Source organism: Lichenostomus cassidix, chromosome 6 (assembly GCF_008360975.1).
Source record: "Lichenostomus cassidix isolate B80296 chromosome 6, HeHo_3.0, whole genome shotgun sequence".
NCBI classification, from domain to species: domain Eukaryota; kingdom Metazoa; phylum Chordata; class Aves; order Passeriformes; family Meliphagidae; genus Lichenostomus; species Lichenostomus cassidix.
The window spans coordinates 29,964,363-31,047,083 of NC_139487.1; the positions used below are offsets into that span (position 1 = coordinate 29,964,363).

Genomic DNA, 1,082,721 nt, shown 5'->3' on the forward strand with positions numbered 1-1,082,721 from the left:
CCCCCTTAGCTGGTGGCTGAGATAGGGAATGATGCCACCTGTCCCTCAGAATTGCCCTCCCTCCTCTTATCATGCTTTAGCTGCAGGTGGCCCCATTGACATGTGCATACCCACCCCTCTCTGAATGCCAACTCCCAGCAGACATCTCACATCTTAGTGGCACTGAAACCTTTAGAGACTCACTGGTATTAGTTTGGAGGCAGAATTTTACATTTGGACTATATGCAAAACTGTATCTATATCTATCTATCTACGTTCAATTTGGATTACCTTTTAAAACATCTTTTTAAGCTCTCTGCCAATAGTTTAGGACATGGGTATGATAAAATAATCGTAAGTGTACTTATGTAATACCCGTAAATGTAGCATGCTGAATTTAAGTAGAAACTTCTGCATAAAAGTGTAGAATTTGCCTTATGAGTTACCTATAGAAGTGCATATCATTTAGTAAGTAAAACAGTGTATTTTTACTGTGAATCTTCACTGTTGGTCCATTGTGGCAGGAGAAACAGCAGTCTAAGACTTTAGTCACAGTAAGGGCTTATTTCTTCCCCAGCCAATGGAGTCCACTATCCTCTAAGTGCATTCCCTTATTCTGGCTTTCCCTATTTGCCCTTTCACTTGAGTCCCTGCTGCATCAAGACCCAAAATGCTATGAAAATTAATTGACCAAACCTTTTTTAATCTATTTTTTTTAAAAAGCTGTCATGTAAAAATGTTTTTAACTCTGTCAGCTCTCCTCACAAACAATATAATGCAATTTATTTTCATTCTCTTAGCTGATTTGGGCTGTCATATATGCTAAGCCTTTCAGTAAATCAACTTCAATATTGAATACTTTACCTTAAAGGTCTTGCTTTTATTTTAATGTCAATATATTTGGCTTCTACAGGTCTTTTAAATTATTCAGATCATATCTTAACAAGCCTCTTGGACAGAAAATAGTAATAATAATAATAAAACAAACACAATTTTCATTGATGGAGATTACCAGCTGTTTTCAATGAAAATGATGAAACAATGAAGAACTATGAAAGATATAAAAGAATTACCTAATTATCTGTATGCACATGAAATTACAGCAGCAGGTTTGGAGATGAAGCAAACAAAACTGCCATTTTCTGCTCATGTGGACTTATGTGGGTATTGCAATTTACCTTTCATTATTTTAGCAGGGCCTGAATTGGAGCCATATGCAGTTCTACAGTAAAGGCATGAGAGAGAGACTGCAAGAACTCTGTTTCCACATCCCTTAGATACAATAATGGAATTCTCTGATAGAAAAAAAAATAAGAAAAAGAAAGGAATTATTCTGAGGGAAAAGAGAAGGTTGAACAGGGTATTTGGTTAACACTTGGATAAGCAATTTTAAATTCTGGATTTTCAGTAATCTGTGGAACTGCTCAGAGAAAGCCCATCTGATGTGAAGGTTTTGTTCAAAAGGAGGGAGAAAAGCCCCTCACAAAACAAACTGTGAGCATGTATCTGCAGTAGAAGGGGAGGAAATGGAAGGACCATTTATCTCAACTGAAACAAAGATTACGCAGCAGCATTGATTAGTTCCCTAAAGAATTCCTGTCATTTGTTCACTTGCACTGTGCATATAAATGGGTGAAGGAGCATGAATGAAGTTATATCTGTGAGCACTTTACATGCAGTTGGGCCATTCACTTGAGCCTGACAGTTTAATTTTAATGCCCAGATTGTGGCATTTTATATTTTGGAAAGAAAATACAGTTCTGAGCATGAGCTTTTTGAAAACAGTTTTCTTTGTTTTTCTCTCTTTATTATTACTAATTTATTTCTAATGCTGAAAATAAGGAGTTTTCTATACTTGTGAGACATAAGAAGGAAATCTCCTCCTAGCAGAGGTGTGAGCTGTTACAAAAGGCCTCGTGTGACAGAGTCCAGAACACAATGTTCAGCCACTGCCTCATTGCTAGGTCTTTGGCACCTGGTGAGACCAAATGGCCAAAGAAGTGTCCCTCAGTGCTGGCAGCTCAGCCAAGGGAGCGTCATGGCTTCTGCTCAGGCCCTGCAATGGCATCTTGGAGGTGCAGAGGGACAATGAGGTACTTCAGGCTGTCCTTCAGGGACTGCAGGCTAAGCTGGAGCTTTCCTGAAGTTCTGCAGCTTTTGCAGGTAAGAAAAGTGCCTTTCTGAAACAATGACTCCACTCAGGATTTAAATCTAGAGATTATAAATGACAGACAGAAGGGATTAGTGTCCTATATAGCACAGCTGGTTCTCACAGCAACAGGCAGCATTGTGATAGCATTTCTCAAGAACAAGTTGAGGGGTAGAATGACAGGTAAATGAGAATCCTGCATAATCAGAGGTATTGACAGAAGCTCACAGGATTCACTGGTAGGCTTCCTTCTGTGTAGGATGTGATAAAACTGCATTTTTAAATCAGCAAGATATTCTCATGTAATAAATGTCCACATTTTCTTCCTCCTGTGGTTTAGCTCCGTTATTCAGGATGATGTCAAACAACACAGCTGCCAAAATTTGTTCTAGAATATAGGGAGTTGTCATGACATGCACCTAGTTTAACTGGGAATAATTCAGAAGTGATGATGTCCCAGCACATTCCTGTGTGTGGGGAGCTGTTTGTCATTTTCTGTTTTAATGCAGATGCTAGCAGAGCTCAGACCAGGAGATAAGTGTTTTAAATAGAGCATCCAATAGGTCTGAACCAAAGCATTCCATAAATATTCAAGTGAATGCTTCTTCCCTTGAAGCCTGTGGTTAAATCTGCCAAACCCCGTAGCTTCAGCAAAACTGTACAGTAGAGCTCAGTATGGACCTTGTGATTTTAAGTCTTCAGATGATCTATTGCTATTCTGTAAAATCTGCAGATTATTTAAAGGGTGTTTTAATGTTAAGCCATAATATTCTGTTAAAAAAATATCAAATTGCCCACATTATTCTGCCGTTTGTTATGCCAAAGGAGAAAGAAAAAGGGTTTAAGAGAGAAATAGGAGAACAGAGAAAGAAAAAGGAACCAGAGTGGCACACCAGAACTGCAAATGTTTAAATGGCTACAGAAAAAAATACCTAAAAGGAATTACTTGTTATTCACTTGAGCACAAATGATTTACATTAGTTGTTAGAAAAGATTTTCAAACTGCAAATTTCTAAACCATCTAAAATTCACAGCTGTTTCATTCCTATCCCTGAGAGAGGAGTGTGGAGAGAAATGTCTGCCAAGAGCTATACGTGTGTTTGCATGATCTCCTTGTCTCTTGTTCTCCCATTGTGGGGCTTTCCTCAGAAGAAAGTGGTGTGACTCATCAGGTGAATATTCAGTTAGAATGAAGGGATTCATCTGCCATCTATATTTCTATCCTTGCTATTATTTCGTTTATTCAGTGGAAGAACTACACCATTATTTGCTGTTTCTCTGTAAATATAGATGAGAAACAGTTCTGTTGATACATTTAAATAAGGTAAGCAGCAGAAGAAATTCAACTTAGAGTACCTTGCCACATTAAACAGCTGAATCAGAGTTTTGTAAGGATATGTGGCTGAACTGATGCAGCTTCTTGCTGCTCTTCTGGAAATCTGCAAAAAAATAGTTGAGGGGAAAAAATAAAGGGTGAGGAGAGAGCAGACGGAGTGTTCAGACTGGAGAACTGTTTCCAGGATTTGAGCTCAAATTCTCTTAAAATTCAGATCATTGAGACTACATCTGTGGATTTTTTAACTTTAGTAATAAATCATCCCTGGCTGTGCCAGGCAAGACAAGGACTTGTAGGAATTGTCATGTTAACATGAGCTCTCGTCTTGCAAAGAACTGAGTGTGCTGGACTTCACTTAAATGCAAGCATCAGCTAGATATTTGCAGACAGTATATCTCAGCCCAGACTTGAGCAGCATTTGCTGTAGAGCAGAGTATTTATTGCTGGGGATGGTCAAATGGGGAGGTGATATTCAGTCCTTATTCACAGAAGTCTTTTCTCATATGTACTGAGTGAAAACCTGTCAATATTCTCTATTCCAAAAAACCCTATCAAATCAGCAAGTCTAGTGGTCATGAGCATTTTATTCTTGATATCCTGATGTGTAGGATGCTCTAAATTAGTTTGACTTGACTATTTAAAAAAAAAAACTTACAGAAAATGTTTTCCTTTTTGACAATGAAAATGTGACAAGCAAGTATATACACGGAGAATGCTGAAGAGTTAGTGAAATGGTGATGTGGGCACTTCTTTGTTTCAAAATCATTATGTCCTGGTTTTGGGGAGTTCTTTCTGGGCTTTCTCTGTTAGCCAGATCTAGGTCCTTCCTGGCAGTGTATCCATCAACAGGGGCTCCCAAGGAGACCTGGACTGTTAGCAGAAGTACAATTGCAGGTAGTATGTGTAATCATATTTGAAATCAAGACTTGTCTACATGGAAACCATGGTTTTCTTAACTGACTTAATAAAGTGGGACAGCTCTGTTTTCAGGCTTTTTGTTGAAGGAGGTTGAATCATAAACCTTTAAAAGATGTCTGGATTTTTTTTCTATTTTAAATTCCTACCTTGTAAAGTTATGCTGCAGGGACGGTTTGCAATTGAACTTGCTACTGTATTTGAGGAGTGTTGTGTTTGCTAATTCATAACCATTCACACAAGCTTCTGAGAAATATTTTCCTGTTTGTATGTAATACCATTGTACAAGTACTAATTACTTTCATAAAACGATAATGTCTGACAGGCACTGCTGTTAAATATTTGGTGCTGACAGATCTGTAAACCGTTAATGTTTTGCAGCTACAACATCTACCATCTACCTGCATTGGAATTTTCTGTTCTGCACGTTATCATAAGCATAAACTCCTGAAAGTTCAAGGCTTATTCTAAAAGAGAAGTGGAGATGCTCATGTCTATGATAACAGATTGACTACAGTAAACATATTTTGAGACTCTAAAGTAACTTATGAAAAATACCAAGAAAGAAAAGCCCAATCTAGTAAAATAACGCCTTCCAGCAGTCATATCACTAGCGCTACTTTTATGTCCTTCTGCTGTAGTATTTATTTTGTGCCATTTGCATTGCTCATTGCTCACCCTTTTGGAGGGTAAAATCTCTTTGAGGCTGGAAGACTAATTATGAATTGCCAAATTGCTCAAATCAAACAGCAACAAGCTCAACAGGAAAGAAGCATGAGGCGTTACAAAACATTTTCTTTCACTTTTTACTATAGTAATGTGGCTAAAATGATATATGGTGATACAATACCACCATTGTCCATGATGCACACTAAGCACCACCTGTGGGGCTGAACTCAGGTTTTGCTGAGGTGAATCTAGCTTGCTACTGAGGCAAAAGGGTGTTTTTAAGTCAGCTAATAATTGATGTGCAGATGGAATACATTAATCACACTGGCTTTAGGATTGGTGTGTGTGGGAAGATAATTTCAGAGAACTTCAGAAGGAAGTGATAGTTATAACATCAATGTCTATCTATTTTTGTCCTACTTATAGCTCTTCCAAGTGTTTCTGTGAGAGAGCCAGATTGTTTGAGGGCACATGAGCCTTTTGTGAGGGTGTGTGTTATTTTGTGTAATCTGGATCCTGCAAAAAGATCTGTACTGAGCCTTCTGCCATATGATTAGACCATTTTGGTTCTGTTAGGCCAATTAGAATGTAAACTGAAGGATTTCTAAAGGGCTTTTTAAAATGCTTTGACCTTGGAAATTATCGTGGTGTATATTGACAGTAAGTATCCAAATAGATATCTTCATATGATATAGTTTATGCAGGCAAGATGGTTTCAATAAAGACAGTCAGTTAAACCTGAAATTGGTCTTGGGTTTAGCTTACTGAAGACTGAGGCTGGTTTTCAGGATCAGTTCAGACCAGGGTAGCACTCTCTTAAATTGTATGCCCATTGCTCAAGTCTGTTAAATGAAATGTGAAATGCACTTAGAAACCACACCAAACTTAATCGCCTCTTTTATAATAGCAACACTTCTATGGTGGTAAAGGAATTGATTCTCTTGTCTGGATTAATGCTGTTCTAGTTTATAGAAAAACAGAGAAAATTATCTATTCAGAAAAGCAAAGCAAGCTTAGAAGAAAATTCACCTTCAGATAAATAAATACATAGTCTGTGAGGATATTTAAAGTGCTTAAGTAGAACAAAAATACCCAATTCACAAGAAAACAAAACCTGTGGAAAACATTTGCTAGCAGAGAGAACATTAAAGATATAAATGGAAATGTTGGTTTTGTATGATAAAAGTGCAACCAGACCTGCAAAGGCAAATCAACCAAGGCTAATAATAAGGGCCATTTCCACGTAATTATTTAGGGAGCTCGGTTCAAGATTGGGCACTGCTTAATGCAAAGGCTGCTGGGACTATCATTAAATAATTTTTCTTCACTTAAAGAACATGATTATTTTCTTGTGAGTATGAGGAAAAAAGTGGATTTTCCATTTCTGAATGACAATATATATGCTCTTAGATGTATTCCAGTCTGCACTTTAAAGATAAATTGGGTTGTTTGGAATGTGTTAGAAAAGTAAATGCATACGTTTATATCTAGTTGAATTCTAGCTCCTTATAAAAGGAGTAAAGACTGTGATTTGAAAATATTATTTATTTTACAGTGACATCAAGACATTTCTGACAGATATAATGGCTATTTCAGATAATAAGACAGTGCTAGGTAAAATGTGTTGAAAATCATGCTGATAGCATAAACTTTCAATTGGCAATATTTGTTGAGAACTTATAGAAGTCTTTGTGAATGGGTAAAGAAATAGGAACATTTACAGGAGGAATTAAAAAATCTACATTAAATCTACATATATAAAAAGAATAAATACTAGCAGACACAAAGAAGTCCTTATGAGTGAAGTAGTGAAATGAAACAGTCAAATGTAGGATCATGTTGTGCTTTTGCAAATCCCTGCAAGGAGGACCACCAGTACAATATAACCCAAAAAGATTAAAGCAGAAGGGCAATGAATGTAGAGGATCTGTACACACAGTGCTTCATTTTTTAAGGTGGAAAGCAGCTTTTTGTTTATGAAGTCCCTTACAGAAAATAAAGCTATATGTTTCCCTGAAACATTTTTATTAGATGTTTTCAAGTCTAAGAGACTTTCCAAAGTATGAAAAAACACATAGGAAAAAACACAGACACTTTGGAAAGTTTGCAGGAGTTAGGAATCAAAGTCATGAAGCTTGTGAAGTGCTGCTGTTATTCATGGATGATAACTCAGCTGCTTGTACATGATTAACGCCTGAAAAATATCACAGTGATCCAGATGTGTAAATGAAGATGATTTGAGGAGGATGAGTGACCTTTCTGTTGAGTAGGTCAGTGAGCAACGGAGTTTAGATTGGCAGCCTGCTTGGTTTTGTGTGTTGTGAAATGCCAAAGTGCTAATGTGATGGATAGAGTCCAAAGTGCTTTATGGTACTTTGTCCATAAGGTCACCCAGCCTTTACATGCACAGGTTAAGTATTATAGAACAACTTACCCATTTAAGATATTACTTTGTTTCTATTGCTTCTGAAGGTGAACCGGGAAACCTAACCAAGTACACTCACATTTTTTGGATTGCCTTACTCTGCTATGTAGACCAGATTAAAAGGAAAGATTCTGTGTATTATAACAGTATCATGGCAGCAGGTTTAGCTAGACCAGCTCTTTTCAGCTTTTCTCAAGATTACCTTTGCAAAAAGGACATCTGCTCCCACAGATTTCAGAACATCATTTGCAATTCTCAGATAGGGAGTTTACTGTATTTTTCTCCAGAAGGACCTTTGTGGTATAGTTTTCTGTAAGAGATTTCATTCTAGAAGCAAATGAAAGAACTGTTAGCAAATGGTATTTGCTGACACACTCGTAAGAGTTACTTATTTGTGCAGAGGTAGCATGCAGGGAAGAGAGCTAAAAGCAAACAGGGATATACCTTCATCTAAGCATGAATTGTATTTCCCTGTCAGGTCTAACTGATTAAAAACACTCCCATCTCTGGCTAAGCCAGGATTCACTTTGTTTCCCCAAAGAGCCAAAGTCTTAGTTCTCTGTCTCAAAGGTCAGGTTTTCATTTATTCTAATGGTCTGTGTATTATGAAGATACACACACCTTCCTACCCATAAATCCTTTTCTCCACTACCAAGGGCTTTAAACACCTTGGGCAGAAGAACAACTTCGAAAGTGTGGGTAGTTAGATGGCATTTCTATTTTGAAAGGCATTGCCTGCATTTCTGTGTATTTGCAGTGAGCTGATGGCAGATTCCTAAATTCCTTTAAACTCTCTGAGCAAAGAACTATCATAACCAAATGAAAAAAATAGAATCTACTTGTGAAGAATAACAGAGATTTCCTGTGGTCCTTGCAGAAATGGGTAAAAATACAAAGAATGATGTTTCCTTTTTTTTTTTTTTTAATTTAGTGCTACTTTCTTCTTCTCTTTCCTTGCTGGCACACTGTATTTCTTTTGATAAATCTGTATAGCCTAGCACAGATGCTAGCAGATTTTCATGTGCCTTCTCTTCCATCTTGATGGAAAAGTCCTGTATTGATTTAAAGATCTGTCAGTGGAGGGAAACAGAGTCCTATCTCAAGAAAGAACCAGCTAGAACATACATCATTGCTATGTGTCCTGTGCTCAACCATGCCAAAACACTGAGCAATAGCAGGACTGCAAAACACATCAAGTAAAGTTCAGGGTATTCTAAAATAAAGCCAGAAAAGTATCCACCATCAATGGTGTCATGTTTAGACACTCACTTTGGTTCTTCTGAAAACTGGTTCTAAAGCTACTTGTCTTAGCAGCAGCAGCTTCTTAAAAATAATGCATGTATTTGGAAAACCAATTAGCTGAGTTAAGTTGATGTTTTAAGCTTTTAAAAATCCTGTTATCCCTTGAGTGTGATAAGCCGTGAAATCATGTGTAAGTCACCAATTAAGCTCATCTGTTGTTTTTTTTTAATGGGTAAGAAAAAGATCAGATATATCTGAATCACATTCAAACCAATTATGTTCCTTCCAAAGAAATGAATTGAAGCTATTAATGGATCTGACTTTGCCGTAGGCTTTTAGCTACCAAATCCACCCCCCTTTGGTTGTTTCTCTACACCACACCAAAGATACAATGTTTTCTTACTGCTCTTATCACATTTTCATGTGCTTTGGGCCACACAGAAAAGATGACACAGTTTTGTATCAATCTGTATGATCGTAATGAGAGGGTTGTAATAAATAGGAAATGTTCTGCAGTCTTGAGTTTTCAGTGAAACCCTTACGGATAGAGATGCTAAATACATAAAATGGCAAAAGGTGCCTTTTTAAGGCTATATTTGACTTCAAAACTGCTGGATCTCATTGCATACAAGTTAAGTTGAATGGATGAAGGATTACAGGAGGAAGTTGACATCTGTGGTATTCTTCTCAGTGAATGGAAGTTGTTACTATTGCCTGAATTGATACAGGGCCAAAGGTGTAGGAGGAAGGTAGTAAATGCAAAACTTCCTTCTCACCCCACAAAGTCTGGAATTCATTCAATGTGATGTGTCATTTCAGATGAATTGGCAGCCGTTTGTTTCCTGTTCCTCACTTAGACACATTTCAAACTGTTAGATCTTGATTTTCATTTCTTTGTGGCTGACTGAAAGCCCTCAAATACACAGTAATGCACCTTTAAAACTCTACAGCTCTCTCTTGATAGGGAGAAGAGCCATTCTCAAACGTATTTTGCATCTTTTCAAGAAAGGTCTTTTTTGGAGACAAATTTGCAAATTAATCTGTCATGCATGCCATCTTATTTATAAATTGTATAACCAAAAACATGATAAACCAATTATGGTATTTAATATGTTACTGTTGAAAGATTGCTCTAGACCTCCTGTTCTGTACTAAAAGCCAGACTTAATAGAGAAGTAAGTTGTCTCAATGGTTGAGTATTTCAGGTTAATTAATCTGATGAGCTATCAACAAATTAACTTCTCTTGTATCTCTGTCTTTTCACATGAGACAAAGAAACACATCTTCCTGAATAAAAGCTCTACTTACCAAGAGTACAGCTTGAAGGCAAATTGATACAAACAATGTGTAAACCATTTATTGATGTTAAAGTTATGTAGGCAATTGAATGTTGAAAAAAAGAGTAGTTTGCTGCTGAATCTTCGAATATTAAAATATTTTGGGTAGCACCTAAAATATTTCAAGTGGCACACATTTAGTCTTTAGCCAAACAGTGCAATGTCTAATGCAGGGTCAGATTTTGTCCTTGAATTTTCACATAAGCAAGTTTTGATAGTTTCTCATGGGCAAAGTGGCTTGGAGACTAACTAAAGGAATGCAGCTGGACAAAGCCAGAAGCAACTATTCCCAGACCTACCTGACAAGGTAGCAAAGGAAACAATAAGTACAAGCCAGTCTTTTCGGAAAGGCATCTGGTCTCCATCTCATTGTTTAACTGTACTGGATAATTTGCTTTGGACAGTCTAACACAAGCTTTATCTTCTGCTTTCTGCTGTCAAAAAACAATTAATTTCTTTTCAGCAAGAGTTTGAGCCACTGTATTCCATACGTTTGTCATCCCCACAATTCCCTTTTGTAATTCATTCTCCCTGCCCAGGCTTACTTAAGCTCCGAACGTAAGCCATAATTCACACATAGTGTGGTAAACCACATCCTCAGGCAGCAGCAGCGTAGAAAGCCTATTATACAGGTGCTTTATCACATCTGCTGTGCTGGGTTCTGAGAGGAAAAAACAATTCCTGAGATGGATTAAGTCTATCCCAATAAAGGCTTCATAAATCAGTGCTGTGGAAAGCAGGAGTGGCTGTGGATGTCTGCCGAGATCCAAGAGAGTTTGTAGTCTGGCAGATAATTTACAAAGAAAGAGAAATGCCTTTAATGGAACTAAGAGAAAAGACCAATCAGGCATAGGGAAATAGCTCTAGTAACCTCATTGCAACAGGATTTGCTCACTCGTTCTGTCATCATGCCATTCCTCCAACAGCAAAAGCCAAAGGAAACCCACAGCATGCTCAGAGGAGGAGTTTGAGAGTCAACTGGGAGAACTCTTTGACTTTTGGGGAGAAGTCTCAAATCACTGTGAACCAGTTAAAGGGACGTAGGAGAAGAGATATGATAAATGTTAGCAATTTTCAGAGTATTTTTGACCTTGAGGTTGATGTTTTGATGAAGGTTTCGCAGTATTATACATTTGTTAGAATTCTTTTGTCCAGTTTTATGGATAAATGTATCACTCAGCTCACATCTGCAGCAGGAAGGATATACCTCCCTACTCTTTATTACTTTAGTGTAAAAAAATGTAACTCAGTGTGTGAATGACACCATAACTTTTCAGACAAGGTTAGTAGCAGATTATCTTCCAAGATCCTGACAAGTAAGCAACTTCCAGGAGGACAGATAAATCAATCTTCCAGAAGGTTATGATGATAGAACACCTATGCATGAGTGAGAACAGGAACATTAGAGAGCAACAAGGGTGTGTGGAGTTCTTGGTGTGGGATGTGGCTCACATTTTGGTTGAGTATCCCCTTCTCCTAGACCTGGCCCACTGTTGTGGATGCCCTGGGTGTGTTTGGAGCTAAAAGGTGTAACAGAGAATTCTGAGTCATACTGTCCTGTGGGACAGATCATGCAGCCAGGTGCTATTTTAACTCTACTGAGCAATTTCTTTTCAGTAGGGAAGAAATATATATATACACTGCACTGTCAAAACATATTCTCATCTGAACCAGGTACATGTTGGATAATATTGCATGAATAATACTTTGGATTTTCTCTGCATTAATCAGTAGTGAGTAGACAACCTTGTTTCATTTAGCAGAATAAGCATAAAGTTAGCAAATAACTCCAAGATAAGAAAATCAAACAATGCTGGATTATATGAACTCAGACCTACCAGAAAGATAGGTGCCCTGTTGGCACTCACAATTCTAATCTCAGGTGGCTGCTGCTTTGAAGTGGTGATTTATTTCCTCTGTTTCATTCTGGCCTAAGAGATGCCAGTGAATTCTGACATGCCATCTCCACCACAAGTGGCACGTTAGTGTTTTGCTCCTCAGTTACCTGTTTGTATAAATGGGGTGGAGTTTTAACCAACATAAACCTTCTGAAGTTCAGCAAAGGCAAAATGTCTGGGAAATGGGTTTGCACAGAAAAGGACCTGTGGGTAGTGATGGACACAAAGCTGGCCACGAGCCAGCAATAGGTGCTTGCAGTGAAGAGACCAAACAGCCTCCTGTGCTGCATCAGGGAAACAGAAGCCACCAGGCTGAGGGAGTGGATTCTTCCCCTCTCCTCAGCCTTGCTGAGCTCAGATCAGGAATGCTGCATCTTACTGAGCTCCCCAATACAAGAGGGTCATCAGCAGCCTGGAAAGAATCCACCAAAGGGGTACAAAGATGAATAAGAGCTTGGAGCATTGATCAGATGAGGAGAAGCTGTGAGAGCTGGGGTTGTCTCTTCACATCTGTGAGTTGGATATAATCAGAAAAATCCTCTCTGTGTGGACCAATCCATAAAATATGTGCTTTTATAATAAGAATAAAGTCAGAGTAGATATTTTAGGGCCCTCTTTTTCTCAAATAACCCACCCATGCAGTTGCTTCCTCTCCAAAGGAATCCCTGATGAAATTCTTGGTGATCACAGGGGGCATACCCTGACAGGAGAGGCTGTTCTGTCTGTGAGCAGTCCTGTTGCTGTCATAATTGTGCTACTAGTCAAGAGAGCTTTAGCCTAATTTCTTGAGGTGTATTGCTTCCACTGCTTGATAACTGTAGCCAGGTTATTCATCATTCATGGGATGTACTTAAAACGCTTGACAACCTGTCAGATTTGGCCTCTGAGATGGTAGACATCTAACATTCTCCATTTATCCTAAGAATGAATTCTTTGTAAATTGTCTTCTTTTGAAAAGGAGTGTTGGAAAGGTATTGCACCTGTACACAATTCTAAGATTCACAAATTCATGAAAATCCCCAGGGATGACCAGTGAATCTGAGTTTCAGTTTAGCATTTGTTGCTTGCTGTACAGTTGAACAATTAGCATCATCGTTGTTACAGAATGCACCCCAATTCTTTGTTGTGTTGTGTATTTATATTGGTCCACAAGTCTTGCATTTTTAAATAGAAATTTATTCAAGGGTCTTCCCTTCTTTCTAACTTTACTTAATATTTGCCACCTCTCTGCCCTTTGGGTGTCCTGTGTTAGTATCCTGTGTTAGTATAATCACATACAAAAGTTCCTTCTTTTCTCCAAGAAATCCTTCTGTTAGATGATCTGGTGAATGGCTTAAAAATTTGCTTTGAACCTGAGGTCTCCTTTCATTTAGCTTGAATATGATTTGGTACATAAAAGCAGATGAGAACTTGAGTGGATTTTCATCTTGAGGTGTAGACAGCCTTGGAGGACTGTGTCCAAAATTGCTTGCTTGTAGCTGCCCAGGATGTGTGGAAGCACTCCAAGCTCCAGAATGCTCTGCCTGTTTTTTAAATGACCTTTCTATTTCCAAGGCCAGTTTTTGAGGAAGCTGCAATATAAAATGCTGCTGGCACAAACTGTAATCTGTGTGATCATTTGGCTCGTATTTCCAGTAAAGCCATCAGACTACTATTAGTAACAAGCATATGTCTTCTAATAAAATAATTGGCTTTATAGCTCTGGTAGAAGGCTGGCATGGATATTATTCAGACATCAAAATTACTCGGATTGCACCTTCAAATATCAAGACATCTTTAATATGACAAGTTACAGTTATTTCCTGTTTAAACAAGGAGCTTCAGTTGGTGAGAAATTTTGGCTGAAGTAAATAAGAGACTCCGGTAGCCCAGACTGGGGGACTGCCATCTCCTAGCCTCTGCTGCAGGCCAGGAGCAGTCAGCATCTTTGAACCAGCTCCAGGAATGGTTTTGCTGTGCAGGCATTTGTCTGTATGTACAGTGAATTCAGAGCATGCTTCCTCTGCCTGTCCAAACTGCTCCCCTGAGAGGCGACTCCAGGCAGAGGTACTGCAATGTACAAGCTGCCTCATCTCCCAGCCCTAAAGCAATATGGAGCAGAGAAGAAACAGCCCTACCGTTGAAGAATCTAGAAAGAATTTTAAATAATTTTATATCTTCCTTCCTAAAGTTACCATTAAGATACCTTAAAGATAAATATTTGTGTTTATGATTTTAGAAAGTAGTCCTATGGACTGTCACTGTGTTCCCACTCCTCTAGGTAATTGTTTTTTCCTTTGTTTTGCAGCTAAGATATTGCTGTGAAGCAAAGGAAAAGTTTGCAGTCTCCTTTTTTTTAAAGACCTGTAAAATTAACTCTTAGATTTCTGCTGAGCCTGTTGAATTTCAAATGTCAAACTGTGAGAGAATGCTACAAATATTGTCTGAGTTCCTCCCTCTGTGAACTGGAATTACTGTGGTGTGCCTGTCAGAAGAGAAGCAGCTCTGTTGGAGCAAGATGCAGAGCTGCACTTCTAGTGTTTCTATAATACCCAACTTGTATGCTGCTGGCATGCTGGAATAAGTTGATATGGTTCATGCATAGATTTGCTTCTTAATGAAAAACGTTTAATTAAGAAGATCAGTGTTAATTTAAAGTCATTAAAACTCCCATAACATATTGTTGTAGGTTTATTAATACTGAAAGGCTTGTTTTGCGCTCAAGCCTGCAAACATGACTGATGTAGGACATAGGAACTTCTGTTATGTTTGCTTCTGTGACATCAAAAACATATAATAGAAATGAAACTTAACCAGCTTTTATTCTGATGGAGTTGGCCTCAATCTTTGTTGTTTCTTTGCTTTCTTAATGACTGTGAGTTTTATCCAAAATGTGGTGAAGGGAAAGAAGGCTAAGAAAGTCAGCATTTTTATGGAGCCCAATGGGGCCATATTCACTTTGAATGCAGAACCAGGGAAAGTGATGCTTCTCGGGCTTGGATTGCCAAGTTCCTCCTGCATATACAGGTACAGCACAGTTTCAGTATTAATTGTTCATTATTTATAGTGGCTGCCTTCCAAATTTTTTCCTTTTGATCAGGACAGTGCTACATGATCAGTTGGGGATTTCCTCTGTTATGTTTAGCACATTCAGGCTCTGACATATTGTGTAGAGAAATTATGTTTATAAGTAGACATTAGGAAAAATCTGTTAGTGACAGATAGCTTGGGGGAATTGTAATGTCTCCAAGAAGGGACATCTGTGGGAACAGGTCAGACCAGCATCTGTCTGGTAGCATTTCCATGGCATCACTCCTGGGCAGGATGGTGGCAGGTACCAGATGACCTAATGCTCCCTTCCACCTCTTCTTTCCTCTCATACTACATGTTATGAATTTTATGCACTAATGAGCTTCAGGTTTTATCAAAAAGTTGAACTTTCTGGCAGTGGGGTTTGTGTATGTATTTTTAACAGTGTGGCTGTTAGTTCAGTTGAGTTTAAAAAGTTATTAATGTTTTTAATGGAGGTGGACAACTAAACAAAAAATTAGATTCATAGCTGCTGTAAATTTGTTCCACTGAAATCTAGACAATAATTCCAATTTCGATCCTTCTAAGGATATGAACTAGTATTTCATATGCACCAAAACATTCATTAAAGGCAGTGATGAAGGCAACTGGGTTTTTAGGTGAGTAGGTAAGGGAGGTGGGTGTTTCTGCAGCTGACAGTGCTGTAGACACAAACTATTGCCTGTGATTTTTAATGTGCTATCAGATGGGGTCTGCACAGACACTTGAACTTTTTTGAAGTGAAAAATTACGACATCCTTAGAAATTAAATGTGATGTTTAAGAAAGTTACTGAGTGTTAATGGACTTCTTCATTTGTCTTTTATATACTGGGTTTCATTCTAAAGCAATTCCGGAAAACAACAGAGGAAGCTATAAACATTTTGTGACTATTAGGAAGAAGTTCCAGAAGAACTAATGAGTATGTAATTGGAAACACAAATTTGCATACAAATTCGAACATGATATTTCAAAGCTTGCAAACATCAAAGTGTATTAAAATGACAAGCTACCCATGCTAATGTACAGTTTTTATTTTAAATTGATAAAAGAGTAAAACATAAAGGTTTTACTTGTGAGATGGCTAATTATGTCAGATTGCTTTAGGCAAAGAGCAACATCAATTCATCATGACATACATTTGCTTGGCTTTTTTTCGTATGCTTGTATGCAATTTCTGTGTCCCTTGGGGCCAGAGAAGTGAAACATGTGTCAGGCATATTAAGATAATAGAGAGTCACAGCTTTCCATCTAGCAAATAAGAGTGGCATCTCTTACTCCAACTTTGAACTCTAGGTAAATGCATATGCAGTGATTATCTTCATTTCATTCATGGGCATAGCAGAAATAGCTTCGTTTTGCTTTGCTAACCTGAAACTGCTGCAGCTGCTCTGGCTATGAGTGATGGTGTCTGCTGGTCCCTGGGTGGAGAGGTGCTGTGCTGAAGGGAAGCCAGGAGAGGTGTCCCCTCTGGAACCACAACAACCTGCAGTGATGCTGCAGCACTACCTGGCCTCAGGCTGGCTAAGGCTCACCCTCTGAACTCCCTTGTATCTGCTTACTGCAAGGGGAGAAATGGGGAGCCAGGAAGGGTTCAGGGTTGTCCTCTTGCATTCATATGCTGTCATGCTGAGCTGATGCTGCTGCACTCAGCTTGAATGAACTCCCTGGCTCATGTCAAACTACTCAGGGTTTTCTGCACCATAGTTCTCTACTACCTGCCACTTCCTTGGTATGTTCTGCTTTGCTTCAGGACTGGATGAAAACCTTGATTAGCAGAGTCCTCTCCTGCTACCTTCTCTTGGGAGCTAGAAAGGCTGTTCTGTCAGGCTAAGTAAATCACACAAGTGATGTATGAAACAAGTAAGCAATAGGATCTAGTTCTTGACTGTCACTTGGATGTGCAAAGTGTTCACCTGTGTAGTTGGCAAGAGGTTAAAAGAAAAGCTTGTGCAGTAAAGCAAAGAATAAATAGTGGTGGGCTTTTAAAGGCAGTGAAGAATGGGGAGACAGATTCCTCACATCTGTGGAGGACACCAGGTCATGGCAAGATTCTTATTAATGGGTGAATTTTTTGCAGTCTTTAAATGCAACTGCACCTGAGAGTTCAGCAGGTTTAGTGCTGTAATGCATGGCAGCAATTTAGCAGAACTATAAGAAAAGCATGAATCGGTGCTCCTCTCTTGACTTGAATTCCAAACAGAAATATATCAGAGAAATCCAATACTGACACAGCAGGATTCTTACATATTGACTTTGTCTACTTCCTGACCTTCGGCACTGAGGCTCTGAGAGGCCTCATGCATATAATGAGGTGGCACTTAGTGCTGAGAAACAGCCTGACTGGGAAGGCTACACAGGACCAGCTCTTTCTGTACCTACTAGTAAGAGGTAGTAGGATGAAAGGGAAGCTGATAGCATAAAGCACTGCCACAAAAGATCTGTTTCAGCAAAATGCACTAAGTGGACACAGGATGAAGTGAGTATTGGTTCAAATTATATGGGCTAATAAGACTGTCTTTATGGAAAGGTTGTTGATTTTGAACTGCCTTCATTCCTATCAGTGACACATGGGATTTTGCTAGAATAGAAGGTAGCTCCCTATTGTTTTGTTCTGGCAGTCTTGCTGAGGGCTTTTGAACCCTGTAGGGCCTTAGGAAGCAAAATGCTAAGTACAGGGTTAAGCTTAAGTTATTAAGTTATGTTAAGCTTAATATGCCTAATTTCATCATAGTTAGAGTGAATCTAGAGTTGAGGCCAGATGAGGATAACTTAAGCCAAATCATGCTGTTTGTCCTTGACTTAGAGGAAACCAGTAGAAGGAATCAAGTACAGTAGTGTTTGCAGGGTAGGATTTAATGCTGTTCAAAGCTTTTCAAAGGGCTGTGCTTTTTCTTAATGCTTGATTTTCAAACAAGAAAAAACGTAACAAACTCCCAAAATTATTATATGGTTTATTGACTTAATAAAGAGCCAGATCTTGGTATAAGCAAGCAGCTGCTTGTATTCTCAGATCATGCATGATGTGTTTCTCTTTATTCTGCTTCTGTACTGAAAGTACAAACTCCTGTCTTGCAACCTTCATGGAACTGTGTCCATCAGGGCAGTGCTGAGTTCTGTAGAACAGCAATTATATGAGCCTTGTGTTACTATTAAAAAAAAAAAAAAAAAAAGCAATTCAGAGCACAAGGCATGGAAATCAAGAGAAAGCTTTGAGAGATTTTCCTTCCCAGGTTTCTTCAGCATGCTGCTCTCTGTAGCAAGAAGTCACCTGTAGCAAGGGTGGCTATAGAGGGGTGAGAGGTTCCCTCAGGATGCTACACTCTCTAGAGAAGAGCAGTTCCCCCTAAAAAGCTGGGTACTTGCCACACAACAACAAATATCTTCAAGGTGCCATAATCCATTCCCTGCACCAATACAAACATTTCCAATGTCAGTGGCACAGAGCTGAAATAAATGCTTTCTGCCATGAGCTGCAGCAGAAAATGGCTGAGGTGAAGAAGTGTACATTTAAGCTGAACATCACCTGGCATCTGCAGTGAAATATGCTGAGGGAGCCTTTGAAAGGCATGGAAGTACCAATTTCCAGGAATTTAAAAAAGACTAGATAAAATACTGCAAAATATGTGGGGGAGAGAAATGTCGTCCGTCAAGGTGACAAATAACCAAAGGTATTTCTTTTCATCTCCAAACCTCCAGGACACAGCCTGTTATTTTCTGTATTTAGTGTGCTGTAGGCTCTCAAAGGCACACAGAACCACTGCTTGTTTTTCTCTGGCGAGGGACAAACCGAGTGCTTCTCAGAGCTTTCCCTGCACCCAGCGTGGTTTGGATGGGGGGAGTTTCAGTAGCTGCTGCTGTCAGTCAGTGACTGCTCACAAACTGACTGGTCTCACAAGGAGCCACAAAATGTATTTGTTCATTACAAAGAAGTTGAGGGCTTATGTTGCAGGTTATTACAAACAAAAAAACTCTCTGAGCCCTGTCAGTTGTTTACATGGGTCTCAGTGCATCACCAGCTACAAGCATGTTGGAAGTTTCTTTTGCATCTAGGTTAATATTGATGTCAAACATTACCTATAGCTATTTTTTACATTTTGTTATGAAACTGTTGATAGATGTTTGATGGAGATTATCAGCCTCTGTTTCTGTGGATAACGACTATCACATACTTAAAAAAAGATAAAAACCTTTAAAAAATAACAACTGTTACAAAATGCAGGAGGTGTCAGTAAACCAGTCACCTGCGAGGATCATTTAAAAACAGATGGTGAAGAAACAACTTAGTGAAAAAACAAAAATCGTGGCAAAATCCTGAAAAATATTGCCTAATATTTACTATTACAGTAGTTGTGACTCCCCCAGGTTATTTGTGCACTCATAGTTATTTCTTCCCATTTGTTCTGGAAAGGTGGTTTAGGACATATGTGAGTGCAAAAGAAAGTTGCTGCAACATGAATTACTCCATTTTGGTCCAAATAAGCCTCTGACTTTTGCTGTTGCTGTGTTTGCCATCTTGCATATTCCGCATATAGAGTGATCTGCTATAGGGAAACAGATGTTGACTTTTGGAATTGGATATATCCTACTACAGCTTCAGGTGTTGAGTTAGAGATATTTGCATATACAAATCAATCCATTTGCAGTATTTGCTTTAAAATCTGCTCAGTATTTTTTACCTAGCTCAGTTTGGAGGAGCAGTGTGACAAGTCTCAGTTTTGTCAGTATTTGCTCTAGGAAATTTAGAGAAGGTCAAGTAGAGTTGTTATTTCTCAGTCTAAAGCTAATTGTAACCATCTTGGTTTCGGTTTGGATCTTTCTTAAACCTGGTTCATACAGCACATCTTACAGAGCACAACATTTTCCTGCCAGACTGAACAAGTGTGATGGGGAAGGATGAACAACCTGTTTGTTCCCCACGAACAAGGTCCTTGTTGGATCTGGTCTTTATTTCCATGCAGAGTGCCCTTAGCACTTTCCCTTTTCTTTTACCTTACTGACAAGTGGCTAAGAACAGGTGTTTCTATTGATCCACATGGACCACCACTTCCAGTAGGGGTGTTCACAGGGATGGATGCATGTAAGTACCCATGGCTCTGCATCAGGCATTCAAACAGGTGATTAGGGAGCAAAAAATATGCACAACACTTTTCAGCCATTGTAAAACATTCTGCTTTTTAACACAGTTTTTTAAAGTCAGCATTAGAACAACTTGGGGGCCTGTGAACCCACTGGAGAAAAGCAACTTCCATAGTTGGATCTCAGTTCCTTGTCTCCTGGACTCTACCCAGCTAGAGACAAACAGGTCTAAGTTCACACCTGACTTGTGTTATGGCCAAATCCTTAGAGGAACAGCCTAGATCTTTCTTCCTTTATAATTTTTAAATACACCCTGTGACAAGTCTCCATTCATTATCCAGGAAGGTATTTGTTCTTGTATGTGGAGAATGAAACTGGGAATATAAATTTCAGTTGCAACTCTGGAAGGTAAAGGTGAATGAAGTGTTCTAAAATTGCCATCACCCAAGCAACAGGCCTTTCTGGGCCTATGATTTCTGGTACCATGATTTCTGCTACCAACATCAATATTTGTAACTGGGAAAGTGAAAACTGCACCGTAACTTTTTGTTTTCAAAGTGCTATGGAATTATCACTGTCATTTGAGACAGAAATAGAAATCTGTTCTGTGGGTGAGTGAAATAGGCCTATTAAAATATTCTCAAAATAATTTATTTCAATCCTATAGCCCTCCTGGTTATTTAAGTATTTTTGACATGCTATTTCCTGTATGTAGTTTAAAAATCAGTTTCAGCCCAAAGTGCTGTGCTTGTTTCTACAGGGAGATGTTGCTTCTTGGGTGTACAAGCTGTTTTGCCTCAGTGAGGATGGCAGATTTTAGCCTTAGCTCTGATTATTAAACACATTCCTGTTCGAGTGTACCATCATTTTGACTTCCAGTGAAAACTTAGTGCTGTAAAAGTAATATTTTTTGAATTAATTAAAAAAGTAAAACATCACCTAGTTTAAATGACTCGCAGCAGCTTACTTAGGGTGGATTATCATCTTATATTTCACCTTTATATCATCTTAATGTTATTTCTGTCCTAAGCAGTGTAATAAGCTACTCCATTTAAATAAGCTCATTGCTAGAATATTGGAAAGAAAATTGAGTAAAAAGTCATTTAAAAAGTCGAGTTTAGAGCAGTTCACACTTCCCCTTATATGTATCTAGCCTGATAAAATTAAACTGGATTCTTAGGAATTACATGCTAGTGAAAAAAGGAAGTGCTACTTCTTTGCAGAAGATTTTTCCAAATGATCTACTTGTGGCACTGCTACTCCACCAGCTGCAGACTAACAACTCCAAGCAGGTAAGAAGCCCTGGTTGAAAATTTCCCATCCAGATTGGGAAATGATGATCTGACTAAACTGAGTTGTGTGAATGCTGTTGGCACTTTTGATTCTGCACAGGTGAAAAGCAAGTTTACCTAAGCAGGTTCTTGCCCAATGGCAGTCTGGAAGGTAAGCAGCCTGACTGGGACTTCCAGGAGCAGCTGTGAGCTTTCCAGAGTCCTGGGGGTTATTTTAAGCTTCCTGCAGCCTGGAGGTAAGAAGGCAAATTCCAGTCTGGCAGATTTGCTTTCTGGCTCCTTGTTTGCCTGGGCTCTTACAATTCCCCTTGTCTCCCTGCATAAGGATGAAGATTGTTCCTGTGTTTCTGTTCTGCAAGAAACTTTATGTTTGCATCATTAGTATTAAAAATACTTTTCATAACAAGAACTATACCTGGTGAGTGGAAATTCCAGTTCCTACCAGTTAAAGAGAGAAGAAGTGATCCAAGGACCTCGTCGCATTTTTGGTGCTGTGCAATATGTTTATCACCTCTACCTCCTCCATATTTCTTGAATTAGCAAAGTCAGTGCTTAAGCAAACTATCTTTAGAAAAGTATTCAATCAGTAGGGAACAAATAGTTGGATGCCACAATAAAATCAGTTAATGTACTGAAAAGAAAAGGATATTTTCCCTCTAGATTATTTTTGGGGTCATTTGGGACAAAGGAAAATGGAAATGTTCTTTCTGAGCTGGATGTGTTTCGCAGTGTGTGACTGAATATTTCATATATACTTGGAGGGATTTCTGTCTATGCAGGGGGTTGTGAATGAGCTGTGGAAATGCAGTCCTGGAAAAGCCTCTCGGGAGGTTTTTCCCCTCAAAGTCTGAGCCCTTCAGCCAGGAAGACCCAGTTGGTGTCTTCCTGAACCTGCCAAGGACCTCCAGACTGCCACAGCTCTTCCACAGGAGAGAGTCAGTGGTCATTCTATAAGAGCTTCTGCTAGTCATCCTCAAACATATGCTTTAATAAATGACTTTCCAGCTGTTAAAGAGATCCTATACTTCGTGTCTTCAGCTTCAACCTTGCTTTATTCTCAGCCTCTGAGTAGGCTTCTCAGGGGCATCCTGTTCCTGGGTACATGTGGCTGTGAAGTTGTTCAGGTTCCAGGACACAACAGTGATGAGGTGCAGGTCAGTCCTTTCCAAACAGGGCTCAGCCCTGCCTATCCCAGATCAATGTCCCCAGGTCTTGTCTCTCTCTGCAGATGCAGGTGATGCAGATGCAGCCCAGGCTCCCCAGCAGGCTCCCTCTCTCTTGCTGCTCCCAGACCTGGCCCAGCGAGCTGTGCATACCTTGTGCACTGGCTCGTGTCACACAGAGGCTGCTGTGCCTGAGGAGCAGACAAGTGGTTCACTGAGCAATTTGTGTTCTGGAGGCTGGAGGGATTTGGTGACCAGCAACTTCTTGATGAGCCATTGGAACTGTTGTGGGTTTTCTTCATTGAAACAAGCAGAAGGAAGTGCATTTAGTACTGGAAATTGTGAGAGGGAATTGTGTTCCTGATTGACTGAGATTTTGATAGCATTTTCTAGAATAATTGTTTCTGGAAGATGATAACACAACAAGGTAGCTCAAGTTTTGTAGTTAGAGATGCAGATTCCAGGGAAATCACCTCTATAAGGGCCCCTCTCTCATATTTTTGCAATCATGCTAAATTTGATTGTGCTGCACTGATTATAAATGAGACCAAGCTCCATGGTTATTAACATTCCAGTTGGGATACATACTGAGTGATGGTGTTGCTGAGAGATACAATTTTGAAACAGTGAAACTGCTGTTTGTGTAGCAGGCTGTCTTTGGTGTCCTTCACAATTGTGTGTTTGAGTGTACACATGCATTCCCAAATCTGTGTGCACATACAAAAGTCCCAGGGTATGAAAAGGAAAATGTCTAGTTCTGTTCAAAACTGGACTCCAGGGTGAATTTTACTTTGGTCCCTCAGCTTTTGAGGCTGACCTTTGCTCTGCATATGGTCTGGTGGAGCAGAAACTAACTCTGGATCTCCTGCCTCTCAGATCACTTCTGTCCTCATCACAGTCACTACCTTGCACAAGTGATGCAATAAATTTTAGTAACTGGTGGTGCATCTGTGCAAAAAACTGTATTTGAAAACAGTTCCAACACTCCAAAAAGTATCACAAACTTTCACAAAATCTCCCTTTATAACTAAGTGCTTTGTCCCATTTAAACTGTACCTTGTAAAAAGGGTTTAGAAGAAATATGATTCAGATTGGCTATTTTACATTCTATGAGGGAGACAAATGGGAGCAAGGAAGTGTTTGTGACTCAGAGAACGTTTTGTTTATCAGCATGATCTCAGCTCTTTGGTCCAAAACCTTTCCTGTTTGACATAGTGTAAGTATGACCTGCCAGAGATTGTTCTGCCAGACAGGGTATGGCAGTGGCTGTGAGGTCAATGAGAAAAGCAGGAAGAGCAAGAAGAGGAGCCAGTGAGATGTGGCTATAGCTACTGTGTTTTTATAGGAAAATAAAGAATGGGATGGTGATGATGAAGTGATAAAAGACATTAGCAGCATTCAAGCATGTACAGTCAGTGTGAGGAGCCAGTAAAGCCACCCAGGAAAATACAGCTGATAAAGTCAGAGTTATTTGTGTTGAAGTGACATCATCTGGTCCAACTATCTGATCAAAGCAGGGCCAACTTCAAAGCAAGATCTGTCTGTCTTGTACTCATGTGTCCACACTGTGCCCTTCAAACAATGCAGCCCAGGATCTTAAACTGGTTCTTGCAGCTCCCAATGTCTCTAAAGACCCAGCAGGACCTGGAGCAGTGGCACAGCCTCTTGGAAAAGAGCTTTGTTGCAGCTCAGGTTCTGCTGGTGATGTGAGCTTTTCCGGCATGGCCGGTGGCCTAAGCAGGACTGCAAGCCAGATTTCACCATTAGGATCTACAAGTTACCTTCTTGTTCTAACTCACGCCCCAAGCTTCTACTGACATGATTTCTCTCACTTCCCTTTCTTTCTTTCTGGTTTTTTTCTTCTTCAAAATGCCGTGGGGAGTCTTGTGTTACACTGCTGTGGTCTTCTCATTGTTGCGTCTCATAGGGACACTTTGACCAAAACACACTGTGGTTCCCTTCTGAAGCTCTGGCAATGCAATGCACCCATGAGCCACCCTAACCCGTAAGTTATGATGGGTTCATGACTGCTGTAGGCAGTGCTGGGATGCAGAGGACATAGAGGACTGCAGCAGTTCCTGTCCCTGCTCTCTCAGCCGCTGAGGTCACCCTGAGGCACATGCTCAGAGATTCATTCTACTCTTGTTTGCACCTCGGTCAGTCAGGAGGAACTTCGAGGCAGTAAATTGAATTATGGGCGGGGGCAAGAGGCCAGAACAGATTACATTTTACTTTTTTTCCCCCTAGGCATTTCCTTTTTTTAATTATTTAATTTAGAAGGGGATTAGAATTCTTCTTTAAGCTGCTTTTCTATCCATCTTTATTATTTGCTTTTCATTTGTTTTCTGCCAATACATGATGTTTTCTTTCTTAATCACTTGCTAGCATGGTGATTTCCCTTAGAATGTATTCCGATCACAACAATTTTCTGGCAAAGAAAAGCATGAAATTCACTGCCCTTGAAATCTGCATCCGTAGGGAGGAAAATATACCCTTTCATATTTCACTGTCAGAAAAGAATAGTAGCCACAGAGTTATACTTAGATACTGAACCTTGCAATATTCAAAAGAGAAGCAAAATAATATATAAAGGATACTGGTTTTTCTGTCACTTATGAGGCATGTATTTAATCTGACCATGATCAGATTATAATTTGTTACAGAACCTGTGCGTGTTTCAGAATAACATAGGAGGATGACACTGAACAGACTGTCATTATTGTCCATATGGCTGTGGTCTCAGACTCCCCAGCAGTGTCTTCCAGCTATTTAGAAGGCTGGAGGAAAAGCTGGTCAGATTTCCAAGTCCATCTCACCTTCTTTGCCCTGAATGCTAATCCTGGTTTAAGGTGGAAAACAACTTGAAATATTCCATAAATAGAAATGATTAGCACCTACTTTATACTTCTGCTTTTCAAGCTGTTCTTCTGTAATTTTCGTAATGTTATACTAAGAGTGGCAGAAATTCAGAAATTGTGTGGGCACCAGACTTGTGAAGAGAATCTGTAGGTCCTGTGGTTGTTGTTTAATTTACCTACTTGGGAACAGCAGGATGGAGCTCAGAGCTTGTTAATTTGTGTGAACAAGATCTGCAAGTTTTCTCTACTGTCTCTTGACTGGGGGAATATAAACCTCATATGAGCTGGGGAACAGCTGTTCCTGAACAGAAAATGGACTGAGAACTAAATCTGTTGATCTCTGTAAATGAGCTTTCTGAATGTTGAATCTTTGTCATTTTATTTATGAAATTGGGTCTGTTACTCTCTTATTTATTAGCAGTATTACAATGTCAAGAAGAAATACTGCAGATAATTTCCTCATTCATAAATGGCAGAATTTCTGAGATTATCTTGTATGTTTAGTAACCAGTGGAATTTTTCAATGCCTTACAAAAGCAAAACTGTCCCAATCACTGTTTTTATTTCTGTTTACCTAGTAAGGTTACTTGTATACAGTGACATCCTTATTTCCTTTTTAACTTGGTTTCTGCCTGTCATCCACGTTCTTTATGGCAATTGTAACTGAAATGTTTTACTTTCATAGAATTGCTTCCTCATTCAAAAGATGTTCCCTTGGAGACATATCAGGGCATTCCAAGGCAAACTGGGTCTGGTGAGCACTAATTTGGAGGACAGGGGAAGGACAGGACTATATCAGATACTTACTATTTCCGTTTTACTGTAGTCATTCACAAATTCCTTCTGTGTCCTTTTTTTGAATCCAGCGTTACCTGACTAGCCTTTTAGCTGCCTCTGAAAATTCACAGGTGCCAAGTTCTTCTGAATGTTAGGGATCTAGAGGAAAATCCTTTCAGCCAAAACTGTTCACTCAATACATGAATTTATTGCTCTGCAGATGGACTCCTGCCACACTTCACAGCTCCTTGAGCTGAAAGATGTGCAAAATTTCCCTTGTATAAAATTAAAAATATACACTATCCAGTTAAGAAATGTAGTGCTATGTTATCATCCACTGTTGGACAACTGTTAAGCATACGTACTATTAAGTATACATTTTCCTCAGTTTTTTCCCAATAAATATTTAACTAGATTGTAGTCAGATTGATACTAATCTGCCATAGGACAGCTGTCCTCAGTGTATTATCTCATTGCTGGTATCTCTCAGGAAACTGGACGTTCTTGGAGAACATGTACATGATGTCTGTGTCTTCTCTGTTGACACCAATATTTTGTTCTATCCCAGAAGATTCTGTTCTTTTTTCAAATACACACCCTTTTGTCTGTAGGGATGTGGGCCTGGTTCCTGCTGTGATAGCGAGGATGGTGGTGCCCATCTTCTTATGCTCTTCCTTTCACAGGGACCATGTAGACCCCAGAGTGACTGTACTGTATTACATCTCTAAAGTCAAAAAATGTTGTGATTTTGTTGACACTGCCAGTCCCGTGACTGTTTTCCTGTCACCCATCTGTGGTATTTTTCCTCCTGTTTCTCCTCCTGCTATCACAGTGAGGATTTGGGCCCACTTCTCAGTGTGGAGAGAGAGTCATTCCTGAATAGCTTCTGCCTTGGCTGCTTTGTCCTTTGTGCCTGCATTTTAGCACACAGCATTAGGAAGTGCCCTCAGGCACACCAGTTTGCCTCTTCCCCTTCTTTGCCATTATGTCTGACCACCTGATTGATGTAAGTACCATGTTAGCAGATGGCAGATATTCTTTCCCTGTCAAACAGATAACCTGAAAAAATTGTCAGCTTTTATGAAAAAAGGGCTGGAAGCCCAGTCCTTGGCTGTAATTTATCAAAGTATATCTCATTTCTGTTTACACCAGGTACTCACATGGACCCCAATCTTTAATGATTGTGCCCTGCACATTCACTGTGCTATTGCAGGGTAAATGACAGGATGACAGTTTCTTGGGCTGCTTTATTTTTCTTTGAAGAAAAGGATAATCACCATTTATCTAAAGAAAGTCTGTGAGCCAGTGGCATGTCCATGGAATGTGTAAGCAGCTGCCCAGAGAGCCTGTGTTTCTCTAATGTAAAGCCTTTGGAATGGAGAGGGGCAAAGAACCCAGGGGCACTAGAAAGGCCAATACAGCTTTTGCTTTGAATGAGGTATTAGTTCTGTTGTACTTGGATATTGCACACTGTGAAAATGCTTAGAAGATAAGTGGAAAAGTGTGTGGTTTGTTAGGATGTTTCAGACTGACAAGTCAATCCTGCTTTAGGTAAACAGCAAATCTAATTGGCTGCATTCACGGCAATGGGAGCTGTATGACAGAAATACAATATGCACACTTGACTCTTCTTTTCTCTTTAGTTTTTTTCCAAGGATGTTTTAGTACTTCACTGACAAATGGATAAATTTCAATAGCTTTCTTTTGATTGTTGTCAATTTAGATAAAAGTGCCTGGAAACTACTGCAAATACAGCATTTTGCTTGAGGTATTTGTACAGGGATTTCCATTAAATGTGTACAGCCAGAGGGTAAAATTAATCTGAAATTAATAATGTAGGGCTCTGCAAGAAGACTTAGCAAGTGTGCTACAGAAATGGGATCTACAGATGCCACCCAACTAAATTTTTAACGTTGTACTCGGAATGTGTACTCAGGATGAGTGAGCAAACATTAGATATTCAAGAAATGTTTGCCAAGTCTGCTGCAAGAAGTGTAGACAGCTAAAAGATGTCAACAGGGAATATTGTCATAACACTAAGAATAATGTGTTATCTAGTGCTTAACACTGAACACCATGTAAACAATTAATCACAGAACAGAAACTACTGAAAGCAAGCGGTAGCATGAGAGTTGCATGCAAAACCTTGCACTAATCAAGGAAGTTGTGTTTATTGCTTCTGCTGGATAAATAATTTTAACTTTTCTTTTTTTTAACATGACATGTCAGCATCTTAAACACCTGCATCATTGTAATGTTTGTGAGATCTTATTTCTGGAGAAGACTGAATGCAAATGTTTATTTCTCTGCAGTGGGACGAGTCTTGTAAAGAGACAAGAATAATGAGAAATACAATTGCTAAACCTTAGGGTGCAGTGCTGGTGTTCATAATATATAGTCTCCTATGCATACATATAAAATAGTCATAAGGCAAAGGCAGCCACTTTGCTTGACAACTTTATCACCATCTCCTACACTCAGTCACTGAGTGACATGCGCTGAAGCTTCAGGTATTTCATTAAATGCCCAGGCATTATTAGTTATGATGCAAGAACTGGTACTAGGGGGTTTCAGTGCCCCAGTGTTGTGGAAAGAACTCTTTGTGCGTGGAACAGGTTTCACAGCATGTCATCACACAAACATTCTGCATTTGACACCATACCTATACTCAGCATGTTAGGGAGGAATATTTTTTCTAGATAGGTAAGAATGGTATTTTTATCAGAGCTGGGGTTACTGCTTAGCACTCCTGATTTTCACCCTATGCACAAGCTGTCAGCCTTCTAAGAAGTGACCTCTTTCTCCATCCATGGAAATGAAGCGTTTCATAAATTAATTTAATGAGAACAGGACTCTCATTGCTATAAACTAATCAAAAGTGACCTGTTCTGCATGCAAAGGACTATCCTCTAAACTTCTGAGATCAAAGCAGGTCTCAGATAGAGAAGCAAGTTTGAGTATTCTCTGAAAATCTCACCTAATTACTATAATTATTATTACCTTTGTTACTGAAACTTTATCTTTTTACTGGTGTTAAATGGCTTAACAATAAGGTATTCTCTTTTTGCTCTGGGAAAAAAGATGTTTCCATTTTGATTTATGTCTCATTACAAAAGTTAATATGTAAACTGCTTATCTTACACATATTTGGAACTCAAAGGGAAGTTGAACCTATATTCATTTTGTCTAAAAATTTCTCAAAGGCATGAAAGATTAATCTCCTATTAACATTTGCCTGCAGCTATTTCCAAAATGCATTAGTTGGTTTCTGGGAAATTAATTAATTCTGAAGGAAAGATCAAGTGTTCTTAGCTTTGTGGGTTTTATACAGGACTAAGTTCTTACCAAAAGTCACAGTATTTCAACAGCAAACTACTAAAAGGGGCAAGTTCAGAGCAATGCAACTTGACCTTTTCAGCTTCCCAGCTCTGTAGAACTCCTAAAAGACTAATTTTCATAAGTCACAAAGTGACTATTACACCATAAAAGCAGCAGTAAATGTGCTAATATTTTTGTTATTTAAACTGGTTTCTCATATTAAAAAGATCCACTTAAAAAGACACTGAAGTCCACATCATAATTCATTATCACGGGAGTCAGGCCAGTCTGCAGGACCTTTTTGTGCCTATTCTGGTTCAATATTCTCTAGTCAGGCATGTCTATCCCTGGCTTTCCTGCCGAAGACAAGTTTTTAATGCATTTCTGTTGAGACCTCACCTTTCAGACCTCTTCAGAATGACAGCCTATTGCTTCAGAGCCACTGAAGTCTGTACCCCAATTTGTATTGTAAATCCCTTCTCACGGTGTTAAATTCATTATAAATCACTGTCTGTAGCATTCCTGTTATTTTCCATAGGACAACTTGACTGAGGCTGCTGCTGCTGCTGTTCCAGAATAGGGATCCCTAGGAGAGCCTGCAGGGAGAGCAGGGCTGGGGCATTGCTGCTGGGCTCTGGTGCTCTTTGTAGACTCTTTTCTGATAAGTGTGAATTAAAGTCCTGTAATAATGGATTTGAGTGCTAACACAAAAGGGATGAATGTCATCACTCCCTGCACAGGGCTATGACATGAAAGACACACAACAGAGGAATGGAGGAAGTGTGTGAAGAAAAACTGAGAACTTGCAAAATAGGTGAAAAATATGGAATGTGCTGTAATAGGATACACTCAAACAAGTTTCAGTCCTTAAATCAAAATAATTAGTAGGGCAAATAGCTGTTATTGCATTGATCTGAAGACGTTAAATGGCTCACAAATTGAATGTGAGTCAACAATATCCTGTCGTCAAGAAACAAGCATTTCAGTGAGGGTGACAGCAGCAAGAACTACCAAGGGCATCAAAAGCATGACTTGTGGGGACAGAGCTGAGGAACAGGGCTCTGGCTAGAGAATGAGAAAATGGAGGGGAAGTATGAAATTAGTTTTCATCTCTCTGTGTGATAACTGCAAAGAAAATGTCCATCTTCTCCAATTCTACTGCTGCTGGGATATAATAAAACAGGTTTAGCAGGTGAGATATGGGATTAGAAGCCAGGAAAACTTGCTAGTAGCTGGAATGAATAAATGCCAGCGCAGGATTTTGGGGATGTCATGGAGTTGCTGCTTGTTGTCTTTTCTGAGCCAGTAGAACGGATGATCAGAAATTGCTTCAGGAATTGTTGATGCAACCTTTTGGCAAGGAGGTGTCTGACATTAGCTCCTGAGGTCAGTTCCAGCAGTACTGTCTATAGTACTAGAAACGACATCAGATGAGAAGGATCAAGTCCATGCTACCAACTCTCTGTTAGTGAAAAAAGATGGACACATGCATGTGTTTTGGGTGTCTCAGTCATTAGAGCTGTACAAGGGCAGGTAATTCAGCTTCCCATTGATTGTTGACTGCCTTGCTGCCTGGAGAGATCTGTTGGTCACCCAGGAAAGGCTGCAGCAGGACTTCAGCACAGTCAGCCTCTGGCCTGGGGTTTACATTAAAAACCATGGACTTTGCCTGACGTGCAGCTAATGCTGAATAGCAAGGCAGACTCTCAGCTTTCTCCCACACCTGCTAAATTATTTCCTGTGCTCTTCCAGGGTCTGTGATGTGAAGCTAATTTCATGATTTACCCCATATAGGCTCTGTAGCAGGAAGAGACCTTCGTTCTGAATTTGCACAGTACCCTGTACAATGGAGCTTCACAGGAGCAGAGCAAACAACAGTAACAATGGCACAGAGGGACTTGCTCCATTGCTAAGGAGGTTCTATTCTGTAGCTTTCTTGTGGCTCTGTACATCTCACATACAATGACAGCACAGAGAAAGAGCAATCTCTAAGCAAGACTATCAGACTGACAGCTTCTTACTCCTATTCACTGCAGGGCAGTCACATGCCAAATACAAAAAAAGCACGTTAAAAATACCAAAATGAACAATAACATCTGTAAGGCACCAAAAGCAAAGGCAGTAAACAAACCAAAACAAAATAGAACACATCAAGGGTGGTAGTTTTTTAGTTTCCATTTCCCTTAAGGTATAAAATATTTCATAGATGATTGACACACAGGATTAAATTAAAATGAAAAGCTTACTTATTTGCATCCTTTGAAAACCACTGGCCATCTGTAAGCCTAGGGAAGTTAAATAATTGTCATCCAGAGTTGTGCATTCAAGTAGTTGTCAAATAAGTTTAGCAAAATGATGTTTCTTAATGCTTCTGTAAGGACTTCCTAATGCTACAAAAAGGCAACAAGCCTGTTATGCCTCTGTATACTTCAAGAACGTAGATGTTTATCTCAGAAGTCTAAACACAGCAACCTGAATATCCAGAAAAAGTCCCAATTAATTTTTTGTTGGTCAATTCTTGTCTTTTTTTCTTCCTCTGCTACCTTTTATTTTGTTTTACTATCAGTTTGTTTCAATTTCTTCATGCATCTTAGGTTTCTTTTTTTTCAGTTCATATTAACTTCTGGTTTAGGTTATTCATCTCTACATATACTAGGCATTTGAGACTGAATTTTTCTAATGAGTGTTTAGTTTCTCCTTGGTAGAAGGTCAGTGTCTGTATAACCTGTATTTTTTTTTAATCTCTACCTCAGTGATATGGAGAGTGTGGGCCCTAAGAGATTAAGGCAATGTCCAGCAAGTCTAGATGTCACACCTCCCTCTGTTCCCTCTGGAATCTCAGTCTCAGGATTTTTTTGCATTTTGAAGTCCTTTAGCCCTTTTGGGAGGGTATCCCCTCGAGGAGGTCTAGATGGATCTGCCTAAGAGCACTGGCCAGCCTTTTTCTCTCTCTGTTTCGGTCAATGGTCATGCTAAGTGTGGTGCTGCAGTTCCACACAAGAAGGTGTTTGTTCAGATGTGCCACACAGGTCTGTATGGTGTTTCCCCAGAGAAAGTCCCTTGTTCTTTCATTGCCTCTGGGAGTCTCCCCTGCAGTGCCACCACCAAGCAGTCTGTAGTCCATCTTTTGTCTCCTCCTGTCTGGAAGCTCTGTAGGTGTTGAGCTGTTGAGTTTTGATGGGGGTCTGTGTAGTCATTAATCTCTTATCAAGCCCTCATAAGTGACATACATTTTCACTGCTTCCAGATACACCATGAGCTTCTTGAAAATCAGATGCTGCTAAAATATGTTGTGTCTTACACATCAAAATGTACAACTGAACTCCTTCCTTGCTGCAGACACTGTGGGCACAGTGAGGTGTTGCAGATGCTATCTCTCAGCCAACAGATGGGTTATGTGTTTTGCATCCTCAGAAAGTCCTAAGTCCAGGAGTACCCTAAGTAACAAGCTGATAATATTCATCAGAGCCGCTTTCACTGGTCAAGATGGTTTGTTCATTCCAGGCCCAAAGGAAATTAAATTCTCCTAACACTGAAGTGGGGCTGAAGATGAGAATTTACATGTGTGAATCTGGGTATTGTTTTGGGCAATGCTCGTTTTGCTTTCAGGATGTGTTTACATCTAGAAGATGAATACTGGATGAATTTTCTAATGGGGAAAAACCTACTGTTTCAAGTGAGCAAAACCACACAAGAGACATACCTTCGAGCTAGCCTGTCAATTTTCAGCTAAACATTTCTTCCATCTAACAACTTAATATACAAGCAGTGTTCCTGAAGAGCAAAGACAGGCAATTCGGTAAATCTATTCTCTGTAAAATACAGTTTGTGTGACTAAGGCAAGAAATACACTTTAATCTAATAATGAATTTCCTTCTGTATAAAGACCATTCAAAAACTTCTATTTTCAAAACTTTTAGGTTAGTTATGTCAAAATATATATTAAAAAGTTTTTTTAAACTTCATCTACTTCCTCACTATCTTCTGTGTCTAGTCTGGTATAATTTAAGTACAAATGAATGAAGTTTTAAGTGCAGGGAGTAACTGTAATAGCAGTTGAGTTTAAAAAGTAGTGGAAAGAAACTAAGTTGTACGTCAAATCTCTTTAGATCTTAAGTTAACAATATTGAAAATCCTGTAGGTCACGTTTACTTTTATAAAATTACCATGCAAAAACATCAGTAGGCAAAATACAATCTGCATAATTGAAACAAGTTAAATGATATGAAGAATGCCTTGAACAAATAGCTATGAGGGACATGTACTTATACATAACCATTAGTGTAACTCTGTAAGTCTACTTAGACTTAATTACAGTGCTGCAGAACTCTGCATAGAAGCTGTGAGATGTGAAAAGAGACATTTTGCATATTGCTGTAGGGATCGTTGTATTTATGCAAGACGCTGACATGGCTTTACTCTGAAGGGCTAATTGAAACAATTGGGTTTGACTACACTGGCAATATGGAAACAGAGCAAGCAGAACAATGGCAAGTGCCGTAGGACTGCTCAGCAATCAGAGCTGTCATCTGGTCTGATTTGCACATGTCATATCAAAAGCATTCTGGCACCTTACTCCAAACTTTTAATTCGATAAAATGCATACACACCCAACCCCAAATCTCATCAGAATATTTTAATTTCACCACAAATAAAACATTACACAATCCTGTCAGCAAAGCCTGGAAAAAAGCAATGATAAACTGTTGCTTACCCCAAAGTCACCTAGCTGGGAAGCAGTTAGAGCTTGACATTGATATCACTTAGACTGATATAAGTCTTAAGTGATTTTGTGACAGTTACTGGTGTTACTCTAGTGAAGAGCTGGCCTGGTACCAAAATTAGGTCTACAGTTTATCAAAACCACTAAAGACAGGGTAGTATTGCAAATAGTGGAGTAAAAAGATCACATTGTGAAGTTAACTGTGAAACATAAAAAGTTCTCTCCATGCTGTATTTTTCCAAACACGGCAATTGCTAAATAAAATAATTTTCTAAAGACAATGGCAAGGCTTCCAACACTGGTCCCCAGTATTGCACTACACGAGTTGGGCTGTTAGAGAGTTGGTGGAGAGCTGATTGGGACAGGCTCAGAGGCCATTGTTAGCGGGGTGTACTCTGCCCATGACAAGGGGAGCACAGGGGCACCTGCTGGCCCTGTCCTTTGCAGCATCTCTGTCAGTCACCTGGAGCAGGCCGCAGAGTACAGGCTCGCCAGGTTTCCATTGAGGAGCACAAGGGCACACAGGAGAATCAGAACACAGGGAAAGTCCTGCAGTTGGGAAGGAAGAACCTGGAGCAATGCCACAGGCTGGGGCTGCCTGCCTGGGGAGCAGTTCTGCTGAAGAGACCTGGGGGTCCTGGCAGACAGCTAGCTGGGCACGAGCCTGCAGTGTGCCCTGGCAGCACAGAAGGACAGCACCATCTTGGGTTGTACGAAACACAGCAGAGCCAGCAGGTTGAAGGAAGTGCTTGGCACTTGTGAAATTTCTTTACAGAGTGACAGAAAAATATGTTAAAAAAAAATTATTAGAGTAGAAGAAGCTGGAACTGTGAAGTCCACAGAGGTGAAATAAACTCAGCACAAAATTATTAAGTACCTCAAGAAGAAGAGCACATTTCATGGCAACAACACATGCCAACAATTATCACTACACTGAACTGAAAATTTAGATTATACAGGATACATGATTTTATATAGAGAGGGGAAGGAAAGTTCTGAATTTTTTGTTTCACTACATTACAATAGGAATTCTGACTTTCAGTCTGAAGGAATATTAATGATTTGGAAGGAAACCATTCCGGGAGGGCACTAAGATGGAGTTGTCTCTAAAAGCTAAGATCAAGTTTTCTTAATCTAGAAAGAATCAAGGAACAGACAAAGAACAAATTAAAGCCTTTTTTGTTGGACAGCCATATCTGAAATATTTTAAAAGACATTTTAAACAAATGTTCTCAACTGCCTGCTATAAATCCTCTGTCTGGGTGGATTGTAAAATCTTCCTGTGGTTGCTAGATTGGAAAATAATATGAATAATGCCAAGACACTGAGTGATGTTAAATTTTAATCATAAACCAATATCAGCGCAGTAACAAATTTTAGAAGGATGGTATTTGATTTCTATATCTTATTTCATTGTACTACTCTAAGGAATGATGTTATTTAATGATAAGTACTTTATGAAGTGCATGAATTCAGCACTGTAAGTCCTGTAGTGCCAGTATTGGATTGGAGCACATCACCACATCTGATAGATGACTGTTCTTTCCTTTCCTGGGCCACAGGAAAGGCCCAGTTTTTGTGGACAGTTTCTCCCCAGTGTCATGAGGAGAGGCTATGCCCCAAGGAACTTTGTGTAAGAGAGGCAAAGCTGAAAGAGGTAGTGAAGTGTATTGCTAACAAATGATACTGTCAAATATAATTTCTTCATGCACGTACAGGTGCACACTGTGTACTAATATCCTGGGGTTTCTGACTGGAGAATTTTAAGTGCTCCTGGCTTTTGATAGTCCTTGTCACAGTTCCAAGCCTGAGTGCTTAATCTTTCCAGGTATTTTTAAGACCTTTCAAGAGTTAATCCACGTTGTTTTTCTGCCAGGTGAGTTTTTTGGAAGTGTGCATAGTGCTTGTTGGTTTTTTACAAAGTTTTCCAAAGATTATTAATATAATGAAGCACAAGTTTTATAGGCTCCTAATTAGATCTCATGTATGTTTGTAGCTGGGGAGGCTGCAAATGGCTACTGGGAAGTCCTGGCTGCTATTTGTTTCTTTCTGGCTAAAGGAACCGCATTCACTCAGGAATAAATTCCATGGATTTTAGAAGACTTGGAAAAGCAATTAATGTGTTCTGATTTATTTATGATACTTGTCAGACATTTATGCAATGTGAAATCAGATTGGCGGGGTGTACGTCAGATCTGGGTTGCACGCTCTAGTTACACAAAATTATTTACAACCAAAGCCTTCAGCACAGCACTGACTGTAAGGGCAGACAAAACTGGGGAGGCTTGATTTTATCTGTGGCTCTATAAAAAGAAAGTATTCCTGGGCTGTATGTCTGCAAATAAAATCATATTTCAAGTTAAGGTATGCATCCAGCTTTTTATGGTAACCCTAAATTCTGCACCTCACTCTGGTCATTGCAGTGATCTGCAGAGGTTTCCCCAGTGGTACTTAGTATATCAGACTCTGCTCATCTGAACCCCCTGGAACAGGAAACATGGTGCTTTATGGGGCTGCAGCAGCCCCAGGAAAGGTTTTGTTTGAAGCACTTGAGCCTTTCCCACTGTTCAGAGTGAAGCAACGTACAGTTATATGGAATAAAGGAAATTTTTTCAATCTTTCTGGATTCTGACAAGAGAAAGTTGTTTTGGGAAATGTTAAAAGTCAAGCTCTTCTATTTTACAGGGAATAATTTATGTATATATTTATTATTGTTTTCTAAAAAGCTTAGATTTATTTTTTCAGAATAGAATTTAATAGGATGAATAGAGATTTTCATCAGGATGTTGTCTGTACAAACTCAACCCATTGAGCTATAATCAGTCTTCTAAAAATATGCAATTGCTCTTTTATACTAAGCTAAAAGATGGTATTTGCTCATAGTTACACTAAAGATCATCAGTAACTGATGCCATAGAGGTTCAGCTAAGATATAAATGTAAAGTGTCACTAAGTAAAATTGACAGACAAATCTTTATGGGACTCACCAGCATTTCAAAGTTTTAAAACAACACTTCAGAACATGAGTCACTGAGCTTACCCTGAAGCCCCATCCTGCTAAGTACGTGAAGATGTTTAAAAATCTGACTGGCCATGGCCCTGAGCATCCTGCTTTAAGCAAGATGGCTGGATTTGCCAGTCTCCAGAGGTGCCTTCCAATGTCAGCTACACTTTGATTCTGCAGATTCTCAAAACTTGCCCTTCTGCTGCCAGTCTCTCCTTGTAAAAAAGGTCTCATGGCAAGTTATTATATAAATTTGAATTACAGGAAAGCCTCTACTTAACATATTTTCAGCAAATGACTTGAAAGGAATTTTAAGTTTCTCTTTGAGAATGTGCTATTAGCTACCTATGTAGTGGTTTTGTTAATTAAAGCAAATAATCTTCCATGGAGGTTCTTGAACTGCAGTCATCTTAAAGGGAATATTATATATGCAGTAGCATCCAAGTGATCTTGCCAAAGCTAGACAGCAATTTCTCTTGCTGATGGAGCACTCCATCATGAGAACAAGGAGACAGATTCTGCACTGTTCTGCACCTGGCAGAACTCCACTGACTTCATTAGGTGGATTTATCCTGAGTGTTGTAGATTTTCAAATGTTACAGGAATATGACAGAGATGTGAAAAATTAAAATACAGAAAGCTATTAGCTCTGGCCCTCTAAAAACAAAGTGATAATTCTGGGAATTTATATTCCAAATGTAGGAGGGTGAATTTACTAAATTACCTCAAGCTTGGATTAGGATAGTAAGAATTTCTGAACAGTTTTGGAGTGACAATAATTTTGAAATTGCTTGCATGAAGGAATTTTTTAAATTACATTTTGAGCAGGTATGGTTTTCCTCCTATCGAAGAGAACACTAATTTATCGTAGTTTTTGTTCAGTTTCTCAATAGACCCAAAAATAAACATAATAAAACCCAGGGTAGAATGTTTAAACTACTTTCTTGACCTCTCCAGCACTGGCATAACCCGCATTGCCTCAGTGCCATGTGCTCTGCTTGACAGGCTGTCGGCATCTGCAGCAGGACGATGTGCTTTTGGAAGTTCCAGCACTTGTCTGCTGAGTCCTGATGCCATCAGCCAGTCCTGGGGAGTAGCTGAAATGCTGGTTCTTTGTGACGTCTGTCACAATGTGATATATGCCACAAATTAGTGATCCTCAAATGTCCTTCCTTCCACTTTGATCCAGGGAAAAGAGACAGAGGAGAAATGAGGGAAGAACAGACACACAGGGAAAAATAGCAAATGCAGAAGAAGTAGGGAAAAAAGATCAAATGGTGATCCACAGAAGAAACAGACAGCTATGGAGGGCCTGAGAAAAAGGGGCTTGCAAAGAAATTTTGTTCCAGGATATTTTTACAGGTTTATTGTTAGTCTGGTTTTCCCATGGAGAAGTGGTATATCTTTTCACTCTGTGTGCATACATCCCCTCTTCCCATAAATTGTTGAATTACTTGACTAATTTAAATCAAATTGTGTAGAATGCAATCCCTGTAGGTTTCATCAACATAAATGACAGTGCAGGATAGGAAAACCTCTTTCTTTTTGGGAGTGCAGGGGAAGATGTAGCACAAGCACATTCTATGTTACACTGCAAAGAAAGGTGATGAATACCTAAACCTTAGAAAAGCTTCAGAAAAGGCTTATACACCAGCCTAGGAACTGTGAAATCCACTTAAGTCAAAAACAAAGTTTTGTTAGTTCTGAAAATTTTGGATTCCCATAGGTGATTTATTTTAGACAAAAATTGACTGGAGAATGAGAAAGACTGTAAGAGCTAGTTTGCTAGCTAAAAGCTATTTTCAATTAACTTAAGCTTTGTTAAATTTAGAATTGGACTTGTACTTGGCTCTCTGATGGGGTGAACATATGAGCTGAAATTAACAGAAAGCTAGAGAACTTAGCCTTCCTTATGAGAAAATGTTACAAAATTTCAGGACTAGTTATGTAAGTAAATCTTGCCATTCATCATCACAAAATAGTTCTGGTATAGGATAATAATAATAGTAAGTCAAAGTTGATGCATTAAAGGAGAATGACACCTACAGTTAAAGGAAGTAACCCAGTGCTGACCCAACCTGGAACTTGGATACATAGGGATACGACAAGAGGAATGGCTTTAAACTTACCAGAGGGCTGGTTCAGATTCGATATTGGGAAGAAACCCTTCACTGGAGGAGGCCCTGGCACAGACTGGCCAGAGAAGCTGTGGATTCCCCATCCCTGGAGGTGGTTCAAGGCCTGGATGGGGCTTTGAGTCACCTTGGTCTAGTGGAAGATGTCTGTGCCCATGGCAGGAGGATTGGAACTAGATGATCTTCAAGGTCCCTTCCAAACCAAGCCATTCTATGATCCTATGAAATACAGAAAGGTAGATTTAAAGATCACTCTAAGGAAAAAGGAAAGAAAGAAGAACCAAAAAATAGGACTGTCTAAGTAGGCTGTTCAAAAAAATAAATGTGTAGTTCTGCAGGTTTAGGGTCTATGTTAGAAAAAGTGCAACTTTGTTGGAGACTGAAATTTTAATGGCTTATTCACCTTACACCAAGGAATTTTTTAACTCACAGTTGCAGTTTCCATGGGAAACCTGATGCTTTGAAGTGCAGCTTTGAAATATTCCATTTTTAACACCCAAGACATTTTGTGAATGTAGTCCCTGTTCTGTAGTTGAATTGCTTTGTGAAAATAGCATGTTCCTTCCTTTGCCAAGTAACTTGAAATTATTTTCAACTTTTAAGTTATACCGAGTCTCACAGAAATGATTGATGAACATTACCTCCCACTATTTTCTATAAATATTTTTTTCAATTTACCATAATTCTGATTGTCATATTTATTTTAATGTCAAGGCTCATAGAATCCTGTATTCTTTTTCTTACATTTGACTGAAAGTAGACAAAGAGAGAAAGCATCCAGACCAGACTAAATACAATTTCTTACATATTTTTGTTACAGGGTCCTACTGGTATAGCCACATTAACCTCAGTGGAACTGGGTATACTCAGCCAAAGTGAAAATCTAATCCATGAAGTCCATTCTTTCTCTCTCTTGTGGCTGTGCAAACTATTTCTTTTATTACAGCATGCTCATTTTTCTTGTATGGAATTCAAAAGGCTTTATGACTTTCTTCTCAAGCATCCCATCTCAAGATTTTTAGACTTTTTAGAATAGTACTTGCAACACTAAAACCTTTCACCTTATTAGATAAATATAAGGAATAAATATTATCCAACAGCCCTCTATATTCTACTTTCATGGGCTATCTGAAACACTTAATGAAGTGCTTGTAACTACTGTGTATGGGCACCATAACTTTATGGAGTACATTGTGTGAAAAATACATTCTTATTAAGATTTGATCATGTGATGGCAAACCTGACTGCTGTGGAATTTACAATATGTAACACAGCTATTTAAAATGGAAAACCATAAATATTTTATTTCACATTACGTGGGCTTTTGTGTAGAAAGTGTGTCTAAACAGAAGTAATTTAGAACTCACGGTAAAACCAATTTTTTTTCACAGTAGCCAGCATTCCAAAACCAAATACACTGCAGTTGTAGAAAATGACAATGTATTTTATTTTGCTTCATGCATCATTAACAAAATTGCTTGTTTGTCTCTTCTACTAGAATCTGCATTGTGGGCGCTAACAGTAAGAACAATGAAAGGGGAGAGATATTTAGCCATTATGTGGTAAGTACAAGCTCAAAAGTTGGAAAAACTATGTTTTGACTCTTATGCTGAATATTGTTATCTCCGTTAAGAAAGTAATTGAATCAAGTTTTTTTGCTGAGGTATTTTGTCAAGAGAGTAACAACTTGAAAAAACATTAATTTAGATTATCACAGAACTCTGTGTTTCTCCCTCAGCAATCTTAAATTCTGACCCTGTGCATGACTTAAGTGAATTGGTCTTGAAGAGGGTAATGTAAGGTAGAGATTGCAAACTTTATTTTTTAACTATTACAGCAGAAGAAAGTAGATGTAATCACTGTGCACTACAGCAGATCCTCGGAACATCACAGTACCTTGACTCTATGCTTTGGAATAATGCCTATAAAGAAAGACCAATTACAAAGCAGAACATTTCACGAGACATAAAAAACAGTTGAAAGAGTGTATTTTCACTTAGTTATGAGTATGTCTGGCATTTCAAGTGGCTGGAAAAATTGTCAGAATGTAATTTGTTATCTCTGCATGCTTGCTTTAAGCCACAGTGACAGTACTTTATTTTGGAAACTGGGAATAATACCAATGCTAAAAGCATGCTCTCACTTTGATTAAACTATATTTCTATTAAGGCAAACTTTAGATATATGATGGTTAAGGCTGAACTGATTTCAACTTACTTGCACAGTTTATGTTGCTATTTATTGTTGTATTGGTTTTGGACTGGGACTTTCAAACAGACCTAAGGGAATTAAGTGCCTAAATCTGACTGAAACTTAGTGGGAAATGGAGATTTAGTTACCTGGGACCCCTCAGGAATTCCTAGCTATAAACTTGCTAGCTTCCTCCGTTTTTATTACACATAAATACAGGTGATATTTTTCACTGTTTAAGATAGAAAAGGATGGTTCACTGCCCTCCCTCCACGCAGGAGCATAAACCAGCTGCATCAAACCAGGCGTGGAGTGGCTGTAACCTGCTGCTGGGACCATGAGGGCATCCGCTCAGCTGCCCTCCCTGGTGTAAAAGGAAAGTCAGCACATATTCTGAGATGCTCTGATTGTACCTAAGCATTCTTGCAAACTAAAACAAGCCCATTTGCTGGCCCCTGGTGAAGCCCTGGCACAGAAGAGCAGCTGAAGCCAAGCACCTGCAGGATGTCAGATGGTCTGCACCCTCGGGCAGGGATAGCTGCAAATCTGGTGGGTAGCAGTCCCTCCTGCCTCATACCTGACCTGCTGTGGGAGCACCAAGTGCTCCTGGTGCCTCTGGAAGAGGAGTAGTGTATCTCACAGAGGGCTGCAGTGGGTTATGAGATGGTTGTGAGTAGAGCAGATGCATGGGATATAGGATTAAGTGAGTGGAGGGCATGATGAGGTTGCCACAAGTCTTTGGACACTCCCAAGAGTGTCATTAGCTGCTTGCAATGTGAACAGTCCTGGGAGTCCCCTTACCAAAGAACAAAGCTGTGAAGGGGTGTGATCTGGAGCTAAAGGTGCTAACCCAGGGGAGAAGGCACCTGGGGACTTTATGGGCTTTTGTAGTGGTGCTTTCTCATGTTAATGATGTTGGTATTGGTCCCAGGGTGCTTGTCTGTCTAGTTTGCAAATGAGAATCATAAAAAATACAATTATAAATGTTGGAGGCTGAGCTACCTGATACAGGGACAAACCTACTGGTAGGGGATTCACTGTAGAAGTCTGATTTCTTGGTCTTTGAAATCAGTGTGTATGTTTAAACATTTGATAAACTCTGTTTCATTCTCAGAGTGTTTTGTAGACTTGATTTTGTTAATGTGTTTAAGAGTTAAGTTTATTTGTTAAGTAGCTTGTACAAATCAGGAGTCTCAGGTTGTGTGCTGCTAAATTAACCCTCTAAGAAACTCCAAATGTTATAATGGCTTTGAATGATAACCTAGATGTTTCCATGTGTTTTTTCCTGGCTACATGAAAGCCCCATGAAAAGTTACACTTTCTCCCTCAGGAATCCCACTGTCCTAGTACCCAGTTCCCTGGTGGATTTCCTGCTTTGCTTTCTGAAATATAAATGAGGGTTTGGATTATGTCAAGATTTATTTTCTTGTTCATAGGCTGTGTTGGAGGTGTGGGGCAATCAGATGAAAAGATGGTGGCTTTCATGCTGTTGTTCAACCTTGTAATTATCTTCTCATAAGTTTAAAAGTTTTTCTGAGTGTTAGATTTTTTTCTTCTGAAAGATCATGACACTTCAAAATAACATGATCTTGTCACATTTTTAGTGAGAAAAATATTGCTATGTTTCAAATTTTTTTGGCATTTTGATATGTTGTGTCAGGGTGTATCAGTCAGTCATATCCTGGGCACACAGCAGTGTGATTGACAGGACTGGAGGAGAACACAGCAACTCCAGCCGTTCTTTTTCTGAGTAAGATATATTCCAAGAGCTGGGGATGCTCCTGCTTCTCATGTTTTTAAATGAGGCTTACCTCTCCATGCATAACCCACACTTCCACATCTTCGCCAGCTCCTGGGGTGTCGCTAAAGCCACTCAGCCACATCCATTCCCTAATCGTACCATCGCCGGTGTTTCCTGATACACAGGAGCTAACCACTTGAAATCTTGTTGTCTGTGAGTGATGGTTGCTGAAAAAACACGCCATCACATGGGAATATTGGGTCAGAATATCCCAACCCAGCCAGCCACGAGGGCTGGAGTGAAGAACACCCAGCCTGTGCATCCATCGGCACTTTGGTGTAGCAAATGCGATGGTTTTGCTTTCCACTTTCGGGGTCCATGATACTTTAAAAACCGGTTGTGCTGTGGTGTGCCTGGAGGAGAGGTGCTCCCCTGACTTAAACTTGCTGCTGTTGTTTGCTCCAGACACTTTCTTGAAGCGTGGACTGGAGACAAGAAGTCCTAAAAAATGAGGCAGTAGCCTCAAGGAGCGGATTTCATCAAGCTTAAACTGCATCTAGAGTCACGTCCCCCTGCAAGGCACCTGCCCTTTGCGTCCCACACCCGAGAAGATTCAAAACAGGCCGTGGACTTGAGGGTTTTCAGGCTTTTTTGAGTTGCTTTTGTTTTTGAACATCAGTTTTCGCCCAATTTGCAGCTCGCTTAACGCGGGGACGGGAAGTGGTGTGGGCAGGCCAGCTCGGACACACGGCGGGACTGCGTTCAGCCTCTGCCGCCACACCTGCTGGGCTCTGCTTGAGGTGAAGAGACTGAGAAGGAGTTTAGCAACTGTTTCTTTTAGCTTCCGGTGGTGAGGGCTGGGCTGATGTTCCTGTATGAGAAAATAGTGGCTGCCGGCTTGTGGGAAAAAGCAGCTGCCAGCGGGTGGGGCTGGGTTGGGCTGGGCTGGGCAGGACTGGGCTGGTGTTGCCGTGTGGGAAGATGCTGGCTGTCGGCGGGTGGGGCTGGGCTGGGCTGGTGTTGCCGTACGAGAAAACGGCGGCAGGCGGGGCTAGGGTGGGCTGGGGTCGCTGTGTGGGAAAACACGGCTGCCGGCGTGTGGGGCTTGGCTAGGTTGGTGTTGCGGCGTGAGGGAATGGTGGCTATCGGCATGTGGGGCTTGGCTAGGCTAGTGTTCCCTTGTGGGAAAATGGCGGCTGCCGGCGTGTGGGGCGGGGCTGGGCTGGGCTGGTGTTGCTGTGTGCGGAATATGGTGCCTGCCGGCGTGTGAGGCGGGGGTGGGCTGGTCTGGATTGGACTGGGCTGGTATCGCTGTGTGGGAAAATGGTGGCTGCCGGCGTGTGGGAATTGGCTAGGTTGGTGTTGCCATGTGCGAAAGTGGTGTCTGCCGGCGTGTGGGCGTGGGCTGGGCTGGTGTTCCCACGTGGGAAAATGGCGGCAGGCTGGGCTGGGCAGGGCTGGTGTTGTCGTGTGGGGAAAAGGGCGGCTGCCGGTGTGTGGGGCTGGGCTGGGCTGGGCTGGGCTCGGCTGGGCTCGGCTGGGCTCGGCTGGGCTCTGCTGCTAGGTGTCCCAGGCGGCTCGGCTGCTGGTAACGAGAAGAGGAAAGCCTGTGTTTGGTTGGCTTCAAAGCAGGTTGTTTGGAAAAACTGTTCTCTGTCAAGAGTTTGAGCTTGTTCCTTTGACTTCTGAGTTTCTATGAAAGGAGGGTTTTTTTTTTTCTTTTCCCCCTTATTTCCCCCCTGTCATGCAGCTTTAAAGGTTGAGATTCTGTGTGCAAGTGCAAATCCACTAAAATGCCCTGAGTTTGAGTTCTATTCAAGTGAATTCCCTGGGCTTTCTCTTCAGGCAGAAGAGTTTGGAGAAAGGGATCTGGAAAAGTCAGACACACACCTACGCAGGCTGTAGGTGGTATTTGGAGAGAGAAAAAGGCCTAATTCTGAACAGGCTTTGCTGGTTGAAATAGATCTCCAGTGATTTGTATCCACTGAAGACTTGGCCTGATGTGGTGAAAGGTAAAACACATGCCTAATCTGAAATCCTTCTGAAATATTTTCACTTCCCTGTTCAATTTTCTTGCAACCATTTTTTTTCCCGTGGAAGTCATATCACTTCTGGAAAGCTCTCTTTTTCAAATGTGCCTCTCTGTGTGGCATAGACATTAAGTAATATCTTTAATATCTTGCAGTTTCATATTGTATAGAATATTGAAGATCAAATGAGCAGCAACCAAGAAGAAAAAATGTGAATGAATGTATTACTTTTTGCTAATTAAACGAGTGCCTGATCAATGGTGTATTAGCAGAAGTGGGATTCAGATGTTGTGCTTCACTGGAATGGGAAGGAAAAACACTCTAAATTCCATTTTGCTTTACTATCTTGTCATTTGTTTAGCAGTGTGTGACATACTTGGTTGGGATGAATGGCACTTGTCAGCTGAATTTTTCATCGAGACACTTCTAAATTAAGTTGGTGTTCAGGGTTTTGAGTCATCTTTTGCACATCTTATGAAATACTGCCACTCATACCGCCTATAATGAAAAAATCTCATACAGTAGTATAATTGTTTACTGCTTAATCTGACCATTAACCTTCTATACTTTTTACAAAATGATGATGATACTAGTTTTTTTCTTTATTGTAGGCAGGCATTAGTGAGTGCTTTGCAGCAGTCATGTGAGGTACTACAATTTGGATTGTATTGGTATGCCCACAGTGGTAGCTCTCCAGATCCTGTTCTGGGTTCTTCCAGTGAAACCCTGGGACATAACATCAAGTTCAGGGCTGGTCTGGAGATCTGGCAACTAAATGTGCTGGTTTAGGCACTCTGTAAGACACAATTAGAGAGTCTTAAGACTCACTTCATGAAATTGCTTTGGCACTTGGTTAAATTGAGGCTATTTGGAATGGTTCAAAACTAGGTTAAAGCCAATAGTGCTTTCAAGTGCTAATTCAGTGGAACTTCAGAATGTTCTTAAGCTTGTGTTGCAGAGCAGCTTTTCTAAATTCTAAGTGAATTAAGATGCAACAGGTGAAAAAACCTCTTAAAAGTGACAACCCAAGATTCAGAGTCTGGGTAAGAGATGCAAAACATGTGTTTACATGGTGAAATCTTCCTTGTTTGCAAAGGAGTAAGTACAGAGTTAAACATTACAGCAAGAAACCTAAATTCTTCAATAGTGGTTGTTGTCTTTACAGTGTATCTGGGAAGCTCCATCCCTCTAATTCCCTCCAGGATAACAGCATGCCTGACTTTGAGAGTCTTCCGAGTGTTTTTTGTCTCTGGTGTACATGACTGGAATTAGTCCCCTTGCTCAGGAAATGCTGGTTATGTGACTGAATTTTGCCTGGTTTGTCTTCTTTTCAGGCCAGGAGAGAGCTCCATTCTCCCTGCACTTCCAGCCTGAGTCCTGTCCTGTGTACCAGAGAGGCATTGTGAACATGGCCATGTGCTTCTGGAGGTCCTTTGCAGTTATCTGTAGAAGTAACCTGCTTAATGACAGCTGCTGCCGGATGGATCTGCCTGTGCATGTTGACATGTAACATGTAGGAGCCATTTTTATCTGCAATGGTGAGCAAATGTCAGCTGATTCTCCTTTCTTGTAGAGAACAGCAGTAAAATATCTCAATGTACTGTCTGGATTGATATGGGCTCTGGCTTATCAAAGCTTGAGGAAAAACAGCAAAGAGTTAAGGTACTTTTATATGAAAACAGTGAGAGAAATCTCTATGGAAAAGGTAATTTCTGTACAGAGTTAACTATCTGACCCAATTCAGTAGTGGTCAAGAACCATTTATCTGCTTTGTGAAGAATAATGGTTTCCATTCCTTAAATTCAATCTTTGTATGAGTTTTCACTCCCAAGATGAGTGGGCTTTTTTTTGTTTTTTTAAATAACTACTCTATATAGAATTCCAGTGGAGGTGAAGAAAGAGGTCTCAGCTTCACGAGGTAAATCCCATGTAGGAAATACAAGCAATGGTCTCCTCTAGCTGCATTGAAGTAAGAACTATGTGTATTCAGTTTTGGGCAAGATATTTGCTGGGAATTTATCCTTATAGGATCATCTGGTGAATATGAAAGCTGTACTTGTGAGGCTGGGTTTTTGCCCATCCCTTTGGGGATATGATTGCTAGTACAAGGCAATTCAGGGAGCACTAACAAAAACCTAGTTTCAGAAGCAGTGCAGCTTCCACATTCCAAATGCCTGTCTGCATTGCTGTCAGCTCCACTGTGCTTTGAGTGTTCTCCCCACTGCCATTATTTGCTGAAAACTCCCACTGCATCACACAGATATCACGTTATGAACAGGAATGTTGAATTTCTGTCATCAAAAGCAAATGTGAAATGAGATCACGTAGGTGGAGGTTGTCATGATTTATTTCTTGTATGTTATGCAAAAACATCAACATGCTTGATAATACAACAAATGAAGTCATTTTAGTTTCCTTACATCTGCAGAGATTTTTCTAAAAGCCTTTTTTGTTTAATTTGGGGCTTGACCTTCCAAATACTTTTGCTTGTTGAACAACTGCCTGTCTAGATGATTTCAGAGGAGAAATTATCATATGATCACCAAATATTCCTTTAGAAAGCAATCTCTTGTGTACTTCACAGTTTAAGAGTAGGGCTTTGTGATGCAAAAAAGACTGTTTCATATTGTAATCTCTACTTTAGAAATGATTAACTACAGATAATTCAGTATGAAAGAAAGCAACCTTCAAACATAACTTTTGCCTCAGGACATAAAGAACTTTTGAAATAATTGTTTTGTATTTTCTGAGTTTATTTCACGCCTTGGCTCATCCATGCTTTTAGGTAAACTCATTTTTACTGGCTTGGAAACTTCCTCTCATTGGTTTGTTTGGAAAAGTAAATTGGTATTTGGGAAAAAGAAGTGATGTCTTTTGTGAGACAGAAAGGAAATAGAAATATGTATTATTTTGATTCCTCTGTACTTGAGAGCTTTAAAGTGAAAGGAAACAAGCTGATGAGAATTCATAGTTGGATATTTAAGACTGGAAAGCATGGAACTGAGAGACATGCATGAGAGAATAATTTTTGTGGGGGTTTTTTTGTTTGTTTTTTGCTGGACTGCAACTGCAAATCTAATCTCGTCAGGTTTTTGAAACAATTTTTGTTGCTTTTGTTTTAAAAGTTGTGAAAGCCAAAGCCTTCACTGGACAATCCTGACCTAACTGTGGTACAGTATTTTCTAGGTGTGCCTGTAGAATAGTTAGGGTAGAACAGTTACTGGGGAAACAGGCAGCTCATTGTCCTTATTAACTTCCCAGACTGCCTGTTCAAGCAGTGCCTCAGCTGTCATCAAGGCACCCCTTGTCTGTAAGAGTGCAGAAAACTGCCACACATAACAAGGCATAGCAAAGGAACAGACTTTATATGGATTTACTAAATATAAATACTGCCAATCAGTTTCTTAAGAGACTTGGGGAGCTCATAGTGCAGAGCAGTTTTGAGAATCTTTTCATGCTACTGGTTGCTGGCCATCCTGATTTAAGCCAGGCTCAGGCCAGCAGTGTTTGTGCTAGTAAGATTTAACTTAGTTGCTATTAGAAAATCATTTGCAGTATCAGTGGGCTTTGTGCCTGGCAAATTGCACCAAATCTGCCATGCTTGGGGAAACAACAGCAAGTTCATCACCTGGGGGACAAGGGAGGATGTGCGTGAGGATTGTCAGGCTGTATGGCTACAGATTGTCTCAGAACAGAAGGATGCTACCTTCACTCACCTCCTTGACTAGGCAGAGGAAATTACATAACCCAGTAATCTGTATTTTTTTACTGTTCAAATGTTTTATGATGCATCAGGAAGAGAGTTATTTGCAACTGCATTCTTAAATGTTAATGTGTATCCACTAATGGAGAATTTACCTACTCTACTTTGTTCATTAAAACCCCACTTCAGGCAGGTTCTGTATGTCAAAAGAATGGTTTATATTATCCTTGCCCTAGTTAGTAACTTCATTGCAAGGTATCTGGGTGCCAAACAGCTGCCTGCGCTGGCAGACTGAAGGGAGCTTGGTTTGTTCCAGAGGGCTGACTGGCTGCTCATGGCTCCTGCCCAGCCATTCCTCTTGGGAGAGCAGGTGAGAGACCTGTGTGTCTGGGGTGTTTGTGTGCACCCTCTGCAGCTGTCCCTGTGCTGGCTTTGCAGGAGCAGTGTGTCTGGACCATGTGCTCTCTCTTGGCAGTGGGAAGCTAAAAGGGAACATCCCAGCCTGCCCCAAGAAGCTCAGAGCTGCAAACAGGGGCTGTTGTTCAGTGGTAGGGACAGGTTGCTGCCTGGATGAATGGGGGACGTAGTCCAGAAGAACTTCTGAATCTAGAGAAACACTTACAAATCCCTGCCTTAGATGAGAGGGGAAGGAGCCACCAAAGTGATGGAAGGAGGCATTGGTGCCACTTTCATCAAAATTACCATTGTTGAGTCCTTTTCCCATCAAATTTAGGGGCTTCCCCTCAAGCAAACCTGATCACGTGTTTTAGGATTTTTTATTTTCTTGCTTTCAGACATTTCCTTCTTCCTCCCTCCCAGGAGTTGTACTTTGGTCACCTCTGCAAGTCTGTATTACCTCCATTTCAGAAGTTGTTGCTCAGGTTCTATTACCTCTTTTTAAAATAGTCCAGGAGTATGAAGACAACAGTCAGAATTCCTAATAAATAAAAAATGCATGATTTTGACTAATGCAAACATAGTCTGCAATAAAATGGTGCAGATTAGCCTACTTGATCACAGTGTGCCTTTGGCAAAAGTATTTGTGAGACTAAACCCAGAAAAGTTATTTAATGTTCTCTAACCTGTCAGTCCCGCAGTGCCAAGAAGTAACAGGGTTTCACTGCACTATTTACATGTGCTGGTTTCAAAACCGTATTGCAGATGCCAGTAGAGAGAGAAAAAAATATTGCAGTGGTGTGCAATAACCCAAGAGGTTAATTGTCACGTGTCAAGGAATGGGAGGATCAGTGGAAATCCAGAATACTTTAATTTAACCACCACTTCTACCTCCTTACCAGTACTGGAGGCGGAGCAAAAGCTCTTCTGCCAACAGAACTTCTTTTGTCAGAGCCAAAATAATTTATCATAGATCTGACTTTTTCTTTCCCTTCTGTTGAAGACGCTTGGTGGTAAATCTTTCTGGGTGAAACATTTAAGTTAATGCTTAGAAAACTTTTATTCAGAACTTCTTCACTGAGAAGTCATTTAAAATAATACTATGAATTCTAATTGGCCATTTTTTTAAATTCCCTAGGAAGAGTTGATACAGTATTTAATTCTGAGTTTTTAAAGAATAAGTTGTTTCACTTAAAATCTCTGATTGTCTTGTCCCTCATCACCTCCCTGCAATTTCTCCACATGTATCTGCTAAAGATAAGTGAATTTCATTGTTTCTGAAATGAAACAATATTTGGTTTTCAGCAAGCTCTGTTCATCTGGGTGAAAAAACTGAACATGGCAATGAAGGACCTGTTAACTGCTTTGTTCCAAACAGAGCTTCCCCCCTCCAAGTAGTAATAATAATTCATTTGTAAGCAGGTTTTAAATTACATTCTATATAAATTAAACCTTGTAGAGCTGGAACAAATTTGTTGCCTTTAATTTGATTTACTCTTTAACTTGGAGAGAGTTTGAAGCAGTGACCACATATTGGTTAAGTAACATGGAAAAGACTACAGCCTGGAATGGAGAGCTCTGTTGTTTCACTGGGATTGCTGTTCTTTGACCTATACTCTGCCCTTTAAAATACACTACTTTAGTTCAATAAAAACTGTTAACACTGCTGATGAGCACAATCATGAAGATAAAAGAACTTACCTCTGCTACTCAATTTAATTTTGTAAAATTTAATGTGTTTGAAGGTTCTTTAATCCTGTACTGTATTCTCTCAAATGATGAACAGCATCCTTTTGGGCTGTTGCTGGTTTATGGAGTTTTAGATAATGGGTGCATTGACACTGGAATTGGCACGCTCTGTCAGTTCTGACAGGATCTGAGCTGCTCACTCTGTAGGCTGTGGCAGCACTGTTCAGTATAGCTGAGGACTTGGTGCTTCAGAAAAGGGACACATGATGCCAGGAAATAATTTGGGGGTTTTACCTGAAAGAACATTCATTTGAAGCAAAAGCTGTGTGGATGTATTTGAATGTGCATGTATTTGTTTTTAGATGAAGAAGTGCCTTGCTTCCTAGGGCTTGCAAAAAGAAAAATGCTGCCTTTTTTTTTTTTTTCTTGATACCAAGCATAAATACTGTAAAAAATGTGGGTGAGGTGGGTGCAGTGGAGGTCTGACAGACTATATCTAATGTCCAGAAAGATGCTCTGTAGTGAAGATCTGTTGAAAGGCATTGATGATAACAAGTGCCAAAATATTTCTTCGTGGTTTTCAACTCTTTTTGTGAGGTTTATACTTGTGCCTTTCTGCTATCCACCATTTGTTTAGATTAAAATTGCTAAGATACCATGGAGAATCTTATTTTAACAGAAATATTTTTAACTGGACAAAAAGTGTATTCCAGTCACATTTACGTAATATCTTTCAGATCGTGGCTATGCTCTGAATGCTCAGTGAGCTCAGATTGTTCCCTAGAATCATCACCTACTGTATTTCTGATTTTGGTAAATTCTATTATTGTGCCAGTTCTGTGTATTGCATTGTGTTCTACACAGAGAAAAACTGGCTTTTAAAAGAAAAGAAATGTGCTTAAGTTTTGGTATACACAATAATCACCAAAGTATTCATTCTATTCATGATAAAATAATTCCAAGCCCTTAAAAGAGGATTTTAGTTCTCATGGAGAGTTTCTGAAGACTTAGGCATTCTCTGTTTTGGTGTCATGTTAACCTTGTTTCTGTAGTTCTTTTGGGTCACTGTAGACAATTGGTGATGGTGGTATTAAATAACTTTCAAAGTTGCTGGCTAGTGATTGGACTGATTAAATATGGATTAGATTCAGAAAAACCTGATAGATCTTTTATTTTCTGACATGTTTAAGTTTATGAAGATGTTATGTCACATTGTATCTTATCACATTATGCTAATTTAGCTCTGTGTAGGCCTTTGATGTGATGTGCTTTACCTCATTAAAACATTTTCCAACTTCAGAGAAGTGTGTAACCAAGAGGCACAAGACTTGGCTTATCTGACAAAATTTGACACTAATTGAGTGGCAACATTTTAAAAGCTACCCATTTAAAATGCAGTGTGTGTGTGTATAGAACTATATAGTTTTAAAAATAATTGCAGGAATGGACTTTATGCTTCCTAGTAAGGAAAATCCCTGACTATTCTGGTTTCCAGACTGGACCTTAAAAAGACAGGTCAGGCTTGCCAGACTTCCGTGGAGGTCAGGTGAGGTGTCTGAAGGGTAAGAGTTAGATGCTTCTTTTTCATGTCTAAGGTAATCTATTCTTTTCTCATGTCCTCAGTGTACATATTTTTTGTTTGAATTGTTGGCAACCAGAATTACTTAATATGAAATTGGCAGGCATCTTGCAGGAATGGCCTTGGGAGCCAGTTCTTATTTATTTGGTTTTAGCTAATAGCCATGTGTATGCACAATTAAAGAAAAACAACAGTAATTTAAGTGACAGAAAAGGGGAATTAATTCAGAGCCTGAAGCAAGAACAGTCCTTTCTTTTGATTACAGTTCTGGTGTCTAAATCTGAATCCAGCATGCCCTGGATCTTTCTCTATTAGTGTGCTGTCAGATATCTCAGGGTGAAATTCATCTCCTTTCTTGTTACAGTACCTGCAAAAAGCAGAGCTAGGAGAAAGGTATTGTATAAAAAAGGAATTATTCTATCTTGAGTATAAGCCCAGCTCTCTCCACATCTTCTTTCTCCAAATAACTCCCCATCTCTTCCTGCATTTTCTGTTGCCATGTTTTTCCTATCTGTAATCCCTCTTGAGACAGGAGCAGGTCCTTGGCAGTTGTGCTACCAGACACAGCAGTCTGGAGTGTGGAGCTGCATGGATTAGATACATACTGCAAAATGCAGCAAATCTTGCAACAAAAAGCAGATTTTTGGGAGGAAGTGCTCTCAAGCAAGGTTATTTTGTCATGTGCAGGTGGGATGGGCTGCACTATTGTATGAATCCAAGAGGAGTAGATCCTGTCCTGAGGGACAGATACTCTCCGAAGGTGCAGTGCTGTAGCACAGAGGCAGTGTGTCCATGCAGGAAGCACCTAATTTATGCTTCCTGTCACAAGCCTGAAAAGGCATTTCATAGCACTTAACTAAAAAGTTGCAAGGTGAGTAAGTAAAAGGGACTTGATTGCAAACAGCCTCAGTGGAACTTGGATTGGACTGACATTCTGAAGCATTTGTGCAAAGCAAAATCTCATAATGGGTGTTATTTGTATTTTGACATTCGTAATCAACTGTTATGGACTAAGGAGCTGCTTTGCTGTCTTGCCTGCAGATCATAGAGTTATGGGAGGGAAAAGTTGTACAGGTTGCAAAGAAAATTTTAATGGTAACAGGTGAATAGGATTGTATTGAAAGGATAAAATCTGTTGCCTAGAAAAGTGAACTGTGTGTGCAGCCAGCAGAGGTTCCCATTTTGTGAGATTGAAGCACTTCAGCCAACCAGCAGGAGCATGTGTGTCTTCTCTGCCAAAGGCAGAACTCTTAACCCAGTGAAAATGAGGGTTGTGTTAATTAACACATTAGTGTTGAGCTGGTGGAAATGACTGAATTGAATCTTTCCAGTAAGACTTGAGAATACGCAAGTATGTGTTTTTTGAGATCTATCTGCTTTCTGAAAGCAGTCTTACACAATCATGGGTTTATTGGGATGCTTCCCAGGATGCTTGCAATATTATAACAAGAAAATATAAGCTTAAAAAAAATCAGAATTTTTTAAAAATTAATGTTTCCTGTTATCACCATAGAGACAGATCACTTGAACACTGAGAATAGAATTAGTTTCAGAGCTTTTTCCCTTCTTATCCTCACCATGTTTGCATCATCTTGATAATCCCAGGTATTTTCCTTCACCTCTTAGAGAAAATGACAGTAAAGAATATATTGCTGGCTTTTTTATTTTGTTTTGCTGTCCTTTTCAGTTTGTTTGTATCATTAACTTCTCCCTAACTTGATCTCTGTGAGACAGCTGAGCTCAGAGGATACTCAAAGTGCACGATTAATGGCAAATTATCTGTCAGCACAAGTGAGTCTGGAGTCAGTAGTAACCAGGGGAAAAAGAAACTGGGTGTTTATAGGCAAACAGAAGTTCTTTAGTGCTCATTTGCTGGTCAATGCCAAGAGCAGCCAATAAAAGGTGACATGAAAATATTTGACATAAAAAAAGACTAAAAAATAATCTCCTAATTTAATTCATAACATTTATAAAGGAAAATAAGTCAACCTAGCTACAGTTTTTTAGGTGGATGCATAAGAGTTCTTCTTTCTCTCAGTATATATAGGGTTTAACTTGGAAAATTTTGTGCTTATGTTGATGAGATGGTAATAAGTGGTAAAAATAAAATTTGTGGTAGATTTATAGTTCCTCATGGAAGGTATAATTTGAAGAACATAATGGTATAAATTGGGGTGTCTGTTTATGACCTTGCCTTCTCCTTACAATATCTTACACTTGATGCTTCAAATACGAGCCTGAAAACTGCACTACAAAGAGAGGGATGCTGAGACAGGGAGAAATTTGTGTCAAATATTATGCCTAAGTAATTTTACCTTCATTGTAACTAATTCTTGTCTTGTTGGTTTTGGGTTTTACTAGTTCTTATTTTCTATAACTTTAGATAAATATGTTTTCAGCCTTTTTGAAAAGGGCAGGACTGGTTTTTTTTGTTCCAGTTTGGGACTGACCTCTAGGGAAGCTATGCCCTGGATAGATGTTCTTTCTGCTGTCTGTATTTGGCAGTCTGTCATGCCTGAGGTCACAGCTGAGACCTGTTGTTGGTCACCCAGAGGATGTTTCCAGTTTGTGCAAGCAGCACTGTCAATACTGGGTTAAGTGTTCCTGTAATGTGAGAGCCTAATTTCAATGCAAAGTCCAAGAGCTCCTTTTCTCAATGTTGTGTCATGGAAACAGAATGCATTGCTGAGGTGAATTCCATCTTCTGTTCTCTGATACAACCTTCTTTTTTCACCTGGATGCAGCTTCTCTTAGGTAAACTTGCCCACACAGTTAAGTGTCTTGTTAATGTATGGTTCTATAGGGCATATTTCACTGATGGACTTCCACCTGTTCTAGAAAGTCACCCCTGACTCCTGTGAACCATTCTGAGTGGGCATTAGCTTGATTGATGGTGTCAAAAGGTTTAGAGAGGTCTGGAAGGGTGAGAGTGTTGCTTGCCTATCATCTGTTGATGTGAGGAGGCCATCTGGTAATTCTGTGTCTGCCCAGAGCCTGGCCTGAATCCAGGCTGGAGGACAGTTCTCTGGATTCAGCTGTGAGCCCTTCATTAGCTCTTAGCTTGTTCTGTTATGACCTTTAATCAAAATTATATTAAGGAACAGTTTGGCTGCGATCCATGGGTTCTCGTTGCTTTTTATAAAGGAAAAGCTTTCACTTCTTGGAAATGTGTTTTTTGAATGATGAAAGTAAAATTTCCTCTCCAAGTCAGACACTGGCAGTTGTGACCAGCTAGAAGGGAAAGGCAGGTAGTACCTTAGCTGCACTCTCTGAGCCCAGGGCTGGGGCAAAGGAGCTTTCTGAGCCTAACGTGCTCAGTGCTCTTTGAGTTTTCCCACCGGATTTTTCCAGTTCTTTTTGAGCCACTGTAGATCTACAAACACTTCAACAGTAGAACTCTATATTCTGGAAATAAGTTTGTTCCTGCTAATTTTACATGACTCTTTGTTCTTGTTTTGGAACAGAGAACAATCATTTCCTCTCATGTTCTGTACATTACTCAACACTTCAGTCTGTGAATTGAAAATGTTTTCACTGTTGTCTCTGAAGTTTTCTATTGATAGGGAAGAATTAATGTCTCACATAAGGCACACCATTTGCATTTCGTATGTTAAGAAAAAGGCAGGATAACATATTATATTTGGTGTAGGCTGACGATGGGTGAAAAACTCCACTGGCAGAATAAAGCAACTTATGAGAGGTTTTTGATGTCAAGTCTTAAAAATGTCTTTGATGGCTTGTTCTGGCCTTGTTATATTCCATACCTCTTCATAAAAGCAGTTTGTTTTAGTCATGGGAGTTGTTTATTCTGAGTTCCAGAAAGCTGTAATCCCATGGGGGTGGTTCAGCTTTACCCAGCTGTCTGACTGGGAGCCCAGTGGGAGCAGCTCTAGCAAGGCTTCCACACAGAACTGGGACATCTGAATTTCTGTGTGGAATGGATTGATGTACTCTTTCAGAAATGAGGGGGAAAGCATTGTAATTTTCCAAAGAAAGAAAATTTTTAAAATGCTGGTATTTCAACTTGGCATTCTTTCATCCAACTTCTTCATAATGTCCCACCTGCTGACTTTTCTTTGCAAGTGTACAAATATGTAATTAATTTTCCTGAAGAGCCACATCCCCTCCCCCTCCCCCCCCCCCCAGCTAAACCCAGACTCCTGTTTGTTTTTCATACAGAGTGGAGATTGCTACACTTCTGCTGGTGAAAAAGGAATTAACTTCTCTTTACAGACATGATTCAAAAATGCTATATCCTCATACCAAAGCACTGATCCCTTGCTCGATAGCTATCCTGTGAATTTAGATCAAGAGGTTGGCTTTTGCATTCGGAAGTGGTCATGAAAGGGAACCTGAACCCTAATATTTATTCAAGAAACTGAGGTAGTAGTGAGCAGCTCTTTATGTAGCTGAAGACACTGAGAACTTCCTGTATAACAGAACAGTTGTTTTACATGGTAAGCCAGAGCCCCGTGGTACTTGATATCAAGGATCTTGTAGTGCAAGATGAGTTCGCAGAAATTTGAAAAGGAGCAATGGAGTTTGCTTATTCGCTTTTGAGGTACAGTTACTGAACTTTTGCAGTTCAAACAGATTATTTTGCAGTTTCTTGCCTCTGCTTTTTTCCAGTGAAAACACCAAGGGAAAAATTGATGTAAAGCAATTGAGGATGACCAAAATAAACTTTTTCTACTGTGCAAGTTGTGACAATGTTTGCTTGACATACTGTGATTTTTACTTTCCCTTGCTCCATACACTGAGTAAAGAAAAAAAAGGGGAATAATCAGGGAGGCAATATGTTCTTTCTCTTCCAAAACTTCAGAAGGAGGAAGCAAATCAATATATAGGAAATACTTTGCAGGTTGTATTTTCACTTCAAGCTCTGCAGTGCAAATATAGTTTGTAATGGATTTTTTTTTAACCTGGCATTTGTGTTAGAATTGCATTTATTACAATTTCTGAAAATTTTAAATTGATACACTGTGATGAAAACCTTTCTTCAAGAGAGTCTGAGCTTTTTAAGGAAGTTTTTAAGATTTGTTACTTAGTAGTGGCTCTCTCTAAAATTGATTTAGATGGGATGAAAATTAGGTTTAACAAAAGCCTATCTGATTTGAAAATCTGTTGGAGATCTGGGTGCTCAATAAACCTTCTGAATTAGTTAAATTACTCTAGTAAAGATTTTGAATGCAACAGTACCTTTAGACAAATCTATTTTTATATAAATCGTGCAAAAAGAATGTGAAATGCAGTGAGATCCTTTATCTCAGAGAGCCTGATACAGGCTGGGTATGGCACGTGTGAGTTGTTGAGTGCAGAGAGGGAAAGAGGGCTTTGTCTCAGCATGCAGAGGAAACCTGCATCCAATGGCTCCTATATCCAACCTTTCAGGAGGAAGGTGAGAGTTTGGGTTCTTGGATTAACCGTGTCCCTGTGGTCTGGAGCACTCCCCCTCGTCCTGACCCCTCTGGGAGGGCTTCCTGCCTTCAGGGGTGTGCAGGAGCAGCCCTGGTCAGCTCCACGCCTCTTCACGTGTGGTGTGCTGGGGAGTTGGACATGGAGATGGGGAATGGCTCTGCAGGAGTCTGCCTGGCTCTGGCAAGTTGTGCCTCAGGGTTGGCACTGCCAAACGCTGGCTGCTGATGCATCTGTTCTGAGCCTGGGATTTATACTGTCTGCTTTTGCCTTTAGGCAGAGTGGTTCCGTTCCCATCAACTTGGGCAATGGCTTAATAACTGTACAGGAAAGTATTGGCTACCATGGATAAAAAATACAGGGGCTGTTTTGTAGAGGTCTTTACTGTTAGTAGCATGGTTTTGTACAAAGGGGATGGGGCACTAGGGAAGTACATGATGCTTTATGTCCTTTTTAGGTTTGGGGGATGTGTTTGTTTTTTCTTAATTTTTCTAGCTGAGAAGCAAAACTACACTGAAATGATGGGCTAATGGGAATATCTGCTGCTTTTTTTCCGAGAATTAAGACTTCAGCTGGAACCAAGTTACATGTGAAAAAGACAGTTTGTTCTGCAATATGAGGTCAAATGATCCCTGTGGTGTCTGGTGCAAGAGTGCACAAAGCATAGCCTCCTTTCTGTCTGTGCTTCATATACTCAAAGGACTGCAGACAAGACTATAGGGATGATGAAAAATCTTGTCTGAAGTCATGTTGAATCATATACCTGCCAGGTCTTACGTGGCCTGCTTTTTTCATCCCTTTTTTTTCCTATTGCCTTTTCCCCGCCCTTTTTGTAAGATTTCATGTCTTAAAATTTAGTTATTCACTCAAAGCCTTGAGAAAAAAAAAAGGCCAAATACAGTTTGAAAAGGCACTGAAGGGACTAGATTATGTTTTATTCATTTTATATAGTAGACCAAAGTATCAAAATCCCTTTTTTTCTACATTGAAGTTGCTGTGTGCTCCTGTGGTTTTTACTTGTTTCACAAGCTACAATAACTTTTGGGGTTTTTTAATGGCAACAAAAAATGTTCTTTCTGTATGACAGTCATGTCCTAGACCTATCAAAAGGTAAATGTAAAACTTTTTGTCAGGGCAAGCTCTTTTCATACCAGCTGAAGTTTGATTTGTTGCACTCTGGAGAGATTTATAAATGACTGCCTTTTTATTTGGGCAGGTGTTCCTAGGAAGATGAGCATCACATTTCAGGCAAAGAGAAGGGATATTTACATGGTGTATGCAGTGTTACCAGCAACTATATTTTGCCAGAATTTCAGTGTGCCCAGTCTCACAGGTTCCCTTATTAATGTTTAATAGGCAAAGCAGCAGGACCCAGCACATTAGTGTCCTGCATTACAAAATGAGTTTGGAAACTGCATTAGGGTTGCTAGCAATTTTTTTTCAAATACCTGGCTAATTGCTGTTGATAAATCAGTACCGAGGAGGCACCTGACAGTTGAATTAAACAATCATTTGGCAGTTGTAGGATAACAAAGTGTTATTTGACTGTAAATGTTTGGGTGGGGAGCACTTGTGCAGTCCTAGTCAAGGTCTTCCTCTGCAAAACAGAAGAAGATGGAATCCTCTTCCTGCAGACATTGCTCTTTGGTGATCTTACCTTGATGTTTGCATGTGGGTCTGTTAGAAGTTATGTGCTGAAGTGCTGCTAATTTCACTCAAGTTTTGGCACTCCTAGAGGTGATGAGAAGTATTGTAATATGGGCAGAGCTGCAGAAGTGGGGAGAACTACTTTTCCAAAGTTCTTTCCAGCTATTGCAGACTTTCACTGCTTGGAATAGCCCATGAGCTGGTGTTACCTGCTGTTACTCCAGGGCAGCAAAACTTGAGTCACGCTGGTTTATCAGTATAGTGCAGCATAGTCTTTTAAAATAAACCTTTCCATGAGAATGGATTTTTTACAAGATGGCCACTGAAATATTCATCCAATGCAGTAATGTTAGTTTGCATGTTTTTCTGCTATCCCTGCTTTTACTGATGTGAGGAATGGCTTTCCTACTGTGAATGTTATGCATTCACAGTACCTGAATTATTTTTTTTATAGGGTAGGACTGTTTCATATCTATACAATTTGTGATGCATTCGCCTTTGGGAAGAAAACAAGGGCTGTCTTTATGTCCCTAAGTGCACTGTAGCTGAAGGGGACAAATACTATCAGCTCCTCTGCTGAAATTGGTGGCATCGACTCAGCCTGCTTCCATCATCCAGTGTGTATTCAGCATGTGTCATGTGCAAATAATGCAATGTGAGCTGGGAAACTCTCCCCACAAAGTGTACCTTGGAGCTTATGGAAGGCAACTGCCAGGTCTTGCTCAGTCAGGGATTCTGTGTGCTTTAAGAAGAGCTGCCAGTGCACACAGTGGTAGATGTAAACTGCCTTCTTGTACCACTCAAGTTTCCCCACAAAAAGTAGGTTGGCATGCAAGGTCATTTCCAGGAAATCCTGCAGGAGAGGAACAGTACATTTTAAATGTCGTTACTTTTTAGTGCTTTGCCATTACCTGATGACAAAACTAATTATTCTGGGAAAATGTTGCTTATTTAAACGGTAATTCTTTAGTACCTGATGATCAGAATATTCTCAATGGGATCAAATAATTCCTGATAATATTAATCAGTAAGTAGAATGAAATAATCCTCAAGAGCATAATTATTGGTACTGCAATTAGTATGCAGCAGAAATTGTTGTCAGGTACAGACAGATATGGAGGTCTTCAAAAGGCATCATTAAGAGCAGCAGAAGAAGCTGAAATTTATGGTCTTGGTATAGTGACTTTGAACTGAAAGTGGTGAAGTCACTGAGCAAGTTGCAAATCATCCATGAATTTATTAATCCCAGTTCCCTATCTCACTGAAGTCTAATTGTGTGGAAGAGCCCGAAAGGTTGTCTGTTTTTCTGTTCAGCTGAAAAAGCAATTCGTTAATCAGGAGTTGCAGTGCTCTTCACCATCCAGAGGTCTTGACATGCTCAGTGAAAGGAAGGGACAAAGTGTAGAGGGAGGCTGTTTTGGGTTCAGTCAGTCCTGCTCTGCATGAGTGGTGTGGAACTGGGGGGAAAGTGTTTTAAAGTCAAAATCCAACTCAGGCCCTCTGCATGAGCAGGAAAGGCAGGTGTTCCTGCTTTCTTACTGCAGTCATCACCTGAAATGCTAATGATTCTGCTTTTCAGAGCAGGAACTAAGGCAGTTTCTTCCATCCCTAAACTAATAAACTTAGTAAATCATATCCAGCATGATCTTTAGTGGAAAGTTTCACAGTTTATACTGGTGCTTACAAGCCCAATGAGCTCTAGGGTGTGTGCTCTCTACCTACAGTACAGTGGAGCTTTCCTTGGCAGTATAAAAATTGGTCCAGACACATAATGGGTATGTTTCACTTTTGTTACACCTTGGCATGTATCACTTCAAAGTGACAAATATAAATCCCGGTTCTGATTTTGGATTACTGACTAAAAGAAGTAGTAAGTCTTGTTCTCTCATACAATTTGGTATGCCTCTGTTGAGGTACATTTTATGTAAGACTCCAGGTGCCTGGTGTGCAAGGCAAGTTCTAGAGGCACTTTAGCACGGCACTAAAAGCTGTAACAGCTGACAGGTCCTTATTTTCATTTCATCTTCCATTCTTGTTGGGGCACTGTGCTCCCCTGTGCTTTTCTGTAGCTATTGCTTTATCCTTCTCAACTACCACAGAGAAGGCAAATTTTTGTTGTTTACCTTTACTTGGGAAGGGACCTTGTTTCTTCTGGTCTCTCTGTTCAGTTCTTCTGAAGAAATGTATGTTGAGCTTCCCAAGTTGTTCATTATGCAGTACAGTTATTATGCTCTCACTTTGCTCATCAACCTTAGTTTTTAAGTGCATATATAGATACAGAACTTAGTGAAGTTTTTGAACTGTGTTTATGATAATCTGTCAGTTGGATGCTGAAACTGCTGAAATTTGCACATAGTAGGGTAAGCATTTTCCCAGTTAAGGCAAAAAGTTATATTTAAGGATGTGTTGAATAGTTCTTTGCTCAGTATTAAACTGTTAGTTTTTTAATAGGAAGACAAGACTCTAGCTGCATCAAGCTTAATGTAGAAATTACTGTATAGTTTTATGACCTGTATTATTCAGCACGCCTGACAAGATGGTACTAATGCTCTGTTCTGATCGTAAATTCTCTAAGATGCTTAGATACCACATGGTTATAATGTTGGCATAAATATGCTGATGGATACAGATGTAATTAATTTTTAGACGTTTCTTGTAATTATTCCAGTGATAGATGTCTAAATTTGTCCTTAATCTATTAGAGAAAATGTCCCACTCTATTACTGCTTCTTGTAAAATTTAATGGCTGCAGGGCCTGAGGCTGTGGTTTTGCTGTTGCGTTTTTGTTCTACAAGTGTACTTGTGGATCCACTAAAATTATGAGCTGAACTGCACACTAAAGCATGGAGATGGCTCCTAGGAATTGCAGCCCATGAGTGCTTGAGAAGGGCTCTCTGGAAAGGCAGACTAGTGGGGCTGATGGAGTTGTTAGATCATGGGTCTGAAGTGCTCAGGTGGGAGCAGCAGAGGAGTGAAGAGGTAGACATTCAGTTTCTGAGTATTATTTCCTGAAGTTCTGTTTCTGAATTTTGGGAGGACATACAACTTCTCTTGTCTTCACTGAGAAGTTGTTTGTGCTGCTTTTCTACATTAGGTTTTAACGTCCAGTGCATCTCAGTGATTTTTAAAGGAAGGAATGGTGACCTCATGACAAGTAAGTGTTGGCCCATTTCTTTTTTTTTTTAAGTTGCAAAAAACTATGGTGTATAGCTTCTATGTTGTGCTGTCAAAAATATCTTTTGAGATGCAAGGGATAAATCTTGGTCAGCTTACTTACATGCTTTTATTTTGCGGTAGCTCTTGACATAATTACATATTCTTAACAGATATAACATATTCTTAACAGACACAATCTTAACAGCACTTCAGTTGCTTTTCATTCACTTTGATACACTTTGTCAGTGCCAACAGCTTTTAGAAGTAGCACTGTTTCAGCCAGGGCATTATGAGCAGGCCTATATGTTTAGCCTCTAGTAGGATTCCTACCAGGTACTGCTGTTCTACCTGAGAAAGGAAGTAAAGAAATAAGATGGTGGCAAACTTTGTCCATGCGGGGATGCAATCAAACCTTGTATAAATTAAACTACTGCTGGACTGAATGAATGAAGTTCTGAGAATGAATGCAGACCATGTCATTTTATGTATTTTCCCTGCAGAGAGAATAACAGCAGTACAGGGGAAGAGATCAGCCATCTGACAGCCTTTGACCCGTGGTGGGCTTTTTATCATGTATATTTTGGCAGTCTGACACTCATTCAGTCTATCTGATTGCTACATGGTGAATTAAATATTTCCATTTCTGAAAGCATGGAAAAGATCTGAATATTCTATGAAGCAGTTTTGCATAAGCATCACTGTTTCTTTAGCAAAGAATGCATTTTTCTCTTCTTCTCTTCATCCAAAAGAGCAATTTGCAACTTTTAATGAAAATTTGAATACTGAAGCATTACATGGATAGAGATAACAAAGCAGTAAGTGTTAGAAAATTATGTACTCTTCAGTGTGCAGTCTTTGTCAAAGCTTTCTCTTTGTCAATAAAACACTGTGTCCAAAGATGCACTTGCCTTGGAATTTGGAAAACAAATACTGATTTGTGCATTTGAACAACTGGTAAGCCTTAGAGAAAAACACTTTCCCATCTTTCTTTCTGATGCTTACCTTCATAGGGTGTATATTTATAACCTTACTCTACTAATAATCTTAAACAACTAGCCCTGAAGATAACTGAAGCGTGACTTTGTTGCAATTTATCCTTCTTGCTGGAAGGGATTAAATAATATAAATCAAGGGTTAGTGGAAGCATTGCCTTGAATTTTAGATGCTTTTCAGTGCATCTTTTAGAAGACTCTCTTCGAATTTTTTTGTTAAAAATGCTTTGTAGGAGGAAAAATATCACTTGGGATCTGTATATTATTCTGTGAATGTTGTGCTGATAGCAATAGGATACAGTGGGTGTCAAAAGAGCCAGGTGCAAGAATAGCAATACTCTGTGCACGAGATCAGATCCATGTCCTCTTTGGTACTTGGTGAGACTGGTGCCAGTGAGAGTTTTATATGACATGAGGACTGGAGAGAAAGCCTAAACTTGTCTGCCATCAACAACTGTCTCTGTTGGACAAGAGAATGTTAAACAAATCGTAACATTTTCTTGGAAAGCACCATCATTTATAACCTGCTCTATTTTATCTTTTGATTCTACTGAAGCGGTGCTCTCTCTGTTCAGTGCAGCTGTGCTGAAGGTGTGACCCAGAGCTGGTTGAGGAAAACTACTCCATGGTTTCTCAGAACTTCTGGTGAGCAGCAAACTTTGGTCTGTCCTGGTTGCCCATGCAACTGGCTCCTGGAGCTGCAGCTGGTACTCTGCCCTGTTAGACCATCCTGAAAGTTATTAACAGGACCCCTCTGGTGGTGATCAGGAATCTCATCACTCTGTCTCCAGAACCAGGCTTCACTCGTGGGTAGAAGGCCCAACAAGATTAGGACTCTCTATGTGTCATTATTTGCAACAAAGAAGAGTTTGGTAGTGGGGTTTTTCTGTTATTTTGTCTGTTTGTGGGCTTTTGTTGTTGCTGGGTTTTTGTGTGTGGTTGTTTATTGGGTTTTTTTTGCCTAGATGCTGACTTTAAAATAGATGTCTGAGTGATAATGTAGATTAGACTGAATGTAAACCATCTTAAAAAGACAAATACCACCAGAACCTTAAAAATCTGTCTTAATCAAATTCTGTTTTCATTGTCTGGTCGAAGGATTTTCTGATATTGGAAAATAAACTGCAAAGGGCGTTTATGGATCTCCCAATATAGTTAAATGCATTAGCACTACTGGAGAGCTTAATCCATACCACAGCTTGGTGGTGCCTCATCTTTCTGCCTGGTATGGCTGCTTAATTTCTCCTTGTGCTAGAGGAGCACCCTTCCTGCCTCCCTGTTAGCTGGGGCAGCAGTGTGATGGGAGGAGTCTCCTCTATGGTGTGATGCCATGGAAGGGCTGCTGCTGTTCATTTGGCTGCTGCCTGCTCCCTCCTTGATGACTGGAAAAAGAGACCCAGAGTGGCTGCTGGTGAAGCACCGTGGGTTTGGTTCTGACAGCAGCCCACCAGCAGCTCCCCAGTGCCAGCTTGTGGCACCCTCGTCACAAATGCTGTTTTCCAGCACGGTGGATGGGTCTTGTCAGAGCTCAGGCTTTACCTGTGCCTTTGGCCTTTTCAGGCTCACCTGCACCTCTCAGTCCCCAACCGAGGAGCATTTACCAACTGTCTTTTATCTGCATAAGATGCCATGTTTCTCTCAAATAAGGATTGTGAGGATACAGCTGCCTTGCCACTTGCTATATCTATACTCCAAAGGCCTAACTTGAGGCCAGAATCTGGAGTTCTTGTTAGGCACACTGGCAGACCTGTGCTGCAACACAGTCTTGCATCCCAGTCTTACTTGTTTTAAAAGAGAAGTTTGTTTTAAAACAGTAATTCTCTACAGTTTCCAAAGCTTAGAGTGTATTTTAAGTTACCTGCTGGAGGGCTATACTTTCTTTCAGTTCCCAAGTTTATCAGGTTTTTGTGTTAAGATGAGCCTCCCTGTGTTCTTGTACTGGTTCAGGCAAGAGCAGTCCCACTCCTGTACAGTGTTGCTTCCTTTATTTCCCTGCTTCACATCAGGATACAGAATTACTCGGAAAGCCAGAGGCTTTTTCAAGACCTGCCTGTTAATTATTTCTCATCTCTAGACACAGCCTGCATTTTTCTGCAGTTAGGCACAGAGGCTCTGCATAAAGAGGCTGAACAGCTCAGCTACCTGTTGCTTTTGGCACATCACCAGGATTTGAGGCTTCCATGGTTTCAATCTCTCAGGCTTCCTTTCGTTCCCTCTGGAAGTGAGGGAAGGAGCTCACAGATGTGAAGGTAGACTGAGTTTCAGATGAGTCTCATATGGTGGCTGTTTTGTTGTTGACTGTCTAGTTACTACACAATTATAATTACTCTTGCTAAAATGAAAAGGAATGTCTGAAATCTGACATGAACCTGACTCATGCTCTTTTGCCAGTCATTCCATATTTCAGTGATTAAAGACTTTTTTTCTTAGTGAAAAGTACTTTTTTAAAAATAAAGATTGTGTCCATTTTTCATTTGTTACACCTTGAAACTTGAATCTCACCTGGTAGGGGAGAAAATGTTATTTTAATGCATTTTAGGGGACAAAATAGTTGTCTTTTTCAAGTACCTTGTTCTCAGTAAAGGAATGTGGTCTTGTTGGTTTTAAAAAATATGTTGTCCTAAATGTACATCTGTGTAGGAATCTGTCTCCCTCCTGGATGGAGAAGAGGCTCCAGAACTCATGGATGAAATGTTAGGAATCTGTAGGTGTGCGTGAAAGTTACAAACCAGATTATCTTTTGCCAGACCCACCTGCTTACAAAGGCCTACAGCTGTGCAGCCAGAGTTGTTTAGGACAGTGATTGCCTCAATCCCAGTCATCCAGCTGTGCCTAAAAATGGTCCTTTTGTATGTGCAGAGAGAAATTACTGGAAGTGTGAGCAGAGAGGGAGAAGCAACCACGTGATGGTTCAGACAGGTTGGATGTCCTGTGCCCTACTGCCTTCAGACTTGCCAAACAGAGACAATGGATGATCTCTGTGGAGGCTTGCAGGATATAATCCTCCTTGTTGATTGCTCCTGGGTCATGATTTGAAAATATGCCTGAAATAATTGCTGGTTTCCAAACTGCTGTGGAGGGCTGTGAGCAACTATAGTTCAAAGGAGTGAGCCAATGTCTGTTGAAAATGATTCGGATTATCAGGTTCTGCACTGCAGGACTGGCTTGCAGAAGAAGGATCTTTAATACTGTGGTGAAAAGGTACATGATATGAGGCACTGAGAAGCTTGAGCACTTGTGCCTTGCTGCAAGCAGTTTTACTTTCTCTTGATGCCAGCAGGATTATTTGGGTGCTGATGCTGTAAATGTTGCCCCCTTAACTGTCACAACAAATCCTGCAAGACATCTTCGTTTCTTGGTAATTTTGTGGGGGATGGAGCTGGAACTGAAACCTGGGCTAGACTTTCTTATGCAAGTGAACTGCTTAAAGAGGTTGTGCAAGGGGTGTCAATAAGTGAAGGACAGTGCTGAAGAAGAGGGATTTTGATCTTTGGTATATTGTTTTGTGGCCCAGAGGCTTCCTATATTAATTCACTTCCTGTATATTACCTCGTTCTTAGATTTACTAGGGAACCTGGCTGAGGCCTGATAGGGAATAAAATGTACACCATGAAATACTGGTCAGTGCAAACTGCAGAGCTGTAAGCAATTTATATTCTCTAATTACTAAAAATTCAGACATGCAATATGAGCTTACATCTTTGCAATTATCTAGTAAGGCAGAAGAAAATAAGTTTATTAAATAAGTGTATCTTGGAAACATGAAGTTACAATTCCATGTTGTTACAAATTTCAGAATGTGCGTTTGAAGCACATTGCAGTAGAAACAAAATTTACTGCCCTACAGTAACCCTCAACTGATGTGAAACAACCCTCAGACCATTCCCTGCGTGCTGTTCTGATCAGCAAGCTAAGCTGTTTTTCCCAAGCTGAAGATGTCTCTAATAGATGCCCAAGCAGAGAAGCACGTTGCAGTGATGTGTGAAGTGTGCATTTGAAATACCATGTTGTAGTGGAAGTGGTAGGAGAGTGCCTTAATTTTAATAGTGTAACTTGAAGCAGCTGGTTTGTTTTGGTGTGCTGAGAGCTGGTTGGGAAGGGTGATTGCCTGGCAGAAGAACAGTCTTGCTATCTAGAGAAGAGTTGGGATTTCTGTGGCATGATTTGACCAAAGACAAAAAAGCTTATTTTGCATGCACTGAACTCTCTTCTTGAACTGCTTGAAGGATTGAAGGGCTTGAAGTTGTGGCTCTCAGCTTGGGAAGTAGAGAAAAGGCATGAGTAAGTAGTCAAGTCACCAATTCTGAGTAACTGTGAAGTCTCACGAATTGCAAGGTTTGTAAAAAACCAACCAAACCAAGCCTTGTAGTGCTATACAGCAAATTGTTATGTGCACAGTTGTGGACAGACTTTCCTGCCCTAACAGAAAAGCTTATAAATTAAGGTTTTATGAAAACTGATTAAAAAATATTCATGGAACTATTTATAGTACAACTTGATTCAGCAGGAACAATTTTCCATGCTTAATCAGAAAGGTTAATTACGGATTTGCAGTTCCCTTTTTGTTTCTCCTCTATGGTCTCCATTAATCTTTCCCAGATCCTGCAGAGGTTAATGGGTCTGTGCTGGCAAAGCCCTGGGCATCCCCCAGTGGTGGCTGAGAAGGTGGAACTGGTGGGGCTAGTTGGCCCTCAGTTGTGTCAGACCAGTGTGTGCAGAAGAACTTCAAGCTAGTCCATAAGCTGAACAGCATTCCCCTGCCTTAAATGGCAAAAAGTTGGCACATTTGTAAACTTCAGTAAGTTTCAAGAAAACAAACATCTGACTGTCAGAAATAAAGCTTTTCATCATTTTTAATAGAGAAGTTGTTCCAAGTATCAGACACTGGCTCTCTGCTTCCAAGTCAGGATGTCTGTGCAGTGGCTTGGCATGTAATATATGAGATTAACCCCATGTAACCTCCATGTCATCTTTTCAAAATGTGCAATAATTGTATTCAGCAGAAACGGAGCAAGGATGTCTGCAACTGGAGCTGTAGAAAATGGTCTGTGGTCATTTATCATCTTGGTCTCTAAACAAGAAGCAGAAAAATTCTCAAGAATCTTTAAAAGAATATTTTCAAACTAAATTTTCTTTCATATGATGTTAGAGTGCTTTTTTAACTCAATAGCAGTAGTCAACATGTGAAACCCCAAGTTGTATGAAAATAGCTGCATATGGCCAGCAGCTGAGAAGCTTGATAGTTTCTTAGGTGACTTAAGCGCTGTTAAAACTATTCCTTTGGAATATTTAGCTGTGATAAAGATTGTACAATGCCATTTCAGTTCATAACAGAAGATAATTTTTCTTCCACCATTTGGTTTACTTTAGCCCTGGGCATTGCTACATTAATTTGCAAATACATGATATTTTCAGTCTCTTGTTAATGATGAAAAAGTTCTCTTGGCCTGGAAGCAAAAGTATGTTTTGGTATTTTTTCTTTATGGGGCATAAAATTGAAATAGTATATTTTCTAATCTATGCAAAGAGAAAGTTTTGTAAGAGTATTTGTTAATGTCCTGCAATTAGGAACTTGATCAGCACATATTTTTGGGAAACATACTTTGTATGCACATGCACAGCTGTTCTTAAATATGGAACGAGTGGGAGCTTCAAAACCCTGAGCTTGTATGTTTGATCCACTGGTTGATTGGAATTTTCTCTGTATTCTTTAGAATGTGTGACTTGAGAAGCAATTACGTGGTTCTTCCCTTTGCCTCCGTGACTACTCTGCATTGGCCAATGAACAATTTTCTACATTTTAAATCTACATTTTAAAATTGAAGATGCAATTTTTCCTGTCTCTGAGCTTAAACATTAATTTGCATATGTAAATGATGTTTAGAAAAGGTAATGTGCATAATGCTAGATTAAAGAGCAAAATAGCTAATAACTTGTCAAGTAGTAATTTTTCAGATAATGTTCTAAAAACAGTGATTTTGTGTACTCCTTAGATATGAGTGCCATAGGCTCCTAAACTGTTTCAACTAAAAGATCAGTATTTTGATAGTGTTCATATTTACTTATTTTCTTCATGTACTTTGTCACTTTGTTTGCTTTTTGAAGAAGCAGAAAACAAATCTCTCAGCTATATCCATTCTAATTATCTGTTACTTCAAATGTAGATTCAATAATCTAGTTTCAGCAAATGTCTTTTTAACCATTTAATACTTTTCTATGGCTTTAAACCATATTTCAGTTATGAAATCAAGTTGTTATTTTTCAGTAAAAAAAAATTGAATGCACATCCTGCCTTGTAAGTAAGGAGATAGGGAAGGGAAAGAAATGTCCGGGGCAATAAATTCTGCTCCTCATTAAGACCATTATCTGCCTTAATGTAATCATGTTCAAGTCCAGACATCCTTTAATCAATGCAGTCTGGACAGATATCACAACAGCTCTTCAGAAAGTACAGATAACACCAGTGTCAGTAGTCTGACTCGGGCAGAGGCTTAAATATGCATCCAGAAAGCAATGAAACCAGGAGATAAGAGAGAGCTCTGAACCGTGTCTCTGGTGACACAAGTAATATACTTCAAGTAGTAATTTTTTGATAGTTGACTGTACTTTTTCCATCAATAAAGGCGGAATGACCAGAATGAAAAATACTTGTTGCAAGGGCAAAGCTGAAATCGCTTTTGGGACTTAACACGTAGTGGAGAGACATTCAGGTGTTTCTGAGCAGCTTTGTTTAGAAGCCAACACTTTTAACATTCTGGCAAAAGAAAAGTTAACCTTTTTCTTTCTTTCTTTCTTTCTTTCTTTTTCCCTCCTTTTTTTTTCTCTCTCCCCCCCCCCCCTTCAACTTTTAATATTTATTAATGTGGTTTTCTCAGGGACCCAGGCTTCTGGCCAACCAATTCGTTGTCTGGTCTGAAGAAGTTCTGCTGACAACAGTGGGGGATCAGGAGGCTGGGATTTACATGCTTATCATTTTAAAGTGTGTAAATGAGACAGCTTACAAAAGGCCCAGGAAAGCTGAGTATTAGGAATGGTGGTGTAACCAATGAATGGCTCCTAACTTTGGGATTGCCCACATGACTTTCACCCCCTGATTATGTGATCCATGAGGAGAACGGAGGAGCTTCCCTAGTCTATGAGTAAGTGATTGCCTTCCAGGAGATGCTGCAGTGTTTGGGTAAAGGTGTTCATTTGTTTAATTTCTGTTTGTTTTTTTAAAGTCAGAAATTGGGCCAGTTGCACTCAAGGGAACAAGAAGGCTTCTGCAAGTGCAGGAAATCTCATTTGTGTGCAGCTCTGAGGGTAATGGCTCGCAGGGGGAATCTTTAAGGGATAGGGCAGATCCCTGAGAGAACTGCAGGTGTTCAGGAAAGGATCTCGTTAACACTCCCCCAAAATTAACTAGTTTAATTGGAAGAAGTAGAACTAACATAATGCAGAAGAGAGGTTCAAATGGGAGAGTCTCTTCTGGTTGGGAGAACAGCAAGGTGTTGACCTGAGATTCCTTCCTACGCACTTCCAAAGGGAGCATGGGATACTCATCCTTGTACTGCTCCTGTCAGACATGCTCTGAAAAGCCAGATGAAGCCCTTATTCCTGCTTCCTGTGGTGGATGTCTGGAGAGTTTAAATAATGCATGTGAGGTTAATGTTGTTAAAACAGGTGCTGCCTTGTGTGTCCAGCTGTCTTAACAGTAATCCTGCGAATTTCTATGCTGTGGAATAGGATTGGTGCCTAGATCTGCATTTCTAATCACAGTAATGAGACTGGTCACGTGCAAAATCCTGCAGGGTTGCAAGCAAAACCCTGAATATGTTCCATCTGAAATGCTTGTGAGACTGCCTTCTGCAGTTGTTCATGCTTGGTTTTCCCTGGCTCTCCAAGGCAGAAAATGGCTATGGAGCAGCTATTACTTCAGCTTTTCCCTTTCTTCTTATCCTTTGTTACATCTCTAGATCAGGAAGATTGATTAAGAGCCTGTTGTATATAGGATATATGGGTGTTCTCTGTGATCCCCATTACAGTTTGTGCTCCTAGAGCCTTCCAGAGTAGTAATTTTTGAAGTAGAATTCTTAGTTAGAATAAAAGAAGATTTCTTGAAAAGGGTGAACAGTTTCCTCTATGTCCTGATGGACCAAAGGCAATGGATGGATGCTCTCTCCTGTTACAGATGAAAGATATGAAAAGTGCTGTGCAGTGTTAGAGTGAGAATCGTGTATGATAGATACATTTACCATTTGTGCAAGACAAAACCTCAGTGTCCTAACATCAGTTGAGGAGAAAAACAAACGACTTTTTGACTGACTCTTATTTTATTCTGTATGTTGATAATAATTCTACTGCAATGAAGATTCTGTATGAGAGTGTGGCAAGAGAGAAGGTCTGTCATTTCCCTCTGAGTTTTTCTGCCTTTTCCCTCTGAATCAGGTTTTTTTTCCCTGTTGAGAAATTGCTAATGTAATTCCTGACAACCCTGTTTTTTTCTCTCCTGTAAGCTAGAGAAAGCATTGAGCAGGACCATGGCAATAGCTGTGGAAGAAAGATACTTAAGTACACCCCTTGTACCCTGGTATTTGAATGATCTCTCTGCTGTTGTTGCTGTGCAGGCTTAATGCCCACATTGTGAGAAATCCTTCCTGTCTGGTTCTTCCTTGAGCTTTTACTCAAGTAGGAATGCCACTGGAGGGCTTGGTCCTTGGGATACTTTTGCTTTTCTGTGCCTGACATGATTTGTTCAGGGTAGGAAAGAAACTTGCTTCACAAAGTCAGAGTTGCACTGTGAATTTCAATAGTTTATCTTCTGGTATTTTCTGGCTGCAAAAGGATGATAAAAACATTGCCTCAAGAAGTCTTCACTACTGACTGCTGTGGGTGTCTTCTGGAAGAAGTTCAGGCTTTTTAAAAAAGCCTTCTTTTCTTGGGGAAATAGGGTCTACTTGGTTAAGTTTAAAGGTACAGTACTGCTAGATCAGCAAGAGCCAAGAGGTTAATGTAGGCTTTTGTTATTACCGTTCCCAATCACTGTTTAACCAGAGGCGTGTAGGTAGTACACTGTATTTTATGAATTTACTGAAGTGCACAGGGGTGATGTTTAATTAAGCCTTTGTGATTATAGGCACTGGCCTCAAGCACAAACAAAGCTGCAGCTGTTTGGCACAATGTGGGTTTGTGCAATCTCTGCTGCATAGACCATACTCACTGCCAGAGGGGAATGAAGGGAGAAAATAAATCGCTGCCAGAGCGTGATGCACCTTGCATGGACCTGGAGAGGAAAGCAGTTCACTTCCACAGCTTTCATTCTAGTGCTTTGTAACATCCAGGTTTGGAAGAATGCACATAGCAAATTGAGATGTAGCCACTGAACCGAGCTGTTTGCTTTTTGCTTTTTAGATGTTGGTTTTTATGTTCTTCTTCTTTTATAATTGCTTTTTCATGTTGTATGCGAAGTTATTTAGCAAGCAGCCTTCTTGTTAGATACATTCCAGAAAAGGATTAAATTGTGGTTTAGCCCTCTCTTTCGAGAGTGATCAGTGTGAGCATGAGACTAGATAGCCTAAGATGTTAATGGATTTCAGGAGTTTAGGATGAGAAGCAATAAGTTGGAACAGATCAAGGGCATTTTCTGTCAGAGAGGAAACAGACTGGACAAAGGAATTTCAAATACCAACCCAGTGCAAATATTAAAGGAACATTATAGCAAATGGAATTTGTTAAGGAGTTGATAAAGAAAGTAGGATTAATGGCGTAAGCTGAAATAGCTATCATAATGATACCAGTATGAAGGCACTGATGTATTTCCTTATAACAATCTCTCTGTAAGCTGTAATTTTTGTCTTTACTTAAAATAAATGTTGTCTGTTACTACATAAATATAGGATGTATGTGACAAGCTGGAAAAGAAAGTGATCTTGATGAAGTTCTCCAACTTCTCAATTTATCTGCAAAATTGAAAAGGCATTAGTAGCACTAGTACACGCCAGTAAAAATAAATCTGGTAGGTAAGGTGGAAAAAGGCTAGGGGTTGGAGTCTTGGTTAGTGTGTATGGCCAAGATCTGGGACTTCTGTATGACTAAGCACTTTGGCGCTTCTGTTGTTTTACTTACTTTGCTGTAAGATTGGTAAACTTGCTTAGCATCCCTGTGCCTTGGTTTACCCACCTTTACTTAATGAAAGGAAGATTCATGCTTCAAAAAAAACAACCAAATAACCCAAACCAAGCAACAAAAAATGATGAAATTCAGGGGTGTTTGTTTTAACTTCTAATGTTTTTGTATCACAAAGGTCTATTTTAGCTGGAGGTATACCTTCAAATTATTTTCTATTAGGAAAATTGCTGTATCTCCTTTAAAGATTCTTAAAACCATAACATTTGAAATCCAAGGATTTATGCCTCATGATCTGGCAGGATTATCTACTTTCCTCTTAAGTCTCCAAGGAAGCAGTTTTAGATTTCTGTGCATTAGTTAAAAAATAGTGCTCCAGAGACCAGCATTATCTTGGTGCTTTATCACAGAGATGGTGTTTACTCTGTGCAAGTCACTTTTGCCTCTCTTTTCCCTCTGTTAAAGGGGATTAAGTATTTGTCTTTGGGGTCATACTGTCATGCAAACCTTCTGCCCTAGTGAGAGACATACCAATATTCCAGGGACAGAAAATGGGGAGGCTGATACAGGTAGTGCCATGAGTTAGTTTGGTGCCCATTTCCCATAAACATTCAACCAGCTGAGACGGTAACTCAGTGTCAGACACTTGTGTGGAGTCCTGTTCAGATGTGCTTTGCTTGAGCTTCACTCAGGCTTGTGTGGTTTGAAATGGCAGCAGCTGAACATGGATTGAGTGAGGACTGAGGAATGTGAAAGCCTCTGGAAAGGGCGAGACAGACTAGGATTCAGAGCAAAATCTGAACTGATCTGAAAATACCCTTTTCCTTCTCGCCCAGAGTTCTGATTCAAGTGGGGGGATCATCAAAACCCATGGCAATATATTTTTTCAAAGTGTTCATTTGCTTTGGTGCTTTTCAAAAAAATTTTTTTTTCTTTTAAAGCAAATAGCTTTTCCCCCATATATGCACAGAGAAGATTGTCTTCTCTTCTTTGCTTGTTTGGCAAGACACCAAGGAACTGTAATGACAGCATCTCCTGAGGACAGCATAACACTAGAAATTTCCCCCAAAATTATGATCTTTTCATAACCAGTAATAGGGTTATTTTGAGAGGTAAGTGGGAAAAAAAACATAAAGAGGAAAGTCTTTATTTCCTTGCTGATTCCTGGCTTTTACAGTCAGAAAGCACGTGAAAAGAAGCATAGTTGTGGCAGCACAGAAACTTTTCCCACGGGAATTTTTCTGTTCTTCTTCTATGTTTTATAAATAAAATTTCATGTTATTGAAAGGGCCTTTTGGATACAGGCGGTCAAATGCCTGGGCTAGTCAATCCCTGCGGGGTGGACTGGATCCCTGTTGGCCCAATCTGAATAGCCTTCTGCTGTGTATATAAATCTGTTAATTATTTAATAAAGTTAGTTCCTTTTAGCACTCTGAAAGGACTCATCTCTTCACTCTGCTAACAGTCCAACAGTGACACATAGTAGGTCAGGGATGACCTAAGAAAATGGGTGCAAGGAATAAATTTTGTGTGTGTGTGTTTTTCCCACATTTTCAAACAAAGTGAAATATTCTTCTATGAAGTAATCTTCTATGAAGAAGCACCTGGCAAATGCTTTTAAATGACCAAAGCAAAAATGATTTCCACATGTCCTACAGCTTTGAAAGCAACTGAGAATATGCCAAGTCTCTATTTGTTTGTGTCTGAATGGGAAAGCCTCTGTCATTTTAGTAGGGCTTCTTTTAATTTTTTCATATCTTGCACCACTCAGATCATGTCTTTTATTGTAATAAAGCATTAAAACATGACTGGTAACTATGCTTTAGCAGTAAACCTCCACATAACCCAAAAAGCAAGACATTTTTAATGTGGTTTCATCATTCCTTATTAATACTATAAATGGGGACTATAAATTTTTTCTTCTACAATATATGTAATAAAATACTTAATGGATTGTGAATGACATGTTATAAAACTTGGCATTAGGTACTGCAATTTATATTTAAATGCATCTCAGGCATAAATAAATGCTCCATATAAATAGAAAAGCATCTGAATTCAGAATGCATATTATCACTCATTTAGGTGTAGCATTTTGGATGATGAAATCATTAGATAGTAATTTATTTGTGCAGAAACAGGCATTTGTTGTATTCTGAAGGGAGATCCCCAACTTGCCTGAGTAAACACTTGTAAGTAGAGAAGGTATTTATAAAATAGAGTGTTATATATATTCCTAGCAGAATTTTGGTAACCTATAACCAGAATCCAAAATTTCAAAAGCACCAAACTTGCATAGCTGCTGCAAGTTAAACAATAATCATGGGGAACTTCTTCTAGAAGGAACTAGAAGAATCAGAGTAGGAGCAGTTTCCCAAACCTTTAGTGAGGTCTGGGAGCAAGTATGTTAAACTGCTCATTCAGCCATGAAGTCAGAGCTGAAGGATCTACAGGACAAGCATGGGTAAGAAAGGCCTTATGCTCTGTTTCTAACATGCAGAGGAATAAAACAGGACTTGGGAAGAGGCCACTAAGGGAGTCTATTCCAGATCATTCCCTTCAGGATTTTCAAGTGAAGACAGCCTAAGTGTTTGGATGGTACAGATCTGCACACTGCTGCTTCTTGTGAGACAGATTGGTAGCCATACCTCTAAGACCAGCCATGCAGAAAATCAGCAGCACAGCTCATGAAAAAATGAAAGCATTTACTTGCCCTTCAGCCCTCACTCTCTGCTGCCTCTCCATGCCCGCTATGGGCTGGCACCGTATCCTACTATCTCTACTGCAAAAGCTAAACAGCAGTGCTTGTGAATCAATGTTAGTTTGGAGCAGCAGTCAGAAACTGAGTAGGTTCTTCTGCTGGCTGTTTCTGCCCTGCAGAGTGTGTGTGCAATATGCAGAGATAGGCTGTGAGCTCTTGGCCATCTGGAAGATCTTTTTTCTAAGATGATTATGAGGGGTTTCTTCCCTTGCCCAACTTGTTTTCTCAAATACTACCTCTGCCAGCAGCAGCTGTATAAAGGAGCACGAGGAAACTCTCAGGTGATTTCCTGGAGTTAAAAAAAAAAAAAAAAAAAGAATAAAAGCCAAATCCAGCAAAACCCAGATGATGCTGCAGAGGTGGTGTTGGGGTTAATCAACGCAAACTTCCATCTGTGTCTCAAGTGGGTTGAAATTCACTGAAAGTGTAGTGAGCAAGAGGCCACAATATGATGGAGTGATTGCATATCTTTATTTCCTTAAGAAAACAGTTTGAAATTACTTGTTAAGATTAGTAATTATTAGTTGCTGGGTTTGACTCTGAAATGGATTACTCTGCTGCTCCAATGGAAATGACACAGGCAATCGCTAGACTAGTGCAGCCCTTCAGGGAAGTTGTACTAAATAAAAATAAGTCGGGAGAGAGCAATGACTGGGCTAGCAGCAATCCATAGAGAAGGGGGTTTTTATCCCTCTGTTTTTTTCCTGTCACTCTTTCACATACATGTAATTCTACTAGAAAGGGGAGAATAACCAAGGAGTTTGTGTGGAGTCAGGGGTAAAGGCTGCATCCCTGTATGTATCAGGACATCACTATTTCATAATGTGTCTGCTGTCTCTGTATCACTGCAGTGGTGATGAGGTGGCAAAACCCACTTTTGTCTCCGTCGTATGAGGGAAAGTTAGAGGAGAGGTAATTCGTCTGGTCTGTGGCCATAACTTTTCTTTATATAAGCCTGTTGTGTGATTTTAGCCAGCAGTACCTCTAAACACTATGCCATTGGTATTGACTCTACCACTGCAAAGTTATTGAAAAGTGCGAAGGGTTTGCATACTTTCATTTTCATCAGCTTGCAAGTACTTTTCTTGGGCATCAGTAATAAATTAATGTCCTTTTTAAAGTGCACTGTAGAGGGTGAAAATTAGTCTTCTGTGAATTTTTACTTTAGTATATTACAAACCTCTATTTCCTGGTTACAGTTACTTCAACTTGAATAAATTGAGGATTTCTTTTTGAGATGAAGATTTCTCTTGAGCCCAGAGATGATTGTAAAGCTTTGATCCTGCAGGTCTCCTGGTCTCTGAGGCATTCACAGTAAAAGTTATGTCCCTTGCATATACTAGACAGACTCCTCTGGATTCCTACATAAAAGATAGAGTCTGTGTGGCACCTAGTACTGTCAACTCTCATGGACCACTGAGATATACCAAAGAGATGATCTCAAAGTCCTTTATTTTTCAGACTTTATGAGGAGGATCACAAGATGTCATTGAATACCCAGCAATGCCTATGAGGAGGTATCTGGGAGTATCAGTATCCTCATACTCAAATCCAAGATTACAGTCTAGACCACGAGTATGTTGATCTAGTTCTGTTACAGTTTCAAATGTTTTTTACAGGATTCATGGAAGACCTGGTCTATATTGGTAGGAGTTCAGCTGGTTTGGCTTTGTTCAAAGCTGTCATGCTCTTAAGAGGACATGGGTAAAAGTGGCTGTGAGATTTCAGTGTAAAGGTAGATCTTGATAACATCTTGAGCAGAATTTCTGTACCAATTCCTTCAGTGGAGGAGGCTTTGAGAGAGAAGATGCTGTTTAACTGATGTAGGGATACTTGAAGAGGAATGGTTGCTTCCCTTTCTTTTTGCATTTTTTCCCAGATGCTCCTTTTGTGTTCTCCGATTCTGTAGGGCTGCTACATAGAGTTATTTATTGGATGGTCTTACAGGCTGTAAGGTAAGTGAATTGGTTGGTTTTCTGGTCCTTTAGGGGGGAAGAGAGAAACCAAGTAGGCACTCCTAGCAGCAGCCTTCACAGCTCAAAAGCCACACAACCACCCAAACTGAATTGACTTCAGATAACCCATCTTAAGGCCAAAACAAAAACTTGTCAAAACAAAAAGCAGATAGTTTTCATTTCATTAATGCTGCATTTCCCCTGCTTGAAGCTGGTTCATTAAACTGAAAATTGCTCAAAACAGGCATCTCAGTAAAGAATGCTTGGAGCAAAATTAATTAGTTTTGCTAGGTTAGTAATGCACCTTGCTTGGACTGAAATTGAAATTATTTTTCGCAATACAGCCACAACACTTTTTATCAGAATTGTCATTAATTGTAGGAAGTAGGAGCGTGAGGGAAGAATTTGTCAAATCTAATTTAGTCATACAGTGACCCCTAAAAATTACTGATTTTCCTCATGAGATGCAGCAGGGTTTAAATAAACATCTGAACATCACCTGACCAGCACCCAGTCTGTATCTGTTCTGAGGAATTCCCAAGCGTCCTTTCGTGTTGTTAAACAATAGAGGGGTAAATTATGCCTAAGGGTATTCATAAAATGTTGAAAAAAATATTTAATCTGACTATGCTCATGTTTGCTGTTCCTTTTATTTAAAAATTAAGGTTCATGTCCTTTTGAAGTTGCAGTACAGTGTGGAGAAGAGCTTTATTTTGTGTGAAACAGTATGAACTGTGTTTGCAATGGTGATCCACTGAGAAATTAGCATGGAATAACTAGAATTTCAATTCTGCAGCTGTTTCTTTGGTACTTTAAATGGTTGGGTTTGATACCTTTCAATGGCTAAGACAAAACACAAACTGTAAGGTCAGATGAGTAAATCTCCTTAAGAATTATGATTTGTTCCTGCAGTGGATACCCTCAAAAAATTGAGTGCCACAAAATTGCCCATCACAGAAACTAGGTTACAGGCGAGCTCATGGAGACAACACCCTGCTAGGTATTTTAAGCAGTTCATAAGTTTCCAGCTGGTGCATTGAGAATTTTGGCAAATAGATTCACTTAATGATCAGTGCTTGCTTCTAGTAGCATCCCTAAGTATTTTTTTTAAATGAGGAATGAGGATATATAGAACATATAATGTGTAATAACATCACTTTGATATATCCTCATGGGATGAGACTAAATTTCAAATGCTGACTGCAGTTCGGCCTTACCCTGCTAGTCAGGTTCCCTCTGTGAATAATTGAAATGTTGCTGTTGCAGTGTCAACAGAAACAGCATGGTTTGGGTTTTGAGGGGAGGGGTTGTTTTTGTTTTTCTCAGAGACGACTTTTTAAGATTTCTTTCCACCAACAGTGCTTTTGTTTTCATGGCATCCTGACTGTGTCTGTCTGGTTTGGGTTTTTTTAATCTCCTCCTTATGTGTACATCTTGGTGCTGAATTATGTTTTTCTTGCATGGCATTCTGCCAAAACACATAAATGTGGGAATATTAGGGACAGTAAGTATCCAAAGTATTTATCACTATGGATGTTTTTATTTCTGCTGGAGTCCCTAATTTCCTTTTTTCCCCCCTCCCACTGTTAATCTCTTATTGTGTTGATTGATACATTCATTATAGTATGTTGAGGTTTTTCCCCTCCTTTTTTCCTGCCTGCATAGAGAACATTTCTGCTGCAATATCTTATTTTTATGCAGTTGATGAGCTCATTATCTCTCTCTCAGTAACTAATGTATTTTTAATGTATTTAAATTTCTTTCATTGTACCAAATCCATGAAAGGAATATGCACTGCTTCCTCAGCCCACTTTTATTATCATGCTTTTGAAGTTATTCACCCTGTTGAAAGTATCAGATTCATTAACTTAAAAATCATGTTCTTTGTGTGGGTTTAGATGTCACATCAGTCTGGTAGGATATTCCTCTTCATGGGATAGCTGATGAGACCAAAGATACAGCCTGAGCCTATGTGCACAGCCTGCACTTTGTGGGAAGTGTTTTTCCTGTGTGTTCCTTCCACAGAGGTGGAATAATTACTGTCCAGAATTCTCTGTGTACCTGTGCAGTCACATGGTAACTAAAGGGTTACAAACAGCATGAGAACAGAAATATTCCAAGGGTTTTCTGCTGATTGCTATTCCCTTTGCCTCCTCCTGCTTGCCAGAACTGCATGTGTGGAATTGAGCACTTGTTTTAGTGTGATAGGAGACCCATCACAGGGTTTATCTGGTTTATCTGCTGCAGCAAAGCCAGTGTGTCAAGCCTCCTATCTGAGCTTAGGGTACAGGGAATACAAATAAGGGAACAGCTGGTCTAGGTTCCATGGCTGGTTGGAGGAAGGGGCAGTACTGTGTGAGTAGTTAATTTTGGGAGGGAGGATTAACTGAGTGATTTCTGATTTAAAGACTTTGAAAAGTCTATTTTCTCATTTAAATGAAAACAAACAAAAGGATGCAACAGTTCTGCTTTTTTTTCTTGTTTTTGCTGGCAATAGTATTTACTACCTCTGATGCTAATTTTCAGTATTAGTTTTCCTGAAATGAAATTTAATTTGGTGATTCTGAAGGTGTGTAGACAAGACTCTCTGCCACATCTCCATCAAGTTACTTCTAATTTTCTCTAAACATTTTACAACAGCATTCTCAGCCAATCTGTCAGGTTGCTGTAGTGCCAACACCTTGCCTCATGGTGCAGCAGGTGTTTCGTAAGGCAGACAGTGATTTCCACCTGCTTCCACTTCACACTACGGCCATGACAGCCCTACTCCTTCTTTGTCACTGCAGGCCCTCTTCTTGCCTCCAGATGGATGTATCCATTGAATTAATGGGTTTGGAGTGTGTTTGGGTCCACAAATGATGATAGGAAATAGGAGTTTGAGAGGGGGACACTGTGTGGGCACTCCTTTGCTCTTGTCTCACTTGCTGTTTGTTGCAAAGGGATTATAATTGATGCTAATTTAAGGCACTTGGCACAGAATTTGAAAAGGGAATACATCCTCTTGGCAAACGCTAGCTCTTGGAAATCTTGCTGCAGAGTAACAGAAACAGTAACTCTAAGACAAATCTCTATTTACTTGACACAAACTGCCTCCATGAGAATTTCCTTAATACGTTCTCCTCAGTGAATGCCTTTTTGTTTGTTTTCTAGTGCTTTGTCTTTGAATGGCTCAGTGTTTTCTGTAAAAGTGTATTATGTTTAGAACTTGATGGAGGTTAATCCTGGAGGAAGATGTCAAGTCTTCGTTTCCTGTGAGTTTGGGAGGCGATAGAAATGAGAAAGGAATTAAAGGTCTTTAAAAACAAGACATGAAATAAAATAGACTGACATGAATAGTTGTGTTAACTAGGAAAACTGTCTGGACAATATCAGATACTGTGATCCCATTTATTATATGGGTCAGAAATGCAGGACACTTTTATCAAATCAAATGTAATGATATCAGACTTTCAGTGTTACTTTGATAATGAAGGTTAATAAATTGCTTATGACTCATTACTCACTTGCTAGGAAACAAGATGACCATGGAAAACATCGTAGGTGATAAGTGAGGGGATTCTTGAAAATGTTATCATGTTGGAGGTGATTGACTTCCTTCAAAAAGAAAAGGACTTTTTAAATGGACTTTTGCACCACAAGTATTAAGTGGGTAATTAAAACTTACTCCTAATAAACTGTAGTTGATTTGTAACATGTAAAACATGTGCTCCAAATATCAAAGAATAATAGCAGAGCAAAAGTTATCACAACTAACTAGCCAAGCTCTGTGTTAGAGGAAGGAGTGGTAAAAAGGTTAACAAACACTTGTAAATGCAGTTTTGCCTTCACAGTGGGAACTGAACAACATTGCTTGGCAACTGGTGAGATTCCAGCTGTTCCTATTGGAAAAAGATGTGTATGCAAACTAATGAAAAAAATCCTAGCTATCAATAGGTGATTCTGAATTTCTGGTGTGACTTGAACCATTGCCAACTGCTGTAGCTAGGGAGTATCAGTCATTCAACATTCATTGCTCACAAGTGGTACTTAGACCCCTCAAAGTGATAATGAAACTCAGTGGCATCTAAGTATGTTCAAGAGGGCGAAATAGAGGTGGTGGTGGTGATACAGAAGAGTAAAACTGAATGAAATCAGTACACAAGACTGGCAGCTTGATGGCATCCAGGAAAGCACATTTGTGTATACCAATGCACTGCTGAACACACTAGCTTTGAGAATCTGTTGGGGTGTTTATTTACATAATTCAGTGTGTCTTTATTATTTTTTTAACTTTGCCAGGTTTAAGCATGTGGTGACTCACTGCCTACTTTGTGTCAAGATATCTTGGAAGCTCAGCAGAAACCACTAAGCATTTGTCAGGGAGGAAAGTGGGAAAGTACACAGGGGCCTCTTGGCTCCAGCAGGTGTCACTTGCTCTTTGTTTTAGGCATCCTTCTCACAAAGGCTCCTTTGCTCTGGATTTGCCTTATGCTTCTCCATGCAGAAAGGTTTCTGTGTAGCAGCACAGCCTGGGCCAGTAAGCAGTTTCCCTAAAATACTGAGTAAACATGCCAGCTTCTGTCAGATCACAGTAAACTAATTACTTTGGGTTTGCACTCTCTTTTGGCATAAAGAGGACTCCATTACACTGGTTTGTCACATAGATTGTTGTTGCAGCTGAAGTGCCATGGAAAATTACTGTTTACTCTGTCAAATAACAGGTAGGAAAAGGAACGACAGACCCATGTTCCTCTGCTGGTCAGTATTCCTCTACTGATTAGGGATGTCATTTTACTGTGTGGTGATAGTGGTTAAAGTCAAGAACCAAACAGTTAATAAGTGATTCATTATAGTAGTTAGTTTTTTAAACCATTCTGGGACACAATGTTATAATTATTGCAGTTATTAATTATAGGGTTCAATGCTTGCCTTTGAAAGCTCTGTGCTGCTAAGGTCTCCAGACCTTCCCTATCAGCCTATGAGTTCTGGAGTTTTAGAGATGATAGATTCTCCTGGGACAAGCACCATCTCTGTACTGCCCTTTATGACTGCTTTCTGCTGAGTCTTCCAATTGCCAGGCTGGTGTGTGCACTTGTGAGGACAGGAGAGTGAGTGGGGCAGGAGGTGACAGGGCTTACTTGCCCTCCCAACGTGAGTTGGATGCCCAGGGTAAGGCAGAAGTAATGCACATCTGTCAAATTTACATGGCTGTTCCAGCAGATGGAAGCTGTTGGGAAGCTTTAGTAAGTACTAAGACCACCAACCAAATTTTTTCCACTCCATTTTACAGTGCACAATCCTTCTGACATTCCATTTGGAGCCCAGTTTTAATGTAACTGTAATCTATAAAATAGAGTATTAAAAGTGCCAGAATTTCTTTTTCATCTGTCTTGATTGCTGTATTTCACAGTCTAGATATGTTACATTTTTGCCAAATCTTTATGGAGTCCATTTATGGATTGCAGTACTTCTTTCTGTGTAGTAAAATTGACTCTTTGAAACTTGAGCTTAACCCTGGTAGCATTTCTTGAAATGAGAAAGTTTTCAGAATCTCTCTTGAAAACTATCTTTTGTAGATCATTTGTACTCCTAAAAAACCCACAGTGAGTTACATTGGCAGAAGTACTCTCATTACATCATCCAGTCACTATAACTTTTGATACAGACTTCTTTTGAAGAAGAATTTTTTCTGTACATAAGTAGTTTTCACACAGTAGTTTCACGCAGACATGCTTTACAGCTCCTCCAAATCTTACCTTATTTCCCAGTTTTAAACTTTCTCAACTTTCTCCTTTAAACAGTGTGTCAACATGCCCACTTGCACAGTTGATACTTTTAAGACCAGTCAAAGCTATGAATACATATATTTGGGGGAAGTTTGAGCAGGACATCAGAGCATATCTGTGTCTTTGTGGAGATGGAATCTCTGGCTGGAATGAGGTTTTTTCCCATCTCTGTAGGAAGCTGCACATAAACAGCACACTCAGAAAAGCCCACCTGGCGTTTGCCAACTGATGTACTGGGATGGTTTTAGCACTCCCCTCCCTATCCCCACACAGCAGCCACCTGCCTGCGTGAGTGATGAGCTCTGTAGGAATAAGTGACACTTACTCCTTGCTCAAAAGCCTTTTGTGAGGCGAGGGCTTCACTTCTGCAGAAGCTGTATAAGGAATGAAGGAGGTCAGTTCTCTAAAGCTCCTCTCTAAAGGAGGCCTGTGCTCCAGGCAAGGCTTTTGTGCTTGACTTGAAAATCTGTGAGTCCCATTGCTGCTGAGCAGGCAGGTGGGGAGTTCCCCAAGTGCTTTGTACCTGCAGCACACAAAGAGGGCTGCTGTGATGCCTTGCTTTAGGCCATGGGATAGTGCTGTAGGTGAGGAGAGGGTCTGTGCCATGGAGCTGAAAGCTGCCACTTGTCAGCAGGAGCCTCAGTGCTGCCAGGGCTGGGGAGCATTCACTTGCCATCCTCTTGGGCACAAGGGCAGTAACACCTTGTGGAAGCCTCATGCTAGCCCTGCTGTGGTGTTGTGGTTGTCTTCTGAGAGCCTGGGACCTGTTGTTGTGGCATCCCAAACTTGGGATTGGTCTGTTTACTGGCAGAGGTCCACAGTGCTGTATTGCAAGCCCTGCAAACACATAGGCAGCATATTTCCAAAATGCCATTCCTATTGTGTTTTGCAGAAAATTAATTTTGATTGACAGTTTTAAGAAGGTCACATTGATTTAATTAGGAGTTGTATTCAGTCCTTCTACTGTTGTTTTATAAAGATTACTCACATTTTTGTTCAGTTTTAATCTCTCTGTTTTCTCAGAAAACTTAAGATGCTGCAAAAAGCCAGAACCAATTATCTATCAAGCACTTGCATAATCCTAAAATATACCTCTCTGTAAGTATATAATGACAGTGTGCACTTTTAAATAAATTCTTCTAGCAGTAACAAAGCTGGGGATTTGATAAGTCTCACAGGCCAATTTCAAGGCAGCAGAAAGAGACAATTTGTCACAGTCAAGTGATCTTAGGACCTGCTGTCTTTATTTTCCTAAAATATGAAGTATAAAAATTTAATGCTGTAATTTTATGGAGATGTTCCTAACTCAATTCATAGAGATTTAAATACAGCAAAGTAGCAGTATATAATCGTTTTTGTGAAAAAAGTTTTGAAGTCAAACCACCTACATTGAAGTAACTACCAGGAAGTTAGAGGAAAATGTAGAGATAAGTGCATGAAATAATCTTCAGTCATTTTATACATCTGAGCTCAAAATTCTTGGGGCTTTTTTTCTCCCCTCTTTCCTCTCTACAAAGTGGACTCTGGGTTGCACCTGATTTACTCATCATAAACACATAAGAATTTGGGTTGCAGAGGATGATTTTGCCTCCCTATCAGACTTTTGTCCTTGCCCTTTTCAGTCTCCAGCCTCATTTGTATGCTTTACACAGGGACACAAAGCATGGTCTGAGTAGGATTTTTGACAGAGTTAATGAACATGGTTGGACTGCTCTTTATGCCTCTTAGGCAGTGGAAATGTTCTGCAACTGCTAAGCCAATATAAATAATGCAGGCAGTAAATAAATGACAAGTAAAGATTTTGGAGTAAATATAGTAGTATGATTAACCTTTTATCTTTGCTGATACAGACTGTGAAAATGGGCAAAATGAATTTGGAGCAAACCTGTGCTCCCCTGTGATCCCTGATCCTCCCTTCCTGAGGCTGTGATTTGGAGGGACACCTGCACCACCCACCTGCTGGCACCTGCATAAATCCCTTCGCTCCACAACCCCTGCAAGCATTCATGACAGTCACATTTTTCTGTGGTTCCTTTCAGTGAAATGAGTCACAGCATGTAAAACCTGAGAAGTGTTGGGGGAGAGAGATTGTGTATGCTGCCCTCTATGAGTGTTCATTTTCGTGGATAAAAGGAAAGTGTGTTCTCTAGAAGTGATTTGACCTGAACAGGAAAGCACTAAGTTTCTACTAAGATGTGATTTATTTTTCCTGCTGTTTCTGTACTCAAGCTAAGATTTTGTCCTAAACTTTTAACTCTAATTTATAGCAGGAACCTGTAGTTCTTCCAGTCCGTCTTGCATGCTGGCAAGTGAGCCATGACACCCATATATCCTAAGCAATTAGGTTTCCTTTTCCAGTGTAGCACTTCCAATAAAAGCCCTCTAAAAACTGGATGATGATTCTGCCACCCAATGCTTTACAATACTCTGTATTTTCTGTGCCTAAGTAAATATTCAAATGTTGTCTTACTAAGTGGTTGTTTAATTGTAATAGCTGGTGTGGAAAACACTGTTAGGACCTAGCTGTGTTGCTTTGCCGGTTCCTTGTTACCACCTGATTATCTTAGGAGGAATATTTACAGCAGTGAGCATTAGTGGGTAAGCTGCTTCAGAATTATTTAGCATTACTGTATAATTCTGTGCAATATCTTTCTCTGCTTTAAGTAAGTGAATAGTAGTTTGAGTGAAGCTTCTAGATTTAATATTGTAGAAAAATGTCAACAATTACAGTGCAGTGTGGCCAGATGTCATTTGTTTGACATAATGGTATTGCACTGATGACTCACTTGTTACCTGCAGCTACTTACAGCTGAAAGAGAAAGGACTCATAATGTCTTTTCATTATATAATGAGAGAAAAGGTGTGTCTTGTGTCATGCTCTTGACTTTCCTCAAAGAAATTAGGAGTGCAGAAACCCAGCACAAGCTGAGGAAAGACAAAATGGTCTGTTGGAGAATAAAAAAGTTAAAGTAAGCTGAAAAAAATACCCAACTGTTCTTAAATTGGGTGAAATAAAAGAAGATAGTTTGGTGTGGATTTAATTACCTTTTGTTTAAAAAGACAAAGAAACCTCTCTCTCCCTCTCCAATCACAGCAGCACAGCAGTAATACTGCAGTGAGTAGTCTGATATTTATGGCTTTTCTGGTGGGCAAAGTGTGCACATTCTACTGCTTTTATGTAGCTTTTTCTATTGCAGTTTACAGAGAAAAGAAATTATCTTGGGAATCAGAAATGGATAATTAGTATCAACAAAAAATGCAATTATCCTTGCAAAATTAGACTATTTGGAGAAGATTGGGTTTTTTAAGTCATGGAATAATTTCAGCCAGAAGAGGGCTACAGAATGTTGATTCCAATCTCACGTTAGTTATCCTTTTCCGGACTTCCCAAAGCAATTGATACTAGCTGATACAAAATTTAGATACAGACTTTGAACTCCTGTCTAGTAGAGCCAAAACTGCATCTAGAAATGAAAAGAGGCTCCATTTCTATGTTAAAATACTGACTAAATGTGGAAAGAAATTTACTGAATTAATCCATACCAAACTTTCTGTTTAGTTCTTTTCTGTTTTCTCATTTTATTATTCTTGAAAGCTTTTCACTCCCTTTATTACTCTGTTCCAGATACCTGCCACACCTTTCTATGGGATGTCTTCTACCAAATGCCTGTATTTGTCCAAATCACTACAGAAAATATTAATTAGCACTGGATGCAGATGGGGTTGCACTTGAAATGCACTTGATTAACACTTGCAGAGGGTAGGCTTCCAGCTGGGTGAGCAGCTGCATTCTCATGGTGACATTGGTAATGTCCCATTGTGTTCATGAAAACATAATGTTGGGATAACATTGAGGAGCAGGCACCTACTCTGCTGGGTGCCACAAATCTGAGAACTCCTTCCAGGAAGAAAAGTAAGACTGATTTGATGTTATATGGCTGCTTATTTGTAGTTGCCTTAGAGCAGTGTGCAAATGCCTGCAACTGGAAAATATTCTGAAAAGTTAAGTTGACTTATTGTATGTATTTTGGGGTCAAGGTGGTAATGTTAGGGCATTAAAGATTCAGAGAAAGTTTCATTTAGCATTTTATGTGATGTACAGTGGCTTAGAGAAGGATGATCAGGTGACTTGGACAAAACTGACTTACCTACATATTCTTCAATTGATTCTTGTGCAGCTGAGTGAAGCAAGCTAATCAGACCTTGGCTTTCCATGACTGAGTGTCTTTATCCCTGATCCAGCATAGCATTTTAACTATCCCTCTTGAATATCTCTCTGAAGTTAAAGGAGCTTTATCCTGCTAGAGGTGACCATGTGGCTGAATGCAGTCGTTGCATTTTGCCTAGAGTCCTAGGATTGGGAAAGGTCTTTGGTTTGAAGACAAAAATCTTTGCTTTAGCTGTTGTAGAGACAGCTGTGCCCTAAGGGTGAATCAGTGTCTTGGAGGCCAGGCAATGTTTATGATATATTTGCTCAGGAGTTACCTGGAAGTGTGCAGCCTAGATCGGTGGCTTCAGAGGAGCTGTTGTTAGGTGCTGCTGGAGAATGTGCCCTGCAGGCTGAAATGGATTCTGCTGCTTGGGAAAGCTGCCAATTCTTCTAAATATTTAGGGCAGAAATAATAAAAATCTTTGGGATGTCTCATGTATTCTAAATATGGTTAAATAATTTTAGTTGCAAAACTGGAAGAGGAAACCAGGAGGGCTTTTACGTTCAGCTAGGTAATTTGCTGATAGGAAAAGTTCTATATGAAATGATCACTTAGCTTATGTATGAGCCTGTTGCCTAGCAACTGCTCAAGTAAACTTTCACTTCTCACTACGTTTTCCAGATCTCATTAGATTCAACAAATAAAATTAACTTTATCTTCAAAATACAGAAGAAAACCTTGCAGTGTAGAAAATGGAGGCTTCCTGTCATGTTATATATTTATACTGACCTCTTAGGAGCAACAGGTATAGCAGAAATGAATGTGTAATCTTCATGCAAACTGCTAGGAGAATGGCAGTTCACATCAGTAGATATTAGCTACCCGTGCTTTCTAAACATCTTGAGGTGTAAAAACACTTACTCCTTGTCCTGGTTTCAGCCCAGCCCGCAGATCAGCCTCACACTGCTGCTCATTCATTCCCTCCCAGTGGGATGGGGACACAGCTGGAAGAGTAACAGGGAGAAAGTCAGGGGCTGAGATAAAGACAGTTCAATAGATAAAGCAATGGCTGCACATGCAAGGAAAGCAGAACCATGAATTCATCCCCTACCTCGCATGGACAGCCAGGTGTTCAAATGTCCCCAATTCCTTCTTCTTCCAGCTCTGTGTGCTGAGAATGGCCCCTCGTGGTCTGGGATATCCCTTGGGTCACTTGGGGTCAGCTGTCCCAGCTGTGTCCCCTCCCATCTCCTTGGAGAGCACTTAATGACAAAGCAAAAGAGATTTCTCTAGGTGGTGGTGAGAATATTCCGAAATAACATTTTCAGAAGTGAGATTTATACAGTGAAGCTTGCACTGCAACCTTTTTTTTTCTTTTTTCCCCGAACTTACAGAACAAATCTTAGGGTAGTCTGGAAATACCTGTTTCACACAGAAACATGATGCAATAAATGTTCAGAAAGTATCTAAAAGATATATAGAAATTGTTAGTGTTCTAATCTGAAAGTATCTGAAGCATTTTAAAGAAGAAAATACAATGCATTCCTCTTCAAGGTTTATAAAACTGACACAGAAACAGTGATGCTTGTCACACTGTAAGATGTGATGTCCAAAATCAAACAGATTTTGCAAGCCAGTATCATCAGATACAGTTAAGGTTAATAGTATGTTTCTATGTAGACAGCTATTAAATTGGTCAAATTGAACTGGTTAAAAATAATTAGTTTCACTTTGCAATTATATCATGGATGGCTGTGGGCCATGTTCAGAAAGTCTAGGTTGAAAATCAGATCTTCTCAAAGCAAAGATCCAGTAGTGCTTAACATGTGGTACAACTGGGGAGCACTCAGGTTGGCTCTTAATCTGTAGTAGAGAGAGCCTGTTGACCTTGAGGGATCCTCAGCAGTTATTCCTTTTCTCTTTGGGAAGGTAGAGCCAACTGTGGCTGTTTGTGCATCTCTTCCATGGGGAAGATGCTATGGAGCAGCAGTACTTAAGCTTAATTTACAATTCCTGCGTTTTACACTTCAGTGGCTTTAATTTAATCTTAAAATTAAGAAACTCCTTAGAGAACAATTACATTTTCTGTAATAGTCATTTGCTAAAACATTTACCAACATTTGCACAGGGTACAGTTTACAAACACTTCCTTCAGGAAATGTTTTTAGGCTATTCTTCAAGTAATTTTCAGGTTGTGCACTTAAAGGGAATTATTTCCCTTATCACCTAACGATCCTGAGAAGCTGAATGCACCATCACAAAGGGAAGTGGCTTGAATTGCTGAGACTAAGCAGCTACTTAGTCTCAAGTAAGGCTGCAATAACTTGATAGCTTTTCTACCTTTTCTTTCACCTTTGTTGTTTCTGTTATCTCAGATAGAGGAATCCTGGTGTGACTGGGGGCAGCTGCAGAGTTTCTCTCATCCATGACATGACTGGGCAATGTGCTGCATCTTCTGGGATGGTGACATTTGCACATAAGGAACTTGGCTGTGCTGAGCCTGAAACTGAGGGTGTACTTGAATCCACACATGGAGAAATGTGTGCTCTCTGCTTGTCTCTGCTCTGGCATCCGAGAGACTGAGCCATCAGACGTGGGTTTGATCATGAAAATGGGTCATGTGGAGAGCTGCTACCCATACCAGCCAGCAGTGGCTTGATGGAGTGATTCCATCTTGAGAGGCTGTGGTTGGAACCACTTTTAATGCTTTATCCCTGAGTGGATGTGCTTAGTGAATCTTGAGTGAATCTAGTGGTGATGTGTGATGGTACAGTTTTAATTCTTCCCTTTGCTCAAAAGTAACAGTGCACACAGCAGAGATTCCATTTTGTTTCCATGCAAGGTTTCTGTAGCTGTTGCTGCTGGGATTAATTATATATTTTTTTGCAATAAATATTGGAAAATACAGTAGGTGCTTCTCAGTGAGGCAGATCTGGTGGGGTATTAATGCTTCTACTGAGACTTGGGTCCTCTGAGTGCAGAGCAGTGGGAAGACTCAAAGGAGACAAAATAATCACCTCCTAGTAACATCTCTGACTCATGGAAACAGTCCTGAAAGCATCATTCTGGCTTTGCAGTTCCTGCATCTTCCTCTTGTTAGCAATCAAATCAAGCTATCAATATTTGGTGTGCTCATGTTTCTACAGATAATTACATTTAACGGCTTTTATTTATGCAAGTCTTGAGGAAGAACTTCATTGTATTTGAGTAATTTCTTTCTCCTATTTGTCTGAGACCAATCAGGCAGATAGAACTGTGCTTTCATTCTTTCCCATCCTAATTTATCTTCTCTATTTTTTATCTTCTCTACCAGTTTCAATTTATTTCTTTCTTGGCTACAGGACAATGATGAGCCTTTAGTGAAAAATCTGAAAGAGAGCATTTAATCAAAACATTTGTACATTGAACTTCATTTCCCTGATTTTATTTATTTCTTTAGATGCCTGATATAGGAGTTTAAGTGATGGGACTAAATAATAGTAAAAGCAAATGCTCACAGGGAAAGTTCTGTGGGTTCTCATAGCTCTTGTCTTGGGTTGATAGTATTTCATTAATTTCATTTGAGATTCTATGTGACAGCATAATTATGATATAATAAGACTTAGCTAGGTGGCATAAAATTATCTGCCAGTAAAGCCTCAAAGACAAGGTCACATAGAGTACAAGGAGTCTTCAAAATTATGTTTCTAGAGCTAAAGTGTTCTAGCTACAGAGAAAAATAAAAAGCAAGTAACATTTTAATTTTTGACACCACCTCTAGCAGCTGCAAAGCAGTTCACCAAAATGGTTTCTCTAAAGCACTTTAAAAAGCCATTAATGTTAATTTAGAGTTCATTTTTGTTTATGCAGGACTGTATTAAAAATCAGCTTTGTGCATATGAAACTGGGATTTAGGAAAGCAGTAAACAGTTCTTCAATCATCTACTACATTTGGTAGGGCAGTTTTAAACCTGCTCTTCCTGAGAAACAAAACAATGCTCCGATCCTTTTTATGGGATGAATATACATAGCACAGGTGCCTGTAGGTAGTAATGCATTTTATGTGGGCTTTGCTCTTTCTAGATTGTACCCCAAAATATCTTGTCTTATTTAGGCCTATATGTAATTAGGATAGTCCTCACGTCTCTTCTGTGTAGGACCACCCCATCAATCCCTGTATTAATAGAGCACCTCATATAAAGACCAGCTTTTTCTTCATCCCCATTATACAGAAAAGATAAAAGCCCTCCTTAGAACTTCATGACACAGGAAGTCATTTCGGGGCTCACACTGAAAGGCTGCCCTGTGCTGCCTTCTCCATCAGTCCCCCTGCCCATTCAGTGAGAGTCTGCTTTACTGCCTGTGTCACAGACTTGCTCAATTGTGCCTTTTTATGAGGTGTCTGGAGATCTCTGCATGTTTTCTGCAGCTCTGCAAAGGATTTGCTGTTGATGCTTCTAGAAAATTAAATTAATTGAAAAAATAATTACAACAAGCGTTTTTGAAATTAAATATTTGGGCCAGTTTTCTGACACAGAGATGTGTGTTGCTGGATGTCCTGCCTTCTTGGAGGAGATACTGTATCTTATTTTGATCAAGATTAATTTTGAGAAGATCTTCCTAGATTACCTTGTATACATGTTTGTCTTTATATGTGTGTGTGTGTGTGCACATGTGTTTGTTTTGTGGTTTATAGCAGCAACTGCACTAACTCTGGTACTAGGTGATTTCTAAGGTTTTTGTTTGTTATTAGGCTTTTTATTTGTACTGCTTTAAAAGCAATCCTAGTCACTGTTCTATAGTACCAATGTATTCTTTCCTTTTTTGACTCTTCTTTCAAAATCTAACTTGCTTTAAATTCTGTATAACTCCCTCTTGTTTTTTTCGTTCTCTGCACTTTGATGCTTCTTGTGCGAACCTGCACTCATTGTTTCTGCCTCTGCCTTATTTGAAATGAAAGGTAAAGACATGCCGCAGAGGTAATCCAAGTTCTTTGCTGATGGAAAAAAACCCTTCACTTTGACAATTAAAAGCCTTAGATGACTCTTTTTCATCAAGTTGTTCAGCACAATCAAGAGTGATTATTTCTCTGCTGCTATTTGGGGCTTGGGAGAAAGCCATCAGGGCAGAAGTGGAACATGACAGCCTGAAGGAGGTAACAGTTTCTGCTTTTGAGCTTTCTGATATTTATTTTGTTCTTATTTTTTGGCCTTGAGCTTGACTCTACACGTCACAGAGAAGTTTAAATAATAATTATGTGTAATTAATGAATTAATTCCTTGTGTAATGTTTGATTGTTTTAGTTAATAAGGTCTTTGAAATAGAAAAGGCCTGTCTTTCAGTAAACAGGGAAGAATTCAAGGCAAAGAAGCAACCTCTTTTCTATTCTGCACCAGAGCAAGGAATCATACCTCTTTACTGATCCTGAAGGGGCAGAAATTCTGTAGGCATGGAAAAAGTTAGATGGTGGGGATCGTTCAGTGCAACCATAGTAGTGTCTTCCTGAAAAAGGCAAAAGCCTTCCATTAAATGGGACCTGGTTTGGCTTGATTCTTGCTGGGATTTCATTCTACAAATGGCTAGTCTGGCTGAAGGTTTGGGACATAACCAGTCTTTTCAATGTGAACTTTTACCTCTGAAATATTCTGATTGCCTAGAATTAATGCAGAAAGTAGAACAATTTGGTCACAACCCTTGCCCCTTCCATGCCACACAAACTCTCCAAAACAAACAAACAAACCCAACCCTCTCCCAGCTGTCCAGGCAGTGTATGACCCAATCTGTTGAACGAGAGAAGGTGTCTCTTCTTATAAATGTCAGAGGAGCAGGGAGCTGATTTCTCCTGCTTTTAAGTTTGTTTCTATGCTTTATGGCCAATTCCATGTTCCAATTATTACTTGTTTTCATTTCTATTGATAAAGACTGCTAAATAACGAGAAAAGACTAGTAAAATAGGGAATTGGCTTGTTTGTGCTTGTGATCTTTGTTTTGTAATTGGAATGATGTTCCTAACTTTAATTGTGAATCCTAGTTTAGGGATATTATATCCCTTTTCCTTATTTGCATACAAATTGCATTCTAACAAGCAGCAAGGTTTTCACACTCCGCATTTTTAAAAGAAAGTTTATTTTAAAAATCTAATGCCAGTGTGCTTTTTCCCCTACAAGATTTGGTTCAGTACCCTAAGGATATGGGGTCTGCTCTCTGATGGACTCCAATACATATTTACAGGTGTTTGTTCACCAGGAGGAAAGCAAGAAATAGAGCTTCATTTATGTGTAAATGTCAGGGCTGTGATACTTTTATGCCTTCTCAGTCTAAACTTAGCCCAGTGTGATTTAGGGCTGATGCTGGCAAGACCTGGCTGATGCTGGTCCCATGCTGACCGTGAGGGCTCAGCACAGCACTGAGAACCCAGCAATCAGTACTCCCCAAGGAAATCCTGGGGGTCTGGTGTGCTTTTTGGCTTGGACTTGGACATTGCCAGCTCAGTGCTTATAGTGCTGGAAAAAAAACTTGTCTCTAATGGGTCAAAACAAGATTGATTTTGTTCAGTGTCCCATTTGCAACAGTGTCTGTGAGCAGATATGCAAGGAAGAGTGAAAACACAGCAAAGCAAGTATTTCCCTCCTTCAGCTGCATTAATCTCTGTGGCTTTCCTGAGCTGCATGTGATTTTGTCTTCCTTGCTAACTCAGAACAGGAGTATTTTCCGTAAATGTGAGCCTTTGTAAGCTTTAGCATTTACCACATGTTTTCTCAGCACACACTGCATTTTTGTGCGTGTTGTGCCCAGCCAAGACCTCCTTGGTTCTAACCTGTATCACTAGCTGTTTCTACTTTTTTTTTTTTTTTTTTTTTTTTGGGGTAGATACTAGGATTATCATTCCCTTGATTCTATCCCAGCTCCTATTTTTTTATCTGATATAAACATCTCCCCCCTTATGGTATGTACCAGAGAGATGAAAGCATGTGGCTTCTACTGCTTGTCTACTCAGGTGAATACCTTTCAAGGCGAGTGGGTTTGTTGTTCATTTTGCCTACTTATTGTACATCTGATCCTGCAGTTGCTCTAATTCCAGACAAATCTCTCTAGTTTGTTCCACACTGAAAAGTAATGAAAAGGTGCTGGTTGGCTCCCCTGTGGCAGCCCTGTCCTTTGTGCCCTGGATGTTGGGTGTCTAATGAGCTTTAGGTGCTTCCAGTGAAAGAAGGATTTCATTTTAGTTTTGGTTACTTTTTGTTTTGCTGAGCTTTTGATAGTCTTGGTGTAGTTTTGCATTTGATGTGCCATTTAATGTTTTCCTCATTTCACTGCAATGTCAGCTTTTTAAGTCTGTCATCTTGCTTCTAATAACCCCACATGGTGCTCTTCAGCTACTCTGGTTTCCTGCTTGTTCTCCAGCTCCTCGCCATGGGCAGCCTTCACTGGCCCAGCAGCTCCAGCATGCTGCCCTTCAGCAATCTTCACCACTGTTTCGCAGCATTCAAATCTTTAAAATTTAATTTTTAGCTGATTTTCAGTAAGTTTCCTCATTTTTATCTAATCTGCCTTCCTGAAATAGAGAGTCACCAAAGGATTTTTTTGCCTTTTGAATTTTTCCTTCTTCCCTTATTGTTACTCCTGTAGGAGATACCTCTAACTACTTTGTGGTCACTTCTGCAGTGATCATTTCTTGTGTAATTTGGACTGACCTGTCCCTCCTTAGAACCAGCTAGAGTCTTGCCTCCTGCTTGTGAGCTCCCAGGGAGCTGCTTCACACCATTACTGGAGCATCTGAGCAAGTGATCTTTGCCTAGTTTATGAACAGTAACTGGAGCCTCCCTGTTGCCAGTTTGTTTATTACACTTTCTGATCTCTCTTGGCATCCTGTGGTTACTGTAGACCCCCTGTTCAGCTGAAGGGTCATATAGATCCAATGTTTCATTGGTCTGTTCCAGGCAAGACATTTCAAGGCACATGGATTCTGTAGTACTAGCTGAGATGATTCCATCCTGACCTCTCCTCAGCATACAATATTGCAGTACAGCTAGCTCATTGTCCTGATTTTTCTGGTGTTGGATGTTTGAAGGGGTTTTTTTCCCTTTTATAATTTATTTTTTATTACTGATATGAAAATGCCTTGCTTACTGCCTCCCTTCCCCTGAATTCCTCATATGCTTTGTTTGTCGGTGCCTTCACTTAGCACTAGACATTGCAGTTCCTCAGTTGCATATTTAAGATAAGAGAAACTTTATTAAATTGGACATTTTGTTAAGCAACTCAAAGTAAGTTCATTTGTTATGAATTGTTTCCATTGTGCATTGAAAAAATTTGTGCTGCTTCTGAATAGACTCAGAAGTTGAGTCTGTGCCCTCTGTAACTCCAAAGCACTTCACAGTTACTGCTCTTGTAGTTTGACACTTGCACACCTTTTTTATCCTCTGACTTTGCACTCAGGCTTTCAAAAGTGTACAAAGATTATTTTTTTGACTCCTCTAAATTTTCAGAATACTGTATTTGATTTTAATTGATCTGTGGAAATTTAAAACCTTTGATCAGACCCAAGGCATTTTAAGTTTGGCTCTAAAATCCTTAGACATATCAAAAATATTGGCAGTTTTCCATTAATGACTGGCTCTCAGCAGCCAGTGCTGTTCTTCTGGCAGGAAAGGCCAGACAAATACAGCTGCTCTCTCCAGAGTTTTTTCCCCTACTCTCCCCTTTTCCTTAAGAAGTATGTTTATATCTGACATCAAAAGGTGCAAAAGAGATGGATTAATGGTAGTGGTAATTTAGCTCACACTTTCATATATTCTATCAGCTCACTTTTAATTCCAGTAAACGATACATGGAGAAACCCTCTTAGGCTAATCTAGTTTCTGCAGTGCTTCATATCTTGGTGCAAATATATTTTAAAGTACAAAATGTAATGGTATTTGGCATTAGTAAGATTCCAGAGACCATATACATAGGTGCCACTGGTTGTCTGTGGAAAGGTTTGTCAAGTTGATTCCTTTCAACACCATCAATGCTACTGTTTTAATGGGATGTCTTCCAAATACATTCCCATTTTAAAGCTTAACTGTTGTCTTTCCATTCTTTATAACAGAACGGGAAGTCATTTTGTATCAGTAGATTTAGGTTATTGTCTGCAGTAATGGAACTGTCTTTTTTTCAATTTAGCAAAATACCATTAAGAATTAATTTATGACCCAGCTACATTATTGAATCATAGAGGTATGGAGGAGCGTTACAGTCTAGGTATTCTTTCCAACAAAGTTCTAAAGGTAATTTTTAAAGCACAGACATTTTCCTCCTTCATTGCACTGTAACTCATATATATAAATGCGATTTAGGGAATATGTTTTTACTGGAGATGCTGAGGTAGCAAAATGTACAATTACTGATAACATTCAACAGTGTGACACTGTGTACTGGATGCAATTTTGCATTTCAGAAGCAGGAAATGGAAAAAAGGATGTTTACTTTAAAATAGTGCCAGTAAAATTCTACCATCTATTAGTACAAATGTCAAATCCTGTGAGGTAATTCTGCCTGATTATAGATTAGAAATGGGTAAAAGACATCAAATATGTAAGGTCCATATAGTACAGTGATGGACTATCTTGGAAAGGTCTCATTTGTGAAGGAAAAAGTGTTGTTTAGTGGTAATGTTGCATTTATTTAAGTTCCATATTTTATTTTTTACTTCATCATCATTTAAATGGAAAAGGGGAGCTCCTTCAGGAGTTTCAGCAGGTGTCTCCGAGCTGAGGCAGCAGCGAGGCAGAGGCAATGCCTCCCTCTGCTCTGCACTGTCAGGCTGCTTTTGGAGAAAGGAGAACTCTGAGTCCTTTTGTCTTCAAAAGCCCTTTTGTCTGTTCTCTGTTATGTGTGAAATTACCCTGCTCTTCTCCTGAGAAGGAAATATTCCCTGAAGTGCTTTACCCATAGTAAAAGATAAATCCATACTTCGTAAATCTCTGTTCTATTCTTTATCTGCCCTGAGACTTATAATTTCATGCATGCAAGGTATCTGTAAAGTGCTGCATGGTGGCAATAGTTGTGCTTTACCCAGACGTGTGAACAGCTCTGTGGGTGTCAGGCAATGTCTTACACTATATTTAACTCAAGAGTAATTTATAATGGCAGGATTTCTGCCTAGTACCTGCTGGCTCCTGATGCCCAGGAAACTGGGCTGATTTATGTTCAGTACCTGGCCCCATGCTGCTGTTTCAAATCCTTTTCGCTGTGGATTGTGATCTGGATGTTAATTTATCAAAGTTGGGATTCACAGGTCGCAGTGTTACAGCCAAGCTAAGAGAGTCTCATAAAGAAGGGTCCATTCATCTTGTGACTGCATGTAAATATTCTGTGTTCCTATAGCTTTAGCTAGGTGACTGTATTATCTCATTAATCATTTTGCGAGGACTTCTGTGTTGTTGTTGTTGTCTCTTCTCAAGGATAGGCAGACATTTACCACTTCTGTGATCAATAGATGAGTTATTGGGAACTAGTGCCCATAAACTGAGGTAGCAGCATTGCTGTCTGCTGCTTTTGTTGGCTGGCTTTTGCAAGAGCTGCAGGTGGAAAGAAAAGGCCAAGGTATAAGAGCTGGCTGAAATGCAGCCTGCTGCATTTGAGAAATCTAATTTCAAAATAAATTGAGTTTGGACTTAATGTCTTACTGGCTCTAAGCAGTGATTTTCTATCCTTTCTTTTAACCTCTCCAGGTATTGATTTTTTGCAGTAATGTATTTAACATCTGCTGTTCAGGGGCACCCAGCCCTTTCAGCTGTAGAGTCCTGCCCTGCCATTCCTGCCCCGTGGGGTGTGTCAGAGCAAGGCTGTGCAGACTTTTTTTTTCCATAAGTAGTTTCTTTCCTGTTCCTCATTTTCTCTTTCTTCCTAGAGGAAGCTCTGTGTAGCACCTTTATCCTTGCTTTAAATTCACCAAGTGGAAGTTTGTATACAGCAATTTAATTTTCCTCGTGTGAGATCTTTTGCTTACAGTGCTGTATGGTTGAGCTTAGCCAGATGGATAGATGTCTGTCACATCTCTTGTCTCTCCTTAGACATTTTAAAGAAAACATAAACTGCCAAAATAACCTTACAGGTCTCAGAAAATGCTGATGAAATTTTTCTCATAAAAACAACAGAGGAGATCAGAGGTCCAAAATAAATGCCACCCAGAGATCCTTAATATCCTCACATATTGAAAACACTTATACTGACAAAGGAAAAATGTTACAATCAAGTTTGAGTAAACTGATATATAATGAATACAGACCAAAACCTTGGGAAATGTCTGAGAAATAGCTGACAACATGTAGTAGCTCCTGTTCTCTAATGTAAGTTTAAAACATTTCTGACATAGATGGTTTTTCTACTGAAAATTTAGTGTTCTGGGACAATGATTTTTGGTAATGGTAGTGGATGTTCAGTGTAGCCTTTCAAAATAGACAATATGTGCTTTACTTGTTGAGCTGAAGAGAAATGCTTTGTGCCGTTGCTTTACTTATTTATTTTTAAGTATTAAAGAAAGCCTGTATTATATGTTGAATTTAACAGTGATAAAGTTGTCTAGTTGTGTGCATTCTTTGTGCTGAGATTTTGTTGGGTTTGGGGATTTCTTTTTGTGAGTTGACGGGCATTTTGTGTGAGGTTTTTTCTTTTTCTTCCTTTCATAGCGGTTTATATAAATCAGTTCAGAAGAGTAAGGTGCTGGAGAAGATGCCCCACTGGGCTATCCCAGCAGGAGGTTAACTGTGTCCACACAAAATAAAACTTGAAGTATAAATGCATTGTGTTTGTAGGGCACCCATTTATGGCCACTGAATTATTCCTACTCTGAAATCTGACCACTGGGCTCTAACCAAAGCTGAACAAAAAGAAAAGTATTTCTCTTTGCAGTCATTTCTGGCCCCAGAGGTGACTCCAGCTTGTACAGCTGCTCAGGTCAAGTGCTGCCCTCCAGCTTCTCCCCTCAATGGCTGTGATGATCAAGGGCCTGTGTTCTGTACCACATGGTGATGGGACTTACTTTGATTTATCTTTCCTGGGTCATTTTATCTTGAACAGAGTGTCTGGGACGTGGGTTCTTACAGCTCCATGCCTGCAATTGAGGGGGAGGAAGGCAATTTGGTGAGTCAGCCACTTTCTGCCCAGTTTTTATGGATAGGTTTCAGATTTATCAAATGCCCTTTTTTAATGTGTACTTGTGATTTGACATTTAAAGGCCATATTGTCTGAGTTAGGGAAACCACTGGGTACTGGAATGAGAAAAGAGCTGAAAGAAAAATTGATCAGTAATTAGGAAGGTTAATCCACTCATGGCAGAGAGTCTGAGATTTATCCTGATGTACTGCTATTCAGTTTGTGTAACTATAAATAAAGCAAGTTGGAAAAAATATCTCAGAAGTCAGTCCTGGTTACTATGACATGGATTGGGATCATTGGGATCTCAACAGGAATAGATATTTAGCAGAATACAACTTTTATTGGTTATATAAATTCTCTAATTTTATTTCATTCTCATTTTTCAACTACTGAGTATCTGCTGTCTGAGTTGTATCCACATCTTCCTGACCATAACCCCATTAAAAACCATTTTAAAGAGCTAAAAATAGGAGGGAGAGAATATCAAAGACATCCTCCTTCCCTTTGCCTTGTCGAGGAACTATTTCCATTGCAGAGATTAGATTTCAAGCAGAAATGCAGGCATAATTTTTTTAATAATTATTTTCTACAGTTTGAAGTGCTAAATATAAATGTAGAAGTGCATTATGACAAGAATATTTCTTATAAGTATGTCAGAAGTGTATGGTTCTGTATTTGAAATTAAGGTAGCCTTTGGCAAACTGTCTGCATGGCTGTGATAAGGAAACACATGGAAATCTTAGCTGGGTTTACAGACAGTGTGGTCAGATGTGTAAGAAGTCTCTAGCCCACAGACAATACCTTATGGAATTTTCTTACTCTCTTCTTGTTCGTCATTTACTATAGAGTTAAAATGAAAATGAAACATTTAATTGGAACAAAAAAAAAGAAGAGGAAGCCACCACAAACAGCTGATTTTCTCAGGCTCAGTGAGCATCATTAGCAGGATACCTATGGGCCAAAAGCAGGCCAGGAGTGCTGCCTCTGCCAGTCCCTGGTCACCCCATCCCCTCTGTCCCCTTGGACTCTTGCATGCCATTGGCTTGGGGACAGTGCTTGGGGTGCCTGGGGGCTGCAGGGCTGCTGCCAGAGGTGCTTGTCATTGGCACTCTCAAAATTAAGCTGAGACACTAATGGTTTGCCTTATTCTCTGCCAGCCTCTTTGTTTTCTGACCAGGGAACAGGTTTCTTTAGGTCCTCTGTTCATTCTCAGTCCAGAAATAGATTTTATATTCAGGGGCAGGAACTGTTGGGAGATTTCTGTCCCAGTTTTCCCTTGCTTTGTGTCACATTTCATCTGCAGTTAAATTTGAGTGAACTTTAGGTTACTGAGCAGTAAATATAAGTTGGAAAATGCTGATAAACTTAGGTTAGAAAATTATTGTAAACTTCAATGTTTATTTGAGCAAAATGGTATCTTGGCATTGCTAAGCCTTGCAGATGGAGAGTAGAAAGAAAGGGGAGGAAGAGGAGAAGGCATGGTAAAAAACTAAAGGGTTTTGAACTTGAACAGAAGTCCTGGCCTGAAAATGTCTTAAGTGCACAAGGGTTTTACTGTCTCATACATGTTTTATGAAGTAATGCAATTTCTTCGTTCAGATTTTTGAAAGATATTTATGTTTTTGCTTTCTGTAATGATCTTATTAGCTTATGTTGCTTAGGACAGCTAGATATTAGCCATGATGTGGTATATCTCATTTGGTAATAATGATCCTTTTACAGCTCCTAAAGGACATAATTGAATGAAGTATGCTAATTGGAAGCCAGAATAACACATGTCCATAACAATTTCATTTTACCTGTGTGTAAACAAGACTCTAACACAGGGTCAAAACTAGCATAACAGAACTTGTTATAGTCCAGGTTCCGTGGATAAGTAGTGAAAAATGGGGCTGTGATCCAAGTGCACATTCCCAGAGGTGCAGCCTTGGTGGAGGATGAGCAGGAGATGCCCTGTGTCCCTCACAGGCACTGAAGCGTCAGCATTTTGGCAGAGCTCTTTTGCAGAGCCACCAGGAGGGAAAGGAAGGATGCCCAGGGCAGCTGCTGACTTAGCACCCCTTGTTGTGGATTTTATATCTAGAGGGGTGAGTGGCTGAGCCCAAAAGTCTTTGATCTCAGGGAGCCCCAGGAGTGCTGAGTGGGGAATTGTTGTGGTTTAACCCCAGCCAGCAGCTCAGCACCACACAGCTGCTCACTCACTCCATTCCTCTGGGAAGGGGGAGAGAACTGGGAGAGTAACAGGGAGAAAACTCAGATAAGGACAGTTCAATAGGACAGCTGAGATAAGGACAGTTCAATAGGTAAAGCAATGGCTGCACATGCAAGGAAAGCAGAACCATGAATTCATTCCCTCTTTCCCATGGACAGGCAGGTGCCTGAATGTCCTCACTTCCTTCTTCTTCCCCCAGCTCTCTGTGCTAAGAATGACCCCACATGGTCTGGGATATCCCTTGGGTCGCTTGGGGTCAGCTGTCCCAGCTGTGTCCCCTCCCAGCTCCTTGTGCCCCCAGCCCTTTGCTGGTGGGGTGAGGTGAGGGACAGAAAAGGCCTTGGCTCTGTAAGCTCTGCTCAGCAATAACCAAACATCCCTGTGTTACCAACACTGATTCCAGCACAAATCCAAAACACAGCCCATAGTAACTACTGTGGAGAAAACTAACTCTGCACCAGCCCAAACCAGCACCGGTGGGTGTGTGCATGATGCTTTTTCTGTGATGATCTTGGCTGACAAGAGCTCTAGAAGGAGTATAAGAACATACAGACACTATGTTCAACAGTATACAACAGTATAAGAGTATACAGAAACAATGATCAGTAAGCCAGAAGGCGGGGAGTAAAGGAGCTGGAAATAATACCTCTACTTGGAAAGAAACCACTGTAGAAAAAGCAGATATTCTCAAGGCTGGCAGATAAGCACCCACAGGGAATAGCATGTTTGCCAGGTAGTGTGGAAGGATGGAGAGCTCACCAGGGACCAGCTTGATAAAGTGGCAGCAAAACCTGGCAGTCACATCTGTAACTGATGCCAGGGATGTAACTGTGATCCTGGTCCCTTTGAAGAGAACTCCAGTACAAAAATCTCTCTAGCACAGAGTGGATTATTCCTTTCAGCCACTTAGCCACTTTTCCATCCTCCTGAACTGGCTGAAGTCTCAAGCAGAATAATTCCTTGCAGAAAGATGCACAGATTTCACATGGAAACAAAGCAAAGGCCAGACGTTCAGGTGAGGTGGACTGCATGGAAAACACATGGAGCATCGAAGGGGAGGCTGCCACATCTCCACAGGCTTCAGGAGGCAGGAGGATGTGCTGCAAAATGACAGTGCTGGCAAAACCATCTTGAGCAGCACGCCAGTCCTCTTAGCAAAAAGAAAAACAAGAAAACAATCCTCAGTGGGGTCAAGTTAATGACTATACACACTTAAGGGAAGCCTGGAATGCCTTCTCTCCTCTTTGTCAGAAGCCCATAAACTTTAATGGGATAATATTGTTGCTTTCAATTAAATGTATTGTTTGTGTTCTGCACAATCTGCAATGATGTCACTTTTATGGAAAAAATAGACTAAACCTGGTGTATGGAGAGACAAGTTTGCAATTTTCTATCACTTAGGAATCTTTAAAGGAGGCAGAAAGAAAGCAAGAAAACAGAAGTGAGAAATTTTCAGAGTTTACACCAAAATGAAGAAATTAAAATTAATGATTACGCTCATTTACCCCCCAGATACCAAAAAGGACAGGAAATAAAAGAACAGGGAATTGTCCTAGCAGCACAACTTGACCATTTGTGGAAACCTTAGGCCTTGGGATGCTGGTGTCATCAGTTTCTCTTTATAGATGTGAAACCTGAAGTAGAAGTCATGGAGGGAAGAATTGAAGCTCAGTCTTCTGATGACTTTGCATAAGCTGATCTGACAACTGAAAGCTAATAGTTGCAGTAGGAGAAAGTGTAGTCTAGTGGATGTGTGTTGGCAGCATTGGATGGTGGAAACGGAACCAGTTTAGCCATAGGATCAGAGTTAACAGGCCAGGCAGACACTCAGCTGCAGGGAGCAATCAAAGGGAAAAGGTTTCCAAGGTTAAAAATAAATAAATACATAAATCAGTCCTTGAGTGTAATTGCAAGCTAAATACCACTCAGTACTTATAAGTCACAATCAGTGCTTCTAAATGCCACCTTAAGACTGAGTCAAGAGCAGGAAGATGAAGAAAGGTCTCAAAAATTGCCTCAATAACCAGTTCAAAAGACTTCTGTTTGCAGGGCATGGATTCATCTTGCACAGTAGAGAAGCTGATTTGATTTGCATCAAAGTGTGGTGTAAATACAGCGTAAGACAAATGTGAATTCTTAGTGAGGCAAAGAAAAAGGAGAGAAGCTCACGGCACTTGCAATGCTAGAGGGATCTTTCAGGTGATGTGTTCTTTTTAAAGCTTCTTAAGTAAAAGAAAAAACTTAGATTGGTCTTGACTCCTTCTTCACGTCACCCTCATGCACTGCTGGTGTTTGTGGTGTAGGAAGTGATTCAGCTCAGGGGGGTTGTGTGCAGGTGTGCAGGAACAGCACTGCTTTGATTTCATTCTCTGTCCATAACCCTGGAGTGGGGAGGGAATGCCTTCAGGTACACTGACAGCTTCTCCCAAACTTAGTGCTTAGGGGAGACTGACATGATGCCTAATTTCCTCTTTCTAGGCAGTGAAGGTAGATAGCGGCAGAAGAAATTACTGCTTTTGAAGCAAACATCACACATAAATCTAGTGAAACCTGGAGAATTTAGTTGGAATGAATATGTAAATACAGGTGCATAGAGCTATGGTTTGTAGCTGGACCACTGCCAGAAAGTTTCTCAACTACTTTGGGGCATAGGAATTAAAAAGCATTTTAGAAGTTATGAAACACAGTGTTTCCAAGTGAAATATTTCCCCAGGACCTGCTCCACCTTGGTGAAATGGATGCTGTGTTTGGCTTTGGGCATCTTGCTGCGAGTTGCTGTGAGAGCAAGGGGTGCTGTCCTGCATCCTCTGGGAAGTCTTCACCTCTCTGCTGAGACTTGGCTTCACTTACCACTAACTGACTTTCATCATGGAGGGAGAATTGCAGGCAATTTTTAAAGAATTCTGCATAGCTGAATGATAATGAGTGGTTGCTCTATCAAAAGGACAATAATGGACATTTTTGTTGCAATACATATTAGAAAACAATGGAGGAAGCTGGAGGTGCAGTGAACTGGCACTGACGGAGTTGGTTTATAACAGTAGGTGGGCATACTGTTTTTTGGGGTTTTTTTACTGTAAACTGGATTTTTCTTTAACTTCTCCCTTTCAAAGAACATTATATTTTTTCTTCATCAGACATGTGCTAGCGAGCTGTAAAGTTGAATGAAAGAATGACTGGAACAGTTATGGCAAATGTATTTTACCTGATAATAACCCTGATGGTTAAGAGATACAAAAGGCATCGTTGGCTTAGAAAATTGGCATTATGAGATTGTTAATCCTTCACTTGCAGACAGTGCAGCCTAACAAAAAACACACTTGAGAAACCTGGCCTCCCGTTTTGGCTCTGCCCATTGCCTGCTGGTTATCTGTCTCCTTTCTGCTTCCTTATCTGAAATAAGCCCCCAGCCTCAGCCTGCTGCAGAGTGGTTGGATGCCTATATGGCAGAGTCTTCTTGGCACTATTAACCAGCGTATGGCCTCATCTTCATGGGGTGGGAGTTTGGTGTGTCTGGGGAGGGAAAAGAAGCAGCCCCTGATATTCCAGTTTAGCAGCACAGCAGCATTGCCAGGTCGTGGTACTGACACTGCCCTGAGCTGGCCATTAACAGTTTTCCTAAGAGCAATGTGTCTCCTCACCTCCATCCTCCAAAAGTGGCAGGAAAAGTAAGGAATGCACAAGCTGGGAGCTATTTGGAGCCTAACTGCACCAGTTCAAGGACTGTCGATAAAGTAATTGGTGTTCTCAGATGTTTCAGCCAGCTTGGGGGTGCTGCAGTTAAGGGTCAGATCAGATCAGACTTCAGAGGTTGTGTTAGTAGCTCATACAGGTCTAACTGAGCTAGAATACCCTGCATATTTTCTCACTTGACATTTCTTTCAATTTCTAATAAATTTACTCTCATTTCATCTCAGCATGTGTGCAAGGCTGTCCCTGAAATAACTGTTATCCAATGATTTTGGCTTCTGCACCAGCTGCCTGCAGCACAGATTGCCTGATGGCTGTCACCCGTTGTTAGTAGCACACCATGAGCAAAGAGGTGCATTTTGTAGGTCTGTTTTCCAAAAGCCAGGGAAATGATAGAAACCCCTGAGAAATCTAAGTGAGAAAAGGAATGAAAATAAAAAGTAAAACTCCTGCTGCAACCTTTATCTACAAACCATATTGATAGGATTGTATCAGAAATTACAGCATTTCTGTTCTCTCCATTACATTTATGACTGTGTCAGCATTTAGGCAGTAAACCCATATTTTCTGGGCTTGCTATAAAAATTCACACTGAGGTGCACACGTTCTAAACTGTAGCATACTAGGACTCTTATTAAAACCGAAAAAAATATTAATCTCTTCAAAAGTTATTAAAGAAGAATGAAGATTTTACAGGTTGTATGTTGTCATGCTTGCTATCAGCCAAAAGCAGCTGAGTTATCCACTGCAGACTCAGCTTTGCTCACTAGTTCAGCACCACTGCTTACCCACACCTGCTGTGAGTTGTGCATCAGAGCATCTGTGTAGTACCCTGCCTTGCTGCTGTCTCCATTAAAGGAAATGATTAAAAGCACAGTGTATTTTTGGTGAGAAAATCTGGTTGATATCACCCCCTTGTATGAGTGGAATGGGGTTCGTTTTCTATTGTCTTCTTGTAAGAATCTTATTTATTAGCTGTGTTATGTGTAGGCAGCTGCAGTACAAGCCTGATGCAGTTCTCCTGGGGTCATTCAGCATATGTGCTGGCTGTCCTGACCTCGGTGCTGGGTCCAGGATGTGGTCACTTACTGGAGCTCAGGCATTTGGGGAAGAGAGTTTAAGTGTGCAGGTATTTATTGTCATCCTGGCCCCAGAATAAGCTGATAGAAAGTAGGATAAAGTTCTTAAGAAAGAAAGTATTTGTTAAACCAGCCTTCATGATAATAGTTTGAAGAGATTTGTCTCTCTAGTGTTCGAAGTGTATGGAAAGTGGAGTGGAAAAAAATGCCTATGGAAAATGGAGGAAAAAAAATTTTTTTGACAATTCAGCATACATTTACAGATAAATACTTTGGAAGATTCTGAATTGCAACAACTAAGAATAGCAAAATTAAAAGTAGCAAATTAATATGTTGGATCAAGTGTGTATTGATGGCTGTGGATGGAAGTGATAACCTTACCTTATTTTGTAATTCAAACCCTTGGTAGCAAAATCCAGAGCTGTGCAAAACCTGGCATTTGTGTTTTGTAGAAAAATGAGATATTTCAGCATTTTATCTCCCTAAATCTTATCAATTAGTTAAAATATTTAAAAACTTGATTTAGGAAAAATTAAAGTGTTGTCTTCTTTGGCTGTGCTTATGGCTAAATTGGAGCTCCTCCAGCCAAGCTGCTGGCTCTGGTAGCAGCAGTGTGGGTGAACTCAGTCGCTGCTTGTTGACTGATCCTGTCTCCCGTAACACAGACAGATGGCTAGGCAAGGGAAGAAGTGCTGTGGGAAGTTTTTGGTCAGCTCTAGGAGTTGATCCTGTGTGTGTGATAGGAGGATGTTGCTCTTCCAGTCTGCACTTGTGAGAAGCAGCAGCTCACAGTTGAATTCAAAGCAGAATTTCTTCTTGGCATCCCACCCAGAGGAAGCAATTTGATTTGATCCAAAGTACTTGAAACAAGATATTTTGGTCTTGGTTTCCCATAAAAATACACATTAATAAAACCAGTCTTTTCCTAAAGCTGTATTTTTCATGTAGAAATGGATTTGGTAGTTGCAAAAATGTGAAATGATAGTGTCTTGGTAGAGCCTTGCTATTCTCCTGCCTTCTCCTCATGTGTGTAAGTTCTTCAAATGTTTTAGTCTTACCTCCAAATGTTTAAAGATAATTTAATTAGCAGTAAGAGCTTCTCCTATCTAGGAAAATCCCATGCAATTTTATTAAGGGGAAAAATGGAAAAGGATAAAGATCAAGACTATAATTTTTAATTCAGTATTGCACTCTCCAGTGTCTCATTATCCTCCTTGTAAATGATTCATAGCCAATAATTGTCTGTGAAGAACAAATGACTCCCCTATTCCCAAATCTCCCACACTTATCCTTGAGATACCTTTGTTTTGGATTAAGACTTTCCCCTAGAAAGTCTGCACAAATGTCTCTTTCCCCTTGGCTGTTACCAGGCAGAAGACATGAAGCAGCTGAGAATGTTACCTCTGCTCCTTTCCTCAGTCTGGGGGAAACCCTCAAGCAGGGTTTGCACTCAGCAAAGTCCTTGAGAAAGCTCAAGATCAACCTGGGAGCAGATGCCAAAGCACTGTGACCATGGCTGCTCTTCTGCTTTAACACTTGTAACAATCAAACTGCAAGGTGAGCTCTTAAACTCAGCCAGGAAAGGTAGGCTGTGCTTGGTGCTTCTCTCCCATGCAGGGACACTGAGGAAAACAGCCTACTTGTGCACTTGACATCTTGAAAGAGGCCTTTTTTGGAGCATGAAGGATCCTTCTTCTGGTTTTTTTCTGGCACATGGATGCCTAAAATAAATCCTGCTACTCAATCCTTCAGACACTGTGAGGTAAATTTGCTGTGTCCTGGCTCAGCAAGAGTTGATGAGGATTTGTAGAGCAAGAACAGATGGGAACCCTTCCCTAAATCCAGCAAGAAGACTTTTAATGAAGAGCCTTGCAGTCTGTGCCAGGGCTGTTTGTGTCCTGCTTGTTACAAATCACTGTGGGCACGAGCTGCTGCTGCTGCCTGTTGCTCCCCTGACACAGCTTTCCTGGCAGGTGGATGCTTAAAGGAGGGTGGTGGGACTGTGTCTCCAGTTGCTTCAGCAAGACACTGTGGGGAATCCAGTGGTGTGAGGAGCTGTCTGCTCTTAAAATTGCTTAGTGAAGTGTCAGCGTGGGAGAAGAGGGCTGTGGCCATTCTGCAGTGCTACTCTGCTGCCTTAAGGCTCAGACAGTGCTTTTTGGTCCCCTCACATGCTCCCACCCTCTGAGATGGGTTTGCTGCATGATAAATTGCACATCATAAATATTTCTCTCAGTTTGCCTTCTCACTGGAAATTTTATTTCATGCTGTCTTTTCCACACAGATACCAATTCCTCCTCACCCTAACACTCACTTCGACCAACTTTTAGTCTCTCCTCCTGAGGAAGTGTTTCCTTGCTTTATCAGGGACCCTGATTTTTACCCTAGAGTTTTATCCTATATTTATATATATCGACATACATACATGTACATATTATGTATTATATTTTGTGTATATCTCTTTGGAATAACACATTTCTCAGCTTTGGGCCTGATAGTCTCGTATGTGAGTGATCAGGGGCACTGCTGAGCCCACAGTGGTCTTGTATGACCCTGGGAGAGAAGGAGGTGCTGTGGGGGCTCCCATTCTTCTGCCTTAGGAGTGGCTGCAGTGATGCTCTGGATGCCCTGCTCTTCTTACCTGTGAGTGTTGAAATGCACTGCTCAGATTGGCCTTCAAAGCTCTTACTTACAGACTCCTTTGTTCCTGTGCAAATTTGAGATTGTGGCTGAAGAGCAGTGTAGGAAAAACGATAAATACATTTTCTGGGGGTGACAGGAGCTAAGATGTCCATAAAAAGCTTTAAGAACTCCTGCAGGTCTCCTCGAGCAGGCAGGCAAATTACTGCCTCAGACAAATGTCTAGACTGCTCAGTAACTCTTTGTTGAACAGACAAGCCTGAACGAACTGGTGCTATCTTAGGTACACAGTGGAATTTTCCCTTCTTAAAACATTGCTCTTCTGTTAAACTGTTGGAGTCTCCTTCCTCCTGTTACTCAAGACCTTGTGGTGTTCTTTCCTTATTGGAAGTTGCAATGAACTTAAGTAAAGTGTGTTTCCACATAGGTAGGAAATATACTCAAATTATCTTAAATTACACCTTTCTTACTGGAGGGAAAAAAGGGGAGACATATAAAGGCCCTGTGTGCAGAGGTAGACCAGGAATGGGTTTGACTTGGTGTCTGTAGCAACTTGCAAATTAACACTCTGGCATGGGTAGCAATCCCTTAGGATCATGTTCTTGCCTATTGATTCCAGAGATTCTCAGGAAAGGTGTGTGTGAATCAATAAAATTTCCACTGAAAGTTTTCATCTGCAAGTAAAATTTCCATTTAAAATCAAATCTGAGTTTCCAAATGGATACATAGTTGCTCAGTATGTGAGCAGGAGTCTGTTAACTCTCTCTCTCTCTCAGGACAGTGAGTGAAGGAATTTCAATTACAATTCAATTTCTTTCCAAAAGAATCATAAGTTTATTTTAAGTTTGTCTGCGATGTTCATGCTTAGCATACTGAATTGCTCCTCAATGGATTAGTTTATTTTACTTGGAGATCCTCAAAGAATTGTATTAATGGCCATGGAGAAATGCACTGCAGTGGAAGTGTTTACTCAGAAGCTTTATGTGATAGAATAAGATTGTGGAAGAGAAATTCATGTATGTAGGTGCGTCCCCCGTAAATGAGTGTTATCCACGAGTGCACACTTGACTCCATGGAACCAGGAAACTGCTGTGGTAAGAAACTGCTTTGGTGTCTCAACAGGCTGTTGGACATCAAAACAAGTATCTTCGGGATGATCCATGCGTTGCCTTGGCTAATTATGTGAGTTTGTGCCTGGATCTCCCATTCCCCCAGCCAGCATTGCCTGATGACTGATAGTTCATCAGTACTCCTCACGTAGCTCTGTCAACATGCTGCTCAGAATGTGCAGTGAAGATGAGGTCCAGGAGCAGAATGACCTCAATTAACAGATGAAAGGTGTATCAGTGCTAAGGCCGTCCTGGCTTTGCAACTGAAATGATCTTCAAAGCAAAAATTTGCATCCTGTAATTACTGACCAAAACCATAATTCTGTAATTAGTGATGCAGCTCACTCTTCGAGATGATTTCTGCCAACTGCCTGTCTCTGAGCACTCATCCAGCTCACCTCCTGCCCTCCTGCACCAGCTTTGGTATTCCAGGAGCTCCTGCAGCATGTCCCTGCAGCTGCAGGACCCTCATTTCAAAAGCAGCTCAGAAAAAGTGGTGTGGCAGCAGCCTGGGGCTTTGCACTCATTGAATCACCTTTTGTTCCTGCCCAGTGTGTGGTTTCTAATTCCAAATTTATTGGATGCATTGCAAAATTAATTCATTTTTAAACAGAAATGCTAACTTCACTAGACGGCAATAAAAAGCTGTTGCAAATGCACTAATTAGAGATGATCAAGAATGCTGGATATCAGTTTTTCATGTCAATATCTCTGTTTTCATTATAAAAAGATTGTGATTATAGAGTTATCACATTTGTCAGATGTGGTGAGTTTTAATTGTGTCTCATAAAACAGTATTTTGCTTTATTAAAAGAGATGGCCTGAAAGTATGCGTTGTAATTTGTAGATGTTAGGAGCTAGATAATGCATTAATAGTAACATCCTGGTAATGAAAGCATTAAACATAGAATTGTAAGTGGACACAGCATAAAAATTTGGGCAGAAAAGAATCACCTTTGATGTTATGCAGTCAAGCACCTAAAAATCTGGAAAATGGTACAGCTAAACCATATCTGTAAACTACATTTTCCCTTTTTTAAGGCAGATGGAAAGGAACAGGTAAATAGGAGGAAACTAGGACAGTGCTTAAGACTGTAGTAGTTTCTGCAGCTGCCAAACATGTGGTTTATAGAGCACTGACCTGTTAATGGAGGAAACTAGAATGTGTGTCAAATAATTTAATTTTGAAATAAGGTGTTTGCAGAATGTGAAAGGTGGATTCAGAGTGAGAAGGTGCAGGATGAGGCAGATGTGCTCACAGCCAGCTGGATTCTGCACAGGGAAATGGGCTCCTTGCCTGGCCTTCTCCACTGAGATCTTCAACAACAGTGAGTTCAGTGACTTAACCCAAAATTTCCCATAAGCCTTTTGCTAAACCATTTTCACTTCCTGGACACTTGTAGCTGTGGCACAAACCAGGTCCTTGTTTGCTTTAAAAATACTGAGTTTCTAATGACAGATACTCTAGGGAGAGATGGGGGAATGATTGTAGGGGGCCTCAGATTATTCCTATTCTTGAGACTGCTGTCATGAAGGTACAGTAAATTTGAGGAGCAATTGGAAAACAAAGCTTGAATGCAGTTGGCTTGGAATGTATTTGTCCAGTCTAGGAACAGCTGCAGTACTTCAGATAATGCTGCCTTTTCCCTCATTTTCTTATCAGCTTCTTATTTTCCAATATGCTGAAAGCTGTGTCATCTCATCCTAGTGGAATGGATCGTGCAATGATCTTTTCTGCTTCATTGCAAAGTCAGCTAAGTCAATTAAACAGCCTTTATGTTAAAGAGCCACAAATTAACTCCAATGACTTTGTACTGAAGCTGGTGAAGAGCAGTTGCATTAAAGAGTGCTTTTTGCAAAAATTATTTTGGATGGTTGTCTTCAATTCTGCCGTGAAAAGCACACAGAAGAAACAAAGACTTGTAGAGCAGGATTTAAAATGTACATAATTAGTAAGCAAAACAAAACAGAAAATTGACTAGTTCCTCATTAGTTGAATCCATTTTAATCTCTGTAAAGGACAAAGCAGACTTTGATGAGAGTCAGGATGGCACAGTTGTGTCGATCAAGATCAAGACTGTACTATAAATCACCTGTGTTAGGGGACTAAAGTGGTGGTGTGTTTGTAATCTTGATCCTGGTCTTTTGTAAATAGTTTAGGTTGCACCTTTATGTTTTAAAACAGCTGATAACCTGCATCACAAAGTTGCTATTCTTTATGAAAGGGTCATTAAAATTTCAGGCATTCAGTCTGAAGTCTCATCTGTCCCTTACCTCCTGGGCTAACACAGTCTGCAGATGCATCTGTACCAGGAATTGCCAGGGATGTGATCTTAGGCTTGGGTGTAGCCAAGGCTGGAAAATGGTTAAAGCTGTTTCATGTGGGACTCTTCTCTTCCAGTGAAAACACCATGCAGGTGCATTTGACAGGCGCATTTGGAAATCTCTCTTGTTGCCTAAGCTGGACAAACCAGTGGGGTTCACAAACATCCACAGAAGCAGCTAGGCAGCAGTCAACTCTCTTGTTAGCAAATTTGGCAGGAGGATCAGAGCTTAAACCAGTATAGGCATTCCCTGCTTCTGCAGAACACTGTTGTCTTGACTGGGTTTGAACTGTGCAGCAAGTTAGCAAAACTGCTGGAAACTGTGTACATAAAGGGAGATTTTAATTCTGATATTCTCTGTGTCAAACTGTCATTTCTTACATTGCACCACAGGAAAGAGACCTCTGTGCAAGAATCATTCAAATGCATTGGGAAGCAGATCAAAGCACATTGCTGTTGCAATGAAAAATCAACACACACATTTCGCTAATGCTTTTTGTTGGACAGCAGTGTCCACAATGCCCCAGTACAATATTAGACACTTCTGTATACAGTTCCTAAGCAGGGGGTTGGCAGGACAGGTGTGGGTGTTTCAAGCTTCAGTGTTTTTCATCATGTTCTGCTGCACAAAGCTCATTTCTTTTCCTTGTCCTCCTCTTTTTTCTGCTACCTGCCTCTTGCCCCCACGCCATCAATTTTTTTTCATTTTAAGATTTACATCTCAGCTGCCCTGTGGGTGTTAATATTCTGTTCATATGTTTAACAAGTACAGCCCTCTCAAACCCTCCTAAACTTAAACCAGGTTCAAGTACAAATAGGTGTAATGCACAGATTTGAATCATCTTGCAATACATGTATAGAGGCATGGCACAGTTCTGGTAATTTATGGGAAGTGCTCAAGAACGGCCTTGGAGCATGGCAGCCCTGCCAGCTCTCCTGGGAACTGGCAGCTTGGTTCATTTTTACTTGCTGTCACACAGAGAATTAGATATTCACTCAGAAAATGCATTTGTTCCCTTGTTAAACAGTAGTAATGTACTCAAGTATGAAAATCACTTTTGAGCCTGAAACAAGAAAACACTTTTAGCCTTTCAGATGCTGTTGCATTTGAAAAACAGTTATTCTGATGAAGTGATAGGAAGCTGTGTTTTGGAGGGGTTTTTGTAGGCTTTTCAAATAGTATGAAATGAAAAAAAAAAAGCATGTGCAATTTCTTGTCTGTTACAGTTTTCAGTCATTTACCTCTTTCATTACCAGGATGCTGCATGTGAAGCCTGTGGCCATTTTATGTTTTGAATTTGGAAAGGTTTTATTGTAAAGATGAGTTTCCTGCTGTGGTTGCTGCTATATGCACAAAGATATGTGAATTTATAGTTGCTCCCATTCCTGTGGCTACAGTAAATGGAAGTGGAAGGAAGAACACTCACTGTGCCAGTCAAGCAATAGAAAGAAAGATGCGAGGAGGGAAAATTTAGTTTAAGCAAGTTGGAGAGCCCAAGGCAAAAGAAGTTCCTTCTGCATTTGGAAAGGAGAAGGAGCTTTTGTTGGTCCTCTGGTTAACCAGGATGATGTTGTGCAGTAGTGCTGTGCTTATCCTAATCAAATGGCCTTCATGCATATATCCCCTGTCACTGAGCATTTTTAAAGACTGTCTGATCAAAGCAACTCTTCTGAATGTTACATTTGTTAGAAATCTGTTTACATCCTCTTGGTTCAGGTAAGTTCACTGTGCTGGAGAAACTAAAAACTTACTTTGTATTTTTCAAACACTAGGTTTTGTAAGTGTATTTAATTTCCACCTCAGCTGGGAATGTTGTTTGGTTTATCTTAAGGACTGTGTAACCTGACAGGGTTTGTGCTGAAGTAAACCCCCTGGAGTTAAAGCTCCCCACAGTTAGCTGGAGGTGGGTCCTTCATGGGCAGAGCTGGGGGAACCTGACTCTGTGTTGTGGGTGTCCTGGTGTGTGTTTGCCTGTGGGGTTGGAGTTGAAGTACAACAGCTGAGGAGCCTGTGTCTTATCCAGTTTTAGCATCCCCCAGCAGAGATGCAATGCTTGCTCACTCTGTCCCTTGTGATCGTTTTCTTTCATGGCACAACAGGTAAGGCAGCCAACATCAAAGCCTCATTCCACTTAAGCTCTGATGTATATTTCTCATTAAACACCTCTTAGGAATATTGCACCTGCTGCAAAGGCTCCTTTTATGTATGAAATAATTGGGTCAGGGTTTTTAATGTGGTTTTTTTGTTCAAGATAGATAAATGAAATGGAAGCTAGTTAATTGAACTTGAAGCTTTTCTTAGCTGTTCTGTTCAAAGAAGTAACCCCAGCCAACATCAGAATAGCCCAGCAGCCCAGTGTACAGGGTGACCTGTGGGGAGGTAAGGTACCAATGTGGGTCAAAATCATGCTGTTCTTAGAGTGCAGACTTGACTCTGCTTTCCTCTACTTCAAAAGCAGGTGCAGCCTTCAGGCTACTCTTCTCTTTGTCTGTAGAAGATACGTGTATAAACAAATATGTGGGTGTTTATACATAATGGAACAGTTCCAGTGGGAAAGGTGGATGAATCAGAACATCTGAATTTTGCAAATAAATATCTTGACAGATATTTGTTGGAGGCAGTTACCCTGCCTGTTAAAACCAGCCTCTGTTACACATACCTTCTCCTTTGAAGTTGGAACATGGTGTGTCCTCCCCCTGCCCCCTCTGATTTAGACTCAGAAAGATCTGCCTTCCAGACTTCACTGCTCCTGTATCCAGGGAAAGGGAAATTTGCTCATTGGTAGCCAGAGGAGAATTGTTCCAAATTTTTGTCTTGATGCAAAATTTTTAACATATTAAAAAAAAACAAATCCAAAAGACTGACTGACTGACTGTGGTGTGCTAAGTGCCATGAGGAAATGCAGTGTCCATGGAGGACCCCACACATAGCTAATGGTCCTCATATTCTAATGTTCTGTGTGTGTCATCCTATAATACTTTCCAGGGCAAGAGTAGTTTGGGGTGTATGTGCCACTAACTTCAGTTCATGCCTGGGAGGTACTAGGAAGGCTTGAATGAAGACTGGGGAAGTGTTCAGAACCACCTGAGCTCCTAAGATGGGGTGCTGGAGAGTTGTTTAGTTTTTCAGTTGTCTGCTTATTTTCCACCTGTCTCTGAAGTCACCAAGGCAGATGCTTGTGCTGACCGCAAAGATCAGCATGGGAAGGGACAATGTTACAGGCGTGGGTAAAGGACAGGGATGGCGAGTGTTTTTTGGTCAGAATTGTGACAGTAGATCTCTAGAGAGACTGTAGAAAGCTTTGATTCTGGTACCCAGCAGTGACCTACCTCAGCAGGCAGTGATTTTTGGGTTGAGGGGTTAATTCAGCCTGGGCTTAGCTCCCGAGCTCTCCAGCCAGCTGCAGGCTATGGACTTCCAAAATTCATGTTTGCCTCTCCTCTTCTCTTGGCTGGTTGCAAAGAAAAGCTCCTTAAGCTCGGGTTCTCCTCCTAAACCACTCCTAGGCAGCATGTTTTCTACCTTTATTAGTCTCATTTAAATAACAAAAAGATTATTCCTGGCAGTGAACACAGCTTAGAGTAAACAGCTTTTGCTTTAATGCTTTGTTGAACAAGAAACAATGTAATTATTTGCTTATGGAGGAGCATGCATATGTGCTGTGTTGAATCACTCCTTGTGTGGTGATGGCTGCAGGTTCATGACCTTAGTTCGTTCTCTGAATACTGATAAAATAGGCAAGTATGTACCAGAAATTCCATAAATCCCTATGTGCTTTTTGGAAATTTGTTGCATAAAGGGATGACTGAAAAAAAAATTGGCAAAAGGCTTTCTAAGAATTACTGCTTTGTCCTTTTAATGAGAGGATGGATTAAAACTTTCAAATTAAAAATCATTAAAGATTAATAAAGAAGAGAGGAAACAGGAATCACTTTAATTTCCTTCGTTACCATATATAATGATAGCCTTAGGGTAGAATGAGAAAAACATAGAATGTACGAATAGAAATGTATCCATTAGAACTGTACTAATTTTGCTTCCCTTGGCATGAATACATAGCTAACAAAAATATTGTTACAGTACAACTGCTCCCTCTGTAAATAATTCAACTATTAGCTGTCATAATGTACACACCATAAAACAGCTCTTGGAGGGGTTCTCCTTCCTTAACATCCAGAAACATTCTAGCTCCTAAAACATCATTTTAATTTTAATCTTAAGCACCTGCACCAGGCTCATCCCTCTAATGGTACTAGGAATGGATTTGGCTCCCTGACCTGATGCCAACATAGCACAGCACTTTTGTATGAGCCTAAGCAACGGGGAGGGTGAGTGGGGCATGGCTCTGCAGCAGAGGAGCCCCTATTTCAGGGCAGGGGCAGAGCATGCTTGGTGATTCGTTGGTATTGCTACACTTTACTGCACAGGGGAAAGTGCAATTAAGACCTGCAGATGGAAGGAGAAGCAGAGCCAAACGATTGGTACCTTTGTCTTTAATGAAATCCACTGTGCAAGTGAAAAGTGGTGCCAAGGTGGAGGTGGTGAACAGTTACAGTGCTGAGCCCTCTCTCCACTGACAGTTCTCTCTGTTTTTCCTCAATGTAGGTCTTGTTCTGTGTTTGTTCTGAAGGTGCTTACTTGCAGTGAGTTAATTGCATGATTCAGTCATTAGTGTTTATGACACTGAGAAGCTGCAATGCTCTCTGGGCCCTGCTCATGGCTGTTTGTACATGTATTTCCTAGCCTGTGTCATAATACATCTGCATTTATGATTGCTAATGAACCCAGAGGGCCAATTTGCAAAGCAGAGCAGATGGACACATAATCAGTCTAATGACTTAATGTCACAAATGAGATGACCTTGCAGTTACCTGTTATTCATTTCTGCCAAGACTGTTTCTGAAACCTTGATACAGACTCCAAAGGCTGCTGCTTGCCTCCTTGCAGCGAATGCTGCAGCTCTACCACCCCAGTCACAGGGGTGCATATTGGATCCCTGCCTGTACCTGCTGCTGCATGATGCGGCCCTAGTGTTTTGTATTATCACTGTGCCATACAAATGTTCACTTTTTCCTTGCAAATTTAAAATCTTTCCTGAACACCTCGCTGTCATGTAGTCTCTTTGTCTGTGCCATGTGTTCTTGCATTTGTTTTTTAATTTAGCACCTATACTCCTCCTCAAACATCCTTATTCATAAAAACCATCTTGTCTTTTCCCTCCAGACCTGTGACTGAATCTTCATTAAGTCAGTAGGATTTGGAGACATGTTTAATTTTTATGTTGTGCTGGAGAAATCTGAAATGTTAGGGGCTGAGAAACCACCATGACCTTGCTCATTCTTTCTGAGATGCCAATTTTTAATTTTTTTTAATCCCTCTAAGTATCTTATTATTAAAATAGTTAATTGTGTATAGCTTTTAAAACATACTCAGATGTGCCTGTTGGTTTGCAGGGAGAAGGCAGGTCTCAGTTCCTACAGTGCTTTCTAATGGACTTGTGAGAATGCACTGAAGGGCCTCAATCATTCTGGCCTGAGGAGTGCTTGCTGATGTTTGTAAAAATGAATAGGTTTTCAGCTGATAATCTCACACCTATGGACTTCTGCCATTTCTGGATGGCAAAGTTTTTCCTATTTTCCCTGTTGAGTAGAATCAATCATCAGAAGGAGTAATTGCTCATTAGTGCAGAGGGAAGTGGGGTAATCATGTGGCATCAGTTACTTAATGAGCTGCTGTCCATTAATGTTGTCCTTAGTAGGTGCATTGCTGAAAGAAAAGGCATGAGGCACTTAAACTCCTTTCCAGTCTCTATTTTGTCTTTGCAGTTTTTCAAAAAGTTATAAATTAGGTTGTTAACTAACTGATTTATGGGACATGCTTATTGTGCCAGTAATTTTCTGCATCAGTTGTAAATTACCTTCTTTTATTTTGCCATCTGCATAATTATATTTTACCCTTTTGCCTGTGTGCATAATTTGTTACCCTGACAACCTTTATCATTCCAACATGTTTGTGGTTTTGTCAATTTTTCTCCTATGAATGGGATACTGAAAAAAATAGATATATAGCTCAATGATACAAAATTTTAAGTGGCAGCATTGTCTAAGGCTAACATTAATTAACCTGCCTGATGGAAATAAATAGAAAAATTGTTTTTTAACTGCACAAAACTACATGTAAAGTAACCTTTTTATTAACTGGAGTTGATAGGGGAAAATCGGCACTAGTTGATTATATAATTTTTCCCTAATGTATTTACCCAGTTGAATTAGTTTCAGTCATGGAAATGTGGGCAACTGTAGTGATTGCAGCAATAGGTAGTTGAGTAATAATATTCCCACTGATCACCTCCTCTTAAAACAATCTCTTTATAAAAATACCCATGGGAATCTCTGGTATAGGGTGGCTTTTCAAAACAACTTTCAGGTTATTAATTCACATTTGCTTTAGGAAGCTATTTTCTGCACAGCTACTGTATAGTAGAGGTGAAAGGATAGAAATGTGTCTCTTTTGTATATCCAGAGATATCCCTTACTCTCTCTTTATATACCTCTGTACATAATGAGATGATAAAAGGAAACAAAAGCAAAACCAAAAGTGTGTCTGTATTCCAGTATCAGAGTAGATGATAGAGCTTTACTGGTATTAAGCTTAAATTATATGTAAGGGGCTTTATTTATATTTTTACCTTATAAATGGTGTTCCACATCAGGCATTGCCACAAAGAACCTCCATTGATATGATGTAATGAAATAGGCAGTGATAAAGTCCTAGGGCAAAAATGAGAAGATACTATCTAAAACCTGATGTATTATGTAGAGTTATTGTTTTTAGCATCAAGTTACACCACCAGAGAAAGAAGATAGAATGTATAAGAAGACTCACCAACCTGTGATGAGAATGTATAAGGCATATTTAGCTCCAAGGTTGTGGTTTATTCATTGGCTAGTAACTCATTTTCCAAATATTGAGATGCTGTCACAGTAAAGACCAAATTAATTGCATTTTTGAAATTGGGATGTGTAACTAAACACTGCAATTTCTACACAGTGATGCTCGTGAATTCAGCAGATTAGTGGTTTTGTTCTTTTAGCTTAAGTGTTTTAGTTGGTTTTGAGGGCCAGCTTTGCACTAGATTTCACTTAGATACTGCTTTGGTTCAGCTTGTGTACAGTGCTCTTCTGTTAAGCACTGGTTTACAGTTAAGAGCTCAGCTCTGTTTTGGTGCCTGTTTGGGTTTGCTTTTGTTGGTGCAGTAACTGCAGTAACAGGGGTGCAGTAACTGCAGTAACAGGTCAGCTTACAGCAGCTTCTTTCTGGCAGTCACCAACGTGCATCCCAACTGGAATCCCTGAATGGAAGCCAGCTGGTCCATCCATGACCTTGGCCAGTTACCTGGAATTATTTTCACAGCACGTTTTCCTTTCTTCCCATAAACTTTCCATGGCCTTAGACTATTTAACACATCAAAATACTAGAACTGTTTGTGTTTCACACTCTTGTTTTCTCCAAATGTGCCCGATTTGATGTCTTTGAACGTTGCAGATTTCCTACCTAACATAATTTCAGCAATTGTCAACAATGCATTTTGGAATCAATGCAGTAGTGATTTGGAAATTGGCAGGAAGTCCTGGATTTGGAGATACACAGGTTGAGGGTGCTTATTTAGCTGTGAGGAAGGGCAGGACGAATTTTTCCAATGTTCCAAAAATTATATCTATCAGATTATTTTCTTTCAGACTAGAATTCCATGAACCTGGATTTTACAATCTATTAACTGGATGGAAAAAATCAGGTCTTCATATTGCTTTAATAATGAAATATAAACTCATAATTTAAAGAGACTGTGTGCAGTACTGGGTTTTAGGTCTTGATCCATAAAGCTTCTGAGATGGGATAGGATGTGAGCAAGTAAAGTTCATTAAAGAAAATAACTTTTGGGAGGCAGAACTTTCAAAATCTTGTCTACTGGTGATTATTGTCAGGATGTGAGAATTCACTTGCTAGAGCTGAAGTTGAAGCAATTGTGAAATTTCAAGAAACAAACAGTGAGCACACTTAACATGAAGTGGCCTCATGCATTTCTTACACTCCCTGAAAAGTTACTATGAGCTGCCTTTTTTTCATACATCTGATTGGGGTTTATAACAATAATTCACCTGATCTGTGATCTGAACGTTGGTCTGTGGTGTTTAAGCATAATCCTGGTATGGGTGACAAGATCCTTTGAAATACACAGCTTAACATTTCCATTTAATGTCACAGATTGTAGATTTTACTATCAGCAAATTACTTTAGAAGAATACATGTTGCTTTATACGAGATAATAACTAATGATGACGGATAATAGATTAAAGAACCAGACCCTCATTAGAATAGTACTGACGGGCACAAAGTGGGGGTATTTCAGAAGCTTATAAAGTGCTGATTGCAGTGGGTGCCTCTTGGGGGTTTTCAGTGACTCTTCTGCCCAAATGAAGGTGGAAGCAGCTCTGAGCAGTTTCCACATTGATGTGTGGTAGCAAAGTCAATGTCCAGGATGTCCATGGTTGCAGGTAGTTGCAGTACATAATTTCTTCTGATAATTTATTAAAATGTGTGAGTGATTTCCTGCAGTGCCTGCCAAGGCAGTAACACTGCTGCACTGTCACGTTGTAGGTGGCTTCCCTGAGCAGGGAGAAGAGGTTTTGGGAGTTTTGTGGTGCTTTTTTCTTGGAGAGAGGAAGAAGATAAAAATATATCCCAAGTAGTTGTTCTTTCACTTCCATGTGGTGTCTCCTTCCATTTTTCCCTTTGCAATTTCACTGTGAAGTTGATTCAATAGCAGAAGCCAGAGAGGAATCTGACTGATTTGCAAACAAGAGTGCAGGCAATATATTTTTCAGATCTAAATTATTTTTTATGTCCTTTCTCATTTATTTGCAATCATAGCCTTAAAACAAGTACATCTGAAAAAAGGTTAATCTTGTCCGTTAACTCGATGTACAAATTCTAATCTTGCATTCTGAGCATGAATAACAAAGGCTGTAGTACAGAGAAAATTAGAGGTGAACTCGTTTTTCTTTATTCTTGATTATAGAGTTCAGTGCTTGCACTGCTCCCTTCGCAGAAAGAGCCCTGTAATCACCCTCTGCACTTCCTTTTTATGCTCTCCCACTACTCAATTAAGAACTCATTAAACTGCACACCTGCAGTGTCTTTACCCTGAACTGTAGTTTTTAACCCCCTACTTCTACATAATTAGAATGCAGCCTGTGGATTGCCTGACTTGAACTGAGTAAAAATGACAGTAAAACTTATTTGTGACAATAAAGCTTCTGTATTGTTTAAAATCAGCCCGTAAACAAGAACTGAAAGGATTTTTGTGAGCACTGAGGACTAGTCATGTTGTATACCATGACTTTCTGAGTACATAGGACAAGGCAGACTGTAGTATATAGTGAATGACTATAGTGGGGTGATGCTCCCCCTCAACTAGGGATGATGGAGCAGCGGCTTGGGGATAAGCTGTAATGTTTTCGTTGGATATAACTCGTGAGATGACAGTTTCCTGATGGTTTTTGTGTCCCTTCGTGGCCTATAAGCTTTGTTAAGTTTTGGAGGAAATGTTTTGATTCAGGTTCGTTTTGGAGGATCTGTTGAAGTAGCAGGAGTTTAGTGCTTTTCTGTGGGGTTTGACAGAGGTTCCCTAAAGTGGCACTGCCTGTGTGCTGTTAGTACTCAGACACGTTCAAGGAGTAGTGTAACTATATAGGATCTGCTGGGAAAACATTAGTCCTTCATGTTCCCAGCTTTTTTCTCCAGCCATAAGATTCCATAGGTTACTAATGATCACTGAGGATTTGCTAGTACAGCCAGAGAGGCAGCAAGAAAAGTGAACGTACAGGTTTGAACAATGCAGCCCTCAGTGCTGACTGATGTTTGCATATGGGCTCTTGGTCCTGAGGTTTTTTTCCCTAACATACATTCTTACATTAATTTCCTTCCAAGTCTAGCATTTAATGCAACGGAAGAAAGTTTTATAATGCTCCCGTTTTGAAACTCTTTACTTACTGACACTGTAAGATCTGAGTGGTAGAGAAGTTGAAAGAATATATGATTTGCTTGAATAATGGTTTAGCATCCTAGGAATTATTTTTATCATATGCTTCTCAACAGTGTACTTCATGCACTTTTTCTGCCTACACTGGATAAATTCTATGTGGCACTGCCAGAGTAATTTGAGTGCTTCCTCTGTTAAAGTTTTAAATGACAGTAAAATGAGGGATGGCAGGGGGGCAGACAGAAAGAGCGGGTGATTGCAGGTTTTCATTATTTAGCAAGAGATGGTAATGACAGTTCAGAAGCAGGGGGGTAGCCAAAGGAGGAGACCCAGGAGGGAATACATAGGTGGTTCAGAAACTCGGGGAAAAGGAAGGAGAAGGGTAGAGGTGGTAGCAGCAGCACAGTCCTAGGCACATGCCCATGTTATCCCACACACTCGTAACTATCCAGCCTCGAGACAGATCTCTGGGTGACATTCTTAAACTGTTATTTGACCTTAAACAAGACCTTTACCATATTCAGCAAAATGCTGCTTCCTAGCAAAAGGACCCGGCTGGTTTCTAGGGTATTCAAAGGATATTCAAAATATTTAAAGTTCTCATGTGCTACTGTAATCAGGCTGGAGAAGGATAACGATTCTGAAAGGCTGAAGGCAGGAAGATGTGTCGCCCATAGGGTGGCTCTCTGAGGGGAAAAGGCCCAAAGTGTAATTGTTGCTCGTTCCCAATAGATGGCTCCCGAAGAGCAGAGGGGCCGGCAGTGCTGAGGGCACGTAGCACGGTCATGTCGCGACAAGCTGCTCTATCGGATCAGAAGGTCGTGCTACAAAGTCCCCCAAAGCGATAACCTCACCGCAGGGCCCAAGGGTGACACACATGGGCCCGGGGAACACCGACTGCAAGCGAGCTGTGACACAACACAGCTCTGAGAAGGAGCACAGCAGCTCAGAGAGCAAATCAATCAGCACTGGGCACCAGTGACTATTAAACCAATGCAATGGATGCTTGTAGCAAATCTGGTTTTACATGCTGTGATCACATCTGTCGTTACATTAAACCTCTGAGCCCTACACTCGCTGCCAGAAAGGACTGTAGTGATTTCACCCAGGCGGGCAGCTAAATACCATGCAGCTACTCACCCACATCCCTGTTCCTGTGGGATTTGGAGGGGAAGGGGAAAAAAACTTGCGGGTTGAGAAGAGAGCAGTTTAGTAATTGAAACAAAGTAAAATATAATAATACCAATGATAATTATAGTAATAACATGTAATGCTGCCACTAATAGTAATAATACTAATGCTAATACTAATAAAAAGTAACAAAACTCAGGGGGAAAAAAGCCCCAAAGCCAAACAAATGATGCACAATACAATTGCTCACTGCTTGCTGACCGATGGCCAAGCCATCCCTGAACAGCAATTGGTGCCTTTCAGGTAGCTCCTCCCTCAGTTCATGCACTGGGCATATGCGAAGAAAATTAATTATATCCCAGCCAAAACCTGGACAATTTGTGAGGCCTACAAAATGTCCACCAAATGTCCAGTGACATCAACCCATAACAATTCTTACAATAATAAAGTCTTATAATAATAAAAAAGCGCAGGGATATCTTTCCTGGCCAGTTCTGGCAGGGAACTATGTGGCACCTGACAGGAGCAGCATGTGGGAGAAGCTGTGGGAAGTGTGCTGGAGCTGTGCCTTGCCCAGGGTTAGCAGCTGTCCCTGTGGCCAGACAGAGCAGCAGGCTGCTCAGTGCACGTGTGCTGCCATGGCTGGGCTGCTCATGGGGAAGCAGTGCAGGCTGCTGAAGGGCAGTGGGGCCTGGTTCTGTGCCTTAGGTGCTTCCCCTGCCAGGGATATCTGTGCTGCAGATACATGCAGTGCAGAATAATAATCACCTCTCCCACTGCGAAACCCTGTCTGGGTGTTGTAACCCTCCCTGGGTGTAGCAGATAACAAGGAGATCGCCTCTGCCAACTGTTATTTTTACAAATCTATCAAACTTGCCAAGTGCTCTGAAACCTGGTTATTGCATGAGTTTTGTTGGGGAGGAAGGGAAAGACTTAATGCGCAACTTAAAATTATACATAAGAAGGCGGCAAGAAAAAACTATCAGCCTAATGTTGTGGCTGAGCGAGCTTTTATCAAGGACACAGGCAAGCACATAATTGTCAGTTTGATTGCAGTCACAGCCAGGAAAAACTGTGTGCTTGCTGGGCTCCGTCAGGAACACCTGTTAGCGGGAGGGATTCCTCTCTGACAAAGCTGAGAACTCCTTCCCAAAAGGGAGATTTTTTCAGATGCTCCTAAGTGTTTTCCCAGGCTGTTGCTGGAGCTCTCAAATCCAAAGCACCAAAGGGAATCCTAACAAGTGGGAGCAGAGACGCCAAGCATAGCAGAACTGAGGCACAGCACTGAGCAGTGAGGGAATGCAGCACACAGGGGGAGGAGACCAACCAGCCCTACACGTGGATGGGAGAAGGGAGACTGGGCTAAACCACAATGGGAATACAGATCTGCTTCTCTGCATTGCATATCCCTTTTTTAGTGATTTGGGGCCTTGATCACAGAGTGGAGAAGCAGATGTAGCTGGTGTGTATACTCTAAAAATGTTTGCACTTATGTGATACTATTACACGCAGTGCAGACTAGGCATTAAGGCCTTATTAGTGGCATGAATTTGGGAAGGGTCACAGGGTGTGAGGCTATAAAGGAATCATACCCATTCTATAACAGAAGAGCTGTAAATCTTGTGGAATTTTCCAGCCATGTAAAATTTACTAACAATTGGTACAACTGCTTGAATATTACTTTTCTGTTGTTAACAATTTATGTGAAATGGTTCTCTTTTGTCCCTTTGGCTATCCATTCCACTGGCTCAGCCAAGCAGTTGTTGAAATAAAGGTCTCTTGGGGTGGCACAGTTATTTGCAGCATGGGCAGCATGAAGCAGAATGTGTGTATGTGACTTACACAAATAACAATAGTAAAGAGTTCATGGCCTTTGAGAGACGAGTGACTTGCGCAGAAATGTGAAAGAACTCAAGGAGTAGTCTCAAATCGTTTTCTCAGCCTACTCAAAATTCCAAAGCTTTAAAGGATGTTGTCTTTGGGTCCTTTTACTGCTAAATATGTATTCCAGTTTCTTTGGCTTTGTGGGGAAGTTACTAGTGTTAGTTCAGACTCTGAGATACAAAGTGAGAAGGAAAATGAAGACTTTCAGGTGGCACAAGCAAACTGTGTGATAGCACAGTAACTTAGTAGAAAAATGTTTGTGGACACTTAGTCTCATAATGTTTTTTTCTTTGTCTGTCACACTAAGAAATTATATAAACTTACAGAAGATCTTGTTGAGAATGTGTCCTTAATTCTTCTTTGACAGTCAATAGTAAAGACACCATCCTCTCTGGGAAATATGAGTTATTGAGTAGATTTTTATTGCAATATTAAAGATGTTGTTATTTGTAAGAACATTTGTGATACTAGAAACCTAGGATCACTGGGAGCAATGAGTTGCATTAGAAGCTCTAAGCCAGATGAGTAAGGTGCTGGCATCAGGCAGGAATTCTTGTTGTGCAGCAAAAAGAGCATTTGAGATAGATTTTCTTAATGGTGACTGAGTTACGACAATAATATCTACATCTTTATGCAAGTATTTTGGTCAAACGGATCAATATTTCCTCTGTGGCACAAAGGCTGTGGTCATGGGTTTGCCTTGACTGTAAGCTTTGGCAAAGGTGGTTTTTCTTTGGTCAGCTTTCTCCCTAATGGTGCTATTTATGCTCATACAAAAAATTCAATTTTGCTTTGCATTGCTCAGTGTGATGTTTGGATATTTTTTCTGAGTTGAGTAGCAATGAGATAATTCAGGAAAAGAAAAATCCAGGATATTGCTTAGTAAATAGAATGTGCTTGGAAATGCAAAATGAGGACTGCCCATGATTTCTTTATTGTGCCACTCTGTTCGACAGTCCTGCACATTGCTCTGCACAACTGCTGCCCTGTTGATTGCTTGTACTGCACCAGGTACAGCCTTTCCTCAGGATTTGTGTTCACTTGGAAAGGAGCTCTTGCCCCATCCAAATTGCATCTATGCTCAGAAAGGAAACAGGTATTGTCCTCCAGAAATTATTGCTGACTTTCGTTGGCTGTTTGATGACAGTCAAATTCAGCAGTCACAGATGTTTACACTGGTCTCGTCTGAACCTGTTCAAATTTGGTTCATAGAATAAATCTGTAATTACTGCAAAAAAAGGGGAACTTCTGTGAAGATTGAGTGCCTATTGAATTTATGCACAGTATACAATTGCAACACATAATTCTTACAGTGTGAAAAAGAAATAACAATATTACAGTTCTAAATTCCGTGTTGAAAGTACTTCGTCCTTGAAAAGCCTGCCAAGGGCTGCCTTCCACAGAGACTGGGTAATAAGTAGCTTTAAAAAAGGATTAGCACATGTGGCGTTTCATGGAATGGGCCCTAACCCCGACTGTGACTTTTGGGTTCCACCAAAGCACAAATGCTAAATAAGATGAGAAGTAAATTGGAAATCTCCTGAGGTAGCGTCACAATTGTTGTAGTAAGAGGAATATTATGAAAAGATAAATAAAGCTGGTGGGTGCTGAAATACGCTTTTCATTGTAACTCGACATAACTTTTTAATTGGCTCCTGAAAAGTGCAGCATAACAAATGAGTTGTTGAGGTCCCAGAAGCAGCTCTTGTCTGTGAGCAATGTGTGTTAGTTACGTTGTTGTTTTCAGGACTGACTTGTGGCTTTTACCACCCTTGGCAGCGTAAAACCTCTGGAGAGTCTCTGCCAAGCTGTGTGCCCTTGCTCAGCTCCTGCACAGAGTGGCTTCATGGGAAACATGCATTGTTAGCTTCCCTTCAGAGGGACCCCAGAAGTTGTGAGCTGCCCTCAGTCAGGATGAGCTGGAGATGAGCTCTGGCTGCAGGACAGGTGTCCCTGCCATGGGGCTCCCCAGCTCCATGCTCATTCCCCATGCAGGTGCATTGCCTGTGCTGCTGCCTCGGGCTGCCATGGGAATGCTTGTTTCTGCTGACCAGGCTGTCTGTAAGGTCACCAAGGCCACCTGCTCACTGCTCAGCACCACACTTGCTTTTAGGTTTTCAAATTTGATGGGGCAAACACCCACCTTCTATATTTCCTGTTTTGGAAGACAGGATTTATGGTTATAATTGTTTGTGCTGACACAAGATTTACAGGATCAGTGTGTACAGTCTTTGATCATCGAACTCATTGATTTTGTTTCTCACTTTTAAGTGCATTTGTGTTGAGTGCAGACTACAGCACATGCATCTCATCATTAGTTTTTGAATTTCAAAATCTCACAGAAATATTACCTGAAAAATGAGATCAAAGGTAAAATTTACCTGATTTGCATTTGTGCAACCTTCAGTAAGGCTGCATGTTTATAGTAAAGGATTATAAGTCAATTTTAGCTCAATATTTTACCACTTAATTTTATATCTACATTGAAAATATTTTTGGTAGTGTAAGAGATTTTTATTGCATTTCAACCCAAAAAATTATCATAATACTGCAGAACTGATTGACACTTTTCAGTTAAAGCCCTTGTTTATGAAGAGCTTTTGCAGCTTAAGTGGAAGTTCAAATGCTCCTTTGATCTAAATGTCTATTTTTGGAGCTGTATAAACACAAGCTACCAGAGAACCTGTTTGCTTAAATCAAAATATGTTTTTTCCTTTCCCATCAGAGAACATTTTTCTTTCAAGCAAGCCTTTAGAAAGAATTGCATCCAGATTCTTAGCTTGATTGTTAGTACTCCATTCTTTGAACAAGCTAAGTAGCAGCCCCTATAAAGCTGTCAAGTCAGAAGCCTGAGATGGCAGTTGCTTGGTTACTTGTGAATAAATATGACCAATCTCAGGGTATGAGTTAGCATGTTGTGCTCTCTGCACAAAGTGATGACTGAGGGGGGTGCTGAGCAAGCGTGAGGCACCGTAGGGAAGAGGGGCAGCACAGCAACAGCAGTGCTCTTCAGCTGCTGCAGTCCCTTGAATGAGGAGCAGTCCAGCCATCACAGGATTGCTGGTCATGGATCCCAGCCTGCTTTGTCTCATCAGCAGTTGTGGACAGGCAGGCAGGTGCCTCTGACGTGGTTTGTGCTTGCTTAGTGAAAATCAGTGTCTCTCCTGTGTCCTGGGTGCTGCAAGCCAGAAAGCTGAGCTGAGAGTGAGACAGCAGTGCTGTGTCTTTCTGTCCAGCTGGAAGTGAGCAGCTCCTTTGTGCACAAGCTCAAATGCCCCAGCAGAGTTTGTGGGACCAGGATGGGTGATCCTTAAGAAAATGGGCTGTACAGTGACACAGACAATAAAGCTGCAAGTACATCCTTCGCTTCACACTGGAAACTAAGAGGGCAGCTAATAAATACATTGAAAGTTTTATTGGATTGTTATCACAGGTATGCCTTATGGTGTATTTCCAAATGTGTGTACTAGCTGACTATGACCCAAATTGACTCTTCCACCTTCTACATAATTAATGAAGTTGGAATGACTTAAGTACAAAGTCAAGTCATATTACTGAAATGGAATGTGTTGTTATTAACATGTTATCTAATTTGCCTAATGAAATCAGATGGTTTTAGGATGTTAAAGCTTTTTTATTTTAGATCTAATTGTCATTGTGTCTTCCATTATTAACTGAAAAAAGTTACAAGAATAATGTGTATGAACTTTTGGAATGATTGATTTAAAACTGAAAGCCAAAGCAAATTAAGTGCCTTATACTGATGTGATCTGACACCAATGAAGGACAGTAATAGTTTAAAGACTAATTTGTTTAACCTTAAGCTTATTTCTAGATCTGATGTTAAAGTAAGACTAAGAGCTTAAGCTAGAAGACAGGCATGCCTTATGTAAGTCTCACAGAAGTTCCCTGCATACAAACAGCTGAGTCACCTTGTAAACAATGTAGAAAGCAAATAAATTTTGCTTAATCTTCTCTTAACAGTGCAGCTGGGGGTAAGAATTTGACTTACTCTGAAAATCTGGATGTTCAAAAAGTGACTGTTTAAGTGGAAATCAATGAACACTGAGCTATTTGTGTAAATGTGGTAATTGGAGAAGCAGGTGGTTGACAATGAGTAGCTGTTTTTAGGTCAATCTCCAGGTGAGCTGCATGTGTATTTTTGCACATGTAGCTCCTGTAGTCTGTTTACAGTCTCACCTTCTGAGTTTAATGTCTTTCAAAAATGTCTTCTGGTCCTAAATGGGCTGCAGTAGGTCTGTGCTGCTCCCTCAATAGTTGCTAACAGTGTAGAGGTGAATTTTTCCTGTTTCTGGAGCATTTCCTAAAAGGCACTGAAAGAACACAGTTAAAAAACCTACTGGCCCTAATGGATCTGGCGAAAAACCTTTTATCACTCAGCCTTTTGTAGGCTCAGCTCCTCAGGCAGCACTGGCTTAAATGAACTGCAGAGTTTATGACCAAGCTTCTTACAATACTGTGAAAACTGCTTTGAGTAAATCTGTAAGAGGGGGACTTTCCAGGAAATGGTTTGGAGCAAATGGCATTGATTAGAGAGGAGCACAGCACCAACACTAGGCACAAAAATTCCTTGAAGAAGTCCAGTGAATTGGCTGTAGTTGTCAGTTTGCAATACGTGTGTTTTGGATTGCTGAGGGCCTGCCATAACATGGTAAGTAAATCCAATAAAAGTGTAGAATAAAAGAGGATGTGCAAAGTGCTGAGGTGCAGGCTGCCTGCAGACAGGCCACAGCTTGGTGGGGTTGATGTGAAATCTCAGATCCACCCTCCGAGGGAAAGAGGCAGAGGTCAGAGCCTCTCTAGTCACTCACTCATTAGAAGGCTGAACAGGGCTATAAGTAGATATTAATTAGCACCTGATTTCTATTTGTCTCAGAATGAATTGGCAGCTTGTAGGGAAATCACTGTGTTGGTGTTCAACACTTGATTTGCTTTTAGCAGCCTACATCTACGTCCCTCTCATGACAGAAGTTACATTTTTTTACAATTAATCCCAACGTTTACAAGTTAGAGTTTAAAGAAATGAATTACTTACCTCTGGTATACTCTGTGGGCTAAAGAAAGCAGCAATACCAATTCAGTCTGGAGAATTCTTTAAAATTAGCTTATATGGAAAAGATACTACCAGGAAATTGAAGCTAAAATGTCCAAATGTACCTTATTTTTGATGGACAATTGTTAACTTTCATAAGAATTATTCAGAGCTCAGTTGAGGCATTTAAATTCAATTTTCAAGAGTAGATAAGCTTTCAAGTTAGAATGAAAGGTGTTTCAAGAGTAGATAAGCTTTCAAGTTAGAATGAAAGGTGTTTAAACAGGTATTACTATTACGAAGATAAATAAAATATCTACAGTATCCAACAGGAGTAAGTTTTCTACTGTCCATAATTTTAATATAATTTTGAAAAGTTGTCAAAATATTTTGACTTGCTAAACGAAAATCCCAACTCCACAAACTCCCCATGACTTTGAAGATCAGACAGTGATCCAAAACACCAACTGTGGCATTAAAGAGGAAAACTTAAGATTGTGGGTAATTCCTGATCCCTAGGAGAGAATAAATCTGGAATGAACCTTCCTTGGCAAAGTAGTAATCCCAGTAGCTCTGCACTGGTTCTCTCCAGGTGTTCTGTAGCCAGGGATTGTCTCCAAACTCAATTTGGAGCTGAGAAGTCTTTGCAGTGAAAGTTTTTTTGTATTATAACTGGTAACTTTCCTAAAAGGTCAGGCCCCAGTGGAAAAGTGCATAAATGCATTGGCATATTTGCAAAGAAAAATCTTTCAAGAGAACTTCCCATTCAGCTGTACATTTGTTTTCAACATAGTGTAGGATTATGGGTTTTTTTAACATAGCTGTTCATATATTCCAAGCTGGTGAAATTAATAGTCCTTAAGTTTTGTTCTGGTTTTACAGGTAACTATTTTAAAAACTTGAAATGCATTGAACATGGAAGGAACAGCTGCTATAGCAAATCTACCCCTTGATGCAAGTGGCATAAAACATGAGGAGGTCTGGAAACGGAGAAATGACTTGACTTTGAGGTAGGAAAACCCCAAACAGGTCCCATTAACAACCTGTTCAGGAAAAAGCAGGCCATAAACAGAATGCTTTTGAGAAGGCTCAGGCATATGTTTTTCAATAAATTCAAAAGTGACATTGAATGTTGCATTTGTTTTTGGTGGAGGAGAGGAAGAAAAGCTGTGATTGGCAAAAGTCTGGGCTGGAATTGGAGCTTAATGCTCTCAGTCATGTTCTCCTACTCAGCTGAGGCTTGGAAGGCACTTGTCACAGTGTGTAAAACACACGGTGCCAGGGACACTCCCTTTCTCCACTCCACATCTGTTACCAGGATTGAAGTCGATTAAGTGTAAACAATGTACAGAAACAGTTGGGATGCAAACTGCCTGCCTTTATTATTTATTTATATGAACCAGAACATTAAATCTAATAGTGCTTGCAATGAAGTCTAACTGAAGTTTTGGTTGTTATCTGTTGGCCTCAGAAAATAATGCACCCCTGAAGTTCAATTGTGTTTTGCTTAGAGGAGAAATATAACCCCTTGTACCTCTGGATTAGCTTATAAACTGCAACAGCTCCTAAACAGACTCGTCTTTGACTTCAGTGGCAATCTCAGGTGGGGAAAGGTCTGTTTTCATGTCTTCTGGAAACAGCTGTACAGAACCTAACACAGTTTTCCCATTGTTTTGAATTAACTATTCCGTTGTTTTGATGCACTTCTGGCAGTTACAGCATAGATACATCTAAGTAGATGCATCTATCTATAGAGTAATTTTATAAAATACACTGGAAGTGAGAACCAGGAAAAGGAAAAGATGGATTGTAGCAATAGCATAAAGGGACCCAGCTCATGACTTCAGTCTCTGTTTTCCTTTGAAATAGCACCTTCTACTACCTGGGTGAGGGTGAGCAGTCTTTATGTGGATTACCATCAAATTTTTCAATTCTGATTACCTCAGTGTTTTCCCCCTAAGTGTGAACTGGGTTGTAGTAATCACTGAAGACTGATATTTATTCTATTTGGTATTTATTCAAAAATTTTAAATTAAATGGATGCTTTTCTTCAGTAGGGTTGATGGATGCTCCCAAATGAAGTATTTAAAAGGGGTCCAGAGATGATTCCTGCCCCACTTTGGACTGCAAAAAGTATGTGATGGTTGTGGAACCTGGTGAAGTGACAGGCTGATGAATTAATTGAGATTTTCTGGAATCATCTAATTACTGCAAGAGAGACGGAGATGACTATTGTAGTGGAATCCTTGTTTTGTTTTAAGACATAAATAAAAAATATCTCTGTATTTGTTAAAACAAAAAGAGCAAAATAAAACCCTAAAGTCATGGTTTCCATATAGAATTAGAAGAAAACAGGAAAAAACTTAATGAGGGTCCTGGGAAGGTTGCTGTGGAAACAAGTAAAAGAACAATGAAAAACATCTTTGAGGAGATAGGTCAGGAAGGTTAGGTTAAAAATCAGACACATTTATTTATTGCCAAAATAATCTTAGGGGAGGATTTTCATTTTCTGTGGAAACATTCAAGAACAAAAAAGTTTATTTTCTGTATTAAATGTCTGTAAAACTGTAGAGGAATTTATGCCAAGGAAGCAAAATTGATGAACAGAATAATTCTGTAATTGAGAAAAAATAGTGAAATGAATTTGAAGTTGCAGTGATGCCTGGATTGAAGAAAATGGTCTGCTTTCTTTCTGCTCACAGCATGTGCTCTGTGAAGAGCTTGATTTGCATGGTCAAGTACAGCAATGAATGTGTGAGGAGTAGCCCATGACAAAATGCCTCCTATGCCAGTAAATCTGCTCTCTGCACTTTGTAGGATGGCATGTCTAGGAGCAGAAAATGGCATTGTGGCTTCCAAAGATGTGATTCTCTGCAGCCAAGTTATGCTTCAGCAAAACTGAAATCCACGTCAGGCTTTTCATCAGGATATATCATGTGCTTATTTTTTTTATCCCCTGGTTGATGTGGCATAACAAGAGCACCAATAAGAATGGTAAAAGAAAAAAGCCAGGCTATTCATAACGCTGCTGCTCTGGCAGTGCCAGCTGAGAGCTGCAAGCATGAGTGCTGGCATGCCAGGATTGATGGGCTCTTACTCACCCTGTTATTGTTTTGTGCCTTTTTGCAAAGCACGGTGACCATAAATTGGCTCAAAGCTTCCAGAGCTTATTGCTATATCTGCTGTCAAGTTTTAATTTTGGATCTTGGTCATGTTGTATTTTTCAGTGTTTGCAAAGACTTGTTGGAGGAGTTAGGGATGTAATAGAAATGTTCTGCGTGAGGAGGAGTCCCAGTAAAGGGCAGCATGGTGGCATAAAGGAAGGAGGCCACTTTCTTTTGGAAAGATTGAATATCCTGGGTCGGAAGGGACCCACAAGGATGCTCATGTGTGAAGTAATTGGGTGCTCCTGCATAAATTAATTGGGTGCTCATGTGTACTGTAATTGCCAGTGTTGAACTTCATAAAGTCGGTGGTTGTTGAATTCTTGGTGGTACTTTTCCTCCTGTCCCAGAGAGTTTAAACTTGATTGCTACATGATCACTGTGGCCAAGATGGCCAGTGATGGCCATGTCAGTAATGAGACCCTCTCTGTAAACGAGCAGCAAATCACAGAGGGCATGTTTCCCTGGCTGGCTCCCTCCATCCCTGCACCACATTGTTCCCATCCATGTGCTTTAGGGATCTTCTGGACCTGTTTGTATCAGCTGTGGGCTATGCCCAGTTAACAGACCCACTCAGGGAGCTTTCCTCAAATCCAATGGAATAAATACAAGCAAAACTGGGAAGACTTTCACTTTATTTCCCAATATTTCACTTCCTGTTTTACAATTAGGAAGAATTATGTTTAGAAGGAAGTGTTAAATGGCATTCAGCATTCTGAGGTGGAGTTTTTCTAGGCAGTTGCTCCATGTCTGCAGACAAAATCCTCTCCCAGCAGTTCTTTGCACAAGGCGCTGTTGCAGCACAGACATTTTGGTAATGAGATGAGACTTATTATGAGACTGAAATTAATTTCTTTGTTAAATTTATCTGTATAGAGCAGTATAAAATTGCTTACAGCAATCAAGATCCTGGTAGTTTGCCAGCTTTTTTTTTAACAGATAAGCAGTTTGGAAATAATTATTTTCCAATAGTGTCATTGAAGTTGAGAACATTTTTGTTCCTCCTACTCTTTCAGCTTTCTTTTTAATTAAGGACAGGGGGGGCACATTTCTAGAAATGTGTAATGAACAGGCTGTGAATACCAAGTGTGAATATTGTACTTCTTTCTCCTCTCAAGCATTCCCATGAGACATTGCAACACTTAAGCAGAACAACTGCTGTAGTGCTCTGTTCTATTTTTAGTGATATTTAAGGTATGTTAGAACCCATATCTACAGTACTATTAAGTAAATCTATCTATGCTTTATATGCACGTTTTTATTTAGCTGGGAAAGAACATCTATGCTCTAGAAATATATAAAACCTAAAATTATGGGAAAATAGCTCATGGACATGTTAAAAGGCATTTCACACCTCTAATCAAGGTGCTTGTACCTAAATGCAAATTAGAGCAGAGATTGTAAAGAGCACATTACCTCCTCACAGGGTTATCCTGTGGTTTTTAAACCAACATTCTAACCCATTGCTGCATGGGGCATACAGTCCCTTGGAAGTGCTGAAAGGGCTGCTGCCCTGCCTTTGCTAGAGACTGAAAGGGGAAAGAAGGGCTACAAGAAGGGGTAAAAAAAAAAAAAAAAAAAAAAAAAAAAAGACTTGAAATCTGCAGGATATGATTTCTTGAATTCAGTGACACACCTGCTGTATTTTTTTGCTGTTTTTTTTCTTCTCTCTGAGTGAGCAAAAGAGAATTATTGGTAAGTTAAAAAATTACATGGGCAGCCAGTCAGTTTCTAAACTTAGTAACTTTTCAAAATATATCCCCAAAGTCATGAATAAAAGGTTTTTATGAAAGCAACAGAGTTACCGGTAATATGAAGTAATGATTGATGAAACTGGGTGGGAAACAAAGCAAACAAAATGACTTTACTATCTTGGTTCTCAGTTAAGAATGCTTTGGATTATTTGCGATGCAGTAGCTTTCAGAAGCAATGTCAAAGTGTGGCAGTTAACGAGATATTAATAGGAAGAAAAACAATTCAGAAATGTTATTGATGCAAATGCATGGAGGCACCTGTTCTTTGGATTTTGTATTTCATTGACAGAGACAGCAAGGACAGGCTTCTTTACCCAATGGCCCTAGGATTGTTTTGGGCTTGCTTCAGAAGAAATTTTCCAGAAGAAAGAATTCTGTGTGAATCTTTTGCCAATTGAAAATCAGCCTTACTTTTCAAATTACAGATCTGCGATAACACAGATGAGCCAAAAGTGTAAAATGGATGAGAGAAGAAGTCAGAGCAGGCTCCAGGCAACATGATGGGATTTTTGACCATCTTGAATAGGTTGGTAAATTTTTTGATATTTCCTTTTTTGGATTAAATCCAGGAGCACCCATGAGTCCCTAAGGTACATGAATGGGAATCTTCTTCTGTCTCTGTGTTCCCTCAGCTAAGGAATCAGACCTACACTATGTCCTTCTAAAAGCACAAATTAAAGACTCCAGAGCACTGGATTAGAAACTTCAAAGTAATCCCCAGGTTTTTTCCTTCATTGCAGCCTGCCTTTGGGATTTAACTGTCATTTCCCCCTTGCATACCTGTCATTCCAAAACCGGCACGTCACCCTTCTTTCCAGAAGAATTACCTGTGCGTAGTCATGCTGCCAGTTCCAAATAGCTCTGTGGGCTGGTGACACACACACCTTTCCCACTGGCACACTTCAGTCCCTCTGGTGCAAGTGCCAGCCTGTATTTATTCTAGTGGAACAGCTGTGAAGAATTAACTACACTGACTCTTAAAGTATTTAGTTTATAGAGGTGCTTTTTTTTCTCTGGACAAAATTACGCCTCCTTGATATGGCAGAAGGTGAGGGAGGAGATGTGAGCAGGAGATGGGAAATGAACTGTTCATAGAGCAGGCACTGGTTTTGCTTTCAGCTTTCTCAGTGACACTGAGGGTGCAGTGCTGGCACCTGGCAGGATGCCCTTCTCGTGGGAGGGAAGTGGGAAACAGAAGCACCACTGGGAAGGTGCAGAGCCTGAAGGGCAGGCAGAGGGTCCCAGCAGGGCTTTGGGGAGAAACTGGCAGATATTAGGGGCATTTGTGAGAGGTGGGTGGAGAGTGTGCTGTATGCTCAGGAGGCTTGGGGCTTCATGGAAAACGTGGCATGGAAAAGGGCAGCACAGGGAAACAGCAGACATAGGGAGAGCTGAGCAGGGAGCTGCAGTGATGATACCTGGCACACAGTGTGTGGGTAAGTTGGGCTGCAGAATTTGCCTGTTGAAAAGCAGACTCCAGGCATGTGAGAAAGGGTTAGGGTAAAAAGCACAGCAGAGTAAGGCTACATCTGAGACCTCCTTTTGGCTCCAGTAGTGTTTGTGAACAAGTGGTGTATGATGCTGTGATGCACAGGATGGAAGACACTGCACTGGGGTCACCCTGGGGTCTTGCAAGTGCCTCTGGTCCCTGAGTGTTTTCCTGGCTGCCTTGGCTTGGGAAGTCAGCAGGAGTGCTAAGACTACAAGCTATCCTGATTCTGGCAGGCTACATCTCCTTGCTGATGGCTTCCTTAGCCAGAGCAATAAACACAGGCAGAAATGCAGTTGTAGGCAGTCAAGCTTTGGCCTGACCATGACACTTTCTCAGCTGTAAGAATAATTTCAGAAGAGCAGACTAAGGGAAATATTTTTTGCTTAATAGGTTACAGTACCTCATCAGTCACCACACAACACACAATTTTATAAACTGTTGCACTTTGCCTGGATATAAATGGATTGTAACTGATAACCCGTAAAAAATTAATAGTTAGTTGTAAGTTTTTTTAATGGAGTAAAAAATATTGCAGTAATGAAAAAGCTGACATTTTAAGGACTGCTAAAGCAACAGATTCATCAGAAGAATGTGTTAGCAGAACAGCTGTGTATACTCTTGGCTATATATGACAAAAAGAAGATTACAATGTTTTAGGATAAGGGTAACCAAAAATTGGGGGTAACCAAAAGTCCCAGAAATTGAAATTGGGGCTATGTGAATTTTTAAGAGATCAAAATTGAAGGGAAAAAAAGGTGTTGCCTAAAGAAGTGTAAATCCAGTACCTTGGTAGAGTTGCATCCCTGGATGCTCTTGATCTGGTCATTAGCTTGTGTGGTAGATACTGTGCAAAATCATCTCACACAGGGTTGCATGGTCAGAGCAAAGATCTGAGCCTGTGCTGTTTTACTGTGTTTTGCTCTTTAAGTATTTCATTGCCCATTTTCCATTCAAGTTAGATGGGATTTTTATAAACCTCAAAGTCGTTCAATTTTCATGAATCCCATTTCCCTCTGCCCTTCAGGAGGGGTGTAACCATTTCCTCATGACAGAAGGAATCGCAGGGGAAGTCAAACAATGCATGGCCTAATCAATATTGGTAAGTGAGTACCATTGAATAATTGATCTGCATCCTCCATGGAATTTTTCAGTGCAGCCTGTTACCATAATGGATGGTCTGCACAGTAGAACTGCTCTAGACAGAAGATAAAGGCCTCTGGTGAAAATGAGCTTTTTTCAGATGTAAATACAGAAAATACTGGAATGAAGGACTATTTGTTTTTTATTAGATGCAACTTTCTGTATCAACACCACTACTTCCTTACATTAAGAAATGCAGTAAACACTGGAATGATTATTGACATTGTTTAACTGTATAATGGGTAGTTATCTCTGTCCCCCTTTCTTATTTTTGAGGACTTGTTTGCTGAATTCAACAGTAAAAACCCATTAATAAATAAATACTTAATTTTCCTTGGAGAGAAAAAAATAAGATAAAAACTCTATTTTCTTAGGTAATTCATGGTTAGGAAATGAATGACTTGCTTAAAATCAATGTTTATAAATAATGTATAGAATGATTTTCCAGCCACCCCATAAATACTAAGCTGATTGAAAGAAACAGGGAACATAGTAGTGGAAATATATCTTTAAGCAGTGGTAAGGTTTTATATGTACATTCTAATTTATATGAAATTGATTTCACACTGGTGAATGGAGCCCTGCGTTGATCAAGTGAACACACACACCAGCAGGTGTTCACTCAGCTTCCCTTCCCTCTTGCCCAGGTGCTGCCCAAGGCCCCCATTGTAAGGCTTTGTGGGATGCTCCTGTGGCAAGCAGACAGTCCTGCATGCCTTTGCAGGATCAGGAGCCACATATTGCAGCTGTTGAGGCAGCTCCTCCTGCACTGTGTATACCCCAGCCAGCGCTCTTGCTGTGCTGAGCCTGGTCTGTGTGCCCTGCAGAGGGGTGGCCTGGCTGAGGCACAGAGAGCACTGCCCAGGGACTGCTGGCAGGTAATGGCTGTGCTGGAAGCAACTTAGAAAATAAGGGCAGGAGAAAGGATGACACTGTTTATGTCATAGAGTTAACCAGTTTTGCCCTTTGGTGACCCAAGTAACTTCTGTTTATTACATTATGTATAAGAAATGGTGTGAATATGGTCAGGAGGTTCTTTTCTGTGTCCTTGTTCCCACATTTCCAAAAAAGGAGGGGGGAAAAGTGTTATATAAGGAACAAACTGAATAAAAAAAAATTGATATGTAGGTTTTCTTCAACCATATATGCACAAACCTTGCCAAGATGTCTGATTCTGTTACTTGAATCAATGTAAAACTAAATGTAAGGAAAATGATTCCTGACTGGCACTGATGAGCAGTGTAATGCATGGAACAGCCTGCGCTGTCAAAGAAGGAGAGAGTCCCATGTGGCAGCCTTTGAAGCCAAGTGCAGTTCATCTTCTGGAACATGCAGAGCTTTCCGCAGAGCCAGCCAAACAAACACTGTTCTCTGAGGTACTTCATCTTTACAGTTGCAGGTGGATGATGCTGCCAGCAAACATGGGGAAAGCTGGCCAGGGGCTGCTGCTCAGGGGCTGGGTGAGCATCAGTTGGTGGGTGGTGATTGCTTTTTCCCCACTCCTCTCCCATCCCATTGCACTGGGGAGTGAGTGAGCAGCTGCGTGATGTTTAGCTGCCTGTCAGGTTAAACTGCTACAAAGGTGAAGGGCTTGTCTTCTTTTTCTTTCAAGATGGAATTGAAAACTAGAAAGAAAATGTGAATCCCTTGAGATGGGAACCATGGTGCTGAGAATTGGGGATTCCTTTTTTCAGCTGTGGAAGTAGATGGCTGGTTAGGAGGGAAGGGTTGCTTAGGTCGTCTCTGAAACAGTGAAGATGACCAAAGTGTGGAGTGATGTGTCATGGATGAAGAGGGAGTTTCTGGGTTTTGGCTACAGTGACCCTGAAACTCTGAGAAGGAGGTGAAGTGTTAAAAAGAGATCTGAAACCAGCAATAGTACCAAAAAGCTGCTAAACAATGCCGTATTGAAGAAAGGTAATAAATTGTGTAAGGTAATGAACAGATTTACAGACTTGGAAAATGGTGAAGAAGAAAAATGTGTTTAGGTTAAAAGCAAGCAATGAGTTTCTGGACAGGTATGACCATACATCCTGAATAAGGGAGAATGAGGTTGGGAACACTGCGTGAATGCCTGCTGTAAAACCAATCTCTCTGACTTGGGAACCTTCTGGAGGTGACATTAGGCTTAATTATGTGAATGCTTGGGCTGTTTTATTAAAAAGTTTCAGCGCAGTTTGTGAAACACTTGCTCCAGAAATCACTTCAGACATTAAGTGCTCCAAAGTCTCCTCAGTCTGTGAATTTTGAATATGCCAGGCAATGCTGAGCCTGTCCCTTGGGCAGGCATGTGGGCCTTGGCCTGCAGGGTGCATTAACTGAAGAGAGGACTAATAAAAAATTCTGTGGGGAAAATGCACCAAAACCCAGTGATGTTGAGAGTCTTGTGTTTTCACAATATACTTGTAAAATGGAATAGGGTGGATTCACACCCCTAGCAGTGCTAATGATGGATTGCCTTCCTGCACTGCTCTGGGTTTTGCCTTATAGTTTTATATGAAAAGGCATCTTGAGAGAGTGGCTATGTGAAGATGGACAGCCTTGTGCCTTTAGTAGTTGTTCAGAAGATATTCTCAGCCTTCTAAGGAGCAATAGCATATGTTATAAAACAATAAAAGAGGAGTTTCAGAAAGGCTTGGGAGTCACCACAAGGAAATACAGTAGGCAGAACAGAGACACAGAGAAACTATAGTAGACAGTGAGAAACTCAAACTGTAAAAAGTCAGTATAAGGACCAGAGGACAGAGATTAGACTTAGGAAAAAAAGAGATGGAGATCTCTTTTGGCGACTGGGATTGGTGAGCATTCACTTTGGTGAGCCAAAGCTGTAGCAGTGCCTGCTAGCACAAGAGTCAGGTCAGTGAGTGAGGCTGTTGGGTTTGAGGATTCAGAGGTGGGAAGCTGAGATCACCTGGATGCAGTGTCCTAAGAATGTGATATGCTCCCCGTGGGGTAACCTTACAGTGGCAAAGAAGTTTTGTTAGAACTAACCATTCATATTACATTTCCAAATGCTATCCAGATGTTTTCTCCTCACAAGTTTGTATGTCAGTCAATACCTGCCTATTTATTTCTTGCCCCAGAATAGTCTTCAGTGGTGCTCTCTATCTTTTGTTCTTGTCTTTTCCAATACTGGAATTACATTTAAAACCTAGGACATGCCTGACTTTCCATAGGTAAAAGCAGATCCCATTTCTGTTCCAAAGTTCAATTGTAATACTGATTTGGATCATTTTTGCTCTAATCTCTTTCTTGTCGTTAACTGAAAGTTCTCAAGAACAAGTGTTTTTCTTAAGTATTAATTACTGTACAATTCTTAATCACTATTACTAATTACATCCTTTTCAAGCATGAAATTTCTCAGCACCTCCATGCAGAAGTCAGTAGGAGGGTTATAGCATGATTGCTCTCTAAAGTGCAGTATTTCTATGGTTTCCATTTTCAAAGCATAAATTGAAGATAAATGTTAGGTCTGTATTTTCTCTCACTGCACTTTTTTCACTTCAGTGTTCTCCTTTGCATGTGACAACCATGGCCCCAGATCTTGAGGACTGTTAGCACACGTCTCGTCTTAGTGACTCAGCCTTTTTATTTTATTTATTTGCCTCTCTTACATCATTTTAATAACCTGTATTTCTTTCAAGAGAAAAATACCTCAAGCCCTACACTGTTACCAAACCCAGCAGAAATCAAATATCACAGAGGAATGCCAGGTAAAATTCTCAGAGAAGTGCAGGCATGTGCATACTTTAGATCACTGAAAGATCAATTTTGTTACTTTATAAAGAGTAATATCATCAGCTATTCCAATGAGATAATGTCATACTACGAGGCAGCCACCTCTTCCCTAGAGGAGAATAGGGAGGCAGATAGTTTTCACTTCAGCTTTCCTGTAGGTAAACCAGAAAAAAATCAGCAGTTATGAAATTAATCTCCTATAGAAATAGGAGGTAGGATCTATATATGCACATTACATCAAGATGGGGCTTATTGCAGAACAGTATTTTTGTGTCTGGGGCAATGCAGATCTGCAGGACTTGCTGAGTCTAATGAACAAATTGCTGAGGGGATAAATCTCTCTTTGTTGAGGGTCCTCTGGAAGAAAGCCATTTTTCTCCCATTTTTTCCAGGGAGAATGAGGCTTAAGCCTTTATCTCCTCATATTTCTTATGAACATGATTCTTGTTTCCCTCTGGCCTCAGACAAACAAGGTTTTATGTGCCCTTATGTGCATCGTGGTGGGAGATGAGTTCCCCCAATCTCTCCTTAAGCACACCCTGCCCTGTCTTTTGCAAATGGTACTCTGCAGGAGTTGGTGTCACTGCAGGCTGGCAGGGGAAGGATGAGTGCAGTTGTCACCTGGCAGCAGCCATGGCACCTCAGTCTTTGCTGTTGTGGATGGCACAAGAGTTTTGGTGGCCATTTCAGTCTGCTGTACCCAGCAGCTGCTGGCTTTGTTCTGCCTGCAGTCAGCTCTGCAGCATCCACCCTTATGGGAGGGATTGCAGAACTGACTGAAAAATCATCGTTTCCCCTTTCTCCTAAGGCAGACTGTGATAGAGGTTTAGGGAAACTGAAGAATTCCAGGCTGATTGCCTCCAATGTTTTCACTGCTCAGTTGTTCAAAATTCAGCTTATTTCACTGGCAGTACCAGAATCACTGTCCTTCTCCATCCCATCCTCAAAACCAGCTTGTCTAAATGTGGATGAAGGTAGGTAAAAAGGAGAGGCTCTTAAATCTTTGTTTCACAGGAAAGTGGACACAAAAGGCCACAAGCATATTTTTCACCTTAAGAAGTTACCTTTACATTAAAATTATTTTGTTTGGTTGTTGGTTTTTTTCCTGTCTGGGAGTGTGTTTTAGAATGTAGGGCTTTGTTTGTTTTTGAGTGGTCTGTAGTCCCTCTACAGGGAGCTGCTGCTGAAAATACCAACCAGTCTGATGGCATGTCAAGGAACATAATTAGATATTGAGACAGGTGATATGGGCCTCATTAGAGGCAACTTGGAAAACTGCAACCTGGGAAACTCCTCCCTAGCTCAGGAATAGGTACAGTCGAATGTTTCTCATGGAAAAACTGCGCAGGGGAGGATGTTCCATGTGCTGGTGTGTCTGGGGGTGTCCTGGTGTGAGCTTCCATGAGAGCATTGCTGAGGTTTCATGACACACCTCACTGCACTCAGCCAAGGGGAGCACACTTGGGAGTGCCATCCCTTCATGGGAGAACACAGCTGCTGTGCCTCGTGGGGCCTGGGAGATGCTTGGAGATGATGGGAGACTGTCCAGCTACCTGGATATCACTGTAGTCCTATCAATCTTACTTGCTAAGAATATGTCTTTATATTGTTGACAAAGGACTGTCTTTTTCTTTTTAAATTTTGAAATAAATTTTGAAAAAATGTTAATTTATACAGATACTTATGAAAAAGAAATTACTTTATGATATTAAGTGCTTAATTATTTGCAAGAGTCTCATTTGAAATTTCAGATGAAGCTCTTAATCTTTCTATTTTTATTTGTATATGATGCAAGTTGACATCACTTGTTTCAAATTACACTGAATGAAGTGACCCGTCCTCCTCCTCTGCAGGTGTATTATCCTTTCTGATGTGCAAGCCTGACAAATTATAAAGTACAGAATTTTCTGAAGCAAAGAAGAAACCACTTCAGACTGAATTTTGGTGGTGTTTCAATGTAGGTCTGGGGTGTTTTCCTGTGTAGGCAGAAACTGGGAAATATCACACAAAGATATAACAACCCCCCTGTGAAATACAGGCAGATTCAGTGGTTTCATATAGCTCAGACATTGGCAACAGGATCTTTGGGTGATTGGACTCTATTTCCTAGATGCTGATTCCATTTTGGATCAGTAATTAAGGGTGATATCACTCCTCTGTGCAGAGCCAGAATGTTGCTATTTAAACAATGCATGTGCTATCACACAAAGTTTTGAAAATCCTGCAAAACTAAAGTCACAGACTTGAGTGCATCTGTGAGACTTGCCAAAGAGCAAGTGTTCAAAGCAGGCTGTCACTTGCTCTGTGTTCCTGTCAAGTACTCCCATGTCATTAGATGGGCTAATGCTACATTGGTTGAAAGCAAGGGAAGGTGAAATTAGAATTAACTTGACATGACACTTCAGCTGACTCAGTTTCCTCAGAGTGTTGAGCCTGTGATTTGTCATCCTATTTTACTTTATCTGAATGGAACAGAGTTGAACATAGTGAGCATAGTTGAAATGCCTCCTATCGTAACCAAATCTCACTTGTTTCTGGAATGGCCAAGCCTCTGTGGAACTAAGAGAAATTAGGTAAGAATGTGTCAGAGAGGTGTGAAAAATATATATGATTAAAGTCTTACTGTCTTTGAGGAAAAAAGGTTCAGTGTGAACTGCAGAGTCAGTACCTACGTCTTCAAAGCCTGTAATATGAGATAAAACTAAGTTCACCATTTGATAGGGAAACTTCCTAAGAGATGTTGTCTTCTGAATACCGATCCCAAGAATGAAATTAAAATCTCACTTGAAATAGCAGAACTGTGCAGCAGGAAGGAATATTAATGCAGTTTGAAAATAAGTAGAAAGAATCCTGAAAGGAATGGCAGATATAATTTTAGGAGAAATCTATTAGCACACAGTGCTAGCTAACATATAAGATCTATGAGTAGTTTAATAAAACCATTGGCAGGGGAAAGTGAAGTGCTGAATGTACATTTTTATGAAGTCTCCATGTTGTGCACACTTGAAAGTGATTGAGGACAACAATGAAAATGGAGCAATAGTTCTGCCAGTTACAGTTTGAGACATGGCAGGAACAATGCAGTGCTCAGTAACATCACCCAAACCATTCACTCTCTGGTACGCTGTTGAATTGAAATCCTCTCATCCTTCTGTTCCTTTAGTACTGCCTGATTTCTCATTGTTCAGAATAAAATAAGGATTTAAAAGGTTACACATGCCAACCAGCTGGTTACTGGTGTGTTTTCCAATACTGATTTTACTGTGGAAAGCACTAGAGCTTAGTGTGACCTGAGCAACGTGGTGAGCCCCATATCTGACCCACGGTGGGACCTGGGTCCTCCTCTGCAGCCTGAATTATCCCAAAGTGCTAAGGATACTTGCATGCTAGGGTATGATAGCTTTGTGGAAATACTCTGGAGATGCTGAGCAAGGAAAGCTCAATGCCTCCTGGCCAGGCATGCTGTAGCATCATTTTCTTTTCTGGATTTTGTTTTTTGCCTGTTGTTGTGAGAGACCTAAAATAGTATTCAGTTGAAACAAAGGTAACATAACAGATAATGCATTAAGATATGTATCCTTTTATAGCATCTCCTATTACATGACTTTAAAATCCCACAGGAAATAACTGTGTGTGCGAATTTTAGTAAAACTTGTTCCTTAATTTCAGTTAATATGGCACTGCTGTGTCATACTTCTGAACTGGAAAAACGTCACGGGTTATTGGTATTCAAGTGACTGCACCAAGAGCGCCATCCTTACTTTAAATTCATATCTGATAAATTCTTGAGAAGTGATTTCAAAATTGGACTTGCCTTGTGTATTAATTAGGATTTGCTCTCAACTGTTCTCATAAGGCTTGTGATGAAACAAATCGTTCCTCTGGGCCAGATGGTGCCTTTTGTCAGGTTAACTAAAATACCGTGTCTGCTCTATGGGAACAGTTATGTAAATAATTAATTTGTCACTTCTTTGACCAAGCTAAGAAAAGCAAACAAAAAAACATCTACAAAAGCTCTGCCCAAAACTTTGAAAATTGTTTGTGGAGCTGTTGGATTACATTCAAATCCTTTGGCTCTTGTGGATTTGTGCCTTACTGTCGAGATTTCCCTGGCTCCTGTGGCATCTTTCGTGGAGCAGAATGACATTCCAAAGCGCAGGAAGAGAGAGTGAAAATGTAATCACAGGCAGAACACTGGCACTGGCCAGGAGTGGCTTTGGTTTTGTTTGTTTGGAGAGCAATATAATTTTAGCCATGTAATTCCTTCTCCCTTGCTAGTGGAGAGCTCAGCAGTTCCCAGCATGAGAGCCTTTGACTGGAAACATTTTTAAAAGCAAATGAAAGGAGGTGAACTTGTTCTCTGGTAGTGACAAGCACCGTGCTGACCCAGAGCAACAGAGACTTCCACGTGGTGGGACTTCTACCAAAGTCAGCCTGATCCTGCAGGTGCATCACTGTGTCTCTGTAAGATGATGCTTCAAAAAGGCAAATGATCCATTACAATTTACTTTCTCTCTCATCTTTCTGGAAGCATTAAGTACTGTAATTTATTATCTATCAGCCTTGCAAGGCAGAAGCTGGAGGCTAATGCAGAAAAATATGATGGAGGATTGAAATTCTTTTCTCTCTTTAAAGATTAAGAAAGAACCTCTAGCCCTTGTTCCATCAGAGCAATTACCTTGTGCCTCTTCAAGTTATTGTTTTAACCTCTGAAATGCTGAGGAATATTCTATTAATCAAATGTCTTTCAGGGCAAAGGGATGTGTCTTTTGTAACTGATCAACAAATCAGTTAATTTTTATAATCCTAGGTTTCTGTCATAAAAGTGGTGGCATTAAAGCATGAACCAGACTTGTCTGGAGATGACTGTTGTAGAACATTTCCCTCACATCTGTGTTCACACTGGCTCCTGCACTGTGTCTCGGTTGCTGTGTGAGCACTGCACCATAGTGCTAAAGGTGACCAGAGGAAAGGTGTTTCATCTCACTGCTGCAACAGCAAATTTTCTTAGGAGTTTCAGGTGCATTGAACTTTCAGGGGACTCACTCTCTTCATTAAACTGCAGGTTATTTGTGCATCCCAGTTCTTTCTTAGAGGTATTTTCTGTTTTCTACGCATTGTTTCTAGTAATTGTTCTGAGAGAAGTACCTTCCTCCTAATTTCCACTCCTGAAGGTTAAGAATGAGGTCCTTACATGTTGCATGGACCCAGAGTACACAGACCAAAAGCAGTGCTTCTGGCTAACACCTGCATAACAAAGTTGTGGTGTTAACCCTCCCAAGTCTCCATGAAGCCCCAAGATTAAGCAGAAAGTAGAATAAACCAGCTAAGTTACAAATTCGAGGAAGCTTGAAATACTGCTTATGGAAACTCCTCATTCACAGTGTTGGTGTTGGCACTCAGAATGACATTTGTTACTTGAAGGTCTGATATACAACCATCTGTTAGCAGAACAACCTGCTTAAGTGCGAGTAGCTTGATAACTCCCTACATCAGACATTTGCACAAGGTGGTATTTCCTGAGCTCCACTCCCCTTCTTGCATCTAATGAATAATATAAGCAGTGTTTTTCATTGCTACTCACTGTTCAATGAATGGCAGAATGATGTGTGACCTGAATAAATATTTAAGTCTACTAGTGTCTGTGAAATTTTCTTTTTGCTATAAAATGCATTTAAGAATACACCAGGCAATTCAGAAAGGTTAAAGCAGTGAACTGGAATTGTCCCAGGGTACAGGATGGAAAACGTATTTGTAGTTTACTCAGCCTCTTCTTTAATGTAAAGGCTAAACAAGTTTGTGTTGAATAATGACATCTTCATGCATTTTAAGTTGCAGCTGCCTTTGTTGAGTGTCAGCGGAGCTCTATATAAAACAATACAGAAGTGGTAAAATAGCGTGAGCAGTTCCGTGTGCTGAGCTGCACGCACAGGATTAAAGAAAGCAGCAGTGGGAATAGGCTCAGCATGACAGACTGGAACGTTTTGCAGTTAAAGCCAAGAGGAGGATGGGGAATGGGCACTTTGCAAAACAGGAAATGGGATAAAACTCTCATCTAATTGTGGAAGTACAGTAAGGACAACTGTCTTACCTGTTTCAATGCTTAACTAGGAGTTTTGTTCAGGATGGGATGTTTCTGACAATGGTGCACTCTGTGCTAAGGCTAAAGCTGCATTTATCTTAGACCCTTTGAGCTTTGCTGTTGGTATTTTTTCGGCTTTAATGCTTTTGCCACAAGAAATGTTTGCCTTCGTGGTTTATAGGTGGTGCAAGATGCTTCTGATGAACGAACCGAAGGTCTGTTGTGTGGGTCCTTCTCTGCAGGTGGTTGATGCATCATCTCCCACAGCCCTCCTTCCCCATGCTCATTCTTCTTACAGGAAGGCAGAAAGTGAAAGATAACTATACTAAACATTTTCTATATCCTGCTTTACTTGATTTTTTACCATTTAGCTTCACATTTAGTTTGTTAAAACCTACAATTTTCTGAATGCTACTTAAAATAGTAGAACTTTACTCTAAAGGGATTTTTTGCCTCTTGCAAGTCTTAATGTTGTTTTTACTTGTCTTAATGCCCATTTTTGGATGGATTTTATGCACTTGAGATGCACAGTGAAAGCACAGCTGCTAATTTGTTCTGGCAAATTGGCTGGAAATTGCCAGGTACTGAGCACTCCCAGACGTTTTAATGGAAAGTTTCGGCTGGACTGTCTCAAGGGTGTGCTTATTTTGTTTAAACTGGTTCAGTAATTTCTCATCATTTGAGAAGCTCTTGGCCTGTTACCTTTTCAAATGTGCATTCAAACCCATGCCTGTCTCTTGATAGTATTTTTAATTCACAAATACTAAGTAAATTGACCAGTTCTAAAGTACAGTAAGAGTATTTGCAATTGATGGTATTTTTAAAAAGCAGGAAAATCAAGATTTGCAGTATTTTATTATAAATTTCATAATTATTATTGTAAGTTTTCTGTATTTTATTTCTCTTAAAACTACATGTATGAAGATAGGTATGCAAATTTGGGTGCATTTTGGTATTTAAGGAAGAAGGTATCCAGCTTGGGAGTGAGATCTGAACACTGTGTATGAGTGCCATAGACTGCATGGGAGGAGCAATCTGCAAAGGCATTTCAGAGCAGCAGCACTGAAAGCAGAGTAACCTGGGGTTAAGTGATGGGCAGACTGAGCAGTGTATTAGTGCAGTTCCACATCCATGGAAGGTGTCTGTCCATGGGGGATGTTCCATTCAGACCCTGTCTGGGAAGCAGATAGAGATGGACTTGAGCATGGCATGAGCAATCAGACAAGGGCAGCTGTCTCAGTGAGCAGAGCTCAAAGAACAGCCCCTGGCAGGGGTATTACTGCCTTGAGTGCTTGGTGTGTCAGTAGAAGATGCTGCCTGTGGTTACAAACCCATGCCCCAACTCAGCCAGGGTTTAAGTAAATTCTTGGCGCTATTAAAATCAATAGCAAAACTTCCACTGACTTTTACTTAGAGCAAGATTTCTTCTCTCATTTTTTCTAAGTACAGAGAAACAGTAACTACAAAGGCCAAGGTTTTCAAAGTTACCAGAAGGATTTAAAGTGCCCTGAAAACATAAATTGTGGGTGTTTGTCTCCCTTGGGCAGCTTTTGCAGTCTGCATTCTATGTTAGTGTGAAACCTTGATGAAATATTAAGGACTCTCAGAGTGAGGACACGCCACAGTGACTGCATATGGATTGCTGAACTGGCCATTCAGCAGGGGCCAGCCCTCACCTCCCAGTGCACAGAGGTACAGATCCAGGGCAAGAGATTTGCAGCTTGTCTGGCAGTGGTATTTCCCTTGCAAAAAGAGTATTTGAAATGCAGTATTAGCAGACATACAAAAATTGTAAAGGAGGAGTACACACAGGTACCCCTAGGGTTGCTGACACAGAGCTGCCAAAGAGTACCAATGAATTGGGTAGAATGATAAAGTTCTTTTTTTCAGACATGAAGGCTTTTTGAGCTTTCCAACAGAAAACCAGGCAACATTCTTAGTTAATGAAGTGTCAGGTTAGAATCATGGCACAACCTAATTAAGCACTGGTCTCATGAACATGCTGGTAGTAACTTCTGAAAACAGATTCCCTCCTCCCCGCTTTGTTCTAACCCATGTATTGGTGTTACAGGGCAATGCTTGGTCTTCAGAGCAGCACAACTTGTGTTTAGGAATTTGGTGGGTACATAGGATAGGACTGAGCTCATCTCTGAACTGTAAGAAGTGTATCCATCTGCTTGAGATTGTAAAGTATCCTAATGGTGCCTATGTTCTTTAAAGCAAGGTCTTAATTTCACCAGTTCACAAAAAACACATCTTAACAGAAAGCAGCAAGGAACCCAAGGAGAGGAATGTGGCATGTGTGTTTGTTCCTCTGTTACAGGGCTCATAAAAACGTTCTTGTATTGTTAGAAGAGAAATAGGAAAGCCAGCACTTGAAAGTTTTGTGACTTATCTGAATCAGTCTTTGCTCTGTGCTTCTCTCAGGGCCACAGATGTTGTTTGGTGAGTTTTTTTCACAGAGACTTGTTTGTTAAGAAGAGAGGAATGGAAGATTCCCCACAGTATCATAGGGAATGAGCCAAACAAATGTTTGTGCTTGGCTGTTTGAAACAGGTGCTATTCAAACTCTAAAATAGCTGCAACTTCTGTTTTTTTGCACAGGAGTGAGCTTTATAATCAATATGGTCACTATCCCTCTTTGTCCCAGACTTGAGCAATGTCCTCCAGGCTGAGTCTGACCAAGACATTGTTCTCCTGCCGTGGCTGAGTTGCCTCATCTCTCAAGGGTATGGCATTTTGTTAGTCATTCATTTGCTGACTTTGTATTTCTTCCTCTGTCCTCTCCACTCCCAATTTCAAACTCTGAACAAAGCTAATAGTTTGTGCTGCCAAACCTCCAAGAGAATAAAATGAAGAGTCCTGGAAGTAGGAAAATGTATGCAAAAGCCATTTCCATTCTGTTCTCTCATTTGTGCCAGAGGATCTGTGTGGCCTTTGATGGTCAGACCCCAAGGTGTGAATTCAGAAAGACAGCCTGTACCAATATGCATTTGCATATTGTTCTGTACCACAGAGCAGGAATGGTAAATGTACAGTTTCACTTCCCTCAGCCAGTTCATTGAGGTCAGGAAGTTAAGCAATGTGTGTTTGTAAATCCCATCCATATCTCTGTAAAAGGGGAGGTATTTACTATTTGTTACTTTTGTTCATAGAGAAGAACTGAAAAATAATCCTATCTGAAGTACCTAAATGATAGAAAATTGGTTTTATTTTTTTGTGTGCTTGGATTGTATTTTTTTCTTTCTATATATCTATTGTTCCAACAATATAGCTTCCTTAATTTATATAAATTATCAAGAAATTGGAACTATCTTAAAGGTTACTAAGACATACTCATTGAAGTAAAAATTCCTGCAGACCCTAAGCAACTCTGAACTAAAATATTTTTGTTAAAAGTCCCATTAGAGCAAATCCAGAGATGAAGTGAAAGTATGCATGAGTTAGGCATTCAAATATTGATGGTTCTGTATTTACGAAACAAAAAATACAGCAATCTGAACAAAGAAATGTCCTAAAAGATTTCAGTTAGAATCTCCACACGAATTAAATGGAGCTAGTTAGAATTACCAAAGGTGATAAAACTGTGAAATCTGAAGTGTTGCTGCTTCCAGGCCTTGTACTTGCTGAGTTTAAATGTTGCCAGCCTGGCAGAGTGGGGTAGATCAGCTTTAATCTCTGGAATGGCCCACAGCTTGGATCCTTTCAATCTATACTGCAGAGAGGGAATAACTAATTTTTGTGTATCTTGAAATTAGGTTTTAAAAAATACAATTAACATGGGTGCCAGCTAATGAACAGGGATGTTTTATCCCTCCAAAGAAAGGAGGATTAAGGATAAGTACAAAGAAGCGTTGCCAATGCCTCCTTTCATTTTTTGGGCTTGTCATTGTTTTTGTCTTTGTTTTCAGATATGGGTAACCTAAGAGCTGCAATTAAGAGAGCAAAGAGGAAGAGAGGATAAACTAACAAGAGCAGAGGTTAAATTAACATAACCACTGTCACTGAATGGAGCCACCTGAAAATTCACAACTGCCAGAAAACTTCCTGCTGCCAGAGGGAGACAGTAATTTTGACAGTCAGTTTCTGGCTGATGTTTTCAGTTTTTGGGTAAGTGCATATTTTATTGATTTTATTGAGATAATCTTTTGTTGTGAGGTGGGATCACTCGACTTGGTGAAAGCTGTGTGCCATGTGGGAGAACTCAACAAATGTGGCAAAAGAGAAATGCTTCTGTTCAATTAACAAAGGCATCAAAGGTTTTAAAATATCAGGGCCTATCCCCACTTTGGCAATTCTTAACATTGATGCTACTGATAATTAACTTCTTTTAGCAGGAAAATGATGATGTGATCAAGAGAAGGAGATTTCTGTCATGCAGATTGTCCTAATAGTGATGAGGGCCAAGTCTAGAACTTTTACTGGAAGATTAACATCACACTTAAAGGTGTGATACTGAGTTTATACATTGCTGATAGGTCATTTTTATGTTTTTATGTTAATTTACCAAATTAGAATGTTTTGTCATGTGGAGAACTGTAAAATGCAGAATTACAGGGCATATTCTCAGGAGAGGCACGAGAGCAATGATTTGGTTTGACAGCAATTTTGTTTTCTAAAATACATCCAACACACTGCATGGCATTTTATTTTTCTGCCAGATTGATTATGCAGCTTCCCATCTCCCCCTGCCATCACTAGCGTTATTTCATCCAGAGATGAACCTCCAGCTGGGCTGGCTGTGCCCAGGTGAGCTATGCCAGGGTGTTGGGCTGTGCCTGCCTGCTCTTCCTGCTCCACACCATGGTTCCAGCACTTCTGTTTCCTGTGGTGTGTGGCATGTCCATTCACTCCCATGGCAGACATGGAGATGTTAGAGCAGTCCTCTGTATAGCTTGGGCAAAGAACAACTCATTTTACAGCCCAGAGTGTCACCAAAGCCACAGCTGTGCTTGGTTTGGTATGCAGCATATGCTCTGGGGAAGTACCAAGGCAACCTCCCAAAGTGGAGGGAACAATGCTCCGTGCCAGTTCCCTGGGCCATGTTGGAGGGCTTGTTCTTCTTTGATCTAGAGTGGGTTGTAGATAAAATACTCTGATTACAGAATCCCAGAATGGGATTGGGTGGGATTGGATTGGGAGGGACCCTAAAGCTCATCTCATTCCAAGCCCCTGCCATAGGCAGGGACACCTTCCAGGAGACCAGGCTGCTCAGAGCCCCATCCATCTCCATAGTTGTATGGAGACCTCCCTCTGATTCACTGTGTGTGATGATAATCACAGCTGGTGTCATTTTTATAACATGTTTACACAGTTCTAGGGGATGATATTATTATTATTATTATTATTTTGTTCTTATGAGGGTTTTTTTTTCTTGCGTAACTTCCTATATACTACTGTTTAACTTGTTGCTGGACTGTCAAAGAGACACTCTCAAGGGAAGGTGGCACATTTTTTCTGAGGCCAGCTATATTCTACAAGGAAAATAAAAGTCTCTCTTCATTTTTAAATTGATTTAAAGATCCATTGGGAAGAAACTTTGATCTCAATTTCTTTTGTAAGTAAAACAAACTTCTGTTGAGTGCATGTTCCCATGACTTTCTTCAGCAGCATTTACTATGGTATGACAACTGAGAGAGATAATTTAGTTAGACCTGCATGTAGCAAGGCTTTGTTGACAGTTAAATTGTCTCAGCAGTAGCTCTAACACATCATTCAAAGCAGTCCAAGGTTCAGTCTCTTTCTGCCTGTTAGCTGGGTCTTGGTGATGTTTATTATTGGACGCTTTGTCTTGAAATGGAGATAAGTGTTCAAGAAAACAGTTTGGTGATGCTCCCACTGAAATCCTTTTCCTGCATACTCAATTACAGTTATCTGTATATACTGAACTGATATCTGTATATACTGGACTGAAATACTACTTTTACAGTTTGTTATGTTTTTTTTAAATTACAAGTGACTCTTTTAAATATTTCCAATATTTAGAAGAAATCATGCTTTGAAAATTATTTGTAACTTTGCGGAGCAACTTCAGTAGAAAATAGACAGGATGTTTTATCTTAACATCCAGCAAGGCTTTAGGTGACTTAATTATCATCAGATTTATTCAGCTGGGTTTTATTCAGTGAGGAGAAGCTGCTGCTGCCAGGGGTGTCCTGCACAGCACACTGGAGAGTTCACTGCTACACACAGGAGCACTTTTACTAACATGTTCCCTCCTGTTGCCAGGACTGCAGGTAACAATAGCAAATGATTCCCACCATCTTCCTGTGACAGAATTTTTGGGAGGCTTTCAAAGTGTCCTGACTGGGTGGGCATCCAGGTCATGTCTTCTGCTCTGTGTTTGCCAGATGTTCTTATATGAGAAGATATTCTCAAACACCTGTACTAATAAGAACTTTCCAGCAAGGCTGAATTCTTGTATTAATTACAGTAGTAAGTGGTGTCAAGAAACCCAAACCTAAATGATTTGAAAACTTGTAAAGCAGCTTTAACATTGTTTTCAAATTCACTTTCAAACTAATGCTGTTTCTAGACATTTACTTTGCATATATAGAAGAAATAATATGAAAAAACAATATAGGGAGAAATTCTGTACAAGGGAAACATAATTTGCTTCATGGATGTAGAATTAGTGGAGAATTAAATCAGGGATTCTTTTTACAAATATATTTGAATTTTGCAGCAGGTTTCAGAAACACTGTGTTTCTTCATAAATGATTCACTTTATCAGTATCATAATGACACTATATTCACTGTTCTTGAGTATGTCACAGTGTGTTAACCAGATTGTTTGGCTTATTAAATTTATTCATAAGGATAAGAAAAGAGTGCAAACCAGAAAATTTTGCTGAGCAGGATCTTTTGGTGAGATTTCAGTTTCTCTGATCTTTTTTTTTTTTTTAAAGCAGAAACAAGGAGTCCCTTAATATTCTGCTTAGTGAGTATGGACAGCAGCTGCAGGAACAGCAGTCATATGAGCAGGGCCAGTCCACCAGAGTCTATAGACAGACACAGAGCAGAAAACATTCCTTTTATTATTTCTGCTGTCTTCCTTCTCAGCTTTTTACTCCCTCCATTTAATGGGAGATAGATCTGAAACACACAAGGGAAATAAACAGAAGGACAATGATAGAAATAACAGACAATTCTTGATAATAATGGGGCTCTGAAGGTACAGCGTGTTTGATTTATTGTGATGTCTTGTAGTAAACTTGGATAGAAAATAATGCTCTTGAAGGTTTGATAATCTTTCTTATTTTAAAATCTGAATGAAAGTTAATGGAAACCAAAAAATTCTGCTATCTGCAATGTTATCCCCATATTTTAACATCCTAGATGGTGGATTCAGGAACCGCTTTACATCATTCTTCACCTATGGTACCACTTTGGGCTTTATAGTAACAAAACTGTTCCTTGTTTTTTTCAGTGATAAGTGTTCCACCTTTTTTTTTTTTTAAATTTTTTTTTGAGGCAGTCAAATGCTCCTACTTGTGCTGTTTCCCCTCCATGCCCCCCAAATCTCTCAGTGACAACTTCAGTACATGGTAGGAGTTCAGGCAGAGCCCAATTGACACACCCATGGCAGCTCCTGGGCTGCTGGGAGTAACCACACCTCATCCACTTGCAAGGGGTTGCAGTGGGAAGTGGTGGTGCCCACAGGTTCCTGGTGGAGGCAGGAAAAAGTTCAAAGAGGTGAGATGACCAATGGGTTAATAGTCAACAAGTCATTTACTGACTGGTTTTATTTGCCTATTATCTGCTTTTGCCACCTTTTATTATTATTAAGCGTTGCCTTGTAACACATGATTTTTCCTACCTTCAGTTGAGCATCTTGTTCATTTTGCCTTTATTGCTCATTACTGGCCAGTTAAGGAAACATCTGTCTTCTGGAGCATCAAGTGATGAGGCAGTACACAATCAAAGCAGAATTCAGTACATTTGAGCTATTTTATATTTTAAGATTTCCACTAAAATATCATCTAGAAATGATGTTCTGCTACCTCTAAATTGTTTTCATCTGTCCTTTATCTGAAATCAGTGTTTACATGCATTGCCTCTACTGACCATTCCACCAGTTTCCTAATTTGTTTTGGGATATATTGTACTGCTTACTTCATTATTTGTTGACTTGTGACTCTTCTAAAGGATTAATTTGATAAAATGCTGAGTGCCCCGGTGCACTATCTCCAAATGGTACTGTGGCACAATGACACTTGCTTGGATCAGTAATTTAACCTATACCTGTGGGTTTTTCCTGGGCTTCTTTCCAAACTGGCATGTTCTTGTGGAGGTAACCAGATCAGAGCCACTCTGGATGCATGTTTATGTGATATGGAGTTAGTGTACTTAGAATTTTGTGGTTAGACACAGCACAGGGGTGTTACCATTATTGAAAGCCAATGCTCTTTGCAACCAGTATTTTCAGAGTTGATTACTATTATCTGTAACTATTCAGAGTAATTCAAAAACATGTGAATGAGTGTAGTTTGGGCACTCAAACTGCATTAACAATACCCTGCAGTGACTCCATGCACTGGCCATATGGCTCTAATTAAGGCATCTCAGTGTTTGTGTTTGCACACTAGAGAAAGAGAAACAGATCTGTCTTGGATGATAATTTAATCCTCCTCTCCACTGTGCCACTTTATGCTGTAATTAAGGATATATATACACATCCTAACTGTGCATTTCCTCTTTTACTATCAATGGATTTCTTTTCAGTCCAAGCTCAAATCCAGCATCTAACATGTGAGTTGGGTATAATTGTAAGGTTAGGTGAGGCACTGTATGGCACACTGGCAGCACAGTGCCAAAGCAGACCCCTGCCATCAGCCAGCTTCTGCCAGCAAACTCCCAGGATCTGGCTTTGTCAGTGTCAGATAAGAAAATTTTAATGAAAACTAAACTAGTGTTGACACATAATATCATCAAATAATGGTTGGGATTTTTCTTTTGACTCTTTTGGTTGGATTCAGCAGTGTACTCTGACTGTATTCTGTATCAAAATCAATTGTCTTTTTTCCATCTTCTTATGTTTCCCTATTCTTTCATCCTCTGTTTTTGCCTCACACTAATACCACTGATGATCTGCTTTGTCTTCCCCACAGCTCACATTCCTTTCATCCTCAGCTCTGCTGTTTTCACTGCCAGTCTCATTTTCCCAGCCCTACTTTTTATTTCGCATCTTCACTACTGTGTTGTAAAGGAAGAAGCAACTTTTGTAAAGAAATATTTTGGACTGATGTGTATGTTTTTTTCCTTCTATTGTAAGATTGCATGGCCTCATCCATTCAATTAGAAGTTTGCCTTTCCTGTCACATTTTTCCTTGCTCTTGTTCAAATTGTGGCTTTCTTCATTCTGCAGCTGGCAGAGGAACTTCTGAGTTGAAATGCCAGTGTAGTATTCTTAGAACTAAAGCTATATTAGAGAAATTTAGTATAATTAGTCTAATTTAGTCTAATTTGTTTTCTCTTTAAACAGGTAAATGGGTGACTGTAGTTTCTGTATTTTTCATTGCAAAATGTCCCCAAATGTTGAAATACCATTATGAAAGCAGCTTTCAAAGCATTGCTGCTGCTGCTGCTACCAGTAGTGAATTACTACCACTAAGAAAATCAATACTGGCATATGATTTTCTAGAATGCAGTTGGCTGACTGATCCACTGCTTAAATAAAGACATAGGTCTAAACTGAAGTCCATAATAGCCAGAAATGTCTGCTGATGTATTTCAGGACCACAAAAGAAAATTAGATGACTTTGAAGTGTGGGGGCAATGTGCCACTTATGTAAGTAGTTATGAGAATTCAGGGATTTCTTTTCTTTTCTCCCATTCCCCAAAATTCTGCTGTGAGTAAATAAATGCCTTTCGCCTGTTTCTACGTTATATAACCCTTTACCTCCTGTTGCACTCACAAAAATACCTCCAAACTCACAAACCCTAACTGCTAAGTGAGGATCCATGAGTAAGGGAACCAGTAATGCACACAATAATCAGTGTGGAGGTGAAGGTCTCAGGTCTGGGGTCACAAGTCAGTTCCAGTTGTTTATGTGACAAGGGATAACAGATATTTGGAGGAACGATCCAGTGCTCATTGTTTCATCCTTTCTTTCTTGCTTTCCTGCAAGAAGAAGGACTCTCTCTGCAGAAGAAGGACTTGGCTTCTTCCCAGTCATCCTTGCCTCTCCTTTTAAAGGCTGAAATAGCTGAGCAGGTTGGGGGTTTATCCAAACCCCTTCAGTTCTAGTCCACTAGAGGACCTTATATAAATGAGCTGCTGTTTTTGAGCAGGAAAGGTGTCAGGGGACAGAGCTGCATCTGTCTGTCAAATGGCAGGAGCTGGCAAAGGAACAGGCCTGGGGAAAAGGGAGCAGTCTGGACTGAAACTGAACCCACCGCTGAGCCTGCCTCAAGCCTGGCTGAGAGGAGCAGTAGGGAGGCCACTAGCAGTACCTTGTCAGGCAGGGACTCCTTCCTAGGCTTCTGTGGCTGGGGAAGCTGTCTGGGAATATTTCACAGCAGTGGCACTCAGGTGAAGGCTCAGGCCCCTTTTCTGTCTGCTTGCTCTTTCTGACGCAAAAGTATTGCTATGGAGATAGGCAAGGGAGTTCCACACAGCAGCAGGGGTAGAAAATCCTCCTTCCATAGCACAAAAAGAATAAAAGGGAGATTGTGACGGGGGAAGAGTCAATTCAGTGTCATCTTCTTCATGGCAGGAGTAATCCAGAATGAAAATAGAAATTATCAAAGGATTTAAGGGTGGTTATGAGTTCAGCGTGGTGATGCATCCTGCTCAGAACTGTAAATAATGAAGGTAACAGGGTTTTTTTTACTACAACAGTTAGTAACACTTCCCTCTTAAAAGAGGAGAACATTGCAATGCAGTCTTGAATCTGATGTTTTTTTCCCCTGGGATTATTCCACGTGAAAAGAATTCTTTTTTGTAAAATTATGATGATAACATTAATGAGAAGTTGATTAATCTATGGCACACGATATCTCCTGATTACATACGTTGCCTCAGTCAGAAACGGAAAACCTAACAACTTTTACTCAGCAAAAGTTATTATCATTCAACCAACTGTAACAAGCAAAACCTCCCGAACTGAAGGAAAATAGATAACTTCTCACTTTATAGGATTCAAGATGTGTCAAGCAGGGTAGAAAGATAAATACACTGTAGCAGAAATCCAGTTACTTCCTAAGGAAGCAATGCAATTGGGCACTTGCTGCAAATTAATGTTAATGGTGCTGGCTATATGTACCGTTAAGTGGCCTGCAGATGATGAAAAATATTGAATTCCTAATTCAATTTATTATAATTTTGTTGACTGTGAGCTAAATTTTATCTCCATAAGGTTCCTGGTGATAGACCTCCTTGCTATCCAATGTCTCTTGAACAGCTGTTAAAATACATATTTCAATATATTCTCAGAGTGCAGATACAAAGTTTGCAATCACGATGGTTGCACCTGGGGAATTGGAACAAGTTAGAAAAACAACCCATAGAAACAGGCAGGAGAATAGTTCTGAATAATGAATTATTTTTGAATATATTAAGAAATAGAGCAAGATGTGGAATTTGTCATAGAAAATGCATTACCACTGGCTACTTCAGCCTTTGGGAGTTGCCTTTGGTACTATCAATCACAGTATTCTGCTGCCACACTTCCAGAGGGGGGAACTGATGTTGGCTGGAAGGAATACACTGGAAGCTCCTGCAGGGCCCTGCCTGAGGTTAATTGCCCTAAGCAGCATCCCCTGAGCCCACAGCTGCCCCTGCTTCCCTGATTGAGGGTAATTCATTGCCCTAAGCAGCATTCCCTGGGCCCACAGCTGCCCCTGGTTCCCTGATTGAGGATAGTTAATTGCCCTAAGCAGCATTCCCTGGGCCCACAGGTGCCCCTGGTTCCCTGATGGAGGGTAATTGCCCTGAGGAGGAGGCCCTGGGCAGTCACCCTGCCCGCCTGCCCCATTTCAGTGTGGGCAAGGGGCTGCTCTCTGTGGTTTGCCCGCAGCGTGGCCCGGCAGCGGGGTGAGCTTCGTGTGCTTCCCGGGATGGAAGGTAAGGAGAGTTTGCCTTTTCATCAGGAAATATCTTGTTTCTGTTTAAGCGAGCTGTACAAACCCGAATGTCGCTGGGCGTTGTGAGGATGGCAGGGTTCGGTCGCTCCGCTCCGCGGCCCAGCCCACCTCTGTAGGGCCCTGCGGGTGCTTTGAACACACGGGGTGGGGCTGTTTGTTTGGGGTTTTTCACTTCTCCTGGCCACATGCACCGTTCCTCTTGTGCCTTAATAGCCTTGTTGTTGTCTGCTGAGCTCCCTCATAGTCCCTGGCAGGTGTGGAAGCAGAGCTGCCCTCCTAGAGGTGCCGTGGGGTGCCTGTGTCCCCAGGGCCGGGACACCTCGGGCTGTCCCCAGGGATCACTGGGAGCTGCCTAGAGGCTGTTCCGGGGAGGGAAGGTTGGCGCTGTCCTGGGAGACCCCAGAGCTCCCATTCCTTCCGTGCCACTGTCTCCTGACCCCAATGGCTTCTGTGCAAAGCCTCTTCTCTGTGACTTTTATCTGCATGTATTTGAGCTGGCTATTTCTATGGCAACTTGTCAATGAAATTATGCCATGAGCAGCACGTTTGGGTTTCTGAAATGCTATTGTCCAAAATAATATTTTTTTTTAGGATGGGGAATGTTGTCCTTGTTTATTTAAAAACTATTCTACTGTAAATAATAAGAAGTAAATTTGGTTGGTTTTATTGTTTTGTGCAGTGAATAAATATTTTAAAGGAATAGTAGCAGGATGGGGAAAAGGCAAGGTTTGAATATAAAGATTACTTTAATTAAGATCTGTGAGAGCATCTGATTTCTCTGACATTTTAAATTACATTGAGCTGCAATGTAATTTAATTTTCAAGGCACTTAAGTAGTCCATTCTTGAGTATTGACTGATTATCTTTTGCCCCATATACAGAATTGGAATAACTATTTACCTTATTGCTGGAAAAGTGAGTACTGCAGTGTAGCTTCTGCTTTTCAAAAATGTTTTCAATCAGGGATCAAGCCAACATTGGTTACTGTAAATTAATGGAATAAAACTCTAATGGCTGCAGTAGGTTAATAGAAATATAGCTAAACCTTGCACCAAACGCAGCAGTCTTGTGTGAGCTCTTAGAGCATGTCAGGAAGATGTTCAAGAGTCCCAATTTAACTCGCAATTGTGCAGTTTTATGTACACACACATCCATAAGGGAGCAAACCAGCTCAGTACAAACACAGGAGTAGAGCAGGAGCTTTTGAGGAAATGCGTGATTTCAGCATAGCTAATTTGTCATCTTTACAACTGAAATTTGGAGCTCTGAAGTACATATCTTTATGTAGAAAGTAATAGCAGTTCTTTCAGTTCCAAGACTTATTTGTCAGAATTAATAAGTGTCCTGGGAAGTTCTGTGTTTCTGGAGTAGAAAAAGGTTGTAAAGGCAAGCTGGTTTTCAGGCTGCTCATCATGGGGATCAGGTGTGGAAGCATTGTAACAGTTACCTGTTCTCATTTATGTGTTGATCAGCTGTGTGGGTTTTTGGTCTCAGTTGGACTCACCTGGGGTTTCAAAGTTAATCATCATATCTTAAATAAAATTGTTTTACAGCTGGAGCTGTTGCTCAATAAATATACTCAACTTGTGGGTTTTTTTTTTTTCAAAAAATGCCAGATTAATTCAATCTACAATCTAACCTCTCATGTATCTTAAATTATTATTGTGCTACATCGTAAGAAATTTCCTGTTTATTTGGAGCTAATTAGGTACTTGAATTTAATTGCAAATGTGACTTTTGGCATGTTCAGAATATTTTTGTATACTCCAGAAATGAGAATGCCAGAAAAGTACTTAGTATTTTGAACATATTCATCTTAATGGCTGATTCCCAATCTATGAAAATGTAAAAGAAAATTGTTTTAAGCCTTGAGAAAGCCATGCGATATCTAGCTGTGGAAATAATTTCCGAAGCTTTCAACATTGATCATTTTAGTATACACAACAGCTTGAGCTGATGCAAAGTATGTTTAGTGTCATGAGACTATTGTGCTTGCAAAATTGAGAAATCTTTTGTCCTTCTTGGAAGAAAAATAGATCCAATGTATATATTTTCTCCTAAGCTGTGGGATTTTTACATGATTCAATGGCAAAAAATATTCCTGCAAGTGCTCACAGAAGAATAGGTGAGATAATAATCTGTACTGTAGTGATTCTGTGAGAACTGAAACACCTTAATTTTCATGTCATTTCCTTTTTGATGGAAAAGGTGGCTGTATATTGTGCCTCTGAAGGGACTATCTGCAGTGTTACTCCATTGGGCATCTCATGTATTCTGACCTTTGCTTCACGAGGTGGATGTTGGAATGCAGTGCTCACAGGGGAAAAACATCCTGTAAATATCCCTTAAGGTATTCCTAGCTCTCAGATTCATTCTTTGATTGAACTAGATTAAAACCAAATGGCCATGATTGCTTGGGAGTCATAGTTCATGCAGCTGCACCTGATGTTGTTCCAAAGCAGTCAGGCTGAGGGACTTTGGTGAGAAGGAGAGAGGCCCTGGGAATAGCTGCTGGCAGTGGCTCCAGTGAGAGGAGAAGGTCTGCTCCAGTGTAGTTTGTGTTGACTAGAGCTTGTATTCTGAGGAAATCGTAGACTAATTACTGTGCTGTGTTACTGTGAGTTAGGGTGAGGTAAATGTGGCAGGAAAATTAATGCATGGGCACTCCAGTCTTGGAAGGAAGTTCGGAGGTTTTTGACATAGATGTGCACCAGGAGAGAGCAGGGATGAGTGAGAAGCCTCATGCAAGGCAGAGGTGTAGATCTGGGCAGTGGCTGCCATAATGCCTGATGTGGGTCAGGAGTGAGGCACTTTGCAAGGCACGGCAGGGCTCGGCTGTCTGTGCCCGGGAGGGATGTGGGTATGGGCAGGCTAGTCACCATTGTCACTTGGGCATGGGAACAGCCCTGTCACCAGTTGTTGGGAGCCTTGGTTTGTAATTTGGTTTCCAGAAGTGCAGTGGTTTGTGGCACACTTGGCACTTCTCTCAGGTTTTATTTTGAAAGGGATAATGGGGCTTGTTCAGGTGATACCCTGCTGCACTGCTGTCAGTCACTCTCCTCGTGCCTTGGAGTCACTGATCTGTCCATCTAGACACTGTTGCCTCTGTGATTCCACTGTACTTTGTGTTTCTAGGATAAAATCTCCCACCTGGAAGAAAGAATCAATAATTCCTCCTTTATTAATGATGCTGCCACTGTTTCCCCTCAGCTGCCTCTTTGCAGCTCTTCACTGCCAGCAGCAGAAAGTGCAAGTGGTCAAGGCTGTGTTGGTTGTTTCTCCTGCCCTTCCCTGCCCTGAAGTGTTGCCCATCTGCCCTTCTGAGTGGTGTGTGAGAGCATCCTTCATCCTCTTTCTGCTGGTACTTTTGTGATTCACAGTGTTCAGGGCATCTGGTTTCCTCTTGAACAGTTTCCCCCAGTACTGGTGTGTTTTAACTCTGTACTGGTACTTGGTGGAGCAGCTTCCCAGCTCTGGCGGCTCTGCTGCTTCCCAAGCTTTTGAGCTGCCCAGACAGATTCTGTGTGGAGTCCTCTCAAGCTCTGCCCCTGGTGCTTGACCTTGTGAGCTGTCTGGTCCTTTACTCTGAAGTTATTATTAAAAATGTGATGTGGTCACAATTTTCAACTTAAATTTTGCAGGTCAGTGGGGTTTTTTTATTACTTCTGTGCATCCCAAAATTGTGAGTCTCTTGTGCTTTTGACTCGCTCATTATATTTATTGCTCTTGATTGATACCTGCTTTTATTGTGTCTTTTTTATTCCCCTCCTTCTTACTTTAACATAGAATTTATGACATTGTTTCTAAATAAAAAGAGGTTTAATCTAAATTGATTTGATTCTGAGTCAGGGGGTTTTATGTTTCAGAAAAGCTTCTCCATCTTTATTTTTTATATCTCTGTTTAAAGTTTTGCCTAAGGCAGAGAGAGGTGTTGGGGGTGTTGGAAACCTTGAAAAGTTGAGATTTTTGTGTGGTTCCAGCAGGTTAAAATTGTTTGATAAATACTAGGGCTTTAGATGCTTAAAGGAGCCTTTAGTTGTTTGAGGTTCATTTTTCCTTTAGTTGTGGCTCTTCTACAGGAACGTATGCTTGTATTGTGAATGCTTTTAAGTTCAGCAGTTTCCCTTTATCTGAATGGCTTCAACTTTATTTGTGTATTTTCCTGTTTTCCTTTTATGAGTCACAGTATCCAATTTTCTGAAGCATTATCTTGGTCTCTTATCTCTCTGTAAACTGCTAGGTGATACCTTGTATGCAGGATGTTTTATTAAATTGAATTTGTTTGCTTTGTGTTACACCACGTATCCTTTGGTCTCTGTAAATCCTATCCTAGGCAGGTCTGTCCCTCCTTCCCATCCCCCCCTCCCTTATCTTTTAATCCAGATGTTTCTGCTGAGAGGCTTTGCTCTTGCCCAGCTCTTGTGAGTGGTGATCAGACATCCATGGCTTTGTGGTATTTCCCCAGTGAATGCACTTGTGCTCTTTTGTAGCTTCTATCAAGTGGGAAATTCTTGAGCTTAGCTTACAGATAGTGGTGGAGGCAGCAGCAGCTCAGAGCAGCATTGTGTAGGTGAGAAGAAATGAGATATTGCTGGGAAGAATGGAGGGGCCAGAAAAGATCAGCAATTGTAAGCCCATGGCAGCCTTCCTTTGGCAGACAGAATCACAAGGCAGCTGGTTTATTTACCACTAAAGCATTTTCTTCAAAAAGATAACCTTGCCTTTTTTTCTTATTTTTCTGGCAGAACAGAACAAAATAGGCCAAATCTTCCTTCACTTTACCGTTTTTAAGCCTTTTCATTTTCAGCAGCGTTGGATTAAAATTTCTTGAGTATTTTTAGGAGCTATTTGAACTTGAAAGAAACCCAGCTTGATGCTTGTGCTGAGTGTGGAAACAGAGCAGTTGTGCTGTGGAAGAGTAAATATAATTTATCCAAGTATAAACTGTTTAAAAGGGAAGACTGCCTATTGTAATGACAATGGCTTTCAAAGCCAACAAGTGTCTTCCACCTAATTTCAGAGTAACAGTTATTTCTTGGTCTCCTGGTCATTGCAGCACATCCTACTAAGCAGTTACAAAACTACTTTATGATCTTTATTTCACAACTTAGAACTTTTTCCTGTATGTTTAGAAAGAATACAGCTCTAGGTTATAAAATAAGTATCAGAACTAGATAAGGTAGCAGAAAATCCAACTCCATCCATCAGCATGTGCTCATATAGCAGAGGTGTTAAAATGTTCACCCTACTGTTCTCATAAGTCAAGTGGATCATAACACAATGAAAAACATTTTCATATGTGTGACACTTCTGCTGTCTAAATATCAACTGCCTGACCAAACGTTTTGCATTCCTGTCTTTTGTGTCCCTGTTTGAAAACAGCATCTATATTTCACTTGCTTAATTTCAAAATTACTTTTGAAATGGAAATCAATCCCTAACTTAATTTAAATCTAAAATTGCTCACATATCAGAACAGACTGGTCTCCTTCAGGCATTTTATTATGAAGTACCAATTAGGGGCATAATTTAACTTGTGAAATATACAAATCACATGGAATTCACATGTGCTGTATAAAGAAAAATGTGCAAGTACCAGATATATGCAAGTTCAGAAGCTACATTGCCTGACATGGTAGTCCAGGGCCACCATGCCCTTCTCATTTTCATTGGCTTGTCAAGAATATGGAAAGGAATTTAAAAAGTAAGCATTATTTATATTAAAAGGAGCAAGTGAATCTACTGTGCATTTGTTAATTTTATGCTGCAAGGATGTTCACATAATTGTACTTTGGAGATAAATAGGTGCAGATTTTGATGTAAAAATGGCCTTTTGGGTTTCAGGCCAAACTTTTAAGCCATTAAGACCTAATGTCCCAAACACAAGGCACAGGAAATGTTTGGTTATAGTAATTTTATTGAGATTTCATTCTGGAACCCATCTTTTTTGTTTATTATATTTACGTGTCTCAATAAACTAAAAAGAAGCTAAAGGCTTGTCTCTGCTTTAGGCAGCACCTTGGCCATTGTCTTGGGGATTTAGGCTGGGAGGTGAGAGCTCAAAACTGCAGTTTGCATTGAAAGGCTGACATTTCCAATTGCGCCTTTATAATAGACTTGTATTTCTGTAGAGGCTTTTGGAATGTATTTAAGCATCGTGTAGTATTTCAATGGGTTCTAAAACCTGAATAACAGAACTTTCTTGGGTAACAACTAATCTCTGTCATGGTGTGCTGCTCAGACAAGTGAGTTATTATTCCATCCATATAGTGCCTTGCAAGCTGTTACGTATTACTTCAGCTCTACCCTCTAATTTATATTACCCTTAAAAACACAGATTTAATTATAACAATTTTACTCTCAAGATCAAATATATAGTTGCCCAGAGAACAAAAGATAATAGAATAAAAATCAGCTAAGCAAAATTTAAATTATATTCAATCTATATTGAAACTCAGTATTGTTCAAATAATGATTGCAAAGAGGGCAAGTCCTTTGCTTATTGGGTTGGAGGAGAAATAAATACAAGCAGTGGCAGTCAAACAGCTTTTGTATGTGTTGTAAGATTTTGGCTAGATTAATGTTTTAATTACTTTGTGGAGAAGGCAGTCTCTCAGATGGAGTCACCTGCCTGAAGCAGCCTGAGTGTTGATGTGCAGAGTGGCAGGAGGGAGTTCTCACAGCCTCTTGCTGCCATGGGCAGCGCCAGCCTCGGTGTAGGAAGAGCTGCAGGTGGCTCTGTCAGGCCTGGCCTGGGAGTGACTGAGCATGGCAACATCACAGAGGTGACAGTTTGGCACCAGCAAGGTCCTGAGACCAAGCAGGAGTGAAGCAAGAGCCCTGTGAAGGCTTTGCCTGAGGGCAGAGGGGTGCTCACTGTAGTTATGTGACAGGCATTGCACATCTGCTTGAAGGAAAAAGAAAAATCCTACTTGGTTAATCAAATCAATTAATAGATTAAGTTAGAAGGGAAAGGTTCCCATTTCTCTTCTGGACTGAAGGTCCTTAAAGATTAAAGGGCAAGTTGCTGCTTTTTTTCTAATGAAACAGGACATAACTTCGGTGCAGCCTTTTCCCAGGGGTGCAAAGGATGGATTTTTGGTGTCAAGATGCATTTTAGTTAGCAGTGTCTGCAGCACTCAAAGAGTGTTGTCCCTTGTGCAGGGTAGGAGTGCTCTCTGTCCTGCCTCTGTGCCAAGCCTGGCAGCTGGACTTTGCTGGCATTTCTGCTGTGGAATTGGCTGAGCTGGCTCAAGTTGCATACAGGGTGGTTGTGAGCCCAGGGTGTTGTGGGGCAGCTGGCACTGCAGAATCCCACCTTGTGACCCTTTCCTAGGCAATTCATACCCAGACCCTCACACCCTGGGGTGTGACACAAACTAAACTGCTCTGCTGCAAATTTAAAAACATTTTTATATCTCAAGGATTTAAGGGTAAGGGGGGGTCTTGGTACTGTGGAAAGGAAAGAAAAATTCCTAATTTTGGCATGACAAGGGAACACCCTGACACAAAGGAGGAGTCTTTCTTGTGTGTGAATCACAAGGCTCTTGGGCATCAGTGCTGTTGCATCAGCACTCACTTCAGCTTTGATTACATTCTATTTTAAGGTATAGACTATTATAACACCTGTCCCAAGACTGAGGAGTGGCTTTGTCTGGCAGTGGCTGGTAACAGGTGCTTGAGGAAGCAGAGAAAGAGTAGGAATGATGCTTCAGAAAACTCTTCGTCTCCTGAAATGGAGCAGAGGTGCTTTCAGGGAGAGGCGATGGCACCTTTACATTTAGGGCCAAATGGATTTTAGAAAAGTCTATTCATGTAACTGGTTGCTTTCTGACTCCATTTAAATGTTCTCCTTGCAGCCTCCAGGGCAATGAGTTCCCCAGTCCAGTCACTTTTGTGAAATCTTTGTGTTTCCTCTGTTGGACTCTACATGAGATAAATTAATTTGATGTCCCCTGTTTCTTATGGGTAATATGAAATGGTTAATGGTCATTGCTTTTATCTTGCTATCTCACTGCTGAGGTAGCAGAACCTGGTTGTGGTGCTGCTTAGTCATAAGTCCTGCAAGGGAGACCCTTAACCTGCCTAATTGTTCCTTGCACAGAAGGAGCTCTGATCATCTGCTCTACCTTTCTGCTTTCCTAAATCCACAGTGTGCTTATTCTCAGAAAGAGAGGCTGAATCTGTACACAGTACTCAGGAGGAGGCTGAGCTGAGTGCTGACATGCTCATTTGTTTGGTTTTCTCTTTGAATTCACAAGCTTTCTTTTTATTGTTCTGACCAAAAGTGAGAGTTGAACTGATGTATGCAGCCTTTTGAGTATGCACAGTAGTGCTCAGTGGATTATGTACCCAGCTAGGGTGACTTTTCTTTAGCCTTAAACTGGAGTGTGACATGTGGGATAAGGTATTGCAAACATGTCCTACTTCTGTAACAGAAAATCACCAAAACAGAAAAACACCAAAATCACTGAAGGTTACCATAGCTCTTAAATTTTGGAGGATGAGGGGTCTCAGCTTGAACATCTTTCCTTCAGGATAAGGATTCAGTGGTGATCTCTTGGTAAGCTGGTACCTCCAGAGAGGGTTGAAAGAGTCCTTCCAGGACAGCTCTGAATTACTCTCCAGAGTGTGGCTGGGGTCTGATAGCTGTTTGATATTTGTTGGTTGCCAAGGCTGTGTGGAAATAGATGATTAGGGTAGAAGCTCGTCTGTGCTGGAAAGTTAATGAGTTGCTTGTAAATGAACATGATAAGGTGTGGAGAAGGATAAAGTTTTCTTGCAGACAGGGAAGTCTTTCATTCTTTTAATTGGAGGGAACCTTCCTTTCAACTCAGATTTCAGCTATCTATCGCACGGGTGATTGGAGACAAGGCAATGCAAAAGGCTCTCAGAGCCAAGGATGAGTCAGGAAGAGTTTTACCAAAAGTGGAAACTGCTTTTTCTATTTAATTATCAGGTTATGAACCTCCTAAGCCAGTCTTCATACAGATATTTTTCTTCAGGTTATTGTAAGGTGTGATACTCCAAGTAGTCTAGTTCAAATCTGCCAGAAGTAGTCACTGAAACCAGGGAGCAATTATGTGACAAGATGGGCTTTTTTTCCTTTCTTTACTTTACCATTTAGATATCATCATTACTCTTAAGATGGAATTGATAGCTCTGAATACAGTTTGATTTGTGTTGCTGCATTGTGTTAAAAAAAAAAACAACATGTTAACACCTAACCTGGAGTGCAATGAAACCTGTTTCATTAATTAAAACCAGAAAAACCCTAAGAAACTTTCTACCTTCTAATAGTACTTTCCTGCTTTAATTTTCCCACTTTGCAAAGATACCAGTGAGGATGATTCACACAGTTAATTCAGTCCTGCCCATCTGCTGGCTGCTGTTTTGGCTAATGCATTAAAAATTTACTTTTGTATGATTCCTTCTAGGCTGCTATTTATTAATGGATTAAGAATGGTCTTTTGAAGTGAACAGCATGTATGCAGCAAACCATTTTGTTCAATTTAAATGAAAAAGAATAAAAAAAGTGTTGTTAGCCTTGCTCTTTGAAGATGTTTGGTTTCAAATGTTTGGTTTGAGTTATTGCTGTACTTTTTTTTTTTTTTTTTCAATTTTATTTTTTAAATAGTGTTCCCTGGAAGCAAAACCGATTTTGAGGGTTTTCTTTTGCCTTTTTATATGAAGGTTCTCTTCAAAGAGAAAGCTACCTGAGGAGCAGTCAGTGCTTGTGCAGAGCTCGCAGCTGTGCTACGTGAGCACACTCTCTGCAGCTGTGCTGTTGCAGCAGCAGTGCCCTGGAGCTGCTGGGCTCCTGTGCCCAGGGAGCAGCAGTGCCTCTGGCTCCATCCACACCTTGCCTGTGCCTCTCTAGTTCCTGCTGGAACTGGGGCTTCTGGGCCAGTCTTGAGATGAGTGATCCTGGAAGCAAACCCAGTGGTTTCCTGCTGCTCAAAACCCTCGGAAGACATTTTCCCGTGGCAGAGATGGATCCTAGGCTGTTGTCTGCCCCTCTGGTGGCAAGGGAAGGTGGTGCTAGAGCTGCCTGGCAGTGTTGTCATGGGCCTGCGAGGTCTCTGTCCCTGCAGTGTGTGAAAGGTGGCAGCATCTCTAGGATTTGTGTAGGTGGGTTTGTAGGTTATTGCTACTTTCACCATACCATGGCTGTTTTCACAGCTCGTGGTAAGGACACAGGTAAAGTGTCAGAGCACCAGCAGTGCCCCAGCTTTATTTCCTGGCAGACTTCTTGTTTAAATGGGGTAGGCCCAAAGAAATGGTTCAAGTAGAAGTAAACCCTCGTGAACATTGACACCAAGGATTGCCATCTGGCCTTCTGTGAGGGTCACCATTCCCAAATGGCACTGAATATTCCTCTGGGTTCCTACTAGGTGACTATGGTGCCTGGAAACATTGACAAAAACTGGAATAGAAGCAGCAACAGAGTGAGGAAAACCAGTTTAGCAGAGCTTAGTTTAGGCTCACGTTTCCCATTAGAAAGCTGTATTGCATACTTGGCAGAGGCACTCATAATGCAAGGAAAAGCACAAAAAAAACCCCAATCAGTACAATAAAAATAAATTTCCAATGAGTGGAAGCTTCCTTTTCATGATGAAATGTTACACATGGGATTTTTGTGCACTAGCTTGAAGAAAACTGTATAAAAAACCTATGGGAAGAACTGAGGGGAGGCTGTCCTTCCCCCTAGGTCTGCATTTTCCTCAGTGCCTAAATCAGTCCTGTTGGGAAGAGCATGAGGAGAACACAGCTTCTGTAGTGTGCTTTACTTTCTGGCTGTATCTTCTGGCTACATGGCATAGTGACTGCTTGAATGCAAAGCTCTTATTACACCTATGCATTATTCAGAAAGAGAAACAAGTGTTAATTATTTCTGCTTGGTGCGTTCAGTGATAGTTGGCTGTTGTAATTTATTTTTTTCCCACATGGATTTCTGGAAGCTTTTAATTTCTTTTTGTATTTCTGGTGAGAAAATCGCAGATCCTTGGTGCATTCCTTTTTTAAAAGGATGGGTCCAAATGCTATGGCTGCTATAATTTTTTGGCAAAGAATTAATTTTTTTTTAGCTGTGTTGAGTCAGGGAGGAAAACACTGCATTTAGCCTGCCATGTAAAGAAAGAATTGATTGATTAGATGTAATCACTAAAGAAAAAGGCAGTTACACTTCTCTGGGAAGTGTGAACCTCTCTGCCCCAACCTTAAGTAGGATCACTCAGAGTGAAAATACAGGACAAATTGATGGATATTCCTTTTGCTGCAATACTCCACCAATATAATTAAACCAAGAATGATGATTTAAGATGGAAATTTTCATCACTCCTTAGAGATACAGGGCAAAGAGGGTAGAGCCAGCATCTAACAATTGTGCAGAGAAAAGAATGGAAATGAACTGATTCTGAATAACCAAGCTACTTAAGTTTTTATCTGTTTTCTTATTTTGTCTCACTGTGTCAGAAAATATTTTGATCTATGTAGAAAGCTTCATTTAAAATGTTTACTTTTTCTTTACTAGTACTGCTCTCTGTATCATCATCTCCCAAGTGGAAGGTTGATTCTACATTCATCAAAATTGATGGCTTTGGCATTGATGGAATGGCATTACTGAGCACAATTGACCTTGTTAGGTGCAGTGTTGGTGAGCAGGTGAGGGATGAGCTGTGGGCTGCTGGAGGGGCTGTGGCTGTGGAGATTCTCTGTTTGCATCTCCTTGTTTTCTGTGAGCAAGAGGAGTCTGTGCCCATCTTTATGCAGATCTGTGGTCCTGGTCATAACTGCAGCATTGAGCCCTGAGTAAAGCTATTGCAAATGTGCTAGTTTGCCATTAGCTGTCAGCACAGATAGGAGAGCATTTACACCAGCACTTGAAAGCTGCAATGAAAGAGCTCTGCTTCCAATTCAGACACAAAGCACACGGGCTTTTTATATTTGCTCAGTATTCCCAATTCACCATTAGACTGTGGCTGTTCTGTGCAATCTGTTTTGATCTGCCCCCATCTGTTCCAATGTGATGTTTTTTTCCTGAAAAATGAAGCTGGCGGAGTGTGATTGTTGCGAAGGCAATCAATTACTGCAGCTGTAAAAGTGTTCTGCCTGGTGGAGTCAGTGTGTGCTCTTACCAGGCTGCTGCATTTCCTCCACCCCTTCACTTTGCACAGGTAAACTGCACTGCGGGCTGCTGGCACGGCCTGGAGCCAGCAGTGATGGAGGCAGCTCTGGCTGCTGCAGAAAGACAAATAGGAGACTCCCTGCTGTAGCTGGGGGTTTGTGAGGGGACTGGGTTAGTGAGAACAGCTACTGGTGTGCATGAGTGGCTGGAAAATTGCATTGGGGGATAGCTGTAAGTGGTCAGCTGTGGAAGAGCATAGGCACACTGACTGGAGTTCCTCTGCAGGCTGGCCTGGGCCTGGTACTGCTCAGTATGGCTTTTACTTGTGAATGAATTGAAGGAAGGAATAGAGAGTAGACTCAATAAATTGGCACAATACCAGGCTTGGAAGGAATAGAGTTCTAAATGAACATCCCCCAGCCAAAGGATCCAATTATACTGGTACAGCAGATTTAGCAGTTGGACAGGGAGAAGTGTAAGAGCAGCATCCACACAAACATGGGTTACAGAATACCCCACCAGAAAGGAATGCTGGGAGTAACTATGCTCTGTTCACCTGAATCCCAGTGCCAGTAAGGTCCAGCTTTTGTGGCAAATGCTACCATTGCTAAGATGTATGAGGGAGATCTATATTTCTGCAGGAAAAAGGGAGTCATCTGCCCACTCTGCTTGTCATGCTGCCAGGTGCAGCCTGGAGCACTGCAGCTCCTTCAGGCTCTGGTCTAACAGCAGTTTGTAAGCCAGGCAGAAGTAGCCTGGAGGAAAGGGAAAAGTCAGGAGAGGTACATGAAATGTGAAGGCTTGAAAGAATCATGTATGCATAGGTTTGCAAAGATAAAACTAAACAGGAAGGTTTGAAGACATCAGCTCTCAGACGCAAGAGAGATCTATGGAGCATTGAGTCACGATCTGCTCCCCTCCTCATGTCTAGGGACAAGGAACAGTGTGCTGGTGTTCCTGCATGAAGGACTTAGCCAGACAGTAAGGAAAGTGTGCTAATCATCAGCTTTTTTGAAAAAAAAGAATAGCTTTTGCCTCTTGTATTGTGCTAGGGATGCTGGGCCAAAAGTCACAGAATCATCATAGAACAGCCCAAGTTTGAAGGAACCTTGAAGATCATCTGCCCTGATTTTTGTGGAAATGGGAACCTAGGTGATATTATCTAGCCCTTCATCCAGCCATGCCTGGAAAACTGCCAGTCTGCTACCTCCTTGGGGAGATTGTTCTGGTGAATGACTGTTCAGACTGTAAAAAAACTTGTTTCTTGTATTATCTTGAAAATCATGAAGTAGATCTGTAACGTTATGGACCTAGGACTTGTCTAACCCTGCCTCTGAAACAGCAAAACCCTGAACAGCATGTGTACAAGGAAGACAGCATTTTCTAGTTTGAGGAAAAAGAAAATGAGATTTTTAATAGAATATATTTTGTGTAGTAAGGTCTTGGAATTAGTGCCTTTTGCTGCTGTCTTACAGAGCAAACGTTCCTATATATTTCCTCATACAAAACCCTTATGTGGCATTGGGAGGGAAAGTATCCACAGGTTACTGCTTAGGGCTTCAGATCTTGCTTTGGTAGACCCAGAAGGTTTCCATTTGATTGAGCAGTAGTTTAGATTTTTACCAGGTATTTTTGAGAATACCTATACCTACTAACAGATGATGTAAATAAATACTGCTTACTTCTACCTTTCAAATCTGCATATTAATAAATGCCACTTTGTTACTCTGATATAGCAATTACAGCATGTATGATATATGTGAATCTCCATTTATCATTATCCAACTTTAGGCTTTATAAAAGTTAATGTTTTAAAAAAAGCTGCTTGCATAAACCACTCTTTAAATAAAGCTGGCCCAATGAGAAGTGAGCAGAGGAAAGCGATTAAATGATGCTGCTGGGCAGAGATGACAAAGATGGATCCAACTGTTCTGATATGAATATAGATTTATTGTGTTACTTAGCTATAAACTTGTTGCAGTTTAGATATTGCTTTTGTAAACTTCATGGGACAGGTGTCTTAACTTTCAAGGAATGATTAAGTGCTACATCATGCAGGCTGTGGTGTGAATCATCATTTTTTGATTCAAGTGCACCTAAATTAGTAATTTACTAAGTTATTAATATGGGAAATATTTTGCTATGAATATGAATAATTAATGCAAAGCTGCACTGGCAATGTCCACCCAATAGTTCGTTCTTGCAGTTTTGTGACAGAATGTTTCAGGCTGCCTCCGGGCGGGAATCTGAAGAGTAGAGTCAAGATGACAAAACCCACAACCGTAAGGAGGTCCTGTGGATTGATGGCTTTGCAAACAAACTGGTGGCTAATTGGGCAGTGGGTGCATCTCTGGAAGATGCAGGCCTTTTGCTGTAGCACAGCTTCAGTGTCCTGCTGGGGGCTCTGAAGCTGCAGCTTGTGCAGTTATCACTTTCAGGAAGATGGAAAAGTGAATGTTTCTGTGCTCTGAATGTTAAGGTGCCTGGAGTTCGATTAACCAGAGTTGGATATAATTGGCTGTGCATATGCCTGTTCTGTTTTGCCTTGCCTGCTTACATTATCCATGTCAAATATTCAGATTCACAGCTTCCATTACCCACTTGCAAAGAATTAGACTGTATTTCTGTTGTTAGCTGAGCAAAACCCTGGGTACTTGCTGTGCCATTTTTGATTAAAAGCTGTTTGGCAGGTGAGCCACGGAACGTAGAAGAGGGGCAAAGGCATGTTGGAGATGGAAATGCAGGATCTGAGTAAGAGGGAACTGGAACATCTCTGTGTGTTTCCAAGCAGTGTGTCCTGGCTGGGAGCAGGGTGAAAGCAGCCTGAAGTGCCCTGATGTGGCTGTGCATGGTGGCTGGTGAAGCTGTGTGTTCTGTGCCTCAACAGAGTGTGGGGCTGTGCAGAGCTGCTCCTGGACACACGATGCTCCCTGAGTGCCTCTGTCACCAAGTGTCACCCTGTGCCTGTTTTTATTGCTGGGGTTTTGTTACACCCACATGCTACGAGGCAGGCCAGCACTTTAATAAGAGCTAATGAGTGTTGGAGCACGGTGTCAGACCGTGATCAAGCTGAGGCCAGGACCTGCTTGACCCCCTGTGTGCTTCCCTCACTTCAGGCACTGCATGTCCTGCCTTGGCTGCACGCAGTCAGTGCTGCTTGTTTAGCTCTTGTCTTCGCTCGTTAGCTTCCCATGTGTCACAAAGTGCTGCTCCTCCTTGAGCACAGGTAGGTCACAGGGGCTGTCTCAGCATGTCAATGTCCAGAAGTGGGCAGGAGAGGATTTCTGCAGTGTGGTTCTGCACCTCGAGCAGGGCTGGGATTGCTTTTGCCTCCACGGGACTGAGAATGCTCATCTGACCCCAGCAAAGCACAGAAATGAAGTAGTCCCCACTTTAAGGATCCACCCAAAGAAGTGGGGGAGGAAATATTAATGAATGAATGTTTCCTGACCTCAAGAATGGTACAGGTGGGATTATTCCAGAGGGTTCCCCAAACATCCCTAAAAATCAGTTGAAAGACACATAAAACAGTTTAAAAAGCAAGATCCTTATCTGATTCGTAAGAAAAATTCTTAACTTGAGTAGTGTATCAGGAACTGATTTTGTTTTCTGAGAGTCATAACTGAAGGAAAATAAGAACTTTTGAACTGTGATGGTTTTTTCTCCTCATGTGTGAAGCTCATAAAAGTAGCTGATGCTTTGTTTGGATGATTCCCAGCCTCCTTTTGAGCAATGTTTGGAAAAATATTTTTAAAAGTTCACAACTCCTGAGGCATTTACAGATATGATTTTAAATCATGGTCTTAGTTTTTTCTGAATCTTAGTTTTTTGTTCTTTTCTTTGACAAGACCTTGCTTATTTCATTTTCTTAATCCTTCTCCACTTGCAATATTTGTGATTTGCTCCATCAAAATATTGGCTTCCTTCTGCAACGACTGTGCTGAAAGGGCTTTTTAAGCCTCCTGATCTATTGTTCAGAACTGCTGCTCCTCCACTTCTCTCTTTTATGTCTTGAATTAGAAAAAGGGTGAATTCCTTTTTGATTAGAAAGATCCAAGACTTGGAAGGCGCCAGATGGTGGCAGTGGTCTTTCACATCTGAGAAGTCTGGATCATGCAGTGAAGCGCAAGAACTTTATGCAAGTTGTGCTCCATGCCTTCCTCATTTTTTTCTCTTTCAAGCTGCATAGTTGGAATGAGGAAGGTGACATATTTTTATGCTTATCTTGAGAGGATGCCTAAAGAAGGTGAGATGTGTATCTAAGAGAGTAGGAAGGATAAGCCTTGGCTATATCTGAGCATTGCTAATACTATTATTTTCTGTATTTGTATCAGGCTGTTGCATTTCACTGCATTTCAATTGAAATGTAGAGTAGTTTGGATGCCAAGTGAGCTGTGCCAGCTCATACTGGGCAAGGCTGTTGTTCTGCTTCCTAAAATCAGACATATGCCTTATATTATCAGTCTTTGCTGAATCTTCCTGCATGTGTAGTTTTTAATACCCAGCTTATTTCTGAATGTAGCAGATACTAGCTCTACAGTGATGTTATAGCTATTTGCTTTATATTTCTGGAATCTTCACTTTGGTGTATTCAGAGGAGCTTAACAGTATTCTGTTTCTTTGCCTTAAGGAGGAATGGCTGGAGAAATCTGTATTTGAGAGAATCAAGTGTCGAATTCTGTATGAAGTGTTTAGTTAGAGAAATATTAAATATATAAAAATACTCTTCTTGCCTCTGGAGCTGAATCCTTGCAGTCTGTGCTGTGATTTTTTTCTGTTTGGGCACAAGCTGTGAGAGGAAGAGAGAGCACTTTCAGATGGGGAAGTGATGGGTAAGGGTTGATTATGAACAACAGGCAGAAAAATAGCAAAATCCTTTAATAATGTTGCACTGTGTGAAAGTGAGTCGATCTGTGAATATCAGTGTTACAGTTCTGGGGCACACACAGCAGCTGTAACAAGAGCTATAACCAGTGTTCCACAGAAACACGACAGCAGAATATTGCTGACCATCCATGCTCCCCCGTAATCTGCAGAGCAAACCTTCCTGCAGGGAAATACTCCAGCACTACCAACGAGAAGGCATGGGACCTGCAGCCATGAGCTTCATCCATCAAGGTGGGTTCTGAGCCCCTGAGGTGTGTTTTCAGTGCTGCTGTCACCACTGCTGCTCTTCAGGCAGCTGAAACCCTGGTGGCTCCAGCAAAAGCAAGGTGACTAGGGCCATGTTTGAGTTCAGGAGGAGTTATTGGCCTTACAAACCTGTTTGTGAGCACTGCTTTGGGTTTTTGGGGACTTTTTCTCATATTATGGCTTGGATAAAGCAATGGTGAATGTTTTAGTGTCTCTACACTGTAATTCCTTGGTTACTGAAAGAAAAGGACAACGTTGAAAGGCAGTTGACTTCACGTAGCAGGTGATCTTTTTTGCAGCTCAGGATTCCTACCGATAAGATTTAGTTCCCATCTGGTTTATCACACTGCTAGTGCAAATCTCAGGGATTTGTTACTGAGTTCCTGGGCTGAGATATTTGCCTTTTTTGTTTGTGGTAAGCTATTTCTTCTAGTCTGAAAAAGCAAGAAGAGCTCCCACTTGTGTCATTAAACACAATTTTTACTTATATATTGATAAGAGAAACCAACTCAAACTATGTTGAGGAAATGACCATTGAGTTACTTAATTTTTCTGTTGGAGAGTTTACTGTTGTGTGCATGGGGGTTTTGGGTTTTGTTTTGTTTTTTTTTTTAACTTAAATATGTTTCTGAGTTTCAGTCTGAAGAAAGTATAAGACCATGGCTCAAAATAGAGCCTAAAAGTTGCAATGTGAAATTGGAGGATGTCTGTGTAAACAGTGTGTACTTATCAACTGACAGAATTTAATAACATGTATTTTACCTTTCTGCTTTCTTAGCTGCACCTGGCATTCTGTAGAGTTAGGTGTTCATCAGACAGTAAAAAAATACTTTTTCTACCTTTCCCATGTTCTCACAACTCACCCTCCTTTTGTCCCTTAACATGACCTCAACTGTGGGTAGAAAGGTGAAAGGACAGTCACTCTTGATGGTGCTGGCAAGCTGAGGTCCTGACAGGTGGCACTGGTTTGCAATATAAATGGAGTAAATGCTGAATTGAACCATTTGGCCCAAAGATTTAATGACCTACAGTTTTTTAGTTCTTTGTCTTGCAGGGAAATGCAGCCATCCTAAGCTGTTCCTGTGCTAGGAGCTGCCCTTCTGATTTCAGCTGAAGTGCTTCTATAATCAGAAAGTTGTAAAGGTTTATGGTTGTCAAAAAGTCGTAAAGATCTATGGTTCCTGGTTTCCATCTTAGTTGAGGTCATTAAACTGTTTTGTTAATGCACAAGTATTACATCTTACTGCTCTTGGGTTGAGTGGGGTATGTAGGGATCAAATACAAGTATATTAGACCAAATCTATCTGTGAGTGTAAAAGAAAGCAAAGAACTTAAGAATTAATCTTGTTGTCAGCACTGATAAGACTAGGAAGTAGAAGCCCACACTGACACAGTTTGTTCTTGGTAAACACACTTGACTTCCTTCTAAGGAGAAAAATAGGACTTTGTTAGAGGAGAAGCAGGGGCAGTAATTTTAGTAAAGCTTTTGATATCCCATAAAAGATTCTCCAGAACCAGCAGTGGAAATAGTCATGAAATAACTACAGCTAGATACAGTTTTAGCTAAAGAGCAGTAAATGCCCTATCTGGCAGATCTGTAAGGTGGTAGAACAGATGAGTTGTGAGTGTGAAAGAGAAAAACCATCCAGAAATGAAGCTTGAAGGTGGTGGAGTGTTTGGATAGGGAGAGAAATGCCCAAAATGGGTTCTGAAAACTGAATGGTTTCATGTGTTCTTCCACTTATGTGTATTGGCTCAAACAAAAAGTTAAAAAGTTAGGTTTTGGCAAGAAAGATGTAAGGTTGGGGCTGGGAACTTCCTGGCAATAAGGCAGCCCAAGGACAGGGTGCCTGGGGAGAGGGTGTGGGCTCAGGCTAGATGACAACCTGTCAGTAAGGACATCCCTTCAAACTCCATGTTGGTGGTTGGAATCAGGCTGTATGCTCCCTTCTAGGGAAATCACTAGTACAGCAGGAAGCAAAGGTTCAGGAGTCTTACTTGTTTATAGGTAAACTCTGTAGTTATTTATACTATATAGAGCAAGATGACTGTGAAAGGGGAATTGAAACAGCCCACAGCTTAGTCTCTGTCTTGGAAAGAAACTGCTTATGGGCCTGCTCAGCTTTAAACAAATCCCTGAAGCAAATTAATGTTTTGAAGTGGTCTCTGCTTAAAAACAGCAGATCACAAAGTAATTTTATCAAAGTATTCTGCTACTTCTTGTGTGGGTTTTTTCTTTTTTTTTTTTTACAAGAACAAAGCAATTCACAGATAAAGGATTCCTCAAACTATTTTTCTACTTTTTTATTCCTGCAAGTAGAACATTAGTTATATACCCTGAATAGCCTTCGTTGCTCTCTTAGGCTTAATATTGAGGATGTTTTCCCTTACGTAAAATTTAGTCCAACAAGAAATACATGATATTTGAGCTTATCCCATCCTAGTTTAGACACACTTGTATATAGAGTGACTCTTGTATCTGAGTTCTAGGCATGATCAGTTTTGCAACAGGTTGTAAATAAGTAGATAAAGCCAACATTTTTTGCGCAGTTACTGATTTTTGGCTGCCTGGGTTGTGTAATGAGTTACTTGACTGAGAGGGCAGTAGTAAAAGCAGCAGTTTTAGTGCCTCTTGTCTGAACAGCCTCAGCTGCTGCCCTTTCCCAGGTGAGTGCTTGTTTATCCCATACTGGTGTGCTTCACTCCTGCAGGTACAGTTTGGAAATGGCAAGTCAGTGTATCACTGTGACCCTGCCTGACAGAAAAGGCTGGTGGGCTAAGGAGGGAGGGGAGAGTATTTTTACCTCTTGTAATGATGACAAATGAAATTTCTAATGTGACCACTGTGGGCACCATCACCCAAAACTTGTTGGGAGATGATGTCAGGGAAATGGCTGTGCTTTGACCTCATCCAGAGCTCTCTGGGCACAGTCAGTTATTGTCTAAGACTTTCAGCAGAGGCACCCTGACATTTCTGTTTTCTCTGGTGCTTGTGTTTTAACTGCCTTTTTTCCACTCAAATGTTACACTGTAGCTCACCTATTTCATAATTTGCTGCCTAAAATGGTGGCAAGTTGGGGTCCAGTTGGTCACTGATAGCTGGAGGAGATCAAGAAGGTGATGAGTTAGCCCAGCAGCCTTGCAGGGCCCCAGGGGACAGAGGCTCCAGTCTCTGGGGAGCATTTCTCTGCGGCCACTGGATGTGTTCTGAGAGTTTCAGTCTCAGAATAGTTGCAAAAAGTGTCAGCTGGGGGTGTTTTTATCAGCCTGCACCTGTAACTTTGTACTTCATGTAACTCTGTCTATGCACAAGACAAGTGGACGTAGAATGATGATGTGTGTTGGTTTCCAGGTGAAAAACTTGAGTTTGCGTTAAACCAGACAGATGGGTTCCACTTATCTCCCCCATCTAAAACACGTGGCAAAAGGGCTGTGCTGTCTGCCAGACATGACCACATTAAGTCTATTTGTTTTATGAACACTTGATGCAATTTTAGGATTCTAAGAAAACGTCTCCTAGAAGATATCATATGAAAATCGATAGTTCTTTTCTATGTCATCTTGTTTATGAGCTAGAAGCAGAAAGAGGGTTCAGTGGAGCAGGGCTAGGATCAATAGCTCTGTGAATTTTAATTGGACCTTCTTTAACTACTGAGTGCTGTCTTCTTTTAACTCTGTAAGAGCAAAATGTAAGACCTTTCATCAAGAGGTGCCTTACACATCCTCCACTTTTACTGGAGCCACTTGTGGACTGTCTGAAGCAGAAAGTGGAAAGAAAGGAAGAGTAACTTGCTTCTTACTACTGTCATGTAATTTCATTTCAAATAAATTTTCTGTGATTTTTGTTTCCTCTTTCAGCTTGGTTAGTATTTTCCTTTTTTTACTGGTTCTTCATCTTTGTATATTGTCCTTGTTTCCAGTCTGTGACATTTTCCTCAAATTCTTCCCCCCGCTTGACACATGCATAGTTGGTGTCACCTTTCTTTACCATAAAATTTTCATGCATGCTGTGAGTTATTAACATCACCTTGTTTATGGACTCTTTCTAGAATGTGGAGATAGGAAAAAAATTGTCCATATTTCCTCATAACGTTTGCTCTTTTCTAGCTTTAATTTCCTTCTCTTACTCTGTGATTGCAAATGACAATGGCCAAAATGAGTTTGTGTTTCATTTTTCAACCACCCATATCAAGCTGTTCTGAAATGCTCTTAGTGACCTTCCCATGTCCTTTTGGTCCCTTCCTCTCAAAATCTGCTGAGCTGCATGTATGTTATTCCTCCAGAAGCCTTACTGGGGATCATTGCTACTGTGGTTTCTCCTTCACAATCTGTGTTTCGAGTCCAATATAATTTAATGTGTGTATTGCCCTCCTTCTCCCAAAGCCTCTCAATGAGGCAGTAATTCTTCCTGCTCCATCAGGTGGGTGTGAATTGGCAGGGAGACCCTTGGTAGCACATAACACCTCTCCAGGATCACTTTGATCAGCCAAAGGTCCCAATTTCTATATTGGCTGTGCTTGGATTTTTATCAGCTGTGAGCTGGTGGTAAGTGGTGTGTTCATTCTTTTCTTTGCATGCACACCTGGAACCAAACCTAATCCAAGGTGACCATTCCCCTAAAGCTTACTATAAGAGGAATGATGTAGAGTTATCTGCTCTGTCTGTATTCTGCAGGTTTCCACCAAAGAGGGAGTTTTACCCACTAACATAATTTTTATGAACAAGGCTGATGCCAGTGGTGATGGGATTATCAGAGTGATTTTTTTTTTTTTTTTGGGTGGTGGTTTGGGTTTTTTTTTTTTTGGTTTTGGGTTTTTGTCTTTTTTTGGGTTGGTTGTGACCATGAACTGTTCCAGCTGTTTGGTGTTATTCTTCAGAAGAAATGCTGAATACTGTTTTTTCTTTAATTTTTAAAAATCCACAGAAGTGTAACTTTAGTGACTTGAGTGTATTTATGGCTACATGACATTTCTTTATTTGCATTTAATGCACAACTAGTGACATTTTATGCTGTTATTGTAAAAGACACAATACAGAAATTACAGCCTGGGAGGGGTAAGGGGCCTGTTGTGACTCCTGTTTTCTGTCCTGCTCCAGAAGATGCTGCAGAATTGATAGAGGTTTGATGGTGAAACAAATGGACTTAGAAACTTCAGATATGTAGTGCAGCTCATTGTGACAGCTTTGCTAGTCACGATCCAAAATGTCTCTGGTGCCACTGTTGAGTCCTTTTACAGCTCAAGTAGCATTTTGATTCCACAGCCACATCCTGACCTGTGCCAGCCATCACATGTCCCTTGCTTTGATGGAAACTGGTGCAAATCAGTATCTTTACACTGGCTAAACTGCTTTGCCAAATTAGTTGGAGCCTGGATACAGCTCTGGTTCAGGATGCTTGAATTCAGCTACTTGGGCCTGTTTATGGGAGTGTGCAGCCAAATTACAGATAGTCCAGTTCAGTATTTCTGCATTTGTAATTAAACTGTATTGAACTGTATTGGCACAAACTGAACCATCCTTAGACTGTGGCAAGTGCAGAAAGTTGTGACTTATTTTAACTGTGTGGGGTGGAGGGGTTTCCTTTTTTTCCCCCCTCTCTTTGTTTTTCCTTTTTCTTCTTTTTATTGTTATTTTTTTTTTTTTTCCTTCTCTCTGAGGTATTCACTAGTGAAATCCTGCCTCAGGTGCATCATCCAGCTAATGTGTCCATAGCACTCCTGGGCCACAGCTGGCTTGGGCTATGCAGTGAACATGGCCAGAGGGGATCAGGTCTGTGCTCACCTGGCCTGTGCCCAGCTGTATGGCCAGGCCCCAAGTGGTGTACAGAAAGTACAGGTGTGATTTCAGGGCTTATGTACAGAGAATGCATGGAAAAATGAATATGGTGCAGTCACAGTGGTTTCCCTAAAATACTTGGATGGGGGAAGCACAGTAGCTTGCAGTAGGAAACCTGCCTTGGGGAAAGTATATCACTTTGCTGGTTTGCTAGAACTTTTGATTATCAGTTGCTGGGGTCTGGAATGTGTGTACAGGCCTACTTCTCATTCTTAATTATAAACTTAGAGTGTATATTCTAAAAAAAATTGTCCACTGACGGTTCTTCAAAATATGCATGAAGTGATTTATTTTTCGGTGTCTTTGCAACTCATATCTAATCTTCCATCCAGTAAGAGTTCAAGACTACTTTTGGCATGACTACTTGTCAATTCAAGGCATCTCACTGACTCTACAATTCAGATTATTTTTCACTGTATGTATTTATCAAGTTTCAGGCCAGAGGCTTTCAGACTTATAAGCCTCTTAAAGGGGGAAAAGTGCTGACATAGCCTTAAATTGTGGTATGGCAAATGTTACACTATAATTACCTTTATCTATCACCAAACCCCCTCTCAGAGGCCTGGCTGTGTGCCGTGGGCCTCTTGATGGAATGCTCCATTACACTGAGATTTTTCATGGGGAAAAACCTCTAAAGGAAACCATGATAAAGTACTTCTATAAGAGTAGATGTAGGAGCAGTGACAGGGTGGTGAGGAGGAGAGAGATGGTGCTGAGTTGTGGGAGGAAATATTCTGCAGCATTAGTGATAGATCTGTATTAGAAAGAAGACAAAATAACTGTTTTCCTCGCCCTGTGTGTCAGCCACGTCACTACTTGTCTTGCAGATGCTTCAACAAGTCAACATTTAGCATGAGCTGTGGAATTTAAGCAAATAGAATGTGTATTTTTACCATGCACTGGAGTACTGGACAAAGATGTACAAGCTGGCAGACACCAGGCTGTGGCTGCAGAGTGGAGAGCAATATAACACTGTCACAATGCTGCTGCACCTGGCAAGAGAGGGAGGTTTGGCACGAGGCTGTGGTGCTTTCATGTCTGATCTGGAGTTTGTCTCCTGTGTCGTGTCCTCGGGTCCGTGCTTGTTTGATCAGCCTGTCAGCTGGCCTGCACTCTCTGAATTGTGGGCTTGGTGTGTCAGCTTCATCTCCTTGTAACAAAGGAAGAGCAAAGGAAGCACTCAATTGAAAAAGGTTGACCAGGGTGAAATTCAGGCCAAGAACAAAGGGATAGATGCTTTGATAATGCAGACTTTTTAGGTACATGAAGACAGGTCCAGCGCTAGAGCAGATTTGTATTGGTTCACAGATTGAATAATCTCAAGAGCTGGAATGTAATGACAGCCCTCCTGGGTGTCTGGGGTTTATATTAGTTATCAAAACCTCTTAGTCATGTAAAGCACAAATAAAAGGAACACTTAAGGACAACACTGAAAACCTATTTAGGAGCTCTGTGCATGTGTTTTATTTATACACAGACAGGCTTTTTGATTAAGTAAAATATTTGTACTTACTTGCTACTTGTCTGCACTGTGGTATAGTTGCTGTCTGCTGTTTAATTGGAAGGCCATGGAGCATCCATTTCTGGAATGCAGCCATGATTAATGCTCTCTGAGGTGTACAGGAGCATTTCCTGTGCAGGCTCTGTGTAAATAGATGGAGAAGGGAAAGAATTTGTATGTTGGAGAATATTAACATTCTGGGTGCAGGTGGCTACTGAGGTAAATTAAATTCCCATAGACAGCTAAAGGGAAATGGCTTTCTGTTCTTAGGTCACTAAAATGAGTTTAGAGTATCACATTGATTAATTCCTTTTTGAGCATCTTTACATTTCTGTTCAGTATTTTGTTTTGGTGGCTAATAAAATTCAGTCTCTTCTAATACTGTTCTGTTTTCTGTTGGGTGTATCATAGCAGATAGGCTCTTAGAAAAGAGTGTACTAAGCATCTTGGAATTGCATCTCTCTTGCTCTGCATGCTCAGTCATTTATCTCACCATAGAGAATGCGAAATGTGTTTGATTTATTCTTCAGCAGAAACGGATGGAGACCAGTGCATGGAGAATTGTGAAAATGTTTTCTAGTCCATTATGCTGCTACAAAGCAGTGAATATACTTAATATTGTTAAAGATATACGAGGTGAACTTATTTTAGGCAGGAGTAAAACAAATTCAAGTAATTTGTTGCACACTAATGGAGTCAGTTGAAGGGAGCAGTTGGTGAATAGGAGTGAGGGCCCTGTTTCAGTGCAGAGCAGTTCTGTCCAAGAGATGCTTTGCAGTCCTGCAGCTTAGATGCTGATCTGTGCCCAGCAGAGCATGAGGAGGGGCATCTGGGGCAAGGGCAGGGGACAGTTTGCATTTGAATATTTTAGCAGAAAGAAAAGGAATTGAAGGGATTTGAAATATGGTATGAACCAGTCCTTCTGGCTTAGGATGCTCCTCGTGAGAGCTACACCAGGTCCCCTTGAGGAGAGGTGATGGGGAGGGTTGGCAGGGGAGGAGGTGCCTTTGCTCTGAGGTGCTCTCTGCTTTCTGCCCCCAGAGGAAATGGGCGGTTTGTCCACAGTAGGACCCCATTAAAGGAAGAGAACAAACCAAAAAGCCCCACACCTTCAGTTGCAACATATTGTGTGTTGCATCTGCTGCACCTGGGCTTGGGAATGGGGATGACACCGTGAGCTGCCCTCATCCATATTGAACATGGGCACTCTGGCCTTTCTCCTGGAGGAAGGGGAAACCTAAAGGGTAGCAGCTTGTGATTTGTGCATCCCGTAGTGTGGTTGGCTTGAAAGATAAGAGCCTTATCAAATTTCTGCAGCAATCAGCTAGTGGTTATGTGCTAAACCCCAGAAATTATCATTCTGTTGGCTTAACCTTCAAGCATCTGTAGCAATTCTACGAGACCTTAATGATTGCACCTGAAACTAACTAAGTTTAGCATTCTGCAGACTGAGGCTTGTGTGAAGGCATGTTGCAAACGGAAGTCTGGTTTTGTGAATATTAATAGACAGAATGATGAATTTTCTATTTTAATTATGACCTTGTGTGTGGTGGGTGTAACATTTATTTCTCAAAATGTTAGTGATTGTTACCTTGAAGGAGACCAGATTTTCTTAGCCAAGTAGGAATAAGTCAAGTCTTCAAAAAACATTTGTGTTCTGGGAGGGGGAATGCCAGGCAGTCCTTTTAATTGTTTTTCCTCCTGTTTTTTGTTTGGTTTTGGGTTCTTTGTACATAATGCATGTAGACTTTGCCAGCAATTGTTCATTTTTCATGTTCATGGGGAATGTAACTGACAAAAGACCATCTTATTCTCCACTAAACATTTCTTTACAATTTTGATTGTATCACAAACTGGCTTTTACACAGAAACCACAGTTCACAAAAATATGTTGTGTGGAGCTTAAACTAATGTGTAGTCCAGCTTGGCTTGTGCATTAATGATGTAACTAGAGCTCTTTGACAACACAATCAAGGGTTTTACTCTTAAGAAGTGGGAGCTGCTGTGTGAATGAGTGTGTACTCCTGAGGAGGGTGTCCAGCTGCTCTCCCACAGGAGGGCTTTCTGGGAAAGGTGCAGAGAGATGGCTTTTCCATCCTGTCAGTAATGGGTGAGTGCCTGGCCCTGTGCTGTGGAACATGGCTTGGCTGCAGACCAGTCCTTCAGCCTGTTCCTGGGTCAGCAGGGCAGGGTTGCTCAGAGGATCACATCTACATGCTGGTTTCAAAATTGTTGTCAAATACACCATCACATAAACATTGGTTCGCCCATAGTTCTTGCCTTCTGCTCTTCAGGGTGACTTGGGAAAGTGTTTCCCTTGACGTGAGAAAAATTATGTCAATATGAGCACACTGAATATTTTATTATATTTCTGTGGTCTTACGAAGAAACCATAGGAACCAGTGGGGCTGTCCTTGGTTTGTTCATGTGATCCTAAAATCAAAGTTTCAGTAGACCTTACTCTGCTTTTGGCTTTTCTTCAGCTAATAAAATGAGAAGTTGCCTTCTACTTTAGGGATATGAAATGAAAAATGCTATCTAAGAAGCTGTATCTGAAAAGGCTGATTTCTCATCTGTAGATCCTCTTGAAACTTGAAAAGATTTTTTTCCTCAAAGCACTTGGCTCTATTTAAATACTGCTTTGTTTGTTTGAAATGCTGTGTATTTCTAAATACATCAAACATATTTACACATATCACTGTGTAGACATAAGAAACATTCAGCATATTTCAAGTGCTGGAAAATTTTGAGTGCTATTTATCTAATGTGAATTACCAAGGCAACTCAGATCTGTCGGGCACATCTGTTACTTTTAAAAACAGAAGTCCTGGGAGTTGTATCTGACATCTTGGAATGCTCTGGAAAATGCTGCTGTGCTTGAACGCGTTGCCAGTGTTCGTTCTAGAGAAGCAAGCTCGAGTGTAGGGAGATTCAGGTGTTCTTTGCCTGTGTTAGAAGTCTCTCTGTGCTGCAGGCTGTGGCTGAGAGTGACATGAGACCCACAGCTGAAGTTCAGTTCTGGTGCTGAAGAATCAGCAGTGAAAAAAGCCTAGTAAGGTTCTCACGCTTCTTACCTGACAAAGTAGTGTAACTGTTCAAATATGATTCCCTCCACTCCTTCCAGTATGTAGATTTGTATATTTTTATCTTCACTGTCTAAAAAGGGTGGCATAATGATGCAGAAGAAATCTCATTTTCCCCTTTCATGTGGGGAAAATGCAAGGAATCCACTGACTTTGCATTGTTTGGCCTTACACAGTTTTCTTCTGTAGAGCTCTGGGAGACAGTGTGGAGATTAGGTCTTGTTAGGAATTAACCAAGTATCTATTTGTTGAGGGAATATAGTTTGTTTTCCTTTGCACTCAAACTCCAAATCTATTTATAATAAGAATGAGTATATATTTAGTTCTGTTTACATATATTAGCTGCTTTACTCTCAATAGGCTTTGAAAAAAGATAACATCACAGTTATCATTCTAAGAAGACTTCAGTCTCTCACCAGGGCAAACATCAAACAAAAGGCATATTAACATAAGCTAAATTTTGGGAACCTTCCACAAGCATTTCTATTTAAAATGTTTATTTGTGGCAAGATGGAAACTTCTGGAGTGACCAGAAATGATCGTTTTTAGTTTGACCTCAAGTGATTGTGGTTCTGTATTTCCATTGCCTGCTTTCATGTGAGTGTTTTTATTGGCATCTTAGTTTATTTTTGTGTGCTTTTTGGGGTGGCAGGGGATGGTGGTTTTTTGTTTTTTAAATTTAATACCAGTCCTATGGCATATGCCAATTTATTCCTCATTCATGATGCCAGCGAGAAGGGAATTGAGCAGTGGAGCATTTGTCAGCTGTGCTTTGAAAGGCCATGATATCCTGATAGCATCTCTGGCTAGCAGTGCAATTTCCACAGCTGGACTCACTGATGGGAGAGCTGGCTGAGGCGTGTTGCTGTGTTCATGGAGCTGTGTGTGCAGGGAATGAAGCAGCCAGAAAGCAAATGACACAGCTCTAGCAGCTCTATTGCCAGCAGATCTGAGCTGCATCTTGTGCATCCCAGCCAGAGTGTGGCACACACGCCAAGCACCTCTGTCATGTGTGGTGGGAACGCTGAGCAGCGGCTCCTCCTCGTGCCACAGCAGTGTCACCCATCCAGGGCCTGTCCTCTGGGCAGCTGTGGGGACAGAGGGAGCCGAGGAAGTGGAGCTGCAGGTCACTGCCAGGGAAAGGCCCTTGTGTTCTCTGTAGGGAGTGTTCTCTGAGGGCAGTTGGGCTGCCCGTGTTTCCTAGCAGCCCCTAGCCGCTGCCAAAGGCTTCCGTGCAGGTTTATGCTCAGCTAATGCTGCTCTGCAGATAAGAATTCTTCAGTGCCCAACTTTGCTACTTCATATTGTTGAAATGACCAGTACGTGTTCAGTGATCAGGGTGAGTGCTTTTTCTGCTAGGAATCATGCTGGCAGCTCTGGCTTTAGAGGTTGTGGCTCATGCTGGGAGTGTGCAGCACGGCAATCCAGCCAATTTAATGTAGCAGCAGTTTGACCCATGTCCTTCTCCATTTCCTATTGTTGTGCTTTATGCTGGTTATCATTACATAGGCTGTCAAACCAGGATTTGTACTTAAGGTACTATTAACAAAGAAAACCTAAATCCATGGAGAGATTAAAGCAGACTTTCACAACTGCTGTTATTTCTGGACGTCAGTGTGCATCGTGCAGCTGACTTTGGGTGGTGTAGGTGACACAGCTGCCACCAGCTGAAGCAGTACCTATGCCATGTGTTTAAGAATTCAGTGTGCAGCTATTGCTGTACTCAGCTGGCAGCATGATCTCACACAGATCAATAGAGCTTCTTGACTTTTCCATCTCTATTTGTGATCAGTAGGATGTTACCTGTGATGTTTTGGCTTTGCCAAATGATCAGCTGCTAATTCTGCTGTTTTCTACCCCTTAATACCAATTGTTGTGTTGATCAAACAAGACTGATTTGGAGCAGAATTATGCTACTATGAGTTCCTTCCAGAAGCATGAGATGGCTTAAACTGAAATGCTTCTAATAGTTAATAAAACAGAAGGCTTTTGTTTAATCCAAGTGTTGCACACCCCTGGTTTAGGGAAGACAACTGCAAAGCTATTTTTGTGCTGGGTGTCCTTCTTTGGTTGTTTTGAGGTGCTTGTTTTTGTTTAAGCCAGATGGTCCAAAAGGTAGTGGCTTCCTGGGAAAAACAAAGTGGCAATGCAGCTAAAAAAACTGAATTGAGAAGTTTTTTCTGTTTTTTTTTTTTTTCAGTAAAGCTAGAGGGAAGAAGGCAGGAGATCAGCAGCTATGAAATCCTCTGGTCACTGAGGGCTAAATAAGTAAATTCCAGCAGGCTGGATTTTGAATGCCATGTCTGAAATTCAGCTGCTCCCTGATCCAGTGGTGAGACCCTGTGGTGCAGCCAGGACTGGCAGGTGCTGGAGGCCCAAGAGGTGAGTGAGCAATAGCAAGGACTGGCACTAACCTGGGGGAAAAGGCAACTTCAGCAGCACCTCCTGCACTGCTTCCTAGGCATTGTTTCTAGAGCTGCAGTAGTGAAATAAGAAGTAAAATATGCACTGAAACTTGGAGAAACTGCAGTTTGGAGGTTCACATAACTAATGAACAAGAATATAAAAGGTTTTTGTATTTAAATAAGGTGGGTAATTGTGAGGTTTGGGGTTTTTTGGGGTTGGTTTAGTGATGGCTGTTGGGTTTGGTGGTTTGGTTTTGTTTGGTTTTGGAAGTGCTCATTTGAAGTTGGGTGTCTTGCACTGGAGCTCCCAGGAAGGCCTAGGCATGAAGCTCCACATTCTTTGCAGATTGTTGAAGTTGCTGGGCTGCCTGCAGCTCAGACCTTGTCTGACAGGAGAGATGTACAGATGCAGGCAAAGAACCAATAGATGCTGCAGTCTGGATAAAAAGTGAACTTGGAATGTATTGTTGAGTGCAATAAGGTTATGAGAGCATTTGAAATAATGACTAAAAGTGCCATTGCAAAATCAGTCATAGATTTGAGAGTATTTGATCTCAATCATCTTAGCAGTGCAGCGAATGCTAGAAGAGTTTCATATTATAGGTGTAAGGAAAATGGAGACAATCAGTTGCCTGGAGTGGCACTTAGATCCAGCAGGCAGTAAATCTATTGTAGAATTTGATTTAGACAAATAGAAGCATGGGCTGTGTCAGTATGTTAATGCTTTTTATACATGTAAATTAAAAGTCACTCTTCTGCTTAAAAAAAGGCAAAGAGAGTGGATGGACATTCTCTGTTCTGCTAAATGCTGTTCATGGAGTTGATGTTTTTCTTTTGATGGAAGCCTTCATTTGAGTAAGTGCATTAAGGAAAACACCTGTAGAATAGTCCCTATATTCTTTTAAGCTTTGTTATCCATTTACCATACCTATAGTGATTTGCTATACTGATTTGTGGAGCAGCATAAAGTAAGCAGGAAGAGGCTACCATCAGAAAAAAAGATTAAAAAGTGCCTGTCTGTAAAGCTAAAACTAACTCTGGGCTGCATCAGCTGTGAGCTCTAAGAATGGCTTTTACACACTAACCTGCAGGAGCAAGAAAAGTGAAGGAGAGGAAGTAGCAGAAAGGGGTGTGGGAACAAATAGAGGGGAACAACTTAGCCCAGCACTGGATTTCCTCCCCGGTCAGGGAATGCCCTGGTGTGTTCCCCTAACCCAGGCTGATCAGATGGACTCTGTCTCATGGCTGGTGTAGCAACTGTGTGGCTTTCCCTGCACGTCATTTGCACATGCGTGTGTTAGTAACATCCATGTGTAGTTCCAGATTCTGGAATGAGCTTTGAACTCCTGTCAGCAAACAAGTGAGCACAGAAGCACTGTGTGTGAAATTCTGTGCCTTGATGTAGTCTTTTGTTTGGAGAGCTCTGAGGAGGGATGGAGGAAAGCAGCAGAGAACAAACAGATGGATTACCAAAATTCAGACAGGCAGAAAGTAAAAGCAGGATCAGAGGTTTACAGGAAGGAAAAGATCTTCAAAGATTGCAACACAAAAATGTTAATGATGTTTTCTGGAAGGCCGGGGGGATGCAGCTGGCAGTTTCCTAACACAGACTAGAACAGGGAAGCAGCATTGTACTTAACAGGGCTGACTTTCCTTTCCACCTGGAAGGGCCTTCCTTTTAAAATCAGGTCTCAACCCTAAAAAAGCCAAGGAGAATGATTTCTCTTAAGTTGCGTGGTCTAAGCTTTTTTTCCCTCTCCTGCAGTCCGCCAGAGTGGAGAGCTGTCAAGTGCTTGGCCAGCTGCCTCTGTCACTGGGTGCTGATATGGCACTGATGGGAGAGCTCATTGCTGCTCTTATGTGGTCTAGGTTTTGCTATCTCAAGGATACTTTTAGCATTCTTCTGTCTTTTAATTCCTTTAAAATACTTGGCTGTCTCTAGATCTAGTCTGTGCTCTCCATATTGTCTGCTGACATTACTTTTCTTCCCCTTGTGCATGTTAATGGAAACTTAATTAGGAGCCCCAAAATTCCAAGTATGTGTTGTACCCAGGGAATTCTTCTTGCAGAGTGTGGTTTTCCCACTCCCTTTTTTAGGTGCAATTGTTTGAAGATTTTGCAACCAATTAGAGTATCAAAGGTTTTATGCATTGTGGTATATTTAGTAAAGTTATTTATTAAATTGTTTCAAATTGAGACGTTTCCTAGGTTCATGGGATCTTTGTTTCTGCTTTCATTAATGGACTGGTATTTGGTGAAGTCTTCTAAGGACTGGAGGGCAGTTAGGACCTAGCTACAACCCCTGATTTTTCTTTTTAGTAGGCTGGATCAAGAGAGGTTCTTCTTGCTTTGTTTTTTCTTTCAAACTGCAGTGAAGTTATAAGTTAGTGTTGAAATTTGATATATTTTGCATTTATCTATATTCAATGTTGTTCAAGGGATTTATTTAAAAGTAAGAGTAAACATTCTGCCGAACTGCAGAGACTTACAGAAGTAGTTTTGTTTATATACAGTCTCCAGCTGGAACTGCAAACATAAGCAATAGTTTAATATCTTGCAAGCCATCTGGGAATGGGATTTGTTTAAGGGGAAAGCATAGCACCATAGATCACATACTATCTATTTCTTTCTGTATTGAGCATGTTTGCCAAACATTCTTCTGGTGTCTTGTTTGTGCCTCCTGCAGAGAGAACCAGCTGCAGTCCTAAAGTGACCATTTGCTCACCATTTTAGAGGCACATCTCTTCTGTTTTTCTCTTATTTTCCTCCTGAGAAGCTGGAAGCCTAATGGAGGCTTTTAGAAAAGCTGACAGACAGCCTCTTGCAGTCCTTTCTGTTGATGGTTTTGTCATATTCCCCTCCCACCCCCTCGGAGCTGAAAAATACCACAGTTCAATTGTGAAGTATCAGCAGTACTGACATAGACGTGGCATTTATTTCTATATAAGCATCAGAATGCACATTGCAATTCATTATTGTGGTTCTGATCACTGCCTCTCAAATGCTCAATATGGCTGCATTTTACTTAGCCTTCTTGATGGAGTGCATTACAGTCAGCTGACATTTGCAGAACTGATTTAAAATCCTTCTTCCTGGATGTTAAAGCAACTGATGAACTATACTGTGAACTAGGTTAGCTACTTTTTCACTCTGTATCTGCTATGGGGGGGAAATGTTAATGTCTGGGATCTAGATCAATTTAGGAATTAAAAAAAAAAATCAGAGCTTTTCACTTAAAATAGTAAAATTACTTGAATTGGCTTGAAAAAAGAAGGGCTCTGGGGATGAATGCAGGTGGGAAGGGGAAATCCAAAATAATACTGATGGACAGCACATAATTGCCCCCTCCCCCAGTGTAGTTCGTGCTTCCTGACAGATTGAAAAAGTGAAATTGAACATACCTGTCTGCAGTGTGCTGGTTGATTTCTTTAGCAGGTGCTGGATGGGATAGTGCCCAGAAGGTGACTCTGAAGGGCCAGCTCCTCAGCAAATGTCCTTAAAGTGTCCTGCAGAGCAGAGCAAAGGTGTCCCAGGGTTTATCAGTGCAGTAACTGAGTCACCCAAAGCCAGTGTTGTGCTCCAATGTTCAGCAGGCTATGGCAGGGGGGATGTAACCCATTCTGAAAGGGAGGCACAGAACATGCATTTCTTTGTGCAGCTGAAAAGACAGAAAAGCTGTGTGTGCAAAAAAGCCCACTTTAGTAAGAAACCATGGGGGGCAGCGGGGAGAAAGGGAGGTAAAATCTGAGTGCAACAGTAAATCTCATAATGACACTGGAACTTGGTGTTGAAATCCATTCTGCTTTCTCCAAATTAAATAAAATCATGCTAATGCATCTCATATCCTGTTTTAAAATGCAACAGCTGGTTTATGTTGATCAGGTGCTACATCTGTGAGTTTGGGCTTTTTAGTGTTCACAGTGCTCTCTATTTGAATTAACTTACAGCACAGCGCATTGTGTAAAATTGGTGAAATTCTGTCTTGAGTAAAGTAAAATATATATTTTCTTAACTTTTTATTCTACCTGTTGAAGAGAGGCCATGTGATTCTAATTAGCTTTCAGCTAAGACTACTTGAGTTCATTTTAAAAAATTCTAAAATTACATCTTTTCTCTTCCTGATAAATATTTAGTATGTACAAATAGATGACAGTACTTAATATGTCTTGTAACCCATGATGCTGTTTTGATTCAGTTCAGTTTTTCTTAAGCTTTGTTTCTAAAAATAGGATCCCACCTCTTAACTTAATCCACTTGTGATTTATATTCTTTGGTTTTATATTGTTAAATACTGAAATGGAAAGGTAGGATTGCTTTACATAAGGATTTGTTTTCTCCCAGTGGCCTATTTGTGTGACTTCTGACTTGAGAGAGGTAAGAGACAGGAACAAGTGTTGTGACAAGGCAGGTGGGGCTGTGTCCCCATGCAGGGTGTTGTGTAGCAGCCCTGCAGAGCAAAGTGAAACCTCCACCTTCCCTTGTGGCAAGGGCAGAGCTGTTTTGAAGAGGTGGTGTGGGTTTTGTTGGTGGGTTTTTTTTTGGCGGGGGGGTAAGAGGTAAAGGCAATACACTGAATCTGAAAGGGAGACAATTTAATGGGAAGCTTGTTTTCCCTTTCTTAATAAGAGTTAACCTGTGAAACCAGCTATGGCATGAAAATGAACCTGAGGGTCAGAGCTAGTTGAGACATCACTGATACTGACAACTGTATAGATATATTGAGAGAATGTGACTGTATATGACAAACATCTGTATTTGTTTGTCACTACACAGTAACTAACAATGCGAATTTCCCCAAACATGTTCCTGTAAAAGTATTATGTACATCTGAAAGTGGAGTGCACTGAGCCTGTCCTGCCTCACTGAAATGTTTGGCTTGTTTGTGAATGTCTTTTTCATTTGTACAGATGATTTACTCACGGTGATTTATCAATCTCCTCTTTTATCTTCTCTCCCCAATACAAAAGATGAGTATATTTTGGGATTTTAGTTGGTTATATAGTAACATAGCCAGCTATGAAGAACAGCAGCTATGTGCAAGCTGTTCTTTGCAGTGCAGGTTCAAAATCTTTTGTTTGATCTTAAAGATACAAGAATTGGTGACTCCCAAAATATCCTTCACAAACAAGGTTTAGAAATTGTTATAGTCAAAAGCAGGAGAAAAGTAAAATAACAGGTAATTTTAGTAAAGTAAAAGTAGAATTTAGAGCTGTTACTGCTTTACATAACAGTAAGATCCAATTAATTTAAAAAAAATAATATGGTCATTACAATTTTTATTGTTTGACATCTTTTAAAATAATACCATTATGTATCACTGAGTAAAATTAACGCTTGATTAAAAAGCACTCCAAGCTGAAATCATGAGCCATTTATTGTAACTGGAATGATCAAATCTCTGGACCAATACTGCCTTTTTTCATGTTGTGTGGGGAGAATGCTTCTATTTTAAAATGATGGAACTGGGCAAAAGGAAATTTATGATCTGAACTTGCTGCAAATCATTTGTATTGATCTGTTTTGTTTCTATTCTGCTGAAGCTAATGGAAAGCATTTGTCACCTGACTTATCCCAGTAGATTTGGAAAACCACCATACCATTTATCAGGCCAGTTGAAGGTCTGAGCCAGTGTGCTTATGTCTGCAATCACGAAGATATATTTAACTTCCGGCAGGGGAAAAGCACCAGCTGAGAGTGTTGTTCTTATTCTAATCCTGGCTGGAGTACCCTGTCTGTATATTCATGTGGGGAATTAGAAACCTGGCTCAGCAATCATGACAGGCTCTGTTGTGTTTGTGGGTTTTATTAAAAGGTCAGTAACATGTCATTGGGTCCTGTAAATCAGCAACTTGCTACTGATTTAAACAAGTAGGTAACCATTAAATACATCTTGGCCCTGGTCTGCATTAAGAGTGGTGTGAGCTCCTCATCCTCTTTGTTCAGGAGAGGAAGGGGTAACAACAGTGTCTCATGTGTCCCTGCACATCCATTTCCAGTGGGTGCTCTCCCTTCTGGCATAGCATGGGTGTGAGAGAGCAGTGCACTGGCCAGAGTCTCATCTGCCCCAGTCTGTGCTTGCATTTGTTATTCATATGATGTGATTGGGATGGGAGGAACAGGCCTTAACTCCGCTGCAAAAATAAATTAGGTTTGCTCTTTGCATCTTGAGATTTTTCTTTGTCAGCCAGGTCATCTTTTAGCTTTAGCAACTGCTTGCTATTTGCCCAGACTCTTGAAATTGACTCTGTCATTTTCATGTGAAGAGAATGTGGACTTGGGTGACCAAAGGCTTGCCCTGGTCAGCACAAATCCTTGTACAACAGGACTGAGTTAGAATTGAAAAATGTCCCACCTGCATGTGAGACTCTGTTTGGGTGGATAAAATTGGGAGGCCAGGCCCTAAAAGCTGGTTTGTTTGGGATTTTTGTATTTGTAAGTGCTTCATGGTCTATATGACTTTGAAACTGGAAGCCAGGTTTTTCTACCACAGTGCTCTTAAATTCTTCTGCTGTATTCTCCATTGCAGAATCACAAGCAGGAATGTGGCAGTAAGAAGAAATATTGTCTGGCTTTCATGATTTTGATTATAACAGTCTGAACATACTGTGATGAGAGGGTATTGAAACAAGCTGTGAAACATACAAAATACTTTGATTCACATTTTATAACACAAGTTAAACCATAGTTTGGTTAATTTTAAGGCCAGCTCTAAAACATTTTGTTTTTAAATCCATCTTTTGCAATTCATTATAGACCGAAGCCTTAGTTAGTTGTCTGCCTGTCTGAGCTGTAAGATCAGGAATTGACAGCTTTACACACTGTATGAAATAGGACTATAATTTAAGCAGCATCTTAAAAGTGTTCTGTAGGTGCCCAGTTGTTCACCTTGGAAAATAAGAAAAACATTCCAAATGCCTGATGTTCAGTTTGAAACTCCTATGCATGTGACATTTTAAAATGTCCTAAACTTGTGTTAAAATAATAAAAGTTGAAAGTGTAATGTTGTTTACTAAAATCATATAAACTGAGTCATCCTTCATTTAATGAAGGTTTGTCTAAGTGTTTTTATAAACAATGTGAGTTTTAGGTCTCATCTGCTGTGCAGGCATATCCAGCATTGCTTATGCTCAGGGACAAAGGCAGTGAATGGGAGTGAGAGCTTCGATTCAGGTGTCCGAGTACAGCCAGCAGCCAGCTAGCTCTTGGCTCTTCTTTGGGGCTTTCATCATGTATTCTGCTCATTTTTAGAACTTTTCACAAATCCAGCAGTTACATGAGCAAAGCTGAATTAGCAAAAGGTGTCCTGCCAAAAATGATCTTATTAGGAAAAAGTAGAAATAACTTTAAAGGTAGGGGTTTGTTTTCTCAGTGGAAATAAATTTGCTTCAGCAACTGGGGGCTCTTTTCAGTATATTCCATTTAGAGTTTTATTGATTCAGAGAATTTCCTTTGCAATCCAATCCTTTCTGGCTCCTGTCCATGCATAGTTTCCATTATTTTCTCCAGAACAGTTATAAGTTACCATGTAAGATTTCAGTGTTCTTTAATATGCAACTCACAGGTTGCATGCATTGTTTCTAAGGTTTACTGAGAGTATGACTGGTACTTTCTGACCAACTCTGGTCCTGAAGAACAGCAAAACCAAGGCATTCTTTTACATGTGCAGGAAGCTCTTTTCTATCTTTGAATGCTGATCACATCTGGCAACTTCAGACTTTTTCTTTTTTTTTTTTTTTGTTCTGGTGTAGCTGTAGTCAGTCACTGTGCTGTGATTTATCAACAGGCTCTCACAGAGGACTTTGTACTACTTAATTAAGGATAACTTCTGACTATGGGATTTGATGTGCCTTCTTACTGGTGTTTCAAAACCAAACAGTGCAGTCTTTTTCATCTTGTGTGGGAAAAGTTCTCAAAAATGCAGTTTTCAGCCCATTCAGTGTAATTCTGTATTTCCTACCCCATCAACCCCAAATCTTACATCCCTTTTTAAATATGTGAGAATGTGTGACTTGCAGCACAGGTCCAATGTAGAGACATTTTAAAGTAAACATGCTCTGTTCCTTAATGATGTTCTTTGTTTCAGTCTGAACCTGCTCCCAGACCATAGTTTACAACTGAGAAGCTTTCTCCAGAATCCCTTTCAGTATAAAAATTTTTCAAATCAGATGACTAAACTTAGGCATAGAAGTCTATACTTGGGTGTTTGAGAAGCTCTGAAGTGACAGATTGCTCTTAAGTTGGTATTGAGCTACAGTTTATAGAAAACTTGAAATATTCTAGTGAGATAGAAGAGACAAGGTTTAATTAGCATTGTAATGTGTGTAATTTGCACAGCTCGCTTTGTCTCTCCACCCCCCTTTCTGCAGCCAAATCAGGCAGTCTAGCTCTAGCTATATTTACTTCAGTCTTTTGCATTCTCTGCTTCACTGACTTTAAACAATGTCAGTTTGCAAGCAGTGAAGGGAAAACTCAGATATGGAAAGACTTATTATACAACGCTGAAATACAGAGAATAAGTCTTTGAGGGATTACGTGGAGCTCTGAGCAGGGAAATGAAAGCCCACGGAGCTCTGAACTCTGTAACATCAGCAATGACTGTGCACAGGCAGAGAGTCAGAGCCCAGGGTGTGTCCCTGCACGGCACCGAGCACCTCGGGCAAACACAGGAACCTTTGTTTGGCTTTCCCTGAGGTGGAGGGTGTTGTGGCACAGTGTGAGCATGTGCTGTCCCTCGGCAGCTCTGTGCTGGTGTCCCATGGGACAGTGCCACTCGGCAGGGACAGCAGCCTTTCTTTGCTCTGTGCCATGGATGGATCTGCACTGTGTTCACATGGACACGTTTCTTGGGCTCCTTGGCACCTTCCCATTCTATGTGCTGTGTGTCACAGTGGGAAAGCCCTTCTTAGTTCAATTTACATACTGCTCCTTGCATGGCATTGTTACCAAGGGTAGGCATCATACAGGACTGTGCTTTGAGATGTGTAGCTTGTTCACAAAGTGCACTGGCCCTCACTCCTGGATTTTCTGAGGAGGGTGGAGTGTTTGTTCTGATCTGCTCAGCTGTGCTCTGCCCTCAGCTTGCTTGGGCAGTACCTGTGCAAGCTGTATATAGCTGTGCTTCAGACAAATGGAACACTGCAACTGCTCAGCCTGATTAACACTGCCTAACGATCTGTCCAGCAGGAAGACAAAAACCAGTTGGAAATACAAACACATGCTTCCAAGAGAGAAATGCCGTCAAAAGCCAAGGTGCGCACGTACTTCAGCGGTGATAGGTTAAAATGAGAGGATTTTTTTTTCCCTTCCCTTTTTTTTACAGGAATTCATAGAATGAGAACTAGAATTTCATGTGTGCTGTGGTAAGAGAGACCCTAAGATACAACTACTTGTTTTTATTTTCACGGTGTTTGTGTTGTGCTTTTCCCTGAGCTGATGTAGTATGTAGTGCATGATCCCAATGTGTGATTGATTTGTCTATTGCCATGTAACACTAATTTGGAGAGGAACAGCCATGTGCCTTGTATTTGGTAGACAACCTCTGTTTCTGTGGTACTTGGTTCTTCATATTTATGAAGTACTTGGAATCTCTGAAGCCACAGGATGTAACCCAGCCTCTCATCATCTTGTTAGTGTATGTGCCATTAAATTATATTCCTGCTTATTAGGGAGGCCAGGTGATCCACATGTCTTCTGTGTCAACCTTTCATACAAAAAACTTACCCAAAATGTCACTTGGTGGAAAAAGAAACTCTGGGTGTAAAAGGAAACTTAGATTGAAAGGAGACATGAATTATTTGAAAACTTGTGGATCTTCCTGTGTTCTACTGGATATGTTTATCTGTGGGTGGCTTAAGGGATTGAAAATATCAAGAAGACTAAAGGGAAAATGAATGGCACATAGTTGAGGAAGGAAGAGAGTCTTGTCTTGTAATCAGGAATGAGCTCCAGAGGGAGCACAGGTATCCCATGGATACTGCAGCTGCTAGACATGAGATGCTTTTATTTTGGTGTTTGTAAAAACTACTCTTTATAGACAAATGTTCAGGAACATTGTATAAAAAAATGAAGTCGAGCTCAGGGGGTATGGGAGTGCTTGCTACCTTCCCCTGCCACTTTACATTTTCCCAGAACAATCTAGAAAACATTGATTAAACTACATTAATAGTTAATATTACAATGCTCACTCTCTGTCAGATTTATCTTTCTCTTAGATGTCTGAGCCAGCTTTGGGAACAGAACAACTGGCTCCTGCTCTCATGCCCTGCGGGTTACTGTTTATAATTACCTTCCACTCTATTGGTATTTCATTAAAAGGAGACCTACAAGAACTGTGATAAAAGCCTCGTGGCTATGCTGTGCACTTTTGAAGTGCCTTCTTGCATTTGTATCTTGAAAATAGCAAGAGTTGTTGGGGATGGGAGCAGAGTCTCCCTGTTTACTGATGCTTGCAAGGAGGGCTATGGGGTTTTTTTATTTTATTAAAACAACAGAAACAAAACCCCCCAAACAAACCAACACCACAAAGCTCCACGTAGTCCCAGTTTTTAGTAACAATTTATATTACATTAAAAACATTACTCTTTACTATTAACTCAAAATTGTAAATGTAGCTATGTTTTAACTATATTTCAAGGTGTATATATACAACATTTTTTTTTCATTTTCTATCATGATATCCAGTTACTTTAACATTAGATAATGTTCTCTTTATCTAGTTCAGTAAATGTGACATTCTACATCTGTTTGCAGGAATATTTAAGTCCAAATACAGATTTATAACTATTTCTAGTTACAATCAGACCCAAATTAATATACTTCCTTTGCTGTATATTAATTCAAGTATAATGATCTCTAATTTTAAGGAAATACAGTTTCAGTAAGACAAAAGCTGTATTTCTATTTTTTCAGCCATAAATGAAAGGGAGTACTGCAGTGCTGTGGGTTTTTTCTTGCTAGTGTTCTAGCTGGTAGACTAAACATGCTTTGACAGAGTGACATTGCATGAATATTTCAGGTTTATTACCAGTTTATGTGGTCTGTATATTTTTTTGTACACTGCAGTCTTTTGCTTCTTTGCTTGTGTTGTGTACTGTAAAATAGGAATTAAGGACACATCAGGACTTTTTCTGCACCTTGCTAGCTATGGGCTGGAGTTGGTAGTATTTTATCTAAGGCACCATGGTTTTCTTTTTACTTCCTTGCTGGAGTGCCACTGTTGAGCTTGTAATTCCTGTTGTCCTTTTCTAAGTTTTGTATCTGTGTTTCTGAGGTACCTTCTAGGATGCTGGTACTGTACCTACCTGATTAGAAAGAGAATGAAAGTTAAGATTTGTGGTTGGCTTTCCTCCCAGCACTCTTCTCACCTTCCCTGCATTGCCCTGCCTCTCCTGTGGGAGTGCTGGGAGTCCTCACACTGCCGAGTCTGGAGCCAGAGTGCAAAATTGCAAACCAGAAAAACACAGCAGGGTAGGATTCATATCATCTAGGAGAGCAAGGTGACTTCAAAAGATGTGGAAACAAATCTGTCTGTTCCTCTTACATCTTTATAGGGTGGGTCCTTTGCATTTCCCCCCCTGGTTGCTGTGTCTCAGGAGGCAGTGGAAACTCATGCAGCATCCAAGAAGCAGGCAGCTGTCTCCTCGTCTCCATGTGCTCCTTGCCACAGATCCCTGCTACTTCCCTTATCTGAGTGCTCCTGTTAATGCAGTCAATACATTTATTGATAAATTAATACTTTGAAGAAGAAAAGGGAAAAAAAGCCACTTTTTGTGCTCTTAGTTAATGGATGATGTCATGTGAAAGCAAAAAAATGTCTGTAGCTATGTTAGGAAACTTGAGTTTCATCCTCTGATTCATGATTTCCCTAGATTTCCCTGTCTGCAATGCAGGTATGCATGAGAAGCTACCTTTCTGCCCTTCTCAAACTTTGACACTGCTATGAGCTCTGTGATGCATAACCAGCAGAAAGAAGGGGGCTAATTTGGATGATTTTGCTTGGGCAGTCAATGAGGAGTTGTTGTGGAGCTTTTTGTGATTTTTTTTTTCTTTTTTTTTTCATGTTTTGTTTATTGACTTTGTTTTTTGCAATCCTAAATCACACATTTTATCATTACTGAGGAAATGTTTGTATTTGTAAGTGTAGTTGGGCTGAGTAAATGCTCTTTAATGCAGAAGAGTTTGCTGTACATAATTTAAAGATCTGTCCAATTCTACAAGTAAAATCCAATACTCTGGTTACCAGGGGCCTACAGAATAGGATTGACACTTCTTACTGATGACGTGAAGTAAGTGTATGGTGTCCACAGAAATCAGAGTTGCAGGGAATGTTTACAGTGATTGGGCAGTAACTGACCTGCAAGCCAATGTTCTGTTTTAATATTTCCTGTTCTCTCTGTGGAATAAATTGTCTTGCTTGAGAGCGTCTGAAAAGCAATGGCTGCTGCAGTCCAGGATGGGACTTGAAAGTAAGTGGAGATTATGATTCAAAACATGGGGTTATTATTCATTGTGCTTTCATATTTTGAACTCAATGGGGGAATGTCAAGCATCTATGAATATAAACATGGAAAAGTTCCGTAACATCTGCTACTAATTTCTGCCAGATGAAAGTGGTAATTATGATGAATTTTTTTGTTGATGATGCTGATACATTGGCCTAAATAAATTCACTTGCAGACTGTGAATATCTAATTGAAAATACATGATTGTATCACCAAATTGTTGACTTAGTTCTCATTTAAATTTTAAATTTGTTTTCATTTGCTGGAGAGTTTATGGCTTACTATTTTAGCAAAGAAAAAAATGCAATGAAATAAGACATTTTTAATATATTAAATGAAGAAAATGTTTAGAGACTACATACTTGTGCAGTGAGATTTTAGGATTGGGTTATATTGTTCAATTATTTTTAAATGGTACAATAACCTTGTTAAAGGTTATTTAACCTTTATTTAATCTCAAACAAACCAGACTTCACTGAGGCTTTGACCATTTCTGCTGTCACCAGTGCAAACCCCTGCTATTATGGGTGCTGCTCTTCCATCTTGCTTTTTCCTGCACTATTGTGGAGTGCTTAAGACATCTGAGGACAGTGACCAAGTGGCAGGAAGGCTGTTAAGTCGTTGAATGCTCAGTGTGTTCTGTCAGGTAAAGGACTTGTCTGAGAGACAACCACAGCATGGACCAAAACCAGAGTCTTTCTTGAGATTCTTGAGAATGCAGCGCAATCCCTGTTTCATAAGGATGGCTAGGATGAGAGACTAAAACATTAAAGATATATACGGCAAAAGTGTGCTTCATCTTAGTGTCAGACTTGTGACGTTCTTCTTCTGTCCTTGTTTTCTTAGATATGGGTGGTTTTTCCCATAGTGCTTCTGAGTTCTCCTGTTTGTGCTCTTGTGGTCCCCGTGGGACTTGGGTTTTGGAAGGTGATAGTGAGATGGACAATACTTGGCTGGTCCTTGGTGTGATGCTGTATTTGTGAAGGTTTTGTCTTGCCTCTCTTCTGTTTTCTCTGTATGTGCATTTACTAACACTTGAACAGCACAAGGATTTTGAACTGGGCACCTGAAATAGTTAGAAAGTGTGGAACTCTAAGCAGGAGGGAACTGACTGTGATACAGTTTCACTGGTGATGATCTTCCAAACTGGTCTCTGGTGCAGTCTTGATAAAACACAGGCTGCAAACCAGCTGCCTTTTCTGTGTTTTAGCCTAGTTCTGGTTCCTGTCCAATATCCAGGTTATCTAATGGCTTCCAGCTGTTTCTGTGGTTGTAATACAGAGGTGCCCGAGTTGAACTGCTGGAAGTCTCTGCATAGCAACACGGAACACAGGTGAGCTGACTTGCTGACAGCATCACAGATGCTTCTGGCAGAACATCTGCAGTTGTCAATGCTGGGAATGTGGAAGATTGGAGGAGCCCTCTTTGGGCTCTGTGGGTATGAAGGAGGAGCTGAGGAAGTGAGCAGATTTCCCTCTTACACAGGAGGATTAAAGGACACTTGTGGTGTTTGGAGGAGCGAGTGGCAGGGACTCAGTATTACAACCTAGGTAAGGTGAGGGATCACCTGTAACATGTAGAGGCTGAGTTGGTCAGAAACAACTGGAATGAAGTGATGTGTTCTCACTGGAGAGAGCACACTATTGTATTTCAAGGCTGTCTGTAAATATGACTGGATGAGGGATATGATACAAAGGTGTGTACTTGTTTTTAATCTTTAACAGGAACAAAAGCGGTGAAAATCCAGTAGCAGGGGATCAAAGGCAACTTAGGTGTCACAGCATGTTCACTTTTGTTTTAATAGCATGTGAAAGATGAAATTTCAAGAAATGTCTTAGAACAGACAGAGCAGTCTCATAGCCTTTGTGTGAATACTCATCAAGCCTGTAATACCATTCCAGAGCTGTAAATGTAAATTGGCTCCTGTTTTGATGCCATACCTGGGGACTGTGCTATAGATTACCTGGGAATATTGTCTTGTGACATTTGTATTGCAGTAGTGTATCTGAACACGTGAATATTTTGTAGCAGATGTATGAATTTGCACAGGAACCTGATAAGTCTTGAATATTTTATGTAACCGAATATATTAAATAATGCAACAATATTGCCTCTTTCTACAAGTAATTGTAATATTAATAAGAGATACTTCCACTAGTCAGTGTTAATAAAAACGTACATTTTCAGAAGAAAATAAGTTGTACCAGAAGAACAATTGTGTGGTGTGAAGAAACAGAATTTTTATGAAGCAGGTTGTGCACTGCTAAGCTGGTGGGGCAGTTCGTTTCACTTGGAGAATTATTATGTACTGAAAGAAGATAGCTATGAAAAGAGAGAGGCAAACAGGCCAGGCCCTTAGTATAATATTTTGTGTAATGGCTCCCTCATTATATTTTTTAAATGGGAGTTAAGCTGGACTCAGCAGAAAACCTCCTATATGGAGCCTTCTGGATGTCGAACTGATCTGGTGTAAACCAAAGATTTGGCTTTTTTTTTTCCCCTTTAATACCCAAAATAATTGGTAGTTTGAGATGGTTTTTAAAAAATTTATTTTGATAGAGCTTTGAATAAAATGTCAATGCATTTTCACTTGTTTGAAATGTCATGCATTTTACTTTCCAATTTTCCCCTGCTATCTCAGGGCAGTTCATTGGGTGATCTCATATCTTTATTAAAATGCATGAAATAGTTGTTTACACTGAGGACTGCAAGTGTTTCATACTTCATCTAGTCTAGTTTGCTAATGTAAACAGGAACATGGCATCTTGCTTTTTTTTCCTATTTCATTGTTGTTGTGGCACCCTTTTATTTTGAAATTCCAGTAAATTATCTTTATGAAACTGCCTGTGAGTTCCTAGCTAGTTATAACTACTTTCAAAAGCAGCTCAGCCAGCTTTGATCTGGATGAGAACAGCAGAAAACGAAAATTATTTAACAAAAATTCACTGAAGTGCTTAGTATTGAGTGGCATCTGAACCTTGGTATTGTAGCCTTTTCACATATTTGTTAATGCAGCCAAGAGATTTCAAAGTAGGATTGCAGTTAAAATTAATTTTTGCTGTTGAAACACCCTAATTGCCCAGACTTCTTGAGTGTGAAATTCGTATTGCTTAGCAGCATTCCCAGCTACTCTGTAACTACCATGGAGATTGTGCTTCCTTGTGTTCTAGTTCTTCAGCGAAAATAACCTGAGGTTTCTTCTGATGAGATCCAAGTGGAACCCAAACCTTCTAGCTTCCAGGAGTGGGAACTGTAGCTAGAAATCTGAAGTTTAAGGGTTAGAAGAATGTAAAACATGAGATGAGCACATTTCTGTGACTCTGGTGTTTTGAAGTGATTTATTGTATAATAAATTGCTGTGTCAAGTTGCCATGGAGCACAAGTGTTTCATAGTGGTCAGTGCTGTAAGCAAAGCCTCTAAACAATATACAATCATGGAAGAAAGAAATGAGTTCATTACTGCAAATCAACAAAGCTGAGGTGGCTGCTGGGGAAAGTCAGCTTACAAAATTTCAGTACAGCATGTAAAGGATGTTTGGAATTTGTTGAAAATTCTCTCCCAAAAGCCAAATGCTGGGTTTAGTGAGTTTGTAAGGTTGCTCTTCTGACCTATTCAGATTTTGTAGGCTGGGCTAGAAACTAAATTTATCAGTTCAAACAACCTCAGCTTTGCTCTGCCAGACTGTAGCAGCTTGTAACAGTCTGGGGCCTCCCTGGTATGGAGAGGCTGATGTCACCATATTAACTGAGTTCTTTGGATCTCATTAAGTATCATTAAACACGTTGACCCCTAGCTGTTGTATGAAGTCGTTTAGTCTTCCCCCCTTGTGAGAATATGCCTTGCAGTGTCACCTAACTTGCAGTATTGGGAGGCCCTGTGTGTAGCTCTGGTGGATGTGAAAGCCCAACTCCTCCTGAGCTGTGCCTTGCCCTGCCCAGAGCTGGGTCTTGCTGCTGGCTGGGGTACCCTCAGTGCACCTGGGCTTTGAGCCCCTGCATTAGGGAACACTTCAAAGCACTGTCGAGTTGTGCAGTTCAGTGCTGTGGCCCTTGGTTTGCACTCAGCAAAATGGGTATCATGGTACTAAAGGATTTATCATGGTGTTAAAGTACACATCACTAAGATGGCAATGGAAAAGGAGATTGTTTTATGGCTCTCTTCAGTATGATCATAGCATTTAAATACTTGGATTGTGATATCCCTAAACGAATCTTTTGAACTTTGCACAAATCTATCTCTGGTATTTCTGACATAGTAGCCTCAATGGAGATGAAAGCTGAAAATTTATACCATGGAATTTGAGATACTTGAAGCTACTACTACACAACTTTCCTGTGGAGGTGTGAGAAATAAAGGAGGCATTATCAGCTAGCTTTAACTCTTAAGCCAAAAGCATATAAACTTTCTGAAGCTCAGTGTGCATTCAAGTTTGCATTCTGCACTCTTTTATCAGCTATATTTTGCACAGTGGGAAGCTGTTGATGGTTTATTTCTCACTCATGTGATCTCTGTCAGCCCACAGAGCAGTGTCTGAGGTGTGGCATGGAAACCAAATGCTCTCAGCTGCTGTGGAGCCATCTCTGGTGCTGTGCAAGGCCTCTGAAGGGCAATCGTAAATTTGTTCCCTTCAGCCTTCCTCATGGAGACATGGAGAGGGAATGGCATCAGTGGCACCCAAATGACAAATGAGTCTGGTCAGACTGTGTCCTGCAATGGCCCAGACAAGCCAGTGCCATTTAGACTTCACTGCTCTTGCACTTTGTATTTCTTAGAGACTCTTTCAGGTGATTTGATGCCTCTTCTAGCACTTCTCTGCAGGCCCTTGGCTGTCACTAACCCTAAGTTTGTGGAAAGAGCATAGCAGTGAACATTCTTAAAGCTTTATGAGAGCAAAAGGCTTCCCTGTATTTCAGTATGGTGTAAAGAAAAGTCTTCCATGTAATGTAAAGGATTTCAGAACTGGGTATAAATCAAAAGTTGTTTTACCAGGAGAAACATTGAGGAAATCTGCAGGATGAGTTTCTGACACAAGAACATGCAGGTTTTACATTATTTTGACAGTGAGAACTGAAGGCTATGCAACAGGGAGCCATTTTTCATCAGTAAGAGTAAGTTTAATTTAAAATTGTATTAATAAATGTCATAGTTTCAATCTTGAAGACTGTCTGTCAAAACATATAGCAAAGTTAATTATAAGGAAATAACTGTACTAGAAATTACAGTTTCTGTTATTAAATTCCTCAATCATTTTGGATTGCATACAGGTAAATGAGAACCAACTAGTTTATTATAAAAAGTAGTTTACAAAGAAAAATACATCAAAGACTGATTTGGAGGACTTTCAGGTGGATATAAGGTGAAATGCCATAGAAGAGCACATAGCAGCAACAGTATGTATATATGATGCCATAAGGTTATCATCAGTTTTGTCTAAAGTTTTGTTTCTGTCTTATTTTTCCTCTAATAATTTGTAAGAATGTTTTTTTCCATTGTTACGACAGTAAAAGTGAGTCTCTTTGTATTTATACCTTTGTCTGAGCTATAAATACACAACGAATCATAGCAGGAGTCAGTGTAAAACTGAGCTTTAAGCAAGATCTGTGAGTTGATTGGTAATTTCTGCAGCAAATTTATTGATGTATCTATAGCAGTAGGTATTCTGCAGTAAATGTCATGAAATATTGAGGAAGCATGTTGTCCTGATCAGAGATGAACACCTGACTTTTGGTAAAACTCAGTGTGTCTTTGGATCTTCAAACACTGTGAAGTAGGGTAGTATTCAGTTGCTTCTGGTAGTAAGAGATAATGATCTCTCTCAGTGGGTTGACCAGAAATTTTGAGAATTATGATCCAGAATTTCCATCTAAAAACTGATAAGCAGTTTAGAGTTTCTTAAGTGTCATTGAAGACAATAGGGGCATGGTTATTAAATGCTTGTTGCTTTTTTGAAACAGAAACCTTGACTCTGAAATTGCTCTTTCTATTTTTTTTTTCTTCTCTCACCCTTAAAAGGCCTTTATTCTTAGTTTTGAAACATAATACTTTTATGTATTTAATTGTAAAGGTCTTTGTCGGTTGTTATTTAATTTACTGTTTTAGAAAAATAACTTTACAACAATGTTCTGAGGCAATCTAAAAGTGTAGGTCTCGAGTGGCACTTGTAGAATGCTGTATACAGCACCAGTAAGGTATTTGCAGTCACATTGTTAGTCCTTGTGATAGTGGTATATTGATTCTATACAAGTACAAAGCAGTGAGAAGGGATCAAAGTACTGTGAAGCACTTTGTTTACAGGGCCCTCATGGAATGCTCCCATTGCTCAGGAGCTCCTGTGCTCCTGTGCAGTAATTTCCATTAGCTTGTGTAGGCTGGCTTCATGCCATGCCAGCCTATTTAGGCAAAACTCCATCAGTGCTGCTGTGTTGGAAGGCAAAGAAAAACAATCCTACATGACAGCTGGTCTGTTTATTCTTTTCTTGTTTGCTCAGAGTTGAGTGGTGTGTGACTAGAACAAGGTGACATAACTCAGGCCAGAGGTCTGGGTGGTTTGGTGTGTTCTGTGGGGACATAACTTCCCAAGGGATATCAACCGTCATGAAATGGAGAATTATGGAAAAATCTCTGCAAAGGAGAGAGCTTTTACCCTGACTCCTGTTAAACTGATGCTCCCTTGCACCCTAGAAATTCAGAAATTGAAATAATCTACCAGTGGAAAAGATTTGAAGTTATCTCCTGTTTGTAATTTGGGATGTTTCCCTCTTCCCTTTAAATGGTCTGGTTTGTGGAACCTTACAGAGGTATGATAGCTTGAGTAACCCAACTGAATTTTGGGCTGGACATATGAGCACTGAGATGATCTGCTGTTGTCTAAATTGAAAGGATAATAAAGGGAAGCAAATATGGCAAAGTTTGTAATATTTGTGATAGGAGTGATGTCTAATGTTTCCCAATTTGTCCTAGTAAATTGTAAAAGAAAAAGAATATGCAGTAAAATACTTGAGATAAAAAATAGTAGTATTAAACTAGTAGTGTAATAGTAGTGTTTGAGAAGACATTAAAATTACAGAGCATGGAAAGTGTTCACTGGCATCTGCCTATGAAGTAATTGTACTAGTGAGTTCTCAGTCAGATGTAGGATATGCAAACCGTTGGGAGACAATAGTGTACATGGTGGGCATCCAATGATTTCAGAAGCCTTTAGCATTCCCAAGAAATCATCCTTGCTGTTTCAGCTTTTCCACAAAACCTTCATTTAATTGGCAGTAAGAGATCAATGTTGCCAGGATGCAAATGATGGCATGCCCCAGAGTCATTGAGTAGAACTACCTGGTGGTTTCTGGAGACACTACTGACACAATTCTTCAGTTTCCCTGCTGGCTCCTGGGCTCCAAACAGGACCTGATTAGTGCTGCCAAATGCCTTCTGCTGCTGCTCAGCAAATCTGTCAAAGGTAGCAGAAACACAAGCCATTTTGTTCGTATATGCTGGATGCTTTGCTTTCCCCAGAGATACTGTACGGCATTTTGGAGAGATTTTTTTCTTAGAGCTAAGAAGAACTGCAAGAGCTTAGAAAACCTTTGGGATTTGTGCTGCAGAATTTGGTAAATTGTCCTTCCCCCTGCTGGTGGTGAGCAGGGCAGTGGATTCCCTGCGACCCCTGTTTGAAAACAAAGGCTTAGAGATAAGGCAAACAAATTAATTTAGCCTAACGTTTTCAGGTAACACAGATGCGTGTTGTTTCTACAGTGTAATGGCATAACTGAGTCTCCTTAGTGAAACTAGAATGATACTACTCCAATGTTAAGTGTTAGAGTTGTGAATAAAGTAGTGCCGGATAAGGAGGCATTCTTGGGCATGCAGTTGGATGGGGGGATATTATAGAAGTTTATGAAGGACTAAACATTTGTTCCCAGAAAGTGGGTCAGAGCAAAACTACAGCAGTGAATATACACAAATGTTAATTCTCCCAGGAGGTTTTTTTGCCGCATTCCTAATCTTTGGTTTATAAAACGGTCTTTGAAACATTTTTCACACTGGTGAAAAATTGCATTGACCCCAAAATAGATATTCATTTGTGTAGATTTATTCATATGGTTGAGTCATTGCAGCCAGGGGATCTTAACTAGTTCTGGTTGCATTGAAATTTATAACGAACTTCAAAAGAATTATAGTGACTATTGATTTTTAGCCATTACATTTACAGGAAACTGTAACTATGGGAATCACTATGCCTGCAAATTGGCAGGCAGAAATGTTTGCTCAAACAAGTAAAAGGCAAATAAAAGGGATAGTGATGACCTGTAGTTTCCTAAGGTAAAACATAAAGGAGTCCCACGAGATGTAATTACTAGGCAAGCTCTTGGTTTTGTCTTGTGATTTTCCTGATTTTCACTACTGTTCCATTAAATGTGATCAGTAGGGGAAGAGGTACAATGGGGCTTTCTGTTAATAGGGGATTTTCAGGCAGGACTTACTCAGATCATGCTTAAAGTCTGGTCCCTTTGTAATAGTAGTATAAATGTAATAAACCATGCTTTGTTATATACTCTGTTTGTTACACTCATAATGTTCAGCTTTCCCGTGCCTCTGAAGATGCAAGGTAACAAAGTGATAGTTAATCTTAAGTCTCAGATAGCATTTGCCAGACAGGGGTGAATTGCTGCTCTTTGATTTATTCTCCTCCTTTTTCCAGGAGATTTATTCTCCTCCTACAGACCAAACAAATATTTTTGCTTGGCTTCTGAAAAATCTCATATTTAATTTTATATGGCAGCAACACAGGGAGAAGTTCTGTTCACAATGATAATTGCTAGTAATAAGAGTATAGACATACTGCCAAATATGTATTGATGTTGCTGGCATGGGATTTAACCATTTCAAATCATTAGGGCAAAGAAATTCACTCAAAAACTTTCTTGTATATTGTTAGGCTGGTTTTACTGGTAATATATGCATCACAGGGAAAAATCTTTAGGGTGAGAAATCTATTTTCAAAGATGCTTCAATTTTGTTTCATGATTGCAATTTCTTAAGAAATAAAGCACTTAATGAAAAACAAAACAAACAAACAAAAAAACTCAACAAAACCAACCAAACAAAAAGAACCCAGCTGATAAAAAAAATCACCCAAACCCACCTAAAGAGATAGAGACAATATACTCCTGGAATATATCAAGTTTGTTACAACCAGCTTCTCCATGTTCATTAGAGCAAAGGTATTATGAAAAGAGTAAAGGCTGTATTTTGACTCTGTCCAATAGTCCTTACTCCAGAATTGGAAAGCTGACTAGGTAATTTAGACAAGCATGAAGGCTTAGTCTTTTGAATATTCTTGTGTCTTGGCCCTGCTGCGTGCCAGGGATGAGGTAAAAATCTCAAGAATGTTTGATTTAGTTTAACTCTAATGTTGAGTGTCCAAATGGCATTGTTATGCCCCAAGTCTTGTCGACAAAAAGGAAGCACACCTTATATATAAAATAAATAACCTAATGCTAGTATAAGATAAACCTTCACAGTCTAATTAAAGAATCATTACTAGTTCACATCCATTTACTGCAGGAAAAATTCAGGAGATCAATGCTGCATATAGAACTATATCCCAGTAATAAATAACACAGGTAAAACTGTTACTTACACACAGTACTAACTAGTTGCAATCCCTTTTCCTAGTGTTATGCTCACCATTCCTTGCTCTTCTGAATACTAAAATGAAGAGCTTCAGTCAGGTATCCGAGGGTAGGGATGATGTACCCCTTAGCCCTAGAGCGTATTAGGTTGATGGTTTCTTTTTCTTCTTTCTTGTTTTGTTGTCCCTATTTATACTGTAGGAAAACTACATATGGGGTACGAAGTAAGAATTTTTAAAGCAGATTCCTTCATCTGTTACAAGTTTTCTGCCTGCTGGATTTGTTACCACTTGTATAAACAAACGTGCTTTATTTTCTCCATGAGACGTGTGGTGTTGGGATCTTTTTCCATTACATTCTTGCTTGGAATAGATCCCCTTTCTGGCTTAGGGGCAAACTTCAGTGATAAGTATATCAGAAGTGTTCAGGAGCTGAGAGATTTGTGTGCTGTAATTTTTCTTGATATTCAAGAAAATTTAGCTTATGACCAGATTGTGTTTAATTTTTATAGTGACAATTCCTTTTCTTGTGGGACACTTCCTTTTGTTGTTTGAAAGAGTATCAGCAGAGTTATGAGCATTGGGTGTCACCTCTTCATGGTGTCTGGAGAGTCTCTGTGGAGCTTGAAGCACTTGGTGGGCTCTGGTGGTGGGTTGACTTTCTACTGCTGCTGTTAGAAGGGGAATCTCCTGAAACTCTAAGGGAAAACAAGTCTGTCAGGGAAGGCAAGAGAATGTGTTATTATTAAAATAGCATCTAGCAAAGGAAAACCTCTGGAGGACTGCTGTGAAGCAGCAAACCCCTTCCTTTGGTGTATTGTACCATGTGGTGTTTGGGAGCTGTATTTCCTCAGGCATGCTGAGCCAAAATGCAGCTGCCCTTCCTGTGAACAAAGTGGGGCTGTACAGTGAGGGGTTTCCTGGTCTCCTTGTATGTGTGTGATTCTGCACAGTGAGGGTTTCCCTGCTCCCTGTCACTGTGTGTGTGTGTGGCTCTGGACAGTGAGGGTTTCCCTGCTCCCTGTCCGGGTGTGTGTGTGGCTCCGCACACTGAGGGTTCCCTGCTCGCCCTGTGTGACGTGCTGCAGCAAGGGCTCTCTCAGCACGAGGCTCGCGATTCCCGCGCGCGGCTCGGCAGAGCCTTGAGGTGGAGCGCGCGAAGGTTCTGGTAGGCTCTGCGGCCTCGGCCCCGCTGTGTGAGGGCGGCAGCTGCCCGCCGTGAGGGGCTGCTGGAGGGACGCTTCAGGGCGGGCTGTTGGTGCGTAGGGAGGCCTGGTAGTGCCTCAGGGTACCCCGCTCTCTGCCCTCAGGGAGGGGTTTACTTCTAGGGTGTGGTTGTTTGTGGTTTTGGGCGCTTCCAGCCAAAATGTCTGTTTGCCTCAGCGACCGCTACTGAAGGGGGGGGGGGGCGCAAGGCGCCGCCCGGACAGCTCTGTGGGAAGGAAGGCGTCGCAGTATGGCCGAAAGAGAGCGATGAGAGAAGGGCAGCACTGTCCTGTGCCGAGGCAGCGAGGAGAGCAGTGCTTTGGGCAGGAATGCAAAAGGTTTCGGCAGGAGCAGGAAAGATTTCAGCAGGGAAAAGGTGGGTCTGGGCAGAGGAGGAGGTGGGAGCCGTGCTGCAAGGGGAGCTGTGGCGGAATGCGTGTCTGAGGAGGAGTTCCTTTCCTGAGCTCCCCGTGGGCTCAAACTGGACTCTGCTGTCAGCAAAACTGGTTAAAATCGAAATTCTTTCCTTTCTTTACCAAACAAGATGGATGCCGCATGGAAATGTGGGATGGGTGGTTTAGGGTTATCACACATCATGCGGCAGAAGGGATTGCTTCTCAAGATGAACACAGTTTAGCTCTTCTCAGCATCCGTATAAATAAGCAGTTTGTCCCTAAAAATACACATTAACAAGTGCTGGAAACTGTTTCTGAATGAAGTAATGTAAAACATCGAGATGCATTACAGACTAACTGTATAGAATCAAGAAAAAAACCCCAAACAAACCAGATGAGCTCAGATAAGCAAGAGCTAAAATCGTTCAGGACTCCGTGGCTATTTAGTACACTGCTGGAACGTTTTACCACCGGTGCTGTAGCAGGATTACTGCTGCCTAATAATCCTGGCTTGAGATATTTTTTTAGCAGTATTTTTATTGACTTAAATAACTTGAAGTTAATCAGATTTTTTTCTTCCTTTTAGCAGCAAGTTGTCGTCTTTCAGATTGAATGTATTTTTACTTAGCTAAAATACATAATAGCATAATAAACCAGCCCTAATCTACGTATAAATTAGTTGATGAAGAAAAACTGTGTACAAATATCTAATTAAGTATAACAGCATTCATATTTTCAACTCTGTGCTTTAATTGCAGAAGTAGCTGCCAACTCTTCCTCTATAAAATCAGATGATGTAGCAATATTGGGGGGGAGGGGGGAATTGCTGTACCAGAAATCATCAATTTTGTCTTTGCACTTAATTAAATTCCAGCAAATGTAAACCAACAATGATGACTGTAATATGAATGGGGAACTACATATGTTTCACTGCTTGTTAGTTATGTAGCAATATCAATCACATTGGCAAAGGTACTGAGTGTCATTTTATTTGTAATGCACTAAGCTTATTCTAGCAGGAATGGAAATTCCCAACAAATAAAACCAAAATATAGCTCAGATTTTAGATGAAATGCAGCTCTGAAATCAGTCATTCTTGAAATGACCTGATAATCCATAAAGTTAATCTGCTTTTATTTGTTTCTTGTTGTGTGTTCTCTTGCCAGTGGATATGCTCATGTCTTGCCTTTACAGGTGCTCAGTGTTTGAAGGGTACAGTGCTTTTGCAAAAGTTTATTTTGTATTATCCAAAGTGATAGTTGGGTGACATAAACCACTGCTTCAGTTGGAAGAGGTTAAAGTGGTTGCGCCATTCATTAGAAATGAAATTAGAATTAGAAATTATTGGAAAAGAAATACAGCAGGTTGCCAGTGTGGTTTAGAGCTGTAAGAAGCTTCTAGGATGGAGATTCCAATTTTCTCTCAACTGAACAGGCTCAGGAGAATGGGTTTATCACCAGAAAAAATGGCAGGTTTGTTTAGAGTAATTGTATATGTATCAAATAGCTCTCTCAACACTATTAAATGTAGTTCTGATTTGGTGATCTTTATGGTCTGAGAATCCTATCACTGATAAATGGAGCAGGATTGACTCCAGCCAACAGATGCAGGGATTCTCTTAGGTGGTGTCTGATTGTTTGGGGTGTAAATACCATCAGCATTTAACAAATGCAAAAAGCATTTAACAGATTCAGGTGAAGTAATAATGCATTATGGTATTGAAGAGATTGTGTGCCATACAGGTCAGATGGTGAACAGTTTCTCCATTTTTTTGACAACTTCTGCAGCTTTCTGTGCATTTGACTTTCTGGAACCTAATTGAAAATAGGTGTGTGCACAGAGCCAGGCACACACCATAGGGCTGCTGAGTGGACTGCAGTGCTGCTGTCCTGGTGTGCTCCCCTCACTGCTGGCTAGCAAAGTGCAGTTGTTCAAAGGTGGTTCCCTGTTAAGTAATTCTGACTGCTTGTTCCTCTCTGTGCTCTAACACATACAGCTTTCTGTGGCTTTAGATCTGCTTCAGCTGTTAATTAAGCAATGCCTGTGTATTTTGAATGTTTTTCTTCATGTGAGGTGTCAGTGTGATAGAACCATCCCTCAAAAGTGTGTAACAGCTACTAGACTAATTTAAAGTTCAAAATTTGAAACTAGGTATGCAGTTGTGGGTTATTAAAATGCGTATGGGAGACAGTGACTGAGCCTCAACGTAGAGTTTGAAACTTCAGCAATTAAGATCTAATACTGTCTCCTTGCATTCCTGAGGTTGTTTTCCGTCATGGAACTGACATGCTGGTAGCATAAGTTTATAGCAGACAAGAAAGGCAGAAGTCTGCTTAGTGGAGTGGAAGCAAAACATCTTGTCATCTTACTTTAAAACAATTATTGGAGTTTTTATTTTTTTCAAACTTTTTGATTCCAGCAACTGAGGATTTTACATGGAACAGTTGTGTGCAATTACACCATGGCACTATCCAATTAACCACCCAAGGTAGCGCAGCTCAAAGAGAGAGCTAAACGATGTGTCTCAGCAGTAGTCTGTCTTTGTTAACCAGGGGGCAGGAGCACAGTGTTCCTTTGGGGTGCTGACTTCATTTCGTGGTGCCTCCACGCTGTTTGAAGAAGTACAAATTTTCTTGGTGGCCACGTGTTCATTGGAATGATGGCTCTATTTATGCCTAATTACTCTAGACTAGAAAGATTTTCCATGGTGTCTTTGTTCCTTCTTTCTGTCTGCTGTGTGTACATGGAAGATGCGGCCGATGTGATTTCAGTGCCTTTGTCCTACCCCTCTGAAATGGAGAACTCTGCTTCTGAAGTTCTTTTCCAGCAGAACAGCAAATGCTTTACCTACCTTGACCCTCCCCCCACGTTTTCTGATTCCTTTTGCCAGCACAAAGTCATTTTTTTTTGCTCTTGCAAGATTGGTAACCAAATAATAGATTATTGTGTTGTTTACAATCTCACCAGTTTCAAATAGCCAGAATCATCTTCTGAGCCTTCTGCCACCCTTTTGGAGGAACTCCAAGCTTACTCTCACTTTTCTTAGATCTGCAACATGCCTCCAGGTGATTGGCCACCCTTTGTCACAGCTCCTTGTCCCCACAAAAAAAGCCAACCAAATGAACAACTTCCCCCCCAAACAACTCAATAACCTAAACTAAATTCAAGTCAGAATTGAATATGATTGTATATAATGTGAATACTCAGTCTTTATTGGCACAAAATTCAGTGTAGTGAATAAATAATTTCCTCATGATACGTCACTGAGAATGAGGAGGCTTCATGGAAAGAGTCATACCAAGTAAGTAAGGCAGAGGGCTTGGAGACCTTTTGTGTGTCTGCCAGCTCCTCCTTTTGATCTGGGTGAATTGAATGGCCCCCATCTTGAAGCATGTCTTGCCAACATACTGTACTTCTATACAGATGCCGATGAATTTTTTTTCTCGAAGGAGCTTTTCCTTGTGCTCTTGAAGCTGTTCAGTTAATCCTGTTTCTGTTGCCTTTTTCATCAGATTTCTTGTGTTTGGTGTTTATTTTCTTTTTTTTTATTTAACTGAGCTATGCAGAACACAGATATCATTAGCTTGGATGAGAATGAAAGAAATCAGTGTAAAGCTTCCCATTTACTTCAGTCAGCTTTAGGTTGTAACCAGCAATATTTCTAGTGTTGGTTTAAAAAAGCAGGTATTCCCTCTTGTGTAATCTTATTGGCCCCTTAGGATATTTGACTGTGAAAAGAGTTGCATGAAAGTCAAACTTGGATTTTCTGTTCACATAACTACACTTTAATGAGTTTCAGGGAGCAGTCATTCATCTTACAGCTTGGTATGCAGTAGAAATATTTTTATTATAAAGTAAGGGACTCTGTGATGACAAATAAAGTAAGTAAATTTTTTTTACTTCATTTTGACCTGTGACAGATGTAGTCTAAAACCCAGTAATTGATGTGATGCATGTCACTGAAAGCACACAGTAGGGAAAGAAGTTACTGAATAAAATGACATGCACAATTTATTAAAACTCAAAAATCCACGAAGTGCATTTCTCTTGAGGGTCATAATTAGTTTAATTAGTTTGGAAAGACTGTGGGAGCTATAAAGCAGAGTCCAGCAGTCAGACTTCATACAAGTTATAAGTGTTAAAATATTCCTGTTTTCTTATGATGCTGATCATGTTTCCTTGCAAAAGCAAAATAAGCTAGGGTTATAAGCTCACTTCACTGTGCAAGTAAAACACTTGGATACACATTTCAGTTTCTTGAGATGACAAACTGCAGTAACTGCTTTTGAAAGTGGGTCAGTGTAATGTCAACTTTACAAAATGATGGTTCTGTTGACAGTGTTCTTGGATAGTTGGGCAGTCTCTTAAAAGAAGGCAAAGCACGAATCAGTATGCTATTACTTCTTTTTAATGAGCTCATTAACTGAGCACTTTGTGTAGCATAAAACCCCTTCCCAAACTGCATCTGTCCATACTGGCTGTGATTATCTGTGAGTGTGCAAACGATATTGTGCTATTGTTCTTTATTGACATAGTAAACTGAAGTGCTGCCTTTCACTTCAAAAACTAAATCATTGTCTATGGAAAGGAAATATATACAGGGTGATAAACCTCTTGCAGAACTGTTCAGGGGGCTAAACAGCCCATCTGTATTGCTAAGTCTTGTATTACAGTGTGTTGTGTTCAGTTACATACTGACCAGCACTATATCCTGATTTTGCCCAGCAATTAAGCTTTTTTTTGCTACCAGTTTTTAATTCCAGTTTTGGGATGTTGGTGTAATTTCTAAAACTGTTGAGTCCTTTTAGAGCCACCTTTTGCTGTATTTAATTTTACTCTCTTCACATTCAGATTAGCATGATCTTCGTTAATAAAATTATTTCAGAGGTGCTTTCCCATTGGATCCTGTGAAAGATCCTAACAGTCTGGAGAGATGGGCGCAATTCCAGCATCAAAGGGTGCAGTCAAGCAAATGCTGATTTTTGAAGTGTGCTGTGTACTGTATATAAAAATGGATCACTTTTGGTTGTCAGTTGGATTAGACTAAGACCAGAATGCCCAATTTTCTTTGCCTTTTGCTGAGTTTTCTTTTGACTTGTCATTGTAGAATTGTTAGAGAAAACCACAGATTCGCTTCAGCAAAATGTAACACCTTCCAGTTATAAGAGGAGCCTGGCACAGTCAGTGGGGCTGAGGGGACAAACTAGGGCATCTCTCCTTCGCCTAAGCATTCTCCTGGCACCTTATTTTATGTACCTCTTATCTCTAAATATATAGATATTTTAGTTTCATGTGGCAAGAGAAATCAGCCTTTTGCTTGGAATGCTTTCTATGTTAGACATTTGCCCCGAGTATGTTCTACTCATACTTCTGTCGCTTTGCTCATTGTTAACTAAAATGTGCTTTCTTAACAGTCCGAGTGGGCTGCCTTGGAGAGACCACTTGGAACAGAGAGAATTGATTTTGTACTTTTAGCCGAAAAGGTTACTGTAACCTTTTGGAGGCAGTGGACTCAGGATGTCAACAGACTTGTCTTAGGCTTAGCTTTTTTTTTAAGTTTCCAAAACTGAAGAACCTTTCTTATGCAGGATATGTAAGAAGCAGATGCTAGGATGATATTAGTTACTAACTTCTGTAATTTCTCTTTCATTTAAGGTTTTTTGAATGCTCTTACCTCTTTAATTGCTGGGAGTTGCGGGGTTTTTTTAAATAATATTACTAAGTACAAGCTGTTTTTGTAAGCACTATCTCTTATGTAATAGAATAGTTAAAGTGCTGCTCAATCTGGAAGTATTTTCTTAAGATTTCAGATGAGGTTTATGATGGATTTGCTGTATCTAAACCAGGTGCCTATAGCTTCTGTTAATTTTGTGTCAATTCCAGACTGGTTTCCAATTGATTTAAAATTGTATATGAGAACATATGTAGTCTTTGATAGCAGATTTAAAAAAAAAAAAAATTAAATACACAAAAAGCGTAACAAGTCTAAATGGGTTTTACAGCCAGTGAAGATATTTTTGTAGGAATACGGGAGTACCTACTTATAATATTCTGCTGAGATTATTAAGGTATTGAAATGATACTTAAAAATAATTAGATATTTATCTGGAAAGCACTAGGGGCAGGGGAGAAGACCACTTCTATAAGCCTGAGATTTTTATAGCATTTGCAGTCCATTAGTTAGAAGGTGCATTACTCATTTTTTCAGTAGTGGAAGACGTGTATCTTTCATTTAATTGCTCATATTTATGATTTTAAAGCATTTAGAGTATTCACTTGAGAGTATTCCTCTAAGTCTACATGAAAAATATGAATTGTGCAGCACAACTAACACGCGTTTGTTAGTTGGGAGTTGGGGAGTTCATCTGAAGTCTCTGCGTTGTGATGCTGAATTATCAACCCCCCATGTATACATCCTGGAGAGTGAGCTGTAAGGTGAAAGCTGAGAGGTGACTTTCTTTTTTTTCTGCTAGAACAGTTACAGCAAAGCAAGATCTGTGTCTGTGTTGTGGTTGTCAGGAGTGTAAATGTGCTAATTAATAAGAAAATAACAGTTAAATATAGTCTTAAAAAACATGTAGGATTTATTTTCAAAATATGAAGGCAGAAAAATGACAACCTCCTGCAGTGATGGTAGTTACTAAGTTGAAGAGAACAGAACGAGGACTTTGACAAATGCAGATGTTTAGGGGCAGATATTGCTCATTAGGACTCATGGCTTTTATTGTAAGCACAGCTGTATAATGCTTTCAAAGCTTTTAAATACATTATAATATGAAATCTGATAAAAAATACTCAGAGGAGCAATTAGAGCTGGAGTAATTCTTGTTGGTATTTTGGAAATTCTTCAAAGGCAAAGTACAAAAATAATAAAGCGTTAGTTACTTTGAAAGTATTATGTTCACATTATGTCAAAGTGTGAAGGCATTTCCACTGGTTTGCTTTATTTTCTTTCCTGAGATGTAGCATTTTTGTTTTCTTGAAACTTACTGTTTCTCCTTCGTGCAACTGCAGTGTTCTAAAAGCTGTGATGTAGCAATAAGCACTGTGTTTAGAGAGTTGTGAGATTTGTGGCTCATGGAGTCTCCGTCAACAGCTGAGTGCTGCAGGCTTCAAGGGCTGGCCCATGCAGCTCTGCCTCTGGGCTCTCAAACCTTTCCTTGACATTGTAGATTTTCCGAGAAGGAAATTACCAACAGCAAATTACTGTATGGAGGAAAAAAAAGTTAAAGATGCTTTTGTTGTTGGTGGTTTTTTCTTTGTTTGTGGGCTTTTTGGTGTGTTTGTGGGGTTTTTTTGTGGTGTTTTGGGGTTTTTTTTGTTTTGTTTTTTAAAATAAGCACAGACCAATGTTTTAGAAATACTTGAGTTACTACTTAGTGATCCAAGCGGCACATTAGCCTGGGCAAAGGCAGTGCTGTGCAGTGGAGAGACAGCCCTGTGTGTTTCTGCACAGTGATGTGAGCAGCTGCTCAATCCTGCAGTGAGTGGAAGCTCCTTTGAATTTGAGGTGCTGCTCTGTATAGCTCATCGTGGGGCACCTTCCCACTTGGGCTTATGCAGAGTAACTGCTTGTGCAAAGAAAAGTAGGAAAGTAAAACCTACTTGGAATTTCAGTCCTGCAGCATGATAGTATCTTTCCTCACACCTTCACCTCTAAAATCATCTGGAAAACATTATTTGGCCGACGTGCCTTTGATGAAATTCATCACCACAAGTCTTTTTGTCTGTCGTGAGCAAACCTAATAGTTTGTAAATTACAGTCTGGGAGAGAAGATTTCTTTTGAAACATGTTCTCAAAGGAAAATTGTACCATTAAAAGATATTTTTCATATAAAGTAAACCTGCCTGCAAAAAATCACTTTTTTATCTTCATATTTGAAATAAAGTCAAAATATTTCAAGATGAGAGTCAGCTTGATGCATGACTTCACTGAAAGTATTTTTTTTCATTTCCTCCTGCCCTTTTGCTATGTGAGTGGGTGTTTCTTACTTGGTACTGGTGGTGCTCTAGACTCTTTGTGATACATTACTGTGGGGGCTGCAGGAAACCCAATAAAGCAGATCTTGCACAAAAACAAACCCATGGGTGAGGATGGAGGATGAAGTACCTATTTGACAGCAATCTTTAGCAAAGTATTGTAGCCTTTTGAATTTTTATTAATAAGACTTGTTTTTTTTTCCCTAAATAATTTCTAGACCAGTTGAAACCTAGCATTTAAGATCCAGGTCTGATAACTTATTGTTGCTTACCAGTACTTCAGTGCTTTTAGTTATTTTGAAGTGTAGAAAGTTGTCTTAGGATTAAATCTGCTGTTTTGTGAAATGTTTTCACTGTCATATAAACCAAGAAACCAACATAGGAAATCTTACACAACAAAGCAGCCATCTGCTTTTAGCCAATTCCTGAGGATTTCAAGGAGTGTAAAGCCCTGAGAAGGCCTTGAGGACTTTCCTTCCTGGAGCTGATTAGTTGTCTAGAAGTACATGGATGATGTGTTCTTATGAGCTTCCCAGAGAAACTCAGATTTCAATTTCCAGTAATTTTTCCATTTCTGTCTGGTGCAAGGGCTGGTTAAGTTTTTTAAATGATTCCCTTCTTTCATATTTAACCTTTTAAGTGCACAGGCCTGACTATGCTGTGTCAGAAGACAAATTTGACTGTTTATTCTGCACTACCGTGCTGCTAATACCTGTCATGCATTCCTGCTGATCCAGGGGAGACTTCTGCACTTCAAGGTAAATAGCTTCACATGTCAGAAAAAGAGTCCCTAACTAGACTGGGCATCACTAAAAATATTTAGTGTTATGAACCTCTGAGATTTTGCCTACTCTGCCAGAATATTGTGACCTCTCTAAGAGGCTGCTGGTGACTCTTGTTGGATTGATTTTCACTGATAGCCTGACAATAATCCCCAAGTCCAGCTGCTGGAGCCTTCCAGGGCTGACCAAAAGTTAAAGCATATTGTAAAGGGCACTGTCCAAATGACTCTGTAATGCTGCCATGCTGGGTGTTCTAGAGGCTGGCAGGATGCTGCTTCCAGCAAATACCCTGGGAGCTGCGTTTGGAGATTGACCTCTGCAAGCTTTAGTGAAGTCTCAGGGTTGCCTTTGGGTCTGGAGCTCCCTGATGGCATCTTTCCCTACAGTATCATTAGGCTGCTGATAACGATGGCAATCCCCTGGTGAATTTGACAGAAGGTGTTCTAAGATGCCATAGGAAAGAACACAAACTCTGTAGATTACCATGTGCACAGTGATCAATGCAGTTTGCTGCACTGTTCTTGGGATAGTTTAGGGGATTGCTTTGTATGAGGCACGTATTTCAATAATAATTTTCTTATGCATCTTTACATTATATATGGAAGGAGTTGTTGGATAGCTCAGTGACACATGGGGAGTTTGATGGGAGTCTGGTTAAGAGTGGTTGTTGCCAATTGAGCCTCAATTTAGCACAGTAATAAGGAATTGTACTTGACAGAGTGATTAACTACATCTGAAAAGAATCAATAATCCTTCGTCAGTTTCTCTATACATCCTCTTGGAAATGATGGATCTGCAGTACCTGCAGTATTTACTGTGGTCATTAGATCACATGTAGAAATGCAAAGGGGTCCATGCCTTTGAATGTTGTGGGAAAAACTTCCTGAAGCAATATGGTTGTATAACTAACAATTACTTTGTCATACTGGTGGAAGTTAATTGTATCATTTGTAACAAAATAAAGGACTGTGTTCCCAAAAGACATTAAGTTCAAACTCAGAATAGCAAGAAAATAACAGCAATAATTATCTATGTTGTTGCTTTTCTTTTAAGTAGTGTGATTAATTAAAAGTATAATATAATTTTTTACTGACAGATAAGTGATTAGAACAGAGGAAGATATATCTAATGATAACTAGCTTCAAACCCTGGCATCTATAACTCATGATTATTGTTACATCAAATATGATTGTTTTCATTGTTTAAGAGGGGCTCTGGGGGAAAAAATTCCAGTGATCATGATAAAATTTAAGATGGGTATTTCAGAATTCTAGGAAAAACAGGTAAATGAATAATTTTAAGTATTGTGCTTTGAATTAAAAAAAAAAAAACATGAACCACAAAATGACATTTGCACCATCAGGTCATTGCTATATGAATAATGAAAGCTCTGGAAGAAATTTTCTCTGGGTATTTTTAAACTAGGTCTCTAATTTTGGTCCTGATGCTGTAACTTTGTTTGTGTGTCTTATTTTAGCCCTGTATTCCCTAAACTCCAAATGGAGCACGCTGGAGAGAGATGTAATGTTTCAGAAATAGGATTCAGATTCATTTATGCACTCATGGGCAGAACACAATGTGGCAGGGAGCATATGAAAAGGAAGTTCTTTTGTTAAAAGTCTGCTTCCAAACTGGCAAAGAAATGTTTGATGTGTTTCTTTGGCTCTGCCTGTACTCTTTCAACCTGTCTGCACGGAGCATCATCAGCCTGCTAGAGATGAGTTGTTCTGAAAAGAGAGAATATTCTTTTGAAAAATGAGTGTCCTGTAAAGAGCTCTTAAGCATTGGTAGGCTGGCAGTGTTGTCTTTCTCCTACTGTTGTAACAAGAAAACAGTTTGGCCTTTCAATAGAAAGTCAAATGAAGTCTGCAGTCACACTTCCTTAGGATGGAAGCTGGAGGAGATGGTCTAAATTGGTGGAATAACTTGAGCCAAATAAAAGATGCAATCTCACTCTTTCCACACTTCTGCCTGTGTGGCCCTGGTTGCATTGCTCTGACCCCACAGAAACTGCTGCAGCTCCCTAAGCTGCAGGAAGTGACACAAGTGGCAAGTGTGAGCAGTTTGCTGCCCTGTCACTGGGTTGAAGCAGCTGATAGAACTGCTACATGGGGGGCATGGAGAGAGACCACACTGCAGAGCCAGGCACTGAGCAAGTTGGAGAGAGCTGAGCAGTGGAGGCAGATGCTCTGTGTGCAGTGAGCTCTTCTGATCAGCTTAGCTGTCCTCCTCAGTGCCTTTAGAGCCTGAGCACCAGGATCACTGTCTCTGGTGCTAGAACTTTTTAGGAACAAAAGACAACTTTCTGTTAGAGGAGAGGATATTGCTAAGCAACTGGTAGCATAGGAGCAGTTTGACATATTTATGTGATGTAAGCTTTATTTTTTGTGTGAGAGCTTTGTATTTTCTAGCCAGCCTCTCCTACCCCCAAATCTTGTTTGTTCTGAATTCCATAGCTGAAGCTGCCTAGCAGTCAGGTCTGTTTGGAAAGTATTCTGCAGAAGCCTTGATACAAGGTGCTTCCCATTTTTTCTTAAGTCTGTAGGGCTAATATATGTCTTCTGGCATTTGTGGTTCTCATAAGCAGATTAATGCTATTTTGGGACATGCTAATGTCCATACTAATAAAGCAGAGTTTTAAGGTACAGATTGTTAGTCACTTCACAAGAGTGTTTCTCCTATTGTTTCTATAATTTTGTGATCTAAATGAGTGGTATGTGGGCTAAATAAGACAGCTGATTCCCACCCGTTCAGACCTCATCTCCTGATAGAAACAGTCATACAGCTGGCCATATGTTCTTAGAGTGTAATATTCGGCATTTGTGGAGATCGTTAGAAACATTTAAATGGGGACATAATGTGAAGGGCATTAGAGCGACAGTATGGATTCTGAAAATTACCTTTCAGAAGGTAAAAACCATCTGAAAGTAAACATTACATGTTTACTGCTTAATATTCTTATTGCCTATTAGAGAATGGATATGAGGCTGCTGAATGAAGGGCCAGATTTGTTCTCACTTGCTTGACTTCAGTGAAGTTGCTCCTGATCTGCACTTGTGTATCTTCAGTGCAAATCAGGTGGTTAGTTGGCTCCTGGAGTTAGATGTAGTCTCCTTCTGTCATGGCATTTCAGATTCTTACACAGGCAAGAATTCTGTCTAAATATAGAGACTTTTTAGAAGAGATACTGGATATTTGTTTCTCAGTGCACACAATGGTGATTCATGTATGTGTTACATAACTTCTGGGGTGTTTTTCCGTCCTTTTCATTTAGTAATGCAGTAATTTACGTGGCAGCAATGTTAAAACTCCTAAAATATTTATTGCTTTTTACTTTTTTTGGCAAAGATTTTTCTTTAGAGTTTTTAATAGTTTGTATTTTAGGGTTTTTTTTTTTTTAGTATTATGTGTTCTTGCTATTAGATTCTCTTTTTACTATCTAAAGGCTATACTTGAACTCTCATGTTGTAGAATTTCTATTGTTATGGACATTTGTTTTTTTATAGTACTATGTTTGTGTGGTTCGCTCATTGGTAGTCAAGTTGGCTTAATTCTAGAGGATATAATAATATTAAACTTGATTCCCCCCCCCCCCGCTCTTTTATGTTTCTAATCCTCTATGGCTTTTAAACTGTGGACGTCTCTGAGATGTGAGGAAAAGCGTGTAGGTAGATGGATGACCTCAGAGACTTGCAGAAGTCAGTGGTGCAAACCATATGAACTCTCTGGTGCTGGCAGGCTTGTGAGCCTCCATCAGCTGAGCTTTAATTGCCAGGCAAGAAAAACAAGGGAAAAGATGGGTCTGGCTTAGGTTTGTATGAAGGTAGTAGCCTTGAATAAAGGTGTTGTCTTGGATTGATGATATGATAATCCTTTATCCCCTATCGTTGGCTTATATGCCCAAGAAAGAAAAAAAAATGTGTGGTCCTGTCTCTTTAACTGCACCCAGCCGCAGAGAGAAACGCGGGTTGTTTTGAAAACATTTTCCCCAAGCCTCGCTCCGGGGGGAGGATTCGTCGCCCGGCAGAGACTGCGTGCTGGACGGGGGTCGGAGTGAGCTCTGTTCCCGTTTTTTTCCATTCTTCTTCTTTTTTCCTCGTTTGGACCCCTTCTCTTCGATCTGCTTTGCCACCCGGAGACCCAGGAGGGCCAGAGGACAGCAGAGCTCTCCAGGGAGCTCCACCCGGCCCCGGGTGGGGGCGAGGAGGAGAGGGACTGCGTCTGAGAAAAGGACTTTTTATTCAGGTTGAATAACTGCCTTTCACCTTGTTTTTCCCCTTCCCCTGTGCCTTGTTGGGCACTCTGCGTGTTTTTGTTAAATAAATTTTTTTTTCTTCACTTTCATCTGAGTGGTTCTGTTGTGGGTGGGGGTGGGGGTGTCGGGGCCCTTCGCTCTCGGAGGAGAGAGTCTTATCATTAACCCGGGACATATTTGGCGCCCAACGTGGGGCCTTGATTACTTGTTCTACACCTTTTGTGGGGTTAGAGAAAGTGAAGAAAAAACCCTAATAATTGCATTCTGGTTTTAATCGCTTGGTACTGAATTACAGCCATCAGTAGTCACTATGCTGTTTGATGGGAGGTTGTTTGATGTAATACTGTCTGTTTGGCACATAGGTTTGTTTCCCTACCAACAGGTAGGGGCAATCCTGTCCCTAATGTATAATTTCCACCAATCAGGGACACGACTCCGGCTTGTTATAGTAATGTGTGTGATACTGACGATCTGTAAGAAGGTATGGGAAACAGTTAAAGATGTACATGCTCTGTTAGTTTCCTCCTCTAGTTTTAGTAACCTGTTTTGGAGTTTTGTTAGTAATATTACCCAACCTGTTAGAGAAGTAGAGGGTGAAGCTTCCTGGCTCCTCACCCATCTCTTTCCCTTTAAATCTGGTATATCAGCTTTTGAGAATATTCAGTTTCCCCTGGATGTTAAAGAGACCATTAACTTGGTAGTACAGGTGCTTTACCTAGGAGTTTCCGTGTATATGATGTTCAGTGTTACCAGAATGAGGGCTGAGAAGTCCAGAGGGGCTAAGCAGGAGCAGGCACCTAATCCAGATGTGAGGAAATTTGAATGGTGTGGAGTATGGGAGGACATAGGTAAAACTTTAAAGAAATTCTCTGATCCAATAGACTGGGAATTTCCCCCTGGACAAATCCCGAGACCAGCTGAGGTGGGGAAGTATCTGAAAGAGAAGTGCAGAGACAACTGCAGTGCAATATGTTGGGCCCTGGCATATGCTTATCGTACACTGTCAGATATTATAGAACAGGAAGTAAGGGAGCCTAAGCCAATGGCAGTTGCTCCTATTACAAGGAGCAGGAAAGCCCAATTTAAGACTGATCGCCCAGATGACAGTGGGGAGGGACCCTCAAGGCCAGCAACTTAGTCAGAGGTCATTGTTGAATCCATGAATGTGAGAGACCTTCACAGCCTAAGAAAAGATTATGTCCAACGAGATGATGAATCTGTGATTAGTTGGTTAGTCCGTCTTTGGGATGCTGCAGGCGATGTTACACTTCTAGATGCTACTGAGGCAAGGCATTTAGGGACTGTGTCACGTGACCCAGATATCAACCAAACTATACGAGATGGGCCTGACTGCAGCAGCCTCTGGAGACGAGCTATCAGAGCTGCGAGGGAAAGATACCTACATCCCGACGATCTCTATTCGCAACAAACCCAGTGGAGAACCATAGAACAAGGGATTCAACGCTTGAGAGAAATGGCAGTGGTAGAAATTGTCTTCCCAGAGGACATAGCAAACCCAGATCCGATTATAGACCCAGACAGGATAGAATGTACACCTGTGATGTGGCGGAAACTCCTAAAGCTTGGGCCATCAGGGTATGCTTCTGCTTTAGCCATTATGAAGCAAGATGACGGGCATGAGACTGTGCGTGATATGACAAGGAAACTCCGAGCGTATGCAGATGTTGTGCATAGCCCAATGAATGCAAGAATCTCAGCTGTGGAAACAAATCTGCAGAAACTAGAAAATAAGATAGAGAAGAATCATGAAAAACTCAGTAAAGAGATTAAAGACAGCCTTCTCCAAATCTCAGCAGTACAGACCAGAGGTTCTGCTACCCCACGCAGACGCTCCTCAGCTATGAGAACTGGATCTATCCCTCGACATGAGTTGTGGTATTTCCTGTGTGACAGTGGAGAAAACATGAACAGGTGGGATGGACAACCCACTGCTGTCCTGGCACGACGAGTGCGTGAATTGAAGGAGGGCAAGACTCAGAGAAGGAACTCCACCAGAAGGGAAGTAGCTCTACTCAATATGTCTGATTCCGTTGAAGGAACCTCTAACACAAATACCCACCATGGTTAGAGGGGCCCTGCCTCTAGCCAGGTAGAGGCCAGGGAAAACCGAATTTTTTGGACAGTGTGGATTCGGTGGCCTGGCACATCAGAACCACAAGAATACGAGGCTTTAGTTGACACTGGTGCACAATGCACGATAATCCCATCGAGACATGTGGGGACAGAACCTATTTCTATTTCCGGCGTTACAGGAGGATCACAAGACTTGACCCTCGTGAAAGCTGAGGTGAGCCTGACTGGAAGAGAGTGGAAAGAACATTCCATTGTGACTGGCCCAGAGGCTCCATGTATTTTGGGTATAGACTTCCTCCGAAATGGATATTTCAAAGACCCAAAGGGACTCAAGTGGGCATTTGGGATAGCTGCTGTGGAGACAGAGGGCATAAAACAATTGAACACCTTGCCTGGACTGTCAGAGAACCCATCTGCAGTAGGACTTCTGAAAGGGGAAGAGCAACAAGTACCAATTGCAACCTCGATTGTGCACCGCCGACAGTACCGGATAACTCGTGATGCCGTGATTCCCATTCACAAACTAATCCGTGAGCTGGAGAGCCAAGGGGTGGTCAGCAGGACCCATTCATCCTTTAACAGCCCCATCTGGCCTGTGCGAAAATCTGAAGGAGAATGGAGATTGACTGTGGACTATCGTGCCTTGAATGAGGTGACTCCACCTCTGAGTGCTGCTGTGCCAGACATGCTGGAGCTCCAGTATGAGCTAGAGTCCAAGGCAGCAAAGTGGTATGCTACTATTGACATTGCAAATGCATTTTTCTCCATTCCTCTGGCAGCAGAGTGCAGACCTCAGTTTGCTTTCACCTGGAGGGGCGTGCAGTACACCTGGAACCGATTGCCCCAGGGGTGGAAACACAGTCCCACCATCTGCCATGGACTGATCCAGGCTGCACTAGAAAGGGGTGGGGCTCCAGAACATTTGCAATACATTGATGACATCATTGTGTGGGGGGACACAGCAGAAGAAGTATTTGAGAAAGGAAAGGAAGTAATCCAGATTCTCCTGGAAGCCGGTTTCGCTATAAAAAAAAGCAAAGTCAAAGGGCCTGCCAAAGAGATCCAGTTCCTAGGAGTGAAGTGGCAAGATGGACGGCGTCAGATTCCTACTGAGGTTATCAATAAAATCATCACAATGTCCCCCCCAACCAACAAGAAGGAGACGCAAGCTTTCCTAGGTGCCATAGGCTTTTGGAGAATGCACATCCCTGAGTACAGCCAGATCGTGAGTCCTCTCTACCTCATAACCCGCAAGAAAAACGATTTCCATTGGGGCCCTGAACAGCAGCAAGCCTTCACCCAGATCAAGCAGGAGATTGCTCATGCAGTAGCCCTTGGCCCAGTCAGGACAGGGCCAGAAGTAAAGAATGTGCTTTACTCTGCAGCTGGGAGCCATGGCCTGTCCTGGAGCCTTTGGCAGAAGGTGCCTGGTGAGTCCCGAGGTCGACCACTGGGATTTTGGAGCCGAAGTTACAGAGGGTCTGAAGCCAACTACACCCCAACAGAGAAAGAAATCCTAGCAGCATATGAAGGAGTCAAAGCTGCCTCAGAGGTAATTGGCACAGAAGCACAACTCCTCCTGGCACCTCGACTACCGGTGCTGGGGTGGATGTTTAAAGCAGAGGTTCCCTCTACTCCTCATGCCACCAATGGCACATGGAGCAAATGGATTGCCCTTATCACACAGCGCGCCCGTATGGGAAATCTGAATCGCCCTGGGATTTTGGAAATAATTACAAATTGGCCTGAAGGTGAAAATTTTAGTCTGACTGAGGAAGAGGAGCTGGAACAGGTGACCCGTGCAGAGGAAGCCCCACCATACAACCAACTGCCAGCAGATGAAACACGCTACGCTCTTTTCACTGATGGTTCCTGTCGTCTTGTAGGGACAAAAAGAAAATGGAAAGCAGCTGTGTGGAGCCCCACACGACGGGTTGCAGAAGCTAGGGAAGAAGAGGGGGGATCGAGCCAATTCGCTGAGCTCAAAGCCGTTCAGTTAGCCCTGGACATTGCTGAAAGAGAGAAATGGCCAAAGCTCTACCTTTATACTGATTCATGGATGGTAGCCCATGCTCTGTGGGGTTGGCTGGAAAAGTGGAAGAAGGCTGGTTGGCAGCGTAGGGGAAAACCAATTTGGGCAGCTGAAGAGTGGAAAGACATCGCTAGTCGGGCAGAGAGACTACCTGAGAAGGTCCGCCATGTAGACGCCCATGTCCCCAAGAGTCGAGCTAATGAGGAACACCGAAACAACGAACAGGTAGATCAGGCTGCAAAGATAAAGGTGTCCCAGGTAGACTTGGATTGGCAGCATAAAGGAGATTTATTCCTAGCTCGATGGGCCCATGATGCCTCAGGCCATCAGGGCAGAAATGCCACCTATAAGTGGGCACGAGACCGAGGGGTGGATCTAACCATGGACTGCATCTCTCAAGTTATCCATGACTGTGAAACATGTGCTGCCATCAAGCAAGCCAAGCGGGTGAAACCCCTGTGGTATGGTGGAAGGTGGTCAAAATATAAGTATGGAGAGGCCTGGCAGATTGATGACATCACACTGCCTCAAACCCGCCATGGCAAGCGCTATGTGCTCACAATGGTAGAAGCCACCACTGGGTGGCTGGAAACCTACCCTGTGCCTCATGCCACTGCTCGTAACACCATCCTGGGCCTTGAGAACCAAGTCCTGTGGAGGCATGGTACCCCTGAGAGAATTGAGTCAGATAATGGAACTCATTTTAAAAATAGCCTCATAAACAACTGGGCTAGAGACCATGGCATTGAGTGGGTGTACCACATTCCCTATCATGCACCAGCCGCTGGCAAAGTGGAACGGTATAATGGATTCTTAAAAACCACCCTAAAGGCATTGGGTGGGGGAACTTACAAGAATTGGGAGCGACATTTAGCAGAGGCCACCTGGTTAGTCAATACCCGAGGCTCCATCAACCGAGCAGGTCCTGCCCAATCTGAGCTTCTACATACAGTGGATGGAGATAAGGTCCCAGCAGTACATGCCAGAGGCTTGTTAGGGAAAACTGTCTGGATTGATTCTGCCTCACATAAAGACAAACCCATCCGTGGGGTTGTCTTTGCCCAGGGACCAGGGTGTACTTGGTGGATAATGCAGGAAGATGGAAAAACACAATGTGTCCCTCAGGGAAATTTAATTTTGGGTGAAGGCCACATGTAAGGTTGGGATGGCAACATACCACCGTTCACCGTTCGTGACATTATTTGTACATAGTTATGTGTATATATGTATATATGTATATATGTATATATGTGTATATATATATGTGTGTGTTTGAAGTTGGAAGATGTTAAGGTGGGCCTTAAGCCAACGCTATGGAATAAGGGGTGGAATGTCTTGGATTGATGATATGATAATCCTTTATCCCCTATCGTTGGCTTATATGCCCAAGAAAGAAAAAAAATGTGTGGTCCTGTCTCTTTAACTGCACCCAGCCGCAGAGAGAAAACGCGGGTTTTTTTGAAAACATTTTCCCCAAGCCTCGCTCCGGGGGAGGATTCGTGGCCCGGCAGAGACTGCGTGCTGGACGGGGGGTCGGAGTGAGCTCTGTTCCCGTTTTTTCCATTCTTCTTCTTTTTTCCTCGTTTGGACCCCTTCTCTTCGATCTGCTTTGCCACCCGGAGACCCAGGAGGGCCAGAGGACAGCAGAGCTCTCCAGGGAGCTCCACCCGGCCCCCGGTGGGGGGCGAGGAGGAGAGGGACTGCGTCTGAGAAAAGGACTTTTTAATCAGGTTGAATAACTGCCTTTCACCTTGTTTCTCCCCTTCCCCTGTGCCTTGTAGGGCACTCTGCGTGGTTTTGTTAAATAAATAGTTTTTTCTTCACTTTCATCTGAGAGGTTCTGTTGTGGGTGGGGGAGGGGGTGTCGGGGCCCTTTGCTCTCGGAGGAGAGAGAGCCTTATCATTAACCCGGGACAGGTGTTAATATTAGATTTTAGGGCTCCCATTTTTAAAAGGTTGCTCAGAGGGTTCTCATGTGATTCCAGAACAACAGTTTGCAGAAGGTAAGAATTCTGTATTAAATTTGTCTAAATAAGCATGGATGGAGGGGGCTGCTAAAACAAGACTGATGGTCTATTTGCACTTCCTTCAGTCCATTCCTAACTTTCAGATAGATTCAGCAGAATCTTCAGAAAGAAATGAATAAGAAAAATAATTGTGTGAAGATGCAGAAGTTAAACACTCTAGAAAAAAAAATAGAAAGTGAATTAATTGGGTGTTATTTTATCAAAAAGAAAAATACCAGGCAAAGTGAAACAAAGTAATTTGGTTTTGGTGCTAGTGTAGTGAGCGTCCAAAGGAGAGCTGCAGAATAGGAAATAAGTTTTGTACATGGAGAGAAATATGATGCATTGGGGGTAAATGAAGTGTGACTAAATAAAAAAGTGAAGTTAAGGTATTGAAACACCAAGGTGAAGTATGGAGGAAGTAAGAATATGGATGGCAAAATAAACATCTGGTCTGGGTTTCATACTGATGCTGAGGAGCAAAGTGACTGCAGGTACTTTGTGGCTTCTGTGCTGTATCTTCAGCATGGGAGGGCAGCATGGTAAACTGAACTGCAGTGTTAATTATGTTATAGGAGTGGCAGGAGGTCAATAATATGTGTAATATGAGCATTTGTGACAAATCAATTGTATAATGAAAGCAATTATAACATCATTAGAAGTCTGATAACCCAATAACTTTGTGATAATTACTTCTCAGTTACAGCAAGTAATTTACCACAGGACATGCTGAAATATTAGATATGAACACTAATAGGTGTAGTCACATTGGAGGCATAGGTGCCATTCAACTCCAAGTTTGAATCCCAGCATTTGTTTGAACATTTTTGACAAGCAAGGCCTGGGTTTGGAATGGTAGTTATGCATATATATGGGTCTTTGGTTCCCTATATAACTTGAGAAATATAAATTTATTGTGTCCTTAAATAGAAATATGATGGGGGTTGTTCTGATTTTTGAGTTTCCTTTTTTTTTGGTTTTTTTTGGTTTTATTGTTAGATCAGCATGTCCACTAGGTCAGGGAAGAGTTGTGAAGAAGTGCTTGAGGACAGAGGGTGAGAGTGAGAGTCTGCTTTTTTGAGAGCAACTAGCAAGGGCACTGGGTTATAGCCGACATGAATATTGCACCACATTTCAGTTCTGAAAAGTGACTTACATCTCTAATTAACTTCTGAATGCACCCCTCACTTCCATTTATTTAACCTGTGTAGCTGAATAAACTGGTTCCTGGAAGCTATGCTTGTGAAGCAGATACTGGGTTATCCTCTAAAATGAATAGAATCATAGAATGGTTTGGGTTGGTAGGGCCCTGCAAGATGGTCCGGTTCCAAGCCCCTGCCATGGCAGGGACACCTTCCACTAGACAAGGTTGCTCCAAGCCCCTGGATGCTTCCAGGGATGAGGAAGCCAAAGCTTCTCTGGGCAACCTGTGGCAGTAAATATGATATGATTTATTGTTTATGAACTGTTCTGTTTGAATATAGGACAGCCATTATTTTTCAGAACAGTTTCTATGCCAAACTTTTGGTGATCATAAGAGAAATTTAAATTTTAGTTATCCAAATGTATTACTTTCTTTCCTAGTAAGTGTTTTCTATTGTATCTATCAGGGTTGAGTTTGGAATTTATGAGGATATGATGCTTAAAAAAAAAAAGTATGTGGAGAACAATTTGCCAGCATTATTTCTGAACCTGGTGAGGGAAATCATTGTGACTGCAAATGGCTTCTTATTCACTGCAATTACTCTGCTGGCACTTGATCTCAAGGTTGCACATAGGTTATGTTTTTGCTTGGTGCTTAGTTTTGCAAATGGTTGTTTTGGAGATGCTTAAAATGCTGATCATGGCTGCCTTCAAACTAGAGATTTAAAAGGAAAGTTTGATAGTAAGAGAGCAAAGTAATTTTGGAATTACAGCAACAGCTTAAGAATTAAGTAACAGAATTTTGACTTATGGTGAGTTTTAGTTGTCTTCAGCTGAGTTTGTTGTATCTTTTTTTTAAATAAATTTCCCAGTCTTCAGGAACATGTTGGAGAGAATGAATTTCTGGTTGTCACTGATGCTGGCACATTGTTTGGAGTGTCATGACACAGGGATGTTTAATTTCATTCCTCACCTTAGAGAGGAACTTGGATCCATCAAAATGATTCCTATCACCATGGCAACATGTTAATCCCTTTGTATGACTAGCATGCTTTCCCTTGTTACCTGAAGGAAGAACATTAGAACAATTAGATGAGTGCATACATGTAGCCATTTAACATGAAAAACGTTAAAGAGCTGAAGTTCTTCTGTAAGAAGACAAAAAGAAATAAGCAAGACCAAAACATGTTGGAGCTCTTCCTGGTGTCCTGCGCACCAGCAGTTCAGAAAGATTCTTTCTCTGAGCGTTAGGTGTGCCAAAGTGTTTGCTTGTGTTTATGGTTAGAAGTGTTAAAGTGTAAGCTGCTCTCGGTGCTGCTGGTATTTGTTCTTGTACATTCATGGCGCACCTTGCCTCTTGCTTACTTTTTCCTCAGTCTTATCTCCAGATTTTACTGTTATTTTTTCCCATTAGGTAGCTAATTGCAAAAAGTAAATTATTAAAAGCCTGCAGAGCCTGCAGGAACCCATTAAAAACCCTGCTCCCCTGATGAGGATTTTCTGCTTTAACTTTCAACTGAGATTTGTTACTTAATCAGTTTTTAATTTGATTAGCATGTGATACGTGTTGACTTTGTTTCATTTCAGGTTCTGTGTCAACATTTCAGGAAGTACCAGGTCTAATTTATCTACGTAGAATTCTAACTACATCAACCAATTTTCTTCTTAATATGAACTTTTAATCTTATCAAGTTAGTTGAGATGCTTTTCCTGTAAATACATCCTGGTTGGCATTAATTATATTACCATACTTCAATTCTTTGTTTGTGAAGATATAACTAGATTGTAATATACTCATGTAAATTTTTCCATAGGGTGGAAAAGTAATGAAGTTTAGATTTCTGCAAATAATTCTGTTGCAGTCTTTTACAAGCTGGTTCAGATTTGGAGTACAGGTATTTTGTTTCCTTTTTTTTTTGGGGGGGAGCCATCTTTTGTCACTGAATCAAATGTCTTACTGCTAAAAGTATAGCACTGCCCACTTGGAATAGTGTACTTAGCATTATGTGAGATTGGGATTGGCAGAGGGCATGAATGGGACCTTTTTTTCAATAGTAAAAATCTTTGGTTTTACAGGTGGTAGAAGATTTTTCACAGACGTTGCAGGCTGCTGTTGGAACTTCAAGTGCTTACAAATGGGGTAAGAGACTTGTCTTGCCTTCTTTTTTGGTACTGTAGATGTGAAAAGTTTGTTTAGACAAAAATGTATATGTGGTAGTACTAAACTGAGAAATGTTTACTTTGTTTCCCAAGTTCTGTGGCAGCAGATTTGAAATAGATAAGCTACATCCTTGATATTTATCCTCACCTATAGCACTGAATAAATTAAACTAAAAATTTGGGAGTAGCTTCTGGTTATCCAAAATTTACGTTATGTCTGTCCTCGTGTCCCCCTGAAGCCCCTACCCCCTGAAATGTCTGTGTGCTTTTGCTTACCTGCTCTAGAACTAGTCAGAAATTGTTTTATGTATGTCTCTGATATGAGACAACCTTTTACATTAATCAATGTGTTAGAACTGTAGTGAATTTTTGAGTGTAAAGCACTACTTGGATGAAAAAAAGAGAACCATACTTAAAAGTAGCTGACTGTGTAAAGCAGTGTAGCTGGAATTTGAAGGTACTTTAGCCAGTAGATTTCAATCTTCCTGGCTGGCATTAATGAAGTTAGTGGAAAGAGCATGGGTGCTCTTTAAAATGCTTTCAGGGAAAACTGCCTTTTGAAGGCCCCTGGGTCAGTTTCACATTTGAACCATTTCATATTGATTTTCTCCTAATATTTTTAAGGAACTCAAGGGTACAGTGCCACTGTGTTTTTTGTGATTGTTTCAGGTATGTAAACAGTACTTTGCCAGAAAGTGATGTGAACACAGAGCTTTCAATAGGAAACCTAATAGAAGCTCATGCTCAAATACTCCTTTCCTGTGTGTAGTGGTTGTTTCTCTTCACTGTTGGGTGTTTCCAAGTAGTTAATTTGCCCGAAGTGTTAATTGTAACCTTGGTCACTTAGGCTAATGTCCAATAGTGGGAAGGGGATATTGAGATCCTTCTTCCTCCCCCTCCAGCTGGAGAGGTCTGTTTTGTGTAGGTTGCTTTTGTTAAACTGTACTTAAAGCTAGGGATCAGCTCACAGCAAAGGAGTGCTGCACATCCTCCCGTGCATCCTCTGGTAGCAGTGCTGCCAACAGTGAAGGACAAATTGCTGTACACTGTGTACCACATGATTTCTCTCTCAGAGAGGATTTCTGTACTACTTCTATCTTCCCAGATGTTAAAAGTCACATTTGCATCAATTGTTTATTATCTAATTCCTGGTATTTCTGGTTTTATAATGTCAACATAGGCACTTGATTCTATAAGCTGAAGCTGGCGTTAGTAGTTCAATTATATGTAATATTAACTCAAATACTTATTACTGTAATATGGTTCTATGTTTTGATTTTATTGCTAGTCCATCTTTCAGGCTGTCTTTTTAGTGACTACAGACTAATTTACTATACGCTCGCCTCGCACTGCTATTGGATTTCAAAAGACAACACAGCAGGGAAAACTATTGCAAAAATAAAGCATTTATGTTTTGAATTAAATGAAAGTGGTAGGAAACGTGAGGCTTTTAGGTTAAGAATATGTAATTAAGGCTGCATGAATTTTTAAAATTCCTTCAAGTTCTACATCCAGTGTGTGTGAACAGTGACTTAAGTGAACCACCTGCCCTCTACCCCTTCTCCCCTCTGTAGGAGCACTCTACCCTCTCTTCAGCACTTCTTACCTTGAGCTTTCAGGCATTTATTTGCTTGGAACGGAAACAGCCACTACGACTTTCAGAAATTGTTTTTGGAGAAAATGACAGGAGCCTTTTTGAATGGTTTTAAAAAATCAGTTGTATTCTATTTCTACATTCTACTTCAAAATTCACTTCATTTAAACACAAGTGAGTAGTGGGAGTTCTCTGCTTTCAAAATGCTTTTCCATTACTTTTCTGTTCAAGAGAAACAGTATGTGGACCTCAAGTAAGGGCAGGGTAAGGTTTGAAATGAGAGGCCAAACATGCAGCTTTAATAGAACCACAGAATGGTGTAGACTCTAAAGCCTGTCCAGAAGTTGTTGCATCTAATTCTGCACTCACATGCAAGCCAGTTTATAACGTTGCTCAGTGAAGTCATTGTTCAGCTTGAAGATTGATGTTTCTTTGGGTTTGTGGCTTCATTGTTTGTGTTTGTTTGCTTTTTGACATGGGATTAATTGTAAGCAAAATTGTTTAGGAACAAGAATTATGTTTGAGTTGGAGAAACCTGCTTATTTTTTGGAACCAAAGAGTTTATCATCCAGCTTTTGTCACAATACTCAACCGTAACCTAAGGGAGCTGTGCCATCCCATCTGCCATCCTGACCGAGGGACAGCCAGCCCTTTGTTTGGAGCTTGTCTCCTCTTTCATCACCCATAGAATCTGAAGAGTACTGAGCAGTCCTTAAGCTTGTGCATTGCAATCAGACAACATCCAAATGTCTTATCAGGAGTTCTCATGCATTTTTCTCACTCTGATCTAGTTCACTTGGAGTTGTTTCATAGTTACTATAGCAACCACTTTATGCTACACTGACATTTTATTATATGAAGTATACTGTTAAATACTTGGTGTGGTGTATTTCAGGATCGAAAGTTAGGTGATGTAATATACATAAATGTTAAAGCATAGTTTTAGATGACCTTTACTCACACCATCCTCTGTTCAAACAATACTTCGTGACATTTAGGTGAAGAAATCCCAATATCCCGCAGTTTTTACTGGAAGCTAATGGCTGGGTAAGAGGGACCACTCTCCCCATACATTTCAAGGTATACAAATCTGCTGTGAGAGGTGTGCACCATCAGTTTGGACAAGGGAAAGAAATATAATGTTGCTGTTTCTCATCCTCACTGTCTACTGTACCCTTCTTATTTCCTTAGTAATTATCATATGGTCCCCAGTTTTTTTCTGGATGATTTAGAGTGATACGGTGGCTTGTGTTGTACCCCTCAAAGAAAATGTGACCAGGAAAGTATAGAATCTAGTTGTGGAGTTCAAGGAGAGTGACAGAAGATGATGTGACCAGTATTCTATTAAAGGAAGGCTTTTACAGCTACTTTGGTTGCTCTACTGTAATTAATAGCAGGGAGCCAAAGGATGTTCTCTTTAACAAACTGATTTAGGGTAATTGGGCAATGTACAACCTCAGTTTTAAGAATGTCAATTTAGGAACATAGTTAGGGTCAATAGGAGCTGTATCTTGCACTTCCAGAAATCAGGTCTGTCAACTTTATTCAGTGCAGTAACTTAGTCTAGCTAATGTCAAGACAACAGTTTTGTTCATCTAGAAAAAAACAGAATTTATTTCTGGCTCCAAGTCTTTTGGCTGGATTGTCCAGTCTTGCCTGTGAAAGTGATGAATTTTTATTAGTAGCAGAATTCACAGTTTGCCTTCATGCTGCTAAAATTTGTTTTCGTATTTGCAGTAAATTCTACAAAATTGAAGTACATATGGGGCAAAGGAAGTGCTGCAGCTAACCTGAATGCAGAACTTCTTCATCTTTTGAGCTGTGAATTGCAGAAAGTAAGTCCTTGCCATGGGCAGACAGAGAGAGACAGAATTTGTTATACTGATATCGGTAAAGAAGAAACAATTCTAAATGCATTTGGTTTAAGAAACCAGTGGCAAGACTGTTGGCTGAAAAGTTATGGTCTTGCCATGCATTTCAGTATTTCTGATATGGTAGCGTAAGACTTACCTGGTTAACATTGGCGTGTGTGAGCAGGAATCTTGACCTACGAGCTGGAGAATGAATTATTCATAACTGAGGAGAAGCAGCAAAGGAGTAAGTTCAGCCAGAGGTGAGTGAAAATGTGGCCTATTAGGAAGGGAAGTCTAGGTGGGGGTTCTGTTCTTGTCCTGCTCTGTGACCTTGGACAAGTAACTTTGTCTCCAGCTTCTTCCATTATTTTTCTTACCATATGCTAGTCTTGGCTATTTAGCCCGTGATCTCTCTGAGGCGAGGATTGTGTCTTGCCACAGGGGCCCTGATCTTAGTTGAGGCTTCAGTATATGCCTGCAAAACAGGGAAGAACTAGCCCAGTTTGGAAGCTGAGAGAAATAAATAGATAATTACAGCAGTAGTTTATCCTTCATTCTTGGAGTAGTTCATGTGCATACCTACCATTGACATGGGAAAATGAATGCCAGTTGTAGTTGTGACTCAATGGACTTCCTAAAATTGTGATAATGTATTTCTTTTAAAGAGTCATTCTGGCAACCTGACAAAGTACCATTTAGCTCTAATGATCAGTTTGATGCTCGTTCTGTGCAATAAAGTTGTTGTTTGCTTTGAGAAGACTGAAGTTGCAGTTGTTTAGACTAGCGTAAATTAAAGACTTGAAGCGCAGAGGGACACAACAGGGTGATGAGAGGTTACTGTTTTCAAGCTTCTTGCTGACTTTAGAGATTTGCACCATTCTCTTTCTGCCATATATGGTTTTTTTCATACTGTATTTTTGCATGTCATCTGTTGTCCTGTTAGAATTTTGAGCTGTCTGCTCCCATATGGACTCCTTGTGCACCTTTCCTATTGAATTCTTTACACAGCAGAGTTCTTCCATACTGATTTCTGTCAGTATTCTCCACATTCTAGTGTCTCAGAAAAATGCAGCTGTTGAACACATGTTGCAAATAAACTGTGTTGTATTTACATATTCAGGGATTCATTCAGGAAAACAACTAAAAGTCTTTTGTGTGTTACATCTTAACAGAATAAGGATGGATTCTAGCAAGAGCTCTTCAGAAGCAATTAACTAAAGTTTTTTAAAATCTGTGTCATACATGAAACCCTGACCAAACAAAACCAACCAGATCTAACTCCTCTGAATCTCTGTCTCCTGTGTGGAAAGCTTCCTTTTAACTGATGCTTGGCTCTCTGTCTGTATATAAACTGTAAGGAAGTTAGAGTGAAGGTTTCTTTTCCCCTCCTTTTAGGAGGGTGAAAAAGCACACCAACTATGTTTTTTTCAAACTCCTTTACTACTGTGTTTCTGTTGTCACTTTATTTGTGCAAATGTGTATACACAAGAAATCTTTAGAACTCTGTATTCTGAACTCCACTCGAGGGAAAAGAGAGAATAATTAATCATCACTTCAGGATAGAGAAGGACTGTGCATGAAAACACACCTCTGCTAGAACTGGACTGTGTGACAAAACCAGAAAACTGGAGATCTGGGTTATATGTTTTTCTGAGGAATTTCTGTAATTTTGTGAGAAAGCTAAAATCCTCATTTTCAGAAAAAGCAGTTAGCTTAGCTCTTAATGGAGTAGCTGTGTATGTTTGTGGAGTTAGGAACACACTGGGGAGCAGGCTGACTACTGTTATCTACGAGTCTTATATTTAAATATATAGCATTCAAGTCAGATACAGGGATAAATTCAGGTGTCTACAGTACACTAGTCCAATTCTTTCCATATTCCCCAGAGAAACAACTTTCTTTTACAGTAGTTTCCTGCCATTTCTATAGTACTATTAGATTCATATTTCTCCTGAGTGAAGAAAATTTATTGGTGTAATTTTTTCGTATACACTTAATACCAAAATACCAATTCCTGTTGCAGAATGAAGTCTTAGTACATTCTTTTTGTGCATTGCTTCTTGCCAGCTGTGCCAGAAGATAAACTTATCTTAACTGTCTGTCCATACAGTTAATAGTGTTTCCAGTGTTTGGAAAATACAGCTAGGAAAGTGAAACAAACAGGTAGAAAAAGGGCAAGTTACATAATTCTAAGATGCAACTGACTTGAAATTTAATTTGTTTAAGGGTGTTTATTCAGAGTAATCTTGGTACTTTAAAAAGATGGACGTGTTATGTGATGAAAGAACTAGAACCTGTTAAAAATCTAAAACAATGTCAAAACCCATATTTGAGCTTTAGTTACCATCTTTTTATGGATGGAACGCAGGCTGGAAGTGAGTTGAGATAGCTTGGGTCTGACCTCTTGGACTTTGTGGAACACACGTTATAGCAAGAATTTAGACTGTGGTATGTGTCAGTGTATTTCTGTGCTCAGCCACCTGTTACTATTGAGTGCTTTCTCTAAGTTGTTCTGGTCCTTCTCTGATAGTATCTACAGATCTGTTTTTAAAGCTGATTAGTAGAAAGGCAACTTGGTAGTTTTCCTTTCAAAACTGTGCTACATTCGAGTGCAGCAGGTGGGGCAATTTGATTTCCACATGGATTTGGACATCTCTATAGTTGTTGTTGTCTGCCAGCAGTTGTTTAGGAGAGAGTTACGTTTCCCTGTCACATGGAAGGTGGGTGGAGTGGTGTTACACAAGTTATTTAGAATGAAAAAACTGCCCATAGGACATGAGAATTCTGCGAGGTATCGGGGCTATTCTTTCAGGCTTAGCAACCTGCACTATAGTTGCTTGTTTTCAGTTTGGGCTATCTATCCCCTGATCTAAACTGAACTAATGCTGAGTAAATCCACAGAGCTCCTCATGAGGCTTACTCCATTTTGGCTTGAGAAATTAATTTTTCAGTATCAATATTCTTAAATTACTTTTACAAGCTTTTTTATAAAATCCAGTTACATCCATGTCGTTCAGGTTGTCACTGTTTCTCACAGGTTATTGCCTAGGAAGAACTTTTTCCCATTTTTCTCACAAAAGAATTTGTGTTTCTGTGTGTTGGGCCTGACTGGTTATGTGAAGATTAGAATTTCTCATCCAATTGGAAGTAGGAATTTTCAACTAAATTGTCCACTTAGGCATGAGGAAAATGTAGCCAGAGTGGAGATCAGACTCTACTCTGCTTAGTGTATGCTAATGTATTCTTCTCAGTATAGTCTTTTACCTTGCCTAAATAAACTTCTAAATGCATATTTCTCTCAAGGTGCTCATAGAAGTTTATGTTAGTCTGCAGTGTGCAGCAATTCCCAGAAAAATAATACCAGAAGAAGTCACAGTGAATTGTGTTGTCATAAAAGCTAGAATCACTTATTTCTCTTTACAATTTAAAGCATTGCACAAGACTCTCCTGGGTAGAAATAACATCTACAGCTAGCCTGATTTGTTACTAAAAGTAACAACACACAAAAAAATACTGCCTTTTATAACTTCAAATTGAATGTATACCTTATTACCAGAGTAGGAGGAATGCATTTTACTGTAGTTCTTATGGCATTGTCCATCAGGAGGAAAAGAAGAAAAAAAAAAAAGCTGTCACGCAATCGTAGAATATCCTGCATCATAAACGTTTGGTAATGAATTTAGAATTCAGTGAAAAATCACTTCAGACGGTTCAATTAAAAGCAGTTGTTACTGAGGCTGAGTGTGTGATGCAGCTTTTCAAAATCAGTCTTTTAAAATTCTGCCTGTTTGGACATTTTTGTCTGACTTTGTGGCTTCTTTGTCTCTGTGAACAGCTTTAATTTTCTCTTGGTAAAGGACATGAAAATATAAGTCAGCCAAAAGTTACATGAATTAAGAAAAGTTCTGCAGCCCATGGTGTCTGGATGGGTGTGTTTGTGCTTGTGCCAAAGCAGTAATGCTTCACACTGGGGTGTGAAAAGTGTCTGAAGTAGAGCAGCCAGGGTGGGGCTGAGGTTGTCCCATTGCGTATCTGTTCATAAAAGTGAAGTGCAAGGAGAAGCAGAGGCTATGGGGATTACACTCTGTAGTGCTCCAGGTTCCAGGCAGTAGGGTAGTTCTTCTACCCAGTTGCATAAAATCCTAAATGCTGTTCCGGGTAAAAGTCCATCAGTATTTAAAGTGTCAAAGTCTCCTTGATGTGAAGGGAGATGAGCGTTAGCTCAGGGGGTAAAAGCTGATGTAAAAGGATCAGAGGGGAGTGGAAGCTGTTACCTGGCAGCACTTTGCTGTTTCACAGAGAATGGAGAGCAGGATCTACCTGCATTGGAGACCTGAGTCGTCCACAGGTAGCCCTGGTTGGATCCAGTAGTTATGGTTTAAACTGCTACCTCAGGTAACTACTGTGCTATTGCACCCTTGTGCTCAGGGGTGCTGCTCCTGCAGTGATGAGATGAGAGCTGCATTGCAGCCTGGATTCCCTCAGGATCCTGTGAGCTCTCAGCCACTTCAGCAGCAGCTGAGGCACATGCTCATGCTTTCTTCAACCGCTACTGCTCTGGGGCTGTAGTTCGGGCAGAGAGGTGGAGCAGCAGCAGTTGAAACTTCCACAAAGGTTTGGTTGTGGTGGTGTTGTGCGAGAGTGAGAAACCTTCAATTAATTTACCATCCTAATTGGTCTGAATTAATCCAGAGTGCAACTCCATTAGCTTCAGCTGACCTTGTGACATCATTAAAATGATGGAAGGGATATTTCCCTAATGCAGCCAAGAGTTAGTTAAAGGACTCATACTAATTCTTGCATAATGAAGCTGAAAATCTACGTATACCTTACTTTCTATTTTGTAAATACATTCTCTTAAATAAAGGAGGGACTAATTTACCCTGCAGCCCTGGGCTTCTACTGGTATCAAGCTCATCCATTTGCAAAAAGATACTAAATGCAGTTTATGTAGATAAGGAGAAAAGGAAGATGAATTGGAGGGATGGCATAGGGTCTCAAACAGAGCTCAAAAACTAGTAATATTTTAATGGCAAACTAAAAAGTGGGTGCATTGACCTGTTTGGAGTAGACAAAAAATGATGTTTTGCCCGAATGAGAATGAGTTTTCTGTTTACCCTCAGCTGCAAAGACTGTGCAAAGGTGAATTGTTTATGTAGAATTTTGAAAGGGTTTTGGAACTACTGTTCCTAGCAAAAGGAAAGCCTGATTTGCTTCTTATTGAGAGCACATTCACCTTTGTCTGTCCTATGCTGAAAAGCAAGATAACCTGGTGTGTGTTTGAGTCTGGACTTCCTTGCATTTGTCCGTATTATTTTTCACTTCAAGAAATACTCCTGCAGCATGGTTGTATTTAAGTTCCCAATGGTCTTGAGTTATACTTGTGCTAGGACTTTGTTTTGTTTTGTTTTATATTCTTCTTTCTTTTAAAAGTGGTTTACTCAGTTGATAGCTTTGATGAGTGCTGCTCAACATGTGTGCCTTGGAAACTGCTCCTTTTTTTTCCAGGAGTGCTAGTTGTGCTGGCGCAAGATGCAACTTCTATGTAAGACACTTTCTGTCTTTGTGTTTTCTCTACTACAGCTGTTGTAAAATATGCTGCAGCAACATGTTTTGGTGCTGTTGCTACTAGAATCAGTTTACAGAATGAATCGTGTCATTTGCCATTGTTTTTTCAGTTAATCTCTTTTTCTAAAATGATCTGACATATGATGAACCTGAATCCTATATCAAGATTCTAAATGGTGAATCTGTATCAGTTTCACTGAGTTTAGTGAAAAAATACTGAGTCACCTGAAGAGTAGTTTGAGCCATGGTCATTGCATTAAGCATCCTTTCGGTTTGGTGATTAGTTTCCTGATCTCATCCTTCAGGTCTGTCTTTCTTTGTAAGTACCTGCCTGACGTTGTGACTGCTTACAGACCTGGAGCAAAGACTTTTTCAAAGAGACATAAGAAACAACTTTTGAAGTGGCTCTTTCCAGAATAATAGCACAGTTGGGTATTCTTTTTCTTGACCTTGCAGACCTCAGTGCTAGCTTAGCTGTATAGGATTGAATGCAGCAAAAGCAGGAGAAACAGTAAATGGGATTTTGCCAGAGGCGAGCAGTCTTTTTCAAGAGGATCTGAGGGCAGGCTCAGTCACTGTAGGTGGTGATGTTAGTGAAACCAGAGGTTAGTGGGTCTCCACTAACTGCTGTATAGAGGGTGTTTCTTTTGAGCTGTCACAGCCTCAGACAGTTCTGTCCAGAATCTGTGAGTTAGCCATAAAACTCTGTTTGACTAATCCAATTCCAGGATGGGCATATTTTTGTTCTGTTTTCTCCCCACCCAGAGATCTGGATGATTGGAATACCTCACCTTAATCATAAAATTCAAGAAGTATCAGGGAGCAAGGCAGTGTTGCTACTCTGTTAACTCCAGACTAGCCACCATGGGTGAATCCTGTATGTTTGTCTGTGCCCAAAGCAACTTGGTAAACTCCTGATTCAGGACTTCGGATGTCAAGGATGTGCCACCACTATGTGCTTTAAAGGCAGATTGTTGTTTTGCCCCCATCCATCTTGAGGCAGTGGAACCAGTTGGCTTTGCAGGAGCACAAGGGTGCTTCTAAGGTAAGACTTACTACTTATTTTTTCTTGGCATCTCAAAGAGGATGTTATGTTTGGTGCTTGTCATAGCCCCGTTCCTGGCTTTGCTGAAAATGTACTTAGAGTGCTTCTTGAGGATAGCTTGTCCCGTGGTTTGTGGTTGGTTTGTGTCCTTTCAGGGAATGTGGAGAGCCTTTTATTCTGAGTAAGCAATAGTTTCTTGCACAGCATGCCCTAAAAGTGGCAAGAGCAGCATAGCAGTCTGGAGAAAGACTAGGGCATTGAAGAAGGAAGACAGAAGTCTGCTGGGAGGGTTGTCGTTCATTAGTTCCACTTGCAATTGAGAGAGAGAAGTAACATTGAGTAAAGACCTGTCTCTCCTTCTTCCCTCTCTTAACTGCTTCTGTCCAAATAATAATGAAAAAACAACTATCCTCTTGCTCTATTTTTCACTTTTACTGTTGTTCACAGAAAAAAAAAAATACTGAGTTCAGCATGAAGCCTGCACATATATTTCCATCAGATTTTTTCTGAGATTCTCCCTTTGCTCCACTATGAACTGGCAACACAGAAAATACTTTGGTGGACAATCAAGACTGCTGCTCTTTCTGCCAGTCTGTAAATGCCGTGTGACAACTGGGCATAGATATTTAGATTTTAAATCTGTTTCTCTGAATACGTTGCTTGTCCAGACTGTGTTTCCTGGTTTCTTCTTGCTTATTGTAGATGACATATTTGTCCCTAGAAGCTATGGTCAACTCCTTCTGTGATTTCATTTGTTCTTCTGCAAATGCTTGTTTTATTTATGGCAACAGAATCAAAGCATCAATTACTATAACTGAATAAAAAGTTATTTAGTGCATATAAAGAATGGAGAGCAAACATTTAATAAAAAGAGAAAGACATTGTATTGTTGCATCGTAAGGTCACGGGATAACTCAGTTTGGAAAGGACACCAGAGGACTCTAGTCCATCCTGCTGCTGAAAGTGGCGTGGAGTCTGCAGAACCTCTCAGAGGAACCTGTTGCAGTGCCTGGCTGTTCCAGGGGTGTGTGGGAAGTCTAAACCTCTCTTTCCATCTCCAGTATATTTTGTTACTTAGTAAATTACCTCTCTCTTCAACTTGTTGCTTGTTTTACAAAGTAGTACTGGGGATATGAAATACCATACTATGTTTGTTCTCACTTTGGGGTGCTGGAGATGCTTGGCAGTACAAGGTTTGCTCGCTTAGAGTTTACAGTTGGTTCTTACTGAGACAAGGTAGGCAGTTGTTGAAACCCATCTGGTGGTGTGGTTAGCAGTTGTTGTCCTGCTTTGCTTCTGGGATGGTCACATAAATCTATGGGTGTGTCTGAAAAATTATTCCAGTGAACTGTCCCAGTTCAGAGATAGGGAAATATTTCACTATGAAATTTTGTTCTGTGGCTAACAACATGAGGATAAAGGGAAAAAGAACTCCTCTAAACTGGTTTTTGCTTTCAGTAGAGGGTTGGAAGGAACTTCAGACTGGAGATGTGTAAAGACACTAAAGATAAAAATGAGCTCCATGAGAGGAGTGTAATGTGCAAGATAAAACCATGACTGAGTGCAGCCTCACAGAACAGCTCAGACTGGCAGGCTGGCCAGTTTTGATTGACGTGGGTTTTAGGAATAATGCATCCCTTGAAAGAGGAACTGACTCGGTGAAGTTTTCTTGACCATGCTGAGCAGTTTATTTTCTGAGACTGTGGTAAGAGACAACACTACACAAAACTCAGTTTTGTTTGCAAATACCTGTTGTAATGTAACAAATTCAACTCACAGATCAACTTCCATTTATGGATTCTGATGAGTCTTTTGATGAGAAAGGAGGAGTAAGTTGGAGGTAGTTCTGTGAAGCTGAGTTAGTTACCTCTGTCCCTTCTCAGTATTTCTGTGAGACCCATCAAGATTTAAATCAAGGGGCTCATATAAATGAGGCCTAAAGCAAGAAAAATTTCAGACCAGGTTCCTTGTTACCACTGAGCTGAATTCCTGTTGAAATTCCTACCTTTTTGACTAGAAGTGAATCATTAGTGATAAAATTATCTGAGATACAGCCTAATCAGTATGTAAAATGAGAGAGTATGTTTCTCTCTCTACTAGGTAGATCTAAGATGACATGTTGATCCTAGGAATAATTTGCTTTGAAAGTGTGCACAAAGCAGTGATTGTCGTGCTTGGATGTGTAGCTCATTAAATGGAATAGAAATTTCTTTCCCAAAAAATGAAAGACACCTGTGGAACTGTCAAGGTTAGGACTGTGGAGATGCTGAACACAAACTCACAGTACAACCTGGGTAGTGGGATTCTGAATTACTGGGAATACTTAATATGAGGAAGACATATGTCTGGGTATTGATTTCGTAGTGGTTTGTGCTGCTGTAGAGTCATTCAGAGGGTCTTTGTGCATTTCTACAATAGAATAATCTCTCTTCACCTGAAAGAAGAGCAAGGATGGTATGGAAATAATTCTACTGAAGTAGAATAACAAATGTGTAATCCTAACAGTGTTTTAGCTGAACATTATAGGAACATCTCCCTGTTGCTCTTTGCTTTTGTTTTTCCACTGTAGATATCTATACTTAAAGTAGTCATAAAAGCTTTCCTATTTAGCTTGAGAGTCAAAATTCTCCTTAGTTACCAACAGCAGCTGTGCTGTTCTCTTGTTAGTTCTATGGACAAGGGAACGGAGCACAGGAATTCCTTTTCATTACAGGTCTCAAAGACAGTGCAGTCTTGTCAAGGCTTAAATTAGAATTAGCTTCTCAAAAAGCCATGAACTCCGAGTAGGAAATCAGTGCAGCATGTGAATTGTTCTATGGCGAATTTCTAATGACCATTTTTAGTTCATACTTAAAATGGCATTAGATAGTGAGAACAGTGTACTAGATGGGCATTTAGAAGCCTATTGTGTGTTATTGTTGCTTAATAATGCAAATACGAAAGATTAGATGTAATGATTGAAAAGAAGAATCTGTTTTTAGTGCCCCATAGTATCAAAATGTGTCAGTATTCGTGCTTTAGCTGGCCATAGCAGAACAAGGGACTTGCAAACAGGATGATCAAATGTACTGTGAACTGAAATGTAATTTACGTAGGGTTATGCTTCTGGTAATGTTTATAGAATTACAAAAATGAATCTGATGGCTTTGGGAGAGAGTGGGAGACAGAGACTGCCGTGACATGGATGAAGGGACACTGCCTGTCTGCATGGCATGATGGGGAACGTTGGACTCTTGCAGGCACATCCACAGCTCAGTGTTTCACTGAGGATACAGCACATTGCCCAGCTCCAAGCTGTGCTTCTGCTTCTCCTCTGCTGTGGGACCTCATGTATAAGACTAACATCTTCATCCCATATATTGTGTTAGGGAATTGGAGGAAATCTGCCTTTGGGAGCATGTGTTAGTACTGAGGCACAGTGGGAGATGCAGCCTAGTGATCCTCATTCCCTGAGCCTCCTACTTCAATCTGCATCTTGATTTTTGCCTGGTCACACTAGTGGCACTGGCACGATAGCTGGAAACTTCTGTTTTACAACGGAGATTGCGTCTTCCCTGATGCTTTAAAACCATCAGCATTCTAAGCCCCCTCTGAATGTAGAGCAGCTGTGGGACAGCCTTCCCAGGGTGGAACAAGCAGTGTGGCTTCCCAGAGAAGTCTCTGGAGTTGGGCATGAAGATGCAGCAAAGGAATAATACTGCAAAGACTCTAATGCAGATGTGTGGATCTGCTGAATATCCAGTGAGTGTGTCACACCATGCTCTTAATCAGACCAAACTAAATTCGAGTGTTCAAGTTCTTTACAGAGCACTTTTGTGTTCTGAAGGAGGTGTAGTCTCACTTTTGACTGGAGAGTAATGTCAGTTAGACTTAGCTAGAACATAATTTAGTTGAATATTTACCAGGTTGTAAAAGATTTGTGTAAGGAAATTGTACTGCAGTAAAATTCAAGAGTTTCTTTTTCTCTTAGATGGAAAGGCAACAGAGCAGAGTCTGAAATTCTATCTTCAACTGTCCCTTCTACCTTGTACCTGAAGTTAATTTGATCTCTTCAGAATAGGAGGGAGGTGTTATGCAATTTGATAATATAGTTTGATTTCTTTCCTTGTGGTTCAGGTTCCCATATCATAATGCTTTAATTACTTGTTTCTCTCTTCAAGTGACTGACATGCAATACGTGAGCAGGTTTGGTGTTATGGGCATGTTGAGCTGTAACAATCATACTGTTGCTAAACAGTGGGAATCAAGGCTCTCATCATTCATAGCTCATGAAAACTGCAAAGGAGCTAAACATGCTGGTTATGTATTTGCTAGACACGGTCCCTATCCTTTCCTGACACCGTGACATTGTTGGATATCTGCTTTTATAAAGTCTGATGTCAGTGGGGGTGAATTGAGCATAATATATATCTGTGTATACTCATCTAAAGAGAACAAAAGTGAATTTTTTTCCTGCTAAATCCCTGGAATGCATTACATCAGTGTATTATCTGCCTCATCAGGAGAGCCTGTAAATTGTGACATACATCATCAAAACATTCTCTGATGATTCGTAATAGCATATAGGGTATTAAGGATAATACATTTTAAAATGGCCATGAGCCAACAGAATAATTTACACTACTTTTTTCTGTGGAAGGAAGAGCAAACCTGCATACATTCTCTAGTATGTAGAACTTACACCAAAGTTCACAATGATAATGTGTATTTTCATATTGCAGAACCTATTCATGTGTTAAGTACACATTGTACCAGAGGTGAATAGTGTAACATCTTTGCTACAGAATTGTTGAAATCATTTCGTCATATTCATTTAGGCAGATCCTGCATGGGAAGTAAACCACACGTTATACCTAGAGTTATCCACTTTTTTTATGATAAGGAGAATAAACTTGCTTTGATTAACACCATTACTAATTTGTGCAGTCATGCTATCACAGAACACATGAAAGAGGAACCAAATAGGTTTCCCTCTCCCCTCTTTTATCTTGTGTTTCACTGTGGTGACATTGTTTGCTGAAAATCCCTGTCCTGTGACCAGTTCATTATCTGGCAAGGAGAAAGCTGGGTGAATTCTGCTGACTTGCAGAGACAGAGATTTCAGTATCTACCCAGGTAAACAGGCTACCGAGGAATTCTTCTTAAAGCAGAATTGCATCTTTTGCAGCTGCTTCTGTTTAAATAATGTTCTGGGAAAACAGTGTAGGAATTTGGACAGTTTTGTTCAGAACTGTGGGGAAAAAGTAGATCTTTCCCCACAAACAAAACAAGTTTTTTTGCAAAAACCAGCTTTTGTGCAGTTACTTGGAAGCCTGTCTGAGCGTTAGGACTGTGTAGATTTGAGGACTACATCTTTAGAGATCATAAAGGAGTGGTATGGTTGAAAGAATGTAAAGGAATCTGAGGTTTTAGCAAAAAAAGTCCACATAGCTACAACAATGGAATTTGGAAAGATAAGAATTCTCTGTAGAATCACTGGTAAATTGCTAAGCTGCATAAGAAAAAAAAAAAGGAAGGAAACTGAAAATAATTTCATTTATTTATCTACTGTGGGGTTTTTTACTTATAGCTACTTATAAATGGAAGCTAGTTATTTAGTCATGTAAATGCTTCCTTCTGGTCTTCCTCCCAGATCTGCCAGTTTAATTTCTTGGAGCTTTGTTGAAGTGTTATGTCAACTGAGTCTTCTTTAACTATGTAGCTACTAGAGAATTCCCATAGATTTGTGCTGTGTGACTTCCTGTTACATAATCCATCATGCTGACCTTTTCCTGATATATCACACCTATGTAGGAGCTCACAAATTACCTGTAGAATAGTTTCTGGCAGTTCTCCATTTCCAGGTGTCAGATCTATTGGTGTGTACTTGCCTCTGTGTCCTGGGACTGTTTTTCAAAATGGAACCTTATGTGTGACCCAGACTTCCTGCACTTGGGGACTTTTAAGCCAGAGGTTTCCCAGCACAGTTGACTGTACAGTTCTTCCCCTGTGGATTTGCCCAGATGGTCACAGGTGAGTACCACATGTGCCAGTGGCATGTCGTTGTGTAATGTTCAGAGTAAAAATTCTCATCTCTTATTACAGTGTCTTCCAGCAGCCCTTTGATTGGAAGGTGATGGAAAAATGCTATGATATGCTTTATACTATAAGGGAGTCCTGTAAGGAAATACCTTCAAACTGTCTTAAGGTAAAAATGGGCTCAAAATTAACCAAGACCTGTTTTTTTAATGCAATAACATTATGTTCCCCGAGCACTCCTTTTATACCTTGAACAGTAACTGCTTTTAGAGATTCCTAGACAGTTATTCTGTTCCTTTTGAAGAAGGATATGTTACTGGGTTTTATGAGTCTTATAAGCTGATCTTAAACCACTTTGTGTTCTTTATCTTAATTCATGTTCTGACATATAGCCTGCTAGTATTTATGATCCTTTGTAATTCCTTTGGACAAACCTCCAGTTTTCCTATAGATGACCTCTCAGTGTTTTAGCCATGTCTCTTTTTTGTGTGATGTTTATAACACGGGTTTGGTTTCAATGGCAAGCACTTACCTTGAGCCTGCCAAGTAATGTCTGTCTGCATTCATAACGTGGTTTGGATTGGAAGGGACTTCAAAGATGATTTAGTTCCACTCCTGCTGCCATGGGCAAGGACACCTCTCAGCAGAGCAGGTTGCTCCAAGCCGTGTCCAGCCTGCCCTTGGACACTTTGTAGGGATGGGGCAACTTCTCTGGGCAACCTGTTCCAGTGCATCACTTCTCACAGGGAAGAACTTCTTCCTAATTGCTAATCTAGATCTTCCCTCCTTTAGTGTAATGTCATTCCCCCTTGTCCTGTCACTATAGCCCTGGTAAAAGTACTTTCTGGCTTTGTGTGCATGTGTGAGAATTTAATGAAAGTATGTTAGAACTAAAGCCAAAAACTTTGATGTTGGGATAATAAGCGTCTAATGCAAATTGGTATTTAGCATATACTAACAAAACAGGAATAAAAGGATTGGATCCAGAGTGTCTACCTCAGTAAAGAAAATCTACATCATTCAAGCCCAACACAATTAATTAATGTACCGTGATAGTTAAATGAGAAACTTCTTGATCCTCATCCATTCTTGATCTCCTTAGGAGGCCTGCTGAAGATTGCAGGACTAATTCTCAACTAAGGTAAAGTTAATGTGGTGTGGAGCTATTTTGGTGTAAAAGCATTGACCATAACTGGGCTATGATACTGTGGCTGTGGTCATAACAAGATATCTCATCTTGTCATAATGTTTGGTTAGTCCTTATAATAAGTACTGAAAAGAAGTAGAAATTATGTTTCTGGGATTTTAGTGAAGGATGGCTGGGAAAAAGCCCAGACATAATCTCTCATCAGATCAGTTTGCAGAAGTATATGGTTATATAAAATAAGGAATTGAAGGATTAAAAGCAAAAGTTGTGGTATCTTTGGAGAGAACATGAAATTTTTTAATGACTTGGCAGGAGAGTCATCTACTACATGTGCTTTATTTGAATGTGATTTTTTGAAAAGTGCTTGTATTTTTAAAGTGATATGGGATGAGTTAAAAGTCTAATGGCTGAAAGTCCATGGAAATGCTCTACTTAAGTAATCTGAATACATTGCAGCATTAATACTTTAATTCAATTTATTGTGAATTTCTCTAATAGTCAGGGCTGGGTTTTAGCTTGAGACTGTAAAGATGCAGTTTTTCCTTGGTTTCCCATGTTCATTAAACTTGCGATGAACTTTGTAGTTATGTTACTACTGTGCTGTCTTTGATTCATTCAGGGTAATGTTTATGTGCATATCAGCTCTTAAATACGTAGTTGAGATTATGGAAAACAAATCCAATCTTGTCAGTTGTGCACAGACCTCAGTGCTCTGTAAGACCCAACCTCAGGAAGCTGTTTGCCAAAATTTACTGAGGGGAAAGCCCTCACTCCAGACTTCTTGAAGCTGATGGTTGTCTGGAGACTTGTCCTAGAAAATGCATGTTCATTCTGTTTCTTTCTCTGTACATTAGGGTCCTGCTCATCTTGCTTCTCCTGCACAAAAACATTCAAAATTTTTAAATGCAAAAGAGCATTTAAAGCACATATTATACAAATCTGAGCAAGAATACCATGGAATGGTCTTCACTTTTTCACTGTAAATTACCTTTTTTATGAATAGTGTCTAACAGACAACAGTGTTCTGCATCTTCTTTGGAGCTGTTTAATACCATGTTTTGCAGCTAATCTTATATGTAATATTTTATTTTTTACTGATAGGAATAGATCTAGTTTGGAACATGTCCTCAGGTTTCCTGGTGCTCTCAAGCAATGTGAAAGGAACACAGTAGTTTAAGAAATTGTTTTTCAAGTACAACTACTTCTCCCTCACCTGAATTAGGTGTTCCTGCTATCATAAAATGTCGCTGTTGAGCAGCTAGCAGAGTAATGAATGCATCGGTTCTCAGTGGCAAGAAGGAATGACCTTTATTGTTTTGATTTCATCACATTTATAAAGTTCTCAAAAGTCACCCAGATTGGTCAGTCAGAAGCCTTCCCCCAGGCCTGATTGGCCAGGCCTGCACTGTCCAAGTTCTGGGACACTGTTCCAAAACATCCAAACTTTATCTTTATTTACAAAAACACAAGAAAACTTCCCATGGGAAAAACTGTGCTAGCCACAATAAAAGATATTTTTGATCTAGCAATGCTGTTTACCAAATGTATTACGTCATTTGGCAGATGCATTTTATACTTCTGTTTAAGCTATTACTGTGTATTATAAAATGGCGTGGAAAATCAGTGTTAAACGAATTTGCAACATTATATCTTGCATTTATTAGTTTTTATTTTTATGCTCCTTAGCATTAGGTGGCACTGTTTTCCAAGCTTACCTTTCTCAAGCCAGTCTCAGAATTTGAAAGCTGAAATTGAAATGGCATGAAGTAATGGAGGTTTTAGTGTATTACTGTAAAATAATTTAATTAAAATGTGGCCATGTGAGTTGGACAGGTATTGACCACTATCAGTTGGAAATACAGAGACTTTTTACAATAATGCTGTTAAGTTCTGGATTAATACAACATCCCCTCAATACATTAGAATTTGTACCACTCTAATACATACAGCCCAGTAATGGGACCTTTGGATTTACCTTACTGTACTTAGGGCCGGAGTGACTGACACTAAACTGGGTAATAGTTCATCTGCAGTTTTACCTGGCTCTCTTGGGTGTTTTTAAATTTTGTTTGGTTGTGTGTGAGATTTTTTTTATTTATTTTGTTTTTCTTGGGTTTGGTTGATTTTGAGGGGGTGTTGGTTTTTTTCCTTGCAGTCTGTAGGGTTCCCCCAGCAGTTTGGTCCTTTCAAGTGAAGTTCACCTTTGCTGTCTTCACAATAATTTGCTTGTCAACCATTGAAATGAAGTTATATCAGAATGCTTTTATTAGTTGGCACAGCAACAAGAGGAGAAAAACATCTCGTAGCTCTGCTGAGAAAGACGTGTTCCTCTGAAGCTGCATGTCCCTGCTTGCCCTTGGAGGGTGTCCTCACCCCTTTGTCTCTCCTTTCCTGGCCAGGCAAAGCAGGGATGTTCCCCGGAGCTGCAGCAGGAGCTGCAGGTGTGGCCACCACCAGGCTGTAATGGGGCTGTGGGAGAGGAAAGTAGAAGGGTTGTTAGGGTAAATTCAGGCTATGCCCAAAACCTGCCTCACGCTTCAAGGCGTGGAGTTGGCAAAATGTTTCTGAGCTTCCCAACACTGGAATCTGCTTTGGAGGCTTTCTGGATCCAAATTCCATGTGTTGTGTAGAAAGGGTCAACCAAACCGAAGCAAACACAAGTGTGGGTTGGAGCAGTGGAGTGCTGTGTCCTGCAGATGGGAGCTGCTGGCATCAGCAATCTGCTTTCTGTTGCTCTGGACCAGGACCTGGGGACTCCAGGGATTGTTGTCTTGGCTCATTGGTCCTTAGTAAGACTTGGAGACATCCTCATGTATGGACCATGCTATCAGTATCTTGGGAAACAGAACTTTGTAGTGAATATTTAAGCGCAGTATTGAGGGTAATAGTGTAAGTGTGCACCTTAAGTATTTAATAAGGATAACTTGATTGCTAATGCAAATTCAAGTTATGACTGTTTTAAGAACATTCAGTAGTGTGAGTTAGAAAAATCAATGTAATTTTTTCATTTTGTTATTCAATATGTTCAAAGCAGAACAGGAAGAATATTTTTTTCAATCAAACTCCAGCTTTACCGTTATTAGTTGCTATAAATTTTCCTCCTCTTTTGAGATACTCTTTTACTTTCTGATTTGAGTAATGAGAAAGAGAATGCTTCATTTCTATAGTGGCATAGATTGCAAATACCTAGAAAAGGGTGCAGAATTACTGTGTTGAAACCTGGATGGTTCAAGAGGAATGATCTTGCTGTAGGAAATGACTACTTTGCAAATGTCTGCGATGTTTAATCAGTGGAGCTCTACAGGAGTGTGACTGGTCTCTTTTACTGTGAAAGCATTGTCTTGGGGTGTCATGGTTAGGAGCTGCCTGGAGGGTTAGGGGATTTCCTCCTTCTGGGGCAATAGCCTTTATCACTCTGTCACGTCACTCTCTGATCACTGTGACTGTCACCTTGTGCCCCTTTAGAGTCAAGTAATAGCTCTGGTACAGCTCTAGTCAGTATCTTTAGTTCCACTACAATGTGGGGATGACAAAGCTAATTACCCACCTTTCCCAAGATGTGGCCTTTTTTTCTAGCAAGCAGCAATGTGGAGCTGCTGAGTGTTGAGTCAATGCGCAGCTCCCACTGCTGGCAGTTGCCTGCTCCCTGCACAGGTGGAGGTTGTGCACCACAGGAAAAAAAAAAAGCTCATTCTCCTGCTCCAGGTCGAAAAAGAATTGTGTCTGTAACTGACCAAAAACACCCAGTGCAGGGCTGGGTAAGAGACATGGCCCATTCACCTTGGGGGAGACTCTCTCCCTGCCGTGGTCACACATGGCTTTCTCCTGACTTGGAGCATTGACAAGGTTTGCTTGTGATTGCTTATGAAGCACAAAACAAAGGCATCCCTGGATACACCAGTTGATCTAGTTTTTTTTTGTTTGTTTTTTTTTTTAAACTCCATAAGCATCTGCATTGGGATATCCATTAATTCAGATTGTCTTTCATGTTTAATTGACTTTGTTTGGTTCAGGATGTCTGTTTCCCCTTGCAGAGTAAGAGCAGTCTTGTCACTTGCTTCTCTAATTTATATTAATTAGCTTCTCCTTTCCCCTCAGACTCCAGTTTGCACAGAGAATTAACTTTGAGCACAAGTACAGATGATTGTAATCCTTGCTATGGTGAACATTAAAAAAATTGATCGTTGTCTAGGGTATCAGAGACCTCTGAGTATATTTGTCACATGAATGCTTTTAAGACTCTGATTGCTCTAATACAATAGCTATCCAGAGTAATAATGCAGTATTAAAATTATTTTTTTAATACATGCATGTTCGTTCACTGGGATACATTACAGGTACTGAACTGTTAATATGATACACCATCCGTTTTGCAACTTCCTCTGTGTGTGCATATGGTCTTTGTTGTATACCCTGCTCAGCAGAAAATCTTGAAATACACTGAAATATTGGGGACTATTCTATAACTCAAGAAAAAAATTCTGTACTGCCCTAGTTTACTTGATGAGTTAGTGTTAACTAGTTGGCAGTTAGGAACGTGGGGAGAAACAATGTTCAGTGTCAGCTGCTGTTTGCTAAATTCCTGACTGTCTTTAATAGATAATGCCGGTACAAGAAAATGCCCGAAGATACACAGCAAACCCATACGCTTTGGAGAGTTTTTCCTCGTTGCAGTACACTACAGGCATTTTCTGAGATGCCTGTAATATCCTGAGGAAATAAAACATCAGCAGTCAATCCTCTACCTCAAAGAAAAGAGTCTGTAGTTATGTGAGGAAACTTTGCTTCAACTACAAAATTAAAGCTGTGTGGGTTTTGAAAAGGTTTTTCTGTCACAGAATGCACAAGGCTATGGGGAGATACTTAACTAGATCTGCTGAGTAAAACCAAACAGAAACTGCTGGCCATGAGTTTTGTAAAGTTGCATGGTTGTGCTAACAAAGACAAGTCTAGAGATTTAAAGTAGCTGCTTTCTAGGAGTCAGGAAGGAAGCTCACTGGGATTTGTCCCTCCACCTACACAGGTGATGTTTTCTCACACCCATCTTCACTGGTGAGTACAAGAACAGTTGCTGTGGAAGCTGTGCAGGAGGGTCCTGGGAGGAACTGTGTACAGCTTGTATGTTTGCTCCTCTTGAAAGCTGTTTAAAGATGAGGGATAACTGCAGTTTCAGTTTGTGTCTGTTTGATGTGCATTTGAAAAAATCTGTGAGATTGACTTTACCTGTAATAGCCACATGTTGGTCAGTGAGGATGGCCATAGGAAGAAATTGGCTGACACTCTCCCAAATCACAGGGCTTCTCTGGGTATCTTGGTACACAAATTCTTCACTCATTCACTTGTGATTAACATGTAACTTTCAAAATTACATTCTCGTTGTCTTCACATGCTGTTTTTAAAAATTGGACTGACTGCCAATTATTGTTTAACCTGTTACATGACATATGATTGCACATGTATTATAATTTGGGGCAGTTGAATATGGGTCAAAAAAGCATTTCATAAACTCCTCCCTTTGCGTACCAAATGAAGTGGAGAATCTCAGTTTATATGCAAGAGCTTTTATTCTTCTCTTTTACACAGATAGGGAGCTTTTATTCATCTTGTCAACAAAAGAGTGTTAAAGGTGCAGGTCAAACTTCTGGAATTGTATCTATGGAGTAAATACAAGTTTATATGAAATTTCTCTTAAAGCTAAATGATGAATGAGAAAATTTGAATATAGATCTGTACTTTCTTAAAATCTAGATGCATTTGATGTTTGGTGGGTTGATTCTGTGTCACCTAGCATGTGGACAGTCAGCTATGGGGGTTTTGTTAAAACAACAGGTTTTTTTCTCATTCATGTTGTGATTTGAGTAACTGCTGTCATTAATTGTAATAATTGATGCAGCCAGAGCTTTATGCTGTTAGTGACACTTCATTTCAAAGCTCTGCATGTTGTTAAGTGTAGGATCACAACATCTCAGGTGAAAAAACCCATGTTTTTAAAGCTCAGAGGTTTTCTCAGCAACATTCAACTGTACCAGAATTTTCTTTTAGGTGAAACAATCCATCTCCCTCACCCCTTGTTTGTGTTTTGGGCTGTTGATTGGTTTCTTACAGGCAAGATCTGTGGTTGGAGCAGAGTAGAAATCTTTATAATTGATCCGTGTGCATAACTGGGTATATTGATGCATTCAGGAAACAGGTTTCATGTGTGTTGGTCAAGTTTTGATCTTCTCCTTTCTTATGCGTGACCCTGAGAACCAGCTTTAAGGAATTGTCTTGCCATGGGTGACCAAAACCCAGGATTTGTGTTTACGGCCAGTATTGTAGTCAAAATGGGGTTACACATTAATAAAAAATGAAATCAATAAACAGTAGAAACAAATTCAAGAGATTGCATTCTGGTTGCTAACAGTCCAGAAAATCTAAGCATTATATGCAGCAGTAGAGTGGCTGTTACTCAGAAAGTGTATGAGTAACATCTTAAAACAGAGTTGTTTGTGCATCTTATTTTTGCCTGCTTCTCACCTGTGATTCTGTATTCTCAGACGTGGGATTCAAGGACAACTGAGTCAGGTGGTTTTGTGTGGTTGGTTGGTTTGTTTGTTTGGGGGTTTTTTGTGTGTGAAGATGACTGTTGCATCAACATAAAGTTAATCCCATCTCTGTTATTTTAGATGAGGTTTTTCTGAAGTCCAGCACAGAGCTCCTGGTTGAAAAGCAGACAAGTGTAAAAGTTCCAGTAAGAAATGTTTATAGTCTGGGTTGTGCTGCTACAGCAATGTGTTTTGTGTGGATAACTGTTAGAATATCTGCTTAAATAGTGTGAAATTTCTGGCTATGTTAGTTATGAGTCATCTTTGGGAAAATGTGGTAGCGCTAGGTGTTCTCAGGTCTTATCCTCTGGATTGGGCATGCTTGTGGTGTAGTGCTGGCTGCATCCCTGAATTGTTGCTAAAAATGAGCTGGAGTTGCAGGAATCTGATGTAGTTTAGTTTTCAAAATGCTTTAAAAATAGATTATTGAAATATTAAATAGTACAGTTCAAGATAAATATGTATATTTATTATTTAATTTATTGTAGTGTTGGTGCTATTCTACCTTAAGGGCAGCAAATTCAAAGCTTAACAGCTCGACTCATATTTGTTCTTCTCTGTTCCTCCTGTATGTGAGCTCAGTCTCTTGAATATCAAGTGGTTACGTTACCAACTGCTTTTATGTGCAGAGCATCCCAGCACTGCATTGATGTTTGTGTCCAATAGCTTAACCTGCTTCTTCCACACACTGCAGACAGCCAGATGGCTCCATAATGTGCCTCAGTACTCAGGCATAAAACTCACTTCAGAGGCACTCTGCAGCTCTGCACTGGCCCCTCCCAGGGCAGGGTTCTCTCAACAGGCATTATTACTTCAGAGCAAGATGCTTGGATAGAATGTATTTCATGAAGGTAGGTAGAGCTTTCTTCAGGGACATACATCAACTTGTAAGGCTGCTTTCGTCTTCTTTTTTGCTTGAGAAAATGGTTCAGGTGTAACCATCTCTCTTAATAGAAATCCTGCTTCAAAAGTCCCTTATTCCCTTAGCTGGGATGGTTGTCATGCTCTGGTTTAACCATGTTTTGTGGTGATAGACACACAGATGTGTTTGGAGAGATGGGTAGTGTGAGCTTAGGGTAAAGGTTCCAAGCAAATGGTCTTAACTGGAGGGCTGGCAGTACTTGGGTAAGGAAGATGGCAAAAAGTGGTCAGAATGATGTCGTCATTGCAGTCAGTGGCTTCTTGCAGTGTTACATGGCAAGTGTGTACAGTGTTACTCATAATGGGAGACAGGATTTTTCCAGGTATTCGGCTTCAACAGCATAGTGGGAACACTGAGTCCTGAAATATTGCTTGTGAGGTACAGTGTTAAGACTTCCTAATAAAAGTACTCCTTCCTCTCTCCCTTCCCTTTAAAAAGTTGATATTTCTGTGAATCAGTGTGCCTAAAAAAATGACAAGATGCATCAAAAAATGTAAAGCGAGAATGTCTTTATTTTTTATGAAGTATGTGGAAAGGTGTTTTGTTATTGTGCCTTTTAACTGGAAAGCTTAAGAAAAAAAACATCTCTCAGGCTGTGGCCTTGCTGATGTGGTACCAAAGGCAAACAGGTGAAAATGGTGCAAGTACTGGGATTGCCCCTCACCTGCGGTATTGCCCATGTAATCACTGTGCCTCCCCTGCACCCTGCTTTCTCTCCCCCACCCCCAAGCATAAACGTGCAAGTGTTTCCATGCATCAGTCATCCTTACCAAGTGAATATCTGAAAAGCATCGGTACTTCAGTAATATAGTGCTCCTGAGAGCTGGTGAATCAATAATGAGAAAATACTTCTTTAATGGATAATACCGCTTTTTTGGCAGTTTCAAATATACTATGCCTTTTCTTATCAATATGGATAGAATAACGGTTCTAAATTAAATAACAAAATACCTTGTGGTGTTAAAACCTGCTCATCATAGATGTTTTGAATTTGATCTTACTTTTTTTTTTTGGTACTTGGAACTGAAAAATATTTAGGGACCATCTTGTGATCATAGCTAGTGACTTCTGATATGTTACCTGAAGGAACAAAGAAACAGAATTCAAGGCATTGTAACTTGCACTTGGAAATTTAAGTCATTTCCAGGGCTTAGATTCTAATCACAAATTGCATCAGTTTATACTGATGCATTAGGATTTAGGAGGGAAGAAATTAAGTCTTACAGGGTACACTTCTTAGAGTAGGGTTGGGTAAAATGAAGCACTTGAAAGGAGGGAGTAAAGAAAGTACTTGCAGAACCTGTACTGTGGTTATATTGTGAAGCAAGTAAGGTGGAGGTGAGAAAAGGCACCGAATTTGAAGTGCACCTGAAAGGCCCATCTCTGAGAGCCTCTTGAGGTACCCCAAACAGGTAGTTTGAGAAATAATGAGCGCTTGGCAGTTGCCACTGACAGCTCCCCATGGCTCTCATTCCAAATTAATGAGTCAGGAAATGTCCTGTTCTGAGAGCTATTTGTGGATTTGCCAGCCTAATTTTAGTTGTAACTTATTTTTTAACAGTTTATGTTAAACTAAGAGTTTTACTCAGTGAATTTAGAGTTTTAAGGACATCTATTGACAGAGTGCAAGCTGCCAACTGTGAAATGAATAGGCAATTAAAAGGTTTATTTTTATTTTTCTAGTGTGGCCCATAACATAAAGCAGTAGCAGTGATGTGGAGGAAACGGCCATAGCATGAGATACTGATGCATTTTCATGAGCCTGTTGCTGTTGAGCTCTGTTCTTTCTTTAGCCTTGCTCCACCACTGCTATCAACTCAAAGCTTTGGTGATTACTTTAAGTTGCCTCACATGAGGACTCTCAAATATTGGTGTCCTAATGGTATTTACATAGTTTTTAATCTTTGACAGGTTCTCTCTCTCTTCTGAGTCTGAGGACAAGTGCACACCATGTTCCCCAGTCAGCTTTCTGTTTTGTCAGGCTTTTTAACTTAGTGTAATTATTGGGGTTATTTGTCGGAGAGAAACAATGAATCCATTCACTGAATACGTACCAGGTTTAGCCACTACTTACAAAGAACTCCTTTCTCCTAATATTGTACAGTTAAATGTCCAATCTGCCTAAGAGAGTACATACCTCTTTTTTCAGTTTGAGAAATAGGTAGTTAAATTATCCAGATAGTTTTTAAATCAGCTGTCATGCACTTTAGCACAACCATTCAGTCTTTCCTTTCTCTGTTCCTTCTTTTTTGTAATGGAAATATATTGTTTGCTGTATACAGATGATTTTTATGTGTTGTTTATTAAGTGTGCAATAGAAATTCTGAAAGAAATATAGTGCTAGGGTACATTAAGTTGAAGTATTCTAAATTCTTTTAAAGTAGTTTTGGTGAAGTGAAATGATGTTTTTATTAAAAGGAAAAGGATTGCTCCGTGATGTTTAAATGATGGTTATATACTACTGAAGACTTACTCATGTTTATGTACCTGTGCACCTTTTGTATTTGTCACAATTTTACTGTACTGTGGAATAAGTAAAGAGCATAGGACTTTCCAGTAGGTCTGCTGCACTGTAGTATATCTGAAATTGAGTACATGAGTAGGATAGATAATTTTGAAGTATCTTAAGAAGTTATTTTATTCTATTTTGGTGTGTTTTAAGGAAGGAATAATAGTTCCAGACATCTGATGTAAGCAAAGGGCTGTGACATGTGAAAAAGGACTGCCTCCCCTGGAAGGACCTGCAGATGTGGCCAGATTTCTTTATGTCCTTGGTTTGAAAGAATTTGTGATATTTATTTCAAATCTTAGTCTTGGAAACTTTTCTTAATAAACTTCTCATAGGAGAGTGTTTTTACTGTTCAATTAGTTCTAGAAGTTTAAACTGCACTGCTAGGCCTGAGATCTGCCAGGAGCCATAGGCTGGAGTGCAGGTTATGGATGCAAGTATTGTCATCTTCTGTTGCCAGAGCATTCCACAGCAGAGTCATAAAAGAAAAATCACTTTCCATGTGCCTGTGCAGTGTAATCACACTGTCAAAGCTGTGCTGTTCAAGCACAGGCTGAAGGCTGTGTCTCTCTTCATACCGATGCATTTGAGGGAACAGGTTGGAAAAGTGGTAGAACAGAGTAAGTGTGGGGAATCTGTTCCGCTCCTCAGCTTTACGTGCTGAGATAATGAGCAGTGGATTGGGAGGATCAGTTCTCATTCTGAAAGCAGGCAAATGTGGTGTGAAAATCAAGACTAAATCTCCAGTCTTTCCATTTTGCAGCGTTTTTGCTACTGATACGCAAGTAGTTACCAGCACTTTGTTATTTAGCTCAATATTGTTTTAGTTAGTATTAAATAAAGGCAACATTTGGTGCATTTAATGAAACTCGAGGGATTTCATTCCCCTTTCACAGGCCCTGCCTTGCAGGAAATAAACTTGCTGCTGCAACACTTAAGGTAGCTGGGGGAGATGGGAAGCAAATTCTTATTGCTGTTGATAATGAGAGTTTCTGGACACCTCTGATGATGACTTCCATCTTATGAGGCAATCAAAGAATATGGCATTTGATAATGCTTTTAATGGCTTATGAATATGGAAATCTGTATGAGTTTCTTGTTAGATAAATGAGGACAAAATTATTTATCACTTGTGTTCCTAAAACTACCCTTGAGATACCTTTTGTATCAGATGCAGATACACAATACTAGCAATATCAGTAATGAGGCATTTAGGAAAAAAGTAATTTCCCTGTTACTGTGGTATTGCGTTATTTTTAATGCTGCACAGAAATTTTTGGAGATGACAGCCAAGTACAATTTTAGGGATAAAGATGAATGACTTCCTACAAACAGGCCTGATTTTTCATTAAAGCTTAGGTAGGTATAATGATGCTGGGTGAGCAGCAATGTAGAATTTTGAGTAAGACATGACAAAAAGCCAAGAGACAGGATTTTACAGTGCACAAAGAATATAGTAAAAAATGCCACAATAACAAAATACAGTAAAAATAGCGTAACAAAAATATAAGTGAAAGGTATTGTAACTAAGGCAAACAGATGTACGTTTGAGGCAGAAGTTGTGTTATCCTTTTCAGTTGTTTACAGGTACTGAGAAAAAAAAGTTTAAAAATTGCAAGTGCCTGATAGGTTTTTTTTGTGAGTTTCCTCAGTACTTGAAGGTAGGTAAGGCCTAAATTTGTGGGGAAGACATACTCATTTTGCATGTTGTTTTGGAATTAAAAGTGGTTCTACAGAGTGTACGTTTGAAGAATGCCACAATTCTGGATTGTCCAGCTCTTTTGTTGTGTGTATGTGTTTGGAAAGACATTGTCAGGCTGTACTGCGATGTATTTCCTGTCTTTCCTGTATCTGGTGGACCATTTAGCACATTTGATCCCTAGTGTGGCATGTAGGATTTGAGTAACAATTGTATTTAAAGGTGGTACCTTGGGGAAAAGAGGCTGCATTTTGCCTGGTCTGGCAGTGTGTCAAGCAAAAATACAAACTACCTCAGGCTGCTGCCACATCTCAGTGTTGCTGTGATCTGCATTAATGTCACCTTTCTCTGCTCAGGGCTTGGACATGTGGGCACAGAACTCTGCCTTCCTCCTTGCTGGCCACTGCTGGCATTTTTGATTGTATCTCTGTGGTAACGTTCCTTGACTGTTTAGAGCTACATTTGTGTCACTGAAAAATAATCCGCATGTGCAGTGGTATATTTTGTTTACTGGTTGAACCCTCTAACCATTTCAGAAGACCATTTATCAGTGACGTTTAATAGACTGTTTGTACTGGATAAAGCAAAGGTAAATCCTCAGTGTTAGACCCTCAGTGAAGCCTTGTTTCATGGTCCTTTTAAGCTCTTCCTAAGCATGGAAATAAAATATGGTTGCTGTCTTTATTCTGCTACATCCTGTTGATTCAAACAAAATGTTGCAAAATAGTTCATAAACTGCCTTTTGATATGTAGCTTGTGTCTGTGAAGTGGCTAATTATTTCCCCTAATGATATGATTTAATGCTTAAATGTTTCAGTATTAATCTTCTGCTATAAAAAGATTCCTTGCCTCTACTCTGGGCTCTCAGATGACTTCTACAAACTAACACAAAGAAATCATTCACATGGGATATCAACAGAGGCAGCTGTCACTGACTTCTCATTTGCATCCTTCAATAACTAAGCTGATTTCCTTATCAGAAATCATAATTCATGTATATGAATCCTAATATATCCAGTTCTTAAGTAGTTGTAGAGTCAAATAACAAGATTTTCAGCAGCTGTGAACTCTTTTAGGGCTAAGGCAGTTAATTAAAGTGCCTTGATTCCAGTTGTCTGGGAACTTTCTCAGCAACCCAGCTCAAGTTGGACAGACCAGAGGAGCCAGTGTAGATTTATTTCCTAGCTGTCTAGCAGTTAGTGGATAAAAATCCACATCAGAGAAGCAATTTCCCCAACTGTCATCAGTTTCAGCAGAAAAGCTGAAAGCTGAATGAAAATACAGACTATGTTTTTCCTTTGGATGAGTTTTTCTTATTTATCACTGCATCACACTGAAGAGACAAAGGACAAATAGCAAACATATTGTGGAGCTGCTTATTTATGAATCTTGCACCTCCTTAAGCACTCAGTAAACAAACTGTGTAATGAATAAATGTATGTTTTCAAAGAAATGAAATGAAACAAACTGGATTAGTTTGGTTTTTTTTCTAGGAGTGTTTCTCTGATAGAACCTGCAAGGAATGTTTGACACGGAAAGGATTCCTCAGAGCTACTAAATATGTATAAATGTATGCATTCATATATTTTTTATAGATACACAATTTCTCCTTTCCCTGTAGTTTCTCAAATATGAAGATAGAATTTCACGAATGTGGCAGGAAGTTCATGGCAAATGTTAAAAACATTAGTGTATGAAAAATGATCCATCACTACAAAAATACTTGGAGCAACTTGTCTAGTGCTGGAGGTTTTTAACATGTTCTTTATTTTGAAAATTTTCATCCCTTAGCATAGAGTAAGTAAACAGGACTATTGTAGGAGTACAGCCTGAAAGGATGTTTGAATAATCTCTTAACAAGACTCTGCAGGAGGATCCCAAAGTATTGAGGTATTCAGCTTGAATAGATTGATTGGAAACCCAAATGTCAATCAGCTTTCAGACTAAAACCTATTTGTGTAAATCCTTATCAAGAAATAAAAAACTATATCATTATGAAAGGCTGTTGTATTTTAGAGGATTTTGAGAGATTTAATTCTCTTTCTTTAAGCCTCTCTTCTGTGAAGCCAAGCTACTACTTATGGGGAGTGCAGCTGCAGATGTGATACTCTGTCCCAAGGTAGTTATGAGCTTTTTTAATAGGAACAAAAGGTTGAAAATGCTGATAAGTTTTCTGTGAGCAGCATTTAGGTTTTGATCTGAGTGTACTTCACAGATGATTTTTCTCTGGTAGTGTCAGCTGGCTTTTGCTCATTCGGAGGTGTTGGGTTTTCCTCTGCACAGACAGAAGACAGCACTGGATAGAACAGCCTCAGAGTTTTGTATGACCGTAGTTACCAAAGGCATCAATAAAAGTACTTGTACAATCTGATTTTGTTGAAAGTCCATAATGGTTGTGTGTATTTCCCGTGCTCAAGCCACTGGGCTTGAGGCAAGACTATGAGAATAAAGTGTGTCCTAATCCTAAACTTTTTCTGGGCTATGGGCTGGTTTTGGCCAAAGGCTGACTAGATGTCTGAGTATAAACTCAGCCAAACTTGCATGTCTCTTGTCATTGCTCCCCAGATCACCACATGCTGCATTTCCACAGAATTTGGGAGACACTCAGTTCTGTGGTAATCAGGCATAGGGTAGGTGTGTCTTGTGGCCTATAAAGTTAGAAATCTGACACTTTGAACTGCTTCGCTTCCCCAGTGCTCCTTTGATAAAAGCAGATCAGCTGAAAGACTGTATTGGCAGCAGTTTGGTGTGTTTATACTGGGTATTGCTTTTCAGTCCTTGTAAGAAATACCAAGTCTTAATAATAAATACTTGAACTCTAGTTCATAACTGTGAACAATACATAGTTTTTGCATTCCCTGTTAGACTGTTAATTCCTGAACTCAGACTTTGTGGCATCTGACAGTTGCTTGCAATTATGGTAAGCCCTGTGCTTGGTCAGAATTTCACGTATGTTTATCATTAACTTGATTCCATAATTTGTCGATTACTGCAGTGAAATTTCCTCAGTACGTTGCATCTGTTCTTCAGGTCTCAGTGTTGATAGACAGCCACCTATATTCTCACGCTGTTGGAAGTAAATTTCTGCTTCTTTGTTCAGAGAGATTTGAAATTCATTGATAATAGTCTTTGAAGAGTAGAGAACTAGCAGGAATTCTGAATTCTCAAGTCTGTCTTAGTAGAGATTTTTCTGTAATCAGAGTGATATTAAGAGAGAGAAAAGCACTGGGGACTAGGAATGACACATCCTTTATGAAGATTTAATAACTTCCAATAATCCCCAGGGAAAAGTATTTTCTATTCTGCCATCTTGCACTTTTCATTTGTCTTTATTCAAAGCACTTCATACTTTTCCTTTTAGCAGCTCTTCATACTCTTCCTTCTTGTTGAGGCTGGAAGTTTTTGCTCTGCACAATTGTGGAATAAATGCTCCATCCATTCATCCATCTTTTTGTAAGATGTGGAAGTCTTCTGTGGCTTCATCCCTTCCAACACCTCCCCTGATAAAAGTAGAGGAGAGATGGATGCCTCACTGGATATTGTGGTTTGATACCCAAAAGTAACCAGAGGAAGTTGGTATTGCTCGTCTTTCTCCTTAGAGATGTTTGTAATTGTCTGCAGTGCTTACTGTGTCGAACTGCATTGATTTCCAGAATCTAGATTTCCCATATAGAAAGACTGCATTTCTCTGCATGACTCACATACTAATAGCATTGGACAGCAAAATTGGTAAGGCAAAGCTTACAGAAATGCAGTGAGAGCTTACAGCCACACTGCAGCAGCAGAAGGGAGGTAAAGAAGGGATTGTGTGCTCACAGTTTTTTATTGTTTTTGATGGATTACGTCTCCAGGACTGACATATCCAAAGTTCACTGAGCCTTAGAATGGAGTAGCAAACAGAACAACTGTTGGATTTCACATTGAAGTTGTTTCAAAGGGAAGTCAGTTACTTATAATGTAATTATTTGAGGGTTCCTTCTGTGGCACAGTGGAAGAGAGCTCTGGTAGCAGACTGAAGGGATTTGTGTTCACAGGATTCTGTGAACTTTCCTGTGCTGAAGTGCATCTTGGGTGGACAAGGAAAAGCATGCACCTAAATATGTAACCTTGTGTTTGAATCCATGTCTGAGTGCCATCAGAGAGCTGCTGGGAACTGCTGCTGGGTTGGTTAAAAATCCAGCTAGTTACTTGTTGCTTGTGGTTTACACATCCAAGATAAAACAGTTTGTTATTATTCAGCAGTTGAAATAACCAGTCCTGTTTTTCTCTCCTGCATGAATTCTGTGTAATTTTCAAATACAAAGATGATTTGTTGCTGTATATGATCGATGTTAAGGCTCTCTTGCAAAGAAGTGTTTCAGATCTGTTGAGTTTTAATTAAATACTAGTTTTCTGTCTTTCAAAAAATGTTTAGCATGGTATCTTCTGGAGGATGTTTTTATGTGGAAACAACTAGGATTCCTGACCACAAACTAAATTAGAAGATTTAAAGCATGAGTTGTCAACCTGCTGAAAAGCACTGCAGATCAGGTTTTAGTTGGAGGTACTAACAGCTGCTGCCTATGAGCAGACACAGGGAAAAGGTCATTTGCTTGGGCAGTCCTCACTTACTTATGTTGCTGGTCTAAACATTAGTTTAGAATCCTTTGGGCTTTGTTTACACATTTGGCCTGCTGGCTTTCCCCCAGTCTTAGGCTGCCAAAAATTAGTATTCAGCATTTGCAGTGGGAACCAAATATAGTTTAATTCATAAAATTAAAAGAAATCCTGTTTCAAAATTATTTTTGTTTTTCTTTGCTGAAGTTTCTGCTGCATCTTTGTTTATGTTTTTTCCAATGTTGAAATGAAATTTAATTTGCAAATAAGTTTGTTGGAAATTTGGTGGTTGAGCAAGTACGTGAAAAGAGCTCACAGCCCAGTAGAAAGGTTACTGCTTTCTGTTTCCAATTAGAAAAACCCCTATGATTAACCCAGTTTGTGGTTGGAAAGGTTCCTAATTACCTACGTTTTAATGTTCCATCTTGTCTGATGAGTTAGTTTTCTGTTGTAAACAATCATTTCTTTGAAGGTTCCATGTAGTATAGTTATGCTATTAGAGAAACCCCAAGCAGCAAACCCAGTAAAACTCCCATAAGTGATGTATCACTGATTCATAACAGAGCTGGTGCTCTGCTCAGTGTATTAGTTCAGTACTTTTAACAATACTGTATTTTTACTGCACAATGCACAGGAAGGACATTGACCTGTTGGAGAGGAGGCTGGCCACCAAGATGATGAGAGGGATGAAACAGCTATCCTGTGTGGAAAAGCTGAGAATTGAATTTGTTCAGATTGGAAGAGATGGCTTAGGGGTGACCCAATTGTGGCCTTCCAGTACCTGAGGGGAGAGATGGAGAGGGACTTTTTAAAGGGACATGTAGTGACAGGACAAGGGGGAATGTATTCAGACTGAGAGAGTGCAGGTTTAGATTAGGAAAACATGGTTCCCTGTGAGGGTGGTGAGGCAGTGGCACAGGTTGCCCGGAGAAGCTGTGGCTGCCCCATCCCTGCAAGGGTTGAAGGCCAGGCTGGATCTCTAGGCAACCTTTTTGTAAGGTGTCCCTGCCCAGGGGTTGACACTAGATGACCATCTCCAAGTGTCCCTTCCAAGGCCATTCTGTGATTCTAGGAATGTCTGTAAGTGCTTCTGCAGTATAGTGGAATGTTCAAAATTAGCACAGACTGTTGCTTTTAAACAATTGAAGCTTATTGTGTGTCACACAGCCCCCAGATCCCTCATACACTCACTGAAGTGCGTTATGGTAGTGCCTTAGGCTTCACCCTGCACTGCTTGCATATAGGTGTCCCTGCTTGGCACCCATCAAATTGAACAAAGGCTGTGACTGGGCTGATGGAGTTTGCAAAGTCAGAATCTTCATGATTTGGTTCTGTGCCTATTGCCATTGGAATCAGCCAGTAGGCAATGTTGGAATAAACCAATATTGATAGTTATCTCTAAATCAAGCCTGTTTGAAGGTTTTTACTCACAGCTGGCTTGTGGCAGCCTACTAGTATTTGTAGATAGCAATACCTACCTAAAAATGTCCTTTTAATGAAAATACTTTATTATATTTTTTTAAAAAATAGTTTACAGATCTCTAAGCAGTGTCTGTCTTCCATGCGGTAATAATGGTGGTTGACTTTCTGTGAAGTAGAAAGCTTGATAAAGCAATTACACAAGTAGAGGGAGATAGTTGAGAACAATGATTTCAGTTTAGTGAAGAGGAAGCTGACAATGCTTTACTGCTTCAGACATTGCATTGAATGTGGTTTTCTGTTCAGCTCTGTCTGTCCCCGAGCTTTGGGGCTTTGTTTACTAATGCAAGCTTTCAGAGGCTTTTGGAGTGCTTTTTTTTCAATACAGGGCTACTAAAAACTGAAGTTTATGGTGGTTTGTAGTCATGTTCACAGCTCTAGAAAAGGAAGCTGGGACTGTGTTAGTTCTTGGCCTTTAGTGTATTGTACTGAGTGTCCCAATTAATCCTGGGTTTTTATCTTTCTGAGAGCAGTAATTAGAGTAACTATTTTCCCCCATGCATTTTTAAGGTGGTTGCATTTTTTTCTTAAGTGCATGAAGAAAATGAGCTGAAATCCTGTTGCTTGTGATGCACAATTCTCTATTTTTCAGTACTGCAGGGGTTTACTGCTCATTTTATACTTGTCTTTCTAGAGAGTGCTGTTTAAGCTGTGCAAAGTGTGTCATCTATATCCAGTAACAAGCTTTGCAACAACTTTGTAAGGTTATATTTAAAGATCATTTCATTAAGCTGAGGTCAGTCTATTGCCATTTAAAATACTTGTCTTAAAGATGAACTCTCCCTGGCAAACTCAAGATGCTGTGTTAGAGGTTTAGAAGATACCAACCCTCCTGTGAACTCAAACAGCTGGGAGTCTGTCATCTTGGCACTGAATTTGGGTTTGTATCTAGCCAGTCTTTCAGGTTCTTTTGAGGATAAATGAATCCCTCATTACTGAAAAGAGCAGCTTGAAACCTGCCTCTATTTATGTTACAAATCTGGCCACCTGAGTCTTGCACATGTGATTTCTTAAGGTACTGAGCAGCAGCAGCATTCAAAGTCACCCACAGCTGATGTTTCAGTTCTTCATGTAATGGAACTGTCCTCTGGAAGCCTTGTAAGTTTGGGAGGAGGGTTAACTGGAGTAGTTAAAACTAGGTATAGATAGCAATAAATACTTCCATCATCCTAGAAAGCCCAATAGGTTTTTCTCTGAGCAGAAAATGAATTAACTATACATCTGCAAGTTGTCAGAATCTATTAACAGCAAAAAAATCCCATAAAGGCTTCCATTGACTTCGTACAATTTTGTTACCTAGTATTTCTATTAGATGCCAAGTTTTATAGCATTTATGTCAGATGCTTGTAAAGGTTGCTGTAATGACCCAAGCGAAAATTAAAGTCTGCTGCATGTGTTGCCCTTTGACGATCTCTTTGCTTTCTTAGAAAAATCATATTTTTGGTAATGAGAATAATTTGCTTCTTCTCATTCAGAAGTTTGAAGTCAGATCAGTAAATCAATTTTTTCAGTAGTTGTATGATGATGCATCTGTCTGTTTGGAGAACTGTAGAAAAAATCAAGATGGACATTTTTGACCTAAAGGAATTTCTGTTGCAGTGAGGTTTCTGTTTGTTTCTTACCAGTACGTGAAACCAGAATGTATCTGAGCTTTTGAAATCAAAACATGGACTAAAAGTTAGAAAGTTTGGAGGAGAGTGTCTAGGGAATAGGCTGTTCTGAAACTTGTTTCTGTAGGATTTAAAAAACAGGTTAGTTTGGGAGGGACTTACGGATGGCATCTGCTCCAGTTCCCCATTCAGATTTTCTGTATTTATGAAACATAAACTATTGTACAGCTTGTACAGATTTACTAATTTCTAGAGTCAATTTATTCTTATTAAATCCAAACCATCCTTCCTGTCCTTCATGTCTGCATCTCATATCTCCTTTCGCAGTTGCAGTGGCTGATAGAACTCTGCTATTCTGGTTCCCAGCACATCTTCTGGCTTTCAGACTTGTTCTCTACTCTTCTTTTTTTGGAAAACAAACTATGGGTTTGTTTTGTTGCTTTCTTAATTCATATTTATAGCCAGATGGGGAGGGGGTGTGAGTGAAATTTCTAAGTTATTTCAAGTATGAAATGGGAAATATGGGAAATAATTGAGAAGTTGAAACATTTTTTCAGTCCTTCTAGTGAAAAGATCCATTTCAATAGAGAGCTGATTTTAGGGTCTTTTTAAAACAAAGACTATATTGACAGAAAATATCCATACTTGGAAGAAAAAGGCCTAATAAGTTTTGTCAAAAATTTGTTTCAACACAAATGAAACAGTAGTTTACCCTGTCCAGGACAAAAGCTGTTTTTCAGCTGAGCATAACTTCTTATTATGTAATAATAAAGCAAGAAATGGTTCAGTAAGTAAAAATATCTGTGATAGGGTGAAGTTCACACTTGCTGTGGAGGGAATGTGAAAGATTAAAACCCTGGTAGAGGTGGATAAGTAAAGCAAATAAAATATAGGTCTCAACCAACATCATTACTCTTTTCTTTCCACAAGGGAAAAAATTCCAGGAAGCTTCTTAGACTCTTCTGGCCAAGGGCACAACATTAACAATTTAAATAAAGGTGAAAAAATGAGAGACACTCTCACTAGTCTCTCTAGAACATTTGTAATTTGTCACTTGAGATTATTGTATTTATTACTTGAAGTAAAACAAACATAATAAGGTGCTCTTGAAGTAAATGAAATCAACTAGTTAAAGTGCATCTACATTTAGATAGTGATCTATGAAATTGTGTCAAATTTTCAGTATCTCCTATACATAATATGGTATGTATTTTTGGACAAGAGTAAAATAGATCTGATTGGACTCTGCAAGTTCTTAATAAAGATGTCAAATCTTTACACCTAGAATGCTCAGGGCAGACTGTTCTCTGTGACTTTGGAGGTACAGTAATACCCTGAACTGTTGGGCTCCAATCCTCAGTGTCAGTAAACACCTTAGAGCTGATCCAGGTCGCATTTCTTCATTGCCAGCAAAGTAAAATCCTGGTGGTTTGTTCCAGTGGAAGCCCTGTGCAAACTGTAAGGCAGAGAAAATGCTGTTGACTATCTGCAGAGTTTTTTGGAAGAAAACCTACTTACAGTTTACCCCCTTGTTTGGGGGCGGTTCAGCACATGTGTTTCTGCGCTTGTCTGGCATGCGATTCAGCATGTTTTTCTGGGTTTGGGAGCACCAGGTGCATTTGGACAGAAAAAGGGACTTCTAACCCATGTACAGAGTGTGGGAGTGAACTGAGAAACGAGAGGGGTCAGGTTGATATCTGAATGCATCACGCTAATCTCTTTAATATGTTAAGGTAACATGCAAATTGAATTCCCTAGCTGTTTGCATTTCCTTCCGAAGTGCAGATGTGGATTGTGACTCTTGCCCCTCATATTTAATCCTCACGTGTAAGGGACAAGAGGTCTCCAAGAAGTCTAGGGAGCTAGAGTGGCTCACTCAGCATTATTTGCCAATTATTGTACCATGATATGTCTGAGACAGAAGTAGAACATCTTTGCTAATGAAGTAGTTACTCCAGCCCTTGTTCTTTGTCTCTTCCATAGCTTTTGTAGGGATCAGAAGAGCCTCTTTTTCTTGCTACTCTGAAAATTCTCTATTTTTATTGGTGGCATATGTGCCTCACAGTTGTGAAGGAAGTGTGCTATGACAGCCAGCAGTGAGTTTCGAAAAAGCACTCCTTGGGCTTACTGGCTTCCTGCAGAGCCAGTCAGCCTTCACTGCCTCAGCGGCTCCACTAGAAAGCTTCAGCCCCTCTGTGCTCCAGCAGATGGAAACTAAGGGGCCAGCCAGTGCTTAATAGCAGGGTCAGTCTTGGAGCTACTGACCTTCTTCATAGGAAAGCCTGAAAAACACCACCAATGATTTTATAACTGTGGTTTTGTATTGCTGGTTAGAGGTTAAATACAGGGAGAGACATTGTTCCTGAGAACAAAGGGAGAATCTGATAAACAGGTCAGGAAGATTTATATTTTTGCTCAAAGAAGATGCCTGCTTCTATGTAAGCCTTTTAAAATAGAATTAAACTTCACAGGACATTTAAATTCTATTTAGTTGGATAATTTATTATAATTTTTGTTTTATAAAATTGCAAGTCATTAAATTTGAGATGTTAACATGAAGAAAAAAAATGCTCCTACATTAAATTACACAAGTGGTGTTGCCCTTTTAGCCCATATAAACCCTGTAGGCAGTGTTGGATTTTATGAAAAACGTCCACCTGAACATATGGACACCATATAACAATAGGCAAAATTTTGACCTCAAAAGGAATGTTAGTAATGTATTAACTTTACAGATACAACTAAAAATGATGCTTTGGATTATGCTCTCTGGTCTGAAGTGTTAAAAATTATTACTGGCTGGAAGCATGAGGGTTTTCTGTTTGTAAACTGACATCTGTTTGTTTGCCATGTCTATGTAGGCATATTAGAGTTCACTCCAGTTCTCCTTTCTAGTCTTTTGGAATGGAAATTTCCCTTCTGTGTCTGTGCTAATTCAGTATTGGTCATTGGAATAGGAGGATCGGAAATTTTAAATGAATAATTTGAGGTGTGTGCAATTGTTTAGTTACTGGTAATGCTGAGGTAAGTAAAGGTATAGAATTTAGCATAAACTAGGAGAGAAAACCTTGTGTATATATGGCTCTTCAGAGGAATATGTGCTATTTCTGTAGCTATACATTGTGATGTGCAAGGCTCTGCATTATGGTAATTAACAAACAAGGAGTTACTCTTCACGCAATTAAATATTGGTATCTGAACTCTGATTTAGTGTTTGATTCTATGTAGCATCATGTTACAGTTACTAATGGGTGTTAAACTTGGCAGGTTAAGAAAATACTCTTGCGAAAATTGAACGTAAATTTTTTGCTGTATTCCTCCAATTTATGAATGCTGCACAGAAAACCCAAATAGCAATTTCATTTTATGCTTACTTTTACATAAAGCTTACTTTTATGCTTACATGCCCTTACTTTTGTTTGTGTAATCCTGGATGGGAACCATGACTGAATGGACTGAGACACCAGCAGTGGGACCCAGCCCACTGTGATGGTGCTTTGTTATTTCAGTTATGCTGAAAACCGTGTTACTGTAGATTCCTATTGATTCATGAGGTCAGTCTTTAAAGGGTAGGTCTTGTGGAGATGATCCTATCCTCTGCTGAAAGTTTTAGTATCTATCGTGGTTTGAACGCTGGCCAAATGCCAGGCACCTGTGACATCTGCTCACTCATTCTTTCCTGTCACAGCTGGCCAGAGGAGAGGGGAAGAAAAATTAACACAAGGGTTCATGAGTTGAGATAAGGAACTGGGAGAAAATGCTCCAATCACAAAACAGGCTTAACTTTAAGTAGCAAGGTGAATTTATTGCTAACAGAGTCGGAGGAGGATAATGAGAAGTAAAATAAGCCCTTAAAGATACCATTCCCTCCCAACTCCTCCCTCCTTCCCACACACAGAGCAGCAGGACAGGGCATGGGGGTTTGGGTCAGTTGGTCTCTAGGATCTTCTCCTGCTCCTTAGGGAGGGAAGTCCTTGCCTTGTGTTGCTGTGGGGTCTCTCTTCCCACCGGAGACATTTCCCATGAACTCCTCCAGCAGGGTCCATCTCAGGAGCCCCAGCACACCCACACTGCTGCCCTGTGAGCTCCCCCAGGACAGACAGTGCTCCCAGAACTGCTGTGCTGTGGGTCTCTGTTCCACGGGGTGCAGAGCTCTGAGGCCAGGCTGTTCCACCTCGGGAGCAAAGCCTCTCTCTCCATGGGTCTGCCACTGACCCACATCCTCCTCCAGGCATCCACTGCTCCGGTGTGGGCAGCTCCTCCCCAGGCTGCTGGTGGCTCTCTGCATCCCCATGGCATCCCTGCAGGGCACAGCTGCTCCACCATGGTCTGCACTGCAGCTTCCAAAGGAATCTTGGCTCCTGAGCCTGGAGCCCCTCCTCCCCTCCTTCTCCACTGACCTTGGTGTCTCCATGTTGTTTCCCTCCCATGCTCTCACCTCCTCCTGCTCTGGCTCGAAAAAACTGTGTGCGCACATTGTTTTTATTTCTTAAGTATGTTATCAAAGGTGTTACCAGCATCTCCAGTTGGCCAGCAGCATGTCCATCTTCAGAGCCATCAGAGATTGGCTGTGCTGGACATGGTGGAAGCTTCCAGCAGCTTCTCACAGGAGCCACCTTTGTGGCCCCCACTGCCATAAACTGGGCCAAGCAAAACCAACAGATTATTTTCATGTGACATTTGTACTTTGAAACAAACATCTTCATTATTCCTTTAGATTCAGTGTGTGTTGAATGCTGATTAGAGTGAACTTCTTTATAACAAGTTATATATGTGTCTTCATAACTACTTGCTGTTTCTTTCATTTGTGGCAAGAATGTTTTCATCGTAGTGTAATGACATTTCACAGTCCAAAAGAATTGCTTTGAGAGGCAGCTTTCATAAGATTCTTAATCAAATGAAAAGATTGAGCACAAGCAAAGAAATGTATTAAGCTCCTTATTTTAATCCATCCTAAATCATTTAAATGTATGTATATTTGCATGTGAAAGCTTCTGTATTATCATTGCAGTAGAATTGTTGATATAAATAATGCCATTCACTGTCTAACTTTTGTTTTATTTTTAGTTGGAGAAGCCTCTGGAGAAATGCCAATTCCTTTTTAATTACCTTAGAATTTTACAGATGGAGATGAACCCATTAATGAATTATGTGTTGCTCTGAAGTGATAGGATTCTTAAATTGCCATGTAATCCAAATTTGCCATCTTAGGAAACCAAAAGCTTACTGTTTTCAGAGTAGCGGCTGTGTATATAAAGAAAGAGGCTCCTTATTTGTGTTGAAAACCATTATTTGTTTGGGACTACGATGCCACTTGCACACTCTGTATTTCCATGTGAGGTTCTGTGGTGTAGCACAGGTTTTGCAAGGACCACAGAGTGACCATGGGAAGGGTGCTCTTGTCAGCTCTCTGAAAGAGGTGGTGAGACAGCCTTGCCCAGAGTGAGAAGAGCTGAGGGTTTGCTGCAGTGAAGGAGTATCCAGTTGTTCTCGAGCACATGCCAAGGAGGTGCAGTGAAGCCTCAGCTTGGACAGAAGGCTGGGAAGTTGCCAGTGGATGGAAGCTGATGAATTGTTCCCAGAAGTGCTGCAGCTAAATGAGGCTTTAGAGATGGCTCTAAAAAGAGGAAAAAGGGAGGGACAAAGGGCAGCACCTGGCTGAAATGAAAAATTTTCAAAGAACAATTTAAAGAGGGAAAAATTTAGAAACTTGAGAGTATCCTAGTTTTTACAGTACCTGCTCCCAAACATGGGAAATGGAGAGAATCCCATATAACTTCCAGATCTTGCTTTAAATCTCCATTTACAATGTGCAGACCAGAAAATTAAAATCTCCTGCATAATAGTTGTGTAACTGCCCTGTCAAATGTTCAGAAGTAATATTAGAACTTACCAAAATCATTGATGAACTGGTTTTAGTTGCTCATTTTATGTAATTCATTTTGATTTCTTGATCTGCACATGTAAGCAAAGATTTCTCTCACCAACTCATGGTTAGATGGAACTCTGGATTTCGCAGCTTTTCTGTTTTTCAGGAAAATGTGAGGGAGAGGACAAGGATTTGTAGCCGATGGCACAATAGAACTAGGCCTTTAGTCAGCATGCTTTCCTCAGATACCAATGCCTTGCAAGTACTCTATGCTGATGCCCTTAAGGACATCACAGAGGATGAAATCAAATCAGCCTTTGAGTTTGGATGAATTCTGAGATGGAAATCCTACCCTCGGTGGCTAGGTTACTCCTTCAAAAGCTGGCAGCTCCATAGCAGAGCAATCCATGAAAGGCCTGACAGTGAGGTGCAGCTGTGCAGGAGCTCTGCTGAGGACTCTACATCTGACCAACTTGGTAAAGACAGAGCAAAAAGTCAAGAGGAAGGGAACTCTTTAAAATTATTGTCCCAGAGCAGCTCTCCAAATAATCTTTTTCTACTGTTCGTGGAAGATTTATGTCAACTTTGTGCTGATCTATATGAGGGGATCCTTGAGTAAAGTTACTCATCTTTTCCTTTTTTCTTATGTGTGTAGTGAAGCCCCAGAATAGAGTCCAGAATTGATCTAAAAAGTCTGTCTCTGCACTCAAACTGAAACCTAGCATGTAGTAAGTGACAAAAAAAAAAAGGCAATAATTAAAATGTGAAATGGAAAGATTGCCCATTTTAATTACATTAAATGATTGTAGGGGAAACTGAGGATAAAGAGGATCATCCTTGGTCTAGCAAGTAAATAGGGAGCATTTTAATGGCTCATTAGCCTGTGCCTTTGCGTGCTGGCAGCTTGAATGGCTGAAGAACAGAGAAGCTTGGTTTACTGCCTTTTGGAGGTTACCAAAACGGAAGCCATTACTGGATTGTTCTGATGTGTCCTGTACATGGGCATGGCCAAGTTAAAGGTTCCCTGCGCCAGTGTGTGAGAACTCTTCAGAAGGTGCTGTAGCAGTGTGCAGTGCAGGGTGTGCCTTTGGAGAGAGTTGCAGTTTGGTGAGGCTTGGCTGTGATGGCCAGGTTTTAATACTCCTGGACTCACACAGATGGGGTGGGCAGTGCAGTGCCTTGGAAGAGAAGGCACCTAACTCTGCAGAGACTTCCACCAAGGCTTTGCTGATGCTGGTGTCTGCTCCCCCTCTGTCAGTAAAACAGCTTGGCAGCTCTGGGACTGATGGTCTGGGGGGCTGAGGTTTTACACCAGATTGTTATTAACAATGCACAGTCTTTTCGTACTTCATATGGTGTCTTGAAATTTGTGTACTTCACCTAAAATCCATAGTTTCAATGCTGGGGAAGTACTCATTAAAAAGCAAAACAAAAAAAACCCCAAACACAACTTGTCCTTAAACCACTGCAAATCAGTGGTTACAGTGGTTCCCTGTGGAACATCATTGTGAATTGTTTTTCATTCTTTCTTTTAGGCTCTCTTGTATTCAGTGAGAGAAAAGAAATTCAACTGATCACACCTGGGGTTTCTTTTATTTGTGTGGGGGTTTGTTTATGTTTCTTTTTTAACCTTGGAAATACTTTTTGCCTTGGCTGTTTGTATCTTTCTAGATTGAATGATACAGACTGAACTGCAGAGTGCCTCAGTAGTGTGCTTTATCTGTTTGAATTTCCATCAGAAAAATTCATGTTGGTTTCCAGTTGTTGGAACTTCCTACAGGGGGAATAAATATCAGTGCCCACTGCTAAGTTGGGTGTATTGAATTTCCCTTTTTGATGGAGTTAGTGTTGCATTTTGAGTGCAATTTTTTTAGATGGAACTAAATAGAATGGAATTTGAAACACATCTTAAATATTCATTCTTTAATTAAGCATATCATTTTTACAAGTTATATTTTGTGTTTCCAACCTATGCATGTCCGTCATTCCTGTGGTGGTGGTTGAATTGTTTTAGTAATTACTTCCTTTTCTATTGAGTAGCTGAGCAATTAGTGGAATAATCATTCAAGTAATTACTTCTTTGTTGACTAAGAGCAATCTTGATAGTGAAAATCATTATATGTTAACAAATCAAAGTGTGAGAGCTTTTGTGGTACAGAACTGGTTCACCAGACTAAATGTATTATGTGGTAAAATGGATTAAATTTGTCTCACCAACAGGTGGGTCATTTCTGTATCCCCAAATATGTTTTGAAAATATATTTCAGATTGTTGTGTTATTTGTTGGTATTGAGGCTAGAGGTAAGAAATTTAGCATCTTTTTGAAGCAGATTTGAGTAGTTTGTTCTTTTTGAATTAGACACATCAATGAAAACTGCAGTAATTAAGCTGTTCTCCACATTTGGTAGCATCTCATCCTTCCTTAATTTCATCAGAAGGAAGCATATGTGAAATTTGAAATTGATGAAAGCATAACAATATTTTCATATTTTGTATAGATTTACAAGTGTGTATATTAAGGGTCTGGGTATAATATGTATATGAAGTATGACATGCTAGAGGAAGCCTAGTTCGTTGGTGCAACAGGCTGCAGGCCACTATCTCAGCAGTGCACATAGTCCCTGCAATCTGTAGAGCTTAAGCAGCCCTACTTGTGCATTGTGCACCATAAAGATTCATTCTGCTGTCTGCTTGCCCTGGTCTCCTGTGACAGAGGCTGTGCCACTGCTTTTTCTGCATCTCAGAATGTTTCTGACTCAGGTCAGTTGTAAAGAGAAGGCAAACTCCTCGAGCTGGGCAGTCTTCTCATTTTTCATAATTAGAAACTGTTACACCGCAAGTATTGGATTATTCTGTAGAGCCAAAAGCTCAGGTGCTGGAAATGCTGAGCTTGTAAGGCTCATGCAGTACCTCATGGAGACTTGGCCCAATGGGTTTGTGTGAGAGAATTGCTCAGAAATTAATAGATTAGAATTTCTGATATTCAGACCTGCGCACTTGATTCAGCAGAGCTCTTCAGTACCAACTTAAGTGATTCAGGGCATGGGGACTTGAGTTCAGAAGGGTGGGGAGGCTTTCACAGCAGCACAGTGCTGCCTTTCTGTCCATGGGCTTGCACTGTGCCTAGAGGAAGATGAAAGCATTATTTGTGGCTTTCCAGTGTACATAAAAAACAGGAAAAAATAGCTACTGGTATTCGTCACCCCATGTGTGCATCGTTTGATTGAGGGTATGGACCCCTTTATGATACAGCAGACTTAGCTTTGCAAAGCCTTCAGTGGTCATGTAGTCTGTGTGCTGTTTCCTGGTTTCCTCCTAGCTTCTTTGGAGAAACTTTGAGTTTATTCTGTGATTTTAAGAATCATCCAACTTGCCTCCTTAGGCAATTTAGGCATCATGTATTTGAAAGCTTGCTTCTGGGTGGGCCTTGAAAATGCTGTAGCTAATGTAACACAGACATTACTTGTATCACAAAGAATATTACAGGAGCATGGTCCTGGTATGAGAATTTCTCAGCACGTAATTCCTGGAAAGGGATTTTTTCTTATAATTGTTCTTTTGTGACATCCTGTGACAGTATGACTCTTGACAGTCTTTACATTGACTGGGTACTGTTAGCATAATATCAGCTCTAGTGTCCTCTCCCTGTTTTATATTTCTTTTCAAATCTTTAACACATATAAAATCCCAAATGGCATTTTGTTCGTGAGCTGAGATGTTCCAGGATTGTCACATGTATTCTGAGGGACTACAACCTCTGCAATACAAATTTACTTGGCAAACATAAGTGTCTTACCTCAGTAACTGACAGCCTGCTGCAAGGGATGCAGAAATCCTCCCAGATCATGGCTGCAGTTCTTTGCAGGTGCCAAGGATTTGTGTGTGAAGCATTTGCATTTACAGAAAGGCTGATAACTCAGATACAGTATCTGATTAATCTGTGTGTTGCTGATGAATTTGGTCTTTACATAAAGACATTTGAAAAGGATTTTAGTGCTACAGACAGCATCCAAAAGAACATCTTTGGAAAAATCAGGTCACTCAGCATAGGCTTTTGACTGGTATAAACTGTACTTGGCCTTTCCAGTTGTTTCAGATTTCCTGAAACAACTCTTTGTCTCTAGTTTCTTGCAGTATTTTTTCCCTGAGTACTGCACTGCTTGTACTTCACTTTCACAGTTAATTGAGGTGGCTGGAGGTCAGCCAGTCTGACCAGGCCCCTTTAGACTCCTGAGGCACTTAGCACTGGAGATTCTCTGCAGAGATTATAGTATTGAATTGGAATTGTCCTCCATATATCCAAAGTATATTAAGCATTTGTGCTTGAAGGGAATGACTGGTAGGGCAGGAAGTGTTTTGATTATGTTGAATTAAGATTTTTCTAATTGCCCACATGGGTTCCCACATGATCGGGGAAAGGATCATGAGAGTCAAGCAAAGGCACTAAAAATCCATCAGGAGTGTTCTTTCAAAAGTTCTGGTCCCACAGCCAGCCTTGCCTTTGAACTAGAAAGGGGGATGTCTCATGGATTTGGGCAGCAGGGAGAAAGGGGTACCAAAATATCAGAGCTGTAGTTGGCTGCATAATTTCACAGAAGTGTGGAACATTTGAATAAAAGGATGACAATTACACCTTAGCATTCAACTTGTAATGAACTTTAGTCCTTAACTTGTAGTCCTTCTAGAAAGTGAAGCTACTAATCACAACTATTATTTTTGACTTGATTTCATTTTTGGAGAATAGTAGGAAAAAACCCCAAAAGACGATAGAAAACCATCTAAAAGGAGTTAGAGCATTAATAAGAACGTTTCTGGGTACCGTGTGTTTTCAGTTCTTTTGCATTTCAAAATACTCTGGAATTCTGATTCATGTTTGTTCTACTGTATATTTTCCTTTTCTTGTTCATATGAATCTCATAGTTTATTATTGAAACAGATCATTGTTTAAAAATACTAACAACTTAGAAATGGCTTTAAAGACAGGTCTCAGTGTGTCGTCGAAATAGGCTTATTCATAGAAATCTATAATCAGAACACTTAGTGGTTTTCATAAGTTTGTGAACAGCAGTGGTATACACTTGTGACAACAAAGACAGACCTTTAAAAATTATAAAATAATTTTCTATATAAATTCAAGTTTACAAGGCCTGTACGTGTTACTATGATAAAAAGGCATTACCCAAAATATCAGTTTTCTGCATAAATAAGTACAACAGTTTCATGTGAAAGCTAAACTATTTCTCCCAACAGAGAACTATAAAATGCCCAGTAATGTGAGCTGGGTTGCCTTCTCACCAGTGACAATAAAAGTTATTCTAGAAAATGTAATAAATTTGATGATAATGGGAACATAGACAATAAAAATCCCAATAAAATTTTCTTCTGTTTAAATATGGCTTTCAGGGGGCAGAGAAGTTGGCTAGAGAAGGGGAGTTTATAAACGTGCAGTAGTGTATTTTCAAGAAACTGTTTTCATCTGGGGAAAGATGGCAGTGTTTTCTAGCCCATCAGGCTATTTTTGCTGGCTTGAAGGTGCTTCTTTTCATATGCCTCCAGCTGGGCATTTTTGAAATAAAGCCAGTACCAGGCCTCTGGAAACCAAAGTAAACAATGAAATGGGAGTACTTGGGGTGGCTGCATTTTATCACTTCTTAGGCTCTCTGGGCTCTCAGGTCACTGCATTTGATTGGCATGAAGCTGATGCTTGGGACCTGAGCAGCCCCTTTGTTCTGAGTGAGGCTGGTGCTTGTCTGCAGCAAGTCAAGGGCTTGGCTAAATTCCTTGCTCCCTCAAGGGGGAGACCATTCTCAGATGTCTGAGCCCCTTCCTCTTCTCAGTATGCAGGTGATGAGGTTGGCAGCTGTTTGTTATTATACCTCAGCTATTTGAGGAGATAAGCCACTTTTAAACCATTAATCCAGGAAAATAAGGATGAGTATGTATGGGAATCTCCAGGCAATAAAAATGTATGTTGTTAGAATAGGACCAGTGCTTGTCCTATATATATTTCAAATCTGTGTTTCCTGGCTCAAATTTATTTAAATTTAAAATATTTGTTACCTTTTGGTTTCCTGGCATAATGTAAGGATAGTGTGCTCTAGGTGAGTTCCTTGTGTTTAATGGACTCTGTCAAATCCATGAGACTCAGGACTGCTAGGATGGCACTTTGTGATGATGATTTTTTGGTTTTGTGTATGGTCAAACTCAACATAATGTTTGAAGTCCTCCATTAAACTTGAGATCAGTTTTATTGTGTGGTTTGTTAAAGATGTGTAGACTTCAATTTATTCTTTCCATGGCTTTGCAGAAGCATGACAGGGAGTAGGAGTATTACCTGGATTGTATCTTCAACAGCTCACAGAAGTTGCAGGATTGATAACTTCCTGTTTTCAAGGCACCTGTCTTGGCTGGGGAATTTTGGAAACGTCTCTCTCCTTGTCACCTTTGTTAGGAGGAGCAAAATAAGTCTTGTGATGGTATGTTTGGATTCTGCAGATCTATGTTTTACTCCCTCTCTCCTTCATGTGTCAGGATTTGCTTTTGCAATTTCTAGTTGGAACCCGATAGATTTTTCTTGAATACTACTGGAAAATTAACAGTTCTTTAGCATTATTAATCTACTGGAAAGTTCCATAGTGATCTTTTTATACTAGAGATCATTGAAGTGGGCAATTCAGCCTTCAAATTCAATGATGCATAAGGCAACAGGCCTCCAAATGTAAATAATGAGCTTTATAATCCACTTCTGTCAAGGTATTCAGAAAAGGAGTCATTGATGCTTCACTGTGTAGACAGTGAGAGTCTCCTCTACCGAAACATTTTTGTAGGTTAAACAACTGTCAAAATCTGGGGTTTTTTTTTAAAGTTTTATTTTGTTTTTTTACACTTCTAATATATATTGCCTAATAAATAGCCTCTATAATATGTCTATTTACACTTTTTAGTGTAAATTTGTGGTCATTTTTCAGAAGTACAGGGAGCTTTCCTGCTCTAAAATCATAGTTAACTCTGAAGGAAGACAACAAGCCTTAAAACAGTAGCTCTGCTGTACTGGGGTGTGCTGAAGCTTCCCCACAGTGGGGTGGATGGAGCTACTACTGCGTGTAAAACACTCTCCTGCTGTGCTGGACACTGTGATTGTGTGGTCAGAGAGCGCAAGGGCAGGGAGTGGGCAGAGTAACAAAGACAAAATCAATAACAGAATGAGGTGTGTGTGTATCATTTTATTTGCAAGTGAGCAGCTCTGCAGCTTTGGCACAGCATTACACTGTGTGTGTAGAAAGCTTGTGACACCTTTGCAGGATTTAGGAATGACAAGGAAGTTGCCCTGTGGGCAGAACAGATCTTATACTTGGGAAATTGCATAACTGTTTCTAGGCTGTACTGCAAAAAAGGTGGGAACTTCTCTTGTCAGGATTCGGCTGGGATGGCACCAAAGTCCCCATGTGCTCCCTGTGGTGATGTCCTCTCTACTTCTGGACAGTGCACTCAATATTCAGTTCTTCGTGAGCAGTGTGTCTGCATGGTGCAGATCACGCTGTAGCTGAGAGATTCAGTGCTATGTTAAGTGTGCTGGGTCCCAGTGACTCGGATGTGCTGCAGCAGCAGAGCACCAGTGACCCTGCTGTCTGACCCTCTCACAGATGAGAGCAATTAACTTGCTTGTGCATGGATTGCAGCCTGCTCTAGGAAGTCTGCCAGAATTAAACAACTCCAGGAACCAGAAACAAGAAGAATTAAACCATCTTAGTTTAACACGTTACCATATTAGCTGAACAGCAGGGAAATTGGGTAGGTGTAGTTTGGCATTGGTCTCATGTAATATTAGGCATTTGTGCAGAGCTGATCCTGCCCCAGCACTCAGTGACTTTCTCCTGTGGGTTTTGGAGGTGTTCTGTTGTCTAACTGTGGGAGGATGTGCACATTTTGATGAACCACAACAACCCAAAGTAGTACAGGGTTTCCAGATGTTTTAGCATGGGTCATGGAAGGCCTTATTGCCCAGGGTACTCCCAGCTCAGCCATGAGGGTGCACTGCATGCTGCAGAATTCCCTGTCACTTTTGTACCTTCTGGGTTCTGCTGCTCAGGCTGTGCCTGTCCACAGCACCAGATAACAGAGCCCTGACAGCACGTGGGACTGAAGAGCTGTGAGCAAGCAGTGCCTGTGCCCTCTGAAGAGTCAGAGGTGAGCAGGGCAGAAAGCAGCGAGTGAAACAGCCCTTGAGTGTCCCCTCTGGAGCAGACGTGGTCTGAGAACATGCTGTGTCTTATGCAGCAGCCTTTGGGCCTGCAGGGCTGCTCACCTCCGCCAGGCTCAGGCAACCTGGCTGTGACTGTGTGCTGGCTGTGTTCTCCCACTGTACTCAGCCATCACAGGTGGTTATCCTACTTGGTGTCTCCAATACCATTGTGACATTTATCCCAAGATACTGCCTGTTGACGTATGCATAGTCAGTCCTGTCATTTGCTTTCACCTGTTGGAATTAATCTCCATATGTAGTTACAGCTACCCATTTTAATGACATGCTAAAAATGTCAGGATCAAGTCAGGGCCAGCTGTAAACTTAACTGATTGCTGTGATGACTTAGGAAAAGATGGCTGTTTCATTAAAGGTTGCCACTTCACCCAAACTCATTTTTGTGGGGAAGAAGTGGGATGTTGTAAAAATCTGTCTGTTAGGATTTAGGAGCATAAATCTCCTTGAAGAATGGTCCCAAATGACATGGCAATTTAGAAAAAACCTGTCAGAATAGTCATATGATGACATGCCACATACATATGAATTCTTCTGAAAAATAGTTGCTTTCTTATTCTAGCCCTGTCACTTGTCACCAGGTTCACAAATTCCTTGTTCCAGGTTGCAAAATGCATAGTGTAATTGCAGCTGTCTACTGCTTCATAAATTTTTAAGCAAAATATGGACATCTAAATCTGGGGATTTCATAATTTTGACATCACATGAAGAAATGAGCTAGTTCACTGAAAAAGCAGTGAACTAAAAAAAACAAGAAACAGCAGAAAAAGTTGTTACCTTAATTGAAATCATAAGGAAAAACAATATTCTGGCATATTTCAAGTATTCTTTGGTTTATTTGCTCCTTATGTTGTTCTTTCCTAGCCTTCCTGGCAGATATTCAGCTGATCTGTAGGAGAGAACAGAATTCCATCCTCTTCAAATTCAGATTGAAATGACAAAATATTTTTTTAACCTAAGTCTCTTTGCATAATAGTGCAGAGTCATTTGAATATTTGACATTATATCGTGTAATTAGACTTCTGATTTTAGGCAGTTTCAGTATTTGATAAGCTTTAAAATTTTGCTATGAACTTTTCCCTGTCTGCAGCCCATGTTCTAGGCTGCATATTGTGCTCTTGCTAGAGTGTTAAGCAAGGGCTCAATCCCCTGACCTTTGGCAGCACTGTGTGGAGGGGCAGCTGTGTTTATGGTTATTTAATTTATTTTGTTTATGTAGTGGACGTATGCTCAAAGGATTAAGGAGCAGTTGAACAATCAGTGCTGAATAGCACTAAAGTTTACATGTGGTATGAGACTTTGAATGCTGGTGAATTGAGCACGAAGACATTGAAAATTTCATGCCAGAGGCTGGTTTCTTATGGTTTAGGATGCTCCTGAGAATAAGTATTTTGAAACTTCTTGTTCATTTGGACATCTCACTGAAATCCAATGGAGATCTTTGATAAAGGGGAAATACTTAGCACCTCTTTTTGCATTGAAGCCTTCCCTGTTTGGAAGGGAAGAACTTCAGTTCACTGATGTATTTTCAGTTAGCTGGGAACTTTTCTGCTTTTGACAGAACAGCCAGAAGGAGAGGGAGGTTTGGCTGGTGCTTCTCCTGTGAGGCTGCAGTGCAGCTATGCCAGGCTTGATGTGTCAGCCAGAACAAATGTTATTTTGTAAATCACTTTCCTGTTGCTGTATTCAGGTCTGTCTCCTGTGCTATCCATTGCCTTGTTTTCCCAGAATCAAGGGACCTCTGCAGATCTATATTCCACCACCCTGCTCAAGCAGGTCACTAAGGTTTTGATTATCTCTAAGGATAGGCCCCCACAACGGTTTCTGGGCAACCTGTTCTAGTGGTCAGCCACCCTTACAATGAAACAGCTTTTATGTGTCTTTTAAATTAAAATTGAAATTGCTTCTTGTTATAGACCCTGAGAAGAATTTATGTCTATCTTCTTTCTCCCTCCTCAGTGTTAAGGTCTCTCTGAAGCTTTCTCTTCTCAGGACTGAACAATCCCAGCTCTCTTTGCTTCTTTCCATATGATCGGTGTTCCAGATTCCTAATTGTATTTGTGGCACTAATGTGGACTTCCTGCTATGCCCATGCTTTTGTGTAGCTGCTTTTCAGCCATTCAGACCCCCTGGCCTCTACTGCCTTGGGTTCACTCCTCCTTAGTTACAGGGAATTCTGCTGAACTTCACCATGTTCACATTGGCTCCTTTCTCCATTCGCTCTAGGTCCATCTGGCCCATGGACCGTTTCATCCCCCACAGCACCTGCAGGCTCTCACAGGGTGCTGTCCCATCATCCATTGTATTGCTCCCAGTGCTTGGGGTGCTCTGCTAGTGATTGGTGTCCTGCTGGACTTTTGCCACTGCTCACAGCCCTCTGAGCCTGACACTTCAGCAAATCCACCACATTCTCCACTTACCTCCTCCCAAGCTGGTCACTGTGTCCAGGAAGATGTTACGGGACACTGTGCTGAAAGGCTTGCTAATGTCTTACAGTATCTGCTGGCTCCCCCTCATCTACCCAGAGCCCCCCTTCTTGTCACCAAAGGTCATCACTGTTCAAATGGAATTTCCCCTCTGTAAATCTGTGCTAAATACTGCCAATCACCTTGTTCTGTATGTTTGGAAGTGGTTTGCAGGATTATTTGCTGCACCACCTTTGCTGTGAGTGAGAAGGGGAGCTTGTAGCTGGTCAGCCTGTAGCTCTTGGCTCTTCTTTCTTGCCCTGGAAGAAAGGAGTGATGTTGATTTCTCTTCGGTCCACCCCCAGTGAACATGACATTTCTCAAAGGTAATGCAGACTGGCCTTGCAATGATCTCAGCCAGTTCCCTCAGCACTATGGAATTCAGAAAATGGAGGAAACAGTGGTAAAGTGAATGAACCGTGTTTTCTGACAAGAAGATAGCAAACGAATGTACTATGATTGTAGTTGGTTCTTTTTGCATAATAAATAGCATTTTATGCATTAAGGTGTTCATAGTGATACCAGGCATATGACTGTCCAGGTAAGAATTCTTCCTGTCTTCAAACTATGTAGGAGGAAGTTCATATTAATTTTTTTACACAAGGAGAGGGGCTGAATATATGCAAGCTCATTGAGACAGATCATTCTCGAGGTTAATTGAAATATACCAGTTTACACTTGCTTTCTCTCACAATTTTCTGCTTGATTACCAGTAGTAAATGGTCAAATACACATACTTTTATTTAAGGCAGTTTCTCTAAGGTTAGACATCCCAAGAAAGACAGATTTAAGAGGCTCAGTTCAAGGCTGAGGTAATTAATAGAACTGTGGAACCAAGTTACTTATAGGCTGACAGGAACTGAACTGGGAGTGACACTCAGCGTGGCTCTCTGCAGTCCTGGTGCCTCAGTTGGCCTTGGTATGTAGGCACTTCTGGTGTGGCTTTCTCCATTTGCACAAACCTAGATTTTCTTTTGGAAGGCATCTGGAATTTAGGAGCAGGAAGGGTTAGTTTGTGATCTGAACTGTAGATTGTTTCTTTCTGTGGCACCATGTTTCAGCCTGAGGGAAATAACTTTCCCTGTGACTCGTTCTGGAACTGCTTGCTCTGCACATGGGAGCTCCTTTTCTATATGTACTTGGTGCTTTTTGCAGGTTATCTAATTTCAGGAGTAAGGGCTTGAACTTGATGACCCAAGCATTTTTCTCAATGAAAGTGTGTATTTCCATTTGAAATCGATGTGCCTTTCACGTCCACAGTAGCTTCAAACTCAGCTTCTAATGTTCATTGTTGCATATTTGGATAGAACACTGGATATAATTAGAGAACAGTAATTAAGCACCTTCTGAAAGAAGTGCACAAGAGAAGATATTAAAGAGTTTTTATCAAATACAAATATGTACAAAAATTTAGTATTACAGGATCTTTACATATTGCTGTGGACTGAACTGGGCATTTTAGAAATAGAAATGTGAATGAATTATGGATTGTTGTTTGTTCAACCAGTTCTACCAGTGAAGCAGAATGATGGAAAAACACATGGTAGCCTGGAAAATGCAGACTCTGCTAGCAAATGAATGCTGAATTAAGCAATTAGGCAGGAAATCAAAATTGAGGATTCAGTGTAAGGCAACACATGGCACATGATCCAGAGAAGGTCTAGAAACAACTGTAGAAACTGGCAGAGCATTGTCAGCACCTGGTTGTGTCATCTACAGCCAACATCCTGCCTTGGGGACTCTAGAATGGCATGAACATTTATCTTGTCTCCTTTAAAATATTTTGGGAGCACCAGTTTAATCAGAAGTCATTTTTTAAAAGAGAAAAGAATATAAGGACAGAGCTGGCTCTGCTGGCTCTGCAGGCTGTAGCTCAGATAGTTCTGGGCAGAGTGGAGGGCAGAGCCTAGTAAATATATGTGGGGCATTTTTGGTCTTAGTGTCAGGAACAGGATCTTGGCCTGTAGCTGCAGTGCTCCTGGGGATTTCTAGTGATACGTGTACCCTAGAGTAGCGGTTTAACACTGGCATTTTAGTGAAAAAATGTAACTTCTTGCATAATATCATCAGCACCACACTAAAAGCTTTCGGAAATCCATAGGGTTTCTCTATAGCCTTTCATTTCTCCTTTCTGGCACTTCATAGCTAGGACTAGTGAACCCCTTCACTTGAACAGAACTCAGTCACAGGCTCCTTTAGCTGGGGTGAGGTCAGGATGGGCTGTGGGCGTCACGTGTTTTCTCATTCTTAGTACAGATGTATGATAAAATGAAAAACTTTTCATTCAAAGTGAATGGCTAGGCTTTGCATAGTATCTCCTACCAGAATTTTTGTGTGTGGGACGCTAGATCGTGATCTGGCACAAATGCCCGCTTGGTAATCAGTCACAGATGTGCTGTCTGGTGAACTTGCACGTGCTGATAAGGGCTGTTCTTGTGCCTTCCACTGCAATAGAAAGTGATAACTAATGCGTGTGGCTGGATGTGGCAGGACCTGTGCCACAGCCAACCATTTACACTCAGGAGAAGGAGAGATCCTTTTCACCTGCATGTTAGAACTCCAAGAGCATTGCAAACCACTGAGACTGTGTAACAGATAAGAAACTCAAATACACTTGGGAACAGCTTTCAGTGATTGCTGCCAACTAATGCTGTCTGAGCCCCTCCCTGTTGTTGAATGGCGCCTTCTCAGGGCATCAAAGTCAACACCTGTGCAAAGGCAGTGGCTGCACCTCAAAACGTGTTCAAAGCATGTGCTTTGATAATAGGGCACTTCAAGGGTAGGTTAATTGGCATTAACTCACTTTGCTCATACATATTAGGGAACTTTTCATAAAAAGAATGAATTTCTAATTATTCAGATCAGCAAGAGTAATTAGGAAATATCACCTGCCTTAGAAGAATGTGAGAAATATCTTGCCTACAGCAAGATTGATTCAGGTTGTCTAAATGGGAAGAGTTCCTCATGCATTTTCAGATTGGCCAGGGTCCCTAATTTTTAAGGGAGCTGGTCTCAGCAACCCAAAATGTTACTAAACTTCTTAAAGGATACTCTACACTTTACCTTTTGGCATTGACTGCAGAGGGGACCAAACCCTTCACAATGATACAGTGATATGGTTACTTCATGCAACCCCTAAGAAAGATTCCATGTTTCAGTTTTTTCTAAATGTAACTAAGAAGACATTTCTGTGGCCTTCCTATATGCTTTTGCTAGTGCTTCTCCTTTAAGGTCCTTGCTCACCACCAGGCGTGCACTGCCTTGGGCAGTCTGTGCTGTGGTAAAGCACTAAAACCTGCTTAGGTCTCTGCTCTGAGTCACTTCTGCACAGGCTGCAGAGCTCAGTGTTGGAGATGTTTTGGATCTCCAGATCTCAGTTTTGGAGATGCTTTGATATAGGATTGGCTTGAAATTCTATTTTCTTTCCTTGATGATAAATTACATTTGCTCAGGATACAGTTTGTGTAAGACAATAGTAATGCCATTCTCCTAAATAAAGGCAGAGCAACCAAAAGCAGATGGAACTGCATTATTGAAGGGAACTGAGGAGATTCAGAATAAGGAAATGGAGGCTGATGGAGACCACATCTACTTGATCATTGCCAAGGCAGGAGCTATAGGCACTTTCTTACAGGAAAAGATTTTCAGATGAAAATCTCTCTTTGGTGGATTTGTGCTCATTAAGAGGATCAAGACCCAAGCCAAACAGTTTGTTTGCCCACAAGTGGTAGCTTTAAGCTGAAAGCTGAAAATATGCCATTTTGGTGTTTTCAATTATGTAATTTTTGACACCTTGGAGACTTACTTCCACAGGCAGTAAAGAAAAGTTAGTAGAATGAAATTTTCTTAGCTTTCCTTTTTTGTTTTCTGTGCCAGACTTTTTATTACATTTTAGGCCCAGTTATTCTGCTAATATTAAGAGAATTCACTTGACAACTCTTGACCTTCTCAGTGACATGGGCCTTGCTTTGCTCTCTTGCCAAAGGAACCTGAAGAACATTCAGGGAAAAATGAACTTTAAATGCCTGCTCATCTCAGGTAAGGAATAATAAGGGTTCACCTGCTCCCAGCAGATGGTTGGCTTTTTTAGGTGTCAGTACAAATTTATTTCAGTGAAAGAGGAGAAATGCCTACAAGGTATTTGTGCAGAATCCTGAACTTGGTGCCTAGATAGAAATTGACTTCAGTGACATTTTTTCACTAAGTAATGGTTACCTGCAATCAGAGGAAAGAGTGGTTTCAAAGGTACAGCTGGCTAAGCCTCATTTAGATTTTCCAGTAAAACTGACCTATCCTTCAGCCTTGTTGTATTTTTGAACACAAAATATATGTAGTTTATGAAAAGCACGATTTAGACTGGAATGGAAAAGAAAACATTGCCCAATTCATCTAAATACAGTTGTTTCAAGTGCTGATGAAAGCCCATGAAGGTTAATAAGGGTCTTTCCTTTGAGATTCTTGGAATTAGGTCATTTTCTTATTACAGTTCATCTAGCCTGCAGGCATCAATACCAGCTGCAGACTCAAGCAATTTGTTTGCACACTCCTCATTTATAGTTAGAGGATGAAAATGGAATTGGAATTAGAATGAATCAAAAATATTTATATATTTGCTAATTACATCTCCTGCTATCCAACCAACCTGAAAGTTGTACTACCTGAGTCGCTTTGAGGTAGATAAAGAAATTAATTAAAACTCAGCTAGAGATCAAAATCTTACAAACCACTCAATCTGCGAACACCGATAAGATGCATTTTGTTCCTGCTCTTCAAACATTAGGTGTAATTCTTTCAGGAATTTTGTGTTTGCCACCCAGAACAAGCAGTAAATTTTTTCTTCTCCAACAAAGCAGCTCATTGCCCAGAAAGCTGGTACAGCTAAATTCCTTCCCCTGGAGTGAACGGGCAAGTCAAAGGCAGTTCAATGACACCTGGCTAATGGCTGAGGGTGGCAGTAGTTTCAGGAGTGGTGTTTGTCTGCCGAGCACAGCCTGCAAAGGCAGCACTGCTCCATCGTGCTCCTGGCACTGGGGCTGCTGGCCCTGCTGAGCTTCAGTACCTGATCACCCCTGACTACACGGCATAAACCTGGGCCTTTAGAAAACACAGGTGAGCAGAAGTTTTAAAAGTGCTGCTCACTTTGAAGGAAATAACACCGGAGGGGAATCAAGGTCAGTTTTTAAGCCCCAAGTTGCCTCTGCAGGTCACAGAAAACGAGTTTGTCTTTCTGCTTAAAACTGGTTCAAAGAATTATTTCACCTTTCTAGAGGAAACAAAAGCAAATGCAAGACTCCAACTCCAAACTACATCTTAGTTTATTACAACAGTGTGAGGCCATTTATAACTATTGAGACTGTTCCTGAATAGATGACAGTAAAGGACGATTCAGTGATAAGAGACGCAGTCTGACCAAAGAGCTTTTCATACTTGGCAAGGAGGGGGGCATAGGAAGAAGGGTTGGCACAGAAGGATAAGGGGAACTGAGAAAGAATTTGTGAAGTTAACTTCAAAATGTCAGTTTTTGTTTTGATTGGCTTGTAATTTGTGTAGGTGTAAAATAAATCCCATACTATTGTGGAGATCATAATCTTTCTCCTACATTTGTATGAGAGAAGATTGGAGGGCTCTTTGTAGCCTGTTTGAAATACTCATGTGTTAGCAACTGAGGTGGTACAGGTGAATACAGCAAGAAGTACTGTGTAGAGGCAGGGAACTAGAGGAAAATATACTGGGTACCTCGAGGAAGGTCTTGGTTTGGATCCTCTGTGTGATTTTGACTGTCAGTCAGTTTAGAGCAGTCAGACTGCCAAGGGTGACAGTAACCAATACACTTGTGACCTGTAAAACACAGCAAGAACCAAGAAACAGATGGTAGAAAGGTTAGTGGAAAAGATTTCAAAGTTCAATTTTCCATAACTTGAATAATCTCCAGTATACTTGCAAAAGAGCACTAGCTAGATTTTAATGCTGTTTCTATCTTCAAAGTTCTGTTTTTTCTTTCCCCAGTCTCCTTAATTTTGTGTTTGCATCCAAGGAGATTTGCTGTAGCTTCAGCTCAGGTTGATTTTGCCAGAACCTGAAGGGGCTGTGCATAAACATGGTGGCGTTTCTTGGAAGATGTGATTAAAACATGGGAGAAAAGAAGTGAAAACCTTGAAGCCGAGGGCAACAGCTGAGTGATGCATACTGTTTCTGCAGAGGCAGCTGTGGCTTAAGATGGTAAAAACCTGCAAAAGAGATCAACACATCAGTGCTACTTTGCCATTGTTTTCTCTTGTGGTAGTTCTCTGCAGTCTGTATCAATCCCCAGAACTGCAGCACGAGCCAAGGGTTTAGTCCCAGCAGTGAGCAACAAGACACATTCATTTGGTGTTGTAACTAGGGAGCAGAAGCACAAGATTTGTCTGCAGCCCTGCTAGGGTGTGCTGGCTTCTAGTGCCTCGTGTTAAATTGTGCTGCCCTTCCCAGGAAGGAAATGTTTATCTGTTCTTGCAGGCTTTTGACAGCCTTATTTTGGAAATCAGGGATGCCAAGAAACAAAGAGGGAAGTACATGCAGCTTGCTACAACAGCCTAAATAAATAGACAGTGCTGTTTTCTGGTAGCTTGTTGGGTGTGTATTAGCTGTAAGAATACAACCCCTTCTGGGTGTCTGTTCTGTTTAACTGTAGGAGCCCAGGGAGGAGGAGCAACTGGGCTTATTCCTGCCATGCCCGTGGAAGCACCTGTGAAGTTGCTGTTCTGATTAAGTCTTTGTTTCTCTTGTTTTCCTTTTCCTTTAGATAATGAAGGTAACTAGAAATGGATCCAAGTGTTCAAACGTGTAGTTGGATTCCTTCTTCTAAAGAACTTTAGTCTTTGGGCTTTACTCTTCCAAGGGGTGAGGAGTAACTGCCTAGAAAGCTGCCTGTTCCCAGTACTGTCACAGAGACACAACTGGGATGCAATGGTTTCCTTTCAGATTGCATCTCTCATAAAATCTTCATTATCTTAACAGCCTGCTTGCCTTCTCAAGATTTCAGATTTTTCTGAGGTTATGGATTATAGAAATACTTTCTTTAAACTGGAACATCCCCAGAATATCAACTGCTTATCAAAGCCATGGGATCCTTTGTTCAGGACATGCCTGCAATCCAGCCTGTACAAGATAATTACCAGTTTTCTCTGAGAGCAATATTTTCTTATCTGACAGTGCTTCTGAGCATGTACTGGCATGTAATCAGCACTGAATTGCTTGAGCTAAGAATCAAAACGGAGCATTCCTTGAAAAGCAAGACTGAAAGGCCTCCCTGAAACTATTTTAGAATGTGTGGTTAAGGCAGTTCTTGCCAATTCCTTTGTAGCCAGAAGAACAGTAAAACAAAGCAACAGATTTTAGGGATGAATGAGCATTGGAAAAAAGGCTGTGCCTTGATATGATTTGATGTGCAATGGAAAGGACCAGATCAAATAATCCACAGGCTGTCTGCCTATCAGTAAAGACAAAGATTTCTAGTGAATTGTTTTTCACTTAGCATTTTACATTTTATTAAATATAGCATATTCACTGTAGTGGAGAAACAAGTAATTTGATTAAAAGTTACTAGTCATTTAACAGCCCCTTTCCTTTCATTTTCAAGAAGCGTTGTCATGTTAGGTAAAAGTATAGAGATGTGTATTTATATAAGACCTTTGCTAAATTACATTTGCTGTTGCAGTCTTATTTCTTGTGAACTGTACTTCTAAGAAACTTGAAAGTGAACATGATTCATTTGTGTTGAACGGGACTGGAAAATAGTTTTCTTGCCTTAGTTTTGCAGGTGAAAGAGTTAAGACTTTGCCTGCAGTAGATTTATGAACAATGCTGCAGGCAAAAATTAGCTTAGCAGTTTTTGCTAACAACTCCATCCTTTTTCTTCTGAACTCCGCTTTCATCTAAGGAGCTGCAAATTGTGTCCCAGTAGATTAGGTGAACTGAAGGTTGTAGAGAAGTGTAATGTGCTGAGTCACATGGCTTCACTTTCATGAAGGTAAAAACAAGTTATCAACAAGCTGAAAACGTGGGGGGTCAAAACCCTTCAGAAAAAGTAAATAACGTGAATAGCCTGGGTAGCTGATGGCAGCCTTCTCTGTGTTCCTCACTGAAGGGAGAGGATTTGTTTGGATGTGTTGAATGAGACTGTAAATATTAGCACTGTTTTTTGACTAAATCTTTCAGTGCCTCAATGCATTTGATTTAGTTGAAAACGGACATTTTAGTTATTATGTCTTTATCTCAGTTGGGCTACTCTGTTATTTGCTGCTAGTGCTGAGTGAAGTACAATGATTGCTGGCTGATTTGACCTCTTTTGTCAGGGGGGGTCTTTCAGTTGATATTAGTGGGTTTTGAAAAGGGCACATTATGCACAACTTAAATTCTAGTGCTGGCTGCCTGTGAAACAGCTGATTTATATATCTTTGTTGTCTTTTCATGGCCTTAATTCCATTGTTTCTTTGTTACTTAAATCCAGTGTTTTCAACCCTGTTTTGACTGGTATCTGAATTCAAATACCCAGTTCTGTCAAAAGTCTGTCAAAACCGGAGTAGTTTTTCATTCTGTAAAACGCTAATAAAATGCCTTCTATTTGTTCTCAATCTCTGTAAGTATTTTGAAAGAGCTACTTGCAATATATGATGTATATCAAGCTTATTCATTTAAACCAGAGTAGTTTTATCATCATCTTTGGAAACAAAACATTTCCCAGGTTTTGTGTCATTCTGTAGTACCTGATATTGGCAGAAAAAATTGCTCTTTCTTGCTCGTGGTTTTCTCAACTCTGTTTATATTTTAAGTGGGACTATCATGTACTGTATTACTGTTTATTCCTCCTAAAATTTGTGGTTATTAATGGAATTCTTACTGAAATTAGAGAGAGATCGTTATTTTAATCGCCGAAAATTGTGACAACTGAGCTCAGCCTCATGCATTCTGTCGATTTCAATTAAGAAAATTTGTTCTTGTGCATTAAATTCAAGATAGCTCAAATTGCTGTATGAGTAATCAACCTAAAATAGAACAAAAGGTAAAGTGTTTAAATGTAAATTATTAATATTCACAGGAAAAGATTTTTAACCACTTTTGTGTCAGTAATCCCTGAGTATGTTCAAAGCAGAGACATTAAATGTCCATTGACACTCTTTCAAAACAATGAATTGGAATCTCTCCTGGGCCTGCATTTCAGTAGAGAGGTGTGTACACCAGTCACTCTCTGGGTGCTGCTTCTCCTGGAGATGCTAGAGGAGCTTTAGAGATCACAGGGGACCTTTAGTTCCAGCTGCACATAATAATTCTCAATTAGGTCAGGTAATGGTGGGTATCAGCATTCTGCAGCAAATGGAGCTTGAAATGTTTTGGACATGGAAGGTGGGGTGAATTTCTCCATGAGATGCTTTTGCTGAAGTTCAAGAAGGACTAGTGTAACATGACTTTGGGTTTGGTTATATAATCAGCCCCTAATAGGATTTTGGTGAGGGTGGGGAAACAGGGGAATGCCCTTTGTTTTGCATTAGGAAAATCCAAACACACCATACAACATGCCCTCCTTTAGTGCGTGGATTGATTTGTATTGAAGTTGTGTGTCATGTGCAGCTGCGTTAATGTAGTCTAAAGTATTTGACTGCATGTTTTGCTAAGCATTTTGCTGTGTTCTCATAATTTGATGTTTTCTGAAGAGTTAATCATTTCTGTGCTATGTATGCCCAGTTTAAGGATTATCATAAATATTCTAGAAGGAATTATTTTTTCTGTTCCATATACCAAATGGATTAAGAAGCTTAATTATGAAAAATAGTTGTTAGAGTCTAATTATCATTTGTCTGTTAATGTTTTCAAATAATAGGATGCATTCATGGTAAAGGAAGATGCACTCCATCTGCAGGAGCTGCATAATTTGTCAGATTTCTTAAGTGGTGGCTTGCAAGTTTGCCCTCAGAAACAACTACATTCTCATAATAGATTGCGTTGATGTAGTGCATTTCATCTGAAAGCCTCATTGCTTTTATAAACATCATTATTATTCTTTATCCATATTAAATAACATCTAGAATCCCCTGCTGAGCTCCTCTCCCTTTGGTGTTAAGTGCTGTCCAAAACACCGAGTGAAACAAATTGTCCCCAAACATGCTGCTGTCTGGGAACTCTTTGTGTGTGCATGTCGTGTGCTCAGGAGTGACACTGAGCATGCAACTCCCCTCTCCCTGCTGCTGGAACGTGTTGGGCTGCACAGTCCTGTCACAGACATTCCTCTAGGGACCCACAACAGGAGAAAGGGAATTCTCAGATATTGTTGTGACAGGGCAATATACTGGGGAGATATGGATGTAGAACTTTTTCCACATAATTCTGAATGAATCATTATAGGCAAACTTATTCAAATGAATTATTCTCATGTAAAATGAAATGGTAGGAAATGGAGCATTTACAAACAAAAGTCTCTAATTGATACTTCATGGTATCTCAATGTTGTATCTATACATACAGTACACACTAGCTTGTTAAGTTGACTGGAGAAAAGGGATGATCTGCTTGTTTCTCTAGGAATAATCCTTGATTGTCTTTCAGTGTACCAAAAGGGTGTTTTAGTAAGTTGATAAGCAAAGAAAGTGAATTCCTTAGTGCTTTCCTAGAGATGGTATTTTAGGTAAAAGCATTACATATGTGTTGGCTGCTTGAGTGAGCACTGAAAATTCAAGGTCCTGTTTCATTTCTGCAGGAAATGGATGGTAATTTTTGATGTGGATGTGAGTCGATCCATTCCCTACTTGGAAAGCCACCTTGTCTTTGGGGTATGTTGCAAGCTTTCTGAGGCCATTACTCTATGAGGGTGGAGATGAGAGAATCCCGTTCTTCTTTTAAAATGACTTTTGTTTCTCCTTATGTGTTGATATCCAGTTACTGTGTATGCTGAACAGAGAATGCAAGAGTGAAAAGGAGAGAACAGAACAGGGCAATGTGTAACTGCAGCACTACGAACCGACTTCCAGCATTGCTCTCCCTGCTTCTGCTGCTCCTTTGGCTATTAGCAAGGATAAGTGAAAAAGATACTGGCTTTCTTCATTTTTCTGGCAGATGCTTAGGTACTAATGATCTTATTTCATGATAAACCTTAAAATCTCTTAAAGCTGTTATGTCTTTGATTTCTTATTTAGCTTAGAAACCCATATGATCATTATGGCTTGTTAATCACAGGACACATCTTTAGTGAAGAGTTTTACACAGAAAATTACTTCTATATTTCAGTGGTTTTTTTCCTTAGGGACTTGAAATTTTTTCAGTTTGTAGCTTTGCAATGTGAACAGTGTTACATGATTCCTGAGGTTTTCCAGGTAAAGTATTCAGTCTCCTAAATTCTAGCCTGTAAGAAAAAAAGCTGGCTTGATTGATGTAGAGTTTTGCCTTTCTGCGTTGCTGAGGGCATGTGTGTCTGAGACAATTACAGAAATTAATGGTTAAAATAATGAATCTCAGTTGTGTTGATCAAAGAGCACGAGGAGGTCATGTTTGTTAAACAGTTTCCATTGACTGTAGCTTATTGCTCGTTGTGAACTGATCTGAAGTTGAAAAGGTAGGTTTAAAATGATTGCCAGATGACAGGATTTTTTTCTTGATTTATTTTTCTACTGAGGCTCATAGTCAAACAATAATTTGAGTTTGTTTTTTAAACTTCCAATTGTACTTAGCAGTAAATGTTAACACCTAAGGGGAAGCAGCATTTGACACGGTGAGAAGCAATTTGTAGTCAGTACTTAGAGCAGTGAAAGGCCCACGTTTGAGGCCTTTACTTCCCCAGGCTCTACGTGATAGAAGTGATTTGGCAACTAACATAGCTGTTGTGAAGTCCTGTACCCACCTCTAGAGAATGTCACAGCAGTGGGGTACCCCAATGTTTGGGGTATCATTAATGATGTTTAGGTCTGAGATTGCCTCATGCAGTCTGGAGTAGGCTACTGCCAAGAAATGCGGCTTGAGATGTTCTTGATCTTTCCACAGCTTGTGGCCACTCGGGTAAGTGGTTAAAGTTTGGCAAAGATGGGCTCTGTGACTCAGGTCCCTGTGTCCTAAGTGGGGCTGTGCCTCCTCCTGCCTGCTCTGTGTGAGCTCTAACCCAGCTCTCAGGGGCAGGGGGATCTCCCAGCTTGTTCTACATGCACCAAATAGAAAACATTGTGAGACCTTTGGTTGGGTGGTTCATAGGGATGCTCCTGGAACAATAATACTGTGATAATAATAATAAAATCCTGTCTCATCTGCTGAATCCACTTCTCAGATGTGCTTCTAGAAAATGAAAACCTTAAAAATCGTTCACCTATGAGAACACAATGTTAATCACATCAAAACAATCTGAAATCCAGCGCTGCTTTCATTATCCTAAAGTCAGCAATATGCTCTCCTCATTGTTCCTTTCTATAGTGGAATTTATTGAGGCTATTCATCCTTCACACACACTGCAGAAGTGCACTTTGTAAAGCTGAGAAAGCTGTAGAGTTAATAGTGTAATAATTCAGCAAGAAAAACTGATTTGCAAGTGACCCATGTATCAGGCTGTCAATGGTGCTTAAAGCTAGTTCATAAATTCCTGCCAAAGAAAGGTGTGGGCTTAAGGGACCACCCTTTTTTATAACTAAAACGGCCTTGTAAGAGTTGGTCACAGGAGCTTAATGCAGAATGTTATTCTTGCATTTAATTTACATACCACCAGAGGAGAGGAGGCAAGGAAAACAACAGTTTGTGATCAAGAGCTGACACAAAAACACATCTTGAAGTACCAAGCAGTTTTACTTCATCCTAGACTGTATGAGAGGTACTGGAATATTCCTTCTATTCCCTACCAGTTTCTGGGGATCTTGATTTTTCAGGGTCATTGTTCTTTAGGTCATACTCGAGCATATGACTGCCCCCTGGATGTCACATGAGGACATCTTTTGTCTGTTTGTGGTGACCTTATTAGGTTTGTAGTGCTAAGAAAAAGCTGTCTCTTTACCTGCTAATAATACCACATTCAAATTAAAAATCATCTGGAAACTAGAATTGGCCAGAATGGGAATTATCTATAAATGCCTGGGCTGCTGTGCAGGCTCTAGGCACTTAATGTAAAGCAGGTTATCTTCTGGGTGAGACATGTAGGAGGACTTTATTCTTATCAGCTGGCATTTGAGTAGTGAAAGGATTGTTCTGCCTTATCTTTCTCTGTTGGGAGGGGTCTGACAGGTCTCAGGGAGGCTCTGCAGTGCCCTGGCAGTGAGCAGTGTGCTGGTTACAGGACACACAGAAATGGACTTTGCTAAAACCTGGCTGCAGGGATCAACAGCAGGGGGTTTCCACCGGCTGTGTGTGCAACCAGGTGTGTCAGTTTAGAAGCAGTTCCTACTGTTCTGTACCAATTCAGGGTAGAGGTGGGTTCCCAGTATTTAAGGATTGTGTGACAAAAGCGTGTTTCCATGTGTTTATAGCCTTCCTATGTACAGAGCAGATACAGCAGCTCGATAATTGCTGGAGTTACTGATTGCTATAATAGCCCATTAGTCTCCAATGTCCCATCAAGTTAATCATTACCTCATGTGATTTCAGACAGAAATGCCACGTGGTAGGTTTATACACATTTTAGCAGGCCTGGGATGCATGGATGGAAGCCTTTTTAGTAATTGAAAAGCTGATTTCTATATAATGAAAACATAAATCACAGCTTTGCGCTCAAGCAATATATTCAAATTGCTCACCTGAATTTCTGCATGGGGCACTGGATGATTGCAAATACACTTCATAATGCTTCCTACTAGGCTTTTTCTAGAAACAGGAGCTAATGATCAAGGTACTAAGGTTGATTCAAGGTATGAATTATACCTTGAAGGCATCTCCAAAAAAATTTATTGAAGGGCCTAGTGGAAGAAATTATACCATGTGACAAAGAGAAAGTCAAATCACATCAGATGTCAGCAGCACCCATACAGGAGTCCAATAAATTGATTTTCTTTAAAAGGATTTTTATAATTGCCCTTTAGAAAATGAGTCTAATGACCATGTACATAAAAGATGTCTGTTTGAAACAAAGAGAAGGCAATAGGACAAGGGCTTTTTTTTATCATCTAGTTTTATTGTCTCCTTATCCTCCACAGCACTGGGAAGTTAAGGTTCAAAAATGTTTCCACAAGATGGTCTTAAGCTGACAGTATAGTACCAGCCACCAGAATTTCCTTATGGGTGCTTTCAAGGGTGCAACAGTTAAAAAGATACTGTGACAAACAGCTACTGCACTCAGCAGCGTAATTGGAAGTGTCTGGATGTGACTGATGTGTTTTGAGAACGTGAAATCTCTGTTACCCGCACTAGAAATGCTAAAATTGTTTTACCTTTGTTCTTTGCTGACCATACTGCTGTTCCTAGGAAGAAAAGCCCCTGTTTTCACTGTTGACCCTCCAAGCTTACTGAAAAAATGGTTGTGGAGACAGTCAATAGTAAAGTTTATTGTATTAATAGAAAGAATCATAATTCAAGCAAATAACTGTATAGTATGGAATTTCTTCTCTCTTCAGCAACAGCTGAGTAAAAAATGGGATACAGATCAATGACAGAAATTATGGAGCAATGTAGTAATCAGTGGATTTAAATTTGCCCTCTGAGATGAGTGTTATTCTTCAACTGTGTTCATTCCATTCAGTACCTTCAGTAACTCTAGGAGCAATTTATTAAGGTAGCTGGTGGGGGTAAAAACACCATTACCATTCTTGACATTTGGAGAAGTCAAATTACAGCACTTCAAGTTGTTGGTCAGGAAAATGTGCCTGTGAGGCATTAAAGAATGTGACTTGCTGACCTTTGTAAAGGGTATTTTTAGTTGGGTGTTGTGGCAGCACATGGGTAGTTGTGTATTCCTGCTGTAGATGAACTCTCCCATTTGTGGCACAGTTGCTCTGCTGTCCATGTGAACAAGAGCACAGCAACCAGCTCATAGTTCTTCCATTTTCAGATTCTGTGATTTCAGGTCTTGACTCATTTGGTTTTTTTCCACAGGACCTGTGTAATGCAGAGGGCAGCCATTTTAATGAGATAAGATTTAGTGATTTAACTTCACATTTACATAAGTGCTTTCTAAACTTTTTTTGACTGCACACCTCAGCTAGTTAGAAATATGTTTGAGCACACTCCCTCAATACATTTACGTATTTGTTAGTGCTACCATACTCATGATTATGTATAATATAAAGCATATGCAGAAATTGAAGTTAAAAAAGAATAAAATAACACTGAAATATAATTTAAAAAATTCTATCCTGTTTTATCTCCTCACTTGGGAGACAGTGGATCAGATCCTGTAGAGAAAATCAGATTCCCAACTCTGTGTCTTTCAAAGCCTCCTCCTAACTTCTGAGTAACCCCCATGTCTTTCACGTTCGTCTAATAACAATTGTAAGATATACACCAGAGGATGTTTGAGAATCTGTTACTAGAGGTGCTGGGGGTATTTTTTTAGTGTTTGATTAGGAGGCTAAATGCGTAGTTGAGAATTCAAAATATATTTTACTTTGTGGGAGAGTTTCTCAAAGAAGTGTTTTCCAGTTCTAGACTGTTAATTTTGAATATAATGAAAATCACTCAAAGCTTTAAAAGGCTTAATAACTTAAATAAAGTGAAGCAGCTCTTTTCAGGTCAAATTATCTATTTTGTATGGAAATGTATTCTCAATCCTTATGGTTTGCTGAGAAAATTACAAAGAAACATTTTTTCAGTAATGATGAAATACTATTTGGCTGGTGGAATACTTTGAGTTGGGAAGACTAGTCATTAAGACAGCCCCACAAAGGGGGAGAATGCAGAGCCCCACAGTGACCTTTAGGAAAGCCTGTGTTTCCCAGAAGGAACAGCAAGGGAGTGAGGATTTCCTGCCTGGGAGCTCTAGGCTCAGCCTGGCCCTGCCTCCGTCCCTGCTTTGGGCTGGGGACACAGCTCCAGGAGCCAGGAGGCTGCAAGAACAGCAGAGCTGGAGTTTTCCTGGCGTTTTAACATGAGTTTTTAAGGTTCTAAGACTTATGCTTATATAGGAAGTATTTTTTTCTGTTTGCGTTGATGTTTTCAGTAGGTTTTAGTGCTTGCTGTGACACTTAAAAGAGCAAAATAAATAAAATCCCCCAAAGCCTGTAGCTTTGATGAAACACCTTCTATCATGCTGGCACAAAGCTCCCTCTGATATTTATGGGTGGGAGAAGGGGCTTGTCACTGCTTTTGAATGAGGACAGAATGTCTTCACCATGCTCTTTTGCAAGCACTTCTAACATCATTCTGTGTGTACATGTGTGTCTGTGTGCACATACATTTATAGATCTCCGTGTGAGCCTCGCTCAGCTTGGTGACCTCTTTGGAGCGTGGCCCTCACACCACAGTCAGTCTCTGTGGGTGGCATCCATCTCTTCACATCCTTGTCGAGGAGATGGAGGTGGCTTTCTTGGCCCTTTGGTGGTTTCTTGCCCATCTGGAGGGCCTGGCTGTTGGGGGAGGTCAGCTGTCACCTGTTTGTGGCAGTGGGGTCTGTGCAGCACAGGGTGGCTGTCCCAGGACACAGACTGGTCCTGCTCTGTGCTGGAGAGGGACACAGCCAGGGGCACGCTTCTGTTTTCCCTGACACACTGACCCAGTGCCACATTGCAAGTTTGAGATTGGACTCATCAGACCTACATGTTAATTTGATATGAATTTTGTAATAATTCTGATTTTTTAAACTGAGTTTTCTCCGAACAAAAGTTGGTGCTTCTGAATGAAATGTTTGGGTTTTGAATAAACAAAAATCAGTTCACTATTTCATATTTCTCCCCTCCTTTCTGGGAGGACTGAAATACTCACCTGAATCAGTGAACAATGTAGAATTTGGAGACTTTTTTTCAAACTAATTTCATTCAGATCTGATTTTTGTACCTATACCAGCCTCATTATACTACCCAAGAGCTTGGTGCTCTCCACATGGAGGCTCAAAAAGGACTCCCTAACCTTCCTAAAGAGGTTTGTTTGTGGATGCTGTCACATTGAAGGGCTTCCTTTATGGTTTGAAACATATGGAGGAGAGCAGGAGCAGAGGACATGATGTAATAATGGGAAATGTTTGCATGAACTGGGTCATGGTAGTGAAATGAAAAAATTTGTTTCTAGCCCTTACTTAATAACCAGCTCACACCATTTAAAAGTGAACATCATTGCTTGCATCAGGGACAACTTTATTACCTTACTGCCTCTAGAACTGCTAAGGATTTTTCTCTTGATTCCATTGGGAGCTGTTGTAAAACCCTTGTAATGCTGAGTTTACATGAGAAGGAAGTGTGCAGATCCTTCATAATACTATAGTGTACAGACAGGTGTATCACAAAGCCATTTAATAGAAGTTGGGCAATAAACATAGGATGGTATTCTTTCCTTTTTTAAAAAAAGCTTTTGAAAGGGGAGGGTTGACATGGTTTCAGTCCTTGTGGCACCAAGGCAGTTACCATGAAACTGAAGTTTTTATACTGCCCTTCATTAGGGGCATTGCCACAGCCCCCTCATGGGTGTGATATAAACTGACTTAAGAGGCTGCAGCTTCTCATAGAAACTAAACATCAGCATCCTGAATTACTAGAAGTTTTTCTTGTCCTAGTTTCAGGGATTTATGTTTCTGTCTGTTGGGGACACCGTTGCTTGAAACACAGAAGAAATGCTAAGCTGACCAGAAAAAACAACCGTCCTCCAAGAAAAGAGTTACTTTTCCAATAACAAATTGACTTTAGAATTGATTATAAATCCAAAAGCAATTACTTACTTATGAACTTAAGTTAAAGCAGATTGCAGTGTAGTTTAGATTTAAATAGGTGGCAATACTTATCAATTACTCTGTTCAATATGCTAAGGGAAAACAAGGTCAGAATAATGAAGCATCCAATGAACAGAAAACCTTGAGAAAAAGTGTCTGATCTATGTTTGGCTTTCTTAATTACAGGATAGCAGTAGGGAAACACAGCCTTTCATCAAGCAGCATTTCATTTAGCAGAAAGCCAAGAACCAGGACACCTGTAGTGCTGCAAACCTAGGCCAGGGTTCTACAGGTGTTAAAAGCCTGTACAAAACAAAACACTGCATAGGAGACTTGAGGTGGCAGGAATTGCCCACACTTGTGGTGGTCTGTTGCTGCAAAGTTCAAGTCCCCATAGATAACCCTGCAGGCTTGCAAGGTTGACTTGCCAAAACACACAGTAAAATGATGAACAAGGGTACTACCAAAAGGTAACATCCTGTCTGCAGTAAGAGATCAGAAGTGTCAAAAGCAAGTGGATTTCCACCAAGGAAATCCCAGGAATGACTGCAGTGGGTTGAGACAGATGATCTCCATGATGTAAGGCTGTCAGAATCTGCTCACACCATGGATGTCAAGTCTTGCACAGCTGTAGTCATGGCATGGGTGGCAGTGGGTACAGCAAAGGTCTGTCACTCAGGAAAATCCAAGGAAATTCAGCCTTCCTAAATGACAGGGTAGGTGAGGATGTTAGAAATTAACACCAATGTCTGTGTTGTGGGGAAGAGAGATAAAAGCCATAATAAGAAATGGAACGAATGGGCACAGAGATGAATATGAAATTTTGGAGAAAAGTCAGTGCAGTTCAGAAGAGAAGTCAAGCCCCACAAACCCATGGCAGTTGCCTGACGTAGTTAAGCAGGTGGATAAGATAAAACCTGATGATATAAAATTAAATTTAGACTTTAGAAAAGGCATTTGACAACGTCCCTTACCACTAATGTTAAAGAAATTTAGCCACGTTGTATTTGTTGAAGGACTGAATAGCCAGGGATCCAAAGAAATGGTCAGGAGATAAAGCAGTGTGATGACAAAACTGCATGTAAGATAAAGTTATTCAAGAAGACAATGAGGTGGACCTGCTTGTGAATATGTGATAAAATATCTTACGATACTGAGTGACTGGGTGATAAAATGTTAAATGAAATTGAATGTAAATAGAATGCAAAATAATACACATGAGAAAGAGTAATTCCTTGGATGGGCTTGTTTCTGACCTGAACACGAGTACTAATAAGGAAGTTTATAAATGGGAGTTTATAAAAATTCTGGAGTTCAGCTTAGTAATGATCACAATAAATAGGAGTATTAAAGATTATTATGGTGGGAATAGAAAACAAAGAAAAAATGTGATTGTGTCCCTGTGTTTACTCAGGGTACACATCCATTTTCTAACATGCACACTTCTGAGAAAACTCAGAGTCAGAAAGATGTTGTAAAACAGGATGGTACAGATGGAGGTAGCAAGTGTGATCAAAGATGGAATATATTCTATATGGAAAATCACTAAATTGGCTCCTCAGCCTGGAGAAGAGTTTTTGTTTTGTAGCTGATGAATGATTTGAGGGAAAACCTGTCCTTCAGGTGATTGCTGAACTTGTTGAAGATGGTGATGTTCAAATCTAGACTGAGGGAGTGGGGACAGCAGCAGACTTGCACACCCTGTTCAGTGTTACGTTTGAGTCAGAGCTTTGCAAAGTGCTGTGGTAGGCTGAGGGGAGGTAGAGATGTGCCAGAAGTGGAAAGAAGAGGGTGGTGGTGTGAGAGTGATTGGATAAGTGAAAAATGTCTCCAGACTTTCATGGCCAACTTCTGTAGCTGTTTGAAATGATTAGCAGGAGAGTACACCTGTATGCCTGGAGCACTTGTAAAATGTGCTTACCTTTAGAAATGAACAAAAGAGGAAATCAATCTGCTTTGGGGGCTTGGGAATAGTCCTTCATCTCCTTTTTCTGCCCCAGGTGAGTGCTGTGGGCTGTGAGGTAGCAGTGTGGGTTTAAGGAAGTGGCAGCCTGGGGCAGCTGTGCCAGTTTTTAAAGGAAATGGATTTTTAGGAATTATTGGAGGAATTACTGTACTGAAGATACATTAAATTTGATTGGCACAAGCAAAGCCTCATCTGCTTCCCCAAGAATATCACTGATTATATGCAGTCTTGTTTGGAATTCCCCTCAGTGGGGACAAGCAGGTTTCCTCTCAAAGCATGAGCGTTGCTGTGTCTCTGATTCTGCTGCTTTTCTGTGCAGTGGAAAGAAAGGTTCAACCCAGTAACACGAGTGAAATGGTTTTGTGCTCTACCTTCCTGTGCCTATGAAAGTTGAAAATTAATTTTAGGGGAAAAAAAGCATTAATTTTCCTTTCTCAGCATGAAGCTTTTTCTTTTCATAACAGAAATGCAAGCCTGACTTCCCTGTAATTTTAAAGCAAGGAATGACCTTTTGTGCTTTGGGATGCACCAGTGCCTCTTGTATTGTTTGATTTCTCCTTGAAGAGGAATAGTGAGGAACATGGCTGCAGCTGAGATACACTAAACCAGCAAGTTCATGTTGCCACCATGGGAAGGAAACAAAGCTGTCACCTGTTTATGTCATTTTTTTATGTCCTTGAACCAAGGCGTGCAGAAATCCCAGCTGTGCAGTGCATGTAGACACAGAGTTTTCACAGCTGAATTCCTGTGTTGTTAGGGAAGGAATTTCTTAGACTGTCTGTTTTTAACAAATTCAGACATGTCTGTCTAGTACCCATGTAGGTTACTGCTGCTTAGCTCATAATTTCTATCTCTGCATTGGTCAAACCACTTCTCATAGTGGTTTTATTGTGTCAGTGTAAGTTATACTTTTTGCCTCATTAAAATGGTAACATTCTTTCACCTATGGTGAAAATGATGGTTCCTAAGTGTGATAAAACCTTTAATGCCAGGCCCCCACCTCTGTGTTTTATTTGAAGATGCAGGTTTGTTCCTTCTGCCCTCTCAAGAAGAGCTACTCTTCATGCTTTTCTACTTGATGAAAGGCATTAGAAGAGCCTGACCATACTGAGGCTGCTGAAGCTGTGGGGCTGTTGTCTCAGCACTTGAGCATCAGTGTCACACTGCACTGCCCTGTTTGCCTGTTCCTGTCTGCTGCCCCACACCTCACATCTTTCACTGGCTATTAACGGGAGGTTCATTGTGTAGAGCCTGCTGTGCAGGTGCTAATCCCTGTAAAGAACTTAAAGATTTGAGCAAAAAACAACCTGCTAGCCAGCGAGTTTCAGACTGTGTGACATTCACTGAGCACAGACAGCTGATCTGTCATGAACACAAACATGGAAATGCATTAAAAACCAGTAGGACTAAATAGTGAAACCACATGCAACTGGAACATACTTGCACTGGTTTTGTCATCAGGAGCTGTTGTCTCCTGCCATGTACTACCTTTGTGTAAAATGGATGGCTGCCACTGGGCAGACTGTTCTTGGTGGGTTTTTTTGGCTGCTGAAAACATACCAAAATCTATTTATCTATCTTATCTGGGAAGCATGAAAATAGATGTCTTTGCCAAGTTATTATTAGAATAACTATAATAAACTGGTATCAGTATTGGGCTTTTCCTTTCCATACTATTTATGTTGAACTGGCCTTATTACCCCCATAAATCTTGCTATACTTGGAGGAGTACAGAAAATGCCAGGAGGATTGAGCATCATCTGTGCTATTTACCAAGGTGTTTATCTTAAATCTGGCACAATGCTGTGACCCAGAGTATATTTTGAAGACTCGAGCCCATGTCAATCTGGTTATACCAGCATTTGCAGATGGGGGCAGACAGTAGGAAGCAGAGTGAGTATAGTGTAGATGTGATCCTGCAGCATCGGATGGATTCCTGTGGCTAAAATGTTTCCAGAGAAGCTGGCAGCTTTATTGTGCCACTGCTAAAGAATTCAGAGTTGTTTCAATGTGTGTTGTTGACAACCATCAGTTATCAGTGAAGGCTGATGATTATACTGGGTTCTGTCTATAAACCACCAGACAGAATGTTGAATGGGATAAAATGGTGAGAGGAATTCTAGTTGAATTCTTACAGTTTCAGAGTAGAGAAAGTGGAGTCTGTGTGTGTGTGAAGATTATTAGTGCCAACCAGCACATGGCTGAGTCTTATTTGAGAGACTGATTGTTGTGTCAGTGTGAGCTGTAAACCAGTGAAACACTTCAGCCTGGGAAAAGGGGAGTAGCTTTTCCTCTTCATTGTCCAGAGAATAGCCACATGTAAAGGGCAGTGCTTGTAGGTTTTAAAATCTGGTTTGGGTTTTTCCTGACCTCATATGGAATGACTTGCTTGTGAACTGTATTTACTATCCCAGGAAGCTCATGACTTGCCTAATAATGTAATATCTGAAAAAAAGAGAGCATTGTTATACAGTAACCCTTACGGATTTGCAAGAAGCATTGGGAGCTGCTCTGCTTGAGGTAGACTTGAATTTTCTGCTAGACAATTAGATGTGCTGAGTATTAAGACTAATTGTAGTTTTCATTGGTATGCTATGATCAATACTAAAGTAAAAATCTAAAGGTGATGCTTGAAGGTAGGTGATATTGACTGATAGGTGGAGTATTTCTTTAAGTAGAAATAATGCAGTATGTGCAAAGTAGTGAGGCAAAGTGTTCTGAAGTTCATAGCAGATGTACAGGACAGTATAGAATAAAGTAAGGCACAGAATTGCTATTCGTTTTAATGCTCATACTTGAGTAGGAAACATTTTTTTTTTGCATTTCACCAGGTGTTTATGGAGATGTGAATAATACCATCCTTTAGAGCAGGTGGTTAGGTGGAGTCTCTTCTAAAGATGCCACCTTGCTCTCAGGGACGTAGAAGTGTTGCTTCAGCTTTCCTAAATTTTTAGAGCTGGAACTCCATCCTGAAGATTTAGCATTAAGAGTTTTGTTTTGGTTTTTGTCTCGAAAGGGCTCTGAATTAGAGTATTTCCCTCAGATGACTGAAATAACTCACTAGTAAGAAGTAAACAGTTGTGTCTGAATCAATGAGGGAAGACAAATGCGTTCATTAGCTGCTAATATTTTGATGAATCCTGAAACCTATAAGTACTGCTGAGCAGGTAGGGAATTTCATAGTCTTAAACCATTCCACAGCTCCTTAGGCACAGGCATTCCTTTTGGTATGTTATTTTTGCAGTGAGCTGCACCAAGGAGATACTCCAGTCCCAGATGTAATCAGTATCTTTACAGACCTTTTTATTGGACAATCCCATCTTTGGCTGCTGGTGATGACTTCAGTAATTGCATGATTCAGTTGTCTCTGCCCATTTTCTGTCTGTCAGATAAGCTGCATTCAGCTTCAGAGAGATTTCATTTTTCCTTTATGTAATTCTTGTTCTTTATTGAAATTGGTTCAATAACATAAAGTGTTAAAATGGGAGTTTTACATGGCAAAAAGGGAGAAGGATTAATTTCTTCTCTTATAAAATAATCAGAATGGTTTAGGGCAAGAGGAATATAATTTTCTTGTTCTTCTAAGCAGTGCATTGGCAGTTTGTTTGGAAAGGAATACAGATGATTCACAGAGTTGATAAAAATCTATCACTCAGGGTTCAAGAAAAATTACAGTGAATTGGAATTACAATATTTAGAGCAAATTCCATTTCAGATCATACATAAATTATGGACAAATGTTTATAATAATATAATCAAATTTAAAAATACCTACTTTTAATTTTCTTTATTAAAATATTTATGCCTAAATAAAGGACTGTAAAATATAATACGGCTGAAAATGAGCTTTTCGTAAGAAAGCCATATTACAATACAAATCTTGCTGTCTTTCATATATCCCTCTTGGAACTAAATTGCTCCAGTTCTTCCAGTTTCTCTTCATTTGCCCTTTTCTAGGCAGCCTGTATCTGCCCATGGCCTGCAGTTTATTCACTTTTCTGCAGTATTCCAGTAAGGGAATTCACAGTGAAAGAGAGCAAATACTTTGCCTGTATAATAGCCTTGAGTGCCCTTCTCTCAGTACTCTCAGGTCAGTTTTATTTATGAAAAAGATACAGCCTTGCTTATTTACCCTAGGCTTCCAAACCTGCTGAACACCTGCAGAAACCACACAAGCAGTTGATCTGTTCACTTCCTTTTGACTGATTTGCTCCTTGCTGTTGTGTAGAGGAAGATCAGAGGTGCTAATGCTGTAGGGTTCCAACGCTGAGCTCGATTGCTGGGGATGCTGCTGAAAGGTGTCAGTTAAAAACTGACATTCAGCTTCTCAGGACAAATTTTCTGGTTTTCATTTCAACTTACAGCACTGGGTTCAGTAGTAAATTTAATACTGGGGTTTTGAGCTCAAAAGTTAAATATGATCTAAAGTGCTTTGCTGGTTTGTGCTCTATAAAGAAAATAGATCCCTGATGTTGTATTACTGGCTGTGTTGTTAATCTTAGTTCAAAGAAATTAACAAATCAGTAAAAGTTTACACTTCAGGTATATGAATAGTACTTAAAGATTCTGATTCAAAAATCTTCATTATGTTTTAAGGACTTGCTAGAATGACTCTAACCTTAATGACTCTGGGATTTTAAATACTCAGCTGGCTTGGAACTAAACATGCACAATTCAGAGCACTGGCTTTATTTCTTCTGAAAAGGGGACAGAAATTTGGAATTTCTGGTTGTCTACAGTTTGCATAAAATTTAAGTGTTGTCCTCATTTTCTCCATTTTAAAATTGCCTAATTTTAATTTTAATACTCTCTTCAAATGTAAAGGAGCATGGTTTTAGATGGTTTAAAAGTTGTCTAATTACATGTAGATGATTTAAGTTTTTTTAGTTAATTTATGTTGGGTATTTCTATCACAGCCCATACATCTGCTGTGCTTTTCAGCATTTTTCTGATTTTATTCAAACTATTATTTAAATTCTGGAAAACATCCCAAAATAACCCAACAAAAACCAGAAATGAATATTGATTATTTTTCTTTGCTGGCCTGTTTTTACTAAAAATGCTTGTTTTCCTTTTTGTAACATTTCCTCTGGTCATAAATGCAGAAAATAGGTTTAATTGCTATAAAATTTTTGCAACTTTAGATCACATTTTCATAATTTACCAGAAAATTATTTAAGTATTTCAGTTATTTTAAGATAAGTTTGATTGCCTTATGCTTAAATTTTCAATGACTCTTGTTAGATATGACTGTCAATTTACTGTCTCCTTTCCTACAGGGATATGTTATGAGCTCTTTTTACTTGTCAGATGAAAAGGCAAGAGTCTGTTCTTTCCACCACCAAAAAAAAAATATTTGAGGTTTTTTTACCCACCACATATAAGGTATTTGGCTTTTTCTTACCAGTCTTATGTAACTCTGATAATCCAAAGGGACTTGGACCAAAGTTTCAAATAACATTTTGCTACACGGGAGATGTCAGTATGGAGAGAGATTCAGAACATTAGAGTCATGTGAATGCTGTGTGACATTAAGACTCTTGGCTCATCATATTCTTAGAAAAGAATGGAAAAGAGACTTCAGCAGGAATAAGTTTCTTATATGTACAGCAAAAGGTTTGAGGAAGGGGAGTGAAAGAGGAGATAAAGAGTGATGAGAGAAGACTATTAGAGTAGAGGAAGATAAGGTAAAAGAGAATATTACCATGGAATAAGAGGTGAAAGAAGCATATGCTTTTTATATGCTGATTTATGCTGTACAACTTACATCTCTTGTAAGGAGCCTATTAAATTTAAGTCACAAAGTGCTAACTGGTAGACAAAGGACATCTGTACGAGGCAGAAAAATGTCTTTAGCTCATCCAAGTTTGAAAAGATGACAGCTTTGAGTTTCATGTAGATCTCATTTATGGAGGGGTTTGTTTAGGATTTCTTTGCCCCCTGGAATAAAGCTTTGTTACAGTATGGAGAGGGGTATTGGCCTGTAGACCCATGTGCAGGCAAATCCAGTGTTAGTGAATCTAGGATTGTTGTCAGTATTGTTGCTTGTTGATGTCCCGTGGTTTTGATTTGGGATTTTGTTGTTTTTTCTAAAGCAAGACTTCAGAGACTCCAGAGAACGGTTTTACTGGGTGCAGACAAATTTGTGGACATGAGCAATAGACAAGTACCTGGTGTAGTTGAGTACCAAGGCCAAACAGTTTTTCAGGAGTACAGGAAGGTAGAAGTGGCTTGAAAAGCTTTAAATTTTGAGATGTAGAACCATTATCAGGAATCTAGCCAGGCCAACTCTGCTTGTTTAAAATCTACCCTAAAGCTTTGTCTTCTGTGTGTGCAGGCAGCTCCTGAAATCTCTCACCATTTCAGTGTGCAAGAGGTTTCAGGCAGGGATAGGATCACAGCATGGCTCAGTTTGGAAGAGGCCTCAGGAGGGCTGCAGTCCAACCCCCTGCTTTAGGCAGTTGGCTCTGGGGTCAGACCAGGCTGCTCGGGGCTTTATTCAGTCACAGCTTGGAAACTGCAAGGAGGGAGGTAGAACAGCCTCTCTGGGAAACCTGGGGCACTGTTGGCCTTCCTCATGGAGGGAAAGGTCTTTTGTCAGCCTGTTCCTCAAGCCTATACAGATTGTTCCTGATGGCAGCCCTGCTCTTGAGTGTATTGACAGCTGCCCTGATTTCGGTGTTTGGCAGATTTGAAAAGTGTGTGTTGTCACCTCTCCCATGGCATCAATAAAGATGTTAAGGAGGAAGAACCTCAGGATTGATCTGTGTGATGCTTCACCTGTCACAGGCATTGAGATAGAGTGCAGCCTAATTACCATCACCCTCTGATCTTTTCAATCCATCTTTCCAGTCTATAATGACCTAACAAGAATCATGTGGGAGATGGCACTGAAAGCCTTGTCAAAAGAAGTGATATTTGATGCTCTTTCCTTATCCATGGGTGTGGTTGTTTTATCGTAGAAGATCATCAGGTTGGTTAGGTTTAATTTATCCTCAGTAAATTTATGCTGACTGTTCCCAGTCACCTTATCCACTATATGCCCAAAAATGTGTTTGAAGAGGGTTCATGCCATGATTTTTGAGCACCTTGGGTTGTCTGGCCTGTAGTTCTCCACACAGGCCTTTTACCATTTTTGAAGACACTTTCTCCAGTTGCTGGGTGTCTCTCCTGGTCTCATGAATTTCTAACAGTGACAGAGAATGGCCTGTAAGGGATAAACCCAGTGCTCTCGACACACTCAAATGTGACTTGTAAGGATCAATCTCAATTAGTTTATTGTAAGTTATTGATAGTTCAGCTTCTCTTTGAACCTCTTGACACCAAGTACAGAGGTCTTTTAGGAGAGAGCCAGGGCAAAGGTGTTGTTGAACAGCTGAGCTCTATTTTTCTGCTGTTTGTCACCTGCCTCATTGACCAGCAGGCTGGATTTGCCTCATTCAGCCTATTACTGCCAGTGGAGCAGCAGGACGTATGGCTCAGCCCAGCGTATCAAATTGTGAGGTTTTTTTCTACTGGTGCACAGCCTCAAAGGCTGGGAGAGGCTGTGCAGGTCTTTCACAGAATAAAATCTGTGGAATGGTTTGGGTTGGAAGGGTTTTTAAAGATCATCCATTTCCAGTGCTCTGTTCCATCAACAGGGACTCCTTCCATTACACCAGGTTGCTCAGAGCCCTGTCCAGCCTTGTCTTGGACACTTCCAGGGATGAGGAGTCCATATGCTCCTTGGGCAGGAGATCTGATCTGCTGTGCTGCAGTTCTGCAGGCATGGCCTCCTGTCAGTGCCCAGACATGCAGATGTGATGCTGGCTCTCACAGACAGCTTGGAGTGCAGGAGCTCTGTCTTGGCTTAGAGCTGAGGTGGGGCTGAGGGCTGGACATGGCAAACTTGGCAGTTTTCTCTGCTTAGGTGACTGATCAGTAGCAGTGTGTGGAGTCAACGTAGCTTTTGGTCTTTTGCCTTGCACTCTATCCTGAGGAGGGTTTAGTGCATCCTGAGGGACTCCTGTATCACTTGGTTAATGCCTTTGCTGCTGGGGTTGTGAGTATGACCTGGGAGGAGCCCAGGTGGTGTGTGGGCTGGTTTCTGCCTTGCCTCCCAAGGGTTGCCACTCACTTCTCTGTGAATTGTGGGCTTCCTGGGAGTTGTGATGTCTTCAGTATGTCTGCTGAATGGAGGTGAGTCTTGATAGCTTAATAGAAATGTGCCCCTGCAGAATTAACCCTTCCACCTGGTTGAATCCAGATTTGTGAATTGTAGCAAGTCCTGGCTTAACAAAGGAAGTTCTGGTTTATTTTACATGTATTAAAATTTTAGCCATCCATCCAAAGACCAGAAAAAACATGAGAACTTTACAAATATGAAAAAGAATGTGGCTGTAAGGGTGTAATATTTGAAAACAATGGATTATAATTGTGTTATTGAATTATGAGCTGTAACCAAGTTTGTTTCTCTGAGCTGTGGGACCATTTAATAAAGCCTAATAAAGCTCCTGTTACTCAAGGTGTTTTGTATGGCTTAGAAAGAATAAAATAGTTTTTGTTTTTCTCAGTAAAGCATGTAACAAAAGCATTGACTTAATTGTAAACTTTTCTTTTTAGTTTCACCAAAAACCTAAACTATTTATAATTTGCATGGATATGTGATTTTCAGAGTTAGTTTGATGTTTGGTTTTGAATTTTACTCTTCCCTGAGACTGAATTATTTATTTTAATAACATCAACAGTTTCTTGGTGTAGTTTCAGAGGTTTTAATAGATCTATGACAAGCACAGTGAAAGTGAAAGAGAAATTACATTCTTTATGCTTGTTAGAATTTTAATAAGGTTGTTTACATGTTTTAAAATTAATTCTATTTGTAATGAAAGTAGTGGCTCCAGTTTCTTTTTCATCTTGTATTACCTTTTTATATTTCTGTGCAATTATTTCCTAACATGCTTTAGGTAATTACAGGTATTACCTGTACGAAAACCCAGTATTGGCAGATGTAATTCCATGGCATTAAAAAAAGAGAAAAGGAAGGGGAAAAGGAAGTACAGCCTTTTGTATTTGAGGGAGTCTAAGGCTTGGCACAGTGAGTTGGGGAAAATTCCTTGTCCTTGTATTTTAAAATCTCCTCATAATATATCTGCAGGAGAAATGATGACAGTGATACACATTCCCTGTATTGGAAGATGGATTTCCCCCAGCTGTAAGTGTGTCCCAAGCTGACGTGGTAAAGCACCCTGTTCTGGCGTGCAAGGACATTGGTTTTGAGCTGAGCAAGGGGCAAGAAGTGGTTTATGCATAAAATTTTTAAGTGAATGATGAGCTGTGTGATTGCAAAAGTTAAGGCTTAAATTATTAAGCAACGCTTCAAAGATAAGCTGCTCACACAGGCAGTTGCATCCTGTATATATGAACCTGTGTAAAGTCAATCTCATGCATTATGAACACTTCTGAGGGAAGAATCATAAAGTGAAATGAGTATCTCCAGGAACCTAAACATAGTGAGGACATTGTGAAGCAGCACTGCTTTGTGTAGGGGGATATTCTGGTGTTTGGGATTACTTATTTTGTATTTGTGATTCTCATTGGAAGTTGGCTTTCCTAAGAGGGAGAAATCTGTCCCAACTGGTTTTAGAGTGTACTGTGAGTAAACCTCGGCTTTGGATAACTGGAAATTTAAAAGTGTGTGTAACAAAGTCACACACACTGATGGCAAGTGAGTAACTTACCTCATGCACTTGTAACAATATGCAATTTTAAATAAAACAGTGCACTATTACGTGCATGCAGTTGAGGATAAGTTGAAATTACATCCTGCTTAACATGAATTCAGGATAAGTGAATAAGCAGAAGAAATCCTGCTAAATTCTAAGCATGCCAACAACATAAAATATAGATTCTGCTCTGCAGTACCGTTCCATTATAGCATATTTTTTCAGCTTCTGGTAACATCAAACACAGAAATACCAATAATTACAGTGAGTTAGATCTTAGCGAATCAGTCATGGATTATTGAGGTTGCTTTTCGAAGGGGAGGAATCCATGAGGAGACAATTACGAGAATTTCTTGTAGCTCAGATGGACACCACCATGTTGATGAGAATCCTAACAAACTCAGGGCATCCTTTTCCTGAACCAAGACATGAGTCAGGCAAAACTATGGTTATTTTTTTCATGATGATCAAATATCCTGTAATACAGCAGTTTTCACTCTGAAAGTGTTTTATACAAATGCTCATGATCATTTTTGCCTTTTAGAATGACGTGAAGCATCCTGGTTCTTTTTTGTAAACTTTCTGTGATGAAGGAGCTATTCTGTCAATATCTGAGATTCACAGAGCACATGAAAGTGCCATAACAATATGATAAAATCAATGTGAGAGACATTAAGTACCTCTCAGAGATTCTGGTCAACTGCTTGGTTTTCCTCACTTTTTAATGTAATTTTCCAGAATTGAATTTTTTGGAAAGCCATGTCAGACCACTTACAGTGGTGTTTTAATAGGGCTGCTGTTCCACTTCCCTGCCAGGGTATCCTCTGGGTGTTGATGAGGGCTTTCACAGCCCTGCATGTACACATGGCAGCGTGTGAGAGTTCAGAAAGGGAGGTGAAAACACCAACACAGCTTGGCAAAAAAACCACTATTATTGTAAACAAGCTGGAGAAAGATTAATTTGCATTCTTGGCCTATAAAAACAGGTAACCATTATTTCAAGTTAGAACCACAAATTATAAAAAAAATTGCACACCGAACATCTTTCCTCAGCACTGAAGAGGTGATATATTCCTTTCTTTCCCTTTGAAACCAAAATGAGCCCCAATTCCCAGTCAGTGAAGTATGTGGCTGTATATGTATTTCTTAAGCATCTTTAAGTTAACAAAAAGCACAAATACGGTGTGTTTAGAGCAGCATATGTGCTTTCTTGCCTTTCTGAGACAGACCCAAGCATTTAAGAAATGGATCATGCAATTACCTGTGGTTTAAATATGCATGTTGATTTGAAAACCCCTTGGTTTTCCTAGATACCCTTGTGAATAAAATCCTTACAAAATACATAACATAAAAGTTAGTAAATGCTCAAGAAAAGGTAATCACCTCAGTCTGTACTTGTTTAGTTCCATTACTGTTAGATGGAGTTGTAGTTGTAATTCTGCAGCCTGATTTATTCATATTGTAACAGATAGCTGCAATAAGTAATGTAATTAATTAGCTTAATTGTCATCAACTTACTGGGATAGACTTTTTAAAGAAGAGGTCTTAGCAGAGTCATTGTACATGTGTTTTACATAAATAGACTGTGGATATAGTGTGTTTTGCATATGTTATCACACATGGGTTTTGGTGCTGAGTGAGAAAGGTACAACACCTAGGGCTTTCCCTGTACTTCTAGAAAAATGGAATTTCTCCCTCATCTTCATGTGTTATTTTTCTTTCCTTTAATAAATAGCTATGTCACTTTTCCTGCCTCCTGCACGTTTGGGTAAAGCTTTTTTCCCTGGTGCTTGATGTAATTGATAGCATATATAGCATTTATGGCTTTGAATTCTGAAAAATATTATCCAGTAGATAAAGGGAAGTTTCCACAGCATTTGTCTGGTGAGCTTCAGAGTGAAGGTTATGAAGAATATGAACTTTCATCTTGGTAACACCCTTCCTTTCTTCCAAAACACGGGAGGTCCACGAGGGATTTTGGAGACCTGCTGCTACAGGCTATGACAGTTCAGAGTCACCTGGGATGTCAGGCTGTTCCCTGCTGGTTTTCCTTTTTCCTGTAAGTGTTCTGCCTTACATACAGAACACAGCTTACTGGGAGACCTGGGCTGTGCCAGTCCTCATAACACTTCAGTTTGGTCAAAAACCAGATCCAAAATGCAGGAGCTTGCTAGCCTGTCCACAGCAGCACAGGACCTGAAGGGGATGTGCACATTTCTGTTGGTGGTTCATTTGCCTGTGTGATTTGTGGCTTTTCTGAGTCACCTGAGAGCACTGTCAGGGCTGACAACAGATGGGATCCAGCAAAGCCAAGGGGTAGGGGTTATATGAGGAAAAACAAGATTAAACCAAGTTCTTTTTAGCATGAAATTTCTCTTCAGTAACCTTCTCTGTTTTTCAGTGCACCTGGGAAAAACTGGTGGTTGTAGTCCTGTTTTTGCCTTCCAGTCTCTTTTCCCACTTGGCTCCTCTGAGTCACATTTTGTTCCTTAACTAATACCTTTCTTTTTTCTGAATTGTCTTCACTTCAAACCACAATGTTTTTAAGAGTATTTATACCATTTTTATGAGTCATGCATTATAATAAGTATGTTTGACTTAGCCGTTGAAACATTTGTTCTCAGCTACTCCACTTCATAGTTCTGATAGATGAGACATTATTAATATAGACAGGAGATTTGATATTTATAGTGGTTTTGCAATCCACCCTCTTTTGAATCTAGCTTCAGATATTTTAAATGCTCTCTAGAATGCTTGAGTGTATCTAGAGGTTTGAAACACGTCTCCTTTGTGTGGTTTTGGTTCCACATACCAAGTAGCTCAGCAGGTATGTTAATAAACTGTAGTTCAATTGAAATCAATGGAGTTGCAGGTCTCATTAATTGTAGTTTTGGCCCAAAATACAGGGTAAATGCATGTTTCTGTGGTTCAAAAATATTAAAATCATTACTGCAAAAGTTTTGGAAGCCTTATTTAATGCTGGCAGTGTAAATATGAAGATTTTAAATAATACTCTAAGTTCTTACAGCAACTCTTACCTCTTTTTGATGTCCACAGATAGCTACAGTCCTAGACTGAGATCCTTTTTGCAAAGTAATTTGCAAGCCTATTGGAAAGCCAGGCTTGGTCCTGTGGAGTTTCCAAAATGAGGACTGCCTTATAGCTCACTCGATGCTACATGTTATCTGGGGCATAGTTTTAGTTTTTATATTTTTTTGGATCATGGGAGTCCCATTTGCCTTTCTGCTTTCCCCAAACATCTCTTGCCACTTTTGTTCCTCCGGGTTGAGTGTGAAAAGCTGGCACAGGCAGGGGTTTGTGATCCAGGGCTGCATTGCAGTCATAAAACATCAGCTGCCCTCAGCCAGGTAGCTTTCTCTGAGCCTTTGTCACAGATTGTGCTGAGATGGAACATACTTGACAAATTTGTCACTGGCACCTTAACCTTCTGTCCTCATCTGGAAATGGCAACTGTCTGTAATGCAAAGGTTTTTAATGTCTCTATTTTTCCATGCTCTAAACAAGTAAACAAGAAGGAAAGGAAGGAAGTAAACAGTGGCATTCATGAAAAGCACGAGTGGTAACCTTGGAGACTGAGAATGAAGGGTGCAGAGCTGTTAATTTATTTTCAAGCTGAAGTGCTCTAACAGTCTATTTGTATTTCCTGTATAATGCAGACTGCCACATTTCAGAAACAATGGAAACAGTAAGTGTACATCTTACCTTGCAGTTTGGGATATACCTCTAGGAGAGGAGAAACACGTGACTGCAAGATCAGCCAGGTTTGTGTGCCTGTTGCCCCCATCAGGCTGGGATGGAGGCTCTTGGCTTTCCTTTCCCTTTACATGTGGATTTAACTTGGGGATGCAGAGCAGTACCTCATAGCTTGAGGCATTTTTTTCAGTTTTGAACAGAAAAGAGGCCGTGTTGCTGTGGGGAAGAGAGATATGTGTTATCCTGCTGCTTTCTAAACCCAAGGAGCTACTGCTAGTTGTTTTTGCTCGGCATAACAGATTTATCTGTATGTCTGGTAGGATCAGGAAAAGAACAGTTGTGCTTTTTTATGATTATTTCATAATGAAATGCTGATTGCTTTTAGCTGCTGCTTGCAGTGCCTGGGATATTTGGAGCTGGAAGTAAAACTTCTGATATTTCTGTGATAAAAAAGGATGTTTGGACTCTACTCCTCTACTAACTATAGTCATTTGTGAGTTATTAGTGGCAGGAGTGTTGTAGCTACTCTGTAATAACAGGAACTAAAGTTCTTGAAATCTGCAACAGAACAAGTACTGTGCAGCTCTACAATTTCAAATAAATGAAATGTCTCGGATTCTCCTCTCTTGGTTGTGATATGGAAGAGTGTTAGTGTGGCTTCAGTGCCAGGGTCTTTTTCTTGTACATTTAATATATTTATATTTGCTGCCATGCTTTCAGCTCTGGAGCAGATCTTGGGAAGTGCAGTGCATGGCCAGTGGCGCAGAGAGATGTGATAGCTAGATTGGCAGATAGGAGATTGTTCCTCAGTGTTGCCTGCGTTTGTCCTGTCAGGGCTGTTGAGGGTATGTGGAAACCCCCAGTCCTTATTTAGTCTCACCATGGCTAAGCTGTCTCCAAAGCTGATGGGAGTTTCACTCAGTGATCCAGCCTGAGATCCAGCTGGGGCTGAGAACATCCCTCAGCCATCTCATACATAATTTCTGAATGCCTGGAGCCTCATCTGCTTTACACCCAGGAAACTCCATGAGATACTGTGTGTTTATTTGTTTCTAGATAAGAATCTGAGCCAGAGTTCCAGAGTGCCTTTCACCTGTTGAGAGCTGTACATATTTCTTCATTTCCTAACTCTGTGTGAGGATCAGTGTAGTGTGAGAAGCACATTGAGCACTAAAGCTGGACGTCATGGTTTTTCCTTGAAGCTGGTGTCTCATCTGGTGCTAATCTGTATGGTGCTGTACCTCTGACTTGGCTTTGAGCCTATGGAAAATGCAAGGTCTTGAAGAGGAAAAGGCATCCTTTCTTCACTTTTTTGTCCTTATGATTTGCCATTTAATCCTTCTCTTCTGGAAATATATCTTCCTTGCTCACTTGAATCTTTTTTCTCTCACAGTGTTCAATATATTAACAAAAATTACATCTGAAAAAAAAGATTTCTTCATCTCCCACTCAAAAATGAAAAGAAGATTAAAAAATCCCAACAAATCTCTGGTTTTCCTAATTCTTTCTTTCTGTGATGGTTATGCAAAACTTTCTGGGTTTGCCTTGTCCCTTTTCTATCCCACTTCACATTTCCTTTTAGCATTTTTCCTTTGTTGTTCAGCTTCATTTTTATATAAACTAAAAATTAATGAGTTCTCTTTGATTCATTTAATTCTAGTGCCATCTGGAATTGTATCAATTTTACTGTTCCTCCATCCTTGTAGACAGCAGCATATATTGCTTTTCAGATTTTCAGGCTATGATCCGATTTGCAAGCGCTTCAGTGGTTTTCTCTTTACGTACATGTTTGAGAATTTCAAGGAAGACTGGAGTTGGCTTTTCAAGGGGCTTTTTGCCACAGAGAGAAATTCAGCCTGGCAGTGTAATTTTAATTGATGGTCAAATGGACTGGAAAGTAAACTTACCCAAAAGCATAATGGAGGCAATGCTTCCTTTCCTAAATGCTAACACAGCAATGAAGTTGGCTCATTTTAAAGAACTAGGCTACCTCAAGAACAAATCCTTTTAAAATGCAGACAGATGTGCAGTTCAGTAATACTATCTTACAGACTTTTCAGATGTTTTAAGGTAATTAATACTGGGTTTGGGGTGGTTTTTATTTTTTATTTTCTCTGCTTTTTGTGCATCCTCATTTACATTGTGATGTTGTGTCAGGCATAAGGTAAAAGTATTTCAGGCACTGGGATAAATCTTTCTGCAGAAGGAATGGCCCTGGAATGATGGTTGTAAGGTTATTTTGTGGCATTGATTCATAGAAATGGTTAGTTTATCCCAGAAATTAACACTGTGTGACAGTTCTTCCAGAAATTAAAGAATAGGTAACCATCTCAAAAGAGATGATGCAAAGGGGAGGATAAATAGCGTGATACCTATGGGAGCTTTGCACTGGCCTACAACCTTCAGGAAAAGACACAGGAAAACACTGTAGAAAGATTCAGACACACAATTACGAGCAGGATCTGAACATGGTGGAATTTGGAATAGGGAAGGAGGGTGAAACTCAGTTCAGCTCTATTTAGTCACAAATATTCAAAGCCTGATACAAAATGGCAATTGTGGCTTGTTGGCAAGATATGGACCCTGCCATGGTTGAGCCTCCTGTTCCTCATCATACATGAAACCAGTCTCTTTTCTGCTGTGGAGTGGGGATGTTTCATAGGCTGCTCTGCTGGGGAGCTTTGTGAGACACAGAAGGATGGAAAAAATAGGGATGCAGTTTGTATTTTACTGTATTTCTAGCATTCTGTTACATTTTCTCTGTGCTTACAAAAAAAAATTTTGAGGGACATGGGGAGAGATAACCCAGCCAAAGAGAAAGCCAAGCCCTGTTTCCAGTTGTGATTGACCTAAGTAGCCAGTGTTTCCCAGTTCTTGTTGATGAACACGTAAACTCAGGTGGCAGTAAAAAGCTTTTAACTGTAAAGCTGTAAATGCTGTTGAAAATGGGAATTAAGGGGGCTTCTGTGCATGTTTTAAAATACACACACACTAGAGACAGTAATTATAACCATGGACATGAGGTATGATTAGTTTTTATATTGAAGGAAAAACACTCCAGAGTGATACCTGAGCTTTAAGTGCTCATGAGCAGGTATCTTTCTCCCTGGAGCCTCACATCTTGCTGACTGAACTCAACAGCAATATTGTAGTTAATTATAGAAGTGCAGGATCAAATTTATACAGCATTTAACTGCATGTTTAAGCATTACAAGGCTTTTAAACTATAACATGAAAGGATAGTTAGAAAGCATAAAATATAACCACTCATCACCATATATACCTTCCAAGTAATGACAATTAGAAAACTGTTGATAAATGTGCAGAATAAACTGAAATCTCTTGCCAGTATGACAAATGCAGAGTTTCAGTATCAGTAGCACTGATTTTCTTCCCCTGTATATAAATAGGTTATATCTGTGTTGTTGTGCTAGTGGGTTACTAAAAAACAGCAGCAAGTGGGATGAGAGTTGCAGTAGGTATAAAGGTACATGTTACAAGAACCAGCTATTTCAGCCGGAGAAGACTGCATTATATGTAAATATCCACCACATAAAAGCATAAAAATTCAGAGGTAGCGCAAAATACAATCTATATGAATTGTAAAATGCACCTGTTTTATAGTACTGTAAATTCAGAGATAATGGAAATGTTTAAGACATACATATATATGCACTAACCATCGAATGACTATTGATAGATACAAGTTTGGTCCTCACACAAAGCTTCATGACATAAAAAGATGAGATAATAAAGTAACAGACACAGATCATAAAAGATATAAAACACTTGAACCAGTGATGAAGCTGAAAAATGGTGTAGTGTTTGAATTTGCAGCATTCTGGAGAGGTAGGCTGAAAACAGAAGAGGGGGATCAGAATGTCTGAAGGGGACCTTGAGATAGTGTGAGCTGACCAGGTATAGGTCATTCTTACAGTTTAATGCTAAATCCTTGCAAAAAAAAGAAAAAACCAACCAAAAAACCAAAGAATATTTAAAAAGCCCCATTACAGCCTCCCTCCTCCCCCCTCAAAACACCATATAAACAAAACACCCAAAACAACAAATACACAAAAATGGGATTTGAAGGAAGGATGTTTGGTCAGAGAGGCTCAGAAAGAAAAACCCCAGAATTGTGAAAGAATGACTGTGCTATTGAAGAGCATCTAAAACTTCAGGGAAATAGTGCTTTTAAAAAGTCACTATTTCTGCTTTAAGAACCTGCTGTGAACTGAGTTCATAAGCTCAAGTAAAATTTTCATAGACGAATGAAAAACCTGTAGCTCTCTCTAGCTTATCAAATCCTACTCACGCTCCTGTGAATCCATGAAGACCACTCTGGTTAGTGCTTTGAGGGGAAAAAAAGGAAATTATGAAAGCCTTCAGATTTCTGTAGTAAGGAGGTATTCTAAATTTTTGGATAAAATATGCCTATGAATTATAAGTCTCTCAGATTGACCTGGGTATCTCTAGTATTCCAGATAATCTGCACGGAACTTAGAAATGAGCATGTGTTACTTCTTGGTGCACAGTTTAGAAGAGAGGCTTACTGAAATAACTCATCCAAATATATGTATTTCTGAATAGCAAAAATTATAGAAAGGAACAGAACATCTTTGGAGTGACACTCTTCTTGCAGTTATTTGGCATTACAAACGAAAAGCATCTGGTTTAGTTTAAAATGCCTTTACACATAAACTCCTTTAATCACCTACTTATCTTTTCACTTCTGAGTTGTGGATGTACCCCTTTTTGTGGGTTTGCAAAGAGGTATTAGTGTACTTGTAAGAAGAATACCCTGAGCTCTGGATGCAGCTGGGCTGAGAGTTGTTTTAGTGGGATGGCGATTGGGAACTGGTTGTGCAGAGCTCTGGTGTGGGGCAGAACCAGCCTGCTGGCTGAGTGTGGCTGTGATGAGCTGCACACTGGGCAGTGTGGGCACTCATCCTCCTGGCAGTAGGGAGTGGCTCCCACATGTCAGTGCTTCCCTTCAGTGCCACAGACACTCTCATGGGGACTAACAGCCTGGTTTAAAACACTATGTGGTCTGCTAATTTCATTTCATGCTGCTGTTCTTCAAGAGCAGAAATCCTGAGGTGCTCTCTGGAAAGCCCAGGAAAAAGCTTCCAGCTGGGCCTTTTTTCAGAAATTTTACTGCTTGCAATGAGGAGAAGCAATGTTTACCTGGATTTCTAGCTAGCTCCATGTGTAGAGTATGTTTTTGACAGAGTGGGGAAGGGAGTTTTGAGCAATCAAGACAAACTCTCAAGTCTTTCGTGAGCATTAGAAAGTCCTCATGTAATTGGGTCTGAGCCTGCTTTTGGTTTTTCCAATGGCTTTTGTTTAAACAACACTACATGGTAAGAATTACTGTTACGCTGGTCAAGATCTGTCTTCCTATTCATAGTTGGCTTTTCTAGATAAGGTAATGATAGAGCATCCGAGAATTCTAGTAAAATATAGTAAAAACATGTTCATATAGTAAAACATATAGTAAAAAAATAAACATATAGTATATATATAGTAAAACATATAGTAAAAAAATTCTAGTAAAAACATGTAATAATATAGTTACAATGCTAACCCCACATATTCCCTCCAAAGAAAGGTGGACTAGCCCTTATTTCTCCTGGTAAACAACACCTGAAAAGGAAAAGTGACAAGGACCAAGGGAACATCTTTGAAGCTCTGGCAGGGACAGCACAGGGTGTGAGTCTTGAGGTGTCCTGTGCAGGGCCAGGAGCTGGACTCAATGATCCTGATGGGTGCCTTCCACCTCAGCTCATTCCATGATTCTGTGGAATGTATATCATATCTCCATCTTCAGTAAATTGCCCTGAAATATGCTTTACTAATTTGGCAATACTGTGATTTTGCCTCTTTTTCATTAACTGTTTTCCTCTTCAAATTCTTTTGATGTGTTTGTTATGATGTGGAGTATGTCACTGCTTCCAAAATCTCTTTGTGGAGGTTGTAAGGAAGTTTAAACCCCTAGAGACTTTCTGATCAAATAAGGTCACAGCAGCAGTTATGGTGCTGATCAAATGCACTTTTTACATCCTAATCCACATCTCAAGTGTGGTATCAGAAGCTGCTTCAAAAGAGCAGGAGGATGGAAGTTCTTTTGGAAAATTTTGCACTCCATATCTACTGGACAGGAAAGATCTTTCTAAAGCAGCATTAGCAATAAGAATCACTAGTCTTTGCTGTAACTTTTTTGTTGTTGTCTCTAGTGAGAATTTTCAGGACACACTTTCACTGGCCTCCTTTAACATGTTATTTCTGCCTAAGAAGCTGATGTATAAGGAAGAAATTTATCTTTAAGACAACTGTAATTCTGAAGTCAGCATGTTCTGTTCAGTTTCACGGAGTGAGAAGGACCTTACATAAGCTCTGCTCCTGTGCCCTTTTTCATCAGGGTGTTAGGATGGGCCTGAAATCCAGCCAGCCTTCCTCTCTTTTGAGCTACAAATGAAAATGAAGACCCACTGTAGAAACTCAGCGTGTCGGCAATGCTCACATCTTTGCTCTGAGAAAATAGAGACTGATACTATTGTGGTGTATCACTGTTTAGGTAACTGTTCAGGCTGCTGTTGTAGATACCGTACCAGTTTGGAACAAAAATAAGATTTCAACCCCATAGGCTGTAAAAGTTCTCTGCAAATTACAGAACAGTAGCTTGAAACAGAATGAAGTACAGGATATCCAATGGACTAAGCAAATTTCAGGCCAAACTGCTGCTAGGTAATTAATCACTGCAGTTTATTACTATGTATTCTACAGATAGAGACACCAACTGGCTGTGTTGAGCAGATACTGCACAGAGCATGAGTTATTCTGGTCCCACCATTGTTCTTCAGCAATACAACAAGAGTTACAAGGGGTTGGAAGACTCATAGAAAGCTGAAACTATTTCAGATCAGCTAAGTGGCATTGTTTTCCTTTTTCACAAGTGCCATGCTAGATGCAATACCTCTATTTTTATGGTTTTGCATTGGAGTTGTAACTTACAGGACCCCAGTGAACTGTCCCATGTACTGTTGCTTACACTGAGTAAAGGCAAAGCTTCTGTAGGATCCTTGAATCCAGAAATGTTTGACCATTGGCATCAGCATCCCAAGCCCCTTTGCTTCTTCCAGGAGGGGGAAATGGTGTTGCTTGCTCTCTTCAGTGGAGTCACATGGAATAAAGGAAGAGCATTTATGGGATTTCTTGAATTGCTGAACATATTGCCAGGGAGTAGCTTGTCTCTAAACCAGTGGGAAATATCCAGTGCAAACAGATGGCCCATCTTCATTCAGCTCTGTGCTGTATAGCACACAACAGTTCTCTCTCTTTTCTCTTTACAACATTCTCATTTCAGTCAGATTAGTGACGGGGCTGTGCATAGCAGCCTGCAAGTGCCTGGGCCCTGTGTGGCCATCTCCAGCCAGAACTACCTGGCCTGTTGCTTTAGACACAGAGATTTATTCATCCCTTCATTTGCCAGACTGCACAAGACACATTTGTCTCCTGCCAATGTTATTGTGCTGGGATTCAGCTTGTGAGGACACTTCTGAGGAATCAGGGAAGAAGAAGAGACTATTAACATAGAGCTATTTCCATTTGTATTCCTGAGGACAGAATCAGCCTTCCCTGATTGCCTTTCAAGAGGAGAGGCACTGATGTGCAGAGCTCAACGCCAGGTAGCGTTCAGGAGGAAGTGTTGGATGCAACACTTTGTTGTGAAAGCAGACCTGTATGTACTGCTGAGATTTACACCCACACACAGCCCTTCACTAAGGAGTGCTGAAAACATTTGATCTTTACTTCCTCCCCCTCCCATCCTTACCTTTCTGGGGCCAACACAGTGGCGTAATTAGAGTCAGTTTTAGAAGTTGGCTCAGCTGCACCATGCAGTATTGATGTACTAGAGTGGATAAGGTGTGTGGGTGTGTGTGTGCAATTGAAAGCCCACAGCAGCTGGTTCACCTTACAGGCTACAGAGTTGTCATGGGACAAGGAGAGGCACAGTTGAGGTGGTTCTGGGCTGTTCTCTCAGATGTGATCTCAGTGCCTTGGCAGGACCCCCTACTAGCTGTTTCTACCAGGTATCTCTTTTTTCAAAACAATTTTCAAATGTGTTTATTCCAAAAAAACTCCAAACAAACCCAAAAACCCAAATCCTAACCTTCTTAAAAACATTTGCCAAATTTACCAAAGAAGAAAAGATAGTTTCAGCCAGGTGTAGTCCTTTATTTGTTCTAATCAAATCAGATTTGGCTACATGAACATCTTACTTTGTTTCTCTTGTTTACAGCCCACACTGAGAGCTAACCTCTTACAAACTTTAAAGTAAAACTCAACTGCAGAAATCCTTGCTTTCACCAAACTCTGAAAATGTCCAGGTTTTTGTGTTTGGTGGTGGTTTCATTGGTGGGCTTTTTTTGCATTTTTGCATTATTGTATACATCCCTGTGGTCTTCAAATTACTTGGTCATCAAGAAGGCATTTACATAGCTGTTACAATAAGTGCACTCACAGATGCCAACAGAAAAAAGATTCATAAGGATATAGTTTGTATGCAGGTTGCAATCTGATAAAAACCTAGTCTCTTCATGTCCCCAGGTTTGTGCATATTTATCATCATAAGCAAGTAGCAGAGAGAGGCTGGGCTTGAGGAATCATTGTCACCAATAGAAGACAGATCTCCAAAGAGAAAGCAGGTTCTTGTAAAATCCTCGGTAAAAGATGTTGACAGTTTCCTTTGTGTTGCTTAAACGGCCCTGACCTAAACCAGCCCCATAAATTAAGGTGCTCAAGGACAGTATGTAACAGAACAGACATTCTGCCAGCTCCTTGTGAGTGCCCAGTAAGGATCCCCTCATTTTATCTGAAAGCAGCTCGGTGAGCTAATTGTGAGGCTTAGGAAGCATCAGCAGGGTGCAAGAACTCATTAGTCACCTCTGCAATATACCTGCTGAATTATGAGTACATTTAAGCAAAGCTGTTACTCTCAGTCCTGTGGTGTAGAATACAGACAAGCTCAAGGCTCTGTATGTAATCAGCAGGTGTGTGTCAGTAATTAAAACAGCAACCATCTCTTGCAGTACCAAATCAACACAGAAGAGCAGCAAGAGCAGCTGAAAGTTGTGTTTCTGTGATTTTCCTAGGCACGTGCAGCTTGACACACTGATCTTGAAGTGGTGTGCAACTTGGGATCCAGTTCTTTGAAATCACCCATTGCATGCTAAAACAAGTCTGAGGGGTTTTAAGTTTTCACATCAAATGTAAAACAGCAAGTGGTACTGGATCAGGCATAAGGGGATACAATAGCAAGGTTGGATGAGGCGCTGAGAGAAACTATGGTACAAAGCTACCTCTTCAGGCAAACGAAAAAAGTCAATTATCACATTTGAATCACAGTGTGATTGTTGGTTGAGTCAGTATTTTGACTTATGAAGTGTTTTCCATGTTTTTTGCCTGATGTAGGAGTTCTGAAGCTGGTTTATTTATAGGTTCCAGGCATTGTTTGGGTAAAGTAGTTTGAAAGAGTGCTGCTATGTCAAGTGGAAAGTCTTTAAATTAGTCTTGACTGTTATGTGCTAGATAAACCCTTATCATTACTCTCCTTAGCTCCATAAACAATGGGATGAGTCCCTACAGAGAGAGAAGTAGAAATTTCGTCATTTGTGGTCGCACTGAACAATGGTTGACTCTACATGGATTTCCCTGGAAATCTGAATCTTCCCAAGAGGATGAGGCCATGGTTTCTGCCAGGCTGGAACCAGACGGAAGAAATCTGCTCGCTAGTTTTGGTGAGGCAGTAAAGGGATATCTGCACTGTGCTGCTCTTGATGTTCAGGCTGTGTCTCTGTGCTCTTTTGGGCTGGTGTAGAGTTAGTTTTCTCTGCATTAGGTAGTAAGGGCTGTGTTTTGGATCTGTGCTGGAATCAGTGTTGGTAACACAGGGATGTTTGGTTATTGCTGAGCAGAGCTTACAGAGCCAAGGCCTTTTCTGTCCCTCACCTCACCCCACCAGCAAAGGGCTGGGGGCACAAGGAGCTGGGAGGGGACACAGCTGGGACAGCTGACCCCAAGTGACTCAAGGGATATCCCAGACCATGTGGGGTCATTCTTAGCACAGAGAGCTTGGGGAAGAAGAAGGAAGTGAGGACATTCAGGCACCTGCCTGTCCATGGGAAATAGGGAATGAATTCATGGTTCTGCTCTCCTTGCATGTGCAGCCATTGCTTTACATATTGAACTGTTTTTTATCTCAGCCCGAGTTTTCTCCCTGTTACTTTTCCTATTCTCTCCCCCATCCCACCAGGGGCAAATGAGTTGGTGGCTGTGTGGTGCTGAGCTGCTGGCTGGGGTTAAACCATTACAGTCTCTGAAGGGCAGCCTTAGAGTATCTCACCAGCCTCAGGATACGTTTCATGCCGGGGGGGGGGGAGGGGGAGAGAAATTAAAAGGTTATTTGACATCTGCAAACAATATTCTTTTCTTTGTTGTGAGTTACCAAGACCTGACTAAAGCATGACAAGTCCTGCAATTGCTTAGAGAAGGAAAAGGGGATATGAAATGTATAATGAGAAGTGACAAGTGTGGAGGATGATAGTTCTGGTTTCTTCCTGATGCACATGGTGTGGTAGGAAAGGAGAATTTGCCAAGATGACACTCTGGGAGCAGCAGTGCTCACCAGCACTCAGAGAAAGTGTGTTTTCACAGTTGCTGTTTTCACAGATTTGTGCTCTCAGATACTTCTATAGCCAGTCATATTTTAGGTACATGTTTTCATTGTCAGACAAGCATCTAGGAAAAGCTGTCCACTTTCAAAGCAGTTTTCAAGGCTTGATGCATCCTGTGGAATCTGTCTGGTCCATCAGTCAGGCTGTGGACAAGGAAATAATGCTATGGCAAACAAGCATATCGGTTCTTGTCTGCCTCAGTCCAGCTGGTGAAGCATCAGGGGTGTAGGAACACTTGGTCCACATAGAGAGTGTTTGGGACAATGTGCTGCTGAAGTTTAGAAAATCAGGGTGCAAAGTGTGTACTCTGTTCATTTGACTGACTGATGAAAACAAAATTGTGCCAGCGACTGGACTGTGCACATTCCCTCTTTCATAAGAGCTCTTACTGCCTTTTGTGCTGGGGGGGTCTGACTTACCATGTGCCTCTGCCAACCCCCTGTGGCAGTCCTGCTTGTCACAGCTCAGCCATAGCTCTCAGGGGCTCCAGCAGCTGGCAGTCCTCCCTAGAAATCCCGTGGCATTTATACTGCCTTACAGCACTGCTGCCAGAGGTGGAAGGTACAAGCTGAAACGGCCTTGAAACTTGGTGGAGGCAAGAATTGGAATTTTCAAAGCCAAGAGGTTCCCTCACTACTGAAATGTTTTCATGTACAAGTTGTCTGCTTCTCTTATTAAATGCAAATACTAGAAATGTATAATTAAAGTAAAATGATTTTTTTCACTGCTTTAATGAGAATGTTACCAGCATTTCTAGTTTTTTATATACAACAGAACAGAAATGCTGGCTGTATCCTGCACTTACCACTTAGAGTGCAAGTATCATGCGAAAGAGGTTTTACATAGTAGGTTTTTTGGTAGAATTTGTCAAAACCAAACTTAATTACTGGAATAATATTTTTATATTGAATCAAGTTTTATATAGTTGAATAGTGTTATTATTCAGCTTCTGTTATCTGGTATTTCCTCTTAATTTGTGCAACTGTGGTGTCACAGCCAAAGAAGTGATTTAAGGATATAAAGTGATTGTAAAAGTTTATATACTTCTACTTTGCACATTTCAGGTTGGCAAATGAAAAACACGTTGGATATGGTGCTACAATAAATTGGTCTCTTAGGCCGAAACTGGCTCCCCATGTGTTTGTGTCAGTGCTGTGGGTCTCACCTCACTGCTGGCTGTGCCTCTGATAGGTGCAGGACCGTGGCTTGTGTAGGATGCCAGGTTTTCTCTCAGCTGTATGCTGGAGTTCCATGGTAGTATCAAGGTGTAGGTTGGCTGCCTGGGGATGCTGTCATGCTGTGGGGAATTGTTTTTTTGGGAGCAGGCAGCCACTGGAGAGCTCAGGGCTGAACCCTGCCTGTAAACCAGCTCCTCTGTATAATGAAACTTGCATTTATTGTTACTTCATCAGCCATGCAGTACCAAAAGGGGCCTGTAAAAGAGTTGGAAAGGGATTTTTTGCAAGGACATGAAGTGATAGGACAATGAATTCAATTACTTACTTGAGAGTAATGAGAGTAAGTAAAGAGAGAGGGTAGATTTAGTTTAGGTAATAGAAAGAAATTCTTCCTAGTGAGGGTGGTGAGGCCCTGGTACAGGCTGCCCAGAGAAGCTGTGGCTGCCCCATCCCTGAAGTTTTCAGGGCCAGTTTGGATGGGGCTTGGAGCAACCTGGGATAGTGGAAAGTGTTCCTGCCCATGGCAGGGGGTTTTGGAGCTAAATAAACTTCAAAGTCCTTTCCAAGCCAAACTGTTCTAGGATTTGGTGATTTTGGGGCCTTCAGTAGAAGTAACTTGCCCAGTGTTCCTGAAATACCCTGTTCTATGCAGCCAGCACGACCTGAAGCAGCATCTGCTTTCTTCTGCTGCCTCTGCCTGCAACATCCTGAGTACAACAGCAGTTTGCAATTTTTCTCTTTTCTGCTTCTCCCATGTCCTTTGTTGGAAAGCACAGGCCCTCACTGTTGTGATCTCCATCTGTGTAGATCTCCAGTACAGAGAAACGGAATTAAGGTTTTTTTCTTCCTTTGCAGGGTAAGGCAGTTCTTTATAGAAGAATCAGCATGATTAGCTTGCTGGTTTTCATGCACTTGTTTGCTTGGTATGAAGGCTTTTTCTGTCAATGGGAGGAATGTTTAGCATCTGATTTTCTGAACTGAAAAGATTTCCCGTCTGTATAATTAGCCTTATTTATACAATTAGAGCTTAACCACTAATTGCTTGGGGGGGTTTTTTTAGTTTGCTTCCTTCTATGTAGAATATTCATCAGACAGCTCCTATTGGAAAGTCAGAGATTGAACAAGTTTGTTTTTCTGTTTTTTGTGTTTCTATAAGGAATGTGTTTGTCACTGAAGCAATGAATTTTTGAATGTTATCTAAACACCACTTAATGTCAGCATTTTTTCCAGAGTGACGTGATGAATTCTGGAGAAAAAGACTGTCTTAGTGAAATTTCATCACATAAATAATCTAGTTGTGCCAAGAAATTCTGTGATGACCTCATGACTCAGCAGCTGCCAAATATACCACTTAGCATTAGCTCCTCTTCTTGAGATATCAAAGTAATAAACAATGAGCACTGCAAAAGCTTTCTCTTTAAACCTAATTCATAGTCTGCAAATGGCATTTGCTTTTATAATAGAAGTATGTGTTCATGCTCCACATGGTTGTCCTCTGTCTCTTGAGCATGGTAGGGACTAAAGCATCCTGTACATTGTAGAACTTAATCATTCAGTTACCTAGTAAAAACAAAATAGGGTGAACATGCTGGTGACTGAGACAAATCACACTCAGTTACAGAATAAGACAATCCAAACTTAAATGTCATATAATAATAATAGTTTACTAGGCTCAGAATACAAAACATTTAAAAATAAACAGGGTCATCTCTATAGAAATTTCAAAGATTTTTGATGAATTTGTATAAGAATAGCAGTGGAATTATGATTATTAGAAATAGCAGAGTGAGGGTAATTTCTACTTAATCCCTAAGCAATCCTGTCAAACAGAAATCTTCACAAGGTAAGCACAGTGGAATCTATTCAGCTGGTGGTTGCTTTCATCTTTCAGAGAAACCAGCTGTGCAAGGCTTCCCTCCATGCTGGCAGTCATTCCTTGCAGTGCTTTGTTCCACCCCCTGCAAGGCCTGTGCTAGAGGGGGAAACAGTTGTGGGAGAAACAAACTGCAAAGGCTGCTGAAGGCAGAGTGCAGCTATGGCTGTGGCTGATTCTCTGCTGTGCTCTGGACCTGTGCTCCTTGAGCAGACATGACCTGCCAGGGCAGCAGCAGGGAGCAGTCAGCTGCCTGCTTTCAGGGAGTGCACCTTCTTTTTGAGTGCCTCGGCTGCGTCCTGACCCTTTGCTCAGCTGGGCAGTGTCTTACAGGGTTTTAGGAGGCTGAAGTCAGTGTAGCTCATTCCTGGTTTGTTAAATAGGAATAAACAAATCACCCCTCTGCTCCTTCTGTCTCTAAAATGGGAATTGCAGTGTTAAAAACTTTGGATGAAAAAGTTCTGCTCAGTGATGTTATTTGTGTTGTTGTAACACAGCAGTGAAGGCAGGATTAATGGTCAGGCAATTTAAAGACTTGCAGAACTTTCCTAACTGAGAGTGATAGAAGTAGTTCAGCTGCAGTAACTAAAAATCAACCATTGGTAGAGCTGTTAGTACTGTTGCTACAGAATATATAAATTGTATTGCTTCTATGTTGGACTTTGGTTTGCATAGCTATACGCTCCCTCCCTTAGCCCTCAAATAAAGCTCATCTGCTTGTCGCTGTGCCCGTCTTTTTGTGTGAGAGTTAATCTGTTAATACCTTGACTTGTTTCCTGCTTGGGTGGATATTGTAACTGCCATTCATTACCAGTTTCTAAACACTTTAGATTTGGGTTTTCCACTACTTTTTATAGCCTCATGAGGCAAAAAGTATTTCCTCGCATTCAATGTATTCATTTGGAAAAGCCCAGGTTGCAGTACTAACCCAGTTGTCACTATTTTTAGCTAATTCTTTAGAGAAATTCTTAAGCTGCAGTAAACGGATCCAGTGGGATATAGCTGGCAACAGACAAAAGTTCTGGTGTTTCAGGTGGTCTTGTAAAAACTGTCAGAACTGTCATTAACTCTTAACTCCCTCTGGAGTGTCTTTTAGGGCCTCTGAGATCAGCCTTTCTGTTCTGCCAGGCTGAAACTTTGCTTTTACAGCGTGCAGCTCCTGAATGGCATTCCTAGCTGTAGCCGTGTACTTTCCTTTGCTCGTGCCATTAGTAGTATTCACAGTACAGGAGTGAATCAAGCTTTCCTAAGACTGCAGCAGTTAGGATCTTCAAGTGCTTTTCTCTAAAGCACTTCTTCCTCGTAAGAGAATTGGGGAAAAAATCAAAAGAAGCCTAATGCATAAGAATTCGTATCAAGAACTTGATTACTGCCGCTGAATGAACCAGCCACACATATCACACAGATCTGCAAAGTAAGAGCATCTTTTTTTCCTCCAAACTCTTGGAAAGCGTGGGTGTCTAAAACAGGTGCTCCAGGTTTGGACAAGCTTAAGAGACATATTTCAAATCCTACATTCAGAGCTCAGATTCAAGTGACATTATGAATAGTTTAAATTAATTATCCTCTTCAATATGACTGGATTGTCTCATAAAAAGTTTTAAATCAAATGAAGTAGAGTATTTCAGTGAGAGGTGGTTGTCCTTACCACTCTGTCCCTCTTGGAAGGTGTAAGGAGTGCTGTGGATAGTGTGTTGCAAGACTTGTTTCCCTGGGATCAAGCAGCCTTGGAGGGGATTACAGCAGCCAGGCTTCTGAACAGCTGATATGCAACTACAGATGTGTTATTTCAGGTACCTGCTACAAGAATATATTGGGGAAAATGCATTGGGGGTGGTGTAGTTACATGCTGCTGGAGGACTTACTGTCAGTGCAAGCTGTGTGTGAATAAAACCTCTGGCTAGCTGTGATTTGTGCTGATGTCTGCCAGGCTGTAGAAATTGCACAGCTCCTGTGTGTGGCTCACACGCAGTGGCCTCGGGACTGGAGCTGGGGCACCCTCTGTTTCAGCTGCTAGTTGCTGCACTCATGGGAATCAGTGAAATCCTAGTAGGAGCGTTCCTTCCTCTCCTTTCCAGGCTGGTGCTGTCTTTACACTTCATTTTTAGTGAAAGCTGGAGAATTCTTTGCTCCTTCCCACCAGTTGTACACTGCAGCTCTTGCCCTGCTCCCTGCCTGTGGAGAATTCCCGTGGCTGTTACAGGTGCACTGCTTGGGCTGCTCAAAGAGCTCATTGAGCGCAGGAGCTCTCTCTTCCCATCACCACTGTGCTCACGATGTCTTGAATCTGCTGGTTTGTGGCCAACAGTCTGCCAGCTTCCTGGTAGTGAGGAGTATTGATTTCCATACCCAGTAAATATCTTGTAGGCAGTTTTCCTTTTTAATCATTGTTCAATGAGCACAGCTGGACGCAAATAAATTGACATAATAGTTAGGGCCTCCTAACAGCTCCACTCCCATCTTCTGGGCCCTTTCTTAGCCTCTAGGATTTTTATAAAGATTTATTTCCCCTAAAACTAATTACATGATAATCTAATTACTGTGTTACAATTCTTCTCATAATGAACCTTGCTGTGTTTCAGACTTAAAGAAATTAAATAGAATACACCTATCTTAGCACTAGGACAATAGAATGCTATATTAATCTTAGGATCTTATCTTATATTTCTTATTATTTCGGGTTTTGGGTAATTTTTGGGGGGTTTTTTTGGTCTGGTTGATACATTCAGTAAAAATCTTCTGTGCAACTGCCAAATAAAAATAATATTTACCCAATTTCTACTGTACATCAGTAAAAACATAAGTGGTATGAATAACATGGAGGCACAGAAACATTGGTTTATGCTATTTTAAATGGGAATGTGTTACATAGAATCTGTTAGTGTGAAACAAATATTGATAGGCCTGAAGCGTGGAGTGGAAAAAATACATACTGCAAATTCTTGAGTTAGTTTGTAGACTAGGTACTTCCTTTTATCTCTTTCTTCTGCTAATACAGGAATTCTTGAATTATATTTTTTTAAAAATTCTGTTATCATTTCATACAGATAGAGAACTGTTACTTGCTGGAAGAACTGCATGAAAATCTCCTTGGAACAAATGTAATTTTATTTATTGTTTTTCAGTATCTTCTGAGGAGCCTTGGAAAGCAAATTCCCCAGGAACAGTTCCTGAGCATTTCAGTTTCTTTCTTTTCTGTGTTTGCGAGTGGGTTGGGCCCACCAATAGACTTTGATGAGCAGAGCTTCAGGCAAGCAAATTCCATAAGGTGTGTGAAATACTGACTGGGACACATCTGCTTTTAATTCTCAGAAAGCGTGTTTTCTAAAATTTAATAGCACTTTGAGAAGCAAGGAGCATGATGAAAATAAATAATCTGAATGCCAAGGATACTTCTACAAATAGCAATAGAGAGAGATCCCACTGTGCTGGCTCTCAGAATGTAGTTTGTTTTTTTTTTTTCTAATTTTATTCTCGCATGTAGAGAGTGTTTCAGGGAAAAGTCAGAGGGGAATGTATCTCTTTTTTTTAATGCAGGATGAAGATTCTTTTTGAAAGAGAAGTAAACTAAGTTAATTTTTATATCCTGTGTTCAGTATTTAAAGTAATTTAACGTTTTTTATATAAACTAGACATTTTGGAGGTTTCTCCTATTATTTTCATAATAGAAAATCTGTTACTGCTTGTAGAGAACTCACCCTTTTTGGCATAAATGGAGAGCATCTCTGTGGATGGATTTCATTATAGTAAAAGTGCACAAGATAAAATTAGGATCACAGTTAAAGTGACATATAAACCCACTCTTTCTTTAGTATTTCAGGTTCTTCAGCCCGAATATTTTAAACAGAAAATACCTGACAAGTCTTTATGGTGAAAAAACAAACGTTCAGAATTTGTTTTGCCATTAGTTACCAGGTGTTTAAATCCTCCCCTTTAGTCAGGAAAAGTCCTTTGATAAATGCCATTTTCCATGTGCATAGATGCTGCTGGGGAGATGAGTGGAGCCATTTGTCTGCAGGTATCTGTTTCCTGCTGGGAGTGTGCCCTGGGCACGGACAGGGCAGTGCACAGGTCACTCTGCCTGGGCCCCTCAGGCTGCTGAAAGCAAACCACATCACCTCTCTGTCTTTCTGCTCACCTGTTTTGCCTAATCAATCTCATCTGTCCCCTTCATCACCGCCTTGTTCTTTAAAGATGGATCTCTCTTTACTGCTTTTTAAACATTTCTTTATTTGTTTGAAGAATTCCTTGCTCTACATCAGCTGTTTTTCTAAGTTCTTTTGGCTAAGGATTTGTCAGACGCCTTTGAGTATACAAATACAGTCTGGATTTCTGTTGTCAGCATACCTGTTTACGCCTCTAGAAAGTATTTTGATAGATAATGAGGCAAAACTTCCTTCACAAAATCTGTTTCTGTCAATGGCAATAAAAATATTTGTCTGTAAAGCCACTCTTTCTGTTCTTTAAAACAGCTTCCACCAATTTGCTTGGCTTTCTGGTCCATGTTTGCCCAGAACTCATTTGGTATCAGAGCAAATTTTAGCCAGAAGTTAAATAGCATTGTTGGTAGTTAAATCTTGGGTTTCTTTCCACTGTAGACAGTTATCATATGGTGCTGGTGTCATGTTGCTGCTCATTTGCTCATCAGAGAATTCCTTCTGAATGTCTTCTGTCACTAAGTTTGATTTGAGATAGGCTCTCTTCTGTACTGCTGTGGAGAGAGGAGATTGGAAAGACTCCTGTTCTGCAATCTCCTCCAACAAAAATGCATGCAGGATATCTTTTTTCATCTATGGCTTTATTGTCACTAAGCACTACTTCTATATCTTCATAATTTTTGACCCTACAGATTCTCAGCAGAATTCTTTTCTCTGTGATTTTTATGCCTTTTAAAAGTCGTTCCTCAAATGGTTTTTTATTTTTGTATGTCATATATTGCATCTTCCTGAGCTTATGGTCACTTCTGGTTTCTTCATCTGGACATGGAGCCTCTTACTTTGCTGTTTAGCAACATCATGTTCTCCAGATCTGTCTTAAGTTTCTAGTAAGTGAGATTTATTTGTGAACAAAATTATCTGTGAACACTCTTCATGCTGTCTTTAAGAATTTTACTCATTGTTTAAAAAACAGAAAGCAAAAAAGGAAAGCCTGGTCTAGACAGTGCTTCCAACAAAGCCAAGAGTTGTTCCATCTCTGAATTCCCTGGCTATCCATGTAGCACTGACTCCAGACATGTGCCAGTATGTTTTCCCCTCTCCACTGGCTTGAGTGAAGCTCTCCCATGATTGTGTTGTTGCATAGTTGAGATATGACAGTAATAGTATTTTTCTTCTTCTTGCCCAGAATAATAGTTTCATGGGATCACAGTTTATTAAACTGACTAGAGAGCTTGATCAATTAGTTTTAAACTACTCTTTAACATTTAATTCTCCTTACTGCTTGGTACAGCTTACTCCATCTTTTATATATTTGATTTTCCTGTTCTGGGGCCTCTAATTGTTTTCTTTCCAGTAGGCATGCTGTATGTTTATTATGCCTGTATTTGATTTAGTCAGTACAGTGTGCAGGGCAGCAAGTCAGGCAGGCAGGTTCCAAATCTTACTGCTTAGATGGCTGAAAAAAAAGGTGTAAGTTATTTTTAATCTCTGTAGGGCTGTTTCTTTTATGTAGAACCGTTGCTTTTCTTTGCTGTTTCCTATTTGATTATTTCTATCTTCCACCCTATCCTTTATATAAATTCTTTTGACTTCCCAAGTGAGCTTTTCTGCACCCATCAGCATTCTTGCACTTCTGTTTCAGCAACTTTACCCAGAGCTGGCTGTGTTCCTGGGAGGTGAATTACCCAGCACTGTAGGCTGCCACTTGTAGCTAAGGTGCATGACCGAGAGTGTAGTTGCCTCTTGTGAGGAGGATTTCTCATGAGCACCATTTCCAGCTGGGGGCAGGACCCTCCTTCTACCCAAGAGGGGCTGCTGGCCTGGAGGTGTTGCATGTGGGCAGGGTCTTCATTGTGCTGATAGTCCCAGCCCCAGCTGTGACAGCTGCTGCTGGTGCATCTGTTGAGCAGCACAGCATATTCCTCGCACCTTTGGAGTTTGTAGTTTCCCAGCCGGATGGGCTGCCTTTCTCAATTCATCCTGTCAGTGCTGGCTAATGGGCTGCTGCTTGTTTCCTTATTGGAGCTCAGATTGACCATGACAGCAAACCTTTTCCTCCCTGTTTCTAGCAGTTGCTTTGCAGGCTGAAAGCACTATCTGCTAGTTTGACTTTCCACGAAGCACCACTCATTCTTATGGCAGAATCGGGGCTGAAGAGTCCCAGGCAGACCTCTTCAAAACGCTGATGTGTTTGATAGGTTCTTGACGTTCCTGGTGTCTCCAGTAATTTGCCTTTTACACAGAAGGGCACCTCAGCAAGTGTCTCTCCTGTGTCTTCCCTTAAGTATGTTGTGGTGTTAAACAGCTTCCTCGTGAAACCCTTCAGATTGCATCAGCCTAGTGATTCTGGCTATAGCTACCTGATGTGACAGAGCAGCACTTGAGTGTGTTGGATAGTGCTTATTGCCTGCAGTTGGTATATTCCTATTGAGGGTCACTCTACTGGAAGTAAACCAAGCATGGATGAGGGATTCATTCCAGAGTCCCAAACTCACTGTCCACAGCAGGAGGTTTGCACTATCAGACAAAAAGCAACAACTCTCTATTTTCAGAAGAACTAACTTTGGCCTTGATGAGAAATAATAAAATCCTGCAGAACACGGTTCATTAAAATACAGTTCAGTCTGGGTTCACTGGTGAGGTTTGCCACCTGTGTGTCCTCCTGCTTGCCTAAGTGGATTGTAGGTCACAGAAATATGTCAGGAAACAGCTTACAGGGTTAACCTATTTTTATATGCAAGGTTGATCATCTGCCTGTTGTAATCAGTCACTGTCCTATTAAAAAATCATTTCTGACACTGTCAACCAAAAATATCCTGAGAACAGCCTGGTGGTTAGTTCAGCAGGAGTTTGTCAATGGAAAGAAACCAGTTTGATTCACACAAATACCATTTGGTGGTAAAGCCTAACTTTTGTTGCAGGCTGGAACACATACAGACCTTTTCATGTTTTTCACTTTAATTTGGCATTAATGAGCTTTTACAAACACGGCCTCTGTGTTTACACAGTTGTCTTTTGCTTATTTCTACCAGTCTGTCCCAGACCACACTGGAGTTTTATGTTTGGTTTTTTTGGGACTTTTTTTTGTTAAACATGAAGCAGCTGCCCAGGGCACATACAGTCACCTACAGCTGTATATGTGTTTCTAAATTAATCCCTGCTTGATGAATGCCTGGAATGAATCCCTCTGTTCCCCTCAGGTATTTCAAGTCTTACAGTTCAGTTGGATAAACAGATCAGTCTGATTTCCCCCTTCTGTTCTTTTGAATTTAACTTTTTTTATGCATTCTTTAGGTATTTCAGTAAAATGTTTGCTCTCACAGACATCATAATATGACGCTGAATTATGAATGTAAAATTTTTGTCTTATGAGAAATACTGAAAAGTGTCAACCAATGCATACCAAATCGGCTTAACCGAGACCCCATAACATGTCCTAGGAGTATCTCCTGGGGTTCAGCTTTGGTTTTGACTTTGGTTTTGAGCAATTTTGACAGTAATTGCTCATTTGGAAATGGCAGTACTTGATCTGTTTTAAATGAGCGTTAAAAAGAGTTGCAGCTTTCAACGTTGCAAAAACAGCTTTGAAATTTGGTTGGATTTTTCATTGTCTGATAATCACAAATGTTCAAACCTTCTAGAGTCAGTTTTCAGGTATTATTTTTGCATGCTAGTGCTGTTGTACATTGCAAATAAGCAGACTTTGAAGATAGTTACAAATAATGTTTAAGAAGTCACCAAAAAAAGTGCTCAACAAACTTGGAATAGGTTTGTTTTCTCCCTATTTGTTCTTCTCCTGTTGTTCATAACCTTTCAGGCAACATTCCTTGCATGAGAGCTTGAGCACAACACAAATCCCCTATGAAAAAAACCTAAATGCTCAGGTCTTAAGATTTATCCTAGTGCTGCTTAATTCCATGTATTAATTTACTGTGGCTGCAGTAGCAAGGAATTCCCCCTGCAGTCAGCAGCACCTTGGGGGAAATGCTGCTGTTGTCACACAGGAGGACAGCTGTCCTCCTGTGCTGCATGGCTGCAGCAGCATCTCTGCCCCATGCATGGGAGTGAGGCAGAGCTGCTCAAGGTGCAGGGAGCTCTGCTGCCCAAACTCTCCAGGCACACTGGGCAGCTCGATGTGTGGCTGTTAGCTGGGATTGCAGTTTGGAGGATGCTGCTGGTGATCAGAGATAAATGCTGCCTAAAACGTGTTAGAAAGCTTGAACCAAGCCTTCTGTCTCTTACAGTGAAATGTTTGTAACCCACACGTTTAATGAGAATAATTCCTGTGCACTGCAAGTCAAATCCAGCAATATGAATAAATCCAGCAGACAGCTTAAAACAATGAAGTCCAACTAGATGAGGAGACAGGCAGGGTTCATGCTTTATTTACCTTAATGGATTTGTGAAGCTAAGTCCTGTGCAGCTGTTGGAAAATTTATGGAATTCATTGCTAAAGCAAACCACTTGGATGATAGACATGGCTGTGATTTCAGTTGTGTCAGTGCCAGGCAAGCCTTTGGTTTTGTACTGCAAACACTCTTTAATAACAGGTCTTGTATTTCGCCTTTTGGCTTCTGAAAGCATATTAGTCCCTTCTTGATGTGCAGCTGATTGTGATGCAGCCTCGTGGTTTAGCTTTCAGTTCATAGTGGTCCCTGGCTGTCCATGTCTTTGCTGCTTGCCTGGCAGTGGCACAGCACAGCTGAAGGAGATGCTCTGAGTGCAGCACAGTGTCACCAACTGCACCTCTGCTGCCGTGCCCAGCACGAGAACGCTGTCAGTGTGATTGCCTCTTGTACACAGATGGCCTTTTAAAATGTACTTAAACTCCTGATAGATTTCCAAATATTTCCAATTGACAGCCTCCTTACAAATACCCATTTCAGGGAATGGGAGCCAACATTTCCATAATCGTGTTTGGTCGTTCACATAGCCATAATGTTAGAATATAATGAGGAAAACTGGCTGTGCTAAGGCATGAGCGTTAATTGGAAGCAAATGCCAAAAAGATGTTTTTGTAATGAATGCATCGGTATTTAAGTAGTTTCCCATCACTTTAATATCAAAAATGTGCTGGGATCTGCCAACTCACTTGGTAATCTTGGTTAATACCCAGGAAGTTGCACAGTCAGTGGCTTTAAGCAGCACTGTTACTCAGCGCACTTCTCAGGATCTGTACATTTTAGCAGCAATTGCTTGCTGCCTTTTACAGCGTTGGCAGCAATTGTCAAAGTGACTGTAGTTTTTGTCCAGGGAGAAGTGCTGTCCTGTAATTCCAAGGGACACTCGAGGACACCACTCACAACAGCAGAATAAGGACCTGCAGCATTTTACTGGGCCCTGACTGTGGCTCCCCTTTGAGCCCAGCTCAGTAAAATCTGCCTGTGCCCTGGGGATTGCCAGGCAGAGTGGGATGTGCATTCAGTGTTTGCAGCATTTACACAATTGAAGCCGAAGGTGGAATTTATTGCGTGGGAATTTGACTGGTTTGTTTGCAGTGCCCTGGATGCACATTGTGCCATGGCACAGCAGTGTCTGAAGCAGAAAGTAAAGCAAAGCAGGGCTGCAAGAGCCACTTCCATCTGGGCACTGCAGTTCTGAGTGGCTCAGAATGAAACACTGGCTGCTTCCAAAGCAGAGCTACTGAGAAACCGTTCAAGATCCTGTAAGTAATGCCATTCATATCTTGTGGCAAATCATGTGCAATTCCATCCATCAGTGTTTCCTTTCTATTATACTGTTGGCATGACAAAGCAGCAAGTGTTGGCAGAGTCAGTGCTCCAGCTCTCTTATCTGTGTATAGGAACTGGTTCACATTGGCCGTGGAGTTGTGTTAGATAGTATTTCCATCCTGTGTTACTGTCCACTCATGATTCCTTGGCAGACTGCCAGATCTTCCATACTTTGCTCCTGCTGGTTCTTTGCTTTTTCTCAAGGCTCTGCATGTTTTTTTCTCCCTTGCTTTTTAAGTGGAAAATACTTTGCTTTTCCAGAGTGTGAGGATATTTCTTTCTCAAATTTTTCTGTTTTACTGTGTAATTTTCCCCTTTTTTGTGAAAAAAGGTCCTGCTTCAAGAGTTCCCAGAAGCTGTGGCTGCCATTTAATTTCTGTAATGTCTTTCCTGTTGTGGGAGGTTTTGAAGGGTATTTGTTGTAAGGGAGGGCAAAAAAAGTGAAGAAAAACTGATCTTGCTTGGGGGAGGGTTTTGCTGTGAGCATTCAAGACAGTAAAGGATTTTCTGTTCTAGAATCCTAGCAGGTGTTAATTGACATTATATGTAGATATATGTCACAGTAAGGAAGCCTAATCACGTTCCTCTTTGAAAAAAGTTTGTGCCCCCTGACATTATTAAAGTGCACTACAGATTTTTTTTTTAAAGAAAAACAGCTGCATTTTCTCTAAGGTGACCAGGTAAGTAGCTGCATTCTTTTTCTGTCTGCCTTGAGTAGATGTATCGTATTACAGTGCTGTAATTGAAGAAAATTAGGTATAGTACTTCTTCATTCCTTAAAGTATGTCCACAGACAGTGTTTTCAACCTGTAGCTTAAACATGTCTAATGTGCAGTTATCTAAGAGAAAATCTGGTGTCTAAATGCACAAATGGTTAGCAAATACCTTAAGGTATGGAACTGGATTTGGATTTCCACAAAGTTCAAATGAGGTCTTTCGCTGAGTGCTTTTATAACAACAGAAAAGTCAGAGGATACACAGAAAGCATGATTTGAAGTCTGATCAAAGATATAAAATAACAAAAAAGAAGGAATAAATAGTAATTTTCACTGAGGCAGGAGATCGCTAGCATATCTCAGGGAAATCTCAATGCCTACTCATAAATAGTCTTTGGCAGGTGTATCAGGAATGAGGAGGTATTTGCTTAATTTATGACATTATTTGTGCTAATAAAAATTGAAGTGGCTGAGAAGAGGTATATTGGGATTTCAAAATAAGGATTAAGGGATTAAATGATAAATGAAGCTCAGTGTTGGTAATGGGAATTACTGTACATTGGAGAAGCCAGTCCTGATCTGTTCATGTAACACAAAGGGCACTGAAGTGGTGGTTATTACTTCCAGGTAATTTTGGATAATCTTTTGACTGTGTCGCTCTGGTGCTCAGTGTGTACATCTCAGATAGAGTTCTGCCACCTCTCCCCTCTCAGAAAGATAGATGAGGAGCCCAGCACGGCTTACAGCACTTTTGAAGCTGTTCCATAGAAGGAATGACAAAGTAGACAAATCTTCATCTTGGAGGAGAGAAAACTGAAGTGGTGTGAAATAGAGAGCCTGTAAAATAGTAAGTAGAAAATAGACAGTGGGTAGGGAAGGATCAGTAAATGTTTTTCATAGTGGGGATAATACTGGGAAGTTTTAAAACAAGAAAGAAAGAGTCTTTTTTCCCCAGACCCATTATTAAATTGTGTGACTTGCTGCTCAGAAATGTTGTGGACACCAAAAATATAACTGGATTAAATACAGTATTGTTAAATGCAGGTTCATGAAAGGAAGTCCTGTAAGAGGCTATAAAATATGAAGGTACTACATCTGGCTCAGGTAGTTTGAAGTGTTTGCTAGAGGAAAGATGGAATAGGCTTGCAGTGGTTTTAAATGCTTCTCCTAAACCATCATTGTCAGAGATTGTGTGCTGTGCTGCAGGACCTTTGGGCTGACCAAGACAGCAGTTATGTCATCAGTAAAACATCAATAGATGACAGCAGTGGCTGAAGAAACCCAAATTCTCCTACTGTATACAGATTAAAATCAGAATTGTATGTGTGCTGTAGCCTTGTCCATAATTGGAATGTTGGCTGACAAGAGCAGCAGTGCTGTTCTGAACGGCCTGACTCGTTTGGGCCATATTTGTGTTTATCATTTGGAGGTATGAGGTTATTGCACTGCCTCTCTCTAAAGCGCAGTGGCCTGTGAACCTGGTTACAGTTGAGGTTCCCCTGGAGACCTGGGCTTGGAAGGCTCTCTGTACAGAGCAATGTGCTCCCTCCTGCCCTGCATCTGGTGAACTGTGGAAAGCTGCATGACCTGTACTTGGCAGCCTGCACGTTATGGCTAAACAGCTCCTGCCCTCACTCCAGCTCCCCCGCCTCTGTTAGGAGCTGTGCTGCTCTAGCAGAGATCTTTCTGCCTGCAATGGGAAGGAAGAGATTATCCTTCTCCATGGAGTGTGTTTCAGTTCTGTGGCAATGCTGCAGTGAGCTTGCTGCCATTGGCTGTGCTCTTGTCTTTCACAGACACGCCAGCAGATTGCAGTGCTCTGACTCTCAGGACAGAGCTGTTGATTTCCCTGGGAGCAGTGAGCTATGCAGAGGGATGTGTTTCCATGGCCCCTGCTAGGGAGCAGATGGGCTGCTGCTTCTTGTACTAATTGGACTACTTCAGTCAACTGTGGCTTCATTCCCAAATATTAATCTGTCAGCTTTGGGGCTGGAGCTCACAAAGAGATGCTTTACCGTGACCAGGTGGTGTAGGCAAGTGCAGCTATTGAGGTGTTGAGTGCATTTGTTGTTTGTACAGATCTTCCTGTTTGGACATCCAATAGCCTCAAAGGGTCCAGCTGGAGTCCAAAACTCCAACTCATCCTAATCATCTTGCAGGTGTCCCTACACAGATGGAGATGTCATGCAAGTGCTATTGAAGCACCCCTCCCTGTCAAAATGCCATCATTTCTGTCTTCTCAATGTTGTGCTACTGGAGCTGGGCTCCTGCCAGCCCAGCCAGCTAGAGGAGTCTCAGAAAAGCCAGGAGAAAATGCTCTGTAACGAGCAGAGAACAAAGACCTGTGTCTCGAGCAAATGTTTCCTGTTTGTCTGGAAGTCTGCTATCCACTATCATCTCCCTCCCACCCAAAGAGGAAACAAATATTCCAATTTTGTAGCAGAATTTCTAAAGGACAAATGATTAATCTATTGGCCATGTATCACTGCTTATCAGACCTTGAGCTATTAGATGCTGATCTATTTTGGAAGGACTGTGAAGAATTCTGTTACGCTGGGTACAAAAATACCTTCACTCAAATAAAATAAGAGCTTAAGTTGTTAGGCAAGGGGTCGCTCCCTGGTAGTGCCTTCTGTATGCAATGCAGTGCTATTTTTTCCCCCCATGCCAGCAGTCTCTCAAACTTCAGAAATAATCTAAAGTAGTTTGGGACTTTTTCCAAATCTAGTTTTAGCACAAAAAATACCATCCAACCTGTTGGAACTATTTGTTTAAGGTCAGGTATTTCTTCTTCAGGAGATTGCAGAAGACAAAGCCTCTGACATGGAATTAAAGGGTAATATCAGAGTCAGATGTGGATGATGTTTTCCTGTGCTTCCTAAGGATGGAGGAGCTAGCTGGCATGAGAGCATCCTCAAAGGCAGAGGATTGAAATCTGTCACCTGTATAAGTCAGAAAGATGTCCTTAGTCCTTGTCTGCCGCATCCCAGCTGCCCTGGCTAGTGTGGCTTTTACACAGACACTGAAATCTTCATGGAAAAAGAAAATTATGCACTTGTGTGTTAATGGAGGCACAGGAGAAGAGGGCAAGTTCCCTGTTTGTGCAGAAGTGCTAATGCAGTATAGGGCTGTGCTTGCAGAATGGGTCTGATACCTACTCAGGGATAAAATTGAACTAAGAGAGCATCACACAAGTGCAAAATGGAGGCATGGAGATGCTGGGGCTTGGGCTGGAGCCACCTTCAGCATGTGAACTGCTCAGCTGTTAATGTTTCTTAGGGTGCTGCATTTATGTGTACACCTTCATCTTCTTGCCTTCTGGAGAGAGACTTTTTGGCAACCTATTTAATCCTTACAGGACAGGGAAAAAGCTCTAGGAATTGTTCTGCTATGCATGTTAAGTTGTAGTTATACTGAATTCCAGTAGAGAAATGCAATCATCAGCCTGTCCTTAAAATTCTGGTTCTACCTTGTATTGAGCATGGCTGTTATAATATCTTTTCTTTCTGCTCTCACACACAGCAGGAGCTTTTTACAGTCCATTTCACTGCATCATCCTGGAGAAAGCTGACCTCCTGACCTTGTTTCAACTGTGCTCTTCTGTAATACCCTATTCATTTTGCTGGTAGATGAAATGAGCAGCAAGCTACACACATGGCCCACATCCTTTAGGGAAGAATTGTGCCGTATCTGTGCACAGTCCTGGCAACTTCAGCTGAGAAATGCGCAGTGACAGGACCACTTCAGCAATGTTTATTTTATACAGTCCCAAAAGGTATTGCAGCCATAAGAGTCTGCTGAGGAATCCACATAGGATGGGCCATGCTGTGACTTGGGACAGCCTCCAGCCTGATGGCAGAGGAAGCTGTGCAAACACAACACTACCAGCATTGCTGGAACAGCTGCACTAGATCACTTGAACAGAGATGCATTTTTGTCACTCATTAGTCATTAAATTCCTCTGATATAGATGTGGGCTCACTTCTAATTACAAATAAATGAAGGGAATGTTTCAGAGAGGTGGGCTAATGGACTTGGAGCTTGCAGGAATTACAAAGATCTTGTCCTGAAAGGTTTTTTTTTTTTTTTTTTTGTCGTGAGAGGAAAGGTGGGTACTCCAGGGAGCAGTCGGATTTTGGTTCACACATGCAGGTCATGATGAACACAAACATGGATGCTGCCTTGTGGTTACAACAGGATCTGATTTTTCTATGTTTGATGCTCTGAATGTGTTTAGAAAGATTTTTATTTTTCCCCTGACTTGGGAAGAAGTAAATTTGCTACCCCGCTTTGCTTTTTTCCTTTTCCCCTCATTACTGTTTTGTAATCTTCACTGGTATATGATTTGGTTTCCTGCCCAGACAGAAAAACTGGAGTTTCTGTCTAGACAGGAGATCCTTACTCTCTCAGAAGACAGTTATTTAAAGCAGAGTGTTAGAACAACATTTGTCAATGTTATTTGCACCACACACCCAGTCTAGGTAGAGTCAAAACTCTGTTGTTCCTTACCCACCACTTAGGACCAGAGTAAAATATGATTCCTCCCTATGAGTGCTCAGATCTGATTTAAACATTGTTCCAAAGAATGCTGTAAAAGGCATCTTTCTCTGTACAGCCTTAGGCTGCTGCCACTGTGCGTAGACTTGTCTGCAAAGGCTCCTGATTTAAATTCTCCCTGGTGTATGTGAGCTGATAGCTGCTGCTTGAGTGCATGGAAAACCTCATTGGGACAGGGAATGCCGTTCTGACTGAGCACTCTCTCCTGGTTAACTCCTGCGGTACTCAGAGCATAGCCACTGCAAGGTTACGTTTGGGTCTGCTTTATAGGAGAGGCCTATCCTTTTGGAACTTCCACTGGATATGGATTATTTTGTTTCAAGGAAGCCAGGTGAGATGGATGGATAGAGCCATGCATGATTCTCTCAGTTGAATTTTTAGTGTTGAATTTTTTGTTCACTTGAAAGAAACCGCTCTTAATTATTGTTTCTTTAATGAGCAGAATGGTTTAGATGTGCAGTGTATCAAAGCAGCTGTTGGGAAAGCTCTGATGTGTAATAGCATGAGAAAGCAGGATGGCAAACAAAGCTGTTAGCTTTCAATAGCATGAAAATTATTGGAGAGATAAGGGGAAAGAAGTTGAGAATGGTTTTGGGAAACTGTGATTGTCAGTATAATTAAGAATAGAAAGCTTTATTTTCAGAGGAAAAAGGCTGAGAAGCTAACTGAACGTCTAAAGAATTTTCTGCAGGAAACAATAGGTACTATCAGAAGGAAAGAGTTGTAGTTTAGTTAATGGGGAAAAACCAGTTTTATTGGCATGTAATGAAAAACTTCCTAGTCAGCTACATGGTGGGTTGATTTGCATCCTGTGCACCTTACTGAAGTCACTGGGGTTTCAATGGATGTTATTTAGACCAAATGCTGGATCCTGATGTTACTGAGACAAGTTAGTTTTGTTTGGGATTTGAAGGCTTTTACTGTCCTTTGATGAGAACAGCAGTTGCAAAGGGGGTGATAGCCTTCAGCAGGACTGGAGGTGATTTGAAGGTGCAGAGGAATGTTAATAGGATAGAAATACTATAGTACCAAAGCTCAGTGGTGAGAACCTGTTGCAGTGGCTGGATGAAAGCAAATGAGGCATTCCTCAACCAGGAGTTACTAGAGCCAGAAATACTAGAGGTGTTTGCAGTTTGGTGATGGTTATTTAGAGGGTTCAAGTATCTGCTGATAAACTGGAGATGATTTTAGCTTTTATTCTTTTTGTATAGGTGTGTGCTGAAGGCAGGCACAAAGGTTAACACGTTTAGGCCAAATCATCACCTGCTGTAGATGTAATTGAGATCAGCAGAATGTCACAGATTCCAAGGAAATTGTGCAGATTTACGCCAGTGCAGGTTTGGGACTCAGCCTATTCTCTATATATTTTTGTCAAATAAATAGTAAGTAGTTAGACAACAGACTTGAAAGATAAGTCAGGAAGACACACTGGAATATTAATGCTCTTGTAAGAATGATTTATATTTTGCCTCTCCGAGAGATTTGGGAGGAAAATGCAGCAAATGAAAGAAGTGAAGTAATTGCTGTATTATTAAAAAAACAGCAAGCACCACAAAACCTGGAGCTGGGTTCATACTAAAAATCAGACATGTTGTGGAGCTTGATCTGTAGCTCTGAAAACTATTATGCAAACACAAGTGTAAATCTTAAGGCCAGTATTGAATGACAGTTTAGTCAATAACAGGTGAAAAATCAAAATGAAATTGCTGTGAACATCTCACTGAGGCAAAATAATAGTATACATTTGTCTAGCACTTAACATTTCTAAATTGGGTGGCCATTAAATTGTACAGGAAGTTGCATTGATCTTAGATGCCTGGAAAGAAAGGTTGTGCCATATTTCTAGAGCTTCTGTAGCTATGAACAGGTTTGTTAGACTGGAGGGTTGTGACTAAGGAATGATAGGTAATTTCAAAAAAAGTATGAGGGAATGAGTGCTTTCTATCTAGGTTTAATAAAAAATACCATGTACTTAGAAGTTAAGTTGAGCAGCCCTTGGAAAGCAAAGTAATTGGTGTTTGAGGCTGCAGTGGAGTTGACTGGAATTTTCTGAGAGAATAAACTGATTGTCTTTCTGAAGAAAAATGAACGATGCTATTGAAAACTGTTTTAAAAACATTTAAGGAGCTCCACTGCTGAAGAGCACCCATCATGCTAAAAGAACCAGCATGTGCTTGCCTAGCAGTCCCTTCTGCCAGGGCCCCCTGCCAGCCCAGGGACACAGCAAAAGTTGGCCTGCTCCTCAGGGTTGTTGGAACAGCAGCTGGAAGCTGCTCAGAAAGGCTGCTGTGTGCAGCCCATATTGTGCCTTGTGAACTCAAGTACAGACTTGGTTGGGAAGGGAGAGAACAGAAATCTGAACAAAACGTTGATAATCTGTCCAAGTCAGTAGAGATGTGACTGATCTCCCTGGGGCTAATTCTGTGTATAAAGTTAAATGTAGGCCTAGAGGGTTTCTTGGATACAGTCAGGAAGTTCATTCACTCTCAAGCTGGAGAAATAAAACAGGGTAAAATCACAGTAATTGACAGCTCTTGGGTCTGGGTGAATTTCTGACGTTGCCAGTTGACTTCACTGCAGGAGCAGGGCCTAAGGCTGGCCCAGGCTCTCAGCAAAGGGACTGTGTTCAGAGGGCTGGGCTCTGCAGGGAACCTGTACATTTGCAGTCTCAGACATTTATTTTTGTAGTGGCCATATGTGAGGGCTTTTCATAATTGCCATCTGTGGAATGAAAGGCAGTCCAGGCTAAAATGTGCCCAGTTGCAAATATTAGAAAATATGGCTATTATAAAAAGTCCAAAGAACTTATGCAAATGTTCCATTTCCAGTGGAAGGGCCAGATTCTAATATCACGCATGATGCACAGTAACAGATTTTTCCTAGGTATGCTGGGATGCCCACACTGCGCCTGAGATTAGAATCTGTCCCAAAAATGGATCATTGGGATATGAAAGAACCAATGATGAGGAAAATCAGATTTTATTGAGGTTTTTTTTTCTTCACCCTTACTCTGTGAGAATTGGCTTTCAGCATAGTTCTTGGTCTTTGTAGTTCATTAGGAAAATTGGCAATAAAAATAATGACAAAATGTGAAAACTAATTTTCTTCCTTAAGAAATTCACATCATCAAATTAGGACAGAGAAGTGATCTCTTTATGCCCAGTTGCTCAGAGCAACTGGCAAATTTTGACTACAGGAAGCATTACCTGAAGCAAACAACAGTGACTCCATTCCCAGGGGATTCCCCTGAGGTGCTGTTAACAGGCACTGGTGGCAGTATAGTTCTGGTGGTGTGCAGGTTAATTTACTTTGCAAATCCTATTATCAGCATATCTTCATTTATTTAAATCGCAAAGTTAGTATCTTTCTTTCCACCCCCCATGTCCAGATCCTGTGTTTTGTTCTTGTCTCTTTTGGAAGGAGGTAAATGAGATTTGGATACAAGCCATAATTATTCTGGGAAGATCACCCTGCGGCATTGATTTATATGCAAAATCTTGCCCTGCAGCAGCTTGACAGCTGCACAAGGCTAGGAAGGCAACAGCTCCAGAGATTCTCTTCCTTCTGAAATAGTATCTTGATGGTCCTTGTTTCATCTTCAATTCTCAGTGACCCAGGGTTAGGAAGAGAAGTTGGTGTGGCTATTCCATTCTTATCTCCAGAGAAACCCAGCACTGGCCAGGTAAGAAGCTTCATTTGGACAGGGAATATTAAATTTTCTAAGATGAGGGGTGCAGCAAAGCCAGCTCCTGGCCAGAGCCGAAGCAGCCCTGGCAACACTGCACAGTCAGAAAGCCCCTGGTGACTTTAGACTTCTTCAGTATTGAATAGCAGCTGCAGCAGGTTTCCATGGTTTTGGATTAAGGGAGCTTTCTTGGAATGCTGTTCAGAGTGCAGAGGGGTGTCTGATGTTCTGAAGTGCAGTGTTCTTAATGATCCCAGTGGAAATCACAATGTCAGTTGGTTCAGAAAATTAGGCCCCTGCTCTAAACAGCCAGGTACGAAGGGAGGGACCAAACCCTCCAGGATGTTTTGTGGCATCATTATTCTACAGCAGTTTTACTGTATCCAAGCTGAGCAATTTTTCCTCCAATACACAGGACTCTTTGTTGCAAAGCAAGGGCTGCCTGCACAGCCCAATGGTAATAGCATATCCATGGGTTTTAGCAAAGGCTAAAACCAGACCTGGTCTCTGCAAATGTTTTTCTAATCTACAGTGTGTCAGTTGTCCCTGAGAGCAATAGCCTTGTGTTAGTGATGCTACTCAGACCAACTGAGAGGTAATAGAAATCTTTATAACTTACAAGTGAAGCAATCAAATTTCAATGACAAAATGGTTCTGTGTTTAGGAAAATGTGAAAAATATGCCACTGTGAAGTCACAGAGAACTTTTGCAGGAAATATTCATTAAGACTGACTGTGAATACTCAGTATACACCTGAAGGCCCACAGTTATTATATTTTTAATAAATATTTGTTTTTCAAATGTTTTAATTAGGTATCTATAGATATTCTCAAAACATCATTCATCATCTATCTAAATGCTAGCCAGATGCTGTGAACAAGCTGCTTTTTAAGGCATATATATTAAAGTATTCCTTTTCACAGCAAGTTTTGAGTATAAAAATTATATATGTGCTCATTTTTGCATAACAGCGTAAATTTCAAAATATCTTTTTCTTTAAAACTCTAGTAGTTTGTATCAGAAATATCTGGGAAGTTAGCTGAATAATTATCTGCAGCTGAAAATTTTGAGGTGCAGCATCAACAAATAAATTATACAGGATAGGGCATCAAATGAAACTTGCATGCTCTGCATCACCAGAAGGTGGATTTCACATCTCACCACCTCCTTTCCAGTTGTGTTCTAGTTCCACACAGAGATACCAAGATTGTAAAGTCTTCCCATGCAGGTGTTTAATGTGCTGCCTTGTAAGAAGTACTGACGACACTGGGGGGTCAATCTGTGCTGACATTGGCCATTCTTTGCAGTTTCAAATTAGCTGAAAGGTTACTGCTGTCAGGTCTCTAGCTCAAAATCTCTCACGGTCTGAGGTTAGAAAGGTGCAGGATATTGTTGGCGATGCAGCAGAGGGCTGCAATGAAGGATCTTGTTTGTATGATATTCTGAACAGTAAGTGGACTTTGGTGGTGGATATGAGGATCCCTATATATTCTTTGCTTTTTTTTTTAAATGACTTTTCTCATCCTTATGTTCTCTGTAGCCATATCATAAAAGAAAATAAGAACAGGGAATTGGAAAATACTGTGTAGTTCATTATGATCCCCTGTTTCATCAGGACAACATCGTGCAGTTGCTTTTGTGGAACTCACTCTACACAAGTGTAAATGAGAGTCAATTTTGTGTTCCACTGTCTCTCTTGAAAACATGCCCCAGGAATATAATGATGGAAGAGCTAAAACCCCTTTTCCTTGTATAGCCCTAATGCATACATGATCAGTTCACACATGTTTGTCCTTGGACTTGTTGTTCCCTGGTCCTGAGGCAGCAGTGCTTCTCCCTCCCTCATGCTCACCAGAGTGCCTTTATGGGCAGAAATATTTTCCTCTCCCCAGTCTAAGTCTTTCAAAACTGGTGTTAGAGTGTATCTGGACTGAGATGAGCTCAGTAGGTTAGAGCATGCTGCTAAAAATGCCACAGTTGCAGGTTCAACCCCTATGAATGGGCCATTCACTTTATGAGCCTTGTGGGTCCCTTCCAACTCAGAATATTGTGATTTCTGTGATAGAATGCGCTGCTATCACTGTCTTTCTCTTCTCCAGCTGTCCTGCACTGCATATTAATGCTTAAATGTAGTTACCTTAAATGTGAGGATAAAAACTCTGCATAGTCTTAAACATGGAATCATAGGAATGGCTTGGGGTTGGAAGAGACCTTAAAGATGCAGTGATGTGTATCATGACCACTGGTGAGTGGATTTATATCTGTAGGCAAGTCTTGTAACTGTCTCTGTATCAAACTCTCCTTTGTTGAAAATCCATGAAGTTTCATGTGTTTCATTGTACCTGTATCAGCTGAGGAATTTACCCAGATTCTTTCTCTGGAATATGTCGAGCTGCTGAATGTGCTGAGAATTACCTCTCTAATGTTATAGATTCACAGGATATTTTGGACTTGAGAAATTAAAATCAGGCTGATAAAAATGATGCCTTGACCCCCATACTACTGCTTTTAAGATTACTGTTTTAAGAGTCATGCCAATTTAATATTAATACATCAATCTGACTCTAAAATGAAAAAAGTGTTGTTACCAGTAAGGACAAAGATGTGTTCAACCACCGTTTAACAGACAAGACTGGCTACATTTATGACTTGTTCCTTTCACAGCTCTGTCAGGCATAAAAGTCCAAAACCTTGCCATATGTAGATGTTCAATTGTGGGGTTTTGTTCTGTTTCTCTAGGCAGACATAGATTTTAGCCTACTTGCCTTAAAAGCAAGCTTTATTTAAAGTGAAATATTCCCTTAGATCCAGTTACATCTATTCTAGCAACAAAAAGTTGTACTTAATAGCTCTTGTTAATTATCAGGTTTTTCAGCACAAATAGAACCTTTTTTTACCTTCTTTGGTACTTCAGTTGATTGAGAATTATGTTATTCTAAATTACAGTTCTGTTAACTGGGGGAAGGGTTGTCAGTAAACAAGAGGCATTATATTGATGTTGCACATGCAAGGTCACCTTTGCTGGGGCTGTGGGTGACACTGTACAACTCTGAGTGGTTTTGAACTGATGTTATCAGTTGTAGTTGGTAATAAGGGTAGACACAAGGCTCTTGTGGGGCAAGGGGAATTTATTTCACTGCTTTTCCAGAAGTTACTGCTTTTGGAAGTGGAGCGTGGGGTATGGTTGAGCCAGAAGCTTCCTTTATTCTTTGATAATAGTATCAAGTTTTTTAAGCAGTTACATCTGAGCATGAAAAAATGCCCTGTGCTCAGCATATTGCTTCAGTTGTTGGACAGTGTAACTGGTAGTGGGAGCACACTGCTAGAACTCCTCCTCTAAAACATCCTCCTGTGACAGGCACAGAAATCCCATGGCATGGGCAAGTAGAAAGCAGAAGAAAGTGTCAGACTGCATTTATTGTCATTTTTTCTTCCGTGCAGTTCATGTGAGCTAGTGGAAGGAGTGAGCAGCCCAGCATCCCCTTCCAGCTGTGGATTTCTGACTCCCAAAGGCTTCCCTGGAACAAGAGGGAGCAATGCAGCAGGAGTTGCTAAAAGCACTAGTTAGAAATGTAAATAAGGGATAAGGATATGTGAGGAATCCTCTCCTCACAGGGAATTCACATACAGTATTTCAGTTAGTCCCTGTCAGCATTAGATCCAGCATTACCCTCTGTGGACATTGCCCAGAAGTAAAAATGTAGCATTTTCTAACAGTAAAGCATTTTTAATGCAGCTACCTGGAGGCTGCCAGGGAATTGACTGGTCAGCCTCACCTCTGTCTGCTGCAGCTGCTTCTGCTGTTGGAGTAAATGAGGGCTCAGGGATTGTCTGGCAGAGCTGTGAGATGGAGAAAAGGCTTTTGAAAGCAGCCAGGTTTGCCTTTCAGGGACAGTAAGATTGGTAACAGGAAGAGAGCCTGAGTGGAAGTTCAAGGATAGAAATTTGGGGTAGTTTGACATTATTTAGCTGGTTTTTCAACAGCTCCCAGGCCCTTGAACAAAGTTTTAAGGGAAGGGAAGGAACTTCAGCCTAAAAGATCAGATAGCAGGAGGGCTGCATACCTTGAGATGTGAGCAATATCTTACAAGAGGTGCAACTTCTAGAAAAAAACAATACCTGGATTTCAGTACAATTCTGGGAGGAGGAAATTGTAATTTTTAACTGGGTGGTAGACAGTTGACTGACAGATTCAGGTAGGGAAAAAATAACAGTCTGCAGGGGTAAAAAATAAGTGAGACTGTATTGTGTGTAAGTCTTGGCTAATGGAAGTCCACTGTAGGAAGAAAACACTGAAGTGGTAGTTACTGTAATCCAGTACTAAAATGTGTTATTAATGTTTTCATATCTTGTTTTCCTCTTCACAACAGCCTCATCATTTGCACTGAACACATCTGTGGTGCTCAGAGCAAGGCACAGCCTCAGAGGGTTGGAGGAGGGAACTGCAGAAGGGGAGATGGAAGGGGACAGGTTCCTGTGCGCTAATGTGGCAGAGCTGCTGCTGAGTGTCCTGCTGGCTGCTGCTGGGCCTTGGGCAGGCTGGGAAGCACTGGGCAGGGTGGGCAGCTCCTGTACTTGGGGAAGCAGCTCCCCAGTGGGAGTCTGGAGCCAGCATAGGGAAACCAGCAGCTGAGATAAGCAATCCAACACTGAATACCTCATGAACAGAGCCCAACTAATCCTAGTAACCTCTGCTACAGAAGTGCTGCCTTCCTGATGTATTTATTTCCTTATTTCAGCTGGGAGATAACCCTGGCTTTGTAATCATCCCTAGTGGTGGTTCAGATGTGCACTAAATGCAGCAGGGGGTTGAGCCTCATTTGTTCCAGTTCACCACTGCAGCCCTTCCAGATTAGTAGGGTCTTACTTTGAGGCCTCTGATAATATTATCTCCTTCCTGCTTTATAAAGGTTTGGGTCAGTGCTTTGCTGGCTGTGTAACAGAATAGTGTTACAGGCTGGGGAGGGGGGAGTTTTTGATGTGTTACATAAACAGGGTTTTTTGATGAGAAAGCAAAGTGTCTGTATGGAGTCATGCTGCTGCTACTGAACGTAGCCTTGATGAACGTTTGAAAATCCCAGAGAACTGCTTAGTTAAGTACTGCAGTGCTAGGGGCTTCTCCCTGTTGCAGCTTAAACTGCTACTTAAGACCAAAACTAAAAGTTCCACAGCCTAGTGCTGTTAAAATAGTTGTGCTTGACTCTGAACTGAAGCTCTGCTGCTTCAGTAACTAAGCAGAGGTATTTCTTAGACTAAAAATACTGTGTTGAACATCAGGAAGTCAAGTTATATCAACTTAATATTAAACTAATGTTCATTCATATCATTATCTCAAAACAAGCTGTGCAGCTGTTCATGAAATCTACATCCAATCTATAGTTTGTGACATAAGTTGACAGATGCTTTACCAAAACCCCACCATGTCTAAGCTTGTAGTCATCAATCCAGCCTTTTTTACATTGGCTTGCTAATAAATGTATATCTTCCTCTCCCTATGTATTCCAGCGGTGTGCCTGTATGTTCTAATGTAGTTACCCACATTCAGTGCTCCTTCCTGACCTCTGGGCATGTAAGGAGCAATGGAAATGCACTTGGCACCTGTACCTGTCATGGTCAAGTTTAATCTTTTATGACTGAAGGAAGCTGAGCCTATAAAATAAAAATAGTGCAGAAATGGTTTCTTACTGTGGAAAACCGTCCAGGTTGTATGGGCTGGAAATATAATTTACTGCTCTGTAGAGGACTGTCTTCAACCACATCACTGGGGGGGAGGGTACTGAGGTTCTTCCATGACAGGAAGATAACCGCAGTCCTAGAATTAGTAGCAGTCCTCCTTGGCTTCCTGTATGCCTTAGATTTTTCCAACTCATCTGTGCACTATTTCTTTAAAATGTTGACCTTCTGGTAGAATATTGAATGCAGTTCCCTGTTAACGGAATTGCTCTTGGCTAAGAGCTAGAGAGAAACCAACCCATGAGGATGTGCAAGACTTTCAGATAAAAGCACTATGCATGGCTTCAGTCTGCACAGTGGGTTCCATACTGAAAACAGTATCTTTGATGGCTTAAATGAATATTAGATCTATTCAGGTATGACATGTGACTATGAGAAATACTTTTTCTTTGGATGCCAAATCCAGCAGGTTTGAAAATTATACCACTCTTCATGTGGAGTTTGATTACTTTAAAAGTATACTTAGGAGTTATTTGGAATTCTTGCTCACTGACTGTGAATCATGGCATTTTCTACCTGCAGCCTCCTCTTTTCATCTTAAGCTGTAGGGAAAAAGAAAAACAACATTCATTTGTAGAAATTGTTTTGTCCACATCATGAATTAGCTTTGCTAGGTAGAAATTAGTTCAGAGCTCATTAGTATCTGAAGTTCCTCACTTTTCGAAAGCTTTGTTTCTCTTTGCTTTTGATTTCATTTACAGAAAAAGAAAAGTGGAATGGAAATGTCATTTTTAGGGATTACGCTTCCTTTTTCTCCCTGGTCTGTCATAATTGTTTAGGAATTGAGACAGATTTTGCTCTTTCTGTTTTCAGAATGGGATCAGCAGCAATATAAGTAACAACAAAATGGCCTTGGCTTTGGCTCTGAAATGATGACAATTCTTATGACAAGGAATGGTCATTTATTCAGGGGATGAGCCAGTACCAACTGCAGTGATGTATTTTGCTACATAGATGAACTGTGAAGGTTCGTTAAGCAAAGAATATTGAGTGTGCAGAAAACTGTAAAAGTTATCAGATGCAATGTAGATGAGTGGGAACTGAAAGGGACTTGGAAAAGCCATGTCATTGTAGAACTGAGAGCTTTTCAGAAACAAATGTTTGCCACAGCTTTTCAAGTATTTTTATTGCATTTCTTAATCTCCAAGAATTTTTTAGTGTTCTCTTGCCTGTTGAGAAGTTGGTGCATGGTTGGCAGCTTTCAGGTGTAGCATCAGGCTGAGGCTGCCAGAGGGAGCTGGACACCTTTCCACTGTTCAGACTGGGGCATTGCCCTGGGAGCTGCCAGGGAGGGTAGGAACTGCTGGGAACAAGGACAGTGGATATGGATCCCTACATAAAAGCCTCTTGGAGCCTCGAGGAGGTGTCTATTGCCAGCATAAGCTATTGCTTTCAAGGCCTGTTTTGTATATTGATCACAAAGATTTGGTTTAAATCTCCTCTGATAGCCGTTGTAAATCGCTGCTTTAACTTTAATTGTTGCCCAGGTAGCTGGTTTTCTGAATTCTCTTGAATGTCATTTGTTTGTGTATTTAATTCTGAATTCCAAAGAAGTAATAATTCAATTTAAGGTGTCTCAGGTTCAGTTGATCTGAGAAATAAAAAAATATGAGAGGATGTAAGAAAATGTAGCTGATGTTTTACTGGAAGGGTGTTAGAAAGACGCTAATGAAATAATGCAAGTTATGTACGGACATACATTGACTTCATATCATAAGGTCCAATTTTTCCTTATTGTGTTTTTAACCTTTTTTCCTCTATTTCTCAAGGAGGCAAAAAAAAGGAACAGAGTAGTGCTCCTACTCTGTAATATTCGTGAACAACGAGGGTCACTTGCTGTTTCTCTCTTTGTGGGTTCCCAGGCTCACCTCATGCACAGTTCCTTGTGCTCTTTGTTCATGTTGCTGTCTCTTACACCAGTTCCATGGTCACATTCCTTCTGGGACAGTCATTAACTATTCGTGATTGTGTCCCTGGAGCCTCTGGTATCATCCTTTGCCTTTATTGGAAGGCCTCTGTCATCATCTCATGACTGTCAATAATTTTGAGAGCAGTTTTGGGTAACGTAAGAGTGACTTGGGGATACTTTATCAGAGCTTGATGTTAAAATGTGGAGCATGGCCATAGATGGCATTTGGCACATCGTCCTTTTCTGCACAGTTTGGTACTAACCCTACCGTCTAGAGGCTATTTCATTTTTAACTCTGCCTTTTCTCTACTGAAGTAAGGAATTCTCTTGTCTCCAAAGCCAGCCAAAACAATAAATCTGAAACTAATGGTATAATCCTTGAATCAAATAGTGCATAACAGCTGCAGAACTTCCTTACAATTGGTCTTGGTGCTTCTCTTTCCTGAGGATCATCTACCACATGCATACATGTGTGCATGGAGCTCCATTGGTGCTGCACCTTCTGGGTGGGTTTGCTTTTCTGTTTAGCAGATTAATGATATGAGACTTCCTTACTACAGTTGTTTCAGTCATTTCCTCTTACCTGTTATTTTCATTCCAAATAATTTATTAAACTGATGTTCATATTCAAAACTTTGGATGCAACAGAAGTAAAATATTGAGCAACTCGTGACTTGCAGTTGAATGCCATGTTAAGCAAAACAAATGAATTTTAGAGCAGTTGTCACTAATTAATTGTTACAGTGAGTGAGATAATGTTCTAATAAAGGGAATCTTTCCCTAATTCAGGATGGTAAATTAATCTTTAATGTTTTTTTCTTCTAAGCTAATAAATTGGGTTGCAGTGGACAAGTTTTAACTGCTACCTTCCTTACTCAGTGGTGAAAAAGTTAAAGTGGAAACAGCAAATCTGAGAAAAATATTTATAAATTTCTGTATATAAAAGGAGCTGTCATATATAAAATGCCTCATATGTTTATAAAATGAAATACCTACTTGAAAAAGTAATAATTTTTTTTACAAAGGAGTTTAAAACAACCCTCTTAACTTTGGGGTTAGGCTTAGGAAACACTGGAGTGTGTCCCACAGCAGCCACTGTTACAGAGCTGTACTCAGGATTCTCTGATCTGCTGAGAGAATTGTGCTCATTTTAAATCCAGCTTTAGGAAAGCTTACTTCAGTAAGACACTGAGCTGCCAGTTACTGAGGAGCCTTTAAACAATATATGTACTAGAAAGGTATGATATGGTCTAAAATCAAATCTGTCCCTGTAATTTCTATTTCCTGCATCTGTGTGGAAAGGAATTGTTAGATTGGTGGATGCACTTTGCCTGGATATGTGATTTTATTTTAAATGTGTTCCAGGCCTATTTCAGTAGCTGTGATCAAAGTCCCATGGGTTACAGCAAGCTTCTGAAATGAATGCCGGGGATGCTTTGGCCCTTCCAGACAGTATGTTGTAGTGATTATTGAAGAGAAATTCATTTGAATATGGTAATTAATTTCAAGATGATCATGATAATGGTCATATATATATATTTTTCCAGATGAAACTGAAATTTCTAATTCTGTATGGCTCTAAAACGAATCATATTTGCATAAAAATATACCTTATGAAAAGTAGTAAACAATTACAGTAATGGTTTTACTGGAAGATAAAAGAGTATAACAGATACAGCAACACTTAGGAAATGGATAAATTGTGTATAATTAAAAATAGTTATCCCTCCTCCCACTAGTGCTTTCCGTTTGGTAACAAATCAAACACCAGAATTCTGCTTCCCGAGCCCCAGTTAAGTTTATATTTCTTATTGTTGGATCTGCCTGACCATACAGTTCACACCATGTCAGGAATGCCATTGGAATGGCTGGTCCTGGTTGGTCACTTATCCAACTTACCCTTCCTTTGCCTGAAAGGACCTTTTTCAGTCCCTCCAAGTTGTTCTCAGATCTGTGTTTCTGGCCTGCTGATGGCAGTCACAGCTAATAGCTCTCCCTTCAGCAAACCAGACCTCCCTCTTTAACTTTGCCTCTGGAACAAGGAGTCGATTTAAGTTTGGATAAAATATGGGTTTGAATTGCATTGCACAGCACTCTCCTGATGTGAAAACTATGACTTTGTAGCAGTCTTTATAAAGCACACCTCCATAACTCATCACATGTTCTCATTTCTCTGCGTTCTGGGTATATGTATTCTGTAAATCACATTTTATAGTCTCTGTACATCTCAAATCGAAACCTAAAATTGAAGAGCAGAAGTAATTTATTCTTGAAAAATCCAATTAGTATTTATGATGCTAAGTTAACCACTTGGTGCTTCCCCTTTTTTCCCAGCACTCACTGTTTACACTGCCATCCTTCTTGATCTGTTCTTTCAGCTTAATATTTCTGTGCTGTTACTAAAGAGAAGAGTCTGTTTTCAGAGGTTTTCCATGGCAGCATCTATGCTCAGCATCCAGAGGAATTCACAAGAGAGTATTATAGGTAGTATAATGACTGCTCACTTACAGTATTTTATGTTCCACACAGGAAGAAATCATTCATTTCTTTACACAGTCGAGGTCACCCCAGGTACTTTTTCATACACGTAACGTGGTTGGAGAGTTTTGGTTGTGTGTTTTCATTATTTAGTATCTGATAGAAAGGTATCTGATTTAGGTTTTGCACTGCTTCCAGGCCAGGTAAGGACCTTGTCTGCAGTGTTGGTTTCTCTGTTCAGGAGTCGAGGGAAGAGGCTGCGCTGCGGCTGTAACTGCAGTGTGTGGTGCTGTCCCTGCGTGGAGCTCCTTGATGGGGGCATCTGTCCCTTCTGCTGTGCTCTGCCTCTGATGGACTGCCTCTGATGGACTTCCTCTGACCAAAGGAGAGCAGTGGTGTTCTGCCAGTGGCTGTGATCTGACAGGCTGCATCAGCTGGGTCCTCTCCTGAGTCAGTGTTTTTCACGTGGTTACATTTTGTCATCATCTCCCTCTGACCTGCTCATGCCAGTTTACCCCAAGCACCTTGTTTTTGAGCACAGCAGATTTTTGCCAAAGGCTTTCTTTAGAGAATCAGGGCTGATGTTACAAATACCAGGATCAAAATGGTGGGAAACATGTATCTTGAAGAGCCTGAGTGCTTTGTGTCCTGTAAGAGTTCGCAGCAGCTTCAGACCCTTCCAAGTGGTTTGCATGCCAGCTGGCTTGCTCATGCTCTGTGTGGAGCAGTTTGCTGTCCACCAGGTGCAGGATGGCACTGGCAGTGAATTTGGCCCCTCAGCAAAAGTCCTGTGCTCTTACTGCAGGACTGCTGGACCCTGGGACTTGATGCTCCACAGTCTCAAGATTCATGAGGAGGGTGTTGAGTGATGCTGTCTGTCCCTCACCGTGACAAACGCTGTTCTGCAGTGCTCATTAGCTCACTGTTGACTGGGATTTCACCCCTTTGTAATTGCTTTTTGGCAGGGTTAGTCATGTGGAAAGCCCAGAGTGCATCCCAGCTTGATTGTTTGCTGAAATCAGGTCTGTCCTCAGACACCAGGAACAGAAGTCATCAGAAAACCTTCTTGTCAGCCTTAGAATTGTCTGTAGTTAGCCTCAGACACAGAATTCATTGCAGCATCTCTCTCTCTTCAAAAAGCATAATAGAAATGTTCTCCTACATTCTGAATCTTCCCAAGAAAACCAAACTTTTGGCCCAGGCAAGATATTTCTGAAACCCTTATAATAGCTTTTGGGATATTACCACCAGAATCAACCTCTTTACTTGCTGAGGTTCTCTATAGATAATCACTGCCTTGCCTATGCCTCTATCAATCTATTCACTATTGGCTGTACTGGGCCCTGCTGATACACCAGAACTTCCATCCCTATTCTCCTCAGTATCTAGCAAAGGCAGTCTGCTTTTTCCGCTGAGACTTCACCATGGTTGATACCCTGTCCAAGCTGGGTTATAGTTCTGGGTTTACATCACTTCTGTGGCTTTTGGTCCACCATCCAGCTTTGCCACATTTGCCACATTCCACAAGATTCTCCCTCTTTTCTGAAAGTATGCAGATATGTTCTTTTCGTTCAGCATCTGAGATAGTCCTTCCCACTGCTCTCCCCTTTAAATCTGAATGTGTTCCTCAATTTGGAGACACCTAGGAATTTCCTGATGCTGTAGCAGTCTTCTGTCAGCTCCTTCCTAGCTGCTGGTCCATGTGCATGTGACTGGCTGCAGATGTCCTCTTAGCTCTGACTTTCTGCTTTGCACTAATCAGCCAAGTCAAGTCTTCTGCTGCCTGCGCTTCCCAGCTGCCTCTCATTCCCTGGGACCAGGGCAAATGAAACAACATTTTTGAAGCTCATCTAATCTACATTTCAGGAGATTATACTTAGTTTTCTCATCATGTTTGTTCTATTTCAGGCTATTCCATTGCTTGACTTCTGGCTGGACTTCTTAGTGGCTCAGTAGAACTACCAAGAGGAAGCCTGGCTTATTGCCGTGTTTATGTAGGTTGAACTGTGTGCTCTGTGAAGGCTCTGACACTGCAGTGTGGCAATTCCAGAAAATTTAGCTGGCCATCTATGGTGTCTTATGACACAATAGAGAATTTGAGGGTGTTTCCAGGTGTTTGATTTGGGCTGGAACTTCGTACTGTGTATGTGGACCACATGGGATCCTGCAAATGGTACCATTCATGAGTCACAGGGGTTTCCAGTGCTGTTCCTGAATTTGTATCGCTTTCAAAGCTTTTAGCAACCATTGCACTTCAGAAAATTTTGCCAGCTGCTTAGCTCTAGCTGGAGATGAAACACGTCTTTTTTCAGTAATTTTCCCTTAGAGCCATGAATGCTAGTCACTAATAAGTGAAGAGAACGGAAACAGATTCCAGAAAATTAAAATCAATTGATTTTATGCATAACAGTAACAAGGCATTTTATCTTGGTGACAAACAGTGCTATCTTAAGTAAGCATTCATTTGACCTGGTGGCTTTGATATCAGTTACTATTAATATCCATGTAGCACTTATTAACAAGCCGGCAGCTTTCAGCGATTTAACGGAACAGTAAAACTAGATGTGAAAACAAACTGTTTTGTAAGTGATACTTTTATAGGGAAAAGGGAAAAACATGTAGTACAGTGTGTGTGGGTATGTGTACATATAAAACATATGTCGTATAGTGTAGTTCAGCATAATACAGGACATTAATAACCATAGGCATTTAATAAATACTGTCTTATAAATAGAAAATGGATATTAATGATGAAGAGTTTCCAAAAGTATAATTGGTCTCAGATGAGATATTTAGAATAAGTTGTGGAAGTCAAGTTGTGTGGCCATAGGAACAAATCAAATAATAAATGGTTGGCCAGCATAAAGGCATAATTAATGCTGTGTGCCAAAAGGAACTGTACCAAAACAGCTTTCATGTTTCCATAAAATTGAAGGAAACTCTCTAAAAGAAACTAATCTGCAGTGCAGAGCTGATGAAATAATGTTTCTACTGTGTTTGAAGGCAGAAAGGATACTTAGCAATTTTCCTGAATTACAGAGTAGGAATTGAAATTATTTCAGTGCTTTTCCTCATTTCACCAGCTGCATTCCTAACCTGACATAACCCCTAAGATATCTTTGAACTTCTTCCTCTAAAGGTATTGGAAAACTCATTTGGCAGGTCCGTTCATCACATTCACAGCTGTGTCACAATCTGTTTACATAAGAAGCAGTTCTTTTTTCTCGCAATATCTGTAGCTTAGCCTAGAAGTACAGTAAACTTCAATGACTGGATGAACAACAGTTTATGTCAGGTAAATGTGCAGTTCAACAGGTTTCTTCCTTTTCATTCTGTAGCCTATTATTGTGATGGTATTAGTTGAGCAAGGAAAATTTTAATTATTGATGCTGTGGCCAAGTCTGATGGTGCCAGGAAAAGCCAGAGCTTCGTTCCTGTTTTTTGTGGCAATCCATGTGCAAGTAACTTGGCTGTGAGTCGAGCAATCTGTGTTAGAGCTCATCACAGGTAAACAGAATCATTGATTTTTGTTTTGGTTGGTTGACTGGTTGTTGGTTTGGTTTTGGGGTTTTTTTTTTGAGGGAACAGCATTAGGGTGGTTGAGATCTGTCTATTGATTCACAGACTAATCCTTTTTGATGTATTAACAGCTAATCTGTGGGGAGTGTGAAATTAAACACAGCTGTTCAAATTTTTATTTAGCAATATTGCATAAAGAGAAATGTGGCTGACCTGACACCTATTAATGCTGACAGCATATCCCTTCAAAGTAGGTGCCAGACTCTTTTTGGTCTGAACAGGGAAGGATTTTTCCATTTGAAAGAGAAAAAGATTCAATGTTCTTACAACCAGATTTGATCCAGCTCCATCAAAAGTCAGTGTTTTTCAAATTCTGTTTAATCTAGTTTGCATTCTGTGGCCACTATTACACGAAATGGCCATTTCAGTGTTCCTTTGGAGCACAGCATGAGTGGTCATTGACATGAGTGGCCCAAGATTTCTTCTCTGAGGTTTCTCACCAGAGAGTAGCTCTCTGAAAATACTCTGTGTTATGATATAAAATATTAAAACATCAGAGAGGCAGGATTGCTGACAGCACTGTAATATTGAAGACATCTGTCTGATTCATAAATATATTATATTTGGCATCTCAAAAGCAATGGAATGTCAGATCATACAAGAATCAATTTAGATTGGGAAAGTTCAGCCCAGTTTTAATTCCAGGGCATCATTATTTACATCACTCAGCGACAAAAACAAAGTGAGTTGTCTTCTCACTTGCTTGCTTTGAAGAAGCTGCATGTGTGTGTTCTTCTTTGCTCCGTAATCTCCAGAGACACACAGACTGAACCCTGAAGAATTTGCTCAAATGCTGGTTCTTCTTTATGTTTAGATTATAACAGTGCTCAGGATGTTTGTGGGGTCTGTGCCTCGCAGGTCTCCAGGAGTCTGTGGCATTCATGTTTATACATTAGTTAGAGGGGAAGTTTGCCAGTTGCAGACAGTTGAAAAATATCTGTATCTCCTTCATCCCTTAATCCGACAGGTGTTCCTGCCTTGCTTCATTTGAAAGGAATAGCACAGGCACAAGACAAATTATTGTCTGTTTAACTCATTACCGAGTGTGCTGGGCTTCCCTGCAGAAACACCTGGGTAATAAATCCTTTCTGGACCTCATCTTTTGTAAGAGATGCTATTTTCCCCTTCAGTGACTGTCATCATCTCATTGTGTTGCATCTCATCATGCAACTGTCTCAAAGTAACAATAAAATATTTCTATAGTCCTGCTGACTGAGAGGAGTTTGAGCACTTGTGAGATATTTTATAGTAGGGCTGTGTACTTGGGAAGTGACTGGTTCTGGACAAACATAGGTATATTTTCATTTTAAAGGACATAGTAAACAACTGTGGAGCTTGTAGAATGGGTGACCAAAGATAGTGAGAGTGCAGAGTGTAAACACTTCCAAAACAAAATAAAGGAACTGAAAAATTGCTGGGTAATTACAGGTCAGAAGATTTCAGAAATACACTTTTTGACTATACTGACATCTGAATTGGTCAGGTTTTATCCTCTTTCTCTATGAACAGTGGGGAAAAGGAAGAAAGTGAAGAAGCAAGGGGAATTCCTATATTCTAGTGCAAAGACTTGGACCCTTAACAGTACTTTTATGCTAAGCTAAGACTTCCACCACAGGGAGAAATACACAGAAAGTACCTTTTGAAAGAAAAATGGAGGCCTTCTATCTGTGGTTTCGTTATTATTTCAGAGAAAGCTTTTTAAAACCTCTCTCTAGTAAGGGTGGAAGAATTTCAAAATTACCATAAAGTGGATCTGTCATCTTTCAATCCGCTTTAGGAGCCACTTTGAGAAAAAGAAGTACTCCAGGAGATTAATTACCTTAAATGTTGACAGATAATCTGAGCAAATCTGTCTGATTACTGGAGTTGGGAGGTAGCTTGTACAGCTGCTTAGTATCCTGTTTAAATACCCCTAGGTGAAACAATGTTCTGGTTCAGAAGGAAGGCTGGTTTTAGTAATCCTTATCCTTCACTAGGTGTTCAGCCACGTTTCTTGCAATTGCTTGCTTCCTGCTGCTGGAAGCAGCTTATCTTTCCCAGCAGTTTGTTGTTTAATGAGATATAAACAGCCCTCTGAAATGCTTTCATTGTGATAAAATTCTTTTAAATTGCATGATTCTTCATCATGTTTTACATCCGGTGTGTGTGTGCTGTAGAACACTGGGGATGAATCAATGTCATGTGATTCCAAAGACTGATGGTATCACTACTCCTGCCTAGACTCCAGCAGAGTCTGCCGGGTGAGAGTTTCAGCAAGATGAAAAGCATAGTTCCATGGCTAAGGCAGTAGAAAGCTGCCCCAGAGAAATGGTCTCTCACTGTATCGTATCAGCCTTTGCCACAGCATTCCTGTAAAATTCAAGAAAGTAGTCTGAGCTGTAATTTTCAGATTTTCTTGACTCCATGTTATTGACTTCTCAGGTGACCGTATTTAAATGCGGGGGTACTTTTGGGAAGCACCAAGCAGAGAATGGATCAGATGGACAGTACAGCCCAGATTCTGGGGCCAGCACTGTCAAATGCCTTCATTAGTGACGTGGGTGTTGACACAGAATGTCCCCATGGCAAGGGTGCAGATGGTGCAGGACTGGGAGGTCTGGGTGTGCTGCCACTCAGGGGGTCCCACCATGGGGGAGAAGTGACTCAGCAGAAACCCCATAAAACTTCCCAAAAGGAAATACATTTACAAACAAATGAAGACTTGAGAAGCTGATGAAATCTGTCAATTAAGTACTGAAAATCACTGTCAGTACTGGGCAAGCTGCTACCATTTCTTTTGGGAGGTGGCACTGGTGACTCCTTTAAACCTGTCTGCAAGTTGTCCTGTAGTGAGTGTCCTTGCTTTTGATTTCCCAGGTTTTAGATCACAATTTAGCATCCAATACCTGTGGGCTTTTTGTCCTGTCTTTTCAGGTAAAGGTACGAATAATAGTGTTCATTTGATTTCTTTCTACATTTCATTAGGTATTGAACTGGAAAGTTTCTCTCTTCAGATTTCCAATACCAGTGGCAATAATCACACCTGAAATACCTGAGAAATGTATCTAAGGATAATAAGAGGCTGTTGTAGTTCCCCTTTCTCATAAAACTCTTGAAATCGGTAATAGGGGCATCCAGAAGAGGCAGACTGCAGAGGATTGCAAGGACTGGGTATTTCAAAGAACTAACCAAAAAGAACTTCTTGGATATGAACTCCTTCTAGATTGTTGTCTTCTAGAAATAAAATACTAGCGAGTCAGAAACAAAAAATGTTCTACATAATCTAAAATCTTTACAGTACTTTTAAAGTTCCATTGCTGGGCAAATAGTCCCACTATACTGAAGGAAAGCTAATAAAAAATGGCCTATTAGTGTCTTTATTTATAGTTCAAGACTCAACAACTTAGTGATTTATATTTTCAATTTAATCACACCAACTGATTTAAGAAATAACTGGAAATGCAGGTTTGACCTTGCTCAAGCAGCCTATGTAAAATTCAATGTAGCAAAGCTTGCTTATTGGAAATTGTGCGGTAATAGAATGTTTTTTGCATTGTGCAGCTTGCCAACTATGTCAATACAAGATAATGGTTTGGGCAAATTACACGACTAAAGAATTAGAAATGTAACTGGAAAAAGGAAACATGATATTGGGTTTGTGGCAAGAACTCGTTTTATATGATAAAACTAATTTGTAGTTTGATCTTTAAAGCAGAACACAAAGAGAGTACCGAAGCACTTGAAATTTGAGGTCTATTATAGAATAAAGGAAGTGTGAAGACAAAGAAATAGTCTGATGGCAGCCTAGACAAGGGCAAAGGAACTCTTACTGGGCATAGCTAAACATTTTATTCTTAGGAAAATAATTTGGTTATTTGAAATAAGAAGCTGATGGAATTCATAGGAGAGAGAAAAGGAAATAGTTTAAGAATACGAAGTTCAGGTTTAAGAATTTAATGTAATTTATTGTAATTTTTGTCTTCACTTAAATCTTCCTTAATACATTCAGGCAAGAGAGGAAAGTTACAGAACTAGTGGAAGGGTGGAAATTCATTCAGCTTAGAAAGTACAGCTCCTCATTAAAGAGTTTTCCAGACTCCGTGTGCTTATGATGCAAAGAACAGCAAGGGAATGTGAGGTCACACAGGCCAGGATGGTGGGCCCAAAGACCCTCCTGCTTGGCACAGACTCCTGTCTCAGGTGGAGCATGTGCATGGCCTTGTGCAGGGTCATGAGGCTTTGCTGTGTCAGTGCAAAGCAGTGCTGAGCTGGAAGAGATGCAGGTGCCTGCTTTAGGCACAGCCCTGTGAGGGGCAGGGGCAGGGCAGCTGTCAGCCCAGGCAGGAGGTTCTGGCTGCAAAGCCCTGCATGCACCTACCCTGCCCTGCAGGGCTATTGGCTGTGCCACTGGGACTGCCTGCAGTTCTTCCAGCCACCTATAGCCTGTCAAAGTCTGTAGCAGAATAACTCAGGGAATGCTGGAGACATCCTGGTGCCTGTGAGCACTGCTGAAGGAGATGGGGAGCAGTTCCCACTGAATTTTGTTCTCCATCAGTTAAAGTGTAGCTGCTTTTCAGAGCCAGCTTATAGGTCCAGAATGTCTGTGTGAGGCTTTTGTGTCTCCAGCTCTTGAGGAAAGGACTTCTGGTGGGACATTAATCATTTTCCATGAAGTAGTAGAGCAAAACCTGCTCATTCCCTGGAACTTACGAGGTGTAGAGTCATATCCACATAACTGACTGGAAGAAAATCCTCTGAATAACTGAAATGTTTCCACTGATGTTAGGTATTCTATTACAAAACAGCCATAGAGATCAATGAAAATTTGACTGCAATGGTTGTGGCATTTCTTGCTAACAGCCCTGACTTTTTTGTCAATCTCCTCATTTACTGTGTTGGGGTCTAAGCCCTTCAGTGCAAACATCTTTCATACAAGGTAGATGTGTTTTTTTCCAGAGAATAATTTCTCTCCTGGTACAACTTCTCATGAAATTATAAATTCATTAATTTGCTAAAATACCCTAATGGCCTGGCACAAGTGCAAGAGGGTGTGATTATTCCTCAGTTATTAAGGGGAGGATCATTTAGATGCAGAACTTCACATTGCTTCATTGAAAGACTGTAAAAGAATTGTTGAAATACGTTTTTAGTCTATTAGACTCCTCAATAATCTTTTGGGGGAACTCATTAACATGCTCGAATGATAAAAGGCATAAGGATAGCTTTCATCAAGTGAAATTGTTAGTGGTGCATATCATGCATGAGATGCATTATAAGCTGTGTTTATGATGTGGGAAGCCTTGTAATAGCATCTGATGCGCTGCATAAATCATTGCATCCTTGGGACATGATAAATGCAGTGAAATCTAATTCTGGGACAATTCTTAAACAAAATATATCCTCAAATTGTATAAAAATTCCTCTTCATACTATTTTTTGGCCTTTGGCTTATAAAATATGAATGATGCAGTCCCTCTCCTTTTTCCATCCTGCACAGCTTTAGGTACAGGGTGTGAGAGTAGTCCATCAAGGCTGGAATGTTTTGGCCTCCATCCTATGAGTCAGGTAGAAATAATTAATCATGTGTCAGAAGCAAGCTTTGGGCTATGATTAATCCCACATGTTGAGAATTACCTTTCTTAAAATTGTTTGAGAGAGGGCATGAGCCTTTTTGAAAGAAAATGAGACTGCTTGCCAGAGAAGAGTATTTTCAACATCCTGTTTGTTTAGTAGATACCTGGTGAGAGAACTCAGCTGAATATGTTTGGAAGAATTATTATTCAGCAAATGAAACCCTTTCAGAGGACTGTTATCCCAGTTTGAAATCTGATAATGTATCTTGCAAAGATGAAAAACACTTGGGAGGGTTGAAAGAGTCAGGGAATAAAGGACATTGCAGATTTCTGTTCATCATGTTTTTCTTATATTTGCTGTATTTCAGTTGTGCTTTTATAATGAGCTGACAATTTTATCAGCTTTCTGCTTGTCAGTATTTCTTTGGAATTTAAATTGCTAGGGAAAAGCCTCTAATAGGAGAGTTCCCAATTTTTTTTAATGCAGGTAAATACACCTACAAACCTGGGGTGTGCTCTTACAGCCTTTATTTACAGTTCCTCATGGACTGCACTTGGCCCATGAAATGTCTGTACAAGATACACAGGAAGAGATCTATGCAAGCTGCAGAAAAATATTTTAGTAGATTTACTGAAATACGTGAGTTTGATAAAGCAGTATAATGTACCTGGGCAGAAGTACTGTATGTGTTTATTTAGGGACTTGAAATTGCTTAAATCTCATTTCATCTCAAGGATAAAACTTGTTGATGTATTATTAGCCACACCCCCTGCAATTGGATGTTCAACCCATATTTCTCATCTGACCTGTGTTCATTGATACAGAGATGTTGTGTTGTGATGTGGATTTACATTGCCAAGATTTAGAAAGCAAGAGGAAACACGTAAATGGAAATGCTGTGCTGCTGAAGTAAGTGGGGAAGGCAGGCTTTCTATGTTAGAGTCTAAAGGGAATTTGTGCCTTGAATACAGCCTTCCCTTCTGTTGAGAAGTTCCTTTTTGTTTTTTTTATACCAAGAATAATTTTGGTGACTCGATTAAGACTGTAGTGAAGAATGGTGAAAGGAAGGCAGGGAGTTGCAGTGGGTTGTCTGTTTTGAGCTGATGTTGTAAGCAGGCATAAAGGTCTTCATTCCTGGTGGGAAGGCCACAGAGCAGGGAGGATAGTCCAGGCAGAAAGAACCGTCAGCAAGGTTTCCAGTGGTTTCAGTAGTTCTGAAACTTGTTCTCATGGGCAAAGGTCATGCAGTAGTTTATTTGAAAACACTCATTATGCTTACAGACTGTACCACTCTGGTTAACACACTTCTTTGCCACTTCTTCCTCAAGAATGGGATAGCTTTGCTCATTGTTGCATTCAATGAAGGAAGGGGACAAGGTGTTTCCTAGTTGCTTGTGGTGCAATCAGCAGTCATCTTTTGTTTATGTCATGGGTAAAATGAAAGAAATGGAAGTTTACCATTTTCTCAGTGTGGCACTTGCTGCAGTCATTCTGAACATGCTTTATAATAAATGGTGCTGGTTCAATTTTTTAAAAATACTTTACAGCAATTCTTTTCTTTATCCACTCTTTCTGGCCTACCAGGTTCTGTTTGAAACCAGTGTGTAAATGAGGTACAGTAGTTAATAATGGAATTTCTGCAGTTTTCAGTACTGATGGCATAAAGCTGGCACAGGGGAAGCATGAAGCAGATGTTGCCTTCCTTTTTAGCAATAGCAAGGTCAAAACTACACTATAGCCTTTGAACTCTTGAAGTCCATCAGAATATTCATGGTTTTACATCCCCAAAAGAGAAAAGAGGCAAACAACAGGGAAATGCAAAATGACCTGCCATCTTCGGTTCAGCACAAATGTACCTTAGGGTCTCCTTCAACTATTTCAAAAATAGCAAGCTTCATATTTAATTTATGTCAAAACAAAGCCAAGTAGTTGTGGTTCAGAGTTCTACTTTGTAGATGGAAGAAGACAGATAAGGAGATACCCTATCTGAGAATGAGACTCTGAAGAGTTTATGTACCTTGTTTCAACAACTCTTGTGACTTTATCTTTCTTTAGCGCATGTCTGCTATATCCATTCTTAACTCATTGTTGATTTTCTCCTTATCATGTTACTTTAGAAGCTCCCTAGCTTTATCTCTCAATTGTTTGAAACAGAAGGAAACATGCAAAACTGAGGGACAATTACAGGTAACTTACTGCAGTTCAGAAACACAAGAGTATTGTCCTAATTACAATTTCTTTGGTCTCTTTCATTAACTCTCAGAAACATTTTAATAGCCAAGGGGATCCTGTCTGTTGATTACAAATTCATAAAGCTCCATTTATTGCAGGAATGGCAAATAGAACAAGGAAAGTTCGAAACAATTATGACTGTTACAGAAGGTGAAATTCAAGTTCCAATCCATACTGAAAATACAGCAAATTGATATGAATGTTAAAAGAAGTTATAGGGATATTAAAACAACATCTGCACTATTAAAATTAGTTTGCAAAATTGTTAAGATTGGTCCCTGTTTCGTATTGATCACTGGATGCATTCCATTATAGTGTACACACCCAGGAAGATTTATATTCATCAGTGTAATAAGGTAAAATCTTAACCATCCGAGTGTAGTGAATAAATGCTGTAATTAAAACGGATAAGAAGCAAGTAATTCTTTGGTATGTTGCATATTTTATGTTGCCAGAGTTCCAGATGTCCTTAAGACACTCAGATATTTGTTCAAAAAATGACAGTCCGTACCCAAAGAGCATATTTGACTGGGTAAGGGAGAAAAAGAATGCTTTTGTTGTGTAATGTCACTGGTGAGATCTATGTCCTAGTTCTGACAGAAGTGCTACATTTCAGAACCCTGTAGCTGTAGATGGGGGTTTGAAGTTTAAAATTTACTCTAGCAGCCAGAGCAACAAACAGATTTCTAAACAAAGGACCCAAATGCAAATCAAAGCCAAATCTGTGTAACTGAAAATAAGGCAATTGTCTTTTATTAGGGCTGAATTGAATGGAATCGGTAGAGCTTTATGTTTGTGTGTGAGTGGAAGGTGTTAGCTCCGGCAAGGCTGAGGGCAGAGCAGGAGCGAGGAGTGGCGGGAAGGGATGGGCTGGGCAGTGCTGGGCAGGGGGAGGCTGCTTCGTGGCACTGCCTTTGCTGAGGGCAACAGCTGAAAAATAAACATGCACAGGTAATCCTTAAGAAGCCTGACTTAAGGAAGGCCACACAAAAAAGACAAAGAGACAAAAGAAGTGTTGGCAGCTGCTGGCTGTAGCTGAGGGGTTTCTGCCAGAGAGGCTGAGGGGGCCGAGCTCGGACATGTAATCTTTTCTTGCCGCTGCTGCAAGTGGCGGCAGAAGATTACTCTTTGTGTGAGGTAATTTTTTTTCTTTCTCTAATCTTTCTTCTGTCTGCTCTGTATCTTTTGGGAGAACAAATAATACTTTTCTGGTTTTGGGCCCCAGTGGCCCAGCATCGTGAGAGGATCCTGGGGAAAAGCTCTGGTAAAATCGAGTGCCTCAGTGTTAACCCCTGAGATGCAGGGACAGCAAATAGTCACAGGTAGAGAGAGAAAGAGAGAGAAAAGACAAAGCTATTAGTCAAAAGGCTGTTTCTAAGAGAAATAGATGTAAACAGCACTGGGAGGGGAGCATCAGAAAGCTCAGCTGTAGATTTGATGGTCTGTGTCATAGCTGGTGCCAGCAATGGCAGCATTGCCTGGCTGGGAGGGAGAGCATCAAACCCAGCAAGTTTATAGGTTACTACAGGGTGGGAAAACGCAGAAGAGTACAGTATATGTCCTTTATTATAAATTATGAGAGAGTGCTTAGGTTTTCTGTGGCATATATAGTGATGAAATGTGGTATATGTGACTGTGTTCCAGGAAGGGCCCCTTTCATAGGGCTGTGTGGTACAGCAGCCATTTTGGTTTCTGACTTTCTGAGGCGTTCATAGGGCAGAAATATTTTGTGCCTCTTCCCAGTGATCTTGCCTTTGTTCTGTTTCCTTTAGACTAAAAGAAATCACTGTAGACTGAAGATGATTTCTCATTGCTTATGACAATCACAACTTGAAGAGGAACTTCTTAATACTCCTGTTAACATTTCTGTTCAGAGTCCTGAGTGGGAAAAAGAATATGTACAGAAAGAACCCCAACTATAACTTTTGAAATTAGGGTTTGGGGCTTTTTTTGGTTGATCGGTTGGTTTGTTTGTGTGGTTTTTAGGTGGGGTTTTTTTTGTTTTAGTTTTCTCTTTTTTTGGGTGTTTGTTGTTTTGTTGTGGGTTTTTTTTGTTTTTGTTTTTTTGTTTGGGTGGGTTTTCTTTGGGTCTTGGGGTTTTTTTGTTTGGGGGTTTCTGGTTCTTTGAGGGGGGGTTTGTGGTGGGGTTTTCTTGGTTTGGTTTGGGTTGGGTTATTGTTGTTTGTTTTTTGTGTAGTTGGTTTGTTTTAGTGGTATTTTATTTTTGAATGTTCAAGCCACTGTTAGTTGGCTAAGCCTTGTCCAGCAAGTGTGAGTGGAGTCATGGAGAACAGTGATCTGCCTGTCTTTCTCTTGGACTGGATATCAGGCATGAGTCTGATTGGTTAGAGTAAGGTTCCTGTATCCTGATGTTAGCATTTCTTTACCTGTCAGATTAGGAAGATAAAGCCAGACACTTACACTTGGATGTGTTTTAGCTGACCTCTGACAGGCATTTAGAAAGATCCAGGTTTGATAAAAAGCAGCTTCTTATTTTTGTGTCTAGCTCAATCTGATCAGCAGTGGCACTGTACATTTCTTTATTTCAAAAATCCAGTGGGAACACCGTCATTTTGATTGTCTATGTGTCTTGACGTAGGTGTCTCCTGGTTTTGCCAGGGAAAGTATATTTATTTCATGATTGATACTACAGTTTCCTCATGTGTTACCTGCCTGAGGCTGACACAGTGTTATTCTTGGGCAGAGGCCTCCATGCTCAGGTTTGCAGGACTGCTTTCTGGAGTTTCTTGACCTAGTGCCTCACAATTGATTTACCCTGTGGCATTAGCTGCCTCTCACAGCATGTCAGCTTAGTCTTAAAACCCAGCAAAGATCAGGCCCAGGAGCAATAGCACTAGTTAAAAGCACTGTCTGTTCCTGTTACCAAGGGGCAATAGGTAGAGGGGCAGGGCAGGGGCAGGGCAGGGGCATGGATACTTGCATACTGTAAGATATTGGTGACAGCAGCTACTCATAAAACTCCCATTAACTTTGCAAATGGAACAGACTAGTCCCAGCCTTCAGTGATTTAATGTAGATCCTTCCTGGGGTCTTCTGAAGATGTTAAAGAGCTTGTGAAATATCAAGTAGTTGCTGAAACAGCAAACAAAAATGCCTGTGAGGTTTGAGGAGTCACCCAGGAGTGGGCCCTGTGCAGTTCAGGCTGGCTTTGTGTCAGGATTTGTTCATGTATTCACACTGGATAGAAGTCAGCCCTTCTCTGACAGCCTGGAGCTGGCAAATCTCTGCCCCATGGCAGCATTCATCTGTCTGAGACCTAACTCAGGATCCAGCTAGACAATTTCCCATATGCAGTTCTCTCTAGTTTACGAAGCTGGTCCTGCAGCCTAAGTAATTTCTTAACTTAGCTCTGAGCACAACGTTACTGTCACGTTAATGTATGTAGGGAAGCAGGTTTAATTTTTTATGTTGCCTTTTGGCTGTTCAAAGAAATAAAAATTTTAACTGTTCCCTTTAATCATTCTTTAGTGATGATCATTGCCCTTTCTCCTGAAAGAGCAGTAAGCTAAGCCTAAGTGCTTTGGGAGTGCTGTGTCTAAGAGCAGAGACATGGCCAGCTGTTACAGCTCACTTCACACAGGATAACTCTGTTTTGCAGCACAGTGTGTTTGCCATGTTTTACAGTTTCCCCTGCCAGTAGGACTGTCATAGGTCTTACTGCTCACAGGTCAACGAATAGCTCGGGGAAATAGGAAAAAATCCCCATTTGTGTTCAGCAGTGGCTGACTGCTTCCTCAAACAGGAGATCACATGCAATTTGTAAAAGTGAGTGCAGTTGCTGGAATGTATCCTTTTATGATCTCTGCTCCTCCAGTGAATTGTCCTGGTTAATTTTATGTTGTATTAAAACATCCAGTTAATCAGTTTTTAATATATTTAAATGCAGCCTTGTGATTCCATTAACTGCCTCTTCTCTGTATTGTGAGAGAGCACTTGATTTACTCTGCGTATACACTCCATTGCTTTGGGTTCTTCTGGCATATTGCAAATTAATTAATCACTGAGTGAGCTGCGTCATTGAATATTTGTTCACACGAGACTCTGTGTTCCCCTAACAATGCTCATTGTATTCCTCTTAGACTCCTGCTGTTTCTGCTCTTACAGTTTTGCAGGAACACTTGTGGGTTCATAGCATTGTTATAATGATCTGTGTATGCTGTTGCAGCCTCTGGCAATTTGTCTCTGTTCAGATAGCTTTGCACAGGCACATTGTTTGCTACCATTCTGTACATTAATACAGCCTGGCAAGTCAGCTCTTCTGTTTCCCTGTAGCAGGGCAGTGGGTGTAGATCTAAGTGCTGTCACAACACCTGTGGCTGACTTCTATATTTGGTCACTTGTTTAGTCTCAAGTTTCCATAGTCACTTCACACATTATTTCATTGACTGGAATGGAAGCTGAACTGAGTCTTTTAATAGAATTGTTAGTAAGGATAAACTAGTCCATACAAGCAGCCTTATCAAATTCATATTGTCATGATTTATGGTTAATAGTCTAGGTATTGGCAAAGTTCTGAAAAACAGTGCTCTGCCCTGAAAGAGACTTCTGAAAATAATGAAGCAATAAATTCAATTGTTTTATAAATTATTGAGTAAATAAAAATAATAGGAGCAGTAGAAATTGCAGAAAAATGCACTGTATTTCTTCTTCTGTCTTTGGCCTTTTGCAGGCCAGAATACTATTATTATTTAAAATGGATTTTAAAAAAACATTATGAGATGACATTATATGTTAATATTATTTATATTATTTTAAAACATTCTAAATTCTCAGTATACTCCAGTTGATGACAGTCCTATGCCAGTATATAGTAAAAGACATTAAACAAACATGGTGAAAATTTATTTTAAAAGAGTTTAATGTATGAAAATCTCTCCCACTCTTGTTGAAGAGAATGGGGGAAGGCAGTATTTTGTTGTAATATAAAAATAAATATGCAGTATGCAAAATTCCTCCTTTTAGTTACCTACTTTTTGTCTCTCCCTGACATGTGTATGCGCTGTTTTTCAGACAACAAATCTTTGCTTCAGTTAGTGGTTCTAACTCTTGTTTTTGTCTTACAGCTTTTTGCACCATGTTCTGTTCCACTCCATCAGCTGAATCTCTTGGACAGAGAAAGAGTGTGTTCCTGTAGGGCCTCTAACGTGGCCCCAAGCAGCAGGAAGGTTCATCCATCCCATACGGAGCCATATGACTTCAGGTGAGAAAAAAGTCATTGAAGCTGATGAATTTTTAGATGTGAACTGCTTTTATGCAAATATACTAGTGGAATTTGATGATTCAAATGTCTGTGGGCTAAATGACAGAAAAAGTGTTTCTTAGTTAAAAATTCATCATAAAGAACTTGAAAATACATTATGAAACAAGAACTGGTAAAATCTCAAGCTACTGTAAAGCAGTTTGAAATACGACACTTTTTTCCCCTATTACTATTTCTAATGACAATTATTGATTCATATTTATTAAGGGTTTTTTCTTCAGGTGATTGTTTTTTAGTATCTCCCTTTCCAGTTATTGCACTAGCTGGCCTAAAGGCTTATTTTGTTTGATTTTTTAAAATATCCTAGAATACATGGAATGTTGGTGTTTTAATGACAGAGTTTCTACTGGATTTCCAGTGGAGGCAGTGTTTGACTACCTGGCAGAGAGGTTACTTTTCCAGTTCCTTCTTCTGGTCAGACAATTCAGAGTGGAAGCTGTTAATAAGGTGAGATCAATATATTGTTTTATCAGCTTATGTGGATTCACTATGGAATAGAGGCTTCTTTGCACAGTGAATATAATAATCATAAAACATATCTATCTTTTTCAAAAGAATTTTGAATTAATGCATCACAGCCAATGTACTTGTACACTCCTTTTAAAAAAGACTTGTCTCTAAAGGAAATGATACTTAGCTAATGAGTTGCAGTAATGATTCCTGAGCTCACTGGGCTGTTTTGCAATCTTTTGTTTTGTTTATGCTTTAATTTTTTTGAATCATAGAGCTTCATTTCTTGAATACTGCACTGGTAGTTTCCACAGTGGTTTTGAAAATGTAATTACATTTTCAGCTGATTATATATCAAAGTTTATTTTTAGACTTGTTTTTTATTACTGCTGGGGACTTCTACAAAAAATTTTAGACAATTTGAAATATTTTTTCTTTATCTAGTGTAACACTTGAAAGTAATTTTGCACACAGGAAGGTATTAGAACAGTATCAAGAAGAGACTGTAAAAAATTGCAACAGGTTTTATCTTAAGGTTTTGGTCAGTCAGCATGTAGTGTACAAATTGCATCATTTCCAAAGTAGTTCCTGTTCTGAGTATCATGGCACCCTTCCCCAGAGGCCTTGTCTTTGGCTTCTTAATGTGGAATCGCTACCTGCTCCAGTCTCTCTCTCAGCAGGTGTGTGTGTGTGCTGGTGCTGGCTCACTCACTTCATTTAAACCTGAAGCATTTTGTTCTCACTGTCCTCAAATGTGCTTCACAGCTTTGCCCAAAGCCGTGGCTTTATAGACTCACTGGAGGGTTGTTTCCTATACATTGGTCATTCAAAAGATTTCCCAGTATTGGGGAGCTCCCAGCTCATTTTTGCTTAGCAGATATTTTGTAAAATGTACTTATTATCTTCAGCTGTTGTGTATGAGCCTTTCTTTGTGAGGACATCAGGAAACCATATGAATTTTAGGGCAAAGAGAGCACAGAGGACGTTCTTGACCAGCATTCAAGAAGACACTGGAGCGCAATTAAATGGTAAGAGAGTATAATTAAATCAAGAAGCATAACATGTATGTATCATATTTGAAAGTATCACAAAGTGGATTGATTTTGCTCATTCTGCATTCTTAGTTCAAATAGGACATGGAGGGCTTGTAGAATGGAACTAAAAGAAATCTGGAAAAGGATAGAAATAAGAGACTAAAGACTTGAAAGGATGATGATAATAAATTCTTCCTGTAAATACTCATCTGTGAATACTCTTCTCAGTTGTAAAGAAGAAAGTATTCAAACTGTCCTGGTTACTTTCTACTAAAAGTCCAAGTGGAATAACTAGTTAATTTGTTTATTATTTACTGCTGACATTCTACTTGTCCAGTAAGCAATTCCCCAAAGTGCAACTTGCTGAAATCTACAACAATATATTTATTAACTATGAGGTTACAAATCAGTCTGTGGGAGAGTTTTAACAAGATTTGTTACGTATGCTATATCAGTTACTCAAGAGTTACAAGCCTTCTGCACGATTTTTTGCCTTTAGTGTTCCAGATTCACCCTCTCAGCACAGTAATGGATGGTGACAACTGTCACAGGATTTCTAGATCCTCTTTAGAAAATTATTAATGTAATTTCTTAAAGGAGATACAATACTCCCTTGAGCAGCCACCAGTGTTTCAAAGCATACTAAAGCCTTTTCTGTACACATATCAAGAAAACACAAAACTTAACAGTAAGTTTGTCACTTAAATTTAAGAAAGACTGAGGTGGACACAATCCCAATAGACAAAGCAGAAGTTCTCTGTAGGCTTCAAAGATCACATCTGTTGTCATTCAAACAGCTTTTGCTGTTCTAAAGCCTGAGTAGTACCCAGTAAACTGAATGTAATGGCTTTAGTGGACTTGGGTGCAGCTGGGGTAGCAGGATGGTCAGGGAGCTGCAGCCTGGGTCTGGTGCCTGTGCAACTACATCCTGCTGCTCACAGTGGCTGCAGAGCCTCCTTCTGTGCATTTCAGCTTGATTGAGCCCTGTAGCCTGAGACAGTTCACAATTTATTTGCTTTGAGGCATCTCATCCTTAGAGCATGGCCAACACAGCGAAGCTAGCCTCAGAAGGGTGTTTTGTAGAGGAGCTGGACATTCTGGAAATGCCCAAATTCACTTTCATGGCAGGTTAGGATAAAAACCTTGAAGTTCTTCAGTGAAAGAGAGTGAGGCTTCAGTGTAGTCTTTGCTGCAGCATATGAAACTAAATATAAAGAAAAAGAGAAGGACAGTGCTTGGAAGAAATCCTAGCAAGGTGTATTGTTGCTGGAAGATGCTTTTTTACAGAAAATGAGGCTGTTAACCCCATTAAGGTGTGGAGCCAGAAACCTGAGGGGCCTTTAAGAGGGGGCAGTCCCAGAGGCAGTCCCAGAGTTGATAACCTATGTCCTCTTTCCAGGGGGTAGACTGATAACTTAGAAACTCTTCCCTAAAGGTGTAGGGGAGGGGAAAGGGTTAGGGGTGTGGCAGTTGGTGAACTGTTAGAAATCTCCTGGAGACCAAGAAACTGATTTTTCTATTTCTGGACACCAGCTACCAGGGCATTGGGAGAATCTTAGCAAGATATCTGAGACGAGGCAATTCCTCAATTTTGACTTTGCTCTGAAAACAATGTTTTAAAGATTTTTATTTAGTAATTTCATTTACACTTGGGACCCTTCCATGATTTCATTAAGCACTATCTGTTCTCCCTGGAGAAATAAAACCCACACAGGGATACTCTCTTTTTCCTCCCTGAGTAAATCTTTGTCTATGACTAATGTTTCAATTGCTATAAAACATTGTAAAGATGACCATTGACTTTTGTCATTGAACATCTCATTAAAAAAAAAAAATACCCTGAAAGATGAAACTCTTATGTGCTCTTTCATTGACAACAAATATGAAAACATAGACATTTTGAACTAATTAAGTTTTCAGTTGCAAAAGTCCGGACAGAAGCCAAAAATATTGAATCTGGAAATTGTTATATCAGATTTTGCAAGTTATTATTTACATTATAGTTCACCTACTGAAAAAACTCTTTGTATTGATGTCATTATTCAAAGGATGGTAGCAGTTTAGGGCAAAGGTTAGGATGAAATTTGGATTAAGTATCTCTGCTCCAGAGCTTCTCAGCTGCCAGTGGCATTGCAGCTCAGTTTCTCCTGTTGGTGGTGGCAGGATGCTGGTGCAGGCTGTGCAGGGACACTTGTGCATTGGCAGTGCCAGAGAGGTGCTGGTCAAGCACCTGAGGAGTTAATTGATGTTGGAGCAGCTGCACAGACCACGTTGCACTTTCTGTAATCTCTTTGTAGCCAAGTTAGTTGCTTTTCTCTCCCTCATGTATCTCTGAGTTCCCTGCAATTCATCCTTGCTGTTGCAATTTCAATAGTTTATCTTGCTGCTGTGTCTTCTTTAATGAACATTCCTCCTCTGTCACTGCCTTTCAGGGATCCCAGATTGAACCTTGCTCCACACCATATGGGTATGTTAGACCTGAGCCAACCTCTCTATTTCCCTCTTCTCTACATTTCACAGAATAATGGAAATGGATGAGTTTTTTACCCTATAAATAAACATCCTGAGTTCTTGTGAAGCATCACGTGCCTCTTCCTGAAGCAGCAGTGCTTGCAGGTCCGTGTGGGATGTATGTGCAGTGGGTATGCACAGCTTTGGCACAGGGATAACTGCAGAGCCCTCTTTGGAGTCAGCAGTTATCATTCAGAAGGGGATGACCAGCAGTGCTCATGGCTCTTGAAATGTGACAGAGTATTCTGGTCACTGTTATGCAATCTCTGCTCATGCTGTGGGAGTTTGTTTTGCAGGGTTTTGTTTAGTCTATTTATGGGCACAGATTTGCTTTTGGATTTCGTACACATACTTAAGTTTTATCAAAACCACGTCTCTTCTGCTTATCTATCTGACTCGACCATAAGCAGTGGTGCAAGGTGAGGTCAAATCCTTTAGAGGTTCATTGGTGGTGTTATGAACCTCAAAAATGAAAGTAATGAGTTAAACCCCTTGAATCGAGAACCTTTCTGAAGATGTAAAAATCATGAATGTTTATATATCTTCTTTTCTGGTTCCGTGGTGCAAGGTTGCAAATTAATTTGTTAACACGATATGATAGGTAGTTTTGGCAAGATGATCTTTGGTGGAAAGTGTGCATAAAATCCTACAAGGCCAACCAGGTGACTACAAGAAGAGCAAGAAATGCTGAGTTTTCCCCATGAATGTTCACTAGATACATAAAAGACATACAAAATTGAGAGATGTTGACAAAATATAGTCTTGAGCCATTTCAGTAACTCTGCCTTACAGTCAGTATGGTTTGGACAGTGTTTTCCTAGTATCTTATTTCCTTCCTCTTTTTGTATTCTGAGAATTCATGTGATCACTCTCAGCAGATTGGTCTCCAATACCTGGAGGAGAGAAGCAGCACAGATACATGAGCCTTGTAGCCCTGAGATTCTACAATTGCTGCCTTAAAACATGCTTACAGATACGATCTTTTGAAAGGTCAAGGCCAATAAGTATATTCACGTACTTGCAGTTGCCAAAATTATACATAGATCTAATTTTAAAAAGTATATTAGTTAATGTAAGAAAAATTCACTGAGAGCAGTTTAAAAAAATATATATATATTAGCTTATCTCTGAAACAGGTCTCTACTGAAATCCACTGGTTTTGGTTTTCACATTGAACTAGGGATTTGCGTTAAAGATATCTGGAGGAGGGAGCTCTTTAGTAGTAGTCACTAAAACCATGTCGGTCTCAAAAACATATTGTAATTGTTACCATGAAAATATATACTAAACTGCTTGTAAATGAAAATTTCATGCAACACTATGATCAAAACCCCATCAACAGATATTAGTTATAAAATGTAATGCAAATGGTAAACAACTGTATATCTAAAAATCAGGATGAAAATGCACTGTTAATGCAAATTGCAATGCATGAAGGAGAAAGACTGCGGATTATTACAGAGCTCCGTTTCATATTTTGAAGTAATAACCTTTGGGAAATACATTCCTGCTGTTCATAAAAGTTACATTGCAAATTGTTCACAACCCCCTACTCACTCAGAAATAAAAAAAAATTCAAAATACATTTCAGAAATAGCATGGTCTCTCTCTGGTCAGATTCCATCAGCAAAGCATGAATTTCTTGGCAGTTTGTGTTTATCATCATTCTGCATAAGTAGGATCCTCATAGCAATCTGAGTGTCCCTGGCTTCCGTTGACTAGTGATTGATGAGGGATGCATCTTCTGGGTGTGGGATGCACTTCCAGCAGCTGTCAACACCCTTCCAGAGTTCCTCCATGTGTGTTAAATCGTACACTTAGTATTTGAGGAGGTAAAAAAGGGCAGGGACTGCTTTCCATCCCCTAACAGTAAGTTTGAGGGGGGGGCAAAGGCAGCAGAATTGTGTGCTTGCATTTTAGTGAATAGGATGTTGTTATAAATAAAAATACCCCAAACAGGGTATCATGGAAGAAGGAATGAGTGGGACGAGAAAAGGAAGGAACAGTAAACTTATCAGGAAAACTGCGTATCCTTATCCCTTGAAACATAAACAAAATTAGAAAAGAATGCTATAAAGTCAGGGGTTTTAAAATGGTGGAACTGCATGCTTTAAAATCATAATACCCATAATTTTAGTGGCAACTCTTTTTGTAGTGAAATAGGCTGGTTTTCTAATTTCCTGGCAAGGAATTTAGAAGTAATGTTCTATTAATATAGTGGAATACAAGAGGCATCAAAACAAAAGTTTTACATTAAGACCACATTTAAATAGACCCCAATACTATATACCATATTATTAATGTAGCAATATATTACCATGCAGTATGTCAAAAGGGGACAAAAAGACCATTGTTGGCCAGTATTTCCTGTGATGTTCAAGTCATCCAGTGTCTGCCATTAAGTTATGAATTACTGTTTTCACCATCCCCCAGTTTCTGGATGAGAATTGGGGGCTTACCGTCAGAAATAATTCATTGATCAGAATTGAGAAAAGTACCTCTATCCTTGTTTATTTCATGTTTTCAAGGACAAAGAAGTGAACTGGGAAGCCTGGGCCTAAAAAATAAACAAAACAAAAAAGGTTAGGTGGAGGGAATGACTGATGGGCTAGGAGAAGTTTCATCCTTGGGAGGTATCTAGGGCTGGGTGATGAGCAGGATGGTTAAACATGTTTGAAATGCCTGAAGAAAGTGAGTGAGGCTTTTCCTCAAACCAATCTCGTCTCTTCTTTCCTTATCTACTTAGTTCCACAAATACTGTGTGTATTGGCCATTAACAAAAATACCATTAACAGAAATTTCCTTTAGTAGATCTTAACGCAGTGTTTGCTGTTGCAAACAAGCTCAAAGCCATTCACCTTTCCCTTGTAGTGCTGAGCTGGGAACCCAGCTGTTCTTCCTTGTCTTGTAAGCAGAGCTCTCCTGAAGGAGCCAGAACTTTGGCTGTTGGATTACTCCCTTTTACAATTGCACACTGGAGAGCCCAGCTGTCAGCCTGAATCTGTGGCCTGTGTTAAAGTAGTTGCTGACAAAAGTAATCATCTGAAAGACTCATTTGGTCCACATCTCTTATGTCCAGGTTTCTTGCTATTAAGAAAAGGCAAATCCACAGGTGTGCTGAACTGAGAGTCAGACAGCTTCCAGGGATCCTGAATGGATGCACAGTAAAGGAAATATCAAGGGCTTAATCCAAGTCTGTGAAATTGTCAGCCTTGTACATTGCCAGCACTGAAACCTCTGTCCTTGAGGCTCACTTGCTGGTAATGTAAAACTCTGGCAGTGCTGCCCAGATGATCAGTTGAATCTGTAGATGTTTGCAGCTACAAAAGCCTTAGAAAAATTAAAGCTTTATGTGTGGGCACTTCTGCATTTCTGTATGCCTGTATCTATACCGTATGTTTTATTCTGATAGCTCTCAAGTAAAAGAGCAATAAAAATTTTAAGCAGCTGCCCTTTGTGATAGCTGCTACCTTGGGGCTCATTCCAATGCTCATTGAAAGTCAATGACAAAGATCCTATTACCTTTAATCATGCAGGATCAGGGTCCTGTATGACATGGTCAGTCCTGCTGAGCATTTGTTCAGAGAATATTCACTTGAACTAGACTATGCACTAGGCTCCACTAACTCATTTCTGCATTAGCTCTTACTAAATATTACGGTTCAGGCATGTCGGTAACCAGGCATGTCTGTCCATGGAAACAGACACAGTTGAGTAAACATTGGAACAGGGTCTTGAAAATAGTTTTTAAATTTATGACTGCTCATACAGAAAATGCTGTGGATATTCTTCCTAGCAAATCATGCAATTCATGGGTTCAGTGATAATCAGTGAAGTCTGAGGTTTAAACCCCAGATAGTTCTTGGTAATGAACTGGTCACATGCAGGCCACGGGCAGGGAATGACCCACTTCTAGTGTGGGGAACAAAAATGTACTGTCCCACCCTTAACAACAAACAGCAAAATCATACCTAACCTTCTAAAGGATCACATTCTTACCGTGGAGGTGGCAGGATCATGCTTTGTCATAGTGAAGTGTACTATTTTTTATGGATTTTGATGCTACCCTTCTTAAAACAGCCAAGTTTATTCAGGCCAAAATGCCTCTACAGGAATTCTACAGATGTCACATACATTATGTTATTTCAGGAGGGAATGGGAAAGAAAATCCTCAGCAGAATTGCTGCAGAAACGAATTTTTGTTCTTGACTTTTTTGTTTTATATCTTCTGCCTCATTGTGGCAGGAGAACTGAATGCAAATGAGAAAAAAGCCCAATCCCAGACACCAATTCTGTGGGATTTAATTTAGGGATTGAAACTCTGGCTTGATTTTTTTCTAGGCAATTTGCAAGTCAGATTATTTGAAAAATCCAGGCAGTCTAAATGTTTTTTCCTAGGCATAGGGGTGTTTTGGGTTTATCTTATCTATATCTTTTTTGCAGAGGCTGGTGATAAAAGGCCCCTTGCTTTGGGACTGTTTATAGGGGTGTGACTTTATCTCTCTGTGCTGCTGTCTCTCTAGGTTCTAGCAAAATGTGTAAGAAGTCCAGGGATGTCTCCTCTGTTTTTTTGAGAACACAGTTTTCTGTTTTCTGTCTCTTTCTCCACTGTGGCAGAAGCTGCCTTGCAAAGATGCAAAGTGCACAGATGAAGGGTATCTTCTGAAATCTGTGCCACTATTTTGTATCTTTTGTAATTAACACAATTGTACTCTCTTTTAGGAGAACCTTTTTCACCCTGCATTCTAACACTTTACGCTTTAATCAGAAACAGCAAAACCTTTTGTGGGGAATTATTCTATGTAGTTACAAGTGTTTGATCATTTTTTCAAGGTGATTCTTCACATGAGGATGCATATGCAGCTGTTTCATTTGCAAGTTCCATTAAAATCTTTGCTCGCTTGTTAGCTCTGGGATTGGATGAATTTCTGTTCAGGTCTGCTGAGCTGGGAAAGCTGGGATGGATGTGTTTGCATTTTAAGTAACTTCCACCAGTAAAGTTGATACAGCAGTGAGCTCTGAAAGTGTGGAAAGGAGATTTTATTAATTTTGTCTAAGTCTTCTCTGTCATGGAAGTTGATAGCTGCTTTTCTTCGTAGCTATTTCTGTGTACTAGACACTAGTTCCTGGGGTGTGAAAAGCCAGACTTTCTCATCTTCTGTTTGAAAGTAGCCCTGTTCCCAATTTCCATAGCCCTGCTCTGAATTCCTCACACACTCATTTATTTCTGTTTTGACCATATCTTTTCCCTCCAGCACTAGTATGGGAACTTCTGCTTGCTCCACAACCACTAGTTTTGTAATTTTGCTGCAGCACCCTCCAGCCAGTAATTCATGCAAACATACAATGTGCAAATTGGATTGGTTTTCATGGAGTAAATACCAATTCTACTCTGCATTAAGTGTGAGATTAGGTTGTTCAGCAGGGATGGATGAGTACTGGAGTAATCTGCCTGGAGTTGGCTGGGTCCCATGGAAGCCTGGAAGAACAGGCAAGACAAACCCCTCTCAGGAGCAGTTGTTCCTGCCTTTCTGCTCAGGGAGGGACTAAGTGACCTCTGAAGGTTCCTGACACACCTCCAGGCTCTGTGTATTTAATGATGGCTGTGTTTCATTCATCAGCTTGCGGGTTTGTTTATAGGGAAAAGCAGCATACACGAGCCTTGACTTTAGAGCTTCCACTTTTGAATCCCTAAGAGAGGGAATAAACTTCCTTCCCTTTTACCCTCTCAGGATGACCTTTGTTTTCACCATCCACACCTCCTACCAGCTGTGCTCAGGCAGGACACCCTCATTCCCTGCTTTTTCTGCATTGGATTCTTCATGGGCCTCTTCCACATGTGAGCCCTAATTCTGCCCTAATGGGTAAACAGTGTCCTGCTTCACCTGCCCTGCTCCTTGGCACCCCTAAGTTGCTGAGGGTTTTAATCTACCACAGAAGACAGTGATTTTTTTTTTTTTTTTTTCCCCTGGACTGGTGCTTCCCGTGGCTTGTGCGTTCTTCTCAGCTGGTTTACATGTAATTCCAGTCTGAAAGGTCGCTTATTTTAGCCAGAGTGCCTGCAAGAAAACAGTCACCTTAATAACAAGGTGTCACAAATAGGTTGGGAGGTATCCTAAAAAAATAATCCTAAAACATTGTCTGCTTTGCTCAGTTACCAAATCTTTAAATATATCTTGTGGGGTTTTTTATTCTTTCTGAATGTTTTTTAGGATTAAGCTCTCTGGGATCATCTCTTAGACTTTCTTTGCACCTCCGTGACAGAGTGTGTTAGTGTTAGAGTGTTACTACTATAGCAGTGGTTCACACAAAGTCCAGAAAATCTCAGCCCAGCTGCTGTAGTGATCCCTTTCTGAGCAAAATAAAACTTCAGTTTGCTTATCTAAATTAGACTGCATGCATACAATGTAGACCTAGTTGATGGTCATCAGCATTTATGAATAAGTCTTGTGAAAATGGTCTGCAGAAGGGAAGACTTCGCAACTAATCTTCTAATCTTTTTTAGGGTCCTCCTGAAATGGTACCCTTATGTTTCAAGGCAATTTAGTGCCAGTACTTTTAGTATTTAAACCAATCCATTGAGGAAAACCAGAGCCACATTGTTAGTATAATAAATACTGAAAGCAGATTATTTTACTCTTTGAATCTATTCCTACAGTGCTATACAAAAACTTCTCTGTTGGTTATTAAGAATTTAGGGCATGGATGAATGTCAGTGGGAGTCCATGGAAATAATTCCTTTGACTTCAATTGGATTAGTATCAGTTTCTTATGAAATAACTATAGGAAGACTGTGTAGGAATGGTTGATGAAATTCGTAATTCATAGAAATACCAGACTAAAAGGAATAAATATCAAGACCACTTAGTTGTTGTGAGAGACAGAGAAGTGAAAGACCTTCCACCAGCTAATTAAGAAATACATCCCTTTTAATACATTCATAAAATGCTTCAGACATGCAGCATTAATGAAATCAATGTTCGTTTGGAGCTTAGCTTTACTGAATCAGGGCCTGGCAAACATCTCTGGATTATGCAGATCTGCTGTCACAGGGAAAACCCGTCTGTTCCTGCATTAGCAATAATAATTCTCAGAAACTTTGTAGCATTTTGATGAAAAGAATGTAATGATAAGAGTATCAGATTGTTTCCAGATGCATGAGCAAATGTACTTTGTTGAACCTCTGAGAGGATCGTCGCTCACATTGATGGCCTCTAACTAAGCATCTGTCAAGTTACTTAATGCTTGGGTGTTCTTTAAGATGTTTCTTCTTTTCAAAGAAAAAAGTAGTTGATCCAGATTAAAGTAATACTTTTCCTGAAGGAAAAAAAAGTTATGTCAGGTGTTGGAGAGCTGGTGTAATGACCAAATTAAATCTGATTGCATTTTTTACTTTTCTGTGTTCTGTATTTATAGGAATTATATTTATCACCAAAGAATTAAAATACCAGTTATTTGTCTCAAGTGCCACAGAAGCAGATGCTTATGTTTTGTAATTCAATATATACTGGATTGATTTCTTCTAATTTTTTGCTCTCTGATAGAAATATGCCCAGTATTCAGCTACTAAAAGTGTTTTTACATCATCCTTATTTCCTTCCAACCCTCACTGAAGTTAAAAATAGCCACTGGGCTGACCTCAGCTGAGGAAAAGATTGATTTTTCATAGCCGGAAAATATTGTTTTATTTACAGCTGAAGAATATAGAGATATAAGTCCCATTTTTAGGGACATTGCTTAACATTTCCATGTGATTGAGTTTGAAGAATGTTTAAAATCTGTAATTTTTAAACACTATTGGGAGAATAGAAAATCTCATCTAGAAGTTTTATAGAAGGTGAAATGAAGGCTCAGCTGTAGGTTTCTTTAGCAGGATATTAACTGTTGGGTGAAAGCAGATGGTTGTTTTCTTCTTGATTCATGGCAGAAAGGCATCTTCTGTACTGGTGGTAATATTACGCAAAAGACTACATGTCAGAATTCAATTCATTTTAGTTTAATGCATCTTCTAAAAAATACTTAATATACTTTTAAATATACTTTTATACTTTTTTTATACTTAATATACTTTTAAAGATTCTCTATGCAGCTTCATTTCTGTTTTGCAAGTCATAATGAAGGTGATGATCATTCTGCTTTCATGTGAATGACAGTGGGCAGCTATCAGAAACATTTTGGTATTTGTTTAGGACAAGGCTGGCCACAGAGAAAAGGTGTGTTTTCAGCCAACTCGTTCTATTTTTCTCAGTGTAAAAAGGAGCTCCGCCAGTCTTGGCATAATTTCAGACGGCAGGGTGGTTGGAGAAGAGCAAGTCATCCAAGTTCCTGGAGAACAAGTCATCAAACACTTTTCTTTCTGTTGTTTAGTGATGTTTGCCTCCCTCTGGGCAGGTGCTTCCATCTCCACCCTGTTGGAGCAAGGTCTCCAGGAAGAGGCTTTCCCCAGCTTCACAGAACCTGGGCCCTCATCCTACAGTGTCTTCCCTGACTCTGGGCAAACAGTGTCTGTATGCTGAACATCATTCACTCAAAAGCTTCCTGTCCTTCAGTGTGCTGAATCAATACAGACATCCTCGTGAGTTCCTTGCCAATTTCCTGCTCAGAAATGCCCAGACCTTCCAGGAGGATTTGTGTCCTGCGGTGTCTCCAAGCAGCCCTGTGTGCACAGGGCTTGCTGAGCTCTTGCACTGCCCTCAGTGTCAGCTGGCCACATCCCTGACTGCACAGCCTTTCCCTCTCTGGCTTTTAAGCAGGACCTGGCAGGCACAAGTAGAAGCTTGGGTTAGTACAACTTGGGAACAAGCTGAGCAGCAGGGTGTGTCTGTGTTCTTCACGTGTGCAATTCAACACTGCTTTAAAACTATAAAAATGGAGGGGAGTTTGTTTTGAGGGTATGGCTAAACTTCATTAAGAGGTCGGGTTTCTTCAGGCCAAGTTCAATGCTGGAAGTAAGGTTTAATCAATAGTATAGTTCTGCACAGGTCTGATTGATTGATTCAGCCTTTCGTGTACTCATGAGATGGAGGAATGAAATACAAAATGTTCCCTGAAATAAGCAGTGGATGGTCCTTTCAGGTAAATGGCTGTTCTCTCTCCTTGGGGCAAAGCCCCACGATGCTTATTCATATGATTTATTATTCTGCTGCACTCTATATTGTCTCATAATATCTCACTTCCCACATCATCTTGGTGATCATTCACTTCATCTGTTTTGGTCTCAATTCTCACTACTGAATAGGAGAAATCTGAATGGCACCTTCTATTTTTAAGTGAGTTTTCCTCTGAGTCCTGGGCTTGACCTAATCTTTACAAACAGAACTTCAACAAAAAAGACCTTTTAGAGTTTCTGCATAGTAAAATTCTAGAAACTCAGGCTGGTGAAGTATTAACCAGCCCTGGATACTGCTTCCTGTACCAGATAGAAGTCTTCTAAGATTAACTTGAATTTTTCCACATGAAACTGAATTTAACTATGCTTATGCAACCAATTTATGCTGAAATATATATGTAAACACAGTACGGGAAAAAGACACTTTTGAAGGATTTCTGAGGATATGTGTAAATTGGTAAGGGCACCCCTGAAGATGATACACACATTATGTAAAGGCAAACTACTAGTCTCCATACCTTTGTATAAAAAGAGCTGCTGTTAATGGTTATACAATAATTTATTTATAGTACGTTATATAATGCTTTTGAATTCTGGTGAGAAAGACTTCTCTAAGTCCCATATAGGCACTCGGATGCACTTCAGTTTGGTTCATTTCCTATTTACTGGGATTCAGTTCTGCTCTCCTCTGCCAATTGTTAATTAAAAACTTCCATATTACTTGGCTACCACTGAAATAATGTAGCTGAGTGGATAAAAGTTCCACTTCTACAAAAGTTGTGGTATTTTTATTCACAATGTTCCCTTGCAGTTTTTCTCCTCTGTGTAATATTGGTGCTGATATTTTTATCTCTGTCAGCCTTAAACTCCAGAATTTTATTTGATAGTTTAAGAATATTGCAAGATTTAAAAAAAAACCAACCTACCAACCAAAACCAACCAAGGAGGGGTGGCTTGCATGCAGAATTTAAAATTGGCAAATAGAGTTTTATTTTATTCTGGTTATTTTTGTTCTTATTACTTTCCCTTTCTTTTGGATAACTACTTTTCTTAGTTTAATGTCTTGATATATTAGGTATGTTCAGCAATTAGGTATGTGCAGCAAAGCATTTGAGAGGTTTTCTGAACACACTAGAAGTTTTAATTAACTGGTTAGCTTTTCTGCCAGTGTCAGTATCTTTCTGTGTGCTCTGAGCTAGGTAACCATCTCTGGTGACTAATTCACTAAGAAGATTTTTGTTTAGCCTTTAAAATCCAGCTATTAGAAAATGGCCTTTCAAACAGAAATAGGTGTTGGTGAAGTTAAATTATTTCCTAGTCTACATTAAAAATGTCAACCACATAAAGCAGTATGTGTATCTGCTTGATTGGGTTTTATTTTAAATAAGAGAGCAGTGGTTAAACAAAAAAATCCTTCACCACTGCAGACCACTGGTGGAACACTAGTCATGTTAATGAGAGAGTATTCTCAGAAACAGTCCAAATCAGAAATAGGTTAACCATGAAAATTGTGTAACTGGGAATAATTTTACCCCTATTCTCCTGGGTTTCTGCCTTGGATGTGTAGAGTTCAGTGTCTGGAAAGCAGAGGTACAGCTGGCTACATTTTGTTCATCTTAACTAGAGAAGTTCCTGATGGTTTTTCCCCCCAAAAAATGTCCTGATTGTGCCTGTACTTGGCTTTGTTTGCAGAGCAGATAAGTTTTCTGATTTGCCAACCCTTCTCTGACAACAGGGAGAACTCAGTGCAATTCCCAAGTAGCACCAGGCAGTCATTTATTTGTTTTTCTGCCTACACCAAAACAAATCCCAGCTGGTGGCAGCAGGTTGGCGTGGAGCCTTTGGTGGGCACAGATTCCTCCTAGAAAGGTTATTAATATCCTTGAAGTAAAATGTGTATTGAAATGTTTTAATGGGGGAGGAAGAATAAGTTTCTCTTGGAAAAGAAAGCTTCGCTTCTAAATATTTGCTGAGTTACCACTGCATAGCAAACGTCTCTTGCTAATTGACCAAGCTGCTTTTGCATATTTGTCAGAGGTACCCTGCTGCAGTAGAACCTTGAGCTGTGTTCATAATGTCCCAAGGTCTCATCAGGGATGAAGGTCACTCAGCATCTCTGGGTTAAACATGGACTTCGTCTTCTTTCTCCTGGCTGTTCGTAGAACATGCTGACATTTTTTTCACATGCTGGAGTTACTCTTTAGTAATTTCCTCCTGTATAATGCTGCTTTGTAATCTCAAATGTCAGGTACAGATCATTAGATTTATTTCTAAAATGAATTTTAATGTAGAGCAGTTTCTTCTTCTATTCATACTTGACTGTCTCCAGAACAGAGCCTCCCTATACAAGCTATTATCCAATTCCTGCCTTTCATGTGTTTACGTTTATGTTCATAGTGTCCATTAATATTCAGAAACTGTACATGGGCTTAAAAATATATTTTATATGATCACTAAATACCACTAAACCTTTTTTTTTGTAGAAGCAAATACCGTACTCCCTCTCCCCAAAAAGACACAGATGATGATTATTTCAAATTAAGATACAGACAGGACAGCATCCACATTTCTATATGCTTTGAGCTGAGGATATAGGAGTGGCAGACAAGGAAGTGGAGCTTTTTGTGTGTGCTAGGAGCTTGGGATGTGGTCAGCAATGAGAAAGGACAGAACGAGGAGCCAGTGATGTGCAGTTGGAACTCAACACACGTTGAGCATGACGTGGAGAGGCAGCTTTCACTCAGTCAGTAACATGTAGAGGCTAGAGAAGAAAGCAAACAGATTATTGCAGACATGATCTTAGGAGAACGACTGTCGTAAGGAGTTGGGGGGGAAAATGTGAGAAGGAGCCAGAGAAGAAGGGATGTGGTTGGCTTTCTCCAGGAGTCAAGAAAGGAGTGGGCAGCCTTCCTCATCTTCCACTCTGAGCAGGCTCTGGAGCCCACCAGGATGGTGGCTGCCTAGCAGCTCTTCTTTCCCTGGCAAAGCAGCTCACTGCCTTTAGCCACTCCTAGTGCTGCTCAGTACTGTGCCTTTAAAGATTGCTTGGTTGGGGTTTTTTCCATGAAATTTTTAAAAAAATTTTAAACTCCAGCTTGGAGTGCTTAAGTTTAATGTTTTTAATGTATTCTGAAGAACAGAAGGTCAAAATCACTCCAAGAAAGAGATTAACCTATTGAGTAAAAAACAGTGGTAGATATGTAATGTAATAAGTTTGATACATTTGGGTAGTAGCAAAAGATAGCCAGTCAATGCATAATAATTATTTTCCTGTTTGTGTTAGCACAGCCTTGTACTGTCACACTTGTAATTAATGTTACCACTGAGGTGGAATTGTGAAAAGGCTGTGCCAGCCAATTAAAATGGTAATATGACTTCAGAATCTGTTTGTGATCGTATTGATTCCTTTAAATGGAAAGCTTCTCTGTGACCTTTTCCAAGCACATACTGTACTTTTCACACTTCTGTAGATTAGTCTTGTAGAATGGTATTTTAAATTGTCACACAGTAGGCTTGTAGAATTTTATAAATTGCCTAAAAGATGATAAAAACTACTCTGATTTTGTGATAAAGAGCATTAGAGCACTGCCAGCAGATCATGAAAAGTGCCTCTGAAAGTCTACTGGGAATCCCCCATGGCAGAATGAAAATCACAGTAGAGCAATTAGGAAGAGGAAGATGTCTTTTATGAAGACACAGGTATTTGTTGTGGTGGAAAACTTGTTTTAAAAATACAATACAGCTTTAGCTATCAAAGAAAATTTAGAATAAGAGCAATTTATGGTTCATAATGTATAAAAATGTGAGTAAAAAGACTTTTTGAGATTTGGAAGAAAGTAGGCACTACAGCTGAGTCTGTTAAACCATAAAACATTGGGCATGGACTTCATTCCTCAGATACTTAGGTGTGAGAGATGAACCTAAAGAAAAATTCCACATGAGAGTCCACCTTCTCCCATGCTTTACAAGTCTGAATCTTGAGATAGAAGCCAATGAGTCAGGTGTGAGGGGATTTGGCCTTTCTGGAGAGAGAAAAATACTTGGAGAAGGGTTTGAGCAAATGGATTTTAATTGTGACGAAGAACTGCTTTTGAATCTCTCAAGGGCAAGACATTAATATGCTGTCAGCCTTTCTCAGTTAGAGATTCCTTGTCTCTGAGAAGAGGTAAACATAGATGCATTATTGGCTACTTGCTTATTTGAGCCAGCTCTGCCCCTTTTTCAGGAAATAAGAGGAATGTACACTGATTTCTTAAGTGTTTCTTGATAGGTGACAGGCTTTGCCTTCCACTGGCAAGCTGCTCTGTAGGTCTGCTAGCCTTTCAACTGCTCACACTTCTGTGCATGCTCTTCAGCTGGGTGATTCTCACTCACATCCTGCATACTCCTTGAGACCAAATTGAGGCTGAGTCTCTCTCCTTTTCACAACTCCCTTAAAAACTGGGAATTTTTTAAGCAGTCTTAGCTGCCAACTAAACAGTCTCCTTCCCATCCCAGTGTTATGATCAGTCACTCCATCTGGCATGGCTTGTGAGTAAAATAAAGCCAAAGTGAAATTCTTCTCATCAAGGCCTGTGGATTTATATGGGGTTTATATTCCTCATTCCCTGGATATTTGATTTTAAATTCTAAACTCTCTTAACCATCACAATCCACTCAGTTTTTGCTTTCTGTTTTTCCTTTGTATTGCCTTGTCTCCTTCATTATCAAATTTCCTTAATCAAATTTCTGTCATTAAATTTTTTTCTGTGAAATACATTGATACTTATCAATAAGGGCTAGACCTTCCCATTCATCATCTTTGTGATTTTTCTTGTGCTTTGAGTATTTCTCTGATGCTGGAAGGGCTGTGTGTGCATGAAGGGAAATAACTGGACAGCTTCCTGAGTGGTGTGTGCAGTGAGGTTTGTGCACCTACTGCAGGTGTATGCTGGGCAGGCAGTGGGTGCTGTGTGAGCTGTGGGGCTGCTGGTTGTTATTTGAGATGCACTCAGCACCTGGGGGAGACTGATGGTAACAGAGGTGGCTCTGCCTCTGCAGTGCAGTGCTCTGAGTTGCACATGTGTGTTTTTGTGCTCATTTCTGCAGCAAGGATGACCAAAACCTGGCCAAAATGCCTGAATTTTGTCTTGCTTCCCATGGTGAGTGTCTTTAGGAGAGAACTCATCAGAGGCAACTGTTTCCTGTACTCTGCTGTGCCAGGCAGAGGCAGATGAAGCAGCTGTGGTAGATGTCAGACTGCTTTACCCACCTCTCCCCTAAAGGGTACTACACCCATCTGGTGCAGCAGGGCACTGTGGAAGCACATTTCCTCTGTGCAGTGAGTGCCTGAAGAAACAGTCTTGGAGATTTACAAATCTCAGCTGGAATAGTCAGGCAATATGTGGTGGCCCAGAGAAGCCACAGTGCTGCTGGCCTTGCTCCAGACAGGTAGAGAGGGGAGTGCACTGGTCTTGTCTGGGCTTGCTGTGACATCCTGTGGGCCGGCATTAGTGCCTTGTGGAAGGTCAATTTAATTTGCTTTTTGATGCTCTTGCCTATCATGTACAATAATGAGTGTGCTGCTGTGCATCAGCAAAGTGGTCTGGTAGCTTTGTCAACATGTTTCACTTGCTGGTGCAGGAAGATATATGTGGACATACAGAAATGGAGGAATTATTTGGATAGTGCTGGAGAGTTGGTTGGCATGGCAGGCACAGAGGCTTATTCCCACCATCCCCACATAAACTGCCCCATGAGTTTTGTCACACAAGGGACTGTGGGGAGTGTGCACAATAAAACCAGAGTCTTGGAGCAAAGAGTAAGACTGCATTGATAGGGTAGGCACACACAAATTTTGAAAAAAAAAAACCATAAATACTGGATCAGCCAAATGTAAAGATAACCCTTTTGCTTGAAAATATTTCATGGCTACGTGTCTTGCATTTGATGTAGCTTTAAGTCTGGATTTCTGCTAAGAAGATAAAGATTTCCTTGTTGGATCAATTTCCCATGACAAATTGTCTGATTTATGTAACAGTGCTACAACTCTGGGCTTTGTAACCTTTATCTGTGTAAATCTTGAATCTGATGACTCGGCCCTATTAAAGGTAGTATTAGTGAGTCCTTTCCAAGATGCTCTCAGATCCACCTTGGAAGGCTTTCTATTTGGTGCTTTCCACCTACAGCAGAATTCCAGCTGAATGAGCACATAGGTAACGTGCAGTGGTAGCAAACAGTACTGCCAAACCTTGACTTTGCATCCCCATGGAAAGCCTGGGGAAGCTGATGAGCTGCACCACCTTCTCTAGCAGCTCTCCACCTGTTCATATGCCCTCTTTAGAGTTCTTTCCACGTCAGTGGGCATTAATGATGGACAGTTTGCAGCAGGAATAAAGTCCTTCTGAGTATCCCGAGTGGACAAGTGGTGCATTTCCTGCAGGAGATACTGTGTGAGGTCTTTGACTCGGTGACTCATCATTTCTAGAGACACCTGCCTGACTGGGCTCACCAGATCTGTTTGAGGCAGTCTGGAAGAATCTCTCAGCCCACACAACTGTTCTTGTGTATATGCAACTCCTCGCTGAAATTTTAGGGTAACTTGGTGTAGGAACTGAAGCACGAGCTGGCCAGTCACCAGTCTGGTGAGCCACTGCCAGTCGAATAGAACTCCATTAAACTATCAGCTTTTGGGTTGAGTATTCCTATATGAAAACAGATTTTCTCTCCAATATTCACAGGTTTGACAGAGAGCAAAATATTTCCATTTCCCCCAGCAAACAGCTTGTCCTCATGTAATGACAGTTTTCCATCTGCAAGAGCTGCCTTTTTGATACCACAAACCACCTGAGGTGAAAATGTAACTGACTTGCTTTGCTGTAAACCTGCCAAAAGTAAAATTATTTTTGCCTGTAGCAAGAACTGTTTTTGTGCCAGTGTATTTTCCAACTTTGCTAAAAGTTACATACTTCTGATTTTACCAGAACAGAAGAATAGCTGTAGTGTATCTCTTGGCAAATTAGCCTATGTTATTGTGAATCAAGGCAGCAGTTTTATTTGGGACTTCAGGCTTCATATTCACAGAAGAAATCTCTAGTGTGTCAAATTATGCCTTATCAGTACCTGAATCTGAGCTTCTAAATCGCAGGTAAGACAGAAAAGCAGACCCATTTCTTGAAATAAAGGGAACTGCAAGTTTGCATTTTCAGCTCCTTTTGAAGTCAAGGAACTTTTGTTTCGATTTTATAATATAGATTTAAGTATGTAATGCATTTGTTTTGGAAATATTTGACCTGGAGAATCATATATTAGTTACAAATGCTCCAATTAGAGAGAGAGAGAGAGATTTCCACAGTACAGAAAAATGACGTGGGAGAAAAGAAAACAAAATGATTTGTGTCTTTAGAGGTCTGAATTTTAGTGGTTTGCCCAACATTATCTTCTGTCAGACTCTAAGGCCAACCTCAAATATTAATAATTATTTAAAAATAATACATTTTCATGGTGTACTTAGAATTGACTTCTGACAGTGACTTATTTTTTCCATGCGCTGTGATTGTCCTTGTATTAGGAGATACTTAATAAAAAGGCATTACTTGCCCTGACTTTGGCAGCATTCCAAAGGATTTGACAAGTTGTATCATGTCTTTAATACAGTGCAGCATTTCAAATTCTAAGGAAGTTATCCCTTGTGTGCCTGTGCAAACTTTGGCCAGCAAGGGGACTCTCAGAACAAGAGTGCAAGCCACGGAAACCTGCAGACTTCTTCCTTCTCTCTGATCTAAACCAATGGCGCTGCTAGAGAGTTTTCTTTCCCAGCATCTTGCAATTTTAGGAATATGCTGGTATTTGGTAAGGCTTCTTCCTTCCTGTGCTTCCTATTTATGCAAAAATCCTTCTGCCACGGTTCCTTTATGCCAAACAACCTTGCCTTTTCCTCCTGTTGCCCATGACAGCATCTCATTGCTTCTGCTTAGTTCTGCTATTCCCCAGGAAGGTTATTCCCCTTCGGAAGGCAGAGCACAATGACTTTATCCCGGTGCTGCTGCACACCCTGTCTGTGCCCTTCCTGTGCTTGCTGAATCCAGCTGTGCTCGCTGAATCCAGCTGTGCTCAGGGTGGGGCTGAGGGGCACATCCTGCACTCCTGCCTTGTCAGGTCCCCAACCTCTGCCGTGGGCACAGAGGCTCTGATTGGAGCAATGGACTTCAACCAGTATCTTTCCTAGTTCATTACTGCTGCAAGGATGGAGAGTTCTTTGATAAGGTTTTATGCAGTGGGAAATACAAAGTGAGAAAAATAGGAATACAAGAGACCCAAATATTCATCACAGTTCTTTCCTAGGAGAAAAATACTGTTCCAGTGAAATCAATATCAGTGTCTCTGTTGATTTTTGCAGAGCTGAGAAAAATTTCAGCATGGAATAATAAGCCTTGGCTGCCTCTTTTCCCGGTTCTATTTGCATTTCATCAAGTAATGGAGTATCAGCTACAGCACATTAGAAAAGCCAATCTATATTCTGACCAGCTATGGACTCAGTAATTTGACAGAGCTTTAAGTCAACATTACTTTAAAGTATTTTTAATCACAACAACATGAAAAATAGCATGGGTTATTACTCCACTAGGAAATAAATGTAAAACAGTGCAAAATGGCAAGACAGTTAAAAAACTCCAAACCTTCTTCTAGAAGAGACTCTCTAACAACATGCGATAAAGCTTAACACTGTGACAGTCTAAAAATTGACAGTTGAATCATCTTAAAATAATACGGTGGGAGCTGTCCAAATGTAGTCATCAACAACTGCTGGCTACCAAGCGCCCTAGAAAAATCACTGCAATCACCCAAGTTACAACATGCACTCAGAGGTTCAAGATAAATCAGTGCAGTAGTGTTTGCATGCTAAACAATGTTAAATCGTGTCTTGACTTCTACTGAACCTACAAAAATGTCCCCCAAATTAAAATATTTAGAACAGAATATCATGTCACAAGAAATTAATTTTAAGAGACATTCCACATATTGATGTATATTATGTACATAAATCATCTTGAAAGTATTTTGAGTGTCACATTGGATATAAGAAAAGATGCATTACATTTTCTGTGTGAAAGAATTATTAGGCTGCAGCACCAGATTGGGGCTGCGGTTGTTTTGATTTTGACAGTCAATCATTTCAATAGAGATGGAATGCAAAATGTTTCAAGCCAAACTTTTAGAGAAATGTATAGGTACTGTCATTATGTCTTTAAATATTCTAGAGAAGAAAAACAAAATTAAAAAAGATTCATCATGAAAATAAGGATAGTCTCAATCTAGAATTTCAGCTGGAAATGAAACTACTGTGGTACTACTACCAAATCACAAAGGTCACAAGGGTTTTTCCTTGGACCTGTAGGTCTAAATGACAGAACAGTAATGCCACACTTGCCTTGGAAGCCAGCAATAATACATAGGAGAAATTAGGTGAAATAAGTTGAATATGATTGTTTCAACCAGGCAGAATTGCTGCAGTTCTGATTTCAGTGCACAGCACTTATATCACCTGGAGCAGTTGCTTCGCTGTTCCTCAGTGTTGCCTTACGAGGCTGTGGTTGTTCTGAATCAGGGTTCAGAGGAAGGTCTGTGGCTCTGTCATGGGGATGGGGGAGGGTGTTTGTGTAGTTTCATAGTAGCCTGTGAAGACAACACAATACACCTCTGCTCTTCAAAATAAAATTTTAGTTTGTACTGAGAGAATATCAAAGTGGCACCTGTTTAGCAGCACAGTCTTACTCTGTCAAGTTGTGATATGTGGTAAAAACAGGGATTTAATGCACTTATCACAGGTCCATTCAAGTCAATTCTTAATAAAGTTTTTTCACAGATCGTTGTAACAGAGTTCCAAATACACGTAGTTGATCTACTGAGTTGCTCTCCAGCAATGCTCAGCTGGTTTTGGAAGTGCCTTGTAGAGATATGGTAACTTGTAAACCTAACCTGTAAATCTATCTTGTAAACTGCAGGTGTATTGTAAAAGTCTGCTTGCTCAGTCTGTTTTCATTTCAGGCGAAGTCTCCGTCCCTCTGGAAGCAGAAGGGTTCCTAAATGCATACCCTTGTGGAGGACAGTCCCCATAGTTCGGGAGGGATTGGGATGAAGTTAGTGTTTGGAACCATGGGCTGTGTTCACAGACTCAGGCCTCTTTTGAATCTCCAAATCCTGTTGCTTTCTCCTTTACCATTCTCTATCTAGATATGCTGTTGCAAATCCTTAATTCCTTCAGCCACAGATTACGTCATTATAGGCTTTGTAACTCTGAGGTTTGTATATAATATCTGAAAATTACATGGCATGTTTTCTTTTTTACAACTATTATGGATCAAGAATCACTGTTCTTTTGTGATTGAGAACTTTTGAATTTCAATCCTGTTTTAACAACAAGCAGTAAATTAGCAATGATGAGAACTGTGTGTTCCTACATGTAAAGCCAGCCTTTCCTGCAGGCAGGCTGTGCTCTGCTCTCCAGGCTCCATAGGTGCCATGGCAGTTGTTGCTGTAGCAAGCCTAGCAAAAATCAGTGTGATCTTCATCATCTGTTTTTTAGCACGGATATCCTGTCAGTGTCAATGTCCTGAGAACTGAACTCTGTTATAGGTACCTAATTTTTTTACAGGCATTTAAAATGAATTTTTCATGTTAACCATAGAGAATCTTTTTTCTCTTACCCCCCATGCTGACCCCAAGGTGACATCATAAAAGTCTTTTCTTTGCTATAGCTAAATAAAAAACAAACTGGAATTTGGTGCTTACTACAAACTATTGGAAATAAATCCCATAAAATTGCTGTTAGAAATAATTTCTTCATGTTTTGCAGCCCTCATCCTGCATATAGTTCTGCCAGTCACAGTGTGTACATTCATTTGCAGCTGATGGATTTCTGCATTTACGTAGAACCATTGCTGTCATAACCAACCATAGCACTAGATGGTTACAGATCCCTGAAAGGATCCTCTCACAGGTAGCATGGTTTTGTGCTTCCTTTTCCTAGTACCTGAAACCCAGGTTTCTTTGATTCAGGTCTTTGTTTTCTCAGAACATTTTATTCAAATCTCTTCCCAGTACCTCTTTATATAGAAAAGTTTTTGGACTTGGTGTTTGTAAAGCTGTTCTAGATCTGTTCTCCTGCGAATGTATTACTTTTCCCCTTGGAAATAATTGTCACGTTAATCTTTGGTGCTTTGGGGATCCATCTTTATTTTTCACTTTGACCAAAGGAAAATCTGCCTTTGATCCAGAAGGAAAAGCTGTAATAGCTCATTCCAGCCCTCAGTAGCATTTTGTGCTCATTTACATGTCTTGTGCTAAGTGCTGCATTTGGCTGACAGTGTCAAGGCTGGACCTGCTGCCTGCCTGACCAGTGACAAGGTAGGACTGGTTGTGCTGCTCATCCCTGCAGGAAATTGCTGCAATCACAGTAATTGGTGAGAGTTAATGAGCATGTCTGTCTGCTTCAAAGAGTCTTGGGCTTTGCTTGCTTATTTGTTTTCTGTGATGGAATTGATGGGGACAAATGTTCATTTGGGCAATATTAATAGGGTCACTCCGATATAATCAGTCTAATAAATTGTGGTTTTGAAAGTTTAATCTTAGATGCAAAGAGAAGATAATTAGCTTCATAGAGCTACAGTAATCACTGCATAGTGGTAGCTGATTGATGAATAGTGGTGGGAGTCTTCAGAAGCAGTTTTAAAGTGTTCAAGTGGTTATTAGCGTGAAAGCCTATCAGTGGCCTAGGAGGTGTACTAAAGGTTGTCAGATGCCTTTCACTGTCTTGTTCTCATGTCGATTACAATGGGGGATTTTTGCAGATACTAGAGAAATACTTCAGTTTTGCTGTGTCTCTTGTAATTAGCCAATTGGTGTGGGAAGATGTCAATGGGACATAAGTCATGTTTCTTGATGCGCAGGAGGTAATGTTTCTGAGCGTAATCAGCAGCTTCTTAAAATGGATTTTGCAGCCATGATATGACAAGGTATCAAATTAAAGCACTTCAGTAATTTCATGTAGTTTATTTCATGTAGCTTTCACACATTACAGAAGGATTACCCATTCACTGTATATTTCAAGGGTTTCAGCCAAAACAAAACTCCCTATGTATTCAACCAAAGTATATATTCCTTTTACTTAGCATTGAAGAATAGGTGAAGATTTTTCTACATGAGAGGCAGCTTAATAATCTAATAAGTAAATAATTTTATCTTTATGAGTATACACGTAATAAACTGGACAAATTACAAATAGTTAAGGCCATTTTCTCAACTGGTAAAAAAGTATGATTTGTAGTGCATTCACATACATGAATTAGTATGTGCCCATTGTCCCAGAAATATCAGTATCCAGATAGAAATGCCATCATTTATAGCAATTCATGAACAGAAGAGTGTCAAAGATGGAGTAATCATCTGCAAAAAGGCTGCCTAAATACTTCAGGGCCAGGCTGAAGAATAATAGTAGGGAATGTAAGTTCTCAGGGACCCTAACTGGGAGGATCTCTATTTGTCCTAATAAAACTGCAGATCCAGAAAAGGCAATTGGAGAGACCTAATTATTAATTTATGATCTAATAAGGAAGAGCCTTCAGAAATGGAAGATTGCCAGCAATGGAGTGGGATGTTGCAACTGTAAGTCTTCAGCCATTCTGCAAAAGAAGACAAACTCTCTCTTAGCTGTGAAGCCACTTCACCTTTATCTGTAGGCAGACACTCAACCCTTGTCTGTCTATCACTGTAACCCTCAGACATCCCCCAGGCAATTCCCATTGCATTCAAGGGTAAATGTTCTTATCCAGTATTTGGAACGGAAATGGAAACACAGTGCATACTGGAGCACTCTGTTCTTGCTACAAAGGAAAAAAACATGGCAAAGAGGAGAAAAGGATGAGGGAAGGTCATTCTGGGATACCATCATTCCAGAACTTCTCACCCCACACATTCAAACTGGAAGGTGTCTGGAGGATTCAAAAACCATCTAGTGAGCTGCTGAGAAGGACAGAGAAGATTCTTTATGACTCTCCTACTCTGAGGAGCTAAACAAGAGGTGAATGAATTTAAAGTACCAAGACAGAAACCTGCTGCTAACGAGAAGACTGGCACGGCAGCTGTCTCAGGAAAGAGAACAGATAGGGCTGTAAGGACCAATGGTTATGGTGCAGTGAGCTGGAGGTGTCCCAATCCAGAAACTAATGAGAGCAAGGGTGGGCAGCCCTGAAGTGAAGCCAAAGTGCTGGACCAGAGGAATTCAGTGGAAACAGAACAGAAGTAGCAGCTGACATCAAGCAGCAAAGAGAACTTGATTTGTGGCTTAATGAAATGTTTAGGGAACATGTTAATTTGACTAAAAAAACTTTAAAAATGCTGACTGAATAGGAATAGACCCAGTAGTTCTAAAGGACACTAAGGGATATCATGGGGGCAGAGGCAGTTTGCGTGGAGTTGAACCTTAATCACAAGAATGCAGCATCCATGTGGGGCCAGTCCTGCGTGTGCTGACTGATGGGCTGAAGGCAAAGAGGCTGTCTGGGTGCTAGGTAACCTCACCTAGGCTGCCCTTTGCCAGATGATTTGTCAAGGTTCCTGCCAGCCCAGGATATTCTGTGATTCTGAGCTGGGTGGCTGAGGTCTGTGTAGGTGGGAAGAGGTGGAGATGGGGTGTTCTCCCAGAACAGGCAGTGTGCCACAGCAGGAGCTGCCTGCCAATGGGAGCATCTACCAAAGGAGCCAAACCCAAAGTGTCCTTGGGGGCTGTGGCAGCAAGAGGGGACACAACTATAAATGCTTGCCTGCAGAGAAATGTGGGAAGTTTGAGGAGAGCTTACCGACAAGAAGCAGCAGAGGACTACAAAAAAACTACCTCAGGAACCGCAGAGTCCGTAGGCATGGCTGGGGATTTTCATTTCTCAATGACCCCTAAGAAAGAGACTGGTTGGTGCTGCCCTGAGAGGGAAGATGCTACTAGAAGGCCATTCCTTGAGCTGTATTCAGTAACCAAATTAGCAGAGAGGATCTAGAAGGCAGATGCCAGCTCTTCCTGACTTATGAGTACCTGTATGCATTTTCATATGCTCCAAAGATATTTTTTCCTTCCATTTAACACCTACATACCTTTAATGAACAATAACATGTGTTTTTAAGGTAGATAACAAGCCACAACCCCATAAACTGAGTCATGCTTGTATCAGTTAAGAAGAACAGACGTTCTTTGTCCTACATCTTACAGGAATATCTCCTGAATTTTGACGCTTCACCAAAACCATCAGTATTTTTCAGCATTTTAACATGCATCCAAGTATGTGCCTTGCAGAGGAATTGAGGCAGTGGAGAAGGTCACTGTACTGCAACTCAACAAGGGTTTTCAGTGTGCTCTCAGCCTCCTCTTACTGCAGGAATGAAAGGGACCACAGGAATATTCAGAGCATGATCCCCAGTGCTCTTTGTTGCTTTAAGTGAAAATGTTCTTCTACAGTCGTAGGAGTGATATATTTATGATCATAACAGCTCACATTTAATGATGAACATATTTGGGGTGATGGCAATTCTACTAAATACAGATTTCCTCTAAAAAGGTTTAATGTTGACTCTCTTAAAAGAGAAAAAGCATGTTATGAGAGCAGATGGTGTAACTTCTTTTTGTTCTTGTTGCTCGAGTGGAAGGTTCAGAAACAATTTCTTTTTTTGAAGACCTGTACTTTCTGGGTGGGGGGGGCTTGGTAAGCCTGTGCTCTGTATTTGGTTTTTAATACTTGACATGGGATTGAAAAAATTGGCCTCTTAGGTAAAATACTAAGTCCTTCAGAAAAATGTCTTTTACTCTTTTTCTACAAAAGTAGTAAGAAGCAACTATTTATGGCTGTTTCGTCAATATTTAACTGTTTCTCTCAAGTATTCTTCCCAGGAGGTAATGCTAGGAATGTCAGGAGGTTTAAGGAGCCCCTGCTGGGCTGAGGCACTCAGGGAGCACAGGTACAGTGTGGAATTAGCACATCTCCAGGGATCTCAGGATGCTGGTGCTGAGCTGTACTCCTGTGTTACTTAACCTGCTTACCCAGTCAATTCTGTGTACACTTGGAACTGGAGCATGCTCCAGGTTTTTTATGTATGTTTTAAACCAGCCCTTCTTGATGAGCTTTAAGTCCTATTCATTGCAGTGAGAATAAAGGGTGTGTTTCAGTATTCTTAAAGCACGCAGTTGTAATTATTGGAAATGGTTATTAAAGGAGGTTGCATTCCTTATGCTAGCATTATCTTCGGATAAAATATAATTATAGTCATAGAATTAGTGGGAGAAATTACTTCAGTACTACAAGTGAAAGACATAGTAATGAGGAGGTGTATTAGTTGAAATTACGAGAGAAAAATTGTAAGTAGAAACAGCAGACTATTTTCATTTTCAAATAGAATTATTTATAACAAAGTGTGTTTCTCTTGCACTTGTTAGCTACCTGCTTCTGGGGGAATATATTTTTGAATGGCTTTATAGATACAAGTAAAGCAGCGAATTTTTTCTTCCAAGACTAGCTGACAATGTTTTAAGTAGGAGAACTCAATTTCTTAGTTTTCCATTTTTTCTGTTGAAATGAAAATGCATCAGAAGAAGTTGTTATTATCATAAGATAAGAAGCAAAAGGTTTGGTTTTTTATAAATTAATGTTATAAACATGTAAAAAATGAGAAAATTTACAAAATGCAATATTCCCTAGTAATTTGGTCTTCTTGAAAAGCATTTGAATCTAAGAAGTTGGTTTCTATGGCAGGAGGACTATTGTACTGCTTCCTGTCATTAACTAAGCAGCAAGTTGCATTTAAACACACAATAAATGTTATTTCTTATGTCGAGATATTAAATCCTGATAAAACCAGATGTTTTTAAAAACACTTACACTGGAAAAGAGGTCTTTTGTATACATGCATCCAGTTTTAGGTTCCACTTCTTAACTGCTTTTAGCAAGTGCTATTCCATTAAAGAAATTCCAGGCACATTATTATTGAGTTACACATTTTTATGGGATGTTTCATTCTATTCCTAATTATCCTATTTTGACCCCTCTGTGTGCATATCATGTAGAGGTCCGCAATAGTAATGCTGCTTTGTTTTTTCCAATGGTTCCTTGCTTTATATGCAAACAGACTTCCAGTGATGTCCCATAACTATACAGACAAAAAGAGGGGGAACTCTGTATTTTAATGGCATTTTGGACAAGGAAAGAAAACAACATTAGAAATGTTTTTCACAGCCCTTCCATCTTTTGTGCCCACCCTGGTACACAGGAAAAGTGGCACATACATTGCAGAAAAAAGCCCTTCTCACATTGCTTCCTATGCAGGAGCCTTTCATGGCATGCCATCAGCTAAAATTGGGGTGTCATGGAAATGTGTTCACATGCTTGGTTTAGGTCCCTCTGTATGTACAAGTTATGGTCAGTTTTCCTCGCATTTTCCCCTGTTAAAACACAATTCTGAATCAAAGCTTTTCTGCTGTAACAAAGGTAGACAAGTCCATTACAGACTAAAAATTCAAAATGGAAAAAAACAGTTAATATTTTGAGGACGCTTGACCAGTTGTCTTGAATTTTACAGGACGTTTGTCCTTGCTCTTTAAAGCTATGCAAGGGCTTTGCAAATACATAAACCAGCCTAAAGCTAATGCAGGGAGAAAAATTGGAAATTAAAGTGTCAGATGCACTTAGCAGTATCTCCATAAGAAGTCCATTCTCTGATTAAATCCTGAGCAGTCAAAGCTTTGTGTGTCCAATGTGCTTTTAGGCCAGATTTATGACACATTGAGAAGTGGACCTGCTTATAAGCCAGACCTCAGACAGCTTTGTTAGCTGTATTTTAATTAGTATATCTTTCTTGAAAGCCCTAACATCATGCTAAGTGCTTAAATATTCTCAACCCATTCTGTATCTGTAAAACTGAGGCACTGAAGAGAAAAATGAGGAACCTTTAGTGGTCTTTAAAACATTATCAAAATCCCCAGGCTCTTAACTGGGTGTGAAATAATTTAAGAGACTTGACGTCTGCTGCTGCTGTTTTATGTGACAGAAGTGAGTGGCAGTGGCTGTTTCAAGAGAGCTCCTGAGCAGTCTGCAGTCCCTTCCCTGGTGTTTGGGGCTGAGTGACCTGCAGGGAAGTTAGGGAGGTCTCAGTTTTCCCTTAGTGCGCAGTATTTGCAACCTGGGTTTGGGTTTTCCCCGTGACCTTTAATGGCTGATCAAAGGACAAGAGGTGTGGATCAGGATGTAAGGCTGGCTGCATCTGAATTATTAAATTCATATGGAAATCTTGTTCTATGCTGGCTCCTCAGCACACTGAACAGTGGATACTGGGACACTGGCAGTTCTTGAACATAAGTGACAGGACATTGTCCAAAAATACCTAACAAGGTTTAAAGTTGAGGCAAATCAATAAGAATTTATTTTCCATGTTTGATTTGTGAAAGATGAATAGACTGTATTACTTTTTTTTTTTTAAACATCCTTATAATTGTATTATGTTTTTCTTTGGCTTTGTTTTTCTTCTGTATGCACTACAGATAAATTCTCACATTTCTAGCTGCAAGAACACAAAACAGGCTTTCTAGTGGTTTTTTTTCTCCCACTGTTCTGGAAAAAAATTATTTTTGCCTGTATATATCTTTACTATTTTCACACTGCTGTACTTGTAAATAAGTTATGATCTCCAAAAGGATATTTCCATTGCTAATAAGATTAGAAATACCTTTGCTGTGTGATATAAATGATTCATTGTTTTTCATGTTATCTGCTTGTAAGCAGAGAAACTCGTGTCTTTTTAATTCTTAAAATAGCTAACAAAACTCCCTACATGTGGATTCATTTTCTCTGAAATGTTTTCATCCACTGTTTAATTTTTCACTTGTTATAAATAACTCCAGTTATTTTTGCATTTGGGTAGTGTTGGATTTTTGGAGTTTTTTTGTGTTTTGTTATGGAGGTTTAGTGTGTGTTGGTTTTGGTTGGTTTTTTTGAAACACCTGAACTCAATGAATGGTATTTATGTGATACTCCATAGCATCTGATTTGACACAATCTTTGTAGCAAAGACTAAATTTCCATTATATGCACCTGCAGCCTAACCTAACAAGCCTCAGAGACATTCAGAGGTCACAGACATAGAGGCCATGTGGTATACAATTATTAATAACTTAGGGAAAGGACGGTGAATCAAACATAAAATTGATGTTAAATCACTAGACTTAAATAACAGTGCCTATTACTCCAAAGTGCTGCTCAAAGCTTTCTGAAGCGTGTGTTTAATGCACTAAGAAGGTAGGAATAGAAAGCCATGAAGCCAAAGCCAGTGCTGGAGCTGCCAGGGCCAGTGGCAAAGGCTGGGTTGCAGCAGCTCCATACCGAAATGGCTCTGGCACTGGCTCTGCAGAGGGGAGGCTGAGTGTAAGCAGTGAGGGGGTGGAGCTTGTTGTGGAGCACACAATCAAACAAGTCACAGACACCTAAAGGGATCTATGGCACATGTTTGCCACACTTCCTTCTCATGGTTTTTTACTATTCCTTCCCCAAAACACACCTTTCCTTTTTTCCTCCTTTTCCACAGAGCTGATTTTCAGCATTTTCTTGATAATGCAGTTTTTTATTTTCTTAGCGGGACTTCTGCGTACTTTGACATTTTTCTCAGACTTGCGAGACTTGAGTTGTATTTAGTTCTGTGTTCTTTTCTTTGTGGTTCTGTATTCTGTCAAGGACCTGAGTATCACTTTCACAGTAGCCTCTGGTTTATGGTTATCAGAAAATTAATGCCTGTTCTAAGCATAGACGTCACCTACTTGCCAAATTAATGGCCACCTACGTAGGTGCAACTGTTGGAAAAGTATTTATTGAAATGGTTTAGGTACAGGCTTTCATTTCTTAAAAAAAACCAAAAACAAAACAACTGAAAAATCCCCAAAGAACCACATATTGACTACACACACACACACACACAAAAAATAAAAATTCAGTTTTGAAAACCTGCTGTGCCCTAAAGTCTGATTTCAAAGCCTTTATTTTTGGTGATGTTAAAACCAAAACAGAGCAGAGGCTTACTGGCTTGATCCAAATCGCTTAAAATAGAGCATAAATATATCGTGTAGAATTCTTCTGTGAATTAGGTAGGACAAATCTTTCATGGATTGTAACCTAACTCCAAGATCTTATTCCCACATCATGGCTAGTGGTCTGAATTATGTCTGCTTCTTTGTGTTGAAACTTATGATTTATTTCCATTTCAACTGGGTGGAATAATAGAATTTCTCACTGTGTTGCTTGAGTATAAATCTTTAAACCCAGAAGTGGTAACGGATGGAGTTAGTGTTCACATTCATCCATACTCATTTTTGCAAACAGCAGGACAGTGTCAGACAGCATGTACTAACCTAGTACAGAGGAGGGGATTAAGGGATTTGGAAAATTGGGCATGTATGGTTTAAAGGATCACTAGTATTTAGAGCAATGTGTTTTGACTGCAGAATACTCTTCTTCCAAATCTTCCTGCTGAGACTCCCATAAAATTCAAACATAGGAGCAATACAGTGAATTGCAATAAAAACACTTCATCCACTGCACAGTGGACGTGGATCACATTGAGTGGACAATTGATTGCAGTGGATAAAAGCTGCTCTGTAAAGCCCAAGCAAATAATTCAAAACAGTTGCTCCTTCTGTCAGTAGTTCCAAACTTGTTTTCAGTCTTACCCGTGTATGCAGCTGCTAATTAATGTTCTAAGAATTAAGACAGAAGCTTGTAGCGTGAAGACACTACTGAGAATCCTTTAAATCAGTTTATTGATACCATCACAGAAATGAATGTACAACTTTTTGGTGTGAAATACAGCTAAAGCAATATCCTATTGAAATAAACATTAGTCAAATCAACCTCCTATGGCACCTGTTTGGTGACTGACAGCCATAGAAAAGGTTCTCGGAACACCTAGGGCTTTGCTGACTTGCAGGTTTTTTTTCTCTCTCTCCAGGTACCTTTCCTTTCTCTCCAAATACTCAGAAGGTAGAAACTTCCCTAATTAGGATAACGATTTATGCTTTTCTCTATTTGCAGTCTGATTCTGCTCTCAGCCCTGTCATGGCATGCTGTTTCTGCAGCAGGCAGGTGCCTCATTGGGTTCTCAGGAGATCAGAGCTGGTGGCTCTGTGTGACAGAACCTGTGGCAGAGACTGAATGATATTCACTGCTCAGTAACTGTGCAATCTTACATTGGATAGATGAGATACAAATCTTACAGACAGCCTTAATCTTAACAGTTCCTATTGGATTAGAATTTAATGTTGTAACTGTAATAGCTTTTATTAAAATACTTGATGGGTTTCTTATCACTGTTTTGAGAAAAAAACTGAAAAAATAACACCAGGGTTGAATTTTTCAGACCCCTGGGGTCCCAGCGGTGCCCAAGGGCAAAGCTTTGATTCTCCAGGCCTGTGCTCTGTGCATCGCTGAGATGGTGGTATTGGAGTGACTCTGTACCTGCAGCAATTCCGGGAGGACAGAGGACACTTTGCTCTTAGGTTACACAGATAATTGCTGGCACAGTCATTTCACAGATCATTGCTGGAGGAAGTTGGGTTAAATTACGGGCTGAGAAGAGAATTTGTATACTGAATAAAAAATGCTCTGCCTGTATTTTCAAGCTTTGTATTCCTTCTTCACCATGCTCTTCCATCCTGCCTCACAGTGGATCCTTTTTGGCAGACTCCTCGTACTGTTCCCTTCTTCCTCCTGAGGAATGTGCAAGCCATCCCCACTGAGGATTTTTAATGACACTTCTGCTCTTCCTGCCCTTTCAACTGTAGCCTGCAGATGGTTGTCTGAGGTTTTTGTCCAGGCTGTATATTTGCTCTTGTTCTGTCCTAACAGGGATTTGTTGACACTGTCCTATTGAAAGAGATGGGAAAAAGATGTCTGTGACAGAAAGGACAAGCTTCTTTCAGATCTTTGTTCAACAAGGTAAGAATAAAGGAATTTGATATGCACTCAGCAGTTTTTTTTTATATTTGGGATGTGTGGGTAGAGGCAGCAATTACTTTCCTCAGCTATCTTATAAAATGCCTGAATAATATTGCTTGAGTTTTGAAAAAGTCAATCTGGGACAGACTGATGACTTGATGTTTATGAAAAATCCTTCCATTTTTGAGAAATGTTGAGTAGTTCTAAATGGATTCCAAATACTATAAAACATAATTTATTTTTAATGCTGAGATGAACACTAATGATACAATAGCCTAAGATTTGTTCGTGTGGTGTAGCAGAATGTGCTGGGATGGGCAGTTCTGTCAGAGGCCCCTGCCCAGTGCTGCATTCCCTGGGTACATGTGGGGACACTCATGGTCTGTCTTGTGCTGGCAGTGACGTATGGGGCAGAAGCCCCCTGCAAGGGACAGCAGCACATTTTAGCACAGTTATTTTGAAACAATGTCTTATGAGCTTCTTCAGACATGTTTTCAGCCTTGACATACAGACTTTAATTTACTAATTACTGTCAGCTTTAGTCTAATGTTATTTTACTTTAAAACATCTACCCTTTTTGTCTTTTTGTCCCTCAGTGCTTAGGCAGAATTTTGAAACCTGAAGCTGTATATTGTCATGTTCATAATTTTATATATAATTTAGTCTCTTCTCTTCATCCGTGATTAACTAGGAAGTGGAAATAAGCTTGAATTCCACTTTTTAAAAAAAGTGTTTTATTATTAACTATTTGTAGCAGAAATCATGAAAATAGGTTGCCTGGAAAAGCCGTACAATCTCTAGTATTGGAAATATTCAAGAACATATTAGACAAAGATTTTTCAGAATGACTTAAATAGATTTAGACAGCTAACAAGGACATAGGCTATATAACTCCTGGGGTTTGATACTGAAAGCTATGGAGGCACTGAAGAAGTAAAATTAAATAATATGTAATGTTTTCAGTTTCCCATATAGAAATATATGTAGATATTAACACAACAGGTGATTGGGCATTTCTGTGCTGTTCCAAGTTTTTTACCGAGCTGATTCCATTCCTCAGTAATACTACAAGTTTACACATTTATTTGGGATGCTCAGTAATGAGCAAGAATAGAAATAAATGGAAAAAAATGTTAATGAAATGTGGGCGTTTTCAAAAATCAAAATCTACTTTTTACTCACTTAACTCTGCCCAACTCCATTGAAAATCTCAGTTCCTGGTACTGTTCCATTACATTCTCGTACAGTTGGTGTAAGTTTAAATATTCCATAAGGAAGTTAAACTGTAATTTTCTTTGCAATACAGGGTCACAGCACAGTTCAGGTTCATAGCTTGCCCTCAGTCAAACCTTCTCTTCACCACCTTCTCTCTGACAATGCCTTAAAACCTAAAGGTGCTTCCCAGCAGTTCTGAGACACTTAAGTTTATTAAAAGCACATGTTCATAACTCTATATGGGAACACAATTTCCCCTTGGGGGTAGAAAGGAAAGGAAATATATGTGAGTGTGACTTATTAGCCTCATGAAAGCAATCCATTTTCTTACCTTGCTGTTTCCCTGGCAACTGTTAGTGGTTGTCCCCAAAATGTGTGCTTTAAATAACTCTAAAAATGCTATTTCAGTCTGAAAGACAGAGTGCTGCTGGTGCCAACCTAAGAAAAGTAGATTATCTATTGCATATTATTTGAAATAGAAATATTGCCAGTTACTGATGCTCATGCCACAAACCTGTTAATACAGGGTTTCTTGATTACAAGCAGCTACCAGCTAGAGGTGATCTGGTGGTTAAATTTTCCCCTCGCAGAACTGGAACGCTTTCCATATCATGTAAAGTGGTAAAGAAGCTACTGTGGTGTATGGTGTTGGGAGACTGTTAATTACATTTGCATTGGCTGCAGCAACCTCGGGGGTTGCTGTCTTGATGTTCTGCTGAGATTATCATCAGCATTTCAGCTCTTTGAATGTAAATCCTTTGGTGATAAAGCTTAAGTTTGGTGAAGGCCTTTATGACATTAATGAAAGTGTTGTTTTCTCATGGCAATGTGTGTCAGGACCATTGTGCTCATGAGAATTTGAGGGACCTTTGTTACTTGGAAAGGAACTGTCCTTTCCTGCGCTGAAGCTCCCTGCTGCAGCATGTCCTTGAAGGCCCTCTGGAGACAATGTCACCTACTCCAGAGTGTGCTTCTGGGGCACTTTCAGCCTGTAAGTTCATACTAGCTTCAAGACAGCATTTTCTTTGTGCAAAGGCTCCAGTATTGACTGCCAGATGAGCCTGCAATATGCAGTGGCTTTCATGGCATGGTCATGAAGCTGGTGGTTGCAAGAGAGGTAGAATATTTTAATGGAAAGAAATGTTGTCTGTTCAAAGAACTCTTTCCCCCATATGTGCCCTCCCCCCATTTTTTCATTACAGATGAATGAAAGGCACCTTCTACTTCAATACAAATTAAATTAGTTATTATTGTATTGATTTCAATTGGGCTAGTAGCAAGAAGCAATTATAATAAGTAGGAACATAAAAGGTTTACTGCTGGCCATTTTAATTCACAAATGGCCTGGTTAAGAATTTCTTACATGGGAAAAGCTCCTGTTAGGTTCCAGAGGAAACTGCCTGAGCAGCAGCGGTTCACCATGTAGGCAGAAGTGATGAAGCTTGTCTGTGTTTTGGAGGTCTGTTACATGGCACAGTAATGCAGTGCCTACAGATACATTAAAAACATCATTGTTAAGCTGGTAGAAGTAGTTACAAAAAGTGGTTGGAGGAGGTATAAGTAGGAAGGATAAGAAGTAGATAGGAAGAAATTAATTGAAATAAAATACGGTCAACTCACGAGCATGGAGGGTAACTTGCAGCCCATTACTGAGACACAGCAATTGGATTTTCATCTGGGTGGTTAGTACACTTACTTCATGGTCATAGTGAACATTTACATTTCTTCATGCAAAGTCCAAAACAGAAGAGGAAAGATCATGGGCTAAAGGTTCCTGTCGAGTGAACCTTGTACATCCCATTTCAACCTGTATTCACCTCACTCTTTCTTGGAGACCTGAATCTCACGCCCTGTACTGCCAGCTTGCCCAGTTGTTCAATCCAACTGCTATTTCTGCTGCCAGATAGGCTGGATCAAACGGAAGGAGTTGGTGTCAAGAATACTAAGGAGGGTCTGGCTTCTGGCTGCAAAGGAAAAGGTGTAAACTGCCAGTTCGGGCAAGGAAGGCACTGTGCATTTTCTAGGCTGGGGAGGAGGAGGAAGGAGTTCTGCAATAGCATCACAGCAGATGTAAATACTGAGGTAGTTTCGTTAAAGGTAGGAAATGTTAGGTTATTCCAACTGAGGATCTAACCCTGTCTCTGGAGCGGTTTCCTGATGTCAATGTCTGTTTAATTTCAAGGGCTTCATTTCTGGTTTAGATGTCTAGGAGAGATTCAAAACAATAGTAGCAGATGAGTAAGAAAGGTTTCATAATAAGAATTTATAGATCGTATAAGTTATACTTGTGCAAATGCTTCATTATGTTGTAGGTTCTGTTTCTGCATCCTCCCATTGTTATTCAGAAGAAGACCATATGAGCATGCAGTCAAAACTAGATAAAATTCCAGCCTTTCCCATCTCTGGCCTCTGTGCTGGGTGCTTTCCTGGTTTTGGTACTGAAGGGCAAGCAAGCCACTTGGCAAAACAGACTCCCTGCATTTTGAGATTTGGCAGAACTGCTTTGTTTTCAAGGTTTTCTTTTCAGTGTGTTGAAAATTTAAATCACAAAAAGTCTGCATAAGCTATAAATTGAAATGCAGTCTGTTTAGATGTGTCTTGTGATTCATCTCATGTAATCAGAGGTGATGATTCACTGAGCAATTTTAAAATATTCATTCTCACATCCTTTAGGAAGTATCCCAAGAATTCACAAAGCTGTCATTGTTCAGTTCTACTGTGCTGTTTGCACACTGACAGTTTCTGGCACTTCCGCACATTATTAATGTGTGGCTTGGTTGTTTACTTAGTATTACAAAATTTTTTTTCATTCTGTAGAGGATACCTGGAAACGATACCCTCTTCCATCTCCCTGTAATCCACACGAGCATCTAAACTTTGTGAGCAGCAGAGGTTGTTTCCCTAATGAGAGAAAGAGGGCAGTAATTGGCATGTGTAAAGCTTTCCAAAGTGACCATCAGCAGTTGGCTATTTCATAATTTTTTAATAATATCTAACAGGTTTTTTGACATAAAATTCAAATGCAGATCATAATATATATATATACATAATATACATGTATAGTATAATATACATAATATAAATAACTAGCAAGAAATTACAATTGAAATAAGATTTACTTGCCTTTTGGGTTGATTTTTCTTACAGGCATAAAATTGTATTAGTCTGTTTATGTGGTTGAATTTGTCCTAAAGAGCACTATAAATATGTGTTCAGAGTTGAACTTACATAAGATCATTCAGTCTTTCTTCCAAGGTAACTTTCATTTGTGCTTGCATTACCTTCTATCCTTAAAGAATTTTTTGCATGTTTTTGTCTGTGGTTAGCAAGGAAATCCCATGATGTGTGGGGTAGATAGTGTTTTTTCATGAAATGCTGAAGTCTCTGAAAAAGTCTGGAGTACTGGGGTGTCCATGATTGAGACTCCTTATCCTTGGAATAGAAGGACATGTCTCAATTCTGTGTGCAGGGCTGCAACCTCCAGCAGCTCAGGAGCTGCACACAAAGTGCACAGGGCAAGCAGGCTCAGTACAGAGCAAAAGGGCAGGAGCAGAGAAACCTTTATAGGCCTTTAATCCTTGTGGGGATCTGGCCCAGTGTCCTTTAGTTTTACTATGTGCTTGATGGCCGTGAAATATTGGAGGGAAATTGGATGTGATAGTATCGTGAAGAGTCCACATGTAGCATTACTGTGTTCATTATGACTCCAGTTGTGTGTAGTTACCTGTGCTCCATGTTGAGCACAGCAGGATTGAGATGGATGAGCCTTTGGGAGAGGAGTTCAGGGACAGGCACAGTGCAATCAGTGCCTACTGAGCTACCATGGAAAGTGAAACAAGTGTCTGGGGCATCCATACATCATCACCACGGATGTTTACAGGTGCATTTCCTAAAGCCCCATTATGTAAAAGTGCAGGAGTGATACATCAGTATTCCTAACTGCAAAGAGTTTGGTGAAAGTGCTGCCAGTGCCTCACAGGAGAAACTGTGTCCTGGTGCAAGTCAGCAGATACTTGGCCATATAGTTTCAGTGAGGCCAGAATCTCAACACTAAGGATTTGTAGGTCTAGGTTGGCAGGGCAGTTTAGGTCTTACAATCTTTGAGTATCCCATTCATTCAGGGACTTAAGGATTTGCTTTTTTCCCAGCTGAAATAATTAAATTTTAGTAATCTTTCTTAGTCTTTCCTTTAGCTGTTCTTACAGGTATTTGTACTCAAAAATTATCACCAACCAAAAATTCCACATTTCTTTGTGATTATATCATCCTGTGTTTGGTCAAACGTTATCTTAGATGACCATTTCAGTGTAATTAGGTGCTCTATACAGTAAGGTAGATGGAATTTTTCTGCTTGGTTCCCCAGTGGTGTAGAGGGAGCCCTTGTTGTGAGCTCTATAGCTCAGCTGGTCATGTGTTCTGTACATTATCTATAGCAACACGTAATACCCTATAGCTCTATCAGGAGCCTGAGGGTGTGGCAAACACAGAAAGGGTGAGAGACATCTAAAGAAAACAGAAGCTGTTTAAATACTTTGGGACTTTTTTAGGTCAAAATTTCAAATGGGATAAGTTAGAATTTCAAATAGGAAAGGGTTATGTTAGAAAAAGCCTGCAGGTACCACAGGTAACATTGGAATAGCTGGTCAGTTTTATACCAACACTGATAAATAATTACAGGTATATGTGAATTCCTTAAAATAGCATTCTAGGTGTTGCTACCTTTGCATATTTTGAATCTGGAAGGTCAGTTAGTGTATTTACCCTACACAGTGGTCTTAAAAGAATGGTGTAACAGCATATTAACATTAGAGTACATTTCAGTTACGGTTTGGCACTCAGTATGTAGTCAGTGCTCTGTTAGGTGCAATGAGGAGCACAGGCCAGCAGCTGAAAACTGTGTCATTCCCTCTGTGTATCAAAAGAAGTGAACAGGGACTATGGTTCCTCTGCTGGCATGTTGCCATCCAGGCTTTGTAGCTCCTGAGGAGCTGGAAAATCCAGGTCCTGCCAGTGTTCCACAGCATATGTGGGGCTGCTTTGGGACTGCCCTGATCCCGCAGGTGCACCCTCCAAACATGTAAAACTGTTTGGATTCAGATTCTGCTGAATATATGGATTGCTATCTGCAAAACGTTGGTCATGGTTTGCTCAATTTTCTGAAAGAGATCTAAGTAAATTCTGTAATGAGTACAACACAGTTTAGGAGCATTGTGTTTTCAGCTGAAAATTTTCATGTGTCAGAAGTTTATAGGAAGTGCCTTTTTTTCTTGTGGTTTGAAGGCTGTTCATTGTAGGATAACATTTCCTCTGTCTTAAAATAGAAATCTGTTGTTTACTGTTCTTTCCTTCTTGCTTTTCTCAGGATCAGTTTGTCAATGATACGCTGCAGTTTTGCAGATCTGTATAGCTTTAATGCTCTTGCCATCCACTGTCTGAGCAGGAATGCACATGTGGCTTACAGGATCTGTGTACCTCCTGCTGGTGTTAACCCTCAGGCGGGCTGGTTGGTGAGTACTCTGCTCTCAGGACTGCTTTGACATGTGCCCTACAAGCCCTGCAGCCAAGCAGAAGGAAGGCCCTCCTTTGTGCCTACTGTATAAATAAGAAATAAGAGGCAGACGTGACTCCAGATGTCTTGTACATCAGCTGCCTGCCCTTGGAGGGTGACACTTGGATTGAAATGGCAGTGTGGGGCAGTGCTCTGTAAGCTGGCCCACACCAGACCTTCCTCAGGGAGCCCTGAGATGCTGCTCAAGCAGTTCTGGTAGCACAGGGGTGTTCTGCAAGTGCCAGGTCCTGTCTGTGTTTGTACGTCTGCACTGCTGGAAATGGCAAAGGAGCCAAAGACCTTGTGACTGTTAAACGATCCTTTCAAAGGGCTCTTGAAATCATGAGTGTCTTAAAAAGTCTTGAGAGGTGAGAGTCCTTGATAGTCCTAGGAGTGCTGCTAGCTCTTCCCCCCCTTGATGAAAATCTAAAAGCTCCCAGCTGCCTCAGGTACTCTAGAAGAAGCTGTCAGAAACACATGTTGGCTGAGACCTGGTGTGTAATCTGGATTAGGGTTGTTCAAATGTTCCCGAAAACATCAGTAATGTATTCTCAGCTATCAGTCTTGACTGGATAAGTACTACAGGGTTGTGGTAGTTTTAGCTTTCTTAGGCATAGTCTTTACACTGTTAGAGGTTTCTTTTTCTTGGAAAACACATCTGTTACTTTTTCAAAATAAAACCTTGCTGATTTTCAAGGCTGCAGGCGCATTATCCCTGGGAGCAAAATGGACGACAAAGCTACATAGACATCATAAAGTCATGACACTTTTATTAAAGACAGAGGGAAAAAAAGAAAAGCAGCTCCCTTCACTTTTTTGTCCCAAGCTTGGTGGTGGCTTGGAGTGCAGTTTGTTATGAGTATGCCTTCTGAAAAGGTAGATGTGCTGGATTCATCCTCCTCTTACAAAGAAGTGGTAGCAGTCCTAGGACTTCAGTAAAGAATGTGAGGGAGGTGATATCTGACTCCTGGAAAAGGTGTGTAAGGAACTACTATGCTAAAAGATTGGGTTTGTGTTTATAATCTACTCAGCATTTAGTTGCTTGCTTTATGGCTGTATTAAGAGCTTAATAAGTGTCTACATTTGATGTCATAAACCATATTCGTAATACATATTTGGATTTGGTGAGTTGTCTCTGTGGTAGACAATAAGTATGCATTATCACTTCATCATTTCTATGTAAATGATAAATCACGAGATGAATGGCTTTAACAGCTTAAAGAAAAGGAAAAATAATACATCCTTTATAAAGGAAGTTCTTCTACAGGAGATTGTGGAGAGGCATAATACAAAATAAAAACTCTTCTCATTCCTAGGTGTGATGTTTTTAAAACAGCCCCTTCTATGATAGCTAGATTTTCCTATTGGTTCAGGGCAGTGTTGTGTGATGGTACCTCACCTGCACTTGCTTTTATTTCCCCCCTTATCAGCAAGAGTGAGGGGAGGCATTTTTGAGGAAAGTACTTGGGATCTTAAAGAGCTGACATATGTTACCTTTGCCATCACAGACGTTTTGTTCAATATCCAGAATAAGCTGAATGCGAGCAGGCTATTCAGCCTCTGGAGAACCCCAGTGCCTCCACATCTGATCACCCTGGGCACAGCGGTGTGACCCCATAGTGAATTTCTGAGCACAGCCATGGAAATACCAGTAGCTTTATCCCTTTTCTTTGGTTCTAAGTGCACAATTGTGAGAATGAGAAAAGCCAGAGAAAATTAAAGCAATCTAAATAACCACACCAGCAAAATTTCCCTTTATTTAACACACTATTCTTCCACTGTATTTATCCATTCTGTTTTACTCTTTACCTCTTAGTAAACCTAAATTGAAAGATCAGAGATAAAAAACACAAAGGGAGGGAAGGATCAAGTAAATTTTATCTCACTGAAAGAAATGGCAGAGGTCCATTGACTTCAATGGCTGCATCTCCTTTTGTGCTTTCCTTTGATTCAGAGGTGTGCTTTTGAAGCAGATCATCAGCACTTAACTGTGCTTTGGCTCACATCCTGAAGTGTTTGTGGAGACACACCGAGTTCTTTTGAATTACGATGAACTTAAGGATGTACTCCAGCACTACACCTCATGCACTTCAGCTCAAAGGAACAGTCAGACCGTGGGAGGAGAGAAGGGAAAACCTGATGTAAAGGTGCTCTCAAATGGATGTAACATGGATGTAGAGTTCTGGGTGGTGCTGTTTCATTTTGTAAGTCTGCTACTGTTAGGCCACAGGATTTGCAAATACAGACATGAGCAGCGAGTCCAGGATTGCCTTGTGTGGTCGTTGTTTTGAAAGGTCATGCACTTTTGGAGTGTTTATAGCTTCCTTAAAATGTGCTGACTGATGTGAGGGCTTACAGAAATGAAGAATGTTTCAGTTGAGATTCAATATGAAATTGAAATTACGGGAAGAAAAGAAATATCTGAAATTAATTTGAAACAGTGATTCATCCTCTGAGTTTAAAAATGGGGTTTCTTGTATAGAATTGTTGTTACAAAGTACTGTCAGTGTGCTTGACTGGTCTAAAACATACATGTCTTGAAGAAGATGACATTTTTAGGATACATGTCTGCAGAGCCAACTTAGCACCATAAATTAAATAGTCTGTTTAGAGTGAAATAGCTGCACTGTATTTGCATTCCTTCTAGTACTGTAATAGTACCTTGTGAAGTTTTAGTGTTTAGTCTTTGATGGGTTTTCTAAAGGAAAATTTGAAAGGAAAAACTGGAAAACTCTTTTGTGAGAGGGAACAGGAACATATACACCATATGTGATTTTGTGCATTATTTAACTTTGTGTGGTCTTACAGCACATCTTTGTAATAGTGATGACTTTAAAATATATTATTAGTGATATGAATTAATTACAGCTGATGTAAAAATCAAGGGCATAAAAAGACATGTCACATAGCATGTGTTTGCTCATTAGATATGACAGTAACTTTGCAGGGGAAATTAATATTGATATATATATTGAAACAGAAATACACTGGAGAGGAGGAGAGGCTGAGCACTGTTCTTTGCCAGCATTAATAGTGGGAAAATAATTAATATTGACTACAACTTCTCATATGCTAAGCGTTTTCTGTCGGTTCCTCCCAGTACCATTTCATTTCCCTGAGACAAATGCTGATTCCTGTAATACTGCTGTGTTTCAGACAAGGACTACTCCATAACTGGGTCAATTTTCCTAGCTACCGTTATACTAAAATACTTTCCTGAAAATTTGGAGACTGTTACAGCCTGCACAGGTTTTGTGGTGTGTGTGAAAGCAGGAGAAGTCAGTGTACATACTAAACTTTACACAGATGTCTCTGTTTAATTTTCTGGCTCTCTTTGCAGGGCAGTCAAATCTGTGGCACTATTGCTACTGTGTTCTCTCTGGTAACAAGCCAGCAGCTCTTGCATATTTGGGGTAGGGCAGTGGGCTTTTGGGCCAAGCAGGTACATTTTTCTTGTTTAATTTTCAGCTGGGGAGATTCAGAGCTGTATCAAGATGTCTGTCTAAGTTGCATTTCAGAAGCATTTGCAAATGTTTGGACTAGCAGAAGTTTGTCTTGTCACTACAGTTGAGTAAAGCTCTAGTGTATTTTATGGAAGAAATGTTGAATAGTTAGTAATGAAATAGTTAAGAATATGAAGCACGTTGTAAATCAGTGATGTGCTGCTAATCTTGCCTGGTTGCTGCCCATGAGCAGTGCCTCATCTCTGCTGGGATTCTCCAGTAGGATAGTAAATGGGACACAGTGTGCTGATACGGTTTCCTATCGTTCTCCTCAGTTTCTTTGCTTTGTTCCTACTTTGTCTTTCTGCAATATGCATCAGATATAAGGAACTCTCACTGCAAAGTTCCCATATTAACATCCCTGAGGAATTGAGAGCAGCCTGCATGCCAGCAGCAGACTCGTGGTTTAGGTGCAGCTGTGCTGCCAAGTGCCTGTGCTGGCTGAGTTGTGGTGGCTGGGGACTGCTGACCTCTGCCAGCCCTGGCATAGAGCAGCCTGGCATGTGTGGGATCTCCGGCAGAAGGCCCTGCTGCTGTAGCTGCAGTGGCTGCTCGGCATTCAAACTTGAGCAGTGCATGAAATCTGCAGGATTTGAAGTGCCTTGAAGCAAGAATGCCTTGTTTTGTATGTGTGGGTGCATTTCTGTAACCTCCCTGAGTACCACAGGAGACCTGGTTCCTGTGCTCTGCAGTGATACTCCTAACACATGCTGGCTACATTCAAAAAGTACTGTTTTAGTATTGAATTGTAGGTAAGCTTCTGACTTGTGTCCCATGTCAGGTGATGGCCTGTGACCCAAAAGGGCAGAGCGGGTAATCAGACCCACTGCCATTGAAGTACCTGTTTCCTGGGTATAAATTGAAATAGAATAAAACAGAAACTAAATAGGAATAGAAAATAATAGAAACTAAATTACATAGAAACTTGCACGTATCTTTATGTTCTCAGTGTAGCCCAAAATAATTTGCTGACAGGCTTGTCCTCGTCGCTGCCTTTCAGGTTTGTTCCAAAGGGTTTTAGAGAAAATACTTACTCTAATGTTCATTCTTCCATTCCTCTTGCTGTTGAGTTGTTGGTTTGTGTTGTTTTATTTTTTCTTTATTAAAAGGAGAACCTTTATTCTTCTCCAGTTACTAGCAAGCAGAGAGCCTTCTGTATGTTAAGCATAGAAAAGGTTATTTGAATGTTGATGAAGCCCTATCTGTGTTAATCTGCTGCTTGAGTCTTGTGACCAGGATGTTTTTTCTTCTATTGAAGACAAGAAAGGGGAGAATAAGTGGTGGGCTGAAAATTGCTGTTGTGCATGTGAGATAGCAGCATAACCAGCTCCATTACCTGTCTGCGCTTCCTAGCAGGTTTGGAGGGGTGTGCTGGCTCTAATAACAAAACCATGTGTCAAGGCTCCACTTCAATAAGTTCCTTATTTGTTGTAACTTATGCCACAGAAATAAAAATGGAGTATTACCTTTGGGATCAAAGGGGTATAGATTGTTGAGCTGGCTCAAAATTCAGTTCCCAGAAATAGCAGGAGTGCCAAAAAGAGAGCTCTGGTTGGGAAAAATGTGGGGCTATGTGTACATGCAAGTAAATGAACGTGCAGGTGAATGTGCACAGCCTGGTTACCTTCAAAAATCTGCTGCATGTGTAGTGTCTGAAAGCTCTGGGAGACCTGAAAGGACTTTGATTTCTCATTTTGGTGATTGCGGGTGGTAAACACCCATTAGCACTGACAAAAGATATTTGAAAGCAAGTAATGTGCACTCTGCTTAGGTGCTAGAGACCCTTCCTTTGCTAGTGTTTAAACCTCTCCAAATAAGCCTGGTATTAACAGAATTGTAGAATATAATTTTTTAAGACAACTTTAATTTGGAAGCCAGTACTAGTGTACAGGTACTGACCTGGAAGTCAAGAAAGCACTGTCTCATTAGTGGTGAAAACAGGATGCAATTTCCACCTTTGTAAGTGAATGAATGAAATGAACCTTCCATGCAGTAGGATGAGGTATAAATCATTTTCGATAATGCTCCTCAAATGAACACAGGAGTCTGCAACATTTTATGGCGGTGGTAAAAATTAAGGAGGCATTACATGTGATGCATATCAATCCATCAGTATCTAGTTGTGACATAATTGTATGCATTTGACAACCACCATTCCTACTGGGTTGCATGCATCAAGAGAAGACAGTGATTTGGAGCCCCACAGCAGTGTATACGTCTGTGCTCTGTGAATTTTGTACCAGTGATCCAATTTAGGCTGGAAATCTAATTGTAAAAAGGTGGACTTTCAGAAAACAATGCATATGCAAATCTCTTCAGCAAGAGAGAGAAATTTGGTTTGCTTGCTGTGCTGAAATTTGCAGATGTTAGAAGCTGGTAAATGCAAATTGAGCTCTGTTTTTCATTTTATTCCAATGCATGCTTATCATTTAATAAAATTTTCATTGTAGGCATGCTGGATATTTTATTACTGAAGTGCAGGAGCATATACTACATTTTGCAGTTTGACTATCATACACTTAATTTTAGAATAAGTGTGTAAATCCAGACGTAGATATGGTCATAGTGGGTTTGTTGTAGAGCACCTTAACATACCACGTTTTTCCTAACCACTTTTCTTAAGCCTGGTAAACAGCTTCTGTTTGGTAAGTTGGCCTGTGGTAAGCAGGGCTATTCATGTCAAAGGAAATGATAGTAAATGGAGAGGGAAACGTGCCCAGGTGCTGCAGTTCAGTCACCTGAGGTGTGTTCATAGAGGTGTGTGGCACAAATGCAGGCAGATCAAACTGTGACACAGCTAACGAGCAGGAGGTGCACAGCAGCCAAAAGATAACATTGAGCAAAAAAGAATGAGCTATCCAGGAAAATACTGTGTTCTTCAGAGCAGCATAGCAGTGAGATAGCAGCCAGGGACAGGGGGACATCACAGTAATCATGGACAGAGTTAAGAATATTGCTAGGAGCTGTAATAATGGGGTTATGAAATCTCCTATTTCAGAGGAAATCTGTGATAAATCCTGTGGACCTCATCCAATCATTATGTGCAAAAAATCTCTTCTAAACAAATATCAGAGTGTAGATAAATTTACTTCCACTTCTGAGAGTGGAGGACCTTACACATAGATAGTAGTCCTTTCCCCTTGCACCCTGGTGCTTTAGCTCTGCATCCATGAGCATTGTGGATTTCAAAGGGACAAAAACATGATTGGGTCTGTGTGGCAGAGTTTTGTTCCTTTTCCATAATTTTATTAATTTCAATAAAATACGAAAGAAAGAGCATATTATGCCAGAATAAATATGGGAACATACAGAGCAGCTATTCTCCTCTAATTTGAAAAATCCTTCTAAGAAAAGGGTGAGTAGTAAACTATTTGCAGAGTAAATCCTTCTAGGAAGCTGTACTGTCACAGGTCCAAGAGTGCTTGGCACAGGTAGTCCTTCAGCTGGGAATTATTTATGACATACGTAAGCAGTCATGACTGTGTGCAAAGTGTGAATGCCTACACGGCAGTGCAGTTCTGAAGGAAGGACTACTCTGGCCATGCTGTATTCCCCCCAGTTTTCTGCTTCCTGATTACTGCCTGGAGCCTCTCGAATCAGAATGTAGGTCAGAGCAACCTAAGGTTGTTTGAAGCTCCCACGTGCCCCAAAGAGGCTTTCAGACTGCACCGTAACGTATGGATCCGTGATTGCTTTCAGCTCTGTTTCAGTCAAGCACAGCTCTCCAAAAATAAAGCACCTACAACATAATAACTTGTAATGACATTCTGCCGGGGGATTTACCTCAGCTCGCAGTTACTCAGCTCGAGAAATGAGTACTGGCTGTCTATGTTTATATGACATGCTTTGTAAAAGATAATCTTTGAAGAGGAATTATCAAAGTGTAAGTAGACTGCTACTTTGTTGAAAACGGTTTTCTGGATTCTGCTTTGTACCAGTGGAGGGCCATCATGAAGTGCAAACTGGAGTGTTTTTTCTCTGAAGGAGTATGGCAAAGCTGAAGCTGTGCTTTGGAAGATGTGCCAAAAGTACCCCATAAAGCTGGGTTTTTGAAAGTGCTTGACCTCAGCTATGCTGATGCCCTTGAGCTAAAGGCTAATGCTCTTCAAGGTAATGGGAGCAGGAGCAGCCCAGCAGTGGACTCCTGTGAAGGGTTATTGAGCTCCACATCCGTAGCATTGTGCTACAGGGAGAGCGTGAGGCAGCTGGAGTTCTGCTACAGCCACAGCTCACTTTGGCTCTCACTCTACTCTACTAAGTGTAGAGACTGGAACTCACTCAGCTTTGCCAGACAGGCTTTGTCCCTCTGCACTGCTGCACAAAATCATAACTGCAGAAGGAGCTTAGATATCTAATTAAGAGCTTCTTCTTTGTGCATTCATCTTCAGAGTAAGAATTGCTCCCTTTCTTTTTTGTTTCACCCAGACACCATTTAAAAAAATATTTTAAAAGTTTCTCAGCAAGTTTTATGGAAATTTCTTCCTGTATGGATTAGTTCCTTGTCTTTGTCAGTTTAAATAGATTAGAGTTTTAAATTTGCAATACTGCCATTTATTTTTAATCTGTAAGATACCATGTGTTGTGAAGGAGAAAACAGCAGCTTTTAGTTTACAGAATCCCAGAATCTTAAGATATGCTGAGTTGGAAGGGACCCACGAGGATCATCAAGTCCAGCTCCTATTACTCAGTATTTGTTTAATTTCCTGGTAATAATGAGAGATAATTCTGATGGATCATAGCGTGTATAATTTTTTACACTATTTCCTATGTTTGAGTTAAAAATACTTTTTTTTTTGCCTTTTGCATTTGTTCTAGAGTTCTCAACTGGATTCTCTTGACTGGATTTTTGAATAGAGAGCATTATCTCTTAATGAGAATAGACTTGAATTGTGTTCTGAAACATTACCATCACTTCCTAGGAAGTATGTAAAAGAATGACATGAAATAAAGTTCTTTGGCACTGCCTTGTTGCAAAACTGTTACAAATATGAACAAATGTGAAATTGAGGACCTGCTATGATCACAGTATGTGTGAACTCTGCAAAGGGCAGAGTCTGGGAGCTGGTTTAGAAAATTCAGTGAGTCACTCACGGAGTGTGTTTAAAATAATTCAAGGAAGAGGCGTAAAACTCTAAAATAAAAAATACCACCACCACAGCAATAAACAAACAAACCCCCACAAAAACAACAGCAAAACCAAGCAGCCAAACAAAACCCAGAAAGTGAGTGAGGATTTTTCATTATCCACTATCAGAACCTTCTTGAGGAAAGATTTGGAAGCTTTCGCATAGATTGTGTCATGATAATGTCATTAAAGGTACTCTGAAATGGTGCTTTTTAATGGGAACATCAGATTTGTGTCATCTTACTGCCTGTGGAGTGCCATGATGCTGTTAGACATTGAGTTCCAGGGAAGCATCACTCAGATTGTCAGTACTCAAGATTTGCGCAGTCCAGAAAACACCCTAAACATACCCAGCAAGGCTTGCAGGGTATTTCTGTTTCTGTAATAAAGTCAGGAGAAATGCTGTAGAATTTTAAATGCTAGCTGAGAAGCTAACATTCTTGTTGGGGAAAAAAATCAAAGGGGTAACTTTGGTCATAGAGGTAAAAGGTGTCTGAGGAAAAAAAAAATACTTTAGATAGCAAAGCAAAATAAGACTGTAGTTTTCAAATTATGTGGTAGTCTGGGAATGTTAATCTGACTTTGATGAGGTTTTGTGAGTTCTTTAGTGGAAGAAGCAGAAGTTGTAGTGAGGATGGGGTGCTGCCCAGAAGGGTCTTGGGAAACCCACAGTCATGTAGTATGTAAATCTTGGGTTATTTTGGGATAAATCAAAAAGTCATGGACCATTAAAAAATTGTTTATTTGGTAATCACTGCTTGGAGAAAATGAATTTTATGTGGAAAGTGGGGAATACATGATTGTTTGTCTCTTTTATGTTACAAAATTTTCCTAAACATTTACAATGCTTACTATTCCATGCTTGTTTGGTACCACAGACCTCATTTTGGGATTTGGCAAGGCAAAATCCCAGTTTTAGGAAGTTTACTTGTAAATAGGGTTTTGAGATATTGCAGCATTGAGGAACAGAGGTGCCGAGGTCTCCTTTAATATTGATAGGGAAAAAAGGTATGAAGAACACTTCAGAAGCCATTACAGATGACTTAGGAGGTAATAGCTGTGTCTGATTACTTAGGATTGGAAAGTAATTATGTTAATTTGAAAATACTGTTAATGATAATTAAATTACATTCAAGTTTCTGAAATTAAAGATAACTGAGTTGGAGAAATTGAAGTAACTATAGCAGCCACTTTAGAAGGGCTAAACAATTATAGCTGTCAAACACATGAAAAAAGAAGGGGATGGCTATTTTTTTTCTTGTTTGGAAAATGATATTTGCAAATAGAGACTGCAGCAGGTATCTTCTTTGTTAGTACCTACCCCTAATAATTCCTGTTAGAATCAGGTTGCTTTTCAGTGAGTGTGACACTCTCAGATCCTCATAGCTGCCTCTTTTAAATTTAGCCAAGACATACGAATATGACGCAAATAACTCCAGTATTTGTTGTTCATGGCATTTGCTGTTCATGTCTGTTCATTTACCAAGAACAGTCTCTTTCAAATCCTCTTTGTACGCCCTGTGTTAACATTTCCTGATTTCTGAGGAAATGTTATTTCTGAGGAAATGGTATTTTCAAAAAGTTACTGCTTCCTTTCATATTCTAATTTATAAAACTTAATCAAGCTACTTTTCTGAAATGGAAGAGGGATGTGGTGCCAGTGATGAGTGAAGCAGCAGTTGTTGAAGTAAGTGAAGTGCTAGTGAGTGACTGGAGTCATGCATGCTGTCCATTCCTGAGTTCCTCACCTGCAGCTGTGAAGGATAATGCATGGCAAGTGCCACTGAGTGTTTAAGGTCCAGGAGCTATTGCAGTGATAGATCAGGTTTACAGATCTGGGCTGCTGCCACAGGCACTAAGGCTTAGCTCAGAAGAGTGTGTGATGATTGAACTACTGATGTAGTTGCTTCAGTCTTTAGATTATTGCAGTGGTGAATAAAATTACTTGTATTAAAAACATGTATTGAAATAACGAGGAAATTTTATTATTTACAATGGCAATTCAAAACTACTTACATTGTACTCCATATGGATTGAATTTCAGTACATTGAGGCTCACTGGCAGAAAAAAGTTAAATGCTCAGTTGAAGGTTTATGTGCTGTGAAGAATGAAATCACTTGGTAGAACCGGCACTTTGGAAATGAGATCTCTGTTCCTTGAGCTGAAGCTGGTTTCAGCTTTGTCTTGCCCCTCTTTGCTGGTGAGCTCCCAAATGTCCCACCGAGCTGCTGTGCTTTTTCCCCTTCTGTGGGTACTGAAAGGCCCTCCAGCACTGCTCTGCACTTCATCTTCACTGTGTGTGACACTTGGAGTGGAGTCTGAGCTTGGTGAGAGCAATGCAAAACCTCAGACAATGTTTGAGAAGAAAAGCTTTAGCTATAGAATTATTTTTTTCAAAGTAGTTTGCATGGTGACCTAATTATATTATTGATAATTTATAAGTAACCACTTTAATCCCTTTTTCTTAAAGATCTGTTTCTTTCATCTTGGAGATGACTCTGAAATTCATGTGCAAAGATACAACTGTATTTAATTCTCTGCTGATTTCTGGGAATTAATGTGATTGTTTTCTTGCATTTTTGCAAAGAAATAGGCTTCAGGCAACCAACTACATTGAGGGAATGAACAATTATGCTACACTTAATGAACACACAAGTTTCATGTCAGCGAGTGGCAGCTCATTTTCAAAGTGCAGTTTCGTGTTAATGTTGAGAAGAGGGAGAAAGTGTGAAAGTTTTCCTTTTCATTTTTTTCTCCTACTTTCCCCAAGTCCCTAATTTCTTCTGTGATTCTAATTGCATTATTATAGTAGATAGCTAGTTACACAGATGCTTTATTTTCATATGAAACACCATATAAGCAACCAGGTTCAAGGGGATGTACTGTAGATGTTGTGGACAGAGCATTTACAGGAAGTATCAACCAGAACAGATATGAAAATCTGTGAATGTGGTACAGGGTTAAATTGCTTATCTTTATTTAGGAATTGCAGATTGCTAATTGAGCATAAGAACATGATTCTAAAGTGTGGGCAATAACGTTAAGAATATTGAGTTTTCATGTTGTGAGTAGCTCTGTCTCCCTGAGCTGCTCATGGGAAGAAACATCCACATGTGCTATATGGAGTGGCTGGATAAATAAAGTAACTTTTCCTCCCTGAATTAGCCTGTCATTTACTAGCATAAAAATTTTCTTACTGCATAATTCCTTGGAAATTTTTTGTGTAAAAATTGTAGTGTTTTTGCAGATTTCTTCTGCAAGGACAAAACCAGACCTATTTGTTACAAGCCTTGTGCCTTGAGTACTATCCGTGCAGAAAATTTCCAGCTCAGAATGTTTGTAGGTATTAAATTTATTTGTGATGTCAAATCCTGCAGTTTTCTGTCACAGTCAGAGGCATTCCGTTTATCCAGTGGTTTCAGTCATTAGATCAGAAAAATTTAATAAAACCATTTATAATTTATAAGATGCACTTAAGCAAACATTTATTAGGTATCGGACCACTTAGCAGTAGTTTAAATCCAGCCGAAGTTCTTAGACATCTACAATAAAGTTTTTTCTTGTCCTGATCCCACTCAGGAGTTTCCCAGTGTTGCTGTGCTGGCCTGTGTGCTTGGGCTGGCCCAGGCCATGTGCAGGTGGCCAGCTGTGGGAGCAGTGGCAGGCTGAGGTGCAGGATGTGCTGGGTGTGCCCCAGTCCTGCTCCACCAGGGCAGGGCACTCGATCCATGTGTGCCCTGAAATTCCAGCCTGGGCACATCAAGGCTCCTGCATCCCTTGTGCTCTCCATCCACCATAGCCAGGCACCTCTTACACTCACTGCCTCACTGCTCCTCCTGAGTCTTGATTGTTCCATAAAAAGGGAAATAGTACCAAATGGGAAATCTGGATCCCAGTCAGATTTTTTATAGCCTCCTGCGTCTGGAGCCTGTTGTATTTAGGGTTTATCTTACCACAGATGTAGGGGTTACACTTGTTTTTAACTTGGATTAGGTTTCTGAGCTGCCCCCAAACCACAGGTCTATGCACATCTGTGGTCTAAAATTAAAAAAAACAAACCTTTCTTTCATTGTGATTTTACCTGAAGTGATCTTTGCTTAGGAGAGTGAGTTAGTTACTGGGAGGGGTGAGGGGAGTAAATTACTAGGTATGAGAAACATTTGTGTTCTGTGAAGATTATGACATCGTTGCTAATTAAACAAATAAAATCTTACAGATTTTTCCCCTCACCTCTGTACTTCTAGTCTGTAGCTGTTCTTCATGATGCTTACTCTGTAAATATCCAAAATGTTTATTGATCACCACTGGCAAACTACTCTAATTAATAGTGAAATTCATTAAATAAGTACATGGGAAACAACTCCATCTGGCTGTAGAAAATGAAATGAATGTTTGGTAGTTTGTGAGTTCATGATTGCAGTGTGAAATCCACATGAATAGAAAATGGGGTTGGAAAACTTAAACGCCTATTACCAAAAAGTAACACTTTTACATATTAAAGTTACTAAATTGAGGAAAGTGAATCTTCTAAGTACTTAGTTTGTAAGAATGTAGACTTGCATGGTTGTATAACCAGCAAAGAGTAAGTATATTAGATAGTAGATAGTAGATACAGGCCTAGAAAAGTGAAGGGACAGGAAGATGGATTAGGAATGAAAAACGTTACAAATATTCTTATCCTTGAAGAATCACATAATGTCCAGTGCAGAAATATATACACAGAGCAAGGGAGGCTGGTAAGCACAGAGAAGGGACAAATTCTAGGAAGAGGAATATTCAGGGAATAGATGTTGACGAAGAGCAACAAAAAAATAGATCAAATGCAAGAAAATAAAATTTTGCTTCAAAGTCCTAAAAATACTCACTTTGAACTCCTGTTTTAGAAGGGTGCTCTGTTTTAACGTCTAGACATAACCCAGAAATACAAACTTTGAAGGTGATGGTGTATCCATACTTAGCAGAACCTGTGCTAGGTGGACTAATAGGCACAAAGAAGGTTTAAATCCGGTATAGTCAGGAAGCTTTTATCTGATGTAAGTTTATGTGGTAATTCTCATTGTTCTCTAAGTTGAATCTGGTTAAAAAGTGGTGTGCTATGGTAAGTGAATAAGTGGTTAGTCACTTCAGAATTTCAGTTCTAACATACCTCATTCATGCCGCAGTACTAGCTAAATTTAGCAGTGTAATTCTACAGGGAATTCTAAAGGGAGAGAATTCCTTTGATCTGATAAAATGTTCATCATCTGAAAAGACCTCTACCCAAATGCAGCATGTTACACAAATGCTATATAAAGAATGCTAACAGAAAAACAGACTATAGCATAATATTTATAAGAAAAAAGAACTTCCCAAAGAAATCTTTCTACACTTCTCTGATGTTTTTTCTGTACTGTAAGGGATTTTTGCTATTAGAGACATTGGTAAGAAAATCCAGCTGAAATGGAAAATGTTTCTCTTTAAGAACAAAACAACTAAGAGGTAATTGTAGTTAAAGAGTTCTTGAGGAGTGAGCCGGTGCTACATTAGCTTACCTTTTTTTTTTTAGGATAGATTTTATATTTCAAAGCTGTGTTAACATTAGTCATTGAGTTAAGGATCTAAGCCTAGCATGGCTGAGTCTAATGTTTTGCATTTGATTTTGTCCTTTGATTAGCTCAATATCCTGGAGGATATTCCTCATTCTGGAACAGTGTTTCCACAGACTCAGTGTTAATCTTTGTTGGGACCTCTCTGTTAATTGACACCAGCATTACTTTCTTCTGTTCTTGATGTCCTTACAAGTTTTTTCATGTTTAGTATTTCTTCTTTCAGTTGTTAATTCCAGTATTACTGTTTTTTCCTCCAGTGTTGACTCATTGCTTTGTTTCAACTTACTGTGTTCTTCCCTTCTTTCTTCCCTGTGCTACTCATAATCGTAACTCATTTCCTCCAAATCCATAAATGGCTCCAAGGGACATGCATTTCTAATAGAGGACATTTCAGAAGTTCAGTTTAATGATTCATGAATGTGCAGGTGAATGCCAAACTCCCAGGTTGCTGCTCCAACATTTCACTGCTCTGGTGTAAAATAGATCTCAAATGCATGGGGCCAATACTCCCAGCCAGATGACTTTATAAGGCCATTCTATTACTTTAGCCATTTCTGTTCCTGTAAAGTGGCAAAAGCAATATAAGCAGTATTACTTTTTTCAAATTATTTCCTTTTTTTTTTAACTTTAGTAATTACTACTTTATCAATACATCTAAATTTAGATGTCACTGTTTTCAAGAAAGGTCTACTTGCACAATGTCACTAGTAAATGCTGTTAACCTGTAATGAAATACAAATACTGCTGGATACAAGACCTTATTGGAAAAACCAGAACTCTCACAGATTTCACACAAATGTCTGCTAGCTGAGATTGAAAGTCTGGGTATGTGTAGAGTTTGTGCAGTTCATTCTGAAAAGCACTGGAGATGTGGTAACTCTAACAGTTGTTGATAGTGAGAAAGAACTGAAGACAAAGGCCTGTCTTTTGCTAACTCTGTGTTAGGCTTTCGCACTGAAGGTCCCACAGAATGGCCCTTCGCACTGGCCCTCCTGTAGAATGTGACATCTTTCTTTATGTTTAGAGACAAAACAGAGGAACTAACAAAAACTATCTGCTGTGCTGTTACATTATGTATGTGCTTAAGCAATATTCAGAAGTTTTATCTTCTGTGATGCTCATTAGATAAAGAAGTACTTACTTTAAAAATGAATGTTTCTTTTTTGTTACTTTATCTGTCTCTGTCAAACTACAGCATCTCTGCCTTTTACCAGCCAGAGGGCAGATTCCATTAGCAGAAACTGAGCTTTTGACATGAATACACCAAAGGCACCAAACACTGTCCCTTATGGTAGCATATCCCAGTTTTTAAGGGTAGTTACTCACCTAAAGTTGTAAGCAAGTGAGTTAGAAATACTAGTAAGGCACCTGGATACGTGTTTAGGCATCTAAATACCTTCAGCTGGTAGATCTAGTGTCTATCTACCCCCTATTCCATATGGAGCACCTGGAGCCAAGGTGGATGGTAAGCAATGCCCTGATGAGATAGAGCCTGCTGGTGCTGCAGTGTGGTTAAGAAGTGAGGGCAGTCCTATAAAACTTGACAAAGAATGAAGGATATTGATGGAGTATTCTCCGTTCATGTTTTTAGTTTTTTGACTTGGCTTGCTCCTGTGTAAAATTTGATTAAGGGAAGTCCTTGCTGAGAATTTCATCTTGTAGGTCTTTTGTTTTTCCACATCTGGTGTTATGCCATTGTCAGCATTCCAAAGAGGATGGAGATAGAAGTTGTGAATCTTAGGTTTGAGTTATCTGGAGCTTGGATGTTTTGTGAAGTATGAGAAATGGTGGCTTTAGAAAGTGGGTGAACTGCTCTGTATACACATATCTCAAACAATCTCTTTCAACTGAAATAAGAACCTCTCCTATAAAAATCTGATTTTTGTGTTTTAAATTCCACTTTAAAGAAAAACAACGTTATATGTTCCTGAAACAGCATTTCGTCTTATGGAGGGTTCACAATTGTCCTTGTCTGGAGAGTGATGCTTCATGTAATCATGAAGTGTTTTGCTATGAAGTATACTTCGAATTTTTTTCTCATTGCCTTCTGTTCTTCTGTTCTGATGGTCTATATATCCATGTAAAGTAAGGAGGAAGAGAAGAGAGGACTGCACTGACTTATGCTTTGGTAAGCTGTTTTTGAATGACTTGATTCAGGTTCTCACTGTGAAACAGCTCACTGTCATCAGTTTTAAAGTAATTTAATGGCTGTACTACATTTAAATCAAAGGTGATGGTCATATTTTCACTTGGTAGCTATACAAGTCATGGGTCAGCAGTGCTTGTGGATGAAGGCACACATATATAGTCGCTTGAACCCACCCAGAAATGGTGAACTGCTAGAGGTTGGTGGGGTGTCAGCATTTAACTGTTAGAGTCTTGATTTTGTAATTTGGTTTACAACATTACAGCAGTGAAGGGCCACTCAGCTGGCACAGGCTCATCATGTCTTCCACATAATAGAGAACAAAAGTATTCTCAAGTAGTTTTGTGGTGCTCATTTCCTTTTTTCAGGGTTTGCTGATGATCAAACTTTTCCTTTCCTACGTCCTTCCCACTCCCTCTTTCATAACGCTGCACCACCTCTTGTTTCATTGTTTTTGCTGTCCTCACCTCCTTTCTAGAAGTGTAACTCCCTTAAGTCACTTTGTCAGCTACTCTAGCTGCTACCTATCCCTGTCTTCTCCTTTCAGAATCTTGCCGTTTTTTCCCAAATTTTACTGACCATAGTCTGTCTTCACTGAGTAGTATAGACAATACACATAGTATCATACTTTTCAGTGTTGCACGTTCAAATGCTTTACTGAATTCTTCTGCTGATTACACTTCCAACAAAAGAGAAATTACAGTGCAAGCATCACTTTGAGCAAATCTCAAGGGAATGCTTTTCAGAAAGCTGTTTGAAGTTCTGACAAAACAAAAAAGCGTACCCTACCCTCTTCTTCCAAATATGAAATGTCTGAAAGAGCAAAGACAGTCCCTAAGTTAGCCTGTGTCAAAAAAATTCGGCTGCCTGCTTGTTTTTGTAAAATGTCTTTATAGATAAGAGTTAGTGGGCTTGTATTTATGTAATGAGAAAACTTTAGATGGCAGTTCTCGATAACATGGATGTAGAGGATTTTGTCAATACTGCACAAAGGCTTAGTTTTAGGTTGATTTCAGTGGAGTTAGTTAAGCATGTGTTTGCTTTCTTCTGTGGGAACTCTACAAAATCAGAAGCACAGATGTTATGTCACTGAGGAAGGGCACGTGTACTTCAGCAGGATAGAAAACAAGGTGTTCAAAGCAAGTTCTGGTAGGCAGAGAGAGCAGAACAGTTACTTTAAAATAGTGTTCAGAAATAACTTTCAAGAAGGGTAAAGGAAGAAGTTAATGTTGCGAAATGTATTCTGGAAACAAACAGTTCCTTGTGAGCCATTTGCTGCACTGGTTTATCTTTTTATTTTGTTTGCAAACTGTTTTACAACAGACTTCAAATTTTACAGTTTTGTTCTCCTGAGTTATTTTGCAAATGCTTAATGAGGACAACCTTCATCTTGTGGATTGTTTACTAATTGTGTTTTCCATATGTTTATATGTTTAGCTTTTCTGCTAAAGGATTTCATCACTTTCATCACATGCTTAAGGACTGTTTTTTCCAGAAATGAGTATATGTAGCATAGTGCTGGAAAAAATATAGAAACACTAAAATCTTTACTTTCTCTCAGATGGAGTCTTTGAGACCTTGCATACTAAAGATTCTCCAGAACTTGGTTTCATACATATTTTGAAGAATATGTCTTTTCGCAGCTCATCACTCTTAAACCTACTGATACTAAACCCAGTGGTGTTAGCAGCTTTTGTCTGTGTTGGGGCTTATCCTTTGTCAGATACAAACATTTGTTTTCAAGGAATGAAAGCCAACTACTGTGTCCACACAGCAGGCCCTGTGTTTGATCTTGTGGGTTTGGAGCAGACTTAGATCCTTCAGACTGTACATATATAATCTTTGCCCTTTTACCTCCTAACTTTGATTCTCTTCTGTTGCCTTCTTCCATATTCAGCCTTGCATTTCCCTTCCCTCTGATTTATGTAGCCCTCTCAGCTTTTTGCCATCATTCCTCCAGGATTCACATCGCAAGCCTTGGCCTGCCAGGGTTCAAGTATGGCAGTTTGTCAAGCTCTTGGTGTTGTTTGTTAATATTTTAAATCACCTCACAAGCTAGAAAATCTCATCTCCAGTCACTTCGTAGCTCTAGCAAAAGTAATTGGAGGGGGGTGGACAGTTAGACTGATTCAGCATTTCAGGTAGGCCACGTGTTGGTGAGTATGATATTTGCTTCTGTTTTGGTTTTGAATATGCCTACAGTATCTTGTAGGAGGCAGAGAAAAGATTGAATTGAGTCGTTGAAGAGAAATGGGAGTTTGAGACTGTTAAGCATTACAGTTTCTGCACTGATGAAGTCAACACTTTCTTTGTGAAGCCAGTCCTAAGGGATGCACCTAAGCAATGTGAGGCAGTTTGAAGTGTAATGCTTATTGGTTTCAAAGCACTCCATGACATACCTCCAGCTCTCCCACTCTGTGTTTATTTCCTTGTAACTGGGGAGAAAAAGAGAAAGAGAAATTGCAGAACAGGACGTGAGTCCTGTTCTACCTGTCTGTGAAATAACATATGAGCTCTTGTTGCCCAAATGAAGTCACTCACAAAGATCCATTCTCTTCGTAGGAACATAAATGAGCCTTTGTGGCAAAGGGTGTTATGGGGGGTCTGCCTTAAAAGATCTCTTTAAAATTGTAAATGTGCATCCTTTAAGGCTGCAGTGTCCTAAATCAGTGTGGTTCTCTCTGCTTAAAGTGCCATCTCAGTGCCTGCCCAAGTCTGATCTGTGCAAACCAGCAGAACTCAGCAGTGCTGCTCTGAGGCCCAGCTCAAGCCCAGAGTGTGACTGTGTGTCTTATAGTGGCATCCAGGGGTGAAACATCTGACAGAAGTGTTAGCTCCCCATCTTACACAGGTACAGAGACCTGTGGGGGAATGTGGTTTCCATGACTATAGCTTGCCTTCACAAGTACAAAGATCAGCTCCTGTTCATCACTACTTCTTCATTTCCCTTACACATTAATTTGTTTAACAATCTCTACACCATGCCACTGATAATGTTAGGATTACAGCATTGACATTCCCTTGGCATTAAAGTGCCAACAGACACATTCGTGTTGTCATTTGGTCATGGGCCTAAGTACAGGAGCTCTTACGGGTTCAGCAAAAGTTGTTATCACATTTTTTGTAAATAGCCTCCTCTGAGTTCAGTGAATTGCATTGTCCTTCGAGTCTTAAGCCGTGGGTCAAATCCATTTTGTTCTGGACAGCACATCCTTGGTGTTCTGTGTTAGTGAGGAATTTAGCCCTTGACCCTGGAAACACTGAATCTGTTGGTAATGAGGAAGCAACAGTCCTCCTCCTCGTTGCCTATGTTGCTAAACAATTAAAAAACCCCAAGCAAACACAACCAGTAAGCACAAAATTGCTTCTTGAAAAGAGACCTGACAGGAATCTACTTCCTGTTCAAAACACTGGGGTTTTTTTGATCTTGAAGGGACTAAGCCCAACAACACAAGCAGCCATTTGCTTAGTGAAACATAAATGCAAGGCCTAAGATTAGCCTTTTAATCACAGTCATAACCCTTCTAAGATGAAAGGGCAAAGCCAGTGTTGTGCTCTCAATACAACTATACCAGCCATTAATTTCCCTGTCACTTTCACTGTCCTGGCAGGTGCTGGTGTGCTGGTTGTAAGCACTTACAATGAAGGTTATTTTTAGAGGAAGTATGGCAAGGTAGTAAAGCAACAGATTCACAGCTGGTAAAAACTGAAAACAAGGGTTGTCTAGAATTCATTTGTAATTTTTCAGACATTAGATCAAGAGCTACCAAATATGAAAAAATACTGTGGAAAAAGGAGACATTAAGACTACAAGCCCTAAAATTGCATCAAACGCAAAACAAGGTGATAGGACATCTAAACCTATGGAGGATCCACAAAAAGCTGCAATAGAGCATCACATGGTAAGAGAACCTAAATACACAAAGACGAGCTTACACTGACAGCAGCAGCAGTTTGCCCACTTTGTGGGTCACACAGTTCTATTGCAGCCAAATGACATAGAAAGGGAATAATAAACACAGGGAGAGAGGAGATGTACAGTGAGACTCCTCAGCGTTTTCCCAAGTACAGAACCTCAGAATTCTACTTTGAGCACCCCTGAGGGATGGCCATGCCAAAAAAGCCAATTTCTGTGGTTGCAGTTTAGATCAGCAAGCGGAAAAGAAGCAGGGTCTTTACAATGCAGCCCAGGCTAAGGGATTTTATCTTTCCTGGAAGCTTTATTGAGGCTCAGATGACACAGCTTGATACTGCTAAGGAAAAACGAGCTGTGGCAAGCCAAGTGCAGAGTAGCCTTTCAGCTGACATCCTTTGACTTGGACAAGTGAGCAGAACATTGCAGTGAATTATTTTGTACCTACACTTCACAATCTAATCTAGCAATGTCAGAAGTGTGGAAGCAGAGGAACTAACTTAGCCCACAGGCTTCATTTAAGACTGAATGACAAAATGCCGACTATCAGACAAAAGATAATAATGACATTTATCTTTTAAGACATTATATAAGAATAAAAATGTATTTTCAGGGGTTATCTGCAGAAAGAACTATCTATTGAAATTCGTATAAAATATACAGAGGAAAATAGTTGGTGATAGCCATAAGGGGAAAAAACCCCAATCCACACACAAAAATCCACATCAACAGATGTAACAGACAGCTGTGTGGATACAGAATAAAGAAAGTCACTACGACTGCCTTTGTAAACCATTTCTTTGGGGGCAAAAAAAATTCAGAAGATGCTTCCAGTATAATCACCCTGAGATTATTAAAATATTTATCTTAGTATTTATGTTGCTTGTGCTGGTATTACTAATATGGTTTTTGTATCTCTGGTATTAAACCATAGGTCAGGTTCAGATCTCAAGACCATGTCAAGGAGAGGTTTCTGGAGGGGTTTTTTTTCTGAAAAATGAAGACTAAAACAAGACATTTAATGAAAAATAATTGTGCCAATCATTTAGCTTCCTAAAAGCTATCAATTTCCTCTCATTTTTTCTGCATACAAACATCAAGGGGGAAAAAGGTAGAATTTCTAGAGGGAACAGTCCAAATATTCAGAATGTGTTCTCAAAAACAAATGACATGATTAGGGTATGCTTACAGCTCAGCTTTAATTTTAGTCCGTATAGGATAGATAGTTCAAAGAAACAAATGTCTTAAAATTCAGTCTTTTTTTTTTTTTAACTGTCTTTTTTCTGAAAAATCTTCATCACTGGCAGCTATTATCAGACAACATTGCCTTTCATTTGACTGAAATAGATCATTTAGTGAACCCATCCAGAAAGAAATGTTGACATAGATAGAGGTTTTTGAATTAGTTAATTGGTATTGTCTTGGACAAACTGAAGAAAGCGGCCTGAGCACTGAATTAGGTCAGGAAGTTCAGAAGAACTAGAAGTGTTCATGGACACATGGACTCCTGTCAGGAGTTTCTGTATCCAGCTTGCCAAGAAAGCATTCAGGGATGCAAGATCCGAGAGCTCTCCCAGCAGCATTTCTTAGGTATTCTGAGGCAGCTGTGATCACAGACTCCCAGCTATTCTTCTACATTCAGAAAATATTTAATTACAAGGCAGGGCATATATTCAAATGATGTTTTAATTTCTAAAGGCTTTTTTACCTTTGAAGAACCTGACCACAGCTGATAGATTTTATGAAGCCCCACAGGTCTGTTAAGACTAAATAAGCAGAATTAGTCATAAAAACTGTGGTAGATGTGGTAATTATTTTTTTTCCATGAGATTAAAATGCCAGAGAGAACTTCTAAGAACAGAACAAAAGGCAGAGGAGAGCCAGCAAGATGAACAGAGAAAGGGCCTTGCGTGGGGAGCAGATGTGATGTTGAACCCCATGATAACTAATTGCAGACAGTTGTACAGGAGAGAGAGAACCCACGTTGGCTCTCTGGCTGCAGCTGGGATGGCAGGGTGGCACAGAGCTGTCTCCAGTGCCTACCCTGTAAGGGAGGCCGGCCAGGTATGAAATGTCCAGCAGTTATCACTGTGTGCTCTGAGTACCCTCAGTGGCAAACAGGAGCAAACCCTCAGACTCCTGCTTTGTTTGTAGTGCTGCCATCACAGGATTGCTGTTTCCTACAGGAATTGCCCAGCCCTGGTCAGTACCCTCCTAGTCCTGGGCTGTGGTCACCTCACAGGCTCCAGCACTGCAATGTTTCTGTGCAGAACCACCAAGGGATGTGTAAAATGGTCCAGCTCTTTTCTCACTCAGAAAAGCCAGCCCAGCACAAGGATGTCCTTCCAGAGTGAGTGGTGGTGGTGGTGGCTCCGTGCTGGAGATGAGAAGGGAAGGACAGCTCCAGTGTTCCTTACAAGTGTGTTAGATCTCAATAATTCAGTAACATCAGGGGACTCCTAACCAGATGTCTTGAAAGCAGAGTCTGAATCACTGCTGTGAGGCTTTTTCAGCCTTGTGTTCTCTCCTCTTGAGGGTTTTATGGCTGTGTTTTCACTCTTTTTATTTTCCATATCTGGGTTTTAGGAAAGACACAGATTTAGCATTTATCACAATTGCGTTTGCATCAAGCAAGAATTGTTCTGTGGATACTTAGAGCATTGCCCAGTGTATTTAGTTAGCTCTAATTAATAGCTCTAAACGTACAGGGATGTTGAGATTCCATAAATTTATATTTAATATTTATTAATTACCAACAGTGTATTACACATTAATAAGATATTATTATAATACCTTATAATTAGAGTGTTAGATCTGGTAAGCATCTCCAAACATCCAGAGAGATAATAAGTGGAGGTTGGAATGTGTGTGTTGGAAGGGAAAACAAAATCCATTTGCATTGGCCCTAGCAACAGTGGTTTTCCATCTGTCCTCAACTTTCATGTAGCAATTTCTACTAAAAGTCAATTAATTTTTTAGTAGAGAAGATGTTTTAAGCCATTTGTAGCATCCCCTTACCTGGTGATGGGTTCCTTGAGTTGTCTGTTACAGTAAGTTGATTCCTTTGCTCAATAATCTGTACATTTGCTTATTGAAAATAAGCTCTCATACAGTTCCTCCTCACAACCATGTATTTTTGTAGTAATTTATTTAGTGGAAATTAATTAGCTTGTTAAAAAGACAATTTCACAAGATCTTGCTGAAGTGTAGTCTGTAAACTTTAAATCAGTCATGTGTCTAGTTTCTGCCTCATTTAACCAGACTCCTGGAAATTGTATTAGGCGTCACAAAAAAGGTTGTACTGGATATTTCAGGTCTCTAGAGAAATAGAGATTGCATGTCCGATCTGGTCATGAATTCTGCTTTAACTGGGTTTATCAGAAATTCTGGTTCATTAAACATTAGGCATTGTGTATGAATACAGCTGTTAGAGATGAAAAGTTTCTCAGCTGTGAAGGATAGAGGTGGACTCAGAAGTTGTGTGTTTGGGTCTCCCCTGCTTGCAAACCATTGTTCAAATTCTGCTCTGATTATTGTTCAGTTTGCCCAGTGGGACAGCTCCAACAGGAAAAATTGGGATAAGCCTATCTCAAACTAATTCACAGACTGGTTGTGTGGCAGCATTTATTAACATTGTGGGAAATCAACTTCAAATCCCTCTTCTGCCAGTAAACGATGTCATTATGGAATTTCTGTGTTACTTCTTAGCAGTAAGCATTTCCCCCCATATTCTCAAGAGCCAAGTTTAAGGATTACACTAAAATGAAGTACAGATTGTGTGATGTAATTGGCACAGGCGGAAAAGAAAGAGCACCAGAAAAGCAGAAGATGAAAGACACAGGATGAGACTCTTCCTGTCCTCTCTCACGTGCTTCCTCTATAACACTTTGCAGCTGCTGCCTGCTCTAGGAAATTCCTGCTCCACTTGCTTTGTGGTGCCATTCCTGATTGTCCTGAAAACTGTGAGACCTGTACAGGCTCAGAGAAGTCAAAGAAATATTATATTAAATATATGTTTTTATTATCAGTCCTTGGTTGGTGCTTAGGAATTGGGAGGAATGAGTTCAAGCGTCTAAGAACACCTCATGCCAGCAGTGCATGGCCCTTGGTGTGCAGTACAACTAAGGCAATCTTACAATATAAATAAATCCTCATTTAGGCACTCCATGGCCTCACCAAATCTTGCTGTGCATGGGCAGGGGCCAGTTTATCATTGTTGTTTTAATTATTCAGTGTGGTTTTTATATATATATATATATATACACATATATATATGTAATACATATATATGAGTTTGCTGTCAGCCAGATGGCATTAATGTTCAAATGCTTCTCATCAGTTGGAAAAAAACTATTTTAAGGAACTGCAAACAATGGAATACTGAGCTAACTTTTGCATCTTTACTTTCTCATTTAATGTAGCCATTACTTTATTCCACATTTGAAAAGAGATAGCTGTGCCGTGTCTTCTTGTCATTGAATTACATAGCAACAGAGAGAGGGAAAAGGATATCAAGCAAAGGAAGAATCAATTCCTGGGTGAGGGGTATAGTTTCATAGCATTCAAAGGGAGGGGATGCATGGGGTGTGGAATATCCAGCTTAGTTCTGTGGAAGCAAAGGATTTTCACAGAGATCTGCACGGGGTGTTAGGGTAGTTCTAGCAAAGCAGACTGTTGGCGTCAGCTTTATTTCAGATTGTCTACTGCTGCTGCCTGTCTGTCATCTGCCAGGTGGGAGCTCAGGCTCTTTTCTGCATCTTCTCTGCTTTGAATATACACACCTGGTGAGACTTGCTGCAATTCCCACTGAAAGCTTATGCCAGCAAGAAGTAATTGATGTTGCAGGCTTTCACTGATTTATAAAGGAAAAATTACCCTAAATATTGATTTCAGCCTTCCATTAACTGTTGGAGTAAATGTTTCTTTGTAGGGCAGTGACACTTCAAGTTGTTATAACAGTTTGAGAAAATCCAAAGGCTTGTTTCACTTGATGCTATTTTGTGGCTTTTGTGTAAACCTTTTGGAAATTCAATTTATCAGTAAATGGATAAAAGTTATAGTCAAAGCAATATAAATCAGTCCTATTATTGTGTTAAAACATATATCAGTGGGAAAACCATGATGCAAATTGAATAGAAGTCAGATAATCTGTAAAAGCTGTATACCTTTAGATACTGTCTTGAAATTTCCTTGTACTTTAAATACTTTCCAATTTGGTAAATGCCCTTGCCTGACTATGAAAGTGTGTGTTTTCAAGGATATGTTTCTGATATGCTTGTTAATAAGTAATCACATGGTCTAGTTGATTCTGGTTATTCTTCTTCATTTTGCGTTCTTGTCTGAAAATACAAAAAAAGAAAGGAAAATTATGAGAATTCAAATAACAGTAAGAGATTCAAGATTCTCTTTTTGGTTTTGACTGAGCCACTGCTTTCTGGTGTAGCAGGAGACTTCAAGAGCAAAATATCCAAAAAGCAGTGCCTAGACTAGAAGTGTGTTGTAACGTTTCTGTTGAGGTTTGTAGACTACAAGAGGTTTAGATGTGATGATTCACACACAAGTGCCACTTCTCTTAATAGGAATCTCAAGACCCTATTAACTGTAGCGTGTTGCTACTTTTTTGAATTTCTGTTGTGCTGTTAGGAGCTAGTTGTATGAAGAAGTTTATCTGTTGTAATTCATGGAAGAGAAGGGATGAACTGGCTGGGAGCTTGGATGGATCAGTGTGCAGACACAGCTGTAGGACTGCAGCAAAGCTGTTTGGTCTGGCTGTGCTCAGCTGCCTGAAGCTGCTGGGTGATGGGAGGGTTTGTACAAATGAGCAGCCACTGCCTTGACCCCGAAAGGGGCTCCTCATTCTGTGTCCTGCCTCCCTGGCAGTCCATCCCAGCTCTGTCCCCTGCACCCCTTGCTGGGCTCCAGAGTGGCTCCTGAGGGCACAGGTGCTGGATTTTGTCTGCAGTGGCTGCATTATCACAAAACCCCAGTATGGTCTGGGGTTAAAGATCCTTCTACTTCCCCAGGTTGGTCCAAGCCCTGTTCAACCTGGCCTTGGACACTTCCAGGGATGGGGCACCTCAGCTTCTTTGGTTAACCTGTGCAGGGCCTCAGCATCCTCATTTGGCTGTGTAACATTCTGCAAGTGAAGAGACCATTTTCTGCTGATCTACATAGATTGATGTCAGAAGAAGAGTTAGTATGACAAGATTATCAATTTGTAAAATGCTAGAAATGCTGTAAAATTGCCCAGTATTGCATCTAATCTAATTTGAACAAAACAATTTCAGTAATTTTTTTCTATGAGCTTTGTTTTCTAGAGTTTTTCCCTGAACTCAACTTTCAAAATATGTGGTGAACATTGTATTTTTGAGCCATATGTGAACATCAACACTTGGGCTCCATGTTTCTAATGTTAAACCCCTTTGTTAGGGGGTGTAAAGCTGTTTGATACAAAAGGCATTGAGATTTTTAAATTTTAAATTGCTTTTAAAATAGAATTCAGTATCCTAGTCAGATTCATGTCTTTGGAAAGCTAGCTACTAGACAAATGAAAAGAACCTGAGAAAAGAAAATCAAAGCTTCTGGAAGTGGGAGATCTAAATTTGCACTTTTAAAGTTTTCCTAACATTTGAAAGAATTGATTTGTGAAAAGAACACTAGGTATGATTCATTGTCACGAAATAGTGCAAATTGTGTTAAATATACACTTATCCAGGGAGTGAAGGTGAAGACAATGAACCTTCACATTCTAGCCCATATGTTTGGTATGATTGGCTGGGGAGGCTGCCTAACACTCTTGACTTCCAGGAATGAATTCTCTCAGGCAGTTGGCAGTGAAGCACAGCCTCTCCACTTTTGACCCATGTTTATTAATTCCCCAGACAACAAACAGGCCATGGCTCTAAGAATATTGCTGTGCTCTGCTGCTTGCTGCAGTGGGTCGAGCTGTTCTCAGCCCAGTGCTTCATGTAGCCCAGGCTGCACTTCTGTGGGCTCTGCTCCAGCCAGCTGTCACTTGGGCACTTGCTGTGCTTCACTTGGATAAAAGAGGAAAATACAACTCATTAAGGACATGGAAGGCAATACAAATTTCTGAAGCTTAAATTCAATCTTTAATAGCTTCCTTGTCCTAAACATTTTGTTTCTCTTGTCCATAGTAATTTTTTTACATACCAAAGCGTGTTGTAGTAAAAGTAAAATGTTACTCTTTCCTTCATACTGATAATTCACTTTCCTCCATCAAGATGGAACTTTTCTCCAGAAGCCCACAGACTGGTATGATGATCGTTGTAGTACCTTTTGCTTTTAATTTGTTTTTAATTGCTCGCATGAAGACCATGTTTGCAGAGAGTTCTAAAAGAGACTTCCCCTAAGTAAGTACCTTTTCCAAAACATCGATAAACCTGCAGGAGTGAGCCTGGCTGGTCAGTGATTTGCTTTTGGCAGGTGTGACTTCATTGTTTCACTGTCTTTTGTAGTTTTAATGTATAGAGGCAGCAGTACAAGATAGCAAAATTCAAAAAGAACTAGCAAAAGTAATTCAGAATTGTTGGCAGTCAGCTGTTATGTTAAGAAAGATCATCAGGAAATATAGAAGAGGGCAAATGAGCAACAAACCAGTTTGATGCTCTGCAGTCACAACTGTGTAAAGCTTGTAAAATAAGTAGTAAATAAGCTCTCCATTTTTCCAGGTGGGGTAAAAAAAGAGACCTCAAATTACTGATAAACTGAGAGTAAAAGCACATTTGAGGATGTGCTATGTAGTATTTACCTGCCCCAGTGCTGGAGTATACTCTGTGGTAGAGGTCACTCAAATCTGCTTTTGTCCACCTCTGCTAATCTGAATGTTTTCATGTAGCAAATTAGTGAAAAAAAGAAATCTAACAGATAAAAATTCAGTGGGTTACATTACTGTCACAGGGTTCTGAAGCAATGTGTGCCTTAGTTAAAAAATTCAGCAAGAAAATTGGAGAAAATAAAGCAAATGGAGGCAAGGATGAAGAGTGCAGCAATCATATTTGTTGACCAAAATGAATTTAGGAGGGCTTGCTAACATTTGTGAAGTTGGACATAAAATGTAGGAAGTACGGCAGTTAACAGAGAGGCAGATGTTAGCAGAGCAAAATGTAATCAAGATGAATACAAAGAGGTTCTCACTCTGTAAAAGCCAACAATGAAAAACATAAAACATGGGAATGCTGACTAAGAAACAGTATTAGAGGAGCAGGATCTTGGGAGTGCTAAATTGAACATAAGCATGCAGTATGGTGCTGCTACAAAAATGCAAATATAGGCATATAACTGAAAGGGGACTTATAATTTCTCTTTCTTTGGACTAAGAAGAATGATCATTTTCTTAAAAAATATTCTCTGGCTGAAGCAGTATTGCCAGAATTGGTATGGAAACTGTTCTGCTGGGTCACTGCTTCAAACTGACACTAACCCCTTTCATTAAGTATTTCTCTCTTCAAAACTGACTTCTCAAAAGGATTTGGATCTAAAATGATGAACATTTGCTACTCATGGCATCAGAGAAACTGTCCCTTACAGCCTTCTTTTTTGTCTTTGTCCTGCTTGCAGAGCACCTCTCTTCTGCAGAGAACAATTAGAATTGCTGCTGTTTGTTCTGTGTAATGTGTTTATTGTTGCACCTCTCTGCTGAGCTTTCAACCTCTGCCTAAAGAGCATCCTAGAACAACTACTCCTTCAGACAGCTATTTTTCCACTGCTTTGCTGTGCTGCTGCCATGTTCAGCTGACCTTTTGTGCATAGTCTCTGCAGCTGAAAACTAATTATGCTACAAGGAATGGAGAGGAGAACTTCTTTTAACAGAAAGGTTTTTGTACTCTCCTTAGGTTAATCATCAGCTTTGCCATTACCACTAAATTAAAATAAAGCCACTTATGGAGAGCTGTATAAATCAAAATTCAAAGGAGAAAAAAGCTGGATGTTTTTGCTTCTATTACAGCAATTTCCACTTCCAACAACTTTCATCTGACTCATGCTTTGTAAATGGTCTCTTGCAGAGATCTTTCAGAGGCTTCTTTGCTTAATTTCCGTTTTAGCATTCTGTTGATTTATCTCCTCTGTTGCCATCTGAATCTTACTTTATATGGCTTTTGACAGATGCTTCTGGTTTTAACTTGCTGCAAGCTATGGCTGTTAGTTTCACATTGTACATTTGCTCTGCTATTGCATATTCTGGATTGCACTTTCATATTATTCCCTTTTGGTCTAATAATGCAAAGCCATATGCAATTTTAGCTTCAGAGTTATGAACTACACACATAAAATTCTTCACCACATAAACAATTGCTCTGTTTGAAGCGGTGGATGTTCTGTGAAGTTGTCTGATCACAGCATGCCTTCTCCCGACTGAGTGCCACTTATTTCACTGACCACTGTTATTAGCAGCTCCTAATACAGGTGGCACGTGAGTCCTGTGACACATTGATGGTGGTGCTGTTCAAAAGAAACAAAGCTATTCTTCTACTTCTGAGTTATTTTTTATATTATGTCTGTATGCAATACCTTATTCAATTTTACTTTAACATTGTCTAGGCTATTGCAGGGTGAGATTAGTTACCTGGAAAACAATTTGGAAGTTCTTAGTTCTTCTGACATAATGAAAAATAGGTAGGGTTGTATTTACTCTGCAAATCCCTCAGACGTTTGTAAGCTTCTGGGGTAACAGTTTCTGTTAGATACTGCTGCTGAGGAAAAAAGGACAGATAAATCAGTAGTTCCTACCCTTACTGATAACAGCTGTGGTCATGGAAATTAAAAGAGATTTTTCAAAACGTTGGATTCAGAGCCAAGAGGATTGAGGAGTCTCTCAGAGACAACAGATAGTTCCTGAACGGCTGACCAAGGTGGCAGCACTTCTGCCAGAGCACAGTTCAGACCAAATGTCAGCAGTTGTGCGAGTGATGCTGTGGGGCATCTAGTTCTTAAATATTGGAGCTGAGCAAAGGAAAACAGCAGTAAGTTTGCCAGGGCAGGGGGACAAGGTTTCTACTCATGGAATAATTTAGTTTCTTTTTTTCTGTAACAAAGCTGTAAGGATCTTATTTCTCTGGTGTTTGCAATTCAGTGCAGATGGAGTGTGAAACGAGAACAATTAATGTTGTGTAGTGAGGTTTGCCCTCTGGAAACTTAGCTGTAAAGAGACTGTGATGGACAAAGGGACTCCTTCCTCATGGCCTTGGCTATATCATTTATGGATAGAGCTGCTTCTTCCATTCAACTGTAATTCACATAATTTTAAATGGAATCACCAAGAAATAACAAGAGATCAGGAAATACATGATTTGGAAGGAAAAAATCCCACTTGCAATAGATCAGTTTGCATAGCTTTTAACAGGGATATTTTGATCTTTTCATTTAATGATGGTTAACAGGGAAAGGTCTGTCACCAGACAGTTCACGTAAGACAGAACGATGAAGACACTTAGGCATGAAGGACGTTGAATGTATTGATGGATTTACCAGTGACTTCAGGGGAAATCAAATCCACTCTTCTGTAGTGAAACACTGAACAGGAGCCACAGAAATGGGAACAAAATAGCAAAAAAGGCCTTATTTATGCTTGGGTTTGGGAGTGATCTGGTCTGTGACGCTGGAGAATTTGCTTCATGTACTATTTTGCTTCAGGTACATTTCAGATTTGGGCTGTCAAATGTTTGGAACAGGGCTGGCTCCTACTGTGGGCAGCCACAGGGTCTTTGAAATGGGGCTTTGATCTTCTTAAGGGCCACAAGGTACCAAGTCTGATTGTTACTGAGTGCAGGCACACTGCACAGAAATAATAATAACATATATTACTAGGCAGGCACACTGCACAGAAAGCAGGGTATCACTGCCCTCCTACAGCAAATCCCCTTGCCTCTCACTCTCTGTGCCTGAAGAACAGAAGAATACTACACTTCCAAGGATACTTTACAAAAATTCCTAAATTACCTCGATTTAATGATTGCCAGTTCTCCTTCTCAGTTCATGATTATCTAAATCTATGTTTCTATACTTGCATATCTTAGCGAAATACCAGTTTGTCTAGAAAAAGCAGTGTAAGAAGATCATGCTGCAAAGTATAAGTTACTTCCAGCCTAAATTGCACGTATCGTATGCTTCGACTGGATTTTACTTAAAAATCATTTACCTGATAATGCGGAAGTATTATCTTGCAGTCTGAAGTCTTCTATTGTTAATTTATTGGGTTTTAATCCATTTTAGTGCAGAAGGCTGCAGAAGTCTTGAAGAGAAGAAAAATGTACACAGTTCTCTTCTGTAACCTTACAAATTGCTATACATGTTACTTTAAAATAATACAATTAGGTGGAAGTCTTCATTAGAACTGAATCCTGATGAAGGAGGCATTGGTGCTTGTTTAAGCATTGCTGTAAAGGGCTAATAGCAGTGGTAGTTGATGGAGTGTGATTCTAATGAATACTCCATGATAATAAATAATCTCATAATAACTAATCACTCTATAAAGTAAGAGAAGCCCATTTGAAGAGGGCTGGTATAGAGTACTACTGTATTTGAATATAAGCTGGTAGAAAGAATGTAAGATTTCGGCCACAAATTAGAAGTATTAAAAAGTCACAGTTTTAACTATAATTTCAAAAGTAAAATATGCCAAGAGGTAATGAGGAATTACATGTGTAACGTGACTTTTCACTATACCATTGCACTGGCTTGGTCCAATTCTTAGCAACAAATACACAGTTGTAGTAGAAAGTAACCTTACAAATGGAATTTATCTGCTTGCCCTTTGATGGCTTTGATTTTTCTAGCTGAAAATGCATTTTGGAGCCTGATTTTGTAGGGTGGACTTGCATTTTTTTAAAGTTTTAAATTTGCAAGTTATTCTTAAAATGTAAATTTGAGTTGGGAGATATAAACTTGTATTATACCAACAAATATAGCTGAGAAAAATGAGGCATTCAGGAGCACGAGAGAACCTCTGTGTTTATATTTGAGACAGTGCTACCCCAGGTTGCATTTTGATAAATAGAGTTAGACCTGAGTGCAGGAAATCTCTTGCTCTTTCATAGAGAACAAGAAGATAACAACTCTTTCTCACAGAATTGATGACTGCCTCATGTTTTCTTAAGATTAAATTGACATCATCTAGCAAGACTGGCACTAGCAAGGGCTTTCCAGCTCCTTACACTATCCTGCTGCATCCAGAAGAATTCCCTGTGCTTGTCTGAGCCCTCATTTTGGGTTGTTCCTTTTCACCTGTGTAACTGTGTTCTCCATTCTCCGACATTGTGCTGTTCTGCTCTGCAATCTGCCTTAGAAGCTCTCTCTTCTGAAGCCCACCCTTTGATCCACACAAAGTGTAAGATCTCACCAAATAGCTGCCTGACTCTGCTGTACCTTTTCTCTTCCAGATTCTTTATGTTTTCTCTCACTGAACTTCATTTTTTCCCTTTGATCTCTCCTGGGTTTGTTTTTATTCTCTTTAGTCTAAACAAACTGTACTAAAGGCAGTTTTTTCTTCTTGCTCTGCACAACACATTTCCTGGCCTCAACACCCCCTTCTTTTTCGCTTGTTTACAGGTATTGCCGTTATCTTTCCTGCCAGTTAATTTTCTTCTATGCCACAGGTTGAATGTGTTTGAAATTAAATTGTGTGTTCTGGTATTCCTGAAAATAGCATGGTAGCAGCCCATCTGGAAAGCTTCTTTCTCAGCTGTCTCCTCTTGCTCCTTATGTGTTGTGTTATTTTTCTGTTTCTAGACCTAATGCATTCGAGGGAACAAAACCAACAAAAACCAAAGCCCTTTTTCTTTTATGGCCTCACTGTGGACTCACCTGTGACATAGTAACTTAACATGACCCTGTGAAAGTTACAGTGCAAGTTTCAGGTTGATGATTAGAATTCCCTTCCTGTTAGCAGGGCAAATGGGCATTTCTGTTGGATAATTGAGGACATCTTCAAAGGCACACAGGTAGTTGAGGCAGGAGGTTTGAAGCTGTTCCTGCAGGGTCTGTCCCCAGAGGGACCCCAGCACACCATGTCCAGCTGCCATCAGCCAGGCATGTACATGAGTTAGCAGGAGTGGAAAGTCACCAGAGCCCCTGATGTGCAGCACAGCTGCGAGCAGGAGCTGTAAGGAAGGCTGGAATTACAGGCAGCAATACTTGGAGTTGGGTACATTTTCTTTATGTCTCCCTTTCTTGAGGGCTCATGGACAAGTCTTAACTGTGAACATGATTGTGATTTGTACTCTGAGATGGTAAACTGCTCTCACTTGCCCTACAAAAACCCCTCTGAAATTGGTTCCCTGTTTCTTTGCTTGTTTTAAGTTTGAACAAAATACCTCGAAGAAGGCATAAGACTTGCAAAATAAAGATCTCAGTTAACTCAAGAGTCATGAACCAAACACCAAATTTAGGCAGGAATCAAACTTCACATGAACAGCTGATGTTTCTTAATTCATCAGTTGTTTTTAAAAGAGAGGAAAGCAGAATGAAAGGAGTTCTAGGACATAATGCCAGTAAATAAAGGATATTTCTTAGTGAAGAACAACAGCTTTTCAAGTCAAATGCACAGAAGTAGCCTTTTGGTGGGCTCATTCTGTGCTTTAGGTACCATGGGTGACGAGCAAAATACTGTAACTGTTGTAAGGCAAAGCCTCCTGTAATTACCAATACTATGCAAGTTATATTTTTTTGTAAAAGGTATTACTGTAAGTCTCATGAACCATGTATAATTTCTTACATTCAGGAAGAATTGTAATTTTTCTTACCTTGAGCTTACAGAGACCACATCAGGGAGGAATGCTGAGTGAATCTTAGTCCTGTGAAATGCAGGACAACAGTGGAAGTTAAATAATAGGTTTGTTTGTTGTTAAATTCATCCTGATGTTTGCTTGTAGAACATCATTATATCTTCCTAGAAGAGGCTACTTTCACATGAAGTGTGCAGGTCCTGCAGGAGTTTCCTGCACAACTTGATGGAATAATGGAGATTGTCAGGGGAGAAAGCAGCACTATGACACACTCTATGGAATTGTCTTTTAAGCAATCCTTTCCTAGATCCGAGTGCATCATAGCAGGGACCCAAAGCTAGACCTGGGAAAGGTGTCAGTGATGTTTTATGGGAATATTGCATTTATTTCAGAAGCTGCAAATGTGATAAAACAGATTTTTCTGTTGGGAAATTACTGAATTCTACATTCTCCTTTAAGTGTCCAATTAATGATGTTCACCAGCAGCAGGTTTTGTTTGTTTGGAGCTCAGCTTGGTGGTGCTTGAGCTGTGTATTGTGAGATTGACCATCAGTGAAGTGGTTGGGAGGAGGAGGAGGAGGGTTTGAAGCGATATTTTCCCTGTGCACTGAAAGAGATAATACCAGCTCTCCTTGTTCTTAGTGTTGATGGCCCTCTGCTCTCCGTGCTGAGTGCAGGTGAATCACACACAAAGTGATAGCAATTCCTTAGCACAGCACTGGGGTACTGCTGGGGCTGTGGCCAGGGGAGCATCACTGAGCACTTGGGTTCATAGAGACAGGACCAGCTTCAGAGCTGCACAGGTTGGGTTGGGACACCATGTGTGAACAGAAAGCAATGGGACCTTTGTAAGCTGGCCAGAAGCTCTGGCACCAGAGATCAGGCTTTCTCTCCTCCAGCTGGGAAGGAGCAAACTAAAATTTAGCCAAAAGAATAAAAGAAAATCTTCCAGATCTCCAGGAAAAGCATCTCACATAGATAGTTTTATTATTTTTCACTTCATTTTCCTGACATAACCAGGGCCTCAGGATGAGAGGTGGAAAAATTTATCCAGCATTAGTCTGTTTCTAAACTAAGGGTTGAATAGCATGCAATAAATACTTTGACACATTAGTGTGTGTTATAAGGAGCAATAAGGATTAAACAAAATAGTACCTGCTGGGTGCTTAATTGACCAGCATTCACTCTGAGCCATAACTGAGGCTGGAGTTCTTTGGGAAAAAGCATTGTGGTTATGTAATGAAAGATGATTGCAACTCAAGCACAAGGGGATGGATTATGTTTGCGGAGTTACCAAATGCCAGAACTAAGATTATTTTTACACCTGTAGCATCTGGTCCTGTGAGAAAGTAAATTAGAATAAATAGACCCTTGTTCATGTACAATGACTTTCCTATATTCTTATGAAATATTTTTAACCTACACTTGTGGAATTCTTCCTCCCACATGAGAGATAATTTTTACATCAAGCATCTGCCAGTCATTTATGCATCCAGGCCCACGGAATGCACACGAAAAGAATGTCTCTGGGAGTTTGACTTCTGAGATTGCAGTGAGAGATCTTAGACACATCCTTCAAGACATCATCTTCTCAACATCAGGGTCATCCAGAAATGGATCTCTTGCTCAGACAGCAACAAAAATCTACTGAGTCTTCTAAGGTCTAGGAGACTCAGACTCAGTCAGACCTCCTCTTGTCAGGGAGATTGGCAGGTTGGCTCATGTTTGGCTGCAGTTTGACAGTGTGGCACAGGGTGAGGTGGTGTTCTTCAGAGTTGGTTCTCTTGCTCTCAGGCCAGTATTCTGTTGGAATGAGACAACTTTGGTGTTGGCAAGAACTTGGAGTACTCAGCCCACTTTGTTCTTGAAATTCCTTTCTCATTGCAGGAGAATATGCAGACCCTTCTTATCCCAGCTCTGCAGGATGATTAGCTGCACTGTAAACAAAGGATTTGCAGCCAGCCATTATTTTCTATTCCATTTTAATGTGACTGTGTCCTTAGAGTACACAATTTAAGTTTTAATTGCTTGTTAAGAGTAGCCATTGCAGTTAGATAATTCCATGAAGAAAAGGGAAGACAAATTACTTGCACCTAATCTATGTTCCATTTCAGCACCCTGAAAATTAAGAGTTGCCTGGAGAGTGGGAGGGAGGAGGAGGGAGAAACACTGGTCAAACACACATAATTTTCCCCCCAAATGTCAATAACAGCTTATTCAAATTTATTTTCTAGATTTCCAGGGCATTGGATGTTTTTGCACCCACAGACAGTAGTGGAGTTGTTGGATGTGGAAAACTGTAATAGAGATGGAAGCTACAGTCTGGAATTACGTAGTAGAAAAACATTCAGTCCAGAAATGTGTTGAAATCTCCTTTTCTCCTAGGAATAATATCATGGTGAAAGATTTTTTGTAGCATTGATATAACACTGCTGTCTTAGAAAACAGGTTTTAGTAGGTTTTATTTTTAGTACTTTTTAGTACAACTGTGTGGTTCTCTCTGTAAAAACTTAGAGATGTTTTAAAAATTCCTTCCCATAAACAAGGTATGAGGAATAACCTGAAGAAAACTGTTGTTCTATGTACTAAGGAGTTTCAGTCAATACTTTCATAAACCTTTGTGATGGAAATTTTCTTCTCACAGTGTTTGCAAAGAAAGGCAGATACAAAATGAACTGGACACCTTTTAAGATTTCCAGAGAAAAGGGCAGTTGATCTAAAGAGTTGGACTCTGGCCAAGGAAAAAGTCCAGAAGGTGTCACTGATATGATGCTGGGATCTGTTAAGAAAAAGTAATTTTGGTTTCCTATAAAAATACATTATTTTATTTCTGCTGACTTACAATCAGCCTACCAAAACAATTACCGTTCTGAAACATGCCCTGCATTTCTATGTGGTATTTCTAGGAGGGTCCAGAGCTAAGGACAGAGGCAGTGGGGCTGTGCAAGTCAGCAGAGCTTGGGACATGCTACAAATCATATGTACTGTTTTAAGCATGAAGCACAATCTGCCACAGTAGTGGAGTATTTTATTCCCACTTCGATTTTCTGAGGTTTTGGTACCCAGGGTTTGACAGTACCTGAGGAAATGGAGAGTTTCACAAGCCATGAGGAAGGTAAAGTAGAAGGAAGGTGTTTCTGTATGTTCACAGCTCGTTGTGTGTGGTGTGGAACAGGACCTTGCCTGCAGTGAAACACAGAAAATCATCCTTGAGCTCCAGTCAGTTGGCATCACTGCTCCCAGGCTGAGTGCTTTATTAAGATACATCTCTTTGATCAGTGTGCTAACAGGGTTTGATGCTGCTCAGCCTGAAGAGCTGCCTGCTGCATAACTCTGCTTTTACAGTGCCATGATTTCATTGTCTCCAATGGAGCTACATGATTTAAAATGAATACTAATAGACATCTGAATTAACTCCTGTATTTTTCCCTTCGTAATGATACAGGAGACAGGCCTTTTATTCACTTCATTTAGTCATGTATTAATATTTTAAAAGCTCAGAATGAAAGACTTCCTGGAGGACTGGAATGATGATTTGTATTTCTGATCTGCTGTACCAAACAACAGAAGTTAGAAAAAGTGAAGAAACTTGTAATATCATGATTTCTTTCAATGCAACTTGGTGGTGTACTTTGAAATTACTTCTTAACTTTTAATGTTAGTAATATTTGAGTAGTTTAGGTTATTAATAATTGACCTTAACTACCTTCAATGGGCTGCTCAATATCTAATCTGAATTTATGAAGTCTTTAATAATACTGAGCTGGAAAGCAGTGATGAAAAGGAAAAAAAGCATATGCTTCTGATCTTCTAACAAATCTTTCTTTCTGCACAGAAAAATGTTTTTTTAGTAAGATTCAGTTCTTACTTAAATGATAATACAAAGGAGAGGCATTTTATGGGCACTGCATTTACACAGTTGTCTCACATTATTGTTTTTACTTAAATTAGCCTTCTGTCACAACCCACTTACCAGTTAGAGTGGTATTTTTGAAGGGAGATGTTCTCTGCAGTTTCTTAATTAAAATCAAAGAAAGAAGAAAGTGCCTTTTTTGGCTTATTGTTTTGGTTATTTTTTAGATGTTTTAATAAAAGATTAATAAAAGTTTGCACAGATAGCAAACATTGCACATAACATTTCCCCAATATAGGTGCAGTTTAGCCTATCTGAAAATGCAAATGATGAGTACATTTGTCCTGATCAGGTAGAGTTATTTGCTGGAATGTCTTCAAGTATTTATTTCTAATGGCTTACAGTGGTGTTAAAGCATTAGCCCTGGACTGCACTGATGCTCCATGCCTCAGTTCTCCAGCATTAAAATAAGGGTAATAACTCCTTCCTTTTGCCCTTTTGTTTCCTTTTTGGTATAAAGCTTTAATTTGGGGGTCTGAGTCTCTCTCCACTGTGTTTGCTTGTCCAGCAGTGTGGAATCCTTGAGTGCTGCTGTTACACTGACCATATGAACAGATATTATCTCTCACATCTTCAGCTGTTGGGTTTGCTGTTCTTTGTTAGGAAGGTGAATCTCTTCACTGGGTTTTTAGTAAACCCCTTTAGACATTTTCTCATGACTGTTCTGCTCATTGTGCAGATCTGTTTCCTGTACCTAGTGCATCAGGCTTGTGAGTTCGAGCTTATAGTAACTGGCAAGACTCAGGAATTTTGTGTGTCAATCAGCTTGCCATTGCTCAACTGAGTTTATTGTCTCCTAAATTATTCCACCTCTTTCCCCTTCCCCAGCAGTGCATTTGTGCCCTGGGAAAGGCATGACAATTTCTCAGGGGAATATTTAATGGTGTTACTCTTCAGAAGCAGAGAAAGGAAAGATGCTTAGAGGTCCCACCATCAAGAGTACCCAAAGATGGATTTGTCCTCAGCATGCAGGCAATCCTTAGACTGTCAGTTATGGAAGTTCCTAGACAGTGATTTCTGACCTTTCTACTCACTCCTGATTTCTAGTAGGCAAATCAGCAGTGAAATATTTAAAGATACAGAAAGAGTACCTGCATAAAAAAGTAAAATGAATGCTAGTAGTTTGAAATGAGAATGATTTGTTTATGCTCTTTCACAGTAAAATATGTTTTAATTTTTTCAGCTGCATTGCTGCAGTGATTTGAAAGCCAGATCAAGTTTACCAGGGGCATTATTATAAAACTGGAATTAAAGCTCAGCCTACTCAATTTATCTGTATCATAAAGCAGTCAGAAAATGCTGATGGCAGTTGAACTATTGATAGTTTATCAAGTTTTATGGACTAATGGAATGTAGATCACCAGTACTTGTGTTAATAATGTTTTTATAGCACTGTTTTTAAACAAAGGCAATGATTAAAGAAGGTCAGTTAAACAACATGTCTGATAATTCTCTAGAAAATATTTCTGCCTTTTTTTTAAATTGAATTCAGAAGCCCTAAGAGTTGCAGTTTCATTATTGAGGAAGAACATGTCAATAACCATAAACTGGAGAATAGCTACTAAACATGCATGGATACTTTAATTAATCCTTGACTGCAGAATGTCAGAGTAGCAGATTGTGTGTGGTCTCTGGCTTTGCCTCTGGTTGCACTCACCTGTGTGTCTGTAGCTGCCCCCCAGCAACCACACTGGCTTGGGCTGAACTGTAAACCTCATTCTTTTGCAGTTAGATGCCACTGATTTGGCATTTTTTCGAATATGCAGGATGCGTCTAAATGTGATACCCAAAAGGATTTTTTTGGCTGGTTTTTGTCAGTCAGCTTAAAAGGTGTCCTGTTTTTCAGAAGTGGCTCAAGTGGGAGATCTGCATTATAAATGTCTCCTGAACCGGAATGGCCATTTGGCACTGAGAAAACACGAGTTCTGCCATCGCTGTCCACACAAGGCCTCTGGTGCAAGGCCAGCTAATATGGAGAGGTTCCCAGGCAGGCTGTGGAATCCATTCCCAGGGACAAAGGTCCAACTGCAGGGACTGGCTGTGAGCTGGGGCCTCTTCTGCTCATCTGCCACAGCAGGCACAGAACTCCCCAGTGTTTGGCTTCTGACAGAAGTGATCAGAAATACCACATCAGGCAGGTTGGGGTCTCCCTGAAACCCAAATTTTTTTACTAAAAGCTGGAAACTAGGATTCTCAAAAACCATCAGAACTTGATGAAACATGAGGCTTGTCTTGGTTGCTGTCTGAAACAGGCACTGTGTAGGGCTGAATCACTGAAACCCTTTCTTCTGGCTGCCACCTGATGTCTGACAGTGCTGAGTAGAGCATTGTTCCATTTCTTGTAAGTGTGAGCTTGCTAATAGTTTATAAGAATCAGTTCTTGTCATTTTACTGGCATGAGGCAATTTGTTAGTACCTTCAGACCTCTCAGCTGTGGTTTCTATTACACCCTTTTTTTTTTTTTTTTGCTAGAGAGGAAATGCACCTTGGCATTGAGAGAAATTATTGTTATGTAGAAGTAGTTCTTGTAAAATTAATCTGAATTTAATATAAGGATAAGCATATAGTTCATCAAATAACATATTTGTCAGGGGCAAAGCTGGCTTGATTTAGAGAATTTTCAGTTTATTTCACAGTGTACTGGCAACTAAAACAAATGTAATTAGTGATCCATATATTGAGAATAAAAAGCCAAATAATTTATCCCTTAGAGAAATACCTTCCCTCCCTCTCCCCAGGCTCAGGTTCAGCCCACCACATTTTCAGCCCCCTTTGTCCTGCTGTTCCTGCACCTTTTCCATCCTCGCTTCACACTGGAGGGGCTGCTGGGAGGTGTTGGGAGGCTGAAGTTGCCTCTCCTCCTGGAGAGCAAACCCAGACGGGACAAGTGCCACAGCCCTGAGCACCTCAGGGGCTCTGCAGAGCTTGCCTCGCTTTATCAGCTGCTGGCAGCTGTGGGCTGTAGTGAACCATAACACCAAAACACACACCACATCTGCTCACTTCAACCTCGCTGTCTATTTAAGAATATCAAACATTTTTCTTTACCAAATTAGCAACTACCTCAGGTTTCTCATTAGTTCATGTGATGGCACCTTCTCTGGGGTGCAATCTAGTATTTACTGCTTCTCATAGCTCATCTTTTGAGGTCAGCTGGAGAGTCTTGTTAGGGCAGAAGAAGTTTTGCATTTCATTCACTGCTCTAATTCTTGGTGCTGTAAGGATAGGAGTACAGTGGAAACAAAAAGGTGAGGAAGACGGATGTTTGAAGTGAAATTAACTGCCATTGTACTGAAATAGCCTGGTGTTATGAAACCACCCTGTCTCTTTTCCTCTGATGGTAGGTACATCTTTTCTCTGTAACTTCAGGAACTGTGCAATAGCTTTCTTTCAATATTTTAAATCCTTGGAGAAAAATAATAGAAGGGATCAACTTGTAGCTTTAAATTACTTAAATAACAGGTTGTTAATTTAAAGCTACATTAAATGGCAGCATCCAGCAAGGGAGGAGATCCCCTCTTCTCACAGCATATACATTCTGGATGTTTACTTCATTCTGTGTTTGCTTTTAGGTTCCTATCCATCATCTGTATAAATCACAGGTCTGAGACTGAACCTGCGAGGCAGGTTTAATGGTTTTCTTTCTTCTGTGTTGTTCACAGAAGAGGAAAGAGATGAAAAATCATGTAGACAACTCAGGCAGCCACAAGTAAGCAAAATCCCTCATCCTTCAAAGACAGAGGGATTTTTAACTAACTTCAAAGCATGCTGTGTCAGACTGAGGTTCAGCATGAGACACAAGTCTCACAGTTGTTGATGATATTCCTTAAAGATCTCCTTGCACAAACACCTGAAGATTAAGCCTGAACTAACTTATGTGATACTTTGTCATTAGTGTAGCTCTGAATAAGCAAAGGGTTAGTTCTGTAAAAGTCATTAAATACCTAAGCCTATCACTGAGACCTCCAAACACCATATTTTGGTGATGCATAATCTGGGAGGTCTCTTAACTTTCTGTAAGGTCTCTGGATGGTTTGGTGGCTGCTTCCCATCAGAAACAGAGGTGCCTAAATCAATGTTGTCAGCTGAGTTGGTACCTGCTGGGATATCTAAACCCTGACCTTCCTGGACCCAGCAATAACAATTGTAATGGAGCAGTTGGTGATATGGTGATTTACCATTCTTTATAGCCATTCCACTACCCAGTGTGGCAAAGGGTTGAGAAAAGCATCTGGAAGAAGAGAGGCTGCTCCTGGTGGGAAAGGGTGCTGATAGAGGATGAAGGGGTCACCGAAGTTCTGGCTGTGAGGGGCTTGCAGTCAAGTGTTTAGAAGACATTTCCCCTTTTTCTTTATGTTCTTATTTGGTTTTATTAGACTAAGAGTATGTTCTAAGCCTGTTGGCATATGAAACCTGAAAAGGTCACATTTGTTTTGTTATCTGTATCATTAAGAGTTGTAAGGACAGGCTGTGGGAAGGGCATTAGAAACCAGGGGATGGATAAATTTTCTCAGGCTGTCCTGGATATCTTTGTCTTGGTAAAGGAAGCTGACTGTTTCAAATACTCAGTGAAATTTTGCAAACCAAGACTGATAAATGGATTGCTGTCCTTTAAAGGAGTGTCTTCCATACCTTCCTGGATTCTTGCAGGCAGTGGGGTGCTGCCTGTTTGGATTCCAATTCGCACAGCTCAAGCTGTTTGCCTGTAGTAACTCAGTTGTGTTCTCTCACCTTTCATTCCCACCTCAAGCCTTGTATGTTGGTTTATATTATACATCCAGTGATTGCACAAGTTGGTTTTTAGGAGTTCAGGTTTTTCATGCTGTACCACATTTTTATGTTCTAAGTTTTTTGCCCTTAGTGTGATCTGTGGACATGAATTGATGAAATGTAGATAACTCAAGATTGTGTTGATGACTTCTGAGTTAATGGAATATGCTTGTGGTTTATTGATGTCATTCATAAGATACTGAAGGGCACTTTCTTACACATTTAGTTGTGTTGTCTAAGTATTTATCCAGCAGTTAATTCCAGCAAGTTCAAGTCTGCCTTCACACCTGTTTAATGATAGGTACTTGCTGAAAATACTTTGCAATAATCCTCTGCTAAGCAGTACCATTGCTAAGCAATATTAGTTCGGATGTTAAAGGCAACTTAAAAAAAAAAAAAGTGAACCAAGGTAAAAAGAACAAAACATTAAAAAAACCCTAGAAGTGATGGAGGTGCATTTAATGGAAGTTAATGACAGGATATTTGTACATTGATGACAGTGTAGCATTGCATGGATCAGGCACATCTCAGAAGACATATGTGTCAATGCCACGGATTTGGGGGTTCTTTTTAAAGTGCTAGGGAATAAGACTAGGAAACCTTCTAAGAACAGTGAAAATGTACCTGCCTACCTACTCAGCTGAGCTGCCAAGTTAAAACACCCAGCTTAGAGCTGCTTTTGGTGCAAAATGGGGTTTTCTGAAGTGTTATCTGTGCACACCTGCTGTGAGACACAGGGGCCTCTTGAAGCATTTTGTTCTTGGTTGGGATTTGACTGCCTGTGATCAGACAAAAAGTGCTGACTTGTTACTCTTTCCCATATCCAAAATGCCAGTGGTGAAAGGGGAGACATCTTCCATGTGAGATTTTGATCAGTTTGGAGAAAGGCAGGTTGTACTCCTCTGGATAATTTCAGTCTTAACAATAATAAATCAGGAATATCCCAGAAAATGAGCTGTGAAGCTTGCAAGGCACAAGTGCTTTCTGCATGTCTTTGTGTTTATGAAGGTGTTTCTTAGGGGGTGGAAATGCCTTAAGAATTGTAATATCCTTATGCTGTTACTAATGCAAATAGTCTCTTTCTCCTCTTTTTCTTACTCAGTCTCTTTTTGTCTTGGGTTGTGAAGTTTTATTAAGCATTGAATTACATTTTCTAAAGATTTTGGTAGTGCCGTGGGTGCCAAGAGAGTTTTTGGCACCCAAAAACTCCCTGTGTTCTAAAATACAGGAGTACTTTCCTGTGTTCTAAAATTCCCTGTGTTCTAAAATACAAGAGTACTTTCTGGGGTCTTCCAAATGTGTAAGTGAATTCATTCCAAGTGTGTTTTGATTCCTAACATTCAGCCTTACCTGAGTGATTTGTTCCAAAGGTGAGGATGCAGGTAAAGAAAGGATTGTAGGGTTGCCTTGGTTTTGTGTATCCTTTATTTCTACAAAGAAAATGTAATTCCAGAGGAGGAAAATACTATCAATATTATTTAGAAAAGAACTTAAATAGAGATGTTTGCTATTTAGTTATAGCTGTTTAAAAATAAGTAGCCAATCAAGAAATCTCATTACATAGAGAAAAATAAATACTGTGAATCCCCACAGTTCTGTTACTAAACTTCCACACACCTAGTCCATGGCAGTAAACCTGCCTTTTGATGTGATTTTATGTGCTTCTCAGAGTGCTTCCCTGTGTTCTAAGTATAATAACTTTAATTAATGAATTTAAAAAAACACTAAATTATTTTTGCTTATAGATTTGAGAAAGTCCTAATGGGATGTGTGGGGGTATCTGTCTTTGTGAAGGTAAGGAGAATAAGGAGCAAAGGGTAACATGCCCCTTGTTTAGTGCCACAGAACAGTACAGCTTGGACAGGCAATGCTCCATAGTGGCACATCTTGCTTTGTCCCCAGAAAGTAATTGTGCTTAGAGAGCAGGGCTTTGTCTGTCAAAAGAGCACCTTCCAATTCCTCCATGGTCTGGTCACCCATGGAGCAATATTTTGGTTGTTAGTTTTGTGCTCACTCACTCTATGCTGAAGAAAGGTGGAAAAGCTAGGGAATGGTGAATGAATTCCAGCGGCTAGTTCTGACTGTGGCTAATGATAGGAAGGAGAAAGTCTGACTGTTAAAGTAAGTTATCAAGTATCTCCTGAAGGCTTTAAAAAATGGGTGCCACTCTCAAGGTTTGTTATGACAGATAATATGCCAAATAATTTCTGTACTGTGAATCCTTGGAAAACAAGTTCTGCCTCATAAAATCTCCTGTGCAGGGCAACCCAATTTTGGTTGAGCAAGAGTAATTTATCTTACCCTGGCTACTGCCAGAGTAGACCAAATATCCATGCTAAGAGCAAATACCTTAGAGCAGCCATACAGGATGGTGTTACTGATTAACTCAGCAGTGTCATCAAAGGAAACAGATGAAGCTGACTTGATGGGAGCATCATTCTTTTGTATCTTCTCACACATCCTAGAAGTAAATAAAGCTTGAATTGTGGAAGTGCCTTGCTGGTTGTATAGTATATATGTCCTTTATATGATTGATGGACAGATGGATTCTGTACTATACGTTTCTGTGGCTATAATAACATGAAATTCCCTATATTCAGCATTTATTCCGTATGCATTCTTTTTTTTTTTCATTCCAACACAGTAATATTCTAGGAAGAACACTGCTCTCCCACTTCTTAGTAATCAAATATTCTTGCCTTTTGAGACTTCCAAATTTTAATCGTTATCAGGAATTTCTTTATTTTTATTTTAGTTTTTAAATTCAAGCCGTTTGTATGCTGATGGCCTTCCACCTTTTTGGAACATTGTGTTTGCTAAATGACCGTCAGCAGACATAAAATCAGCATTGACATTGATAAAATAATGTCAATAGACACAATGCAGGATTAATTAGAAAGTTTGGCTTATAGAGAATCACTTTGTATACTTTTCAGTGCCTGCATTATCATTCTTAATGAGAATTATATAGGGCTGCTAGTGAACACTTCCCATTTAGAGGTGACTTATACTGCCACACATTTTCTCTATATCAGTTATTATTTCTAAAGATAAAACTAAATAATGTTCCCAAACTTGGGACGTTTGACCCATTTGACCATGGGAAATGCTGAAATTCTAGTTGCAGAACACTGTCATTGCCTGCTCTTGTGTCTCAGTGCCAAACACAGTTACACTGTGAGAATGACCAGAAAAAGCCAGCAAAGAGGCAAATGCTCCTCCAGCTGCAGTGTTGGAGTCCAGCTTGGAGCTCTTTTATCAGATACACTGTGGTTTATGTAGAAGATTGCAGGTGTGATGTGGAAGTTGTTATGCATGGTGTGTGACCTGTGCTGAGTTTAAATTAAGCTGTTGCCAGCAAGTTGGTAGAAAAACCCTCAGCTTCTTTTTTTTTTTTCTTTCCCCTCAGTCTGAATCTCTCTCTTTGAGGAGCATTGAAATTCAGGATAAACCAGGGAGGAATGACTTTTTTTAGAAGTGGTGTGAGAGGGGAAGGGAGACCGAAGGGACTTACTTTTGTTTATTCTCCTCAAGATCAGAATCTATAATTTATTAGTGATAGTAAAATAAAGGTAGAAAAATTCCTTGGAGCTTTCTGACAAGACTTTTACCAGTGAGACTCCCACAATAGTAAAACATAGGAGAGCTAGAACTTCGGGGAAAAGAAAGGATTGTTAGAAAACAAATCACTGACATTGCGGGGAGAAGAATCCTTAAAATATCCTGGAAGTGTCAATACAAATAAAATTGAGGAAATGGTGAAGAGGATAGTAGGTGACGTCTGCTCCCACACCTCACAGTCCTTGAGAAACCAGCCTGGCTGTGCTGCAGCAGAGAGAATTTGTTCATCCAGCTTCTGGCTCTGCACCTTCCTTTGGGGTAATATGAACAGCAGTGATTTTACTAAAGATTAAAAGGGGATGTTTTCAGAGGATATTACAGATAAAGACCAATGCTTATTTTACAGCAATTTCATTCTCCTGCAGGTTTGCAAAGCCAGTGCAGTATTTTATTGTGCTCCCTGTACAGCACTCATGTTTCAACTTGAAGTGTTCCTGGGGGAATGGAGCTTATTGTTGCCAGGCTTTCAGTGGTGTAAACAAATCACACAGAAACATTTGTTACATGTCCAGGAAATATGGCATGTGGCATTATAACATAATATAAAAGGAGATATTAATAACTAAAAACTGCCCATCATAATTTATTCCAAAGCTTAATGGAGGATAAATGTTTTGCATCACAGAGATTTGGCTTCCATTTTGCTGTCGGTTTGTATATGCAGCAAATTCAGCCTCGGGTGGGAGTGAGTTTGTGGGGTAGAGAAGGGGACAGTAATTGGAGTTTTAAAAATACTTGATGTAATTTAAGATCTCTTGTTAGAGCAAACTAAGTTCAAATAGATTTACAAACTGAAAATAATGTTTCACAGCAGGAACCTAATTTCAGTAATATGATAGAGAATTTTTATTGTACTCCTTGAGGCAAATTAAACGCACATTGGTGCTTAAATATACTTTGAAAGTGGATTGGACAGCATCCTACCACCATTAGTGTTTCTGCACGGAGTCTGTCAAGATGCATCCCAGTCTGATTCCTTATAAACTCTGGGAGTAGCAGCAGTGCAGGGGAGCACTGGCAGAGGGTGCCTCAGCCCAGCGTGGCTTCCATCCCCAGTGCCATCTGCTGCCCTAAGGTGGCCCTGGGCATGGCTTTCCAGGATTTCTGTAACACAGTGCTGTGGATTTTTCATATCTCACCAGCAGGGGAAACTTCACTTCCTTCCAGAGACTCCTTCTGCCTCTGGCATTCCAACTTGCAGCCAACTCACCCCTTCTGTAGCTGGGCCTTTTTGCTCTCTGTCCCAGGTAATTTCTTTGGTCACCCATTAGCACTGCTGACCAGTTACCATTTGAATTTCCCCTTCAAATACTTCTGCAGTGACCTTAGCCTGGATATAGATAAAGTCCCCTGAAGTATCTGAAGTGAAGGGGAAAAAAGAAATAAAGCTAATATGTTGAACCCAAAGATAACCACCTAGCTCAGGATTTGTGGCTTATGCCCTTTCTGTGCTCTCTGGAAGTGGTGATGTTCACATTTTTCATCAACGCCTCATTTATTATTGTGAGGTTTAAGTTATATCTGGACTCATGAATCCATGGTGTTTTGGGGAAAGAGGAGATTTGTTCAGTTTTACTTTGGGTAAGCCTTTCATCAGGTGGCTTTTATTTGAATCTGCCTTTGCTCTGTATTTTATGCTTATAGTAGGATACTTAGATACTTAGGAATTTTCGTGTAAGACCTTGTTTGCTTTGAAACTGTGAACTGTGACCTGTTCTATATGAAAATCTAAAGTGTGCCTGCTGGAAGCCTGTTTGCACAAGTTAGATGTTGCAAAGTTGTCACTTCAAGAAGCTATCAGTGATAGCTAGGGGATCTCCAAAGTCATTGTGACATTATTGATTATTACTGAAAACTAGGTAATTTTCATAGAAATTGGGACAGAAGGGATGGGGGCAGGGAAAAGAAGGAGAGAGAGTTATCAGTTGCATATCTGAAAATTAGAATATCTGTCTTCCGTTTAACTGTTTGCTCAGATCCTGGAAACAGAGTGGGTATTTTTTCCTGTTTCTTCTGCTCATTTAAATAATAATTTATTTCCTTGAAATCAGGCATATCTTCTGTTCATAATTAGCTGTGGTATATTCAGTTATGGCCCCTGAAACTGCTAGCAAGTCAATACAGAGCTGACAGTAACATCTGGAATGTGAGGGGGAAGAATGGCAGCAGTAGCGAGACCTCTGCAGTAGCAGCCTGTGTAGCCTGTCTGTGACACAAGGAGTGACAAGGAGTCCATTCCTGAACTCCTGAGCTATTTGCAGCTTCTAAGCCCTAAATATTAAACCACTGATAGCAGCACAAGAATGCAGGCTCCCATTCAGTCATGTAAGATGCACAAATGCATTGTGGCCAAAAGCCAGCATGAAGCTCCTTGGACAGGAGGTTTACAGCTCAGAGATAGAAGCTTTCCAAGTGTAGCAGGCAAAATCCAGTCGGCAGCTGAGCTCCACACAGCTGCTCACTCACTTGTCCCCAGTGGGATGGGGGGGAGAATTGGAAGGGAGAAGTGAGAAAATTTGATCAAGTCTGGCTTGATCCAAGTCAGTTTATTAGGTAAAGCAAGAGCCATGCACACAAGGAAAGCAGTACAAGGACTTCATTCCTCACTTCCTGTGGCTGGTCAGGTGTTCATCCATCCCCAGGAGAGCCGGGCCCCATTCACACGTGTAACTGTGATGTGGGAAGCCAAACTCCACCACTCTGAATGTCCCCAGAATGTCCTCCTTCTTCCCCAAGCTCTGTGTGCTGAGCCTGACCCCACATGGTCTGGGATATCCCTTGGGTAACTTGGGGTCAGCTGTCCCAGCTGTGTCCCTTCCCAGCTCCTTGTGCCCCCAGCCCTTTGCTGGTGGGGTGAGGTGAGGGACAGAAAAGGCCTTGGCTCTGTAAGCTCTGCTCAGCAATAACCAAACATCCCTGTGTTACCAACACTGATTCCAGCACAAATCCAAAACATTGTGCTATATGAGCTGCTCAGGAGAAAATCAGCTCTATTCCAGGTGAAAGCAGTGCACCAGGAAAGAAGGGCCAGGAGCTGGTCTGAGTTACTTACTCAGGGAAAACATGCAGCAGGAAATTTTACTCACCAAGTCCAGGGTGAGTCTCTTTGGATGTGCTTCTTGAAAATAGCAGTACAATACATTCTCAATGTGCAGGCTCCAAATCAGTGCTGAAGACAAATCTGTGTTTACTGGTGATCTCAAGCCATTCTCATCTTATCCTACATCTTCTTTCTCCTCATAAATCCCTGACTGCTCTTTGTTAAAAGGGCACTCCTTCAGACTGTGTTGTTTAGCAGTGACAGCGTGTGCTGTCTTACCTGCAGGGAGGGTGTTGTCAGAGCATTCTTCCTATAATTATCAGAAAGACTAAGAACCTCAGAGGATGTCTTCTGAAAAACATCCGTTTTTAATGGCTGTGTATTACCAGCCCATGCCTGCTTGCATGTTCTGATTAAACATGGCATCTTGAGGCTTCCTCTTTTAAAGTTTTGATAGGAATTATTGTCTCTGAGGGTATACCGATTCTTTTCTTCAGCTATCCTAGCTTCTTTAGTAGTGTCAGCTTTTATTACAGAAAGAAGCCAAGCAGCACGAGCAGCATGGTCCTTCTGTTCTCACCTGCTGGCTAAATTCTTTACTGTCTCCTAACACTTACTTCAAGGATGGTCATGGTAGCCACCAATTGCTTTAATACTAAGGACTCCTTCAAGACTAATTCCAGCAGGAATAAGAAAGGTCTCCAGCATCAGACAACTCAACATACAGATTCAGGGTTAGTCTTCAAAGTAGGCATGGCTCTGAAATCACAGCAAGAGCCACAGCTCCTCTTCCACAGGGTGCTTTTGTCTTCAAACTTCCGTCCCTGTTTCAGGGGGAGCAGTGCCCCCCTTGTGGGTAAGCCCCCACTTTCTTCCCAAGGGCTTGAAGCACTGTGCTCTGCAGAGCACTCTGTATCTGTGTTGAGACCATTAGCAGTATTCCAAGAGCTTTGCAGGGAAGAATCTTCCCTGCAGTTTTGCTTTCTTGCAGACTATTTCGTTTCTTTGCCCTAGCCCCTTCTTAGCATATGCTCCAGAAATTTTCACTGAGTAAATAATGGTCTGCTGTCATGAGTCTCGAGCATCAAATACCTCAGCAGTGAGAGAGAGCTGCCAGAGAGCTGAAAGCTGTTAATCCTACACACAGATCCACCACCCATAATTTCAGTCAAATGTCTTTTCAAGGGTAGACTGACAGATTTAAATCGTAATGGCAGTCTATAAATTCTGCAAGACAGGCTTTTAATATCCTAGTCTATGGCTATACTTTCTAATTCTTGAGAATATTCAATCTATTCCTCCTTCCTCATCCCCTTTCTAAGAAACTATCACAGGATCTTGAAATCCTATCATTATTTTATCCAGATGCTATAAAATGGATGTTCTATACACTGATGCAAATGAGTTTTTCAGAAACTTCTCCCCAGTTAAAAGAATGAAGGCTAGAAAATGTTTTGAGTTCTTTGATCCACAACTTCTCATTTGGATTGGTACCTCTGTAGACAGTAGTTCTGTTGAAGAAGGGAGCAATTGTCACTTCTCAGGCTGTAGGATACAGACATCTCTATGTGCACCAGATTGCTGCATCAGTTCTCAGCAGGTAAGAACCAGTCTCAGTCAGTTCCAAGCCTGCTTTTCATACTTCCTGTAGCCCACCTAAGAGACTGTGCTGTGAGCTCACAGACACCTTGGCTGTGGGATGAAATAGGACCTTCTTTACCTGCAGAACTGCTGTGGAACAGAGCGTGCTTTCTGCCTTAGCAGTGAACTCAGGGTGAAGCATGTGAAGGAAGATCATTGGAGCTTTGGATAAATACCAAAATTATGCCGTATTCTTCCCTTTGCATCTGTAACTGACAGCAGTATTCACCTGCCAGTGTCCTTTCCAGGTCTCCCCAAGTTCTTCAGGTAATTTTGCCACCAAACACCACAGAAAACTCCTTCAGGATTCCGTCTGCAGGTGTTGTGTAAGATGGAAACATGACCCAGCCTGCCATGCTCTGGTCAGCCCTCTCAGGAAAGCAGTGCTTTTCTCCTGCCACTACACACAGATATTAGTGAGAGTTATCTGTGTGCAGAGTCTTAGGGAACAAAGCAGTGAGCAAATCATTCTGTTTATTTCAGTGAATATTCATTTGGATTTCGAAACTAATTAATGTGGAGTGCTTTGAAATAACTCTGTATTTACTGTGCATGTGTATCTGGGGAACCAGTTTCTCTCATGTGAATTCTCACAAGTAGCCTGAGCAGGATCTGAATGTGAACTACAAAATGTGTATATCAAAATTCCCACTGCTCTTGTTATCTAAACTATTCAGTGAGGAACAGAATACCATTTAATTTCACAAATGATTGTAAAGAATCTGTTTGTGGAGATAATTTCTGAATGTGTCATGCAAATTAATATTGATTAATAAATATATTCAATCATTTTCCACTATTCATCACATTTCTGAAATTACTCCTTTCAGTTTCTGACAGTTCCAGTAAGAACTGTGAATATCTTAACAGAATTTTCTGCTAAGGCCACAGACTAGAGCTTAGACCTTAGCCTCCCCTGTGTAAAACTGACTTTATCACTACAAGTTTTGTTATGGTCTTCAGATGAGGGCCATTCTTTTCTTTTGTGTTCATAAAGTGCATAGCACAGTACCTGTGCTTTCCACATAATTCTTGTTATCACTTGAGAAAAAAAGAACATTTTAAACAACATAATAAAATATGAATAAACTATTTTCCCAGAATTAGTAAAACCAGCATAGTTTATAGGAGATGCCTTCTCAACACATCTTCACGTTTAGGAATGATAAATCCTATTAAAAAGTCAATGGGGAATTTAGATTACAAAACCTCTGAAATAATTTTTAAAAGTCTTTTGACATATACTCAGAGTTGTAGGTTTATCAATGACATAGTAATTTTATTATTATTATGTACTTGAGCAGTGTTAAGCTGACCCACTGAGTTCATTAGCAAGGACTTTGCTTAGTAACCGTCGGATCTGTTCACTGAAATATTCTTTGACTTCTGTCCAAAAGAGAAAACTGTTTGGTACATTACATACAGAAATTCAGTAAGAAATGAGAATTTAATGAGGTGTCGTGAGAAATACAGAGGGTTTTTATACACCATTACATGAAATAGGATTAATAATTTTAAGGAAATGACCTACAATTACATAAAAATACAGAAAGCAGGCTTGAGGTGAATTATTGAAAAAAAGAGCCTCAAAAAAAAAAAAAGGTGATCCCCTCCCCCTTAGGAATCTGCTACTTAATGTAAAACACTTTGCTTCTGAAATTCAAAATTATATTAATGCTCTCTGCGGGTTCACTGTAGCAGTAAATTACAAAATTTATTATAATTTATAGTTAAGAAAAGAATTTGCTTTTGAGGTATGGCAGCAAAGAGGCAGTGATAAAGAAAATGAGTACATGCAACTATATATGCATTGCATAGGGCTAACATTTTAATGCATGTCCATCAGTGCAGAGCAAGACTTTCATGGGGTAAACCCTAGCATTTTAAGGCCAGATTTATAACTGTTATTTGTGGGACTGCCATAGTTTACCCCAGCCAGTAGCTAAGCTGGTTCTAACTTTCAAGCTAAGTTCTAATTTCTTTATGAACTTTTACTCTTCCACTGTCTCATATCTCAAGTTGTGCACAACTTGCTACAATCATCTTATGCAGCAAAATTTTGTGATGAGGAAAAGTTTCATGTCAGTTCTTGGTGTTTCATGTGTATGCAGAATTTAGGAATGTGTAATCAGCGGTGGGCTGCTGGAAACCTTGTGGAATTCAGTAGGAGCAAATGCAGAGACCTGATAAAAGTTGAGCAATCCCTCAGGACTGATGCAGTGCGCTCTGTCAGTCACTGTCACACAGCTGATACTGGTATAAAAACACTGATCTATTTTCATAGAATATTTAGCTGTGAGAGTTCTTCCCCTTTCTTCTTTCCCCTTCTAAATGTCTCATGTATTTTTTTCACAAAACTATTTATTCTGTAGTTCCCCTCTGTGTAGTTTAATATCTCTTCTGCTTTACATCTAGAAAGGCATTTTTTCTATGCAGAACCTTGGAGGTGTAAAAAAAAATACAACTCTGCAAATGTATTCTGTTCCTTCTCTGACTGGTTAAAATCACAGCAGTAGGAGTTAGCTGGCTGATAAGAACAGCAGCCATTAAGGATTTTTTTAAGGGTTTCATAAAGTTAAAGGGTTTTTTTTGATTAGTTTTCACTTCTGTAAGCCTGTAATTTACCTCTTCAAAACTCAAAGGGAAATAAACAGTTTAAAATACGCTCTTAAAAACTACTTTTGACTACTTCTAATTTTGCTGCAGGTGCATCTATAAATGGAAAAAAAAATCAAAGGAGTTTTTTAATTTAAATGTTAGTAGATTGAGGAGGCAGTGTGATATATAGGCTTGTTGTCTGTGTGTCTGGAGAAACTGCCTCCTCCAGCCTTACTTGTTCATGCTAGGACAGCTTTGTTTTGTTGTGTTGCTTTGTGTTCTTATTTATATAGGTGCTAGTACTTCCCTGTCAGTCACAGACTTGCTATCTGGCTTTCACTTTGGTAGTTGAATATTCCAACAGCTGTTGGGATTTGGGATTACAGATACAGTGCTGTGCTAACGCTAAGAATGCATTTTTGCTTTTTCACTGCTTTTACAAATCAGCGAACTTTTAAATGTGAGAGTGTCTCAGCTAGATCTCTTAGTAAGAATTGTCACATCTTTTATTTAACTGGTGATAATTACTGTTCCTATCCTTTAAATTGAGATTATCTTGGAAAATGTTAGTAGCCATATGGTGAACATGCTTTTCAACCCAAACACAGCAATTCCAGCTTGGTTCCATGCAATTTCAGTTGTTTGTTTGTCCTGTGAGGAATCACTGTGTGTGGCATGTTGCACATACAGTCAGTAGCCCTTTGATATCACTGTCACTGTGGCTCCTGCTCCAGGCTGGGAAGAATACAGAACGGTTGGAACACATAGATAAAGGTATTGTAGGGTAAGGGAGGTGGGGGGTAGGTCAGTTACTTTCCTTTTCGATTATTATTTTAATTTGATATTTGCAGTAGTTTCATGTGGGCAGGAAGAGAAGAAAAGCCTTGGCAGGACAGCAGGATAGGCATGTTTGTAGTGTTACCTTTGGGAATGGTGGAGCTGCTGCAGTGCAGGTGTGCAGTGTGCTCTCCCCTGCTGCTGACACAAAGCCACCCAGCCCTGCAGCCAAGGCCAGCAGGAGCACAGCTCAAGTGCTCTGCTTCCCAAAGCACAGCGTTGGGAAGCCTTGCAGGGCTGCCCGAGCTGGAACTGCCACACCACACATAGAGTACACATAGCTAAAGCTATTCCAGAGCACATCAGTAATTTAAATACCTGAAACTTACTCTTTTTGGTCAGACTGACACCAAAAAACACTCAGGGAGAAAACTGTGACTAGACAATGAACAGATAAGACACATGCAAAAATTGAGTTTGCTTCCAGTGTTAATTACCAATAAAGAACTACACTCTGATTAGGAAGATTTAGTAAATCACTGTCAAGGCTCCATATTGAAGGCTATATTGGTAGCTAATTAGATAAGTAGGATGTATCTCTTGCTCCTTGTTTGCAATGTGTTATCAGTAAAGTTAATAGTCTTTTATTCTAAACCAACTGAAAATTACCTTCTGACCATATAAAACAGTAACTTCTTAATTTTTCTTATCTTAGTCTCTCTATAATTACTTTTTTGGAAGGATGTGTTTCATCATACAGCTGGTGGTCCTAAATAGATTTTCCTTTTTTTTCTTGAATCAGACTTAAAGGAAAGGATTGCATAAATAAGGTTTTGACTTCTGGCAGGCTTTCTGTACTATGTCAGTGTATTGGAGCAATACATTGGCCTTTCCTTCATCCAGAATGCAGTACCTCAGTGTATCCAGCTGTGGGGGCTGAACATCAGATACCCACCAGAGCTCCTCTCACTGCCCTCCTCAGCTGGACTGGAAAAGAAAATGCGATAAAGGCTCCTGAGATCACTGAGCTGCTACCATCACGTGCAAAACAGACTCAGTTTGGGGCAATTATCTTAAATCAGATTAGGAATGAAAAGTAAAATGAAGTCTTAAAACATCTTTCCTTCACCCTGCACTTCTTCCCAGACTCAACTTCACTTCTTTTACCTCCTCCCCCACAGTGCCACAGGGGGACTGGAATGGAGTCAAGGGACTGGATGCAGTTCTTCAAATGTTCTTGCTGCTCCTTCCTCCTCAGGCGGAGGATTCCTCACACTCTTCCCTTGTTCCATGGGTCTCTTCCATGGGGTGCAGTCCTTCAGGAACAGCCTGCTCCAGCGTGGGCTCCTCTCTGCATGGGACTATAGGTCCTGCTGGATGCTGCTTCAGTGCAGGCCTTCCATGGGGCCACAGCCTCTGTTGGGCATTCCCCTGCTCCTGTGTGGGCTCCCCCAGGGGCTGCAGATGGATCTCTGCTCCCTCGAGGAGCTCCCTGGGCCTCAGGGACACAACTGCCTCACCATGGGCTGCAGGGCAGTCCTGTTCCAGTGCCTGCAGCACCTCTGCCTGCTCAGCCTTGATGGACCGTGGTGTCTGCAGAGTTCCTCCTCTGGCATGTTCTCTCAGCTCCCTTCTGCTGTTGTGTGCTTTCCTTCTTCCTCTGCTCAACTGTGTCATCCCAGAGACACTGCCTCTGTCCTTGCTGGGCTCAGCCTTGGCCAGTTGCAGGTCCATCCTGGAGCTGGCTGGCATTGGCTCCATTGGACATGGGAGAAGCTTCCAGCAGCTTCCCACAGAAGCCACCCTGCTGCCAAAACCTTGCCATGTTCTTTCCAGTCACAGCAATTTATCCAAAGTTTGTTAGATCTGAACATTGAGGAGTTAGAAAGGGAACATACCTGCATACTTTGAGAATCTTTTATTCTTCTGTGCATTCTGTCCAAGCTATTACCTACAGGTGGAAAAAAATTTATCTTGAATTTTTTTCTTTCTATTCTAGCAGATAATTCCAAGATCTCTCACATCCAAATAAAATAAAAAATTATTGTAAAAATTTGAGGACAAAGAATATATTTTTTAAAATCTTTTCCATGGAAACAGTATTTTTTTGTTATTGATTATGAAGTCGATGCTAGGGAGCATGTAAGGATGATAAAGTTGAGGCCTTACCCAGCTGACCCAGCTCCAAGAAATCCCAACTCTGAGGCAAGGCTAGGTGGAAGAGGGCTGACTGAACATTCCTGTTCAGTCTAGTATTGGTGGTGGTCTTGTATCAAGACATATCACAGAAGTGTTTCACATCTAAAATGCTCTGTACAAGTGTGTAGAAGAGCTCAAGGAACTGGAACCTGACAGATCATGAGCATTATATTAGAAATTTGTCTAGATAATACTTAAAGTTGTTAAGAGTGTAAATGCCTGACCTATGTAATAAGAGCTTGACAGAAAAGATGCTGAGTGTAGCAGTGTGAGAGAAATACCAGCAGTACCAGCAGATGAGATTTCAAAGGTTAGAAATGCATTGGGAGGACAGGAATTAGTAAGAAGCTTTAGCTCGTGGTGATGAACACAGCTTTCTTAAGCAGTCCTTTCAGCTCCCTCAAATGACTTCCTCAACCAAAGGATATCCAGAGTATATATGGTTATAACCAGTTGTGGAAGCCACTGTGGTAAAATGTGGCTGTGGCCTGAGAGTGGTAGAGCTTGATCACTGCTATACAACTCCTTATTCATACTATGGGCTTGTTATTGAGTTACTAGGAGCAGCAGTGGAAAGCCAGGCAGTTTTACTCGATACACATCATATAAATAGCTGTGAAATTGAGATGGTTATTACTTATTGGCTGTAGTTGGATTAAGCCACATTGTGGTGCTTTGCAAACTGCTAGACCCAGAATTCTGCAGTGCTCTCGTCAGTGAGGACTGTGCAATATTATATATAGTACACCCTGTTTAAATACCCAAACAAGACATAGTAAGAGCACATCACGTAGAGTTCTTTAGATCCTAGCTGATGCCTTTTTCTTTCTCTTTTTCTAGGAAGTTACTAGATTGAAATTTCTCAGTATTCATCCATAACAATATGAGAGCTCATCATATGTAGAAGTGTGTCCATCAAAGAGCCATCAATAAATAAACTCTCAACAGACACTCAAATGCTTCTCCAGAGAATAAGGTGAGTGATGACCTCTACCTGTAAAATAGTCTGGATTACTGAAGCTGCTCTGGTTTGCCTCAGAACCTGACTGTTCCTTGTCTCTCCCTGGGCCGTAAGAAAAGGGAAGGTGCCATTCCCAGGCCTGGTGCTTGCCCACCTGCAGTAAACAGAAGTTCCTCCACTTCATCTGCAGACACAAAGAAGTGCTTTTCACTTGTTTCAGACCAAGTTTCTCAATGTTAGAAATTAATACTGAAACAAAACAAAAACTAGCCAACATTGTTATTTATTGTAGCACTGACTTTGTGAAGGCAAATGGCCACACAGCAGTGTTTTGAGGTATTGGGTATTTTTCTGCATGTTGTAAAACCTGCAGCTCCTGAGATGCCACTATGGGGAGCAGCTAATGGGAAACAGCTGAGGAAGGAGCTGTAGCCTCCCTCTCCCAAAGCCTGGTGTGGTCTCATCATTGCTCTCACCTGTGCCTGAGCAGCAAACAGGATCCACCTGTGGAACATGCATAACCCAGCCAGCCACAGCTGGGAGTGCTTCAGAGGAGTTGGGCTGAGAACGAAGGAGGAACAAAGGACAAAGGGTGCAGAGAGCAGGAGGACAAGGAAAAGCTTTGTTTTAGGTGCTGCCTTTGAAAGTCTGGTGTAGAGCAGGAGGAGAGCTGTGAGAACAGTGCTTGAAAGTGCTGCTTGGGCTGCCTGTAGCACTCACTCACAGTGAGGAAGGAGCAACCTCTGTTGTAAATACAAGTATTCTGGACTGGGAGCTGGAAGAGCAGCTTGAAGCCTCGGGAAAACAAGGTAAGATAATCAGAAATACAACTATGTGAACATAGGGGTACAGGGATATGAAGTAGCACAACACTTTTTCCAGTGTTGGTGAAGACATTTTGGAAAGTTCTAGTGAGATATGTGGCAGATGCTTCTTTACAGGTGTAAGATCATTCAATATCAAAATGATTCAGTTACAGTAGTGGAAACAGTTCTGTTACTGCAACTGTTTACTGTGAGGATTTTTGCTGACACTGCTGTAGCAGGTACATGCCATGCCTCATTACATATCTCACTGGACTAGCAATAACTTTTGGTTTAGCTTTAGTAACTGTTGCCACCTGGCAGAGGGTGACAAAGAACCCTGCCCTCTCCTAGGGTAAGCTCCTTGTGAGTCAGGATGTGGAAATGTCTCATTTCTGCTAAACTGAGCACATACACCCTACAACAGGGATGTGGCAATGTAGTGTGTCTGCTCAGGATACTGGGATTTTGAACAAAATGAATACTGGCCATAGTTTCATGTGTGTGGTGGTGTTGTGTTCTCTCTAGCTGGGGCTATTCATCCTATTCACCTCATGAAAGACTTCACCCTGTAAGTGCTTCTAACGTTAGTGCAGCACCACTCAGCTCTATGCAGCTCTGGCTGCAGATAAAGTCCCCCTTAAACTGCCTTGCATCAGCTCCCTGAAAGCCCCATTCTGCTGGAGAAAGGTGGGGACTGATTGGAAATTTGAATAGAGAAGAGTGGGTAAAACTGTGAAGACAGATTCCTGGATTAGTGATTAGACTTTGCAAAGTGTGTGCATTGAAACACTAAGTCAGAGTTGTATTTGAGTAATACTACAATCAGAAGCATGTCTTGACTTTGAAGTAGTTATTTTTGCTGTAAAAGCTGCTGCTCTGTATTTATATATATCCACCTCCATATCTTTTCAAACTTCAAATTTTCTGGTACTTTCTTTGTCCTTTTTGATGTTCTGAGTATAGGCAATCTCAAATTTTTATGTTTCTAAAACTGCCAGTTAATGGAGAGTTCAAAGGCTAACTGAAATTATCTTAATTATGGGCCCAATTCAGGTCAAAGTAATTCTCATATAGGTTACCTCAATAAAAGTGCATCTTGCACTTTAAAAAGAAATGCATATTCCCCAATAACTCCTTATTTCTGTCAGTATTGAGGTGTATCAGCCACATAAGGGTAAAGCAAGTGCTTTTGGAGACACAGATTTATCATAGTTTACATGGCTTTGTGGCATATGACAACTACTAACATTTCAAGGCTCATAATTAATAATGCTGGCACTGAGAAAAAGGGAAAGGAGTGAACATGAGTAATACTTGCCTACACTGAAACCAAGTGAGATGGGTGTGAGGAGAGAGGCTACTTGAAGAAGAGTCATAAAAAAATAGCTAGCCTGGAAATGTATTTTTATTTTTCTCAATTAAAACAACTTGAAGATGACAGCTGAGAGTTAAAGCATTAGAGTTAAGAAAATGTCTTGGCCCAGGAATTACTAGGATGGGGGGGAAAGGAGGAGGGGGGAATGTGTTTAAAAGTCTTAATAGCTTAGAATCAGTAATTTGATGTTTTATACAAAATGGTTTTGTCACCTCACTTGCTGTTATGGGATTAAATCAAGGTTTCTTGCAACAGATAGTGTTCTGTAATTAATTTTGGAGAAACCCTGAGCCTCTTTCTCACTATCTCTATTAGATACATTAAAGGATTTACTGGTTTGTGCAAATTTAAGAGACAACAGGATATCGTCTATTGTCTTTTTATAGATTATTAATGATGCATGTGGGTGTCTTTTATTGTAGAGTAAAGATCATTGGTTTATGATTTTTTAAAATCATGTGTTTCATTAGCAGTCTGCCTTCACAGACATTGTATCCATGGAACTCTCTAGAACAGTGTTGAGAAAGTTGTTCTAGGCAAGAATTTCTATAATACTAATCATTGCTAGAACATGCTAGATTTTTCAGATTTATTTTATTCTTCAGTGTAACATAAGTTGCCTTCAGCTACTTCAATACTTAGGGTCAAAGATATTAATATTAAATAATAGCAGGATAGCAGTTGTCCCAGTGTGCCATTTCACAGTTCTTTCTGCACTTGGCAGGGCTGCTAGAAAATATTTAGCTGGAGTGTTGATTCTCCTTCCCTGGCCAGTCTTTCTGATGAAAGACAGTAAAAGCAGCTTTCTCCCTAATAGGCAAAAGTATTCAGCTGGTGAATAAGTACCACCTGTCTCACGTCTACCCAATTACTAATTAAATCCTCCTTCCCCCCATAATGAGTACAAAATTGCAGGCCAGAATCAGGAGGATTCTATTAGTGCCTTCTAAATTACATCTAACAGAGAAAATACCTGATATATTAAAACAGCCTGTACTGTACCTACCATTCTGTTATTTCAGTTTTATTCCTAGTCTTTCCTCTTCTTATCTGTTTTATGTATTCCTAAAACCTGGTGGTTTAAAGCTGAACTTTGAAAGCTTGGAAGTATTAATGGTATATTTGGTTTATTTCATTGCTTTAGCCACATGGCAATTTTCATTTCTGCTCATAGTACTGGAGACAAGCAAATTATCATTTGAGTGAGCAAATGCTTTCAGTGTTCTTTCAGTTATTTTTAGCCTGTAGGAATCTGGGACTTCCTCATGGGTCCTGAAATCAAGGAAATTTTTAGATACTGGCCTGTCACTGTGGTTCCTGCCAAAAAGTCACAAGAAAGTTCAGAGGCAGTAGCTGCAGTGATGAGCAGAGGCAGTTGAGAAAAGCAGGCAATGTTGGAGTAAATAGTTCATTTTTAGGCAGTAGTACTTCTCTCTTGATTATAGATAGCAATTACTGTATCTGCTGTGGTCATTTTACCTTGGTATGTTATTGCTCATCAACGAACACCTGGAATTACAAATGGAAGACAATGAAGAGCCTCCTCCTGAAAAGTGTGAGGCTGGTTGTTAATCACGGTATTAACTTACGGAAGAGACACTGTAGGGGGGAGTAGGTTATTTCTGTGGGTACACAGCCCGCTTTAATGTTTCTTTTTCTTGCTCCTCGTTAACACTAATTATTAAAATTACAGTCCCATAATGAAATGTGTTTGACTTGCAAGTGCCATGGGTGGGGGTTGATTTTTCTGAGTAAGCAGTTAAGAGATTTGTAACCATTTGAATGGTATATATGAGTAAGAAGAAATAGCTTGTAAGTGTGTTTGCAAGGCTGTTGGTAAACATGCAAAACTTGTTTTCAGAGTAGATTGTTCTGAAGATTGTTCTTGTTATTGGGGAATTACATAGGAGAGCATTTCAAATGGAAATGCAATGTCAATTTTTATTGACACGTTCTTTCTAAATCTCTGTTTTCAGTTAGGGGGTGTGTTGCCCCACAAAATGGGAAAGTTCACTATAATCAAACCAGATATTTTTAACTTGGCTAGGAGCAGTATCACTGACTGATGTGTATTGGTAAAGAACCACTTAGTGCATGGGCATAACTCTGACATTAGGAATTCCAGGAAATTGCCCTGATAAGAATGCTTTTCCCACATTATCAGCTCAGTCTCTGGGATGCTCTTACACACAGTGGCTGACACAGATGAGAGCTTTGTCTTAAACAGCCTAAAAAGCAGTTTTCTGCTCAGTACTTGAGGAAGTGGCTCTTGTCCCATTTGTGTTACAAATCCACACCAAATTCTCGATGCGTTTTGTTATTTTGCATGGCGGGGGTTCAGAGTTTTCCCAGTAGCAGTCACTGATGATAAATGATAAAACACTGAAGGACTTTTGCATACATTGTTTGGTCTAAATGCATCTTCAAATCAAGGCTCAAATACACAAAGGAATGTAAATATGCAGCTTGATCAAATAAATTATTAACACCTGTCTTGTAATTAGAAAAATGGTTGAGTTCTGTGATAAGCAGCCCAGGTTTATTATTTGTATTTCATCTGTCAGCAATCTGAAAACCAAATTCAGCAGAGTGGTGGGTCAAAAGTTAATTATAAATGCATCAAATAATCAGGGCTTCTGATGAAGGAGGGTGACTCCCAAGGGCTGTGAAAGCAGTTACTGTGCTGGGGTTATTGCACGTGGGCAAGGGGTAATTTAAATCCCTGACTCAGTGGGGCCTCCTTTCCTTGAACTCCTGGAGCTGAATTGTATATTCCTGACTTTGGGTTCCTGAGTTAGGTAGTCAGGGGGCACAAACTAGGAGAACTCTGTGGGGTGTTGGTGTTGATGCATGAAACGAAGAGAGGGGAGCAAACTGGGATCCAGACTTTCTGCTCTTATCTCAGGAGGAGGAGGGGGATCCAGTGAAAGTGGTAAGAGCCAGTTTGAGCACAAAGAGGCAGCTAGGGTCTCCTGTGCAACAAGTCAGTGAGCTGTGGAACACCCAGCAAAGAAGTTGTGGATGCTAAAGTCTGGATAAATTCAAGAAATGAGTTAATGGAAGAGATGGCTGCAAAGGGATGCTGAATTTATAGAAACACCATCCAAGTCATGACATTGCTAGGCCAAAAATAGTTGACAGAAGAGTTTTACCTTAGAAGTTCTTATTGCCACTCTTGGAGGCAGGATACTGGCTCTCACAACCTTCATCTGATACATCTGGTACTGCTTTTCTGATGGTAAAGCTCTATTCTCATTTTGCAGCTTGTCCTGTCAGAGGAGTTCGACTCACTTCTGTAGCCCAGCTTATGTAAGATTTATTACAAAAGCAATTCACTTAGGGACCCCAGGGCTTGAAATACCACTCCAAAAAGAAGGAGGGAACTTACTATGATGTTTTTTTGAAACAGGCATGTTGTGATCTTGCTCATTTTCTAACCATGACTTCTTGCAGCCTTACCCACTCAACTGACCTGTTAAAATACATACTGAATTTCTGTTGAACTGTAGGAACTTGGAATATCTTGACAAAATTTACAGTATTTTTACCCAGTTTAGTGGAAATTACTGTCTGTACAGTTTCGTACTGAAAAAATTGCCCTGAATTGCAGGACTGTATTAATCCTTTTCTGCAGAGGTTGACCCGCAACCATGACCTGAACATTCTTCACAAGAATACACTTGAGAATCTATACAGTTTATCTTGGGCATTGCTTTATTTCCACTCCTCTCCCTGTTTTTCTTCAAGAGAGTAAAATAATCGGTTTATGAAACCAGCAAGTCACTCCTAGGTGCTCTGATATCCCCAGATCTGAGTTTGGTTTGTGTCTTAAGAAACAATTTGCTTTAGAAGTTGGAAGGCTTTGGTGATCTGTTCATGTTTGATTGAAAGGGTGAGCATTCAGGTCAGGGCCTCTGTCCTTGGTGCCCAAACAGAGCATGTCCAGCTTTCACATTGGACACACTGATGTTCAGGAGCATCACTTGTTCTCTCTCTGCAGGGTGTTGGAGTGTTTTCCTGAAAGGTTAATTAAACCTCTCTGCCAGCACAGCTGAGGTGTGACAGTAGCCCTGGCTGTAAGTTCTGAACCAGAGGACATGTAGGTTAAACAGGTCACGTTTAACACAGCAGTTCTGGGGCAACTCTAGGAGGTTTTGGCTCCAGGATAACTACAAAGGTTTGCATTCAGCGTTGAGCATCTTGTACGTAAATGTTATAGAATGCAGTGTATACTTACCTAAAACTGTTGTGATTAAAATTTGTAGATTTCCCAGTTAAATACTCCAAATATGCCTATAGGGACAAGGTTTCTTAATATCCAGAACAAACAAAAATTTGTTGTGTGCCTGTTTCTATTTTTAAATTATTCCTTTGAAGGAGAAAGCAGAAATGCTTTCCATCCCCTCTGGTTCACTCTCAGCAAACATTGTAGGTAGGGGATGCTGGAGGACATTTTATCAAGGCATCATCTTTGCCTGGTCTTTCTCTGCTATCCCCAGATCGTTTCTCAAACTATCACTCAATGGAAGTAAAAAAAACCTCTTCAGTTCACTGTATCCGTAAACCTCAGGCCATTTGAGTTTTAGAAAAATGATAGAATCCCAGTGTGTTTGGTGGTGCTTTCCATTTCCATCTCTGTAGGACCAAGCTATTCTGGGAGAGGCTTAACCTCTTTGTCTCCAGAGCAGAAAGGCCACCCAGCTGACCAGGCTCAGAGGCTGCTGCACTGAATTGCAGGACTAGGTTAAGCATTTCTTGCAAAATAAGCAATAAAATTCCCACATTCTCAGAAGTAGGGATGTTTTGCTATGAGAGAGAAAGGCAAATTTATTTTAGAAGAATAGGTAAAAAATATAAACAACTCATGCAGTGTGTTACTATCACACATTTATCCCCTGATTCATTCTAAAAATGTAATTAAATGATCCTTCTCTCTTTATTCAGTTTTATTGCTTTTTATTCACAAAAGTTTTTCATTGTCTTAGTGTTTGCTCTTTTATCTCACACTTGCCTTGTCACATTTGTTCATTTTCATTTTAGGGGTTGAAGATGCTCTTTTTATTGTGTGCTTTCTTATCAGATCAGCGTCTCAGATTGTTGCTGCAGGATACTTAAGGAATGAGACTTTCATCTGCAATGGTTGGCAGATTGCATCAATTCGTGGTTGAGGGAGAAAGGAAGTTATGCATGTGTATATTACACAATTTTTTTTGTAGTGCAAAGATGTCTTTGCTGAATACTTCCTGTCTTAGATATTTTGTGTTATGACTTCGCTACAGCTGTGCTTCCTAGAATGTAGCTGGGATCCAGCAGAGCTTCACTCTCCATCCATGACTTGCTCATGTTGCTGAATGTCTTGCATTACACAGATCATAAAAGTGTTCTTCAAGTGTTGCAGTTTCATAACCTTCTCTCTGCTGACTTCTTCACCTCTCTTTTTGTCCTCAGTCCCAAATCAAGAATAGGTTTCAGGGACCAGTAAGAGAGGAGGCCCACAGAATTTAATGAGGATATTAAGCAACTCAAATCTAGGTAATTATTAAATACAGTTATGAATGCGGACCTAACAAAATAAAGGACTGTATTAGTTTATCATTAAGAAGCAATTAACTTACTGTTTTTTCTTCTGACTTTGAGACTTGTGATTGTGACAGTGTGTTATTAATTCCTTATAGTTTAGCCTGGGACTCTTGCTGTATGTGTTGTTCTCTTATGGCTCCATTGTTACACTGGCACAGAAAATAGGGTGTTTAATTTGGCTTCACTGGAGCTGTTCCAGATCCTGATGGAAATGAGCTTAGATCTCACTTGTCCAGTTGGAAGTAAATGGAAAGCCATGCTAAGAATTGCTAAAACTCAGCCAAGTTAGTATTCTAATAAAAAGTTAGAGTAATAATAACATTAACAGGGATTCTGTCCATAATACAATTGGGACTGCGCTTGTTCTAAATACCTGATAAAATCTTGATACGTCTGAACATAAGGAAGGAAAAATAACCATGGAAGTGCCTCTTGTAATGAAGGAAATACGGCCTGGTTTAGTCTGGGATATCCCCTGGGTCTCCTGGGGTCAGCTGTCCTGCTGTGTCCCCTCCCAACTCCTTGTTTCCCCCATAGCTCTGGGAATCTCCACACACAGTGTATGTTCCATGTTGAGGTGCTTGTGGATCCTCAGGCTGGCTGGGCATCCATGTTGCACAGTCTGGGTGTGGAAGCTCCCAGGCCTCCTCTCAGAGCTCCAGTGCTCTCCTCTGTGCTGTCCCCACCATAACAGGGGACACAACATCTCCCCTTTTCTCTACACCTTTCTTGGTGGAGAGCCACTCTTAGGTTATTCTTACTCCCCACACAGCAGCTTTATGATTGTGTGAAGTTCTACACCAGAGCTTGTCCAAGAGTGATAGAAAACCCATATCAGTCATGAGTCAAAGGCTTTAGTGAAGTCAACAAAGAGACGATTACTGAAGTATTTGAATGTGACTGATCATGCTCTTGAGGTTTGTCCCTTGTGCCTTGTCCAAGTGTGTGTCGTATCAATTCACATTGATATTCTGAGTTGTTTTTTTAATCTTTGAATCCTTTTCAGAGTAACAGCCTTCCTTTCATGCAGTATCAGTGAGATTGATTTGTAGTTGTATGTTTCTTTCAGTGCTCTTCCTTGGGTCCTGGAATGTACATCGATCTTTTCCAGGAACCTGGCTGCCCTCCAGCTTCTCACAGCTTCCTGAGTATGGAAAGCAGCTTTGCTACTGTAGCTCTTCAGGAAGCTGTGTTGGTGCATCATGCTGTCTTTGAGCTTGTCCACTCTTCATTCTTGTAGCAACTTGTGCTGCTTTGCACTGTACTGGTTCTGTGTTACTGGCTCAGTCAGTACCATTCATCTGTTCCTTGCCCTCACACAGTCTCTGCCAGTATTTCTGCCTGCGATTGCTTGCTTTTCTTCTCTCCAGGTTCTGTCACTTTCCATTGGGCACCTGTGTCAGGAGCTCTTCAGTAACACTGCAGTGACAGTGCCAAAAATACCTTGACTGAGTTATAGCAGCCTGTGACTATTGGTACACCTTTTGATCACCTCCTTGCAGTTTTTTTAAATTACTGCAGAATTTGTATAAATTATTCTCTAATGGTACTTCTTTTTGTATCCTAAACAACACTTAGTAGCTCATCTGGGAGGGAGCTCTGTTTCTTAGTAATGTTCTAATGTCATGTTTTTCAAGAAAATTTAGTAATATGTCTTACCAAAATTGGTTCTGTTATTTTGTGTTTGGGTCTTGCTTTCAGTTTTTACAGAGCCTGAAAACAGGTGTTAATATCCATAGTATGTGTTCTGTTACATACACAAAGTTGAAACTCTGGATATCAAGAACTTTTCCTGCTGCTTCCTCACTCAAGTAGAGCTAATGAATCACAAGCTGCACCACTTTGGTAATGCCAGGATATACATGTTTTGCTCTGACAGACTTTGAATACAGAATTCTACCAGTTACAAGCCTTCCATTTTAGTGTTCCTTTATTCTTCACTTTCTTCCTTCATCTTTCCCAACTTCGGTATTCATCAAGGTGAAATATCGGAGCCTTTCCCTTTGAAAATATTAACTGTTTAACTCTCTTATTCTCTTGCTGATAATGCAGGAGTAGCCAAGCAGGTTATGATTGCCTGCAGTGGTATAAAATGCCACTGTGTTCTTTACTGATGTGCTTAAATTACTTTGATGTGACTCATGGCCACAATGCCCAGCATATCTGCTGGTTTTAATTGTAGTTCTTTTACAGTTAATGCAGTTACTGCAGTTCAAGATGCTTAGAAGTTTCACCCACTAATGTGTTTTATTCAATTTTGTTGATTTTGATCATTGTACTTGGTAGCCACTATATCTGAATTTGGCCAAGTTGCTGCATCGTAAAAATGCTTTCTCAAAGTCTAACCCTTATCTTGCACCATCAATTCACTGATTTCCTATTGTAATGAGAGCAGGAGAGGATTGAGGGTAATCTCAGTAATTTCTGCTCTTATTTGAGTCTATAAGGTAGAGTAGTTCAGTCTAGCCTAACAGAAAATTAATTTCTTTCACATTGGAAAAGGTGAAGAACTTGCTTCTACTTCTATTGTGGAATTGGAACTTATTTTTCCTATTCATCAGTCTGTTTGGTTTACAGGATTTCTCCTCCATTAGGAGTATGTACCCAGCACTGTTGTAGTCTAGAATGTCTGGTGGGGAGTTGGTTTCTTTTCAGATTTTAGAAGGAAGCTGTGTTGTAAATACTTGAAAGAATGGAATTCTGTCCATGATGTCATAACTGAGTGGGCTGAAGGTCTCACCAAAACTTACTGCACATGTTCAGCATGGTACTTCTTTCATTATGTTCTTTGCTCTTGTTGTCTCAGTTCAATACCTGAATACTCTACATGGAGGTTACACAAATTGAAGTTTTAAGCAGTAGCTTTTCTAATAGCAGCAATGGCAATGAAATCATGCCCTTAGTATATGAAAATGGAAAATTCATTCTAAACATCTTAGATGTCTTTAAGCCAGCTGAATTAAATCTCATGCATTCTGAGTAGAAATATTTTGGTTTGGGGCTGTGTATAGGAAAGATAGAATTTAAAAGAAATCATTTTGAGATTGATGCAGAAGGGATGATGAAAAGTATTTTAAAGCTGTATTGATAGCTTTGCTGCAGTTAGTATGTGTATAAAAATAGGGTGTGTAAAGGTGGTGACTTGCCAATCTTTTCTAAACAACATTCTGCAGCCTTACAGTCATGAGGAGTCCTGTTTCTCAAAAAGATGTCCTTCAATGGGTATAATTATATTCCCCTAAAAAATACTTATTTCTCATCTGATTGTGAGGGATGAAAGGTTTTAAGTACCAGGAATCTGGTCTCATTTTCCTGAGTTTTCTGTTTCTGAATTGCCACTCTTGTGCACCAGAATTCATCCAGCATTCTGAGCAGCAGCCCAGTGTGTGGAGCAGAGAACCCAAGGAGGATTTGGCTTTCCTCAGGCATAAGGGCAGAAGTGAGCGCTGAAAGAGACAGGCAGGCAGCACATCCCTTCTCCTTGGTGCTGGCAGCACGGATTGCAGCAGGTCAGAGGAGAAGGGAAACTGTGTCCTCAATGAGGAGCTGCCATCTGGCTGCCTTGGGATCCAGATGTCACAGTCCTTAGTAGTCAGGGAATGCAACAACTGTTTCAAGGTTTACTTGGGGGGAAATTCAGCTTGCAGGGAGGAGGCAGATGTGAAGTAGGCATAAAGATTTTGGAAAGTAATTAGAAAAGATTGGATCTTCTGTTTTATACTCTTCAGAGATTTGTTCCACCTGGTTTACTGTTATTACAAATCTTGGGAATATCCTTGAAATGTCAAATAAGACAAAAACGTTTATGCCTTTTTACTATATGTGCAAAGTGTTTGGATAAAGGCTTTTGAATGCTATTTTATCCCAGCAGTTTTTCCATGGAACTGAAAACTCTGTAGTTACTGAACCACAACTTCAACAGTGTGCTTTAATTTTAGAGTATTTACAGCAGAAGTGTTCACTGAATCATTGATGTCAGTATAGTAATTAATGTAACCAGGATCTAAAGACCAAAACTGGTATTACTCAGTAAGAAATACTTGTTTTGGCTGAGTGGAAGCTGTGTGCACTATGCAGAGCTCTTTGTGCATCAGAATGTGCTCTGCCTACAACAGAAAAGGAGTCCGTATTCAGTTAGAAAGTTGAAAAAGTTGTGCTCAAATAATTATGTATGACTAACTGATGCCTTTTATCTACCCCATGGTTCTGTTCTGTAACAGAAATCAAATTGGGACAGGATTCACAGCAGCTTTTGAAGTCCAGATACATTTCATTTCAGCAGTAGGAGGATCATGATGGCAGCTGTGAGGCAGCATTGCAGTCTGGAGGGAGAAGCATACATTTGCCTTCAGTCAGCCTGGGGCTAAACCTGGAGGCATCCCACCATCACTCTGATTGTTCTCAGAAATGTTCTTTCAAGTTCTTGTTTGTATGTGGATCACACTTTGGGAACAGTCAAAATGCTGGAACTGTTGATTCCTTAATTTTTTACTTCAACTGGATGCACAGCACTGCCTTCTGAACCTCCACCTATGTGCAGCATTTGATCCTTAAATGAGCAGAAAACATCCCCCACCTTCATTTCAGCTGCTGTTTGAGCTGCAAGTTGGTTTGTTTGGGGCTTTTTTCCCACTGCAGGGGAGTCTATTGCTGAGTTTTACATTCCAGTTGCAATGATTTTAAGGTTTCTGGGGCTTTACTCCTTTCTGAAGGCCAGGCCATGTGTCTGTGGGGCACAAGGCCTTGTGTGCACAAGGCCAGGTCTTGTGTCTGTGGTTCCACATGTGCTGCTGGCCCTGCAAGTAGCCCTGGCCAGCCGTGGTGCCTCTGTGCTCTGAGGGGAGACACTGCAGCTTGGGGCATTTATCTCTTCACCCTTCAGACCCAGGGCACCCCAGCACTGGCACAAAAGCTCCAGAGAAATTGCAGAGCTATTTACCAACGCATACATTTTCGGCAATGGGATGCATTTTTTAAAAAAGTCAGATTAACAGCCTGCAGTTAAAAAAAAAAAAAAAAGAAAATTTGGATTTTGCACACTTACCCCTAAGTCTCTCAACTCTTATTATTTAAAGTACAGTGCTTGCAGCCATTTTTTCTGTTGCCTCTGAGTCTTTCCCTTCTCTTTTAGGGAATGCTTTTGGGAGAGCCTCCTACAGGAGTCTGAGCACCAAAACATTCAAGTCCTAAAACTCAAAAGGGGCTTCTAGGGTTTTTCTGCATTTTAGCAAAAACAGGTGATGGGAAAACATTGGAGACATTTGCATCTGAGAAGTGATGTTTGGGGTCAGCTTTTGTCCAAAATCCCTGTTTTCAAAAAGGAGACTGATTTGTCTCTCTCAGCTTGTAAGTTGTTTACAATTGCATGGTTTTAATCTCTTCTTATATCAAAAAAAGAAAGTTACTAACTCAAGGTCCAGCCTTTTTGTCATTTCATTGATTCAACAAGTGCCAGGTGTTACAGGCATAAGATGACAGGGCTTGAAGACTTTTCCTGGTGTAGATAACCAGCTCTGTAAAATAAGAATTGCTATTAAGTCTGAACTCCTTATTCCCATGTTGAGGTTGCTGTACACCTGGTCTTACTGGTTCATACAGCTGATGGAATTGTTTAGAGCATAAGTGACATTAGTGAGTTACAGCTGGTAACTGGTGTGCTGCCTTCTAAGAAGGGGAATACTTCTTGTGAAATACAGAGTTTTGTTCACTTTTGGATGCTAAGCCACATATATGAAAAACCTGTTTGTGTTTGGTGGATTCCCCCCTGGCTTATTTTATTATGCCCTTCTTAAGAAACTAATTGGTTTGCCCTGTGACCTCTGTTTTCCCAGCAAGCCCTTTGCCTCTGGCTGCATATGAATCAGAGAGTCCTGGGTTCATTACCCCATCCTGAGCACTGTCAATTTAAAACTGACTGGAAGATCATTACATGAAATTAGGCACTGCATATTTATTTGTAAAATATATGTAAACAAATCCTTGTAGTGGAGATACAATGCTTCTCTTTTTCATTAAGTGTATTACCTCTCCATTGGGCAACTTTAGATCTGTGTCAGGTGGTGTTACACCAGTTGAGTTGTTTGTTTACATTAATTTTGTGTGTGATGAAGAGACACAAGGAAAATTGTTTGGAGCACTTGACATGCAGAAGCCAGCAGATGTACAAACCCAGCTTGTTGCCATATGGTTCCAGTGTCCTTTGGCATGTTTCATACAAAGTTCAAATCCAGATCCCAACATGAAACATAAATTTCAAGTAAGTGCTTTACTTATAAATACACACCATTGCTTTGTTACAGCAGTTGGTGAAATATGGATGGATCCAAGGCAGTTTTCTGTATAGAGCTGGTAGAAAGGAGGGGACCAATGTTTATATTTGTTATTTTTATGTCTTTATATTTTAGAACTGACCTAAACCCTCCAGAATTCCAGTCTCATAGGTCTGCTTGACCAGTCACTCACTTCCCTCCTCACTGTCCTGTATCTATCATTTTTACTTACTCTTACCCTTTCCCATGTGACTGTGTATTGGACTCTCGTTTTCAGTTCTGGCATCTATGGTGTATTGAGAGCATGGAAATGCATCATCATGTTTGGACTTTTCTTTCCTGTAGATGTTTCTCATCTGGTTTGTGTCTTTTGGAACATGGCAATCATTGATCTGTAGCATGGTGACAACAGTCACACATCTGTCTGCAGAGCATGGAGCTGGGACAGGAAACCTCAGTGACAGCCTGAGACCCCAGCTCTGTCTGGAGAGCTTTGAAATGCTCTCTTAAAATCCACAGAAAAATTAGTGAGTGAGAATGTGACATTACACGTAATCAGTACAAGGAGAGATACGAGATGAAACAGAGCTTGCATGGCTTATATTTAATACAGGGTGCTAGTTCCATTATTGCCTTTTTTTCCCTTTTTTTGTTTCCTTTCCCTTCCATTCTCACTGGTGTATTTTTATTAAAACAGACAAAGCCATGGGGTCATACTGCTGGCTTGGCTGAGCCTCAGTGATCAGTTTGCCTTTCTATGAAGCTAACGTTGAATTTGTTAATGTTGAAGCTCCCCCTTTCTCTGGGAAGGTAGGAAGGGAAGTAATCATTCAGATACTAGTTTATTGTTAGTGGTTTTGTTGATATGAAGCCTACAAGACACTGCAAACAGTGTTTTAGTGTCACAAAAAGGAGACTAGTGGTGTTTTTTTCTATTCACACAGCTGCCAACTTTATATCACTAGTGGAAACTGCTTTAATTATTTGGTATTTTCTTCTTTATTTGATGTGACATGAAGCAAAATAGCTCCCGTGATGTAAATACCTGGTAAGCATATTTTTTAAATGCTCATTTTGTACCATACATATTCAGACCTTTTGGTAAGCTTGTTGAAAATGATAGTTTATGGTTTTGGATTTTCCTTTAAAATGGCAGGGACAGGCATAATTTTTCTGGATGTCTCTGCTAGTGGCTAGAGGTTCTAAGGTGGAAGTTGCCCCCTGAGTTTCCATAGTTTGACCTACTAGTTGTTTTTTCCACGTTTTTTTTCATCTTGATAGTTTTTCAACCAGTAGTTGAGCAGCGTAAGCTGTGCACCTTCCTGTGTGCAGCTGCCAAAAATCAGCTGTCAGGGAGAAAGAGACACTGATGAATGTGCTTTGAAGACAGGTGAGAAATACAGCAGCCAGTCTGTGCACTAGGGCAACTTTGCACTGTTCTGTGCCTCCAGGGTAGCGTTTTCCCAGATTTCCCTGAAGCCCTTGGTATCACTGAGAGCAAGTTGAACTTTGACAACAGAAAAATTCTCTCGTGGTCTTCTGTAGTAGTGAAAAATCTTCAGGGAAAATAGTAAACTTCATAATATTTCAAAACACATCTGCCTTAGGTGGAAGTAGTGATGATGTTTAGAAATTTCCTTCCTGAGTGTTTGACCTGTGTCCCTCATGGGCAAAAACTTTGATCAGAAAGCTCTGTGCCAGGAGAATGTGTTGTATAACCCCAGTTTGTGCTCCCAGGCAAGAAGCCTCTGAGAGGTCAGTGGCTCAGGGGGAGGTTTTGAGCTGTTTCTGTTTCATAGTTATTTTATTTAACTTTAGAAATCTAAACAGTGAGAGAGAGTCCATCTCTTTTTTGGTTATCAGCTTTATGGTAGGAATCCATGGTCGTGTGTCAACACTTGAGAGTGGGGCAGGTGCAAGAGTCACAAGAGTTTAAAACTGCTGTCAGACTGATGAGAGAAAATAAAGCACAGTGCCCACTGAGGATGTGTCATAAAAGTTCCCATTCAGATGGGTTCTGCCATTAGAAGTCACAAAGGTGATAACATTTTTGCTTTTATGGATTACTTTTAATACCTTTTGGCTTCTGGGGGAGAAAGACTTTTCACTCTGACCCAACACTCTAAGTTACATGACAGGAGCTGCTTTTGATATTGTGACTTAGGCTTTGCTTTCTGTTTTAGGTTATTTAATAAATTCCTACACTGAGTTATGACCAAGACAAATTAAATTCTTTAGCTGAGTGTATAACTGGCCAACCAGGTTAGCCTATTGTTACCTTTTGTGTTTAAATGCTTGTTTAGTCATGGTATTAATCCTTTGATCTAATTAATTACATTTAATTCAAACAACACTGAGGCTAACCTTTTGGTGTATTAATTTGACCATTATTTGATTTGGATACTGAGTTTTTTATTAAGATGTTAAGAACCTCCAGTATAATTAGCATTTACTAACACTGCATCTAATCGTTCTCCCATGCATTGCCTAAGAATATTGTAGGTGCTGTTTCCTACAGTAAATTCCTCCCTTTCTCCTCCTGTAGGAAAAACCAAACCAAGGGAGCCTGTATTTGCAAAGCCAAATGTCCATTACTCGATTAGCTGTTCAGCATAGTGTCCTGGCTGCAGTTGGTGCCTGTTGGCTTTAGCCCTGCAGAGCCCTCTGGTCAGGAGAGCTTTGTGCCTCAGGAGCATTCTGAGCTGCTGCTGTGGTCCTTTGGGAACAGGAGACATTGTTCTTGATGGTCAGAAGGGTTTGGGGATGCAGTTCCCAATATTTCTGCCTTCTCTCAGCACAGCTGAGCCTGACTGTAGTTGCTGGGCATTGCTGTTTAATCACGACAGCTTCCACGTTCAGCTCTGGCTGCAGAAAGGGGCATCTGGCTCTCACTGCTTGTGCAACTTGCAGCAGCAACTTCAGAGGGGCTTTGTGTAGGAGCAGGACATGTGCAAGGAGATTCTTGGCTGGGAAGTGGGAAGATATCCCTGAAAGAAGTTAGTTCTGAATGAGGGATTTGCACACCCAGTCTGTAAATCTGTAAGGCAATCCTTTCTCCATTACTATTTCTCCTTTTTTAACCTACTTACATTTTTTGTTACCACTACAATTTGAGGCAGTAAATTCCAATATTTTATGCTGAATAAAACCCCCTTCATTTTGTTTATTTTGAACCTGTCACTTGGCAAGCTTACAGTAAAATATTTTTCTAAATATTGTATCTTGTTACTGTAAGTTCAAATAGCGCTTTTCAAATTGAGATATCCAAAGTTAGATATCTAATTTAATCTTGAAAATTACTTAAATTTCTTTCAGATGTGCCTGCATTTATTTATGTTGCAAACTAGTGGGTCAAGTGTTAATTTCAGTTTCTAAAATTACATGTAACAAAATAAACGTAATCGAGTTTTATTCAGTGGAAAATTCATTTTCACTCTTTCTCACCAAAAACAAGTATTATTTCTGAAGTTTGGTATGCCCCTTTCCTGTGCATTAATTTTGATAGGAAAAAAATACAAATGAAGTATTTCATTTAAATGATGCTTCAGCTGCTAATGGTATTTCTGCCAATTATCAGTAGTTAATGCCAGTGTTAATGCAACTTGATTTCTGAGCAATTATGCAATGCATTTCATACTGGTAAAATGATTAATTAGGACGCTTTGTTGGGAAGCCAGAGTAACAGCTAACACTTTTAGCTGTGTCTGTGTGTAGGGGTTCAAAATTCAGATGAAATTCTGTAGCTTTATGACATTCTCAGGCTGCACACTAAATGGAAAAACCACAGAAGCATTTGAAGCAGAGGTGGCTACAGGTGAGATCTTTGCCTGCACAGCACAAGAACATTTCTCAAAAGTCACATCTGCCACTCCCTTACTGCCAGTGTTCCATGGGAAGCTGCTGTTGAGCTGAGCTCCTCTGCTCCATTGCACTGTTGCTGGTGCAGGTCTGTGTCCTGAGACAGCAGGGAAGGACCATCACCTTCTCTGGGAGCTGCAGCAAGAGGAGAGTGCTTCCAGCAGGGCAGGGAAGGAAGGACCAGGATCCAGAGATGCCTGTCTGCACCTGCCAGTTCCTGACAGATCCTCAGCCTTGGATCCAGTGTGCTGACAGGGCTTGAAACTGACTTGGCATTTCATTGCCTGGGGGCCGTGGGGGCAGAGAAGGGAGCAGTCAGGTGCTGCAGATCTAGAGGGGCTGTTCCACTACAGGAGTGTTTCATGTACACCAAGAGTCTACAAACTGAAATTTTAGATTGGCAGTCTGCTCAGAATTAACACTTGAGTAATTGTTCCTTCTTGTCACAGATAGTAGTGTTTGCTGATACCTTTTCAATTCCTTATATTCTTCCTTTCTGAAAGTGCTACTTTCCCCAATAGAATGAGAAGAAATGGAATTCTTTTCCTGGATCATGTCACTGCTATCCATCCTCTGTTACTTATTGTCCTATTTTGGTCTTTAATCAATGGCCCAGAAGTCAGTCTGTCTCCTTTTTAATGCTCATCTTTTTTTCCTGCTGTTCCTTTTCACTATTCCCTGCAGTCCAGCTCTTGAGTTGGTTGTGGTTTACCAGGGAGCAGGTGGGGGTGTTTAGGTTTTTGTTTGTTTTCTTTCCTGATGTTTCCCTTTTATAAATCCAAGTTTTGTGAGGACTCATAATACACAAACTGCTCTTGGGGGTTGTGAGTCATGTTTCTCACATCATGCCTTTGATTTCCATTTTTATTTCCTCTATTTGTGGTGCATTGACTGTGTTGTGTTTAGTGGGTGGTGCTTCCACAATCCATTGAACTTCTAAAATGCACATGTAAAACAGACTTATGTGCATTATTTCTGGCTTTCTGGAAATACAGCTCTGCTTTGCTCTGTGCTACCAGTTATTTAATATACCATGAAATGTTGCAGGAAAACATTGCAAGCATTCTGTGACTTCATTGCTAATGTATTCATTCTGAGGTATATTCATCTGTACTACAAGCACTACAGGCCCTCCAAGGTAATTTGGCTTTTAGATTTAAGTTTAAACATTTAAAAAGGAGGTTTTCCCAGTTGAGCTGATCTGAATATACAATAAGAGGCTCTGATTTCTGTACTGCTTCACTTCCTTAGAAGAAATTTCAGTTACACTTATGGGTATGAAATTTTGTTCTTAACTACAGACCACAGTAAAAATTCAGCAACATCTTGAATATCTGCTTTCATTTCTAAAGAACACAGATCTTTCTCTTTGATGTCATTGAGTAGCTGGCCATTCCAATTTGTAATTACATGAGGTCATGGTAGAACATCAGTGGTGCTGAAGTATTCCACTGTGAGTACTGGTGAACAAAGTGCCTCTGCGAAGACTTGCTTTATTAAGGAAATAAGTGGTGTGTATATTAGGAGCTGTAGTTGCGGAAGTGTGTAACCAGAAGCAAATTACTTCCATTTCCCTTCTTAAACAAAGTCTCAATAAAGAGGTGAGGTTGAAACTTGTCATTTGACCTGCTGAGTTTCTTTAAGTCAAATTTACAGGGTAATTGATCAGGAAGATACAAAATATCTGGCTTTACCTGGATAGTTTCTGAAGAGGTGCTGATTAGTTAGGAGTCACCTCAGCAAGACAATTCAAACACTCATCCACGGGGGACATGCAGGGCTAGATTGGAGTTGTGTTTGCCACTTGGTGCCAGGACACTAGAGTGTTGGGTTGGTCTTCTTTTTTTTATTTCTTTTTTTTCCCCTGTGTGAAGTTACTGTCTTCTGTTGATCACCTTTAATTCTGCTTGTGCTGCTATTCCTATATTCAGTCTTTATTGAATGAATAACAAAAAATTTTGTGGTTGGATGTGGGTTTTAGTAGAGGGTAGTTATAGACTGCCTGTGGTTGGGAAAGTTCTTGAAGAGTACTGCCTTTTTCTTTAGAAAATCTCCTAAGTATAGCCCATTTATAAACCTTGCAAAATTCACTATTTTAAAAGCCATGCAACCTGTGCTTTCATTGTCTGAGCTTTCCATCTAATACACTTATCCGTGGAAGCTGTTCCACTTCCCACAGTGAAATGTATGTATTCGCTGTCTCACAGAGTAAAAGTTAAATAAGAGCACACTCCAGAAATACAAAGATGAAAAGTCATGTCTCTGTCATGGTGTTTTGTATGGGTTAAGTCAGTATGGGAGAGCTTTGAGAAGGCAGAGAGGTGTGGTTGTCAGTCCAAATCAAGCAGAGGAGAGCTGTGTCCTTACTGCAGAGCAGCCTTTGAATTGCACAGTCCTGAGGCTGGGAAGGCCTGGTGTTGCAGTGGTACATGGGCAGGTCTGGGCTGGAAGGAGGAAACAGCTAAATTCTGGAGTAGGTCAGCCTCATGTGCTTCTTACCCATCTTTTCTAGTTCACACTGAGATAAAGAAAATAGATTATTATTTTCTTTTTTTCTTTCCCCCAATGAGCATGAACAGAATTTGTAGTTTTGAGTTCTATACTTGCTTAGATTATTGGTTTACATTAGATTTCTCATAAAAATTCTGTGCTTATAAAGACAGTTTGGAGTGAATTGTCTTCCATTCTTTGATGTGTGAAATAGTGCAAGAAAAAATCTCTTTTCTGTTTCATAATAATTCAAAACATTACAATAGTCTGGGTTTTTTTAATCATAGCTTCAACATACAAATTGCCTTATTAAATATTTCTTATAGTCAGACTTAAATGTTTGAGGACAGGTTCTCTGCTGCAAGTACTATCTCAGTGCAGAGTGGAATAAATAAAGACATAGATATTTCTGCACAAAAGTAACAGTCTTTCTGTAGAGTTATAAATCTGCCTTCAGTACTTTCTTCACCTTCTCTCATATGTACCACCCAGACTCAGCTTGTTAAGGACTACTGGCATATGAGAGCTCTGCTTTACAAGATTCTGTTCCAGTGTTTTCCCTCCATAGAGAAGTCTGTTATTTGATGGCCTTCTGAACTAGCACTTCTGTTTTCTGAAGCAGAAAATTAAGTTTTCTCTTCTTGGCTGTGAAGAAGCCAATGTGTGTCTCTCATTCATGCTACACTGTCCTGACATACCAGCAGTAGCAAATGTGAAAATAGTGTGTCCAAGCACCTAGCACAGCAGAACATGGTTTTCTAGCAGAATCTACATCACAAATGTCTCACAGGTTCTGATTCTTATTCATACCAAAATATCTTTCAGTTGCTCCAGGAGTGCCAAGAGCTGTCCCATGGTTGAAGGTGCAGTTTATACTCTTAAGCAGTCTTGCACTGGGATTCCCACTCAGTGGAAGTGCTTCATCTTTAGAGCCCTGACAATGAGTTTTTCAGGTTATGCTGCCCTGGATAATCAGCTTAACCTTTTGTCTTAGTGCTGTTGTTAGTGCTTCTCTAGGTCGTGAATCTCTGTGGGCAGATCAGGATCACTTATTAAAACAGGGTAAAATACTGGATCAGTGCACAGTGATGTTTGTGTGGAATAGTTTTTCCTGGGGTACTTCCTATAACTGTACTGTCAACCTGCCCAATAATGCAATTTATTTCTCCTGCTGAATGTTATTCAGCATCTCCTGTAATTTAGGTTGGAATAACAGGTAGAGTGTAGTGTCTTGGGCCTGGAATATGGGCTTGCCAGGTGTAGTGTGTGTCCCATGGAAGCACAGGTTACCTGTAAAGTTTACTCTGATGCATTGTGTTCCAGTTTGCTTTTCAAGAGGTGGAACAGTCCATGGCCTTTCTTGTGTCTTACTTAGCTGAAGGGATTAAAAGTAATTAACTATAATGTTGAACATACGGAATCCTTAACAGATATGACATTTACTTGTTAAATACTGAAGAAATTAGAATCTCTTTCTAAACACTAAATTCTTTGACAACCTGCCATCTTCCTCTTCAGAGCAGGCCAGAGTTTCATTTTTTCTATTGCAGTCTGTTCTCCTGTCCAGCTCAGATCTGACTGTTTGCTGTAAGAGCATTTCCCTTGTTCTCCAGCCATCACTAGTGTGCAGCTCTGCCACATCACATTGAGCTTGTCAGTCATTCTCTGTGCTGTACTTTGTGCCATCTTAGGAGGGATTTCATCCAAAGGTTTTGGCTTATATGTTGCTCATCAGCTGTAGTAAGTTCTCTGTGGCTTTTTTCTCTCCTGTTGGTGTGTGCATGTGAAACAGGGTATTGAATAAACTTCATTTTATGATGGAGACAGTTGGAAAAATGAGCATGGGAATAATGTAATGTTCTGGTGCTTAGTTACAGTAGTGAACAGTTAAGGCATCCCAGCAATGGTGGAGTGAATTTAAACTTCCATGAGGAACTATGGAGAACAAAACAGCTTTCTGTGTGTAGGCAGAAAAAATGAGATCTGCCTTTTAAGGTGCTGACATGCGGGGTACAATAAAAACCGGTTGCACTGGCAAAATCAATTTTGCCTTAGCCTTTACATTGATTTTGAGTGGCTTTACAGAAGTGAATTATACATGTTTCTAAATTATGTCCCTTGTGTTGCTTTGTAATAAGTCTCAGGCCAAGTGACTTTCCCAAGATCATACATAAAAAGCTGAGACAAGAGTCTCATATTGTACCTCATATTCTGGACAAAAAGTAGGAAACTTCAGTGCAAAACCTTGGTACAGAACAAAACATAGCTAAAATGTGTGCATATTAAACCCTGTAAAGTCATACCATTTCTTAGCCGTAAAACTTTCCATGGATCTGGTTATTCTTCATGCAGTCTAACTGATGTGAAAGCAAGTGGATGTGGCCAGAACATCTGGACACAGACTCATTCACTCCATTCATGTCCAGTCTTCTTCCAACAATACTAAACAGAACAGGGTCAATAAAAGTGGTAGTTTTGCTACTGTACTGCAGTGTTAGTATAAAAATCAATTTCTTTTGCTTTGGAGATACTAGGTGCCTTCTGAATATGGTGCTTAGTCATCCTGCAAAGATAGTGAAAAAGTGAAAGGGATGTCAAGAGAAAATCCATCTGTAGAGGAAAAATCAATGTTTTTAATTCATTTCAATTTCTCATTTTACAAACTTCATTACATTCAATTCTATTATAAAAATCCACTCTCTCAATATAGCAAATAATTGGAAGAAGGAAGTTCAACTGGATTAGGTAATTAATTTATCCAAGTCTTTAAATGTTTCTGGGTTTTTTTTCAATCAAATATAACAGAATTACAGAAGCTCATATTATGAATCCAGATACAGTCTCATGTACAAAAGATTTATTGAAATAAGTCATTCTGGTTGGTACTTCTTAGAAGTTCATACTGAACTACTTCATCACCACTGCAAGACAGCGATTTAGATGTTAGCAGGAGTTCAGAGAGGTAGCATGCACTGCCAGTGTGGCTGCTCCTAATCAGTGTCCCTGTTGCAGTAATGCATGCTGCACCTCGGGCAGCAAGGCACAGCCTCCTGCTCAGGTGGCCCAGCAAATCATGAAGTGAAATTACCTTGATTTGGAACTTGAGTGCAGAAATACTGGCTTGCTTTTGTTGTCGTGCATTTCATAGGAATCCTTGTTGTGTCTGTTATTCTGCTCTCCTGCAGTGAGTAGTCCACCGTTGTCCCATCCACATTCAATTCTTCTGATCCTGAGAGATAATAGTGAGTTACTTGGGTGTTCTGCTGCTCTGAAAGCTGGGAGCACAGTCCCCTCGGGTGCCTTCCTGCTCTGGGAGTGGGACTGAGCTGCTGCTCCCAGTGGCTTCCTTGGCACGGGACATCTCACCAGGATTGCCTGCATCCTGATACCATTTCCATGGAGAGCAACAGACAGTGCTTCTTAGAATTTCCCTGTAGAGTTGCATATCTGTTACATCCTTACCTACCTGGCTAAGAGAAATAAAATGGCTCCCTCAGAGGTGCAGAATTAAAATGCAAGTACGAATCTGATGGTTGCTGTGCTTCTGGGAAGAGCTAAACTTCAGGGATGAGAGTACAGAAAGGAGTGTCTCCAGAACTCAGAGACAGCAGTACAGAAGTAGTAAGCAGTGACAGAGAGGTGGCTGAGGTCTTTTAGGTACTACTTGTTATCCTCGTTGTTACTGTAATTCTCAGGAGAGAGCTGGTTTCCTTGAGGTCCCTGTAACAAGGGATCCCAGTGCTGTGGCTTCAGGAGCCCAAGGAACGATTCCTGGTTTCAAAGGAGAAATTTTGTTTTCTTTTATGACACATGGTTTGCCATCTGTTCTCAGAGCACACGAGTTTGAGATGGGAATTTTTAAAAAATAACCTTTTTCTAAACATGGAAATACTATTGCTGTTGCCAAAGCACAGCTCAGAGGGAGAAGCCTTTGGCCACTGCAGTTAAGATTGTTGACTTTGTAGGTGGAACCCACTCAGTCTGCAGTATAAGGTTCTGAGTGGTTTGTAAGCTCTATGTGCTGCTTTTATTTTTTAGTGTCGCTACTAATCCCTGGTTTATCCTCCCTTTAGCTATCAGGATCTTTAGGCGTTACAGTGGGCAATGAACACAGCTTGCCAAAACAGCTTGGCACTGCAGTAAAAACGGTGTGAGTCTTATTGCCAGGGAGGCAGTGTGGGAATGATGACAATTAGGCTGAAACTGGTCAGTGGATCTTTTATTCACTTACGGAGATCTGACTAGAAGGGGAAGTCTGTCTACAAGGGAAAAAGAGATGTGTTGAAGAAATATGGGGAGTTTATATCTCTCTGCTTCTCTCAGGTTAGACAAGCAGGAGGAAGGCATGAGCAGGGTGGGATATTACTGATTGGACAGGACAGAAGAACGTTTCACTCCAGAAGCTGGGATGGAATTCAGGTAAATGTTGGACATGTATAAATAACAGCAGTAGTAAAAGCATTGCAGAGTGATCTGAGTGCTGTCCCAGCTCATCTGCTTCCACCAGGTTGGCCCATGACAGTGTTTGCTGTCCAGTGCTTAGGGAAGTGTCAGATTCCTAGCACTGCCTTTTTTCTTGGTGACCAGCAATGTGTCCCTTGAATCCCATCTCTGGAGAGCAATCCACTGAAAATGAACAGTGAGCTCACTTCGGAAGGTGTTTGGTGGCAACTTCCAAAATCCTTACCTTGTGCTGATAATGAATTGGTGGCCTCAGAGTGCTGAGTACATGTAGGAGGAACTCCATGCAAAGAAACCCCCACAGAGGCCTTCCTGGAGGAAAGCAGCTCTTATTTCTGCCCCTTGGGAAATGCTGCTTTAACGATGGAATTACAAACCACAAGATTTCCATGTTATGTAAATGTCCCTTTTCCTCTTGTCCCCCTTTCCCCCCCAGCTCAGAAAGGGGTAACATGTTCCTTGTGCAGAAGCATTCTCAGCAGCAGCCCAGAGAAGAGCCAGGGTGGCCACTGGCAGCCACTGGGAAAGCCCCAGCAGACAGCTGTGAGCAGGGCACTGGGAAGGGGGAGCTGTGCCCAGGTGCCACAGCAGCTGGAATGGGAGGAACAGAAGACTGTCATCTGAAAACTTTGCTTCCATTAGACACCCAGCTCCATGGAATTACAAAAGAGTTTGGCTTGGGACTGGATTTCCAAAAAAGCAAACTTCTGTTTTGATCACAGACTGAATCCATTTTAATGTGAGATCTGTATCTGGGGATATCCAGTGGCAGGCAATGTCACTCATACAAGCTAAAAAAAAAGCAAAATAGAATAGAGAAAGCCTGGGACAAAGGGAGTGAACACAGAATAGTTCGGCAGTTTTGAGTCTTGAATTTCATTCCAGTGACAACAGGATTGTCTACACTTTGTTTATTTTTAGCCAAGATTATGGATTTAATTCACAGTAACTGCTTCAGATGGGATCTCTGGGATGAATACAGTAGCTGAAATGTTAGTACATTTGTATATGCTATATTCATTTGTGAGAACAAGAGGTTCTTCCAGGGGGGAAAACAGGGAAGAGTAGTTGAAGGATGGGATGCTGGGGGAAGTGAAGCATCTTAGTCATTCTTGTTAACATAACAACTACTTGTCTTGAAATTATATTGGCTTGTGTAGTGCTTGCAGCTAGACAAAAATTATTTCAGTGATAATAGAGCTCATCCTGAGCCAAAAAGTTGTCTCATTTCCCTTTCTTTTTATAGTATAATAAGTATGAATATCCTATTCAAACTCTTCAAAGGTTTGCAGACATAATTATTCTATGCTTTATTTTTAATTGCTGGGGGCTTCAGTTCCAGTTTGCTTTCTGACTGACTAGCTGCAGTTGCAATACTTTTGCCATAAGCTGCAGCCATTCTTTTCCCTGTCAGATTAATTCAAAAGCAGAAAATTGAGGCTCAGTATGTGAAATGCTGCACCTTTATAAGGTGAAACATTCATGTGCTCCTGATAGTACTTGCTATGAATTCTAACAACGTTAGTTTATCAGTAACTAAATATTGTGTACTTCTATAAATGCATTTAACTATAAATATATCTGTATATTATATTAAAAATGATTGATTTTAGAATGTGTTCTAGAAGTCATTACCAAATAGATACAAAATATGCAATAAGTAAATTACATAATTATATAAATAGGTAACTAAGAGAGGGTTATTTTTCTGTCAGCCATTCACTAAGGCAGCCACATTAAGGGCAGATGGTTTGCAGTGTGTGCTTGTGGTCTGCCTCTCTTTGTGTTTGTTGTTTCTGTATGAAATTTGTGGCACCTGTATAATCCATGGGGAATCACAGAATGCTGAGGGGTTGGACTGGACCTTGAAAGCCATCTTGTCCAGACCTTATCCAGCCTGGCCTTGGACACTTCCAGGGATGAGGCATCACAACCTCTCTGGGCAACCTGTGCCAGTGCCTCACCACCCTCACAGTAAAGAATTTCTTGCCAATATCTAATCTAAATTTCCCCTTTCAGTTTGTATCCAAGATGTGAAGTAGCAGAGCTTCCCTGTAAGGTGCAAAGTGCCACTGGATCTGTTTCCCAGCAGTGGGATCTCAGTCCCAAGCTATTGCTGTGTTTTCCCACTCCCACTTTTTGCAGTGATGGTGTAACTTGTGTGCACTGCATGTGTCTTGTGGGGACTTTCTAGTATCTTTTCAGTCTTCCTGTGCTGGAAATAAGCTTTGGACTCTAGAATACTTAGTGGCAAATCCTGCATCTGCATGGGGGTCTCATGGCTAGGTGTGGTTAGGTAACCAGTCTGCCTTAGATGATACCTTGTTTCAAGAGATTGCAGTAGCAGGGTACATAGTTGCTGGATGAGCAATGGGCTAGAACGTTTGGCCAGTAAAGGGTCTTAAAAATCTCTAAGAAAATGTTCCATTTAAAATATGGCTGGGCATATTGTTGTTCACAAAAAAAAATTACAGGTTTATCTGGTGAATAGCCAACCAGAATTAACTGACAGAAATTCCTTCACAGAACAACACACATCTCCTAATGCCCCAGTCAGTGGTGGAGGATGTACTCCTTAGGCAGAAAGTCAGGAAGGGCTGCTCGCTTTTCTCTCCTTTGATACCTTGAATAATCAAAGCACATGAATTTATTTCAGCATATTCAGACTCTCAGAATTCACTTAGCAGTGTAAAAGAGAAATGGGAGTTCACTTAGCAGTGTAAAAGAGAATAAGAGCTTGGGAGCTTAATTGTGTTAATGGAAAACAATATTGTAAGGGCTCTTATACTCAGGAACAATATTGTTTTATTTAATATTCCTTTTGCCATGAATTTTCAGATCTGTTATATTCTGCTTTAGTATTTGAGGAGGTGATGGGAAGGTTTGTCTGTGCCTGCATGTTGCTTGCCTTGGACACCTGTGTTAGTGGCTGTAGCTTCAGTCCTCAGCTGTTGGTGCTGCAGAACATGAGCAGTGTTTAGCCCAGGCATTCTGATCACAGTGCCTGAGGATGTGCCATCACCACCCATCCCCTGGGCTCAAAGCTCACTGCCTACTCTGCCCTTTTTAGTGCTGTGCTAATGACCTTCAGATTTTGTGGTTTGGTATTTGAAAGTTGGCCCCAACATGCCTAGACAATGACAAGTTGTTAAAAATTCAGCAGCAGGAAAGGACTAGGAAGACACATTTCCTTTTGGGGAGTGAATCTCTTTCTGGTGGCATCTCTTTTCCATGTTCAAAAACAAAACCCAAGAGGACTGAGGAGTGTCAGCCGCTCTGCACGAGGGATAACTCATTTTTAGAGCTGCTGCAGAGGAAGGACTACTGTAGCTGCTGTCAAGGGGGCATTTCCCTGCTGCACTCAGAATAGAGGAGCTGTGCTGGTGTAACTGCTGCTGACCTGACCCCCAGGAGTCCTTAACTCCCTGCTTCTCCTGTGCTTCCTGGCCAGGCTCTGACAGACGTCACTGAGGGCTGGGATTTTGCAGCTCACCGGGGGTGTGGTCCTGGGAACGTCAAATGAAAACAAGTAAATAAAACAACCATAGTGCAACTTGCTGTCGGGAAGGCTTGCATCAGCTTCTCCAAGAGAGCGTCTGGGTGCATAATGCAAAATTTATATTTAGCTCATCTGTGCTTAGGAGCAAGGTTAGGACAGAAGAGAGGATTAGACTGGGTTTTTGGAGGGAGTGGAAAGCATACAGCCTTTTGCTATTTTATCCTTGTTATTGGGAAAGCCTTAACTCCAGGGAGATTCTGCTTTCCTGGACAAATCACTGCTTTAAATGACTCTTTCTCTACCAGAGAAGCTAAAAAAACAGCAGTAAAGTGAGTTTTCTCCCATTCTCTCAGCCATGCTGGCCAGTTGGGCGTGGTACAAAGTGTGGGAGCAGTTTGCTGTCCTGTTTCCATCCAGTGAGCTCTGGGAATGAAGCAGCCAAGGCACAGAGGCTTGCTGGACTAGCACCCACCCCTGGAAAAGCAGTGCCTGACCACAGCTCCTGGGCTGTGGGGTGTTTGCAGCTCTCGAGTCACTTGCTGCCTGCTGTGTAAGGAACTGAGAACTGCAGCAGGAGAGCCAAGGGCTCTAAAATGGCCAGGCTGATAGGAGACTTGAGAGTCCAGAGGAAGCATCATCCCACACAAGGCATCTCTGTGGTCTCCAGCCTGCTTTAACACAGGTATTTATTTTTACCATCAGGAAGTAGAACGTGAATATTTCCTATCCTGTAAAAAGCTTCTTAAACATAAAACTGCTGGATTCACCTCTTGCAGTGCAGTCTTTCATCCTAACTGTTGCTTGTAGGCTGGAGCCAAAAATTGGTCCCTCAGCTTCCAGTTCCTTGGACGATAGCAGCACATTTCTCCTGTCGATGAGAGACATCAGGGGCTTTGAAGTATTTTTATGGCTTGTTTGCCATATCTTCTTTGAATATATTTCGTTTTTCTTTATGCCAAGAAAGTTTCTAGTGAGATGTGGCTTATTATTTGAAAGGTCGTATTCTTCAGTGCGGCAACACCACTTCAATGCACAACACAAAGTCCATGGCTTTTTAATTAGCACTGCTGGTGCATTTTCTTCCCTTTAAGAAGTAGTTGTGCAACAACCAAGCCTGCTGATCACCTCGGGAGAGAGTGAAGCCATTTCTAACGATCTCACAGGGAAAACAAAACTGTGTAACATCATCTGCTTGATCTTTAATTATTATTTAATTACTTTGCTGATATGCTCTTAAATTGCCTCTATTGGCCAGTATCAGATGAGTGCTTTTGTTATGTTGGCTTTCTCTTCCAGCCCCCCAGGGCCCTTAGGAGTTTATAACCAGTTGTGTGTAAGGGAGCAGAGCCCCCTCAGGGCTCCAGGCATGCTTGGCTCAGTGGGATGCAGAGGGTTCTGTGGGGAGGAATGGAGGTTGGAGCCTCCCAGGGCTGGGGTCCCTGGGGCCTCGTGAGAGCTGCTGGCAGGGAGGGGAGGGGAGGGGAGTGCTGCTTGCAGGCAGCTGGGATGCAGGGCTGTGGGGCAGAAGAGGCAGCACCCATCCCCTGCTGCACGCCCAGCGCTGCTCAGGCACCGCAGGGAGAGCCCAGCACTGTGCTACAGCAGCTCCTGTGGCTGCCAAAGGCACCAGCCCTGGCACCACCCTGGCCAGCACTCACACCAGTCTCTCTTGGCCTTCCAACACAGGGTATTTGTTCTGGTTTGTTTTCAAATACAACTTGAGGCAGTAGGGTTTTATCTGGGTCCTTAGTTTCTGAGCCAAGTATACAGGAAGGTCCCTAAAGTTCAACCAGGAGCAATACACAAGGGATAAGTAGTATCTGGAAGCAAAATAGGTTTTACGTAGGATTTTATTATCTATCGCTGATAAAAACTTACATGGTTTGTTGGGGGGGTTTTTTTGGTCAAAAAGAAAACTTCTAAAAGCCCATGAAAGAACTTGCTGTGTAAACATATTCTCAAATGCTTCAGTTGTGGGCTCACAGAAAATAAAGAATACAAGCCTTTCAAAAAGAGCTGCAGGCCTTTTAAAACATGGTGCTAGGCCTGATGTCAGGCTGCTTAGTTGTGTTCTTTAGTAGAAATGCATCTATAGAGGGATGGCAGGCAGCTACCAGATAATGCTGAGAGAAAAAGTACATCAGCTGTTTATTAAAAAAAAAAATAAATTCAGCAGCATTGGGATCCACAGAAATGATGCATATCTGTTCTCATGCGCTAATGTGGTTCTACAGTGGGAGTCTCATTTTTTTAGTGCTCTAGTGAAATTTTTTTAATATAAAATTGCCTTCAATCATCCATCACACTTTGTTCCATAATGTGGTAATGGGCAGAGGCCAAGGCAGGCTCATGAAATAATCTGAGCTGCTGACGTGAAAAAGCTGCAGCTGTGCCAGGCTGAGAGCAGCTAAGGGCACAGTTGGAGGGATGTGCTGGTGAGGTACAGACACTGCAGGCATGGACAGAAACTGGGGGAGAAGTTACACTCTGAGCTGCGCTAGCAGGGAATGAGGAGATGGCAGGGTGAACTGAGCAGTTCATCCTCCTTCAGAACTGTCAGTCGTGGCAGGCAAGTGCTGGTTTCCTGCTCCCCAGACTGGCTGAGGGGTAATGAGCTGGGCTTTTTACAGCTCCAAGAGTTCTTATCCCTCTGCCTCCTTAGCCAGGAATAAACTTCTTCACTTGGGATTGAATTTGACCCAAAAAAAGAGAGTCTAGATTTAATTATCATCCTTTTGGCTCTTCTCAACAACCAGCAGTGGGTTTTGATTTCCTTGTTCATTTAGAGGGTTGTTTTTGTGCAATAAATTCCTACACTCAGATCAAACTGGCTACTGAGCATGGCCAGGGTAAGAGCAGAGACTGGCATTGCAAGAAGGAGCATTAAATGAAGTGGTAAAACTGTGCTTCAGTGATACTCATGCTGGAAAACCTCCCCCCTGGAACAGCAAATAGAGCACACACAGTGTGCTGGAAGGAAGGTGCTTCTCTTAGCACACCTGGCAGGCCTTGAACTTCAGACACAATGAAAAAAAATTCCCACAACACTGAAGACAGCTTCTGAGTGGTGTACATGCTTTTTATTAATAATGTGATAGCAGGGCTTTAGTTACAACTGTTTGCCATCCAGGTGACCTGGATCAAAGGTGTAACCTGGAGAGAGTCACCCCCCAAAAGCAGGTCACAAAGCAGTGTCAGCTGACCTGCTGCCTCTAGGGCCCTGGGAGGAGCAGCAAACCCAGGAGACCTTGCTGAGATCTTGATGCAAACGTGCTGGAGGGATCTGGAGCTGGAAAAAGGTCACTTTTTCTTCCAAACTTCTCTTTGTTCCCTTTATCCGATTGCCAAGTTAGGGAAAATGGAATAGTGGTCTGTAGCATTTTTAATTCGTGAGCATTGTCATTTTCTAGGGCTTTCTTTACCAACAGCCTAGAAATTATCCTGCCACACTGTCCTGAGCTTAGAAACAGAGCAGCCCCAAGAGGAAAGCAGAGTTTAGGGTTATTTTTGCTGCCCACACTGGGCTAGACAAGGCACGGCTGTGCAAACATGGTAAGAAATGACCCAGAGCAGCAGCCCAGAGTCTGGAGCCATCCCATAATGGCAGGCAGTGACACACAGGATGTTCTGGCTTTTGAGGGAGCCCTTTCACCTTAGCAAATGTAAAAGGCCAGAGCAAGGATCTCCTCAATTGCCAAGCAACAACATCCTGAGTAACAAATGGAGTCTAGGCAAAGTTCATGATATGGCAAAATGACAAGTTCAATCCTTCAAAAAAATCAGTCCAAGTGGATTTCAGATTCAAAAGGGTTTAGAAAAAAACTCTGTTTTTCTTAAGTACATTGCAGAGTTCTGGACTAGCATGATTTCCCTTCATTACACTTTGAGTGCAGCCATTCAGCAGTCACTCACCAGCACAGTCCTGCATTTAGGACTTGTCTGTCAGAAGAAAGGTAACTTAAATCCCTACAGCTGCTTTGGAAGAGTCTCCCCATTTCTAAGATTCAAGATGTGTGTATTTCACACACTGGTCTCAGAATAATGATTTATTTCCAAGTTGTTCTTTTGTGCAGCAATTAGCAAAGTTTTTTATTGTTGATGTCTGATTTATCTGAACGGCCAAATGTAGGAGTCAGCAGATGCATTGGGGCTCACAGAATAGAGCAGGGAGCAGAACACAGATTCTGTCGATATTTCCTAAGGCCTTTTAAAGAGCTGTCATCCCTGCTGGCTTGCAATCAGTGTTTTTACTACATTCTTACATCCATGTTGTTCCAACACATTGTGTGTTTGATCAAACATTTTCAAACTTACATTTCCAAGGCATGGCCTCAGCCAAGGACAGGTGTTTGGATGCTTCAGTCCAGACCCAGGTTTAATGCCCACGCTCTGGGTTCACCTGAGCAGCCCAGCTGAGCTGGTCATGGGGTGACTTCTCCCATCAGGGACCTCAGCAGCACCAGTTTAGTAATGACACCTGTGTGTCCCAAAACAGATCAGTGTGGTGCTGGCCTCTCCATCCCTGCTGAGGAAGCTTCTGGTGAATGCAAGATGCCTTTGGGCAGTTGGCACTTAGCTCCTCCTTCCCAACTGCAGCACAGTCTCAGCTGTGCAGAGACACCAGAGTCTGTCAGTGCAAAAAAAGCAGTATTTTTTCTAACTGTGTACTTCTAATTAATCCAACAGCATTTTCAAATAATTTAAGCAAGCGTTATCTTACACATTTAGAGACAAGCAAAACATTAACATATATAATTACTAAATAAGTGGGGAAAAGATGAAAAATTGTCAAATTCAAGATAGGAAGACGTAGTGGCAAAATATTAGACTATTTCTCTGCCTCTGAATTCACTCATGACTTGCACAGGATGGATTCTCTTCTTTGCAGAACCTTTTCTGACAGCAGCATAGATTTCTTCTGGCTTCTCTCTTTTAACGAGGGGCTTCTTCTCTGGAGCCTTCATTCTCCACATCACAACGGGATGTCGTGGACCAGAAGGACTCTGAATCTTGATAATCTTTGTGGATGCAATATAGGACATCTTCACTGTCATCACCACAGAATTCATTAAATTTTTGGCGGCCTGAATGAGTGAAGTGACGCTGTCCAACTGTAATAAGAAACAGAAACATCAGCTTAGGAAGTCAGTGTGCTTTTTAATCACACTAGGCACAGGAATAGACAACAGTTAAGATGATGTAAGATCACCAGAGACTAAACCGTAATTTCCTCATTTTCCCTTCATGTGTTTGATCATTGTACTCATGCTCTGCTGCTGAGATTTAAAGTGAAGTACAGAAATTTGTGCTGGTGGAGTATATAAATGCTTTTGGAGATAATGCTAATTGTTTTGGTTTTTTCTTTAACAGGAATTCAGGATGCTTGTCTGCAGGGTCCTACTGCAGTTCCTACTGATGTGTAATGAAACCAACTTGAAGAAGAGCTGTGAAAATGTCACCTGTTACTTCCTTTCAGCAGCAGGTAAGGTCTCCAGCTGCTCCTGTCACATTCCAGGCTCCCACACATGCTCATGAGCAGTGCTGGGATACTCTGAAGGGTCTGGCTCTGCTACAGCTGCTGAACCTCTTCTCAGCAGCCAAGATGTGTAGGGAAATTACAAGCAGGATAACCCCCAGAAATTACAGTGGCTGTGTGGCCTCCTCAGCTGCTTGGGGAGTGCCATGCAAGGGCAGGATGCAGGACAAACAAAGCCCATCACCTCCTGGCACCTCCCCCAGCATTCAGCACAGCCATGCAGGTGCCACAGCACTGGTGTCTTCCATCACTGCTCATGGACAGGGAACAGGAACACTGAGGAAGCTCACTATGGTTTGGATGCTGAAACAGATTACACTGTAGAACTGGAGAGCCTTCACACTTCACCTTCTAAACATCCCTTTTGTTGAAATATTTGTCTTGTGTAAAAGCACTGAGGGCAGTTCTCTGAAGGGCCCTGGGTTTAGTGGCAGTGATCCTGTGCTTTGCTATCCCACCTAACCCCAGAGCCCTGGGCAAGGTGTACAGATTTGCAAACTGGGTTATTAAGAACGGTGCAAGGACTTCTCCCTTTGCCAGGTCAGATGAATTGATGAGGTGAGACAGGTGTTACTGTTGTCTGTGTTCATTCCAGCTGTGTAACACAAATGCAGATAAGGCAGAAATAAAAAATGCAGCCAGGAGGATGGATTTAGTTGCAATTTGGAAAAGCCTCTGAACTGGCAGAAAAATCTTCCAGTTAATACAACACACATTGCTGCTCTCTGGAAATGCCAAAAAAAAAATCGAGATCTGGTTGAATGCACACATATGTGTGATAGCAAACTGAAGTTATCTCAATTGCCCAAGAAAAGGTGTAAAATTTACCAGATGGCCTCTAAAGTTCATTCCCTGATGCAGCGTGTGAGCTTTCTAGAAAGGGCTGCCAGTCTCTAGCAGCCACGTGGTGTTTGCAGGACACTGCTGCCATTAGAGGGTAGGTGGGTGTGTTTGGGGACTGTGATGTAGGAACTGAATTAGGGAGCCTCTCAGCAGCCTTGGCCCTACAGCACAGCTTCTGTCCCACAGTCTGATGTGAACTCCACAGCACATGCTGACCCCAGGCCTCCTTTCAACCACTGCTTTTAAGCCAGCCATTTCCCAGAGCTGCAGCCTTTGGGAAGGCTCTGCTCAGAGGCCCTGGTGGTGCAGCACTAGCTCAGTGGCAGATGAGGGAATGCCCTGGAACAGCTCACACTGCTGAATGTTGTCACAGGGGATTGACTGCAGGAGACACCCAGCTGCACAGGACCTTCTTTCTTTCATGCTAACCTGAGGACTAGTTATTCACTGACACATACTTGAATTTTTAATTACCTCTTGTTTTCTAGAACAGCTGACAACACCATCATCCTGACAGCTTTTTTTTCTCCACCCTAATGGTCAATACATACAGAGTCCCGTTTCCAGCACTGGCAGAGTAGTACCACCACTGTTGGGACAGAGAAGATGGCTTTGGCTCTGTGGCAGGCTGTGAGAGGGCTTCAGAGGCAGTTCTTTCCCCTGAAGTTTCCCATTGACTCCAGTGTGTTGAATTGCTCCACCTTTCTGAAGCTGCCAGGTGACAGGGTCACATAAGGAGGGATGGCAGGCTTGGCAACAAAAAAATTCCTGCTTGCACAGCAGGGGAAAAAAGGCTTCTAGAAGAAATCGGTAGCATCCAGGCAGGCTAAAGGCTGGCACAGAACTTCAGCTGTTTTTTATGGTGACTTTAGTGTGTACCGTGGAACATGGGGAATGTTGGGATGAGCACTAGAACTTAGCTGGGCTTTCCTGTGGAAACTGAACAGTTACCTCTTCCTTCTGTCCCCTGGGGCTCCTCCCACACATGGGGAGCAGTCCATGGCTCCTTCACCCCACCCCTGGGATCAAGAAAACTGTGTTTTCATTGGTTTTGAAACTATAATCACAGATACCTACTGTAAGCAGCAAACCAACTTGACGGCTGCCTAGTTCTGATGAGGTTCTGACTACAAACCAGTGTGCAGCCATGTCAGCCTCACAGTCTGACACAGGCTCTGGGAGGAACACCTGTCAGCTCCAGCAGCTTAAATGCTAAAGATCCAAAGCCTGACTTCAAACCAACTGCAGAGCTGTTCAAGTGGCAGAATTGCACTGCCCCTTGCCACAACAGAGGAACTGAACCTCTGCCCTACTGTTAAAGCTCTACAAAAGGTGCTCTGAGCCACAGAGAGCCACACAGGTCCCTGGCCCAAAGCTGTAAGAAATAGCAGAGTGTGTGCCCTGCTGAAAGGCAGGTGACCTAGAGCCCACCAAGGCTGTTTGACCTGGGGCTGGGGGTTGGGATGGGGCTGCTCTGAATCATGACAGGCAGCAATCCCAGGAATTTTCCTTCTCTCTTGGCAGCTCTGCACAGGCAATGAGGTACAGGGACACTTGGTTAATGCTGCCCTTTAGGCTGTCTGGCCACAGCATTTGCTGTGTCCACCTTTCCCCTCAGCTTTCTGATGCATCTCACATTTGTCTTCTAAAGAGAAGGGTGCTGTTGGGGTGGGGTATTAACTGCATTCAGAATTTTGGAGCAGATTTTAGATGTTCTTAGATGTGTACTACAGATGGTAACAATCAGGCCATACATTTAACATCCTTTTTTGGCTTTAGAGAGCAGCTGTTTTTCTACTTCAATGCCAGTAACACTGTAGAGTTTGGTGGAAATCTGTTGTTCTATAAAACTGATGTACTCAAGAACTGTCTCCACTTGGATGCTTTTATCTCATATATTCAGCAGGCTCTTCAAGGTCTCATATCCAGGAAAACTGAAGAAATGAAACTTGGCATAAATGAAAGACTGATAAAATATTCATTGAGTGTTTAAGTTCATTTCACTTAGAGAGATGTAGCTGCAAACTCTTCAATGCACAGCAAGCGGTACATAAAGATTCACTAGCAAAACAAACAAACCAACCATCCCCAAACTAAAAGCTGTTTTATTTTTGCCTAACTCCCACTTTTGCTCTTTCAGCATTTTCCATGGATATGCAATGTTCCACCCTCCAGGTTTTACAGGTTTGACTGTGTGAGTTAAGACGGTAGTTCATTAAAGGCTCTAGAAACACATCCCTTGCCATTTCTTTGCTCACCTGTCCTGTGAGCTTTAGTACTTGGTTTCCATTGCAAAAAGAATTCAGAGTTATTCTGACCACTGTAATTTCACACTGGAGTGAAACACAGGAGATAAAGAGCAGAAAAAAAATGAGGTTAGGAAAAAAATTAATTTTGAAACTTTTCTTTCAGTTTGTTTATATGCATTGTGTATTTTTCTCATTTTTATAAAGTAATTTCAAGTCTTGGCAGTAGTGGCAATCCATTGCTATGAAATGTTGAATAATATAATAACCGATATGGTCAGTTTTTTAATATTTAGAATAACTGAGACAATCACGCCTCAGAATTGGAAGAAACCCTTTTGCTGTCGAAGTATTTTCTGTTCAGTGCTCTAACAAATGCCTGTGTTGTCACCTGTCAGCAGGAGTTGTTCCTGCAGCAGTGCAATCCAAACTCTCCTTACTGCAGAGCAGCTACAGAAGCAGTCAGTCTCCTGCTGAGAGTCACTCTGTGTAGCTGTGCAGGTGCTGTGCCTTTGCCACAGAAGTGACAGACATGTGCCTGCTGCAGTGAAGCTGTGAGAGCCTGCAGAACAAGGCCCACAAGACATTGCTGTGTGATGTGCCGATCCCTGGGGCCCCAGCTGGACACCTGGACTGCTCTGCTGGTTTGTTCTTGGGGTTTTTGCAGAGAACTCTAAGGTTTTGCTATTTGAGCACAGATGTATCAGTTGGCTGTTTACAATCTCCCACATTGTATTTACAGTTTGGCCAGATTTAGGTTTTTCATACAGGTGGAAGCTGAGAACTGAACTCCAAATACTGAGCTTTTTATCAGCATTGGAAGTCTGAACTTAAAATTGTTTTGGAAACAAGGTTAGTTATTACAAATTGGTATTAATTGAAACACAAGGTTCATTCATACATTCTAGAAGCAGATTTCCTATACTGAGAGACTGACAGAATTTTTATTTCTTTTACAGCTACATTTGAAAGTAAAACAAGTTCTACATTTTTGTGAAGAGCAGTGTGTCTCTGCGTAGTGCTGCATTTAAGGTAAGGAGTCCTTACTACATTGTGCATTTGATTTTAGTCCTGCTTTTTACTACTAGTAACTATTTCATATTCTGAATTATTTTATGGTTCGGTTGCTATGTAAAATAGTAATTTAATCCATTAATATTAAAAGTAGCAATCCAAACAGGTAAATTACTGAGAGTGAAATCTCGGCTGTTGAAGACACTGGAGTTTTTCCTGGGCCTTGGCCAGGATTTTAACACCACTTACATTTCCTCTTTCTGAGCCACACTTTTTTCCCTCTCAAAGTAGTGTTAATTGCTTTTTAGTGGAAATGGAGATCTCAGTCTAACAGTGACACCAGAAGATGGGTGTCCAAGAAAGCCCAGGAAAGTTAGAATTGGAAGCACCTACTGTGTTTGCTCAAGCAACTGCCAGATGACACCCAGAACCTATCACAGATTCAATCCCAGTCCAGGCTATACAGGAATAAGCCAAAGGGAGACTTTTCAGAGAAAAGAATCCCAATACAACTCAGTGTTTTGCTCACCTGTGCTTTGCCATGCTCTCCCTCTGGGATACTGGAGAGACTGCATCCCCATTCATGGGAGTGGCCTCAGGAAAGCAGCTTCACTGCCTGGGTTGTTTCTTTTCAAGGGCCTCACAGCATGGCTGTTCCATTGCTTATCTGTGTCTGTCCATCCAGTGATTGCATTAAACACCTCAGGGGTGTCTGGGGTTTGTTCTGTGTTTTACCCATTTTTCAGGTGGGGAAATTGAATCTAATGGACTAAAAACTAACCATTACCAGAGTCTGCTTCAGGCTAAGTAGGATTCAAAGAACTGAAACTGAGTTCTATAATTAGACCAGGCCTGTGTCCAAGCTAAATGATAAACAGCTTACATTAAGGGCTGTGAAATTGTTCCTGTGCAACACCATAATGGAGCAGATGCTTAGCCAGGCAGAGAGCTCAGTCCCTCCCCAGTGCTGCTGCTTTCACTTCCAAGGAGGATTTTAAGAAAAGGAATCTATTTTTTTGAAAACAAGCCCTTGAGAAAAAGAGAACAGTGGCTTAATATAAATCCTTTTGTTGCTGTTGAGGAAGAAATTGAGTGTTTGTTTGCAATAATCTTTTACATGTACTGAGGCTAAGAACTACAAGACACATCCTGATTTTGCTAATTACTGGAGTATTACTAGGAATAGTTAACTGTCCTGTAGCGTACATTACCAGAAATACTTCCTACTGCTTTAAATTAGTTTCTCTCTGTATATGCAGTTTAGAAAGCAATTGTAACTGAGCTGTCTGTAAGTGACTGACAGGAAAATGTATCCCTTACTTTGCTTCCAAGGGCCAGGATTTCTATATACACACACCTGCCAGTGTAGACTATGCAAAAGCAAGAAAGGTGTAGTGTTACTAGATTAAAAAATACAAAGAGTGAATGAAACATTTCTGTCAACTCTCAGTAGAAGAAAACTTTCCTGTATCAGCTCTTGGGGGTTCATGACAGCTTTTAGAAATTGAGCAGTTCAGTGTTTTCAAATAGTGAAATAAGTAATTTCATGCCTGGTGTGAGACCCTACAAGTAACCTCCCACATGTGTTCAAACAGCCTGACCTATGAGTTGCCAAGGAGAAATGCCAGCCAGGAGAACCAAATGGGCTGAGCAAGGAGCAGGAGCTCTGCCCTGGTGCTCAGGGTACAGCTTTGCCAGAGCAGCCACTGTGGATCTGAAGCAAGGAAGATGGGATGCACTGCAGTGAGAGCAGGACAGTGGCACTGAAGGCAGAGGAACCAAGCAGGTACAGGTAGTGACTCAAGCAGGCTGTCAGAGCAGCCCCTAGCCAGTGTGACTGGCAGCTTGCTGCTTTTAGCCCTTTGTTCCTTCCCTCCAGTCCTGCAGGGGCTGCAGTTAGATGGCTCTGCCTATCTCCACTTCTCTTGTGGGGGGAAGGCACACCCAGGCCCTAAAAGGAGCTGAAATGCACTGCTCCCATTCCGTGCCCTGCCAGAGGAGCAGCTGAAACCTCCCAGGGCAGCAAAGGTGTGGGGCTGTTTGCCAGCTGCCACAGCGGTGCATATTGGCTAAGGCAGCCTTTCTGGGATGTGGATATCCAGGGACTGGCACTGTGGCAGCCAGACCCTGCTGGCAGAGACCCTCCCTTGTGTTCTTCTACCTGCTGGCTTGCAGCCTTGCCTGTTCTCACCTGTGCTTCAGCCTTCAAAGCTGGAACACATTGATTGCAATGTCATGCTGGAAACTTTTGATTTAACAGGCCTGGGAACTCAGGAAGGGAAACAGATACTTCAGTCCAGCCTTGGAGCATGAAGTTAGACATACTAAAGCACCTCCATTTGGCACAAAAGCGACCTGGTGTCAGTGTTTCAGTTAAACTCTGCCTCTTGAGATACCAGGGGGAAGAACTGAAGGTAAATGAGACATGTGCAGCAACACCAGTGTCAAACAGCTCTCAGTGCACAGGTAAGGCCAGCCAACCTGAGAGGGGTTCCTGTGCCAGTTAGCAAATTTGGGATACTGGAACTCTTGAGAGTTTGCTTTGTCAGACCCTTCCTTCTTAAGGCCAAAAAGCTTTGTCTCTCTCACCAAGAACAATATAAAATGAAACACAAGAAGATAATGACCAGAAATAGCACCAAACAGAATTGCCTGGCAAAAGTCAGGGATCACAGTATTAATATGTAGGATATGTTTATTTTCTGCCCTGTGATATAATTCTCTTTACTTAAAGCCATTGTTGGGAGAAAGCAAACTGGCAAGGTAAGGTGCAAGCCTACTGCTGTGCAGTGCTTCTAAGTGAATTAACAGCTTATCTGCATCAATGAATGCAATTACAGTCAATCTGCACACTGCAAATGTTACCCCATTATTTTGTGCCTGAAGCAGCACCAATTTATTCTAATTAATGGAAGGAAATGTCCATTTCCTGTTTAATCACTCCTAATGAAAACTTAGTGAATCCTCACCACTTTGACTTGTGCAGCTTAGGACCTGGCAGTGCCAAGCAGCAGTGTTTACAAATGTAAGTATTGTATGGAGTATGGAAGAATAAACAGTGAGCAAGGAATTTTTATTGAATGATAATGACCAAAGTGCAGTGATTGGAGAATGAGAAGCTACTGCTCACACCTCTGCCTCTCTGTTTCTGTACCGGAGCCCTTGTAACCTCCATGAGAGGGGTCTGGCTGGAATGACAGTACTGCAGCTTGGGGATGGACAGTGAGACAGACAGACTACAAGAGTGTGTGGACTGAAGTGAAAAAGCTGCTAATTGAGGAATATCAGCTGGGAAATCCCCAGAGCATCCCAGCTGCCCCAGGGCAAGTGGTCTGTTTAACCTACACTGCATACAGCTGGGTATGAACTGTAGGGAAGAAACCTTCCTGGGGAGGGAGGCCAAGCACTGCTGCAGGGCAGACAAGGAAGGGCACAGGGCACACAGATGAAGAACAGCTGAAGACTGAGCTGTGTTTATGGATTTCAGCATAGTTTTTCATATGCATAATGCTCTTGGTTGTTGTGGAGTAAGTCCCAGACAGAGCTATGCTGGCAGCCAGCAGCACCTCCTCCAGTGCAGGTCATCATGGAGGCAAGAATACATTTTGCTGCTGGCAGACACAGCTGCCCCTGTGCCATGGCATTGCCACTGCAAGGTACTGTCCAAGGTTAACCTGGAACAGCAGTTTAGGGCTCCTTTCCCTGAGCCACCACAGCAGCATCCAGAACTGCTAAGACATGGATGGGGACTTAGTTCTGATTCAAGAAGACAGGTCTTTTGCAGATCTGCAAATATGTGATACTACATCCTCTTCATTCCTCTCTTCTTTCCTCTGAATTGGTCTTTAGGCTTCAGTGGAGGGTGGTTTGGGTGATCTTTTAATGAACTGCTACTCTTGTGAGAAGGAATTTTCCTTGAGGGTGATTTAAATCCAAGATCCTTGTGCACAGTTCTTACAGTTGGAGAAGGGAGATGTGGGGAGAATCTAAGCCATCTCAAAATGGTGCTTTCATCTGTAGATTCCACCAGCTTGTATTCAGTCATGCTCCCTTTGTTTCTCCAAGTGGATTTGTCACAGTGCAAGTTGGTATTGACCCCTCTGAATGTGGGTACATGTCATTTCTCCCAGGAGAGGAGCCTCCCCTTCAGCTTTTCTGCAGGCACACGCCTGTCACAGCGCCTGAAGGACAGACTGTGAGGAGCCAAGGCCAGCCAGAGGAGGGATGGATGAGCAAGCAGCAGGGAGTTCACTCCTGGCACACATGTCCATGGCTGTAGAGCAGCAGTGACAGCAAACTATGGAGCAATCTGTAAGTAAGACTATTTCCTAATGCTCTTTCTGGTAGGTTGCTTTTCCTGTAGGAGATACTCACTATCCAGAGGATGGCTGCACTTCCAGGTATTTGGACTCCTGAGTGTTTTACTTAATGCACAAGAAAACCTTTAGTATCTGCAAGGGCAGGGCCTCTTCTCTTAATCATCTTGCTGTCATCTGATGGTCACTCAGAGAAGATCAGGAGTGAGGAGAACATAATCAATCCTATTCCAGCTACAGGTCTGACTCTTGTCTTTCCTAATGGAGTTCTTCCCTTACTATTCTTCTGGGCAGGGAGGAGATGGGAAGGGGAGAAGAACCCCTCTGCTTTTTCACACAGAACTTGGGTTTGTCACACTTTTCAAGGCCAGCAAACCTATGACTGTGATCAAATTCTAAAGCCCCCACATGCAATTTCAAAGCTGGAATTTGCTCCAGCTTTTAAGAAAAGCAGTTCAATAAACAGCCATTTTATACCACTAGTGCATTCCTCTCCCTGTCTGCTTATCTGGACAATGTAAATTGCCATATTATTCTGAATTTGAAGCAATTAAAACATGAATAAATGTAGATTAGGACAAGCCTTACAAAAGGCCAGCACTGGTTGGTTGGGCTGCATTTTCCCATAACCAGAATTTTAATTGCAGAGGGGCAGGTGAGTACAGTCAGGCATGAATGGCCTCCCCTTCCTAATACAGAGACATGGAAGACTTTTTTTCTGATTTTCTAAAAACTTTTCATAACCACTGGCACCAATCAGGTGTGTCTCCAGCATCTTTAAAAGGGTGGGGGTGGGAGCACAGGTCTCTTGTGACACTGGCTGGTAGTTTGGCTCTTTCCTATGTAGCACTCATATTAAAAAACAATAAAAAATTACCACAGTCGTTGGAGCATTTTCTAAGATGAACAGATGAACAACCTTGCAGTGTCTCACCTTGACTTCACAAAACACCCCCAAAGCCATGCAGGCCTCGTGAGAATGCATGTTCTGAATTTCCACTGACTGCCACTACATTGAATTAGAAGGGAGCTGAGGATTTATTTGAACAAGCAGTTGGTTTTCCGAAGTTTCTGGATGCACACAGGACAAGTTGTCACCCTCGTTCCTTGGAGCAGGGTTAAGATCTACAGTCATGCCTTTGGGATTATCAATGAAGTTAAATTTGGGGTTTCATTTTTAGAACTTAAAAGTTTTGCACCAGGATTATTATTTGTACTTCCCACTGTTGACATGAGTGACACAGCAAAAAAAGGTAAAGAAAACAACATGAATATTCTACAGCAGGAGGCATGAAGAGCAAGAACCAAACTTGTTTCCAGCATTTGCTTTATTATAACCTACACTGGTCACAGAACTGCTTGTGGAAACAAACAGGTAAGGAAAAGAAACTTTGTTTATGTACAGCCTGAGTGAAAACAAGTATTGGCTTCAGAAAATATACACTCAATTAGTTGACTGTAGGTTCCAGAGGTTCAAAGGTGGTCTTTAAAGTATCATTTGAATAGCCAGCACAAGTATCCTGCAGAAATAAATGTTTTGTATCTCACCGCAGCACCAAAGGCTTCATTTCTGATTAGGTTATAAATCATATCAAATGTAGTAATAGGTGAGACATAGACAGGGAGAGGTTGGCATAGCCAGAGATAGCTATGTAAAGATGGAGAGAGACAGAGCTAGGCAAAGAGAGAGCAAGGGAGAGACAGAGCTGGACAGACAGGTGCAGATAGTGATGGACAGAGCTGGACAGGGATAGACAGGGACAGGCAGGAGTAGCGAGAGAGCCACATCTACACAGGGAGAGAGGGAGATTTCCTGACAGATTTTGACAGGTAGAGATAGATATTGACAGGTTTTGACAGTTGCAAAGACATTTTTGATACATACTGACAGGGACACATTTTGACAGATTCTGACAGATTCTGTTAGATTCTGACAGATTCTGACAGATTTTGAAAGATTCTGTTAGAATTTGACACATTTTGAAAGATTCTGCTAGAATTTGACACATTTTGAAAGATTCTGCTAGAATTTGACACATTTTGAAAGATTCTGCTAGAATTTGACACATTTTGAAAGATTCTGCTAGAATTTGACACATTTTGAAAGATTCTGCTAGAATTTGACACATTTTGACAGATTGTTAGATTTTGACAGAGTCTGTTAGATTTTGACAGATTCTGACAGATTCTGACAGATCCTGTTAGGTTTTGACAGATTCTGTTAGATTCTGACAGATTCTGTAGGAATTTGACACATTTTGACAGATTTTGACACATTCTGAGAGATTCTGTTAGAATTTGACAGATTCTGACAGATTCTGTTAGATTTTGAAAGATTCTGACAGATTCTGTTAGATTTTGAAAGATTCTGACAGATTCTGTTAGATTTTGAAAGATTCTGACAGATTCTGTTAGAATTTGACAGATTCTGACAGATTCTGACAAACTCTGACAGAGTCTCTTAGATTTTGCCAGAATCTGACAACCTGTTGGAATCTGTCATTCTTAAAAATCTTTTTGATTTTGAGAGATACAGAAAGAGAGTTATATGTGAGTGACAGGTAGAGATAGATTTGGTCACCTGTTGAGAGGTAAAGACAGATATAGATGATACAGAGAGGTAGCCAGAGCTATGGACAGCCAGTGACATGTAGGGATTGATTTTGATAGGTGTAGATGGACAGAGACAAGTATAGAGAAGTACAGACTAGCAGAGATAGGAATGGACAGGTACAGAGAAACAGTGATAGATATGTAAGTCGAGCTATGTATACATATAAGGAGGTATAGATGGATAGAGACAGTTACAGAAAGGTATTCCCAAGTATGGACAGGTTTAGATGGATAGAGATAGAAAGGATACAGACAGGTATAGATCACTATTGGCAGATAGAAGTATAGCTAAGTCCTGTACAGATATAGGTAAGTGTTGACAGCTATAGACAGGCATAGGTAAGTACAGTTCGATAGAGATGCATAGAGAGAACTATAAACAGATATAGCTATAGATGGGCAGAGATAGAAATGTACAAATAAATATAGACAGCTGTAGATAGGTGTATATAGCTACAGACAGATGGAGAGGGGTACAGAGATAGGGAGAGGCAGATATATAGATAGAAAGGTAACCTGAGATAGGTGTAGATGGATGAAGCTACAGAGTGAGGGAGAGATGCAGATAACAGAGACAGCTATAGCTAGAGATACATACAGCCAGAGAGAGATGGGTACAGAGGTTGGGATACACAGGGATAGCTGTACATGGACACAGAGAGTCACTGACAGAGCCACAGCTAGGGGGAGAGACAGCTACAGAGAGAACAGAATTCCAGACTAGGTGAAGTTCTCTTAAATAGAGTGCTAAGTGTGTAAAGGGTAGGAAGATGCCTGGTGGGAAGGGTTTCTTACCTTGTTTTGGTGCCATTTAGCAGATTTGTATCTTGAAATCATAATCCTGTGTGCTCCAGCTAGTAACACATCACAGAGCATGGGAACGTGAAGCCATTTTATGGATGGCTGTGGTCAGGCCAAGTTCATAAAAGTTCCATAAAATTACAAACAATGTCTTTGCCATGGCTCATGATACTTGTAATGGAGGAAATAGCTCTTAAATAATAGCAAAATCAAGAAACTCACTCAGGAATGAAGTCACTTCGCTCTTCATTTTATTTCTTCCTGTACACCTCTAGAATGCCCTGCAGCATTTCTTTCTGACCTGCAACTCCACCCCTGGAGTGTCTTCACTGTTTTCACACACACACACGAGCAAATTCCACATGGCTAAGTCAGTGCACCACCATTGTCAAATGGGTGACAATTCTTAAAACCAAACTACTTCAGAGTAACAATGATAACACAAAAAGTGTTTTGAGAATTTAAAAAAAAAGGGGATTGCTATTCCTTTAAAGCTGTAAGTTGTACACTCCATTGTTATAGATTCTCTCTGTTGAGCGGGTGTGGAAAAGGAAGAGAGAAAAGAGGAGGGGGGCGGAAGTGAAGGGAAGGGAAGAGAAGGGAAAAGAGAAGAGGAGGGGAGGGGAGAAGAGGAGAGGAGAGAGAGAAGAGGGAAGGGGAGGCAGAGAGGAAAAACATCAAGATTTGGAGTGACACTGGACCAGGCTGCAAGCACACAGAAAAGCCCAATGCAAATGTGACATGTAGTCTAACAGAGTAATTGATGTCAATTTTCTACTTACTGCGGACATGATGAGCTCTCCACCAAGATTCTGGATTTCTGCTTTAACCTGGCTGCAGATCTTGAGCTGATGGGAGTAGAGCTTGACTTGTTCTAGGTAAGCCAGTAAATCCTGCTTGCACGACTGGTCCGGGCACTGAAAAGAACAATTAAGAAAGCATTTCAGTAACTGCTGACTCAAAATGATGTCTCAGGAATCACATTAGAACTGTAGAGCATTCCAGTTGCACACTACTGGAGTCTTGCTTTTCACTGCAGCTGGATCAGGCTGCAAAGGTCATTCCTCCTGGGAAGCTGTTCAATGCAATAGCTGGAAGCTCAGATTAAGCCTAAAATTACCTATACGCACTTTGTATTTAACAGTGCTGTGTTTGCCTTAGCAGTATTTCTAAATACATCCTGTAATGTGTGGAGTACTTACTTTTCCTTCAAGTCCTAAGAGGTTATAATAGATAGTTAAGAAAATACCTTGATCAACACTGATGAGGGGAATATAAACACAGATTTTGTGGGCAATGTAAACAAATAGATGCAGAAACATGTTAACATTTATGTATTATGCTTTGTGTTGTAATATGATCTATAGGGTTTTTTGTTCCATCCAGAGTTGATGCAATTTAATCTGCAGATCTTCTCTAGCAGTGGGAACAGCAAAATAATATCTTAGAGAAAACTCACTGATTTCAGTATTTTTAACAACACAGATTTAATTTTTAAGACTAAAAATAGCATCTTTCTAACCTAATTTTTGTGAACTCCCAAAATATGTGGAGTACTTGGAGCACAGTGTTGCTCTGTGGGTACCAGGCTAGACAGCAAAGGCTGGGTATGAATTTGTTGTAAGGCTGATTTTCATTGCTCTGGCAGAATAAAGGGATCTAAAGGCGAATGGTGAGCCTCTGTTGTATTCCCACAGCTGTAAAGAGGTGTGAGAAACAAGCAGTAGATCCCTGTAGGTTATGAGAGATGTGGGTGTTGTACTTACATGGTAAATACAACAGGAAACTCTGCTCAGCTTTGCATATTTGAAAAAAGCAAAGATAGATCCCCACCAGCTGCACACTGTCAACAATCATCTATGGTTTTGTTGCAACTTCTAGTCTTACAGACTTGTGGTCAATGGATTTAAATCCAACACCTGCCAGGAGTCAGAAAAAGCACCAATTCCACTTAATTCCAAACACAGTTCAGTTCCTGGCTTAGTTGAAGGAACAATATGTGTTCAAAGGGGCTGGTGTGACAATTCTGTTCTCCATGCCTATGCAGTAATATTTGGTTAAGCAAGTTCATGCTTTAGACTTAGCAAAAGGTGAGAGTAAATCAGGAAGGTCAGAGTGTACAATTTTTAATTAATTAACACAACTGAGTACCAGTCCTTACCTCATGTTCTGCTACACCCATTATTGTTTCCTGTATTTGGGCACAGTTTAGAACAAAACCAGAAGACTCTCTTGACACCTTCTCTTTGTGCGGTATTTTCAAAATTGTCCTAAAACATGTCTTTGCTTCTTCCTTGCTAAGCACTGCTTTAAGGATTGCCCAAGTCAGTATTTATGGTAACACAAGTCAAGGACCTTTCAGGGTTCTCCCCTCTGCCAGTGAGTGGTGCACAAGCAGCTGGGGACAGCATGGCCAGGACAGGTGACCCAAAGCAGCCAAAGGCTGTTCCTTACCCATTCCAGAGTGTCATGACCAGTATGGACACTGAGGGGGGCTTACCTGGAAGGTGTCCATGGCTGCTCAGGGACAGGCTGGGAATCAATTAGCATGTGCTGAGGAGCTGTGTTGGGCATCACTTCTTTTTCTTGGGTTTCAGTCCTCTCCTTCTCTTTCAGTGTCAATATTACTACTACTACTATTATATTTTAAATTATTAAACATTTTATGGCAGCCCGTGAGGTTTCCTTTTTTTCCCAGTTACAGGAGTGGGTGACCCCTGCAGCTGCATCGTACTCAGTTGCCAGCTGGTGTCAAACCAGGACAACAGCTTTTTATACAACTATTTCTATACTAACAGATACCTTAATATATATATAACATATATATATAAAAAACAGGTATGAATATATAGATTTTTAAAATATGTATACATATACATGTTGATCTATACTGTATGTTTAAAATGTTGCATTTGTAGCTGAAGGGAGCTCACAAACATTCACACATCTGTACAAATGCACGTGTAGGTCAGTGTATGTACACATCCCTTTCAGTGTGTATAGGAACAGACCCACTGATAGCAATGGAGAAGAGAATCCACACGGAGATGCAGACAGGATCTGTGGATCCAGAGCCTCCCCAGAAGTGGGGAACAGGAGGACAATCAAGCAGGCAGCTCTCAGTGTCCTGTGCAGGTGTTGAGGTGCCTTTGGGAGCTGTGGCTGTGGGTGGCTGAGCAGGGCCAAGCTCCCTGCAGTGCTGTGAGTGACCCACCTGGTCGGCGATGAGCCGCGCCAGCACGTCCATCCGCGAGCCTGACTCCGAGATCAGCTTGGCTGCATTGATCACATCCGACGTGTGCTTCAGTGGGCCTCTCCCCCTGCAGAGCAAACACAAACTGACAATAAATCATGCCATGCAAATCAGATGCTGAACAATTCAATTAAAGCAACTAATCCATACACAAGTGACAATAATTAAATACCCCAACTGTTTTTTTTCATGTCCCACAAATTTGTATTGTTTAACGTCACCTGTATGCAGAAGTACAACAATGATGTCACACAGTCTCTTCACACTGAAGGCACAATCCGTGCCAAATCCTGATTTTAAATTTCTTGGGCAATTTGCTTTGCCCAGGGTTATATGACATTCCCTTCCATGAATTTTCTAGTAATGTGTTAAAAGGAAGTTCAGCACAGTAGTGTATCCTGAGTCTCATTATGGATATCTGGTCAGAAAAATACTGGGGTTGGTTTGGTTGGGTTTTTTAAAATATAATTTGCACAGAAATGTAGGACCAGGGCTGCAAATCATCTTACACATGCCACTCAGAACACAGATATGCCATATCTGAAAAATACTTCCCCCACAGTTTCAGATTTTCAAATTGTCACATTCCTGTGAACAGTCTGCTAAAAAGTCAGCCTCTTTTTGTATGCTCCCCTCCCAATCCCAGAAAGCTGCTTTAATTACAGGAAAATCTTTCTAGGAACTAAGAAGAAAAATGTGAATACTTAAGGCAGGAAGTATGACTGCCATTCTCTTAAGGTTTGCTTGAGCCTCAGTCTCTTCAGCACTGAAACACTTCAGCTAAACTAAAATCAACACTTAATTGTACTTCATGCATGTATGAAGTGAGCAATGCTGCTGCACTCAGCTTTGCCTTCCACCATTGACAGCAATGCTTCTAGCTTTACTATGCATTTAATTCCCAAAAGCACTGTATCAATTCACAAGTTCTGCACTGGACAAAGGAAGTGGACAAGGTAAAAAAAAAATCCTGTAACTTTTTGTTCAAATTAGAAGACCCTTTTTCTCAAAACCAGTATGGTTTCATGTATAAAGACAACTTATATTCCAGTGAAAAAGTCATTTAGCATAAAAACATCATAGTATGGCCCTGTACAAACACTGCAGTCAGGAAATGACAGTGGTGACAACACTACATGGCAGATAATGTTTAATCTCTTCTTGATTAATCATACTGCTTAGCAAAGAAATATTACTCCTTGGGTGAAAAGCATAATTTACTAATTACAATTCCTTATTGTCAGCTGTGGAAGCCCACATTTGGAACAACCTAGAACCTACCTATTTTACGTCACTTTTCTGCAGAAAGGCATGTTCTTGTTATGGCAAACCTACTTGGCAGATTGATCAGTTTAGTAATAGTGTCTGTGGGGAATGAATTTGCAAATTAAATCCCCTGGATCTAGAATTAAGTACTTGAACCCTCACCCACATCCTTCATTTACCTTTCCTGGTATTTTCTGTGCAGTGTGAAATCTTGAGGAATGCCTCAGCCTTGTGTTAAAAAGTACTGAAATCCCAGCACATTAAGGTACACGTACAAAGAAAGCTCCTTTACTACACAACCAAGAACTATCTGTGCTCTTTTTTTACCTTCATGTAAAATCCAGAGCCTCTGACATAAAGCACAGGCTTAGCTGCCTTGGGGTATGGCATTAAAGGGCCATTAGTCCCAGTTCATGATGTTGGGAAATTATGAGTACTTTGAAAAGAATACCCAAGTAAGTACATCAGATCTGCTGAATCTCTGGCCAAATGGAAGAAACAGAGAGAAAAACCAAAAAGCTCAAAACAGGATGCTAGTTGAACTGCAAACATTAATTTGGACACAAGTGCTGAGACAGTGTCTCTCAGTATTTCTGTACAAAGCCAGGGGGGTATTTCAGTGGGTCAGTCTGAACAGCAGTCCCTGAGGTGCTCTGAAAACAGCAGGTGTCACACCAAGGTAGCTCACACAAGTAATACCCTAAACAAAGCTTTCCTGCTGCTTTCCTTGTTTTGGTAAGACTGCAGCTGCAGGTCTGGGCAGGTTTCCATGAAGGAAGCTTGGACTCAACAGAAAGCTGTGCAAAAGGGATGATTGTATATGCCATAAACAAGGAGAGACACAAGGTTTACAGCCTTCTGTGTTACAGCAATCTGGAAGTTTGGAGTGGGGCAAAGGAGGAGTCAAGCAGGAGAGGCTGTGGGACACACAGAGAGCCCTGTGGAGCTCCAGGGCTGCAGTGGGTGAGGAGTTGGTTCAGAGCTCACCTGCTGCAAGAGCAGCCGCGGGAGCTGCTGAGCTTGGATGCTGTGGCAGCTCTGCCAGTGCATGAGAGCAGACCCGAGGGTGGGGTCGTTTCCATCCCCTGGTGAGGGCTCTTCAGTCCTATGATTTTAGTGTTTGAAATGTAACAAACAAGTTTCATGGGGTTTGGGGAGTAACTGTGAGTTTCAATGCATGGTGCCTTCTAATGGTACCGGTGCAGCTGTGCACTTTATGAATTCCCACTTTTCCTGATTTAGCACCAAATCAGCAGATTCAGAATGCCACTAACTCAGATTAACTCCCTGAATCCAGATGTTAGAGACACAAAAAGACTATTAAATCATCTAGGTTGTTTTCCCCAGCCACTGCACAGCTTCCTACCAGTTTTATATGCACTTGCATTTTTTTCTGGCAAGTTTGAAGTATGAAAAAGCACTTTGCTTGAAAGGCTGTTACTATCCACCTCACTCTGGAACACTTTTCCAGATATTTCACTTAAGTCTCTCTGTGTATCATTGTAACAGCATCCCTTTCCTCCTACAGACATGGTACCTGACCCTCCACCACATGCTGAAGCATCCCAAATTATGGTGGATAAGGCAGACCTGCATGCACACAGCTGTTAAAGAAACAAATATAAAAAACCCTTTCCACCAAGTACCATCTTGGGGTCAACAACAACAAAAAAAAATTCTCCTTTATGGAGTTTTCCACCTTTTCCCCTGAAGAAATTCTAATTTCTCTGCTACGGAAAGGATGTAATTTTTTAAAAATTTGTTTTCAAGTTAGCTTTTATCTTACTATTTTTTCCCCTGCTTCCAGTCTCTAATGTTTAAGACCAAAGTTCATCTCACACATTCAGTTACTGAAGTTCTTCCCCTGTGATTTTACTGAGTTCATAGCTTACGGTACATTCTGCATTCATTGCATGGAAGATCTAACACATCTATTTTCCTCACACTTCACCATTTCCAAGCATAAAGCCTTACTGAGTAAGGCTAAGAGTAAGCTGATAACACATTCAAGGCTATGAGAAACATAGAGAAGACACAAAGTATTATATTTACAAGCAATTATATCTCCCCAAGGTAGTGATGGATTGTTACAAGAACTCAAATCACCTGCTCTATCCAACAAGAAAACTGGGAATAGGCCATAAATAATATAGAGAGACGACCAGCTAAGTCTAACAAGAAGGAAAATGGATTATGTACAAAGAAAGTGCTTTGGAGTATCCCCACAAAGGTGTAGGAGAAAAAAAAGCCAAAACCTTCACCTCAATGTTTCTTGAAAGGTACAATCATAGGAGGAAAGAAGATGGACTGTGTTAATTAGTACAACACCAAGGATTTGGGGTAATTGTGAAAGAGAGCCTGAAGCCTCTCAACCTTGTCATTCTTGCTCCAAGCCAGGGCAAACCAAGAGCAACTCCATCCCTGTCTGCCTAAACTCAACCACAGCGATTAGCAGACATTTGTATGGGGCATTATCTTCTGTTTTCCTTCACACAGGAATTTCACTCAAAAAAGCAGTGATACTCATGATTCTTACACTAATGGAAACTTCCCCTTGAAGTCCAAGAAGTCTTTGCCATCACCTTTTCCATGAATAGAAAGTCTGTCTGCAGGCAAAGCTGGTGGCTTCCCCCTACACACTGCACTCCCCTCAGCCAACACTCTGTGCTTCCCCTGCAGCAGGAGCACCCCCAGGGAGCTGCAGGGAGCAGGGGCTGAGCAATTGCCACCTCACTCACCCCAGCACACACATTTCCCAGCACTCCACGGCAGGAGCTCAGAGCTTCACCAGCAGCTCCAAGCCACAATCCCAGTGGTCAGTCACACTCCAGTCCTGAGCTCCAGGCTCTGACCATTGCCATCGAGCCTGGCTTGGAGCTCAGCAGGTCCTGACAGCTCTCACTCCACCTGCAAGTTTTCCAGGGACACTGCAGAGGAGGCACAACTACACACCTGCCCTAACCCAGCAGTGCACCTCTTTCTTGCTGTTCCAACCTGAGCTCAGCAAAGGATCAGGTCTGGCAATCCTGCCAAAGCCAGGCCAATGTCCACCTAAGCAGTCCCACTCTGGAGCATCTGTTAGGGCTGGAGGAGGCTGAGTGCTGGCAAAGGCTCCTTGGTGCTGGGAGTGCACATTTCCTGAGGTGAGGAAGGTCAGAGCTCCCACCCAGGTGACAAACACATTAGTTCAGACACACGTTTGTCCTGAGAAAAGTGTGTTACTTCTACTGCTGTGCAGTTGTATAAAGCACAGCCATTACCTTACTCACAGAAGGATACTCCTATAAATAATAATTACCTTTTATAGACTGTTGTGGTTAGTTAATTCAGTTGTCACCACATTCCAAGGTACCATTTCTACCTCTTGCAGTTCTTTCCCCAAACATACCAAATGTTTCTCTGTTCTTCTGCCTCCCACTGCTGCTCTGCAAAACACTTTAGTACTGGCATGGTAGGAAATCTGGATTCCAGTCACACATTCTGAGCTCTACTCCATGAGCTATTTCTGAAGTTTGCTTTTTCTTTTATTAACCCAGTGATTGTGTGCAGTCCTGGGAGCAGGGGTGAGGAAGCAGGATTCACACCTCGCTCGTTACATATGCTCTAAAGTTACTGATTGAACCATTTTTGCCTGTCCATCACTTTGCCTGCCCCTCCCAGCCAAATGTGCACAGTTTTAGATGAAATCTGTGAAGGGCTTGGTGTTCAAGGATGAAAAATTATTTTTAGAATCACAGCTATAAACAAAAATCCCTTTTCTTACACCTGGCTGCACATCTCTATCAGTTCTCTGCACACCTACACAAACAGGAGGCAGCAGAACTCAGGAAATCCACGTGGGGAAAAGGTCATTGGAGATTGTACAGATGGATCCCAGAGCTGACCTCTGCCAGTTTGTTACAGCTGTAGACACAAGAGCAAAAAAAATTTTCATTTCACACGTTTTCTGTCCCTGTCTGGGTTTACAGGTTTGGAAATTAGGAGAAAAGAACTCTTAATACTGGCAAAACTAATTAACTGAATAAGGGCAACCCCCCACTCATCATTTACAGCTGCAATGGCTGAAGCAGGTCTATTTCTTAACAAAATAAATATAATACAAATGAAAGTATGGCCAGATGAGAAAAGGGCAGTGGGAAAAAACCATTAAAAGGCATGAAGTAAACAATCATAGACTCATTGTAATAAACAGTATTTTGTAGGCAAGAAATACGTTTTGCGAGTAAAGGAATTTAAAACTTACAAAATTATCTGGATTCTGTGGATCAGGAATGGGACACTGAAGTTCCAGGCAATGTGAGCACACCATCTATGTATCTCTATCTGTATCTATGTATCTGTCTGTTCTGTAATTCTGGGAGTGAAAATGGGTTTAGTACAGGAGTTTCTCTTCACTCTTCCTTTCTGCCCTCCTGCCCTGGTAGTACATGAGGTCTGCATCTCCCTCCAAGAGGAATAAGGGAGAGGAGGTCCAAAAGCTTTGTACAGGCTTTGTACAGCAGGAGTGCAGTGACACACACAAACCCAAGCTGAGTGTTTCATAAAGGAGTGTTACACAGGCTGTTCTGGGCCAGACTGGTTTTACCTGGGTTGGTACCTTTCTGACTGCACAAGCCAGCCCCTGACCCAGGTGCCCTCCAACACCTCTGGGCAGCACTGCTGCCCCGTTTGTCTGTCAGTTCCAAATGGAGTCTGCAGAGGGCAAATAAATCCTATCAATTTATAATCAAACAAACAAGAAGCATGCAGAATTCAACAGAGATGAGTAACAGCCCACACGATTTTTCAAGCATAAATACTGTCAGACCAATGGAAAATAAGCTTTTATGGCTTCTGGAAAGATTAGAAGCTGTAAATACCATGTATCTTCAGGCAGGGTTTTGAAACCATCTCCTGTTGCATTTTCATGAACTGCCTAAACAATACACAGAAAATAGATAAAGTCATTTCCAAGGGGATGCCAAACTTGGAAAAGCCCACTCCAAGATGAACTGGTTATCAAAGGGCTGCTGTCATAGCAGAGGGCAAAAGAGAAGGAACCTGATTTCTCTGGGACCTGCCTTGGTGTCTGAGCTGCTCAGTTCTTTATTCATGACTTGAATGAAGGGAAAAAAGAGAATGCTCAATGAACTTACGTTTGATACTGATGTGGAAGAAGGAAATAAGATAAGAGGCCAGATTTGGAATTAAGAATTACCTGAGAAAAACAGGAAGAAAAGTAGATGCAATGAAAAAAAAGGATATGTGCCCTCAGGTAGGAAAATCAAACACAGAGATACACCACAAGGGGAGTCAGTCCCTACACAGCAGGACAGGGAGAAGTACAGAGTTTTAGTGGATCACAAATCCATCAGGAATCATCACTAGCATGCTGCAGAAGAAAAGGTAATGGGAAAGTGGCAAACACAGAGAAGCAATAAACACTTCTGCTCTTTTTCACAGTAATAAGGTCTCTGTAGGAGAATTCCTGGAAAGACATAAGACTTCATTTAGAAAAGAGAAGACTGAGTGCCAACAGAATGGATTAGGTTTGGTTTTGCTTCCTAAGCTTCAGCTTATTGCAGTGGAATAAGCACTCAGGCTGCTCCTGTTCAGCAGCAGTGGCTGGTGCTGTGCACAGGGAAGCTGTGGCACTCCAGGAACACAGCCCAGCCCCAGTGACATCCCAGCCAGTGCCACACATGGCACATCCTGGCCTGCAGGTCTGTCCTGTCAACCTGGCCACCCACTTCCTGGGAGCTATACTTCCATACTTACCCCTCCTCCCCACCTTTTTTTTGGCTAAAGAAATACTGAGGGCCAGTGCAAAAATCCATGGGATTAGTTAAAGGCTTTATACCAGTGTGGCAGTGAAATGGGCACTGAAAATAACTGTTACCTACAGCAATTCTTTTACATCAACACAACTTTGTATCAGTCCTATGATTCCTTCTTTTTCTGCTCTACTATCTAGATACTCACTGTTGAGCTCACATTGGTAGTTTTCTTATCTGGGTCATCCTTCTCTCCCCAAGTCCCCCATGCTTTACCAGCTCTAGAAAATAAAGCCAAGCTATTATGTAGAAGGCTTTGCTCTACAAGGGACCCAGTCATTTCTTTTTGTTGTTCTTACTGTATTGTGCCACCCAAGATACATCAAAATACATCAACGAAAAATTCTCAGCACTTCATACAATACAGAAGCAGATTATTCTAACATCTTCAGTGACTACCAATTTCATTTCTGATAGCCATGTCCAAATTCCCTCAATTTCACTAAAACCACAATCATTTGTGGTCTCTGAGGAAAACCCAAGTCCTGTGATAATCTGACAAAGCTCCTGGAAGAGTCTGTGGTGCATCTGTTGCTCATCTCCAGTGCCACAGCCGTGCAGCAGGGATCTGTGGGCCACCACTGGGACGTGGAGCACCATGGTCCTGCCTCCCCATCCACCCCAGCTGCTTCCAAGGACATGGTCCCTGCCTGTCCATCTGCTAAAGCCCTCAGGTCCATCCATGACAGAGTCTGCTCCTGACCTCTCCATGCTTTTCCCAAAGCAGGCCATCTCACACTTGTGAAAGACAGCAGGACTGCACCACAACTGACACAACGCCCTTCATCTGTAGTGCCGCTTGGACAATATATTTGAGGATACAGTAACACAGAAGGAACCTATTCCTAGTGAGCCCTGAGTTTTCTTCCTCTCTGCTTGGAGAAATGAAGTAGCAATACAGCTATTTAAACATGACAAGGACAAAACAGGTGCATTTCTAAGCTCCCACACTCTTATTTTGTCAGCTGAATAAACTTCGTTGGAGAAATCCAAGTGCTGAGAACTTGGCTGCAGGGTCAAAGGTGAGCACTGCAAAACAACTGTCACTGAAGTACTTCTGGTACCCACTTTTAAAAAGCATGAAAACAGAACGGAATTCCTGTTTCAGAATGCACTCCCATATAGCAGAGCACTGCTGATCATTACACCTGTCAGCTAAAAAATCCTGATCCAATTCAGAGGGAAAAATGCTGGCATTACTTGAGCAGTTACTGATAATAATGTTACCTATCAAAGATGCTTCACAATTTGGAACTACATCTTAAAATAGTATGGAAGAGAACACGAAGCAGCAGTCAGGTGGGAACAGAGGAAGGTGTGTCATGAGCAGAGCTCTACCTGCAGCCTGGGAGGCAGAGAAGCAGCTGAAACTCTGTAAGTTGTTAAATTACAATTCTGACAAAAGTCATCATAGCAACAACACAATGTAGGAAGGAAAGCATCAAAGGGCTATGTTTGTACAGGTCTGACTCTGATGCACTGAATATTTATGTGTGCAGCAACCAAACACAGCAGCATCTGGATGTTTACATACACTATTTATAGAGATGAAAGTCTAAGAATTGTGGGATCTTCCCACACTTACACTTCTGCACACACTATACCCTTCACTTCTAAATCCCAAAGTCCAAATCTTCTCTAAGATGTCTGCAGTTCTCTTGCAACCCTGATGAAATGTGTTAATGAAAATGTATAATTTCTGTCCAGTTGAGACCAGCTGCAGGAGGCATGTATATTAAATAAACAAAGAAAACACCATGTAATGAAATACTTTTACCTATATATAAAAAAATTGTAAAATTCTCATTGTGACCTAGCTTGTTAATAAATTATTTTATCAGTGGATTTTACACTGAACTAAAAAAAAAAAAAAAAGTCAAAAGCCTGTAGTGATGAAAATAGTGGAAAGAGAGGAAGCTGCTCTCCTGCAGCAGCTCTCAGCTGGATATAAACTGGACTTTGATGATGCATCTCACCAAAGACTGCAAGAGAATTCCAAACATCCAAGGGTGTCCACCTGTGTGCAAAGTCAAAGTACGGCATGTCTTAGATTTTCAGCTCCGTAAGTGCATATGAACATAGAAATACTTCTGTGTTTGGTACTAGTTAGTTAAAAGGAGATCAAATTATAACAAAAGCGGTGGTTTGTACAAGATAGTGCACCTGGATAAATTTGATTATGCTTTTTGTAGGCAGATGGCATCCATGAAACTGAAGTTTAGTTCCAGAGGAAACTATTTCCAGCTGTACAACTGTTTCCCCAGTTTGCTATTCTCAAGCCACTTTCCTGTGCCACCAGAAACCTCTCCCCAGATCTCCTGTGCTCTGTTTCTCACAGCCACACCTAACACGGTTAGTACAAAGTAAGGGAACACCACAACATCCTAAGTGTTCTGCCATCTCAACCAGGCATCCAACTCTACGTCTCTCAACTGTTTTTACTCTCCTTATCTCTCAGATGCTTCTCCATCTCTTTCTGCTTCCAAATCCAGCTTTTCAAAGGACATTTTCATTTTCCAGTTGCAAAGGTCAGCAGACCTTATCAGGCTATAATTCAGATGCCTGTCATTTTAATCACTATGTTACATACCTACAGTTACTGCTTTAGCAATTACAGGAAAAGCCTCTACTATTTGCCTCATCAATCTCCCTTCTTCTAATTTTTCTGTTGTGAATGGAAGTTATCCAGAGATTTTAACACCTCTAATACATGAAACCATCGGAGAGCCTCACAGACTGTTTCAGAATTTCTGAACTCTTTTCGTGAGCAGAAGCTACTGGGCTCTGAACAAGTAACTTTAGAAGTTTAGGCATACATTAGGCTGTGAATGCACAGCTCCCCTGCACTCTCACCTGGGCTGTACAGGGAGGGGACAATGCAAAGGACAAGTCAAGGCTCATCCTTGGCCAGCAAACCAGGACAGCCAAAGGTACCCTGTGGGCACTGCCAGCCTGGCTGCAGGGGCACTCCAGGCTGTCTGCTGGGAAAGCTGGGACAGCAGACATACAGGTGTGTGGCTGTGTGCAGTATGCCTCAAATGTGACCAAGTGCACATCTGCACTCTCCCAAAGCACAGAGTGAACTACAGCCCAACCATCTCTGAGGAATCCCACTGCAGAGAGGCCCATCTGCTTCCCACTCCTGTGGGCCATGTGCTGAATTTTCAACAGGAGTTATAACATGCTCTAGAAAAAGCAAGTTTTAAGAGTCTGGAAGGACAAAAAATACTGTGGGATGGGTACCAATTAAACAAAATAGGAATGTGAGCACTACAGTGCAAAAGTAGAGCAACACCTCTTAAGTAAGCCAGTATTATCTTCTAAAATCCTCTTGCTATGCTGTAACCTTTAAAAAATGGAAGATTGTCTCTGCTTTTTAAAGTGTATCTTCAGTTCTCCAATGAGAGAAAGCAAATAGACTGTTCTAAAAATCACTATTAGTGTTTTTTCTTTAAAAGAATCTCACCACATCTACACCCAGACTACTTCCTTATCCTTTTGGAGCATGCCTTGCAGCAAGGCCTGTCCTCCACTTAAACTTAGTGATCCCCAAAACATAGAGGTTTTATCTTTATGACTGCTGCACTATCATTTTTTTAGGGTATTTATTCCTCACTTAATTGTGTCATTAAAAATTCCATTTAAGGCAGACCTCACCTTTTGAAATGTCCCACCAGAGCACAGACACTCATGATCTGAGCATTAAAACCAAGTTATAGGAGCCAGGCCCAGGGCCATGCTCCTGGGGGAAATCACCTCTCTAAAGCAGTCTCTGGACTCTCCAGTGCCAGTGCCCCCACAGAAGCATCCTCAGGGGGATTGTGAGACCTCCTGGAACATCCCTGTGTCCCTCAGCTGGCCTGTGGTCCCACACAGCCCATGCCTAACCCCCCAACTGCTGCTCAGGAACCAAACTCACAGATGGCACAGCTTCAGAGAGGCAGTGGGGCTGTCCTCAGCCACCAGCTCTGCCCCTGCACTTATGGCCACTGCTCCAAGGCCATCCATTGTCTCAGGGATGCAAGTGGCCACATGGGACAGCATGTGCAATTCAATCAATGTGAAACATCAATTTGTCACTTTTAAGAATAAAGCAGGGACAGAGCACATGGTAGGATCTGACCTCACTTGTTTAATGGCATACAGGAATGAGCAGAAAGCACTCTCCCCCAGCCTCAAGCAGGTATGAGCATTCCTGGGTGCGGAAAATAAACTAATACAAAATATATCCACACAATTTAACAACACACAAGCTACATGAAGACCATCAGGTACTCTAGCAGATGAATTCAGAAAGACCAAGCTAAAGGCCAAAGGTGCCAACTACCCTCTGGACAAGGAGTTGTAAAGAATCTTGAATACATCATCACGAGTCCAGATTAAAACATAAAGCGGCACTTACTCATGGAAAATAATGGATGGTAGCAAAAGGAAATGCAGACACTGAAGAACTGACTTCTAATGGCTTTTTAGGTTTTTCAACAGCAAACAAAGCAGATAGTAAACTGATTATCCAAAAATAAACATTGCAAAAGCTAAACTCGCAATTCAGAGAGCTCATTCTCATGATCTCCAGTAAAACAAAAAAGACTGCCATGAACTAGAGTCACAGCAGGTGAGCTCTGGTTAGTAATGCAAGGTCACAGTGCCAGCTGTTAGATACACTCAAAGAGCAGTAACTGTGCATTTTTATGTGCATTCTGGAGATTACACTTTTGATCTGGTTTTCCCCTGAATCCAACTGACCACAGTCCCACTGATCAGCTGACAGGAGAAACTGCAAAGGAAGGTCAATTAATTATTTTCAGTTTGCTCTCACATGTCACAGTTCACCTCATTAACCACCACATCTATTTTGTGGCAAGAGAATTACACACCTTGTGGAGCAACTCTCTACAGGGAGACCATCTTGCAAGTTAAGATACTGTATGGAGATCTCAGAGCCAGCTAAGGCAACTGGAAACTCTGGGAAACCAGACACAGAGTACAGAGCACTGGGTCTGTGTGTGAACACAGCTGCTGAGAGCTCTTTTAACACAATTAAGCTAAGAGCTGCATCAACCACGCAGTTTTAAATCTGAACCCCTCTTATCTCAAATCTTCTCACTCCCCTTGACTATCTCTTCAACCACAGTAATTAAAAAGCCTCATGCACATCGCAAAAACCACAAAACTGTCCAAAACATTGTGCTATTTGGGTTATTTGGAGGGAAGGCACTACTTTTAAGGCTCAAGGCTGCACACTGGTCATGTCTCCAGGCATTTAATCTCTAATCATGAAAGCCTAAACCATTTCACCTTTCAGTCAAGGTTACTGAACTGCCATGACTGAGGTCACTGGGGACACCTCTGCAAGAACTGAGAACAAAAAGTATCTTCCCATGTGAAGCAGAGCTCTGAGAGGCTCCTCTACCCACAGGTCCTCAGAAGCAGTCACTTTAGGGCAGAAGGAACTTGTGTTCCCGGATGCAGCAGCAAATCAGGCAAACTGGCAAAGTTGCTGACTAGCAGTAATATCATGGGCTGGAAGAGAGGCCATGCTATGGCCACATGTGCCTCAGGCACCTAAAGCTCTGCACAGGGAGCTTCTGCAAACCCCTCCTGCACTTCCCTGCAACATCCCTCAGGTTCTCTGAGCTGACTCACAGCACAATCCCCTTCCCTCTTCCATGGCAGCCCTTCCTATCTGCAGCACTCCTGACTGCAGGGTTTGTCCCTGCACTGAGCACCCATTGCAAGGGGACTCTCCCCACCTGCCTTTAACCCCTGGAACACCCCATGCTCGTGGCCAGCAGTGCCACTGCAGGGTTGCCCTGTGCAGCCCTTCTGCTGCTAACATGGGCTATTAACAACCATCTTTCCCAACACTTGTGCCCACAAGCTATTCATTAACAGATTCTACACGCTACTTGAAAGAACAAGACCTCACAGTGGTGTAATTATAATTTTAACTACCCAGAATGTCACAACAAAGGAATCAGTCTTCTGAAAAACCCATGGAAAAATACAAGTTAATATCAAAGTCTGATTAAAAAAACTCACCTGGGCTACCGGTAAACTGCTAACATTTTTTCTCAAAAAGATTTATTTGGCTAAATTACTGCAAATCTGTCTTTCAGAGTGCCCATCCTGTGTTTTGTGAAAAAAAAAAAAACCACAATTATAAAAGATTTTGCAACTACAATAAATGCATTTTAAATTGAATGAAGTTTAGGATGCATAACATGTGAACGGAAGAATTTTTTTGAGTTAAGGAGTCAGTTTTCTGGTAGTTAAATTACTATATCCTATACTAATACTGTATCTGCATTTATCAAAGTTTTCAAGTTTCATCTCCAGAAAACAATGGCAATTTTTCCCAAACTGGGACATTTCCCAAAGGGAGTCATCAAGCTGTGCCCCCTGCATGCTACTGAACCTGGAGAGGAACCAAACCAGGACCATCAGAACCAAAATGCACCAAACCTGTCATGATAGGCTCAAAGCTGGTAGTGGAAGACAATAAAACTCACCTTTCAAAATTAGTTTGTTCCACTAGAGGAGTTGTATTTTAAAATCTTTCAGAAAACTGTCCTCACACCATTTGGTTTCTTTTTTAAAAAATGCACTTTCAGTGTTGCAAACTGGAACTAATGGCATGATCTATAATGTAATTAAAACATTTTGTAGTAAAAAAAGAACAAAGTACTCATCAAAAATGTACATTTTATATTATATATGCATCTAGCACATCTGCTATGCCACTGGGACAGATGTTTATTAATATGGATATCTGATCATATTGCTAGACTGCTAATGGCTCAGTAATCCATCTTCTAAATACCACACAAGTTTCTGATTATATGTAGAACCAATTATCAAAATATTTCCCAAAAAAATCCTTCTTTACTGCTGTGGCCTGTGAAAAGCACCATTAACTTGCAGTTTGGTTTCAACAAAGGATACAATAGTTACAACACATTTTGTTTATAACAAGTACGTTGTATGAAAGGCTAAAGACACTTCCTTCAAGTTGGTAACTAAAACAGATCTTAAGACTCTCAGGATTGGAAAATCTCCTCTCTTCTTGCCACAGTACTACACATCATACTCTCACCTGAATTACTGGCTTCAGCTGAACATCAACGTTTTAAGATTTATCAAACTGCGTAAATAATGATGGTTTATTAAATTAAACATCATAGTATCCTTTTCTAATATCCCAGTACTTAACTACTGATGCCCACTACACATTTATACTCCCCTTCACTGTGGATATATTGTCTCACCAACTCTTCTAATTTCTAAGCCCTCATGAAGGTACAGATAAAGCTTACTTCATTGCAAGTTCACTAGAGAGGAAAAAGTACCTGGCTTTAAAATGCAAAGAAGAAACTACTTTGAGACTTTCAGAACAAAAATATCTACTTTGCATAATGACAAAGAACAGTTTTAGAGACAGACTGAAATGCATTTTCTTTGTACTTCATCAATTTGATACGTGCCTTGCTCATACTTTGGAAAAAAAAGTAAACAAGTTCTCATTTATGTGGTTGACTCAGAGTTATCAACAGCCCTGCAGTACCAAAGGAAAAGGGCTATGATTCCCATCCTCCCCAGACTCCCCCATTTTTCATGGTGGGCTCTCCTCATTGCTTTGCTTACATAAACATAGTGTAACATAGACACTGTGAATGAAATTTGTATTGTCAGCCCCAAGCAGTCAAATATCATGAGTCAGGCTCCAAAATACCACAGAAATGGAATAAAACCCATGAAAATTGAAATAATACATCTGCAGCTCTTTGTATTTACTTTCTCTTTTCTGAGCCTTCAGGGGTCCCATTTTCAGGATTTGCTCAGCAACCATGAAACTTAATTAAAAAATGCTGGAGGTAGGCGAGCTTCTCCTACAGTAACAGATCTCCAGTGCCAAGACAAGGAATAATACATGTACAAAGATTTTTAATAACTTTCTGAGTTATCGGCACTGACATATTATATGAGTCTAAGAAAAGAGCAGTTAAAACATGGAAGGTCTTAATTTCTGCCTGCTCATCAAATAGCAGTGAGGAAGTTCTCTTGCAGCCACATGGTGCTGGGAGAAATGGGAATATGAAAGGAGAATATTGGCACTGGCTAGAATCCACCACTGATGCCAAACAAAACCCCAAAACAAAACACCCCAGAGCAAAGACATGGGAAAAACTATTACCATGGGTGCTGTTTGCTAGAACAGCCTCTGGCAGACAGTCCTGTCTCTTCCAGTGCTGTACAATGCTCACCTCACTTTGCTTTCCTCTCCACCATTTTAAGAAAGAGCAATTTGCTACAGACTGGCAATTAGAGAGCATCCATCGTTCCTGCTGCAGAACGCTGGGGTGAGGAAGGGATTTCCTTCCCCACAGTGATGCAAGAACTCACCTGCTGAAAGGCCTGGCTGGGAGACTGCAAACTGCAGCCAGAATTTGGGGCTTACAGAGGTCATTCCTTACTGGTTTGGAATGCCTGATGCAGCCTCAGCAAGACAGGCCATTCCTGATTACATTAATTAGGTACTTCAAGGTTTTCTTAACAACAAAGAAGACAGGAGAGTTTTGTAAAGGGACACCGTTTCTGCAGAAAATTGTATTAATACAATTGACACAATTCAGTCTGGCAAGTTACTTGTCAGCATCAGTGTCACTGTCACTTTGCTGAGTCAAGGCAAAAGCATTTGAAAACATGTTTGGCACAGGCTCTCCAGTGAATGAAATGTTTTTCTTGTGTCATGGTAGGTAAAATTTCCAGGGATGGAAAGGGGGAAGGGAGCATTTAAGTTGAATAAAACATGCCCAGAAAATAGTATGGTAGTCCTGAATAAAAACATTTAATGTAATTTTTCCAGCAGTATTAAACCACATTTTTTCATAAGACCTAAAATTATAGCTGCAGCTTGTTTCCTCAAGCCTACGGGACTTCAAATTGAAGAGAACTTCTGGAGTAAGTTAGTGCCTTGGCAGGGAATGCAGTACAGACAGCTGCTTCTTCACAGAAATCCTGACAAAATCTTGAGGGTTTCTGCTGCTGAGACAGCAAAGATGTGAAGAATGGCCCTGAGTAACTTAGTGAGGACTTCCCTCTACAACATCCCCATCATCATTCCTCCTCCCACCCTCCTCCTGTTAGGTTTGCCTACTGTCAGAAGCCAGGGAGTGACTTTATCTGAGTGGTTCTCCCTTGGGAACGTGGGATGTGCATTCCCAATGCCAACAAGGGCTTGTTGCTCAAACACCAGCCAGACAGCCCCTGAGAGCTTTGGCATCCTGGGGCCTCAGGGTCTGCTCTACTGTGGACAGCAACTACACTTGCAGAATCTGATGGACTGCTCTGGAAGTGCCCTTTGAGGAAAAAACAAACAAACAAAAAAATCCCACAGCCAGTTTAAAAAGGTGTAGGAAATGAAAGGCAAGTAACTCAATGACTCTCTTATTAATCCAGGCTGAACTGCTGGTTCCAAAAGCAAAGCTATGGCTTATGCAGAGGGAAGTTGCAAAAACCCCATGTGGAAAACAGAATATTCTTGACACAGATAAACTGCAGTGATTAATCTGGATGGGACCTGCAGCTTTATAGCCCTGAATACTTGGAAATAAACATCAACATGTTTTAGGCATAAATGCACAATTAAAGGCAATACTGATGGGATGCCTGCAATACCCCTTCCAGTAGCATAACTCCCTTGGCAGCAAGTCCTTCCTGCCACATCCTGTGTTTCCACACCATGCCAAAGCCTTGGAGTAACACAGCACTGAGCTCTCGCAGTTCCTGCTAACAGATGTCCAGCATCTGGTGTCTGCAGCTCCTGCCTTCCTGTACAAGCACTGAGAACCCTTTAAGGAAATCACTTTTAGAATATTCATGTTATCCTCATCTGCTGCCTCTGACTGGCCCACTTGAAAAGCAATATAGACAGAGAGCAGGAGGCAGTAATGAAGACATTCCAGAGAGAAAACAGAACCATGCATATTCCAGTACAGAAACCTTGAAGCACTAAATTAACTGGGACCTACGATCTGTTTATACCTATTTAGCCAAAGAAAGTTATTTAATAGCAGAGCATTACCATATGTCTAGCAATTACCACAGGCCCATACATACCAAGGAGGCTTCTCAGCCAGTGAATATGCTGCTCTGCGTAGATGATTCAGCCAACAGGAAAAATATGTTTAAACCAACCAACAAAATTGGAAATAAACCACTGCTTAATGCTAAAAACAAGTCAAAGGTGCTAGTGTAAATGGCCAAGTCTTCCCAATTTCAGACCTAGCTTTCACAGTTTACCTTCAGCTCCAAGGAGACAGAGACTCACCTCAGGGCAGAACTAGTGATCAAGTCATCCAGGTGAAAGTGGGAAGCTGAACTGCATGGTGAAAAGCAGGAGCTACATTGCTGTTTCCTCCTTCTCTGACACTGCACTGATCAGAAGCTCACTATTTCCACAAGAGCACTCATTGCTGGGTAGGCCTGCAGGAAGAAGTGTGCTCACAACACCCCTCCCCTCCTCCTTTAACACTCTGGTTGTATTTTATTTACTTTGCTTCTCAATATATTGAGGAGCTGTAGCCTCTCCATCAACCTGAAGAAAACCTCCATTACAATGTCAGCTTGTTTTAGGGGAGTAATAGAGGTGCCTATGTAAGGATAATCTCAATGGTCTGTGATAGAAATATGACTACAGTATGACAATAGCTTTTCAATAGGTTTACCACGAAATTAAGTAGCCCTATTGACCTCTGAAACTCCTTCCATTAGCTCTCATCTACCCCAGATATCCTCAACAGTGACACTCCTTCCCTCTGCCATCATAGAGCACCCAGAACTGGTGGGATTATTGGATCCACTGCTTCCTAGCAGTAAGAATAGCTCTCAGATGACATTAACAGTGCAGGTTTGAGAAAATACCATGAAAGAACATCTTATGTTTGCAATTTGCCATGGAGATCACTACATTTCTGCCTTTAGCCATCCTCTTACCAGGGGTTGGGTTAGAGGATCTCTAAGGGCATCTCTTTCTGCCCTTTACTCCTGTGCCTCATGTGACAACAGGCAGCAGGATGGAGACACAAAGCTATTTGCTAACCTTTAGGACCAGCTGTACTACAGCTAAGTCTGAGGTGTACTGAGAGATGCTAACTGCCTCTACCAGTGCCATCTTAAGGAGAAAGACAGAGTTTTGATCCTCTAAAATACCAAAACAGCAGCTGCCAAAGCACTGATAGAAAAACTTGTGTTAAAAAATGCCATATAGTGTTGGAAGAAAAAAGTGTGAAAATCATTGGCAGGCTGTGCGAACCGTGAAAGGTCCTGGTTTAATTAAAAAAGGCTGGAACAGACACCAGTCGTAATTCCAGCAGAAAATAGCAGTTCAGCACGGTTCCTGTTGTTCACCGTGCTCCCAAGGTGAACATTTGTGCATAGTTTTTCCCAGAAGTATGTATACTCCAAAAAGAAAACTAAACTAAAATATTACTAAATAAAATTAATTATACAGGAAATACAATAAGATTGCTTGCAACCCTGCAGCTTCTGGCAACAGTTGTATTTTATTAGATGGCAACCCCATCCTAGCCTGACTCTTGGCCATAAAGAAACCAAAGGTTCTTTCCTGTGGAAATTATTTCCTGTGGGTTGATTGTTCAGAGAGAAATAAGACATTTGGCATGAGAAATAATACAAGAGAAGTGATTCTGGAAAAACAAAAGCCTCTGAAATAACCCGGGCTTCATCTGCACAGAAAAAGGTAACTACAACAAGTGGTGCAAAAGAAAAGGGAAATTAATAATAAAATGATCATTTAGGAATAACTGAAGTAATATATTTCAGTAGAGGAAATTCTCATCATACTTCTCCTCAGCCTAGAATGTACTTCTGGCATCTCAAACAACCAAAGCCAAACACAGAGTCTGGAGAGAGAGCAGCTGATTTGGATGCAGCTGGGTAGCACATCAGCCTGGTTTTCAGGGTATGCTGTGCCTTCACCTCATCTACACAGTGATATGAGGCACATCCAGAACACAAAGAGACAAAACCTCATTTTTCTCCAATGCTTATGACTTACTGTACATGTGAAGGTAAAAGAAGATAGTTTGTATTACAAAATCTCTTTGCTTTGGAGAACATTACTTAAAGGCCCCAAATTTTTTTCATGTTTTATATTCAGATAGAGAAACCTTGATATACAAAGTTGATAGCATTGCTAAGAAAAAAGAAGCAGGGGGAAGATGGCAGGGAAGTCCCTAACTACCTCATTCCCTGCTGCAGACTGCCCACTTGCCTCCCCCAGAGATCAGAGTAGCAGCACAGCCAACACCACCCCTTTACTGGAGTTATCTCCTAACAGCAGCCAAAAGCAAGCCCTGGAGGACTATCAGCAAACTGAGGGCACCAGCTCTGCAAAGCCTAGTCAGCCTCTAAAGCAATCCTCCCTGATCTGCTCCCTTTCTGTTTCACTGACTGCAATTAGTACTCATTTCTGTGTACCTCCTGTAGGTACTATTTGTGTTATCACGTTCACAAACTCTGCAGAGACAAGTAACTCCAGACTCCTGTTTTACCAGCCAGGTCAAGAGTGCAGTAACTGCCACACATCCATACTTGGACAATAAATTGTCAAGAGAAATATGGGTGTACATCATACTCTGAACATGACTGATCTCTTGCAGAAGTAAGCAAAACTTTCATTTGAATCAGCATTAAATTCACAGAAAGAAAAAGTAGATAATAATTTATGTCAAATTTCTGGTTGTAATTAATTCACTGCTGTGCCTACCCTTCCAGTGAAGGGGCTGATAACTGCAAAAGTTTCCAGTCTCGTTTCCTGGAAGCCCTCCAAAGGTTTAAGCTTCTAACTTCTGCTAATTAATTCAGGAAGAACCTGAACATATGGTGTTATAGCCAAAAATATATAGCATGTACAAAATATAGCAAATAAATCCCATAAAAATAGGCCTATATTTTAAAGGGTAAAAAGCTGGGAGAGGTGCTTTGCCTTTTTAATGACTGCTTTTTTATTTTCCTGGGAGACATTGCTGGGTGCTCTCACCCAACAACAGCTTGAGCAAAATAAACATAAAACCAGGACTTGCGTCAAGACACTGAAGCTCCAAAAGCAGGTTCCATGAAGTGCCTTTGGAGAAAGCTACCCAACTGTCACTCCCCTGAGCACTGGCACAAGAACAGAATTCCACCACATCATTGATCACCACCTCGTATCGAGTTTCCCACACAATCTTGGCTTCTCGTTCTGGGTGAGCCTGAGCCATGGGAATGGCCTGAGAAGTGCCTCTGCTGTGCCCAGAGCCCCAGTGGCCCCCAGAGGTGCTGCCCAGGTTCCCCTGAGCCCCTCCAGGCCCACGAGCCCCAGGGAAGCCCTGCCCAGCCAGCAGCTTCTCTCCTGGACAGGCCAGGGACATGCTGGAGTCTGGCTTTGTGCCCCTCAAGGGACCATGGAGCTGTCCCCTGCTCCCCCTGGCTGGGACTGCCACGCTGATGCTGCTGAGCTGAGCAGTGCTCAGTGCCAGCTGTGTGTGCACTGGGATTTCCCTTGGAGCCTGGCCTGTTCCCCTCAGGGAGCTGCTGGGCTAAGCCCTCACAGCCTTGGGATGCTCCTGCTGCCCCGAGGACAAGGAGGAAGGTGCCCAGGGATGGCAGTGGAGTAGCCCCAGTCACTGTGGCTGCCCTGCAGCAGCCCAGAGCTCAGAGGTTCCTGTCTCCCCCTTGCTGAGGTACTGGCCCCACCTGTGACCCCTGAGAAAAGCTGAGAGCACAACCTGAACTGCTGCAAGACACCCCTGGCTCCAGGCTGGGCACAGAGCTGCACGGGAAATCTGGCCTGGAAGCTGTTAGATTACTGCCTGAACTCCTCTTTACACTCCTGACACCTCTGCTGACAGGAGCTGATACTTCAGAGTTCTGAAATCCCTTTGTCCTCTGACTACAGCAGCCCCTAAAGATGGCTCTTTGTGGCCCAAGACACCCAGTCTGTCAATAAAATAAGGCTGTATTTACTGTAATGTGCACTGTGATTTCATAGATGATTTGCTTTTAGTCCTGGATGGACTTGTGCCAGAAACTACATAGATCTGTTTGTCTGCCTTATTTGGGATTTTGCTATATTTGAGTACGTCTCCATTTTATTAATTTGTTATTGACTATGTACTTGAGGCATGGGCAATACTTCCTCATTATATTCTTTGCCCAACCAGTAACAGTCTCCATCCCTTCACTTTTTTGCCTCAACTTTAACGCTAAGGGTTGTAGTACTAGATACTCTGAAATAACTGTTACACTAATTGTAATATTGCTAAGAACACAAGGAATTCACTGAAATCTTGCACAGGACTACAAGAAAAATAGCAAAGAAGCAACAGCTGTTATCTCTGATTTTCTGAGGATGCCCTGCCTTCAAGTAAATACCAGTCACACACACCTGGACACTGAGATGGGGAGGTTGTGTCACTATTGCTTTGGCCTATGTTTACAACCTGTTTACCTTCACATGAGGTATAACTAACACATCAGCACAAACCAAGTACATCTAGAGAAACAGCACAATTAAGAGGCTCACTGTTTAAAATGGAACACATTTTCTTGGACTTCAATTTATAAAATTCTTTTAGGATGTGGAGCATGTAATTGCTCTAATCAGAGGAATTAATCTTCACAGCTTCCATGACTACGAGGCATCCTACAGCAAGAAATGATTCACAAGTGGCTTCACCCAGTCCAGCAGTAAGTCAACTAAACACAGCACTCAAGCAAACCACCACCAGAATTTTTAAGCTGAGGAGTTTAACACAGACTTTCAACCAGATGCCTGGCAGAATTCTCTTTGTGAGAAGGTGTCTGGATTTCTACCCATATCATGACATTTAGGAGTCATTTTCCATTAGAGCTGCGAGTGACTGTTTGAAATCAATTAAAACATTAATTTAAAATAACTTTCACATCCACATTAAAAAGGCTCCATTCACAAAAAAGGTTCCATTTCCAAGCCCTGCTACTTGTATCAATATCTGGTTTTCTTGCAGGAAAAAAAAAAATTAAAAAACCCAAAAAAACCAAAACTATTTGCAAGCATTGGCAATATAAAAGTTGAAATTAGGTCAAATGTCAAGCTGAAATAGTTTTTGTCACCTTTCCATCAAAAGTCTGAGTGTAACTGTTAAGCTCAATAGGTCAATAATAGGACAGTATTAAGTTCACTTTCATTTCTGTCCCGAGGAAATGGAAGTTGCACAGATAAAGTATCTTTATAAAAAGTTTTTAAATGAGAGAGCAAACTGGGAGTGCCTCATCCATCCAAGGAAAGAAGCAACAGAGAAACTATGATATAATTACACATGCTTATAGCATAGAAGGATATCCATGATGTAATTATGTCATTAAGAAAAGGAAGAAATAGTGACAGAACCTCCTTCTGTCCCAACATTTGCTAAAGAGCTTTCATTTTCCCAGAAATCCTGAGAACAATTTCAGGGCCCCAGAAGTCCCTCCTGCCTGTCCTAGAGCATTATGAACATCATGTGCTGCCTGCAGTCAGCAGCAGTACTGAGAGATGAGAGAAAATTGTTTTGGGTTTGACAGCGAAGGCAGAGAACAGAAGTGTCTAAAATGGTTGTGATTAAGGAACAACAGCTGACACAAAAGAACTGAAGACTGCAAAAACAAAGCTGGTGCACACAGGCCTGTGTATGTACCTGTCCTCTCCCTGCTGTGATGCTGACATGCAGCTCCAGTTTATCCTTTCCCTTCAGTATTTCTACTCCAGTTATGAGTACTAGCAAAACCTGTTTCCTGACATGAGTAAGCTGTATTTTGGCACAATAATGCTGCAGAAGAAAGGAAGAGATGTCGTGCTCGTTATTTTGGCCATTAGCTGTTCACTGCAGTGGTTTACAAGTATTTAGCATGCTTTGTTAACCTGCAAAGCAGCAGCCATCTGAAGGGTGTGTGTGCTCCTCTGAACCCCCAACATCCTCTGCAGCTGCACACTGCCATCAGTGTGTCACTGAGTCAAATCTGTTTATTCCCTACCAAAAGGATCTAAATCAGACTGTGCATTCATGATCTACTGTGTTTGTTTAATAATATTACCGTTAATGTTAATTATGCCTACTACAAGAAAATTAATCCACTTAGCTTGTAGGCAAATGGGATATATAAATACTTGGAGTAACACTGCCACAGAGCCAAACCATTAAATGGTTTGGTTTTTCCCCTTGCAATGTTTCTCTTTTCATTCTAAGACTTCAATCCACCAGCTGATTTTCCCTTTGGAATACAGGGTTGTATAAAATAAGTGATATATTTGGATTTTGTTGGAGGTTTTTAAAAGAAATTTTACTATAAAAGGATGAATATTTAGCACTTAATTTTTAAAACTACATTGAGTAGCAACTGCCACATCAGATTAAATACTTGCTGGTGTATGTCTTTAAGAATCAGGTGAAATTATTTTTACTCTGGAAGTGGCAGAAGCACCCAGATAAGCATCATATGAAATACCATATTCTCTGCAACTACCATTAATAAAGACACAGTTGTGCTATGAAGGAAATTCAGACTCAGTTATGAGCTTTTGAGATGGGCAGGAGGACACAGATACTGGATTTCTGCCTTCCAAATCTTCACTTTTTCATGTAAATATTAGAAGCTGGATGATATTCAGGCAGAAGGAGCAGTATCAGCTGACTGTGCTACACAGTTTAACTTGGCATCCCTCAACAATCCATCACAAATCCGAAAGCCCATGTTTGTGTTTGAGAGCAACAACTGCCCGAGGCCACTTCACACAGTCCTGGCAGGACAGTCAGGATCCTTGAGTGCTGCAAACCCTGAACAGCATTGGCACCACTGGAGCTAATGCGATTCTGCTGCTCACTTGAACAGCAAAATGTACCTGTTTAACATACTCTGGTGGAACAAGGAAATCCTGCTGGCTCTGTTTGACAAGGCCTGGATGATAAAACAAATACAAGTATGCACACACAACCGTTCTTGCTCAGAAACAAATTTACCTTAAAGAACATCTTTATATAATTAACACAAGTAGAAGCTTCTCTTGATATAGAACCCTAAGGAGAGGTTCACCTTCTTTGCCCAAAGTCATTGTCTCCAAAATAACTCTGTCCTTTCTGATGACTCAGCTGGAAAACACCTCTGTTGACAAAATTTCTACAACCTTCAATCTTCAGGTGAGTTTTGATGAAGTAATTTTAAAGTGGAAATTGTTTGTTCTCATATGGAGCTTATGATGCAAACACTGAGTAGCTATGGACTCTCAAAAGCATCCCAGACTGCTTAATGAAATAGTGCTGGGCAGTGAATTCCCTGGGATGAGCAGAGAGGGGAGGAAAAGGGAAAATTTGTACAAGTATCTGCAGGTGAACTGTGACTGCAATAACACTGAGTTCAAGGGGGTCAGTAATAAAGGTACCATTATCCTTTGTGGCACTAATAAACTGGGTTGGTGACTGGGGACAAGACTGAGCAGGAGAGCTGGGAAATGGAGCTTCCACATGGGTGAGAGGAGCTGGATGGAGCTGAGATAAATCTGAGGGCTAGAAGGGGCCAGAAAAAGGCAAGGAAGGCAGCAGATTTCAGGGTGCAATGAAAAAGCTCCACAGAATTTAAAAAGCATCTGACTGCTGGATAAGAAGTAGGAGGATCAAGTAGGTAACTCTTTGGTGGGAAGGGCCACCAGGAAAAGTAAATCAAATAGTGAGTTATGGTGAGGAGTTTCACAAATGAACTCAATTAAGAATAGAATCACTCTTCTGTCCTCTTTGTCATCTGTCTGTCCCACGATCTCGTCAAGTCCCAATAACTACAGAACTGCCATCCTAACTTCCCACCTTCATTTTCAATCCCTGTTTTCCTTTCCCAAGCAAAGACTAGAAGCCCAGATGAATTAAGGCTAAGGACTGTGGCTACTACCAGGTGAGGAGCCCTTCTCAATAGGGCAGCTGCACTTGGTGTTAACTAAGAGTACTAGAAAGAAAAGTTTAGCCAAGCTGCAATCCTTGAAGTACTAGAGGAATAAACAGAATTACATTTAGTCTTACTACAGGAATAAAGGGGGTCAGCTTTTGCAGGATGACTTTGCTAGATTTACGTTTTTCAAGTCTTGTTAATTTATTTTGCTACTTTCACTATATCTCTCATATTAACTCTGATATTGATGCCATTTTAGAAACAAATGTCATGCAGCAAGAACAAATATGAGACACTTTCTGAACAGTTTGCTGAGAGCGTCACCTTTTGTTTAAAGAAAGTGTTCATATGGCCTCATCCAGAATCTAACAACCTACAAAATGGGGAAGAGGCGAAAGTCCAGCGACTCTCATTTACTCTTTATCCCACAGAAGAGTGAGAGGGATTGTCCTAGAGGCTTCAACAGGCACTGTGAGTCCTGAATCCACAGACTGCACACTGCTAGGACAGACTGTGGAACCCCCAGCCAGGTCAAATACCAATGCTGGTCTCTCTGCGGTGCATCTACAAAACCACCTCTGACACAGCAGCAAGCTCTGCCTGCTGTCCCAATCTTACCTGAGCCCTGGTGTACCTTTCCTATCATCAAAGTGCTGGGAAAATCCTGCATGAGACATCCTGCAGTTCTCTGTTTGAAGGAACTTTCCCTGGTGCACAGGGCTCAAACAGCAAAACACAAACTATTCTCAAAAAATTCATAGCAGAGCTCCCTTTATGCTTAAACCATTGACCCTTCCTTGCTACTTTCTCAACAGGAATTACGAGTTCCAGTGCTGGGATCCAAAGCACTGCTTGAATTAGATACACATTCCTTTATATGAGCAAGAGGGACTTAGGTATGTTTATTGGCAAATATCTTTTTAATTGTAAGCGTGCTTTGGCAATGGAAAACAAAAATCCTGCTCCATTTACACACAAAGCTTAGGAAAAAACAAAAGAAACCAAAAGCAACCCTGGGACTCTTCTTGTATATTTTTAGCCAATCAGCAGAGAAATTAGAATATTTCTGCTAAAATATTATTAAAACTGTTATAGCAGATCAGCCAATTTCTTGCTATTTATTTCTACAGATGACAGAGCAAAAAATCCAAACCTTTGAAAACCACTCATTGAGATTAAATAATAATGAATGGAAGACAATACCATTTGAAGAACAACTGCAATCAGCTTATGTAACAAGTGACTGAAATACAGTAATCTACTATTTATCTGAGTGGCTTCTGATGCAACAAATACAAATTGCCAGAATCTTTTATTTCTTCCATGTCTAAGAACTCGGGAGTTACAGATTGGAGAGCTCAGACTCCAAGGTGAGCCAGTGCTTGCTGTGGCTTCTGTAATATTCAACCCCTGGGTGTCCAGAAGATGGCAAAGGAGCTGGGGAAGGGTCTGGAGCAGCTCAGGGAGCTGGAGGGTGGGGCTCAGCCTGGAGAAAAGGAGGCTCAGAGATGACCATCTCACTCAAACTCCCTGACAGGAGGGTGGAGTTGGGTGGGGTTGAGTTTTGCTCCCAGGGGAACAAGCCACAGGTGTAAGAGGAACAGCCTCCTGTTGCACCAAGAGGAGGTTGGTATTATGTATTAAGAAAAATTTCTCCACTGAAACAGTGGTCCAGCACTGGAACAGGCTGCCCAGGGAAGTGATGGAATCACTATCCCTAGAACTATTCAAAAACATGTGGATGTGGCACTTCTGGACATGGTTTAGCAATGAACACGGTGGTGATGGGTTAATGGTTGGACTCAATGATTTTAAGGATCTTCTCCAACCTAAAGGACTCTATAATCTCTTCCCATATTTGCACAGAGCAGCAAGTGAGAAAGCCAGCTGTGCTTTTCAGCACGTGACTGCCACCTTGGATAAGCAACAGTAAGGAAAGAAGCACCAAGAGCTCAGATACAAACATCAGACTTCATCTAACATCACTGAAGAAGAAACAGAACTCCTAGCTGAAGGACATATTTAAAACCAGCTTTATAAAGGACTGCAGAGTTCTCCATGCAGGTCTTTACACCTCTCTCACCTGCAGGTGGATTTGGAAAGTGCCAGTGTGATAAAATGCAACATCTGCCTTCCCCAGAAGAAGCCTGCCCCAGAGCCCAGCTCTGTCAGCTGGTTCAGCTCGATGCAACCCTGCCCACTGACACCCACCAGGAATTTGTTAGTATCTTGCATGAAAGGACTTCTTCTATGAGACAGTGTCTTTGCAAGAGTGGCTGTGTTTTAAGGCTTCACCTGTCAGCAACTCTTTTACTGCTAATTAGACCAGGGGGAGGCAAGGGAGTGGGGAAAGGAGGGACAGACACCACCAACAGTATCTTCCTTTGTTCTAGTCAATTTGTTGAGATTTACTGAACATTTAATTCAGAGCATGGCAGAAAAAGCTCCTGCATTTAAGATTGTTTCCTGTTATAAGAGCATCACCAAATACAATACTGGCAGCAGAAAGAAATACCAGCTTTGAGAGCTATCTGCTGTGGTACTCTTCATTCTTTAAAACTCCATCTAGCAGCACAAGGGTTCTTATGAAAGCATCAGCAAGTAATGCGATATAAAATATGTATGAGTCTGAATGTGTGCTGTCACAAGTGGGCTCTGTACAGTGTGTTTTATGCTTGACAGCACAGTCTGATACAACTAGAAAGAACAACAGATGAGACAAAACTACAGCTTACAATCAAGATTATTTTGTCACTTTTCCCCTTTCACTGAGAGCAGAAATAGGGTGCTACAAGATGTGCAAAAACCCTACCAACAAATTAACGAGAGGACAAAGGAAAAAACTTAGGCACAAATGTCACTTAAAACACTAAATCCCCCAACACTTCACTACTCCTACCTGATGTGTTGCATCAGCTGAGCCACTCAATTTTGTAGAAATGCCTTGAGCTGACATTAAAAACCCTGTATTTCCTGCTGTAACACTGTGACAATGGCCTGTAGCATTTATAAATATTGAAGAACCTTTTTTTACATAATTACCTTGTGAAGTCAGTCATTTCCATCATAATCACACACATCCTCTTGGCCAGAACAATTATGTCATTGCTGGTATCATCCCATATTTCAATCTCTGCATCAAGCTTACTCTTGACTTTTTTGAAGTCAGCCACTTGCTCAGCTATCTTTTCCTTTTCAGCTTCTGGCAGTTGAGTCATCTTGGCCTAAAACAGAATCATTTGATTTGTAAAACATTTATGTCAGAATATTTTTCTTTTCTTAAGCAAAACCACAGCATATCAATAAATCTATAGTTTAAACACACTACAGGCTGAGCCAACTGTTCAAATTTGAGCACTTCCAAATTTTGAAATTTGTATGTTGTCACTGGATTGACATAATAAATTATCCCAGTATGAAAAGGACAGTGGTGTGTTCCTGAAACCATTAAAATTAAAGTGAGAGAAAGAAAAATAAATTCTTCCTAAGAGCCCTTATGAAATATGACTGACAAATTTTCCTATTTCTTAGGACTAAAGAGGTAGTTTCAAGTATGACACATGTAAAAGGTACAAAACGCAGTATTGATTCAGGTACAAAATAATCAATGAAAAGGCTTAATTGTCCTGAAACTCTCAGATATGCTTGTTCTCTCTCCTGAGAAGGTTCTATATTATCATTTTAGGAACTGAAAAAGATTTAATTGTTCAAACATGCATCTTCTGTCTTTGCAGAAGACGAACAGTCAAACATGTCAGAAATCGGTATGCAAATAAGATTACCAAGAGCTCCTGAAAATGTAGCACAGTGAGAGAAATGTTTTTACTTAATGCTCTTCTTCATGAGCAAGATGACTGCAGCCTGCTCCTGTGTCAGAAACAGGCCAGGAAGCAGCCAGGGACTACGATACTATGTGGCCAGCATGGAAGTCCTGGTCCTCCATCAGACCTCCTACCCAGGGAGAGAGGAATTCCTGCTGGTCCTGATGGCTCTGTTGCCATGGTGGTTCTTATCTCACACCTTCCCTTCAGGCCATCAGCAACTCACAACTACACACAGCAATTATTAACACACTGTCATTACTGTGCAATTAAACCATGAATATTAACAATATACACTTATTCTTGTTTAGAAAACATTATCTACCACCAATAAAATGGAGAGTTAAGGCAGTGGCTGGATTATTTATAATTAATAAAAGAGGCAATCAGTTTTATACATAATGTGTATGTTTTTCAAGCCATGCCTTTTCAGAGATTTTATTTATACTAGAATCATGTCACAAGGGTAATTTTGTCACTTATACAAATTACTGAAAATTACAGGTTTCCCAACATGTACCTGCAATTGCAGTCACAATCACACAGAATCACAGAATGCTTAAGGAAGGAACCACCTTACAGTGGTCAGAATTACCCTACAGTCACAGAATTAGAAAGTGCAACTATTTGGAGATAACTTCTCCTATGCTGTCAAAAAGCCCCGAGGTGAGCTACAGAAGGAAGAGAACTTTTATGATCTAACAGATGTTTGCTGTTGAGTGGATGTCTGTGATATTTCCTAGCCCCCAGCTTCAACACTGTTTTGAGTTCAAGATCACAGGCCTGGATCTTGAAACCACAAGAAAGATGACATTTTAATGAGAGAACTGGGACATACAGCATCCTGCTATCTACCAACAGTAATGAGCTTCAGGTGGAATCAGACACATTATCCACTGGAACAAAGGGGCAAAGGAAACTGTAATTCTGACCTTGGCTTTTCTTTCCCACATACTGCTTTAAAACAATGCAGAGCAACAAAATAAAGCAATTGTATACAAAGCATTTTAAGCATAGATTTAACTTTGTATTAGAATAGGCAACAACTAATTGTGAAATAAAGATCTAAAATGAATGACTGTTACATTAATGCAGGTTTATTTAGTCCACCAGGAGAAAATTATTTTTTTCATTACTTCTAAGACAAAATGATTATTACAGTAGCAGACAGCAGAGTTAGGACTAGGTGAGAGGAAAAGTTGTATTTCTGATATTTTCTTTCTTCTGCTAAAAAAGGTGTAGATTTTTTTCTTGAATTTCCCCGAATTAACTTTTCAGGAGGCCATTTGTCCCTCCTAGCTGGAATCTCCAACATTGAAGTTATTTTATTTGAATTGTCCCATTTGCAACCTGACTTATCCTGTGAGACAGGCGCTTCTTTTCATTGCCTTTCCATCTCTCCAGTCAGTTCTCTGTCAGAGAAAAGGAACTTTTAAGGCCACATAAGGACACATGGGAAGTAACTATGCGGTGGAGATGTTGACTCTTCTCTCCCTGGTACATTGCTTGCCAATGACACCCCAACCCAAAGAACTGGCCTTTTGCCCATCTTTGTCTCCAACTGCACTCCAAGGACTGGACTTTCACATAAACTGCTTAGTATGCTCTTTAAATCTCAGACTGACAAGCATTTTTTCTTTCCTGACCCCTAAAACCAAATGACTGGCCAGATCCACACCACAACCATTCTTACCACAAGGAACAGGAAGGAAAGGAAAGCAACAGAAAGCAGCACAATACACTCAAGTAAAATCAAAGAATCTCCCTTGAAAATCATTTAACACTTCCTGCTTTGTAAGCTGCAGTATGTCATGTAACTATAGAGGAGAAAAGAAAAACTGGGTTTTGCTGCAATTTTGTGTTACAAAGAAACAAACCCCAGTCACCACAGCCTCAGCAGCCTCAAGAAGCCCTCTTGTCTGTTCCTGCTCTCCTGCTCCAGTCAGCTGGACATTTGGTGAAGGTGAATGGGACCCTTCCAAATCACTCCAAGGACAGCTATATATTTCAATCAAGCTGTTTCAAAACAGCTCCAATCATGACTTTTAACTGGTTTTGTTCTTGAACAAACGTTGCAGACCACTGTCATAAAATACACACATGTGAGCTGATCTTTGAACAACCTCACCTGGCAAATGGCATCCTTGCCATGGCAGGGGGGTGGAACTAGATGATCTTTAAGGTCTCTTCCAACCCAAACCATTCCAGGAGTCTATGATTCTATTTTATCAGGAAGGTGAGCATGAGATAGAACTATTCTACAAATGTGTTCTGAATGCCAGTATGTTCACAAATGCATTCAGAAAGACACCATAGAGTCAAAAGGGATTCTGTTAAAATGAGTAAGATGTGTCCACTTCCTTTTAGTACTCTTTCCCTACTGAGCGAATAACTTTTTGAGTTTGGACAAAGAGGTGATAGAATGTTGTATATCCAGCAATTCACAGCAAAGTGAATATGGATCCCCAGAGATGAACTGTGTGGGTGTGTGATGCTGACAGCAGGGAGAAGCTGTGTTCTTTTGATACTTTACTACCTGCTGTCACCAGCTGCCTTCGCCCAGTTTCAAAAACTGCAGCAAGCCTGCTGAAGTGCAGCATTCCTTAACCAAGTTCAGAAAGTGCCTCATTTGTGCTGCCTTGACAGTTCTGCTGTATTTGTAGACACAATGTAATTGGATAAACCTGATAAAGAGGTAAAACTATTAGAAGATAGTAAACAAACTCTTTAATGCCATTTTTGCATCAGCCTTCACTAAGGTGGCTTAGATGATGCAACTGTGCCTTATTTAATGTAATTTCTCTCTGTCCCAGGGCCATAAGCCTACCGATGAAAAAGCAACCTGTCCTAAGTCTGGGCTTCACCACAGCTTTGCCACTGGCTCTTATGTCATCCTTATAATTAACCTGGGGAAATAAGGCCTAGATATGACTTCCAGAGGGTTGTGATATTGGTTAGCAAACTGCTCACAGAGCACTTACCAAGAACACACACCAAACCCAGGGACCATCAGGAAAAGGTGTGAAGGCAGCTGCCCTGACCCCAGCATTAATCAGTATTTCCACAGAACCCAGTGTACACACCACACACTTGCAGTGCAAGAGGCCTGGTTTAAACTCAAGGTGAACTTGAGAGATGATCTGAAAACACCATGGGCTGTATTGCAGCTGAGACAAGAACAGGGCTTCACCCTATGAAAAATCACCAGCACACACACTGAACTGACTAAAAATTAGTCACAGGCAGTTCCATGGACATTCATAGTTGATAAAAGGTTGTGCTCTTGGCAGAAAGGCAAACTTCATACAAAGCTCATTCTGAACTACGCATACAGCAGGAAATAGTGCAAACCTCATACTTGTGCTGCTGAGACCACGGCAAAAGGGCTTCACACATATTGCAATATAAACAGTCTGGACACAGAATTCAGGAATGCATTAACCAGCTGAAGGAGCACCCAGAGGAGGAAAAGAGAGACTAAAAGGACATACAGGAAACACTACCTTGAAGAATAAATTAAGGTTATTGGAGTTATTCAACCTGGAGTTTCCAAAAGAGAGAGGACATAGCAAAAGGATGTACAAGTACATTAAAAAAACTATACATACAGAAAGGAAACTCACATTCTCTGTGTCCATTGCAGGTAGGTATGATGAACATGTTAATTGCAACGTATGAGGTATCTTTATAAAAAGATACAAAAACTTCCCAATAAAATATCAATTTCATTAATGAGCAAAGTAGAGAGAGCAATGCAGTTCATATATATGTGTGTCAAGAAGAAGTACATTTATTCTGCCTTGGGCCAAATGGCTGGATTAGCTGAGATCTTGGGGTTCTTTCCAGCTCCACTTTGCAGAAGCACATAATATACACCTACAACCTTGAGTCCTTCAGTAACTTAATCTCTTCCCTTTATGGATATTGGGTTAAAAATTGGCAAGAAAATTAAATGCTTTTGATAGATCAAGACCCCTGACAGGGAATCTTTTGCTATGTATGAAGTGTCAAAATTACAGTAGTTATTTTCATTACACTTGAATTCCTATCATTAGTATTTCATGCTTGTGTAAGACTTTGACAAAAATTAAACTAACAAAACATTCTAACTTTTTTATTAACAAAACAGCACATGCTTCCTGGTAATGTCTGTCAGCATTTCACCTAATATAGGAACTTAGATGTAAAGTTATTCTTGAATGAGAATAACTAATTAACTTATTAACTTGATGGCAAACGTAACTTCCCCTCTAACTACTTTCTATATAAGTATCAACAGTTGTTCCTGGTTTTTGCTATTTTATGCAGTCTCTCTTCTTAGAGTTTGGTAGATTTTTAGAGCTATATAATCGATTGCTGTATTTAAAATGCAATACAAAGAGAACAATTAAGTAATTTAGCCTGGATTTCCTCATTCACAGAACACACTGAGTCAACTTTGTATCAGCCCAGAATTGTTGCACAAACACAGTGTAAAACAAAACTGTACAAAAAATCATCTTAATCTCAGGCATTTTTCTCAGTGCATTCACAAAACTGTCTGCAGAACTCTGAGGAAAAAAATGTGGCTGTGTGGCTGCCTGAAAGAGTTCTGCTCTTCCCATCCCTAAGCGGATTACGTTTTGAGGTAGAACATTTTGCCTCTTCCTCAATATGATCACCTTAACCTGAAGCAGCAACTCTGAAATTAAGATAAGCTGTTCTCATCACTAATTTAGTAACTTCAAACACCTAAAATATTTTTTTCCTGATCATTAACATGCACACAGTCTTCTAAGTCTGAAAATGAACTGGGCAAAATCTTACTTGCCCTTCTCTTCAACACCAAATCCTACAGTAACAAGCCTCTACCTCATAAACTGGCATAAATTGGTGTGATAAGCCTGCAGAGCTGACTACACAAATTACACACAACCACCAGAGGAAGAAAAAGCTTTCAGATGGGAAAGCTGCATTAGTTCTTGGATCCACAAGAACTACCTGTTTTTACAGTAGCTAAGGATTTAATCCTAAGGATCTTCTTCTTCTTCAAGGATATAAAATCACCCTACAAATAATCAGTATTTTCATCCAGTTTAAATACCCAGAGATCCCATAGCACGTTGCCCAAGCTGACCTGCATCCCCTAGCATGGGATGGTGCCACAGGCAGAATCACACTCATCTTAGAAATGTGGAATTATCTGAGGGAAAAGATCAACAAAGTAACATTTTCAAGATGAGTCAGGAAGATAAATATGAGGTCAAATCTCAGTCCTACCATCTCACCACTAACCTCTCCTCTGTCTTTATGGAGATAGATTCTGAAGGTGTTATTAATAATACATGACTTTTTCATACATAAGGGAAACAGGATTTGCTAGTTAAGATGTAGCCTTTGTTACAAGTGGTATACACACATCACATCTGGTTTTATATGTTGTGATAAAAACAGAAAGAAAAAAGGCACCAGTTCCCCACTGGAGCAGTGAGAGATGTGACAATGAAGAAATTACAACACTCTTGACAAAGCAAGAGGAATCAAGAGTGCTGCTATGCAGAATGAGCATGAAGCCAGATATGTATAAATAAAACTGAATTATTGTAGTTGAAATGCCCATGAGAAAGAACTCAAGGAGGAAAAAAGGTTGCTGTGCAATCCTGCCAAAGCACTTCTGGAACACAGTCATTGCTGGTGTCAACACTGCACACAACAGCCTCCCAACAGCACACAAAGCTGCGGCACCACACTAAACCACACACTGGCTAAACACTAAAATCTGTCCTCCCTGCACAGATTCCTCATACTGCTGAACAGGTTCGAGGTATAAATCTTCAAATATCAATATCAAATAGCACTCCAAACAAAGAGGCCATATATCACTGTTCTTGTTTGCTGCTGCCGATTTTTTATCTTTGTTAAGACATCTTTTTAAAAAATATGTGCAGGTGTCTGTCAATATGTGACTTTAGGCTGAGTGCATGCATATATAATTTAGTCAAAGCTATCATTTTCTATTATCTTTCTATTTGGTTTTGGGGGTAATGTGCCATTTATGGCCCAAATAGCAGGATCTGAAATCTAGGAAAGTTGTTTCTAAACTATTTAATCAGGCTTTAAGCCATGACCTCTATCTAGGTCATGCTCTCTCAAAAAGGAACATTTACAGTAACTGTGTTGTTTTAGGGAGAAATGGAAAAAAATAGGAATGTACATACTCTAATGGTAAGGTATTGAGGGGTTTTAGCTGTATTAACCACAGTCTATGTGTAACAGTCTCTTCCACCTCACAAGGAGAAGCACATCCCAAAGACATCTCCCCACAGCACCAACCTGTGCCTCTGATTGCTGACAGCTAGCTCCCTACCTACTGCTGTCTTCAGCATCCCTTCTTGCTTTGTGCCCTTTGAAGTAAGTGTTATTTATGGTTTTCAAGAAAATCATTCCCTTTGAAGAAGTACTCTGGTTTAGCTGACAACTAGAAGACCATGCATGAAAATGTGATCTTTTAAAGCTTTAGTGGATCTTTTATTACATTTTAATAGTAAATATCTACAAAATACTACTTCTTGCAACTAAGAGAACCTCAGCTGTGAAGTGACTTCATGGGAACAGGAACACATCAGCATTTCCCCCTCCCCACAGTGCTCTCCCCATGCCCTGGGCTAACACATACCCGGTCAGTCTTCCCTTCGGTCTGAACGCTTGTCCGACTGCGCGCGTCGTGCTCCTCCTCGAGGTCAGACACATCTTCCAGCTCCTCGGGCGTCTGGGAAAAATGCAGGAAAGGGTTATTCTCTGTCAGAGTTGGTAACTCAGGCACTCATGTCAAACATGTCATATTTGGGCTGAGATAACGTCTGACAAACACCAACCAGTCCTGTTTTAGCAGTTACTACACTGTGTTTAAATTGGTGGTGCTGCTGCTAGCATCGCTGTCTAACAAGAAACCTTTACCTCAAAAGAATGGATTTTGAAAATGTCACCAGTTCTATTAAGTAGCACAAATTCCTGCACTACCAGAAAAAATAAGTGTCCCTAATTTGCTATTTTTATACATGGTATTATTGCACATTCCACTATCTGTTCCTCCTAGTCACATCAACTGCTAGTTGATTCTGTGATTCTGTTTCATTTACGACGAGAAATTTTCTATACAATCCAGGTCTTCAGATTTGTTTACAGCTTCCCTTTTAACTAAATATTATTAAAAGTGAAGGGGTTTCATGCAGAAGTTCTGAATTTCATCATAAATAAACAGTAAAAAAGCACAATGAATATGACTGTATAATGGACACTAAATAAAACATTAAAAGCAGGTGTACATCACTCACAAAACTGCACAATGAAGCACACAAAATTTTTGGAATTATGAACCACTTAAAAAACAATAATGATTCTACCAATGCAAGAGGCCACTCAAGAAATTTTCCTTTATCAAGTAAATTCACATTTTTAAGAACCAAAAATACGTAAAAACAAGCTCTACAAAGCTGGTGACAGATCTACTACCACCTTGGCATCTGGAGTTCCAATTAGAGGGAAATCCTGATGTTCTGAGTCCCCCAAAAGCCTGACATGCCAAGAGAAAAATGACAAGACCAGACTATCAGATAACCTTAGTAAAAGACAGGCAGAAAGAAATGCAGTCATTACTTTTACCCAATTTTCAATCAAGTCAAATAGAACATTTTTAATCCAGAATTGCTGTATGTTCTCACCTTCACGTTTTCACTGTCAAGGCATATACAAAGAAGATATATTGAGAGGGACACTGCAGGGTTCTGTTATTTTATTTCTGGGTCCATAGCATGGTAATAGCACAGCATTAACCTGAACAAATCTACCTGCATACACTCATGTCCTTCAGAAAGAACCTCTGTGGTCAGAGGGTGGTACCTAAACCACAGAGTTCAACATTTGCCGTGAAACAAGGTCCAAATAGCAATCCATTGCTTCAGCAGCACACAGGCAATTTCACTCACTGAAGAAAGTGATCATTTCTATGAAATGATACTGTAAAAAATAACTCAATATCAGTGCACAAGTTGGTAGAAATAGAATGTTGGGGGTGATACAAACACCTGAACTTCCACAAGGAAACAGACAATTAATTTTTGGGACAAAGATAAGCATAATGCTACACCGCCAAAGTGGGGAAAAGGAACACCTTATTTTCAGGCAAAGACTAACATTGTGATGAAGTCTCAGTTTTTATACTGGAATTAGACCTAGTAAAAATTCCTCAGTAACCAAAGGCTGTTACCATACAAAAGTTGTTGGGAAAAGCTGCAGTGTGAAAGCAAAATGAGATTTTGGCGGTGGTGGATATTCCTGCAATAAAGAAACCAGCACAAACTCACTTTAACTGAAACACTTAGGGATACTCTGATTAGAGGATCAATAACAGAAAGGATATTAAAACAGAGTAACTTCAGCTTCTCAGGATTACACTGACTCCCTCAGGTGGTAAGAGCCTTGATGAAGTTTACAGAAAAAAGAAATAATTTTCCTTTTAAAGTTAAACTATACTTGGGTTATCAATACATATTTTTAAAACTACATTCCTATTCTTAAGTTTTTATCAAATCAGCTTGTAATTTTTTCCCCCAATGACCACAAAGCTGGATTCATGGGAGCAGAGCACCATTTCCTCCTGGGTGGACAGATACTTGGGAATCCCACATTGGGTTTCTTTCTTCTATAAAACATGGAACTGAAAACGTTGTGGCTGGGCAGCACAGTTAATACCTTTAAGACAGTCACATTATACATAGGCAAATTTTAGGTCATGTGTTTAAGACCTTCATACAGTTATTACCCAACAACAAACTGCATATATTTACAAGATGGTTCTTTTAGGGCCATCAAGAGAATTCTGTAGAATTCCACTGATACCATTTTTCTGTTAAGTCCAGCTACGTAAATATTACCAGCCTCAACATGGAAACTTCAGCAAGCAAAGAGGTCAGCAAAAGGACAGCAGGATAAGACACCTCTCCATGGCAGTCTCAGGTAAGTTTCCAAAGAAGAATTCATCTTAGAGTACTTCACAAACTGCAAGTCACAGAACAGAGATCTCTTTCCAGCAGCACTGGCATAGGGATTCCCTCTCCAATTCTTTATCAGATGCAGAACATTGACTCAGCATCAAAGTGTTGCTCACCTGAACTGAACCCTCATGGGATAAATTCTGTCAGAAAACTTTCTGGTTTTAAATAGCACCTGTGCCCTTTTCAGGTTAGTAAAATCTATTTGGGGTTGGGATGACAAGTTTCCTGCAGAAAGCCCCCTTTCCTAGCCAGAGGAGTGCACTCCCATCAAGCTCTTCCCAGGTAATTCTCTCCAAATCCCCAATCTGCCACATTTTGAATTGTTGATGCCACAGAATTCAGAAAAACAAAACAAACCCATCCAGTTATTAACGGACAAGTAAGATCAACATTTCAAGCAGAGAAAAAGTGTTGATTTATCAAACCTTAAATCACAAACTGTACACTACAGTCATTTTCAAACACAACATCAAAAACTGAAAACACTCCCCACTGTAACAATGAGAACAGAAGTAGTTATTCAACTGTTTTCTCTCCCTGGAAGCTCTTTTACGTAATTCAACACAAAATCTCTGATTTTTTTATGTTGCTCTCATGATCCACTATCTATTAAATACCTGAGACATACATGCATCTGCTTGTATGAATATTCCATGCACCAACACATGGCTATTCAAAAGGAATGTTTCATGACTGCATGGTTAAACTGGTATGAACATGAGGGCTTGCAACAAAAAATAGTGTGCAATCATCAATAAGCAGAAATTTTGCACAGGGTGAACAGCACAGCTGGAGGATGGGAGTGAGAAGCATAGAAGGAAGCTGAGAGTATTAAGACTCCTCACAAGAGTCTTATCAACTGCATGTGACAGAAGAGGAAGAGATTTGGGTACTGTAGTCAGTGACAGGATGAATACAAGACAAATGGAAAATTCACTGTAAGACATACAAAGCGTGGCATTTCCCTAAATGTAAGGAAGAACGCTGAAAGGTAAAATGAAGGCCGGCACAAGACTCTGGTCAGCAACAACCTACAGCCTCATGTGTAACACAGTGGCAAACAATTTAGAAACAAATCTGAACAGAATAAAAATAGGAGGTTGCCAGCAGTCAGAGAAGCAGAACTCATGAATAGTCTCCCCTAGAGGTGCTGGAGGAGGGGAGAATTCATTCCAAGATGAAGCCTGAGCAGCCTACACTACAAAGAAGGTGACGGAGCAGCTGGGCAGCAAAAGCATGGCACAAGGGGACACGGGACACCTGCCCCAGCCCCTGGCTCAGGGCTCCAAGGGAGATTGCAGTCCTTTGTGAGAGCCTTTGTTGATCCTGACAAAAATGCATTCAAGTGTATTCCTACACATCCATTTTAGGCTGTTATTCCATTACTGTGGCTGACAAGCGACACAGGTAGCACACACTCCTTTTCACATTTCAATGATTGTAATAAATCTGCATTCTCAGGGGGTTTGTTACTGAAGACTTGGGCTGAGAACTCAAAGTCATATTTACAGCAAGGTCTAATATTGATGAATTTGACACCTTCCTGGTACTCAACTTCAAGCCACAACAGCAAGTCATTACTATTGCACCCGGGTGATTTCAGGATATGAATTACCTTTTCATCATGAAATGAAAACCACTCTCTGATGACAAACCTTTTAATTTACTTTTCCACAAGGATTTTAAAGAGAATAATTAATAAAACCAGGGTCTGACCCTAGTCTTTCGATCTCTGCCAGTTTTTCTAAACTGGTTGCAAATGGGCTTTTTGGCTTAAGTGGTTTTTAATCCAAGCTTTGTATAACAATTTGACTAGGTTTCACAGCATCTTCTCCAACCCAAAGTTTTTAATGCAAATCCTCCTCAAAACTGATCATCCAAAGAACTTTATCAGTATCATTTGCTTTTGAAGATCACATACAACCCATGGAACCATCAATCCTGCAAATAAAGGGTCTCAGCTGATAGAATATAATGCAGAGCCAGGTCTAAAACCTCAAGATACACAGTGTAAATGGACAAAAGGCATCGTGTTGTGTAAGGAAGCCATCTCCTCTTATCTAACATTCGATTAAATGCTGACCTTTAGACTGTCCTTGTATGTTGTAATGCTTTATCTTATTTTGGTTTCAATAGCCCCATCAGTCATTCTATCTCACTGATCAATACTAAAATGCAGAGCAGACTAACACCTGAACAGGAGCTATGCTGATGAGTGATGTCTTTATTTTACTACTGCAGATGCAGTTCTTTGTGCTATGTAAATCCCACAGCAGCAACAGAAATGCTTCCAGGCACTCCAGGAGGATCAGAGTTTGTCTATTACGTCCTTCAGTGAGCACACAGTGCGTTTACAGAGATATCTATTCTACTGTGGACATTTACCTAACGCCCGTATTTTGAACATTTCATCGTGTCAGGCCACATGTCACTCAGTGTAACAAACCATGGTACATGTGTCACAAATGCAAAAATAGCATGCTCTGCAAATATACAGCTACTGAGTGATATTTTCGTATATTAGTCACAACAGCACCATTATCCCACACTTAATTCTGCCAGCTGACAGACTGCCAGAGCAAGAGTTTTGATACACTACAAAGAGAATAAGAAACTAAAAGCATTATTTTTTCTGACTAGTTAGTAAGAGCCTCATGTAATTGTTGCTATCTAGTCACTAAAAGTACTTTTCTTGCTTTTGCTAAAAGCAATTGAGAGAACAATAAATCCCACATTATAAAAGTCAAATTAAAATACTATGTTTCTTAATCTGTCAATATTGAGACATCTCAGTGCTATGGTAAATATCATCCCCTCTGTTAAAAATGATCACATCTATTCTTGAAATCTATTCTTGGCAATTCCCTTAAAATGACATCTTTTGCATACCACATTATTTGGGATATTGTTAACAAAAAAACAAACAAATTACTAATTAAGCCAGAGATCAGAACTCTGTCTTTGACAGCAGTACTGTCACCAAGCACTGGCAAGGAATTTGTCATTAAGCAACAGTAAAATCATTATCCTGCCACAGCCTGTACACATTTTCACTTTCAAATGTAGGTAATAAACATTTCTTGTTACTAACAGAGAAAATTTTGCAAAATACTTTTTTATATATTGAAGTCGTAATTCCAATTAAGATCTGTGAGAATATAAACTTTGGTGAAGAACAAAGAATTTAATTATGAGATTAAGTGATGACCTTTGACATTGAAAGATGTCAAATTATTTTCAATAATAAAAGATTATTATCGCCTGACTCCTTTAACAATTCCAGTGCTTCCAGGTCTCACTGAGCATACATTAGGATAACAGTCTTCTCAATAAGCAGCCAGGAGGTAGGGAAGATCTGAGCTGAGGAGTGTAATTGAAAAGTTTCAAGTGAAATTTCTGAGTACTGCCCTCTGAAAATCCTTTTAAAGAAAAACTGGGAAGTTGGCACAGCAAAGTAAATTGGCACATAGAGTTTTAGCACCTATTTTCTATCCTAAGCTACACTTCTTATGATGGAAACATGCATTTCAGCCGTTTTCATTGCCTCCTCTTTCCTTTCCCTGACAGTACTTTGTATGCATGCCACTCTCAACTAATGCCTACAGCAATTCAAAGAGAAATTTACTCCTGGAAATACTGACCTAGTTATGCTGCACAAAAGCTGTGAACACGTATTTAACTCTAAAGAGTTGGGGAAAACTTGACAGCTGCCTGAAAATCCCAACTAGTAATGGTATTGTAGCCATAAGGGTGAAAAGACACAAGCAGGGCAAGATTTATAAACAAGGTAAGAGTTTTGTAAGTCCTGTAGAATGACCAGAAAAGAAGCCAAGATTTCAGGGGCACAAATTCTTCATGAGGGACCTGAGGACTCCCTTAGGAACCTGGAAGGTTCTTTACTTTTTCCCAGTTATTTTATTTCAAGAAAGCACTTTTTTGGGTATAACTTTTTTAAAAGAATTTCAAGTCCCTAAGAACGATATATGATCGAACATAGGTATTGCAATCACACTTCTTGTAATCCAAGTCCCTGCCTTCACTCCATGAGAACCATGACAACTGATACACAGTTCCATGCAAAGCATAGCCTTTGCTTATGTGTATTAAGTAGGAAATATCACCATCTGGCCTAGAAGCTTCCATTTTAAACTCAGAAAACTAATAATTAACAAGACTAGAACAGCAGGTTTTAATACAAGTGATTTGTTCTTCAGCTATCTAAGATGTATTCCCTGCTTCCTCTGCTGGGTTGACATACATTTGCTCCATCTAGTGGGAAGCTAATTAAGACATTTCAGTTATAAGGTAAGTACTTCTTAAGTTGTTCAAAAATGGATAGTGGAAAATCAATTAAGCCATTGCTCTTTTGCTAGTAATCTTCATAAAGAAAATTATATATGGCCTTATATATAAGCAGTTTATAGCTGTGTTTGAAATACAAGACTTTATTTCTAAACATCACCACAACATCTGAAAATGAGAATAAATTAGAACTTGTTTTCTTTATCTTATCTGTATTAAAAGTAAACTAAAACATCTTGCCTATCAGCCAGCCTAACTCCCAAGGCAACCAGAGAGTTACTTTCCATTTTGCCTCTGCGAAAATTCCAAATGGTCCCATTTTTAATGAAGCACAGAAGAACAAAATGGCCAAGTCCAGGTCGCTCACCCTCCTATCAGTCCCTGGGAGCGTCATGAACTGACTCCTCTGATTCCAGGCACACGGAGGACACTGGGTTGACTATGAACAGTTATCATGGATCTCTCAAGGTTAAAGCATGCCTAGTGACTGCTTTCTCCCACATTTCTGGGTGAGGGCAGAACAGTGCCTATCACCTACAAGGGCTCTTCACACCATCTCCCAGATCCTGTACCCAAGCTGGGACATTAGACTTGGGATGCAAAAGGGTCAGATGTCAGGCTCAGAGGGCAGTGCTTCCCGGGCTGTCCCTGAGCTGGGAACAAGAAGAGCACCACAGGTGTCTGTCTGAAGGCCAGTCCTGTTGGCCATCCCTGCCAAGGGGCTGTGGGAGCTCACCCAGTGCTCACTCAGCAGGTTTGCACATGACACCAGATGGAGGAACTGCAAGCAGGCTCAGGGGCAGGGCTGTCATCCAGATCCATTGATGCGCTCTGGAGGAAAGGGCTGACAGCAATCTTCTAAAACTGACCAGGGCAAAATGCAAATACTGGCACCTAGGAAGGCAGAAGCTACAAACAAAACAAGCTGGGGCTGCCTGACTTCGGAGCAGACCAGCTGAAAAGGACGTTGGGCTCTTGGCACACAGAGTGCTGGGCAGCAGCCAACAGTGTGCCTTGGCAGCAATGCACACACGACACCCTGGGATGGAGCGAGGTGTGGCAAGATAAATCCACTTCTGAGAACCAGTGTTGAAATCATACTTTAAAACCACAGGATAGAGCCTGCCTTCCTGCAGAATCTCCCTTTCCTCTCTAGAAGTCTCTATTTTTTGTGGAGGAGAGTATATCCCAAAGCCAAAACAAAGCCACTGTTTCAACGCAGATGAAATGCAGAAAAAAATCTGGTTTTGGAATACATCAATATATTAAAGGTAAAAAAAGGAACAGTGAATATCTCAGTTTAACTGTGAATATGTCAGTGCTCAGAAAGGACAAATAAGAGACAAAAAGACACAATTCAGCATTCCACAAGAAATGTAGGTTTATCAGATGAATAAAGTCTGAGCAATGGTAGCCCCCTCAGCAAAGGTTTCTTTCTAACATGCCAAATCCATCTGTTTCCATTACATGAATTATACTAAACAATCACACTAAAAAAATTCCCTTGGATAGATTAATATATCCCTTAGTAAAAGGTTACTAATGGTAAGTGAATTTCTCAAACTGGAGTAGATGAAATTATTAACTACAACCTCAAGATCTGCTAAAGCTTCTTCAGTCTCAAGTGACCCTCTCTACAATCTGACCTGCAAGTAAACCAGATCATCCTTAAAAAAGAGGGTAATAAGCCTGTCCATCAAAACCTCATGCCTCACTGGAAAATGCACTCTGTAATGCACAGACTGCTTCTCAAAGTACAGGTACCACTGCTGCCATCCTCCCCACACATTCCCACCCACGACTTAACAATGCTGAAGTGCAAATTTCTCTTTGGCAGCTATTCCTCCCAGACACTCAGACAATGGACATAAAACCACCCTAGCCATGAATCCTGTATCCATTACTTTCATTCTTGCTTTTAATTATCAAGAGGCTTCAGATGCCCAGAACATGCATCCACCCACCCTCAGTCATTCAGAAACCAATGATGTTCAAGTGAATGATCAGTGCCAGCTGACAGGGAGCTAAGGAACCCATTAAGGCGATGACTGTGCAAAACAGTCTTTATGTCACAAATCACTAATTTCATTCTGCTTTGGGAGGCTGAGAGCCTTCACTGCCAAGCAGGCTCTCCAAGAAAAGTGAAATTAAACATGCACACACCCTCAACTGCCCCTCAAAGAACACTAGTTCAGGTCTAGCTTCCTGAACAAATTATTTGTTACAGTATTTTCTTAGAGTTTTTGTAGATGCTAAAATCCCTGTTTGTAAGTGAAATGAATTCTTCCATCTGGGAAGGTTTCGTGACCAAGTTCTGTGAAAGGTAGTACAGAATATGCCCCTCTCAGACATCAAATAAGAAAGTTATTCAGATCAGTACTTTGCCTTTGCACATTTTTTCACAGATGCAGCTTTGACAGCCTCTGCTGCCCAGTGAAATGGAAGAGACTCAACTCTGTCATCTGCTAACTGACTGGCAGAGGTAAATCTGGCACAAAGAGAGACAAAATCTGTAATACCTATGAAAAATGAACAAAATCTTATGTATGAAATTTGGTTTTCCTCATGTCCAAACTGAATCTTCCCCACATAGTCAGAGTTGATTCTCTTTGAATCTGTGATAAATATGTAACACAGATTTTCTCCAGTCTTGTGCAACAACACTACATCAATGAAAACAGCCATGCCATCCTTCCCTTCTCTCTCCTTTGGTTCTCTGTTCCCTGGGCTAATTAGGACTAACACATTTGGTGTTTTTCTCATAGGTCACATTTTTTAATGCTCTGGTTATTGCAGCTGCAATATATCAGAGTGCACTTGCTTCAACAACTAGGGAATTCTGGAGGTTCTCCCTGCTCATTTTGGGACATAAAAACCCACTTCTCTTATTTTTAACTAAGGTACCTACGAAGCTGAGTAACAGCAACCAAGTGTAACTCAGTAAAATCTTGTTTGGTTGCACGGGCTGAAATTGGTATTTCAGAGATCTCCAGAAATATCTGACTTGAACAGTAAGTGAACAGCGAGAACTAATGAACCAAAACACAAATTAATCATAAGCAGCCTAAATTTAATCAGTAACTGGCACTGATAGAAATATTTTTATCCCATGGCAATAGATTTTAAGAAGTCTTTCTTACTACATCAGAACAGAATACAGAGACTTTTTTTTTTAATGCAAAGAGAAAAACACACACTATAAATACTTGCTAGAAAAGCACTGAGAATTACAGGGGAGCACAAGCTGAAGAGGACACAGCAGCATCACATTCCTGAAAATAAAGGCAACCAGACTGTTGCAAGTATCTGCAGGCACAAAGACAGCAAGCTGTACAAAACAAGCCTTCCTTCAACTGAGAGCTGAACCTCCACTCCAAGTACTGTACTGAGTGCCAGGCACTGCACTTCCCAAAGGAAGGACACCAGCTGGAGAACAGGGTCCCAACAAACATCAGCACGGTATGAAAAACAAAAACCCAAACTTTAAATATACAAGAAACAGGGAGATCATCCATCCCTGATGGACATGAAGTGCTTCAAGATGCCTTAAGAAGATGTGTGGAGAGGATTTTAGGAAGAACTTTCTAAAGGGAATAGAATGGGATTGACAGCTTGAAGGCACTATGCAATTTCCAACTGTTTTCAGACAAATGAACATTGGGCATCATTTGAAATTAATCCTGATCTGCACAGGCGTCAGTACTAATAGAGTCAGTTTGGTATCTTTAGAGTTCATATTTGATTGCTGTATTTATCTTAGGTCAGATAAAAATCAGAATTTATGTATTAGTTACCCTTTTTCCAAAGAGACTGGCACCCTGTGGAGATGCCAGTTTTCAGGCTTTACAGAAGATAATTCTTACACTATCTTAGTACGAAACATGAGAGAAAATCTGCATATAAACAAAACAAGGCACTGTAAAGTATGAGGGGAGAAAATAGAAAAAAATTTTAAAAGGAGGGGAAGGAAAAGGAATCAAGAGAATACAAAGAAACACCACTGTGTGAGGGAGCACAATGCATAGCTATGCCTGTGATGCAGCACCACAATTCCTCAAAGAACACTACACTACATCATTGTGGTAAGCTATTCATGTGGGTTGCTGAATGGTCCCTGATAGGAATTTCAACTGTTCCTCTCACCTGCTCTCTGTGGAGGATTGCATTTTTTGGCAATTAATACTGCTCAACCTTTTTTTTCTTCCCCAGGCAGTAGATAAATCTGAGAGCTCATCAACATACCCAAGAATAAACAAAAAGGAGCAGAGATGTGTCCCAGCCTAAACCCAAGCTCTGCCAGGTAGAAGCTGCCTGCCAAAGCCCTGAGCTATCTGGCATCACCACAGGCTGAGCAACACCGAGCCATTCCAGCTCTAAAGAGCCACGCTGCAGGTAATACTTGCTACTGAGCTTTCTAGAGGAGAAATATCACGAGAAAAAGAAGCTTTTTACTGATGAACTAAACACAGCCTAAAATTTCATCTCGGTTTTACTCTACCAGGTGAGAAACGTGAGCATTTTACAGCGAGAAAATAGTCCTGTGAGTTATAAATTCAGCATGTTCTAAAAATGCATGGTCAATTTAATATGCCATTTAATGACCCAAACATGGAAACAAAACCAACAAAGCAGCAGCAACACTATCAGGATAGGATGATCTTTTCATTCAGGAAAGAAAATAACTCCCCTTCTGCAGTTAAAAGAGAACCAGTGAGAGTTGCTGCTTTCTGACATGTGAGTTTCCTGTAAACTGCACAAGCAAACCAAGCAGCCCAGTCTGAGATGAAGGAAGCTGGAAGATGCAAGGTTTAAGGTTGTATTAATGGAGAGGAATCACCAAGTGCAAAGAAAAGCCTAAGTGTAGGCAGACACAATTTTAGGCTTCATGTCTCCTGGGGCCTGGCTCCATTTCAGGAATAAGCGATTAACTGCAAACCCCAACACTAGTGAATTCATTCACAATTTCCACTGATGTTGCTGTGCTTAAAATCTGGGTAAGTTCTGCTTCTGGTTTCACTTACCAAAGTGACAAGCAAATGTCGTATTTGTTGCCCACTGAGCAGCCAGACTGAGCTCCACACTGCCAGGGGTCCAGGGCACTGCAGTACCCTTGCATCACTTCAAGCACATAACCAGGTGCTACCATGCCTTTACCTTGGTTTGCTGTGTTTAGCATTCCCTCACTGAAACAGCAAACAATTATTCATGCCTGTTCTTTATTTGCTGAATGTTAATTAAGTCTCGTGTTCGTTTCTTTACGCATTTGGGATCCAGCTTTCCCAAACCCACAGGCACTTCAGAGTGCATCTGACACAACCTTCCTGTGGGGCCAGCCAAGCTCCCAGCCATGGCGTGCCATGCTGGGGTGGGATGCCAGACTGGTTTCTCACTAGGGCAGAAGGGTTGGATTCCCATTCTGAGAACACATCGGCAACAAACACGCAGCTGACATCTGCTTATCTGATTTCCTCCATGCACAAGCCACACACTGATCATAAAGAAGGCAAAAGGCAGGCAGAGGTGCCATTAATACAATACACATAGGTGGAAGAACAATGGATGTCAGCCCCCAGCTTGCTCTGACACTAACCAGTGTGGCCAAACCCATGCCTGGCACTGCAGGACTCCAGTCAGCCAGTGAGCTTCAGTGTCTGTGCAATAATGAGGACATTCCCCCTGGTGCTGGCCATGACCCCAAAGGAAACCCATACACTGCCATAAGGGATGAGATGGCCAGGATGGCACCAGCAGCTGCTCTGGGTGCAGGGGCTGGCTAAGGCAGGTGTTGGGTGACAAAGCTGTTCTCAGGCACACGCAGCTGTACCTGTGTGCATCCCCAGCCTGCCACAGCCTCACCCCACATACTGTCCAGCAGCTCTTCACTCCTCACATGGCTATGCTCTGCTGTATCCTAACACGGAAGTTGTGGCTCCTTCTGTGGCTGAATTTAACACTATCACAGATTCCAGCGGCTAATCACACTGGCCCATATGATCATTTCTCATGTGCTATTTCATGCTAGACCATGTTCAGGAAAAAGGAAAGTTTCTACATTCCAAAGGAATTCTGTCCAACTTGCTAAATAATCAGATTTTCTTCTATTTTCTATAATCATTTTATGTAAACTGCTTCACGAAGACCAGGATCACAAGGCACTTGGAGTAGCAAACTGATTTTACATTAATATTATTGCTCCAATTTCCTAATAATTGAAGTACCTGGTATAGCAATTACCTTTAAGGCCCTGTTGCTGTTCACTAGGCTACACTGAAGGAATGGTGCAGTAAAACAGCAATTTCAACCCAATCCATGTGCTAGAGGAAGCGCTACACTTGCCTGCTGCAACACACTTCCCCTTCAGTACTCAAATACACTGATTTTGTTGGTAATGCAATGAAGAGATTCCTTTGTCTCTATTTTAAGAGCAGGCTGTAAGTCCCAACGTTTCTCAGGTAATTAGGTAGCATCAGTTTTGTCAACCTCTACACAATCTTTTCAGGTAAACAGGACTCACAAATACCATCTTCCATTTGTCAGGTTCAGTGGAGGTTTTTTAATTTTATTTCTCCAAAGAATTTTTTTTCGAAGTTTCTTTTTTCCTGAGTCAGTTTCCCTGTTACCACTATGTCTCCTTATGTGGTAAAGTCCACCTCCCCTCACCACCTGCACTCCAACCCTGAGTACACTTTTGAGGAAACAACCTGGTGTGATTCAAGTTGGCAAGCAATGTTAATTTTAAAAAAAATCCAAACCAAGAAGAAGGAAGCTATCATTAAAAACAGAATCTGAACTCAAATATACCCATGGAATACAAAGGCATTATAAAAAGAGAAAGCAGAAGTAGCAATTAATCCCAACGCTTTTTCACTTTATCAGCCAGGACACGCATGACAAGAGGACCAGCTCTGACACTGTTCCACCAACATCAAAGCACAGAATGACACAGACCCCAGCACTGCCACTCTACTCTTGTGCCAGCAGAATGGAGATCACAAGTTAACCCATGTAATTACTATTAGCCTTTGAAATCCAGTGACATTCTGAACACATTTGGGATGTACCTCATCGCTTTTCTGCACCATGCTAAAAACATCCATCCTATCAGATGAATGAATCCACAGTGAAAATGACAACTGAGAAATTTCAACTAAGCCACACACCTTACAGATCACTATACTCAGTAAAGTGATCTACTGCCAGATCCACCCTGAGCACTGAAGATCTCTGAGGCAGAACAGGCACTGGCAGGGCTGGTTGCAGGATCAGAACTAGAGCTTGAGTTCTTAACACTGCTGAGAGCCTGCAGTCTCCATTCCCAGGCTTGCATTTCTCATGCTCCAGTGAGCCATGTGGCAGGATGCATATTGTAACAGAGTATCTATGATTCGTAACACTTTTGCAGTGCTTCCCAGTTTAGTTTCCAGTAATTCAGTCCTTCCCTTTTAACAGAATAATATTCATTCAATTTCTCTGGGAATGTAATTTATATTAGACAGTAAGCACCAAATGGCAAGGAAGGAATACACATCACTTTTTCTTGCTGTAAGGAAAAAAAAAAAACCAACCTTCAGCAAAGATTTTAATGTTCCAGAAAAAATACTGTTACGTGCTTAAGTTTCCAATGAGCCACTACACCAGAGCTATCAAATAATTCTGGATGGTTCTGTCTTCTTGAAAGAGGGGTGTAATTTGGTAAACAATTAAAAGCATAATCATATGTGACACTTGCAATGTAATTTATTCCCTAGGCTAGCAAGAATTGACATTTAAAGTAGTATGTAAGTCAAAACTGTTTGTGCCATGCATTTCTGCACAAAGCACACTGATTCCTGCATGGGACCCAGTAACCCCAGCACTAGGAGATTTCCAAGGAAAGCCATGTAGTAATTTGCTGCTGAGAAGCTCTTAATTCACAGCCTTGCCTGATGCCTAAGGCTGGGTAGTTTGGGCAGATTTGCCAGGAGGGGTAACTTCACACGGGTCTTGCAATGGATACAGTATGCAGCTGACACCCCCACCACTGGCTCTGTATCAACATTTCTGAAATCATTTATCATTTCTGTCTGTAGGTACCCCAGAAAGTTTTCCTTTTTTCCCCTCTTTTTTTAAGCAGAACACAACACAACATCTTTTCCATTAGCTGACACTACAAACTGGAAACCTATGTCAGACTAAAGAATACTCCATTGTTAACTAGAAAAGGTGGGTTGTACATTCCTGTGCTGAATGTAAACAATGAGACAAACACAGCAAACAATAGTGAAAGTATCATAGACTAGTAGCATGCAGTGTAGCAAGCAGCTTCCTTTTAAAAAGAAGATTTAGCACACACTACTGCTTTGTTTGACCCATCAATTCTCCATTACTGTTTGAACTCTAATACATAAAATTAAAAAACAAACAGTGAAGCCAGACTTGGCTTGACAGGGCTCTGGAAAACACTCTGCTTTCAACAGCAGGCTGGACCAGCTGATCTCCCAATGTCCTTTCCTTCTGTGCACACTTGTCTCCTCCTTCCCCTCACTGACAAGAGTGTGAGACAAGTGAAATGTGTGATAGTGAGAAGTAAGATGGGGTTCAAAAGATATTGCAGTATTTCTACTTTAGAAAGAAGGCTCCATTAACTGTAGTATTTTGATAAAAATGAAAAACAACTGAGTAGTACTAAAAGAATTTAAAGCAATGGGGAAAAAACTAATACTTGTTAACATACAGAAACCACAGGTTTTAACACAGCACTGTCAAAATATCCATTCCCATTTAGTCGCCTGCAGAGTCACCAGGATGGTGCAGGTGAGGTGCTGCTCTGGAGAGGAAAAGTATCTTCCCCATCAAACCTGTACCCAAGACCCAGCCTGGCAACATCAAGTGCTTTCTTACTAGCTTATTATGACTGCAATTAGAGAGTCTGCTCCTCCAGCACATACATAAAACAACACAGGAGTTCTACATATTGTTCCCCAGAAGCAGGGCAACTGCTTTTGACAGTCCTTTACTACTGGATGATTTCTCTGTGCAGAAATAATGGAGCACACAGACCTGAAAAGACCATTTTTACAATTGCACATAGAAGAATAAAAGGAGCATTTATTTTTCTGTTCACTGTTCATTTTGTATGTAAAACAGAACTCAGAGTCTAAAATCAGAAAACTCCCAGTAGAACCTTAGCAAATGCCTGGAGCATGGGAACAGGGGCACTAGTCAGAAGGATGTACAATGAACCAAGAAGTTAAACCTGTTAAGCTTGAAGTGCAGAAATGTAGAGGCACAAAAGCAGGTAATTTTTCTTGTCTATAGTTACTAAACAAACAAACAAAAAATCCACCATTTCTCAAATACCCTACGGATGGACTCTAATCCAATGGTTTAAGCAGAGGGGAGCTGAAGACGTGGGAGGAGGGGAGCCACCCCTCCCTGAGTGAAATAATATTTTATCTGTGCTCTGGCTTCTACTCCCATGTCTGAGATGGGAAGGGTGAGCATGTGCTTTTTCCTTTTCTGCCTCCCTCCCCTCTCCTGAGATGTGAACACACCATTTGTTTTTAAAATCAATAAATTATCTGTATTCCTACTAACAAAGTTTTAGGGGGCTTTTTTGTGGAAACACCTTTTGCTCTTAAGAACAGGTGCTTGTTACAGAAATTGAGAAAATACCCAACTAAAGCTGTTTCTTAGGATAACATCCTGCCCACAAATGGATGCCACTTTCAGGGAAAACAAGAGGTGGGTTTTATTTACAGATAGACTACCGAGCAGTTTTTTGCTCTATAAAGTCAGCAACACCGTCACACTGAGAACCAGAAGTCATCTGATTTGTTGAAGATATTAAAGGCCCTAAATTGAAACTTTGAGACCTCTGAGAGTTTGTTACATGGTAAATAAACATGAAATAGAAGCACATTGGTATGTATAGCTGTTTGCCAGAAAAGAGGGGTTGGCTTTATTTATTTGGGAAGACAAACTCCCCTGGTACTAAATGGAGATTAGCATTTTAAAAAATGTCAGCATGTTAAACTGAAATGTATGCTGACTGTGTCCCAAAACTGTTCATACAGAGCATTTTAATGTGACATCTGCAAGGTAGAGTCATAATAATAATGCCTGAGTCTATGATGCTAATACTGATGTAAATTATAACAAGTATTTTTACATTATGAGATGGCTTCCCAGGTATACTGTAAAGAACATAGACATATTTAGGAAATATCTATGTAGGTGAATTAAGATATGAAATGTAATCTGTGTGAAATAGTACTTTAAGTTTTCCCATAATGGTATTTCAAGCTTGGTGATCCTGACTCGAGATGTTAAAAGCCAAGGAATATGGCAGGGACAAATAGCTGTCACAAGCTTTTACTTGCAAGTGTGCACAGCTGATCATGGCACTAAACAGTTTTAACTCACCTCTTATTTGGGTTCTGCAGCACAAACACAACATTCCCCACTAACACCTTTTATGTGACTCAGGGTAAAAACCTGAAAAAGGAACAGGTATCCCACTATCCTTAACAGACAACAGGTATTTCTTGTACACTCTTTTTAAAAGACAACATGTGAATATATTCTTTAGCAGTCACACTGCATCCAGACGTATCAATCTCTGGATGACAGGACTGAAGCTGACAGTCCTAAGGAAGGAAAGGTCAGCTCTGACCTACTTAGGGCAGAAACATCCAGAAAGTGCTGAGAGGTGCAGGACCAAGTGGCTAACTACTGCTGCAAAGGTTCTGCCTCTTGTGCAGTTGGCATAGAATAGAAAAAAACGAAGAAAAAGATTTTTATCAAACTTCTCAACATGTGCTGGTGATGGATTAGCATCACTCCTAAATTTCAGACCAACAACAATGAAGTTTAACAAGGGTATACGATTTGCTCCTTCTCTGTTTCTTCCATGAGGTCTCAAGGCCCTCTTGGAAAAGCAAACAATAAGACTACAGTAAATGTCTGTGTTTCTCCCATGCTCCCCTGCTTTGTTTTCTCTAGCTTTTAAACAATTCATGCCTGCTATTGCCTGCACCTAACAGGATCTAACTCACTTGGACTACAGAGGTAAAAATAAGCAGAAAACCCTGCATTGTGTAGGATAATTCAGTCAGTAAGAACTGAGGTGAAATTTAGAACTAGACACTCGTTAACTGGCTGAAAGGTTTTCACCACTTGCAACTCTCCTAAAAGTTGCTCTAAAAATTCCTGTAACTCTGCTGGGTGTAAGAGAATGAAATCTGCTGTGATGTCTCTTACTGAGAGAAATCAAGTATACTGAAGAACTCACAAGCTCTGTTAAGGATGAATTCTTACTCTTCTTTAAAACACAATGAAAAACCATGCCAAATTTCCAACCAGCAAAAGATGCAAAAAAGGAAACCCATCCCAATGGTATTCTAAGAAAGCCAAAATATATGAAAAAGTATTTATGCTTTAGACACCTGAATGTGCACCTAAATAAGTTTGATTTTTTGAAGGAAATTAAAACACACAGTAAAAGACTGCTACCTAAAGAAAATGGAATATTAGGAATTGATTTGAGATGCAGTGACAATGTAGTTGAAATAAAAGTATCTAGGTAAGACAGAAAAGAAAAATGAAGGCTTTGCTTCAGTTTTTGTGGGGGGGTTGGGAGATGGATATCCTGTACATCATGGTGCAGGGAAATCAAGGCACAACATGCAAAACAAACTCAAAAAGCCAAACACCACAAACTCTTGGAGGCAACCTACTGTCTCCACACCAAGAATCCTGAAAGAAATAGCGCATGGAATACACATTCTGTAGAAAGGATTTTCTGGAAATGCTTTAAAATGTTAAGAACAGCAATATCAATATACATTTTCCACCTCTCACAAAATTACAGAACACAGGTTCCTCATTCCCTGCTTCCACAAACATCAGAAGAGTAAAAGCATTTTGTATGGAGTATATGAACCTTTTGCCCTCTCCTTTGTCTCTGAAAACTTGTACAGCTCTTCACTTGTTTATCCTCCAATAAAAAAACAGAGAATTCTGTGAAAATTTTGACTTGGTGACTTTGTTTCCTTTGTTCTTGGTATAACTGTTAGGAAGGCTTTATTAGTGCTTCTGCTATCAGTAGTTATTATTCATTGCAAGTCCCTCCTTTCCACTGCGTTTAATACCCTAATGGGATATTGCTAGCTGTTACTTCAATCTAGCTATCTCATATTCTTCAACTAAATACACCTTCACACAGAAGCCTTTTTAAAAAAAGTTCTTGCATTAATCTTGGCATTATGCAGGATTTAACATGTATTGTCTTAAAAACCATCAACCCATTTCCTTTGACTTTTCTATATATTTCACATGGCAGAATTATCTTTAATTGTATTATCTCATCTATTTCTGTAACATCAATATCCTGATTAAAATGCTATGCAAATAATGTCCAAATGTTCCTGCAAGATCAAGCTCACAAGTTCTCTAAAATTAAAAAAAATTAGATACTTAGAGTCAAAAAATTACTGAGAAATGTGGATACACCCTGGATCAACTATCTGATTATCAGCAGCCACCACTGGATTAAGCAGTCCTTGAAAGTAAACAACGAAAAGCATCTTAAGGGGAGCACATCCTGATGTTCCAGAGGCATTTCAATGACAGCTCAACAGTACAACACACCTGCCACTATTTAGCTGCTCTCAAGTGTTACTCACATGACACCTGCAGGACTGGAGTGAATGTTTTATGTATCTTCGGTTAAGCTTGGACATAGAAATGCATAGCTGATAATTTGCATTAACAATAGTACTGGGCAGCATTTTACAGTTCAGAACTCTATTTTTAAAAACATTCTCTCTGTGTAATTACATGTTTGAAATGCTTCCTGATAAACTAATCCGGAGAACTTCTGCTTTTACTGCCATGTTGAAAAACTGCCCCCTGTGAATGAGTGGTCTTGTTCATTTACATTTCTCAATTATTTTTTGATCAACAATTTGTCACCCTGATTGAGCCTTGCAATCAGTCCCCTGGAATCAGAGAGGTGCTGTTCTCTGACACTATCAGCACGCTGGCCACAGAACATTTCATTTCCTCACCTTGGCTGCTGTGCTAACAGTGTGCATCTGAGCAACCACCAGATTTACTAAAGCTGCTTCCAGGAAACTGCCATTGTCTGGAATGTATCTAACTAGGAATGCAAATACCTCCTGACTCAGAAAATGGATGCCAGGGTTTCCTCAGCCCTCTCTGTGCAGGTAGTCAGTATCTCTACAGAATGCTGGAGTAGCTAACGTTTCACCAAAACACAAAAAAACCCCTCTTATGATTGTGTCTGAATAATGGTATTCATTAAGTAGAAAACTGCCCCTGTCCTCTCTAATGGTTTTGGGTTGGTTTTTTTTTTTTTTAATCTCCTGAGCTTTTGTCAGGACTTGCAAAGCACCAGTGGAAGATGGCACTGCTAGAAACCACTGTATTGCTACTGTCCATTGAGGTGTTGTGCAATGACTACTCACAATTTTATGGATGCACTGTGCACTTGCACAGTACATGTGCTGTACACTGGGCACTTCCTGGGCCTTGTGCCTATTACAGTCTCTTCACATCTAAGGATTTTCCCCTCATGCTTAGAAGGAAGTACATAATACCCTTCTCTGCCTGTCCACATGCATACACCCACCACAGAGGACTCTAAGAATACAGAGTTTCCTGCAGAGCTGTGTCTGACTCTTCAGAGAAACTGACTGAAGCTTTGTTACACTCCTCAGTGCATTTCCTGATTTCCCAAAACAGAAAAATTCCAGAAAGAAATGCTCAGTTATGACCATGGAATTCAAGCCTAAGAGGACTGGACATACAGAAGACATAGATCTCACTGAGAAACAGCAGCAACTCTAATCTTAAAAACCCCTAGAGCCCCTGAGTCACTAAGGGAGGCAGAGGAGCAACACAGGCATTAAATGAAGCTTTATCTAGAAAAAAAATGAGAGAGCCTAATGAAAAGTCTTAGCCTGTGTCACTGACACAGGAACTGATCAGCAGACCTAACAGAGGATCACCCGCAATTCTGGTTTGTTTTGTTTGGACCTACATCCAGTTCACAAACTCTTACTGCTATGGGCAAGATCATGGATATTTTAGGGTCTCTCTTCAGTACACAATTTTCTTATTGCTAACTGCCGTAAGGATGAGACATTTTAATAATTTTCCACATTTCAATTCCTACTTTAACTTACACACTACGATACGTTAAGACAATTTTCCATTTAAGAGTGGTTTGGGTTGGAAGTGATCTTTAAAGGCCACCCAGTCCAACCCCCCTGCAGTGAGCAGGGACATCTTCAGTCAGATCAGGTTGCTCAGAGCCCCCTGCAGCCTGGCCTTGAATGCTTCCAGGGATGGGGTCTCTACCACCTCTCTGGGCAACCTGTGCCAGTGTCTCACCACTCATGTTGTTATAAATTTCCTCCTATCTAGCTATAGCCTCTTTCAGTTTAAAACCATTACCCCTTGTCCTATTACAACAGGCCCTACTAGAAAAGTCTCTTCTCATCTTATTTATGAGCTCCCTGTAAGTACCAAAGGGCCACAGGAAGGCCTCCTGTGTTAGAGAGACTCCTGCAGCCTGCACAGCCCCAGCTCTCTCAGCCTTTCCTCACAGGAGAGCTGCTCCATGCCTCTGAGCATTTCTGTGGCCTCCCCTGGACCCACTCCAACAGCTCCATGGCCTTCCTGTGCTGGGGACCCCAGAGCTGGAGGCAACACTGCAGGTGGGGTGTCACCAAAGCAGAGCAGAGGGGCACATCCACCTCCCATGACCTGTTGGGTCAAGCTCAGCTGTAATGGGTTTGTATTTAAAAGACAAGGAATCTGTTTGTTATCATGTTCTCAACTGGAAAGTCAACGTAGAAGACAAACTTCCTCTGAAAAAAATCTATCTGTACGTTCAGTAACATTTAATTTTGTGTTAAAACAAAACTGATGAACATACAGATATTGCAGCTCAGTTGTTTACCATTTCAATGGGGATTTATGAAGATATTTGAGGGAAATTCTGTATCTGACAAAATTCTGGTCTGAATTTTAAAAATAAGCTGTTCTGAATTAGTTTTCTGAACTTCAGGAAAAACACAAGGGTAAGTGCAGTGATTGTAAGTGTGTAAGACTGAAAGAAATCAGGTTGTAAAGTCTTCTGGTGTGAGGCTGAAAGAATTTTATATGGCATTATCAGAATCACCTGAAAACACTTGCAATTCCTACGTTCCACAGGTGAAAGTTCAAGAACTACAAGAAGATTTGTGTTTGTAGCTGCAAGTTAATAATTTATGAAGTGAATAGAGATGTTTTCCAACCAAACATAACTATGTATTTTTAAAGGAGTAAAGATGTTTCTATGCAACATTCTGATGTGGTACTCAATGCATTTCTGCACGTCCTGAGTTGCAATCATGTGTGTTCCACTGTATTCCAAACGTCCCAGGTCAGTTCAACCTGGATAAGCTTGGGGGCATTTATCACACCCAGTGTTCTGAATGCTTCTGAAAATGCCCTGATGTCCTGACCCATCTCAGAAACAAGTATGAAAAGAATGAATTACAAGCTTACCCGAATCATCATGACTGAGCACCTGATGTTATGAATTGTATCATACACCTTCTTGGAAATGTCCACAAACTGGTTGTCATCAAACAGATGCACTGTGTTCTTGCTTAAGCTCTCCAGTGCAATATTTACTTGACTAATAAACTCTGGAATCACTATGAAAAAAAAAAACAAAAACAAAATTCACTTAGCATAAAAAGGATAGAGCATGTAATTTTTTTTTTTTTTGGCAAAAAACCTCACATTGATAAAAATTTTATTTTATAGAAAGCATTACAGTAATGACACAATTACTTTTAAGTGACAATACATTTGTAATTTTTATCACAGTGATAAAAATACCCATGGTGAGCACACAAGCTATAGGTAGTTATACAGTACTACAAAGAAGTTTTAAAAGTGGAGCTGGGGAAGCAGTTGTAAAAATTTGTTGGTGATTTCAACAGCAATTTCCCCCAAGAATCAGGATGAACAACCTGGCTCAAAGTTGGAACTACTGCTGAACAGTCTTCCACTATTTCAGAATCTGCATTCAGTCAGAGTAGAGACACAACTCTGGAAGATTGATGCTTATTCTTCAAGTGATGAAGTCCCACAATTGTAACCTGAACTTTCCAGGGCAGTTTATCATGACTGATTCAATCAAACAAATGGTACATTTTGAGTCAGTCTGACATTAACCTGTGCTTTACCCAGCATGGCCTGGGAATTTTCTTGTGATGCTGCAGGACCTTATACTGCACAGTGACCTGGCAGCACTGCATCTCCTTGACCCTTTACATCCATTGGAAGCAAAGGAAAGCCAGCACAGAACATGGAGAGAATGCAGATGGAAAATCCATCACACACAGAAGGACCTCAAACACACACAGACCAAACTCATTTGCAACAACTTAACTCCTGTCACTTGGAGTCTGAGGACACTGAAGAAACAGAAAAGCAAAAGGACAGAATTCAACCTGTGTAATATTCAATATGAAAACAAACCTTGTGGTACTAAAGCTCTTTCTCAGGCAATGTGTTGGTTTCAAATACAAATATTGTATGTGTTCCATCCTTCATTCCCCAATCCCATAATCTGCAATTCACAAATTCATACCACATGAAAGCAACACTACTAATACCTTAAGTGTGCCACATTTCAGGCAAATTTTGAAATACATAATACATTTGTATGCAGACAAAGCTTCAGCTGAAGACAACTAGATTTCTGCATTAGAAAACCTGGCATTTTGTGTTTTAAGTATTAGGAAAGATACCCCAATAATGCTTTAACCCCTACCTTTAATGGGGAAACCAACATAACCCTCAGAGACACTTAAATTTATTCTCACATTACACTAACTTTACTGTCTTTGAGCCAATATGCAGTTGCCACTGAATTTGAGAAACAGAGTATTTAAAATCAGTACTTCCCTTTTCAGATTATCACTTACACTATCTCACCTTCTGAAAAGCTCAGTGGAAAAATTTCTTAAAACACTACAGAAAAATACAAGGTATGTTTTTCATTTGCAGCCAAATAGAATAATTAAGGAGAACAAGTGCCTGTTTATTTAGTGCTTTTGGTTTGTTTTTTTTTTTGGGGGGGTAGGGGGGGAGGTGGAATTCAAAGAATCACCACTGAGAACTTTTTGCCACTTCAGAATAAACCATTTCAGAACTTTTTTCCTTTTTTTTCTTTCAGTTAAACAGAGACTTTTGCCCCTAGATTATCAAAATAATTCCAAGGGGAGCAATTTTAAGCAGTCACTTCACACATTTAAATAATAAAATTAAACACTCTAACCTTCATATCTTCATACCTTGTTGCAAAAATGCTGCAAAGGAGAATAGAAGTTTCCAGGAATTCAGGACTTCCACTGGTACAGTCAAAACCAGTGAGATGTTTGCCAAGCCTCCCACACCCTCCCTTCCCAGCCCAGGGGACACAGTCACCTGCAATACTGGCAAGCACTCCCTGATCAGCAGCAGCATCTTCCATGATTACCAATATCCTGCAGCCCCTGTTGCCCAGGACAGGCTGCTTCCTCTCCCCAGCTAGTCAGGCTTCACCTGCACTCCATCCACATCCCAATGCTTATTAACAGCCTTTTCCCAGCTCCTCCTGAAGCCAAGCTCCTGACCACGGAGTATCTGTTTGTCTGAATGAATTCATCACTCACGGAAAGTTTAACTCCCACATGTACCCTACAGATCATGCACTGCTGGTGGAGACAGCACCAACCACAGGCTGCACCTGGGTACACAAACACCACCTCAGCGCCTTCCTCTGGCAGCATGTGAGGTGGGTGCTTTTCATCAACAGCACTGTTACACAGACAATTAAAACACCAGACTGAACTGTCATTCTAAAATACGTACACACCAATCTGCTAATGAAGCATGAAAATACACTTGGGCTACCAAACAGCTCTTATTTCCTGGTCATTTCCCCAGTAAGTGACAGGATAACTCCCTCAAATCCAAGACTACTGGGATTTATTTTACTTTTGAGATCCCAACAATAACTTAAAAAAAAAGGAAAAAAACCACAAACATTTTGGTGCATATATCAGTTCTTACCCATGGATAACTGGCATGCAAAATACTTTATTTCACAGACATCAAATGGCCAGGCAGCCCTCTGAAATACTGCATTATGTGGACTTGAATTACATCTATAATGTGCATCTTCCCTGCACTCCTGTACCTTCCTGCCTTTATTTTTCTAGGCAGCCTAAATATCATGGAGAAGTGGATGCAAGTAAAAACAGGTGGAAATTATCTTTTCAGTCTTTGAAAAGCAAAACTAAACAAGTGAATTTAAAAATACCAAGTGGTAGACAAATGAGAACTACTATATTTTTGTGGAGATTATTTGGGGGCATTTTTTTGTTTATTTGTACATTTTATTTTTGTTCTGTTTTGTTTCCTCTGCAACAAAGATTAAGAGCAAATTTCAACATGAGTATTTATAACTCTGCTTTCCCTGAGGGGGAAGATGCAGAAAGGAGGATGTTTGGAAAATACCAATATGTTCATAATCATAATGTTCAAAGACCCTAAAGTAATTAAAGATTTCACACTACCAAAAGTACATTCTTGAAATTAACCTTATTCATTTTAAAATTCATCAAGTGTTCCCTAATTCCTCTGTTGTTTCAAATAATACTATTCATCTTTCCTTGTAGGCCATGTTTTCTTAGTCCTCTAATACTTATGCTTGATTTTGTCATCTTCAATCAAAAGCAACTAATCAACCCGGTCTGTTCATTAGTTCATGAGGCTGTTCATGTCAGGGCCCAGCTCTTCACACCGAAAATTAAACTTCACTAACCCCTTTATTCCAATTAGCAACTCTGTGCCTATTATTTTTAATAACAAAATGATCATGAAAACACTCTCAGCTTTGCAGAAGGCCACTGGCAATAGGTGAGAGCACGAGCCACTGTGCTTGTACCTTTTAATTAAGCTGTGTGAAGTGATTAACACCACTTCAGCAGCCATCAAAGCAGCTTGACATCTAAAAAGGAACAGTCTCCAAAGCTAAACTGTCCACACGTGTGCAACACTTGCCTGAACAATGTCTTAACAAAACAAACACACCTGAACAGACAGAAGCAGTCATGACGTCCTAGAACTGACCAGAAAAAAAAAATTACCTTTTTTTTTAAATTCTAAATATTTATTATTAGTTTTTCATGTGAGGAAAAAAGGGGACAAACTAGCAAACCAACAATTTCTCTGAAGAAAAAATTTGTGGTAAATAACCAAAGTTTCCCTCCAAGACATCTGCATGTACGAAACAGTGTGAACAACTTACCCAGTGGCAGCAGCAGGCTGGGAAAAGGCTGGAGAGCTCCCACTAGAACAAAGACTGAGGAACTACTCCTTCAAAGGCAGCTTTGAAATGCAAGTGAGAGCACAGGGAGGGACTGAAGCTCTCTGTGGCACAGCTTCAGAGGCAGCTACACACACTGCAACACTGCCACAGCTTTGGCTTAGCTCCAGCGGCCCTTCAACACAGGAGGGGACTCTGCTGGGCATGCAGCTATCTGGAGACATGTTCTGTGCCCAAACAAAAATCACCAAAAAAAGAGATCATTTGAAAAAAAAATCTGGTGCAAGTTGGAGTGAAAAAATGGTTTCCTTCTGAAGATAATAAACTCAGGGTAAGTTACCAGTCATAAATTAGGACTCTAAAGAGTAGGGAAAGAGCCCCATGAGAACTTCCAAAAACCCACCTGAAGACAAAAGTATAGTCAAGTACGGCTTACAGAGATAGTGAGTGAACTTCATATGAAACTAGCACGCCATCAAGAGCACCAAACACCAAACAGATGTGCAGGCAGGCAAGTTAAAAGGGGCAAGAGCAACCTAGACCTACACCAAAGAACAGGTGGTGGCAGCATGAGAAGAGAGCAGTGGCAAGTGGCGTGTACCTCAAGTATTTTTTAATCCCCCCATAACCTGATCACCTAGCATGGAAGTCAGTGAGATGGGCAGATTTAGGTTGCTTCCAGAGGATTAAGGCAGTTTTCCAGCTGCAAGAATTCAGTGGCAGCGCAGCATAAGCAAAGTATGGTTGTAAAAATTCAAAACACAGCCACCTCTTAAATGCAACGTAATACTAGAAAAAGTAACAAATCTAGTTAATAACCCCACAGCCTTCATTCAGTACTTCTTTAGTTTTGCTCTTCAAGATCAAGTAACAGTTTGCACTTCTTGTAATTAAAAAATAAGCATTTGTAAATTTCTCCTAGAGAGGTATCTGAATTTCAGATGGTAAGAACACTGCCCATTCCAATAAGCCAATTTTACTGCTAAGTATTATGCCTATTCTTACTGTCATTTCAATCCAGAATGTTATACAAAAAATTAAAAAATAAATCAAATAAACCCCATCTGAACTAAGGCAACTGTGCTGGTTAAGGCACGCCATGTGAAACACAAGGGACCTGCTGACAGCAGCCTGAGTCACAGCATCCAACATGCAATTCAGAATGGAACAAACTGTTTTAGTGACTGATGGGGACAGCTTCATCACAGGTGGTCCAAAACACATTGAAATAATACTGGAATTACTGCAATGAAGGAGTATTGTGCACTCACTGCAAAAGGTTGAGCTGAATAACACAAACAGGTTTTGAAACTCCAATCACTTGTGACTCTTACAAATCCACATAATCCAACCCTAATATGAAGATCAAGCTACTTGTGAAGCTGACTTCACTATGGTACAGACCCTTAATTCAAGCCTCTGTTTCTGTGATAAAATGTTAAACTGGTAACTTCTTATTATAGCACTGTATCCAACGACTTTCCAAGAGATATATTCACACACACACACACACACACATATATATATAAGAATATGAGAGAAGTAGAAGAACTTTGTGACTATATACATTTGATATACCTGTTATATTACCACTCATATTTAATCACCTTATTTGGTAACAAGCTTATATTCAGGAAAAGGGATTAACTACTTTTGGAATTTACGACACCTGAAACACTTAATACTCCTCTGGCAGTCTCAACCCTGGGCCAGTATATGAGAGGAGTGATCTCAGAATCCCCCATGCGCCCACTCCCCACCTTGATTATTAAGATCATAAAGACCTTTAAATTAACTTATGGAATTCAGTATTCTATGCTACAGTTTCTGCATAATGAAAGTGGAATACAACACGAAGTAGTCCAGGCAGAGGCGTGCTGCACGTAAAAAGTTTCCTAATAAAAGCAAGCCGTAATCAGTATCTGCTTCTGTAACTCAGACCTGTGCAAGCTGCCATTGTGCAGAGGCATTCTGCAACTTGCAAACTTGTCAGATTGCTGGCATAGCCTACAAGCACACAGCTGAGCATGTATACACACTAAATATGTAAGTATTTAGACTATTACCTAGCTATATACAAATAGACATAACATTTGTGTATATGCATACGGTTACAGACATTTTTATACATAAACTAAGATAAACTCATGACAGCAGTTTTCTGGTACTAGGTCTTTACACCTAATATGGCTACGATTTTTAGGAGTTAACTGTCCTGAACATGAGAAAATATTGATAGTGAGTGAGACCTAATTATTGGCAATGTGTGTTATTAATAAACGGCAACCTAATAAATTGCTGCTTTTAATTTTGAAACGGCCCTAATTTATTCCTCCCCTAAACACACCCATGACAGTGATTCAACTGCCTACACAAAGTTATTTCGCTTTGCACCAAGACAGTTTAGATGTACACCAAGTTCCTGTTCAGTGTGATGTATGGGTACAGGGGATTGCTTGAGACTTTGGAACCCCTGGACTTTTCCCTACACAATCACCCTCTCCCCACAGTCCTTGCACAGCCTGGCAAATGCATGGAACACTGCACCTGGGAATTAAAGCAGTGCCTGCAATGAAACATCACAGTTCAACACTTCAGCGGGATCCCTCAAAGGGATATTCGTAGGCTTGGTTTTGAGGGAGTAGATGAGTTTCCCTGCATAAGAAACTTGTTAGAGTTAGGTCACAGCATCCAAAAGAGCAGAAAGATAATTTAAATCATTTACATAATCCTCCTTTTTTTGAAGCCCTCTACCTAATACATTTTGCTGCCACGCTCAAGGACACACTGACCATGAGGATCCCAGATGAGAAGGACATTTCCCCCTAGGACAGATGAGAAGAATTTCAGAATTTCTTTTTCACTCCTTAGCAGACAGTGTGGGCCATGTGGGACTGTCTTGTCTCATCAGTGCCCTGCTACAGCAAAGCATTCATGAGCTGTGGAAACAACCACTACTCCTCGACTCAGGTCACAGTCAGAACATGCCCTTCCTTACTCTAACTGAAGTCCCTGGGTTTCATTTAGAGGCATCTGCACTACATGCAATGGCACATAGATACACAGAAGCTGGAAGTAGTAAATACCCTCAGTCTGGACCTAAAAAAAACCCCACAACACAGCCAAAGTTCAGCCAGCAAGAGCAAGGAGACAATTAACACATCAGGCAATTTCTACAGGCTGCTCACCAAACACTCCCAAATTGGGATTTTCCAAATGGACTGAGCAGGACACAGAAAATGCCATAAAAACCATTCAAAGGAAATTGAGGTCTTTGTAGGGGGGAGTGACTTCATTATACATAAGAGAGACTATCTGAATAGAGAGCAGCTTTTTAGTAATTTAAGTAGGGAAGAGAAGTCCTGAGAGTTTAATAAAAAATAAAATTACAACCACCTCAAAGGCCGCTCCGTGAACCTTGTCTGGTTGTATTGTAGAAACACTGTGCTATAAACCACCTAAGCTAGAGAATGGTGTTAATTCACAAAAACCTTACAGTCTTCCTTTAAGGGAGAGAAGCAGGACAAAACAAGTGAGCCCAGCAGTTACCAACACACAAGATTCTCTACCATCCCCAGCAAGTCCTTCAGTGAGAGGGCACAGCAGAGAATGGTGCTGAAGCTGTACATGCTTGGTACAGGCTGCTTTTCATGTACTATAATAACACTATGTCAAGGGACACCAGTGTAGCTTCAGAAGCACAGAATATGTAATTGAGCCACATTTTCCCAAATATAACTATGCTGACAATGAGCTGGTCTTCAAAACACTAGCAGCAGACAACAACTTACACATTTAATTTTGAAATGAAGCCAATTATTTTGGTAGATTGCTAGCAATATTGTCTTTTTAGAAATCTGGTTCCCAGTGAGTGCAACATCAACCTAGAAAACCTGAAAGTAATTGAATTAGCCACAAAAAATAAAACTGCACAAGATTCCAAGCTTTTTTTGGCCCAAAGACAAAAAAAATTGCATATGCCACTAGGAAACATCAGAAAATTAATACAGCTTTTTAGGTAGAGTCAGATACCATGTTTTTGACAGATGTTAGCAAACAACAAAAACATATAAGACAAATTGTCCTTGGGCAAAATGTATTGGGGAAAAGGGTCACTACATTTTAGTTCTGTGACTGCTACAATAATAACTTGGAATAACTGAAATAATTTAATCAAGAAGAATTCTTTTTCATGGAAGACTGGTGACATTTAAAAAGCAAGCACAAGAAAAATACAGCTTGGTAGCCAAAATCCTCAAATACTTAATTACAGTGAAATACCAATAAATGATGTCAACTGCAGAAAAGATTTTTCTGAATGGTGCCAGAAAAACACTGTCTCTAAATTTAGTATTTATAGCTAGCCTCAGAATGATTCAGAAAGCACTGACTTGTGACAGACTAACTCTGTGTGTGCTTCCTGCCTTTGCTGCAGCCCCTGAGAGCACTGCAACCCTGCTCAGTGTGATTACAAACAAACACTGGCGCCAGTCAGAAACAACAGGGACCCAGGGCTTGCCTGACAATCAGAGGAATCAGTGGCAACCAGCATTCTGGCGGATTTGGAATTAGGTTCTAATTGCTGAAGCCCACCATGTAAGAGACCACACAAGCTTTCAGTATGAGAATGTGGTATGTATTACTGAAATGGATTAAAATAAAGAGTGATAAAGGGACACTGGTACATTTAATGAGAATGGTCAATTTTAGCATATAAACATTTGAGAGCAGTAAACCTGCTAGTTGCAGGAAGTCAGACAGCAATGGGCAGCTTATCTATGGCAAAGATGACACAAACTCAAGTGGTTCTCTCTCAGGGTTCAAAGCAAGAACCTGAAGGGGCTGTTGGCACTCTATGCTGACCATAACTGCCTCCTGCATTCCATGTTCTGCCCTACAAAAGAAACCTTGTCTTACCCAACTGCCTACCAAAAAGTACTTTCTTCAGTATTTACCTGAAATCTCTTAATCAACTAACTGCTATCTAAATTAGCAACATTTATCGATATTTGTGCTAATGCCACTATCATCAGCAGGGCAAAGCTCTTCAGGTACGGTTAGTTCTGCACAAGAACACAGAGGAACAGCTGGAATATCATTGTAACAGGTACTGACTGTTCTGCACAGACACTCGGGGAGAACTCCAGCTGCAGTGGACTGCTGACAGAAGAGAGGGACTGCCAATTACATTCTCTGTTACATCCAATTCCACACAGAGACTAAGGAAAGGCTGAAAAGGTTCCACAAGATGTTTCTGTTCTTTACTTGTGGTTCAGAGTTTACAAAGACTGACTACAGGAAGGCTTCCTCCCAGCCTGCAATGCAGAAATAATAATTTTCCTCCACAAGAAAGAACAGCAGGCTATTAACAATTCAAGAAAGCCAGTTATCAGCTCACAAATAATTCTTAGGAATGAAATAAAACTACTCTGAACAGAACCAGCATTATTAGAAACCAAATAAAACTAGCACTGCTTCTAACACTATTACGATACAAACTCTAAAGGTGTTTGCAGGTACAGGTTCTTACTTAACATGTTTTATTCTGTGAGGTAAATTAAAGTAAGACAAGTGAAAAAATTAACTAAATATGACTATGTTGTTACTTAAAAGAAATCTGGAGCACTGCTAAAGATTTTACTATTAGCTCTCCAGAAAAAACAAAGTCAACATGGTTTTAAAAGAGTCTGCTAAAGAGTAAACAAACACTGAAAAACTGAGCACCTACAGGCTTTAAATGCTTCTCTGCCTATTTGGAAATGTATCAGACTAAATCACGTGGACTGATTACATCCATTTGCCATGTTTCTATGCTTGACCACCACCGAATACACAATACTTCATGTAAGAGGTCTGTTTTACCATTCTGGAGAAATCTGCAGATTCAGAATGAAGTATATGCAAGCATTTTTACACTAACAGTCCTTCTCAGTAGTAGCAGTATGTATTTCTAATAACAAGCAAGTCACTAAGCAGAAAAAGAACTCTTCTCTAAGAATTCGAGATTATTACAGCAGAGTATGAATGCCCACATTAAAACACTTAATTACCCAGAAAAGATGACTCGTACATGAATGCAGCTGGTATCTAACACAGGGAAAAAATCCTACATACTTATTTGAAAAGGATTCTGCATACTACCTCCTTGGACAGAAAACCAACACAACATCAAGTCAGTCCCATTTCTGTCCAGCTAACTCTTGAAAACCTTCAAAGACAAGAATGTCATTGCATCTCTGTTCTAGTGCTGCACTACAGTGCATAAAATCCCCTGCTCTGCCCACATCCTCCCTGACTTCATCTGCTGCAGCTTGTGGCCACTGCCCTTAGTTGTGCCACCTGTCTCTGCCAAGAGTGAGGGGCACCAGAGTCCCTGCAACTCTCTCAGGAAGCTGCAGGTTTCTATCCATTGTCCTTTGGCTGCCACACCTCCCCATGGTAAACTCTTGGTCTCTACCCCTTCTTACAAGTCACCTGCACTAAGGCCCAGCCCATCCTCAGCATCCTCTCCTCTCCAGAAGTCTTTTCCCCAACATTTTGAATTTGGCAAGGCCTACCTTGGAAATTGTGCAGTGAGTATTATCCTCTTGCCAATTGTCAGATTCTTAGATTGTTCCCATCTTCTTTTTGGCACTCTTAAAATAATCGATATATCAACTTTAACATTTGGCATACTAGCATTAAGTATTATTTATTTTATCACGACTGCTTCCTCAGAGATCTGCTTCACAGTATTTCCTGAACCCTAGCCTCCCCTTCCTAAAAAAAAATAAGCATATCTAAAACAACAGTATGCAAATATCATCTAGAATTGCTCACTAAACACTGCTGACTTCAGACCTAGGAATCAGTTTCAGGCAATTATTTTAAGCCTCCCCCAACACCAAAAATAAGGTTCCCAGGGAAACAGATTATTCTGGTACAAGGAATGCTACTTGAAGTGAAGCTTCACGTCAGGGAAGAAATTATAAAATTGATCCAAAAGGAATGAAACCCCAAAAGCCTGAACAAAGCAAGCTGCTGGAACACCTATGGGTTTCCCCAAACCCTTCTGTTGATTAGGAGGGTCATCAACAGTTTACTGCCTAACCTGGCTGCCAAGGTCCAGCATTCCACAAGCATAGTGTGGCTGCTCCTGAAAAGTGTTTAGGAAGGGTGAGGAATTCTGTAACAACTTTTTTGCATAACACTCAAGATCAAACCTGCTGACTAAAGCTCCCTACCTTTGAATTTTTAATGCCTGACAACAATCAAAAAGGAGTGTGAGTGACAGATAGTTATACATTCCTGCATGAAACTCTATGACAAATGCTGTGATTCTAATGGATAAATTCCTTACACTTCATCTGCTATCTACTGAACTATTCCAAAACAGCTGCAGCTGTTTAATAGCACTGGGTAAACTGAGGAGGTAATCTGGTGCTCTCATCAACTGTGGCACAAAACCAAGCCTGCGGCAAACAAAACAAGCTTCAGAGAGGACCTTGCCCAGCAGTGGGATTCTGGTAGAAAAAAGAGTATGGTCCCCAAAAAAGCAAAGAGAAGCCCTATTTACAGAAATTTATTTGGCATATAATGCATTCAGTGCCACTTCTCCAAATACTGCCATGAATGATGGTGACAGACTTACTGAGACAAGGTGAACAAAATGAAGACAAGCTTATCATTTATGATTTGTGAAATAATCCATTTTACTACATTAACAGATTTATAATCCAAACATACATACACAGGCATATATAAATCCTACTGAATTATGCATATGCTCCCCCCATAAACAACCAGTGCATCATTTCCAGATGTAACAGCTCATGGTTTCTAAGGAAGGAAGCACAAAGAGCTGAAGGCATGTTGCCAGAAAGGAATCACTAGAAAAATCTTAAGCAGAGTTGTGTTGGCAATATTGGGGGGGGAGGGGAATCATATAATTTTATTACTACGATATGGCATCTCACAAAAGTTATTAATTTTACTATAAAACATAAAAAATTACTACATGCAAAAATGAAAACTGTGGAAGATGCTTTTTGTAAATGCAGGTTAGGAAATTATCTCTATGAAGAACTTAAGAGTAAGCTAAGGCTGCAGAACAAAAAGATACTGCAATTTTTCAGGTCTAAGGAAATTCTTAATGAGATTGGATCCATATTGAAGATTTAAGCCAAAACAGTCCTCACAGACTATGAAATAGAGAATAAACTCTTAAGCACTGATGATTTATGAAATAAAGTTCCTCAGCCCATAATTCTGCTTAGGAGGCAGCTCATGCTCTGACACGTCAATGTCACAAAAGCACATGGTCAGAAGAGTGGTAAATCCCAAAGTATTCAAAACACTTTAGTCGGTACTGGGAAGACCCATCAGGTAGATCTGACCAGCTGGCTCCAGGACACATCAGTGATGCCAAAGCTGCTCATTAAGAACTAAAATGTTGCTACTGCAAAAAACTTGTAAAATAGACATAAACTTCAGCTTCTGTAAGAAAGATACCATCTCCAATGGATTACACCATTCTAAAAGATAACAGGATGAAAGGATTCTTTGAATGTGGAATGCAAAGGAAATAATTATTCTACTGGTGCAACTGGCGTCTGAGACACAGAAATTTAATCATGGACAAGTGCAACAGACACAGCATGCTTGTAGCTCCCCCAAAAATACCAAGTAACAATAGCACCAGGGTTTGTAGGTATAAGACCCCAAGAAAAGCATTATGACAACAGCAATGAGAAAAAACCATGCTGCAGAGGCTCTGGAGAACACATTCCAAACAACTGGAAAGGATACAGAGCTGGAAGTGAAAGGCAGATACTTTTATGAATGAAAGAACCTTAACATTAGAGAAGTTAAGGCACAAGGCACAAGACCTTGTGCAAGAAAGTCACAGCTGAAATGAAGAGAATGGTTTTGATTTGGGCATTGAGATAAACCCATCCAAGTTAGAAAGTTTGCTTCAGTTTAAAAACACAAAGTAAAAAGAGCTGCAGTAGTTCCCTGATCTTGTTTTCAGCTTAAGGAAGGGCTGTCATTACGAAGGGACTCTCCTGAACCAGACTAGTCCAGTGGGCCATAAGATGTAAAAGAAAGAAATATATTAAAAGGGATATATAGAAGTTATACCGACATTGTAAAATCATGAAACATTTCTTAAACATTAAACTTAGCTTCAAGTAAGGGAAGATTTACCACAAAATGTCACATACAATGACTACAGAGGGCAATTCTACTGGGAAAAAAAACAACCAACCAAAAACTCAGCCCCACAAGACAATGGCTGGGAAAAAAAAAAAAAAAAGCAGCTACTTCCCATTAATCTATTATCATCCTCACTTTCTCTGTAGGGATTGTGGAAATGGCAGAAGCAAAGACAACACTCTTTTTCAGTGGTGTTCTGACTTTAAGGAAGGCTTACTTAAGTGTCCTCTGTTCCAAAATCAGACTGCAGGTAAACTAGGCTTCACCAAGGAATGTGGCAAATTCATTGTCAGGAGCAGGCTTTAGTATTGACAAAACATCCTTCCTTTTCCAGTTTCTTCCACCAATGCCACTCAGTCCTGACACCCTTCACTCAACTCCCTCCCTTCTCCCTCATGTAACTTAGGTGGAGCAAGACCACCAGTGCCAAATCCATGGCAGGCAACAGAAAGATATTTGCAATCCTAATTTAGGAAAATTACCTAACAACCAAAACAGTATCAAAACTCAACTGAACGTTGCAAAAACAAAGTTAATACATTCATGAACGTGAACTTATTTAATAGCAATGCCACACTTTAAATGCTGCTCTTACTCAGATTTCTCTTGAGAAAGAGGAAAGTTCTTGGAGACTGAGTGTGTTCAAGGACTGCCCTGAAGAGTGAGTCTGCACTGGGCACACTGAAGCTGTTACTGAGCAAGGCCAGGGGGAGCAGTGCACTGAAGAACAGTTTCTTCACAGTGCTTTAAATGACCCCTAAGTGCAACACCAGTTCAAAGAAGCAAATGTGTAGTTAAAGGCGCCTTAAGATCAACAGTGTGCTCATAATTAACATGGTCACTACCGTTATTAACAGAGAAGCAAAGCTATTTTTGAGCTAGAGGAAAGGAAGAAAAGATTGGCAAAAAGAAATGTCAATGTTCGGGGTAATTTTTGATTACCTATAACAAAAATTGTTGGTATTTCCTCCTGTTTTTCAGAACATTGCTCACATCGGAAGCAAAATATAGTTTTTAAAGCCAACACGTTTAACAGAATTTCACAGAAGGATCAGAACAGAGCCCTACCAAAAAACCCAAAAACCTTGCTGCAGACTCCATCAAATGGAGGTTATTGACTCTGTAATAGAGTAACAGCCACAAGAATGAAGGGTTATTGGTTAAATTATAGTCTTACAATCATCATCTAACTTATACCCAAAGATTATTTTAGGAAAAGCCATGCAAATATCCACAGTGGTTTTCTTGGCCTATGTTTTTTTTCCTCCCTCTTAAATCTTACAATAGTTCTGCCAAATAGTTTTGTACAAGCTGTTCCTTGCCTGGGTTGTGCATCAATTGCACAAGTTCACCAATTCCATAAGCTTTCATACTCAGGCCTCTCTCCTTCAAATGTTTTGGGTATTTTCTTTTTTTTTTTTTTATATATTTTGAAGTGACAAGCATCAGTCCTCTTCTTCACCAGTCCTTGGGCTTCATAAGCAAGAGTAAAAATCACTGAATACTAAACAGACTTGAACAGCAAGTATTCTCTTTAGATTTCATTCTGAGAATGATGTGGGGAAACATACTTTTCAGTGGTGAAAAATACTTTTTCACTAAATACACTTGTATTTCTAAAGTAATAAGAACTTATTACATTTGTATGCACCACAGACTAAGATTCATTCACCTCTTTTCAGCTACCCCCAAACAAATAACTTAGAATAAAGTTGGTCACATTGATATCTTTTGTTCTACAACAAGAAGTAAGGACCTTCGACAGCCCATTCATCCCTCCCAAGGATCCTATCTGCAGATCCATCATAGGAAAAGCCACTCAAGTCTCTGGAGGTGCTCCTCTCTCCCCATGCTGGCTCAGATGGCTTTGCCAAAAGATGACAGAATAAGTACTAAATGTCAGAGCGGGCAGAAGAAAACAGACACCAACCTCCCTCTTGCATTTCCTCTTTGGAGGGTGTCTTTTGTGTGAAAGGGAGTCACATCCCTGAAGAAGAGCAGACAATCTCAAACACAGAAGACTCGAGGCAGGGGACAAACTGACAGGCATTTCACATCAGCTGTGTGACAAACCTGTAAACTGGATTTGAAAAAGGCAAGTGAAGCAGCCAGGAAAATACAAGCCATTAGCTTGGGCATACAGGCTTGCAAGAAAGGGAAAAGCTGAATAAAAAGCATCAGATGGAAGTTTGTATCATAAAACACCACTGTCTTTTTATTGCTAAGATAAATTACCTTGTCTCAGAAAAAAAGCAATGCAGTAGATTTGATCCACTCTACAGAATCATTTAATAAATTACTGTACAGGAAAGCTCAGTTTCAGGTGTAGTAGATCACTATTAATATGGGGCTAAACAAGTGCTCAGACTGAAAGGGCTATGAAGGGAAAGGGGAGACTGCAAGGTGACCAAAACAGCAGTCTTGGGACCAGGAAATAAATAAATGCTTTAGTTTAAATAAATAAACTAATTTAGACTGGCACATCGTATGATGTTAAAACATGCTGCCAAAAAAAGTCACTGAAAGCTGTGAGGGTTTTTAAGAAAATCACTGAACACAAACTCAAGCACTCCAAAAGAGGTCTAAAAGCTTAATGTCTTTGGCCCACTGGGGACTTGAGACAGTTAAAATACTTCCAATCTTTATCTCCACCCTTTTCCTTGATTTTTTACAAGATCTGTAGACATCTAAATAACTAAAGAATTTATATATGTATTTACACGTATATGTATATCATTATACTTTGGCATTAAAGCAAAACTGCAGACCAAATTTACAATACTGACTTTTCACTATATCAACAGATATATGCCTTAATATAAATTGTTGACTTAAATTTAACTGCTGCGCATTCTGGCAGGCAGTAAAATAACAGAGGAGACTGGTATTTCAAAGCACAGAACAATCTAACCCTTCTAGTTCTGAAGTAGAAACACCTTAGGGTTTCATAAACAGAGTTCCTAAAGGTTTCAATTTGCTTTGATACAACAGTATACAAACTCTAGCAAAATGCAACAATGTGTATATTTCGATCTCTCAGACAGTGCCAGACATCAGGAACGACAGAGGTACCGGTAGCAGTGTTTTCAGTCACAGCCATAGCAGAACACAGCCCCAGGCTCCACTACCTTACACATTTACAAACACACACTGCTGGGTTAAACCCACTGCCTCCACAGGACACACAGCCCACATGACTCAACACTTGTCTCCAGTGTCCCAAAGGTTTCGGAGAGAGCCTGGATCATGACATTTCCAGGGCATGATGCTCACTGCTGACCTACAGCCATGTGCACTGGGGCCTTGGCTGGAAGGCTTTGCTGCTCCTTCCTACCTGCACACCTCCACGCTCTTCCCACACAAACCTGAGAGCAGGAGGGGACAGACTACGTCCCAGTGTCACTGCGGTGCACAAGGATGCAGCCAGCACACTGCTGCCTCACAGCAGGAGTGGGGGAGCACCCCACCATTACCACAGCCTCAAGGACTCAGGATCAGCAGAAATTCTGTACAGGCCCTGGCAGTGCAACTTCAGAACCAGGGAACCATTTCAGTTGAAGAAGACAAAGTCCATCCGTAACTCTCTCCACTATGAGATCATACATTCTCTTCCCAGAGTCTTGTTCTTGACTAGTTTCTAACCTGAGCCTGTGGACACCAGCCTTCTCTACGCAGTGACCCTGGCATATGCCCTTGCAGTGACCTGAATAAAGCAACTGTTTTGTAACACAAGTGTGGATGATCACATAACCACAATGTCCTAATGCATGTCGTGCACACATGGAGTGCAAATCGAGGGATATCAAGGCTGCAAAGACAACTTCAGCTCTGGTATTATCCAACTTCTAAAAGCTCAACTCCACACCATAAATTAGGATTTTACAGAGCCTTGTTAGCTCTCTTGGGGTTTTTCTTCTTCAGGAAAAATGGAAGGGGTAAAACAGAGGAACAGCATAAATAAGCCTGAGAAAGCAGACACTCCATTGGACCCACTTGGCTGCCAACAGCTCGTATGCACACAGGACTGCCTGACAACATGAGCTAAGAAATTAAGCACCAGTTTTTAATACCCATCCTGTGGCACTATTAAGATATTACTGTTGAATAGCTCACTTTATCTTAAATATGTCTGATGTCTTCCAGCTGAGGAGACAGATTCAGTGATCTTATGTTCTTTTCTTGCATACTGCAATGCAGAGAATTAAACCTCTTTCCTTTTAAATTACCTCAACAGATATTCTACAGTTTAACTTCAGTTTTTGTTCTAACAAATGGTAAATACATCTGCTCCTCTTTATGCACGTTTTCTTCCTCCTGTTACCTCCAGTTTGCAGCCTTCCTATTTCTTCTGCCATTCACTCTTCCATTTTTGTGTTTACTTCTCTGCTTTTTCCATGTACCCTGTCTATAATTTTGTTTTCACTAATTCTATACTCTACCTGCAACAATTTCTCATCAGTATCACTGCACCTCTTCATTAGGCATAAAGGACACCCTTCACTGCCCGATGTTATTTGTGGAAGTAAACTAAGGTGCTTACAGAGGCATAAATATTGAGTTTTCTCCTGGTGAAGAGTCCCCTCAGAATCAGCTGGACCTGGAAGACCCAGCTGGGATGGAATGGTTTAGGTTACACCTGAGGCTGCAACCTACCTGCATTTTACCTGTAAGCTGAAAAAGTTTAACAAATAAAAACAGGAAGCAATGTCTGTTCACTGCAGATCATAAAAACACAGGTGAAAATGAGAAGAATGTGTGTCTTTTTTCCCCTTCTATTGAACAACATGAAGACAGTGAATTCTTTGAAGTACTGCAAAGTCATATGAGATGTCACCATGCTTGATGTCCCTTGAAACAAGTAAACATTCCAACCACAACCAGTTTTATGTCTCCCTGTCTTCTGCAGACAGACAGGTTTAGGTATATTATATATACTACTGTCAAAGCAAGTCAACAGAACAGAAATCAGTGTCAACTCCTAATGTCTTTAAACACTATCAGTTTCAAGAAAAATAGGATCAGCTTTTACATGAGAATCAAAACTATGCTTTTCTATGCTGCTTCCCTTGGTATTTGTCACAGTCTTTCCAGAAGTCATAAAGAAAGGAATACAGTGGTGAAAGCTTTTCAGTTTTCTCATCAAAATATAAGAAAATAAGATAAAAACAGACAAGTCTATTTCAAACTCTTCCCACTATTCTGTCCCTTTTGCCACTTCACTGCAGTATCAGTTTACTCTTGTTCACATGAAGACAGTTCTGCCCTGGACATATTTGAACTTATTAAGAAAGAGCTCAAACAAAATTCCTGTCTTTTCTTATGGTAAAATAAAGCAAATGTCAGTCAAATGTAAGGTACTAGACATTTGTTTAGATTGACAGAGCTAGGATTTAGACTTCTGAGTTCAGGAAGCTAAATCTTATATTCCAGGGATGTACAGATTTGTCAGTAAATTTCTTAAGAGCAATTTAACTGTCGAACTACTAGACTTGCAACTGCTGAAAACAAGGAAGTACTGGCAGCTCCACAGATGTCTTTTTTTTTATTTATTAATTATACACTATAAATGGCCAGAGATTCATTTATGGAAGACACAGGAACCACTTAGAGAATAGTGCAGTTGCACCCCTGAGGCCAGTACAGACATTTTCTAATGCCTGTATGCCCTCTTTTTTAATATTACGAAAATGTAAACAGAGACTACTAACCCTTTTTAGAAAGTTTGTAAGCGGCTTTGCAAAACTGATGGTATTTCGGGATATCTGGTCACTGCTCCAAAATCTTTAAAGTGGAAGTCCACACAAATCATGCACTTGGCTTCTCCTCCTCTGAGTTTGCCTTTCATCTGCTTAGAGCAGGCGTGGTGAGGCCAGTACAACAAAGTGGGAAGCTGCTGCCTCTTTAGTTAAAAGACTCCGAACATTGTTACATGCATTAAGAACCCCAGGAACAGTCTTCCATAACTTCTGAAACTTCACATAGAACATGTAATTCAAACAGAATTTTAAAAGTGAGTTTTCAACTGCACGGCCTCATCCTAGCTCAAGAGCTTGCTGAGAGTAGAGACCTCAGAGGGAATCATCAGTGCACCACCCGTGCATTACATCACTCGCAGGATTCACTTGAAATGTGGCATATAAAGGAAAGGCTATACCACTATAAAGCTCCAGAGATGACTTACCAGCTTTGGTCAGATGCTGCACGTGCATCATGACGCCCTGAGTGTAAGCCCCTGGCTCATAGTTGTCCATCTCCCCCGCCACGATGTGGGCGACCCTGGCGGCGCGGCCGCGGATGGCGCCTGCGGCTCGGTCCAGGCCCTCGGCGTCCTGCTCGCGCAGCGCCACGATGCACCTGTTCACATCCTCCAGGATGTGGCTCTCTGCAACACAACAGCACTGCGTTAGCACCGCACCTCGGAGGCATTCACACCACTGACACACACAGCTGAGCTCGGCTGGAAAGCTTACAGTGGGAAACCTACACAACTGCCTTGAAATTCTTCTAAGGATCTATTGATTCCTACTATTCAAAGGCACCATAATACTCTCCTATAAGCAAGAGCAACAATAAAATACCGAGTCAGAAAGTGTTATAAACATATCAAAACCACAAAATCTGACATACGAGGCAAGTATTTGCAAAATGAAGGAAAATTAAAGCTGCTACTTGATTGCTGAAACCTTCTAAAGCCACTGTGACAACATCTTCCATAATGAGATTAGTCTCCAATGACAAACAATTACCTAACAACTAAACTAACTTCTTCTATGTTGGTAGGATGCTCATGCTAAATCAAACTCTGGAGTAAATTATCGTCCCTCTGTCTGTCTAAACATACATTTTTCAGCTGGCAATAGTAAAGTTGTATTTGTGCTTGCCAAACCATTCTTTGATACTCAAATACATAGAAACAGGGAACAAAATATCAGCAGGAAGGACAAAGACAACTGGTACTAAGACTGGTCCTAAACCCAAAGGGTGACAGGCAATAAGCAACAGCTCAAATCAAGCTAGAAGACAGTAATGTCAAGAACTACAGAGAGAACAGTTACATGGTAGGTCAATATTTCCATCTATACCACCAATACTGAAGGACATGTTCTTTTTTTTTTACAGGGAAAGTAATGCGAATTTAAAATTTAACATGGTACAAAAGGTAATATCATAAAACACGTTTTCAAATGATGGTGTGTTTACTACTTTAAAGCTTAAATACTTCTTAAAAGCTTCCCTATTACTGCTGGTATTGAATTTCCTTTCCTACACAGATCTACAATCTGCTTTGTCTCTCAAGAGAATGCACTACAAGAACATTAGAAATGCACTTTGTGATGGCAATAGATTTGCTCCATCTTCAGAAGTACCACTGAAACTTCCCTTGCACTAAGCCGTGAATTAATTCAGAGCTCACAGGTTTCTTGTTAATTCACGACTGCCATTCTGTACATGAGTATTAAATTATGTTTTATGTTATACAATAAATTGGACAATCACAGTAACTTGGACAGACAAAACATGCCATTAGGTAATCCTAAATTACTAACTGGGTTTGGCACGAGTATCCTGGGAGTCTGCCTATACCAAACCCCACGAATTCTGGTCCATTTTATGAAATGGCTACAACACAAAATGCCTCTGTAAACATAAAACACCCTTATCTTTTTCAGATCCATGTCACAACCCCCAAGGTCAGCAGAAAAAGAGAATTTTAGCAATGCTGACTTTGTCACCACTCTGTGTTCAGCATGTGCAGATCTAGTAGCTGCCTCCATGGACTGACAGCTCCATGCAAACAGACTCAGAGCACTGGCAGCTACTTCAGTTTCTCCCATGCCAAACACAACACATCCAGCTGGGAAAGAAAAGGGCAAATGACGAGGTGCACAAGGATGTTCCAGGCTCTAACCTGTGCTGTACAGGTTATTACTTACCTTTCCCTTGCCAGGCATCTCTTCTGTGTGCTTCCACAGTGCAAAGCTTCCAGACAAACCAGTCTGTCAATGTGTACAATGATGGAAAGGGAGGGCTGACATGCACAGAATGCAAGGGAACAGACTAAAAAAAACCCACTTCTGCTGCCACAGTTATGCCTAAAATGTAATACAGGCCACCACTGTATGAGTTGTAATACAATTAAAACTAACCTGTCCACATGTTAGCAGAGACAATGACAGAAATGGCTACCACAGCCTCCACTTTAAGGGCCTTGAAGAGTGAAGGGAGTGAAGAATACACTGTTTTTAACTGTCCAGCAAAGACAGCAATTAAAGGGCTTAATCCTGTATAAAGAGAAATGCAGGGCTCTTCTGGGATCTACCAACCAAGATCTCCGTAATGGAAAAACATAGTTACCTGGTTATTTCATTCGATATGAACCTCACGGGAATTTAAAAAAAAATTAAATTGCATGTGGCTTAATGGAAATACTGTATGAATGGAACACATGGTGTGAAGTTCTCACTTTGAAATCCTTCTAAGGGATGTCACAAAATAACACTTTCATGGAACAGAAAACTTGACACCAGATGCTCTACAGAAATGCACTTAGGCCTAAATGTTGTGGCCTGAGATTCCAATCAGCAGCTTCCTTCCAAACCAGCAAGAGTACTTTTAAGCCATTTAAGATTTGGCTATGAATTAAATGTGATGTATCTTTCCAAATTCTGTGTTTCAAAGAAGACAAAGAGTGATACAGATTTCCTTAATTTCAAATTGTTCATCCACCTCATATAGAAAAGCAGTGCAACAGCTTTTCTTGCTCCATCCCTCCATGGCCACGTCAGGGGTCATTATGAACCTGCCCAATGCCATCTGTGTGTCAAACACTCCCAAGCCTGTGGCAGCACGACACCATGCACAATGTGCACACAAAAATCACAGGTGAGCTTGTCCCCACCACAGGCACCTCACAGCAGCACTTGCTGAACACCCTCAGCCAACAGGCAGCCTCTCACAATCTTCTGAAGCTCTTTCCAGATGAGCTACTTCACAATCAATAAAACTTTGCTTAATTTAATTTTCCCAAGGCACAACTAAGCTTATACACTTGCCTCAGGAGATCTAATAGAAAAGAAACATCACTGATCACAGCCCAGCTGAGACTGTTTTAACCTCGATCTTTCTTACAGATACTTCCTCCTCCTATACAAAATGCATTAGGTCAACTTTTGATTTTCATCCAAGTATCTTACTTTCCAAAGCAGAAAAGGAAGATTAGGATGATGTACCATTTCTTTGTCATGAGTCAATGTCTAGAAGAAGAGTTAATTGTAACAGTGGATTGATAGATGTTTAAGGAAATTGTCAGATTGCCATGGTTGCCACAGCAATTATCACGAGCAGTGCACTGTACCTTCTGATTTCCCTCTGGGATTTTGGTGTTAGTCAAAAACAGCCAAAAATCATATCTCAGTTGAGCTAACCAATGGCTAATAAAGCTGTCTGACAAAGCCATGACTCAGACTGTCTCTGGGACAAAATCAATAGCTCTTCCTTTGCATGTCATCTAAGAAAAAAATAGGTGATGCCCTTCCACTCCACTTGGCACTGATAAGGCCTCAGTTGAAGTACTTTAATTAAAGTTTCTCTGCTCAGCTAAAAAAAAATAGAAAAATTGTGAACTAAATGGAGACATGAAAAAAAAGAAAAATAATTAATAGAAATTTTAAAAATGTAGTATATGAAGAAGCATTATAAAACTCAATTCGGTCTCCTGAAGACAAGACGAAAAATAAAACATTCTCTTCTGCAAGCCCTAAATCATAAAATTAAGAATGCATGCAGTGACAGTCTAGCCAAAAAATGATTTCTATCTTTTCCCATCTGCTGACATGATAAAATGGGAAACAAAGACACTTTGTACAAAAAGTCAGCCTCCTTTCAGATAACTCCTATTGGAACAGGATTTCAAGTTGTCCAACCATGGCACTACCTAGTACAGCATTGTGGAATAGTATGCTCCCACAGGCTCATAATGCTTTGATGAACACCAAAAAAATATCTGACAGCAAATAAATGTTAAAAATATCCATACTTAGATTTACCAAATTTTAGTGCCAAAGTTAAGCAACTTAGTGCAAAGTGCAAAGTTCCAGTATACATCTCCTGGTTATCACTGCCCTTGTAGTCAGATAGAAAATAAAAATTAAAAAAAAAAACCCACCAAAAAAAAACCCAAGGTAATCTAGTTCCCACCTTTTTGCTACATACTGAAGTTCAGACAATGCTCAAGGCTAAATCTCCATGAGCAATCTTATGAAATAGATTTTCTTGGCACTCACAGCTCCTTTAATAAAATATCTATAGTCTACAAGTGTCTTAGTCACTACTGAGAAATAAAATCACTGGTAATCACTTTATGTCCAAAGTTCCTGGCAATTTCAAGAGAAGAATTTTTAAATTAATAGAAAGTGCAGAAAAATAATTACTTGGAACAAGGAAAATACATAGCCTTTCTTCCCTAATTGTATTAACTAAACATTTTCAATCTGCCAGATTTAGGAAACTAAACGATAATTTCTAATATTGTTTGTTGCTAGTCCATCTGACAACACTGTCATTCTGTTTCAGAGCAAGGGTGGTAGTGACAGGCAGGGTTCCCAATTGCCTGGTATTTAGCCAAATGCATTCACACTTCCAAAATGCTCCAGGTTTTAGACACATAGAGCTATAACATTAAAAGTGTTAAAGTGTCTACTGTCCAACTTAAAAGGCAAGGAGGATCCAGAAAGCCACAGGCTAACACTTTACCTCAGTTCCTGAAAAAATTTACAGAGCAAAACCTCAAGGAAAACATTTCCAGGCACCAGAAGGACAAGAAGATTATTAGGAACAAACAGTACTGATTTCCTACTACGGGCAAATCAAGCACAGACAAACTGATTGCTCTCAGTGATGAAGGACTGGTGCTGTGGATGAGGGCAGTGCTCTGGTGATCACTGGCTTGAAGAACAGTGTGCCAATGGCCCCCAGCCTCCCCCCAGAGCAATGAGGGTGGCAGTGCCTGGGCAGGTGAACAGCCAAGTGCAGGAGTCAGTCCTGCAGGCTCACAGAGGAGCAGGCAGCAGGACCCAGCCCCAGAGTGAATCAGATCAGCTCCTCCTCAGGAAGGAGGGATGAGAAGGCTGGCACTGTCTGAGGCCAGACACAGAACACATCCTGAGTAGCTCTGCAGGTGCCACTGACTAGGCAGACAGCTCGCTCATACTCCAGAGGACAGGGCTGCCACCCAGGCCAACCCTGACAAGCTGGACAAATGCACCAACAGGCACTCAGCCAGCAGGAAAGCAAAGAAAACTTGGGACTTGATGGAAGGGGAAAAGAAGAGTTTCTCCATTATGGGCACAGGGAAACATTAGAACAAATTGCCTGTGGAGACCAGAAATTGATGCAGACAAGTGGGTGCAAATGCTGTCGTTTCAGGTACTAGACAAAATGAATTCTTATTACCTTTGTGGCAGACTTTTTCAGCACTGTTTTAACTATAATCTCCCTCTGAAAGGGGAATTGTGACACCAAGAAAGAACAAGCACTTACATGAGAAGCCTCCCGAGTTAACAGGTATACTTCATGTTAATGGGTAGTAGGCTGCAATGTCAGATTTTCCTGAAAGAGCAACAAGCCTACAACATTTACCAGCGTTCCAGGAAACAGCAAGCTCACTTGGAAAAAAGGTAAAATCTAAGAATATACAGTATCATGGGACATAAGGCAGAAATATGGTGTCTGTCTCAAACAGTGAGCTGAAGGCTGCAAGACAATAGCTAGAAGACACCAGAAGAATAAGGATGGAAGATGACCGTGGGGAGAGAAAAGAGGGAACAGCATAAAGGTACCCCCCTAGGCCATGTTCCTCAGGATCTATCATTATCTGTGCCAGTCACTATAGATTATTTTCAGTGAAGAGAGAACACTTTATATTTTTAGAAAGTTCAACTTACAGTCTGAAACACTAGCTTCAGTTCTGTTCCCAGAAAATACTAACTGAAGAGTGTATTTCTTCCAAATTTTACCTTAGGGTGAACAAAACATTGACTGAGTTGGCAGCTTCTGCTTAAGGTTCATTTTCAGTCACATATGCATGAATGATTCTAAAGTGTCAGTATCTAAACTCATGAAAGCTAAAAAAACTCACAGACAAAAATATCACACAAAAAAACCCATCAACAAAAACAACCCAATCCACACAGTAAAACCAAACCCACCCAAAATTCTCCGCTACATCACCACCAAAACAGAAAGAGGGAATAAGAAGATGTCTTACATAAGTATCAACTAATTACAGAGTTGGCAGCCCAAAATTATCAGTTTAACTGGCCGATAAACGTTTCAGATTACAGGAAATTTCCCTCCCTGCATGAGTGAGACTCTCATAGCAATATTAATCCTTTCCAGAGTTTAATTTCTTTCCCTCATTCTTTTTAACATGAGTACAGTAAGATTTGGTTGGTCTGAGATTGTAACTGCTTGTGCTTCAATCCTTGCCCTCCGTTTCCTGGGCACAAAATTCAACCTGCAGACAGATTTCTGGATTGTCAGCCTCCCAGTTCTGCAGCCAGGTGTATTCCAGGACCTTGATGAAACAAAGGAAGCACAATCTTAGGCTCTCAGCATGTTTCAGTTTCCTCTCCTAAAACTTTCCACAAGGCAAGCTCAGAACGCACTGAAAACAGGCAAGTTCCCAATAGAAGCACAGAGGCCAACCTGGATCTAGGTAAGGATCTGAAGAGAGCACAGGTAGACAAGACATAGACCAGAAGCACTAACACTAGGATAGGACAGAGAGAAAGGGAAGCCAGGAAAAGCAAAAATGTCAACATAGCCAGCTGGGCAAGGGTCACTTCTCCATCTCCAGACTTCAGTTCTCCCCTGGGCTGCAAGCCCAAGGAAACACTTCCCTCCAGAAACACGCAGGGGTGAAATGCACACATGGAACTTAGCCCAGTCCTCTTCAATGCACCCTTCTTGTGTCAACTAAAGAAATGACTCATTTTAGGGACAATCCACCTCATCCTTCACATGCACATGTAAAGGTCTTCAAGGACTTGGGACTCAGAGGTGCCCATCTCTCTTCCCTAGCTAAAATCACTTAAGAATGCTTAGCTCAGTTTTTATGCTAAGCTTACAGGAGATGGTTCATCCTTCCCCTTGAAAATATACAGAGGCAAAATAAAATTTTTTATGTATTAATACTCTGTAACATGCTGCTGACTCTGTAAGACCAGAAGGGAAAACAAAGGAATTGGAAACGGTAGCAGGACAGGAAAGAGGAGACAATGAGGAAATAAATAAAACAAAGCATTCTTGTTTAATCATTAGAAATCACTGTAACCACAAAGTGTGTTAGCAATATGCTCCCCTGCCCCTTTTCAACTACTAACATCCAGAATGAATGCAGCAAATTTTACTCAGACTAGCTATGTCTCAGCTATGAACCTAGGTAACTATGATGTTGATAACCCAGGTAAACATGGTGTTAATAGTAATTCTCTCCTAGAAGAGCATTCTCTTCACCGAAGTAGCTATAACCAAAAAATGATGAAATTTTTTCCAAGAGAATAATTCACATTCCTAACAAATTCATCAACTTTAACTTCATGAAGTACAGTAGAACAAACCCTTTCAACCTTAATTTGACCACATTAACCCCTGATAACAATGACCAGAATTCCCTTTGGCCAACAGTAGGCAGAAGTGGACTAGGAAACCTTTTTCTGTCTCAGCTACAGCAGAGAGAGTGATGCTTAACGTGCAGTTATTTATATTAGAATTCTCACGGTACCTGTACAACCCGGTCTAGCTGACAGTGTCCCTGCCCCAGGCAGGGGACTGGAACTAGATGGGTTTCAAGGTCCCTTCCAGCCCAGACCACTCTAGGATTCTATGATCTCCTAAATCTGCTCACAAACATGGGGACTCACAAAAAGTCACCACTTCCTCTTCCATAACAAGTCTTACTTCAATGGACCTGCCTTATACACCCAGCTTTGCTAAGCTGCTCCAAAAAGTAGCTAATACAGTATTAGGTGTAAATATTTTAAATAAAAGTGCTTCCAGACAGATCCAAGAAGACATGAGTTAATCAGCATACATTCTTCTCCTCCGACAATGCTTTTTAGGAATTTAAGTTTTAGTGAATGCAGAATGCTAGAGAAACATTACCAGGTAACTTTTACTCTACATTAACAGGTTAATTGACTCTGGTTTTTCTTTTCTTCAGTGTGAGGCTGGCAAATGAGCAATAACAGTCAAAATGAAGCTGTTGAGGACTGGGGCAGGAGAGACAGGGAATCACTGCAAGGATAATGGGATTCACCAGAATAAAGAACCTCAGAGAGGTTGTTCTTGGTCTGAATACAATCCAGCCCAGCTGTGAGCAGCAGGATGGACTAGACCTTCACGTCCCTTCCAACCACAATGATTTTAGGATTCTGTGAGAGAGAGAGGGAATAACAGTAAGAACTGCCAGCCAAAAAGAGCATGGGCTAAGGCTGAAATACCAGGCTCCCCAAATGACTGGAACATGCCTCCTCTGCATCGGCAAGGCCTTTTAGAGACTTTGTCATAAAATTCATCAGAACATTCACCACCAACTGGCAGCCTTAAGACTTTTCTTTTGAGCTTCTTATCTTGGATGTAGTAATTACTTTTCACTCTTCACTTCAGCAACTGGATAATGGAGAATTATTTGCCTTACAAAATTCTGTCACATTTTCCCGTAGTATGTGGCAGCCAGCAAAAAAAATACACAGGATAACCATCTTCTTTATACTAAGTCTGTGCCTGTTCCCTTCATTTCCACTGCAATGCAGAACCAGAGCATTAATTATACTCCTCAGAACAGTCCCTCTCAAAAAATACAGGAGACAGTTTCCCTCTCTGTCACTTTTATAAACCTCAGGTAAAAATTCTGGGAGGCTTCTTTTACCAGATGAACTACAGAAGGGGAGAGACTTTTCCTGGCAAATTGTTCCTTGTTTCTTAACTGGCATTAGCTTTTCAGCAGCCTGCTAGAACTGTCTGCAGGAGAAGATTCTCCCTCAGCATACAAGCAGAGGACTGTGTCACATAATGCTCCACAAGCCTTTGCTTGGTCTTTTGTACCTCACCTGCCCCACTTCAATGCAGAGTTGCTTACACACCCAATTAATTAAAGCAGATAGAAGCTACAAAAAAAAGTTGTATTCTCAGTGCTATGAAAGTTGAGATTCAATTTTCCATATCATTTGCCCTGCCAAAAGAGAAGAACTGAAGTCTGCACTTTTATTGCCTGAGGTGAAATATGAGCTAGCCCTAAACATGGCATAAATAAATTTGTTTTCTGCCCTTCTGTGGATGGGAAATGGAAAATTTATTGTTGCTTTCTAAATTCTACGTTCAGAATCCAAATCTAGCTAAAATATTGCCCAGCTTCATGAAAATATCTCTTAAAAAATCAGAAAGGCCTTGATAAACCATAAATCTTTTAGTCCAAAATGGCAAAAGCAATGTTTTCTGAGTAAGGGATTATCTAAAGGAATTAGTTTATGTCAGGAATTACACTGAGACTAATCTCACTGGAAATGAAAGTCTTTGGAAGAGGGAAATAACTAGCCAGATTACAGGGAAACAGTTCATAGCACCTATCTTAAAAATCAATGCATAGCTGATAACCCAGCTCATCATTTCAGGGCAGATGCTAGAGAATGAAGAGCTGGCAATCTTCCCAGTTTGGACCAAACAGCATAAAAAGAAATTTGCAATTACTAGGGAATATTCAATGTCTGTCTTTGCATCAGCTGGAAGGTTTGGATAATTTGTCACATTCAAAAGATTTCATTTCCTCAGGTGGGGAGAAGGGAAAATTAACCAAGGTGGTAATGTATCAACTAGTTCTGATTGCTAGATCAGTGGGGTAGAATTGGAGAGCTTTGCATTACCCGTTTCACAGTGTCTGCAACAAAGCAGACTATTATGTTAAATGGTGGCCATTTCATTTGTCTATAAAATATTGTCGAAAGATAATAGCCATCTGCCACTCTTACCTAATTGCTCAGGTGAAAACACTGGCTTTATGATAATATTCTCTTGTTACAGCTTTGTATTTGCTATAGCGAGCACCTGATCAACACCTAATAATGCTGTTTGACACAAGAGGCAACCCACAGACAGGGCAAATGTTAACAGACAGAAAACATTTGATTAACAAGAGACAACTGGGATAGGAAACTCCCAAGTCTCTCTACAAAAATGCTAACTTTTAAGCTGTGACAAACTTGTCAGTTTTCCTGGTGGACCATCCTCTGCAAATTGCATTGCTTGCTGTTGAAAAGTTACCTCTCACGTGCAGAGAAAAGCTGCCTCTTCATCAGATTGGTTTTCCCACAGAAGTCTAAGCTGGTACTATTTTTGCTGTTGGTGGAGGACAGGTGCTGCTGGCTTGTTTTCATATTGTTTGGGTTTCAGAGGACCTACAGTTTGGGAGGTTGTTTGTTTGGTTTTAAGTTTTATTACACTACCATCCACCAAATTTCTGAGCTATCAGCTAAACTTATGGGCAACAGAAGTCAGGGTATAAGTCGGACTTTGTGCACCCCACATACTCAATAATTAGCGCTGCCATTGATTTCACACTTATTTTTTCTCCCCGATGTTCTAAGGGTTCCCAGCTTTGTAGCAAACAGGCACATGTCCTATCCAGCTCCCGGATGTTCCAAAGGGTAGGCTGCCTTCGGATTATCAAGAAAACCTCATTAGTATCCTACTGCTTGAAAACGAGTTCACAAGAGGGGACCTTCAGGGAACACATCCCATTCAACAATCAGCTTTTGTTCATCTTGTGCACATATGCAAGTCCATTTTCTCAAGCTTCATTTTGAAACGACAGACTTGACATGTTGCTACCAGGATTAAAAGCACACTCAAATTTCAGAACTACAACACAACAGGAACCTGCTCTCCCAGATGAAGATTTGGATCTTATCCTTGAAAAAAAGTCTGGCATTCTGCACCACAGTAGCACTGTCACCTTAAACTCTTAATGCCATTGACCAGAACCTTCCCTTACCACTTGGTTGTGCTTATTTTCATACCAGTTTTTGGGAACACTCATATATGTTTCCAGGAGGCCTCATCACAAAAAGCAGGCAAATCAATTCCTGCAAAGCTCCATAAAACTATTAAAAGCTACTGCCACAGCTGCAGCTAGAAAGCCATTAGCAAGCAGTCTGTTAGGAAATAAACACACAAAAAATTAATCCAGATCTGCCTCAAACCCATGCATCTTAGACCATAATCCAAAGGTTGCCAAATCTCAACTCAGCCAAATCCCATACAAACTGAATTCTAAATGCATAAGCCTTCAAAACTCTTGAGGAAGATGCCAGTAGTTTGCAAAGCTTGTGATGAGAAACAAATCTCGCCACTAACAAGGTCTCAGCAACAACTTACTCCAACTCAGTAAGAACAGAGCAGGAATTTAGTATGAAATTTCAGTTTCTGAATAGAAATCTCAAGTCAGTGAAATACCAAGTGCACTGCTGAACTGCACTACCCAGCTCCTTAGTCCTGCCTGCTTGCTCAGTGACTTCATGCATCCCATTTGCTCTTACCCTCTACAGCTCTCCAAAAGTTCCCCACTAAACTTTTCCCATAACCTCAGTAACAAGGCAGAAAATACTAATTTCAAATAGCAGGATTTCATGGGACAACACTTGCCAGAACGGTTCCCAAACCCAGCCTGTGATGCATGGTCAGAGCCGGTGGCAGGACATGGCATACCTAACCAAGCAGTCCCTAAGAACACATCCACCGCCTAACAAGCTTAACACCTGATAATGTTTGCCCCTGAGTCTAGCCAGGAGTGTTGCAAGAGCAATTTGCATTTAAATCAGTGTATCAGGACTGTAAGCTACTTCTGAGGCAAGGATATGGATACCAAAGGGAGGTAGGAAACACTAGATTTTCAATTAAAACAAAATGGATACCACAACAACAAATTTCTAGGAAGAAGACATTCCTCTAAAGGAAGTTGAAAATGACTCATTGAACTACCATTTGTGACATGTAGCATATCAAGTTCTCTTTACCTTAATAACACAGTAAGAAAAACAAATTACTGTGGTGCTAACTTCTGAGGTGGTCGGTAGCAATCAGGGGAATCAGAATCCTGTATGTATTTCTGCCAGCAAACTGGTAAAACTTTTATATAAAGCAGAACAGAGAGAGACTGGAATAGGACATAATTAAGAAGAAGCCAAGTGGCTCTGTAGAGTAGAAAGCTGTGTACCACAAACTGGAGGCACCAGCAAAGAGTGAGATAAGCACTTCAGCTGGTAACTGTACAATGGATTTCCAAAAGACTTTCAACTGCTATTCCCAGACAGCTCTAAGATGGCATAGGATAAGATGACAGATTTACTGGTGTTACTTCTTACAAAAGAGAAAACAAGGAGCAGAAACAAACAGTTTTCCCAACTCCATAAGCCAGCATTTCCACAGAGATCAGCTCTGAAACAGTGTAATTCAATACTTTCAAACATAAAAGGAAAGGATTAATGTAATAAAGGAGAGAATTTTTCTTGTCTTTTCTCATTCCAGGTAGTCAAAGCCAACAACAAAGAACTGAAGATGGAATCACAACACCAAGTGATCAGTGAATTAAGCACACCAGTTCAACACCAATAAACTCAAATGAGTAGTGAAAAAAACCCCAAGCCTACACAAAATACTGACCTATGAGTTAGTTACTACTGCTAAGCACAGAAATTTCTGAAGTCAGTTAAGAGAACACTAGAAGCACACTAGCTCAACAGTAATTAAAGGCAAATAATGCTACGATTTCCAAGAGAATACCTGATAGTAAAGATGCTGCAAATAGTTCTTGTCCTTACTTCCATCCAAAAATACCCATTTTAGTAAGCTGTAGGAGTAAACCTCCAACTCCTCCACAAGGTAGATCCCTACATTGCTGAAATGACAGCTACTATAATATTATGGAAGAAAAAGAGTTTAAAAGAAAGAGAAGGGAAAAGCAGAGGATATTCCAAAAAGGGCAAAGTGGTATGATGGTTTTGACAGATTTTCCAGGTGGGTCATTAACTGGTGAGAGCTGTACCAGCAAAAACAAACTTTGCACGCTCAGTGACGCAGAGATCCAGCTTCTAGTCTTGACAGAAAAGGGAAAAATTCAAGGCCATTTTCTTACAATGGTGGTGAGAACAATGAAGAGGGAGCTTGACCATCTCAAGTTCAGTGAATTCATATTTATCCTGAGGCACATTACAGTCAGGTTGAACAAACCTGATGTAGTCATTGAAGCCCACTGTGTAATTTACCTTCCTGTTGGAACTGTAATTAAGTGCATACATCTCTACTTAGATTCTCATGTTTATTCTCCTACAAAAAACAAGGCATAGTATACTGCTATTGCAGGTACCAGAAGGCCAGCATGAAAACACTGAATTCAGTCTTAAATCTCAGAATGGCATCTTGTAGGATTGGTTTTTTTCCCCACAATCTCCATAGCTATGCTAAGGGTGAAACTGTAATTGGCAATTTTTGTGATGCATTCATCTGTAAACATGCTACATGGACTGGAAAAGTGGTAATAAACTGAAACAGAACTTTAAACCTTTGATGGAAAACAACTTATATCAAGACAGAAATCTGAAGCATTCCTTTACTACTTATCCAAGTATTTACAGTATATTTTGCAGTTTACTTTGAGTGACTTCAACTGTCCAGACTGCCATCTTAATGACTACAACTATCCAAAGTGATTTGAAACTGAACCTGATCAAAATCTAAAATTTAATGCTATTAATACTTACATGCTGAGGCCTGGCCTTATGATACACAGAAGTGCCACTCATCAATTGCTGTTTTTTCAACACAATAAAAGATGCAGCAATGTTACAAAATTAAAATAAGGGTGATCTTGGCTCTACAAACAAGCTCTACCGGGGAGTACCTTAAATCTCTCAATGACAGAATCCAGACTAAGATCCACAAAGCAAAAATTACTGCATTATTATATTATCTAATCTGCTTAGCCCAGATTACACCCAACACTTTGCATGTGACTTGAGCACAACTGTGTATTTTGACAAAAACCAAGTAACCTGTAAAGCACATAAAGTTTGCCTGCAGAAGTGGTGAACTGCAGTAACCTCAGACTACCACCTTCCATAATGCAGGCTTAATGTAGCTGTTCAGCAAGATCAACGCTAACAATGCATTCCTAAATCACTAAATAAAACCACAACACAAAGTGCATCCAAAAAAAACCACAGACATGACATACACTTTTTCTGTTTGCAAGTGGTTCTCCTGAATTAGCAGACAAAGCATTAAAGTTTTACAGCCTTACCCACATGTACTAGCATGTTGCAGAAGGCTTTTGTTTGGTTTTAATGAGAAAAGGAAGAAGGAAGGACACTGGAAGTTTTGTAATATAAATTTCAAAGGAAAGAAATTACAAGATTTTTGGGTGGGAGAGGAAGGAAATGAGAAATTTTCAGTGGAAATGCACACTACTAGAGAGCTGAGCAAATTTAGGAGTAAATTGAGGAGAAATCACTTATAAAATGGTTTCTCAACTTCAAAATGCTACTACACCGGATAAAACATTTCCAAATTTTAAACCTGAATTTCAGCAGTTGGCATTAAATAAATTCCTAAGCATATCTAAAACTTCTTGGGGAATATGAGAAGAATTAGTAGGGATGGACAGGCTTTTCCAGAGTAACAACCACTCTGGTTTGGATGCATTTTGCTGGTGTGTGACTATCGGGGGAGCCATCACAGATCCTGAAAGAAGCATGACCACTGGCTGGCAGAAACAATCAACAGTGGAGAATGTGTTAACTACTGCTGTTCTGCATCCTTCTCTCTCAAAACGTCATAAATAAAATCCTAAACTATTTTTAGCTTGAAGTTTGCTGTTTCTATTGCAAGCTTTCTCCTCCCTTCATATGTAACAAAAAGATACTAACACCCCCTCCATATCTTGGCCTGTTTCCATTCTGACTGCCTGCCTCCTATGGCAAGTATATATTATTGTTTCGGATTATCTGAGGTTCTGGGGGGAAAAAAAAAAACCATCACTGGGTAGACCATGACACAATTACAGATTTATGAGTATGATGAGCTTAACAAGACAGGCAGCATGGAGAAAGTTATTGCTTAAGAATACCTTTATACAGAATGTGACACTGGATAATGAAGAACTGTTCAACAGCAGAGTAACTACCACGGGGACAAGATAAGGAAGGCTGTGTGATATTCAGAAAAATATTATAAAGCCTGGAAGTGTACTTGCATATAATTGCATTTAGGGATGTGAAAAGGTAGAGGAACCAAAAGGACCTATTTTTTTTTTCTTAAATGACTGATGCAAAGTAATTTTGAAGAAATAGAGGAAAGGTCTGCTTCTATTGTATAAAACTGGATAGTGCTACAGATTTGAAAAAAACTAGCTACCACCAGGAAATACATCAGACTGGAAGATCAAGGGGAGAATTCATAACATTTTATATTAGTCTAATCTCAACAAGCATTTTCTGTATTTAGGAGACAATGACTGCATCATCCAGAACAAGCACTGACACACCCCCAAAATGAGCCTCTCTCTGTCTGCTGAGTACCAAAGAGAAACAAGGGAGACTAAGCTAAGGAAATGTATTCAGCTGTAGATGGAAGAATGCTCACCAGATTAGCACAAGAAAACAAAATCACTTATTTAAGAACTACTTTTTTAAGAGAGGTTATGATTCATAATGAACACTGTCATGATTCTACTCCAGAGAGAATTATATGGAAAGACTAACTCCATAACTTAAGGTCTCTTAAGGATAAAGTGTTGCAAGACTGACAACTGCTTAATGCAATCAGTGGCACCCCTGAGCACAAGGGAATACAAGCAAAGAACTGCACAAACTTCAATCAACTATTTTATGCCATCAATCATCAACAGACATTAACATAAAGCCTACAAAGAACACCAACAACATACACGGGAATAGAGTTGAGACACAAAAGTCCATCTTATATAGCTCTTCCAAAAGCTGCAAAAAACCCCCAAAATAACCCCTAAATCCCATAACAGCTTGGAGAAGAGCATTACCAAACTGAAACTGAGCTGCTGTGCAACCCAGCCAAAAATGAGTAAAACAAACCAAGAGGTTTCTGTCAGGGTCTCTTCTAAAAGTATTCAAAACACTGGTTTAGTACTACACAGAAATAGTCAAGGACTGGGTCCCCATTCTCCACCCTACAATAAAATATCTTATAGATATACGTTAATCTACTCTTAATTGCTCTGATTCAGATACACTGCATTCTTCTCTCAGTAATGCAACCAAGAGAAGGGATTTGTTAAGCAGATATTTTTTACATTTTATTGCAGTAGATTAATACTAGTAAAGTGTTGCATTGCTTAAGCTTTGTTGTACAATAACAGCTAAAACCAAATTAAAACCAAGATTTGGACTACATGTAACTAAAGATATTTCAAATGAAGTTTCTGTAGGAAAGTTTGCCCTGCTCTGCACAAGACGCTTTAGTAGAAAATCTCCCGAGTTCTCTTCTAATCCCTGTTAGTCTTTAATTCTATTCTTCTATTCAGCCATTTCATACATGCTACCCTGCATGCTCATAAAGTCCACCTGATCCACTCCTCCCTAATCACCTACCGAAGATTCTCTCCCAGAAGCAGAAACTGCAGCAGCAGCTGGGGCTCCAGATCTGCAGCTATAAATGTTGGGGAAAGAAGTGAAGCTGGGTACTTGGTTCCCTGTGTGATCAAGACATTACTTCGTTAGAAATAGGCCTGTGGATGAAATACGTAAGGTATGTTCTTTTATCCTCGTTATTTTTGCTTATATTTAAATGAGGAATCCTCACTGAAATCGAAGAAAAGTAGCCAAAAATGTGGTCTCTAAGCTCTTGTTCTCGTTGATGGCTGTAAGACTGTTTGCACCCACACAAAGAATCTTCTCCACCACCTTTACTGTAACATCCAATCTCTTGCTGCTTTCCTTGACTTAAAAGTAGTTTCTGATGGCACAGGTTTACATTAAAAGGCAAGTTCTGTTCTAATGCTGTGGTATCATACTGTTCCCTACCCCACTTGGAGAAACAATACATTTTTAGATTCCAAGGGAAGGATTGCAAGACTAGCTCACATAATTTCAGACTTTTAGGGAATTCCTTGCACACTCCACATCTTCTCTACTCCATTTGGTGGGAGAAATGTGCAAGGTTTCCCTGGATCTCCTCTGACAGTCTGCCCATCACCCCAGAAAAGAATACTATAAGGTGAACTATGGCTCTTCTCCCTCTTGTCAGGAGCCACTGATTGGTCCCAGTTCTTCAGTTAAAATATTATTCCCTTTTGCCCATTCAAGTTATCTTAAATGATCTTTAATCCCATCCCAGAACTTCCTCAGCAGTCTCTGAAATCTTTACCTATTTAAGATACCTCAGGCCAGTTTCTGTAAGGAGTTGAACTGTGGGGCACCTGTGTATGCATTATAAAATACTTTGCTGCTCACAGCACTAGAAATAGCAGATTCTCCACATTCTGTGCAGATTGATTTGCTCATGTCCACACTTCCCATTATCAATTTAGCAGTGGATTGTGGAAACTGCATGGGGAAATTGCAAAAACCCTTACCTGAGGCAAATGCATAAATCACTGCACTCATTATGACTTCATCAGATAAAGAGCAACAAACAATTTCTGGTAGGGAAACAACAAACTGGACATCAGACAAAACCCTATCAGCATCTAATGCCTTATTACCCATTATTCGGAGTGCATTTACCTTAAAGAAATTAATTCAATTAAAAGTGCTGATGCAATTACAAGGGACAAAATGCACTTCAGACAAATTGTATTTTAAGAAGGTATATAAAAGGGCAGAGAGCAGAGACTATTTTACACAACAGAAAAGGCTCTGTGTCATTTGCAGACAGTATTTAAAGAGAGATTTATTTGTACATGAGGAGGAGTGAGAAAAGAGATGAACACGGAAATGTTTTCATAAAAACATGGTACTTCCATTTTGGCTAAAGAGGAGCTACTATTTGTTATAGGGATTTAAGCACTGTGATATTATAAATATGACAGAGCAAAACTCAAGCCAGTATATGAGGCTGAAGAGAAGGTCCAGCAGATGAAATAATCACAGTTTAGGCAAGGACATTAAAACGAGGACACAGAGGTCTGTCATGCAAGCTCTTCAAGAGGACAATGGAAAGACCAAAAAAAAAAAAAAAAAAAAAAAAAAAAAAAAAAAAAAAAAAAAATCACAGGTCCTGAGAATGCTGTATACATAAATACACTTTTAATGCTTTTCTTACCTACATGGTCCTTGAAAAAGTTAACCCTGGGACTAAAAGATCCATGTATTTTCTTACTGGTTTTCTAACACATGATAAAATGAAAACACTTAATAATTGTAATTAACCTGTCACTGCAATTACACACCATCATCACCAGGAGAAAACATACATGAAAATGAAGGAAATACTGACATTTCAGATTTTCCATCTTTACTCACTAGGCTTATTAAGGCAATTTTGAATAAGAGTATTAAAACAACACAGAAAAATCAACATTAGGGAACAAACCTCAAACTCCATTTCCAGGCTAATTGTATGAGGGAGGAGGCACTAAAGAGTTAGTTTACAAGAGCAGCGTTGAAGATAAAACTTAGGATTTATCAGTATGAATGCAATTACAAGCATAACAAAACTGCTTTCCTGGAAATTCATGCATCAAATGCAACAGCACATTTTAATTTATGAATCTGTAGACTTCACATCATCTTGATAAATGGATGACAGTAATTTTTAAACCTAATGTCAGTGGGTTGTAAAGATTAATACCCACATTCTTCCTTGCATAAATTAACTATCCAAAACTGATAGGCTGAGACTGATTCTCTGTTCTTACAAGGTGTAACAAATCTATGAACAACAGTATCATAATTTATAATGCTTCATAATTACACTGACTTTTTTTTTTTTACACAAGTCATTAACTCTTGCTTTCTTTGTAAGAAACAGACCTCCATTTAAACTAGCTGCAGTCAGACCACTTTTTCACTCATAAAGACCTGATTTCATCTTTTCTTTTGTCTTGCAGTGCTATTGTCTTTTGAACACAGTATCATATAGAAACAGCAAGAACAAAACACAATTAAAAGGAAAAGAAAAATCCAATTTAAAGAGGATAGGTGAATCTGAAAAGGAAAGACCAATTCACTTAGAAAAAGAACAGCATTATTACCATATACGTTTTTATTTATTATTAAATGTCACTTATAAGGACTTAAAAAAATGAAAACCCAACCAACAGCAACAAAAAAAATCCACACAAAAAACCTCCAAAACAACAACAAATTTGAAGAAAAAACAAACTAACTAACCAACTTTCCAAATGCTTACAATTTTCCTTCTCCCAGGAAGACAGGCAGGATTGTCAGAAAAATGGGACAATCAATCAGAAAAGAAATTTAAAATAAACTTTAAAGTAGGCAATGCTCTATATGATGCAGAGTTCTGTATCATCAGAACTACTAGGGAAGGTATGTTTACTGTATTTACTAGAAAGTGTACTGTAATGTTGAATGTAATCTTAACACTCCAGGACTACCATTTCCTTCACCACCAGAGCTGCAAACTCAGCCAACTCAACTCACATGTGACATGCTGACATAGCACAAAATCCATTTTGAAAGAAATATGGTATTTAAAAAAATACTTTTCTCTCAGTATGCCCATGTTGGCATGGGGTGTACAATACTATTTTTTGTAAAAAACCAGGACCATTATACATCAGTTCTGGAATTCCTTTCCTCTCAAACATGATACTCAATGATCCTCAATGCACGTTATCTTTCCTAATTACTGAGTAATTTCCAAAAAAAGGTAGGTATCACCTTCTATTACACTTCTAACTTTTCTATTTAGCCAGAGCAATATATAAATGTTTTAATCCCTCAGAACACAGTAATGATACTAATACCCTGTGGAGGAAACCAGGAGTGGCTTGCACTGTTCCTTACAATTACTCTTAATAATTACTCCTTTGTACATTAGCTAATAAAGTCTTCCCAAAGCAAAAAGGTGACACTGCCATAGAGAAACATCTTCTCAACAGATCACTTAAATGTAAGCATGACACTTGAAGTTTAAACAAATTAAATTAACATGCACCAAAGGGTTCTACCAAAGCTTACAGAAAATGTGCTACACACAGTTTAATGCAAATATAGGAATGTTTACTGGTTTTGGACCTCATTACATGTAGGCTTAACACAGTGCTACCTGAATTACAGTTTCTGCATCTACTTACTGTGAAATATTGTCATTCAACTGTGCTCAACCAAAGAATGTAAAATACACTCAAAAGCCAGGAGTCTTCTCTGAAATGAGCAGCTGCTGAATGACAGATTTTTTTTTTTTTACACATTATTGGAATACTTAATTTTTTTCTTCAAGTCCAAGAAATCTTGGGAAAAAAAAAACCTAAAATGTGCTATTTCAACGAATCATGGCTATATAGATAAAAAGAAACATTTAGCTCAATGAATTTGACAGAAGAATTTTAATCTACTACGAAATCTCCTGAGTTTTAAAGAGATTCATGTATTCTGTTCATTAGCAGTTGACTGGTTTCATCTCTTTATTAACAGCTCTAGTAATACCTGCATAAATTTCAGGAAATTTCAGAAACAGGAAAATTTGCACTGTAAGCAACAGGCAGGTTCATAATCCACTTCCACTAAAGGCTACCTTAAACAGGGAGAAAGTAATTCTAAGGTTATGCTTTTCTGTACTAAGATGCTGAGATACAGGCAGGAGAGTAACTCTATGAATTATCAGGCCACAGTATTTGCAGTAAATTCTTTTACTTTCAGACCTAAGTCACTTGCCAGGTACACCAGCTGACTACACAAAGCAAGGAGAACTCCCCTGCCCTGAGGAAAAGTCTGTCTCCCACATCAGCAGATCCACAAAGGGCCTGAACAGCCATCTCTGCTCATGCTTTCTGCACTGTAATATCCACATCCTGATCATAAACATGATAGAAAACACCACTCAGTTACTGGGATTGCACTCCCAGCAGCTTCCAGTCCCCACAGTGAAGATACCAAGTATCTGAATACCCAAGCTCTGCCCCCTTTTAGGCAAGAGTCCACCCTCATGTTTAATGAGCAAAGCACAACTTGTGAACTTAGTTCTGACTTCACTCACAATGGTTCCACACTACCGACATCTGCAGAACTACCCATGTTTCCTATTGCTGCATTACCCAAACAGTTCTAACAAATGGAACTAATCCTAAAGGGCATGCCCTGAGAGAGAAATGGGCAAGCACAGGGGCCCACTGACTATACAGATACAGAGAAATGAAACCACATTTAATCAAGATGAGATACATTTTTCCTTCCTTTCCATGTTATGCTACTTGAATAGAAATCAAAGTAGAATTATACAAATTTACATGTGCTTCACAATTACAGATTTCTAAACTACGCATATAAAGGTGTATTTTACAAGGATCAACATGAAAAACCAGGCATTGTACAACTGAAATGCCTTTGCTGAATACCTTTTATCAGTGAGGGCAGAACCTTACCTCAGAACCGGGATCTTTTAACTGCAGAAAGTGAAACTACCGTTTTCTGTCTTCTTTTTAAATGCTGAAGACACTCACTGCTTCAGTAAATACAGTTTACCACCCAAGGCCTCTTCACTGAAAAAATATCTAAGTACATTTTGTGTGACAAATACCTGTGACACTGAAAATTCCAGAAATTCTACTGTGCTTTGCACAGTAACTGGAACCCAGGGTATCACAAGAACCTCTTGTTTTAGATGTATGCCCAGGGATATGCACTTCCTCTCCCTGGTGACTTCTCATAGCTGCAGAGAGGATGTGACACTGACGAGGCAAACGAAGCTGTGAGGATGGATAAATGTCCCCCTGCCACACCCACCTGGTCAGCCCCAGTGACTGCTGCCCAGCTCTACACCGTGCACAGCAGGAATATCCACTGTGTGGGGACATTTTAAACAGAAGCAATGGCTTCACAAATCCTTATACAATCTCATCTGTCATTGGTTTCCTACTGAAAAGTGATGAAAATTTTTCAAAGCATATAAAAGAATAATTAGAATATCATACCTGATACAGCAAGGAAATCATCAATACTTGTTATATCATCCACAGCTTCAGTAAGAACACGGATGTGATTCTCCCATGTACTCCTATATATCTCCATGTTGTTTTTCACAGCTTGACTTTTTGGTCTGGCAGCAAGAGCTAAAGCAGCATTAATAACCTGTACCAAAAATAGACAAAACCAACTACATAATTACTTCCTCAGAAATCAAGCATTATGTTTTACTTAACATTATAGAACAGCATTCCTGTTCTCTAAATCTTTGCTCAGTTTTTGGTTCTGTTCTCAAGCAGAAATATCAGTCAGATATTGCTTAGGCCAACTTCCATTTTAGCTTCATAAATTAAGCAGCTGATGGAATAGGACAGCAAAATCCCAACATTTTATTTTTATCTGGAGAACTCATACTTTCTCAATTTGCAAAATATCAAATACAAGGAGGTTTTTACCCACACAAACTTCCAGCACACACTTACTAGGTACAGTAAACATCATCACTTCAGTTTCAAGTCTTTATCATCTTCAACTCTTTATCATCAAGAGCTTATTATGGAGTATCTCCACTGAAAGAGGGAATATCAGCCTCTGCCATGTGAAAGTGGGAGGTTTTGCCAGGCCAACAGGTGTCTTTTAGGATCAGAGGCACAGGACATAACACATACTACATCTAGACAAAAGCAGCAAAGTGCTAAACCCATTCGTACGAAAACCAGTAATTATATTCACATGAAGAGGGTAGATTTCATCTCTTTCAGAAAAGACTAATTGAAGATGCAAACACCAGATCCCAAAGTGATCATTTGTAGAGATACTTCCTCAGTCAATTAGCTAGAGAGGTTTTTCCTAAGATGGAAGCCTACGGATGTTATAAACATTTTTAAACTAAACTAATGTATGTGCCAGGTAGAAGCTAAACATTAACCTGGCACTTACCTTCTTTCCCATCTGAACACTGCTTATTTATCAAGGGGAGAATTATTTTAAGACAACAAAACACCAGCAGCTTCTCCAACACTCTTTTAAAAGTAAAAAATTTGCAGGAGTTGAGGCTTCGTCTGTTTTCATTCCTATCACACTTGATCCAATTTCACAGGATCAATTTTCTAAGCCAGGGGCTCAAAATTTCACCTCAATAATTCTTAGGTCACATTGGTCCTGTTTTGATTCATCACACTAACTAGTTTAGGTTTTAAAATGCATCCATCAAGACTGAATTACTAAACAGGTAATTTCTAACTTTTCTGCTTAAGCCTTAAAATAGATATTACCTGAAAGTCAAACCCTATTTCTGGTTGAATACAATAAAGTCTTTTTCTTAACTTCATTTTCTTCTTCGTTCTGCTAGGTTTACCAGGTTGCTCTGCCAAAAGTAACAATGAGACTGTGCAAAAAGCTGTTTCACTATCAGAACCGCCATCTTTTGTCTGGCCAAAGATAAAAAGAACCAACTCCAGTCTTGCCAAATGCAACAAAGAGGTAAACTGCTTGGGAAGATCACCAAAATTGTTATAGAATGTAGCCAACTTTATTAAATGGTGCATTCAGAAATCCTGATAACTCCAGATATCGCTGGAAATAAAGTCCTGAAGCCTTCAGAAGCTCCGGTAACTCCAGCCCAGCCCAGGCAGGCAGGCACCCTCCTCTAACAGCACAGACACAGAAAGCTGCTAATTGTCCTGCTCACTGCTTGGGCATTTCACTAGGAGCTGAATTGACAGCTTTCACAGAAATCCTTGGACTTAAGAGCAGAACACAGGCAAGGACAGTATCTGCTACAATTAACTGCACAGTAGTACCATCCACATGTCCTAATCAAGTACAGGATACACCATCCTCCACACATTCCAACACATGAAAACCAGTTTAACGGAGCAGTGATTACACAAGTTGAGATAAGCCTGAAGACAGAGAAAAATGGTAACAGTAATAAGATAATCCTCCCTTCTACCATCTAACTTCTGAGCAACTGGTTGCTACATAAAAATACAGGTAAGTTCAAATGAAATTTGAGGCATGCACAGCACACACAGCTTTCAGGGCCATACTCCTTTGCATAATGGACTAAACCGGGGCATTTGGGGGGTGGAAAAACAAAACACCAAGACCACAACAACCCCACAGGCCCACATCTGGACACTGCTCACAGGCAGCTTAAGACTATGGCACAGTTACTCCTTTATTGTAGAAGTAACAAGTCGGAGACAGCAGCCATCCATCCTGTCCCATGAGGCAGGGAAGCAGTGTGCAGTGAGATGGTGCCTTCAGGGAAGGATGAGTCATCCAGCCCAAGGTCAGGCAAAGGGAGACAACCCAAGAGTAGAACGTGCATGTGCAGGATTGGATTAACATTACAAGAGAATACTTTTACAGTCTTTCAATTAAACAAGCAAAGAAGCAATTGTAAAGGTCTGTTATGGCAGTGACTCCACCAGAAGAAAACTAGAAATTTGTCAGAAATTAAATATAAGGACTACTCTGAACACCAAGAACTGTTAGCCCCTCTAACTAAAACAAGAAAAATATACTGACTAATAGCTTGAGTTCTGTTTGGTGATTATCTTTCTTTGCAGATGAACAGGAGGCTAGCCACCCAGATTTACATTCATTTGCACATCCAGCAGATTAATTTCCAACAAAATTAAGTGGGCAAATACATCAACTTGACACAGTAACAGCAAAGCCAAGTTCAGTAAAATATTTCTCAAATATGCTAGAGAAATTTACCTCCAAGAAAAAAAGGGTCAGTTCTGCCCTAGTGTAAGCTACTACAGCAAAGCTAAAAGAGCTCACCCCAAGGTAACACCATTTAGAACTCGACCAGAGTTTTGCCACAGGAAGGTAAAACTTTGTAGCTCCGTATTTTATTACTAAAGGAAGTATGACAGAACGATCATATTCAAGGGGAACAGTACATCAACGTGTCATTTGAGTCTGTCATTTCCAGAGATCAGAATTCAGGTCTTTGTTTAAAATCAGAACTATTTTGTGCATCATACACTGATCCAAATTAATTTATGTAATGTGACCAGTTTCTAAGCATACCTTAAGATTAATTGAAGTAGGTATATGGTTAACACAACAAAACACAGAAAACTGGTTTCTGAGCTTTTAGAAGGTGGATTTTTTCCAAGCTGTAACTAAACTAAACACTTCATGCTACATCACAAAAGAAATTGCACTCCTTGGGACTGTAGGGAAAAAAACTCACGTCCAGCTGGTCTTGATCTAAGAGAACCTGAGGATTTTCTTCCTTCTTCCCAAAATGATCACCTGCATGTCTAAAAACCAGTCTTGCAGCTGGGGTGGAGTTACTCGTCATGACAGAGTCTGGGCAGAGGCTGGCTGGGGGGCAGCTCTGCTGGAAAAGGAGCTGACACCCTGCTCCACGTCAGCAGCGCTCCCCAATGCGAGCTGACAGCACAGCGGGCTCAAAGGCCACGGCCATGGCTGAGCACAGTAAGAGGTGACACTCGCTGGATCACACCACATGTCCAGTTAGGGGCTCTCCAATACAAGAGACAACAAGAAGGAAGGCACATCCAGCACAAGGCCACCAAGACGGTTATGGGCTGGAGCTCCTACACTGCAAGGAGGGAGAAAGACCAGAGCTTGTACAGCCTGGGTTCAAGGTGGCTTCAGAGGGCTCCAGGAGCAGCCCCTCAACGTGTATGAGATTACCAAAATGGCACAGACAGGCTCTTCACAGCCATGCATGGTGGAAGGATATTCTGACAGCAGTCACAAACTGAGGGAGGAGCTGATGAGAGGCAGCACAGATGCACACGAAAGCAATTTCACACCAACAGCTGCCAAGCTGTGGAACAAGATGCCCAAAGAGTCTGTGCACTCTCTGCCCTTGGGCATTTTCAGCACATGAGTGGTCAAAGTTTAGAGAAAGGTCAGAGCTCAGTTCGAAATTCAGCACTGAAACAGCTGTGAGCAAAAGGCTATAGACATCCTAAGGTCCCTTCCAACCTGAACTACTGTTGATCTCCAATGTAGTTACAGAGCAATTCTATGATAAATACTTTACTTACTGACATCAATTCCTTCTGGGGCAAGAGTGACTCACTTCCCCAGGAAGACAGGTAATAGCAAAGCAAACAGAATGGAGCAACATCGTGATGTAGGATGTCCTAGGTTACTACTAGGAGACAAGGGTCCTACTAAACCCACAGAAACATGCTGGCAGTCTGCTATTTTTGTTCTTTTAACACAAAATCGTGGGGAACTTATTTCTGTCAAGCTGTGCCTTGTATTTCTCTTAACACAGTGGGGAAGCTTAAATATCCAGATATGCCCAAACTCTGCAAAAAAGTGTATGTATTTACTACCGACTCAAAAAAACTTGGAAGCAAAAAAGCCCACTATAATGGTAAAAAGGTGCAAGGATTCGGGACACTGTTGTTTTGGCATCTGCCATACAAAGCTATTACAATAATACAGATATAAAAAAACCCCATAACAATCTAAAAGCTTTGAAAGCTGAGTATCTTGTATACAATATATTTAACCATAAAATGTATTTCAGTCAATATAAATGAATAAAACTGAAGTCATGTTGATAACAGCTCTAGACAGTATGGACATATTCTACCCACAGGCTAAATGCATTCCAAGAGTAAATAAATTACTGGCTATATGTGTGAACAAAATCAATTAAAATTTAATTGTTCTGTAAATTCAAAAGGTGAAATCTACTCCCACTGAAAACAGCTGAAAGTACATGCAGAGAGAAGGGAGATTGTTTAATCATTATATCAAAAGTGACACATCAAGACAAAGCAAGGTTGTAGTTCCACAAAAAACTTACATCCATTTCTGAACACAGAATTTCCATCCACAGCCCACTTCTCTCTCACAACATCCCTCAAAATGCTCTCTCAGCAGCATTATCTAGAGCTGATAGCTATGAGGAGTCAGGTGTACAAGTGGTGTGAGACCAAAAGGTTTTACATTATGTTCAAGAGTAAGACACCTACTGCTTCAGATAGACTCAAAAAATCCAACAGGAAACAATGATGCAATAATAACAACTCAGCAATCCCTAAAATACTAAATGCAGTGGTAAAAACAACTAAGACAAATTATGATCCAAGATAAAATTTCAAAGTCCTATTTGCAATCTCTATTTTGTGCAACTAGTATTTAAAGAACTTGCTCTAAGATTCCATTTCTTTCTCCTTTCCCACAATTTAAAGTAGGAAAGAGGGATCTCACTGAAGGCACTTGGTTTAACAGTGAACATAACTGACTACATTTGGTAATAAGTTTTAGAAGTTATATATGAGTTTATTTGTTCTGAGATTGTGAGGCAACTCTAGCCTCTGAAAAAAACATCAGTGAACAAAGTTATATTCCCTCACCTTCAAATCTAACAAAGGCCTTCTTGATCAACCACTAAGCTAAGATTTAACTTCTACATGGTTATTAGAAGCTACTTGTCAAGGTCAAGGAACTTGTGACAAAATTAAGAGCACATAAATAAAGGAATCCCTCTAGAACAAACAGAATAGTGGGGAAGGGAATAAACCAGCAATTCTACAAACATTATTGATCTGATATACCAGGTAAGAAATGAACAAAATCCTTCATGGCTTTATCTACTGGTATCTGGGCAGTGGCTGCCAGTGATACACCGAGACACATTATTATTACACTGGGATAAATTTTTTGAATTTTATTAAAAGAAATTGCATAATTTCACTCAAAAAGCAAACCTTCCAATACAGTCTAGCCTTGCTGAGAAGCATGATGCACTCTTCAGGAAAAAAACCAAGCCTACACAACACACCAAGCACTCCTCTAAAGCTCCTCCTACCCCTGTACACATCTGTTTTGGTTTTATATAGGGATTACATGCACATTTCTGAATGCATTTGGAACCCTTCTACAGAAAAGGCACACAAAGTTAGCTTCAACAAAACAAACATTCCCATTATTTTAGTTTAAAATGTCACAAAAGTGCAAAAGAATTGAAAATGTAGTTAAATATTCCGTATTTACATTCAGGTGGATAGTCTCCATTTTCTGGAGACAACAGAATAGGCTGAACACATAAAGACTGATTCTTAAATCCATCCAACAGCATTTTACTTTCAGAATTTACTCACTTAACCTGACGAGTGAAGCAGACAACAGATCCCAAAACACACTGGGCTTTTTTTGCAGATGCATGATTTGTGTGGAATATTAATTTCAGTTACTTTCCTTCTCTTGATTTTGCACTAATGAAACTCAAGTAATGAGAATAAACAAACATTTCTGTTTCTGCCTTGTTGAACAGTGTGTCTGTAAGTGATCCAGGAAAGGCTTTGGATACCATATTGAAAGGTATGGGGGTGGATTGCACAAATCCCCCACTTTATTTCAAGAACTCAAAGTGCATTTTTTGACTCAACCAAAAAAACACTCCTCCTCAAACTGTATTTTCTGCATTACCTAATACACCCACTATCCAGAATGTCACCCAGGATCCAGCAAATAACACTGGTCAACTACTTTAAATAATTTTAGCTACAGTTTAAATGTTTTAACTCAACAATTACTTTCTTGTAGCCACAGTTTGTATATATGGGGGATAATTAGATTCTGCTCAGAAAGCATGGAACACTTCATCCAAGTTTATCAAGCCTTGAGCAATACATTCTCAAATAAAATTCTGATTTCAAGGTAAGCATATTCTTAAAATGCAAGGCTAAAATAATTCTGAAGACTTACTGATATATGAAAGAGGAAATAAAAAACTTATTCTGAGTTCTGCGTATAATGGGTTCAAGTATAAAACAAAACAACATAGTGGAAGTCATATCTATAACAGTGCTCCATTCAGAATGGAGCTCAGCTACCTGCAGTTCACCATAAACATATTTACCTTTGTGTTCTAAGTCTCTTCGTACAGCAAAGCTTTTTACATATGTAAACCTTTTCTTCATTTTCTTCGGCTGTGTAAATGCTCTATCACAGCACACCAACACTACCAAGTACATTGGTATAAAACCTCTCCCCACTGGGGACAGCAGGGTTTCCTGAGCAAATTGGGATAAGCCATGCACTCAGCAGCACTCCCACAGCTGCAGTACAACTTCCCAGAGGATGCAAGCAGAAAGAAAACTCTCCATAGAATTATACAGTCTAAGGACTTGATCTCAAAAGGTGTTCAACACAAAAAGCCCCTGTTGTCTAAATAAAACACCCATAATTATCAAATTAGTTGCAAATTAAAATTACGATATAAAACTGAAGCTTCCATCATTAACCTCCTGTTCACTGGATTTCATATCCAAGTAACTCTTTAGTCCAATTGATCATGTAATGCATATGAACCAGAAAGGTCCTTATGGACTATTCATTCATGTACCAAACTTTAGGGCGATGAAGTAAAACTGTAATGGAGCTAGCACAATTGCAGTGTAACTACACTACAGTTACAGTCCTTTTATTTCTAAGACAAACATACATATGGATTACATTTATAAACTGGGGGAAAGGACATCAGTACACCTCAACATGTAGGACACAACCATTGCTTCATATACACTTTAAAGTACATTATGCAAAATCCCAACCAAAACAGCAACAAGAAAATACAAACGACCTACTAAATTAACATTAATTCTTTCTTCATTCCCTCTTGAGATTTCTAACAAAACCATCACCATTACAAACATAACTCTTCTTTAGTTAATTATCTAAATGCCAGTGCCCTACATTTCCTGTAACATCTATGAGCTATGGTACTGTCTGAGCAGAAGAAATGAAGAGCTGAAGCCAAGAGCAAGCTTTCAACCTCACACAAAACCAAGTTACTGAACAGACATAGCAAAATGCTTTACAAGAGTTACACAGAGACACAGAGGTTGAAAATTCATCATGTGCCTCTGGAAAGAATAGGCAGAAACAGTCTGGTAAAAAAGGAGGACTCACAGGCACCCTCAAGTATATTCCATGTCAATCATGCAGTCAGACAAGCTCCACTATTTCACCTGTTTCTGCCATAGTCAAAGATCTAAACAGCAGCACATACACAAATGCCACTTCTGCTCCTGGAGGTTTTTCCTGTCCTCCCAAGACCTCACTCCATGCTCCTAGCCCTCTTTGCAGGATCCCAGGACCTTGCTAAGGCTTTCTTTGCTTTACTGTCCAAACACTCCAATCTTCTTGGGCTGCTCCTCTCTCCCAGTTCAACACCACACAACTGTGAGCAGACAAATAAACCACCAGCCCGCACAGACCAGATTCTTCCTCTAGCAGGATTACTGCCTGGACACTTGAGGTGAGGTGTTTGTCTTCACAAACAGCAGGACCAGCAGTGGAAGGAGCCTGCCTGAGTTTAACAAGAACACTCAGTACTTGTACTCCAGTTTAACTCCAGCTAGTAATTAAGCACTGCAATGAAGCCTTGCACACAAGCTAAGGAAAACAAGGAATTCCCATCTTCAGGCACACATTTAGCCAACCCCAGGAAACCAGGGCTCCATCACTGGTTTTACACATGAAGTCACATGGGCTTGTTCTGATGTACTTATTAGAGTCATGTGGATACAACATTCTCTACAGTACATCCTCTTACTGTCAGAGGTCAATTAGAACAAATGCTCTTGGCCAGGACAACCACCACCATCCTGTTAGCCAGGTCTTGTTTCAATTCCTGGGTATCAGAAGCTTCATGGAATAACACTTCAATGTTTGAGAAAGGAACTGAACGGGACAGTTAAAATTCAGAGTAAGGTAATGGCATTCTAGCTGAACATCTTGTTCACATCCTTTCCTGCTAGGATGCCAATACCAGTACGTTTGGGGAAAAAACACAAAAATCAACACCATGAAGGTTTGCATAGAGCTCTTAAATTCAAAATTATCTACAAGTACACGTCAAATTGTCTGTGCAGCCCACAAAATCCTAAGAATACTTCTGAATGCACTACCAATCCCATGATACACAAAATGGCATGACATCATCTGAAAACTGGAATTTATTTCTCATCAATTCACCATGTAAAGATATACTGGAGGGAAAATAAGCTTGGTAAACAACACCTGAAATTACTGTTTGCAACAGTAGCAACAGCTTTATAATGTAAAACAAAGCTTTTCTAACTCAGAATAGCAAATGAGACTCTGCCTCAATGTCAACAATAATGCATGACCATCTAAAAGATACAGGAAGGAAACAAACTGCTGCTGTACTTGCTACTTTAACTATTACTTTCAATGCTGCTCTGACACCTTTCCTTATTACTTTTAACTATCAATTTAGTAAAGCAGGCAGTCAAACTGCCAGGTATTTTTGCAAATATGAATGCAAAATATAACACAGAAAATCCCCCCTAGAGGTCACGTTACCTCTCTTTGCCATCTTTAATGACATTACAGCATTGTTGTTTCCAGGAAGAAATAATGGAAACACAAGAAGAGTAGTCATCCATTGCCTTGAATTTGATGCTACTGCTACAGAAACCATTTTAAAGCTCTCTTTAAAAACTTGGAAGCTCAGAGACATGAATCAGCCAACATCTGCAAGATATGCTCTTTCACCCCTCCTCTCCAGGTCAGATACTTCACAGATTGATGGAATGGTAGGGGCTGGAAGGGACTGCTGGAGGTCAATCTGGTCCAAACTCCCTGCTCAAGCAGGACCACCCAGAGCCAACTGTTCAGGACCATATCCACAATATTCCTTTAATATCCTCCGTCAGAGCTGTGCCAGAATTTCCCCACATTACTGAGTCTGACCCTGCACAAAGGGAAGAGGTAAGTATAGAGGAAATAAAAAGAAACTGTCATGCCTTTGCTTACCAAGCTCCTGCAGAAGGCAGTAGAAATCTCCAGAAAGCTTGTTCCTCTGCTGCAGCTCACAGGACACAGACACACACACAAGAACATGGACCATGCAGCCCCATCCTGTCAACAGTGCAGCTACACCCAACTCATCCTCATCCACTTCCCTAAGTGCTGCCAGACTAAGTGCTTCCATCTACTCCTCACCATCTACATCCCCAGGGGACTCCAGGGTGCTGAGCACCCATGAGGATCCCATAACACTGCCTGTGCTCCAGCAGGGAAACAGTTCCAGGTTAGGTGTAAAGCTGGTAACAGAGATTCACAATGCCACAGAACAAAGCCATGCCAGATGGATCCACGTATCAATGATTTTGGCTCCCTGCTTCAACAAGAGCAATGAGTTCCCTTGTGAACCTCTGCCATTTACACCTCTCTATTACTGCACGCTACAGCTATTAACATTCTCAGCTCTTTATTGCTGTCTAAAAATCTCTTTTCCAAAAGCCATGTACCACTACATCTCTTAACAGTGCTGGTATTATTTTGCTTGTACTGCTCTAAGCTTTCCTACCCTTCTCCCCAGACTCAGTAGGTTTTTTAACACAACAAGTCTCTAATAACGATGCTTTATTGCTATTCTTTCCTTCCTTGGCATTTTGCTGCAGGACTGTCACCAACAAAATGTGGCATCTCAAAAAAACTTATAAATTCAGAAAAAAAGAATGAAGCTCAGATGAGAGAAAATAAATACCTTCCCAGGAAAAATACTTTCAAGTTTTAGAGGCAAAGGGAAAAATAAATTGTTTATGAAACATTGATAGCACTTTGGTGGAATATGAATCTACAGCAAATGCCCTCCAGCAACTTTAAAAAACTCAATCATTCTCATGTCTTATGTCCACTGACTGCAGGTGAGGCAAGAAGAGAATAAAACAGGACAGCTTCTGTACTGCTACAAAAGCTGAAGCTACTCAGGGTTTGTGTTTTTGTTTAATATTACAAAGTGAGAATTGGTTGAAGATTCTGTTCTAACACAACAGATGCTGGAAGATGCAAGTTAAGACTGAAAACCTCAAGGCATTCTGTAGTTAATTATTCTCTCTCCAAGTACTATTGTAAAAGAGCCAAGCAGTCACCGCCAGTATGAGACTTGCAGGAGAGCCTAAGAGTGAGGGGGTTTTCCCCTTCAAACTGCTTATTGAAGTTCAAGCCAAAGCAAACATCTAAGTCTATTTGTACAGAAGGATAAAGTACTGAGCCTTCCAATACATTCTGGTGTTCCACAGCTCTAGGATTCTATAGTATCTCAATAAGCTTGATATAGGTTTCATCAGCTTTAAGAGAACAAACCTAAATTCCCATAACTAAAGACAACATTCTACAAATACTAGTGTCAGTACATTATGCTAGAGGATATGAGAAAGATTTTTTCCTTGTACCATTCTCAGCCCTTGTGACATAGGCAGACAGCTGGTTTTGTACACGTTCCTTTAGTGCAGATTACCCTTCACATGAACACTGCACTGCTCTGATGGTACAGAGCACCACCCATCCAAACAGGGTCACATGCTGCAGTGACAGGTGAGAACGAGACTAACAACTTGTTCCACACAGTACCTCCTGGTAACAACAGCTCTCCAATACTGGACATTGCCTTCCCTCACCAAAGCTGTGCAACTGTCAGCTCGAGCTGGCATCAGTCACTAGTCTCCAGTGCCACCAAAAGCAGTGACTGCTCCTCCTCTAGACTGCCCTCACTCCTCCCCTGGAGCCAGGCAAGCCATGCTCAGCAGTCCACACAGCAAACTACATGGGCAGCTGACCTGAAGGAAAACTTAACCTTCCTGCTTCCCAGGTGGATTCTCAGAAGCTTCCTGATCTAGATCACTGAGTAACTATGAGGGAAGGGGCAGAAACGAGAGCGGGGGAGAAGGGAAGGAGGGAAGTCTCCAGCAGCACTGATGCTTTAAGCCAGACCAAAACAGTTGTGGAAACAGGATGTACCAAAAGAAACTAAACATAGGAGAGCTTAAGAAGGCTACTATAGCCATCAAGGTTAATGACAACCTCCTCATTACCCTCAGCAGCATTTTGTGTCAACTGTGCCAACATGGTTGAAAACCTACACGAAAAATGCATCACTTCACCACAGTAACTTTCCTTTCCTTTTAGAAATAATGTTACTAAGGCATGATATCCACTTTTAATTAAACTCTCAACTGAAAGGCTGAAAATGATACCTAAGAAGAAGTCTAATACTGTTGGATACTAACATCTGTTTTCTGTCTTTTAAAACAGATGGTAGAGAATTCATGGATTTACCATATGCTCCCCCATTACTTCTGCCCTGTATTTGAAAAAAATTGTATTAATACACAAAAAAGGAGATGCCACATAAATGGTTCAACCAAGAAGATGAAACTATGATTATTAAAGTGATATTGGTGAAGAATTTTTATGAGGCTAATAAAAAATCTTTGTCAGCGTCCCCCACTATTTAATGTGCCAGAGCAAGTAACAAAATGGATGATTGATTTTCTCTCATGAAAGAGTAAATACATAGGAAATGTGAATTGCTAGTTTCAAAAATCCATACCATCATAAAATACATACTTAATATCTGAAAAATGCAACACATCAAAAGATCCTGCCCACTGATTAGCTATTAAGTCTCATTTTTGTGAAGAAGGGTTTTCATGTTTGCTAGTACCTACTTTCCAGAAAATTACATAGAAGGAAATAATATCCATTTATCTGTATCAACAAAGAAGAGCTAAACAATTTAAGTGTAACTCAAAACATAGCTCAAAGGAAGAGCTAAATTCCTGCTTTCATTTTTTTAACAGAAAAACACAAATATAATGTTTAATTTTGAGGAAAAAAATTACAGGACATTCACATTTAAAGCTTGAGCAAAACTTAGAATGCATAACAAAGTTACAACCATTTTTTACGCAAGCAAGCAGAGAACACTCAAGTCCTGCTTGGAGAGTAGAACTTCTCAAGTTGGATTTTTCTGTGCTTGAGGCACAGTGCTGTCACTGTTAGGCTGCTTAAGGCTTTTATGATACTTGGCACCAAACTGTAGGCATAACCACTGTACTTGAAATAGGAGAGAATGCAAGCAGTGACCTGACTGGAATGGAGATGCTTCAACTGGATCTCTTCAGACACTCTTCAAAAATCCCCTCAATCCCTCAGCTTTTGGTTCCATGGTATTCCTAATATTACTGATAAATACATATCATTTTATATGATGCTAAAAGACATGCAATGAGCTCAATACGGGCTGCTAGCAAGATAGGAAAGAAAGCATCACTACAACAGTGCTGAAATTATTAACATTCAAAGAAAGGAAAGCTGCAGGAGTTGGTTTCTTTCAAGGCTTGGTGGGTTTTGCCATTTTCCTCACTTCAAGTACATGTGTGTCAATAGAGAAACAGCTCTATAATAGCAAAATACAACAGTCAGATCCAGACTGTCATGTTGGCATTGGAGAAAGAGATGAATTATGCTGGACAAGCCAAATTCAAAATGTTCAAGACAGCTGTCAGATCAGTATTTCAAAGGCCTGGAAACATGACGTGTACAAATATATTCCCACTGATTAGCTCAGCATCTTGTTTACCCCAGTAACTCCCTCCATATTACCTGAACTACCATGGTGATTTCTCTACACAACTTCTGTAGCCAAAAAATCACCTTCTGTGTTTAGTGGTTTATCACATACCAGGCAATACTAAAAGCCACTAGCAGCATATAAAGTTCTCAACAGCAAGAAAAGATAGCATTCAAAATTACAGCTGAATCCTTCACAAATGTGCCAAGTATAACACACTTTTCATTAGCATTAGTTACCTGTTATATAGAATATAAAACCAGAATTTATAGAATTATAGAATTTATAACCAGATGGTTTCTCTTTCTCAATACTTCAGTGAAAAACAGAGCTCACCAAAATACTAAGATGCAGGGTTCTGCTTATACCAGTGTGCTTACACACCTTCTTTAAAATATCTGGTAAAAATATTCCATGGGATGAAATTACTTCCAGATATTTTTTTATCACCATCTACAGATTAAGCTAGACTATAAACATTCATGTGTTTTTCCTGCATTTTTCTTTCCTTTCACGATGTTCCAGTAATCACCCTGCACCACTGGTAACCAATGGCAAGCTGCACTGATCTCACCTTCAAGTGAAGTGACCCTAAAATTCATTAATTCAGATCCAGTCCTTCTAAAATACCCCAAAGCCCCTGCTCCTTACAACTCTCCAGAGATCTTTATACTAATAAAAAGGCTCTAGGCAGAGCCCTCTGATGCTGAAAATCATCTTTCTTAACTGTCACCTTAAAACCAGCCACCCTGATCTGCACTTTGATACAACTGATCCAAAATTTATGCTCAAGGTCATTTTCCTCAAAAGCATCAACTCAGGATTTGAAAGCTAATTAGACCATAAAAATGTAAAAACCCATGAAGAATTTGGATAGAGAAGCCGGATGTGCTAATCTCTGGTTTCCCACATTTAGGGTAATTTTACATGTCTACATTGACAGGTTTACCATCTACCAAGTATTCCAGAGGACTATTAGAGGAACCACAGTCTTCTTCAAACACACCACTGAACTGAAGCATAAGGGTAACAAACCCAAAATGGGTATTACCAAAACAGTTCTACAGATTTATAGCCATGCTGTTGAAAATCAAAAGCTTGTTTGCTTTTGTTTATTCTTTTCCTCCTCTTCCTTTCCCATACATTCACTGAAGTCAAGATTTTGTTGGCACACCAGGACAATACCATAGACTCCCACTACAAGTGACTGTGGAGATCCTTTCTACCTGCCAACACTCAAGAAAATTCTCTCAACCAAAACTGAGTTACATGAAGAGAAATAATTCTTCCTTCATCAAATCATATGCAACCAGCTCTTTAATTTTTTATTCTATTATTGATTTAACTTTAATTTCTCACCAAGAATTCATGACATTCCAGGATCATTATGTGCTTTGCATTGGCTCTAACAAATGCCCAGCTTATTTCATTCATTGAATGGTCAAAATATCTCATAGTAATTGCACATGAGAAAAAAAAATAAGAGTTCAAAATCAATCTTCTACATTTTACCTACAGAAGGCTTTCCTCCAGAGTTTGTTAATTCTGTATGTGCCTCTTCCCCTGTGATCCATAGGAAGTTTTGTTGCCAAATCTGCAGAACTCCCAAGACTACAAGCTATTTTCTGTAGGTGTTGTTTTTGTTGCTAGGGGCTTTTTTGGTTGGTATTTTTTGGGGCATTTGTTGTGGGGAGGCTCTATTTCATTTCTATTTCAGATTTCAATCCATACCATGTTTCGCTCCAAGAAATAATTTTCAAAGCACATAAAATACCTTTTCAATCTGAAAATTTAAGAGTACTGGGGAGTTCTGCATCAGAATTTCCCCATTCTGAATTCTAACTGATATGACTCATAGGGAATTTAAAAGGTAATTATTTTCCCTATGGAGGGTTTTTAAATGATATGGCATAATCTGATTTACTGAAAAAATGCAGGAGCCTTAATCTGCTCTTTCTTACTTAGGTAAAATGCGAATTGCTTTCATAAGGCATGGTCCTTATCTAAGAAAGCAGCAAATCCTGCACAATGAACACACCATTAGTAGTAATATAATCTTATCATGTGCATTCCACATTCTCTTTTTAGCCAGATCTATAATCATCAACTAATTCACCCCGGTTTACCTTGAGGTTAAACAAAAAAAAAAGAAATGAAGTCAAGAAACTTTCATTTTACTATAGGAAATTGAAAGCCTAGAAACTTAAATGGCTGTGGAGAAAAATCAATATTTTAGTCAAAATTAGATTTTAGGAGTTTCTGGTATCAGATATGTAGGTTTCAATTTCAATTAAAAAGCTCCATGTGGATGCATAATAATCCATTATAAAAGTGCACCTGACCCCCTGGAGAAACAAAGAAGCTGGAAGAAGCTGCCTTCTTACAAATCCAGTAACACATTAAATCCCATAAGCGTGTGACGTGAAACACAGAACTCTTCAAGTTTTAAAAACAGACATTGAAACTGAATTATTCAACAGAAAACATTGATTTGTGACATTTTCAGAACACTACATTTCCTTGATAGAAATTTCTTTCTCCAAGACTTCCATTTATTCACCAGGCGTAAAATGGACTTCTCAAGCTTCCTACTGAACATATGAATATTTGCTCTTCATCTTTTATTTCAACTATACTTAGCACAAAAGGGTAAGAATACTTATGCCACTGTGTAAACTACAGTGCTCTTCAAAGAACTAATGATCTTGAAATTATGCAGCCTCAGGGCTGCAACACAGATGAGATTCACAGAAATCAGTAAAATCTTTGCTCTAAAAGATCTAACTGCAGAAGTTTTCATATGTCTATACCTCTGAACATGACAAAGTGAGCACAGTTTTAGTATTTATTATCTCAGAAAAAGTGTACCTGTAGCTGTGTTTTTTTCATTCATTTGCTTAAGACAAAAATTCAAGCTTTCAAATTGGTGATAATCAGAAGAATTCATACTTTACTGTTCACATACACAAAAACCAAATCAAGTGTTAAGTCTTTTAAGTTAAAGGTCAAAATAGGTATTGTTTTTTAAGAGTAAAATATTCCCAATTTTTCACATTCCCATGTTCATTCAAACAGGTTTGATTTCAGAAACAGAGCAGCATATTTTTGCAATTGCAGTTTTTATAGCTTTTTAGAACTCCCAATCAATACTGACTATTAACCATTCCTATGTTAACCACAGAGGAAACAAACAGATTACCGAAGTATTCGCATTTATCATTTGGTCTCCATTTGCTACACTGAGCTGCGTAAATGGAATGTGAACTTAGACTAAAGGAGCATAACTAAACATCTGTGCTGTATGACAACAAAACAGGGTATGGTGAGCACTGGGATGAGAATGAATTGAACAAGTCCTACCTGTGGGCACAAAGTCTCGATATGATTGGCTGCCATTTGGACAATTTTCGTTCCATCTTCATTTGTTGACAATGAACAAGCAAGATTGGCAACCTTAAACAAAAAAATAAACAAACAAACAGCCTTGTCAGCAAGTATTCCTCCCCAGACTTCAAACCTGTCAAAAAACATCTCTGCTAGAAAGCCTTCATTGGGGATAATTTGTCAAAGAATATTTTTGAACAAGGAAACACTACAGGAGGGAAAAAGAGCAGAGGAGAGAGATGACAGTGGCAAGACATTTTATAACCTCAGCCCAGTTTATGCTCAGCAGGTAACAGCTGCAGACTGGTGTTTAGAAAACTGGAGGAAATTTCGAAGTAAGAGCCTAAGGCTTCAGTAGGTTGCTTGTGATCTTGCCCATTAATTTTTCTGAGCCCTTCAAACCATTACCAGTTTTTCCACTGTTTTTTTAAACTTACTTCTAAGACCTTAAAGCTCAAATAACTTATCTTGACTTATTGTAATTAGCAAGTGATTTCTGCCCTGAGCTATCCCCAGATGATTCTTTTTATTAGTGGTATGGTTTTCTACTGAAAAGGTCCTATCATATAGCATCTATAGCACAACTAACAGTGAAAACATATATGGTAACTTGAAATCTGCAAAAGAACAAATCTATCTTCTGTTTTATTCTACTATACACCAGAGATACAGCTTCCTTTAAAGTAAAAGCCTCTTTCATGATGCTCAACAGCTCCACAAGTTGAAAGGGATGAAGGAAAAAGCATCTCACTGCACCTGAACATGAAGAGGCTGTAAGTGACAGGTTTGACAAAGACACAAGGGAGGTTGGGATACTGGGATCCAGTAGATCTTTTCATCCTACTGGAGTAATGCTGAGTCCTTACATAAACTACTCCACTCTTGTTAATCATCACACCCTGCCCTTTAGTAGCTGTACTACCCATACCCACTGTAATGTTAACATAGACCAAAAACTGCCTGAGAACAAGACCCCTGCAGTGCTGCAAATATGAACACAGGTAGGCATAGTTATTTTGGAGTTAGCCAAAACTCATACAACTTCAACAGTTCAGCTGCCGTGAAATAAAAGCAAATCTTCCTTTATCAACAGTTTAGGACACTACTGCTGGTTCAGTGATGATCTATTACCAAAGACTTTTATTATTCTTACTTAATTGCTATAAGTAATTATAAGGCATTAACCAGTGCACAGACAAATTAATTACTTTTCCTATTGAAAAATCAGAAGGGATTAAGACAGACACTTTCTGAGGGGTTAAAACCTAGAATCCTGGGCCTACCATGTACACCTGTGCCTACCCGAAAATACTTTAAGCAACTTTCCTTGGTATTCCAACACAATTCATTAGTTCCCTACCCTTGTGGTGTATTACCTTGTCTACATAAAAAACAATGGTTAAGACTACAGAAATCCAGTTTTCATCAATGCACTGACACCATATTCTCTTTTATTTGAAGTAAACTGCCATGGGTTGGTATTTTAATGCAGTATCTGAAAAAAATGGGTTTGATTCTATGGTTTCCTTCCTGACTCCTCATCTTAAACTACCAAAAGATTACTTTATCTCATCACAATACAAACATAAAACATGCTATTCCCTCCCCTCAAAAGAAAGGAAAAAAAAAAAAAAAATCAGTTATTTTTCTTTGGATTGTAGGTCAGGAAATTTCACTAGTGGTCCCAACAAATAATTCATATTGGTTTGAGTATTTTAATTCCTTTGCCCCAGTCACTGAGCTGCTTGTATATCCCTAATTTAATACTGTGTTCACTCACACTTTGTTACTACACCACCTATGTAAAATGAAACACTCTACAAAACTCAGTGCAAACATTATTGATTTATATAACTCCTCTATGCCTAAAGCAGTAACAATTCAAAGGTAAAATGAAAAGGCAATACCAGCCATGCCACCAGGACAAAAACTCCCAGCAGCTTTTTGTTTTTCTCTTTACCATAAGGTTCCTCAGGTTTTTCAAATTAATTTTGCAGTTTCTAAAAAACCTTGACTTGCATTTCTTGGAATCCACTACAAACATGTGCAATACTGAGCTCCTTTTTATCAGTGAGATACTGCTGTAAGCAGTTCTGTCCCTGTCTTGATGAGCACAGCAGATACAGAGACAATACACAACACCTTTTTATCCTGTTTCCCAGTTGCACTGGCTGCAGCACTTCATTGCAAACACAGTCCTTGATGTAAATTGTGTCACAGCCACAGAACAATAAATTAGGATGAAAGAGCTTTCCAGAAATCATGTAATCCAACCCCCTGCTGAAAACATGAGAATGAACTCAAAACCAATTGGTGCCAAAGGCTCTATGTAATAGATTAGATCTGCCCTAAGTCAGAGAAGCCTTTACTTCATGAGTATCATACACATCTCAAATGACTTTTGTAATTTGAGAAATTTTCATTACACTACAGTCTCTCCCCTAAGCAGTATAAACTACACAAATACATTACATTACTCTTGTACTCTCTGAGGGAAAGTAGCTTCCCTGAAAAGGACTTCAAGCCCAAGCACACTGCAACTTCAAAAACACATTAAAAAAATGCCAAGATTCCTCTCATTCAAAAAATATTTGTCCTCCTGAAGAGCAAAGTTTGTCAGGGCAAAGATAAAGCTTTCCTGTAGGCTGGTCTGATTGAAATCAGAACTTTACAGAAAAAAAGAACATAATCATTTTCTCCATTTAAGATAGTAAGAAAGCAGTTACACAGCTTTTCCTTTAAAACAAAGAGTAGAAAACAAACCATCCTTGATGAGGTTTAGCAACATCAATTAATACACTAATTAGGGTGCAGTGGGAAAGAAAGACTTTGAACCGAGCATGTAAGTGCAGCAGGAGATAAAATATTTCATCAGCTTGATAAAGTTTTAGATTGTGAAAGCACTAAAGAGTGTATTTTTTATGCCCATTACCTGTACACAAAAGACATGCCAACACAAAATTCTTTTATTCCTGAAGTTACTAAACAAACTTCTTACAGGCACTTTAACTGGTCTTTTTATTTTTACTATGGGGTGAAGGCTTACCTTTCTGCATTGGGGGAGGGGGTTCCTCTCTTTAGCATATGGTGAGCCTATAACTTTTTGGGCTAGAAATTCCTTTAGAGTAAGATTTGTGTATAGCAGACATACTCTGCTAAAAAAATAATTTAACAAATCATATTCCTGTCCTGGATTTTTACTTTATGTGGGACTCATGTATATAGGAGAGAGCATAATGCAAAGGTGTGCCAAAACTTTTTCAGTTTCTACTCCTTATCAAAGAACTGAAAGGCAAAGAAAGACACAGAGGCTGTGGGAGATACACTATATGCAAACAAGTTTGCTCTGTTGTCCAAACTTATTTAGGAAGGAAGGCTTTTTCCCTTGCCTACGCTCACACAAGTGCATTCACACTGTGCATCCTAATGTTCTCTCCCCAAGCAGAGGATGAAGGCTTTAAGAGCTTCTTTCAGCCTCAGGTTTCCCAGTGCTTTCCACTAGGTATTACAATGCAAAACAGAAAACGCATGTAGGCAAAAGATCTTGGAGAGCCACAAATTACTTCCAGTGGATCTCCAGAAAGGTGGGATAATTTTCAACAGCCTGAAGCCATCTATCGCTGGAAGTAATGAAGATAACCTAGTATCTTCTCTGCAGACAAAAGGAAGTGCTCCCAATCCTTTAAGAGCCTCAGGACAAGTGGATGTTCACGTGCAAAGTGAGGCTGCTCCTTCCCTGGGAAAGGACCAAGGGGTCCTATCATGTTGATTCTGCTGGAAAGGAAGAGGAATCCTTGGGAGAGACATTCAGACAATGACTTAAAGATGTAAGACTCTGGCTCAGAAATGAATCCTGGCTCAGAGTTAACTCCAGGGTGAGAAAAAAACGCAAAGCCAAATGCAAAAGTGAGATTTTTATATAGTAAAGGAATAAATAATCACTGCACTGCCTCACCACCTGTTTCATTTGCAGTTGAGAACAGCTTTGCTGATCTATTGTCCACACTGCACAGCAAGAATTAAATGTACCCCCAAGGATTTTTTTCAGTCAAATTCACTCCATTAACTCCCAAAAATAAGTATTTGCTTGGGAACAGATTGTCTGCTAACTAGCTAAATTCTTCTATAAATTGTACTAAATGAAGCAGCACGTTCTCTAGATGTGATCCCTTTTGCTCCACCAACAGAAGCTCAGTTTCTTTTCATTATTTTACCCAAAGTCCCAACTCACTTATACTGTAAATCATTACGGATAAATCAGTTGTTAATTCTATGAAAGCTTCACAGTAAAGACTTCCTGTTCTTCACACTAAATACTGCCTGTCAAGAAACTGTTTCACTGAGAAAAGACCTCCCAAAGCTCTGCCAAACCTCAAGTTACCCAGGTCCTTCACTACACTGCACAGTAAGCCCAAAGTCTGTTCTTTGGAGATTTTTTTAGCATAGTGTGAAGAACCCTCTGGCAACTCAATCCCTCCATTGATAACCCTTCAGAAATTCTCAGTACCATACTGGCAAAGTGTTACTAAAATAAAACCGACATGCTTCAAATTTCACAAAAACTGAACTTGTGTGTTTCAAGATTTCAAATACAGTCTTTATTAGAAAGTTTAAGGTACTGAACCTGTCACTTTTTTTTTTTTTTTAACCTCACATAATAAATACCAGAACAAAAACTAACTGGTTTTCCACAAAAGCAAGGATAAGTACTTCTTATATATACCTCTAAAGAACACTAACCAGATATATTGTTACTTCATCATTTATATAAATTCTCCATGGCACTGGCAGGGGGGTTAAAAAGGCCTAATGAGAGTAGTGCACAAATGGACACAAAAAAAGCCCAGTAATCCACTGAAGGAGAGATTAATCCTGAATAATCACAATTCAGAAGATATTTTATTTGTAGGAGAGCAACTGAATACTAAGCTGAGGAATAACATTTGAATTTCAGCATTACAGCAGTCAATATGGCTTTCAATACAAATTATATACTCTATGTAACCTGATTATAACTATTAGCCTACTCTCTTTCAGACCATAAAGGAAAAAAATGTGCTCATGTATTCTTTGCTTTTAATTTCATGGTATACAGAAATATCTTCTACAGGTTTACTATGTGTTCTCAGTTTCTACTACTAGCTTGATTCATGAAGCCTTATGAAGTCTTTAGAGGAAAATGACTGTTCATACAAAAAAGAGACATGAAAAACTACAAAGGTCAACGTTAAAGAATGACTATACTTGTTCAAGGGAAAAGCTACATTGATGTATCTATGTCTTCCAGTCATTGCTGCATTTTTATATGCATTTATGATTACTATGTGCATTTTTATGGGCTTAATAAAACTTGCATAGACTACAATATTTGTTTATAGTGAAAAAACACATTCCAGGGGACTGAAAACTTATCTCCAGTGGGCAATAAAGTAATATCACAATGTTACTTGTTTTCCAATCCATTTTCTACCATAAAACTTTATTTCTTTCCAGATCAAGTCAAGTAGTTATACCTCAGGTTAGAAGTTACACTCTCACCTTTTATTAGTTTATGCTTTTGTGGGGAAACAGTTAAAAATGCTACTCAAACATGCATTTAACATATATTATGTTGCTTTCCATGCTTCTTTTAGCTATTCACCTTCCACCATTCCAGAAGGACTCTTAACTCTGCTAATTTAACTACAGGAGGGGACTACACACCTGCAAGCCTTTTCACTTACCTTTCAGTTTCTTTTGCACTTCTCTTAATTTTGCCTGTCTCCATCTCCTTCCATTTTCTGCAGAACTGAATTACCCACTACTACATTACTGCCTAATCCACTGCTGATTTCACAAAATTAGCTCAACCTGCTACACCTGAGGCTTATCACTGCCCCTTCAGGTGTTACCAAACAGCTGCACAAGATAACTGAAATCCCTCATCGTATTATGTAACTTTAACTGTTTTCTACCAAGTATGTCCCAGATTCTGCTTCTGTAATTATTTTAAAAAGCATATACAAATACTCATGGACAGGATTGTTGAGTTCTGCTGTGGGTTTTTTTGTTTGTGGGTTGTTTTTTTTTCTAACATAACTGCAATTGGTTTCTTTCAAGTTCCATGTGCTCAGACAAGTCTTATCTTACTCAAGTTCATCTAGGAGACTGCCTTGATGAATTGGGCCTCAACCAAAATAAAAACAGAAAATAAACACACTCTGAGACAAACACTTCACATGTATAAGGGAGAATTCTGCCCAATAACATTCCAAAAACCATTTCCTTTTCAATAAAGGTGTCAGGCTTGATGCAGAGCCCCATTAAGCTTTCTCCCACTGCTTTAGGTCACAGTTACATTTGAAGAATTCAGTTAAGGATTCCCTCTCTAGACTCAGCTCTGGTTACAACCAAAAACAGATATCATATTTGTATTATATTCATGTTCTTGCAAGCTTGCTGAAGACTCCAGTAAAACAGAAACTGCATATAGTTGTGACTTGTGTCTCATTAATGATCTTTCCAAAATACCCACACCAGCACCAGACTTAATCCACTGCAATAACTGTGAAGTGGTCCCTGATACCCGAAGAAAGCTCCTTGCATGGACCCAAACACAACAGCAAGTGAAAAATCTAAAGGTAAGCTACTTGATGAAACCTCCCCCTGCAGAACCATTTCCTGAAGTGCTGGCAACAGGGGACTTTCCAGCAGTATGCTGCATCTTAAACCAGAAGAAAGTAAGGTTTTCAAAACAACAAATTTGCTATCCAGTTCTATAATCATAGAACAAATTATCATGTAACCTTGTCTTTTTTCTTGTCTCAACCTCACAACATACATGACAAATAAGATAGAAGTTAACCCTGCAGCAGGAGGATATCAGTCATGCACAGAATTAGCCAATTCCTACATCATCCAAGAGGAGTGATCACAATTCCCTGCCAGAACACACAGCTTCTGAGGGAATGGGACACACACAAAAGCTGATAAACAGATTAATGAATTGCCCTTAACTGCAGTAGCAGGATTTGACAAACATCCATCACCAGTGGAATTCAGTAAGGACCAGGGTGCATCAACCAGTTCTCAAAATTGCATGAAACCATCTACCTCCTGCACTTCAACAATAAAGAGGAAAATACAAGACACAATAAACTGTCAACTCAAAATTTCAGGCCCTTTTCATCTATATAGCATAGGCAAAGTTCAAACATACACATGAATACATTCTTATTACTCATTATTCAAATATTCCATGAAAAGGGAAAAAAAACAAAAGGTCAACCAACTTTCAAGATTCTGCCTGTGGCAATATCTGAAAGCCGGCACTTCAAAAGCCTTCCCAGAGCAAGTAGAAGTCCACCTCCTGCTTTAAAGATAAAATTTACTTCAGGAAGCGGGTCAGAGTCTAAAGCACTTTATGGGATGTACAACCACCAAGCCCCCCCACCTCACACAAGTGAACACATCAGGCGTGTTTAAAGAATTCAAGTATTGGGTTTTCAGAAAGAAAACCAGTTCCATTTCCAAAACTTATTAGGCGCTAATTCTCTGTTTCAGTACTCTCAGAATCTCACTCCAACCCAAGTGTCTTCCCCCAACCTTTAGAGAAGATCTTCAGTTATTTTTGTCCTACTTCCACTCAAGAGAACTTGAAAAAGTGATAAGCAGAGAAGGATTACTGTCACAGTCCATCCGCAGCCAGCTTTAAGCTCAAGAATAATGTGCAATAACCAAGCACCAGCTGTGCTACCTCAGCACTGCTCAGCTGCACTCCTTCAGCCCAACGGAAGGCATTTGGGCTTCCAAGAACCGAGACTGAAAATCTTTTCAGCCAACAAAAACACTTCCTACCCTATTGTTCTCTATTGTCGCCTCACAGATTACTATTTGAGAACTTATGCTGTACACAATCACGCTTCAAAGCGGCAAGGCCAGCAAAGTCCGCCGCTTGCACAAGGGGAAAAACATCTCAAAGCAGAGATAAAGCAGAGATAAAGCAGAAAACTCAGGGCTATCGCTGGGTTTAGCGGCCCGCCCTGCCTCCCCTCACCACCCGCGGCCGGGACAGCGGGATTCCGGCGGCCGAAACCGTGCAGTCCCCATAGACAAAACAGCAGAATTCTAGTGGCAGGAACAGCAAGATTCCACTACCAGGAGCCCGAAACACACCTTCAGCACTCACCCTGACAGCTCCTCGCCAAGAGGTAGAGCTGCAGCCGCAGCCAAAGCCGCCCGCGCTGGCGACAGCCACCCGCTCCGAACCTTCTGGAAAGGGGAGGGCTGGCCTGGCCCTGAGCAGCTTTAAACTGCGGGCTTTATTGCACACAGGTGTGGGTGGTGTTTGTTGCTGAGGGGCTAATGGCTAACAGCTGAGTGTGTGCTGCTGGCTGAGGGTGTAATTGCTCACAGCTGTGTGTGGCTGAGGGTCCCATGGCTCACAGCTGTGTGTTTGTGGCTGAGGTTCTCATGGCTCACCACTGTGTGTGTTTGGGGCTGAGGGTCCCATGGCTCACAGCTGTGTGTGTGGCTGAGGGTCCCATGGCTCACAGCTCTGTGTGGCTGAGGGTCCCATGGCTCACAGCTATGTGTTTGGGGCTGAGGGTCCCATGGCTCACAGCTATGTGTTTGGGGCTGAGGGTCCCATGGCTCACAGCTGTGTGTGTGTGGCTGAGGGTCCCATGGCTCACAGCTCTGTGTGTGTTTGTGGCTGAGGGTCCCATGGCTCTCAGCTGTGTGTGGCTGAGTGTCCCATGGCTCACAGCTGTGTGTGTGTGGCTGAGGGTCCCATGGCTCACAGCTCTGTGTGTGTTTGTGGCTGAGTGTCCCATGGCTCACAGCTGCATGTCCCTCACCCCAAGGAGCCTCAGCCCGCCCGGTCCGGCAGCGCTGGTACTCGCCCAGCCACAGGCACACATGCATTACATTACCTCATTACAGTATGTTCTTTCTTATGCATTCACTATAACCTACATTCCAAATATCTTGTAAAAATATAATTAGTCTTCTCATTCATTTTCACCCTCCCTTTGCCCGTTAAATGAATAAGTAATTTTCTCAGGTTTATTAGTTTTTATTCTCCTCTTTGTAACTGGGGCTAAGCAAGCCACGTATAGACAGCCAATTCCAATTGCCAGTGGAGCTGGAGGTAAACTCACAGCTACTGTAGTTCATATGGAGCAAATGTTGTACTAACATAAAATGCTTCTATGGCAGTGGAAGTCTCTCTTTCTGTTAATGGAGTTTAAAGGCTCATAAAACATTTTATAAGAAATCCTTGACTAATTTTTGCTATGTGATCTCTAGTCAAGGAAATGTGAAACTGATCAGAAAGAAAACATTTAAAACTGTTCATAAGCCTTCCAACAAAAGCTTGCATATAAAATTGTCCAGATTGCAAACTGCAGACTGTAGTGCAGTCTGAAGCATCAGTGTGGGCTCACCCTTATCCATGTGCATAGAATTCAAACTGCAGGAATGTGATCCTACTAAATCCACTGAAAAACTCTTAGGAGATTCTATCTTGTTTACAGTACAGTGGCCTTGAAAAGAGGCAAATGAATTGACTGTTATTCACTGTAAAGCAATGCCCTGATGAGAAATGATCCTCACGCCCAGCAGACACCTGTCCAACAGCACCACAACGACATGCAGGAGTCACATTTCAAAGGAAACAAATCTCTGTGCAAGGAAGTGTAGAATTAAAATCTGTAAGTAACTCCTAGTTAATTAAGCTAAAACTCAGAACATACTTATTTGAACTTCTCATAACAAAACTTCATGGGATATGGCTCCTACTGTCCTCTGTCCCCTCACTGCACCAGCTGGGTAAATGACTGTATTTTAATGAGGACAGCTCATTTAGGGAAAGCATGTCTACATACTTTTAATTCTGTCCTGCTTAGCCTAGCAAGGATGTTCCTTATGCCTAGCAAGCCCAGCTTGTGTTTTTCAGAAGGTTTTAGAAATTTGTCATGAACTCAGTATTTTGAACACTAGGCTAACAGTTATTAAAAAGCCATTTAATACAATGATGTTAAAATGTGACCCATGTGAATTCCTTTGAAGTAACGACATTGACATTATTGCACATTGCTCAAGTTTGATGTTCAGATTCTTTTAGAAAACTTCCGCAGAAGATTAATTAAACCAAAGGAAAATACCTAGCAGGATGTTCCTTTTATCTCAGCCAGGCTGTCATAAATAAAAACATATTCAACTTCCCTGATAAAGAATGATCACTTGCCTTCTTTTCAATCAAAAATTCTAGTCCATGGCTTCCCAGTGTTTTCTGATTATTTCCTTACCTTCTTTTTTCCCTGAGCCACTCTTTTTAAAATTTTATTCATGCTATTAAGTCTGCATTATAAAAGAATTTGCCCCACTTTTTGTTTTCTTGTCTCAAATACAAAATATTACATAGCTTCTCAGGTGTACCAACTGCATTTCGGAATAAGAATGTTTATAATTTATTTAAATGTATCCAGAAATTCATCCAGGCAGTGGCAGAAAAATATTGGTTCAAACGCCATTTGCCAGTGGTAAAATAACCAGAAAGATTCCTAGAGAGCTGATTAAATTGAGCAAACCAAAATATTGCCCAATCATCCGGAAAATACTCTTAGAATCATAGAATGCTTTGGGTTGAAAGGGATCATCCAGTTCCAACCCCCTGCCATGGGCAGGGACACCTCTCACCAGACCAGATTATTCCAAGCCCCATCCAGCCTGGCCTTGATTACTTCCAGGGATGGGGCAACTTCTCTGGACAAGCTGTGCCAGTGTCTCACCACCCTCACAGGGAAGAATTTCTTCCTCCTACCTAATCTAAACCTACCCTCCCTTCAGTTTAGAATCATGAACTGTAAACCTCCTCCTTTAACAGCTACCACAGCATTCATATGCCAAGGGAAAAAAAACAAGCCAGCAAACCCTAACAAATGAGCACACGGACTTGTTTGGTATTTAAGAAGCACAAGCTTTAGCAAAATGATGTTAATATTTTGATGATGAGTGCCTTTTTTAGCACCTTTGGAGTTACTCTGTTACAGCTGACTGGCTCATTACAGACCAATGTATCAAAATGATGAGACTTCTGGGGATGTAATGGAATCACAATTATCACAATTTCTAATGTTCTGAGGAACTTCTAAATCTGGTTTCTGCAGTAATAAAAGGCACGAAGTCCCTGCCAATGCCCTTGTGTCAGCTCTCTGTATAGTATCACCACAAATGTTACCCAGTGTATCCTGCTGGGGAGCCCACTTCCCTCTGGAGCTCCCAGAACTCCCAGCACACTGCGCGAGGTGCCTGACATTTCCAGCTGCTGAAATATGCCCCTCAGACACAGAAAGTCTGATAAATCTTTGGGTTATGTTTTGTTCCCTTGCTTCACACTTATGCAATAAAGGCTGTGATTAAGAGGATTAATGAAAATGTCACCATTTATCACCTGAAGTTCAATCAGTAATAGGAAAGTTGGACCTTATTTGATTAATTATATAGAGGTGCAAAAATCCTCACATTATTAATTCAGGACTTGCTGCAAAATGCTAGAACTCTGTGAGGCCCTAAACAGCAAGGTTCAAAGTCCTAAAGCTTACATACACTTAGAAGTACATGCCTGACTTCAACCAAATTTTATTGAATTTATCTTCTTAATTCACTGTCTTGACCACATTAGCTCTCCATTAAGCATCCATCTACCAGCTCCAAAACATCCAGAAGGAAGTTACCTGTCTTTAAAGGCTTCCTTCCATCTGCCTGTGACCTCTCAATTACTATTGCCAGACTGCTTCTATTAGAACATAATGCAATTTTTTGCATTTAAAGCATTTGTGCGCCATTCCTGTGCTGCCTTTAATTTTAGAAATAATTTCACACACCCCTCCTCTCAACTGCCATTACCATCTTTACATAAACCACCTTTACCTGTTGCAGGCTCTCTGCAAACACCCACCCCACTCGAGCAACACCTGGCAGCAGAGGGTGTGTAGGCTGACCTCAGAGCTGTCACGTCCTTTTGCCAAGCAGGTCAGCTTGCTGAGGGACTCTGCAAACTAACTGAAATGGAAAACACCCATTCACGCGTTTACACCCAGCTCTTGGGCTTAACACCAGCATTGCATTTGTGGTTCAGACATTAGAAGTTTGATTTTTAAACAGCTCCACAAAAAGAAAAATATCTCTATGTGAAATGAGGAAGTGCTTTTTTTTTTTTTTAAATTTTGTCGTTAGATTAGTATTGCTAATCACAAATTTGTTAAAATTAGCAGGGTCAGCAATCAGGTTACTAAAATGGGTCTGCTAAGAAATTTGGATTGAACTGAGCAATGAAGAAGCTACAAGAAAGGAACCCCCCTGCCTGGATCTCCCTGATGTGCCATTAACTAAACCCTGCCTGAACAGAAAGGCTGCACACAGGTCTCTCCTCAAAGTGAAAAAGTCAGGCAGAAACAGGGGGCTCAGAATGGGAATTCTGAATCACACAAACTGAGGGTGCATAGATATTAGCAAACTAAAATTAGGTGGTTTTCTTCTTGAAAACAAAGCATTTGCTCACTAAATAAGAGGGTTTTTTTAAAAGTGTATGATAAGAGAGGAGGTTTAATTTGTCAAGGACAGACTGATTATAGAAATTAGTATGGGTAATGTAATGAAAATCCACTTCCCATTCATAAATATTGATCGTGTTTAAAAGAGCTTATCTTATTTACAAAAATGACATCCTAATCTGCTGACAGATACATTTTAGTCCCAGAACGCTGACCAACACTCTGCATCCACATCTCCATTTGCTAACTGCTCCACAGTTAGATGCTCTCTGAAGCAGAAAGCCACACTGGAGTTCTGTGCCTGCAGATCCCATCACGCAAGGAGACTCAGTATCCTCAGGACAGCTGCTGTGCACACCTATGTACTAACACAAACTGTACCACAAACATAGATACGAGGATATATTCAACAGCTTACAATCTTCAACTGCTATTTTGACATATATGATCATACTGCGGAAAGTATATTATAGGTAAAAGAACAGTAAGAGCAAAAGCACCAGCAAAAAAAAATGACAGGCCCTTAACTTGGATCTTACATCTGGGGATGAAAATCCTTAGCATTGAACAGCCTGAGACTAAAAACTTCCACACAACACGATTCGTGCCTCTTGTCTTCTGATTGTATTCCAAAGGAGAATGATAAAAGATTCTGCTCTTTTCTGATATTCTGAAAGTTAATAAAGATGTTCCAGCAATCTGTCAGTTTGACCTCTACACATGCAGTTTTGAAGTTTTGCCATTGTCAGAAGTAGTTTTGTTTTTCAATAGCTCAGTAAAATCAATATTAAAAAAGAGGCAATGAAGGATTAAAATGTTATTTTTATTTAGCGTTTACCAGTCTGGGATTAAAACTGATAGAAATAGGAGCAGTACTGAGAATACTCGATTCCCTATGGTCTTTGAAGGTGGCAGAAAGAAAGCAGTCTTCCAGCTGACAGGACTTTGTGCATGCAGTACTTTGATACACAGACTGAAATTAAAGGATTGTTAAATCTCATTTTAGATTAAGCTGCTATCTGACAGGAAACTATGCAAATCTTATACTGGATATCAAATCAGGGGGGTTGCTGGTTTTCAGAGTTCAAGTAGTTTTATTTCCATGGACCTTAGCTCCAAGTAAAAGATAAGTAATGTTAAGGAATATAGTCCTTAAGTACTGGATGCTCAGAGGTTAAAGTAACAGCTGTGACAGGCTGCTTAAAGCATGGTTATTGTACACGCAGGAAAGTACAAGAGTGAGATGATTTTTTAGGGTGTTTTTGATGCATCTTTCAGAACTATGGGAAGTTTCTCTCAATCCAGTTTCTGGGTCACTACATTTAAAAATTGACATAGAAAGATATAGCAAATTTCATACAAAGTCAAACAAGGTGGCAAATAAGACCTATCATCTTTTAGATGCATGCCAATAAAACAGACTGAAGCGTTGAGAGTTTTCCCATTGTACTTAAAGAGACATTAACTGTTTGTATAGAAAATAAAACCTGTTATGATTTGCAGATTCCATGTTAAAACTGACTTTTGGCAGAGCTGTTTTGCACAAGAGGCACATGTAGACAGCTTTAGTTCAAGAGCCAATGGCTGTGTTTTCCTTGAGAGAAAGGAAGAGTTTTCTTTTGTATGCATATTAATTAATTGTCAATATAAATTATTTTTGGTTACTTACTATTGTTTGGCTACTTCCTATTATTCCCACTGTCCCGAGTTTTGCAAACATTTTGCAAATGAACTCAAAGAGTTGAAAACATTTCATTTTTACCATATGTAAGTTCTTCCCGATTGTCTGCCAAAATGGCATTGTAATTCTAATAGCACTAAATGAAAAATCATTTTTAATCTATGTGTGTATAAAACTTCAATTTCCTTATAGAAATAGAAACAATATGCATTTTTATAACTCATGGGTTATTCTTCTCTATAGCTTTTAACTTAATTTTTTTTTTAAAATTCTGTCTTATGGAGAATTTACCTTCAATAGATGGGAATTTTCTGCACTGGAAATCTTTGTACTAACTTGCAAAGTTGTTTTTTGACCAACACTCTGTGTCATGCACACCTTTGCAGTTCTATATCAACACATCACGACACCGATGCACTTCAATACATGTGTGGTTTGTTAGTCTCCCTTGTCTGTACAGATTCCACCTGAGAAATCCCAGAAAGCAGCACTGTCATACTGCAATACAGGCAGCACTGGAAAACACAGGGCAAGAATTAGGCAACAGGCTCAAGTGTCACATCTATGTATCAGCAGATCTGAAGTCAGTGTTATTAGATCAAACTACAGGGAATATAATCTATTCATGTACTGAGAGGAAGAACACAAAGTTCACTTCATCATTGCCTCCACTTCTTCTATTAAATCTCTCTGCCTCTTCTTGGTATAGCTGACCTTTAAACACTGCAGTGGGAGATTTGCATCTCTGCCAAAAGAAAAGATAATCAGAGGATTCTTCCCTGCTCCCATCAAATTCCTTTTTTAATCTCAAGTTCACCCAGCCTATCACTCCTCCTCTCAGACAGCATTACATCTCTGTGATGGATCAGCTCAGGAGAACAGTCTGTCAGCTTCCCCAAACAAGAAATTGCCAGTTACACAGAGCCTGCTTTTCTCCTCGTGCAGATGTGACATTTCAGTCCTCCCTGTTACCTATTTTTTGTTCACTTTTACGTACTTATTATGTCAACAGCAGAATTTGGTTTTGTCTTTGGAAGAAGTGAACCAGAGGCCAGAACAGTCCAGTCACTAAAAACAGGCATATCTTATAGGGAATTAGAAAGTACAGCTGGGTCCCTTAAGGCTTTTCATTATTATTTTGTTTCAATTTTCATAATTTAAAATATATTCAGATCTAATTTTGAAATGTCCTAGAAGACAAGACTCCTTGAAAATGTTCCCATTCAATGAAGAATTTCAGCTGCATTTGCAATTTAATTGTAACATTTTAAATGAAAAGAAATTTTAAAGCAAAACCTGAATGTGTCAAATCTGAAAGCATGTAATCTTCATATTTTGAAATATTTTTTCAAAATTCCTGCATTTTAATATATTCCATATTAATGGAATTGCCATTAATGACAAGCATTTTCTAACAAAAAGCGAGGAATTTATTTTAGCCAAGGCTCACAAACAAAGAGTACAGGTAGAATCTTAACCCAAATCTTTTTTCATCCTGTAATATATTCCAGGTTTTTTGCAATATCACAAAATCAATATTCAGCCTTAGAAATATTTGATGCAATTTATGAGGAATATGAGGCACTGCAGCCTAAAATAACCTCCATCAGAAAAATGTTTAACGCGACCCTTGATACTCATCAAAATACTTCAGCAGCTGAGTGTTCATTTCATATGTGGGAAGTGTCCAATATCATAGCCAAAGTGGGCAGTTTAATGTGGTTTTTTTGGGTTTTTTTTACTCTGTAACTAGGACTGTTCCACTTTCTCCACATACCTGAATACTCTATTCACATTTAAAACTAACAGCCTCTGATGTGTGCAATTATTGTGCAGCTATGGCAAAGATGTTAACCAAGGTAGCTCAAATCCTTTGCCACTGTTTGAGCTTTTCCAATACCAGTGCTGTCCACAAAGCCCCAGCTGATGCTCCTGGGAAGTGTGCCTCACACCCTAAGCCTGTGCATCTTTTAACAAGAGGTAGAACCTCCAGTGTGAGAGCACACAATAGTTAATTAACTCAGCAGAAAGAAAAGAACACAAGAAAGAAGATATTATCTTTAGTTGCTTCTACTTCTGGAAATATTATTGCCCCATACCTGGAGTGGTGTTCAGTCTTTCCATCTCACTGATGTTTTTTATCTCACTGAATTTATATACATTCTCCTGAATTGTATGATTTTTTGTCTTAAGTGACTATTTGAAGGAAAGACAGTAACTTCCAAATGCCAGCTCAGAAGGGAGATTTGTAAGAGATATCACTGCTCAATCCGATTTACAAAGGTCACTGGCCTATGAGGACACTGTTTGTTTCTTAAATTACAATATGAGTAGTGAGTCAGCGTAGCAGCAATTTAGGCTAGCTCAATTAACATTTCTTATTCAAAGAGGGGGGGAAAGTATTTTTCTCAAGACCTGCTGTTTCTACTAGAAAATTCTTAAATTTCAGATTAAAATAGAAACCACATAAAATCTCTCTTAGTATTTTAAGTAGTATTTCTAATTTCCATACCAAATTCACTGTTGTATTAACCTTTGTGAGAAGATGAACTTTTGTTTTTATAATATGCAACTCAGTCTATTGTGTTTATATACAAAACATTGTCATAATCTATTCTTCAAACATTCTTGATCTTTCAAAAACAGATTCAAAAGCTGCCCTGATAAGCCTGATTAAAACTGCTATACAAAGCATAAGAAAATGCAACATAATGCATGTCTCAAAATAGACCAACAGGCATCTCTCAAGGTACAAATCAACTCACCTCACTTCTGTCATCTAAAAATTAGGCATCCACACTAAACTAATTATTTAGTCAAAAAAGAAATAAGCACTTAATGTAATCAAGAGAAATCTTTGAGAAATCTTTATCTTGCATTAAAAGTCAATGGGGTAAATAAGGTTTTAAATTGGAAGAAGACCAACACAATCAAATCTCAGAATACCTGCTTGAATTTGTTACCTCTGAAAAAAGACAAAACAAGCAAAACGACAAAAGGAGTGACAATGGTGCGGGGCAGGCCAGTATTGTTAGTACAGGTTTTAAACTGTGCACCAAAGGAAACGCGTAAACTGGAAATAATACAAATATCAATGGCTTGCTTTACTTAAAAATGGACTTACAGCCTAATCCTGTAACATCAAAATCATTTCATTATCTATCACCATTGGACTTGCTAGCTGCAATAATAAAATCCATTTTTATATGACTGGAGATCTGACTACACAAATACACAGGTCTTTGTGCTCCAGATTCAGAAACTTACTTCATAAATTTCTGCAATCAAGTGAAATATCATGACAGAAAAATTAAACACTGATGGTTTTATCGATATAGCAACAGAATATTTATAATTGAGCCACAGAGTAACATTAACAAAGGATATAGGAGAGTAGACAATACCACTATGCTGATTCAAATTACCACTCAGTGACTATTTTGCAAATGCAGTATCATCTCTTTTGACACATTGTCCTGTCTGCACTTTCAAATTACTCTTACCAAATTCAACTTTGATGCAACACTAACATCATCAACCCTGCTCAACAACTTTGCTTTGATGTCTGACAAGTGTGGAACATGTTCAGCTGGAACAGTTTTTGACAGGATAGAGCTGAGACACTGCTTTTTATAAGAGGAGACTCACTGAAGTTGAACTCACTATTGGATTCAGGAAAAGCTACTGGTTTTTTTAAACACTTTTTCCTTAATTTGGAGAGAATTAAACTTCAACCATCATTTCACAGGTGATTTCACAGCATATATCTTCAAGTGCAACAAGTTACTCTTATATGATGGAAAGGAAATAGTCATGTATCTTCCTTATGCCATCAATATATTTTAGAAGCGCAATGTTAAAGTAGCAGAAATGGGCATGCCTGTTTTCATACATGAAGGCAATGGAAGAATGAAAAAGCTGGACTATTGATTGTACTGTGATTGACATCCAGGCACGTGGATGCCACAATTCCTCCAAGAATTAGGGTGGCTGAGGAACCAGTAAATTCCCAGGTGAGCCAGACAGATTAGCATCACCTTTTTCAGCCTCAGGAACAAATCAGTAGAAAATTGGGAGAAAGCTGTGAGCCAGGAATTTCCTTGTTGTCACGGTGTCTGCATTAACTTTTTATTAATTTGTTTACACATATTTTAACAAGTGATTTGGAGTAGTAAATAAAAGAACTAATTGAAGATTTGCAAAAGGATGTCACGGTACTAGATGAGTAAATGATAACAAAGAAGATGAAATTCAGTTGAGAGAGATTAAAAATGAGTCATTCTGTGAGAGAAAAACCAGCCAACTGTGATTCTATTAAATATCTTGACTGAATTGAATAGCATGCACAGTTCTGCTCTCCCACCTCACGGGCTGCAAGATGCTGGGAAAGGTAGAGGGAAGGGAGCAAGGTGATCCTTTTGTGGCTTCCAAATAAGGAAAATTTTAAAAGATCAGTAATACTTTGAAAACAATTAAAAAATTGCAAATAGTAAGTGGCATGGAGAAGGAAAATAGGTACTGGTGTTCATTTTCTCTTCTGATACCAGAATTCAGGGACTGCAAAAGAAAAGATCATGTGGCGTTTCACATACACTTCTCTACACAATATACAGTCAGGCTGTGAAATTCTTTACCACAAGATGCTAGAGGTGTCAAAGGTTTACAGTGGGCTCAGACCCACACCTAGATTGCCTTACAGTCAGAAACGAGGGACAGTTTTTTAACAATATGGGCAGCCTTGCTTGCATCAGTGGCCTTTGCTCTATCATTTGGTGCTTACAAGCCATCCGACTCCTTGGATGTCACAACTGCATGTAGATGGTCAAAGTGCTTTCATAGTTGTATTTCAATTGCCTGATGTCTCACCGACCTCATCACCAGCCTTCTCTGATACAGTTACTTTTCTATGCCTTTTTTTGCAACATTTTTTCTTGGTTGTTTAGCTTTCAAAATAGTTTAACTACAACTATTGTCTCTTAATCTTCCATAGCCAAGTACATGCCACCCATGATCTGGCACTTCCATACTTAAATTATTCCCCATTGCAGAGATGAAGCCCATTTCTGCAATAACACACACAGCTGGCTTCCAGAGTTGCATTCCATAATCTCAAAGTTGTAAGGGAATTTGTTTGTTGGCTCCTGTGTCAGTGCAGGAAATAAACTACAAAGGAATGAATGTGAGGCCTCTCCTGCAAACATGCAAATCCCAGCTGTCATTTAAGAATCCTCTAATAAAATACAATAAAGCTTGGCAACTTTCTCATTAAGTTACAGAAATTTTAGACTGGATTAGATCTTGAATTAACCTGTCATCCAACTCCAAATCTTACACAAAGCAGGCAATGCCATGCTATGAAACACTTCCCTGGCTAAAGGCTGGGCAGCTGTCCCAAAGGGGACAAGTGATGTTTATACATTAGAATTTTCACCAAGAAACGTAAATTCTTTAATAAATAAAGGGATAATAGAAATAGCAAGGATTCAAAGGCAACTCATCTTCTTTTGATCTGTCCTGCCCTTCTTGCAGTATCAGTCTCCCTGCTTTGGGTAGCACTTTTAGCTAGACCTGATTCCTCCAGGACATCCATTATCCATGGCCCCGTGTATCAGCTAGAAACCAAGCTTCAAGCATATTTGCCATGTCTCAGTTCTGAAGTATTCTCAAGTATTTCTCAAGTACAGAAGTATTGCATCCATCAACTGCGAGTCCATCAGATCCAAGTCAGATCCAAGTCTATACACCTACTGTATTCCTTGGGAAATTAAAGCAAGAGTGCAGTGCTCCAGTACATAAATTTAAAAATACATATTCTCAGTTTAACATGGTTTAGGCCACTAAAATCCAAAATATGCTTCCAATTGGAACTGCTCTAATAACTACTACAATGTATTTAAAAGCTATTCCATTTACATAAATTTAATTGGTATTAAACTTTCCACAAAAGAGCTGCCATATTTCTTTCTCTCACCTGATGCTGCTGGAAATGACTGATTTTTTCTTAAAAATGAGATAAATCTGGTTATCTCTACAAAGCCCCTTTGTGGCCACTTGCTTAGCAGTTAAAGTTCATTCATTTTTGTTTTGTTTCACTTAGGATGGGCTCACAGTTGATGGATGCAGTACAACTGCCATCTAATTAATTTGCTGAGAGTTTAGCAGTTGATAAATACAGTTTATCAAAAAGCCATCAATCAAGCTCTTGCTTAGAGATACTGGTAAGGGCACTAAAGCAATGTAAGCAACTTTTAAATAAGATACTTAGTTCTAGTAGATATTCAGAAGATAATGTAAAGTAAAATTGAAGTTAATTTTCAATAGCAGCACATGAGATAATCACCAGTAAAGTGACATTTGGAACAACTAATCCAACAATAGGAGGTGGCACTGTGTACAGTTTCTCTTTTAAAGGAAATTTTCTTCTCTGTAGGCAGCACGTAGAGTCACAGAATAAATATAAATATGTACACACACAGTGTATTCACACATAGAGCGAGATCAGTCTGTGGGTTTTCCAGGCAGTGAATCTGTGCAGCCATCAGTCCCTTTAATCACACACCCACACTCATGGCCAGCTATTCCTTGCTTTTGGGACACCACTTCAAACCCATGAAAGAAAATGAATATTGGATTTTTAGGCTTACATCTTCTAAAATGAACAATGATTTGGGTATTGCAGCTGACTTGGACTCAGAAATTCAGTCAAATTATTTGGTCTTCAGTGATCACCTATTCTTTCTAAAAATGAAGTTGCTTCAGGATGGTTTAGCTTCAGTATTAAAAATCTGAGAAGCTTACAATTTTGGGTTTGTTTTTCAGCTCTCATTTGATTTTGCAGCATGGTCAAAATCAGATCCTCTCATAAATCAGAGAATAACAAGTATTCTTATTCTGTAACCACACGTCCATGAAGAGAAACCTAAATACCATACCCTACTTTTACTTCAGCTCTTTACCTATTTTTCTTTCATTATCTCTCGATGATTCAAGATTAATTATTAATACTGAGCAAAATAATTTCCCTAAGTAAATTTTCAGCCACAGAGTGAATTCATTGATTTTTTTCATTTTTGCATTACTGCACACAAAAGCACCAAAACCTAAAAAAACCCACCAAAATTACTAATTAATTCCTTACAGGCACTTGAGATAATATTGCTGCAAATTTCTGACTTTAGTACTCCAGGAGCGTTCCCAGCTCCAGTTCAAATCAGTTTAAGTCAGTGCATATTTGGTCACATTTGCAGGACTGATTGTCCAACAAACGAAAATCTCCGCCCAGCTCTATTCACAAGTCTCTAAGCACTGAAGTATCATTTGTAGGCAATAAAGAAGTGCATCCTTTAGAAATGAATATTGAGTCTACAATGTATGCAAGGGAATTAATTTAGCATATAGGCAGCACTTGGGCTCAAGGATTCTTGTGGGTCCCTTCTGAGAACATTCAATGGTGGTGCCAGTGGGCTGCTGGTTCTACACTGTGTCAGAGCCCCATTTCCCCTGCAGCAGAGCCTTGCACAGGTTACAGACTTTCCAAGAGACAAAGCTGGCAGACAGCTGACACACAGTGTCTCCTGTAGTTTAGGCAACAGTATCCTGAACACTGCAAGGTAATACTCCCAGAAACACACATTCAATCAAGTTCCCACTGAATATCTTTGTGGAAAGGCTGACACCGGTTTTTCAAATTACAATTCCATAGCATCTAATTTCTATGCAACGAAATGCTATATAAATACAAAGCCCTCTGACTTTCTACATACCATTATAGAAAAATGGAGTACATTTACTATTAGCCAAGGCCATTTATTTTTTCTTTCCTGAAATGCCTGCCTTAAACATTTTATGATATCTGCCAACAAAGGGACTGTTCAGTGGCAAGTCACTTACACCATATATTCAAAAAAAAGTGCAATTCCATCCAACATACCTCCACAAGCCTGCTGGTATGTTCTCGAAATATAGCAGCATATTCCTTTATTTCTTTCTCTCTTCCATTTTTAGCAGCTTCAATAAGGACTAGCAGTGGAACAGTGGTATCTAAGAAGGAGTCTGAGATGTGATCTATAATTGCTTTGCGGAGCTGCAAAAGAAAGCATTACATCAGTACCTGCTAACTGGACTATTTATTAAAGTCTGCTGTAATTATTGTCCTTTCCTATTTTATAACATAAACATGTACACGCTGTATTCCTGCATTATTTGCACCATTATGTGTCTGAAACCTATGGCAGCTACAATTTACATACTACACAGAAAACTATATTTCCTTTTAGGGACAATTTTAATATGCCACTAGGTAAATATCCCTGTTTGCAAGTGTGAGACAGATACGTAAAACACTAACCAAAGGCACTGGTTCTCTTGAAATCAAGGGAGCTAAACAAATATTCACCTTCCTTGATGAATAGGCTACTTAAGTGATTCCACATGGAAAAAATTAGTTAGCCCAGACAAGGGTATTCCCCCTTGTAATTAAGATGTCAAGGGAGAAGGCTATTTAATTTTACAGAGAAAATATTAATTTAATCATGTTTGTACTCACAAAATAGTCTCCATCCCATGTTCTTATAACTGCAAAATTGCCCAAGTATTTTCTTGCTGGGAGACCCAATGACACGGTCTGATTTGCAGAATGGCAGCCTTCATGGTAATTATGTCAATGAGATTACTGATTGTGCCTCCTGACAATGCATTAATAGAGCAAGAAGATCTATAAATGAGGCTGAAGTTCCATTTTCTCTGCTTAAATTAATTGTTCTTGAACTTCTAACTTAAATTATTAAAGAAGTGTAGCATTCTGCTATAAATTACCTGTCTTAGATTAGGCTTCACATTAGCTTATAACTGATCACTGGGAGATCACTTAAGAGGTTATTTTGCATGTTATCTGTACATGACAATTGTTCACTTAGATCATGGAGCAGCACAACAAACACACCAACTGGAACAATATGTGCAATACAACTTAATTATCGAGTTCATTAAATTTCCAACACCAAATCCATTATTTTTGCAATATATAGAAAAGATGATGATTGGAGTAGAAAAGGACACAAACTGTTTTTAAGTTCTTACATGCTATTGCCAAAGTACCTGTTTTCACTTGGTGATTTGCTCCAATGTATCTGTGTGAAAACTCAGTAGCTAAGTAAAGACTCCTACTATGAGAAAAATAGAAAAAACCACAATTTTTCTGATGCTGCTGTGTTTGTAGGTAGGGCAGTGAGCATGCACAGCAGAAATAACAGTGGAAAAATCTGTTGATTATCAGACAAGATCTGGATATAAATTCCACCACTAGCTTTTGGATGCCCTCACTACCTAAAGTCAGCTCTCCTTGACTCACCAGAGAGACACACAAACCTTCCCAAAAAAACACAGGCAATTTATATTTGGAATGGTTTCTTTGTCTCCTAACTTACTGTAGCCTATCACATTAGGATATACTGTCTGGCTACACTGTGTGTTCTGGATATAAATTTACAAAGACAAAGGCTGTGGGATTCCAATAAAAAATTGAATTTCTTACATTCTCAGCTTTACTCAGGCTGGAATTTGAAAAAGAAAAAATAAAGTTTTAGAAAGTTTTACTATCAGAAACAAAATACTTTGAACCTCCAATCCTGCCAAGTTACCTGCTAAGGTTTCTCTGTTGTAATGGCTCCACTAAAGGAAACAGATATTCTTGCCTGTTTAAAATTAAGTACATGAATGTGACCTCGAGGAGTCACAGTTTAAAAATTAAAATTTCAATTTACAAAAAACAATAAAAAGTTGTGGAACCTTTGTATCCATGGCTGATGATTCATTATCTCCAACAGAAATATTTTTGGGTTCTGTAAAGCCCAGACTGCAGGACTTTCACAGCCTTGTGTATTGTGATTGCAATAACCTCAGCCACATTTGTGGTGAGCTTCAGACACCCAATTTCAAACCAGCAGCCAAATTTTATCTCTCATTGCATAATTCTTTGCTATAGCTTTTCACTGGTTTTCTTGGCTTAATCAACCTTTCACACAGAAATTATCATTATTATTTTGTTCTAAGAAATGCTCTATACTGCAATTATACAGCAAATCGCATCTTCAAAAAAACAAAGATAATGCTGTGTCTTTGCTGAATACAAACAAGTTTGAAATTATGTTCCTATTTCAGCTCTGCAAAGGAATACATGAAGCTGAGAGTTTCAAAGGATGGCTTGTGGATCATTAAAGAACACAGAGATACAACATAGACCAAAGAAGAAAAAGACAAAAGAAAACAAAAGGAATATCTGAAGCAATATCTATTTCCTTTCATGCTAATCCTAACAAGCATTTTTTTCCATGACTCAGTAAGTCTGTTTCTGACTCTGGCCACCTGTAGGGCAAAATGCTAAAAGCTAAGTAGCCAGATAGGGAGGCTTACGAACAAAGGACAGCATCAGTAGTGCCAGCAGACAATGCTAGAGACAAGTTATTGTGCTATAATTAAACTTTTTCTCATGTTTTTAAGTGGAAGAGACACCATTAGAAGAGGGAAAGGAGGGGGTGGATGATGTCTGACAAATTGTTTTCTTCTTGAGATGCAAGGTCTTATACTTACCCTTTGAGCAGACTGTTACATAAGCAGAAGCATGAAGAATTTTTGTTTTGATATCAAAATGCATTAAAAATAACATAGAAACATGGTGTTTATAAAACATGGGGCATAAGGTTGTCAAAAACAGTGGAGGGTAGAGAATAAAATGCCAGCAGCTGTTTGCAACACTATTAAACATCAGTATTGATGAGGACAGAAAACTCTGTTTGCTTCTCCTTGCCTCTTGCCTCACAAGACTACTCTGGCAAAAGTCCTGGACAAACCACAGATTAGTAATTACTGCAGGATCTCCTTTTCCTGTTTTGAAGGGGTGCCAGGAAGGCAATCTCCTTTGTGTCCAGAAACAGCTATCCATGATGAAGAAGTACCATAGGAATATAAGAATGTGATCAGGAGCAACATTTATTAAAACAACCAACCAACCAACCAGCCAAAACTGCAGAACAACCATAGGAGAAACATCAGTGCAGTCCATTCATGCTACACTGAGAAAGAACTGGGAGGCAAGAACTGAGTATGGTAATTTCACATAATTACAACTTGGAATGAACATGCAATTCCTTCCTAAATATTCATACAGCTCTCCCAGGCAGGGAAGCAGTGATCCAGGTAAAACTGCACACGTAGAAACGACATGCGCATCTCTAGCACAATACAAGTAAAAATCAAAACAAAGCAGAATAGTTCAAAATCCCCAGAAGTACTGGTCCAGCTCCTGAAATGAAAAAAAAACTTCCCTTGAAAAGCCAGAGAGTTTTTACAGATCCCAGAACACCCTGTTCTTGAGACAGCTACTTTTGCCTTTGAGTCTTGCCAGACACAAGCCTTGTTTCACTTCCCTTGCTGTGGTTGCAAAGGTGTTCCAAAGGGGCCCATGGCATAAGCCACAGCCAGGCTGCTGACTGGGACAGCACCTCTCTGCTGGTTAGGTTTATTGGGTACTACCGAAGAGATTTCAAAACTACAACTTTATGAGGTTTCAACTTTAACCCAAATTTTGCAGATGCAATCCCAGTCATGACTGAAAGCAGAGTACACTCTACACCACAGCCCTGAATCCACTGTGAGTGCCTGATGTGATACCAGCAAAGGTACAGAGTAACATTTAAAAAAATACGGTATTATAAAAACTGTAAGAGTAGAGCAAACAACAATTTTTATGTTTCTTGTAAAATTGCTGGCAGACAGAATAAGGAATGTTCATAAGTGAAAGCAAATAAGACTCTACTACAGTATCTGCAGGCACAAAACTCACAATTTCATGTGTCCCAGATCAAGAATTAGGCATGCAGTAAGCACTCTTCCTAAAACAATTTGTATGCAATTCATAGGTATGAACATAGAATTAACTGGAGGAAATAGATAAAATATTTCTCATAAATGCTTTCCAGTGGAAAAAATGTCAAGAAGCAGAGAGCTATTCTGGTAAGAGAAAATTACTGGTTCTAGATTGACTGTATATTGGGTATGATTACATTCAGCCTGAACATTTTCCAAGGGTTTACAGAAAGACATAAATTGAATTAGTTAACAGCTTTTAACCACTGTAACAGAGTCAATAAAGTGTTATAAGCTGGAGTTTAATTAACTCATAGAAGAGAGTGAATGGGAGAGTTCCTAGACACACTGAGCTGGTGATACAGGTCTCTGCACTGAACACATTCTTGACCGAATGTAAGCAGAAATGGGATAGTTAGTTGTAAACACTGTATTTACATGATATTCTTCTCATTTTTAAAGGCTTCCCCTGGGTGACTATGGGCACAGGAAGGAATTTATTCCTCATCTTGAAGCACAGGCTGGCTTGCAAGACTGAACACAAAGTTAGGAGGGATAGTCTTCTACCAGGGAGAGCTGAAGCCAGGATGAAAGAGGTGTGCTCATGTTCTGTGAACCTGTAAATTTCCATACACTTGGTTGGGGCAGCCTGGCTGAGAGAACTACTGGCTTTCTAGTTTTTTTTTTTTTTTTTGGTTTTTTTTTCTGAACTGGAACATTATACACTTTCAGCAGAATTTGCAATTTTTCTCAAAGATATTTCTTGCAGAGAAAGGATGTAAACACAGCTGATGTCTACTGCTAACCTTCTGCACTTCACTGAAGTTGTGGATTTTGGTCCATGCCTCACATTAGTTTCAGTACACTGGGATGTAAAATGAGGGGGTGGATTGTGGACCAGGCATTGCAAGGAGCCTCTTGTGTTGTAAGAGCTCTCACAACTGTAAAGACCCACACATAGTGACTCAGTAGTTCCTTTGAGGTGTCTGTTCCAACAACCAATAATAAATCAAGCTTATTTAAAACTAAACAAACCTTGATGTCCAGAGTACATTACTGATATATATCTACAGCAAATATATTCAGGCATGCAGAGTTTTGCCATGTACAAGTATATATTCAGCCATGTTTAATATATATATTAAAAAATCTTATTTTCAAAAGGCATAAACTGAAAAGAGCAATTTGGAAAAGAATCCCTCAAGACCTTTTCCTGCCTTTTCGTTTCCCCAGGTGCTCACCTGTCTGCGGAGGTCTCTGGTCTTCTTGCACATGCTGTCTATGGCAACATTCAAGGCATTGCTTCTCTCTGCCTTGTCAGTCTGCAATAAATGGCACAGAAAACACAACAGTGGTTATTTGGGATCCCTTAGCAAGCACATTCTTTGTGTCCCCTGTTCATCAGAGCATTTGGTAAATCATACATGCTGAAGGATTTTTCAAAATTTTAATTTCAAGAGCAAGTACCACAATATTCACAGAATGCTAATTTATGATGCTAAGCATAATTTGCTAAATCAAAACCTTTGCTTTAGTAGCAGTATATAGGAACAAAAATAAACACTTTTTAACTTCTGAATTGCTCTAATACTCTTAGTGTAATCAACCATAACATGAATAGGATTATAATGATGATGATTAATAATAGTAACAACAATAACAACAATAATATTTATGTCAATCCATTAACACCCCATTCATATGTAAAATAATGTCTCTCTACAAACAATGTACAAATTCAGGTGCCCTCGATGCAGTTTGGTTATGCTTTTGTCTGCAACATTCATTATTTTCCTTCTGTAAAACAGAATGGGTGAGTTTCAAAGTGGACATACTCTCCATGAAATGGCAATCTGTTCATTTAACAGCACATTCATTCTCAGGACCTAGAACATTGAGTTCTTGAGATATTTGAGAGGTTTGAAGAGAATCAGTTGTATACTTTCTAAACAACCTTAATTATTTTATTTCTACTTGTAAGCAAAGTGCTTCTGTCATTGTTACCTATTTGAAAAGTGTAGTTTACACTTTACTGGACAGCTCAGCATTTTTTCTGTGCAATATTAGCACAATAGTTCTGTGTCTACTGCCTGGTTTGACTTTTTTTCCCCTGTTAGTACAGAAACTGCATGAAAAACCGAAATGCCTGATGAACTTTGTTTGCCTAAAGCAAGCAATCATTGCTCGCTACCTTGGACTGCTCTGGTCTAAAGGAAAGAACCACAAATAGTGGTTTTTTATACAAAGTCAGTACACATGACATTTACAGCACAAACAACCAGATTCCTATAAATGTTAAGAAATAGCTGTGTACACTGACCACAGTATTTGGACTTCAGTTACAGAACACCAGGAAGTCTCTATTGTTAACATGACTGTCTCATTTTGTAAATAACATTAAAATTAATATGAAAGTAGTAATATCTTGGTAGGCACCTAGGAGTATAACCTTGCTATCTACAATATATCACACTTCAGTCAGTGTTGTTTCCTTAATAAAAAAACCTGTGAACAGGGCGATATGCTTAATATTAAAACAAAGACCAGAGGTGGCAAGAAAAAAACCCTTACATTAAAATTGAATGAAGGAGGTCATAAATGTCTTTAAATTAATAGCAAATTCTCTATCAACTGAAAGGAAATACTACTTTAAAAATTGAGCATATATTTTCAGGGAGACTTAGAAATTCCCCTGCGACCTTCTATTTCTGAAATTGCCTACAGTCTTTGCTGGGAGCAGATGATCAAAACCAAATCTTGGAGAAAGGTCTGAACTTCACCTTAAAACCTTCAAGGAATCCCTAGAGGTGGATACTCACTTTCTGCTCCCCAGCAATGCCATCATTTCTTGTACCAAGGCTTGCACAGGAACCAAAGTAAACAATGACTCCTCTATTCTGCTTTGCAAGCTATTGTCAACCTTGACAACAAAATGATCCCTTCTGAACTGCCAGGTAAACAGGGCCAGGAAAAACTCTGTGGATACAACTTAGCTTCTGCCTATATATTCTCAGACTGTGAAGATGCACTGGTATATCCTTTGACAGCTTTATATTTAGTGCCCATTTTTCTATGAAGGCAAAATCATTGCAAAATATTGGGATTTTGTTCATATTCTCTGGTAATCTGTAACTTCAGAGGAGGCCACTAATGATACAACTGGCTTTAAGCTAACCTAAATCTTTGAAGCAGCAAATATGAAATAACCTCAGACAGTAAGTGGCATAAAATATTGAACAGTGAACAAGGAAAAAATATTTTATTTGCAAATTTGTTACATAATAGTCAACAATGTGTAGAAAGCAAATTTAACTAACAACTAGAGTTATTCTTCACCTCATGTTTTCCCTAAGAAATAAATACACTGCAAATGCACTGTAAATCCACCTTTGGGCTGTAGAATATGGACAAGTCCAGACTGCAGGTAACCTTGTAACTGCAGGCTCTCATTCTTCCCTAAAGAAATTTAAACATCAAAAAGCCCACACTACTGCTTGGATAAATCCTACTTAGACTTATGAACTTCAAAATCACATGCAGTCTTTTCTGGTCAGGGGACACCTGACTGCAAAATCTCCTGTGGGAACACTCTCAAACCACACTGGCCTCCTGTTGCCTTCTCCTGCTTCTGTAAGGTGACATCCATTGGTCCCACAATTCAGATCCCATTTGGATCTGAATTACTCCTGTAAGTGTGTATTCCTCTGCAGACCTCCACCAGGGATCTAACAGGAACAGTTCAAGAGTTGCACGAGATGATTACACTCTTGAATACCCAAAAAAGACCAGATGCAATATTTCAGAAGTGTATACAGAAATGCTGGCACAGTGAAACCACAGGTGACCTGGACATCTCCACACTCAGCAGAGTGTAACTGTCTCACTCCCCAGTGATGCAACTCACATATCAGGAGTTGCACTACTCTGCATCAGCCTGGCAATTAACATCCTTCTTGTGACTGCTGTACTTCAAACAAGCTTATCCTGAAATAGTTCCTTCTTGTACAGAGTGACTGAATTAGGAAAAGGGCTAGGAAAATTATGCACATTATTCTGGGTCTGGATTTTGGAAATCAGGCAGTTGAGCCTGATCAGTCCTTTCAGTTTTCCTGCACTCCCCTACTGTTTTTTCCTGCAAAATATACGTATATAAGAGCTATATGGCTCCCTTGTGAAGACCCTAAAAGCAATATCCAGCTCCTATTTCAATGCATTTTTAACATTTGAAGCATTTTACAAGCACTAAGTCACAACATTATTAATACTCCACCGAGTGCAAATAGGTATTTTTAATTAACACTCAGTAGCCTGAAGATAAATGCTGGGTACTGCAAAAAATACAAGCCTATCTATTTCACACACCAGAAAACAACATTAGCTGAATGCCTCAAAAACCACACGTGCAGAAAATCTTTCCTACTGGATTTTCAGTTAAACCAGGACATACGTAAAGGCAGATTCTCAGCTGAAACCCACGGCCAGTCAGTGGGGACTGGTTTGGATGGAGTTCATTTGTACCAGCAGGGGATCGTGACCTTGCCAGGCACTACAGATCTTTCTGCACCCCAAGGTACACAGGTGCAAAACAACATAACTGCATTGGCTGCACAGCCTTGCAGGACTCAGGAATGAGTGTGCAGCCAAGGCTCTGTGGGAGCATGCCAACAGTTACCAGTGGCAACAAAGACTGTGCGAATTCCAGAACCTTCAGACTTGGTTGAGCTAAAGAGAGAGCTTAAACAAAGGAATATGGATACTCTGAGAAGGTTTTTAATTTCACTTTGTTTATGCTCCTGAAGGCCTACAAATGTTTACCTGATAATTGCACTGATTAGTAGATTACAAGGAAGATTTGGGCAGAACTACTGAAGTGATTGCCTGATCTCCTCTAGTACTTAGGCTAATAGATTTCCATATTTAAAGGCCTATGGCCAGAAATTGAGCACATATTTTGTTTTACAGTATATGTCTGCTCCCAGATACTCATTGTACAATCCTGGGAGGAATCAATAGAAAAAAAATCCAATCCACTAGCATGATCTTCTTTGTTTATCCCAGAATGATAGAATGGTTTTGGCTGGAAGGGACCTTAAAGCCCATCTCATTCCAACCGCCTGCCATGGGCAGGGACACCTTGCACCAGCCCAGGCTGCCTTGGACACTTCCAGGGATGGGGCAGCCACAGCTTCTCTGGGCAGCCTCTGCCAGGGCCTCACCACCTTCCCAGGGAAGAATTTCCTCCCAATATCTGATCTAAACCAAACCTCTGTCAATTGTCTCCAGCAGCTGTACCACAACTCTGTGAAAAACAGATTTTGATTTAGTTCAATGTGTACAAGAACAATTTAATTTAAAATAAGACTAGCACATTTATCAAAATCAGTTCTCTATGGAAATATTTTTTAAAAAGTCAAGCTAAAAGGTAAACACGAAACAATACTGAAACAACTTAATAAATGTCAGAGCTCTAATTAAATGACTGATAGTTTCAGGCTATGTGTTTTGTCTGAAAATAATCCTATGCTCAGCAATTAGAGGTACATTGTACCTTAATTAAAACAAACCCTAAAGAAACAAACTCTCACACAACTTAGGTAGGACATGAAAGCAAAGTCACAGGCTCTACAGAGATACCAAGCATTTTATGTCTGTTGTTACGATTTAGCATGTAACATTTAATGGGTTTTTTTGGCATATAGAATTTTAAAATGGCTCTTTTGAGTTATAAAGTCATTGTGAATTCTAATCAAAACTGTAAGTTTTTTTTAGAAATTGTATAAAAAACAGTTTTACAATTTATTTTGCATGTTGAAACCATTTTGTCATTACTTGGGAAATTTCCACACCTGAATTTGTTGTGCAATGACAGTTTGTTTTGACTTTTTTCATACACAGCTTATATAAACCCTGATCTTTCAAATTGTGTTGTGGAATTCAACAAAGTAAAGATACCTGCAAGCACCTGTCTCAAAAAAATGGGCTTCCCAACAAAGCCCATAAGCCTTTATAAGGGAAGATCCAGTTCAATCCTGTCGCGGTCTTCATTCAACACAGTTAGTTCACTTCTGCCAGAATGAGTTAACACAGTGCTTCAGCCATCAATAACTAAATAAAACTAATATCAGTTCCTACATTCTTTGCTGGAAGGGGACAAACAATTTGTCATCTTGAAGATCACACAGACTGAAAAGATCCAAGATGACTGTTTGGTTGTGAAACACTTGTGAGAAATGCCAAGTCTGGAGCAGAGCCTCCTTGTACCAATCTGGATATCACTAGGCCCTGGGACTCATCCCTTAAATGCAGAATTGCTTTAAATATTATTTTACCCTTCAAATTTTCAACTTGCTCCTCAAAAGGCATCGTCTAAGTAAAAACCAAGATTGTTTGTTGGAGGTGCCATGTCTGGTTAAATACACCAGAACCTTCTCCAAACCTGCAGAACTCAATGGACAAGTCTGTGTCAGGTTGGAACACCACAGGAAGACAGTTATTTACACTTCTTTTCCATTATGTCACATGCTTTCAAACAATTGTTTATAAACACCTCTTTTTTCCCCACCCTGGGAGTGGATAGGAATAACTTTTTGAGTGCAAACAACCTCACTGAAACACAGAACTATTTGGATGCATAAACAATTATATGCACAACATTCACTGCCTCAGAAATCTCTTAAATGAACATTTTAGAAGTTATTCAAGGAATCCTCTGACAAGACAGTAAAGGAAGACCCTGACATTTCTGACGCTTTACAGGACAAAAATTCCTTTGAAAAGGCAAAAGCTCCCAGGCCTTTCCATACAGCATTTCTTAGCCTATTTTCACTGTACATCAAAAGCCTGGAAAGAGAAATTAATTTACAAGTACATTTATTACCTTTCCTTTTTAATATGGAAAACACAAAGAAAGAAGAATCCACAAGTACTTAAATTGAAAATCACCACATCCACCCAGTGACAGAGATTCCCTACTCTAATACACCCACCCTAGGGTGATTTTTTTTTAAAGATACCTGGCTCAAGAACACCTATTTCTGTGGTAAACAAGTAAACATATTTTTAAAAAATGGCTATGGAAAATCATATGCAACTGAGCAAATAAGGACTCTTTCATGTGGAACTGTTTCTCATTAAAGAGAGGGTTTTCTCCTCAACAGCTTCAATATGAGATTGTCATTTTTCTCCTCTTCAATCTGTCGTGGAATACTCCCTATGGATCTAATGCTGTGAGATGTGAAGTACCTCATAAGAAATTAATTACCTCAACCTCCACTGCTACAACTGGAGTATCAAGGGCTCTCCTCCCTGTATCAATTACCCTTTTCTAATCAATATGCAGCAACAGCCTTGAATTTAAAGCCTCTCAGTATAACCAGTATTTGGCATTCAGTTTACATATAGTTTGTAATACTACCAAACAAATTTAACCCTAGAGAAGCACGCACAAAACAGCCTAAAAATGCAGAAGCAAAATTTTAGAATGCATAACCTTTAATTATTAAAAAACCCTGAATTTTTCAGATCCTAATTAATCCTAAAATCTCAGAAATAATTATGTTGCTGGAATATACATAATATCACACATTTTAATCCACACTTCAAAACATTGGTGTCAGTCAGCTGAAGGTGGGGAGTGTGGCCAGGCTGTCTCAAAGGACAGAGCTGAGGCTTTTATCCCTGGGATTAGAAATACTCTTGAATGTGACTGTAATCCAGCCAAAAGAGATGAGGAACCTTCTGATTTTTTATTGTTTCTTTCTGATATATGAGACAAATCTCTCATTATGTCAGTTTTTCTCCTACTTTTTCACACTGAGAATATTAGAAAAGCTGAGCATGATTCCAAGGTGATCCTGAAAAAACACCCAGATTTTTCTAGTACTTATTTGGGGAAGAGTTGAAGTGCATGTGTCTTAACTGTTGTGTTGCAGAGCAAATACAACCATCACTTACTACTTCTAATGCAAAACCAAAAAGCCACTGGCACTTCATATTTGAAATATGACAGTCCTTTGAAACTTGATAGAAAAACCTCAAAGACCAATAGTACTTTATGTTGGTTTGTATTTCAACTCTAGGCCTATTGGAGGAATCAGCAGGGAGTAAAAAGGATGTTGAATTTCTTGTAATCAGATGTTACTGTCACTCGCAGATGATGCAGGAAGGAAAGGCAAACATAAGTAGAAATAGAGCAATACTATTGAACTGACAGCAAGAAGTACACTTGAAGTTAATCTGCTTTTTACTAAAAAGCAATTTTCTAAGTTTCTAGTACGGACGTTTTTAATTGAATATTCATCTACCTTTCACCAAAGTGTTCTGGCAGTTTTACAGCAGGAAAATAGAAAATTACTTGGAGAAAATCTCATTCTACAGCAGCAGCATAAGACTTTCCTATTGATGAACTATCAAATAAATTGCTTGGAGATTATATGCTGCTATTAGAAAGAGGAAGGGGATGGAGGGAGAAGAAAATTCAAAATAAAATATAGTACAGTTGCTGAGACAGTCCTCCTCATGCAGACTGTTTAGAAGTCTTAGCTGTACTCTAAATCCAAAAGTTATGGTCTTAAACAGCAGCCATAAATAGGGAAAAATGTCCAGCACCAAGCTACTCACATTCTACCTAGGGGCAGACTGAGTTAGTGCATGTTCCAAAGTGGCACAGCAAAGGCACATCCTGCATTTTCCAAGAAATCAAACAAACGTACTGTGGCTTTTGATGTGGTATCAATGTGCACTATGTACTACATAAAAGGATTCCAGTAGACTTAACAGAAGTGTAACAGCACTCAAACCAAACAGCATTATAAATAGATATACATACATATAATAAATATATAGATATATATATAAAATATATATACATATCTATTAAAATACATAGGGAGACTAAAAAATTATTTCTAAAAAAAAAATCTTTCAAGTCCTCATAGCCACTCCATGCCACCCAGTACCATCACACTTCCTCCTTATATTGCCACTATTTCAAAGCATACCATGAAGAGAGAAGGAAGGTAGAACAGTAAAACTAAGAAATTTGCTGTGCTGACACACTCATTATTCTGAGAAAACCTCTATGATACTATTCATGGTCAGTTACAGAACAGACATGCTCTGACATTTCTTTTAACAGAAAACCAAGCACACTTTTTTGTCACACTGAATGGGTAATGAAGATTGATTTCCCTGATTTTCACTCACACATAACTTTAACATTTCTGTGGTTTTCCACAAGGAAGTAGGTTGAGATAAACATGTATGGACCCATGAGAGAACTGGGCCTACAGACAGAAATCTTAGAAAACAGCTACTCGTCAGACTTTAGCTCTGAACCAGGCAGAGCTTGGTCATTTTAAATAACACACATTATGGATATGGCTCTGTTCAAAACTGTACTTCTAAATAAAAGGTAAATGCTGAAACCCCAAACAGAAAAAAAAAAGTAATTCCATTTGTATTAATTGTATTAATGTATTAATTGTATAAATGTATTAATTGTATTAGTTAATCCCTTTCTAACCCAGAGTAATTAATTTAACATCATACTGGGATGCAATATGTGAATTTAGGAGGCTGGGAGGCACTTAGCATGTGCAGTGAATGGAAATCCAGCTTTTATGGAAAGGACTAAGTTCTCAAATTTACAGACACTTCAGCAGAACACTCCCCAGCATCCTGTGTATATAATGAGTCCAGACTGTGTGCATTCCTTTATACTGGTCCAGTCGAAACAGAGTACTGTGAGGTAGGAGGTAGGAACTCAGGAGGTTTGGGGGATCAGCACAGCACATGGTTGTTGATGCCATCACCCCACTGGGTGAATCCAGTCACTCCTGAACAAAACACACTCCTATTTATGGCAATACAATGAAATGGCTTCAAGGTGGTATTTCTAGAATGTCATGACTAAATGTTTCAAATACTCAACTGTTACTTAAAAGAAATCACTACCATTAGCTAGAGAAGATCTACTCTACTTCAGAGAGTTTCTGTTGTTAGGACTCCTGGGGCAATGAACAGAAAAAAGATTGGCAGAAGAGCACCTGATTGATGCTTTTACACTGACAACTGCCAGAAAGGGGTCCTTGCACAGCCATTTATTCAGCAGATGGAATTGGAAAGTGAGAAATCAGTCCATTATTTGGGCTGTTGGATTATACTCTCAGCACAAGGTTGAAGATCCTGGGTTCCTGTGCTACAAGAGAGAGAAAAAGCCCCAATTTGATAAAAGTAGCAGCTACCAAATGGAACAAGGAAGGCTATATGTGATGTCATGCAGGGAAGACAACTGAAAATTACAGTCTCCTACAGGGCAGGGATCTGCAGAAATCTTCAGGAGATCAGGGGAGTCTGCTATTCAGGGCATATTCCTCTGCAGTTCTATGCAGAAATTCCCTGTGGCTTTTTCCCTACTTTACACAGAAAAAACCCCAAATATACCTGTGGAAAAATTCAAATTCAGCATGCAATATTTTTGACATTCTAACATAGCAATCATACTTCATGTTGGAAGTTCATTTTCTGTAGGATTTTTACCTTAAATGCTGTAGAGAATTTTTGTCTAAATTAAAAATTCAAAGTTTTGCATTTAATTTTTTTAACTATTCACATCTCTAATTAGCCAAGGAATTCATTTATTATAAATTAACCTAATTTTGCATATAATTGTCATCAGCTCCATGGAAGAGTATAGCAAAAAAGGAAAAGAGCAGAATCTAGAGCAGAATCAGTAGAAAAGTAACTAGGAATTATGACGGGTAAAGCAAAAACATTATAGAGCTCAAAGATCCTTTTCCTTTAAAATTTATACCAATGCCCTCAATTTCAATGCAATACATACTTGGCCAAAATCTAATGGGTAAGCTGTTCTTGCTATAAATGTGTACTACTAAATCTTATGTGAAGTTTAAAAAACATGAAAGATACACAAAGTCAGAACATTAAAAGCAAAAGGTTAAGTAAGATCTTCATAAAAATCATTCCTTAGTTGTAACGTACATGAAAATTCAAATGTTTATAGTTTGCATTTCTATACAAATACATATATGATTCATTTATATTAGAGAAATATTCAGGTTGTGTGTACCTGTAATCTAGGTCTCCGAAGATCTGCTGTTTGCATACCCTAAAAGTGGGCACATTCCATCCCCCAGTGGAAGATTCAAGACGTGTCCTTATTAAAGCCACCGAGTGTTTGCTCTGGGATGTCCCTCCCTGCTCCTCAGGACACTGTTAGGTCAGAGCAGCTGCCCCTACTGCAGTAACTCTCAGCACTCGATGGGCACCTAAATAGGAGTAACAAAAGCCAGGTGGGAGGCAGAAGTCCACCCACACAGCCAACTTCAAGGAACAGTTACTGCTAAGGAAGTCTCCTTTAGTCCTTGCAGGCACTTGTGTTTGTTCTAGCAGGGACAGCCACTTACCACTTTCATTTATTAGCTGGCAGATAGTTTTGAAGTTTCTCATGTCATTACTGATGAAGTGCCACCCTGCCAAAAGCCACATCACCTCCTCGTTCTTCCCAGAAGCTGGTGCAAATAATGGCAGTGCCAGTGGATCTGCAGGCGGCACCCAGCAGCCGTGCAGAGCTGCAGCCTCAGTCACAGATGCCTGGCAGGACTCCTGCGAGAGGCTGTGGCTGGTGCAGGACAGTCCCTGCCAGCAGCTCAGCAGGCCCAGCCTGCCAGGCTGAGTCCTCTCAGGAGCTGTGGGACACAGACTGCTGGCAGTGAGCACCATGGAGCACTGCAGCTAGGGACTGCTCACTGACACTGCAATAGCACTCCTGGGGAGAACACGTGGCACTCCAGCATGCATTTCAACGTTCTGCTGGTGTGTGTCCTGCTGGTGAGACACAACAGGGGTGAAGAACCATCCTCATTTCACCATGTCCCTGCTGCTTCCAGAGCTGCTGCTGTTAGCTGTATCTATGTCTGTGCATTTCCTGACACAGAGATGTATCCTTCAAACACATCGCAATCCTCACACCGTCCTTACACATATGCAAAAATAAACACAGGTTAATAAGTCAGACTGTATTTAGCTTACATTATAAACCCTCTTTGGACTGAAAGAGCTGCCAAAACCGCAGGCTGATCTGATGGAAGGCTCAAAACAGCAAGTACACAAAACTTTCACTCAAAATTTACCATATTTGAGAGCCATGTTTAAGCATTGAAAATCAAAGAAAAGCAAATTTTGTAATTATTCGAAACATAAACACTATAAGTTCCATGGAAAGAGACTTTAGCATATGGTAAAACTGAGAATGAGATTCTGAGAGTGATGATAATGTGATACTTATTAGATATATTTATCTTACTTCAGACTTTAAAGAATAAGTACTTGTTATCATACTAGGAACAGTATGTCAGAATGTAAGCCCTCTTGTGTAACCCCTCCCCTTCACTCTTGTCACACCAAAAGATATCCTGACATCCCTATTCTAAAACCACACGGAAAATTGTATGTCTGTTTGCGGGGGAGAAAAATGTGGAATCAGTTCAAATATCAATCATTTACAGAAGTATAAAACATATTAAAAAACCCAGTGCTAAAAGTGTAACTCCAAGTTGGCATCATCTTTTGTATGCAAACAAATGTACTTTAAAATGCAGTTGTATCAAATAGACTTCAGGATGCCATGCTTCCAGACTGCCACAACAAGCACCGTCTAAAAACAAATGCTTCTGGAAACCTCCTTTATTAACTTAATAAAATTTTCACACTGAAAGTATACATTTAAAAATCTGTTTTTCAGGGATATTCAAGGGTGCCATATGTTCATTTTTAATTAGAGTATGTATTCCAAAGTCGACAAAGTACCTCTTCAATCATATGACAATATTATATATTAAAAACAAGTAAAAATAACAATTGAACAAAACCATGTTAATGGGATCCAAGACAACACAGGAGCAATTGTAAATGAAAATGCTTTATATCAGATTGTGCTTATAGTGTAAGAGAAAATGGATGCTGTAGTAAACCATATTACTTAAAGCACAAAGCTGATGTGACAGTGTGTCTGCAAAGAATGTTAATAAGAGCAAAATCAAAATCATAAAAAAAAGAGAATGGGAAAGCTAAGCAGAAAAGCCAAAGTAAATATTCCAGACAAGGTTTATTTTATAATTACAAAAAAAGAAATTAAATTATAAATTATGGAAGAGTTGTTTCCTACTCAGAAGGCATGAGTGAGAAGGGTACTTGGAATTGAAATGAGTTTGCAGAACCAGGGCTTAGTTTTGCTTGCTCAAGAGTATCAAACTCCAGATCATGACATTTTTAAGATTACTGATACACTTCTCGCTCATCCATAACAACAGCAAATTAAATATAACACACATTTTTGCTACACTCAGGAAACCTCAGATGGGAACTAACACATAAGAGCCACTGCAGGCACACACTGACATAACTTAAACTCCATGTACTGAGCTAAAAAACCAAACAGAACACGCAGACCAGAAAGGCAAAAGTTGAAGGCTCATCCATCTTGGTGCACCATTCAGCCATGCTGAGCATGGAAGCTTGGGTGAGCAGAGCCTAAATGCTTCCAGGTGGTCATTCTGCTAATCCAGGCTCAGAGAGACCTGGATCCTCACACACCATCCAGTGCAACTGTGACAGTTAAACAAAGCCATGGAGAACCACAGCACTGCAGTCAGAAGATGGCAATAAATGGATATGCCATGATCCCTGCCTAGTACTTCTCCTTGCCTAACGACATTAAGCCTGTGTTTGCAGAGCAGGAGCCAACTAAAAGATTCGCTGGCTTTGGGGGAGTCCCATCAAATCTCTCAGGACAGCTGCTTGTGCTCACTGAGTGATCAGGAGAGGAGAACAGCAGACAGGGCACTGGAGCCATGTCTGATTTACACCAACCTGAGAAGCTGTTCTGAGAAAAAGGAGAGAGGAGCTTTGTGTTGTAAATTACGCAAACAGGAGCACTTCACATACTCTGTACTGGCCAAGTCCAAGACCAAAAGCTGACAGATGTCCAGAGTAGTGCTTCCATTAAATCATCATGGTAATCCCATGGTACTTGCAAGCATGCAAAAAAAAAAAGCAATCTCTCTCTTTAATTAGTGACATTTTAAGCAATACCAGTAGATAGAGGCTAAAGGGACTGGGACAAACCAACTTCTAAAACATGTGAGTTAAATCCACCATAAGCAGCACAGCAGCAGTGCTCTGAAAAGTGCCTGACAATATATGGATGGTGTGTACTGGGAGCCTCTGGGTATTCTTATCCATATTTCAAGAAATTTTGAGAGGGAAGGGGGTTGTAGTGCTTGCAAAAACATTAAGTGCAGGTTTTATTTAGACTACTTGAGTGCATACATGCTCTGCAAAAGCTCAAAAAAGATGCTTCTAGCTCTGTTCACTTCGTTGCTGTTTTTGCAGCAAGCAGCCAACAGTATCTGAGTGCCAGCAGAAATTCTGTGCATAGGGGAGATCAAATAGGCTAAAGGAAATAGACAATAATATCCACTTAGTCCTCATGCGATAAAGATATAAAGATCCCATGTTATATAAAATATCTTTAACTACTTATCACAATATAGTGATATTGTATGGCATTTACTGAAAATGTTGCACTTTTAATTTACATTCTGAACCGTTTTAAAAGCAGTTTGTTAGCAATCACAAGACTGGGAAATGTGCAACGTACAAGTAAGTGCTATGCTTTTAACAAATTTCATCCTCTAAAGAATGATCCTACCTAATGCCATCCAATATCATTTTGAAAGGCAGATACACTCAGATTTTACCTGTAACATGAGCCTAAATAAAACCAAGGCAACAAAACTGAAAAGTTCAATGCATTAGCTGACAGAGCTGAGGTAAACCTCAATACACTGTAGGCTACTTTGCTGATAAAGCTAAGAGAAGAAAACAAGAACAAGCTTCTAAGTAGCACAAACACCACTTTGCTTTCATTTTTGTATATAATTGAAATACCAAAGAGTAGCATACTCACGGGCTCTAACTGATATATGATGGAAATCAGTGATGAAACAAAAATCAAACAATTCAATTCCAACATCAATGAACATTAAACATGCGGCCGAGAATGACAGGAATTGCCGGCTCTTGCTAACTATAAATTTTGGAGGTTGCTTCATGTAACACTGCCATCTCTGAACTTATAAAGGACTAATCAGAATTAAAACCACATCATCACTGAGAAGCAAGAGCTTGGTCCATTCCAAGCCTGCTATGAAGCAACATTGCCATAAAACAAAGGCATTTGCCAACTCTGAGGCTGTGGCAGAAAATGAACAGCCTCCCACCTTGGGAATAAGTTTAGTAATGGAAAAGGGAGAGTTGAGCACTAACAAGACAAATGACAGAATGGCATCTTGAAAGGGAGCTCTGAAGACAATATCTGTGATTTTCAACAGGTTTATTTGTTGATTTAATAGAGAGCAATGTGGACTTACAAAGCAGGGCTTTACCAAGCAGTTTTTCTCCAATCTTTTGACAGAAAAACTGAAGTTAAAGAAACAAACTCTTTGTTACAAATATGTTTGTGCTGTTACATTGGCAGTGAACTTCTTCTGTAGGTAGCAATAGTTAGTCCTCTCCCATTAGCAATTAGTGTCCTGCGACTCTCACCCACTACAACACAGCTTCCACAAAATATGGGTCATGCTCCTTGGTGCATAATGATATACACTGTTGAAACAGGTAGAGTGCTGTAAGAAAAGACTGATCCAATTTTTAATTCATATTTAAATGAGACAAAATTCTGATTCAATGCACTGATTAATAAGCCAGAAAATACCCTAAATTATATGTGTGCACAACATGTACTTATCTAGAGCACAAACAACACTGGTACCATTACTGGAATTTATATTTAAATTAACAGAAAATGTTGCTAAACTGAAAAATGCTTCTAAATTAATTCCCCTCCATAGCACCATGTACTGCAAAGCGAAAGGAGCCAGCATAGAAGACTCAGATTGAAGCTCTAAAAGCTGGTGGTTCCTACAAAGATGCAAAGTACCATCTGTGAACTCATGAAGAATTTACTTCCACAAGTAGACCATTCACCACATTTCTAACACACTCTCAAAATCTCTTCAGTTTTTGGACACATGCCAGAACAAAATTAAAGCCTTTCTTACTTTATTTTGCTAACCACAGTCTCATTCACCTAATACCCAACAAAGACAACTTGATTCAATTGTAAAATCAAGATCAGTGAGTTTTGTAAAATACATTTCCTACCTGCATACTACAAAACACTGTACTAAAAAATATCTAAGTCCCACTTTAGTTGAACAATACAAAAGCTGTAAACATTTGCAGATTCTACTCAAGACTATATTTAGATTCCGTCCCTTTTATTCTTTATATCTTAAATAAAACCTAGATAAGTCAAAGGCTTTTGAAAACTACACCTTGTCATTAATTACTGTCTCTCATTAATATATATCCCACACAACATGGCCCTAGAAGTACAGCGATGCCTGTTGCCTGTGTCATGCCAGCTGATGATTCCTTGCCACATTCTCACAGAGATTAAGGTAGCTCTCAATAATGGAATGCCGAAGAACAGCTACCCCTAGTGATCAGAGAGGCGGGAGATGAACTTCAAAGTCCTTCTTTGTTTACAGCCATTTCTCATTTTTTTTAACAAGACACAGAACAAACACTGAACAAAGACAATACTCAATATCTAAACACATATTTGCATTGCAAATAATTTTACCAGGAAGAGCTTTGTGAATAGGTTTGTCACGTTGTTACACACAGGTCACAACTGCAGCTTCAAACACTAATGAACCATCATATCAAATGTTAAAGCCCAATTTAAATCTCTGTGCTCTCCCTTCTGCAGCACAGAACAGCAAATAGATCCTTCTCGGGGTCTCTGTACAATACCAGGAATCCCCCAAGCCACACAGTGCAAGGCAGAGGACATCAATGTGCTCAGACTGCAGCTGGCAGAGTCCCAGATCACATCAAGTAGATTGAGATGCTGTCACGGGAGAAATAGCAAATCACTGCAATGTTTAGGTTGGAAAACACCTTTAAGATCAAGTCCAAACATTAAATCAGCACTACCAAGCCCACCCATGTCCCTAAGTGCCACACATCCATGTCTTTGAAACACCTTCAGGGACAGTGACAGCCAGGCGCCCTTGGCCTTCTTGCCCCGCTGGACACACCTGGGCTCAGGTTAAGCTGCTGTCACCAGCACCTCCAGTGCCTTTCCTGCTGCCTTGCAGCCCCTCTGCCCCAGCCCTGAGCTGCAGGGGGTTGTGACCCAAGGGCAGGACCACAGCCCTTGGCCCTGTTGAACCTTGGCCCATGGATCCAGCCTGTCCAGCTCCCTCTGCAGAGCTTCCTGCCCTCCAGAAGACTGGCACTCCCATCCAACCTGATGTCACCTGTCACCTGCCTGAGGGTGCCATCAATTCCTTAGCCCAGATCATCACTAGAGACAACAAACAGTGAGCCCTGGGGAGCACCACTGCTGAGGACCCCAGCTGGATGTAGCTCCATCCACAAGCACTCCCTGGGCTTGGCCATCAGCCAGTTCTCAGCCCAGCAAACAGGGCACCGATCCAAGCTGTGGATGGAGCAGCCACTTCCTCCAGGAAAACGCTGTGGGAACCTGTGTCAAGAGCATTTTTAAACTCCAGGTAGGCAACACCCACAGCCTTTCTCTCATCTATTAGGGTGGTCACCTGGGTATAGAAGGAGATCAGGTTGTTCAAGCAGGACCTGCCTTTCATGAACCCAGGCTCTGTCTGATCCTCTGGTTGTCCTCTTTCCATATAGATGGAAAAAATTAGCATGGGTGTTTTGTAGTAAAAGAATGTTCTTAATCAGAAAATTAGAAGTCTCTACAGCAAACAGCAATCTTCCTGATTTGTTTCCTGGGGGTGGATATCCAGCTAAACATTATCCATGAGAAGACACTCCTGGATGGATAACTTAGTACCAACAACAGAGACTACTTGGAGATGTTATTACCCAGAGCTTTCTGACCACTACATGAGCTCTTTACTTAAGTCACACAGTTACTTTCAAATATGCATAATACCACTTTTTATATCTATCAAAAGATAGATACAGGACTAGGAAAACAAGTTTTACAGGGAAGCTAAGAAAAAAATTAGCATTAAGAATATTCATGTGGCAGGAAATTTAAAGCACACAAGCTGCAACAGCAAAAAGAGATAAGAGGAAGAAATCAAACATATATTCTCCATTTACCTGAAATGAACGAGAAAGATGCTTGAGAGCCCCAGCAGAGAAAGTCTTCCACTGACTTAAGTGCCATATTACTGAAAAAAATTATGAAATGCCTGTCCCTTTTAAAATAAATCTTTTTGCAAATTATTTTCTATTAGATTAAAACACTATTTCCCTTCTGAAAGGGAAATTGGATAAAGTGTGCTGGCCTGTTAGAAAACAGGGAGGCATATTTTCATCTTTATTGGTCAAAAGAAAGTAAGAAATAAATTTAAAGCATGGCTCCCTGTGCATTGTTCACCAGCAAGTATTAACTGGGCATATCTTAATATGAAAAACACCGTATACAGAGACAGACTCTTACAAATTCACCTTAGGTGAGAAACAGTTGATATCAAGGAATATTACTTCTAGGGCCAGGGAAATGTATCTGGCAGGAAATAAAAACAAGGACAAGCCACAGATACAATCACAAAAAAAAAAATGCCATTCAGATGTAACACTGGAGGTAATTTGGAGCTGACACAGGTAAACACAGAACAGACAAGTGCAATTACCAGCCTGCTTTGATCTGCAGGACCACAGGCCTTTCTGAAGCTACTGTGCTATTGTGGCAAGAAAATTTTGCTGTGGAGTATTATCAAGCCTGATGATAAAGCATAGTCGCAGTTGATGCAGCAAAGAGCCAACACTGTTTTGGTAAGATGGGATCAGCTGTGACATTAATCATGCCATTACACTGTGTCTCTAACATTCACCCAGGTGTATTATCAACTCTGAAAACCCTTTTTCATCTCCTTACCCACAGTGGAATAGGATGAGGCCCCTGCTTGAAACACATACTTGCACTGAAGACAATACTCATTACAGTAATGGAGTACTGGTATAACCCTTCTCATCAGCCTTTACCACACAGGAGTTCAGGCTGTGAGATTCTCATGACATGTGCATCTTTAGTCTATTGTAAAATATAGTCTATCATACCTGGAAACAGTGAAGACTAGACAAAAAAACAGTACATTTACAACTTGCAACACCTTCAAAAAGCAGTTCTCTGCTGAAATACCAAATATGTTACAGTAACATGAGTAAGGCTGTACCCTAAGTACTAGGCTTACATTGAAATATTTACACTTCAACATCACAGTCAAGTATTTCTTCATAACTGTACACTGAAATGGTTTCACAGGCTACACTACAAGTGGCTTTACGTTAACTGGTAGAAAAGAACATTTATATATTCAAGCTGTATTTAGCAAGCTCTTCTACATTCTTAAAAACTTGACTGGGTAATACTGGACTGAGCAGAGTGGCTGCCAAAACTCAGTGGGCCAGATTGTTGAACACAGGAAAAAGATATAACAATCATAAAAACAGCAGCAGCACTAATAACAACACATCAACAATGATAATAACAACACAACAACAACGATAATAACAATAACAACAACAGCAGCAGTAGCTTCCTGTGACAGCAAATGAGGTTGTGATACAACTATAAATGCATTCATAGATTTGGTCTCAACATTTTCGTAGTACAGGAGTCTCTGAGGGCAAAAGAGTAAACAGGATTTGAAAACACATCACATGAAAGAAGTCCAACTGTCTAATCATATAAAGCACTGTGCAGTGGATTGAGCTTGCCTGTTTTGTGCCTCACATCCTTGTTTACCAGTGAACGAGACTGTCACTAAAACTCTCCAGATAAACATCTCTAGTGCCTGGATGCTGTTTATCACCTGGCACTAGGAGTTTACATGACAGCTCTAGGAACAGACAGCAGCAGCAGCGCTCTAGTACAGAGAAACAGTTTAGCTGTAGTTTGGCAATCACCTTTAGTAGAAGGAGGATTACAAGGGTTTGGAGATTTGTTGCTTTTCATTGTGTCAGTTTTGTTGTGATTTCTTTGCCTGTGCTTCATGTGGTTGACCTCTGATGCCCATTGTATAAGTGGGAGCAAGAATCCTACCAGCTATTTTCCTAATGAACACAGATAAATTTGCACTCAGTGTCCATACTTAAAAATTATTTCTGTCATTTCTGGCTCCCCTTACATGCAATTCTTGCAAGCCCTTCTGTGTGTCTTAGTTTAAAGTCACTGTGATTTAACTTTTTTTTTTTTTGTATTCACATTCACACTATTTTTCAGTGATTTAAACTTTCTGAGGCTGTTTCTAAGTCTTCTCTGATAGGTGTTATGAAGTTGCTCAGGACTTCTAATATGATATATTCAAACCCTCTCCACATCTTGAAAGAATTCACTTGTGACTGACTTTTCACTTTCTTTTTCTTATTTGAATTCCTCTGTTCCAAATCAAGCAGTAGCACCTCAGATGTTTTTACTTCTGCTACTTATAAAAAGCTGGTAAACCCACATGCTACAGCTCTACCTGTCCAATCTGGCACTTCATTTTTGCAGTCATGGAAAATGTGTGTACTGTGCATGTTGATACTGAAATTGGCTGTCCTCTTCCATTTCCTTTTCCTTTTTATTTTTTTCCTGAATAAATGTTCCTGGGACTCAGTCATATTGTAGCACTTCTACATTAATGAGCTGCCAAATGTTCACGGTTCATTAAGGAACTCTATGTTAAAGGAAGCCAATGAAAGTTGCTCATGAAGGAGTAATTCAATTTCTGCTCATAGCCTTTTATCATTTGGCTTGTTTGTTAAAAGTGTCAATCAGTGTCTGATTTGGAAGTTTTCTAACATGAGCATTATTGCTGATTTCTGATCATTAAACATTTGGTTAACAAAAAAAGCCCCGTATTATACACACACACAGAGAAAGGTGTTACAATTAGCAATTGTTAATTCCATTTTAAATATATCAATGGTTTCTTCAAGTGTATTTCTGTTATAGACAATTTTGTAACATTAATTTAAAGGAAAAGCAAAATCTCAGCTACTTTGAGATTCAGAGGCAATTTTCTGACCTGCCTAATTTTGACTAGGCCATTTTTTACAAGGAGAGAACAATTTAAGGATCTAAGTGTAATGTTATTACTCAAAGACAAACCTCTCTTTGGGATGGATACAAATCCACACAACATATGCTTGTTCAGAGATAACAAAAAATACAGGTACCACTTGCTGCATAGCTACCCAGCTGTAATAACCATGCAAACTGAAAATTTAAAGCAGCTTAGTCTAATATAACAGCAGATCACTGTAGCTATGAAGTTCAAAATCAAGAGTAAGCTCAGATGTACAGCACACCACCTCAGAAATACAGCAGGGAGACACACATAAAATTTTAATGTTGCTGTTAAAACCCACTCATTAAAACCTCTGTAAACACAGAAAATAATGAAATCTTATTATCTGCCTTGCTCCTGCTTCTCCAAAGCGAATAATCAGCCTGAGTATAATGACCCTAAATAGGTGTTCAGAGCATGAGATCAAGGGCAGCTTTTCTCCAACTGTATCTTCTGATCCTTTAAGTACAGAAATGAGACAATTTTAAGCACTTGCCTTTTGACAGACTGAATGAGCAGTGCCCTGAACGTCTCAATGCATCCAGCACAGGAAGTCATCAGCTCAGACTTTACAAATGCAGAGATGCTCTGGAGAGATGCACGGAGCTCAGCCACACGTCCACTACTTTGTTGTTTTATTTAACTCTTCTTGCAAAGAATCAGATCTACAGGCAAAAGTTCTCCTGTGACTTGAGGGACACACATGGACCCATCTGTATTTGTACTTGGTTATTATGTCAGTAGGATCAGTCAAATGTCACCTATAGTCCATAGTGCAATGGGAACCACTGCAGAGCTGTAAAATACAGCAGCAAGAGTCAGCTCTTCCACCAAGCTTTTCTCAAAGTGGTGTTTAAGGAAATCAAGTACTCCTCCCTGATTTCCCCATGAGAAAACTGAGGCACAAAATGGTGACGTTATGTGGCCATTGCCACCTTCAGGCCAATAGCCAAGCCAGAGAGATAAAATAAAACTAAAAAAAGCATTTTAACTCAAAGGGGCCACACCCGAAAACACAACTGACCACACAGATGTGGGGTAAATAACTGTGCAGCCAATGCAATAAAAGAAAATAATCTGGGTTTCCTGAGACAAGACTGCCAATGCAGGTCAAGATTTGACACAACACAAACTCAGCATCTACTGACACCAGTTGCCACTGTAACTTACTGCTCTGGTGAAATACAGTATCATCTAAAAATCTGCCATCACCCAGCTAACAATCCTACACTGGCAAGGCATGCATGGGAAACTGGATAGACAGCTTCAATTTACCAACAGCTGAATCATTTCACCTTTCAATCTTCCTGCTTTTGTGTTTACAAAGTCACATCTTCATCCTTTAAATATTTTTCCCCTTTCAAACAACAGAAGGGTCCAACTTCTACTTTCGCCAGTCTGACTTGCTGAGTAATGGAAAAGTCAGCCATCAAACCAAAACAAGGTTAAGAAGAATGGGAATGCCAACTTCCTTGGGTTTTTCCAGACAAAAATCCATCTAGGACAATAATCAGTACAAACCTATCATATTTCCTGTCAGCAATAAAAAGTTTCAAAAAAGTAAAAAGGCAAGAGCAGGATAGCTGCGGTAAGAATGAACTTGTTGTTGAAGAACAAAATCACCTGCAAGTCATGCAAATTAAAACAATTAGAATACATTCATTCTGCTTAACCTGGATCTTACTCTGTAAAGCACCCATCTAAGGAGGACACAAAAATTAGATGCATTTTCCTGAATGAATCCCTAAAAACTTCAGAAATGTATTCTGCAAATGTTACAGAGTTGGGGCTATAGAAAGAACCTGAGTTGGCCAGAGTACTGCTGCACATTACAAAGATACAAATTATATATTATAGCAAAAGCTTAAATCAATCATTTCCATGATGAAGGAGTCCCTGCAAGTGGTTTCAGTGTACATCACATAGCCTGACAGGCAGTGACATCCCTGTGTCTTGGTTATCAAAAACAAGCAGTAGTGAAAAGCACTTTGTTTTATTGTTTTGTTCCATGGATTTAGGGATGGATAAATCTTACTTATGTTCTCTAAAGTGACAGTTAAGAGTGTTTTGGACGAACAGTTCTTTGTTTAGCTATGAAACTACAATCAAAAGACAGGTCAGAGCACAGCAAGCTATCATTCATGACTTCTTCCTCTCTCACATTAGGAAATAACTCTCAGAATGAAATTAATTCATTTTGCACGTCCACACAGTTCTTACCTTTGGGGTTAAGATAATAAACAAAGATGCCAGTAAATAAAAGTAAGCACTGCCCTTCTGACTGCAGTTGATAGACCCTTTTTTCAGCAGACCAAACACAACTGCATATTTTGAAGTTTAAATTTGCCTCCTATTTTCTAAGGACACAGAACTTAACCCCAGAAGCCCTTTTCCTTAACCCTCATATTTGCAGGTACTGTCATTCTGGCACATCTACAGAGCACTGCTGGATCTCCATTGTGAAAATGTGTGTGTATGCTGAGGTTTGTCTCTCCAAAAGGACAAAGGATGTCTGTGCTTCCCAGAGCACAGCCAAGGATAAACTGTCTCTTGTCCTTGGGAGCTCTCACTACATGTTGGAGTGGCACAGAGGAGGTTTATCAGCTATAATGACTGATGGGCAATTCCCCAAGGGCTTGTCTCCAGAGGCTGCTCCAGCACCAGCCTTGGTCCTGCAGGGAACAGGCAGGACTGACACTCACAGCAGTCACAGATAAACATGTGGTTGGAGGGGAGCATGCAGAGGTTTCCCAATAGTCTGCTGGGGAAAAGAGAACAATGGAGCTTTAAAGCTCTCCAGCTCTCAGAGGGTTTAGGAATCAACAGTGCCCCTGAAATACACCATCAATACAACAGCTCTCTGAAAGGGACTGGGGAAGTACTTTGTACTAAGAGTGACAGATGTGAAGTGCTTTGTACCCTAGAGTGACTGATGAGAAGGGTTAACACAGGATGCATTAAGTATAAAATTGTATCAAGTCAAAAGATGACGGATGGAAGAGCCAGAAACATCCAGCCCAGACTGAGACAGCAGCCACTTGTGCACATCTTTTAGCTACCCCTACAGCCAATTTGGATAGATTATGAATCAATGTTTTATGAACTCCAAACTATGATCATTGCTGCACATGGACCAGTGCTGAATCTTCACAGAGTAGGCATTTTTTCATGGCTAATAACTTGAGATTCAAGCTACATCTAGAAGAAAGCAGTAAACAGCCCCTAAAAACTGTATTGTCAAGACCTTCCCTAATTGAAAACATTTAATCAGGTGGGATATTCAGTGCAATGACACCTCCTCTCCTGCTACAGATCACCTGTCAGAAAAGAAAGTGCAAATCCATTACAACAAGACCAAAACTGGGGTTTGCAATTTAAGCAGTTTGGGGCTTACAAAATGCCCACAGTCACAGGGGGCCATGGGGATCCAGACATGGAGCCAAACCCCTGCCATGTCTCCATTTTCCAGTGAGCAAGCTGAGTATGGAGGCTGTTTAACTTGTCGTCAGATCGAGACTGTAGAAGAAACAGCCAGAGCTGCTTTACAGGCCTGACACCAGGGATGCCATTCCTCCTGTATAGCTCTCTGGCTTCACTATTCCACAGAGTGGCTTTGCCACCCAGGAGTACAATCACAGAGATAATAAGCCAACTTCTACTGCATTTAGCCATGATAAATACTCTGGACTAAAAGGCTGTTAGTATTACCCAGTTTGGAAAGGGTACTTCGCAGTTATGAAATGTTTACGACCAGCCAAGCCTTTGTTAATAACTCAGCAGGATAATCCTGTAATGTAGCATCTCATATAATGGGAAAGGCACAGTCTCAGTGCTATTCATATTTTGCTTCTGCATTCTTTTCATGAGACATGAACATGAAATACTGTTAATCACCATTACAGGAGCACAGTTATTTGCTACATAGAGAAAAGTATCTCTGGACAAGATTTTGATTGGCATTTGCACAGGAAAAAAAAAAAAACAAACCGGTTCTCAGACACCTAGAATCAATTACTTCAGAAGCAGCAGCTATGAAAATATAAAAAACAAGCACTATCAAACTGTTCAGACTGACAGGAAATACAGGACCAATTCAGTACTGATATAAGCCTAGTGAGAATTTACTGCTGTGCATGTCAAGGAGATTTGCTTAAAGTAAGTAATTATTAAGAATGAGAAATATTTGTATAGTTTATTTGCAATATCACATGGAATATGTTTTTTTTTTTTTTAAATCCTTTTTAAGGTCTTTTTTATTGTTCCTGCAAAATGGACTTAACATTACAATTGCATTACACTTCACTATGATACAGTACCTTTATTACAGCCAAATTCCCTTTAATTTTCTCAGCCTTTAAGCCACCAATCTTATAGTGCTGCAAGTGGTTATTTATTTCTTTTATTTGTTCTGTTTCTAACCGGGTATTCATTTTCCTCCGCAGAGTAATTTCAATTTGGATGAAGGAAAAAAGCCCAAGCTTTCCCAGTTCTGCACTTGACCACCACAAAACTTTTTTTTTTTTAATTTTTACTCTAAAATGATTTGTGTAGTGTTTGGGATTTACACCCAAATAGGCCTAGCTGACTGATACAGTCATAGATCTTGGAAATATCAATTCCCTTTGAACGACTTAAAAGCTGCATTGAATATAAATCAGAAAGGGTTATATGCTGGCTGTAAATTCACCTTTCTAAAACACCCTATACTGTTTAGGATAGTCTCAAACAACTCACACCTACTGCCCAGCTAGTTTAGGAGATCTCAGAATTTCCAGTTTGCATTATATTGACAAGATAGTGTTTGGCAGCTGGAGAAGAGAAGGAAGGAATGTATAGGAATTTATGCTTCTGATCTTAGAGGTTAATTATCCTCTGAATTCTATTCTAGCCTCTTGTATTTTGATGAAGCTCATTGATTCTTAACAGTACAAATTAACAGAGTGAAATTACTGATCTATTTTCTAGTTATCATTAGTCAATATCTGAAAGGCCCTTGTGTGTCCAATGTTTGCCACTTTAAATTTCAAGTCACCTGTTTTTAATATATGGATCCATTGATTTGTCAATGCTTGGCAACACAACAATGAGGAAAGTCACATTGAATACAGCAAAATCACCCTTCTCACTCAGTTCAAAGCATCTGACTTTTGGTATCTAAACTATTGATTATCTACACCTGAGTGAGCTGCTCTGAGCTCTGTGCCACTGGAGAGAACCAACACAGACAATAGAGTCACTTCCAACTCTGGATATTCTGGGATTCTAAACTCAGCCTAAAGTTGGCATTTATATTTGGTCAGACTGTGGACTCACTGCACTGACTCATCCCCCATTGCTGGGATGGGAACTCATCAGCTGGGCTGGGAGGAGATCACTGCACTGCAAATAGGGAAATTTAAGCAACATGAGTTTCACTCTCAGTGTCCAAAAAAAGCACAGGCCCCTTCATCTTTATATGGGTTTGATGATGCCACTATGAAAGTTTCTTTCACTGCATAACTGTAAATTAAAGGCCTGGGTATTTTCTGTTTAGGTTTTGTTGGGTTTTTTTTTAAAGAAACCATAAAGGCATGTCTCCCAAGACAGGCAAAGTTTTTACAACTCCTTTAGGCACTAAATTAAAACACCTGAATTTGGCTATTGGGAAAGCTGGATGACAACATACAGAACTTACAAAAATATTTCACAAATTTGATATAAAACAGCAGAAGACAATGCTGCATCCACTGAAGGCAGCAGGAACACTACCACCTGTCCAAATGGAAGCAGAACTAAAGATTTTTTTTTCACAAGAAAGCTTTGAACTATTTGGAAAATAAACCAACTATTTTCAAAAGATACATTCAAATGGACTACATTTTTCTCCCTGATATTTTTTTCATTTACAAAACTCCAAAGAATTTATAAAGTAAAGATGAATTTAAATTTCCCTACATAAAAATCACACCGACATAGTCTTTTTCAGCAGTTCAAGCCAAATAGGAAGATTTCATTGTACTACGATGTTATGGAGAGTTCTATTTGAAGTTAGCACACAAAAAAGCCCTATTTCCTTTTCTTTCCAGTGCATTCAATAAAGAGAACTACAGCTCACAGTATCTCCCTCACAAAAAGAGAACCTGTGCAGTGCTAAGGGCAAACTGGAGATCCACAGCTCTCCCTCTTCCCACACCATTCCCCTCAGCCAAGCTCCCCAGCAGTTTCACTCACACAGACTGAAATGTGCTCTTTTAATTTCCAAAGGGAAAGTCTTTCCATTCAAGTCAGAAATGCTACAACAAAAGGCCCACGTTTGCACTGCCTCAGTCACTAATGTTTCCCCTGCAGTCCCTATTCAGGACAAGTATGACAACTACAGGTACAGGCTATAACCTCAGTCAAAAAGGAATAGGGCAGCAGAAAGCAAATATTAGCTCAGGGAAAGCAGCAAATAACATTTACCTGATAAAAAGCCAAAGATGAGTAAACAGGACAGAGGCTGATGCTTCATATAATGTTTAAATTCTGCTCACAAAGCTAATTCTAATTTTATTTTCTATCATAAATGCATTAGCCTTAAATCTCCAGTACTGCCTGTCATTAGTTTAGAGACACAAGCATTTGTTTAGCCAAAGAAAAGCCCATGTTAGACACTGGACCAAGTCTAAACTAAAAATTTTAGCAATGTACAGGTATCAATTAGAGGTGTGCATTTTAAGAACATTTTGCTGTTTTAGTGTAGCTTAACGTAGAGCAGCTGGCCTAGATGGTTAGAGCTAACTGACCCAATGAAAGACAGAAACTGAGTCTCTGTGCCTGCAAATACATGAATGTTATCAATGTTTCCATCTCCCGGTTCCCACTGCCCCCCCCCCCGCCCTTTTTTTTCCCTCCACAGTAAAGCATGTTAAAGAGCTTGGACTTCCATTACAATTAAAAATGTGGAATGAAAATATGTTAATATTCTGACAAATCATTTACCTTACTGCTCAGAATCATCCTGGTTCTACATTCTGATTTTTAAAGATTAAACTCCTGGTCTAAAATTTCTTTTTGCCTGTTCTACACTTGGCTCTTGAGCTGTTTCAGATACGATGTCTGAGAGACAGAAGAAGTGCCTGACTGACTGAGTAGCTCCTCACATCACAGAGGAAGCTCCATGTGCATCCCCAGCAATAGGTGCAAGGATACAGGGGGGCGAAAGGTGTTTCCTTAGAGCTGAAGACAGACAGACAGAGCTCAGGGGGTGGCAGAAATGCACCAAGCAATCCCCAGCACAGACATGGCTGTTCGTGGCCAACAAGCTACAACAGGACATTTCCCTTAAGGCCTGAGCTAGTTCATTCTAAGCCTGCATAAATAATGTGTTTTCCTACACAATTAAGTTAATTTTGTTTAGTACTCAGAGCAAGAGCCTGGTGTATGCCACAAGTCACTCATGTACAGCCCTTCCACTGAACAATCTGAAGGAGGGTGTACAAATTTATGCAGACACTATAAAATGGGGGAAAGTGTACCATGATAGCATGTGCAGCCTTTGTTTACAATGCATTTTACATTGATGGATTTCAAATAAACTAGCTATCACTTCCCCACTCCCAGGAATAAAAGAAAATGGCACATTCCAGAAAAATGCTATCTCCAAACAACAGCTGTATGGGTACTCTGGCAATGGATGGAACTGGCACAGAGCCCCGGCAGCGCTGCTGCTTCTGTCATTCCCCAAAGGGAATCAATGCCTGATTACATTCAGCACAGCCTTTCTTTTGCTACCTTCATTACATCTGCTATGAAATCACAATTCTCTGTTTTCGTTTCTTCCCTAAGCTTTCTTTGTCCCTCAATTCCTCTGATTACTAATCCCCTGTTCACAGACTTTGTATATCTTTTAAGAGCCAGAGCCCACACTGAAAGTCTTTCATGTAGAGCTTTCCCCTCCAGACGTGAACCTGTATCCCCTCATCTCAGGGACTGCAAAGATCTCAGAGCACATAGTTTGGGGCCAATCTTTTGTGCCATAAGATTGTCACACGTGAAAAAGGACAATAGAAGTTTACTGTCCTGCCTTCATCCCTCATTCTGGGAGGTCTGCAACCACAGTAGCCCCTGCATATCCTCTGTGAAGAAGCTGAATAAGTGCTCCAAATCTGGGAATCCTGATGCTGGTGGTGACTTCAGGGAGAACCCAGTCACCAAAATGCTTCCTGTCACCAAAAATGCCTCTTGGTGGGTATGTGACAATGTGTGCCCATTGAAAGTAATTCTAAATGCATCACTGTCATTTTTGTGTACTGCAAAGGGTCTCAGATGGACCTCAACCATGATATTGGGGTCAGAATTAAGTGGGATTTCAAGTTTTACAAGTCCTGTATCCATAAAAGCCACTAAAATTAGGTAACACTACAAATAGCACTCTGAAAGGTGCAGTGTGTTCTCAAATCCCTTTCCTTACCTTTGGGGTTATAACCCCCCTGACTGGTGTTCTAAGAACACACTGATATTGCTGCAGTTAATGGATGAGGATCCCATGTTTACTGCAGACAAACCAATTCATCACAACAAACATCTGCGAAGTTTCTGGAACGTCCTCAAGACTCATCTATTCATTCTCCATGAACACCCATTAGCACATTGAGAATTACAAGAATGTTCCTCACATTATCTTTAGAGGTTTTCTCTTACTACAGCATTTTACAGAGCAAGATATGAATAAGCCCCCAGGAGACAATGTTACACAATGTGAAATTCAAAACCTATGGAGAGTAAAACCAACTCATATTTAGGCCATGTGATCTTGACTCTTCTTAGAATGATGTGTAAGAATGTACAGGCCTTTGATGAATGAGCAGAGCATCCCCACAGTGGGACTTGCTGGGAGTGTGTATCCAGGGGGGCCCACAACCAGCAATGTAAACATTTAAGCCCCATTTTCCTAAGAAACCAAGCTAAATAGCAATTATTTTGTAAAAGCCTCAAGCCAGGAAAACACATCAAATAAGTTTCCAATTTTAAGTGTGAAGAAGTCCAATCAAATAAGCAGTAGCATAGCAGGGCAGGCAGAGGGGAGGGGTTGGGTTGAGTGCCATAAAACTTTGCACACCAACAAATAAGAGATTCCTCATACTGGCCTCACCTTTTCCCAACAGCAAGTGAAACCAGCACTGGAAACCAGTGGGACAGAACTATTGAGCTCATGTCAATTCCTGCTCTGATTTTGTACTTATCTCCTTGTCTTTAAAGGTTTCCCTTGGTTTTATTTTTAAATACAGATACTTTATAACCAAAACAATGTGTAGAGTATTGTTGTAGCATTCACTCTAATCTATATACATATCATTTTCATCTGAAGCTCAAACAAATTTCAGGATGGGGAAAAACTGGATTTGAAAGAGCTTTTTTACTGATGATATAACCACTAAAATATGGCTTTACATTGCTCAATAACAGTAGCTCGAGTTGTGTTAATGGTATTGCCTACAAGAGTACACTATAAAATGCAAATAGTAGCATATAAAAAATACCAATTACTTGTAATACATATGAATAGATAAACAAATTCAATGTGCTATTAAAATCACATTGTACTTTTACTATATTTTGCCCTCTTTTTCCTCATAGTTTTAAACAACAATAGAAAATCTACTGTCATGCAGAGAAGTCTATAATTTCTCTATAGGATTGCATTATACACATATATACATACATCCTGCATTAATAATGGATTGCAGAAATAGACTGATATGAGGAACCACTTAACAAGAGGGAGAAATGTCTTAAACAATAAATATGAAAGAAAAGAGTCAAATAAATGCCAAATCTTTACTAGGTTATTGTCCCTAAGTTTCTTTCTATTCAGCTACTCCAAACTATACGGAAAATCACTAAAAAATGCAAATAATTCTTATTATTCCCTATTTCCCAAACTTGCAATTCACAAAACTTTCATATGACTTTCTCTCTGCATGCAGGTCCAAAAAGAACCATTCACTTACTTTGCAATGGTAAAGTAAGCAAAAAATCATCTTTGCCATAGTTCAGCAGAACAATCTATCTGATAGAAAAGCAATCCATAAAATGACCCTATGTATGATGCTTGCATTCATGTGCAATGCTTTTTCAGAAGGTCCCCAGAAGGTTTGTCCTGGTTAATTTAGTGCTACATTTTCCCCAACCATATAAAACCCCCCACATAGATAAGTGTTTGGGATTTCATATAAATACAATAAAAAGTGTAAGAAATCAGGCCACAGGTCTCCATTGTTCAGTATTCTGCCTCTGACAATGATCAGCCAGAAGGGTTAGGAAAAGTATGTAGGGCAGAAAAAATACACACTGATAATTTCCAAATTACGTGCTCCCACCTATTGCCAATGTGCAGCACAGCTTGCTGACCTTGGGCCCTGGTGAGCCAGGGTGGGTATTCACCTCTTAGTACAAATCCAGAGCTGCAGTGAATAAAACTGTATCTCACTTCTACCTGCACAGAATTCATTACTCTTCAGTCACTGAACCTCAAAGTAGAAACAATACTCTGTGACCCAGGTAAGCAACCACACACCATGAACAATAAATTGCAAATAATTCAAGCAAACAGTTTATGCCCAAGGGCTAACATTTGTTCACAAACTATGTCAACGTTAATAATATATAAGAGAAGAGGAATGCTTGCTCATGAACAATTCACAAACAAATCCTGCTTTAGCCAGATAATTTGTTTTTGACAGTGTTTGACCAAATCCCATGCCCACAGAACTGCTCATTTTTGGTGTTCTCCCCTTCTCTTTACCTCTCCAGGTCTCATCAGGAAAAAAGGGATGGGGACTACAAGATTGCTTGAGCTCTGTCTCATTCTGACCCTTTTACTTCCCCCAGCATGAGGCAAAGAGAAATCAGCCAGGACCACAGCTCTGCTGTTTTCCATGGACTGTAACTATTTCAAAGACACTTCTCTTTTCCTCTTTCCCTTCCCTCCAATTCAAGATGCTACCTAACACAAGAAGCAAAAACACATGACAATGACATGTATGTCTCCTGGAATTCCTAATCACATCTCAGTGCTACTATCTGAAAGAAACCACTACCAGGAAGTGTCTGCTGAAAAACACACTACCTGTAGCTGACACTGATGTTCACTATGTACCAAACAGTGGAAGTCCCTTCTGAATGTTTGTCCCAATTTCCATGTACATTTTGTTAATCCCCTTCAATTTGCAGCCTTTTCAAACTACATTTTAAAACAGCTAGGGGGTTTAAACTAAGAATTTGTACTGAGTGGAGGCACAATTGAATTAATTCTTAAATGCAGTACCCCCTCCTGTACTGGAAATTTCAGGCTGGATCCAGTAACGCATGTGAATTTCTCCAAGTAACTTCAATGCACAAAACTGGAGGCTATCTAGAGATAGCACTCTACATTCCTTCTATAATCAATCAATAGCGAGAGGACAGTCAGTTCCCAGAGGGCAATTCAGAAAATGATACACAAAAAGAACAGCTACCAAGAGGTCATTAGTAGAAAGTAACAGTGCATCCAATTCCCCTCCTCCCTCAGAGATCAGACACCTGTCTCAGAATATCACATCACTCAGGCTGACATGGTTTCAACCCATGCCTCTCACTTCCAGGTCTCACTCTGACAGAACAGGTCAGGTAGTGCAGCATTTTGTCCCAAAACAAAGCTAAAAACTCCCTTTTGTTGGTTTTGCTTGTTGGACGTGTCACATACATTGTTAGATGAATAAAATACAAGGAGAGAAGGGATTGATCCAAATAAACCAAATAAACTGTAGAACAATAACAAGCCTTAGCTACTAGATTTGTCATCCCAGTCCATAAATTGGGTTTCTAAATCACCTCCACTTCTGTGAAAATTTCCTATTTCAATACTGAAGATTCCTACGAAAGTCTCCTCCTCTTTTAAACTAAACAATAAAATAGCACACCAACTAATATATATTTTGAAATAAAATAATCCATAGTAAATGAAGCCAAAGTAACAGCATATTTCCAACAGCTATGCCAATTACTAAAGAAATTATACTGATATTTTCGTTCTTCTGGATCTTTTGCACCAAAATAAACTTAGTAGGTTATGCTCTTCATTTCACGGTCCATAAAATGTGTTCAACACTGTAAAAGTATTCACTCTACACACCACTACCATTTCCAATCTTTGCCACATGAATTCATGAGAGTCAGCAGAAAGCACGTGTTTCTAGATGCCACTTAAAATTAAGTATGTCTTAAATAGGTAACAAATATCCTCTCACACATTAGAATTCCTCAGTTTTGAATAGCAGCGAAGACAAAACCGACCAATGCTGATTTTGCCAGCAGACCAACCATATCATGCCAGACACTCAAAAAAATATCATTTTCCTTGGCCTTCCAAGTGCAAATACAAAATGAATGTGAAACAAGCATCTCAAAAACGGTATTTTTTTCATGAGTAAATAGCCCAAATACCTAACTGTGCATCTAAATGTTTCTGAAAACCCAAGCAGGGTATGTGCATATGAACAGACGGTAATGCACTTTGCCATGCCTGCTTAACGTATTTCCTGACAAAGACAGATCTTCAATATAGCTAATATTGACCTTAAGAGATATTGCCCTATACTCAAATGGAGATGTGGGAATTGGTAGGGAATAGAGAGCAGGCCTGGGAGGGCCATGAGCAGCAAGAGAGAACCATACCCAGCAGCCTTGTGCTGCAGACAACAGAGGAGGGAGGACACACACTCTCCTGTGGGGCTGGGCAGTCATTCTCAAGTGCCTGCCCTTCCAAATGCCATGGAAATGTCCTCTCCAAGTAATACTTTATTTCCCCACTGTCTCCCATCCTGCCATAGAGATCCACTGCTCAGTTCTCCTCCCCCTGAGCTTGGATCCCTCATGCTTGTGCCTTCACCCCTCTGTGGTTCCCAGCTCACAAATCCACAAGCCAGGTACTGACCTTTCATCCCAAAACACTTCACTCAATTTTCAGGCAGTATCACAGGTCTCCAAAGGCATTCCGAGGTAGCAGTAATTTTGCTTTTGTTTCTACCTCCCACAACAGGTATTCCAACGATCTGACTTCACTTGAAAACATATACATGTCTATAAAAGTAATTTTAGTTACCACAAAAATAATGTCTCAAACCTACATGATTGGGGAAAAAAATAAAATAATTGATAAATATAATTATTTTTGAAATGCAGAAATCTATGCCTCCCTACAAAGCACATTTTGTACTCTTACAGTCTGTTTCTGAAGTTCAGCATCTCAGATCAAACTATTAGTAACGTTCCTGCAACTTAGATTTCAAGTTTTGACTCTGGGATGGCAATTTGGCAGAGTTGCAACATTTGTATTTTTTTTGCCTGTCAAAAGTTAATGCTAAACACCAAAGCTAGTGTTTTCATAGTTTACAAAATGCAATTACAAGATTATTTCTATAAAATTATGTCTCAAACTTTGGGTTTTTTTCCTGTCATTTATCTTCCAGCTCCTAGGATGAGAATCAGGCATTCAAAAAATCTCTGGCCACTTTAGAACAAAGTTTCCAACCTACACAATGACAGAGCTGGATACCATTATAACACCTTGGGAAATGACTGAGGAACAGAGACTGGAAATCTGGCATTCTAAACCTGATTAAGCTCTTTTACAGTGTACAGAACTGCAACTATTTCTGCTAAAAGCTGAGTTTGGCTCCGAGTGGAGAACCAGCACTGGAGAATTCCGTTGGCCAACCAAAGGATCACAGCCAAAGCCCTCTGGCCCCCAGAGGATTTCAGGAATGCAGCTCACTGAAGTGGCACAAATTTCTCAGGACATCTTAGCTTATATGGAAGATACAAAATACAAAGTTTCATTTCTCAGGCTATTAGTGAAACTCATATGGGTTAGTTATTTAATCAATGACAATTTGTCAAACCAGTAAACCAAAATGCATTTCTGTTACAGCAAAAAAACCCCATAAATTATTTCATTTCCTCTAGAGTCTACCTAAAGAGAACAGCATATACCCAGCATTAGCTGGACAGAGAAGTCAGTTCACAGCTCTGAACTACACTGCTATTTACTAGTTACAGGAGGACTGGGACTTTAGAACAGTAGAAGAACCGTGAAGCTCAGCTTACCTCCTTCCTCTAATTGGCTTTTTAAATGCCCTGAAAATGCAGTGTACCTTCAGGGAAAGAGAGTTTGTCCAGGCCCACGGGCACATTGGATTAAAAACTGTGCCTCAGCAGCAGCCACAAGCATGCTGGGGTGATTGCTGCCAGTTATATTCAGATCAACCAACCTGAAAAATTTTGCTAGCACTGGTGGCATTTAAAGCTATATTTTTTATTATCACTAAGTTAATATGATTTATATTAATACCATCTTCCTTGAAAGAAAAATAAACCTCTCAGTACAGAGCGTTTTCTAAATTATCCCCCCTCACTTCAGCATTGAACTATTTGGCTGTTATCAACTCAGTCACACTAAGGCAAAGAGGAATTTACCAATAAAATCTATGAACACAGTTATCTTGTTCCTCAGCTCTGATTTTTGGAATCTAAACAAAACAATACAATCACTGGTTTCTTTTATTATTACCAGCATGTCATATTTTGCAATAATTCTGAGCTGCTTGCAATCTCAGGGGATGCATGTATTCAAACATTATAGGTTCTAAAGTTCAATGTCATCTAGAAGTGCTAATACAATGGGGTAATCAACTAAGACTATTTTGTATATGCATTCGTTTTTATTAATTCTGTGTTTAGTATGTGTTAGTTAAATCCAGTTCTCCAACTGATTTTAAAGTAAATACCTTTCTAAAGTCCCAAGGAATGAATTGCCTTCTGCTGCAATAGCAAAACCAATGACTAAAATGTTTCTAACAGAACTTTTCTAATTATTTCAATTCAAATACCTTCCACTGTGGGAGGCAATTTGGCTGTGGTCTGAGAGTTCTATCACCGCAAGTGTCCAAAGATCTCACTTTAATACACACTCAGAAGGGAACAAATGTTGTTTATATAAGGTGTCATTCCCACGGAGACCAAACTGGCAGGCAAGTCTGTGTTCCTATAATTCCATTCCTCCTCAGGGAACAATTTTTGCCATAAAAGTTTTATTCCTGTTTAACAATTTTAACTTCCTTTAAAGAGGAACCTTTTCTCGATGCAGAGTAAACAGAATGTTAAAGACTAGGGACTGAAGTTTAACTCATTCTATGCAGTGTCCAATGTTACACTGCAGCCAGGCAATTGATCTTGCTGGAGTCTATTCTATTCTCTATCTATCTATCTATCTATCTATCTATCTATCTATCTATCTTTCTGTTTCACATATTGTCTGTTTCTACAATCCTAACTAGGGGAGAAGAAAAGCAGTGTGATGTAGGGTAGGACCCTATGAGATGTGCATTCCATACCCAATACAAGAAACAGGCTCACATCTTTATATATTGCAATGAAGTAAAACAGTGAAGATGGATAGAGAAATACCCACTGCATTCTACAAATACAGTTACAGCTCTGAAAAGAGAAGCAGTTATAATAACACTACTAAATACTTAGTGATTCCAAAGAAATCTCTCCAAAATCTGTCATCAAAGAATGTGGACAATAGTTTCAATCAAAGATGTAAATACACCAAGAACTGAGATCCAAAGTGCAGTAGGTTTTCCTCTTCCTCTAATTATCTGTCTGTCAAATATTCTTCTCCTATCTGTGCTAAGGCCACCCGTCAGCTAAAGCTGGCAGGTTCCCCTGATTTATCAGTGTATAAATGCTGTGAAACTGAAGCATTATGACTCCAACAGCACTGAAGCTGCTGTATGTGTTTCTGTCTGTTGTAATAGCTTCTAAGCATTAATAATAGCAGCAACTATTCTGAACTTTCAAAAGAAATCAACATGGATCAATGATATCAAACCAGTAAGCTGTACAGAAGATTGGTCTATAAGCAGTTCTGAAATGAACTATCCTACCTGTCACTCGTCCTGTGTTATCTTTTGATAACATCTGTCATGTCTTTTTTTTTCAGTGATATCATAACCTCGTAGGGCTGGAATTGACCCTTTCTGTATACTGTCCACTGACTCTGCTTCAGCTAATAATTCATACGTTAAAGACCTAAACAGAATTTGTGTTATAATTTGAAGATACATTTGCAAGTATTGAAGATTGATAAAACCAGAACCATGTCATCCCTGAACACTCCCCATTCAGTGATCCTAAATGCAGAGAGCCAGCTACTCTTGCCTAAAATGGCATTTCATTCTCTATTTCATGATGCTGATCCATGATGAGCAGCCAAACCTAATACTTAATACCAACCTGAACAGAGTATTAAGGCAGAGACTCCAAGATCAAGCATTATACTTGACCTTTTGAAATTTGTTCCAATCAATACCTCAAAAATTGATTTTCTCTTATTCAGTATACCCAAATGGTTTCATTAAACTGAAAGATTACATGACCTCCCAACGGGGAAAGGCCACCAGAAGCTATTCTGTAGTCTGTGTTATATAAAAGCCCTAATCAGCAACCAGTGAGTATCTGAGAATACCAAACACATCCACCTCAATTATTATACAACAATCATATCAGCAGTGGTGCTCAGGAGAAATTATGAAGAGAATATTAAACTACCAGATTTTTTGACTTGGTTAAATGTCTGGCAGCAGAACACAGCTGGATTTGGGCTGCATGAATTCAGCATCAACCATTGCCAGTTCATTGTAGCAACGCTGTGAGAACATTTCCTGAGTCAGATGCATCCAAGGACTCCCAAACACCAACAGGCCACTCCCTGTGAAGTGACAACTTCCCCCAGTTGCACTTTTAACCCACAATAAATGAGGTACCCGCATTACTGTGGCTATTTGTCCTCATTAGCTTGTAAATCCTTTACTCCTAAGTGGTGAGGTCCAAAGGATAAACCTCAGGTCCCGTTCCACCAGCAGCTTTCCAGCCACTCTGCCCCCAGTGTGCTGTGGTGCATGGGGTTGTTGTGTCCCAAGGGCACGACCTGGCACTAATACTTTTGTACTACTGGATCCTCGCACTGGTCTAACAAATTGAGAGTCCTTTTATTAAAAGATCAGAGATTCTGTGGACATAGGTAAAATAAAAAGAGAAATCAGGAAGTGCCCTGAGCCTTTCCAAAGTGTGCAAACAACCTTCTGTTTGTGTCATTGCCTAAAAACAGGGTCTCAGTTTAAAATGACCAGAAAATATTTTCTGAGATACGTCCCTTGTCCCAAACACATTTGTTTTGTACAAACTCTTGCATTCCTGTTCTTTTATCCAAGAAGTCTCCAAGCCAATTCAATACCACAACCTTCTCCACAGCTCTCATCCCCTTCTGGACTGCCTATTCCACAGTTATTACAATTCTAATTATTGCAAGAACTTTCCCCTCGTACTGCAAACCCTCCTAACCTTCTGCCCTAAACTGCCTCAGTTTCTCATTCACAAGAACCAGGCTTTTTCATTAAAGCCAACTACAATCAAAGCAATCATGACTTCTTGGTGGTAAAGAAGTGGATTTCTGTTGTTACTATCAGAGGTCCTGCTTTTGCTTGCTTCCAAAAATACCCTCAAGATTCAGTAGACTCCTTTCCCTTTCCTTTCTCCTATGCTTTTGCCTTCCTAGTGTCTGGGTTTATGTTCTTTTGCCCTGATTCCACAATGTCTACCATCCAGCACTCTGTTTATTCCAACCACCCTCCTTTGATCCCTCTCAGTACAGCCGTTCTTCACCTGTTCTGTACCTGTTCTTTACCCAACTAAGCAAGTTAGGGCTCTTAGGGTGAAGTTGGTTGGGCGCAGGCATGGAGAAGGAGGAGAATTAAACAGCAACTTTACAAAAACTCTACCCAAGTCAGAAAAAAACCCCCAAAAACTGAGAAGAGGAGCATTGGATGGTAAATGTCCTAAGTATTCATGCAAGCTCAATAGCAAATACATTCCTTTGCCTATTGTCTACCAAAAAAAAAAAAAAAAAACCAAAAAAACCCCACCAAAACAAAAAAAACCAACATTTTTGAAACTTGCATTTCTTTCAATAAAATTAATTGTAGAAAATATGAGTTAGGATTAGCCTCGTGAAAAAAAGTCAATTTTCCCAAGCAGCCCTCAAAATACCAAGCATAGCAAAATAATAAACAGATATTTTAAAAGTGCAGTTTAACAAATGTTTGATCTCAATGAATCATCAAGTCAAAGGAGGGGAAAAAACCAACAAAACAAATTTATTGCATGGCAACACTGAAGTGGTGGGAGTTTTATCTGGCAGAGAAGAAATAGGAGAAGGAAGGGTAACCATCCTGTGCCTTAAATCAAAGCTGTTATCTTTTTTTTCCTTAATTCATTCAAAATATGTTTGTCTAATCATAAAGCTCTGGAAGATCCCAGATATGAAAGCAGGGGGTTGTTGCAATGCAAGGGCAGGACTCAGTACTTAGTCTTGTTGAACCTCACACCTGACAGGCCTGGGGCTCCCTGCATCCTCCTTCCAGCCCTTCTCGTAGATGGGTGTCCCACTGGCCAAGCTCCAGCCACCTGGGACATCCCCACTTAGCCAGGACTGATGGGAAATGATGGAAAGGGGCTTGGGGAGCACCTCTGCCAGTGCCCTCAGGACCCCTGAGTGTGTCCCATCTGTCCTCATGGACTTGTGTCAGAAGCATCCATTATTGTTTCTGCTATTACTAAATGACAAGGACAAGGATCTGGATAAATGGATTATTGCATTTCCCTGGCATTCTTTTTCCAGAGCAATAACATTTTGCAACAATCTTCCAAAAATCAAAACACATCCCTTGTCTGCTATAGTAAAACTCCTGTATTAAATATCATATGGATGTTTAATTACTTCTTTGTGCATTAGAAAGTGATCCAAAGTGATCCAATATATTGATTAATGGAAGCAGCAAGGAAGAAAGAAAACACCTCAAATCCCAGAACATCACAGTCATGAGGCTGTGGTGAACCTGAAGGCTGGTACCTTACAAACTGGTACCAGTACACAGATCCACACCCCCAGGAATAACTGACATGTCAGTGCAGTGTGCATGAATGTGCTCAACTTAAACTGACCTTTAATTGTGGATCCAAGAAGGGGCTGAGAAAGGTGAAACATGACATCCTGCAGCCTCATCTACTCTGCAGAAATGAACCTTGCAAACAAGCCTTTTCACTGGTGTGTGGGGGCCTTTCCACAAGGTGGTGATAATCTGGCTATCTCAGCCTCTTTCCCCATGGAATGCTAATCCAGAATAATGGGAGACACAAAAGGTCCCCTTTAGAATATCACATAAGTTAGCTGCTTCAGTTCCAAGTCAATTAAGATGCAAATTGGAGACACAGTGTTAGGGGCTGTCTCCCTAACCCTACATGAAGACATTCAACAGCATGAGGGACAGCTACCCTCAAGAGAAGAACACCTTTCATGCCAGTATGTTTAGACTAAACAGTATATAGCCCTTGTGCTACCAGAGCCAAGAATATTTTAACTGGATGGTGTTGTCATGGCTTCTGACTTCAGCAGGAAGACTGCATTTAAGAAACAGTCATACTGCTTTCTCATCACATGAAATAATTCCCTTTTGTGGGGAAGTAAAGAGAATGAGAAGCCAGTACAGCTGCCTGATGGATGTCAAAACCTATTCCATTAAATAAAGGTAATGGCAAAACTCAGGAGAGGCAGCAGCACTTTATAGCAAGCTCCCATATATTCATTTTGTTTCAAAGCCAGCAACAACTCCTATAGTCTTAGACTTCAAGAAAACAGAATATTTGCATTTCAGATTTTATCAATCTTCCAAAGACATTACCTACAGCACACACAAGCATGTCTAATGCATGCTCACAAGCTCTTCAAGAGTTATTATGCTCAAATTCAAAATGTATGAATGGAATCAGTATAAAATATGATAGATGAATCACCCTGAATATCAGGAGTAAAACTACCCAAACAGTGACTACACGAAAAATTTACCTCCAATTCATGTTCTAATCACATAAAGTACAAATTAGAGACAGAGACAGTAATTAATTCTATAAAGGAAAAAAAACCAGCAAAACCAGACTCCCAGTTACTGTTATGATAAACCATGAAACTTGATCAAGAAGTTCCTGCTAATGACCTCTGACAGACATGTCAATAGGTGCTAAAGGGCACTGCTGCTGTGCCATACACATCCCTATCCAGCCCACTGCTATTTCTGTTCAGCAGCACCCCTGGCAAGTGTTGAAACAGTGCATCACTCCATATAATGATGTGTAAAGTTCTCCATAATTTTAAAATCCCCTTGTGTTTGAGAACATGAGAAACTGTCTAATGGATTCATAAATGCTTTCCTATGTGGTTTCTGCCTTTCCTAAACGATACCAGTGGAAAGAATGGGAAGTGAAACAAAGCAGATTCCTTTGCTGCTGCTGCTGGCTGCTTTTGCATTAAACTGTGGCAAGTGAAATAAGGCAGTATGGACACACATGGCACTTGGAGCCAGACTCTGACAAGGCAGCAGCGCGTGGCGCCAAGCAAATTGTGCAGAAAGCAAAAGACAAACAGCAGCAAAGGGTGCACAGGCTGCAAACTTGTAAAGCACTAAAGGCATTTACTCTTTTTGAAATACATTCTAGGCACAGTGGGGTATAAAGCATTTCATCCATTTTTGCTGCAAGTGGCCCAAAGTAAAAAATACCAGGTAAGTGGCAACTTAAGCAAAGAATACAAATGTACTAGACAAACACTTTAAAATAAAAAAACAAAATAGTAATCAAATACTTACAGCAGCTGAGAAAAAGAACAGCAGCAGAAGAAAGGTCACTGGCATACCTATAGAACTAACTGCTGAACATTTAAGAGGCTAATTTTGACAGACTTAAAAAGATCAGCAACTCTCCCACCCTTGATCTTTGCATGCAACATACTGTATTAGTTCATTATATGATCTGAGATTTAATATTCAAAAAGAGAGAGACATATACCAATGGAGAATCCTCTCCCATTGTGAAATTCTGCAACTGAATCACATTCCTTATATGATAATTAATACTATCAGCAGCTAAGTCATTTGATGTTTAAAAAAAAACCATACAAAGAGTAGGTATTCTCTCTTTCTCAGCATCCATGATGTAATTTACAACAACCTTTTTCAAGCAGAAGATCCAAGTTCAAAGTTTATCAGTACTATGGCAATTCCCACCACATCAGTAATGGGCAATGACAGAAGAAGGCTGCTATAGTTCTCACTAAAGGTACAAAAGCCATCACAAGCAGATTTGGACTTTGTGCAGAGACATCAATAACCCCAGTAGCTACAGTTATTGGAAACCTTTCCTAAAGCTGGCTTTGGGTAAAACTATGTTTTATCAAAATTAAGAAGTCTGCAGCTCAACTGTTACAGAGCCTGGCACTGACTGCTTCTCTTATGTTTCTGTGTTTACGAAAGAGTGAAATATTAAATCCTGGTCTTTACAATGAACATATGAATTACTGACTTCTTTAAAATGTTCATCTTTTGATCAGCAAGTATCTGACATAAATACCGTGGTGTTTGGAATTCTGTATAAGGAGCAAATACATTCAAGGACATTTATAGTTTTCTTTTTAGAAATGCTCTCAGGCAGTGGAATTCTGATACAACTCCAAGACTTTTATCAGTTTACAAATATCTCAATTCTAACAGCGTACTTCTACTTGACTTTAAATCGCACTGAGAAGAACATTGAAATTGCTATGTCAGATAGGAGCACTGGATTTCTTCCAGCTTTCTGTCTCGGAGTGGCAAGGACTGGGTATTTTAAAGGAAACTGCAAAGATCTTCATAAAAGACAGCTCTTATTCAGTAACGTGGCCATATGAAACCTTGGGTTTTTCTTTTCCTAACACCCATTAATTACTGTCTGGCTTTTACATTGAAACTTTTACATCTTTTAGCTTTCACTAAATACTGTGTGTGAACTCTTCATGCACCCGAACAGCACCAGGGCACATCACTTTAGAAGTCCTTCAGAAATTGTATTGTGGGGTTCAATTACCATAATATGAACTAAACTATACAGCTGAAATGAGACATAGCAGTGATGTAAAGAAAAAAACAAAGGTATGTTTGGCTTTCCCTGAGAAGGTCTTCTTTCCTACTTTTCCTATGATTTTCAAACTAAGTAACATTCTAGCACCACTCTCTCTTTACAACGGTTCTGTATATTAGATTTGTACAAACTTATCTTATGATTTGGGTTCTTTTTAGTCTTACATTGGTAGAATAAAGCACATTCCTTTGCTAGGTCTTACAAAGGAACACAGGAAACTGCTCAACCCCAAGCAACAGAAATGGCCACAGGAAGCATTTTTGTTGTGGTAATTATATTGGCACATGTCTATTCCTGCTCTGGATTTCTATCCAGTCAATCTGTTTAAACCACAAATAAAAGATGACACAAACATATGCTGGAAGACCAAACCAAGAAGCCACTGCATTTCCCTATGACACCCACAGAAGATCTTTCTGTCATGTATCTGTGACAAAAGAGGCTCCCTGTAGGAGCACATGGATGAAGGTGCCCCTGTTTCCTGTCTGCCTGGAAGCAAAATGTTTATTTTGAAACCAAGTCCATGTTTGTGAGTATTTCTATTTCCTCCTAGTTCCTGTTACCATCCAGGGACACAAAATGAAGCTGTTGGCTCAGCTGGGCTCAGCTCTCCTGTGCCTCCACTACAACAGCTGGCCACAGTCTTTACCTGGTGATCAACTGCAGAATTTCTGGCTTTCTAACCACTTCTGTATGCAACTAAGCTGCAAGACGAAAAGGTGCTTTTAAGCCTCTTACCTACTTAGGAGATACAGAATGCTGGATAGAAGGATTTACAAAATACAAAAATACAACATGCCTATCCTAATACTGTTGCAAGGAAAAGAACAAAGTGTGAAACTCCAACTCTCTTTATGTCAGGTTCCTCTCCTCTACCCTTCAGCGTTTGGGTCCATCAGCAATTCACAATTTGCAGGTATTTACTGTTTTACACTGGGACACAGCAGGTAAAAACCACGTATTGAGTCACTGTGTGTTGGTTTGTCATTTGTTTGCTGTCCTGTCCATTGGGTGAAAGATACTTAGCTTTAATAAACAGTAGAGTACATTGTCACAGAATCCAAAATAAATATGCAGGAACACAGTTGCTGTTTAATTAATTAATTAATTATATGGGAGTCTGTTGCACTTTTTAAAATCACCCAAACATGGTGGGGTTTGATTGTATGTTTTGGGATGTTTTTTTTAAAAAATTATTTAATCACATTTAAGACTAACCTCGGGTAGACATGAGAAGATGGGCTAGTAAGTCATTTAATCACATGCGGTTTCTTCAGAGCTCTGTCTGCCAGACACCCCAATGGGAAAAGACAAAGAAGGATGGCAAATACAGAATGGAACAGTTAATACATACCTACAACAATACACTTTTGGTATTTTATTTTCTTTTAAACCATGAAATTCTAGTCCACCATTACTGCCATGGGCAAGTGATCCCTGCCTAAGCAGCAGTTGATTAGAGGCTGGTTAACTAAGACTGTCAGCATAATTAACATTCTGAGCCTTCTCAGGAACACCAGCATCCAAAGCTGGAATACCTAAAAGCTGCCACAGCTTGCTTAATTGAAACAGGCTTGACTGAATTATTAAAAGCTAAAAAATCTGAAACATTTGATGAAAAAGAGAACAAACTTTTTTTTTTTGCAGGAGAATGGCAGCAAACAGCACTAGGCTGAAGCCAGGGAAGGAAGTGACTAAGCATGCAACTGCAGCCACTTGGAATAAATAATTTCTATGCTAGTCACGGTAGGAATGAGCACAATTATATGCTTCTTAACTTTGTTCATGTTTTTCTCTTTCAGTTGCAAATCCACTCAACTGTCATGTTTAGTTTTCTCTTCAAAATGTTACTAATGCTGTATAATAACACATCACTCTGTCTTTGGACTGGAAATCACAGTCTCAGAACACCACACTGAAGTCCAAGCAGGAGTCCTAACAGAGGAAAGCTGGGATGCTTTTTTCTCTGTGGAGTTTTTCATGCATAAGCAAGTGAAAGGAGAGACTGGAAATTATTTTAGAATATTTCAACGAGTAGCATGAAATCATGCTGCTCTGCCCTCCTGCCCCCTGTATGCCTGTTTATGCTGAAGACTAGGAAGTACACCAATAAATGTCTTCCACTAATTCAGGTCTGATCCTAAGAAATGCTACATATACCTTTTATTTCAAGAAGCTGAAAATATGTTAGTCACAATTTTTATATGGAAAATTAAAGGTAACATTCAACAGATACTTAAATAATTTTCAAAATGGTACTCTTGTAACATCAAAAATTTCTGTAAGTGAACAGACATTGGCAAATTTATTAACCAAAGATCTGAGATAATTCTGCATTTTAAAAAGAAGTCTGTGTTTCTGTATTTGACAACTGCACTGCCCTCACATGGAATTCTGCTATCTGGCCATTGTAGTTCAAAATAAAAAATAAATTAAAAAAAAAATCAAAAGAAATCCCCATAACAGAGAATAGAATAAAAACTGCAATAGATACAGAATAACTTTTGTTGGAATTCCAAAGAGGAACACACAGCTTAACTGATGGAAAGGGTATATATTTGAAAATAACTAGTCAGACAAAAAGTCAAGCAAATCCTCTGTTATGCTGATGAGCTTATAGAATAATTAAATGTCATTATCCTTCTTTCATAAGTGAAGATACTGAGACCCAAAAATATTAGGATAAAAGCTGAAGTCTGGAAAACAAGTTATAATGGGTTTTGCTATGATGTGGATGTTTTCCCTACAATGAAAACTCTTACCAGCTGCCTCTCTCCAGCAGTCAAGGAACCACTGCAGCCAACAGATATTCCAGGGCTGACCTGACAGAATAATTAATTCTACAGCCTCAGCACATAGCAAGATATCAAGGCAGCTTCATCTGGAGACCCACAGAGTTAAATAACAGGGAACATGTCTGAAATTCCTAAGAAATGTGTGAACTTGCATTATCTACCTGTGCTCCATGCTGTGCAAGTGACAAATACTAATCCCTCAGCGATGTACGCAAAGGGTATGAGTTAAAAAGCAGCAACTACAGGCAAAGGCAGAGGGAACAGCTGAGGAGGCAAGGCCAGCCCTGTATGTTTTAACTACACATACACAAGGGATCACTGAAAAAGTCTAAGGTTTGGTGAACAACAAGACTGTCGAAATAGCCACATGGCTGACACTACCACCACCTCCTCAGTGTTGAGTCAAACCTTACCGTTCCTGTTCTTACCAACACAACACGTGTTCAGAGCCTTCTCCCCTCCCTCTGGCCGGAACTGGGCACTGTGAGGACTGTTTTCCCTGGGACCAGGCTGCAGCTCTGCTTGGATTCAGTTATGCAATACCTCCACACTGATGTCTCAGCCATTGCAGACTTCTCCATAGAACAAAACTGTTCTATGAGATGTCCACATAACTGTGGCTCCCCGAGAAGTTCATTGCCTTTGCCATCTCTCACAGTCTGCCCCTGGCGCACATACAGAACTGTTCTAGCAAGACACAAGTCAGATACCCTTAGGACACTGTTGTGGCTTTGGGTTTTTCAGTGAATTTTCTCCCATTAGTTACCTGAAAAAAAGACGCTGTGGGGAGAGGGAGACTGACGCTGGGGGATGAATAGCTGGCAATTAAAATACCAAAGAACGGTCAATGGTTCTAGCATTCCACTGAAATCTTCCAGGGAGGGGAAACTTTCGTAGCTGAGGGGGAACACGCTGGCTGTGAGGGGAGTGGGGCAGTTTCGGGCGGTTTGTGGTGTCGGACTTGTGCTGCTCAGGGCTCGGTGCTGCTGCAGTGCCCTCCTTGCTGCCCGTTGCTGAGCCCGCTGCTGAAGGAGGGAGAGGTGGTCCCAGCTGCCGGCTGACTGGGGCTTTTCAGCACCTGCCAGCGCAGAGAGACCCTCGCTGGCTGTGTGTTTCCGGGGAAACCGGGCCCGACCTCCTCCCTCTCTGCAGACAGAGCACCTCCCAGCTCCCGGCTGCTCACCTGCTGCCGTCGCCGATACTCACACCGTGCACGGGTGCGCCCGGAGAACCCGAACGCCACACCTTCCCTGTCTTCCTGGGGCGCCATCACCCCTGGCGGGCTCAGGGTTCGCCCTGGCTGCCCCTGAAGCCGAGAGGGAGCCACTGCGGCCCCTCAGCCCCCTGAGGGAGACACTGCGGCCCTTCTGCCCCCCTGAAGGAGTCACTGCGGCCGCTCTACCCCCTGAAGCCCTGAGGGAGTCACTGCTGCCCCTCTGCCCCCCGAAGCCCTGAGGGAATCACTGCTGCCCCTCTGCCTCCCTGAGGGAATCACTGCTGCCCCTCTGCCCCACGAAGCCGTGAGGGAATCACTGCTGCCCCTCTGCCCCACGAAGCCGTGAGGGAATCACTGCTGCCCCTCTGCCCCACGAAGCCGTGAGGGAATCACTGCTGCCCCTCTGCCCCACGAAGCCGTGAGGGAATCACTGCTGCCCCTCTGCCCCACGAAGCCGTGAGGGAATCACTGCTGCCCCTCTGCCCCACGAAGCCGTGAGGGAATCACTGCTGCCCCTCTGCCCCCCGAAGCCGTGAGGGAATCACTGCTGCCCCTCTGTCCCCCGAAGCCGTGAGGGAATCACTGCTGCCCCTCTGCCCCCCGAAGCCGTGAGGGAATCACTGCTGCCCCTCTCCTCACACGGAGCCAACAGCGCCCCCTGCCGGCTGTGGTCCAAACTCCATCAAGGGGAAATTCACGTAACAAGTGCTGAAGTCTGTCATTGGGGGAGGTTTTCGGTTGTGTTGCTTGTTCTGTCTTGCTACAAACATATATTCTAGTAAAGAACTGTTATTCCTTTTCCCATATTTTTGCCTGGAAGCCACATAATTGTTGAAGTACCAATAATTTGGAGGGAGGGGTCATCTTTTCATTCCAGAAAGGTTTCCACCTTTCTCGGCAGATATTTGTCTTTTAAACCAAGACAGAGATGAGTCATTCTTCCCAGACAAGCACATGTCATGGTGACACCGAAGGGTGCCTCAGTACTCAGGCCACACAAACCCTGGAAGTGCTGTCCGGACAATCACACAGTAGGCATTCTCCCAGCAATGGCATCCTGGCCCATGGAAGACTAGGAAGCATTTGCAACAAGCCTAGGTTTATTCTGACCTCATCTCTCTGGCTTCATCACAGAGACTGCAGGCAGAATCACAGGCAGAGGCCACCAACACTGCCTTGCATTTCACCCTACACATCTCCAGGGCACTTATGGTGGGGATTGTTCATGCTCTGCAGGTCGAAGCTAGCACTGTGTGGAAGATGTAATTAATTTTTACTTCAGTGATGATCTTTTACCTTCTGCTGCTTCTACTCATATTAACTTTTCAGGAAGATGCTGGAGGATAAGCCTAGAAGGATCAACACTAAATCCAGTGAAACACAAGTGGTCATATCAATTTCAGAGAGTAAGCAAAATGATAACTTTGCATCTCATGTTGTGTCTCTGGAAACCAAGTCTGAAGCACAGGCTGCTTGCCCTCAAACTGTTTCAAAATCCTAGGACAAAAAGCCAGTTGGGGAACAGTTGTGTGTCCAATGCCTCATTAAGGCTAAAGGACTTATGACCGGGTCCAGAAAAATCCAGGCAGTGGATGCCATGAGCAAAGGTTTGTGTGCAGCCTCACCTCCCCTGGGACAGTGCAGAGGCCCCTGTGACCTGTCCACAATGCCAAGATTTCAACAGAAGTGCCCAGCTGGAAAAGCTTCCTTGTCCAATGGTGCGTAACTGCGCGTGAGTAAAGTGATAGCCTAAGTGGCCCTGTGACAAGGCCCTGAGGAGACCCTCTGGGCACACACACACTGACAGATGTGTCCCTGGTGTCCTCTGCAAGCAATCCCACATTAAAGGGGCACTGACTCCCACACAAGGAGCACAGCTCCTATTCTCCTTCAGCTTATCAGAGTGTGTCACACAGATCCTTTCACCCTCTCAGAGGCTGGGGGAGGCTGTGTAAAGCTAAGCATTCCTAGCAGAAGAACAAGGGAATATTTTCATTTATCCATCTCCCCTACCTACTACATGCATTGTAGTCCTTTAGGGCAGTACAGATCAACTTCTAGGATAAGATCCTCTCTACTCTCAATCCTCTCTCCCTATTTCTTCAGATCATTTTCTGTTGCCTTGATTTCCCTTGCCTGCATGTTTCTTGAACCTGGCTTTCCCACACTACCCTTTCCTTATGTCTGCCTTCAGTAAACGCTGCATCCTGAGTTTCCCTCTGCCTTCCCACACTCTGATATTTACACTGGGAGTTATACGCCCCCAGCTCTAATCTGATCCTCATGGAACAGCAGGTTCATTTAATCACCGGCTCAAAAATTGCAAACACATTTTATTAGACTTATCTCTCTTAACGATACAGTGATAGCACACTACAGTACCATTTAGAGCAAGCTACTACTGCTAACCCAGCTGACTCCTGGCTTCTTTATAGGGAAATAAAGTCAAGGGAATGACACACAGTGTCACTTCATAAACCCAAAAAGAACACAGTGCGGCACTTGCTAACTACAGCTCCCCAAAGGGATGTGTGATTCACAGATAAAGGCACTCCCAGACCCAGGAGCTCTGTCTGTGAGCAGAAAAATGCTGTATTCTGTTCTGGTCTGGATTCCAAGGTCTGTGCACTATGAACATAATGCAGTGTGTCTAAAAAAGCTCAGACTGCATTCCTGAATGTATTTCTCATGGGAGTAAGAGAAATATTTTAAATTACTTTTTTTTTTTCTGTAACAACATCATTAAACAGATTTTAAAGAAGAAGCATGGAATATCCTGAGGAAGGCTAAGGTGAACCACATGACAGAAAAGGGGAGGGCTTTTCATTGATTTGCATGGAATCCCACTAGCACCTGGTTTCTTACACTCTGGGAAGTTTACATCCCTTCCCTGCATCACTCCTGTTCTACTGCAGCCTGATAATTCTGTCACCCTCCTTTTCAAATGTACCTAGCCAACAGATGTACCCAGCCATTAGTGGTGCCTTCTCATAACCCTGAAAGATGTGTAATTTGCTGTTTCCCCTTTTCTCTGTGAAATGTGTCAATTCCAAACCACCTCTGTAGAGGAACAGGCTTTCACAGTGAAGGCCACCTTTTGTTTTACCATTTCATATTTTGGCTGCAGTTCATACTAACCTTTCCATAGGGAAGTTGCAGCTAGGTAAAAAGAACTCAGCTGGAATGAATGAAAAAAGAAAACACAGTAGAATTTAACTACATAAGCAAAACAAAAATCAAAGTTAAATTGAAGCAAATCACTGCAAAATCAGATAGCAGTGAAATCAATCTAGAACAATATCCAGATGGAAAACCTGCTGAAAGTTTAGCACCAAGAGAAAAATCTGGACCATTGCTATCTTGGGATAGTGCACAATTTCCAAACAACTTTGAATTTCTCTGTCATGGAGATGAAGAAAACTGTGTTCATCACAGGCTCTGCCCAACACATCTCTTTTCATCTGATGAATGTTAAGGCATACGTAGTAATATATTTGCCAATGTATTTCCAGATCTGTGCCATTTCCCCCTCAGGAAAAGCCCAGGAAAAAAAAAAAATCAGAGTAATCATGGAGTCATAAATCTCAAAACTTAGAAGCATCTCAGGTTCTGTGCTATCTCAGTTTATGTCTAAGGCTGAAATCCCAAAACACAGACTGTGTTCAAGACTACACAAACAAATAAAACATTTTTAAGAGGTTTTTCTTTGCAGAATTGGCTGAAACACTGTTCTCATAGGCAGATGGAATAACTTTGTTCCTGATTACTAATGTTCAGTCAGCGTGAAGTCACTTTGGTCACTTGCACCTTCTCCCTCCTGCTTGTGACTGGGAACTGCTTGTGACTAGAGGCTGCCTAGCAATAACAGAGAGGTGAGCTTACAACACCCTGTGCCTACAGCAAGTGTCCTGCAGAATGAATGCCCAGGAACTCACAGAGTACAAGTTAAATTCACACCAAGGCACCAGCAAACTCTGGGATTTTGGGCACTCAAAAGTTATGGGATTAGTTCTGATGGAAACTATCCATATCTTATCCATGGGAGAAGCTAACCACTTGGGCCTCAAGGTCTTGCTTTCTGGTTCCTCGAGTTGGTTACGCAGTGGGGTTGCAGTGATACACAAGGTGTAGCTGATACAAGGCAAAGGTATCTTATGTAAAATGCAGCTTTAACTTAATTCTCTATTTTTCACGGTTTACATGGTCAATCTGGTCTGAAATTTTGTAAGAAATGTTTCACACTGGAAGCAGCTCTATTTCCACAATTGGAGAAGAACCTATTCGGCCGTATTAAGATACAGAAATGTAATTTTAAAAAACTGTTTATCAGACTCTGGCACTTTTCCTGCTTGTATAATTCAAAAAGGATCTCAGTAAAGAAAATTCAATTTGGCAATCCATTAACATAGATTTGATGCTCTCTCTGTTCATCTCTTGATGTCTCACCCCTTTCAGAAAAATGAAAATAACTCTTGGTAAAAGAGTGGCTGTTCCCTCCTATTAGTCCAGTATATTGGCAATTATTAAAACCCTAGGAAAGCTGCTGAAGCTCTGCTGACTCATGGTGGCCAATAAGTTACTTGTTAACTCCATAACCATGGTGGGGAGGGAGAGAAATAAAAAAGAAAAGCCAGAGAACAGGCAAAGTTTGGGGAAAAGGCTGAGTACCAGCTGTACACTAAGTAGCACCAATTCTTCAGGAGAAAGGTTTGGATTTTATTGGAAGCTTTACTATGCTATGTTTGAACCAGGTGAGGATTGAGGCCATTTAAGTTTAGAAACCTAAAAGAGTAATTTCAATAAAGAGTTTCCTACTCTCAGATATCTACTGTCAACCGAGGAAGAGCAGCAGTTCCTAGAGACAAATTGACTTAGCAAAGGTCTGAACTGTCTTCTTCCTGCTCCATCAAGAACAGAGACACCCCAAGGCAGTGATGGAAAGCCTACACCAGGACACCAGGCTGGCACGTGACACTGCTGTCAGCAAAACAGCTCAGTTCCCAGCGCACTCTGCAGTCTGTCGCTGGCTCCTCGACCCTACAGACCAGATTGCAGAGCCCCAAACAAGCCGCAGCAGAGAGTGGAAGATGGTGACGCTGACAGAGATTAATGGAGCAATTAACCCCTTCCCTCTCCACCAATCTGACCCAAAGGGCAGAATTTTCACAGAATATGCCTTGATGCAGGAATGTATTTCTGACATGAAAGATGTTCATAGCTGTTCGCCAGGAGTGACTCATTGGGGGACTCCGGTTTTGTGCGTTATTACTAGTGGGATTACTGTAAACCTGAAGTCATTCACAGCTTAAGTACTAGCAAAGGTGGCATTTTAATGCCTGGAAAATTTTAGGTTTCACCTCATTTTAAGTTACTCTATTCTCACAGCACTGAGTAATAAGGGAGAAGTCAGAGCACATTATTCCAAGGGCAAGGGTTCTGCCCCAGAAAGGCAAAGTGGTTCTCAGCACTGTCTAGTTGCATTTGAGGACTGCACTCTGCGCTCCTCTTTTCAGGAGCAGCACACTTCTCTTCAGCCTCCCGCCCATTCCTGCATGAGAAAGAGCCAGGATTTTCCACTTCTCCACCATCATCTGTGATCATGCATTTCTTGGTGAGGGAAGATTGCCAGTGTGGTGTATTTGCTGTAACACCATCTTAGCCTTGCTCTGGCCAGATGAGAGGATGTGTTCTTTCCCTACAGCACAAAGGCAAGAAGGGAAGGCTAAAGGAAAGACAAGGTGGCTCTTTAGGTGATATATGAGGACTATCCAGTGTCACACATATAAAAAACTCAGCATATTGTACCTTCACATAAAATCCTGTCCATGTCCTAGGTTACAGTAAAAACAATTCACCTCATTAAGGTAATACACCAAGCTGCTTAGTTGCTATGTTGTAAAGGTTCTGGAAGCCTGTAGTGTTAGTGTTCTGGAACAAAGTGAAAGCAAGTTGGGACATAAATGAGCCAGTACTCTCTTCTAACCTCATGGCACCCTGCCTTTTAACAGAGAAGAAGAAAGTAAGTAGCCAAAATGTCAGCTGCAAAACATTTTTCATTTTGTAAAATATAGTGTCCACACTAATGCACGTGATAAGAGACACACCGAGGGGTCTGATACTTCACTGAAAAATAGCAACTGATTGTAACAAGGTTATGCGAACACATGTCTAATGCAGTAAGAAAAAAAAAAAAATCCTTCGGACCAAAAATTTGTATCTATGTCCTACAAATGTCACACCAGCCCTTGAGACAGAAGTGCCGGCAGCTGCCGCTGAGCTGTTAAGCTCAGGGATGCAGAGCAGCTCTCCCGAGCACGCAGAGAGGGTCCGGGTAGTCCAGCACCCGTCGGCAGCGCACACGGCAGTGCCCACTGCGCAGCTCGCAGCGGCGGCGAGCGGTGCCCGCTCTCCCGGGAGAGCTCGCTCATTTGCAAGGGAAGGCAGGCACTGCACATGCCCGCGGTGCCGCTGCCGCTGGGGGCAGCTTTACATAAGGCTGCGCCCGCCGCCAGCCCGCCACAGTCGGACGGAGCTCTCGGCATGCGAGCGCGGCAGCGCCGGAGCCGCGTCCCGGGCCGGGCTCCCCGCACCTGCCGCGTCCCGGGCCGGGCTCCCCGCACCTGCCGCGTCCCGGGCCGGGCTCCCCGCACCTGCCGCGTCCCGGGCCGGGCTCCCCGCACCTGCCGCGCCCGGCCGGCCAGCGAGCCGCGGGCCATGGAATACAGGGGAGGCAGCGCACGGAGCTGAGCGCTGCGGGCGGCACCGACCAACATGCTCTCCGATAAAGCAACATTTTAAAAGCCGGGTTCCTAACTAGAAAGATGCAAAACCGTAATATCCATGAAGATCCTATTACCTAGGAAAAATTTGACGTTTTTCTGCGAATGCTGTGTTGGGATTGATTTATTCTTGGAGTGTTCTGCACGGCTGGCAAAGAATAATGTTCCAAAATCGGTCCATCTCCCAAGGGGTCCAATTTTTCTTCCTGGGTGTCAGCGAGCCCTGACTCACTACAGTGCAGCTGACAGGGGCTGCCATGCTTGTGGCACACTAAGCAAAAAACAAAAGACCTAAGGACGACCTTTGAACATCACAAAGGATGGGTATGTTTTTCCTGTTATCTTTTTAATTTATAGTTCATAGTTACTGTCTAGCCTGTGCTTTAATTACTCCATAGACTTACCTTGATGTGATTTGTTACTATACTTAAATGGCTTAGGGATTACACCTTTTACCCAACTGTTTTTCAGTACTTATATCAAGGTATTCTTAAAAAAAAAAAAAAGCTGAGTAAAAAAAATGTGAAAAGTAGTCGAGTCGAGTCAAGCTAAGGCTTTGTAAATGATTGCTGAAGTAAAAGATTTTAGCATGATTGAAAGAAATGACTGATGTGTGGGGGGATAACTTTTCTAAGTTGTTTTTATTTCCAGGTTTCAATGTAATTAGGCTACTGAGCGGATCAGCTGTAGCTCTGGTAATAGCCCCTACTGTATTACTGACAATGCTTTCTTCTGCTGAACGAGGATGCCCTAAGGGCTGTAGGTGTGAAGGCAAAATGGTATATTGTGAATCTCAGAAATTGCAGGAGATTCCCTCAAGTATATCTGCTGGTTGTTTAGGTTTGTCCCTTCGATATAACAGCCTCCAAAAACTAAAATACAATCAATTTAAAGGTCTTAATCAACTCACCTGGCTCTATTTAGACCATAACCACATCAGCAATATTGACGAAAATGCTTTCAGTGGAATACGCAGACTAAAAGAGTTGATCTTGAGTTCCAACAGAATCACCTATTTTCTTAATAATACCTTCAGACCTGTGACAAATCTCCGGAATTTGGATCTGTCGTACAATCAGCTGCAGTCTCTGGGATCTGAACAGTTCAGGGGCTTAAGGAAGCTGCTGAGTTTACATTTGCGGTCCAATTCCCTAAGAACCATCCCTGTTCGAATATTTCAAGACTGTAGGAACCTTGAACTGTTGGACCTGGGTTATAATCGCATCCGAAGTTTAGCAAGGAATGTCTTTGCAGGTATGATCAGACTGAAAGAGCTTCACCTGGAGCACAATCAATTTTCTAAGCTCAACCTGGCACTTTTTCCAAGGCTAGTCAGCCTTCAAAACCTTTATTTACAGTGGAATAAAATCAGTGTGATAGGACAAACTATGTCCTGGACCTGGAGCTCATTACAAAGACTTGATTTATCTGGCAATGAAATAGAAGCTTTCAGTGGACCTAGTGTTTTTCAGTGTGTGCCCAATTTACAGCGCCTCAACCTGGATTCAAACAAGCTCACATTTATTGGTCAAGAAATCTTGGATTCTTGGATATCTCTCAATGACATCAGCCTTGCTGGGAATATATGGGAATGCAGCAGAAACATTTGCTCTCTGGTAAACTGGCTTAAAAGTTTTAAAGGGCTGAGGGAAAATACAATTATTTGCGCCAGCCCCAAAGAGCTGCAAGGGGTGAACGTTATCGATGCAGTGAAAAACTACAGCATCTGTGGCAAGAGTACCACGGAAAGGTTTGAACTAGCACGAGCTCTCCCAAAGCCAACGTTTAAACCAAAACTCACCAGGCCTAAACACGACAGCAAGCCCCCTCTGCCCCCAACCATCGGAGCCACCGAATCGAGCTCCGAGCCCGAGCACGACACGGAGCACATCTCCTTCCACAAAATCATAGCAGGCAGCGTGGCTCTTTTCCTGTCTGTGCTGGTGATCCTGCTGGTGATCTATGTGTCATGGAAGCGTTACCCTGCCAGCATGAAGCAGCTGCAGCAGCGCTCTCTCATGCGAAGGCACAGGAAAAAGAAAAGACAGTCGCTGAAGCAAATGACTCCAAGCACACAGGAATTTTATGTAGATTACAAACCCACCAACACTGAAACCAGTGAGATGCTGCTGAATGGAACAGGACCCTGCACGTATAACAAATCAGGCTCCAGGGAATGCGAGGTATGAACCATTGTGATAAAAGAGCTTTTAAAAGCTGGGAAATAGTGGTGCTTTATTGAACTCTAGGGACTATAAAGGGAACGTTTTTCTCACTTTTCTGGCACAGCTCTTCCATGTCTCTTTTTTGTACATTCATAATACTGGTCATTTTACTCTCATACATAATCAACTCATTGAAATTTAAATACCGCAATCAATGTGAAGCCTGAGCTCTGGTTTAATACAATACCTATTGTACAAACCCTCTACTGATTTCATTAAAGTCTCTCTTGTTTTTAAATAGAAAACTTCTTTCATAAGTAATCCACTGCACTTGCACCAACTGTGCCTCTATTTAGGGAGAAAAATTATAATAATGAAAAAAAAAAAATCAAACTCAATGTGTGTCCCCCTCTGCCTCCCCAAGTCCAGTCCTTCCTCTAAAACTCACTTTTTGAACCCAGAACAAAGTAAAGACCCACGTACTGTGGCATCATATGAATTCTGAGTTATCTGAGGAGAGAGATGGTGCAGGAGCAGCTCTGAAAAAATGCCTGATTGCTACCAACAGAAGAGAGACTAAAAAGCACCCTTAGTACATGAAGTATCACACCAGAAGCAAAGCAGAGGGAAATGTAGGCTTAATAAAATATTAAAAATAAAAAGGTACATTGGGATTTCCTGTACTGCATTATAACACAGTGTTTCCAGGGCTGATAACTAGCAATTGAAACCTGTTTATGTGACTTCATACAAAAGGTGCCAGTGTTTATCCCTACATCCAGTTGCCTTTCAGAAAGAAGTCAAAAGGCATTCATTAGATGAGGAGCAGAAATTCCTTATTGATGCAATTAGAGGAACTCAAATGTGCAGCAGCAAAAGCAAGACCACTTCCTGCACACATTTGTTTCAGCTCTCATTAGGAATTCTCTTTTCAAGACAGTTAAAGGCATTAATGTAGCTGAGGAAACCATTAAAATCTGTCATTTTCTTCTATTCCTGTTTATTTGCTGGGCTAGGCTTGCTAAGGTTGTGTGTTATGTTTTGCACAGTGTCCCTCTAATAACTAAATAAAGCTTCATTACTTAAAATGCTAAGCACTGTGCATTTTAGACATACTACAGCTGCAAAGAGCTTTCAGAAAAAACTGGTTACTCAGTGATCTGAGAGGAGTGCACCCAAAAATCCTTACATAAATCAGTGACAAATTATTTTTCTTTCTTTCATAATCCCAATGACATTACAGAATTTTCAGATACTCAGTTTTAATGTCTAGTCATACACCAGTTGTTCTGGGCAAAAAACAGATTTGCAATCCAGCTCTTCCCTGCCTCCCTTCTCCTAAAATCCTGTATTTTGGTGATTGCAGAGGAATATAATAACCCCCATATCTGCAAATAAATCATACCTCTGATTTTGATTATCAGGAAGGGAGGCTATGAAATAATACAGCAGCACCTTTATAGAAGCAAGTCAGTAATTTAATTATCTCTATTTTGCAACTTGATTTGTCTTAGCAAACTGCACATCTTCAATCACTTGGGAGGGAATGTTTCTACAAAGCAGTTTCACTGCAGCAGATTTGAAAAAGCAAAGCCTTAGCAGAAGGCTCTCCTGAATTGTTGCTGGAAAAAAAAAACCACAATCACAGCCAATCACCTTGAAATATGCTCCAGACAATGAAAACAAATCTAGAAACATCTTTTAAAAGAGCTAATACACTTGAGGGGTTTTTTTTTTGTGTAATGAAACCATTCTCATTTTCAAGGACTGTAGTGAGGAAATAGCTGAGGGTAGAAGCTTGAGACTGTATTGAGCCCTGCACCAGAGATCCCATTTTCCTGAGCACAGGGATCCCACACCATTAACCATACAAGTGCCTGAGACGCTTCAGCAGCACAGCACAGTTATACCTGAGCTGTACTTTGGAAGCTGCTATTAAAAAGTCAATACACATTTAATTATCTTAACTACTATAGGATTCAGTTTTCTACCAGGAGGTCTTGGTTATCTCTGTAATGAAGGATTAGAGTTTGCTATAAACTTCATGTTAAGAACCATCCCTCTACTTCCAGAGGCTTTCATCTCTGCAGCGGTGACTAATATTAGGCACAGTCAAAACAAAAGACATTTGGTCCAAAACATATGGATGTTCATATATACATGCACACATAGACACCCACATGTGTTTGTGTGTCTATGTGTGTACATATATAAATATGTATTAAAATAAAGCTGTGATATTTAGTTTCAGGAGTGCTAACTGAAATCAGAAGATAATTTCATACTATCACTTTAGAATTTTTGTTATTCAAACATATTCAATACATCTAAAACTTCTTAATGAACTGTGATTGTGAATGAGTTGTTACTAACTGAGTTGGGCTTTATATGCTTCCTTTTATGTTCCTTTAATTGTTCTAAACATAACAATACTCAGAAAGAATGAACCCATAGCCTCCTTCAGAAAGCAATACCTGTAAAATCATCACTAGCTCGCTTTGAAAAACATTCAGTTACAGGCATGAAAAGAAAATAAAGCCAATCTGCCATTAATCATGGATGGATAACAAAAATAAAATAAAAATCCAGCATGTCTTTATTCATGCACAGATATGCTCAGATCAACTAGTTCATTCATTGCCTGGAAAACTACAGCTGCAGGTATTCCCAAACACATCCCACACACAGGTAAATGTGTCACTGTTGCCATCATCATTGACAATGAAGCCACCAGCTGACTGGAAAAGACATGCCCAGTGTAACTCTCTGAACCTTACTGCACAGCCTTAGGCCTGTGAGCCAAGGTGTCACATCCCACTAGTACCTATGGCTTTGAAAACGTTTTAAACCAGCTCCACAGCACCTTAAAACACCTTATAAACCCCATGCTTTCATCTGGGCAAAACCCACGTGAGCTAAACTAAACTGTGCCTCACCACTGCCAAATGAAACATTCTAGAGGTGACTTGTTTAGGGTGGCAAGGCCACCAGAGTCACAAATTCTAATAATCTTGTAGGAATGACTTGGTCTTAGCTGAGCAACTTCTAGTCCCTGTGAAAGGCTGCCCCTCTCCTGAATACAAATGAAGTTCTGAAGCCTCAAAAGTTCCAGCAAAGAAATTTCTCCTTTGCTTCTCTCCAGCATCTAAAATCCTGATCCCACTTGGTCTTGGGTTTTGCATATTTTGGTGCCAGTCTCTCACAAAACTTTTCAAACCTTGCTGGGGTGATGCCAAGGAACCTCAGAGGATGTCAAAGAGCCACAGCCACTATGATGCCTCTTGCAAACCTATGAGCCTTCACATGAGCATTTTAGGCACTAAGTTGAGGAAGGAGATGTGACTGGATGCCTCCCATGACCTGGCTCTCCCTTAAAGGAGCTGATACCACCTACATATTCCAATTTTAGGAGAGCAACAATGGGTTTTGAAGATGCTTGGGGTTTGTTTTGGTGTGAGCTTTTGGAATTTTTAATAATTTACTATTCCTTTTCCTGAGTGTTCTGGGGCTACCAGTGGAACACAAGTGCTTTTCAAGCCACAGAAGAAGAGCAGGATTCTCCCATGCCCATTGTCATTTTCACTGGTTTTGCAGTCTGTGTTCATTTAAACCCTGTTGAGACAAATGTTAGGTGAAATCACCAGACTGCTTCATTTTAGTGTAGCATCCCAAAAATTTTAAGGGAAATCAGGACTTTCTCTGTGAGACACTGCAGAAACACCTTTCAACAATGTCTTAACATTAATTGTTTACAAAGGATGTTGAGAAGGGAGATCATGGCAAATAGACATGACAGATTCGAGATAATTTGTTTGATCACACCCCAAGAACTCCTCCATAGCCAGTGGAATACTTGGCTTCTCAGAGACCTAGCTCTTGGAATATTCAAGTGCCATTTCAGAGTAATAAACCACACAGAATGCACATTTTTGGAAAAAGAAAATAACTAATGTACTAAGCAAATTTGAGGAGACTGGTAATGTTCATTCACTGTGTTGAGATTACCTCCAGCAACTTCAGAGTAAGAGAATAATAATGAGAACAAGTGGCTTGAGTATAATGACTGCAAGCTTCTCTGCTGGCTGGTTTTCATGACTCACTATCTGCACTTCCACACTCATCACAGCTGAAGGCTTGGCAATGCTCTCTTATTGCTATGAAATGGTGAACCTCGATATAAAATTCAATTGCAAGATGAACATAAATGTACAATATTCCTGCAAACACAATTAGAAATTTTTAGTTTGCTGCAAGCAAATGGTCTTTGCTGTCAGCCACTCAATGCTAGATAAATATTCTGTAGATAAATTTCTGTGGAACAATAGTGACATCCAGTGGGTAGGGAGCTTAATCACAGGTATCTCCTGCATAGATCAACTCGCACAGAGATGTTTTCCTTTTCACTTTGCATCCTTCTGTATCACATTGCAGAAGCATCACACCCTTGCAGCATACTAAGTAGTCAACTGGATCTGTGTATAGGAGCCACAACCTGAATGCAGTAAATACGTGGAGAAAATAAGAGTAGATGAAAACTGGCAGGAAATGGTCTATCCAGAGTGTAAGTCACTACTGCCAGCAAAAAGCAAGGAGTACTCTAGTAAGCAAGGGTAGGAGCTCTAACTAGTTTGTGACCACTGAGGTAAAACTTATTATTTATAAAACACCACTTTATGAGATTCAAAAATAAACTCAGGCCGCAAACAACTCATTCAACTTCCTAACAACAGAAGATTACAAATTTATTTTTTTAAGTTTGTTTTTACAATAATGAGAGAAAGGTATTATTAGACAGATATTATTAGACATCAAAGGGAAGGGCAGTTCACCACCTGGGAACAAGTCAAAGTAAGAGCTTCCTCTCAGAAACACACAATGTATAAAGAGACAAGGAGTAAATTAGGAAAGATAAATTCACAAACAACAGTAAAGTCACACAATGGGAAACAGAAATGACATGAATATGCAACGTATTTGCTGGGGGCAAAGGTCACTTGCAGCAACTACAGTAGGTCTGAGTAACTCTACTCCAATGTTACTGGTATGATTTTAAACCACAGTGAAGGAGATAAGACAAAGAAGTCAGGATTACAGCTCTGTTGCTAACAGTCAGATTTCACGACCCCTAAGAAGATGCAAAAAAACTCATTTCACTCCCCACAGGAGGAAACACACTTGTATTTCTAACTTTTGATGTTTTCTGATGCATTGGGAGGTCACCTGTCAGTCCATGCTCCAGTGCCTTGCTTTTCGCTGCTAGCAAGGCTTTTGAGAGTGAGGTGTCATCACAGTGGGACAGAATGGGGTTTGATGGGTTTCTCAGGGTCACAGACACACTGTTCCCTGGCATCACCACCAGTGGAGCACAGTAGGGCACAAAAGAAGTAAAACTGAGACTGAGCTCAACAGCTATGAACATATAACCAAAGAGGTTGTAAAGTAATAAAAGGGAGTTTATCCAAGACCCTCTGGGACAATTAGTTGTGAGCTGATGGCCAACATTTTACCTACCAGAGAATCTGCAAATCTCATTTAGCATGAGCACAAACATCATAAAAGCACAAATGCAAAAAGATCTGCAAGTAGGTAGTATCTTTTTATTCAACCAATCCATCACAGAAATCACATCTCCCTACAATTATTGCCTTGCTCATGCTGTTGTACTATAATGACCACAGCACTGGCATTCTAATGTAAGAATAAGCATTGTTTACTGAGAAGGGACCAAAGGGCAGTTAATTCCTATTTATTAACTTCTTCCTAAAGACCTTAATGACCTACTGCTCTTATTATAAGAAATATTATATACTCAGGTGAAAAAACACAAGTTGAAGACTCTTCATCACTGAAATCAACCAAACTCTTTAACAAAACAAAATATTCATTCTCTACTTAGTTTGTTGCTGTTTCCCACAAGTTCTTTTTTTTGCCAAAAATCAACTGGATGACTGGAGGTGTAATCTTGAAAAAGAGTTCTCAAAAAATCCCTCCCATGTGTCATCCTAAACACTGCAGGCATTCCCTTCCTGTGTTGCTGAGCAGCACACTGCCCATGTGTCACGGCTTACACCCTGCCTGAAGGCTCAGTTTCTGTTTCTCCAACACCAGCATTGAGACCATGTATGACTTCATAATTACAGTTTAACCTCGCTAATTTTCCAAGTGTTTTGTGACAGCTAGACTCTACTAACACATCACAAGGACATGTGAAAATAAAACATCTTAATTACTCATCAGGACAGAAATGCATTACAAGGTTTAGTGCTTCACTACACCACTGAGGAAATCATCTGCTCGGTTCTGTGTGCAAATCCTTTTCCTCCCCAAACTAACAAACCTACTAACTAGCTAGGTCAGTCTCTCAGGATCCTAATTCCTCAATGCCAAAAGAAAGCAAACCTAACTGCAGTGACAGTGGCAGCAGCCTGCAGAAGTTGCCCTCATGAACTCAGCCTTTCTCAGTTATTCTCACCTGAAATCCAGCAGTACCCCCTACCCCTGCCATGGATTGTACTGACATTCTATGCCATAGTGTGATCTACTAACCCTAAGAAAACATTTCATGAGCACTTCTGTTCATGTCCATAATTATACTGAGGGATGGGAAAAAGAAAAAAAACTCAGGGAAAGGATTGCATGTGGCTTACAGAACTAGCAAAAAGTTGGGAAGGGTCACTCAGCTTTTCCACAACTTAAAAAACTTGATTTAAAATATACAAAATCATAGATAAAAATGTAATGTCAAACGTTTCTGCACCTCTTAGAAGTATTTTAAACATGCTTTTAAAAAAATTCTCCTGTCAAGTTCTGGGCATTCTTTAAACATCAAATAAAAACCTTATCTTTTATTTCACGCCTTACTAAATGAAAGGGAGAAAAAACTTCTTATAATGTAAGACATTATTTCCAAAGCTGTGGAACTGAGCTGGTATGGGAAAAAATCTAAACATATTCCATCTTACTGTTTTGTTGTTTCTTACATGATTATTTACACCACCTGTAGGAATGGTAAGATACTGCTAACAGGTAACATGTACATTATTCTAGCTGAGCACATGCTCCTAGCATTTATTTTGTTCTTCATGGCAAATCCTAGGTTGTGTTGTTGGGTCTTACACGTGCCCTTTATGACCAGGAACAACTTACTGAATGTTTGAACACCAGTTCTTTAACTAGTGTCTAGAATAATTAACACTGTAGAACTCAGTGGTTCTGATTTTTGGGGTACTTATATTTTCCAGTTCTCCAAAGGCTGCAAAACTCACAATTAGAGTCAAAAATTATGTAAATGAGATTACCATCCCACTCCTGCTTCAGCTGTAAGGGCAGAAAAGGTGCACCAAACATTCAAAGGTACAAACCAAGATCCCCAATGAAAACTGGGGCTCCCAACTGCCTTGGTAGTTCTTCCCTTCACTGCCCTCAGGATTAGAAACAGCTGTAGATGAAGGAGCTGTGAAGACTGAACATGTGTTTTGCTCAAGTGTTGATAACAAGCAATAGTAATACATTAGTCATACGAATCTCTGAACTGCTAGAAACACAACCATCATAAATGGATTCCTTGTTCCAAAACTACAGACTTGATAATGTCTATTCTAGCATACACAGTCTCTTGTTTGCTTTTCTTAGTTAAACACGTTGTTTAACATTGCAGAAGCATCTGTTTGGCCTGTGCTAAGTTGTGCAAAAGCTGCAGGTGATAAAAGCAGAAAAAGGGAACACAGTTTAAAAAAAGCAGATTGGAGTCAAACAGAAAAACACTTCAGACTTCATCTTAATTAGTGTGCTGTAACTCTTTTTTCAGTCTCCTATAGATTATCCTGTTTATTTTAAAACAGACTACAGGAAAGGTTTTCAAACCTGCAAATGGGAATTTAAACACCCAAATTTCACCCATTTGTTGCACCAGTCGAGCACTTAACCTTTGTGACAGAACATTATCTCCTCTCCATTTTTCCCTAGAATTGAAAATTTGAACAAGACTCAAGGGTCTACAGAGTGCTCTGGCCAGCTCCATGAAGCTTCTCTAAAAAAAGACCTTCTCAGAGAGTTTTGCAAGTTCTCTTGCAAAAGAAACCGAGCAGTTGTACCTCAGTGAGGTGCAGGTGGGTTAGACCTACCTCAGTAACACTGGGTGGGCTGGATGTTGGAAAGGCTGTTTCCTGGGGAAATGCCTTCTGACCTCCTACAAAAACGACTGATGCCAATTCCTGGCATGCAGTTACAATTAACTCACCTCAGAAAATAACTAACTATGGTTCTCTTTATAAAACAGCTACAGGTTATCAAGCCTGGGTTTTAGCCTGGGTTTTTATTCCTTACGTTCCTCATTAATGACAATCATAGTAATCTTATACAAAAGTATTTAGCCAAAGTACAAGAAAAGGATCATCTTTTCCTCTTCAAAGGAGAGTAACATCAAATAACCATTCCAGCACATCAGAGTTTTGTTAGCAGTGCACTGTTACTCGTAATCTAACACTCTCATATCACAGCATTAGCCTTGCAGCCATCTGTGATATGAGTCATATCCTCAGAGCAGTGCAGCTCCATTCTACACTGCTGCAGAGCAGCCAGCTTCTCCTGAAACACCCTGAGCTACCCAGACCCATTCACACTGCACAGCACAGCAATTTCCAGTTCAGAAATCCATCCCATGTGCTATTACAGCTGTGAGTCACAGGGCAGTACATTTACTATCCTTCCAACACAGGATCTCTCCAGACGGGGATGGAAACCTGTCAGCAGCTTCTCCTAAGGCTCTTTGTACCTAGCACAAACAGGCTCTCTGCTTTGGGGACTCAGTGTTTAGCTGTCCCTGCTTTAATTCATCTTTCACAACAGTTCCCAGGTTGCATTACTGATACAAAATGTGGGCCTGCAGCAAAACCCAGCAATATTGTTATGTGAGTTCAGAAGCTCCAATTACAAGACAGAAACTTGTCCTTCATTAAAGAACAGATTTACTTCAAGCACACGATGCTGGACAACACCCATTCCTGCTGATGCTGGCAGCACAAACAAGAATTTAATTTCTCTTAGTGAACAAGTCACAATCACAGAAAATATGACAGAAAACATTCTAAATGAGAATCCTGAGCACTCAATCAGGCTGAGCAGAAAGCAGTAACATTGCAGGGAAGAAGGACTGTGAGTGCAGTGCAGTTGCCCTCAGTTTGATGGAATGAAATCCAGCAGTTTTCATGGAGGTCTGATTTTATGAAAGCTTAGTAAAGCACAGGAACTTAAGCAGCTATGCACAATTCCTTGCTGTCCAAAGGATAGTTTGTCTGTAGCCATAGCACATAGTGGTAAATTCTGATGTGCAAGAGCAGTATAAAATAATTTGGAATCACAACATAATGGATGGCACTGTCAAATCTGAAAGCATGTTGGATTTGGACTGTATCGGTATAATAAATTAAAAACATCCATATATCAGTAATATGTTTTTTTTTCCAAAGCCACAGAACTACTGATATGTATGCTTTGGCTTCATGTATAAACTGACATGGCAAATTCTAAATTTAACCAAGCCAATTTCTTTTAAAGCCTCATCACACTAATTACATCCATCAAGTGTGCAAAATACATTTTGTCAGCTAAGAACAGAAGACTTAAATTAAATGTAAAACCTTACTCAGCACTTTAAGCTGTTAATGGCTCAAAGTCGTTAATGAGATGATGAAAAGAAAATGCTCCTGCAGACTCTGTAGTGAGAATTGATTACAAGTACTCATTACTTCCACCCAGTTCATATACTGAAAGTGTCCCACATTTATGTCAACACCCCAGTATCAGCAGAGAAAGATATCAAAATAATCTTGTTTGCTTGTAAATGTGCTTGTGTATATATTTGGGGCTTGACAGGCATTTCCAAGAGAGATGGATGCCTTTCTTCCTAACCCAGAGGCTCCCAGAAGAGCTGGTGAAAAGGTCTAAAGTACAAAATACTGTCAGAATGGAAATTTAGCTTAACTTTCCAGCATTTTAATTCATCAAATAGTATGAACACTAATGGCTGACTGCACAGCATAGCATGCCTGGGCTTATGTATTTTTATAATGAATTTTGAAAGATCCCCTATTAGCTCAGAAGAGCACTGGAAAGAGATTTGCAAAACTAAGGGTGAACTGCAAAGGATGGGAGAGGACATGAGAGTTAAAGGAATTTATCCCTATTATCTGAAACTTGCAAATTTAATTTCAGTTTCACAACATCAGGATTTATGAATTTTCATCCTTGTCACAGACTACAGGATTTTCTGTCTTTGCCTGTAACCTTAAGGAAGGTTATTAAGAGCATTTCCCTACTGCAGAAAACCCCTAGACCGGGCTTACTTCACTGAAAGGAAAAGTGTCATTATTTTGATTTCTTTCTCTGATTTCTCTCTCCCAGTCCACTCCCTTTCTTTTCTCCAGTCTGGGCTCCTCTTCTCTCTTGATTAGCTATTTCACAGAAATCCAAGAGCTACACTTAGGTGTACCAGATGCCCTTGAATTTCTACCAAGTCGTGCCCCTGCAAAGCCTTCTTTACAACCTCAGCTCCAGCAGCAAATGAGCTTCCAGGAGCAAAGAAATGTTAGTGATATTTTCACAATAGTTTTAAATTTCTTCCCCCACTACAGAAGACTCATTGATCAAATAAGTAAAGTGAGGTACAGGGAAGTGATTCATTGTCAAATCCTGTGGAAAAAAAAAAAATAAAAGCAGTCTGGAATATTTGTACCTTCTGCAGGATCCCAAGTGAAAATTATTATAATGCTCAAAAATTATTATGCATGAGAAAACAAAAGCTATCTCAAATGATGGCCCTTGCTGTAACAGGATGCTGATTAGCCAGAGAATTGAATTTTTTTGTATTAATGCTTTATTGGGTCACTATATGGATATGACAGACAAGACACTTCCCTACACTGCAAAAAGGAAACAGATTTGCCTAAGGTTAATTCCACACTAGCTTAATTATTAATTAATCTCTCCCAAATGGATTGTTTTTCATGTACTTAAAAAGGTCTTTGCAAATAGAAGTGCTCTGTGTATCGATAGGACAAGTTTTCCAGGCAGGCAGGGATGCTGCAGTGTAAAGGCAGCATTCCTTGGGCTGATGGCTTCATTAAAATGCATGGTTATAAGAGGCTCTTAGAACTGCAGCTGAATAACCCAAGATCCCTTTTCCTCAGTACCACAGAACACTTCGTGTCTATTTAATAGGGCTGGTTCAGGATTTAATCAAAGGTTTACAATCTACACCCTGGAACAAGGAATCTTCCCCTTTCTAAAAGGTTTCAGATAAAATGCTCTTTTTTTTTTTAGAGTTTCCTTTTGAATATCTGTAGCCTGTGCCCCTTAACTGCACTTTCTTTCAATTTAATGCCTATTTTATACAATTTAATGCTTCCTCTTCCACTTCTCTGCATCCCCAACACAAAGAAAACACAGAGACTGTCACATGTTCTTTCCAGCATAAATCTGTAAGTCCAATTGTGTTAAATGAATTAACAGGTTTGAAGGGGAAGGGTAATCAATGAAGTGCAGGAGCTGATGGAAAACCTGTGCCAGGCAGTAGATGGAGCAGGACTGAAATTGTGTGGAAATCTGCCTGCCATGGAGCATTTGCTAACACACTGCAGTGGTGTTGCATGCTAATGGCAGTAAGAGAAAGAAGTGGGTTTGCAAATCTGTGAAGATGTACAGGCATTAAACTGTTTGGAAAACAGCCTGGAATAAAGGAATGCCTCAAAGTCAACCACTTCAAATTACTTGAAAACATGGCCTCTCCCTATTTCTGTTTATACATTATAAAAATCACTGTGATAATAACAAGGCTCATTTATCCAGAAATGGCTAAACATGTGGCACCTGAAACTTAATCATCTTCAGTTCAGCTTCAGCTCTGACTGTATCTGTGTCAGTTCCTTCCCCTTTTGAACCAGTTGTTCATTCTCTCAGATCACTTATGACAGTACTCTAAAATGATCCTCTATTCAAGGCCAGGTTGGGTAGGGCTGTGAGCAGCCTGGTCCAGTGGAAGGCATCCCTTCCCCAGGCAGAGGGGTGGAAACAGATGGGCTTTAAGGTCCTTTCCAATCCAAGCCATTCTATGATTCTCTGATTCAGACCCCTACCTCAAGACCTCTAGTCAAACACCTTCACTGGGTTGGCCAAAGCATGTTTTCCAAGCAGTACAGGAAGTCCCCAGTAAGTTGATGAACTCCTGTTTCCTTCTGAAAAAGATTACATGTTAGGTCTCATCTTCTTTGCATTTACCTGTCCAATGAGCCTCCTCTCAAAATGCCTAAAAAGCAGCTGTTCTCTAAGGCCATGTTTCCCTTCCAACAGGCAAATTCATTAGAGCTCCTTGTGCAGCCTGCAAAGGGGTACTGGCAGGACCCTACTGAGAGGGTGTTCAGGACAGTCTGATAGCCTCAGCAAACACTTCATGTCCTTTGTATGCCTCTGAAGCAACACAGGTCAGCGAAGAATCACTACATGTACCCCTTCTGCTGCTTCCTTCTGTTTGAGAGTTTGTGCAATGGACAGAACAGTGCCTGTCCCAGGGTCTCCCAGAGCAGCTTTCCCAGGTTAACTGTCAGTGCAGGTGTGTTATTCTTTAGAAAGTGTTGTTTTGTTTGACAGTAGTAACACTGACTGTAAGAACAACAACATATAACTGCCTTATGCTTTCCTATTCTGTTAGTGTTCCACATATCAGAGCTTGCAGAACCTGTGGGAAAGAAGCCAGTGACCATTAACCTTCACTTTATTTTATGCTTTTATAATTTTAGGAGTTTAGTTTCAGGCTTGCAGCCTTCAGGGCTGCAGAGTTGAGACTGGAGTAAAATACAGCAAAGCAGCAAATGTTTAGCATAAGTTCAAAGAGCTTTTCCTGAGTCCCCATTTCATTTCCCCCAGCCTTAATGCAAAATTTATTTCAAGGGATTTAACTATTTTTTCTCTAGTTGGAGTAAATGCACCACAGATGCTTTCTGCTTTTCTGACAAAGAAATACCTCCAGGATTGACAGTGGCCAGCTCAGTAAGCTCCCAAGAAGTCACACTGAATAGGCAACACCTGACTGCCTTTCAAACCCTGAATTTCTTGTCAGTGGACAAGATGAATCAAGGCTGGAGGCACAGCTAGGACAGAACATTCATCTCTTTGTTTCTACCACCCATATGAATCCAGCAGAAAACCCTGTTGCCATTAAAAATTAGGAAATCCCTCTTGTACCCTCATACTCTCCTTTTCTTCAACTCAGATTGGTCCATTGAAACTCAAGACAAGGGTGACTTTTCCAAAGGGTAAGTGTCCCACAAAATCCCGAGACAAAGCTTAGTAAGAGCACACTGGCCTGAGGACTTTGGGGACATGGTTACCATAAAGTCACGAGGGTGTTTCAGCTAGTTTAACCTTCATACATCATTCATACATCAGAGCATTCCCAAAGGTGAGCTGAGTTCTACACCAGACTCCCATATGCTGCAGTTTGTAAATCACTGACATGAAAGTAGGGCAGTGGTGTCATGCTGACAAGAGGCCTTAGCATTTAACAATTCCCTCACTAAATAAGCTTGACTTGTGATGACTGCAACAAATCCACTCTGCTCAGGTTCAGCTTTTCAGCACAGCCTTCCCTTGGCAGCACAGAGCAGCTGAGCTTGCCCTTCCCACAGCACTCAGCCCACTCTGCATGGCACCAGGGCCTGGCTGCAGGAGCTGCAACACTACTCTGCCCATGCTGAGGAGCAGAACCAGCAACACCCAGAGTCTGCACTCCACTTACACCTTCACAGACATGCATCACACTAAGGAGACATGCAGTGTGATTCCTTTTACATGTGGGGTCCCTCATTAAACTTACAGAATCATTTAATTTAAGATTTATAAAATCTGAAAATTGTACAAGGTGCCAAGTAAGCCAGCACTGCAGAGAAGGATGATTCCATCATAAACAGCCCTTTTTGCATTCTATTTTTCAAAGGCTTGACTGATGAAATAACTGTTAGTTCCTATTACACAGAAAAACTGTAGGAGAGCACCAGCAGGCCACTCTGCAGTGGAAAGGAAGGTGGCACCATTGATTCTTTTGTCTCCTACAAATCAGGGTCAGGCAGTTCAGGCTATTTTGACCTGTGGGTGAAAACCAGATAATAATACACTTTGTGTCTTGACCAAACTCTCCTCAAGGGAAAGAACCTTGAGTCAACACACAGTGTAAAAAGGGTTGGTTTTTTCTGAGTTTTGCAGGCTGATGGCTTTCAGTAATGAATTCTGTAAGCCTTCTATCACACTGTCATTCCTGTGCTGACTGCTCCAGGTGGGAAAGCCTGGCAGAGGATACAGGCAATATTCTGACATGCTGTCGTGTGCTGCTGCAGGGTCACAGCACTGCCCACCAATTCCTCCCAAAACAAAGGAGGACAAAACCCACTGAATTATTTTCACTTTTTCAAGTCAAGTCAGTCCCCCAGTGAGCCAAATATCTGTTGTAAACTTTGCTAACCTTCATTTTTGTTTATATTTTGGGAAGTTAGTAGATAGAGACAAAGATTCTTCTAAATTATATCCTCTTCAGGAAGATTATGTCTTTTTCATTGCTTTGCTTGGTGTATGCAGAAATCAAAGTCATCAGTCTGGAAAGTATTTTCCTTACTTGGAGTTTTAGTATCAAACATGTAAAAGAATCTCACATTTAATTTTCCAGGAATTCCAAACAAAAAATGAACACCTCATCAAGTCATCAACCAATTAATTAAAGATTATAACATTCCTCCCCAACAACATGTTCTGCTTCAACAACAGAATTAATTTGTTTTATTTAGAAATAAATGTCACTCCTTAAAGTAATCTTAACATCAAAAATATTGAAGCACCTTCCATTAAAGAGTCTTGAAACAGTTTGCAAGACATTATGAATGCCATTTTCACTGACAAGATACCCCATGTGAAGTCCTTGCAAGCCATGGCAGCACTGGGAGCAGATGCTCAGCCTCCCATGGCCATTATTTCATTGGAATAATGAAATTATTTCATTATTTCATTGGTTGTTTTCTTACTCACAAAGGAAGCAGAAGTTGGGTAGGAGACATGAGCCAGGTGAAGTGAGAGCAAAGGATTATGCAGCCACCAGGGAGCAACCCTAAACACCACCCCCCAAACTGAGAAAGGTACAGAATTTCCTAAATTAAGATATAACCTTAATCCCATAATAGCACACTTGCACAAGTGTAGCTTGAAATCTATAACCTGTCAAGCCATAAAATACAAGTCCTCAGTGCTAATAATCACCACATAGCCTGTTGTGGTTTGGCAGGCTCTCCTCCTACAGGGTCAAATATAAAGCAGATGATGGTAGCTTACAGAACTTCAGGGAAACATAATGCCTGACAGCAGAGCAACACTGCATGGAAAAGTACTGTATAACCTCCAACTCAATAAACAAACCAGAACTCTCACAAGATTCATACCACCAATTATCACCACCATCATAAATACAGGGTTTCATTTTGCTAGTTTTAAGAGACTTATTTCACTTGGTGAATTATGGCTATTTTTTCTAAAGTGGCTCCTAATCTGATTGCTCAGAGATTTATGTACAGTCACAAGGTTGCAAAAATTATTATTGGGAATGTCTATTCAAATGAAAACTTTCTGCAAATTGAGATAGGGACTAAAATCACATTTTATACTTCTCATTTAACAATCTATTACTAATAAGCTTTTTAATTGATGTCAGTGGAAATAATAACTTTGCATTCATAGTGCCAGACAAAATTCAGTTTCATTGCTAACTATATTTGTCCTTCCCAGCATGACTTAGCAAAAGCATACTGATGCTGAGGTTATAATTCCAAAAAAAATAGCCCTAAAATACAAGCCACTTTTATCCTAGTGTTTGTATCAGCACCAGCAAGGAGCACGAAACATGCCTGTCTGTGATAAACTGATAAAATCCAGCTTAAATGAAGACAAGCAGTGATCCACCTGGTAATGACCATGTCCACACTACAGTTCACCCCTAATACCACAAATGGAAATTAAAGATGTGTCCAAAGACAACTTGAAAGAAATAGTATTTTTTTTAAGAAATACTGTAATAAAGTGACTTTGCTGAGCACAGAGCCAGGCTTGCCTGTAGAGAGATGGGATTACTGAGAAGGAACTGGACTACACTAAGGCATGTGCTACCCCACCCTGCATCCCACACCCTCCACAGCAGGAGCAGCTCAGGAGAGTTCTCCTACATTCCCAGCTGGGGTCAAACTGCCAAAAGCTGCTTTTCTCCACTTGTCCTGTAAAACATGATGGCATGTGAGGAGCGGGTATGAATTGTGTTTTACAGGTTGAACATTCTCATCCAACTTCTGGTGACCACATTAGCATCATAAAGGAGTTGGAATTCTAATGAGAGATGGCCTTGGAGAAACTGAGACTCAAACCAGAACAAATGCCAGCAGTAAAATTGTTTTCATTCCGTTGTGGCTCTGTTTCAAAAGCTCAGACCCTGATGATCCATGACACAATAACCTACCTTGACTGCAGTGATGCATTTGCAGAAGCACAGACAACTGCAAGGCCTCATAAAGGAAGGAATCCATGTACAGGGCACTGAATTGTTTGTGCTTTCTCCTAAACTAAGGATATCACAATCACAGTAGGAAGTGTCATATTAGACACACCTAGCAGGCTTTCTAACTGGGAGTAACCTGTGTATTATAGGTAGAAACAAATACTTATACAAAAAAAAAAAAAGCAAAACTGAAAGAAAAAAGACAGCTTACACAATAGTTAGAAAATGATGTCTTAGCCCTTAACATATCCCTGCAGAAATGTGGATCACATATTATACTTTAAATAACATACTTGTAAGTGTGCTCATTATACACTTAGAAATGAAATCTTTTTATGCAGAATTTTTAATAAAACCTTAACAACATTGAGGTCTGGCAGCAAGTTCTACAGATGAATTATGGGCTGTGAATAAAGAGATTTTAATAGGCCATTTTAAAATCAATTCCCTGTCCCTTGAATCAAATGCTCCTAAACATTTTCCTCAGCAAACTCCAAACCATTTCTGTTTCAGCTAATCTTCCTCGATAATACATAATGAGAATTGACCATGGACTCAAGAATAAAGGGCAAAATATTTACACAGAGGCATTATTAATGAACTCTTAACAAAACTTTTGAACTGTGTCCAGAAGGACACAACAGACTCTTTTTTCACTGCTAACACTTTGCTTAAATACTAACAGCAGATTTCTATAGTTAAAATCATTCCTACCATTGCCAACAGGCAACACTTTACATTTGTGAATTGGTTTTGCTTGGTATGCTCTTGCCTGTTCATGTAGCTTTGCTGACTTCTGGAGGATTCTGCCTGCATTTCCTAGACTGACCCAAACAATTGATATTTTCTGCACATTTTGCCATTTTCCCTTTCACAGCGACTTCAACTTCTAGCACATGAATCTAACCTGAATACCTGAGGGCTCCCTGCTGTTAACCTTTTGCCATGTGGAAAATTGACACCTCATTCCTGCTCTGTTTTCTGTCTCCAGACAGTTCCTACCACAAAAGAGTAGTTCTCCTTTCACTTCAGCAATGTTTAGCTTCCTAAATAGCCTCTTATGATGAATGCTAGTGAAGACTGTCTGACTCCAATAAATTCTGTCAATGTGCTCCCCTTTACCCTGCCAGACAGTACTGATTACCTGCTGTGGTAGAGCTGCTTTGGAAAGAAAGTATTTTCTGGGCTGGTGCTACTTTAAAACATCTAAGACAGCAGTAGTTACCACACCATTTACCACAGCTCCTTGCCATGACATTTAGGAGACTGATAAAAAGCAGCTCTATGCAGTAGTTCAAGTATCTCCTGTACCATCTTCCAGGAAACACATCTGGACTTCCCAGCTGTGGTTCTGAATTTTCCTCCATGGTGAGTTCAGGTAGCTCCATAACACTATCCTTAATTTAGTTGTTTTCTGATTTAATGATGCTTAGTGCTAGTTTATAACAGGACGTGCTTCTGTTAGGCCTGACATGGTACAAAGCACTGAGGCTCTGCAGGGTGCAAAGGTACAGCTATTCTCTTCATTCACGCACACCAGATCAAATCTCACTGAGTTTAGCACAAAGCTGTCATTCTGCAGGGAGAATGCAGGCAGCACTTCTTTCACTTTCCCCTCAGAAAGCAGGAAGATGAATATAAAAATCAGGACTTATTAAACTACCATTCAGCCATGAGTGCAGAATTAAATTTCATGTACAATGCAAAAGTGTGCAAATTGCAAAAATGAAAATCTATTTGTTTGCGGTTGGCAAATAGAAGTGTGTGTAATACTAGACACAAACAGCATGCAAGTTTACAAGCATAGCAAATGTTCAGATAAAGGCACAGTTACTTCAAGTAATTTCTGTTATCCTAACAATCCATGCATGAATGCCTCCACAGGATACTAAAAAGAGATGAAAAATAACATTATGTAAAATATTTGGTTATAAAACACATATGAAATCAGTCACATCTTTTCTTTATCCTATTAAAACACCATCTTACAAAAACTAATACTCTTATCTGAGCTATTTTTCACTAAAAAGACAATCAGCTTCTTTATCCCACAAATAAATACACCAAAGATTAACACATGCTTAGTAAACACATTCTTATACACCCTACATTTATAAACCCAGGAGCCACTGCTTATTAATGACAATAATTAAATACCATTAAATGGTATCTCCAGATATTTTCCTGGCACATAATCCAAACAAAACTTCTTTTGAATGCTGCCCCACATAAAAAGCTACAGCCCTGAGTGCTCACAGCTGGGCTGCCAAATCCTGTCCTGAGCACTTTCCCTGCTATTCCAGAGGGGTGGGGGGAGAAAGGACTGGCAGCCACACTGAACTTGGTGGGAACAAACTGTTGCCCTCAATTATGAAGGGTTTATTGTCATCCACTAATGTAAATCCACAAATGAGGCACAGTATCATCTTAGTGGCACAAACAGTCCTGCTTCATTCCTTCAAATTGAATGAGGGGATGGATGTTCTTGAAGTAAAATTTAGATGGCTGCTTCATTAGGGGCTTTTTTAAGATTTGGATTTCCATTGGCAATCGCCCTTTAGGTGGCTAGAAAAAGGGTTTAAAACTTTGGTTCTGGTTTGAGCATTGTTCATGTATGTTTTCCCTTCACAGTTCCATATAGTGTTCATTCTCAATGTACTTCAAATGTGTGTAGATGTATATTTAGAAAAGGCATATCCTTCCATCATACAAAGCCATTATAACATAGCTGTTGGGAGAAGCTTCAGAAAATTGCCTGATGTGCAAAAGCAGAAATACAGCAATTTTCACAGTAATAAAATGTAGGCCTTTATTTATAAAGAAATAGAGCAATATCTATCTTGCAGGTGCTATCAGAGCAGGGGTTATTTTTGCTTTCTGTAATACACTTAAGCAAACAAAATTTAAATGAAAAACCATTTGCAACTAGGTTACAGAAATTTTAATGTAATATGGAATATTGTGAGTTCATTGCCTGCCATTATCAGATCAGGATTAGGTGTATTTGTACTAAGGCTGTCCTTACAGGCCTGTGGAAGGTTTAATATTCTTTCATTTCTGTAATAAATCAGCTGCTCTCTGCTTGCACGTAAAATGTTACATACTTGTAAAACAGCATCTGGTGGAGAGAAGAAGGAGGGGATGTGACTGACATGTGAGTCCAAAATCTGCTGTTGCTCAAAATCCCATTTCATTATACAGCTTTAGGCATCTCACTGCAAAAGTAAGGCTGAAGATTTGCTTGCATTATTCTCTCCATGATACATAATTGACAGTAACAGTTATCTTTATTTTGGGAAGCGATTTGGACCAGCTTCCAGAGAAAACAGCATGGAAAAACATTTTACCCTAATTGTTTGGGGCTTATCCTTCACTGGCCAGTGAAGCATTCTCTTTCCTCATTAAAAACACTGCAGTTCCTACTTGTCCTTGTATCACTTGCCTTGTATCTCTAAAGGGAAACTGGAATAGTACTGAAAAATTTATCAAATGCTGTCAACACACAGCATTCCACACAAGGGCCATGGCCTTTTACAGGTTTCCGGGCAAGTCTTCAGCCTCAGCATCTGCAGCTAAACTCAAAATCCATCACAAAAAAATATTAACTAATACTGACCCAAGAACAGATTTAAGCTAATGACTGAAACACCTTAACTTGAGTCACCCACTCCCATAACATAAACCTATAATAAAGCACAGACACTCAGCAGCCTGCCTGCAGCATTTGTCTGAGTATTGACATGAGTAAAGCAAGCAGAGAACCCCCAGAGCAAGATACACACATGGTGAGACTTTATGTGTCCTTTTCCTCATCTGTCCACAGGGCCAAGGGTAGAAAAATGCATTGGCCAAAGTCAAAGGTGAAGCAGTGTTTTCCAAAAGAGGCAGAAGACAAAAAACTCTTAAACAAATATATGTTTCCATACAAATACTGAGAAAGTTAAAAAAGGGATGGGTAGACTAGAACACCTACTTGTAAGTATGTTTTAAAGAATGCCAAACACTTGGAGGAAAGAGATAGCTATTGGTACTTTAGTATCTAGATACAGGATTAAAAAAAAAGATGCAGTAACTTATCTCAATAGAGGAATCATGTTAAGAAATCATATCACAAATATCTTAGAATCAAATCAGAGCTTGGTGAAATGCACCAATGAATAAAATAGAATCTCTACAAAACTCTAAGTCCATGTCCAAATACAGGAAAAATATATTATTAAGGACAACCTAATCTTTTTCATTTGACAAGCGCAACCCTGTTGTGCCCAGAGAAAGCAGAATGATTGCTAGCACAGGAAAACAGCAGTAATGATAGGGTTTAGGTATTTCAGACATGCTGTGGGACAAATCTGATCTGCAGACTGTACTTCAGGGGGTGACTAGATAGGAGACCCACTAAAAGAAAGCCACCTGGTGACACAGTCACAGCAGTGTCAAGGCCCTCATCAAGAATATTACTACAAGAAGATAGTCTGCAAGAGAGACCCTGATACAGTAAAATTCAATATCTCTGAAGTAGACAAAAGTTAAAAAAAAAATCCACTTGATTTCAAAAAGATGATGTAACAAAGTGAAAGCTTGATAAAACAAAAGAAAAAATTTCAAATGTCAGGTACTGGCAAGTTTGTGAAGGTTATGTAAGCTTTGCATAGTAGAAGGTGAGCATACACCACTGGCCTCAAAGAACCCTGCTGAAAGGCTAACAGCAAAAAATGCCATTGTGTGGAAATGGCAGGTTAAGAGAGGATATTAGCAACAACAGCATCAAAGAAGATCAAGGCATATGCATATCAGTATAAAGGAAAGGAATACAAATCATGGCAGGGTAATTGTAAAAAAACACAGTATGACAGGCCACAAAAGACTTTAAGGACAAAGTTGCAGCATTACAGTAATCCTTAACACACCTTCTTTATCATTACATCAAGAGCAGGATGGCTGCCAAAGTCTGTGGGATCAAGCTGGACTATCCACAGAAAGCACAGTGACTGTACAAAAAACAGATGAATCGTTTTGCACATTTAGCACAGAAGATCATTGGGAGTTTTCCATAGATGAAAGGGTGATGCAGCTGAAAATGTGACCAAAAATGAACTGACATTTTATTGCAGAATAAACTGGAATAGTAAACTGTAAGAACGCACTGGGACCAGCCATAATTCACCCACCAGTTCAAAAGAAATCCAAGGATAAAATAATTATCTAGTCACTATAATATCCATGCTAATACATCAAAACCTCACCAGCCTCAAAAGAACAAAAGAGAGCACAAATGACACAGCTTCTTATTGAGAAGCCTTGAACACAGGGACCAGTGCAGATAACATCCATCTAATGTGGACCAGTAGGTAGGAGCAATAATAAAGGACCAAAGTAACAGGCAAATGGCCAAGTACTATGTCAATTATCCTGGACAAAGGATTAGGGAGAGTTTTTTAAAGAAAATTCATGCCTCACAAAGCTATTGAAACTTTATATAGGACTCCAATAACAGCTGGGAGAGCTTTACAACTAGTTCTTAATTAAAAGATCTAGAAACCTATTAAAATTATATCCATGGAGAGATTGACTTGTGAAATGTAAAATCAAAATCGGCACACATAGAGAATAAAATCCAGTTTTGTGGACTCTCAATCCCACCTCTCCCCCATGGGATTTTCAAAGGTTAACAGAACTGGGCAGCAATAGGCAATTCTTTAAATACTGGAATTGAGCATTTTCTGACATGGTTCTGTGACAAAGTAAGCTCCAGCCATTCCACTAAGAGCTTCCTCCGAGTCACTTTGCTATTTCAAGGTGAAATTGATTCCTGGAGTGGTACTTTTCTGCTTGAACTCTGTAATTATACAAAGCCAGGTTGCTATTCAAGTTTAAAATAGACACATTGTTTTTCTTTTGCCATCGCTGCTCCCCTACCTTCAAAACCCTTCCAGCCTCTATTCATCCCACTCAGAGAGGTATTTGGTAGCTGACACCATGACAGACGCCTCACACAAAGATACTTGCAAACTTTAGGATGTGAAAGAAAGCCTCCAGGCAGGGGAGGTCTATGGCCTCCCCCTTCAACAAGCAAAGGGAAGACTGAGTGAGTGGCCCCAAGCAAGGTGGAGTAGGAGCTCACCAAAGGAGGAGGGAGATGGATGGGGAAACACCGTGTTAAAAAAGCCCCTTGGCAGCTCTGCTTCTCTCTCCCTCCACAGCCAAGCTGCCTGTGCCCCATTCAGGAGGCAGCTTTTCCCCTGAAAGCTTCCCCATCAACCCACACAAGGTCCAGGAGCTCAAAGCAAGCTCCTGGCTTTGTACAGCATGGCCCTAGGAGCTTTCAAGGGAGAAGTGAAGGAAGGAATAAAGTTAAGAGTGTGGGGAGAGAGCAGGGAGTAAAATGGAAAAGCAGGATAATGAAGAGGGGAATCCAAGCACTTCTGGAGACACAAGGGAATTAAAAGAAGCAGATGACTGCAGCTGTGCAGTTTAACATAGCAGTGTGAAATACTGCACTGAATCACAGGTTTGGTGGCTATTTTCTGCTTCTGCCTTGTAGCAGTTTCTCCTTTGGAAGGGCACTGCGTTAATCAAGATCAGGCACAAAAGCCTTAGAGACTCACTAAAGCACTGCAGTTTTATAAATCTAAACAAAAGTGCATGGTGTGTCCTGCATACACTTCAAAGGAAAAAGAAATTACAAACGGATCTTCAAATCTGTTCTAAAAACCAAGAGTGTAGAAAACAAGTCATACACTCACTCTTTCCAAAACCAACCCTTCACAGCCACCATCTCCACCTTAGTCACTGCTCTCTCAAACAGACCCTTAGGGGAAAGGAAACAAACTGATTTAGGCTAGTTCTAAAGCTACACCCTAAATATCTCAAAGCCATGCTTTGTGCTCAGCCTTGGAGAAATGCCTCCTGGCTGTGGCTACCAGTGAGCTCTGTGTGAGCACACGCCCTGTCTGCACTGCCTTTCATGGCAACCTGTGCTGCCCACTGCCTCAGGAGTCAGGAGATAGAATCCTCCAACACTCTTCCTATCCATGCCTGCCTGCTCCTCAGCTTTAAACACAGTCCTGGGACAAGAAATGCCCCCACTGCTGTGAGACTGTTCAGGACATTGAAGGCACAGTGGGCAGTGCCTGGGCATCCATGCCCAGGCATGTTGGGCAGCTGATAATTAAACCTTCTGCTGCAAAGCTTTTGGATATTTTTCTATTAATTTCTATAAGATAGTTCTTTAGCAGCTCTACTTACAGAGTACCACTGTGACTTCCAGAAGAAATGTTAATTTAATATGCAATGCTAGTGCTTCTCTTACAACAGCAAGAGCAAAGAAAAAGCTTTATAATGCAGAAGAGATCTGGATTTGGCAATTAAACCTTCATTTGTATTTCATTTAGCAATATAAGAATTCTGCCAACATCTTCAGAAGACTTTTAATATATCTGCATTAAGGCACAGCCCATAAGCCACCAGCGCTTTCATTTGCTAAGCACTCTGGTGCAGCTAGAGTTGCTGTATCAGCTGGTGCATGGGGAAACATCCCCTTGGTGTGACTAGATTCTCCAGTCAGCTTCAAGGAAATAAAACAGAAGCAGCTCCAAATTTCAGCTTCTGAAGAGCTGTAATACATTGCACTTGCTGTTAATCAGAAGCAGATGATCTTTCAAACAAAACACCTTCAGACCCAACATTCCTGTTCGGAAAAGCAAGAGCAGAACGTTAAGCAATTCTTATGTGAAAAGAAGAGCCTTTCAAAATACAGGGATGACTGTAACCCATCTATTTTTCATGCTTTAAAAATTACTTGGAATGTAAAAAGGAAGGAATGATGCAGTGTTCCCATTTAAGCAGAAAGGCATAATGACAGTTGCTATCAGTCAGCTACACAAAGGGCCCCACGTCCAGGGTCTCTGAGCAAGCCAAACCATTAAGTAAGAAGAAAAACAAAACCCCAAAAGTCTGAGGGAGAGTTTTGCTCAGAAAGACATTCTCATGAGGTTTATATTGCCTGATTATGAGAACATAAATTCAAGGATGAATAATATGAAGATTAGCTGAAAGTATGTGTTCCCTGTCAACAGTGCAATAGAAATCCATCCTGCTTGCAAACATGCAGGAACAAACCTGCTCTTTGTTCTGCACATAGACACAAACCTGCATTTTATTGTGTAGGAGTTCTCCACATAGACACAAACCTGCATTTTATTGTCACAACTAGGATTGCCCAAATCATGCAGGTTTTCCAGAACAGCCTCTTAAAATTGATTCTTCTAACCAACCCCTCTTCTCTCAGCTTCTCATACACTTATGAGTGATAATGCTTTCCTGGCCTGAGTCACAACCTTATTCTGCTAAAACATTTTACATCTGTGTGCAAGCCAAACTCACTACCTTCTTCAGCAGTCAGGAAACTTGAGTTCTTCCACATGACTCACCCAGATAACACTAAGAAAATAACATTCCTTTTTTTTTTTTTGTACTCCAAATTAAACATCAAGACAGAGCAATTACCTTATTGATCAACACTACCGAAAACAATAATACAAATGAAAATTTTATTTATTTGGTGTTAGAATCCACACTCCCAACACTGCAAGATCAGCACTTAAAGTACAGAGCAAATTACTTGCTGTGAAGAATTTTCCCATGTCTAGCATTAGTCAGGGCTCATGTCTCCTTCAAATCTGTTATAAGTTGTTTTACAGAAGAAAAAGCTTCAGGGCCAGACTATGATCCCCTCACTTATATTGGCTAATGATAACCAGTGGTGTTTCCCTAAATTCCAATGAGTTAACTCCTTTGGCTCCACAGGAGCTAAGGACATCACTGTCCAGGTCTGAAAACACAGAAGAGTAAGAATATAACATAAAAAAATAACCCTTTATGACAAAGCAAGCTCCTGCCCATTCGAGTCCCTCCTCCTGCCTGGAGAACACAGTGTAAGGAAGAGCATTTCTTGGAAGGGAACCAGCAGGTGTCAGCCAGCAGCAGCCGTGCAGGGCCAGCAGAGACCCCAGGACATGCACAAAGACTTGGCACTTTAAAAGGGCTCTCTTAGGTAACACTCTGAGATCTGTCATGTACCTGTGAGCACTGCTAATGATGCCCTTCTCCAGAGGAAACCTGTGCTTAGTCTGACAAAGCACCACTGAGGCTTTGATGCCCCTTTTGTTCTAGGAAAAGATGAAGACAGAGCATTTAGCTATTTTCCCTGTGCCTAGGACACTGTTCTAAAAACATTTCTTAGAAAAGCAGCTCTTAAGCCCTGGGTTGTGCCTGAGATAGGTAACTAGAGAGAGACAGACTTTTAGGTGGCTTTGGTGGAGTGTTTTTTATTAAATCTGTTGTTTTCAAAGAAGGTAGAGCTATGATTTAAAGTTATCACCACTGTTCCAAATCCATGTCTGAATTATCCAGTTACTCACTCTCTTTTTCAACTAACTCAATTTGTTTCATCCAGCTGATGAAATGTTTCATTTTCAGCATAACAAAAAATAACCACATTTCTCTGTGCTTTTAGTTTGCTTGTTTGTTCTTAACTTCATCAGCTTTCAAAAGCAGCTGCAGAGCAAAGCTACTCTCCAAGGCTCCTGATGACAGCAATGCTTCTGGCTGCAAACTCACAGCAGTGAGAGTCAGACAGAAATCCTGAGGAGCAAAGGGAGCTGCCAGGGGTCAGGAAGTGAGGAGGAAGGTGGGAACGAGCAGTGCCAGGAGCCTTAGAGCATCAGGGGGAAGTTCCAGGGGAAGAGGACTGAGCCTTCAGCCAGACCCTGCTGCTGACACAAGGCAAGCAAAGTTTATGTACTGTCTGCAAGGCCTGCAGGAAAATTAGCAGAGTAGACAATGAGAGAGAAACTCTTATTGAGGAGAATTTACTCATCTTTTCCACTCCAGGCTGCAGCTTCACAGTTACTTTAAACTGACCTGATTATAGACTGTTGAACAAGACTGTCTGGATTTTCTCTCCCTCTGTTGCTAGACCTGGTACTGAGGACACTGAGCAAGATTTGGGGTTTCACACAGGGCTGTGATTCAACACAAAAGTAGTTTTTCTGCTTTTTAAATTTTTTACCAAGTCACTGCTAGGCTGCATCAGCTCCTTCCTTTGGCTCAACCCAAGCACCTCAAGGGAACATTAGATTAAACAAGGTATGAAACCCCATCTGGAGAAGAACTCAGCTCCACCTAGAGAGACAGAAATACCCTAGGTGCTGGGCAGCCCTCTGCCTTTACAGCAACTCCCCGTGCTTCTTGCCAAGTCCCACCCTCTGCTGCTTTCCAAGCCCTTCCCCCTGCTCCTGTTTCCCCACAGCAGGTGGCTCCAAGGCAGAAAGGCCCAGCAGGCTGCAAACAAGCAGTTCCAACGTATGCAGTGTGCAGTGATGACAGATCTCAGGCTCCCAGTAACATGACACAGCTTAGCAAGATAGCAGCAAGGAACACTTGGCTATCAGTATTCCAGAAATAGCCAACTTGCAAAAAAGCTGTTCAAGCTCCAGGAATCTGTCACTTTTCTATTTTCAGTTCTTTATCTCATTATTTTATATAAATGTTCAGAACAGACTTCATACTTCTAGGATTTAAAATGGATGTCTTTGTGGTTTTGGGCTAGAAGACCACATCCTCCAGAGATACAAATGGTGAGAAATTAATCAGTGTGATAAACAAAAAGAGGGACCAAGTGGCAGCAGCTCCAGTTCTGCAAATCAAATAGTAATCACTCAAAAAATTATGTAAAAATATCTTTATAAGCAGAATTTCCATTTATAATTGTCTGCAAATAAGCTATTTATTTATTTATTTCCAGAACCTGCTCAGACAAGCCATCTTTGAAGCTCCTGTTTGATGGTTCTCAATGACACGAAATAGTTCTAAGAATTTTCTTTTGGCAATTCTCTAGGCCCTCGTCCTTGCTTAGCTGCTCAAAAGTCACTCTTTCTTGAGGAAAAAAATTCTCCACTGTGAGGGTGCTGAGGCCCTGGCACAGGGTGCCCAGAGAAGCTGTGGCTGCCCCTGGATCCCTGGCAGTGTCCAAGGCCAGGCTGAACAGGGCTTGGAACACCCTGGGATAGTGGAAGGTGTCCCTGTGGATGTGCCACTGAATACTGAGAGCTCATCCTTGCAGAGAAAGGCTTAGACACTTAAGTCAAATTTTGCAGAGTTTATCTAGTAATTTTCTTAGCCATAATTCTGGCAACTTATTACCTTACTTGTATTTGCCAAGAGCACTGAAACAACTGAAAACATTTCAACAATTTCTTGGATCATTGTGGCCATGAATATGCCACACTATTCAGGTGCACTCAAACCTAGCTGGGGCTCCTCAGTCCTATCACAGTTTATAATCCAGCAAGAGAAAGCACTTTATCCTGTAGGCATAGAACACTTACAAACAAAGCTTGTGTGAAAGATGATTTTTCACTTTGTGAGATCCAGTACAGTTTGGTGTAGGATGATCTTAATCTCATCTAAACCAGCTTCTTGGGCTTCACAGAGAGCAAACAAAACAGTTATAGAAGGTCATTTAACAAAATGTTTTTTGAGACTGACAACATACAGTCCCTTACATAGCTGCTTTACTGAAAAGTAGAATCAGATTACTCTTAAGAAAAAGTATTATTTTCCCATATTTCTTACCCACCAGGAATTATTCTTCCCCTTTTCATTTCCTGTTAAAATAAAGGTCAAGTTAGTGACTCAAAGAAAACTAATGCTGTAAATTATTGACCTCCATAGGTCTGAAATGATGGCTGGTACCACTGAATCCTTGAAACATGGTTGGAAGAAGTAAGTGGAAAAGTTTTCTACACTACTGTAGAATTTTCTAGTGGTGTATGCACCTTGTGAAGTCTTAAATAATCTGCCAGACAGTACAGACAGAAGTGATTTAAAACAAACAAGTTCTCTTCAAAGCTAGCTTGCACTGAGCTGACTGATCTTCATTTAACATGATCACTTAGCCATGAATTAAAATAAGAAGTCTCTGCCTTTTCAATGTGATACTCAATTTATCACAGTGTCTCTTTTACACTTGATGACAAATGACAAGATCATTTCTTTCTGGTTTTTTATGTAATGTAACCACAGTTAACACATATTGGCTGCAACATTTCATTATCCAGGTTAACATGCAGCATGGAGTGTCCTAGCAGTATGTTTATAGAAAACAAAACTTTTTAAATGTCACTGAGTTGAAAGAGATAATTGGAATAAGATGAGTGAAAAGCTCATTTGTTCTTTTCCCTGAGGACAAAGCCATTGTTTTCTTCAATGGGAAATGAAGAGGAAAGTAGGGAAACAGCTTTGCACATAAAGATATGTAGAGGCCTGATTTACAAAAATAATGCAGAACAGTTAATTCCATTAACCTCTGCCAAAAAGCAGCTTAGGTAGGGTTCTTACAAATCTTTAGCTTCACAGAAACCCAGAGTTTCTGAGAAGGCTTGATGAGAAGCCCTGCACTGCTTGTAAACAGTGTATTCCCCAGTGGAGCTCTCAGCAGTCTAAATGCACCCCTGGGGAGCCTGTAATTGATTGTGCTGCTGCCAAGGGCTGAATAACCAAACAAAGGAGCAGACATGGGCACAGGCACATTTATCATGCTCTGAAATTCTGTGCTGTCATATTTGCCCAATTAGTAAGTAAATGAGCACACAGTGTAATCTCCCCCCTAGAGATGCAAGCAGAGCAGCAGCACCTATTTGTATGGAAGGCAGGGACACTCTGCTCACTCTGCTGCACAAAGGTCACACAATTCCTACACCACCCCAAGAGGAAGGCAAGCAAAATGAACCTCATAAACGTCCTTGAAAGTGGTTTGCATTTGTCATGCAAGCAAGCCTTTGCTTCATACAAAAAGAAATAAGATTTTTTTAATTTTAAAATATTGCCAAGTGTAAGCAGCACAAACCAGCATAACATTAAGAGGTATTTATTGATAATATGCTGATTAACCATCAACCAGAAAAAATTGTAAACCAGAAAAAAATCCCCAAACTTGTGATATATTACACTAAATACAATTTCACTTCAGTGGGAACCCTGGATAAAATCTAATATAGTATATAGTTCAAGCTGTAAGTCTAGAGAAATAGTCTTCTTGCTATTTAATTGAGAAAACTGGTCTCACTCTGAAATAACTTTCATGAAAGTTAATAAAAGGCTTGCCACTGTTTTGTCACGGGAATTGGATGGTGCTGAGCTCTGTTTCACTGTCAGAGGCCATTAGTCCTCTCTCCTTGTGTTTTCCAATGCACCAGGGAAGGGCAGCAGGGAGGGAAGAGAGAGTGATTCTGATTAGCCAAAGAAAATAACTGACTGAGAAACTGATTCCCATAACAAACATCTCTGAAATTCTACGATCCCCACTAATAATTCACACAGAAGAATATTAAAATATCTGAGAACAGCTCAGAGTAAGAGTTAGTGATATCAAAACTACCTAATCCACGCTGCATGACTATTATGGCTATGGGTCACTAAAATTTTTATGCATGAGACACTGTAATCTTTGTTACTTAATTACACTGCAGTAGAACAGTGGATGAAGGGGAGCATCTTTAAAATTCTGCCCCACCATTCTAATTAGCCTGGCACACTTACATTTAGGAGAAAAAAGAATTCAACAGAACCTGAAAATAATGCTGATGGGAATGCTTATATAAAAATTGAATCGGGGAGGAAAGAACAGAGATCAGAGTTACCTTCAAATAGGGTAAGCAATTAATATTGGCTCCAGGATATTTCATATAAAGCATACGAGGTCTAGCAGAATTATTTCACTCAACTGATGTGAGCTGATACACTGCATTCAGTTGCAAACACTGCATTTTACAGAAAATAATCTAGAGAAGAGAAAATTAGAAGAAATATTGTTAAAAAAATTTCTGTGATGTGTTGAATCAGTTGAATTTGGAAAAGTTTGACAGAAACCACACAACAATCCCCCACTTGACAGAAGTCTGTGGTAAGAGGAGTAATGATCAACATTACCAATAACAAACGGGGGAGGGAAAAAAACCCCAAGGGAAAAAATACAGTAATTTGCAATCACAATTTAGGCTGGGTAACAGAAAATGCTTCTTCAAACTCCACCTGCAGTTTTCTCTTCAGCCTTTTCTCCCAGTGAAGCCTTTAGTGCCCGCCTACCCCCCGGGGAAGAAGGGCTGACATGTAGGAAGGCCCTTGTGTAAATCACCCTGCTGGGCACTGGAGCAAACACCATCTGCAGCTAAGAGCAACTTGCATTTGCTTCCACCCAAGCTTCCGAGGTGCCAGATGTTGGCAAAGAATCCATAAGCTTCTTACAAGCCACAAATAAAGCCTACAATTTATCTGAGGTTCTATGCAACTTTAATACTTCCTATATTAGGCTATCAGAAATATGAAGGGGTCTCAGGCTAAAGCAATGAATGGATTACAAATTTGTCAGTGTAAGTAGAAAACCAGGCTTAAATAAAAAGCCCCAACATACAGATTTGCACATGACACAGTTTGCTGTATAGATGATACATACAGAGGAAGGTGGGGGATTGCCAACAGATTAGCAGGTGAGGTGAACAATGAGGTTCCAGGAGCAAGGAATGACAACATGTCCTAGAAGTTTCTCTCCCCTGAATCAAACAGTAAAATCAACACGTCTTCCAGTAAAGAGAGATTCTCAGCCACTAAATATAGAAACTACAAATCATGGATTCAGCACAATGAGTAATAAAGATGCCTCAGAAATATAGGAAAAACAGAAGTAGCCAGATGTGATGTCATCAAGCTCATTTACAATCTACCTAGAGCTAATTACAACAGGCCAAGCTCATGCCCCTTTCAGGATAAATCAAGGCCGTGTGCTCACTGCAGGGAAAAGATACATGGTGAAGGGATAACATAGATTCTCAATTCCTTACATCTCCCTGAAACTGGGAATAAATTCAGATTCAGCTTTTCAAGGCACATCCTTCTCTATAGAAATGGCAGTGTTCAGTGATGTATTTCAAGGCAGCTCAGTTAGGAGCCCATGGAATTGGGCAGCAGTGAGGGAACACAAGCATGCAAAGTTGTTCAGAGATGATTGTGACCTTTTATTGTGTGTAAATACATGTGGTTGGAAGGTATTTAGCTGCTGGAAGCTACACAAGGCTAACACTTAGGACAAGTGATGTGCATGGCACTTACTTGTGGAGTCCAGTTTAATAGCTTACATGTGAAAGGAAAAAACAAAAAAAATTGGTTACATCATCAGGGAGTTCTGAGGTACAAAACAACCTTTGCATGAAGGGACTAAAACTCATAATAACCTTGTCTTTTTTCCATGTCCTCCCCTCAAATCCCCAAAGCAAATGGAATCAGACTTGCCTCTCACGTCCCCACTATACAACACAGGCTCCAGACATAATGGGCTGATTTAAAACCTGATCGTTACACTGAAAAATGGAGTTAAGGATTGCCATTTAACAAAACCTTTCTGATGTTCTCACCTTCCTTCCACCTGCTGCCAGCCAGTGAAATTAATTCAGCAAGCAGATTGTGTAAAGGCAACAGACCATATGAGTTTATATTTCCTCCCTTGTGCCATATACTATTTCTGCTGCCAGCTGGTTGGAAATGCCACCTAGGCAGTCCTAGTGAAATCATGGATCTTGACAGCACTTTGGAATTCAAAAGTAGCAGAACATGAATATAAAATATGATTAGAAATACTGAAACTGTGAAAGAAAATACAGATGGATTTTCAAAACAAGAGATTTAAATATCTGATTAAAAGCAATGTGAATAAACAGTGTTTGAATCAAGCATGGCTCTGCAGCACACGGACAGGACAGCCCATCTCATCCATAGGACCTTGACAGTCCTTAGGTCATTCCAGCAGCATTCCATGTTGCTCTTCCACAGCCCAAAGGTGTCAGGAATGCTCTGAGAAGAACAGTTTTTGTTGTAGTGCATGTATGTAGAACCTACAATGCCTAATAGCTGTTCTTTGCCTGAGCAATTACATAAATAGGGCAAGTATTGTGGGGGTTTCCCTACATCAAGACAAAACTCCAGTTCTCCCCTTGCCCATACCATGAGGCACTGGAGCGAAAACTGTTATAAATGTCTTATTTACAATGACTGAATAGTTCCACTTCTTGGTCCTTACTTAAATTCTCACTTCACAAGCCAGCAGCCACAGATCTTGCTACATGTTTCAGGTAATAGAGAAAATAAACTCTAGTAGAGAACTGACCTTTATCAGTCCTGTAGGTCTCTCTCTTGTACCTAAACCAGAAGAAAAAGGTAGGCCTGGCTAATCCCAGCTCAGCTGCTCCTGAGACTCTGCCAAATGCTCCAGGAACAGCTGCCACTGAGAAGCCCAGATCCCACAGAAGGGTATTGTGTGTGTGCAGGTTCCCACCCAGAGCACAAACTGATAAAGCAGCCAGGCTATACCTGAATAAAACACTGCAGATTAAAGCAGCAGCAATCCTAAATGCAAACCAGAGCAGCTCTTGGATCAAAACTCTAGACCTGGCCAGCAGTCCAGACTGTGAAACAGTCCAGTCCAGACTAGGCAGTCCTGCTAAGAAATATGCTCCAAGCTACTAGCTAACATGAGAAAGAAAGGATGAATGCAGCTCCCAGTCAGGTTTCTGTCTCAGTCCAGCTGGAATTATGCTTCTGCTCACCACACACACGTTACAGGGTAATTTTTGCCCATCCTTCCCATGTGCTGGCTTTTCAAGTGGTTCTTAATTAACTCTGGTTTATTTATGAAAGCATATTTTGCTTGACTTTCCCCAAGAGCTTTAGTAAACAGCTATATTAAGCTTCTATTTACTTTTCACATCTCCTGTAATGCTTCCAAACAGGAGGGGGGAAGGGGAGATCGTTTAGAGGGGCAGAGCTGTATTTGGGCTCTGAAGGCTACTGCTACTTGCAGTCCATCTCTTAGGCCTAGTTTGCTTTGGAAATCATGTTTTTCCAAGCTGGTATATGTGCAAATGTCCATTTTCTCTCCTTTCTCATTAGTTTTTAGCCAACTAGCCTTTTTTGGCCTCATTTAGTGGAAGGCAAAGCTCTTAAAAAGATAAAATTCTTATTAATTCTGTGAACAGAGTAGGAGAGAGAGCCTGTATGAATATTCCCATCAACACTGGTAATGCTTTTTTCCACACACACTTCACTAGTGGTCCTTCCGTGTCTGTTTGTCTCCTCTGCTGTCACTTTTAACCAGCTGATCTGTTCTGGCCCAGTTTTACCTCTATCTTAAGGCACAGCTGTTTTTTATTTTGGAAAGACAGAAGGTGGTACAACAATTTGTGTCAGTAAAACTGTAAGTTCTACAGCACAGGCAGATGAACACGAAGCTTAAAAACTTTCAATTTTTACATAGCTTGCCATCAAAGCACTTAAAAATTAAATTAAACTGAACTGATTCAAAAAATTCAGCTGTGAAAATAATTTCACTCTTTTCTAGATCCCTGAAAATTTCACAAGACTAGAAGTAGGCTAAAAGTGAAAAAATTTAAAGTATGATTCAAAATTTCCCAATTAAAAAAAAATCTTAAAATTAAAAATGCTTTTTTTTTAATTGAAAAATGATATTAATGAAAACATTTTTTCAGAAAATATCCTGACTAAAATGTACCTTTTAGATCAACACATTAAAAGTGTCCTGTAATTAGGTGGAATTTCTATTCAACTATGCCAACATTCTTTTTAACTGAATGGAATAAATAAGCTTTCTCCTATTTTTCTGACCTTTTATGAATTGTCTTCTATGAATAAAACATATTTCTGATAGACACCAAGGTTTTCTAAACAAATATCAATGTTTTCCACTTTCGTCTCCCTGGCAGACTCCCCACTGCTTCAAAAGAAACCTCCTGCATCTCTAGCCTTCAGTTGTATTTTTGTTTCAGGATATATAAAAGTTAAAAGCTATGGCAGACACAGAATTATTTTTTTTTTAAATCTACAAGTGCTACCTCCAAGGTTTTAAGTTGACTGAAGTTAATGGAAAAAACCCAAGTGCATTGAATCAAGTAGGATTCCAGCCAAGTGGTCACGTTTCTGGATTCTGGGGGCTGAAAGCTTTTTGAAGACTTTGTGTCTCCCAGTGGAGAGCCACTTGACATCTCTTAGAACCCCTTCAACAGTTCATGTTTACATTAAGCACCATTTAGGAACATTTTTCAAAGGTTTTCAAAATCTTAGCTTACAAATTGCTCGCAAATGCCCCAGAGCAATGATTTGCTTACTCTGACAGTCAGCAGACCCTCTGACACTGCATCATGGCCAGTGCTGGCAAAGGCCTTCACACAGGAAATGGTGGCATCAACACAGACACCTTGGAGGGAAAGAAGGGATACATCATCTAGGCACAGGCTTGAAATGTACTCCCATGACTCTTTCCAAAGTCCTGAGAAAGTTATCTAACTTCTTTCCTTCAACCTCCCCTTCTATAAAAAGGGAATATAAATATTTAACGACTTTGAAGGATATGATGAACTTTAAGGCACACTTGTAAACTGCTTGAAGGCTGAAAACACTGTCTAAAGGCTAAGTATCATCCCCATCATCAGAAATTCATGGTGTATCCTTTCCTCCTCCGTATATATGAAGGCAGGAAATTATCTTACCAAGGAGATTGATGGTACCTGGAAATTGTAGGCAGCCACCCTCTAAATTACTGTGCATGAGTCACTTTAAAGCATTACAGTTCTTCCCTCAGTGGGACTGTATTGGCTCCAGCATATATTGTCAGCAACTGATTCTGGAGATCTTTGTGAGAGAGAAATTGTTACTGAAGATGACCTGTAGCTGGTACATAAAGCACCTGGGGCAAACTTCCCCGTGATGGAAGAGCTGCTGGCTGTATTTCAGGATCTCCATCCCAAAACATGTATTTCAGATTACATCAGAGACAAGCTGTGCTGATGTATTACACCACCTGCAGGACCAGCAGAGCTGGATCCACACCTAAATTCAGCCCTGTTACACTGTGCTGCTCCATCTCTCCATTCCTGTTTTCCCCACAGACATCAATATATGTGCATGCCCTTGTGGGGAAAAAAAACAAACACTGAAGGAATACAACTTATGTTCAAGGCATCCCAACACATCAGATAAGGAGCTACCCAGACAAAAGATACTTTAATAAAAAGCAACTTCAGAATAAGAACTTTTTCTGACTCTTTCCAACAATTCTCAGCAAGATTAAATATTCTCAGCAGGTTTGAATTAAGATTGTTTCCTTGATGTTAGGGGAGCTCTGCTGCTAAACGAGGGATGAAGATAAGTAATTTTAACTCTAAGAAATAACTAAAGCAGCACCTGAGATATTTGACGATGAACCTCCACTGAAATGTCACAGCTTCATCTTTTCCTGATTTGTATGTTAGTCTTTTCAGGAAGCAAGGCAAAAGGCATCCCTGAAAATTCATTCCTGTGCTACATTTAGAATAACAAGATGTCTACTGAGCTGGTGTTCTCCCAGCACTGGAGTAATGGAAAGCATAAGTAACTCAATCCCTACTATGAATTTTACAATTTGATTCTTACTGTCACTTTGCATTTCCTGTTTCCAAAGAAAAATGAACACTGTCACGCAGAGCTCATTATGAAGTGTGCTAGGCTGGTATTTTCAGCTTTAAACATGATGATTGATGTTGGGAAGAATACTGTGGAAAAACTGAAGCTGAAAATCTCATTTGGATTAAGTTCTTTCACATGATCTCTAAAAATGAAAAATGGTTTAAGGTCAGAGAAAGCAATTTCCACAAATATTTTCTCTGTGCACAAAAGACATGTGAGGTTCTGTCTTCAGTTCATGCAATTCTTCAATATAATGCTGATTTTGACTCAATTTTAAGGTTGACATGAGAAAAGTAATGTAAGAAAGTAGAGACACATGGAATCATGCCAGTAGAAGTTAAAGGCTCAAAACACTTCTCAAGAGCACAAGGTTAAGAAAACCTTTCTATTCATCTTATTTAACACTGCATAGAAAGAGGTGCTGACTTATTCCTAGCAAGCTTTTTTCTTCAGTGTGCTTGTATTCACCGGCAAGAAAAATCAAATATATTTTAAGCCAACAGACGACTCAACATAAAAAGACTGCAAAGTAGGTGAGGAGCTGCTTAATTCTCAACCTATCACAGACAGGCATAGATTTTATTTCTATCAGGAAAAAAAGGCAAGAAGTTGCAGAAGGAACAGTAAAGTGCCCATTCACCTTTTATGTTCACAAGTGTATCCAGAGCAAGCCCTCACAACCCTCTACGGGGTTTGTCAGGCACTCCTTCCCATACAGCTTGTTTTCCCATAAGAGAGACTTTTGTGTTTGTCATATGAAGACTAACACAGCTCATGCTGGAGATCTGAACAACCTGCCTGTGTTGCAAAACAAACAGCAGAACTCAAAACACTCAAGGCCCCTTGACAGCCTGGCCACTGATAGTCTGGTTCAAAACATCACTCTCCTGCATCACTTTTTAGATATACCTGTACTTGCAATATTTTTTCCAGTTCTGATGGCAGCTGGCTCTGTTTTATTGGAGCAGGACAACCACCACAGCACATTCTGTGCCTCTGCAGTGCTGCTTTCACAGGAATGCTCACTTTTTGTTCCTGGCCATTCCTCTTGTGGTATGTTCATCCACTTTGGGGTCTCAGTGCACGGGAACACATCAGCCCAAAATCTCTAGTTTGTACTAAGCCCCAGAGCAGTTTTATCAAGATGTGGTTAGGCAGGAGTAACTAATGACTGATAACAACCCCCAACAGTAAATCCAACAGCACTGTCTAAAGGTCAGTGTTAACATCTGGAACTGGGAGATGAGTGACCTGAGTTCCAGAAAGGCAGGTCCCAGAGATGAGCAAGCCACCCACTGTCTGAGGCATGGAACTGAAACATCTCATACCCTCTGCACTGGGTATGAGGCACAGGAATCCCCAGGTTTACTGACCCTTTATAAACCCAGGCAGTGGTGTTAAAAAGGAAATGGGTCAATTCAAGCAAACTGTTTACCTGTTCAGGATAATCAACTAAAAATAGCCATCTGAACTGCCACTGTCCTTGATTAGTTGAGATTTTATAGCTAAAAGTTCAGGATTATGTGGATATACAATAGTATGTCATATCAATCATTTAACAAAAAAACAGCTTATTGGCAAGAATTCCACCTTTGAAGTGAGAGTTTCAAGGACTCAGTACTGGAAGCCTATCACCAGCAGAAGCACGGCTTTGGTGCAGAGCAAATGTGGATATAAACCATGTTCTTTATAAAACTGAAGCATTGATACAAATGAACAAGGGCAGGCAGGTCTCATTCACACATCCCCACAAAGCTCTGTGAATGCCCAGGAGTCCCAGCCTCTGATATTGTGGCATCTGCTTTCCAAGAGTGCTTCTCCAGTGTATCTTAAATGTTTCACCATCCATGAATAAATTATTACTATTCATGATGTTGCTTAAGACTGCTGCTGATCTAGAAAAATTAAAATGGAAGAAAATTACAGGAAATTATTTCAGCCCCAGCAGAGCTGCCAGATTTTTGTTAGCACTTTTCATGGGCAGTAAATAGTTGGCCAACAGGAGGATGTGCAAGTCAGGAGCATTAACTCTGATTAAACCTCTCTGTCCATTTAGTTCAGAAAGTACCACCTGCCCTCAACACTGCTTCTTCTCCCTCTCAAAGAGCACCTGAAATTGAGGATGTTTCAATAGCTGAAGCAGCCTTTATACTAGGAGACTCATTAAAGGGAAGAATTCACTGGTCAGCTCTCAGTCTGTTGGCAGTTAAAGCAATCAGTGCCTTGCTGAGAATCACAGGTTTAAAATGTGTTAGATTTATAAATACAGCAAGAGACAGATGAAAAGGTGATGTTGTCTATATCTACCAAATAATTCTTTAACCCAGCTCCCCAGTAAAGAATCTATGACCAGAGCCAAGCAAGTCATTGCAGCAAACTCTAAAATTCAGTGATGATAAAATAAAATACAGCTTCTGTAATAACTTTTTTCTTCCAAAAACATTTACTAGCATTTAGAACTATCCTTTTCTTGACCACTGCAAAACAAGCACAGTGTAACCCCACTGAATGCAGAAAATTAATGTGAGGCAGAAATGCTAGAAGATCAAAAGGCAAATAAGTCTTGTCTGCCTAAAGAAAATACCAGGTAAAACACTTCCTACACTGTAAGCAGAATTAGCAGCATCTTCAAAGTCATCGATTTTATCCATTGTGCCACAATTTTCAGATGTTTAGGAAGCTGTCTGGATTAGGGCAGTAGTCCATTAGTACTGTACAGTACCACTGCTCTGTCCTCTTTATGGTCTGATAACATCAAAAGACACTGAAAGCATTGGTGAGTACCACCTGCTTCAGATTCCTGACTGGATTTTACCACTCACTCCTCTGTTTTCTTACCCAGTGCTTCTCTCATAGTAGCAATGACCAGTTTTCAGTGATTTTAAAATAATTCTGAGATTGAATAGGTATCTAACAGTATTTTCCTATCATAAATACTGTAATTGGGCATTAGTCTCCTGAATAAATTATAGTGCCAATGAAAGAAATCAATCCTAAGGAAGTGGCTAATAATGGGCCAAACCTTTGGATGCTCTAAATGCCATCAGTAAAATTTTTACACTGGCAGAAAATTTGGCCCTACAGATTTAATAATGCATCAGCAGACACTTTTCAGCATTTTTTGGAGGCACAAATTGGAACTCACCAGCTTTCTGCCTAATGGAAGTAGCTGACAGCCAAAAAGTTCATCAGGAGTATTTGAAAATTAACTTTACTCATCCCCTCTGTGCATTCTTAGCATACTGCCACCTTCTCCAGCTGCTGGAAGTCACGCTTTTTGTGGGGAACACAGAAACCAGGGGAACAAGGGAATAGCTAAACCAGCCAGGATTCATTTAGGACATGACAATGTGTTAAAAGCTCAGCCTTGTGACACATTTCTCGCTAATGTTTCAATGGCTAAGCATTTTTATACAGGAAGGGTAGGTTTGATATGTCAAAATGTTATACAGCTTGTCTGTGTTCCCACTAAAGTTCATTGAAAGTGAACTTCTAACAGGATAAATTACAGTATTTACAATTTAATTTCAGGTTCTTACTACCCTGTTCACACCTAAACTTCACTGGCTCTATTTAATAAATGTAATCTGGTTTACAGCTTCTTTCACTCATTTTTGTAACAAATGCTATGGAATAAGCTCAGACTTCCAGTATGGAAGTTTCTCACCACCTGTGTAAGAAGCAGGAGGAGCAGAAGACAAAAAGAAGCAGGTGCAGCTCATCCTCACTTGATGTGATCTGAGTGAGGACTGCATGAGCTTGCAGACTGAGGCAGCTTCAGGAATAAAAATATGCAGCATTTCTGGATGCTGTGTTAATAGTTATAATCCAACTACTTCTAATTACCTAAATACTTGAAGTCATCACTTTCACAGTACAGTTAGACCTGGTTTAATGCTACAACATCAAAGACAAGGAAACAGGAAGTCAAGTCAGTCGTCAGCAATTAACTTGTTGCATTTTTCAAGGGAAGAAGCAGTTCTGATTGCTGAATTCTGTCACTCCAAGACAAGTAATTTATTTTCAGTCTGATTTCCTACAGGAGGTATCAGTTAGGGGAGAAGGATTTAACAAAGAACAGTTGCCCAAGCTGAATTCATAACCCAACTTTCTCAGCTAGTCTAAAGATGCAGTGCTGGCTCCCGAGTAAGAGAAAATGTAAATCAATTCTGTATGAAAAGTACATTCCCTGTGTGTCAGCTGATTCCCTTTTCAAGGGACTATGTTACTGCCCTTGCACCAAACACATAACAAATGCATCTATAATCTCTTCTGAAATATTATCTGAACCTGTCAAACTGACCATGTGATCAGCTTGCTCTGACAACATTGTTGCCTTGTCATGTTCCAGAATTAATATCCTGTTTTCTGACCCTCATCCCTCTGAAAGACTTATACTTATCCATTCTACATTTCAGCTCTGAAACTTCCTCACTTCAAAGATACGCCACTTCAACTTTGATAAAACAAGAAACAAAAAAAATACTAGTTTTGATGAAGAAATGGCAATTAGCAATGGGAATTCTATGGTGGACAAAGACCTAGTTTAAAAGGAAGTAAAAATTCAGTGTTTGAAAACAAAGTAAAGGCCCAGTGAAAGATTACAAATAACTTCTCTTGTTAATGATCTTAACAAAAAAGGTAAATTTATACTAATGAAAATGATGATACACAAATTTATGCAGTAGCATCAACAAAGGGGCACTGACCCATTATACTGAAGCAGGGAGATGTCACAGAACACCGCAGTAGAAAGAAAAATATAAAAATTGATGGGAAATAATACAGTCATGCATTTAGAGACTTTTTTTCTGTAAACAATGGGCTTATTCACCAAAGATAACAGCAGGGGAAAAAATATTAATATATTCATCAATTCCAACCTTAATATGAATTAGCAATGCAATATGGTTTGGAGAAAGGTGAACCTGGTTCTAAACACATCAATTGAGTCATTTTCAGTAAAGAAAGAGAGGTGTTAACATTATTATGAAGGTACAAGTAATTTCTCCTGGATAATACATCAGGCTGTTCAGCTGTATTTGAAAAAGGGATTCAAAATGAATCTCTGGTGGAGAGAACAACCTTTATGACAATCACTAGGATGGATGGAAGGAAATTAACAGCTTGGATTTTTATTACACAATAATTAAGGACAAAGGAGAAAATTAGATATATCTCAGTAAATAAACCCCAGAGAAATGGCAGGTTAATTTAACCTGAAAGGCAGTAAAATGTCTTTATATTGACCCTATTACAATGTAAGCAGAAACTGAAAATTTTTTAAAGCAGGAAGATAAGTTCTACAACAAAGTTAGTAGAAGAACAGGGAAGGGAAGAAACACAAGTGTCAAGAATGAACTAAAGCAGCAAAAAAAGAGGAACATCCAGATTTGATGTTCTATTTATCCCAAACCACCAGGTGGTACAGAACCCTTCCTGAGAGCTGCCTGGTGTGGCTCTGTGTGAACACAGCCTTGACAGGATTGCACAGAGGCCCAGGGGTTATTGCCAGAATGGAAACTCCTCTGTTAGCAACTTCTGATGTTTGAGTGTGCAGGAAGAACAGGGGGTCAGGCAATGCAGGAGGAGGAGATCTCAGCAATACCTGACTCATTCCAACACACTGCAAGGCTGAAGAAACTTCTAGAAATTATCAGGGTAGGTTCCTGAGTTGGTAGGAAGTAGTTCCTAGAGCCCTTTGTGTGGGAGCCAAAAGCTGGATTCAGCAAAGTGACATTTGTACGTCTTTCTTCTCAGATACAGCATTTCCCCCTCATGTTATATTTACATTATTTTGCACTTCGATTAACCACACAAGATTTTAGGCTAACCTGCTTCCCTAGGTTTGCCTGACTAACTTCATATTTGTCCCAACCAACATCTCTGGTTATATGCTCTGCATTACAGGAAACCTCAAAGCTCTGACAGATGCTGTGCCAAATTGAGCTTTGATACACACCAGAAATGCTTACTGAGCTATTTTTAGGCATCTCTCCTAAGATCTCAGAAGCAGAGTTCCTTGGCCATCACAAGATTTAATCAAACAAGTACCAACAGGTAGATACATAGACCTTTCTCTAGTCCCTAGGAGATCTCTTTCAAACATAACTGAAGGTTACCACCAAAGGAGCAGAGCTAACTCCAGAGCATAGAAAACTTGTTACCATCCTCCAGAGAGGCAGGACCTTTTCAAACACGTGTTATACATTCCCTTTTGCACACAGAAGGCTTAAGGTCACCATTACGGTTTCTACAGTGAATCTTCAATTATGAGAAAAGGCAAAATAGGTTTTTATGGCACTACTTCATTCATTTACCAAACTCCTAAAAGATTAAATGTGCCCCAGGTGTTTTGCCTGTGCTGTTCCAGAAGTTATGCCAGTATAATATTGGGCTTTATTCTCAGGGATTTTATGAGATAAATGACAAGCCTTAGCCATCAAATATTCCAGAGTCAATGTGGATGCCAAATATCCCACTCTGTAATGCTTTAATACTTCTCCAGAGAACTTCAGGATTATAACAGAAGCCTGAAATCAGGGGAACTGATGACTTTCCTGAATTCATTGAGTTTTAAACTCTCTTGTTTACAGAAGGTGTTGCAGCTTTCAGACAGATCTTAGTAAATGCTCAATGCATTTAAGGTACTCATATTTGAAAAAACAAGGGCAATCTGGAGCCATGGGGATCATGGAGTTTATTCATTACCAGCAATACAGCCATTTGTCCCTACCACCTGTCACCTGTGCTGACCCTACACCTACTGAGAGGCTGCCTTCTCTATGTCCATTGAGGGTAGCTGTGGACTACTGGGCTGGTTGAGGAAAAATAATTTTAGTACATTGGACAAAACCCACAGTTTCAATGGTTGGGAATTTCTACCTTACCCATCTGAACACATACAGGTCCCAGTGCACCCAGCCAGGAACTCCAGGAATTTAGCACTTTTGGGCTGGCTTTGTGCAGGGTTCCCAAAGCAAACTGCACTCCTTTTGCAGCAAACTGAATCAGAGGATGTACCCCAGGAATGTTTAACTGTTTGGGAATGCTCCCTCCACAGATCAGACAAGGTCTGCAAGCAAATACAGGCAGTGCAGACTCCTGGTGCTCCTCAGCAGCTGCACTGGCTAATGCAAGTGTGCCCAGTGGTGCCTCCAGAAGCTCCCCTAACAGAAGCAATCCTGGCCTGAAACTTTGTCCATTAGCTCTGGCAGATCTTGGAACAGTGGAAGCTGAGGGAAGTCAATAATTAGCCATATTTCTTTCTGCCTAATGAAAGATAAAAGTAATAGCAATTTAATCTGGTACCATCTCACAAGCTTCTGTAAAGCAGAGGAGAGCCTAGAACAAGATTAAAGAGTAGAAAGAAAGAGGTAATTTTCTCTCAGAGGCACCATCCTGTAACACAGAGCCACAAAACAGCTGTCAACTTTCAAACTGCCCTGTGCACAACAGGCCAATTTATATAAGCAACACTCCTATTTTCAATTCTTTAACCTGCTCCACAACAGCTGTGATGACTACAAAGTATGAGAGGCTACAAAATCAGACCACATTAACCTTCCAGTAAAATTTGACATTTGAATCAACCACTTTAAAGGATTTGAGTCATAACATCAACATAGGTACATAAATAACACCTATTTGCAATTTCCAAAATTTTCATTTGGCGGAGTAAGGAACGCTTTGTCTTTCATGTCACATCAATTTCAGACTTTTCTATAATAAAAATTAAACATACATCAATATGCAGATGCACAGACTTTTAGGATTTCAGAATTTTAGGATTTACCAGCATTTTAGGAATTTCAGAAGAAAATTATTTTAATGGTCATTTTCTTTGTAAAACATTGCCTCTGCAGGAAAACTTTTCCTATGTTCTTGAGAAAAAATCCCTCTGCAATATTTCTTATCAAAATAGTTTCAGGCTGGTATCAGTGGAAGCCATTGGTGGTATTGCTGCAGAAGGCAATAAAAATCCAGAGGGAGAGCTGCACTAGAGCCAAATGATGTCACTGCCAGCCTGAGGAGATGACTTCAGAGCAGTCACTGGCCACCAGAGCCTTTGGGGATGGCACCGTGACGACAACACCACACTGCAGTCATAGTGAAGTCATAATACTCTGAAAACTTAATTGGATTGCTTGGCATCTCAGTAAATTACTCACACAGGCCCAGCTGGAAACTAATCAAGCATTGACTCAGCAGCACTTACTCACCAGTGCCATAAAATGATAAATAGTGACTTTCAAAGAAGATGAGGTGTGAGAAGTAGGGAAGGGTAACGAGCAAATTACTTTGTACACAACTGCTGGGAGAGGCCTCCCTAACGAACAGCTTCTGCATTCATCACAATTACAAATAGGCACAACCCAAAAAAATGTGTATTTTGGTGGCATTTGAATTCTGAGCTCATTTGCAGATCCCAAGCACTGTTTCTAGAAAGTTACAATACAAATAATGTTCCCAGAACCCTGAGAACTAAGACACTAATATCTGGATGCAAATTTTGCAAATCAAATCTATTTCTACTAATATTAAATGAATCTTCAAATTTCTTGAAACCACAGTTTCCCCATTTTATGGGGGACAGGGGAAATAAGAAAGAAAGAAAGAAAGAAGGAAAGAAAAAATAACTAGGTAGCCATATTTACCTTCTAAAATGCTGTTAACTAATACAAAGCCCTTCAAGTCAGGATTTACCTTGTTCTTAAGTATGCAATCCACTAATTTTGTTTTCCAACCCTTCTGGCAGAAGTAATATGAAGTAAAATTTTATATATTTTTAAAATCAGGAAAACACTACGCCACCAAGATGTTTTGCCAAGTGCCAGACAGGATTTCATAAACACAGACAGTGGGCAGAGGAGAAAACTCCTCTGGATCTCTGTCTGAGGCTATTACAGAAGATCTGACAGCAGGTATGGACAACCTTCTGCTTTGCCATTTCACCTTTCTCAATATGCTGCATCTCCTTGTTTGAGATTAATTGGCAGCAGCAACAGCCTGGAAAAATAGGATTTTGGTGTGATGTATTATCCAGGGATGTGTGATAAGTCATAGTGCTGGAGCCTTTCAAACTCACTTTCTCCCCAAAAGGCATATCCTGCTTCCCTCCTAAAAGCTCATTTGGTAATTAGTTGAAACTGTTTTTTCTAGACTTTGTTATTGCTTTATTTTTGTGTTACACTTCACAAGCTTGATTCTTGCCTCCTTTAAAACAGAGAAATGCAAAATCCCTAATGCTCTGTGCTTATATGTGCACATGCTCAACATCAATTCACAGCCAGGAGTTTGCAGCTCCAGTTTTATAAATAATGTATGACAAGAATGATAGCTTTATTAGAGGAGAGGAAAACCAAACATTTTTAGGCATGAAGATGATGCTCCTGGAATCATAAGGATTATTCTTACAGCCCAGGGCAGGCTGTGCTGTGTAAATCCCTGTGCTGTCATGGCAGTTGGGTTTGTCTCTGACTTCTCTTAGAGCCACTTCTGCCTCTGTGCCCCTGTGTGCAGGGCCAGGGCAGCAGAGCTGCCTGGGGGGTGAAGGTGATTTAGAGCAGAGCAGAAGGAGGAATTGCCCAGCCTCTCCTGAGCACCCAGCTCCCAAAAACAGGGCACGGGAAGGCAAGGCTGAGCTCCCTCCCACAGCAGCACAGCACAAACCCTGCAGAGCAGCAGCCATGGCCACACACACCCTGCACAGCCAGAGCCTCCCGAAAAACACACAGCTATTTCCAAACTCTGCCACTGAACTTGCTGCAATAAAAATCAGAGTAAAATTAAGATTTTCTGGGCCTGACACTCCTGTATTCAGAAAGCCCTTGTCCCCACAACTTCTTTTATATGGGTTGATCAGATTTTACCTCAAAATTTATTGAGCAGTTACTGTGCTAGAAGGGACATACCATGAAGAATATATGCTAAATACTAACATTAGTAATAAAAGCAAATTTTTCTATGGCGTGTTTAAGCTAATGATTTGGAAAAACCCCATTCCTCCCCATTGAAACCTTCATTTTAACACTAAAACAAAATAATTATTAAAATGCCATGCAGAAGGTAAACTTATGGAGAACTAGATGACTTTCAAATAAAATTACTGACTATAACTTTGACTAACTCTTCCCCTTTTTTACAGTCATTTCAAACCTACTTCAGTATCTGGGGGAAAAAAAGTGATTTTTCAAATACTTACTGCACATTTTCCAAGTAATACACATTAAACAACTAGAAAAAATGTGGTGCAATTAAAAAAAGCACAAACCTTTCTGTTATGCCTAAGTGATACATATTTCAGAATATGGAAAATATTAAAAAAAGACAATGATAAATCCCTTAACTGAAGGCTACTCTTATTAGGTTAGCTTTTCTCTGAATAAATGTAGTCTTAATGAAAACTGTCACCAGAAAATGGAATGCAATCATTAGATAAACCATTGAATTACAAATTCCACCCACATGTGAATGGGTACATAAAGTTTCACAATATCATGAGTATATTTCTGCACTAGGATTACTGAGGAGCAGAGCTGAATGATTTTTCCTTCTAAAGAGCTTATTCAATACAAAAGGTAACAAGGATTTCTTAAATTATTCAAAAAACAAAATTTAAATGTGCCTTTTTTTTGGTCAAAACACAAAAAAGGGGGAGCTATCAACAAAACTAACATAACTCCAACCTTTTTCCCCTTATTTAGGTTTTTCAACTCTTCCCATAGCTAGCTAGAGTTGTTGAGAAAAGGTTAAGGGGAGATTTCAGTAAATACAGTAAAAAATGTACTGACAGGTGGCAATTTAATACTTTTACAACTTATTCATACATCAGGTGTTCTAATTAACACCACTGAAAACCTGTACTCCTACAAGTGGCCAAAAATGTCAAGATCCATACTGAATAAGTAGCTGCAGCAGCAGCAGCCTTGACGCTGATTATACCATCACCTCTGCTTATTTCTTTGCAAAATTCTACTGCAAATTCTGATAAGTGTAGTTTTGCTCCATGACATAATGACCAGCCTTCCATGTGCTTCAGATTGGAGAACAAATATTAATTACTCAAAATCACAAATTTATCTTTTTTGGGATAAATGCATGAGATTTCAATCTTCTTGTCCTGAATGCCTTTAGGTTTATCTTATCTCTACTTTAGCTCAAATACAAAACATCTGCTTATAAAGATATTGGTGTGACTTCTATTCCCATTTAATTTACTGTATTGCTGTGACTCTATCATAAACACAGCCATGCATGAGATTAAATGCAGTTGATGAAATAAGGACGTCACTTGTTTAATTTGTTTCAAGTAATTCAGCCCTAGTGCATTTAACAACATAATTAAGCTAACCCTAGTGCTGTCTCTGCTGCATTGTGTCAAGAAGTGCTGCACTTAAACCTGCATCAAGGTCACCTTGCCCCATAACTCTCATAATCCCAAATCACCACACAATAAAAAACCTGCTGTTAGTGACTGAACAGATTGATATTATTTTTAAGAGCCTAATAGAATTAAAGAGTTGTGCCACCTCGAAAAGAGGCCAGATTTTAAGGTACTAGGCACGTAGGAATATTAGACATGCATTTAAAATGAGTTATGACACTTCCCACATTCCATAAAAGTCAGCTTCCTCTGAGGCTCTTACAGGCCTTTAGAACTGCACAAAACATTGCTGGGAAAGGAGGAGAAATTGCTCATTACACTAAAACTACCTCACCTAAATATATTTCCTTCTATTTATTTTAACTACTGTCAAAGGGTATTTCTGAGGCCCTGCAATGCTCTGAACACCAGCACACAGAAAAAAGCTCATCATGTATAAAACAGGGCAGGTTCTAACACTGCAATTAGCTTCCCACTGCTAGATTAGCAGGCCTGCAGAGACCTCTCTCAGGCAGTTAAGCTCCAAAATGACTGTGTGTCTAGCAGATCAAAATTCATTAAATAGGACATTGTATAATTTCCTTGTTTGTATTTCTAGTATATATGGCATAGATGGAAATGCATACATGGAAACCATTTGTACTCATTTCCCCTAAATTGGCTTCTATTATATTTTAAAAGACTGAAATTATCAGGATCACAGAACAGGATTTGCTACATGAAAGGTTACAGTCCCACAGATTTTGTCTGTCCTCATCAATCTTCATCCAACTCTGTCCTCACTTTGGGACCTAAATAATACTTTGAAGTCTTGATTCCTTGAATTAAGGCTTCCAGAAACAATATATGCTAAGAATGGTAGCATGGCATTTGACTCTACCCAGATTTTTCAGACTAGCTAATTAGAAAGCATCTATTCCCACCAGCTGTAATGTGTGCCTCCCCAAGAACTCAGTCTGTGCATTCTTGGGTACTCAGATCTCAGCCCATAAACAGTGCTGCTCCTGAGCTCTTCCTGCTGTAGAGCCCTGCTGCTAGCAGGATCATCCAGAGCTTGCACAAGTAACAGCCCTCCATTTCACAGAAATAAAACCATAAATCATAACCTGAAATAGGTAGACTTTTACAGATCACACTACATTTCACTATTTCATTCCCCAAGTTGGTCACAAAGGTAAATGCAAGCTATTAAGTAATATTTTTACTGACTTAGCATTTCTGTAGCTTACTCTGCAGGACAGCAGCCTCCATGAGCTGCTAACTTGAATAGATCATAAAGAGCATAATCTTTTTGCTGTACAAGTTCATTTTTTTCACTGTATGACTAGTACAGAAAGGCTGGAAGAGACATCCTTTGATCCAGGAGGATAATACTTTAGAGAAGACCAAATTATATTTTTCTAAATTCTATCACTGGGAGAGAAAGACTGACTTAATCAATCTGGATTTCTGGAACTACTCCATTTCTGCTTTTCTTTTGATCAAGCTACATGTGTAAAGACGTAGTAACTCCGGGCAGGCCAAATTTATGCACCAGCCTCTTTGAACTTCAAACGAGCTTGCTGGACCCTTTAAATTCAATTTTATCTGCAACTCAATTATGGAGAAGTTGTTCTCTCTCCTCTCCCTAAGAAAGTATATTTCCATTAGCAGCATCTCAAAATTTCATATAACCTTCTGTGGAATCCTATTTCCCTTGTCAAGTGTGATCAGCTTCCCTAGAAAAGTTACAGACTGGAGTTAGCAAAGTATTTATTCACAAAGCTTTTGGTAGTCTTTGCCCCAGTAAAGATGATTTCAACATTTAAAATAATTCCATTCTTGTCATATATGAAAAACTGGAAACACATTTCCCAGATTTTGAGCAACAATCAGTCTAGTGCTCCCTGAGATCTTGAAGGAAATTCACCTGCTTCAGAAATAAAATGCCTTCTTATAACCACTTACAAGCCAGAGATATGTGGGCAGCCAATCGTGGGAGGAAACTCCTTGAGACAGAAGGCAGAGTCCATCATTTAGCTGTCTGAGAGCAGGAGAGGAAGCTGCACTGAATGTGGAGTGGGCACAGGCAGCAATGGCAGAGCCAGCTCAGCCCCAGTGCCCATGGAGATGGCCCAGCTGAGCACACTGGGGAACTGCTGCTGCAAGGCCATACAGTGCCAACTGAAATACCTACAGGGTTGTCTTTCCATACATCCATAATTCTAATAGAAACCCCATTCTGTTTCTATTGTAGGCTAAGATGGTAAAACCCTCCTTTTCCTGCAGCACACAGCTCTGCTGTCAAGGTGCCTGGTGCACCCTCAGCCTCAGGACACAGCTGACTTTTCCTAATCCCTTTGGCATATCTCAAAGGTGCTCCTTTGACAGAAAATCCTCACCTGCCCTACTCAAACTGCTCCAACATTTTGCTACTGTTAGTATCAAACCAAAGGAAGCTGCTGCTGCTTGTCCTACCAATCTGATCCCAGCAGAGCAAGCCCCTTCTCCCAAAGCAACTTTTAAGCCCCCAGCGTGGTATCCCCCAGGGCTGCTATGGGATTACTGTAGTTTCAGTTAACAATGCTGCTGATAGAGAAACAGAGATGGAAACTTTCCTCACCCTGTGCTTGGAGAGGCAACTCAAGGTAACTGTGCTGCACACAGGCTGTACCTCCACACTGATTCTCTTGCACATCCTACTCTGCCATTTAGTCACACTGATGAAGCCAGAACTGCAAATCTGCTTTATTTCATTAGCTGGATTACAAAATACCAATAAATCTTTTCCAATAAAACTTCACTGGCTTTGCCAATAACTTGGCTCTGTAAAAGCCTGGGCAAAACTATTACAGAGAGATGAAGATAAATCTTGAGGCCAATTAACGGCTCCTGAATTTCAAGCTGAATTTTCACAATTGTACTGACCTGAGCTCTCAGGAGAAAGTATATAGAATAGACAGCAATTACAGACACTCCCCACTGCTTTATATGCAATTACAGATACCCCCCTAGCAACTGAATAATTTTCTTTACAAATAAATCTGACAGTGAGAACTTTTTAATCCTTTTTGAATTTGTCCTTAAGCAAGTAGCCTGTGCCAGCTCTACACTGCTTCCATACTCCTTCTGCCCCAGTACTGCAGCACATTGAATTCATTACCATGTGTGGATGAAAACAGGCCCAGGCTGAGAACATGGTGCAGGAATTGAGGTTTCTGAAAGATGCACCAGCCAGGAGATGCCCAGCCTGCAAGAAACAGCTCAGTGCCCTAGAAGATATACATTTAATTTTGCAAATTACCCAAAAGTTATTTTGCCAACTGTGGTGAATTTATTAAGCCCCAATGAAATATATCAGCAGATTAACCCCCTGATTTCCTTTTACATCTATTGTGCTATTGGCATAAACCCAGTTGCATCAGTCTTGATTTATGATGCTGAAAGTAGAAGAATCATTAAATCCATTAACCTGCTCTCCCAGAAATAAACTGTGCTATATAGCATTCTAAGTGGCTTGATGAGGAGGAAAAGATTCCATCTAGCCCAAACATTTTGTAATTCAAACATGAAAGCCCCTGTGTTGTCCATCCTATGTGGCTATCTCTTCCCAATTATTGCCACCACTTTCATCCTCTGTCTTCAGGACAGGAGAAGAGATAGACTCTATTAAAACTTCTACAGAGAGCACACAGAAATGGCAGACATCTATTTTGAGCAAAATATCACCTCATCCAAACCAGTCAAAGATAAAAGAGAAATAAATAACCTCTTCTACTAGGAGTGCCTGTCTCAAGAGGCAATATTCCCCTTATCTCCAGTGAGCCACCAACAACCAGCACAAAGAAATATTCCTCAGGGCCATGCACAGGGGTGCTGGGGTCAGGTGCAAATGCAGAATCTCCAGAATTACAAGCTTGCTTTAGGTGCTGCCTTTCAGTCACTCAGCCTCTGAAGACATTCCCAAGCTCCAGGCTACCCAAGGTTTCCTCCTGACAGAGCTGTGCACTCTACACTATACACTATAAGCTACACACAGACAACAGAGGATTCAGTCTTCAGTTTTCAGGCTCTTCTTTTCCCTTAAGTTCCATCGAGGTGCAACTCCACTGTTTCACACTTTAACCCAAGAAAGAACATCATAGGTGTGATTAAAACACACACTAACAGAGCCAGACTTTGCCACAAGTCCTGAATGCAGATTTTCACAGTCAGTTGCAGAAGCCTTTTAGTAGGGAGTAGGCTGTTATCTCTGTCCAGAACAGTGTAATTGTTCTTTTACTTGCTCCCTATTTGTTGAAGACAGTTTCTTAGGCTTTCCTGATTCAGGTTATTCCTTAATCAGGTGATTTTACCACCAGTGAAGCCTCTCAGTTTCTGAAAGTGAAAACTCAGTTGCTCTCTGTGATCCCTGCATTTGGAGAGACAACCAGCACAACTTCAGCTCTTCAGTCAGACACTTATGTCTCCATTTGGAGTGCAAGCACAACAGAGAGGTGAGAAGAAAACAGAGCTGAATAAAAACTGAACAGATGGGATTTTGGCAAGAACGTCTCTGATCCCACACAAAACACAGCTATCTCCAAATTCTCTTTTAACCTACTTGTTGCTCTATTTCTCTATCCTCACTCAAAAGTGCATTTCTTTGATCTACACCTTCTAATTCTGGGAACAATCAATATCTCTTACTTAGCTAGAACTTTTCAAGATTAAAAAGTGGATTGCTTTCTTTATTGGGGGGGGGGCAGAGGGCATGGAATGCCAGCTCTAAATTCCAACAAAAAGCCTTCCACCTAGAGAAGATATCATTGAGAAAATGTTTATACCAAACCAGACTTTAGAAACACAGTAAGGAAAGTAGTTTGGTTCCAATTCAAAGCATCTTTAAAAACTTCTGTTTTAGAATGGAGCTGAAAGAGCTTGAGGAGATCACTTTTTCCATCACTTGCCCCAGCAGGAACGGCCACAATGCATTCTTGACAGAAGTCTGGCTAATCTACTTCTGGCTTGCTTCCTGTGAAGTACACTTCTCTATTTCCTCTGGCAGCTATTACAGTACTTAATTATCCCTAACAGGAGAAGTTTAATCCAATTTAATCCTCTTTAAGACCTGCTTCTTCTTTTACCCACCACTATGATGGAGAACAGATCTTCCCTTCTTTGCAGCAGAATTGTATTCATCTGAAGAGTTTTATCACGCATTACTTCGTCTTCTCTTGACTGAAGACTCCAAATCTTTCTCCTAAGTCATCATTCCTAGATTCTGATTTCTCCCAGTGCTGTCCTTCAGGAAATCTCTAATTATTTTATAGCTTTAACCACACAGCTCAATACTGAACATTACTCCTCTCCAGCCAAGGCCTCACCAGTGCTGGCCAGAGTCAAACCATTCCAAGACATGCCCTGGCACTGAAGTACCTCATGTCTTTCTGTATCAGCATGTTGTTGGTGCCACACACAGACTTGGTGCTGCATTGCCCCTCACCCAGCTGTTTCTCCTGCTGTGGGGGCACAGCTGACCAGTCCCACCTGAGGGCACAAACAGACACCCTGTCTTGGCAAGCCACCTCTCCCATTTGCCAGTCTAAAGTCTAGCTCTGTCCTACAACATACCCACAGCCTCCTCCTGCAGTTTTGATTCTCAGCTCCACTAAGGGGCTGCCTTTTGACCAACACATCTAGGAGAGGTTTCTGCAGGCCTTCACTGGCTGTTCTTCCAACCTGAGAGTGAAACCACTCAGCTCAGTAGGCCCTGCACATCCTCTGCTCTGCTGCTCCTGTGTGCAGATCAGGAGCACAGAGGCACCTCGCAGGAAATGTTCATGCAGGCACCTTTGAAATCATCTCTCTCCCATTTTAATATACTTAAGTTTCAGAATTCACACAAGAACATGCCAAAATCAAATAGAAAAGAAAAGCTACTCTGATTATAATAAAAGCTAATTTACTTACCATGCATTTGTCTATAGCTACTGTGAAAATTGCTTTAAGCAGACATAGCTGTGGGCTGAGAATAAATACATTCTTTTGAAAGCTTATCAGAAGAAATAGCCATTAACGAAACACTTTGATTTTAAAAGTAAATAAGAAAATTGGATATTAAAGTTCCCAAAGCAACTAGAAGTCTGTGATATTGTATGTATGTACCAAAGTGAAAAATTAAAGTACACATATGCACAATGGAGACACTTAAAGAACTGCCATGAAAGAGTATAACAGCACATTACTTCTTCAAGGGCAGGATTCCCCAGATTTCTGTTTCACTCCCCCCTGGAAACACAGCACACCCCAAGAGAACCAATCCAGAAACACAAATGATTTCTGTGAGAAACAGAAAAAGTGTACAGACCTCTCACCTGGACAGGTTTGAAATCTCCATTAGTACTGCTATCCTGGCCAGATAGACCATGGCTGTACACAGAGGAAAAGTTCTTCACAGCTGGACCAATTCCTACATCAATTAATGTCTGATTAAAAGTGCTGAACTTGATGAAAAGTTGCACCAGCTATGACAGAAGCTGATATATTTGTAACACTTTTATACAACAAACAGACATCATCACCATTTAACAATCACTTCCCAGCCAGGCTATTATACACACCAAACTGCAGTGTCACTCAACACACTCATTTTGAAGAGGTGTAACTTGTGACTAATAGTCAAATACAGCTGTGCAGGTTGGGCACATGGGATGTTAGAAATGGCAGCCAGTTTACAACCTGTCTGCAGCATTTAAAAATTCCCTGGCAATCACCAGATGCCAGTGCCTTGTATCAAACTGAGATTTTTGTACCTGATACCCCACTATCATGTATTAAGCCCTGATGTTTTAATCAATTGGGACATCTCTGAAAGGACACCAAATTATATACTTTTCCAATAGTTTGAAATCTTGATTTAGTAAATCCTCTCACCCTGATTAACAATAAATGAGTGATTTCAACCTGTGTATAACAAGAGGCCAGACGATGGTCCAAAGCCTGGATTTGTGGGATTATCCAAGGACTGACAGTATCTTTGTCAATGAGAGTGAATACATCTGTCAGTCTCTCCCTGTTAATTCAGGAGTCACTTGAAAATATTTGATTGAAGTATCCATAATGCTTCAAAAGGCCAATAACAGATCAGATACAATACTGAGATATCAACCCTCAATTCTTACCCTGTATTTGAACAGAGATGTACTAATGTATCACATCTAAGTAGATGCCACAAAAACAGCAAATATCTATAAAACTAGTAAGATACTAACAATTAAAAGAATAAAGGAATATTTCACAGTGACTAGTTTAAAGATCCCCACCCTATACTTTCAGAAAGATAATTTGGCAATAAGCAGCCAGTAACATTAGGAATAAATATGTCTCTAGTTGTCTAGTCTGAATAGCCTTTTCAATCCAGTCTACTTGTGTATACTACAGACAACACAAGCAACTGTTTAAACTTCAGCCAAAAAATAAAAAAAAATTGTAGCAGGAAAACTGTTACGCTAAAATCTTTCTGCAAAAAGTTTTTTACTTAAAAAAAGGCAAATTAAATGGAATTACTGCTATTTAGTCCAGATTTATCTGTCAACAAGCTGCCAGCTCCCCAGTTGAGACTACAAAGGCTGAATTCTACTGGAGGATCCAATTCCCCCTTTGGTGGCAATCAACATTATATTTGCTCTGAACAAAGCACTTTGGAATCCCTTTTCAGACATCTGGTAATAAACCTCTTTGCATACACTATTAACTGGTACATGAGAAAAGTACTTTACCCAGAAAAACAGAGATGATATAAATGTATCAGACTTCTTTTGTATTTGTCACATCTACATAAATCATATGGTAATAGTAATACACCATCTTTTCTAAGTGGGTCACCATAAATGCTTCGAATTATATTACATTTCTCAAATCTGAAAACAGGATTGCAGCTGGTAACCACCTCACTCTGCCAATTGTGCCTCTTGGCACAACTGCACCTGCCTTAGACCCATTGCAAATACTTCTGCAAATATACAAGAGCCAGAACTAGAGATTTCAACACAACCTACAGACCAGTTGGTTTCCAGAGCCTGTAATGCCCTAGAGTCATAACATTTACATTATTAACAGGGGTGTCACACAGGCACTGGAGCAGTGTCTGCTTAAGTGATAGAGGAGTCCACTTGTTTGACTGGAAACTAATACTGACTCTATCATTTAGGAAGTCAACAATGGATTGTAGGTTAAAAACCTCCTGAAAATTACCCACTGGGGTGGCTGGTTTCACAAGAACTTGCCAAGAGTAAAAAGTACCCTAGAGGTTGTGAATACATCCTAAATTATTGAGGGAAAAAATGGATTTTACCTGCACATTGGACCTCTTGCCCCTGCAGATGACCACTGCCCTTCCCTGCCAGCCACAGTGAGTCTTTGAGGAGTCAGGACATGAGGCAAGGGGGAGAGCATGAAGAGCTTCTCTCAGTGCCCCAGGGTCAGTGCTTCTTCACTTGCTCTTTCAGTAACAGGCAAGCCAAGCAATTTTTCATGCCCTGGCTCTGAAGCCCCTGAGTGACAGCATTCTGCCGTGGAAAGGTGGAACCACATGCTTGAGTTGGGGTTTTTTCCCCCCAAAACAAGAAGAGATTTCTATCAACAAAAGAAATGTCAGAAAAAAAATAAATTCTTTTTTCCTGAAACAGGAAAAGCAGGTCCCATCCAGACTTATGGCACCTTAATGTCATAAGACATACAAGAAGAGTATGTGATTTGGATGAAACGGGGTTAGCATTGGAGACATGCTTTATTTCACTGCTGCACTTTGTGTCCTAAGTGGTGGTGCAATGCTGAGCAAGGGAAAAGATGGCTGGCAGGAGCACTGTGAGTCGTTTAATTAAAAGAAGCTACGTCCTGGCCAGGGCTTTACATTAAACAATTTGCTGTTTAAGGAACCACCTGTTCCATCAAGTTAGAATTGGCCCTGATTGAGGAACAAGATTTAGAGACAAAGCTAAGAAGTACTAATAATCGTCCAACACTGAAAAAAAAAAAAAGTAACAGGACACACATTCCTATCCATCAACACAGAGGATTCCAGAAAATCAGTATAAAACACATCTGTTGCACTTATATTAAACATTAGAAAATCCATGGAGCAGTCACATTCCTGAATACAGAACAAAATGAAAACATAAAGACTCTGCCAATCCTCATGTTACCATGTCCATATAGTGGAGCTCTCAGGAGTGAGTGCTGAGCTGAGCCCAACACGTGCAGAGGGACACCCAGACAGCCAGCAACAAGCACAGCTAGGTCAGCAGCAGGGCTGTGGTGCCTCAGGTAAAGGAGACAGAGAAATGAAAAAGCAGCTGTCTCACCAGCTCCCCTGATGCTGCACAGAACTCAGTAGGTTACAATCACAGCACAACAGGCAGGTTAAAAAGGACCCCTGGTGCAGGGGAACAACACTGGAGAGATACATCCATAAATTCTACTATGGTGAAGATCCCACAACTCTGACCCCAAGTATTGAGGCTCCCAAACACTCCTGCTCTCATTTTTTCCAATCACACAGCTGTACAAGCTTGGCTTTTTAAAACCTTCTCACAACACATGCGCTTGTGCTGCTTTTCAGTGGACATCCTGTCCCAGCAATATCATCATGCTTCTCATCTTTTGGCTGAGCTGCCATTTCCTCATATTCCTTAATTTATCCACACAAGCTGCAGGAGTTAAAGATTTCCCTGCCCTTGCCCTGCTATCTCTGTACAGCTCACACAGGCTTTGCTCCTGGGCTTTGGGCATCAACTCAATGTCCCTCAGCACTGCAGCACCAGTGCAGGAGGCACAGCAAATGCAGCATGAGGAACAAGCTGGTTGCTCAGGTGCAGGAAAAATCCTACAGACTAAAGACTCTGTGATTGCTGCAGGGAAAGCCAGGAGGTGATACAAAACAGCAGCACATGTTGCTCAAACATCTCCAGGAGTGGAAAGGAGCAGAAAGGACAGGTAGATCAAGGACTGAGCCTAGAATCCTTTCAGGATTTTTTGTTTGCCTCTCCTCATCTTTTAGTCAAACAACATGCGTAAAAACACCACATACTAATTGAATAAAAACAGAAAATAAAGAATCTCAGAAACCAAAAATCCATCAGGCTGTATGTATTGCTCTTAAAGAATAAAAGATAATTTGTTAATGAAGAAGAAATTAACATATTAACAATTCAAATCATCAGCCCAAGCAATTGCATTAGCTTCTCTGAATGGCAATGTTTACTCTCCTCATTTTTGCTCGTTAAAGCTTTTCTTTTTAAACAAAAAAAAAACCAAGTGTGTTATTTATTCAAAGCACATAACTACTTTTCAGAAAATGAATGTATTAGAGTGTTTTGAAAGCTCTACTGCAATTTTTACATTTACTCTAGAAAGTGAATGATGGCATGTGCTCAAAAAGCTGGCTATCTAGGATGCTGAGTGGTTTATCTTACAGATGCAACCCAAGCTTAAAATTAATTATTTCTGCTTTCCTTGCTGCACTTCTCAAGTTGCCACCTTATCACTGGAGTAGTTTATAAGATAATTCTTTCCATCCCTTTTCTCAGTACCATCAAGACAAAGGTTAACTCTGAATACAGTGTTCTTCATCATTTTATTTTCTTTCAAACCATCGGTTATTATTTCTATGTAAGCCAACTTTAAACTATCATTGTTACTAAGTTTGAAAGACAATGGAGGTAAATCTGCACTGCAGAGCACAGAGAAAGTAAACCCAACCCTGCCTGAGCTTGCTCCTGAGCAAAGGTAACAGGCTGGCAGTGCCACCCTGGAGCACAGACCTTGTGTGGGCATTGGGATCTGAGGCAGCAGCTCCACACCCCAGGGTGCAGGGCAGGAGCTCCCTCAGAGCCCTTGCACTGCTCTGCAGCCAAGGGATTGACTTCCCTGCACAGAGGGCCTTTGCACAGTGTTCTCTGATATCCACAAGTCCAAGCTGTGCATTTCACTGCACTGCCAGGAACACCATCTTTAGCTGTGACCTGTCTTTGACACCTTGGGGAATGGTAAAATCACTGACAGAGAAAATGTGAGGTACTAGCTTAACTGGCAGGAAAACTACAAAGGATTACTTTGTGCTGACAGCAGAGCAAGAGCATTTTCTGGGGCAATCACTGCAGCATTAATCAATCTACACACCAATTTGCTTTAAAGTAACTTCCTTCTCTCTCAAGCCAGCCTTTGCTTACTACAGAAATTCATAGAAGTGAACTAAGTGCTTCCACAATCAGTAATTTGGCTGTATCTTTCCTAAATCATGATACTCAAATAATTATTTTATCACCTTTCTCTACCAACACAGTGCCAAACTCCCAAGTTTCTACCAAGTCCTCAAATAATCCTAGGAAAAAGCAATCTCTTCTGGGCAGCACTTGGCCCTCCCCAGCCCCACTTCCTATCGATGCCAGATGCAGAGTGCAGACACAGCCAAAAACTTGGTGGGAAGCAAACTCCAAGTGAGGCCCAGCCTGTGTGGCTGGGACACAAAGCCCCTGCAGAGGCACAGCCTTCTAATAAACTTTGGGTGACCAAAGCCAGCTGCCTGACACAGGAGCAGTGCCACAGACTCTGCATAATGGGGAGAACTGAACAGCACTGAAATCTTCATAAGCTTCCCTTTTATAAACCCTTGTGCTTGTAAAACAAAATAGTAGTTATGAAATATGTTGCTAATGTTCATGAGGTTGGAGAATTTTTTTTCTGTACAACTGTAAAATCTATTGCAAGAAAACAAACGTGACCCATTCCAGTTAACTTCATCATCTTTGGGGTAAAAAGTCTTGCATAAGGAATTTTCCAATACGGATTTGAGACATATTGGCAGATTTCTTTACCAGCCACCTGTGTCTTTGGGTAGCTCAGCTGAATAGTTCTCTGTTCATCTATTTCTAATGTGCAAAGCACATGACCAGAAGAGCAAAATGATAAATAACAAACTATTCTCTAAAAAGGCAGAAAACATCTCTGTTACTTAAAATTATAGAAAATATTTTTCTCTTATTATAAAAATTACCCTGAAGAACTTCTGCCCAAATATTTAATAATTAGGTTTGCAAATTAGATGTGAACTGTGTTTGGCATCTGATTATGAAATTTGGTCAGATTTTCAGTCCACCTGGGGTGCATATTAAACCATGCAAACCCAGATTATGAAAAAGCTGTACTAGAAATTAATTATGCTCTAGTCATTCTCATGCAAATTCTTGAGAAGAAAGTTTCACACAAAGGCTTTCACAGAAAATGGTTTTAGAGGGGCATTTGTAAGAGATAAAGTTAGCTAAGACAATTCTCTGTGGAATCTCACATTGGTCTCTCCAAAGACCTTGGCTCATGCAGCCCCTCTGCTGGCCCTTCTGCAGTTCTGTTCAACATCCCTGGATGAAATGCTGTCAGCACAGGGAACCAGTGCTGTAGGCAAACACCTGCCTGCCATTCCTGCGGGACTCCAATGTGTGAACAGCACTTTGAACATGCAGGACTTTCCCAGGGAACAGCCAAATGCACACCAGCATCCCCTGACTGAAGGGCAGTTCCTCAGCAGGGATCTTGTATCCCCCAGGACTGTAGGAGCCTCAGCAAGAGCACTCCATGGTGACTCACCAAATGGAGAAATCCTGCTCTTCTCTCACAGACAAAAGCCCACTGGAGCTGTGAATGCAAGTCCAGCAATATGGGAGTGAGCTGTCACTGTTCCTTTGCCAGCAGTGCTGTACAGAGAGCAGCACTGCAGACCAGTGACCTATGCTGACCTTTTGGTGCTTTATGGCTACCAAACAATAAAACAGGAATTTATGGCTGCATAGTCACACTACTCAGAACAACTTTTGCCTTGAAACTCTAACACTGTACAGGTGCCATCAGAGCCCTGCATTTGGGACAAGTCAAAGTCTGCACCTGTTCTTTTATTGCTGCATTCTGAGAGATTGCAGAAATGCCTAAGGAAATTGAAAGGGAAAAAAAAGGAGTCCAGGCCACATCCTGATGCATGACACACTCCAGACACTGATCTGCCCAAGCAGCCAGATGATAAAGAACAGCTGACATAGTGATTATCTGCATTCTGTCATGACAAAGTAATTAAGTCATTTAATTAGTAACAGCCACTAAGCATTGCACTGCCACTGTTAGTAACTCCATCTATTGTTGCTAGATTGCCTTTTTTGTCTGTGTTTGATGTTGCAGACAAGGTGTGATGGTACTTTGTGATCACCATCCTGCTAATAACACGGTCTGCCCTGAGCAAAGGAACCAATCCTTGAAATTGTTCTCAAGATACTCAAAACTGGTCAAAAACACATGGATGGATTTTTCCCAAAAGCAAATTGCCATTAAAAACACCAATTTTAAAAAGAAAAATATATATACAATAGCTCACTAAAGATTCTGGAACATTTGGATTAGACTACAATGTTCTCATTATGATTTTAACACACTGTTACCATTTTACAGCTTTTATCAACATTTCAAAAATCAATTTTGATAATCCGTATTGTTGAAGGTTTAATTACTAAGCCAGCGTGCAACAAAAACCAGTTGGAACAAAATATTCTAATTCAAAATGAAAATAACTCCAGTGCTGTCAAAAATGTCAAAAGCCTCTAATTGCCTTTTTTCATTCTAATTCAAACCAACATCTCTCAGATTCTTGAATTTCCATCTAAGTGGAAGTTCACGTTCTATCATCAGGATCTGCCTAGAGCCAGTGCAAGTAGAGCATGAGAATGTAAATTTCTCCTCATTTTGCAAAGCAGCACTATTTTATTATCTTTTACATGCACAGAACCCATAAACACCAGTGGCTCACACAATCTTGCTGTTCTCAAACACAGAGGGAAATTCTTTATTACCAGCACAGTGTTCCCCATCTTGCACCTGCAGTCAGGAAATACCAACCCAGGCCAAGCACACTGAGGAACATCCAGTGCACCTGCATTTCCTTGTTCTTGCACACAGCTGGGCTGAGCTCTTGAACCCTCCAAGTTTGTCCTGTTTTCCACAGAACTCCCTCACTTGTTCAAAGAGTAAATAAGCCCTCTGAACAGAAACACATCCTCTCTTGTAAATTCTGAAGAAGTTTCCATATAGAATTACATAAACAATGTATTTATTACATACTCTGGACTATTCAGACTTCATTCTTTTTCCCCAGACCAGAGCTGTTAGAAGCTCTGGCAGTGCTGCTCATAGCCCATTTTGTGTGCTCCCTAAAGCCCTGCTGAGCACCTGCTAGACATGGGGGAAGTTTAATACTGTTTAACATCTCAGGTTGCATGAAGAGAACCATCCTCCACCTACTCACAGTACCAAAAATACTATAAAGCTGCTTCTTTTATCACACAGCAACATGACCCCATTTTGACCTGAAGGGAACATGCTGACCAAAACAGCCATGCAGCAAGGGCTGTTGATGGCTCTTGCCACAGTTAAAGTAAGAAAATAAACATATTTGCATGCCTGGTACCAGCAAAGCCCAAAGTGACTGGGTGTAACTGGCTGGCTCTAGAGATATCTGCATTTCCCTCCCTAGTCGAGCATTACTTTATTGGGGAAATGCACTTTAGCAGTACAAATCTGACAGGAACACCACTGGCACCAAGTGGTGAGGAGGATGGGGCTTTAAGATACCCTTGTCACAAAAGCCACGAAGGGTTAGGATAGCCCAGAGACAGACAGGGAGCTCTGTTTCTGTCAGTCCAGTCCCAGGCTGTGCCCTGAAGCAGTGCTGGAGGGAGCTGTGCACAGGGATTGACTGCAGCCTCCCAGCTTTGGGAACATTTTGGGAGCACTGAAACCTCTGAAACGCAGTCCCTGTGCAGTAAAGCATCAAACCAGCAATTAAGGTCATCTTTAACGAACCCAAAAGCTTTATGACAACCGTTCCAGGATTTTTTTTTCTTTTTAAACTGCTCTGCTCAGCTTTGGTCCCTTGCCTGCACACCTCTTACCCTGACACAGTGCATTGCCTCTGCTCCCTTGTTTACTATAATTTCCCTGAAACTCTGCCAAAGTAACTAATTGGTGCAGCATTTAAGAGTGAAAAGGATAGCCTGGCTATCAACAAACTGTCACTTCATATTTGGAATGCTTGGCCTGGATTTTTTTAAGAGTTAATATTAAATTGGCCAAGTAATGCTTTCCTGCCCTGCAAAATCTGTTGTCCTAAATTGAAGAATTGTGTAGTTCTCGGCAATTCGATACACAAACACCCAGCCTGAGTGGCACACAAATGTCATAGCAGCAGGGCAAATGATGTGCATGATAGAAATATTTCAATAAGTGCAAATATCAATACATCTTAGAAATAAAAGAAATCTAGCATATACTGATATACTGCTTGGGAATACAGCAGCTTTTTCTCTCTAGAACTACACTGAGATAAAATACAATATGAAGGCCACTCAAAGAGGGAAGTAAATTGGAGATAGAAAATGTCTTCATTAGCATAATTATCAAATGGCATATGTACAGGATGTGATGGTTAAGGAAAAGAAACACTCTGTTATTACTTCTGTCACATCAGAAAATAACTATATTTTATCAGTCAGGAATACACAGTAACCTTATCAAGAACCTTTCCTGAGAACTGAAGGATCAATATATCCCATCTTCCCGACCCATGAAATTTATAAATTATATTAAGCCCTGCTCTTGCTTTTTAAGCTGCATCTGGTATTAGTCTTCTCTTATAATATTCAGTTTTTAACAAACTTCTTACTCTAATTTACTTAAATAATTATGCAGAGCCTATTCAGTAATGTAATCGGAAATATTTCACTCAGAATAGTTTTATGAAATTATACTATTCTGCAGAAATAAACAAAACAAACACTGCTCATTTCATGGTAAAGTCCAAGAACCCTGTCTGATAAAGCAGTATTTTATTTAAACATTAAAGGTAAATTTCACTTTGCTTTTATTTTAGATATATTCATCTCTATTGATTTTCTTTTTTAAATGTTCAGTTAGAAATTTGACTTTTGGTTTAAATTCTTCTATGTTTTGGGTTGTTTCTCCCAATATCCAGTAGGAAGTCTCTCTTCTCTAGGTGAACATGTCAATTCTCCCACCCCTAACAAAGAAAAGGACTTGATTCCAGGAGATCCTTTGCTAAAACTGCAGTAGAATCTTGGAATCATTCAAAAGGGTTTTTTTGGATATATGAAAATGCTCTTGTTCCAACAATTAGAAAATATCAATATACTGGTTATTCAACTAATATGCAATGCATATGGAGAATTAGTCTTTTGCCTGTTTTAATAATTCTTTGAATAGATATTCTTTGAGCAACACAAACCCACCTCACAGAATAAAGGAAGAAAGGATGGGGGAAGAAAACCTGGAATTCTATGCATGCAGCCCATTGAAAATATTACATTTCCAATGAGAACAGCTGCATTATGCAGTGCAAAATAGACTTCAAATATAAAACACTTCCTGCAATAAACAAACCATTTTCATTTTAGCAAATTATTAAATCCCAAGGGAATCTGTCTGTATCCTTCAGCTAATTTAAAGATCTACATGCAAAACTCAGCATGCAGAGCACATCTGGATTTGACTCAGATACTTGAGGGGACTTTGAGACCATAAAAATCAGCAAATAGATTAAAGCAGTCTCAGTATAAGCTTTCCATCTCTGACAGGTATCTCTGGATTAGTCATTGGAATAATATTACTCACATTTTAAGCTGATGCAGGCTGTGAATGTGAGATTTTTAAATAATTTGTTTGAGAACACTATGCACAAAACGGCACCACTCCATGGAAACAAATTGTTTGAAATGTAAAGAGGAATTTCTATTGCAACACGCCTGGGACTGAAATCAAAACCCCACAATTAACATCCTCATTCTTCAGGAGTAGTTTGCTATGCCCAAAGAGGCACTTGGATGATATGCTTTAAAAGAGCCACAGATGCCAGACACCTCGAGGGGTGCTTGGGCTCAGCATGGCACCACAAAATGCAGCAGTGCAGAGAGGGGGGAGAGAAGGGGAAGGGGAGGTATGGGGGGGGGGTAATGTTTGTGGTCCCTGATATCGTATCACTGACCACTGAGTGCCTCAAATTCCCTGGCAGTCAGCTGGGAGTGCTGTAATAGCAGCAGGACAATGTGACTGCAGGCTCCCTGCACCAGCTGAAGAACATCCTGCCTGACACATGCCAAGCTAATAAAATTAAGCCTGGCTGCATCTGCAGGAAGGGCTTTGCCAGTACACCTCCACTGAGACAGTGTCAGGGCTTCAGCTACCAGAGCACTGTGGACAGGCTTGTGTCAGCTACAGATGTGACTGGAAAACCTGTCCTCCAGAATTATCAGGAGAAGAACATTGAAAACAGCAGCTTTTGGTTGTTTGCTGGGGTTTTTTTAATTGATACCCCATTTTAATCTCAAGCTATCTGTAACACAGAATTCAAATTAAATGCACAGTTTGACTCCAACACAGTTTTTACACACTAAATTTTGGGGGAAATCGAACTAGCAGAGTAAGTGAGACCTCCTCCTTGCTCTCAGACATAGTACAAGTCCTTTTCCATTCAGATCTATCAATCCTGTGGCCCTGGTTTATGATAGCCCATAGAAGTCCACTTTCTCCAAACACCACATGCACATGTCCTCAGCTCATTCCATCAGGCAAGTCACAGCTGCTCACAACACTTGGCAGGAGCAGCCCTTGCACACTATGGAACCACACAGTCCAGGCAGCAGCAGAACTGCTTAAATATCAGGGGCTGATATTCAATAATGCCCCAAATTTAGAACTGCAGAGTGTGGTATCACTGTGTGTCTCAGCACCACCAGATTATCCTGTATCCTTTCCTAGAGTCAAGACAGCCTATTTTGGGATATAGAATTTAAGGAAAGAAAGCATTAGGGCATCTCAGTGAAGAGCAGCCAAAGAGATCGTGTAGAATGTAAAGAAAACAAAAGGTGAATGAGATAAACTAATGACAGCCAACAACAATATAACTGGAAGACGGAGAGGTTACACAAATTATTAATATGATCAATAACAAGAAGGATGCTTCCTCTTAGAGACAGAGATAGAGGGAAAACTATTAAACAAAGAAAGTAAGAAAGTTTAAGATTTGGAAGATAAGAGAGAGAAAGGGCAAAGTATGAAAAGGAAGATGTCAACATCAGATTATCAAGTTCCTTGATATTTTCTAAACCCCCTCTTATTGGGGTTTTAATAACTTCAGCTTTCACTAAATTTACAACTCAGCCTTCACAGTTAGATACACAAACTATATAAAATTCCTCAACTATTCACACTTTGAAAAGTAAAGAACAAGCTAAAGATTGTATCAATAAAAATACCTTCCTTTTATAAGGTAAGGTCATGATCTGTAGTCCTGAATACTCAGAGTGGCTTCTGGTTCATTCAGTGTTGTTTATTTTGCTGCTGCTTTATTTCTCTGTAAACAAGCCTGATGAAAAGTAATGAGATTGCCTGTTACAGTACTTAGGGGATATGAAAACAGTTTGTTACATTAAAATAATTGGAGAAGAAAATAAGATCATATTAATCGCACTCTACAGAAGCCTACCCAAAGTATGAGAATCCATCCTCTGAGGGATAAAAAAAATTCTACTTCGAGCCCACTGATGGCCCAAAAAGTTCAACTATCAACCAAAACAGGAGCAATTAATAAAAACCTGTAAAAATAACTACAGTCAGTGTCATAACTGATTAAACAGTGCACAGAGCCAGTCATCAGTGGGTTTTGTTCATTTTAAGGGAAAAAGCCCTGACTACCACGCACAGATCTTGCTCTCCCACAGAGCTCTCCAAAACACAAAGCCTGACTTGGGTTTCTGCAAGACTTGCAGCATGACCAGGTCCCAGGCTCTCTGAACAAGGCACTCTGATGTTTAACTAAGCCTGCCTAGAACAAGTTTTTCTGAACTATAAGTCATCCTTTCTTCTACTTCATGATACAAGAGGTTTTCATTTAAGGGAGACAGACCTCCAAACAAATCTATACCACAAATCAAATTAATGTCATTGGTTGCTTTCATTCATCTCCCTTTCCCTCTGCACACACCACTAAGATCTCGTTTCCTTCTTAGCATTCTAGAACTTTCAGAGGAAAGGAAAGGGGTGAAAGGAGCTGCAGTGACCTCTTCCAGGGCTTGTCCACGACTTAGCAAGGGTACAACAGACACACATGACCTACACATGTGAGGCTTACAAACACATTCTCTGAGACCTCTCTACAAATACCTTGTTCACTTTTCAAAGGTTTCTTTTTTAATGTGCTTTTATTCATGCAATTCCCCCATATTTTAAGAGAATCTCTTGATTGCTAAGTAGAGAATTATAACAAAGATACAGTAGGAAGGTTAGGTTCTCCAAGCTGCAACAAAATTTACTAAGACCAAAGACAGCTCCCTTTTTCTATATGCAACAAAGGCTTGCTAGGCAATACTTTGATTTGAGTGCATCATTTATTTATCCAACATCTACAGTAAAACTTCACCTGTGTAGATTTACTTTTAGTCCCACAAAGCTCGGAGATGTTGTTTTTAAATGATACCTCAGTAATTATGCCTTCAGAGTCTAATAAAGATGAGGTTTTGCATACAAATTAAAAACAAATGAAAAGCCTAAAAAGGTTAGTGCTCAGTTAGATACAAATCTCATTGTAATAACATTTTAGAGCTACTTTAGGATAATGTACACTTCATTATTAAATATTCTGAAGCATATTTCAAGCAATGTATCACCTGAAAGGATTTATTTTTACTGTCACACATTCTCATACCTACTTCACTAATCCACTTTACTACACTAGAACTTGAAGGACTGTTATCAAAAAGAAACTAAAATCCACAACTGTAGGTTGTTCAAGTTAAAAACAAAACAAATCAAAACAAAAACCAAACCAACTAACAAATAAAAAGCCACATAACCACAGGAATCCATATAAACAGATACAAATTAAAAAAGGAAAAAAAAAGCAGAGGAGATATTTACTTAGTCACACAGAAGAGTATTTATAACTTGTTCATTTTCCTAACATTATTAGCAAGCCTAAGTGTCTGACTGAAAAAATGTAATACATACTGCTTCCAGAGCCAAGCAAGCAATTAGAGCTAATCAAGACACAAGTTGTTCTCATTTTACAAATGTCACATTCTTTGCAGGAAGGAAAGATCTTAAGTAAATATCACCCTGTTCAAATTTTAGGAAAATTAACAACGTGCAAGACAAAACGTCCAGCAACTAGGAAACCACAGCTCATTATGTCTGAGCCTGAACCCAAATGAACTGAATCAGTGAAATAACAAAGCCCTTTTTTCCTGCTCTCTTCTCTTCCTTATAATCTTCTTAAAATTAAGAAGAAAGAGCTGAGTAGCTGTTAGTAGCTGTTCACTCTGGCACTTCAAAAACTGGTAAAGGTGACTGTCAAAATTTGTATATGCAAATTGTTGAAAATTTTTTCAATACCTTCTATTTTAAGATATCAAATCTACATTGAAATAACTTTTTTAAAAAATGCCCATTTTTTAAAAAAAGTTATTTTAAAACTTTCATCAGTGGTTGAATGTTCTCTGTACTCTCTTCCAACCTTTAGAAAATATCAGTTTACTGTTCCAATGTCCAACATTCAAAGCAAAGCTTCAGAAGTTCTGGCCTGTGTTTTTCAAGGTGATTTTTGCTTTTTAACACCATCCACTTTTCCCAGGGAATGTGCTGCATCATAAATTACAAGAAATTCAGGCTGAACACTGAACAGATAAGATTACTATTACTGATGGACTATAATTCTAATCGTGCACTTAGTAATGATTTTTCATTTTTAGTATCAATATAAGCCTAGGGCATTCAGCCACTAAAACAACTGATGTCTAGAAACAGAGCTACTTCAGAAAAAGGCTTTTATTGTTTCTTACATTGCCATGGAGACAATGGGTCCTCACATTGAGAATTACCCAAGAGATAGTTTAAAAGACTTAAAGGACTGCAGGTTTCTCACCTGCCCTTTGCTTCCTCACTCTAGTCTTTCTCTGAGAGGAATGTGCATTTTAGTCTGACACAGCAGTGAAGGTTGGGCACAAAACACCTGTTTGGATTCAGCTGCATTATTTTGCACAATGTGGGACTCCAAAGGTAACTAGAGGTGAACATGTTGGAGCAGAAAAACTGCCAAAGTCAAGCAAAGCACACAAAACATTCTACTACTGTGGAGCAGAAGAAAAGCAAGAGCTCCTGAGTGTTGAAATTCCATACAACATCTGGACAGGTGTGCCCTCTGAATAAAAAACACAGTTCTCCCTCACCAAGAGGGCATTAACATTTGTGGGAGCAACAATTTTGCTATTCAATGAAAGCTATTCTTGCTGCTTATGCTTCTGGCAGCTTTTTAATTACAGCCTGAACTGAGTAGAAATGAGTGAGAGAAAAGCAGAAAAAAGCCTGAAAACATCTTTGCCTTTGCATTCAACTCCTCCATGCCACTGACAAGGAAATCTGACAGAGTTGATACCTGTCCTTGTGACATTTCATACCAAAGTTCTGACCAGCTGATCCAACAACACATTGCCCTTTACCAGGCCTTTAGAATTTGAACTTGGAAAGGTTGCAGTACATAAACACAAAAGAATAACCACCTTAGAACTGAGAAGTTTGAAAGAAAACTAAGGTCTTTACAAGTAACTAGTGATTTCTGCAGCCATCCTTTCTCAGCACTTTCAAGGGACAACAATGCAATCTGTGGCACTCATTGCCTTAGTGTATGCAAATCACCTCACAGTTTATGCAAATAACAATAAAAATTAACTTCTGGTAGCTTTACCCCCACAGCTGAATTGCTTCTTAGTAGAGGAACCAGAAGGATCTGAACTCTAAATCCATGACCATCAAAAATTGGCTTTAACAGATTTAAATTGGCTTTAACAGATTTATCTATTCCTTTAACAACAGCTTCATTATCTGCCATGTTTCACAGCACAGCAGTTTTAAGTAAATAAGTGCTTGAAGAAGCAGACAATGAAAGAAAAGAGACAAGACAATAATCAGGTATTCTCTTTTCATAACTGCCTATCAGACAGCTCTATGAGAGAAATTAAGGGACTTGTTATATGCAAGATCTGCCTAAATCACAGAGAGAACCTAAATGCAGGGGTACAGAGGGCAGGGGATGTAGACATAGGTACAAAATCTTCTTATAGCCCTGGCCTGAGACTCCATAAGAAAAAAAAGTCACAAACTAATGGATGGTGAAGTATCAGGTTTGTTTTGAGGTTCATTGGAAATAACAGGAATCTTCCCATGGTCACAAATAAAGCATTTCATTTTGATTCATGTCCATAAAAGCTGTATAGTTCCCTGGTATGTATTACAAGGGCTTGCTCCTTTTTTATTGAAGACAACAGCAAGACTTGTATATGAAATAGATTAAATTCTCATCTGTTGACCGTATGCTGATATACCACATTCCCATACCTATGCTGAATGTGACACTGTCATTACACTGTAATTGTGTACATTTTCAGCATGACACATCACAGCTCCATCACTTCTGCTGCTTCCATCCTTCAGCTCATTTTATTCTCCTGTTTCAGTGTGATTTACTTATTTTCATCCCTCCTTTTCACGATCATCTGTTTTTCAGCTCTTTATTTCTGTCATCTCCATAGATAAAGCTCCATTGCCCTGTCGTAATTTCCCATAACTACATTCTCAAGCCACTTCAAATCTGTGGTTGTTCCCTTATGCCTTTATTTTCCAAATTTTTATTTTCAGGATTCTGTGGCTGAGTCTTGAAATGCCCCCAAGAGGTTTCAATACCCCATGTCCACAAAATTGAACAAAACACCAAAATCCTTAGGCTGAATATATTGTCTCTGATTCTAAATACAATGCATTCAGGAAAAAAAAAGCAGTTCTGTGTCTTACGAGAGCCCAGCCAGGTCAGGCAATCAGCAAAGAACAAAGTCACAACACCACCAGCTTAATAAATGCTGTAGGCCTTTGCCAGAACCTTTCCACCTCTGCTGACTGCCGAGATATTCATCTGGAGCTGTGAGTGTTCCCCTCCCCAGCCAGCTCACATCTGGTTAGAAATAAATACACTTCTGCAGGCTGGAGCAAATAACCCATTTCCTGCAGATCCCTGTAATTGCTACAGAGAGACCAGAACCAAAGTATATGCCTCTTTTTTTTTTTTTAAGGGAAAAGAAAAAAAATGCAGCTTTCTTTTTAATCTGTGGTAACTTTTCAACTGCCAATTACGATGAAAAGAGAAATGAAAAAAACCTCAACATTACAAACAGTGGAATACATTCTTTTCAGGACTGAACAGATTTTTTTTTTTAAATTCTGGTTTTCCATACAGTTTTGTATATACCAACTTCAGCTACACTTTCTATGTAAAGTAAGTCTAGAGTTTTAAACTTCCTGGCTGAAAAGACAGAGGGTTGCTGGAACTTCCCCCTCACTTTACAGAAATTTAATACTATGCAATGAAATTCAGCTTGCAGAACAAATTTTTCCTTGAATAGAAACTGCAATTTTAAGGCTTCTGAACTGTAAATCTAAGATAAGCTGGGGCTTTTTAATGCTCATCTGAACCTGAACTCCAAACAATAGGAAGCTCACATATCACTAATAATTAAACAGTGTAGTGGGTTTTATTCCAGAATTGCTGTCAGAGATGAGAACTATCACTACAATTGCTGTGATATTATTTGATTTTTTTTTTTTATTTCAAAGAACATGAGGTTCTATATAACTAGAACTTTTACTGAGACACATCCCACTAGGAAGGAAAACAGGAAGAGAAGCTGCAAAGGAGGAGATACAGACAGAGAACATCCCTGTTTAGTTACAATGCCGTGAGGATCAAGGTCTCCTTCCCCAAACACTTCAATAGTAGGAACCCTCTCATCTGTATTTCCAAGCAGACCAAAGGTATCACACCCACTGACATCTTCGAGCCACTCACACTTGAAAAGGCACTTACATTTCATTAGAAATACTCCTTGACAGAGTGATTATAGCTGAGGCTAATTACATTCTAAAGATAATTTAAGTTTAATCCCACCTTACTCTTCACAAACACTTTCAAGCACATACCTAGCCCTGGGCCTCAAGATCAAAGGTGGCAGAGGTCAGGTTTAAAACATGCTGGTGAAGACCAGGGTTTGGGTGGAGAGGAGTGGGTAGAGGGATGGAGAGAGCAGTGTGGTTTTTCACCATCCAATTGAGGCAAGCACCATTTGATGAGGTGCTTTGCTAAGTGGCTGGTTCTCACCTTTGTCTTTGCCCTAGATCCCACTGTCCATGAACGTGTCGACGTTCCTGGCCTACGACCAGCCCACGCTGAGCTACTGCGGGGTGCACCACGACCTGCTGGCTCACAAGCCCTACGACTCCAGCAGCCAGGAGGAGGCAGTGGATGCACACCTGGAGCCCGAGCTGGACCTGAGCACAATCACCACGGCAGCACGCATCAAGGACCACAGCCAGCAGCTGGCCTAGGGGGGTGTTGGCAGGGCTTGCCTGTAGCAGAGGCTGCAACCAAATGCTATGTAACCTTATGGACACGAGCGAGAAGAGCTAATGCTATGGATTCTGGGATCCCTGTTCAAATTAAAAGCAAATCACAAAGATTAATTGTTTCGAGTCTACGATTTGTAATTAGTTCAGTTGTGCAGTATTTTTTGACTTCAGAGTATGACCCTTGAAGTGAATCTTTTTCAAAACTCATCCTACCTACCTGTATAAACTGTACAGATGTAATGTATTTTTCATATTGTAAAGTTTCAATTACCAAGAACAACTGGTATGTACAGTACCATAATTTAATTACATCTTACTTTACAAGCTTCAGTTTCTAAAGCTTCAAATTAACAAAAGTTATTTCTTGTGTTATTAAGTTACTCTGTTTTGTAGGGATCATTTTGTTACTGCTTTTGTGCCCAGAAAACTTTAATCCAAAATTCTGTCCTTTGCAGAATATGCACCATTTTTACCGCGTTTAATGTGTAGAATTTTATCTACTGCTTCCAGAGGGAGGGTTTAACTACTCAAACTTCTAAAAAACTCTTGAAATATACAGCCAAGTTTTCCAAGAAATGGAAATTTAAAAAAAAAAAAAAAAAAAAAAAGAATTCTCCTCAAACTTACCTGTTGCCTTGAAATACAGCCTGATTTTTAACAACAAAGCTTGTTTATGCAACTGTTAGCCAAGGCTGATGATATTTTATTAAGTCGCACTGTTCCGCAAGGCAATACAGACAGGAGACTTTAACAGGCAGCTACAAAATCTGCTGAGAGAGTCTGCCAAATCAGGCATTGGTATTTCTGCTTAAAGACAAAGGGGTCCAAAACTTACTTCTCTCACAGGCAGCTGCTGACACAAGTGGCAACAGAAACAAGCCCTTATACTACACCTAGAATGCAAAATGTTACCGAAAAGAAACATCTGTTTGCTGAAATATGTAGTAATTTGGAACAAATGGTAAAAGTTTATAGTCCTTCAACATTATGAAAAAGCAAACAAAGAAAAAAACCCAAAACCTTTAAATTAAAAAAAAATTAATGTAGTATTAAGTGTTTAACAATTACTACATTGCTTATTCGTCTGTCATTTAATATCTCAACTGAAGCATTCTTATATCCCATTCTTTGGTTTTAAATCTTCAAGACTTCTCAATACTGTATGAGAGTAACTTTTTATACCACTACCCTCATGTTGTAATCCTAAAAGATTACAGAAACTAGAGAGACATTATATCATGGTGACTCGGTGAAAAACAAAATGGGAACATGAGCCTTCCAAAATATAGAAGAAAAAAAGTTTCATATGGTGAAGCAACTTTTTTATAATAAAGAGAAATTATATAACCACAAATCTATTTTTCTGGATGTTTATCCCATCATATTTTCATGTAGATTCAAAGCAGAAGACTGAAATTTTAAATTACAGGGCAACTGTTTGTGGAAAACAAAGTGAATAGAGTGAAAAATAGCTTCAAAAATTGGTAACAAATTAATCTGCATTCAGTACCTGTTAAGTGGAAACAAAATGTCAAGACAGACTACGTTGTATTGCTTATTTATTTAGCACTTAGATTTTGTAACATATTTTGCATAAATTATTTCCTCTTCAAAACATTAATTGTCTTTTTAAGACGCCTCTTAAACCTCCACACTTCAGTTCTGTATTTCTTCACTACATGGGTTCTTGAATCTGTGGTCACCTTCCACAGCGCTGGAATTTCTTACATACAGTGGGAAAATACATTCTGCTAATTACCCACTGCAAACAAACATGCAGGAGTCGCTCTGGAGCCAAGTGACCTTCAGGCTGCAGACAGAAGTGACATGAATCACTCCACAGCTGGTTTTGAGGTTTAATATTTTGGCATTTTTGCTATTGGGGCAGGCCTGGGCTGTAAGGAGCAAATACCATCCTCCCAAAAGGTCTTACTCTGTCCTTCCTATTGTGCACTTTGACCCACTGCCCTCAGGTACCTATGGTGTGTGAACAAGGTCCTGGCACTGATTGAGCTACTCACAATGCCCAGATCTTCCAAAGGTCCATGTATTTCTAATTGATGGAGAACTGTACACCATGAGCATTCCCGATGTTGGACACCAGTGAGTTTAGATTAGGCAACATGAGTAAATATTTTCTTATGCCAAGAGACAAAACATTTCGATGTGTCTGCTTCAAGAGGCACAACTGGGTTGATATTCACATAACACCAACACTTCTCCTTTTCTTTTCCTCCATAATGAATCAAAGACTCCCAGGTTCCAGACCCACACATCACAGGACAAATGATAGAAGCAGAGTCACAGAATTAGCACCTCAAAGACTCCTGATGCTCTCACAAGCACTTCCCAGGCATCTGAAATGCCAGGGTCTCTGTAACTCCAGCAGGCCACTGCAGTGCTCTGCAAGAGCATTAACACAACACCCCAGAGCCCCAAACAGCAGGGGATGCACGCTCACCCCAATCCCAGACTGTTAAAACATGGGTTTCTGTAAATATTAAGTGGATACCATTGTTTTCAATGGACCACATCAGCCCAAAACTTGTTATTCTCAACAAGATGGATGTCTTCAAGGAAGCTAGATGGCAGGTAGGTACCTTCTCTCAAAAAACCTCATCATGAAAAAAACCTATGTTAGGCTAAGCCAACAGTTTAGGAGTGAGTCCTTGTTTGTGTTAGCATGTGTACACCTGCTTGCCACCAGTTTGTTGCCAGCTGTGTTCTGATATTGCACAGAAACAGTAAATGCTTCCATTCTGTGGATAAAACAAAACAGTATCCCTAATAAAGCCCCAGCCTTCCAGCTAAGTTAGCAAGAAGAAAGGAGTCTATGGGTTCCAATATTTCTTAATAGGGGGTCACTTTCATGTATCATTTCCCTTTGCAATAAGATCCATACACCAGAAATAGAAGCAGCCAACGGCATCAATCTCTGTCTCACAGTTAAGTGACACCACCATACCCTGGTAGGTCCTTTTACCAAGAAAAAGCTGGGGGAAGTCATTATGCTTGCAAAATACAAACTGAGAGGGAATATAACCTCTAGCAATAAAAAACCCCAGACAATTTTAAAAATAAATCTAGCTACAAGCAACAATCCACACCATCCATCAGTGGATCATGCTAGTACAGCAATGCACAGGGCTGAAACACCCATTAGCAAAGCAAGCCCAAGCATCTGACTGGAAGTCCTGTCCAGAGAAGGTGGTATACAGAAAGATTAATGACTAATTTGGCAAATTCCTGCATGGGTCTCAAGACAGTATTTAAAAAAAACAAACATCATCTATACGAAAAAGCAAATGACTGCTTCAATTAAAAAGTTATGAAAATTTGCAGTACAAACTATTCTCAAGGGATCTGAGAGCTATCACCAACATAAAACTCCCTACAATATACACAGTTTTCAGACACACATTGCAAATATCAGACTTCTTTTGGCAACACACAACAAATGGAAAATGCCAGCCTCAGAAAGCTGTGTAGTAGGCTTGCTCTGCTCAGAGGCCCTTAATTTCTCTTCTTCTCTCTCAAGGCATGTTTTATCCTTTATTATTTCCACTTCTCACACTGGACATGAGAACAGAAATTGTGCAAAAACCGTAACATTGAAGGGGAAAAAAATGCAAGGGCAACACCATGACCTGAGAAATAAAGCCACAATTCCAAAGTCAATGGAAATGTAATAAATTGGGGATATTGCTTCACTACCAATGAAGGAACTCCAAGATGGTGAGTGTAATGAATTACATGTTCATGTACAGTGTCACATACAAGCAGCTGTATTCAGTTCCCAGCTGGTCTAGCAAAAATGGTCTGAACAGGTGAAAAGGTACAGCTTAACTCATGGCCTGATCCTCTTCTCGAGGGAAAGATCTCTTTGCTCTGGAGTTTTGGACAGGTCTCAGGGGCCTGGGCTTCCTAAAGGCAAATCTCACCCGTAAATGCTGTGTATAACAATGGTTTTACTTGGCCACATCAAAGGTACACCCAGGCTTGAGAATCTGTCTCACAACAACAGCTGAGAGTTGAAACCCAAAGAACTAAAAACTGGGGAAAGTACACAGCTGTATTTTCCTAGAAAGTCCCTAAAGATCCCAATGATTTGTAGGTCAGGGACTTCCCAAGCCAGTGAGACCTCTTCCTGGTCCCTCTCTGAATGTGTACACAGCTTCTTTGAAGCCATAGCAATTGGTAACACCCACAACTGCTGCAGCAAGTAAATCTACTATGATATGAAAAGCTGCCTCTTCTCTTTGTTCTGTTGGAAATGAATGATTTCCATTTCTGACACAGAAATACGACTATCACGTCATTAATAATGACACACTGCCAACTTCCAGGGAACATGAATAACATCCACTCAGTCACCTGAAGGGCAGACTTGATCTGAAACCCTGAGATTTCTCTCAGAGAAGGGCAGGGGGTGGGCAGAAGGGCGGGGGGATGTTTTGTAATCAAGATTCAGCTCAGCAGAAAGGAGAATTTTTTTTCCATATTTCTGAAGTCCATCACAATAGTAAACAAACAATAAACCTGCCTGTCCAAAGTACTGCAAACGCTTTTTGACACAGAAGGATACACATGAAGCTCTAAGTTTGACCATATGATCCATACCTGAAAGCTGATGTTCATTAAATTCCTCAAAAACTTCTAACATTTGAGTGAATTAATAGCTCTATTATAAAATAACAAGGCCAAATTCCATCTTATTATTCTACCTAATTATAGAATCTGATTAATTTTGATTGTAAAGTTTCAGAATAAATTAAGGTGAACATAATCAGAGTTCATGATTAATGTTATTTTAATGAACCCCAAGAAATTAACATTTTGCTACTAGAACTTTGCCAAGAATTTTTCTGTAAGCTGAAGCACAGTGTGTACAACTGTGAAAATCCCACATGGCATGGAGCTTCTATTCTACTTGCTCCCCATCAATTTGGGATGTACAGAACTCATTCTGAGGACTGCCTCTTTAGATGGGTAAGCACAAAGCAGCGCCTGCTGGGTGACAGGAAATGAGCCAGGGACACACAGCTCATCTCACCCAGCCCTCTGACATCAAGGCTCCAATGCACTCCTGACAGAGGCCACTTCAAAGTTCCACTATGGCAGGCGTGGCACAGGGAACACTAGTAATATACAAATGAGCATTAATTAGTGCTGCATTAGTAGAGAATTCTTTTGGATTAACAACGTCTGATGATTGCCTTATTAATTGCCTTAGGTCAACTGACATGACCAGGATGGATATTCTCCTAATAAACACCAAAATAATTCAAAATGTGCAGTTATACAAGAATATGTTTTTCCAGCTTTCATAGAATTCTTCCCACTTTGTATTCCCTAAGAAACAGACTTTTAAGGTGGATGCATTTCAGCAATAGTTTTATCTACAATCTAATCATGAAGTGAGTGCATCAATGAAACATATTTCAAAGCCCAATAATTTAAACACTGTTACACCCTAATTCTGTGTTTCTTAGAGAACAAAACCTCATCAACTAGGGTTGAGAATACTCATTAACAGAAAATGATGTGTCCCTGCAGCACTGTGCACTTCAATAATTTCAGTAGTTTTATAAAAGAGTGTGTCATAAATTAGGCACGGAAAGCCATTAACTGAACAATTCATATTGAATAGTTTGCTGTAATTTATGCTTTCAAAAGAAATAATGAAAGTGATTTATTTTTCTAGTAATAGTGATGCACCTCCCTTTTATGTCTTGCTGTTGGTAACCTTGTTTTTAAAGAACCTGTAAACTTGCACAATTAAGGTGGCCTTCACTGCCCAAAAGCCTTGTACTCATTGTCAGGAAAGGAATAAATACAGCTATCAATGGTGTATCTGAATATGCAAATAGGTTTTGTGAACAAGATTTATTTTTGACTTCTGCTTTAGCATTACCTAGACAGTTCATACTTCTCTTTGCCTTCTGCAACAGCTCTTTCTCCAAAATCTAGCTGTCACAATTAAGACTGCCAGCAGTAAAACAGAGCTATTCAGACTGAGATCTGGAGGGAAACACCTCTCACCTCCACCTCCAGAGCTGAGCAGCTTTGCTGCCTACCGAGTAGATGCTAAAGCTTGTCTGACTCCTTTTCTTCATCACAGCTCTTGCAAATATAAATTCATTAATATAATAATGCCAGAGTATGCTAATAAAAATCAACCTTTTTTCTGTTTTTTTCATTCTACCACTGCACAAAGTGATGTTAAGTTTAGGGTTTCTTTTTTATAATCTCTTTGCATCCTAAAGCCTTGAAGACATGATTAACAGCTGTCAGTATGAACTGCCCTAATTCCACTTCCATTGAGGGACTACAACAGAAACTTTAGAAGTTTCTGGAAGGCAAGTCAAATCCTTCCCATCTCAAAGCAAAAACAACTGTATAGGTGCTTCTCTAACTTCTTAAAATCCCTTCAGTCCCTGGGGAATACAGTATCTACATCAGCAGAATGGAATCAGTGAACCTGAGCACAAATAAACATTATTGATTACATTTGCTTTGTAATCCTGTCTACTGTCTGGTTTAAACAGTCACTTCAATGCTGCCTCCTTCCTAAAGCTGTCTTCCATTTCTTTATTTCCCTGAATTTACAAACAGTCTGGCTGAAGATTCCTGGACCCCAAAGAGGCACAATCAATCTCATGGCTCAGCTGTGAGGTGCTGCCAGCCTCTTCTCCCACATCCACAAGCCTTGGCACTCTTGCACTCCTTTCTTCCCTACCTCCATGCATTTTGCTTCAGGATTTTTGAGGTACCACCTTTTCTTTAGCAAAAAAATTAAAATACCCACTCAAGTAAGAACTGATTTCAGATAATTTGAACTGCTAAATTACATTCTAAGATTCCTTCATGTAATAGACCAGTATTTTACTATAAACCAAAACTATTCTTCTAAAAAAAGATTTATTTTATGCTTCCCAGAAATAAGCATTAATGGCTTGGTTTAAGAGTTTGTGTGTAAGTTTTTATTTTACTAAATAAGGGGGGGGGGAAGGAGGCAGAGAGGGAAGGGAATTTATGCAGGGGCATTGTTAATGCCACAGAAATACAACAGTTACCAAAAAAAACGCTCACAGTGCCAGCTAAAACTTGAAGGTTTAAATGCAGAGATAATTCAGCATTACTCCTGAGAGAGGATGTAAAGAAAAGGGATATAAATACCAGAGATACAATTAAGTTATGCTGCAGGAACAAAAAAAATATATTCAAAATTAATATGGACCTCAAAACCAAGATATTTAAGGCTGGTTTTTAAAAGGAGGTACAGGCTAATAAGGCACAACATGAAACAGAAGATGGGAAGGATTAAATTAAGTCTGGACTGAATATACACAGGCAAACCACTTGAGAATGGGATTTGCCTTTCCCAAATGAAAAACATTTTATTTCTATATTCTTTAGTAACAAACATCTCTTGTCTGTGTCAGTAATCAGTACAAGAATATCTGAATGTAAATCCTGTGTATCAGGAGGGATAAAAAAGTTGGCCTTACACACATGAACTAAAAGAAGTAACTGACCACAGAAAGAAAAAGAAGACAGACCTAGATATGCAACTGTGCTCAAGGAGGCAAATAAATATAATGAAGCTCTAATAGATCTATGTCAGACCCTCAATCAAGTGTTTTTATGTTAAAAATAACATTGCTAATGACCTGTTTCACCTAAGAGGACTTCACAGAAAACAAGACAAGTGGAAAAGTAAATCAGAGGCAGAATTATTAATGAATAAACAACAATACATGTAAAGGCACCAAAGTATTGCTCATATGCATCTGAATTCTATTAGATGGGGCAGAGCTCTGCTCTTAGTGGTGTATTTTTCTATTAACACCACAGCTTCCAGGACTACCAGTCAAAGGTAACACTGGAAAATAATTTAAAAAGTAAGGAAGCATTATAAATACAAAATCTTTATCACGTATGTTGTATCATCAATGGTTAACTAAGCTGAAATGTTAGAAGCTGCTTTGTAAGTCCAGTGCCTGCCTGAAGGGTTAACAAACAAGTCAGCAGTGAAGAATGAGGTGAAATGTGGAAACTCCCATTAATAACCCTTGAGAACCTTACAGTGAATTCTCACCCAAAGCCAGTATCTCCATTAAAGCTGTCCAAAAACAAATCAGCATTTCACTGAAGAACATCTTTAGTAAAGACACCCAACAAGGAAAAAAACCCAAAAAATCTAAACAGGAGAAGGGATAGATATGTAAAATGGAAAAAGAGGGAAAACCACAGAGATGCTGACAGAAAAGGAAGATCCCAATGATCCTGTGATGAAGGACTTGACAAAACTCTAACTTGCCCATTATGGGCATGGATTAAGGTGAGGAAGGAAACAGGAAGGAATGAGGAGAGCACAAATGCAGCTGCTCATTCACAATTGGTCCAAAACCAAAATGCAATCCCTTGGGGCAGGGGAGTGAACACAACTCCACCTACATTCAACAAGCTGCCCAGCTCATCTGCCACGGCTGTCAAATAAGGTGTTTGTTCCATCAGAGGGACAGCACAGTGACAGCACAGACAGACAGCACCATCTGAATTGATGGTTTCACTTCAGCTTCAATACTTCCCTCTGTTTGAAGATCTCCATGCAGATCCAGTATTTTCCTTCTGTCTAAAAGGGTTTTGGCTTTGCAGCGATAACTTGCAAAAGATTAGGTTGAAAAAACGTGTTTTTCACCTTCAGTAAAAGCACACCAAACCCCATAAAATATTCTGCTCCCGAAATATTTATAAAAATAAGAGTTTTGCAATCAGATATATTTGATTTAAGGATAATGAAGCAGGTTTTATGGGCTGCAGAATATTATAAATCTTTTCTGATTTCTTTTGGGGTAGAGGGAAAAGGAGAATTGTTGAAAGAAAAGATGATAGATTACATCTGCCTGTGGGTAATAAGGCTTCCTACAAGGAGAAACAGCATACTCTGAATAATTACGTGCCAAAAGAGGCCAAAAGAGACAGAATCTAGTCCTGGGCAGAAATTTCAGCTGCCACAAAATACTTGTAAAAAATACGTGAGGAAAATAGGATGATTTTTCACTGGTTATCAACATTTTTTCTTTTGCTAATTTGCTTAGCTTAAACACTAGGTCAAACCACAATTTCTTCTGCTCTCAGAAATTCTTCCATTTTGCATCATGAAGGTCAGCAGAAACATCAAAACCACAGCACAGTTCAAGGAAAGAAAGAAAAAAAGAGATATAATCAGGCAGTATTTTAACAAAAATATTGAGCATATTTTTCAAATAAAGTTTATAAGACACTACAATAAACCAGAGCATCTGGCAATATAGGCAAAATCAAAAAAGAACAGCATGAAACATTCAATACAGACCACACTTTAAAAAAAAATTAGTAAGACCTCCAAAGCTTAACTCCTTGAAACAAAAGGATGCTCTGGCTCCATTAAAGTCAGTTGCAGTTCTACCACTGGCTTTAGAGAATTCAATATTTTCAAGCAGTGGAAATTTTGCACTTGTACAGGAGATCATTAGGAGTCAGCAGTGGAGATAAGAAGGAGAGCTTTACGTAGCACAGTTGGACACAGGCAATAGCCACAATATGCTGGCTGATCTCGTAATTAAATGCTCATCTGCAGCCTTTCGAGGTATTTCCTGTACTCCAAGAGTATTCCATTAGAGGGTTACTCCTTCCTTCTCACACTGAATAAAGCAACTCATCCATACAGTGATTTAGGAATTTAAATTTTGTGGCACTGACAAGTGGCTATTGGGAGCCTCCCAGCGACTGCCCTGCTCTTGACCACAACCTCCTCCACCTTCTCCTTAAGAGAACCAAAAAGCCACTGAACCAAAACTGTGCTTTACTGCAACACAGTTCTGAGAGACAGACACAGCTGTCCTGATGGATAAAAGAAACTGGAAATCAACATATTGGTCAGTCAAGCCCTCTCTTGCTCACCATGGACCCTTCCTTCCCTACAAACCTGCTCTCAGACTAAGAATTCTCAGCAGGGCTTTCAAGATGCAGTAACTTTATAAACTCCCTCAGGAGCCACTGAAATATTACCCTCTTTCTCCACAGGCTCCTCCAAGAGACACCAGTGCCCAGCTTAGGAAGCTCCAGAAGTTTCTCTCAGATGAGCAGGTTCAGCTCTTCCCAATGAAAATGCCTTCTCCCTTCCTCCCAAAAAGTTCCACCTGGGCATGGGCTACAGTGGCCAACAAGGAAATTAAGTGACCTTTCTCCCTGCCTCTGAGCCAAAATATAATGCACTGTAACATTCAGTAAAGAGTAAACAATTTAATAACAAAAAATTATGCTATCGATCACACCATCCCAGAACATCAAAAGTCACATTTTATATCACAGTTCATAGATCAAAACCACCAGAATAACTTCTATTTTTCTTCTTTGTAGTTTCAGGAACTTCAGGCTATTTTCTAGGTTGCCTTATGTATGACTTCAGCACAAGCTAACGAGATATTGAGTGAGAAATCATTAGCAGCTGGTCAAGTAAAACCACTCCATCAATCATTTTCATTTCTTTAATGTCAAGAATTCTAATTTCAACTCTGGAAAAAATTGTGTTTTAAACTATGAAATACATCACATAAAACAGTGACATTTGATAGTACAGTTTTAGATTCTCAAGTTTATGGTGAAAAAGTCAGTTCAACACATAATGAAGTCATTCTTCCTTAATAACCACCAAACCAGATTATTGGAGGTGAGGGGGAAGGCTGCTTCATCTAGAGCAGGCAAACAAACTACTATCTATTCCAGAATAAATCTATCATTTTGTACTCAAAGCACCTGGAAGAACTGCAAAGCTGTCTTCCGTTGTCTATTTACAAATACATATTCTAGGTTGTTCTTGTATTCCAGTTAGTGAAACATCAACCCATGGCTACCAAAGGACCTTTCAGGAGTCACAGCTTCAGCACTGTGCCTTGCTCCAGTTTTCCTGGTGCTGTTTTTTGCAGACACACTTTTGTAAACAGCTTTCCCACAAGAACTCTCCCTGCTCTTTGGCAGAAGTTCCTGAGGAGAGAACTGCAATCAGTCACACAAAATCCCATCACTGCTGACACACATTTCTGTGCTCAGGAAGAGGCACAGTGACAGGGTCCTGGGGAGGCACAGGACCTGCTTTTCCTTTCAGGTGTCTGTAGCAGAGGCATCCTTCATCTCTCAAGCTGGGTTTACTGGAGCTTTCTGATTATTAGAACAGGAAGATTATGAACGAAGCAACTTTGTGAGAAAGCAAGCTCAGATGGCCAAGTGGCTCCAGTGCCTTTGTCCCCCTCATCTCTGTGCTGATACACAAGTAGGTTACTCTTGCCCTGCTTCCTAGTCCAACACCTTGCAGCAGCACCAAAGTTGGCATCAGTCCTGGAGAGCCTCCTCTAGAACCCTGAGAAAATCTCCTCCCTTCAAGCTTCAGGCTTGTCCACTCCCCATGGACATGGCAGCCCAGGGCAGGCCCCTGTCCCCCAGCCACAATAATTTCCAAGCAGCTTCCTCACCTGATTTTATGTTCACACTGGGAAATTACTGGGGATTTCTGCCACACAATCAAAGTACAGAAAGATTTGGTTGTTTAGGTGTTTGGGTTTTTTTACAATGCATATCCGTTCTCTTCAGAAAAGAAATGTTAATATCAGGGAAGAGCTCACATATTACATTACACAAATGCAATTTGTTTGCTAAAGGTTTAATCTTTTACAGCAAAATTCCTATTTTCTATCTCTTGTACTTAAGTTCCAGTTTATGAACAGATTACAGGATGCAAAATTGTTAGGTAGATTCTAAAATATTAAATTTAGATAAATCTTTCTAATGGAGTTATAAATCTGTCAGGATACAAAAACTCCTGCTGATATGATAAGCTGAATCATTGTTAAATGTACTATTTTCATGCAAATAGCTCATTATGAAATAAACTCCTACTATGCCTAGAACTATTAATAGCTTCTTTTATTAACCAGCCTACCCCAGATGCTTGAACACAAAATTGTAGAAAGGACAGATTATTATCTGTAGATGGCCTGGAAGCTAAAAGCTCCACCAAATTTCAGTCTAGTTTTGATCACTACATACAAAAAGCATTCACTGTAACAAACCTACACTAATCTGTGGAAAAAAGCAATTTGCTGTAAGAAAATGCAGTATGAAGACAGGGAATGTTACTTCAATAAAACTGTAAACCAATAATCAGTGGAGCTAGGAGGGAGCTCATGGTCACTTTGTGCACCCTGAGCACTCTGAAACAGCCTACATATTCCTGGAGCTCCCAAGCAGATGCTGGGCAGCCCAACCAGTCTCAAATATATGCCATGAGAACTCTCTATGGCCTCCCAAGGGAACTTCACTCATCTACATGATTGGTTTTTTTTAACCCAACACTGCCCAGCTTTTGCCTTTTGCCAGTTCTGTTTGTCTTTCTCTGAACAGATATGCAGAATAACTTAACTTACACCTTATGCAAACCTCTTCCAGATCTGACAATATCAGCATGTTCCTCTTCACCTCTTCCTTTTTGTTACACAGACTCAGTTAAGTCAGCTGCTTCCTACTTCTTATAAGTTCTAAACTATTTACTTCATTTTGTTCCTCTTATCAGTCCTTGTTATTCTTAAGATGTGATGCCCAAAATTTGCTACTGAGCTGAGCCCTACTGACAGTTAATTTAATCTCTCATTTCATATGGCATTGGGAGCTGTAAGGCAGTACCACTGCTAAGCCACATATCCTGCATTTTTATGTATACAGTGAACTTCTTCCCAAGGGTAATTATTTGCACTTATTTCAATCTGCAGATTCCAGACCACTTCTCCAGACTAAAAAAAAAATAAAACAAAGGCGGGGGGGATGTTTTTATTGACCTCTAAAATCCTTTGAAGTTGCACCAAGGTAGCATAATTCAAACTCTCAGTATTCCACTCTTCATTCCCTAAGCCATTATTTACTTTTATTTCATTTATTGCTAATGAAAATACACTACACATGTGGGTCCCAGGCCACTCCTTGCAGAATCACACTTGGTTAGGCTATCCCAAATTGACCTGCAATAGATTAAATACCAATTCACTAGGGACATTGTTTTTCAGTGCCCTGCATCTCCCCTCATTATACAATAACTGAGCTTCTCAAGTTTGCTTATGAAAACATCCTCTCAGTGTGCAGCGCTGTGTGCAACATTACATCAGTTTACAATTTCCCTTTTAATCCCTAGCTAGCTATTCTGTCAAAGACCTACATGTATTTGACAAAACATATTTTGAAAACACATGTTTGTGGCTCAGAACCTTCTTCTTATCCTGAGCAGTTTTAGGAAACAAAAATATAAGGATTTCCTGCAGCTTCTTCACAGGTATCCAAGTTAGAGGGGCTGACCTATAAATTCCCTAGATAAAGGAATTTATCTGCTAAATTTAGCTTTTCTGTTACCTGGAAATACTCATTCCTCACAGATGTTTACAACCAAGGCCAATGGTTCACAAACTCCTTTCTTAAATATTCCTGAACTCTTTCTGGCATATATTCCCTTCACCTTATTGACTGCATTAATTTTTTCCAGCCAGCTATTTACATGAAGCCTGAAGCAGGTAGGGAAGACAAAGTAATTTTGAGTTTCTGTCCTCCATTTAGAAAGGTCTTTACTTTCCCTCCTATTATCTCCTTCTAAATTACTTCCAATGCTCAGATTTCCACCCTTTTTTTCCACTAACAAATTTGCAAATGACTTCTTTCTTCTAACTGAGCAAAGAAGCCTTTGGTGCTGATCAGACTATTGATCAGGCTGTGCCTTGCTGCATCGTTTTTGCCACAGAATGTCTGTTACTTGGGCAAAGGAGCAAAGAGCCATTCTGGCTTAGAAACCATCTAAAAAATCTCTGTCTCTCCAGCAGCCAGGCCCCGCAGGACTGAGGGGAAGCATTCACAGCCAGACAGCACTGGTTCCCCAGGACTCCCACAGGAGCACCATGTTACAGAGCAATCCCAGGACACTGCTCATTTACTCCACCTCATTTACTTCCCCAGGCACAGGGAGTAGGAGGACAGAGTCATATTCCAGCTGTTTGCAAGCAATGGATAATTCCAGATTTACAGGCTGGCCGACAGATCTGTATCACAGATATACACAGACTCTTCACTACAAGAATAAGCTAAAGGACAAAAAAATTAAAACTTCCACTCCTCCTGGTCATTTTTTCAGCCTCGCTATTTTACTTAAGTGGTAATGGCTATTTAGGTCTGTAATAGTACTTTACTAGATCTGCATCTAAATAAATGCCAAGCAAGTAATTTTAATATCTGACCTTTGCCAAACATCACATTTTGTCCAGACAAGGAATGAGAAAAAGAGAGCTTCCTATTTTCTTATGATTCTATCAGACATTTAAAATGGCATTGACAATGCTACTGACTAACTGGAAAACAAACAGAGCAAGAACTGAAGCACAACATCAGATATCAGGAATACAGCTGGAGATTCTCCAGAGGAATCTTCCTTCTATTAAATTTTGCCAGTTTATCAAAAGCAGAATCTTCCATGCAAATACAGAAAGCACAACAGATCTGACAAAACCCAGGCATATGCCCTGCCAGCTCTGTTAGATGGCCTTGGGACCAAACTCTGAAAGTTTCAGATCTGCCATTCCCAGTTTTTCTGGGAAGAACTTTGAGGTGCCAGTCCCTGAACAGTCTTGCTCTACAAAATTTCCATTCTTACAGCTGAGAGAGGCAGGTGTTCCGTGAATCACAGTGAGCAAGGAGCCAAACAGCCTCAGGACCTGGCAGTCCTACCCAGGGTTTATTCAGATTTTGGATACTCACTCATATGCAAAAGCACTCTGGTTTCCCACTGGGATCCAGGATAGTGCTTCATCTCAACAATCTGGTCAGTTGTTGCACCACTGTTCAGCAGAGGACAGGTAAGAAACTGATAACAGCCCTGGCAATAGCTGTCAGCATCACCTACGACATCCCAGTGCATTTCATTTCAAAAATCTTGCTTTAATGTATGCACAATTGAACACAGAAGGTGGCTGACAGAGCCCAAAAGATTATTAGGCCTCTTGTTTTTCAAATTAGAAATAAGTTTTTCTGATTACTTCAAAGCTTAGCAGTAAAAACTCCGTTTCCTTGCCAACTGTAGGACACATCACAAATGCCATTATGACCTTACCTCCTTGGCAAACAGCTACAACTGTCACACAGCATTTCATGTTTCCTTTACCTAGTCATTGTTTGGACTCCTTTAGTTCACACTTTCTACTGGAACTTTGCAAAGTTTTCCTCCATTTCACTTCCACTGCAAAGAGTAGACTGGAAATATCATTATGGAACCAAGATGGTTCTGGCTGATGTGACTATGCTCTCTCATGTGTACAGTGTCCATGTGTGCACATGTGCACAGTCAGTAAGGCCACGTTAATAATTAAGTGCTCTTTTGCTGTATTAAGCAGAAAAGAAGCACTAATCAAGTTCCCAGAGAAGAGATTTACCTTGGGCTCCAGTTTTGTTTTCCATTAACAGCATCCAGTGTGCATATAATTATTATATTTCTTATGTTCTCTTATTTACATGGAATAAAAATTGATTATTATTCTTCATTTTTCCTGCAAAGATCTAAATATATTAAAGAAAATGAAGGGAGGAATTCCTTTACCACTTATCTTCTTTTACAGACTGATAATTCCTCCTATACAATAGTAGGGTTTAGAAAAAATTACAACCATTGCTACTTGATAGAAAAGATAATCCTAGATTATTCCTGAGCACAGCCCCTAGTCAAGTAGCTGACTTATTTCTTTTCATCTTTGTATAAAATTTCTTTATTTTTTGCTACTGATAATGAAACAATGATTAAAGACAATTAGAATACCCTAAGATAGCAAGGATTTTCCAGTAAATATAGCAATTAGAATAATTTATTTAATACATTCTACTAAGCAGTGCAGCTGACTGATTTGAGACATTTATTTTCTTTGCATACTCAAAGAGAAAGAAAATGTGCCAATTGGCAACACAGGCTTAGAAAAGCACGAGAAGCAGTTCCTGAGAAAAGCACATCCTGAAAGGACTGAAGCACATCTTTTTTATTAATATGACAGGGGAGGATGGTTCAGTTGTTTACTTTGCCAGCCTTCTGATCATACACATTGGTCACAAATGCAATTATACCAAATTATATTATTCCTTTTAATTTTACTTAACTAAGGAAAGAAGAGTAGCACATCAGACAGGAATAACAAACAACAACTGGAAATTAATCTACTGAAAGCAAAGTTAAAATAAAAGGGAAGTGCCAATAAATGCTGTTTATGACCAAAGACAAATATATGGTTTTGTTTTTTAAGCCTTGTTTTGGTTTTCTTTTCAGAAAGAATATGGAAATGTGGAATTGAGATTTACATCTTCAAGCTCCCAATCTCCTTTAAGTCACTGTTTTAAGATCTGGCTGAACAATTAAGACCAAGTATTATAATTTTTCTGCAATATGACACAATACTGATTTCATCAAAAGTGACCATAAGCTATTTCACATAAAACTCCATTGTTCATTCTTCATAAAAAAGATAAAGGAAAGTTAGGCAAGAAATTAAGTCCAAAAGGCAGCTGACAACTACACAGATATCTCCATTTCTATCAAAGAGAAGCCACTTCTGGTTCTCTAAATTAGGAACTGCAGCATCTCATAGGTTGCTGGCATGCAAGTATCCTAAATCCAAGCAACTATAGGAAAAAGTATTTGGTTTTAGCCATGCAGTAGACCTCAGCTGTCAGGTGATGAAAATCTTAAGGACAGATTTTAATCAATCACTTCCCAAATGACTTCTACAAGGTATTTTTTTTATATAGAGGATTCATGACCACAGAATTTAACACAGTAACTACTCTTGTTTCACCACCTGAAGATTACCAGAGATTACTCAAATGAAAGAAACTTTCCTCTTACTACTTTCTGTAATTTCTTGTCCTGGCTTCATTACCTGAATATCTTTTAATCTTCCATTAGTAAATAATGGGATTTACTGTACATTAAAAGGAGCTGGCAGGGTCATCCAGGATGTTGCACAAACACTGGAATTTATTCAAATGTTCAGCATCGGGCTCCACATATTGAAGAGAGGAGCAATGTCTGGACATTCTCCAGCCCAAGGCACTGCTCAAAGCACAGGCAGCCCAGGCAGGCTGGTTGGAGTTTCAGATGGGCTCTGCCCAGGTTCCCTGGACAGCCATTCCAGCACAAGCAGCTGCTGCTTCAGCCATTCCTCCCAGGGCTGCAGGAAGCGCAGGCTCTGCCCCCAGGCCTCTCCCATCCCCCAGGGCATTAATGGGCAAACAGGACCAGAGCCAGAACTGACCCCAGGGCTACCACGGGCTACTGGCCCTCAGCTGGACTCGCTGCTGCCCACCCCAGCCCTCTGAGCCCAGCACTTTGCCCACTTCTCAGCCCACCCCATGGAAAACTCACCCAGTCCATACTTCAGTCTGTTATGGATGCAGAGTCAGGAGTCTGACCAAAGCCGAGTTAAACAATACTGAGCATTGCTACCACGTTGAACTCGTGTTTAAAGAATGCACAGAGAGATTTGGGGTTATACAGGTCAAAAAATCCTAATTGCTAAGTATGAGGGAAAAGAATTTAAAGCTTTTTGGATGTGTTTAAAAAATTCTTTTAAAAGCTGTATTTGGTCTTCATTGGTCTTCAATACCAACATTCTATGAAGAGTTTCCTGAACTATCAATTATGATCGATTTTTTTGAACTAAAACTGTTACATGAAAAAAGGTAACTTTTAACCTGAAACAGAATACAATTTAGAAAAGCATTTGGACAACAAAAATCAGCTGCATTATACCAGAGGATAAGAACCATGATAAATGCATCTGGAACAGCAGACTTCAGTAGTGTTCCCATAAATGGCATCCTGACCTTTCAAAAAATGACCAGTCTAACATCCTCCAGAAAACAGGAAACTGTTTGAGAAAGGCCATACATAATAACAACCACTTTCAATAAGCTCTAAAAATAGGAAAATTCTTGTAAACTAAACAGCTAGGTATAGGTTGAGTTAAATACTCGATTATTTATTTTTAATGCTTGTTTATTACCATAATCAAGGACTTATTTCATCTTGGGGAGAGCAAATGCTGCATTATTGAAGGTTTCTTGAAATAAAATTAGTCTTCAGCAACCCAATATATTTCCAGTGCTGTCAGGTATACTAAATACAAATTACTGACTCTTGCAGTGAATCATCCTCCACAGAGCCACGAGTCGCTCCTCATGCCACATTACTGCAGTGCAAGCCTCAAGTTCAGATCCGATTAATCCTACAATAGCTCAGCTCAGAGCCGTTCAATGGAAAACAGGGTTTAAGGAGAGAAAAGCTTTCATTATCCTTCTCCAGCTCACGTGCACAGATCCCAGATTACTGCTAAGTCTGGAAGAGCATCTGTAATCAGGTAACTGCAGCTTATTTTTCAGCTGTAAATCTATTTGGGGAATTCACTAGACTGTTTCTGTCTTTTAAGTACGCTTAAGATCCTCCTCCTTAAAAATGCATATCTAATTTCCCTATACAACAAAATGTTCACTGAAAGTTAACATTTAGAAAAATAATTTTCAATTACACATACCGCACACAAAATTGAAGAAAACCCTCAGTAGGAGTGTTGAAAGTCAACTCAATCAACTACTCAGGCAATGTGAACAACAGAATCATGAAAACTACATATTTTCTTGCATAAATACAAGTGTAATATGCCATATGGGCATACCAATTTTACTGGAGTAAATCCTTTTTTGAAAAACATAATACTCAATAAAGTCATAAAAAAATAAAAATACATGAATAAGAAAAGAACTGAGTGACACTTTCCACCCACACATTGAAATTCTTCTCATTTACATTTTGACATACCTCAATTCCAAACTTCTCTGGAACACCAGTTTTCTTAAGATGTCTCAACATGAAGAGGACAATAAAGTAAGAGCATTCAAATCCAGTCTTTTTGTAAAAAGACACAAATACAAGTGTTTTCTATTTGTTCATGCCCCTTTACAGAAGTAAAAGAAAGGATCTAAATAAAGGATTTCAGGAAGGCAGCTATTTCAACCCCTTGCATGAATAACCAACAGCCATTCTGTTCCTGAAGATTTTAACAAGGAATTTCTTCAAACTCCCTGGTTAGTTGAGCCTACCAAGTTTGGGCTCAGCTCCGCAACCAGGGAGCAACTACACAGAACTTAGCAAGTTACACATTTGTGAAAGGAAGTGGGAATAACCACAAGGGGCAAGTCAAACAGTCCCCTACTTTTACCTCCTCAGGTGTCACTGGCAACCTGGGGAAGTGCTGAAAGTCTTTATCAGGAAATCATGAAGTACAAGTAATGTCAAGCTTGAGATACCAATGTGTTTGAGGTATCTGTTTGTCTTCCACTCTCAATGAGTAAGAATGGCAATAAAATAGCACAAAAAACATTATCCATCACAGTCTGCAGATCTAGACAGTGGGTCAGACCTTAAGCTGTTGTTGAAGAGTACTCAATATAGAGGTAGAGCAAGGCATTAGCACTCCACAGCAATCAAATTTAAGAGCTGAGACAAAGAGCAAGGCCCAGAAGCACACTATCAATAAATAAAAACTCCTGGGTTTCCATGCATTTTCTGGTTTTGAATTTCCAATGTTCAGGCTCCAGTAAGTGAACAATTAAGAGTCTGAAATCTAGAAGGACACAACAGCACAAGTCCCAGCTATCCGCTGTGTCCCCTTCCCTGCAGCTAGACCTTCCCCACGGCTGCAGAAGCCTCTGCACTGCATTCCTTTTCCTTAGAGGGCTCAGCCCAGCCCAGCTCCCTCCCTGTCCCAGTTATCCCTCTACTTTCAGGGATCCTAGCTCCTAGTCTCATCCTCACAGCTCTTCAGCTGACGTGCTCACATCCAAACATGTCTTGTACCCAGAATTTGTGGATACAAGCCTGTCCTGAAGCACCAGGCTTCAGAGAAGTTTGAGGGAACCCAGTTTCATAAAGCTCCAGGGGTTGCATTCCCAGCAAGGTCCAAGTACACCCTACATGCAATACAGGTGCTCCACTACCTGCCACCAGCTGCCTCACCTCCCCTGCAGCATCACTCCTGAGCAGTCCCATGCCATCTGCCACAGAGCAGATGACATTCCTGGTCAGCCTCAGCTGGCTTAAGCTGAGGCTACATGGATGGCCAGGGCTTGATTAGCAGTGATATAAATACGTACAGTGTGGTCAACTTCAGTTCATTTCCTGATCTGCCTCAAGGTAAGATGTATCATTATTCTCCTCACATTTTTTAAGTGGAAGCACCACTGGTGTGAGGAGGGCTGGTTTGGCTCTGCTCCCTGCCACACACACAGCACAGCTGTGGGACAGCAGGACACAGCAGCTGCCACCACCTGTGGCACAAGAGCCACAGGCACATCCACACTGAATTACCAATGTCTGAACTAAACATGTAGGTAATCCTAACATAAAAACCCAGTTAAGAAATAGAAACTTTTGGTATACACAACAAGAAAGTGAAATGAGAAAAATACATTGACCCATATACATACACACACATATATGTCCAACCTATAGCCATAACAAGCTGAGAAACTAATGAAGCTCAGATATCATGGAAAAAACATCCCAAAAGTGAGGAGATTTTGATTCAAGGAAGCAGTTCTCATATTATCACTGTATCTGACCTTTCTTTACCATCCTTAACAGTGTAGGAGTGATCTTCATTGAAACCCACAGGAGGATGCAGAACAATCGTTCAGGCACACCTCTCTATTTAATGAAGGCAGAGACAGCAGCACCTGCAATCACTCAGTGCTGCTCACAACAGCCACTTCCACTCACACTCAATCACAACTTTATTATCCCTATTGACCCCCTAGGGAATGTCCTTATTGTGACTGAGTACAAATAGAACTCAAGAAACATGGAGTTAGTGTTGTTGCACTCCAATGACTTCAATAAGTTTTCATTGTAAAGGATGAAGAGATAAGACAAGAACTTTTCATTAGGAAAATCAAGTGCTTATTACTACAACAAAATGATTACTCCCATGGATACATTAATACATTATTATCCACACCAGAGTATGATTCTGCCATTAATATGCTACCCAAACGCACAGTATGTCCTAAAATGCAAATATATCCCCTAACAATGTGTATCTAAAAGTAAATTTCACAAAGGATAACAACAGCACTCTAATTCTGAAGATTTTTTGAAACAATACAGAAGAAAAACTGCTGCCTTTCAGTATTATAAATGCTTTTGCAATTTACTATGTTTCTAAATTACTCTGTGAACTCTATAGGTTCTTGTGGAGAGCATTTTGCTTCACTTTCCATTGTACCATCCTCTGTGATAAAGCCTCTGTGAAAAACAGACACACATAAAAAGCAAGTATCTTCTGAAAACATGTTCCTCCCAGTTTGCATTAAAAACTCTTTAAACAGGATTTTAAAAGACCTTTTACAGATTTAAAAAAATGTTAAAAAAAAGATTTAAAAAATTTATCACTGGCACCAACAAGTTCTTAATTTCATTCTATGTCCTCGAGGCTTATTAAACACTTTAAATAATTGAGGAAAATAAAAAATAAATAAATATAGGAATCACAAAAGCTGTAGTCCTTATAATGTTTCAAATGTTAGGGCTAAATCCTAAATTCCTATACAGTCCAAGCCCTGAGGCCTAGTTTCAAAAGAGCAGACAAGGCAGAGCCTACACAGAATTTAGGCACCCAAGTCCTTGGTAATGCTCCTGTTGAAGCTGAGCACATACTGGGCAGTGCACAACCACCATCAGAGCCAGAGAGACACTGGATGCCTGCAGTGCAGCTCCTAGATCTTCCTGGTGATCCAGCTGCCAGGGAAGGATCCGTGCAGGTGGCAGGCACTGGGTGAGTGAGGTGTCTCTGGGACAATGCAGCTCCCACTGGCAACACTCACATGGGAAGAAGCCTTAAGCAAAGTGATCAAGCCTATGTGCCAGCAAGAAATAGGAGACACATTCCCAGAAAAACAAACCCTTCTGAGCAGCTGACTAGCACAGCTCGAGAGAGTGAGTGCAGAGGGCTGGAATGAGAGCGGGTAGGCTGTGCTTGAGAACCACACAGCAGGAGCACAAAGCCAGGAACAAGGTGTGCACTGTGGGCAAGGAAAAGCTTCCTCTGCCACATACAAGCTGTGGCACAGAGGCTCTCCTGGCCTCACTCAGAGCACAAGGGCAAACACAAACTCCCAGGAAGTATTCCCTAGACAGAGCACTTGCCTGGGGTACAACAGTGTTCCCAAGGAGAAGGGAAACACAACCCTTAAATTGTACTATGGTAACAAATGGCTGTCATCATTTTTACAGCTCATTCAATTCCCAGTCCTGGCTTATTGAAGCTATTAACAGAAGAGCCAAAATGACACTGATAAATCAGCACTGTTTCCTGGATCTATCATCTCTTCTTTAGTGAGTTACAGCTGTGAAATAAAGGAACTGACATCTGATGATCTTCTCACTGAAAAACGTATTTAATGCAGTCTCAGTAATAGGCATAAACTGTTCTCAGTGAGAGTTTTTTCATTCAGTAATAATAATAATTGTATAAGCAGATACAGAGCTCTAAAAGAAACTAAAAACTTTACATTCACTCCTGTTAAGTAACCTCACCCCTTTAAATCTTTTGTATTTTTTTCCATTCTGCTTCGATGTCTTTGCCACCTTGTGCAGTCACTGTGTTCTGCAGCAAATTATGACATTTTCACTTGTTGCCATATTTCAACAACTGCTTTCTGACTTTCTCAAGTCAGTGGGGTGGGTTATCTATTATTCTTTTCCCCCTATTGTACATTATGCAACCCTAAAACCATGATTATTTCTGAAATTGAAAAGATCATCACAATTCTAAGACCATTTCACTTACAATCTTGTCGTTTCATGCCAAAGATACACAGAGAAGTGTTCTTGAGACAAACTCACAGCAATCATTTAGACTAATCTGGGATGCTGTTCACCACATCTGCATCCTGCCACATGCTCTGGCTACTGTGGGATAGAATCACAGAATCCCTTAGGTTGGAAAATGCCTCCAAGACCATTGAGTCAAACCATTAAAAGTAGATGTCCTCCCTTAAAACTTTCAGCCACTTAACAGCAAATCCTCACCCCTCCTAGAAGAGATACTGCCAGAGAAATCTGCAACAACCAGACACCAAAGACTTACGTTCCAAGCTAACCTGAGCTGAAAAAAATCTCACTAACTCCCGTGTAAAGCACTACCAGAGAGGTTTAAGAATTAATATTGCATTTAACAGCATTTTGAGTAAAAGTATTATTGCACTTTTCTCTGCAGTAATACCTTTCTCTGGTATAGGGACTGAAAGGGCAACTTGAATTGAACACAGGATCTGCAAATTCCACCTGATCCCCAATAAATAAAGAGAAATATCAGAAAGCACAATATCCATGAGATGAAAAAATCATTTGATATTGAAAGGAATAAGGGAGTGTCTTTACAAACAAATGGCTGGTAAGATAAGACCAGTACTGAGAGACAGAAGAAACAATGGGAAGGATTTCCTTAGGAATTCTACTGATTGACTTACCCAAGGCTGTGTTAATAAACTACAAGAAGAGAGACATAAGAAAAAGAAGAAAGGGGGGATGTGTATTAAGGGAGTATGCATTAGATATTCCTGGAAACCTGTACCTCTCGAGTACCTCAGCCAATGGGGAAAATGAGAAGGAATCAGGGCTGGGAAAGGAAGATAAAAGAGGCTGTGTCCTCTAGCAATTCAAGAGATCCCATGGGAAATGCCCATGACCTCTCCCTTTATTCACGAATAAAGTTACAGGACTCCTCTGTCTCCTTTTTGGACATAAACCTCTGGTATTTTCCTTACAATATGCATAATTATCTTCGTCCCTGCACTACGTTACCCTAAGGACAACAGAATAAAACAAGGCAAACAGTCTCATTAGAACAGCTTTAGACTCTGTCAGCTGCTATGACCTACAGAACAGAAAGGGATTTCATCTTTCCAAAAACGGAACAAGTATCTGTAACACAGAATTGTTCTCTCAGTGTGCTTGATGAATCATCCTGAGGTATCTTTAGAAAAGAACATTATGCCTACAGAAAGTTTACGGATGAAAAGCACGAGATTAACATTGTGTACCCATATTAACAGTATTGAGTCCCCACTGTTTCAACATTTAGTTGCCAGAAGTAACAAGTGTCAAATCCATTTTCCAAACTTAAAAGAAAAATCATTGTATTCCTTTTCAAAAAATTCCCAGCTGAATTAGCCCACAAGTATGTCAGACAATCAGATTTCTGGATTTACCCAACACTTCCGTCTTCCCAATAAAGCAATTGAGTCATTCTTACACTTGCAAATTGGCGTTCTCCTCCTCTTCCAGTGTCAATATCCTACTTGAAAACAACACTAACAAACTACTTACCTTTTAAGAAGTTAATTTTAAGAAATAACTATTTAAATCATTGCATTCTACAGGAACAGAAATTACATTTTCAAACTCTGGTCTAGGAAGTGGCATTATGAAGAAATTCTTGTGGCTGGCATATGAAGGATTATGTCTGCTCTGAACCAGTGACAGTTCACAGTAAGCATAAAATAACCCAAACATGTACATTTTATCTGTGGTATGGCACTTTCCACAGACTTTATACACATGATACAATACCATTCCTACTCATTTCGGGGATCTGCATTTCGGTTTTGCTTAGATTTCTGTAGAACATCCCTTACAACATTTTAAAGAGCACGTTGAGAAATGCGGGTTAAACTGTATTTAAACTGCCACTAACGCTAGGTTAAATCCTCACCTCCCTAGCCCGAGGGCAGGCCGGGTGGTGGGTTACTCACATTGCGCAGGTACTCGGCCAGCAGGTCCTGCAGGGCCTGGCGGATGGCGTTGCACTCGGCGATGATGCGCTCGCGGTGCGCGTCCCGCGTGCACGAGGAGTCGGCCAGCAGCGCTGCCCCGCTGATGATCGCCTCCAGCCGCTTCTCCAGGGAGGGCCTGAGCTTCTCCTCGTTCACTGCAAGAGGATCCAGCACTATTAAGTTCTGGAAAAGATGAGGAGTACAGGTAAGAAAAGTCAGTCCGATTAAGTTGCTGCTTTATTTTTTACTTAAAGGAATGACAGTGATATATTTATGCCTCCCAGATGTGCTCCCAGCCCTTTCCACTGGAAGCATCCAAAATACTTTTGATCATGTATTCTTCTTCATCAACTTCCATTCTCCCTAGTGGGGCCATGCATAAAGGTCATTTGCAGACAAACCCAGGTTCCCTCTGCCATTCAGATCCCACTAGCTCTAAGCCCATTATCCATGCAATCAAACCATCAGACCAGAGTCTCAGCATTGCTTGAAAGAGATGTTCAATGCCTCCAAACTTCAGTTTTTTAGAGATCAGGAGAACCTCTGGATTTAACTCAGAGCCAACAGTGCTAGCTCACAGCTGAGGAAGTTTAATCAGACTACATGAGCAGTCTAATTCTGCTGATTTTTAGTCCAACGCAAACCCACACTGTGGCAGAAAGTCACTGCTGCCACTTTTAACAGGCAGAATATGGGCAAAGATAAAAACTGCAGCTTTTGTCTAACAATTCTTTTTTCGAAGGGCCTAGATATAATTGTCCTTTTGTTTTTCAATAGGAGGGTAAATAAAAGCAGATAACTCTTTTGGCTTGATAAAATTAATTACATTTATGTGGCAAACATATATTCTAAAGAGAAAGGAGACTACGGCATTTTCATGAAGTGCTAAAGTAAGTATATTTGAGCTTCAGCCTTGACAGAAATTCAAACCAGTAATTTTTAATGTAATTGAACATCTGAACAGGGTATTTATGATCCTGATCACTAAACCTATACTCCACATACACCTGCTCACCTGCTACATCCCACCCAGAGGTGGTTTCAAGATTTCAGAAGAAATATTAAATGAGAAAACTATGCCAGACACCATGAAGTGGAATTAAAGTCAGGTAAATCAGAGCTTATCTATACTTATCTAGTATGTGCCAAACTAATTCCAAGCTGGAGAATTTTAATTATTTCTTTTTCTATTTAGATTTAATAGGACAATTTGAGGGACTGTCTAGCTCAGGCTAGCAATGAAAGTGTTATATTAGAACACCACAAGATAAAAGCTTAAACAGCTAGGCAAGTGGACTTCAGTCACAAGTTTATTTGTGTTAGAGATTTGAAACTCTGCTTCCCTCATTCATGTTACAGCCCTTAACAGCAGGGTGTTCTGAGGTAGTTCACATCTGTTCAAGTTGTGCCTCTTGGTCACTACTGACTGGAGCAGCAAGTTGCCTGTCAAGCTCCTGTATCTCAGGTAAGCCCCCTCAACGCCAAGCTATACATACTGAGTCCATCGTAATGTCAAACACACCTGGCAAGTAGAATATTGAAGTGTTGCTACAGAAAAAAAAACAACTTCATTGACTGTGGAAGACTAAAACACACTTGGAGGCCACAGACAATCAGCCATTTAGCTGGAATAATGACTGCTTTGAAATCTCAGCTGAACCAAAGAAGAAATGTCTTCCTTTGGGAGACAATTTGGAGAAAGTTCATGCCAAGATGGACAAACAGCACTGGTCAAAAAGCTACTATGGTCCATCTCTGAATAAAAAAATCTATGCAATAATAAAAAATCTAGGCAATAATAACCAGGAAAATATGAGTTAAGACTCTGCCCCACAGATTAAATTCTTAAAATAATTTCATCAATTATTTATGATCAGTACATCTATGCAGAAAAGACTCAATGAGAAGACACCAGATACACAAATGTTGTCTGGTGGTTTTGATTTAACAGGCTAAACAGTGGTCAGCTACTCTTAAGTAGCTTAGGGACTCAAGCATAAGGGAGCACTTAAGAGGAGTGATTAGATCCCTGTTGTCTCCCTCACTGGCCTCCTGATCCATGAAAAAAAGAGGGACCCTGGTTATGCAGGAAGCTGGTTATATTTCCCAAGTTCTGCACTGACTTACAGGCCTGTGACATCACACATGCAACTGCTCAGCTGCATGGCCCTGGTCACTCAAGGACTATGCAGCTGAGAACACAGTGACACAGAGTCGGGCATGCAAGACCTGGATCATTGTGTGAGAAATCTCTTTACATTCAGAAGATAAAAGACCAGTGAAAGGCATTAGATCATCTGCACCCACATGCTCTTTTCACACATCTTAATATGCAATTAAATTTTAAAGTTCCAATTTTGTGTTTATTTACAAATGACACTGTAGTTATAGGGAGCCTTTAAGAGGAATTGCTGAGAATCAACTGATTTAAGAGTTAGCTGCTTTAATTTTACTGGTGGTTTCCTCACCTATAAATCTTTAATAACTTTCACAGTGCCAGCACTGGCAAAGGAAGAATGATATTGCAAAACATCTAGATACTAGATTGTTGGGTAAGCTCCGAGATACATTTCCACACTATAAACATTTAATGAGATTTGTTCCCACCAGACTATTTACTACGTTAATCTATTTCATGGCACTGTATTTGCAACAAGAAGATAGAGCAAAGGTTATTTCAGGTCCTCAGCCAATAGAACTTTCTGTAGAGCAAGAAAAGTGCTACCATCTAATTCATAAAATCATTTTAAGAAGTTAAATGCTCTATAAATCGTGCTTTATCTAACTCACACAGCTTCAATTCCCATTTATGCTACCTAGGTAAAAATATATTTACAACTTGATAAACAAATGGCTTTTTACAACAATCAGACTTCTATGTTCTTATGTTTCCAAGTAAGAACAATTTCAATACAAAGTACAATTTTTTCCATTTGGTAATTATCACACATCACAAATTTTAGAACAGTAAGTGTTATTACATTTTTACAATCATTTACATGGTACTGCTTACATACAGTCAAGATTAATTCCTCTGCAGTCAAAAAATGCAGCCCTTTCAACAATTTCTTTTTTTTGTAATCTGAAAGTAACCTAGATAAATAGTGGGTCTTATATAATGTATATCAGGTGTCATTCAGAGTTACATTGTAAATTCTATATGTTTTCTTTTCCTTCCATTTATTAGGAAAATAGATTAGAAACTCTAACTTTAAACCCCTTGCGAGAAGCAAGGATGGATGTCATGAAACTTGCAATTGTAGCCTGTTCCTCTCAGGGGAGAAAAACCTGTCTGATTCAATTTGGAACATGATTGAGAGGTCTGTTTTGATCAACAAACTGCCACTACAAAATTGGTGACATATTTCAACATATTTCCTTAATCTTCTGTTGAAAACTTTAGACAAAAATCTACGACCATTAGCCATAACACTAATTCTCCTGAAAATGTATCACAGTCTTGCCACTGGGATGCTGAGATCTGCTAAGTCCAAGCATTTCTAATCAAGAACACCCATAATTGCAAATGTGTTTAGAAACATTCATTTCTTTTGTTGATCTGGGCCTACATCAGCTACACCCCATGAGGTTCATGGTCTGTAATCTCACCTACAGGAAATGTTTTACCATTTTTGGCAGGACAATGGAAAATGACACTGGTAAGAATCAGAGCAGCCATGAGAAAAGAAACTCCATTAGAAAAGCTTAGGGTGAGGTCAGGAATAGAGAAAGTGCTGCCTTCCTCCAAGTATTTGCTTCAATAATGGAAGCAGAAATGCAGAAGTGGTGAAAGCATATTGGCCATATCACTTTATTTAATGATTTAATGATAAGCAGCAATCATAATGAGGTTTCAGAATTGCTCCATTATATAATACAGAACAATCCCAGTGACACATTCTGAAGAAAAGGACTCCAGCTTGCATGGTAGCAGCTCAAATGCAGCCCAGGCAGCAGTGGGCACTGTCAGCTGAGAATCACTGATTAGCAAACTGAACTCATGGGCTCTGCCCACTTACTGCAGGACATGTCTGTCTCCAGCATTAGGGACACAACTGGAACTAACTCTGCCCTGCTGCTCAAAGGAAGCCAAATATTGAACACACATCAAGACTTAATTCCAAACTCTTCTGAAGAAAGTGATCCCCCCCAATGAAATAATTTCAAGTAATACTATTTAGACCAGGACTAAGCAGAGCAACATTCTCTAATGCCTTTAGGCTCATCATTTATGATACCAGTAGTTATTTAAAAAAAAATGTTTTTCAAAAACATTGTGATCTCAGAGGTTTACGTACCTCAAGCTCATCAAGTGCACTTCCAAGAGTAGCTGTGTGAGATGTAGGTTGTTCCATTTTATTTCCAACTCCTTGGGAAGCATTAGAAATTACATTGAGAGCATTCTGTATTTCATTGCAAATTGAATCCTTGCTGGCTGTAAGGGATGCAACATCTGAATGTTCCAAACAAGCTGAACATATTGAATGTAGGAAAGCAGAATTCTCCTTCAGGGATGCACGTGCTGCAGCAATTTCATCTCGCTGATTGCTAGATTTCAAATCCTGTCAACAAAAGAACATGCTGTTTATTTCCAAAAGCACTCCAAAACTGACAAGTAATGTATAAACACTTTTTCTTTTCTATCTCTACTCGGCTTCAGGAAACATCAAGTTAAATTCATCAAAGTTGGTGAAAATGGACTGTAACGATACTTACAATTGAATCATTTTCTCATGAGAAATGAACAAAGCATTTGTAAAACAACCAAAATTTTTATAGTGTCTTATAACCAGCACCATGAACTGTGTGTGCTTTGTTTGAATCAGTTTTCCTCTGACAAAACTGCCTTGGAAATCAGCCATCTTTCCTCCTAGCCATGTCTTTCTTCATAAGCAATGAGAAGGACAGGGGTGCACACACAGTTAAACAAGGCATTCGGTAATTATTGCGTCTGAACAAATCTCCTGTGTCTGCTTCCCCTCTGTCTCGAGCACGTTGCAGAAATGAACAGCAGTCAGGGATGAGATCCTGCACTCCTGGGAAATGGGAAGCATGGAGGCTTTGGAAATGAAAACCATGCTTGAGAGAAGCCATCTTGAGGTGCCGCTGCCTGTCTCCCCTCTGTCCCTGCTGTGTACACACAAAGCACTCAGCCATCCTACCACACCCATCTTGTTCCTCCCTTCTCCACCCGGGCTTCCTTGAGATCCTACAGCCTCCCACCAACAGAAACCAGGGACACCCAGCTTGACAGAACCACCAAGTCCAATTTAACTGGTTCTAGGAATCAGTCACGGGCACTGGGATTCAGACAGCTGAAAGCTGCAGACTTTGGAACAGCCATGCAGTCGGTATCAGGCTGTAAGGAGCCTCCTGTCTGATCCTATTTTATTTTACACATTCTCCCATGCTTCTCCTGTATCTTTTCCCTTTGAAAAGAAAACTAATAGATTTTTGTGAAGTGACTTGGGTGAAGGAGACAGTTAAATTCAGGGGGAAAATTAAAAAGAAAGGGAAAATAGCACATCTGAGCCTGTGGCACCAGATTCAAATGATGAGCAGAGGCACAATGAAGAATGAACAAGTAAATGCATACAAAACTTCACATAGCCTGCCTATAGGCAATCTGAAGTCTAATTATTTTCCTTTGCATTGCATCAGGCTTTGTATGCATTATTTACAAAAGCATCACAGTATCCACTTCTCACTGCATAAAGTTTTTAAGTTTATGGCTGAAGAAAAGAGCATTTGATATTAAATGAACCAGTCCTGTATTTTTAAAATCTCATTTACTCCAAGATATGCATTGGACATAGGATTGTATCTTACCTCCTCAGGCTAACTTGGAAATCTTGGGGATATAGTAACAAAAAACCAAAAGCAAACAAAATGAGAGAAAGAGATGTAGACTTTAGCAGGAATAAACAATAGTTTAACCAACTGATTATCTGAATCAGAAAACTGTGTTTTCTTGAGTATATTAACACATAATGTATTTTTAAATTTTTAATGATCCAATATATAAATGAATCACCACTGTGCAAGAAAGATTTCATTGCCGAGTGTGTTCAAATCCAAATACTACTCCACCTCCAACATCAGTAAAGCATCTGCAATTTGTCCAGTGCACTGGACTTTTTCAGAAAAAAGTGTTTTTGAAACACAGACTTGCTCTAATTAGTGAATCTATCTCCTCTGCAATTATTACAAAACAGCAGACTGCCCTCTTTTCTCCTGTGCTACAAGGAAGCCACAGACTTAGAGATACAATGGGAAGTCAATGCAACACTTCAGCCTAACTGACCTCTATTAACTATTTCTTGTTTTGCTGCATCATATGTAAACAATCAAACCCAAAAGCCCTTAAAAATCACTTTTCCCCTCTCAAACAGTACTGTCTAACCAGGACTGAGTGGGTCACAAGAAACTAAAAACTGGTAAACCAGCAGCACAAAGCCAGTAACAGCAGGCAGTAACAGAACACCAGGAAACAGCAAAAGAGGTTCAATAAGTTAACATTCTTTGTTTCACACAATACTGTAGTGAGATTCAGAGTGATGGCATTGATAAATTCTTCTACAAAGAGCCCCAGTTTTGTTCATTAACATGTTAAAATGAAAAAGAAATTCTCAGACCCATGAAATTCATCACTGCTTTGTTGTTTAGCTGTGAGCTTGAAAAGCCCCAAAAGAAGCCATAGAGCCATTATTCCTTTCCAGCTTGAGGATGAATTTAGTCCTTGAGATTTTTCATGTGAAAAGGAAGAAATATCTGATAATCTTAGTCTGATCTCCTGCATAAATGGACCAAAAAAAAAAATCTGAAATTTGAGTGATTTCACTATCAATTCTTTGTATATGTGGATTATCAGAATAATGAACCAGTTCTTTGAAGGAAGCTAATCTCCACAAGTATCTGCAGTTCACCCAACTACTTTACTGCACTTTAGGCTATTTTGTTTTTTCTTCATGGTTTACCACTTCCCTCTGATTCCAGCATCTTTTCAGACTAGTGGACAACATCCACTGGTCTCTCATGTGTTTTTCTAAATCCCTGCTAAATCAGGTATGTCATATGAGACCATCTGAGATTAAAGATAAATCCCATCTCCAACCACTGCCAGTCTAAGAGGTCCAGCATAGTAACATTTCCCCAGGCTGCTGTCCTAGCCATTCCAGGACATACTTCTGTCTTCCTCACACCTGCCTGTCCATGATAAGAATGGAAAAGGAATACATAATCACAGATTCCCAGCTGTGGATTGTTCCAGCTAAACATTGAGAATGGACAAGAAGACTTTTAAAAACTTAAGAACTATCTTCACTGTTAAGCTTTGATTGGACTACTTCAATAAAAAGGAAAAAAGGAAGAAAAAAAAACCCTGTTCTTTATCCCACATAATACATCTAAGGCTTGACAGTTCAGCACACTAGGAAGCAGCTCCTGTTCACTGAGCATTCCCAATCAGCACAGCTCATGTGGGGGCTGGGATCACCGTGAGTACAAATCATGCTGCTGTATTTTGCACCAGCTGGAGCTTCAAAGTGCACTGCAGTCCCCAGCCTGCTCTCTGCAGAGACGGATGTTATCGAACCAAGTTCTGTATCCAGGAAAAACATACACATACAAACCCCCACAATTTCATACTACTATAGAAAGAGGAGACAAAAGCATCAGTTTTTATCACAGCTTAAACCTGGGCTTTAGCATTCAGCTTTCAGTCAGAAGTGACTGCCAAATCGTTGGTAATTCAAAGACCATAATAAAGCTCAAACTCTTCCAAGTGCATTCATGCACTGTTCATCTGGGCAAGGCTCCAGATTACATATTTCATAAGTATTGTGTTGTCCTTTTCAGTGGAAGAAAGTATCTCCCAGACAAAAGCAAGTGAACAGATCTGGGGGAGATACTGACAGCGAGATCTCCCTCAGCTGTGTCAGCTGTGCCAAGAGAACACTTTGCACAGATGTTAGAGCCTACAGCCCTCAGGGCTCTGCCCAGCCCCAGCTGGGAGCTGCACCCACGCTCACCCCGGGCCCTGCAGCCCCAGCTCCACACACCCTGGCACCTTCAGTTCCTCTCCAAACCATGCCATAGGGGTGCCAGTCTCCAGCTCAGCCACAGCTGCCCCTGCCAGTCTGATCTGCTGAGCTCCATCCAGCCCTGTCACCACAGCACTTCTGAGACACCACAGGGCTGTCCCTTACCCAGTCACCCTCACCTGATCCACGGACTGACCTCACAGCTTGTCTTCTGAGCTGCCTCATCACCACAAACTCTCCTGAGGCTCTGGACTCGTGGCTACCAGAGCTGGCAGGCCCAGCTCCCGCTGATGTCCAGCTGGTGAAGCCCTGCCTCAGGGAGCAGCAGCCCTTGCTGCACCCCACAGGACCTTGCTGATAATAGATAAGCATTGACTGTCAGCAGAGATCACCTGTTATCAATTCCATAATAAAGCTGACCCTGTCTGCTCTACAAAATACTGAATTTGCCAAGTTGCAAACAGCATGACCTGGTGGCTCCTTTCCTCCATGTAAGGCTTTAACTACATTTGGACCAATGATGTACACAAGTGATTGTAACCACACAAAAAACAGACACAAGTAAACACTGGGAAAAGCACCTGGCAGGATAAAGGCTTTGTTAGCACCAATGAAGCACCACTAGATGATAGAGCTGTGCTGCACAGACCACCAAAGTTTCCCTTACATGCATTCACAGTAGGTTAAACACCACTGAGCCTATCCTTACCAGCAGGATCACACTATGTGCTTGACTGTGAGGAATTCCAAGCTAACTTTCTACTAAAGAAGCCTTATCTGGCCTCTAGACTCATTTTTTTTTCTGAGTTGAGAAATCATCAGCAGTTCTTTGTGTCTCATGGTACCACTAAACTACAGCATGTATAGAGTACAGAAACACTACACACACACACACACACAAAATACAGACTTTGTATAGCCAAAACTGTAGGCAGAGTTTGTTTGCATCATATGCACAAATAATCAAAATAACAAGTGCTACAGTACAAATCCATGTCAATGTTATCATAAGCCTAAGCCTTAATACCCTCTCTCTTGAAGATGACTCCGCAGTCTTCAGAAAATTGTATCCTTCAGTCAACTGAGAGCAAGCAGGAAATGGATCTACAGGACTGAGGTTCAGAACTTTCTCTCTGCATCTATACCTATTGATTATTAATCAAACATGTGTGATACATAATATCACAGAACAGCAAAGTTATCTTATACAAACCATGGCTGGTTAATACCCTCGCTCTTGCAATTTACTAATATTTTCCAGGAATTTGCTGTTCAGATAGGGAAAGATGCAGTTTCCTTTGATTATTTGATTGCACCAGATTGCAACTGCTGCACAATATTCTGCCTCCCCCCTGCTTTGGCGTCTTCTAGCCCAGTCATTCATGATGGTGCAATAGTTGCTGTCACTTCTCTGTCTGCTGTTTCAGGATCTGGTCCCTGCACTCCAATACCCTGCTGTTAACTTTCAGTCTCCTAGATGAACTAGCTGATTTGGAAAGGTAGCAAAGCAATTTTTTTCTCTGTAAGAATTAATATATTAGCTCACAAAGGTTTTCATCTAGTACAGCTACAGTCACATTTGTCACCGAGCTTGCCTAGAACTAAAACAGGAACCATTCATCAAGGAGAAGGCTCAGAAGTTAGGAACCTCCAGAAGGTCTTATCACATCTGGAAGCTTTAACAAAGCTGTTAAAGTTTTCAGAAAATGTTCTAGCCTGGATTTTTTCCAACGGAAGATGACTCACTGAAAAATGCAGCAGAATGGCATTCATCCACAAGTATTTTTTTCCACAGTTTTATTAAACTCTCATAATACCATATGTGATTATTTTCACTTGCTTCTTTTTTGAGGTTTTAAAAGGACAAGGGATTTGGGGATGTTTATAAGATTGAAAAACTTGTTTCATTCTCTGCCTTAGTGCTATTAGGCTACTTACAAACAACCTACGTACAATTATTAGTGCTGGCTACATACATACAGGGTCCACTAACCCTTCCACTGATACAGCTTAACAGACAACAAACAAATCTTTCCCATTTAACCTGTTTTGTTTTAATCTTCTTTTTATACAGGTAATCATGTCAAAACATATTACATCTGCCACAAAAGTTCAGGATCTCTTCTCCAACAAATCAGCTCAAGTTCCCCCAGGTACAAGTTTCTCCTCATCTTGAGCAGGGTGTAGTTCAGTTTTTCATTTTTTCAAAGATTTATTATCTTTGTATGAAAGATGGGAAAACATCAGCAATAAACAGGTACAGGATTCATATCAGGCAGCCTGTTCCAACTGCTATGACCTCACAGATTATATACTCAACAGATCTTCATGGCCTCTGCCCCTACTCTTCTGTCAAACTCCAGGTACAGTTTAACTCTTTTTAGCATTAATTAAAAATACTTCCCAAATATTTAATGTACTTCCCTTTTCTCTAATTAAAAAAAAAATCCCGAACTAAAACAGGCTGAATCAAGTAAATCAATGACAGCCTCCTGCAGCTCAAGATGCACCCAAATCAAACTGCAGGGAATATTAAGTTTCTCTAACTTGAAGCCACGTCCAATTGATGTGTGTAAAGAGCGTCACTCAAACAAACGGGCCTGAAGTGCTAATCCATCAAAACAAGCTTATTAGCATTACCAATTTCAGCAATGCTAACAGGAGGGTTTGTTTTCACTGCTCAGCTGAAACTGCAAAATGAGCTGGTTTCAAGTATTTATCATGGAAAAATCCTTTTTTTTTCTTGTATATCAATTTAAGTTTTTAAATTTTATTTTTTGCATACCTTGCAAACACTTCCAGGAGAGAAACTGAGAGTGAAAAGAAGCAGCTATAAGCCCTTGAGCTCTGTACTGAATGTTAATGCATTATATGTGATAGATTTAATACAGAACTGAGAATAAATGACTTCCAGCAGCTGCACTCTAGACCTATAAATTGCTGTGAGTACTACAAAATCCATACAGAGGAAGAACAACTGTATAATTTACAGCATCAGTATCTGTCAAGAAATGCTGCAAATACGGAACTTGATTTCTTCCTTTTAACATTGCTATTAAAATCAGAAATTACCCTTACATAGATTCTACTTCGATGAGGAATTTTATTCATCTTCCCTGATGGCACATCAATGCAGAACAGCATTTAATTCTTACCAATGTTAAATGCAATTCAAAAAGTATAAACACCAGAAGAGTTTTAAAAAATAAGCATGTAACAAGCTAAGGTTTAACTTGTATTTTACATAGCAAATGCTTTGAGAAGATGAGAAAAGGGCAGTACTTTGATGAGATTATTTATAGTACACAGCAGACAAATGCTACACAAATCCACAGCAAGCAAATCTTAAGAGCAAAGGTTTACAGTTTGGTTTTTCTCAAGCTGCATCCCTACCAACAGGACTGACAGCCACCATGTCCCACACTCTTGTTTCTCTTGATGCTTCAGAGGATTTTACATCGCCTTCACAGCGCAGTGTGACCAGCCCAAGAGTGTGACCCAATATACTATAAAAATATGCAGTGTAGCACAGTAGCTACAAAAATGGGAGACACTGTAACCAATATCTAAAAACTGCACAATGTCATTCATTTTATGGAAACATTTCAAAATCTTGAGTCCCGAATTCACTCAAGAGCTTTACATGATTGTTAATTTGTGAATACCAAACAAGGGATTTTTAAGGGATGAATCAGATCTGAATTTTTTCAGTAACCAAGAAATACCTTTTATCAGCCTGAGGCTGCAAATCAGCAAAAGGGAAAAACTTCTTTTTTTCCCCAGACAAGAGACACTATAACATTTGTTTTCATTAAAACAAGTAACCAAATACACACCACAATCTCTATTAACATCCTTACTAACACAAGTAATTACAAAATCCATGGAGCCATGTGGATTTTGTTTTGATAAAAGGCATTACAAACATCTCGAGGACTGAGATCAATATGGGACTGCATTGCCTTATACATTTATTACCTTAAGGGACTACTGTCTTTAAGAGTGGTTTAAACATCCAACTTAATTTATATGTCAGCTTCAAATTTTATAGTTGAAAAGGCTCAGCTTGTACCATTTAATTGACTCAAAGACTTCCTCACAGTGCATTTTTTATATAGCAATAAAGTTGGTAAATGCTGTTTTCTTGACCTCTAAATAGATAAGATGTTCAAGTCCCATGAAAAAATCCAGGTGATATGAACTGGTCTGAAACAAAGCATTTCATTACATTTTTTGTTGTAGAAAGTCAGAAAAGATTCAATACATTATTTCCATTTTTCTAAACTGAATGCCCTACCAGAGGTTCAGTCATACGAAAGCCCTTTAGACTGGTCAGAAGTCAGCCTTATCCCTGCATCAGGCACATAACACTAAAGACAAACCAGGAAACCTGTTTGGAAGTATTATCTCACGTGGCATTATTTTAAAAGATCTTGCCTCCACCCCTCTTCATGTAGAACTTTGAATTCCACTTAAGTTTGGAGAAACCTAATAATGAAAAAATTGCAGATGAGAAGGTAAGTCTGGGGAAAAAAAATGGCTACTTTGCACTGGCTTGTGTATCATTTTCCACTACAAAAACCCTGCCTTCAGGTGTTCCTAATTTTGACAAATTAACAGGTTGGGCTAAAACTTCTCACATCAGATAAGTGAAGAGGGTTGTCAATTTTTCCTTATTTGATGGCATTTTTTGTTTAGAGAAAATTTGGGTTCGGGCACCTTCAGTTTAAAGTCTAAGGAAGAGCATCCTCCCCACATTAATACAGTCAGAGCAGTATTCTCTGGAGAAAATACACTATTTGCATTTTGGGTTTTTTTTTTTTTTTTTTAAGAACTGAATTAAGATTTGCTTCCTCTAACATAATGTAAAGTTGCAAGAGCAACAATAAATATCAAGTACTAACCACTACAGAGTAATGGTCAGAGAGAAGAAAACTCAGGATCCACAGCCCAGGCAGACTGCTCTGACAGGGTGCACAAGGTGAAGGAGCAGAAACTGTATCCCCACCCAGCTCTCCCTGTTTGTTTTGTCCCACTGAGAATACTTTTTAAACTTTAACTCTGTGTCACAAACTCAATGCGAAAAAGCAATTTTCTCCAAATTGGTTTTTAAAACTCTTCTTTAAGAAAGTAAGTGATTCCTCCCTACTAATTATAAGACATCATATCAAAGCAATCACATACTATTCTTCCAATTAGTCACTCAGTGCAAAGCTTGGCTATTTCACACAGAATTAAAGCAAAATTGTACGGAATTAAAGCAATTCTCTGTAATTGCTATGTTAGTCTTTGGAGGCCTGATGGTTTGCTGTCTGTAAGGCTCTCATTTTTTTTCTGTCTGCATCCCACCAAAGCCTATTCACCATCAGAAGGCACAGTTCTTACACCTCAGCTGATGCTTACACAGTCTTCTGGCAAAACGCTGGCCAGTGCTCTGATGTGCTCCACCAGCTTCCTGCAAACAGCCCCCCTCCTGCCCATTCCTGCAGCACTTGTGCACAGCAGCTCGCCCTGCTGAGCAGGCTGAGAAAAGACTCCACACTGATGTGGGCACACCACACAGTATGGGCTTGCTCACTTTCACCAAACACTACAGAAACAAAGGATTTCCTCCAGCCCTCACAGATTCTCCCCATGCTCCTGAGAATAAGAGACTGACTGTCAGACCCTGCATCCCAGTCACATTAGAGGAAGCAAAAAATGGGGGGAGAAATACATGTACATAAGTGAAAAAGAAGGAAGAAAACGTGGCTGAAAAGCAGAAGGAACAAGGATGCCAAATGAAGGAAAGAGGTGGGAGATTCCTTAAAGGCAGCAAGCAGAAGGAACAGCAAGTACAACAGAACACCATACATGGCCATCAGGCCTTGGTATTACATGTCTTGGGAGGCCTGAGATCTTCTCAGGGCATGTGATTTGACAGGTGAGCACAGCAGCCTATCCTAACAAGATGGGGAAAATGGATTCCAACATCCCAAGTGCTGCAGAACACAGAAACCTCTGTTTCTCTGTCCCACCTCCCTCTGCACCAGACTCATTTTTTCTCTCCAGTGTGTCAAAGAAGAAATTAGCATACAGTAGATGGGCACAGAGGTCAGCCCCCAGCACTGAAACTACTCCCAGAGAATAAGTTGGTATTTTAGATTCCAGCTGGTAAGGCCCCATCAGTAAAATGAGGCTAAGAAAATCCATCTGTGCAGCACTAGATTTCCCATGACCCAAAAATTTCTCAAGCTGAAACCATTTTGACCTATGCAGGATTTAAACACTTTTTCCCATTTCATAGGGAAACTTATCTTCATGTGCCCAGCAAGGGCTGGATGCTCAAGCATCAGGACTTTGTGCCACTGTGAGCTTCTCCCAAGTCACTCCTCTAAGATGAATCCCACATTACCAATGAACCCATATGTAGGGCAAGAAAACAAAGGAGACTGCTTGGTTAAAGAAAGGAAGCTTATTCTGCTGAGCTAGGGAAAAGATGTAACAAAGTTTCTAAAAAGTAACAGAACAGCCGGATTTTGCAAAGCTGTAACAATAATGCTTGTTCTGAAAGAAACATCCCCATGCTGTAATCATTTATTGTGTTGGCTGTCTAGAGGGGTGTTATTTTAACCTGATGGCAAAAATATTATAAAACCTGTATGCTTTTCTAATAAATGTTCTTGGCCATATCACTGTCTGGGGACCGTGCTTTTGTGTCGATACATCACACCCATAGCTTTCCAGTGTCACTTACAACTTGACTAAACACAGACTAGATGAAAAATCTCCTCAAGCCAAGGGGGAAGTACTACATAAGCCTTTGCCAAAAAATGTGAATAAAAGACCACAACATAAATATCAACAGAATCTTCTTTTATATCTCTGGATCTGCTCTTCTTTGAGTTAACTTAGACACTTTCATTGACTAGTTAAGTATTGCCCAATTAGTTTAAATGTAATTACTTTCCTCTCATTACAGTATCAAGTCTTTTGTTTGCAGCACACTCACAAATTCCAAGGCTTACAAGCATCTATAGTGCTTTTCACTTACAATTCTGGATGAGTGTTGTAATTTCCTGGGTTGCTGAGACATATCATCTTACAGTTTCGGGACTGTGAATTCCATTTATATAAAAACCGCAGTAGAGTTCTTTTGTCTTGGAAAGTTTATTTAACATGAAAATAACCTTGCTGAAATGTTTCCTTTCTTCTAGATCATTCTTGTGATATATTAATGCAGCATTAAAACTTTTTTCATAAGACAATACCTCACTGTTAAAATGATAAATCACACTCAATGACTATCTAATCAATTTACTTTTTAGATTATTATTAGAATATCATTTCTGAAAAGTGAACAGAATTTTTAAAAAGTGTAATTCTTTAGAGACCTGATCTTCAAAACTAAGAAGCATAACTGCCACCTAAAAAGGAACTAATCTTTTGTATTTCATTATAATAGTCAATTTTTGCACAATACTGAAGACATTATTCTTGCTCAGGGAAAAAGTTCCAACATTTCTAATATAAATTACTTTCAGCAGGAATGTGAGATGAGTTGTGTATCTGTATAATTTAAAAGTGAGTTTCACAGCTGTCCTTTCTGCAGTGGATTTGAAGTTTTTGGCCAACTCAGAGCTAAGCTTGCAAAGCAGAATAAGGGCAGAGGTGAGGGATGTCCCTTTGCCCAGCTGGCTGTGGGATTGCAGAGCAGCTGTGGGGATCAGAGCCCCAGCACAGAGCACACAGGGGTGTTGTGTGCAACATGAGGGACACAAGGAACAGCTCATGTCATTCCCAGGTAAGGGAAACTACATGGGAAGGAGCAAATGAACATGGGAGCACAAGGAAATATCCATCCAGCCACACATTCTGTTTTTTGCGCTCTCAATGAGGCGAGGGGGAGAAAGAAATGGAACAGGAGGCAGCAGGAAGTGTTTGGGACTGCAGCAATCTTTGGAAGGCTTAATAAACACACATGACATTCTCAGGATGTCAGTAACAGTAATAGTGAAAAAAAAGAAATGTCACTCCTTTTAACAATTACAGAAATGGGAAGAACAGCACAGGAGTCACCCAATGGAGAAGGAAAGAACAGTGATCCCAAAGAGAACAGCAGCCACCCGGACTCCTGCAAGCCCCCAGCCTGTCTGGGGGCTCCAAACCAACCAGCTGCATGGAGAGCTCACTGCACAGCTTGGGATATGGACTGGAGAAGGTTCTGCACACACACTCACACACCACCTCAGCAACCAGATTCCTGCCAAGCTAAATAATCCTTCCCATCAAGCATTTCTCACACTAAGCAAAAAATCAGTAAAAACAACTATCTCCTTTAAGAAGCTGTATGTATTTCCTGGGTTTGGGGGTTCTTTCTGCCCCCCCCCCTTTTTTTCAGAGAGCTTTTTGTTCTGTTTGAGGCTTTTCTGTCATTTTGGGTTGGGTTGCCTCATTTTTTTGGGTTTTTTTAGAATCCATTCTCTGAAACCAGAGAAATCTGTTTCAAAATTGCCCAAGTCCTCAACCTAATTTTAATGTTCTTCATCCCACATTCTCGCTATAGAATTATGGCCAAACTGGAAACTTTATTGGGAAAGTGTAGCATGGAAAACATTCTCCTGTTAAACCGGTAGTCACATACTAACTGCAACAACAAGAAAAAAAAAAAAAGCCACCCAAGAAAGCTATTTAACAAGTGCATACACCTGCATTCTGTATACTTGCTCATCTTACAACACCCACACAGCAGCTGTGGCATGTCTGTTATTAACTATTTTTTCTGCTTTTTAGACACTCTTCTTCCAACTTAGACAAAAATAATTTGTCCTTGTTAAGCAGTCACAGAATGACAACTTCGAGATTTAAAATTAGTCTCATCAATCACTTCAGCGCAGAAAAATGTCCCAAATTCAAAACATTTAAAATTCTTTTGAGCACTGTATTAAACAGCTAGCCCTGAAAACTCAGGTTTGTGAAAATCACTGAAGTGTGTTCACATCTGCTGCTGATTCAGCCTGTTAATACCACAGCAATAGAAAACTGCCAAAAATCCAACCACATAATAACAGTTACCCTGGAAAACAATTTTGATAATTACAGTCTTCTGAGATAACCAAGTAAAAAGCAATTTGCAACCTCTATAAGATGATGATTTTTTCTACCATAACAAAATTATTTCCATATAGCATTTGGATGTTGCATTCAATGGGTGCTACATTGCAAGGAAACTTCTTGATCATTCATGACCATTTACAATAATTACACAGTAAGTAGCAAAATAAAAATACACATTTTATCTGACCTGGCTACACTTGCAGTTTCAGTAAGTTGCAAAGGTGCTGGTATAAATGGATATACACGCCAGAGAAAAGGCAATCAGCATGAGAAAACTACATAGCAAACTAGCAATGAATTATATAACAAGGGGAAGAAAGTTCATTATCTGTCCAATTAAAGTGTCTAAACCCTCACTGGTTGCTGCATGGGCAGCACTGCTGCAGGAGTAGGGTGGTCTGCAGACTACCTCAATAAAGAGATATCCCCCAAGGGAAACTTCTGGGTCATGCTGGTTGTGTAAGAGACTTTAGTCTTGCCGTCAGCTCGGAAGAACTGCCACACTGCCTAGTACCCTCTGGAAATAACAGGACAATTACCATTACTTCCAAATGAGGCTGCTTAACTTCTCCAACAGATTCCAGATTTCCTCCTCCTTCCCCTGAGAGCTTGTACCTGAGAGTACCACAGCATGCAAAACCTCGCTAAAAACATTGCTATTCAGCACTTCTGTGAAACCTACAGGGACTAATTAGAAGCTTTTGGAAAGCTTTGCAGAGGTGGAGCTCCAAACACCCTTGTATTCCATTTAAAATATGCCTTTCTGTTGCCTCCCCCCCATAAAATATCACGTGGAGTGAAAGCTCCCTAAGCTCCAGCTTGCTCCAAGTGGGACATGGATTAGGTTAATGCTGGAGAACCACTGAAAGCTGCAACTTCCACCACCTGAACACATTTATCCCCTGATTAGAAGAGGGCCTGGAGTGAAGGAACCACCCTGAACCCTTCTGTGAGCTGGAAACCCCAACACAAACAATGCTTGCCTAGCTCCATGTTTCCCTATGCTCTTCACTGTTATAAAACCAGAAAAAATGAACTTCAGAGGATAAATCAGTAAAATAAGTTCTAGTTACTTCTGATGGGCAAAAAAACCAGTAGTAATTCACTTCTTAAAGAGAGCAAATGCAAAAGATGAATGTGACTACTGTCTTGCTCTTTGCAGGAGCTCCTTATCAATACACAGACCAATGAACTGGCCTATCGGTCCCTGTCAAGCTTAGGCTCAGTTCCTACACACATGGCATCAATCCAGGAGAAATTGAAGAGGATGACTAAGCTTTTAATCACTGAGCTGGAAACAATACCAGACACAGCATGACCTTCAAATGGGGAAAAATTTATTTTCAAAGAACTGACCCAAACTTTACCATTAGGTTAAGCAATAATTTATTCTGCAGTTCTCTCCACAGAAAGGTACAGAATTTTCCAAAAGACTATCTATCTATTAAGACTGGGGAAAATAGTTCCAAACTCACTCTTTTTTTCTGCAAGAAGCATTTTTTTAATACCTTCTTTAAGATAACAAAGGGACCTGATTCATGGGATACTTCACACCTACTCCCTGCTGAGATCATTCTCTTACTCAGACTCTGATTCAGCAAAGGGCTACAGAAGTCTTTCTGAAAACATGAGTGACACCACCAGCCTCCATGGGACTAGAGACATACCTGTTTAATTTAAAATAATGATGATGTGGGCGTTGGTAGACTAATAAATGGACAGACTTTCAGCAGGATGGAGAACAGCTGTTATGTGTCATCTCAAATCATCAGAAACAAAATAAGATTTGAACCTGTGGACTTCAAATGAAGGCCCCATACGTTGGTATCAAATCCTTGGACGACACAGTTCATCAAATACCATATGTCAAAAATCAAATACTCTAATAAAGCCTTCCTAGTCAGTAATGAATCCTAAAAGAAAACTCATTCTATCACTTAGATGGATTTCTCAGAACCTCTTCTATTTTAGAAAAGATTAAAGATTTAGTTTTTAAAAGGAATGCAAGGCTTCAAAAGTAATAGTTTGCACAAACCACAAGGTAAATAGCTAATTAGAAATAGCACAGGTAACAAGTTTATCATCTTTCTGTTCTTTATTGACTGGAGAACACCAGACATTTCACTCTGAAATGAATAGAAGGCTTTCAGCTTTCCATGAGTAGACAATTCATGATACCAGTTATGGCAAAGTCAAGAACCAAATGATCACAATTTGGTGTAGTTAACAGAGCCAATAGAGCAAAGCTGTCCTGCGTATAAAAAAATCCAGAAACAGTCAAAATTAAACTGCCTTATTTAGCACTTTCCACATGAGTGCACTGGCTCTCCAGTTCTTACAGACAGAGATACCTTTTTTTTTCAGGATTATGGTTCTGTATATTCATACAATTAGATTCACTTCTGAAGGACTCAATACTCCACTTAAACTCTGTAAAACCTTTTTAAAACCACTTTGCTTGCAGTTCCTTGGTGAAACATCCAGTTACAGGAGGATAAGAATGTTAGAATAATAGCTATACAGAGCTACTTCTCTTCTGATGTCATCTGCAATTCTCTAAATCACATGGATGTGCTCTGAAGAATATTATACTTTTGCATTTGCAGTTTACTATCATACTGGAGGTCAAATGGATAAGCTGCAGTACCTAAATTACATTGTTACTGCTTCATTAAGAAGCTTTATGCACAGTCATGTTACAATGAATTACTCCCAATATTTAAATCATTAAAGAAGAAAAACTCCTTACTATATTCAGAAATACTCCAATGGGTAACAAGCTGAAAAAAAACATATCCAGTAACTCATTTTGTCTTCATTTTAAGCCAGAGAATTTCTGAACAGTTCCATTGTCTCAGTTTCATTATCAAAAATATTTGCTAAGGACAGTCAGCAAAAATATTTAATTTGTTGCAGCAGCTTCAGTGTCAAGCAAAAAACACACATCAATGAATAAACAGGTAAGTCTACAGAGGAGGAATGCCATTACAAGTAAGGCTAAGTACAAATAATGAAGCTACCACATGCAGGAGACATCAGCAATTGCTTACACAAAGATATACCTCTCCTCCATACTGTTGCTGCTGTACAATGATCAGGACTGCATGGAAAAACAGAAGGTGTCTGTCAAGCAGCAGAGCCAGAACATGCAGCAGACCTGCACTGCTCACTGCCCACCAAGTTCTGTGTTGCTACCAAGGAGCTGCAGCTCTCCATGAAATAATTCTCAGGTGGATGCACATCACCTGTTACCAATCACACCAAGAGCTGGGTGTGTTGCACCTTGGAGCTATTTAGTCTCCACTAACCAATCCCCCTAGAAACACTTCTGGGCCACCTCACTTCAGCACAAGTGTTACAGGTTGGATAGCTGTTTTTCACTTCCAAACAAATCACAGCACAGTTCTCAGCCTATTGCTGCACTGTTCATCTTCCATGGGCAGACCCAGGCAAGTCCCAGGTCTGTCTCTGCATTATCCAAATAACAAGCTGTGCTTCTCCTGCCAGTGACTGCTGGGCTTCCTGCAGCCCATTCTGCTCAAGCAGCTGCCCCTTGGAGCAAAGAAGCCTGTGGGTTACAGCCTGCTGCTGTTTTCTGCATCCAGGTTACACCACACCATGCACACAGGAGGCCTTTTGACTCATACATTTTCCTCTGCCATGATACAGTTCTGGTTACTTTTTTCCTTCAGCAAAATAAAAAGGATGGACTTGAATAAAGATGACTTGGGGGAACACAGAGTGACCTATGACAAACAGTCACACTGTGAGAAATTGAGAGAAAAAGACCAAATGGATTAATTATCAAAGACTTCCTTCCCATCTCAGGAGGATAAAGGCAGGACACTAGAATCAAATATAAAAGAATAAGTCAAGCACATAAAGGACAAAAATCAACACTGGCAAAACATAAGAAAAGTTTGATTTAGCCAGGGATACCAAATGCTGCAAGAAAATGTTCTGGAAACATTGAAGTAAGAGGAGGAAGTTGAATAAGTGTGGGAGAACTAGCGGCACATCTCCAGAGTCAGATTTTACTTTGAAAGACAAAGTTCACTGATTTTCTTTTCTTTTTTTTTTCAGACATTACTTGAAAGATCAGTTGCAATCAAAAAAGAATACAAGATATCAGATTAATATTGGAAGAGAACACATTGAAGAATACTAAAAACAACCTGGTATCTTTCAAATAACCTAAACCTGTTTAGTTTCATGCCATGTTACCCTGATCAAGCCTAAGAGTCACAAATTATGAACCTGAGACCCTGTTGTAGGACTGGTGATGTGATTAGAGAGCTAGGGAAAAATAATAAATTCTTAAAGTGAGGATCCCTTAAAAAGAGGAAAACAAGGATGAGTCACAGAATAGAAATCTGTCATTCTTTGAAAAAAATCCACTGCAAACACAGACAAAGAAAACTGAAAGTGAATTGCACTAATTTGGGCTGGCTCAAACAATCTCCTCTCTTCCTGTAACAGGACATGGCAAGTGTGACTAAAAGAAGATGACAATAATATATGCCATTTCTCTAGCATGGCTTTTAACCCCATGACAAATGAGGCTCAGAAAACATGCTCTAAATGAAGGCAGTGTAAGGGCTGTACAGAAACATCATCAGGGTAAACATCCTGGACAGACAATGAAGGACCACTATCTAAAGGAAATAAGTATTAAATTAGGCTCATCAGAATTTTTTTCTGCATCTGGAAAAAACCCTAAATATTCTCAGCCAAAGCTATGAAAAAGAGAGAAAGCTGAAAGAGAAAACAAATATTACAAAGGGCAACATGAAATTTGAAATAGTCTCAATAACTAGCAGAAGCAGACCTAGACCCAAAAGCAATTTAAAAACACACATCTCAACATGCACAAATGTCTATACTCAAATTGGAAAAAACAAACTTCTGGCTATATTACAGTCCTACAAAAAAGGAATCACAACAGGGAATTCACATCTTAATGCAATGTGAACATGCTGCCCTGTTGTAAATCCATCTCCAATCTTGCCTGAAACAGACAATATTGAAGAGCAGTAAGTTAATAGATTGTAGCCTGTAGAAACATCTGGTTACCTTCCATCACCTTTAACAATGACAAATCCAGAACTGCAGCAAGGTAGAATAGTTGTGGGCACTACAAACCCTGCTCTCTCTGCTCCCTCCCTAAAAACACTTTTCAAAACCAGAGAGGAGGAGAGCACTGGGAATTCACAAGAGTCTTCAAAAAAAAGCACCTGAACTTAGAGAAATGAGGAAACTGAGGCTGCAAAGAAAAAAGTTACAGAAATTATGGGTTATTCTCAAATATATAAAAAGGAATTGAATAATCTGTTCTCTGTGAACAGGAGATAAGAAAAAACCACAAATATTCCAATGAAAGGAAGAAAAACAAATAGAAGGGCAAACATTTTAACAAGAAGGATGGTGAAATAGTAGTATATATTGTACTGAGAAATTGCAGCACACATGGGGTAGACATTCTGAAGGAAAAAAACCCGACTGTTGGAATTGCTGTCTTATATATAATTCTGGTTTGGGATGCATGGATTCAGGATGACTTCCTGTGCTCCCTTCACACCTACTTTTCTGATTCTATGAACACACATTTTGAAACATAACAAACATCACAACTCTGATCAGACTAAGCAAAGAGAGATTTCACAACCAATACAGGAGGAAATGTGTCTGACTAACAGAAGAGAGCTATAAAGGCATAAAGAGGTTTTCATTATGGGTCAGTAAACTGGATCTCAGTTATTCTGGTCATGACCAAAATAACTGTCTTGTTATTTTACTTATGTAAAAATATCAGGCATGTTGTCAGAACAAGCCAAAAGCATGCAGGGTCTGTGCTTCTGCTTTGCTGTGCAGACAGACTGCTGTGCAGTTCTGTGGCTAAACAGACCTCAGCATGTGAGTTTTGCTCAGAGCAACAGCTTATACAGCACTAAATTAAATGCTACAAAACACAGCAATTATAACTAATCTAATGAGTAAGCTCAGGTGAAATACAACCATTAAAAACAACCACTCACTACACACACGTTCTTTTCATTCACTGTGCCTGAGCAAGCTCCTAAATTGCAGAAAAAACTAACATGGATTGCAGTGCCTGTGTTTTGGTTCCAGGTTTTAAGTATCCTCATTTCAGCAGTGTTCACATCTCAGATCTGTTTATCAAGTAGGCTTGAAATTATTCCAGAGAGCACCTGAAATATTTCTGACTGCCCCTGGAAAGTGTTACTTAAAAGCCTGAACACTCCTCCTGTGCAGTGGAATATGATGCAGAGATGCCTGCACTAGCACTGACCCAGGGAAATACATCTCCACAGCACAGAGACACAGGCAGAGAACAAACACTCTCAAGACAGAATAAACTTCAATAGCACACTTAGTACAGTGCTGTGCCATGCCAGTGCCTATCCCAGAATAACCCTGCAGATACAGAGCATTAGGACTTTGGGCTCTCTTACCATGATCAGTATGGCAGTGACAGGAAATCCAATTTCATTACCCTTGAGCTGATGCAGCTGGACAACTTTGGGATTCTTGACCGTCTCTGTACAACTGTTCACACGACAGTTTGAATCATCACTCTCTTAGGGGGATGTACCAACCACATTCCTTCGCTCAGTTATAGTTAAACCTCTTATTTCCTCCCTACATTTTGCGTCCCTGAAATATGAATTCCAGAATTTTTACCAAACATATATCCTGCAGTGTTTGCTGAGAGGTATATTCCTTTTTTCACAGAACTTGTAAAAAATAATTAATTGCTCATAGTAATATTAATTTTATTTTTCATAGTAATAATTCAATTATATATCTTCCAACCTTTCACATGATCTGTTCAAAAGCTACTACTCATATTCTAAAATCTGTGGTATTACAACAATTCTCAAGCTTAGCTCCAAATACTCTATCAGGCCTAAGGGCTTCTCACAGATTCTTGAACACATCTCAACACTTTTAACTCAAAAATCTCTTGGAAAGCACTGCTTGCAACAGTTCCATGAATCAGGTGCATATCCTGGCACAGCTTTGCACACCACTAATTCAGAGCATCTTTATGCATCACAGGAGTGCTGTAATTAGTGCTACACAAACTGAAAAACAGCAGAGAGACCTGGTTAAACATCAGCAGGGAAATTATTTTTCTAAATGTTAAAGGTTGCGTAGAATTCAACAGGCATCCATCCCATCAAGTGGTGCCTTTTCCCCCTCTCTGATTAACATGATGTGCCACTGATGAGCCTCTGCCATCATCATCTGCCATCATCCCTCCTCTCCAATTTCCTCATCTAAGAGCCCTTTCTTTGCTAGCTTTATTGGTCTTGTGAGTGAGCAGGCAAATTACAGGCATTGCATTAATCTCTTCTAAGGGCAATACAGGTTTCACAGCCTTGTTATTCTCTCCCTGCAAGCCTCTAACACACAATGTTTACCATCATCTGTTATTATTGGTTTAGACCACCCAGGGTCTTTTTTAACTACACCAAACCGGTAATCACCCTGAAATATCTCCTCTCAGCATGTTTAGGTCATAGCCAGGGTAGTTTTGCATTTAGTGATTGTGAGACGTCTCACATTTACTGTCTCACAAAGAGTGTCATTCAACATGGGTTTGGGCTCAAAAACTGTTTTACTGAAACTGATGAGCCTCCAAAAATCAGCTTATTGGTACCCAGCAGTGATGAGCAAGGCCTGCCTTGGAAAAGTGAGTGATCTCAGGAGGTCTGTCATTCCAGGGCAGCCAGAGGCTTGGATGGGACATGCCAGAGAAGTGCAGCAGTAAGTGCTCATGGCTAAGGAAGAGCAAGAGCAGCCCTCCCCCAAAAGCAATGCCCTGGATCAACTCCTTCCATGCACAGTCCACTATACAAGGAAACTAGAGCATCATGCTTTGTTTTAAAAAACAACTCAACTTAGTCTACATCAGCTCTATTTGAAACCATTTTTTTGCATATCCCTAGTCATAATTCATGACACTTTCTAATGCTCAAACACAACATTTTTCAAGTATCTTCCTGCTCCCTGATTTCACACCCATCCATGAAGCCATACCAATCCATATGTCTCACATTTACCATCAGCACAACAGTATGAAAGAAGACAAAAGAGAGGACAGTTAAATCACTTAACATGCATTTCTTCACTATGGGTCTGAATAAATCAGCATGAGAATATAAAAATGACTGCTTTTTCAAAAATACATGTGGAAGGATAGAGGGTTAAGACTCAGAGCTTTTAATACAATTTGTTTTCAATTCCATGTTTACAGTGAATGAGTCACCTTTCATTTTTGTTTCTTGGAAGCTCTGAGTAGATTACTAAATTAACAAAAATGCTGACATGCTTTTTGCACTAAGATCTGCATAGTTGTTATACTCTTTTTTCTCCTTATTTGGTTGTATAGCAATTGATTTTGTAAATCCTATGCTAAATGTGAAAAGCTGTCCTCTTCACTTGAACATCTCACATTCCTGAACTGATTTCCAAATAGCTTTTCACAGTTTGGGAGTGAGATCTCTCCAAGCTCAGATTTCCATGGCACAGCCTCTCTCTATCCATTTGAATTCTGTCTTCTCAGTTTCCATCTCCAGTGCAGCACAGCAGATGTCTATTGAGCTCACATATGAAACAGGCTCAGTGGCTGACCATGGGGAGACAGTCACGTTTCACTGAACATAATTAGGTTTATTTGCTTCACTGCAGCACTTACAAAATATGGCAAGGCAGTTTGTGCAGACAAAAACATCAAATCCAGCCTTGATGAACACCCAACTCTTCAAAACCCCAGCCCTGCCTTCCACACAGAAATCAGAGTTCATACAAACCCCCTGAAGTTATCCTTACTTTGGCACACTACCAGATTCTGCCTGCCAGAAAGCAGGAAAGAACTTTTCAGAAAAGGCAAAGACTGGCTGCAATATTAAAAACATTTTCACGTACATTTGTTTTTTGTAGTCCCTATCCTTAGTGACCTCAAGATTAAGCGCTGAAAATCCTAAAATTAAAGCTTTAATGAAGGTACTGTTGTAATTGTGGAAATTCTGATACAACTTCTAAGCTCAGAAAGAACAGCTGCCTTGACACAATTCTGTACATTTCATAAACAACAGACACTGCTCAGCAGTCTGTAAGTTGCAGTCTTATTTCCTTTTTTTTCTAATTATTAAACAAATTATTTCCCTGATTTCCTTCACACCTCCACACAGAGATTAGGAGCAGCTTTAAAGGAATATGGTTAAAATACTTGTGCTGGCACCTTGGTCCCACCAGAGCTTCAGCACTGACTTAAATAGAAAATGCACTTTAAATGTCTTAATTCATTTATAAAGGAAAATACTTGTTAGTCACAAGGACATTTTGCAGAAGAAAAGAAAAAAGCCAAGATTACTTTCTTCTACCTGACAACAAGAAAGAAATTCTAGCATTTATGAAACCTGTTTAGTTAAACAAAAAAGTAATATCTGCAGCACTGTTGAGCTGGAAATTCAATTAAAAATTACTCCTACAAATACTATAAAAACAAAAGAATTTCTAGAAAATAATGATTCCAGTTAACCCACACACAGCTTCAGTCCAGCTCTTACAACTATTACACAACAAAAAGGCCTTACTTTGATAATACAGCTCAAGCTAAAATTAGTATGTAACAGCAGCAGAATAAACACCACGTTCCATCAGAGTGCTAAAAAAGACCAATAATTAGGAAAAGAAATAGAAATGTTTTTACATTGCTTTGGATATCTTTCCGTGAGTAATGGTAAACATACCTAATAATTAGTTTACTGAATGTTAGCTTGCTTGGAAACTCAGCAAACGTGACAGAAATTTATGTTCAGTAAGGTAACCAGAAAGGCCTATTTAATCAGTGCATGTTCTTTGGCAAGCTGCAGAGCTAAGCAATTTTCAAACATTATAAGACTATAGGGGTAAAATATGTCTTATTGAATATCCAGACAAACAAGTATTTATGAAATTCCGTGAGTGATAGATAACAACCATTGTATAAGGGGTTCTTCCTGAAGTGCTATGTCAGCATATAATATGTCCATTCTTTAGGAAGCAGTTGGAAGGCTTAAGGAGGAGTACAGACTCCAGCTCAGGAATTTACAAACACCTTACATCAGACATCTCAGAATTCTCCATCAGATCCAGTCTCCCACAGACCACAAAGCCATTTGTACACACCAAGCAGTTTCTTCATGGTGCAGTGTAACTACTCTGCTCCTCCCAGAGCTCTGTTTTCTCCTCCTGTACCTCAAAGGACCATTCAGCAACTCTGGGGGGGAAAAACAAGGGAAGGAGCTGTCTTTTTTAGTATTAGCTGGGGAGATTCACTTGCAGGGCCAAAGAACAATGCCGGCAGTCCCGGTGGTGAGAGCTGGGAAACTATCAGGAGTTCCTTAGCAACCACACATTAATGAGAGCTGAGCTCTAGCTCTCCACAGTTGCCAAGGGTGTCGAACTCGATCGGCCAGCTACTGCAGCAAGGATTAAAAAAGGGATGGGGGCTACAGGGCACACAAATTACCTTTCATCTCTAGTCATGTTTAGACTCCCACAGGAAGAGGGGAAGGTTTACAGATCTCCTGTGCCCATCTCCCCAGCCTGCATCCTGCAGGCAGCACAAAGGGAGGCAGTGGGTTCAGCACACCCTGCCCACCACTCCCCAAAGAAAAAGGCACCCAGGGAGGAGGGCTGGATAAACACTTGGGAAAACACCCAGTGCTCCTGTCCAAGTGGAAGAAATAATTAAACATTTAATATTTAAATATTGGTGTATTTACATAAATACATTCCAGATTTATTTATGTAAAAGAAACTTTAGGAAAGGCACAGTTGGGCCTCTTTTTCTGAATAAATTATGCATACAAAAAGGACATAAAAAGACTTTGTCAGTGTGTATTATCTTTTATGGTCATACTAATTGAACAAGAAAACTGGAAATGTATATAACAATACATTAAAAAGAGCATGTGTTATTTCACAAATCCAAGGAAAAACTGGACAAGTTATTCACCAGGATTTAAATCCACGTTTCGATTTGATTCATAAAAATGCTTCTGAAGCTGCAAAAATACATGACCTCAAAAGATCTATAAATACACCTGAACACTACAAACACTAAGTTACATAATAAAGTTGTAACAAAAAATTTAAGTATGCTCTATTCTTCTGGTGTTTAGACTTTACCTGAATCTGCAGGTCAAAGACGCTAACACTCAGAACATCACAGCTCATCATCCTTTTTATTTTCAGTTTGTCATTGAAAACAACCTGCTATAATGCTGTCTCACTAGCTTTTTGTTCCCAGATCCTCTAACCCTACCTCCCTAATGGCTGCTGTGATCAACCATGTGAAAATTATTGCAGCAAATGTTGAAACTGGAAAAAAATAAGATTAATTGTGGTCATACCAGAAGGGATATGTAAAGCACATCACACTGCTCAGTTTTAAATAGGTCACAAGCTAGAAGGGAAACGAACACCTCTCATGCACCAGGGAGCTGGGTAATGTTAAAAATCTTACATTTTCTCTGCACCCTAGGATGAACAGAAATCTACTGAATTCTGCATTAGTCCAATGATACTGAAGCCGATTCATTTTGATAACATTTATTCATTTAAAAATTAAACACTGCAAAAACCAAAATAATCTCTCCTAACAAAATGGATGACAGCCACATCCCATGGTACCCAGGAACAGTCAGACTTCTATTCACATAGAACCAGATACTGTGTGGCTCAACTCTCCGATTTTTTTCACCCTGGATTTCATCTGAAGCCCTGAAAGATTTATACCCACTGCACATCATATATTGACTGAATGGCTCTCATTTAGTTTTTGAGAATGCTTTGGAAAGAGTGGGTTATGTTCCAACTCTCCTTTTCACAAGCTTCTGGAATGCTGTCCATGAGGATTTAGGCCACTACAAACAGGAATGCTGGCAACTTGCTGTTAAACCCAGCTTGATCCAAACCCCAACAGATAAAGCCTTCTCCAATAGCACACATTCTGCATTGCTCCATGGTTATATAGCTGCCCTTGGTTTTGTCTTTTTCAAGCACATTGTTTAACATGCAGTCACTTAACAGCAAACAGGTTTTGCAGAGAAGGTCAAAGGGGCTAATGTTTATAAATCTCCAAAATTTTTTCTCTTTTTCGAAGATTATCATGTGACTATATCATTTGGCATCATACTGAGCTCTCTCTTCACTGATTACTGAATTCTTACCAGGATATGCCATTCCCTTTATTTTTCATTATCACATGATCACCAAAAGCATTAGAATCAGTTCTTAAAAGACTAAGTGTAGTTCATTTTCATCACAGATGCCTGCTCTCTTCCACACTTCTGAGCTCTGTAAGTCCAGACTGGCTTAGCTTTATTAATGGATTCTAGGCACTACTGCCATTCCTGAGTAAATTCCCATGAGGCTCTGAAATACTTTCATAACCAAGAACAGTTTCAATTTCTTCTTCAAAATTGTTGTCACAAGCCAACACATCTTTCAAACAATTGAACAATTAGTGTTAACACTGAACAGAATCTGTGTTCCTAGATCTAGGATTTTATTTCCATCTGACCCCAGCTGTCACATCAATTTTAAATGCAAAAGTTGCCTTCCAACCCAAACCATTCTGTGATTCAAAGATTCTGTGATCATTAGCTAAGGACCTACCCCTGGAGAAATGCTGCAAAAACAACGAAGAGAGTTTATGCAGATTCGAAATATACTTACGTCAAATGTCACTGAAAGATAACACTGCTCTGATTCTCCATCTGAACTTCTTTTCTAAAGAAAATACTTTGAGTACAAATGTAAAGTGGAAGTATTATTATCTAAACTACTCTATCTATTTTATCTAGAGCTTTCTGCCCTCCTGTCCTCAATGGATATCACCAACAAAAGAAGGGAATTAAGGCTTCAAGGGTCTGTTCACCCTACATAGAACACAGTGGAGCTGGAGCAAAACTCTGTTCAATTCTTACAACAGTGAGAGATCAGACAAACACCTCACATAGTTACTGGGATGGCTGAAATACCTCTGCCTGAAGCACAGACCTAGAAAGCTTCAGTTGCTGCAGGGAAACACAAGATCTGATTGTCTCAAGGTCACACAGAAGCAGTGGCTCTAAAATTTGTTCCAGTATTACTGATTTGTCAAGGTCCTGGGGGGCTACCAACCAAAATCACAGTAAATTTCACGTCTATTCCCTTCCGGCTACTGTTTGAGGAAACAAAAAAATCCAGAAGGAGAACAGCTTAATATGTGTGGTAAGAGACAGTGACCTTTTAGTCTAGGAATCATGAAGTACTGTAATTAGAGAAGTTACCAAACACATTCAATTTTACCTAAGTAAAACTGAACAAGTAAAGGAAATATTTGTTCATATGTTTCAAACATACCTGTAGAGAAAATCTCAGGATTACGTCTTACATTTCATGAGCTGTTCCAAAGGCTTTAGGATACAACAACTAAAGGAATCCTTATGTCAGATTTTGTTGATGCAAAAGGTAGGTACTGACAGAGCACAGCTGCATTATTTTCACCTGATTGTTTATTCTGTAATTGGGAGTGATGAAGTAGAATCTGCAGCAGTTTGTCTGCTCTTACCTATTTTCAGACATGAAGTGACTCCACACCACACAATCTTCTGCAAGAAGATTATTCAGTAATTCCCTTTCATTCATATGGGAGCACTCATTTTGTCCCCACACCACTCCCAGGAGAAAAGCAGTGTCTGAAAGCTTGGGAGCAGCATAAGCCAGAAGCAACAATAGCAAAAAAAAATCCCATGTTTGATCCTTTTCTGCAGATTTAGAATTGGCTGCATTAAAATTCTGGCAGATGGACAATGGCACAACTAAGTGATGTCTTATCCTCCCCAGTCATAGTGAAAAGTGATTTTGGTGTGAGAAGCATTAACAGATATACGAGCAGCAGGTCAGGATCAGGCAGGAGTCATCAGCATAGTGTGCAATGGAGTATTAAAGAGAATTGCTACAATATCTGCAGTCTTGGATAGCAGTAAATACTCAAGTAACTGAAAAAGTAGGATGTAAGGGAAAAGAATTCTGTCTGAACTTATTGCTTCTCCACATTGCTAGTCCCAAGCTGGCAAAGCTGCATGGCAATGGACTTGCAGAATAGTATCTTTTTAGTGCCACACAGTGCTAAAGTTGAAATCTGAATATTCTTTTACCTAAATCGAAAATGGTTGGTCAATGTTTTGATTTTATTCTACAGAAGGAAACAACTCCTTATATCCAAAATATAAATTCAGTTCACAAATCTCACTGTCAGACAAAACTGACTGCATTTTGTTGCAGCTTTAACATTGCTAATAAAGTTTCTGCTGATTTCACTAACAAGCCAGAAACTAAAGAACCATGTAAAATCAAAGCTTTTGATTTTACAGCCTGCAGGCTGTTTTAAATTTGCATCCATTTGAAACATCCAGATTCCTTGCCATAATTTTTCAGTAATTGCAAGTAGGCCAGCACATCAAAAATAGGCATGCAGACCAACTACATGGCATGTCGATGTCAGCATCCAGCACTGCTGCTCAGCACAAGAAAAGGCTGCAGAAAAGCTCCCCAAGGATGAAAAACCACCTTATTGCAAACTTGGGCAGCAAAGCATTACAATTACTACCATGGATAACTCCCTGTAACACACAGTGTCACTCAGCGCTGTTTTTTGAAAGCCATTTTAAAATCCCACCTTCCCCTCAGCTACCCTCCTGTAACACAGCTCGTTTGGAATTTTCAGCAATTTTCAAAGCTTTTTGCAGAAAATTTATGGACTCTGCTGCTGCTGATGTTCTCAAAAGGCACTTTTTTCAAGTGTGGTTGGCCAATTATACATCGGTCTTGAGTCAGTGAGAGTGTAATGGTTTCAACAACCATTAGCCATGTAACACCAAGTGAGAATAAAGGTGTGCTCAGCAATTGGGCAAATCAGGCTACTGCATTCGAAAACACTGATCTGTATGCATGACACAAGGACCATAACAAAAAACGAGAAATCCCACATCAAGACCTGAGCAACTTGAATTGTTCAGCAAGTTTACCAAGGGCAGTAAGAAGACATCTGCAGAGAGAACTTAGAAAGCAACCAAAGGAAAAGGTCTTTCTAGACAGGCATAGAGAAAGGATAAAAAGTCCATAGAATAGAACCAAGGAAAACCATCCCACTTTTAGAATATGTCCAGTTCCTCCTCCCCAGGAAACTCCATACAAAGCTTCTAAAGTCCTATCTTCAAATGTACACACCACGTGACCTGAACTCACTGCCTAGGTGGAAAGCCAGACCTGGGTGTATTCAGACAGGAAGTTAACAGTTTCAGGCAAAAAGATACTTAGGGCGTGAAGTTTTGCCAGCATAACCCAAGAACAGCACTGTACTCTTGGAAATTTCAGTCTCCTAAGCATGTTTCTACCAAATGTTGTCCTCTTACCACCAATTTTTTGTTCATTGCTTCACCACCATTTCCCACCCTTTCAGTTCTGTGGAAAGGGGAAAAAAATAAGTTTGTTGTTTGTTCTGCACCTCCTGCCCTCTGCTCCTTAGCTTTGCACAGACATGGTCTACAAGGGCAAAGCTGTGAAGGACATGATTTAGGAATCTGCTGAAATATCTATCTGTTAGTGGTTTAAAAGGTACCCAGATGATTGGCTCATTCAGGATCGCGGTAGTTTGAAAAAACAAACGGACACTAACAAGAGTCTCCACATTTCTGGGTTGTAAAGATAAGTAATGAGTTCTTTTTTGGCTTTGGGGAAATTTATTTGAAAGGGAAACTCTATCTGCCTGTCTGCAGAAGCTGCTGTGATGAAAACACCAGTACTATATGAGTCAGTCAAGAGGGAAAATTGGAGCAGGCAATTCTTTAAAATTACCCTAAAAATATGTCCAAATGTGGATGTTACAGTTCCTTAAGAATTCAGGGATTGGTTAAAATCATATCAGAAAGAGTAATACAAAATTGCAAGGTATGTATTGTCTGCCATTTTTGAAAGCAGCTTTAATCCTAGAAGCACCAAAGCACCTTTCATGATTCTGTACTGAGTATAGGACATACTCAAAGCTAACTTTTAACAGTCTCAGAGAGTAGAATAAATTCCTGTCTTCCCCATAACTTTATGAATAAAGGGACTAGACAGTGTTTTTTCCTGCATTCAGAAATAAGTTCACCTTTAAGAATAGGTCATCCATGAAATATTTTCGCCTTAAGGATGAATATTTTGAAAGCTCTGAGCATATAAAATAGAATGCCAGAAGAAAAATAGTATTGCAACTCAAACCACAGACTGGTGTTTTCAACCAGCAAACTTCGAAGGAGAAATACATTCTACTGCTACTGCAATTTTTTCCTTCCATGATAAAAATAGTGACTGAAAAGAAGTTATTTCCCTTGAAAAGCCACTCATTTTGGGAAAGAAAATATTTTTGTTTGAAGAATTGTATCAGACATATTAAGTCCCCTCTTCTAGATAAACTGCATGCAATAGATGAAATATGTAGTTATTACTGAATTTATTTATAGAACTAATATTAATAGCCTGTAGGTAGACTTTTTCCCCCCACAGAGAATTATGAGTTACATCCTTGTCTGTTTTACACTTTCTTTAAACAACCCACAGCAAAGACCAGGAAATCTTTCTCTCCTACTTTACATTCTAAAGATTATAGCCTGAAAGTTCACTCTGTATGAGGAAATAAACTGAAAAATTTAGAGTATAATTTTATTTATCTATTTAGTTAAAACCTTTTTATACCATTTCAGGATTACTATCTCCTATTCCAATGCGGCAATTAAATGAAACAAAAACTTCCAATTTAGACTAATTAAAGCTGTAGTTTCTCAACTACAAGTAAGTCTCCACTCTGTAAGTATACACAGTTATCTATGTAAGTTTTCCTGTATTTTCCTTATATATTTTTTCAATTTCACTGCTGGTGGTAAATAAAACACAAGTACATCATATATATCAAAAACAAAACCATAGTTAAAACTATTTCCACTCGTGCCTTTTCAGGAATGATCTGCTGGAAGAGAAGATAAAAAAAAAAGGTGAAATATTTTTCATTTCAATGTGCATTTAAAATAAGCCATTTGCTCAATTGTTTGCACTGACAAGTGCTAACCCACTTGGTTCTTATACAAATGTGTTCACAATTAAATGCACTGCATACAGTTCACCAAAGACCTTTACTGTATCTTGTATCTTCAAAACTAGTTTCAGACACAAGCCAGACTTCAGCCCTGAGCACAGCCTCTGCTGCAGCCACCATGCCCTGGCTGGAGGGAACACCCCTATCCCTAAAAAACACCTTTCCCTGGTGACTCTTCTTGCAACAGGAGTTCTGTCAGAGACAATCTTTGATTTCAGAGCTGGACTCGTTGCCAGTCACCAGAATTACACCTTCTGGAAGTCCTCTGAAGCCAATGAGAACAGTCCCAAAAGGCTTCCCAGAGCCCTTGGCAGTGCAGGAGGAAGCCAAAGAGAAAGAATCCACACCTCAGTGGGAGTTGTTCTCCTCAAAATATCAATGGTATAGTTGCAGATACCAAAACAAAACCAACCTGATTCTTGAGATAGAAGTTTGTAGGGTTTTGCATTTTTACTTATTGACTCATTATTAATTGGATTTATAATGACATATAATTCCTGCAGATTAAAACTGGTCTGTTGCACTGTGGTGCACTTTTATTACTGTGTTGACATCTAAAGGACCACATTCCAACCAAATGACAGTTTTAAGACCAAAGATTATTTTAGTGAATTTTCTACTTTTGCAGTAAAAATATTCAATGCAGAAGCCAGAGACAAATATACACCTGTGCTGTTCCATTGTTATTAAACCACTTTTCAGAGAACCACACTGTAGAATTTAGCTCTTTTCCAGAGTAGCTTGACAGCTCAGAACAAAGTGGCATCCTGTGATAAACCCCCACAAATGTGCTAAAGAACAACAGCAGGTACTTGTCACAGTCTATGAACTTTGAACAAAAAAAAAGGCACAAAATCTACAAGTACTACACACTACAAACTACTGCTACAGTAATTTGCTTTAATTTTAACAAGAAAAAATGCTAACAATACCACTGCATTTCTATCACAACCTTACATCCTTTCATTTGTTAGAAGCAAGTCTAGCAAATCTAACAGCTGTGTAACCTCTATTTGCCCCATCTAACCAACTGTCAACACCCCGGGTTCTGTTTGTCTGACTAAATACAGAAGTGCACAATATTTCCCTGTTCCCTAAAATGGAAGAATACAATAGTTAAAAATAATTTTCTCAAATCTGTCACTCTGTACATGTGTACTGACAGTAGTAATTTCCTACTAAAACTTCTTACTAATCTTAAAGAAGGTCTTTAGGACCAGATAATTGAGATATTTGATGGGTCTTTAGAGGCAGGGTCACCAGAAGGACTATGCAGCAGGGTTCAAATGTCAAGTGACAGGTACATGGGGACAAGAGGCAGACTACTTGGTTCATTTTTGTCACTTGCTGGACATCAATAAAGGAGGACAACGCTTTTCGTATGGCAGATACAAGCCAGAAGATGCAAGAATATCTTCTGTGCTACTATTACTTGTTGCCAGAAGTATCATGGAAGATGAAATACCATTTTGAAATGCATTACAAAAACCTCATTCTTGCCCTATCCCCTAGAAAAAATTCTGCCATTTTTCTGTTTTCTTAATTGTTAATCTTTACATAAAGAATTTGGATGCTTTAAACAAAAACACTCTGCTGAAAATGAAGGTCCAAAATGCTTTGATATGGACTTGTGTTCTATCAAAACAGATGTAGAATCTCAAGCTATATTGTGAACCTCACTTCCACAAAATGTTGCTACCATTGGAAGGGTTAGACTTGTTCTAATCTTACAGACTAATTATCTTTTTGACCAGTTAATACAGTTGTTAGCATTTACTTTTTATTACTCTGATTTTATTATTTACCAGGTATGTAAGCACTGTAATCTCCACTCCTTCTGTTCCCCTTTGTTTCAAAGCAGATGTGTCAAGAAACATCATGAAGTGACCCAAAGAATTCTTAAGCACACATAAGGTCATACCTGCTTTCAGTGCATAAAATAAAAACTATCAAGAGCATTTAAGATCACAGCACCCCTGTGAATGTCAGGAAGGACTTAGTAAGAGGTCTTATTTTGAGCAGTTCACTCTGGTCTTGTTCAGTAAGTGACTGAGCTGTACTGAATAGAACCTACAAACTCACTGTAGTTGATTAACATCGCCTTGACAACAAGTGTCAAAACACAGCAATTCTGCCTGATCAAAACTCTTCCCTTCTCCTCCCTGCCTTTTTTTTTCCCCCTTTTCTAAAAAGTTTCTCAGAGGTGAACTCTTAACAAAATTAAAACAATTTTGTGCAAGTTAGTTTCAATGGAAACACACTTAAAAAACCAAAATTATTTCTAATTTTTTTCAAGGTAAAAACAAGTGAAACTTTTAGAGAGCTGACTGGTTCCTGAAAGCAATTTTCCAATACATAAATGTATTCCTGCTTATGCACAACTCCATGCATGTGAATCTCCTTACATATTTAAACAGCTTTATTGGATTATGGCCATGAAGACTGATGCTTTAAGTCTCTGGACACAGAAGTCTCATTCAACTCAACAGGATATTTATCCACTAAAAAATGGCAGAACCAAAGCCAGATGGCCTTTTGGCTTGGATTACAGAATCATAAGAATGTTGTCTTTTTACTCTCCTAAGGGTGAATTAGCAGAGTCATGGAATAAGCAGTACCCTAAGGACATACCTGTGCCCAAAAGCAGGAGCTGACTCTTTAAAAGCACAGGACCTGTTCTTTCACGAGTGTTTCTGAAGTAAAGCCCTGGACTTCAGTCCAGTGGTAAAAACTGCTAAGATTAGTGAAATCATTTAGAATGTCAATATATAATGTACTTATACTAGTTTAGTTGTGTTCTTTAATCACAGAATCCACAAAGGGATCCACAAGGACCATCAAACTCCAACTTGACACTAACAAATTTAGACAGGGACATGAAAAGAAACTCTTGAATCAAGTAACCAGTTTGGATGTCAGCTGTTCCACTGTGCTGAGGTGGCCTAACACAGGACCCCAATAAAGCTACTTGTGGGAGTAAAGCTTTAATTAGCAAACCATTAACATCCCATAGGCTTCACAGACAGAGGTGAACAGATGTAACAGTCCCGATTTCTAAATTGTTGATCTTATTTCTGTCATAAATAACTCTAAATCATTTATATCCCCACTAATACTCAACTTTATAAAAGCCCCACAGTTCACTTCTGCAGCAGCCTTCCCCAGTGCACTCTAAGTCAGCAGTAATAAGACTGCCCTATTATAACAGTGTGGTTCTTTCAGTTTTCATCACTGAATATCTCAGAATGAAGATGAATGTTGACTTGTGTAAACCTCCTGCTGCTCTGTACACCTGCAGACTCCCTAATGCAGCCCTCCTATTGCCCAGAGCATCTGCTCATATTTTACCTTCAGAATACACTGCTTCTTCACATTTTGATTTCTACTACAACTCCTTAATAAAATATTTGTAGAGTCAAATGATGAAAAACTATAAGCCCAGAAAACTGACTTTTTCCACGGCAGATTTTGTAGTACCTGAAAAACTGTTCCACTTCATCCCCTTGAAACACGGGGCTTTTGTTTATTAATACTCTTTAATGCAATTAGGGACCACAGAAACAACTTATTTCCCAGATGGAAAGTACATAGTCTGAAAACAGAATGCTTACCATCTAAGATTTATTCTGCCATTGTCTTCTAATTCCTGTCTGAATTTCTTACAATAGCACCATCCATATAATTAAATTCCCAAGAACATATAAGCCATTAAATTATGAATACAAGATATTTGTAACATGCTAAATAGTCACACTAAATTCTGTTGTTTTACCAGTATTGCAAAAAAAAAACCCCAAAACCAAAAAAGTAATAAAAAGGTTACTTGAACAAAGTTTATCCTATTCAAATTATTCCAGATCAAAAATTATAGTTTTCTCCAGATAGAATGCAGTTACAGATGCATTTCTATCTTCAATAACAGGATAAAGTCGTCATCTGGCTTCGTGATTTGCTATGAAAAAGTATTTTTTAACCATTCACAGTCGACAAATACCTTAATCTTAAGGAAAAAGCCCTATAGCCAAAAAGTTAAAATATTGCGTGCCACAAGGCAAATATGAAAATTTCAAGGAACAGTGTATGTTCAGCATTTATGCAATATAATTAAATCTAGGCATGAAGATGCCCAGTATTTGCCAACAAGTTACCATAATAAACTTTTGTAGGGTTGGGGAGGGGGTGTGTGTGCTGGCTTTCAACAGTGACACCCAAAATATCCAACAAGCTTTCAAAGACCAGGTTCTGCAGGAAATTTAAACAGGTTTACTGCTCTGTGTAGTACTTCCAGCCCTCCCACATAAAAGCAATATTATCAACAGCAAACTGAGGCTGCTAAAATGAAACAGCAAGGGAAGTTTGCTAAATCATACAATGGCAAAAGGGAGAAACTCTAGAAACAAAGCCTGCAGCTCCAGGTACTCTGGATTGGTGTTTGCACACACAGAGCACCAGCAGAGCAGAGGCTAAGGGCTCACACACAGCCCCACCTCAGCATGAAGAATAGTCACATCAACAGAATCAGACATGGGAAGCAAACACAAGAGTGACAGTTTCACCAAAAGGAGGACTGAAAAAGATAGGTGATTGCTTCCCTAGGCTGACTGATTGAAAGCATGAGCATTCTGCTCATAGAAGCAAACCAGTGCTAGACTGGAATTCTTAGATTAGAAGCCTTAACTTGGTCCAGTTGTGGAGTTACATACCTTTTTAAACAGCTTGCATTTGCAGAGACCTTTCTGTGGGATCAGAATTATTCAACATCACGGAAACAAACCTAATAGATAATGCATATGGCAGGCAGCGTAAGACATAAAACAGAAAAGGTACACATTTCTTTGCATTGTCTGTCTTTAAATTTAGAATTAACAGCATGTGGGTATCACACAGCATCAGTCTGTCTCTCCCAAAGAGATGTAATTGTAAAAATGTATTCAACAATGTCATTTCACTAAGCCACTATCCAGTTTATGGAGTAAAAAGCTTATGGAAAACAAGTGCAATGACTACTAAAACTGTCCCAAAACCCTGTTCACAAACCACACCTAAAAAATTTCTCATTTCTCTTTTAAAAACTGTACTTAAAAAAAAAGAACAGCCTATGATTCTCTGTAGCAGGGAGATATTGCCATTCATTCTTCTTTTACAGTGCACCAGCTGCATTTGTCTCTTCCTGTCATGACAGCATTGCACTGAATGGACATGATATGAAAATACAATTTAACATTTTCTATTACAAAAATAACTTTTCCACTGTGCCACATAGAAATTTGCATCAATGTCTAAATGAATTACAATGTACAGGTAAACCCTGTCAATTAAAAAACTTCTCCAAGTCTCTACCCACATCTACAGAAAGATTTAACAATGCAGGTGGCAGAAATTCTGTCTTATGACAACTCCATTACTTTCACAAGGTATTTATTAGTGCAGCATGAACAGATCTACAACTACATAGCTATGAGTCCCACAGTTCTTTCAAACTATACTAATCTACTCTGTATTCAAAAAACCTACGGATTAGACATATTGGAAAACAATTCATCCTCTAAGACAATTGCAAAACAATTGTTAAGTAAGAGTAAAGCCTCTTTCACTCAAAACAACCACATGCTGGACTGACAACTGATTCTACCAAACCACTGAATTTGAAGTCATTTGGTCTGCCACTGCTGCAGGTTATGAAAAGGAAGCAATGTACAGGTTTGGAGAAAAATTTCTTCACATGTAAACAAATACAGAAAACAGCTTTATGATATTGCATTTAACAAGCCCTGAACCATAAATGCATATACCATTCTATTTATAGAACACAATTTATAAGTCTATGCACTGTACTTTATTTAAATGCATATTGCACAGGAGAGATGTGCAGTAAGACAGTCAAGGTCTGCACAGCACAGCATGGTAGGAGAATGACAACAGGCATAAATGGAAAAAGAAAGCTACATAGACAAAATCAAAATCTTTTTCCCTGGAAGGACACCCCAAGAGTGGAGCAGGTTGCCCAGAGAGGCTATACAGTCTCATCCTCAGAAAATTTCAAGACATGCCTGGATAAAGCCCTGAGCAACCTCATCTGACCCCCGAGCTGATCCAAACTGAGCAGGAGGTTGTACCAGGACCCTCACGAGGTCTCATCCAAATGAAATTATTCTGTAATTCTATAATTACAAAGAGAAAGCAGAGGAACTGATAGTCATAAATAAATCATTGTGACTTTTTTGTGACATATAAAATAATATTGCAGCAAAATTATGCAAAGATATAAAGTCTTTATATGAACGTTCATAAACCGTTCTTACAGTATGCATAAACACAGTAAAATTTATATGCACGGTAAAAAGTCTAATTTAAAACTTTTATAAGATTTAACTAGTTACATTTTATTAGCATTACTTCTTTCCAAAAAAGAGGATTAAGTATTACAATTAAGTACATCCTGCTAAAAGGCAACTATGCATTTTATTATTAAAGTAATGGGCATGCTTCAGCTTTTAACTTTGATTTTCTAACTAAATAAATTTTGTATGTGCCAGAAAATTTTACAGAACAATTCCCACCAGTGCTAGCACTGACTCTACTGAACTCACATTAACAATCTCAAAGGAAGCTATAATTCAAACTAGGTTCTTTGACTAGGAGCACTTTTCATTTTGTTCCCTATGTCTATCATTCTAATTTAACTACCAGAAGAGCAAACGTGCTGCAATAACCTGAAACCTTGCTTAAATTAAGGCTAACCTCAATTCACCTAGACCCACCAGAAGAGGGGTATTTTGCTGTGTGATTTTCATGTTTTGGATTTTTTGTTTTAATTTTGGTTTTGGTTCATGAAATGGTGAGAGCTGTGCCTTAGTGTTTTTATATCTGACTACACAAAACATGGATCAGTTCCATCCCTGAGGCAGCTTTCTGAGAGCACGCAGTCATATTTGTACATGTATTTCCTACATCTGTTAGACTCTGCATCAGAAAAGACTAAAAATAACAAGATCTTGGCAGAGCACTTCACTTTCACAGGACACACACACAATGAAATGCCCATAAAGGAAAAGAATAACCTCTGTGGATCAGACTAAATGTAAATTTAGTTAAGCACCCTTGAGGGATGGAACACCTCTTAAAAGCCATACAAGAAAGACAGGGACAAACTTTTAGCAGGGCCTTTTGCAATAGGACAGTGTGTCATGATTTTAAACCAAAAGACAGTAGATTGAAGAGTTGACAGAAGGATGAAATTTTGTTCAAAGGAGATAAAACACCAGCACAGGTTTCCCAGAGAGGCAGTAGACACAAGTCCCTAGAAACATTCACGGTAAGGTTGGCCAGGACTCTGAGAAACCTGATCTTGCTGAAGATGTCTCTGCTCACTGCAGGGGTGTTGGACTAGGTGGCCTTTAAAGGTCCCTTGTCACCCAAAGCATTCTATGATTCCATGGCCATACCTCTGACATGTGAACAGGAGTAGGTCAATCATAGCTGCCTCCAAGGGTATTGATGAATGCATCAGGGTCAGGCTTTTCTGCTTGGGCTTTTGGAGTATTTGCTATGGTAGTACTTGGGAAATCAGTGATACAGAGTGGCAGGAACAGGGGTGTGAGCAATAACCCTACAGTGGCCCCTATGGCACACTTGCTTACCAGGAGCCACACACTGCCCAGCAGGGTGGGTGATCAGTGTCCTCAGCTCTGCCTGCTCTGTGGGTCCTGCTTCCCACAGGGAGGGTACCAGCATGCAGTGGAAAGGTGACAGCTCCCTGTAGAAATACCTGAAAGTGCCATCTCTAATAGTATTTTTTAGAATCTCATTCCTAGGAACACTTCTTGAAAGACTCCTGTAAGATGGAATAAGTTCTATCTCTACATACAAACACTTTAAGAGCTGTTTTACTGACACGACTAAAAGTGAAGAAATTAGCCACTAAAGGCAGTGAACAAAGAATATACAGAGAATTTATTGAAGTTATTTTAAATTATCTTAAAATACTTTCCTTCTGCATCTTCTTTGGAGGACTCCAATATTGTTCACATCTTTTTTTACATTATTACTGCCTATATTTTATTTTCAGAATGGCTTTCTTTTCTCCCTCCCTTGATAACTGCTTTAATTTTGTAACTGTGTCAGAAGCATCTGTCATTTTCCCTCTAAACTATTAGACACTTAGGAAGGGAGCACATTGCCTTTCTGGACTATCCTTACTACTGACAATAGTGATGGGAAGAGATTAGGCAAGATTCCTGCAGCATGCAGGCACAGTTACACACACTTCTTTAAATTCATCTTCATTTGTTCTAACCTTTTCAAGATTCTTAACAGCTTCTCAGCTAGCTTTTTGCAATTCTAATGAATCATTCTCCAAAGCAAATAAAAACCTCCCCATTTCATTTTCAGTAAGTCAAGAAAGTGTCCAAGGCCAGGATCAAGAGCTCTTTAGCATGCTCTCAATTATTTCTCTCACTAACTCCCTTCCCTGACTGCCCAGGTTCAGCTCTCCTCACATCACAGCAGGGAATACACTCACCCTTCCATGATGAAATGCAGTTCACCTCTCCGACAGATGCTTCCCAGTGAGTTCACAGGAGAAAGGCTCAAGTGTCACAGGACACTTTGCCATCATTTTGTGTTAAGAAAATATAACCTCGCTGTAAAATGGGAGGGGCACCCCAGGAAATAGAGAAGTAATATTACTCCTTATGTTGTCTCTGTACCTATCCTCTCTATTAATTTAGCAATAAAATATTATCAGCATCTCCACGGTTTTGGTCTGCAATCAAGTTTTAGTTCCATGAAATTTAGCTCTCCATTTAGGTTCAGCCCCTTGACATACAAAGTACAGTTCTAAGAATGATGGCTTTTAGTTAAAATGTCATCTTTGCCAGGATTCCTACCCAGAGACCTAGCACACCTGTTATTTGTCTACAAACTAATAACCAGTAAGAAATTTCAGTGTAATGCTGCATAGTCTCTTCAGATCACAAAAGAATTTATTCACCTCTACTAACTTAGCAGAAGAGGAGAAATACTGCAGTATTTTCTCAAGATGCTCAAGCAAAGACTAATTTAACATCAACTGACTCATCTGAATGAATGAAGAAAGATGTAATACTTATCTCTAGTGTCTGTGTAATACCTGTATCAGACAGTAAAGAAATTTAATCTGTCACTCAAAATGCAAACCAAATTTATTGACCTCATCATGTTCTAGAATTTGTGCCTCATCCTGTCCCTTTCTCCCTTCCTGCAATGGTTTGTGAGTACATGAACAGTTCAGGGAAGGCAGGCAGTGTTCCTGAGCCCAGAGAGGTACTGGGCTGGTGCACAACCAGGTTCCTGCACACAAGACATTCAGCAGCAGGTTTGCTCACTTGGTTGTAAGCAGAAGAGACTGGAGAATACCAGTCACCACCAACAAACATGGCTATGGCACCCATTGGTAACTCTAACATTGCACAAGTTAATTTAAGCCTGTAAGATCACTCCATCCTTGTCCAGAGAATGCACTGGGGATGGAGCTGGACAGTGAAGAAGCTGTTGGGAAAACAGGACTGCTGTCTCTTTCTTGGCACTCTGTGTTCAGGGTTAGCATTTCCTCAATCCAGCAGCACACAGAAAGATCTGAAAGACACTAACAAGGCTCTGCCTTCTCTTAGCTTTTTACAAGGTTTTTTATGTTCTTGATCAGAAGTCATACACTAAACCTGAATCATGAATATGCCTCAAACACCTGATTTCTCCAGGATTTTAGCTCCTATTCAACTATCACTTGCAATAGCCATTTTATTCTAAAATGTTTCCTGAACTGACTGTTCCTGAACTCACTGTTCCAAGCTAGATTTAGTACCAATTGCACTCTAGTATAATCTGAATTATTTTCCCAATAACAGTAACTTTTCATATCTTCAGTCTATACTCACAGCGCATTACTAGACCATGTCAGGCTCATGTAAGACCAACCTGTGCTCTGATAACCAGACCCCCTGAATCCCTAACAGCAATTCTTCCAGGCCTTGTTCCCCATTTCTGAGTCATGTTTCCAGTGTAAGTTAAATATATCTCTTTAGTACAGTAACTCTGCACTTGAGACACACCATCTGCAGGAACTGCTCAGACACATCCTTCCCAGCTCCCAGAAACAAAAAAGGAAATCATCACAGGGAGATCAGAGCCTCCACTTCTCTTTACCCTGAAAGATACTTAACTGTACTCTGTGTACTCCGCGGCCACATGATCTCTTAACCTTTCTCACCTTAGTGAATCCACTCCTGAATTTCCCAAGTGCAGATCATGTAAGTTAATAAATGCATTTTCTCTTCTTTTTTTTTTTTTGGCAACCCTTTGTGATCTAGATAAAATAAACTACACAAAATTGTCCTGTGGTAGAGTTTGTACTTCTCTCTCCCACAAATCAAAGAGGATAATCTTTCCTCCAGTGTTAACTAACCAAGCTACACTTAAAATTAATGTAATTGTTGTTTCATATGTAAATCTTGACTGAAGTAGGATTTTATTACGCGCTATGTCTTGTTCTTACAAAATAAAGTTTGATCCATTTTAAAATTAATGCAGGGAAAAAAACCACTTTCTTAGTCAAGGAAATAAACCTAAATTTAAATTAGATGTAAGAAAGCTTTCACTGTCCCACTGCCAGCACAATTTATTGTTATTAGGTGTAAAAGCACTGTTACAAGTGACAAAACCTTACCTACAAAGAAAGTTTTGTTCCATAACAACCATCTATAAAGGCCCAATTTCACTAAATTACAAGAAGGCAAACTTCAAGATAGATCAACTAAGTAATAGGCGCTGATAGCTGGTTGCTGAAAAGTAACCAGCTGTAACACTCTCACACCATGAGGAACTTAACAATACAGATTAGTGGTTTTTAAAAAGCTAGACAGCAAATAAAGGGAAATAGTACAGCCTGGTGAGCCCCACTGAGCAAGGCCAAGGTCTAACTGTGCTCTCCCAAATCCCTGATGAGAAAAAGACCCAGCCATGACAGGGCTACATATCACATACGTTTTGGCTGGACTGTGACAATGACCTGGAATTCTAGAGGGATGGAAAGGAGGAAGTCAAGGTCAGTAAGGCTAAAATCAGGTAGGGGCAGTGCCCCCTGTCATGACCCATCCTCTGCCCTCCTTCCTGCCTGCACAACATCACTATGACCTGTCTGTCCACTGCTGCACACACTCCAACTCTTCCTGGTGATCCCTCACACCCTTCGTAAAAACATCCCTAACAGCACAGTGGCTTTTGTGCATGGACAGACAGGAAATCAGCAAATAGCATCTGTGGGAGTGGGACTGTTATGTTTGTTTGAATCTAATGTGGTAAGTATCTTTCTGTGAGCCAAATGAATGAGTCAATAGCATTAGAATGCACCAACAGAAATGAGGTGTGGATGACAGATGACAAAGGCTTAGAAGAAGAAGGAGACAAAGTGAGCTAGAATTAATGCAGAGTGACTGGATAAGAAATTTAAGTGCTAAATGTCTAAAGTGAGTTTTAGTAGAAAACTGCACCTGGGATTATGCAAATGCAAAATACAGAATGCAATTTGATGCAGAACGTGCTGGGAAAGGGGCAGGGATGTGTGCCAGAGAGACAACACAAAAAGAAGGACTAAATGCCCAACTTAATAATGTCACACAGATGACAAAGTAAGAATATTGTCTTGGATTCAAGACAAGAATAACAAGTCATTTCTCAGGGTATGCAACACTGATTTTTCTCTTTAGGTTTTTGTTTCAGCCCTGTGTAGCAATGTTCCAGATTAGCCAGAACAGCTGGAATCCAAAGGCTGAATGGTTACAATGGGTCAGAAACTTCATAAACAGAGCTAACAAGTTCTTCCTTCAAAACAAGGTTGTGAGCCACGAAAGAGCTAAGAAGCTTGCCTGATACATAATCCTAACCTATTACAGAACTTTAGTTTCACCAAAACACAGAGATCCCCACCTTTACCTCCCAACCTGCTACCACAAGAGAAAAATATTCTACATCCTGCATTAACTCAAGGAGTGCACAAAATTCAAGTTTTCTATTTCCTGTGTGAGTGTTGGATCTACTAAAGCACTGAAGTATGGACACAGTAACTCACTGCAAGTTCAGCCTTCAGAAAAAGACAGCCAACCACAACTGCTTCTGGCAGAGTCTGATTTGGCTGTTGTCTCCAAGAGTTTCTGGTGCAAGCACATCAAGGAACACTGCTCCTGCAGGATTTGTCCATCATTCCCAAGAATTATGTTCTCAAACCATTTTCCATTCACAGCTCAGTCATTTTGCAAGGCTTTGCATTTCATCTAATCTGATTTTTATGAAGTGTCAAAGCAGAGAAACATTTTGTATAAGAATTTATTTTTCTGTGAGAAGGTGGTGTATGTCTGTCAGGCTGAGATCAATACAATATAACATTCCCTTCCGATAATTCTTTCACAAACTACTATTACTGTCATTTTCACCAGGACATAACATCATTCATTAGCCACTCTTTGGTAATCAGAGCTCTCTGCATTCCAAACTGTTATATCACTTCTATCTTGCATTATTTCAGCATCTAAATAGCAGTGTTTTCTCATACTAAGAAAAAGAGCACAAAAAAAAAAAAAAACCCAAAACAAACAACAATCCAAACAAACAGGAAAAAAACAACAAAAAAAACCTAAACAAAAAAACCTCTCACCACAAACAAAAATAGTGGTTCAGACTATATGCTATTTACTGCCTCTGACCCTGTAAAAATACGTCAGTTGTCCTCAGACTGAACTTTTTACCTAGTCTGACATAAATCTGTCATACCCTGACAAAAGGCACTTCAAATATCCTCAGAATTTTACTGGCAAGTCCTTATACAGCTATAAGTCTTTAACTCTTGGATGGAAGCATTTAGTGATGTCCTCCAGTAGATGTGGTACTAAGAGGCTTGCTCAAGGTCACACAAGAAAGCTGTGAGATAGCAAATTTGAAAATATTTACAAGATATTTATATACATAATTGCCTCTTCTCTTTGTTTTCCTTTACTATTCAGTAAAGAAAAATTTTTCTAGCTACCACTCCCTATTGCTCCAAACCATTAAAGTTTAAAAGAAGAAAAGAAAAGAATGTCAAATCAAATCAGCACATACATCATTTTTATAGTGTTCAATAAAGGAAGCATCCTCTCTAAATCTTGCTTTTTCTGTAGAATATGCAGATATGTTACTTCCCAGAAAATTAGGCAATGCATTTTCTCCTTCAATTATGGCTAAGAATCATACATCACTTTACTAGGTGATGATGTCAACCAACAAAAACATACAAAGCTGTAGATCTAGGAGGGGGACAAAGAATTTGGCACAATCTTTGCAAATAACGTTCCTTAATAATTTCCAGAGATATAAAGTCAGCACTTAGACCTCATCCTAACATAAATATTGCTTCTAATGCACAACTATGAAATTTTTATAACATTTATAAGATTTTATTTTAATGAAGGAGAAAACACTCTGAAGTTCTGAAAGCCACTGCACTTTAATGATGTCACTCTTGGAGAAGAATGGCAGAAACCTGCAAAGTAAACAGCAATGTGTTTCACAGACAGTGGGCTGAATGAGCTTATCCTGTGATGGCACAGAACTCAGGGATCAAAGACAAAGCCACTGAACACTCCTTGCTATCAGGTGGGAGAGAATAGAGATCTGCATGAAAATGGAAGACTGAAGGAAGCAAACTTGACTAGTCCTTTTTCAAAGACAGAAACCAAGCAATTTGTTCTGTCAGCTACATTTAGATTTCTGAGGAAAAGCAATTAGAACAAATAATGAATGACACTATTTTATTTATCTAGAAATAAATACAGGAATGAGTAATAGCCACCATGGGTTTGTCCAGAACAAGTCTTGCCAAATCAGTCTATTCTTGTAGTCACAGAATGAGTAGCAAGTATCTCATAATATGACTAGATTCTGACAGGCTCATACAACTACTGCATAAATAAATGGGAAAAAAAATAGATTAAATTTCTCTGGAATCAATAGAGATTTCTTCAGAAGAGTTACCAATGTAGAAATGCATTGAAATTATTTTCTTCAGGGGTCTCTTTTGGTTGCCTCACAATGGACCATAACTTCTGTAAGAAAAGAGAAAGGGATTTCCTGGGGCAGAGGGGAGGACAATGAATCATCAGCGCACTGTAGGGCAGGATTTGAACTCAAAGTAATGTTCATAAATAGGTGTGCTGCCCCCAGATAGGATTCAGTAAGGATGAGCACAAGTCATCACACACAGGCAGGAACACTCAGCTGCACAATGTATGATTTGAAATAGACAACTCGTCATAGAAAAGGGAAACAGTTCACCTCACGCCTGCTACATAAAACAAGTTTTGTTTTTACCTTGAGACATTGCTGCCTAACAGAATACTGCAACTGTCCTACTATCAGTTGTCCCTGCTTCATAAAAAAAACGTTCTCCTTAGACTCTGACCCCATTTACAATCCCCAAATTCTGGTTTCGTCCCACATTAGAATAAACATATCATCTGAAGTATTATTCTATTTGATTTGGAGGAAAAAATAAATCGGTTTCTAGTCTACTAAAAGAATAGGATTCTAATTTTAGCCACAATTTAGCACTGAAAAAACCACCCAGCAAACCAAATCTCACATAGGAGACATACATGGTACCATAGCAAATGTTCATGTACAAAATCAGTGGTGTTTGCAAGTCCCCCTGGTATACACTCAACATTCTTTACAGCTTTTAAAGTCATGCCCTTTTAGCATTACTTACTTGCTTGTATCTGTAATTTAATTCCTAGCTGAAGATCTCATTTCCTTCCCACTGTTACACTCAATTGTGTATTGTTTGTTGGTAAATTACCTGGGGACTTGGTGGTTAAACTTAAAGCATCATCCATCCTTGGTTGCCAAGATATTTCAGCTACATTTATCAGAGACAAGACTAGACTGGAATCTTTTATCCAAACTGAGGACATTTTGGGCACAGCCAGAACTAATTCAGTTTCATAAAAACAGCAACAGTCTGAGCTTTGGAAAGATGAGGGGCGGCACAACGTTTTTCCTCAGAGGCATGGTGTCCATGCAAAGACAAAAAAATTGCACACATGGAGACACAGACTGCTTGCAAATTCAAATCATGCAAGCCTGGCACTGCCAGACAAACAAATCCAACTGAACAACTGAGCTGTTCAACTATGGCGCAGACTGGGGCAATGTTGACAGGGGATATGAAAGTCTTCCACCTACCACTCTGAATATATGAAATAAAATTATAAACACAGGGAATATGAGCACTTGCAAGTGGGCAGGGAAAAGGAAAACCTCTTCACCCATTAAGCAAGCCATTGAGATACACAGGACAGACAGAAGCAATGACCAAATGACAGAGCTATAATCATGGAATTACTAAAACATGTCAGGTGGCTGAGAACTGAGTTTCATAATTTTTCACTCTCTTAGCTACCGAGACTAATTTGTTGTTTGCTTTCTTAAAAATGAATGCATAAATCAACTATTTTAATTACACAACAACATGATAGATGTTGTTCCTATGTCAAGGGGAGATAAGCAGCTAGAATACTGGAAATATAACCTATAGTCTCGTTTTATAATCAATACTGTGTGACTAAATATGAAAGGAGAAAACAAAAAAAGGCATTTTCAGAAAACTAATGGGAATCAAGTGCCTGTATGTCCTTAAAATTACTCTGGAATAACGTACTAGGCTTCTTTGAAAATCCCTAAACAAGGTCTCAACACATCCAACCCTAAAATCTAAAAGACTAGACAGTGACAGAGTGGTAAATACAAAAGTGAACAAATTCACCCATTTATTGATCCAGGATGGCAATTCAAAAGACAAAATTCTGTCTTTACCCTCAGAGACACAACCAAATGTACTGTCATTCTTAAGTCTGGAGGGGAAAAAAAAAGTGATTTCTCAACCAAATTCATTCAATAGCACAAGCCATAAAAATTTTCATAATTCCTGCCCTTTGATTTGTATCTCAGGTACTTCACATCTTTTCAAAAGGCGTGGATAACAGACAGAAAGGCTACAAGCAGTGATTAATGTAGTGCACCTCTTCACTAAGCCATCTCAGTAGTTAATTGTCAAAAACACTCATTTGTTTTCTGGTTTGAACTTTTCTGACTTCCATCCATTGGATCTTGTCATATTTCTGTGTACTAGAAAAAAGATTTCCTTAAGTACCTCTATTCCTGACATTTCTAAGCCATAACCTTTTCCAGATAAGCTACATGACTGAGCTCCTTAAGTTTTCTATCGTCATGCTTGTTTTCTTGACAACAAATAATTCACCCTGAACTCCCTCAAACTTTCAGCACACTTTTTAAAGTGTTTGCCACACAACAAACCTGCCAGTTGATAAGTGATAATCTCTTTTGAAAACTTGTCTCTGGTTGCTGGAGTGAAGCACTTTGGTGAACAAATCTCCTAACGTACTAGTTTTGGCTGGGGTAGAATTAGTTTTTGTCACAGTAGCTGGTATGGGGCTGTGTTTTGGATTTGTGTTGGAATCAGTGTTGGTAACACAGGGATGTTTGGTTATTGCTGAGCAGAGCTTACAGAGCCAAGGCCTTTTCTGTCCCTCACCTCACCCCACCAGTGAGGGGCTGGGGGCACAAGGAGCTGGGAGGGGACACAGCTGGAACAGCTGACCCCAAGCGACCCAAGGGATATCCCAGACCATGTGGGGTCATGCTCAGCACAGAGAGCTCAGGGAAGAAGAAGGACATTCAGAGTGGTGCAGTTTGGCTTCCCACATCACTGTTACAAGTGATGGGGCCCTGCTCTCCTGGGGATGGATGAACACCTGACCAGCCTTGGGAAATAAGGAATGAAGTCCTTGTACTGCTTTCCTTGTGTGCATGGCTTGTGCTTTACCTGATAAACTGACTTGATCAACCCACAAGTTCTCACTTTCACTCATCTGATTCTCTCCCCTCAAAGTGAACAATGAAAGGTGAAAAATAAAAGTGCATTTAGTCCATTTTAACAAAAAGAAATACCATTTGACTGAAGAAGCAAGTCTTCATTCAAAATAAAAACTTCCAAAATGCCAATTTGACCTGTATGATCATGAAGCCAGCTGCAGTCCTGATAACAAGGGACTGCATGAAACAGGACAGGGAATGGCTCTGCTCCATCTTCTGGAAGCACTATTTTCTGTAATCAAAGTAAATTACTGTGTGCCCCACAAATATCTTTGATACAGCCCTTAACTCCTTCAGCTTCCAACACAACTTTTAAAAACATTTTCAAATACAAAAATTATCAGAAAGAAATCCTAAAAAGATTTTTAAATGGAACAATCAAAATGATTTCCCATAGATTCCATCCTTTAACACACACTTTCCTTGAGGACACACAGCCAACATCAAACAAGCTAACCCTACATTAGCATACTTTACAACAGGATACTGCTTTGGTGTGTGTGCACATAATAAAGTCCTGTTGTCACCTGTTAGATGACCCCATTCATGGAGGCTTCCAGTGTCTTTAGATTACTGCCAGCACTGCTACAGGCATCCTAAAGGCACTGTTAACACTAAGAACAGCAGCAATGGTGGCAATTTTTCAGTTTGACAGGTGCTAAATACCACTGAACTTCACTATAATTTCATTTTTACTGCAGCTGTTGCCCAACACTCCTTAAATTACCTTACAGCAAGATAATATTTATAAATGGCCTTAAACCAGGGCCATTCCAGCTGAACAATATAGGGACAACTTCCCTTAAACAGGAACAGAGACACACATAAGAGAAAAGGAAGTGTGCACCTACTACAGTATCCCAAGAGCAGCACTGGGATCTACCTCTGAGTCCCCTCTTATCCCCAAGTGCTTCACCATTTTGTCCTATCTCATTTCCCCTGTAAATATTCATATTGCAGAGGTGTTAATATTTAGGTTGCTACAAACCAATGTAAAGTTTACTAGGCTCTCAGTGGAAGTATTCCACAAAGCCACAGAGCAAGAGAACAAGTTTTAGTACTCACCATGGCACGTAGCCATTCTTTTTAGTCAAACTTCAGAGATGAGACAGTATCAAAGAAACTAAAAGCTTGTTTTAAATCAAAGGAACTGCCAGACTATCTCCTGGACAACAATAACAAAAAAAAAAAAAAATCTACATTTCTCAGACACAGGTATCTCCTGGCAGGCTTCAAAATGGCAGCCTGGCTATAAACTGATTCTCTCAATCCAAATGAATTTCTATATGAATGCAGCCCAAACATCACCCCAAACAAGCTTGCCACTTGCATACTGCTACCACTCATAAAAGTCTGGTCTGTATTCATTAATCAGACTCAATGTGGAGCATTTGGAACATGCTTTTAAAAGCACAGTTTAGAATTCCCATCTGCCCTGTAAACTTTAAAAAAAGGTACATTGCTATATTGCAAATTATGGCTCATGTCTGAAGTAAAAGGACACAAACAGTTAAGAGTATTTCTTTCAAAAGCAACATTCATTACTTTTAACATATTCACATTCATGTTATAGATAAAGGTTAGTCTCCAAACAGATGCAGTTACTCAGCATTTTGCCAGTGGGGCTATGAATATACCCTTAACCTAATACAAATGCATATAAATTGTTATCAATTAAATGTGCACACTCCACAAACGTCACAAATTCACAACAGCTTCAGTCCCCAACCAGGTCTGTGATTTTTGCACAGTAATCAAACCAATTCTCAAACTTTTCACAGAGGAACAAAATTCAAAGCATCTTCTACACATACATCCATGCATTTTTCAAATCTCTCACTGCAGATTCTCCAGAAATTTCTACTGAAATGAAAATCTCAGAATTAACAAGCAGGTAAAATACTCCTCACCATAACCACATAACTACTCCTCAGGTAAACAAAGCAAATAAACTATGACACAGGTAATCTAATCAATTACTTTATATAATACGAGCTGCCCTGAGCAAATGAACTGTTTGACAACACTGACACCAAGTGACAGAATTTGGGAAACTACAAACCACAGCAACCCCCCCCCCCTCCCCCCCCCAGAAATATTGCATTTTACCCTCATGCTCTGAAAGAGGCAAAGTCTTATTTTATCAAGAGAAAAAATTAGTGACTATCCATAATGAGAGCTGACATTTTCACACAAGCTGTGTATGAGTGACAGAATATCCAACATTAGACACATGGTAACAACTCAATTTAACCTTGATCTTACAAGTCAAAGACCATGGACACTTCAAAGTTTTATGCAAACTAACCTCATAAATTCATTTCAAAAGAAGAAAAAATTAGTGGCTTGCATGCACAGTAAGTATTGGATTCCATTAACTTATGTGCATTTGGTTCATTTTTCAAGTAAAAGAATGCAAATAATACTTCTGTACAGTTCAATTTACAAAATTATGTGTCAATGCAACGTTTAATAGTCTGGTAAATCTCACTTACTTGTTTTGCCCATGCTCTTCTCGGCTGAGAAATCAAGACCCAGGCAGTCCAGCATCATGCACATTTAGCAGACTTGGCCCCCCTCCTGCTGCCTTACCTGACATTGCGCAAAGTACAAAACCCAACTGACAGAACAATAAATACCTTGAAAACAGCCATTTTATCACCCTCCATGTCTATGCCCAGCATTCTATCTTCTTACAAGCTTCCATGTTCTTACCTGCTGACGTTTGTATGCCAAATAATCAAGGCTTTTCAGATCTTTTTGAAACTTTTGGTAAGTTTTCTGTAGATCAGATTTACTGGATACATTTCTTAAAGATTCAAATGTTCTTTGAAACTGTGATGGAAAAAAAAAAATATTATTCACACAGTTGCTGTTTCACCCTGTATTACAATTTTATTCTATTAAATGCTAATGCTATTGAGCTGTGTCACCTCTAATCTTCCACATATTCCTACAGTTTCATTTTGAAACCACTCACAGAATTCAAAGCATTGTACATATGCCCTGCTTAGTTAAATGAAGTACTCTATCATCATAGGTCAGACAAAACACTAGCAATCAACACAATCTCTAAAGGTGAGTTCTTTTTCTATACCAAGTTACAGGAGCTAATATATTCACATAGACTTAAATACTTTCTTGTCAACTAAGAAAAGTGTATGACACTCTATACAGGCCATGAACTCATTCTATCAAGCATCACAGTAAAACTTATAAATCACAGGGTGCTTCTTATCAAGTTAATTTCCTTAAGAGTCATTTAAGATCAGATAATGACCTTGGGCAATATGCTCACATTCTGCATGACAACTGTGACAATTCCAATTACACCTCGTTACAGACCTTACTATTAAATTTAAAACTTCTTCCATGCAAACACTATTATTAAAAGTAGGACTGGTATTTTTCAGAGAAGCACAATGGCAGCCCAGCTGTAGGAAGTGTAATAGAAAGGCTAAGATTTATGTAAGAGGAGAATGGGAGGACCAGCTTCCTTGCTAGCTTCAGGAAATCATGAACCTTCCCTCTGACTTTCTCTATTTCTCCGGGTGTAAGTATTCTTCTTCACATCTCACAAGCATGTGACAGCTGCAAAGCTGGAAGTAATTCAGTAACATTTTGTTAGCATTGTGATTACCATCCAAAGCAAGTCTATAAACATGTATTTACACTGATATAATCAGGAAGAACAATATGCTTGTAAATCCTTCTGAAATATCGACTTAGCCTACTACAGGCCCTGTAGATGAAGTACCTACTTTAAACTCACATGTGGCACCCATATCCAGGGAATGAGGCAATGGACTGCTTTTCAGGCAGTTCTGGAAAACCAAGCACTTCAGTAGTAAGTACAGTACATGCTTCTCTGTACTTTTGCTTAAACTACAGCCACTGAATTGGAAAAATGAACCACAGGAGTAGAAGGGGGGGAAATCCCCAAAGCCAAACCTCCATTCATCTTCAGTCTGTCTTAAAGAAGCTGACAACACAGCTGGCAGCCAATGCTTCTCATGGATGTGGAGTGCTCCAGTGCCCCTCATGCATTTGACCAAGCTCAAGCCCAAGCTGTGTATGCTGCTGAACAACCCCCAGCTAATTCTTATTGGGGATAATAAGCAGCTGCAGAGGATTTCCACCCACAATTTACAACAGCTTTCCTGGAACCTTCAGACAAGTTAGCACTTCTTGTTTGCCACGCTGCAGCCTTTATTTCAGTCTCACTGCTCTCATGACCAAAAAGCAAGTTAGAGCAGTGTTTATATCTACTTGTAATTTATCTTACTCTACCTGATTCAGCACCACTAGAGGTTAACTGTAGACTTTCTAGTTGCATTTGAAAGCAAAAAAACAAAACCACAACTTTCTCACCCAAAGTATATGTTCCTGATTCTGTACCAATACAGCTGACACAACACACATGGCTAAGACAAAACTGCAATACTCTCTACTCTTTTCCATTTGACTTCATTATCTTCCATTTTTTGTATGATTTGTTGTTTTCAGGTTTTATCTCTGCTCCAGAGTTGATCTCAAAGCCCTGCCTTTGCAATGCTTGCTTTCATCAATTCCCACTCCTGGCTAACCTCTTAGCTGGAAGCAACTTAATTACAACATTTGCAAACAAGACCTGAGTACAGTTTAAGTTGATCAAAAGCACTCCATAGAGCTCACTTTTTTTAAGTGTGTAAGCAACTGCTCATAATGTATCTGCCAAGTTCATCATACACCTTCTGCTCCAAACCATGACATGTTTCTCCAGAACTTAGCCCAAAGGTATTGCACCCTGTTGTGGGATTGAATAATACAGGGATAGTCTCTAATGATTCCCAAACTCACTAAATGAACAGAAGACACAGTCTTTTCTTGAGGTGTCTTTCTTTTTCTTAAATTATCATCAACACGTTAGATTACAATGCAGTTGTAGAATCATCATCATCCTTTTAAGGATGTACTTAATCCCAGAGCTTCAATTCTTCATTGGCAGGAGCTCTGCTAGCAAGATCACTCACTTCCTTATGTCCTGAAGCAACCTAAACATTAATAATGCATTTGGCACTCCAGGAAGAGATATAAGAATCAGCATGAGAGCCAGAGCAAATACAAACCAAATGTGTAACTATATGGGCAACATGCTTCAATAAAATAGATGGGTAATTGCCAGAACATCCACATCTGTCTTTAGATGCAAGGCAAAAAGACTTTTAAAAAATTTAACTCAAAAGTAAATAAAAAACCAACCAAGCAACTTTAAGAGAACATGGATATGCTTTTTCCACTGCCATCAATATGAAATCACAAATGTGCCTTGGATATACAAACGTTATCAGCACATACGTTAAACTTAAAACTACATATGGATCTTTCTGCATCATACTATAGATGTATGATGTGAACGACCATTTTGCAGTGAATGGTAAAAAACTTCTCTCATTTCTCCTGTCTAGTGGTAAAAAGAAATATTAGTATTCCTGAGCTTTCTTTTTTTCCCCCTCTCACCAATAACCAAATGTAAATAATCCCAAGAGATTCATGTAAGCTGTTTTCTGCCTGTCATTTTTTCAAAGTGCTTTGAAAGTTTCTGGAAGTAGCATTCCTTTACCACTTTTGCTCTTTTTGGCACTACTGGGTAACCACCTGGACTGATTTTCCTTCTGTGATAAAATAAAGTCATCCCTCCATGATTTTATCAGAGCTGCTTCTGCTTGTAAAGGTATCTATCTTACCATAGATAACTTCATAGCACAGATATTGCATGGACAATTTCATAACTTAAACAGAAGAACATGACTTCATATTCACTAATACTACAGCATTCCTCTCACAAATAACCCCAAACCCAACAACTGCAGAGGTCGAGCCCAGCACCCTGGCACTAAGACACACAAAATGGATAACACAGCAGCCCCAATATCCTGAGCATGCACCATTCAAGATATGACTGAGTGAAGGCTCTGTTTGTGCTCATCCAACTGGAAACCAACAAGCCACGGATGTTTCCACTAAGTGAAGCAACTCTCACAGTCCCATTTTAGGGATCACAAAGCAACAAATACCATCAAGACTCTGAAAGTGATGAAGATCACAAAAGTGGATGGGCCAGAAGAGTGTTATTAACACAGCCTGTCTGGAAGTATGATGTTCCTGATTAGTGTCACATAAAGCCCTACACCCTCCTCTCAGATAATGACCATGGGTGATCTAATTAGTACATATGACTGTAAGCATCAGGACTGAATTTCCTATGGTCTCACATCTTATTCATTGCAATGTCAATGATGACAGGTGAGCTCTGACTGAAATTTCTCCTACAGTAAAGCAGATTAACAGCTGAGAATCCCCTGCTCTCTTTACAAGCTCCTGACATCACATTTTTGAGTTTTTTCTCCACTATACTTCTACCTACTTTCAGGAGCCTTGGAACTTCTCTTCTGTTTTCATATGTAACATAAATGAGGAAATGAGATCAAAGAGAAGAGTCTGAGACAGAGTGGCTGCCCATTTCAAAAGGAAATCTTATTAAACTAACTAATCGTACTAAAATTTTTATACGACTTAAGCCAAAATTTACTATGTGTCATCTTCAACATAAGCCATGAAAATTAATGACTTACCAGCTAAACAGGAGGCCAGGACACAAAATTATGAGATTATAAACATGCAGTGCAAAGTGCTTTATCACTTACAATTCAGAAATGTGGGAGGAGACATCCTTAAACACAGAGTACTAAGTCATATTCATGGTGACAACCTTACAATCTCCATATGAACAGGAAGAGGGATGGGGGCAGAAGATCCTGCTTCTCCAGTTTGTCCATGATGCTATTGGACAAATCACATACCTTTAATGCCACTGGCATGACAGTCTAGCTAAGTTACAAGGATGATGTAATCAAAGGGCCTGCTGGCCTTCCTTCAGTTTCCTTCTGGCAAACGTGGTTCAGGCTTAGGGCCAGTGCTGCAAAAAAACACTCTGTCACCCACAAATTAGAAGGGCTCCTTTTTGTTTGTCTAGAGCTGTGCAGGTGAAAGAGTATTTGTATTTCAGAGTATCAATATTATCTTCAACTGTGCAGGGCAACACAGTAGCACAGAACTGTTTTTTTCATTGGTAAAGTATTTCTCTTATTTTCGTATGGGTTAATATGAGTTGAATTAAGGACAAGAAGCAAGTTTTACTTCCCTTCTGACATAAGGAAGTTGTCCATTGAAAAATACCTTCCTGTTCTATTAAGGTATCAGTTCTGTAAAAGACTATATTACACTAAATGTACTATTGTAAATTACCCAGAAATATGGTTGAAAAAAAACATTCACAACGTCTCCTAAATTCCAATTACTGAACACACATACTTAGGAGAAAAAAGCTGCTCTTCCCATATTTTTCTGTAATGGAATGGGCAATGTGCCTCCTTTGGAGAGGTTTATGGAGAGCAGTTCCCATAGCTTTTTCCATTCAGCAAATAGCAGATGATTCTGCTGTCATTTTAAGAAGGTCTGAAGACATACACTCTGATGATAAAGCAGATACTGTTTGTTTTGCATGCATTTCCTCATTTCTGCCTCTCAAAGCACAAATGAGTTATAAAATAAATTTCCCCAGATCAGAATGATCTCTACATGCTTGAATTGTCGATCAGGCAAGCCATTCTACATTACACTGACTTTGTAACTATACTACCAATAAATAATGTGCTGAGAGAAGATTATTTCCCAAGATTATTTTCCCAGCCTAGAATTTGCCTTCCCCTATTAGCACTCTAGAGAAGGAAATTTCAGAATATCACTTCCATATTATTCTCTCATAAGCACCACACTTCAGTGGTAAGAAAGTGTCGCTGTGGATGTCAAACACACTAACAAACACTCCAAAGGGAAGCCTTTAGCAATGTTCTTTCCCTGTCAGGTTCAAAGAGACTCGACAGCAATGGAGTCCTGGTCACTGCCTGGAGCACACAGGCATCTGCACAGTCCACATTATTATTTCAAATAGGCCTCTGCTTTTCTAATACACCACCTTCCAACTTTCCCAAAATCATTTTCCAACTTCATCGCCAGACAAAATGTGGATTTCTCACACTCAGTTGTACTTCTGATGACTGCCAGCATCCTGTGTCAACCTCTGCTACAAACCACCTTTACAATATAGGTCTCCCCAAGCTTTTTTGTTTACAACTTAACTTATTCCATTTGGAATTGATCATCCCAAAGCTTGACAATCATTTGTTTTTACAAGTAAAAAGGAGCAGTCAAGAGGCCCCTATACCAAGCACAGAAGTGAATCCAGATTCCTGTTGCATTCAAAAGGATGCTCACTTTGAAAAAGCCAACTCCTAAAAGCAATTCTTTGGAAGCTGCTTTTGCTCTGTTATTTACTGCACATCACAGAGTGCCATGGAATTTGCAGAGTGTGATGATAAACACTGTAAACCTGATTCCAAACAGCTGCACCCCACATACCATAGACCAAACTCTGACTAGTAGCAAGAATCCATTTCTGTTTGATTGATGAGAAAATAAATAGGAATATGAACCACAGGAGAAGCCAAATCTTCTCTCAAAGACTTCTGTCACCTTCTTAATACTCCTTATGTTCCAAGAGTTCCCTCGCCATGGGAGTGACCCATGCCCAACAAAGGGAAGGTGGGAAGAAGTTAGATTTTAATCTGGTTACTGCTGTAAAAGATAAGGTTTCTATAAATACATTACAAACAATTGGAGGGCTAAGAACAATCTCCATCCTTCACCGGATGCAGGGAGAAACACTGTGACAAACAATGAGGAAAAGTCTGAGGGTACTTAACACCTTCTTTGTCTGAGTAGCAGGACAAGCTGTTTTCCAGGTACCTAACTCCCTGAAGTTAGAGGGACAGGGATGGGGAGCAGAATGAATCCTCCCTAATCCAAAGGGAAATGTTTAGTGATGTGCTACACCATCTAAGACCCCCACAAGTCTACCTGCCAAAGTGATATGCAGGAGGGTAGGAAGGCTCAGCACAAGGACCTGCATGGATTAAGCACAATTCTGGGGGCTGAACCAAGTCCCTAAACCTGAAGCACAGAGCAGCCTAAGATGACTTTCCTCTTTTCATCCGTGTAACCGTACTGAGCTCCTGCTCAAAACATTTTTAATGCTGATGAATACTCTGCAGGAAAAGGAGGAACAGACAGTACTATGCTCACAGGGTCCAAGTTCACAAGTTGCTTCTTATCTCTAGCCATTCTTTTTTTTTTCCCTGGCAAGAGTTTTAAATAACTCTAAGCAAGCATTTTATAAAGATCATGCTGTCTGAGGCATTAATGGAAAATACGAAGACTTACACAGTAAATCTACAAGCACGACAAGAAGGGGGAAAAGGCAGATAAGACATGTTGGCTCAGCATGATCTGAAACCGATTAGAGAAAGACAGACTGCCAATGCTCTTTGAATGAAATTCTCCAAACTTGTTACTTTCCTGCTGTTCTCTTGTGATCAATAAATTCAAGCAATTCCATTAGTCTGTTAATTCACTTAATTAAATAATATCGAGCATTACTAACCATAATGGATGAACTGCTAACACAGCTCTGAATCAGAGAGTGCAATGCACAAGGATAGCCCTTTGTCTGATTACATTTTTCACAGCTCAGTTGTTTTATTAGACTTCAAGCTCTTTAGGCATGGAAACTGAGATACAGACAGCTATTTATTTAAACTCTTCCCTGCTTAAAAAAAATGTCTTTTAAAGGAGAAAAACCTTTCTTTTTGGTGTGATGTACTTGATTTTCTCAGTGAACTCTAAGAGGAGTTTGCTGTTAGCATTGCACCCTCACACTTATTACAGGACTGTGAATTCCACAAGTGGCCAGAAGAGTGTTGTGCCAGAATGTGATCAGTCACCGAGAGTTTTTACTGCCTTCTAGTATGCATCATTTACACACACATTTATTCACACTTTGCTTGGTGAAGATTTGATAGGATTCACAAAACAATCAAAATTCTCTCCACTTAATTAGCAAAACTTCTAAAAAAGATAATTTCCTGTTCACAAAGGTAGGGTTTTGATCATTTGGTTTGAAATACCTGCCAGGATTATCAAATCCTTTCAAACTGACTGTTATCTCAAACCTGTTATTTCTAGTTTTAAAAAGTCACATTTCAGTATTTTTGTGAAAACATTGAGCTTTTTCAGCATCATTCTCTATTTAATATAAAGACTTCATCACACAGAATTCAAAAACAGTCCTAAATCTAAGCAAAATGTACAGAGAACATTAGAGACGACATAAACTGGAAGGAGGTAGTCGAGTTTCATTCTTCTTTCCTAGATATACTTCAACATTAAGATGTGATAGATAACACCAGATGAGGCTTTCTATGACAGCCAGTCACATTGTCTTTGTTTTCTTTCTATTTTTATTCCCAGGTTACTGAAGAAATTAAAGTTTAATGATCCAGAGTATATTCTGCCAGTAGAAGTAAGTATAGTTTCAAGTGTTTTGAATGTCAGTGTTGGAATTAACTGATTTTAGTGAGTGACCAAGACTAAAAACTTTCAGCAGTCTTGATAAATGGATTTGAAAAATATTTGATATTCAAATAGGTAATTCTCCATTAAATACTTCAAGATCTCACTAATACTGTGCAGAGCTCTTTGATGATGCTGAACCAACTTCTTTCATTTTATACATACAAAAAAAAGTCCTTGATTAGAATTTTTATGTGTCTTATTCTATTACTTTTTTATTTTTAAAATTAATTTTGGCTTAGTCTTTTTTAATGTCTTCATTCTACCCTATGAAAATTATAGAGCTCAGAGACATGGAAATAAAGAACAATGAAATTTCTCATCTCTTAAAATTATAACAGCTGTAACACTAATGTCTGACAAAGAGGATAATATGGTAGAAGTATTAAGGTTTTAGAACCTGTGCAAAGAAAAACGGCTAATGACTTTTAAGGAGTTGATTTTCAAGGCATATGAACATGCTAAAATCTAGAATATTAGAGCTGATACAGAGAGACAAGGTCTACTTTCACAATGTGTGAATACAATGTCTTTTTGTGGGAACAAGTCCATGTTGAAGAGAAATTGAATTCCTAAGGGAGTTTTAAAGTATAATGGTTTAAGTTAAAGATTTAGAATAGAGCAAAGTTGAAATTCATTGAAATATTTAATTGCATTTAAATCTGGCTCAGTTAGCTGTGACCAAAAGTTGTTAGAAACTGAGGGATGTTCAATAGAATATGCTGAAGTTACACTAAGTCGATTTCCTAATTAGATGTCAACATAAAAGACACCATTACAGCTAATACCACTGTTTGCAAGTTCAACAGCCAGGGCAGAGACTAAATAAATATGCAAAAAGCAACACTCTCCTCTAATAACTAGACCGAGTCTTTTTGCACAGGCATTATGGAGAGTGTTATACCACACTTATTTATTCTAAGGGTTCATCTACTAATCCAGTTCTCACTCCCATTGAGAGGAAGTATGGAAGAAGATGACAATTTTATGGCACTCTTTGCAGTGTTGGAGTTTTTCTTAAATGACACTTTGCATTCTTCCATCATTTTCAGTTATTGCTTGTTTTCATTTTGAAACAGAAAACATGAAGTGAATTAGACAGCTGTTTAGAAATACTGAAACTGTAACAAGGAAAACCACCTGATTTTATTTCTCTCATGTAAACATACTCAATACATCTCAGAAGAGAGCATCTAGGATTATAAAGTAAGTACTAAAAATGTAATAAACTACCATGAGAAAATCATAATTTAAGAAAATTTTCCACAAACAGTACAAAAGACATAGGCCACCCCTCTTACAACTGACAAATTTAAACATATAGTACAACACAGAAGTTTCTTTCCGCAAGTCAGTGTTAACTTAGCCTGTGGTATATCTGTAACAGTTGTCAGTGGTGGATTTTTCAAAGCCAGTATTGAAACCCACACAACATTGTTTTATTATGAAATACTTTTTCTACTCTGATTTGGAGCCAAATTTTCATTCTCTTGTCCTCACCAAATTGAACTTGCTTCAATATGGTCCTCTGAGTCACCGTGTTCTCTTGTGGCACATGGCATTATTAGAGGTGCCACTGTTTATTCACCTCTGCACTGAAATATTAGGAAGTCAACAGAAATTTGTGGTTTTACCAGTCTTTTATAAATTACTGAAGGTATTAGGGGGAAGAAAGGAACCAAAAATAGAACGATTCCTTGATCTTGCCAGCAAAGACACACACCAGGTGGCATAGAGTGAGCAGGCAGAGAAGAAATTCAGTCAACACATTTTTGTAGTCAGATGCAAGATAAAAAAAACAGTGCTTGAAAAAGCAAGGAAGTATGCTCACATGGGACACTATCCCTGACACTAAAGGAACCCAAGTTTACATAGACAGGAAAGAATTTTCCTGTGAGCAATAGAAGTGGGGACATTTTGCCTAATTCAGCAATAGTGGCACAATCACTGGTGTATTTTATATGGAATAGAAGAATGAAGACACCTGTTCTGTATAAAGATGGAGAAAATATGACCAAAAACAGCACTGTTGTGATACACAGCTCCGAAACACATTACCCCCTGGAGTGAAAAAATTAAGTGTCTCTTAGTGAACATTTTCTACTGCACAAATTTTAAAGCTGAGACAACATTAGGGCTCTCTAGTCCTCTGTCTGCAGCATACAAATATATAGCTGGAGCTGAGGAGTGCCAGATGTACCTCATCCATCTTCTCTCTCCTCTCAGCTGATCTCTGTCACACAGTGACTTGAACACAGACAGACCTTTACATACTCAGCTCTTTTTCTCTGTAAATATCCATATAAGATTCCATCTTTAAGATTCTTACATTATTCCCTAGCTCTACTGCAAACGTCAAGAAGGTTTCATGCATAAAATGCCATGCAATAAGAAAATAAGAAATAAGAAAGAAAAGGCAGTTAAAGTGTAACTGTACAGATAACTACTGCTTCCTCAGCTCAAGTATGTTGAGCTGCAAGTAGATGACATTCTTGGTCCATTCTACAAATTGCATCTAGAATCTACACTTGCCCCAGCTGCCAATGTGTCACGTGCATGAGCCCTGCAAGTCTCACGTACAGAAAGAGTTTTCCATGCCAGAAGAGCCCTGAGCAGACACCCCTGTGGCTAACAGGAGCCAGAGGTGAGCAGAGCATTACTCACCACATTCAAGTGCTGCAGCAGATAGGCCACATCCACCATGTCGGCCAGGATGAGGAGCCTGGTGACAGCTGCCAGCAGGGAGCGAGCTGCTGGGACAACAGCCTGTCTCCTGGGCAGGGAGCAGGGATCACTGGTGAACGCCTCGGCTGACACCTGCAAGGCCTTACCTGCAAAAGGAAGACAAATTCCCTTAGGCCGGATCACAACACGCAGGGGAAAAGAAACCACTGAAGTTCCATCAGTTATTTGGTAAATCACAAATATTGCCAATAAATCTGGCATCTCCTTGTTGCCCTAACGCCTAGAAATGAAGGTCAATTATTACAGATCATGCAGGTTAATGGTCCACATTCTCCATGATGTTCCCTTTCTGTTCTACTGCATCATTCAATACTGAAATAATTCCCTTGGCCTTCACACTATTGCTCTTAACCATACACAACAAATCCAGGGCCTTTGTTAAACCTTTCTTGTCACTGCTTGTTATATTACTATGTACTTTGGTGTCCTTGCTATTAAATAATCCCTGGTCACAGAAGGGAATCAAATATTTCTCTTCTCATTACAAATATAAGTTAATGGAATGAAAGCCTCATACACTCCAAGATCTAACTGACATAAAGTGAAATCTGTGCCACGGAGCTAGTGACTGCCAGTAGATGACAATATAGTGTCCTCCAGCATGAAGTTTGGTAAATGAAATTTAACAGTAAGGACAAGGGTGACAGACACCATAAATACCTGAAGGGAGGGTGAAAAGAAGATGAAGCCAGACTGTTCTCACTTTGCCCAGCAACAGGGTGAGAAGCAATGGGCACAAACTGACACACAGCAGATTCCATGTAAGCATCAGAAAATGGTTTTTTCACTGCGAGAGTGATTCAGCAGTGGCACAGGCTGACCAGGAAGGCTGTGGAGTCTCCATCCTGGGAGATATTAAAAACCTGACTGGACATGGTCCTGGGCAGATTGCTGGCCCTGCCTAGCTGCAGCACTGGACCAGATGACCTCCAGAGGTCCCTTCCACCCTGAAACATTCTGTGATTCTGTGAGCAAACCAGTCAGAAGGGTCCTTAGAAATGATTGTGACATAAGCTGGGATGGTCAGATGAACAAGTCTAAAATCACAACCCTAAAATAGAGCTATGAGATGCAGGTCAGGCGGATAGGAGCTACAAGTACAAACAGCAGAAAATGACAGCTCCAACAGCAACATGATGTTAAAACTTCGATAAACTGCAGTAGACAGCATGACAGTCTGATGCAATTTCATCTATTTTTATTGTAATTCCCATCAAGTGGATATTCTTCCATAATTACATTTGACACAAACAATAAAACACAAAACATGCTCTTCTAGTGGCACAAACAGGGATTCAGAAAGACAGCAGTATTCATAGTATTTCAATTATTTTAGACAATCAAACAAAAAGCAATTCAAAGAACCAAAGCCAGGATATTTCATAACTACACAATTACTGCCAGGCAGATATTTCCAAGACTCTGTTCAACACACCCAGAGATGACTCCCAAACTAAATGGTGTTCTACCATCACCTGATCAGCTACTGACAGTTATTGCTGTGTCAAATGACTGCTACTTACACATGGGCTTACAAAAATCTCTTCTCAGGCACAGGTAAATGTAAAAACATGGGTCAGCCACATAATTTTTTGAAAAGTTAGAGGATGCATGTACCTTACTGGGCACCAAAAATATCCAAAAATTACATGAAAATTCCTTTTAAAACAAGTCAACTGTGAGCCTGTTGGCATTTATCTGGCAGCTCGTGCCAGGCTGTGTCTGTACAGAGACTGAAACAATTTCACCAACTGCAGGCAGTGAGCACCCCTCAGAGACAGTGCTCAGCATCACACTGACAAAGTGCTCTTCACACAGCCAAATGCTCTTCATTGGTTTAGGCAAGAGCAACAGAATTAGGTTTTCTTCTTTTATTTCTCTGAATAGCTTGTCTTTTTCCTTTCTAAATCCCATCCAAGCATCATGTTTTTCTCTCTTGTATTTGTATTTACAACTGGCTTTCTCTTTTTTTTTTTTTAACTGCAGCAGTGTAAAATGCACATGGAATGCAGTGCATTTTATGCCATTCTTGTGTCCTCCCACAAGGAGGTACTGTTGCCAAGAAAGTCCTGTCACCCACTCCTACACTGCACTATTAGAGGCTGATGGATTTACAGTTCCAGAGAAATACTGTTGCCCATACGAGCTCATTAAGGGGGGACAGACATACCAAAATAAGTAAAAAGAGAGTATTCCAAACATTTCCGTCTCAAACTTGAGAGAATAAAAAGACAAACAAGAAAAAACCCACAATGGTTTATAATGCAGAATCCTAGAATAGTTTGGGCTGGAAGGGACCTTAAAGATCATCCAGCTCCAGTCCCCCTGCCATGGGCAGGGACACCTTCCACTAGACCAGGCTGCTCCAAGCCCCATCCAACCTGGCCTTCCAGAGACAGGGCAGCCACAGCTTCTCTGGGCATTCTGTGCCAAGGCCTCACCGTTTCCACAGTGGAGAATTTCTTCCTAATACCTAACCTACATCACCCTCTTTCAGTTTAAAGCTTTTCCCACTTGTAAGAAGTCCCTCTCCAAACCTCTTGTAGGTACCCCTTGGGTTCTGAAAGGCTGCAATAAGGTCTCCCCAGAGCCTCCTCTTCAGGCTGAACAAGCCAAGCTCTCTCAACCTGTATTAACAGGAGAGGTGCTCAACTGTTCTAATCATCTCTGTGGCCTCCTCTGGACTCCCTCCAACAAGTCCATGTCCTTCTTATGCTGAGGGTCCAAGAGCTGACTAAAGTATTCCACATGATGTCACATCAGTATTAGAACACTTATTAACTCATATTTACGCTAGTATTTGCAGCCTCAAATTCTGCAGGTGTGAATGAATACATTAAGCAGAGTATGTACCAGAGAAGGTTGGGAGTCAAGGTTATATCACAGCACAAAACAACCTAACCTTTCTAAAAACACAAGATTAAACAATACTAATCACCAGTAGAATCACCTGATCTGTTCCTACAAATACCATCTCCATCTGCTACAGCAAATATAAAAATTCTGCTTCAGCCAGCCAGCTGAAGTCATACAATCGGTGTCAGGGCACAGCAGATCAATAGCTCCTGCACGTTCCTAATATTCAACACAGCTGTAACTCAGATTCTCACAATAGCTTTCTGGAGATGTTACAGGACATTTCTCTCCTGCCACACAGTCTCTTACCCCACTCAGATACAACTGTATTCTGTTGCATTGCAACCATTTCACTGTTGCATACCAGGAAGTATCACTTCCATATCTCATCCAGTTCTTCCTGATGTGTAATCAGAGCCACCACACATCCCCATCATGCCTTACACCCACCTCTTCATTCCCCCTTTCCCACTCAGGGACACCTGATCCAGTGATGCTGATGTCAAAAGCTTTTCTACCAAGGGTCTGTTCTTGGTTTGATGAAAAGAGATTATTTTCAGCCATTTAAGTTCTGCCTCCCAGAATGTAAGTCCCTTAGATGCAGAACACACACATGTACCTCTAAATGTGGGATGAGAAAATTAAGTTTACTTTCAAGCTGAGGGGAGGGACAAATAAGAATACAGTATAATACAAAAAATCCCTATACCTTTCCTTTAGTAAGTGTCCTTTAAGTAAGCTCTCCATTTCTTGCCAGTGAATGGTACTATCCTCCATGTCATCAAACTCCTACCTCCCCTGTTTAATATCAAAAGACATTAAATATGGCTATTCAAAACAAAGTATTTGTTATAATTTCCTTTAAAAGACTAATTTAAGGCTCAAAATGTAACTCTGGGAAGTAACTTGCTTCCAATTCACTGTTCTCCATGATGACAGGCTTATCTGGGAACGCACTTGAGCACGATAACAGCTAAACACAAGAAACTCTGACACTGCAATAGATAGAAACAAGGCAGACAACTGTTGTGTTTCTGACTATATATAGTCAGTGAGCAATGGCAGTAAATACCAAACATTTCAGCTATGCCCATGCAAATGTTTGAGAGCTGTAAGCCATCACACCTTGACATAAATGCAAAAACTCATTATTCTAAGGATAGTGCTAGACTTCAGATTCCTATGACAACATTTCAGCACATAAACATCATCACCATTTTGTCTGAAAATTGTTTAAATCTCAGAATCAGGACATGAATTAGAGGCTGATGTTTAGTATCAGAAGTATTCAGGGTTGAACAATGCTCCTTACACCCTTTGCACAGGGGTCAGTTCTTGCACAACACATTGAACCAGAAGACAGTCTTTTGAACTTCTCTATACACAGGAATTCTCTTATGGAGAGTTTTTCAATACACTCATTTTGGGGTTTATTACTCTATTTAGGAATAAAACTGTGGACATGAGTACCCTTTAACAAAGCTTCACCAAATCAGATCAACAGGAAATCATGGCAGTTCTTCAGTTTCTCAGGCAGTGGATTTCTGGATGATGCATACAGTCCACCCCCACACACCTTCCTGCTGACCCATTTAGCAGAGCTCCAGAAGAAGATATATCAAGATGTGGATAGGCCTTAAAGAGCACTTTCTTGAGAGGAAACAAAGAAAAATGTGAAGAACCTGTGTATTATAAAATGATCAGGTCTGAGAACTATAAATCTGGTAAAACTTTGCAGATGTCAAAGGAAGCAGACACTACATTTCTCCAGGGAAGGTGTCTGTCATCCATTATAGCAACACCTTTCAGAGGTCATTGACACAATTCAACTGAATTTGAGACCCCACAATCTCATTTACTGACAGTGCTAGGAGCAAACTGCAGCCAGTGAAGTCATACCCATGTCCTGATCTCTGGAGACCACAAATTACACAGCGTGTGAATTAAATACAACAATTATTATTGCCATTGTCCATTTTTATCCCATTAATTTGCTCCTTTGTTCTCCGAAACGTTATCATAAGCAGGATTATCATAAGCAGCTTGAATAAAGTCCATCACTCCTTTAAAAGGAGCCCCATCCAAAAGGAATAAGTGTTTAATCCTCATTTTGCATCCCCAACCAACTAGCTCAGCAAGTGCCACAAGGTAAAACACAAGAGGAGGTGAGATAGTATTTATTCTTTCCAGATGTCAGTGTGCAAATCAGGGACTGATAGTTTGGTTGATGTGAGTGAAATTATCTAGAGCATTTCTTCAAAATTCCATTATGGAGTAAATACAAACTGTAGTCATTGCAAAAACTTCTAATTAAAGGTCATATTAATAAAAATACCTGCCTGTCTTTTCATCACAGAAAAATATGCCCATAGAAAATTAAATACTCTATGCTATGATGTGCATGGCAGGTGACTGCATGTAAATACAGTTGATGATCCACATCTTTTCAATGAACTTGAAGTAAATTACATGAGACATTTAACAACAGCAGAATGTGGCCTGAATAACAGGCAATAAAGTTACATATGATGTGGCATACCACAAATTAAAAATAGCACACAGCTTCAAGGCTAAAAATATCCGCAAAATTAACAAACTGCTATTTTTTTTAGAATTTTTCCACAATTTCTTAAAACTAACCTGTGCAGTTTGGCAAATCCTTGAAGGGAGATGGGCTGCAACCGCTCACTTCATCATTGCATAATGATAGGTGATAACATGGACTTAACTTTCTTTTAAAATGTATGAGGTATATATAGTCTACTTTATGTATTATTTATTTTTGTAGTTATCTCTGGTCTTGGCTGAGAATCAATAAGTAATATAAAAATATTTCACATTTTCAATTTCTCTATGTATAAAAATCAATATAAAACTATATATTTTATTCTTGCCTTGTGTTATCAGCCTGTAATGGATGGGCTAACATTTTAAGAGTACTCCAAAATGAATGATTTTGCAAGAGGCTCAGCTGCACAGTGTGACAGATAACAGTGATACTTGCTGGTCATAACGCTTTTAATCACAAAGGACCTTAAGGTATCTCAGACACCACATGCATAGATCAAACTCTAAGCCACAGCCATCTCTGGATTAGGAGGAAGCCAAGAGCTTGTAATCACTGCCCTGAAGAAACAGCAGAGACTCAGAAACCACCCCAGCTCCACATGCAAGGTGACCAAATAAAAGAAAAATCTGATAAAGTTCCATCTTTAAGAGCAGGGTGATATAATTAAAACTTACATGAACATTAACTTGTAATTTCTGCAGGAGCACATTTAGGATGTTGGTCATCTGACTTTAAGCCTGGCTTTCATGCTCACCCAAATATTCCCAGTTTACATGGGGAAAGTAAAACTCAAGAAAACAACCAAGAGCATGAAGGAAGATGGTTATACAACATTCTCTGCAGATGATAAAAACTAGTCCTGTTCTGGGAATCTGGTTCAAAATGAGGAGATAAGTCAGGAGGAAACAGAATATGACAACTCACCAAAGAGGAGCTGCTCTATTGTGAGGGGATGACTCTTACAGTAGGTGAAAGGATCCATCTTTGTCCTGCTCTCAAAATGTACCTCCACAGTGGACTATTATACCTTCCCAAATGAACTCCTTACTAATGCACAGAAGAGGGAAGCTTTTAGGTTTTGAAAATTTAACTAAAAGGCCTTAATGCAAAATTCAGGTAAACAGCTCTTTTCAAGAAGAGTATTAAAATGTACATTAAACTTAACTTGTGCTTAACAGCCATGAAAATGATCAAGAGGCATCCTGTCCTCATCAAAACAAAAGACCCAAACATTCCAAACACCAAACACATTCAGACACCAGTTATGGTTAAAGCAATTCCTTATGGTGCCTAAATTGCTTGTCATGTACTTACTCTCTTTCCGAACATCAGCGAGAGCTGCATGAAGCTCCTCTTTAAACACAACTGCTTCCTTGGCAATTTTTTCTCCCTTGTCCAACAGATTCCAAGTGGCTTCTTCCACAGAGGCAAGCAAGACATGAGCTCTTTTGGAACGGCCCTTTTTCTTACTAGAAGGATTCTGTGGACAGTTCACCAGCGTGGTAACCTACATCCAAAAGAAAAAAGGATACAATAATGGTTTACACTCAACAAGTGAATTCATATTGTTCTCAAAATGAAAAAAAACTTATCATTAAGAAGAAGTAAAGAGATTCTCTCTGCTTTGGAGATAGACAGGCAAGCACAGTATAAATACCAAGAACAGGCAAAACTACTGAATTCAATCTGACACAATTTTACTCAATATGTGTCATCTTTGTGTTCTTCCCTCTGTAGGATTATAGCAAAGTCAATAGATCTCACTGTTCTATTAACCCTGATGCCAATTCCTGACACTGCTTATTTTAAAATCTGCTTATAATTAAAAAAAAAAAAAAAACAACCAAAAACCAGTGCTTCAGAGGGGTCTTCAGCAAGGCAGGAATCATGGAACCATTAAGACAGGAAAAGGCCTCTGAAACCATCAAGTCCAGCTGTCAAGCTAACATTGCCAAGTGCAGCACTAAACCATGTCCCTAAACACCACAACCATATGTTTTCTAAGCACTTCCAGGGAGGGTGACTCCAACATGTCCCTTGGCAGCCCGTTCCAATGCTTGATGCTCCTTTCAGGGAAAGAATTGTTCTTAATATCTAACCTAAACTTCCCTTGGTGCAACTTGAGGCTGTTTGCTCTTGTCCTAGCCCTTGTTACTTGGGAGAAGAGACTGACTCCCACCTGGCCACAACCTCTTGTCAGGGGATTACAGAGAGTGAGAAGGTGTCCCCTGAGCCCATTTTTCTCTATGCCAAGATCCCCCAGCTCCCTCAGCTCTTCCTCATACAACTTGCGCTCCAACCCTCTCCCCAGCTCCTCTGCCCCTCTCTGGACAGGTTCCAGCATCTCAATGTCCTTCCTGTCACGAGGAGCCCAAAACTGAATGCAAAGTGTGGCCTCACCATTGCACAATCACTGCCCTCGCCCTGCTAGCCACACCATTTCTGATACAAGCCAGGATCCCACCGGCCTTCCTGGCCACACACTGGGCTCATGTTTAGCTGCTGTCAATCAGCACCCCCAGCTTCTTTCTACCCCCAAGAGCTGGATCTTCCCATACTTCCAGCTGAAGTATTCCGAGGTATCTCAGAAGCAAATACTCAAAATGAATACAGACATCATTTAAAATGCTTTCTCTTCTTACAAAGGAATATCACAGTGGCCAGAACTCAGCACCTCCATATTCTTCAGGGTGCTCTCAGCATTGTAATTGTACATCAATTTGCCCAGAATTTAGATTTACTACAGCTTTGTCCAAATTTTATTTTTACAAATGCACTTCAACATCCATAAAGAACTTATTTTTATAGAGCATCCCACTCCACATTCCTCATCATCTGAGCACAGCCTCCACACTCCAACAGAATGTTTCTGAGAGACTATTCTCTAAGGCATTGCTTGAGCTGTCACTCTAGGGAAAGACTCCTTAATCACTTTTTCTTAAGTGTTAGACAGACATTTTAAAGCACACTTCATTTTCATCAAGTTCACCGATGTTTTTAATCCTCCTATTCTGTTCTCTGTGTCAGAACATGAGTAGTACCATGCTACATGTGCCTCAGCTCACCTTCAGATCTTGTCCACGAATTCATGCACTTGAGTGCTTTTTATGAATCATTACTTCCAAAAGTAACAGACTAATATCCTCTGGGTAACATTTCTATAAACACACCTATGAAAGATAAAAGCCCTGAGCCCTGTATCATTCATGTGCAATTTGAGGGGGAAAAGGACCATCCACTTGACATCAACTGCTTTGGCATGTCACAAGGGAGAGAGCAATATGAGTAACTCTGGCTCAGATTGCTAAAGAAGGATTGGCTATTTTTCTGACTGTGGCTCAAAGAAAGAAAATGGAGTTATCTACTGCATATAAATCAGCCTGCATAATCAGGTAGAGAATGCACTGGGAATAAGAATCTTTCTCTTTTATTTTTACAAATCCCCTAATGTCAGTTTTAGAACATTGAATGCAGTTTCAATGATCATATCTTTAAGAATGAGTTGGAGATTACAAGCTCATACTTCCAATAAGAAAGGCATGAAACACCATCAAAAACTAGAAGTGTCCCCAAAAATCTATCATGTAAAAGGTATTTTTTAAAGTCTTAAGTAGTTAATCATTATTTCACTAGAAAATAATATATTCTACTTCTCAGACTTTTACTGTAGTTTTTTTTATGCAAAATATCATTCTATGTACTCTTCATTCATATGTTGAATAGGATATAAAACAAATGAAAAAGCATTAAAAAATAATCATTCCTGCAGGTGAAAACTCTTGACTGTTAGACCATTCATCTTCAGCATCACTATTAGGAAATATTGGAGGAAGCATCTGATCTCAAATACTGATCAAAATTTGTTAGACAGCTCTTTCCTCATGGAGATTACAGAAAACAGAAAAACTACTCTGAATTCTCTAACACAGAACCCCAGTGAGGAATGCAAAAACTTTCTGCAGATCCTACACAGAAAGAATTGAACCACAGAGTAACTAATACACTGTGCCATTGTCAACACAGCTTGTACTGTAGTGAAAGAACACACAGTCAAAGTGATACTATAAGAAAAAAGAAAAACATATCCCCATTAATCCAGCTCATGCCTGGCTGCATTTCCCGGTTGTTAACAAATTCTTGATAACCATTTACAGCAGGTCCCCCAGCCCAGCTCTGGTAGGAGCAAGGGTTTTGCTAAAGGTACAAGGGGTTTTAAAGCCATTCTCTAGGCCACATGCCACCACATTTGCAAAGCTGAATCACATTGCTGTATTTATTAGGCTGAAGGGGTGGGGTTTCTTGTGGAGTTATCCCAAATGCTGAGTTTCTAGGGAACTGTGAAGCACTTCTTCCAATGCTATAATCAGTTACTGGCAGCACTTAAGAGAAAATATTTTAATACTGCAGTACTTCAGGAAGCAATGTCTTGGTACCTTGAGTATCAAAATATTTGGTTCACCTTTATCTTAATATAAAAAGTATTTTTAAGCATCCATCATAGAACATTCCTTTTTGTTAAAAACTTATTTCACTGTAACCAGATGTCAATTCCTAGACATTTAAGAAAAACAAGACATGAACTCAGTGATCTATTGACAACAGCAGAATTCCTGCCCACTGTCTCAAATCCAAATTGCACACACAAATAAATACTGGCTATTCCCATTCAGTGTGCAGAAGGTAAACTCACCATATGTTAAACTAAAACAAACAGTGCATGTCTTCTGTGTGCGCAAACATCTGTGGTGTGGATGACAGGTAGGAATACAAGCCTTTCAACTTGCTTGTTTTTCATCAGTGATCCAAGTGATTCCAAAATGTAGCGATGTTTCTACACATTCTGTCAGTTCAGTCATGCTAACTTTGACAGCTACCTTTTTAATATGCCAGATGCATTGATGGAGAACTTGACTGAGAAGCCTTCCTTTCACAACTAACATCCCCAAAGCACCTGGAATAAAATAAGGGCCACAGAAAGAGGGAAACCCCTGATGTAATTTACTGGCATTGTTTTATTCCAAGGATAGAGAAGTTGCCAAGTCACAGCAGGTTTTACACAACAGTATAACATATTTTCAGAGTTTGGTAGTAATCACCACTACCAATTGCACATTGCAGGGAGTCAATCTAGCAAAGTACTTTGCAACTACATCCACAACTACTTCCTAGTTACTTCCTAGGCTGGTTTTGTCTTGATTTTTATCAAGATTGATGCTGTAAACCTAATGATTGCCTAACACTTAGCGTAACTGGCTAGGACAGACTCCACAGAACCTCAAGCACATTCATTGTTTCCTTCCTGCCACAGCATTACGAGACTATTAAATAAATAAATTACAACAGAAATCTCAAAATAAAGTTAAACTGTGTTCCAAGCAGCAGTTGCTAAAGCTAATCTGGCAAAAACATAATTTCTATCTGTGACTGGTCTGATTATCTTTCTAATCACAGATTAGCTTTCATTTATTACTTTTCCAGCCTCTCAATCACCTTTCATTGATAATTAGCTCTAAACCCTATTTTTATATTTTCAACATTTTCTGTCGAAGGATCCACTCAAAACATAAGTTTACCTTCCACAGGTCTGAAACAAACAAAGCATTAAAAGAAGGAGAAGACAGTCAAAATCATACACTTCTAGAACCAAAGCATTTCCAATTTTAATAGCCTCAAGCTTTTAAATGGTTGATAAGAGCTGGGAGGACAAAAACCAAAACAAAACTCTGATCGTTTCTTTGATTTCTGAAACTGTACTTTCTTAGTTTTGTCAGGTTTCTTTGATCCTGCAAAAGTCAAGCAAAAATTTACTTTTATTTACCTCCTCTAAAAACACCCACAGTGCTGCAGCTGCCTGAGCACAGTCTGACATAGAGATCTACAAGAGGTTTTTAAATTCAGCCTATCAAGACATCTATTTCTTACTACTTTGAAACTAATTTGATAACCCATCCACATACCCTGCTCCAGCTTGACAACTTCCACAAACCACTGACTTGGTAACAAAGTTTTTACACCATCAATCACATCCATGCAAAAATATGTAAACAAAGGCTGACAAAATGAGAGAGAGGCAGCTCAGTTAATAGTAACTGGAAATGAAGTTATGATAAAAAAGAAAAGGTTACTTTCTGAAGAAAATAATCTTCCAGAAGGGAAAAAGGAGTAAGGGAGGAGAAGAAAACAAAACAAAAAACCAAACCAAAACAAACAAAAAAAACCCACACGCAAAAAAACCCCACAAACAACAACAACCACCAACCAACTTTATTTTTTAAATCATTACTTATTTCATGCATTGGAAATCCATTTGCAGTGTATTCTGCATTTAAACATCCACTAGACAACAGTGTAAGACACCAGCTAGAACACAGATCATTTACTATGACAGGCTGGGTGGCAAAGCTGGAAGTGACCAAAGGAATGACCAAATCTGGAAGAAGACAGACAGCCCTGGAGAGCTCCTGAGCCAGAGTAAAGTATAAGTGCAGAAGAGCTGTGGGTGTGCCTTTCAGAATAGTGTTCTTAGTCAAAATTCTTCAGCCTTATTCCCTTCTCTCTATGGTTATCCAATTCACTTTCTGCAACTCTGAAATACCTGGATTATCAGTGGTTCCAGTAATTTCTCCACTGTAAATGTCTGGATCTGCAGATTCCGAGGATCAATTTTCAGTCTAACGTTTGGCACTTTTGTTGACATTTCACCTGGGTACAAAACAAGAAAAGTGCAATAAGCCAATATTAACCATGACTACAAGTCTCCTTGCCTTCTGTCAGAGCCCAGAGACTGCCTATGTGAGTATGGACTTGTTTCATAACAGGCTTAGGAATTCAAGAAATACAATTGATTTTTCCAATTCCCCATTTCTAAATTCTGAAAAAAAACCATGCTGATACTTACATAAACTGTAAAAATCAGAGACTTAAAGTACCCAGAACTCCTTATCTTCATCTACAGATTTCTACATTGACCACATGTTAAAAAATACAAGGATAATTGCATTAGAATACCTTTGAATATAAGTTCTCTACTGCTCTAAAAAGGAGCTTCTAAAGCAAAAAATATTATATTCCATTACTGAGTTTACCACAAAACAAAAGCATTAATGCCATGTACACAATACCTGTATCTTACTCCACATGCCAAATTACAGGGGTTATAATAAACACCTTAAGAACAAAAAACATATACAGTAGCCCTTAAAATTTCTAGAAATTAATAGCTGGAAAGAGTGAAACATTTTGTTATTTTACACCCTGCGATAACAAATACTTTCTAAGTGTCAAGACATTAAGTTGAGAAAGGTTGTTACTGAAGTCAATAGGATGGAAGTAAAGCTAAGTAAGGTCTTTAAAGTTAATAAATCATTCATTAGAACTTGATGCAAAATCTACTGATGTGAATTAATAGTTTCCACCAAGTTCACCAAGCTATGGCTCAGGCCATTAGCGTGAAATGTGGGTGTGTCAACAAAGAATTATACCTGCTTTAGTTGGAATGCAACTGATTATTGCCCCAAACTAAAAGACATTTTAAATTTTGCAGTAACTTAACTTCCCATAAAACACAGCCTGGCAAAGCTTTTTTAGCCAATAAAGACTTCAAATACACAAATAATGGATAGCTGTCCTTTTTAAGCAAGACTTATTGCAACCATTGCTGCTGTATAATAAAGTAATAAGGTACTGCAATTGTGCAGGCTGAAGAGATATACTGTCACCTTCCGGTGAACCTAGCATTGATTTAATACAACACAGTAGGTTTAGGGTTTCTATAGCAAATTGTGTAGAAATGGATCTGCAGAGTTATCCACATTTCACTTACAAACAAAGATAATAGGAGCAATAATTAAACCATTAAGGTATAAAGCAACTTAGGGTTTTGCCATTCTTATTAAAGGTTGCACAAGTGCCAAGCTTTTCTTTTATTACAAACTATACTAGTGGCAGCCCTAAGTTCCCACAAATTCAGCTGCATCCAGCCAGGTGAGAATATATGTAAAGAACTGATTTTTCAGTTTTAATTCTGAGCCAAAAGATAAATTTGAGATCAGACTCAAAGAGCAGAGTAGCACTTGTCCTTCCACAGAAATGAATAATGGAAAGAGAACTCTAGAAATGTCAAAGCAAATTATCTGACCATATTTCACACATTTAACATTTAGATACTTCTAACAAGCACCAAGGAAATAAAATTTGAGATTCCCAAAACTGGAAGTGTCAATGGCTCTCTTTCTGTCCAGTACTAATAACTTGCTCTGAAAGCCACTAAGGTCTGTCATTCACACACTTGCTGTCCTCAGTGAGCTTCAGTCCCAAAGAGTATTGCCACTGAACTGCCTCACCCTCCCAAAACCACAGTGCCTGCACCTCTGCTTGTCCAGCAGTGCTGGCAAACACTCGTGGCTGTGCATGTTGGTGCAATCTATGGACACACGGCAGAGAAGCTCCTCCACTGCTTTTGGTGTGTCCTCCCCTGATTCAAAAAGTCTTTTAATTCAACAAGATATTGTCCTCCAGCTTCACTGGGATTGCATCAAACTACATCATTTCAGGCTGAGGAAAAGACAGATCCTTTTGTACCATCTGCAATTCACTGGTTAGATTTTAAATCTTTGTCCAGTGTATCAGTGAATCTGCTTCTTATTCATGTTAGGAAAAAAATAAATCTTTATGATGTTGCTGGTTACCAACCCTTATCTTCGACACTTTCACAAGCCTCCCAAAATATGGGAACTTCTTGAAATCCATCACAACAGTTGCAAATAGATGGTATTGACTGTGCTGGGATTTTTTTCTGGTCAAACATACATCAGTTGCAAGGGGACAGGAAACTGGATGGAGAAGGCACTTCGTGTTTCTACTGAGATCTGAAGAAATCACTAGATGACTCAGGTTATTTTTTTGCAGATACATTCGTGCTTTAACTTTGCAGTGGCTTCCCCTCAATTCCTTGATAGAAAGGTGTCAGCAACCGCTTTACTCAAAATGGAGAAATAAAAACCTTTGTTGCTTGCTCTCCATTCTCACAGCACAATTTTCCATGCTACATGTTACCTGCAATGATCAGGTCTTTTCTAAAATTTCGCAGATAAACATGCAGTTGGTAAATAAAGTCAATTCCCACCACAGGGCACTCTAAAACTGGGAAGTGTTACAAATCCAACCCCGTTTTTGCAGGTCAGAAAAAAGGGAATCCATGTGTCATGGCTTTCCCTTTTCTGGGTTTTTGCTTCTTTGTTTGTTTCTTACCCTTTGGATCTTGTCTAACATCAGCAATTTTATTTTTTGCTTGAGCCCTAAGTTCAAAAGCCAGTTAAGCCAATAATAGCTTTTAGCCTTGAGTCGGGGCCATAACGAATCATCAACTGAAAGTCAATAGCAAAAACTATTGTCTCTGAAAACTTCAATTGTATTCTAAGGTATAAATAACTGACTTAAGGGCTCCCCTGCTGATTCCAGCAATATTTTTAAAGTAATATTCTAATGCTTCCTGAAACTTCCTTAAAGCAGGCAAAAGATGGAAACAATTTTGTAAGCCAATGCATTAAAAGCTACATGATCTTAAATTGCTTTGATACTCTGACTATATATTTTTAACTTACCAGGCTCCCCTTACTGTTATATACCATATTAGCTAATCAATATTTAAATTGGATTCTTTAATTATTTTTTTTAATTAAGGCAAGGATAATAGGTGATAGAAAGAAAAATACACAGCCAGTAAAGATCATCCTGGGATGTTCTGTGGCATTTCCACCTACTAAGTGAACTTCTGTCCTTCCAGATCACATTCATTGAGATGACAAAATCTGATGTTTGCCTACCTTCCTTTTTTTTTTTTTAAATGCATTTGTCTACTCCAATATAACATTCCCCTAATTACAGTAGGGTCTTTGACTGCGAGGTAATTTTGGTAAAAGGCTGTATAACCTCACACTCAGTTAGATTAACCTTTACAGGAGGCAATCTCAGCACTGTACACCAGCAGCTCTTACAACACTTAGGATGTTAAGCATGTGTTACAAGATACAGTTGTGTCCCAGAACAGCCAGAAAATCAACCTCCTGCACAATCCTACCACTGCTATGAACCTTAAGATAGAGCAAATTTTGTCTTTTCATCAGACATGTCTGAACTGCTGAGTCTTTTGGTGTAAGAACAAAAAGACACTGGAAAAATAGCCAAAGTCTATTTCCACCTGCAATGCAACGTGAACACAGCACCTGCAGCTTTTAAACAACCTGTAAGTACACTGTATAGAGACAAACTAATAAGTGTCAGAAAGCAGAGCCAAAGACATTCTGCATAAATTAGAAAATCTTTAGAATCCATTTCCTGCTAGATTGTTAGAAAGCCAACAGTGTATCACTCACCTATCCTAGAAAATATATGGTCCATATTCAGCACTAAAGCAACTGCCTATGTAATTTCCTCGTGTTAGGAACTTCAGTGCAACTGCTTTGGCTCACTATTGGGCTTCTGAGGCATCTGCAAGGGACTGCCTGACAAGCTCTCCAGTGTATTTCAGGATGACTGACAGGACACAGTGGCTGCTGGGGGGGTGGCAGGGGGATGGGCATCCTTAAAGCTGTATAGTAGAGCATAAGCATGCCCAAAAAATTTAGAGTTGAAAAGGTTTTGAACAATAAGATGACATGAAACCTGAAATTACTTATACTTCTAGTGATTATTCTTGGAATTTTCAGCACAGCAACTGTTTTCCCATACATTCTGGTTGTATGCCAACTTCAGTCTGGAGGCAATGACTCACTCTCACACTCTTAAACTGGACAGCAAGGGGATTCATAAGGCTCTCACCCAGGAACTTGGCACCAAATTTGTTTTTTCTGTTGTTTTTTTCTATTGTATGGTGCTCTACAATGACATACAATCTATTATCCTAGCAATTTCATAGAATGCAAAGGCCTATTCCCCTCTAAAAAATGAAGAAATGTTAAAACAAAGCAGTCAGGATTTGTATTTCTTACATATGGATACATGTATGGATACATATGGACAGGGCACCTGAGGATTTCCAAGATTTGAAACATTGCAAGAATATGTGATAGGATTTTTTTATTATTTTATTTTAATTTCAGCATTGCCAATGCAGCTTCATTAACTGGTAGCAATACCACTCTGGGAATAAAATTTGTTAGCCCTTTTGCTACAGGGTCAGTACAGTGAGTGCAAATCAGACTTCACAGAAGCCACAATAACAATTACTGCATTTTTCTTTAATCCTCTAGCTGACACATAAAATAAGATATTTAGGATGCTAAAATGTTGTCGATCAGGCAAAGAAAATTCCATGCTGTTGTACTGCAAACAGAAGACCTGCTGTACTCTGTAGGCCACACCATGCTCTGGAGGGAAGCAATATCTCTGACACCTGGGAAGGATCTGGCCCAATTAAAACCAGGGAAAACCTAAAAAGCACCTGCTAAATTATTAAAATTTCCAGACAAAGCTGTCAGGTTGCTCTCTAACCATCTCAGATTTCATCACTTCTTACCACTAGCAACAAGAAACATATCTAATTAATGCACAGACATCACAAAGGAGAGCTGGAGAAGGTGGCAAGATTCAGACCCATTAATAACATTTATTCACTGAAAGTTACTTTATTTAAACAGACTTTGCATTTAGGTGTAGGCTTGCAGTGAAGTAACTAGAAGATTTTTTAATCTCAGCCCTAGAAATTAAAACCAAAAAAAACCTCCAACACGTCTTTTTACATTTCCTTTCACTTCTGCCTGTGTTTACTTTCTTCCTAGAGCCCTTTCTCAACCCATATCTGAACAGCAGTTAAAATTCCGAAGAACGTAAGATTTCCACCAAGTTCTTCAACATAGTTCTCAGCACAAATAATGTCATACATCATGCCTTATAATCAACCTAGCAAAGAAAAGAAAACAGCCCAAGCCTAGTTCTTTACGGATATTGGAGAACCCCCATGGCAAGCAATGGGTCATGATTGACCTAGTGGCATGAAAACTTTTAATTACGTTTATGAAAAAAACTTTTGAGGTGGGATAAAGCATCACATCTCAACAAACTTGTCTCATGAAAACTTTCTTACATCAAGTGAGATAAAAATTTAAGGTTTTTCCCAGGTTTACAACATTCAGAACAAGCTCTCTTTTCCTTGTTTAGGACTCATGTTTACTTTTCCTACAGTGCTTCCTATCAAAGCACTGTTTCAAGCAGAGGTTGTATTCCAATATCACATAAGGACACAGAATCACTGAGGAAAAATTATTTACTCAAGATCAAAGAGAATGCCAGTGGCAGAGTACTGGAATAAAACCATAATAGACACTGAAGCACCTTACTCATGCTTTCTTTAACTGAGGCCAATAAGCAGGCTGAGGAGAGCAGAACATTTTCAGAAACAATTTACACTATAAATCTATAGAACAAAATCTCTTCTTCCATACTCATATGTTAAGGTTACCCAAATACTAGTATTGCTTATTCCTTGGAAGGTAAGAAGTCATCTCCCTTAAACATCCTATCAGAATCCTTCCTTTGGTGAATGCACACAATTCCAGCCAGCTACAACACTAACAAATTCCAGGAGATGTTCCAGCAGAAGTGTGAATCCTACAGCCTGAGCAGCTACACAACTTTTGGCTTTGTACTGGCATGCTGGACTGTTGTCAACCAACACCTATGAAAAATATGTGTTACAGTCCCGAGCCTGCAGCTACTGCAGGAAAAATCCTCCCCAGTGAATGGAAATACTCATGAAAACTTGTGAACCTGACATTATCTCACTACATTACCAGTAAACGAAATCATTTCACTGATCAGTGGAGTTCCAGTGGATGTACACCATTATAAGTGACAGCAGAATTAAAATAATACTGCTTAGTCTAGAAATACTGTAATACTCTTGCTTGTAATATTTGTTCCATGTACATTTTTGCAGGTACTGGAGGTTTTGGTCTCAAAACTAGAGTTTTGATATTTAAGGAACTGAAAGAGCATTTACTAAAAAAAAAATCCACGCCCCACCCAAATAAAGTGTGTGACATCAGGTGGCATCATTTCTCTTTTTTTTCCATTAATACTTTTTGGACCCATTTTAAAATCTTAAAGAAAAAACCAAAATCCTTTCACATCAGTCTTAGTGCTATTTTCACTGCATGCAGTTTGAGCCCAGAACAAGGACTCCTCTCTATCTAAGTGGCACACAGCTCTTACATGGATAGCTATCTGAGCTCCCAATGATAGGTTAAGAAGGTCTGGCTCCAAGCCCTCCCTTTTGTTATCACATTTAAAGTGTTCCTATCTCTGTTCAGAACCAGAAACTCTGTTCAAATAAAGTTCAAGTTGACCTTCCACTAAAAATAGGATGTTGTTCAACTCATTAAAAAAATAGACAACAAAAATTCCATTGTATGCTACTAAAAGGTTTTAAATTTTATTTATGTTAAATGCAATTCCCTATTTCCCCTTTTTGCTATTTGCTGACAGTTATCTATTACAACATTACACTCTGCTGTTCTGCTTAAAAAATATCTGTCTCAATTGCAATGAGGTAAAAAAAGAGTTATTTCTTCTCTTTGTAGAGCTACTACTGATTTTGCCAACAGATGTGATTGTTTCATACCCATGCACTACCCCAGGATGCTTCACCATCACGTACCATTTTATGTGACTATTTTCAAATTGATATAAAGTTTTGCATTATTTGTTTTGTCCAGTGACCCAAGTAGTGTTTTAGTATTCCAGAATAGTATTCTTCTTCCCCACTGCTTACAGACATGCACGAAACAACCACAAAATTAAAGGTAGCAAATGTGACTGATATTTCATATATACATAAAATATATTGACTCTGAGATATGCACAAAAATAAAAGAGAAATGATCCTTAGAAACTGCCTCACTTTGGAAGCTAGCAAGCAGCTCCCTAGCACATACAAAAGCACAATCTAATAAAAAGGGACACAAAACAGTATTAAAGCAAAGTCACAATCCCACCACACCATGCCTGCGAACATGGACAGACCTCAACATGCAGATTAACTCTTCCAGTGGGGTTCCCAGTGCTGCACAGCACCCTATTTCCTTTATCAACTCCTACAACCAGTTTCAAATCTGGCTCAGCAGAAAAACCCTACAGAGCTGACAGAGCACTTCTGGTGAAACAACTTCAAAACTAAAGACTAAGGACATTCCAGCCCATTTTGACCTCCACTCACATTTCAACTCAAAATTATCTGGCTGAAGAGCAACCATAAAGAAAAAAATCCAAAAACAACCAAACATTGTTCCAAGGTGAATTAATTCTCCAACATCGATCAAGGGATTTGGAACAGGAGAAAACAATAAGAATTCATTATGTGTTTTTCCAAATGCTGGTCATGATGTCTGATTCTTTGCCATTGGATTTCTTTAGGGCTGCAATAGGTCTGAATACAGTTTGTCTTCAATTTTACTTAACAGAAAAGTGTGCACATAGGATTTTGAAATATGCAGAATGTTGCACTGAATATAACAGCCCTCCTTTATCCCTCTAGCATAACAAATACCTTTCATATTGTGAATTTTTTTAATTGTACAAAACTGTGCAATAAGTGGTTATTTTAACACTGAGGTGTGCTAAACATAGATTTACATAAACCTTCTTTTAATTAGATGCAAACCCCAGCAAAGCACCAGGATGTAAGCTAAATTTTTTAAATAATAGCACCCATGAAACATTTTATTCTTCCTTTTCCAAATTGGAATCCAAATTGGATTCTCATTTTTGGAAAATATGCAAACACATTGCACAACTTCGGCTACTGGCTTAAAGTGATAAGACCGTGACGCTCTAAAATATTCTGAACATTCAGAACTTTTTTAATCATGTTTAGAAGTTCATCTTTCTGAAAGCTGGCTAAGAAAAGCAGCCTTTTAACTATTTCAACTTTTGAAATGATTATTAATATAGTTTATTTACAGCTTCATGTACTTCCGCTGAGAGGAAAATTGCCTACATTCTTCTTCAATCTTACCTTCTGAATCAAGACTAACTAAAGGAGTTCCTAGAAACAGCTCTGTGAAGAATCTCCTGATGCAGCTGGACTCCCCAGGCACCGACAGTGAGGCTGCGAATGGCTGCCTGTCAGTCCCAGTCTGTTTTCCCAAGAACCACAATGGGAGGGCAGCACTCAACTGGAACTCCTCCCAAAGTGCTAGTGCCTGATTTCACTGACAACTTGCTACTGAAAACACCACTTAAGAGACACCCAAGTTCATTCCTAGTCTTGCAAACTAGGTTTGACACAGGGCTTTTAGAACCTAAATCAGACACCAGTCAAGTCAAAGGCAAAGCCCCCTCAAAAGTCAATGAGCTTTAGGTTGAACATGAGCAGGGAAAGGGGAAGAAGGAAAGGGAAGGCCACTACCGGAAATCCCCACACAAACACAGATGCAATGAACATTCCCTTCATTCACCTTTAAAAAACATGCTTCCAGACTGATAATCCCACATTTATAAGATTTTCCACCAAGACAGCCATTTAAAAAATGAATATGAGTGAAGTTAGGTAATTTGCTAACAGAAAATTAGAGCACCCTGAAGTGCAGTTTACAATAGCACACATAGAAGAAAAAAACCCCAACCTCTTGAGACTCCCAAAAGGCATAGGTTGCTCAATATTTGCATCTATTCTGCAAGAGACTAGAGGTCTTAAATCATTCAGTCTGAAAATCAGTATGAGGTCTACGTGTCAGGCAGAATTTTCATTTTGGAGAATTTCAACCAAAGCAGTTTGGCTATTGTCAGTCGACTTAGAGGTAAAAAGGGCACAGAGAGACTGAAGGTTGAGGTAACCTGACACCACCTAATAGCACTGGGGAGACTCAACAAGGAGTAAGGGAAAAAAACCCCAAACCTAAGGAAGGAAGAAGCACATACTATGACTATGCAGAAGAGAGGAGAAAAAAACCAAAAAAAGACATGGACATACATAAGAGACAGTACTGAAACAGTTGCAAGGAACGGAGGGGGTGGAAATCAATCACATTTAAGCCCTGTCATGCAATGCCAACTGATTTCAGTAGGGTTGTCTACATTTAAAGATGTATAGGAGGAATGCAGCAAAATGGATTATGGATGCAAAACCATCAAATATTGTTCGTATCAACTAAGGAGACTTTGCTAGATTATACAATAATTTATTATGGGGAACTGTACTTGGTATTGCCATATTACAATTTTATTCATAAGTCATTCCTCTCAGGTTTATATTTCAAGCTTAAAACCTGAAAAAAATCCTTTTTGTGTCACCTACAAGTCATGAATTTAGAAGACATGAACAACAATAGACAGATAAGAAAGCTGCTGGAGTAAGATTTAATTTTCTGAGTACTATATTTAAACCATATGATGCAACGCAAGTATAAATCTTACCAACTGCAATAAGTATTTCTCAGCATTTCTTAGCTCTCTCATTTACCTCTTGAATGTTATTTGAAAGTTAAGAACAAAAATGCCATTCACTTCACTGCAAAATTCAACATAGCCAAGTGGAGTTATAGAAATCATACCTATTACACTTTTTTAACCACTGTATCTTTGTAACTGCATCAATGTTTCATCTATGAAGCAAATGACTCTATAAGTGAACACCAACCCTCTTTGTTTTGATAGGCTCACTAAGGAGAGGCGTGGAAAACGCTCTTTTTACTTGAAGTTTTTTATCCTCTCATCTTGAGTTATCAAATGAGGAATGGGATTCAGCTGCTTAAGATAAGCACCTAGTGCCATAATAGATTCTGTAGGTTCCATCATAAAAGGCTCTTGGACACCCCAGGTCTCCCACAGACTTGCACCACCTATGCCAGGGCTGGATGGGGAGATGCTTTATGAGGCCAAAAGTGCCTAAAATGGCACTATACACCTACGTTATGCCCCTCTCACAACCAGAGAGGCAATTCACCCCAATTCCTGCTGCTAATTAAGAGGGATTATTTCAAAAGCTGTGATAACTTCAGGGCAGCAGACAAAATTGGCAGGGTTTGAACAGGTTTCTTCCCATCCCAGACCAAAAAAAATAAGCACCTTGTTACACGTTGAAAGCACTTGCAAATGTTGCAGAGGCAGCTGCTGGTAAGGTTGACAGGAGTGTTTGTGCTAATATGCCAGAAATGGGGCAGCAGCGGCAACTGCATCCACTTCCCGGGCAAGATGGACAGAAGAAGCCACTCCACTGAAAGATCTCTCTAAACCCCTGCATAAAAGACACTTGTGCCTACTGACATGCTCATAGCATTCATGCTACAGAAGTCTGTTTGAAATGCTGAAAGCTCTGAGCAAAAGGCAGCCAGGTCCAGGATAGACCAGAGTATCCAGATACACCTCTCTGAGGCACATTTCTCTCCTCTGTAAGGGGGGACATCCCTACGCCTCTTTGCCCCGAGATCCTCCCCAGTTCCCAAACTGAAGGGGCCCTCTGCCACCTCAGCCTGTTTAACACACGAACTCCTGTTACTACTGCTTTCCAACATACCCAGCTCACTCCTTCCCCTCTTCTCTCCTCCACCTCCTCAGGACACAGCTCTCTTCCCTCATTCCTTGAGGCGGGCTGGGAAACACCCAGACTGCGGCTGGCCTGAGGGGGAAAGGGCGGGAACCTGAGGGATGAGGGCAGGGCTGACCTGAGGCGGGGGGGGGGCACACCTGAGGGGTGAGGGCGGGCTGACCTGAGGGAAGGGTCTGAGCTGAGGGGTGAGGGCAGGCTGACCTGAGGGAAGGGTCTGAGCTGAGGGGGAAAGGGCGGGCCGACCTGAGGGAAAGGTCTGAGCTGAGGGGGAAAGGGCGGGCTGACCTGAGGGAAGGGTCTGAGCTGAGGGGGAAAGGGCGGGCCGACCTGAGGGAAAGGTCTGAGCTGAGGGGGAAAGGGCGGGCTGACCTGAGGGAAGGGTCTGAGCTGAGGGGGAAAGGGCGGGCCGACCTGAGGGAAAGGTCTGAGCTGAGGGGGAAAGGGCGGGCTGACCTGAGGGAAGGGTCTGAGCTGAGGGGGAAAGGGCGGGCCGACCTGAGGGAAAGGTCTGAGCTGAGGGGGAAAGGGCGGGCTGACCTGAGGGAAGGGTCTGAGCTGAGAAGGGGAGCCGCACAACTGAGGGGTGAGGGCATGGCTGGCCTGAGGGCAGGTCTGACCCGAAGGCAGCCGAGGCAAAGGGTGAAAGGGACGTGACCCGCCGGCACTGCTGCGAGCTGAGGCGAGGCTCCGCCCTGCTCCTGCGCTGCGCTCCCGCCGCTCTCCCTTCAACCGGGACAGGCAGTTCATTGACGGAACGTGCGCGCTAAGACGCTTTGCTGGTGTCGATTTAAAATCATTTGCTGTCAGTGTTCACGTATCCTCCCTTCTGACATACGCTATCTTTTCAGGCTGTTCCAGTCTCCCAAGACTCACCCTCCGGTTTGGCTCGCCAGATGGGGTGCTGGTTTTTTATATTCTGCGGTAAGGCTCTGGATAGGATTTCACAGCTTGGAATGAGAGCTAGACCTATTCAGACCCTGCACTTGTGGCAAACACGTTGAAAACTTAAATAAGGTACTGATGAAAACAAAGCAAATTTTACAATAAACTAAGCATCTGTATCTGCACTGGATGAAGACAATCCCAGACTTGGCATGTGATCACCCAGGTAAGGAACCTGAGGGATTCACATTTATGCATCTCATGTACCTGGAGTTCATTCCCACAGAAGGCAAGTCAAAATCCCTAACTGATGAAAGGCTAAATGTAGCCCCGGAATGGCATCAGGGCATGGATAGACTGTCTGCCCAGACACAGGATCTTCAACAGAACCCTCTGCCCACCAGCACAGATGTCAGCATATTTTCTTAAATTATTTAGATCAAGCTAGGCCAAAGAATCTTTTCTAATCAGATTCTTTAACAAAATTTCCCACTCCTGCAATAACTTTTGATGCTAGCTGTCACTCAAAACAGTTCAGAACTAAATCTGTTGGTTTTTTTTTTTTACAGACAGCACATTCCAATATTGACTCTCCATTTGCCTTCAGCTATTATGTGCAAGTAAATTCAGTAATTATTAATTTCTTTCTATTTTCAGTTGTTTAAAAATGTATTTACTTCTAATGGAAGCATTAAATTAATACATTTTCCATTTGTACATTATTATTTAATCAAGCTTGTCAGAACTATATTGTATCCAAGATATAATTTTATACAAACACTAAATAATATTATTTAAAGAGATGACTCTTGAAAAACAGCTTGCTTACAAGGCACTAATAACCCACTCCTACCGAAAAACCATGCAGTATGAAATTAGTAGTTTGGCAGCTTAAATTGCAGAGTTAATCACATCATCATAACTATCAGAAACTAAACAGCAGTGCCTGAAGTTCCTAAACTTAGTTCTTGGGATTTACACAAATCACAAGACCTCCATTGCTCAAGCTTTGTTTCTTCAAACTATCTTTTGGAATTTTCACCAGGAATATTTTTCTTGAGTAGGAAATGTAGGCTATGAAGGTGAAGATAATCAAAGATTAAAAAGTATTATTCATGAAGATCACAAAGCTCTCACACAATTCAACAAAAGCACTTTATCACTGTGTTTTTCCATGCAGAGCCCATCAGTGATAGAAATCAGCAACAATATAGACCTATAAAATCAAAGCTTAAACTGAGTGCTAATACTGTACACCATAGATTTCTGCACAAGTACAATGCTAACAGAAGGTGTGTAATTAGTAAGTCTTTAATACTGTAAAACCACATATATGAAGAAGCTTGCTTTGAAAAAAGGGGACATTGAGCTGAAAAACCCATGGTAAATTGCCTCTAAAGGATAATTAAAGTTGGTTTTATTCTGTTACTGAGATTTAGCTTTCCTTCATTCAAGGTCTTGCAATTCAAAACGTACAAAGTATTTAATTTTCAATGTGTAAAAAATTGGAAAGGTTTATTGCTATGATCTATCCCTGAGGCATAATAGGAATTAAAATGGTTATTTACCAGGATAGTTGCAACCAGCCAATATAGAAACAGATTTAAAGTTTAGGCACAGATGAGACTAAGCCAACCACTAACCAACAAGGAGATTTTCTGGTGAAGGTTTTCTTTCATAATTGGCTGCTATCTCACTTGGTTTGTAAAGCTTCTGCTAATCTGGAGGTACTAACACAAGGTGCACCTGCTGGTTCTACCCAATATCATAATTCCTCTCTGTAGTGGCAATGTGAAAAAAAGCCTGTAAGACTCAGCAAAATCACAGTTTTTAATCACACCTATTTAAAATAGACAGCGTATATTATTTTTGAGGGAAAAAAATCCCAAACTGGAAAATATGATTACATGAAAAATAAACAAGAAGTCATGTATTTTAAGATTTGAAGCATACAAAAGATAATAAATCAGGGTCTCCATACCCACATGGGGATCTGTGCTCAGAATGGGGCCAAAAGTCAAGCACAATGGAAGCCAGAAGCATATTTTACTCTCACACAGGTGGTAAATTTGTTACTATTTACAGTGTTGCAGATGCATTATGAAAGCCAAGTCTAATTAACAAACCTGCAATGAGGATATTCTTGGCCCAAAGCAGCATTTTCATTTGATATTTAGCACAGCCAGATTTTGAAAGCATATCTGTTTACCTGCTTTCTGTTTTCATAACAATGTAGAAGATGTGTGAATAAACCAGTTGCAAATAGGAACATGGAGCATGCTTTTTGTTTAAAACCCAGTAAATCTGGTAAAAATGTAGTAAGGAAAAAGGTTCTAATCCAGTAGCACACAGATGCCTAAATTTGCTAAGATTATTTATTAAAAATAAGAATGCAACAAAACATTTGGCTGCATTGACACCTACGACATCATTCAGTGATATAATTTGATAATCTTGTAACACTGAGCCTGTAATTACATTAAAATTTAAGCAGAACTAATAGCATTTTTCTAAAAATGATCTATTGCTGAACATATGAGAGGATTAGAGGCAAAAGCAGATTGTACAGTCTGTTAACTTTAAGAGCCACATTTTCAATAGTAAAATGAAAGCTTCAGGATGAAATGGTATGCCTCTTTTTGCATATGCATGGCTGTTTAGACACCTCAATTAATACTTAGCTGCATAAGCAGGATTAGCAAACAGTACTGTTTATTCACACTCCTGCACTGACAGATGTCAGGCTGCCTTCATTTAAAATGTTGCTCCAAGTTGATCAAGCATCTGTGAGCAGAGCCAGCCAGATGCACAGGAAGCTGCAGCTCTGTTGGGGTTCAACAAACACATCAGTCAAAAGCATCAGCACTTTCACAACAGCCTCAAATCCTTAAGCAGAAAGGACCAGCACTACAAGAACAGTTTGGTTCATCTAACTAGCAGAAAATTCAGTTGTTTTTCTAGATAATATTTATAAAAAGTACTATGGGATACCAATTAAGTCTATGGAAGTTGCTCAGCAGCTATTATATCACAACAAGTTTTGTCATCATTGACAAACAAACAACAAGTTCAACATGTTCTGGCTAAATGAGTGAAACCACTTTTGATTCTCTACCTGAAACTTGTCCTCAAATCCATTCTCAGGCATTCAACAGAATGGGAAGTTTTAGCCATATAGAATTTTCTACAGTAAAATCTTATTTTCGTTGTTTGTATGATATCAGCTTTGTTGAATAATCTACAAAGCTAACAGACAGAACAGGAGGAATACGAGGAAATAGACTTCAGTATGCAGCATTAGTTTTCCTACTATTATTTATTAGTTTCTTCAGGAAGAAGACATGAAATTCTGTAGTCTAGTGGTGCAAGCATTATCTATTATAATACACAACTAATGTTGGGGTCATTATTTCACTCACATTCTTCAAGGGAGATGTAAAATTTAATCTTGAATATTCTAAGTTAACACATAAGCACAAAGTTGCTGTTCTACTAACATTGCTGTAAATACTTGTTAACTTAGGCAGAATTTAATTATTTTTTCTGTTGCAAGCATTATAGATTTCTAACAGGAGTAAATGTTGAAACTATTGAATTTGTAAAGCTGATTGAGATCACTTAAGTAAAACACCACAGAAAAGACAGTGGAGAAGGGATGGAAGAAGCATTACAAAATTGCCATTGCACATAAGGTGAACAAAGACAAGAAAGCTGAGGATTGAAGTGCCTGGGACTCAGTCCTGTATTTCTAAAGAAATCACTTGAGCATTTTTTTCTACTGGCTGGTTAATCTGTCCATGTCCTGTTGAAGATTTCTCAGTATCTGTCCTCTTTACTTAAAGGAATTAAAAACATGACAAAATACAGGCAATTCTATCCTAGCATCATTATTTTATATAGCAGTACTAAAACACATCTCTGTTACCTATGCCAGTGTTGAGATCTTGCTAGTTTCAAGTGATTAAGAAATAAAACTTTTAAGATTCCTTTGGGAGATAAATTTACTTTCAAAACACACTTACTCCAGTAGCACTCTGCATGCATCCCTAAGCCCTTTTTGCTCAGTGCTCCTCCGCAAGGATTGGTACATCACAGAGCTGCAAGCTGCTCTTTCTGCACGTTATGCCTGCACACTCACTCTGCTCTGCACTTGCAGCTTGCGCTAAGAACACTGGAGGTCACTGCAGCCTTGATCAAACAAAGCTTTCTCCAAAGAGAGACACCGAGTTTGTCAGTGTTCAATGGAATGGAGCTGGTTAAACGCACTGTGTGCCTTCTATGCAACTCGCAGCCACCTCCCGGGATTTATTATATTTTACTGAAATTGCACATTTTATCTCCAGTCCTATACGTGATCACAAATTAAAGCAGTTACTGTTTAAAGAAAAAAAGGTTTTTTTTCTTAGTTCTGCTAGGAAATAAAGGCTCCTAAACTCAAAACATCAAAGTTAAACATTGCAAATTTTGGGACAAAAAGAGCGCTGAGTCTGTTTCCAGGTTTCAGTGGCTCAGATGTTGTACATATGGTTCGAATGTCCATTCACTGCAACCTGGCAGAAGCCTCTGGGCCCAGAATGGCTGGGCTTTAGGGTTTCACCTTCCAACAAGGTCTGATGGAGAAAACTGGAGTATTCACCTTAAGCTCCAGATCCCAACCCTCAGACCTCCCTGTTTGCAGAAGTGGACTGGATATTCCTGTATAGCTGTCAGCCATTTGGGGTTTCCAGGTGGGCAATTCACAAATGGCCCCTCTGTCTGTGTCACCACACACAACCCTGTGTAAGTACACACTGCTCCAAAGGACATGGCACCAGAAACCAAAGAACTCAGACCAGGAACCTTGTTTCTTCACCAACAAACACCATCTGACAGTCTTCCTTCCTTTCTTTCTTCCAGATCTTTCCATCAGCTATAATGTGGGGCACTGAAAGCACTGCTTTTCCCCACTCGGCTCCCCTTCTTTAAGAAGTATAGAAACACCTGGTGCTTTCTAATGTCTGTCTGTCCTCTACATCCCCCAGGTCAGGTTCCAGAGAAAAGTCCTAACAGACGATTTTCACAAGCCTATTTTAAGATCATTACTAATCCAGCAATATTTTTGGTGCTGAGGCAAGTTAAAGAATTATTTTAAATTATTCTTGATCAAAAATTCATACCAAAAAAGTGGAGGGAGGGAAGCACAGTCACAAATATTACTCCAGCTACTTCAAAAAAAAAAAAAAAAAAACCAAAAAAAAACCCAACCAAAAGCTCTGACTACAGGAATGAAAAACCAGGTGAAATTATTCTTTTTACCCAATGCAGCACAGGTCAAGTTAAATTTAACTTCCATCGTACTACTGATGGTACAATTAACTGTTGCTAGGGTAAAAAAAATCATCTACAGCGAATTAAATTACCTATGAAAGTCATATGATAGAGACATTTTGTAATAATGGAAAAGAACGGTAAAACCAGGAAATACATGAACGCCAATGTAGACGTTAATGCAACACCTAATGGTTACTGTCTCTTGTAGTAGCTGCCGGCTGCCCCCTCCCTATCAGACTCAGGTTTAGTTCGCAGGAGCAGTGAACACGCTCTCTGTGTTTCAGGCTGAAGAGCTCCAAAGTGTGAATTGCACTTTATCTCCCCTGCGCTGCTGCTGCGGAGCCTCAGCCGCCATTGCTGCGAGAGGAGGGCAGAGCCGGCGGCGCCCATTGGCTGCGCGGGCAGGGGGCGGGGCCTGTGGCGGGCGGAACGCCCTATAAGGTTCCAGCCCGAGCACAGCAACACCATCAGCAGCGATGGCCGAGTGGTTAAGGCGTTGGACTTGAAATCCAATGGGGTCTCCCCGCGCAGGTTCGAACCCTGCTCGCTGCGGCCCGGACGGGCTTGAGTTTTTTGTTCCTGGTCCTGCCCTGTTGCTTGCAACGTGCAAGTTTTACTCCTCGCGTCTCCTCTCGCCGCTCAACGCCTCTGCAGCAACCAGAGAGGTTATGTGGGGTGGCACAGAGTGGGGCAGGTTGGAAGGCACACGGTGGATCCTCTGCCTGTGCAGGGTGATTCCACAGCACACGATCACAGCCAGGGGGCTCTGGAATACCTGAGGGAGACTCCACACCCTCTCTGGGCAATCTGTTCAGTGCTCGATCACTGGCAGGAAAGCAGCTCTTCTTCATGTTCGGGTAGAACTTCCTGCCCCTCCGTTTCTGGCCATGGCCTCTTGTCCTGTTGCTGCACACCACGGAGCAGAGCCTGGCTCCACCTTCTTGACACCCCCATTTTAGATATTTATACACATGAAGAGGTGGCTGAGAGGGGACCTCATTCTTGACACTGAATAGGCCCAGCTCTCTCAGCCTTTTCTCATGAGAGATGCTCCCATCCCTTTATCACCTTGGTCGGCCCAATAGGATAATTATCCTGTTGCAGCTCATTAGGCCATGCCTACCTGCTCCTCCCTACCCCTGCCAGAAATAACAGCAGCACCAAAGCTGCAGTAGGTCCCAGGGCAAGTTTCTGGCATTGCATCTCAAGCCAGTGATAAGAGCCCTCGGTGGAGGTGAGAGAAGAGCACCTAGGGTTTGATATTCTTTCAACAGCTCACCTTCTAGGCCCTGTAGACAGGACAGGCAGTGTCCAACTGCAAAGCTCAAGATTCATCCAATGGCTTATGCACAAACAGTGTCCTGATGTGCACAAAGGGCTATTGTCCTGCCTCATGTCCTACAGCTGGTACAAAATAAATTAGATCTTGTTAGCAGCACGCTTCTCTATAAGGAATGGACTTGATCTGTCAAACCTTCCCTTCCCTGAAGGAAGCTGCTCTGATTCCTCCTGGATCTCCAGTGAGGGGGACCCTAGATCATCTTTCCCTGCCTTTTATGACCTTCTGCACATACATGATGCACACACACACGTAATATGGTGATGAGGGGGAAAAAGGCCCCACAGAAGTTATTATGCCACTAATAACAAGGAAAAACAAAGCAAGGCAGCATTGCATCCCCAGTCGTCTCTGACTGGCTTAAACTGAGCTCTCACCAGTCAGATGCGACAGTCGCATCCTATGTGCAGCCCCAGCATTAGTGAAGGGCTGAAAAACTTTCAAATTCAAAAACTTTCATATTCTGGAAATATAGAAAAAGGCCATTTCCACAGAGGTCGAAATAGGCCAGGGCAGAAACAACCACTTTTCACTCCTCTCTCTCTCTCTCTTAAAAACAAGAGAAAAGCCCAACACAAACATACATGCAAACCCATTTTTTCTAGCCTATTTTGCTAGTGTAACTTAATCAAGATACAGAGGCAAAGGAAGAAGAAGAAACACTGAATTATCTCTGCTGAGAACAAAATAAAAGAAACAAGGAACAAACAAAAAATTGTTCAAGCTGGCAGCAAAATGAACATTTCAAAGTGTTCCCTACGAGGCTTCCAGGGATTTCAGGTTTGGGTGTTTATTTCTCTTAGGGCACCTGCAAGTGCTTTGGCAGTGACAGGCCAAGGATGGATACAGGAATCCTGGGGAAGGCTCAGGTCCCTTGAAAGTGAGGACCAAAGGCACCCAGACCCAACCAGCTGCAACAATGCCTTACTCCTCTGGCCGTTCCTGCTCATTCCTCTGCTCACCACCACCCATGGATATCAGTCACACAAAGTCTATGCAGAAGAGGAGGAGCTCATAGTCCCAGCAAAAATCTGAGGGCTCTGAGAAAATTCTCAGCTAGTGAATGAGCAGCTCTGACAATCCTAACAAAGTAAATGTAGTTTGTGTAAGGAAGGATGCCCAGGGCTCAAACTGCATCTCCTTAGCAAAGCTGTCTGTCCTTGGTGCCAAGAGAAGCATTTCTGACAAAGCAGCAAGCAAACCATTTTGTTGAAGGCATTGACAACCACAATACATGTCAAGACTGGAAACTTTCTGAACATTGACAGCAAATTTCATTTTCTAGAAGTAACCCCTCTCCCTTACTCTTCCGCCAGAAGGAGGGAGAAAGAGCAAACTACAGTGAAGATGGAACGGAGGAAAGAAAATTAATTTCCTCCAGCATCCATCAGGCATGAGAGGTTAGGATATCCAGAGACCTAAAATGTGGGAGAGTTCCCAGGTGATACTGTGCACCGATGTAATGACTCAGACACAAACCCTTCAAAGGAGGGACAAACAGAGCCCAGACAGAGTCTAATCTTCATTACCAAGGGAGGGAGATGTGATTAATACAGCAAAGGTGAAAGCACAAACACACCCAAGGGCTGCCATCGCGGGGAGCACTTGGCAACTCTCCCAACAGCAGGGTGAGTGTGTGCACTGGGCTGCAATAAACGTACCCAGCATAAACTAACTGATAAGCATCTGCTCATCTGACAGTGACACAGCCCAACAACCTACTGAGTTGCTTTATCTTTTGCTGTGTAATTTCATCAGCTTTACAGCAGCCTCACTGCTTGCACTTTCATATCCTGAAATGAGAGATGAGCCTGCTGGGAAGGTAAGATAGCAATGTTCATGCTCAGGAAATTAAAGATACACAGTATCTGTTTTAATAATCAGGATACTTGCTTCTATTATAGAACATATAAACTGCTCTTTTTTAAAATCTCATTTAAAGAAGAAAACAATCAAGAAATGACCTTACCTATCATTCAGCATTACTCAGCCTGAGATTTTAAGTTATATACTGTCTGTATTCATCCTCCAAACTTTAACTCTTACACCATCTCTTGGCAAATGTCGGCAAAACAACTTGGCAAATACTGGCAAAATAAAAAGTTGGAGAATGTTCTAGTTCTTGACAATCTTATAGATGCAGCACTTGTACAAGTCTAACAGCAGTAAATAAAAATATAATAATTCTATGTAATTCAAGAACATGCCCAAGCTGTTCAGTTTCACTGTAAATAACTGGCTAAGTAGGTTGCCTAATTTCTGATTTTACAAAACTCTTTGAAATAGTTTCAAAGACCTAGAAACACAGCATTAAAGAACATGCCTTATTCGCTGTATTTTATCATCATTATCACCATACACCTGCAGCCCATCTGCTATCTCATAACTTCCACATGAAAACTCTTCATCCTTCACAAGCCAGGTTTTATTAACACTTTTGACTGGACTCCAGAGGATCTGGGCTCACCTCACAACTCTTATTTTCACACCAAATCAATCAGAGCTATAACAAAGCACAGGAAGTCAGACCTCTCACATACCCAAAACATGCAGGACCCTTTGTTACCCACCTAAGCAACTCACAGGAGGAGCTAAAGAAGAAAACGGGAACTTACCATGTTTTACAGAGAACTACCCTCCTCCAATCTGAGACTCCCAGGCCCTAATCTAATAAATAGTGTCTGGGTTTGTTGCTGTTGTTCCCCACCCCCACAGACAGCCCTTTGCAGCTGTTTCCACTTTGCAAAGAGAGTTAAAACCTCTGTAGGCCCCTGAAAACCTCCTACACCTGACTCTATTGCCTTACTCACACCTTCACAGAGTCTGAGATCCACCTCACAACCCCTGCCCCAGCTGAAGTTTCAGCAGGTGAAGTGTGTTATGTGCTCACCGGTGCAGCGGCCAAGGCACCACATTATTGCTGATGAAATGTCAGGTGGAACATTTGCTGGATCTTCTCATGCTACTAGCAAAAAACTTCTAAAAATACTATATATTTAAAAAAGCAGATAAGCAGTTCATGGTTGGAGAGTGGACTCTGAATGATCTAACACTGATTAACTTGTCAGGCGCTTGTTTCTTTACTTTCTAACATGAGGGAGAACTGGGCTGCCCACTTACTCCAGTTAACTGTTGTTACTGGCCAACAGGTGAGGTCCCACCTGGTTTGGGGTAATAAAAATCAAAACAGGCTGCACAGGCTCCTCTTGCTTTCTAATGCCTCTGGGTTTGCTCTGCTAGGAATAGGTTAATTCAACTCAAGAAATACAGAAAATTGGACGATTTCAAGTTAAACATATACAGAAATAGAAAGTCTGTATTGATGGTATTGGTGTACCGGAGCACCAGTTATAACCTGCCCTCCTCATGAGGGTAAACACAAATTCCAGGACTGATCTCAAGCAGGTTGTTGCAAAACAGAAGTTCGCCCAGGAGCTTTTGCTGGGCTAAGAGCCTTCCAAATATCTGCAATTATTCATCCAGAACAAACATCCAAAAGTTCTTTGCCAAAACCAACCACGCAATAATTGGCTAATAATGACATCAGTTTTAATGACACAAACTATTAGTTTGCTGTTCAAAGGTCTATTGTATGTTCACTTCTGAAGGGAAACCAGCTCATTAGGTGCTAAATCATCCATCCAACTACCCCCTTTTACCTTCACTGGCAAGTGAAATGGGGGGAGGAGAATCTGGGCTACCATCTGATTTTAAGTACTCCAGCTGGCTGCATTCCCATCTTTTTGTTAGAGGGAAAACTGTTCCCTATTACTGTTCCCTTAGTATCCTTCACATATGATGAGTTTCTTCTGTTACTACTGTTTGACATTGTTTAGAGTCCCTCTTTATAAAATGGACCAAAAGTCTTTCTTGAGCAAATGCCTTTGTATGAAGTGAAGCCACAAATGCACTAGAAAAAAAAAAAACAAACCCCCCCAAAAAAAAACCCACAAAAAACCACTAAAAAAAAAAGACCCCACCAAAAAATCCAGTAGTTACATTAAACAGATGTTACAAAGAATTATTAATCTGAGCTCTATAATGTTTTCAGCTGCAAAATATGTAAGGGAAAAGCATGTAAAATTAAAGATGATGTGCCATAAAACTGGCTATTGGTACCAATGCCATCCACTCTAGGGTCAGTGTAGCTGTATCAGCACACCACCAGTACTTTCAGCTTTTCCAAAGTGGGACAAACACAAGCAGTATTAACACTGCTGTCAGCCCCTGTGGAGCAGACTGGCTCCACAACAAAGATGCCCATGAGGTCAGTAAGATACACCCATGCTCAGGTTCCACTGGCAGCACTTGGGTCACAGTGTGTAGCAAACAGGCCCCAAACAGGAGGAGTACAGTAACTCAGGCAGCACAGCATGGCCAAGCCAGACATGTCACTCCAGGGACAAGCAGAGATCAGATTGTTTTCCTGTGGGGACAACACTGGACTTTTCAGGTTACACTTTCCACTGCATGCCCCAGGACTCATAACTGGATTCCTTAAGCTTTTACCCACTGAGGTGACAAATAACAAGAAATTCCAAAGGAATCTGTGAGGTGGGTGGAGGATTTAATTAAAAAGATGAAAGCAACCCCTTTTCTGTATGCATGCAGTTTTATTTGCTGCTGATGGAATTATCTGCCTGCACAAAACCACAATGTCGATACCTGACATACTAGCCAAGTTCGCAAAGAAGAAAACAAATACAAAATAAATAAACAACAATGAAGAATTTGAAAAGTTGCCCGAAGTATCAAAAACCTTTCATGTGAGATTTTGTACACATTAGTGCTGACTAGTCTGATTTTTCATTCCTCACCCTACAAAACCCTGATAAAACCATGTTTACCACACCTGAGCAGGGAGGGAAATTGCTATGAAGCCACAGGACAATGCTGGCACACATACACAGGGAATCAGTTTTCCACCAATAAATCTCAAGACAAAAATTGCTATCTGGAGAAGTAAAGTTCAGGAATTGCCTTCCAAAATAAATAGCTGGTACAAAAATTATACTTGTTAAGGGAGAAAACAAGTGACTTTTAGGAGTGCTTGATCTATTGCAGAGACCTTGGATAACAAGAACCTTCTTATTTCATCTAGAGCATAAGATCACAATTCTCCTACAAGTTTGCAATGAGTACATTATAAATCACTGCAATGAGTACAATGCAATGGAGAAGTGAAGCAGAGCAGAGAGTTCAGAAAGAAGCAGAATTCATTGTCATACAGCTTTTGGAAGATCATTGCTGAATAGGATACCTTGGAGTGCTGGGTTCTACTGAGAGTATGTTTTTCATAACATCACACTATTAGGAGAAATATTAATCACTACACAATTTTTGAGAATACAAGAAACAATATTTAAGATGTTAGATAACTTCACAAAATCATTCTATGTTAATACTGAAAAGGGCTTTGCTTATTAAACAGAAAAACCTCCATCTGTAATGCTCACAGCATCTGTGATAAATCAGTATTCAGACATTAATTGGAACAACACATTACAATCAAAGAATACAAAATACAAATAACTTATAACTGCTGGCAAAAAAAATACTGAACTGTTGAACAGATGATCTCATGCTCTTGTGTGTTTCTCATTTTAGATCTCATAGTTTCTGAATTTCCTCAGAAGGTCTGATGGAGCATCGCCTGACCAGCGGAAACGCAAGTGCCAGTAATTCCCCTCTGAAAATCCTGACGGAAAAAAAAACCAAAGACAATTAAATTATTACAAACATGTATAAAATTAAATTTTCTGAAATAATACTTGTTAGTCTTCCCAGAAAGAGTAAGCAAAAAGTGGTCACTTCTAGTGCTCTTGCTTAGCACTGACAAATATGAGCAAGAACTATATTCTTGGCATGTTGGAACAAGAGCTCAAACACCAACCTTCAGGACAGAGATCAGCTGGGAAGAGTCCAAAGGAGAACAGCAAGGACCATGGCAGTCCCTAAAGAAGACTCACAAAGAAAAACTGAACAAACTGTATTGGGTTAATCTAAAGAAGAAGAGATAGATGGTGATGTGATAAATCTAGAGCTACATGGTCTGGGGCCTTTTAATACTAAAACGTGACCTTCCTTTTTCAGGAAACTGAATCCAATGAGCAGAATTACCATTCAGATCTCCTGTCTGGGCTGAAATAGCTATGGAGAGTGGTAGTTCAGAATTTGGCCAGGCCAGCAGACCAGAAAAGATAATACCACTGTTTCAAAGTGGAACCCAATGTAACAATTTTTGCTGGACCAAAACAAAAGCCTTATCAACATCCTAACATTAAGTATAAACACTGGAGTGCATACAGACCCTGTCAAATGTATTATAATATTAACATTTATAAATGTAAATATATGCCACTGTATAAATGAAGGAGGCACTTGACAAGTTTGATGTTTTACCCATTCAAATATCTGACAATTAAATTAAAATTTAAAAATTTGAGAAAGAAGACGCCTTTGCAAAGAAAATTCACCATTACAAGAAAAAGACGATGTTTTCCTTACTTCAAAATTTTGCCATTCTAAAAAGTATATAGTGATAATTTAATTGCCAAAAAAAAGAGCAAATAGTATAAAGTTATAGAGCATAATTATTCAAAATCAAGTTCTCAGTTATGCCAGGCATACACTTCTTTGTAGAATTTTCTTATCTATTTTCTGCATTCCAGAAATGTTTGGGATTACATTAGGTTTTGCTACCCTCACAGCTCACCCTAATTTCCTGTTTGATCAAACTGGGGAGAAATAACAGGACTTTGTTTAACAATAGTTCTCTGCTAACATGGGTCTGAGGTTATGAAACTCCTGAAGGATCAGGCAGAACAGGGGGTGGCCATGGTGGTATGAAAGCTTTGATGAGGCACACTGACCTAAACCACAGCCAGGAAGTACTGGCTGGTAGGGGAGACTTTGGAAATACACATTTATTCTGGTGCATACACTATTTAAAAAACACCCCAAAACTCTCTGAATACAAAAGAAGCCTTCCAGTCTCAAATTTTAGACCTCATTAACTCATCAGATGCAAACTGTGCAAAAGTACTGAAAAATGGATAAAAAACCCCAAACCTAAATATTTTACTTTAAAGTTTTAAAATTTATTTTTTAAAAAGTCACTGAAAATAACTGTCTTTTCTTTTTACTTTTCATTTGCATATATCAGAAAAACAAAACTTTCCATTTTGGTTGATGCATTTTTTTGTCTTCTTCTTCTCCAGTTTCTGGTTTTACTAGCAAACAACCAAGGAAACTTGGGATAGGGAGGAAGAAGTGTCTGAAAACTTCAAAATTACATAAATAATCAAAAGCATAAAACCCAACCCAAAACCACATTAAAAAAGCTAACAGCTAAACACACTATTCTGGAGAATTTCTCATGACTAAAAGCCCCCATTTCAGGCCAATCCCTGGATACTGCAATTTTCTGTAACTGCTGTTTTCACTTACTTGGGTAGTCTGGATTCTTTGAAGACTCTGGTTTCACATCAGGAATTGCAACATCTTCTTGCTCCCTGCTCCCTTCCAATAATCCATCTTCATTGTTTTCAGTCTGTTTGGTCCACATCTCATTAGTTATGTTGCTGGTGTTACCAAAGTCAGGAGCTTCCAGCATTTGATCCTTCTTACTTTGGACAGCCCAGTGCATTGACTAGAGGAATGCAAAAATAACAAAAGAGCTAATTCCTATGTTTTATGAGGTTTTTAATTACTTTTTCTTATATTGCTGTAACAAATGGTTAAACAAAGCACATTGAGAAGCCTGCAGGTCAACAGGACGGGGGAAAGCACATTTACATGTCACAAACAGCATTGGAGAGGACACTTTATGTCAGGTGGGCGTGAAGAACAAAATGTACATCAGAATTTAAAGGGCCTTTTGTCCAGTTTCTTCTGTCATGAATTCAGACATTTTTTACAAGGGCTTGAATGACTTCAGAAGTGTTCATTTTCAAAGCTGTCTTTGACTTCAAAGTACTCTTTGAAAGAAAGGCAATTTGAAAGATTTAATAATAAAGTCTGTGGAATAACATCTGTTTGGAACTGAACTAAGCTTAATTGGATACTTCCAGCAAACATTTAAGTTCAGGCATAATGCTGTAGTTGGAAAGTCTCAACCTTCTCTCCTAAGCAGAATTGAGATGGGCAGAATTGAATAGGAAACTTTTATTCACCTGCCTTAAAATATGATCACATAGCCTTGTAATTATCATTCATTCTAGTAAGTCAGGAAAAAAATAATCCAATATTATGGAATTGAGATCTACTAGGGACACACTAGCAAATCTTCTCACTAGCAAAATCAGGAGGGAAAACACCCTAAGAACACCTGCCTCTGTCACAGGTCACCCCACTAACCTAGCAGAGCCCCTCCAAAGCTCTGTGGGAAGCCCAGGGTTGCAAGGAACTATCTTCTGGATTTTTTCAATGAGATCTTTATTTAATCAGGTAGCATGAAAACCTGTCTAATAAGCAAGATACCAAAAGGAGAATATATTATAAAAAGGTCCCAGCTTTAACTTAACTTTGAAAAGAAACAAAGGTTTCCTACAAAAGCAAAGTGTGCTGCAGCATTTGAAAACAGCCCTTAAGTTAAACTTCCTACAACACACATAAAAGGAACAACTTGATAAATTCAGTCTAAAACTACTGGCCTAACACCTTTCTGTGAATGGGCTTCTAAAGCCCTTCAATTTTTCCTCAATTTCCTTAACATCCATAGTGCAGGAATCCCTCTGCACTATTCCCATCCCCAAACCCCAGCACTGCAGCAGAAGTGCTGTAACTCATACCCTCACTCTGCAACTTTTTGTCTGGGCCAGCCCCACCTCCCCCTCCTCCTGAGGACCCAAACTCAGCCACCACCAACCGTTTTCACAGAGCTGCTCAGAGCCTCCCACTGCTGGAACGGGATGGTGACTTTGCTTCGGCGCCAGTAATCGTAACGCGCCCGGCTCTCTTCGTTAGTGAGAGTCTCCTTGGCTTGCTGCAGCTTCTGGAAATTCTCCACTAGGACACAACCAAAAGGATACTAAAGACACTATTTGCTTGGCAAAGAAATTAATTCAGATGCAAAAGGCGACCTGCCAACAATGGCTCAGAGCAAACAAAGAGAAGGCAGAAGGAGAAGCAAGTGACCAAGGGATGTGGTTCTGCTTCCAGCTTGCAGAGTTCTGGTTGGCTTTAGGATCACAGCACCTTTGGTGGACTGATATCCTTTCACATCAGGACTAAAATGTTCCTTTGTCTACCAGCTTCAAAAGCTCCTAAAGTTAAGTTGAGAGAAACTTACAGAGCACACAGGTAAAAGGCACAGGTCAGCCCCTGCAGACCACCTTAAAACGGGAAATCAAAGCAACACACTGAGATCCACAGCAGCAAGGGAGTCAGAGCAGAGCACAACAGCAAGAACCATGAGCAGGGAGAAAACAAAGATAAGCAGGAACTGACAAGCAAAAAGAAAAAGCTAAATATAGTTCAGATTAATTAACCTGTGCATTTTATTAGGTATGTTTTCTACATAGGCTAAAACATTATCCAGACTGCATGAATGAGAACTCTCATTTTTCCCTACAGGGTAATTTTTCATGGAATGGTTACTAAGGATGCAGCTGCATGTTTCTATTTGTGGAAGGGTTATAAAGATTTAGACTTTATCTATGACTCACCTATGTTACAGTGATCTATTATTATTACTATTATTCATTTATTCCAGTTTACAAATTCGAGAGGTTTCTTTTGAAATACTCTACACCCCAACACTAATCAAAATTGATCACTATAAATCAAACAAGAGACAACAGGCTGAGGCAACAATTCTATTAGTTTTCCTTACTCTACTGTTACCAGTTTTCAACAAATAAAAGGTCTACTTTAATTACTCTTTATTGAGCTTTAAGCTGATGAAACAAAAAACATAAAGTAAACTCTCACTAGTACTGTAAAAAGGTATTTAAAGTAAATAAGACATGCTCAGGTAAATAGAGCCTGAAACATTTATTCTTGACAAACAAAGCTGCTCTGATATCTGGCACTTGGCTTCTCTTTTTTGTTACTCAGCCATGGGAGAGCTCTGACCAGGGCTCTCTATGGTTATGGATGGGTAAAGGTTGGCTCTCAATAACTCAGGTGCTGCTCAGCCCTCCCAGCTCTGATGAGCTTCATCCCTTCATCAGCACAAACCTCAGCACAGTTCTGCAAACAAAGGGCTCCTTGGAACATGCTCAATACACATGATGATTAAAATACATTGAGGGGAAATAAAGTTTTAAGGCTGAATTTAGTATGTTGGTCATGCTAATTAAAGAAAAATATAAATTATTTTTAAACAGGAGATAATAAATACCTGCTTTGGGGTTTCCAGGATGCTTGTCAGGATGACATTCAAGGGCTTTAATCTTATATTCTGCAAGAATTTGTTCAACCTAAACAAAATATTGAGCCAATGTGAGTAAACACAGAAAAGATATGCATCTTTGCTTTTTTGAAAGAGGCTGGAAGGAACAACAAAGAATGCTGAATTATTTTGTCCCACTCAATTTTACAAGAAAAGTAGGTAACAACAACCATCTGCCAGTGAGACTGCTTATTTAATTCCATTTTCCATGCACCCATCCTTAGTCTTGTTTTTGTGAGACTCAGTCATCCAATATGGCAAGTTGGCTCTACAAAAAATGTGCAAAGACATTTGACCACAGAGGAAAAATGCATCATTTCAATTGCTCTTTAGTTTGCTTCATCAACTCTAATTTTCAAGAGTCTCATAGCAGGAAGCACAGGCCCTCTGAATTGCTGAAGATCAATTTGTGGGTTTAGGTAGCTTTCTCCATACCCTCTTCATAGCAAATTCAGCCAGCACCACATGAGTTTTCCATCTTGGATATTCCAAGATAACTTGCTCTATAACTTTCTGCCAAGCTAATTTTCTGTGCAACAGGGTTGGATTGGAGTAGAATACATTTTTAATCAACATTAGAATACTGGCATGTATTCGTTTATTAGTTAATTACAAGTTACCACACAGTTTGTAATACCATAAAGTATTACAACCACTGGAAAAACGAAGACATATTAACAGCTAAAATACAGGAAACCAGTTTAGGTTATCACATGTTTAGTGTTTTTCCAAGTGTTTTGCTGGTTATTATAATTCAGAAGCAAAGAGATCTTTATATCATTCCAGCTTTCCCAACAATTAGCCCTAAGGTACCAATTAACTACTATTCTTTCCCATACTACAAAAGCTGTTTATATAAATTCCTCATCCTTAAAACCATGAGAGCAACATACAATTTAAATAATTTATTCCAAATTTAAGACTAATAGCATTTTTTAATAATAAAATCACAGTTCACTCAAGTAGCTGGACAATTTTTGGTGGCATATTCTGGGAAAATTGTTGTCTACAGTGGTATCTTAAGAATTCTACACTTTTCACTCTGCTCAGGATCTTCTTCCAGAGGGACAGAGGTAATGTGGTGTATTTGCAGTAAGTAAGATGCTTAAATACACATACAGTGTACAGAGAACTTGGTGAAACTGGTTACTGTATAGCCATCTACCACCTCTAAAACTTAGTTACTTAAAGGGGAACTTTAAAGTTCAAATGTGTACAGAGGGCTAAAATGTAGCAGAGTGGTGGCATGGAAGTCTTCAGCTTAAAAAAAATCAGTAAAAAGAAAAGTTTATAGGAAGTTCATACAAGATACATGAATTTATGTACAATATATAGTGAGGTGTTTTACCAAGAAAGGTATCCAATACCCACTAGATATGAATAGCATTGCTCTTGGAAGAAGGACGTAGATTAAATCTCTCCTCTTCCTGTCACATCTGAAGATGAAGTAGGTGTCCCTGAGCCCAGTTCTACCAGAAACCAAGAATGAACTTTGTGTTTACTTGAATAGAGCAAAAGATCTGTAGAAACTGAGAGCATTTCTGCTTAAATTTAACCAGATTAAACCAAGATCAGGATATTCAGCAGCTCAGATGAAAGTGCTGCAGCTGGGATTGTGCTGTGTATGCCCAAAGCAGCCTGTGCCAAATACTTGACTCCTGTACAAAGCAGTGTGACTGCAAAACCCCTGTAATGCTCCAAATTTCTGTGAGACCCTAGAAGAGCTGTGCAGGGTCCTGAGGGAAAGCCAGCCTGGGGCTCAGTCATCCTAGGATCTCAGAGTTCTGTCTCCAGTGTCAAAAACAGTGCAGCAACATCTGTTGCTTCTCCCAACAAATAATATTTGACAGCTTGTTTTTCAGGACCCATTAGCATTTATTCCAGCTTTTTCATTTCATTTTTAAGCAATTTGAAAAATCATTATCAGATGTACTTGAACTGTTCATTAATTGCTAAGCCCTTAAGGAATTAGTGTGAGGTAGAAAATGAGACACAGCATCTGCAAAACAAGGCTGCATGGAGACTTGAGCACTGCCCTCTGCTGGGATCACTTCTAGTTTCCTCAGGAAAAGCTTTACATTTCCTTCTGTGACATAGCGAAGATGTTTACTCTTCATCTTTATACTTGACCACTAGGACAGGTGAGAGCATCTGACTAAATTTACTGAGAAAAAGCTTTTATCTCTACTGAATACATCCCTCATTACAGCAGAGTAATCAAAATTCCTTTTCCAAATCAGAAACACAATACTAGTTAATATAAAAGCTAAACTAAAAAAAAAAAAAAAATTGGCATACCAGACTATAAAAAAAAAGTTGTATGGACATCTTTAACATGAACCATACTTGTTTTACGGCAAACCACTCAAAAATTGCTTAGCTAAATCTCATTATAAAGCATGTATCTGCTACTGAAACAAATTACTAAAAGTAGTATTTGAATGTCATTAGAGAGAGAGTTTAGAAAACATCATATGGTAAATGATAAAACCACTATTTTTGTTGCCATCTTAACCAAGGATACAGTTTAAAAAATTATACTATGATAAAGCCTGAGAAATTCAGTAGCATTATCAGTGCCCTGATAATGCTATGAACTTTTATTGCATTACTTGTACATAAATACCTTATTTTCATTTTTCAAAACTAATAATATATATTCAAAACTATTATTTGAATGCTGTCAAACACGAGCCGTTGGCTCAGTTTGTAACCGTATCACATGTTGATCTACGCTGATAAATAAACCGTTATTTCAACTCTGCCCTGTTCCACACGGCACTTTCAATCTAAGCGTTACTCCAGGCTCTTAATATGAGGACACAAGAGAAAATTGAGCTTTTCAAGGGAGATCCTACAAGGGCAAGAAAGAAGGTTCACAAGGCGTTTCAGATATTCCTGCCCGCAGAGACACAACATTCCCCGCAGACAGACAAGCACGTTCAAACTGTGAACAACCTGGCGGGGAGGCAGAGGCTCTTACCGTCGATAGCTCATCGCATCCCAGCAAGTTGTAGTAATCCTCCAGGTCCTCCGGGCTGCAGTTCAGGATCGTATCCATCTGCACTAGTCCAGCGGGCTTTTTCCAGCCGCCACGGAGGCTGTGGAATACAGCGTCAATTCAGAGCTCACACCTGAGTTTGAAGTAGCCCAGGGCAACAGGCAGCTCCCAGTCTGCTGTAGAGCTCAGTGCGGCGCTTTTGAACGCTGGCAGCTGACACGCACGGCTCTGTGGAGTTCTCCGCTGCCATTGGTCTCCGCAGGATGCCAACCCGCTCGCACAAACCTGCTCTCGGCAATGCTCCCTGGGATTTGTAGTTGCCAGAGTTATTTCAGCGTTAAACTGTGGCTCCCGTCCAGAGCGCAGAGTTCTGGACACGGAAACATGGCAGAGATTTCACTCACGCCATCACCTGTGCTGCCGCTACAAACCAGGCACACACTGAGAGGCTTCCCTGCACCTGAGCCATTTTCTGCTCAATTTTTATTTGCAACTTCTGCTGTCGTCTTTGACCAGATGATTAGATTGGTAACTATAGAAAAGAGTATATAGTAACAATTACAGGGTGCAAATTTTGGAGAACAAAGTACCAACCTTGCCAAAGTCTGTCAGAGTTCTGCAAGTCACCTCAACTAAAAGGGGGCAATCCTCACTCTCTGAAGGCTTCCTCGGGTACACAGACACTACTTCTCAAAACCAAACAGCAACCGTACATCACTTGCATGTCTGACAAATTAAAACTACCCAAGGACATGAAAAACTTACTGCCTACTATCAAATTAAATACTCTTTCTCATGCTAAATTACTTTGAGATTGTGTATTGAAGGTCTGTCCTGTGTGCAAAATATCTTCCTTGTGAAACTCATTTTACAATGAGGTGAAATACCTTTAAGGGACCAAGGCATCAACCCAACAGAGACTATGGACGTGTTCAGTGCTACCCATGATCTGTTGACTTAAAAAGATTACTTTCTAAGTGTAATATAACCACGTGCCAAAGTCTTTCCCCTGGAGCCTTAGGAGCTCTGTTTTTACTCTTCCCAACCCTGCAAGAGCTCTGTAACCCAACATGTTTCATGTCATTAAATATTGATGATTCTCTAACAATTACAAATATATGCTGTGAGCAGTTATACAGATCTAGATGCAGTGATCTTGTAGGACAGGACGTGACCAAGACTGGAACAGGCATGTATGAATCAATGAAGGACTCAGTGGCCATTCAGAGCTGTTTATGAATAACAAATATATAATTTTTGCATCAAGTGCTTTATTATCTGCATTATTAATGTTCTGCAATGACATTTAATATTAGTCTTCCACCACTTTCTCTTCAAGGTTGCATTGTCTGAAATTTTCTACTTTTATTGTATGTTCAGATAGCCTACTAAGATTATAAAATATATAAAGCACATAAAAGAAGCAGCAATATTAAAAGAAAAAGCAGAAGCCTTGGTGAAATCCTTTAAATCTGATAGAAAACTCTACGTCATATTTCTCTGAGTAAATAATAGAAATTCTTTTTCAACTTCAAGTGGAAGAATTAGCAATTACAAATCTCTCCATCTCCCCCATTCATAACTTAATAACCAGAAAAGAATGAGAAAGAAAAAAAGTCTTTTACTAAGAGAACATGTAAATATTTAAATAGGTTGTACTCTGGGGGAGGACAAAAACAAACAGCTGTCCCTCCTCCCAGCAAGCATTCCTGACATCCCTATTTGTTCCAAGTACTCCTTGTGTATTTGCGTAAGGTGAAAGGGAAGCTCTTTAACCCTTCTCCCCTCCAGCTGTCAGTGGCTATTTCTGTGCACCCAGGTGAACTGCAGGTTCCAGGGCTGCTCTCCAGTGACAAACCTGAGACCTGCCAGCTGTGTGCTCCCCGAAGCCTCAGTCCCACTGTACTCATCTGGTCAGGCCACACAAACAAGGGCTCTGACCCCAACCACAGCAGTGCTGACCCTCATGCCCCTAATGCCCCTCAAGATCCCCAGTGCTTGGGGCACAAAGACTCCCACAGCACCAGCTGCAGGTCTGTGTCTGGAGGACACAAAATACACTGAATAACAACTCAGGCTTTTACTGCTCCTACTAGCTTCAGAGGGGCAACTCCCAAAACAGCATCAAAAAGGAGAACAAGAGTACCTGTATTTAATGCATGGAAAAAAATACACAGGTTAGCCCTAGGACATAAAGTTCACTTAAAAGGGAATTGCAGGGCAGGAGATGGCATAGATTATTGCCTACACATGCTGTAGTTAGTGTTGCTCAGGATGTACAAACTGTTCTGGAAGTGAGGAAATCTCATTTATTCTCTGTACCCAGCCACTAACAAAAGGTGTCTCTCAGTCCTAACACATACTGGCAATTCTGTTTGTTTAGAGCCAACAGCAAAATTAAATTTTGGTTCAGCGTAACAGGACATTTACCAACAAGCTGTAATAGTCAGAAATGGCCCTTCAAATAAAACAGTAAGATCTGGAATTCTCTATTTGAATTTATTCCTGTAATATCAAATCTTCCAGGACCAGTTCTTCTCAACTGACTTCAGGAGTTTTGCTTCCTGAGGACAGAGAACACATTTTCAAGAAGTTCAAGGCACAATACAAATTGTTTGAGTTTTGCATGTTATGCCCCATCCTTGTCCTCACACAAGATCAGGGCTGCAAAAACAGAAGAGGACCCAAACACTGCCAAAGTGACTTCCCAAAATAAGGGTAAATAACTGCAACACCACCGTTACTGGGGAGAAATGTCTGCAGTATCAGAAGCGGCTTTAGGATCCCTGAGCCACTCCCTCACTCCCTTCATGGAAGGCCTCAGATCATACATCTATGTCACTTGCATAATTTCTTCCTTATAACACAATCTTCACATAAATAAAAGTCCCAACTCTCCTTTATGTGCTACAGAAGCATCCTGCACGTGCTTTTTAAGAAATATGGCTCTTGCCTCAGCTTCCATAAAGAAAAAGAATGCTCGCATACAAAGTTGCATAGAATAATAAAAACTTTCTGATTCACATCTGGTTACTCTGCAGCTTGTTTTGAGAAACGGGTAATGTGAAAAACAGTATGTACATATTTTTCAGGGTCATTAACACCTGAAAGAACCAGGAAAAAAATAATTCCCTTCCCCTACAAAGACTACCTATAAAGTAAATTATTCATAAAGTAATCCCTTTTGAAGCCATATATATCAAAAATTTTAACTTTAAGTATTTTTAAAACCTGTTGGTTATCAAGGCCTGCAAATTATACCTGAATCTTGCCACTAAATTTAGGAATTCCATTGTACCGAAACTCTTACCACTAGAGCTATTCAGCAAATAGCTTGTGACGTTGAGCAGTAACAACAAACCAATATTTGAATTTATATCCACGAAGTTTAGACCAAACTTCTATGTTGGTGGCAGTCCTGGGAAAAAGGCCGTGTTCTATCCAGTCCAAACTCCCAGGTGGAAAGCAACTACACCATGGAAAGTCCACGGGTGGCACCTCCGTATTCGCTAAGCAGGGATGGTCCCGCTCCGGCGCCCAGGTGGGGCGCTAAGGATTGCTCCTGCAATCCACAGAACAAAAGAGATCACTGCGAAACCACGGAGACCAGCAGCGCACAGCCCTGCAGGGCACGGGAAACACAATGGATTTGGGGCCGTTATTCGAGCAAATCCCAACTCTCGCCGCTTACCAGCAGGTCTCTCCTACACCACGCAGGCTTCTAAAGCAGCAGTGGTTTAGACAGGTGCTAACCCCCAGAAAAGCTCCTGCATCCCGGGAGCTGAGGTACCGCCATGTAGAATCCCAGGTGGGGCTAGTGTGTTATCCCAGAGGATAAGGGGCAATACCTTAGAGCATCCCTGCCAAGAGCCCGCCGTGCCGGCGCACTCCTTTAGCAGGCAGGCAGGCAGCGGCCGTGCCCTGTGAACAGCTCACCCTCAGCTCAGTACGCGCAGAGAGGCCGCTCCGAGCCCCCCGGCCGCGCTCTGCCGCTGGGAAGGGGCTCACCGGGCAGCTCTGTCGGGCGGGTTCCCCCTGGCCGGGTGCTGCACAACCCAGCAAAGGGCTCTACAGCGGGGAGCTCGCTCCCGGGAAGGGGCACTGTCTACCCGATACCCTGACGGAGAGCGAGCCCTGAGGGTTTCTCACGCGGCTGGCGAGGAGCGAACACCGGAGCCGCCATTTGCCGGGAGCCGCCGGCCGGGCAGCGCAGGGAGCCGCGCGCGGTCAGCGCTCCGCAGCGGGCGGGCTGTGAGCGGCACACGGCTGGGACGGGAAGGGAGGGCAGGGGGGCAGCCAGGAGCGGGCAGCCGGGCCGGGCCGGGCGGGTCGCGCCCCTCGGCGCTCCCTCACGCTCCTCGCGCGGTCACTGCGGAGCCGCTGAGGGAGGGGGCGCGAGGTGGCACGAGCGGCACGTGACGCCGGCAGCGCCCCCGATCACGTGCCCCGGTTTGTTGTGCCCGGTCACGTGCGGCGGTCACGTGCGGCGGCACTGCCCGCGGCGGGCGGGGGGGCCGGGCGCGAGGGGGGCGGCGGCTGCGGCGGCGCCAAGATGGCGGACGGGGACGCTGCGCCGCTCCGCCCGCGCGGCCCCGCCGGCCCCGGCAGCGACAGCGCCGAGCCCGCGGCCAAGCGGCACCGCCGCGGATCGGGGAGCGCCCCGCCCGCACCGCGCCCCGACCTCGCCGCCAGGCCGCAGCCCGCGCCCGCCGCCGCTACGTCCGCGGAGCCGCCGGGGGAGGCGGCGGCCGATGGCGGCCGGGCGGAGCGGGAGGACGGCGGCGAGGCGGCGGCGGCGCGGAGCGGCGCGGACGGCGGGGCCGGGCTGCGGGGCCTGCCCCGGGCGGAGCCGCCTCCGCGGCGGGACCAGGGGGAGGGCGCGGAGGCGGCGCCCGGCGAAGACGCGGCGGAGGCGGCCCCGGGCTGCGGGCGGGCGCAGTGTTCGAACGGGGCGGCCGCGGCGCCGGCCCCGCATCCCGGTGAGGACCGACCCCTCCCTTCTCCCCTCCCTCCCCTCCTCCGCGGGTCCCTCCTCCCCGCCCGGCGCCGGCCCCGGGTGGCGCACGGGGCTCGGTGTCACCCGCCCGGCAGAGCCGCGCTGAGCGCGGGCCCCGCGCCCCCATGGCCCCAGCGCGGAGCGAAGGGCGGCGGGCGCTGCAGCCCGGGCTCGCCCCGACCCACGGCAGCTCCCAGCGCTCCCTGGCAAGGCCTGGCGCCGGGCGCCGCACAGGCACAGCGGCTCGCCTCTCAGCGCCGGAAACATTGGTTCTGCTGTGTTGCTGGCAACAAGTTATTAAACATGAAAAATCATAAGCCCGGTTTCCTTTTCATAATCTCTGCCGTGTTAATTATTTTATTTCTGATCCTTAGAAACTTGTTCATAAAGCTCAGGAGCGGCAGTCTTAACCAGTTCTTTAAATAGTGACTGTCTTGGTTAAGACTTCAGTGACTGCAGCACAAAACTGAACTATAGTCTTTCTAAAAAGTTTCTTTCGGATCGTACTTGAAGAGTACTGGTAGGCAGCATCACTGCGAAAGTACCTACAGTACAAACAGATCGGGATTGAGTTGTTTCTTGTTGGAGTTGTTCATTCACTGCTTTTTTCTTTTAAAGCAATGCTTTGGAAAGACTTATTAAAATGTATCAGACACTGCATTCTGCCTGTGCAGTCTTTACATTTTATCCTGGAATGCAATGTCTGTGCAAATATCTGTCTGTGCAAAACTAATCCCAAAGGAACAGAGCTATAGGATAAACCTGGAACAGCCTCAGTGTTTAAAAACTCCATTGAAACAGCTCAGAGCAAAGCTAATGATCTCACACGAAGCCTTTAGCTCAGGTCCCTCAGATCCTCAGGTGTGTTTTGCTGTGGCTGGCTTAGTTCTGGCAAGCATTACTCCCTCTGGTCCTTTGAGGAATACATAGGGAGTGTATTCCTCTGAGTGTAACAATTGAAAGTGTTACTTTATCCTGCTTGTATCTGTCACTGTTTCTTAAATCCCAGACACTGTGACCTGTATGTGAGCAGTCTTTCACAATGTAAGCTTTGGTGCTTGACACAGAAGCCCTAACGGTCACATAAATTAAACTTGCACTTCACCATTACTGATGCATACTAATCTGCTTTTTCCTTCTCCAAAATGCCTAATATGTTCATGGACTTAATGGATAACGAGATGGAACTGGAATGCTGTAAATACTTAGATTAATAGGAAATAGTAATGTCCATAAGGACCTGTGACCTCAGAAGAACAAGACAGCAAGAACAAACAGCAAATTTCTCATTGTCCTCTTTCTGTTCTAACAAAAAATATTTATGCCAACAACAGAAAGAACAACACAACCTCTAAATAAAAAAAAATACGGTGTTTTGTGTTGTTCTTTATTTGAGAATCAAGTGGAGTAACAGCTAAAATAGTGCAGGGGGTTCTTCAGTTCTTCAGATAGAGACTGAGAACTATTCTAGTGATTCTTGGCATAAGAGAGCACAACTGAAATTTGTTCTTTGTTCATATCTTTGATTTTCAACAAATTAAGCTACAGCTGCTGAGACTATTTCCAATAAAGCAAATAAAAAAAGGGTTTAGTATTCTAAATTCTAATAAGCTGCTCAGGTTAGAATTTAGATCTTCCCTTCAGTGTGAGCTCAGTAACACAAGTGTCTTGTTCTCCTCTGGACTCGTTCACTGAGGTGCGAGATGAAGTCAGATTGAGTTACTCTGGCTCAAGGCCACGGGCTGAGCTGAGCTGACTGGCACTGTGAGCCAAACCCAGCTGCAGGGGCAAAGGGACGACAGAAGCTTAGTGAAGGTGGTTCAAGGGAGCTTGTTTTGTGTCACAACTGAAATACCATAAAGTGTGATGTGGTCACCTATTACAGCTCAGCTGCAAGGCAACACCCTCACAAAATTCTGTAAATTTGTTGTAGCAAATGTGCATTTGTGGGTTTCTTTCAAAATGCTGTTGAAATGCTCTTAAAACCTAGTCAAAGACCATTTACAATGGTGACACGTTTTCATTTACCCAGGTTTTCAATGAGCTGAATACAGTGAGAATTGTAAGGGAAAAGCATTGTTAATTTCACTTCAAAAACATTTGAATTTTTTTCTATGATGCAATGTCCATAAATGCCCAACACTGTAGAGAATAATATTTCACCAAGGTCAGCATCTAGCCCCCTGAAGCCCAGCATTAAGATGGCAAATCCTGCTGTAAATCTACCAACAGCTTGAAAGCGTATCTATAAATGTCAAGAAAAACTGACATTTTCTATGCCTAAGTGACCAAACTGCCTGTTGAGCATGTGATTTTAGTTTTTGTGATGTATTTGAAGACATACCTGGTGTCCTTGGGCTGGAGTGTAACTCCCTGGTCGTGCTGTCTTGCAGACAACTTCCTCTTCAGCGATGAAATCATAGCCAATGGTTTTCACTCCTGTGACAGTGATGAGGAAGACAGAGCCTCACATGCAAGTTCCAGTGATTGGACCCCAAGACCACGTATAGGTAGAAGCCTGAAACGTTCTTAAATGCTCTTTGCCTTTAAATAGTCACTTAATTCTCCCCAGTCTTCAAATTACTTTTCCTGTTGCAAAAAAATTGGCAGTTAGTGTTTCTGAACAGCTCAGAGGTGTTGGTTATATTCTGTATGTTATTTAAAGAGTTTAAAAATGAACCCCCTGAAACTTGCTTTTGATTAAAACTTGTGTTTTGATTAAAATTGTCAATGTCTTTTTATTTTTTAGTAGAAATCCTGCCATGATCCCTATTAAAAGTATACACACAGACTCACTAAATTAAACTGATTTATGGCATATTTCTGGCCTGCCCACTTAGTATTAATTCTTTATGGAACAAGATGATGATTCCTGTATGATTTAGGACATTGAGCCCTAATATTGAGTGTTTCTGGAAAGATTGATTTGATGGCTTTAGGAGGTCATGTCTGAAATAATTCATGTTAGATGACCAAAACCAACAAAAATCCATGGATTGTTGGGCTCTATGTATCTGTTTAGAGTGATGGTTTAAAATACCACTAGAAAGTGTATGTATGTTTGTTGTCTCTTCAGCTTATTCCTGTAAATACTAAATGTTGGGAAAATACAAATGGAGACATGTTGTGAAAATCCTGCTGCACCTCTAAAAGCATTAAGTCTTCTCTGAACTGAAATTTCTACCTTGAATGACCTTCTATTGAATCCTTCATGGGTTAACCTAAAATAATGATAAACAAGTAAAATCCCCAGCTCTCACTTCAGAATTTAGACCAAAATACAGGGTGGTTGATGAATGGAGCATTAAATGGGATTCACTGTAGTAGCAAGCATTAATAAATGAAACAATGACCATGATTATCTGCATTGACTGTTTTAAATATTTGTATTTTTTCAATTTTCTTAGGTCCCTACACTTTTGTTCAGCAGCATCTCATGTTAGGTACAGACCCACGGACAATTCTGAAGGACCTGCTGCCAGAAACGATCCCTCCACCTGAACTGGATGACATGACTCTGTGGCAAATTGTGATAAACATCCTTTCAGAGCCACCAAAAAGGAAGAAGAGGAAAGATATTAACACCATTGATGATGCTGTGAAACTTTTGCAGGAATGCAAAAAGATCATGGTATTGACTGGAGCTGGGGTAGGTATTGCTGCAACAACAGTGGGAAAATATGGAGACAGGTTGGTTAAATACTTCAGTACAGCATGCAGGGGATGTGGCCAAATCACTGTGCTGGGGGGGAAAGTCCAATCCACTGCAAGGACTGGAGCTGACATTGGAAATTACACCATCTCTCTTCTCATAACAAAATATTCCTAGACATAGGAACTCATAAACAGCTGCTTCCATGCAGAATAGTTATGGAAAAAGAACACATTATCTGTCCAGAACATTTTCTGTCCTGGTAATTTTTTCATTTCAGACAAAGGTGATGGCTTTTTAAAACAAAATCTCAGTGGATCTCTTAAAATATCAGATGGAGCTTGAGGGACTAGAAGAATAGGATTTGAAAAGAAAAAAAAAAGAGTTGGGGGACAGAGGAGGAAGATGATCATAAGGACAGTTTGATCAGATTTCAGCAGACTGAATGTTACATGCTCCTCTGTGATGGTGATAAGGGTACACACTGTTTGACTAAAGAACATTTCTGAACTGCTGCACATTTGCAGCTCTGTACCTGGCTACCAGATCATTTCTTGCTTCTGTCGTTCACACACAGATGGTGTGACACGATTCAGAGCAGATGAGTAATTAAAATCAGCTTTTGGAAGAGTACTGCTACTCCCAGTCTTGTTCTTTCTCTACTTTCATACACCTGTTTCTCCCTTCTCTTCCCAAGCTATTTTGAGGTAGTCTGAGAAAACAATTTTAGTCCTACTACAATGCTTAGGTAAGCAATGTTTATTAATAAATAAATTTTACCAAAAGGGGTTTATTCTTCAAAAATAAGAACATATTTTTCAAAAGTAAGCCTATTCTGTTACTGTGTTAGCATGAAAAAACGTTAAAAGTATCAACCAACGTATGTAAGCCTGAGTTGGCAGACCAGTGAACACTTATTAATTAAATTTAATGCAATAATCATCTAAATTTTTGTTCACATATTACAAAATTTCCAGTGGTAAAAGCAAGTTCTGTTCTGGTATCCTGTTACTGCCTGTGCAGACTGTACTAAAGGGTTTTTTGTCCACTTGTCAAATTTTGTTTCTGTGCTCTTTCTACTGCTTGTACCAAAGTAGTCTTGCATTGGACCAAAAAAAAGGATAAAGAAAAAAATAAAGAAAAGAAAAATTGTATAAATACAGAGAACCCAGACTGGTTTTGATCATAATAAATGTGGTTTCTCAGAGTTTGTATCATAGCAACTCTTTATAGTGCAATATGTAGTTTCACTTATTTCAGATTGCAAACATATATTTCAGGTGTCTGTGTCTTGTGGAATACCTGACTTTAGATCCAGAGATGGCATCTATGCACGCCTTGCTGTAGACTTCCCAGACCTCCCAGATCCTCAAGCAATGTTTGATATAGAATACTTCAGAAAGGATCCCAGGCCCTTTTTCAAGTTTGCGAAGGTATGGTTTTCCAGCAGTTCTCGTCTTGGTCAGTAAAGACAGATAACAATATTAAAATGCATAAATCAGATAAAAACTAGAAATATTAAGCAACATTCTCTTTTTATAAGCTTATTTTACTGTTTCTGTTCTAAGTTCCTGATATACACAACCATTTTAGATGGTTGAAAATATCTCAGTGATATTAAACAGTTTCAAAAGCAACAATTACTTCTCTTAGACAAGAAGGAATTGTAGAAGCTGTAGACATATGGAGAAACAAACAAAAAAACCCAAAAAACTCCAATTGCATTTAGTCTTCAATTTTCTTGGGACAAATAAAAAATCAAACCCATGATATAAGAATTCCTGCTGGACCAGTAAGGACTTGGGAAAATCAATCACCACTGGTTGAGCTCACTCTTTCTCCCCTGTACTCACAATTTATACCACTGGGCTGTCATGTTAGAAAGATTGGAAAAGGAAACCCAATGCATTCTTTGTCTGCTTGGCTTTCTCTGAAAGCCTCCTATCCAGATATTAGCAAATTCTGATGCTTATTAGTATACTTGGTTCCTTTGGTTTTTAATATTAAAAAAACCCACCCCCCAGAAACAAAAACACCAAAAAAAAATCCAGAAACCCACCCCAAACCAAAAAACACCACAGCAAGCAAAAAAAATCAACTTACTTGAAGCCTGACTATACACAGGTTGTACCAGGAAAGTCCAAATCCAATTTAGCTGATACTTTAAAATTTTTTTTTTACTTCTTCACTCCTCCCTTTCTGTCCATCAGAATACATTTCTACTTACAAATACTGAGGTCACTTGACACAAAGGAGAAAAAGCTAGCCTATTTCATAATTCTCAAAACCAGAAAAAGATCTAAGCATTGCTTTCATGCTGTGTAAAGAACAACATCCCAACTTGCACGAAGCAGTTCATCCTGCCATGATCAGAAGCCAAGCTGTGGGGAGGAGTTGATCCCAGAGCAGCAGCAAAGTGCACAGGGAGTGACCAGGGTAATGTCTGCTGCTGTCACTGGGGACAGTGTTCAGCTCACTTAAAGACTCTGTGTATCCACTGCCACTGTCTAATGTGCTTCTGAATTCCCTAGGAAATCTATCCAGGACAATTCCAGCCATCTCTCTGTCACAAGTTCATCGCTTTGATGGATAAAGAAGGAAAACTACTTCGCAACTATACTCAGAACATAGACACACTGGAACAGGTTGCAGGAATCCAAAGGATAATACAGTGTCATGGTTAGTGGGTTTAGTTTCACTTCTTTTCCTTGTGGGAATTCTTACTGGTGCATGTGACAAGGTAATATCTGTTGGAATTAAATTTTCTTTGCTTGAATTCCTGTCTCTAGCCAACAAATATCCTGCTTTTTAAATGTTGAAATTTTGTTGTAGACAGCTTACATATTTAAATCAGAAGTGTTTCAAGTGGAAATAACTCCTTTCAGGAACTGAGCTTGATAAAGTCTCTGTGTATCAGTGAAGATCCACACCCTGTCAGCACAAGCTTAGACTGTAACTTCTAAAATGCATTTGGTGCTTCTTGATCTGTGTGAGAATGTAACATGAAAACCAATCTTGCCATAGGTCCCTCCCACTGTCCATCAATGAAATGGGAGTCTGGGTGTTATCTGATTGTTTAGGTTATATTCCACTGAAATCTTAAAATATCCTGACACTTCAGTGACTCCACCTCATGTATAAAACATTGAGGATTAATCACCAGTTCAATTGAACTGAAGATCATCTTCTTATACCTTTGGTGTCATACACACATTCTGTAATTATGATGCCTGATTAAGTGGAATTGCTTTAATTGCTTGATATGCTTTCCATTTCCAAGGACTTGCATATGTCAAGCTGAAAGTCCAAGGATTAATTTTCAAGGAAAGTATACAGAAAATCAGTTCTTAAATGCATGTTTAGATCACTTAGTAAACTTCAGACAAATAAATAGTCTAAAAGCGGTGCTGGCATGTTTGTAAGGCCTATCCATCTAACTGCACCTTTTGCAGGTGCCAAACTCACTTGGTTTCCATACCTACAAAGCTTTGCTCAGTGCCAGATCCGTGGGTTTTCATTCTGCAGGCAGAACAAGCACAGTGCTCTGAATGGGACCCAAGTACCACACAGCAGCATCTGCCTGTCAGCTCCCCAACCCCAGTGCTAGTTTCCATCTGTGCTTAGTGTGTCACATGTTTTCTTTTGGTTGTCATTCCATCTGAGGCATTTATCACAAACATCTTATGTAGCTGGGTTTTTGCACATCACTGCTGTGCTCAAGCTGCCCATTTTTCCAGTTGCACACTCCAGTGACAGGATCACAGACCATCTTTAGTGCACATCCTGTATAAAGTGATTCTACATTAAACATTCTTCAAAAACAAGCTGGGCACTTGGAGATTTTGAGGCCTTTGGAAATTAGCAAAGGTTGTTTTGAGCACATCAAGCTTCATCTGACCTACAGTTGCTGCTCTTAACCAAATGGTTGTTGCCTAATGGTGGTGGCTGAAGAGAAACTGAAACTCTTCTGTGGGTTCACACTGCTGTATTTATTCTACTTTTTCCTCTGGTTGGGGCAATGGCAAGTTCATCATCAGCAGTTAACAAAGAACCTTGCGGTGATTTGGGGAGTTCATATGTGATCCTTCAGACCCATTTGTCACTGCAGACCAACAGTACAATTTCTACTATGAAAACAGTGGTGTCTGAGAGGCATTTTTCCATATTTAAAATGGCTCTTGAATTCAACCAATGCATCTGAAATGAGATTGTATTCCTTGCCATTGCTGGAGCTGAGTGACCAGAGGCTGTGGCCTGCTGGCTATGAATGGCTCATGCATGGGCACCAAACTTCTGATGGTGAAAAAGAATTCACATAACAGTTGCAGGGAGGTAGCAGCACATGCCTCAGAGAGTTGGGTCTGCAAGCCTGACAGACGTGTCCGTAACATGCTGTATGAAGCTCTGAATTATTGCTGTCAGCTATTTAGAATAACTGTCACACCTCCCATAGTCATTGGAATCCCTCATGTTGTGGGAGCTGCAGTGCTGAGCAAGGTTTCAGAAGCTGTGCAATTTGCAGGCCAGCAGTGATCAGCAGACCTGAGCTGCCAGTTGCTCATAAATTATCTGCTCCAGGTTGTTCTGTGCTTTCACTCTCTTTGTCTTACCCAGATACAATACCCTGAAAGCACACTGTTTTTACTAAGGCATTTTCTTAGTAATTCTGTCCTCCAGTTTGTTGAGTTGCTGTGGGTTCCTGTGCTGCTGATGCTGTTTGCAGCACCACTGTTGTGTAATGAGGAGAAGGGCAGTCTCTGTTCTCTGCTCCTTGCCTGTGCTTGCACGGCTCAGGGGAATGAGAGGACACAGAATCACCTGTGTTGACATGCATGTGGTATATTGCTACTCCTAAAATGATTTCTGCTGACTAACACCTAAAAAAACAACTTCTAGCGCTCCAAGTATCTCCTCTTAATTTTACATTACCTTTTTTAATGTCTGATTTCTGTAGCACTGCAACATAACAGCCTTTCTGTCAAAACAGCTTGGGGATAAGATCAAATCTGAATGACTGAAAATCCTGATGCTACCATATGGCTTTTTCCCCTCAGGTTCCTTTGCAACAGCTTCCTGCCTGATCTGTAAATACAAAGTTGATTGTGAAGTTGTTCGAGGAGATATTTTCAATCAGGTAAAAAATCTACGTTAACTTGCTGCAGCTTTCTAATAAGTAATTCTCTCAAAAAACCCCAAACCAAACCCTGAAACACCACACTGGGATTGCTTACAAGATCTGCTTTTTAAAGGCTCCATATCTTTGCATGTATTTCATAAAAGTGCCTCTCTGTATTTTAGCATTTCCTCTAGTACTTAAAAGTATACTCAAATACTGTACTGCAAAAATTAGGTAATGGCAAAAATCAGAACAAAACCTTAAGAGTCCATTTTTAATGGCTCTTCTGAGAAAAAGCAGAGGTTAAATGGTAAGTAGAAAGTTGGATTTATACCTGGTTTGTGTTTGTCTGAGCTCACAGTCACACCAAGAAAGCGTTCTTAGCCTTATATAACATTGGCTGCTCTTTGAGCATTTACCTCTATTAAAAACATGTTTTAAACAGCAGCTGATGCATGGAGAAATTGCTAACCACAGAGCAGGCTCCAAGCAAGGATCAAATGGGATGTTGGTGTTGCTTTCTAGGACTCCTGAACTATTCCATATTCCAAACTCCTCATGTCTGGGTATCAAGTGACCCAGGTCCAAGGCAGGAGTTGGTTCTGCCCTGTCAGACCAGATGAACCTTAACTTGGAGAAACCCTCTTTGCCTTTGCCTTTCTTCCCCTGCTTTTGAAGGAACAGAGGTGATGATTCTGCAATCAAAAAGATGTTCTTTATGCAAATGAAAGGGGACTCTTTCTGTAGGCTCACAGATTTTTTTGATAAATGCCTCAGAGTCCATACTTGCAATTTTATATAAGAAAGATGGAAGGGATGTAAATCCTTCAGATATTACATTTGAAATGGAATTCAGCAAAAGCCTCTCAGATGTTTGAGTTAAAGCTTTAAGAAATGTGAATCTCATAAGCCTGAAGCCTTGCAACACTGAAATGTTGAATGTGCAATCTGGTTTACTTTGCCATTAAGAATATTATTTTTGAGAACTTTTTATCCTACAGATGTTTTTTGCTTCTTTACCTCCAGAGCCAGCTGGCTGGAATTAGATTTTTTCTAAAATGTAAAGATCTGAGGAAAAAGTTCAAGACTCATTCTATCCATCTGTTCCTTTTTGGAGAATTCTTAAGTTGGTTTCCCTTGACTGTGGGATTATTGGGTACTCTCTAGCTCAGGTACAGGGTGAAGGTTTTCTCCACACCAGTTCCTAGCTCTTGTGCCAAATTGCTTCTTAGGCATCCCTCTCACAAGGTTTTTCCTCTTTCAAAGACTTTAATTTTGGGGAAAAATCCTTTGACACTAGAGGAAGGCCTTCTACTTGTGACATTTTCTCATTTGGAGATTCTCATTGTCTACTCTCCCACTGCAGGCATCCATAAAATTAATTCTTTTGATTTAAACTTTCTGCATTCTGTATTATTTTTTTCTGCAGCTCTTCTCTGTGCAGGAGATACTCATTATGCATTTAAATGTCAGTTTTCAGGTATTTTTCTATTACAGTCGGTAATATACATCTCTTCACACCCTTATAGCTCTAATTTGTAGCTTATGATGGTTTCTATACTGCAGCTACTGAGATTTATTCTGGAGCATCATATTTTAACACTACAGCTGAGAAGACCTGAACTATTAGAAGGAAAATTGCTCAGTATTGTCTGTAGACCTATCCCTCACCTTCTTGCTTTTCTTCTCTCTGAAAAATTCTTAAGATAGGCAAGAATTGGCAGAGGTCCCAAACATCAGCAAACTCCCTGGTTTCAGTAGGAAAGGGAATCTACTTCTCCACAAAGATAACACTTGTCCACTTTTGTTAGTGGAGCAGGATTCTGCTCTGTTTCTGGAGGAATTAGAAAAGTTTAAAATGGAGACCAAGCAAAAGTTCTGTCCTCTGTTCTTGTCTTGTATGCTCTTAGGCAGCTGCCTGCCACAGTGCCCTGTAGCTTTGTGTGTGTAACACACATAACCTTTTGGAGGAGAGGAGAAACTCCAGGTAAAACTACAAAAAACTCTTGGATTAGGAAGGGGTTTGTATCAGATCCTCGACTGGAACCTGACAGTGAAATCTAATATTTTGCTCTGATTGAACTAAGAAAAATATGTTCCTGTCAGGTGGGAGGTGTGCTCAGTTGGTGCTGGGCATGACTGCTGCACTTTGGCTTAGTTGTCAGATGAGACCTGTGGTGTAGACCTGCCTGGTTTCTCCCTCTTTATTCCTGCAGCAGCTTTATTTCCCTGGGCAGTTGCGGGAGGCAGGAGTGAGAAGTGTCATTGTCGGTACATCCACAGAACAATGATATGAGGAAATCTCACTGAAACTTCCCCATCTTTGCCAAAATAAGTGCCTGTGAAATCTGAGTTTTTCTAAGGCGCAGCTGCCCTGCAGTAACAGGAGGTGTTGTGGTGCAGGTGGTGCCCCGGTGTCCCCGCTGCCCCCCCGAGGAGCCGCTCGCTATCATGAAGCCGGACATTGTGTTCTTCGGGGAGAACCTGCCCGAGCAGTTCCACCGTGCCATGAAGTACGACAAAAATGAAGTGGATCTTCTTATTGTCATTGGGTCTTCACTCAAAGTAAGACCAGTAGCATTGATTCCAAGTAAGTGACTGTCTCTGGTAACACTTTTCGTAAAAAATTTGGATAAAAGTGGAATTCTTAGTTAAGAAACTCAAAGCTCTAAGACATGCCTTTGGCTCAATTCAGTGAGCACCACTTTTCTAGGATGAAAGCTGCTTGCCTATGTAAAGCTGAAATGTAAAATTGAGACAGTAACAAATTCTAAGTGCTTTTTCTACACTCCAGGTAGATCTCAAGGTAATGAAATGATTATCTGAAAAACTACTCTCTTAAACCTGAATGACTTTGTTCTAAGATTCAATTAATTTCTCTCCCTGCTTGCAATATGCTTTCAAAACTACCTGAAGGATTTAGAACAGAAGCATCTCAAAAGCAGTATATTCTTCACGTGCACTTAAGTACATAAAACAAATGCACAAAATCAATATATTTCAAAGAGATTAAAAAGATTGTCATCATTTTAACACTCGACCAAACATTACCGTGGCCAGTATTTCTGTGCATATATTTTTCAGTGATTGAGGAATGCTTTTAACTGGAAAAAATGGTGTGGGGGGGGAACCATCTAACCAGGCTATAGTAGGCATAGCACCTCAAACTGCTGTTGTTAAATTTGGGACTGGCTTGGCTTCTTCCTGATCTTGCTGGTTTTTTTGTTGCAAGTGAAAGCATGAAGAGAAGCCCGAGCTTTCTCAGTAGGTCTCTGTTGAAAGTACCACCCGAGTGACTACCTTTGAATTCTCTTTTCCATACACAGGTTCCATCCCCCATGAAGTGCCTCAGATCTTAATTAATAGGGAACCTTTGCCTCATCTACACTTTGATGTGGAGCTTCTCGGAGACTGTGATGTTATTATTAATGAATTATGTCAGAGGTTAGGTAGCGAATACACAAAACTTTGCAACAACTCAGTGAAACTTTCAGAAATCACAGAAAAGCCTCCACGGCCGCACAAGGAGCTCGAAGTGCTCTCAGCTGAGCTCCCGCCAACCCCTCTGAACATTTCAGAAGGCTCCAGTTCACCAGAAAGGATGACCCCACCTGAGACTGCAGTGGCATCTTCAGAACACCCACCTGAATGTAAGGTAGAAAACTGTGAGCCTGCCTCAGAAACTAAAGGGACCTGCTCAGAGGAGACGCTTCAGGACACACAGATGTCATCGGAAAGCCCTGAAAATCCTGCTAGTGAGCTAATGAACTCTGAAACAATGAAGGAAAATGGATCCAATGATGGAGAGAATAAAGAAAAGAGTGAAATATTGAAGAAGTGCTGGGTAAACAGATCTGCAAAAGAACAGATTAGCAAAAGGCTGGATGGTAAGTGTTAATGCTTTTCAGTATTTTGCTTGCCTTTGGCTGATACGTTTATGCTAGACTTACTTTAAAGTGATAAATGAGTTACTCTTGAGGCAATCAGTGGATTTTGGTGGCTATTTTTGTTCAGACACGTGCCTATGTGACTCTAATTGAACCATTTATTTCTTCTGGAGAAGCCAGCAGGAAATATTCTTTGTATTTCATAATAGGTTTTATAATCAGTGGTCACATCCTCACCTAAAAGATCAAAGTTTAGGAGGCTGAAGGTAGGTATCAAAAAATAAATTCCTTCTTAACATTTTCAAGTGTATTTTCAGAAAAACTAGTTTGATCCCTCAGTGTTTAGAAGCTGGTCATAGTAGAGCATGATTTGGTATGGCAGAAGAGCTGGAAGACAAAGTCATGACAGGACTTAAAAATCTCACAGCTGGAGTGAGGCACGTATTGAAGGAAACTTTAGACTTTCCAAGGAAGTCCTCCAGTATGCAGTCTTGTAACTGATGTAAGGAGTCAGGAATTATATTGCCATTTTTCAAAGGGGAAGGCTGGGTTTAGACTTTGATACTCCATGCAGGGGGTTCCCATTCCGTCACAGGTAGAGGAAGCCTAGCTGTGAATATGTGTTCCCATGAAAAAAGCTGCTGAACAATCAGCATAAATTCTCTTGATGTTGGTGGGGGAGGACAAATGCTGAGCTTTCCCATGATGCATTTCTTTTGTCCTTCATAATAAATACATGTACATGGAGATACAAATGTATGTAATCTGATTTGTCAGTTAAGAGTCACTGTTGAAAATAGATCTATGCAGGTACCTTCTAACCAGCAGTCTGCCAGACCTTGCATGAATCATTTCCTTCAGCCTGTCACTGACTGTTGAAATTCTGTTTCAGGTACTCAGTATCTGTTTTTGCCACCCAATCGCTATATCTTCCATGGTGCTGAGGTTTACTCGGATTCTGAAGACGATATCATATCTTCCAGCTCTTGTGGCAGCAGTAGTGAGAGCGGCTCATGCCGCAGTCAGAGCTTAGATGTGGAGGATGAGAGTGAGATCGATGAGTTTTACAATGGCATAGAGGATGAGGATGCTCCTGAGCGGGAAGAGGAGCCTGGCTTCGGGGAGGATGGAGCCGAACAGGATGAGTTGGTAGCTGAGGAATCAGCTGATACAAATGAAGCTGCAGGGACTGAACATCTGAGCAATGCGCTGTAAAGTGATCGCTGACTGGTTACAGGAACTTCCCACCAGCATTAGGAGCTTTGGCATGTCAGAATGAATGTTTACGTCTGAATTTAGAGCAACAAAACCATAAGGATGTAGTGTTTATAAATAACTAAAAAGATTTTCATGCTTAGTTTTTTACCTTTTTCAATAAAAATCTATTACTGCGCACTCAACACTAACTCATCTTTTTTTTAAGGTACTAAGATTATCTAAACAACTGTCACTATTTCACTTTTAAGTTCATCTGTCTGATCAGGCATCCATGTATATAATACATATTTTTGCTTAATAAATTTCAGCTTATATTATTTTTAAACAGTTTTGAAAAAGCCATTGGAATGTTAAACTAATATAAAGGGAACAGCTAATTTAGACCAAAGAATGGTATTTTCACACCTCTCGCTTTGTAACACTTTGGTTTATTTAAAACCTTCTTATGCTTCTGCTAAACCTTTCATTCACGCCTAGTCTCTCATTAAACACTGGCATTTTCTAAGACCTACTGTGGCAGCTAATTTTTTTTGCTTTAACCGTTACTTTGTATGTTTGAGACATACTTAATTGCGAGCAGATAGTGAAATGGAAACAAGACAGCAGCACTTGAGGAATCAAATGGTTTTTAGGCTGATCAAGAAGTGCTGTGAACATGCTTAGGTTGCTGAGTTTAATACTTCCTGTGGACATGAAGCGATGTTGACATTGGCTCCTTAGCAATTAGAATCTGGCATTTCAAACAGAAAGGATCCCCCCAGTAGGAGTCTGTCACACTGTATCCAGCAGTCACATCTAGAGCAGCTTGCTTTATAAATAGCATTTGAGGAATTGCCAAGGCTCCAGTGTGGAAGCAGAGTTCAGAGGAGTGTTCCTACCAGCGTGTGAGAAGGCGCAGAAACGAAGCTCTTCCTTTGTCCTTATTGATGCAACAAAGCCAGGAGAGACTTGACTCCAAGAGCAGGAGCCTCCGCTTAGCTGCCAAGTGGCTCCATCCAAAGGATTAACAACCTGCTGGCTGAGGTCCTGTTCCAGCTGGGAAACCTCCTCCCAGCTGCCAGCGCCACCTTGGACACCAAAAGCAAAGCGGCTTCTCCCACTCTGCTGTCTCAAGTGCTAGGCTGCCTTAAAACTGGATGTTGCAAATGTTCAAGTGCAGATTGTTTCCAAGCCTTTAGAACTATTTTGTAAAATTGCACAGTGCAGTAGTAAGTGAAACAGCATTTTTCTATAAACCACTTTTTCAACATTGGCCCAAATGAACTCTATGATGTAGATTATTCATATACTTTGCTTTAATATTTATTACATTTTGGAAGATGTATAGTAGCTGTTCTTTGAACATAATACAACAGTTAATAAATATTTAAGAACAGCCTCCTGTATTCATTGGGAAATGTTGGCATGTTGTCTCATTGTCCAAATTTAATACAGCTCTTATTTGGCTACACTAAAGAATGCAATATGTTTAGTTTTCACTTGCATGTCACAATGTATTAGTTTGTGCTATAGGAAATATTTTAAATTGAAATACTTTGTTTTAAATTATTTTTACAGTGAGGATTGTTTTCTGCTCTTTTATATTGTATATAATGTCTTTTATGTAATCTACTGGCATATGTTTTGTAGAAGACTGTTTAAAATGACTGGCTATCTTCCTGCAACTTTTGAAATACAAAACCAGTGTTTTATACTCGTACACTCTGTTCTAAAGTCTATTAAAATTGTCATTTGATTTCTGGTTTCTGTTAATTTCTAGCTTATAAACTTACCAAAGATGCCCTATGAAGTCAAGGTGTACCCTGGCTAATGGAAGGCGTTACATAGGAAATGGCTTTTTTTCCATCTGGGAAAAAAGAAAAGTGAGTGAAGCTCCTCTGTACTGTTCTGGATTCATCCTGTGGCTCCCTGGGGACTGCAGCTGTGCTGAGCCCAGCCCAGACTGCACAGATCCCCTCCTTTGTCCTTCAAGGGCCAAGGCCCAGTATAATTTGTTCCCCACTATGTAACACCTTCCTATGTGGATGATTCCACTGTACTTCTGAACCACCATCCCTGGGACAGAAATTAATTTGCGTTAGGAAAAACAAAAAGAGATTATTAACTCACACACTTGAGACACAAAGCATTAAAAACAGTTACTCTTACACATGTAAATGTTTTCCCATCAATTACATATTATTCTGAATGACTCAAAAACATTTTTCCTCTTGAATAGAACAATTGCACCTTTTTCTGCATCTAGATGAAGTTCTGCATTTTGTTCTTTCTTGTGTCTTTGCTAATATTATTTGAACAGAAGAGGAACCCCAAACTATAATGTGTTCCCTTACTCCTCCATTTCACATGCTGCCCTTGTTTTTCAAGAGTATTTAAAACAATCATAAGGCAAATGGTGGGCATGAGAAAACATTTGTCACCATAGCTTTTTGTCCTTCCTAAATAGTCAGCACCTTGCATGAAATTTATCTGGAAGCATGGCAGAGCACATCCAGGTCCAGCTATCATTTGTACAATCTCAAAAAAGGAGATAATTTATTTTTCTCATAATCCGCATTACTACCCTAGGAAAGCATCTTAGCCCTTAGTATTTGTATTAAATAGATGCACTGAAAAAGAAAAAAGCAAAGTACAAGCATTTGTTTGCCATTCCCCACCCACGTTCCAGGCTATTCTGGAACATTAGACACAATAATGACCTTGCAAAAGTATTTAAAGTGATGAAAAAGAAGCACATATTTAAACATCTTGTCATAATTGCTTCTTAGCACATATTTAAACATCTTGTCATAATTGCAGCCATGTATTTTCTACAGATCTGGCTTGAATCCAGTGCATTTTAAATTAGTATTTTTTATTATGGAAAATATATAATGTTTTTAAATGCATGACAACAAAGGGTCAGATGACATCCAATTAGGAAGGGCTGTTAGAACACAAAATTCTAACGAAACCAGCATTCACAACCAAACTGAAAAGCTGAAAAAGGTTTGAAAAAATGAAGACCCAGGGAATACCTCACGTTCAGTAATCTGCTTAAATACCAAACCAGAACAGTCAAAATTGAAAAGCAGTTGCATTTATTTTCATGATACACTTATCTACAAAGTGACTGGAGAATAAAACCCAGTGCAAAATGCTGAATTTTCAATAAAACAACTGGCCACTCCAGGTAACAATGGGTTCTAAGCTAGCTATAAATCCACAGGAGGTCATGGAGCTGAACCCCGAGTTACTCTTTGCTCGGCAGTATCAGGAAGGCACACACACTGTTATGATCCAGTAGGAAAATAATAGTCATAATAATCCCAATAGTGATTCACCAAGGGAAAACAGTTGCTAGTTACTCCCCCAGCATGAGGCCCAAGACCCAGAAAAGCAGAGGCACTGAAGTGAAGCCCCACTCACCAACTGTGCAGCTCCCTGCCACGGGACACTGGGGCAGCTCAAAGGGGCCTTGGAAAGGAGCTGGCCAAATTCAGATGGCACAGGACTACCAGAGCTCCTGGAGGCCTATTTCCCTCTCTACACCCTCCTGGAAGCACCTGGGCTGGCTACAGGTGGAGAGGGTTTGTGCCTCAGATGAACCCAGCACAGCAGTTCTCAGGTGCAGCACAGCCAGAGCAGTTCCAGGAGCTGAGCTACAACTGCTCATAGCAACCCTGTGAACAACAGGCCAAGCCAAGCCAGCAAGGCACACCCAGAGCCTCCATTCATCCTGCCCTGGAGACAGTGGAAGCTGGTACACAACCACAGGTCTTTAAAGGACTAAGTTTCTTAAGGGACACAATCCCAAGTGCTCTCTGACCATGGGACTGTTATTTTTACTCTCACAAAGCAAGAGAAATTCTGTTTTCCTGCAAAGCCCACTTCCACATGCCCTGGAGTCAGAGGCCAGGCTCCCTCTGAGCAGCTCCTGCATCACCTGTGACAGCCCCTGACAGCAAACATGTGCAAACTACAAATTAAGACATTTTGAAAGCCACAAAGAAACACAATTCTAAAGTACTTCAAAACAAAACACAAACACATTTCAGTGGGATTTAGTTGTTTGGCCATGGGTTTTCTAACTCTGTACAATTATTACTCACCACCCCTTCCAATGGCAGAGCCCTGCTCCCAAGTACACACCCTGGCTGGGGGGGATCCTCCTCCCCACAGCAGGTGGGTGGCTTATGGGGAGCCCCAGGTCCTGCAGAAGCTCCTGTGCATCCCCACACTGGGCTCCATGCAGTGACCACCCCAGGAATGTTGAATGCTATGGAGGATTAGCCTTGGACCCTGTGGGGCATCATTACTCTCTTACTCCAGACTATAAAACTCTCTCAGCGTTCCCTACTGGGCACTGACAGAAATCCCCAATTCCCTGCAGGGCCTGACCCCTGCATTAACACACCAGCCTGTGGGCCAGAGAACTCCTCCCAGCTGCTGTAGGGCTATTCCAGCTACTCTCTCATCTAAAGATACTGATCTTCCTTATCTCAATTACCTTCCCCCTTTGCTTACTCCTAATCTAATCTTGGCACCTCGTTAGGATATCTTGCCAGTGGACAGCCTCGGGCTCACTGAGATGCTACACCCAGAGTACTCAAGCACTGCTGCTAGCAGGTGCACCCATAGAGCCTCTGTGCACAACTAAGACACAAATAATTAAATTGGTTTTACCTTTGAAAAATTTCAAAGACATGGCAAATATAATTTCCACCGGAAGCTGGTTTTTAGCTACAGTCTGCCAGCTCTGTTCCTTCTCCCAGAAAAGCTGCTATATTCACCCGAAAAAGGAAAGAAAACTTGACTTTTGCACTCTACTCAAACTGAAGACTCCATGTAACATTAATTCTTTGCTTCCTCATGTAATCAGGCACATGGAGAGAAGCAGTAAACACCTGTAGACATTCACTGCAGAGTGTGGGATTCATGACCTGTTGGTAAGACCAGCCTGGAGCACTGGTGAGCTAAAGATCCCCCCCAGCACTGTACACAACAACTAGGCTGAAATTACTAATTTAGTAATTCCTATGTGGAACAAGATTCCCAAACCTCATTTTCCTAATCTGAAACTGATGTGCCTTTGGCTAGAGAAATAAAAATAGAGTGGTGTCCTAGCTCATGTAAGGGGGCTCTGATGACACTCGTGGCACCTTGCACACATTATTTTGTTGTTTTGTAAAATCAAGTTAGGATCAAACCCAGGGGATATGCAGGAACTCAGACTGTTTAGATCAGGAGGGCTGTAGATGTGGTACTTTTGTACAGTTCTAGTGTCCCTGCTACCCTCAGTTGGGTTTAGGTATTCCCTCCCCCCGTCTTGTGGTTAGAAGATAAGATATCTTTCTCCTTCCCCACACCTGCAGAAATGGGCAGGCAAAGGTTCGCAGTTACAAAGTTGCAGCATGCTCACAGAAATGAAGTCAGTGTTGGAGGTAGCACAGAGAAAAATCATGCGTATAGGCATGAACAGGTTCCTTTCTCCAAGAAAATAAAAACACTGAGGGCTCAGTCACATGGTCAGGGAAGTCAGGTGTACAGCAATGATGGCTTGTGGCACTATTTTGTTGATTAATTGTGCACACAGACCAGGCAACCAGTGAAGGGGCTCTAAGGTGCTGTATTAAATCTGCTGCTGGCAGGTGACAGAAGATACTCTACACCAGTCAAGGTCTAGGTAAGGGTTTTGAAGTCATTGCTCCAGACTTGACCAACACAAGCAAGAACAGCAAATTGAAGGACCAAAACAGTAGGTTGATGATTAGTGCACCCAAACCCCATTAAGACCAAGCACTTCAGAAATAACACACTTGGTAAGAAATGGGACCTTGTCACTTGTCAAGGAAACAAATATTTTGTTTTTCTTCTTTTTTCTCCCCTTCAAAAACTGAGTAAGGCAGTTCCCCACAGCATATAAAAATACAGTTCTGGTTGCACACAGGAAGTCAACACAGCCATTCTTGAGTTGTTCACTCTATCCCAGTGCTTTTATCTGCATTTATCTTAACTGCACAGCCTTGTGTGCCTTTAGGGAGCTCTCTTTTACAGTGATTTACATTTGTTTACATTCAGCTTCATTTATCACCAATGAATCAAGTTTACTGCAGCAGAGAGCAGTATAATGAATTAAAACCCTCTTCAGAGTAGTTTATAAACATTCTTTAAGGGAATACCATGGCTTGAAGCTCAAACTATGATTAGTAACAACCTCATTAATAGTAACTCCCACAAAGCAACAAAGGAGACAAATCATTATGCTTAAGCAGGGCTCACTGCTTTAATCATTCCACACTGAGTTCTTAGTTTTGCCCTGGAAAATGAGTGACAAACATCTGCTGTACCTGTAGTTCAAGTAGCCTGGGTAGTTCTGCCATGCAAATTCCATCTTCATCCCTGTACAGACGTGACAGGTGAAACAAATCCAGTCCATGACTGCACTGCTCTGACAACAGCAAGTCTCAGCAACCATGATGGAGATGGATACAAATCTGACTTGTAACTGGCCTCCTCTGGTGATAATTCTGAATCTTTATCAAATGCTAATCTAATTATCAAATAAAAATATTGTAAAAAATGAATCATTGTAAAATGCTCCCAACTGCAGCCCCAACTACTGCCATTCCCCAGCTGCTTGCACTACCCTTTCAAACAGTGGTACCCAAGCTCTTCTGAATAACTGAAGGCTTGAGGAGAAGGAAGGCTCTTGGCTTTCTTCATTAACATCATGGCTATTTCAACTATTCAGGGAATGGATTTGGAGGATATGCACTAAATCAGACCTGGACCTGTGCAAATGCACCTAAATCCCCTTTTACTCAGTGAACACCAAACTCTGTGTATCAAATGAAACAAGACTCCCATAGGAAAAAACCAACAGCACTTGGATATGTAATAATACACAAAGGAAAAAAGGAATAAGACAGTTTTACATTAGCCACTTCCTAATTCTTGAATATCTGCCTTTGCAATCTTGGTGTTTCATAAATAAAAATGGTGTTTTAGTATTACCTGTTAAAATGACTGCATAATACTTTTTTTTTCCCCTTTTCTCCTTTTCTTTCTTCCACGTATATTAAGATTAAGCTGCTTTAGTATTTGTTGGTTTCTTGTTTTTCACAAGAGGGAGAATTTCCCAGCCAGGTAACAAATGTTGGAAAAGATGGAATATGAGCTGCATACAAAGAAATTACTAAGATGTTACACTGTGTGAGAAAGCTGTAAAAACAGTGCTAAGGAAGAAAGACTGATTTTAACTGTACTGACCTTTTTTTGCATTGTATCAATACAAACTGCCAGCAGAGAAACTGGATGTTATATAATTTATTAAACTGACTGCATTTTCCTGCTTTTTCTAGTTGTACTCTCCATTTAATGCACTGGAAGCTGCCCTCCACTTGAAGAACTCTGCATGCTGCAAGCATCTGTACACATCAACCAACAAAGGTTTTCATTCAAGTCTTTTATTATAGCTTGAATTTTTTCACTGCATTTAAAAATCTAAAAAAAATAAATATTTGTTTCACAGCTGCAAGTCACATATGCATTAACACCACAAAATCTGGAATTTAACCAGAGAAGGAAAAGTCAAATCCAAAAGTGTCCAGCTAAGCACAATCGTCTCAGGGCAATTATACTAAAAATAAAATCTTAAGAAAAGGGGAGAGGGGCGTTAAAGGTTATTTCAAATGCATTTATCTGGAAAAAAGTGAAAATTCTATTAGAAACCATAAACTACGCTTTCAGCATTTAAAAATAAACGTTTAACCTCTTGACAGCAACAATTGGCTGGTGCATCTTTTTCTTTTAAGCTGTATTCTTGACACGACTGCGGAGGTTTCAAATGATAAATTAACCTCTTTTATAATTGTGTCCACTTAATTACAGAATCAGTCCTTAAAAATAAAACAGTGTCTTAATTCAGCTTGTCCATCCACATATTAAAAATGCCATTGGATGCGGTTTTGTATCGGCACTAAGTGACTGCTTCATGGATTGTACATTGTGAAGATGAATGTCTCTTAAACAATCACTTTCATTATTAAGGTTCTTAAAACAAACCAGAAAAATAGATATCTTCAGAAATCAGAGTAGTCACTTTTCTTGTTAAAAGCCATAAAATAAGCTCATATTCAATTACAAGCAATAGAAACCATACTGCTATTGGAACAGAACTATTTTATCACAAAAGTTTATTATTTACAAAATGAAAAGTTACCAAGTGAATTTATCAGGGAAAAAGTTAAATGTTCTTACTAAGTGATTTGAAAAACTGAAGCAAGTCTCTCATGCACTCACACGCCAAATTGTTTGCATAAGGTGAAATGTTAATTCTTGTTAGTGAAACTTGACTCCCATTCACAATACTCTCGTTTTTATTGTAAGATGGCAAAATCCACATGGCTCTGTACAAGAAGGTATGCATTAAGACAGTTCCTCAGTTTTGGAAATGTATTTTTGGCTCCCATGAATATCCGTACGGCTGAACATTTTTTTGCAAATAATCAGTTATATTATCAACTGCATCACTTAATCCACTGAATTTACCACCACAAGAAAGACACAAAAACTCAATGATCCCACGTTACACAGAACTTTCATTTTCAAGTTATACTAAACTGAAGCCTTCATAGTGGTCTATAGCCTGAATCAACTTAGATTTTAGGGTTTCTTTATCTGTGTATTTTGGAAGATCAAGAAGATTAAAGCAAGTGTGAGCTACTGGCAGATAATCTTCTCCTCCTCCTGTTGGCTGGATGACCAGTTTAAGACACTTCATTCCAAGAATTGGAATACGATCACTGCCTGTCAGAAACACTGTCAAGAAGAAAAAAAACCTTGTAACTAGTTGACTACTAACATTGTCTATGTCACATATGCAGTTCTAATCATTGCTGGCCTTTATTAGTCATTCCAGCAAGGGCGAGCTTTTCACGAAGTTGTGAAGTTTGGAAAACAGGGAATAATGACTTAACCACATCTCTACCTTACACATGTGAACTTATAACAACACAACAAGTGATACATAAAGAAAAGTATTTCATTTTAGCATATGAAAACTAACAGACCCCAAAAATACTAAAAATCTTTTCATGCAACAGAACTTCTAATTCAAAATCCATTGGCTGTATCTTTACTGAGCATTTCCAAGTTATCTTGTAAACACAGAATTAGTTCATTCAATACGTAATTTATCTGAATTGGAAACTAATCTATGATCTATTCTCAGCAAAACCTTATTCACAGCAAGCTTTGATTACTCTGTTATCTGTGCATTTCCACTTAGATCACTACCTTGACATATTTACAATCAGTTACAACTCTAAATTTCCACCTCTGTGCAGTGAAAAACCAGGAGGATGTGAACTTTATGTCAAAGAGCAGGAAAAAATATCCTAGTCACCAGATAAATGACACCAGCAGTTTAGGATGGTGTTTTGGGGTTTCTTTTCTTTAATGCTGCTCTGAGCTACTGTGATCTGTAACTACTCATCACCCAGAATTACTCAGGATAACCCCAAGAAAATCAGAGACAAGCTCATAATCAGTTTCTTCTACCATGATTTTTTCCCCAAATAGTTAATCACATCATTACAGACAAATACTTACTCTGCCCTCTTATAGCAAGAGCCTGAAATTCCAGTAATCCTGTTCAGTTAGAAACTTCTGTGAAATAATTTCAAATACTTACACAAAAACTGTTTTTTCTTCTCCAGAGACAACTCATGAAAAACCTCCCAGAATATTTTAATTGTAGGATGGTCTGCCCAGTATTCTCCTTTGTATTCTGTATTCTAAAATGAGCAGGAAATGGGGTTATTGCTCACTCACAGCACAGTAGGATAAGCTGACACTGAAGCAGAATGAATGCAGTTTGTGTAAAGGGGCACAGCAAGTGACACACTACTACTGCTTTCCTTACTCCATTTCCTTCAGCTGCTCAGTCTGAATTCAGCTATAGGGACAGATGCCTCTACTGCAAAGCATTTTCAATCCCAACACAGACCAAGACTCACTGAGCTCTGGCAACCAAGAATATTTACTTTTAATAACTGTGTGCAATCTCTTCACTTTCCCATGTCTAATATAAAAGATTGTATACAGCTGCCTCTGGGTTCTGTGGATTTTCCTTCTTCTCTAAGTCTGATTTCCTTCACAAGATAGACGAAGTTAAAGCAGGAAGGCAAATAGAACTTTAGGGTCCTCATTCACTGATGTTTTAAGATGACAAATAACAGGAATCCTGTCAATTAAAACAGGGCTCAAGAGGACACCTAGTTGCTTTTCCACCCTGAAATTAAAACTATATGAAAACAACAGCTAACTATTGTTCTTACCTTCTCCAGCTCTTTCCAGTCATAATTTGTGTTCCCAATCACCATTGCCTGCAACTCACTGGGTTGGAAAAGCTGAAGAACTTTACCTCCACATACTTTGTGGAAGCCTTCATGGAATGCACTGTATAAGGAAGCCACAGATCTATTGAAGATGTAATCTACATATGCATCTACAAAATCTTGCCTGTACAAAGGAGAAAGAAAGAATTATGTTGCGAAATAAAGGGGAAGCAGCACCTGTCATCCTTCTACCAATAAACCAGTGGCCATTTCTGTATAGAACAGAGGATAGAAAATGAAGCAAAAAGGAGCCTAATATATATTCTCTGCTTTATGTTACAGCCACAATGAAGATAAAATGGCACATGAATGTATTTCCCCACCACCCCCCCCCAACGCAGAGTCTCCAATGTGCAACAGAAAGCAGGAACATTTAGTGTTGTTTGTTTCAAATACTACAAGCATCTCCCTTATTTGTGTGTGCATTGCAGTGAACTGGACTCAGTGGCACCAAGCTGAAAGGCCTGAATTCCAGGGAGTGTCGTGACAGCCACTAATCAAACTCACTTTTCTGTTTTTTTTTAAATTAAAAAGATTACCATATTTGCACTAAAAATGCAAATCAACTTCAAATGGACATTTGAGTCTTGCACAGTAAAAAGACTATTGCCAAGGGATGCAGAGAAACAGATGGCTTGTTATCTGTGCTTTGGTACAAGGAGTTCTCATTTCTTGCTGGAAACATCTTCTGCAGCATTTAGGGGAGAACTAAAATTCCCTGCTGTGATACAACATTTATGATGATCAATGCCAGTGAACACTGTTTAGCTCCTACACTGGCAGTGACTTCAGCTGTACATTTATCTATCCTACCTGCACACATTCCCTTGTGCAAAGAGAGAATTCATTTGGACACCACCCAGTCTTTGAATAACATTACCAGTAATTTAAAGAACCATATAAACACATTTGCACAACACATTTATTAAAGCTGTTGAACTGAAAATGCTGGAGATGACCAAAGTGGTGAACCACAGTCCTCCCCTTCAGCACTCCATGAGATCTCCATCTTATCCATGCTGAGTCATTACAGAGGGGCAGGTAACTTGTGTAACACTAACACTGCAAGGCTGCTCCAGGGGGAAGTCATAGTGATAACTATTATACTCTGTGTTAATAATTGTTAAAATTAATTGAAGCATCATGGAATATTTAGATCCTGAAAAAGGAATTCTTCATTGTTGCAAGACAATTGTGGTAACAATGCAGCAGGCATTCCATAGGCACCTTGAAACTTTTCCCATAATTCAACTCCAATTTTCCAGTCACTTGGTGACAGAACATCAAACCTACACCAGAGAACTGCAAAGCTACAGTGTTTTATGTGTGCATTCAGTTCTCATGGAGTGTGCTCTTTCCATTCAATTCTCCCTTTACCCTGGGAGAAGTACAAGCACAGAGAATTCATAAAGATTAAAGAACAGACTAGAAAACGGTAGTATTCTGCAAAAAGGGACAAAAGCACCAGCAGATGTGGTCTGCCCATCCTCCAGGAGCAGAAAGGGAACAAAGGGTGGGAGAGACTACTTTTATAAACGCAAGTTACAGAATCCTTGACCAAGGAAAAAAATCCCACCCATCACACCTTCTTCTGACAATAACACTGCATTAATTTATCTAATGTTATATGCTCTTCAAAGGGAAGACTGCACTGAAACAATATCCATGTATGAATGAATAGTTGCAATAATTGCACTTAGGTCAAAGTACTCATCATTATTCACTGAATTTCAACTACATGTAGCTTCCTGCAAAACCACAAACATTTTCAATCTTATAAAACGGCTTTGATATGGGTTGGAGGAGAGCTCTGAAGATCTAGTCCAACCTCCTGCCATGGGCAGTGACATCTTCAACCAGACCAGGCTGCTCCAAGCCTTGTCCAAGTTAGCCTTGAGCACTCCCAGGGCTGGGGCAGCCACAGCTCCTCTGGGCAGCCTGTGCCAGTGCCAGTACAAGACAACAGCTATTTTGACAACACACAGGAGTAGAGCTTGGGACAACAGCCAAAGTAGTTTTGCCTCCAACAGCAGTGTCAGAGCTTGGCAAAGGGTGGTTACAGCAGCCCAATAATAGTCCCAAAGCAGACAGCAACACTCAGCTGCCCTATAACCCACAGAACTCACCTATTTTGTTTGACTACAGGAATGTCAGCACCTTTAGGAACAAGCTCCTTGATTTCCGTTGTACCAAAATTTTCCACAGTGATCTATTTCAAACAAACAAAAATAGTATAATTTTATACCACTTATACATTTTTTACTGCATAAAGGACTTCTTCCCACCACTTAGTTAACAGCAACACGAATGGCAGACAGAAGCTAAAACTCATGGGAATCAGCTGCTGATGCTTTTGTTCTAACACTCCATCAGAGGCAATTAAAATAGATGGCATGAGCTTGGTAAGACATACTTCAGACACTATATAAAACTTACAGTAAAATTAAGACAAAATGCTTCTTCTATGTCATCCTCTGGATAGTCCAGTAGCTGTTGCATTCCCCTGCAAAATAAGTTACAAAGTACTTGCACCAGGGGAAAGAAAGATGAATTTATTTTCCTGAAGTGTTCTTTATGCTTTGATAATTCAAGTTTTAAAAATATCTTTTTACTGTTATTTCGTCTATTAGCTTCTTGACTTCCACCTTGTGTGTTGCTGGGAAATCTCAAGCAATCATTTTACTATTACTTGTAGTGCTATTTCCTTTTGGTTACTCCATGGGGTGAAGACAGAACAATCCTATCTTAAGACTTCAGCTGATGGATTCCCAAAGCAGAAGCAGTAAATACTTAAAAACTATCAACTCGCTCTGCCATTAACATCTTTGACTTCTTCTTGAATCTGTGAACACTTTGGCATCTACAACACTGAAGCAATCAAATATTCTTTTCTGCTCATTTGAACCTACCAGTTAGTCCTATTCAAAATCCTAGTCAAAAAGAAATATTTAGCATGCTCCTGAAATAAGTAAAAATATTTTCTTGATGGATTTAAGTCATTTGGAACCGAAACTATGTTCGTACTTAGGCTTATAAAATTAATGGCTAAAACTCAAAGAGTTTGAATTTCAAATATTTTTCCCCTGAAATTCTTGTAGCTTTGTAAAACAGAAGGCACAAACACTAACACCAAGCATTGAGAAGCAGGTGCTTAACAACAGTATGTGTCAAATGTAACAAATGACATGATGGCTGCAAGTTACTCTGAGCTGTTCAGCCAGTTAGTGTGGAAAAGAAATGTTATGTTCTTTAAGGAAAATGTTGACTTAAAAATTAATTTCTAACACCACCCATTTTTCTTTCTTGCTTACCTGCCAACATCAGGCATCAATTCTTTTAAGTCATCCAGGGATGGTTTCTTATTCAATAGCTTTTTGTACAAAGCCAGAGGAAAATGAAGGTCTACAATAGTAAAATTATATATTGCTAGCCCACAGACAACACCAATCAAATGAAACAAGTCACTGTCTTCAAAGGTCTAAGAATAGAAAACAGACAAGATGGTTTAAAATAAAGAAGTTATTTTAATCTTGCAGAGTCCAGCAAGAAGTGTACAGTGCAGTATAATCTGAGTGAATTTAATTTATATTTTCTTTAAATATGTATGTATCTGTAAGTACCAAGGAAAACAGGATAAAGTTTAACCAGCTGAGACTGAAATCCAAGGGAACAGAATCCTTTCTACTTAAAAAGGCTGAGCTGCAACATATTCTGTGTTACAGGGGACACATACTGCATTAAGATTCTGGTTACATCAGTGATTTCCTATTGCACTATTCAGTAACTCAATATATCAATTTTTTAAAAATTATTTTTGGGAGAAAGAGGGAAGAGCTCACTATTGACCCCTTTGGAATTAATTACCAAGGCTTAAAACACACCTGTGGAAATGTAAACATTGAGGTGTTTGGGATGCAGCTGCCCCAGTCAGTGTCCTCTGAAGGAGGACTGAGAAGTCAGGGATCAAACCTTCCAAGAAAATACAACTCCATGACCACCTATCACCCATAAATGCAACTGAACACAGCAAGACCTGGTCAACAGGCCACTTCAAGAATTTGTCTCTGCCAAATTGATTTATTGATTCTGCCCTTGGTATCAGTTTATTCTGGCTGGTAATTCTTCCTAAAAAACCTGTCTGGCTTGGGGACAACCAGGAAGCAGCAAACAAGGAACAGGGAAAGCAAAAGGGAAACAGCAGGGAATGGGGAAAGTTTTGATCTAACAATGACAAAAATAAACTTTTTTTGAGAATCCTTTCTTCAGCTTCTACTCTTGAAATAAAACAACCACAAACTACTGTGTGCATACATTATTAATACAAATATTGTAAGTTAAAATGAAATCAATATAGACCACACCATACCTTATCAGAGAACCAGATCAGCCTGGACTCCTCATAATACCTGAACATGCCATATTTGGGATCTAGCAACTCCCTCATGATGAGCAAAAAAAATTCTTTGCGAACACCTCCAGCATCAACAGCTTCCTCCCCTACAAAAATAACCTGAAACACACAACTCCGTGAGTACTGAACTGCAAACAGATTGTAAAGAAAGGTTTGTCCAAAAACCATTCTCAATCACTTTGAGCAGTATGAACTTGTAGTACCTTGAGTGGCTTCTTGTAGTCTACATTCTTTGTTTTCCTCAGGACCTCCACAGCATCCCCTACAATGTTGTCCCTCCGGACCATTAATATCAGGCATGGATTGACAGATTCAAATACTGGCAGAAAGAGAGAAGACAAATTCTGCCTGTGGGCCTGATCGACAGCCATCTGGAGAAAAACAAGGTGAGAGTGTCAGCAGCTAATAAAAATCCTTGTCAATATTAATTGTCCATCAGTCTTATCTGGAAAAATTCAGATGGGAATAGCCATTACAAGAGCTACTGAATTTGCCCAAGTTTTTTTTGTATTCATCTCAGGAAGTACTTGATTTCAGGAAATATTTTTCCTTCACCCACTGCGCTCACCAATGCTAATGTTCAGGGAAGCATTAGAACACATGTTGTGATATTCCAGTCAAAATACCTTGGATAACAAAAGGAAGAAAAAAAATCCTGCATTTCATCTAATGAAGAGTAAGCTGTTTAATGTAAATCTGGCATGAAAGCAAACATACATTCAAAACTAATTCACAGCATGAAAAGCAATTTATTTAACTTGTATGATAACTCCTGTATAAAAATTGTTTGAAAAACAAAATGCTGTTGCAAATTTTCTGAATGTGGCAGAAACCTCTTGAGAGTCTATACATCTTAATACTATTTAATATTGGTAATAGAAATATTTAATGTAAACATTTCCCTGAATCCATCAAATATCAGTATATATATTTTTAAAGGCATATAAAACTACATTTATTACTAATTGCACGAGCAAGGTAGTATTTTCCTACATGAGCCTGACTTCCATCTTCTGTTTATTTTCAGACTCAGATCAATGACTCAGGTAATATGCCAAGTCTGCTCTTATGGGAGATGGGGTTGTTCTTTGGTTGTGGATGGTGCTTGGGATTTTTTTGTTTGTCTGTCAGGGTTGTGGGTTTGGGTTTTTTTATTGCTGTTTGTTTGGGGTTTTTTTACCTGTACTATGGGTTGTTAACACATAAAAAAGCCATCTCATTACTGAAAGGAGAAGTTCCTTGGAATTGTATGCAATTACAAAACAATCTGATTTCAATGTGATCCCAAACCCACCACCCTCTATCATGCACATATCCTGAGATTAAAACTAGATCTTTCATTTTTATGGAGGAGAGATTACAGAGTTAAAGAAACAAAAAACAAAAAGCCCAACCAGCTAAACCAATACACCACCAGAAATCCCCCAAAATCCCCAACTCATGGAAAAGAAAATTCACAGCATTAAAAACTGAGACTCCTACCTGCATTTGTATGATTGCATCTGTTTGCAAGAGAGTTGTCTTTGCCTGAGCATCAAATACAAACGGGTATGTGCAAATTATTACAGGAATATCTGTTAACTGGAATGAAAAGAACCATATCATAGTTTAGATTATTTAAAAGTCACAGTCATGGTTAAAGAAGCCTTTGCAATAGCACTCATTTAATACATCTATTTTATTGGAAAGAGAACTCAATCTTGACTTATTACCAATGCAGGACCAAAGCATCTTAGGAACATTAACTAAATTTTTAATTGTTTAGTACTTCAGCAAAAAAAAAAAAAAAAGTATCAACAAAACCCAATCAAGCCAAACCAAACCAAGCCAGACACAAACAACACTCTCACCTAACACATTTTAATTTCAGAACTGTTATTGCAGCTAGTGGTTATAAAAGGAGCACCTTTTTCCAACTGCTGCTCCAAATTTGCAATACAATTACATATTTTTGCACCACAAAGGCTTTTTTCAGATTACAGCCATAGCTAATTTAAAGCTTGACTCCCAATAGAACACAGCAGACAACCTTTGACATTCACATTTCTGATTTCCTTACATTCTGCAAAGGAAATCAGATTGCAACCAATCTTACCTCAGTTAATCCATGGTTGACATCCTATGACAGCATTTGCACAAAGGTAGCAACAATTAAGATGAAAAAGCAGCATTAGTGTCTGCATTAGTTATTCACCTCTGATGTAGAATTTTAAAAATATTTATTTACTGCTTCCCCCCAAGAGAAGGTTTACTGAGAAATAAGTATTAACTATAAACATTTTAATTCATCTATTAAATACAAGCTTCTCTTTCAACACCCTGTTTATAAGTCTTTAAAAATAAGGCCATTCAAGTATCATGTTTGCTTGGATGTAAAAAATTAAATATTTTAAATGTTTACTTCCACACATTAATTAATGACATCTGATGGTACTGTTGCAAAAAAATAAATTATGGGTGGCTAGAGAAAACTTATTAACTTACTCAATATTCTTTGAAAGCTTAAGTCAAGGAACTGTGGCAAAAACCTATCCAACTCACTAATTCTCTGCACAGTCATTAATTTACTCCCACTTATCACTCCTCTGTTTACGGATCCAGGAATTAATTATCTCAGTCGTGGTTGCTACACTCAGAGTGGAAAACTACATTAGTTATCTGTCCCTGTAACTCCCTACTGTGCTTCCTGACTCACTGCCCAAGACAGCTGCAGCTTGCTCACTGACTGGACCTGTGTTATACAGCAATTCAGATTATTCTGGATGTTTTCCTTTCATGGATTATTACATTCCTAACTTTTTTGACATGGCAAGTGTCCAGTGACAGCATTCTAAATCACTTTCAAACTGTCAGATTCAAATATTGAGCAGTGTGAGTCCTAAGAATGACAGCCTAGAACAAACACACCTTCTTGACAATTCTTCCTAGGCCAGTACCTGACAGGAGTCTGCTCAGCACTGGTCATCTGTGAAGGTATTTTTATGAATAAAAAAGTGCCCATTTTTCAGAGAATCTATGGATTTCTTTAAAAGGATAAAACAAACACAAAACATGGGAAGAAAACACCCACAAAAACCCAAAGAAAAATCAACTCAACTTACCATTCCCAATACCTGCTGCTGGAACCAGTTGGCATAGTCATTTCTGATATCTATCAAATCTTGTATCTCATGAATGTAAAATCTGTCATACTGTATAACTTGTCCTCTTTCATTTACCTAAAGAAGTGCAATTTATTTTTTTTATTAGCTTTCAAAGGGATATTTTCCATGTTTTTCAAGCATTTGATAGGTCAGCCACAGATACCCAGCTACTAAAAAAATTCTAGAAAAACAACAGTGCCTACAAGAAAGCAAAAAACAACGTTAAAGGCATGGATACATGGATTATTCAAAATCCCATCAAAGATTCAAGGAAAATACAATTAACTGTGCATACAGTATTGCGTAACAGTGTTGCCACTTAGAAACACCATATGATCTCCCAGGAACAGTGATAACATACATATTCATGTATACAATGGAATAAATACTTGTTCCTGTATTTGCACAGGTGTAAGAACTATGGTTCAACAACTCTAGTCTTAGTTATAGCATGAACACTATTACCTGTGAGCAGAGGAACAGTTTCCATTTAAAAACATTACGCTTAAAAAAAAGAGAGATGTGGAAAAGTAACTTTTATATGAAGGCTTGTCTCTACAGTATCATTTGAATCCAGAAGCATCCACATTTTCCTAACACACACTTCTTTTTCCCAAGGACTGCTAAGCACTGCTAACTGTCAAAGCAGCAAGATAGTTAAAAAGACTCTGCCTTTATAACCAGATAATCTAAGCCTACTTTTCACAAATACCTCCCACACCCCCCTCCAAATCATCAGATAGTCAATCCATGAAATATCCCAGATCTGTCAACCCATTTTCCCCTTTCACTTTAGTCCACACCCTCACAGATGCAAATGACTGGGTCACTCTGTGTTCCCAAAAAATAGTCAATTGCATCATCATGTCAGATTGGAATCCAGAATCCCACTGATTCATAGGTCCAGATGGAACAACTACAGATATTTCTGGAGATGCAATTCTGATCTTTAAAACTTAGCTTATACCAACTACCAAGCACTGAGATGCTGACAAAGCCCAACAGCCAAGGAACTACTTAGAAATGATATAAACATACTCTGTGCAGGATTTCCAGCACTCTGAAGGCTGTGTGTAGGAAATTGGTAAGGATTCTTCTGTCAGAAGGTGGAAGGCCCATCTTGCACAACTTCAAAAGGTGCACTACGACATCTTTGTAGAGTTCCACTATCTTGAGGAACAAGGGAGGTTCAAGTATAGACCACCAATTTTCTGTCAACACACGGTGAACATAAATTCAGTATTTGCCACTGCAACGCTATGTTGTTATTCTTTTAACTAAGAAACACGTTTGGCTAGAAAGTATAATCATCAGTTACAAAGACTCTGAAACAAAAGTTTTAACACAACAAATGCTCTATTGTTACACATCAAATCTTTAAGTCTCTTGAAATCTTGTTCATCCAGACTAAATGACAGTGTAACAAAGTAACATTTGATAAAACAGATGGCTCAAAACCCGAAACCTTAAGCAAACAGTCGTGAGAGCAATGGAAAACAATGGAAAAGGATTTAGAGTTCAAAAAACTGAATTTGCTTCTTTTCTGCTTACAGCAGAAAAGCTCTCTACTGTCACCAAAATCCACTGAAAAAACACAAGAGACAGGTTACAAGGCAAAAGGTAACTGAGGAAGACAAAAGTACCCCCTCAAAAAGAAACTGATTAAAAGCAAAATATTCTGAAAACTCAATTATTTAAGCTGAATTTCAACTGACAGGAGTCGCAATAAGAAGGTGTAAGGAAGGAAAGTTCAAAAAAACAGAGCTATTCTCAGCTGCATATTTGAAGACCACATCTTGGCACCAGTGAGAAAAGACCAACTGCCTCAGAAGCTCAGAACAGGTGCTGTAGTCACAATCAAGACAATTTAACATCTGCTCTGCAACACTTCTGTAAATTGCTCAGAGCTTGTTAGCTGTCTGACCACATAATTTTCACTTTAAAGTGCAAAGACACATATCAATTACACTGCACTACATGGTTTAATTCCTCCCAAATGGAATCAGTCCAAGAACTACAATACCAGATGAATTCACAGGCATGGCCTGTTAACTCACCCTGAAGCAACAGAATAAGTGTTTTCTTACACCAAGCAATGTTAAGCCTTAACTTTCTCACTGGGGAATTGTACAGAACTGTAAATACACAGCAGGTGCTGCCAAGACCAGGTCTTCACTGATGGAATTTCCGCGCATTTTCAACTGGAAATCCTTAGTTTTAACAGTAAAAATTCAGTTTCTTACCAAGAACTTTCAGAGGAGCTTTTTCTAGGTTCAGAATAGCTGCTCCAAAAGGAATAGCTAACGTTGTGAAATTGTTTTCATCACTCATCAGTGGGCACTCTGGTAAAGTGAGATACAGCCTCAAAGCTTCAACATCTGGTAAGGAGCTGGTCAATTTGGGAATAAGGTTCTTTTCCAAACTAGCTGCCACCTACAGCACATCAGAAAATTCTGTTTATTTTAATGCAATTGAGATTTTAATGCCCACATATATGAAAACTAATCTAGAAAACAAAAATTAAGTACTTCAGTTAAGATTATTATACATTTAGAAAATGACACTATGGTAAATATTAAAATAGAGTATGCTGATGTGTTACCTAATTGTCACAACAAAATACAGTTTCACACATTTGCAGTAGATACATTGAGAAAAGAAATCTATTTATAGGGTTGGACCAAGCATAACACAGTATTTCTGAAGAGCTGTAACAGAGAAAGATCATCCCAAACATAAGGAAAATATGCAGCACAAACCTGTTGTGATATGTGAGTATGCTCAGGCTGTATGAGTTTGTGAAAAAGTAGTCTAGCAGCATTCATATCAACCCCTGAGAATCTAGTGCTGGTTTTGTAATGATCATCATTACTGCAGGAAGAAAAAAAATACAGAAAGACTGAATCCTGTATTCTCAGCAACTCAAGATTTTTTCCCTCTTGAATTTCAGATCTACTGACTAAGGATTTAAAATACATCAGACTTCCATTTTTTATATGACTATGGAAACAACTGGGAAAAAAAATCTCTAACTGGATGAGAATCACGTAAAAAGATTAAGATCTAAAACAGCCCATGCAACAAATTTCCCTTGAATTATAAACAGCCTGTGGCTGACAAATGTAATGAGCTTTGCTGGCTTACATGGCAGCAGCCAAGACAGGCAGGAGCCATTCTGCAGTAGGGCAGCTGCCAAAACACAGGGCGGGAAAAGAGCAGAAGTTCAAACTGTGGGTATCAGAGCACCAGTGAGACAAGGAAACCCTGGGAAGGTGCTCCAGCTGACACAAGGGACACCAGGAAGACAGCCACCACTAATGCTGCCCACAGGAACACTCGTTTAAAACCTGCCCACTTACCTCAATGCCAAAAAGCTCCCATTCAGGCACCCAGCTGAGGAGAACGTTTCATCAATTTCACTGAAATTGGTCACATGAAATGTTACATTTAGTTTTCCCTTTACAAATTAGCATTTGCAATAAAAAAGCCTCTATTTAATCCCTAATAAATTACAGTGTACAAAGGATGGGACTCTGACTCAAATGTGACTAAACAATAAAACCACCATTCAAGACTCAGTATCTAAGACAGCTCAAATCACAGGCAGTCTTGCAACTTAATTGCTTTGCATCCTCTTTTGTTAAAATAGAAGCAATAATCATTGAGCTGTTCTCATATTCCTTTACATGTATTGCTATTTTTCAATGTGCAATTAGATACTTAATTTAACCTTGTATAGTCACCTAAACTGAAGCAGAGATGACTGAGTCTCAAGGATCTAAACTACTCAACAAGCATGACAATGAAAGCACAGCAAGTGCTCTGCACGTCATAAAATCAGTAATTAAAAATAGCTCTGCTATGTATGCCCAAAGCCCCATTAATGCTCAGTTCAGAAGGAGAATTACCAAAGACAACTTCTTTCCTTTACATCACTTACTTAGCTATCTCTACAGGAAGTCTTCCAGATGGGAAACTCAGCAGTCTTTGAATAAACGTTTCATTCACAGTCCAGATCTGCTTCAAAAGGTCAGGATACCTAAAATCATCTGGTGGCACCATGCTCTAAACAAATTTTAAAGGAAGTGTAAAGAGTCAGGCATCCAAAATTGATTTCCACGAAAAGCAGTCCTCTGGTTCAGCTCTCTTCACTGACAATTTGCCCACCCAGACTGGGAAATGCTCTAACAGTTGTGCATTCACTGTGAAAGCAGAGCATACACTAAACCCATCTCCATTAAGTGGTAATACACACACCTTGCCTAATGGCAAACTCCTTAAACATTCCTTGTCTCTGTGATGAACACTAACCAAGCTTTAGATGTGAGCAGCAAGCATCTCTCCAGCCACTATGAGCCATTTAGCTCACTGCCAAGCTGTGAGCACACAGAAAAGGAGCCATTCAATTTTTCAGACAGATGTTCTTCCACCCCACTTCCATCAGGCTCCTCTGAGAATGAATCATGCTTCTGAGAACATGCACTGCTGCATCAGAGGAGCTGCATTTGGAAGTGCTGCTCATATAAAACGAATTCCACTAAGAGTTGTAATAGTAAAGAGGAGGAGAATCAAGATCATTGTTTTGAGTAGGAGCATTGGTTCAAAAAGAGATAGCAAATAGCACCAAAGATAAGATTAAACTAGCCAGAGATAACATGTTCCTCTTGAGGGTGCCATCTGATAACACAGCTGCCTCAGTATGACAATGACTATCAGCACTTCTGATCCCCTCCTACAGCATCAGGACAAGGAACCCTTTTGCCATTTCCCTCATGTCCAGCCAAAGAAACAACTCAGGGAACTGAGCTGTCCACAAACTGACTTGAGAGAATGGATTTTGGCCAGGCCCCTTTAACTGGCAGGGACACACAATTCCCAGGGGTACAGTATGAACAGAACTTGGGTAGAATTCAATACAAATTACCAAACTAAAGACTACTAAAAGGAATATTTTTGCAGCATCAAAGTTCATCTATTGCTAATACTTTTTGTACAGAGCCACAATAACTGCATTCATAGTCTCCAGTTCACCTCAATTAGTCAGTCAGAAACTACTTCAGTAATTATGAAAATTGCACATAAGAAAGTTTTTAAGGAAATTTTAAAAGGTAAGTTTTGACCCTATATTATGAGCAATTTTCTCATCCACATCTGTTAAGCAAGTTTCTCTCAAATACAGTAATGGTTAAAACTCTATCAGAATTTAGAAAAAAAACCCCAACAAAACAATCCTAGAAAGACTGCTCATCTTATACAACCAAAACAGGCTCTGAGCACAAAACACTGCTGCAAGTCTGACCTGTACTCATTTTTTCTTGACAGACATGTTTCCTCGCTAAAATCCATTTTCCCTTTGTGTCTAAATTAGTTTTCACCCCACATACTCAACTCTTGATGCTTCATTAATCCCCATGGTCTAATATCTGCTGAGCTCTACTAAAACAATCCCATGAATCTTCATCTTGCTTTTATCTCCCACCTCACCCTCCAATAGCATTTCCTTTCCATCACACTTCCACATTGCCATTTTTATTGTAAAGTCCTTCTAGACTTTTTTACGTATTGGAATGTAAATGATCAGTTCTAGGCAAGGCGTGAAGAGCTCAAATATTCAATCAATTCTTCACTCATGACATGAAAAGAAGTGCATTCATCCATCAAGAAAAAAGCTTATGCCAAAAAGTTTCAAGAGCTTCCTAACACTCACTAACTAGATCCAAGTCCCCCACCTGCTACCATGACTTAGTGCCTTTTGTTTCCACACTGCTCCAACAAACTCTACAATATAGTCACATGCACCTTCAACATCAAAATCTTTTTAAATGCATCAGAAAAACTAAAATTCAACTTTGACAAGCTTTGGAACCAAATTATACTTAATTTGTTACCTGTGGGTAAAAGTAGTGTGCAAAACTTTGGTCCCCACCAGAGAAAATTCTCTTTACACAGTAGCACTCCTCACTGCCTGCAATAGGAATAAAAAAACAGGCCACTGTGAAAACGTGAAATTGAAAAATTACTAAAATGCTGCAACCAACACTTCCTTTTGCAGTTACAAAAAGGTTCTCTTGTTGCAGAACCTCACTGATACAATAGTTAAGACCATCTCTCCCTGAGCTAAGTTTTAGCTCTAGTGCTACTAGAGGACCTAACCCAGCAGCACAGGCATGTAATTCCTACAGCAGGAAAACAGCACAGTGGAATCAAACTGTGGAAAAAGCGATTCTAGCCCTTACTTAGTTTAAAACTCAAGAATTTTAAGACACTATAAAGCAACAAGTAAGCAAGAAGTAAATACAGCAGCTGTTGCTTACCTGTGGACACTGGGCACTGAGCACTATAGGGAATCCAGTTGCCTTTCACTGTGAAGGGACTTTTCCTGTTACTGGTGGTCCCTGTACCTAACTGCCCATTACCTCCGAGTCCAAAGGAATAAATTCTTCCAGAAGAAGGGACGAATGCAGTGGTGTGCTGCCTAGGGCAAACAGAATTCAGTAACACAAACCTAAGCATTTTAACACGCTTTGTGCAGGCCTGGCTAGGAATTGTGGCTAACAGGGTGTTAAAGGTCCTGTCATATCCAATGCCCCACTTCTCTGCTGGCAGTGCACTGCCACTGGCAATATTCTATTTATACTCCAACAGGCAATCCTAGATTTTTATGGAAAAGTTCCCGGAATGGAGCTGCCAGCGCTTAGCCCCTATCTGAACTTTGGAGCATACCAGAAATGAATGTCTAGAGACTGCCTGCATCTCCTTTCCCCTCCCATACTGTTCAGCTCTAGATGCCCCCTCTCCTACCACAGACCTGTGAAGAACCAGTTGTGAATTTGCATAAACTATTTTGTACTTTCCCAAACACAGCTGTTCTTCAACAGGAAATGAACTGACAGCAACAAACACCTTCACACTATACTATTGTTCATACTGCCAGTTTAGAAAATCAGAGCCTCTCAAATAGAGAGCATCCTTTTGTTCTTCTATGAATGCTTTGAAAATCCCAAACCATCTCTAAGTATCTTTTGTTAAGGATCATCTTGTCTTCCCTGACCATGAAGGATAAGAAAATTCCCACTTCATATTGCAATAGATAGGAAGTTTTATACAAAACAAGTTATCTGTAGGATTCACAGTGCTAGCACAGAATAGACCTTACCTGCCACAGGTGATCTGTGTGACAACACTTCCCATGAGCTCAAAAACTTTCCTCGGATTTATCTCATGGCTGGTAGAGTTATGACCCAACTGACCATAGCCTCCAGCTCCAAATGTAAAAACCCCACCTTCCTAAACAGATAAATTTGTTACATTAAAATGACTGTTTATCTCAAAACAAGAAACTTCACAGAAACAGGTGTTTAATAAATCTCTTTGATGATTTTGGCATTGCAGGGAAAGGACAGAAAACACACATGGCACAACAGGGTCCTGGGACACAGAAGTTAATTGGAGTTATGAAAATGTGGCCCAGCTATTAAATATTACCTTACTTGTGTTAAATCACACTCATCTAATTTTCTTATTATCATACAACAGCCCTGCCATTAACTTGTGTCATTAATAGATACTAATCCTCATTTTTCCTCTTTTCCAGTTTTCTTGATGAATTTCAACAGTATACAAACCCACACTATTAAAAAGTATACTTTGGCTTGAAACTCTGAATACAAATTTTAAAGTTATTAGCAAATAGCAAGCTGCCCTATTCAGCAGATGATACAGAGCGTGACTGAAATAGCCTCATTATTTGAAACTGCAAGAAATAAGAAAAGTTCAACATTGTTGTAATGCAAGTAATTTTTTACGTGTTTTTGATTAATGTATTCATTCAAGAAATGAACCAAAAACTTTAATTTTTAAACCAGAAACATTTTCGGCAGTTACACAACTTATCGTACAACTACTCTGAAACTTTCCATTTTCAGATGCTTTGAATTTGTAAATCTGTTTCTTTCAATTCTACTCTACATCATCAGCCTGGCCCTCAGTTGGAAATCATTGCTAAAATTGCAGCATTCGCTGATAAAACCCAACAGGCTCAGTCACTGAGTCAGGACAGCAAACAGTGGTGGGTTTTTCTGAACTTCAGAAGGACTTGGAGAATGCTCACACACATACACAGCACTGCCTACAAAAGGGGTATCAGCCCCCCTGGCTCTGCAAGGGACAGTGGAGCCACACACATGGGTGACAACATGAACAGACATTTGTAATACAATCAGTATCTCAACTGAGCCTGTCAGCTTTAAAGGAAGTTTGAAGTTAACTTTCATGCACAAAAAAGGAAATAAAGCATTTAGAATGCAAGATTTCTTCTATTTGGTACATTTTTTCAAATATTTTATTTTCTTCCAATATTTCCTCAACTCAATCCCCTAAACTTAGAAGAAATTTTATTCAGTATTTAGTTAAATTTCCTGTTCAGGTAGCATCTTCTGTAAAAGACTAAAAAAACTGGAGTATAAACATATCTGTAAGTACCACACCTTAGTAAGGGCAGCAGTATGATCTTCTCCACAACATATATGAACAACCTTCTGACTTCTCAGGGACTTCAGCAGTGTAGGAACATACCTGTCTGAAAAGTTTATTAAAGAAAGGTCACTTATTTTGAAAATAAAAATCAAAAGCCCATCAGTTTTGCTCATTTATTCTAATTCAGTTTTAGTCAAACAAGCACTTTGTTAGGACAATGCAGCCATTGTGACTGAATTTATGGATCTTGGAGATGGAAGTGTTACTACAGAAAAAACAGGGACTACTGCACTGAAAAGCTTTGTAGCCCATGGTCTCATCTTCACTAGCACAGGCTCATAGGTCAATACTTGGATCATTAAATATGGAACAATACATTAGACCTGGCATTGGCCATAAGAGAAAAAAAATTGTTTTAAATTGTTTATATGTTTCATGTTTTTAAAATGTTCCTGTAAGTTGCTATCAGTTGGTATTCTTTGAAAAGTGTATTTCTACACAAAGTTTAATATTACTAATTGCATAACAGGATGGAGCACTGAACAAATAGGAAGCAAAGCTAACTTCCCTTCATCACTAGAACATGTCAACTTTGTCAACTTTGCACTAATGCATTTTTTAAAATGTTAATGCTAATGTCGTAAAACCTGTCAGGCATACTAACATGTCTGCATGAAACCCAATCAAAACATTAAAAAGGGATTTTACTGAGAAGTGATGCTACATAAAAACCTGGGGTTATACACATTTCAAAGAATATGTAGAAGCAACTGAAGTCTCCCATGATTTCTGAAAAATAATTGTAATTTTCTTATTACATAAATGTGACAAGTTTTAAGGCATTCTGATGTGCATTTTATTTACAACACTACTGTATTACAATATGAAATACGTATTTACAACTGCTATAGTATTACAACACTACTTACAAAATTTTTCCTATTTTGAATGGTGTTGACAGCAACAAACCAGTAAGAAAATCTGAATTCATGAAACCATCTACAGACCATCCATTACTAAACCGTGTATTACAGGACCCTGACAGCAAACACCCCCACCCTGGAGCCCTGTGAGCAGATAGTGCGCATGTAACACAATACAACTAACAAAGAAACAATTTTTCCTCTAACCTAACCACTTGCTAAAAATCGTTGAGTGTCATTACCCTAGCAGAGGAAATTTTGGAAATGGTTAGTCAAAAATTGTGAGTGATTATTAAAAGTGGCCTGAGAAAGGAATGTAAGAGTAAATGGCAGTAAAAAATGAAGATGGCTTAAATGTGACTACTAAGGACAACCAATTAGTTTTAACACATTACTGCTTTAGCCAAGCAATATCATCCACATAAAAATTCAGCTCCAACTGCACAGTACTATAATGCAATCCCATTAAGTCACAGGAAGATGTAGAACAGGGAAAGAAAACAAGTCAAGCAGGCACGAATTTCAACAAAACGCTATCAGGATTCTCACACCAAAACAGCTGAGCAAAACCCCTCTGTGCTTTCTTCATGCAATCTCACGTGGCTCTGGCACTGTCTGACATCACTGAACAACAGTTTGTTCTGTCTGCCCCTGTCCTAGGAACACTGCTCTCTTCAAAACCCTTCAAAACCTTCACTGAAGCAATGTTTACTTACCATTATCATCATTAAGACCCAGCTGCCCAAATTTGTTGCGTCCCCATCCGAAGATGGCTCCAGAAAGAGTTAGTACAAAACTATGAGCTCCTCCTGCTGCAATCTGTGCAAAAGGGATTCCCAGCAGAGATTTAATCACTTGTGGTGAGGTTTGTTTTTTATACTCATAACCTAAGCCCAGCTGGCCATATTTGTTTTGTCCCCAGGAAAACACTTCACTTCCTGTTTGAAGGGAAAAATAAACAACCAAGAAATACAATTAATATAGTTTAATAATACAATGTTTATCCATTGTAAGAAAAGCTAGAAGTTAGACTGTTACTCTTCAAATATTTCTGAGTTTGAAAATGCATACAAATTACTGACTTCTGAAGCTAAGCATTCTTGTGTATTTTGCAAGCATTCAACTCCAACATTTAATGAGACTGGAAGTATTTAAGTTGCATTCAAAGTCCTCAAAACTGCCCTTAACATTTCTGTTTCAACAGTGTTAGATCAGCTGAGTTTGGTTATTACAAAGTAAGACACTGCTCCATTGGAAGTTCCACTACTACAGAGATGTTTATGCAGAGATCTGCCAAAGTTGCACCCTGGACATGCAAAATTGTCCAGTTTCCAATCAAAAGCCTCATCCAAGCTTTTCTAAGGTAAGATACTTTATTTTCACACAAAATTTAAGAGACATATTTTAACATACTGTCTTCATTATATGACCAATAAAGCACAAGGTTTGTAATGTCATTCAATGTCTTAATAAAGAAAAAAATACTTTAAAGAATGACAATCAAAGACCCATTTGTTTTATTTTGGAAGAAGCCTTAACATATTCTCTTGAACAACCAATGTTTTGCCAAGGTATTTACTATCCTAAAGATTAACACCCAATCACAAAACACTTTACTTTTGCTGACATGATAGGTTTTCAAGAGCAATGTTACCTTCTAAATGCTTCCTATGTCTCTCCCATCTCCACCTTTCCAAGAACAGTTTTTATCAAGATGGGAAAACAATGAAACTCATCCCTTGGAATACAGGTTCCTCATATTTTATTTATTTATTTTAACAACTAAACCCAAAAAACCCTGTTCCACGTCAAGAACAGAAACAGAGCTGCAAATCCATGAACTGGCAATAAAACAGTGATGCTGTACTTGAAGCCTGTAACTATTTAAAATACTGAATTAATTTTAAATCACAAACTCCTATGACATTTTCCCCCTTCAACCAACAGAACACAACTCTGCTACTGCCACATTCTACTGCTGATCTTAACTCAGGCAAAGGGTTACCTGTAAACCTCTGCCTGGCTGCCCTGAAAACAAAGGCATTTCTTTGGTTATAATGATAAAGACACCTGGGAATACATAATGGCACAGAAAACACTTAATACTACACTATCAAGAGTCACACAGAGAATCCAGGCACCTATACACAGTATAAACTACCATATTTAAAAAGGGAAAAAAAAAAAAAAATCATTCAGCATGCAATGATCAGCTGCCTCCCCACAGCTATTTGGTTCCTATTTTAAACCCACATTGTTAAGAAACACTGACAAACTACAATCTTTCCGGAATTTTTGTTTTGAGTTGCTGTTTCCCTTAATCCTTTCCAGCCGCCAATTCTTCCAAGTGGAGTTTTGGCCACAACTCTCTTATCTCACGATGGGATAAGCAAACAGCAAATTTACATTCACTTTCATTTCTGGAGAGCTGTCCTAACCAGACATGCAGTACAAGTGAGGCCAACTAAATACGTGCTCACAGCCCCAGAAGAAATTTGAAGACAGATGTTTAGAATTCCAAAAGGTGGTTTATAACGTGGCATGGCATTTTAACTATGAAAGCACCAGAAAACAGAGGCTTTGCCTCTGTTTGTAAAGCAGACAAGGAAGTTGCCTCTGCAAGCCTCAGTAACTTGAGGTTACAGGTTAAAACAGACCAGGGACAGAGCAGGATAGCAGCAAGACGACAAAGAGAGGAGACCAAAACCAGGGAAGACAATAAAAAGGAATTTACGTGAAAGCCAGATGATAAAAAACCCAACCCCTCCCCGAAGAAGTAAAAGCACAACACAACATCTGTTTGTACATTTGTTTTTCAAATTCAAGCTTCCATCATTAAATTACACTGCCCCTACCAAACTGAAATCCCATCTGTGCTAAGTGGTAGCATGTTTTGTAAACACATTGCCTTTTAAAGAAAGGTAAAATAAATGTTGAAAACTTTTGAATTCCCTGGTAAGAAATTACACAAAACTTCAGAGGAATTTGGCTTACCTTTTGAGAGTGCTAGGGAGTGATAATAACCACAAGCAACTTGAACAATTTGGATCTCTGATAAGCTTTTAATATTCCTATTGGGGTAAGAAAACAGAGAAAGAATTAAGCTACTGGATCATAGTATGATATAAAGAGTAATATAAAAAACGTGAATCCTTTCTACTGAAGTATATCAAACATCCTAACTTTAATTAGAGGCTATTTAGTAAAATCTGAAGTCAAAACTGCTTCTTTTCTAACACTTTTAAGGTCAGGTTCTGTCTTATTTTCAAATTAATAAAGTCTGTAAAAGACCATAATGAAGAATTTGGGAGGTTCATGTGCCAGGAAGGAGATCTCACACAGCTGAATGGAGGAATGAATACAGAACGCAAGAAGAAACTGATTCTTACTTTAGTTTCTAGTTTCCAAAACTTCAGTTTACAGAGCTATTAAATACTGCACAATATTATAAAGAAGTTGCAAATACATGTACATTAAAAACGAATATGCTTTCAACTTTGGATGAGAAAAAAAGTTTCTAAAAGGCCTGTGGGCTTTTAAATTTGATGCAAAAATACCATCTTTAATATTATAGTCGTGAATTACTAAGGTTCCAAGGAATTGTCACTTTTGTGTGTGGACTTCAGGTAGCTGGAACGCTTATGGGATTCTGAAAGCAAGCAAGTAACCCTGGCCAGCATTCATTTTTTTAACTAGAAGGTCTATTACTGGATCACAGCAGCAAGGCTTTGGGGTCAAAACTGAAGTACAAGGATCAAACAGCAAATGAACCTTCTTTAAATTGAGAGTTTAACAACACTCCACTTCTCTTTACCTTCTCCTAAATGGCAGTTATCAGCCCCCATTTATATTCTTAAAATACCCATCTTACATTTCCAACATAAGCCTCATTCTTAGTAGAGGACTATTAAAAAAACCAAGAAACAAAACTACCCCAAAGAGCAACAAACCAAACCAAGCACACCTGTAACACACCTCTCACATAAGATGCCTCTTTGAGAAAGGAAACTGTCTACACACAACATTCAAGTGTCACAGCAAATATACACTTTCTATATTTACATGGTTTTAACTATAATAGCAGAATAGCTTAACCAATGTTATTTAAGCACATTATTTGGGGGAGAAAAAAAAAAGCAACTTATGTACTATTTTTAACCTGGGCACTCTGATGCATTCCTCTGTTCCTGGCAAGCCAAGCTGTCCATCAGTAGCCAGACCCCAAGCATATACCTGACCCTTGTCATTTAATGCAAGGGTGTGGGCTTCTCCACATGATACAGCTACAATATTTTGGGCATCCAGTGCACCAACATGCTCTAAAATTTAAAAAAAAAAAAAAGAAAATTTAAAAAATTAGTTGTTTAAAAAGTAAAAAACCTATGAACAAGCTAGGGTTGTTCCAAACAGTTTTACACAGCACTAAGGTATCGACTTGAAGTGACATTCAACTAAGCCCATAAGTTCTCCTGAAATACCTTTTATTTAAAATGATAAACATGCAATTCTAGGAGAAAAAAGCTAAATTTGACACCCTGAAGTAACCAAATGATGACTGTTTCTGGAGCAATATACCGAAGTGCACAAAACCTGCAGCTTGATCGTTACGGTTCCTTCTAATCTTGCCATCTGAAAATGAGTGCAGAAACTCAATTAACAGTAAGGTCAAACAGATTATTGTCAAATGACTACACGTGTAGACATTATGTAAGAGGAAAACATTCCACCACAACAAATTAAATTCACCTATTAATTATTAAGAAAAAGCCCACAAAACAAGGCTGGGCAAATTACAGACTAAAGCTACTGATTTTGCAATGAGCTACACAATATCCTCTTTATAATGCACAATACTGTAGAAACAGATCCTGAAGAATAATTTTTCTAGACATACAGTGCATGTCTCTGAAAAGCACAAACTAAAATATCTGAGATTTTTTTTTCCCAGTAGCCTGCACCAATGCATTTGGAAACACTCAAAGCTTGGTTTTGGGCTTACGGTTTGTGACCAGAAGTTTAACATTTCCATTTCAGCAATAAGTAAAGTGCAGAAATATCATCAGAGCCTGCAATTAGGGCTGGAATTTTTAACAGTCCCCTTAAATAACAGACTGCTTGGACATCTTACTCCCCGTTTTCAAACACAAATTCTATTCCAGCCTACGAATGGCACAGCACTTGAAAAGCCTGCATATCATCAATGTAATGGGCACTCTAAACAGAGCCTAGCACAGCCCAAGTCAACTTCAAAACAGCAGCTAACGTTATCTGTAGCATGACAGGCACTCAGCTTCCAAAATAAGCTAACGCAGGCAGCAGATGTAAGTTCCTTTTATTACATACAGATGGTCTGACTAAAGAGGCTGCCACCCCAATTCACCCATCAGAGCCTCCCAGAGCTCTGCCAGTGGGAGAGGTCATGGAGGCACTCTCCAGTCCAGCACCAGCACACAGATTAGCTCAGGCAATCTTCCCCAGCTGCTGAACCAGCCAGCCTCACTCTGCCTAATATGGACTCAGGAACATTCATACAGTCCCTATGGCAAGCAGAGCTCCAGAAGGAGGGAAGAAGGCAGTGGGGACGTGGAGGTGGCAAAGACACACAGTCAGCACCAAAATTATCTTCAGTTAGCAGGAATACATTTGAAGGAGAGCATCCACCCATCTGTAAAGATACCAAGCCTCTTTAGACTGTGCAAGTGAAGTTATCCCAATGCTCTGACTTCATTATTACAACACTCAGCAGTATTACCAGCAACCTCTAGGTGAAAGGAAAATTAGGCAGGACATTACAATCCTCATGTGTCTGAGCATGTTAAAAAAAACAAATTTATAGCAGGTCCATTACATATAAAAGGTCATACAAATTAAAAGTCAGGTATTTTTGTTGCAACCTTTAAATTTAAAAGACAATTCAGCAAAATTTTCAAAGTGAGCAACAAGTAGTCAGAGTAAGTTTGATAAGCTGAGGTTCTTTTCACGTTCATGAAGCAGATGCTTGCACAGGATTAAAGTTTATCAGTTTTAATATCCATATCCTGTTTCCCAATAGAAGTCCAAATTAGTTTAAAAAACATCTCAAAAAAAAAAAAATCTTTAATTGGCACCAAATCTGAAACTCTGAATGTAAAGGAGAACTACTAAAATACCACATGACACCTCATTTCCATTTGAAAAATTTGTGGCAAATATTGAGCCAAGGAAGTTGTAAAAGCACTCTAGCAGTGATTAGAATAAAGTCTTAGTACGCCTTTCCAGTTTGTTACATTCTGCTGTAAGCAGCGTGAGCAGCACTGTTCCCTGGCTCTCAGCAGCACCAGCTATGACTCACATGCAAGCTCTGAAGGGAGCCCATGTGCACACTCCTCTGCAGTCCCTGCAAGATGTTTACGCACTTCTGCTCCAGAACTGCACTAGGAGGGAGCAGAAACACACACTGAACATAGGTGGAATTAAAAAAAGCCCAAAGAAGTGTTACACAGCATCCTTTGGGCTTTTGCAAATCCTCTCACCATAGCACGGCATATGCTGATAAGTCTTTTATCAAAAGTTTTATTTTTAGTTCTTAAAAAAACAGAACATTGCTTTAATTAGACCTGCTCTACATCACGTATTAGACAACTAAAAACACACTGCGTGTTTCTCAACTGTGATACGCCAAATGCTCATTTCCACCATATTCCAACAGCCAAACCCATATATAAAGTACAATGCTAATCCATGTGTTGCAGCAGCCAGCTCCCCTTGAGATTAAAAACAGTCACCGAGTCTCCCACAACCTGAAAGTGATTCCATGCTAGAAATAAAAAATAGTGGTACTGTCCAGCTGCACAGCAGGCAAAAATATGGAGGGACTGCCATCTTCCACAGCTGGTTGTTTCCAACCGTCACAAGAACCCCTCCAGCAAAGGAATGCTTTACTAGTAAAAAGTATGTCCAGTCTTGGAAAAACTACTGTGCACGAATTCAGCACATTCATGGACACTGGCAATCCTGGGTTTGATGCAGCACCATAAAACAAAAGCCACACACACCACCACCATCACATTGCACCTCCACAATTCATGGGTTCTAAACTTACCGGGTCTTTTCCTGGCTTTTTCATGCCCTAGTTGTCCTAGATCATTGCATCCACATGTATAAACAGTCCCATCGTCCAGGACAAAAACTGTATGTCTCAGTCCACATCCTACATCTCTGACCCTTTTATTTAGGAAAAAGTCACTTTTTCTGGGTTCTAAAACAATCTCTTCATCGATTCCACCCAATCCAAGCTGTCCAAAAGACGCGTTGCCCCAGCACAACATGTTTGCACTTCTTTTTATCAGAGATCTTCCAACTTCAGTTTTCTAGAATATTCCTTCTGCGTAGCTGTTAAAAAAAAAGGGAAAATGTGCATTTTTTTCAGTATTGTCCCCAACATTCACATTATTTTCTATCCTGCATGTAATCCATGAGCTCACTTCCTCTATACCAATGTATTAAAACTCTGAACAATTTTCAAGAGTGTGATTTGCTTTCCTGGACAGAATTTACATTAACTCTGCAGTAAAATGCTTTATTTCCCATTTTAGATACAATTTTTAAGATGTGCAGGTTTCTGGTTTTATAAAACTTTGTTTCAAAAATTTATAATAGCGTTCTTTATAAAACTTCTTTAATCCGTAATCCAAATTTATACAAACAACAGTGACAACCAATCCCAGCCAGTGGAAATGACCTCAAATATCTTCCAAGGAGACAGTACAGCTACTTTTTTTACTGGAGGAGTTGCACGACTCCAGCAAGTACTGTGTACGGCCTAAAGATCATTCCCAAAAACAACATTTGACTCATAGCTTGGAAAAAATTGGTCAGCTCTGATCAATCCAGTTATGCAATACAAAGTACAATATGCTGTGTCAGTCTTTACATTTAAACAACTATGAGTCAACTGATCTCACAATTTAAAAGAAAATATATAGCTGAAATTCAAGTCCCCAGTCATGCACTGCAATCAACACCAGCTTCAGTTACTCTGCAGCAACAAGAGGCCAAATACACCAACTCCCCCAGGCAAGCCCCCACCCCTAATCCCTAAATTACAGTTACCACTAGCTGTGCTGACAGACTCTGCACGTATTTGGAAAGGATGCAAAGCTACCCTTCTCTTTCATTTGTAGTAGGGCATAGGAGGAAGAACTCATGACAATATTTCCACTACTGCTTATACTACAATTCCACAACATTGAGTTTCCCTGTACTTTCAGAGCAATTTGAAAGTCAGTGTAATTCAATGTGAAAATACCATAAATCTTCATCTGTGACTATTATTTAGAAGACATTCTGCAGGGTCATAACATGTATAAACTACCTAAATCCCAAACTGCTCAAAGGAGCAAATCAACACTTAACATCTAAGTGTTACATACACCAAAGGGCAGAACTCTTGCCAGCACAACAGGACAAACTATTTTGCTCTGCAGAAGTCAAAACGCAGTAAACAAGACACTTATTTTTGTGACCTCATTAAAAAAAGCAAAACCAACACCAACCCAAACCAGCCAAACAAAATATATTGCATTCTGTTTACCTATCTCAGGAGGTGAGGCATGATCAAGTATTTCCCTAGATATATCCTACCACATTCAGAAGGGCACATGGAAACGAAGATGTCTTCAGTTAAGACATAGCTATGCAACAGCTCCTGTCATACATCTGTAGAAGTGACTGCAATGCAAGCTTCACCCTGCAACACAAGAAGTTAAAAATATGTATGACCATAGTTCTTCAAGACTTATCTCCATCCCTAGCACGGAAAAAAATAAGGAAAGTTCTCCTTTCTATTAAAACATACTTGTATTTCCGCGGAAGGCGGGGTTGTTTTGTTTTGTTTCGTACCATCCAAGAGTCAGTAGCCAAAGTTGTGTACTTTGATCTCGAATCACGGCACTTTCACCCGTGTGCTCACGAAGCCAACTCGCGCCGCCAGCTGCCGGGCACTACCGCGTGACGTGGGCAGCTCCCGATGCCACAGCAGCACCCGTCGGGGGAAGCTCCGCGCTCAGTGCCGCCGGGAGCGCGGGGCGGCGGCCGGGAAGCGCCTGGACGCTTCGCGCGGGCTGTGCCTGCTGTCTGAGCCCCGACGCGCGCTCGGGCCGTGCCCCGTGAGGGGACTCCGCCCGCCCCGCCGCGGCCCCGAGCTCTCTCCGCGGGGCTCGGCTCCCCGGGCCCGCCGCGCTGAGGTGCGGAGGGAGCGGCGGGCGCGGCCCGGCGGCGGAGAGGGGCGGCGGCCGAACCCCTCCGTGTCCCGCGGCCGCTCGGCGGCGCCGCCCGGCCCAGTCCCAACCGCTCCGGCCCGCCCGCACCTGCCCCGCGGCTCCGCCGCCCGGCCCGGCCCGGCCCGCCCCGCTCCCCCGGCCGAGTCCCGCCGCCCGGCCCCACGGCCCGAGCGCGGCCCCGGCCACTTTCCCGTCCGCCCCGTGGGGCCCGAGGGCGGCGGCGCCCGGCTCCGCTAAGGCCCGGCGGGACTCACCGGCGGTAGCGAAGCGCTCCGGTCCCCTCCTGAGCCCGGCCGCCGCAGGCGCTCGCCGGCCACCGCCGGGGCGTGAGCAGCGTGAGCAGCCCCGGGCGCGGTGACAGGGCCCGGCCGCCGCTGCCGCGCAGGCGCCGGCTCGGCGGGCGGGACCGCAGCTGCCGCCGCACCGCCCGCCTCCCGCCGGGCCGGCCTCACGGGCAGGGGCGGGGCAGCGCCGTGCCGTCAGCCGGGGCTCGGCGGAGCTCGGCGGGGCTCCGAAAGGGACGTTGCGCTCGGAGTCACCGCGTGGTTCGGTTCCCGCCGTTGGGCTGCGAGGAGGCGGAGCGAGGAGCTGACAGCAAAAATGAGGCCCGAGAAATGAGGAGCGCCGGAGTGACGCCTCGGTGCTCCCGGTGTGCTCGGGGAAGCGCAGGGCTGGGCGCCGAGCTCGGGTGTTCGCTCCGGCGGTGACTGCAGCGGTACGCGTTCTTGGCATGGGAACACACGTGAGCGCAAAAATACACAGCCATCGTTGTGTTACATCACAGCTTTAAAACTGAGAATTAAAAAACTTGAGTGTCTTCTGGGGCAAATCGCTCCCTGAGGTCTTCCTATGGCGTGTTTCGCCTGCCTTGCAGTGCTTCAGAGACCTGGGCGCGCGGTGCTGTTCCTTATCCGTGCATCTACAGAGACCTGCAGAAGCCTCTGCTTGATCTCTGAGGGCACGAAAAGAACGAGATCAGTGAGTAGGAAGGAACCGGATCCGCCAGGGAGATGCAGGAACTAACTGCTCTTCATACTGCAATTAGGCGTCATTAACCCGTGGGAGCACGGAGCCCTTGCCCGGGGTGATGCGCTGCTGTTGCACATCACAGCGCTGTGACCATCGGCCATCCATGGCCTTCCTGCTCCAGGGAAAGGGCTGCCTTTGGGGCTTTGCTCTGCCCCTCCGCAGAAAGGAATACAGTTCGCTGAATTCTCCACTCTGCTTACAAGCTTTTCTGGGTGTCAGAGCATACCCAGTGTGCCCATGGTAAAACGGGTTTTTTTCACTGAACACATATCTCTAGTGGAACCACTAAAAGAGAAGGTTACATGCCAGACATTTTTAAACTTTTTTTTTCCTGGTATTTTGCTTGGTAGTGGGAGAAAAATCCATTGCAATTTATGTAATTGGACCGGGTTGGAAATCGAAATGAGATTTCCTTATTTAGCAGTCTCTTTATAGTAGGATCCACCTTTATGTAGGTCAGGAAGTGAAAAAAGGTCAGGACCAGGCAAACTTCACAGGAAGTGATCTTGCAAACTAGGGGTGAGGAAAGTTCTGTGTTTGGTGTCCTTTTGCCCTTTTGTTAAATAGAAATCATTTAACAAAATCCCAATAAATGGGATGTCCAGCCACTAAACACTCGTTTGTATGTGTAAATAGATAAGGTTCTACAGGACTTCTCAGGATTTGTGGTTGTCGATTTATCAGTAAAGATCCAAAGCAGAAATACTGAATTCATACCAAGAGAAAATGAGATTGCTGCAAAGCTGACACAAGCTAAATGATGCAGCACTTTTCAGGGCAGCAAATACCCGGTTTTGTTATTTAAAGGAGAAATGTGAGTGATTTACCTTTTGCCATTCTGCATCTAAGACTGGAAGGTTAGCAGGAGCTGTGACAGAGCACATGGAGGAAAATACTTTGTTTGTTATCTTCTAAACTTCTTTTCCCTTTATTTGTGAACCCAACGGAGTGGTTCCACACTGGGAAGTGGATTTTAAATGTTGGCATTCATTGTGCAATGTGTCCTCTGACCAGCATGTGGGGATATGCCCATGTACTTGAAGAGAACATTACATGCCCACTACAATTTTATACAAGGAAAAGTCACTTAGTGTAAATGGCTTAATGCATTAACTAAAATATATATAAAGCATGAAACAATATACAATGTTGCACAAATCTCGACTTCCTTTTGTAACAGACAAAGCTATTTTAAAGATTTTAATCCTAAAATCAGATTACTGTACACTGAATAACTCAAATCTGTCTTCAAATAAAGTATAAGCCATATTTTTATTCCACTTACTACCTATTTTAGCAATTTTTTTTCTGTGCCAGAAAAGCCATATCCTACCTATCCCCTAGGGACCTTAGGGGATCCCCTTCTGGGGGCTAAAGACACACAGGCAGTGGGGGGAAGGGTGTGCTTGCTCTGGTGCCACAGCACTGCTTGGGTTCCCTGCCACTCAGTACAACGCATCCTGCAGCCACTGGTGCTAAACCTGCCACAATGGGGGTCTGGAGTTGCAGTGCTCAAGAGAACTGTGGGTTGCTTGCCCCTCAAAATTCTCAATGTCTGTTCTAGTGCTTGCAAAAAAACTCAGAGATGCAAAAACCAGTGAAAACAAGAAATGTTAATCTGGTTAACTTCAGGGAAGGGATTTATTTCCTTGTAAGTGCCTTAGCACTGAGGGTTTCCTATTACCATTGCACAGTCTTCTTATTGATGGTCACAACAAGCATGAAACTATTTTCAGTTCCTCTGTCATTATTAAAATAGCAATGCTTGGCTACTGCCTGGTGATAGGTGTCAGCACAATTGTGGTTTTTAAATTGTACCCCAGTTAATCCCCCACTGAGATAATACAAAAACGGGGAAATTATCATAAATACTGTTAGCTAATGTGTACTTTATGCTTAATTATTAGAAGACATCTTTCAGTTAATATCCATGTTTTTGAAGGCTACAGTGTAACAGCGTAAACCTTTCTGTACAGTTCATAACAGAGACGGACTCTGCTCTCTGACTCCATTTTCTCCTGGCAAGAGCCAGGACATACTTTATAAACTTTCATTCCGCATTTCAAACCCCTTTGCTTTACACTTTGATGTGTCACAGACTACAGAAAATAGAAATGGGCGTCCAGAACAGCTGATAACATGCAATGAGATATGTCAGCATTTTGCTGTGAGAAATTACCAACCTTTGTGTGCACCCTTTGTGTAGAATATTCTTGATTAAGACAAAGAAAAGGCTTTAGAATGCAAATAGCCTTACAAACAAGGGATGGTGTGACCCTTTTATGCCATTTCAGTTTCACATTTCATCCTTATATTCTTCATAGTACCCACGTAGATAACTCACACATACACAGTGTCTGTGTTTTATATGCTCTGCCACTTTATAGCCGAGTGTGTTGTAGTTCCCTGTCTGTCCACCCTGCTCACAAACAATTCCAGTTGGCTCCAATGCAAATGTGCTTAGCACTAAGACCAATTATTTATTAACTGATGGCAACATGCTGGAACGTTTTTGACCTGTTTGTGAAGGAAAATGACTATACAAATACTAAATTGACAACATTGCAAGTTCTGTGGCCAACTCGAGGCAACTGACAAAAGGAGTTGGTTAAGGGAGAAACTGAGGAGTCATACTTTCAAATTAAGATAAGCAAAACCAAAACCCTGTAACACCCCAGTCCCCTCACCCTCTCAGGCCACAAAATATAACTGAAATAGCCAAAGGAAAGCTATTCACAGGATGATGAAAGCAAAGAAAATGAAAAACCAGTGAAAGGCAGGGACAAACCCTGGACATGAGGTCTCTAATGAAGGAAACAAGCTGACCTTTTTGTTAGGGATGAAGCTCTTGCACTCACAAACCCTTGCATGGAGTCGATGTCCCCAAGCCCACACAAACTGCAGCTAGCACTCAGTGACTCCCCCGTGCCCTGGCAGCATGGCAGAAGCCACACAAGTGCCCTGGCACCTGCAGGTTGGGGCTGTAGATGCCGAACATTTTTGAGCATCCTACACAGAGGGTTGGGAGTGCAGCCCCTTCTGACATATGGCATATTTTCTTCCTATTGAAGTGACGTTTTGCACTATTACATGAATTTTTCTGTTATAAATAGATCAGCAGGCCAGGTGCTAACTGAGGACCAGGAAATTCCCTTGTAGTGTTTTGGGTTTTCTGATTTCAGAGCTGGATGCTGAGACACCCGTTCCCATGTCATTAAACTGGGCTTTTGGTCAGGCCAAGACTGATGTTTGATTTTTCAGATGCAGTCCTACAGGAATACGATATCAATAATTGAGCAGGTTGTGTGCCCTGCAGAGACCAATTTGGTAACACGCTGAACCTCAGCTTATAAAATAGCTCCAAGTGGTGCCACATGCTGCTGATTCTGACATGACACTGTGTCTTTGCATGGCAGCATGATGAAGCACCCTAAAATTAGCCTTCTTACTATTTCGTAAAGAGCAGGCAGAAAGGTAGCAGCCTGCACTGAGGAGAACAAAGAGGCACAGGAGAGGACCAGAACTGAAGCTCACACACGGTCTGGTCACAACACTTCATGGTGAGCACTCTTGGCTTCTTTGTAAATTTGCATGTTGGATTGTTTAGTGGAATTTCTTATTCCAAGCACAGGCTGGTCTGATTGTGAAGAAAGGTGCTTGTGTAAACAGAGGTGGGAAGGAGGGACCTGCTCTCTCAGGGGGCTTGGGATTCAGCAGAAGGGAAAACTAACTGTGAGAACTACATGGATGGTCTCTTTTCTTAGGGGTGGGAGCTGTCATTTAAACCACAGAACTAAATTTGTTGTTACTGGAATAGAACTGGGAATGGAAGAAAAAAATGGGCTGGTATGCAAATCAGAAACAACGTAATAAATTCCTTTTCTACTGAGCTAGACTGATTTTTTCATGATATTCTGTTCTATCTCTACCCTATTTATTGGGTGATAAAGTTCTTGGCTTTACAAGGAGTAAGATTTGAGAGCAAAAAAAATCTAACTTCCAGGTAGTAGGAAGATAGGCATGGATGCATTTGTGTACAGGAACAAAAACAGTGAAGGAAAGGAAAGGAAAAGATCCTAGACCAGAATAGCACTTGCAAATGAGAAGAAAAAAGAAACTGTGAGGAAACATTTGAATATCAGAGGGCACAAGAGGCATGCCATGAAAGGGATGTGAGCCCTGACTGTTAGGAGGGAAGGAGGCACAGCAGTCTCTAGGAAGCAGAGGAATCCCCCCCATCAGCTGGGTGTGACAGCCTGTGGCCCTGCGCCTAAACAATTGTCAGTACATGCTGTTTTCTCTATTCCTGTGGTACCACTCTGGGAAGAATAGCTGGGAAGAAAATAACACTGAGCCATAAACTGTGACTGCTACATTCAAGCTACACACAGCTGTTTCTGCTATTAGTTATCACTCAAAAATATGGGACTATATTGCAACACAGATATTTTTGTTCAGTAAAGATGATTGGACAGTACTCTCCAGCTTTTGTGATTTAATTCGGGATGATACTCATGATTTCATATGTATTGCTGAAACCCAAAGGGGCATGATGCTAATAAGACCTGTTTTGTGCTGTTAGGAACCAATAGATATTTGGTGGAGCATGAAGTGAAATGTGGTGTCAAAGTGGGAGTGAATCTATGACATTTGTATCAACTACAGTACAGAACATCTCTGTTCATAAAGGGGATTAAGTATTTATGGTAGTCAAAGAGTCCTGGACAGATGGAAAATTAAATTTCTCTTGCAGATGTTGCTAAGGAGCTCCACAGAAATTGTATGTGAGCAGTCAGAGCTTGGAGTCCTTGAAGGACTGTAACTCTTAATTTCCTAATAAGTCTCAACCTTGGTATTAGAACACAAAAAAAATTAAAAAAATCATTTTGGAGACAGAAGGTAAGTGAGCTGTATGAACTGAGCAATCAAATCCTCGTAACTGTGTGAAAAATGGAATCACTGCTGCTGCCTACACACAATTCTTATGTAGAGAAACACAGTGACTCCTCATATTTCCAGAGGTCTCCTAAGCCAATATTTACTTCATCAAGGAAAGAAAAATTGCCACAAATTTGTAATCTTTTGTTTCTGTTTACTGACAGTGGAGTGGTACAAAATGCTGCCAATTTTGTTGTTGATGTTTTAGTATGAGTGATTTGGATGCTCCTATTTCACTGCAGAAGGCTTTGGGTCAGTGTTTTTGGGATAATGTTTCTTTGTTTATTTGGTCTACCAGCACAGAACAAACTGCTTCCATTTAAAACTTCAATCTTGAAATGGGAAGCCAAAGCAACTGTATATCTTTTAGAAGCAGAAACAGTAGAGCAGCCACTTGTGCCAAACCTCCACTGCATTTAGCTGTGTTTTAATCTTGGATAGGGAAGGAGGTAGCAGTGATTCATCACCTCTGTCTGCCTGATGAAGGCTTTCTTGTCATTAATGTCAGCAAGTCACTAGGACACCACTAAATATGACCACTGATCCCAGTCAGAAATGATTATTTGAGGGGTACTGGATACTTCCCATTCTACACATACATATGGACTTTCATAAAAGAATACAGGGCTATTTTCAGTTTCTGGGCAAGGTTCTAGAGCAGCAAAACTACTCCTAAACATACATAGGCATAAATCTGAGAGTAGTGATAGAGCTTGGGACCCTGGAGATTTAAGTGAAATTGTTCCTGAGACTGTCTCAGCAAAAGACACAGCATTTCAAGAGTATCCAACAGAGACAGCAGCTTCTTTCCACCCCATGACCCAGTGGAGACATCCAAAACCAGACAGATTACACGAGAGTCAGCTTGAAACACCAATTTCAACAGAAAATACACATAATATTTTAGCTGGTAGACTTGCCAAATAATATGGTGCCCCAATGTGATATAACTTCTGCAAATACAAACAATTCAATACAAACACTGTTAGGTGCTTATAGCTTGTAGCAAACTCAGCCAGGCAAACTAGCTCTTTAACAGACACTATCAATATTACAAATGAAATTCCTTTCAGTGTAACTTTTTTTTAAAATAAAATGAAGGAAAGGAATGCTTATTTGTCTCATGAACAAGTGGTTGCTTTGTAGTAAGCAGCACTAGGATTAAAAATCACTTTTTTGAGAGGCAAGTGGTGTGATCTTTTTGATTTTCCCTGACCTCTCATTCAAGTTTGAGCCTCTAAATAGCTCATCACCATTATAAACCTGTTTGTGTTGCCTTCTGTGTTTATAATAACCATAAGCATTAAAATAGTCTGTTCATAACTATAATAGTCCCTGACTTTCCTGCAAAATTATAATAAGCAAGAACCTAGAAATGTTCCATTTATAGCCATTACAAACAGTGCGTTGTATCAGCAATGACCCCTTAAGAATCCAGGATTTGGGATTAAAGTGTCTGCACATTTTCAAGTCTAATTTAGGAACATTGTTACCTTTTGGCAAAGTTTTAGTTTAGGATAGTTAATAGCAACACATACAATTGAAAAATCCTTCTTTTGAAACTTCCCACACCATTAGTTTCACAGATAATTTTGACTGGATACAGAACTATTTGCCCAAGTAACAATAAAACAGATACTGTTATTATAATGATTTTCCTGATGCTTTCTAAAAAAACCCACAGCAAGTTAAAAGAAATACCATTTGACACGTAGAACTAAATATATTTTTAAAGAATTATCAAATAAATTTATGTTTATAGCTATACTTCAGGAAACTTCTTTTAAAATTATTTTTTGCAAAATTAAAGATTCAAATATCATGACTGGCCCTTCCATAATGCCTTTGGACATATACTAATCAACATAAAGAGCAAAAAACCAGAAAATAGTCATATATTCTTCATCAAATATTTTCTGATGTAAACCTTTGGCTTCATCAAACCCTGCATCTCAGGATCTAGACCAGACAGATCTGCACATCTCTGCAGAAGATCCAAAGGGGTTTTTTGTGCCACAGAAAAAGACACCAAGTATTTCAGGATTAGGAAGCATGCAGTATGTAAAGAGTGTCCTTCCTAAGTTTTCCAAACCCAAGAAACAATCCTGTCTGGAGCACTGTTATCCCTCCTAAATACTTTCAATAACACAGTTGAAAGGAGCCTGAGGGAGTGCACAGAAAGTCATTATTTCTGCAAGAGACTGTTCTTAGAGGGCTCATTCTTGGGACTCAAATTATGTGTTGGTTCTTGGATTTTAAACTTTATTATCTTGATTACAGCTGGGAAGACTCTGAAAGTTCTTCCCACTGAGTTCTTTCTCTTCACCCTCTCCAGCCACTCAAAGCTGTCATTTTCCCTGCTTCCCTTTCCTCTAAGTCAAACCCTGAGACAGGTAAATTATTTCTCAGTGGAAGTCAATAGCCAATGTCAAGTAGCTGAGTCTTGATGGGTTTATATCACAGCTCAGAACCCCACAACTGAGTATGTCAAGTATGAAAACCCACATTTATACTCCTTGTATTTCACACGAATTCTATCAAGCGCAGCATGAGAGCAGCTGAGAGCAGCACTTGAGGCTCCCCTTCCAGCTCCAGCCCACAGTTACACTTCTCTATTCTCTCAAACACCTTTAAATCCTATTCAGCAGCAAAATGCACAACAAATCCTCTCCACACAGGAGGAATAGTTTCCATACCCACAGGTTATAAACACTGTGACTGAGACCTTCTGAATGATGTGTCTTCAAAATGTGTACTGTGATTTTCAAAAAATGGGGAGTAAAGATTTAGGTGATTGTCTCTAGTCATTCTAACATCAAACTCTTGGCCAGTATGAAGTTGTGTAACACTTCAAATGAGAATATACAACTGGATCTACACAGGTAATTCCTTAAACTTTCAGCAAATACGTGATAAAATTGAAAGCGTATCTTTTGAACTATTCAATGAAAACATAGTCTTGGTCTTCATATCCTGTCTTTGAATTTCCAAACTAGTAAATATTTCTTCATAAAATAGATGTTTTCTTGATTTACCCTGTTGTCCTGATTTAACATTAAGTGTATTACATCTAAAATTTAGGTCTTATATTGAATTTCTCAGCCCCATATCACCACTTAAGCATGCCAAAAAGGTTTCTTTCTGCTTTAAAAGGTCTTTACTGATCAGATTAAATTAAAACCACTTACCTTATTTGCATTTTCTTTCTAAGTATCACAGTTTGAAGTCTTCCTATATTCTTCCTTTTCTAAAGCAAAAAGAAGTGAGACATTTAAAAAAGGATTTTCAAAGGCACCCTAGCCAGAAAGAGAATTCCTTTTTATAACTGGTGGCATAGCACATGGCATTAATATATGTCACTGATGTATCAGTTGATCTAAACTTGGCTGTAATATGCATGCTTTATCAGATCACAATGTATTTTAAATTCTGTGATAGATCTTTTGACTCCTTCCCTTGAGTAAATAATGTTTTGACTGGTATGAAATCAGATGGTTCTGGAGACTGACAACTGAGGAAGCAGAACCACTGGCCTGGGAAAGTATTCATCAATATTTCTGATTCTGAGGTGATTTATTTGAAATAAATTAGATGTCTTATTTAAGTTCCTAAAAGAAAAGGCGTATCCTCCTTTCTTTTTCTTACCCTCACTCTTTCTCTGTTTTGTATACTTGTGAAAAAGTAATCTTTGGCACAGCTGACCCTCTGCTTGGCTAGTCAGAATGACCAGTACCTCCCACTATTGTTGCTCTGAGGGAATTTTCTGGGTCATGATATGTAAGTGAGATTACATTACCTGAATGCCATTTGCTATTCAGCTAAGCAGAATGACTCTGATACTGATAGTGTTTAATAAGCTGGTACTAACAATTTAATTCTCATCTCTGTTGCTTCTGAAAGTTTGTTTTTGTTTTGACATGAAAGACCTTTTTTCAAAAATTAAATCTATTAAATCTGTCAGTAGAGCTGAATCCTTAAAAACCTCTAGTGTTCTGCAGCATCATCAGTATCTATAGATAAAATTGTGCAGTGCATCCTCATATACATTTTTACAATTTATGTTATAATGCAAGTCAGTTTAGTGTTACAATGCAACATTTAAAGTGGGAAGGTGACTCAGTAGCCTGAGGGAAGGAGTTCCAGACAGATGAGGCAGCATAAGGGAAAGAGTGCCAGAATCACCGGGTGGGGCTGGTAAACTGATCTCAAGTGAGCACAGTAAGGTGACACACTAAAGTGCTGGGAAAACAAGAACTATTTCCCAATCCAGCCACCTAATGGGAGTGAGAGTTTAGGGATGATATCCTAGCTAGGTTTTCATGTCAAAATGACCCTATTTTAATACAAAGGAGGAAAATTTTCTAAGCCCTAGGACTCCTGCCAAGGGCTTTTTCCCTCGTCAGTGCAGTTAGAGCCGGGCAGGTCGCTGTGCACGGAGCACTCAGCAGCACTCCTGGGTACAACCCGGCAATGCGATTCCCAAACACCACGGGCCATTCCTGCCTTTTCTTTGTTGGCACAAAGACTGCCACGCTTTTCTGCTGCCCCCATGTGTCGAGATGAGAGGTTCCCTGGAGGTGTGATATAACCTGTCTTGCCCAGCTCTGTCCCCTTCCCTCAGCTCATCCTGTTGCACCACTCTAATAGACTATACACAGTTGTCCATACTGTACACACTTTCCGTGGAATTTCCTTCTGTCATATTTTAGCAAACTGGTATCAGACTATGGTCTGATAACAGTTAGGTAGCTCTCCTGCTACCTAAGCCGTGCATTTCTATGCAACCTACCTAACCAAGTTCTCATCTTGAGCCAGTTCTTCCAGTGACCTCACTGCACAACCATGTTGCTGTTCTCCAGACTGTTTATCCCAAGTGTACCTAGCTGAGGTGATCCCATGACCACAGGTTCAGAGACAAGCTGACTGTCATGCCAAGTACTAACAAACACTGAAACTCTCACCTGTCCTATTAAACATCTGACTAGAGCTGGTATTTTGTACAGTTTTGGTTGTCTAGAGCAGGTTCAAAAGCCTCTGATGCTCAAAACACCTGCCATTCATTCTGGGTTCTCTAAAATCCTGAGGGTCCTTACACTCAGCCTCCTGCCACCTGCTCAGCCCTTTGAGGTTAATTTCCTGTAGGCCTCAGGGCCTCTAATACAGAGCAAATGACACTGGAAGGACACTACTCCTAATCAGAAAAAAGACACTCAAGATACCTATGTTTTATATATAGGATACATATGTGCTTAGCTCAGGCAGAAGTCAAGAATCTGTACTTTCCTCATTACCATGCAACTCACATTAATCAGGTTTCCACAAATAATAGCCATACTTTCTTTTGTTCTTTTAGGTTAAAACCACTTGCAAATAGACTCAGTGAAATCCCCGTGTTCTTTCAGGGTTTGAGAATTTCTTTGCAAGTAGCCTGGGTTAAATTCTGCTCTCTGTTTTAGATGTATGAAGCCATTTAAGTGATAAGAATAAGGAGTAAACTGTAAAGCTCTGTTTGACGAATGTGTAATTGGAAATAGAGACTGTGGTTACAAAATACGCCTCCCTGGACTGACTCTTAATCCACTTTTAAAAATACAATTCACAACATGTTGTTGTGTTAATCTCAACTGCAAGTCAAAAGCATTCATGCTCCTGTCTCTGGACAACAGTAAGCGGTTAACAAAGGCAGACACTGTAGATGGCAGCTCTACTTAATATCAACTTAATATCAACCACAAAAAATAGCTACCAGGAGAAAAAAATTAAACTTTTACACAAATAACATCAGAAGACAATACAAATTTAAAGTACATAATGCGGCTCTCATTGTAACAATATTCCTGTATTTCCTTGTCCTTTAGATTCAGGCAAACAGATACCTCCACTCTTTGTACCAGCCACTCTGACAACATGCTCAGTTGGTATTAATTATGGCTATGAATATCCTTATTATATGTTTTGGAGATGTACATTCTGAAGAAGGGGAAAACAAATTGAAATTGATCGATCTGTAGCTGCAAGGATCTAATCCTGATTTATCCGAAGAACCATTTAGATAAGCCACAAGAAAGAGGAGAGCAAAACCCATAAAGGAAAAGCAAAAGTACAAACACAGTGTTTGGCTTAGTGCCTTCTCTTACATGAAATCCCAGGAAAACAAGTCCATTGGTGTGTCAGCTCCAGCGAGGTGTTGCACACCTGTCCCAGCATCAGGCTGAGGCAGTGCCAGCCGGGACTGTCTCAGTTGCAGACCTGAAACAACACAGGAAAATTAGCCTTGTCTGCTATGCCAGGTTCTTATCAAAAACCAGAGAAGGAAAGATATGAAAGACAAGAAATAAACGGAGGAAGAGAAAGAAGACAGGGAAGGAGAGGGGTCTTAGTAGGAATGCAAATCTCACGTATCAGTAAGTGTCCCAAATTAGGTGAAGACAGTAGAACTGGCATTATCCGATCCTCTTTTATGGTCTGTTTTGGACTAATCATGCCATGCAATCGGGACAGTGAAATTCTATAGTGTCAAAATGGATCCCATAGTGTCTGGTGATGCTGGGAGCAGTAATCCTGACTGTAAATCTCACTCTTTTCAATCAAGCTGGTTTTTGGCATCAGTGTCAAATCAAGCTTCCTCCTGCTTCACTTGCCCAAAGACAGTCATGAATGGAACAGCACATACCCAATAATCAAATTCAGCTTCTGGGTCATTAATTTTAATCACTGATTTCTGATCTTGTGTTTCTTACACAATTACCACACATAGTCTCCAAGACACTGAAACTTACAGATAGGGGTTCTCTTTAGTTTTATCTCAATTTCTAAATTATTTTTTAAAACAATCTAGGAGATTGCACCAAACTTTTGGTTCATCAGGCAACTGCCAGTCTCTGTGTGTTGGTATTTGCCATGTGCTCTACAAATCACTGAGGTCTGAGGATGCTGACCCCAGGAAGAAGGCTGGTGTGAGCCAAACTCTGCACTCAGAGATGGTGGTGACTTCCAGGAGATCCTACTCAGCCACATGAGCCTTTACAGGGAGAACTCATGCATGTTCTATTTGAACCATAAGGGGAAACTACTCACTTTAAAATCTGAATGCTAGCAGCTTGTAAAATGTTGGTTAGCTATCCCAATATTAAAATAAAATCCCTGAGAAAAGGAATGATGTAGCAGAAGCTAATGAAATATTAACTGTACAGCGAACAGTGAAATGCCATGAACACTTTTTGCTAACTCTTTAGTGTCACAGGCATTTTTGAAAGGCTGATATTATATAATATTGTACAATGGCTAATAATGGACAAGAAAAAATATCATCATTTAAAATAAGGACATAGTCCTCTCCATGTTTTTTAGGCAAGGAGTTTGCCTTAAAGGATCTGACACTTTTAGAATTGAATACAAGTTTTCACAAGAAAAGCGATTTACAAATCAGCTTTTACAATTGCCACCCATGACATCAATTATTTCATGTTCTGGGGATTATCTCTTGAATTTATAGAAGTCTTTTTAACATTTTTCAGCTGTACCTTTTCTACTGCAACAAAGAAAACTGCTGGTATATTTTAACCTAATGAATAATTCTGAAAAGCAAATAGATGGAACATTGGGATACAACAGATTGTGGCTCTGTGTGGACGACTGGAAGACTGCTTTCATTACTGTAATTATAACTTTTTGGAAAAGTCTGACTCCTATTGATGACAGTGACAGAACAAACTCTGACTTCATTGGAAACAGCATCAGGCCCCATTAATGATTAGCACATATTATCTAAATAATGAATGAGACTGAAAAATTCTCTAGTAACACTTGGGAAATCCTCAGATGAGCTGAGGATTGAAGCTGCCCTGGGCAATGATAAAGCCTATTTTGGGCTGGGTGCAAAAGAAATGGGCACTCAAGGAATGTTTTAACATTATTATTTGTACTTTCTATAGAAAAGAGGTACCATTTCTATCATCCTTCTAATATGTCTCCACTTCTAAAATTAGAATCCAAATTAGAATTACACAATACCTGGCAGACTCATGGTAAGAGATGTGCTGCATAGTGATATGAATACAAAATACCCAACTCATCTTACACAAGGTTGTAAATCACTATTGAAATAGCTTTTCCAGGAACATCCAGAAATTTGTCATTAACACTTTTCTTACCAAAGGAATAATGGCCTTAATTCATTAAAGCCTGTAAAAGAGAAATAGGGCTTGCCAATGCTGTTCAAATCGCCTTTAATTGTAATTATTAAAAGCAGCAACTAGTCACTGATGCTTCAAGAAAAGATGTCGCTGCTCTTGCCCAAAGCTGTACAGCCAGGGAGCAATTCACTGTCCTTGGAACAGCCTAATCTAACAAAAGGCAAAGTGGGTACTTTATGAGTCAGCATTCATTTTTGACCAGCAGAATGGTCACTATCTAAGCCTCTCTTCTTGCAGGTACTCCTTCAGCCCATTAAAACAAACTTGGCTAATGCACTATTACATACTCTCCATTAGAAAGAAATCAGATCAGCCTTGGGAAGAGCCAGATGAGTGGTTGGACAGATGCAAACCAAAAGTGGGTGTCAAACATTTGCTCCACAGGGCTTTGGAGAGATCTGCAAAATCACTGGAACTTGACTGCAAAGAGCCTTAAGGACGCTCAAAGAAATTACATTTCTCATTTAATGGTTCAGCATATGCCATCAATAGAATAGTATTAATTGCATCCAAATATCTAGGAAACCAAGATTTTCCTATTTATGGTAAGTCTGTAGGTTTACAAATACAGTTTGATAATCCTACTGAGGAATAACAGCCAACCAGCCATGTACAAAGTTCCATTTTAAACTCACTCCTGCTTGTGAAGGTAGCCTGGGCTTTGACAGCCAAGATCTGGAGAGAAATAGTGCTCATGTAATTCATGCTAGGACACTATGCCTCATTCTTCTGCCAGCCAGCAAAGACAAAAGGACATAAAGCTGGAGGCCAGGATACTTTGAAGGGCTTTCTTTAGTGCTCAGCAGGCAAAAGTCTGAATTCAGTGTCTTCTATAAAGGTACACAGAGGAAAACAGTATTTTCATGGGCTTTATACTGTTACTTGCAAACTGGTGAAGCTGAAATTCTCTGGTGTTGCGCTATCAAAATGCCAGCTCTGCAAGACCTGGCACATCCACTGTGCATGCTCCAACTTTTTGTGGTTCTTGGAAGTTTTGGCCTTGTACCATCTGCTGTTACAATGGTCAGTCTGTCTGTCTCATCAAAGGCTCATAACTTTTGCAGTTTCTCAATGCTGTACTTTCTGCATAACCCTTAGCTTATTTGTCACTCAGATTATTCAATGATTGTGCAATTCCAGCAGCTTAAACTCTGTCTTAAAGGGAAAATCTTTGTTTGTTTTTTTTTAATCAGCTTGAATAATTTTGCATATCATGCACAAACAGGAATTCACAAACAGCACACAAATAGCAAGACTCCATGCACATTTGGTAATAATTCATCGCAGCATAACTCCCCATAGGTTTACTACAATTGTACCAGACACATCAGACTTTATTTTCAGGCTGCAGGCTTTGTAGCCAACATATCTACATACACTGTAATGTCCAAACCACAGCAGCATGTGGTACACTATCAACAGGCAGTTCCTGCCGGCCCTGTATGGCTCACATCTACTGTTACAGATCCTATAAAGAATATCTTGGATCTCTGTTTCAGGTATAAAGTTACATTAGACATCACCCAACCCATAAAATGCCTCACCTGTGCCCAAAAGAACGACTGACTTCACTATACAAGCTTCCCTGATCATCAGAGAAAACAAATCACAAACTCATGTTCATAAGCTATTCTGACAATGGTATTTGTGCTAGTGTTTGCTGGAGTAGAGTTCTTTTCCACAGTAACTGGTGTGAGGCTGTATTTTGGATTTGTGCTGGAATCAGTGTTGGTAACACAGGGATGTTTGGTTATTGCTGAGCAGAGCTTACAGAGCCAAGGCCTTTTCTGTCCCTCACCCCACCAGCAAAGGGCTGGGGGCACAAGGAGCTGGGAGGGGACACAGCTGGGACAGCTGACCCCAAGTGACCCAAGGGATATCCCAGACACTGGGATCATGCTCAGCACACAGAGCTTGGGGAAGAAGAAGGACATTTTGGGGACATTCAGAGTGGTGGAGTTTGGCTTCCCACATCACAGTTACACGTGAATGGGGCCCTGCTCTCCTGGGGATGGATGAACACCTGACCAGCCTTGGGAGGCGGGGAATGAAATAGGAATAAGCAGATCCATCAGGCCAATGCATGTCTCCAAGGTTAGTGCCAATGGAAAAACTTGGGGGCTGTTGACCATGGGAAGATCTACTCAACAGCTGGTCTACTCTGACACCTGACTGGATGCACCAATATCAGAGTGGAAAAAGAGCTGTAGTACAGGAGCTAGCAGGGCTCACTGATAGAGCTTTAAACTAGCTTGGAAGAGGGAAAGGGACATAACCAGACTTGCCAGTGCTGAGGGATGGGATGTTGTGCCAAAACTTGAGGAAACAAGCACTAATGGATCCCTCAATGTGCTTCACGAGGTCTTGGCTACAAAGTACCACATCTGAAATGTTTCTACTAATGCTCACAGTACCAGGAACAAACAAGAGGAGCTGGAGGCTTTGGCTCAGTCCCAGAGTTTGACATCATTGGAATAAGTGAAACCTGGTGGGATGAGTCCTGTGGCTGGAATGCCCTGCTGGATGGTTGCAGGCTCTTCAGGAGGGAGAGGCAGGGCAGAAGAGGCAGAGGGGTGGCACTGTATAGAGAAGGGTTGGAATGTATGGAGCTCACAGCTGGTAATGGCACAGTTGGGAGCCTCTGGATAAAATCAAGGGGCAAACAAGTAACACAGATGTCATTGTGGGAGTCTACTATAGACCTCCTATGCAGGGCAAGGACACAGACAAATTATTCTTTGAGCAACTAAGGGACACTTCCAAGTCAACTGCCTGTGTCCTTATGGGAGACTTCTAATTGCCAGAAATTAACTGGTACAACCTGGGCCAGAAAATTCCTAAAAGTCCTGGATGACAACTTTATACAAGTCCTAAGAGAGCTGACTCAGAAAGATGCCCTCATTGATCTGCTGCTTGTCAACAGAGTGGATCTGGTGAGCAAAGTGGGGACTGGGGCCATCTTGGCCACAGCAACCATGAAGTGATTGAGTTTAAAATCTCTGTTGACAGGAGGAAAAGTGCCAGCAAAACTTCAACCCTGAGCATGAGGACAGCAGACTTCAGGCTGCTCAGGGAGTTAGTAAGGTCCCCTGGGAATACATTTTTGCAGGTGCTGGAGTCCATCACTGCTGGTCACTTTCTAAACATCACCTCCTAAGTGCACAGGAGCAGCAAATCACAAATGTTGGAATAAAGCTGGTGAGGCAGATGGCCAGCTTGGTTGAACAGGAATCTTCTCTTGAAAATAAGGCAAAGAAGGAAGGTGTATGCCCAGTGGAAGCAAGGTCAGGAGACATGGGAAGAATACAGATTTGTTGCTTGCCACTGTAGGGATTCATGTGGCCAAAGCTCAACTGGAGTTGAAGCTGACAGAGCCGTAGGGGAAAATAAAAACAAGTTTTTTCAAATTTATTAATGGCTAAGAGGCAGTGTAGAAAGAACATCAGCCCATTACAGGATGGGGATGGTCACCTCACAAACAGGGACATGGACAAGGCAGAGATATTTAATGCATTCTTTGCCTCTGTCTTCAACATGGATGACAGAGCAAGGGAGTCCCAGTGCCTTGAGCTGGAGGACCATGACTGTGAGAATTATCAACTCCCAGTCAACCCTGAAAATGTGCAGCATCTGCTGCCCCAGCTGGATCCTTGCAAATCCACAGGGCTTGATGGGATTCATCCAAGAATCCACAAAGAGCTGCTGATGTCATCACAAAACCTCCCTCAATGATTTTTTGAGTGGTCTTGGGAATCTGGAGAGGTCCCAGCTAACTGGAAGCTGCCAAACATTGTCCCAGTTTACAAGAAGGGCAAGAAGGAGGACCCTGGAAACTACAGCCTGATAATCTAACTTCAGTGCCTCATAAAGCTATGGAGAAGATTATTCTGGGAACTATTGAAGAACATCTGAAATACAACGTAGTCGTCAGTCACAGCCAGCACGGCTTCATGAGAGGGAAGTCCTGCCTGTGGAACCTGATTTCCTATTATGTCAAGGTAACCCACCAAGCTGATCAAGGGAAGTCTGTTGATGTAATCTTTCTGGATTTCAGTAAATCAGAATTTGAAATTTTGATACTGTCTCTCCCAGGATCCTTCTGGAGAAAATGTCCATTTCACAAACACATTATGGGATGGGTGAACAACCAGCTCATGGGTCAGGTGCAAAGGGTGACAGTGAATGTGGTGACATCAGCTGGTGACCTGTCACTAGTGGAGTTCCACAGGGCTCCCCTGGAAAGTGGTCATGGCACCAAGCATGACAGAGCTCAAGAAGTGTTTGGACAATGCTTTCAGGCACATGAGGCGATTCCTGGGGATGGTCCTATGCAGGACGAGGAGTTGGACTCAATGATCTTTATGGGTCCCTTCCAACTCAGCTTATTCTGTGATTCTGTGTGAAATCCTTGCTTTTATTTGCTTGCGTGCATGGCTTTTGTTTCATTTATTAAACTACCTTTATCTGAGACCCTAGGTTTCTTCACTCTCACTATTCTGATTCTCTCCCCCATCCCGCCAGGGGTTGGGAGTGAGCAGCTGTGTGGGGCTTTGTTACCAGCTGAGATTAAACCTGACAATATTTTATAAAAAGAGAGGGAAATAATAGAAAACTACCTCCAGTGCATTAGGAAATTTTACATGAAAGAATTGCCTTTCCCTCTGACTTTTCATACTGTTATGACTCATACAATAACTTTCTGAAGAAATACATTCCACAGATGAACCCTTTTCTAGCAGAGGTGCTCACTTGATAGTGTTTTGAGAGAACTGGGAGAAGGTCAAGAAGCCAGCTGTTGGCATCATTAGCTATGAAAAGGCCTCTATATCAATTCCCCATCAAAAATTCATAACATTTTAGTAATCTTTTAAAACCAGAATTGTGACAAGCATTTTTAATAAAATAATATCTCAACAATTGAGCAGTATTTTTGGTAAGATGAACTGTTTAAAATTACAGACAACTTTCTGTTGCTGCTGTATAGCAGGAGTAGAAATGAAAATTTTGTCTCTGTGTTCACCAAGTGATGTGGAAGGTTTTAGCCAATCAAGGTTTTAGGCAATGAAATTCTACACAGTAACAGGGTTTCTCTTTGTACTGGTTCAAGTGTGTTGAAATTATTCCACCTATGTTTATTTCTCAGTTTTACTTACAGCTTAGTTTTGATTGCCTCTTTTAATTACGTTTTCTGCAACAGTTTATTTCTGTGCATTCAATAACAAGTTTAGAAGTTCTGGCGTTTTGAGGGTCTGTAGTTACAGGTCCTGCTGAAGAATTTCTGCACTGTTTCACTGTGTTTATTAAACTGAACACTACAAAGAAGTCAGGAATATTTTTCTATTTAAATCACACATGTTTGCTGAGATTGCCTTTGGAGTTGCAAAACTTCTATGTTTTTACCAGCTGATGGGTTTCCCTGTGACTCTAATCTTCAAGTTCTGATCAAAACTTAACGAAAGAGTGATAACTAGTAATTTTAAAAGGCTGAAGTGTAAAACAGCTGACAAGAGTGATACAATGCCACTACAGAGCCTCTTGGATGAATCAGCAAAACCCAGATAAGCATCTATAGGGGCCATTTCATGTGCGAGGAGAAGGCATTCGGTGCCCATAGGTGCTGTTGGAGCAGTGGATTCCCTGTCCAATGAGGTGGAATGCTCCGCGGGCACATGGTTTACGCTGCTCAAAATAACTTGGGACCTGCAAACTGACAAATGCTATTGCTCCGGTGGTGACAGGTTGTCCAGCTTCTTACAGCCATCCTCAGAATAACGAAGGTTAACTTCCTTCACTGTATGGACTCCTAGCTGTTTCTGTTCCTGAGGACTCGAAGAATTCCCTCGCTTCCTTAACTTTAATCTCGCACTTCTGGATAACTGTCATCTCTATTAACTGCCAGGGCTGGGCAGCAACATCTGGAGGAATTAAAAAAAGGTAATCCCTCAATTTTAGATTGGTCTACATTTTGATTTTGCAGAGTGTAGCAGAAGGGTTTGATGAGCATGTATATCTGAATGCTAATTATAGCCTGTCAGGCAGATAGAGGGAACAAATAATTTTTAAACTGACTTAGATTATGCAGAGGTATGTGCATTGCAGTGAAAGAGAAACAGTGTTCAGCGGCATTATAAAGAACCTGAATAGCACTGGTGGGGTTCTCAAAATCCCTTGGAGCCAGTCTGACTCCTCTAAAGAGTCAACAAGATTCTAATGACCTGAAAAGTTCCTTGCTGGGACTCTTTCCTCTTCCTGCTCATCTTCCCTTCATGAAACAATGGAGGAGTGAAATATTTACATTCTGGTATCCAGCCTTAAACCAACATGCCATAATTTGGAATTCCTTCTTAAGCAAAATCAAACCCAATTTAATGTGACCCCCCCATAGTTAAATGCTTTCTATTTATTTAATTATTTATTCTGTCATGTAAAATGACCCCCGTGGCTATATTTAGTGCAGGGAGATCTGCTCTCTGGATTAATGTACACAACAGCTGCAGAAACAGTCCTGCTAGAAGGGCATAGCTCTCACCCTTGAGCTCTCACTATCTCCTTTACTCTCTTTCTCTCTCTCAGAAAAGTATTTGACTGTCAGTAGCAAATGTTTGGCCCAATATATTGCAACATTAAGCAGTAATCAGAAGCCCATCTTAAGTTTTACCGAATAATACATCAACAATTGACAAGAGAACAGAGTAGCTCCTGAGTATATGTTAACAGAACATTAGACAAATCATGCTAAAGACATGATTACTTTATCAGCAGTTTTGTTTCGGTCATGAAGTTTACACTTGTGAAGATGCTCTAGAGTTTAAGAGTGAAAACAAAATCAGCAAGTGTTAATGGAACAATTTTGTAAACTTCAACTCTGCTCTTCTTCTCCTACACCTCCTGAAGGTTCCTAAGGTCAGGATATTTCTTTGTTTTTCATTGTCTGTCTTTTAATTTTTTTTTTACTTTCAGGAACAGCTAACAAAATTAAACAGCAATAGCAAGTGTGTTAGTTCCTGTAGCTGATCAGAATATTTACATATCAAAAAATATTTGTAGTCAATTCAGGAGTTAGTTAGGTGTTGTACATGACAGAGTACCAAGCACAAAGGGAACTGTGTGCCCTGTCCTGGTATTTTATTCCTGTGCATTCTTTAGAGATTTTACAGCAGATCTTGCTGTGGTACTGAAGGAATCTTTTTTTATCAACAGTTGCTAATAATTAGTAGCATAGATATATTTGTACATAAATACAACATTAAGATAGTTTGTTAAAAATGTACACAATTTAAAATGTAACACAAGTTAAAAATGTAACAGCAATTGTGCAATGCAACCTCAATTGTAATCAAAACCATGGGCTGGGCGGTAGAGGAAAAAAAATCAGTTTACTTTTCTGTTTAAAACTTAACTGGTTTAGTGCTTATTTTCATATACAGGAATATTCTACCAGAATGGGCAAATTAATTCTGCTTAATACAAATCTCATTTAAACACTGCAGTTTCAAAATATGATTCAAATGTGAAGGCTTTTATGTTACAATGTTCTTAGGGAAGACTAATGAAAAAGTATTAAAAAGACAGAACAGTGGACAAAAAGAAATATAGTGAGACTGTGAAAAAAGACACAACTGAAAAACCTGAGGCCCTGAGGGGAAATGCAATCCAGATTTCTTTTGCGTCTAATTTAAGTCTTAAGTTCCCTTTTCTGCTAGGAATCTGTGTTCGTAGGAAAACTGAATCTCATTTTAAAACCAAACAGCCCATAGATTTAAAATTTCCAGACAAAGAGATGTGCAGATGCCGTGTAGTTTGCACATCCCTGCTTTTCAGGGCTCTTTTTTGGGCAGTTTGTGCTTGCTCAGTCTGGCTGCATGAGCAGTCAGTTGTGCAGTCATCAATACTCGTGTGTGAGTTCCTCACACTGGTGCCACATACACACACAGGTAGAATTGAGACTTTTGCTCTGCATTTTAAGTTGTGCAAATTCTCGTGACAGTTCCAATGCAGGGCTGTAATTTGTCAGTCTAGGCTGAGCCCGTACAATACCTTTGAACACAGAGAGCTAAGGCTGTAGTTTCAGTCCCAAATTAAAATATGAGAGTTTCATCAACCACATGTGTTTGTGGATTTCTGCACTGCTCACACATACTGCCAGCAGGACTCGCAGAAATGACTGAGTTTAAATCATTTGGCTCACAATGAAAACGGATTTACAGTTTTAGCCATGAAAAAGGTGTGCAGAGTGGTGTGTCTGTGTTTGAACCAGGATAAATGAATATTGTTGCCTGTTAAGTTATATTTTCTTTGAGGACTTCATATGTCTATTCAGCATCAAATTGTGGATCTCTGCTGCATCTTTTTTGGCCTTTCATATAAACTTTTTCTCATATGGGCAATCCTTGAAGGAAAGAGAACTATATACATTACTTGAATCAATAAAAACTTGTTGCGAGCACTTGAAATGCACTCAGAACTTGTCCTGATATCTGAGGCCTGGCTGCACAGGTCATTGGGAGAGGAGATTGGAGAAGCATCCCAGGCAGGCCTCAAAGACAGCCAGCACCTATTCTCCTTTCTGGCCTTCTAATTTAAACATCAGCTGAAATTTATTTCTGTCAATTTGATGTTGATTCTTCAAGATACTGTTTGCCTTGCAGTTCAAGGAGATTCGCTGAGGAGGAAAAGGGAACTTGAGACATACAGGGTCTCAGCTCTCATTTTGAGAGCTACTAAGGGACAATATTAATTATGAAAAAAATGAAGACTTTTTGTGATCAGTGTGAAAAATAAAAGATCTTTTCATTATGTGAGAGCACAAAGGAAATGTTGAAAAAGTTAGAGAGCTTTTAATGTGCTTTTCCCGTGAAGCAGAGCTGAGTATTTCCTTCTGCTTAGGGTGTCTAATACTGTAACAGTGAGGTCATGGGCCAGGGCACAACTCCAAGTGCACACAGGGCTCTTGCAGTGTCTGCTGCAGAATACCTTGGAGAGAGGATTTATCCCATCCCATTTCTGAGGGATTTTGTTTCCATGAGAAGTTGTTACACTCCTGAGCCTGAAGATTCTCCATTTTCCATATTTAATTACATTACTTGGAAATGGGAGTTTAGTTATCTGACTCACTACAAAGAATGAAATTCAAAGCCACTAAAGTGTCTAAAACAGAAAAGTAAACCACCTTCTTGTACACAGCCTTCTAAACACAACTTTAAAAATATCTCATACCACACCCCCAAACACACAGAAGTGCTAACCTTAGTCCTCTACTCCAGCCTAACCTTTCCTGTGTCTGGAGTCTCAACGTCTGTCTTGCAGCAGCCACAGCTTGTCAACAGGCAGCAACAGAAACAGTGACAATGGCAACTGCTAAGTGAGAATTCCTGCAAGCACACGAGAATGTGACTGTGAGCATCAAACATCTGCGAGACAGATCGCTTGTGTCAAGTCTTACCTTGTTTTTCAAAGCTGTAATCATACAGCTGGAACACTCCCATAAATGTTAGTGTTCAACACTCTATGGGTAGATGCCATTTATGTGCAATTAAATTGGTAATGAAGTAGATATAGCCTCTAATATTTGTTAAATTTTCCAGTTTTCACACTGAGGTGCTGGACCTGCAGAGTCTGCTGTGTAAAGGCCACAAAGATGCCTCTCTGCAGAGCAGGAACAGCAGTCTGCTTGCTGCTCTGATGCTGGGGTTCCACACAAAAGTGCTCTCAACAGAAGTAATGGGAGCTTGAAAAGCCAAGACAGAAACAACATGTACTGGCTAAAATTTCTTTTTAACTTTTGAAAGCCAAAGATGTTCAAATGCTTTTTGCACTAAATCTACTAATTGTTTATTCTGACACAGAGAAGGAGAGTTTGAAAAATTATTTTTAGGGCATCAAGCATTAGAAGCTGTTCTCACCAAAGAAAATGGAGATACATCAGATATATCTGGGATTCCCTTCTGCTTTGCTGAGATTTCACTACTGCTGTTTCTGTAGGAAAAGTTCAGATTCTTTCAGTGGTGACTCAGGAATGAGTCTAACAAACCTCAAACAAAAGGAAATGAAAGTGTTTGGTGTCACACTATGCAAGACCCCTGTGGTGCAATTTTCCTTCCTTCCATGTAAGGATTTTCAGGTCAAGCCACTGCCAAAACAAACTGTGGGAACTAATTCTACCTTTGTGAATATTTAATCCTAAAGATCACTTGGCTAATAAGAGAACATTGCCATAACCATAGGCTCTTGGAAACTCAGAAAGTTTGTTCTTCAGCCAAATTAGTTGGGTAATGGAAACTGAATTAGCAGAGTGAAAAAATTAATGGAGTCAGTTTTGTTCATGGCATCCTCTGGTGCCTTTCAAGATAATAGGTGTCCAAGGTCACTGCTGTTGGTGTCCCAGGAAAGCCAAAGATGTTGCCCTCAGCACCCTGGTTTGGTGCTGTAGGTAATGAACCAGGCAAGAGCAGAGAACCGCAGGCTGCTGGAGTCAGTCAGCCCATTCGCCCTAAGTAACACCAGTTCGGAGACATTATTTGGTACTAGCAATGCAATTCCTGCCCTTGATACAGGTTCATTACGACACTTTTCCAGGTGGCAAAATTATTGGTGCTTTCATTGCTACCACAGATTACTGCTTACTGTGTTTTTACAAGTTTGTCCTTCTTACTGCCTGCTGAACAGAGTTATCTGCAGAGTTATCTGCACTTATCTTCTCACCAGAGACATTTGCAATTACAGTACAATTAGCACAGTTCTTTGGAAAAAACCCCATGCTGGACATCTCTCAAGGCATAAGCAAGGCAGAATTAATAACTGGTATCAGATTGCCCCATAGCTTCACAGCAACATTTGCTGAAATTTAACATTTTCCACCAAATTAGAAATATCACATAATTCAAAATATTTTAATACTTCAGTAGACAAGCACTGCCTCAAAGTGCTACATTTGACTAGAACCCAACTTCTTCCTTACTAAAAACAGAATAAGAAGTCATCTTCTACACAAGCTGAAAATAGAGAAGAGTTTGACATAAAATTCTGACCCTGGGTGAGCTCTAAAGAAAAGTGATGGCCCTCCAAGTATTAAGAATTTGGCATCAGATTCATTCTCATTAATATCTTGCTTCCCAACTCCAGAAGGAGAACTCTGCTCTCTTCTACCTGTTCTGCTCCAATGAGCAGAAGGAAGGAAGTGGTTCCAGGTCCTTTGCTGGGGAACTGTTTGACTTCCTACTTTTGCTATCAGACTGCGGCTTCCGCACTAGGGTTTTCCAAGCTAGAATTACAAAACTATTTTGCCAATCTAAACACATCTTTGAGAGTACCTCCTTATATCGCAATAATACTCCTTAAGCAAATCAGCAGAAATTAGTTCTTTCATGTTTCAATGTTTTCAGTTCATCCAAAGTTGAATAGAAGATATGCAAGACCCAGAACAAAGTCTCAAATAACCACACTGAACACATAGTTGCTTTACTATGGTTACCTGCAGAAAAGCTGCACTGTGATTAATATCCTCTGTTGAAACAAATATAGCACTTAAATGAGAAAATGAAGCAGTATCTGTACAACAGAAGAAAATGAAACCCTAAATAGCCTCAGTCAGATAATTTTCATATATCCTTTAGACACAACCACTACTGGAGTTCTTTCAGTTCATTTTACTTCAGCAGGTTTTGATCACACAGTATTCCTTCCCTACTTGCCTTTCGTCCTTAGAGTGTTCAGTGCTCTCTAAAGATCTCCATCATCTTTTTTCAGCCCTGATGACCTTTACAGACACTGAGATGAAGATGTGCCACTCTGAAATGTTTCAGAAAGAGCGGCCAAGAAATGTAGCAAGCTAAATTTTGCCACCTTGTAAAATACATACTTTTCCAGCCATGGAAAATACAACCTTCCACTGTGGCATGTAAAGCTACAAAGAGCTGGATGCTCTAATTCAGCCAGAGCCACACATGGAGAGGTCAGTGTGGAGCTGCATCCCTCCAGAGCTCTGACATCCTGCTGAGGCACACATGGCTCCGCTTTTGCAGGCTCAGCCACCCACACAGGGCAGAGGAGAGAGCTGGCAATGGCTCTGCCTCACCCCTTCTGATTTTAAGTAGATAGAAAAGCCCATGGGGAGCAGGCCTGAGGTTCTAGGGCTGCAGTTCATTCACAGGACAGGTCTGTCATCCACTCTGTAAACTGCGTGTGTTAGAATGTATTTAAACTCTTGGGAGCTGAAACTGTAGCTTTAGCTGTGACCTTTACAGCACACACTATGCGATCAGCACAAACAAGCTAAGAGAGCCCCTTAAACACGTTCAGCTCCACTAAGGTGGCACAGCTGCCTAAGAAGTTAAAGCTGAGCAAGCAAAAGCAGTTTCCACTGAGCAGGAACTTTAAGCCTCATGGAGACCTCTCTGTACTCTTAAGAGGTTAAGTTACAAACTCTGTCCAGTCATGAAACAGCTCACAACATTATCTCGTGTGGGCTTCCCAAATCAATGTTCTCTGGGTGCCACAGCTTCACTGAAACACTGTGCCAGATAATTTAATGCCAAGTGTTCAATTAGTGTCACAGACCCTGGCTCAGTTGCAGGGACTAGACTGGGTGCTTAGAAGCCTGCAACTCATATGGCATTTAATTTCTCATTCTTTGTACAGGCACAAACTTAGCATTATTTTGATTGGGTGCCTCTGCAGTCTTAGTGAGTCCCCCTGTTTCATATCATGAAAATAAAGCAAAATCAATAAATCTAAAATGCCAAATGTTCGTGTAAGAAAAAGGATTTCAGTATAACAAATTGTGCCTCAAACAGAGGGATTAAGGTCTCAAAATGCACATCAGATTATGATAGCTGTATGTTCATTCATTGAAGAAGAATGTAAACAGTTTAAATTGAAATCCTTCTCTTTGTAAATAAGGAATTAGGGCTGCCACTCATGTTCCAGGAAGAAATACTGCAGCAGTACGAGACATTAGCACTTCATTTGTTCACTGCCAGCCCTTTTCCTCGGACAATTGTCCTGCTGAAAAAGCCCAGAGCCTTTTACAGCAGAGATACATTTTCTACTTTCCTTTCCCTGGCAACGTCAGCTGTTACACAAGGCTGTGAATGGAGATGGCCAACACTAGGGCATGGATGTTCCCTTCTCTTGATGCCGCAACAGGAACAGAATGTCCAGTAGTGTGACAAACCAGACACCTTGGGGTAGGAATACCTGAAACCACTGCAGCAAAACTTGTTACACCATAATGAAGCATGAGGGAGATAATGAGCACTGAGTAGTCTGAGAAACAGATCCAGTACACAGGCATGCACTTGTTTGAGTATCTGTGAAAAAACAGCTCTCTGAATGGGGTAAAGAGCAGTTATTTGTCTTCATATTTAGGCTACCACAAGATGTGTGTGCTAACAGGATATCTGAATCCCTCTGCACTCGTCATGGCTCTCATATCAATAAAAGGAAGAACACCACACAGTTATACCTGCTTAAGTATCAAAAGGGATGCTTTAGCTTTGCTTATCAGGCTCACAGGCTACGTATGGGCTTCCTGATACTCTCAAGTCATGTGGTACATTTTTTCAGAATCAGGATGACCTAAGATAATGATTCTGAAAGCCCTGTAGTACAAATTATGTTTGTATCAAATAATGACATAGTTCTCCATTTACTTTAAATAGCTTATTAGAAATAATGCTGAATTTAAGAAGCTATGGAACATTTAGCACCATTGTATCTTCCTATAATGCATGAAAAATTGTCATTATAGAATATTTTTGTTCTTTCTCCTTCCTCCTCATATCCCTCACACGATTTTGAGGGTTCATTTACTTACTACTTCAGTGCTTTCAAGCTAAATTTGCTTCATTTAAAAGTACTGTTATTCTCAACAACTTTCGGTCCCTGAAATATCCAACACTTAATCCATCTGATGAGATTGTTTCTTAGCTAAGGAACACACATCAGCAATGATGAAGATTTAATATTGAAACTCAGGTAATAGCTCTGTAGTTGAAGTTTTGCCTGGAACAGAGTAGAAAGTACCAGACTTGCAGTTACTCTAACTATGTAAGGCTACCAACAGTAGAAAGAGATAAAAAATGAACTTCACTGGGTAAAGGCAACAGTATCTGGCAGGATGTGCAGAAGCAGCCCTTTAACACAAGGGCATCCTTATGTTTCCAGTATGACAAGTCCTAACAAGTATTCAGCGCACAGATGCAGTTTGAAAATGTTGTGTTCTGCTTTTCAGAAGCCTGTCATTGTGTTCAATCAAAAAAACTGCTATTGATTAGGCATGGTCCTATTTGTCCTTTTTGTTGGCAGCATGCAAGACGACAGTTTAGAAACCTCAACTTCAATATCTCAGCTTCTGAGAGAGAGTTATTTAGCAGAAACTAAGCGTCAAGGGAAGAGTGAAAGAAGCAGATCAGAGCCAGTTTCTCATAATTTCCACTATGGCAATGCTTCTGGTGATTCAGATGAGGTAGCCGCCCAAGATGACCTTCCAGATCTCTCTGCCTTTTTGAGCCAAGAAGAGCTTGATGAAAGTGTAAACCTGGCAAGACAAGCTATTGATCAGAATCCATTGGAAACAAAACAGGATGAGCTTCAGGCACATTCACAGCATCCCCCAGATCAGCTGAACAACACAGGAAAACACAAACAAATGGCCCAGTCTACAGCTTTGAAAACATCAGACAACGGCCTGCACTCCAACTTTTGTCAGGAACATGTCAGAAATACAAAGGGGTCCAAAGGTAGCTCTCAAGATCTAAAGAAACACTACCTCCCTTCTGAATCAGAATCCAAAAAGGAATTCCTAAACAAGGCAGCAGATTTCATTGAGGAGCTCTCCTCACTTTTCAAAGCTCACAACTCTGAAAGAATAAGACCCCGAACATGCAAAAACTACAAGAGCAAAATTGATTCTAAGAATAAGGCTGCTCAAAAAGGTAGCTCTAGCCTGTCTCTCACATCAGAAAACAGAGAAAGGCTTTCCATTCCAACACCTCAAGACTTGGAAAACAAAGCAGAGAAAACATTTGAACAAACAGATGATCAACAGGCAGCAAACTTGGAATCTATCAGTCAATTAACAAGTGCAGAGCTGAAAACAGAGTCAGAATCTGCATCTGTATATTCTGATGAGCCCATTGGACAGCCACCACGCTTTACTCAAAAACTGAAGAGCAGGGAAGTTCCTGAAGGATCCAAAGTGCAATTGGACTGCATTGTGGTAGGAATCCCAGCACCTGAAGTCAGGTAAACATATTCTGCACTTGCATTTTTTATTTCTGTAATGGTAGGTGTGTGCAGGCAGGAAATACCTTGTTTGGGAAGAATATGATTTCTACTATGCTTCATGTCTAAAGTCACTCCTTTAGTGAACAGTTTTGAGGAATTCCCTTGGTGAAGCTTATGCCATTACAAATATTGTATTGTGTTCAGTCCTTAAACTCATAAAGGAGTCTGACTAAAAGAGAAAACAGTGCCAGAAAAGTTGGGGGGTTTTGACAGAAAACAAACAAGACGTATCATCATCCCTAGATATTAGCAACACTCTCTGAACAACTCTCTTGCTTATAGAGACTTTGAGACTTATTTCTCCAGGCATTTGCTTTGATAAATCTTTTTTATAATAAAAATGTCAGTAGGATCCTTGGACATGAGAAATATTTTTTCCCCCTCTCACCATTCACAGCTTATAATGCAAAGACAACAAGTAAAATAATCTTGTCTCATGTATCTGCACCTCTACACAAACTCAGTCTGGCTTTTTTCATATTCGGAACAGGTGAACACTGAAATGCTTGTTCACAGACTCTACTCCAACACACAATGTTCAACTTAGGTATTTCTCCAGAAGGTCACAATACTGTCCTTGCACCAACAGGTCATGTTCAGGCTGTTGACATATATAACAGTGACAAGGAGTTCATGTCATCCAAGTTTAGGTGTTTAACAATCACCTGAACTAGAAGCTGACACTATAAAAGTGACATTACCAAACCCTTGCAAGGGCAGATTGAAGAACCCAGGAATGATGCCTCATCCTATGGAGTATCCAGGGATGGCCAGAATGCCTGTACACCAAATTCAGGGACCACTTGATGCCACAGAATTGGATAACAGATATCTTTGTAACTTGGGTCCACTTTTGTCCCAACAAAACCAAGCTTTTAAATTTCTATTTAATATTTGATTTTGTTCATTTTCGTTAATTAAATAAGCTACTTATGTGAATGCCATTCAGTACAGGAGCTACTACACCTCTGTAGAAATAAGCATCCATCAGACATAAGAAATTAGGGACAGGGAAAAAGAAGTCCCCAAGGGAAAATTAGTCCCAAGCAGTCAAGCTCAAGAAAAAGATCAGGCTCAGCTTTCAGTTTCACTGTTTAAAATAAAAAATAAAAGATAAATCAATAGGGGGAACTCTGAACTCTCTGTCCCTTGTGTTTGTGTGTATGCACGTGCTATATTAAGGAGAAAGCTGGGTATGTTAGCTACTCAGAGTTTCCTGATCATAATTATTTATTAACAAAACTTTTTTATGTTCATCCAAGATTCTTTCAACTCCACCAATGTGCAGAACTAACACTAAGAAAGGGTGTAAAAACTGTCACTTGACTGAATGATAAATATTCACATGCTTCCAGTGATCATGGCCTTGTTAGTCACTGCTACAGCACAAGGAAATCAGAAAATAGAATGTACTTTGGGGTTTGTGTTCCATTAATTATGGGGACCAGAAGAATGCAGCATTTTTTCCCTAAAAATAGTGCTTATCTTTGATCTACTGTGCAAAGCTTCCAAGAGAGTGAAGGAAGCATCTTGTTGGCCATAGTTGTGGAGCTGTGCTCAGAACTGGCAACTGGTTTGCTTCGAGGGTAAGAGCTTTCCAAGGTTTAGGGTGAGTTAGCTCAGTATCTGTGGAGCTGGGCAAGGAGAGAAGTATTCTTTTAGATAGGTAAGAGAAATAAAAAAATCACCAGTCCCAGGAAAGGACTGACTAGCAAGGTCAATGATGAAAGCAACTGATGAGAGAAAGCTTGATGACCTTTGACTTAAAATGGACTTCCTAACCACAGAAAGGAATCCCAAGTGACTTACAATGCATATATTAAATACAATCACAAAGTGGAAGTCACACTGTGGGAAAGCAGAACATTGTGAAACAAGAACAAGATTCAGCAAGCTCTGCAATATAGTTAATCAGTCAACACTAGGAGCAATCTGATGGTTAAACTGATGTAATGGGGATTATAAGAGAGAAATTAGAAATAGGAGATTTAGAAAGAAGCTGATCACAGGGATAGAAAGGACTAGAAAATACGAAAGGCAGATATCACTTTTGAAAGCAAGAAAGTACTAAACCAAATTGATGTAAAAGATGGTGTAAATGACATTCATGATGGATCAGGGTCAAAATACAATTTTGATTATTTATCAGATTATCAAGTCATGGCAATGATAAAGCATTACAGGTATGGTAGGTAACTGTCAAGCACGAGGGCTCACCGAGGAACAGAAAAATGGATGCTGGAGCAAGAGAAGAAATGGGGAACTAATTTGAAATACCAGTACATGGAAAGTTAAGTCCTCTTGGCTCAATACAGAAAGACCAATTGCTTTTTAAGGTGACTCAGCCTTAACGTAACAAGCCCACAACACAGAGGAAGCTTGTGAAGCCAACCTATTTAGAAGTTTGGGTGAAAAGTTAACCATTTTTCAGTATCATCAGCTGAATGCAGTGTCACAGAAGAGCCAAAGACTGATACCACAGGATGTGTGCCTCCAGCTAGCTCAATCCTTAGCTCGCAATTAAAGAGCTCTACTGCAATTACTGATGATTGCTTTACTCTGACTGTACTGCAGGTTAACAATAAGCCTTTGAGAGAAATGTGTAGTGTATTTCCAAAGTGTTTGATGACCTCCTTCTCATGCTCTCTTCTACAGCTCTGTTTCTGCATGAGTAATGGTAGGTGTGACATTCACTCCCCTCTGTGAGGAGAGCACTCCTTTTCCCCTCAAGTTCAGAGGTGCCTGCATTTTTCCAAACTGTTTGGCACATCACTCCTAGGTTAATTTTACTGATGAATCACATTGCATGTTTTGGCATACACAGCTACCCTGGAAGTGTCATGAGGATTTAATGTTCTAAAAACAGGCTGTATGTCATAGGGTTTCCATGAAAACATTCTTTAACATAGGCATACAAAGCTTAAAAGGTGGATTTTAGTGCTGCTTTGTTTGAGGATATTAGACCTGCAACTAATAACAGATTTTTAGAAACTATGAAGCCATGCAAGATTAATTAAGATTTTTCTTCCTGGCTGCCAAATGAAAGCATTTATCTGTTTTAGTGCTCAAAGTCTAGAGCCAAACTTCTCTTACATGCAACTCCAGTCAAGTCAATGGATTAAGATCTAGGATGAATTTGGCACAGGGGATGACACTGCCTGGGCTTAATGTGAACCTCCCTTGCATGAGGAAGCTATCGTTGCAATCCGTGGCAGGAATGAAATGTCAGTGACAGAGAGTATTGCTACTTCAGTCATGCCACGTATCTCAATGTCAGAACTGCCCCTGGAACTGACATTTCACTGCTACCACGTACCACGTTTTCATGTAAGTATAAACTCAAATGCTAATAAGCAAGGAGTAGATATGGCCATACCAAAGTTTTGCATGAAGCTTAACTTCACAGGAAACAATTGTTTCTGGTTTATAAGCATTGCAAAGAGACAACGTTCACATAACATGTTCTTTTTTTTCAACTTAATCTCAAAATACTTGAACATTACGCTGAAAATAGTGACTACAGAACACACTGCATAGAGAACCAAACACAGGTTTGAAACCCAAGTTTATTCTTGAAGTTTTAAACCACTGTGTTGCAAATTTGGGACTAACCAAAGGAAAAAATAACTGCAAAGAATTAACTCAATCCTACTTCACTGTTTGAGTCTACTAAAGCAATATACTATTTGTAGACTAATAAAAGAAATGTAAAAATTAGCTAACATGGTGTTTTTGAATTTGCTTATAGGAAAATTAAATTGTGCCTCACAAAAGCATGTGATACAAACTTATCTTGGCACAAGCAGGACAGGTTAATTGGAAAGGCTGACCAGTAACACAAGGAGTTCTACCTTGAAGACAATTATATCACAGCATTTTGTGTAATGTGTTTTGCTCCATGTGCCACTTCAGTAAGGAACCACATTTAAGTGGACACAAAAATATAATACCACTGTCCTATGCAAGTTATTTAATGTTCTGAAAAGATGCAGCTGAAAATGAGATCAAATTCTAGAACATGGGTACTCTTTTTAATGCTTATTCATATCAGCTAAGGCTAACATGCTAAAACAAGGCTCCAATATAAGGAAGAGGCATGAGGCAGGTATATAAAAAGACATGAGTAAGTGCCATGACTCATGTCCCAAAGTACACAGTTGCCTACATGAATTACACACCTAAAAGGCAACTTGTACATTCATATACCAAATTTGTGCTTGTAGTCATACAACTGCACCAACCTTAGGTCTCCTCTCCGGACAATGTGACCATTTTCAGTTATCGTCACCTGAAGATCTTAGGAACAACACTAGAATAAACCACACTACAGACAGAATTTTAAAAATTTCTCCTTTCAGTATCACATGAATCCCATATAATTTCCTAGCCTGGAACTTTATGAGGCACTAATAATTGTGAAAAGACATTTTCAATCGACCCTGTAATGCCCATTACCATATTTCTCCCTTGGGACTGCTAAACATTTCGTCTATTTGCTCCTGGTAGAGTTGTTTGTCTATCCCTGGCATTGGAGGTTTGTGTTCCAGATGCCAAGGACCCCACCATGAGTTGTGGTGTCTGTACTTACATGTGAGTAAGGACAGCACTGAACAGAAGAGAAAATGTGATACACACTTCTGGGGAAGCAGTCAAGAAAAGTCCTGTTGTATCCAACATTAGTGGGGAAAATTTCAGATTTGGGCAAGTCGTTATGGGCAAAGTTTAAAATAGATGTAGCTGTTCCTTCTGTTTGAAGAGATTTTGTTTGAGAGGATCTGACAGGACTATGACAGAATGTGAACACTAAAAGTCAATCAGAATAAGATAGAAAGATAATTATCTTTAAAGGAAATGTATTTTGAATGGAAGTGCAAACCAATACTTTCAAAGTAAAGGTAACACATAAATAAAAAGTAGTACTTTCAAATAAATGTTAGCAAGGAACTATACAGTCTAATCTATTGGAAAATAATGGTAACAATACCGTGATCATGAAATCCTTTACGGGAGAGGTAGCTTATAAATAATGACTTAAGACCAGTGATTTCCCATTTTTAAAACTATTTTTAAGTGCTGCTTCACAGCTTGGGAAAGAAGTTAAAGAGAATGGTTACATACTCCAGGGAAATAAGTGAATATACACACATGTATATATTAGCTCTGTTCCTACACCCTCCCCTAAGAGTCTGCTTGTGGCCACTGTCACGGCAGCATGCTGGGTTAGGTGGATCTGTAACCTGAGCCAGAACACCCAGGGTGTTCTTCCTCATCTTTTCACATGTGCCAGCTCACCTGGCATCCTTGCCTATGTGCTGCTGTTACTACTCCCTTTTGGATGAGCACAGCTGTCTCTCCAATTCCCAAAGGTGCTGCATACTGTATGGGTTTGTTTAAGGGTCCAGAACACTGTTTGCATCTTAAACAAGTTCCACTGAGGTTCCAGAAGGAGCATGAAGGGCTGCTGAAAGCTGCCTGGAGCAAAGGGCTGTCCTAGACAGTGTCCACTGACAGAACATAGCTCAGGGCATCTCTGATGTGAAATACAGGGGAACATCCAGTCTACTTTGAGAATGCCAGGTGAGATGGCTTGGACTGATGGGCACAAATAGGGCCTGGTCTACTGCTTAGCTACACAATCAGTATTTAAGTGCTAGATCTGTAGTCCATACCTCAGAGACCCCTTGCGGCTCCTTTCTTAATTCTATATTATATTCTGTTATATTCTGGGTTTCTGCTGCACTGTTTAGAGATTTTTTTTTCAGTATATTAATTCAGGGTTTTCTTCATGCTTAATTTGTAGCACAAAATGTTGTTAAAGAGTTGTGCAATTGAGTGGTCAAACAAATTAATATATTCATGTTTTTCTAAAGCATGTGAAAGGGAAATGTATTGAAGAACCCCATAGCGTAAGACAGGAAATATTAATTATTAAAATTTATTATTTAAAAACCTATCCTTGTACTTTCCACAACAATCTTATTTTCTGTAGTATCACTCAAATGTTTGCAGGTCCTTTTACCAAATTACCATATAAGATGGATGAAATTATTAATAATTTATTTTAAAATCAATTGAATAAAAAATGTTGCCAGTATGACAGCCCCCACCCTCACATGCAGAAGATGCTTTAGCTAATAACATGTAATTAAGAAAGTCACAGTAAGACAATACAAATGCTTTTGTGGCATTTTATATCTATCTATCTATCTGAGAAAAGTTACAGTGAAGATGAATGGCTTAAGTTTGGCTTTTCAAATTTAGCAAGTTATCTATAATTACAGGTATTTCTGAGTATTATCCCAAGCATTTAACTCTGGATCTTATATAAAGCCTAGATTTAATTTGAATCTGGTTCTGCAGACTCACCTGCTTTTTGTGCTTTTGTTCTGCCTTGTCCACACTAACTAGCAACAGCCCTCAGGCCTGCTCGTCCCTGCTACAAGCTCAGAGTGAGCTGGTGGTTACTGCCACTAACACATCCTAGAGAGCTGTCTGAGAAGGTGCTGCTTTTACTTCTGTGTGGATTCCTGTATTTTCCACTGAAACAGCCCTTCTGGACACTGAGGGACTTAGGAATGCCTGAGATGAGAGTGCGAAAGCTCTCGACAGCCCAATATATTCTTGGATGTGTAACTGTGTTTTAAGAGGAACACAGCAGTATCATGCAGAAAAGAATTCCAGGTCTCCAGCAGCTGTCTCACCAGCTGTTCCTGCACAGAAGTACCTCTGAACTGTAATAGATCAACTCTCTTACCTTGTGATACACTTATGCCAGCTTTTATAAAAAGCAGATTGTGTTAAATATATGACAAAACAAAGAGTAACACTACAGTAAATTTCAGTCACTTGAAGTTTGTAGGAAGTTCATTCACTTAGGGTTGGGGGTTTTTGCTGCATTTTAAGCCACAACAGACATCTGACTGTACCTCAAGAGAAATTCAGAGCTCGACTGACAGTGTGCCAATTTCAGAGCTCTTTTACTCTTTATTGAATATTATGAAAATCATCAATATTTTATTCCTATGACTGTTGATTCAATACTTGCCTGCAGTACTCTGTTTGAATCTTCTGGCTAAATCTACCAATTTTATCATCAGAAAGACTTCAAACATTGTCATCCTAGCTGTCAAGTTGTTGGCATTGATAAACAATTCTTTTTTGCCTTACAGGTGGTACTGTGAAGGGAAGGAGCTTGAAAACTCACCAGACATTCAAATTATCCAGACAGGTGATCAGCACTCATTGATTATTGCTGAAGCTTTTGAGGAGGACACAGGACGGTACTCGTGCTTTGCCTCCAACATCTATGGAACAGACTCCACTTCTGCAGAGATTTACATAGAAGGTAATGTTAGAAGTGTTGCAGAAACTGATTATTGAAATTGCTCATACAGGATTAAAAACAATTATGTATCTTGTTTGCTAACTGCGATAGTTTCGTCACAAAAAATACACAGCAGGAGTCAACACTTTTCATCATTACTAATACCTTTATTATTTTCCTGTAAAACACTCTTCAGACAAGGGACTAGCCCTTACATGTAATTTTACTGTGTTAATTCCCAGAGATTTTATATATCTCACTGCAAGATCGAAGTCTAAAAATATTCAGATTCTGAAACCACCTTGTATTTTTTTGTCTGTGGAATTCTACAGAAGTACAAGAGCCTAAACTTCGTGTCTAATTCTTATTAATCCCTTTTCCCTACAGTCATTATTACAAACTGAATGTAGGACAGTTTCACCTTAACCCTTTATTGGGACCTCGTAACCGAAATAAATACACCATCAGTTTGATATCCTACTTGCCCAGTAGATGCTGTACACCAAACAGAAGATGTATCTGCAGATTTAGGTGTCTTTTCTTTTTCCTTATGCTTTTTACTACACCTAACAGGCCTAAGAGTGGTATATTTATTTTACTTCTTTTTAATGCTTTCTTGGGTAAAATTTTAGACTGACTCCATTATTGTGCTAGCAGGACTAGAAAGTTAAAATAAACACATAGGGGTTTTTTTTCCATTTCTGTCAGAGAAACATTCTGTGAGCACTATCACTGACCACAGTGAGACCATTCATAAATTAAAGCACTACCCTAAAGACGGATTTTGTTCTGCTGTTATTCTTCTTTCACGTCTCTAATCTGACAGTGAAAGGACGAATCCTTTTTTAGTATCTGCACTGCCCCTGACATTAATGGGAGATGTCTGTGCTTGGCAGGGATTTCCAAGTTCTCTAGATAGGGGCCAAGGTCTGCTTTTACCCAACTCAGTGGATGCTGGATGGGAGCCACAGCTGAGGGAGATGCTCACTGACAGGAACTGCAGAGAAAATGCAAATTCCAAGCACAGTGAAGGCTGAATCAGAAGTGTAAAAAGTCTCAGTAACTGACAGCTGTTAGTAAACTGCACTAGTAACTTCTCCATACTGTGCTACAAGGGACTAGCTGGAGAATAATAACTGTGATTCCAGGTCTCTCTCTTCTTTCTTTTAAACTGATAGTATCAGGTGTCTGAGAAATGAAGGCTCTTACTTGATTCACAATAACAAATATGGGCTAAATCATAGTGGCATTTGAAACAGAACCCAAGGAACACCCAGGTATTCATTCACTCTTGGATGCTGTTTTCCTTACTTTAATTGCACCTCCTCCCAAATCTGCCTTATATCAACAGCAGTTCTGCATCTTGCACATTATGCAATGCTAGTTTATTTCCCCTGCAATGGGATCTTCTGTCTTGGCACAGCCTTATAACACATATCCATAGAGTGGTCTAGAGGATATCTGAATAAAGGTTTGTATAATTCATAGATAAACTCCAAAAACCCCTCTGCTAAATTATTTTTTAATTGCTTTTTCATAGGCATCTCTTCTTCTGACTCTGAAGGTGAACTCATCAAAGACGAAATGGATCAGTAAGTGTAAAATCAGTTACATCTTCCATATTTCTTACAGTTAAAAACCCCACAAGTGCAGACATTTCAGCCTGCAGCTTTCAACACGTTATCATTCTGTTTTGGATTTGTTTGGATTGGTTGGGTCGAATTTTATTTGTGTGCTTGTTTGTTTGCTTTACAAACAGTATGGAACAAACACACATTTGTTTGCCTGTGTGTCCTCAACTTTAGATTAAGAATTGAAAGTTTAATATTAAATATTAATATAAGAAGAAAGATGTTACCATGAAGAATGAAATTCTAAAATTAATTTACTAAAACAAAAGCTATTTGACTAGATCCAACTTAAATGCTGATTTGAGTGTCTGACTTGGACAAAGAATGTAGTACAATTTCTCACATGAAAATACACAAGGTTTTTGGCAGAGTATAGGTATAGATTGATTATTTATATTTAAGATAAAGAAATTAATAGACATGCACTACAGTGAACTGAAATGATGGTATAACAAACTACTTAATTATAAAAAGAAAACATGTTAGATGTAATCAAAAATCTGGGAAATATTCATTTACTTATTTATTAATCTATTTATTTTTCCTAAATGAAATCTATCCCCTGTTGACTTAGAACCTGATCCAATGCTGTTAAAATTCTTTCAGAATCAAAGTCCTTCTATTAACTAGAAAGGGAGTCAGACTGATTGAAAACTAAAATAATCAGTCTTTTATTTTTAACTCCTTTGTATGTACAGATTCAACATCAAAAGCAACCAGTGCTTGATAAAAGAAGCCTTAATCAGACTTATGTACCCTGTTGGTTTTTTCCATCACTAAGGAGAATTGTACTTACTACAAATGTCAGCTTTTACAATGAAAAGAGAAGACATTTGCAGTGTGTTTGACTGAAGACCTCAGGCTGACAGCAAATCCTGTTGTATGTGATTTAAACTTCAAAGTCATAAAGTACTCCTGATTGAATCTGTTTATGGACTTTGACAAATGCTAGGGGTTTTATAAAACTTAAGATCAAGAAGGTCTCAAACCTGGGATGTACTGCTAATCGTTTTGGGAGGTATTGTGAAGTTTCCCACAGCTCAGACTTGTCCAAATATCACAGGCTTTTTTTTTTTTTTTACATTCATCTCATTAGGTGTCAGTGTAGAGTTGACCATGATCCTGATCACTTCGATGGCATCTCTAAATCACTTACCTCATTAAGCCGTGAGGTAATTTTTTCCTCAGAATGTTGCTCTGACATCATAGTAGGATGTCCTGAAATTATCACATTATGGAAGACCAGGTTTGGGTATAGTAAGAGTGCCTTCGTTTTTTCTTAGCTTCCAGCTGTCGTCACACAAATCTGAACACCTGTAACTAAAGGGAATTAATATGAGAACAGGTGCTAAAAGAAGTTCAAAACAGAAATCAATGATCACAAGAGTTTTATCTTCACTCTGAGTAAGGTTTCCCTTGTTTTGAAGGCTGGCTTTCCTGGGGGCACATGTGGACCTCAAACTGAATTTAAAAAAAACAATCTCTTCACCATCTGCATTACTTCAACTAGCAATAAAACTAAAAAGGGTCAACTCTTCTACTTCCATATATAAAAAACCTAGAAGTGAAGAGGTGCCAAACTGTACACTGGGAAAACTGATGATACGTTGGTCAGAAAACGTGTCTCTTTCATTTTTCAGCAATTAATTATCGAATCTGTATCCAAGCAAACCATGGTATTTTCATTACCTTACAGGTTCAAGTCTTCACAAAATAGAAACTAGCAGTGTCCTCTGTGAAACTAGCATTGCTTTCTCATGCTACTCTGAGCTGGTAACAGCCACAACTGGGTTAATCCAGGCCACTTATTGCATTTGGTATGGCTGAACTAAGCATGAGATATTAGAATGGCCAGATATGCAGGCTGACTCTCACAAAATGCAGTTTTACCTAGCAGTATGTATCAGCTTAGATCAAGAGCAATTCAATCCCCAAAGTGAGGCCGGGGTTGACATGTAACTGAGACAGACATAATTTAGGAACACATACACACAGCTAGCTTCAAGTCAGAGAATTTGTTCTTGGTTACTATTTCGCAGCAAACCAAAGCCAGCCAACACCTCTGTGAATGCAGCATCTCCTGGTGTCAGAACTGCAACCAAGCATCAAGAAACCTCCAAGGCACCATCAGCTGTGGTTCAGCCAGTGTCTGTACCTGTCCAGACTGTGTCAACACCTGTTAACCAGGTAGGGGGGACAGTATGGTGAATTTCAAGGACTAAAAGCAAGTACTTAAGTAAGAGTTTTTTCTACAGTTTGTGACTGAGAACCCCAAATTTTCTAGTGTTTGCTTTGCTGTTGAACTTCAGCTTTGAGCCTGGCAGCCATACAGTACATAGAGGAGAGGCCCTGCCTCCGAGGTGACCTGGAGCACCTGGCCAAGGAAAGGGCACCCTCATCCCCTGGCTGGAGCAGGGGGAGCAGCTGGCTCAGCCAACACTGGGAATTCATGTGCATTCCAGCAGCTCAGAGACGGGAAGGACACCTGGATGGGCAGGTCACCTTCCCTGCCTCTCTCCACATCACAAGCCTGGCCCATCCACTTTCCAGCTGAGCATGTTTTCCTCTCCCTCCTACAGAACTCAATTTAAATCTTTCCTTTCAATGGAACTTATTTTAAGCTGAATCGTTTCACTACTATGTTTACTTTATATGTAGATAAGCTTGTTTGCCACATAGCATTTTACTATCCATATCCAAGAGTTTCTAATTAACATTAGCATGCATTTGGAGTCCTTTTTGTTGCAAACTGTCAGCATATTCACAGCTGTGAATTCTTTCCTGATAGGAAAGAGGAGCTATGCTTACTTAAAACGGAAAAGTTCACGAGTTTCTCACTTTACAGTGCCTTTTCAAGTTTACAGCCCAGAATTAGGTGGTAACCAATAAACAGATACTGAACAGGTGAAGTAATGCACATTTACTTTTGATTGCAATGAGAATAGAACTAAGCCTCTGCAACACTTTGCCATTTTGAGAGAAGATGCTTAAGTCAAGGGTAATAGTTATCTCAAAAATCACTACTTTTAAATCTTGTTGGCTTATAGGCACCATCTGTGTAATTTGGCTATCTCTCAAGATACTGAATTGTTAATTCTGCTGCTCTGGGGCAACTCTTATTACACTAAAATAAAAAACTACCTTAAATAGTCAATCTATATAATAAAGTTTTCCAGGAGAAGAACAATTCCATTCTGTTTTCCCTGAGTAGGATCAACAGCTTGATATCTAACCTGTGTAAATGGTTTGGTTTTGGAAAAGGAGAAGAATTATAATAGCAGTCACACATGTGACTTGACCTAACATTTCCTTACTAACATAAATAAATATTCTGTAAGAATTTTTAAAAGAAGACTATAACCAAGCAGACAACATATATTTGCCTTATTGAAGTATTAAGAAAAGATGTTACAATTCACTGCTTTTCTTGTAATGATTAACTGAGTAAGGCAATAAAGTAGTAACAGCATTTTGGCTGTTATCCCATCCAGGAAGATCAGCAGCAGTTGTCCACAATAGAATTTCTATTTATTGCATTAAATAATTTGCTTCAGACTTTACCCACCGAAATGTCTTTTATGTCATTCCAAAGTTTCTCCTGTAAATGGAAAAATAACGTTTGCACACCTAAATATCATCTTCTGATGTTTTGCAATCTACAGGCTCAAAGCCCCACTAACTATTTGCAAGGATTGGATGGAAGACCTATAATTGCTGCTCCTGTATTTACAAAGGTAATTTGTTCTATGACATATTTGAAAAGTAGAGGTAAAATAACTGTACAGAGAGATAATTAAAAATTAGTTCTCAAAAAAAAAAAAAAAAAAAAGGACTAACGCTTCTCCTAAGCCATTCAAGGGTTTCAGTGGCTTTATTAAATCTTACTGAAATCAGTATTACTTCCAGAGCATTAAGGCATTTACTGACTGTCTATTCATTTTCTCTATTAGATGTTACAGGATATTTCAGCTTCTGAGGGGCAGCTTGTTGTTTTTGAATGTCGGGTGAAAGGAGCTCCTTCCCCAAAGGTTGAATGGTATAGAGAAGGAACACTGATAGAAGACTCTCCAGATTTTAGGATATTACAGAAAAGTATGTTTCTTGTGTGAAAATATCATGTCTAATAAAATATAGGCAAGCGAAAAATTGCTAACATAGCAACACTGTGAACTTCTTATTACAATGGTAATTTTAATTTTCAAATGCAGTCTAAACATTTCTTAAGTCACTGAAAGGCTAAAATTGTGAAAATTCAACAGAATTCATTAACTATCACACTAAACTAAACCAAACCCAATTGAAACAATCATAACTAGATTTCATGTGGGTCATAGTTTCATAAATTGTCTTCAGGACACAATAAAATAGAGCTAATACTGAAAACAAAACCCCAAAACTTTTTGCAGAATTTATTCCCTATTCATAAGTTCCCAGCAGTGCTCATAACTGTTCATACTGTTCAGTGGCTTTGACATACCTTTGAGTATAAGGCCTGCCTGTCTTCACAACCCCTTAAAGAGAATATTGGATCAAAAAGAGTATTCCATCATATTAAGAAGGTCAAGTTTTATACATAGTGCTTAAGAAAAAAAAATAGTGGCAAAAGTAACTATATTCAATCTAATAATTCTGCTCTTCTCCCCTTTAGAACCACGGTCTATGGCTGAACCAGGTGAGGATCATCAAAAGGCTCATAATTTTTCATTACATAAATGTGGTGATTTAACATCTCAAAATACTAATTATTGGAACTTCATCATTTAATTAACATTATTTCTTCTTTTTCCCATGTTCTGCAGCTACTAGTGATATACATTTCACTGTAGGCTGTTCCACAAACATGTAATTTGAATTAATTCTGTCTCTTTTGAGGAAAATATTTCCATTCTGCTTTGACCCAGTTTTAACTTGGGATCTAAATGAGCTAAAGATTAATGAAATCAATGTATGAGGGTCCCCTGTACATCTGAGGTCCTGAAGTATATGAGACGATGTAGACCTGAGCTATTTTTATCTAGTTTACCAGTTAGGGAACGTTGCATCAGATGTTTAGCCATGTCAGCCATTCCCTGTGCTCCCTACCAGTGTAATGTGAGAGTACCACATCAGGTGTTCACCCCTGATATCAGCAAATCCTATAAATGTGGCTGGATCTTCTGATTTCAAGGATCAGGGCAGAATGTAGGCTACTTCACATGGTTGGTGCAGAGGAGTCTTACAGGTTTGATTATTTCTCCATGAGAGATTCACTTGCCTCATTACGCTTCTCACCATTAAAAATATGAAGCTGCCCCTCTTAAGATGGAGAATCACCAAAGAAGTATTAATTCTTATGGAATATAAACTTCTATCACTATTCTCCGTGCCCTACTTGAAACTTTTTTACCCAGAAAAGTGTCTTGAAAGAAACTGCCTCTATCTGAGATTTAGGAAGAAAAAACTGGAGCTTCTACCAGAAGCCACCGACACTGTTCTGTTACTGTCCAGTGGCATCACTGCTGAGTAATGTGAAGCAGTTTTTAGGGGATAATCAGTTGGGTGCAGTTGTTACAGCCTCATCACCTGCTGCTCATTCAGAAGGAATCTGGATTTCCATGCATGCAGTAGTTGGCAAATCCCAGCACGATACACGAGATACTGTAATGACTTAAACTAGTTCTGTTATCATACTACTATAATAAACTATTATTCTCCTATAGTTGATAGCAAACAATCTCTTTGTTGCTATTAGATTTTCCTTAGTGATGACATGAAACAATCATGGCCTTCCACAAAAGTACTCATAAAATATTTATCCAGGTTTTAGGAAAGGTTTTAGTTTTTAGGAAAGTATATTGCAAAATGGTAGAAAAATAGTTACTTAAAAAAATAGGTAAAGAAATTTTATCAGCCCCCCTTTCAATCCACTTTACATGTTACTGTCCCTCTCCCTCCCAGCTACACAGCCAAACAAAAAGATTTAAAATCCCATCACAATAGGTATTTATTAGCTGCTACTGCTGCCCAGACATGTCAGCTACTGGTCAGATAGGAATGTCACAGTCCCAGACTGACTTTTCTAGATGGAATATAATTTTTGCTAGTACAGTTTTGCTGGCATATTTTTGGTGCCCAATAAGCATCTTCACAAAGAAGTGAAAAGGCAATTTTCTATAAATACAATAAGCACAATCCCCTCTATCTGCAAATCTGCACTGGTATTTTTGAAAACCACAGCCTATATGTTTTGTATTTCTCCCCCTTACAGAGTGACTCCACTTGAACTGTTCCCTGTCAATTAAAATTAATCTTTCAATCTGTGGAGATAAAAATACCTGTATTTTAGTGAGCTGAGAGTGTGAAGTACACTATATTTTTCCAAATTAAATTTTAAGTTCTTTTAAGTCTGCACTTCATGTGTTAGGAAAACATTTTCTAATGTTTTCCACACACTGCTGACACCTGTTCTTTACTTTCATTGGGCATGCTGGAGCACAGAGGGTACCAGTTGCTGCAGACAATGCTGATAACAGCTGCTGCACACAAAGGCTGCCAAAATTGATAATACTGATGGAACTAAAAACTAACTGAGCAAGGTGGAAGACCTTAAGGAAATTTCCCCAAAGATGGTCAGGGTTTTGTGTGTTTGTTCACTGCATGTTCACTTTCAGTAATAATCATGCTCTGATGCTTTGCAGAGGAGATTTGTACTCTGGTTATTGCTGAAGTATTTTCAGAAGATTCCGGCAGTTTCACCTGTACTGCAAGCAATAAATACGGCACAGTATCCAGTATAGCTCGTCTGATTGTCAAAGGTAAGAGTTACTTTGAGTCCTTTTCTCCCTAGTAAATACAAGCAGAGCAGGCTGTGATTTATGTTGTGTACTGTTGACTCCAATGCAGCTCAAGTTCTGGCAATGTTCTTCATAACTAGAAAGTGTGAGAACTCTCTGGAAAAAAAAAGTTTGTATTTCAAAGATGCTAGTGGAATTCACTGGGGACATGGCTGAAGACCACTAATTGATTTTACAAACTGGAACAGTGTCTCTTTTCCCACTACCTTTACAATATTCCTTTTTTAAGGGAATTTGTTCTTAAACAAACAAGGTCAAACAACTCAGTCCAACAGCTGGAAGGACATCAGAGTGAGTTTTTTCAACTGCAACTTTTGTGATTTCATTTCGTTATGATTCATGGCATTTCCATATCATCAAAGTTCTGACCTTTCCTCTTTCAGCACCTGAAGACAGCAGTAACTCTGCTGCCCTTCACACGACGAGCTCCATCGACTTTGTTGCCACTGAACACCAACCTCCCCCCCAGACTCCTTCCAGCCATGGAGCAAATCAAACACCCAAACCTAAGCTTGAAGGTGTTCTTGTGAACCACAACGAACCCAGGTCAAGTTCCAAGGTGGGGCTCCGTGTACACTTCAAGCTGCCTGAAGATGAAAAAGGAAGTGAATCATCCTCAGAGGACGGACCTGGTGCTACAAACCAAATCAGACCCAACCATTTCCCAGAGAAGATAAATGGACAGCCAATGAAAATACCAGAGCCAACATCACCATCCAAGGAACCTCCCCCAGTACTGGCTAAACCAAAGCTGTAAGTAAACAGAATTCTAATTCTCAGGAGCATCACTAGTATTATTTAGTATTTCTTGACCATGACACTATTGCACTAGAGCAAAAGCTCAAATACACAATAAAAACTTGGTAGGTATCACACAGCATTGGCCTAATTAACCATAATCTTAGAAAACATATTCTACAGAGCTAGATTTTCTTTTCTGTATACCCCTCTCAGGAAAAGTCATCTTCAGTTTTAAAATGAAAATGTTTCCCTTTGCAATGTTATTATTTCTACAATGTTTTCTGCTGCAATCAAAAGGTGAGGAACACTGACCATACGCAGGCAAAATAAAACCAAGCTCTTCAAACCTATCTCACTCAATTCTGAGTACACAATTTTGCCCAAATCAGACATATTCAGTCTTACATGCAGTACAGACTGGCAACCAGCAAGCAACTGTCATCCCAAAGGCCATGCCTCATGACTTTTTATGTCCCACAAACGTCATCTCCTCCTAAAACAGATAAAATACTTGGAAATGCTTGATAATGTGAAACCACTTGAACTAAAAAGCATCTGCATGATTAGTGCACTGGGAGCTCAAGAGGAAATTTGAAGAAGTAGTGTAGTTTTCTTAGAGGATAATTTATTGAATTCACACTGCAGTTTATTAGAGAAAAGTATTTTCAGCATATTTTCAACCTCCCACACATAGTTTAACAAAAAGCACACAGACATCTTAATTTCATTTCTTAAATAGGCAGAAGCTTCACCTAAGGCCTCAGGAAGGACTTTATAAAGTAATTCACCAGTACTCTTAAGCAGGGATGTAATTTCATAGCATAAACATTACAAAGAGAACATAGAACTTACCTTGTAGCAGAGGAAGAACTTGGAGTCAGGGTTTTTTTTAATTTATGAAGCCCACATTCACAGCCCTACAAACTTTCTGAGCTATAGTGAGTTTAAGGGGGGAGCAGAAGCAGTATTTAAGTGCTTGCATACAGTAGACCTTCTCTCAAAACCCCTCCCAAAAAAGCCCTGTTACAAAGGATTGCTTTATTATGCAATGATAAATGAAGGGCACAAAATCAAGCCCACACAGCTACTAACTATCATTCTACTTTATGAAAGCTTGAAATTGCTATCTTTATCTGCCTTTAATGTAATTTTTGTTTAGTACATTATAGAAACTAATTCTTTTAACTAAAACCAAATTATGTTGAGCATGTATTTGGTCTGTCAGGAGCAGTTGTGGTTGGTCTCTACATCTACATTTTCTACTTTTTATCAGTAGTTATTGAATACTCCATAGTTTATTACATGATCATTTCCCATATCCACCATGTCTTTTCTGGTTTTGGAAGGGAAAAAGCTCTCCTGTTTTTAATGTGGTGTATTTCCATATACATAATAACTAAATAAACCACTTGAAAAGGCAAAATTATTTTCCTTAATTGCAAAGTAAAAAAGCCCTGAAGACCTATCTAGGAGATAACATCTAGAAAAATAACAACTGTATGGAATGCAAGTCCTCTCTGAATTATCCACTCCTGCCTCTCACTGAATGTCAACACCACCAAAACTATGTTAGTAATATCTCCTATGGTGGATTATTACAAAGCTTTATCAGTCAAAGTGCTGGTTTCAGAACCCATTTCAGAAGGAGGTAAATAATGCAATCTGGCTCACAAACACTCATTTAAATTATGATACACTAAATCTGAGTTACACAAGCAGAGAGGTACTAAGGTGACTTTGAAAACGCTCTCCCTTACATATCCTCAAGTAAGATTTACATTTCACATGTTAAAAATGTAAGAATTATCTTCAGTCAAGTAATTTGCAGACAAAAAGCTTTTGTGCCTCTGGCAAAGAAGGAGACATGAAGGAAAAGATTATTTTACTAGCAAATTAATATTATACTCTTCTCACAATGTTAGAGAATATGTCATGTAGCAGTTTCCCATCTCTTACTGTATCATAGGACACAGAATTTTTCACTCTGTATTCATATATGGAAATGCAGCCAACTGGCTCCTTTGGGGCTCATAACCAATTTTGTTCATCTTTATTTTCTGTGCAGTGATCAGAGCCAGTTAAAACAGCTCCACAACCAGGTCTTGCTTGAACAACAGCAGGTGCATCAGGCAACTCTAAGAGAGCTGTCATTCAACACAACTGTAGTGAATTCTGCTACTTCATTCTACCAACAGTCCACTTCAACCCTGTACAAGCAAAGCTCAGCCTCTGCTCCACAAGTCTTCAGCTACACTCGCCCCAAGCAGTTCCTGCCACCACAAACCCCCCCACCAGCCAGCTCCTCAGGCACATTCAGCAACATCCCTCAGGCAACTCAGAGAACAAATAACACGGAAAATTTCATTGGAAATCCTCCACCTGCCCAATCAAGATCTTCAGGAGTGTTTACAAGCAAAAGTGAACAGTCTCTACCAAGCCCTAAAGAATCCGTGGTGCCTCCATTAACACTTTCTACAGGTAGTGCAAAACAGTTTCAGCCCCAGACTGTGACTCCTGCTCCTATCTCCCCAACTGGACGGATTCAGAATCCAGTAGCTTTCCTTAGTGCTGTTCTTCCTTCGCTTCCTGCTGCACCATCCACCAATGCCATGGGGCTGCCCAGAAGTACACCAGCCACGTAAGTAGCAAAAGCCACATGCACAGAAACAGGGACAAGAAATACTCTAAGGAAACTAGGATGTATTTCTGTTCAAGGGTTCACTGGGGGATTCACTGAAATGCAGGTCTTTCATAAAATAGAAAAGTGAGTTATTCATATATTCATAACCTTTACATTCAGTAAAGAAGGGATAATATCTTCTATAATTAGGCAGAAATCAAGACAGAGAAATGTGAGCATATAAACAGATATACAAGAATGTGGGGGCTCAGAGACTCATAAGACTGTACTAGTGTGAGAAAAGAGATTTCATCAGCTTGCAGGATAAGTCACTGCAAGACTCTTTGCCTACACACGGTATAAAAACATTCATACCTATTGTAAGCAACAAACAAAGTTTTACAGTTACCTTATACTGTAAGTTATTTTTTTAGTCCAGGTAAATCTAAGAAATAACTCATGTAAAGGTATTTTTCTGGTTGCAGTGATTTCTATATTTGAAGCCCCCCAGAAACTCTCAGGAGAGTTAATGGTTTGCACATAAATACTTGAATTAACAGCCAACATGATTTCTATGACAAAACAGCTACCATCATACAAGCAAACAAGGATGATGATGTACTGGCAAGGTGGTGGCCTTAGGAGTCCCCTCTGTGCTGGTGGAGTTCAAGTATTTCTTTTGTGGACTATGTGAACTCAGTGTTAGCAAGGCTAGCACCAGTAGATTGGTACAACTATTAACCCATAGAACTCCAAATCCTGCACGAAGTAAGGAATAGTTTCCCCTTTTATGAATGGTACAGTTCAAGGTAGTGATAGCCATCAGGAAATCACAATCTCCTGACTATACTGCTAATACTACATCAAGCAAGTCATTACAACAGAAAAATGTGTCTCTGTGTCTATAGCATTCACCACTCTGTGTCCCAAGAAATTCTGCCTTCAAAGCAGTACTGCACTGCTACTCACAGACCTCCCAGCTGCCCAGCACAGCCACAGAATTGCCATCACCCCGTGGCATGTGCATGGAGGCCTTCCCAGCCCTGCCATCCTGATCAGGCACACAGCATAAAGCTGCAAGGGTAGCACTGAAGGTTTTCACTTCAGCCAGATCAAGCCTTTGGTCTGCTTCTACAATGCTGCAAGAGCAAGCAAAAATCAACTGCAGCTGTCAGCAGTCCCCTTCCATTCCTTCAGAGCTGGGGCACAAGTGCTCAAGTGCTGTTCTCTTTGTATTAATGACACTTAAGCCCCACAAAGTGTTTTCCTTTTGCTCACTGCTGCCCAGGCATGGCCACATACATCATCCCAATATTCTACCAGGCAGACTAGTTAAATATGTTTTCTTCATTTCAGCTTTCCTGGGTCTCAGCCCAGAGCTGAATTCCCACACAACTAGAGCTCCTTGCTCCTTGTGCTGAGATTCAAATCTTGACCTCTGTTTGGGAGAGAGTTTAACAAGGTCACAAAAGGCCAGGAAGGAACCTGAACAGTATCTGTGATAATCTGTAAATACCTATTGAAGCTTCAGCTTCCCTTTTTGGCATTATTGATTACAGTAATTCTGGTTACAAACAGAGTGAGAGCTCACTGTGTCTGCACAACAGAAGGAAAATACCTTGCAGAGCAATCATCAGTTATGCCTTTACCTTGAGACCCTGTTATCAAGATCCCAACATCTATTCTGGCAAACTAGTGGAATATTGCACACTCCCTAGTAGTGTCCTGCTGTGCTCCAGCAGGGCACTCTCACAGTCTCCTGACAGTCTCCTGATGGTCTTATTTAAGAATTTAACTATTTTCAAACCTCACTAAAATTAAACAGACAACATTTATAAAATTAAAATAAAAAATACCTGTTCATGTTATGAGTTATAAAAGGGTGAGAGAAGTGAAAGAAGTAAAAGTTCATGGAAAGAGTAAATGATCAATGAAGATGTGAGATAAAGGTCAATGAGAAATTGCATTAACTTTAAAATTATTGCCTGATAACACTGTACATCTAAGGTAACACCTACACACATTACTCTAGCATATACTGTGACATTATTATTGCAGGATAAATATAAATGGAACTCAGATGCTTGTTGTAGTCTTATAGCCCTTATTCTCTTTAAGTTGCATGTTTTTAATTTCTACTGCATGGGAATGGGATGCCCCATTAAGACAGTACCAAAAAAACCATATCCTGTATTCGCTTTGGCTTGTATGTAAATAAATAATATGTTCCAGCATAACATATCGTATCATATCATACAGGTGACTATATATTATATATATGTGTACATATATATACTGGTTGCTGCATGTTAGTATCAGAATTTTCTTTTACTAGCCCAACCCAGGGATTAACCAAGAAAAACCTGAAGCCTCTGCCACTAGCAACAGATGATTCAATTCGGGAAAATAAAGCTGCACTTGTAAAGGACCTGGAAAGAAAACTGCATTTCAGAGAGGATGCTAATCAACAAACTGGTCAGCAGGTAAGAAAATCGAGTGTTATTAAAATCTATTTCACTCATGAACAAGGCATGTATTATGACATGGAAAAAGAGGTGTTTGTGTGGGTGAGCTGCTACACTACTTTGCAGGGGGAGCTTTTGTGGTGAGTATTGCTTAGGAATAGCAAACTGGAGCTTTAAACAGAAAGCATGAGGGATGCAGCTGTAGAAAATTTACTTTGTGACTGAGCAGCATTTTTCATTTCTGATCATCTCAGAGGCTGGTAGGAATGTAAAATTTCTTTATGTTCATGGAAGCTTCTGGACACTGGCTTATTTTTTTGCTTTACAAGTTGCTAAATTCATTGCACACATACACACATTCATACACTCTGTATTTTAAAACAAAGAGTAAAGTAATGAAACTGTTTAGGAAGAGGCTTTTTCTTTTGGTTGAACTAAAATGGGATTTCAATTTTTTAGCATTAAACCTATTTTTCCAGATTTCCAAACTTAGATGAATTGACAGGGACTTTTTGGGAACTTTATTATTAGAATTTAGCAAAATAACAAACCTGTTCCAAAGTTCAAGGAACTAAATTATCAGCTCACTCTTAACTGCAATCAATAAATTCACTGGATCTGGGCACTGTCTATGCAACTAAAGACGAAATAAAAAATGGAATAGTATTTAGAGGTTGAAACCACTGTAAATCAGGTTCAAGCACTCTTGAAAAACAGTAGGACACACTAAGGACTGACAGATAGCTGTTCTGCATGGAGGTGATTGTTTGTGTCTCACCTTGGCCATGGAGTCCTCCATAGCTGTCCCACTATCTCAGGCTTAACACAACAAATAAGGGCTTACCCTCATCTGTCATCAACCAAAGAACTTTTCACAACTTTCTTTAGCCCTTCTGACAGAGAACATGTGGAGAGAAACAAAAAGCCACCGAGTCTCTGGAGCAAAGTCCCCTCTGTGGACAACTGCAGTGTAATCCCTGGGGTTTTTAATTTTGCTGTTGACCTTTCTTTCTGGCAGATCCCACCGCCAAAGCACTTTGAGTAAAACAACTGGCAAGCGGTATGTTTTGCAGATGAATCACAAGTGTTACAATTTGTACTTGCTATGATAGTAAGACAAATTATTTAGAGAGCTCCTGTGAAATACCAATCAGTCTTTGGAGTTAACTGCATGATAACCCCTTTAGAAGCAATGATCACCACTAGCGTCAAAGTTATCTGCTGACAGCAAAGGTTATTTATACACTTATTTGCTATTCTGTAGGAGACCAAACCTAAATCTTGATTCTGAAATTCCTTAAACACTGAAAAAGTTCAATGGTGGCACTTCTCTAATTGTTACAGTAATTAGAATGCCAATGCACTAAAATAAATTTTAGAATTGCTCAATAAAAGTTCCCTCACTTCCCTCTCAATCCCCAACTTTTATTCCTTCTGATTTTACTCTTCTCATCTGAGAAAATCTTACTCCAGCATATTCAAGTCTGAGTTTTCTCCTCAATGACAGCAGTGATTATTTAAAAAGATGACAGAATGAACAGTATTTTCCAAAATTCCCATTGCTTTACTATATAGAACAATCAACATCATGAGAATAATATGCTGAAGCACTGGATTCACACCCATACATTGTCCTGCATTTTTCTCTTATAGTTAACACAGAATTAAAAAGGAGACATTTCGATTCCATACACTGCATATCTGTATTAAATCAGTTATTGTAATGGTAGGGAGGGGCTTACTCCCTTTCTCATAAATACAAATACAAGTCTCCTTGGTGTGAGAGATCACTGCATAATGGAGTACAGCACCCAGTAAGAATCTCAAATGCTGGTTTCTTTGTATTGGCTACATTTTATTTTAAAAATTCCTTCTCATAAAATGTGTCCTCTGGCATATATTTATTTAGAGCATTGTACTGGGACCCCATATTTCAATACCAGAGTTTATTCTCATTTACAACACCTGCAGAGCATGCAGGGATCATCCAAAACAAACACTGCAGATGACAAGCTTGTGCCTTGAAGTCCTGGTATTGTCTTGCATTACTACCTAAAGGGCAGTAATGAACAGGAGTGATTTGTATTCTGGTGCTCTATTTATTATCTAAAATTGACTTCCATATGAAAAATGTTTAGCTCACAAGATGAGATTTTCCCAAGTGTCAGCATTATGCACTCAGCATGATATCTGATAATCCAGATGCATTCCTTCTGTTTCATCCAGTGCATCATTCATCACTAACAATACAGAAATCCAGGATCAGAACAGAGTTGGTAATTTTGCTGATGCTGCATGAGACAGAAACAGATTAGTCTCTGGGCTTCTACAGCTATGATAACCATGAGGTGCTGACAGAAATACAAATATGACTTTGCTAAGATTCTAGCTGCAACTTTGATCAAGTACATGCAATAACAAGCTGTCATTTTTATCAGAAAAAAAGCACCATACCCGTCATTTCTGCAGATGGTGGTATGCTGTAGTGCCAGGTGAAATTTCATCACAATTTGGAGTGCTGAAAACAAACGTGATTCACTTACACCCAAACATCTCCAGTCAGATTTGCTCAGTTCTTTCAAACAAAAGGTGCACTAAATGAGGATTGGCTTTATGCAATCACAGGAAGACGTTAGGACAAATCCCAGGATAGAGGAGACTTGACTGAGTGTCTTCCTTGGCTTGAAGACAAACAAACTCGTAACCTGAACTCCCATAAGGACAGGCTTCACTCCTTGCCAGTGGGAACAAGCAGTGTTGGTGTTGACCCAGGTTGCTCAAGTAATTAAGCATTCTTTATCAGCAGGAGAAAAATCTGGAAATTCCACATTTCAGAACAGCTTCTGTAACAGGTGACTTGAGCTTTTCTACCACCTTCTCCAGCTCAAGGAATAAAACTTAAGACTTTCAGGCACCAAAAACAGGCCCTCAATTAGAAAGACATTCCAAAGAGCATTTCAGCTTAATGATTAAGGTCCTCTGAGGAAGCTGTTAGAATTCTTTCTTCCAGCTTGTGATGGAGAAAAGGAACAGAGACATACTGAGACAGCAAAATAAAAAGAGAATCACTCTCCTGCACAGAAACTAGGACAAACACCACCTGGGTTCTTACCCTTGCTGTAGTGGATGTTTCAGTATTTCTGCAAAGTGAAAGAGGACAAGAAGGACAAAGAACATTCCCATCCACTCATCTCTACCCCCAGAATGTTTTATTGGCACAAAGCTTGCAGTTTCCTCTTGGAGACTGAAATCCTATGAGACAAAGCATACAAGTCTCATAGCCTCAGTGAGTGTCCAGGTAACTGCACCACTTGATGACAGGAGAGCAGTCAGTGTTATCTCCACTTCCTAAAATCTGTCAGCGTAGTCCATTGGACCTTTTATCTTCCCTACAAGTAATGTGTCTCAGTAATGTTCAGGTAGAATACATCACGTAGAAACAAAGAGATGTGTGGGGAGAAAAGGAAAGAAGGAGACTTTGGCAAACAGAAAAATATGAATGTGTAAAGGAAATTAATTATTTTACCCTTGTATTTGAGAGCATTCACAGGTTTCACCAATATAATTAAATCTATAAATATTTCCTCTGTAAACAGAGGAAATTCACCTTTACAGGCAAAACGTAGAAAACAATTATATTATCTCCTCAACATTTTTATAGAAATAACATAAAATAGAAAAATGAGGTGATTAAACCTCAAAATCCTTTACAGTAATAAAACTAAATTAATTACCTGTGCAATAGTAAAGGAAAGCAGAGTTAAATACCAGGGCCTGGCTTATACATTTTGGTTATAAGAACTACAAACTGTGCTTGTATATCTGTGTCATTTACTATGAACAATATCATGCGGCAATACTGACTGGTTGTGTCTTATGTAAGACTCAGATAGCAGCCTTATTTTTAGGACAAAGAAAAAACATACAGCTGCTCAGAAAATTATGCACAGCCCTCACACCAACAGTATTCTTTACTTTTGCTAGAGAATACTTGATAAGAAATTTCAGAGCAGAAGAGATGCAGGGTTTGTCCAAAAGCTTTTAGATTACTAAAAACAAAGCCTGTAAAGCCATATGCAGATCCCAACTCATCCCACAGGACACAACACCAATAACACCTCAACATCAATCACACAGAACCATCACCTCACAGTTCCCATACTAAGCAGTCAGACTCAGAAAGGCCCAGGAATCGCCCAGAACTCTCTTCCCTAGGGCACAAAAATTACACTTAATCCAATCACTCCAAAAATCTGGCCCAAAACCAAGCATCATCTCTCAAAGGTGAGCTAATGCAGGCATTTTCAGACTGAGCATGGGAATTAAACCACAAAGACTCCTCACAGAAGCTTGTCTAGAAATGAGAAGAGACTTCAGAACCTGACCAAGACAAATAGATATTAATACACATAAACTCCCTGAAATTGTGGGGAAGAATAGTTGAACAACCACTTGTGTCTGTCTTCTCAAGACAGTAGACAGGTTTCATGGTAGGGATCCTGGCTTGCAGAGCTCATCACGTTGGAGAGGGAAGCTGAGCTCTCCATGTTTGCACACACGCTCACTCCAGCTGCTAAGTCTCTGGGAATTGGAGACGGCAACTCCATTTGCTTTCTTTTCTGTTTCATCCTTGCCTAATCACCTGGAACTGTATTTTGAATATTGTCTAGCTAGACAATGACTTGCTGGGCTCTTCACAGGTTTGTGTAAGCATGAGATTCATGCCTTGTGCTGGGTAAGGTGTCCCATATAACTCATCTGCAAGAAATAAATCCCCCCAGTGGTACCTCTTCAGAGGACATGACAAGTGGAGAAAAGCCTGTACATTGGATCTATTGCTTTTTGATTCCCACTGCTGAGGGGGAGCAGGGGGCAGAGAATCCAAACTAATCACAAGATTTTAGTCAGAGTAGCCTAGATTAGCCTGTGAAGTTAAGCAGCGTTACAGCTTGGAAACACATGCTGAGATGAAATATATGCCACTTTCTCAGACAAACTGTTAAATAGATTTAGAATAACTGTGCCAAAAAGCCAATCTAGTAAAAGTTACCAAACTGGGATTAAATTGGGAAATTTGTCTAGACTTGGCATTAAGTTGGCAACAGAGTTGTTTTTATATAGTGTATGAGACTCAACATTTGTGTAAAGTTCCCCATGCCTTTCTGTTTGTGGTAATTTCCATGAGTTACCATGCTAACATCAAATTATTTTGATTCTATAAGCTTCTACTCTTAGTATGTATATTCACTAAGATCTGAATCCTGCTAAAGATAAATTTTAACTTCAACAGATCCAGTATTTTAGAACTCATATTAATACATAAAGGTGCTTAGAACCTTACAGGAATTACTATATTCTATGCAATTCCCTTTTCTCCAAAAAATGTTCACATTTTTTTGTGACAGTAGCAGAAAGGTCCAGGAGTTAAATTATTTGACAAGATCGAGGAGACCATGATCCAGCTCTCTGCTCTGTCACAGATTTTCTGTGTTACCTTAACAGGACCCTCAGCTTCTTTAGGCTTCAATTTCCCACATGTAAAATGCAGATAATAGCCCTGCCCTGAAGAGTGTTGTGCTCTCAGGTGGTCAAAAATTATGGTGATGGGACCAAATAGATCCATCACAGAGACAAATGTGAATTAGCACCTTCAGAAAGACTGGCATTGAGAGAAGATTTTGTTTGTTGCACAGGACGAAGTACAGCCACCCACCAGCAGCCTACAACAATACTGCCAAGGCAGAGCAAAGGAAAGCAGAAAGAGAGCTGCATTTCACTTCTCTAGCTGCCACAGATTTCCACTAGAACCGTACAAAAGCACTTCAGACACATATTTAGCACATTTCCTGGTTTTGCTTTGTCCAGTTGTCTTTTACCCTTCAAACTATACTGTGACAATATTAATACAACCACCACTGCTCCCCTTTTGCACACTGTGCACACTCAATAACGTGCATTACATTGAGGAAAAACAGCCAGGTCTCCAAAGCTGCAGTCTACTTAGTGTATATAGATAAATATGTACAAGTATAGATGCATTATATACATCATACTTTGTACAGAGCATTACACCACTAAACAGGAGCTTGATTTCTAGCTACTAGGTATAATAATTTTAAATATCTGGCTACTATATTGAACAAGTGTGTGAATTACTGCCTGTAAAAGTTTCATGTTCTAGGAAAGCTGCCAAAAAAGTAGCTGCAATGCTACTTTTTTGACTCCAACCTAGGGCTTGAACCTTTGTACTCTTTCCCTCAGTGTCCTCAGTATGCTGAACTGCAGCCTAGTTTTAACATTGTACCCCGTGGCCACATGGGCTTGTTCTTGGTGTGACACTTTACGAAATATTTGTCTGAACCACAGCAACACTTTGCCCTACACCACTTTTGTAATCACATTCAGAAATAGGCTTATGTCTTCTGTGTTAAAAACAGTTCTTCAGAAAGCCATAGTAACAACTACTTTCTGTTCTTGCTAATCCTAAAAGAAAACCTACCAAACAAGCAAAAACCTCCAAGATTATACGCTGCCTACAGGAGTGTATTTTCACTTATTTCAGAGATTTCTGTTCTTTATAAGAAGTTTGGTGTAACACCTCTAGCCTCTGAATGTTGACATTCAAATTTTCACAGGAAAGTTAACTTGGTCTTGCCAGTTGGTTTGTAAATTTATACAAGCATATATATATATGCATACTGAACACATTTAGAAAAGCAAAGAATGAAGTATGAGCACAACACACAGGAAACACTTGGGCTATGGGAACCCTAACTTCAACATCTTCTAATTTAAAATGAATTTTTGAATATAACTCCTTCAAATGAGCAGTCAAATTCACGCAGTCAGCCTGCACAGCTCCCAGGTAGAGACTTGCATTTGTGCAAGGACACTTGGGGCTTCCATGGGCAGGGAAGAAGCTGCCAGCAATGACAACCCTGTGCTGGTAGAGCAGCAATGTGCCCTTGTTCTCACAAACTGCTACTTTTATACCTCTTTCTGTGTATGCACATACATCCAGAGTCACGTGCAAAGAAATGTGGGAGAAAACCTGCCCATGATTAACTTCAAATGGTCCCATGAAACGCATTCCTTCCTCTATTGTACTCTCTTCTGTAAGCAGAAATTTGAAAAGGAAGAAGTGCCCGTATTTCTTAATGAAGTAGTTTGTAAAAAGTTAATATCTTTAGCATATCAGGCAGGAAAAAATTATACACTGCATTCACAGAAAACTTTTTAGGATCTAAAGAAGACACAAGGTTAATTTGGTTAAGTACAATTTGAAAATGATTGCTCTAAGTTTTATTTATGTTAGTTGGTTAGATCACTTAAAACAGATCTGAACTTTCAGAGTAAAAGAAATAAAATATGTTAATTGTCTCTATCAGCATTATTTGGTTTCATCTGTAGGCCATCATGGCTACAGCAACCCTACACTATTAATTTCTTCTAACATACCATGATTTCTTTTAGACAGCAATGATTCTAGAAAAAAATCCATACGAAAAACTGCTGACTAAGCTCAGCTGTCTATAAACAACACTGGACTGTGCCATCAGCTTGCAGTATTTCAAAATTTAACTCTGTTCTACAGCATTTTGTTCTGCATTCAACACCTTCCACATTAATGTGATGCCTTGAAAGTGTAATGGCAATGCCCTTCTAGCCCCATTATTTCCCTCTGCTACAGCAGCCAGTCCCTGATTTTTACTTGATTCTGCCTTCCTAAAAAGACACAGGCCTTTTCTCAGTAGCAAGTGTCAAACAGTGATTGCTTAACTTTCCCTTGTAACACTATAACCAGCTCCTGCCACCTACCTGGGAAAACTATCTGTTTGGTTGGTGAGAAATCAGAGAAACTCCAACCGTACAACAGCTTTAATGAGATACAAATTTGATCTATAAACCCTAATTTGATCTATAATGCTGAGACCTGCAGCATGAGAGAAGAAAAGCTCAAGGAGATGAAACTTTATCAGGCTGTCAGATGCTCCCCAGCTTCCGGCCAGTCTCCTGAGGAGGTGGCTGGTACCACCCAGCCCCTGGCTCCCAGCCTTTGGCACATCTCACACTGGGACAGAGTAGCCAGCTCGAAGCTCTGCTTGGCAGAGCTGGACTTGCAGGACAGTGTCAGAGAGCAGAGTGGCTCTGTCAGAGGGGGGAAGGTGTTAAAGGTAAGGAAGGTATCTTGGAGGGGAGACTCAGCAACCTAAGCTCCCTGTGAACACTCCTGGTACCTTGCAGTTATCCCCACTGCTCCAAAGCTGTGTGGAATGCCCAGCCCTGAAGCATCAGAGAACAAGAGAGGAGTGGAAGGAGGAACCAGTTCATTCATAGAATTCCTTTCCTACCTACTCCCAGGTGGCTGCCTTTTCCTACCACAGCTAACCTTTTCTAGAGCTCATCTTAAAGCAACCTCCCCAAAACAGACATTTTAGATGAAAACACACAACATCAACCACTTCAGATCCAAAATCAGATATTACCAGGGTGTTTATTCCACCATGGCCATTTCCAACTTTTTCATTTTGTGGCAGCCACGTTTTCCTCCTCTCAACCTCAAGTCTTACAAACCCCTGTCTCCTCAAAACTCTGCTGTAATGCCTAAATTTTTGGTCACTTCAGGTCTCCTGAAGAAATCAGAAAAGTTTGTCAGGTAAAATTTTGTGCTGCCTCTCCATCTTCTTACTATCTGGAAAGCATTGGTCAAGAGCATAATCAGCAGTAAGATGGAATGGCTAAATAATCAGGGATGTTATTGCCAGTGATTTGGGATATCTGTGGGTTCTTTAATTATTTTCTATAATATTTTAGACAAGATGCATTTTCTGCAGCTTGTTTTTTCAGCAAATTGAATATATCTAAGGATTGGATACATCCTTATTTACTATTCGTTAGTTTCTAAAATTATATTTTCAATAGAAGCAGGAACACAAGCTCTGAACTTAAAAACTGCACAAATCCAGGTCTGAGCAAACTGGTTTGGTTTCTACAGGTAATACAAGATTTCCCCTCCAAAAGTTTGTAATGACTTAAGCAAAGTGCTCCTGCAGCTGTGTGTGGCAGTGCAGCAGGCGGTGTGTGTTACCTGAAAAGACCATCCAGGTGTAGCTGCAGTGCTCCACCATGCCCAGGAAAAACATTAGTTGGAATCATGAATGAAGGTGGCTCTTGGTCTGAGGCTCCACAACTCACAGCAAGAGACATTTGGTCAAATGCCTCCTGGTCTAGACGAGAGATTTCTTCATGCAAAACATCTAAGTGATGAGAAATTTCTAATCGACTTCAGGGGATCAGGAGAAAGTTCATAATCATATCAAACTATCTGGAAATGTTCATTTATGTAGGAATATGCAGGGTTTATTGCATAACCTGTTTAATCTTCTAAGAATGTCAATGCAATATATTTTGCTTTCTCAGTTACACCAGCTAGAAATCTGTCCAAGTTTAACCTGAAGGTAAATTACTCTGAAAATATTTCACTTTCTTCCTGATTTTTTCTTTTAGTAGGTATAGTTTTCCTCATTTAATTATGAACTAACGTATATAGCATTCATTTCTATAATTAGGAGATGACTAATATTTGAACACAAAATTCTCAAAAGCTTGGTATGTTTTAATGATCTCTTTTGATCAACAGTGTGCAAGAATATAATTTTTTTTGACAGGGACTTAGAGGAATTACATGGTTTTTTTTTTTTTGCTGCCTTTGAACAAACTCAGTCTTATTAGTTACATTGTGCAGATCTACAATGCAGTATCTGTGTCTGCAAACCAAATTCAGACTGTTTCAGGATGTCCCAGGTTTACTCAGGCTTTTTTATTTTCACTCATTTTAGAAATAGTCTAAAAGAGCCAGTGGCTGCAAATACCCCAAAACATGAGTGATCTTGTTCAGACATGTGCCTCTCTCACCCTGCAGGAATACAAGATTTCCAGCTTTGAGCAGAGGCTGATGAATGAAATAGAATTTCGCCTTGAACGGACACCGGTGGATGAATCCGATGACGAAGTCCAACACGAGGAAATCCCTACAGGCAAATACATAGCACCCATCTTTGATAAGAGACTCAAGCATTTCCGGGTAACAGAAGGATCCCCTATTACATTCACCTGCAAAATAGTTGGAATACCTGTTCCCAAGGTATGTCATTCTCACTGTAACTGGAAAAAGAACAAAACCCAACTACCCACTGCTTTCTATACATCCCTCCGGGAAGTCTCCCTCCTAAGCACAGGGCACAGTGGAGAGATCTCTCAAACTAATCATTTCCCCCACCTTTCTAAAACAACAGTATCTGCTCTTGAGCATGCATCAGGCCTTGAGGTACAGCCACCTGACTGCAGGAGACACAGAACTGCACAACCTCCCAGAACGTGAACTTCTCAGAAAGATGAGAACTGATCTAACCACTAACATGCCTAGAGCCCAGCAAAGAGAACCTGACAGGCCCAGCTGTGATACACAGCTTTCTGAGTTCAACCTGGATTTATTCTGTTTCACAGTGTAACTGACATGTGAAGTTTGTAATTCTCTGAAATTTCATTAGTTGTTGCTCAACTTGTGTTATTTTTCTAGTCACTGTTAAGTCACAGGGTGGGTCTGATCACCACAGGTCTACTGGTTCAAGGATGGCAAACAGATTTCCAAGAAAAACCCCCATTTCAAAATGAACAGAGAAGAAGATGGAACATGTTCTTTACATATTGAAGCTGCTACTAATGATGATGATGGCAACTACACGATTATGGCTGCAAACCCACAAGTAAGGTGTTTTATTCTCTTTTACAAAACTCCTTGTTTCATTTTTTCCTAATATATGTTAATAGGAAAACCAATTAGGTCACATACTCTGACATCAAGTGGTGACTGTATCACAAATCAGATGCTTCAGAGCATAGGAGAAGAAACTATGTAAAGAAGACCAATGGAAACTACTCCCCTGTTACACATCCAGTCAAAATCATTAAGGACATTTTTTCACATTAATAACTCCTGCCCTACCTCCTTCCCACTCCCAGTTGCTGATAGGTACCTTTTCAGTTGTGACGAGACAGACATGTTTCAGGCAAAAAGAATAGAGCAAGGAAAAACAAAGTTACATTGAATTTGGAAGTGTTGCCAAACATAATTATACTCTCTATCTAGGATGCAAAGACGTGGATCTGCAAATAGCCTCACTCCTAACACCATTCTCCTTCACCCCATGTAGTAGCTGAGCTATGTATTTAGAAGTATATTCATCAGGCAACTTTTTCCGGTTTAAAATTTTCTTTCCTTTTTTTTAATTATATTTCCTTTCAGTTTCTGTATGGCTGCATTTTAAAGAATGCCAGTACAAAGGTACTAGCAGAAAGTACCTGTGGCAGTAATAAAGCAGGGATGGGCACCACTGCTAAATGCATTGCCACAGCCTGGAAGAGCCTGAGAAACCCCTGCCTCAACTGCACTGGCCTTGGGAAAGTAGTATTTTCACTACAGTTCACCTACTTTCTGAATATAAATCCTAATGCATTGTAAATGTTCAATATTTATACTTTAAAATGAAATGAGCTATTAACCAACTATTAATTCTGTTTCCATTGTGATTTGCAGGGGAGGATCAGCTGTTCAGGACACCTGATGGTTCAGAGTGTCCCTTTTCGGGGACGAGTATCAACAACTCAGCCTCACAGGTGAAAGAAAGAAGTCCTGCAGACCTTCTTTATACTTTTTACTGAAAGCATCAAAAATAACCACTGCATTCATTGAACGTCAGTTCTGAATCATAAAATGGAAGTAACACTAGCAGTGCCTTCTCAACAGGTCACTTTTACGTTTTTGAAGGTCATCCTCAAATACAGGGAAGTTTAAGTATGATTTCACTTACTTATTGCAGTGGAGCTAAAGGCAAGTGATGGATTAGCAAAATGAAATCCAGCCAAAAGAAGCTTGGGAATGTAACTATATCTACATGATACAGTTAACTTGATAATCTTTCTAAATGGAAAATATCCAAGAAATAGATTACAATCAGTCCATTTCTTTCTGCCCTTTTATGTAACTCAAGCTATCTCTCCATCTTTTTCCCCAATTTCCTCCTCTTTTTTAAGCATTAGGAAAGAAAAAGAACTGAGTATCCAAACCCACACGTGATTTTTGTGTTGCAGAACACGACCCCGGGTGCCAGAAGGAGACAAAGAGGCAGTTCAAGAACGCTTTTTCAGGCCATACTTTCTACAGGCTCCAGGTGACATGGTGGCACATGAAGGACGACTTTGTAGGTTGGACTGTAAGGTATTAACTGGCTCCTCTGCTCACTCTCCCTTTCCTACCTCTGTACATGCAGTGCTATGTGTTTTCATGTTCTTTATTGCATGCATGAGCATTTTCCATTCAAGTTTTAATGCTTCACTTTTAAAGCTATCTCTTTAATGCCATTGTCTCTGAGCTGATTCCAGGGATTTCTTTTGAACAAATGCTCTATGGGATGAAGAACACAGAAAACACAACTCAAAAGGCTCACTTACAAGGTTGTCCAAATTACTAGATATGTTCACTGTGTCCTTTACCAGTATGAACTCCAGAAGCTCTGCTCCATTATTAGATTCTTGAACATAATCCAGAATAGCACAAAACTGTGAGAAAGAGAGGATTCAGCACATTGCTTTGTGTTCAAACAAATGTTCCCATTGTATTGGATTGAATTACTGAAGATTAATACTCCCTGAAAAGAGGGAACTAAGCCCAGTTCATTTTATGCCTCCCCAGCAAGCACAGAGGCAGAAACATCCCCATTTACTGATTGAAATCCTGCTGTGAAAGAGTTGTCAGAGGTTAAAGCACACATAGTGAACATCCTGTTATTGAACACCTTTAAGCGAATCATCTGCTCCAACATATTCTGGTAGCCCCTCTGTGTCCCTGTAGTGCAACAAAGGTGGCAGTGCTGACACTCACCTCTACCCTGAAGAGGGTAGAAGCTCTGAGGCACAAGTTAATGCCCTGAAGATGAGCAAGATTCATTACTAGGTAATTTACGATGTAAAGTTTACAAGGAGCTTGCCAAAGAATTTGGTTATTCCTAGCTCTGCTATCCTGGCAGAGCTTGTGAAGCCTTAAAGCATGTCTGGCATTGCACAAACCTGAGAGAGAGCAGTCCTCACTCAGACAAGTTCCACTTCCCCCTTTCTCTGCTTTGTAAATACTGTTTGGAAAGCAGTATTTTAGACATGAGTAAGTACTTCTACCTATTGGAAACGTTTTTAATACCATAATACAATCTAATAATCTTTAAAAAATACTTTATTTGTAGTGTTCTAAAGCATGTAAGTTCAACAGCTATGAAGTATTATATTCACCATATTTCACACAATACAAAGTAATTTATATTTTATTTATCTCTGTTAAACTCTGTAGTGTTTTAGACCCAGGGATTTGATTTATATTTATTTGATTTACATTCAGCACTAAAAAAAGGGAAAACTAGTAGATTATTAGGAGTCTTTTATGAATCTCATATACCAATTTTGTATCTTATAAACCAAGTTTCTTCCTTTCTTACTAAGAAAAATGTAGATATTTCATGTATTATTTTATCTTTTTGCTAGTTTGTTTTCTGGTTTTCTCCCTTTTGGAACGAGTCAGCAGACAAACAAAACTGAAAAATAATTTAAAAAAAAAATCTTTCTGCTCCAGATTCTGACATGATTCAGCTGGCATTTGAAAAAAGGCCTAGCCCTGAATTGACTAACCTTTCTCTGTCAGTTGGATATATGTCTTGAGCTGTCTCCCTGTGTTTTAGGTGAGTGGGTTACCAACTCCAGACCTGACGTGGCTCCTGAACGGCAAACCTGTTCTCCCAGACGGCAGACACAAGATGCTGGTCAGGGAGACTGGAGTTCACTCTCTGCTCATCGATCCTCTCTCCCAAAGTGATGCTGGAACTTATACTTGCCTTGCCACTAACAAAACAGGACAAAATTCATTTAGTCTGGAGCTCACTGTTGTAGGTAAGAAACACTGAAAAACTAGCCTCAGTGATGAAGTTATTTGTATGCATTTCTTCAAACTTGCCTTACATAGTTTCCCTACAGCCAAGTATAAATAAATAGTTAATGCACTGAAAGCAGAGGAATCCAATAGATATAGATACAGATATGTAACATATACATATACATACATATATATATCCCTCCTCAGCTGACAGAGGGAAATACACCTGGTGCTCAGTTGACCAGTGCACTCCTGTTACTAATAGAGGACTGTAAGAATTCTACCTCATTATCACCCTACCTCTCTTGTCTGGGCAAAATGACATTCATAATTTTCTTCCCAAAAAAATGCTTAGGGTTTGAATTCATAATAAATGTTGAGGTATCCTAGATTTCAGCCCAAATTTTATCAGTTTAAAATTTTTTTTAAAGAGAAAAATTTAAATCTGAATACTGCTCTTTAATAAAGACTTAAAAAGATGTGAGATACTGAAATTTATGGATCTGGCATTAATCTCCTGCAATAGAAATTAAGGTCTATTAATGGAAAGTAAATATGTCTAATGTTTTGACCCATTAGACATGCATAAATGCTTTCATGAACTTCAGTTCTGTCTATTATTTACTTTACATTCCCTTACAGAAGCTATGTCATGGCGTTTCACTTCCCTTCCAATACCCCACTAAAAACTCACAACCTATTTTGGTCACAAGAATAATTTTTATTATGTTCTTCCATACTGTCCAAAGCGAAAGAAAGAATAAAAGATCTGTTGTTCAATAATTCTTTTTCCAGCAAAGGAAGTGAAAAGAGCCCCAATGTTTTTGGAGAAGCTTCAGAACTGCGGTGTTCCAGAAGGGTACCCCGTCAGATTAGAGTGCAGAGTTGTGGGAATGCCACCTCCCGTATTTTACTGGAAGAAAGATAATGAGACCATCCCATCAAACAGAGAGAGGATGAGGTACTGTACCATCATGTCGTGCCTGAAGTTTCCTGTGGCTGGACCAACTTTATCCATGAAAACTTGTGTGATAAGCACAGATGGTGGTGTTTTGCAAACAACTACTTTCACCCACATAACAATGAAAGAACTTGCTTCCCTGTGAGGCGAACAATGGCTGTTTCCTTGGTTCACTATACACCACTGCTTCAGAGGGTGGGGAGAGAGCTTTTGGGCCATAGGCCTGATAGAGCATATGAATCTCCTCATCAAAGATACTCTGATATGGTATTTTAATGCATTTGAGCACCTTATTCTCTCTAAGCTATTTTTCCCCAGTCTAGTTATAACTGTGCATGAATTCAAATTCAGAACAGCTAGGACATGGTTTTGAGTACCCCAGAGCATGGGATAATAGAGAGTTTATCATATCAGATACAGAGGCTGATAACAAAGTTGGTCACAGAGGCAAAGACTTTGATCCATGCTTACAAAATAAAACAACATTCAGGTGCAGCTCTTGCAGTCTAATGCATCACTATTTCTTCAGTTTGGCAAAAGAAAAGGTGATGAAATAATGTGCCTATCTGCAATTAATAAATTAATGGCTTTCATTTTATTTTTAAGATATCTACTTCAGCATATATCTGATTTTTAGCATTTCACTTGGTTCTAATTAATGATTTGATGCAGTCACTAGATGTCTGATATCAGCTCCAAGAAGTACCACATCTCACCACACATACCTGCAGGCTATCAGTACAGAAAGGTGGCCCAGCAGCAGCACCTATTAGGGATGCACACCTATCACAAGCAGAAGCATTCCTGGAAAACTCTTTCATTGCCCTGTCCCCACTCAGAGGCCGCTATTCCTCTCCAAAAACCCCATCTGACTCTGACCTTCAACAGCCTGTAGTCTATATGGTTTGGGCCCAGTCAAGTTTAATTTGAGCTCAGTCCTGTTTAATATCTTTATGGATGAACTGGATGAGGGGGGACTGCTGCTTATGCTCAGCAGAGGAATGGCTGAGGGAAACCTCCCACACCCCACAACTCCAGGAGACCAGACTGCCTGCCCCAAAGGCTTCCAGTGGCTCTGCACAGGTCCATGGGCAGCATTGTCCTTGATTGTCCCTATCTTGCCCCACTGTTGTCTTCCTGCCTGAAGCCAAGAGACAATTTTGTATCAGGATAAGGACACACACCAGCTCTTATACTACTGCATCCCCAGCTTAAGGCAAATTATGCAGGGAGCAAAAGGTGAACATTCCCTTTTTTATTAGTGCTGTCGGAAGCACAAAATGTCCTCATGTCCTGAAAGTCTGTGGTTTCATTCCAGTTCATAAGAAAACAAAATCTCAAATCTCAGAACATCCTACAACTTCAAGTGTACTGAAGTGCTCACCTTGCACTTCTTCCTTTATAACGAGAGAAACCTGAAAAATATATATTCACTTCTTCCTTTATAACGAGAGAAACCTGAAACCTGGGTTGATGAAAAGGACCTAGAGCCTTTTTAACCTCAGCCTAGAGAGCAGAGGAATCTCAGTTCTGCTACACACTACTGAAAAGTTTTTCCTAGAAATTGTAGCCACAAAGTCTTAGATCCCTGGAAAGCAAAGGAAGTGAAGGAAACAATGAAGCAGCTTTCTTTTAGAGTGACAGCTAAACAAACCTTTCTGATTTTCCCGCTTGGTCATTTTCTCATGGAAAAAGGTGCCTCAAGAAAGCTTCTGATTGGCTCTGGTTGCTGTTGCGAAAAATATCACAACTTCTTACAAGTGCTCTTGGCATTTTGTTATGCTCTTGTTCCAGCTCCTGAACTAGGACAAAATACAGTATGATTGTGCAGCAGCTTTGCACAGGTTTAGTTCATTAGTATTCGAAAAATAATATTAACATATCCAGAGCAACAATTCAGCTTCCACTGTCACACCCTGGCTGTGCACAAAGGACTGAGAGGAGCCAGAACAGATCTGAGATTTCCTGATCATTGTTTGAGGCCACACTCAAAGCAAATCTATTGACTACAGATGCCTCAGACTACTACCTCTTTGAGAATAGAAATTATAATGTATCCATTTCATATTTAATATACATATTTTAAAATCTGAAAGCTGCTATGCCCTTGAGAAATACTAATTCCTGAACACTTGTGTTCCCAGCATGCATCAAGATACAACAGGGTACGTCTGCCTCCTGATCCAGCCTGCCAAGAAAGCAGATGCAGGCTGGTACACCTTGTCTGCAAAGAACGAAGCTGGCATTGTCTCCTGTACTGCTCGGCTTGACATATACGGTAGGTGTTGGCTGGTAAATAAAACAAACCCTCAACTAGTTCTTATTATGGGTTTGATATGGATTAGATATCAGTGTCACAGCATGGCCACAGCTTAATAAGGCCCCAGAAGAGATACAATGATACAGCTAAATGGCCAAACCAGCTCTACTGCATTGGCCTAAAGGAGGGTAAGGAAAAAGAAACACCTAAGGAGGAGTTTTGCACAATATTCTCTACTCCCATTTTCCACCTTCCAGAATCCCTAGACACATAAGCATATATTTATAAGTTGAACCTTAACTCTACTGCCTCTGACGTGTGTCTGTGCCAAAGCCCTGACCTGATGGAACAATAAATTGTGCACAAGAAAATGGACCCCTTCTTCCCCAGAGCACAAGTGGTGCAAACCAAGCCTAACTGCTGGGGGCTACTTTACACCTAATACATTTGTGTAGGACTCAGAAGGCCTCAGCCCATTTAAAGAACTACAGCACATCATTTAACTGTTATCTCTGCAAGATAGAATAGACAAAGTAGAGTACTCCGATCACTTCAGCAGCATAATAAAACAGAAAACATGTTCCACAAACTGGATTTTATATGTATCTACATATATATTCCAAAAAATGACTGGATTATAACCAGACATTCAAAAGAAAGGAAAAAAAAAAAAAAAAGCAAGAAAGAAAACCCACATGTTCTCAAACTCGTTTTTCTAATTTTTTTAAACCCCACCTAATTATCAGAAATAAATCACCAGAGCATCTCTGTCAGCCTCCTGCCACCTAGTGGTGATATGGGCAATAGTAATGGAAGGATCCAGCGAGGGCTGGGGAGAGGCTGACTCAAGAAAGGTAATACAAAATGAAAAAATTCCTTAGGTATCCAAATGTTCAAAGACAAATTTGCGTATGAAGGATTCAAGGCACAAACAGGAAAAATATGGAAATCAAGAAATGCCTCCCAATTCCAACCACATTTTCTAAAATATGCAACTCACGCCCCAAAGTGAGTGACAGAAGTAACTTTTCTTTGTGCTATTTTGAATGGGTAGGGTCCAGTGATTGAAGTTGTGGTCTGATATTTGCAATTCCACGTGCAAAGAAAAATAATAATGAGTAAATAATGAGTTCAAGTAGAAAAAAAATTAGGGCTGTAAGAAAAAACTAGGCTCTTTTTAAAATATTTCCTGATGGAGTGAAAATTCAGCATGGAAATACATTTCCTATCAATGATTAACATGTAGATTGCAGTCTCCCCCACTAAGTTACCTCAGAGTATTGGAGCCTGAACTTGACTTTCATTTTAACTGCTGATAGGTATGTCTAACTAATTTGGGTGCAAACCCATATGGATAAACACTGGCAAAGGTAATACAATTTTCCCTTAAGTGTTTTAGAAGTAACAACTGTTAGGCATTATGCAATTTTTACAAAATTTTAGCAGTATTTGCTCATATGGGAACACGTTGAATACTACTTTTAAATTACTGAATATGTGTCTTTGGATTACATTTCTTTCATTACGTAAAAAAATCTAGAAAACATGTTAGTAGCTGTAAGTACTGGAGGGCAATAAAAATTGCAAACACTTCCTTGAAGAAAAGCCATCCAGAGGATGAAGTAGTACAGAATCAGAGCCTTGTCCAGTTGGTTCATCTCTGTGCACACTATGGTATGTTTTTAGTTTTGATTGCAAGAGCTTTGGAGTAGGCTCCAAAGATTCAATCCTTAAATTTGGGACTTAGTGAAATCCATGTATATGTTGCCACTGAACTGAACTGGGATGGAATTTTATCTGTAGACTTCAATAAAAATACTGAACATATAAACCATGCCAATGATATTATTAGAAAGAACACACCCTAAACCAGAAAAAACAATGCTGTGCTCTCCTCAAGGGTGTTGGAAGCAACTGTCCAGGTGTGTGTATCGATTTCTCTTGTTTCCCTGTGACCCGAACTTCGAGGTTTATATGGCCCTTTGTGTTTGTGTTGCTTCAGCTCAGTGGCACCGTCAGATTCCACAAGCAGTCAAGCTCCGCCCTGCTGGCAGCCGGTACACAAACCTCAGCAGCCAAGGACTCGACATCTTCTCTGCCTTTCCCACTCCTGAGAGCCCCATGTTGTTTTCATCCCCAACCCAAAAGTTGGTGGAGAGTGAAGAACTTTGAAAAACAAACACTTGTTCCAGTTGCACCTGCGGAGGTACTAGAACTGTGAAAAACTAAATAAAACAAAAAAGAGGTACAACTCAAGATGCTCAAGGTTTACAAGCAATTTGTTTGTAATTAAGTGTTCTGCTGCTGCAAATGCTGCAAGTAATATATCGTACAAGACTTTTGCATATGATTTTAATGCAGGATAATTGTGGTATGAAGTGTTGTGCAATAAATTCAGTACTGTGTAGTTTGGTAAGAATTACATAGTAAACATAGTTTTCAGCACCTAAAAGCCAATACCACTTTGACTTCTTGAATTAGAGCTACTGCACTGTAGCTGCCATGGTAAGGATTGATGATGATTAGCTGGAATACTGCCAGTGAAAACATTGACATTACAGCAACAACAATCCTGAATGAGGGTAAACAACAAGACTTTGAATGTAATTCTAAAAAACATGCCAAATAATCACAAAGCACAAGTTAAAGGGAAAAGATGTAACTCATTTTTATACATGATTATTACGCCAGACTATTTTAGAATTTTTGAACTCCAGACTAGACAAATATAGTATTTCATGTAGGTACAGCTGTATACCCTACATATTTATATCTGTGTGTGTGTGTACTCCATGAACTGCATACTCTTGGTGTAAGGGTTCATAAAATAAGGTACAGGGCATGTGCATAAGGCACTAACACAGGAAATAAAAATTCCTCTTGTCTGACGCATGTTCTCTTGAACCCATAGCTGAAACTATTTTACAGATGTGCTTCATACCTTTTTCTTTACCATGTTAGTGATCCTCTGACTTTAACACAGATAACACCAAGCTTGCAACTTCAACAACTTTTAAGTATCAGTCTCTTTTTCCTAATTTTTAATGTGCATCTACCATCTAGCTCATTTTACAGCTAAATGGAAAACAATTACGACTTGGCAAATTTTCACCAACATTTAGGAAATTATCACAATTGTGGTGTCTAACAAGAAGACTGAAAATTCTCTTAGTATACAAAAATCAAGTAACAGTTATGTGCAAAAAGAAAAAAAATAAAACCCTACTGTAACTAGCAGTAGTAATAAATAAGGCAAATTAATGAAAGCTCACCAGAAGGTGTTAGGTGACAACACCTAATGATTGATTTAAATATACTAGGCATTTATGGGAGTTACATTAACACCTCCCAGCTCTTAGAATTTGTGAATGTTTAAGATGTTTTCCTGCATATTTAAATTACTGTTAACCCTCTTCTCCAGACATTGTTCACAAGCACTTCTTACTGCTTTCAACATGGCTGGAGAATGCAATGAAGTCCTATCAAAGTCACAGAGATGGAAAAAAAAATTAACAGATACTTTCATTTTAGACTATATATTTGGGGTTTTTTTCAAATTTAAAACTTAACTTAAAAAAATTACATATTCAAAGAAAACAATGGGGAGTTGTCTTAAGAGCAAAAGACTACTGGATATAGCCAGAGACAGAGAGCTTTTATCTGGGTTTCCCACAAGTACAGCTTCTGTTGTCCCTAACTGTTGGTTCCCTAAGGCTTTAAAGGAAGTAAATTTCTTGTATTGTTTTACTTCCCACTTCAGTGAACACCATAAAACAAAACCATCATTATAACTCTCATGCTTTTGTTAGAAATCTCACGCAACTCACCCCAGACTGGACAGACCAGAAAGCTAAAACACATTCTTATCCTAAGAGTTAAAACGGTATTTCCATGGAAAAGCAGATGTTGCCCATGTTGTACCTCTTCCCTGGCAAACAAAATAAAACTCATGGCTATTAAAAGTGATGCATTGAGTTAAGTGACTTCAGTTATGAGATGCCCAGCTTAAGACATACTGTGGGTCTGATTTTCTAGGATAGAGAATCTAGTGCTCTTCTTATCTTCACTTGGTTTTTAAGATGGCTTAGGGATTCCAAAACTAAACCCTAAATTTTAAGTTTCCCATATTAGTTACTACTCTGGGAAAAATAATACAAAAAATGTTATTGGATTTTGCTTGCTTAATTCAGTGCTGTTTGTGAAATGAGAAGGTAGAGAATTAAGACACAAAAAGATCAAACTCTATTCACATCTACAGCCCTGGTCTTCCCATTATTTCATGAACTAGAAAGTAAATTTTGATCTGAACTATTCCAGGTTGCCTAATGGCCATCAGCCTTTATCCCTAAACACAACCTTAGTCAAGAGATTGCCTGCTTGGAAGTCCCCTGTGGCCCCTTTGCCTGGCTGAGAATGAGAGGTTGGACCAGATGACCCCCTGAGCTTTCTTTAGACCTAAATCACTCTATGTTTCCTAAATTATTTCATTTTCCACTGCCTGTCTGAATATCCCACCGGGATTACTCAGTCAGCTGAGTAGAAACTAAGAATTCAAGCAAGCACAGACTTGTTCTTTTTGTTGGAATCTATCCTATTAGGCAAGTCTAGCTACAAGCATTCTTCACACAGTGTAGAAGAAAGAAATACTAGTACTTAGTACTGGCAAATATCTGGTTACCAGTGCTGGAATCATACTGATCAATATTACTGACAGCAGTAGTGGTTTACAACATCAGACACCACACCCAAAACCAGTGCAAATTAAAAGACAAAATGTAGAGTGTAAATATGCAATCCATATCTCTTCACCTTTTCTCTACAGTATCAGTGGAGTGTCTCTAAACTCCCATCTCTGACCTGACAAGCTGAGGATTAAGTGGTACAATGTTTTTTAAAATGTACATTCAGTTCTTTGGAGGTGGGAGGACAAGAAGGTACTGCTGAAAGACTTTTCCCAAAGATTCATGTAAGAAGGATTAATCCTTAGTCATTCAAGAAGGGGCCCAGAAATCTCAGTGAGAGTTAGCTACAGAAAGTAGATCACCAAATCTGTTAGGTGAACTACAAAATTCTCTCCTGGACAGTATTTATTAGCAAAAGGATCAAAACCCTTCACATTTCCCTACATAACGCAGAAGTCAGCAATTTCAACTACTTTCAGTAGCTCTGACAAAAACAAACTCAGAATCTGATCCCAAATGATCTGTGGCTGTTAGATTTTGTTCATTAACTGCTACAGGACATTTCTCCTCTGCATGTACTGAGCCCATGAAGTGAGCCTGTAAAGGCAGCTTGTGCAAATGGATGCCAATGCCATTAATGATAATATTGATGTGCTGGTCACAAGGAAGAACTTGCAAGAAAAAGACACCAAAATTACATTTGTGTTGTTAAGTGGTGGATAAGACAAGGGGAAAAGGCTTGTGGAAGAGAAGGACAGTAGGGCAGTATTATGTTGCCACACTGCGTCAGGATGTGCTAGAATCTCTGCAACTCTGCTCCCTCCTGAACAACCTGGCTGCTCATTGCTGGTGTTTACTGAATCATCAATTCTACTTCACACTAACCCAGCATTTCATCCTCTTATTCAGAGCAGGCTAGTGCAGCAAGAAAACTTAATGTCAGACCTTCCACTGAAGTCACTGTTAGCAATTAACCTCCAGAAGTCCATGAAACCACCACAATGTGAAGCATAATGCTGTACAAGTGTGATACAGAAATGCTCGGGTTTGTAACCTTTTAAGTGTTTACTGATTCAAAATCTTGTAGGTTTATTTAATTTCCCATTTCCTGCTAATCCTGGTTTTGTATACAACCAGAGGTACACTGTATTGCAAACTAGAGCAGAAATGACAGCTTCTGTGTTGCAATTCTAGATTTCAAAAAGTATTACTTTTACTTTAAACTTTTGGTCCAGAGTGATGCAAACCCAGCCTGCAGCAGCATTACATATGGGACTGCATTGCTATCACTGGACCTCTTGCCTTAAAACCACTGGATTGAGTTCCTTGCTTCCACTTGGAAGGTGGAGCAACCCTTCTGAATGCCTTACATCTGCTAAACTAAGGAGAAACTAACTTCAAATACAAAAACTCAAGTCTGCAGTCTTCATCTCAATATGTAAAAAACAGCCAGTCCCAAACTGTTTACAGTAATTGTAGGTACTTCAACCAATGAATCTGGAATAAGAATTCATTTAAGAACTGTGTTCATAATGCTACCAGGTTTAAAAGCATTAGTTTCTGGAAAATGTCTTTACAAAACCTAATGAAATGTTTATACTGTTAATACTGGAGACACAATTAATTGATAATTGCCTTATTATTTCCAATACAAAAATATTGACTTTGAGCCTCAAAATTCTAGTTAATTTTTTTTCTTGATTAAAGTTGATTTTTTTCCAAAGCCATTCTCACTGAGAAGAAAAATGTTCATGTCGGTTTTACAGTATATTTTAAGTGCACATGAAAGCAAAAAACAAACACCTGCCAGTTCAGTAATGTATTTCCCTTCATCTCACCTGAACTTAAATAAATGCTTCAGAGTTGCATGCAAGACTGGGTCCTCCACATGTTCAAACAATCGTGAAAATGTGCAACAATGTCAAAAGTTTTCTCAGAACTTTGCCGTGACAGCCAAATAATGAAATCAGACTTCACGTTATTTAGAAGAAAATCATAAATATTGTCAACTTATGTACTAGCCATGCTTCTAAGAGGTAGTTGTGAAATAAAGTTGTTGCTTTTTTAAACAATTCTTGATATCAGTTCCCATTGGTTTTAAAATATACTCCTCCCTACAGTGTGTCAGAGCTGAACTCCACTGCCTCAACACTTGGTGCAGAGTCTGCCTGCTGCACTGGCCACCTGGCCCCACCCTGCCCAAGACACCTGTTTGCTGCACCCAGACCAACACTGCTGCACCATTCTCTGTGCACTCAGGCACAGGGCACCTGCTGGAGAGCACTGATCTTTTCGACCCCTGCTGTGTATCCAGCACTTGAACAGGTGAAAACTGAATGAGGGCCACTCAAACACACACACCACACTGAAGGTCTCTCTTCACTACACATGCCTTCAACGTGAACGAGAGAGCTTCTCCTTTGTATAAGGGCACATCAGTACATTGTGCAACAGATTTTAAATGAGCAGCAGATGCAAACCCAACACCTGAAGAAAGCTGGGTCTCATAACTCAGATACAGAACGGAATCAAAGAAAGGACGAGTCCCATCACATCTGCTACTATCAATTTTGCCCTCCCATGTAACCATGCTTCTCCATTCCTATCTGATTTCCATGTACTTCTGTGCCTGCCAAGTCAAAGGAAATGTTCCGAAGACCATTTTCGCTCCATGAGCTAAAGTGGCTCCTTTACATTTTATCATTTCCTCCAAGCAACATAAGTTTCTCCTATTAATGTCTTTATACTTCAAGTCCACTATAAGGAACCATTTATCACATAATAAAAAGAAATCTTGGGCCATAAGTGCTGCGAATTTAAGTAGAGTTCTCCAGTTTTACTTAACAAGAAAGAGGGAGTGAGATAAATACTGAAATACCTAATGACACTCATGCTTCCCCACAGGAGGAAGCTGCAATGTCAGTGACTTTACAAATCCATAGTTGAGGTCAGTCACATTTTTACTTTTAAGAATGGGTACTGTAGCACCATTTCAGAATTCCAGTCAAGAACTGAGTCTTGCCCTGTATGAATGTATAGTACAAGATGGACTGTGCATAAATACCTTACAAATGGTGAGATGGAAGACAGAAGCCTAAAAAACTGGAATGAACAGAAGTTGTAAGACATGCTGATGATCAGGAAGAAAGCATTGACTTTTTAATACTAACACAGGTTTTGGGAATGTGCTACCCTAACCCTGCTTTTAGCCACTGAAAAGTCAATGCAGTTAAAATGTCACTCTAGCTCCAAGCTCAAAAATAACTCTGGGCACGTCAAAACAGGATGGTATGATTAAAAGAATCATAGAAACAGAGTATTTATAGCTTCAAATAGATAACCCTGCAGAATAATAGAGCATAATTTCCCACAAATAATTCATTAGAATTTCACACTGTTTCAACAGTGAATCATGTATCTGTACAGCATGCAACACATATTTAATGAAGCAAGCAGTTCTCATCCCCACTGTTTTCACAGTAACATGGTTCTACAAGTAGAGTGATAATTGGACAGATGTATCAGATGTGGTACTGGTATCACAAACAAAAGTATTTCACGTTTGCACTGCTGTTCAGTGGGACAAAGATTTATGAGCAGACAAAACTCAACCTCTAAGAACACACCAAGCTCTGAGCATCTAAGCTTTTGCATATTTGGAGGCCTAATAGAAGCAATAATTATTTAAGGGAAGGGGGTATGAAATGCCCATACCAGCAAAGTCCAGTACAGAAGGTGGCTCAGAGCCATTATCTGACAAGCATCAGTCAGTGGGGAACAGATATTTGGGAGCAATAATCAAACCCAAGTTAAACAGTCAAGTTTATATTTCACAAAGTGTCACTGAAGTATTTGTAAAGGAAAGCTATGAAAAGAAACCAATGACTTGCTGAACAGTTGCTGAGTTTGAGAAGTCCCAACCAGCATGGATATTATCTGCTTTTCAAACTGCACTCAGAAACAATTTTTAATGATTAAACTTTCCCATTGCCTCAGCTAACTCCCCAAAAGGTTTTAACGGATCATCAGTAGACAGACAGCTATGTATACACTACACAGAATTTACTCTGCTGCCTTCAGTACTATGGTAAACTGAAAATCCCAACTTCCAGCTCAACACTGCACCCTCTCAAGAAACAAGAACAGTATAGCATTAGATAAAATTAGATAAAACTAGATAAAATAAAAAAACTAGATAAAAAAACTAGATAAAATTAGATAAAACTTAGATAAAAGTTTTCCCACCAGTAATATTACTAATTATAAATAAAAGCATCAGTAAACATTCACATCCCACTAGCAGAACAAAATCTAAGAGAAGGGGGATTGCAGGGGATTATAACCTTAACATATTGTTCAATAGCAGGGATTGACACCATGACCTGATTTACACATGTTCACAACCTATGTACTGCTCTGAAGTGCTTTGTAGGGCTTCAGTTTCAAGTATCAATAACTTTTGGTAACATGAGCACAGATATTTTACAGCTTCTGTTGCTTTGTTCATTATGAGAGCTTACTACCATTTACCCATTCCCTGCATACTAATCCTTTATTCTTTTTAACTATATCATCATATGCAGTAGAAAGTAAAGTGTAATGTTACAGGGAAGAAACAAAACTGAAGAGAAATGGATGTTAAGTACTTTTACCTGAATTACTGCAATGTCATGTCCCAACAAAAAAAAAAAAAACAAAAAACCCTCACCTTTAGGCTATCTCTCACTAATCTAAATTCTCCATGTCATATAATCAGATGATTTATTTGCATCCTGTTTCAGTATGGAAAACCCACTGCTGTGCTAGCAGTGCAGGTGAGAGAGTTTTGCCTGAAACTGTCTCACCTAAAACTTCTGCCTAAAGTTTACAGCTAATATATTAGGGTAAGATGGCACATCCTTGAATTATTTAAGAATTGTATTCATTGTTATTACATACATAAACTTGCCACTTAATGGTCAGTAATATTCAAACAGCATTAACTTGATTATTTGGACAACAATTAATTCTACTGTCTCTATGAGTAACAAGACTTCATATCTCTGATGCTAAATCCACTTTCTGCTTGCTGACAAAGATCTAATGTAACTCATACAAAGCAAAGGCCCACATTTTAATAATTAACACTATTCATTACTGTTGAAGAGGCTAAATATACATTTAAAAACCTATTCCTGAACGCCAGTGTTTAAAGGAGTTGCTCAGAATATACAGTGCCTCTTCCACCTGTGCTTAAACCAGCCTGAAATCCAGCTTCCACACCAGGAACCATCCAACTCCCACCCCAGGAAAAGCAGGAGCCTGCAACAGTAATTGAGGGCAAAACGTCAGTGAGGGAGAGACAGACAGGGCGGTCAGGTCTTTCTATGGAACTGCTCCTGCAGCTCAGTCCCTCTCCCCCCAAACAGGGCTTAGTTCCTAGTAATGTCTTTGTTCTTCTCTGAAAGCTGCTTAATTGTCGAAAATAACTCCTATCAAAGCTATTCATTTGTCATTTGAAAGAATCCTAAAGTATAAGACATGGCAGCAGCCAGCAGGGAACCTGCAAGCCTTCCCTGCTGGAAATCCACCAACAGCTGTTGTGGGACAGCAGCTCCCCTTCTCCTTCTCTCTCTTGGCTAACATTAGGGAGGGTTTGTCTCTGGAAACTCCCCTCAGCAGCACCCGCAGAAGCACCCTTCAGCTTCACAGTCTGCTGCCACCTCAACAGGCACAGACAGCTGAGCCTCTGCAGACTCTTCACCCTACTACAAACACATCTGCTTCCCCAGCCATCCTCTCCTACGTGTTTTTTCATCCTCCCAGTCTCTTTCCCTCTTCTGCCTTTTCTGCCCAGACCTCTCCACCCCACACAAGTGAAAGCAGCACACAAACAAAAGACCATTCAGCACATCACCAGGGCTGAAATGAACTCAGCTGCTCTTCAAGAATGTTCCATAATTTTTTCCAAACTTGCATATAAAACACACTCATTACTGTATCTGGGAAGCCAGTATCATTTGCTGGCTGGTTCTTCAACACATTAAACTGCCAGGACTGTGATGGAAGTAGTGTAACATTTGGGGTAGAAAATCCACTAGTTAGTAATGCCTAGGGTAGGAATTTCAGATATTTGGTGAGGACATAACATAGAAAACACTTTATTTATGATTTACAAAATCTGTTATTATTTCCAGATAACATAAGATTAAAAAATAAAATCCCATCATTTCAAGCCTACAAAAATCTAGAAGCTTAGATTATTTTCACACAAGCATTCTCATTTATGGTATATAATCACACATGCTTTTACAGTCATTGAAAATAAAACATTCCTTCCATGACTTGAAACTAGCTCTTTTTCGAGCATACAAGAGACACCACAAATTGGATTAAAGCAAATCTACATAGTCTTGGAAACCATATGTCAAACTTACAAAGTTTAAGAAAGTTAGTTCTCTGAGGACTAGAACACCAATACTTTATAAAACTTTTTCCATGTGAACCATTTATGCAAAAAGAAACCAAAGAACAACTTTAAAGCTGACATAAAAAGAAAAACATGGAATGAAGTTCATTTCTGGTGCTATTCCATTCAGTTACACCATGGGTCAACTTGTCCCATGATCTGTAGAACTACTGTCATGATTCATCACAGAAAAAAAAAAACCCCAAAACTTATTTAATTAAAGCATCAAATGCACTAGATGAACTAGGAAACAATTGTCAGAAATATTTCAAATTAAAAGTATAATTTCCACCAGCATTAAAATAAATTCAATCATCCTAAATGCATTTTGATTTTATGTTCTCAGAGCAAATTTATTTTGTCAAATTACCATAAAATGCAAACAAGAGCCAGCTATTATAACGCCAATATTACCTTAGTCAAGCAGATTAACTCTTGCTAATTATTAAATTACACATCTGGCCTGCTGCATATTCTTAGTTGGCAACAAGTTTTAATTAGCTATTTGGAAGTGTTCGGGGTGGTAGGTGAATATCCGCTGTGCGTAAGGCTCGCTGTCCGCTGCCGGTTTCTGTGCCGTGTAGTGGTGGTAGCTGTCGGCATGGAAGTGCTCACAGTGCAGGCTAATCCACTCTCGCTCACTACTGTACCTTTCAGCTTCGGCCAGGATTCTGGTGAGAGCCATGATGTAGCTCAGAGCCATCTGCAGGGTCTCATACTTGGACAGCTTCTTGTCTTGGCCCCACTGCGGAACCACCTTCCTCAAGCGGTCGAAGGCTGTGTTCAGCCCTTGCATCCGTCTCCTCTCGCGGGCATTGGCAGCCAGCCTTCTCTTGGCAGCGTTCTCCATCCTCTCCGAACTGCACTTCACAACACAGCCTGCTGCACTTCTGCACTGCAGCTCTGACTCCACACCTGACTCCAAGTGACTGGATTTACAGGTTTTCATACTTGATGCAGCTCCACTTCCACACACACAAAGATTGCCTAGCAAAAAATCGGTACCTAAAAAGTGGTAAGGAAAGCACTTTTCCTTAAGCAATGGTTAGCAATGCGAGTAGCCTTCGTACCTCTTGAATCTGTTTCCCAATATCAGTTATGGAGTATTTTTCTTAGCTTCTTAAAAAAAATAAATATAATAAAATAAAAGTTCTTCTGGTTCTTCTGGAAATGTCTGAAAATTGTTCCTTATTGTTTAAAGAATGAATGAAGAATTTTTTATGTCTTATGCTTTCATTCTTTTAGTTTTTTTAATTTCAAAATGAGAGAAAAGAATGAAATCTCCATTCTCAAAATGTATGTTACTGAAGAAAAATGGTCCGTTTAATCCAAGAAGGATTTTACTGGATTAAAGGCACAACAACTCCAAATGGCTGTTACAAATGAGAGAAGTTCTGATTCAGTTTAGGAGAGTATTTTGCAATGGTGAAGGGCTGCGATCTGAAGACGTAACTTCCTAAGAGAGATCTCCTTTTCCTTGGCTCCTGCTGGCCAGCAATGATTGTGTCAAGCAGCCAAGATGAGGCTTTATAGAAACTGCAAAAGCTAAACAGGTGGTAGCAGGTGGGCGGGCGGCACTCTGCTTCCATCCCAGCACCTTCCCACCCTGGGAACTACAGGGGGAAAAAAAAACTAAACAGTAAAATCCCAACATTACAGCCTTCATCTGGTGAGAAGTCTTCCAAAGCCATTCTTTCCAGCCCTAACAACTTGCCATCTGGAGTAGTGTCTGGCTGGCCCCACAAGACTCTGGGCAGTTAAGCAAAAGACCCTTTCAATGGATAATCTGTTGCAACTCAGGGAAAAAAAAAATCTCTGTCCATTGTAATACTGGTACTTTAAAACACATGAAAATTCTGGCGAAGTATTGAGAATAGAAGAAATAACTGTATTAATGAACCAGGAGAAAAAGCTTAAAAATATATGGCCGAGAACACCACTGTTTTATACGTATGGTACCAAAATAAGTAAACTCCAATTATTAGAAACCCTCCAGCACTCACAATCTTAATACTGTATAAAGTACATAACATTGCAACCAGAGTAGTATCTTGAGAAAAATGGGGATTATATATTTGCCTGTCATGAAATTCAATGTTGTTAAAATATTTTAAATATATTTAAATAGTTAAAATGAAGCTATGGATTTATGTAATAATTGCAAAAATATTTAGATAGGTTGTGATAGTTATACACAAAAACATGTAAGTATACAAATCACCTGAAAACTGCCCTTTTTAATACACCTCATTAAAGTATGTGCATGTGTTTTATGTGAATTTAAAGTGCCTTTTTAGCAACATCTCTATATAAGTGACAAAAATAAAAGAGGATGTGAAAAACAAATCTGTTTGCTGGCAGCAAGGGATCAATTCTGCTACCAACTATAATGACACCATATATACACACCCACGCCCCATAATCAAAACATCTTTTACTGTACTTGTATTATTAAAATCATAACTACATGATCTTTTTATGATGTACACAAAAGGAAAAAAAAAACCCGTGCCACACAATGATTTATTATCTGTATTGATTTCAAACTTAATTAAATTGTTACCAGCATTCATAAATTAGTAACTTTTTTCATTAGAGACTGAATACTGTATATTTATTTAGAACTATAGCTCAATTGTTTTCATTATGACTCCAAAACTTGGTGTAGTTGTAAACAGCTGATTAATCCCTAGCAAAAGCAATGACAATGAAATGAGGTTGAATAATCCAAAAACAATAGGATGCAATTGAACACTAATGGACTCCAGCATGACAGATGTTGAACGTCGGCTGTTACGCCCAGTTGCTCTGCTCTTAATATTCCGCATCCTAATGATCATGAGCAGAGATGATAGTTGGGGTAGGGAGTCTCCATTATTCCATTATCAAAATGTATGCCACTTCTTCAATTTTTAAAGAAGTACAACTGCATCACGTTTCATTAGAAATGTCCAACTTTGCAATCTGTGTGCACTGACCTATTCTCCCAAACATAAAGGGCTACTACCACACGTTAAAATGCCACTTTCTGACTGACAATTTCTGATCATCTGTGTGAGAACAGCTCCCTTCACAAACCCACAGAAACATATGCCTTTCCCAAAAGGATCAGCAATTAGAATTTGTGAGATATTTCTGTTTCTGAGGACGCTTCATGGGAAGTACGGCATGTGCAGTAGAAAAGAAAATCCACATCTAATCTTTACACTATTGCTGGAGCATATTTTAGTGCTACTGCAGCCTTCTATCCCTAATAGGTTTGTCAGTTAAACCCTTTGTCTCTTACAATGAATCTCAAATTATTTTTAACGTAACAGAACAAGTTAATAAATACTGTGTGTTATTATGAAATAGTTACTACTTGATCCAGGTAATTAATTACTCTTCATCTTAAGCGTGCTGCTAACTTCATATCAGAAATACAAACAGAATACTGTATTTTTTCATTTGTCAGCAGTTTTCTTAACTTAACATGTCCTGCCAGTATAAATTACAAGGAAGACTTCAAATATATTGAAAATCACAGTGCTTCAGAAACTCTTTATTTTACTTCACTAATGCACAGTAACACAGAACACAGCAGTGCTGTTAATTTTCCCTTCCTAATTGATTCACCACCATTACCATGCTTTGACTAACATACTGCTGTAATCTCAAGAGAGAAGCTGTGATTTATCTCTCCTACTGAACACACTGTAACTTTAGCTTAAATGATTTACTATCAAATCACAGGACAAGAGCCCAGATCCATTTAGTCTAACGAACTACTAGCAGGATTTTACAGCTCATAGGCAAAGCTAAAAAATGTTCTCTGTGGCTGATCAAAATACCTGCTTTTCATCACTTAAGATTTTCATAAAATTTCTGCTTTATGAAAGTGAAATATAAAAAGTATCAAGGTCTTATCCACACCAATTTAGTTCACTTGCACAGCACCCTTGTATACCCTTATCAAAATGTTACCTCAAATTAAAAAAGAAACTGCTTTATCGCTCAGTGAATGAAAAAAAAGAGTCAGTTGGAATTTTCACAGGTGTCCTTCACTTGGTTTGATTTCTTCTATATTTCAGCTTGTCTCAGTTAGGGCTTACATAATTTTATTCCCTCCTCCCTTTACTCTTGAAAATTTCTCATAGATATTTGAAATATTTTTTCAAATTATTCTCAATGTTTTTTATTATGTGTTTTTAAAAAGCTATTACTATATCTTGATGTGATAAACTGCTGTGGTGCTAAAAACTTTTCTAAATCCCAACTTAAGTCAGTTTCATGGGTTTTGTACATCAACAATTTCTCAAAAATTTTCTTTTTTTTTTTTCCATAAAATAATCTCAAGAGACAAAAACATCAGACTCAACAGAAGGAAGTTCTGTGTCAACCCAGTTGCCCAAATTTCAATCTTTGAATCTTTAACTATGCAGGTATAAATTTTGTGCTATTCTATGATCCTGGCAGCATCATTCTCAAATCATATTTAAAGTCTAAAACAGTATAATTAATCAAAATATTATGTTTTCCTCAGAGAAAAGCAAGAGATGGGCAAGAATGCCATTTCAGTTATAAACCAGATTCTTTTAGCATCTTCAATTCACCACTGGTATTAGGAAAATAAAGGAGAATTTCAATCCATTAAAGAAATTAGCTGGTTTCAGAATGTATGACTACATACATAAACCCATTCAAAACTGTCTGCTAGGTATCCACATTAATAACTCAGATGCAATCATTACAGCACCCACTAAGAGATTAATATCTTTTACCTGTCCTACTATGGAAAACACAGTCTAATTACTTTTATTGTGCATTGACTGGGGCCAAATACTAAACCTGAAATGAAAGCAATATTTCTGGTTAAAGTCTAGTTCTTTCCTACTTCCTCTTCTCTGGTTGTATTTAAAATAACATATACAATAAATGTATCAAAACAAGAATCTTACCTCTCCCTTCTAGCCAGAACAGAACATTTCATCTCAGGTAGATCCTTTCTAAAAGCCTCCTCACTACTGTAGTTTACCCTGAGCAAAGCAGAAAGACTGGCATGCTGTATGCTGCCTAATTAAGAGCAGGTGGGTAACCACCAAAATATACCCATCCTTAAGGGCCCAATTTCTTGTAACATTTGACTCAGCTCACAAGACAGGCTAGAAATCCATGGTGTGCAGACTCACTTCTTTTCTTGCCTCGGTTATTTGCATCGCTTTCCCTGTCACAGCTATAGGGCTATCCAAAAACAACAATTCACAAGAGAATGTGGTATCCTGAACTGAAGGGACATTTAGACAGTAACTAATACTGAAAGTTGAATAACAATATACAGCTGCAAGAGGAGTTTGCAGTCATTTCACCTGGGGCTTCCCACCATCGTACTGGGTACCCTTTCCCATAAAGTGCTTAGAATATTTCACTTTCTTCTTCAGTCTCTCTGGGGTGAGCTCTTCTTTCTAGCGGGTCAAGTAACTGTCCCAACTATACTGAAGGCTCTATCTGCCAAACTGCCCTCCAGTTACCACTTCTCAATTCACCCATTTCTCTTTTGTTCCACATTATCTTTCTCACCTCGGTCAGGTGAGACTCAAAAAGCAGAGCTTTCTTCAGCCACCCTGCACAGAACACCTTTTCAACGTAACTTTGTTTGAAAGCATGCTTTTACAACAGGAGGCCAGAAACCTCCTAAAAACCAAAAAGGAGAAAGGAGTCCTTTTATCACATTACTAGAGGAACATGTCTTGAACACTGAAATGTTTCTCACCTACATTATATACTGATTTTGATTATAGCATGTATCTTTCTATACACAAGACAGATCATTAAAGAAGTTTCCACTTAGAATGATATTGCAACCCACTGCACCACTAAAGCAGCAAAAAACCTTCTGATACCTTACAAAGCTAGGGAATTTTCCAATTATCATATACATCTTGTGTGCTTAAAAATCCAGTTATCTATCCAAGTCAACTCCACCTGCATATGCTCAGCAATCTGCAAAAGCTGTCCTGATGTATTTCACAAGGGGACCTACAGACACCACACACCAGGGCACACACAGTGAGCTGGCACTTTGTTCACTAGTCACTGCTCCACCAGAACTGTGCAAGGAGCTTGGTTGCTACAGTACTACAGCTGTGGGAAGTTTGCTCCACAGCTGAACTGACTAGTTTAGGTAAAATACTGACTCTTTGCTCATCTTTCACATGTGAATTAACTTGGTCAGCACTACCACCAGTAGCAATGGGCAATACAAATTCAAAAAAACTCAAAACACTTGTTAAGCATTACATAGGCATTCTGACACAGGCAAGAGCAGAACCCATCTATTTTAGACACAGTTCAGTTTCTTTAAGCACCTTTTCTTTTTCTGTATACCCAGTTTCAATGAGACAAGAGTCTTCCAGAGAAGACCTTCCAGTGCAATACAGCTTGAGACTTATTAAAAGTAGCTATGCATGCTATACACCATAACACAGATGAGGAGAGGAAGTTTATCCTCCTGATTCCAGACAGGAATTACTGGTTTTATGCCCTCCAATGGATGTTTTCCTAACCTGTTCTCTAATACCTCTAACAGGGTAATCAGCAGCACAAGTGATAATTATCTTTCCATGTATCAGGTACCTCAGGATTAGAAAGATGAAGTAGATGGTCAGGACATACTCCATCAGCTGATTTGACCTTATTTCCTGACAGCAGAAGGAATTATAAACTCAGGACTCTTAGGTTCAGCTCCAGATTCTGGAGAGAACAGTCCTCCAGAGGTTGTTCACCTCTTGATCCTGACTTCCCCCTCTTGTGGTCCCTCCCCTTTCTTGAGCTTTTTTAGGCGTCTCTCATCCAGTTATCAGCCTGCCCACTCCTCACACCTGTGTATCACAGTCACCCCTGTAGAATACAAGGGGATTTTTGAGGTTACAGGGAGGCGAGCTCCCATGTTTCACCCGCTGTGCCCCCTGCCCTCCAAATACAATTGGTTGGTCCTTTTAACCGCAAACCAGAACTGTTTGTTCTAAGTGGATTCTGCAGAGATGGCAACAGCCAAAGACCAACAGTTTATGAACCAGCAAATGTTAACTAGGATGCATGCACTTGTTTTTAAAAGTTCATAAATGTAACTAAATTTAACGAGAGGCTGACACTGAAGCAACAGCAGTGATACAAATGAAACAAACCCAAATATCCTATGCTTGCTCCAAAGAATGGATGAACCAAAACCTCTTCATAGGAAATCAGCTGTGCTCTTCCTTAATCAACAGACATGGTCAGACAACCTCAAGCAGAGGATATGATTTGTTACTACATTTTACCTGCTGAAAGGTCAGCCTTTTGCTGGATCAGGTGGTGTTATGGCTTTCCTGTCCCTAGAAGCTTCTTCCTCCCAACACCAGCAAGGGAGGCAACACAGCAGCCATAGATTGAGTCAGCTCTCCACGCCAACTTTGTGAAAAAACAGTCTTTCTTACCCTGTAGTACGTAACTCTTAAATTGCCTATTTGCTATGACATCAGATGCACAAGAAACACATTAACATTACTGCAATCACTGTTTAAAAACCCCCTCCTTTTAGTTGTTCTACGTTTAAAAAAAATACTAAGACCATTCACAAGCTAGCCTTTAATTTTTTTTTCCTTTCAAATTGAGAAGAAAACCTACAAAAAGTCTTAAAAATGGAAACTGAACAGGTAACTATGCTGAGAGACAGTATAAAAATTCATCATGGAACTAAATTATTCCTCTAGAAGGCTCTCTCCAGCCAGCTGTTCAAGATCATCAAATATCGATATGTGAAAACACAATCCTTTTTTATTTTCTGATAAACCTTTTTCTCTTAATATCTGGTGACTGTCTTCCTGACACACAGGAGAACTAAATCTGTTCATACAGTATATACAGACTTTAGTATTGGCAATGAACTTTCTCTATCACAGCCTAAGGAAGAGACAGCTGTTCCAGCAGTGGAGCTTTCTGTTTGCTCTTGAGGAGACAAAGAGGAGTAGAGAAAGGGAAATATAAAACGTGTGTCATGGTATCAAAGGAGAGGACTGTAAGAATGTGCTCCTACTGAGTTTCTCATCTACCTCATCAGAAAAAATCTTATTTACAATCAAGCAAAGAAAAAAACTGCTTACACATGCAGATTTTGTTCAAACTAGTTTGGTGTACTTCCAAAGTAGGAAAAAAATTGCAGCACGTTACCCATTGTATTAAAACTTTTCTGTATAATTTGTAACTGTGAAAAATATGCACTCCCTGAGTAAAAGCATCATTTCTCTCCCCAGACATGAAGAGCTAGTCCATCTCACTTCTAGTGAGGTTTTTTCCCTTCATATGGCAACTGTCCATGGGACAGGATGAATACAGCCTCTCTGAACATTCAGATTTTATTCCTTCCACCAAGGGCATTGATATTCTCTACTCTTTCCTACAGTGAAAAGTCACTATCTAGTCTCTATTTTCTGTTAAGAGGCATGAAGACCTCAGACTGAAGCTGGTATCTTCCCTACACCTGTAGTCACAAAACATGAAAAAGACATGGAAACAAGTGCTGCAATCCACTTATGGGACGCGATGACTCGTGTAAAGTTTCTGTACCATAAAAACCTTGCAACTTGCAACCTGCTTCACTCAAAGTACAGAAATAATTAATGTGCAGAACAATACAAGGTAGCTTAAGGATGAAAATAAGTGTTGAAATTGTTGAAAACAGAAATGCTTCCTGACAAGTGGACAAAAAGCAAAAGCCATAGAGAACGGTCCCCATTTTGAGTAGAAGAAAAGCACACAAGGAAGAAGCTCTCTGTGGGATAAAATACAGTATAGTCTAATGCCATGAACCTCTAAAGACCTGAGTATACTTAATATTCAGCCCTAAGTAATCTCACTGAATTAAAGGACAGTCTCCTTACAATATTAGACATCAGCACCTGGAATCTCAGGAAAAAGAGAAAAGCAATGAAAGGCAATGGAGAAAAATAAGGGCCACAAGATGAGATATGAGCAGAGATCCAGGCAGGAACAGAAAGTGACAATAATAAAACATGGGAAAGTTCAAGTGGACTGAGCTGCAACAATTTACAGTGGCAGGAACACAGAGTCCGTAAGATTACGAACTGTCTTTTGTTTTATTTCTTCTCAAGTCCTCTAACTTGTAAAACGAAGAAGAGAATGTATGCACTTTGGAAATTAATTACAGTTATACAGCTGCTTCCTAGCCAGTTAGGAAGAAGACTCTCAAAACTCCTCATCTCCCAAAAACATAATTAATGCTACAGTTACCATTGCTTGCCCAAAACAAAATCCTGTATAAATTGTGCCATAGTTTATTGATAAAAATAATAAATATAATTATTTAATAATAAAAATACAGGAAGCAACAATGGAGAGAGTGATGCCAGAGGACACCATAAGCTTTTTAAAAAATCATTTTTCACTTCAGTAGGAGTTATTTTCTCGTGTAAACAGGCATAAAATTACTACCCAGTGCCCTGCTTCTCATTGATTTCTGCTTGGCACAGTTTGCCAGATGCTGTTTGGTCTAAGTGTTGCCTTGACCTCCACCGGTGACGCTGGCCCCTTTTTGCTTTGTGGTGCAGTATTTTCCCAGCAGGGAGGTCCCACCCCTCTAATAGTTCAGTTGCAACTTTTGCTAAAGGCTTATAGGTTACCCATATGTTGTAGTGGAGGGGCCAGCCTGGCTGGAATTAACTCAGGAGTGGCGTCCAGCTTTGTGGCTGGAGCTGGCCCAGAGGAGATTATAAATGCCCCAAAACTAATTAAATATTTTGTCTCCTGCTGGTAAACAAAAGCGAATGAGGGCAAAAATACGAAATGCCTGATTTAACTAGGATCCCTAAGTAGCTTGACAACAGCAACCCTGAAGTCAGTGATGCATGATTTAAAAGCCCCTAATGGGTCAAAGCTGTTACACAAATGAGACTTTTGTCGATTATCCTTCACTCTATATAAAACTGTTACATAAATGTACTTCCTACCACTTCCTAGTTTTCAGAGCATTTCACAAGACCTTTTCTATGGTAAGAGCCATGCAGTCCAGGTATTTATTTGGAAATGTTCTTAACTTTCACTTTTGCACTGAAGAAGTACAGAAAGTGAATATAACCACCAAGGAGAAAGGTACAAATAAGAAGTGACAGCATTTTCAGTAACATGTTCAAGGATCTGAACAGTCAAGTGATGCTTCTCAAAAACGAGAGAGAAGAATTCTCTCAGTTAAGAAGAGATCTAGTAAAACTTATTCAATTCGATTTTGTCAGTGACACCTTCTAGGCACTTCCACTTAAATATATATATATATATAAAATACATATAGAATATATATGATCAGTTCAATTATTTAAATGCAGAATAATATATATTTAATCCACTAAATTATTTCAATAAATTATTTCAATAATGGATCTAAAGCTTTTTATATCTACAATTCAGATTTCATGTATTCAGTTGTGTGAATTAAAAATCCACTCTCACGGCATTTTAAATATTGTATGTCCATAAGGGTATGCTATATTTTAAAATATACTAGTGCAGACACAGTTTCTTTTCTTTTAGAAATGTGTAAGAGCTACCACGTAAATATTCCATGACAGTGTTTCAGGAGGTTAAGTGAAGAAATGTTTTACAAAAATCCCATTCTAAAAGAAAATGAGAATTCCAATTGGATGTTCTGTATACTAATTTCCCATACATGCTTAACTTCATGTCTTTCTGTAATCCTACTGCAGCTAATGGGACTAATCCAGTACCTAAAGGTAAAAATAGCTGTAAGGTTTGGTTGTCCAGGACCCCAGTGCATAATGCTGTGAACTAGAAACTGACTTGTTAACGAAAGCAGAGCACTCATCTCTTCTAGGAGGGTGTGTGTTCAATCTTTGTATTTTCCATAAGCCCATTTTTTCTTGCTTTTAAAAAAAAAAACAAAAACTTTACAGCAAGGTTATCTCTATTTGATGAAATTTGAAACTTACTGAAAAATGGCAAGGACCAAGTATATGGGTGAAAGAAAAGGAAACCTTAAAACCAATTGGCAGATATAGATATATATATATATACACACACATAAAATACACAAAATAACCTCACTTCATTTTCATCGTACTTTAGCATTAAATTTTTACTTTATAATTTAACTGTTACGCAAACTAAGAAAAAGTTTATACTGAGGGCTGATGTTGCAATTACTGCTTTCCAAATTAAGGAGGAACTCTCCTAGCTCTCTTGGTCTGCACCCTACCCAGACAGCTGAGCATCCACGCACACACTCATATTCCACATCTGCTCTTTTGTCTGCATGGACAGCAGGACGCCACAGAGGTTTCCCCATCAAAAGAAAAGCAATTCTAAAAGATTAAGATGTTCTAGTTAGGCACATGGTAACATTTGATGTTTCGGATATTCAGCTCTCCCAAGTGTCACATTTGCAAGCTCTAACGAATTGGATGTGACGGGTGTATTCTAAAAGCTACCAGGAAAAGCAGTTGTGAATAAAGAAACACTTAACGTCGTGCCTGCTAATAGATAATGCTGGGCTTAGATTGCACAAAGGACAACGTTTCCCATCAGCTACATCGGAATAAAAAGTGATAAGCCATGGCTAGAAGAGCAAAAGTCTCACTTCACCCCACGTATGTAGCAAAAGGACTAACCATTTCATATCAAAAAGCTTGCTGTTTGTTTTTTTCCTAATTGCTTCTTTTAATTTCTTATTATTTCAGGATTTCAAGAATCTTGAATGTCAGCATTCTATTGGATTTCAGTGGAGTTTTCTTTTGAGTTTTACAAACTTGAGGATGGAAAAGTTTTCTCAGACTTAATTATTATCACAGTGAAAATTTCAAATTAAGACTTTTAATAATTTTTTACAGAAATATTTTCAGCCACTTCTGTTATACAAGTTTCCTTGTTTCCATACAAAATAAATTACACAATCATTCTTACTTAATTGCATACATCATGGTTTATGTCCAACTTTTCATGGACTTTAACTCCTGCAAAAAAATGCAGGAAGGCAGCACTATTTTTGTTGCAACTGGCCTTATTCACATATTATTGAGAAGCAAAAATATATGTATTACTTTTTTTTCCAAACAATTAAAAAAATGTCTGAGCACAGTAATAATCATATTTGTGTAATTCAGACTCACTGAAAAGCATACCTTGAATAAAAGTGCTATCAGTTTAAAGAACAAGGGATGCTTTTAAAGCCAAACACTAGGAAAACCTTTGCAGAATATGGGTGGCAAAATCAGAACATGTAATGCTAGCCAGGGAACACGAGCTTGTCTCTACGTTTTTCAGAGGGCTGATTTCCAGAAATGGTGATAATGTTTTCTCCCCTGAAGCAAAAAGGTCTCAGTACATTACACAAGGCCTTTGCATAAGTCCAATTGGAGGAAGCACGGAAGGAAATTTCTCCTAGTTAAAAAGATTGGCAGAATCAGTCAGAGTCTCACTAAACGATTAAGATGCCTGAGAGATGCCAGAAAACTGAGGAGTGAAAACAAACACACAACTTATGCTATCTCCTACTTTTCCTTGGCTGCCAGGAAAGGCTAACAGAAGTGATGAAGAAATATTGTACAGTTTCAAGGATCAAGATCCGACTTTCTTTTTGTCCATCTCAAAATCCTAGGGCACAGCACAACTTAATCCACACTCCCAACCAGCAGAGAAAATAGCAAAGATTAAACCCCCTGAAGTACAATTCCCTTTTGGAGCTCTTCCTGGAACTGACTGTACCTTAGCCAGTACTAGTGCTTGATAAGACAATAGAATCCTTTGTTAAGGACTTCCAAAATCAACAAAAATACCAATTAACTGGTATTCTGTCTGGAACTAATTTAATTCAAAGGTGTCTTCTAGTACCTTGGGATATGGTGTGTTCTGCTTTGGAGAGAATCAATCAGTGAGAGATTGATGAAGGGGTGGTGAGGTCAGGTTTGCAAATATAGAACCATCTGCAGTGTCTCCTGGGTTGGTACCTGCAGCATAGTAATTTACAGGAGCAGGTGTTTCCTTTTAATCTTTTTTTTTTTCTGCTGAAATTGTAACTTTATTGAGAAAGTGCCTGCAGTTTGTTATTAAGAGGGTACTTTGCTCATATTTGCTATTAACTAACTGCTGAAAGGCTTCTGAAAGTTTTAATGCCCAAAATCCTTAAACACACAGTTAAGAAAAGAGGCTGTGATGTTAAATATGGAAGTCAATCCGACATCTTCAGAAAGCTGCTACACATAAACATAATAAAGCCCAAAAGTCTGTTTTTAAAACAGACTTATATTGTTCAGGAATGAGCTGTTGCTTGCCAAATATGGGTGACTGAAATCATCATAGTTGTTAAGATTACAATTAATTTCTGTTTACAGCCATAAATAATTATGGAGAAAGGAAGCTTTCTGAAACAGGAAAAAAAATCAAGAATTCCAGCTGGAATTTCCCACCTGAGCTGAGGTTGGTGGGAAGGGCACTGTGGTCAGGCCCCTTTGGTTTGGATCCAAAGCACAGCAAAAGGTCAGTAGAGAATATATTTTAATTCAAACTCAAGTTCCTGGCTTTGCTGCACCTCACACCCTGCTCCAGCTCTACTACAATCTACATTATCTCTTCTCTGGCCTAACATGTCTCAAGCTTACTGCCAAATCATCCATACTGTCTCTGCATC

General features: G+C 40.1%; 7 protein-coding genes, 8 long non-coding RNA genes and 1 other non-coding gene across 42 annotated transcripts; 10 read left to right on the top strand and 6 right to left on the bottom strand.

Moving 5' to 3' along the window:
• The first annotated feature begins 43,948 nt into the window (after nt 1-43,948).
• LOC146435575 (uncharacterized) lies at nt 43,949-46,839 on the top strand. Its single transcript, XR_014853090.1, has 3 exons — nt 43,949-44,077; nt 45,123-45,289; nt 46,642-46,839. It is a non-coding gene; the product is annotated as an uncharacterized LOC146435575 (long non-coding RNA).
• Nucleotides 46,840-112,681: 65,842 nt separating this feature from the next.
• LOC146435576 (uncharacterized) lies at nt 112,682-139,531 on the top strand. Its single transcript, XR_014853024.1, has 3 exons — nt 112,682-112,798; nt 137,249-137,349; nt 139,340-139,531. It is a non-coding gene; the product is annotated as an uncharacterized LOC146435576 (long non-coding RNA).
• A 21,670-nt stretch (nt 139,532-161,201) lies between these two features.
• LOC146435577 (uncharacterized) lies at nt 161,202-519,768 on the top strand. Of its 9 annotated transcripts, XR_014853020.1 has the most exons (8): nt 161,202-161,342; nt 237,542-237,605; nt 481,677-481,812; nt 515,506-515,617; nt 518,294-518,560; nt 518,655-518,708; nt 519,531-519,612; nt 519,720-519,768. It is a non-coding gene; the product is annotated as an uncharacterized LOC146435577 (long non-coding RNA). The 9 variants fall into 9 exon arrangements; XR_014853012.1 differs by having other exon boundaries at nt 518,655-519,612; XR_014853013.1 differs by having other exon boundaries at nt 518,418-518,560; nt 518,655-519,612.
• LOC146435578 (uncharacterized) lies at nt 356,561-383,905 on the top strand. The gene is made up of 3 exons (XR_014853022.1): nt 356,561-356,634; nt 383,239-383,342; nt 383,710-383,905. It is a non-coding gene; the product is annotated as an uncharacterized LOC146435578 (long non-coding RNA).
• On the bottom strand, nt 511,968-923,441 carry CTNNA3 (catenin alpha 3). Of its 8 annotated transcripts, none has more exons than XM_085064278.1 (18): nt 923,421-923,441; nt 902,328-902,434; nt 897,047-897,239; nt 890,227-890,393; nt 879,769-879,888; nt 830,061-830,324; nt 825,742-825,945; nt 673,804-673,884; nt 668,631-668,783; nt 646,460-646,552; nt 629,700-629,856; nt 607,701-607,901; nt 588,505-588,656; nt 566,268-566,360; nt 558,834-559,015; nt 530,719-530,824; nt 528,287-528,421; nt 511,968-515,246 (listed from the first exon to the last, which is right to left on the bottom strand). In XM_085064278.1, the coding sequence occupies exons 2-18, from the start codon at nt 902,427-902,429 to the stop codon at nt 514,959-514,961; spliced, it is 2,691 nt and encodes an 896-aa protein (XP_084920404.1). In that variant the 5' UTR covers nt 902,430-902,434; nt 923,421-923,441; the 3' UTR covers nt 511,968-514,958. The 8 variants fall into 8 exon arrangements, with proteins under 8 accessions (XP_084920404.1, XP_084920401.1, XP_084920403.1 ...); XM_085064275.1 differs by lacking the exon at nt 923,421-923,441 and adding an exon at nt 922,775-922,881; XM_085064277.1 differs by lacking the exon at nt 923,421-923,441 and adding an exon at nt 910,743-910,866.
• Nucleotides 521,261-524,974, top strand: LOC146435580 (uncharacterized). Its single transcript, XR_014853026.1, has 2 exons — nt 521,261-521,560; nt 522,035-524,974. It is a non-coding gene; the product is annotated as an uncharacterized LOC146435580 (long non-coding RNA).
• On the top strand, nt 526,545-528,054 carry LOC146435581 (uncharacterized). The gene is made up of 2 exons (XR_014853025.1): nt 526,545-527,012; nt 527,043-528,054. It is a non-coding gene; the product is annotated as an uncharacterized LOC146435581 (long non-coding RNA).
• Nucleotides 726,359-802,177, top strand: LRRTM3 (leucine rich repeat transmembrane neuronal 3). Of its 3 annotated transcripts, XM_085064265.1 has the most exons (3): nt 726,359-726,944; nt 727,272-728,803; nt 800,593-802,177. In XM_085064265.1, the coding sequence occupies exons 1-3, from the start codon at nt 726,941-726,943 to the stop codon at nt 800,800-800,802; spliced, it is 1,746 nt and encodes a 581-aa protein (XP_084920391.1). In that variant the 5' UTR covers nt 726,359-726,940; the 3' UTR covers nt 800,803-802,177. The 3 variants fall into 3 exon arrangements, with proteins under 3 accessions (XP_084920391.1, XP_084920392.1, XP_084920390.1); XM_085064266.1 differs by lacking the exons at nt 726,359-726,944; nt 800,593-802,177 and adding an exon at nt 757,095-757,252 and having other exon boundaries at nt 726,962-728,803; XM_085064264.1 differs by lacking the exon at nt 726,359-726,944 and having other exon boundaries at nt 726,967-728,803.
• Nucleotides 919,937-920,018, top strand: TRNAS-UGA (transfer RNA serine (anticodon UGA)). The gene has a single exon. It is a non-coding gene; the product is annotated as a tRNA-Ser (tRNA).
• A 1,957-nt stretch (nt 923,442-925,398) lies between the features above and the next one.
• Nucleotides 925,399-938,611, bottom strand: DNAJC12 (DnaJ heat shock protein family (Hsp40) member C12). 5 transcript variants are annotated; one of them, XM_085064288.1, is made up of 6 exons: nt 938,139-938,611; nt 934,185-934,302; nt 931,151-931,229; nt 929,675-929,814; nt 928,255-928,456; nt 925,399-926,503 (listed from the first exon to the last, which is right to left on the bottom strand). In XM_085064288.1, exons 2-6 carry the CDS (start codon nt 934,260-934,262, stop codon nt 926,409-926,411), a joined length of 594 nt encoding a protein of 197 aa, XP_084920414.1. In that variant the 5' UTR covers nt 934,263-934,302; nt 938,139-938,611; the 3' UTR covers nt 925,399-926,408. The 5 variants fall into 5 exon arrangements, with proteins under 5 accessions (XP_084920414.1, XP_084920412.1, XP_084920411.1 ...); XM_085064286.1 differs by having other exon boundaries at nt 934,185-937,764; nt 937,894-938,611; XM_085064285.1 differs by having other exon boundaries at nt 934,185-935,431; nt 937,464-938,611.
• Nucleotides 938,612-938,722: 111 nt separating this feature from the next.
• On the top strand, nt 938,723-954,806 carry SIRT1 (sirtuin 1). Its single transcript, XM_085064283.1, has 9 exons — nt 938,723-939,181; nt 941,592-941,708; nt 942,606-942,847; nt 944,131-944,283; nt 945,382-945,529; nt 947,905-947,984; nt 950,370-950,556; nt 951,293-951,853; nt 952,746-954,806. Exons 1-9 carry the CDS (start codon nt 938,755-938,757, stop codon nt 953,066-953,068), a joined length of 2,238 nt encoding a protein of 745 aa, XP_084920409.1. The 5' UTR covers nt 938,723-938,754; the 3' UTR covers nt 953,069-954,806.
• Nucleotides 940,565-944,283, bottom strand: LOC146435586 (uncharacterized). Its single transcript, XR_014853021.1, has 2 exons — nt 944,153-944,283; nt 940,565-941,787 (listed from the first exon to the last, which is right to left on the bottom strand). It is a non-coding gene; the product is annotated as an uncharacterized LOC146435586 (long non-coding RNA).
• Nucleotides 954,807-960,503: 5,697 nt separating the features above from the next.
• Nucleotides 960,504-990,073, bottom strand: HERC4 (HECT and RLD domain containing E3 ubiquitin protein ligase 4). 4 transcript variants are annotated; one of them, XM_085064270.1, is made up of 26 exons: nt 989,920-990,072; nt 988,978-989,133; nt 987,487-987,776; nt 984,565-984,724; nt 983,400-983,476; nt 981,122-981,343; nt 979,494-979,585; nt 978,164-978,294; nt 977,322-977,482; nt 976,896-976,972; nt 974,948-975,072; nt 974,367-974,426; nt 973,767-973,878; nt 973,251-973,440; nt 972,046-972,218; nt 970,966-971,082; nt 969,960-969,983; nt 969,347-969,445; nt 968,068-968,235; nt 967,820-967,963; nt 966,765-966,931; nt 965,890-965,956; nt 965,580-965,662; nt 963,394-963,577; nt 962,748-962,850; nt 960,504-961,873 (listed from the first exon to the last, which is right to left on the bottom strand). In XM_085064270.1, the coding sequence occupies exons 3-26, from the start codon at nt 987,710-987,712 to the stop codon at nt 961,665-961,667; spliced, it is 3,171 nt and encodes a 1,056-aa protein (XP_084920396.1). In that variant the 5' UTR covers nt 987,713-987,776; nt 988,978-989,133; nt 989,920-990,072; the 3' UTR covers nt 960,504-961,664. The 4 variants fall into 4 exon arrangements, with proteins under 4 accessions (XP_084920396.1, XP_084920397.1, XP_084920398.1 ...); XM_085064271.1 differs by lacking the exon at nt 989,920-990,072 and adding an exon at nt 989,242-989,403; XM_085064272.1 differs by lacking the exon at nt 969,960-969,983.
• Nucleotides 990,074-990,116: 43 nt separating this feature from the next.
• MYPN (myopalladin) lies at nt 990,117-1,064,676 on the top strand. 3 transcript variants are annotated; one of them, XM_085064268.1, is made up of 20 exons: nt 990,117-994,254; nt 1,018,132-1,019,070; nt 1,026,282-1,026,457; nt 1,027,977-1,028,028; nt 1,030,107-1,030,254; nt 1,031,730-1,031,801; nt 1,032,018-1,032,159; nt 1,032,716-1,032,739; nt 1,034,745-1,034,861; nt 1,035,284-1,035,653; nt 1,037,707-1,038,279; nt 1,040,597-1,040,744; nt 1,050,649-1,050,870; nt 1,051,343-1,051,492; nt 1,052,323-1,052,402; nt 1,052,877-1,053,003; nt 1,054,511-1,054,718; nt 1,055,497-1,055,662; nt 1,057,807-1,057,940; nt 1,059,925-1,064,676. In XM_085064268.1, exons 2-20 carry the CDS (start codon nt 1,018,133-1,018,135, stop codon nt 1,060,092-1,060,094), a joined length of 4,017 nt encoding a protein of 1,338 aa, XP_084920394.1. In that variant the 5' UTR covers nt 990,117-994,254; nt 1,018,132; the 3' UTR covers nt 1,060,095-1,064,676. The 3 variants fall into 3 exon arrangements, with proteins under 3 accessions (XP_084920394.1, XP_084920393.1, XP_084920395.1); XM_085064267.1 differs by lacking the exon at nt 990,117-994,254 and adding an exon at nt 1,009,522-1,009,761; XM_085064269.1 differs by lacking the exon at nt 990,117-994,254 and adding an exon at nt 1,010,604-1,010,730.
• On the bottom strand, nt 998,699-1,026,433 carry LOC146435589 (uncharacterized). Its single transcript, XR_014853023.1, has 3 exons — nt 1,026,317-1,026,433; nt 1,001,770-1,001,881; nt 998,699-998,879 (listed from the first exon to the last, which is right to left on the bottom strand). It is a non-coding gene; the product is annotated as an uncharacterized LOC146435589 (long non-coding RNA).
• A 4,054-nt stretch (nt 1,064,677-1,068,730) lies between the features above and the next one.
• On the bottom strand, nt 1,068,731-1,070,899 carry ATOH7 (atonal bHLH transcription factor 7). The gene has a single exon (XM_085064289.1). It carries the CDS (start codon nt 1,069,999-1,070,001, stop codon nt 1,069,546-1,069,548), a length of 456 nt encoding a protein of 151 aa, XP_084920415.1. The 5' UTR covers nt 1,070,002-1,070,899; the 3' UTR covers nt 1,068,731-1,069,545.
• Between the last annotated feature and the right edge of the window lie 11,822 nt (nt 1,070,900-1,082,721).

What these genes read in the sequence shown, in the direction of transcription:
- DNAJC12 (XM_085064288.1), bottom strand. Translation starts at nt 934,262, where the DNA reads ATGGATACGATCCTGAACTGCAGCCCGGAGGACCTGGAGGATTACTAC. An exon ending in GATGCGATGAGCTATCGACG is followed by an intron (nt 931,230 to 934,184) that starts GTAAGAGCCTCT and finishes TATTTTGTTTAG; the next exon opens with GTTGAACAAATTCTTGCAGA. An exon ending in TCCTGGAAACCCCAAAGCAG is followed by an intron (nt 929,815 to 931,150) that starts GTATTTATTATC and finishes GTTGTGTCCTAG; the next exon opens with TGGAGAATTTCCAGAAGCTG.
- ATOH7 (XM_085064289.1), bottom strand. Translation starts at nt 1,070,001, where the DNA reads ATGAAAACCTGTAAATCCAGTCACTTGGAGTCAGGTGTGGAGTCAGAG.
- LRRTM3 (XM_085064264.1), top strand. Translation starts at nt 727,223, where the DNA reads ATGACTGATGTGTGGGGGGATAACTTTTCTAAGTTGTTTTTATTTCCA. An exon ending in CAGGCTCCAGGGAATGCGAG is followed by an intron (nt 728,804 to 800,592) that starts GTATGAACCATT and finishes TCTTTGCCCTAG; the next exon opens with ATCCCACTGTCCATGAACGT.
- SIRT1 (XM_085064283.1), top strand. Translation starts at nt 938,755, where the DNA reads ATGGCGGACGGGGACGCTGCGCCGCTCCGCCCGCGCGGCCCCGCCGGC. An exon ending in ACCAGTAGCATTGATTCCAA is followed by an intron (nt 950,557 to 951,292) that starts GTAAGTGACTGT and finishes TTCCATACACAG; the next exon opens with GTTCCATCCCCCATGAAGTG. An exon ending in GATTAGCAAAAGGCTGGATG is followed by an intron (nt 951,854 to 952,745) that starts GTAAGTGTTAAT and finishes ATTCTGTTTCAG; the next exon opens with GTACTCAGTATCTGTTTTTG.
- CTNNA3 (XM_085064274.1), bottom strand. Translation starts at nt 906,130, where the DNA reads ATGGACCATATATTTTCTAGGATAG. An exon ending in ATACCAGCAGGCTTGTGGAG is followed by an intron (nt 646,553 to 668,630) that starts GTATGTTGGATG and finishes TTTTTGTTTAAG; the next exon opens with GTTGCCAATCTTGCTTGTTC. An exon ending in TCGAGACTTTGTGCCCACAG is followed by an intron (nt 629,857 to 646,459) that starts GTAGGACTTGTT and finishes TTTTTGGTACAG; the next exon opens with GTTATTAATGCTGCTTTAGC.
- HERC4 (XM_085064270.1), bottom strand. Translation starts at nt 987,712, where the DNA reads ATGTTGTGCTGGGGCAACGCGTCTTTTGGACAGCTTGGATTGGGTGGA. An exon ending in CACACTACTTTTACCCACAG is followed by an intron (nt 975,073 to 976,895) that starts GTAACAAATTAA and finishes AAATTTGTTTAG; the next exon opens with AGCATGGTGCCACCAGATGA. An exon ending in ACTACAAGAAGCCACTCAAG is followed by an intron (nt 967,964 to 968,067) that starts GTACTACAAGTT and finishes TGTGTGTTTCAG; the next exon opens with GTTATTTTTGTAGGGGAGGA.
- MYPN (XM_085064268.1), top strand. Translation starts at nt 1,018,133, where the DNA reads ATGCAAGACGACAGTTTAGAAACCTCAACTTCAATATCTCAGCTTCTG. An exon ending in ACGGTCTATGGCTGAACCAG is followed by an intron (nt 1,032,740 to 1,034,744) that starts GTGAGGATCATC and finishes GATGCTTTGCAG; the next exon opens with AGGAGATTTGTACTCTGGTT. An exon ending in TTTGTAGGTTGGACTGTAAG is followed by an intron (nt 1,053,004 to 1,054,510) that starts GTATTAACTGGC and finishes CCTGTGTTTTAG; the next exon opens with GTGAGTGGGTTACCAACTCC.